The following is a 1153433-nucleotide window of genomic DNA, read 5'->3' as shown; positions in this document are numbered from 1 at the left end:
GCACTGATTTAAAGAAAGTGAAGTGGCAGAACTAGAATCACTTTGAATATCGATCTGATACTAAGACGCAAAGGTAGCAGAATAATAAGAACTTTGGGGACAGACAAGAACGGTATCATTGTATTTACCAATGTCAGAATAATTGCAAAAGTCAAGAGAGGGCATTAATACAGCAAGTGAATAAGAACTGTGAAGGTATTATGAAGTAGACACAGGCAACTGAATAGTATTTTGATATACAAACTTGTGTTAACTAAAAAAGAGGTTTGGGAAAAGGCCTAACTTGGCCTATGCTAAGGTGGGACTTCCCTACCTAAATGAAACTAATGATAGTCTGTGTCAGGAAGTACAACGCAAATGTCTGTCTGTGTCCAAAACCTATACTTGCCCTCACATCTAATTCTATGCAATGTGTAGGGATGTCAGCAACAATTGAGAAGTGTTCACAATAAAAGTTCAGAGCTTCTTCCAGCTCTAAGGTGAAAAGGGTATTTCCCTTCCTCAAGGTTCAAATAGTTCACTTTATAATAATAATAATAATAATAATAATAATAATAATAATAATAATAATAATAATTTGGCATTTATATAGCGCTACGAACCCTCAGGTATCTGAGCGCTGCTTATTATTACCCACGGTGTGTGGTGCTCATTTATCGACCTCGGAAGGATGAAACGCTGAGTTTGGCGCTGCCGGGATTCGAACCTGTGTTCGCAGGCTCTGCACTGATGTCAAAGCGAGCGCTCTACTCGCTGTGCCACTTGACCGGCTATAAAAGAGGGGTTCCCTTCCCCAAGCTTCCCCAAGCTTTCAATTCTTCCAGTGTCTCAAAATAACACAATTCCTTGGGATATTCAATGTATCAAAATAACACAATTCCTTGAGGCATTGCCCAGCTCTTCGGGTTTAGTTACTTTTCACCAGTTTACAAAGTTCAACCCATCAAGCTCAGTTCACAAAGGTTTCCTTCATTCAATCACAGCTAGGCTTTTTCTAAGGTGGTTGTATTTGGTCTAGGCGCAGGTGTCTGACCATGCGGTCCACCCAATACAGGTCACACAACTGACACACCTTACTTGGATCTGTTTAATGGGTATCTTGCCACAGTTACAGCTTCACAATGAGGCTTGACTTAGTTTCCTTTCAAGTGCCCTTGAAACTTTATTATCACTGGCTTTGTCAACATTCACTCATTTAGTACCTTTCATTTGCAACACCGGCATATGCTTCCCAGTACACTCTCCTGCTAGGAAACACAGATTATGTTATAGTTCCTTTTGCACAAGCTTCAACATTCACTCTCCTGTTAGGAAACTTATTCTCTGTTTCAGATTTCTTGATTAAAGCATCTTGCTCCCTTTTGCCAGGTTTCTCTAGCATACAGGCTTGTCTACTATTATAGTTCTCTTGCACAACTATTCTTGGCTTTTGGCAATATTTGCTTATTCAACTCTTGGCAATGCCTGCTTATTTGACTCCTGGCAATGCTTCCCTTTTTGACTCTTGGCAAAACTTGTTTTTTGACTTCTCATCAAGTTAATTCTTGGTTTCCTTATATTCAATTCAGATATTCAAAATCAAATGTTGCTGGCACTAAACCGCCCATCCACCCTGTCCGAGGCCCCCTTTTCACCCAGGTGGACTCACCAGCCTTCTCATGGTCTGGTTTACACGTTCTGCAGCTTTCCGGAGACCCGTCTCCACTCGCAGTCTTCTCACGCTGGTTCCCGCTGGCATATAATGTCTTCCATGGCTTCCTCGCTTGCTCGCTGCTTACTTCGGAGCTCTGGAGCTGCATTCAGCGTTCCTGCACCTGTGAGCGTTTGGGAGCCTCGCCCATGCTCCCGGTACCTTCGCTTCGTGTCGCACTGCTTCTTCAGCTCTGTCTCAGACTGCCAACAAGGTCCTCTTGCTTGCTGCTTCGGATCACGCTCCTGATACTTCCCAGCATTTCTGGAAGGTGCCGTCTCGCTGCCACAACTTCTGTCCTGGAACTCTCCTTCGTACTTCACATGTCTCTCTCCAAACCTCTGAGCTGACTCTTTTTTAAAATTTCCGGCTCTAGGATAATGAGGTCAACAACTTGACCGCTCACATTTCTTTTTCCAGTCTGTCTTCTGGTTTAATGGTGGCCTCCTACTCTCAGTACCTACGTGGTGTTCATGTAGGTAAGAGTCCACAAAGAGAGGATGTATAGCTGTGGTGTGTCTCTTCCTTGTCTCAGTACCTGACTGGTGTGTATAGGAAGAGGGGTTTCTGGACAAATAGGGAATGGATTGGTAATATCCTTGAAAGGGCTGGGGGATATTTGACTCCTTACAAAAAGGAAATGGGGGATGCCACGTCTCACCCAAGGATGCCTCATCCCACTCCCCAAGTCTCCTCCACCCAGGGGATCCTCCCTCGCATATCCACCCGTAGGGCCAGGGTCCAAAAGAGACTGCCTTCCCCTGGCCACATGGGAAGAGGATATATTGGGTAAAGAAGTGAGGACACCCTCAGATTCCTCACAGAACCAACATTGCCAAAGCCAAGAGAGGGCAATTAAGAAGCAAGTTATTTACAAAACCTATTGCCAGAGTGAAAAAGAAGCAATAGTTAGAACTGTCCTGAAAAAGCATTGTCTAAACCAAGGAAGAGCAAGTGTAGGAAGCAGCCATTATCAGCACTTGGTTAAACTAAGAGGAGGGCGATAAGAGTGGTGGGAAAGCTACTCTCCTGATAGAAAGTATTCAGGAGGAGAGGAGCATAACCTGCATTGCATGAGGCAATCACAAGTGTGGAACAAACAGATCTATGTGATCACTGAGACCACAAATATTTGCGACGGTCGAAAATGACGACTTTTTTTATATAAACCTTCTTTGCGCCACATAGATATGCAGCGGGAGACCCCCCGCTACCTCCCATACTACTATAATATCCCATACCCCCCTACATATATATGTGTGTAAGGGGTTTTTAAAAAAAAGTAGGCATTTTTGGGCGTCACAATTCTCAGGTCGACATTTTTGTACGATTCCAAACAAACAGCACCAATGTGTTTCATGTCTTCCCAGAAGAAGTAATCAAAACTAATGTTGTGGAAATTCAAAAGGCTTTGTTAAGTTGTTTGAAGTAAAACATTACCACATAAGTACTTGTAGTAGTTATGAGTTTCATTGAGTCCTGGCAGGCGAGTATACCAGGGCAGGGACATTGTAGTGGTAGACCTGGCCTGGCAGGTGAGTGGACCAGGTGGAAGTCATTGAAAAACTGTGCTGTGGTCAAAGACTGTGAAGAAGAAGAAGTGGAAAGACCACCAAAGGATATTGTGTACTGTTGTGGAATCGTCCTCACAAGAGCACTTTTGTTGTTACAAACTAACTGTGGAAGAATATTTGTTTTCTAAGAAGAGGTTGTGTGGAAGTCTCTACTACCAGTGTAGAGATAAAGACTTGTTGATCAGTTTGAACTGTTGGCTAAGTCCAAGTGAGATACTTGTTTGAGCAAGAAGAACATTACTATAACGTATCTTTTCTATTGTGAACTGTTTCAAGGTGTGTGTATGGTGATTGTAACAATGTGTGTAGATAAAGAGCCCTTCGTTAGTGGCCCAAGTTGAATAACAACTAAGGGGCCTGGATGGCCTCTGTATAAAGATGACCGGTTTCAGCGATCTTTCAAAAGATGGGTCGAAACACTTGTCGGCAGAACTGTGTAATGAAATCGCAACACGAAAGACAAGACTCCTCTGAATTTTGTTCCAAAAACAGATAACAAGATCCAGTTAACCATTCACCAATTCAGCGCCTATATGACCTAGGTTTTTACCCACTCCTGTCTTAACTACATTTCAAGACGAAAAAGGGCACCGTCTCCCAAGAACTTATTCACTGTTTCCAGGATCCTCATAACTTACCCTTGATCAGCGCTGTGATCTGCTTGTTCTAGTGCTCTACTCACCTCCTCTTTAGTTCCATTCCATATACCAAAGATATCATCTACAAAATGTTTGCAGAACTTGATGTCTTTCCACAGCTCAATTTGAAGGATGTAGTGAGTTTCACAATAAAACAGATAAGTATTGGTGTAGGTTGGGGCCATAATGGCCCCCATAGAAGTTCCAGATATTGGTAGATAAACTTGATCTCTGAATTTAAAGAAATTATTATTCCAAACAAACGTTAACATCATGATTATGAATGTCTGGTTTTCTTGGACATCATTCGACTGTAAAATAGCTTCTATTCCCTTTCAGTGGAGAATTTATATGTCCTTTGTACCATAAGAGATCACATTCAGGATCAAATTCTACTGTTTTCAGCTGGATTAAAAAATGGCTAGTATCTTTAATATCTTATCATCAATGTATTATGTGATAGAGGTTCTAATAGGCTGTCTGTTGCTGCAATTATTGGGCAACCTGGTAGTTTCTGATGATTCTTGTGAATTTTTGGTAAGGTGTAAAAGATTGCTATTAAATAAAGAATGTTCTTTAGTTAAAAACAGCCTAGTATTATTTGTAATCCAGTCCCGGTCTAAATCATGATCTGAAGTTTCCTTTATTAAATCTTTTACCATCTGTGTTAGATCAAGTTCAATTTTTATATATGTCTTATCATCTTTTAGTTGTTATAAAGATTGCGTAGGGTAATCCTCTGCATTCATTATAACTAGTGCTCCCACTTTATCAGCGGGTTTTATCCCTGCATGTTGATTAGACACTAAGGAATTAAATCCTATTTGTTCCTGCTTGCTTAAATCATTTCCTAGTTTTTTTCAGAAATTGAATCTGCCTTAAATCTTTTAAGGTAGCCTTCTGAAACCAATCTATAGTGGCATTCTGTACTTCCAGATCAAACATACTTTTTCGAGAAAATTCCTTAAATGCGAACTTCTCTTTATCAATTGTGTCTTTTTGATTTAGTGTTTCAAAGAATACTTTTAATCTTATAAGTCAAATTCTTCATTGAACAGATTATGAAAAATCCTCCTGTACAATTACAATCTGAGTCTTAGTTAAATGAAAATCTGACAAATTAACCACTGAGTTCTCTTTGGGTCCTGATTGATTTTCTTATGGGATGTTCTCACTTGCCCTCTTCTGGTTTCTTACAGGGTCTACAAAAGTCACTTGCATATCCGTCAATGTAGATTGAAGACAACCCCTTTGGGTCAAGCAACTTTTTTAGACCCTTTAAAAACCAGAAGAGGGCTGGTGAAAAAATCCCATAAGAATAGGGGATTTTGAACCCACTTATAAATCTCCCACTCCAAAGAGGTTCAAATACATCAGTGAGGTCCTAGAATAAAATTCACTTATGAATTGAACTCAGAACAAGTAAATGTTTAATAACTTTATTTAAACGGTTGCAGTATACATCAGTGATACAGTGGTGGAACATAGCATTGGCCCTCTCCTATCATCCTCCCTCGTCCCCTTCTGCTCTTCCAGACTCCATCTCTGGGTGGGAAAGTTGGGTTACTGTCTTGAGGCGGTAGGGGGGATTGTCTGCAATAGGCTGTCTTTAGGAAGAGTTTCGCCATATGTGGTTGATACGTATGGGCTGGGTAGTCTTGCTCATAGTCCAACATTGGTGCCCAGATATTGGTGAAGCATTGGAGGTTTCCCTCCATAGCTGCTGTGATCTTTTATGCTACCATGATATCCCAAATCTTAACCCACCAGAGTTGTAGCAGCGGTTCTTCTTGTGATTTCCATCTGTGAGCAAGTGTGATTCTCACAGCTAGGAGGAGTTGAGTGATTAGCTTAGCTGTGGCTCTGGTTTTAGGGTAAGTCTCCGAGATTGGGGTCCCTAGCAGAACTGTTTCCGAAGGCACGGCTACGTAGGTAATGGCCTCAATTGCTTTGATTACTGCCTCCCAGAAGGATTGCTCCACCGAGCAGTCCCAGCACATGTGAAAGTAGGAACCGCACACACCACATTTCTCCCAGCAGTAGGATCCAGCGACTTCTCAAAGTGGTACAGGCGCACTGGGGGCAAATACTACTGGTATATTAGTTTTAGGGCACATACCTTATTAGCCACGCATCTGGAGATAGTTTTGTTCCTGGATCAAATATCCACCCATGTTTGGTCTTCTATGGAATGACCCAGATCGGCCTCCCAGAATGCCATGTACTTAGGTCGGATAGACAACATATCCTCTTGCAGTAGATTATGTAACCTCGAGATGTCCCCTCTTGAGGGCCCACCTGCAGTGTAAGTTCTGGGGCATTAAGATCATGTGTGGCCCCTTGCTTGATAAGCAGATGAGTGATCCAGTGTCGGATTTATGTGTAAGAAAATCAGTCTGATTCCAAATTAAACTTTCATTGCATTTTTCAAAGGTGAATCTCGAGTCTTTCTCAAAGAGTTGTGAGACCTTATGCAACACTGCCCGGATCCATTTCCTAAATTAGCTGAACTTAAACCGGGTGTAAAGTCAGGATTGTGAAAGACTGGGAGACTGGGGAAAGGGAGCTTATTCCCTTGGAGGTCCCTTTTCTTTTTAATGCCCAATGTCAAATTTTCAAAGTGGTTTTGGTGGAAGAGAGAAGGTTTTTCCAGCTTCTACTCGCTGACTGTGCAATATGTGGCAGAGAGCTGAGAGGGGGAGAACGCTTAGCCTGTTCGATGGTCACCCATTTTGGGGGGTTTACGGGAGTGCACCAAGCAAGCATATTTGCCAATTGTGCTGCCACATAGTAGTTTCCAAGATTAGGAACTCCCTCCCCATTTGGAATCAACCGTCATCACCTTCTTTGCTATGCACAATTTCCCCCCTTTCCAGACAACTTGGGAGATCTGTCTTTGTAATTGGATAAGTGATTTCAGGGGGCTTTCCACTGGTAATGCCAAGCAGAGATACATAAATCTGGAAAGCAGATTCATTTTACACGCCGTGATCCTCCCCATGACTGAGATCTCTTGAGTTGTCAATTTCTTGAGATCGGTTTCCAGGTCACCAAAGAGACGAGGGAAATTAGCTGCATATAGGTCTGTTGGGTTTGCTACTATGTGGACCCATAGGTATTTAATTGTTTTAGTGCTCCATTCCAATGGACAAGCAATTCAAAGAGAATGTATCTCTTCTACAGTTAGTCCAACCCCAAGGGCTCCTGACTTAGCATAGTTAACGGCGAAGCCTGCCACTCTCCCAAAGCATTCCAACTTCGTTAAGGCCTTCGGAAGAATGGCAGTTGGTAAGAGAGGCAATTACATGTTTTAGATAAAGAGATATATGTTATAGTGTCAGTCTTACACTCTACTATTTATACAAAGCCTAAGAATAATACTTTACTAGCTACAAGTTTTTATCCTCCATCACTGAAAATAGGTATATCTTGCAGTCATTTCATTAGATACAAAATAATAATTTTGGAGCAATCGGAATTGGAGAAAAAACAAGAGTAACTGAAGACAACAAGAGAATTTCTACAAAGAGAATACAATGATGAAGTTATGTTATGTTATCTTGCATTTGTATAGTGCCTCCTGGCATAGTTTATGGCGCCAAAGCACTTTGCCTGTCTGAGAGGCAAAGGAGGAGTATGATAGATCATTCGGAGGTTGTAGGGAGAAGCAAAGTCGGGTAGGTAGTTGGGATGAGAGCAAGGGATAGATAAGATGCACAGGATTCCTAAAAACAGCTTTACGCAAGGTAGAAGCAATTTCCAGAGAGAAGTTGTTTCAAGAAAGAGGACCTAGAGATTCACCCCACTTAATGGATGTAGCAACGTTCTCTGAACAAAGTAAAATAATTAAGAAATGCATTTTGCAGGATTGGAATTTCTTTAACATGATCATATCTTACAAAGGCGAATCCATAGCGAACCACCTTTCCTTGCTTACAGAAAAAGTGTGGCATTGAAATATAAATTAGTGAGAGATTATGTCCAGTAGACAACCATGTAGTAAATAATGTATATGCACTGCACCATGCAATAATTTCCAGCACTGCAATAATGTAATTATAGGAATTATATATTACATACAGCACTGGACAACCAGATTAAATTAGTCCACACTTAAACATGTGATACAAATAATTTCATTTATGACATAAAATCCCCTTGTGGCATTTACTACACAGGTATGACATCACGTAAAGCCATGGTGAGATGGACTGAGTATCCAAAATAAGAATTCAAACACGTAAATCTGCGCTTGTGGAAAATATTTGTGAAAAAGGATATAAAACATCGCAAATTAGATTTATTATTCTTGAAGGACTGCTAGTCCCCAAGCAAGGAGGCAACATTAATCAAATGTTGGACAGGAGAGAGACCTTTTGGATTCTGAAACTTGATTATGTTCTTGTCAGAAATCGGTCCCAGGTTCGCAACATCCCTCCAGTTACCTTGTCCGCTCGCAGGCAGCAGCGGGTTCTTTTACCGGATGAAAGACGGGGGGTGGTGGTGTCTTGTCCACGAACTACCTTTTGCAGACGCCTTCGTCGGAAACCGTGTTTCCGACGCTTTGTGTGGAAGTTACCATGGAGACTACGGCAGTGGACGCGTAGTTTTCCACGTGATTCTTTACGCAGTGGGTCACGTGATTGACTTACTGCCGGTAGTTCGGTATTTAACTCTCCCTCGCCCTCCAGTCGCTGCTTCTGATCGTGTTTGACAGCAGCTTTTGTTTATGCTTGGATTTTCTGGTACCTTCTGACCTCGGATTACGTATTTTGGATTTCTCGCCCGGATTGCCCTTCTATATTGCTTCTAGGAATTTTGACCTTGGATCGTTCTAGGATATTCTTGCCCAGTGATTTTGTGTTAGTAGATTTTGGACCTTGGAGGCTGGTGACCGCTTCCTCTCTGATACTTTCTTCTGTTTTCTAAACTCCCTGGGTATTACTTGCTTTCTTGTTTTCTTACTCTCCTATCTTTTTGTACCACTGTCCCTCCTTCCCGTGTTGTCTTTAGGCGTCCTCGTGCCGGCGGGCACAGGTTAGGTGCTGGACTAGAGACTTCCCTAGCACTCTAGGCGTCCTCGTGCCGGCGGGAATAGGTTGGGGTGCTGGACTAGAGACTGCCTTGGCACCATAGGTGTCCTCGTGCCGTCGGGACAGGCGATTGGTGATTTGGACACAAACCCGGAACTGGAGTGGAATCCTGAGAGACGACAAGGACAAGTACTCGCCTGGGGTCTCACACATCCTGAGAACACTGGTAAGAAAACTTTCACTCTCTTGCCATTTCTCTGTACCTCTTGTTACCTTATTGCTAAATACCTTTTGTTTTCTTGTGGTCTCCAGAACTCATCAGTCTCGAGGATCAATTTGTATGGAACTTCTTTGCTTAATGCCACGTTTCTCTGCAGGTTAGTCTTTTGATTATTGTAGATCTTTATTAGAGGGTTTCTATATTAGCTGGTAATTAGTTGTACTTCTCTGCAATTATCTGGAGTACCTGGATATCCTCGAAATCGTGAAGCAGTTGCGGTTCCAACGAATTTACAACATCTTTCGATCAATTAGTTTCTCAGTTTGTCCTCTTGTACCCCTGAGAATCACATTGATAGGAAGAATTAAATACTTCACGACGTGTCAACAAGGAGCACTTCGTCTAAGGGTTTTGACAGAATCAGAAGCCTTCCTTATGGATACAACTAGTGACCCGTTGGCCGCCTTAGTACAATTAGTGGCCGACCTACGTGCTGATATGACAGCTGCCCATGCTGACACCCACCGACGCATTGATGCTATGCAGGATGGGATCAGGGAAGTGGCCTTAGGTTCACCGTCTTTGGCTTCCGCGGGTACCTCAGGACAGGCAGGGTCTTCAGCCAGACCAGATTCTGCGCCTGTTTATATGGCCGCCCAGTTTCCGCTTGCCCCTCCCGAAAGATTTATCGGAGATCCTAAAACCTTTCGGACCTTCATTAATCAATGTAGGTTACATTTTTTGTGTCGGCCTGCCTCGTTTCCTGATGCAACTACTAAAGCAGCTTTTGTTTTATCGAATCTCGGAGGTATGGCCGCAGTTTGGGCGAACCCATTATTGGAACAGGGCAGCCCGCTATTGTTTGATTGTGATGCTTTGATACTTGCTATGACTCGGGTATTCGATACTCGGTATAAGACTCAGGCCACCGATTTGGAGTTATTAAATCTCCGTCAGGGAGAAGCTCCGTTGTTATCGTACCTAGCTAAATTTAATCAGTTGTCTGCTGAAACCGGGTGGCCAGAAGAAAAGAAGGCAGTCTTGTTCTATAAGGGGTTATCAGACTCATTGAAGGATACTATAGCCACGGTTCCGGTGGTCCCTACATCTTTTCCTGACTTCCTAGATTTAGTCCTCCAGATCGACGCCCGACGGGCCGAAAGAAAAGGGGAAAAGAGAGTAACCCTGTCTAACCCTGCTGGTCTTCCGGTTCCCGTAACTGGTGCTGAAGAACCCATGCAAATCGGTGCAGTTAGAGGCCCGTTAACAGTGGAAGAGAGAGAAAACCGGAGACAAAACAATCTATGCTTTTACTGCGGTTCTGCTAACCATTTACTTCGTGCATGCCCTAAGAAGCCCCGCAAGTCGGGAAACGCCAAAGCCCGGCAGTAGAAGGAACCCCTACTCCGAGCTGTTCTGTGCAGGGTTCCTGTATATCTATGCCCTTTTATGTTAACATTACTCTGAGCTATCAACAGGCCGTGCCATGGAGTTCTGAAGCGGTCTTAGACTCTGGGGCTACTGGAAATTATATCGATGCTCAATATGTCCAAACATGGGGTATACCTCTTCTACCGAAGAAAGTACCAGAGGTGGTGAATGCTGTTGATGGTTCTACTCTTCTATCTGGACTAGTTACTGAACATACCATACCTTTGCAGTTAACCGTTGGTCTCGACCATTCGGAAACTATCATCTTTGACGTCATTATGGCACCCCAATACAAATTGATTTTGGGATTACCTTGGCTCAAGCTCCACAACCCGGTAATCAATTGGGAGACTGGGGCTATTGCCTTTAGCTCCCAGCGGTGTCTTCAGGTTTGTAACTCGGCAGGTTCTATACTTGCAGCTCCTAGTCGGGCCCTATTGGATTCCGCAGTCACTGTTGGAGCAGTTGTAAACACTGTCCTGCCTATCGAATATACACAATACATGGATGTATTCGATAAGGGTAAAGCTGAGAAATTGCCTCCTCATCGGCCATACGATTGTCCAATTGATCTCAAACCAGAGGCTAAGGTACCATCGGGACGCATTTATTCTCTTACCCAAAAGGAGGATGCCGTCCTCAAAGAATACTTGGATAAGGCTCTTGAGTTAGGTTTTATTCGTCCTTCTCATTCTCCGTTTGCTTCCCGGTTGTTTTTTGTGCCTAAGAAGGAGGGTGAATTAAGACCTTGTATAGATTACCGCGAGCTTAATGCAAGTACTATACGAAATCAGTATCCTATTCCTTTGATATCTGTCTTGCTAGATCAGTTGGGTTCTTCAGAGTTCTTTACTAAATTGGATCTTAGGGGGGCTTACAACTTAGTGAGGATTCGCCGGGGTGATGAATGGAAAACGGCATTTAAGACCAGATATGGCTTATTTGAGTACTTGGTAATGCCATTCGGGCTTTGTAATGCCCCGGCCACCTTTCAGAATTTTATTAACGACGTCCTTCGTGACATGATCGACAGGTTTGTTATCGTTTACCTCGACGATATACTCATTTACTCCCCATCCATGGAAATGATGTGCACCATGTTTCGGAAGTTCTACAACGCCTGCGTGATCATCTTCTTTTTGTGAAGTTAGAGAAGTGCGTTTTTCATGTGACCCATGTTGAGTTTCTTGGATATGATATCACCAATAAAGGAGTACAGATGAGCAGAAATAAGATCAAAGCTGTACTAGATTGGCCCAAACCTTCTACCAGGAAGGAGTTACAGTCGTTTTTGGGCTTCTCCAACTTTTACCGTCGTTTCATTAGACAGTTCTCTTATATATCCGCGCCACTCACGGAACTGACCAGTAACAAGAAACCTTTTCTATGGAACGATAACGCTCAACGAGCATTTGAATCTTTGAAAGCAGCTTTTACCTCTGCACCTATTTTGTTGCATCCTAACGTCAAACAACCTTTCTACGTCGAAGCAGATGCTTCGGATGTAGCTGTAGGAGCTGTTCTATCCCAGCCTTGCTCTGATACAGGCGATCTGCATCCAGTTGCCTATCATTCACGGAAGTTAACACCTTATGAGCAAAACTATACCATCACTGAACGTGAATTATTGGCTATTAGAGACGCATTTACGGTCTGGCGGCATCACCTTCTTGGTACTGAAATGCCGGTCCAAGTATATACTGACCACAGAAACCTGTTGGCCTTGCAATCTCTGACTTGTACTACTGCCAGGCACGCCCGCTGGCATGAATTCTTTTCTATGTATAACTTCACCTTGACTTATCATCCAGGGGTTCTGAATTCCAAGGCCGACGCTCTATCCAGAAGCCTTGGGGGTTCTGTTTCACGACTACAGGATGGGTCTTTGATGTTACCAACACAAGTGGTGTGTGGATGTGTATTACAGCCCACTTTGAAGACGACGCTCCAAACCTGGGTAACTAAGGAGCCAGCGGAATTAGCAGAATACAGCATGGACGTTGTACATGGTCTGCCTTACGTCCAGGGTCGCGTTTATATGCCCGATCATGACACTCGCTATGCGGCTATTGCATTATGTCATGACGCTGCTATTGCAGCTCATCTGGTTCGCAGAAAACACTTGAACTTCTCAAACGTTGGTGCTGGTGGCCTTCAATGCGGCGAGATGTCTCGCAATATATATCGACCTGTGCTATTTGTGCCCAATGTAAATCACACTCGGCGAAACCTATAGGGCTACTACAGCCATTACCAGTACCGGTGAAACCATGGGCGATGATCACTATGGATTTTGTAGTAGAATTACCCTTGATCGATGGTTTTGATACCGTGTGGGTGGTGGTGGACAGCTTTTCGAAAATGTCCTTGTTTGTTCCTTGCCAAGGTCTGCCTTCTGCTTCTAAGCTTGCAGAATTGTTTTTGCGACACATATTTCGATTTTTTGGGCTCCCTGAAATCGTGGTTTCTGACAGGGGGTCTCAGTTTACGTCTCGTTTTTGGAGGCATCTCATGTCCTCATTGGGGGTCGATGATCGATGTTCCACAGCCTTCCATCCGCAAACGGATGGTCAAACTGAGCGTGTTAACGCTACTATGGAGCAGTATCTCAGGTGTCTCATCCTCCAGCATCAAGAATCTTGGTTAACGGTCCTTCCCATGGCGGAATTCGCATATAACAATTCGAGTCATTCATCCACAGGAACGTCACCTTTTTTTGCTTTATATGGGCAACACCCTCCGGCTGTGCAGTCTTGTATCAAGGATCTGTCTGTGGTCCAAGCTAGTGTTTTGGAACACTTAGTACAAGCTCAGAAGCAGGCCAAAGTATACGCAGATCGTAACCGCCGAGATTCACTCGAATACGTTGCAGGCATGCGGGTCTGGCTTTCCACAAGAAATCTACGCATCCCGGGGCGTCGGTGTCTGCTACCACGCTTTGTTGGTCCTTATGTCATCAAGGATGTCTTGAGTCCGTTGGTGGTCAGATTAGACTTGCCATGCTCTTGGAGGATACATCCAGTATTCCATGTATCCATGATTAAACCTTGTGTCGACCATACTAGGATTGTTGCGCCACCGTCTCCGGTGGTTGTTCAAGGTGTGGAGGAATATGAGGTTAACGCTATACTTGATTCTAAGATTACTCGTGGGGTCAGGTATTTTTTGGTGGATTGGAAGGGGTACGGCCCGGAAGATCGTACATGGGAACCGGAGCGTAATGTGCATGCCCCTTTGTTGGTTTCCCAGTTTTTGGCCTCGCGGAAGCATGGGGGTCCTTTGGGGGAGGATACTGTCAGAAATCGGTCCGAGGTTCGCAACATCCCTCCAGTTACCTTGTCCGCTCGCAGGCAGCAGCGGGTGCTTTTACCGGATGAAAGACGGGGGGCGGTGGTGTCTTGTCCACGAACTACCTTTTGCAGACGCCTTCGTCGGAAACCGTGTTTCCGACGCTTTGTCTGGAAGTTACCATGGAGACTACGGCAGTGGACGCGTAGTTTTCCATGTGATTCTTTACGCAGTGGGTCACGTGATTGACTTACTGCCGGTAGTTCGGTATTTAACTCTCCCTCGCCCTCCAGTCGCTGCTTCTGATCGTGTTTGACAGCAGCTTTTGTTTATGCTTGGATTTTCTGGTACCTTCTGACCTCGGATTACGTATTTTGGATTTCTCGCCCGGATTGCCCTTCTATATTGCTTCTAGGAATTTTGACCTTGGATCGTTCTAGGATATTCTTGCCCAGTGATTTTGTGTTAGTAGATTTTGGACCTTGGAGGCTGGTGACCGCTTCCTCTCTGATACTTTCTTCTGTTTTCTAAACTCCCTGGGTATTACTTGCTTTCTTGTTTTCTTACTCTCCTATCTTTTTGTACCACTGTCCCTCCTTCCCGTGTTGTCTTTAGGCGTCCTCGTGCCGGCGGGCACAGGTTAGGTGCTGGACTAGAGACTTCCCTAGCACTCTAGGCGTCCTCGTGCCGGCGGGAATAGGTTGGGGTGCTGGACTAGAGACTGCCTTGGCACCATAGGCGTCCTCGTGCCGTCGGGACAGGCGATTGGTGATTTGGACACAAACCCGGAACTGGAGTGGAATCCTGAGAGACGACAAGGACAAGTACTCGCCTGGGGTCTCACACATCCTGAGAACACTGGTAAGAAAACTTTCACTCTCTTGCCATTTCTCTGTACCTCTTGTTACCTTATTGCTAAATACCTTTTGTTTTCTTGTGGTCTCCAGAACTCATCAGTCTCGAGGATCAATTTGTATGGAACTTCTTTGCTTAATGCCACGTTTCTCTGCAGGTTAGTCTTTTGATTATTGTAGATCTTTATTAGAGGGTTTCTATATTAGCTGGTAATTAGTTGTACTTCTCTGCAGTTATCTGGAGTACCTGGATATCCTCGAAATCGTGAAGCAGTTGCGGTTCCAACGAATTTACAACATCTTTCGATCAATTAGTTTCTCAGTTTGTCCTCTTGTACCCCTGAGAATCACATTGATAGGAAGAATTAAATACTTCACGACGTGTCAACAAGGAGCACTTCGTCTAAGGGTTCTGACAGTTCTAGAGGAATGAACACAGACTGTGACATGTTGTGCTATGTGTAATGACTCATTTGCTAGCACATTTAATTAAATGTCAGTTTTTGATTGAATATTGCAGTGAAATTGTATTTTACAGAGAATGTTCTTATTTAAAAATGTGACAGTTTGCTATGGAGAACACCTAAAAGAATAGATGATTATTTACAACATGCATGATATGTTATTTGCTGCACAGAAAATGGCCTGCAGGGAGAGATTTTTCCCTTGCAAAAGGTCACTGACTAGTGCCAAATCACTTTGTATGAAGCACAGTAATATGCATGCTAATGTTACATCCAGAAATAGGTGAAATTCGCTGTCTTTTTGCCACGATTTAAAGTCAGGAAATTCCATTGCTGGCTTCTTAATTACTTTGAGCAGAGAAATAGAGGTTAAGCAGATCTCTTATCAAGCAAGAGGTAAGGGAGAATCTAATTTTGCCAATTTAAGGAGTATTCTTAAAGGGTATTACATGAAACTGGATTAATCCTCCTGAAATATTTATTTGTTTAATTGAGGAACCCTGTAAATTCAAGTTTTGTCTTGGAAGTTGCTTTGACACAAATTAAGGATCTACAGAAGAAACACTATAGGGAGAGCAATATTTAGGTATTTAATCTCGTAACTCAATAAATTTAAATTGCAGAACAATATATTAATATTAGTGTAATTTTTGTAGTACAGAGATTTAAAGTCTAAAAGAAGGAAGATCATATGTTGGGACATATGTTACAGGAAGAGCAGCACACATTTAGAAGAGGGTTGCTTTAAGATCACTGAGATTGTCAACATTCAAATTCTAATCCAGGTTAGTAGAAGTTACCTTCCAAATATGGTTTCAATTTCCCAAATGGTTCATATATTAGTGGCAAAAGGATACTTACTCTTAACTTATTATTTTGTAAGAAGGCTGGTAGGATTGTCCCTTGAAAAAGAATTACAATATGAAATGCATTGGGCCAGATAATTTTTGATCCAGAAAGCCATAGAAATCCTAGATTGAAGGAATTATCTTTTTTAAGTAATTTGGTGTGTGAGCATATGTTGTAAATTGTATACATTGATTATGAAGAAATGTGTATGCAATGTTGCAAATGTGTGAATATTATGTGAAATAAAAAATGTTTGTATGCATTTTTTTATATAAAATGTTAGAGGTTTCATTTAACGTGTATATTAAAAGCTTATGAACATTAACAACAAGTGGTTGCTCTTGATAGGAGTGCTGAAGAGTACCACTGGGTTCACTGTTAAGTTGGTTTATTACTCATTCAGACTGCTCAACCATGTAGCCTGACCAGCCACTCAGCGTGTCTAGCCATACAGCCTTGCAGCAAACAATCCAGCCCCCTCATCCATCTATATGAGCATTAACAAAGAGAGGTTACTCTCTATAGGAGTGCTGGAGATTAACTGCAGGTTCACTGTTAAATTGGTTTATTGCTCATTCAGACTGCTCATCCATGCAACCTGCCCATCCACCCAGCTTACCTGTCCATCCAGCCTCCTCATCAATTCATATGCCCATCTGATCATCTGTACAGCCTGTAAGCCCATCCATGTGCTGCTCTGTGAAGTCTCCCCACCTTTCCTTATCCTATCAATTCATCCAGCCTCGCCATCTATCTGATGTTAGTTCATTCATCTGCCCATTCAGCTATCTGTCTGTCCGTCCATCCATCCATCCATCCATCCATCCATCCATCCATCCATCCATCCATCCATCCATCCATCCATCCATCCGCCCATCCCTGTATCCATATTACCATCCATACATGCTTCTACCTGTCATTCCATTCACTAGTCTATCCTTTCATTTGACAATCCATCTGTTCATCTGACAGTTCCTCTGCCCATGACTCTATCTGCTCAGCATGACTATGTCTGTATAGTCATTAAAAAGCCTACCTGCTGATCTGTTTAACCTGCCTGTCCATTCATCCATCATTCCCATCAATCCATAGATCTGGCCATCCATCCATCTATTCTTCTTCCCAGGTCCCTCCAGCTCCAATGTGCTATAATAATCCATACAATAATCAATGTCACTATCATAACAAGTGGGTTATGATAGTGAGGGAGCACCCATCCATTCTTCTGCCAATCCATTCTAATTCCTCATTCAACCTGACCACATATCAAATAGTGGATATGACTCTTATTTATAGTGAACATAGAGATAAAAGATGCTACACCATTTAACAATGGTGCCATGGCTTTGACGCACAAGAAATGCTAGATAGCACTGATATCAATGATTTTATGATATGATATGATAGTTTATTTATGTAGCGCCTATACACAATGTTTTTCAAAGCGCTTCAAGGCAAGGGAGGGAACAAGGGAAAATACAATGGCATTCTTACAGGCCATGAACAGTAAGGATGTGAAATTAACTATCGTACTTGGCCTGACGACATTTCCGATAGTGCAAGTGCTAAGACATATATAAGTAAGGGAGGAGGAGAGTGGGTAGGAAATGGAAACAGACAGGCGACTACCATACTAGGCCTCACAACATTTCTGGTAGAGCCGGAGAAAAACAAAAGCTAAGGGAGAGGGGTGCAGAAAGGGAGGGGAAGAACAAAACAAGTGACTATCGTACTAGGCCTAACAACATTTCAGATAGTGCGTGGAGGGAGGGGGACAAGTAAGGGGACGGGGAAGGAGACTCATAAGGTTGCTATCATACTTGGTCCAGGGACAATTCTAATAGAGGAAGCATAGAAGAAAGTAAGGGGAGGAGGGGAGGAGATAGGAAAGGGGAGAGGAGGAGAGAACAGAGAGTAAGCAGTCAAAAAGAGTGGAGAAGCACGAGGGGAGAGCGAATACAATTGCAGAAGTCGGTAGTAACACATAATGTCACAAGCCAGGATACTAGATGAAGATGGGAACAGCATGATTTGGGGCCACCATGAGTACAAGATGCAATGGAAGTCCAGCATGAGAGTTGAGAAAGGGTGACGCACCGTGAAACAATGAAGTCCATAAAAGTCAAGTCCAGCATTGGCCACAAGACGGTAATGGTCAAACCAGAATGTATCAGGACAGACTCCAGCAGAAATAGGCTGGAAGGGGACGGAGGGGGAGCATGATAGAAGAATCAAGCAAATCAGGCAACACCTGTGTGCGAGAAGGGTGGGGGGCACAAAGGAACATCACAGGGGGAACCGAGGGGGTGGGGATGGCCTGTGGGGACAGAGGGAGTAAACACTTGTTGGTGATCTTCCAAACGGTAGGGTTTTAACTATTCAATTCGGTTTCCATCATGCCTAACAGAAAGAGTGATACTACACTGAATATTCGCCTAAATGAGTATTGGCAGGTGCTTAAATAAATGCAATCTGGTCCACTTAACTGCGGGAGTGTGCAGAGACTACAGTGATTCCTTTTGGGAATTTAGGACGATCATACACACCCTTAGCATGCACCATTAGAACCAGTCTTTAGTTTAAAAAAATTATCTAGATAGCGAAATATGTTTCATTTGTTCACAGGCATGATGGAATTTAGTGTTGAGCTATAACTCATTAATGATACTTGAAAAAAGGAATTGGTTTAGGCGCTTTTTCGTTTGGTTTTGGTGCTTTTTGGTGGCATAAGCCGCAAAATAATACCAAAACATTGCTACAAGAAGAAAGGGGTTCCAAGAAGCAGTCTTTGTGGTTGGCATGACAGCTAGTAGTGCTGTGTCATACAATATCCAACACACAGTATTGATTCTAGTTGTACTACGCAGATGTAATCGAATGGTGTCTTGTTTAATGTATTTTCTCACAACCAGGAGTTCTGTCACATGTCACTTGACTTTCCACACTTGAGCTGCGGTCTGTTTTCGAGACGCAGGCCTCCCTTCTCGTGACTGGGCAAGGGCAGCCATCTTGTTCTAATGTAGAGGAGGGTGAACCGAGGGCCAGGGTAAAATAGACCAGCCTTGAAAGACCACCGGGAACGGCTGTGGATTCCAGGGTTGACCTTGGAGTAAGTATTTACTCTCTTAAATATATATATTTTTTTAACTTTGATTTTATTAGCATTTTCTTATTGTAACAAACCTGGCAATGAAAACAAAAAGTACACATGATGAAATTAGCTAGCCGGTTCAACCCTTTGTCCCGCCCCTGCCTCCTACCCCCTCCCCAACAGTGCCCTCTCCCTCCCCCCGCAAGCCTACTGAAGTTTCGGACATGTGAGACATTGAGCGTCCTTTCCATATCTTGTACTCAGGAGATGATGTGATGTATCAGGTTACCATATTTTGCCGGATGAGGTAAAGGTTGCCATACCCCGGGTCGTGGGCACTCAGGGCAGACCCAGCTTGGCCCCGGATTCCCTCCCCCCTCCCTCCTGGCATGGGCGAGAGTTTCGCATCAGTGGACGTCCCATCCCCAAGACTGTTGCACACCATACCAGTTTGCCTGGAAAGAACTCATGTTATTGTTCACCATTGCTGTGAGTTTATCCATTAGGAACATATTCTGTACCTTTCCCAGCCATTCCTCCTTGGAAGGGGGTTCCGGGCTCTTCCACTTCTGTGCCAGGGACACCCTCCCTGCTCGCAATATTGTTTCCGTCATCCTTGGATATCTATATATCTCCATGTCCTCTGGGGGAAGGCCCAACAGCATCGACAAAGGGTCTTGGGGGAGAGGCTCGTCCGACACCTCCGCTATCCAGGCCCAAACCCTTCCCCAGAAGTCCTGAACTTTTGGACAAAGCCACCACATGTGTTTTCTGGATCCCCTCTGGCCACATTCCCTCGGGCACATCGGTGATACACCTGGGAACATTTTGGACAGTTTTGCTGGGTCCCTGTGCCACCCCTGCAATATCTTGAAATTATGCTCCATATCCATGTTGAATAAGTTCCCGTGGAAGGCGATTTTGAAGATCCTTGACCAAGTGTCTTCCGAGATGACCTCCCCCGCCAAATCGTTCCAAAATGAGCGGAAACCCCGTCTCCCGGGGAGGTTAATGGTGTTCAGAATTTTATACATGTTCGATACCACGCCCTTTCTTTAGGTTGCTGTGTCCAGGAGCTTCTCAAAGGGAGTCAGCTGCCTCCTCAGATTTTGGTCCCATGATTGGTCACACAATATGCCCTTGAGACGGAGGTACTCAAAAATAGTTAAGGACCCTTGGCCAAGTGCCTCCCTCAGATCCTCGTATGCCAGGAATTCTCCCTCCTTAAACATCTGCCCTGCCCATTCCATCCCCAAGTCAGACCAGATCTGGGAGTTTCGAAACCCCCTCTTACCTAGGTTGAGGAGGAGACCCCAAAGGAAGGACATCGGAGACGGCCATGAGGTGAGATGGGCTGTCTGCGTGCCCTCCTTCCAAGTTTCCCAGAGGACTCCCAGGGTTGGGTGACTTCTTAACCTTCCTGGGATAGATTTGCATGGGGCCCATAGGAGGTCCCTAACCTTCAGGGGGTGGGTGTCCATATCCTCTAAGTATGACCAGTATGTCCCCATCCCTTCTTTCATGTGTTCCAGGAGGACCCTCAACTGAGCGGCTCAGAAGTAAAGGCGGAAATCAGGCAGCCCGAACCCCCCCTCCTACCTCGGTAGTGTCAGGGTCGCTCTCCCGGTCCTCGGGGTTTTCCCCTGCCATATGAATTCTTGGACTGCGTTTTGTAGTACGCTAAAGGTCTGCTCTGGGACGATGGTGGGGAGCTCTGTGAACAGGTACAGGAGTCTAGGTAAGGCATTCATCTTAACCGCCGTCATCCGGCCATACCAGGACAAGATCATCTTGCCCCATTTCCTCAAGTCTGACGTGATCCCGGCCAATATAGGGTCGTAATTGGTGGAGGCTAGTTTGGTCAGGTCCCTGGTAAGCAGGACACCCAGGTATCGTATGGAGGTCTTTCCCACTGTAATCCCCTCGAGTTTGTCCAGCGGGTCTAGCTCGGGGTCTTTTACTTTCATTGGGAGCAGGACTGATTTTGTTGCATTAATTTTCAGTCCGGAGAAGCGGCCAAATGTAGACATCAGGGACAGAAGGGGGGGGGGCGAGGCAGCCGGGTTCACCACATAGGCAAGGATGTCATCCACAAACAGGGACAGTTTAAATTCCACTTCGCCTCTACTAATCCCCCTGATGCCCGCATGTGCTCTGATCGCTATGGCTAATGGTTCCATCGTGAGGACGTATATCATAGGGGAGAGGGGACAACCCTGCCTGGTCCCCCGCGAGAGAGCGAAGGACTCGGACAGCCTCCCGTTCACCTGAACCCTCGCTGTGGGGGCTCTATAGAGTGCGGCTACCCAGCTCCTAATGCAAGGCCCGAAGCCCTGTTTTTGGAGAAGGAGTTCCATATATCTCCACTCCACCCTATCGAAAGCTTTTTCGGAGTCTAGGGAAAGGACACATGCGTCCAGATCCGATTCCTGTGCGAAGTGGAACAGGTCTATTGTTTTGCGGATATTGTCCGACCACTGCCTCCCTCTTATGAAACCCAATTGGTCCCCGTGGACCAGTCTCGGCATTATCCCCTCCATCCGCCTCCCCACCACCTTGGCCAGGATCTTGACATCCGTGTTTAATAATGATATTGGGCGGTAAGAGGAGCACCTGCGGGGTCCTTACCCTCCTTGGGGAGTACTGCTATGATGGCACCCATCATGGAATCGGGGAGGATACTCCCTTCCAGCACAGAAATGAAAACTCTCGCCAAATGCGGGGCCAGGGTGGAGCGGAACCTCTTGTAAAAGTACACCGTAAAACCATCCTCCCCGGGGAGGTTCCCACCTTCATCCCGCTAATCACCTTATCTATCTCATCCTCGGTGACTGGACCCTCCAGCCCCTCCGACATCTCTTTTGTTAAGGCCGGGACTTGAATGGACTCCAGGAAGCCCTCTATCTGAGCGTCACCCTCGTCATATTCTGAAGTGTACAATTTTTCGTAATAATGACGGAAGGCCTCCCCTATGTGGGTGGAGTCGTACCCTATAGTCCCTTGAGTGTCCTTCACTGCCTTCACCATTTTGCTGCGTTGGACTTCCCTCAGCTTCCAGGCTAAGATACTGTCTGCCTTATCCCCCTTATAATATTTTTGTTTCACCATCTGGAGGCTTCTCTCTGTTTTGTGCAGGAGGAGGTCCTTCAGTTGGAGTCTATAGTCCTCCAATGCAGTGACCTGGTCACGCTCGAGCGGCCGTGCCGCGGAGCCACACGGTTGGAGCCGGGTTATCTTTTCCCTTAGGGTCTTTTCCCGGGCCTCCCTTTCCCTTTTCTACTGGGCTCCTAATTTGATAAGTACCCGTCGCAGGGTCGCCTTGAAGGTGTCCCATAGTGTATGTATGCTGACTTCCCCATTATCGTTCAACTCAAAGAATTCCGTTATGGCATCTAGTACGTCCTGTGCGAGGACCTCATCTTTCAATAGGGCGTCATTGCATTTCCAACGGCCTCTGCGCTCCTTGTGCCAGCCCTCTGCTATAGTGATACGGGCCATATCATGGTCCGTCCAGGGGATCGAGTCAATTCTGTAGCCCGAGATGTATGGGCGAAGGGTCTTGTCCACCAAAATATAATCGATTCTAGAGAATGAGGTGTGTATGGCCGAGTAGTACGTGAATGAGGGGATGTCGGATCTAGGGGACGGGATTGTGTCTACCAGACCCAGCTCGGCGTTGACTCTCTGGAAGCTGCGCGCCATGGCCTCGTCCGCAGGTCTAATGTTTGGAGGGCCCATTCGCTTTCTATCTGAGGACGGGTCCAGGACCATGTTAAAGTCTCCCCCCACCACCATCCTAACGTGCACAAAGAGTTTAAGCCCGTCCCTTACTTCCTCCCAGAACTGGGCCTGGCCTTCGTTTGGGCCATATACAACTACGAGAGTTAGGGGGGCCCCTTGTAGTGAGCCCCTTACCAGTAGGTAGCGGCCTTCGGGGTCCCTCAGGGTTGCTTCCAGCTCAAAGCCCATGCCCCTCGCTAATAAGATAGCCACTCCCCTCTTCTTGGACCTGTGTGACGCACAGAACATCTCGCCTATTCCTCCTCCCCTCATCTTGGGTTCCTTCCCCCGGGCCCAGTGAGTCTCCTGTAAGAAGAGCAGGTCTAGCTTGGCTCTTCTAAACTCCCTGCAGACTACAGATCTCTTTGTGGGGGTGTTTAGACCTCGCACGTTCAGGGTGCCCACCCCTAGGGCCGGCAGACCATCAGCCATGGTCTATACAACTCTCCCTGTTGGCCACCCACATCATGCCGAAACTCCCATCGTGCTTCTTTTGTCTCGCGTCTGGATTGCTTAGATTCCCCATTCCTCCCTCCCGAGGGGCCCTAAAACTGACCCCCACCATCCCCCCACCCCCCTCCCTAAGAGAACAACCCCAGCCAACTTGAAATAACCCCCCTCCCCCCTACCCGGCGTCCAGCCAGTAAGTTCCGCCATTGCTGGCATTTGGCCAGACCACCAGCCTGCCCACCTTGGCCAGGCACACGGTACAATACTCCTCTCTTTGAGCCCCCCTTTCTCCCCCCCCGGCACCGTCCCGTCACTTGCCCACTCCATACTTGCTGTTCAGAGGAACAATGTCCTCGCTGGGACCTCACAAACTCCCAAGGCCGTCCCTCAGCTAGTCGGGGCTCTCCCGCCGTCAGCCCTCCGAGTCCATATGCTCTCCTTCCTGAATGGGTGGTGGAGTATTCAATTTTTGTATTTTCTCGGGGCGTCCTTCTTCTCCTGGCTCCCGACTGATCTGGGCCGACCCTGGCCAATGCTTCCGGGCCGATCGGGTTTCTTCGGGGGGGTCGGGTCCACCACATAGTCACGTATGGCCCCTCTAATGTCCTCTTCAGTGACCAACAATGTGCGTTGGCCCATGTATTCGAAAGACAGGGAGAAAGGATACCCCCACCTGTAGCGCACCCCCTTCTCCTTGAGTAGCTGCGTCAGGGGGCGACACATTCTGCGCTTTGCCAAAGTGTAGGCGGAGAGGTCCTGAAAAATGGTGATCTTGGCATTGTTATAAGTGATCACCCCTGCCTTCCTCGCTTCCTCCAGGACCTTGGCCTTTTCCGTGTAGTAGTGGAATCGGGTTAGGACCGAACGGGGGTTCCCCGCCTTGCCTCCTGCTCTATGCACCTGGTCGAACATAAGTTCCATGGTCATCTCCTCTGCGAATAGAAGGGTAATAATGCCTCTCACAACTCGGGTTAAATCTCTCTCTGTTTCCCCCTCCGTTTCCGGAATCCCAAAAAATCTTAGATTATTCCTCCTTTCCCTATTTTCAAAGTCGTCCATCTGTCTGGCTCTCTCCTGTCCCTCTTCTCCAGGGCCGAAAGCCTCATGTCAAATTGGACTTCCTGGGCTGTTGATGAGGACTGGTTGGTTTCTACCTGTAGGAGCCTATCCTCCACTTTGTCCACCCTCTGGTCAATTTTTTCGAACTTCTGGGCGATGTCTGATCGCATTTCCCTGATTTCCTGTAGGATGGAGGCAATGCCCCTTTCCATCGCCGAAGTGGATTCCGTCATGATTCCCGGGTGGGTCGGGCCCCTGGTGCCCGTATAGCTGTCACTGGGGCTTCCTGTCTCCCTGTGCTGAAATGCCTGCAGGGACTCTAGCCCTTTCATGCAATCCTCCGCCGCGTCCCCCACGGGGACCGTCGTTCGCCAGGAGTTTTTTTGGGGGGTTTCCCCGGGGGGACCCCCAGGCGGGCACTCGCCCCACCCGTTCAGGGCGGGGGCCTCTCACCTGGGCCTCTCCTCGTCTCAGTGTGGTCTCGTGGGGCAGGGGGGGCTGCCGGCGTTGTATTCCCACCCCTGTTGGCTGTCAGAATTCTCCACCCCGGAGGGGGTGGCAGGCGGGCACATGCCCTGGGGATGGCCCCAGGGGCCACCACCTGTCTGAGTAGAGGGGTTTTTCCCCCCTGAGCCTCTGAGTTCGCTGGGTTCCTCGGTGACTGGGTAGGCACAGTCCTGACACCCAAGCGTGTTCGCGCTGCGTTAGGCGGTTCTGTTGGGGCCACAGTGGGCCCATGTTGCTGGGGGGGGTGAGCCCCGGTTGTGGCAGGCCTGTGGGTGCTGCTTAGAAGGCTGCGGCGGTTGTTGTTCCTAGGAACGCTCCCTATCCCTCCTGCTTGGCTACAGGGACTGTTCGGGGCCGGCGTTGCCGTTTCCAGGCCCCGGGTGCTGGGTTCGGGGCCACTCGTCTGTGTCTCCCAGGCAGAGGCAGTCGGGAGGGTGCCCAGTCCCCGGGCCCGGGGCGGGGGAGCTGGAGGCTTAGCTCCCGTTCGCGGGATTCTGTTCGGGGGGCCGAGGCGAGGCCGGCGGTGGGGCCGGTGGCGGTGGGGGGCGTACCCGACCGCCTAGGGCCTCACCTCAATGGGCCGCTTCCTCGTTCCTTCAGCCGGGACCTGCTGCGGGAGGGCCCGGCCGGCGAGCCGCTCCGCCGCCGCGGCCCCCTCTCTCCTTCGTGGAGCGTTGTCGGCCGAGTCCGCTCATTGGCACCTTCAGCCTCGGCGTGCCGCGTCGCCCACCGAAGCGCTGCAACCCGGCAAGAGGCCGTGCTCACCAGCCGGGCTCCTCGCGTCCGCAGGCCTCTCCTCGTCCCTCGGCGTTCCAATGAGTGTTTCCTCTCGGCCGCGGCTCCGTCGCAGCCCGAACTCCAGTCTCCCGGGGGCCAGGAGGTTCGCTCTTTCTTGTGGGGAATCTCGGGGGGGTCGCCGGTGGATGGCCGCAAAGCGATTACGCCTGGGAGGTCTGGGGGGGCTCAATCCTCCTAAAAGGCCCGGTCCTGGCGGGAGCTTGGCACTAGGCAACCATTACCTATGCACCCCCTGGTGGCCTCCCCTCTCTTAAATATTTTAATGGCTTCTGCACAGCTCTGGCGTTTGTGTGTCCTCTTCTGCTAAGCGTATTTGTAGGGTGACAGTAGGTGCGCAGCATAGCGGCTCCAGCTTGTGCTTGCATACACATGCATTGGGAAGCGCCTGCAGGTGTGGTATTATGCCCAGTAAGCAAAGTAATGTGAGAATCCATTATACCCAGTTATGAAGAAAGGTTATGTTCCAGTATGCACACCAATAATGATCAGATATTATCATGCATTACCACTGGCAAATTCCAAAATACACATCTAGCATGCCAGTGCCACATTCTAATATACCTTGTTGGCTCAACAAGGCCAACTTTAAAAAGCCAGTTAGCCCATGAGTGCCCAGTTAAATAATGCCCACTTGGCACAGCAGTCACGGTTCCTGCAAAGCCCAGTTAACACAGCAGTGTAATATTCCATTATATACAGTTATGATGGCATGCAAGGTTCAATTATAACTGCTTAGGATAGCAGTATTAGATGGCATAATGTCCAATTAGCACAGTAATGCCAGGTTCTGTTGGATCTATGAAGTTGGACAAACTCCTCTTTCACGATTGCCAAGTTCTTGACAAACATTATAAACTGTCTCTCTTTCCTGGTCATTTGTTTTCCCTACCATTCTTCCGTATCCTGTTATTGCTGGGGTAACACTCCCGGAACACCACATGTTCCCCAACCCACTCCATCATCTAATTTCCCCGAAATGTGCAATCTGGTCATCTGTGTCTTGGTTCCCCTAACTACACCCACCTAATATACAATCGATGTTGCAGTCCCAAAAGGATATAACATCTACTACAAAAACAGGGAAGTCGGCAGAGGAGGGGGTGGGGCTGTTATAGCTAACGAAAACCTAAGCCTCTTTCCCTCACCCCTACACTATAACGGTTGTGAGATAACTATGCTGAAAATGGCAACCTCGAAAAACAGTAGTATTAGCATCATAATCCTATACAGACCGCCGTCCTCAATGTCAGCCTTTAACGACGAGCTAGTCCATATACTGAACATCCTAAAGGGACCCAATACAGGCACGCTGTTACTGGGAGATCTCAATAGGTGGAAAGGAAACCCGCAAGACAAAGATGTAATCTCTCTCGAAAAAGAACAAACCACTATTGACTATCAGGTCCTGAACTCCAAGCCCACATGTATTAGTGGAAACCAACTTGATTGGATTATTTCCAATAACACCAATACCACTAAACTCGAGACACATCTGTGCATATGGTCTGACCATCACAAAAACGAGCTAAACCTCACCTCCAAAGAAAACATCAAAAAATTGAATAACACTCCAATTACCACCCTAAGTAGTAATCTCAAAAAGGTCACGTCAGTTCATCTTGAGCAAGGCATTACTCCCATTCTGAACTCCACGAAGGAAGAAGATTCATACGAAAAACTGATAACCATCTACAATGACCAATTTACAAGAATTCTTGACCAATATGCTCCCCTCAAACAAAAACTTGTTCGGCCCAATAAAAACCATTAGCACTGGTTCCATACTGAAACCAATGGCTTAAAAAAGACAAAGAGAAAAGCCGAAAGGAAATGAATGGGCTAAAGACCCCTCGGCTAGTAACAAAGAAAACTGGAAAAAGCTAGATCAGACATACAGAGAAAAACTGACATTGGCCAAAAAAAACTATTACAATGACCAAATCAACTCAGCAGCCAATTCAAACGGTAAACTTTTCCAAATCCTCAAATCAGTGGACAAACCTGCTACCTTATCCCCTCCATTCCAGCCCACTCAAAGCGACTGTGAAATGGTACAAACAGCGTTTCATAACAAAGTTATGAAGGCCGAGAGAAAATCAAAACATGCTCCACATCCAACCTACCTTCATCTCAACCCAACCACGAAACCAAGCCCACTCATTCAAATCTGAGCAAATTTCAATTTACTCAAACCACAGTAAACCAAAGTCCTTGCATCCACTAAATGCACCTCTCGTAGGCAAAATATTATTCCTCTCAAAATGATCCTCGACAATCCGGAGCTTTTTGCCCCATTTCTGTGTAGAATGGTTAACTCCTCCTTCAGAGACCGCAAGGTACCCACATCCATCAAGACAGTGACAGTGACACCACTGGTAAAAAAAACCCGGCCTAGACCAACACGACCCAGTCAATCTTCGGCCCATTACGAACTGCAACTTTCTCCTCAAGATTCTAGATAAGGTTGCTACAGGCCAGCTGCAGAAATATATCGATCAGAACAATTTACTGCACGCCCAAAAGTCAGGCTTCAGAGAGGCCCATAGTACAGAATCAGCCCTACTGGGCCTCCATACCAAAATGCTGGAGGTGATAGACAAGGGCAAATCTGGACTATTAATCTTGCTGGACCTCTCGGCAGATTTTGATCTGTTGGATCACCAGAAGCTCCGAGAGGCCCTAGAGAAATCAGGCAACTGTTCCTCAGATGCCATTGAATGGATAGCTTCCTTCCTGGGAAATAGGAGCTCCAGGATCCAATGGGGCAACCACTCATCGGCCTCTCAGTAGGTAGACTGCGGAGTCCCTCAGGGAGCCAGTTTTTCACCACTGCTATTTAACATCTATATGCGCTGCCACTGCACCCTCCTGACCAACTTGAGCGTATTCTTCATGAATTTCGCAGATGATACGCAATTGGTATTAGAACTGACTGGCTGCCACACCACGTACAATGAAAGGCTCAACGTAGTCTATAACTCCATAGAGGCCTGGATGATATCCAACTGAATGTGCCTCAATGGAGGGAAAACTGAACTTATGGTTTTCGGATCCCCCCAAGCAAGAGCAAAATTAGACCCAGCCTATGCAAACTTCCACATTAAAGACTCACCAGTAGTGGTCTCAGAAAAAGTGAAGACTCTAGGCATTTACCTACAGGCCTCACTAGGAGCAGAAGCACAGGTGGCATATCTTAAAAAGGCATGTCAATACCATCAAAGACTGCTAAAACAAATTAACCCCCACCTGAGCCAACAAAACAGCTCCAATATCGCTAGAACCAGTATACTACCCAGACTTGATTATGGCAATTCCCTTATGCTAGGTGCCACTAACAAATGCCTCAAGCAATGCCAAGTCATCCAAAATAACGCAATAAGAACATTCACGGGCAAATCCAACAGATATCACATTTCTGACGAAAGGAAAACCCTCCACTGGCTCTCTATAGAGGACCGTATCTCCTTTAAGTCCATGTCTCTTTTCCACCACTGTCTATACGGATCTGCCCCCGATTATCTCAAAAAACAAAATAGACCCTACGTACCCAACCGAACATTACGATCAGGAAACAAAGGGCTGATCCACACTGGACAAGTAAACAAATCCAATGGCTTGGGCCGAGCCTTCCCCAGGCTAGCCACGACTAAATAGAACAGACTCCCACTCGATCTTCGACTTTAGCCCAATTATCTGATATTCAGAAAAAAACTGAAAACGGCCTTATTTAAGTCACCATCCTGACCCTTTTCTGATCAGTCACATGACTGATACGCTCTGCTTGTCCCGTCAATCTTTGTTGTCCTACGTCTCTTTGTTGGCACTATGATGCCTGCGGGCTGCGGCGCTGTATAAATAAACAAATAAATAAAATAAACAAAATACACTACAATGGTAGTGGCCCGATCCCTACAGAGCTCTCACCGCTCTGCCCTACGACTTCCTCTCCCTGTTTCTGTTCCATCCCAAGTCCTTACAATGGATAGCAAACTAATCTTGGAGAACATTTGACTATTTTCTCAGAGCTCCCTATATGTTCACATTCTTTTCTTGGCGGCTGTGCTGCAGGGCAAAAGATGCATTGGCCAGCATACATAATATATGACAGGCACCCGTCATTAATGTGGGTGCTGGGAGCGCATTTGACAGTGACAGGCCGTTAAAGGACCCATCATTGTGTAATGTAAACACACAAAGCATTTCTAACCCTGTTGGTGATAGAAATGTAAACGTGAACGCATCGGTTTAAACTATTGCTGTCACACTTAATGGGGTCATTTCAGCATAACAACAACATTATTAAAGATTACATTGCATTTTATGCTTTCAGGGTCCGTTCTTGTACAAACGCTGGATACATCCTGTAAAACGTTACCTATATACCTATGTTTGTATCTCAACATACACCGCACTCCCCAGTTAGAAAGAGGGAAAGACCAAGCAAGAAAGAAAACAAGAATGAGTGGTAGACAAAGAAAAGCTAGATAAAGTGATACAGAGGGGGATGCGAGAGAGAGGCTGTGTGTGTGTCTGAAAGACTTTGACGTAGAGACTGACTAGAAGCAAGGCAGAGGCTGTGCCAAATTGTAGGATGAAAAACTTGGACTAGAGACTGGGACTAGGTTGAGCGACTAGTGTCTGTGCTAGGGATGGCGGGCCGGGACTAAGGACTGGAACGATGGACTGGGACATTGAGGTTGGACAAGGAAGAGGAATGAGCAAGAGCGACAAGGATGAAGAAGACTATCTGGGATGAGGGATTAGACCAACGATGAAGAATAGGAACTAGTGCAAGGGACTAGTAGGAAGAAGAACTAGGATGAGGAAGAGTGGCTTGGCTGTGGAAGATGAACTATTGACGGGACTAGGATGAGGAACTAAGATGAGAACGAGTAACTGGGATACGGAAATGAGACACAGAAGAGGGAGGAGGAAGAAGGATAAGGAAGAATGCAGAGGAAGAGGGGGACCAGGAGGAAGAACTAGGAAAATTACCAGGAAGAGGATCTAGGACCATAAAGAATACGGTGGACTAACATGAAGACTAGAAAGAGGAACCAGGATGAGGAAGAATGGCTAGGATACGGAAGAATGGCTAGGATAAGGGACTATTACAAGGAAGAGGGACAAAGAAGAAGAGGGACTAGGTCAATGAAGACAAAGGATGACCAGGACAAGGACGAGGAAGAGAAACAAGTCTGAGGAAGAGGGACGAGAATGAGGAAGAGGCACTTTCTTAAGGAAGGGGGACGTGGGCAGGGAAGAGGAATTAGGATGAAGTACTAGGAAGAGGGACTAAGGAGTGGAACTAGTTTTAGAAATTGGAAGGGACTAGGATGAAGAAGAGAGACTAGGACAAAGACGAGGAACTAGGAAGCGGACAAGGGACTAGGATAGGGGAGAGGGACTAGGATGACAAAAAAGAAGAGGGTCTGGGAATAGGACAAAAAAAAGGAAGATATATTATGAGAAAGAAGCAGAATGAGGAAGAGGAAGAAGGTCTAGGATGAGGAGCAGGAAGTAGGATTAATAGTAGGACCAGGATGAGGGACTAGGATGAAGAAGAGGAAGAGAGAAAAGGAATACGACAAGGAAAGGGGAACTGTACTAGTTGAAAGAAGAGGCCTGGGGAAGAGTAAGAAAGTCCTGGAGCAGGAACGGGAAGCAGGACTAGCGAGAAGAGAAGGCTGAGGTATGAAGACGAGGACGAGAGAGTGGCAAGAGAAAGAAAAGGGACCGGACGAGAGAGTGGGAAAGGGAAGAGGAACTATACACATCAGACTGTGTTTACATGGAATAATGGACTCTGGCCTTACTGTGCTAAGTGGGCGTTCTGGCATCTAGCCCCGTCGGTATAATTGCCATAATGGAGTCTAGCACTGTTCTGGCAACTGAGCATGGCAGATGCTGCTGTTTTACTGAATGTACATTCATTAGCGTACAAAAAAAGACAATCACGAAATAATGCAGATTTCTGTGTTAATTAAGTCCATTGTAAAAGTACTTTGCCTGAAAGGAATGTGAACATATAGGGAGCTCCGAGAAAACAGTCAAATGTTCTCCAAGATTAGTTTGCTATCCATTCTAAGGACTTGGGATGGAACAGAAACAGGGAGAGGAAGTCGTAGGGCAGTGGGCACAGTGGTGAGAGCTCTGTGGGGATCGGGGCACCCCACACATGTAGTGTATATTGGGTGGGTGTGGTTAGGGGAAGAGACACAGATGACCAGATTGCACATTTCAGGGAAATGAGATGATAGACTGGGTTGGGAGGCATGTGGTGTTCCGGGAGTGTTACCCCAAGTAATACCAGAATACGGGAGAGAATGGTAAGGAAAACAAATTACCAGGAAAGAGAGAAGCCCCGTATCTTGGCCTGGACGGAGCGGGCGACGGCCCGGGCACACAGAGCTAAATAGCTCACGAGGTGGGCGCAGTAAGGGGGTCCACCCAGAAAGCTGCGTCTGAGCTTTCCGGACAACATTAAGCAGCCTGTTGTGCCGGCAAGTGCTCCTCTGTGAGATGTGCGGCTGGCTGCTCTGTGTGGACTTGTGGATGACTGCGAAGCTTCAGAATATGCAAACAAAGGAATGCATATATGCTCTGGAGTCACCTACCCCTTGCACCTCATTCTTTGTGCTGACAGCCTTTCAAGTGGGGCAGTTTATAAATTTGGCTCAGTTAACAAGCCATTGTTTTCACACAGTATGTGCTTAATAGTTCATTGTTAAGAACTGAATTTAGGGCATTTGTATTCACCAGGCCAGCACAAGTATCAGTCAGCTGACCAAACCTATGCATATCCTTCCAAGAGAATTAACGTACCACACACATAGGTTTTAAACTATTTTCTTTATTTTCATGTTTCTTTATTTGACACACCACAACGTTTTTTTTTTGTATATTACTTTTTAGTTACATGTGGCTCATCCCTGTGAAGGTTATTGTCTGGTTTTAAGTATTCTAGGAGCTGCTTTGGTACATGGACTAAATGCATTCGCTCAGCATCAAAGGCCTTTTAATTTTCTAAACAAGCCAAACACTGCCTAGCGCACACCAGATGGCAACTCAGTGTCACTTGGCCCCTTGATTAGGAAAGCAGAGTTCATTGTGTGTCACCATGCAGACAGTAGTACATGGCAAATAAATGCAGTGATATGTTTGCAGCAATTATTTGTGCCCTGCCAAGTGGCCACCCGGTTGGTTAATGGTGTCTATGTGGTGCTCCTTTATGCAATAGCACATATATCTGTTTTTGTCTGATTTGCCCAATGTCCATACAAGAGCACACTGGAATGTTTTGTGTATGTGACTCTGACGAGCATGCCATACTGTGCCCACACTTAAACACATAAAGCAATCAAAGAAGTTGCTTCAAATTGTAAATCCACTAGGCCAAACGCCATTTCTACACTGACACACCACGATGTTCACTAGCTGCAGGCCAGCACTAATAAGAGATGCTAATTCCAGCTCTGTTAGAGCTTTGGCCGGCTCGGTTTTGCCGAAATAACCCCTGAGGCCTGTAATAGTGAAGATATAGTGGCTGAGGAACTGTGGATGTTTACCATGCTTTAGAAGCCGGTTTTGTTTAAAACGCTTCATCAGCTTATTACTGATAAGGCTAAAGTTTCAAAGAGGTACAATCCTTTCTGTGCAGCCTTTCTGTGCATTGTGTATTGGGTCTCTATTGTACGGTATCCTGGCTTTTCTATAGATATAATTCCCTAAAGATGTTTCTGTATTGGGGTTGGGCATGCCCACACTGAGACCCAGTCCTTCCGCCTCTAAAATTCTTAAGAAACAAGAAGCAAAAGAGCCCTTGTACCCATTTGAGTGGCTGATGTTGCAGCCATTTTATACTTGAATCCAAAAAACGTAAGCTGTCCAAATGAGCATGTATGGTTCATGGTTACAAACATTTTAATGTTAGGGTGAGTATTGTGAACCGTGATGTGAGCACCAAGCCATGTATCAGTTATGAATTTAGAGATTAACACATACAATCCTTTTGTCACAGACTTGTTTATCAAATGTAGAGATCTCTGAACACTGTTATGAAAACATCCTGAAATACTCTGTGATTTAATACAAAGCATACAGGAATCCTCATTGGTACTATTTGTCCCCGTTCCCACTCTCAGAGAGGTATTTTTAAAGAGTACAATAAGAGTGTACCAGACTGTCAATCTTGGAATGATAACCTTCTATGAGAAAATAATTCATATGGTTAGTCTAGTATGGCCTCTTGCGAAATACAAGTGAGGTGGTACAAACAGAACACCTGGAACACAGGACCAGGTCAGTGGGCCCTCAGGTCCCGGGAAGCTGTTCACCCCACAGTGTACCAGTATGGACAGTTTGACACTGCATTCAGACCAGGCCTTCCCTAAGAACATTTAGACAGAAAAACATTTACTTGATCAGCAACAGCTGTGTTTTCACATTAGAATTCTTCTGTAAAGTACTTGCATTACAATGTAATGAAACCAGCTGCATTTATATAGCAATTATGTATTCATATTGAGGAGGGGTTTTGTCGCACCACACATAGGTGTAGTTTGGGAGTGACGTGTGCCAGTGGGGCGGGGGGGACGCATTCTGATGTTTTACCCTGGGCACCAAGTTGGCTAGAAACTGCACTGGCTGTTGCCGAGGGTCCTTTTAGTCAGACTTAACTCAACCTCACCCTGTCTTAAATGCAATTTTCGCAATAGCCACAAAGGCGTGTGTGTGTATATGATGCTTGACTTTCTTTAACGTTGCTGGTGGCCATATCGATTGTGAGAGAACTTTGCATACAGCAATGAGCATACCTTACACGGTGCTTAGCAGCACAGTGATCTACTTCTAGCAACATTTTTGTTGGTTTTGGCTGCACTTTGGTAGTGTAACCACCAAAATATTGTTGCTTTTGGCACATTACCAACATATTGTTGGTTTTGGCGCATTGAAATATTGCCAAAACATTGCTACTGTAAACTACTGTAAAAAGTGAGTTTGGGAGCAGTGTATGGTGTGAAATGGGGAAAGCACAACAGGGCATTCTCCCTGTTGCTCATGTCTGCCAGCCTGCTGCTGTTGCTGGGCAGATGTGTGCGCTAACACAGTAAAAACAACATGACTGTATTTAACTATATGGATATTAGATTTACATTTCTATGCACCAATGCTTTTTTTAAAGTTGAAATCCTGTCGGATTATGTTTTAGCAGCGGACTATCTCTCTCTCAAGTGCTGGTGGTCTGACAGACAGTACTCAAGCAGTCCTTTCTCTATGTCTTTGCCAAGCCTCCTTCTTTCAGGGCGGGCTCACTACACAAGCTTGACAGTGACCCGCTCCGCCACTTAAATCCATGTTTCTGAGAGTATCCCCTCTTCTGGGACTCTGGTAGGCACTCCACCGACATCATACTTTACTTTTCCTTCTTTAGGGCAGGGTGTGTGTGTTCATTGTCCTGCTAGCTTTGCGTATTATGCTTTATGCAAACTTTGGCCCCCTACCGCTCTGTGCCCGCTTCCATTGGGTCCTTCCTTGCTGCTCCGACCTCCCATCCATCCCAGGCTAGCAATTGGTCCTTCCTGTACTGGAAGACCCGAGAGAGTCTAGGCCCCTGTGATCGTGGGCCATGCCATTTTTCCGGCGCCTGCACTGTGGTATGGTCTGCCTGCTGACTTGAGAGAAGCCTCATTTTTGTTTGCTTGGAAACGAAAATCGTTTTATTTTGCAGCAAACTGATAGGCTGTTTGCTCCCTGCTGGGTGTTGGGAGTCTGTGATGACCCCCATTCGCGATGCCCGTAAGCCCCCAAGCATCAACAGACAGACACGGACACATCTGCTCTGCTCGGGCTTCCCGGTCGCACTGTCGTGGCCGGGAACGCCCCCTTTATTTATAATGCACGTAGCGGCGTGCAACGTCACGCCGCCGCTTGCGCATCCCTTAAAGGGGCAGCGCCACACTCATCCTTTTCCATGAGGAAAAACAACAATACTTTACTAGTCTACATAAACCCCCACACCTCTTTATTCACAGCCACCCTGGATCCCCATAAGTAACGTTATCGGCCTACGGGCCACTCATGAAACATAATCGCTGAGGTAAGTGGGTTTCCCCTCGCCCAGGCCTCTGGGGGTACCTCCCACTTACCTCCGGCACAGGTAGTCCATCCGGTGGCCCTCCCTGGGCGGGGGACGCGGGCATGGAGGGTTGGCCTCCCCCATCGTCGGGCACTTCCATCCGGTCCAGTTCAAGGGGAGGCTCAGTTCTGGGGTCCCCTAGCTTCTTAAAGAAGCTCACATTCCGGGTGATGGCCGATCACCCGTCCGAGGTCGTTACCATGGACCCCTTGACGGCCACCACATCAAGTGGCTCAGGTTCGTAGGGGAGAGAGATCTTTCCATGGGGGTGTCTGTTCCTAATAAGCACCTCATCTCCCGGCTCCAGTCGCTGTGGGCGGACTCCTCTTCTGGCATTCTCCTGTTCAGGCCGCTGCCAGCGATCGATCTCCACCTGCCGATCGTCAATGACCCCGGGCTCCTTCTCCCCAACCTCCGGCAGCAGCCCTCGGGGGCACTGTTTGAACAGGGCCTCAGCCGGCGCCAGTCCTGTGGACGCATGGGGGGTAGTGCGATACACACGCAAGAACTGGTAAAGGGCCCACTGCAGACATTGTCCCTGGCCCTGACGGTCTTGTTTAGTGTCCTCATCAGTCTCTCGGCCTCTCCATTCGCCCGCGGCCAGAGGGGGGTGATTTTCCTATGTTGTACCCCAGATCCTTCCATCAGCTCCGAGAACCACTCACTTTGGAACGGCACCCCGTTGTCGGAGCACAGGGTGTGGGGGAATCCGTGGGCAGCGAACACCTTCTCGATGGCCACCACCACATGCTCAAAGTCCATGAAGTCCACAAACTCTACCTCTGGAAATCGAGAGTACTCATCCACGATGACTAGGAAGTGGGTGCCCAGCATGGTGGATCCAAAGTCTGCATGTACCACCTCCCAGGGCCTCGTGCCCCCAGGCATGGCCTCAATCCCCGGCTCTCTTTGCAGAGGGGACGCCGCCTGACACCAGACACATGCAGCAACAAAGTCATCAACCTTCCGCTGCAACTCCGGGAACCACACCTTGAGGCACAGCCGGGCTTTGGTCTTCGCGGCGCCCTGGTGTCTATGGTGGGCCAGAGTGATCACTTCCTTGGTTTTAGATTGGGGCATGACTATCCGGTCGCCTCTCAGCAGAAGACCGTAAGCAGAGAATGACAACTCCTCCCGCACCTTCCACAGTTGCTCCAGCCCTATCTTGGCATCTTGTGTGCGCCCGGCCAAGGACTCCAGCACCGTCTTCCATGAGCCCTGTTGCATAGCGTGTTTCAAGATTTGGAAGCACTCGTCACCCGCTGCCGCTGCCTCCAGATCTTCGAGTGGCATGGCATTGGGGGTAGCCGCCTCCTCCACCATGCGAACGTGGTCGTCCGCCTCTTCGGCACATGTGTCCTGTTCCTCCCCCCTGGTCACGCCTGGATGCCTCGATAGATAGTCCGCTGCATTGTTCACCCCTGGCCGATATACGAGAGTAACCCTGTGTTCCAGGAGGGCGAGCACCCATCGCTCTATTCTCGCCGGTGGTTTGGATGAGGACCCCGCCAGAATGGGAAGCAGGAGCTTGTGGTCCGTTACGACAATCACCGGGCGGACCAGAACATAGAGTCTGAAGTGCCGGCAGCCCCAAAGCACGGCCAAGGCCTCACGTTCAATTTGTGAGTACTGCTGCTTTGCTGGCGTACGCCACCGGATGGACACCACCATCCCAATCGACTTGTGTCAACACGGCCCCCAGGCCAAACAGACTGGCATCCACAATGATTTCTGAGGGCAGGGAGGGGTCGAAGAACGCCATGGTATCCTCCACCGTGAGTGCGCTTTAGATATCGTCAAAGGCCGCCTGCTCAAGGGGGCCCCACTGCCAGGTGGTATCCTTCTTTGTAAGGGACCTCAGGGGCTCAGATCTTGAGACCAGGTTCTGAATGAAACGTCCACAATAGGTTACCATGCCAAGGAAACTCCTCACATCAGACACCGACTCAGGCGGTTGGGCCTTCTTAATGTCCTGAACCTTTCTTGGATCTAGGGACACCCCTCCCTCCTTGAAGATGAAAATAAAGAATTCAATGGATGGGCGAAGGAATTCACATTTCTCCCTGTGGAGCGTGAGGCCGAGCGATTGTAGCCTTTCTAAAGTCCTTGCCAGCTTGCGCAGGTGATCCACCTCAGTTCTGGCAAACACTAGGATGTCATTGCTAATGTTTAAGACACCCTCCAGGTCAGCAAGGGCGCCTCGGATGATGTTCTGAAACACCTCTGCCGCCGATGACACGCCAAAACGGAGTCTCTTATAGCGGTAGAGTCCGCGGTGGGTGGTGAACGTGGTTATATATCTCGACTCCGGGTGTAGGATGACCTGATGGTAGCCGGCCCGGAGGTCCAATTTGGAGAAAAACCGAGCACCCTGCACCTCCGCAATGATGTCATCGATGGTTGGGGTAAGATGTGTCTCCCGCTTGATGGCCTTGTTGGGTAGTTGGGTGTTGTCGACACATATGCGGACGGAGTCAGGCTGCTTAGGCTTTCTTGCCACAACAATTGGGGACGCCCACGGACGTGGACTCTCCACCTTCTCGATGATGTCTAAGTTCACGAGATTGTCCAACTCTTTGTCCACCTGCTCCCGAAGATGAAAAGGCACCCTCCGATGCTTCAGGGCTATGGGCTGCACCGACTCGTCGATGTGAAGCCTCACCGGGTCACCAGTCATTTGTCCAATTCCATGGAACAGGGTGGAATACTTGTCCAGGAGATCATTGATGTCTTCAAGATATACGGAATAAGCAAAGCTGACAATGCCGAGGGCCTCTGCTGCAGCGCAACTCAGGAGAGTGTTCGTGCTCACTGGCGTGACGTAGAAGCAGGCGGTGATTTGCGAGCCATCATGTTCCACTTTCGCTACAAAGGCACCGTCCAGCGGAATAGGTTCCGAGCCCCCAAAAGCAAAGATGCAAGCCTTCCGGCTAACCAACCTGGGAGGTGTGTCCATAGCATCATAATGTCCATGGGCCATCACATTGACCGAGGTATCCGTGTCTACGAGTACTGGGATCGGTGACTTGTTAACCTCCACCACACACCTCGGCTGGCGTCTGTTCTTTGGTTTGAGGACCCCCATGCTCAACACAGCGTCCTAGCTCAAGAATGCGAGCGAGCGTGATACCTGGCTCTCTCAACACCTGCCGTCTCAGTTTACCAGATGAGCATGCCTGAATGAGCATAGTTTGTATCATGTCATCCGCATCACCCCATGCACATGCAATGGATAGGCGTTTGAGGCGGCCATAAAAGGTGTCTAACGTCTCCTCCTCCTCCTCCTTCTGCCGAGCCGACAACATCACGAACCTCTCATAGTCAGCATTGGCGAGGGGAAGAACATGAACCTGAAGAGCAGTCTTTGCAGCTGCATAGGTGCCGTCAGCTGTGTGGAGAGATTCAGCCGCATACAGCATGGTGGCAAGCTTGCTGTCATCGGCTGTTTCCATTGTTGCTCTAAAGTACATATCTAGACGGTCCACCCACCTTTTCCATCTGGGCCCCAGGCTGGATGGTGGGCCCGAGACATCCAACTCCGGGATGGGCTGCAGGGCCGCCGGGGCCCGCATTGCGCCATGGCTGGAGGGGGCTGTTGCACAGCTGGTTGCGCCCCTGGTGGAGCTTGAGGTAACTGCGCGGCTTGAGGCGGCGTCTGAAGTTGTGGCTGCACCTGAGGTTGCTGTAGGTCTGCAGGCTGCCCACCATCCTGGTCACCAGGCACATTCATGGAATAGAGCGCACAGGCACCCCCAGCGTGGCTTTCGGGGGCTGCAACTCACTCCCACCACCACAGTTCAGTCCCCTCCTGGGAACCACTTGCCACCAATCCTGACACACACAGGCAACACAAGTCCAAACCTGGTGGTGATGATGATGAAGATGAGTGGCGGAACTCCACACCTACAGGTATGATGATGAAGAGGACGATGAAGGTGTAAGTCCTCAGCTGCAGCAGCACTGTGAGCAGGCACGGATGTTCCAAAAATTGAGCCAGGGAGGTTTTGGGCTAAGCAGTCCTAGTCATCTCATCCCTTCACCTTGCCTTCACTCGACATAGGAGGCCCAGAAATAAAAAAAATCCAAAATCTGGGCATAGACGTGCAGGTATAACTGCCTGCAATCAGTTTTTCCAAAAATTGGGCCTGGATGCCTCTCACAGACTGAACCGGAGCTCTGTAAGTGTACACGGCCCGAAATTCAAGATGGCCGCCTGTCGTGTGGTTTCTGCACGGCCTACGGCGTGAAACGAAAATCCTCAAAGACCTCTGTTTCAGGAAGAAAAATTGAAGCAAATTTCACCGCCGGGCCCAGGCATTACACCGACCTCGTCGCCACTGTTGGGAGTCTGTGGTGACCCACATTCGCGATGCCCATTAGCCCCCAAGCATCAACAGACAGACACGGACACCTCTGCTCGGGCTTCATGGTCGCACTGTTGCGGCCGGGAACGCCCCCTTTATTTATAATGCATGCAGCGTCGTGCAACTTCACGCCGCCACGTGCACGTCCCTTCAAGGGGCAGCGCCACACTGGGGACGTGCCTTAGCACCCCTGCAGCCAGGGAGCAAAAGAGTAATAGGCCAACCATGAGGAAAATTACTTTTTAAAAAAAAGGTGTTTTCTGTGGGGACTCGAACGCCCAGTCTTTACGCCTCTAAGGCAGTGTGTCACGTAGCACTGTGCTATTTCAGAGATGCCTGTTTTCCGTTGTTTCATTCAATAGACAGTTTGAGACATAAAGCCAGTGACGGGCAATATGTGTCAAGCAGTCTACTGAAAAAACTGAAGAAAATGACCTTCTATGAAGTAACACAGGGAATGACACTGGCCAATGTGAAGAGAGCTCGGGTTGGAATCCCCAGGACGGGACCAAAAACATTAGATTATTGTCCTGTAATGGGGATTCAAACGAGAGGCCTGCCAGGGACACATTGCACTGTGCTATTTCAGCGCTCAATTTCTCCTGTTTCATTTAATGAACTGCTTGCCACGTAAAACCCTTAACGAGTTTTATGTACCAAATAGATAACTAACGAACCATGTATTTGGTCGGATCACCATAAAATAACCTTCTCCATCAAAGCCACCACACAACGTCCTGCAACTATCATTGCTCCAGCCACCCACACCAGGAACAAGAAAGACATTATGCCTGATAAACTCCTCCCTTTATTACTCCCCCTTCTCAACAATACTGCCACCTCCGACCCTACAGTCCTAGTGGACACTTACAATCAGGCAATACTTAAAGCTCTCAATACCATCGCCCCTATAAAATTGCGGAAACCTAAACCACAACGCCATCTGAATTTGTGGTTCACGCCGCATCTAAGAGAATTGCGTAAAATTAAGAGAACTCCAGAAGCACATTGGAAAAAGTGCCCTTCAGTAACTAATAAGAATGAGCTAACCCTAGCATCTTCTAACTACAAAGAGGCATTATACTTGCTAAAAAAGACTCTTACAATAAAAGGATCATACAAGTGGAATCTAATTCAAAAGAACTTTTTAAGATCCTAAAAGAACTGGAATCTCCTATCGCCCCTGTTGACAAATGTATCACAGATGCACTATGGTGCACTAACATTCAGAAGGCGCTATTAGATAAAATAGCTCTCCTGCAATCTAAAATTAATGCGAAAAACTGTTTGCTACTCTCTGAACCTGAATACAAACAACATCCTAATAAGACCTCCACCTTTGAGCCTACCTGTAAACCATTTAGTTTCTCACTCCTGTCAACTTGGGAAGTCCAAAATATCATTAGGAAACTCAAACCATCGAATTGCCAAGGTGACGCCTGCCCTGCTCAGATCATCAAAGCAGCAGCACATGACCTTGCCCCGTTTATTACTAACCTTATCAATGCCTCCTTCAAAACTGGAGTAGTGCCTGATAACTTAAAAGACGCCTGGGTCATTCCTCTAATCAAAAAACCGACTCTTGACCCAACCAACCCGTCTAATTATAGACCTATAGCAACGGTACCCTTTCTTCTAACAACATTGGATAGAGCAGCCTACCTGCAAATACAGGCGTATCTAGAATGTAACAATCTATTGGGACTAAGGCAATCCGGTTTCCGACCTAGACACGGCACAGAAACTGCCTTGATAGATCTCACCACTCAAATTCAAGTACTAAAAGACAATGGTAAACTAGCACTCCTCTTACTGCTCGATCTGTCAGCAGCTTTTGATTTGGTCAACCACCAAACACTATGCCATCATCTTAAATCTGCAGCACATTTCTCTGACTCAGCCACCTCTTGGATCAGCTCCTTCTTGGAGAACAGAACTATAACGGTCTTTTCTCCCGCTGACTCTGCTGAACCTTCCCCGGTACCTTGTGGGGTTCCGCAAGGTTCCTGTGTGTCCCCCACGCTCTATAATGTCTTCACAAAGCCCCTATTTGATATCCTTGACTATCTGGGTGTCACGTATACTAACTATGCGGATGACACCCAGATACTCATTCCCATCTCTGGAGACTATGCAATTGACAGCAAAACCTTTAACGAAATATACTCAGTGATACAAGCATGGATGGCGCAACATGGTCTTTGTCTTAACGACAAAAAAACTGAGCTGCTTATCCTTGGTACACATGCTAAATTAAAAAAAACTAAACACTGCCTTCAAATCATTTACTATAGATGGCAACTCCATTACCGTCTCAAACAACACTAAAACTCTTGGCATTTACTTCAATGTCACCTTATCCTTCTCCAAACAAACTAACGCGGTAGCAACATTATCCGCATATACTTGCAAACTAATCACCGCCTGCAGGCCGTTCATCTCCACACCTAAAGGCATCACACTTGCTAGGATTCTAGTTCTGTCCAAAATCGATTATTGTAACGCCCTCTATTTAGGTACTGAACACAAAAACATTAACAAGTTAGAAGTAATTCAGAATAATGCCATCAGGGCTGCCCTTAACATCCCCAAGAAGTCGCATATCTCTGAGACTAGACGTAACCTGCGCTGGCTCCCTGTAGAGCACAGAATATCTCTCAAAACTCTTGCCCTAACACACAAAGCCAGGGCTAACCTCGCTCCAGCCTTCCTTACTAACCAACTGACCTCCCACACGTCCTCAAGACCACTTAGAGTGGCTCAAGCAAACACAATGTCCATACCGAGATTCAAACTCCATAACACGCGTGGTGCTAGCTTCCCTGTACGGGCATCAAAGTTATGGAACACACTCCCTGCTTCCCTCAGATCAGAACCCTCCTTCCACTTATTCAAGAGTAACACTAAGCGCTGGCTTCAGGATATGGATACAATGACAGCTTAACTTCCTTGATCTTAGGTCTGTCGTCTGCCCTACTGTATTTACTGTAAATACCGTACTGTATTATTTAACTGTATCTTCCTTTATTTACTGTATGTAACTGTAATACTTATGTATCTGCAGCACGTATGTATCGTCCTTATCTAATGTATGTAACTGTAACGCTCTGCACCTGTACTTCAAATGATGCGCCCGGATGCCAAGGGGCCTGGCTGCGCTTTATAAATGAAACAAATACTTGGAGCAAGACCGTCAAATATACACTGCCTAATCATTAATTGCTTATCTATTAAATTAATGGGAATTGAACATAGTGTGAAAAGGTTACCAGTGCACTGACATATGTGCTGGGGTGTTTAGGAACACCAGAGTTATTTAAAGCAGTAAGATAGCAAGGTGGGTTGAGCGCTGGCTGCAGCGATGTGTGTGAAAGCCATGGCCAGGATTGGTGCCCGCAGGTTATGTGCTGAGGTTTGTGAACAGCGGTTGAGATAGCTCAGTCGGCTAAGTGCTGGCTGTGGCGATGACTGTGTGTGGGATCGGCAGAGCTCGGGTTCAGATCCTGGCAAGGACAACTGAGCCTTTCAATTTTCCGAGGTCGTTAATTGAGTACCTACTATGGTTGGGATGATAATTGTATGTGAATATGTGGTATGCACAGCACTTGAGAAGTTCCCTAACAATATTTGCTACTATCAGCAGCTTTTGTAAAAAGCAAGTCAGGCGCCTGGCTTTCCAGTTCCCAGCTATAGGTATTTCATATTGGGCTATTGCTCTATTCTCCTTCCTTCTCATTCTCTTGCACACCCCAACCCTTATCACATCCTCCTTTAAAACTTGACACCCTCCTCCTTCCTTGCATCCTGGTGCCGATACATCCATTATGCAAAGAACATCAGTAAACGCCCAAACTATTGGCATTGCCAATGCTTGTTTTATAAGCAAAGGAAAGGTGAAACCCCTCAATATTGTTTTGAGGCTGAGATCTCAACGTATGTTCTGTGGATAAAATGAAACTTATGCGCGCTATTAATGCGCTAATTCCTGTGATGTGCGCATTCATTTTGTAGCTTATGCTATTGAAAAGAAATACCAACCCACAATGTACGCACGTGTTCTTACTTTAATGAAGTTATGAACTGAAATATAGAAAACATCAGAGATGAAATAATAATGTAATAATAATAAAACGTATCATTACTATTATTATTGTATTAGCATTGTTGCTATAATTATTTCAAATATGATAATTTTTTAAATAATATTACATGCAGAATAAACACTGCTTTCATGAAATGTAATACTAGTAGGTGCTATTGTCCAACTCCAGTACTCGGTACATTTATTCTGTTGGAAGGATGGGAGACTAACACCTTAAGAGACGTTACTGCATGCATGATGCACTCACATTTCTGCAGCGCACACTCAACCCCGTGAGCTGTCTACTACTGTGCTATACAAATCAATTTCAATGCAAAAAGGGTACAGGCCGATGGCGAATATCCAAACTGTAACCGAACGTCTGGCGAATACTTATTACTAGAAGAACTTCTTTACAGCTGAATGTATTATTTCGATTTGCATTTATTTTAAAAACTCGCTGCTCCGGCTTGGAAGAAAGCAAGATGTAGAAAAGCTCTTGCTGCGTCCACAGGACGTGTATAACCCCACATCCTGCTATGATTAACTTCTATGGGAAGCAGTGGCCAGTTTTCATGACCTCATTTACCTCCAGAATGTGTTTATAATTAAAGACCTTCGGCCATATGGCTGGACCTTTTGAAAAGCGTTTTTGTGGTTGTTATCTGGGAAATATAATTTGTTGTCGTTGTTTTGATGTCAGAAATGTGCTGAGGGGCATTGGGCCTAATAGAGGAAGTGTTCTTGATACTATCAACGTTCAAATAAATGATATGATATGGTATGATAAGGCATTTATAACGCGCATATAAACAAGTGTTTCAAGGCGCGAAGAGGCAAGGGAGGGGGAACAGAGGAAAGACAAACAACGATCCTACTAGGCCAGGTGTCATTCACATTGCGCAAGTGCATGGGAAGGGGGAAGGGGAAAGTGTGGGGGGGTAGAGGGCAGGGACAGTGCAGTACATGGGATAATAGAATAAATAACAATAAGTAAAGTACGGCCAGCAGGTGGCAAGTGCAAGGGTAAAGGGTAAGTGCAGGCATTAGGTGTCAAGTGCTGGTAATGGGACTGCAGGGATACAAAAAAACAGTCCCCAAGTGCAGGGGTTGCCAGGAAGGTAGTGCAGGTATGCGACTGGCGGGGGAGGGGACCTGGGCCTGAGATCAATGCTAATAAATCATGCCTGCTTTCACAAAGCATTTAGTAGAGTTTTCGAAACCTGAAAGTGCGGGCTCCTAAAATGTGGAATCAAGTTCCTAGGAATTCTAAAGTTCAAGATAGTACGTAATAATTCTGTTAAATGTTTCTTGTCAGGAATTGCATAGAAGAAGCAATACAATCCCGTATTTCACTATCCGCTTGCTTTTATTCGTTTATTTCTTTTTTGCTGGTCTACTTTTGGCCATCTCCCCTTTCCTTTCTTTCATTTTGTCCTTCCTTGTTATCTTTTTAATTATTTAAGTGCATAAGGATCAGAAGCGTTTTAATCCTCCTGCGTTGCTCCACGGTCAGACAGGTAGAAATCACAGTTATTCAGTGGCGCGTTACAAGTACGCACATAACCAAATTACATTGCTCCATGCACATTAAAAAGCACCATGGCAGTGTTTGAGAGACAGGTTGTAAGTCTAAAGCAAAATGTGACCGTTGTTTGTTTACCTTCCACCAAAGATCTGCCAACTGCTCCTTGGCCTCCCGCACTTGGCATTGGTATTTCATTGATCGATCAGACCCTTCTGCCAGAAGTGCAATACATAGGGCAATAATGATAGAGGAGGTGGTAGTCCCCTTGCAGGGTGCCTTTGTGTTTTTGTTGTCTGGTGAGCAGGAGTTTGTAGGGGTAATGCGATGGTACACAAAAAGGAGACATTTTGTGACATCGACGTATGCATACATATTGTTCACATTGAGGCAAGGAACCAGTATTCTGCGTCATCTATTTTTCCAACAATTGTGCTCTCTCCGCACACTGTCGCTCTCTCTCGCTCTCCGCAAGCGATGTCACTCTCTCTCTCCACGCGCACTGTCACCCTCTCTCCCTGCACGCGCTGTTGCTCTCTCTCTGGCACTCTTAAAGATATCCTCTTATTCAGTCTTCTTCAACGGTCACCTTTGCTCTCAGCCCTTACTTTTTCTGTCTTCCTTCCTCTCACACTTGCTTTTTCTCTTTCTCACCCTTTCATGCTCATATTTCCTCTTGCTCATCATCAGCACCCTCTATCAATGGCTTCCTCTGTTGATCTGTTTACCTTCTCATTCCAATGCACATCCGCAGCCATGATCGCATCCTCCTTTAAAACTTTGCACACTCCTCCTTGCAATCTGGTGCCTATGTATGCAAAATTCAAAGAACAAAAGTAAACGCCAAAACGAATGGCATTGTCAGTGCTTGTTTATCTCAAGGTTAGTGGTTTATGTAAAATATGTTTTTTTTTTATATGAAAGTTGTTTTGGTTGACAATTTCAACCTTTAATTATTTTTTACAACAACCAATCCACACAAACAAAACCGACAGTGCATGTCATAGTGCGTCAAGCATCATATGCAGTATCATAGAACATCCACTGTCTCCCCGTCCCCTCCCCCCTTAACTCGAGCCTACTCCACTTCGCCCTCTGTCGTTGATCCTTCTAGGGGTTCTTCCCCCTCTGTATTCTGGGAGGAGTCTTGTTCGCTTAGGCTGTTCTGGGTGGGCCCAGACAATGTGGCCACAAAGTGTCTCTAGGCCATCAGAGTTCCCACTTCCTCCTCCCCCACTTTATTGCCCACTTCGTTCCATGCCACCTTTTCCGCCTCTGCCCTTTTCTGGAGATCGTGCCACCTGGCTTCTACCCTTGGCCTGTTGTTTGCTTTCCAACCCATGGCAATTCTGTGCTTGGCAAGTATGTAGGCCAAGTCCTGGAGTTTACTCACATGTTTCAGTTTTACGCGGTCTAGAAAAGCCTCCCACCATACATGCCCACACAGATTCCATATCTAGCGTGATCCCCTTCTCAGTTAAGCAGTGGGCTACTTCCCCCCAGAAATTCCCGATTTCCGGCCATGCCCAAAACATATGTATCATTCCTGCGTTCACTTCCCCACATTTAGGACATGTTTGTATGTCTGCGTTCTTGAATCACACAATCCTCCGGGGGGTCATGTAATATATAGCTGGATTTGTTGCAGCCTCGCATTCCTAGACACTTTTTTATGATATTGCTGGACCCTTTCTTGCCCACAACCTGTCGCTCATGGGCTCCCCTACTTCCTCCTCCCAGTCCCGTCTCGGATGGATCACTTCCTTTCCCACCCTGGACATCAGCAGTTCATAGATCCGAGAGACTTCATGCCCCCCCTCTGAGATATCATAGATTGTTTCTATGGCCGTGTCGGGTTGGTCTTCTAGCACTATTTCGAACCATGTCTCTTTCACCCGCCGTACCAATCTGGTGTAGGTAATATATTGCCCTGAGTGTAGACACGTTTCTTCTACCAGTACCTTAAATTCCATTACCTTCCCTTCCTGCCATATATCTCCTAGCGTTGCAATGCCCACCGGTTCCCAATGCGTATGGATCGTCTTCCTTAATTGCTTGTCCCCTCTGGACAATGCCACTAGCGGCACTTGCGGAGAACACTGGGCTGGGTTCTCCATGGCCTGGCAAGCCTTACGCCACATCTTCCATCCCAGTTCTAACATCCTCGTGCACCCTTTTAGCTCTGGTTTTGGCAGCCATATCCATTCTTTCAAAAAGAACGGAGCACACTCAGCCCTTAGCAAACTGGACTCTGATGTTGATTCTTCCGTTAACCACTTAGCCACATATTGTAGTTGGCTGGCCAGATAATAAACCTCAAAGTTGGGCAATTTTATGCCCCCTTTGTCATACATATTTTGCAGTTTCCACAGGGCTATTCTATTCCTGGTGTTGTGCCATATAAACTCTCTACATAAGAATCGTATGGGTATCATGTATGGTATATTCCCAAAAAAATGTAACAACCTCGGCAGTACTCCCATCTTCAACAGTGCCACCCTCCCTACCATGGCCAGAGGGAGCTTGGTCCAAAATCTCATGCTGTTCTCAATGTTTGCCACTGCCTTCGCTGTGTTATGTTTATGTTCAGCCTCCTCCGTATGGTATACTTCAATCCCCAGATATCTAAAGGTTCCAGTCTCCCAAGGTATTTGTAATACTGGTAATTTGTCTGGCAAAATCCCCCTATATCTCCCCAAGGGGAATATACATGACTTCTTCGGGTTGACTGTAATGCCTGAGAGAAACACGTATCGCTCCATTACTTCTAAAATGTATTGTAGGTTTTCCTCTGGATATCTCAAGTATAGTAGCATGTCGTCGGTGTACATTAATATTAAATGTGACCCTCCTTTCGTGTAGATTCCCACCTCCCCGTATTGTTGCCTCACATATATTGCCAAGGGTTCTAATGCGAGGATGAATAGCATCGGAGACCAAGAGCAACCTTGTCTGGTGCCCCTACTGAGTTGCCCCCTCTCTGAGACGATTGCTCCTGTCTTGACACTTGCTAGTGGCTTGCTGTACGGTAGTTTCACCCACTTCAAATATCCGGGTCCCATTCAATATTCTTTTAGGGCTGCCATCAGCCAAGGCCATTTGACCGAGTCGAAGGACTTTACCGTATCTAATAAGACAATTGCCATTTCTTGCGGGTCCCCTTCTATTTGCTCTATGACGCAGTGGAGCCTCCTGAGATTATCGGATATGCTTCTGTGTGGAACATATTCGGTCTGTTCAGGGTGTATAAGTTTGTTAATAACCTGACTCAGTCTACTTGCCAACACAGCTGTGAGTATCTTGCTGTCCTGGTTTAGCATGGACAGTGGTCTGTATGAGCCACAATCCGTGCTTGGTTTGTCTGGTTTGAGGAGTGGGATAATAGTTGCCTCTCTCAGGGATTCTGGCAGGAGCCTCTCATTCACGCCCTCCTGGGTAGCAAGTGTCTGTCCAGTTTCCCCTTTTATTGCTCTAATCGTTGATATGGGTGTGTCATTTTTATATAGCCATGCTAGCAATCTCCCCGGTTTGTCCCCGCCTGCGTGCTGCCTCTCTGTATATTTCTTATAATTTAAATTACATAATCTCTCCCAGTGCCCTCCACACTCCTGCTGCAATTGACTTTCGGTATCATCAGGGGAGTTATCCCCTCTCCGCGTAAATGCCTCTAGTTTTGCCTCTGCTCTTTGCAACTCTTGTGTTATGCCTCCTTGCAACCCTTTCGATTTGGATATAGCCGCTCCCCTCACCACCACTTTAAATTCCTCCCATAGAGTGCCAGCCGAATCAACGCTGCCTGTGTTATGTGTTATTTTCGAAATATTCTACAATTTCCTTTCTGAGGTCCTCCCTGAACATTGTGTCTTTCAACGCTTCAGCCCTGAGCCGCCATGTTGGGATCCTGGCCCTGTGGGGCAAGTATTGCCATGTTAATATCAGTGGCGAGTGGTCTGAAAGGACCTTCGCTTTGTATTCCGACCGCACTAGCTCCCCCCTCAACTCTGGAGTGGCAAACATATAATCTAGCCGTGTGTACACGTTTTGTGGGGCTGAGTAATGCAAGTAGTGTCTTTCATATGGGTGGTGTAGCCTCCATACATCCTCCAGATGAAAGTCTCCCAATAGGGCCCTCAAGGTTTTGGCTGCAGGGATGGGTTTGACTGGCTTCCCGTCTGATTTATCCACCATGGGGGCCAGCCTGCAATTAAAGTCACCTCCCCAAATCACTGCACTCCCCAGGTACAGGCTCACTTTACTATATAAGGTCTTGAAATAGGCCATGGTATTCTGGTTTCGGGCATATGTTTTAATGACACCCAACTCTCGGTTCTCTATCAGTCCCTGTATCGCCACCATCCTCCCATCCGACTCCACAGTGGACTGTAATAACTGAAAGGTGACATGTGGTGCTATCCAAGTAATCACCCTCTGGTGTATGCAGAGTACGTTGCCCCTATGGTAGTCCCCTTCCATTTCTTCATGATCATCTACTGTTTTTCTTTTGTGAGGTGCGTTTCTTGTAGTAGTGCGATTTCAGTCCTCTGTCTCCTTAGGTACATCATGATCTTATTCCTTTTCATATAACTATTGAGCCCCCTGACATTCCAGGTTGCTAACTTAAGTTCCCCATCTCTTATCCATACCCTATCCTGCCTCTATCCTCCCTTGTCTTCCGCCTCATGGGCAGTAGCACGTGGATGTAAGCTTGTTCCCCGCCCCCAACTTCCCCTCTCCCCCCACACTCCCCACCAATCTCGGCCACTCCTCCTTCCCTAATCCCAACTGTTGTCCCCCTTCCGCCTCCCCCCTAGAATTCCCCAAACTGTTGTCCAGCTCCATCCCTGGATCTCAGGCTGCCCCGCATCTAGCCCGTCTCTCGGTGTAGCCGATACTCGGTACCCAGCGGGGGGATATCTTCCTACAGATATCCCATCTAAACTATCTCCGGGGGATTGGTAGTGTGTCTCCTAGTGTTACCTCCTGCTATATGCTAACAACTTGTCGTAGTGTGGACTCCACGCTCTGCACCAACAATACCATGTGCAATCTGCTATTATCTAGTCCCAGTGTTGACATATCTGATGTACTTATCACTGTGTATAGTCGTCTGGTGTCTCCTGTGATGCCTGCAAGGTTCCGGGTCACATCTCTGTCCCACTCTCCTTCTGATCTGCCACTCCCGTTGGACAATTCCTCGAGTCCAGCCATGTCGTCACTCCCTCTGGTGAGTCAAAGAATAGAGTTTTGTTCTTTAGGAGCACCTTCATTTTTGCTGGGTATACAAGCATCTATCTGTATCCTCCCTCACGCATCCTCCTCTTCACAGCCACATAGTTTAGGCGTTGTCTCTGTACCATGAGTGTGTAGTCCGGGTACGCGGTGACAGTCGCTGATGCTCTGCTGATTGTTCCTCCCTTACGGAAATGTTCCAGGACCTTCTCCCTGTCTTTATAGTTCAGGATTTTTGCAATAAATGGCCCAGGTGGGGCTCCCGGTGGCGGTTTCCTTGATAGGGCTCTGTGTGCTCTTTCTACTGCGAACCCTTGACTTAGTGTTCCACCTGTTATTTCCTGCAGCAACATGTTCTCGATGTAGTTCGTCAGGTCCAAACCCTCCTCTCCCTCCAGAAGCCCCACAACGCGCGCGTTTTTTCTGCAGGCCCGCCCTTCTGCTTCTTCCACTCTACTTTCGAGGTTTTGCTCCTGCTGTTGCAACACGTGGACGTCCGATGTGTTGGCCTTACTCGAGCTTGTGACGTCTTTAATTTCCTTTTCCATGGTCCCTGTGCGTTCGGCCAATGCACATACATCTTGCCGTAATATATTCACATCGATACTCACAGCGTAAATTTTAGATTCCAGCGCAGTACTGAGGTCCGAAATGGCTGTGTCCATCCTGCTTCCCATTGATGTCTTTAGTTCCGCTATGGCGTCTAGTATCAGTTGGTTGTTGAGCCCCATCTTATCGCTTTCTGTGGTGCTCTGTCCTTTCCCACTGGCTCCCTCCATTGCCTGCGGTGATTTAGCATACTCCTCAATGGTGGGTTGCTTCCTGTTGCTTTTGGGCAATTTGGTATGTGGGCTGCAGGCGGAGGACTGCCTTTAACTTTCTGCATCCACAGAGCTCCCAGTCTGGCTGGGAACCCTCCTTGTCTGTGTTGTCTGTAGCCTGCGTTCTCTTTTTTTTTTTTTTAGGATAGTATCTCCCTCTCGCCCCACTTTGTTGCGCAAATTGTGTTGTCAAGTTTGGGTGTGCCCATTTACAGCCTTACCATCCGGTGTCTCCCACTGCAGGGCTTCCAGTGCCTTTTTTCTTTATGTATGCAGCCCGGTGTCGTGTTATTGCCGAGTATCCCTACATTTCGGGGTCATTTCGGCGAATACCATGTCAGTTTCACTGTTGGTCTCAGCTGTTCTCTTTGATCAGTGTCACGTTTGCTCAGGCAAACTCTGCACACCGCCTGTGACTGCTCTCTACTGCAGAGCGGAATGTTAAGTTACGTTGTATCCAGTCTGCCCACTTCGCTGTTCCATATGGGCTCCCACCATGTAGTCGTATTCAGACTCTCGCTTTGTACCTGTGCTTCCACGCTAATCCTTCCCTCTGCCTGCTGAGACTGTACCGCTGGTATCCGTGAGGTTCTCTGCAACGCTAGCATCCATTAATATATTTCTTGGCAGTAGCTGTTTCCCTTAGATTGCCCGATGAGGCTCCAGGGTTTATGTCCTCCCACTGCCGCCCCATCTCACGAGGTCTGTGTCGGGCATATCTTCCATTACTTGCAAGACCCTCTGGTTTACAGCCACGCTGCTCCCAAAAATGGAGCTTGCCTTTGTATCTCAGCTCCAGCATTGCCAACGGTATCCACGTTGCTGCTGAGGACCTCGCACCCGCCGGCTGTGTTTCCACGGTACAGACCCCCAACCTGCAACCATCCGATCTCGTCCTCACAGCCAGCTGGGATCTAGTCCGCTTATCACTGTCTCTCGGTGACTATGCTTTTTGCGTCTCTTTGTGCAGCAGTGGCCAGCTTGCCCAGTCCTTTGTTATAGTACGACCACCATCTTGCTTCCTCTACGGTCATCCGCTCCAAGATTTCTCCGGCTCGCATTTCACCATCTGTGCTTAGTTAGCCTTCAGCTTGCAACCTTCAGTTCTCCATTGTTTCATACACTTAATTATTTGTTTATATGCATTACCGCATCGCATAGCCTCAGATATTCTTCGGGGCCATTCAGAATCAGCAGGAGCTCAGAGTAACGTCCTATCACATGGCTCTGTAGCCCGCCCCCCAATTTCAACCTTTTCAACAAATAGAATTACATCTCAGTATTCAGATCTCATTGCTTTTACATCTTACATCTTGCAAAGTCTCTTTGAATGTTCACAGTCAAATATACATATATTCTCTTAACATCTAATCAGAGATCTAACCAAGAACAAATTCATTTAGCCAAGATATGGATTTTAGGGGTTCATAATGTACTAAAGATAACTCGAGTGTGATCCATCTACAGGTGAACTTTGATTGAGAGTATAGACAGGATTGCAATTAAAACATCAAATAGCAGACATTTTAAAAGCGAATACATGTTTCTTAAAGTGCATAGTGCATAATGAATAAATAATACAGGATTATTATATAAGTCAAGTCAAAATAGGTTAAAAGCAGAGTTCAAAATTAGTAGAATGTTAAAAGACTGTACATATTCTCATCTCAATATTCAGATCTCATTGCTTCAACATCTTTCATTTTACAGAATCTCTTTAGATGTTCACAGTCATGAGGCCTATATCCTGTTAACATTTGATTAAATTCAAATTCGTTCAACTGGGAGATGGTTTCTAAAAGTTCATCATGTACGATAAATAATCTCGAATATAGTCCATATACTGGTCAACTTCGGTTGAGAATGAAGGATACCAATTGAAATATAAGCAGAATTCTAGTTATTAAAACATCATACGGTCAAAGAACATTTTAAACGTTACTACATGTTTTCCTAAAGTGCATAATGCTTTCCTCAAGTGCATAGTGCATGGTAGATCAATATTCTAAAATCATCATGTACGATAGATGACTCAAGTATAGTCTATCTACAGATCAACTTTAGTTGACAATTAAGGACAGCTATTGAAAAATATGTAGAATTTCAATCATTAAAATATCAAAGGGTTAAAAAATATTTTTAGAGATTACTATATGTTTTACCAGGGTAGATAATGCTTACCTATAGTGCATAGTGCGTGGAGGATCAATATTACAAGATCATTATACAAGCCAACTCGATTTACGTTAAAAGCAAAGTGCAAGATTCTTAAAATGTTAAAAGGCTATCTATGTACTCATTAACTGTAAAATATTTAGTAAGCATAACTGGTGCTTTTTAGTATTATTATGTAACTATATATTTTAGTTCAAACATGCAGTAAGGAAGCGTTTGATTAGGAAGAGATAGAAGATAATTCATAATATATGTTCAAAGTTTGATCCTGCACATCCAATTCTGTAGTTTCCTATATGCATTCATTAGTGGACACCAGGTATATCTGATATGCTAGTTTTGTTATAGATTTACATCTAGGAGAAACTGGACTATTGCCATGTTTAATGAGATGTTTATCGCATTCAAAATATGAATCCATATTTGATCTTTAGTTAATGAATTAAAGTGCTCAAAATATTTAAAAAGAAATGATTTTCTCAAATCTACTGTAGCTGAGCAATATAGAAAAAGGTGTAGCAATGATTCATCAAGCTGTGGATTTTTGCAGAATTTACACGAAGAATCCTTTGTTGCAGATTCCTTAAATGTCGCCAGACTAGCCTTAGTTGGCTATAAATTGAAACTTAGACGAAGGATTGTGGCGGCATAGGTCGGATCGGGGAATTTTATCAGATAAGACGGTAGTTGATTCATGGATTTATGCAGAAAAGCCCCCAATTTAAATATTGCAAAGATGTTGCACAAGTCCCACGTGCAACACCAATCCCATCGCCACAGCTTTTGTTTAGCTTTATCAGGGTCTTCCATTAATAATATAATTCTATGGAAATATCAGCTTCTTCTAGGATGTTTATGCAGTAAACTTTCCGCAGGTCAAGAGGACCTTGTGTTGGTCATGTTAAAGTCGCTTTTAGAACTGGAAGTAGATTCAACATAGATGAAGTAGATGTCAGCCATTTGCTATAGCCTGCTAGGTATTGCCAGGATACAATAGTAGCTAGGACAGTCAAACCCAGTTCAAATCTTATAACAGCGATCGGAGTGCTGGTTTGGAAGTCCTAGTATTATCTTCCAATATAGTCCTTCTAGGCAATCCCATCTTGGACTATTAGAGGGAGCTATGGCCCGTGTACCATTAGTAATTACGGGGACTACTTTAAATCTATAGTACATAATTGACGATTTGAACGTGAATTTGCCATATTTACTTTTCAGGGCTTTCTCCTGAGTGGCTAATAGTATTGTTCTACTTCTCAATTCATTTTTGTAGGACTGTTCCAACCGGTGAGTATTTAGATTGACGCCAAGATACCTATAATTTGTTACTTGTATAACAGATGATACATTAATTTCCAATAAAATTGACATCCTGCTTTTGGTGGTTGGTGGTGGAAAACTAAGATATTAGATTTGGTCGTGTTGATTAATAAGTGTTTGTTACAAGCATATTTATCTAGGGCTAATCATTTTCTTTGGAGTCCTATGGGCGTTTTGTCTAAAATCACAAGATCATCTGCATGTAGCAGCCAAGCAATTTCTGATAATCCCAGTTTTGGTGGAAAAGCTCAAACTGAATTAAAAGTTTCTCCAATGTCGTTAATATAAAAATTAAATAAAACCGACGTGAAAATACATCCTTGTTTTAGCCCTACGTTTGTTAAGATTGGTTTGGATAAAATACCGTCTGTTGTGAGTTTGACTTTGATACTAGTTTCTGAGTAAAATTGACAAATAAAATATATAATGTAGGCGGGGCCATTCGCATTATTCAGTTTGATCCATAGGTGTTCTCGAGATATTGTATCGAAAGCTTTTCTAAAATCAATTAGGGTTTAAAACACTGGTGGTTTGCTTGTAATTACTTGCTTTTTAATGGCTGTTAAAATTGTTAAGTTTAAAATGGTGCAACTTCCTTTATAAAACCAGATTGATGTCTGTCCAAGTGACTAGTATCATCAAGCTATTTCAGGAAGGTGTTAAGAATAAGTCTAGCGAATATCTTTCCCCGTGCATCAAGGAGTGCTACGGGTCTATAATTTTCAGGTTTGCTCCTGCCGCCTTTCTTAAAAATCGGGATTATGATTGTTTTGCACCAGGAAGAAGGGATATTACCTGATAGAATTACGTGTCGGAATATAATGTCTAAAATCGAAACCCACTCGACTGGATTAGATTTCAAGGTGAAATTTGATAGCGTATCTGGCCCTGGGGCTCTAGATGAACTTACTTTTTTTAATTGTAAACACTTCCCTATCTTTGAAGAATGATCAGTACTTAATGGGGTATTATCCAATTTGATTGATTTTAATTGATGGAATGGTAGATCTTGCCGAATTAGGCCAGTACCATTTGATCAATTAAAATCAATCAAATTGGGTAATCAATACCGAACATGGGGAGCTATGTTGCGACAGTGACCCCCGCTCCCCATGTTCAGTATTGATGGCCTTGGGTGGTGGTGGGGGTGTCCCCTGCTTCCTGAGGATTGGAGGTGGGGGGCGGGAAGAAAAAAAGAAATGGGGACCCTGTAGCGTCAGATCCGACCCGCGTAAGAGGGACAGAACTGACGCTGCAGTGTCAGAAAGAAGAAGATGTGCAAAAGGTAAGTGAGTGGAGGGTGGGGATGTATTGGGGGGTGGGGACGGCATAGATTTGTGGAGTTTGGCCATGGCAAAATTGGTTTCTACAGTCAATTCCGCCACAAACAATTAATTCTGCAACGGCCATATCACACAGATCCCTTAATGGAGTATTACTTTAATTATGATAAAGAGTATTACCTCTTTAGGAAAACTGAACAAGATTTATCCCTGATGGAATATACATCCGAAACACGTTGGGAGAATTGAGATATCTTGTCTGTTTTTTGGAACACATTCTTTCATAAGAAATTGTTTATTTACAAAAAGGAAACTCAGGAAATTAATTAAGACATGTTGACAAGACTTTACACTTATTGATGAATTAGTTGCATTTAACACATTATTTAGTGATTGTACATTATTGAACTGTAATAGAACTGCATTAATATTGATTAAGTAACACATAGCTGATTATTGTTTTACATATATTGAATAAACTACTTTAAAAGGAAGAGATTAGGTTCTCGAGGTGAGTTCAAATGGATTCCAATAGGTTACTACTGTTTTTGGGTAATTGGCACATATCAATCCTGCCCATGTATCTGCCCATCCATCCAAACGACAATTCCATCAATCCACCATCCTCCCTGCTTATGCAGCCATCAAACCTGACCATCCATCTATCTGCCCCATCCATTCATATAATGGGCAAATCCTTCCATACATTCATTCACCTGCCAGTCGATCAGGGTCCACCTCATTCATCTAGCCTACCAGCCCAGGTATCCTGGCTGACCATCCATCCACCTGCCCTTCCATCCAGTCTTCCTATCCACCTACCCTGCAATCCATCCTGCTGTAGCATTCATCTCTATGACCATCCAGGCCTGGCATTATAGCCATCTATGTATTTATCAATCCATCCATCGCTCCACCAAGCCTACTGTCAATACATCAATCTGACCAGCCATCCATTTGCCCATCTATCAATCTGCCAAACACCCTGCACATCCAGGATCCAAACTGCCTATCCATCTGGACTACTATCCAGCCATACATCCTTGTGGCAATAAATCAACCATTCAGCCAGTCCATTCTGTGTCTCAACCAGCTCATCCAAATTTCTGTCAAGTCTGCCCATCCACGTGTCTGTCTGTCTGTCTGTCTGTCTGTCTATCTATCTATCTATCTATCTATCTATCTATCTATCTATCTATCTATCTATCTATCTATCTATCTATCTATCTATCCTTCCCATCCATGCCTCTGCCTATCTGTTTCTTCATTTATACATCAATCCATTCATCCAGCGTGCCCATCCATTGCCTATCCATCCATATGCCCATCCGTCAACTCAACCATCCATCCATCTTCCCCATTCAACCATCCTGCCCATATTTCCATGCAGTCTTTGCATCCATCTACACATCCCTTTTCCAATGCATCTGTTTGTCCATCCATCCAGTTCGCCCGCACATCCAGTCCACCCACACATTCACCTGTCCATCTGACTATCTGCCCATGGATCCATCTACGATTGCATACATCTGCAAATCTATCAAGCCTACTGTGATGACTCCTGCAGAGTCCTCACTGGAACCCAGCCTAAAATCTCCTCTCATGTGTCCAGGAGAAGGCAGCCGCTACCTGATCCTAACCCTGGGGGTGGTATTGTGAGGGAGGATCACATGGGAGGAGATGCCTGTCAGGGGGAAGTGGTGACTCCTTTTGGAGGGATGTGGTATTCGTCCTCTTATGAGGAAGATAACTCTATAATTCCCAAATAGGTAATGGCAGGCTGTCACTGCACAAGTCCCTTCAATGAAACAAGCCAAAGACCATTCTATGAAAAATCATCCAGACAGAATCATGTTTGTACCCTGGGTGTTCATGAATTAAATGTGACATTATCATGACTTTCTCTTAGCTATAAGTCCTAACCCCAATGTGCAATCACAAACCATTTATACAACACCACCTAACTCTGATAATTCTCAGTTCAAAAAGCAATTAAACCTAAATGAATATAAAATAACCAAATCCACAATGTACTTCAGGATCCATAATGCCTGTGGGACTGGGACGAGGAAGAGGGGCCCAGAGTTAGTAAGGATCAGAGGTGCAATTGAAAAGAATGTACGATCTAGTAATTGTAAAGCAAGGCACCTAAGCGGGACATTTAAATGCAAGAATGAGCCCCAGCTGAATGAAAGGAGTAGCATAGTCAGAAGCAGTCAGGAGAGGTTGATGCAGTCGCGATGGTCGATGACGACCGAAAAGTGCTTGCCGCAGAAACAGAAGGAAGAGCGCCAGCAGAACCCAGCACGGGAAGAGAATACATCCATTTTTGTAGAGTACGTGCAGCAGGAAGCCGAGTCGTGGACAGCAGCAGGGAGAGTAACCCAACCATGTAGGAGACATACTCCCGACCTGACGTGAGTTGTGCAAGTGTGCAGGAGGATGCCGAGACCAAACATAGCCTGTGGATCTCCAGAGAAGGGCTGTGTAGACAGCTTAAGCTATGCAGGAGCTGTCAACGGTAATATCAGACTGCAGATGGTCCGCCACAGCAGCAAGGAGTGAAGCAGAGATGCCGAAGGAGACCAGTGAGTTGGACCGAAGAAAAAGGTATCCCCGGGAGCTCCGAGCAGGACATTTTGCAGTAACAGATAATTTGGAATACTGAACAAGTAGAGTAAAAAGGCAGCACAGGTGTATTTCTCTTTTTATGAGATATCAAGCTGGGTAAACCTGTAACCCACATTGCCAACAGAAATATAAAACCAGTAAAGAGGCAACACAGGTGTAATTCTCCTTTTCTGAGAATTCAACTTGGGGAAACCTGTAACCCACATTGCCAACAGCCAAAAGGCCATAAAGGAGCAGTAAAGGGTCAACAAAGGCTCAATTCTCCTTTTATGAGCTATTAACTCGGAGAAACTTGTAACCCATATTTACAACAATTAAGAGACTATGATAAGGAGTTAAAAGGGCAACTTGGGCACAATTCTCCTTTCTTGAGATGCCAGTTTGGGGAAACCTGTAACCCACATTGCCAAGAGTCAAGAGACTATAAAGACAGGCAGCCATTGTTCAACTCTCCTTACATGGGATACTGCTGTGGATAATGTTGGAACAAATATTTCCACTAACAGAAAAGACTGATTGTAGTTGTAGGAGTTTTTCTTCCTGGCAGGCGAGTAAACCAGGAAAGGTATCAGTTGTAGTTATTCCTGGCAGGTGAATATACCAGGAAAGAGACTACTGTTTTGAAGAAGTGTGGCTGTGGCAAAAAGCTGTTGTGGAAAGAAACTGTTAACTCTATCATCCTGACAAACTGTTGTATAAGAAAAGATATTTACTATGCTGTCCCGACAAAGGTTTTCCGCTGTCAGAATATTGTGATATCCTTATATCTGCTTTACATCCTTGGAAGAACACTTTGAGGAGGAAACAGTTGCTTTGCTTTTGGAACAAGTGTTTTGTGAAAGATACATTTACTTTTCCAAGTGGAAGAACATATTGAATGCAAAAGACATTTTGTGTTGAACTGAGTAGAACCTTGTTGCATCAAACTCTTTGCAAAGGACTTCCTGAATTGATCCAGGGGAAGGGAACCAAACACTGTCACAAGGAGTACTTTGGAGGAATCATAGGTTTGAAAGTTTTCACTGTTTTGTTGGACTGAAGCCAAATATATTTACCTTGTACACCTTGGTTATATGTGAGGTACAGATACATTTGGAAACTAGGTCATCTTTCTTTAGTTTTAGTTTGCTAGGTAGGAGAATTCTCATTAGGATAGGGACAGATAGGCGTTTATCTCACCCCTCTTTATGTTTTTTAAAATGGCAAACATTGAGAAAATTACAACTTTGTGTCCGCCTTGCATTTTTGACCCCTCACACTACCCATACATCCAAACCACCAATCCATCCTGCTGCCCATCCATCTGCCCATCTATCCATGTACCGATCCACCCATCTCTCCATGTTGCCCACATGTGCAGATGGACATTTATTCCATCTGTGCAGCCTACCTATTATGTAATGTGCTCAACCATGCATCTGCATACTTATCCATTCAACCTGCTATCAAACCACTCATCCAGACGTCCATAAATCCACCCATCTATTTAATCATCTGTCACCTCCCTGTCCATTTACTCAATTTATCCTTTCTCTTGCCTGTCCATCTATCCATCTGCCCACCCATCCATCTAACCCGTCCCTCCGATCAAAACAACCTGTCCATCCACTTGCTACCATCCACCCAGCCTACCTATCTTTATATCCATCTGTCCATTAATCCATCTATCTGCCCATACATTCAGATATACATTCAGATATACATCCATGCAGCCTGTCCATCCCTCACACCATCCAGGCTCCCCATTCATCCAGCCTTGCAGCAACCTTTCTAGCCTTCTCATCTATCTGCTTGTTTAAAGGAGAGTTCCGGGACTTTTTTTTTATTGTCCCTACGGGTCGGCCATGTGTTTGTAAGCATAAATCGGTAGATCGTAGGAAACTTTCCTATGGACCTTACCCGACTTTTCGCCCATTATCGCACTCGAAATCAGCCTCCATTTTGTGATAATCCTATCATTCCGCCGCATCGACCTGGCTCACCTGCCTTTGCGGCACTAAATCAAATCCCCCGCCCCTGAGCCTGACATCAGCAGACGAGTACTGCCCATTTCAAGCACGTCTCGTGTCAACAATCGCTGCGCCTCAGCTATTGACGTGTTGCCATGGAAATGGCAGGACGCCTCTTTCCCCAATAAGTATAAACAGACCGTTTCACAACACACAGCAGCAGATTTTCGATTCCATTCCTCTCTCTGTGTTACTTTGAGTATTCTGTGACTCGTTTCAGTGCTCTGGTCAGCTACCTTCGCCGCTTGTAGCCCGTGTGAACACCTGTACCATCTCTGTAAATTATTTTACTATCTTTACCGCACAATGGCCACAATAATGCCGTATATGTACGAGCCCGAGTACACCGAGGAAGAACTACTGGAAAGTCAAGCACGCGAAAACGATGGGGATTCGGACGGCAGTTGGGAGGACCAGTCAACGGATGAAGAGCCTGGACCATGTCGCATGGACGGCGTCTCCACCTGGTGCACGTGCAATCGGTGCGAGCTAATGCCAACTGAGGAGGAGAACTGCTGCTGCCGTGAAAATTCCGGGTGCTTGGCCTACATTTCGGAAAGCGAGCAAAGTCTGCAGGAAGGCGAGCAAAGTCCGCAATGCATCACCGAGCTGCCAGAGTTCAGGGAAGCCTGCCTCTCACGGACCGTGTTGAGGATGATGATGGTGCTTATGCACGAACTTCGCGGCACTGTTCGTCCGCGTAATCCGAGTAACGAGTAAGTATACTCTGTTTGTGATGTCAGTGATGCCACCACTATTTCATGGTCGTCTCCCACATATAAAATTACATTTACATATCATTCGAACGCATGTAAATTTGTTCCATATAGTGCATTTTCTAGATATAATTTTTTTCTAAGAAAAATGACATGTGTTACCTGAATCGACATTGATAAGAAAGTTTGGTCAGTTTAATACAGTTTGCATCTTTTTTTTTCACAGGTGGTACAGGCTGGTGGCCTATCGTTGCTTCACTTGGTGGCTTCACGGGAGGCTCGGACACCGCGTTCGGAGAGTAATACCTGCCTGTGCGGTACTTGCCATTAGACAACATTTCCCCAGTGACAGTGGACAATACCGCGGATTTTCCCTCGATGTGCTGCAACCTCAACTTTACAATGTGTAATGTTTATTATTTATGTTTAATTAAAATCTAAAATAAAGCCCAACATATATTTTAACAATGGTTGTTTTGATTTTTTAAATGAATCTAGTGTATATTCTCCTGGGAGGGTGAGGTATTTATAAACTCACCCCCCTGCATTCCATGTAGTAGATCCTGCAGCCATCCTCTTACATTCAGTTAGATGGCCTCTCCTTGGTGAGGCCCTGCGGCAAACGGGTCTTGTCTGCACGACCACCGCCCCGATCCACCCCCCCGCCCTATCAAAGGCAGTTCGCACCGGGGTACTTGTGCTAGCAAGTGGAGCTGTCAGGGAGCGATAAAGGCCAAGAGGTGCCAAAGACCATGTACACTTCAAAGTGGTCTATAGAGCATGGGTTGTTGTTCCCATGTCTACCTCCAGACCCCGTGTCTCCTGCCAAGCATCCCCCCTCACGCTGGACGGCCCCCTGCAATCCACATAAGTGTGTCTCCATTCACGAGTCTTCCTGTGTCTTGTCTGCACGACCACCGCCCCGATCCACCCCCCCGCCCTATCAAAGGCAGTTCGCACCGGGGTACTTGTGCTGGCAAGTGGAGCTGTCAGGGAGCGATAAAGGCCAAGAGGTGCCAAAGACCATGTACACTTCAAAGTGGTCTATAGAGCATGGGTTGTTGTTCCCATGTCTACCTCCAGACCCCGTGTCTCCTGCCAAGCATCCCCCCTCACGCTGGACGGCCCCCTGCAATCCACATAAGTGTGTCTCCATTCACGAGTCTTCCTGTGTCTTGTCTGCACGACCACCGCCCCGATCCACCCCCCCGCCCTATCAAAGGCAGTTCGCACCGGGGTACTTGTGCTGGCAAGTGGAGCTGTCAGGGAGCGATAAAGGCCAAGAGGTGCCAAAGACCATGTACACTTCAAAGTGGTCTATAGAGCATGGGTTGTTGTTCCCAGGTCTACCTCCAGACCCCGTGTCTCCTGCCAAGCATCCCCCCTCACGCTGGACGGCCCCCTGCAGACCGCATAATGCCACGACATATACACGTCATTCATTCACAAACACACCCCTGTTTCGAATTCTTTATAACCCACTTCATATTTCTAATGAGAACTTCTTTGCGCTTTGCTAGTCAACCCGTGAAGGTGCTGGTTATCTGCTCTTCGTCTCTGTGAACTTCCGTGACCACTTTGAGCAAACTCGTCAGTTTGCAACCTGTGAACTGCTCCCTGTTCTACGACAAGAAACTACTCTGATCCCTGCATCTAACTGTTTGTTCGTCAAGGTAAGTCCATGTACCATAATCATTTTGCGTCCAATTTTTTAATTTATATCTATTTGCTAGTAGTCATCAAATTGCATCCATGTTTTCTTTTCGTTCACGACAGTACATGCAAGGAACTAGTCACATGTTCTGAGTTTAGTCAAATTACTTTTTCTATTTTTTGAAAGTTATTGAAATACTTATCCGCATGTGAATAACATGTATAGTTCCAAGAACCAAAACGGACCTTGCATTGAACCTTTTATGTGTCATTTAATGTTTTAACACATTGGTATTCATAGAGAATTGTTGATCTTTACTTTTCAGAACTTTCCATAATGCCTGCCTGTTCCATTGGCGGTTGCCCTTCGAAGACCCATAACAAATCTGAAGGTACTATAATGCATGTTTTCCCTAAGACAATAGATCAGATAAGAGAATGGGTCCGATATTGCGGATATCCAGCCTCTGAGATAGAAAGTAGAGTCCTAGAAGTCTTTGCGGACAAGAGGGGTGATCGATACCGCATCTGCAGCAGGCACTTTAGCCCAGACATGTACTCCACATCATTGCTAATAAGGACGAAAACACCGCGAGCGAGGCGAAAATTGCTCTCAACCGCTATTCCCACTCTATTCGTCCACATCCCTCCACTGGTGAGTCAAGTTTACGTATTTATCTCTCGGCATTGCGGTAGTGTGTAGCATTAGCTAACAATAATTTCCCCATTTATGTACCCACTCAATATGAAGGCTGAAGATTCTCCATCCGTGTCGTTATTGCAGTCATCAGCCACTTCAAGCGCCTATCGGGTAATCTTACTTAGCTATTCTGACACTGACTTGTTTTAGGCATGTAAATCAATAGTTTTAATTGATCGTGTAATTATTTTACCTAATGGTACACCACAGTACTCGTCCTCTAGTCTTTGTTTTCAGTTATAATTATTGTTATCCAAAATAATGCAAGTACTGTCTTTCAGGGAGATGCTGAGGAGTCCAACGCATTGACGACAACCGTAGATGTCACTCAGATGCTCGAGGTACGTTTCAGGACAGTTCCATCGATGGAGATCATCAGATCTTGCATTCTTGTAGCGTGATTGTTACACACAATGTTTCTTTCGTTTTTAGCCATTGATATGTCCTTCTGTCGTCGCCCTCGTATGTGTCTTCTTTTTTCAATATTGTGTTCATTACTAATGAAAGTCCTATGTTTCAGGGAGTCGATGGAGCATTAGTCCAAGAAGAAGGGGGAGCGTGCAGTTACGGGTCGGCGCAACAGCTTGCAGAAGTGTGCACCGCAGTTACAGCGTCCCTTGATGTTCTTATGCATTTCGAGGTATGGATACTGACAGATCGATCAAGCGAGATCAAATGACGTGATTACATCCGCTATACTTCCTTCTTTATTAACGCAAGTACTATGTTTCAGGGAGCTGACGGAGCTTCTTCAACAAGAACATCACCCCTAGTAGTTGATGCAGATCTCTGGGTGGTGACACTTCCAACGATGGAGCAAATCGAATCATATTTAGATATCCATTATTTATTTTAGACAACTGATCAAAGATTGTGCAGGTCTATTTAGATGAGCTGTTGACGCCTGCACAAAGTTTATGTTCTTTTTAACAAAATAGAAAACCATACTAATGCAATTACTGTGTTTCAGGGAGTTGCTGAAGCGTCATCTTCAATAATATCATCAATGGAAGTCTATGCGGAGCCCGAGGTATGGATCTTGACAGTTCAATCTAACTAGATCAACAATGCGTGAACTATTGTCGTTTGAATGTTCTACACAATGCGTTCATTCGTGTTTTGCTATTGAGATGTACGTATGGGTATTGGTCCCCAAGTACATTTTGTGTTTTCAATATTATTATACATACTAATGAAAGTTCTATGTTTCAGCGAGTCGATGGAGCCTCAGTGAGTGATGGATGTGCTTATCATGAAAGTATAGTCGTTGCAGCGCGAGAGGAAGTGGAGACATGCACACACGAGTCGGAGCAACAGCGTCCAGATGTTGAAGTTCGAGGAAAGAAAGTTTCAAAGAAAAGAAAGCAAAAGAAGGTTAGTGTCCTGTTCACTATATTATGTTGTCTTTCACTGTCAATAGTTCAATACTGTAAGTTGTGTTTAAACTGAACATCCCTTTTCTAATCTGTCCTCTAGTTGCGAGTGGGTGTAAGAACTAGATCTACACAGACAGTGAAGCGAACGAGAGATGTTGCTTGTCAAACCTTTTGGCAGGGACTTGAGACTGGAGATGCATCGTGCCAATGGGAAGAATATGAAGTGATTGACAACGGAGCTATACCACCACCAGCCATTGATAGTGAATGTCCTCCTGGTAGTTTGGATGCAGTCGTAGATCAATTCACAGAATCCACACCCGCAAAAAATAAGAGCACGCGAAAGTTGAAGACATTGTTTTTTTCTCCCATCTCCGGACAAGGAACAGATGTTGCAATGGAAGAGAATGAAGTGGACGACAATGAAACACCATCAATATCACTCAGCATAGCGGAAGACGATATCAGAGATTGTACCTTTCATGCGAGTGACATGTCCTCAACGTTACAGGCCGAACCAGCTGGGATGCAGAGTGACAGTATAAGGAAAGAGGCCAAATTCATTGTATTCGATAGCTGTTTGATGGATATTATTATGATGATGAAATGTGGGCATTGGGTTGGTGGGGAAGTATGTGGGGAGCCATTGATTAATGTGACTCGTGCAATTCGAGGCACTAACCTTAAAATACATGCCACCTGTACACAATATCATCCGTTCGCATGGTCTGCACAACCCATGCTGGGGCAACTGCCAGCAGGCAATCTACTTTGTGCAGCGGCCGCACTTTTTAGTGGTTCAAGTTTTAAAAAGTTACAGTATTTCTTTCAGTTTGTGGGAATCCATTTCATTGCGAAAAGTCAGTTCTACAAATACCAAACTGATTATCTATTTCCAGCCATCAGCGAAGCTTGGAGAATGGAAAAAATGTCAATGGAAAGTACATTCGCGGGCAAACGCTTCAGGCTAGCCGGTGATGGACAGTGCGACAGCCCAGGATTTTCAGCCAAGTACTGCACCTACCACTTTCAGGACATGGAAAGTAAGAAAATTGTGAGTTCGGTGGTCGTGCAGGTGTCACAAAGTACATCCTCAGTGGCCATGGAGAAAGTTGGCTTTGTAGCATCATTGCAAGAACTACAATCGCGGGGAATGGTGATCGACCTGATAGCCACGGACAGACACGTTTCAATTGCCAAGACAATGAGAGAAGAGTACAAAAATATAAATCACCAATTTGACGTATGGCATCTTGCAAAAACAATCAATAAAAAATTGTCGGCTGCAGGAAAAAAAAAAGATATGCAAGGTATTTCACAGTGGTCCAAGTCAATCAGCAACCATCTTTGGTGGAGCTCAAAAACATGTGAAGGGTCGTTGGAAATTCTACTGGAAAAATGGCGGTCAGTAATGTTGCACTGTAGCAACGTACATCGATGGTCGACAAATGAGCATTTCCACAAATGTGAACATGGCCATTTGTCCACAGAGGAGGCACGGAAGAAGAAGTGGTTGATTCCTTCATCACCCACTCACAAGGCCATTGAAAAGATTGTATTTGATAAAACTATAACAAGAGATTTGAGGGGACTCACGGAATTCTGCCACACAGGAGATTTGGAGGTGTTCCACAATATGTGCCTAAAGTACAGGCCCAAAAGATTGCATTTTGGCATGGAAGGCATGAAAAATCGGACTCTTCTAGCGGTCTTGGCACATAACCATAATGTTGGCCGTCAACAAAGTAGGACGACCGGAACTTTAGGGACGCTTCGCTACAATAAGGCCTTCACTAAAAGAAGTAAACAATGGGTGATCAAACCAGTGTTTGAGGATATGCAATATGAGTTTATTGAGAGACTTATCGTAGATGTCCTCGATAGGCACATACATGGAGTGGTGAACGAACCTATGCAGGGGACAACTGCATTGCCACCCAACATTGCCTCTGTTCCATGTCCACCTAAAGCAGAGCTCATTGAGAAATACACATCACGGTTTAAATGATTGTAATTCGATTGTCTGTTCTCTCGAGTCTCCTCATGTTGCAGGCCCATTGCAATTAAACCAAACAGTAATATAAATCATTTTTACAAAAATTATAGAATGTTTCCGTATTACAAACACATGGCCGACCCATAGGGACAATAAAAAAAAAGGCACGCAGACAAGATGCCCTTACACTAACTGGAGCTAACTAGAAATGTGTGCTCGCTCAAAGTGAAGGTCAGCTGCTTTGATGTTTTGCTCGGGTGGCGGAAAGGCCCACGACCCAATATAAGGTTCTATTGTGATTTGACCTTGACAGGCCGGGACCATCCTGAAAGACTAAGAAAAGATAATGAATAAAATTTCAGAAACGAAACGATGAGCCACGTTCATTAGAAGAAGTAACGTCGGCAAAGAAGGAGTGGTGTTTCGGGTCTGCCCTACACAGAGACACAATGGAAAATGCAAATATAATGTAAGTAACTTTTGATGAGTTTATACCGCAATTTCATTACTATACAGTGGCTTTAAAGACGGGTTCAGTTGTACTTGTTCGTTCTATGTGGCATAGTGTTTTCTACCGCGCACTATCTGGAGGAGAACCATCTTCTTTTACTGAAGCACCTCAAAACCTTCCTCTTTGCTTCTGCTTTCTCTCTCCCTCTCCCCTGCTACAACTGGTCCACTGTCTGCGACCTCGGTCCTGGGCCCTTCCACTCTCCACCTGCACTGCCTCCCTGTCAACCCCTGCACTGGGGGACTGTCTCAGTATCCTACAGCCCCCCCTTCCCAGCACTTGTTCTGCACTTACCTTGCACTTGCCACCAGCTGGCCCTATTTATTTATTATTTTATGCTACTTACCTTGTACTCCACTCCCCCCCCTCCATGCCTCGCCACGCCTTTAAACACTTGTGTACACCCAGTAGCGCTGTCCTCGCTATGAAATGAATAATTTTAATAAGGATCTGATGGTGAGACTAATTTCATTTTTTATGTTTTTAGGTACATCATTCACTACTGTCTGTGTCACGAGTACCAGACACCGGCGGACGGCTTCTACAGCCGCCAGTTGCTTCTCCGCGTGAACAACGTTACCACCCTGACCATTTTATGGGACGATCGCCAAGTACAAGTATGCCCTTACGCGGTACTAACGGTTAGATGCAACATACCTACCGTTGTGGTGGCCTAGTGCCTCGTTGTTGGAACAGCCATGCGATTATCAGTGCGACAGAAGAGCTTATTTTTATCGTAAACCAACACCCTGTGTACTGCACACGAACATCGCTTCCCTCAAGACGAACTAATTTGGATCGAGAGCAAAGAAAAATGCAAATCGCTGAATATTCTCTAAACATTTGATGTCCAATAAACGTACTTTGCCAAATGTACAATCTTGCCGTTTGCTTTTAAACCACGGTTTCACATTCCGAATTGTGGTGCTGTATTGTGAGATGCTCTAAGACCCTGTGTACAGCAAAGGACCATCGCGTTCCTCAATACGAACTTTTTGGAACATGAGCAAATAAAAATGCAAATCGCTTAATATTCTCTAAACATTTGATGTCCAATAAACGTACTTTGCCAAATGTACAATCTTGCCGTTTGCTTTTAAACCACGGTTTCACATTCCGAATTGTGGTGCTGTATTGTGAGATGCTCTAAGACCCTGTGTACAGCAAAGGACCATCGCGTTCCTCAATACGAACTTTTTGGAACATGAGCAAATAAAAATGCAAATCGCTTAATATTCTCTAAACATTTGATGTCCAATAAACGTACTTTGCCAAATGTACAATCTTGCCGTTTGCTTTTAAACCACGGTTTCACATTCCGAATTGTGGTGCTGTATTGTGAGATGCTCTAAGACCCTGTGTACAGCAAAGGACCATCGCGTTCCTCAATACGAACTTTTTGGAACATGAGCAAATAAAAATGCAAATCGCTTAATATTCTCTAAACATTTGATGTCAAATAAATGTACTTTACCACATTTACAATCTTGCGGTTTGATTTCAAAGTACAGTTTCATATTCCGAATTGTGGTGCGCTGTATTGTGAGCTGATCTGTGTTGATTTCCGGGGTCTGTGTGGAGTCGCGTAGAAGACGCCTGGGCGCGTTTGCCTACGCAGCTCAGTCACGTCACGGATAGAGGCGGGGAATATGAATGTTTTGATAAAGTCTGTTTCAGGGGCGGGGGATTTGATTTAGTGCCGCAAAGGCAGGTGAGCCAGGTCGATGCGGCGGAATGATAGGATTATCACAAAATGGAGGCTGATTTCGAGTGCGATAATGGGCGAAAAGTCGGGTAAGGTCCATAGGAAAGTTTCCTACGATCTACCGATTTATGCTTACAAACACATGGCCGACCCGTAGGGACAATAAAAAAAAAGTCCCGGAACTATCCTTTAACTAGCATGTGCATCCATCTGTTGATCCATCCACTCTTCACCATCTTTTAATCTGCATCCATCCATACAGCCACCCATCCACCAAACCTTTCTTTCTTTCCATCTTCCCACACTGCCGGTGTGCCCATCCATTCTGCCTGCCTAACCATCCAGCCTGCCCATTCATCGACCCATCTACCCATCTGTCCACATTTCCCACCCCTCCATCTGCCTATCCAAAGTCTTCTAAATTGCCAAGCCATGCGTCCGTCTGTCCATCCATCCACCCACCCATCTTTTCACACTTCAAGCCTTTCTGCGCATCTTTCCATCCTTTCTGCCCATCTATCCAGTCACCCTAGCCACCGAACCTTCCATTTCTTCTATCTTCCCATCCATCCAGGTTACCTATCCATCTGCCCACCCACCCACCCAAACTCCCTACCTATCCAGTCTGCCCATACACCCATCCCTCCATACATCCAACCTGCCTGCCCATGTATACCTCTATCCTTCCATCCGCCTGTCTATCTATCCAGCCTGGGTGGATACCCATCTACCCCTCAATTCAATCTGCCCATGCGTCCAGCCTCATCATCCATCCAACTTCCCATCCAGCTATCTGACATCCATCAATCCAGTCTGCCCATCCATCCAACTTTCTTCCAGCCTGCTGATCCCCCTGGAATGCTCAACATTTAATTTGGCATCCATAGAGCCCGCCCTTATCTAACCTGCCCTCCCATGCTGATCTATCTAACTATCCAGCCATCCAACCTGCTATCAAACCATCTATTCTTACTTCCATCCATGTCCCTTAAGGCAATCCATCAACCCATCTGTCAACCCTTTAGGATCTAATTTTCGACTCTCACATAATTTGGCGGCAGGGACCCGTTACATGTGCACCTTCACGTACATGGATCCCGGTCACCAAATTTTCATCATTTGCCCAGCGCAGTGCAAAAGGGCAGGGCAAAAAGGCAGCATGCACACTTGTATGCTGCCCTTTTGCACTCTGCTGTGCAAATGAAGTAAACACCACCTGCCATGTATGCCTGGCAGTCAGCATTTACAATGGATTTGCATGGGGTCCCTCTGCTTTTTGCTTGTGCAAAAAGCCAGCAGACTCCATAGGACTCCCCAGCATTTTCACTGGCTTTTAAATCCATGGCGATGCAAATGCTGCAGTATTAGCAACGTGGAGAGGAAGGAAGCAGTGGAAAAGTAAGTTACATTCCGCCCCTCCTCGCTGCCATACAAATTAAGGGAAATTAGCTGCACCATAAATAAAATGTATAAAAGGCTTTAATAGCTTCTTGGGGTTTGAGGATACCAATCGTATTTTTATAGAATATGATATTATATTATTTCAGCAAACCAGGCTAACTACCATCCTATGCCGCAATGGTTTCACTGTAATGTAGCAAGTAGCTAAAAAACCTGATAAGTGTAGGATATTGGATGGATTGTTAGTGGCAAAAATAAAATCATCTCACATAGTCTCCAATGATATAGAGGGGATTCTTGCTGTTGAAATGGAGATAGTCTGTGAGGGTAAAAGAAGGAAGCTATTGGTGATAAACCTGTATTGGAATAATCAGCTGGAAACATTAGATAGTTACATCCTTCATATTTTTAAAATGATTGGTGAGTGGCAAATGGAGGGCAACTCGCTGATTATGCTTGCGGGGGACCTCAACACAGATTGTGTCAATTTTAATACTCGTTCGAAACCGATTGATCAAGTGAATGGGCAGAAATGGGAGATTCTGTGTGATACTTGGGACATGCATATTGTCAATGAAACAATGGCTGTTAACAATAAAATGGCCCCCACACGGAAATGATTATGTCATTCTGTCAAGACCTTTATTAGATAAGTGTGATCAATTCCTAGTGAAAAACACGGCCCTAAATCATCACGATATGCTGATTACTACCTTAGCAATGAAGGTAAATTGCTCTACAACCCTTGCACTGGTAGATCTGATGGTTAATCCAGCAGGAAATCGAATTCAGAAATACAGATGCAAGGGTGGTCATTGAATTTGAAACTGCTAAACTATGTAGAAGGAGCAACTGAGGGGCTTTGATAAACGGCTGCTCAGTAGAACATTTTAGCAACTTTCTTTTGTCCCAAGAAATACCAAACATAATACGCAACTCAGTAACTTGGCATAAACATGCCTTTGACAAAGAAGTCTGGCCAAATAAGAAAAAAATTAATGACTATTTGAGAGAGCTTAAAATGAATGAGTATGGGTCAAAACATTATCAGTCACAAAAAAAGGTTGTTCAATTAGCATATAAACGATGGTTAAGGACCATAGATATCAGCTGAATAATAAAACCGGGGAGATGATGTTGAAAGTATTTCTCAAAAATTATACTAAGCAGTTTTGGTCCATGATGAATAACATTGATCATCCACAATGCACAATCCAATCAACAAGTGTATCTGAGGCCACAAGAATTGCGCATTGGAACATAATTCATGCAAAAGTACATGAAGGGTCCGGACAAGTGGCAGATAGCAGCATACCTAGGACCTTGAATTTTGATCCCCCTGACATTGAGAGATTAATTATAAAAGCCTGTATGTCAGTAGCATGTGGCCCTAATTGTCTTTCCAATGCAGTCTTTAAGAGCAATGCAGAATTATGGGCATGCTTGTTGAATTTTCTTTTTAAGGATATTTTGAGAAAAAGAAAGATCCTACAATCATGGAGAGAGTCCATAATTGTACCTATTCACAAGAAGGGGGATCGCTGTGACCCATTAAACTATCGCCCAATCGCTTTGTTAGATCCCAATAGTAAAATGTGCGCGGCTTTTGTCCTTGAAAAACTTAATGATTGGGTAAAGGAGAAATGTATCTTACCAAAAGCGCAAACTGGATTCCGTAAAGGAATGGGAACCACTGTAAATGGTCTGATCCTATCGGTCCTAAAAGATCAAATTGTCAAAGACCAAAGAGGTAGTCTGATAAGAATCTTTGTTGCCCTAATAGACTTCTCTAAAGCCTTTGACCTTGTCAATAAGCAATGCTTATGGAAGAAACTCCAGGCATGGGGTATTCCGTCGTATCTCTTGGCAATATTAGAACACATCCATCAAGAGACTTGGGTTATAATAAGATTAGCTCTAGAAAGTGCATTAACATCACCAATTAGAACCCACAAAGGTCTACGCCAGAGCTGTATATTTGCGCCATGCTTATTTAATCTTTTTATGGCTGACTTTATGAGGGCAATAGAAGGAGTGGGTCTGGTCACACCTAAATTAGGAGAAGCTATAAATTGGTTGGTGTATGCAGACAACCTGGCACTGATGGACCTTACTCCGGTAGGGTTGCCGCGTCTGCTTATAAAAACTGCTGAATACGCTAAAAGTAACGGTCCTGTAATTAATCAGAAAAAGTGCAAGGTGATACAGTTATCCCACCCTAAGGCTTCACAAGCAAAATACACCTGGCAAGTAGATAACATCACGATAACACCGGAAAGAGAAGTCATCTACCTAGGTTTTCAGGTTACTGATAAAACATTGTGTGAGGATAGTGTGAATCGAATGCTGCATAAAAGCAGTCCGTTGATTTACCAAATGAAGAAAATCCTCTCTAAATACTGCAAGTTCACAATAAAACCCCTGCTTACATACTATGTTGGGAAAGTTGTTCCCAAGATATTATATGGGGTCTAAGTGAACCGAACAAGCCTAACCATACCATGGGTTAAAATAGAGAGCTTCATATGGAAAAGGGTATTACGTTTACCAAGTGGGACACCGATGCCGTCAATTCGTTATTAATTGGGTTTGTTGAATCACACTTTTTGTAAACCTTGCTAAAGAATTGGATTCAAACAAATCATCCTAATGGCAACGGTTAATAGAGCTGATGCTATTTTGGTGGAATGCAGTTAAGACCAGTAAGAGATGTTTGAAAATACGAATGCAGTAAAAAAAAGACTGAAGAAGACGGATTGGATCAAAACAATTACCTTACTTTTACTAATTACAAAACTTATTCTACATTTGCTAGGATCGAAAAGCAAGTGGAAATGCTGCCAACTTATTTGAAGCAATTCCCATGTACAAGAATACGGGTCAATATTTGCACTTTCGTCTTAATCTTTTGCCCACGGGCAAATTTTGGCCAATACAAGAAGGGGGTGGAGACATATGTGTCGCTATTGTAAAACGACCAAAGAAGCCTTATACCATCTGATGGTGGAATGTCCATTGCTAAGAGATATAAGAACACGATTCCTGAGTAGATTTTTCACATTAAGTAATGAAGATTTGGCAAAAGTAGTATGGGGGAGGCTAAGTGCGGGCAATGAAGTCTTTCTCACCCCAGAGGTTATTAGGATGCTGGATGAATTAGGATATACCAGAAAGTATTAAAAAAGCACCTGTAGACACTGTGATAAATTGTATAAGGCATTGCACAACAACAGTTTAATTTTCTACTTATGTGGCTTTGGCCGATAAATAAAATGGAGCTTGGTTTATTTTAGTATTGTAATTGCCTATTATGGGTTATTGTGAATGAATGTTAATTATTTATATATAATAATGAATGTGATGGAAGATTGTTTCATTTAAGAATTTCCTCTTTTTAGAATTGCTAAATTTCGTTTGCTATCTAATGAACTATGTAAGTATTTATTGATGTGTAAAAGTTCTAATTCTGAACATAAACAATAAAAAACATTAAAACAAAAAATCAATAAAAGCCTTATGCAAGGCTTTTACGCATTTTGTATATGGTAGGTTCAAGCTCAAAATGAGCTCTTAGTCTATCTGGCCACCCATCCATCATATACCTATACATTTGGATGTCTGGACAAGATAATCTATCCATCCATCCATCCATCCATCCATCCATCCATCCATCCATCCAATCTATGTAGCCATCTGCCCATGCATCCATCTGCCTGTCTATTCTGATTGCACATCCACCAATCCCTCAAACTAGCCCATCCACCCAGCATGCCTTTCTATCAAGCTGTCAAACAACCATCCAACCTCCTCATCCATCCATATGCCCGTCCATCCGTCTGCTCAACTATCTAGTCTGCACACCTATCCATCTGCCGATCCATCCACTCTACACCTTTCACCTGCCCGTCAATTCATCCAACATGGCCATCCATCCATTGTTCATTCATCCATCTTGCCATTCATCCACCTGTCCACCTATACATCCATCTTTCCCTCCATTCCTCCATTCTTTTGTCCATCCCTTTGTCCATCAGTCCATTCATACAGCCAGTGCACTGTCCATTTCTCCAACTGTCCATCTATAATCCCATCTGCCTGTCCACCCATCTGACCAGCCCACCCATCCATTAATCAGCCCATCCACCCTGCCTGCTCATTCGTCCAGCCTGTTAGCTATCCTTTGCTCATTACCCATGTAGTCTGCCATGTACCCATCAATCCACATTACCATTAATCCAGCATGCCGGTTCATGCATCCATCCAGCAATATAGCCAGCTGACCAGTCATCCATCCATCCAGCTATTCACCCATCACTCCTCCCTCCCTTCCTTTCATCCACCTGTAATCCATCCATCTTCATGCTCATCAGCCAGTCCATTCATCCATCTGACCTCAAAACCATCTATCTGTCCTTTCATCCATCTCTGCATACATCTGCCCATCCAACCATCCATCCATCCACCCACCCACCAATTCATTCCTCCTTACATCCAACCTGCCTCATATTTATGCATCTAGCTTTCCATCCACGTTTCTTTACCTCTGGTGTATCAATCCATCTGCCCATCTACACAGGCCCCCATCCATCCATTTGCCTCTGAATCCAGTCTGCCAATGTATCTGCTCTTACTATTCATCCAAATGCCAACCCATCCATCAATCCAGCCAGCCCATACTTTCATTGTGTCCATCCATCCAGAATTCTGTCCAGTTTTCCAATCCACCTGGTATACTCACCCTTCCATCTTGCTGCCATACAGCTTGCCTCTTATCTAACCTGCCCATCCATTCATCTCTCCATCCATCCATCCTACCTGCCATCAATCCATCCACACAAAAAGCCATCTATTTTTCCTTCCATCCATCTTCCATCTGCCTATGCCTCTGCCAATCTGTCAACACTTTTGTGTATCTGGCCTCCCATCCATTAACATTGTCACTCCATTCATCTGCCCATCCATTCAGACTACTGGACCAGATGGTCTGCATGTCCTCCATCCATCCATTCATCCTGCCATCAGTATTTGTATTTGTATTTATTTTATTTATAAAGCGGAGCCAGGCCCGGGGGCATACGGGCTCGTAAGTTAGATCTGGTTACAGTTGAGTGCAGTAATCAAGGGTTACGTTACAGTTACAGATAGATACATACTTAGTATTACAGATACATACATACACAGTCTAAACGTTACAGTTACAGTTAGGTACATACTAGTATTACAGATACATACATGCATAGTCTGAAATAAGTACATTAATTACAAAAAATACCGTCGGCAGTCAGTAGTTCTGGGCTCTGGAGGGTTAGGCTGTCATCGAGTCCATGTTGTGAAGCCAACGCTTCGTGTTGCGTTTAAATAGGTTAAATGAGGGTTCTGACCTAAGGAGCGCGGGGAGTGTGTTCCATAGTTTCGAAGCTTGTACGGGGAAGCTAGCTCCACCCGAGTTATGAAGATTGAATCTCGGTATGGACATAGTGTTAGCTTGAGCTTCTCTAAGTGGACTTGTTGATGTATGAGGTGTAAGTTGGTTGGTAAGGTAGGCTGGTGCAAGGTTGGCCCTGGCTTTGTGTGTGAGGGCTAGAGTTTTGAGGGAAATTCTGTGCTCTACTGGGAGCCAGTGTAGGTTGCGTCTAGTCTCAGAAATATGCGATTTTTTAGGGATGTTGAGGGCAGCCCTGATGGCATTATTTTGAATTAATTGCTGTTTGTTGATATTTTTGTGACTAGTGCCTAAGTAAAGGGCATTACAATAGTCTATTTTGGACAGGACTAATGCCTCTTATCTGCCTATCCATTCAGCTTGCACATACATTACTCCACTAGTCTGCCCATCCACTCATTGTGCCTATCCATTCTACCTTCCAACATCGTTTTTTATTTTTATTGATATTGGTTAAAAGAAAACCATTAACAAATTCAAATTCAACATCTAATACGTTTACAAAGTTTCACAATTGTATAAAACATTCCAAAACACAGTTCATGCAATATTTAAATCCTGATCGTACACAGAAAGAAGAAATTACACAGCAATAGGGCATTATACAAATAATACAAATATTAGACAAGTAAATAACTATTAAAATAAAACAATACTTATTGGATCACCACTTAATTCCTCAAGGGAAAATCTCTTTAAAAAAGTGAAGTGCTGGAAAACGCCATCCGTTTATATTATTAGAGACCATAATATTTTGCCATACTATTCCACTCGACAACATCCTAAAATCCTCTAAAAGATGATTAAAATAAAAAATGCGTCATTGGTTTAGAACCTGACATTCTAATAACACATTAAATAAAGTCTCAATATTCCCCTCCATTTGACAGAACCTACTAATTCGATGTTCCCGCTCCTCTTTTTCCCTAGCCCCCAAAATCTCTCATGTTGGGAAACGGTTTAACCTTAGTCAAAGAGATTGGGATCGCCAGAAAGCACTTGAGAATTTGATCAGAGAGCAGGGTATAACATCCAGTGGTCTAACATCAAGCAAACTTCCTGAGTAACATGATATTTATGGACTTCTTGAATCGTAAGTATCCAATCCAATTCCCAAAGTTTCTTTTTTGTTTTGTGTGGGAAAGCACAAATCAACTCAATGGTTACATTATACACTGTCAATTTGTAACAGCGGGCCACCCATTTGTTAAGCGGTGAGCAATTTTTCTTTTTCTAAGCAGCTTCTGTTCCCACCAAACTGTATTCTCTACTGCAAACACAATTTTTGATAGCATAGTCAAATTGTTCCATAATACACGTACTTAGATAGAAGATTGGCCTAATTCATACCTAAGGACCACGGCTGGCACCCCCATTGGGAGTTTCAAAACTTTCTGCCAAAAATAACCATCAAGTTTAGCCCAATTTGTCCTCTGGACCTTTTTTGGAGAGTCTAGTGACCTGTGAATTTACACCGGCTCCACTTGTAAGCGGAAGCGTGGCGAGTGTTGCTCCTTTGTGCCTTTCTGTGTCCTTTTTTCAACATCTTGTGCAGGCCCCCAGGCCCTTTGTAGCCCCTCTTGCAGCCCGCTCCTACCCCGCTCCCTCTTCCTGATCCCCTACCCTCCTGTACTTTCTACGCCTCCTCCTCCTGGCTCCCGCCTCCCGAGCCTACCCCCGCCCCTTGATTGGGCCTAATGATGGTCTTAACCTACCTCACCAGGGCAGACCTCTGCCCGTACAGCCCCAAGGCTAAGGGCCCCAAGGCAAAGGGCGGCTCCTACATTGGCATCTCCAAGACGTGTCTGCAGGTGTCCGCAGGGGAAACCAATGAAGCTAGCAGTTAACAGACACCAACAAAAACTGTAAGTGTGGCATGGGAGGGGTGTAGAGCAATTACTCTACTCCAGAAAGCCCCCCGCCACTCTACCTTACCTTTCCAGAACATAGACTGCCATAGACTTACCCCATGCATACTTAGATTTGTAACCAACCAGCCTAAAACTATTTATGGCTGGACTATAAATGTTGCCATGCATTACATATTAACATAATTGCCAATGCTAGCTAGAGAGAACTGCGAAGATTGGCCTGTGTCGCATCTAGATAGAATTATTATTGTTAGCCACACTTAGCCGGATTTCTTAACTTGGCTTGCGCCGCACTTAAACAGGATTGTAAATTATAGCATGTGCCACACTTAGATGAAATTGTGAACTGTAGACCGCATCGCAACGAGATAGAAATGTGAATGATAGCATGTGCCACACTTGGATGAAATTGTGAACTCTAGCCTGTGTCGCATCTAAATAGAATTATTAATGCTATCCACACTTAGCCGGAATTCTTAACTTTGCATGTGCCACATGTGAACATCCCACACTTGGATGAAATTGTGAACTCTAACCCGCGTCGCATCTAGATAGAAATGTGAATGATAGCATGTGCCACACTTGGATGAAATTGTGAACTCTAGCCCGCGTCGCATCTAGATAGAATTATTAATGCTAGGCACACGTAGCCTGGAATTCTTAACTTTACTTGTGCTGCATGTAAACAGAATTGTGAACGACAGCATGTGCCACACTTGGAGGAAATTGTGAACTCTAGCCCGCCTCGCATCTAGATAGAAATGTGAATGATAGCATGTGCCACACTTGGATGAAATTGTGAACTCTAGCCCGCATCGCATCTAGATAGAAATGTGAATGATAGCATGTGCCACACTTGGATGAAATTGTGAACTCTAGCCCGCGTCGCATCTAGATAGAAATGTGAATGATCGCATGTGCCACACTTGGATGAAATTGTGAACTCTAGCCCGCGTCGCATCTAGATAGAATTATTAATGCTAGGCAGACTTAGCCGGAATTCTTAACTTTACGTGCGCCGCATGTAAACAGAATTGTGAACGACAGCATGTGCCACACTTGGAGGAAATTGTGAACTCTAGCCCACCTCGCATCTAGATAGAAATGTGAATGATAGCATGTGCCACACCTGGATGAAATTGTGAACTCTAGCCCGCATCACATCTAGATAGAAATGTGAATGATAGCATGTGCCACACTTGGACGAAATTGTGAACTCTAGCCCGCGTCGCATCTTGATAGAATTATTAATGCTAGCCACACTTAGCCGGAATTCTTAACTTTGCTTGCGCCGCATGTAAACAGAATTGTGAATGATAGCATGTGCCACACTTAGATGAAATTGTGAACTCTAGCCCGCGTCGCATCTAGATAGGAATGTGAATGATAGCATGTGCCACACTTGGATAAAATTGTGAACTTTAGCCCACCTCGCATCTAGATAGAAATGTGAATGACAGCATGTGCCACACTTGGATGAAATTGTGAACTTTAGCCCGCCTCACATCTAGATGGAAATATGAATGATAGCATGTGCCACACTTAGATGAAACTGTGAACTCTAGCCTGCGTTGCATCTATATAGAGGTGTGAATGATAGCAAGTGCCGCACTTGGATGGAATTGTGAACTTTAGCCTGCACCAGTTAGATGGAATTGTAAACTTTAGGCAGCGTTACATCTGTATCCCCATGTACATCTGTATCCCCATTTATACCTGCACAACCCTTGTCCCTATGTATCCGTATGGTCTCAGGCACCTTACAGATAAGCACCATATCACACCACAATGCTTATTCTCTACTTGACACCATCACTCAACTAGAACACAGATATACCCCTGATAATTCCGCTTAGCTGTTCACATAAGAATACGACCCCATGAACACCCATCACCCAATAAAATGCAGCTAACCGAGCACATTCCGGCCTAGCTGCTCACATAGGCGTTCCTTGGGCCTAATGCAGCCAGAACCCAGTCTGAGTGTCCACCCACCAGACTGCACACATCGAACTGATATCTCCAGCACCACACCTATCACTAGGAAGCAGCTATCATCAGACAACTACACCAGCTGCACACATATCCGGTGCACTCACGCACCATACAACACTATTTCTCTCTACTGACCTGAACTGCGGTTCACAAGGGCGTTCAACCTACCAGTGCTTTGAGGTCATACCAATGATATATAAGGCGCTATATAAATGTCAAGTAAAATAACATAACATAACATAAACCCTTTTCAATAAAACATTATACAGGACTTTTTCCAAAAAGGCATAAAGATTATCATCAGAGTACATGTTAGACAAGCTATTATTATAAGTTATAACTGTTTCAGGATAAGCGGTTTCCCTCTTGATTTGTATCAATGGGTTATATAATTGGCTCCACCACCTTAATCACTATTCTACTTTTCAAGTAAGGCAGCAGATGGTCACTGGCCATAGTTGACACAATAGTCAAAGACACAATGGCCCTGATTCCGAGTAGGGCGGTAAGGGATTGTTAGGCAGAAACCTGTGCAGTCCCCTCTGGGACCACTGCAAAAGATTTAAGACTACAGGTGTTTGGCAGTAAACCCACTTGGTAGCAGTCAGTACCACACAGATTCACTTGGTAGCTGTGGCTGAGCAGTCAGACTTCCCTCAAGAAGAGTTAGGCAGTATACAGAGTATTCACAATAGGTCAGAAGAACACAGTAGAACAAGTAAACACTGACCAGAGCTTTGTGTAAAAGAGATATAATTATTTATTTAAAAACCACATCTAGAAAAACACACAGGCACTAATGTTTAAGCAGTTCAAAAACACAGTCCCTAAAAGATATACACTCCCTTCGAAGAATATTAGACAATTCTTAAGTAAAGCCCCACTTATTTTCAGACAGCGGTGAGCGCTTAACGCAGATGGCACTCTAATAATTCGTTTTAAAAGGGAGAGCAAAGCAGAGTATAATTTGAAACAGATCCCAACACTTTCACAAGAACAAAACAAGAGAGGAAGGCAAGTAAAACCGTGAAGTTAGAGTTCAGAAGGCCGGATCTACTTTAAGAGGATCAGAACGAAATGTGTCCAAGGTCACACGGTTGAAGTGCACAAGAGTCTTGCAAAGGTTCAAAAAGAGTTGGACCAAAAGAAAGGGACCAGTTAGAAGGTCAAGGCGGCCAGCCCAGTCCAGAAGGTTAAGGGATTATTATTACCTTGTAGCAATCTTTAGAAAGGGAGGCCTGGCGGACACAGTACCTTTAAGTGGTGAGAATACTCCAGCGGGGGCAGTTGTTCCTGGCAGCGGATGAAAATCGGTGCTTCGTCCGGGGGAAGAGAGGATCTCATCGGGGAGGAAGACAGGAGTCCGTTGAACTGCCAGGGAAGAAACCAGCCGCGGAGTTCTCAGGTAAAAGGAGCGGTCCTTTTATTTGCGGTCCTGTGGTAAGTGGCTTCGTCGGATTCTCAGGTCCTGTGGCGACTTCTGAAGTTCCAGTCCCCAAAGCCCTGCTTTTATGCAGCACACCCCCATTCACTCAGCCTAGCTGTCAATCAAACATGCTAAGTGGTGAGCCGGCCGGCTCACCACTTGGGCCAATCACACAAGAGTGCGACTTGAGTTACCAAGGTAACTCAGTCCAGGGTGCCTAAACCCACTCCCACACCCCCTGTGGTACCCAGACAGAGTGGCACCACTTTTGGAGGCTTCTGTGGAGAAGCCCGCCAAAAAGTGGAACAAAGGGCTCGACTTGGGTTGGAGTCACAGAAGAGAACACAAACGCCATTTTAGAATTGAGTCCTGGTAAAAAAATACCAACTGGCGAATTAATATTAAATAAATAAACCGGCAGTATGTTCGAGGCTATGAGAATTAATTAATTAAAGTTGGTGGCCTCGAACAATGGGAAAATCCTGTAGGGATATATTCGCGGTCGAATATAAAAAGTAGTATCCACTGCCACCAGCCAAAACTCGATCAGGGGGGACGGAGACGTGCCCCCTCGACTAACAGACCCCGGGGCAATCGAATTGCCTCGACCAGTACGTCCACAATATGATGGTTTGTACCGGTTTCTGTTAATAATTTGGGACTAGTAAAGCCAATGGTGACTTTACATGCCCTGGGAGACAGTAGTCAGTCCCATGGTATGGAGTCTATGGTGGGGTGTCACTATGACACCCCTGTGTCACTGCACAGAGGGTGCTGTGTAACACACATAGTAAAAACACATGAGACCCTATGGAGTAAAGGACCCCATAGCCCATAAAACCCATTAACAGTCAAAGGAACACCATAAATCATGTCCAAGAGTGGGAGAAAAAGAGTCTCACTCTTGGCAGGAGAAAAAAACAAACTCCAGAAATCCAGCAAAGCTGCTGGGGGACTCACTAGGTTAGGAAATTCAGCCTAAAGAGAGAATTCTCCCTAACAGGGATACCGGGCACCGGTAAGGAGACCGGTGCCGGTAATCCCTTACCGCCCTACTACGAGGTCCCTTAGCGGGTCCCTTCCTTAACGCCTGGTCTGACTAGGTGTTAAGGACGGGACCCGTTAAGGGACCTGGGCGCAAATAACGGGCTTGGCATACGCCGGTCCGTTATTTGCGCCCTCCCCATTCCCATTGAGCCCTATGGGGGCTCAAACGGGAATGGGGAATGGTTTGGTGAATGGGGACTTACCGGTCCCTCCAAGGTCGGAATGGACCGGTAAGTCCCCATTGAACCAAACCGGAGTCGGTACCGGTATGGGAGGCAGTCATGGCGCAAATAGCGCCGTGACTACCACCATACTCGGAATGAGGGCCAATGTTTTTTATTTACTTTGTTTATTGCTTGCTTGACAAGGCAACAAGACAGTCAGATAAGGCATTAAAAGGTGCAGCATGAACTACAACTATAGATACATGGCACATCATAGACAGTACAAGCTTTTTCATAGGTTGCAGCAACAATCTATAAAAACGTAACTGACAATCAGTTCATCGGAGGTCATGAGGGGTTTGGGGGAGACAACACCTTTGGCCCCTCTATAGGATCAGCAGTCAATGTTTGTAAGTATGTGCGGAAGGAGGGCCATATGTCTCAAGGCCTACAGCCCGCTAGGTGCAGACTGATCAGTGTCCGATGCCCAAGTGACATCCGCGAGCCATTGTTTTATGGTGGGGCTGGTTGGTCTGTGCTAAAGCAGTAACATGCAGCGCATTGCAAGGAGCAGACATAGACTGGCGAGTTTGTGGGCCCTGCCAACAAGCGACAGGAGCTCATGGAATAAGCAATTCATGGGTTCTGGAACAAATGTACGCTCTAACATGGCAGATATAGCAGTGGAGTCATTCGGGGGCATGCCCAGAGCATGTGAAGGTAGTCCGCTTTATCAGTGTGGCATCTTGGGCATTGTGGGGAATAATCGTGGGACATGATATGGAGCCTGGCGGGGGTGTAATGAAACCTGTGATGTACCTTAAATTGTATCAAGCGGAATCTTGCGTTAAGAGAAACACGTCAGGTCTGCATACACATGGCCTCCCATCTTTCATCAGTTATGCCTTCCATAGGTGCCTACCCCACGACCTCACCGAGCTTAGTGAGTGACTTATTAATGCTCTCCTGAAGAAGCCTGTACACACCTGAAACAGCATCTGAGGGTAATGTTCTTCCAATCCGAAAAGCTATAAGTGCATCATCAGGGGGCTGAGAGGGAAACCCAGGCCATGACGGCTTGAACGCTCGTCTCGTCGTAGCCCCGCGTACTGTAGCCAGCGAGGAGAGAGCCCACCAATGCCACCGCGCAGATAGGCCCACAGCACAAAGGAGCCCATCCCGTACACCCATACATGTCGTCCAGAGTAGAGTAGCCATCCGTGGACCACTGGCAGCTGCAGTCTTACCCATCCTGGTATGATATTCCAAAGCAGTAGGTCCCTATGGAATGGGCGATGGTTGCCGGTCTGCCTCCTTATTTTGTCCCAAGCCAACGCAGTAGCAGCTGCAGGGTTGGGTGCACCCGTGTCCCTCCAGAACGGGGGCAGCATCAATGTGCGGAGATCTCTAGAACCCGCAGCATGTTGCTCAATTCTTACATGCGGTAATGTAGGGCCATCCGTAAACCAGTATGCAGCATACTGAGCCTGAGCAGCAAGCCAGTACTTCTCAAAGTCAGGGGTCACTAGGCCCCCCTGAACGCATAGTCTGACCAGTGTCCCTTTAAATCTCATAGCACCAAAGTGCCACAAGATATTGTTCACCGCTGATCGGAGCTCCGCGAACAGCGTTGCCCCAGGCCACAGAGGGATATTCAGAAAGCGGTATAGCAATTGCAGCAATATGATAATCTTGAGTAGAGACACCTTACCGGCAAGAGTGATGGGCAGCTTTGCCCATGTGTGTAACTTAGGCCCACGTTGTTGTACCAAGTTGTTGTAAGTAGGAGCCATAGTTCCGCTCATATAGCGAGTCCTGGTGCCTCATGACTATAACCCGGAGGTACTTTATTTCTGTGGGGGCCCAGGCAAATCCCATGAGGTCAGCAGGGGCTGTTGTGGCATCAGTCAGGGGGAAAAGTTCTGATTTTTCCCAATTGACCTGGAGGCCGGATAACTGACCGAAATAGTTAATATCCCGCATGATGGGTTCAAGGTAGTTCCGGGTCTCTGATGTACAGAAGCACGTTATCAGCATATAATGAGACAATCTCTGGCTCCCATTGGCTGCAAGGATCAAATTCAAGACCCTATGCATTTCCCACAAGGCTTTCTGGGGCCTGGGACCCACCTATCTTCACTGATGCCTTGTTAAATACTGTCCCTCTCGATCCCTCCGCTCAACTACTTCCAAACTTCTGTGAGTGAGCTGGTTCTCTAAGCAGAGATTTGGAGGGAGATTATTATCCTCTGCTAGGGCCTTCCTCTGGAATAGCCTCCCTGCCACCCTCCTTCTTGAGCCTGATCTCCTTAAGTTCCGGAAACTCCTTAAGACAGTCCTTTTCCCCTCTGCTTTCTCTCTCCCTCTACTCTGCTAACCTCTCTTCCGCTCTATCCTTCTCTCCTTCCTTTTTTCACACAACATGAACCTCAGAGTCTCACAGGTCCCCGCCAACCTCGCCAGTCCCCCAGCACCTGCCTCAAGGCCTGCACATGACTCATTGCTACTGCACTCGGTCAATTACCCATTGGGAATGGCATCTCTCAGCACTTACCCAGTTTCTGACCAACTGGGGCTACTTGATTCCCCCCCTGCACTTGCCCTCATCCCTCTTCCCTCTCCTGTACCGTCTATGCACCTGCACGATCTGATCGTACCATGCCTTGAAGATTGTCTATCTTTTCCTCCCTGTCTCCCCTCCTGCATGGTGGTGCCTCTACACTCTTGGAAAAACTGCAGAATCGTTGTCAGACTTATTTGTGGTTATCTACACTGTTAACTCTATTACATGCACTTAATCTGCCTGGGCAGACTGGTTATCGTTCAGAAACACAAGGGCTCTGAATGACTGTTGTTTTTCTCCAATGGTCCCTCCCTCCTTGAGCGCCTTTAAACACTTGCCTTGTGTATAGGCGTTTTACAAATAAACATTACCATACCATGTAGCCAGAGGATCCCCTCGAGAGGGCACCCTGTTACTGCCCTATCCATTCTAGTCCAGGGCTTCGATAGGTCCCACGTTAGCCATTCCCTCAGCACCCTAAGCTGTGCAGCCTCAAAATATTTGATTAAGTTGGGGAGTCCCAGACCTTCATTATCCCTAGATGCCATTAAGGTGTGCAGTGCTGCCCTTTGAGTTTAATTGCGCCATATAAACCTTGAGACCATGTTGTTCAGTGCTACAAAAACAAGCGCAGGATTGGTATTAGGAGATCCTGGAAATATTAGAGCACCCTCGGGGGTATCACCATTTTTATAGTGGACACCCTCCCCATCCATGATATTCGAAGTGGGGTCTATTTCCCCAAGTCTGCCTTCACCTGTTTGAGAAGACTTGGGTAATTGCTTTCATACATCTGCGATATTGCGTTAGCCATATTAGCCCCTAAGTATCTTATGCTATCCTTGGCCAATGCAAACGGAGAGTATTGAGGTAAGGCCTCCTTCTGTGTCTGCGAAAGTCCCAGTGGCAACAACTCTGATTTACCTTGAGACCCGCCACCAATTCTATTTCTACTAGTTCCAATGTCAACACCGGTATTGATGTCTCGGGATGTCGTAAGGTCAACAACATGTCGTCCACGAAGCGTCAACTTTATGATCCTCTCCCCCAAACGGGATTCCACTTAGATCCACCTTCTGCCGAAGTTTAACCGAGAGGGGCTCTAAATATATTGCGTAAAGCAGTGGCGACAATGGGCATTCCTGCCTTGTTCCTCGTCCTATTTCTATTCTACGTGATATTTGTTTATTAATCGATAGGTGCATTATGGGAGCCTTATAATTTGCCTCTACTATCTGTATAAATTTGGCCTCCATCCCCATACGTTTCATCGTAGCAAACAGAAAAGGCCACTCTACCTGATTAAACACCTTTTCTGCGTCTGAAGACACCAGCACCACCGGGATCCGCTTTGTATTAACCTTCTCTATTAAGTGGATGACTCTCTTTGTGTTATCCCATGTGTGTCTCCCCCTAAGAAACCCAGATTGGTCCGTATTAATTAAATTTATAAGGAGAGGAGCTAATCTCACCGCCAACGCCCACATGTATACTTTTGCGTCAAAGTTTATCAATGCTATAGGTCGATACGACCCACATTTGGTTAGATTTTTACCCGGTTTCCCGAATACCACCACTTTCATCTCTGTCATAGTTTCCATTACTCCCTCTTTAGCTGCAATTGAATTAAATAACCCTACCAGCCTTGGGATCAATTTGCTTGCATACTTCTTGTAAAATACTGCCAGGAATTTGTCCAGCCTGGGTGCTTTATTGATGGGTAGTGCCATAATAACTGCCTCCACCTCATCTACAGACATTTTCGTCATTGATATATCAGAAAAGTATTGTTCTACTGCCCGTGAGTCCAGCCGCCCGAGGCGTAAAATGTTTCATAAAATTTGGCAAATGCCTCTAAAATGGTCTCTGAATCCCTGACTATTGATCCATCAGGTTGTGCGATTTGCTGGACCATTCTAGCCGCCTCTGCTTTGTTAGCCAGAATGTAATATTTCTGCTTAGTGGCTAACAATGATCTCTCTGTCCTACGGGTACACAACAGTTCCAATTGGCACTGGAGTTCCTTTAGCCTCTTGTGTAATAGTTTAATTCGACACCTGACTATATCGTGCTAGGTATCCCTTAATTGGGTCTCTAAATCCTTCTCTGTTTCTCCCTCTAAGCTCTCAACGCGATGAGTTCCCCACACATCACTGCCTTAAAAGCATCCCAAATCCCCTCAGGCCAGACGTCTATATTATCATTAGCCTGAAAGTACTAGTCTATTTTGTCCCCAATCACCTCTGCCACCCCTTCAACAATTCCCCTGGAAATGACCAAGCCCACAGCCCGCTTCCCTGCCCACGTTCCTTAATCAATAGCAATAGTGGGTCATGATCCGACAGTGAGATTGCCCTGAGTTCTATTTCCTTTACGTCACCCATCAACCCAGTAGTTGCCCACACGTAATCTCATTCTTGACAGAGATTGGTAAATATGCGAGAATCTCCTTCTCATCCCCCCTGCTGGTCTGCTACACATCTCATAAGATCAGGTTGTCAAAGCTTTCCTTCAATGCATGTGATGGATGTGATGATCTCTTCCCCGCCCTGTACTTCTATCCTTCTTGGGATCCCATGCCAAATTAAAATCGCCAGAGAATAAAATCTCTCCCTCTGTGTTAAGATGGATTTCTGAACTCTGACCTGCTGGGCAGATGTTCAGAAGGCCAGCCTAGTTTCTTGGAACAGGGTAACTTCTGGACAAGCCAGACCAATCAAGGTAGCTATGGCGGCGGTGAAGACTAAGGGCCTCATCACGAGTTTGGCGGTAGCCCTTAAATGCAGCAGTAGCGCTGTTACCGCCGCATTTAAGGGTCCGCCAAATCACGGCTTCGGTTGATTTCCCCCGAGCTCTGAGCTTGGGGGAAATCCGCCGAGAATGTTCCGAATGAGGAATTCCCGAATGGGCTCAATGGGGAATGGGCAATACCCGTTCCGCCAAACTCGTGATCTGGCGCTAATAGCGCCGGTGGGTTTGGTGGTAGGGCTAATAACACCAGTGCTATTAGCGCCAGCATTACCGCCCAACTCGTGATGAGGCCCTAAGTCTTAAGAGGGGTGAGGGTGACTGAAAGACCTCAATGAGCACACAGAGCAAGGACACTTAAACATTACTCCCACACAGGTGTTATATCAAAAATATAAACACATTTATTACACTACCTTTGTAACTCAGACCATAGCAAAAGAATCACAGCAATACTAAGTAAACCAACACAACACAATCAATACAATATATACAAGACCATTGGGGTTTAAAGATTTAAATGCACGAAAAATGTCGACAACCTAGAAGGGAAGGAAACAGGCAGTGCAGGTAGTCTTTAGGCCCCTTCAACATCAGCAACACACCTAACTAAGAGGCAGTCCAAGCCCTAAGAAGAGAGGAGCCTTGTGCTCAAAAGTACATGCAAAGAAAGTGCACGCGGTTGTTCCAATGGGCAAAACAGGGTCTCTTCAGGGTCTCTAGCGGCTCAGGAAGGTGGATGAGGCGATGAAGAACAAGTTCCCACTATTCAGGGAGGACCTCCACTTGAAGGCAGAGGCAGTTCCAGAGTGCGGGATGGAGTTGCTAGTTCGCACTAGCAGTGGAAAGGAGAGGGACCCTCAGGGGCCACTCGTGCGTAAAAAGGGGCCCTGGCGTTAGGGTTAATCGGTTAGTGTTAGAAGTACTCACCGGACCCAGGCGCTCTCGGATCCAAACTTCTCCAGTTCAGTCCACTTCGCTTGCACGTTCGAACGCGACAAAAAGTATGTCTCTGTGGCTTTCAGTTCCTGAGATACAGTGAGGATTCCCAAATGGGACAGTGGCGATTTCTCCGCTCCGGGTGGATGAATCAACCTGGTTTCACTGCAGCAGACTTTACTGGCAAGAGGGTCACCAATGCAGCGCACTTGCAAGGATCGTTGCCGCGGCAGGGCAACACAGGAACCGCTTATGCTCTGGTCCTGGCGCACTCGTCTCACTTCAGACCTGGGAACGCCAAGTGTACGAAATTCGGTGTGAGGGTGCCGTGGACACAGAGCTAGCAGTATACCAAGTTTCAAGGGCCTCCACGAAGCGGGGCGATGACAGAGCAAAGCAACTGGGTAAGCTGGTCATCCACTGGTTGGTCCAGGGACACTTCCGAGAAAGCTTAGTTGCAGGTTTTGATGAAGGTGCCGAGAACAGTTGGTCCCACTATTCCAATGGGTCGAAGCGTCTTCGCAGACCTTCTAGGATGACCAGATGCAGAGGGGTCTCACGGGACGACAGCGGGCTCAGAGTGCCAAACTTTCCAGCGGGTCACCAGCGGTTCTCCGACTCAGCTTCGTAGTTTCAGGATACTTGGATCCTATCCTTCGTTCAGTGAGAACTCCATAGATCGACATGGTATGTGTGTTTTTGTCCTACTCTTATCCAAAGTTCCCTTCGCGCCAAAACGAAGAGGACCCAATGGGAGATCTGCTCACAAACACAATCATGGACCACGGTGGTCCCAGTCATTCAGGGCACTCCAGACTCTCTGGCACCCAGGATGTGTATTGGACTCAGACAGACCAGCCCACAGCCTGGAGGCACACACACAAGGCATGCAGAAGCCTGCAAAAGCATGGTGTTTCGCTGGGAAATGCATGATCAAATAAGGACGGACCCGGGTCGACTCGACCTGGGGAAGGTGAAGGGGCAAGATGGCCAAAGGACAGGACAAAAAACCTCGTGGCATGGCCATTTCGGAGCCACGCCATCTATTTGTGCCAAAACACAGTTAACGCGGTTAACATGGCAGGAAAGGATTCAAAATAATGCAAAACGATAGCTTCCACCAGCCCTGTCCATGACACATCTGCAGATTTCACAAAAAGTCCATCAGGAGTTTCTAGGGCATTTGGAAAATGACTACAGATCCAAGTACACAGTACTGGAAGGTACATTGTGTACTTGTTACATGTTGCACAAAAGTTGCAACACAGGAAAAGGACTAAGGGAAACAAAGGGCCTCATTACACGGTAGGCGGTAAGGGTTTACCGGTACCGGTATTTTACCGGTACCGGTAACCCTTACCGCCTTACTACGAGGTCCCTTTGCAGGTTGGTACATTATTGCCTGCTTTGAGCAGGCGTTAAAAAACGAACCCGCAAAGGGACCGGGGTGCTAATTACAGTACCGCAATTTGCGGTACCGTAATTAGTGCCTTCCCCATTCCCATTATGCCTAATGGGGCAAAAATGGGAATGGGGAAAGGCAATGGAGGAAGGAGGAATTACTGCCTTCCCAACCTTGGAATAGGGCGGTAATTCTCCTTTCCTCCAAGGCGGTACCAGTAAATTACCGGCATGAACCATGGCGCTAATAGCGCTATGGTTTACCGCCCACCGTGTAATGAGGCCCAAAGTCTCCCAGCACTGACTTTCTTTAAGGGCATGTCAGTTTCCCCATTAAAAGTGAGCGAAAGCCCAGAGGAGTGCAGCTGAAGGCTGTGCTTCTCTGGCAAAGTCAGTCTATGGTGTCTGAACACCAGCAAAATGTTTGGGGTTGTACACATGGAGGGAAAATGACATACAATTATGAAATCTTTCCTAACACTCTGCAAACCCTTCCAATTTCTCAGCCACCGCCAACAAAACGTTATTGTGTCCTGAAATGGGTGCATAGACTGTTGCAAAGTTACAAAAAGATACCCGCCCTCCCCACCCTCCTGGACCCTCACCATCTTAGCCCCAAGCATATCTCTGGACCCCGTCAAGACCATTGAGGTCCTCCCCAGCTCATTGAATTGGTAAATACGGGAGAATTGTCCCCATCTAATGACCGATTTTCGGTCTTCTTTATATGCGCTTCTTGTCGCATAATACCATCCGCCCCCTCCCTTCTCATTAATGCTTCCACTTTTTTACATTTCACTGGGGAGTTAAAATCCCTCATATTAAGCAATAAGACTTTGAATAGTAGATCTATTGAGCTCGTCCATGTCCTCCTTTATTGTTCCCCAATCTCCAGATATTTTCGCCTTCTCCCTGCTTCTGCCCCTTTGTCCCCCCAACTCTCCCAACTAGAACCCAACCCCCACCTCACCTTCTCAGGCCCAGACCAAAGATCCTAAGATACCCTTGGGGACCCACCCCAAAGCCTTGGTCCATGTAATTACCTGAGGTAGTCCCCATCGGGAAGTATCCAACCACCTCCCACAGATTCCACAATAGAACACGCCAGCACTCCGCTCCAGATCAAGTAGTGAATATCATCACCTTCTAACCCTCCCACCCCACCTCCCGCATTGACCATTATCTCTTCCCTTCAGCAAAGTCCATCCATGTGCCCCCTCCGCCCCTCAACCCTGACTGCCCAGTCCCGGACCCTTCAATCTTGCTCCTCTTACACCCATCCTTCCCTGTACCGTGTACCAGTCCCACTGTCTCTGGCCTCGCTGGAAAGAGGGCCTTAGTCATCTCTATCCCTGGCCATTTTCTTCTTCCAAGTTCAGCAATGTTAGGCCTTCTGCACACAGTGTAATTCGATTTTGCACTCCTTCCAGACTGAACAGCAGTCCAAACGGAAACGTCCACTTATATGTAATGTTTTTCGTAACGAAGGCCTGCGTCACTTGACCTATAGCTCTCTGCTTTTGTAGTGTTACCAAGGTCAGGTCCTGGAACAGCTGTATTTGTGTCCCATTCATTGTGACATTCTCTGCAGTTCTTGCTGCTCTCAAAATATTCTCTTTCATATAAGATCAGGGCAACAAGTACATCCATAGGCTGTAAGGCTCACCTTGTATCCACAGGGACGTCACTCAGCCTGTTCTGACCTCTTACGACCTCAAACCCTTCCCTGGAGTCTACTCGACTGGAGACTGGGCCTGAAACACAGGATTGGTAGAGTGTAACTCCCTATTGTCTCTGTGTGCTTGAACCCCTTCTTCCCCGGGGTCCAACCTTTCCCTTTGATCCACAGCTCACCTTGTTTTCTTGGAAAGTGTGCTCTCCGTCCTGCTTTCAGCGCAGGGGCGCGTTGATTGATGCAGGTTTCCGGGACTGCTGGGCCTGGTCTGGTCTTCCGGGGGCAGGCATCATGACAGTGGGCCACCAATAATTTCGTTTTACCTTGGCTAGGGTTTTAGCAATTCCGGGGTGGCCCTCAATCAAGGAATCATGATAATCGGACATGACTTGTTCTCGTAGTTCTTGGTTTGGTAAGAATAAACGATTCCTGAAGTAGGGCAACTGATCTTTCATCATGTAAGGATCTCCTTGTGCACTCCACGCTTTTAATTGCTCCGGACTCATCAGGTTTTGGATTTCTTCATGTAATTCTTTCTGGGTTATGGTTGCTGTGATTCCTAGGAGCTTGTCACTCGGGATGATTGCTATTGGGTCAGGGGTCTGATACCCTTGCACTTCCACCCCCATACGGGAAAGGGCACCGGCCTTCTCGTTTCCCCCCCCTGGCCGAAATGTAATCACGTAGTCATATTCAGCAAAAAAAAGAGCCCAACGTAGTTGTCATGAGGATTGGGCCTTTGCTGTTTTTAGGTACTGGAGGTTCCGGTGGTCAGTTATTACGGTGATTGTGTGTCTGGCGCCCAAGAGGTAGTGCCGCCATGCCTTAAAGGCTGACTTAATGGCCAGGAGTTCTTTGTCTGTGATAGCGTAATTGAGTTCAGGGGGTGTGAATTTACGCGACCAGAAGGCAACAGGGTGTAACTGGCCCGTTTCGGGGTCCTTTTGTGAGAGGACGGCTCCCATAGCCATGCTTGAGGCGTCTGTTTCCACCAGGTATGGGAGATCAGTGCGAGGGTGGCGTAATATTGGGGCAGATGTGAATCTTGCTGTGAGTTCCTGGAAATCTTCCTCGGCTTCTGTTGTCCACTGGAACTTTTTGTTGCTTTTCCTTAGCAATGATGTGATGGGATGCACGATTTGCAAAAATCCTGGGATGAACTGGCGGTAGAAGTTTGCAAAACCCAGCATACGTTGAACCCCCTTGAATGAATTTGGGGATGACCAGTTCAGGATAGCATCTACCTTGTATATATCCATTCGGATTCCATTCTGGCTGAGAATAAAGCCCAGGAATTCCACCTCGGAGACGTGGAATGAGCACTTTTCGAGCTTGGCGTAGAGCTGGTGTTGACGGAGTTTCTCCAATACGGATCGGACGTGTTTAACGTGGTCCTGCTTTGATGTGGAATATACTAGAATATCGTCGATGTACATTAGAGCACAGACATCAATTAATTCCCGTAGGACATCGTTCATGAAGAATTGAAATGCTACAGGCGTGTTGCAAAGACCAAAGGGCATTACTTGATATTCGTACAAGCCGTATTTGGTGCGAAAAGCGGTTTTCCATTTGTCCCCCTGTTTTACGCGAACAAGGTGATATGCCCCATCAGGTCTAGTTTTGTGTAGATTTGGGCATCTTTGACTTGATCAAGCAATTCAGGGATCAGTGGCAGGGGGTAGCGTTTTTTTACAGTAATCTTGTTCAGTGTGCGATAGTCGATGCACGTTCTCAAGTCCCCCTCCTTTTTCGGTACGAAGAATAGAGGACTGGCTGCTGGTGACTTTGAGGGACGGATGAACCCGTTGGCCAGGTATTGGTCAAGATAGGCCTTCAGGTGCTGGTTTTCTGGTTCTGTGAGTGCGTAAATTCGCCCACAAGGGATTTGTGCGCCGGGTATAAGGTCGATTTGGCAATCGTATGGTCTATGCGGTGGCAGGGTATTAGCCTGTTCTTTCTGAAAGACATCTTGAAAGTCCTGGCATTCACTTGGTAGGGTGCCGATTGCCACAGTCGCAAGCGTGGAGGTTCTGGTGTCTATTGGTTGTTTCTCTTGGCGATAACATGTGTGGGCGCAAGTCTTGGGAATGGCCAATTCTTTTGCTCGCCAATCGATTCGAGGATTGTGAGCTACCAACCATGGCATTCCCAAAAACAACTGGAACTGTGGTGCCTTAATGAGGTCGAAAACGATAGATTCTTGGTGTCCATCCTGGCACAGAAGGGTTAAAGCTGCAGTGCATTGGGACACTGGACCAGAAGCTATTTCCGTGCTGTCGACAGTAGTAACAGTGTCAGCGGTTGATTTAGGGCATAACGGAAGCCCCAGCTATGCCGCAAGATCCTGGTCGATGTAATTCCCATCGGCTCCACTGTCAATGTACGCTCTTACTGTGTGCATCCGAGATGGTTGTTGGTGATTGATCAAGACCGCAGATAGTGCAAAATGGGAGATCTGTAGTTCACTTGCTTCGCTCGGCAAGTGGACCCCTACACTTGCCGGGCTGGGGAGTTTTCTGATTCCTTGATGGTACCTTCCTTGTCCGTGGCCCCTACAGTCCTCCTTGGTGGCTTCACAGGGCACTCTTTAAGGAAATGACCTGACCTTCCACAGTACAGACATAACTGCTGCTGTCTCCTTTTATCCCTTTCTGCTTTAGTCAAGTGGGATCTGACCCCCCCCGATTTGCATTGGTTCTCCTGAACCTTCCGTTGTGCGGCAATATTGTCCTTTGAATGCACATACATAGGGCGAGGGTCTGGTCTGGTTCGATCTGCTCTTCGGTCCTGCATCCAGTTGAACAACAAGGTCAATGAATTCTGAGCAGTCTTTCGGGGGGTTCACTACTTGTGCAAGAACATCCTTGAGCTCCCCCCGCAAACCCCGATGAAATAACGTGGTTCTCTTCTCCACTGGCCATTCTGCTTCAACTACGAGTCTATTGAACGTGGCTATGTATGTTAATAGGTCTTGATTCCCTTGACGTAGGGACAGAAGTTTGTTGTCTAATGCCTGCCCATGAGTACGACGAGCGAACAGCTTTTCTATCTCCTGCTGAAAGCCCCTGAAGTCATGCAGCAAAGGATTGTCTTGGGCCACAAAGGGTACAGACCAGGCCGCGGCGCTACCACTCAGGTAGGATGGCACAAAAGCGACCCGTGATTGGTCATTCGGAAAGGCCCTTGGTCTACAAAGGAAGTGCAGGCGGCACTGGTTCATGAACATTGCAAACCTCTTGGGATCCCCATAAATCGTTTGGGCGGGGCCAAGGGAACTGCCCCAGGAAGGGTTATCTGAACAGGAATGGCTGATGGTGCTGGCTTCGAGGGCACGCTTCCCGGCAATGGTGCATGCCCTTTTTGTGACTGGAGAAGTTTCCGGTTTAAATCATCAGTGCGTTCTTTGGCTCTCTCCTCAGGGTGTTGGTCTCCTGCCTGGCTGCATGTACTTCGGAATGTAGCTGCCCCAACATGTGGGCTAACTGGTCAGTTTCTGATGTTTCCATGACACCCAGGTGGATTTTGATGTGAGGCTTTGTGTTCTGTAACGCTCACCTGGTATCCACGGGGACGTCACTCAGCCTGTTCTGACCTCTTACGACCTCGAACCCTTCCCTGGAGTCTACTCGACTGGAGACTGGGCCTGAAACACAGGATTGGTAGAGTTTAACTCCCTATTGTCTCTGTGTGCTTGAACCCCTTCTTCCCCGGGGTCCAACCCTTCCCTTTGATCCACAGCTCACCTTGTTTTCTTGGAAAGTTTGCTCTCCATCCTGCTTTCAGCGCAGGGGCGCGTTGATTGATGCGGGCTCGTTGCTCCCTAGTTACTTCACTGGCAAAAGTCCGACAGGTAAGTATAATGAGTCTTTTGAACAGTTCTCTAGCTTTGTTCCTTTCCTTCCTTAGATGATGGCCGGCGTCTGGGGATGGCGATGTGCTGCTGAGATGAGTAGCACTGAAGGTGAGTGAGCGCACGATGCGCGATGCGACCCTTTCATATTTGTATTGAACTGAGTTCTTTTTCTGTGTCTTTTAGGTGCCGCAACGTTTTCAGCGTGGATGCCGGTTATGAAGAAGAAATGCGGTGAGTAAGCGCGGTATGCGGCGCCTCTAGATGTTTCCACGCTAACCTGGAGTGTCTTTTCCCTCTTCCAGATGGATGAGAAGTTCCAGAGACAGAGTTCCCCCAGAGCGGCTGGGATTCAGGTAAGCGTTTGAAGCTCGTACAGTCTTTAAAAATAAGCGAAGATTTGCTGAATGCTTACTAATGCCTTTTTTCTGTTCTTTTCCCTTTTCCTTAGGAAGCGGCGTGCCGGGATGGGAATGACAATGCTGAAGATGCCCGCAGAACAGAAGAAGCGATGAATGATGGGCAGAAGCGCCGCCAGGTAAGGCTGTTCCTAACGGTGTTCTTGTTCTTGCAGGAGCTGAGCGCAGAAGAAAGATGCAGGCCTACTGGAGACCGATCCGAACACGGTGAGTGTCACGCTGCAGGTGCAGAAAACACAAAGCATGTTTCTCAACCTGGGCGTGGCTTAAATAGTCTCTGGGTATCCCAGTTGTCTTTGGGCTGAACCACACCCAAAAGATTAGAGTGCACATGCAGTTCTGGGAACCAAAATATTTGGGGGCATCCATCTTGTCCCCATCAATGCACTACAAGTCCAATTCCCAATGTTATCCTATGGGAGTGAGTGAGTCTGGTGCCATAAGCGCCAAGTCTGACTCCAAGTGGGTCTTTGGAGGGATGGAGAGGCCCTTGAGGGCCATGTAGGTGATTGTGGCCTGGCTCCAGCCTGACATCTTGGAGGGCTGGGGACATGTGGGGCAGGAATCATAACATAGGCCTTACTCCCGGCCCCCTTCTCCTGGGTCCGACTCTATGTATTTGGTCAGTCCCAACCTCTTCAGCTGCACATCCCTCAGCAAGTTCCCGAAACATTGTTCACATTGTGTTTCTCAAATCTGTTTCTAGAATTGTTTCACGCAAGCCTTTCACGCGTATATTGGACTAACGCGACCTGTTCTCCAGGTCTTCTGCCAGCATTTGCATATTGTGGGAGACCCTAGACAATTGTTCCAACAATTCACTATTCTGGCGTACCTCCTCCTAGATCTCCGCAAGACCCATCTCAGTCACATCTACTCTTTCTCCTAGTGTCTTCACTTCACCCTTGACTTTGGTCAGAGAGGTTCTCAATTAGTTTCAAAATGCAGCAAACTGCTCTTCCTTGAGATCTTCTTTGCTGAAAGCCATCTCCACTGATTCTTGGGGTCCCTTTTTTGCTCCTCTGTATCTCCTTTCTTTGCTTCTACTTTGCCCACGTCACTGTGCCGCCAACAGCGCTCTAAGGGGGTAATTCATAGAATTTAGCGCACAAGTGGCGCACGCGGCTGGCGCACAGTGTTTGCGTGCGAATCTCTGCGCCAGCCGCGTGCGCTAAAATCCATTTCCGCGCACAGCGTATTCATGGATTTTAGCTACCAAAACCAGCCGTGGCGCTCAGTGGCGCAGCGACCCTGCAGCAGTGCCAGTTAAGCCCCCAACAACGCCCCTCGCGCAGGGAAAAGCCATCAAAATCCCCAATCCAGCGCAAAGGGCTGCGCTAACCTTGTACCAGCACGGCAAGCGGGGTACGTGTATTACTGGGGTCCGCAGGAAGTTTCACACGCGATTGGCCCTGTGCGAGCTGGGTAAGTGTATTGCTGGGGTTCGCGTGAAGTTTCACACGCGATTTCAGGAGGGTACGTGTATTTTGGGGGTGCATGGGAAGTTTCACATGCGATAGGCCCTGTGCGAGTGGGGTACGTGTATTTCGGGGGTGCGCAGGAAGTTTCACACGCGATTTCAGCAGGGTATGTGTATTTCAGGGGTGCGCGGGAAATTTTACACGCGATTTCAGCAAGGTATGTGTATTTCAGGGGTGCCCGGGAAGTTTCACACGCGATTTCAGCAGGGTACGTGTATTACAGGGGTGCGTGGGAAGTTTCACACGCAATTTCAGCAGGGTACGTGTATTTCAGGGGTGCGTGGGAAGTTTCACACGCGATTTCAGCAGGGTACGTGTATTTCAGGGGTGCGCGGGAAGTTTTACATGCGATTGGCCTGGGTGCGTGTATTTCAGGGGTGCGCATGAAGTGTTAAACGTGATTTCAGCAGGGTACGTGTATTTCAGGGGTGCGTGGGAAGTTTAACACGCGATTGGCCTGGGTACGTGTATTTCAGGGGTGCGCGTGAAGTGTTACACGCGATTTCAGCAGGGTACGTGTATTAAGGGGGTTAGCGGGAAGTCTCACACGCGATTGGATGCGGGTACGTGTATTTCGGGGGTACGCAGGAAGTTTCACACGAGAAAGGGCCTGTGCGAGTGGGGTACGTGTATAAATGGGGTTCGCTGGAAGTTTCACCCACGATCTCAGCAGGGTACGTGTATAACTGGGGTTCTTGTGAAGTTTCACACGCGATTGGAGCAGGGTACATGTATTACGGTGTTCGCGGGAAGTTTCACACGCGATTTAAGCAGGGTACGTGTATTTCGGGGGTGCCAGGGAGTCCTACACGTGATTTGGCAGTGTGGGTCCTCCCAGGTGTTCCCTGTACACCCTCCACGGCCCCTTCAGGCAGCCCACACCACAGGGGACTACCCTGCACCCCTGGTCATGTCCTGCAGGCAGCCCACCCAACATGGGCATGCCCCCCAGCAAAGCCACATGTCTCCTTGCACTACTGATCACCAACTCATGTCCCCTTGCATCCCCACCCCCCAGCAGTGCAGGGCACCTGCCAGCAGGACCCCACTCATGTCCCACTCATGTCCCCCTGCACCCCCACCCCACCCCCCAGCAGTGCAGGGCACCTGCCAGCAGGCCCCCACTCATGTCCCCTTGCACCCCCACCCCCCAGCAGTGCAGGGCACCCGCCAGCAAACCCCCAATCATGTCCCACTCATGTCCCCGTGCACCCCCCAGCAGTGCAGGGCACCTGCCAGCAGGCCCCCACTCATGTCCCCTTGTACACCCACCCCCCAGCAGTGTGGGGCACCTGCCAGCAGGCCCCCACTCATGTCTCACTCATGTCCCCCTGCACCCCCACCCCACAGCAGTGCGTGGCATCTGCCAGCATGCCCCCACTCATGTCCCACTCATGTCCCCTTGCACCCCCACCCCCCAGCAGTGTGGGGCACCTGCCAGCAGGCCCCCACTCATGTCCCACTCATGTCACCCTGCACCCCCACCCCCCAGCAGTGCAGGGCACCTGCCAGCAGGCCCCCACTCATGTCCCCTTGCACCCCCACCCCCCAGCAGTGCGTGGCACCTGCCAGCAGGCCCCCACTCATGTCCCACTCATGTCCCCCTGCCCCCAGGTCATGATGATCCTCAATCATGGCCCTTATGGCCAGCCTCCTCAGCCCAAAGACCCAACCAAGTATTGCATCCACCCATAAAGAAAAGGCAATTACATGAAACAACCCCAATGGCAAGTATGTAAATGAACACATGTCCGTCACACACACAATGGTTGCAAGTGAATGTGAAAACCCATATCATGACATGCATGAAACCAATGAGATAATACCACACATCGAAGTATGAAGAAAAAAATATATTAAACACAACATGAATGTAATGAAAATCAAACAAACAACAATGCTAATAAAAAAAGAAAAGCTGCATGTCCCTTAAAAACTGAAAAACAAGAAATCATAATCCAAAGAAATCCAAAGGAAATGGTGTCCAAAGTCACAGTCCAACAAAGCAAATCCAAGGGAAAAAAGAAAAGTGAAAACCATTGCTCCATGGTGAAATAAAAAAAGAGAAGAATCCAATGGTGAACTATATACAGATGAACAATCCAGGGTCCATGAGCCCAACTGAAGAAATGAAACCTATCAAAAATACTACCTAATAAAAAACTATATACAGAAACGTGGTGCATTGTCCAAGCGCAACCAAAATAAAGAAAAAACAAAAGGAAACCTAACACTATCAAACTATATACAATGGCGGCGGGCAAGTCCAGCGGCTCACTCTGTCGTGTCCCGGGCCAGGGCATCATCGAACTCCATGTCGATGTCCCAGAGGCGGGCCTCTGCCCTGGCCCTGACGTCTCGCAGGGAGGCACTCATGGCCTGTTCCAACTCCCTGCGAGTTGCCTCGAGGCACGCTGCCCGCCTCAACGCCCGACGCATGGAGTTCTCCGCCCTGACCATCGTGAGCCGCGCCTCAACGCCTGCCGCTGCTCCGCACCTATCTGCTGGCCCAACCGCAGCCACACAGTAGACACTCCCATTCCTGGGTCCTCCTGCCCTATGGCCGATGCCTGCCCCTCCGATGTTGATGGCCCCGAGCCATCATTGCTCCCACCTACATCCTGCTCCTGCTGCTGCTGTCCATGTGCCCTGTCCGATGGTGCCTGCACATCCTCCATCTGCTGGTCTCCAGTTGTGGTGTCCACCCCTGCTGGACCGCCAACTCCCGACTGTGGCAGGGATGGGATCTCCACCAAGCTGGCTGTGTTGGTCAGGCCAGGTCCACAGGGGGCCCTGGTGGAATCTGGGCCGGAAGACGATGTGGAGAACGACCGGCGCATAGCCTCCACAGAGGAGGAGAGGTCCGCCAGAGTAAGCGTCACATGTAGGAACCCACCGACCAGGGCCCCTCCCAGCAGTGCCACGTCACGACGCTGCTCTTTGTGATGGCGTGCGTTCTCCGCCCAGGAACAACGCACGTCATCACGAATGTCACGTGTGCGCAACACAACACCCACCAGGACGGATCCCATACGGTCGCGGGACCCCTCGCCCGCAGGTAGTGGAGTGGCAGGTGACATGGCACTCTCCCCTACCTGCGGGCGGGCCTGGGACAGGGTCTCCCTACTGGTGCATGATGGTGCAGTCACAGGGTCAAGGACAGCGACATGCACAGGCCCCTCCGCGGTGACCTGTGCTGCCTCCTGACCCTGGCCCTGGACTGCACCACTTGAACCAGTGGTATTACCCCCACCAGGCCCCATGTGCGGCTCAGTAGCAGGCTCCTCCTCCTCTGTGGAGACCACCAACCTGGATATCTCCGCACCGTCTTCCGCCATTGGAAGCCCCTGTGGGGGCTCACCCGGCCCTTCCGCCAAAGTCGTTGTGGCAGACGCGGCACCAGCCCCCTCGCTCCCGGATGATGGTAATTCCTGGGAGGGTGGCTGGGCCTTGCGTCGCCGCCCGGTGGAGGCATCCCCGCCGCTTGGCTCCACAGCGCCGTGTCCGCCCTCTTCTTCACTTGACGCTGCGTAGAGGGAGACATAGAACACAAGCATCAGGGTACAGCACAAAATACCCTAGACAGGAAGCAATAACACATGAGTGGCACTGTCAAATGTCACTTCCATCCTGTCCTTCCACAACACATGGGTCAATGCATGCAACACACATGCAGAAACACTCCCGGCGCCTGCATCCAACATCAACACCCATGTACAAGGGCCCCTGTAAACCAAGATGTTGCCTTCAAAGTCACATGCATCCACGGTGTTTCAAAGTCAAGCACAAACTTCTCTGGCGTGCACACACACACACACACGTGCACCATACATGTACATGACATCAGCACCCATTCCTCACCCCCCCCTCCATGTCCAGGAACAGAGACTGCCATGCTTTCAGGTGTGCATTCTGCATAGAGGTCCCCATGTTGTATTAAAACACATGCACCTACCATGTGGTTCACACATAACTGGTCTCTCATGCATGACCATGATGTCCCTGCACACACACATCCATAGATGGCCTATGTCACACATACAGGCAAGTATCAGACTACCAGCACACTGCAACATGCCCTGTCTCACACAGCAATGCTTGGCCACTTACCGCTTAACTCCAGACGGGTCTGCCTCCGAAGGATCTGGGCGTGGAGCGCTGGGCCTACGCGTCCCAGGACCCTCATCTGGATGTTGCTCAGGCTGACCCGGCACCCCTCCGCGAGGCGCCGGGCCTTTATGAGGGTCCTGGACCTGAAGTCCTCCCAGCGCTTCTTGACATGTTGGTAGTTGCGGGTTGCCACCCCCTCCACGTTGATGGCAACCACTGCATCATCCCAGATCCTCTCCCGTCCTTCCTTGTTGGCGCGTCTTGTTCCGAAGAGGGCATCATAATGCCCCAGGACATGCTCCACCAGGACACCAACTTCGGTGGCAGTGAAGCTGGTGGCCCTCTGCCTCTCTGGATAGGGGTTGCCAGTGGTGCCAGATGGAGATGTGCCCGACATGGCAACCCCAGAGGCAGGAGTGGGTGGGCAACTGGGTCCTGGGGCTGGGCTGTGGAGCGATGGAATCCAAGTCGGGAGTCTTCTGTTCCAGCAGGGGTGGACACAGCAACTGGACCCCTGCAGATGGCTGACGTGCAGGCACCAAATAGCAGGGCACGTGGGCAGCAGGCAGGCAGCAGTAGATGGCTGGTGGGAGCGTGCTCTGGGCTCTTGGCGCCAGGAAAATGGCCTTCAGAGCAGGAGCGTGGTCTTCCGTGTGTGTACGCTTGGCCAGCTTGATACGGAGTGATTTGGCATGTGAAAATCCTGCACATCAGCGTGTAATTCGAGGAAAGGCCCTTAGCGCGTAAGCGGGTCAGCACACGTACGCGATATCATTGGACCAAAGGCCCTTAGCGCGCAAGCGCGTCTGTGACGTATTGTGCACGGGCGTTGCCCTTTCGCGTGTAAAACTTGCCGTGCACCCCTGAAATACACGTACTCCGCTCGAACAGGGCCCTTTCGCGTGTGAAACTTCACGCGAACCCCGTAATACACGTACCCTGCTGAAATCGCGGGTGAAACTTCACGCAAACCCCGTAATACACGTACCCTGCTGAAATTGCAGGTGAAACTTCACGCGAACCCCAGGAATACACATTCCCTGCTGAAATCGCGGGTGAAACTTTCCGCGAACCCCAGGAATCCACATACTCTGCTCAACAGGGCCCTTTCGCATGTAAAACTTCACGCTGTACCCCAGAACTACACGTACCCCGCTCGCTCGCACAGGGCCAATATTCCTGGGGTGCGCGTGAAGTTTCACACGCGATAGGCCCTGTGCGAGTGGGGTACGTGTATTACTGGGGTTTGCGTGAAGTTTCACACGCGATAGGCCCTGTGCGAGTGGGGTACGTGTATTACTGGGGTTCGCGTGAAGTTTCCCACGCGATAGGCCCTGTGCGAGTGGGTTACGTGTATTACTGGGGTTTGTGTGAAGTTTCACCCGCGATTTCAGCAGGGTACGTGTATTACGGGGTTCGCGTGAAGTTTCACACGCGATAGGCCCTGTGCGAGTGGGGTACGTGTATTACTGGGGTTCGCGTGAAGTTTCACACGCGATAGGCCCTGTGCGAGTGGGGTATGTGTATTACTGGGGTTCGCAGGAAGTTTCACACGCGATTTTGCTGTCAGAGCGGGGTACGTGAATTTCGGAGGTGCGCAGGGAGTCCTACACGTGAATTGGCAGTGTGGGTCCTCCCAGGTGTTCACTCTACACCCTCCACGGCCCCTGCAGGCAGACCACACCACAGGGGACTACCCCGCACCCCTGGTCATGTCCCGCAGGCAGCCCATCCACCATGGGCATGCACCCCAGCCAAGCACCACTGATCACCAACTCATGTCCCCTTGCACCCCCACCCCCCAGCAGTGCAGGCCACCTGCTAGCAGACCCCCACTCATGTCCCCCTGCAAACCCCACCGCCAATCATTGCGGGGCACCTGCCAGCAGGCCCCCACTCATGTCCCACTCATGTTCCCCTGCACCCACACCCCCCAGCAGTGCGGGGCACCTGCCAGCAGGCCCCCGCTCATGTCCCACTCATGCTCCCCTGCACGCCCACCCCCCAGCAGTGCGGGGCACCTGCCAGCAGGCCCCCGCTCATGTCCCACTCATGTTTCCCTGCACCCCCACCCCGCAGCAGTGCGGGGCACCTGCCAGCAGGCCCCCACTCATGTCCCACTCATGTCCCCCTGCACCCCCACCCCCCAGCAGTGCGGGGCACCTGCCAGCAGGCCCCCACTCATGTCCCACTCATGTCCCCCTGCAACCCCATCCCCCAGCAGTGCGGGGCACCTGCCAGCAGGCCCCCACTCATGTCCCCCACAACATGTCATCACGATCCACAATCATGGGCCTAATGGCCACCCAAATCCCACCCCACGCCACCCCAGTCGAAACACACAACCAAGTATTACATACACCCCACATTGAAATCCCCATCACATGAAACATCCCAAATGGCAAGTATGGACATCAATACATGTCCATCACACACACACAATGGGTGCAAGTGAATGAGAAAACATGCATTGTGACATGCAGGAAAACAAGGAAAGCATACCACACAATGAAGTATCAAATAAAAATGTATTAGACACAAAACCAAGGGAATTAAATGAAATCACACAGTAATGTAAATAATAAATAAAAATCTGCATGTCCAAAATATGAAAAAGAAGATGTTTAAAACCAGAATAAAAATCAATCCAAAAGCAAATGGGTCCAAAGGGTCTGTCCGTCAAATCAAATCCAAAGTGAAAAAAAAGAAAAATCCATTGATCCATGGTTAAAAAAAAAGGCAAATGAAGTGAAATCCATTGTGGAACTATATACAAAGTACAAATCCAGGGTCCATGAGCCCAACCATTGAAAGGAAACCTACAAAAACCCTACATAATGAACAACTATATACAAAAAGGTGGGGCATTGTCCAAGCGCCTCAAATGAAAAGAAAAACAAAAGGAAACCTAACACTATATAACTATTTACAATGGCAGCGGGCTAGTCCAACGGCTCACTTTCTGATTTCCCGGGCCAGGGCATCATCGAACTCCTGCTCGATGTCCCGGAGGCGGTCCTCTTCCATGTACCGAGGATTCGCAGGGACGATGACATCTGGACCTCCAGGTCCCTGCGAATGGCCTCGAGGCACTCGGCCCGCCTCAGGGCCCTATGCATGGAGTTCTCCGCCCTGACCATCGTGAGCCATGCCTCTTCCGTCCGCTGCCGCTCTGCATCTATAGCATGGCCCAACCGCTGCCACACGGAAGACACTTCCCGTCCTGGGTCCTCCTGCCCTCTGGCCGATGCCTGCCCCTCCAATGTTGAAGGCCCCGAGCCATCATGGCTCCCACCTTGTTGCTGCTGCTGCTGTGCCTCTGCCTGTGCCCTGGCTCCTGCTGCCTGCACATCCTCCTCCGACTGGGGTGCAGTTGTTGAGGTGGCCACCCCTGCTGGACGTCCGACTCCCGACTGTGGCAGGGATGTGTCCTCCACCAGCCTGGCCGCAGGGTCAGAGGCTGACACATGGGTGGGAAGATGGCACGGAGGACGACTGGTGCATAGGGGGTTCAGTTGAGGAGGGGGTCGGAACAAGGTCAAGAAAACGGAGGAATCCGGCCCTGGTGAGCTGTCCCAGTGGGTCAACGCGGTCAACGAGCCATGCGAGAAGACGTGCAGTCTCCTCATGAAAAGACTGCAGGTCAGCTCGCATGGCACGTTGACGCAACGCCACCCCACCCAGGACAGGCTCAACCCGGTGCCGGATAGCCACATCAACAGGGAGAGGAAGGCTAGTTGGTGTAAGACGATCCCCTCCCAGAGAACGGGTCTGGGCGTAGGCATCCCTGCTGGTGTGGGATGATGAAGTGACAGGATCGGGGACAGGATTACACACAGGCACCTCTGCGGCGGCCTGTGCTGCCTCCTGTCCCTGCCCCTGCACTGCACCACTAGCACCAGTGGAATCCCCACCTCCAGACCCCGTCTCTGTCCCTTGCATGGCCTCCTCCTCCACCAAACCCCCCACCAACCTGGATGACTCCATGCCATCTTCCTCCGTCGGACCCTGTGGGGTCTCAGCTGCCCCTTCTGCTGCCGAGGAGTCCAACTCCGACCTCCACCTCTTGGACCTACCCTCGGCAGCTGCGACCTGGGACGCGGCACCGGACTCCTCACTCCCCGACGAGATCACAACCTGGGAGGGGAGCCGGGCCTTACGTCTCCGGCTGGCGGTGCGATCCCTGCCGCTGGGCTCCACAGCACCCTCTCCGCCCTCTTCATCAGTTGATGCTGCAGACAGGGAGAGATAGGAGACAGGCATCAGGGCACTGTAGAATGGACTGATACACACATGACAGTTCCACATGAGTGGCAGTGTCAAACTTCAGACATGGCCTCACAATCCCCAACACACATGTCATTTGAAATCACACACATGAGCTATTCCACAGCCATATCACAACGGCCAGCACCATCGATACACATACAAGAGCATGACCAGCCAAAGATGATCCAGACATCACATGAAACACAGGGAGTGCACTAGACATGCACACACGCCACCACACTTACATGCATGTGTACACCTCCACCAACTGTCACAGTGATGAGATCGGCATCCATGTCACATCTGGCAATCAGCCTTCTACATATCAGTGTCACATGCATCCATGTTGCATCACTGTTGCACCCTTGTCAAATACACACACATGCAGATGTACACCGTGCAGATACATGCAGCTGGAACCAACATCCATGTGTGACACCACTACCATGCCAACTTACATACACAGTCATTCAAACATGTGTGCTCACACATATGTATTTGGCCTGCATGCTTACCCACACATACACCATCCATGTGTCTCACACATGAGAGGACTCACCTGTGTTAGCCTCACGGCCCTATACATACACATCCAAACATGGCCCTACAAAACCACATGTGCAACCTGCACTCTACTGGCACACCACCACACACACAGCTTCCAATCAGTATGCATGTACACTTACCGCTCGACTCCAGACGGGTCTGCCTCTCAAGGACCTGGACGTGGAGCGCTGGGCATATGCGTTCCAGGACCCTCATCTGGCGTTCCGACAGGTGGCCCCGGCGCCCCTTAGCATCCGCTGCCTTCAAGAGGCGCCGGGCCTTGTTGAGGGTCCTGGACCTGAAGTCCTCCCAGCGCTTCTTGACATGTTGGAATTTGCAGGTTGCCACCCCTCCGCGTTGACGGCATTCAGGATGTCCGTCCAGATCCTGGTCTGTCCTTCCTTGTCGGCGCGCAAACTTCCGAAGAGGGCATCATACTGCCCCAGGACTTGCTCCACCAGGACACCAACTTCTGTGGCAGTGAAGCTGGTGGCCCTCTGCCTCTCTGGCTGGGGGTTGCCAGTGGTCTCAGATGGTGGTGTGCCCGACATGGCAACCCCAGAGGCAGGTGTGGGTGGGCAACTGGGTCCTGGGGCTGGGCTGTGGAGCGATGGTATCCCAGTCGAGAGTCTACAGTTCCAGCAGGGGTGGTCACAGCAACTGCACCCCTGGCTGATGTGCAGGCAGCAAATAGCAGGGCATGTGGGCAGCAGGCAGGCAGCAGCAGATGGCAGGTGGGAGCGTGCTCGGGGCTCTGGGGGGCAGGAAAATGGCCTTCAGGCCAGGAGCGTTGTCTTCTGTGTGTTTTCGCGTGGCCAGCTTGATACAGAGTGATTTGGCATGTGACAAAATTGCACGTCAGCGTGTAATTTGAGGAAAGGCCCTTAGCGCGTGAGCGCGTCAGCAATTTCATTGGACCAAAGGCCCTTCACGCGTAAGCGCTTCTGTGACGTGACGCGCGGGGGCGTGCGCGGGTGTTTCCCCCGTGACGTGGGCATAGTGGATTAGTGCGCGTGCAAAAAAAATGCACGTCCCTGTGTGAATGCGTGTAATCTGAGGAAAGGGCCTACGCTCGTAAGTGACGTGACACGCGCGGGTGTTTCCCTCAGCATGGGTTAAAGGTGAGTGGGGCCAGCAGTTCGCTGTACATGCCTTTCGTGGAGACCGATGTGTGTTGCTGCTTCGTGTTGTTTTGCGCGCCATCACAACTTCACAGCTATCAAGGACGTATCTCTCTTTTGGCGGGGGTATTGGCTACGCGTGTTTTTCTGCATACACATACGCGCTAGTCAGACGGTGAGTCGCGCACGCTATTTTTCCCACTGCGGGTGCCCCTGTGTATCAGACCATTTTTGATGTCATAGTAGCCTGCGTGTCCCACGCGTACGCGTTTTTCGTGTTACTGGGTGCCACCGCGTACTGCGGGAGGCTGATTCCACGCACGTAGGCTGCAGGGTTGCGTGCACGGTTTTCCAGCAGTTTTGGGGTGCCTGAGCGTTGCGTGACCCGTCACTAAATCACCGGGGTCACATACAGCCTTGCAGGTGCAGGGGGGCTGTTAACATCTTGCTTCCCACCCCCTTTACCCCAATTGCCCAGGTCAATTGTGGTGTACACCTCCCATTGGCACTACTCCATCTGTGCCGGCACTAGTACATCTGTGCCATGGTTGGGAGGACACCAAAGGTGAGGGGCGCCTCAACTGGGCGTCCTCCTCGTGGGGGGCGTGGTTAGGGACGTGGCCGGGGTGATCAGGGAGTAGGGGGACTCCAGGGTGTCCAGGGCAGCCGCAGAGGGGGAAGAGGCAGGGGTGCGCCCCTTGAGCACGATGTCGTGCCATGTGTCGGTGCAGTCATGCCACCACCCCCTGTGGTTCCGGGAGATGCAGCTTCTGCATCTGGCACTGGTGCCCGTGTGACCCGGCAGACCGTTCCATCGACTGCCATGGGCCCAAGGGTAGTGGTAGCTGCAGGTGCAGCTGTGGACACCGCCACCCAGGCTCAGGGTCTGCCAGCGCAGCCAGCGTTGGCACTTGAGGAGCCCTTGGAAGATTTTCAACAGGCCAGGAGGGAAACCATAGGGGCACGCAGGGCTGCGCTGACCAAGACACGTGTCCCTGGGGCAGTTATGTCATCTGCTGCCCCAAACAGCCGGGTGTTGGCAAGTGCAGGGGCAGATGCACCCAACAACAACCCGGTTGTGAGTCTGCCAACCAGGACAGTTGCGGTCAATGACCCTGCCACAGCAGATGTTGCTGCGCAGGGTCCATTAGAGGGCACCCAGCTGCCACTGACAGAAGTCAGGCCTTTCGTCGTCCCTCCACCTGCCACTCCCTTGTCTCAATCTACCGAACCCACTGGCCATACTGGTCAGGGTGGCATTAGCCAGCCAGGGTCTGAGCCACAATCCAAGAGGAGGAAGGTTGCACCTGCAGCACAGGCTGGGACCTCACACACAGCCACAACCTCCTGCACGTTGAGGAAGAAACCTTTCTGCAACCAGGAACTGGACTTCCTCGTGGGCTACGTGCGGGGCCACAGCCATGACATGCTAGTGGGTGTCAATAGTCAGACTACGGCTGCCCAAAGTGATACCCACTGGAAGCATGTTGCGGAACATGTCAGTGCATTCGGCCATGAGGTGCGCACGGCGCAAGAGTGCAAAAAGCGTTGGAATGACATCAAACGCAGCGCTAAGGGTGCCTCAAATTACAACTTGAGTCTGGTGACTGGCGGTGGGCCTGCACCAGAGCAGGAAGTCCTCAGTCCGCATGAGTCACTCGTTGTGGAGTTCATACCATCTGAATCGGTCGAAGGAGTGGGAGAGATGCCGGACTTTGATGCCCAGTCCAGTGAGTGTTGGTGAGTGTTTGGTGAGGACGTGTGTGTTTTACTTGTGGGATGTGTTGTGCATGATTGCCACTACATGTGACGTGTACATGTTTCGGATGTGCAAGTAATGCAATGCTTCCGTGATGCATGTCTGCTCTGCGGGATGGTGGACATGTGGAGCAGACGGGGACTGTCGGCATCAACACTATTGCACCCTACTCACATGCTGGTTACCAGTATGCCCCTCCGGTCCATGTTCCAGCTCACTGGCCCTTCTGCATGTAGTGTGGGGTGACCTTCCTCTCAGCCTAGGCACAGTGTCATAGCATGACTGACGTGCATGTGTCCTCTGCCTGCATGCGGGTACTCCATGTAGGCATGCTCCCTTGCCCCTCCACCCCCCGCTCTGCACCCCAATTCCACTTTTGCACTGGTCTGCTTCAATATTGCCGTTGGGTACTTCCCTGTTAATGCGTCCTTTGTACATGCTAACTTCCCGCAACCAATCTGCCAGACATATGCTGTGTGGTACAGCCTTAGTTCTTGATGCAGGGTATCTCACTTGTACTGTGCAGAGGTCAGATGCCCCGCAGGGACATGAGTGCACATTCATGCTCCATGTGCATTGCACGCATGCCCCTATGTGTCCTTGACTGGATGATCACTATAATACAAGTCGTGGGTGACATACATTGCATGGCACTTCATCATCCTTCCCATGTCTACTGTGGCTCAGTACTGCGTTGCACACATGTTTAGGGTCTGACAATCTGGGTGGATCACAGGCCTCAGCCTGTTTAATGGCCAATGACTCTGTCCAACTGGTGTAGTGTCCTCTTCACACGTGGGTGGCCTCCAGACGTTTCATCATGTGTCCTGCTTACTGTCCCATCATCATTTGCAGTGTTGTCACTTGACTCACATGAAGCTGTTGATGCTAGTCAACACTGCCTGTCAATGCACAGGTCTATGGTCAGCCTTTTGATAACATGCTAGGCATCCATGCTTTTGAACTTGGGTGGAGGGGTGCTTTGCTTGTAGATATGCTACCCATTGAATGCACATTGCACGTGATGCCTGAAGTTGACCTTGCACTGTCTTCACATTTTCTGACACACACCTTGAAGTACTTGTACATGTAGGTAGTGAGTAACATACACTTTGGCTGCACTGCATAGATCCACTTCAATGCAAATTGCCACCTTTCAACAGGTCTGATCACAGAAGCAATTCCAAGTTGACCCAGCATGCATGCCAGGTTCTATTTTGTGTGTCACATGTCTGCCTGATGTTGTCGGTGTGTGTGTGTGTTGTGTGCTTCTGACATGTGTAGTGACCTTTTTTCTCTCTATTTTTCAGATGATGACGCAATGGAATTGGAGGATGGTGTTGTCATGCCAGGCACGGGGTTGGTATCACTACATCAACCTGGCACAAGTGGGGGTCGTGGGGTGGCAGGCCACGAAAACCCCCAAGTGCTACAGGCTATCCTGTCTCTGGCTGCCTATGAGTCCAGCCCTGATGACGACTCTGACGTCCATGTCGAGTTGGATGAGCATCAGGTCCATGTGTCAGGGGTGAGTGATTCTGATGTGGACACTCCTCTGTCCGCGACACCTGCACTGAGGGGTCAGACAGTCTTGGAACCTCCACCCATGGTGGATCGGGACGCAGGGTCACCCTCCACACCAGTCACTGATGTGCCTGGGACATCACGTCGACGGGGGCATGTAGTCGTGCAGCCGCGGGCGGTGCCAACATGACGAGGACAACTGGTCCTTGGGTCCCGCAGGGGTCAAGCCCAGCAACGCGGTCGCCGTGCGCAACCGCTGTATACTGAGTGGGAGCAAGACATGACTGCCAATTCAGAACGGCAGGGGGCAGCAATGGAGAACATCGCTGAGAGCATGGAGCGTGTGGCCCGATCCGTGCTCCCCCATGCTAGGCAAGTGCTTCTCCAGCAGCAGGCGGCACGGTCCATGGCCCGCTCGCTCAGGCTGTGCATGGCGGCCTCAGACAGGGCACGCCAGGCTGAAATGTCGTCTCTGCGTCAAGCAATTGCTGCTCAGTTAGTTAGTTAAGTTTTTGTTTGATAGTTAGTTTAATTAGGTAAAGTAGGTTTTTCGTAGTTAGTGTAATTACTTAATATAGTTTAAAATTGCTTGTCTATTGTGCTATCATGTGACAGTGTGGTGCTTTGTGGCTTTTGAAAGCATCCACTGTCTGTTCCAGCTGGGCCCTTCAGGCTTGTCTTGTGTATGTGGTTGCTGCTTGGAGTCCTTGACTCACATATGCCACTCCTGCTTCCCTTATCCATGGGCTCGCAAGGATGGTTCGGTGTAACAGCCTATTACACAAGGGCTTTGGACTGTCATATCTGTGGCATGTCTGCTGCTGTGGAACTTGTGTTAACACCCCTAGAGGGGATGATTGGGGTGTTATTTACCACTGTTCTGCTTTTGCTAGATGGGGTGTTTCATGATTCATGTGTACATTCATTGCTATGCATTGTGTAGTATGTTTCTTATCTTTACTGTACATGTGCTTGTTGCAATTCATGCCGAAGGTAGTGTGTTCCACACTTTGGCTGTGAAAGACGGACTGTGGTGTGATTTCTGATGTACGTCTCTGACATGGTCCAGTGATGTGATGCCTGAAGAGACACACACAGATGAATATAATGCATTAATCATGTGTTTCATGCCCTTTCTGCAGGGGTATGAGCCTTCACACCACCTTTGCCAGCAGACATGGGCCATTGGATGTCTGGAATCTGGACACGTTTGGTGGTGCCCACATGCACATGTGTGCGCAAGCAGATGCACAGGGATTGCAATCATACATCCGAAAACTGCTGACGTCTTTCAAGGGACTCCAGGCAAGGTGAGCAGCACAGGGGGGCCACAACACAGCAAACCTTCCACCAGGCCAGTTGCACATGCATGCTTAGTAGCAGCACTGAGGGTGAGCTTGGACGAATATTGGTGTTGAAAAGCACAATACAGCTCAGATGTGTTGGTGGACTCATGGCTAGTTGATTGTAAGGTTGTCTGGGGCACCTGCAGGGGCAGTGGCACATTCCCTCCGGTCCACCATGGTCCATTGAGGCACTTGTATCACCCATGTAGCGTTCCGAGACATGGAAAGAAGCAGCTGACAGGGACAGATGGCAAGGGACAGATTTGGGTGCAGTGTGTAAGAGGATTCAATTCAACACTACAGCTAAGTCAATGCCTAGTCTGGGATACTGAATGGAAACCCTTATTGATATATCTTTACGTCCAGTTCATGCGTTCTGGATGACTACCTCTATATAACACCCCTCTCTTGGAATCCCCCTGACCCCACTGAGCCACGAAGTAGTTCTGTTTTGCAAGTTTAAACGGTTCATTTGATAATTTAAACAATATATATATATATCACACTTTATAATAAATTAATAATTGAATATCACAGTTAATCTGAGCAGTAATCAATAATGGATAGTCCGGGACTAGCACACTTCTTTATAATCAATGATGAGTGGTTATAGGATGGATACGATAGCAAAAATACTTTTATGGGTTCAAATGGATGCAATGTGGAATGAAATGCAGTACAGAAAATAACTTGATAGGATTTCAGCAAAAGACAATGTAATCACTTTCTTGGACAATTCACCCCCCCCTTTTATGCACTGTAAGGAGATGAAGATGACACAGTTCTTAGGAATGCAATCAAATAGAATTCAGTTCAATTCCCCCCCAGCAGCTTATACAACAGATAGGAGTTTTGAAACACAGGCAAAATGCTTTGAATATGTTGACAATGCAGTGAGAAATATGCTGAAAATGGTTTTAATTCCCTTTAGGAGGTTCAGGGTGAGTGAAATATACTTGGGATGAGTTCAGGCTCACTTTAGCAAGGATCTAGGAGTAACTAGCAGGTTAAACGAATGTTTGGCAAAGGAAAGCAATGAAGCTGCTGTTTTCACACGTGGCTGGATTTTTAACCAAATTGCAAATCGCGGTAAAATTCGCGAGTGCGAGAATCGTGATTACGGCAAAAGTATGAGGAGTAGGGAGGTACTGGGAGGTACTGGCCTATGAGCCCCATGCTTCTGGCTGGATAGTAATCTGCCATCCCTGTGGCCCGGTGCTCATGTGTGCCAGGGGACAGGGGGGTGGCAGAGTCCAGGGACTGAGAGAGATAAATGCCTCTGGTACTAGGGCTCCTGAGGTTATGCTCAGGAGTTTCCCTTTCCCAGCGAACCTGGTCTTTATCCGCCCCTGCTCCCTGTTGCAATGCAAGAGCCTGCGCCTTCAGTTCCTCAGTTAGGGCCTTACTAGACTCTATCAGTCTCTCCTGCATCGCTACCTGTTGTTGGAGCCTATCATTGTGCTGGCAGAGAGCCTTATTCTCTCTCTGCGTTTCCTGATTGGTCCTGGAGCACTGGGCCAGTCTTTCCTGCAGGAGGGTTACCTCCTGAGCTGTGTCCCTATTGGCCTGCTCCTTTCTTGCCAGAGCATCCTCCACCTTCCTGGTGTGCTCTAACAAGTTATGGTGTTCTTTTTGGAGGTCACCCAGTCCCTGGAGGGCCAGGTGATTTTCTTCCATTTTTCTTTTTAAGTGGCAGACTTCCTGGCCTAAGGTATCCCTTTCCTGACTAAGAGCCTGCATCTGTGCCGCCAGGTCGTTCCTTTGCCTTTGGAAGGCACCAGCTTTCTGGCGCTCCTGGTCAAACTCTGCCTGGGTATCCAGGTCTTTCAAAATCAGTTTATTGCTCTCTGCCTTCTCCCTATCTAGGTGGCTTTGCAGGGTGACTACCTGCTCAGCACATGCCCTATTGAAGTCTAACTGTTGCTCCAGCTTTTTCTGGCTCTGCAGTAGGGAGTCCAAACCTTCTTGGTACTCCTTCTGCAAGGCCAGAAATCTGGTATCCTGGTCCGCCTTTTCCTGTTGCAGCACATCCATATCCTCCTTTATTTTAGTGATGTACCGTCTGCTGTCATTTTCTTACTCCTGGCTCCTGAGCAGCCTCTGCTCAGAAGAGTCCAGATCAGATTGGGCCTTCTGTAATGCCAGCAGTTGCCTACTCGCCAGATCTTGGCCTTCAGCACATTTGTCCTGCATGGCTCCCATATGTAAATATAAATATGCCGCTACCCTGGAAATCTTGTGGTGCTCATCCTTGGCCTTCGGGGCCATGTATAGTTCACTCAGGGCCACATGTAGGGGACCCTGATCTCCCCATATATCTGACCCTGTTTCAGTGACCTGTTGCGCGATTGCCTGCAACCAGACCGTTTGGTCCTGATGAGTCCACTCACCTCTCACAAATAGCTTATTTAAGAAGTGTTCTCTGGCTATTTTCATATCTACCAAGGTCGTCATTCTAGAGATTGGTCTCTGTCCTGACTTACAGAAGTTTGTATTTTATTTTTGCAAAAAAGACCTTTTCCTTAGAGCGTTCCTTTGAGGAGTGCTTTACAGCGTAACACAGCGTGGTGATCCGACCGGATATGTGTATCTGGTCAGCTGGCACGCTGTATTAATCTGCACAAGTGATAGATATAACCCAAACGTCCGGCACGAGCCCCCAATTTGTAAGAGGATTCAATTCAACACTACAGCTAAGTCAATGCCTACTCTGGGATACTGAATGGAAACCCTTATTGATATATCTTTACGTCCAGTTCATGCATTCTGGATGACTACCCCTATATAACACCCCTCTCTTGGAATACCCCTGACCCCACTGAGCCACGAAGTAGTTCTGTTTTGCAAGTTTAAACGGTTTATTTGATAATTTAAACAATATATATATATATCACACTTTATAATAAATTAATAATTGAATATCACACTTAATCTGAGCAGTAATCAATAATGGATAGTCCGGCACTAGCACACTTCTTTATAATCAATGATGAGTGATTATAGGATGGATACGATAGCAACAATACTTTTATGGGTTCAAATGGATGCAATGTGGAATAAAATGCAGTACAGAAAATAACTTGATAGGATTTCAGCAAAAGACAATGTAATCACTTTCTTGGACAATTCACCCCCCCCCTTTTATGCACTGTAAGGAGATGAAGATGACACAGTTCTTAGGAATGCAATCAAATAGAATTCAGTTCAATTCCCCCCCAGCAGCTTATACAACAGATAGGAGTTTTGAAACACAGGCAAAATGCTTTGAATATGGTGACAATGCAGTGAGAAATATGCTGAAAATGGTTTTAATTCCCCATAGGAGGTTCAGGGTGAGTGAAATATACTTGGGATGAGTTCAGGCTCACTTTAGCAAGGATCTAGGAGTAACTAGCAGGTTAAACGAATTTTTGGCAAAGGAAAGCAATGAAGCTGCTGTTTTCACACGTGGCTGAATTTTTAACCAAATTGCAAATCGCGGTAAAATTCTAGTCGGTTCTAGGCTTGTTGAAAAGCTGAGATTCTAAGCTTTCAGAGGAAAGTTAAACTAAGTTCCTAGCCCAAACGGTTCCAGAGATACGGACGATTAAATAAAGGTAGTTTTTCGGATTTGAAATTTTAAAAGTTCAAAGCGACAGGTTACAGCTTGCAGCTACAAAATGACAAGTGACAGCTTTGCAAATGACAGGTGACAGTTAGGAGGCAGTTCTGGTTAGATTAAAATAGATTGAATTATATTATTTTAACTAAGAGATTGGTTCTGCACAGTTCTGCTAGGTACTCACAATATAATTTTAAAAGGAATTGGCCTCGCCACGGATCTGGTCAACAGGTTTTCTTCACTCGCCACGGACGGTTTCTGCGCACAGCGTCTGGGTCAGCTCTACTCTGCTGGTCTGGTCTGGGTCTCTGGTTCTGATCAGGTCTGTGGGTCCGGATACAGCGGTCTCCGGTTCAGCTGGTCTCTCTCTGGATACAACACTGCTCTCTGGCAAATGGCAAGAGTTCTTGCAAAGAATTCAAACAGCTCGCCTGGCTGTGAATAGTGGCAATGATTTGAGGCCTGCTAAAGAGGGATTTAGCTTGTAGTTGACCTCTCTGCTACAAATTCTGAAGTAAAGTCTTGGTCTCTGAAGGTGGATAGATTGAAGTCTCTATGTTGGCTCTCTGGAGGTTGATGGAGGTAAAGTATGGATTTTCCCGGCAGAGCGTCCCGCAGCAGATGGAATAGCATGTCCCTATCTGTCCTGACTGTCTGCTTTTATGTGTTTTGAAAGTGGGTGGAGAGGCTAGCTTTCTAGGCCCTACCCCTCTCCACTTGTCATTGGCCACTTCCTCCTCTTCCCCTTGATTGGGGGAATGAAATGAAGTGTCATCATGATGAGGTCTGTTTATGATACAGAGAACCCACCCCTGTCAACTTTACACGCAATCTATATCTGATCCAAATACATACTTCCCCGATAGACAGTTGTTTGGCATTGCATACACACATCATGCATTTACTGATGGTAGCCCCTGTTCCAATTCTGTCGTTTCTAGGAGCTTGGGTTAAAAAATGGCAACATATTTCACTTTTTGGTCGGGTTACCAATATTGGATTTGTCCCCGCATTTACACAAATGTTCGCAAAGCATGTGGGAATTAGGTGGTGGAGTGTCAGATTTTTAACATACATACATTTAGAGTAATATCCTCTTTTCCGCTAAAAACCCCCCTGAACATACCACCGGGTCCTAACACGTCTTCAAATGTGCACAGAAAAATCACAAGAATAATGATATCACTTATAAAATGTTCACAAGTCCGCTCTATGAATGATCCATCTTTTTAGATTTATGTTCTGGCCCCAAAGGGGTGTGGTTTCCCAGGTCACATGGTGTAGAAACCAGTTTATCCAGTTTCTGCCAAGCTCAGAGACCCTGCCCCTCCCAGCTTCTGCCAAGAGGAAGCTATTTTACGGTCCCCCTAATAACCCATCTGCCTGGGCCCTGGAAGGCCCATTGTTCAAAAGGAAGCCATTTACGACTACCCTAATAAACCATCTGCCTGGGCCCAGGACAGGCCTTTGTTCAACTCCCTGTAGCTCCACCCCTAATCTAATCAGAGAGGTGACAACTCCTTTTGGCAAGGGGAAGAGTGGCTCAGCAGGTTTTAACTCCTGTGGGGGTAGATGTCAGGCAGAATTCAGTTCCTTAAGCCAGGTTTCAGATAAAATGTCATTTCTAGTTACCCAGTTTTCTGCATTCAAATAAACTAACAATTTTTACACATGCAGCTAGAATGCTGATTCTAAGTTTAAAACTATGACATTTAAACAATTGAAACCTATGTGACACTCAAAAGTAGGTCACTCATTTCTTTTAAACATTTAGATTTTTAGTGTCTTTCAGTCCAAATTTACTTAAACTGCTGAAATCCACAGCTCAGCCAGTTTTGCTATGAACATTATTTTAGGCTCATCCTCTTTCCAGATTTTGTATGCCCACAAGACTTTATTCTGTCAAATGTCTGCTGGTGTTCAGTGAGATTGTTGGATATTCTGCAATGTTTGAAATGGGCATTCTGAGCTTGCCTTCAGAGAAACAAAGGGTGATTTTTAAAGTGCTTTCTAGCGAACAGGCACTGCTGTTTTTCTCTTTGGCACCCCATTTCACTCATGGCTCTTCTGACCCAGCACACCCGCACCGGGGGGTGGCAAGTCAGGCGACCATTTTGGTGTGCGCACAAACTGCACGGTTTTCATAGATTCTGGCGCACATGTGGGCTTTTTCGGCCATCTTGGATTTCCTAAGCCAACAGCACCAAATGTTGTAGCATAATAGACCAAACGTGGGTCAGAACACCCAACAAACCCCCCGCCCGACTGCACTTGGATTGAGTCGAGGGGATGTCGGGTGCTAAGGATGTTGACCCACGTGCTGGGAGGTCCGCATCATCTTCTTCCGATTCCGCAGATGACAAAGTTCAGCATCCTTTCCTCCATCAGGGGTGGATCAGTCGGTTCTCCTCGCCGGTCCGGATGGGAGTATTGGGCGGTACACTGGGCCCCTCGGATCTTTGCTCCCGGTCCCTGGGTCGTTCTCCTTGGTTTCATCTCTCCTAGGACTAGAAAGCAAAAGCGGCAATACCTACTCATAGACATTTTTCCACCACTATTAATGGTGTGGCAAACATATATATTTTATACATACGGAGGCGGAGCATTTTTAGTTTGAAAAACAAGATATAATTCAGAGACAGTCGCTCACAAGAAACATAATATTTTAGAGACTATATGTGGTATATTTAGGTTAGAACTGACTTACTCTGGAGTGGCCCCCTCAGGGATTCCAGAGGATTCCTCTAGTTGCTGTAGAGTGTGCCTGGGATGGCAACACTTTAACTGATTTATATGGACCCACTTGTCTTCCCCCTCTGCCAAACCGCCTTTGGGGATGCAGATTTTATAAGCTACAGGGGAGATCTTGTCTATAATTTCAAACGGTCCCTTCCATGTAGGCAAACATTTTCGCTGTTTGGCCTGGTTCCTTTGGAAATTGTATAGATAGACCCGGTCTCCCACCTGATATTCCTTCCTGGAAGTTTTCAGGTCATAGTGGGTCTTCATGCTATCAGCTGATCTTTCTAGATTCCGCTGAGCATAGGCAAAAGCATGTTGAAGGTGTTTCCTTAAATTCTCCACATACTCATGAGTTGTGGAGGCATTTATTAGTGTTTGCTCTTGGGCCCTGTAGAGCAAATGCTGCGGAAGCTCCATCTTGCGTCCAGTCATCAACTCAAATGGTGACATTTTGGTTGCAGATGAAGGGGTAGATCTGATGGCCATTAGGACCAGAGGTAATCGGATATCCCAACTTGGCCCAGAATCTGCCACAAACTTTTTTAAGATGCTCACAATGGTTCGGTTATATCTCTCTACTGCCCCAGAAGAAGCTGGCCTGTAAGCAATGTGTAGCTTTCTCTTGACCCCCAGTATCTCCCACATCTTTGTCATTACTTCACTGGTGAAGTGGCTACCTCTGTCTGACTCAATCCGTTGAGGTAGACCAAAACGGGAAAAGATGTGGTTAATCATCAGGGCAGCTGCTGTTTCTGCCTTGCAATTTGGGGCTGGGAGACATTCCACCCACTTGGTAAACAAGCATGTCACAGTCAACATGTACTTATTTCCTCTAGATGAGCGAATCACAGGGCCTACGAAGTCGATTTGTAAATCTGACCATGGCAATGTCATCCCCCTCTTTTGGAGGGGTGCACGGTGCGTGAGGGATGATGGCTGAAATTGTGCACACACAAGACACCCCTTCAAGTATTGGTCAAGGTCCTGCCCCATGTGTGGCCAGTATGCAACCTCTCTTAAGATTTCCAGTGTTGTGTGAAACCCCCTATGACCGGCGGTGGCCGCATCATGGGCGTGACTTAACATCAGGCTTCGGAATGAGGTAGGAACCACCCACTGATCATGGCCAGCTGTGGATTTCCTTACCAGCAAACCGTCTTGGATCCGGAACATTTTTGGACATTTCATCAACACTCTAAGGTCCTCTTTCCCATTGTAATCGGTATCCGTTAGGGGAAAGTTCTCAGGGTCCTCAAGGTGTTGGTAAAACTTACCAATAATTGGATCCCCCTTCTGAGCTGTAATCAAATCAGCATCAGGGGTCTCTTTGCTCCATTGGGCAGTTGAAAGATCATTGTGAGCATTTGTCTGGGACCTAGTGATAGCAGTGACCCGGATTTCCCCCAACAGGGGCTCTATTTCGATTAGATCCCCTTGGATGGCCCCGGTTTTGGCCAGCTGATCAGCTAAGTCATTTCCAGTTTTGTCTGGTCCCTCTACTTTGGAATGACCCTTGATCTTCTTCCAATAGATGGTCATCCCCTTTGAGGTGACCAGATCATCAATGTTTTGGATTAACTTCCCATGTTTCAGGGGTTTGTTATTAGCACATAACATGCCTCTGGTTTTCCAATTAACCAGGTGCTCCACGAACCCGTTCCGTACATAATCCGAATCGGTGATTATGACCAGTTCGTGGAGTTGATGTTGGACAGCAGTGAGGATGGCCTGATGCACAGCCATCAATTCTGCCACCTGACTACTTCGGGGACCAATTTTGTATCCGGCGGAGGGTTCTGGGAACTCCTTCACCCAGGCATTCCCTACGCCAGCCACCAGTTCTTTCTCCCCGTCGTTGTCAACATGGTAAGAGCATCCATCCACATAGACAGTGGGCATTCCCTCACACTTGTCTTCTTCAAAGACTTTGTGTGGGGAATTAAGGTATGCCTCCGTGTTGTCCTTGATTTTTAGACTTTCGTCCTCGAGACAGTTTTCTCTGGCACAATCATGCAAGTCAGCCAGACCTTGCGCGAGGGGACTCTTCTTGTTTTGGCCATATCTGACCTCTACAGGAAAGCCTTGCATTGACAGAATCCAGGAAGTAATTCGGGAATTACTCACATTTCCGGCCCAGATTCTGTCACTTTGGAGATATTGCAGAGGCTGGTGTGGAGTCTCCACTATGATGTGTTCCCCATGGATAAACGGGCGGTAATTCTTCAATGCCCACACCGTTGCCAGGAGTGCCTTCTCACAATCGTTGAATTTTTCCTCCACAGAGGATAAAGTTTTGCTCGCATAGGAGATTACTTTATTGACCTTGTCATGCTTTTGGTATAATACTGCCGTCAAGCACGTATTAGAGAACCCCGTCTCCAGGAAGAACTCCTTGTTTCTGACAGGGTAAGGTAGGCAAGGCGCTTGTGAGAGGCTTCTCTTGAGTTGTTTTACCGCCTCGGCTTGTTCTGGACCCCATTCCCACTTGACCCCCCCTCTTCAAGAGATGAATCAGGGGTCTGGTGATCTCTGCTTAGCCCTCAATGAACTTTCTGCTGTAATTAGTCAGTCCAAGGAGGCTCCTTAGTTCCCGTAGAGTTGTGGGGTCTTTCAGTTTCTGAAGTGCTTCCACTTTCTTTTCCTGGGGACAGAGACCCTGAGGAGTAATCTCATGCCCCAAGAAATTAACAGGGGTTCTACACCACTGTGCTTTCTGAAAGGAAAGTTTTGCTCCGGCGGCCCTCAACTGGGTCAGAACATAACGGATCTCCGCTATGTGTTCCTCCACAGATGAACTTTTGATGAGGACATCATCTACATAAGCAAGGTTACCCCTCGCACCCAGGTCGGGCATGGCCTTATGTAGGAAAATGTTGAATTCATTGCCGGAGTTGAGTTATCCGAAGGGAGTCCGGGTCCATGTATACTGCTGGCCCCCAAAGGTAAAAGCCAGCTTGTATTGGTCCTCCCTACTGACCGGCACGGTCCAGTATCCATTGGTCAGGTCTATTGCAGTGAATACCTGTGACCCCTGGATCTGGGCCAGCCCTTGGTCAATGTAGGGCAGAGGCCATCGGGAAGTATGGACCCGTTTGTTGAGCTCCCTGAGGTCGGCACAGAGTCTCCACTGGCCGTTTGGCTTCAATATTCCCAGCACCGGATTATTGAAGGTGCTGTGGACGGGACGGATTATTCCCCTGGACTCAAGGTTCTTAATTATTTCAGTAAGGGACTCCATTGATGCGAGAGGCAAGCGATATTGCTTCACAAACACTGGAGTCATTCCAGGGTCCGTGGGGATTGTTGTTGTGTGGATGTTAGTGCGGCCACAGTCATATGAGTCTACCACAAAGAGATCTTGGAAATCCAAGAAAACTTGTTTCAACTTTTGCTTCTGTTCCAGAGTCACACAGGCATCAGCTAGGTTGACTCTCTCTTCCACCATCTGCCTGAAGCCTGGAAAGACTTCTGGTTTGGCTATGTCAGCAGCCTCCTCCAGCTGGGTGGAGAAGTCCCTGGTCAGAGTGCTGATTTGGACTGGAGGCCTCAGGTGGGAAAGGCAACCCTCATGGACCTGGAAAATCACCTCATCCCTCCTGAAGTCACAAGTCACATCTTCCTTACCATAGGGGCAGGAAGTGTACACCAGGAAGTTCCCCCCATGCCGGGTAAAAATCCTGTCTGGTGTTGTATTGTCATCACTGTCACTGTCAAAACAGTCCTTGGGGATTGGTCCTAACAGTTCATTTCCTAAATCGATGGAAAAATGTGGGTCATCAACCGCCATTCCAATAATGGTGCCTGCGGCTAGAGTAATACTCTTTAAGTCGCTGTTATCCACCTCTATTAGAATGGTGTCATGTTCTATGTTGACTAATGGAGTTGGGTTTACCCCCAACCCTTGCTGTTGGAGAGTAGCGTTTAGATGTATGTAAGCATCAGGGTTTTTCAAATGTTGTCCTCTTTTAACTTTCACTTCCAGGGAGAATTGTCGTGTCCTTTCTGGGATGTTGACTTCCTCTTTGATCTGAATTTCAACTGCATAAGGTAACAATTGAGCTGACCTAAATGCTTTTTCTGGATCATCAAAGCCCATGGGATTATCCGCTAATCGGGACCAAGCTTTGAAGTTTATTAGGTCCAAACTAATGGCAAAGATATTGAGAATGTCACTGCCTAAGTAAAAAGCGGCAGTGACGTCTCGCACGACCCAACAATTGTGGACTATGCTCTTGTTGCCAATGGAGATTTTGAGCATACACCTGCTTGGCAGGAGCTGTTTGGAATTAGGTGCTTCCAGGTCCATTTCCCATTTGTCTATCAGTTTGAATGTGGGAATGGCTGGATCTTTTGGGAGTTGGCGGAACATGGCTTTGCTGATGAAGCTCTTACCGTTGTTCACACACACTCGAGCGAGAACAGAGTCCTTCCCATCATTTAACTGAACATGGATGAACAACTGCCCTCCAATTTGCTGAATATCAGCCAGGCTCTGAGCTGATTTCACATCTTTCTGGACTATAGGAGTGGGAGTTTCTGATTGTGGATTAGTAAAGAATTTCAGGGTGTTTCCATCCAGTGCAGAATACCACCTTAAACTGGAAGGAAGGTTGATTTTCAGAAACAGAGAGGACCCCCCCATCACCAGTCTGTTGTCCTACTGCTATTACTGTCACGTCTGGAATCTGGTTGTTCTGGAAGTGAAATTCTACTTGGTCAGATTTTTGTTCAACCATGTGGCAGGTGCCGTTTAAACTAACATGGTTGACACTCTGTTTTAATTTTATTGGTCGGCTAGTCTGGGTCCAGAGGACCTTATTTACACAATCTATTAGGGGTGACAACCTTCTCAGGAGGTCATTCCCTAGTAAACAAGGGGTGCCCTCTGGAGTCACTACTATGACTGGGTGTCTCACCTTGTGTCGCCCAATTTTAATGTCCAAGTCTGCAGTCCCCTCAACGGGAATTTCCTTCCCTTCAAAGTTCTGCAGTTGTCCAGGAAGAGAGGTGAGAGGAATTCGGTAATTCTCCCCCCTTCCTGCATTTAGTTCCTCAAAGGCCCTTTTGGACAGAAGGGTAGCTTGGGATCCAGTGTCCACCAGTGCCAAAATTGTACCCTGCCCCTGTGCTTGTACCGGGGCATAGTATCTTCCCTCCTTCTCCTCAAGGGGGCACAGATAATGCACATCGTCAATGGAGTTGGATACAGAATGTAGCTGACCGTGGGATGATGAAGACGTCACTAGTTCTAGGAACCGCGGAAAATAGCTTGGATAAGTTACCTAAATACCTAAAGCAATTTCCATCCAGATACCACCGGAATAAGTTCCTAAGACTACGTCTAAATGTCTATCATACCAAGGAAGTGCTTTGGACAAGACACGACGTAAACACAATAGATAACATCTGTAGATTTTGCAAAACATCTGATGAAACGTTGAAACACTTAATCACGGAATGTGAAGCACTAGTAGGTGCACGCTCAATAATGTTAGGAAAATATGCGCCTCTCAATGGAAACGCAGAAGAATGGTGGTTTAGAATGTTAACCAGTAATAATGTTCAGTTAACTTGTGCGGTGATAAATTTTTTTAGAGAAAACTTTACCGAGCAATGAATCGTTGTGAAAAGGTCATGGTAAAAAGAATGGTTCCAGAGAAACCTGGGGTGCACTCCTGAAGTCTGTTAAAGAGGACATTTTTGTAGCGCTGCATCTGATTCGCTTGGGTGTGTTGTGTAATAATAAAAAAGTTGATAATAAGCAACTACAATATTACAATAAAAAAAAAAATGCACATTTTTGGACAACTGGTGGGCTAACTTTCTGGTTTTGGACATTACTAGAGAAGAGATTTGGGCAGAATTCTGTGGAGAGTCTTGGGAATCTGAAAGAAAAAGTTGGCAACTGGAGATCAGAGCCATTGTGGGTTCCCCTGGTTCCGGTTCTGGGCCGCCCCCCCCTTTTTGGAGGCAGTCACCAGGATGGGTTTGAACCAGGGGATTTCGGTATTGTGGGTTCTGGGATGAGATGATGGGCGGCGGTAGCTCAGTCTCCATATCCCCCCAGTCTGAATTGACATCCCTTGGGACCCATTTTTCTTTGGGAGGAGTTCCCCCATCTCTGAAGGAGAAGATCCTTTTCCCAGGATCTTCTGAGGATCCCTCTCCCTCAAATTGGAAGACCTGAAAGTGGGTCTGTTTGGGTCCTTTGTTTCTCCAACCCCCCCTCTGCTCCTTGGGAGGCAGGCTTTCAGGGGCAGTAGATTTTGTTTCCGGTTCCTGGTTTTCCAGGGGCTGTTTACAAGTTGGGAAGGAAGCTTCCTCCAAAGCTTTACACCCCCCTTCCCCTTGTGCCGCCTCCCTGGGAACCGGTGTGTTATCGGGGTGCTGCCCCCGTCATTGTTCTGGAGCACCAGGTCCAGAGTTTGGGGCATTATGCGGTGGCATGCTCATCTGAGGGTTCTGTTGAGCCCTCAGTATCTGACCCAGATCCCATGCCATATTTTGGACCTGGCGCTCTAACTGGGAAACCCGCTCAGGCTGATACGGGGCTCTATTTTCTCCCCTGGGCTGATCCCGGGAAGGGTAGCTATCCCTTCTCTGGTAGTACCCCTGGTTGGGAAGATTTTGGTACCCCTCCACCCTTGGCCTCCCCTCTCCCGGATTAGGTTGTCTGGGCTCAGGGAATTGGGGAAAGAAGGATGGATGATTTTGGGGCTGGAAATTGGGTGGATACCTTGGGAAAAAGTTCTGCCCAGGATTTGGAGAATTTCTGCCCTCCTTGGGGAAGTTAGGAGGGAAGTTCCCCGGGTCAGGTGCTTGGCTGGATCCCCCCCCTTGGGCTGGAGGAGTCCACACATAACCCAGGATTGGTCTGTTTCCCTTGTAACGGGGACTTACATAGTCAGGAGAGCGAGGGACCTCATTTGTGGGACTACCTCTTTCACTCCCTGTCTGTGACTGGCCCGAGGACCTTCTGGGCCTAGCATTACTAGGTGCAGGTAGGTTTTTAGGCCCCCCCATCTCCAAATCCAAAACGGGGGTGACCTTTACCTCTGCCACCTTGGCAGCAGCAGGGGTGCTGTTGGTTTTGGGATTTTTCTGGGTATTGCTTTTATTTTCTATGGGCTTCTGCACCTCATAGATCCGGGTAGCCTGTTCAATGACTCAGTCTAAATATCTTTTCTCATGAAAATCTCTCACGAGCTGGGTCATTATATATTTGGGCAAGGCATGGAAAAATGTATTGACAAATTCTCTGCTGTCTGTGCGCACCCTTCTGGTGGTCTGCGCAAAGGCACGTTTCAGTTCTTGCACAAATTCTTGTGGGGCCTGATCCTCCCCACATTGCAAATTGTAGGCTGCCTTGCGAACCTCTTGAGGATTTCTGTGAACAGAAAAATGTTTCAAGATGGCCGCCTTATAGGTGGACCATCTTAAATGATTTTGGTCCTCCAGCCCCGCAAAGAAACTGGAGTATTCTGGGGAGAATGTCCATTTGACGTACTGGGTGCAGCTACTGCTGTCCTTCAAATGGAAAGTCTCCATCATTTGCTCATAGAGCTCCAAGTGTTCCCAAACAGAGTACTTGGCGTTCTTATGATAAGGCGTGATGACACTCCTGATTGCCTTAATCTGTTTCAATGGGTCCTTAAGCAAGGCCCTTTTTGCCTTATTGGCCTTTTTGGTTCGGGTAACCCTTGTCCATTCATCCTCTGACTCAGAGGCACTGCTCCCAGAGGTTCCTGTCTGATCTTCCAGGTTTTCCCGGATTCTGCGAGCCTGGGAATGGCTGGCAGAATGTGGGGACCTGGTCTCCTGTGTCCTGCGCCGTTCAGAGGAGTCTTCAGATTCCTCCTTGCTGCCAGGATTTGATGGGTACCCCCCACACTGACCTAACTGGGCAGAGGTTTTCAGGATGCCCTTAATGGGCCTATTCTCCTGGGGTTCCCCACTAAATTGCACTGTGCTTGGGTGCCCATACCCGGATGCCCGCCCATCCATTCCTGGGAGGTAATGGCCTATGAGCCCCATGCTTCTGGCTGGATAGTAATCTGCCATCCCTGTGGCCCGGTGCTCATGTGCGCCAGGGGACAGGGGGGTGGCAGAGTCCAGGGACTGAGAGAGATAAATGCCTCTGGTACTAGGGCTCCTGAGGTTATACTCAGGAGTTTCCCTTTCCCAGCGAACCTGGTCTCTATCCGCCCCTGCTCCCTGTTGCAATGCAAGAGCCTGTGCCTTCAGTTCCTCAGTTAAGGCCTTACTAGACTCTATCAGTCTCTCCTGCATCGCTACCTGTTGTTGGAGCCTATCATTGTGCTGGCAGAGAGCCTCATTCTCTCTCTGCGTTTCCTGATTGGTCCTGGAGCACTGGGCCAGTCTTTGCTGCAGGAGGGTTACCTCCTGAGCTGTGTCCCTATTGGCCTGCTCCTTTCTTGCCAGAGCATCCTCCACCTTCCTGGTGTGCTCTAACAAGTTATGGTGTTCTTTTTGGAGGTCACCCAGTCCCTGGAGGGCCAGGTGATTTTCTTCCATTTTCCTTTTTAAGTGGCAGACTTCCTGGCCTAAGGTATCCCTTTCCTGACTAAGAGCCTGCATCTGTGCCGCCAGGTCGTCCCTTTGCCTTTGGAAGGCACCAGCTTTCTGGCGCTCCTGGTCAAACTCTGCCTGGGTATCCAGGTCTTTCAAAATCAGTTTATTGCTCTCTGCCTTCTCCCTATCTAGGTGGCTTTGCAGGGTGACTACCTGCTCAGCACATGCCCTATTGAAGTTTAACTGTTGCTCCAGCTTTTTCTGGCTCTGCAGTAGGGAGTCCAAACCTTCTTGGTACTCCTTCTGCAAGGCCAGAAATCTGGTATCCTGGTCCGCCTTTTCCTGTTGCAGCACATCCATATCCTCCTTTATTTTAGTGATGTACCGTCTGCTGTCATTTTCTGACTCCTGGCTCCTGAGCAGCCTCTGCTCAGAAGAGTCCAGATCAGATTGGGCCTTCTGTAATGCCAGTAGTTGCCTACTCGCCAGATCTTGGCCTTCAGCACATTTGTCCTGCATGGCTCCCATATGTAAATATAAATATGCCGCTACCCTGGAAATCTTGTGGTGCTCATCCTTGGCCTTCGGGGCCATGTATAGTTCACTCAGGGCCACATGTAGGGGACCCTGATCTCCCCATATATCTGACCCTGTTTCAGTGACCTGTTGCGCGATTGCCTGCAACCAGACCGTTTGGTCCTGATGAGTCCACCCACCTCTCACAAATAGCTTATGTAAGAAGTGTTCTCTGGCTATTTTCATATCTACCAAAGTCGTCATTCTAGAGATTGGTCTCTGTCCTGACTTACAGAAGTTTGTATTTTATTTTTGCAAAAAAGACCTTTTCCTTAGAGCGTTCCTTTGAGGAGTGCTTTACAGCGTAACACAGCGTGGTGATCCTACCGGATATGTGTATCTGGTCAGCTGGCACGCTGTATTAATCTGCACAAGTGATAGATCTAACCCAAACGTCCGGCACGAGCCCCCAATTTGTAAGAGGATTCAATTCAACACTACAGCTAAGTCAATGCCTAGTCTGGGATACTGAATGGAAACCCTTATTGATATATCTTTACGTCCAGTTCATGCATTCTGGATGACTACCCCTATATAACACCCCTCTCTTGGAATCCCCCTGACCCTACTGAGCCACGAAGTAGTTCTGTTTTGCAAGTTTAAACGGTTTATTTGATAATTTAAACAATATATATATATATCACACTTTATAATAAATTAATAATTGAATATCACACTTAATCTGAGCAGTAATCAATAATGGATAGTCCGGCACTAGCACACTTCTTTATAATCAATGATGAGTGGTTATAGGATGGATACGATAGCAACAATACTTTTATGGGTTCAAATGGATGCAATGTGGAATGAAATGCAGTACAGAAAATAACTTGATAGGATTTCAGCAAAAGACAATGTAATCACTTTCTTGGACAATTCACCCCCCCCCTTTTATGCACTGTAAGGAGATGAAGATGACACAGTTCTTAGGAATGCAATCAAATAGAATTCAGTTCAATTCCCCCCCAGCAGCTTATACAACAGATAGGAGTTTTGAAACACAGGCAAAATGCTTTGAATATGGTGACAATGCAGTGAGAAATATGCTGAAAATGGTTTTAATTCCCCTTAGGAGGTTCAGGGTGAGTGAAATATACTTGGGATGAGTTCAGGCTCACTTTAGCAAGGATCTAGGAGTAACTAGCAGGTTAAACAAATTTTTGGCAAAGGAAAGCAATGAAGCTGCTGTTTTCACACGTGGCTGGATTTTTAACCAAATTGCAAATCGCGGTAAAATTCTAGTCGGTTCTAGGCTTGTTGAAAAGCTGAGATTCTAAGCTTTCAGAGGAAAGTTAAACCAAGTTCCTAGCCCAAACGGTTCCAGAGATACGGACGATTAAATAAAGGTAGTTTTTCGGATTAGAAATTTTAAAAGTTCAAAGCGACAGGTTACAGCTTGCAGCTAGAAAATGACAAGTGACAGCTTTGCAAATGACAGGTGACAGTTAGGAGGCAGTTCTGGTTAGATTAAAATAGATTGAATTATATTATTTTAACTAAGAGATTGGTTCTGCAGAGTTCTGCTAGGTACTCACAATATAATTTTAAAAGGAATGGGCCTCGCCACGGATCTGGTCAACAGGTTTTCTTCACTCGCCACGGACGGTTTCTGCGCACAGCGTCTGGGTCAGCTCTACTCTGCTGGTCTGGTCTGGGTCTCTGGTTCTGATCAGGTCTGTGGGTCCGGATACAGCGGTCTCCGGTTCAGCTGGTCTCTCTCTGGATATAACACTGCTCTCTGGCAAATGGCAAGAGTTCTTGCAAAGAATTCAAACAGCTCGCCTGGCTGTGAATAGTGGCAATGATTTGAGGCCTGCTAAAGAGGGATTTAGCTTGTAGTTGACCTCTCTGCTACAAATTCTGAAGTAAAGTCTTGGTCTCTGAAGGTGGATAGATTGAAGTCTCTATGTTGGCTCTCTGGAGGTTGATGGAGGTAAAGTATGGATTTTCCCGGCAGAGCGTCCCGCAGCAGATGGAATAGCATGTCCCTATCTGTCCTGACTGTCTGCTTTTATGTGTTTTGAAAGTGGGTGGAGAGGCTAGCTTTCTAGGCCCTACCCCTCTCCACTTGTCATTGGCCACTTCCTCCTCTTCCCCTTGATTGGGGGAATGAAATGAAGTGTCATCATGATGAGGTCTGTTTATGATACAGAGAACCCACCCCTGTCAACTTTACACACAATCTATATCTGATCCAAATACATACTTCCGCGATAGACAGTTGTTTGGCATTGCATACACACATCATGCATTTACTGATGGTAGCCCCTGTTCCAATTCTGTCGTTTCTAGGAGCTTGGGTTCAAAAATGGCAACATATTTCACTTTTTGGTCGGGTTACCAATATTGGATTTGTCCCCGCATTTACACAAATGTTCGCAAAGCATGTGGGCATTAGGTGGTGGAGTGTCAGATTTTTAACATACATACATTTAGAGTAATATCCTCTTTTCCGCTAAAACCCCCCCTGAACATACCACCGGGTCCTAACACGTCTTCAAATGTGCACAGAAAAATCACAAGAATAATGATATCACTTATAAAATGTTCACAAGTCCGCTCTATGAATGATCCATCTTTTTAGATTTATGTTCTGGCCCCAAAGGGGTGTGGTTTCCCAGGTCACATGGTGTAGAAACCAGTTTATCCAGTTTCTGCCAAGCTCAGAGACCCTGCCCCTCCCAGCTTCTGCCAAGAGGAAGCTATTTTACGGTCCCCCTAATAAACCATCTGCCTGGGCCCTGGAAGGCCCATTGTTCAAAAGGAAGCCATTTACGACTACCCTAATAAACCATCTGCCTGGGCCAAGGACAGGCCTTTGTTCAACTCCCTGTAGCTGCTCCACCCCTAATCTAATCAGAGAGGTGACAACTCCTTTTGGCAAGGGGAAGAGTGGCTGAGCAGGTTTTAACTCCTGTGGGGGTAGATGTCAGGCAGAATTCAGTTCCTTAAGCCAGGTTTCAGATAAAATGTCATTTCTAGTTACCCAGTTTTCTGCATTCAAATAAACTAACAATTTTTACACATGCAGCTAGAATGCTGATTCTAAGTTTAAAACTATGACATTTAAACAATTGAAACCTATGTGACACTCAAAAGTAGGTCACTCATTTCTTTTAAACATTTAGATTTTTAGTGTCTTTCAGTCCAAATTTACTTAAACTGCTGAAATCCACAGCTCAGCCAGTTTTGCTATGAACATTATTTTAGGCTCATCCTCTTTCCAGATTTTGTATGCCCACAAGACTTTATTCTGTCAAATGTCTGCTGGTGTTCAGTGAGATTGTTGGATATTCTGCAATGTTTGAAATGGGCATTCTGAGCTTGCCTTCAGAGAAACAAAGGGTGATTTTTAAAGTGCTTTCTAGCGAACAGGCACTGATGTTTTTCTCTTTGGCACCCCATTTCATTCATGGCTCTTCTGACCCAGCACACCCGCACCGGGGGGTGGCAAGTCAGGCGACCATTTTCGTGTGCGCACAAACTGCGCGGTTTTCATAGATTCTGGCGCACATGTGGGCTTTTTCGGCCATCTTGGATTTCCTAAGCCCACAGCACCAAATGTTGTAGCATAATAGTCCAAACGTGGGTCAGAACACCCAACAAGTGCATTTCATTTCCATGTAGAATTTGAAACATGCACTGCCTACTTTATTTGGGTCATGGTGGAACACGACTTGTCTGGAAGTCATACCTTGCTATATGCATCTGTCTGCTTACCCAGGGAACATTGCATGTTGTGTGATTCATGACACATTGGTGTTCCATTTGCCACGCACCCACCGGCGCCTGACTTACTGCATTGACTGTGTATGAACCATCACAGGGGTAATGTTACGTATGGGTACGAAGCATCCACATCAGATTGTCTGTTTGTAGAGTAGTTTGTTACTTTGCGGCATATTTGGTGGTGTGTTTGTGTGTTATGGGCATGCACAGATTTTTAACTGTGGCTCTCTTTGCAGCATTGAAGTGCTCCTGTTACCGGACCTGAGAGTGCGCAGGCAGGAGGCCAGCACTAACCCCAGAGATAAGTTTCTCTTTGACTTCCATTCCAGTGAATTGCTGCTATGTTTATGATGAACAAGTTTGGTATGGTTGTGTATGTGTTAATGTGAGTACTACATTCTTGGCCATTCCCTACTTTCCCGTGTCAATCCTACTCCCCTCTCCTGCCCCTCATTCCGGTTATCCAGTATGCCAACGCCTGTCCCGACTCCATATACCTGACCCTCCTTCCCCACCAGGATCTCAGAGGCCTGTGTGAGTTTGACCTTGCAGCCACCCAGACCACGGTGGGGTGGTTGGTTCGTGCCACTCCTGCACCTGTACATGGGAGCAGTGACAGTACACATCCGTTTGTGGTGCTTCATTCTATGTTATGTACCACACATGGTACACATCCTGGTGTGACATTGTTTTACTGTGCTACCTTGGTTGTTACGTCATTGTGGTAGTACTTGGCCTTTGTGAGGTACTGCTACTTCAAGTCATCTACTGGAGGCTGTTCTGGTTAGTTTTTCTGCCTGCAGTCTTTTTGCTTGGCTTCTGTGTTGGCCTGATTTGAGTTCTCTTGGATGTAGTGTTTTTGCAATTCAAGGCGGACTCTGAGGGTGCAGGCAACTTTTTACACACAAGGTGGGAGATGGTGACAAAGGGGAAGGGTGATCCTGTGGCCAGGTGAAATTCAAGGATGAAGGCTCCATAACCCCGGTGCAGTTGTTCAGTGGGTCATGGTGATTTGTGAGGGAGGGGTGGTGCTTGGTTGGTGATAGTTGCCTTGCCCTGCAGTGTGATGGGCACCCTGACATTGTAATTGTGGTATCCTATGTACATGATGTGTTCTGCTGATCAATGCCTGTTCATGTGTTGTGTTTACCTTTCAGGTGTGAGGGGATAGTTGTGGTTTGACATGCTGGGGTGTACACATGGTGAATGTTCACATGTGATGTGTAGAGGACACTGATGGTCACTTGATTGCACATGCATATGTTGAGTGCATGTCCCTACTGACCCACACACTCGCACTATAATGGACTACATGTACAACCACCCTTCCATGTCCACGTGTACACTCTGTTTTCCTTCTGGTGCCCACTGTGTCCCTGCAGCACATGTCCTATGACCAATTGTGGATCCTGTACATGCCTGATTTGCTTTTTGATGTGGTTTGTCGCTTAGATGTGATACTCAGGGTGTGCATCACACGCAATGGCTGTTAACTGTGCTGTGCACTGAGCAGTGTGTTGAAGGAGGTGGACACGGCACACAGAAGCTGCAGTGTTGATTTTTAAATGCACAATGTGCATGTAGACAGGCATTCATTGTTATTTTACAACTTCGACTTTTGGAATGCATTTGGGTATGACTTCTTTTGGGTGGGAGGTTGTTGGTCAGTCATTTCATCTGATTCCATGTCAGGCATCATTGTCTGATGCCAATTTACATTGTTCACATGGCAATGTGTACCTTATTGCTATTGTGTTGGTGTATGGCTATTGCTTGCCATGTCACGTTGTGCTTTGGGAGGGTTTGAGTGACATACCAGTGATAGTCATGGCCTGTTTTGCAGGTGTGTGTGATTCACACCTTGCATGTGTGCCATTTGGTCACACAGGATTGCTTGTGTTTAAGTAGCTAGGGATGCACACAATGTGGCACTTCCATGGCAACAATCTCAGGGTGGTAAGGTTGTGACAGTTGACTGTCTCTTTGTCATCATCAATGTCACCTGGTATGTGCCAGGCCTGTGTCCGCAGGGGTGGAAGTTTAGGTGAAAAATGTGTCCACAAGCTGGGTCCGGGCATTCTCGCCACGTGCCCTATCCCCACCCATGGGCAGCGCCTGTGCCTGTGGTTGGGGATGTGGGGGCACCACCATGTCCACCGGTACGCCCTGCCGTGTTGCAACATTGTACAGGACACATGCTGCCACAATGATCCTGCACACTACTGGGGGTGCATAGAGTAGCTGCCCACCAGAGCGGTCAAGGGAGCGGAAGCGTGACTTGAGCACTCCGAATGTGCGCTCCACTATGGCCCTGGTTGCAATATGGGCCGCGTTGTATCTTACCTGGGGTGGTGTGGTGGAGTTCCGGATTGGCGTCATCATGTGGTTGCTCAGAGGGTAGGCACTGTCCCCTGGAGAGGTGATAATGGTTGTGATTATTGGGGTTTGTGTATTTGTGTGTGTGTGTGTGTGTGTGACATGCATGCATGTGCAAGGGCATTTGTACTCACCTAGGAGCCATGTCGCCATGCTGCCCAGCTTCCAGGGCCCGGCTCAGGGCAGACATTCTGTATATGAAACTGTCATGGATGGAGCCAGGGTAGTTTGCATAGACAGAGGTGATGATTCCCTTTGCATCGCATACCACCTGTACATTGATGGAATGCCAGTGCTTGCGGTTTCGGTAGATGTGCTCAGTGGCCCTAGGTGGACGTAGGGCCACATGGGTGCAATCTATGGCACCGAGCACTTTTGGGGAAGTAAAAGTCCAGGACAACGGCCTGCCTTTCTGCGGGTGTTCTGGGCATATATATGTGCCTGCGGACTGAGGGGCGTGCTGTCATGATTGCCAAGACCTGGTGTAGGCAGCGTGACTGAGTGGCCTGTGAGACCCCCCCCACTATGGCAGTAGTCTGCTGAAATGACCCAGTGGCCAAAAAATGCAGGACATTGAGCACCTTCTCCAAGGGGCTCAATGCTAGGGAGCAAAGGGTGGGGGATCTAAGGTCATCTTCCCACTCCCTGACCAGGTCTAGGATGATACGGGGTGGAAACCTATATCTGCCGTAGACCTGGTCGTCAGCCATCCCAAAAATGCTTGTCCGTGGTGAAAAAATGCGTGCCCTGGCTATTCTCCTCCTCCTGCGGTGTCCCACGATCAGTGCTACAACAAATGGGGCATTCATCGTAGCTGTATATACGTGTTTGTTGTTTGCACGCACTTTTATACTGTGCGCGGGGACGCTTCCGCCTGCCTTCGTGTGGCGGACGCATTCACGCCTGTGTGCGTCTTTTGCTGTGCGCGGGTTTCCCGTATTCGTATCCATGAATACGGGTTGTTCGTGTGCGTGTGGGCGTTGCGTGTAGTTCCCTGCAGTACTTCCCCAGTTACGCCTTTTTTTTCACGCGTTATTCCCCATTCTGTGTTACACCGACTGTTCCGCCTACTTTTGCTGTGTGCGCTGCGCTATGTGCGCTTTTGCTGTGCGCGTAGCGCACGCCGTTTGATGATGTGTGTGCCTGCGTGCGACATGCACCGATTTGGCGCACAACCAGTGGGAAACAAGCGCAGCGCCTTCCTTGAATCGCATGCGTGCGCTTTCTTTCTCACGCTTGCGCCACCTTGCGCCTGCTTGCGTTGGGATTTTCGGCGCACATTTGTTCCATGAACCGGCCTCACTATGTCCTTCCTGAGCCCCTGGGGGTTGCCACCTTCTGGCTTGAGTGCCTTTCGAACCCTTCCCTTTCGGTACTTGCATCTGAGTGTCCCTCCACCACCAATATGTAAAACGCAGCCACGCTTTTTGGGAAGTACAAATGTGCTATTTACATATATGAAGTCACACTCTTTCGCCGGTGTTTTTCTTTGCAGTTGCCTTTCTATTGCTGCTTGGTCCCTACCCTCTGTGTGCCCTTACAACTTCCTCTTGCCACCTCCACGTATTTATTGCTTCCCCCTTGTTCCCTTCTAATAATTCCCTGACCAGGTCTAGGATGATACGGGGTGGAAACCTATATCTGCCGTAGACCTGGTCGTCAGGCATCCCAAAAAGGCTTGTCCATGGTGAAAAAATGCGTGCCCTGGCTATTCTCCTCCTCCTGCGGTGTCCCACGATCAGTGCTGCGACAAATGGGGCATTCATCGTAGCTATATATACGTGTTTGTTGTTTGCACGCACTTTTATACTGTGCGTGGGGACGCTTCCGCCTGCCTTCGTGTGGCGGACGCATTCACGCCTGTGTGCGTCTTTTGCTGTGCGCGGGTTTCCCGTATTTGCATCCATGAATACGGGTTGTTCGTGTGCGTGTGGGCGTTCAGTGTAGTTCCCTGCAGTACTTCCCCAGTTACGCCTTCTTTTTCACGCGTTATTCCCCATTCTGCGTGTTACACCCACTGTTCCGCCTACTTTTGTTGTGTGCGCTATGTGTGCTTTTTCTGTGCGCGTAGCGCACGCCGTTTGATGATGTGTGTGCCTGCATGCGACATGCACCGATTTGGCGCACAACCAGTGGGAAACATGCGCAGCGCCTTCCTTGAATCGCACGCGTGCGCTTGCTTTCTCACGCTTGCGCCTGCTTGCGCTGGGATTTTCGGCGCACGTTTGTTCCATGAATCGGCCCCACTATGTCCTTCCTGAGCCCCTGGGGGTAGCCACCTTCTGGCTTGAGTGCCTTTCGAACCCTTCCCTTTCGCTACTGGCATCTGAGTGTCCCTCCACCACCAATATGTAAAACGCAGCCACGCTTTTTGGGAAGTGCAAATGTGCTATTTACATATATGAAGTCGCACTCTTTTGCCGGTGCTTTTCTTTGCAGTTGCCTTTCTATTGGTGCTTGGTCCCTACCGTCTATGTCCTTACAACTTCCTCTTGCCACCTCCACGTATTTATTGCTTCCCCCTTGTTCCCTTCTAATAATTGTTTATTGTCTCCTTGGGCACCCCAGGACCGCGGTGGACCAGTTTGTCCTTATTTGCCTGCCCTCCTGTGTGTAGATATTCCTTCTGCCTCTGTCCCCCTCCCCTCACCGGGCGTTCGAATTCTCTGCTCTAGCTTCTTTTCTCTGCCCGAGGGCCTCCTGCTGCTCTGTCTTCCTCTGTCAGCTGCTCTCGCTTACTGTCACTGCGACGCTGCTGAGGAGATCTTCCCCTACTGGTTCCTCTTACATCAGCCTTCCGGGCCATCACCTACACTTGGGCCGCTCTTCTTCGAAAACGGATGCGCAGCCTGCTTCATTTCTTCTCCCAGAGCAGAGCTGAAGACAAACATGCCCTCGATCCCGGCGGCCATCTTGGAATCCAGTGAAAAGTACATTAGCATAAGCATAGCTCTCAACCATTTATGTTGCAAAGACGGGTGAAAACACCCGTTTTTTTTTTGGGCGGGTGAGAGGCCCATTGAAACGAATGGGCGTGAAGGTGGCTTGGCGGGTGAGTCAGCTGTTTACAAGGCGGGTGACACCCGCCAAAAGCGTGTGAGTTGAGAGCTATGGCATAAGCATCATATGAATACGGTAAACGCATTTGCCACCCATATACGATCTCATGGGGCTTTCTGTTTGCAGTATTCCACACACCAAGCAACACTAATGGAAACACTTCTGACCACTTGAGGCCCATCTTAGCGCACCACTTGGCAAGTCTATTCTTGAGAATTCTGTTTTGTTCTGTCTCTTTCCTGCCCTGGCTGACTGATTACGATGTAGGCAGTAAAGATTGTGCTGGACAACATTTCTTGATAAGTTGATTCACAAAGTGGGTACCCCTATCACTGTTTGTTCTGATCAGAATTCAACCCTGGGAATAAGAACCCTTAATAACACTTTTGTCACTGAGATGGTTTCTGCTCTACTGCATGGGTATTCCTCCACCGAGCTGAAAAAAATATCCTGAAAAACTAAAACAAACTGCAGGATGTTATATTGGAGTAAGTGGATAAAAAACAATTTGGATACAAACAATTTACAGATTGACGAAAGGTTCATGCCATGGTGTATGTCCTACAGTCTTTAATATGCCCAAGCCACGGGCAAAAAGTCTGGAGCGTGTTAGTCTTGATTTAACTACATGTCCAGGGTATATTTAGGTTAGTTTAGAAAAGAGAATTTTCAAGCTAACTAGATGGCCATGTTCCCTGCACCATGAGGATTCAACAACCCTTTTTGCCCAAGAGTCTTTAGGCCTCATTACAACAATGTAGGTAGCCATGCCACTACTTGCGGCATGGCTAACCCCATACAGGGTACCGGATCCAGGTTCCCTGAATGGGGAAATACCGGGCCATTCCGACCTGAAGGATCTGGTATTCCCCCATTCAGGGAACCCAGACCCGGTACATCCTCATTCACATTTGAGCCCCCATGGGGCTCAATGGGAATGTGGGGGATGCAAACAACGGGCCCGTTGTTTGCATCCTGGTCTGCTCGCAGGACCCGCTAAGGGCGCCTGGCTTTACCAGGCGTCCTTAGAGGGTCCCGCGAGCAGACCTCGTAATGAGGCCCTTTCTCTATTGCAGCAACTGCTTAATATGGGCTAATTCATTACGTTTTATTTTAGGGGGGAGAGGGGTGACACTGATGCCTCTTACAACCTTAACACATACTGGGCCTCATTACGAGTCAGGCGTTAAGGGGTTAACGGCGCCGTAAACGGCGCCGACCCTTAACGCCTGATTACAAGGTCCCTTAGCGCCATGGTGAGTTTAACGCCTGCTTTTTGCAGGCGTTAAAATCCATGGCGTTAAGGGACCATGGTGCTAATTACGCCACCGTAATTTACGGTGGCGTAATTAGCGCCTTCCCCACTCCCATTATGCCCTATGGGGCAAAAATGGGAATGGGGAAGGGTAAAATGGGAAATGGGGATTTACCGCCCCACTCACCTTGGAATGGGGCGATAAATCCGCCATCCACCATGGTGTCAACGTAGTTGACACCATGGTGGTAAGGGTATGACCCAGGCGGTAACTTACCGCCTGGGTCATAATGAGGCCCACTGAGTTTGAGACCCATATATGGCCTCCAGTTTAGCAGTTTTCTCTAAATAATTTCTGTGCGCAACCTCCCTATCCAATGGTTGATGTGCTGCACATTTGATAATGGCTACCTGCTTCAGCAACATGAAAGCTTCCAAAAAAGCCTCTACATAAGCATGATTCTTTATGGGCGAGTCAGATGATGTAAGGAAATAGCCCTGCTTCGACAATTGACCAAAATAGTGTGAAGACCTAAATAGATATCTAGAATCAGTGTAAATGTTTACAGTTTGCTGTTCTGCTACTTTACAGGCATTTGTCAGTGTGACTAGTTTTGCTACTTGTGTTGATGTCACATTGGTCAATTTCCTTATTTATACCACATCTGCCAGTGTGCATATCACATACCCTGCTACCAACTAACCGTCTTTATCCCTGATATCCCTGTCGCCAGAAGCACTAAAGTGCCCACGACAGCAGTAGCAACCTTAGCTAGAAGCGCAAAAAAACTCACAGCAGCCAATATCAGCACACTCCTTAATATTCCCTGCCTAAAGCCCCCATTCTCGCCAGACCCCACTATTCTTGCTGAAGTATTCAAAGATTCCATTACTAAGGCCGTCAACACTGCTGCCCCCTTAGAAAACAAAAAAGAGAAAAAATCCTTCCATTCCAACTCTTGGTTCTCTGAGGATCTTCAATCCCTGCGTACCGACAAACGCCACGCGCAAAAAAATAGGCAACGTAAACCCTGTGAAAACACAAAAGAGATATTCAAAAACATAGCCAAAAAATACAAGGATGCCATCTTCCTTGCTAAATCCGAAGCCTACAACCACCGCATCACAGCGACAAACTCCCAATCTAAAGAACTGTAAAGTATCTTTAAAGAACTAACCATACCACCTACATGCCCCGATGAGATCATCAAAGACGAGGCATGGGGCACAGGCATACAATCAGCCATGCTAGAAAAAATAAACCTCCTTCAAAAAAAGATCTCCCACCACTACAACTCCCTACCCAAGCATAGTACACAAGCACAGACGAAGCCTAGTGTCAAAACCAGCAACCTACCCAAATTTACCTTCACAAAAGTTTCAGAAACTGAAGTCATTGACATCCTCAAACACCTCAAACCCTCTCCATGCAAGGGTGACGTATGCCCTCCTAAAATCATCAAAGACTGTGCAGAGCAACTCGTCCCTCTCCTCACAGCATTCATCAACGCCTCATTCAAGTCGGGCATCGTCCCAGACAGCCTCAAAGAGGCCTAGGTGCGCCCCCTTCTAAAAAAGCCTAATATAGAGCCCACTAACCCTAACAACTACCGACCCATAATCACAGTTCCATTCTTGCTAAAATTAGTCGATAAGGCCGCCCACATACAGATCCAACTATATCTTGAATCAAACTCAATCCTAGGTAAAAGACAATCAGGGTTCTGTAAGGATCACGGAACTGAAACCGCCCTCCTAGACCTCAAAAACAAAATTACGAATATCCTAGACAAAGGTAAGCCGCACTCCTCCTTCTCCTCGACCTCTCAGCGGCATTTGATCTAGTAGATCATACCAAACTCACCAGCCACTTCTCCAAGGACGCTACATCTTGGGTAACCTCCTTCCTACAAGGCAGAGCTATGAAAGTGTTCTCCAACACAGCTCATGCAGCCCCTTCCATCATTCACTGCGGGGTTCCTCAAGGTTCCTGTACTGCCCCCACTCTTTATAATCTCTTTACTAAACCCCTATTCGACAAGCTAGACACAATTGTAATCATTTACACTAATTACACCGACGACACGCAGGTACTCCTTCCGTTGTCAGGTAACTATCAACAAGATTCCACGTCCCTTCAACTAATTTACTCCACCATACAAGCCTGGATGGCTACCAATGGCCTCTGCTTGAATGGGGACAAAACCGAAATCCTCATCTTTGGTCAGAAACCCACCCTCTCCAACCTCAACCCACTGTACACTAACTTCAACATAGACAACTGCATCATCCCAGTCTTATCCTCAGTCAAAACGCTAGGTGTACACATAGACGCCACCCTATCCATGGATAAACAAGTTAGCGCCATAGTATCAGCATCAGCGCTAAGCACAAAACTCATCAACGCAATAAAACCCTTCCTAACGAAAGACAACTGCCTCTCCATCGCTAGAGCCACCATAGGAGCTAAACTGGACTACTGTAACGCCCTCCTAGCAGGCACCTCCAAGAACAACTTATCCAAACTCCAAACCACTCAAAACAACGCTCTTAGAGCATCCCTCAGCGTACCAAAAAGAGACCACATCACCCAAGCCAGGAAGGCAGCCCACTGGCTCCCAGTTAAGGATAGAATTGCCTTCAAGATTCTCACTACCACGCATAAATGCATCAACCACACGGCACCATCCTACCTATCCGACATCCTGTACAAGTCACAATCCCCAAGACCTATCAGATCCACATACACCAACCTACTCACCATCCCACGCATCAACAGAACGAAGGCGGGAGGTATTGGCTTCCCGTACCTTGCACCCAAGCTCTGGAACGCACTGCCCACCAACCCCAGAGCTGAAACATCTCTCCTCGCATTCCGCAAACAACTCAGAACTTGCCTCTTCAACTAACATACTCACTGTACCTCTCACATGTTCAATGAATGTATGTCACTTAAGCATAGTCATTGCCCAATGTAACTAAGGGCACCTACATATATGTAACTAAGTCTAAGAAACACTGTAACAAGCGCCACGATGCCTTCGGTCTGCTGCGCGCTCAACAAATGCGAATAAATAATAATAATAATAATAATAATAATAATAATAATCCCCATAGCCAGAGCCATACACGAAGTATACTAAGTCAGCATTGGGTGTTGGTATATGTGACATAGCTATTCTTGCTGTTAAGAGGTAATCATTAACTGCTAAACAGTCACAAGGCTCACTCTCATGTGGTTCTCCATCTGTTGAGATTGGTAACAAAGATGCCCGGTTCAGCACAGGATAATGGATTAGGGTAATGTTGAAAGAACTCAGAGGTAACACTTCATATTTGTTTGACTTTGATGCTGACATCTGTTGCATTTTAGTTTTCAACTGTAAGGCAACCACGGAATGGAGAACAGCTATTTCTAAAAGGGAAGCCAGCGCTCTGTTTTCCCAAAGTTGCACTGCTATCGCCGCTGTAGCTACTTATTAGTGACATGGTGGCATTCCTGCTGCTTCTTGGCCTAACTAATTGCTGTAATATGCAACTGGTGCTGACCATGTGTTTGTGTGAGCACTGCTGATGCACATCCATGTCTTTCATGACAAGACAAGACAAGACAAGACAAGACAAGGGGAAGCATAATGCAGGCACACTTGCTAAAGGTTTTCCTCTAAAGCTTTTCTGTCTATCCACGGAAGCAGTTGTGATGTATGCCCTTTGTATAGTGTTGCTAAAGGTCTGACTGTCTTGCCATAGCCTATCACCCACTCTCTACAGTAGGCTACCATGCATAGAATGCTCTTATGTGTGTTACAGGCTGAGCCTTAGGAATATTATACACTGTTTCCTTTCAGAAGTGCACTATCAACCTATGGCCCAACCAACTATCACGTCTTGGATAGTGTAGATTTTCCCTGCATAATTGCAGTTTCTGTTTGGATGCTTTATGCCCTTTCATCACCAAGGTAGTTTATAGCATCGGGGTATCTTGTTTGAATATTCCATTTGATGAGGAGGCTAATAACAGATTATTTACGTACTGCACCAGAACTGACTTTTCAGGGAATCTAATGTCATCAAGATCTTTCTTGAGTTGTACTGAAAAGAGAGTTGGTGATTCTATGCCCCCTTGTGAGAGTCTCTTCCACATATACTGAACTCCACGTAAAGAAAATGCAAAATAAATGGCTTTCACTGTGTATATGTGAATAAAGTAGAACACAGATCTACCACAGTAAAGTTTGAAGCAGTTGGTGGCATGCAAGACATGATTATAGCTGGGCTAGGTACCAATGGGAAAAGCGGGTTACCTACTAAATGTATAGCCCTTACATCTTGAACAAATCTATAAGTGTTAAAGGGACTAGAAGTTGATACTACAATCCCTTGCTTAAATAAGGCGTCTATCACTGGTATGATACTCTCCTCGGCTTATGGCCATAAAGGGTACTAGGGAATACATCGCAGTTTCTTAAAATGATCTATCCTGATCTTAAAAGGTTCAGTATTTCCTCTACACCATACTTGATTGTTGTGTAATGAACAAAGGGATTTGGGAACTGTATTAATCAAATCTTGGAGGACTAACTCTTCTCCGGACTTTGTTCTGGTATCTCCTGTAGGACTGTCATGATCTCTGCTTCCAAAAGGTCAGGATTTTCCCAACTCCTTTGGAAGCAGATCCATAACCCAGGTTCCGAGTGCCAACCAGTCCCAATTGGGACCTTTTGGACCCAGTCCTGGCGCCAGTGGCACCAGGCTCATAAATATGCCCAGTCCCAGCGCTGGAAGCGCCGGGCTCATAATGCTTGGGTGGACTTACCTGCAGCAGACCATGCTGCTTACTTGCCTGCCAGTTGAGCCTCTGATCCTCTTCTGTTTGGAACTACTTTTCCTGTTGGGTGGGGCAGGAGCCACTCCCTAGATTCAGAACACTGGAACTCTTCTGGAAAGCAGGAACTCTTTTCTTACCTAGGCGTGGCTGTGGAAGGAGACACCTAAGCACTACAGGAGGCTATTTAAACCACACCCGATGGATGAATCTTGCTTTGCGTTATTCTGCATCCTCTGCAGCAGAACGCTCATCGTGTCTTCTGCATCTGATCCTGGGCCTAAGGAAAAAGGCTTACCATCCTGAATCCAGTCTTCAGCAACACCTATAAAGACAAGAAAGAACAGGTTAGCATTACGGTCTTCAGTGACAGCTCTTCACTTACCTGGTCCATCGGCTGTCACCAACGCCTCGCGCTGCATTCCGGCATCTGAAAGACAAAGGCTTACCTACTCTTCGTGCGCTCCGGAGGTCTTCACACTGCATTCCGGCATCTGAAAGACAAAAGCTTACCAACTCTTCGCACGCTCCGGAGGCCTTCGGCGCTGCATCCCGCATCTGAAGGACAAAACAAGGTGCGTTTAAAGACATTGGGGAACTTTAATACTCACGTGCCATTACGCCTTTCCACATCTAACCCAGTGGGTATTCCGGCACCCTGCAGCCGCTCCGAACTTGTACCTGCAAAATAAAAAGACAGTTAGAGCGCATCGTGAAGCAGGCAACAAGCGCTTACTTACGTGCTTCCAGGCGCTTCTATTCATCACACGGGCTCCATCTTCAACTCACTTCAGCCCGTCATCCGCCATCGCCGGAACCCTGCAAAACAAGAAACATCATTACTAAAGACTTTAAAGACATTAGAATTACTCGAAACTTACCGTTCGTGCAGTAAAAGACGGACAGCAGTCCTCTGAAGTCAAGAGGCCTGCTCCCCTTATCCAGTGAAGAAACTGGTTACAGCACCCTGCCCCGAGGCAGATGGAGAGCACGGCGTTCACTTACCTAAGGTGAGAGCGTTAACCTTTGGGGTTCTACAGGAGAAGAGAAAGGGAAGAAGAGAGAGACATTCAATAACCCAGTTCCTTAATCCCATATTTTCTATCTGCAGACATCTTACCCTTCGAGTCAGACATACAGTGCACAGAGGTCCAGCCCAAAGAGCCAGCCGTGTGTTACACATCACCTTTGAAGATACGGTATACGCCCAGTCAAGACCGGCGCCTCTACGGGAATCAGGTGAGCGTTACAGAATGCAAAGCCTACCACAAAACTCCCGTCCAGGCGCTATGGAAACCTCGGATACCGACCAGCTAGCCCAGTTACTTGGGGAACTAAGGGCAGAAGTGCATGCAGCCCGTCAGGAAATGAACGCTCTAAGAAGGGAACTGATTATTTCCAAGGAGCGAACAGATGATCTCGCTAAACAATTGCTACAGTCACAAGCCGGACAGACCCCGTTACCCCCATCTGGGGGAAATCTTCCTTCTACATCCTCTATGAATCCAGTGCAGATCAACCTACCTGGGAATGTACCTCTGGCTCCGCCCGAACGATTTTCTGGTGACCCAAAGAGGTTTGCAGTATTTATCAATCAGTGCCGGTTGCATTTCTTATGCCGGCCAGCAGCCTTTCCAACTGATCAAGCTAAAGTAGCTTTCGTGCTTTCGTACCTTAGTGGCAATGCGGCAGACTGGTCGATCCCTCTAGTAAATCAAGATGATCCGGTCCTCCATGATTTTCAAGCTTTTCAGCTCAGTATGGAAAAACTGTTCGCAAGACATTCACAGGGGCAGGCCTTGGACAATGAGCTTCTTTCGTTGCGACAAGGTAATCAAGACCTTTTGGCTTATATTGCGTCTTTCAACAGACTGATAGTGGAAACTCAATGGCCTGAGGACAAAAGGATTACGCTGTTTTATAGAGGTCTACGTGGAGAGCTCAAAGATGTGTTAGCCCAAGTAGTGAATCCCCCACAAGATTGTTCGGACTATATAGACTTAGTCGTTCAAATAGATCACAGACTGCAGAACAGGAAGGCCGATCGTTCCAAGTTTGATGCTCGAGTATTTTCCAAACCGCCAACTCCTTCCAAAGGAGTAGACTCCGGGGAACCCATGCAAATAGGGGGTCTGAAAGGTCCTCTAACACAAAAGGAGCGGGAAAGGAGAAAACAGTTGCAATTATGCCTCTATTGCGGAAACTCAGGGCACTTTCTTCGAGACTGTCCGGTGAAACCTGCCAAGAAGGCAGTAGGAGCTGCAGTTACCAAAGTTACAAACTCTGAGCAGGGAAACGACCTCGCCCGACAAGAATAGAGGTCCTCTTGCCGGACGTGAAAACCAGTTCCGTGACCTCGCATTTCGTGATACCTATGGTCCTCATTAGCCCTGATAATCCGGATCGATTACATGCAATTGAAGCTTACGTCGACAGCGGTGCCATCGGCAATTATGTGGATCATGAAATGGTTTTGAGGATGAATCTAACTCTTTGTCCCAAGGCTGTAAAGGACGTCATTACTACGGTGGATGGTACGGAGATAGCCTCCGGGCCAGTAACGCATACCACTCAAGAGGTGACGCTAGTAAGTCAAGATGGACACCATGAGAAGATCGTGTTCGATGTGATCAAGGCCCCTCAGTTTCAGATTATTCTAGGAATACCTTGGTTAGAGAAACACAATCCTCTGATCGATTGGCGAGCAAGAACGGTCCAGTTTCCAGAATGTGTCTCTACTTGTCACCCTCCACCTGGTGTTGCACTGGCAGCAATTTCTTCAGAGACTCCCCAGTTACCTCCCGAATACCTAGAATACCAAGATGTTTTCCGGAAGGATCAGGCTAACTCTCTACCTCCTCATAGGTCTTATGACTGCCAGATAGACCTGATACCTGGATCTACTCCTCCTTGTAGTAGAATTTATGCCCTCACCGAGCCTGAGAACCTTCACCTTCGACAATACCTGGATCAATTCCTGGCAAATGGGTTTATTCGTCCATCCAAGTCCCCTGCTTCTTCAGCTTTGTTCTTTGTTCCAAAAAAGGAAGGAGACCATAGAACTTGTATAGATTATCGCTCCCTGAACCAGATCACCGTTAAGAATAGATATCCGTTACCTTTGATCCCTGAACTCCTGGACCAAGTCAGAAAAGCATGCATATATACAAAGCTGGATCTTAGAGGAGCTTAGCACTTGGTACGAGTAAAAGAGGGCGATGAATGGAAGACGGCCTTCCGCACCAAGTATGGACTATTTGAATATCAGGTCATGCCCTTCGGACTTTGCAATGCCCCGGCCGCCTTTCAATATTTTATGAACGATGTCCTCAGAGAGCTCATAGATGTGTGTGTTGTTGTTTACATTGACGACATACTCGTTTATTCTTCATCGGAATCTGAACATCGGAAACACGTGAAAATGGTCCTCGGAAGATTGCGTCAACACAAACTTTTCGCTAAGTTGGAAAAATGTGTTTTCAACGTGACTGAAGTTGAATTCTTGGGATTCATATTATCACCTGGCGGAGTGCGTATGGATTCAAAGAAGGTCGATGCAGTTCTCAAATGGCCATCACCATCCTCCGTAAAAGGTGTGCAAAGCATGTTAGGCTTCGCTAACTTTTACCGCAGGTTTATCCCCGAATTCTCTCGAATAGTCCAGCCCATCACTGCCTTGTTAAAGAAAAACAAACGTTTTGAATGGTCTACCGAGGCGGAACAAGCTTTCCAGGATTTGAAGACTAAATTTATCTCTGCACCAATCTTAAAACACCCTCGCCCCGAACTCCCCTACATCGTGGAAACTGATGCTTCAAGCCTTGCCATGGGGGCAGTTCTATCACAAAAGGACCCGGTAACCAATCAGTTGCATCCCGTGGCATTTTGGTCCCGCAAATTCTCGCCTCCTGAAATCAATTACACGATTACTGACAAGGAACTTCTGGCTATCAAGTCTGCCTTTAAGGCTTGGCGGCATTATCTGCTGGGGGCCCGACACACCGTTACTGTGATTACGGATCACGGAAACCTGCAATATTTGAAAACCGCAAAAGCCCAATCCTCTAGACAACTCCGTTGGGCATTATTCTTTGCCGAGTTTGACTTCATAATTACCTATCGACCTGGTACAAAGAACGGTAAAGCTGATGCCCTTTCTCGGATGGGAGTGGAAGAACACTTGATCAACCCTAAACCTGTACCAATCATTCCCGAACAAAGAATTCTGGGTGTAATCGCCACAGAATCCATAGAGGAAGTGAAGGATAAAGCCAGGCAACTTGTAACTCCAGCAGACATACAGAATTGGCATCTGCAGGGAAAGGACTTTGCAGTAAAGGACAACTTATTGTATTTCCAAGAACGATTATACCTACCCAGCACAGATTTACAGAAAAAAGTAATCTCTTGTTATCACGATTCTTTAATGGAAGGACATCCCGGTATGGCCAAGACCTCAGAAAAGATCAAGCGCTACTTCTGGTGGCCGTCTTGGAAAAAAGATATCAGAGACTTTATAATGTCCTGTGGAGTATGCGCCCAAAACAAGAGTCAAAAGGAAAGACCAGCAGGCCTCTTACGCCCTATTGACATCCCACCTCGCCCTTGGCATACGCTTTCTATGGACTTCATCACCGATCTACCTCCATGCTCCGGATACAATACGATTCTAGTAATCGTGGACTTATTCTCCAAGATGGCGCATTTCATTCCGCTCAAAGGCTTGCCAACAGCAGCAACTCTGGCCCGAGAATTTCTCGAAAACATCGTCTGACTGCACGGTTTTCCTTCGGTTCTAATTTCGGATCGAGGTAGTCAATTTATTTCTCATTTTTGGCGAAGTTGCTGTCGGTCGGCTCAAATTGATGTGAGACTATCGACCAGTCACCACCCTCAGACCGACGGACAAACCGAGAGGACCAATCAAACTCTGGAACAGTATTTACGCTGCATGCTGCAACAAACTGAAAAAACTTGGAAAGACATCCTTTGGATAGCCGAATATGCCTACAATAACTCTGTCCATTCGGGAACTGGGAAAACCCCGTTTTTTCTTTTGTACGGCAGTCACCCTCGAACCTCGGAGTTGGATCCCCTCCAAGATCTTGAAACACCAGCAGTAGACTACCTGCATTCTACAATCACCCAAGCCTTTAAGGAAGCTGTTTCTCACCTTCAAAGGGCTAAAGAACAATACAAGAAAGGAGCAGATCAACATCGGAACGAAGCCCCTCAATATCAAGTAGGGGATCAAGTCTGGTTATCCACCAAATATCTACCTCTAAAAGGGCCACGCACATTCAACCCAAGATACCTTGGTCCCTATTCCATCACTACCATAGTAAACCCAGTAGCGGTCAAGTTGGACTTGCCCCCGCACATGAAGATACATCCGGTCTTCCACGTCTCTCTATTAAAACCCGTGCAACCTCAAACCCGACTAACTAAATCTCCAAAACCTATCCTAGTTGATGGAGAACTCGAGTTTGAAGTCAAAAGCATTCTGGACTCCAAGATCTCCAAATCTAAACTATTTTACCTAATTGACTGGAAAGGCTACGGCCCCCAAGAGAGATCCTGGGAACCTGCTGAATATGTCCACGCTCCTCACCTAATCAAAAGATTTCACCGAACATTTCCTGACAAGCCAAAACCCCCGGAGAAGCCCGGTTTGGGAGGGGCCTTGAGGGGGGGTACTGTCATGATCTCTGCTTCCAAAAGGTCAGGATTTTCCCAACTCCCTTGGAAGCAGATCCATAACACAGGTTCCGAGTGCCAACCAGTCCCAATTGGGACCTTTTGGACCCAGTCCTGGCGCCAGTGGCACCAGGCTCATAAATATGCCCAGTCCCAGCGCTGGAAGCGCCGGGCTCATAATGCTTGGGTGGACTTACCTGCAGCAGACCATGCTGCTTACTTGCCTGCCAGTTGAGCCTGTGATCCTCTTCTGTTTGGAACTACTTTTCCTGTTGGGTGGGGCAGGAGCCACTCCCTAGATTCAGAACACTGGAACTCTTCTGGAAAGCAGGAACTCTTTTCTTACCTAGGCGTGGCTTTGGAAGGAGACACCTAAGCACTACAGGAGGCTATTTAAACCACACCCGATGGATGAATCTTGCTTTGCGTTATTCTGCATCCTCTGCAGCAGAACGCTCATCGTGTCTTCTGCATCTGATCCTGGGCCTAAGGAAAAAGGCTTACCATCCTGAATCCAGTCTTCAGCAACACCTATAAAGACAAGAAAGAACAGGTTAGCATTACGGTCTTCAGTGACAGCTCTTCACTTACCTGGTCCATCGGCTGTCACCAACGCCTCGCGCTGCATTCCGGCATCTGAAAGACAAAGGCTTACCTACTCTTCGTGCGCTCCGGAGGTCTTCACACTGCATTCCGGCATCTGAAAGACAAAAGCTTACCAACTCTTCGCACGCTCCGGAGGCCTTCGGCGCTGCATCCCGCATCTGAAGGACAAAACAAGGTGCGTTTAAAGACATTGGGGAACTTTAATACTCACGTGCCATTACTCCTTTCCACATCTAACCCAGTGGGTATTCCGGCACCCTGCAGCCGCTCCGAACTTGTACCTGCAAAATAAAAAGACAGTTAGAGCGTATCGTGAAGCAGGCAACAAGCGCTTACTTACGTGCTTCCAGGCGCTTCTATTCATCACACGGGCTCCATCTTCAACTCACTTCAGCCCATCATCCGCCATCGCCGGAACCCTGCAAAACAAGAAACATCATTACTAAAGACTTTAAAGACATTAGAATTACTCGAAACCTACCGTTCGTGCAGTAAAAGACGGACAGCAGTCCTCTGAAGTCAAGAGGCCTGCTCCCCTTATCCAGTGAAGAAACTGGTTACAGCACCCTGCCCCGAGGCAGATGGAGAGCACGGCGTTCACTTACCTAAGGTGAGAGCGTTAACCTTTGGGGTTCTACAGGAGAAGAGAAAGGGAAGAAGAGAGAGACATTCAATAACCCAGTTCCTTAATCCCATATTTTCTATCTGCAGACATTTTACCCTTCGAGTCAGACATACAGTGCACAGAGGTCCAGCCCAAAGAGCCAGCCGTGTGTTACACATGACCTTTGAAGATACGGTATACGCCCAGTCAAGACCGGCGCCTCTACGGGAATCAGGTGAGCGTTACAAGGACATGTAATTTGGCCAGGCCAGAATCAGTGCGCTTAGTGGGGACTTTCAAGAAGGCTTTGTCTGGAGTTAAGTTTACAGAATAGGTCTATCCCTAACAGGTTGACAGGTGGGGAAGGATTTAGGAAAAAAGCGTGTTTGTCAGTGATTGGCCTTAGGGTAAGAGATACTGGTTCAGAAACAGAGTGGTTCAGACACAGAGTGTGGAACTGCAGTGTTTCAAATGCTCACTCCTTTTACTGTCTGTGAGGATAAAGGAACGTCTGGGGAGAAGTCTAATCGAACAGCTGATGGACTGGCTACCATGTCTACTAAAAAATAGGTTTATTGCCCGTCAACTTTACAATGCATATACGATTGATCCTGGTCTACGGGTATGAAGGGTTACAAAGTGCGTTCTTCTCTCAGTCTGTCTCAAAATGTTCTTCTTCTGGCTGAGTGTTTTATTTGGTGGGAATTTCAGTGCATAAGGGTTAGGGAAGCTGCCCTGTCCAGAAAGGGGGTGGGGGAATTGCTAGGCTAAGGAAGGCATTCGTTTTTCCAGTGCCCCACCTGCTTGCAACATTTACAGGCCATAGGAAGTGGACACTTCACAGGTTGTTCCTGTTAGTTTACGGATTGTGGTCCTATTCCCCCCCCTTTGTTGTTTAAGGTGGCCCTAAATTTATTGTTCATATCCTTCAGTCACCTTATTTTTGATGCGTTTTGCCTCTCTGAAGTTCCTAAAACCAGATGGCGCAAGCTCCCTACTATTTCCATTCATTTATTGTAATGCATGCCTGGATGGGGATCCAGTAATAAAGTTGCAGAGATTATCCCGCAATAAAAAATGCAGATTTTCTTTTTTTTTAATTGACCCTTTTCACATATGTGGGGGGGGGGGTGGGTAATGCTAAGTATTTATGTTATGGGAGTGTTGGGGGGGCTGCAGAGGGTCTCCCCCGCCTATATATGTGAAAAAAGTAAAAATAAACTGAAATAAATGTGGCATTTTTTACAGCAGGATTTATTATGGCGACTTTATTACATGGAACCGCTTGGATGTGCATAGCGCCCGAAATGGAAGGTTCCCTCCAGCAGAAATTGCGTGTGTCTATTCTCCTGCATTAGAGGGTGTCAGGCCCGAAACACTTGCACGTGACTGTACTTAGTGAACATGAAATGAGCAGCACCTCCTTTGACGGACCTGTGCTCATGACTGCCTCTCGTTTTAGCGCCACTCATTTCAATCTTCACCCACACCTCTTCCTACCATACTGTAACTCCATTTTCTCCACAATCCTGAGAGGAAAGAAGTTTACAAACCAGAGACATTACTCAGTGACCATAAAAGGCATTGGGCCCACCCTCTATACTCGCCCATCTGACCATATTTAAAATGAGATACCCCTCTACAGCTTACCAGAAGGTCACTATACGATTACCAGAATAAATATACCAGAACAAGTACCATACCAATTAACCAGATCACAACTACCAGACCAAAATAATCGAACCAGAATTTCAGATCAATATTAGCATAACCCTGAAATAAGTCTATGTTGTGTTTTTGTCATCATGAAAACCTTTGGCTCCCCTGAGCGGCCAAGCAAGCTCACCATTTACGAGTCAGACTCCTCCAAACCACCCGGATGGAGTTTTGATCTAGGACTCCGTACCTATGCTTATGGGCATTGGAAGCATTCAGGAGGAAGTGGCGGGCAAGTGGCGGGCGGGCAAGTGGCAGGTAAGACATTGTTACTCCAACAGACCAAACCCACGGCAGCAGAATTGTTAGAGAAACCAGACTCACGCATCAATTTCAGGTGATTACAAACAGAGACAGATTTATTGTTGTCTTGCAAGACAAGAGATGCAGAAGCTCTACTGGAAAGTGACTGCTCTAACCTGACCAGCCCTCCAGACCTCTCAGCTTTGTAGCTCATTATTCTACTGACAGTTGAAATACTTAAGAACATTCTCGTACCCATTATTAGACATTTTAGCAGGAGCATACCGCCTCCAGAAAACATAGTAGATCATTTCCTTTCATTCAGATAAAGTCCATCTTTGATATCAACTTTCAGTTACTGCATCACATGACTAGTCCCCTGTGAAAGAGTCCCACCAAAGTGTGTAGACATCCCTTCCATTGTTTCAACCAAGGTCTGGGAGCCCCTCTACCGAGAACAAACACAGCCAAATAACATGTTTTATGGTTAGTATCTCACTTGGGTGGGTCTATAACCACGATTTAGCTCACTTTACCTTTCATAGAAAAGGAAAATCCATTTGCATACCAGTCTGGTCCCACCCACCTGGGCAGTCCAGCACCGAAATGCTAGGCAATTCTTCTCTGAACAAGAGTAGCAACAGCAACCCCAGATGCACGTTTCGGCCTTGTTGGGCCTCATCAGTGCTCGAACGATCGATTATGCACTTCAATTTGTAAGCTTTTCAATCTGCATGATAGCATAAAGTTAACCATGACTGAAAATTCCAACCATAAACAGACTTTGTTTTATTTCTCTGATGGGATATGCAGCTGGAAAGGTTTCTCTAACTTCTGAAGCCCCCAACTAGTTTAGTCACTGTACAGTACTTGTAGTTATTTTACTAGTAATACTGGAGAAATGCCTACAATTTCAATGTGTTTCTGTAGTGTAGTTGCTCATAATAGCAAGAGCTTAAAGACAGGAGCATATCACCAGTAGTCTACTTGTTTCGCTATGAAAGAATGCCTGTCAGGTTCGAGCTTTGAGAAAAGCCATCAATGTGGAAGGGCTTATACAAATGCACCTGCTTGGCAGGTGCTTTTTGCATTCCACCACTCGAGTGGGGGCTTGTGTTGTAGGCCAAGCAACAGTACTACAGACACAAATAGGTGTCCACACTTCCAACTAAAAGGGGTTTCTCCTGAGTAAACGGTAAAGAGGTTGCGGGCAACTTGGTAATATATACAGTTGTTCAATTTCGGAGCTCTCTCAGGGCCCTCAGTGTGGAGAATCCTGCACTAGTTTCAACCTTGTCCCTAGAGCGGGCTGGTTTTCATCAGGACTGGATGTGTGGTGTTCATGAGGTCCAAGAAATGAATTCCTGTCCTAGAAGGGACTCCCATTGGCCCTAAAAATGTAAGAACACAGGAAGAGTTCAATGTGATTTGGGAAAGTACAACTAAATAATTAATGTCTAGAAAGTATATTGTAGCATCAACCTGAATGTATCAAGGGATACTCACTGGTCCAAGGCTGTTCACATGGAATCGTGCCTTGAAAGGAAAATGCAGATACCTCCAACAAACACAGTCTGGAACTGTTTTAAAACCCCCATGGGAAGACATTTTGTATTTATACAAAACAGAACGTATATAATTAGAGTGCAAATAAATGTGAGTGCAAAAAAGAGGCACTTACAATAAGGAGGTATGTTAGCTGCCACTGATCCTAAATGAATGGCTGGCAGGAGGGATATCAAATGGTGCTTAGCAAACTGTGAAAACATGGGGGTGGTAATTGATATGAGCGTATAAAGGTCTGCGCTATGTTGAAGGATCAGAAAGGAGTATTTTCTTTGTAGCTTACCCCCACCTTAAATACCAAAACATTACAATAACCAGTTCTTAGCCTGCAGGCTACCCCAGTCCGTACAACATAAAAGTTTCAAGGATTGGTCCAATGTAATTGCTGACAAAATGACACTTTAGGAATTCAACCCCATTCTATTCGACAAACCAAATATTCTTCAGGGCGAGCTTTTGAACCAGGTACTCAGAGTCTGGCCTTGCCCATCTAGCCTCTCTGCTTACCTTTGCTCTCCTAAGGCTTCACCCTCGGTCTTGACCTTTTGGTTGTCTGCTAATCTATCTGGTGCCATTCTTCTCTTCTGAAGCATTCTCAGCATCACCTCAGGGCCTTCCCACTTTTAAGGTTTTAAACAGTCTTCTTAACAGGTCTCTGGTAGACCATGGGGGTCATTCCGAGGTTGGAGGTAATGGACAAACTATGGCGGTAAAGGAATACCGGCATCGCTTACCGCTACGGCTATTCTGACCAACCAGACCGCTATTTACGGTACCATAAAGTACGATGCCGTAAATAGCGGTCTAGGGTCGCGCGTGCGAAACACCATGCCGATATTAGCGGCATGCGGTAAACCGGAGCTGATCCCAAGTAATGCGGACATGCAAATAACGGCCTCCTGAAGCCCGAAAAGTACCTTAACGGCATGGAGTAAATACAGGCATCTCTGAGAAGGTGTTAAGAACCCAGAGCAGTGTTTCCAAGAGCCACAGGTGCACACAATCAGCACAGGTGGAGGCAATGGAGTCTGGAACAGCACAAAAGGAGCACACCCGCCCCCCCCACCACACCAAGATGATACCAATAGTCGTAGCATTACTAGAGCTGGAGGCCCTGCTTGCAAGGCAGCAACAACAACAGCAACAACAACCACAGCCCCCACCACAGATGATACATAGGAGGAGAAGGAGGTGAGACAGGCCCAGCATGCCCCACCAGTGCAGCCACGGTTACCACACCGGTAGCCTCCAATCCCTCGCATCACAGCCACCCCCTTCAACCTAACACCAGTGCAGATCCACACCCAGTACCGGCATGACCGTGACACCATCACCACCATGGTGGACCTGATACATAACGACATAGTGAGCCTCATAGAAATACGCACCGCCATCCCCCCTCCACTGAAGGTAGTGTCTGAGCTCCACTTCCTTGCCACAGGCACCTACCAGCACACAGTGGGGCACATGCATGGCAAATCACAACCCTTATTTTCCCGGATACTGAACCAAGTGCTGGATGCCCTCCTCAAGCACACAAGGGTCTACATATCCCTACCACGCACTCCCCAGGAGATATGCGATACAAAAGTTGCCTTCCATGCACTGGCAGGCATGCCAAATTGTACCGGTGCCCTCGACTGCACCCACGTGGATTTGGTGGTGCCGCATGCCATGGAGGTGGCGTATCGCAACCACAAGCAATACCACTCCATCAACTTGCAGATGGTATGCAACGCAAGCAAGATCATCACACATCGCTGTGCCTGTTATCCAGGATCAACTCATGACTCTTTGGTCCTGTGGAACACCACGCTACCACGCTACATGGAGCGACATGCTGGACGATGTGCCTGGCTGCTTGGTGAGTTGCCTGACTGGCCCATGGCAGTGCATCGGGGTTATGAGGTGGGTGCCTGCATACTCCAGCTGGGTGTGAAGGGGGGGAGAGGCATACTCCACCTGGGTGGAAATGATGACGCCAGTGCACGATGAGCACCTCACCGAACACTGTGCCCCAGAGCCAGTGAAACGGCACATGACTACCAAATCCCACAGTGATGAAGTAAGGCTGACATCTAACACTACATGACCAACAGGTAACCAGGCTACATCCCGCAACACATGCATTACTCATCGGCGGCCCTCACACACCGTAAGGGCATCTAGCAATATGCACTGCATGTGCACTATATCGCTGCCTCCGCATATCACCACACCAGAGAGTCATCCCTGGGAGTGCATTGAACTGAGCCTAACAGGGATACCACAGTGTGGTACGAATGTGCTACTAACAACAGCCAACACTCCCTAATACCAAATCTCAGAACACAACACAGCAATGATCACACTCCAACACTGCTGCATGCATATACGATGCACGTTCAACAAGATGTGGGTGCACACCATAAACCATCCTGAGGATGCTACCCACTCCATCATCCCATTGCACAGGACACATAGTGGGGTCCGAAATGGGGCCACTGCATCCAGGGACATGTGCGTATGGGCAGAAATTACCTGCTGCCATGTAAGACTAGTACAGTTGTCCACCATGAATGTACAAACACTTACCTTAATTCCCCTCTCATGCAGGTGATGGTGGCTATCCCTTGAAGGCGTGGCTCATGACCCCTGTCCGAAACCCACAGAACAGGCACAAGAAGGACTACAATCATTCCCATACCCGTACCCGTGTGGTGATTGAGCAGACCTTTGGCCTTTTGAAGACACGATTTCGTTGCCTCAGCCGGTCAGTTGGGGCACTTATCTACAGCCATGAGAAGATGGCCAAGATCACCATGGCATGTGTAATGCTGCACAATGGGGGTCATTCCGAATGTGCATCCGTCGGAACGTACCCCTGCCCCCTGACATGGAGCTGCAACCACCTGATGATGATGAAGGGGAGGAGGTGGAAGAAGTGGCAGGACAGCATCACAGTGCCGATGCACAGGAGGGACGTGCCGTGTGGCAATCATTGATTGGACAATATTTCTGACACACAAGTCAGCAGAGGGTGTGAGGATGTCAGGACATCGGGCACTGGGTGTGGGGATGCATGTACACTATGCATTGTGAAACATTAAGTGACACATGCGCAATGATGAATGTCCACTCGGTGTATTGAATTAGTAGGTTCAAACGTGAAAGACAAACCCTCCACCACCCTCACCCCCTTTCCCCTCCCCCCACAACTCCCAAACACACCCTTCCCCACCCGCTCCCCCCACAACTCCCAAACACACCCTCACCCCCACCCCCACCCCCTCCCCCCACAACAACCCCACACTAGTCCCATAAGGACAACATAGGCCACACGCGTATGCCAGCATTGTCAATGTGCGCTCCCAGAGCCAGGGGGATCGATGTCATGGCGCCGCAATGTACGCTGTGAGCGACGGAGCGGGCTGGTCTGGGTGGAGAAGCTTTGAGAATGTGTGTCCTGCTGGGGCTGTCGTGCAGGAGGTGCAGCCTCCAGGTCGTCTGCAATCCGGCCAAGGACCTCGCAGAGCCGGTTTGTGCTGCTTGTGATGACCTCACCCAGTGCCCTGAGTTCATTGCGCCACTCCTCCCTGGACTCCCGATTGTCTCGGATGAACTCATTAATGAGGCCTGTGAGCTGCTCTGAGCGCTCTGCATCCATGGCTAATGTGGCAGATGTGGTTGGCCCGCTGGGAATTGGGCTTGCATGGATTGCCGTTGCTTCAGTAAGGGAAGTGGATACAGGACTGCCATGTTCCAGTGTGGCTCCTTGCCCTGTATGCCCTGGTGTATCGCTCTCACCGGAGTCGCTGTATGACACCTGGGGATTGGATTGGGCGTCAGGGGTGTGGAAATTCACATCAGTGACCTCCTCAATAGCTACACATACAGATGAGGGGCTGTCAGGGACATCGAGGGGGCCTGTGGCTGCATCCTCCCCAGCCACACTGGTCTCCTCAGTGTGTGGCGTGGGGCATGTGTCCTGCTCCAATGCAGGGTTGGGTAGGGTTTGGGGGTTGTGCACCTTCCATGGGCCCTGCAGGAGCCGGTGGTGTAGCATGCGGTGTCTTCCTGCTTGCAGGTAGACGGCGGGCCCTGGCTTGGCCCCTGGAGGTACTGGGCCAGTTGGCTGCCTGGTCCTCGCTGTCATGCTCGCTGCCTGTGGGGGTGAAGAGAGAGATAGCATGAGCGATGATTTTAGATTCTGCATTTGGACATACGTACAATATCACAATGGGATTCTAGTGGGTTGTCTCCATTTGGTTGGTCAGCGGCACATTGATCCATGCTTGGATGGTAAATGCATGCATATGTCTGGGTCACTCATGTTGTCTGGGTACTGTGCTGGCTCACATGCACAATGTTTACATCACCTGCCCTGTGTGCCTCACAGAATAGGCCTCTTCGTGTGGTATGTGCCATATGGGTTACAGCCCTGCACCTGGCATTTGCTTGGGTCTCACTTGTTTCGGCATTATTGAAAGGGGGGTGGGGTTTGGCCAACCATGACGTGACACCTTGGCCAGCCCTTGGCGGTACAGACTTTCATTACAAATGCGTTGTCAGTATTCACTTTGGACACTCACCTCCATCGACGGATGACGTTGCACCGCACTCCATGTCGCCAACCCCTTAAATGGCTTCTGGGCCAATCATGGCCGCACATGTCTCCTCCCATGGCATCAATTTGATGGGGGAACATGGCCCTCCTCCTGTCTCCAGGGCTTGGCTTCTGTTGGCGGAGAGAATGCTCCGCACCCTCAGCCGTAGGTCGTCCCACCGTTTTCGGCAGACCTTGGTGGTGCGGGGGGTGTTTCCCAAGGCACTCACCTTCTGTGCTACCATGGCCCAGATCTCCTTCTTTTTTACAATCGTCACCCTCCTCATGTCACCGCTAAAAATGGTGTCCGAATGCTCGTGGAGAGTGTCCACCATACTCTGGAGCTCATCCGGGGTAAAGCGTTCCTTCCTGAGGTGGCCAGCTCCCTTTTTTGGTGCTTTCGGCATGATGGTGGTGTTGATGGTAGATGTCTGTATTCACTGGATGGCTCCGGGTCCTGTGCGGTGAACATGGCAATGGATTGTGTTTTTAAAGATGGCTGCCGTGCTCCTTCCCGTTCCGGTGCGATGAAGCTGTTTCCGGTTCCGCTATTTAACGGTCACTGCTATTTACGGTCACCGCTATTGCCGCTTTGCTCTATGGCGGTAGTGTTATGTACGGTGCATTTGATGCCGGTAAGGGCTTTTTGGGGCCCTTTTGCGGCATGGCGCTAGGTATGTTACCGGCCTGGCGCAAAGCTCGTGCCCGCGAAGTCGGAATAGGCCGCTTTTAGTAGTCTATTGCCAGCTCGGACACACCATTTGCACCATGCCGGTAATAACCGGTACTTACCTCCAAACTCGGAATGAGGGCCCATGTCTGGTTTCAGGATTCTTTGGCTGTCTTTGCAGGCCCCCTTGGACTTTTGGTGTTCTAGTTTCTCAGCAGGTCTCCCCTGGGTTTTGGTTCAGCTCTGGTTACTCAGCAGGTCCTAGCTTGAACTTTGGTTCAGTTTGAGTTTCTCTGCAGATTCCTCTTGGACCTTTGGTTCAACTCTCTTTTCTCAGCATTTCTCAACTGGACCTTGGGTTCAGTTCTGGATTCTCAATTGGTCCCTCCTGGGACATAGGTGGAGCTTGGATTCCTAAGGGTGTCCTCCTGGATCTTTGGTTCAATTCCGTCCTCTCCTGGGACGTAGGTTCAGCAGTGATTATATTGAGAGAAAAAAAACAAATTAAATATTAACGAAAAATAAATATATGGGAGTGGGGGTGAGGCGTTATAAAGTGTGGGCGTGGTTCAGGCTGGAGTCAAAAGTATTGGGAAACGGGGGTTTGAGCGGGTGCCCCCCCCCCCCATGTAAAAATAATCTCTCCAACGTGGACTTTAGCTTGACATCTTTAGTGGATTTTAGCTTGACATCTGGTTTCTCAGTAGGTCCCTCCCTTCCCATCATTGGGGTCCTTGTCAGGCAGCCAGTATTTTGACACCCTCCTGCCACGGGTTCAGTCCTTCTCTCCGCCAGCTTTGTGTTGCTGGTGAAAGGCCTTTAAAGTTGTGGGCTCTTCAATTCCCTCCGAGCGTGGGAAGACATTTCTGAATCCGTGGTCCACCTTTGCCTCCAGGGATTAAAGGCAGAGAGTGCTTCAGGCATGGGTCTTGCCAACTTCTCCCAAACAGCTGTAGCCTTGTTCCAGGTTTTTCTCCTTCTCATACTATTTCCTTCTGGTATCTTCTTTTGTAGCAAGGAAGCCCTAGCAGGCACATCTGTCTCCTCAAGGATCTTCTTCTCTACTAAGGTTCCCATGCCCTTTTATCCTCTTTCCGGATGAGCTATTTCTCTGGTTTCACCACCTATTAGTAATCCTTGTTACTGATTGATTTCTACACAGTAGAGAATTCATGTTCTCTGCATTGGATTGAATAATTATCTAATTTCTCGGATTAGTGTGAATTTGAGCAGTCGAGGAGTTAAAGGTGAATGTTCGTTTGATGCCATACGCAGACCTTGCCATCATATTACAGATAGATACTGACATTATATGCCAGATAACCACAAGTATGCTTATCTACATTCAAAGCACATATCCGGGCCAGGGCCTATTTTGAAGTAATAACAATGTCTAACTGCATATTGCTGCAACATGCAACGTTGCTAGACGGTATTCAAACCATAAACCCAGAGAATATATGGTTAAATGTGTACAGTGCTATAAGATGGTTCTGTAGGCTGGTTAAAGTAGGCGGTGGTTCAGATTCATATGCTAGAAAATACCTAGTTTGTCAGACCAGAGGCAGAATGGTTGTAAAGAATGCATGGCGTGGAAAAGGGAGGAAAAAAGGATCTGGCGCTATGGAGGGAAAATAGAGAGATAGTCATATTGCAACTTAGAAACACAATTGGGTCAGTGGGCCATGCAAAAGAGTGATGTTTTCTCAATTGTTTCAGAGTTGACAGTGGGGGAACATTTGGACAGAATTTGATCATTCGCTTCAAATCTTTGACCACTCTGTTGTTTTTGAAACGTTGCTATGGCTAGGAATAGGAGTTTGGAGAATTACAGTATTTTTGAAATCTGTTATCTCTGGAATCATGATCACATTAAATTAAAAGACTCTCACAAAATGCTAGAGTGCATGAACCTTCACTCATTGGAGAGGCCCCAGAGGGCTGCATCTCCCAGAATTCACTCTGTCTCACTCATTATGAATGCCATACCGTTTCACTCTGCATTCTGAAAATATTACAACACTGCCAGGAACTGCACATTGCTTAATTTAATATACTCTCTAAGGAATGAAGACCATTAATGCTTCTTTTCCCACAATACATTCTGTGTCATTACATTCAGGAGCCCCAACCTGACTACATATACCATAATGCATTTCACCACGCCAGGCTAGTGCACATGGTGTGCAGTCATAATGTCGAAAAAAAAATGTCGACGGACAAAAATGTCGACAAAAAAAAAAATGTTGACTTTCTCTTTTTTTAATTATATATTTATTTTAGGGGTTTGGGAGCTAAAAAAAGGGAAAATTAAAAAAAAAAATTAAAAAAGGGGGGTTGGGGGGAACCCCCCCATATAAAAAAAAATGCATTGAAAAAAAAAGTCGACATTTTATTTTTCGACATTTTTTTTTCGACATTTTGACTGTCGACATTATGACTATAAACCAGTGCACATCATAGGACTACATGTGCCATGCAATATTTGTCTCAAAGAGGAACACTGTACCACTTCCAATGTTTACAGCTTTTTAGTGCTCTCAGCTCTTCTGAAAAGCACATCCAAATTCAACTTGGTTAAGACTTGGTGTGTGTGTGTTGGGTGTGGGGGGGGTCGGGAGCTGTTGCAAAGGTGCTGAAACACTCCGGGATGACAGGAGGAGGTGGCCGATCGCTGACCACCACTTCCTGCCTTCCCACACTATCATATAGATGTGTTCACTGAATAAAATATATCAAACCACCACCGAAACTGTGCAGTGGACCACCTGCCATCACATGTTATCCTTTTGGCCCTTTATTCAGATGCCACAGCTCTGGCTAAGAGGTATAACTGCAGCTGGGTTTTATAGTTCTTGAAAAATAATATTTCAATAAAAATTGACCGTCGTATGGCATTCAGCGTTAACTATTCATGTCTACTATTGTTTCAGATATGGGACTTGCATTGCATATTCAGATCTGGCATTCCCTAGATGAGTACAGAATGAAATCCCTGAGGAAGACTTGGGACTAAATAAGTGTTTCCTGAATCGAAACATGTAGAACAGATATGGATATAATTGTTTGAAATTAGTTTTGACTATAATGTAAAGACATACGAGTGTACAGAGCTTGAATCTACGCAGACAGAAATTGACGTTTTTTTAAAGGAATTTGAAAGCTGGAATGAGCTTTTGTTTTGTGATGCTGATGATTATTTTATGTGGTATGAAATGTGTTTATAAGTACAAATGTGACACGGATGTGTGAATGGGAGTGTTATGTACACTAGGGAAGATTGGATAATTATATAATGAAATGTTTTTGCCTATTTTCTTGTTCTTGATTTGGCATTTTATAATAAATGAAATATGTACAATGTAGGCCGAAATGTTATTGAAAAATCTGGACTGCTTTTACATGAATGTATGTAGAGCACATGAGTTTAATGGGTAATAGGAGATTCATTTGTTTAAATATCTAGACTATAGAATGACAGGAGCAGAGTTACCAAGTTGTCCCATGCCTAAAATAAGAAGCCATGCATTCCGGTTTTCTCTTTTGCATGCTGGGAGTTGTAATTTTGCTACCCCCACTTTAAATGCAGAACTGCAAGAAAATAATGCATAGGAAACTACCAAGCCAGATATGGGACAAGGTGCTTGGGAGGACATGTGTTGTATGGTGTCCTGCAAGTGGACCGCCTCACGCTAGGGTGTCAGTCACTCCACATTTATGCATGGAGGGACAGACACGAGCTGGGGTGCAACACTTCTTTAATCATCAAGTGCCTGCCTGGAACTGGCGCCTTTCCCCTCTTCTTTGCTCCTCCCCTTCCCCTCGCCCCTTGGTCCTCCCCATGTGACCTGGGTACGGTGATGACACCACACCCTCCTGTTACTAAACACAGAGCCCTGCTTTCAGTTCATTTCCTCAATGAGGCAGTGAGGTTTCTTTCGGGCTCTCTGGGATCGACTGTCCACCCTTGCTGATTGGCTTGGGGTAGCCTCTTGTGACATGTCTTCTCTGTCCCCTTCATATGGGGCGTCCCAGTTGTGGTGGGTGTCATTTAGACTCATGTCAGCCGTGGGTGTGATTCCGGGCATCCGCCTGAAATGGGAAGAGTTCCTTGTCGTGGATCTTCGGTCTCCTTCTGCAGTGATGAGCGATCCCTTTTTCTTGACGATGATGAGAGGTTCTTCATTGAATGGAGCCATGTTCTTGCGATTTTGTGGTTGCCGGACCACTACTATGTCCCCCGGTACCAGGTCATTTTCTTTGGCCCTTCGAGTGGTGTCAGTGGCCCTTTTCATGCCTTCTTTAATGAGGGTGTCTTTCCTTCTCATTTTAGAGTAATCTTCATATTGGTCTTCATCAGCCGCTATGTATTTTCCTATGGCGAAATCCCATGTACTCGGCAAAGGTTTGTCTGGTGAATGGGGGGCCATTGTCGGATTTTACCACCTTGGGGACTCTGTATGTTGCGAACATCATGGCCAGTGCTGGGATGGTGTGATGTGCTGACGTGGACGGGACTATTGGTAAGTCAGGGTATCTTGAGTACTCGTCAACTGCCATTAATATGTACTCTCCCCCTTCCATGGGCCCAAAGTGGTCGACTGCTATTTCCTCCCATGTCTCTTCAGGCAGTGCTGTCATGCACAATGATTCAGTTGTCGTGTGCGGTTTTATGATTGCACACATGGGGCAGTTCTGTAGTAGTTCTTCCATTATGGTGTCTAGCTGTGGGAACCACAGTTTTTGTCTTACCATTCTTTTTGTGGACACTATGCCCCTATGTCCTTCGTGGGCTAGTTCCAGGACTTTCCATCGCAGGTTTCGTGGAATTACGAGCTTGGTGCCCTTTAGCAGCAGACCCCCTTCCGACTTTGCAAGTTCCTCTTTTACTGCTAGGAAGCATGTGATGTCTTGTTTCGTGTCTTCACTTACGGTTTCCTTGAGTTGCTTTGCTTGTTTCCATCGCCCCGTTTCCAGGCATCTCAGTATAATTTGTATTCCTTGGTCGGCGTTGGATTCACAAGTTATTTGATCCATGTCGAGACCCTGGGGCGTGTTGTTCTGGATGACATATCTTATGTATTGGTCTTCTATGGATAGTTCTGGTCCGCATTTCTCTCGCGGGTGGCGGGAGAGGAAAATCGGCTGGGTTTTGCTCTTTTCCCGGCCTGTGTGTTATGGTGAACTGGTAGTCCTGTAGACGAAGTGCCCACCTAGCTATTCTGGGTGGCATCTTGGCTTGTGGGTTGCCGTATATGAAAATCAGTGCTTGGTGATCCGTGACCACAACAAATGGTTTTCCGTATAAAAATAAGTGAAAGTCTTCACAGGCCCAAACCACTGCTAATCCTTCCTTCTCGGCTTGAGAATAGGCTTGTTCGGTCTTGGAGATGCTTCGGCTGGCACATGATACAATGTGTTTTTCATGGCCTTCTTTGTCATCCAGTTGTGTGAGAATGGCTCCAAGGCCTACCGGACTGGCGTCCACGATGGGTTCCATGGTTTTTCTTGGGTTAAAGTACGCCATGTTCCTGGCGTCCGAGATGCGGTCCTTGATGATCTGGAAAACTTCTTGACATTTAGGTGACCAGACAAACTAGGTGTTGAGTTTGGTGAGAGCCCTGAGAGGTTCGCTGACAGATGCAAAATCTCAGATATACCTCGTGCAGTAGCTTGCAAGACCCAAGAAGGATCTGAGGTGGTGGTGGGTGGCTCAGCTTCCCTGAGTGCGCTAACTTTCTCTGGGTCTGGTGTCATGCCCTTCTCCGAGAATATGTGTCCAAAGAACCTAAGTGTCCTTTTGCGAAATTCACACTTCTCCTTGTTCAGGTTGAGTTGGGCTTCTTCCAAGGCCATGCACACTCTCATTAGCATGTCGTCATGTTGTTCTTGTGTTTGACCGAAAACCAGGATGTCGTCGCTGTAGTTCAGGCAGTTGGGCACGTGTTTGATGACGTTATGGATTTCTGCCTGCAAAATTTCTGCCGCTGATGATACCCCAAAGCTTAATCGTTTGTATCGGAAGAGCCTGAGGTGGGTGGCGAAGGTTGTTATGTAGCGGGACGTTTTGCTGAGTTCTAGCTGGTGATAGCCTTTATTCAGGTCCAGTTTGGAGAAGACTGTCGCCCCATTTAGGAGATGTACCATGTCGGTAATTCGGGGGGCTTGATGGCGCTCCCTCAGGATGGCTTTGTTTGGTCTTCTCATGTCTACACATATTCGGATGTCTGGCGAGATTCTTTTTTTGGGCAGTAGTAAAATGGGGGAGACCCATGGCGTGGGACCTTCGGCCGGCTCTATGATGTCTGCCTCCAGTAATTTGGTCAGCTCGTTTTCAACTTGTTTTTGAATGTTGATAGAGATTCCCCTATAGTGTTGGGCTACTGGTGAAACGTCGGTGTTGATGTGTAGCTCGATTTTTTTATTTTTCAGTTTGCCCAGGCCTTTGAACAGTGAGGGAAAACCTGCTCAATGCTGGCCGTTGGGTCCAGGTATTTGCGTACCATTAATCGATACAGTATGTGGATCAGCCCCATTTCTATGGCCGCTTGATAGCTTAGGATGCATCCACTGTCAGTGGCAGCTTCTAGGACGTGCATGGGGATGTCTTTCACGTGGTCTTTGTAGCGGCATGACGCCATGAAGAATCCTTTGCAGGCCAGAGGTATTTTTGAGCCGTAGGGAAAGATGAGGGCTCGTGATGGTTGTAGGCGAGGGGCGTTTGGTATATTTTTGTATACTTCTTCGCTGATTACATTCACGGTTGCCCCCGTGTCTATTAGGAATTCGGCAGCCGTTTGGTTGATTTGTATCCTGAGTATGGGGCTGTGTTCTATTGCCGTGTTGTTTCCTAGCGCATACAGGTACCCCTTTTTCTTCGGTACTTCTTGGTACTTCTCATGGCTGCGAGCATTTTCTTCCGATGACGCACTTGATGCACTGTCAGATTGTGATTGTTGTACGAGGCATCTGACGTATCTCCTTGGCTTGGATGGCGTGGTCTTGCTTTCTCTCCATTCTCTTTTGTCTTGCCTTCTTTCGGGTTGTTCATCATAGTGTCTGTGGCGAGCCAGGTCATGGGGATGGTGTGTCGCTCGGTGCTGGGTTGACTGGTTTTGTTCCGGTTCCGGTGTGAACTTTCCGTTTCTCCCGGCCCCTTTCATTTTGCTGCAGAAGATCAGACATAGGGTTTTGTAGTGATTTTCTCCGCCGCATGCAGAACACATTTGGCCCATGGCAGGGCATAGTCCCTCATGTGGATATTTGTGACCACACCTGTAGCAAAAAGGGTTGCCATTGTTTTTTGCCGCGCCTTCTAGCTTGTTTCCCTTGCGTGATGTTTATGTCATCGAGGCCTTCCACTTGTGCTGCGAGGGCAGCATCCGAGCGAGCCAGGTGTAGTATTTCCTTCAAGTTGCACAGTTGTTGCAGCAGTTGTTTACGGAAGTCGGCACTTTTGCACCCTACTATGATCTGTGATCTGAGAGCCTCGTCGTTTGATTAGTTGTTAAAGTCACAGTGTTCCATTCTCAGCTTGAGCCTCATTACAAACGCGTCCATGGTCTCCCCTCTGCTTTGTTTCGTGGTGTGAAAGACGTGCCTTTCATAGTCTGCGTTTGTGTGGGGTGTGAAGTAGTCCGTGAGGACTGTCTTCAGGCTGGCATAGGGGTCTAAGGTGTTTTCTGGTATCCCGTCTAGAATGTCCAGATCCCCACTAACCCCACTGCATGGTTTAGCAGGTTATGTTTCTGTTCATCTTCCAGTGGTCCAACCGCTTTTAGGCACACTTCAAAGTCTCTCAGTCACCTTTTCTATCGTGAACCAATGGTGCTGGTGCAAGGAGGGACAGACACGAGCTGGGGTGCAACACTTCTTTAATCGCTCAAGTGCCTGCCTGGAACTGGCGCCTTTCCCCTCTTCCTTGCTCCTCCCCTTCCCCTCACCCCTTGGTCCTCCCCATGTGACCTGGGTACGGTGATGACACCACAATGTGTCACAGTGACATTCTGTACACAGGGTGCAACAACACAAAGTCGGTTTCTCGTCGCTGCCACGCATATTCAGTGCTTCTCTCCCCAGGGACTGAACATGACACCCTAAGCGTACGAGTCTGTTTCTTTTCATGACACCCTATTCTACAACCGAAATCCTTTCGTAAGGATGGGCATCTTAAAATTCACAACCTAATCTTAATCAGTCCTTATCCCCTCTGGTACAGAATAGTACAAGGCTGAACATTATTTTTGCGGTCCCGGGCCTTCAAGTGTACAGTCAAATGTAGGTGATGTTGTTTTCCCTGCATGATACCCAAGATCACGGATCTGCGTGATCTGACGGCGGCTGCTTTTACCGCGACAGAAAAGTTTGCATGAGAAATGTACGAACCACAAAAGTTTTGTACATTTCCCATGCAAACATACAGTAAAATTCCCTACAAACCCACACCCCCACCCACACCCACAACACACCCCCACCATCCCCCACCCTACTTACATTTGAAGACGCGCTGAATTTCTGCAGCGCCAGTTTCCTTTCACTTCCGTGATCAGGAACCGGTGTCCTATTATTTTTTCTTTCTTTTTTTTTTCCGGGCAGCTGCAGGGGTTTCCCCTGTAACTCCCGCTCACTATACTGTAAAGCTTTTTCTTTTTTTTTCTTCATTTTGCGGGGGGCCGGAGGGATGTCCCCCTCAACCCCATGACACACTGTACTTTGTGGGGTGTTACGGGGGAGACCCCCCAGCCCCAAGTCCGACCCCACCAAAACACCTAAACACACACCACGAAAGGTTCGAACTTTTGGTAGTTAGAACTTTTTGTGGTGTGTGTTTTAGGTCTTTTGGTGAGGTCGGACTTTTAAACTCGGTAGTTTCGTACAATACCAAGATCACAGCCTGAGAAAAGTTCAAAATGTATGCTAAGGTTTTGCTTCTTCCAGGGGATGTAGCACTAAAAAGTGCATATGTCTGTTTCAGGGGTTTCAGTAGAATGGCACAGTGTACTGTGGCAAAATGTACTGAAAAGTACAGATTTCAGTTCCGGGTCTTGGCATAGATTAGCACAGTGCATTGTGGTAGATGTAAAGCTGAAAAGGGCAGATCATGGTTTCTGGTGTTCCATTATACCAGGTCTGTTGGGGGAGCGGTACTGAAATGCCTCTGGTTCCAGATTATACAACAAAGTAGTATAGTGCATTGTAAGAAATATGTTTTACTTAAGGCATGCCATGTCTCCCAGATTATTATCCTTCAAGGGAGAAAATCTTTTCATTCCAAACTATTCTACTATCTGCTGACCACAGACACACATCCTGAAACCCATTCCTAGTTATGCCAGAATTCACTGTCACATTCAGTCATGTCACCATGTGAGCACATGTCCCACAGTGAACATGTGTATCTCTGGTTGACTTCATTCATACATAAAGAAAGCGATTCTCCAAGAGCAAATAGGCATCATTGACATTAGATGAAAGCTATTGTATTAAAATGTAGTGTTCTGTCTAATTTACAGAGAAGAGATTATAATTAGCATAATGCACATTGTCTCAAATAATGTATTCAATTAAACCATGAAATAACTGCAAATATCACAGATCTTCAAATAGTTTGAATATTGAAAACATATGGTTAAAATGGAATATCTTAGGCTAATCAACAGGAAATTGTTGTATTTTAATTGTCTTTTTTTGATATTCTGGCTAATACGTTTGTTCTGCCAGCTTCAATCCTCACTTTTCTATTTCTATGTTGTCTCTCTGCCCCAGGTGCTGCTCCGTTACCCCTTCTCCCCATGGTCCCAAAAGGACAAAACGCCAGAGTCTGTTAGATAGAAGCTCCCGGGAGCGAAAGAAGAAGAAAACCTTGAGACCAAGGACAGCCAATGACTCTACATCAGGGCTGCCTACGTCTGATCTTAGCAGCTGCCAAGAGCAGAGGTGAGTTAATGCTGTAGGAGGATCCAAATCGTGATCTGGTGTTCAGTCCAGTTAGAGGCACATGATGGCACCATATTTTATTTTGTTCCCTTAGTCTGTCTATTGTGTATGTTCTCTATTTGTGAAATTAATTTGTTTTAAAAATAAATCTGAGGGTCCTACATGCGTGAGGGATCATGGGTACAGTGGACATCACACTAGGGATAGTATTACTGGCACGCCCTGTGTCGATTTTCGACTTTCGAAAAACAAACTGTAATACTCTGCAGCTTCCACTAGATGTCGGCCTATGCACAGCATGTGAATCTAAGCAGATACAAGCATCAGAAAGACGATTACGGTGAGTAATGTATCCCATATGTATTTTGTTTAAATACATGTAGTGCTTCTTTCGGAGTCATTACCCTTAACCATCTCTGGTGTGCCCGGATGCATTGGTTCTTCTGATAGATCAAGCAATGACAGAGGAGGTGCAAGCATATGGGAGTAAAATATCTCAGTGAATTACTTTATACATTGCCCGACAAATATAAGGTATTCTGCCAGAAGACGAAGTTTGTGATTTTGACCTGAGAAAAGAGCAGGTGCACAGTGGCACTGTCTGTGCAATGAGCATGGTGAGCACTAGGGATAGCTCTCTGCACATACCAGATAGACAATGCTTGACGACTTAGCTTCCTTAGCATCTTGAAAGAAAGGTTAGTAGATCAGACAGGCAAATAACATTCTGCTGAACTTGGTTCTGGTTCTTCTGTGGAAGCCTTGCTGGCCAGTGTGCATGCTGTTGCTTATGGACTCTATGAACATTTTGCAGAATACACACATTTCTAAAGGAAACTGTGTTGCTCATGTCCAGCTCAAAGGCTTAAATGACTGGCAGTTTATTTATTGGCTATTTATAATGCGTCTATAGACAATGGGCCTCATTACGCGGTAGGCGGTAGCCCCTTACCACATTCCGGGTCCGGGTTCCCGAAATAGAGACTTACCCGGACATTCCAACCTTGGAAGACGCGGTAAGCCCCCGTTCCGGGAACCATTCCCCATTCCCATTTGAGCCCCCATAGGGCTCAATGGGGATTGAGCTAATAACGGTACCGCAATTTGCCGTAACATTAATTGCTCTGAAGTACCTTAACGGGTCCCTTCCATAACGCCTGGTAAAACCAGGCATTAACGAAGGGACCCGCTAAGGGATCTCGTAGTAGGGGGTAAGGGATTACCGGCACCGCTGCCCTTACCGGTAATCCCTTACCGCCTACCGTGTAATGAAATGTATTTTAAGGCGCAACAAGAGGGTGGGGGAAACAATGAGGACAAAACAAAAACGATACTACTAGGCCTTGTGACATTTGGATTGTGCAAGTGCAGTAAAGAGAAGTGCAGCGAAGAGGAGAGGGGTGAAGTGCCGGTCAGGGCGGCAGGTCCTGTGACAAAGCGAGTGCCAGGGGAGGCCAGGTGGACAGAGACAGGGGAAAGCAGAGAGTGCAGGGGAAGGAAGGTCCATGAGCTAAGTGCGAGTTAAGGGGCTGGAAGGGCTACAAGGGTGCAGGCCCAGCCAGGTTAGTGCAGGGAGAGGGGCCCAGAAGAGCAAGTGCAGGTGAGGGGGGTCAGGGGAGACCAATTGCAGGGGTAGACTGGATTAGGGGGCCTGGTGCCCTGTAAGACCCTGAAGGAACCAGGCAGCCAGTCAAGAAGCAGACACGGACATTAAAAGGGCAGGGTGAGAGGGAAGGAAGAAGAGAAAAGGAAAGTCTTAAGAAGCTTCCGGAACTTAAGGAGATCCTACTCAAGTCTAGGAGGGGCAGGGAGGCCATTCCAGAGGGAGGCACTTGCGGAGGAGAGAGATCTACTCCCACTCTCTGCTTGGAAAAGCGTCTGATCTCTTATACCTAGATGACCGATGGGTTCTAGCAGGGAGGTAGTTAGGAAGAGAGAGTTGGATATAGAGGGGTTCAGGCCCCAGATAGCCCTGTGGATGATGCAGAGGGTCTAGAACTTGATCCGGGAGCCAGTGGGGAGATTTTAGGTCTGGGAGGATGGGGCCCCTGGGCATGAAGCCAAGGATAAATCTTGCAGCCCTATTCTGGATTAGTTGTAGGGGGTGAAGGGAGGAGGTAGGCAGATTAAGGGAGAGGCTGTTGCAGTAGTGCAGCCTGGAGAGGACCAGAGCTCTGGAGACATTGAGTTTCTGGGGGAAGGTGAGGAAAGGGAGAATGCCTCTGAGGAGGTGCAGCTGAAAGTGGGCCGTCTTGGCAAGACCTGTTATGTGAGGAGAAAAGGAGAGAGGGGAGTCGAATATAGCACCAACGTTTTTTGCCTCACAGGAGGGTCAGGGGAGGGGTACCATGGAGGGTGGTCAGAGTGTGGGAGGGACAGAGGGAACAGGGGAAGGGGGCCCAATGAGAAGGATCTCTGGCTTACTGGCATTAAGGCAGAGATCATTATCAGTGCACCATGCCTTAAAAGCAGGCAGGCAGGAAGGAATGATAGAGGAAGAGGAGGAGGGAGAGGAGGAAAGCTTGAAGGAGAGCTGCGTGTCATCTGAATAAAACTGGAAGTTAGGAGAGAAGGTGAAGATCAGATGGGCTAGAGGGGCCAGGTAGATATTGAAAAGCCAAGGCGAGAGGACAGAGTCCTGAGGGATTTCGCAGGTGGAGAGTGAGATGGTGGAGAGAAAAGGTCCCAGTTGAACCTGGGAGGGTCCGTCCAAGAGAAAGGAGGTCAACCAGTCCAGAGACAGGTCAGTGTTGCCAAGGGTATCACATTGCCGATTTATCAGCGTGTCATGATTGACAATATCAAAGGCAGAGGAAAGGTCAAGAAGGATGAGAATGGAAGGAGAGCTAGAATTAAGATGACAGAGCATGTCTTCACAGGTGTTCAGGAGAGCGGCTTCTGTGCCTCTGGCAGCTCTGAAGCCAGACTGGTGGTCTTGGAGACACCCAACAGATTCAGTGCCATGGATAAGCTGGGAGATGGGCAGTTTCTCCAAGAGTTTGCTCATGAAAGGGGTAATGGAGATAGGGCGGTAGTTTGCTTGACAGGAAGGGTCGGCAGAACGCTTTTTGAGGAGAGGATGCACAAGGGAGTGCTTGAGGAGTGAGGGGAAAGATCCAGTGGCAAAGGAGTGTTTGCAGAAATCAGCCAAGCCTGGAGCAAGGGAGACAATGTTGTCCTTGATAGTTCTTGAGGAGCAGAGGAGCACCTGTTTCCATGAGACTTTCATAGAGTGGACTTGTCTAGAAACCTCATCAGGTGTTATGGGAGAAAAAGAGGAGAGTAGGAGGGGAGACGAGAGGGGGGCCAATGGAGGACTGAGAGCGGGTGAGGATGAAGGGTGAGGAGCAGAGCAGAGTGTGTACAAGATGTCCTGAGGTTTAGAAAATGAATTGAGAGTCCAGAGAAGTGAAGAGTGCCAGGGAAGGCAGAGGAGAAGTAGAGAGTGCAGTAGGGTTTGGCGAGTTCCTTGAGATTTTGAAAAGTTCAGCTGTGTTGTTAGTGGCCGCAGAGATGCAGGCTTGGATGTAGGCCCTCTTCTTTGAGCAGATGGAGAGCCTGTATTGCCTTTGGAGCAGGTGGCAGGCCAGTTTACCAGTGGATGTGCTCGAAGCCTGCCAATTTCGTTCAGCTGCTCTGCTCTGCATTTCAGTGCGGCCAGGTCAGAGTCATACCAGGAGTTATGCTTGGAGACAGGTTTCATGTGGATCCTCATGACAGGGGCAAGGATGTTCAGCGTGTTGGAGATGGAGAGTTGAAGGTTAGTAATGGCTGTGTCCGAGTGAGAGTCAGCGGCAGGAGTAGGAGGGGGAGTGAAGGTGGCTGCAAAAGCGGCAACTGATACTTGCTTCATAGGTTGAATGACGGAGAAGGAGGCTGACAGTATGGGTGGGGCTTAGCCGAGGGACCCAAGAGGTCCAGGTGAGAGGACAGGAGAGAATGACCAGACGAGGAGAGAGGAGTAATGAGAGAGTTGAAGATGGGGATGTCTGAAGAGAGGAGAGCACCCAAAGTGTGACCGGCTGAGTGCGATGGCCCGGAGAGAAGAATGGAGAGTGAACGAGAGTCACAGAGGTTGCGGAAGAGCCAATAGGCTGCATCAGGGGGGGTTGAGGTGAATATTGAAGTCTCTGAGGCGGAGAAGCTTGGAAGAGGAGGCAATGAGAGAAGAGATGAGGTCAGCCCAGGGAGGAAGTGGGAGACCTGGCCAGGGGGCCTGTAGATTGTGGCCAGTCAGAGAGAGGCCAGGAGAGACACTAAGCCTGCAGACAAGGCATTCGAAAGAAGAGTAGGTCTGAGTAGGAAAGAAAGTAGCTGGACCCCGTTTCCATAGATTTCTCTGAATACCATTTCGCCTAATGAGATTTCACCAAATTTATTTCACCAAAAATGGTAGATGAAATTGTATATGTTTAATTAATAACAGGTGGCGTGTGGGGTAAGGGTATACGTTAGGGTAGGGAGGGGTGACATGGGTGATGAGGGTTCTTCCCCTGCATTATTCAAAAGTTAAGTTGAAAAAGTAAAAAGTAGGTTTCGTTTTCCGGTGAAATGGATTCGGTGAAATCTTCATTAGGTGAAATATTTTTGAAGAAATCACATACATCCGCTGGGACCCACTCAGGGAAGATCAGGGCAACTCAGCCCCCTGGGCCGGTTAGGCCTGTGCTTAGAGAGGATCTTGTATCACTCAGGGAGGAGAGTGTCAAAACTCTTGACAGAGCTGGCAGTGAACCATATCTCGAGAGAGCAAAGATGTCTAGGTCGAGGTCTTCAAGGAGGTGGCAAATGTCAGTGGAGTGTTTGACCGCAGAGCGAGAGTTGAGGGTAGCTAAGTGGAGCAGATTGCCACATTTGAAGGTCTTCCAAAGGGGGGGTGCAGGTGTGTGGTATGCCTGTTGGAGGTGGCAGAGGGGCCTGAGGGGTGGCAGAAGGATGACAGGAGAGTGCAGGAGATTGATGAGAGATTGGAGATGCCTATTAAGAAGGAGGAGGTTGGACTGAGAGCCCTGCACCATGCCAGTGCCATTTAGGTAGACATTAATGATGACCCTAGAGGACAGGAAGGATGCCGAGAGTACCTCCCAACGGGTCCCACCATTAATGGGAGAGCAAGAGAAAGGGGAGAGCACAGAGACCATAAGGGGAATCCAAAGGCCTGACGAAGGGACGACGAAGAGGATGTCATTGAAAGTTTGCCTGGAAGAAACGTTGACATAGGTGTCAGCGATGACCTGGATTGGAGACCAGTAGAACCTTCTTGAACCTTTTCCTTCCAGCCTCCGTCAAAGGGATAGGATAGGTGATAGAAAAGCAACTAAAGAAAATAGGTGAGATTGAGAGCACCATTGAGGGAGAGTGCAGAGAGAAGGAAGGGGGGACAGAGGGAGGTACTGCAGAGCACAAAACCAGCTACAACCAACAGCAATGACAATCTAGAGTTAAGTGTCCAGGAAGGGAAAATGGCCTAGGTTATAACATTATTAAAAGCACGACACCTAGAAGCGAGTTAACAGGACAGAGGGAAGAACCTAGATAGAGGGATAGAGGGAAAAGCCACATTTTTTAAACACAACAGAACACACAGGTTCAAACTCCTAGAAAAGAGGGAAAAGCCTATTTTTTTTTAAAAACAGCAGCAAATGCAAGAACCCACATATTTGACTTTCCTGGAAAAGAGCCTAATTTTTAAACACAGCAGCAAATACAAGAACTCACAGATTTGACTTTCCTTTAAGGAGGGGAAAAAGCCTAATTATTAAACACAGCAGCAAATGCAAGAACACACAGATTCTACTTTCCTAGAAAGAGGGAAAGGCCTCATTTTTAAATACAGCGACAAATGCAAGAACACACAGATTTGACTTTCCTAGAAAAGACGGAACACGATAGCGAGTGCTCTCGCTCCCATGTATTCTAAAAGACAAAGATACTTTGCAAAGCCAAGCTCAAAGACAATATTCATGGCAGGAGGCATGGACGATGAGAGATGCTGGGCCCCAACTCCTTGCACCTGGGTCTGGGCTTATGTGCTGCTATATGAACCAAATGTTCCAGACCTGGCACAAGCGTGCCAACCAATTGAAGTAGTCCATATAACGAAGGAACTCATAGTTTGAAGACCAATGAGAAACTGCATCTAATGTTTCTGAAGATGGCATGTTTTAGAGGTAGGCATATGTTGTCCACCTGATAGCGGACAGCCAATCACAATTCTAGTTCCTACAGAAAATATACTTAGATGTTCCCCTTAAACCAATCCCGACCCTTAGTAGGTTTTTCATTATTGCCACATAGTATGATGTCACCTCTGATGTATTTTTGATATAAAAGCTATGATTTGTGTGAAGATCGCTGAGAGAAATTGAGCGTACGTCCGTTGATGTTCGTTGTAACTCCCCGTTTTAGATCATTGTTAATAAAACAGTACTTTGCTATCTTCCTGAGTTGGTTTCGGTTATTTGGACTCAGAATTTATCTGTGTGATCCCATCCATTACATATGGACGTTCCTTAAGGGCCCTAAGCTCAAGGGTGTCTTCTGTGCATGTGAGCATGAGGACCCCAGTGGTCCCTGATTGGACCACTGCTGGTGTGCATGTTTGGAGCAGATCTTGGAATTGGTGGGCTGGGTGTGGATTAAAGGAGGGGCCCTGCATTCATTCACCAGGTCTGAAGAAGGAGCCAAGTATCTTGCGTAGCCTAGCAGAACAAAGAACAACCCTGAGATGTACTTGAGAAGGCTTGCGACCTGAATTCTGCTGCTATCCCGGGGAAGCCCTGCTTTGCACCTTATCTCAGAAGACCTGCAAAGGTGCTTTGAACCCTTGGAGTGGTGGAACCAATCACTATCGATGCCTCCTGGTATGTCAGGCTTATCTTCAATCAGGATGTTGTCCATGGAAGCTGCTGAACCCCCGCAGTCCCCTTTGGATGCTAACCTCTTAACTGTTAACAAACAGTTCAGTTGAGAGCATCCCCAAGGGAAAAGGGGGAAATATGGGACAAAATAATAAACTTCAGGTTTTGCTCAGCTTCTTTATCTTTTAACCTGTAGATAAAATAACAACAAATACACTTTAGTCACTAACCTTTCTTTTCCTAGGCTCTGACTTCTCTTTATCAAATTGACTAATAAACAAGCCACCTACCTGAATATCCTCTATGAATAACCTAGAGGAAGTGTTTGTTTTCTACTGAAGAAAAAATAGAGTCTCTGATGCTCTTATTAACTTCTTCAATTCAGTATTGGAAAACTGCTATCTTTAGCTCATTCTCTCAGTTTCATGAATTAATCTTCTAGCAGTTCAAATTCCAAAACACACACACGCCCATCTGGAAATGCTAGCTCTGTCTCTGTAACGCTCACCTGATTCCCGTAGAGGCGCCGGTCTTGACTGGGCGTATACCGTATCTTCAAAGGTGATGTGTAACACACGACTGGCTCTTTGGGCTGGACCTCTGTGCACTGTATGTCTGACTCGAAGGGTAAGATGTCTGCAGATAGAAAATATGGGATTAAGGAACTGGGTTATTGAATGTCTCTCTCTTCTTCCCTTTCTCTTCTCCTGTAGAACCCCAAAGGTTAACGCTCTCACCTTTGGTAAGTGAACGCCGTGCTCTCCATCTGCCTTGGGGCAGGGTGCTGTAACCAGTTTCTTCACTGGATAAGGGGAGCAGACCTCTTGACTTCAGAGGACTGCTGTCCGTCGTTTACTGCACGAACGGTAAGTTTCGAGTAATTCTAATGTCTTTAAAGTCTTTAGTAATGATGTTTCTTGTTTTGCAGGGTTCCGGCGATGGCGGATGACGGGCTGAAGTGAGTTGAAGATGGAGCCTGTGTGATGAATAGAAGCGCCTGGAAGCACGTAAGTAAGCGCTTGTTGCCTGCTTCACGATGCGCTCTAACTGTCTTTTTATTTTGCAGGTACAAGTTCGGAGCGGCTGCAGGGTGCCGGAATACCCACTGGGTTAGATGTGGAAAGGAGTAATGGCATGTGAGTATTAAAGTTCCCCAATGTCTTTAAACGGACCTTGTTTTGTCTTTCAGATGCGGGATGCAGCGCCGAAGGCCTCCGGAGCGTGCGAAGAGTTGGTAAGCTTTTGTCTTTCAGATGCCGGAATGCAGTGTGAAGACCTCCGGAGCGCACGAAGAGTAGGTAAGCCTTTGTCTTTCAGATGCCGGAATGCAGCGCGAGGCGTTGGTGACAGCCGATGGACCAGGTAAGTGAAGAGCTGTCACTGAAGACCGTAATGCTAACCTGTTCTTTCTTGTCTTTATAGGTGTTGCTGAAGACTGGATTCAGGATGGTAAGCCTTTTTCCTTAGGCCCAGGATCAGATGCAGAAGACACGATGAGCGTTCTGCTGCAGAGGATGCAGAATAACGCAAAGCAAGATTCATCCATCGGGTGTGGTTTAAATAGCCTCCTGTAGTGCTTAGGTGTCTCCTTCCACAGCCACGCCTAGGTAAGAAAAGAGTTCCTTCTTTCCAGAAGAGTTCCAGTGTTCTGAATCTAGGGAGTGGCTCCTGCCCCACCCAACAGGAACAGTAGTTCCAAACAGAAGAGGATCAGAGGCTCAACTGGCAGGCAAGTAAGCAGCATGGTCTGCTGCAGGTAAGTCCACCCAAGCATTATGAGCCCGGCGCTTCCGGCGCTGGGACTGTGCATATTTATGAGCCTGGTGCCACTGGCGCCAGGACTGGGTCCAAAAGGTCCCAATTGGGACTGGTTGGCACTCGGAACCTGGGCTATGGATCTGCTTCCAAGGGAGTTGGGAAAACCCTGACCTTTTGGAAGCAGAGATCATGACAGTACCCCCCCTCAAGGCCCCTCCCAAACCGGGCTTCTCCGGGGGTTTTGGCTTGTCAGGAAATGTTCGGTGAAATCTTTTGATTAGGCGAGGAGCGTGGACATATTCAGCAGGTTCCCAGGATCTCTCTTGGGGGCCGTAGCCTTTCCAGTCAATTAGGTAAAATAGTTTAGATTTGGAGATCTTGGAGTCCAGAATGCTTTTGACTTCAAACTCGAGTTCTCCATCAACTAGGATAGGTTTTGGAGATTTAGTTAGTCGGGTTTGAGGTTGCATGGGTTTTAATAGAGAGACGTGGAAGACCGGATGTATCTTCATGTGCGGGGGCAAGTCCAACTTGACCGCTACTGGGTTTACTATGGTAGTGATGGAATAGGGACCAAGGTATCTTGGGTTGAATGTGCGTGGCCCTTTTAGAGGTAGATATTTGGTGGATAACCAGACTTGATCCCCTACTTGATATTGAGGGGCTTCCTTCCGATGTTGATCTGCTCCTTTCTTGTATTGTTCTTTAGCCCTTTGAAGGTGAGAAATAGCTTCCTTAAAGGCTTGGGTGATTGTAGAATGCAGGTAGTCTACTGCTGGTGTTTCAAGATCTTGGAGGGGATCCAACTCCGAGGTTCGAGGGTGACTGCCGTACAAAAGAAAAAACAGGGTTTTCCCAGTTCCCGAATGGACAGAGTTATTGTAGGCATATTCGGCTATCCAAAGGATGTCTTTCCAAGTTTTTTCAGTTTGTTGCAGCATGCAGCGTAAATACTGTTCCAGAGTTTGATTGGTCCTCTCGGTTTGTCCGTCGGTCTGAGGGTGGTGACTGGTCGATAGTCTCACATCAATTTGAGCCGACCGACAGCAACTTCGCCAAAAATGAGAAATAAATTGACTACCTCGATCCGAAATTAGAACCGAAGGAAAACCGTGCAGTCGGACGATGTTTTCGAGAAATTCTCGGGCCAGAGTTGCTGCTGTTGGCAAGCCTTTGAGCGGAATGAAATGCGCCATCTTGGAGAATAAGTCCACGATTACTAGAATCGTATTGTATCCGGAGCATGGAGGTAGATCGGTGATGAAGTCCATAGAAAGCGTATGCTAAGGGCGAGGTGGGATGTCAATAGGGCGTAAGAGGCCTGCTGGTCTTTCCTTTTGACTCTTGTTTTGGGCGCATACTCCACAGGACATTATAAAGTCTCTGATATCTTTTTTCCAAGACGGCCACCAGAAGTAGCGCTTGATCTTTTCTGAGGTCTTGGCCATACCGGGATGTCCTTCCATTAAAGAATCGTGATAACAAGAGATGACTTTTTTCTGTAAATCTGTGCTGGGTAGGTATAATCGTTCTTGGAAATACAATAAGTTGTCCTTTACTGCAAAGTCCTTTCCCTGCAGATGCCAATTCTGTATGTCTGCTGGAGTTACAAGTTGCCTGGCTTTATCTTTAACTTCCTCTATGGATTCTGTGGCGATTACACCCAGAATTCTTTGTTCGGGAATGATTGGTACAGGTTTAGGGTTGATCAAGTGTTCTTCCACTCCCATCCGAGAAAGGGCATCAGCTTTACCGTTCTTTGTACCAGGTCGATAGGTAATTATGAAGTCAAACTCGGCAAAGAATAATGCCCAACGGAGTTGTCTAGAGGATTGGGCTTTTGCGGTTTTCAAATATTGCAGGTTTCGGTGATGCGTAATCACAGTAACGGTGTGTCGGGCCCCCAGCAGATAATGCCGCCAAGCCTTAAAGGCAGACTTGATAGCCAGAAGTTCCTTGTCAGTAATCATGTAATTGATTTCAGGAGGCGAGAATTTGCGGGACCAAAATGCCACGGGATGCAACTGATTGGTTACCGGGTCCTTTTGTGATAGAACTGCCCCCATGGCAAGGCTTGAAGCATCAGTTTCCACGATGTAGGGGAGTTCGGGGCAAGGGTGTTTTAAGATTGGTGCAGAGATAAATTTAGTCTTCAAATCCTGGAAAGCTTGTTCCGCCTCGGTAGACCATTCAAAACGTTTGTTTTTCTTTAACAAGGCAGTGATGGGCTGGACTATTCGAGAGAATTCGGGGATAAACCTGCGGTAAAAGTTAGCGAAGCCTAACATGCTTTGCACACCTTTTACGGAGGATGGTGATGGCCATTTGAGAACTGCATCGACCTTCTTTGAATCCATACGCACTCCGTCAGGTGATAATATGAATCCCAAGAATTCAACTTCAGTCACGTTGAAAACACATTTTTCCAACTTAGCGAAAAGTTTGTGTTGACGCAATCTTTTGAGGACCATTTTCACGTGTTTCCGATGTTCAGATTCCGATGAAGAATAGACGAGGATGTCGTCAATGTAAACAACAACACACACATCTATGAGCTCTCTGCGGACATCGTTCATAAAATATTGAAAGGCGGCCGGGGCATTGCAAAGTCCGAAGGGCATGACCTGATATTCAAATAGCCCATACTTGGTGCGGAAGGCCGTCTTCCATTCATCGCCCTCTTTTACTCGTACCAAGTGGTAAACTCCTCTAAGATCCAGCTTTGTATATATGCATGCTTTTCTGACTTGGTCCAGGAGTTCAGGGATCAAAGGTAACGGATATCTATTCTTAACGGTGATCTGGTTCAGGGAGCGATAATCTATACAAGTTCTAAGGTCTCCTTCCTTTTTTGGAACGAAGAACAAAGCTGAAGAAGCAGGGGACTTGGAAGGACGAATAAACCCATTTGCCAGGTATTGATCCAGGTATTGTCGAAGGTGAATGTTCTCAGGCTGGGTGAGGGCATAAATTCTACTACAAGGAGGAGTAGATCCAGGTATCAGGTCTATCTGGCAGTCATAAGACCTATGGGGAGGTAGAGAGTTAGCCTGATCCTTCCGGAAAACATCTTAGTATTCTAGGTATTCGGGAGGTAACTGGGGAGTCTCTGAAGAAATTGCTGCCAGTGCAACACCAGGTGGAGGGTGACAAGTAGAGACACATTCTGGAAACTGGACCGTTCTTGCTCGCCAATCGATCAGAGGATTGTGTTTCTCTAACCAAGGTATTCCTAGAATAATCTGAAACTGAGGGGCCTTGATCACATCGAACACGATCTTCTCATGGTGTCCATCTTGACTTACTAGCGTCACCTCTTGAGTGGTATGCGTTACTGGCCCGGAGGCTATCTCCGTACCATCCACCGTAGTAATGACGTCCTTTACAGCCTTGGGACAAAGAGGTAGATTCATCCTCAAAACCATTTCATGATCCACATAATTGCCGATGGCACCGCTGTCAACGTAAGCTTCAATTGCATGTAATTGATCCGGATTATCAGGGCTAATGAGGACCATAGGTATCACGAAATGAGAGGTCACGGAACTGGTTTTCACGCTCGGCAAGAGGACCTCTATTCTTGTCGGGCGAGGTCGTTTCCCTGCTCAGAGTTTGTAACTTTGGTAACTGCAGCTCCTACTGCCTTCTTGGCAGGTTTCACCAGACAGTCTCGAAGAAAGTGCCCTGAGTTTCCGCAATAGAGGCATAATTGCAACTGTTTTCTCCTTTCCCGCTCCTTTTGTGTTAGAGGACCTTTCAGACCCCCTATTTGCATGGGTTCCCCGGAGTCTACTCCTTTGGAAGGAGTTGGCGGTTTGGAAAATACTCGAGCATCAAACTTGGAACGATCGGCCTTCCTGTTCTGCAGTCTGTGATCTATTTGAACGACTAAGTCTATATAGTCCGAACAATCTTGTGGGGGATTCACTACTTGGGCTAACACATCTTTGAGCTCTCCACGTAGACCTCTATAAAACAGTGTAATCCTTTTGTCCTCAGGCCATTGAGTTTCCACTATCAGTCTGTTGAAAGACGCAATATAAACCAAAAGGTCTTGATTACCTTGTCGCAACGAAAGAAGCTCATTGTCCAAGGCCTGCCCCTGTGAATGTCTTGCGAACAGTTTTTCCATACTGAGTTGAAAAGCTTGAAAATCATGGAGGACCGGATCATCTTGATTTACTAGAGGGATCGACCAGTCTGCCGCATTGCCACTAAGGTACGAAAGCACGAAAGCTACTTTAGCTTGATCAGTTGGAAAGGCTGCTGGCCGGCATAAGAAATGCAACCGGCACTGATTGATAAATACTGCAAACCTCTTTGGGTCACCAGAAAATCGTTCGGGCGGAGCCAGAGGTACATTCCCAGGTAGGTTGATCTGCACTGGATTCATAGAGGATGTAGAAGGAAGATTTCCCCCAGATGCGGGTAACGGGGTCTGTCAGGCTTGTGACTGTAGCAATTGTCTAGCGAGATCATCTGTTCGCTCCTTGGAAATAATCAGTTCCCTTCTTAGAGCGTTCGTTTCCTGACGGGCTGCATGCACTTCTGCCCTTAGTTCCCCAAGTAACTGGGCTAGCTGGTCGGTATCCGAGGTTTCCATAGCGCCTGGACGGGAGTTTTGTGGTAGGCTTTGCGTTCTGTAACGCTCACCTGATTCCCGTAGAGGCGCCGGTCTTGACTGGGCGTATACCGTATCTTCAAAGGTGATGTGTAACACACGGCTGGCTCTTTGGGCTGGACCTCTGTGCACTGTATGTCTGACTCGAAGGGTAAGATGTCTGCAGATAGAAAATATGGGATTAAGGAACTGGGTTATTGAATGTCTCTCTCTTCTTCCCTTTCTCTTCTCCTGTAGAACCCCAAAGGTTAACGCTCTCACCTTAGGTAAGTGAACGCCGTGCTCTCCATCTGCCTCGGGGCAGGGTGCTGTAACCAGTTTCTTCACTGGATAAGGGGAGCAGGCCTCTTGACTTCAGAGGACTGCTGTCCGTCGTTTACTGCACGAACGGTAAGTTTCGAGTAATTCTAATGTCTTTAAAGTCTTTAGTAATGATGTTTCTTGTTTTGCAGGGTTCCGGCGATGGCGGATGATGGGCTGAAGTGAGTTGAAGATGGAGCCCGTGTGATGAATAGAAGCGCCTGGAAGCACGTAAGTAAGCGCTTGTTGCCTGCTTCACGATGCGCTCTAACTGTCTTTTTATTTTGCAGGTACAAGTTCGGAGCGGCTGCAGGGTGCCGGAATACCCACTGGGTTAGATGTGGAAAGGAGTAATGGCACGTGAGTATTAAAGTTCCCCAATGTCTTTAAACGCACCTTGTTTTGTCTTTCAGATGCGGGATGCAGCGCCGAAGGCCTCCGGAGCGTGCGAAGAGTTGGTAAGCTTTTGTCTTTCAGATGCCGGAATGCAGTGTGAAGACCTCCGGAGCGCACGAAGAGTAGGTAAGCCTTTGTCTTTCAGATGCCGGAATGCAGCGCGAGGCGTTGGTGACAGCCGATGGACCAGGTAAGTGAAGAGCTGTCACTGAAGACCGTAATGCTAACCTGTTCTTTCTTGTCTTTATAGGTGTTGCTGAAGACTGGATTCAGGATGGTAAGCCTTTTTCCTTAGGCCCAGGATCAGATGCAGAAGACACGATGAGCGTTCTGCTGCAGAGGATGGAGAATAACGCAAAGCAAGATTCATCCATCGGGTGTGGTTTAAATAGCCTCCTGTAGTGCTTAGGTGTCTCCTTCCACAGCCACGCCTAGGTAAGAAAAGAGTTCCTTCTTTCCAGAAGAGTTCCAGTGTTCTGAATCTAGGGAGTGGCTCCTGCCCCACCCAACAGGAACAGTAGTTCCAAACAGAAGAGGATCAGAGGCTCAACTGGCAGGCAAGTAAGCAGCATGGTCTGCTGCAGGTAAGTCCACCCAAGCATTATGAGCCCGGCGCTTCCGGCGCTGGGACTGGGCATATTTATGAGTCTGGTGCCACTGGCGCCAGGACTGGGTCCAAAATGTCCCAATTGGGACTGGTTGGCACTCGGAACCTGGGTTATGGATCTGCTTCCAAGGGAGTTGGGAAAACTCTGACCTTTTGGAAGCAGAGATCATGACAGTCTTTTGTGTGAATCTCTTTAACACAAATTCCAAATATGACACTCTGGCTTATTCCATTTAAAATTGTTTGTGCATGTGGAAAGATAGGAGTGTTCACTAATTGGATCTTTTGCTTGCGTAAAAATATCGCTCTTCAAAAAAGCGTTCACTTGACTAGAGTTATACGCATGCGTGAAGATATTCCTTTTCCTTCTAAAATGGTGTGCGCATAGGCACAGAAAAAGAGTTCAAAAATGGCATATGCGCATGCGTAGTTGATCAGTATTTCTCTCTCCTTCATTTTATTTGTTCAAGTAGGAAAGAGGAAATTACTTAGTTCCGGACACTAATCCTTGAAGAGGCAACTTAATGAGGTACGCGCGCCAGGTTAGAATGTTAGTAAATAAAACATAACGTTTCAGGATCGCGTATCTATAACACTGTCACTTGTAAGATTTCTAACGCTAGCCCGACGTTAAAAGAAAGCACTGTTACCGTTAGAAGAAACAATGCTCAATAATTTTTATACGGCCGAAAAAACACATGACGCTGAAACGATGAACAGACCTCCACACACCAACTTGCCACACGCTAAATATGTGACGCAGTTCATTAAATAAGAGTACTATTCAAGAAATACAAAAATAAAGTCTTAAAAGAACAAAACAAACTATTCTTTAAACAAAGAATAAGAAAACAGGAACTAGTTAATAAATTATATAGAAATTTAACTCCTTCTTGAATTTCACAAAGTTCAGTGAAAAAATAATAAAGTCACTTAACTTGCTTCTTTCTTTTACCGGAACGTTTCTGAGTTTCTTCTTAAATTCTCCAACACTTTCCTGATCCAAATAACAAATTCTAGGCACAAGGGCCTAGCTAAAGTTTTTTAAATCTTAAGAGCTTCAAACATAAGACCTTCCAGCTGGGCTTCTGACAATGAAAGGCGGTTTAGAATGTTCCAACAATGCCTTTCTTTTACTTCTGGCCAATCACTGATCCTTTTGGAAGTCTCCATTTTGGCTTGGGAAGCTCTCCACACTCTGCACTAAAAGTTAAGGCCCAAACCATACTTTATGTTAATCATACACTCATTCCACCACATTCAACCAAACCCCATGAAACCTGACATGGTAAGCCTGCAAGTGAGCCTGTTCAGAAGTGTTCCATGGCCATCCAGTGGGCTGTCCAGCTCGTACCTAGGTTACCATGCAGAAGCGTCACCGTTTCGAGTTTCAACCTGATATTCTGGTGAATCCTAGCTTGTCCAACAAGGCTAACTTCTGCCGAATTATGTCGTTCCAGCACCTTTGGGTTGCAAGATAGGCTGTGTCATACCGCCAGAGCTGGGTCCCCTTGTGTCTCTATGCTGCGGTGACGTTCGCTGAAGACAGATCTCCTGCATTCCTTACAGTGTCCTAGTCCTTTCTGCATCATTGTTTTCTGCATTGTCAGAATCGATTGTAGCAGCTCCTGTGCCAAAACAGACCTGTACCTGCAGCATGTGCATCTGGAAGCCGAACAGAGGGTGAGAAATCGTATCTCTGGTGACCACCTCTGGACCTGCCAAGACTGGACCTAAACCGAACTAAGGGTGGTGAGTAGTGAAGTCACTTACTGGTGTCACTTTTTTCATCCAAACGAATTACTTTCCTTGAAGTCTGAGTTTTGGCCTTCCTGTTGGCTTGGGTAGTGTTTGCCGCCCAAAGCCACCTGACTCTTGGAACCCATTTCACCCCTTCAGAATTCTTCTCCTAACTTTTTCCTGCTCACTAGAAAGTACCTGTGAATGTACACATGCATTGAACATTGAGCACAAGGCTCCACTCATTTTAGGGCTGGACTTCTAAAGTGTGTCTAAAGTATCTGAAGTCTGTTGGTGCTACAAACGTTACTCCCTTTTTTCCTTTGAAGGTAGTGGTGGAGCTAGTAACTTTCTTTCATTGACTCCAGTGATTGTATATATAGAAAATACTGGCCCTCATTCCGAGATCGGAGGTAAGTACCAGTATTTTCCGGCATGGCGTAAAGTAAAACACCGCCCTGGCGTCAGACCGCTAATTGCGGCCCATTCCGACCTCGCGGACACGCGCTTTTCGCCATGCCGGAAAAGTACCGAGCAGCCTGCCGCTAAACGACCCGCAAACCCCCTACCGGCATGCTGCGACACGTAAATAGCAACACCGTCTTGGAAGACTAGCGCCAGTAGATAATGGTGACTGTAAATTACGGATACCGTAAATTACGGTCACCGAAAAAAAGGAACCGGAAATTACGTCATCGCACAGGAACGGGAAGGAGAGCAGCGGCCATCTTTAAAAACACAATCCATTGCCATCCTCATCCGCCAGCACCTTTCGGAGCAAATCAGACATTGGAAAAGGACCAGATGACTACCAACATGCCGAAAGCACCAAAGAAGGCAGCGGACCGCATCCGCAAGAGGCGATTCAGCCCAGAGGAACTCCAGGCCATGGTAGACTACCTGGCTGAGCATGCGGATGTCGTTTTCAGCAGCAACATGCAGAGGGAGTCTATCCTCCGCAAAAAGAAGATCTGGGCTGAACTCGCACAGATGGTGAGCGCCATAGGAAACCCCCCCCGCAACCCCAGGGACTGCCGCAAGCGGTGGGATGACCTGCGGGTGCAGGGTCTCCTCTCCAGCAACCGTAGCCAGGCCATGCAGACGGGAGGCGGACCAAGTACCCCTGTGGAACTAGAGCCGTGGGAGGAGACATGTGCAGCTCTGATTGGCACAGAATCGATCGAGGGCGTGGGGAACATGGAGTGCGGGGCAACGACTTCTGCCGAAGGAGGTGAGTGTTCATCACAGTGTACACTGCCAATGTCCATTGCATGATTCAAACTGCCCCAAGGGCCATTGAAGGCACCTTCTCGTGTTGCCCTCCCCCCATCCAAACCATCCCCCCATCCAACTAATGCAGAGGCAAGTGCCACGCAATCAAGGCCCAAGTGCGAGTACATAACACACATCAACCATAGTGCATTAACTTGCACATCCCATCATGCACACTGTGCAGCCGGCATGGCATTGTGCCAGCCAAACTGCACATAACCAGGCCACGATGAGTCACTCCTAAACATGCGTACATGACATACTCATGCACATGTACCACTGCCGTAGCTGCACCCAAAAGTCCACAAACTGCGATCAACTGAAATGTGAATGCAGCCATGAATGCATATAGGACATCTTACAATCACTCATGTTGTCCCTCTCTTCTACCCCCACAGGCACTGACCATGACAGCGCCGACCCACAATCAAGCCAGCCAAACACCTCCAGGGGCAGTGGCAGGGTCAGGCGAATCCCTGCACCAAAAACAACAGCCCCCCGGCTCCGGAAAGGCCACTGGATGCTGTCCCACCACAACCCATTCAAGCATTGGTGCCTGCCACAATGCCAACCCCAACATCGGCGCAGTCGAGCATCTCTGGGGAGGCTGCTGCCACTGGCCCTGACGAGTATGCAGACAGCCCGTCGTCACCCATCTGTGGGGCGTCCGAGGAGGAGGACCAACACACAGTCCACACCCCAGAGCCCTGCATCGTACCCCTGGCCTCATGTAGTGACTGTGGAGATGTACCAACACCTGTCTGTTGTCCTCCAATCGACCCGCAGGTGTATGATGATGATGTCCCAAGTCCACCGGTGCAGCCCTCAGCCGAGCATGCAGGGGCAAGTGGTTTCACCGATGGTTTCCCATCATTCGGCACACGTCGGGTGAATCAGCTCCCAGGCCTCATAACAGAGTTTATGGAGAACAACCGGCAGGACCGCGTTGAATGGCATGATGGACTGAGGGAAATGCGGCAGATACTCACTGACTGTACCGACCGGTTGTGTGACACTCTAACTGACAGCACAACCTGTCTGTACCACATCCTTGGCCGCATAGCCAATGCCCTTGAGGCAGGCCATTTGAATACCCAGCCAGAGCAGGCGGACACGGCCGCATCCAGTGAGGCCACACAAGGCAGCCCAGCAAGGCGCACTCGGCGTTCAATGCAGCGCAGGGACATGCCCCCCCCGGGCCAGGGGAGCCAGGAACAATAGTCATTGCTGCCACATGTGGCCTTTAAGTCCTACATGGGACCAGTGCTGTGGAGTTGGGGGGAGGGGGATGGGGGTTGAGGGTTCGTTGTGCAGTTGGGGGGGAGGGGGTTGAGGGTTCGCTGTGCAGTTGGGGGGAGGGGGGTGATGGTTTGTTGTGCATTTGGGGGCCAGGTGGTTGATGGTTTGTTGTGCAGTTGGGGGGAAGAGGGGCTGCAGTTAATGTTCACAATATTTCCTTCTTCACAATACACTATTGGTGTTGCAAAGTTGAACAGTTGTGGACATTCATCATTGAGCATGTGTATGATGACGACTGACAGTGCATGGTGTACAAGTATACACACATCCAGTGCCCTGTGTGCCCATGTCATGCCACCCTCTGCTGACTTGTGTTCTGGACATCTTGCCCGCTCTTTGTATGGCCCATTACACCAGTCCAGCTTTGCCAACTCATATGTGCCTTACGCAAGCCAGGTGGCCGCCTCATCTACACGCATGCACGTGTATGGCCAGTGATTTGGTGTACCCTGGGCCTGTTCTGTGGGTTACTGACAGGGGTCATGTACCATGGTGTCAAGGGTCAGCCACCAACACCTGCATGTCTATCCAATTGAGGTGAGTGTTTGAACTGTCATGGTGGAGAACTGAACATGGCAGGGTTTCACTGATGGCCACACGCACATGTCCATCGATGCATTTCCCCCATTCATGGACCCAATATGTGTCCAATTCAATGGAATGCTGTGGGGGGGTGTCTACAAGATGGTCCACGTACAATGAATGGCATGGTCATCTCGTGGTACAGGCTTCGTTGATGCATGCAGCAGTCCTGATGTTAGAAACATGTGGTGCTGTGTACTGTGTGGATTCGTATTTTGGTGTGATGGATGTAGTCAGTGGCTCATGGTCATCATCCTGCTCTGATCCATACTATGGTGAATTCCAACACTCCTATGGGTGTGCCATGCCGGTGACGTGGTGGGGTATCCCTGCTGCCCTCAGTTCAATCCACTCCCAGGGATGTGTCTCCCATGTGGTGCCATGCAGGGGGCAGCCACATTGTGCATATGCAGTGTGTCGACCTATATGCGTGTACGGTTGTGGTGGCTGCCAGTGGTTGGTGCATGTGTAGTGGGATTTGGGCTTGTCAGATGGTGGAAATGTAGTGTATTGTGAGTGCCTTACTACATCAATGTGGGACTCTGTACTCATGTGCCGTTGCACTGGTTCTGTGGCGGGTTGGTTGGTGGGGTGAATATCGTAAAATGGCTTCATCACTTCCGCCCAGTTGGCTCATGCAGTCACCCACCTCATGCCACCAATGCACTGGCATGACACAGTCAGACAACTCACCAGGCAGCGGGCACGTCATCCTGTATGCCGCCCCATGTGGCACGGTAGCATGGTAATCAGCTGGACCATTGAGTCATGAGTTGTTCTTTGATGTCGCGCCTACCCATGTGTGGTGTTCTTGGTTGCGTTGCTTCCGTCTGCACGTAGGGGGAGTGGTATTGTTTGCAGTTGCTATCCGCCACCTGCATGCCATGCTGGTCCACCTAAGACACTTGGGTGCTGTCAGGGGCACCAATGTCATTTGGCATGCCTGCAGATGCATTGGGGCCAACTTTACTGTTGTGTGTCTCCTGGGTGGTCCATGTTGGGGATTGGTGGGCCCTTGTGTGCTTGGGGAGGTGATACAGCATTTCTTTGGTGTCCGTGTAATGGACGGTTGTGACATGCCATGCATGGGCACCACTGTGTCCTGGTAGGTGCCTGTGGCATGGGTGTAGGGCACAGGCTACACCGTCTCCTGTGCCAGGATAGCAGTGTGTATTTGAATGCTGCTCACTTATCTCAGTATGTCTCGGGCAAATTATGGTGGTGACGGTGTCACAGGCAAGGTGGTCACGGGTGTCTATCTGCTCAAGGGTTTCCTTGAGTGACATGCTGCGTGGGAATGGGGGCTGCTGGGGTGGTGACGCAGACTGCACTGGTGCTGCATGCAGGGCCTGTCTCCCCCTCCTTCTCCCACTGTGTCTCCTCAATGGGGAGGGAGGCTGGTATTGTTGGTGGGGTTTTTGTGGTTGTGCCCTTGCTGGTTCCATTGGTGCCGTCTTGGTGTGGGAGGGGGTGTGGTGTGTGGCTGAGTTCCTTTTCTGCTGTGGCAGACTCCATTGTCTCCACCTGTGCTGATTGTGTGCACCTGTGGCTCTGGAACCCACTGCTCAGGGTTCTTTACTCCTTCTCTGAGATGCCTGTATGTACTCCATGCCGGTAAGGTACTTTACGGGCTTGAGGAGGCCGTAATTTACGTGTGCTCCTTACTTGTGATCAGCTCCGGTTTACGCCATGTCGCTAATTTCGGCATGGTGGGGCGCGCGCTGTAGCGGTCAGCGATGCCGGTAATCCTTTACCGGCATCATTTTTCCCTTACCTCCAACCTCTGAATGACCCCCAGTGTGTTTGTTTGATAGTTTACCAGAGCATTTCATTATTCATTGTCTTGTTATTGGGCTTATAATAAATGGTATTTTTCATATACTACTGTCTAATTGTAATGCTTGGTATTTCACTGTGTGTGCTCATTGGAGAACCCAATCGCCCTCACTTCTCCTGCGATTTAGCCTTGACTGCTCTCCAAGCTATTGTGAACCGGTCTGGCTATCTTCCCAGAAGTGTCCCCTGTTCATCTAACATGGGTGGCCCCCTAAACAACTGTCCACCAGGACAAAGTTTATAAATCCATTCTAACACTTCTTCAGCCCTTAATAGGGTAATGGTGTCTAAAGCGCTTTTTTTTATTGCATATGGTTTAAATGAAACCTTTACACAACAGTCAGTCTTAAATACATGTAAAACAAACACAGCAGCAATAAATCAGAACTCAAGCACAGAAAAGGGAGAGAAAGAAAAAATAAGAAGTTTTTCTGTCATTTCCTCTTAATATAATCAAGTTACAAATAAGGAGGACTAATTACCAAGCACATAAAGAAGTAGGCATAAGAACAAAGTGGATCAAAACTGATATCCATCAATGTAATGGCACACCTATTACAACAGATTGAGAATATCGATAAATCCTGATACTGCCAATCCTTCATGAGCATTTTGGATATTTAGACATCTTTTCCATAAGTTTTCATCTGCACATCCTAATCTGTACTTCAAGAGAGGCCTCATATGTTTCGTCCTGAATACTATTAGTGCCTCACAGTCAAGTACCAAGTGCTTTATTGATTCAAATCCAGAGTTACAAAATCTGCATCCATTGTCAGCTTCAGTTATTAAGCTTCTCCTAAGCGAGATCTCCTTCGTAGGAAGCAAGTTCCAACTTAGCCGGAGAAGCATAGCCCTATGTTATCAATTAGAGAATTGGGAGATCAGTATAGACGGGTTTCCTCGACGTGTATGCTCATGGGATAAATGTGAGTAAGAGTGGAATAGATCAGTTTTTATGGCCTAATCAAGGTCAGAGTGCCCTTTTCACCTTGGCCGGGTTAGTAGTTAAAGTCTCCAGATCCAAGCAGGTTCTTGTGAGAATAGCTTCACATATCTTGGCAAGCTGAGCCAGCTAATGGGAGCTCTAGTGGAAGTCATTGTGGTAATTAAGGGCACTACCGGAAGGTCTCATACAGGGAATCGGCAAGTGGTGAGGTCAATTTTAAGTATAATGACAACAGACGCCACTCAACACATGCTGTTAAGGATGTTACAACCAGTTCGAACCTAATAGCCGCAAGAGGAATTGCATTGGGGATACCCAGAATCTTCCACCACAGCTTAGCCTCGATCCTATCTAGAAGTTTAAAAATGGCATCACCATAGAGTTCAAGACCATATATTAGCCTTGGGAATGATTTTCGCCTCATAAAACATAAGGACCGGCCTTAGGGAGAATCTTCCAAATTTTCGATCAATTTTTATGATCTGACACTAGAGCTGGGCTGATTTTTGCAGGAGAATATCTGAGATATTTCTTATACCTGAGTGGGCCCCAAAGTGGAACCCCAGATATACAAAGATAAGGCTGTTTGTGATATTTACATTTTCAACAAACCAAGAGGCGTTGCCTTTTTTTGACTTTCTCTTTGAAAAGGCCAAGATTTTGGTCTTAGTGGGATTGATAATTAGCCCATTCTCTTTTGCATATTTTGAAAAGATATTCAACAGCCTTTGGAGAACAGCCTTAGCTTTGTTGACTATCAAGAAGTCATCGGTGTAAGCCAGCCATGAGATTTTACACTGGCCTGCCTTTGGTGTAATAAGTCCCCCTTCACTAAGGCAGTCGGCCACGTCAGACAAGTATTGGCTAAATAACCAAAGGGCCAAGGCACAGCTCTGCCTTAGGCCCCTATACGAGCATATTCTCAGCGAGAGATCGCCCTTTTGGTTCAGCCGAATCTGGATTCCAGAATTTTCATAGACACCATTTACTAAGTGCAAGAGCCCCGTCGGCATACACCAACCATCCAATTTAGACCATAACCAGTTCTGATCGACACAGTTGAACGCCGCTGAGAGATATATTGAGGCCATATAGGTGCAGCCTTCGATAGTTTCCCATGCTGATTCTTGTATTGACTTTACTACGAGGCCATTTATTTTGGTTGAATGCCACTTACGAAAGCCCGTCTGGAATCTACTAAACCCATTAGTAAAAGCTGCCCATCGCTCCAAGTGAGTCAGAAGAAAAGCAGATAAGGTTTTGCAGTCAGCATCAATTAGGGAGATTGGCTGATAATTTTTAGGGTCCAACCTACTGCCACATTTAAAAATTGGTACCACATGGGCCATGCGCCAAGAATCTGGTAGAACTCCTGGATGGATAATAATTCCAAATTGCAAAAACAACATGTTTGCCCAGTTAATTCGGCCAGCCTTAAAGGTGTTGCTAGTAAGGCCATTCGGGCCCAGGGCATGAGTTTTTTTTGCACTTCTTTAGTAGGAGGTAAATATCTACAAAAACTAGGTCCGGCTGCCAAGAGTAGTCATATACGGCAGGGCTACAGAGAAAATCAGTACCAATATTACTATCAGAGTATCCGAATAGAGTTACAAAAAATATGACCCATTCCGGCACCGAAGCAGAGTGTAGCTGAGAGATTACAAAATTGGGGTCCTGGCTTTAATTAGGGACCAAAATACCCACACACTGGAGTTTAATAGCAACCTGAGCATGGTCTTGCTGTCACGCTGCAGCAGCACTGCTTGGATCGATTTGCAATAGTTTTAATATTTCTTTTCAAGGCTAGCTCTAACAACTGCATCCTCAGTTGAATCCCTAAGTTTTCTTACCTCCCTCCGCATGGTAGATTTAGCTGCGACAAGCTGTTCATAATAGCAGTGGGGGGGGCAGTCTACATGATTTCATTGGCTTAAATCTAGGGTTAGATTTTACTCGAGTTACCAAGTCAGTAGACATTCTGAGACCCATTCACATTAAAGTTTAGCATTTTCCACTCTAATGTTGTTGCTGACATAATTGAATGGAAATAATGGTTTTGGATTTCAATATTGGAGTCCGACCATAGAATTGCATTGCCTGAGAGGTTAGTACTTAGATGTAACAGATCGATATACTCTCTGGTAATCAGGACAATATCAAAATCCACCTTTAAGATGGCATGATCACTCCAATTATTCCTTAACACAGAGTATGAGGTACAACAATTTGATAAGTAATCATCAACAAAGATGTAATCCAAGGTTGAAGAAATACCCCCTGTATACCACATATGCATTTCCACCCCCGTAGCTTGATTAAAGGACTTCCCCGTGAGGGGCTGTAGCTCAAGCACCCCCAGGGCAAGTCACCAGCCTCTTCCAGCTTGGGATTTGAAATTTGGCGAGATCATATCCGAGGATAGATCACACAGATCACAATCCAAGTCTTGGAAGAGACAGTTTGCATTTATGTCTCCTGCTAATATAACTGTTCCCAGGGGGTTTTTAGATGACCACACAGTTATACATTCACAGACCACCTACAAAAAATAGGTAAGATCAGCAACTCCCTTGTGCCAGCATACCTTCCCCACCAATACATTTAGTGCTACATCTGTAGAACAAAGGGCCATTGCTCCGAACGGAAGGTCAGCAATGGGTACAGAAGTTATGCTGAAACTACTGCAATTAAAAGCCCTCCCAATGCCCTCCCACCCTTAATAGCCTTTGCTATTTGGGTAAACACTTGCTAATCATCCAATACTGGGGCTTCAATCAACCAAGTCTCTTGTAACAGAATACATTTTGCCTCTTTTAAGATAGACATAGCAGCCTGATTAGTAAAAAGATGACGGTTCCCACGCGTGTTCCATGATTTGAGACACAGGGATATGTCTCTCTTCCCAGGTGACGTCACTCTTGGTAGATTATGGGACTGGTTTGCACCATAAAGTTGATGTAACCGCTACCCAGTCAATATTCTTACCATCTACTTGTTCGTTAGCCTTGGCCACTCTTCTAGATCCCTCACTAGTGGGGTGGTCCATAATACGCAGCCCCTCTGTGCACCTACGGGACCACCCTCCTCCAGCAAGATAGGACATATCTCAAAGCCCAAATCCTGTAGGCTTGGTCTTTGGTAAAAACCAAGCTCCTTGACCAGCATTGAGTTAAATTGGATGATAAAGGTGTCAGGATGTTACCTATCTGGAAAAGCCACTCAATCAATATCAGAGTAGGCCCAGAGCCGGTATTCCGGCAGAAATCGGTAGGATGTTAGTGCGGTTCAAACAGACCGGAATTTTAGGGCCCATTATGCTCATCATTTTTAATTGAAGCCCCCTTTTACCCATACAGGGTTCTTTCATCCACCCCCCTTGATTACGATCGATCTTAACCCATGGGGCATCATTCCCTCTTGCATGCTGCAGGATATTATAGGTTATGGTCCTATTTGGCTCAGCACATCTAGAATTCTGCCCCAGAGAAGGTTGTGAATTCGACACATGTAGCCACCCCAATAAATGGCCCACATCTGCCGCCAAGGACGGGTAGAGATTTGCTGGTAAGTTCTTCATTATAGGGTCACCCACAGCCCCTAGATCATTATGTTTATTACAGCTCCCAAAACCAAGGCTAAAAGATTGAGGAGCACCCTTATTAGCACCGCTAGCCGCAAGACATATTTACTGTAATAAGGCTTCACGTTTACCCACCAAATTCCCATCACCTTCCCCTACTTTGATAGTATATACACATGGATTAACCACATGATTCCCACTGATGGCAGGTGAGTCAGAGGTTTGGGTTACCGATATACCCGGAAAAAAGGGTGGAGCCTTATGCATAACAAGAGTGGCATTGCTCCCCTCAGTAAATGAGGGAGCAGAAGTTTGAGTGAGCGTTACCAAGAGAGGACTACTTTTGACATCACTCAAAACAAATGTCCTAGGCGCCAAGCTAGAAATGGACATACAAACAGGCACAGGATTGTCCTGAAAGACAGAGTCTGCCTGTGATATGGAATCAACCTTAGATGGCTTTGCCAGAGCCAAATCCAATGGTGTTCCTTCTTCCAATAACAGAGACTACTTGAGCGAAAGAGTGGTTTGTAGTTCATTCTTAAGCAACTTTGTCTATTTCTTTGTAACAAGATATTTTTCTTCACATTTTTAGACAGCTTCCCCTGCTCTGGTTTACTAACTCGAGGGGCCACAGCGGAAGCCATTAAGCCTTCATATTGGCTTGAAACAATCAGTAGTTCCTCCGTCAGGTCTGTCCGGGTAGCACCCATAGTGGTGGGGACAGGTACCCGGGGAGGGTCATCCACGCTTCGGCACTATTCTGTAGACAGAGCAATGTGAGGGGCATGGGCAGGTTCAGTAAGAGACGAGTTTGGTGTATCAGAGATTTCGATTATCTCGCCAGTGTTTACAGTTTTCCTGAAAGGTGAGGCTGAGTCGACACCCAGCGGTCCCGACCATTCATAATTGGGTGGAAACGCAGCTTTGAGCCAATAAAACCCAGTTTACAATTTACCTCAGACATCATAGATTCCGTAGATTTTAGCTCATTTTAGCTCATTCCAAATGTTGTCATAAAGTGCCACAAAGGAGCTTTGTACCATGTTTAGAGCTGAGACCGTCGGGTGAGTGAGGCGACTTATTTCGTCGATCTCCCGAAGGGTATGATGCATAGTAGCATTTTCATTGAAGTCACCAGCCTTGGAAGAAGATTCCGCTCGAACCCGGGCATGACCGTCAGGGTTATTTGTTATTGAGTATTTATCTATGATATTTGTGAGATCCGATGGAGAGCCCAGCATTGGCGCATTACAGGTTTGTTGAATAACGCTACCTGCATTATCATGCAGCGTGTCCCCCAAGGAGCGTTATTCTCCAATGCGTGGTCTGCAAACTCGATAATACTGAGATCTGTGAGGTCTTTATGCCCTAGAGAATTGTTGAGTATCTTCATGACGGAGTGGTCAAGCATTGCCGTGCCTCTTACCGGGGCCACAGATTTGAGTTCTGTATTAGTAGCAACCGACTTTACAGATGATCCAGGAATCGTTTGCCGGCAATGGGGGAGAAAACAGAGTTTGACCGAGGGGTTTTAAGAGATGCTGTTGTTTTTTTATGGATATTAGCACTGATCCAGGCTTTTCAAAATCAAGGCTAGCTATATCCATAGTTACCAGCCTGGCTGGGTTGAACTGGTCATCAGGATTTAAGGTCAGTTGAGGTACCCAGTGTTACAGGGTAATTCCTTCCAGAGCGCCTCATAAGGGGGAGGCATAAATCTGAATAGCAATGCAGACTCCTGTGGAGCTTGAATGACGGAACATGCAATATGAGATGGATCCAGAAACTCCGGAAGGATTTCCTGTCCTGACTGGCTTTTAAGGCCAGATCTCATGTTTGCAGGAAAAGAGGAGCTATGAGCTGTAAGATAGCAGGTAACCAACATAGATCAAAGGAGAAATCCCCTGCAGTCTCTAGGTCGGTATAAGGTTCCCCACGTTAGCAATCCAGAAGCAGTGGGACCAGGGTGGAGCAAGATCACATAAACTCCGTGCCTCCACAGGATAGTCAGCAGATAGTTGGCCCAGATCAAAAGGATATGCAGGTCCCCGCAGCCTCTAGGACACACTGATCACCGCAGCAATTAAAGCACAATGGTGCAATCTGCTTCAGTACGTCCACTCACTGGTGAGGTCTGTAGTACAGATTCAGTTCCCAGCTACCCGAGCACCGGGCGCCGCAGCCCTCAGACTGCGGACTGCAATCCGTAGTCACTTTCCAGACCACTTTGCAGCCCGCTTCCTGCGAAGTGGCAGGTAAATGGAAAGAAAATGCGGGCAGAGCTTGACAGCAGTAGACAGAGTAGAGTCACTCGTAGCAGCAGCAGAGAAAGCGAGTGGTAACTGCAAACACTGCAGACTTTAGTCACTTTCCAGACCACTTTGTGGCGCGCTTCACGGTAAGTGCCGGGTAAATGGAAAGAAAATGTGAGCAGAGCTTGACAGCAGTAGACAGTGTAGAGTGACTTGTAGCAGCAGAGAAAGCGAGTGGTAGCTGCAAACACTGCAGACTGTAGTCACTTTACAGACCACTTTGATTTACATTTGGTTGCATGTAGCATCCATGAGGCCGGCAAGTAGGACATTGCCACCATCCAAGCGTAAAGACTGTTAGGGTTTGGACAGTGGTCACAAAGTCCGCTTTGAGCAGAGAAAACTTTATTTAACTTAGACGGGCACGCAGCCTGGTATCAGGTGTCTGGGGGATATGGTTTTATACGCTTTGAAGGAGAGAGTCCTGTCTGGTGTGTCTGAGTGATTTTCGCGTTGGATTAGAGTGTAAGTCCATTATACATGGTGTTGGATAAATAGTTCTGGACTTGGAGTTGTCCTGCACTGTTGTCAGGGAGAATTCATTTTGCTTTGGTTGCATTCATTTTTAGGGAGGCACTTAACCTTCAGGCTTGGAAGAGGGTGTGGTAGTTGCCAGATGTTGGATGTTTTTCATGCTGCTTGCCTTCAGTTACAGTTGGGTGGAGGCTGTATACTGATGGTTGTCTGTTTTGTGGTTTGTTAGAAGTCCTCCTCACGATTCTGCATCAAGGTTTATGGCGATAATAGAGAAGATGGACCCTGTGGTCGTCTGCAGTAGGGATGATTCTGGATGTTGTTGGTTTCGATCGAAAGGTAGGAGGAGAAGTTCTGTATAACCAAGTCACAGATTTCCAGGAAGATATATAGAAGATACTTGTCAGGGATTTGCAGTTGACAGAATCAAAGACCGCTTAGAGGTCCAACAGAATTACAATGCAAAGGTCAGCATTGTCTATTCTGTGCAAGGCTTCCTCATTAACCAGTGCCTTAGATGTTTTTTGGATCAGTGCTGCATTTTAGTCTGAAGCAGAATTGGTACTTATGTGCAAGGTTGTATCGTAAATGCTTTCCTGCAGCTGCACGCCTGCTACTTTTTTTATGTTTTTCCGATGAAGTAAGTGAGGGATTACTTAGTACTGAGTGAGGTACTCAGGATTGTAGGTTTATTCTGTAATGTAATGATCTGTTCCCTTTTTTTCATTTTCCACTGTCCATTTTATTAACAGCGGAGTGATTAAATCATCAGCACAAAATTGTTTGAGTTTCAACAGTTAATTACTTGTACTTAAGTTGTCGTTTTATGTTACAGAGCAATGTGTGATAAATATCTTGGCCCTAATCTAAAGAACAGAAGAGACATCTAAAAGAGCGCTTGTCAGTCCAGTCTGCCATCCCGAAACCTATTCTGGTCTGACTTCCTACCACTTGATACAAAGTAAACAACCTAAATCTTAAGAAAGGTAGACTAAGGGCCATTGCCCAACAAGAGGAATAGTGGCTGGTGTCTGACCCCACTATAATGTCTCTTTCTCAAAAGACAAGGGGCTCTTTGGCCCATTGTGCAGTTCCATTCAGGACACCAAGTTTGTCTTATAGATTCCCCCCCTTCTTTGGTATTGAGTCAGAGTGTCTTTTCCTTGTGATTCACAGACACAGTCTCAGTCTTTGGTCTGTGGTCAGCCTTTGGGTACTCCCTAATGCATACGCCCACAACAAGGGGCCTCATTACAAATTCGTCGGTGTGGCCAAAATCGGTAGCACTACCGAACTATGGGTTTGATGGTAAGGCAGAGGAAAAACCTTCAGCAGAATGCTGCAGGTAATTCCTCAGTCTTACTGCCAAAAACCAACAAAATCGGCAGAATTACTGGCAGTAGTAATTCTGCTGAAATCCCCATGGAGTCCTATGGACTTGAATAAATGTGGACTAACACCACCTACCTCCACTCGTAATCCGGCGATAATTCCGCCAGACCAAGTGGCGATAACCGTAAATGCATATGGTGGTGTTTCGGCGTATTTACTGCCGAAATACCACCAAACTTGTAATGAGGCTGCATGTAATTTCCAGGGCATCCCTAAGCAGGTATCTTGCTGTACTCTCTCAATTAGTTATCTCCTAGTTTGTACCCCTACTTGGGGTCTCAAGTTCCTCCCCTCGCCTTGGGGTCTGTCGCACCCACCTTGGGATCTGCTTTTTTTCAACCCTCCCTGGGGACTGCTTTCTTTCATGCCATCTTGAGGTTTGTCTCTCACTCCCGCCTTGGGGTCTGCTTTCTTTTGCGCCATCTTCGGGTGTGCTTTCTCTCACGCTGCCGTGGGGCCTGTCTTTCACCCTGCCTTGGGGTCTATCTTTCATATCGCCTTGTTGTCTGTCTCTCACCCTGACTTGGAGTCTGGTTTCTTTCTCCCATCCTCAAGGTCTGGTTTCTTGCACCCTGCCTTGGGGTCTGGTTTCTTTTACCTGCCTTAGGGTTTGCTTTCTTTCACTCCGGCGTCGGTCTAGTTTTTTTCTCGTCGCCTTGGGGTTTGCTTTCTTTCACCCTGGTGTGATGACTGGTTTCTTACACCCCACCGTGGGGTTTGTTTCCTTTCAATCTGCCTTGGGGTCTGCTTTCTTTCACCCCACTTTAGGGCCTGCTTCCTTTTTCTCAGCCTTGGGGTCGGTCTCTCAACCTGCCTTGTTGTCTGTATTTCACTGCGCCTTGTGGTTTTTCTCTCACTGCATCTTTGGGTCTGTATTTCACCCCGCCTTGGGGTCAGACTCTCGCCCCACCTAGGGCCTTTCTTCCAACCAGCCTTGTTCCCTGCAGCAACCATGTAGCTTCTGTTTCTGAGCAGTGCTCATAAGGGGAAGCGTTCCAAAGGGATTCCCTCCCCAGATTTCTCCTTGTTTTCCGTGTGGTTTGGAGCTCTGGTTCCTTTCCCACTGTTGTTCTGCAGGGTTGCTGCATCTGTTTCTCATTGCGGCTGTTCGTTCATAGTTGGGCGTTCTCCTCCACTTGAGGCTCTCCTGGACCGGGCCATTTCGTCAGTCTGTCTGCAGTGCTGTCATGCCTTCCGCTGGCTTGTAAGTGCCTAGTTCGGCACACTGGGCTTGTGCTTCCGGTCTCCTGCCACATCTCCCCAGAGGAGGTTTCCCAGCCTGTCATGGTCAGCGGACAGCTCTCCTCTGTTCCCTCAAAGCTGCCTAGCAAGTAGGGGTGTGTCAGTTCTCTGCTCTCTCTCATGTTGTTGATGGTACCTGATAGGGGTCAGAAACTACACCAGCCATACTCTTACGTCCCGTCCCCTTTCCTCCATACTGCACTGGTATCCCTTCCAAGGGACGGGAGACAGAACCTTTTTCACCAAAAAAAGCCTTCTTTCCCTTTAAATTTAGAGGCGCGAGGGTTGCGGCCCTGGGAGCATGCGCTGCCCTGCTTCCGCCCTTGGGCGCCACACCCCAGTCCTCTTTTCCGCGTGGACAGGAACAGGCCGAATTCACCAGTGCTCCTGGGTTTGGCTTCGTCCAGGTAATTCCACGTGTGAATACTTCTTCTCTTTGTCTTTTTATCACACAGGTACTCGGTCCTAAGGCGTCACGCTCCTCTCCAAGCGCATGTTGACCTCCACAGGGTTCAGCAGGTGTCCATCCTGCAACGGGCTCTTCCCAACTTCAGACCCCCCACGCCCTCTGCCTACGTTGCCTTGGCCCAGACCATGGTTGGCAGGCTTGTTCAGCAGGTGGCTCGCTGTCTTCGAAATTGCTGAAGAACAGACTAGCCAGGTGGAGGGAGCCAGGTGGAGCCAGGTGATCCACATACAAGAGTCTTGGAGGAGGCTGGGCCCAGCGAGCAAAGCAACACGTTGCAGGCATGTGGCAGGCAGCTCGACAAGATGGGCGCCAGACAGCGGCCCCCGTCCGACGCCATTCCAGGAGTTCGGCGAAGAATGAGTGTCAAGGTGGGACTGGCCTCAACCAGGTACGTGGCCTACAGCCTATCCTTCTTATGTGCAGGGCAGTTTTACGCTGCTTTTCATACAGACAGGGTATACAGCGGCTCCAGCAGCTCCCGGCTACCCCGTTAGTACCCCCTACCACCTCTCTGGCCTGTGAAGAGGGGCTCTTCAAGAGGTTCCTCAGGCTCATGAAGTCAACCCGGATGGGGGTTATCCTCAAGGACGACATCAGTGATGTCCTCCCTACGATGCTACCGGCACCACAAGCTCCTCCGGCGACACCCCCGGTCCCGGCACAGCTGCTGTCTCTGGCTCCCCAACCTATCCCTCAGGCAGTTCCGTACCAGCCACCGCCTTCTCAGCCTCCGGCTGCGGTCACTGTACCCCAGCCTCCGGCTCCAGCTACTCCTCCACCTCCACAGGATCCTCCTGATCCACAGGATATGGATGAGGAGGAGAATCCGGACACGCCATCCTCAGCCAGGGCCATCCACAAACGTCTTGCAGGGCTGGCGGAGTACCTGGGCCTACCCCAACCTGAGGCTGAACAGCCGGCACAGGCGGTTCTGGTGGAAGTCCTTACACAATGCCCCTCTGCGGGCATTCCACTGCAAACCGATGTAGTCTCCCTGGCCAAGAAGGGTTGGCTCAAGCCCCACTCGGTCAGCTGGTCAATCGACGCCTGGACGCCAAGTACAGGCAGATGGAGGGGGATACACTCTTGCTATAGGCTCATCCTCTGCCACACTCCTCGGTGATCGCTGCAGTATCAGTTGTCCTCAGCCTCCTCCTCGTTGATGCTGCTAGACAAGGAGGCCAAAATATTGGCGGCGTACGGGAAGAAGCTGTATTCCAACGTGTCCTTGCATCTTGGTTATGGCAGGAAATTGTGGACTTCCTCCCAGAACTCCCTACACAGAGTCAATCATGTTTTTAGGCGGGCCTGGCTGAGGCGAAGCTGGTGGCACAGGACCTCATGGAATCCACCATGGCCCATATTGACACCTCTGGCCGTGCCATCTGTATTGACACGGGCATGAGAAGGACAGCCTGGCTCTGGGCAACGAAGTTCAACCCGGACGTCCAGGAATGCATACTCTCTTCCACTCCTCCACGGACGAAGAGCTGGACAAGAAGAAAAACAGCTCACAAACAGCCAAGTCTTTATCCATCTTGACAAAGACCACGCCCAAGTCGTACACCAAGTCACAGCAGTGCTTCGACAGGGGGCGTACGTACTGACGTTCCGCGGCTTCCAGGAACGGAGGTCCAGGCAGCCTGCCCACTCGCCGTCTCAGAACCGGTGCAAACAACAACAAGGGGGGTGGGGGGAGTAAGGGCTTTTTCCAGTCCCCTTCCTCCACGACAGCCTCTGAGGGAAAGAAGGCATGGCACATCCTTCTGGGTCCACGTGTCTCCCGTGGGGTGCAGGTTTGCTCTTCAAGCACATTTCTGGTGCCAGAATTTCACGGACCGCTGGATCCTCTCCGTAGTATGCACGGGGTACCGCCTACCCATGCCAGCCTCTCCTCCCTCTTCCTCTCCACTCCCTCAAGTGGGGACAGCAACTCTTCTGGCATAGATCCGGTCGCTCGTAGAGAGCCAGGCAGTGGAGGAAGTCTCAGCCTCCCAGCCAGGCTTGGGCTTTTACTGCAGGATTTTCACCATTCAGAAGAACAACCAGGCAAGCCTGAGAGTTGTGCTGGACCTTTCCACCCTCAACCTCTCCTTACCCCTGCAAATATTCAAGATGGTTACGCCAGCTTTTATAGCAGAGACATTGTGCAAGGGAGACTGGATGTGCTCCTTGGATCTGAAGGACGCGTATCTACACGTCCCGATTTGGCAGCACCATTGTTCTTTCCTTCGGTTCAGGATCATGGGCTTCCATTTTCAATACAAGGTCCTTCCTTTTGGCCTCAACTCGGTCCCCTGGGTCTTTACCAGGCTCATGAATACAGTGGCTGCCCTCCTCAGAGCGTATGGCCTCCACATCTACCCATACCTCGATGAATGGCTTGTCAGGGCTACATCTCCGGAAGCAGATAACCACTCCTCCCATGCCCTTATGAGCATTCTGCACGATCTGGGCTTCTCTCTCAATCTCAAGAAGTCGCAGCTGCAGCCCTTGCAGACTCTGACATTCTTCAGCCTCATCTGGGACACCTGCTCCGAGAAGGTATTTCAGTCGGAGGACAAGATCTCGGCCATCAAGAGGGCCCCCGCCCACTTCCTCAGCAGGGAGGTGACCTCAGCTTTGTGGTACCAGCATCTCCTGGGTCTCTTGGCTGCGGTCCCACACAAGGATGAGGAGGATTCAGCTGCACTTCGCGGCCTCATGGAACCCGGAGCGGATCAACGTTCCTCCATCTCTCCACCCGGACCTAACATGGTGTTCCAGGGACTGCAACCTACGGACGGGCAAGCCCTTTCGGCCTCCCACTCCGCAGGCCACCATCACCACAGACCACAGACTCCTTGCTCGAGGGCTGGAGAGCCACCTTGGATGATCTCTCGGTCCACGGCACCTGGACTCGACCCGAGGAGCAGGAATACAACATCAATTGGTTAGAGCTGAAAGCCATCTGGCTAGCGCTCACCCATTCCTACCACTTCTCAGGGGCAAGGTTGTCCTCATCCAGACAGACAACTCGACCAGCATGTACTACATCAACAAGCAGGGAGGCACCAGATCCCCTTCTCAGTGCAGACTGGCAATCAGCATGTGGGAGTCGGCCCTGGAAAACGACATCTACCTCACAGCAGTCCACCTCCCGGGGGAAGTCAACCTGGAGGCGGACAGGCTCAGCAGGTTGGGACCCGACAATTACGAGTGGCAGCTAAACGACCTTGTCATTGATGAGCTTCTACAAGTGGGGACATCCCCAGGTGGACCTCTTTGCCACCTGGCACAACAAGAAGTGCCCTCAGTTCGCCTCCTGGCATGGACAGGGCCCCAGCTCCTTGGGCGACGCATTTCGGATTCAGTGGAACGGCATGAGGGCTTACGCCTTCCCGCCCACTCTGCTGATTCACAGACTGATTTGCAAGATCAAGGAGTCTCACCAGCTCAACATCATTCTAATAGCTCCATGGTGGTCGGCCAGGCCATGGTTTTCAGAGCTGCTCAGCCTCTCGGAGATGCCACTGATTCACCTCCCGACGGGCCTAGCTCATCTTCTGGCGCAGCAGGGGGGCAAGGTCATCCACCCCGCGCCACCGAAAATTAGCCCTCACAGCTTGGTACCTGAGCAGGTAATGCTGCGGCAACTCAGCCTTTCCCAGGCTAATCTGGAAATCATACAGGGCGCAAGGAGCAAGGCTACCAGGGCCCAGTGTAAAAGTAAATGGACCAGATTCTTCCACTGGACAGACTCCAAGGAAATCGACCACCTGGCATGCACTTTGGGCGACGTGCTCTTCTTTTGGGCCCACCTCGCCCACTCGGGTGTGCAGGTGGTCACCTGCTGTACATACCTTGCAGCCATCGGGCCTTACAGGAATTCGGAGGAGGGGATCTTCGCCTCCAATCCTATCGTCAGGAAGCATTTGACGGGGCTCGCAAGGGCCGCACCCAGTGTGGGACCTCAACATAGCCTTGGGCGCCCTGGTGCACAAACCATTCGAGCTAATGCCGTACGCAAACATCAGGCTGGTCACCATCAAGACAGCCTTGCTGGTTGGCCTCACCTCGGCTTGAGGAGTCAGCGAAATCCAGGCGCTGGTCGCCTCAGAACCATATACTACCTTTTACAGGGACAAAGTAGTACTATGGACACACCCGGCATTTCTGCCTAGGGTGCCGTCGGCTTTCCACTTGAGCAAGGAAATAGTCCTTCCTACTTTTTTTGCAGATTCCGAGGACCAAGCACAGAGAGTGCTGCACTGCCTGGATGTCATGCATGCCCTGAAATTTTACTTGGACAGGACCAAGAGCTTCCGCAAATTGGACGCCCTGTTTGTCACTTTTGGAGGCTCAAGACCAGGCTATCAGGCCTCCAAGGCCTCCACATCCCACTGGATGGTCGCGGCCATCAAGGAAGCGTACGAGCGCCAGCACAAGCGGCTTCCGTCCAACATGCACGTCCACGCAGTCAGGGCCAAGACAATGGCCATCGCATTCCAGCACCATATCCCTTTGCAAGTTATAAGCAGGGCGGCCACTTGGGCCACTCCCTCGGCTTTCTGCAAGTATTACTGTTTGGATGCTGGCTCTAGATCAGGTGCGGCTTTCGGACAGGCAGTTCTCAGGATCCTATTTGCTTAAGGAGGGTCTTTTCCCCACCCTGGGGCTACATTCTGTTGTAATCGCCCATGCAGTATGGAGGAAAGGGGACACAACGCCAGAGTAGTTATAAGTTACTCACTATAGTGACTAACGTACTCTTAGTCCGTAGTCCCCTTTCCTCCATACGTCCCACCATTCTCCCTCCTAATAATACTGGTATCATTAGGCAATGTTTAATCTATTGTCGATGCGTCAATGGGGACTGAGGTGTGGCGCCGGAGGGCAGAGTCGGGCAGCGCATGCTCCCAGGGCCGCAACCCTGCGCGCCACTTAATTTAAAGGGGAAGAAGGTTTTTTCTGGTGAAAAAGGTTCCGTCTCCCGTCCCTTGGAAGGGACGCCCGAGCTGTATGGAGGAAACGGGACTAAGAGTACGTTAGTCACTACGGTGAGCAACTTATAATTTCATGTACACAGTTGCCAGTTATCACAAAAATTAACTTCCATGTAACCAATAAAACTGTTAGTTTCTGGGGGCAAAGGAGGATAACATAGATCCCTAATTAGAGATTGCCTGTCTGCTAACAGGCGGTCACTTACAATGTGGTTCCGCTTGCCCTGTGCCATAGGGAGTGTTTAGCTTAGCGGATTCATCTCCCTAGTCCCAAAGAGAGTGGCTCCCCCTTGGGAAGAGGGGACGAATTTCCTGGATTCGTCACAAATGGAATGATTAAGCCCCCTCACACCACACTTCCCACTCTGTCCTCATACCCTCCCAATTACCAAAGCCCAAAACGTAAAGCAAGTTTATTCTACATTCGTCTGGGGAGCAGTTAGGTGGTGCTGTGGAACCAAACTTACCCCAGTCTCAACAAACCACATCAGTTGATAAATTGTATACATTTTTGCAACAGTGAAAACACTCTCAGATACTTCATTACAATCCACCCCCCACACATGTTTGGACAAAACATATACAAAGATGTTCCATCTTTCTTCGTTTCTTCCCTTCTCATTGGTCATCGACAATCTTTACTACTATCTTCAGATCAGATTTGTAACATACCCCTGGTAGGGATTGGTCTGTGGTAGGTTGTGACATCTTGACATAATAAAACTTTCACATACAAACATAATTAATTACTAGCAACAACTGGCCTAGGGCCTTTTAACCTTAAGTGTGATTGCACATGGTTCGCACAGATATCTTAGCAACATGAGAAAAAGCTTAACAAACAGGGTCTCTTTGAACTACTGATTGCTATCTCATCCACCCCAGTTTACTGGCTCCCCTTTAGTCATTCTAATTTATACGAGTACCACTCCATCACATATGGCTTCTAGTTCTACGCTGAGAAAACAATGGAGCACCGGACACAATGGCGTCAGGCGCCATCTTACCCCATCTTTATTGCCGGCCCAAGCAAATGTCCACCCCCCCCGGCACAACTTCAATGCAATGGGAAAGATTACATCTGTTCCTTGCGGACCTGTTAAGCCATAAACCACTGCATCCTGTTCGACGGCTGACATTCTACTGGATGACTCCTTATTCCTATCCAACCCCCAAGCCTGCAAAGCCGGAACTTCTCAGTTAACTGAAATTCATCGCACAGACTACCAACTGTAAAGCCCGAATGAATTCACAATCCTCACCACTTGCGATTTATATAAACTCCTTTTGTATGTTCTTCAGCGTGCATATCTAATACATTGTATTTCTCCTTTACCGCAAGATTTCAGGACAGGTGACCCCCTTTCGCATGCACATTCGAACCTTTCTTTCTGGAGACAGAGAGGGTTTGAATGCGCATGCACAATATGTATTTTACAATCGTCCAATGTGTGGATCGTGTTTATGTTACATTTGGCTGTTTTAACATTTCATGTTTCTACACGTGTGCAAACCTAATATGCATCAGTTCTAACCAAAAAGTAACACTAACATTAAAATATCCCATCCATAATTAACTACACTCGATAAATATGAAATTGCAACATTGCGCCCAGTTTACGGCACCCCCAGCCATCATTATGGCGCATGCAACCTGAACGGGACTGTAAAGACTGGAGGGGGGGTGTCTGTACTTCTGCTCTCTATATGGCATAGGAGAGGCACAGAGGACCCCAGCCAAGATTCTCTATTATTGGTAACGGCTGGTTCTTAAGTACAGTGAGGTCCCCAAGCTCCCACAAAGGAATGTCCACACACTGTATTACTGAAAACACCGTCTTTATATAATTAATATTCAAGGTTATGTACACTATCACAATGACTCACTTTGTGCTCAGAAAATCTACAATGGCCAATATATACAGTTCTAAAGTGGTACCACAATTATTATCAGATCAACTATACTCTGGTTAAATGTCACACACATCACTTAATAAAGGCAACCAACAATAGATATAGGAGGAAAGCAGTGGGTTAGAACAGTTGGCAAAATACATGGCCCCTACCCCTGGACACAGTTCTGTGTGGAGATCCACCCAACTGGGCAACCTGTAAAATAAAGAAATATAACAAGCCCAGTCCATATATGGTTCTATGCATCTTATTTCCTTCTATAATGTTTCTACTCCCCAATGTACCTGGTGGAGCAGAGTTCTTCGAAGAGGCATCGATGGATCCTTCTTGAGAGACTCCCTTTAAAGCAGGAGCCACGGATCGTCGAGAGACGTCGAACAAGGTGAACTTGGCATCAATGGCGTCGATGAAATGTTTGAGGGTGCCGAGACCACGGCGTCGATCCAGGCGGTGCTCATCGACGACGTCCTGCGCGGATGAGGTGTGCGGGGCATCTCGGTGTTGGATAGTTCAGGACTGCAAAGAGTTTCTGAAGAACTGTGGCCGACAAGGGCGTCAAGTCGTCCAAGTCTTTGTGGTCTTTGGGTGGCAGGAAGCCTACTGGTCGACTCTCCTCGGCGCGTCAGTGTCCTCGACTTTCTCTGGCGGGATAAAGCGGTCGACAGTGCGGACAAGGGAGTCCTTCGATTCAACAGTCTTAGGCAAAGGAGCGGACGGCTGTGGTCTTCGTCAGCATGGCGTCAATCGGTCCCCTCTTCTGGGCAACACGGCTTCGATGGGCCTCTAGCAGTTACGGCGATACTCCGAACCCTGGTCGACGGCAATGGACTTCAACAGCGTCGATGTCCGGGTGCTTCACTTCGTTCTCTGGCGGTCCCTGTCTCCGGGCGGCAGCCTTTCAAGGGTCTGACTTCCAGGGAGCTTCGGCGAAGGTTGGCGGTGCTCGATGGTCCCTCGGAGCACGGGAAGAGGGTGCCTAGCCAGGTCCTCTCGGAACTCGACAGCTTTCGGATTGGGTCGAGGCAAATGCAGCAGCAGTTCTTCTTCTTCCAGCTGGGCTTCGAGGATAAGCAGTTCCAGTTACTCTTCAAGTGTTGACTCAGCTTCTGTACCATTTCCAGTGGTGAGAGGTCCCCAGATATACTATTCTGCCTCTCATCCACACTGCTGGGTCACACTCAGCAGTCAACCATACAGAAGGGCATTCATGCAGTCAGTCAGCCAATCAGGCATACAGTACATTCAAGCCATACTCCTACCGGTTTTGTTGACGGCATTGACTTCTCTGTAGTCCACACAGAACCTCCAATCCTTGGTACTTGTGTCACGGATGGCACTCTGTAAAGAGTGGCACAGGACACCCAGGAAGGGTTTTGGGTGGTTGTGCCGAAGTAAGGTGGACAGATAAGTACACACACAGCTGAAAGTAAAGATAACGAAGAGTAGGCAAGTCTAGCAAGGAAATAAGGTACAACAGAATGGATTCCCTCTAGGGGTGTATGCAGATATAGGGAAAGAGTATTCCATGGACCTTAGGAAAAACTCTAGCCTTCTGCACAGTTTGCTATAACAGAGGCCCACGCTGATTGCTCATGGCTTGGAACAACAGCTATGGGTGTCTGTAACACAGAAACGAGACCAGGGAAAGGGCAGAGGTTGCCTGACCGAAACCAACAGACAAGCGCTGTACAAGGGTTCTACAAACAGAACAAGAGAAGACACTAACAGACAAATCCAGGAAAAAGGAAGTCGATAGCAAACTAGCAGAAGGAAACGAAGGGAAAGTCGTATAACAGGATTGGATAGAGATAAAGAACAGTGGGTTGAAAACAAGGAAGAAAACAAGAGAGAAGCAGTCAGGAAACAGGGGAACTGCAATAACTGAAAGTAAATATGTAGGTGAACTGTTGAGGATAGCAGAGGACTGTAGGGTACAAGCTTGAAAGCTCAGAGGAGCAGGGAAGCAATGAGCAAGCCCAAAGGAGCAGGGCTGTAAGGAGGGGAGCCCAGAGGGAAAGGGCTTAGCGCAGCGGAGTGAAGCAGTCTGCAAGGCAAGGAGCCCAGAAGGACCGGGCAGCAAGGAGTGAGCCCAGAGGAGCAGGGCCGCTGACTGTAGAAGGCTGCAAAGGACTGTAGAGGGCTGCTAGGCTGAGAACCCAGCGGACAAAGGCTGTAGGTAGCAAGCAGCGGAGCGAGATCGGCTGCAAGGTTGGAAGCCCCGAGGACAAGGGCTGTTGGCAGCGGAGAGAAGCAGGCTGCGCAGCAATGAGCCAGAAGGACCGGCAGCAAGAAGTAAGCCCAGAGGAACGGGGCCGCTGACTGTAGAAGGTTGGAAGCCCCGAGGACAAGGGCTGTTGGCAGCGGAGAGAAGCAGGCTGTGTAGCAATGAGCCAGAAGGACCGGCAGCAAGGAGTAAGCCCAGAGGAACGGGGCCGCTGACTATAGAAGGCTGCAAAGGACTGTAGAGGACTGCTAGGCTGGAAGCCCAGCGGACGAAGGCTGTAGGTTGAAGGCAGTGGAGCGTGATCGGCTGCAAGGCAGGAGCCCAGAAGGGCAAAGGCGGAGACTGAAAAGCAGCAGAGCGTGATCGGCTGCAAGGCAGAAGTCCGGAAGGGCAAAGGCGGAGGCTGGAAAGCAGCAGAGCGTGATCGGCTGCAAGGCAGAAGCCCGGAAGGGCAAAGGCGAAAGCTGGAAAGCAGCAGAGCGTGATCGGCTGAAAGGCAGAAGCCCGGAAGGGCAAAGGCGAAGGCTGGAAAGCAGCAGAGCGTGATTGGCTGAAAGGCAGAAGCCCGGAAGGGCAAAGGCGGAGGCTGGAAAGCAGCAGAGCGTGATTGTCTGCAGTGCAGAGAGCCCAGCAAGGCACTGGATCCAAAACAGGAGTAAGGAGGAACCGCATCAAAGATCCGTAGCTCGAAGCAAAAAGGTGCCGGAAGGATTCTAAATGCAAGGGACTGAGCCCCTGCAGGCAGCAGCTTTTATACCGCCCAGCCCAGAACAGAGGCAGGCTAATTGGTTGCACCTGGATCAGCATACCTGCATACAATCTGCCTACTCCCTCTCTGTTCCTGAGCTGGTGGAAGCAGAGCTGATCCCTAGGGCTTCTGGGGATTGTATTTCCAATGATGACGAATAGGAATGGCCAGGAATAGATAGTTATAGCCAAGTGCATTGTGGTAAGTGAGGTTTGTTGGGAAAAATAGAAAAGCACCAAAGTCTCGCAAATAGGAAACAAAGTCCAAAAAGTGAACAACGGTTGATCCAAGAGTTCTCCGCAGATAAATGAATAACAATTAGTCCATATTGATCGCCAATGAATGCGCCCATGGCGCAGGCATGACAACCTGTCTGGGAACTTGTCTTGGGGACAAGGACCACATTGTCAAGGAGTTCCCCCCTTCTCACCTGAGTTCGATCTTTGCTGGATTTCTTGGTCGATGCCTTCTTGCGAACTGATCGAGTCTTGAATAAAGCTGCACGAGTCTCTTCCGACTCCAGCGTGCGTTCAAGGTTCTGGGATGCAGGGATCCAGGAGTCCGGGAAATTAACAGGGTACGCAACAAGCACACAAGTCCAGTAACCAAGAAAGGAAGGAAAGGGACTAGGATGGGGTAAGCTGGAAGAAGCAAAGGATACAATACCGCAAGCTATGGAGCACACGTCTGGTCGCTACTTCGCAATAGCATTGAGACGCGCAGGGCCGCGGGGGCGTGGCCCATTTATGGGACGTACAACGTCCACCGTGAAGGCTGGTGCCAGGCGTGTCATGTGATACGGCCATGTTGGGAGAAACAATAAATACAAGCCCCGTCCCGATAAGGACCAGGAAGTCCAGAAGGGGTGCGTTCTGTGGGTCATGACAGCATGCCTCCTCCCGAAAACCTGTTCCACCAGGTTTGCCCGGGTGTATAAGGTGAAATCTTCTGAGTAGTCGAGGGGCCTTGAGATTAGAAAGTGGCTCCCAGGTTCTTTCACTAGGAGGATATCCTTTCCATTCAACCTGGTATTGAAGCTGACCCCGTTTTTACCTGGAATCACATATTGGGGATACTTCATACTCCAATTGGTTGTCGACCAGTAGAGGAGTATGGTTGTAGGGTTTTAATAAGGATGTGTGGAATACTGGGTGAATTCTCTTCCAAGGGTCTGGTAGTCTAATCCGGCATGAAACTGGATTGATAATTTCCTTGATGGGAAATGGACCATAGTACCGAGGGACCAACTTATTTGGCCGTAGATGCCGGGGTAGTAATTTCAAAGACAACCAGACTTGATCATCGATAGCATAAGAAGGACCTGGTCTCCTTTTTAAATCCACATACCTCTTAGTCTGTGTTCTGGCACTGTCTAAGTTTTCTTTGGCCTCCTGGTGAACGTTGATGAGGGTTTCTATCCAGGAGTCGACAGTAGTTACTGGTGTAGGATGTGGGAGAACAGAGGGTAGAACCGATGGATGGAAACCCTGGCTACAAAAAAAAGGACTGGTCTTAAGTGCTGAATGGTCAGAATTGTTGTAGGCAAATTCAGCCACGGGTATCAGGAGCGACCAGTCATCTTGAACCTTGGTGGCGAAACATCGAAGATACTGTTCCAGGGTCTGATTAGCACGTTCTGTGGCCCCATTGGTTTGGGGATGATAACCAGACGAAAGGGCGCGTTGGATTCCCAAAATGCGACAGAGATGTTTCCAGAATTGAGAGACTTATTGAGGTCCTCGATCAGATATGATCTTGGAAGGAAGTCCATGTAAACGAAATATGTGTTCCAGGAAGATTCCAGGAAGCTCAGACGAGGATGGCAGCTTACACAGGGGTGTAAAATGAGCCATATGAGTGAACAATTCTATGGTTACCATGATGGTCGTGTATCCTCGGGAAGGTGGTAATTCCACAATGAAGTCTGTAGCAATGAATTCCCATGGTCTTGTTGGCAGTGATGGTTGCAGTAGAAGACCCGCCGGTCTCTTGTTATCATGTTTGTTTTGACTGCAGACAGCACAAGCTTTGATGTACTGTTGTACGTCGTTCTTCATTCCAGGCCACCAAAACTGTCTTTGTATAAGACGGAGGGTGTTAGTTATGCCACAATGTCCAGAGTGAAGGGTATCATGGCAGAGGTTTATCATTCTTTGTTGTAATTTCTGTGTAGGAATGACCAGTGCATTGTCCTTGAATAAATATCCTTCCTTAACTCTTAGGTTCCATGGATTCTTCCTTGAAATATCCTCCCAGAGGTCAGAGGACTGGGTTTGCATTCGGATTTCTTCCAGGAGGTTGACTGCTTGAGCTACAAAGATCGTGTGGGGAAACATCTTAGGATAGGCCTTGTCTTCAGTGGTTACATAGTCAGGACGTCGAGATAAGGTCTCAGCAATCATGTTTTGTGATCCGGGAACATGAGTGATTTGGAATTGGTACTGGGCAAGGAAGTAGGCCCAACGCGCCTGACGACTGTTCCTGCACTCCAATGACTGTAGAATTTGAAGATTCCGATGGTCCATGCGGACCATGAACTGGATATCTAGCACCCAGAAGTAGATGTCGCTATTCAGTGAAGGCTTGGCGGATGGCTAACAGTTCCTTTTCCAGGACGGAATAGTGTGTCTCACTGGGAGTCAGGGTTCGTGAGAGGTAAGCAATGGGGTGTTCCAGTTTATCCTTAAGTACCTGTTTCAAGACCGCTCCTATGGCGTAGTAAGAGGCATCCGTTTCCACTAGGAATGGGCGATTTATGTCGGGTTGGGCCAGGATGGGGGCTTGCGTGAACTCTGTCTTCAATCGTTAGAATGCTTTATCTTGCGGTGTAGACCAGATAAAGGGGGTGTCTTTCTTCAAGAGAGCAACGATCGGCTGAACGATCTCAGAAAAGGTAGAAATGAACTTCCGGTAGAAGTTTGCAAGCCCCAGGAAGGATTGAACTTTTTTTCACAGATGTGGGAGCGGGCCAAGTCAGTATGGCTTTTACCTTTGAAGGGTCCATACCAATTCCTTTTGGGCTAAGGATGAATCCTAGGTAGTGAACAGAAGTAACGTGAAACAAGCATTTTTCGGGTTTGGCTAATAATTTGTGTTCACAGAGTTGTTGTAATACTGCCTTTACATGTTCTTCATGCTTTAGAGGATCCTTGGAAAAGATCAATATGTCATCCAGATAGACAATGACGAAGAGGAATAACATGTCAGAAAACACCCTATCCATAAAACGTTGAAAAACAGCGGGGGCATTAGCTAGTCCAAAGGGCATGACTAGATATGCATAGTGACCAAAGGGTGTTCTAAAGGTTGTTTTCCATTCGTCTCCTTCCCGGACACGGATTAAATGTTAGGCACCCCGGTTATCCAACTTTGTGAATATTACGGCGCCTTTCACAGCTTCCAGGATATCCGAGATCAGGGGCAATGGGTACCGATCTTTGAGGGTACATTGATTTAAGCCACGATAGTCGAGGCAAGGTCTGAGTTCCTTGGTGTCCTTCTTGGGAACGAAGAACAACGAAGCACCCGCTGGAGATTTTGAGGGTCTTATGGTGCCGTTTTCAAGATTGGTGTCCAGGTATTCTCGGAGGACCTTTTTCTCAGGTTCAGAAAGAATGAACATTCTGCCGAAGGGAATCACTGCTGAGGGATCTGTATCTATGGCACAGTCTTCAGGTCTGTGAGGGGGTAAGGCCTGGACTATGGCAGTTAAAAATACATCAAAGTACAGAGTTTCGGCGGGCACTACTGGGGATTTTTCTCTCATAATGTTGATATATTACTTGTTCTGTAATATTTATAAATATTTTAACCTGGAGCTTCCAGTCCAAAAAAGATCCTGTGGCATACGGATCTTAATAGACAATAAAGAAGAAAAGTAAGGTAGTATTTCCTTACTAAAGGCTAGAGCTCTCAGTTGACCCTTGGCAGGGTTGCAATATCCTACTGAGTATACAATCCAGTATTCTATGTCGATTCCAAAATCTCAAATAATTGTAGTAAATTCTTCAAGGAGAAATGTTTTATTCACATTCCTTAATTTAGTATCACCAGTTAAATTTTCTTATAGTGAGGCAACTTTAAAAAGCATAAGTTTGTTTTATCAATAAGCACATATGCCAATGCATTTCGGTCTACGACCTTCGTCAGGGCCATGCTTTAGTGAATATACCATCAACTAATCTTTCATAAAGCCATATAGCATTCCAACACAAAACATATAGTGATTCAAGGATAATTCAAAAAAAGATAAAGCACGTACCCCCAAATGGATCCGTGCGATTAAAAAAGGGAAGAAAACAAAAGGGAAGAAAACAAAACAAAAAGCATGTCAATATTGTTGAACAACTGTGCGTTTCCAGTATATAACTATTCCCAAATTACGACAGTCTATACCTGCTTTAAATTGGTTGTCCTCTCAGATCAGTATTTTCAATAGTTATCTCCAACATTCCTGTTGATTAATGATAAGAGAGTCTAAAAACTTCTATCTATACATTTGTACATACCTAATACCTCTATGCTAAAGGATATCTTACCTTTATGCGTAGAGCTCCCACGCAGAACCGATCGCATTGAAAGGGAAAGTGTAATGCGCGCAAATTCAGACGCTATCAAAGATCGCCATGGGAACGTGGGCGGGGCGACGCGGAGCAACGCGAGCGATGCTGTACGTACGCCTCGGGTCCCACCCCTCTACATTGCTGCAGGTGGGCGGGATTGTTGCCACGGCAATCTGTGTCTTAGAACTTTGAAAAAAGTAGATTGTTCTGTGCGTGAATCTTAATGTATATATAATCATTTCATTCTTCAATCTTAGATCATAAATCTAGTAATAAAAAGACATACATACCAGATAAGGAGAAAAATAAAGACGAAACAAAATGAAAATAAAAAAGTAGATACTTAAACGATATATAAATGTAACAGGAACATCTCAATTAAGGAAAAAACATGTAGCCATTTCAGGAATACACCAACTGTTCGTTATCATGATTTCCTTATGATATATATGGAACAAAACCCCTTTGCAAAGAATTACGTCCACATTATTCAGATTCGCAATATTTGTAAGCTGAATAAAGGAAAACACATGTAAATGATACTGATTACAAAAATGTCCATCCCAAAATATTCATCAGGTTATGTTCATCACAGAAAGCACATATAATTGATGTCTTCATTAATTCCTTTTGGGGTGAGAGAACTTAATCTGTCGATCCAAAATGTCTCACGTTGATCAAGTCTTTTCTGTAAATCTTCATATTTCTCTCTTTTTTGGATCCTCTCCAAGATCACAAATTTTATCTGTGCCAAATTATGTTGTTTATTCTGCCAATGTCTTGCCACCGCCGAACTTGCAATGTTGTTCCTGATACACGATCTGTGTTCGTTCCACCTTGTTTTAGCTGTACGTTGCGTTTGTCCAACGTAATACAATCCGCATGGGCATTTGATCCCATATATAATACCTGGAGTGTCACATGTTGCATAGCTTTTTAATCTTATCTTCTCTCCAGTATAGGGATGATTAATTGTTTCTCCTTTCATAATATAGCTGCAGTTGCTGCAGTTTAAACATGGGAAAGTACCTATTCGGTCTGTGTTCTTCTTCTTCTGTGGTGGCCTCGTGTAAACTAATCTATCTTTGAGGTTGGAACTTCTTTGGTAGGCAAACGTGGGAACTTCTTTAAATAGATGTTCAACTCTTTTATCGCATGTAATAGTGTTCCAATTTTTCTTTATAATTGCCTTAATGCGATTACTTTGTCGTGAATATTTAGAAACAAAAACTAGTGGAGATGAAATATCTTTCTTAGTTTCTCTTGGTTTAAGTAGATCTTCTCGATTCTGTGTCATTGTTCGTGCTTCTGCCAATGCAATTTCTTCCTGTGAGTAACCTTGTTCAAGAAATTTATTGCCCATCGCCTTAACTGCTGCTTCGTATTCGCTTGGGCTGCTGACTATTCTTTTGACCCTAAGCATTTGACTATAAGGTAGATTTTTAATCAAACTTGGTTGGTGAAAGCTCAACCGATGTAACAGACTATTCCTGTCTGTACTCTTCCGGTGTATTGTTGTTTGATATTCAGTTTCTGTAACGTTAATCTCTACATCTAAAAAGTGGATGGATTTCTGTGAATATTCATAGGTAAACTGTATCCGAGGGTCTATGCTGTTAATGTTTTTGAAAAATTCTAATAAGCGTATTTCTGTGTTCTTCCAAATGCCAAAAATGTGGTCAATATATCTGATCCAGATTATAAGATCTTGATTCCATAGGTGATTTGATAAGACATATTCTGTTTCGAATTTGTGCATGAATGAGTTCGCATATGAGGGGGCCATGGTTGCTCCCATGGCCGTACCTGCAACTTGTAGATAGTATGAATTCTTGTATTGAAAGTATGAGTTATTACTGATAAATTCAAGCAGGCCCATAATGAATTCTTTTTGTGCAGCTATATCTCCCTCTTTCAGAAGTATCCTTTCCACTGCTTCTCTACCGAGGTCATGAGGAATTGAAGTATATAGGCTTTTCACATCCACCGTGAAGCAGATGTTATTCTTGTCAAATGTGATGCTCCGTAAATACTGTAGGAAATGTGTAGAGTCTTTGAAGTAAGTACTCGTTTTCTGAATTAATGGCTGTAAAAAATAATCAATATATTTACTGAGTGGTTCAAGGATACTGTTGATCCCTGCTACTATGGGTCTTCCTGGAGGTTTTTGCATATCTTTATGGATCTTTGGGAGAGTGTAGAAGTGTGGAATCTTAGGATGTGTGTTCATCAAAAATTTCTTTGTGTTGTGATTGATCCATTCGAGTTCTTCAGTACTATCAAGAAATTTTTCCAAATTGCAACGGATTTCTTCTGTAGGATCTGATTCAAGTATGGCTGATTCTGATATGAGAGGACAACCAATTTAAAGCAGGTATAGACTGTCGTAATTTGGGAATAGTTATATACTGGAAACGCACAGTTGTTCAACAATATTGACATGCTTTTTGTTTTGTTTTCTTCCCTTTTGTTTTCTTCCCTTTTTTAATCGCACGGATCCATTTGGGGGTACGTGCTTTATCTTTTTTTGAATTATCCTTGAATCACTATATGTTTTGTGTTGAAATGCTACATGGCTTTATGAAAGATTAGTTGATGGTATATTCACTAAAGCATGGCCCTGACGAAGGTCGTAGACCGAAATGCATTGGCATATGTGCTTATTGATAAAACAAACTTATGCTTTTTAAAGTTGCCTCACTATAAGAAAATTTAACTGGTGATACTAAATTAAGGAATGTGAATAAAACATTTCTCGTTGAAGGATTTACTACAATTATTTGAGATTTTGGAATCGACATAGAATACTGGATTGTATACTCAGTAGGATATTGCAACCCTGCCAAGGGTCAACCCAGAGCTCTAGCCTTTAGTAAGGAAATACTACCTTACTTTTCTTCTTTATTGTCTATTAAGATCTGTATGCCACAGGATCTTTTTTGGACTGGAAGCTCCAGGTTAAAATATTTATAAATATTACAGAACAAGTAATATATCAACATTATGAGAGAAAAATCCCCAGTAGTGCCCGCCGAAACTCTGTACTTCTTGAATTTGGTCTAGGCATAACTCAAGGTGGAGGCACACACATTCCAAATCATAAATAAATATTGTTATTATAAATAATGTCATTTACTGACATAGAAAGCTTGACGACGAATAAAGCCGACACACTAGGCTTCACAACAGAGGAGGCAAACAAAATTTTGAGTCTTATTAATGACAGTGGTTTTGGTGGAACAGGCAACAGAAGACAAGATCCAACTAATCAAATAAAACAATTGGAACATCTTATAAGGAAAGAGATTAACCGTAAACTACATGCAATCACATTGGGGAGATACCATAAAAGTCAAAGAATTCCTAGAGGTCTACGGCTACAGCTACGACCAACTTTATGCAAGGAAAGTAAAGCCTTTGTAAAGAAATGGGAAGCGATATTGAATAAATGTTCCTTGGACCTTATTCTGCTAACCATACAAGAATTAGCAAAAGATTTGAAAAACATAGGAGAAGAAATTCAAGAGATCGAAAGAACATTAGTGGCGACACTTAACCGAGAAGAGGTAGACTCAATTTTGGAAGATATCAATAACAAATTATCTGGATACAAGTCAGAATTAGAGGCTAAGAAAATTCGTAAATTTAAACGTGACACTTATGATTATTTAAAGGATGAAGTTTATACTTGGATGGAGAAATATGGTCCACAGGTGAGAAAACCGAAACAAAATCACACTAGTGAAACTTCCAGCTCTGGTACTGACACAGAGAGAGAAACATCCAACCAGGGGGAAGAAGTTGTTTCCGGAACTTCAAGTACAACAGGTACAACAGAGATACTGGACAGAGATAGAGTGCCTTTTTTAGGAGAAGGAAGAAGAGAACACGAAGGGGCAAGAGAAAAACAAAAAGGAAAACCAAATACAAGACTGCAACAGAGGAAAACATAGTGATTAATCTATCCTCTAGAATTTTGGCCCAAAGTGAGATCACAACGCTACAAAAAGGACTAAGCTTTGTTCCTACTTATGATAGTACTCTGTTTGATTCAAAAGTTGAATTATACAAATTAGTCCGAAAGTTGAAATTGAGGGTATTTTTCAGTGAATTGGAAGAAAGCAATCCAAGACAGATAGTGGACTCAGATCTCAAAGAATTTAGAGGAAAGAGCAATTTTATACCTCCAATATCTGTACCTTCCATAGACATCTTTCAAAAACAGGTCATAAGAGACCTAGAGAAGGTGAAATTTAAGCAATCAAGAAATCGGAATATGAAACCCCATGAACTTAAGCTTATTAAGAATTTATATGGAGACGAAAAAATCACAATAAGGTCCGCTGGTAAAGGAGGAGCTCTAGTATTACTGAATACAAAGGACTATGATGAAGAGTGCCTTAGACAACTTAATGATAGTAATACCTACGCCATACTTGAATCAGATCCTACAGAAGAAATCCGTTGCAATTTGGAAAAATTTCTTGATAGTGCTGAAGAACTCGAATGGATCAATCACAACACAAATACATTTTTGATGAACACACATCCTAAGATTCCACACTTCTACACTCTCCCAAAGATCCATAAAGATATGCAAAAACCTCCAGGAAGACCCATAGTAGCAGGATCAACAGTATCCTTGAACCACTCGGTAAATATATTGATTATTTTTTACAGCCATTAATTCAGAAAACGAGTACTTACATCAAAGACTCTACACATTTTCTACAGTATTTACGGAGCATCACATTTGACAAGAATAACAGCTGCTTCACGGTGGATGTGAAAAGCCTATATACTTCAATTCCTCATGACCTCGGTAGAGAAGCAGTGGAATGGATACTTCTGAAAGAGGGAGATATAGCTGCACAAAAAGAATTCATTATGGGCCTGCTTGAATTTATCAGTAATAACTCATACTTTCAATACAAGAATTCATACTATCTACAAGTTGCAGGTACGGCCATGGGAGCAAAACAAACTTATGCTTTTTAAAGTTGCCTCACTATAAGAAAATTTAACTGGTGATACTAAATTAAGGAATGTGAATAAAACATTTCTCGTTGAAGAATTTACTACAATTATTTGAGATTTTGGAATCGACATAGAATACTGGATTGTATACTCAGTAGGATATTGCAACCCTGCCAAGGGTCAACTGAGAGCTCTAGCCTTTAGTAAGGAAATACTACCTTACTTTTCTTCTTTATAGTTAAAAATACATCAGCATATCCCTGATAGGCCTCTGGGACTTGTGTGATATTGGAAACCATGAGTGGTGTTTTCTGGTCTCTTAGTGGTTCTTTAGGAGGTGTCGAGGAGGGATCCAGGGATAGACAGTGGGACATACAAAACTCTGAGCCCAGGAATAGTGATCCTGCTGTCCAATTGATATACGGATTGTGCTTTTGTAACCAGGGCATACCCAATACCTTAATGATGTCGAATGTAATCCGCTCTTAGTGATGGTTTATGGAAAGTTGGATCTCTTTTGTCTGCAGGCTTATGGGTCCTGAAGAGAGGGGTCTTCCGTGGATTGCTTCTACCGGCTGCATGGTGCTTCGTGTCTCGTACGGAATATGATGACTAACAACCCAGTCTTGATCAATGAAGATTCCCATAGCTGCGCAGTCCACCAAGGCCAGGATGGGATAGGTCTTATTCTTGGAGGGCGACAGGAAGGCCTGTAGTATCACCAAATTGTTTTGTCCAGGAGAGTTCAAGGATGGAATTGATGTGGAGCAAACGTCTCTCTCCCGAAGCTCTGCTCCATCTAGGATCGGGAGCTGGTGTTTCCCGAACGCTGAGGAGGGGCTAGAGGACACTCCCTAACCAAGTGTTTGTCTGAGGCACAATACATGCACAACCCCGTATGAATCCTTCTCATTCTTTCTTGCGGGGATATAGGTCCACGGAAGGCTCCTATCTGCATGGGTTCATGTTCAGAGACTGAGCCTGGGTTTGTGTCCGTCTTGGTGGTATTCTCGAAAGACAGCTTCGGAGGATTAGCTCTAGATTTCTTCTTCTCTGCCTTCCTTTCCTGGATACGGAAATCTATTTGCAAGGCAAGGTCCATTAGTGCCTGAAATGAGTTTGGGTGAGCCACTCTGGCCAACTCATCCTTAATCTCCTCATTCAGTCCTCTCCAGAAAAGGGTAAAACTAGCCTCCGTGGACCAATCAGCTTCCTTGACTAATTGCTTGAATCGGGTAACATAGGTGAGCATATCCTGGGATCCTTGCTGGAAGTTTAACAGGCGTTCCTGGGCACTATAGACCTGCTCTGGACGGTCAAACATGGTCTTAAGGGCTTGTATGAAGCCATCATAGTCATCCAGAAGAGTATCGCCGGAATTAACGAGGGGCGTAGCCCAGGTCAAGGCATTTCCTGAAAGGTGGGAAATTATGAACCCCACCTTAGCCCTGGGAGTTGAAAAGTAATAGGGCTTAAAAGTAAAGTGGACCAAACATGAATCCACGAAGGGGTTTTGCTGAGCCATCGTATTTGTCCACTATGCCGGCCAGCAATACACTTTCTTTTGTGGCAGAATCACGGGATAGAACTAATTGTTTGAGAGCGGCGTTTTCCGCCTTTAAATTCTGCACCTCGGTTGATAGCTCTTGCATGCCACGCATCAAATCCTGGACAGCCGCTTCCATGTCCATATCGAGTTCGGTCGGGTGGTGTCTCAAACTGTCAAGGAGTTCCCCTCCTTCTCACCTGAGTTCGATCTTTGCTGGATTTCTTGGTCGATGCCTTCTTGCGAACTGATCGGGTCTTGAATAAAGCTGCATGAGTCTCTTCCGTCTCCAGCGTGCGTTCAAGGTTCCCAGATGCAGGGATCCAGGAGTCCGGGAAAGTAACAGGGTGCGCAACAAGCACACGAGTCCAGTAACCAAGAAAGGAAGGAAAGGGACTAGGTTGAGGTAAGCTGGAAGAAGCAAAGGATACAATATCGCGAGCTACGGAGCACACGTCTGGTTGCTACTTCGCAATAGCATTGAGACGTGCGGGGCCGCGGGGGCGTGGCCCATTTATGGGATGTACAAGGTCCGCCGTGAAGGCTGCTGCGAGGCGTGTCATGTGATACGGCCATGTTGGAAGAAACAATGAATACAAGCCCCGTCGCAATAAGGACCAGGAAGTCCAGAAGGGGCGCGTTCTGTGGGTCATGACACACGGGACTGGACCAGGGACTGGTTGAGGGTTCAATAACACCCAGATCCAACATCTTGGCGACCTCAGCCTGGATGTGGTTCTTAACTGTATCTGACATATGGTAGCACCTGATTTTGACAGGCACACTGTCACCAGTGTCAATCTCGTGCCTACACCACTGTGTAAGGCCTGGTATCAGTGAGAACAGAGAGGCATACTGCCGGAGCAAAGCCCTGCAGGTCTTCTGCTGCTCTGTCGTCAGATCGGGAGAGAGATGTACTCCCTCCACTGAGCCATCCCGAGGTCATGCCAGTATTTATTCAGTTCCTGACTGGCCTTGAGGTTTGCTGTTGCCTGACCCATCATCTGTGTCATGCTCTGTCTGAGGCCGAACACAAAGTCCCCCACTTGCTTGGCGGGACCTGGAGGGGTGGCCTCTAAACCTTCTCTGATCAAGGCAAGGGGCCCCCTCACGGGATGTCCAAAGAGTAACTCAAAGGGGCTGAAACCAACACCCTCTTGAGGTACCTCTCTGTAAGCGAACAGCAGGCATGGCAGGAGGAGATCCCATTTCCTCCTTAGGGGCTCTTCCAAAGCGCCTAGCATGCCCTTGAGAGTTTTATTAAATCTCTCAACCAGACCATTGGTCTGGGGATGGTAAGAGGTGGAGAACTTGTAGGTTACCACGCACTCTTTCCACATGGTTTTCATGTAACTAGACATGAAGTTGGATCCTCTGTCCTTAGGCGAACATGTGCAACTTGAATACGAGATATAAGCAAGAATAGTACAGATACGAGAGATGGATACATCAATGAGTATAACAAGGAGAATATGTACACTCTACATACAAGGTCTAGTTCAGGTAGCTGCGGTAAGGGATAGTAAGTCATGCATAAACAGGTCTTACTGATCTGTAGACTTTAGCCAGTTAATGTAGTTGTGTCTGAAATTCAGGTAGGGTTGGTCTTCTCTGATGGGGTGTGGCATGGAGTTCCAGAGTTGGGCCGCTTTGACAGTGAAACTGCAGCCACCAACTTTGGAGAGGTTGAATCTCGGGATGGGGAGGCAATTGGTGTTGGATAGTCTTGTGCGTCTAGTGGATGTTCTTCTCTGGAATCTATACGTAAGGTAACTGGGGGCGGCGTTGTTCAGTGCTTTGTAGGTAAGGGATGCCGTTTTAAGCAAAATTTTGTTCTGGGTTGAGAGCCAGTTGTTCTGGAGCCTAATCGCAGATATGTGTGATATTCTTGCCACACCGAGTGCCCCTCTTAGGGCGTTGTTTTCGAGCATTTGTATCCTCTGTATAGTTGATTAATTGTCGCCAATGTATAGGGCATTGCAATAATCCAGCCTAGAGAGTATGAGGGCTCTTTCAAGGTTCAAGGATCTGTCATCAGTTTGGAATGGTTTGTTAGATCTGATGAGCCTATAGGTGTAAGCGGTGGCAGGCTCCATGGAGTTCACTTGTTTGGCGAAGGTAAGGGTGGAATCAAGATAAATTCCCAAGGTCTTCACCTCCTTGGCCACCTTGATGAGGTTGCCGTCAATTAGGAAAGAGGAATACTCCTGGCTGAGTTTCTTAAAGTTGGTCGGGGTATCCAAAATAATAAATTCATTTTTATCATCATTCAGGCAGAGTCCATGGGTCACCATCCATGCCTGAATGATGAGATACACTCTATTCACCAAGGCGGAGTCCTCGACATGATCCCCGGAAAGTGGGAGGAGAATCTGAGTATCATCTGCATAGTTAGTGTAGGTGATACCCAGAAGGTTCAGATCGTCGAAAAGGGGCTTGGTGAATATATTGTATAGAGTGCGGGGAAACACAAGAGCACTGTGGAACACCTCCCGTGATTGTCATGATTCCTGCCCCTCATGGCCCCAGCCCTCCAAGATATCAGGCTGGAGCCAGGCCACGATCACCTACATGTCCCTCAAGGGTCTCTCCATCCCTCCAAAGACCCACTTGGAGTCAGACTTGGCGCTTGTGGCACCAGACTCACTCACTCCCATGGGATAACATTGGGGATTGGACTTGTAGTGCATTGGTGAGGACAAGATGGATGCCCCCACATATTTCCGTTCCCAGAACTGCATGTGCGGTCTAGTCTATTGGGTGTGGTTCAGCCCAGAGACACCTGGGATACCCAAAGACTATTTAAGCCACACCCAGGCTGAGAAACATGCTTTGCATTTTCTGCACCTGCAGCGTGACACTCACTGTGTTCGGATCGGTGTCCAGTAGGCCTGCATCTTTCTTCTGCACTCAGCTCCTGCAAGAACAAGAACACTGTTAGGAACAGCCTTACCTTGCAGCGCTTCTGCCCATCATTCATCGCTCCTTCTGTTCTGCAGGCATCTTCGGCGGTGTCATTCCCATCCCGGCACGCCGCTGCCTAAGGAAAAGGGAAAAGAACAGAAAAAAGGCCTTAGTAAGCATTCTGCAAATCTTCTCTTATTTTTAAATACTGTACGAGCTTGAAACGCTTACCTGAATCCCAGCCGCTCTGGGGGAACTCTGTCTTCGGAACTTCTCATCCATCTGCAAGAGGGAAAAGACACTCCAGGTTAGCATCGAAACATCTAGAGGCGCTGCATACCGCGCTTCCCACCGCATTTGTTCTTCATAACCGGCATCCACACTGAAAACATTGCGGCACCTAAAAGACACAGAAAAATAACTCAGTTCAATGCAAATACGAAAGGGGTGCATCGCGCATCGCGCTCTCACTCACCTTCAGCGCTACTCATCTCAGCAGCACGCCGCAATCCCTGGACGCCGGCTATCATCTAAGGAAGGAAAGGAACGAAGTTAGAGAACTGTTCAAAAGACTCATTTTACTTACCTGTTGGACTCTTGCCAGTGAAGTAACTAGGCAGCAACGAGCCCGCATCACTCAATGCGCCCCTGCGCTGAAAGCAGGCCGCAGAGCACACCATCCAAGAAAACCAGGTCCAGTCTCCAGTCGAATAGCCACCAGGGAAGGGCTTGAGGTCGTAAGAGGTCAGAACAGGCTGAGTAACGTCCCCGTGGATACCAGGTGAGCGTTACAGTGATGGGGTCTGCTGCTGCAGAGGGGGAGAACACCCTCATGGTCCTGTCTCCCAAGAAGGACTCAATCCAGTGTATGGCCTCTTCGGAGAAGTGGGCAGCTGAGTATAGGTGACTGCATAAGATCTTGTGGTCCACAAGATCAAATGCAGCCGACAGGTAAAACAGTAGGAGGAGGGCTGTTTTTCCTTTGTCTCTTAGCTCATCGACCTTTGTCTTCAGGTCGATGAGGTCAATCTCAGTTCCGTGTTGGGCCTGGATTCCTGATTGACGCGTCCCTAAGAGTTTGTGTGCTTCAGGAATTTTTGAATTTGCAGGTAAGCAACCTTATAAAGTATTTTTAGCAAAAAAGGTACTGTCGTGATAGGGCGGTAGTTGGTAGGTAGGAATGGATCCAGGGTTTGCTTTTTTAGCAATGGGAGCATCCAAGATTGTTTGAGGTTGGTGGGGATGATGCCAGAAGCGAATGAGGAATTGATAAGTTTGGAAATAAAGGGAGACAAATCTCTTGCGGTATCCTTTATGAGCTGGGCAGGGCAGAGGTTGCCCTGGCAATTAGAGGGCTTGAGTGAGGGAATAACTTTTTCAACCTCAAGAGTAGTGGTTTTAGTGAAGTTAAAACGGGTGAAGGAGTCGGTGGGGAGTCCATAATTGGAAGGTCGGGGGACTTATTGTTAGGATGGGACAGCAGCCAGTAAAGTGAGTCTTTTTTCAGGGCTATTTTGTTTTGGAGGGTAGAGACTTTATTAGCGAGTGCCTGTTGTATGTCTGAGCACCAAGTTTTGTCTTTAGTGCAGATGTCAGGGGTGGGAATGGGAGACTCTAATTCCTTAAGGATGGTGAATAATTCCTTCATGCTAGAGTTTGCGTTGGAGATGCGTCTATTGTAGGAGCTGCTTTTGGCCAGGCAAATTTCTTTTTTATATTGAGATGAAATTTCAGTTAATTTAGTTCTGTTGGCTTCTAAGGGGAGTAATCTCCAGGATGTTTCACAGCTCCTTTTCAGTTGTCATAAGTCTTTTAACTGTGGGGTGAACCATTTGTTCAGGTGGGTTTTGGGCTTACTGGGTCTAAGTTTGATAGGGGCAATGATATCGAGTGTGGTTTGCAACATTTTATTGAACTCATTGACAAGTGTTCCTGGGTCTAGGTTGTCTGCAAGCGAGTTAAGGGTGGGGATAATGGCAGGGATCACTTTGTCCACTGTGATACTCTTTTTATTTTTTGTAATGCAGGGTGGGGCGGTGGGGGTAGCTGGTGGAAGTGGTCTGGAAGTTGAGAGTGTAAAAGACAGGAGGAAGAGGTCTGTCCAAAGTTGTGGAACGATGGAAATTATGTTGGCAGTGCAATTAGCGTCGGCCACCCAGTCGAGGGTTCTCCCTTTGTTATGGATCGGTTTGCAAACTTTTTGAGATTTCAGACAAGATGTTGGAAGTGGCTGTAGCATATTTATCTGAAGGGTCGTTGAAGCCCAGGTTGAAGTCGCCTAGGAGTAGTAGCTGTGAAGTGGTTTTGAGGTTGTTGGAAAGTAGGGTAAAGATGTCCTCCTCAAACATCCCGATAGGGCTCGGAGGTCTATAGATTAAATGAATAGTGAAGGTCTGGGAATTAACTAACAGAAGTTTTATTGTAAGGATTTCGCAGGAATGGTAGGTTTGGGCAGGAGCGAGTCTCATGGAGGGCCTAGATTTGGAGATAATGGCAATGCCTCCGCCTCGTGCGTTGTCCCTATCCTGTCTCAATATTGCATAGCCGTCAGGGACTGCTAATGATAGCCTGGGTCCTGCCGCTTCATGCAGCCATGACTCAGTCAGTGACGGCGAGAAAATCCAGGTTATCTGCAAGTATCAAGGCAGAAATTTCTGTAGCATGAGCAACCAGAGAACCCTGTCCACCAGCAGACAAAAGGAATCATGGGTCTTGTTTATTTAACAGGACTACAGTGCACTGGCACATGCAATATCATGATTGCAGTCTATCTGAACACTCCTGGTGATGGTAGCTGACGTCACCAAGATCCTACCCCATTTTCTGTCAGCCAGCTCCTTTCCCAGTCCCTGGCTCTTAACATACAGCAATTAAGACACTTCAACTAGTGTACACCAGAGTATCCTGCACACCTGACCTGTTAATATAGTATTTGTTTCAGTTGAAGATATCTACCTCTTAAAATGTGTCAGAGATCCGGGGACTTCAGTATTCTACATAATTATTTTTAATATAACATTTTTATTGTTTTGTGGACATAAACAAGCACAACAACAATAAGTAATTGACATTTGGTCACTACATATAACCATTTAAACATTTAAACACACAGGTATACATTTCTTCCCGGCATTTGGTTTATGTTTGCATATATTGTGAAGTTGTTACATCTAGAACCATTCAAACATTTAAACACACAGGTATACATTTCTTCCCGGCATCTGGTTTATGTTTGCATATATTGTGAAGTTGTTACATCTAGAGTTTCTCAGGATCATTCCAATGGCTTGTATCAGTCCATTGTTCAGCGCTCAGTGTTCCTATGTCTGTTCTTTGCTTGCCTTCAGTTGTCCTCCCATTTTTGCCATATCTTGGCTGCTTTCTCTGGGCATCCTCTTGTGGTGTACACTCTTGTCTCCATTGGGATGCACATGTCCACATCCGCTACCCATTTGGCATACTGTGGCGGTGTGGGCGAGCCCCATAGTTGGGCTATGTTTCTTTTTGCGAGACTCGTAGTCATTGCAAACATGAGTTTTTCAAATCTGGATAGCTCTATATCCGCATCTATTCCCAATATCAGGAGTTTGGGGTCCATCGGTATTTCACGGTCAAGTACTGTTGAGAGCCTATCACAGCATTGTTGCCAAAAGTCCTGTATCCGCGGGCATTCCCATAGGATGTGGAAGAAGGTTCCTCTCAGATGGCGACATCTCAGGCAGTTAGGGTCCGTTGCCCATCCCCATTGGTGCAAGGCCTCTCTAGGATAGTAAATCCTATGTAGGATTTTTAGCTGGACCAGCCTGATTCTGGCTGAAATTGCTGATTCCCGGGGATACATAAGTGCCATTGTCCAGTCCTCTGTTTGTATTTGGCCCACATCTCTTTCCCATTTCTCTTTAAGTCCTGTGAGTTCTTTCGTGGCAAACGAGTTGATGGCATTGTACATTGTGGATGTTACTCTGTGTCCAATTCGTTCCATCACTATGTTCCTCTCGATCGGGGTGCATTCTGGCACATTTGGGAGGTCTATTTCGCTTGCAGTAAGTGCGTGCCTTATCTGTATGTAGTGGAAGTGCTCCGTGGTGGGAAGGTTGAATTCGTCTTTCAGGGCTTGGAATGTCTTGATTTCGCCATCCTGTAGCAGGTCTTCTAATGTCTGTATCCCCGCCTCTTCCCAGGCTACCCATTTGGGAATGTCTTTAAGTTCCGGGAGGTGTTTATTCCACCACCGGGGTTGTTTCAATGTGATCTTCCCCTCCCATCCCAGGTATTTATGCGCATCCATCCAAATCTGCGTTCTCTGAGCCATCATTGTGTGTGTGGCTTGTCGGGTTTTCTTTTGATACAGGCTTTCTAGCGGGGTGATTCCATGGGCCGTCTGGGCGTCTGCTCTGTTGTGTGGTAGCGTTGGATCGGCATGCAGACTATCATCCACCACCGACATTTGGGAGGCCCAGTAATACGTCTGTAGGTGTGGAAGTCCGATTCCACCCTCCGACACTGAACGCTGTAGGGTTCTGAGAGCAATTCGTGGGTGCTCCCCTCCCCATAGCAGTTTCCTGAGTGATTCATCTATTTTGTGAAATTCTATTTGGGGTATATATAGCGGTGCGTTCTGCAGGGCATATAAGAACCAGGGAAGGGCCAGCATCTTGAATAAAGCAGCTCTTCCCAGTAGGGTAAGCGGAAGGGCCATCCAGTGCTTAACGTCATTTACGAATTTATCTCTTACTGGGTGCAGGTTTTTCCCTATATACTGTGTTAGGTCTGTTGAGATCCATATCCCCAGATATCGGAACTGCTCTTTCTCGATCTTAAATGGGTTATTAGCTAAGGTTGCTGCATCAAGTCCCTTTATTGGAAAGATCAGGGATTTGTCATAGTTCACCCTCAGCCCGCTAAAGGTTCCATATGTGCTTAGTATATTGGCTACAGTGGGACAGGAGATCGCTGGGTCACTAAGGTAGATTAGGAGGTGAAGGCATGCGTCCCAAGCCAGCACGATCCTCCCTGCAATGAGAGACAATGAAGGACTCTCCCAAATCGGGAATAAAGCCAAGACAGAGTGCGGGTGAGCTTAAATGGGAGTTTATCAATCAGAATGCAAAGAACTCTGCAAACTCCGAGAGCGCTCTGTCTGACAATAGCAAAGACAGGCGTATATATTTACAAAAAACGTCATAAGAACCTACATACTATAGGGGGCACAAGTTCGATGGGATTGGGTGGCGATGACTAACTATAGGTGCTGCTGCGATGCGGTTGGCTTTGGCTGGAAGATGTCACTGGTCAGCCTCGTGGGTTGGGCTGGGCCTGGCAGGTTGGCTGAGTTCATCCGGGCGGTGTTGTTGTGCCCTCACGGCCAGTGTCAGAGATGAATGTCTTTTCCTGACTTATTTGCCCTAGGCCATGCACACCGCAGTCATTCAGTCATTACAATATTATCTTCTTTAGTAAATCTTCCAATAGGTTATTCTACAGGTTAATGCAACACAGGAGGAATGCACCTTGTGAGGGGTCTGATGGTCATTCGTCAGGGCAAGGTTACCAGTGTCCTGTTGACCGGGGCCATAAGTTGAGGGGCTAAGCTTCAGGGCATGGGACGGGCGGTACATGCCTCCCTGTCTTGTTAGATGTGGTTATAAATGTGCCGCTGTGTGTTGCCACTGATTGCACAGGGCCATAAGTCTAAGATTATCGGGTGGGTTGTGGGGTTTACGAGGGGGCGCCTTTGGAAGTGTGTGTTCAGGCAGAGGTTTACTGCTGTACTGTAAATAATGCAGGTGGCGGGCCGTAGCCTTGGGTGCTGCAGAGGGGGCTACAAATCTTTGAAGCGGCTCCAGTCTGGTTGGGGGAGGTGGAGCAGCGCGGCGCGGGCCTCTGCTCTCATGTTTGGCAGTCTTCGCAGGGTGGGAGGGGAAATGGCCTTGCACATATTCACAAAGGTATCTTCCTCGTGTGTTGCCGGCTTTTAGAGGTGAAAACATCACAATCATTAGAACATTTTATAATATTTGTTTGAATCACTTGAAAACATACATTTCACTTTGCTGGAGGTGCCTCGATTATATCCAGTCTGAGCACCTTATTCGTACACTATGTTTTAACAATTACAGTATTTAGTTATATGCATATACATTTGCAGTAAGTGAGGTAGTATTGAGGTTGGTGGAGTACATAGAAAATGACCCGCTACCGTATGTGACGGTGGTGGCATATGAGGGGCTTAGACATACACGCGTGACGAGTGCATTCTCGCACATCCTTTACATGAGCCCTCTGTATGGTTACATTTGTTTTCTTGTGTACTCTAGCAGCATTAGTTCAGTTATGGCGCGGGACCGTGGGGTGTACGGTTTTCAATGATACATATAAAGAATAATCCCCCGGAATGCTTTTATCATTTGCACACCTCTGCAGGGGTGTGGGTCCTTCATTGCTGGTGTCATGTAAACATGCGTTTCTTACAATAATTACACAATTTTACAGGTTTCTTTAGTAGAAGTAGTTTTATGGAAAGGATACACGTATTAAAAGTAGTTTTTGACATTCGTATTTGGGTATTTTTCTGCTTTCATCGGATGACCATTCTACAGATCTTCCCATCACCCAGGCCTCGCTGACCGGGTCACTCTGGGAGCAGTGATACACTGTGGACGGTGAAATGTTACAGTGTTAGTATCTTATGCTAGTTCATGTCCGTCTTGTTCGTGGGAACGGGCTCACAGCGGATCTGCCAGGGTGCTGCGGCGACAGGGATAATTGAAACTCTCCGAGGGTGGGGGCCGCGCTACAGTGAGCTGAGCTCACACCATCTTTGATAGACAAAATGGTTTCTGGGCCTAGCTAAATCCAATACGTGTGGGCAATGTCTTCAGCAGGTGAACCCTCCACCACCTGGGCCCGGGTGGTCTGAGGGGACGCCCAATGAGCCATGGCCCTCACCTGGGGAGGGGATGCAGGCAAGGAGGGTCTTTTGGACCACTCCTCCCCTACATTTCCCCCCTTTCGTTACTTAAGTAACGAATACTTTAAGTCCTCCAACCTTCTACATTCTGCTTCGTCCATTACTGCCTCATCCCATGCAGGTGTGTCTTTTATGGGCATCCATGCTCTGCACACCCCCCGCAAGCTCTCCCCTCTTCTGGCATATTCATCTGGGGTACAAGTCAGGTATATACATCCGCCATCTCCCGCCAGATCTACCCACACCTCCTGATACCATTCTAATACACGGGGCTCCCTAATGGTGGTGTGCCATGCTTTATCTACGATATCCTTGTCATGATACCTAGGCACCAGTTGATATCTTGGTGCATCATCAGTTCCAGTTTGTACCTGCACTTCCTGCATAGGTTGCATTGTCCCCCGGGTGTTGCCCATTGTCACCATCATCATTGCACCATTAGGTACTGCGTTAGCACAACATCGAAGACCCACCTGGCACAGGCAAAAAATTAAAAGGAGGAACACCACAGCTGGCATCAAAAATTTCACAGTTGTTCCAAGCCATGAGGGGACCCAGGAGAAGATGTTATCGAACCACGTACTGTCTTCTGCTCCACCTTCCATTTTCATTTTTTCTCCCAGGTTGTGGACCGCTTCGATCACATGGGACAGGGAGCCGTTTTCTGCGTCTTCGGAAGGTACGAAAGTGCAACAGGCACTTCCAATTTTTCGGCAAACACCTCCATCCATCGCCGTCAACAGGTCCAGGACATACCTGTTTTGCATTGTCATCAGCCGTAAAGCCCTTAGTTCCACTTTTATTACGCTGAACCCTTCTTCAGTGTCATTGGCCAGCTGAATCAGTTCCCAACGTGTTATCTGGAGCCATTTTGCGTTTGCCCTTGCTTGGACACTTGAGATGAGTGAGGCAAAGAATGTTTCTGCTGAGCTGAATAATCGATATCTGTCTGGGATCTGAGCCAACAGTTCTGATGATGCCTTTGATATGTAGTTTGATGCTCGTCGGTTGCGAGTCAGCACCTCTCCCTTGCTTCCGGAGGACAGGACATACATTTGTGACTCCGCAGTGGGCTGGCCTGCATTCTGTTGTATGTGTTCCTGTGTCTTTTTGCTCCCATCGATGTGGCTTTCTGGTATTACCATTAGGGCTGAGTGCAGAGTGGCCATTGAGCAGCTGCCACTCCATGACGGGGGAAGGTGCAGGTATGCCTGGTTGCCGCATACCCAGTACGTGTCCATCAGGGCCGCTGTCCCTTTCCTCAGATCTGGGATGGTGAGGGTTTTGTTACAGTTCTTGTTTGTTCCCATGGAGGTTTTCCCCTCTCCTCTGAAACATAGTTCATAGTCTATTTCGTTCTGCAGTTTGAAGGGTTTTTCAATGGCGGTTACCCAGGTTAGTTTTGAAATGTGTTCCTTCCATACTGGTGTGCATTTTTCTTCTATCCACTGCAATTTCTCAGTGCTTCAGCTTTGCACATTACTTCTTCATCCTTCCACTTGTTGTCCGAAAAAAGTGTCCCTTGTATTGCAAAAAATGGTTCTTCCAGACATACCACCCCTGCCGTCCTTGGATAGCAAGTTTTCTCGTTCTGCAGCATTCTAAAAGTAACTTCATGTGCCTGGAAGGTGTTCTTAATCCTGCATAACGTGAGATGAAGGAGACATTGGGCATCTATAATTGGCAACTCTTTGGGTAGCAATACTTTGGGTGTACCTGAAGCATGAGGAATGAGGGAGCAGACATAACAGCTCTCATTTGTTGTTTGTTTCGCTGTGGCACTCATATCTGCATACCACTTATTTGTCTGGTGGGGGTGTCGTGGGTCTTCCATTTTATCTAGTCCTAACCCATAGAACTCATCATACTTCCTCCTCCCGGCTTCCCTTTTCCGTCTGTTATTCTTGTTCCTCATGTACTTCCCAGCCTCCTGGGCGAGGGACAAAATAGACCCCCGTTTCTCATTCCCGCCCCCCTTCACCCAATCATCATGTAATATTTCGTATGTTGCTTTCATCCTTCCATTTTCTTCCATCCTATTAGTTGACAATGTGTCTATAGCTATGGGGGCAGGTTGGCTGGTAGGGGTGTTATACAACCAGGATATGGCGGAGGGGTTTCGGTCGTTCAGACTGTGAGCATTGTAATTAGATATCTTTGGCGGGGATACTGTGTTATTTTGCATTTCACCCTGTGGCTCTTCGTTTTTTATCATGACAGCATTGGATGGTGTAGTATAGTAACCCCATACAAGTTTAGTTCCGTCCCATACCAGAAAATCACCTTCCCTCGTATTGACACTTGCAGTTGCATTGGTCCCAGTAGTGCTGTTAATCCCAGTGCTGTTAATCCCTCCCCCCTCGTTCATCTCGATAGAGATGAACGCTACAAACCAATACGTAACCAGGCCAAACATTATTATAAAAAACAACGTAACGCACACAGATAATCCACACTCATACGAATATCTGCATCTCTCATTTAGTAATTCTCTCATTCTACTAATTCTATCCGTTGCAGGATGCCCGTTAGATGCCATGGTAGTTCCTGTTCGAGATATAAAAGTGCATTAAGTGCATGCATGTAAACATTTCGTTGGCACTATCAGTGCCAATATATATTGACGGGGAATGGAAGCGGGTAGGGATGCAGGGAAGGGTATTCACAGACAAGGGTGTAAACACCACACAATTTGATCACTTCATTAATTACATATAAGTCCAAAAAAGAAAAAAACGTTTTTTTTTTTTTTTTTTTTCAGTAACATTTTAAAAACAATGCAGGTATACTTTATCAGTCATTTTCCCATTCAGGTTCATTACTGACACACACACACACAAGTTCATATTCAGACATTCTGTTCAGTTGCATCGTTTGCTGTTGTCTGTGCCCCCTCATCTACCTCCTCTTGCACATTACTATATGCTTTTCGTACATCTGTCAAGTGTACCCAGTACTTCAGGCCCTTCACTTTTACTGCTGTGGGCGTGCAGAACACTACCTCGTATGGGCCATGGAACCGTGGAGCATTCCATCGACGCACAAAACTCCTGACATAAATCAATTCGCCCGGCATCAGCTGTAGCTGTTGCTCAGGCTCCGTGACAGACCCTGTTATGTTTCCCTCCTCTCTAGTGAAGGACGGAGAGAGCTGCTTCGATATTGCGCGCGCTGCCCTTGTCAATTTCTTCAAATAGTCTGTGAACTCATCTCCCAATATCGCGGCGCTTCTGTGTGCATCTGAGTGTTCGCGCAGTGGAGAGTGTGCTGTGCACATTCGCCTCCCAGTCACGATCTCGTGCGGGGACAAATGGTGGTCTTTGCTTGGCTGATTCCTCAGCTCAAATAGCGCAAGGGGCAGACAGTAAATCCAATTCTTTTTCAATGAAAAGCATAGTTTTGATAACCTGCCCTTTAACAGTCCGTTCATCTTTTCCACTACGCCATTACTTTGACGATGATAAATCGAACACAACTTGTGTTTTATTCCCAATAATGTAGTTACTTCCTTGGAAAGTTCATTTACAAAATGAGTGCCATTATCTGAGCAAATCACGTCACAAATTCCCCAGCGCGGGAACACTTCCCTCACTAGGAACTTTGCAGCGCTTTTGGCATCAGGTCGTGCACATGGTCCTGCTTCCACCCACCTTGAGAATGGGCATACAACCACAATCATGTACCGTGCGCCATTACACCTTTCCCCCATGTCGGCGTAATCAATATGTAGCTCTCTGAATGGGCCAATGGGTTTTGGAATTGTTCCCCGGAGCGTGCGTAATGTCATTCCTGAATTGTATATTTGACATGTTGTGCATTCCATCGCTAATCGAGATACGTGCTCCTGGAGACAAGGCATGAACCATTCTTCCTGTATTTCTGCTGCAATGTGCTGTTTGGTATTGTGTGCAGGGAAGTGTAGTTGTTGAAACGCAATTTCCAATAACTTTATTGGCATTACCACTTTCCCTGAGTTGTTTTGTCGCCACAGTAAGTCTGTTGCCGACTTGCTGCACCCTCGTTTTGTCCACATCAATTTTTCGTCTGCACTAGCCCCTTCCTGTAATTCTAGTATTTGTGATATAGGCATCATGTTGTAGCCTTCTGGGAGCTCTTCGTTTGTCTTGTGCTGCAGCATGTACTCACCTTTTTCATATTTCTGAAAATAGGAAGCATCCTTCCTTGGCGGCAGCGTCCGCTGCCGCGTTTCCCAAAGACACAACGTCTGTGTTGGATGTATGTGCTTGGCACTTCACTATTGCTACTGCAGTAGGGTTTTGGAGGGCCTCAATTAACTCTTTCAGTAATTCTGCATGTTGTACTGGCGTTCCATCTGCCCGTCGGAATCCCCTCCGCCCCCATCTCGCTAGACCTCCATGTACTGTCGTCGTCATGTAAGCTGAATCTGTGTATATTGTCACTGCGTATCCCTGTGCTGCGTGTAGTGCTTCGATGAGCGCAATCAGTTCTGCTGCTTGTGCGGAGTAATGTGATGGGAGGCGGTACTGTACTAGTGTTTCATACTCGCCGTCTTCTAACCTCACCACCGCCATACCTACATGCTTTTCTCCCGTGTCCACATCAATCGATGCAGACCCATCCACGAAGTACACTTCCCCCTCGCTCAGAGCGTTCTCACACACCACTGTGTCCTCCCCTCTTTCTCCTGTGTAAGTTGCACAATCGTGGTCCTGCATGTCCTCTAGTGTGCATGCTTCTGTAATGAATGTTGCGGGGTTCACTGTCTTGCATCTCACCACATGAATATTGGCGCTAGACAATATGATCTCATAGGCTGTTGCCCGCTGTGTTGTCAGTGTGCTTTTTGACCTCTCAAGGATTGCAAATAATGAATGTTCCACAAACAATGTCACAGGGCAACCCATTACTATTGTGGCACTTTTCTCAATCGCGAACGCGGCTGCAGCTAGTGATTGCTCGCACGCGAAATGGCCTTGCATCACAGCATCTAAAGTACCACTATAGTAAGCCAAAGGTTTGTGTCCTAGGGACGTCTTTTGTGTTAGAATAGCTGTCATGAGTGTTCCCTTGCAGTGTGAGAATAGGTAAAATTTGCGTCCATAATCAGGATTTGCTAGCACTGGAGCGCTTGAAATTAACTCTTTTAATGATTGGAATGACGCGCTCATTTCTTCTGACCATTCGATTTTTTTATTCTCCTGTTGTGCTTCTTTGAGTGCTTGTAGTAGGGGTCTCGTGTATGCTGCATAGTCTAATATCCATGCTCGGCAATAGTTGCACATTCCCAAGAATTTCTGCATGTCTTTCACTGTTGTGGGTTCTCCTACAGATCTTATCGCTTCTACCCTGTCGGGGATTATTCTTTTTCCATCTTTTGATATCAGCTGTCCTAAGTATAAGACCTCTGTCAGGCAGTACTGTAACTTCTCCTTGTCTACCTTGTACCCCTTGTTGGCCAATAGAGTCAGGAGCGTTGTTGAATCCTTTCTACATGTTTCTTTGTCTTGTGCACACACTAATAAATCGTCTACGTACTGAATGATCGTACTCTCAACTGATAGGTTTCCCAAGTCTTCATGCAATATGCGGTTGAATATGCTTGGGCTCTCACAGTATCCCTGTGGTAATCTGCAGTGTTCATATCTCTTTCCCCCCAGTGTAAATGCTGTCAGGTATCTACTCTCTTCAGCCAGGGGGATTGAGAAAAATGCATTTTTCAAGTCTACAACTGTGAAGTGTGATGCCGCTTTTGGGATGCTGCATAATATTGATGCAGGGTTCGGGACCAAAGGGAACTCTTTCTGAATTATATCATTTAGGGGGCGTAAATCCTGTATCATCCTCCAAGACCCTCCCTTTGCTTTTTTGATTGGATAAATACATGTGTTGCATGGGGAGTTTGAAGGCACTATTATCCCTTGTGCTAGTAGTGCATTTATTGTCTCTTTCATCCCTTCTTCAGCTTCACGGGACAATGGATACTGTTTCACTCGAGGTAAAATTGCTCCTTGCTTTAGTTTTATTACCACAGGTTGTACTCCATGCAATAGCCCTACATCATGGGGGCCTGTTGTCCACAAATTATTTGGTACGAGCCTCATGTCGTCATCAAAAAATGACGGCGGTGCTCCCACCACTGCCATCAGTTGAACGGGGATTTCCCTGGCTTGAATCAAAATGTCACAGGGCATCACTATTTCCATTACTATTTCACCATCCCCTTCTGCATCTGAAAAGAGATCCTCATTTGTTATCTCTCTTAGGGCGATGTTGGCATTTGTACACAGCACTGCACGCCACTCACATCCTTCCCTATCTACTCCAATCACAGCAATCCTTTTCGCTGATACCTGTACAGCGTGCAAGTCTAATGATACCACTGATCCTGATGCTGTGTCGGGGCACACTATGGGGCGGAAGAGGAACTCCGCTGGAATCCTCCAGTCCACTCTTCTCAGCTCTGGAATTATGAGGGCCAATGTCTTTAGCCCTTCAATAAACATTTCCTCATTTTCCGGCAACCCTCGTACTTCTTGCGTGGTTGTGTAGGCTTGCACTACCAACATTGCACGCAAGGGGCATATTCCGGGTGTTGAACACACTATTCCTCTCTCGGTAAATGATATGGTCATGTTAAGTTTACTCAGGAGATCCCTCCCTAATAAATTTATCGGTGAGTGTTCATAATACAGTAAGGGTGTCTTTACAGTCTTACCCCCCACTGTTACATCCAATGCTTCTGTGTAAGGAACTTCAATTTCAGCCCCAGAGAACCCCTGCGTCTCTAACTTCCTGTTAGATAACGGGAACCGGCCCTCCCTGATACATGATTCCTCCGCTCCCGAATCCACCATGAATATGAACTGCTTGTCTCCTATCTGCGCCCCTACCAATGATTCCTCTGCTGCATCGTAGGTGGTAGATAGAACTGGACACGCAAGTGTTCTCTGTGGGCTGTCCTATGCGGGGTGTCTCATCGCCCCCCCTTGATTGAAGACACTCCCTGAAACTACTGATACGCCGCCATAGGGTGCTGGTGCGGGGGCCCCGTTTGCCGCTGTCGCAACAGGGTTGCCTGGCGTGTACTGCATATTGTCATTGTTTTGTGGGTGGTTCTGTGTTCTATACTGGTGCCCCGGTTGTTGCTCATTATTACCTTGGCCTGCGTTTCTCTGTTGCTGTTGCCCCATTGGAAGACCAAATGGGCTCCCGGGTGGGGATGGGCATGCTGTTCTACCTCTTGGAACCCGTTGTTGGGTCTGGCTCTGCACTCCCTAGAGTAATGCCCCCATCTTCCACAGTTCCAGCAACTCCCTTGGGCACCTCTAGGGCCCTGCCATCCATTTCCTCCCATTCCCCCGTACCCCGGTCCACCCCTTCGGCCCCTGTACCCACCTTGTCCTCCTCGAGGGGCCCACTCCTGCCACTGCGACCCTCCGCCTGTCTCCTGCTCATTCCACTGCCGCTGTCCTGCTCCAGCCCAACTAGTTGCCATCCTTCCTTGTATGGCTATCAGACCCTCCTCCTCCTCATCTCCCTCCCTGTTGTGGGGGAGTGCGGCTACAGCCGCTGCGACCTTCACCAACTTTGTCTGCACTAGTTTTGCTTCGTCTGCTAATCTCCTCTGCGCCACCTCCTTCTCCCTTTCCTTTATTCACTTACAATGGTGCACTATTATGCTCTGAATCTCAGGCCATCCCTTTGCTTCAATGCCCGCTATTTTGTCAAGCACCCTTTGCACCTCTTTTGGGAGCCCTCTTTTTATAATGAAGTAAAATAAAGATGTCGATTGATACCAGGGCGTGCCCGTTTCTGCTCTCCACATCTCTTGGACCCGAAAAATATAATCCATAGCCTCCTCCCCGTCATTCATTGTACACTGCATTACTGACTGTAAGTCTGGCGTATCTGGAAACGTTTCGTGCAAGGCATCCCACACCCTCGCACGCACTGTGTTAAAGGAGGCTCCGTCATGGCGGTCGCAGTCTAATGTTACTCCTGGGAAACCAGCCTTAACCCATACTCTCTCAGCCTGATCCCCCACTGCTGATACGAGTAAGCTCTTCACATCTCCTATTGCTAGGGGTACCCCGGCAGTGTGTTTCTCAAAGGCGTATATCCACTTACTTGCCCCTCCCGATAATTGGCTTTATCCATCTGAGCCCATGGGATATAATTCGGCCTCCCTCCTCCCCTATGTATCAATGGGAGCTGTAGCCTTCCTTTTATCGTTGTATCTGGACCCGTTTTGGCTGCTGGTGTTCCCAGTGATGCCATTTTCCCCCACCCTGTTCCTTAATCGCCCGGTCCACTCATCATCCAGTGTTCTCATTGAACATGTACCATCCACCCCTTCACTTCCCCCTCCCATTGCCATGCTCAACCTGTCGCTTTCTTCTAAATCGTCCCTTATATCACATAGTAGTTCCTCTCTGTCCCCTATAGGCCTTTCTTCATTATCAATACCTCCCTCTCGTGTCCCTACTTCGATTATTCGTGTTGGTTCTTCCTCAATTCTGAACAGTATCTCACCCTTTTTCCACCCGTCTTCGAGTGTTCTATTCTCACTCGGCGCTCTAGATGTGCGCCCTGATCTTGCTGCATTAAGTGCTGTTTGTTCACATATGTCTTTTATCCTTGAGAGCTCATCTTTCGCTATTGAGAGTCTGGATTGTAAATCATCTGTTAGCTTTTCTATGTCCACCCTTTGTGTACTTGCCTGGGCTCGCTCCCTTGTACTTTCATATGGCGGGGGTGCCGTGGGCCGGTGGAGTGTAGTAGTTATCGGGGGAGGCACATAAGTGGGATCACTGTACCCTTCTGCGGGCACAGGCTTGTTTAATATCGGGTACAAGCTTATTACCTCTATTGGTGGCGCAACATTTGACGATTCTTTAACATCTTTCTGTATCATCAGTGGATTGTCAGTGGTGGACGGGAGGTCAGCATTTAATGCTGGTGCTTTAGGCGGTGGTATCTCTTCAAATAACCTCCAGAGATCTAATATTTCCCTCCTATTGTGCAACTGCTTCCCCTTGTATTTCAAACAAATACATGTGGCCACCATATCCAGAACACTTTTATCAAATGACCCCCCCTCGGGCCATATCTGGGGTAACCCCTCTCCCTTCAGCTCTGTTATCCATTGGTCATGATATTTCTTAATTCGCTCCGCGTACCCTGGTAGGTTCTTACAAATATGTGATAAGGGTGTTTCGGCCCCCATCTCTGTGTTTTCCTAGTACTTGTGTGTCTCTGTGTGTCCACAATTACAATGTAAACCTATTACCAATATGGGTTTCGTCTTCTACTTCACATTCAATAATGGGCTCCTTTGTGCTCTTCCCCCTACCTGCGCAATACAAAACTGGCTGTACACAGTCTCTATTCTATTCTCTTTGGGGGGGGCACATACAAGAGCAAATCATCAGTGATTTTGACAATATTGACCCGGAAATCAAAAAGGTACACACTCACTTCACCTCGTCATTTTTTTTTTTTTTTTCTTCAAGAAGCTTTATCCGGCCACACTTACCATGACCATTCAATTACTATACATTTATAGCCACTTTTTCATATATTCCCAGTACTAGTCAAGATAGCACTATGCGGCGCCGCCTTCCACCCCCTTTCGGAGCTAGGTTCCCGTCACTTTTACCTCTTATTCACCTCTTAATCCTAATGGCCATATGCAAAGAAAAAGCAAGGAAATTTTAGGATGATCCTTAGTAGATCTGCGTACCCCCTTTTCTACCCCTCTTCGTTTTCTGTCCTAGACTTCTTCCCCCACTCCCTTTACGATCGCTCGCACTCAATACTCATGTGCCCGTCTTGAGTCTCCGAAACTGGGTCCGTCCAGGCAGTGTTGCCGTCCGCTCAACAGTCAGCCCCGGCTCCGGCGAGCGGTACTCAAAGGGGATTTTTCAACTGGGATCCCGTACCCTTTCTCTTTTGAGTGCGCACTTCTTAGTGTACCGGTCGCCGTTGGCGGGCAGCCTCCCGGAGCCGGCTCACCGTGCGTATCCCTTTTCGACCGGAGATTCTCGTGCCAAAAGGGGACGGTAATGTTAGGTGGGGAAAAATAATAATAGTAATAATCACGCTTTCGGGGTCACCACTGAAGGCATGCGTCCCCAGCCAGCACGATCCTCCCCGCAATGAGAGACAATGAAGGACTCTCCCAAATCGGGAATAAAGCCAAGACAGAGTGCGGGTGAGCTTAAATGGGAGTTTATCAATCAGAATAGGGCATGCAAAGAACTCTGCAAACTGCGAGAGCGCTCTGTCTGACAATAGCAAAGACAGGCGTATATATTTACAAAAAACGTCATAAGAACCTACATACTATAGGGGGCACAAGTTCGATGGGATTGGGTGGCGATGACTAACTATAGGTGCTGCTGCGATGCGGTTGGCTTTGGCTGGAAGACGTCACTGGTCAGCCTCGTGGGTTGGGCTGGGCCTGGCAGGTTGGCTGAGTTCATCCGGGCGGTGTTGTTGTGCCCTCGCGGCCAGTGTCAGAGATGAATGTCTTTTCCTGACTTATTTGCCCTAGGCCATGCACACCGCAGTCATTCAGTCATTACAATATTATCTTCTTTAGTAAATCTTCCAATAGGTTATTCTACAGGTTAATGCAACACAGGAGGAATGCACCTTGTGAGGGGTCTGATGGTCATTCGTCAGGGCAAGGTTACCAGTGTCCTGTTGACCGGGGCCATAAGTTGAGGGGCTAAGCTTCAGGGCATGGGACGGGCGGTACATGCCTCCCTGTCTTGTTAGATGTGGTTATAAATGTGCCGCTGTGTGTTGCCACAGTGTTGGGTGTCCTGATTGCACAGGGCCATAAGTCTAAGATGATCGGGTGGGTTGTGGGGTTTACGAGGGGGCGCCTTTGGAAGTGTGTGTTCAGGCAGAGGTTTACTGCTGTACTGTAAATAATGCAGGTGGCGGGCCGTAGCCTTGGGTGCTGCAGAGGGGGCTACAAATCTTTGAAGTGGCTCCAGTCAGGTTGGGGGAGGTGGAGCAGCGCGCTGCGGGCCTCTGCTCTCATGTTTGGCAGTCTTCGCAGGGTGGGAGGGGAAATGGTCTTGCACATATTCACAAAGGTATCTTCCTCGTGTGTTGCCGGCTTTTAGAGGTGAAAACATCACAATCATTAGAACATTTTATAATATTTGTTTGAATCACTTGAAAACATACATTTCACTTTGCTGGAGGTGCCTCGATTATATCCAGTCTGAGCACCTTATTCGTACACTATGTTTTAACAATTACAGTATTTAGTTATATGCATATACATTTGCAGTAAGTGAGGTAGTATTGAGGTTGGTGGAGTACATAGAAAATGACCCGCTACCGTATGTGACGGTGGTGGCATATGAGGGGCTTAGACATACACGCGTGACGAGTGCATTCTCGCACATCCTTTACATGAGCCCTCTGTATGGTTACATTCGTTTTCTTGTGTACTCTAGCAGCATTAGTTCAGTTATGGCGCGGGACCGCGGGGTGTACGGTTTTCAATGATACATATAAAGAATAATCCCCCGGAATGCTTTTATCATTTGCACACCCCTGCAGGGGTGTGGGTCCTTCATTGCTGGTGTCATGTAAACATGCGTTTCTTACAATAATTACACAATTTTACAGGTTTCTTTAGTAGAAGTAGTTTTATGGAAAGGATACACGTATTAAAAGTAGTTTTTGACATTCGTATTTGGGTATTTTTCTGCTTTCATCGGATGACCATTCTACAGATCTTCCCATCACCCAGGCCTCGCTGACCGGGTCACTCTGGGAGCAGTGATACACTGTGGACGGTGAAATGTTACAGTGTTAGTATCTTATGCTAGTTCATGTCTGTCTTGTTCGTGGGAACGGGCTCACAGTGGATCTGCCAGGGTGCTGCGGCGACAGGGATAATTGAAACTCTCCGAGGGTGGGGGCCGCGCTACAGTGCGCTGAGCTCACACCATCTTTGATAGACAAAATGGTTTCTGGGCCTAGCTAAATCCAATAAGTGTGGGCAATGTCTTCAGCAGGTGAACCCTCCACCACCTGGGCCCGGGTGGTCTGAGGGGACGCCCAATGAGCCATGGCCCTCACCTGGGGAGGGGATGCAGGCAAGGAGGGTCTTTTGGACCACTCCTCCCCTACAGAGGTAATCTGCATATAGGGACACCCTGTCCTCCCAGTCCTGTGCCCAGTGGAACCCCTTCCAGTCTAGGGACTCCCTCAGCAGTATCGCCAGTGGTTCAATTGCGAGTGCAAATAGCATTGCCGAGAAGGGACATCCCTGCCTGGTGCCCTTCCCGAGTTTTATGGTTCGTGAGGACCAACCATTGACTCTGATTTCCGCTATCGGGGCATTGTATAGGAGTTTGACCCAGGTTGTGAATTGCTCTCCAAATCCCATTTTGCCCATGATGAGACAGGGCCTCCCAATGGACCGAGTCGAAGGCCTTCTCAAAGTCAATAGTAAGCAGTGCCAATGGGTCCTGTAGAGTGGCCGATCTTTCAATGGCAGAATGAAGTCTGCGTATATTCATTCGCGTGGATCTTTGTGGCATGAAGCAGCATTGGTCCGGGTGGACCAGGGAGGTTATCACTGTTTGCAGTCTGTTGGCCAGTATTTTGGCCAATATTTTAGCTTCCGTGTTGATGAGAGAGATTGGGCAGTACGAGCTGCATGCGTCTGGAGGTTTGCCTTCTTTGTGTATTACTACTATGCTGGCTTTTCTTAGGTCCGGTGGTAGGATGCCTTTCTCCTTTGCCTGTAGGAACATTTTGAGCATGTGTGGCGCCACTTCTCCGGTGCCAATCTTCTTCCATATTTCTACTGGAAGGCCATTCGGCCCTGGGGTTTTACCATTCTGTAGCTGGGAGATGGCTGTCGTCAGTTCTTCCTGTTGGGTGTTCTGACCCACGTTTGGACTATTATGCTACAACATTTGGTGCTGTGGACTTAGGAAATCCAAGATGGCCGAAAAAGCCCACATGTGCGCCAGAATCTATGAAAACCGCGCAGTTTGTGCACACACCAAAATGGTCGCCTGACTTGCCACCCCCCGGTGCGGGTGTGCTGGGTCAGAAGACCCATGAGTGAAATGGGGTGCCAAAGAGAAAAACAGCAGTGCCTGTTCGCTAGAAAGCACTTTAAAAATCACCCTTTGTTTCTCTGAAGGCAAGCTCAGAATTCCCATTTCAAACATTGCAGAATATCCAACAATCTCACTGAACACCAGCAGACATTTCACACAATAAAGTCTTGTGGGCATACAAAATCTGGAAAGAGGATGGGCCTAAAATAATGTTCATAGCAAAACTGGCTGAGCTGTGGATTTCAGCAGTTTAAGTAAATTTGGACTGAAAGACACTAAAAATTTAAATGTTTAAAAGAAATGAGTGACCTACTTTTGAGTGTCACATAGGTTGCAATTGTTTAAATGTCATAGTTTTAAACTTAGAATCAGCATTCTAGCTGCATGCGTAAAAATTGGAATTTTGATTTGGACAGGAAAACTGGCAGCCAAAGAGACATTTAGCTGAGGCCTGGCTTAAAAAGAGCGGGAATTTTGCCCACCAGCTACCCCCGACAGGAGTTGAGACTTGCACAACAGCTGTGTTCCCAGGCCTAGCTGCCTTTTGCTGTTCCCACCAAAAGGGATATGACACTTCTCTGATTGAATTACCTGGGCTCTGCAGGAAATTGAACAAAGCCCTGTCCTGACTCAGGCAAATGTTTTATTGGGGGGGTCGTAAAAGTGGCTTCCTCCTTGAAGGAAAGGGGAAGAGCACTGTCTGTGAGAGCAAGCTGGCTTGGCAGAACTGGAAAAACCAGAAATTCAACCTTGTGCTGGGGGGAAACCACACCCCTTTGGGGCCAGAACATAAATCTAAAAAGATGGATCATTCATAGAGCGGACTTGTGAAAATTTTATAAGTGATATCATTATTCTTGTGATTTTTCTGTGCACATTTGAAGACGTGTTAGGACCCGGTGGTATGTTCAGGGGGGTTTTTAGCAGAAAAGAGGATATTACTCTAAATGTATGTATGTTAAAAATCTGACACTCCACCACCTAATGCCCACCTGCTTTGCGAACATTTGTGTAAATGCGGGGACAAATCCAATATTGGTAACCCGACCAAAAAGTGAAATATGTTGCCATTTTTGAACCCAAGCTCCTAGAAACGACAGAATTGGAACAGGGGCTACCATCACTAAATACATGATGTGTGTATGCAATGCCAAACAACTGTCTATTGGGGAAGTATGTATTTGGATCAGATATAGATTGTGTGTAAAGTTGACAGGGGTGGGTTCTATGACTCATAAACAGACCTCATCATGATGACACTTCACTTCATTCCCCCAATCAAGGGGAAGAGGAGGAAGTGGCCAATGACAAGTGGAGAGGGGTAGGGCCTAGAAAGCTAGCCTCCCCACCCACTTTCAAAACACATAAAAGCAGACAGTCAGGACAGATAGACACATTCTATTCCAGCTGCTGCGGGACGCTCTGCCGGGAAAATCCATACTTTACCTCCATCAACCTCCAGAGAGCCAACACAGAGACTTCAATCTATCCACCTTCAGAGACCAAGACTTTACTTCAGAATTTGTAGCAGAGAGGTCAACTACAAGCTAAATCCCTCTTTAGCAGGCCTCAAATCATTGCAACTATTCACAGCCAGGCGAGCTGTTTGAATTCTTTGAAAGAACTCTTGCCATTTGCCAGAAAGCAGTGCTGTACCTAGAGAAAGCAGAGCAGTATCCAGAACCAGAGGCCAGAGATCCAGAGTGACCCAGACCGCTGTTAGCAGAACCAGAGAGCTGACCCAGATCACTGTGGAGTGCCGAGACCAGAACCGGAGTCCAGTCCAAAACCTGACCAGATCCGTGGCGAGGCCTAATTCAAAAATATATTGTGAGTACCTAGCAGAACTGTGCAGAACCAATCTCTTAGTTAAAATTATATAATTCAAACTATTTTAATCTAACCAGAACTGCCTCCTAACTGTCACCTGTCATTTTCTAGCTGCAAGCTATAACCTGTCGCTTTGAACTTTTAAAATTTCAAATCCGAAAAACTACCTTTATTAAATCGTCCGTATCTCTGGGACCGTTTGTGCTAGGAACTTGGTTTAACTTTCCTCCGAAAGCTTCGAATCTCAGCTTGTCAACAAGCTTAGAACTTGCTACTCCTTATACTTTTGCCGTAATCACGATTCTCGCACTTGCGAATTTTACCGCGATTTGCGATTTGGTTAAAAATCCAGCCACGTGTAACCATCAGCAGTCATCTCTTCCTTGCTAAAAATTAGTTTGCCTCTTAATCACCATCTCTGAATCATTGCTAAAGTGAGCCTGGACTAATATTAACTAGATACCACTCACCCTGAACCTCCTGAAGGGAATTAAAAGCATTTTCAGCATATTTTTCACTTCCTTGCAAACCACATTCAAAGCATTTTGGGCCTGTGTTTAAAACTCCGACCTGTTTTCCTCTAAGCTTGCTGAGGGGGAACTGAATTTCATATTGTATTGATTGCATTCCTGAGAACTGTGTGCTCTCCTTTCCATCTCCTTATATTGCATAAAGGGGGGAGTGAATTTTCAAAGAAAAGTGATTACATTGTCTTTTAGTGAAGTCCTATCAAGTCGATTTCTGTGCTGCATTCTTTTTCATCTGTGCAATTCATTGAAACCATAAAGCATTCTCTGATACTTTATTCCCCTGTTCCTAGTCATAAGTCACCAGAACTGTGCTATTGTAGGATTGCTTATTGCTGATTACTGCTCATATGCCTAAGTGTGCTATCAATTATTAATTTATTCTAAAGTGTGATATAGATATATATTGTTTAAATTATCAAATAAACCTTTTAAACCTGCAAAACAGAACTACTTCTTGGCTCAGTGGGGTCAGGGGGATTCCAAGAGAGGGGTGTTATATAGGGGTAGTCATCCAGAACTCATGAACTGGACATAAAGATATATCAATAAGGGTTTCCATTCAGTATCCCAGACTAGGCATTGACTTAGCTGTAGTGTTGAATTGAATCCTCTTACATTCCTCTGTTATTGCGGCTTCGAGATTCAGCCTCTGGGTTTCGTTTAGTGCTGGGATGGTCGCTGAGTCCAATATGGTGGCGTCTGGCGGACTCATCGGTGGGGCATATAGTCTTTCATAGTAGGTTGCAAAGGCCTCAGCTATGTCTGAGTCCGTTGAGGCCCATTCAGTGTTTGTGACGCCTATCCGCCGTACCTGGAGGTAGCTGTTCTCCCTCCTTTCCAACCATGCCAGCATTTTGCTAGGCTTTGTCTCCCATTTCATATATCCTTGCTCGTGTAGTTCTGTGCCCTGTTTAGCGCATGTTAGCGCCACATTGTATAGTTTCTTCTGTGCCACCTTTAGAGATGTATTGTCATCTGTCGTTCCTGATCTTATGAGGTTCTCCTCAGCACGTCTCACGTCTGCTTCTGCTTCTTCTACTTCTTGCTGGTGTGATTTTTTGTGTGCTGAGGTCCAGCTCAGTATTTCACCCCTTAATGTTGCCTTATATGCTTCCCATACTATTCCAGCATCGTCCACAGAATCCTGATTTAGTTCAAAGTACGTTGCAGTTGTTTCTTGAATTTTCTCCGTTAGTTCTGGGAATCCCAGGTAGTATGCATTCAATCGCCACTTCGGTGGGGGCTGGGGTCTTTGTGTCTCAAGCAGCATCGTGAGTGGGGAGTGATCCGATATGCCTCGGGGTTGCAGAGTTGACTCAGTTACTTTGTGCATATTTACACCGGGGAGGAAGAAATAGTCTATCCTAGACATCGATCCATGTGCACCGAGTGAAAGGAGAATTGTTTCTCGCCTGGGTGGAGGTCCCTCCGTGCATCTTTCATGCACAGTGCCGATGCGAAACTGGCCAGCCTGGTTGGTCGTGTCGGATTTCCTCCTCTCTGATGTGTGCGGTCCTCAGTGCTGCACATCACCTCATTGAAGTCTCCGCCTATCACCAGTGTATCCGCTGGGTTATTTACTATTATCGGCGTGATGTCTTCGAGTAGAGGGGCCATTAATGCTGGGGGCGAGTAGATCGCCATTGTGGCTATGGTTTGGTTCCATAGTGTCAGTGTATAGGGAGACAAAGTTAAAGCACAGGTACTAGAGGTTCCAAGCCCTAGCACTTTTAGTAAAACGATACAAGGGACCACATGTAGTTAAAAGGTAGTATCAAATTTTAATAACGGAAAAATCGTAAATTTTAAAACGTTCAATTGAATTAATTAGTCAGGATTACAAAAACGTATTATTAATATCACTTCCAATGTTTAAAACCACACAACAATAGGAAATACGTAACGGGCTTGGATACCCAGTTTACAGAGAAGTTATTCACAAAATACGACCACTGTGGGTACTTGTTATCTAAATAGTTTGTTACCCATCCAGAAATGGATCGATGTGTCATGAGTTACAATCCCTGTTTAAGGTCCAGAGATAAGTCTCGACATGTTTCTGTTCCGTATGACAAAGTGTGGAACATTCATCAGGAGGTAAGTATTTTACAGTATGGCCTATTTGACAAGAGGATTAATACACAATACAATTATAGTATCAAAGCACCTGTGGAAGATAAAAAACAATCATCAAAGGGTTAGCTACTAAATAACTCAGTCCTTTGGGGTGCTCGAAAAAATGAGCTCGACAACAATCAAGGATAAAGTTACCTATCATGGTGCGGGTGGGCGCTCTCTACTTAGATTAGTAATCAAACTGAACACGTGAGCCTAAGACATCGGCCATAAATCCACCCCACCAGACACCCACGCCCACTCTCAGAACCGGGGACTGGGCACAAAGGTGAATCCTGGAATACAGGGAATGAACAATACCCCGAAAACGAACTGCCAATGAGACAAAGTCAACATAAAGGGAACGGAATCCAGCCACTGTGCAGAAGGTCTGAACAGGAATTGGGTTTGGCTATCTGGGAAAGAAATAGATCCCCACACCCAGCTTGTGACTGAAATATAAGGAAAGAGAGAAACTAAGAATCAACCCACCAACCAATGACATCCACTGGTAGTGCGGTGCAATACCACGAACAAGCAGAATATCACTAGCAGAGGTGTCCACACGAAGATTGGAGACCCACACAGTGAACCACCTGCCTGGGAAAGCAACCTCCTGACAGAGCCGCACCAAACGAACCACCCCAAAAGACGACCCAGAACTCTAAAAGCTGCGTACTATATAACAACAATAAACCGGCAGATAGCTACTACAATGGGTAAGGAGAAGGCACTAACCACCAAAAAGGGGACCAATCAGAGCACCATGGAACAATTCACGACAACTACTCTGCCCCCACCAACAGATTCAGATAGATCTGAAGACACACAAAACCCTGAAGAGCCCCTATCCCTAAGGGATGTGATGAATGCCATTGCCAACTCACGATCCTCTATGGAAGTCAAAATGGATGGCATCACCACAGAAGTCTCCCTATTGCGGCATGACCTCCAGAAACTCTCATCCCGCACTGGCGAGGCCGAGACCCGTATGTCTGTTGCAGAGGATGACCTGAGAAGTATGGGCCAACAAATGAACAGAGCGCTTGAACGCATTAAAGTGCTAGAGACCAGGGTGGAGGAGGGAGAGGGCAGGTCAAGGAGGAATAATATACGCATTATTGGGCTGCCTGAAAAGACTGAAGGGGATTCCATGGAGCTCTTCCTAGAAAAATGGCTGCCCGACCTATTTGCTCCCAAGACTCTATCGGCACCGTTCTCAATAGAAAGGGCACACCGAGTCCCAACGGGCACACCAATACCTGGGAAACAACCAAGAACGGTGGTAGCGAAGATCCTCAATTACAGAGATCGGGATGCAATATTACAAATGGCCAGACAAAAAGGAGAGATAACATATAACGGCTCCAGAATTGGATTCTTTCCAGACTTCACTAGGGAGGTACAGAAGATGAGACAATCCTTTGACCCTCTCAAGAAGCGCCTACAGACACTGAACGTGAAGTATGGCCTCCTGTTCTCTGCGCAATTGAAGATATACCACAATGGCACCACAATACATTTTACTGATCCCAGAGAAGCATGGGCTTGGGCTGAGGAGCATCTGAAGGGAGAGTGACACCCACGCAAACGACAAGAAACAAGAAGGAACAGGCCACGCCTGAATGAGCCACCGAACAGGCTACCCCACCAAGAAAGAGAAGCGAGACCCCAGAGAGAAAATGATTAACTACAAACATGACTGAGAGATGAAAGAACTCATGACACTTGAGGCCCATGCTAAAGATGTGAGCCGAAGGGAAATGACCAAGCTAAACGAACCCCCACAAGAACTATCCCACCAAGATATGGAAGTGATACCACAAGGTTAAGACGAATAAATGAAAGAGCGAACAAAAGATAAAATCAACGTAACGTAAAACCGAGCAACGACCACCTAACAATCATAACAATTGGCGAAATGAATGCTGGCGGCCCAGAACCCAGCACGGCACAACCCCCCCGAACAATTACGAAGTGCACACTGTGGTAATCCTAATACCAAAGAGACTATAAGTAGATAAATGTTTTGTTTAATAGGCGACAGATGCTTCAGTTGGGGAAGGAGTATGGGAAGGGGTAATCGGGAGTTACACAGGTATCCAAATGACACCTGGCCCATCAGGACCACTTCAAACAAGGCATACGTGAAAATGGCAACAATCAAACACCCACATATAGCAAGGAACTCAGTGAGCAATGGCTACAGACGGACTTAAGGAAAAGAAGCTTGCCTTCATGACATGGAACGTAAATGGCATGGGAAATAGCATAAAGAGAAGACTAGTAATGCAATATATTAATCGACATGATCCGGATATAGTGATGCTAACGAAACACACCTGGCGGGTACGAACTGCCAATTCTTCAAGAGAACCAAGTACAAAACAGCAATCCATGCAGGCTTCTCCATGGGCTCGAGAGGTGTGCTGATACTGATAAACAAAAGAACCCCGATAGACATAACACAGATAATTCAAGATCCGGGAGGCAGATTTCTGTTCATGTATGGCACACTATGGAACCAACCACTTACAAGGGGAGGAAGCCTGGTATACTACTGTCTAATTGGGATTAGCAGTGTATACTTTGTCTATATCCGGGAGGATAAGAGTCCGTGTATAGGGAGACAAAGTTAAAGCACAGGTACTAGAGGTGCCAAGCCTTAGCACTTTTAGTAAAACGATACAAGGGACCACATGTAGTTAAAAGGTAGTATCAAATTTTAATAACGGAAAAATCGTAAATTTTAAAACGTTCAATTGAATTAATTTGTCAGGATTACAAAAACGTATTATTAATATCACTTCTAATGTGTAAAACCACACAACAATAGGTACCCATCCAGAAATGGATCGATGTGTCATGAGTTAGAATCCCTGTTTAAGGTCCAGAGATAAGTCTCGACATGTTTCTGTTCCGTATGACAAAGTGTGGAACATTCATCAGGAGGTAAGTATTTTACAGTATGGCCTATTTGACAAGAGGAGTAATACACAATACAATTATAGTATCAAAGCACCTGTGGAAGATAAAAAACAATCATCAAAGGGTTAGCTACTAAATAACTCAGTCCTTTGGGGTGCTCGAAAAAATGAGCTCGACAACAATCAAGGATAAAGTTACCTATCATGGTGCGGGTGGGCGCTCTCTACTTAGATTAGTAGGTGCGGGAAGGCGAACATGGCTACCCTATGAGAGAAGTGAAAAAACACACTTCAGCTAGAGATACAGCTTAAATCTCACAAAGCCCATTAGTACATAAAGTGCAACAGCAATTACAGGGAGTGGATTTTAAGCAAGCAGCTCGTATTGTATGGGGGTAGGAGACCCGATGAAGCGGAAGAAAGGAGGGAAGGGAAGAAAGATGAAATCCAGTGGACCGAAAAAAGCGGGTGCCTAAGTTCCCGATAGTTACTTATAAACAATTAGCCCCACTCGAAAGGTGGAGGGACTCGGCACCTAGACTCAGCCCGGGTGGTACACATTATCTACACTAAGTCAGAATGTGCAGGGTGGCTCCCCATGGAGAAGGACTACCGCGGTGACTTAAAGTGGAGCTCTAGCGTGCAAAGAAGTGAAGGGCACAGCATTGGTTTATTACCTGCAGTTGTCGGCGATGGTGAAACTTCGCGGTCTGCACTAATACAGGGAGATACAAACAGAGCGAATTCTGTAAGTATCAGCGCGTTTACTCAGGGACAGATCAAAACATATGAGCGGTAACCGGGAACCGGTAATCGAGATAGAGAGAACCCCATGACACTTACCAAATGCGGGAGTGAGAAGTGTCGCAGTCTGACGCGCACGGAGGAGCCTGTAGTGAGTGTTCAGTGGCTACCCAGAGCGGCCGATGCTGCCTGGTAGTCTAGGCAACCGTGAGAAGTCCTACTCCTATGTCGGAGCTACCGAACGGTACCGTGAATAGGGGGAAAAAAAGCGGCGGCCATCTTGGAGTGGAGAGGTAAAACTGGAAACATGGGGCTGCAAAAGACCCTTAATGTAACAGCGGTACTAATAAATAGAGGGAACAGATATAACCTGCAAACTCGGGTGACAGGGTAAAAGACACCCAGCTGCTGGACCTTAGAAATGATCAATGTATAGGGCCTAGTTAAATGCAACCAGAGTCAACATAAATGATCTGTGGGAATAAATGGCAGTATGTTACACATATATTAGAAACCTGCTATTGTTGGGTGACAGAAGGCTACTAGATGTTGCGCCAGTCAATCGACTCGTTGAGCCCCGTCACATCACTGTGAAGGGTGAAGATCATCTTTGGCTCCATTTTCAATAGTTTCTTTTCCCATGTTGTGTTATTCGTTCCCTTCAGGGCCATGAGGACCGTCCATGTGAAGTCCTCGTGTTTATGTTTCAGAAGATTGAAGTGTTTCACCAAAGGGGCATTCTCAGTTCTGTTCTTCAAACAGCTCCGGTGTTCCATAATGCGTGTTTTGACTTTTCTCACTGTTTTCCCAACATAATGCAAACCACATATACATGTAATCATATACACCACGTAATCAGTGTTACAATTGGTGAGACTCTTTTGGGTCCAGAGCTTAGATAGGCCAACATCAACTTCTTTAGTTCTAGTTGTTAATTTGCAAACTCCACATGTACCGCAGGGGTAATGCCCGGTGGCATCAGGGAGACCCCATAATGTGGTCAATTTGGGTTTCATGGTGTTAACTGATTTTAGTCTACTGTTACTAGCTCTGTTACCAATGGTGGTACTTTTTTTGTAAGCAAAAATCGGTGTGGAGAGAGGTAGAGTAGTGGTCCTGAAAATTTTCCAGTTTTTCTTAATGATGTTGGTGATTTTCAAGCTCTGGTCCGTAAAGGTAGTCACACAGACGATGCGATCATCTTTAGGTTTTATTGGTTTGGGTTCAAGTAGGGCTTCTCGATTGTTGTTGAATATCCTTTTGGCTGATTTTTTAATTAGCTTTTTAGGATAACCTCTTTGTCTGAGTTTTTTGCTAAGTGTGGAGGCTTCCACTTCATAGGTTTCTTTATCAGAGCTATTCCTTTTGAGGCGAAGGAATTGGCCAAAAGGGAGATTGTCACGTAGATGTTTAATGTGATGGCTAGAATAATCCAAAAGGGAGTTTTTGTCTGTGGGTTTATGAAATGGTTTTATTTTCAGTACACCCCTTTGGTTAAAGATAGTAAGATCCAAAAAATCAGTCGACTCATTACTTGAAGTCATAGTGAATTTCAAATGGGGATTCAGACTATTCAGCCATGTGAAAAAGTTATTGGCATCAACCTGTGTGCCCTTCCAGAGTACTAGAATGTCATCAATATAACAACTCCATTTCGTGATGTTACTGTTGAAAGGATTATTGTCGTTATAACTGTGTCTTTTCTCGAAAGTTTCCACATAGAGGTTGGCCACACTCGGAGCCATGGTGGCCCCCATGGCTGTACCCTCAATTTGTTGGTAAAATTTCCTGTTAAACTCAAAATAGTTACGTTTCAGCGCGAGTTCTACACACCATAAAATGAATGAGGTCGGGACCGGATCATGATCTGTACGGGTCAGGAGTATCTCTTCAATGGTGTCCAATGTGGCTTGTTGGGGGATGTTAGTGTATAAGGAAATATCATCGAGGCCTATGAGTAGATTTTTGGTAGAGTCAAAGTCCAAATTCTCATAACTATTTATGACATCTCTAGAATCCTTGAGGTAGGATTGCATTTTATGAACATGTCCTTTCAAATAGTGATCGGCAAAAGTGGAGAGTGGTTCTAGGATTGAATCCTAGATTGCATTATATGAACATGTCCTTTCAAATAGTGATCGGCAAAAATGGAGAGTGGTTCTAGGATTGAATCCTAGAACCACTCTCCATTTTTGCCGATCACTATTTGAAAGGACATGTTCATAAAATGCAATCCTACCTCAAGGATTCTAGAGATGTCATAAATAGTTATGAGAATTTGGACTTTGACTCTACCAAAAATCTACTCATAGGCCTCGATGTTATTTCCTTATACACTAACATCCCCCAACAAGCCACATTGGACACCATTGAAGAGATACTCCTGACCCGTACAGATCATGATCCGGTCCCGACCTCATTCATCTTATGGTGTGTAGAACTCGCGCTGAAACGTAACTATTTTGAGTTTAACGGGAAATTTTACCAACAAATTGAGGGTACAGCCATGGGGGGTACCATGCCTCCGAGTGTGGCCAACCTCTATGTGGAAACTTTCGAGAAAAGACACATTTATAACGACGATAATCCTTCCAACAGTAACATCACGAAATGGAGTCGTTATATTGATGACATTCTAGTACTCTGGAAGGGCACACAGGTTGATGCCAATAACTTTTTCACATGGCTGAATAGTCTGAATCCCCATTTGAAATTCACTATGACTTCAAGTAATGAGTCGACTGATTTTTTGGATCTTACTATCTTTAACCAAAGGGGTGTACTGAAAATAAAACCATTTCATAAACCCACAGACAAAAACTCCCTTTTGGATTATTCTAGCCATCACATTAAACATCTACGTGACAATCTCCCTTTTGGCCAATTCCTTCGCCTCAAAAGGAATAGCTCTGATAAAGAAACCTATGAAGTGGAAGCCTCCACACTTAGCAAAAAACTCAGACAAAGAGGTTATCCTAAAAAGCTAATTAAAAAATCAGCCAAAAGGGCATTCAACAACAATCGAGAAGCCCTACTTGAACCCAAACCAATAAAACCTAAAGATGATCGCATCGTCTGTGTGACTACCTTTACGGACCAGAGCTTGAAAATCACCAAAATCATTAAGAAAAACTGGAACATTTTCAGGACCACTACTCTACCTCTCTCCACACCGATTTTTGCTTACAAAAAAAGTACCACCATTGGTAACAGAGTTAGTAACAGTAGACTAAAATCAGTTAACACCATGAAACCCAAATTGACCACATTATGGGGTCTCCCTGATGCCACCGGGCATTACCCCTGCGGTACATGTGGAGTTTGCAAATTAACAACTAGAACTAAAGAAGTTGATGTTGGCCTATCTAAGCTCTGGACCCAAAAGAGTCTCACCAATTGTAACACTGATTACGTGGTGTATATGATTACATGTATATGTGGTTTGCATTATGTTGGGAAAACAGTGAGAAAAGTCAAAACATGCATTATGGAACACCAGAGCTGTTTGAAGAACAGAACTGAGAATGCCCCTTTAGTGAAACACTTCAATCTTCTGAAACATAAACACGAGGACTTCACATGGACGGTCCTCATGGCCCTGAAGGGAACGAATAACACAACACGGGAAAAGAAACTATTGAAAATGGAGCAAAAGATGATCTTCACCCTTCACAGTGATGTGACGGGGCTCAACGAGTCGATTGACTGGCGCAACATCTAGTAGCCTTCTGTCACCCAACAATAGCAGGTTTCTAATATATGTGTAACATACTGCCATTTATTCCCACAGATCATTTATGTTGACTCTGGTTGCATTTAACTAGGCCCTATACATTGATCATTTCTAAGGTCCAGCAGCTGGGTGTCTTTTACCCTGTCACCCGAGTTTGCAGGTTATATCTGTTCCCTCTATTTATTAGTACCGCTGTTACATTAAGGGTCTTTTGCAGCCCCATGTTTCCAGTTTTACCTCTCCACTCCAAGATGGCCGCCGCTTTTTTTCCCCCTATTCACGGTACCGTTCGGTAGCTCCGACATAGGAGTAGGACTTCTCACGGTTGCCTAGACTACCAGGCAGCATCGGCCGCTCTGGGTAGCCACTGAACACTCACTACAGGCTCCTCCGTGCGCGTCAGACTGCGACACTTCTCACTCCCGCATTTGGTAAGTGTCATGGGGTTCTCTCTATCTCGATTACCGGTTCCCGGTTACCGCTCATATGTTTTGATCTGTCCCTGAGTAAACGCGCTGATACTTACAGAATTCGCTCTGTTTGTATCTCCCTGTATTAGTGCAGACCGCGAAGTTTCACCATCGCCGACAACTGCAGGTAATAAACCAATGCTGTGCCCTTCACTTCTTTGCACGCTAGAGCTCCACTTTAAGTCACCGCGGTAGTCCTTCTCCATGGGGAGCCACCCTGCACATTCTGACTTAGTGTAGATAATGTGTACCACCCGGGCTGAGTCTAGGTGCCGAGTCCCTCCACCTTTCGAGTGGGGCTAATTGTTTATAAGTAACTATCGGGAACTTAGGCACCCGCTTTTTTCGGTCCACTGGATTTCATCTTTCTTCCCTTCCCTCCTTTCTTCCGCTTCATCGGGTCTCCTACCCCCATACAATACGAGCTGCTTGCTTAAAATCCACTCCCTGTAATTGCTGTTGCACTTTATGTACTAATGGGCTTTGTCAGATTTAAGCTGTATCTCTAGCTGAAGTGTGTTTTTTCACTTCTCTCATAGGGTAGCCATGTTCGCCTTCCCGCACCTACTAATCTAAGTAGAGAGCGCCCACCCGCACCATGATAGGTAACTTTATCCTTGATTGTTGTCGAGCTCATTTTTTCGAGCACCCCAAAGGACTGAGTTATTTAGTAGCTAACCCTTTGATGATTGTTTTTTATCTTCCACAGGTGCTTTGATACTATAATTGTATTGTGTATTACTCCTCTTGTCAAATAGGCCATACTGTAAAATACTTACCTCCTGATGAATGTTCCACACTTTGTCATACGGAACAGAAACATGTCGAGACTTATCTCTGGACCTTAAACAGGGATTCTAACTCATGACACATCGATCCATTTCTGGATGGGTACCTATTGTTGTGTGGTTTTACACATTAGAAGTGATATTAATAATACGTTTTTGTAATCCTGACTAATTAATTCAATTGAACGTTTTAAAATTTACGATTTTTCCGTTATTAAAATTTGATACTACCTTTTAACTACATGTGGTCCCTTGTATCGTTTTACTAAAAGTGCTAAGGCTTGGCACCTCTAGTACCTGTGCTTTAACTTTGTCTCCCTATACACTGACTCTTATCCTCCCGGATATAGACAAAGTATACACTGCTAATCCCAATTAGACAGTAGTATACCAGGCTTCCTCCCCTTGTAAGTGGTTGGTTCCATAGTGTGCCATACATGAACAGAAATCTGCCTCCCGGATCTTGAATTATCTGTGTTATGTCTATCGGGGTTCTTTTGTTTATCAGTATCAGCACACCTCTCGAGCCCATGGAGAAGCCTGCATGGATTGCTGTTTTGTACTTGGTTCTCTTGAAGAATTGGCAGTTCGTACCCGCCAGGTGTGTTTCGTTAGCATCACTATATCCGGATCATGTCGATTAATATATTGCATTACTAGTCTTCTCTTTATGCTATTTCCCATGCCATTTACGTTCCATGTCATGAAGGCAAGCTTCTTTTCCTTAAGTCCGTCTGTAGCCATTGCTCACTGAGTTCCTTGCTATATGTGGGTGTTTGATTGTTGCCATTTTCACGTATGCCTTGTTTGAAGTGGTCCTGATGGGCCAGGTGTCATTTGGATACCTGTGTAACTCCCGATTCCCCCTCCCCATACTCCTTCCCCAACTGAAGCATCTGTCGCCTATTAAACAAAACATTTATCTACTTATAGTCTCTTTGGTATTAGGATTACCACAGTGTGCACTTCGTAATTGTTCGGGGGGGTTGTGCCGTGCTGGGTTCTGGGCCGCCAGCATTCATTTCGCCAATTGTTATGATTGTTAGGTGGTCGTTGCTCGGTTTTACGTTACGTTGATTTTATCTTTTGTTCGCTCTTTCATTTATTCATCTTAACCTTGTGGTATCACTTCCATATCTTGGTGGGATAGTTCTTGTGGGGGTTCGTTTAGCTTGGTCATTTCCCTTCGGCTCACATCTTTTGCATGGGCCTCAAGTGTCATGAGTTCTTTCACCTCTCAGTCATGTTTGTAGTTAATCATTTTCTCTCTGGGGTCTCGCTTCTCTTTCTTGGTGGGGTAGCCTGTTCGGTGGCTCATTCAGGCGTGGCCTGTTCCTTCTTGTTTCTTGTCGTTTGCGTGGGTGTCACTCTCCCTTCAGATGCCCCTCAGCCCAAGCCCATGCTTCTCTGGGATCAGTAAAATGTATTGTGGTGCCATTGTGGTATATCTTCAATTGCGCAGAGAACAGGAGGCCATACTTCACGTTCAGTGTCTGTAGGCGCTTCTTGAGAGGGTCAAAGGATTGTCTCATCTTCTGTACCTCCCTAGTGAAGTCTGGAAAGAATCCGATTCTGGAGCCGTTATATGTTATCTCTCCTTTTTGTCTGGCCATTTGTAATATTGCATCCCGATCTCTGTAATTGAGGATCTTCGCTACCACCGTTCTTGGTTGTTTCCCAGGTATTGGTGTGCCCGTTGGGACTCGGTGTGCCCTTTCTATTGAGAACGGTGCTGATAGAGTCTTGGGAGCAAATAGGTCGGGCAGCCATTTTTCTAGGAAGAGCTCCATGGAATCCCCTTCAGTCTTTTCAGGCAGCCCAATAATGCGTACATTATTCCTCCTTGACCTGCCCTCTCCCTCCTCCACCCTGGTCTCTAGCACTTTAATGCGTTCAAGCGCTCTGTTCATTTGTTGGCCCATACTTCTCAGGTCATCCTCTGCAACAGACATACGGGTCTCGGCCTCGCCAGTGCGGGATGAGAGTTTCTGGAGGTCATGCCGCAATAGGGAGACTTCTGTGGTGATGCCATCCATTTTGACTTCCATAGAGGATCGTGAGTTGGCAATGGCATTCATCACATCCCTTAGGGATAGGGGCTCTTCAGGGTTTTGTGTGTCTTCAGATCTATCTGAATCTGTTGGTGGGGGCAGAGTAGTTGTCGTGATTTGTTCCATGGTGCTCTGATTGGTCCCCTTTTTGGTGGTTAGTGCCTTCTCCTTACCCATTGTAGTAGCTGTCTGCCAGTTTATTGTTGTTATATAGTACGCAGCTTTTAGAGTTCTGGGTCGTCTTTTGGGGTGGTTCGTTTGGTGCGGCTCTGTCAGGAGGTTGCTTTCCCAGGCAGGTGGTTCACTGTGTGGGTCTCCAATCTTCGTGTGGACACCTCTGCTAGTGATATTCTGCTTGTTCGTGGTATTGCACCGCACTACCAGTGGATGTCATTGGTTGGTGGGTTGATTCTTAGTTTCTCTCTTTCCTTATATTTCAGTCACAAGCTGGGTGTGGGGATCTATTTCTTTCCCAGATGGCCAAACCCAATTCCTGTTCAGACCTTCTGCACAGTGGCTGGATTCCGTTCCCTTTATGTTGACTTTGTCTCATTGGCAGTTCGTTTTCGGGGTATTGTTCATTCCCTGTATTCCAGGATTCACCTTTGTGCCCAGTCCCCGGTTCTGAGAGTGGGCGTGGGTGTCTGGTGGGGTGGATTTATGGCCGATGTCTTAGGCTCACGTGTTCAGTTTGAGCCGGGGGGGTCCAGTCTCCCCTCCCGTAATGTGGCGCCTTTAGTTCAGTGCCCTGCCCCACCTCCCCCTCTCCTTACCGGCGTGTCTTGTTGGGTGAGACCGGTTGACGGCGGGCGCTCTACGGTATACGGAGCGCCCGCAAATGTCTGCTTATGAGCAGAAGGCAGCGACGCTGTGGCGTGGTCCACCCACACCCGAGATCTCCACCCTCTACCCTCGCTCCGATTGAGCAGAGGTTTCGGAGTTCACCCGCACGGGTCCGTCGCGGGTCCTCCGGGTCTCCGGTTGGGGCCTCGCTGTCCACGCGTGACTCTGTCTGCCTCAACCTCTTCCGCCCTCGGTGGTGGCGAGGCAGCGAGCGACTGGGCGAGTTCCATTCGTAAGATCAGAATGGATTGAGACAGGCAGGAGAGAGAAGTCAACACATTGGGCCTCATTGCAAGTGTGGCCGTCTGGAAACAAGGGTGCCGGTAAGCCCACCGGCACGCTTGTTTCTGGACCGCCACACTACGAGTCTGCCTGCTGGGGCCACTGCGCCCGACAGGTCTGACCCTGTCGGGTGCAGTGGCCCTGGCAGACAGAGTTGCCGTGGAAGCACTGGCACCGTCGGCAACGGTGCCAGTGCTTCCGAGTCCCCATCCCCATGGAGTCCTAGGAATGGGGATTTACACAATCTGGCGCCTCATTTCCTGCGACGCCGGGACTTGTAAGTCCCGGTGGCACTGTGAAGTCAGGCGCCGGATTCAGTGTTACAGGGTTGGCGGCAACCTCGTAATGAGGCCCATTGTCAGCGAACATGTTAAGTCTGTATTCCGTTTGTCACAATTCATTGCTACTGATGTCCGTAATACACCTATGGGGCGGCTCGGGTTGTCATTGGTGAGACGAAATCGAGCAGTGCGAGAGGGGTTTCTTGTTTTGTACTCCTTCGCAGTTGGATGTTTCCTGAGAGGTTGTTATTAGGCCTGATCATTGGAATCGGAGTAGTATAATGGAATTGCTGGTAATAGTTTAAGAGCGTACAGTTTGTCGCGAACTGGGCAGCAATGCGGCCATGATTATTAATATGACACAGTTTAGCCGTGATGCGCCACAATAGGTTGGCATGAATTGTGTAATACCTTCAGGCTGTGCAACTGTGACACAGACCCCTGTTCGAGGGGTGGCCAAGCGCATGGATGCACAAGTGATATATCACATGTGACAACCGTAGTATGTGTCACGTGGGTACCAGTTGCGTGTGATGGAGCGATCCTCTGCAAGCAGGAATATGGTGCTGTTAACAATGGCTCTCAAGGTCAGGGGACTTCTGCTAGGAAGTGTATTGTTTAAATGTAACAGATTAAGAGGGTAATTCATAGAATTTCGCAGAAAAGTGTCGCAAGCGGCTGGCGCAGAGTGTCCGCGTGCGATTGTCTGCGCCAGGCACGTGCGCTAAAACCGATTTCCACGCACAGAGTATTCATGGATTTTAGGCTCCCAAACCAGCCGTGGCGCAGAGAATCGCAGCGACCCTGCAGGAGCGCCAATAACGCCCCGAAGAACGCCCTTGCGCAAGGAAAAGCCATCAAAATCGCTAAATCATCGCAAAGGGCTGCGCTAACCCTGGACCAGTTCACCAGGCTGGCAAACAGCAAACGGCAAGCGGGGAACGTGTATTTCAGGGGTGCGCGGGAAGTTCCACACGCGATTGGGCCAGTGCGAGCAAGGTATGTGAATTTCAGGGGTGCGCGGGAAGTTCCACACGCGATTTCAGCAGGGTACGTGTATTTCAGGGGTTCGCGTGAAGTTTCTCACGCGATTGGGCCTGGGGGAGCGTGCTACGTGTATTACAGGGGTTCGCGTGAACTTTCTCACGCGATCAGGCCTGGGGGAGCGGGCTACGTGTATTTCAGGGGTTCGCGTGAATTTATTCACGCGATCGGGCCTGGAGGAGCGGGCTATGTGTATTACAGGGGTTCGCGTGAACTTTCTCACGCGATCGGGCCTGGGGGAGCGGGCTACGTGTATTTCAGGGGTTCGCGTGAACTTTCTCACGCGATCGGGCCTGGGGGAGCGGGCTACGTGTATTTCAGGGGTGCGCGGGAAGTTCCACACGCGATAGTCCCAGTGCGAGCAGGGTACGTGTATTTCAGGGGTGCGCGGGAAGTTCCACACGCGATAGTCCCAGTGCGAGCAGGGTACGTGTATTTCAGGGGTGTGCGGGAAGATCCACACGCGATACCAGCAGGGAATGTGTATTTCAGGGGTTCTGGGGAGTACTACACGTGAATTGGCCGTGTGGGTCCTCCCAGGTGTACGCTCCACAACCTCCACGGCCCCTGCAGGCAGCCCACACCACGGGGGACTACCCTGCACCCCTGCCCATGTCCCGCAGGCAGCCCATTCACCATGGGCATGCCCCCCAGCCAACCCACATGTCACCTTGCACTACTGATCAACAATGCATGTCTCCCACCACCCCCACCCCCCAGCAGTGCAGGGGCAGCCTCCACCAGGCCCCCACTCATGTCCCCCTGCACCCCCAGCATCCAGGGTCACCCTCCACCAGGCCCACACTCATGTTTCCCACCACCCCCCCCCCAGTCACCATGGGCAGCCTCCACCAGGACCCCACTCATGTCTCCCACCACCCCCACCCCCCAGCAGTGCAGGGTCACCCTCCACCAGGCCCCCACTCATGTCTCCCACCACCCCCACCCCCCTGCCACCATGGGCAGCCCCCACCAGGCCCCCACTCATGTCTCCCACCACCCCCACCCCCCGGCAGTGCAGGGTCACTCTCCACCAGGCCCCCACTCATGTCTCCCACCACCCCCACCCCCTTGGTCATTCTTGTGATTTTGTTAAAAAATTGCAAAGACCGTTTGTGGGTTAAGGAGCTATTGGACATATTAGATATGATGGACAAGATGTGTTCACTAAGTAGTGGTAGCTGGTAGCACAAGCACACAACGCTCATTGGATATTCCTTCGTAGTATGTAGCTGTGCTGCACTCTTACTATTTTAGACTATCTGGGCAGGCTAACCCTTGTTTCACCTAGTAATATAATGCTTCCTGAACAACTTAGTATTTTTGTAAGCCCAAATATAGTACCTTATTTCCTTTTGTTGTTTTATTGTTTTGACTGAGGTCATAAGTATCAAAAGAGAGTGGAACCGAAAGGTAACCCATGGAACGATGTTCACGTTAGTGACTTCCATCTTACCCTTCCAAAACACAGCCAGAGTGTCATCCACTCATGTCATTCCTTGTGTTCTGAAACAGTGGATCTAGATTAGTTTGTAGCAGCAAATCAAATTATCTGGTTACATGTAGCCAAGTCTTTAATTAATGTATTAGCCCATTTGATCTGAACCAATTGGTGGTGATGCCGTTTCTCTTTGCCCCATAGAAATATATCTAACATCATTGATTTCACATGATTTATTATAAACCTGGAAACCTTATTGCATCTTTGGAGTTCCATTCGTAAGATCAGAATGGATTGAGACAGGCAGGAGAGAGAAGTCAACACATTGGGCCTCATTGCAAGTGTGGCCGTCTGGAAACAAGGGTGCCGGTAAGCCCACCGGCACGCTTGTTTCTGGACCGCCACACTACGAGTCTGCCTGCTGGGGCCACTGCGCCCGACAGGTCTGACCCTGTCGGGTGCAGTGGCCCTGGCAGACAGAGTTGCCGTGGAAGCACTGGCACCGTCGGCAACGGTGCCAGTGCTTCCGAGTCCCCATCCCCATGGAGTCCTAGGAATGGGGATTTACACAATCTGGCGCCTCATTTCCTGCGACGCCGGGACTTGTAAGTCCCGGTGGCACTGTGAAGTCAGGCGCCGGACTCAGTGTTACAGGGTTGGCGGCAACCTCGTAATGAGGCCCATTGTCAGCGAACATGTTAAGTCTGTATTCCGTTTGTCACAATTCATTGCTACTGATGTCCGTAATACACCTATGGGGCGGCTCGGGTTGTCATTGGTGAGACGAAATCGAGCAGTGCGAGAGGGGTTTCTTGTTTTGTACTCCTTCGCAGTTGGATGTTTCCTGAGAGGTTGTTATTAGGCCTGATCATTGGAATCGGAGTAGTATAATGGAATTGCTGGTAATAGTTTAAGAGCGTACAGTTTGTCGCGAACTGGGCAGCAATGCGGCCATGATTATTAATATGACACAGTTTAGCCGTGATGCGCCACAATAGGTTGGCATGAATTGTGTAATACCTTCAGGCTGTGCAACTGTGACACAGACCCCTGTTCGAGGGGTGGCCAAGCGCATGGATGCACAAGTGATGTATCACATGTGACAACCGTAGTATGTGTCACATGGGTACCAGTTGCGTGTGATGGAGCGATCCTCTGCAAGCAGGAATATGGTGCTGTTAACAATGGCTCTCAAGGTCAGGGGACTTCTGCTAGGAAGTGTATTGTTTAAATGTAACAGATTAAGAGGGTAATTCATAAAATTTCGCAGAAAAGTGTCGCAAGCGGCTGGCGCAGAGTGTCCGCGTGCGATTGTCTGCGCCAGGCACGTGCGCTAAAACCGATTTCCACGCACAGCGTATTCATGGATTTTAGGCTCCCAAACCAGCCGTGGCGCAGAGAATCGCAGCGACCCTGCAGGAGCGCCAATAACGCCCCGAAGAACGCCCTTGCGCAAGGAAAAGCCATCAAAATCGCTAAATCATCGCAAAGGGCTGCGCTAACCCTGGACCAGTTCACCAGGCTGGCAAACAGCAAACGGCAAGCGGGGAACGTGTATTTCAGGGGTGCGCGGGAAGTTCCACACGCGATTGGGCCAGTGCGAGCAAGGTATGTGAATTTCAGGGGTGCGCGGGAAGTTCCACACGCGATTTCAGCAGGGTACGTGTATTTCAGGGGTTCGCGTGAAGTTTCTCACGCGATTGGGCCTGGGGGAGCGTGCTACGTGTATTACAGGGGTTCGCGTGAACTTTCTCACGCGATCGGGCCTGGGGGAGCGGGCTACGTGTATTTCAGGGGTTCGCGTGAATTTATTCACGCGATCGGGCCTGGAGGAGCGGGCTATGTGTATTACAGGGGTTCGCGTGAACTTTCTCACGCGATCGAGCCTGGGGGAGCGGGCTACGTGTATTTCAGGGGTTCGTGTGAACTTTCTCACGCGATCGGGCCTGGGGGAGCGGGCTACGTGTATTTCAGGGGTGCGCAGGAAGTTCTACACGCGATAGTCCCAGTGCGAGCAGGGTACGTGTATTTCAGGGGTGCGCGGGAAGTTCCACACGCGATAGTCCCAGTGCGAGCAGGGTACGTGTATTTCAGGGGTGTGCGGGAAGATCCACACGCGATACCAGCAGGGAATGTGTATTTCAGGGGTTCTGGGGAGTACTACACGTGAATTGGCCGTGTGGGTCCTCCCAGGTGTACGCTCCACAACCTCCACGGCCCCTGCAGGCAGCCCACACCACGGGGGACTACCCTGCACCCCTGCCCATGTCCCGCAGGCAGCCCATTCACCATGGGCATGCTCCCCAGCCAACCTACATGTCACCTTGCACTACTGATCAACAATGCATGTCTCCCACCACCCCCACCACCCAGCAGTGCAGGGGCAGCCTCCACCAGGCCCCCACTCATGTCCCCCTGCACCCCCAGCATCCAGGGTCACCCTCCACCAGGCCCACACTCATGTTTCCCACCACCCCCCCCCCCCAGTCACCATGGGCAGCCTCCACCAGGCCCCCACTCATGTCTCCCACCACCCCCACCCCCCAGCAGTGCAGGGTCACCCTCCACCAGGCCCCCACTCATGTCTCCCACCACCCCCACCCCCCTGCCACCATGGGCAGCCCCCACCAGGCCCCCACTCATGTCTCCCACCACCCCCACCCCCCGGCAGTGCAGGGTCACTCTCCACCAGGCCCCCACTCATGTCTCCCACCACCCCCACCCCCCTGCCACCATGGGCAGCCCCCACCAGGCCCCCACTCATGTCTCCCACCACCCCCACCCCCCGGCAGTGCAGGGTCACCCTCCACCAGGCTCCCACTCATGTCTCCCACCACCCCCACCCCCCGGCAGTGCAGGGTCACCATCCACCAGGCCCCCACTCATGTCTCCCACCACCCCCACCCCCCTGCCACCATGGGCAGCCCCCACCAGGCCCCCACTCATGTCTCCCACCACCCCCACCCCCCGGCAGTGCAGGGGCAGCCTCCACCAGGCCCCCACTCATGTCTCCCACCACCCCCACCCCCCGGCAGTGCAGGGTCACCCTCCACCAGGCCCCCACTCATGTCTCCCACCACCCCCACCCCCCTGCCACCATGGGCAGCCCCCACCAGGCCCCCACTCATGTCTCCCACCACCCCCACCCCCCGGCAGTGCAGGGGCAGCCTCCACCAGGCCCCCACTCATGTTCCCCTGCACCCCCACCCCCCAGCATCCAGGGTCACCCTCCACCAGGCCCCCACTCATGTCTCCCACCACCCCCACCCCCCTGGCACCATCGGCAGCCCCCACCAGGCCCCCACCCATGTCTCCCACCACCCCCACCCCCCGGCAGTGCAGGGGCAGCCTCCACCAGGCCCCCACTCATGTCCCCCTGCACCCCCACCCCCCAGCATCCAGGGTCACCCTCCACCAGGCCCCCACTCATGTCTCCCACCACCCCCACCCCCCTGCCACCATGGGCAGCCCCCACCAGGCCCCCACTCATGTCTCCCACCACCCCCACCCCCCGGCAGTGCAGGGTCACCCTCCACCAGGCCCCCACTCATGTCTCCCACCACCCCCACCCCCCAGCATCCAGGGTCACCCTCCACCAGGCCCCCACTCATGTCTCCCACCACCCCCACCCCCCAGCCACCATGGGCAGCCTCCACCAGGCCCCCACTCATGTCTCCCACCACCCCCACCCCCCTGCCACCATGGGCAGCCCCCACCAGGCCCCCACTCATGTCTCCCACCACCCCCACCCCCCGGCAGTGCAGGGGCAGCCTCCACCAGGCCCCCACTCATGTCCCCCTGCACCCCCACCCCCCAGCATCCAGGGTCACCCTCCACCAGGCCCCCACTCATGTCTCCCACCACCCCCACCCCCCAGCCACCATGGGCAGCCTCCACCAGGCCCCCACTCATGTCTCCCACCACCCCCACCCCCCGGCAGTGCAGGGTCACCCTCCACCAGGCCCCCACTCATGTCTCCCACCACCCCCAACCCCCGGCAGTGCAGGGGCAGCCTCCACCAGGCCCCCACTCATGTCTCCCACCACCCCCACCCCCCTGCCACCATGGGCAGCCCCCACCAGGCCCCCACTCATGTCTCCCACCACCCCCACCCCCCGGCAGTGCAGGGTCTGCCTCCACCAAGCCCCCACTCATGTCTCCCACCACCCCACCCCCCAGCATCCAGGGCCACCCTCCACCAGGCCCCCACTCATGTCTCCCACCACCCCCACCCCCCAGCCACCATGGGCAGCCTCCACCAGGCCCCCACTCATGTCTCCCACCACCCCCACCCCCCTGCCACCATGGGCAGCCCCCACCAGGCCCCCACTCATGTCTCCCACCACCCCCACCCCCCGGCAGTGCAGGGGCAGCCTCCACCAGGCCCCCACTCATGTCTCCCACCACCCCCACCCCCCGGCAGTGCAGGGTCACCCTCCACCAGGCCCCCTCTCATGTCTCCCACCACCCCCACCCCCCAGCATCCAGGGTCACCCTCCACCAGGCCCCCACTCATGTCTCCCACCACCCCCACCCCCCAGCCACCATGGGCAGCCTCCACCAGGCCCCCACTCATGTCTCCCACCACCCCCACCCCCCTGCCACCATGGGCAGCCCCCACCAGGCCCCCACTCATGTCTCCCACCACCCGCACCCCCCGGCAGTGCAGGGGCAGCCTCCACCAGGCCCCCACTCATGTCCCCCTGCACCCCCACCCCCCAGCATCCAGGGTCACCCTCCACCAGGCCCCCACTCATGTCTCCCACCACCCCCACCCCCAGCCACCATGGGCAGCCTCCACCAGGCCCCCACTCATGTCTCCCACCACCCCCACCCCCCGGCAGTGCAGGGTCACCCTCCACCAGGCCCCCACTCATGTCTCCCACCACCCCCACCCCCCGGCAGTGCAGGGGCAGCCTCCACCAGGCCCCCACTCATGTTTCCCACCACCCCCACCCCCTGCCACCATGGGCAGCCCCCACCAGGCCCCCACTCATGTCTCCCACCACCCCCACCCCCCGGCAGTGCAGGGTCACCCTCCACCAGGCCCCCACTCATGTCTCCCACCACCCCCACCCCCCAGCATCCAGGGTCACCCTCCATCAGGCCCCCACTCATGTCTCCCACCACCCCCACCCCCCAGCCACCATGGGCAGCCTCCACCAGGCCCCCACTCATGTCTCCCACCACCCCCACCCCCCTGCCACCATGGGCAGCCCCCACCAGGCCCCCACTCATGTCTCCCACCACCCCCACCCCCCGGCAGTGCAGGGGCAGCCTCCACCAGGCCCCCACTCATGTCCCCCTGCACCCCCACCCCCCAGCATCCAGGGTCATCCTCCACCAGGCCCCCACTCATGTCTCCCACCACCCCCACCCCCCGGCAGTACAGGGTCACCCTCCACCAGGCTCCCACTCATGTCTCCCACCACCCCCACCCCCCAGCATCCAGGGTCACCCTCCACCAGGCCCCCACTCATGTCTCCCACCACCCCCACCCCTGGCCGTGCAGGGGCAGCCTCCACCAGGCCCCCACTCATGTCTCCCACCACCCACACCCCCCTGCCACCATGGGCAGCCCCCACCAGGCCCCCACTCATGTCTCCCACCACCCCCACCCCCCGGCAGTGCAGGGTCACCCTCCACCAGGCCCCCACTCATGTCTCCCACCACCCCCACCCCCCTGCCACCATGTGCAGCCCCCACCAGGTCCTCACAATCCCCAATCATGTGCGCAATGGTCAGCCTCCACAGCCAAAAAGTCCTACCAAGTAACCCATTCACCCACATGGAAATGGAAATCACATGTTACACCCCCAATGTTCATGAAGCTAATGAACCCATGTCCGTCACACACATTTTTTGCAATTGAATGGGAAAACACACAACATGACATGCATGAAACCAATGAGATGATACCACACAGTGAACTATGCCAACAAAATTGTATTGAAAAAAATAAATAATGCTAAAGAAAGAAAACTACTACAATGTAAATGTGAAAAAATAAGCTGCATGTCCGCATAAAAACACAAAACTGGAAATCCAAATCCTAAAAAATTTTGTCCAAAGTCAAATGTAAAAAATTCTCCATGCAACAAAGAACTATGTACAAAAATAACAAGAGTCCATGAGCCCAACTGAACTAAGGAAACCTCCTAAAAAACCTACCTAAAAATCAACTATATACAAAAAGTGGAGCAGTGTCCGTCGACTCCAAATCATAATAAGAACGAAAGGAAACCTAAAACTAAAGAACTATATACAAAGGCGGCGGGCAAGTCCAGCGGCTCACTCTGTGGTGTCCCGGGCCAGGGCATCATCGAACTCCTGTTCGATGTCCCGGAGGCGGTCCAGTTCCATGGCCCCGAGGGTCCACAGGGACGACGCTGTGTCCCTGTGGACCCTCAGGGCCCTCCGCATGGAGTTCTCCGCCCTGACCATTGTGAGCCGCGCCTCTTCCGCCCGCCGCCGCTCCGCACCTATGGCGTGGCCCAACCGCTGCCACACGGAAGACACTCTCTGTCCTGGGTCCCCCTGCCCTCCGGCCGATGCCTGCCCCTCCGATGTCGAAAGCCCCGAGCCTTCATGTCTCCCACCATGTTGCTGCTGCTGCTGCTCTGCCTCTGCCCGTGCACTGCCTCCTGCTGCCTGCACATCCTCCGCCGGCTGGGGTGCACTTGTTGATGTGGCCACCCCTGCTGGACCTCCGACTCCCGACTGTGGCAGGGATGCCTCCTCCACCAGCCTGGCCGCACCGTCAGAGGCAGCTCAACAGGGCACCCAGGTGACTGATGGGTGGGAAGATGGCACAGAGGACGACTGGCGCGTAGGGGGTCCAGTTGAGGAGGGGGTCAGAGCAAGCCCCATCAGACAGCGGAATCCGGCCTGGGTGACCTGTCCCAGCAGGCTGACGTGGTCAACGAGCCATTCGAGATGACGTGCAGTCTCTCCATGAAATGACTGCAGGTCACCTCGCATGGCCCGTTGACGCAACGCCACACCAGCCAGGACAGGCTCAACCCGGACCTGGATGGCCATGTCCGCAGGCAGAGGAAGGCCAGTTGACGTCAGCTCATCCCCTGCCTCATCCCCTGCCTGAAAACGGGTCTGGACGTAGGCATCCCTGCTGGGGCAAGATGATGCAGGGACAGGATCGGGGACAGGATTGCACACAGGCACCTCCGCGGCCGCCTGTGCTGCCTCCTGTCCCTGGTCCTGCACTGCACCACTAGCACCAGTGGGATCCCCACCTCCAGACCCCGTCTCTGGTGCTTGCGCGGCCCCCTCCTCCACCAAACCCCCCACCAACCTGGATGACTCCGTGCCATCTTCCGCTGTTGGGCCCTGTGGGTTCCCAGCTGCCCCTTCTGCAGCCGAGGAGTCCAACTGCAACCTCCGCCTCTTGGACCTCCCCCCGGCAGCTGCGGCCTGGGACGCGGCACCGGACTCCTCACTCCCCGACGAGATGACAACACGGGAGGGGAGCCGGGCCTTGCGTCTCCGGCTGGCGGTCGGATCCCCGCCGCTGTGCTCCACAGCACCTTCTCCGCCCTCTTCATCAGTTGACGCTGCAGACAGGGAGAAACAAAACACAGGCATCAGGGCACTGTACAATGGACACATACACGCATGACAGTTGCACATGAGTGGCATTGGCAAACCTCAGACATGTCATCACAATCCCCAACACTCATGTCGTTGCAACTGGCACACATGAGCCATACCACAGCCATATCGCAACTGCCAGCACCATCCCTACACATACAACAGCATCAGCAGCCAAAGGGGAGCCAGACATCACATGCAACACAGGAAGTGCACCACACATGTACACACACCACCACACTTGCATGCATGTCTACACCTCTGCCAAGTGTCGCACTGTTCAGACGGGCATCCATGTCACATCTGCCAATGAGGCTTCCACATACCGCTGTCACATGCATCCATGTTGCATCACTGTTGCACCCTTGTCAAATACACACACATGCACATGTACACAGTGCTCATACATGCAGCCGAAAACAACATACATGCCTGACATCACGGACATGTCTACTTACATACACATTCATCCAAACATGTGTGCACGCACAACTGCATTTGCCATGCAAGCCCACACACACAAGCACCATCCATGTCTCACACATTACAGCCCTCGCATGTGTCAGCCCCACGGCCCTGTACACCCCCACCCATACTCGACCCCATACAAACAGATGTGCAACCGGCACAATGGCGAATTATCACCACACGCACTGCTCACAACCAGGATGCATGTACACTCACCGCTCGACTCCAGACGGGTCTGCTTCTCTAGGACCTGGACGTGGAGCGCTGGGGATATGCGTTCCAGGACCCCCATCTGTTCTTCCGACAAGTGGCCCCGGCGCCCCTTGGCATCCGCTGCCTTCAAGAGGCGCCGGGCCTTGTTCAGGGTCCTGGACCTGAAGTCCTCCCAGCGCTTCCTGACATGTTGTAAGTCCCGGACTGCCACCCCCTCCGCGTTGATGGCAGTCACGATGTCAGTCCAGATCCGAGTCCGTCCTTCCTTGTCGGCGCGGGAACTTCCAAAGAGGGCATCATACTGCCCCAGGACTTGCTCCACCAGGACACCAACTTCGGTGGCACTGAAGCTGGTGCCCCTCTGCCTCTCTGGCCGGGGGTTGTCAGTGGTCACAGATGGTGTTTGCCCCGACATGACAACCCCAGAGGCAGGCTGTGGAGCGATGGAATTCCAGTCGGGAGTCTTCGGTTCCAGCAGGGGTGGTCACAGTAACAGCACCCCTGGCTGATGTGCAGGCAGCAAATGGCAGTGCACGTGGGCAGCAGGCAGTCAGGCAGCAGCAGATAGCAGGTGGGAGCGTGCTCGGGGCTCTGGGGGGCAGTAGTTCGGCCTTCTGGGCAGGAGCGTGGTCTTCCGTGTGCTTACGCGTGGCCAGCTTGGTACGGAGTGATTTGGCACGTGAAAATCCTGCACGTCAGCGTGAAAACCGAGGAAAGGCCCTTAGCGCGTAAGCGCGTCAGCAAGCATACACGATTCTATTGGACCAAAGGCCCTCAGCGCGTAAGCGCGTCTGTGACGTGACCCGCACGGGTGTTTCCCACACAGCACGTGATGACAGAGCACACGTGGAAAGACTGCACGTCAGAGTCTCATCGCGTGTGATTGGTGGAAATGGCCGTACACGCAGAAGTGACAAAGCGTGTAATTGGTGGAAATGGCCGTACACGCAGAAGTCACAAAGCGTGTAATTGGTGGAAATGGCCGTACACGCATAAGTCACAAAGCGTGTAATTGGTGGAAATGGCACTAGCGCGTACACGCCGCGTAAGTGACGTTGGACGTGTGGGCCTGTATAAAAGGTACGCGTAGAACACCATTTCCTTGTACGTGCTTTTCGTGGAGAGCGAGTGGGTGAATTCTGTACTTCTTGTCGGTTCACACGCGATTTACTTCACGGCGTTTCAAGTTCGTATTCCCTGTTACCTCTGACAGATTTTTCTCTTTTTTCTCTTTTACTGGTTTACCTGGGCCTGTTCCCTCAAACAGTGTTCCCTTCTACTGTTGTCCTGTCTCCTCAGACAGCGTACAAATCTTCTTTTGGCGGGGGTGTTGCCAACCAAACGCGCTCCTTTTTCACGCTCTTTTACCTGGCAGATGGTGAGTCACGCACGTATCTAACATCTGTGCTTGCCCCGTGTGTAGCCTACCCCTTCAGAGGTCATTCTAGGCTGCGTGTGACATGCATACGTTCATTCTTGTGTTACTGGGTGCCACAGCGTAGTGCAGGTTTTTCTTTCTGCACACGTGGTCTAGGAGGGGTTGCGTGCACGTCATTTCCCTTTTTTGGGGCTCCTGTGCGTAGCGCGACACGTCATCTTTCCCCAGGGGTTACAATCAGCCTTGCAAGAGCACTAGGGTACAATTACCATCTGGTACCCAACCCCTATGACCCCCAATTGCCCAGGACAATATTTTACAGCCACTCCCATACGCACATCAACATCAGTGCCATGGATGGGAGGCGAGGATTCCGTAAGGGTGGCAAAGGTGGAAGAGCCACAAGTGGTGGCCGTGGTGGATCCGGTAGGGGACGTGGTCGTTACTTGCAGGGTGAGCCTGTCCCCCCATGTGTGGAGGACCAGTCAAGGGCACCCATTATCCCCCCCCCTCCCGTTGAGGCTGATGTGGCTGACACCATCAATGCTCAGCCCTTGTTGGACCAGCCCATTGTGGCACCAGACCTGGCTGACTCCATGGCTGACTTCCAGGTCAGCAGGCCTATGACACGTGCGCTGGTGCACGTTGATGTCACCATGCCACGTGCATCTGGGGCAGCAAGGTCATCTGCTGCACCAAGTAGGCAGGGCGGAGAGGCTGCAGGGGCAGCTGCGGCTCCATCCACCCCAGCCCTCACACACCCAGCCCGGACAGTGTCGGTCCTAGTCCATGCTGCTGATATTCCCCCTGACACCATCACACTAGAGCCAATGCCTGCACCAACTCCCATGCTGAGTGTACAATCCCACACTCCTGATACAGAGTCCACCAGGGCTCCTGCCCCTAGTGTCCAGAGCGGCACAGGACACTCAGGATCACCACCACCTTCCAAGCGGAAGAGGAAGAGTGCTCGTCCGGCACAGGCTGATGCCCCAGACACGGCTACACAGTCCGGCCCGTCCAGGAAGCCCAGCTTCACGGATGACGAACTGAATGCACTTGTCGAGTATGTGTCCGCACATGACAACGAGATGGTCATTGTTGCAGGATCCAAGACCACACCTGCACAACGCCAGGCACACTGGCAGACCGTTGCGGACATCGTAAGTGCCCTTGGAATCGTGAGGCGCACAGCCAATGATTGCTATAGCGCTGGAATGACCTAAAGCGCAGGGCAAAGAGTAAGCTGGCCTCAAGTCATGCCGCAACTCTAGTGACTGGAGGTGGGTCTCCAGTAGTAGACATGGAACTCACTCCACATGAGTCAGTCGCTGGGACCTACGTCACGGAGGAACAGATCCAAGGCGTGGGAGATCTCCCTGATTACGAGGCATTGTCCGGTGAGTGCACATGCATGTGTGTGTCATCCATGTGCATGGTGTGTGTGAGGGCTTCTGTTTGTGTGCCAGGTGAGAGTGTGTGCGCCTGAGTCGTATGGGTCAGCCATGTGCTTCATGCAATACATCCTGCGCAGCTGCATTTGGCCATAGCTGTATCCCTTCTGCCAACAGTAGACATGTAGTCCAACTGCACGCCAGTTGCCCTTGAAGTGTCACCTTGCCACAACATTGTTGCAAAATTTAGCACTGTTCATTTAGTCAGATATTTTCCATTCCACCACTTTTACTAGGCATGTCGCAGTCCTCTAGTCACATGTCTGACATGGCTATGGTAAAGTTGAGTGACTTTGTTACCTGGATATCATTTGTTCAAACATGTCCCTGTGCAATTGCACCATTTCGGACTGGCAGCTCCAGGGGAAGAATCTGACCTGTTTGAATTAGAAAAGCTATTACATGCGGGAACTGGACAGAATGAATAGGTGCTGCCCTCCTCTCCATCTTCACGCAATAGCAATGGTACATGTCATCTGTGTGATGGCATGTGTGTTTCACCTGGCAATCACAGGCCAATGTGTGATGCCACTGCCAGGCAGCATGCAGAAAATGTGTTCATCTTCAATCTTGGTGTCATCAGTGTGTGCCATTTGCCTGCCCTTCATACGCAGTGAGGTTGCATGCATGGGAGGGTTTTAGTCATGTGGGACATGTGTCAAACAAGTACTGGTTCTCTTGCTTCTCAGCCCTCATTGTGTGCCATGGTGCTAATGCCTGTTTCCATTTCTTTGTTTTTATGTCTTTGCAGGGGAAGACGCACCTGATACTGCTGGGGTTGTGGAGATGGTGCAGACCCAGGAGGGGTCCGAGGGCCGACCAACCACCAGTGAGGGACGTGGTGTGGTGGTGGGTGAGAACCCACAAGTGCTGCAGGTCGTGCACTCAAGGGGTGTCTCTGGCTGCACCTCCCCCGAGCTGTACTCAGGTGTTGATTCGGATGAGACCTACGTGCCGTCGCAGGTGAGTGTTCCAGGGAGGGATTCTGTTCTGTCTCACCCACCTGCACCAGGGTCAGAGCCCTCAATGGGGATGTCAGTGTTGGCAGCTACGCCTTTGGTGGTTACGGATGCAGGGTCACACTCCGTGACATCTGATCCTGTTCCTGGGCCAGCAGATCAGAGGGGGAATGCAGTCCTGCAGCCTCAGGCAGTGCCGGCACAGCAAGGCGCAGTTCGCCTTGCCCCAGACAGGTGTGGTGCCCACCGACGTGGTGGCCGTACGCCACCTGGCAATACTGCATGGGAGCAATCCATTTACGGTATGGCAACCCAACAGGCAGCATCATCCGAGATGATGGCTCAGGCCATGGATAGGGTGGCCACTTCCATTGTCCCCCCTGAAAGGCTGATGGAGCGACTAGAGCAGGCAACCGACTCCATCTGCCAGTCACACAGGGAGGACATGTTGGGGTCCAACAGGGACAGGCGGGCGGCACTGGCGACTCTGCAGGAGGCCATCTCCATTGAGTCCCAGGGCCACAGGGAAGCCCTGAGGCAGGAGCTCTCACCTCAGGATGACTCTTGTTGAGCTTGAGGCTTCTACACACCAAAGGACAGAACAGCAGCTGGAGCGTCTCACCCGTACGCTCTCAGCTGGGATGCAGGCAACGAGGGCGGAGGTCCGGGCATCCCGTGAGTTGTTGCATGGGGACCTCCGCACACTCATCCTCCAGAACCAGACCTACCACACCCGCATGCTTGCAGCCATGGAGGAGCAGACTAGGGCCTTGCGTGGGCTGCCTCCCATAGTGCAACCTCCTCCCGATGCAGCTGCACAGGGTGATAATAGCGACAGCAGTGATACTCCCACAATAGGGTAGCCGTGTGGGCCATGAGCCCATGGAGGTGTTTTTTTTCCCAGGATCCACGCAGGTGGGTTCTGGTGTGCATCCTGTCCTCGGACCTCCTGGGTGGCCTCCCCAACCCCCCCGGGCCCTTCAATGGCCATTTTTATTTTTTTTTATTTTTATTTTTGTTTTTATTTTTATTTCTTTTATTCCCAATTTTTTTGGGACGATTTGTTGGCTTCCGTGGTTCCTGTGGGCATACGCTGCATTGTGGCTGGGCACATGCAGGCTTGTAATGTATTTGGTTCAGTTGCTTGGGTTTGAGTCACACACACCCCTCCTGCTTCCCGTTTCCATGGGCTTGCAAAGGGTGTGCCCAAGTCACAGTGAATTACACAGTGACGTTGGACTCCCATGAGCTGTGTGGGCAGTCTGTAGTCAATTCTGTGTATACATTCCTAGTGCATAATGCTGTTGTGTTGTACACTGCATGTTGCATTGATGTGTAACTCATCTTCTGTGTCTACCTCCCAATTTGCAGGTCCCTTCCTCATGTCTACACAAGGACCTCTAGTCTGGAGATGTGGTCCATGTTGGCAGCAGTGAACCTACAACTCTACAGGCGCCAACACTGCACAGTTGGTAGTGGTGGGAGTGCAGGCATTTCCAGGTGGTGAGACTACTAATATTATACATTAGTGATGTCATGTTAATGGTAGTACGTGCTCAAGTTTGTTGTTGGTCCGGCATTACTGTGAGCATTTCAGGTGTTGCAAGTTTCTAATAGGGACACTGTACATTGTGACACTAGTGTCATGTTGTGGGGATTACTTTGTTTACGTGCAAATAGCATGACATGGCACGGTGTGTCATGTGGCGGTGCTGGGGTTGGGTTGGCTGACATGGCACTGTCCTCTTGTTGCATTTTGCAAGTGGGTATTCATTTCAGCTGCTTGAATGTGTAACTTCACATAACTGCATTGGTGGTGTCAGTGTGGGTAGGGATGCACACATTGTGACACTTCCAGGTGAACAATCTCAGGCTGATATGGTTTTCACGGTTCTTTCTCCAGACATTCAGGATCAGTGTCAGGTTGAGTCATCATTGATTGTCAGATGGAATGTGCCAGGGCAGTGTGCACTCCACAGGGGTGTGATTTCTATGTGAAGTAATTAGCCACTAGCTGTGTACGGGCTGCCTCCCCCCGTGCCCTTTCCCCTCCCATGCGCAGCAGCTGTGCATGTGGTTGGGGATGGGGGGCACCACCATGTCCACGGCCAGGCCCCGGCGTGTTGCAACGTTGTGCAGGACACATGCTGCCACTATGATCCTGCACACTACTGGGGGAGCGTACAACAGCTGCCCGCCAGAACGGTCAAGGGAGCGAAAGCGTGACTTCAGCACTCCAAATGTGCGCTCCACTATGCCCCGGGTTGTAATGTGGGCTGCGTTATATCTTACCTAGGGTGGCGTGGTGGGGTTCCGGATTGGCGTCATCATGTGGGGGCTGAGAGGGTAGGCACTGTCCCCTGTGGAGGTGGTGATTGGTATCATTGGTGGGGTTGTGACCTTGCTCAGTATCTGACATGCATGCATGTGCAGTGGCATTCATACTCACCAAGCAGCCATGTATCGCCATGCCGGCCAGCGTCTAGGTCCCGGCTTAGGGTGGACATTCGGTAAATGAAGCTGTCGTGGGTTGACCCAGGATAGTTGGCATATACTGAGGTGATGATTCCCTTGGCATTACATACTACCTGCACGTTGATGGAATGCCAGTGCTTGCGGTTCCTATAGATGTGCTCAGATGCCCTGGGGGCACGTAGAGCCACATGGGTGCAGTCAATGGCACCTAGCACTTTGGGGAATCGTGCCACAGCGTAGAAATCCAGGGCGGCAGCATGCCTTTCTGCAGGGGTTCTGGGCAGGTATATGTGCCTGCGGACTGATGGGCGTGCAGTGATGATGTTCAAGACCTGGTGTAGGCAGCGTGACTGGGTGGCCTGTGATACACCACCCACAATGGCACTTGTCCGCTGAAATGATCCAGTGGCTAAGAAGTGCAGTACACTGAGGACCTTCTCCAGGGGGCTGAGTGCTTGGGAGCACAGGGTGGGTGATGTGAGGTCGTCCTCCCACTCACTCACCAGGTCCAGTATGATGTGTGGTGGAAACCTGTACCTCCCATGCACCTGGTCATCAGGCATCCCGAAAAGGCTGGTTCTGGGTGTGAATATTCTGGCCCTGACTATCCTCCTCCTCCTCCTTTGGTAGGCCACGCCCACTGCTGCTAGGAACGGTATGTTCATCCTGGGTCTGAGCTAGTTATTTTGTTAGCACGCAAATTAATGCGTTGCGCGTGTTGTAGGCGAGCGTGTGACCCGCGCACCCCTCAAATCCAGTGCCCAGTCCAATAGCGTGTGGAAATTGGCGCGCACACCGGGATACAGGTGCGCTGACGTACTTGCGTGTGTAAGTGTCCGCGCACACCTGATATACACGTACATAGGCCAATCGCGTGTACACGCACTTTTGTCCAATTACACGCAATGAGACTCTGACGTGCAGTCTTTCCACGTGTGCTCTGTCATCACGTGCTGTGTGGGAAACACCCGTGCGGGTCACGTCACAGACGCGCTTACGCGCTGAGGGCCTTTGGTCCAATAGAATCGCGTATGCGTGCTGACGTGCTTACGCGCTAAGGGCCTTTCCTCGGTTTGTACGCTGACGTGTAGGATTTTCACGTGCCAAATCACTCCGTACCAAGCTGGCCACGCGTAAGCACACGGAAGACCACGCTCCTGCCCAGAAGGCCGAACTACTGCCCCCCAGAGCCCCGAGCACGCTCCCACCTGCCATCTGCTGCTGCCTGACTGCCTGCTGGCCACGTGCACTGCCATTTGCTGCCTGCACATCAGCCAGGGGTGCTGTTGCTGTGACCACCCCTGCTGGAACCGAAGACTCCCGACTGGAATTCCATCGCTCCACAGCCCAGCCACAGGACCCAGTTGCCCACACACTCCTGCCTCTGGGGTTGTCATGTCGGGGCATACACCATCTGTGACCACTGACAACCCCCGGCCAGAGAGGCAGAGGGGCACCAGCTTCAGTGCCACCGAAGTTGGTGTCCTGGTGGAGCAAGTCCTGGGGCAGTATGATGCCCTCTTTGGAAGTTCCCACGCCGACAAGAAAGGACGGACTCGGATCTGGACTGACATCGTGACTGCCATCAACGCGGAGGGGGTGGCAGTCCGGGACTTACAACATGTCAGGAAGCGCTGGGAGGACTTCAGGTCCAGGACCCTGAACAAGGCCCGGCGCCTCTTGAAGGCAGCGGATGCCAAGGGGCGTCGGGGCCACTTGTCGGAAGAACAGATGGGGGTCCTGGAACACATATCCCCAGCGCTCCACGTCCAGGTCCTAGAGAAGCAGACCCGTCTGGAGTCGAGCGGTGAGTGTACATGCATCCTGGTTGTGAGCAGTGCGTGTGGTGATCATTCGCCATTGTGCCGGTTGCACATCTGTTTGTATGGGGTCGAGTATGGGTGGGGGTGTACAGGGCCGTGGGGCTGACACATGCGAGGGCTGTAATGTGTGAGACATGGATGGTGCTTGTGTGTGTGGGCTTGCATGGCAAATGCAGTTGTGCATGCACACATGTTTGGATGAATGTGTATGTAAGTAGACATGTCCGTGATGTCAGGCATGTATGTTGTTTTCGGCTGCATGTATGAGCAATGTGTACATGTGCATGTGTGTGTATTTGTCAAGGGTGCAACAGTGATGCAACATGGATGCATGTGACAGCGGTATGTGGAAGCCTGATTGGCAGATGTGACATGGATGCCCGTCTGAACAGTGCGACACTTGGCAGAGGTGTAGACATGCATGCAAGTGTGGTGGTGTGTGTACATGTGTGGTGCACTTCCTGTGTTGCATGTGATGTCTGGCTCCCCTTTGGCTGCTGATGCTGTTGTATGTGTAGGGATGGTGGTGGCAGTTGCAAAATGGCTGTGGTATGGCTCATGTGTGCCAGTTGCAATGACATGTGTGTTGGGGATTGTGATGACATGTCTGAGGTTTGCAAATGCCACTCATGTGCAACTGTCATGCGTGTATGTGTCCATTGTACAGTGCCCTGATGCCTGTGTTTTGTTTCTCCCTGTCTGCAGCGTCAACTGATGAAGAGGGCGGAGAAGGTGCTGTGGAGCTCAGCGGCGGGGATCCGACCGCCAGCCGGAGACGCAAGGCCCGGCTCCCCTCCCGTGTTGTCATCTCGTCGGGGAGTGAGGAGTCCGGTGCCGCGTCCCAGGCCGCAGCTGCCGGGGGGAGGTCCAAGAGGCGGAGGTTGCAGTTGGACTCCTCGGCAGCAGAAGGGGCAGCTGGGACCCCACAGGGCCCAACAGGGGAAGATGGCACGGAGTCATCCAGGTTGGTGGGGGGTTTAGTGGAGGAGGGGGCCGCGCAAGCACCAGAGACGGGGTCTGGAGGTGGGGATCCCACTGGTGCTAGTGGTGCAGTGGAGGACCAGGGACAGGAGGCAGCACAGGCGGCCGCGGAGGTGCCTGTGTGGAATCCTGTCCCCGATCCTGTCCCTGCATCATCTTGCACCAGCAGGGATGCCTACGTCCAGACCCGTTTTCAGGCAGGGGATGAGCTGACGTCAACTGGCCTTCCTCTGCCTGCGGACGTGGCCATCCAGGTCCGGGTGGAGCCTGTCCTGGCTGGTGTGGCGTTGCGTCAACAGGCCATGCGCGGTGACCTGCAGTCTTTTCATGGAGAGACTGCACGTCATCTCGAATGGCTCGTTGACCACGTCAGCCTGCTGGGACAGGTCACCCAGGCCGGATTCCTCCGTCTGATGGGGCTTGCTCCGACCCCCTCCTCAACTGGACCCCCTACGCGCCAGTCGTCCTCTGTGCCATCTTCCCACCCATCAGTCACCTGGGTGCCCTGTGGAGCTGCCTCTGACGCTGCGGCCAGGCTGGTGGAGGAGGCATCCCTGCCACAGTCGGGAGTCGGAGGTCCAGCAGGGGTGGCCACATCAACAAGTGCACCCCAGCCGGTGGAGGATGTGCAGGCAGCAAGAGGCAGTGCACGGGCAGAGGCAGAGCAGCAGCAGCAGCAACATGGTGGGAGACATGAAGGCTCGGGGCTTTCGACATCGGAGGGGCGGCCATCGGCCGGAGGGCAGGGGGACCTAGGACAGAGAGTGTCTTCCGTGTGGCAGCGGTTGGGCCACGCCATAGGTGCGGAGCGGCGGCGGGCGGAAGAGGCGCGGCTCACAATGGTCAGGGCGGAGAACTCCATGCGGAGGGCCCTGAGGCGGGCCGAGTGCCTCGAGGCAATCCGCAGGGGGTTGGAGGAGGACACAGCGTCGTCCCTGCGGACCCTCGGGGCCATGGAACTGGACCGCCTCCGGGACATCGAACAGGAGTTCGATGATGCCCTGGCCCGGGACACCACGGAGTGAGCCGCTGGACTTGCCCGCCGCCTTTGTATATAGTTCTTTAGTTTTAGGTTTCCTTTCTTTCTAATTATGATTTGGAGTCGACGGACACTGCTCCACTTTTTGTATATAGTTGATTTTTAGGTAGGTTTTTTAGTAGGTTTCCTTTGTTCAGTTGGGCTCATGGACCCTTGGTAGTTTTTTATATGGACATGCATGGTTTTTTTTCGCATTCACATTGTAGTTAGTTTTCTTTCTTTAGCATTCTTAATTTTTTTTAATACAATTTTGTTAGCATACTTCACTGTGTGGTATCATCTCATTGGTTTCATGCATGTCATGTTGTGTGTTTTCCCATTATATTGCAACCATTGTGTGTGACGGACATGGGTTCATTAGCTTCATGAACATTGGGGGTGTAACATGTGATTTCCATTTCCATGTGGGTGAATGGGTTACTTGGTAGGGCTTTTTGGATGTGGAGGCTGTCCATTACGCACATGATTGGGGATTGTGAGCACCTGGTGGAGGCTGCCCCTGCACTGCTGGGGGGTGGGGGTGGTGGGAGACATGAGTGGGGGCCTGGTGGAGGGTGACCCTGGATGCTGGGGGGTGGGGGTGGTGGGAGACATGAGTGGGGGCCTGGTGGAGGGTGACCCTGCACTGCCGGGGGGTGGGGGTGGTGGGAGACATGAGTGGGGGCCTGGTGGAGGGTGACCCTGGATGCTGGGGGGTGGGGGTGGTGGGAGACATGAGTGGGGGCCTGGTGGAGGGTGACCCTGCACTGCCGGGGGGTGGGGGTGGTGGGAAACATGAGTGGGGGCCTGGTGGAGGGTGACCCTGCACTGCCGGGGGGTGGGGGTGGTGGGAGACATGAGTGGGGGCCTGGTGGAGGCTGCCCCTGCACTGCTGGGTGGTGGGGGTGGTGGGAGACATGGGTGGGGGCCTGGTGGAGGCTGCCCATGGTGGCAGGGGGGTGGGGGTGGTGGTAGACATGAGTGGGGGCCTGGTGGAGGCTGCCCCTGCACTGCTGGGGGGTGTGGGTGGTGGGAGACATGGGTGGGGGCCTGGTGGAGGCTGCCCATGGTGGCAGGGGGTGGGGGTGGTGGGAGACATGAGTGGGGGCCTGGTGGGGGCTGCCCATGGTGGCAGGGGGGTGGGGGTGGTGGGAGACATGAGTGGGGGCCTGGTGGAGGGTGACCCTGGATGCTGGGGGGTGGGGGTGCAGGGGGACATGAGTGGGGGCCTGGTGGAGGCTGCCCCTGCACTGCTGGGGGGTGGGGGTGGTGGTAGACATGAGTGGAGGCCTGGTGGAGGCTGCCCCTGCACTGCTGGGGGGTGGGGGTGGTGGGGGCCTGGTGGAGGCTGCCCATGGTGGCAGGGGGTTGGGGGTGGTGGGAGACATGAGTGGGGGCCTGGTGGAGGGTGACCCTGCACTGCCGGGGGGTGGGGGTGGTGGGAGACATGAGTGGGGGCCTGGTGGGGGCTGCCCATGGTGGCTGGGGGGTGGGAGTGGTGGGAGACATGAGTGGGGGCCTGGTGGAGGCTGCCCCTGCACTGCTGGGGGTGGGGGTGGTGGGAGACATGGGTGGGGGCCTGGTGGAGGCTGCCCATGGTGGCAGGGGGGTGGGGGTGGTGGTAGACATGAGTGGGGGCCTGGTGGAGGCTGCCCCTGCACTGCTGGGGGGTGGGGGTGGTGGGAGACATGGGTGGGGGCCTGGTGGGGGCTGCCCATGGTGGCAGGGGGGTGGGGGTGGTGGGAGACATGAGTGGGGGCCTGGTGGAGGGTGACCCTGGATGCTGGGGGGTGGGGGTGCAGGGGGACATGAGTGGGGGCCTGGTGGAGGCTGCCCCTGCACTGCTGGGGGGTGGGGGCGGTGGGAGACATGAGTGGGGGCCTGGTGGAGGCTGCCCCTGCACTGCTGGGGGGTGGGGGTGGTGGGAGACATGGGTGGGGGCCTGGTGGAGGCTGCCCATGGTGGCAGGGGGGTGGTTGTGGTGGGAGACATGAGTGGGGGCCTGGTGGAGGGTGACCCTGCACTGCCGGGGGGTGGGGGTGGTGGGAGACATGAGTGGGGGCCTGGTGGGGGCTGCCCACGGTGGCTGGGGGGTGGGGTGGTGAGAGACATGAGTGGGGGCCTGGTGGAGGGTGACCCTGCACTGCCGGGGGGTGGGGTGGTGGGAAACATGAGTGGGGGCCTGGTGGAGGGTGACCCTGCACTGCGGGGGGTGGGGGTGGTGGGAGACATGAGTGGGGGCCTGGTGGAGGCTGCCCCTGCACTGCTGGGGGGTGGGGGTGGTGGTAGACATGAGTGGAGGCCTGGTGGAGGCTGCCCCTGCACTGCTGGGGGATGGGGGTGGTGGGAGATATGAGTGGGGGCCTGGTGGAGGGTGACCCTGCACTGCCGGGGGGTGTGGGTGGTGGGAGACATGAGTGGGGGCCTGGTGGGGGCTGCCCATGGTGGCTGGGGGGTGGGGGTGGTGGGAGACATGAGTGGGGGCCTGGTGGAGGGTGACCCTGCACTGCCGGGGGGTGGGGGTGGTGGGAAACATGAGTGGGGGCCTGGTGGAGGGTGACCCTGCACTGCCGGGGGGTGGGGGTGGTGGGAGACATGAGTGGGGGCCTGGTGGAGGCTGCCCCTGCACTGCTGGGGGGTGGGGGTGGTGGTAGACATGAGTGGGGGCCTGGTGGAGGCTGCCCATGCACTGCTGGGGGGTGGTGGGAGACATGGGTGGGGGCCTGGTGGAGGCTGCCCATGGTGGCAGGGGGGTGGGGGTGGTGGTAGACATGACTGGGGGCCTGGTGGAGGCTGCCCCTGCACTGCTGGGGGATGGGGGTGGTGGGAGACATGGGTGGGGGCCTGGTGGAGGCTGCCCATGGTGGCAGGGGGGTGGGGGTTGTGGGAGACATGAGTGGGGGCCTGGTGGGGGCTGCCCATGGTGGCAGGGGGGTGGGGGTGGTGGCCGACATGAGTGGGGGCCTGGTGGAGGGTGACCCTGGATGCTGGGGGGTGGGGGTGCAGGGGGACATGAGTGGGGGCCTGGTGGAGGCTGCCCCTGCACAGCCGAGGGGTGGGGGTGGTGGGAGACATGAGTGGGGGCCTGGTGGAGGCTGCCCATGGTGGCAGGGGGGTGGGGGTGGTGGGAGACATGAGTGGGGGCCTGGTGGAGGGTGACCCTGGATGCTGGGGGGTGGGGGTGCAGGGGGACATGAGTGGGGGCCTGGTGGAGGCTGCCCCTGCACTGCTGGGGGGTGGGGGCGGTGGGAGACATGAGTGGGGGCCTGGTGGAGGCTGCCCCTGCACTGCTGGGGGGTGGGGGTGGTGGGAGACATGGGTGGGGGCCTGGTGGAGGCTGCCCATGGTGGCAGGGGGGTGGGGGTGGTGGGAGACATGAGTGGGGGCCTGGTGGAGGGTGACCCTGCACTGCCGGGGGGTGGGGGTGGTGGGAGACATGAGTGGGGGCCTGGTGGGGGCTGCCCACGGTGGCTGGGGGGTGGGGTGGTGAGAGACATGAGTGGGGGCCTGGTGGAGGGTGACCCTGCACTGCCAGGGGGTGGGGTGGTGGGAAACATGAGTGGGGGCCTGGTGGAGGGTGACCCTGCACTGCGGGGGGTGGGGGTGGTGGGAGACATGAGTGGGGGCCTGGTGGAGGCTGCCCCTGCACTGCTGGGGGGTGGGGGTGGTGGTAGACATGAGTGGAGGCCTGGTGGAGGCTGCCCCTGCACTGCTGGGGGGTGGGGGTGGTGGGAGACATGAGTGGGGGCCTGGTGGAGGGTGACCCTGCACTGCTGGGGGGTGGGGGTGGTGGGAGACATGAGTGGGGGCCTGGTGGAGGGTGACCCTGCACTGCCGGGGGGTGGGGGTGGTGGGAAACATGAGTCGGGGCCTGGTGGAGGGTGACCCTGCACTGCCGGGGGGTGGGGGTGGTGGGAGACATGAGTGGGGGCCTGGTGGAGGCTGCCCCTGCACTGCTGGGGGGTGGGGGTGGTGGTAGACATGAGTGGGGGCCTGGTGGAGGCTGCCCATGCACTGCTGGGGGGTGGTGGGAGACATGGGTGGGGGCCTGGTGGAGGCTGCCCATGGTGGCAGGGGGGTGGGGGTGGTGGTAGACATGACTGGGGGCCTGGTGGAGGCTGCCCCTGCACTGCTGGGGGATGGGGGTGGTGGGAGACATGGGTGGGGGCCTGGTGGAGGCTGCCCATGGTGGCAGGGGGGTGGGGGTTGTGGGAGACATGAGTGGGGGCCTGGTGGGGGCTGCCCATGGTGGCAGGGGGGTGGGGGTGGTGGCCGACATGAGTGGGGGCCTGGTGGAGGGTGACCCTGGATGCTGGGGGGTGGGGGTGCAGGGGGACATGAGTGGGGGCCTGGTGGAGGCTGCCCCTGCACAGCCGAGGGGTGGGGGTGGTGGGAGACATGAGTGGGGGCCTGGTGGAGGCTGCCCATGGTGGCAGGGGGGTGGGGGTGGTGGGAGACATGAGTGGGTGCCTGGTGGAGGCTGCCCCTGCACTGCTGGGGGGTGGGGTGGTGGTAGACATGAGTGGGGGCCTGGTGGAGACTGCCCCTGCACTGCTGAGGGGTGGGGGTGGTGGGAGACATGAGTGGGGGCCTGGTGGAGGCTGCCCATGGTGGCAGGGGGTTGGGGGTGGTGGGAGACATGAGTGGGGGCCTGGTGGGGGCTGCCCCTGCACTGCTGGGGGGTGGGGCTGGTGGGAGACATGAGTGGGTGCCTGTTGGAGGCTGCCCCTGCACTGCTGGGGGGTGGGGGTGGTGGGAGACATGAGTGGGGGCCTGGTGGAGGCTGCCCATGGTGGCAGGGGGGTGGGGGTGGTGGGAGACATGAGTGGGGGCCTGGTGGAGGCTGCCCATGGTGGCAGGGGGGTGGGGTGGTGAGAGACATGAGTGGGGGCCTGGTGGAGGGTGACCCTGCACTGCCGGGGGGTGGGGTGGTGGGAAACATGAGTGGGGGCCTGGTGGAGGGTGACCCTGCACTGCGGGGGGTGGGGGTGGTGGGAGACATGAGTGGGGGCCTGGTGGAGGCTGCCCCTGCACTGCTGGGGGGTGGGGGTGGTGGTAGACATGAGTGGAGGCCTGGTGGAGGCTGCCCCTGCACTGCTGGGGGATGGGGGTGGTGGGAGATATGAGTGGGGGCCTGGTGGAGGGTGACCCTGCACTGCCGGGGGGTGGGGGTGGTGGGAGACATGAGTGGGGGCCTGGTGGAGGGTGACCCTGCACTGCCGGGGGGTGGGGGTGGTGGGAAACATGAGTGGGGGCCTGGTGGAGGGTGACCCTGCACTGCCGGGGGGTGGTGGGAGACATGAGTGGGGGCCTGGTGGAGGCTGCCCCTGCACTGCTGGGGGGTGGGGGTGGTGGTAGACATGAGTGGGGGCCTGGTGGAGGCTGCCCATGCACTGCTGGGGGGTGGTGGGAGACATGGGTGGGGGCCTGGTGGAGGGTGACCCTGGATGCTGGGGGGTGGGGGTGCAGGGGGACATGAGTGGGGGCCTGGTGGAGGCTGCCCCTGCACTGCTGGGGGGTGGGGGCGGTGGGAGACATGAGTGGGGGCCTGGTGGAGGCTGCCCCTGCACTGCTGGGGGGTGGGGGTGGTGGGAGACATGGGTGGGGGCCTGGTGGAGGCTGCCCATGGTGGCAGGGGGGTGGGGGTGGTGGGAGACATGAGTGGGGGCCTGGTGGAGGGTGACCCTGCACTGCCGGGGGTGGGGGTGGTGGGAGACATGAGTGGGGGCCTGGTGGAGGCTGCCCCTGCACTGCTGGGGGGTGGGGGTGGTGGGAGACATGAGTGGGGGCCTGGTGGAGGCTGCCATGGTGGCAGGGGGGTGGGGGTGGTGGGAGACATGAGTGGGGGCCTGGTGGAGGCTGCCCATGGTGGCAGGGGGGTGGGGGTGGTGGGAGACATGAGTGGGGGCCTGGTGGAGGCTGCCCCTGCACTGCTGGGGGGTGGGGTGGTGGGAGACATGCATTGTTGATCAGTAATGCAAGGTGACATGTGGGTTGGCTGGGGGCATGCCCATGGTGGATGGGCTGCCTGCGGGACATGAGCAGGGGTGCAGGGTAGTCCCCCGTGGTGTGGGCTGCCTGCAGGGGCCGTGGAGGTTGTGGAGCGTACACCTGGGAGGACCAACAAGGCCAATTCACGTGTAGTACTCCCCAGAACCCCTGAAATACACGTACCCTGATGGGATCGCGTGTGGAACTTCCTGCGCACCCATCTAATACACGTACCCTGCTCGCACTGGCCCATTCGCGTGTGTAACTTCCCGCGCACCCCTGAAATACACGTACCCTGCAGAATTCGCGTGTGTAACTTCCCGCGCACCCCTGAAATACACGTACCCTGCTGAAATCGCGTGTGGAACTTCCCGCGCACCCCTGAAATACACATACCTTGCTGAAATCACGTGTGGAACTTCCCGCGCACCCCTGTAATACACGTACCCTGCTTGCACTGGGCCCATCGCGTGTGGAACTTCCCGCGCACCCCTGAAATACACGTACCCTGCTCGCACTGGGCCAATCGCGTGTGGAACTTCCCGTGCACCCCTGAAATGCACGTACCCTGCAGAATTCGCGTGTGTAACTTCCCGCGCACCCCTGAAATTCACGTACCCTGCTGAAATCGCGTGTGGAACTTCCCGCGCACCCCTGAAATACACATACCTTGCTGAAATCACGTGTGGAACTTCCCGCGCACCCCTGTAATACACGTACCCTGCTCGCACTGGGCCAATCGCGTGTAGAACTTCCCGCGCACCCCTGAAATGCACGTACCCTGCAGAATTCGCGTGTGTAACTTCCCGCGCACCCCTGAAATACACGTACCCTGCTGAAATCGCGTGTGGAACTTCCCGCGCACCCCTGAAATACACATACCTTGCTGAAATCACGTGTGGAACTTCCCGCGCACCCCTGAAATACACGTACCCTGATGGAATTGCGCGTGGAACTTCCCGCGCACCCATGTAATACACTTACCCTGCTCGCACTGGCCCATTCGCGTGTGGAACTTCCCGCGCACCCCTGAAATGCACGTACCCTGCAGAATTCGCATGTGGAACTTCCCGGGCACCCCTGAAATACACGTACCCTGCTCGCACTGGGCCAATCGCGTGTGGAACTTCCCGCGCACCCCTGAAATACACGTACCCTGCTCGCACTGGGACTATCGCGTGTGTAACTTCCCGCGCACCCCTGAAATACACGTACCCTGATGGAATCGCGTGTGGAACTTCCCACGCACCCATGTAATACACGTACCCTGCTTGCACTGGCCCATTCGCATGTGGAACTTCCCGCGCACCCCTGAAATGCATGTACCCTGCAGAATTCGCGTGTGGAACTTCCCGCGCACCCCTGAAATACACATACCTTGCTGAAATCACGTGCGGAACTTCCCGCGCACCCCTGAAATACACGTACCCTGATGGAATTGCGCGTGGAACTTCCCGCGCACCCATGTAATACACTTACCCTGCTCGCACTGGCCCATTCGCGTGTGGAACTTCCCGCGCACCCCTGAAATGCACGTACCCTGCAGAATTCGCGTGTGGAACTTCCCGCGCACCGCTGAAATACACGTACCCTGCTCGCACTGGGCCAATCGCGTGTGACACTTCCCGCGCACCCCGGTATACACGCACACGTATTTTTTGTCAGCGGGTCCGTGTTTGTGGGTACCCCTTTGCACGTCATTTGTCCTGGAGGGCCACAGTATAGGACATTCATCATGGCAGTATATAGGTGCTATTTGTTGGCGCACCTTTTGGCGCACATTTCTTACAGCCGCAGAGACGCTACCGCCTGCTTTCTTGTGGCGTTCGTGTTTGTGCCTGTGTGCTGGTTTGAGCGTGCGCTTTTTTGCCCTATTCTATTCCATGAATACGTGTTGTAGGCGAGCGTGTGGGCGTTCCGCGCACTTGTGCCCTGTACTTCCCCCGTGACGCCCACGTTTTGGCAAGTTGTTCCCCATTCCGAGTGTTACGCCCGTGTTCCGCCTACTTTTGTTGCGTGCGCCGCGCTATGTGCGATTTTCGCTCTGGCCTGTGCGATTTTCGCTGTGACCTGGCGCACGCTGTTAGATGGCCTGTGCGCCAACGTGGGCCGCGCACTTTTTTATCGCACATCCGCTGGTTTTCTCGCGCACGGACTTCCATGAATCGATGTGCGCTGCTTTTCGTGCGATTTTCGCACTTGCACTGCGATTTTCGCTATTCCACTGCGATTCGCACGTTTTTGCCCACTTGCGCCGCGCTAATTATTCCATGAATCGGCCTGTAAATATATCTTACTGTCTTAAGTTTGATACCCAGTGTGTTAAACACTATAAAAACATAGGCACAGCTGTGCTCCAGGGCCACATTTTCATGATGGGGATACTCTGCCAGTTCCTCTTTGAGTTTTTTCTACAAACAATAATTCGGCATGGCCATTTTTGCTAAATCAGGGCCAAACCAGCATTGACTCTGTCTTTTATCTTTTCAAGAACTAGTGCTAACTAATCACGGTTTCCATTTCCCCTTTTGTAACATTATTTGAGGTCCTGCTACAGCCCCTGCTTGATCAGAATGTAAGCCTTACGACCTCATTACATGTTTGGCGGTATTCTGGCAGATTTACCGCCAGAACACTGCCAAACTGCCAAACTGTATTACCACTACCGCCACCTGGTCTGGTGGAATTACCATGCTGCTGAAATGAAATGGCCTTATTTTGGTAGTAAAGTGGCAGAATTACCACCAGCATTTTGCTGGAGGTTTTTCCTCCACCCCACTGCCAAAACCATAGTTGGGCAATGCGGTAATGCAGCGGTGACTCTGTGCCCCCTTGTGAATGTCTTTTTTTAATATAATGGTTTTGTAGCTTGTTACCGCCGCATTACCGCTGATTTTAGCAGCACCGTCCAACTTGCAATGAGGTTGTTAGAATCTTGATGTCAATATGCCCAGGTGGATTGTTACATCTATATTTTGGAGGGCAATAGATTAATCAGAGGTACAGAGGTCATGGTCTTTGCAAGCTTTGCGGAATTACTGATACAGTCACCTCAATCATGGAGCCTGTGACTTAACTTGATAGCACCACCCTGGGTTGGATCTGAATCCCAGAAAGCTCTTTGTAAAATAAAACATTGCTGCTTTATTTGGTTTAAGTCACTTCACTTCTTTTGTTTTGTTTTTTATCTTTGTATGTTCCTCTGGCCTAGCTCCTTCCTCGGTAGTTAACAGAGGTAAATCCACCCCTTCTAGATATTCATGTTGCAGCTTTTGTGTAGCTAGATATGCCTGATAAAGGTTCTGACTGCAGTTGTTAAATACATTTAGTTTCAAACATTCATTGTGAATCTGAGAGTAATTGGGCATACGGAAGGGTGTACCATACATGCTAACATAAGCCATTCCATTCAGGAGACACTAGTTCAGTTTTAACTTTGCATTCTGAACTTGTAGTCCTGTTTTTGTAATGGGGAAATCCAGGGCTACAAGTCCCAAAATGCAAAGTTAAAACCAGGACTGGACTAGTGCCGCCCAAAAAGAATAGGTTACATTGGCATGTATGGTGTACATTGGATTCTTCCTGACTAGCTTTCAGCTGGCAGCCTGGTATCCAATGGGGATTATAACTGTATTCATAAAAATCAAGTTTGAGGTTGTTTTGCTCGCTTTTTTCAGGGAGCTTTTGCAAACTTGGCAAATTCGAATTTCTGACATACAGCCGCTTGCAAATGTTGTTGGGGGTCTAGGGAGTAAGTAGAAGGGCTTTGCCATTAGTGTTTTCTTGGGCATGACTTCAACATGTCCAGGCTCACCATGACAATGTGGAAGGCTCACAAGTCTGACCTCTGCTGAGTCAAAGACAGGCATTGTTCCTTAAGCACTTTGCATGAAGCATCAGCCTAGGGGATGGTCAAGTGTAAAATCGTTGTGGTAACCATGACATAAGTGCATGTGGGATTTATAGTTGGGATGCTGGTGGCAGGGAATATCATTGGCTAGTTAATCTTGGCTATGGGTTGATACTTCCTCACCTCTTGCTGGTGATGTTGTCTAAATTAATCGGGTGGAACAAAGAGTAAGTACGTTTACCCGTGCATTTTCGTTCCAATCATTTATCATCCCATTAGAGACAAGTGTGTTGGTAACACATAAACAGTGCTTCAAAAGCCCCGGGATTAAGACAGACAGATGTCTTTTTTCTGTTTTCCTATTGACAGCCCGTCTGCTTTCTTGGCAGTAATGATTCATTCAGATGAAGGGAAACAATCATTTGCTCGATGCCATTTGGGCTCCCTTACATCTCTTACTTCCCATAAGACAGGACAGACAAGCGTACACTACGTGTGATACCGATGCTCTGAAGTGAGCAATAGGTGTACCAAGACGATCCTTAGTGAATCATCCACTATCCATACCACGGGTTTTCTTCCAGACTCAACACAATATTCAAGTATGAAGCCGTATGGTGGATTGAGACCGCCAGTTGCACTACCATGGAAAGTGATTACAATAGAGTATAATGAATGAAGTAAGAAAGACTGGTGGCAAGCAGAAACCCCCTGAAGAATTTGCCACAATTGTACATACTAATGACTGTATGGGAATTAAACATGTTGGGTGATTTTGAGCCATATTGATTATGCTCTATGAATTCACGCAATCCTTTCAGCGTTTTTGAATATGTGTTAAAAGGTTTTAATGATCAACGTGCTGTTTTTTGATTAATTGTGAGTGTTGTAAAATGTATCTTTTTTTGTGTTTTGATAGGTAGACTGTGTTTAAATACCACAAGAGTGCAAACAATCAATTGGAAGATCTTATCAGTGTTTTCTGAAAAAGTGTTTTCTTAAAATATGAATTTTTAAAATTATATTATTGAAATAAAATGTATGATATTTGTTTATGAAAAAGGGTGAATCCAATTCTTTTCAATCTTTATTATGTGGTCCATTTGTGATTCTTTGTATTTGAAAGAACCTTAGCATCCGGTCCTTGTGTAAAGTCTTTTTGAAGTTGACCGATTTGCTTCTCTCCCTGGAGTTCCCCTTTCGTGTATTAGGAACAAAGAGCAAACCTGTGCTTCCCCAAAGGTTTAGTTAGTTTGACGTGGAATGAACATTAATGAGAAGGCAACTTGCCCTGGGGTTCCTTTCTGTCTCATCTAATGGATGATGCTGTTGGGTATCTAGTGTGTGTTGAACTTCATCATGAAAGAGACTATAAAAATTCCAATTAGGACTGTAATTGTCTTCCTAGCTTGAGTCGCTTGAGCTATTTTGTTATGAATGTTATTTCATTAAGTTGCAGGGAATTATACCTAGCTCGAGTTTTCCAGAACCTAATATTTCTGGACACAAGTTGATTATGTCTCATCTGCCCCTCCCCTACCACTTACCCCATGTTCTCCCCAGGCATACTTCTAGACACCAACTCTTGGCGCTGACACTCCTGTTAGCTGGCTTAGCAAACCCAGTGCTTTCCCTTAATATAGGGATTCTTTCTTACAAAATAATCTGGTGAAAGCCTCCAGACTACTAGGGCTTGCTTACCAATAACCTATCACATTTGAGAAGCACAGATCCCCACTTTGACAACCCCACCCCATTCATCCAAATTGTTATTCCTCTCTGATTTTGGTTATTCTAATCTGTAGTTTCTCTTTCCTATTACCCCCTCCCCAAACCTATCCTACCTTTCCACAGACTAAGGACTGGCAACACCTTGGCAGGTTCACAATATGGCACCTTTCGAATAACAGTAGGCGATGTGAGACCACTATGGTATAAATATTGGATACCATGACAGCATAAAACTGTTGTGTCCTTTTCAGTAAGGATAGTCCACCCATCTGGTTAAAAAAAGAAGACGCAGTTGTTTCCTTGCGACTGCGAGTTTCTTCCGAATCGCCTATTACTTTGTACTTACTTTCCAGATCCCTGAAGTCTCCGTCCACGTCTCCCTTTCTAATGACTTTATTCTGCAACAACTGGATGATAGGAAGATTTCTTGCCCCACACAACTGCTATTACACACTGTGCTTTGAAAACATGACCTCAGACACTATTCATCGAATACACTTTTTGTTTACACTTTTAAGCACCGGATTGCAGAAGCGATAAATTATTAATCGCCACACGCTGTTCGTGTGGTGTTATAGCCATCTCCAAACTCTGGCTGGGGAGAGTGTTGTGGCCAGAACCATCTACGGTCCCTGTCTCGTTCCTAGAACAGATCCATCCTGGAAAAGGGGGTGGATGTGTTGTTATTGTCTCTTTCTCCACTGTGAAAGTTTGCACCACACACCCACTAAGACCATGTTGTCTCTTTCTCCACTGTGAAAGTTTGCACCACACACCCACTAAGACCATATTGTCTCTTTCTCCACTGTGAAAGTTTGCACCACACACCCACTAAGACCATGTTGTCGCTTTTTCCACTGTGAAAGTTTGCACCACACACCCACTAAGACCATATTGTCTCTTTCTCCACTGTGAAAGTTTGCACCACACGCCCACTAAGACCAGCGCTGCCAGTTGGAGCAATATTTTGTCCAGCCCTAAGAGCTCTGGGGGGAGATCCATCTAGTCTTTGGATCCATCATTAGATTAGTTTACTTCTATGACCTGCTCAACCCCAGCAAGCTCAGTTGCCTTAAATTGGTGTGTTTAAACGATGTTGTTCTGACGAACATAGGGCATGTACAGCGAGCCCACCTCCTTACTCCTGTCCTCTGATATTAAACGTGTCCTTAAGGATAGATATGTAATGATTAGTCCAGTGGCGGCTGCTTACATTGGGCGGAGGGGCGCCGCCCCCCAACCACAGAGAGAAGAAGAAGAGAAGAGAGTGAGTGTCTCTCTCTTTCTCTTAAGAGTTAGTTACGTTTAAACCTGTGCAGAGCGGCAGATTAATTATTTATTTATTAATCTGCCACTCTGCGCGGCCTTGCAGCCTGGGCTGCTGGCCTGGCCCAGGCCTGCCGCCTGCTACTGCGGCGGGGCGCGTCCAGATTTAGTAGCTTTTCCTGCAATGTAGAGTGCGTGGAGCTCGTAGCTCCACGCACTCTACGTAACCATTCACCCATTGAAGAGGCTGGCGGGGCGCTGAAGGGGTGGCCCTGCACTCTTTGGCATTCTACGCAAACAGCGTGGAGTGTCCTCTCCTCCTTGTGTGCCATAGCAACAAGTTGTGGATGGATTGTCATTGGCTGTTTGCCAGCCAATGACAATCCGTGTGTTGTGTGTGGTGGGTGGAGTCGGGTCATGGGCACAAGGTGCCTCGCCTTCCTTCTAGTTCTTTCTTTCCGAGGGCCCTATTGCTGCTCAGCTGTTGGTCGACATGGACTTCTTCCAGCCAGGGACCTCACCACCAGGCCCATCCACAGACGAGACTGGTCACCGGACGTGCTGCCTCGGCTCGCCTGCTGCCTGCCCTCCTCCTGACGGAGTCCAGCACCCAGCGCCCAGGCAGATTGATTAACAAAGCAGGTAAGTTAATTTAATAATTAGTAACTGCGACTGAATCCTGCCCGCCTGAATACGTGCTGCGGCCCGCACAATGCTGGTCATGTACTTGTGTGGGCCGCGGCACGGCACGTGTTCGGGGTTGCAGTATGTTAAACAAACTTGCTTGTTTAATTTCTGCTGCACAGCCTGCTTTGCTGAATCAATCCAATCCTGCCCGCGGGCCGCCTGATTCAGTGATTCTGAATATGTGCTGCGGCCTGCATGGTCGGACTCGTGACTCCTGTATTTGTGTCGGCCCCGGCCGTGGCTCGTGTTCAGGGTTGGCAACTTGCAGTGTATGCTTAAGCTTGTAAGCTTGTAAGCTTGTAATTTCAGGCCTACAAGCTTAGGGAGGAGCATACACTGCAACTTGCAAGTCTGCAATGGGGGTCCGACTCCGGCGGTGTATTCTCTCGCCCGCCCGCTTTGCTTTGTTTGATTGAGCCACTTTGCCATATCATTTGAATCAATTTTATGGTTTTACATTGTGTCACCGCCGGTGACACAAAGAAAAACCACAATATTGATTCCAACCATCAGAGGCCTCACACACTGGCATACAGTTTTTCGCATTGATGGGTTCTACTGCCAGTGCATGGCAAACGCTCCCCGTTAAGCAAGAGCTTCAGAAGGCCCTAAAGAAGGGGCCGCTTACATGAAAACAGGGCTACAGACATTTAGTGCCGGGATTGGAACACATGTTGGTGGGACTGCTGTAACACCGGGTCTTTTGGTTGTAGTCCTGGATAGAAGGTCAGGGGCTACAAACCAAAACGCAAGCTAGGCCTGAGTCCCGACAGTACCTACATCAGCGTAGTCGGATCTTTTCCAGAACTAGCAACACCCCTGCACTAAAGTTCTTCCCTTTTGGGTCATTGTATCTAATTATTGTACCATATTATCTTGTATAGCGCTCTGGCGGCCGCACTCTACACATGTAATACATGAAAAATGAAATGATATGTACAAGTCGATAGACTCGTTTTGAGAGTTACCTCCCTAGTGTTTTCCGGGCTTTATTGGTCTTTTACAGCATGTACCGTTTTGGGAAGAACTAATACATAGCAAACATATATACATATATTTCACTTTTATTTTAATCAAACCTGTGTGATATCTTATATAGAACTCAAAATCCTAAAGAGAAATGAATGTGGAGAAATAAATCATTATCTGAGTTTAGTGATGTTTCATATTAGTATGGCTATTTTTTTCTGAAAGTATTTCTTTAAAAGGCACTTTCCCACAACTCTGTGCTTTGCAGGTACCCCGCTGTTCCGGCCCTGGTGCCTTCCTGTCACCGTCAGAGGTGGGGTTCTTCGTGTTTCTGCTTCTCGTTATTAGAAACAGAGGCCCGGCTCCCTGAGAACTGCAGTTTTGGGAAGACGGATTCATCCCTCTGCTATGACATTCGGGGTGTGGTGGTTAGGAGGGGGGGGGTTTGCAACAGTTTTGCTTGATTTGTACGAACATGAGGCGGGTGGTAGATGCACGGGAGAAGGGGGGAAGTGCAATGTACAGCATTGTGCAGTCTCCGTTGCTTGGCGAGACCGCTTTACATGTGGCTGCAGGTTTAGTGTTCGTAAGCTAAGGGTTAAATGCTGTGGGAGCCAAGGCTTCTGTTGTCTCTGTATGCTGCTTGTATCGAACATAGCACTTTGTGGTGCTGGGAGTCCAAGGTAGTGCTGTGTGGTGCTGGCAGTCCATGGTAGTGCTGTGTGGTGCTTCTGGAGCTCAATGGCAATGCTGGTCACTTGGCTTGAGGATAGTGAAGTTTGATGCTGCTAGATTGCTGTGCAGTGTTCTGGATGCTGGTTGGTGCTTGGTTGCATTACTGTGCACTTCTAGGGGTGGCTGGTAGTGCTATTTGCTGCTGCCACTTGATGGTAGAGCTGGACATTACAGCTGCTCTGAAGCCCCACCACTCGCAGGCAACCTCGAGCGCAGGTCAGGGCCATGAATCCACACACCTGACCCTTGGTTATCAATATGATATGGCATTTATAACGCGCCTATACACAAGTGTTTCACAGCGCAATGAGGCAAGGGAGGGGGAAGAGAGGGAAGACAGACAACCATTCTACCTACTAGGCCAGGTGTCATTTAGATCCTGCAAGTGCATGGGAAGGAGGGGGAAAGTGCAGTACATGGGATGAAAGAATAAATAAACAATAAGTAAAGTACGGCCAGCTGGTGGCAAGTGCGAGGGTAAGTGCAGACATCCGGTGTCAAGTGATGATAGTGGGACTGTAGGGATACAGAAAAACAGCACATTTTGGAGGCCATTTTTCAAAAAGCTTCGCGTGTGAGAACCCCCCGCACCTCCCTTGGGTGGTGTAGGTTTACGCCCCACCAGGTTTCAAACTCACCAGCCGCCACTGGATTAGTCAGCCTAACTTGTACAATTCTGCGTATAAATGTGTTAACTCCTGCTTTTGTAAAATATATCCGAGGCATGGAAATCCTGGGTGAAGATATTACTTCTAAGTCTGAAACAGTGTTCTCGCAAATGTCGGTTTGCTCCAAGCTCCCTCTTGAAATCCCATTTCTAAAGCTGCAGCAATAACTTAGCCTTTTTTCGGGGAAAATTCACCCCCTTGACCTTCAGATAGATAACCATGCTTGAGCAATAATGTCCACAGAATCACGTTCTACCGAATTATAATGAAGAGTAATCTAGACAAATGCTTTCCAAAAAAAAAAAAAATACTAAGGTGGGTGACAACTTTGCTATGGAAAATGCATATATACGGAAACTCGCCCCTCTTCCCCAGTCCACACCCACCAGTAACATCAACAACTTTGAAGCATAGTTCATTGAATGAAAAATGATGATGCTTAAGAAGGCAAAAACGTAAGGAAGGCCACCTAACTGTATTGTTTGTATTTATTTCATCTCTTGCGCTTTACGCAAAAGCGCTTTACAATTATTAATGAAATGGCGTGTAAAAAAGAAATAATAGCACAACATCACAGAAAAAAACACAACAGCCACAAGAAAAAACCAAACAGAATAAAATTCAATGATGATCTAAAAAAATGAGTACAATGAAAGTCCAGCAAAGTGAACATTGCAGGACAACAATAGAGAATCCCCGTCTCCATAGATTATATCACAAAATCCTGGGCAGGAGGCGAAAGAGTTCTTGTACGCTACACATCCTGCGTTACATTCTTTTGGAAATCTCTTTTTGTTGCAGCCCCATTCCTAACTCCTTCTCACTTGTCCCCCATCGTCTGCCATGGGCAGATCAGTATGTTCATATTAGGGTGATCCTTTTTAGTGCGCTTGCAAATGTTAATGTTGACAAACTTGGCTGCTACTGTGACCCCCAAAAATTTGTGGGGATTCCATTCAAAGTGATCACTATGCGGAAGGAGAAAGTCCATTAGTAGTGATTCAATGCCTTGAAGAGAAATTCATTGACAGGTCTCATGCTGTTGCATCGCAATTGAGTAAGGGATGAAAGGCCTTGAAAATAACCAAACTTGTGCCAATGGTATTTGATTCAGTGGTGTCTCCAACTTTTTATATCATCCTTCCCTTGACAGTGTAAGCATGACAAGACTGCCCCTTTTCTTCACATCTTTTTATTTACTGTGTTGGGCTACTGTGTATCCGATTAAGTTCTGTCTTGTTCAGGTTTCCACTTTCCAAAATGGTTGCACACTTTTTTTGAAAGTATTGGTATATATGTATTTTTTATATATAAAAGTTTAGAGTCAAACATTCGAAGCTGCAAGCACTATGCACTTTAAGGCAGACTGCTGGACATATAGCACTTCAGTACTATGCACTTTATGATAGTATTGGAGATGAAAATGTGTCCAGCTTTCTCTATATACTAGGAATATGGAGATAAAAAATAAGCTGCTAGCACTATGCACTTTATGGTAAATGTTCGGCGAGCAATTTCGAGGCACAATGCACTTTATGCATGGAGTTATAGCAAGTTGCACTTTATACATATGGTATCTGTAGAGAATATGGAAATATTGCGGGATTTCCCAATAACAGTTGCATATACAAAAATGGGACAAGTAATAATGAATTGAGCTATGAAATGATTACGTGTGCTGCAAATATATATAAAAAGACAGCTGATGTATGACAACATTTGGTATTATGACAGCCCATTATGATTACTAAATCAGGGGCTACATACATTCTGTTTTGAAATGTATAGTGGGTATGAGGCCCATTACAAGATGGCCGCCCGCGTTTTAGAACACATAAGTCCTTTTTTCATGTTCATTGACATGTCCCCCTTTTCATATCTACTGTCATGCTTTCATGTATTTTAACCAAGGTGGTGGTATAGACTAGGTGTTGTGAGCAAGCGGCAAGTTGGGCCGCAAAACGCATCAACTAACTGTTGTGGGAGAGACGGGATGAAAGGCGGCTGCACGTTATGGAGCCATGATGTAAATCAATAAAGAAGATATGCAAAATATTCTGGTGTCCCGAATCGAGTGAATACTATTGGAAGGAGAGTGCTCTTCAATGACTGGCGACCAGTCAGGTCTTGGGAAAACATATATACATGTTGGTATGTGACAATGCGGAGGCTGCACCGTTGGGGAAAGAAATCATCGAGCATGCAGATATCATCATCACGGAGGAGAAGACTGATGTCCCGCAGCAGCTCGGGTAGAAGAAGTGAGGCAAACAACGCAGAGGCGGCATTGGCAGAGGTTGAGGCTACACTCACCACGGCATAACTGACCTGCACGTTGGAGAACGAATGGAAAAGGGAAGCCGGGTGAGTTTGTTCTGACACCCCCGCATCCCCTCTACTGCAATTGCCGTGGAAACAACATTTCTTGAATTAACAAATATTTTTTCAACCTCATGAAACCCATGACAAGCACGGTTAAATTGTAAACGTGGACTGTTTAATCCTTTCAAGCACACTCAGGATGCTATTTAACACACAGACAGTGTAAAACAAACTTTTGACATCAGTATTTCGTAACATTTGGAAATAACTAACACATCATGGCTTCCTCCCGAAGCCCACAAGGAAGCAACAAGAAAGGCACAAGCCTTCAATCTTTTTAATGAAACATTAAAAATCAGTCAAACAACAGCTATTGAAGATGACAATGAAATTGCCTTATTTACGGAATTAGAGAAATTGCAAAGAAAAGAAGTGAGCAAATGGTGGGAGGAGCATTCCTTAAAAAATTACATCGACTTGGGAAGAATCCCACGAGGTTTAAGGATCCTAACAATCCCTTCATTTGATGACCAATACCCTGAAATGCTACAGGAGTGGAGTGAAGCAACAAATGGGTGCTCAAAAACCTTCTTACAATATTATTCGATAAAATTCAGGAAATAGAGGAAAACCTGAATGATACCAGAGAGTGAAGAGGCTAATAAATTGAAAAATAGTATGGAAAAAAACATGACCAATTAGGAAGAAGAAATCAAACAGAGGAAGCAAAGGAAGTTTGAGAGATAAGGAGGACTATGAAAAAGGCAGAGTCGATACTTTTGCCAGAAGGTTCGATCAACTAAGGCAAACATCTACCTTAGCTGAAACCACAATCCCAGAAGCAAATGAAGGAGAGGGTGGAACCAATTTATCAGCCTCCGAGCCAGATATCACTGGTAGCGAAAGTGAAGAGTATACTACACGACTACATTTTTTAGACGAAATGAGATTGCACTGCCAAGACGGCAAAAAACAAAAACAAGCAAGAGGTGGAAATCAAAACGAGGGGAAGAGGCATAGGTGGCTGAAAAAAATGAGGAGGGGCAGAGGGGGAACAAGTGCACTGAACAGTATCCCGGGCAGATCGCTGCGCTCTGGCAAATAGAAGATACAAGCCAAGACACATATACAAGTTTTAAGATCATTAACTTGTCGAATCACATATTAACTGCCAACCAAACAAAGTTACTTAGTATGGGCCTGAACTTCTCTGCCCAACATCATGCTTACAATTATGTGCAAACCCGGATTGATTTCGACCAGTTTGTGAGAAAGTTACGTCTAAGAATGTTTTTCGCCACCACTGATTTCAAGGCACAGAAAACTACAGCACTAGAAGGAAGAACTGATATAACTAGTGCTGAAATAGGTGTGCCTGATGACTTGGTAGAGCTACAAAAAGGTACTGAGGTAAACGCTGAACAAGAACCACAATCAGTAGATCTTGAAGAACTAAATATCAGGACGGAGTGGACAATAAAGAGTAAATTAAAGCAAAAATCCAAATTCAATCCCATGGTAAATACGGCCAACAATATTGACGCGTTTCAAACCTTGGTCATTGAAAACCTTAAGAAACTCAGAAGACAAAGAGGACATAAAGTGATAAACAATCTTACAATAAAGGACAGCATGGCCCTTAAAGAATTACAGGATTTGACCAACTGTGTAATTAAGCCCTCAGATAAAGAACGAAACATTGTTCTAATGACTCGTGAAAATTACATCAGAGGCATACAAACAACTGACGATAAAAAATGCTACGAAAGAATCACAAAAAACCCTACAATGGAATTAGAACGTAAGGTTAAGAACTTTGTAGCCAGTTGGGAACAAAAGGGCATTTTGACCGAAGAGAATTGTAAATTCTTACAAACAACAAACTCCATCACACCGACAATATACTTTCTCCCCAAGATCCGTAAGAACTGCAAAAAACCACCAGGGAGACCTATCGTATCATTGGTAGGGTTAGTTTTGGAGAATGTCAAAATTTATAGACAAAATACTCTTTCCATTTGTCTCCTCATTGCCTTCTTATCTCAAAGACACCAAGGATTTCCTATCCCATATAAATGATATTCCTTGGGAATCTAATTATATGATGGCCACAATGGATGTTGTGTCGTTATACACGTCTATTGGTCATGACTATGGCAAGAAGGCATGCAAGAGATGTTTGAATACAAGATCTCTTAACTATTACGAACATACACAAATGATCCTTGAGATGATTGATCTGTGTTTTTTTTCAATGAGGAATATTTCAGACAAGTACAGGGCACTGCCATGGACACGACATTCGCCCTGCCTTACGCGAATTTAACCATGGGTGCCTGGGAAGCTACTGAGGTTTGGTCGGAACAAAATCAGGAACTAATGGAAAATGTAGTCATCTGGCTCAAATACATAGATGACTTATTTATAATTTGGAAAGGAACTAAACAAGGTTGGGTGGAACTAGTGAAATTATTAAATCAAAATAAGAATAATCTCAGGTTCACCGAAACCCATAGCCACTCTTTCATAACTTTTTTGGATGTTAATTTACGAATAGCAGACCAATCTTTGACGTGTGAACTACATAGCAAACCAATGGGCTCAAATACGCCACACACGCAAAAAGCAGACACCCCAAGAGCCTAATCTGGAGCGTACCTTATGGAGAGTTCATAAGGATAAGACGCAACAGCTCTACTCTGGACACATACGACCATGAGAGTAAAATAACGGCCAAAGGATTCAGACGACAATGCTATCCAAAAAAAGTTATAGAAATAGCGTATCTTAGAGCCAGAGGTCAGGACAGACAAGTTCTTTTGGCGGAAAAACAAATAATCAGGAAAACAGAGAATGAACCAACATGCCTCAGACTAACCTTTGATAGCCGGACGTCAGAGGTTAAACGGGTATTACGAAGGCATTGGAAAGTACTAATGATAGACAAGGACATTGGAGGTACATTGAAAAAGAATCCTGATATCAGTTTTAGAAGAAACATCTCTATAAAGGATATGTTGGTACACAGTTTTATGCAAGAAGAAGAAGTTGTGGATGCTAATACCTGGCCGATGAGCCGAAAGAAGGGCTTTTATAAGTGTACAAAGCGTAATATTTGTAATTTTGCAAAGAACTGTGCCACTTTTGAGCACCCAATAACAGGAGTGACTGTGGGTATAGATGAGAAAATGACATGCGAGACAGAGTATGTGGTATATATACTGTTATGTGCATGCAAAAAGTGGTACGTCGGAAGCACTAAATGCAAACTAAAAACAAGGGTGCAGCAACATGTTAGAGATATCCAAAACAAAGATGCAAACTACCCAATGGCAAAACATTTTACTGATCATCATAAGAGCAACATGAAAAGTTTTGCCTTTTTTGGAATCCACGTCATAGAGACTGGCCCAAGAGGAGGTGACAGAGAGAGAAAGCTTTGACAACAAGAGACTCGCTGCATCCTTGATTGTGAAACTAAACAGCCCAATGGACATTATATAGACGAAGAACTATATATTTTTTTAGGATATTAGTCGAGAATTCAAGAAGGATCCAAACTTCACAACAATGACTGATTACGTTTTTGTACATTTGTTGCATGTTTTTAAGTGTGTGATAAAAACTTTTTTTATGTACGGGTGTTTTATAAACATTATGTGTCACAGGTGTGGGTGAGTTAAAAGTCTCCAAGATTGACACCTTTGAAGGCAATTGACTAGAAAGATGGGATAGACATGTTGAATGCGATCTGATTGGGAAATTACTAGGGATTCTCCAGATATATCAGTTTAAATTCAAACATTCAAAGCTGCAAGCACTATGCACTTTAAGGCAGACTGCCGGACGTATAGCACCTTAGCACTATGCACTTTATGATAGTATTGTAGATGGAAATGTGTCCATCTTTCTCTATATACTAAGAATATGGAGATAAAAAATAAGCTGCTAGCACTATGCACTTTATGGTAAATGTTTGGCGAGCAATTTCGATGCACAATGCACTTTATGCATGGAGCTATAGCAAGTTGCACTTTATACATATGGTATCTGTAGAGAATACGGAAAGTTGTGGGATTTCCCAATAACAGTTGCATATACAAAAATGGGACAAGTAATAATGAATTGAGCTATGAAATGATTACGTGTGTGGCAAATATATATAAAAAGACAGCTGATGTATGACAACATTTGGTATTATGACAGCCCATTATGATTACTAAATCAGGGGCTACATACAGTCCGTTTTGAAATGTATAGTGGGTATGAGGCCCATTAGAAGATGGCCGACCGCGTTTTAGAAGACATAAGTCCTTTTTTCATGTTCATCGACATGTCCCCTCTTTCATGTCTACTGTCATGCTTTCATGTATTTTAACCAAGGTGGTGGTAGAGATTAGGTGTTCTGAGCAAGCGGCAAGTTGGGCCGCGAAATGCGTCAACTAACTGTTGTGGGACAGCCGGGATGAAAGGCGGCTGCACATTACGGAGCCATGATGTAAATCAATAAAGAAGATATGCAAAATATTCTGGTGTCCCGAATCGAGTGAATACTATTGGAAGGAGAGTGCTCCTCAATGACTGGCGACTAGTCAGGTCTTTGGAAAACATATATATATATTTATTTATCTGTATATATTAATCCAGAACAGGACTGCGAGACTTGTCCTTGGCCTCAAGCCCTGGGACCTTATCTCTCCAGCTCTGAAATCCCTCCATTGGCTCCCAGTGGATGCAAGGATTACATTTTAAACTCTTTGCATTGTCCATAAGGCTTTGTGGGGCCTGGGTCCAAAATACCTTCAACTATCCCTCCGTAAATACCTCCCCTCTCAAGCCCTTCGCGCCTCTACCTCTAACTCCTTCAGGGTCAGCTGTTTTTCAAAGAAACAAACTGGGGGCAGATCTGTCTTCGGCCAGGGCCTGCCTTTGGAACTGCCTCCCTGCCACCCTGAAACTTGAGAACCATCTGCGGTTCCGGAGCTCCTCAAGACCTTCTGTGGGGACATCACATGATCGCAGGAGCGTGTTCTCGCGAGATCTCGCGAGACGGGATCTCACGAGCCCACGCTCCGCGGGAAAACGTTCCCGCTTCAGAGTTGGCGCTCGACCAGCTGAAGCAGTCACAGGGAGCGCTGCTCCTGATTACAGGATAAGAAGCAGTGAGCCACAGAACTCACACCACAGCTTCTAGGGCGTAACACCACAGCCACAGGAGGCTTCATGGGGGCCCTAGACGTTTACAGCGTGCCACCGGTGAGCACAACCTTTCCACAGTGAATCAACTGGGAAAGCACAGGACTTGATCGCAATGAACTGTAAGTAAGCGCCCAGAATCACCAGGCCACCTTAGAGCCTTTCTCCCTGTTGTCAGTCAATAAAGACTGTTAGAAACCCTACAGCGTCCTGTCATCTATTTCGGCCATAACATAATTGGCGACGAGGATACCAGAAGTCCCACGACCCACCATGCAAGGCGCCACACCACCCCCTGCGTGTCTCCCCTTGCCAGGGACACCGGCAATTCCTTGGATGCAATGGGAACCCCTTTTTTCCACCTACTTGGAAGCAGTGGGCGGCACGCGATATGCCCCCATTAGGAAGAGGGCGATGCTGTTAAATGCGTTAGGGGTTGAAGGTCAGCGCATCTTTGCCGGCCTTAAAGAAATACCTGCGGCCGACGATGACGTCGAAGACGACAATGTTTACAAAGAAGCGACTCGTCGCATCATGAAGAGATTCACCAATAAGGAGAACATTGTACTGCACAGGCTGAGATTCTACACTCGCAAACAGGAAGGGAGCGAACCAGTGGATGACTACATCACCAGGATGAGGGAACTCGCTTCTCTTTGCGCCTTTGGAGAAAATGCAGAACAGGTTATCTGCGACATGCTCGTTGTCCACACCAACTCTAGGAAAGTACAGGACAAACTCATCCAAGAAAAGGAGGTCACCCTCGATAAAGCCATCCAGATTGCCAGGGTGGTGGAAGAAACCTCCAGCAGACGCAAGGAGGCGGGAAGTCACCTGCCTGTGCCCGAAATGGCGGCGCTACAATGGAGAGGTCGCAGAGACAAGCATTCCCGCGACGGCCCCAAAGACAAAAGTCCCAGGAAAAAGGAGGCACCGAAATGTTACAGATGCGCCAGCTCCAAGCACATGGCGAAAGACCGCGACTGCCCCGCCAGGAATAAGGAGTGCTCCAAGTGCGGACGCATTGGTCACGTGGCTCCGGCATGCATGTGGCGGGAGAAAACTGTTTCCCGTGTTGACGGTGACTGCACCTCAACTGATGATGATGAACTACAGGACAGACCCATGGTTGTCATGGTCAATGCCCCCCATGCCGAAGAGAAAAGCCCCACTGCACCATTAAAGTGGACGGAATGGAAACGCGCGTCATGGCTGATTCGGGATCCGACCTCACCATTCTGCCCATCAACACGTACAAGGAGATGATGGGACAAGAAAAAGTGGAGATTAGATCAACCAGGCAAAAACCGACCGTGTTTGGAGGGGCAACGGTCGACCTGTTGGGCTACATCAAGGCCCGGATCGATTTTAAAGGGAGGTCTGCCACCACCAAAGTGTATTTTTCACCCAAAGGTCCAGCCGTGCTGGGGTGGGATGACCAACACAAACTCAGCATGAAACTAGATCCCAGCACTCCGGAACAGGTGCTCATGATCTCATCAGGAGCAGCGCAAAACTACAAGGAGATCTTTCCAAACCTGTTTTCCGAGAAACCGGGAAAAGTGAAAAACTTTGTCCACAAGATTCGGCTGAAACCCAACGCCACCCCAGTCAAGCACAAAGTAAGGGCAGTACCTGCCACCGCAAGACCAGCCTTGGACGCCCACCTGAGGAAGATGGTCGAAGAAGGAACCATTGAAACCGTAGAATCCTCAGAGTGGCTGAGTCCGGTAGTATTAGTAAAGAAAAAGTCCAGCAACGACCTCAGGATCTGCATCGACCTGAGAAGCCTGAACTTGGAGGTGATCACGGATAGCTTCCCACTCCCCAGCATCAATGAGATTGTTCTCATGATGAAGGAGGCGGCCATTTTCTCGAAGCTGGACATGAGTGATGCCTATCACCAGATTCCCCTACACAAGTCCTCCCGCCCCCTGACGGCGTTCATCACTCCTTTTGGCACCTTCCAATACACCCGCATGCCTTTCGGGTTATCGTCCGCACCATCCGTATTCCAGAGGATGATGAACTCCCTGCTTAAAGGCCTCACCAATGTCTCATTCTTCCAAGATGACATCCTGGTGTACGCCAAAGACAACGAGACCCATGACAAGGCACTCAAGTCAGTCCTGAGCAGACTTCAGGAGGAAGGCATTCACCTACGCCATGAAAAGTGTGTCTTCGGGGTGAACAAGGTAGAATATCTTGGGTACTGCATCTCGAGTGATGGGGTAAGCCCCAAGAAGAACCTCATGGAGGCCATTACAGAAGCACCGGCGCCGATGTCCAAAGAGGAACTACGCTCATTCTTGGGCTTAGCCGAGTACTATGCCAAATTCGTCACCCGGGTTCTTTGAGACCACGTCTCCCATGAGGGAGCTCCTGAAGAAGGGGGCAGCGTACTCTTGGGGCCCAGAACAGGATGTGGCTTTCGGCGAAATCAAGAAAAGGATTCTACACGCGCCGTGTCTTAAACCATACAACCCTGAATGGGACACCTACAGCACCACTGACGCCAGCGCATACGGCCTAGGGGCCACCTTGACCCAGAAGAAGGGCTACACTGAGAACATTGTGGTGTTTGCATCCAAGGCACTATCCTCATCCGAGAAGAACTACTCTACGGTAGAGAAAGAGATGTTGGCATGCGCCTGGCCCGTCGACTATTTCAGATCATACGTATAGGGGACAAGATTCAAGTTGATCACCGATCACAAACCCCTAATTCACATGTTGAGCCCGGGCGGCACCAAGACGGCCACCCCCAGACTGGCCAGGATCGCCGCAAAGCTCCAAGAGTATACCAATGAGATACAACACATTGCGGGCTGGAAAAACGCACAAGCGGACTGCATGTCCAGGCTCCTGAACCAAAGCGCCCCCGGCACCACATTCCTGGAAGACGAATGTGTCGTTGCTTCCATCGGCGACTTGAGGAACGTTGAGTACATGGAAATGAGCGAGCGCCACTGGCAGGAAGAGTTCGAGCAGGACTACGCCCTAAGGCACGTAAGCACCTGGGTTCGAAATGGATGGCCCAACGAGAGAGCGATCCCCGAAGGCCTTCGTCCCTACTGGAAGGTGAACGAGGAAATCACCGCCATGAACGGTCTCATTCTCAGAGGTGATCAAATCATCCCACCTAGCGGAATCCGCAAAGTCATACTGTGCAGAGCACACTCGGGTCATTTAGGGTGCAACATGACCAGACAAAGGATACGCGACGCATACTGGTGGCCAGGCATGGACCAGGACGTACGGCAGATGGTCGATAGGTGCCATGAATGCTCAAACAGCGACAAGCGCCTAGCCGTGAGGCAAGCCCCCATGCTGCCCACCGAAGTCCCCAAAGGGGTGTGGCGAAAACTGGGGCTGGATTTCATAGGGCCGCTGGACAACATGCCCCCAGAGCACAGGTACGGGATAGTCATGGTCGACTATTTTTCCAAATGGGTGGAAGCTGACTTCACCCCAGACATCACCACAGGAACAGTCATTGAAACACTCACCGCCATATTCCAGCGGGAGGGCCTGCCCGAAGAACTCGTCACGGACAACGGAGTCCAGCTAGTCTCCAGAGAAATGGAAACATTTCTCAAGCTCAACAACATCAAACAGCGAAAAGCAAGTCTATACCACCCACAGGCAAATGGCCTAGTCGAGCGGTCAAACCGCTTCATCAAGGGGGTGATACAACTGGCTCATGCCTCGGGCCTAGACCCATACAAGACAGTCAAAGAAGCCGTAGCGGCCCACCGTCTCACCCCCAACGCCGTCACAGGTGTTTCACCTTTCCATCTGCTGAGGGGGAGAAGGGCAGCATCCTCACTGGTACCACCATGGCTCCAGCAAGTGAGGGCCGACGAAGACGTTGACATGGATGACATAACGTGCCGCATGCAGCGCAACAAAGAAGCAATGAAAGCACAGGGGGATTTGCGCCGAGCCGCTCGACACACACAAGTCAACAACGGGGATCTGGTGAAGATATGACTTCCCCACAAGGACACCTCCACTGGTTCCAGATACAGCAGTCCCATAGAAGTCATGGAGAGAGGGACAAACCACATCTGCACCAGCGATGGCAGGAGATGGAATCTAGAAAGGGTAGCCATGTACCGCAGGAAAGAAGACACTGTACACTCGCAAGAAGACACTGGAGATCAAGTCTGCCAAGAGTCATACGAGAACTATCACCTCCCAAGTAGAGATACCATAGAGTCGCACCATCACAACGACTTCGCAAGCCCCATTCCCCCAACAACACCCAGGGAATCACAGCAAAGAGCTGGACAAAGAGAACCTGAATCACCAGCACCCCCCCAAAGACACTTCATCGATCCCGCTCCATACCCCGATCCTGGCAGGCCCCAGAGAGAGAGAAGGAAACCCAGGAAATATGCGGACTTCATCATGGAGTGACCACCCATCCTTTTCCCCAGCAAAGGAGGTGTGTGGGGACATCACATGATCGCGGGAGCGTGTTCTCGCGAGATCTCGCGAGACGGGATCTCGCAAGCCCACGCTCTGCGGGAAAACGTTCCCGCTTCAGAGTTGGCGCTCGGCCAGCTGAAGCGGTCACAGAGGAGCGCTGCTCCTGATTACAGGATAAGAAGCAGTGAGCCACAGAACTCACACCACAGCTTCTAGGGCGTAACACCACAGCCACAGGAGGCTTCATGGGGGCCCTATAAGTTTACAGCGTGCCACCGGTGAGCACAACCTTTCCACAGTGAATCAACTGGGAAAGCACAGGACTTGATCGCAATGACCTGTAAGTAAGCGCCCAGAATCACCAGGCCACCTTAGAGCCTTTCTCCCTGTTGTCAGTCAATAAAGACTGTTAGAAACCCTACAGCGTCCTGTCATCTATTTAGGCCACAACACCTTCCTCTTCACCTCTGCCTTTGCCACTCTCCTCCCCTGTTGATCTGCTTTCTTTCTCTGCACTGCCTCACCTGCAAACTGGGCCCTTTGGCGCCTTCTTGCACTGCCTCCTGGCCATCCCTGCACTGGGGTCTGTATCTGTACCCATACAGTTCCTCCCCCCACTCCTCTTCTGCACTTATCAGATTTACCCTATCTGACTTGCCCTGCACTTTACCCTTCACTGGCTGCACTACCACTGCTCTTGATCACCTTTATTTAATCATTTATTTATACACTAACTTATTATTTGTCTTGTTTCTCCTATGCTCTGCACTTTCCAATTCCCTCCCTTCCCTTGCACTTTCCCCTTTGCCTTCCCCATGCACTTGCACGTTCTCAGTGTCACTGGTCCTAGTAAGATCGTTTGTTTTTATTTTCTCCCCTGCTCCCCCTCCCTTTGCCTGGTCGCGCTCTGAAACACCTGTGTATGAGCGCGATATACATAAAATACCATATCATATCATGTCTACCACCTCTGCCACTTTCTTTAGATGGTGGACACTAAGAATTTCGCACCAGGCACTGTTTTAAACTTTTTCACACTTGTCCTGTAAGTACTGTGACTGGGCCTGCTTTCAGGCCCTGTCTGGGGTGGGAGGGAGGCTGCCCAACCAACACCCCAACCTGTGTCCGCAAGGAGCACAGACCCCCTCCCAACATATCCTTATCTAATGCAGCACCAGCACCCAAAAGAGGGACCGTAGCCACAATGCCTGCAGGCCAAGTTGCAGCTGCCAAGAGCCATTGAGCCAGCATCACAGGCAGAACGCCAGGACAGCAGGGGGGAGGGCAGTTCTGCAGCAGGACTAGCAGGGATGGCATTTCACCAAAATGCCTGAGGTAGCGGAAGTGACAGCACACAACCCTTGACCCCCCCTATGACATCACAAGAAGTGATGTCATTTGACTATGCACCAAGTGACATCACGGGAAGTGATGACAAATGACCTTCAGATTTTTTTAGATGTGTCTAGCACCCGTTTCCAGGTGCTCTAATTTCAGCCAGATATAAGAACCGAGGACAGAGGGAGGCATGATTTGTCCAAGATCATACATCTGGGGAATGTCATTTTCCAGATTCGACTTGGGGTTCATATGTAAAACATACAGAATGCACTATTTGTAACAGGGTAGCCAAAATCTCTAACACAGGCTACAGCTAGTGTATGAAACAACTATAGATCAATGGACACAGAAGTACGCGTTATTTGTGGCATTGCTGTGTTAAACAAGCCAAAAAAGCACTGACCTGGGGAGGCGTGCGCTGCTATTTACCCAGGAGAAAAATGCTGCACGAGCAAGGCCTGAAAATTAAATCATAGACCAGGATTTAGTATCAACAAAATTCCCTGGTTATAAATGTATCTATGAGTCAGCTACCACTATGATAGAAGAAACCTATTAGACTGGTCTCCGTGCACACAGAGGAGTGCATCTGCTAATGTTATCTTTGCTGGAGTATAATACCTGGGAAATATTATTTCAATATACCCAAGACCCCCCCATAGTTTTTATCATCTAAGCTTAATCCTGAGTGCCTGAGGACCTAACCCCTCCCCACCATTTAATGTAATATCATTGCTGCACACATAAATCCATGGCACCACACAGTTATTTTAAAATGAGAACACCCACAAGTTGCTTCTCACCCAGGGACTCACTGGCAGACTTCAAGGCGCACACTTCACACTACCCCTTTGTCAAAGCCAGTGGTGCCCAATATCTTAGCACAAAATGTGGCGTTTCCCCTGAGAGCCACGCTGTGGGGGCAACCCCAAGCTCCTTAACAAAGTGCAGGTCACATCACACCCCGGGCCGGTCCGGACTACCATGTGTGCGCAATGTCCATGATGATCATGCTGCTGCAGGGGCATACACTACTGCAAGTGAAAGAAGTAAATATGTTTTTTAATTAAAACTTTAATGTTTAACATAACATAGAAAGAAGGGGGTGGTGCCTGGTCCACAAATATACCAGCCACCAGTGGTGGCTGGTGAATTATTTTTTTGGAGGGTGTAAATATTTGCCATAAAAATGTGATCCTTGCAGCCACCGGGAGCCAGTGTAGGGGTTTCAGGGCCCGAGAGGAATGCGCTGCCTGGGCTTGAGGCCAAGGATAAGTGTGGCGGCCCTATTCTTGATGAGTTGTAGAGGGTAAAAAGTAGAGTTGGGCAGATCGAGAAAGAGACTGTTGCAGTAGTCCAGCCTAGACAGAACCAGGGCTCTGGAGACAGTGAGCTTCTGGGGATAGGTGAGAAAAGGGAGAATACCTCTAAGGAGAGGCAGCTGAAAAATGGGCCTTTCTGGCAAGATCTGTGATGTGTGGAGAGAAGGATAAAGTGGAGTCTAAGTTTACCCCAAAGTTTTTTGCCTCACAAGAGGGTGAGGGCAGAGGGCCCAGGGAGGCCATCCAGAGTGAGAGGGGAAAAGTGGGAGCAGGGGTTCCAGTGAGAAGGATCTCAGTCTTACTGGCATTAAGGCAGGGATGAGCGAGGAGGAGGCTGAGGGTAGCCTGAAAGAGAGCTGCGTGTCATCTGCATAACGCTGAAAGTTAGAGGAAACGGTACAGATCATGAGGGACAAAGTGGCCAGGTAGACACTAAAAAGCCATGGGGAGAGGATAGAGCTCTGGGGAACACCACATGTGGAGAGAGAGGTGGTGGAGAGGAAGGACCCAAGTTGAACCTGGGAAGGATGTTGTGGTTCACTGTGTCAAAAGCAGAGGATAGGTCGAGGAGAGTGAGGCCAAAGGGAGAGTTAGAGCTATGGTTAGAGAGCAGATCTTCACGGTTGTTCAGGAGAGCAGTTTCCGTGCCTCTGGCTGCTCGGAAGCCGGACTGATGGTCATGGAGACAACCAACAGCTTCAGTGTGGCGGATTAGCTGGCAGATAGACAACTTCTCCAGGAGTTTGCCCAGGAAAGGAGTTATAGAGCTTGGGCAATAGTTTGCCAGAATGGAGGGGTCAGCCAAAGGCTTTTTTGGTAGGGAGTGCACAAGGGAGTGATTGAGAGGAGAGGGGAAAACTCCAGTGGCAAAAGAGTGATTGCAGAAATCGGACAAGGCTGGAGTGAGAGAAACAATGTTGTCCTTAATGGATGTAAAGAGGCAAGGGGTAACCTGTTTGGATGAGACTTTCATGGACCTGACTTGTCTGGAGACATCATCAGGTGTGACAGGAGAGAGGAAGGTGATGGGGGGGCGGCCAAGGAGGGCATGAGAGAGGTAGAGGGTGAGAGAGGCAGAGAGTGAGGACAATATGTCTTGGGTTTTAGTGGTGAAATGAGAGACCAGGACAGTGCAAAGGGCCTGGGTAGGTGTAGAAGCAGGAGGTACTGCAATAGGATTGGCCAGCTCCTTGCAGATTTTGAATAGTTCGACCGTGTTGTTGGAGGCCACAGAGATACAGGCTTGAATATGGACCCTCTTTTTAGAGAAGATGGAGAGTCTGTATTGCCTTTGCAGTAGGCTGCAGGCCAGTTTGTCGAAGGGTGCACCTGAAGCTCCCCATTTCCGTTTAGCCACTCTGCACTTGCTTCTCAGAGCAGCCAGATCAGAGTCGTAACAAGAGTTGCACTTTTTGGCAGGCTTCATGTGGATCCTTGTGATAGGGAGAAGGATGTGAACAGTGTTAGAGATAGAAAGGTGAGGGTTCGAAAGGGCTGTATCAGGATGGGAGTCAGCCACAGGAGTAGGTGGTGGAGAGAAAGTGGAGGAAAACGCAGCCACTGACACTTGCTTGATAGGTCGATTGACTGTGAAGGAAGGTGGCAGTGCTGGGTGGGCCTTTAACAAGGGGACAGGAAGCTTCAAGTGAGAAGAAAGAAGAGAGTGTTCAGTCCAGGAGAGAGGAGTAGTGAGGGGATTTGAGAGGAGTATGTCTGAGGAGATGAGAGCATTGAAGGTGTGCCCAGCAGAGTGAATCAGACCAGAGGGTAGAATGGAAAGGGACAGGGAGTTGCATAGGTGATGGGCTCCCACTAGAAAGTGTCTCCATTCTTGAAAAGTGGCTCTAATTCCTAATAATTGCTTATCGGTAATGGAATAATTTTTTTCACATCCTATAAGTTTTCTAGAAAAGAACCCCACAGGATGCATAGTACCCGCTTGATTTTTTTGTGACAGAATTGTACTTATCGCTTAATTTGAAGCATCAACCTCTGCTTGAAAAGGCTTTTCTAGATCTGGATGTTGTAACGATTTACTTTATTGGTAAACGCTATCTTCAAAGTCTGAAATGCTTGTTCTGCTCCCTCATCCCACACAAAACTGGTAGCCTTTCTCAACAATCGAGTGATGGGAGCAATTGTCTGGGAGAAATTGATGATTAAACACCTATAAAAATTGGTGAAACCCAAAAATGATTGAATATCTTTAACACATTGGGGAGCTGGCCAATCTGCGACTGCCCTTACTTTCTTTGGATCCATAACCACACCCTGGGGAGTGGGAATGAATCCCAAAAACTCCACTCGAGTGGTGTTGAAAAATACATTTCTCAAATTTCACATACAATGAATATTCCTGCAAACGGCTTAACACTGTTCGCACATGTTGAATGTGTTGTTCCTCCATCTATGAATAGATCAAGATTTTCAATGTAAACTATTACAAATAGATCTAGATATTCTCTCAAGACCTCTTGCATGAAATGCTGAAATGCTGCTGGTGCATTACATGAACCAAACAGCATCACCTGGTACTCAAACAGGCCAAGTTTTGTACGGAATGCTGTTTTCCATTTATCACCCTCCTTAAAACGTATCAAGTGATAAGCTCCCCGTAAATCAAGCTTGGTATAAATCCCCTGTGTTTTTTTAATCTAACAGGACTGATATCAATAGTAGTGGGAATCTATTCTTGATTTAGACCTTACTCAGGGCTCTGTAATGAATGCAAGTCCGTAATGTGCCTTCCTTTTTAGGCAAAAAAAATGGTGAAGAAACAGGGGACTTTGAAGGTCTAATGAAACCAGAATATTACATGCTGTCACAGTATTGAGGTAAATGTTGGTTTTCCTTCTCTGTTAGTGCATAAATCCTGCTCCATGGTAGTTGTGCATGTTCTTCCAGATCTCATATACCATTGTAAGGTCTGCGGGGTGGCAAAGTCTCAGCTTCCTTCTTGTCAAATACATCAGCATAGTCTAAATATTGTTCTGGGAGCTCGGTGTCAATCGCTCCTATACATTTCTGATCTGCGGCACCGTCTGCTAATAATGTTAATGGACCTACTGTGCCATGTACATGCTCCTGACATCCCTTCGAATTAAAAGCTAACGTACGTTCTACCCTATCAATTGATGGATTATGCTGAGTTAACCAAGGCATACCCAGAATCAATCCAAACTGTGGAGCAGCAATAAGATCAAAAGTTATTGTTTCCCCTTGTGTCCTGGCAAACACAACATACATAGTGATTGAGTCTGAGACGTGATAGGTTGTGATGTCAAATATGACCCATTCACCGACCGTACAGGGTAAATGACTTCTTTGGCTTAAATTGGCAACCCTAATTGGTGAGTTAAAGTGATATAAAACAAATTGCCGGTAGCTTCTGAGTCCAACATGGCTAAGACTGTTTCTTTTCTAGCCGCAAATATCAATGTCACTAATGCATATAAATATGGCACCTTGTTTACAGAGATTGTTCTTTCACCCCTTTTCTTTCTCCTCCGGTGACAGGGGACCCCGTACACTACCTATCTGCATTGGCTTAACCTCAGCTTGTCGTGATGGATGCAACCTCGTTGCTGTTATCAAGACGCACCAAAGGTGGTCCTTCAGGTCTCCTTTTGTCCCCTCTGTAGTCACTTATCCCATGGTCCAGTCGCAAGGCCAAATCATTCAGTACCATACATGTCTCAGGTTGGGGTACTACCTGAGCTATTGCATCTTTCAATTCTTCTTTCAACCCTTAGTAAAATAAGACTGCTTGCTTGGCCTCCGGCCATTCCATCTCTACCACAAGTTTGGAAACTGTGTCACATAAGTGGCCAGGTTTCTAGATCCTTGTCGCAGAGTAAGGAACTCCTTATCCTGCGCTAGTGACACATACATTCAGTCCTAGTAGTCGCCCATACTCATTGGTAAACTGATTCCAATCATAAAGCAGTGCATCATTCTTCTGTACCAATGGCACAGCCCATGTTGCTGCATCACCCGATAAATAAGATGTCAAAAAGGCTGTCCTCGCCTGTGTTGTCTCAAAAGCACTAGGCTTGCACAAACAATGTAACTGACATGGCGTCAGAAAGGTTGTGTATTTGCGGGGGTCACCTGAAAAGCGTTCAGGAGGCGCTAATGGAACATTGGGTTATTGCTGAACCATGACTGTCAGAGTTCGACTTGATGATGCCGAGGGTGTACTTTGAGCCAACAACCCATTCACCTGCGATTTTTTGTTTCCGGTCGGGTATGGACTAACACTGCCTGCATATCTTGTAGTGCCTTCAGAACCTCAGCTAAAGGCAGAGAGGTGGGGTCCATTTGACTTAGGTGGTTGAACATTCCCAAAATTGGGATTTGATGATTATGCCACGTGTAAGGTTAAATTCACAACCTCTCCGTAACCACGGAAGCCAAAATGGATACAACCCTCCCACCTTGGGTGGCACAGATTCCTGGTCTACATTAACAGGTAACCACGAGGTAGCCAAAGGGGAGGAAGAGGGTTAGGGAGAGGTTGTGGATAGGTATAGAGATTTTAGGGAAACTGGAAAGAGGGTTAGTGTACTTGATTGGATAGGTAGGGGGAAGCACAGGCAAAATGCCCTTATGCAGAAATGCTGCCTCCTAATTCCTGAGGCCATTACCTACTTCCTATACACCTAAGCCTATACACATAAGCCATGATGTCACATACAAAGCGATGATGCGGTAGCACACAGCACATATATATGTAACCTGACATACACAAAACATGCCTATGATTAGCAGGCAGATGAAATGAACATGTAACAAACACTATGAACAATGCTGGCAAACAGCATCCCCTTCTTGGTTATATGGGACTGGAAACCATTGCGTTGCTGATACCTATTCACATTCATATAATGGTGATACCATTAGGGTTTTCATGCTTCCTTTAACTGCCCAAGCAAGGACAGAATTGGACATGTTTTAAACTTCACTTACTGTGACCCAAGATGACAAACATTGCCCCCAAACGCTAAGAAGAGCACAAAACCTTCCCTTTCCTCTTTTAAAGCTTCAGCCGCCTTTTAAAAGCCACAGCGGCGAGTCGTGTGATAAATACAATCAAGTAGAACTATTTCACCACTAAACTGCTTGTAAAAAGCTCACCTGTGTGCCATGTACACCAGAAATAAACCTGTAAGAATACCAAACGAGGTGTTCACTTATCTGAGGCCCAGGGAGCCTCACTAGCATCCCCGGGCGAGCAGAAGATCCATGTAGTGTGCCAACGTTAGACCCACCTTTGCGAGTCATTGAGTGGGCCCCTGCAGCGTTTCCTTGCTTGTGCCTGCATCTTTTACTCACGTGTGCCTACAGCATTTCCTTGTCCACGTACCGCTCCTCCAGTCTCCACCTAAACTCCTCCACCTGCCTGCACATGCTCTGCCCATGCCGAAACAGCATAAAATCATCCGCAATTAGGTTTAGGCAGAAGCAGTCTTAAGGGTTCTATGTTCATTCATACCCAGTTTTTTTTGTGTTTTTTTTTGCCGAAAACGTTTTGCCGAACAAAATAATTGAATTTGTTTTTTATTTGGGCTGGGGAGGAGGCCCAAACCCTCCGTCCCCTATTATTTATTCCCTGTACAACACCCCCACCCTACCCCTTATATGTCCCAGCCTATTTTTCTATGTTTTTTCTATGGGCAAATAATTTTTGGCAAAAAGTGCAGAGAAAAAAAACAGGGGTTCAGGGTCTACGCAGAACCCTACGATTTCAGAGAGGGTCTCAAGCACCGCTTTCCAGAACGGGGCCAATGCTTCACAGGACCAGAACATGTGTGCGTGGTCCGCTTCTTCAGATCTACATCTCTGACAGGGGTGGAGAAGATCCCGGGCAAATTTCCCAATCACATAAAGGGTGTAGTACAGGCGATTGAGCAGCTTGTATTGGATACATCTAATTCTAGAATTAAATGAGACTTTGCGAGTGTGCGTACACATACTGGACCAGATATCATCTGTGATGTCTAATCCTAGATCCCGACTCCAGGCATCACGAACAGTGTGGGGGGGGGGGGGGTTCAGCGGCCCGGGCCATCAGCATTTTATACAAGGAGGATACAATACCCCTAACACCAGCGGAATTGGGTATATAGCGGACCTCGGGGGACTCGGGGGGTTCGTTCGGGTATGAAGGCCACATGTCCTGTACTGCCGCCCTAATACAGAAATATTGCAGCAGCTCAAGAGGGGACCCGGAGTGCCCTGGCCTCCACGTATCTGGGTTGATGAATTTTCTGTCAGGGAAGAGGTCGGAGAATGATCGGTATCCCAAGACCGACCAGTGGCGTATGAGCACCTGATCCTGAGTGGGGGAGAGACCGGGGAAAGACCAGAGGGGAAGCCATTTGTAGTATGGGGGGAGCAAGAACCAGGCGTCAGTATCTGCCGCCACGCCCTAACAGTGGAGGCCACTGGGTCAGCAGGGGCCTGCGTGCGATATGCATGAAACAGGATCAAGGAAATGACATTCACCTCCTCAGTCGCAAGGATTTCAAGTTTAACATGCGGGGGGGGGTTCCTGGTGGTGGTACCAGTATGTAGCATGTTGGGACTGGGCGGCTATCCAATACTGAGCAATGTCAGGTGCATTGAAGCCACCCCTCTCGTAAGGTAGGGTCATATGCTGCCACTTTCTGCGCACAGCACCAGAATGCCAAAGAAAGCAGGCGCACTCAGAGTGCAGATCAGCAAAGTATTGTTTCCCGGGCCAGAGTGGAACATTAGCAAACACGTATAGTAGTTTAGGAATGATAATCATTTTTATTAGCAACATTCTCCCTGAGAGCGAGAGGGGAAGGTTACGTCATTTTTCAAACCTGGCATGAGCGTATTTTGCGGCAGCCCGTATAATTTTCAGTCAATAGGGAGGATTTTGAGAGGGACACCTGGACCCCTAAGTATTTGATGCCCTCGGGAGCCCATTTGAGAGGGAATTCGCACGCAGGTTGGGAGGTATCAGGAGTAAGGGGAAAGATTTCTGATTTAGAGTAATTTATGGTGAAGCCCGAGAATGTACCAATTTTAATAATTTCACGCATGATCGGGTTGAGGTGAACTGAGGGGTCCCTGATATACAAAAGCACATCGTCAACATAAAGTGATATAATTTCGGGAGTATCCCGCAGGCGAATCCCTTTGCGCACGTGGTTGTTTCATACACTATCAGCCATGGGCTCGATGGCCATCATGAATAGAAGGGGAGAGAAAGGGCACCACTGTTGTGTCCCTCTGTGGAGGGAGAAAGGAGCGGAAAGGTGAGAGTTAACCAGGACTCTGGCCACCGGGTCAGTGTATAGAAGTTTAATACAGGACATCATGTATGGGCCAATCCCCATCTTCTCCAGCACCGCCCACAGGTATTGCCACGAGACCATGTCGAACGCTTTTTGGGCGTCTAATGTCACGGCCACTGCGTTGGCTTGGGGGTCAATTCTAGACATGACATTAAATAGCCGCCGAATGTTTAAGGCGGTGAACTGAGCAGGAACAAATCCACTCTGGTCCGGGTGAATCAGGAATTTCATGATAGGGAGGAATCTGTTTGCTATGATTTTGGCGTAGATCTTAGTATCAGTATTGATAAGGGATAGAGGTCTATATGAGCCGCATTCATCCAGAGGCTTACCCGGTTTAGGAAGCACGGTAATGACAGCCTCACGCAGGGACCGGGGGAGGGTGGTAAGGTGCATCGACTCCTCCTAAACCTCATGGAGGCGCGGAGCCAGTAGAGCAACATGTTCCTGATAGAACTCGGCGGTCAGGCCGTCCGGACCAGGGGCTTTCCCCTTAGGGAGGGCTGAAATGACAGTGGTGATCTCATCAAGGGTAAAAGGAGCATTTAGTTATTCTTTGGTGGCCGGGGACACAAGGGACATTGGAATGCGGTCAAGGAGGTCATCCAGTTCCTGCAGGCTGTGCTCTGGTTTCTGGGCATAAAGGGTTGCATAAAAATCTGCGAAGGTCTCAAGAATGGGCCGGTCGGACCAATGTCGCACTCCGTCGCTGCCAATAATACTATCAATTCGGGCTCTTCCTCCCTCAGTCCGAACAAGGCGGGCAAGGGTGCGGCCTGGTCTCTCCCCCTCACCATACTTACGGGCAGCAATAGGGCGAGCAAGGTATCTTATCTCGCTTTGGGTGAGGGACTCGAAGTTGTCTAGTTCAGCTTTAATCTGCGCCAGTTTGGGTGGGGAGGGGGTGGCCGCATACTCGCGCTCCAGCTCCCCAAGTCTGGACTCCGAACGGCGCAGAGAGTTTCTGATATCTTTCAGGACCCCAGCCTCCCTGGAGATACACATGCCCCTAATAAAAACCTTAAAGGCCTCCCATCTCAGCCCGTCCGTTGTATCATGGCGTTTGTTGCAATCAAAAAACAAGGTAATATCTGCAAGGATGTCAGCCTTAAAGATTATATCGTGTAGTGCGTCAGATTTAAACCTCCAGTTAGAGTGCTGAGGGAGGGCCTGGTGCAAGGCAATGTCCAAGGTGATCGGGGAGTGATCAGAGAATGTGCGAGGGAGAATCTGAGTGGTGAGAGTTTTGCCCATGAGCCCAGCAGAGACAAGGAAGAGATCAATCCTGGTGTGGCTATCGTGGACAGAGGAGTAGAATGTAAACTCCTTCGACATTGGATGAAGTACCCTCTAGGCATCCACGAGACCAGCAGAGAGCATATGTGCATGGAGGCGGCGAGCGGCCCTGGACAATGTTCTGGGTGCCGCACCGGATCTGTCAAGATCGGCGTCAAGGATGAGATTCATGTCCCCACCCCAAATGATGGGAACCCCAACATAGGCAAGGAGAATGTCGAGGATGTGGTCGAAAAAATCGGGTGTATCAATGCATGGGGCGTATGTGTTGACCAGAAGGCACTCCACATTGCTAAGGAAACAGTGTAGGATCACATATCTACCCCTGGACATCTATGTGGCTGGTGCGGAGGGAGAACTCCAAGGACTTTTGAATCAAGGTGAGGACACCTCTGGATTGTGAGGAGAACGAAGTGTAATATCTGTTGGGGCCCCATGACTGGGCAAGAGAGGACGATAATGGAGCGAGGGCGTGGGTTTCTTGTAATAAAAGTACTTTGACCCGTGCCTCTGGACATAAGCCATGACCTTACGTGCCTTCGTGTAGTTGCTGAGCCCTCTGATATTCCAGGACATTAGCCTAATAGCCATTCAGTAACTATTTAGGGGGGATCTGAGTAATGCGTGTCATACCTTGTCAAGTGAGCGTAGGTCACTTGTACAGCAACCAAATGTGTAATACCAAATGCTGCCGCTATCTTGCCATTTTTGTTTTTATAACATCCCACAACAACCCCTCCCCCCTCCCTCACTGCCACCCCCAAAATAGCAGTGCCCAAGGACCCACCCAGAGTCACATGGCTTTTGCGCCCAGACCAACGGGGCTGGACCAGTCCCCAAACCAAACAGGGGAACAGCCACTGAACTAAAGAAGCCAAACAAGGCATTGCAACTGCAGCGCGGGTAGCTGCTGCCGTGAGCCCGGTTAAGATAGTTGAACGGTGGAGTGCACCAAATAGCGTACAGCGGTGCCTAAATTGAGTTCTTAGAGGAGACTACACAGTAGGATATAGTGAGCAGGGGCTGCAGGAAAAGGATCCAATTACAGGTGCCATATTCAGTAAACCATACAGCAATGTCCCCTGATGCACTTCATGAAATTTCACCATGAGTTACGACTGTAGGAGATTACACGAGGAAAAGGCTAAATGAGATTACAAGGAAATTGCAAATAACAGGTGCGGTAGTAGTACCGCAATGCCACAAGTAACAGGTGCATGACAGGCCGGCTCAGCCCTCCTCAACTGGATCACCCTCGGGGCCTGGAACAGGAATATGTGACTCAATAAATTTCACTGCCTCTTCAGGGACAGTGAAAAAGTACAGTTTGTTACGGTGGGTGAGCTTCAGCCTAGCAGGGAATAACATGGCATATTCCACCCTCCTCTCTGAGCATTTTTTTCACACAGTTGAATTGCCTGCGCTCCAATTGAACATTAACAGAGAAGTCAGGGAAGATGCGGATAACCTGGGACTCAAGTCTCAGTTCTCCTCTTTCACGGGCCAGCCGTAGGATGTGGTCTCTATCTCTAAAGCTGAGAACCTTGGCTATAATCTGTCTAGGGAAGTCGCCCGGCTTGGGGCGAGGGGCCAGTGAGCGATGGGCGCGCTCGAATGGTAAAGAATGGGGAGAGTTGTGGATCCCCCAGAAGATCCCTCAGAATGGTCTCGACTGCAGGCTCCATTTTGCCCTTAAGGGCTGTCTCGGGAACCCCTACGATGCGAATATTATTCCTGCGGGATCTGGACTCCAAATCATCGCACTTCGCCTTGACCTGCTTCATATCTCGCACCAAGTCAGAGACCGTATTCTGGAGCACATGCACCTCATCCTCGGTGGCCCCAATCCTGGTCTCGGCCTCAACCAGCCTAGTGCCATGCTGGTCCAGTTTGGTGCGCAGGGAGGCTACATTGGCATTTATATCATCGAATTTTTCGTGAAATGACGCAAAGTTCTTGGCCATAGACTCCATGATTGATGTGAGGTCGGGCTGAGGAGGACATGCGGATGCATTCGATTCGTCCTGCAGAAGGGCAGCCCCAGCTTGGTCCTGCTTGGCTAGGGCTTTGGCAAACTTGTCCATTGCTCCAGCCTTGTTTGCCCCACGTGCTTTTCCGGACATCTTAGGGGGCGCCTTGATAAGAACAGCGAGCGCTTCGTTGAAAGGCAGCAATGGGGGCCAGGGGGTTTAGAAAGGATCAGGGCCCGTAGTCAGTGATGGGTCGGTATCTGCCTGGGAGGAAGAAGCAAAGGTCCACCCCAAACTGATGTGCTCTGGGGTTATGAGCCCACTTCCAGGGGGCGAGCCAAGAATCAGGGTGGGAGTATGGTCCGGGGGGGACAGCACTCAGTAGCGCCCGACCCTGAGCCAGGGGGGTCAGGCAGAGGGGGGCAAGTATTGAAGAGCAGCGTGGTGCGTGGGTAGTAGGCACGTAGATTGAGGAGATGAAGGTAGTGCAGGGCGGCACCAGCAAAAGGAGAGCAGTCGCAGGGGAGCCTGATTAGCCTGGGGGACGATTACATTTTCATGAAAAGAACAGGCGAAGGCCAGGGATAAGGCAGAGCAGATGGGCGCAGTGCACTGTAGCCAGTTAATACCCACTCCTCACCTCGGGGCCCAACAGACCGCAGAGTGGGTGCACATCCAGTCCAAAGCAAGCTTCCGATCTGCAAAGGTAATATCCAGGACCCCAGCCGGAGCCAGCGACGGGGAGGCCTCGGCACAGCCACCCGTCCCAGTCGCCGCAGGAGAGCTGTGTAGGGGGTGACGGAGCCGGCGTGCTCTGATGGTATCAGTGCGGGGGGCGCTCCAACGGCCCCCGCAGTGTCCCGGAATTCTCTATGCCCGCACGGGGCCTGCACCGTCGCACCCACCCAAGGGCAGGGGGTGGGCGGCGAGAGATCCGCGACAGCCCGGCACGGGGCACGGCCCACTCCACTGGGGGAGCGGGACACAGATGAAAGCGCCGCTGACACGGGGAGGGCCCAGTGCAGCCCCGGCCCGAGCCGCAATGGGGGACCAGGAAGAACGGTCGGAGAGGCCGCAAGACGGAGTCCACAGGAGGAGGTAGTGCGGGGGCCGCTCCAGCAGCTCCCACCACGTCCCAGCGCGTCCTCATCCCCGGGCAGGAGCGGACGACGAAAGGAGCCGCGCCGGGAGATCTAGAGATCCGAGATCCGACGCTCCCCGAGGGGGGAGCGGGCCGCGGCTGAAAGCTGAAAGCGCCGCACAGGAGCCGCTGGCAGTGTAGTCCCGGGAGGGAGGGCGGAGAAGGGGGGCGATGTCAGAGCCCCAGGCCGGCGCGCCCAAGCCACAGGCAAGCAACCCTCGCGGCCGAAGGGGGGGATGGGCCTCAGATGATGTAGCGCGGCCCGCAGGCCTCCAACGGCGGCAGAGTGACCTCCGAGGTCCGTTTTTGCCCGAAAACCGGGCAGGATGCAGCAGAGGCGGTGGGCAGTAGAATGCCTGTGGTCTCGGCTCCCGCAAGCATAAAGCACCGCTGATCGTAGCGGATATGTAGCACGCGGGCCACGGAGCTTATAAGCTAAGCGGCCATCTTGCTGGCTGCTCAACAGCGCCCTCCTCAGCCACTTTCTAACACCAGCACCTTCAGTAATAATGCAGCCTGCTGCTCATAGAAGGCCTCTTCTACGAGCAGCAGGGTGCGTTATTATGGCGGGTGCTGGGTGTTAGAGGTGCTCTCTAACACCCAGCACCCGCCGTAATAACGCACCCTGCTGCTCGTTGAAGGCCTCTTCAGGCTCGCGTTATTAAGGCGGGTGCTGGGTGTTAGAGAGCAGCAGCTGCTCTCTAACATCCAGCACCCGCCTTAATAACGCGAGCCTGAAGAGGCCTTCAACGACCAGCAGGGTGCGTTATTATGGCGGGTGCTGGGTGTTAGAGAGCAGCTGCTCTCTAACACCCAGCACCCGCCGTAATAACGCAGCCTGAAGAGGCCTTCAACAAGCAGCAGGGTGCGTTATTACGGCGGGTGCTGGATGTTAGAGAGCACAACATCCAGCACCCGCCGTAATAACGCAGCCTGAAGAGGCCTTCAACAAGCAGCAGGGTGCGTTATTACGGCGGCAAGTGCTGGGTGTAAGTGTCTGATGATAATATTTCTACCGCCCGTTCGGGCGGGAGAATTCTCAGCGACTTTCTAACACCAGCACTTGCAGTAATAACACAGCCTGCTGCTCGTAGAAGGCCTCTTCTACGAACAGCAGGTTGCGTTATTGCGGGTGCTGGTGTTAGAAAGTGGCTGATAATAATATTTCTCCCGCCTGAACAGGCGGGAGAAATATTATCATCAGACACTTACACCCAGCACCGACACCATTATGAAAAGGGCCCGGCTCCCCCACCCAAACCTCCCCTAGCACTGCTTCGGCCTCCTTACCTGAGGACGTTCAGCCGGACTGTGAGACGGGGGCACCCTCCTCTCACCACGTGATGACGCCGCATCTGGGCTGGGCTGACAAAACATTGATACAATGTTTTCAGCCCAGCCCGGTGCTTCTGCCTCGCCTGCAGTGCACGTTGTGCACAGAGGCACAACTTTTAAAGGCACACAATCTTTTTTTTTTCTTCTTTTTTGTAATGGAAATCATATCGCAGTTGGTGCGACATGATAGTTAAAATAAACAGCAAAACATGATTATTATATCGCGATTTGGGATGCGATATCGCTTATTTTATGCCTTGAGTTGCAGCCTAGGCTCCTTCAAGGGTACTAACCATCTCATACTGGACAAACACAGCACCTCAAAACGGAACTGAGCAACGGACGCTGCGCAAGACTATTTATACATATGGTGACATTGGCGCCGATACGGAAGCCTTCGAGGGACACCGACTGGAGGGGCGTCGACGCGCAGCGCCCTCTACTGGGGAAATCTTTTCCGAGGCCAGCAAGCTGGAAGTGGATTTATCAAAGATAAGGAATACGTGGGAGGAACATCCAGTCGAAAGAATGTTACAGTTGGTAAGTAACTTGTTCTACACTGTGACATTCCACATAGAACTATACTACATCATACACAACACCCTGCTTTCTATGAATAGCAAGCATGGCCATAACCATTTACATACAGTGAGACAACTTCATAACATATCTCCCTCTCTTATTACCTAGACGATCTTCTCACCACAGCAATTCTATTTTTATTCCAAACTTGTCCTCCACTCACCCTCACAGCACCCTTCAACACTGCTACCACACATACAGTACCCAAATACAATGGATCTCCCTTCTTCTCGATCACTGCCTTCCTGATCCTCACATAATCTCCACATTCCACTCTGAGTTCCTTATTCCCTCTTCTTCGGTTCGCCCTCATAACAAACTGTTCTTTCTTATTTCTGAGATCTTTTCTCAACTTTTCAATTTCACAATCTGATTCCACTCCCCTTTCCATCCAAGGGACACACACCAAAGAATATCCTTTGCGCCCTCTCATCAATTCAAATGGTGAAACTCCTGTAACAGAATGCTTTGCTATTCTCAACGCACCCGTTCTTTCTTCTACTGCCAAACTCCTACTCACACCACACGCTTTCACCAATCGAACACCCTCCATAACACATCTGTTAATTCTTTCCACCAACCCATTCCCTTTGGGATGGTACAATGCGGCCTTCTTATGTATTATGCCACAATTCCTCACATTCTTTAAAGCATCCTCCCGTAAACTGAAGAGCATTATCTGTCAGAATATACTTGGGAAATCCTTCTCTCCCAAATACCTAGCGTAAAAACTTAACAATGCTACCTCCATCTATGTCTCGAACTATCTTATACTCGCACCAGCGGGAGAATGCATCAACCATTACCAATATGAAACTTCCTTTCCCATAGCCCATTTCCAAAGGACCCAAAACATCAAATGCCACCTCCTCCCACACTCTTCCCGGGATATCCTTAAAGATTACGGGCTGTTTTTTTCGCTACCAAACCCTTACCGCTCTCCATACAATCTCTTCTCCACCTCCTTGTCAAATCCGGGCCACCAATGATCTGCCCTCAAAACTGCTTTTGTTTTGCTGATCCCTATGAGACCTTTATGGGCTATATCAATCATCCTGTTGCGGGTCTCCTCGGGCACCACAGCTTTGCCCCACCGAAACACAATGCCATCTTCAATACTCAATTCCTCTCTAACTTCCCAAAATGGCATTTCCCTTAAACCTACCTCACTTTTTCTGGCCCAATACATTTCGAAAATACATTTTCACTTTTGACAACAAGTCATCATTATCTACTGCTCTCACCCATTCGTCCTTACATACCACATTATCAGTGTTGGCAAAACCCATTTCTATTTCCTCATCTTGAGTCTCTTTATTCTCTTTCATTGCTAATCTGGCAAAACAATCCGCAAATACATTTTCCTTTCCTGATACGACCGCCACCTGAAGCTATGACACTGTAATCTGGTAACCCATCACGCAACTGTACGGGATACCTTATCTAATCCTTTGTTTTCAAAAATCGACTTTAATGGCCTGTGGTTGGCTCTAATCACAAAATGTGTGCCCTATACAAAACTTTTGAACTTCTCAATCGCCCATGAATAACCTAGGGCCTCCTTTCCCAGGACTGAGTACCTGAATTCCACACCTCTCAACGCTCTAGAGGCATGCACTATAATTTTTTCACGTCCTCAGCCTTAATTTTGGACAAAACCGCCCCTAAACCCACATCGCTCGCATAACCGGTGAGCATACACTTTCTTCTTGTGTCAAATTTCTTTAAAGGTTCAGCCAGATTTATTTCCTCCTTAATCTTTTTAAATTCCATCTAGCACGCATCGTTCCACACAAACTCTTCACTTTAACTCAATAAATTTCTCATCTCAGTGACCTTTTTTGCATAATTCATTATACATTTTTGATAAAACTCTAACATTCCAAGGAAAGCTTGAAATTCCCCTTTGTTCTTGGGATCTGCAACCTCTTTGATAGCCGTGACCATTGAGTCTTTCGGCTTTATCCCTGGGCATATATTACATGTCTCAGGTACTCTACCTTGTCACCACGAAATACACACTTTTCTTTCCTTAGAGTTATGCCACTCTCACTCAAAATTTTCAGCACTTCACTTAATCTCTGATCATGTTTCTCCACATTCTCTACAGATACTAGAATGTCATATTGAAAGCAAAATACACCACTTATTTTGCCAGACAACCTATCCATAATTTTCTGAAAAACTGAGGATGCAGATACCAGCCCAAATGGCATACGCTTGTACTAAAATACACCTTCCTGAGTGATGAAAGCCATTAACTTTCTGGACTTCTCTTCAAGTACAACCTGATAGTACGCAGACGCCATATCAAGTTTGGAAAAGATTTTTCCCTGCCATTGATGACATTTCGCTCATATTGGACAATGGATGTCTATCAACCATAATCGCTTTATTTACCTCCCTTAAATCCACACACAATCTCAAATCTCTAAATGGCTTTTTTACAATCACTAGTGAAGAAAACCATTCCACAACACCAGCTCTTTAAATCACAGCCATTTTTATCAATTTCTCCAGTTCTTTCTTTACTTCCTCTCTCAAAGCGAAAGGAACATATCTCAACTTTGCTCTCACGAGCACGGCGTCATATATCCTCGGCCCCTCATAACCTAATAAATCAATGAGCAGTGTTACCTTTCTTTCCATTGAGTATGAGTTACTGCATGCCGCCCTAATGTAGTGTTGAAACACTTTTTTCCATTGAGGCCACTTCACTTTTGAGTTTCCTGGGCATGTCATAAACAGTAAAGTTCCCGGCACACCTCCCATGGCCATGTTCTCCTATGCACTTGTTTAGTTGCTCTGTGTACATAGGTAAAACATTTATTTAGTTCTTTCAATTGGCCTTTTGCAGTACGTTTTGCTTGCTAATATTTCTTATTTTTTGTGCATTTCTCCTTAGAGGTAAGTGCTGTCTACTTGGCATCTGTTTAATTTATTTTGTATATGTAAATTAAGTGATTATTCAGTTCTTGTGTTCTGCAGTATTTGATTTCCTTGCTGATGCGTTTAGTGTATACTTAATATTTCGATTTTGCAGGCCAATATCGTTTTGCATGGTAAATGCAAACGTACTTGCGCCTTTCAATTCGCTCATGCACACACTGTCACTGTTGCTATACTTGCCCAGTGTTGGCCGATACAAACGCCTTAATTAGGTAATTTAAGGCGGAGCGTCTTGTCGCTTTTCTCAGTCTGGAGGTGAATATGTCAAGGCAAGTCACTCCTTGTGGCACCCACGTCAGCCACTGCAAACGTCGGATGGCGGAGCCACTTCAAGGTTGTAACTGTAGAGCAAATAGGTTGCTAATCCATGTCTGCAGTGCCGGGGGTCTGTCAGAAGATCCTTGTCACCAATGAAGAATAGTCCCACACAGTTTCCAGTGAGATAAAATAACCTCTATTACAGGTCATGAAGTACAGACCCCCAGCTCAACCTTACACCTGGCTGGCTAGTACAAACAGTAATAGAAGCAACATTAAAAGTAAACATTCTCTGGACACAGGCAGGCTATGGCACCCTGCTCAGAACTATATTACTCTGTGACATTCCACATAGAACTAAACTACATCATACACAATGAACACCCTGCTCTCAATGAGTAGTAAGCATATCCATAACTATTTACATACAGTGAGGCAAATTCATAACAATTACCATGCTGATAAGTACCAGTAAGAGATCTATTTTAGTCCTCTGATTCTTTTTGTAATTTTGCATGGAGCAGTGCCATGTTAATGTCCATTTGAAAAGTATTTAGGTCATGAAAGCTTAACATTCTGCAATTGTCTTGTTCGATGACATTTAATATTATGCACTGGTCAACCACCTTGATGGGATGTGTGATTGGACAGTTCCTGTGGCATTACCTTGCCCAAATGTAATGCTAGCTAACGTATCAGCCTCCCACTCTAAATGAAACCGTATTTCTTAACAAAAATGTAAACACTGCATCACAAAAACCTGTGAGGAACCTGAGGGCATCCTCCCACCTACTCCCCCTGGATCCTCCTCTCAGGTGGCCAGGGAAAGGCCATCGCTGTTGGATCCTGTCCCAGGGGGTGGATATGTGAGGTAGGATCACCTGGGTGGAGGGACCTTGGGGAGTTGGGAGAGGATGTCTGCAGGTGAGACATGGTATCCCCTTTTCCCTATGACAATGAATCCTACCCTTCCTCTTCCTTCATAGGGTTTTGTCAGTCCCTATCCCTTCCACACACACACACACTTTGACCCTAACGCGTATAACTTTAAGACTGGGACAAGGAAGAGGTGACTAGGATTAATTCACACTATAGTCAGTTTCAGTAATGTGGTACTGTGACGAGGAAGATGCCTATTAAGGATCAGGCATGTCCAGGTAATTGGTGTAATGAGGGTCAGGCAAACTACTCACATCTGCAACCTATTGGAAGGATGCAGGTGCTTAAAAACAGGCCCAAGCAGAAGAGAGAACCTGCCTGGAGAGAAGGTGGCAGACATGTGGTGAGCAGCAGGCTGCAACAGAGACGCCAGAGAGGACGCCATATGTTGCCAGGGAAAGAGAGAGGTGCCACGACCTCAGCAGGCTGCAAGAGGAACAAAGGCCCAGCAATTGTCTGCGCCATGTGTTCCCAGCTGGAGCCTGGGAACACAGAGAACTCCTGACAGCTGTGGGATGCTGCCAAAGGTTTCCTGACTGTGAGCGTTGCTCGCTGGAGCTCCCGATGCAAATCCGGGAGTAGAGAGCAGGACGGAGTACAGCAAGAAGATGCCCAGCAAACCACAGCAGCTCCAGTGAGTGTGAGACAGGGAATACTCGTGCCAGGGTGCTCTGGGGCGGATCTAAGACATTTAATGTTTGCGAACAAGCAAAAAGCTTATAAGAAGACGGTTTGGAACCCAAATGAAGTTGCCAAGTGTTTGGGGGGAATGCAATGAAGGACTAATGAATCATGAAAAAGATGCTAAGTATTTTGGGAAATACAACGGCATATATTGAATACTGAACTAAAGAGAAGATATGGAAATCATTTGAAATTATAGCTCAAGCGGAAAACAAATAACGTGCCATGTGGAAAGGGGTGAAATTTGCTAAAAGCATTAAGAAACAAAAGTGAAAGCTGTCATGAATATTTATGGACTGAATGAAAAGCAAGTGTAAAAGACAAGTTGTTGAACTCAGAGGGGCAAGGGGAATGCAAGGATTATCAGTTGTGTGACCTGTGATGGGTGGACTGTGTGGTCCCGACAACTGCACCTAGACTAAGTAGCCCAATTTGAGAAAGAGACAAAGAAAAGCCCAAAGACAAAAGTTGTGTGATACAAGTGCTGAAGCATCTGTTTGATATGAGTCAAAAGGAGTGTAAAGTGAAGCTGACGATATTGATGAAAATCAAGAGACTTGAACTGTGTGGAACTGTGTTGAACTTGGGTTAGGGAACCCTGAGATATCCGGGAATTGTGTTACACTTGGGGAAGGAAATCCAGAGTCCTTTTTTTCTTTGTGGAACTAATGGAACTTTGGGAAGGGCGGGCTGAAACAAGCCCCAGCTGGATGAAGCTCACAAATGTATTTTGAACACTGTTTCTTTTGGTGCTGCCATCCCTACACATTGTATATCTTTAGTTGTGAGGGCAAGTATAGGTTTTTGACACAGACTGACTTTTAAGGTGAATTTACTGACACAGACTATCCTTAGTTTCTTTAGGTAGGGAAATCCCACCTTACCATAGGGCAAGTTAGGCCTTAATGCACCCTGACATACAACATAAAGTCATTTTTTTGTTAAGAAAGTGAATCTGTTGTCTGTTTCTGCTTCATGATGCCTTCAAACACCCTTCTCCATGATTAGATGTATGCATGTCCCCAATTGGGTAACCACACAAACCAACATGTGACAGCAAACGTATCCACTCCAGCATACACTATCCAAAACGTACCTACCAAAGCATCTAGAAGATTAGCTGTTCAAAGAGCCCTGGTCCATCCAATCTGCACTCATTAACACAGTGGCGACAGGTGGGGCATGTCTATGTGCAGGAAAATGCAAATGTGAAAGCAACACGTTTCTCTAAACACTGCAGAATCAGGAAATACAGGTCTACCTTGTTCTGTCAGTTGGCCTTCAATTTGGCTGTACGTTTTTGGGATGTTTCAGTGATCCAACTGGTGGGGATGGAGAGGAGCCTGGTGTCGTCAGGTGTCTGGAATGAACAGCGGAACAGAGGCCCCTATCTATGCAGAGGAGTTGGCTGAATGCTGGCACCTGACTGCAACTTGTCTGCTGCACTGACTGGCTGCTTGGCTATCCCTAGAGTCTCAATGAGTATCAGGCTCTCTCTTGATCAGTCACTCCTGCACTACCTCTGGGCCTACCACGTACTTAGGGGCTGTTACTGTAACCTCTACCATCCCTTGCCCCCTTGCACTTACCCAGAGCTGTGCTGCTCTGGCTGCACTACTCAGAGCATTGCTGCCCTGTTCCCCTTCACTCCCCCGGCACTTCTCCCCTCCCCCTTCTTCTTGCACTTCTCGTTCTCGCACCAGCACAATCTGAATGACACAAGGCCTAGTAAGATTGTTTGTCTTTTCCTTCATCTGTTTTCACTCCCTTGTCTTGTCACGCCTAGAAAAACCTGTGTACAAGCGCGTTATGAATTATGTATCGTATCGTATCGACTGGTGGACAACTTGTGCACACCCTGTATACACATGCCACTCACTTTTTCCTTGAGCATTTACAACTTTTGAAGCAGTAAGAGTGGCAGGGCTGCTGAGAGATTCACTGGGACTACCCACCATTATCGGGAAGTAGAGACGGCTCCTTTCTCCTTGCTTGAGCGAGGGTGAAAGATGAAGGGGGACTCAAGATGGCAAGGAGCATCCTGGCCTATGTGGCTATTGATCTCTTGTGGAATTTGTAATTGGCATATGCGTCCCTAGAGGGGGGCTATTTGCTGCTCCACTAATTTGTGGCCTGCCCCCTGCCCTGCCCCCTCTGGCAAAGAACTCTTTCCATGAGTTTTAAAGAAGCTCCTTTGCCCAGCTGGCATTTGTGTTGCAGGCAAAATTTGCTTGGCCTCTGTTCTTTCTTCTGGCCTGAAAGGGCCACCACAGGTAATCAATGGACCATGAATATCACTGGGGTGGGGCGACCACTGTTAGAAGCAGGCTTCCTACATGCTGGGCACACTATTGTTTTCCAAATGTGCATTTTACACTTGTATAGAAAAAAACAAAAAATACATTTCCAAACTGAAAAATGCTTCTTAAACTTGAATTCACTCGTTTTCTTTAAAATGTGTTTCTTTTTCTGTTGAATTACTACAGAAATACCCTATGATTTTGGTGCCCCTTCCTTTGTGTTTTATCACAGGATACATTTATAAAGATGTTATATGCTTGTCAAACTGCTTAATCACAAATACATGCTTATATTGTGCTGACAGCAGTTATTAGTAAATTAAACTGTGGGTTCATGGGTGCCAAATTTAGATTTTCACTGCCGAACACATTTTATAGCACTTGTTTTTTTAAAAGGAATTTCATAAAGTAATACGACTAACAACTAGTTTTAAATATATAACATCCCAGCAACTGTCACTCAACTTGCTGTGCTACCCTGGTAGTTTTCTACTCTACAGCGTGTCTATTGTCAGGCCATGGGAAATATAGACACAACTCCTTCCTAACCATGGAAGTCGACCCTCCCACCTTAGTTGACACAGGTTCCTGATTGTGAATAACAGGTAACCATGCAGCAGCCCGCTGGGGGGAAGAGGGTTAGGGAGAAGTTGTGGATGGCTAGAGGGAGTTAGGAAAACCAGAAAGAGGTTGAGGGAATTTTGAATGGATAGTTACAGGGCATTTAGGGTAAAATATAGCATAGTACAGTCTTACTATTATACACATTAACTCAATCATACAGAAGTTGACACCTTCACCATCCCTGGCCTTTGTCCCCGTGTAGCCTTCTTACTGCCATGACCTACCCCTTCCTTATGCCTGCTTATTTGCAGCATCTGCCCTTCCTTCATCAAAGGCACTGGTGCGTCCTGGTAGCATACTAATTACCACCTTTCCTTAATCAAAGGCACCTGAAAATCCTGCCAGGACGATTGCACAGACATGTGTAATTGACAACATACAGCAAGCACATTTAAGCACATTAATCCTTGCCACTTATGACTCCACATTGATAGCAGCACAAGGAACCAGCAGAAGGAACAATTAGCAACAGCACAACACATATGCGGTAGCCATAACTCTAAAAGTGTGATTGTTCAAAAAGGAGGCTTGCTGCTGAGTTCTTTCCTGGTACGATCTTCAAATTTTCCCTCACTATTTTTTCCTGTTAACTTCACAGGATTACGTATATCATTACATTCACCCTTTATGTCGCTCATTTACTTAAACTGTAACTTTTTAATAAATCATGCTCAGGGTACTTAGCTTAGGCCTGTGGAACCATCCTTGGTATTCCCCAGGCGCTGTAGTGCAGATGAGAAGTCAGCGAGTAGGAACCCGCTTGCATTCTCCAAGCGCGGCTGGGCCGACTAAGCTCAGCAAGCATAGGATAAAGACCTGCCAACACTTGGGAAGTTGACAAGCAGCCGTCCGCCTGCTGCTTCCCCAACCTCCCATTCCTCCATCCCTGCACAAGCTCCGAGGTGGAGCTAAAAGGCCTCTAGTGATGACGTGCAGAGTCACGTGAAAGGCCAGAACTACACAGCTTCATGGAAACTGTAGTTTCAAGCACATTTCGGAGCTACAACACACTACACCTCCAGGGCTTATTAAACCATGTGTTGTGGCTCCACCCGCAAATGCCCTCCTGACACACGCTGGCACCCCAATTCCTCACATCTATGGATCCCTGAATGTACTAAAATTCACTGCATTACCAATAGTGTAGCTTGTGTACATGACTTCATAGTCAACAGTATTTCAGCTTCAGCCACACTAACCCTGTGCATAAATTCATTGTGGGTGTTCTAGTGGCGCGTTGTCCTTAATAGAGGTCTGGGGGTGCCGACCCATGAGCATCCTCTTCCATTTTAGAAGACCCGAGGAGCCAGCTGAGGGAGCGCTTCTAGCCTAGCTTGAACGATCAAAGTGAAATGCGGTTTCCGTTTCACAGCTCTGTACCACAGCTGAGCATGTCCAATGTGCCATGCAAAGCCGGGGGCGTTTTGCTTCCCCAATCTTGCATGCCTCATGGCGGATGCAGGCTAGAGAACTGCATGTTTGTATGTGCCACGGGGAGCTCCTGCGCCTTCCCACACATTCAGACAGAACAGGGTGCTTTGTCATTAGTGCTCCGGCTCTTGCATGCATGTTCGGAAGCGCTCTTTGCTTCCTGGTTCCTGTTCATGCGACGTGGGAGCTGGAAAACTGGGAGGAAACTTCAGGATCAGTGCAGAAGGCAAGTTCATTTAAATATGTGTGTGTGTATGTGCATGTATGCTTGTGTTGTGTGTAACGAGTGAGTGTATGATGATTTATGCGCGTGTGACTGAGGGGGTGCATGCTACGTGTGAACGTGTGGGTGTATGCATGTGTTGGTGCTGGACCCCCCACCCCCTGGGCATCTCACTCATCACATTGTTTGCTTGCAAAGTGCTGGGGGGCTCATAGGTAAGTAATTACATTTTTACTGGGAATCTATGGTTGAGCAAGTATGATAAATGTTAGTGTGTAGCTGTAGCTGTAGCTGGACTGGCATTTTAATGCAGCCAGTCTAGCCATTTCTTTGTGACATGACATTTTGTATTGGTCATCTTTGATAAAGGAAGCATGATAAGTGTTATTATGTAGCTGTAGCTAGACTGGCATTTTAATGCAGCCAGTCTAGCCATTTCCTGTTTGGCAGGATATTTTGCATTTGGCATTTTTGATAAAGCAAGGATGATACGTGTTATTATGTGGGTATACTACCATTTAAATGCAGCAAGTCTACCCATTTCTTATTGTGGTAGCCCATTTTGAAATTGGGCATCTTTGATAAAGCAAGCATTATACATGTTATTACGTAGCTATACAGGCCTTTTAATGCAGCCAGTCTAGCCATGTTTTACTGTGGTGTGACATTTTGTATTGGGCATCTTTGATAAAGCAGCATGATAAGTGTTATTAGGTGGCTAGACTGGCATTTTGGCATTTTGATGCAACCAGTCTGGACATGTTTTCATACCGTGGCATGGCAGTTTAATGGTAAAGCCAACTTGAGTATCCTCTTACATGGAGATATTGCCATATATTGGCAGAACAATAAGCGTGCATATGATTTCTTATAGTATCAGTACTGGCATTATGCGCAAAGTAAACATGAGTATGTTCTTGTATGGAATCCTGGCAGATATTGGTGCAACCAGCATGGAAATGTATGGGCACAGCCAGCAAGAACATGTTTTTATGCTGGCATATATTGTGGGCAAATGCATCATGAAAATGTGTTGGGACAAATGCTCCAGTGCACTGTTAGTGACTTGCATCCATTGGATTTTTTGAGTTTCCCTAGAAACACAATTGCAAACCGTTTGGCTTTTTACCAATTTTTTCAAAAAAGTGTGCTATAAAAAGCATCATATCAAGCCATTATTTTTAAAAATGTCTGGGGTAGAGGACCCCTACTCGGTTGCTCTGGCATATTTGGGGCAAATATTTATACCCCTCCAATTAAAAGAATTCACTAGCCGCCACCACTGGGTTGTACAGCCTGTGAGAAATCTAAGGGCCTTCTCGCATTTAACCCGGTTAAGCCCCCTGCATCCCCAGGTAACCAAGGGAAGGGTAAGACTGCCAGATTCTGACCCCGGGAGTGAGGCTGCGAAGGGGTACTACTGGGATGAAGGGTCTTTGAAGAACAGAAGTGGGATGCCCGAAGATAAGATCTGGCATCCCCCTTTTTCTAATCCCGATCTATCCTACCTCCCCTCTACTGTCATAGGATATCATCATGCATGTCCTACCCTACCCCAAGATCTTCTGTCGAATACTCACACTCAGAGGAAAGCAAGAGAATGTAAAACCCCTTCTTCTAACTATAACCCAGACTTATCATCCCGTCCCTCTGATATCGTAAACTACTGTGAGAACAATAAACTACTGTGAGAACCAATCCTTTCCTTCCCTGTTAGCCTCATTTACTGTGGGTACCAGAGTGAAAGAACCAATACCAATTTCCTATCCTAAGAACACCCCTAGAAGAGAGATGGTATCGCCCTTCCTTAACAGTGACCTACCCAACTGCCCCTCAACCTTTATAGAATGTATTAAAACACACACTCTTCTTTTTTCCCCCAGTATCACTCAACTACTGTGAGGAAGAAGAGGAATTGAAGAGGAGTACAGATTTCCTTTGAGAAACACCACTGTGGTAATGGGACGAAGAGGATGTCGATAGAGGCACATCACATCTTCATAGGCCACGTCCCACTAACAAGGCAGGCAATTGAAATCAACCATGCCCATCTGCAGCCTATCAAGTCTTCCGGAGAGTATAAAAGGAACACTATCAATCAGCAAAGAGAGCGAGTTGGGAGGATTGCTGAGGAGCCGTAGCTGCCCAGGACCAGCTGGAAAAAACAAGCATGCAGAGATGCCAGGGGTGTGTTTGAGGAAGCATCCGGGAGAAGAGTGGCTAACGACCCATGTTTCCAGCAAAGAAGGTAGCCGTGAGGCGTACTGATCCCTTGTTACATTGGTAACATGAAATGCTTGTTCCCCTGGGCCAGGACAGGAGCCCAGGAGTGTTTGAAGGGCAAGTGGGGAGACCCCGACTTCATGTGACAAAGATGTTAACCCAAGAACGCAGAAAACACTACCGGTGAGTGAAGCGCAGTGAGAGCCCGGTGTGTATTGAAGTAAGCGAGCAAGATACAAAGTTGCAGCCTGAACGCATAAGACTGGAGATGCGTCGGGTGAAATTAACAAATAGAATTGCAACGATTCATAGTGGCAGAGTTCTCGAAATGACTCGGTTTAAAGAAAGGAAGTGTCTGCAAAGAAGGGAGCTGTGCGCAGACATGAAAAAAAGTGCGTGAAATAGAGATCCTAAAAAGTGAGGGCTGTGCGAGAAATAAAGTGGGAGCAAAATCCCCAGAACTGATAGAAAAGTGTTGACAACAAACAAAGTGTGTTGGAAAAGCATTGGGGTGGCCACCAGGCGTGAGAATGATCAAGGCTGGCAGCAGAGACCCCAGAATAAGCAAATAGTGTTGGAAAAGCATTGAGGGGGCCACCAGGCAGGAGATTGAACCAGGCTGGCTGCAGATACCCCAGAATAAGCAAAGAGTGCTGGAAAAGCATCGGGGTGGCCACCAGGTGGCAGATTGATCAAGGCTGGCCGCAGAGATCCCAGTATAAGGAAAAGAGAACTCTATTAAGGATAAGGCACTTGGTTGCGCAACCTGTATGCGCAATCTTTAATACGTGCACTGTGCGGTCTGACAACTGCGCCACGACCAGGGGAGCCCAATTGAAAGCAAGGATCTTTATGATCTAAAGGGCTTCTGGGTTCACAGAAAGGAGACCCGGAGAAGCCTAAAGAACTTACCAGGAAATGGTACAGTGAACTTCTTTTACCATGTGTACCTTTCATCAAGTGAACTTTGTGCCAAGTGAACTTTTTTTTCCCAAGTGAAAGCCGAGAGACTTGTGGAACTTAATAATTGTGAGTGCCTTAAACTTGGGGAATGGAGCTGCTGAAAGGCTCCACTGTCACATTAACTTTACTTTGAACACTATTGAGTTGACCAAATCCCAGTCACCCTATTATTCTGTAGAAGTGAGGACAAGCATAGTTTTTGACACAGACATTATTTTGTTTTGGACTGACAGACTTAGACTTCCCTTAGTTTTCTTTCCGTTAGGGAACATTGCCATCTTAGTGTTAGGGCCAGTTAGGCGTTACACTATCCTGACCATTGAGAATAAAAGTTTTCAAACTGTGTTTCACTTGTCTGTATCGTCTCTTGATACCATGCCTGTCTCACAAGCCAGAAACTAAAAACTGTAACCAATTCTGTGGGGACAAAGTGAGATTCCGGCAACCATTGCTAAAGAACTAAGGGAGCAGTTGCCTCCTTTCCCCCTGTACAGAGCGCCTGTAGGTAATATTTCATCTATTAAACAGGCTGTCCTTGACTATCATTTTAAACTGAGGCATGAGTGATATCTCTCCTGTTAAACAGACTTTTTTTAACTATTGTTTTTAAAAATTGCATTGCGATTGTCCTCTTAACCTGTGTATCTGACGTTCTTGTCCTATTGTGAAACCAGCATTGTGAAACCTAGGCCTTTCTCCCCTTTTTAGGATTCTCAAACTTAGGTGTTTTTTCTCCCACTATTGTTTACAATTTGCACTGTATCAGTATTTAAAATGCATTGTGAAACCTAGGCCTTTCTCCCCTTTTTAGGATTCTCAAACTTAGGTGGTTTTTCTCCCACTATTGTTTACAATTTCCACTGTATCAGTATTTAAAATGTATTGTGAAACCTAGGCCTTTCGCTCCTATTCAAGATTATCAAATTTAGGTGAGCCCTCTTACCTGTCTCAAATCGGTGCATTTTTTTTTTAATAACTCCTTCTTAAGTGTTGTCGTCTGTCCTATTGCGCAACCTGCCTGCCTCCCGCTGTTTGGTCTGCCTACTCCACTGACCTTCGCTAGTTTCTTCCCTTCCACCCTCTCCCGCTTACTCTATGGTGCTCTCTGTCGCTCCTATCTTTTCTAACCGCTTCTCTATCGACTATCCTGCTCTCCTCACTAAATCTGGTAGGAGAAAGTTTAAAAAGGACATCCTGGTCTTCAACCCAGGCCTCCCTATCGCTGACACCTATACCAGTGCCTCCTCCGGGGAAGCTCTCACTGACATCCTCTTTGTCGTGCCTTTACCAGACCTATGGACCCTTCATATGGTCTCTGTGCTCGCCACCTTCTCCTCCACTCCCATTAATGGTGGCACCCGCTGGGACGCCCTCCTTGCATCCTTCTTTTCCTCTAAAGTCATCATTAATGTCTACTCTAATGGGACCGTCCTGGTCCAATGCCCTTCGGCCAACCTTCACCTCTTTGATAGACGCTTCCAGCGTCTCATCAACTTCCTTTCTTCTCCTGCTGTCCGCTTTCCCCTTCCCTCTCAGCCGCTTCTCGGGCTCCTTCTCCACCTCCGCAGGGCGTACCTCTGATCTGTACCCCTCCCCGGAAGTCCTTCAAGGATGGCAACCTTCTCCATCTTGCCACTCTAAACTCTCGCTCTGCTGTCAAGCACTCCTTTGATATCTGCCGCGTTCTGGAAGAACTAGACCCTGATGTCCTCGGTCTCACCGAGACATGGTTCACGGCCAGCTCTGTCACAAGCTTTGATTCGCTCTTACCTGATGGCTACAAGATCCTCTCTGCGCCAAGGGCCAATCGCTCAGGTGGGGGGTAGCCCTGATCTTCCCCGAGTGGATTCCTGCCTCTGTCACTCCTACGCAGGTCTACTCCTCTTTTGAATGCCTCGTCTGCAGGCTCTCTCTCTCCCCTAGCCACTCACTTACTGTGGCTACTATCTATCGGCCACCTGGTCAGATTTCATCCTTCCTCTCTGAGTGGGCGGATCTCTCCTCCTCACTCCTGGCCTCAACTAATCAACTCCTCCTTCTTGGAGACTTCAACATCCACCTAGATGCCTCCAGTCCTCCCTCTGGACTCTTTCGCGACCTCTGCGACTCTCTCTCACTCACTATTCTCCCCTCTGGCCCAACTCATTCTGCAGGGAACACTCGTGGATGTTCTGATCTCCTCAGACCTTCCCCTCTCTGTCCCTCTCACCACTCCTCTCTCCTGGAGTGATCACTTTCTCCTCTCCTCCCACCTCACCCTCCCTACCCCCCAGGCCAAGCCACTTCCATCACTGCCGCCCACCTTCTCGGTCATCCGACCCATGAAGCGTGTGTCAGCTGAGGCTTTCGCCGCATCCTTCTCACCCCCCCCCCCCGGTTGACTCTCATCCTGACACAGCCCTCTCCAATCTCCACTCTGCTATTTCTGATACTCTTGATATCCTTGCCCCTGTCATGAGAATCCGCCTGAAGCCCAAAGCCAAGTGCAACTCTTGGTACGACACTGACCTTGTCACCCTAAAACGCAAGTGTAGGGTGGCCGAGAGGAAATGGTGTGCTTCATGTACATACTCTGACAAACTGGCTTGCCGCCGGCTGCAAAGGCAATATCGGCTCTCTGTCCTAACCAAGAAGAGAGCGCATATCCAAGCCTGCGTCTCTGCGGCATCAAACAACTCGGCTGAACTCTTTAAAATCTGAAAGGAACTGGCCAATCCTGCCGCAGTCTCTACCTCTCCAGGTCCCCTCCCAGGCCCTCTGTACATCCTGTCCTCTCTCTCTCTCTCCTCCTATGCCATCCCTTCCCTCACTCCCTGCTCTTCCTCTGGCCATTCTGCAGCCACCTCACCTCCCTCCTTCTCTGCCTTTCCCCTGTTCTCCGCAGACAAGGTTTCTAGACAAGTCTGATCTATGAATGTCTCGTCGAAACAGGTTCACCCCTGTTCCTGTAAAACTATCAAGGACCACATCGACTCCCTAGCTCCTGCCCTGGCTTACTTCTGTAATCACTCCTTCGCCACTGGAATCTTCCCATCCCCCCTGAAGCACTCCGCTGTGCACCCTGTTCTTAAGAAACCCACTGCCGACTCCTCTTGCCCGGCCAACTATCGCCCAATCTCCATCACTCCCTTCATGGGCAAGCTCCTGGAGAAACTGGTCATCTTCCAGCTTAATCTCCACACTGAATCTGTTGGTTGTCTCCATGACCCCATGACCATCAGTCTGGCTTCAGAGCTGCCAGAAGCACAGACACTGCTTTCCTGAACATCCGCAAAGACCTGCTCTCCAATCTTGACTCTAACACCCCTTACATCCTCATCCTGCTTGATCTCTCTTCTGCCTTTGACACTGTCAACCATACCATCCTGCTCAACCGTCTCCGTGATAACCTGGGTATCACTGGTCAGGCTCTGGCGTGGCTGACTTCTTTCCTCTGCGACCGACCCTCTCAGGTGCAACTTGGGTCTTTCCTCTCTTCTATCTTTTTTTCTACCTGTGGTGTCCCCCAGGGGTCTAACCTCTCTTCCTGGCTGTTCAAACAATACCTGGCACTCCTGGCCCACCGCATCGCTGCTTCTGCCCCAACTTTCAGTGTTATGCGGATGACACCCAGCTCATTTTCAGGCTACCCTCGGCCTCCTCCTCTACTTCCCTCATCTCTGACTGTCTGTCTACTATCCACGAGTGGTGTGCCGCAAATGACCTTTGCCTTAATGCCAGTAAGACTGAGATTCTCCTCAATGGCACTCCCACTCCCTCCTTTCCTGTAGCCCTCTGGCCGGCCTCTCTTGGCCCTCTTCCTGCTCCCTCCTGCGTGGCTAAAAACCTCAGGCTCATCTTCGACTCTACACTCTCCTTCTCTCCTCACATCTCTGACGTCTCTAAGAAGTCACACTACCAACTGCACCTCCTCAGAAGTATTCTTCCTTTCCTCTCCTTCCCCCAGAAGCTCACTGTCTCCAGAGCTCTGGTTCTCTCTAAGCTGGACTACTGCAACAGCCTCTTTCTAAATCTGCCTGCTTCTACTCTCCGCCCTCTGCAACTTATCCAGAGCAGGACTGCGAGACTTGTCCTTGGCCTCAAGCCCAGGGATTGTATCTCTCCACGACTGAAATCTCTACACTGGCTCCCTGTGGCTGCAAGGATTAAGTTCAAAACCCTCTGCATCGTCCACATGGCCTTCTGGAGCCTCAATACCTTCAACTCTCTCTTCCTAAATACCTTCCTTCTCGAGCTCTTCGCTCATCTGCCTCAAACTCCCTCAGGGTCAGTCGCTTCCCCAAGCAACGAGTTGGTGGTAGATCTCTTTCTTCGACTGGGGCCTCCCTGTGGAACAGCCTCCCTGCCTCCCTGAAACTTGAGGAAAATCCTCTTCGGTTCCGAAAGCACCTCAAACCTTTCTCTTTGCTTCTGCTTTTTCTCCTCCTCTCCTTTGCTGACTTCCTGGCTGACACTGACTTTGCACTGGTTGCCTGGCCGCCCTCTGATCTCGGGCCCAGGTCCACCCTGCCTGCCCCGCCAGTCGCACTCCTGCACTGCCCTCCTGACAACCCCACACTTGGGGACTGTTTCTGTATCCCAACAGTCCCACTTCCAGCACTTGACACCTGTTGTCTGCACTTACCCTTGCACTTGCCTCCTGCTGGCCGTACTTTACCTACTGTTATTATTTCTTATCCCATGTGCTGCACTGTCCTCTCCCCTCCCATCCTGCACTTCTCCCCCTCCTCTTCTCATGCACTTGCGCGATCTGAATGACAGCTGGCCTAGTAGGATCGTTGTCTGTCTTCCCTCTGTTCCCCTCCCTTGCCTCGTCGCGCCTTGAAACATCTGTGTATAGCCACGTTATAAATGCCATATCATATCTTATCATATCATATTATTTAATGCTGAGCTGGAAGCAATGTCTCTTCTGCTAAATACCACTTTTAGCTACACATTATTTTGAAGCTGTGGTGTGAGTGATGCCTGCTTGAGTTAAAAGAATGCAGTCTCTTGCTGAGTGCATAGGGCATTTTTGCAACTGTGGAACTTGGGTTAACCTTTTAGGATGTATATCAACTTGGGGCAAAACTTTTATTGTCTTAAACCTCCTCTGAACATGCTTCATGACACATGTTTTTAACCATCTTGGTAAGATATAGGTATACTTAAACAAGTTTAGCCTGTTGACCCTTAATTGATGTGCCAACACCCTGCGCCCCGTTGCTGTATTTGTGCCCCCTGGTCTCGCCCTAATACTAATTTCTATTGACGCATGTGGTGATTGAAGGTTTGCAGTTGTGCAGAAAATGTGGCAGGAGCCGCCTCTGTGAATCCTACCCGAAATATAAAAAATAACAACTATTTACATTTACTTCTGGCATTTAAAGAAAGCATAGACCAGACCCCAGGCTTCAGAGGGCCGTAGAACAAGGTATGTTGCTCAGGTGACAACGAAAGGATTGTACAAAGGATGTAGATCAGTTATAAGGAAAAGAAAGTAGTACAGTTAGCATACATTGGCACAACAAAAACTGATCTGAGAAGCCATGATAACATTTTAAGCCCCAGAGATAAATACTATAGACCCAACAAGTGAATATACAAAAATAAGATGGGGAAAGGTCCGGTAGGAGGAGACAGGGATTCTGTGGGTGGGAAGAGATACACTAGCGCACCAAACCCAGATAACCTTTGGGTTCGGTGCGCTATATAAGCAAATAAATATAAATATAAGTCAAATAATGACACTGTGATGACACTGTGATGGGCCCACCTACATTAGATCCAAGCCCCACTTTTTAGACAATCCTGGCTACGCCTCTGACTACACATAGCTTCCGGTGGTTAGTGGAGCACTGTGGCTGAACTACGATAGTGCTACTGTTAAGAGCACTGGAATGAGGAGAGGAGTCACAGACTCAAAGAAAGATGAAGTAAGATAAGCCAACAAAGTTAGTCGCCACAGCTCCGGTGTTGTATGATATATAATAGTGATGCCTAAGTATACAAGGTGCACACCTTTTATGCCTAGGAATCTGTAACAAAACATTTCATGGATAGCAGATTGTCAATACAGCTATGTAAAATGATATCCCTGTGGACTTGTGGCTAAGTGTCTGACTTAACATCCTTGGGACTTGGGTTAGAATCACATCCGTGCACTGAAAGACGGTTTAACATGTTTTTTTGTTTTGTTTAATACTTGAAAACACACTGTTCCCCGTGTCAGAGGTCCAGGGAGTGATGGGCAGGGGCGGAATAATCAGACCATGTTATTTCCTCTAGTCATTTCAAAACACTGCCGAACACCAGGTTCTGCACTCTAACATGTGGGGCCATATTATACATTATGCATAGGGTTTCCTGTTTTAGCGGGTTCTATTTTTTTTTTTCCCTTCCGGGGGCTTTTTTCAGGGTTTTTGAAAAAAATATTCAGAATCTGTGTTTACAAGTGCTTTCCCGTTAGCGGATAACTTTTTTTTATATTGTAAACACAGAAATATTATTTTATTTTTTCAATGCATGCATAAGTAGGGAAATATCTCTCAGCGCAAGATGTTATTAACTTTTTTATGTTAAAATGGTTGTTCCTACATATGAGCCACATGACCCACCTGGTTATATTCGTACCGGATGACTGATTTGGCAACCACATTATAGCAGTGATGATGGGTGTGTGTGTGTGTGAGACCTGAATGGGGACAGCTCCCTCGCGTCACTGTGTGGTAATTTTTGACCCTGTAGCGAAGATCAAAATCTGCCTTCCATTGATATATGCACAGTAAGTGAACATATCTTAAAGTGAGGTATACAAATTTGGTTCAATGGACCTTTCCCCTTACAACAGGAGTCTGCAACCTGCAGCTCTCTGGATTCTTTAGACTATGACTCCCATGATCCCTCACCGCTGAATATGCTGGCTAGGACTGTTAGGATTTGTAGTCCACAAAATTTGGAGAGCCAAGGTTGCAGACACCTGCCTTAGAAGAAAGTGCATGAGCATTTGACTTTCTTTTTTTTTTTTTTTAAACTTGTATTTATTGGTTTTACATAGAATAAAACATCAAACATTATAACATCCCCCTCTCCTTCCCCCCTCTCTCCCCTCGGGTTGCTTAATATCATGATGTCAAGGGTTTCCTTTTACGCGTTGAAGATGTCCGACACTTTGATATTATGGGGGCACCATTGTGCCATAAAGTCTGACTGGAGGTATTGCAGAGTTCCTTCCCATTCCTTTACAAACTTGTCCCTCGTTCCTTTGATTATGTGGGTGAGTTTCTCCATTGTTATATGGGCCCATACCTTTTGTAGCCAAGTATAGGTCAGTGGGGTGTTTTTATTCTTCCAATTCTGGGCAATTGTTGTCCATGCCGCAGTTAGAAGTCCCATAAAACTTCTCCACTGTGATTTGTCGTACAGCCTTGTTATGTCATCTCTAATTCCACATAGCCACACCCCTTCTCCAATCTGCCCCACATCCGGGAATACTTTCCCCATCTCACCTCTACCTTTATAGTCCCACCAGATATGTTTCCACGTTCCCACCTCGGCGCAACCTCGCCAACATTGATTTGACGTGTTGGGGAACATCGAATGCAGCCTCTCTGGGGTATAATGCCACTGTGTCATTATTTTGATCCACATCTCTCTGGTCTGTGCCGAGCGAGTCATTCTGGGGATCTGTTTCCATAGATCCTCCCACTGTGTTTTCGTCGGCTCCTCCCCTAGCTTTTTGCCCCACTTAATCCTGTATGACCACTTAACTTCCTCCCCTTGTGTGTTTATGAATTTATACAGAGTCGATACCCATTTTTTTGCCCCTGTGTTGGAAATAATATAAGTCTCGAACAATGTAAGATCCCTAGTTGCTGCTTTGGTGATGATCGGGGAGCTTAGCCAATGTTTTAACTGCTCGTATCTATATACATCGCCTTTGGGGAGAGTTGAGTTTGCAAAGCAGGATTCTAGTGACCTGATTTCATTGTCCTCGAACATTTCCCCTATTTTCGTTATGCCTGCTTCCTCCCAGTTATCATACGCCCCTTGTTCCATCCCTGGTGGGAATTGCGGATTCCTGCTTATGGGCGTAAAGGGTCCCAGCGATGTGGTCATTATACCTTTCTGTGTTTGGCTATCCCATGCTTCCAACGTGATCTTCATTATTTCACTTATCCCTAAGTTCTCGTGTCTGTGTTGCCTCTGTTTCCAGAGAAGCTCTACCAGTGGGGTTCTCGCTACTGCCCTATCTTGTTTGGCCCAGATCTGCTGCGGATTCTCCCCCACCCATTCCCGCAGAACCTTAAGCTGCGCCGCCTGAAAGAATTTCTTGAAGTGGGGAAGCGCCATCCGCCCTCGCTGGTTGGTGCCGTGAGGACGGTCCTAGCTATTCTCGGCGTTTTCCCTTTCCATATGAAGGATGATTCAAATTTCGTTAGAGTTTTGAAGAACGTATGGGGAACGCCCACCGGGAGCGCCTGAAAGTAGTATAGAACCCTTGGGAGGATAGTCATCGTAACTGTCTGTATCCTGCCCCACCAGGATATTTGTAAAGGATTCCATCTGCCTACTTCTCTTCGGATGTTTGCGAGTAGCCGAGGGTAATTTCCCCCATAGAATTGACCAATATTTTGAGGTACTGTTATTCCCAGGTATTTTATACCCTTTTCTACGATCTTAAGGTCCAGTAGCTTTGCTTCCCCTTCTATGTTTGCTCTATCCCCCGCCAGGATTAGGATTTCTGATTTTTTTCTATTTATCTTTAGACCCGAGATGGCCCCAAAGTCTTCTAATTCCCCAAACGCTGCTGATAAAGTGGATTCGGGATCCTCCAGAGCTATTAGCATATCATCCGCGTATGCTATCACCTTATGCTGCTGTCCTGCCATATCTATCCCTTTAATGAGTGTTGATTCCCTCATTTTTATTAGTAGAGTTTCTAAAAAAATAGCGTACGGTAATGGGGAAAGGGGCAACCCTGTTTTGTCCCTCTTGAAATTATCACCTTGTCAGTTACCTCTCCATTAATGGCTATTCTGCTGGATGGGGAGATATAGTTTGCTCTAATTCTCGCAATATATTGTTCTCCAAAACCCATGCACTTTAAAACTTTAAATAACATTGACCATTCCACCCGATCAAAAGCCTTCACGGCGTCTACCGATGACAGTATCACTGGGGTGTGATTTATGCCTATTTTTTCCACTAGATGAATGAGCCTCCTAATATTGTCATGGGTTTGCCTGCCTGGAATGAAGCCTGATTGGTCCATGCTGATCAGTTTTGGGAGGAGCGGGGATAGTCTTGTTGCCAGAATCTTCGTATACATTTTTGCATCTAGATTTATCAGGAAGATTGGTCTATATGATGCTGGGTATGTTGGATCTTTTCCTGTTTTGTGGAAACTAACACCTTCGCTTCGTTCATTGTGGGGGTCACGTTGCCGCTATCCTTAAATGAGTTAAGGAGCCTAGTAAAGACTGGGATCAATATGTCTGCGTATTTTTTATAAAACAGGGCCGTAAAACCATCCGGACCTGGTGCTTTGTTAACTGGGAGTCAATTTATTGCTTTTCTAACTTCCTCTTCACTAATTGGGTTCTCTAGGGACTGTTTATCCTCCTCTGAGATCCGCAGGATCTGTAGGGTTTCTAGATAAGAGTCTTGGGCGTCTGAATTGGGACGTTCTGTGGAGTAGAGAGTTTGGGAGTATTCCCTCAGGGCTTCCCCCATGTCTTGTGTGCGCGTTTGAATGTCACCCTTCGCATTACGCATGGCCTTAATTGTTGTTTCTTTCTGTTTCGCATGGAATTGTCTCGCTAAGAGTCTATCTGCTTTGTTCGCTTTAATATAATATCTCTGTTTCAGATAGAGTAAGTTCCTTTCTGCACCTTTAGTGCGTAGCATCTCTAATTGGCCTTGCGTATGTTTCAGCAATCTTTTTAATATCTTAGTGGGGTGTGACAGCATTTTCTCTTGGATATCTTCAATTGTTTTTTCCAGCTCCTTTTCCCACATATACCTTTGTATATCTTTCGTAATTTTTAACGCCATCATTTTCCCCCGAATAACTGCTTTAAACGCATCCCAGACTGTGCTCATAGTGACTTCCCCAGTGTCATTCTGTACGAAGTATTCTTCTATCATTTCCCTTATGGATTCCCCGGTTATTGAGTCCTGGATCAGTTCCAGCGGTAACCTCCACCTCCAGAGCCCATTCCTCCTCCCTGGAAGAGACACGTCTAGCCATAGTGGGGCATGGTCCGAGAGCGCTATCGCTCCCTTCTAGCCCTTGTATCTTGCCCATGAGACCCACCGATACCCAGAAGTAGTCTATCCTGGATATGGAATTGTGAACATGCGAGAAGTCCCCCTTTGTTCCCCCTTCAGTTCCCTCCAAACATCACTCAAGGCCATGTTGTCCATCTGTTGTCTAAGACGCTTTGAAGGTGCCCCTTGGCCGTGTATACTCCCCGTAATTCTATATAAATGTGGGTTCCACGCTATGTTGAAGTCCCCTCCCATAATCACCTTCCCCCTTGCAAAGTCTTCTAATTTCCCCAGGACGTCCCTGAGAAAGCCATCCTGTCCCTGGTTGGGTGCATATATTGAGGCAAGGGTAATGCGATATCCCTCAATCTCCACAATTACAAAGGCATATCTTCCCTCTTTGTCTATGACCAAGTCCATCAGTTTAGTGTCTTTCCCTTCTTTCACCGCTATCAGCACCCCTGCTTTTTTTTCTGTTGTCGTTGCTTGTGCCCATATTTTATACCCTTTTATGTGTGTTTTCTGCCTGTCTCTCGTTCTGATATGGGTTTCTTGAAGTAGCAGTACATCTGCTTTTCCCCTTTTAATCTGTTTCTCCAGTTTCACCCATTTTGTTGGGTGATTCATGCCCCTGATGTTATAGGTTAAGATGCGTATCATCCCCATTCTGTTATGCGAGCATGCATTGTCTTTGGATCCCCTTCTGTGCTTAATTCTTTTCGTCGATGCCTCCGACCCCCCCTCCCTTCCCTTGAACCCCCCCTCCCTTCCCTTGAACCTCCCCCAACATTGAACATTAAACCAAACAACTGTCCCCCGAGTAGGGCGAGGGTTCCTACTGACGCTTGGGCGTTGCGCCCTTCGCACCCTGCCCTCCATACCCTCGGGGGGTATTTTGTGGGGAATCCTAAACCCCACTGCCCCATCTGATTGCGACCCTTCAGGAACCCTCGCCGCGCAGCTGATTATTAGGAATACCGTGGTTCTTTCTGACGAATCATCTCCCGCCGCCCCCACGTCGGAAACCAGACCCAACAATTTTCACTGATTGTGTCCTATTAATCATCCATTGGGTATCCTGTTTTCCCTCTACCCATTTGCCTCTTTTTGTGGCGCACCACCTCCCAGCTTCTCAGCCTCTTGTGTGGGTCCGTCCTGGTCCTGTCCCCTCCAGTGCCAACCTCCTCCACTTGCATGCCCATTGTGTGGAGTCCTTCCTCGCAAGTGGTCACTCTTCTCTTTTTGCCTTCCCACTCGAATAGAAGACCAAATGGCAACATCCACTTGTATCTAATTCCTTTCGCCACCAACTCTTTCACCAGTGGGGCCATCTCCCTTCTTTTTAAGAGTGTTGCTGAGGCCAGTTTCTGATATAGTTGGATTTCAACCCCATTCATCCTGATGTGGTCAAGCTGTCTCGCCTTCCTCAGTATCTGCTCCTTTTGCGGATATGATGATAGGGCAGCCAGGACATCTCTCGGTCTTTCTCCTGGGGCAACTGTTCTTCTCGGGCCCACCCTATGGACTCTGTCGATCCCGATGCTCTCCGCTTCCTGTTCTTCTATTATGTCCCTGAATACCTCTTGCACCGCACTCTTTAGGTCTTTATCAGATACTGATTCCGGCATATATTTAATGCGAATATTTGATCTGCGGGAGCGGTTTTCAAGATCCTCGCATTGGATTTCCAGGTTATGGGTTAAACGGACCAGGTGTTCCTGTGTTTCGCTGCTCTGTTTCGCTTCCTCTTCCACGTTCTGGACGATTCTTTCTAGAGTGTCTGTCCTTTCCTCTATCTTGGCCACATCTATTTTTAACTCTTGAACTGCTTGCTTCATGTCGCTCCTCAGCGAGGTAAACTGCTCCTGCACCGTGGACATGAACTTGTCTTGAAGCTCCACAAACCATGCCCTCATTTCGTCCTTTGACGGTGGCTGGGTGTTCTGGCTAAAGGGGGTGGTGTCTGATGCAAGATCTTCTCCTGGCCAGTCTTTTGTGATCGTGGGTGGATCTGAAGACCACAATTGTAGCAGATTTGAATCCTGGCGGGGTGGTTGCACTGCAGATTGGGATGCCGCACCTTTCCCTTTCGCTCGTGACATCTTCTCTGATTCTTGGTTGAGGTCCTGCAAGTGATCCCCCTGTGTTTGTTATGGGGCGTGGAAACCTGGTGCTATGTCCTTGCGCCTGAGAGCAGGGTTTTATGGTCGCCTCGATGCGGGGGGGAATACGGTGCTGTGTCTCCTGTGCCTCCCCCGGAGAAGCCCAGGGACCGTTATTCTATTGGGGGGCTTGTTCCCCCTTCCTTGGTATCTCTGTCTCCCCCTTGCCAGGTGCCTCTTTGCTGTTGAGGAGGATGTTGGGAGGGGGGGTGCACAGCGCCTCCGGCACTGGAGCGGTGCTCCACAAAACTTGTCGGGCCCCTCCCGGCTCGCGCGCGGCAGCGGGGGAGGAGGTGTGCCACCTCCGGCGCACTCACCTCCGACTCTGGCTCTCCCCGCCGCCGCCGCGGCGCCCCTCTGTGATGTGTAGGGGGATCGGTCTTGCGGCCTCCTGCACCTCCTGCTTCACTCCGGCAAGCCGCGCTGGATCTTCTGCGCCCCTCGTCTGCGAGAGAGGCGCCGCGCTCTCCCTCAGTGCCTGGGTACTGGGGCTCGGCCTCTGCCGGTGTGCGCGGGCACCCTAACAGCGGCGCCGCTGCCTGTAGCCGCCCGCCGGCCTCCCCGTTCAGCGCAACCCTGACTCTGCAGTCCTGGCAGGGTTTCTCTCGGTGGGGGAGAGGCGGACGTCTCACGCGGGTGCTGCTCTCCGCGATAGTGGGCTCGCGGATGGTATTTGGGTCGCCTCTGCACCCGTCGTTAGGAGAGAGGCACAGGAGCTAATCCGGTGCTCAGCAACACGGTAATCTTTATCTGCCGTGCTTCATTGTCTGCGGCCCGGCGGGAGTGCGGTTCAAACGCAACCTCTCCTGCCGGCGGCCATCCCTTTTTCTTTTTTTTATTGAATAAATTGTTTTAGTTGACTTAACAACTTTTTGAATTATTTATGTTCACATTTCATTTCACTTCACGATTGTACATTAGGTATTTATACTACAGTTATACACCGTAATTACCTTTAGACAATTCGTCTTCAACACAGATGTACTCATTGATAAGATGTTTGTGCTAATGGAAAACACACTATTCATACATGTTTTAGTTAAAAGATTACCTGCGATTCGATGAACATTAATATAGAACATTAAATACAACACATAACAAAACTTTCTTTTAAAATGAGTATAAATTATTGTTTATAGTACTTTAACATTTTGATGATAATTGATATGCAGAACCAGTTTCATTATGTCCAAAATTGCGACTTATACAATCATGACAACTTGTAACTAAATGACAACAAATTTACATCCAATACTCATATTTAACTGAATGATAGCAAATTAAGTTCTTTCAGAAATTGTATGGTGTCAATAATCAGTGATGTGTTAGAAGTATTGAAATTACATCCCATAATTCATTCTTGGTCAGAGACAATCTATGTTTAAATGTTTATAAAGATAACGAGTTCTCATGTCTAGCAGCGATGGACAGTCGACTAGCAAGTGTCTTTTTGTCTCGATAGAGTCAGCTTCTTTGCAATAAGTACATGTTCTAGGTAAATTCGCTTGCTGATTGTACGAAGCTACTTTATCTTTTGTAGGCAGTAAATTAAACCGAAACTGTAGGAACGCATCTGCATATTTTCTGTCGGGGAATTTAATTAAATAACGTGGTACTGTGTTGACCGCTCGTACATGAGAGGCACCTTTTTTAAATGCTTGATATACCTTAATTTGTTCAATGGTATTAATCCAATCACATCTCCACAGTTTCAGTTAGGCCTTATCTGGGAATTCTAATAGCTGGTCTAGCGAAATATCAGCTTCATGCAGAATTGACAAACAACAATTTTTCCATACCAAGAGTGGTTTAAATATAGATTTTTCCAGAGCTTTTTTAAGTACAGGAAATAAATTCATGCTAGACTCAGAAGCCATTAGACATTTTCTATGTAAGGATAACATGAGCCAGGAGACTGAAGCATTTAATGATGTAAGACCCAATTCAAATCTGATGAGGGCAATCGGAGTGCACGCAGGAATCGGTAAAATATGTTTCCAAAAGATGCCCTCAATGAAATCCCATTTGATAGCTTTGGGATTAATCTTTGTTTGGCTTCCATAGATTACTGTTGGAACAACCTTTTGTAAATAAAATATCCTAGCCGGGATGATTGAGAATTTCCCATAATTCTTTTGTAAGGCTTTACCTTGGATAGGAAGCAATCTCATTTTAGCCGTAATCTCATCTAAATAGGGTGTGTCATGTTGGGTGTCATGACCCACGTTTGAGCTATCATGCTGCAACATTTGGTGCTGTGGGCTTAGAAAATCCAAGATGGCCAAAAAGCCCACATGTGCGCCAAAATCCAGGAGAACCACGCAGTATGTGCACACTAAAATGGTTGCCTAACTTGCCACCCACCAGTGCGAGCAGGATGGGCCGGGGTGCCATGAGTGAAATGTGTGCCAAAGGAAAAACCACACTTTAAAATTACCTTTTTTTTGGTTTCTCTGAATGCCAGCTCAAAATGCCTATTTTCAAACATTGCAACACATCCAAAAATCTCACTGAACACCAGCGGACATCTGGCAGAATGAAGTATGTGTGCATACTAAATCTGGGAAGTTGAAGAGCCCCAAAACAATGTTCATAACAAGACTGGCTGAGCTCTGCAGGTCTGCAGCAGCCTAACTGAAACTGGATTTAAAACTACCAAAAATCGAAAATGTTTAAATTAACTGAGTGACCTACTTTTGAGTGTCACATAGTTTGTAACTGTTAAAATGTCATAGTTTTGAACTTAGAATCAGCATTCTAGCTGCATATGTAAAAATGGTCTTGACTTAAACTGGGGAACAAAAAGTGACATTTTACCTGAAACCTGGCTTAAGGAAACTGGAATTCTGCCAGACAGCTACCCCCGACAGGAGTGGGGGCTTGCCCAACAAATGCATTCCCAGGCCTGGCTGCATTCTGTTGCTCCTGCCAAAATGAGGTCACACACTCTCTGATTGAATTACCAGGGGATTGCAAGAAACTAAAGAAAGGGCCCAGGCAGATGGTTTATTAGGGTGGTCGTAAATGGCTTCCTTTTGAACAAAGCCCTGCCTTGACTCAGGCAGATGGTTTATTGGGGGGACCGTAAAACAGCTTCCTCTTGGCAGAAGCTGGGAGGGGCAGGGTCTCTGAGCTTGGCAGAAACTGGATAAACTGGTTTCTATACCATGTGACCTGAAAAGACACACCCCTGTTGGCCAGAATATGATTCTAAGAAAGATGTATAACTCACAGTGCGGACTTGTCAAAATTATTTAAATGATACCATAATTCTTGTGACTTTTCGGTGCACGTTTTAAGATGCGTTGGGAATTTGTGTGATGTTCTGGGGCAAAACCCTGCTATTTATTGACACATAGCCCATGTCTCTAGCTTAAACACAGACTCTGTGTTTAAGCTAGAGACATGGGAAGTTACTGGAGTATGTATGGACAGGCCGTGTATATGTGTATAATTTTTAATGAAAAACCAATGTTGCAAAACCAGTTAAAAAACGCAAAATGTTGCCAGTTCTGAATGCGAGCTCTTAGAAACATCAGAGTTTGAACAGAGTATACCTCATGTGATCCGTGATGGGTGCATGTAATTTCAAACCACTGTGTATCTATGAAATATGTCTTTAGGTCAAATATAGATTTGTGTGTAATTTGACAGGGGAGTGTCCTTTCTGCAAGCCATTAAATGACATCATTCTGACACACAATCCTGTTCTCCAGTGAGAACGCAAAGAATTCTCCAACCTATCAGAACTCTGAAGGGGTTGGGCCTAGAAAGCTAGCCTCTCCACCCACTTTCAAAACGCATAAAAAGAGACTGCTGGGACAGGTAGAGAGATTTAATTCCATTTGCTGCGGAGCATGCTGACCGACGACTTCACATCCAGAGATCCTACACTTAGACTTCCAAGCTAAACAGAGACTACAGAACTTTGAACCAAGAAGGCCCACTGCAAGCAAAAGTATTTGTCAGCAGGCCCAAAAAATCATTTGCAGACTATCAACAGCCAACCAAGAACCAAGATCCAGGAGCAGTGCCGGTGACCCAGAAAGCAGAGCTGTACTCGGAACCGGAGGCCAGATCGCTGTGAAGTGCTGTGCGCAGTGACCGGATCCGTGACAAAGTCGCCTTCCTGTCCAAAATCTCTTGTGAGTACTCAGCAAAACTCAGAACCTATCCCTTAGTTTAATATAATATAATTCAATCTATTTAACCTAAGTAGAACTGTCACCTGTCATTTTCTAGCTGCAAGCTGTAACCTGTCGCTTTGAACTTTTAAAATTTCAAATCCGAAGAACTACCTTTATTTAATCGGCCGTATCTCTGGAACCGTTTGGGCTAGGAACTTGGTTTAACTTTCCTCTGAAAGCTTAGAATCTCAGTTTTTCAACAAGCTTAGAACCGACTTGCTACTCCTTAAACTTTTGCCGTAATCGTGATTCACGCATTCGCGAATTTTGCCGTGATTCGCGATTTGGTTAAAAATCCAGCCACGTGTGAAAACAGCAGCTTCCTTGCTTTCCTTTGCCAAAAATTTGTTTAACCTGCTAGTTACTCCTAGATCCTTGCTAAAGTGAGCCTGAACTCATCCCTAGTATATTTCACTCACCCTGAACCTCCTAAAGGGAATTAAAACCATTTTCAGCATATTCCTCACTTCATTGCCAGCACATATAAAAGCATTTTGGGCCTGTGTTTCAAACTTCTGTAGTCTAAGCTTGCTGGGGTGAACTGAATTACATTTGATTGCATTTCTAAGAACTGTGTGCTCTCCTCTTCATTTCCTTACATTGCATAAGGGGGGGAGTGGATTGCCAGAGAAAAGTGATTACATTGTTTTGTTGAAATCATATTGAGTATTTTCTGTATTGCATTTTCATTCAACATTGCATCCATCTGAAACTAGATAAAGCATTCTCTACCACCTCATTCTTCTGTTCCTATTCCCAAGCGTGCTACCTCATCCTTTATACTACTCCTGGGTAATCAAATCAGTTTATTAGTAGAACATTACCCATTGTTGTTAACTGCTCATGTTCTGAAGTGTGATATTAATTATTAATTTATTATAAAGTGTGATATATATATATTGTTTACATTCTCAAATAAACCGTTTAAACATGCAAAACAGAACTACTTCTTGGCTCAGTGGGGTCAGGGGGGTTCCAAGAGAGGGGTGTTTTATAGGGGTAGTCATCCAGAACTCATGAACTGGACATAAAGATATATCAATAAGGATTTCCATTCAGTATCCCAGACTAGGCATTGACTTAGCTGTAGTGCTGGATTGAATCCTCTTACAGTCAAGAGGATGAGTATTCACATTCACACCTAGATATTTGTATTCTTGCACACGATCTAAATTGCAGTTTCCTAGTTTCCACTTAAAACCGATTTTAGTTGCTAGATGACTATGTTGAAGAACGAGTATATTGGATTTAGACGTGTTAATTGTTAGTTCGTTCTTTGTGGCATAATCTGATAGTGCCAAAAGTTTTCTCTGTAGCCCAATCGGCGTTCTGTCAATTAAAACAAGGTCATCTGTATATAATAGATATGATATTTCATGCTCATCTAGTTTTGGTGGGAAGCAACGAGTGAAGTTAAAAGCAGCACAGATATCATTAATATAGAAATTAAATAAAATTGAAGCAAATGGACATCCTTGTTTTAGGCCAGAGTTTGTTCTGATTGCCTCCGATAACAGCCATTTGATGTAAGCTTAATTCTTATGGTAGTTTCAGAATAAAATTGAAGAATTAAAAACCTAATATATACCGGGCAATCAGATTCTCTTAATTTCTGCCATAAAACTTGTCTCGAAACGGAATCAAAAGCTTGTTTAAAATCTATGAAAGCAATAAAAACTGGTTGCTTGGTTAAAATTACTTGATGTTTTATAATAGATAAAATAAATAGATTTAATGATGTGCCAATGCCTGGAACAAAACCTGTTTGGTTGGTGTCAAATAAATGCTGTTTGATCATCCATTTGGAAAAGTCCCTGAGTATTAGTTTTGCACATTTTTTTCCAGGAACATCAAGAAGCGCAATGGGCCTGTAGTTTGCTGGATCAGATCTGTTCCCTTTTTTAAATATGGGAATAATTATGGCTTTTTGCCAAGCTGGTGGGATTTGATCCGTAATTATAACCCTCATAAAAATAGATTTGAACACATTTGACCATAGCTCCGGATTTTTTTTTAGTATTGCATTGGTGAGCAAGTCAGGGCCCGGGGCTCTTAACATACTTAGTTTTTTAATTATTAGTAAAATATCTAATTCATCAAATACCAAATCTGCTAAGATCGGATTGCTTATGGGATCTGGGTTATGGATTTGGTCTACTTTTTGTAATAACCCTTGGAAGTGAGTAGACCATACAGATTCTGCTATTGGATTGAGCAAAATCGATCTGTGGGCATTGCGAGGTGTATCGTTAATTACTTTCAAAATTTCACCAGTGGATTTAGAAACTAGTGCTTTTAGCATATTTTCAGCTCGTTTTTGGTTGTAGCTGTACAAGAGTTGTTTGATTTTATATTTATATTGACTTTTTATTTGATTCTTGCATGCTTTACATCACTTTACTGCTGGAGTGCCTAACTTCTGTCTCATTTCTTTCTTCAAGTTCAAAACTTGTAGTAAACGTGGATACTTGTGCATATAAGTTATACGAGGCAGTGTACTAGATTCTTGTTTTAGTATTTGTATGCAGTCACTATAAAAGATATTAGATGCAGTGGAATCATACGGATATGTTTCAGCAAGTTTTTTTTGGAGTTTTGCTATCTGTGCAGGATACCATTTAAGACGGTTTCCTTCATTATTTATATCTAACGGGAAGGTGTAGTGGTCACTATTTTTGACCTCATGAGGCAACCAAGATACTTCAAGAATATTGTGATCACTGAGTTTGGTTGGTATCACTTCAAATGATGCTATTGATGTAATTGCTTCACTTGAAATGAAGACATAGGGCCTCATACATGGTTGGCGCTAAGGGATTACCGGCACCGGTAAGGGCACCGGTGCCGGTAATCCCATAGCGCCATACTACGAGGTGCCTCAGCGGATCCCGTCCTTAACGTGTGGCCAGACCACACGTTAAGAAAGGGACCCGCTGAGAGACTTCAGGGCAAATAACGGTACCGCTAATAGCGGTACCGTTATTTGCTCCTTCCCCATTCCCATTGAGCCCTATGGGGGCTCAAATGGGAATGGGGAAGGGCCTTGGTGAATGGGGAATTACCACCCCGCCAACCTTGGAATGGGGCGGTAATTCTCCCATTCACCAAGGCGGACTCGGTAAAATACCGGCGGCAACCATGGCGCTAATAGCGCCATAGTTACCACCGTCCGTGTAATGAGGCCCATAGTCTAGTATAGATTCACTGTTGTTTCGCTTCCACGTCGGCTTAGGTGGCGAATCAGTTGGTGAAGATCCATTTAACATAGTAAGATTTCTTCACGCTGCTAGTTTGGACCATTTGTAAGCTCTTGAATTATATTTTATGTTAGTGAGCATGCAATTTAAATTAAAGTCCCCCGCAATAATTACTGTTTTGACATTTGGATTCATTAATGATTGATTTAGCAAATTTTCAATTTCTTCCATAAATCGAGGTTCCGAAGGAGATAGAGGATTCCAATTTATGTTTAACAGGAAAACAGATGGAAACAATGGATGATATATATTAGTTGTGGAAATTTCAACAGCCTGAATCCCAATGTCAGGAGACGGCAGAGCTTTAAGGGACAACTGGCAGTCATTACGGATCGCTACAAGTAGACTAGCAGCAGGACACCCTTTTGAAGGTTTAGAGGCCGGAACAATGTAGAGTTGATGATCTACCCAACATGGGGAGGACTGGAGCCAGGTTTCCTGTAAAAGGACTATGTCATTTTTATTTAAGTTTGATGTATTATTGAAGAGAAGATGCGTAAACCCCCGAGTGTTCCATGACATTAAGGAGCAGCTGCAGAATAATTTGTAGAATTTGTCTAGTGGTTTGGATGTCCTAACTGGTTTTTCCTCTAATTTTTTAACCACTCCCATTTAGATGGAGGGGGCCCCTTGTTTGCACCAACATCAGAGCTACACGTGCAACAAGGAGCTTCCTTGTTTTGTGCTTGCTTGTCATTAGAATTAGGGTTCTTGTGCACAGATTCGTCAATCCCAGGAGGAGAAAAAGCTTCAAAACGTAGCCCTCTATTGTGTAATTCCTGTCTTTCTTTCCATATTAGATTTTTGACAATTGTCGATCTTGCATTAATCGCACTAACATCTTGTTGTGCTGGAAACGGATACCACAGTGAAGTAATATCATTTGAATTTATTTGTGACAAGGCTGGAATTGAATTCAATATTAGCAAAATCGATCAAGCATTGTTATTTTTAAACATTCATCCTTTAGAGTTGGAGGGTTAGGCAAGTAGATGTCAGGTCTAAATTCTTCATGAATTACATCTTCAGAATGGGGCAAGGTTTTTGGTGAAAATCCCGGCATAGAGGAAGCTATTGATTTGGATCTGTCAGCTGACTGGGAATCTGAAGTTAGTTGTGGGTTGTTGCACAACATTTACTTGACATTAGATTGGAGTGATTTCCACCTTTGATCCAGAGTCTTAGTAGTTGAGGAGTTTGCATCAAAGTTTACACGAAAAGTTGGAATCGATTGTTGCTTGTTTAATGAAATGTTGTGTAAACCATGGTGCACCACCTCTGTAAACAAATCATTTGGGTATATTGACAGATTCATAAGTTCCTCATGGGTACCATTCATGTTAGCATGATTTGATTCTTCAATTTCAATACAAGTTGGTTGTATAGAATTAGGCTTCTTACCTTTGGAGATGTCCAAGACCGATGGAAGAGTGGCGGAGTCAGCTCCTACCGGAGAAGGACACATTTTCAGGTTATCCGATTTTTGTGCATATGCATCATGAGACAAAAGATCGCCAGAGGCCAGATTGGCAATAAACTTTTTAGTGTTAGCTTTTTGATTTTGTTTGTTTTTTGGAGATTTTTTGGGCGGTCTTTGTTCAATCTCTGAGTTACGACCAGAATAATTCAGATTTTGGGACGTGCGTTTCCTGTTTCCTTCTTCTTTTGGATATTTGAACTGGTTTAGAAAACACCTCATATAGATGTTTTTCTATGATTTGTACATCAGGGGATTTTGGAATTTGTTCGCTCAAATTGGTAGACGTGGGGGAATGAAGGTTTATCTCAATGGCAGGACTAGCTTCTTCGGATGGTGGACTCTCCAAAGGTATTACAGGCTGAAGCTCTATACTTCCAACAGGGGCAACAAGATTATTTTTAGGCTCTGCAACCCAATCCATTTTCCTGTGTAAGAGAAGCAAAGAGTCCTGTTGGGACGCTGATCTACAGTCCAATACTTCAAATAGTTTAACTGGTGAGAATATACTAGTATTAATAGCGGTTAGAGTCGCATCAAGTGCAGGGTTAGTAATTATTGGGAATCCAAATGAAGGACATGCTTTTGGTTTGGAAAAGGAGGCCACTACAGATGATTGGGACTCATTCAGCGAGATAATATCCTCTGGGGCATCAGTGGTGTACAATTCAGGAGTTTTGGAGAGTGTAGAAGAGTTGGAAGCATTAGCAGCTACACTCAAGATTGAAAGCGAATCTGTACAATTTGGAGCCAATGTTTGCGTTGAGGAAGAGAGAGGTAAGGGGAGAGGGAGCAAGGGATGGTAAGTATCAGAAGAATTTGCTAAAGCCTGTTCCAAAGCTGATGTTTTGTTTGGCGCGGGATTAGAATATTGAGGGCGTAGCACAGAGGCACTTTGTTCCAGTTCCATGCAAAACTCCGGGAAATAAGTAGGAGTATAAAAGTGACTATTCTCTGAGTGACTCAAAGAAAGAGATATACAACGTTGCATTGTTCTGTCAGACAAACGCAGCGGATGCTTTTCTGTATTTACAAACTGCTGTTCCGGCACCGCTATATTGGCTGGCATTTTAGATAGACATTGGGTGTGTGTAGTTTGAAACTCAGGTTGATCTGAGTTCACCAGAAAATGGTGGATATCTGGGGAAAATCACATTTTTTTTTCCGAAGGGAGACTTGATTTTGCAACTCCCATGCTCAAAGGGGATTTATTTAAACTTCTACGTGTTGACATATTCGGAACGCGAGGCATGCCCGCCGTCAAGCGGTTCATAATCCCACAGTTAAGATAGAGCTGGATTGACTGCGTGGCAAGTGAGGCAGGAGGGGCTCTCAAGTTGGAAAATCACCAAACGAACAGTGGTGAAAAAGAATTTAGAAGTGCAATTGGATGGTTAGGGAAAAAGAAAATACAAGAAAAAGGAAGATATCGGTTTAAGGGTTTCTCGGCAGAGTCTCACGCTGACTCGCTGTACCGCAGTCAGTACTTTGCAGGGTACTCTGATGGGTGTGCGCGCGCATGTGCACGCACGTCCAAGTTCTTTTAGAGCTAACGCGAAAAAAGCGGGCGTGGCATATTTTCTGCAAACAAAGCGTGATTATATTAGTTATAAATCACAATTGTAGTAGTAGACAAGTTAAATGAAGAATGAAAGTCCAGTAAGTGTTCAAGCAAGTACTGAGCAGCAGATGAATTTGGCACAAAGCAATCAAAATAACGGCGCTGGAGCAGAGCGGGGTGCAGATGGTGCAGTCAGTACTCTGCAGGGTACTCCGCTGGGTGCGCGCGCACAGGTGCGCGCACGTCCTGGTTCTTGTAGAGCTGACGTGAAAAAAGAGGGCGTGGCTTATTTTCGAGCAGCAGATGAATTCGGCACGAAGCAATCAAAATAACGGCGCTGCAGCAGAGCGGGGTGCAGATGGTGCAGTCAGTACTCTGCAGGGTTCTCTGCTAGGTTTCAAAAAAATGAATCAACCTGGAAAAATAATCAGAGGGAGGAGAATGTTCATTAACTATGCTGGCAAAGTATAAAAGATGCCAACCTTTTAAACCTAACAATTTAAATATGTTTGTTGAGTGGAGAATTGGCATCAAGGATAAGGAAAAATGGATAAATAGAGCAGACAGGACAGGACCATAAGTACATCTTTGAAGTTAGAAAACTAGATAATATGACCAGAGATCATGGGAGACCCTAGACTTGGCTGAGATACATGAACCATAGGATAGGCAGGACCAGCGATCAAGGAATTCCCTTACTTGAGAAGCATCTTCCCAAGGGGCAGAACAAGGACATCCTCTGGATTAGAGGCAGAGACAGCACTGTAAACTAATTGAGATATAGGGGGTCATTATGAGTACGGCGGTAAGGGGTTAACGGCACCAGTAAGGATGCCGGTGCCGTTAACCTCCTACCGCCGCATTCTGAGGTCTCTTAGTGGGTCCCACTAAGGCCGGCTGGTAAAACCAGCCGCCCTTAGCGGGAGCCGCTAAGGGACCAGGGAGCTAGTAACAGGCCCGTAATTGACCGGCCCATTATTAGCTCCTTCCTCATTCCCATTGAGCCCTATGGGGGCTCGAATGGGAATGGGGAATGGTTTTCAGAATGGGGATTTACCGGGTCCTCCAAGGTTGAAATGACCCGGTAAGTCCCCATTCTGAGAACCCGGACACAAGTTTGGAGGCAGCCATGGCGTTAATAGCGCCATGGCTGCCTCCAAACTCGTTATGACCCCCAAAGTGTAAGCACTGAATACATGTCAAAAATACATGTGGATGGAGGTTGAGAGGCGCTAACTATGGTTGGGTGAAATGGAAGCATTGTGTGTGACCTTTGAGCAGCGCATTGTGAGGCTGAGGACAGGAAACTGAGTGTCGCTCTCGGCATCCCCTCCAAGCAAGAGGTTTATAGTGACATTTTCTAACATCACATTTTCAAAATGCCATTTTTTCGACACAAAAATGCCAGAAAAAAAAATGTCAAATGATTTTTTTTATTTTATTTTTTTAATGGGGGGGTTGACCCCCAACCCATTTTTTTTATTGACACTTTATTTACTAATGAAACAAAAATAAAACATAAAATAAAAAAACAATACATTCGGAATTTTTTTTTTCTGCATTTTTGTTGCAAGATTTTGGCATGTCGAAAATGTGTTTTCGAAAATTTAATTGGATACCAAACAAAGAGCTATGAAACAGAACACCCCCATGCACGGGCACTGCTAGTATTTTGCTGGGCGCTGTGTAGTCCAGAACGTGCCCTGCTGGTAGGAAACTGCAAAGTGCAGCAACCCCTCATGTCAGTGAAGAGACACAGATGAGTGATAAGAAACGCAGGTAAAATATGCTTTCTCTGGAATCTGAGCTCCTGCAGACAAGAGCTCAAACCTGCTCCAATGAAAACGAAATAAAATAACATACTAAAGTAGGCGGCACACTTTCAACCATTATTTGAAGCATCTTTTTGAAATTGAATAAAAAGTTTACAGCGCTCAATGTCATCAAAGTGGAATTTCATGAATATGTCAATAATGCCATGCGTCTGTTACATAGTATCATGTCAGTTTGCCAGCCCTCGTGCGAAAATGTGTTTGGGATGGTGGAAAATGGACGGAAGACTTTTGGGATGATAGTAAAAACCCTGAAGCAAGCACATGCATAATTTGCGAGGATTAATGTGTTTTGAATAAAAGAGTCAAATGGAAGAAAAGTCTTTTGCTGGAGAATGCGGGCATCGAACCTCTGACATGTGAGCTAATTCCCCTTCTATGCAAGGAGCTTTAATACACAGCTTCAGAGCTAAAGCACAGTCTCCAGCTTACACTTGCTTGGCTGTCCATGAATCTGTAACGCATAAAGTCGCTTCTCTTCATCTGCTGAAGTGGAAATCACAATTTCACTTTTTTCCCCCAAATGAAAATACCTTCAATGGAGCTATAAGTAAAACTGCAGACGACCATCAACTGCAATGAGGATTGGCCAAATAGGCATTAATAGCAGAGTGGCTCCACTCCCACGCCCTTCACACTAGACCTGCGTTTGTGATCAAGAGGCTGCACACCAACCCCATAGACCCAATAGCTGAATTGAGAAGGTGCTTGCGTCTCACTTTATTTCTCTCTGTATTTATTGCTGTGTTAGGCTGCTTTCACGCCACTTGGAGCCAAAGGCTCAGCGTTGGAGGAACGTTTGTCATTTTTACGAATTTCCCATATTGCCCAATAGAGCGTCAGCATACAGAACAGGTAAGAGTTTGCTTTGGAAATGGCGTCTACTTTCCATTGTTTGGTCCATAAAGCGGAAGTGTTCAACCGAGTGCAAGCAGCTGGCTGCTGGTAGGAAACGGTAAATGCCAGGAGACTGCAAAGTGCAGCAACCTCTCATCTCAGTGAAGTGGCACAAATGAGTGATAAGAAACACAGGTAAAATATGTTTTCTGGAATCTGAGCTCCTGCCGACAAGACTCACTCTTCTGCAAGCTCTGACCTGCTCCAATGAAAATGAAATAAAGTAGGCGCCACACTTTGAACCAATTATTTGAAGCATTTTATTGAAACCGAATGTTTGCATCACCATTGAAACTGTTTATTCTGATCAAAGTCCATAAACCAATGCTCACATACAGATATGCACAGTCCAATATAAAAACACAACATACATAATTAGTCTTACAATACACACATTTTAAAAGACAACACTCCAGACTGGTGGCCCGCAATGTCCAAAGGCATTAAAAAAACGGGCAGCCATGTAGCGTCTGGCATCTATATTGGAGGGGAAACATTAACTTCAGAGAGGAGGCAGTTTATGTTGAAATGTTCACAATGCGCTTCCTTCTGTTCCATGCCTTCCTCAGATATTCTGACATGCCCCAGGCAACAATTAATTGTTCTGCACGCAACAAGAACGAAAATGCCGGAAGACAGTGAGTGAAATTTGCTTCTCTCAGGAGTGGGGTAATGGTTTGTTTCCTGATGTCATAATAACGGGAACAAAACAGGACAAAATGTAAAAGGTCTTCATTCACACCCCACAACCCGGACAGGCCACATTCTGCTCTTGCCCCTGCCATTTCTCTGTGATATCCCTCAACAGGAGTAGATTGAAGCGCGCCCTATTGAGTGCCCATCGATCAGCCTGTTTGTCGCAATGCGTCAAATACGGTTGAATAATATACAATTTCGAAATGGATAGATGGAGCCTGTTGGATTGCAGAGCAAGGCCGGCGGATTCACGTTTTCTTGTAGCAAGTGAGCAGAAGGCCCTCTTGTAGACACTCCTCTCTGTTATTGTTAAGATTTGGGCCGGGCATTGTAAAAACGGGGCATTGACCAGAGACACACATTCAGATATGTGTTTCAGCCATGGTGTTTTTTGCCAATGGGGGCCTTGCAACAAAGATTTAATAATGTCAGGTGTCAGAGTGGCTCTTGGGTTTGACCAAATCCCCAACCAGTGCAATGTTTGTGTTACTTGGCTCCAGTGGCTCATTGGCAATGCATCTGTCTTTGAAGCAAAACACTGCAGAGCAAACAAAGTTTGAATCACTCTCTGGTGCTAGAGCAACACATTGATTAAAATACCTACTGGTGTGTATTGAAGCCCCCTGAGGAATGAAACAACTTTCCGGGGGTCAATTCATGGATTTTTTCGGTACCCGCCGAAAACCAGAAATCCTAATTATACAATATTGTGTGATATCTGCTCCCATTGCAAAGTGCAGGACCAGGTGGCCGGCAATATTCAGAGCCATGCCCACCAGGTAGCGAGCCACGCCCACCTGCTAGCCCTGACGGTGGATCTACCAGGTGGACGTGTACCCGAAGATTGCCGAACACCAACTCCTACAGCCTGCCATGGGAAGCCGGATATCATACAACACCACCTCTAAACAGAATTCCAGCAGTGCAGCAACATGGAGATAAAGCATGAATGAAGAAATTGAAAGCCAAAAATGCAGAGGTGTCAGTAAATCTCAGAGCCCACACCCTCACAGGACAATGAAGGCTCTGTCTCCCCTGCTCTGTGCATGACAGGACGCAGAGCCAGTTCCTTGAGGGATAGGCCTGCCTGCAGAGGAGTTCCTCATAGCCGCAATGGATTTGGAAAAGCTAAAGCTAAGAACGTTTTTATTTGTAAATGTGTGTGTGTGTGCATGAACGAAATGGTGTGTGTGTGTGTGTGTTTGTAAATGTATATTATGTAATGCGTGTGAATGAGTACATGATGTATGGGTGGCTGGCAGTGTGCATGAATGGTGAATGGGTGCTGTATAAATGAGCATGTGAATGGTGTGCTTGTGTTCAATAACTAGATTACTTACATGTAATCATCATTACTCCTAGTCATACTCTTCCTCTTCCCAGTACTTCCCTATGAAGCACTTTGCCTCATACATAAGTACTGGGATGAGGAAGAGGGACGTGAAGGTAATGCTGAGCCAAGGGTCTGAGTTTGGGGTTGGAGGAGGGGGAGGGGTTAGGGGACGTGTCCAGAGGATGGGGCAGGTGGGGGTGCACTATCATGTAAAGGGCATCCATGATAAAGCAGACATGATATGTGTTATTAGTGTCTAGACTCACATTTTGGTAAAGCGAGTCTAGTCATTTCTTAATGTGGCATGACATTTTTACAGGGCATCTATAATAAAGTAATAAAGTAAGCATGATAAGTGTTCATTACTTATCTAGACTGCCATTTGGGTGCAGCCAGTCCAGTCATTTCTTACTGTGGCATCACATTTTTACAGGGTATCTCTAATAAAGTAAGCATGATATGTGTTATTACTGGTATAGACTGACATTTGGGTTCAGCCAGTCTACCCATTTCTTGCTGCATATTGGCCTCATTGTCTAGGCATCTATAATGAAGTAAGCATCATAAGTGCTGTTAGGTGTCTAGACTAGCATTTTGCTGCAGATAGACTAGCCATTTCTTACTTTGGCTTGACATTTTGTACTGGCATCTCTGATAAAGCAATCATGATACATGTAATTAACTGCACAGACTGGCATTTAGGTGCAGCCAATCCTCACTGTGGTGTTGTATATTTGTCTGGGCAGCTATCATAAAGTAACCATGACAAATGTTAAATTGGCATTTTGGTGCTGCATTCTAGGTGTGTATTACTGTGGCATGGCATTTTTTACTGTGCATCATCAAGGCTACAGCAAACATGATAAGTGTTATTACTCATCTGGCCTACATTGTGCAGCCAGTTTTGACATGATTTCTTATGGTGGCAAAGCAATAAGATAGCTCAGGGGGTTGAACACTCACTGCTGTAATCTGCAGGTCGCAGGTTCAAATCCTGGCAAGGCCAAGTCACCCTTTCATTTTTCTGAGGTTGATAAATGAGTACCATTTTCGGTTGTGATGATAATTGTATGTAAATATGAGCCGTGTACAGCGGTTTGGCAAAAGCGCCATATAAATAAAAAATCATTATCATTAAAGCATTAATTCTCCTGTGTGCTGAAAGTGACTTGGATTTTTGGATACTGTATTATCGCAGCAACTGGGAATGTAGGAGATCTACGTTTCTTATAATGACAATACCCGACATGCAGCTATAATTGGCATACTATGGAAGTAACTGGCCACACAATGCTGACGTGGCATAACCATAGCAGTGCCTCTTCTTATTTTCTTTTTGTGTTTATAGTTTATTAAAGTCTTTAACACATTTTCTAATCATATACTTCACAACTAAATCATTAAACATGGCAATACATTGTTTTAGGCACAACATTCTAAAACAAACATTACAGACATGAATTCATTCAACACAATACAATATAATATTATATTCTATATACTTATCAAGGCCTCCCTTTCTAACCCCAACATTACATTGTCCACCTATCTGACAAAATACTCCCTTCCCGGCTTTATTACGGTGGACTAATCAAGAAAAACATTTACCCCCTAGTTTTTTTGTATCACTATTAAAATATTCACTAAAGCAATGGTCATTGAGATAGAGTACCCATACAAGAGCCTAGCTCACTTGACTTCACTGCCAATGTTTTAGCGTTTCTGCTTCCCCCTGCGTTTTAGAGAACCAACAATTTCTTTCTTGCCAAGGGATCCCACCATCATAGGGAGCCTAGTAAGTTAAGACTAAAACACAAATATAAATGTAACAATATTTCAGCCTTGGGAATCTCATCACGGAGGACTGCATCTCCTTATATGTCCTCAGGTGTGTGGTTAGTTCCCTTTGTAGTTAGTACAATGACATTCTCTGAATATATTTCCCCATTTAAAAATGTTCACTTTGTTGTCCATCTTCGTCGGGCTTTCCATCAATGTAAGTTTGTCTGAGTCCATTTCAGCAAGACTCGGATCACAGCACTCCCCAATGCTTTGGCATAATTATTGCTTAAAGATATGTTCAAATCTTCAAATAGCGAACTAATGGTGGAACCAATATTGCCTCGGCCTATGTTGTACTGTTGGGTCTAACCCTATTATATCATGACCACCTCCAGAGCATATTAAGGCTGCACACTTGTTAAAATGTGGATGGTAGCTAAAATATTCTTGTTTGCTTCATTACGTATTTGGTCATGTAACCAGGATTAAAGAGGAACTGATGCCATCTGGGCCAAAGTTCAAGTGACATTACTTAAAGTGATGTCATCAGGTCTGTAATGTCACACCCGCTAGCCCTGGTATTTTGGTGAATCGTTATGCATCACATTTTCAGTTAATATATTGAAGTTGGCACTTTGAAATGGTATTCATCAATTATTTTGTTTATCCAAGAATAACATGGGATTTTAACAGAAACCACCTTCAAGTGTTAACTGAATTTAGCTGTTACAGACAAGGCCTGCTTTTTTCTATTATGTACTCGATTCACGTTATGAAGACTTACCAGTACTAGCAAAACGAGAAAAAAAAACATAGGCCTTGTAAAGAAAAATAACTTTCAAGGAGAATGGCGCTAAAAATCTCCCATTACCAGAATGCCGTTAATAACATATCCGTGTAGGCTTGATTGCGCAAACAGCGGTTGATCACGAGTGTGCGAGCACGCGCACCCCTGCATGCTGGTAACGGCCGTACCGGCTTGCCGGTAACGACCCTCAAACCCCCAGATAGCGGCATCATCAAATGCGCACATAACACCTCCACCATCGGCAACCCCCAAATAGCGTTACTGTTATTAACATAGTGGTAAGAACGGGCCCGTTATTACCGGACCCAGAAGTAACGTCATCGCACCGGAACGGGAAATGCATTGGCTCCCATCTTTAAAAACACATCCATTGCCATCCTCTACAGACTGGATCTTCACAGGCAAAACTCCAAGCACACCACAGACAAAATGTCAAATGCTACCCAGAAAGGCACTGCCCGCCTGCGAAAACCACGATTTAGGGACGAGGAGCTGAACATGCTAGCCGGTACCCTTGTTGAGAATGTGGATGTGGTTTTCTGCATTGACCTCAGGTGTCAGCACAGCTGAGAAAGAAGGCCATCTGGGAGGAAGTGGCAAGGAAATTAAGTGCAGTCAGCACCACCGCACGCACAGTGCGCGATTGCAAAAAGCGCTGGGATGACCTGAGGCTGAGAGTGAGGAATATCTTGTTGGCCAATTGGAGCCAGGGGCTGGCAACAGGTGGCGGACCTCACTCACCTATCAAATTGGCTAGATGGGAGGAAACTTGCAGCTCATTGATAGATGTGGAGTCCATTGAAGGAGTCAGTGGAGCGGAGTTTGGGGTGCCAACATCGGCAGATGAAGGTGAGTGTCCCTACAAACACCTGACAACCAATCATCACTGTTGACCACCAAATGTGACAGCAATGAAAGCCAAGACATGGCCCATCATACACACATACACATATCCCTGTCCACATGCTGGGCCCACCACTATCACATCCAAATGCATGATGCATGCCTCTCCCATACACAAATACACACCCGACACACAGATGACTTGCACGTGTCACACAGCACGCAAGTCACAACACACCTCTAGGCCCCACAGCAGACACCATGGTGAACATGTGAACACCTGGGGGATTGCAATACTCACCTCCCACCCTTGCACGTACCCAGCCCGCCGCAAAACCAGGCATGCAACTGATCACATGGCGCCAACTGCACAAAGGCCAATGCATGCATGATGCAAGCACAACCATCACTGATGCCCTGCCACTCTCTGTCCCCACAGGTACGGATGCAGACACCGAAGAACCTGATGGAAGTGCACAAGCCACAAACCAGCCAAAAGGCCCAGGGGCCAAGATGATGGCACCAGGCCATCTATGTCGAGGGGACCAAGGATGGCCCAATCAGTATGCAAGACAGCAACCAGTGCCCAACCAGCCACGCAGCCACCTACACAGGACCAGCAGACACCTGCCCCTGCACCCCTGGACACACAACCCACACAGGGTGCGGAAACATATGCTGATATGGAGAATGAGGGCAAACAGTCCGCTGCCGCAAGCACAATAGGGGAGACAGCTGCATTGGCACAGCATAGTGGTGACGAGGAAGAGGTCCCTGACGAAAACACCAATGCGGGAGACCTCCACTCAGAGGTTGTAGGCCAAACCCCAAGCCAGCAGGTCACCCCACAGGGCACCCCTCGCCAGGATTCATCGGGACAGGGAAGCCATAGAGAGTGGTCTCCAACATTGCACAGCCCCGTATTGGCTGCAGAAACACCACCAAACCCACCATCCACCACTAACACTGCAATACGGGACCTTGAAGGACGTCTGTCCAGGATGGAGGGCCGGCAGGAGGAGATGCATGGCTATATAAAACAGTACCTTGCAGAAGGCGAGGCAACACACTGTGTAATCCGTGACAGCACTGCGGCCATAATCAAGGCCAGGATGGATTCAATGCTTTGGGCCAGATCCTCACCAGGATTGCAAACAGTATGGAGCAGCAGCAAACTGTGGCTTTGGGGACACAACCATCTACCTCATCTGCATCTACCACGCCAGCAAGTTCCACACAGACCAGCCCTGTGCGCAGGTCCCTGCGAAGCGCACAGCGCTCAGATGCAACCCCCACCTCCGAAGGGGGGTCCACAGTAGCAGGGCCACCCTGCACATTCTGTTTTGCACTGCATCCGGACACATGTTGTGCCATTGATGTCTTGGGGTGTTAGGGGGAGGGTGGAGGGTGGAGGGGGTGGAGTACTGGGTGTGTGGGGGTGTTAGGGGGAGGGTGGAGGGGGGTGTGGAGTATTAAATCATGTTGTACAAACCATCACTTGAATACACCCGTTGTGTACAAAACCTCACATGAGTGGACATTGCTTCTTTGGTATGTGTCAATTTATTGCTTCATAGTGCACTGTGCCCATATACCCCCCACACCCAGTGCCCAGAGTCCCACATACATGGCACCCTCCTGCAACCCAGTACATCAGAATGATTGGTCTATGACCGAATGGCGCACTGCGCGACCCTCAAGTGTATCGCGTCCTGACCGATGTCCAACATCTACTCCTTCATCTCCTTCTACTTCACCAGGTGGTGGCAGCTCCATGTCAGGTGGCAGGGGTACGTTCCGCGGGATGCACATGTTATGCAGCATTGCACATACCATGATGATCTTGCTCACCTTCTCAGGCCCGTAAATGAGGGCGCCACCCGACCTGCTGAGGCAGTGAAACCATGCCAAAGGTCTGCTCAGTGACCACAAGCGTGCGTGTATGTGCATGATTGAAGTCCTCTTTGTGTCTGTTCTGCAGATTCCTGACGGGTGAGGAGCCATGCCTTCAGGGGATAGCTAGCATCACCTGCATGGGAGCAGAAGGAGGTATTTGTAAGGATACTGCTTAGTTACCATATGTGCTCAGCCTGTACATCTTTCATGTTCACATGCACCATCCCATCAATGGCAGCCACATCTACATAACTATCTGCCCTGTACAGTACTTGCCAATCCATGGTGCTAGCCTTGGGTGATGTACATGACTTAGGGGCCTAGACATTGGAACAACCAGCCATCCAATGCATTGTCAAGGTCCATTATGTACGCACATGTGAGGGCTGTGTGACAGGGGATTACTCCAGATGCATGTAGCCCCCCCAACCCTCTCCTCCCATGGCCCAGAGGGCATTCCCCTTGCATATGCATGTAGGCCCCCCCAACCCTCTCCTCCCATGGCCCAGAGGGCAGACTCACCCAACAGCCAGCCACGTCGTACAACGTCTCCTTCCATGTAGCGGGGTAGTGAGGAGTTCCGCAGCCCCATGGCATCATGCGTGGATCCTGGGTATCTGGCACAGCAATGTGTTATGATCTGGCTGGCATCACACCCCATCTGCACATTTATGGAGTGGTATAGCTTCCGATTGCGGTACACCATCTCCACGACATGTGGGACTACCTACTCTACGTGGGTGCAGTCGAGGGCACCAATTACATTTGGCATGCCTACCAGTGCATTAAATGCTATTTTGGTGGCATACGCCTCTTGTGGTGTCCGTGGTACGGATATGGAGGCCCTTGCGTGCTTTAGTAGTGCATCCAGCACTTGGTTTAGCACGACAGAGAAGCATGGTTGCGACATGCCATGCATTTGGCCCACTGTGTGCTGGTAGGTGCCTGTGGCCAGGAAGTGGAGCATAGATGCCATCTTCAGCAGAGGGGGGATGGCTGTGTGGATGTTGATCAGGCTGACCAATTCTTCCTGTATTAAGTGATGGTGCCCTTGTCCAGGCGGTACAGGGTGTGGATCTGTGCTGGGGTTAAGTCAAATGGATTGACTCTTATACGTGCAATTGATGGCTGTCTTCGGGGTACAACTGCCTGCACTGGTGGGATTTTCAGGCCCGGTCCCAGCCTCCTTCTCCTCCTGCGTCTCCTCTGTGTTGCCTGTTGTACTGCCTGCTCAAGGAGTAGCAGTGCAGGCATGTTCTCCAGCTCCATTATGGCAAGTGCAAGTGGTATCATTTTGGTCTTGGAAGGGGTGTGGTGTGTGGGTGTGCTCCTTTTGTGCAGGGCCTGGCTCCATTGCCTCCACCTGTGCTGATTGTGTGCACCTGTGGCAGTTGGGTGCACAGCAGTTTCCTGTTAACGGGTGAACAGGTGATCCGCGATGCCGTATTGACGGCATCATGGTGGCCCTTCTTACCGGCATCTGGATGCCGGTATGTGCATGTCCGTGCGACTCGTGATGTCCTCTTCCTTGCGGCATGCCGTTATTATGGGCACGGCCAAGGCGGGTCCCTGTCGATGCCGGCAGGACCGGTGTCTAGGGTCGTAATACTACAGACCGGCAATGGATGCCGGTATTGCCTTACCGGCTCCATTATTACCGGTCCACTAACCTCATAATCAGGCCCAATGTTTATGTATGCAAAATGCTAAACGCAAAAGTAACCTTACTTTAGTTGTAAGTTCTTCACATATATTCTTAAATTCATGACAACCCCAGCTAACAGTAAGACATGGATATTTTTTTTTACTTCTTTTTATTAACATTTATAAACATGAACATTCCCAACAGTCCCCTTCCCTCCCACCTAAGACATGGATATTTGAAGAAGATTGTAACCATTAATTGTATTCCAAATAGAAAGAGGAAATTGAGAAATCATGAAAATATGTCATATTGAATTGATGCATTAATAGAACCAGGCCAAGTGGCCAAGGGATGGTTTTTGAAGAGTGCATTTTAAGGGTTAATTTCTTAAAGCTAGTGCCTATGTTTTTTTTATAAATAAAACTGTTATATTTTTGTTTTCCATTTCATAAATGACAGCTCAAAGCATCCACAGGTGATATATTATTCATACAATTCCAGGCATGGAGTGAAATTACCATTTGATGATCTGGAGCAAAAATCAGCTCCTGGGTATCAGGCACCACCTGTTAGACACGAGCTACATCTGGGCAACCTGTAGACAATCAATAGCGGGCACACTCTTAACTTTGTGTCCATTACATATTATACAATATGCTTTAAATGCTGTGTCCATTACATATTATATAATATGCTTTAAATATCCCTTGGGTGTGCCCTTTATTCTCCTTTGACCACATTCCCACACCTACACAGTTACTATCACATAACTATATTTGCATGGCACACTTGTCTGGCGAGTCAAAGGTAGCTCCTGGTAGCTGTTGGTTTCAAGCTAGACAGCTCCCAGCTCCTGCCAATTTAGAACCCCGCCAGGCATCTTGATGAAATAGAATCTTGCAAACAAACAACTTATAATATACCTCTATGGAAAACGCATGCATAGGAGCTCTTCCCTCAAGGTTAACCCTTAATTTTCTTTTTTTGCCATTACCTAAATATGACACAGAAAGGGAAGGAAGTTGATGATCCTAGATTTCAGAGAACTAAAGGATCGTAACAAGTAAAAACACTCGAGAATAATTGTCAAATAAAAGTTACTCTGGGGTGCTAACTCATACTTCCTTCAGAATGGACCAAAACCCCTTTTTTTTGTTTGTTTGTTTATTTATATAGCGCGCTACACCCTGGGGTCGATTGATTTACTTGACCCCTTGTGGAAGATCGAGTACAAATAAATCTCAGGATTCCTTTACAAAAATTATGACAAAACCTTATATCAGATAACATACTAATAACCTGCCTTAGAAAAAAATCAAGAAAGGATGATACAGAGGAAAGATTAGAGCTTTGATGGGGCCAATAACGTAGTCACAGTTAGATCCTTCAATCCTTCGCATGTGCTTAAGAATTCAGGAATAGCACTTGAAGATCAAGATGGCTCTGCACACATTACAGGGCTTGCGGTATTGGCCCTGTAGTTATGGTTAAGCTGCCCAACCCATAGGAAGAGCGATTTTTGGGCAGCTTATAACTTCACCCCCCTGGACAAATCCTTATGAAACGTTGCAACAAAAGTATATGGCCCCGTTGGATTGATCCTTCAGACTTTGGAGAGGTTTTGTCAGGGGGTGTGGGGGCAAAGTTATAGGGGATCCCAAAATGTGTGGTTTTTCCCAAAGACGCAATGGAAAAAGAATGTTGCTTACGCCTACAGCCCACACCGCTGGATGGATTTTCACCAAATTTGCAGCAGGATCGGCAGCTTGGTCCTGAAAGCGTGATTTGGTAAATTTGGTGTAAATACATCCAGTATTTATATTTAAAACAACCAAAACGTAGGTAATAAATCGGGGTTTGGTCCGCAGACTTACTTCCCTGTTCGGTCCATGGACACTCCTCCAATTGGCCGAGAGGACAATATGAGGTCCGCTGACATCAAACACGTCTGGCGATTGGATGGTGAAAATCAAAGGGCAGCAGATTTTTGGAAGCACCCCCATGTTGGTTTCGCGGACAGTGGGTGGTGTCCGCAAACATCAGGGTAAAACATATTAAAAAACACAGCATTGCACTTGTCAAACTAATGAAACAATCTCTGGGGAGGTGAGGGGTGATGAGGATGGGATGGTAGGTGACCTTAAAAAGCCAAAAGACGGGTGTTTACTTCCCCGAAGTCCGCGAACAGTTCTGTGGTTTCTGCGAACATCTTAGATGTTCAGGCGCATCTATGCTTGTTTGTGCATTACAGGGTTGGTGAAAAGCAGTTTTTGGATGGCTTATAATATTGGTGCCACTCAATGAAACTGCATGACATTTTGGAATTTCATTCTAGACCTGATTCTGAATGTTTATGGAAAGTGTGGTACTGTTTTGTCAAGAGGGAACACAATTAGAGGGGGATCCCAAAATATTGGAAAGGCTTATAAATGTGTAATTTGACGAATCAGCACAACATTTTGCACAAAGATTTTAGATCTAGATATAATTTTTTTATTTTTTTATTTTTTTTATTTATTGTTGTTTTGGTCAGTTAAACCCGACCTCTCAACAAATTTATGACAACATTTTTTTTTTTAACAAAACAAAAACATTTCCTAATTTCTTACACAGATTAGTACATTAATACATCAATGAACCAAAATATTGATCATCATTACATTAATCGCTCTCGCTTTCATTCAACTTCACATATATAACGGTTGTTTAAGTATAAATTACAAGGTTAGCCATCGGCTGTATCATGTATCTTAATTTTCAGGGAATTTAGATAATTTACAACTGCATACCTTGATTTTTTTAAATGTCCTGTGTACAATACTAACCATAATTGCTCCTGCATAATAACTGCAGTCTCATTAAACAAATGTTTGAAGTAAAATATTCTCTTTGTTAACAAACTGACACACTCAACTACCAAATGTTTTAGCGTCTCTACCTCTTGATTACAAAAACGACAACTTTGGTCTGATATTTTCTTCCATCTGTATAATATCTCTCTTGTGGGCCATATATTCAATCTAAAGCGTAGGAAATCTGATCGGTGACCAGGACCAGGGGATTGCTTCAGGTATTGCTCTACAAGTCCCTGTGATTTTAAATCAAACGGATTCAAACTGAATTTCGATATTTTCATGCACGCTTCCCTGGTCTTAATCCAATCCGATCTCCACAGTTTAGATTTGGCTTTATTTGGGTTTTCAATAAGTAAAATTTCAGTAATATCAGCCCCATCTAGAAAGTTTTTAGCACAGTTTCGCCATTTTTTTGCAAATTTATCATTTGCTAGCAGTAGATATTGAGATATAATGGCGAGTAACCCATTAGTATTATCTTTCATAATACATTTTCTGTATAGTTGGCAGACTTTCCATTTATATACTGCATAGATTGATATTAAACCCATTTCATGTCTAATAATCGGCATAGATTCTGAATTGGGTAACATGAGTGATTTTTTCCAAAAAGCACTTTCATATTTGGTCCAATAATGATAAGCTTGACATTTTTTTGTTTCTGACCCATACAGAATTGTGGGGATATATTTTTGCTTGTAATATATAATCATGGGGTTTATAGTGAATTTACAATATTTTGCCCGAATTATCCGGACTTGTGATATTGCACTGAGATGTTTCAACTGAAGATAATCTTCATACGGTTTGTCAAATGTATGATTATTCACACATACCCCTAGATAAATATATGATTTTACAACCAAAAGATCAGTATCTTGTAATTGCCAACTACATGATTTTTGTCTTATTTTGACACCAAATTGCATCACTTGTGTTTTTGTAGTGTTAATACTAATACAATTTTTCTTGGCATATGTATCTAGCGCCTTCAACATAGTGCGCAAGCCTGCTGGTGTTTTAGACAAAAGAACCATGTCATCGGCATAAAGAAGCCAATTAATGGCTATTCCAAGCAATTTTGGTGGGTCAGTAATCAACCCCTTGAAACTAAGCCCAAAATCTAAAAGGAAAAAATTAAATAATGCAGAAGCCAACAGACAACCCTGTTTCAAACCCCGCGAGGTGTCAATGGGTTCAGAGTGCAACCCATCATTATTCATGCGAATCTGAATTGATGTATTTGTATGTAGCTCAATTATCCATTTAAGTATATGCCAGGGACACCCCAGGTCCATCAATTTCTTAAAGAGTAATTCCCTGGGAACAAGATCAAAAGCCGACCTAAAATCTACATATGCTACATATAACGGTTGATGATACTGTTTCTTTTGCTGAATAATAGAGTTCAGGGTGATTAAATTAATAGCTGTTCCCAAACCGGGAACGAAGCCTGTCTGAAAAGGATCTCTGTGGCTTAGATGATTTAGCCATTTGTTAAACTCACCTAATATCATACGGGCAAAGATTTTCCCCAGGCAATCTAACAGTGCAATAGGTCTATAAGAGGCCGGATTAGTCCTGTCGCCTTTTTTAAATATGAACAATCGATGTTTTCCAATTCAGGGGAATGGAGCCTGTAGCCATTATATTCTTAAATATGAGATGTAATATGGTTAGCCATAAATGTCTGTTTTGTTTTATTATACCATTATGTAAACCGTCTGGCCCGGCTGCTCTTGAGACGCTCAGTTTTGATATAAAAATAAGTATGTCATCACAATCAAAGTTCACATTGTGGTCGGCTACAATACTGTCCCAGTTTAATCCCATATTTTTGATTGGTGTGGTATATATATTGCCAAAAAGGCCCTCCAACAATGTTGAGAAATAAAATTCACCATTAGGGAAGGCTGATTTTTAAACGCGGTTTTATTTAGAAGAGCCATATACCCCCTGAGGATTTAAGGATGATCTGTTGCATCATTACCTCTCCGTCATGTTGATATTGGGAGGCACGACGTCCTCTTAACCATTTTTTGTGCTCCCTTTTTAGTTGTTTTATCTTGTCATGAATTGTCATAGGATTTGACCCACAACCATTGTATAGTTTTTTTATATTCCTCCTTAATTCACTTTTTTTGGATTTAACTTCAAGATCAAAGGCATGAGGGTGAGTTTGTATACCTCGTTTGGGGTGCAACCCCTGTGTAGTAAATAGTTGCATGGCATGAACATAATATCCGCTTTCACATTCGGTATCACCAGTATACCGCTCACACAAGACCTCTCTAAACTGACGTAGTCTTGACTTGGACCATTTTACACGGTTACCAGCATTATTGACCTGTAAATTCGACATATTAATATTTCGAGACTGTTTCCTAATTTTAGGCCAATCACATATCACCCGCAGCTGGCTATGATCACTCATGATGGTTGAATTGACCGAAAACATAGTTATATTGTTCAGGAAGTGATCATTCACAAAAATGTAATCCAAAGTTGCATGACTACCAGCATTGTGCCAGGTGGGCTTTGGGAGGAAAATCCCCTTGCAATGAACCATTTACCATGACAAAATTTCGATCAGCCATTATGGATAACCAACGACATTCATCTGACATAGATCTCAAGTTTTTGGAAGATAAAAGGTGTAAATTTAGGTCCCCCATTATGAATGTGTTAATAATGGTATCATCCATTAACAGTTGATCGAGAATCATGGCTAAGGTTTCAAAGAAGGCATTTGATGATAAGTGTTTTTTCCCCCAATAGATGTTCACTATTGCACAAAACGTTTGACCTAACTGAATCTTAACATATTGAAAACACGGTGATGGAGTTCTGTGCCAAATGACTTCGATGTTCGTATCTTTTCTAAAAGCCATCAGCAAGCCAGCCATAGGGCGACCCTGCAGCGGCTCGATGGCAGGTACCACATAGATATTATAATAATCCCACACTGGTATCACTCGCAGCCATGTCTCCTGGAATACTAATACATCAAATTGGAGGAGCTCTTTACTTTTGTTGTTAATAAAATGTTTATGGCCTCTTGTATTCCAGGAGAGTAGGCTGATGGATTCCAGTGTCTGGGGTTGTTATAGTCTCACATTGAGATTATCATCTCTCCATACATTTTGTGCTTGCCCTGCTTCTGTAAGCAGTGAGGTTACATTATCGCCATACGTTCTAATTTTTGGGCGGTCAATAATTGATTGTTTCATATCTTGAATAGTTGTATCTTGTGATAAAATAAAACCTAAATTATAAAATGCAGTTCGGGCTAGCCACAAGGTATTTAGTACAACTCTTGATGGAATAAACAGCCGTGCTTCTGTTAGATTTGTATCATTAACAAATTCCACCAGGCTAATATCGGCTGAGGTTAGATCATCAAGTGCGATAATTTCCGCACAAATGTTCAAAATGCTAGCTCGATTCAAGTCATATGTAGCAAAAGGGTAACCACGGCATTTAATAAGGAGACGATGATGATTTTTATATTGATTTTTGCCGAGATGCCTAGAAACCCCGGGGTCAGGTTCGCTCTGCTGGTTCTTGAGCTGTCTGGTGATGGTTGTAGGCCCCGCGGCCCCCTGATGTATCAGGTCATGTGGGGCTGACATTTGTAGCATCTTTGGACCTTTCAACAGGAGCTCTATATTAGATTTCTCCTTGATTATAGTTTGATTACACTGATCAGATTTGTTTAATAATCCCTGATTGGCTAATCTGATAGTTTCTGTAAGAGCTTCATTTTCTTTAGCGTATTTTTGAAAGGAAGCTCGTATTTCGTCGCGCAGATCTTGTAACACGCCGTCTTTGTCATTTGACACATTTGCATGTACCTTTTTCCCTTCTGAAATGTCACCATTCTTTTTGTTAGCCTGGTTTTCTCTATGGGGTACTGTATAAGACTGTACCAAAACCTCATTTGCGTTCGAATGTCTTTCACAAGCGGCTCTTATTTCTTCCCGTAAATCCTGCATAATATCAACCGTAGTGCTTGATGCATTTTCGTTTAATGTTTTAGCTTTAATTGGACCCACAGTGGAACTCATAATCAGCCCTTCATTTGCAACTGAGGAGGTTGAGGGCCCCTTTATTGATTTAACTTGCGTTGCATTGCCCTCAATTGGGGTTTTTCCAGTAAGTCCCAATGGGGGTTGGGAAGTTAATGTCACAGTGGCAAGCAAATCATCAAGCGGTTGATATTTTAGGGATTCCTTTCTCCTAAATTTGTTTTCAATATTCAGGTTCAATTTCCTTTTTTTCTTAGCAGAGATTACTAGCTTTGCAGCTTGTTTTACTTTGGACAGGTTTTTCTTATTAACGGTTGTTTTTTGAGTTGCACAACTTGTATCCGGCTCGCGAGGCCGGACAAATTCTGAAGGTTGCAATTTCAAAGTAGTGAACATGGGTGCAAAAGATACACCTTGTACTTTTGGAATTACCTCTGTCAGTTTAACCGATGGTAATTGGACACTTTCTCCCTGGATAGCTACATTTGCAGTTATTATTTGTTTCGGTGGGTTTAACGGTGTATCTACTATCAAACCCAGATCTTGTAAAGAATTTGTTTGGGTCGATTGACTTTTTGGCCCAAATGTACATGAACAGATTGGTAGATTTTGAGTCTGTGGCTCTTTTTTGAGAAGTGAATGTAACATATGAATCTCTTTGTTCTGACCTGTCATTTTTTCGTCCAATGATTCATATAGCTTTGCTAGCGACAATAAGGCCGTGTTCATAGCACTCAGAGTATTATTCAGTGCCGATGCCTCAGGAAAAGAGAATCTATTGTCTTTGTACGGCATCTGACTATCACGTATAAAATACGGATGATTATTGTCGGGTTCGTTAAATCTAGTACGTCTAGGCGTTGGAGCTATAAATGAGACATTTGATATATTAGATGAAGATTTTTCAAACAGTACTGGTGATTTGTACAAATCTTGATTCTCATTCGCCAATGTTGGAGTAGTGTTTGTTACTTGTCCTTTGTCAGGGGTAATACTTAGAGGTTTTTGTAAGTTATCATCAAGCTGGATCAGATCACCCGTATTGGAACATATGTACATCACCTCAGGTGTTACTGATTCAAGTGGACTCGATGCATTCAGAGACGCTAAAGTATCGTTACCAAAGTCTCCTACTGCTGTTATTTTTACGTACTCAGCTTGCGGTAAATGCTGAGCTGCAACGGAACAAATAGGTGCAACCGTGGGCGATTTAACAGGACACACTTCAGAATGAGTGTCGACATTGGCAGTTACTTGGGAGATAAATATTTCTCCTGTTGTATATGCCATAGCGATCGTGGCGTCCGTTACTTCTCTGCTCATTTGTTGTACATTATCAAGACAAGCTCTTATGTCAGTCATTGGTTCTTCTGATTCAGCCAGGGCCGAAGCACTGGTACAGGCTGAATGCGGAGCCGTGACCGAGATCGAGCTCGGAATTGGCAGCGTATTTATCTTGCTTTGTGGGGAATTAGATTTTCTCAACCCCACAGTATCTTTTGTACAGAAGGTGCGAATATCCACATTTAGAGAATTCACACACTTTCTGTCTTTATTATCTTTGAGTCTTTTACCAATTAAAGCTTTCTTTGTTAGAGGGGACAAAGTATTGTAAATATTTGACATGTGCTCTGGCATTCCTGTTTTCAACGAGTTAATTTGTCGAGACATGTCACACAATGGAACACAATCAATAATATATAAGAGTAGGATAACAACCTCACTTCAGATCAGAAGCCGTTCTCCCACCAAGCAACGGGACAGCAGCCAAAATACTACTCAGGATGGGTTATAGTTAAAAGTGCAAGAGTGATTACGCAAAATTATAAAATATATTCCTATAACCTCAAAAAATTGATGTTCATAGATCCCACCATTTACTAAGGGTAATAAGGGAGAAGGAATCTTCGCAGCCCCGAAAATGAGATAATATGAGGTCAGGGGATCTTCAAACAGTGTCACTATAAATAGAGCTATCAATAAAACATAGATCAACACAATTTGTAAAATACAAATGATAAAATATCATTACTGAGAAAAATTAAGAGTGAATCAAAGTCAGTATTTCATAAATGACACTTATAACAATATTAAAATTAGCCATTGATTGAATGCATTAATTGTATAAGACTGAATTGTTTAGCTTTTTATACGTAAAATGTCATCAGTGATGAGCAGCAGACAAATGTAAATAACAACCTGGTTTTGGGAATGCCCGACAGCTTAAGGAGCGGCCTTAGTCCGACTCTCCCCCCCACCAGGATGGTCTTTATACGTGGAGTGTGCAAATAATTTTCTTATTCCTGATGTAATCTGCTTACAATATTTTTTACCATGGATGGAATTTCTGGGCACAACAAGAGGCACTTTTCGAATTACAGCACGCCAACGCCACAATACGCCCAACAGCCTAACAGCACCAGCCCTTCTGCCTCCAGGGCTTACGCCGCGAGGGTGGCTGGGGCGGACTTTTCACTCGGGCTGAGGTCACGTGACTGGTCAGGTGATCGAGGCTGGGCCCCACCTCCTCCAGGAAGTGGAAGCGAGCTGGCAAGAGTTATGGAAAACTCGCAGTGCCAGTAGTAAGAGGACTCCAAAAACGAACGTTCAGGGCACAGTTCGTATGCACAGCAAATACGCCTCTCAGGCGACTGGGGCGGACTTTTCACTCGGGCTGAGGTCACGTGACTGGTCAGGTGATCGAGGCTGGGCCCCACCTCCTCCAGGAAGTGGAAGCGAGCTGGCAAGAGTTATGGAAAACTCGCAGTGCCAGTAGTAAGAGGACTCCAAAAACGAACGTTCAGGGCACAGTTCGTATGCACAGCAAATACGCCTCTCAGGCGGCTGGGGCGGACTTTTCACTCGGGCTGAGGTCACGTGACTGGTCAGGTGATCGAGGCTGGGCCCCACCTCCTCCAGGAAGTGGAAGCGAGCTGGCAAGAGTTATGGAAAACTCGCAGTGCCAGTAGTAAGAGGACTCCAAAAACGAACGTTCAGGGCACAGTTCGTATGCACAGCAAATACGCCTCTCAGGCGGCTGGGGCGGACTTTTCACTCGGGCTGAGGTCACGTGACTGGTCAGGTGATCGAGGCTGGGCCCCACCTCCTCCAGGAAGTGGAAGCGAGCTGGCAAGAGTTATGGAAAACTCGCAGTGCCAGTAGTAAGAGGACTCCAAAAACGAACGTTCAGGGCACAGTTCGTATGCACAGCAAATACGCCTCTCAGGCGGCTGGGGCGGACTTTTCACTCGGGCTGAGGTCACGTGACTGGTCAGGTGATCGAGGCTGGGCCCCACCTCCTCCAGGAAGTGGAAGCGAGCTGGCAAGAGTTATGGAAAACTCGCAGTGCCAGTAGTAAGAGGACTCCAAAAACGAACCTTCAGGGCACAGTTCGTATGCACGGCAAATACGCCTCTCAGGCGGCTGGGGCGGACTTTTCACTCGGGCTGAGGTCACGTGACTGGTCAGGTGATCGAGGCTGGGCCCCACCTCCTCCAGGAAGTGGAAGCGAGCTGGCAAGAGTTATGGAAAACTCGCAGTGCCAGTAGTAAGAGGACTCCAAAAACAAACGTTCAGGGCACAGTTCGTATGCACAGCAAATACCTAGATATAAATGTTTTTGCAAAGTTTAGGGGGATTTTGTCAAGAGGGGGCAAAATTAAAGGGGGATCTCAAAATATTGTTACGGCTTCTAAATCTGGTGCCATTTGATCAATCTGCACACACGTTCGCAAAAAGATTTTAGATCTAGATATACATGTTTATGCCAAGTATGGTGGGATTTTGTCAAGGGGGGGCTAAATTAGAGGAGGTTCTCAACATTTTTAGATGGCTTATAACTTTGTTGCCGTTTGACCAATGTGGACAAATGTTTTCAGAAAGGTCATAGATCCAACCTTGTATGTTTGTGCAAAGTCTAAATGGAATTTGGCAAGTGGGGGCTAAGTGTCATGGCAACAGGCCCCAGAACACAAAAACCACACCATCTAGTGATGGGGGCAATGGGTCACTTCACTCACTTATGTCCCTTTGGGACCCATAAACACAAGGACCCTGGCTGGACTCAGTCCTGGAGCCTTTGGCGCCAGGTTCATATAGAGTTGTGAGCAAGAACACTTTATTTCAGTGCAGGAGTGCTTTTACTTTATTTCAGTGCAGGAGTGCTTTTATTTTGCAAGAACTTTCCAGGAGCTGAAAGACTTTATTCCAGAGAACATCCTCATGTGCTGACTCATCGGGTGTGGCTTCCTCGGCCTGTTCTTCATGTGCTGACTCATCGGGTGTGGCAGGGTGTGGCAGGCAGGCTGAACCTGGTGGGCATGGCTTCAGAAGCTCAGCTATATAAGCTTCTCCGTCCTTAAGTCTGTTGCTTCGCATTACTGCGCATTGGCGTGCAATGTGACGCTGACCGCCGCTTGGACCACTTTACTTACCTTTGAAACCAGGCGTTCTCCTGCATACTCACCTCCAGGAAACCGGTGCTTCATCGCTTCATCTGCAGATTCTTCTCCTGACATCCAGTGATCTTGATCCCGACACCGCAGCATCGCACTCCAAATCCACAAACTCAGACCCTATGAAGAAGAAGAAAGACAAGGTTAGAACATTCGTCCTAGGGCCGCGCCGCATTTCAACCCCGCGCGGCCCCTAGTTAATAACTTACCAGCTACTGTACCGCTGCAGCTTCGTTCCTCATTCCCTCCGGCTGCTGCCTCGAGTGCCGCAGCTTCTGCCGGGCCGGCAACATCACCTGCAAGGGAAGAAAGCAAAAGAGCAAACATCAAAAGTCGAACGGACAGCAATTCAAGACAACAAACTTTACAATACAACAACACAGACGAGGAAAGACAAAAGCAAACAGGAACACTTACCTGAAGTATAGTGGCTTAGTCGCAGCAGAACTGGACTACCAAGTGCAAGGGCCCAGTGAAGAAACTCGGTCCAGATCATACAAGCGCCCCTGCCAGAAGCAGCAGGAAGGATTGTTCGCCAAAACTAATGAACAGGTGAGCTTTCCAGGGACAGCGCATCCCACAGGTACCATGGTTTGGGAGAAGGGGTCTGGAAGGGGATCAGGCGCACAAGCTGCCATACTCACGCCCCCTATTCTCCATGCAGGAGCAGTATCACCTAATACCACCAGTCACAACATAAGCGCATAGGGCAAAGTCGGACCCGAGCGACCTCACCCCCGGGAGGGCTGCAACCGCGCCCCAACGCCTCCCCAGAGACCAGTTGAGCGTAACAGAACGCAAAGCCTCTTCGAATCTCTGCCTGGACATTATGGAAACTTCTGAAATTGACCAGTTGGCCCAATTACTGGGAGAGTTACGGGCTGAAGTTCTTGCCTCAAGACAGGAAACCAATGCCCTAAGGAAGGATCTAATTGTGAACTGGGAGCGGACATATGAACTAGCAAGGCAAATGCTCCAGGCACAGGCAGGCCAGGTCCCACAGCCGGGGTATGCCTCTCTTGCTGCACCTACACAGCCCATGCCAGTACAGGTGGTTCTTCCAGGGGGGTTCCCCTGCCCCCACCAGAACGCTTCACAGGCGATCCAAATAAGTATGCCATCTTTATGAATCAATGTCGCCTACATTTCTTGTGCAGACCTGGGGCATTCCCCAACGATCAAGCGAGAGTGGCATTTCTCTTTTACTGAGGCTTGTGAGGAGAACTTAAGGACGTATTAGCCCAAGTAGTAAATCCCCCAGAAATATGTGCTGAATACATCGACCTGACATTGCAGCTCGATCACAGATTGCAGGATCAGAAGATGGATCGGGCCAAGGCCGAGGGGCAGTTGGTCTACGTGCGACCCCGTAAGAATCAAACCAAATCACACGATCAGTCTGAGCCAATGCAAATCGGAGGCTTGCGGAGCCCACTCACCAAGGCAGAAAGGGAGAAAAGGAGACCTCAGCAGCTTTGTTTGTACTGTGGTAAGGCAGGTCACTATCTCCGAGAATGCCCTGTGAAACCACCCAGGAAAGCAGTTGGAGCAACGGACAAAGGTGAAGAAGAACAGGACTCTGGAAACTCCCAACGCCCGGCAAGCGTAGGGGTCCACTTGTTGAGCAGTGAAAAGGAACCTATACAGACCTCACATCTAGTCATCCCTGTGCTCCTGGTAAACCACAAGCAACCATAGAAAATACATGCTTTGGAGGCATACATTGACAGTGGGGCTGTGGGAAATTACATGGGGCCTCATTACGACCCAGGCGGTAAGTTACCGCCTGGGCCGTGACTTTACCACCATGGCGTAAACTACGTTTACGCCATGGTGGTTGGCGGACTTACCGCCCCATTCCGAGGTCGGCGGGGCGGTAAGTCCCCAATCCCCATTTACCCTTCCCCATTCCCATTTTTGCCCCATAGGGCATAATGGAAGTGGGGAAGGCGTTAATTATGCCACCGTAAATTACGGTGGCGTAATTAACTCCATGGTCCCTTAGCGCCATGGATTTTAACACCTGCTAAAAGCAGGTGTTAAAAGCGCCATGGCGCTAAGGGACCTCGTAGTTGGCGGTAAGGGGTCGGCGCAGCTAACGCTGGCGTTAACCCCTTACCGCCAGGGTCGTAATGAGGCCCATGGACCAAGATCTGGCTACCCGGATAGGCCTTCCTCTACGACAGAAGCAGGTTTTGGAAAACGTCACAGCAGTTGATGGATCTCAGCTATCATCCGCCGCAGTGATGCATTACACCGAGAAGGTCATGTTTCTTTGTCAGGACGGTCACCAAGAGGACATCACCTCATCGGCGCTCCTCAGTTCCAGATGATATTGGGAATGCCCTGGCTGGAGACCCACAATCCCAGGATTGACTGGCGTAAACGAGTTCTGACCTTTCCTCAAGACTGTACCGACAACTGTTATAGCAAGGGATTCTCAATAAAAGGTCTTACCAACCCAGGTTCTTCGAAGAAAGAAACCATACTGGGCCTCACCTGTTCACTACCACCTGAATACCTGGATTACCAAGATGTCTTTCAAAAAGAGCAAGCAAACACCCTACCCCCGCACAGACCATATGACTGCCAAATTGATCTGGTACCTGGAGCTCAAGTTCTCTGCAGCTGGATTTACGCCCTAACAGAACAGGAAAACCAGCATCTAAAAACCTACCTCGATCAGTATCTGGCAAATGGCTTCATTCGTCCTTCCAAGTCCCCTGCATCCTCAACCCTCTTTTTTGTGCCTAAAAAGGAGGAGACCTGAGAACTTGCATTGCACTTACAGACTACTTAACCAGATCACGGTAAAAAACGGTACCCATTACCGCTTATCCCCGAGCTCTTGGATCTAGTCAAAAACGGTCAGATATATACAAAACTAGACTTACGAGGGGTCTACATCTAATAAGAGTCAAAAAAGGAGTTGAGTGGAAGACAGGCTTTTGCACGAAATATGGCCTTTATGAATATCAGGTTATGCCCTTTGGACTATGTAATGCCCCTGCGGCGTTCCAATTTGTCATGAATGACGTGTTCCGCGAACTGTCTATATTGATGACATTCTTATCTATTCGACCACCAAGGAGGACCACGTCAACCATGTCCGGGCAGTTTTGGAGAAACTGTGGCAACACCAGATATATGCCAAATGTGAGAAATGCTTCTTTTATGTGACAGAGGTAGAAATCCTCTGCTTTATTCTCACACCACGGCGCATGGACACGGTCAAGGTAGACGCTATCCTTAACTGGCCCTCACCGACATCCATGAAGGGAGTACAGAGTGTACTTGGGTTCGCCAACTTTTATCGCCGGTTCATTCCCCGCTTCTCCCACATCGTCACTCCAATCACCTCTTTACTAAGGAAAAATAAACTATTTAATTGGTCGGCAGAGGCAGAGAAAGCCTTTCAGGAGCTAAAACAAGCATTTACCACAGCACCAATTCTACGGCATACTCGACCGGAACTACCATACATGGTTGAAACTGATGCTTCCAACATAGCAATGGGAGCAGTCCTGTCACAACGAGACTCCGAAACAGGTCAGTTGCATCCCGTGGCATTCTGGTCTTGCAAGTTTTCAGCCCCTGAATTGAATTATGCAATCACTGATAAAGAACTGCTAGCAATTAAGGCAGCATTCAAAGCCTGGAGACATTATCTTCTTGGGGCTAGGCATACAGTCACCATTGTCATGGATCATCGCAATCTACAATATCTGAAGAACGCTAAAGCGCAATCATCACGCCAACTCCGCTGGGCTCTCTTCTTTGCGGAATATGACTTTATCATCACCTATAGACCCAGAGTACGCAATGGAAATTACAGACACCCTGTCTCGCATGAGTGAGGTAGAAGAGGCATTCACTATACCAGACCCTGTGGCCATCATCCCTGAAGGACGAATCTAAGGCATGATTGCCGCAACCACAACTCTAGACAACTTAAAATCTGACCTGCAACACTTGATGAGTCCACCAGTGCAACAGGAATGGCTATGGAAGGGAGACCGGTTTACGATCGTGGACAACCTACCATACTACCAAGGACGATTGTACATTCGGATAAGAAATTACAGAATCAAATCATCGCAAACTATCACGATTCATTAGTAGAAGGGCATCCGGGAATAGCCAAAACCCAAGGTAAAATAAAGAAAAATTACTGGTGGCCAACTTGGCGAAAGGACATTGTCCAGTTCATCGCAACCTGTGCAACTGTGCACAACACAAGTCCCAAAAACAAAGTCCTGCAGGTCTGCTACGTCCTTTAGAAGTACCCCCAGCAACTTGGCATATACGCTATCAATGGATTTGATTACAGACCTTCCCTCCTGTAATGGATACAATACCATCTTAGTCATCATAGATTTGTTTTCCAAAATGGCCCACTTTATTCCCCTGAAAGGTCTCCCAGCTGCTTCTACTCTGGCTACCGTGTTTTTGGAACAGATCGTCCGGCTTCACTGGTTCCCATCAATATTGATATCAGACCAAGGAACTCAGTTTGTCTCTGCATTCTGGAAAAGGTGTTGTAAAATTGCCAAAATCGACCTCTGGTTATCTACAAGCCATCACCCCCAAACCGACGGCCAGATCGAATGGACTAACCAGACCCTCGAGCAATACATAAGGTGCATGCTGCAACAAACTGAGGATACCTGGAAGGACATACTTTAGTTAGCAGAATATGCATATAACAACTCCATTCACACCAGTACGGGACAAAGCCCATTCTACATAGTGTACCGTCGACATCCACGGACATCCGTTTTTGACCCACTCGAATCATTAGAAATGCTTGCTGTAACGACCTTACACAAAACCATCCCCCAGGTTTTTAAGGAAACAGCAGAGCATCTTGCCAGAGCCAAAGAGAAACAGAAGCAGTTTGGGGATCAACACTGAAGGGAAGCCCCCAACCACCAATTCGAAGACAAGGTTTGGTTAGCATCCAAAATCATCCACCTGAAAGGACCACAGGTGTTCCGTCCCAGATATCTGGGACCCTACACTATCAAGGCTGTGATCAACCCTGCGGCCATGAAATTAGAATTACCGGCCCACATGCGGATCCACCCGGTGTTTCATGTCTCCCTCCTAAAACCATTCAGACCAGGTACACGGATCGATACTCCACCGGATCCCGAAATAATTAAAGGAGAACCAGAATACAAAGTTAAAAGGATCCTAGACTCTAAGATGGTCCGGTCAAGTTACACTACCTTATAGACTGGAAAGGTTATGATCCCCAAGATCGGACCTGGGAACCCAGTGAGCATGTCCACGCTCCACGATTAATCAGGCAGTTCCACCACAATAACCCCACTAAACCAGGGCCAGGGGGGAACCACCCATGAGAGGGTCCTTGAGGGGGAGTGCTGTCATGGCCACAGGCCCCAGAACACAAAAACCACACCATCTAGTGATGGGGGCAATGGGTCATTTTACTCACTTATGTCCCTTTGGGACCCATAAACGCAGTCCTGTTGCCTTTGGCGCCAGGTTCATATAGAGATGTGAGCAGGAACACTTTATTTCAGTGCAGGAGTGCTTTTACTTTATTTCAGTGCAGGAGTGCTTTTATTTTACAAGAACTTTCCAAGACCTGAAAGCCTTTGTCCCAGAAAACATCCTCATGTGCTGACTCATCGGGTGTGGCAGGGTGTGGCAGGCAGGCTGAACCTGGTGGGCGTGGCTTCATAAGCTCAGCTATATAAGTTGCTCCATCCTTAAGGCCGGTGCTTCGCGTTACTGTGCATTCGCATGCAATGTGACGCTCACGCCACTTGGACCAGTTTACTTACCAGGCATTCTCCTGCATACTCACCTCCAGGAAATTGGTGTTTCATCGCTTCATCTGCAGACTCATCTCCTGACATCCAGTGATCTTGATCCCAATTGCGCAGCACCATACTCCGCATCCACAAACTCGGACCCTGTGAAGAAGAATAAAGACAAGGTTAGAACATCCGTCCAAAGGCCGCGCCGCATTTGAACCCCGCGCGCCCCCTAGTTAACAATTTACCAGCTGCTGTACCGCTGCAGCTTCGTTCCTCATTCCCTCCGGTTGCTGTCTCGAGCTCCGCAGCTTCTGCCGGGCTGGCAACATCACCTGCAAGGGAAGAAAGCAAAAGAGCAAACATCAAAAGTGGAACCGACAGCAATATAAGACAACAAACTTTACAATACAACAAAAACAGACGAGGAAAGCCAAAGACAAACAGGAACACTTACCTGAAGTATAGTGGCTTAGTCGCAGCAGGACTGGACTACCATGTGCAAGGGACCAGTGAAGGAACTCGGTCCAGATCATACAAACGCCCGTGCCAGAAGCAGCAGGATGGAGTGCTTGCTAAAACTAATGAACAGGTGAGCTTTCCAGGGATAGCGCACCCCACGGGTACCACGGTTTGGGAGAAGGGGTCTAGAGGGGATCAGGCGCACAAGCTTGCATACTCAGGCCCCCTATTCTCCATGCACGAGCAGTCCTGAGCAGCATCACCTATTACCACCAGTCACCACATAAGCGCAGAGGGCAAAGTCGGACCCGGGCGACCTCACCCTGGGAGGGCTGCAACCGTGCCCCAATGCCTCCACAGAGACCAGGTGAGCATAACACTAAGTTATATGACTATTGTATATACGTACATTTTGACACTTTTGAAAAAAATAAAACTTGGGAAGATTTCTAGCAAACACGTTTAAGGAGCATTGGCAAGGACCTGAAAGCATGGTTTTGCAAATGTGTCTGTGTTTTAATTTTTGACAAGTAATAATGTAGGAAAAAAAAATTGTTTGGGTATGTTGGACTGAATATGTTTTTGATCGCGACAAACTGACCCCAATTTATTTGCCTGGGTCCAATTTAAACGCACACATGTTTTTTTTTTCTTTTTTTCCCACCTCCAATTTTAAGGAAGCGGGGGACACCCCTGCACCCCCAAAATTGCAAAATATCAAACATAGGGAGGGGGGACACTCCAGCAACCCCTGCTCTCCAGGGTTGGTATTTTGCAATATATGCGACCAGATTACACCGAAGGCCAAATCACCCATGCAAAATTCGACCACATTGGTCATTAGGTCAATTGTTTTAGGTCAAATAGGCTAATACCCAAAAAATAGTGATATACCTTTGGTGACTGAGGTATTATAGCCTGTGGGCATGGGCAGTGGCCACATTGTCCGGGTCATGGCATAAGGTCATGACCTGGACAATCTGGCTACTGGCTATGACCACGAGGGACGACCAATGGGTTAAAGTGGCCATGTCCACCAGGGACCGGCTATGTGGTAAAGTTTCTCGAAATTGGGATAGCTTTGAAAGGGAAATAACAATGTGCTTGTGGGTACAGGTTGAAGTGCCGGATGGGATTGCAGCAAATGTGCACGACGAGGGTCAGCACGAACTGGAAAGCATGGTTGTGTAAATATGTCCTGTGTTTTGGTTTTTTTAAGTATAAACACTAAGTACACAACACAGTGATATAACCTTGGTGTCTGCGCAATGGGCCTAACTGTCAGCAAGGAGAAATGTGTACTGTAATTGTCTTATTGGGGCACGCAGCAATGCCGAAGCGGTAGGTTTGAATGGGAAAAAATATTCTGCTTGCGGTTACAGCCTTAAGTGTTGGACTAGATTACAACAAACCTGCGCGACGAGCATTAGCAAGGACGTGCAGGCATGTTTTTGGAAATATGTCTTGTGTTTTATTTTTCCAAAGTGTAAGAAAGTAATAAGAAAAACTAGTGATATACATTTGGTGTCTGGGTAGCGGGCCTGGCCCTCTGCAACCGCAAATGTGTACTCTGATTTGCTTATTGGGGAATACAGCATGGCCGAAGCCTATGCCCCATAGATTTGGAGACTGGCCATGGCTGCAAGCCATCAGCACTGGCCATTGGTTACAATATTATGGTATAGTGGATACTGAACTAGGATACAGGGTAGGTGCATTGAATAATATGGATGGTTTGGTTCGGCTGGGGTCATGGTGGACCCTTATGCTGTAGACAATTGAAAGATGATTTCCATCCCCAGCATGCCCTGCTGATAACAACAGACATAAGTATGTGTTGCAAAAAATATGTCTCTTAAAGGAGCTTTATAGTTCTTTCATATATGTGAAAAGAGGTATTATTAATAACTTATGTACAGTGGTGTAACACCATGAAACATTTCCCTTATAAAAATCTATTAAATTGACAGAAAGAACTCTTTTATTGCTTGCAAGGTAGCTGGTGGGATTTTGGGTGCCACGGAAGTAGGCTGTGTGGTTACAGTATTGATTGAGGAATATGAGGTGGATGAAGACAGCCTACTATTTGCCTAAAAAGGAACAACCTTTCTGAGAGCATTGCAGTGGTTGGATTTGATGTGGCAGCGCATGGAGGTGGTCCCATATGAGTATTGTCCAGGTAGTCTGCGACTGAGTACTTTTCACTTTGGTAGCTTTAGCCTTTGGTACATTGCCAACAGAGGTAAAGAACTGCCACACCCATGATTCTCTCTGGGCGCTAGAGGTAGGAACTTCCTTTACCTCATCTTCTTGGTCCTCTTCATTGTCTTTGAAAGTACTGCTCTTATTTTGTTGTGTAGGCCCTCCAGCTGGTGGTGGTGGTGGCTCTTGGGTAGGAGGGATGGGAATAGCGAATGCCATTTTTAAGATAAAAAGCAGTTTTGCCAATATTCTTCCAAGTATGTGCTTGTACTAGATTGTTAATGAATAATAAGTAGAATAGGTGTAGGAGCTGTGCAAGGGTACAGTTTGAGCTTGAAAGTTCCTAGATCAGTAGAAAACGCAGTTCTGAACTGTTCGTGAAGCACGGACCCGTTCGCGAAGTGTGGACGCATTCGCGAACACGTCATCATGCCGCGTGCGCAAGATCAGGTGAGACTGTCTGGAAAGTCTGCGATAACGTTAGTCGTTCGCGGACGTCGACAAACTCAAAAACAGTGGAAAAGTTGCAAAAAGTGTATAGAAGTCTTAAAAATTATGTTAAAAGGTGGGAAATGGCAGAGTTTCAAGGTGAAACTTTGTAAATTGTACAAAAATGTTGCTATATTGCGGTACATATGATATTAGTAAGTTGTAGGAAATTAGCATGCACTGGTAACGACCTATGAAATTCACTGAAAAAACGTTGTTAAAGGAACGTTATTATTAAGTTGCACTAATAAAAACCTATGAAATTCAATGAAAAAACGTGTTAAAGGGACGTTATGGTTACAAGTAAAACCGAAAAACCTTAGAAATTCACCAGTAATTGTAAGCTAAGCAACCATAACTCGTGCCACCACCGTGCACTGCTAAGACTAATACCCAGGACACCAAAGATAACATCACAAATGGCATTGATGACATTGATGATTTTCTTCTATACCATAGAGATGGTTTGACTGCCTTTTTAAGTACAACTCCAGAGTAACAATGTGATTGAATATGGGAACAAGTAGCCAGTGGGCTACGAAACGCGTTATATCTTTTTTTGATTTGTGACTCAAAATAAACTTGAATTGGTCGGTAACTTTTTCTGGCTGATGGACGTCTAATTTTCTGAGTGCAACCCTCAAGCACGGTAGTACATACTGCTGTTTTTTTGGACTAGTTCTAATTAGCGATAGTATTTCTTCCTATCCTTTCACCGACCTCCGAAACACCACGCCGGTGAAGACAGAAAAGCTGCCCGTCGAAGACTACAGCGACGGACCGTTCGGCCTTGGTAGGCCGCCCCCGGGCCTCAGCCCAAACAGTAGGGAGAGAGGAGGGAGGCCATTTTAAGAATGCATATACTCCCCTTCCTTCGCCCAGCTGCCATAACCACAACCATATCCTATATCTATGGAAAATACAGGATTTAAATTTTGCCCCAAGTGTAATCGCAAATTCCTGTGGTTAGACAAACACTTACTATGTAATTTGTGTCTCCCGAGAGACCACGTTGAAACGTCTTGTTGAAGACGTTAAATGACGTTAAAGGACCTCTCCACGAAACGCTGGGCCCACTACGCCAGGAAACTCGAGGCGATGGAAGTAGAGGGTACCTTTAGCGATGGCAGCGACGCCGTGCTTTCGGACGGCGAGGGAGACGGAGTATCTCCAGCTACTCAAGCGCAGACCCCCGACCCCATAGGACAGGCCGGCGGCCATGTTGTGGGGAATACAACTGGCGGCAGTAGCAATACAAAAACACACACCACCAAGCACATAAGCCTGGGTCGAGATTCGACACATGGGTCGAGTGATCGACAACGTACGACACCCAGGGAACGGTCCGCTGAGTCCCAGTCCTCTGGGCAATCTCGCTCGAGATCGCCACACAACAGGGCCCAACCCTCGAAAGTTGGCAAGGGTGTTGCACGCAAAACTCCCTCCGAAGGTCGATCGTCCACGGATGAGGCCTCAGCCCCAGCATCCGAAATTCGGAAATTCGACGATCGGCGTCAGATAAGGTAGCAGGCCCCAAGAAGTCTGTAAAACACTCCTCTGGGCCCCGGGGGGGACATCACAAGAAGACATCTAAAACCCCTCATAGGGACAAAAGCCCTTCTAGGGAAAATATACCTCAAAAGGAAAAGTCTAAACATTCCAGGCCCTCAGAGAAACCTAAGGATTCTAGGCCTAAGGTAGTACCTCCCACTGATGAGGATTTAGGACTTCACCCTCAATCTGTAGTCATCCCAAGTTCCAAAGAATGGTCTTCTCAAGATATTGACAGAGTGATGAAAAGAATGATCTTTATGACCAGTTTTAAAAACAGAAAACCCTAATTACCTTCAGAGCTTCACCTCCACTCCCCCACCACAGCCCATTTGGTTCTCTAGCCTCTGCCTTACCTATTCAAGCCCCTTCTAAGAGGTCTTGTTCAAATGCTCCTTTACAGAGCACAGTAATAGATCTTTTTGACCCGGAAACAGACCCAGAAGATCTGTCCTTTGTGGAAACAGCTGACCCTCAGTTTATTGATGAGGATACAGAGGACCCTTATTATGGGGATGACGAGGACCAGGAGGCAGACCAAGAAGCAAATATGTACTCCATAGATTCCCCTCTTAACCAAGATACTCCGGATGTCGATTCGCCTATCAATAATCAACCCCTCCTTAATGAAGTACTAGCCAAAGCAGCTGAGCACTTTCAGATTGACACCCAGGAGGTTCAGGAGGATAGAGACTTTGCAGAGCAAATCCTTGTGGACAAAAAGACAGCGGCCCAGTTCATTCCGCTACTGAAATTAGTGCAGCACAGAATACAGCCATGTTTAGAAGCCCCCAATCTCACACGGGCCGTAAACCCACAAGTGGAGAAATTATTCAGGCCTGCACCGTCGGACCCTTTATATATCAGAGGCTAACTAAAACCAGACTCCTTAGTTGTCACGCCAACTAGAAAGAGAGCAGGTACACCTCTTGCTTCCTCCAAGCCACCACCTGATAAGGAGAGCAAAAAGATCTATGCCATGGGCAGACAGGTCGCTTCATCTGCGGTCTATCAGAACAGGATAGCGAACAATGCAATTCTCTTGGCTAGTTATAACTGCCACAAGTGGAAAGAAATGTCTGCATTACATTCGTCTGCCCCAGAGCCACTCAAATCCCAGTAGAGCACAAGTGGCTGCAGATGGAAGGGCGGTGTCTAGCTGTCTCCTTAAATCAAATATGTACGCGGCGGACAATGCCATAAGAGTCATTGTGCAAGGGACTGTTATTAAGAGGCATGCATGGCTGCGCAAGTTAGATTATAGACCGGAAATGCAGGCCACGCTAATCAACATGCCAGTGGAACCTAACATGCTCTTCGGTAAAGCCGTTGAAGAGGCACTTAAAACAGCAAAGGACGAGTATGACACTCTTAAATCTTTAGGTCAGCTCACTAACAAGCCTTCTGGTCAAAGAGGTAATGGGAAATTTCGTAGTTTTCGAGGCCAAAACTCTTAACGAGGATCCAGCTACTATCAAGGCCAGGGTTCCACCTGGGGGAATAATCAAAGCCAATCCTCCCAGGGATATCCCAGAGGACAAGGCAAAGGTCATGGTCGGGGCAGAGGCCTTTCCTCGAGGTGGCACACCACCTCGGAGCAAGTGACATTCCTCTTCAGGTGCCCTGCCATGCTTCTTTAGTAGGAGGACGCATTTCCAACTTCACCCACGCATGAGAGGGAATCACCTTAGGCAGGTGGATACTGTGTAGAACTACTCCAACGTCCCCACAACCACCCCCACGACAGAAAATCCACTCAGAAGAACATCAGCGTATCCTTCTAGAAGAGATAGCCACAATTCTATCAAAGGCCGCCATAAAAGTCGTCCCGGCCAACCAGGTAAACAGGGGCATTTATTCAACTTACTTCCTTGTGCTAAAGAAAGATCTAACAATGCACCCTGTATTAGATTTGCGCCCTGCAAACAAGTATGTCAAGCCACAAAAGTTCTGCATGGCTACGCTACAAGAGGTAATTCCTCTACTAAAAGGGGGGGATTACATGGCAACACTGAATATGAAAGATGCCTATTTTCATATTTCAATGTTCCCAGCGCACAGAATATTCTTGCTTTTCAAGATAGCAATCCAGCACTACCAATTCAAGGTGCTACCCTTTGGAATAACCTCTGCTCCAAGGGTATTCACAAAGGTACTGGCCGGGGTGGCAGCGCACCTGCGCAGGCAGGCAATCCCAGTGTAGCATACATGGACGACTGGCTTATTACAGGGGAATCACCCCTAATTTGCAGACTAAACATTCAAAGAACAATCAACCTCCTCTTTCAATTGGGCTTCTCCATCAACGAGAAAAAAGCCTAGTGCCAAGCAATACAAAACAGTTCTTAGGAGCTGTCTTAAACACAGAAGAGGGGTTGGTCTTTTCATCAGATGAAAGAGTAAAAAACTTGTTACTGCAAATACTACATTATCAGACCGGCCGCCAGATAAGGGTGCACAAAGCTATGCGTTTAATAGGCATGATGGCATCTTGCATTTACCTGGTTCTTCACGTGCGCCTGTACATGCGTCCCACGCAGGAGTGGTTGGCAAAACAGTGGTCTCAGGCAAGTGGCCAGTAGGACGATCTAGTGGTCGTTTCACCAACACTTCTTCGCTGATGGACGAGAGAGAATCTAACGAAAGGGAAACCTTTCTACGATCCAGAGGTACAGACGGGTATCACAACATAAGCCTCACTGGCAGGGTGGGGGGCTCACTACCTTCACCACACAGCTCAGGGTCTGTGGTCTCGTACTGTAGCTCAGAACCACATCAATCTGCTGCAACTTCTGGCAGTATTCTAAGCCCTTCAGGCATTCGAACCCCATTTAACAAACCTATTGATGCAGATCCTAACCGACAGCCTCACTGCGATGTTTTATATCAACAAACAGGGGGCTACACGTTCTCCAAATCTGTCCAAGCTTGCACAGCAAATTTGGAAATGGACACTCAGACGGAAGATTTTCCTGTCAGCACAACATGTTCCAGGGGAACTCGACTCTCTTGCAGACTCATTGAGCAGAGATCCCCTACCAGAAGAACACGAGTGGTGTCTGCACAAAGAGGTCGTAGAACACCTCTTCTCTCAATGGGGTTTCCCAACCATAGACTTATTCGCCACAAGCGAAAAGAGTCAATGCCCAGACTTCGCGTCTAGGTTCGCCCAGCCAGGCTCCAAGGGGAACGCCCTATGGATGAACTGGTCAGAGAAATTTGCTTACGCTTTTCCCTCTCATGAGGAAGGTGGTGAACAAAATACACAAGGAACCGATGACGCTTATCCTAGTTGCTCCTATGTGGACAAGACAACCGTGATATCCACATCTGCACAAACTGGCAATGTGTGATCCCATCAAACTCCCGTGCCAGTACAACCTACTCACCCAGCACGAAGGACTAACAGTGCAGCCGCAATCAATGAACTTGGCAGCATGGCTCCTGAGGTCATAGAGTTCGGACATCTCAACCAGCCACCGAGATACATGGATATCTTGAAAGAATCAAGAAAACCAAACACTAGGCACTGTTACTTTGACAAATGGAGGAGATTCATAATTTGCTGCCAGGCTAACCACATCAACCCCATAGAATGTACTCCATCCCACATTCTAACTTATAATGCTCCATTTGCTAGATGCAGGGTTAGTCTTTAACTCCCTAAAAGTCCACCTGGCAGCTTTGTCAGCCCACATGACCTCTCATAATAAGGTCTTATGGTGGAAAGTACCAGTCATCAAGGCTTTTATGGAAGGGGTAAAGAGATTCCATCCTCCAATTTCTAACCCGCCGCCAGGTTGGAACCTTAATGTGGTACTCGCTAAGCTCATGGGACCCCCTTTCAAGCCTATGCACAAGTCTAGTCTCAAACACCTGACTTATAAGACAGCCTTCTTAGTGGCTATCACTTCCATAAGAAGGTTAGTGGAATTCAAGCATTGTCAGTGCAGGATCCTTTCTTTGTTGTACACAAAGACAAGCTGGTTTTAGGTACTCTTACTAGGTTCTCACCTAAATTCATCTCCAAATTTCATGTAAACCAGTCAATCGAGCTACCGGCTTTCTTCCAGGAACCCAATAGCTCAACTGAGGTTAAACCCCACACACTAGATGTGAGGAGAACGGTCCTCTACTACGTAGACAAGACCAGACCGCTAAGAAAAACAGATCAACTGTTTGTCTCCATAGCGCCAGGCAGAGAAGGTGACTGCATCTCTAAAAATGCCATATCTTGGTGGATAGTCAGATGTATCCAACTGTGCTATTCCCTATCAAATAAAACTCTGCCTTTTACGCCAAGGGCCCACTCCACAAGAGGTACTGGAGCCACTCTGGCTTTCATTGCAAATGTCCCCTTAGACAGTATTTGCAAAGCAGCTACATGGAGCTCAATACATACTTTTGCTCAGCACTACTGCATTGACACTCATTCCAAGGCAGATACACAAGTGGGACAAGCGGTTCTAAGACATTTATTCACTCATGAACCTTCTCACATCCCACCTCCTTCTTCTTCCACTGCTCGCTAATCTATGCACAGCATGTGATCTAAGCAGATTCCACAAGCCTCAGAAGGAATACATTACTCACCGTAATCATGTTTCTGATGCTTGTTTCTGCTTAGATTCACATGCGACCCACCCTTCCTCCCCTCGTAGAGAAGGCGCATGAATGCCTATGAGCTTGTCTGATACGTATCTGCTTAGATACAACTATACTCATGCTACACCTCATGCTACCGCATGTAAAAAAATAACAATCTGAGGGATCCCGACACGTTAGGGCTCATGGGTACAGTGGACATTACACTAGGGATAGTATTACTGGCCCGCCCTGTTCGACTTCCCTTTTCGAGATTCGAAAACAACAACTGTAATACTCTGCAGCTTCCACTAAATTTCGGCCTAAACACAGCATGTGAATCTGAGCCGATACAAGCATCAGAAATTACGATTACAGTGAGTAATGTATCCCGTGTATATTCCAATTTCCTTTACATATTAAAGACCAGATACATTTACCCAAAACCCTTGCCACAACTACTGATCCTTTCACTGAAGAAGCCAGTAGTTCTGAGGTGTAGAGACAAAAGACTTGGAAGTAAGACCTACTTGGCTTAATTTTTTAGAAGAATTCAAACTGCTCCATCTAGACAGCAGAACAGAGAGAAAAGTGTAAAGGCATCATGAAGAAGGACACAGACAATAGATTTCAAAAACAATCAATTTTATTAACTTAAATGTCAGGATGGAAAAAGGCCTAACATGCCCTATGCTAAGGTGGGATTTCCCTACCTAAACAAAACTAAGGAAAGTTTTGAGTCAAATAGTTCAACTTAGGAATCTGTTTGTGTCAAAAACCTATCTTGCCTTCACAACTAATATATCATGTATAGGGATGTCAGCAACCAAAAGAAACAGTGTTCAACATAAAGTTCTGAACTTCTTCCAGCTCCCAGCTTTCTTTCAGCTCCCTTCCCCAAGTATAAAATAGTGCAGCACAGAAACAGTCTCAGAATCTCCTTTCTTGGATTTAGGGTGCAATAGTCTTTTTCAGGTCTCTGGGTTTCCTTCCCCAAGGCAGGACTCTGGGTTTCCTTCCTTAAATTCACATTCCCACAATTCAAATAACCTTGAAATTAAATGCTTTTGGTCAGGACCCAAGTTCCAAAATACACAGTTCAAACAACCTGGAAGTGAAATGTTCCTGGTCAGTACTCAGGGTTCCCTTCCCCAAGTTTCAAATGACACAGTTCAAAAGGTTCCATGTGATGTTACCAAAGTTATTTTTACCGAATCAACTTTTACAGAAAAAAAAGAAACATAGATTTTCTTTTTAAATTGGGAGGGTCCACCCAAACTACCTGTTTCCCTACATTTCTAAACCCACCCAAACACCCCCCACCCCTTTCAATCTCTTACCCCATATATATACATTTTTCAGTATTTCTTCAGTAAAAATTCATTCAGTATTTCTTTTTCAGTAACATCACTGGATATCGTTCAAAAGAAAAGAAACACATAATATCCTTTTCTCCACAGTTCAGTCAATGTTATTTTGAAATATTTGTTCAGATAATTTGTAGCCTTCACTCAGGTTGAGCATGTCACTGTAAACCAGGCTTCAGTATCCTTTGTTTGCCTGCTCTTTTACAGTCATATTAGATTTCAGCATACTGTGGTCTGTTGAGAATTATATTCATTTTAGCACTTAAATATATGATGACTTGCCTGGATTTAAACTTCCTTTTCTCTTTTTGTATTCCAGCTGTTTAAATTCTGTTTGGTCACAAGGTTTTAGTTCAGTTCGGTATTTAATAATGATCTCTCCTGCTTAGGTTCATTTCCCCTTTTTCTGTGGTTCAATAGTTGTTAGTTTCACTTTAATTGAATAGTTCAATGTCCGGAGGCCTTCGGAAACGTGTCTCTTGCTACAAGTGACCACTCCAATACATAGTATTTCCTCTTTGTTTGATAATTGACAAATGAACTGATCAGAGACTTTAGAAAATGTACTAATCCTCAGCACGCAGCCGCTCCGATACAAAGTTTTCAGGAAATTTTCAAGTTCACTCATGCGTGCACTGGGTTTCTCAATCAGCAGACACTGACTGGTCACTTTAGGAGTTTGGGCTGCACAGCAGATCACACAGCCTTCTTCCTTTAGTGTCGGGGCTCCAGTTCCTGACCCTCAGACACTCCTGGGTTGGTCCTCTGCCAGAGGGGAGCAAGCACGATAACTAGAAAGGAAAGGGGCAGCCTTCCTGCATGGTTCCATTTGTATTTTCCAATCTGCTCCAGGGAGTCCCAGCTCCCATGTCGTACTGTCAGGTTCTCTGCTGCATGCACCGGCCTCCTGGTCCTTCTCCTGTCATCCCCTTTTCGACTGGGCACGGCTCCATTTATACACCTGCAGCCCTTTGACAGGCTGGAGGTGTGGATGATTACTGAACCTTGCCTCACCACACTTAAAAGGACATGCCTGACCTTCACTGCTCTTAGCAGGCATCTTCCTCATCTCAGTACTGTCGAATGTCAATTGTGGAGAAAGGATGGGTGCTGGCATACAAAAGACCATAAAGGTTGGGGAAGGGTTGGGTTAACTTTCACTAGGGAATGGTGGATACCATGACTCACCAAAGGGCACCCCACTCCCAGTCCCTACAGACCCTCCACCCAGGTGATCCAACCTCCCTTCTCCACCCCCAAGGTCCAGATCCAAAAGTGAAGGCCTTTCCCTGACCACCTGCGCAGAGGATACAAGGAGCTTAGGAGTGAGAATACCCTCAGGTTTCTCACAAAGGGCAGAGGCAGACCATCTACAAGGGGGAGAGCAAGAGGAGGAAGAAACTAAATGCCAAGACAAGGAGGGGACAACGACCCTCAGAGAAACAACATCTCACACGACCCGTTTGGTGAGAGGCCAGAGGTTGAGAGGTCAAGGACGGGGGACCAGGAGTTAGAAATTAAGATTTACAACATCACTTCTAGGATAATAACACCCATGGAGGAATCAGTCCTAAAATTAGGTTTATCCTACTGTCCCAACAACATCTTTGACTTCATCAATTCTAGAATTGATATGTTTAAATTTGTGCGGAAACTCAAATTAAGTTTTATGCCACTCAAGTTTCAGACGCTTCTTCAAGAGTTGAGTATGACAAAAGCAATTCATCCATTGACTGTTAAAGATCTTACACATCTTACATGTCTAGCAGATTTGTAGGATGACATCGTTGGCATTGGTACACAGAGCTAACTTCATAATGAAGCACTGCACAATACATTTGGCATTGACACTGACTTAAGCACCAAAAGTGGCATTAAATGCAAATCCAGGTTTTGCCCTAATATTGTGAATGGCCCCATTGAAGTTTTTGAAGAGATGGTACTAAAAGATTGCAAAAAGTTACCCACACATTCTAGACATAACCGCACCAATCTCTCCTTTGGCCAGAGAGAAGCCATACAAACCCTACAGTACAATGACAATATAGTAATTCACCCCACCAACAAGGAAGGAGGTATGGTACTGTGGGATAAGAAATTATGTCTGGCGTAAGCAAATAGACAGCTACTAGATGCCAACTGTTATTGTCCAGTGAATGAAGAGATACTTCAAGAGTTCAAAAATGAGAGCGAGTCGTTATTGAAAGGCTAGCATGACAAGGAATTGCTTGATCCAAATGAATAGTTCTTTCTTAAAACAGATGATCCAGTAACTCAGATATTATATTTACTACCATCAATTCACAAAGACACAATGAGACCACCAAGGAGACCAATAGTCTCATCAATGAAGAGCCTTTTGGAAACCAGGTCTAAGTTTCTTGAATCCTTTTTTCAACCCTTTGTGCAAAGTCTGACCTCGTATAAAAGAGACACCTCTGATCTTCTCAATAAACCACTTATATGTTGGTTTCCTTAGATGTGGTGTCTTTGTATACCTGTCAGATTACGTCTAGGAAAGCCCACCTTAAATGGTCTCTCACTCATCCTGCCACGTTTCCATACATACATGGCGGGAGTCATACTGGGGTCAGGCATTCAAACAGTGTGTTCCACATTAGTTCCGCTCATGTAAGCGCTGCTTTTCCAACTCATGCACATCCTTGGTCTTGAATACCATACAATTGGAGGTTGCCATGGTGACTGTGGTGTCCATGGAACGCAGGCCGTACGTCACGTGTAAAGGGCGGACACAGCAAGGCTGACGTGCCTAAGGGTACTTATCCTCCTGGTTCCTACAACTCACTGCTTCTGATTTCAAAAGAATTGTGACTTTTGTACACTTTGAATAGCTTGATTTTTCCTCGTTGCCTGAACCTTGAATCTCCTTACGACCTTGACTTGCCTAATCCTTGTGTCCAGATCTTCTTTACTGTGTAACGAAACTCAGACTGTTTACGGATTGAGAACACTCGATACTTCCTGCCTCTGTTTTTTGCCCGCAACCTCCCGACCAGGACTGCTCAACCTTCACTCTTCTGCAAAACGTTTTGGAACTGTTATTTCTCGCACAATGCCTACTCGGAACAGATTACCTGGATTACCTGGAAACACGGAAACTTCCCCTGAAGATGCTCCACTGTACTTCTGCCAAACGTTGTGCTTAAAGACTAGAGTCTTCCATATTGGCGCAAGTCGCTAGGCGTCCTCGTGCCCTCGGGACTGAGAAAAGTCAAGGCCTAGAGACTTACACCGTTGTAGGTGTCCTCGTGCCATCGTGGTTAGGATTGTTTGGAGAAGTACACAGAGTGTTTTCCCTTGGACCATTTTCCGCTCGATTCTGAACCATTGCACACATCCCATGGTAAGCCTTGTGTACTATCCTAATTTACCACTACAGTATTCTTCTATAGCAAGCACTTATACAGTCATTGCTCTCTTTCATAGGTTCCAAGTACAAACATGCACAGGGCATTCTCCCTACCACCCACACTCAGAAGACAACTCTGCAAATACTCCATTAAGGTCAGACCTCTGATTTATTTTTCATGATTCTGAGTGCTCTTACAAGATCAAGAGTTTGACACCTTGTTCTTGTCCTTTAAAGTTCCTGAGGTTCGTGTGTTGTTCCATCTTCCCATTACTAGACTCCTCTACATGTATATTTCATTTATAGGGGTACATTGATAGGAAGAATTCTACGGCTACACTCAGTGGGCAAAATCTGGATTCTGACAATAGCTTTATAGAACATTGTTTCGGTCTTAAAGTTTGTCCATATTTTTAGATACACATTCAGTACGTTTTAGACAACAGAATGAGATGCTTTTGATTATCTTAGTTTTGTTTAGAACATAATGTCTTTATGTTTGACAAACAACTTTTTGAGCAAACCCAGAGAAGAGCCATGGGATCATGTATGGCACCTACATATGCCAATCTATATATGGGGTGGTGGGAACAAACTACTGTATGGGCAGAGAATTATGATGATTATGGTAAACATGTGGTAGTTTAGTATAGGTTCATCGACGATGTATTCCTTATTTGGGATGGGTCATAAGAAAAATTGGTTGAACATATATCATGTTTGAAGAACAATGAGATGAACCGCAAATTTACCATTGAGAGTAGTACTGAAGAATTAACCTTTCTAGATGTCAATTTTGACATGTTTAACAATATACAGACCTCAAATTAATTAGAAAGCCAACAAGCGCTGATGTGACACTTCAGGCATCTAGCCATCATCCTGTTCCCTTAGTGTTCCCTTAGTGAAATCTATTCACGATGGAGAATTTTTAAGGGCAAGGCACAAGGCAGAATTGCTCCACTGAGATACATTTTTTCAGAGTCCCAATACATAAAAGAACGTTTCTTGAAAAGCGCTTTTCAGTGAAGAATGTAGAAATTGCATTTGAGAAAGCAAAACATGAAAATAGAAAAGAACTTTTGAAAACAGTTAAAAGAAGCCTGAGAAGGATGAAGTAGGATTCATAACAGCTTATACCCATCAGGCCAAGAGTGTCAAGTCCATCTTTTCCAAATATTAGCCCATCCTATTATCTGACTGGGACCTAAAAGAGGCATTGAGCTCATTTCCTCAGGTAACTTTCTCTGAAGCGCCTTGCCTAAAAACGTCATTGGCTCCCAACTCATTCCTGACTGGCCCAGTGATTGGCAATTGACTGAAGAGAAAAAATGGAACCAAGGGCTTCTTTAAGTCTAATCACTGTAAGATGTATGATTTTGTTTTGAAAAAATCTGATATCATGATCAGTGATGGTAAATTGGGGACTTTTAAACATAAGATAACTTGCCTAATGAGATTTGTTGTTTATATTATCGAATGTACATGTGGATAATAGGCTCCACAAAAGGATCACTCAAATTGAGAATTTTACTGCACTATTGTGCAATACAAAATGCAGACATCAGGTGTCCAATGACTATGCACTTTATGGAAAAACACAATAGAGATGTCAAATGCATGAAATGTGTTCGTCTAGCACACATTCCGGATCATCCTAGGCAAGACAAAGGAAATTTAGACAATTAGAGTCTAAAATTATCATACGTTTTGAATCCTTAAAACCAAAGGGTCTTAGTGGAGATGAGGAAATATGTTTTCTTGCACTGATCCTTAGAAGCATACAATTTGGAAGTGATTCATGCTGTATTGATAAGACTTGTTGTTTTTAATGTAACTTGGTTTGTCCCCTTGTGCTGTGTTTCTGGGAGGTTTGATGTACAATTCAGGAGATTCTTTCATGTTTTTATTTTTGCACAAAGTAATTTGTGGCATTTTGCACTTTACCAGTGCCTTTTTGCACCAACTTGTGATTTCTGCACAACATTACACTAGCATTTTTTGCTCAATTTGATGCTTGTATATGGATCAGATCAGTTGACCATATGCGCCAAGTACTGTTTTTGTTGGTCTACACCAATTGGCATATTTGCACTTGCGTAGTTTGCACTTGCTTATGTTATTTTTGCATATTGTGCACATTATGATGTCCATATTAACCACAGTCCATTCGTATTATGGGTTATCTCAGTATAGTGAATTGCTGAGTAATTATGGAGATATATTGATGAGCTGTCATATTTGAACTTTGTCATGCCTCTCAGGAACAGTGTTTTTTAGGGGGGAACCAGGTTTGGCACATGCACGTTATATAATCATGATATGAATATAAAAATGTAATGATGATATAATGATAACGTGTATTTTAGGAATGTATTCTGTTATTTATTGTTGTGTTGAACTTGTTTTGTGATAATAGATTTAGAGTGAGACTGGATCGGCTGTCCCGCTTATTTGCACCTAAATATGTACCTGGTTTTCGCATAGCATGGAGTTTGAGCCTGGATCATTAAATGTCAGATTAAAAATCCAGCTCTAGATAAATTAGCACTTGCACTTGAAACCTTCTGATGTATACATTATTTTGAACATTGAATTACTTTTTGTAAGTCACACTATATAAATCACCCACATTATAGTAGTGAATTTGTGTGGAAATAATTGTAATATATTACATGTGATCATATGGGAAAGGCACTAGTCCAAGATGGTGGAATTATTCCACATTGATGAGTGTAGTACACAGGTTAGTCACATGACATTTGTGTGAACAGGAAATGTGTTTCATTCAAAGCTTTATTTAGAGGATCTATGTGTTATAGAGATTAGAATCCTGTCTGAAGAAGTCTAAGTTACAGACAGCAAAGTGCCTGAAAATTTAGAAATTAAATGGTTGAATGGATCGTTAATGCGAAATCCCATAATGTCGAACAAGGGCAGCAAGGGTTGCAGGGGTGTCCCTGACTCCCCTTGTTCAGCATTATGGGTTTAGCCTTTGCGGGGGTGTCCCCAGCTTCCATATCATGGAACATGGGGGAGAAATAAAAAAAAATAAAGTAACATGTTAGTGTTACGAAGATTTTCACTTTGATCATTTCGGCCGCGTTCATTTTCCACTCAAATATTTCACATAGATCCATGGATGGAACGCGTGGCAATATATTATCCGCCATGTTGTGGGATGAGAGAGTTCCAGGATCTATTTTTTGGCATTTCTTTCCGTCGCATCTGCCTGGGTTACATCTTGCAGTCCGCGTACACAACGCTGTATGTTTGATACATTTCTTATTCCCGCCAGTGTGGTGACAGAGGTAATGATGAGTTGCAATGCTGAGTCACACTCCAGAAGGCTAATCACAAGTACATAGTCATCACCGGTGTCCAAATCGGAAGTTACAAAACGTCTTTATTCAAAATTGCATAAAATCCATGGCTCCCAAAAATTCCAAAGGATACGGCGGCAAGATGACGCATTTCGCAACGATCCCGTTGCTTGATAACTTCACATATTTATATATATATCACAGGGTCTGAGGTAGCACCCCTGTAGTTATGGTTAAGTTGATCAACCCATAGGAAGAGCAGATTTTGGGCAGCTTATAGCTTTGGCGCCATTCAATGAATCCTCACCAAACTTTGCAAAAGAAATATACTCTGAATGCTTTTCCAAAGTTTGGTGCAGTTTCATCAAGGGGGGGCAAAGTTATGGAGTGGTCCCAAAACGTTTGAAATCTACATAGATATACATTGAATTTGTTTTGTTCATGACTACAGCTTAAATGACTGGACAGATTTGCACCAAATTTGCGCCGGGAGCGGTTGCCTTGTCCTGAAAGCATGCTTTTGCAAATTTGTTATAAATCCATTCAGTAGTTAAAAAGAAACATGGGCAAAAAGCAGGTAGAAAAAAATTGTGACATCTGCATCGGTCTGCGGACTGACTTCCTGATTCGGTATCTACAGACACCTCTGGACCAATCAGAGAGGCGTAACTTTCGCTGACATAGTATGATTGGTCAATAAAAAATATGAGGTGCGTCAAAGCTTTGGTAACGGTTGCCATGTTGGATTTGTGAACTGCACCTGTAGTCCATATACATTGTGATAAAAACATATTAAAAAACACAACATTACACTTGTCAAACTAACTAAACAAACTCTGGGTAGGTGAGGGGTGATGAGGATGGGATGGATATGTCCAGAAAAAGCAGAAAATCTGGTGTTTTTTCTTCTCTGACATCCACAAACATCTCAGATGTTCGGAGACATTGCTGGGATGCTCGGAACCTTGACAAATGTTTGAGGATATCCATGCATATTTCTGAATTTTGGGGTCAGTGAAGAGCAGTTTTTGTATGGCTTATAACTTTGGCACCATTCAATGAAACTGCATGAAACGGTGCAATATTGTTTTAGACAGAACATTGAATGCAAAGTGTGGTGCTGTTTTGCCAAGAGGGGCAAAATTAGAGAGGGCCCAAAATGTTTGAATGGCTTAGAAATGTGGTGCCGTTTGACGAATCTGCATACAAGTTTGCAAAACATTTTATATACAACGTTAAATGTTTTTGCAAAGTTTGGTGGGATTTTGACAAGAGGGGGCAAAATTAGGGAGGGTTTCAACATTTTGAGATGGGTTATAACTTTGGTGTTATGCACAATCTGCACAAATGCACAAATGCACAAATGTTTCCAAAAAGATCATAGACCCAAACTTGAATGTTTGTGCAGAGTTTCAATGGATTTTGTCAAATGGAGGCAAAGTTTTATCACAATTTTTGGTACCTACATGTTGACACTTTTCAATAAATAAAGCAAACTTGTGCAAGTAGCATTGGCTCTGAAAGCATGGTTTCGCAAATCTGTCTTTTTTATTTTTTTAAAAGTGTCATTATATAGGTACAAAAAATAGTGATATACCTTTTGTGACTGAGGTATAACCTGTGTCCATGGCCAGTGGCCAGATTGTCTGGATCAGGTTGACCCGAACATTCTGACCACTGGCCATGGCCACCAGGGATCACCAATGAGGTTAAATTGGGCGTGGCCACCAGGGAATTTTTTTTTTTTTTTAAATTGGGATAGATTTGAATGGGAAAATTAATGTTGCTAGCGTCTACATCATGAAGTGCTGGATGGGATTGCAGCAAACGTGCGTGAGGAGCATCAGCAAGGACCTGAAAGCATGGTTTTGCAAATCTGTCCTGTGTTTTATTTTTTCCAAAGTGTCAAAATGTAAGTACAAAAAATAGTGATATCACTTTGGTGCTTGGGCGGTGGGCCTGGCCCTCGGCAAGGACAAAAGTCTACTCTTATTTGCTTGTTTGGGGCATGTGGCATGGCCGAAGCCCTAGGTTTCAATGGTAAAACAAATTCTGCCCATGACTACCGCCCGAAGTGCTGGACGGGATTGCATCAAACGTGCGCGAGGAGCATCAGCAAGAACCTGTAAGCATGCCTTTGCAAGTCTGTCCTGTGTTTTATTTTTTCCAAAGTGTCAAAATGTAAGTACAAACAAATAGTGATATAACTTTGGTGCCTGAACAGTGGGCCTGGCGCTCGGCAAGGATAAATGTCTACTGTGATTTGCTTATTGGGGCATGCAGCATAACCGAAGCCCATGCACAATGGATTACGGAGACTGGCCATGGCTGCAAGCCATGAGCACTGTCCATTGGTCACATTGTGAAGGTATAGTGGAAACGAAATAGGATGCAGGGTAGGTGCATTGAATAATGGCAGTGGTTTCGATGGGCTGGGGTCACGGTCGAGCCTCATATCCTAGGCAATTCACCCATGACTTGCATCCCCAGCATGCGCTGCTGATAACGACACATAACTTGTATACAGTGATGTAACATCATGAAACATTTTCACTAATATAAACCTGTGAAATTCACAGAAATAAAGTTGTTAAATGGTTAAGATCCACTAATAAAAACCTATCAAATTCAGAGTAGAAAATTTGTTAAAGGGACGTTATGGTTACAAGTAAAATCGAAAAACTAAAGAAATTTGCATGTTATGGTAAGCTATGTGTCATAATCTGTGCTGGGGCCTGATTATGGCTATGTGTGTAAAGATGGTGTGGTGATGTCACCGACATTCTATTTGGAGTGTTGTTGGATGTTTGGTGTGCTGGGTTCTACTGGTGTCAGTTGGACCTAATGTGCTGGGCTGGATGGCTGTCCCAGTGCTTACCTTATATCTAAGAGAATAAACCTACATGTAAACTACTTACCTTCTGGTGTTCCTGATTTGGGAAAAAGGTTTAGTTTACCACACTATGCAACCATAACTGGTGCCACCAGTATGCACTTCTAGGACTAACACTCAGGACATCAAAGATAACATCACAAATGGCATAATTGATGACATTGCTGCTTTTGGAGCTAACCATTCATTCAAGACAGGACACAAGTAATTGATCATTATTCTTGCAGCATTACGAATAGGGAGTGGGCAGGTGGATCAAGAATGTTCTCAAATAGGGTTAATCTTTTCCATTCAACTGGTGATTGCAGTGAACAAAGACCCAATTCATATCTTATGACAGGGAATGAAACATAGTTGGGTAGATTTAACCAGTGCTGCAACAATTTACCTTCAATCCTTGACCAATCAATCAGGTTGTTGTTAAATTCGGCCCCAAAAAAATAGGCATGGAGTAATCTTCGCTTCATAGTATCGAATCAATGGTAAAATAGATTAACGCCCCAAATTTAATATCAATGTTTTTCAATAGTGCTGAATGTGTCATGATAGTCGGATCGAAGTACTTATATGTGCTCCGACAATTGTTGTTTTGCCTGTTTATTGAGCCCAGATATTTCCAATGGCTCAGTACTTCCAGTTTAGTACTATCAATGTGCCATTGGAATTTCATTTTGTTAGCTTTAATGGAGTTGAAAATTAATATTTTAGTTGTTGAGGCGTTAATCTCTAGATCTTGCCATCTCAAGAAGGAAACTAGACAATTTAGGGAGCACTTAATACATTCGCGGGGGGAATCCTTTAGAATATATGAAAGCTTTCCAAGGATCTTCAATATAAAGATTCAACAATGCAGGCACCAGGACACATCCCTGGCACAATCCACGATATGTAATTTATTGGATCTATGAAGTGACCAGTTTTGTGGATTTGCGTATTGCTATGCAGATTTCAAGGGATGTTAATCAAGGTAGCAGGAAAACCTCAATTCAATCGTTTTTTCAATTAAGTGTCACAGTTTACTCGGTCAAAGGCCATAGACAAAACAACAAAGATGACGAATATTAGATAATGCTGAGCATCAGTCTGGACATGTAGAAGATGCAAAAGGAGACCGTTTAAACCTGCCCCTATGCGCCTTTTAAAGCATAGCTGTCAAAAATCCCGAGTTTCAGTCTGCAAGCCACATCTGTCCAGATCATTTAGTGCGAGTGCCGCAAATATCTTACTTGGGGCATCAAGTCGGGCTATAGGCCGATAGATGGACGGATGTAGCCTATCACCCTTTTTTATTAATTGGAAGTATATGTGACAGTTTCCATGTAATTGAAGTCGAGTGAGATTTCAATATATTAAATAAATAAACTACATTGAACAAACGTAAATAAATAAATACATTACATGGAACAGAAGTTGTGTTATGGGCCATACTGACTGGTTTTTTTCTGCAGAAAACAGAGGCAGGACTCAATTGGGTGAAGATGGTTTGTCAACTCTTTAATAGCAGCATCAGAGAATGGCCACAGGCAAAAAGAGCATACAGGTTCTGTGCAATCGTAGAATGTGTTCTCCTGAATCATAAATTCATCTCTCTTTTACCTTATCTAGTGCGTTGCTCTCAGTGGAATGAGTGGGATATTCTCTGACATCACTAAAGCTCTGTGAAGCCAAGCCAGTTTAGATGCTCACGGTCAGTTTAAAGTTTACATGAAGTAGCTATGAGCGCTGGATCCACTGAATATACTTATGCCTTAATATTCCTCTAACAGCAGTCGTTTGCGGCATCTTTATGAGTGTACACTAATATATTTTTGCCAGTAAAATAAATCTCTCTAAATAATTGTGCTGGTGAAGTGAGTGCATCAGTCTGCCTGCAGGCACACAATTCAAAATGGATTCTCTAGTCAGAAACATTGGCCCTAGTAATTCTCAAATCAGCATACATGCAAATTTGCATTAAATCCACTTACAATGCTTACCAACATTCTTAATGCGTGTATTTTAATTTTTCACTGCCAGCTTTTCTATGCCTGACAGCCTGATAGCTTGGTATCCAGTACTGATATGTTTACTTGTTAGTAATTTTCAGTTTGTGTTCAAATAAAATAAAAAATTAAAATATGTCCTTTTCTTGCAGATGCACAGTTCCCCAACTTACAGCTGAACATCGCCAAAATGTACTTGAAAAAACCTCACATGATTCCAAAACATGTCTAAGAATTCATGACCATTCTACAGGAGATGGGTTCGAAGAAAAACAGCTTTTACAGCCATATTTTCGTCATACGGAATTTTGTGAATTTCAGAGCCAGAAAAATAAATCCTCAAAGCTTGTATTTAGTACAATGACCAGTCTCAATGTAGACCATTACCAGAAACAGATCTCCCAAAATATTTTGCAAAAAGTATTTAGGAGGGAGGGATACAAGGAAGAAGAAGCATTGTCATGCCTGCGTGTCACTGAAGATGTATGTTCTGAAGTTATTCAAAGAATAATCACAGATTTGGGTCATTTGGCCCTATCATTGCCATACTTTACTGAGGGATTAAAGCATTACGCGCCTTATCTGTCAGTTAATGAAGTTAACATTCACTGCTGCATTGAAATTTTAACACTAGAATCCAAAGCAGAGGTGAGGCGTATCGGTAGTGAAATTACTGATCATATGCTTGAAAAGGTATACTCTGTTATTGCCTCTAAACTACAGGGAGAGAAGTGTCCATATTTCAGCTTAAGAAAGGAAACTTTCTTGAGAACTGACAGCTCGAATATGATTTCTCCGAAAGGGATGGGGAAAATGGGCTTTTCAACAGTAACCGAAGAACTAATTGGACATGCCTGTGATGTACTTCAAACTTTTATTATATTTCAGCTAGAGGAGATTTCAATGTCTCAGCCACGCTGGAAATATGTGTGCAATGCACTTAGTACATTTAGAAGAACAAATGGCACAAAAATTAGAGTAGTGCCTAAAACTGAACACAGAAAAAGAAATGTTTTACCAACTATAACAACCAAGCCCTTAATAATTCTTCCAGCTTTTATTTCGACAAAGGATCCTGTGAAACTGTCAGCACATGCAAGCGTAACTCAATCTCTTTTGGAAAACTATGCAGAACATCTTTTGTGTGGAATTCTCCAAGTAATTGAAAATGAGTTAAATCTAGAAACTGATCAAAGAACAGCATTGTGTGGCAATATTTTACCTTTACCTGACATCACCACAGCAAGTAACATTATCAGGTTACTTCTGAGAGATGTACTTTCTGAATGGAAACAAAACAGTGTTTCTCCAAAAGACCAGTCCTTTAGGGCAGAAAGCACCCCTTTAGAGTTGGTTCCAAGTCATACCACTGAAAAATCCTTAGAACTTCGCAGTTCTGATAATGCGGAAACAGTTCTCCAAAGAAATCATGATAGTGTCCGAATTGCACCTCACAATTCTACAAGGTTTCCACCAACTCTAAGCACTCTTGAAGCAGATAAAAAACATAAATCGGCAAAAACGCCCCTTAAAAAAATTAAATTTGCAAAAGTAACTGCCACTGAGAAACGTGAAATGGATTTGGGCTCTAGGTTTCCACCTACAGATATGTGTTCCACGACATCTGAGGGGAAGATAGGACATTCTATCTTTCAAACCTGTGGACAGAGAATCATGAGAGAGGACTTCAAGACAGCCAGTGATATAAAAACATCTTCAGAAAGCATAACAGCATTGCCCATGAAAGGAACAACTGAAACAATTTTTGAATCAGAAGTTCTTAACAGTCTTGAAGTAGATAATGCGGAAGAAGTATTGCCTGAATCATCTAAATTGGACAAATTGATCAAATCCAATAGATTGTCATGTGCCTTAGATCGAAGGTGTGCAAACACACCATCAATTAACCCAGAAAATGTATCTCCATTAAATCCTGTTAATGATGCACTGTCACAGTTTAGGGCACCAATAAAAACAGATTACAATATGCAGCCTGTAGATTTTGAGACCTCAAACATCGACTGTAAGTCAGCAACAAAAGGCACACAATCGTCCTTGCTGAATTAACAGCAAGATCAAAGTGAGAAAACTGATCAACTCCCTAAACCCTTTCACCCAATAGGGCCATATAAGGATGGTGAACTGAAACAGGTGTCATCTTTGGCAGAAATATGCAGGAACTTGCCTCTTGCAAATGGTGTCACCTCACAAAATGTGTGTACACTGAAACCAAAACTGCCACAATTCATTTCATGTGATTTTCCCCAAAGAAGTAAATATGTTTTCAGCAACATGCCACCAAAATGTCTATCTGTACCAAGCACACACGCAACTTCTCCCAATTTGCCAGTTGAAGAAGTGAAACTAAAGCAAGTGTTGTCTAGTTCACCAGAAATAGCAAAGTGCAGAAATCCTAAAGATGATGTGGTACAAAAGATCAAATACGTGCATATACGAAAACAGAAACAATTATCCCTTCCATTTGAAATTATCCTTCCCAATGAAGAGCTGGCACTAGAAGGTGGCAGCAAGTTATCTGCAGAATGCAAACCTACACCAGATGCGGCATCTCCACCTAGTATGCCAGTTGGAGATGTGCAAATGAAGCCATTATTACCTAGTTCAGTTGGAACGGTGGAGTGTATACATTCTGTTGATTTTGAGGGATTGAAAAACACTTGTATTTTAACGCCAAAACGTTCAGAACTCTCCTTCATCAACTGCAATAAAAAGCATGAAACAATTGAGCTGGGCAGGGAAGTAACTAAGAAATGCATGTCTATGATAGGTCTACAACAATCTTACTCTTCTTTGCCAAATGAAGATGTGGAATCAAAGCAAGTCTTAACTTGCTCGGCAGGTACAGATAAAACCATTCATCCAGTAGCTTGTGTAGCATTGAAGAGTAAATGTGTGCCAACACCAGCATGGACAGAATTGACCTTCGGTGAATGTAATGAAGAGCAGAGATGCATGGAACTTGCTAGTAAAAAAGGTGGAGATTGTACAGATATCAAAATCAGTGTAAAAAGCAGTCATGATTTTTTTGAACAAATGCAGCAGGGCAGATCCATTTCACTAGGGAATTCAAAGACCCAATTATTGAGCAAAGCAGATTACCAAAATTGGGGCTTTCCTGCGGATGCCCTTAGATCTGCAGAATTCCATCATATTAATCTTAAAGATCAGTGTGAAATGTCTTTGATAAAGCAAGGACAATATTCTTTTGTAGGTGTTTATCAGGCCTCTTTATTACAGGACATTATCTTTGGACTGTTATCTAAAATCCTGTTTGCATCAGCAAACAATGTTCTATTCAATGGAGTGGTACTGCCGCATGATGATGAATTATGTGAACTTGCGTTAACGTTTTTGAAATCTATGTTGGAATATCTTACAAAATTGCAAATTAAGATTGTAAAAGCAGATGAAACAATGTTCCCCCCAACAGAACTCATGGATATTAATAATGTTGTTCATGTAGTGTCTTACAATATTCTACAGGAATTTGGAACTCAGCAAGCAGTGTACACCTATCTCATACACGACAGCAACATTTTTGCAGAGAAAATTATCAATTTAGTACTTAAAGAAATTTCCTATCTTACACTACAGAGAAATGTTTCTGAAAAATGTGCATCTTATTCATACACAGAGCTAGACAATGATTATATCATTCATAGAGTTATACAGGAGGTTATCCAGTGTGGTAATCAGTGGCAAGCCTTATTACTGCACATTAATTGGCTTTTCACCACCACATTTCTGAAAGATATTGTTACCAAGCTCAGAGCTACACTTTTGCAAAAGCCAAACAATAATATGGTAATATATGCAGAAGCCGAGTTTTCTGAAACTGTAAAACATTTAAGGCATAAAGTAATACAAAACATTTCAAAGGACCTGCATTTGAATACTAACAATTCAAACATAAAGCAGTACTTGCAAATAGCAGTAGATATACACAAAGCTGTTGAATTAGTACACAGAGATATAGTGCATATTTGTAAATCACCCAAAGCGATAGAAGAAGCTTTAGCCAGTAAAAATGAAACAGTTACTGCAACAATTGCCAAAACACTAATTTTAGAACTTGCTCATCTGCAGCTTTCTGGTGAAGTAACAAACATATCTTTCATTCGTTCAGTTGAGAACATTGCACTTTTGCCACAAAAAACAGTTAATTGCCAACAAAGTGAAAAAGTCCAAGAATTACGATTCCATGCAGTCTACCCGGCTTCCTTTGTGGAAGATGTAATTTCTGGGCTGCTTTGCAAAATCATTTTTAACTCAAACTGTCAACTCAAAGAAGAAGATACACCCCAAAATAATTTGCTTGCAAAAGCAATGGAATGTGTTAATTGTCTTACAGGTGGACTAAATAATTCTCCAATTGAGATCGTAAGAGTTAACAATGAAACTCAAAATCTACCAAACAAGGGTGTTGTTGAGAGAGTTGTCGGATCAGTTTATCTTAATGTCATGAAACAATATGGTTCTCATGCTGCTGTTCAAAACTTTATCATGAATAATGACAAGGTATTTGCTGACAAATTGAAATGTTTTCTGTTAGCAGGTTTTTCAGACTATCATATAGAACCATCTAATTTATCCGACCTATCACCTGACCAGTATTCAGGTCTAGAAGCTTCTAATATTATTGAGAAAGTGAAATATAACATCCAAATCCGAGACGAGCCTTGCATGAAACTAACACGTGAAAAGTCTGTTGAATTTATAAAAGAAGTTCTTGTCCACCTTGTTTCAAAACTATTTAGGCCCTTTGCTGAGCACAACAAATGCGCAGAATTCCAAGGCATGTTGACAGATTCTGAATTAAATGATGTAATTTCTAAACTTTTACATGCATTGGTGAATGATATTCCAAATCATGATCTTCCACGTACCGCGGTAGAAATAGTTAATAATCTGAATCTGCATGAAGATATACCAAACATTGTGGATGCTATTTATAATACACTTTTGAAGACGTATGGGACACAGCTGGCAGCACAAGACAAAATTAAATCTGGAAGTAAACATACTGTGGAAATCATATTGTATCACTTAATGAAAGTGATTTCTGGTACTAACTTTGCAGCAGTTCCAAAAGCAAAATCACTACCCTCATATTTACCATCTGATCTAGATGACAAACCAGTACTGTGTTGCCCTAATGAATCTCAGGAGAAAACTGAAGCCATGGGCCATATTACCGTTTTTTCTTCTTTATTTGTGGAGGAAATTATTTCGGGGATTGCATCTAAAATCTTTATCAGCATTCGACATCAGATTGTGCAAGAAAAAGATGTGGCTCAGTCACAGTCTCACCTCCATGAAATAGCTAGGTCTTTTATAAATGCTTTATTGATAGAGGTCGACAACGCTCAAGTTAGAGTAGCCAACCTGTCGGAAGGAAAACAGAATTACCCAGAAATACTTGGACACTCAGTAAATGCAATTGTAAACTGTGTTTTTAAGAAAGTATTTAAAGAATTTGGGAATGATGTCTCAGAATCCTTTTATAGAGGCCTGATGGGTAAAAGCAGCGTATTTGTTGAAAAAATTGTCAGTCTAGCTAAGTCAGAAATGTTGGACTACCAGTTGCAAAGATATGTCACTCATGATTTATCGCTCTGTTCATACACGACCCTCAATGCCAATAGTATAGTTTCAAAAGTTGTGAACAATGTAATCCAAGTCCACAACAAAGGCAGCTCCTCATATGATACAGATTGGAAAGCTCCTTCAACAAACATTGAAGCTGCATGCTCAGATAAAGTTGGAATTACGGTCAAGCAACCTATAGATGAAGGTGAATTTAGGCAACCCCAATCAATTGTTTTGTCTCGCACTGTTTTAGAAGAGGTTGTAGCCACATTTTTAATCAGGCTTTTTTTTAACTGTCCCAGTTTGGCCATAAACTCGAAAGATGATAACTCAGTATCTAGAGTGAAAAAGGTTATTTTGTCAATATTCAATGAATTGTCAGTTGAGATTTTTGAAAAACAAATACAGATTAATGAAGATATTCAGGAAACACGGAAGCTGCATCCAAAAGATGTTCAAGTTGTTGTAAATGTAGTTGACGTTGTTTACAGTGATATTTATCAGCTGTATGGAACTCACTGGTTTATTTGCAAGCAATTGATGTCAAAAAGCACTAATCTAGCACAGCGAGTATCCCGTTCATTAGTTGCACAAATGTGCACTTATCGCTATCATTCATATCAATCATATGGTAAATTATCAGATAAATATGTGGCCTCCGAATCAAGTTATTTTGTTGAAAGAGTTTTCAGAGGTCTGAGTAATTTTCCACCTTCCAGTCCCCCTTTACAGGCCATTGGTCATGGACTTTGTGCGCCAATTTTGGAAGAAATTGCAAGCCAATTTTTAACAAAGATCCTGGTATGCTGTAATTGTGACCAAACCATGACAACCAACAGTAACTTACTCAAAGCTAAATTAAGCAAAATAACGTCAGAGTTCATAAATACTCTGTTAATGAAAATGATCAAAAACAAAATGAATGTGATCAAACAAGCACCGCAAGGAGGTGCTTTCTATCATGAACAAAACACTTTAATTACTGCAGTGGTTGACTCTGTTTACACCAGTGCCTTACATAAATGTGGCTCTGCATATAAACTGTTCACAGCAATTTCATGCAGTGGATCATCAGTGTCTGAAAGAATCGCAAGTCTTATAATTAAAGAAATTTCAAAGCACCAACTTCAAAACTTCACAGCCTCGGGTGTATCTTGCCAGTCCTTTCCCGATGCTGAAATTTCAAGAATGGTTGAAAACATTCTCACTAATGTTGGAACACAATCCAAACGAGATGTCAACATAGCAAAGGTAAGTTAAGTAGAACAGTATTGCTTTTTCTTTCTGTGCATCGCCTATCCATGTTGATAGCTAACATCCATCGTTATCTAATGGAGCACTTCCTCAGGGCTTATCAGCAACTGCTCAATCTAACACTACTGCTGGGGTGCTGGTGGGTTCTGGGGGGCGCCTGAGTTGCACATCATGACACTTTTGGAAATGGGAGTCTGATATAAACTCAATCGAGACTCCTGTCGGTGAAGTTGCAATGGTTATGGTTACACTTTTTCACTTTTGACCACAATATTATGTTTATGCTTTCCTCAAAAAACAGTTTCAAATTGAAAGCAAGCACTTAGGGATGCTCTGTGTCTTTGTATTGACCTCTTTTCACTGGTACATTATTTTATGACGAAGGAATATTTTTTATATTATGCATTTCGATTTCGTTTCTCCTGTGGAGGGTGTCCTTCGTTTGCTTCTATGTATTATTTTGCACTGGTCTTGCTTTTTGTCAAATACTGCCTGCTTTAAATTGAGGACTCTTTGGAAAATTCTCCCCTGTATTCCATGGAAGTTTTATGCCCCGATAGGTTCTTCTTTAATTATTAGTAATATCGATTGCTGTAATTCGTTGTACTTTGCTCTTTCTCGTCATCTGTTCCATCGTCTGCAGAGAGGCGTAGACAGGGTAGGGCCTGAGGGGCAAGGCCCACCCAAAATCTGTAAATGCCCGCTCAGCTGCGCTGTGTGGGCATTTACAGATATTTTTGTCAGTGCAGTGGGCCCAACTACATTAGCTTCAGGCCCCATTTGCTAGACAATCCTGGCTAGGCCTCTGCGTCTGCAGTTGATGCAGAATACGGCAGCTAGATCAGTTCTCCATCCTCCTTTTGGTGCACATAGGACACGGTTTCTACGCCAGCTCCATTGGCTTCCAGTTGAACAACGTATTATGTTCAAGTCGCTGTGTTTGGTTCACAAGGCCTTGTACAATAGAGGTGCTGAATATCTTCAATCAAAGTTTTGTTGCTACATACCCGCCAGGTCTCTTCGCTCTGAATCCCTGAAGATTGTCCAGCCCCCGAAAGCTCTTGTGGGTAGGAGGGAGGTCCTTCTCAGTGGTGGCAACGAAAGCCTGGAATTACCTCCTTTTCTCTATGAGGGATACTCAGGCCCACCTCTCTTTTCGGCGGACTTTTAGTCCTTTCTTGCAGTTAGTCGGTTCTCACCTCTACAGTGTAGCGCCATGATGCCTCCGGGCGTACGATGCGCTTTACAAATATATATAATATAACATAACATATGCCCTTGGAGTACCATTAGTTGTCAGGTATTGCCATCATTGGCTTTAGCACTCGCATCAGAGAGCTGATATTGCTACCATATACGAGGTATTACCATCAAAAGCCAAGAGTCCTCTAAGTTCCAGGTTTTGCCATAAACAAGCCTAGCTACTCACACCATTGCCATCCAATATCCAGGTACTCGCCCCAGTTCAGTGATATGACCAGTAAGCATAGAAGTGCCAAATTCTATCTCTCAGAGGTTAGCAGATCATAGCTGGATTCCATTAAACCCAGCTGGTGCAGCAGTGCTGTATTCTTTACTGTTCACATAGCACAGCAGTTTAAGAATTTGTTCTGACCAGTTAGCACAGCATTTCCAGCTTCCATTATGCAGTTAGCCGAGCAGTGCCTGATTCCATTTTGCCATGTTAACACAGTAAGACCAGATTCCATAGGCCCAGCTAGCAGAGCATTGCCTGATTCCATTTTGCCATGTTAACACAGTAAGACCAGATTCCATAGCCCCAGCTAGCAGAGTAGTGACTGATTCCATTTTGCCATGTTAACACAGTAAGACCAGATTCCGTAGGCCCAGCTAGCAGAGCAGTGCCTGATTCCATTTTGCCATGTTAACACAGTAAGACCAGATTCCATAGGCCCAGCTAGCAGAGCAGTGCCTGATTCCATTTTGCCATGTTAACACAGTAAGAAGACCAGATTCCATAGGCCCAGTTAGCAGAGCAGTGACTGATCCCTTTAGCCCATTTAGACTTATATTACATTACACCCAATTAGCACAGTTAGACCAGAGAATATGGCTCATAATTCTAAAGTTGATGTGCGGGTCCCAGGGGGTACCTGCGTCAATGTGCTTGTATCCTTGTCAACTATCATAGCAGAACCGGAGAGACGAACACGCACGACCTGGGAATGCAGGGATGTTGAGGTGCAATTTGCCATCATTTTGTGTGACTAACCCCTTCTCTGGATGTGCTACCTTAGACAGCGAGACTGGGGAGGCTGGCAGGATTGAGTATCTGCAGGCTAGTTCTGTTTCCCAGATGGTGTGGGGCCTCCCAGGCCTGGCGGGCCACAGGAGAGTGAAACACGGGATACAAGAGCCCTGCCCCCCACTCTCCTGAAGGTGCCTGCATTTGGAGCCTCTTCTTACTCCTGCTGCCCATGTGCTATTTTTAGGTGGGCAGCAGAGAAAGCGCTCTATGCCACAGAGTGGATGTATTGTGCAGGGACAAGATGCACACAGTATTAACATATATTGTTTGTGTTGCGTCCCTTATCCTTTATGTCTCTATAATATATGCTTTGACTTGCTTTGATTAAGTGAGGAAAACAATTGCTTTAAAGCATAGCATCCTCCCTCCCAGTGAGAATTTAGCTAAATAGGCATAGCGCCACGATGCCCTTGGGCTGTTGTGCGCTTTACAAATATGAATAAATAAATAAATAAATTGCTCAATTTGAAGAATGATGGCTATTATGTTCTGACATTGTTGGACCCTTTTCTTTTTTTTTTTTTTTTATTGAAACACCAGTCTGACATGTCTCAATGCAAGCATTGTGACATCAGACTTTTATTACAATGTGGTCCTATGTATCCAAAAAGAAGGAAGAAGAAGAAAAAGAGAAGAGGACTTCTCCAAAACAAGCAAAGGTCCATCAGACTATTACCGTCCGCTCGAGCCACTTCTGAAAATCCTGGATGAAACGTTGTTTCAAATAAAGTTTGTGTCGAGACGTAGAGAGTCCAAGTATTCAACTACGGCACAGCTTAATTTTATACAGTGTCCGGCTGCCGCATATGACCACCAATCTCGACTAATACAGTCCACAGGAATGAAGTCTCCCAGATGCGTCATCCGTTTGGCGGTGGTATCTTTGCATCTAGTGAGGAGATGTTCAGAAGTTTCGGTTTCACAGTGATAGAAACGACATATATTGTTACTCACTTCTTTAAAGTGACGACTCCACATAATTTCTTTCGTTTTTATGGCATTTAAACGAAACCTTAGAAACTGCTCACGATGATGTCGAGACGGGCAGTGTTTTAGGTAGTTGCTTGTAACATTTAGCTTAAGTGCCCCAACTCCAGCGTCTAAGGTGGTCGGTTTCAAGAGACGTGAATCATTGTTCGAAATCCAGCACCATTGTTCGAACTTTTTTTTTGCTAGTTGTGGTCTCTCTAGTAGATCGTTCAGGTTGAGATCAGCAGTGGCTAAGATTCTCAGCATGATTTGCTTCCACTCATCGAGAAGTTTCGAATTCCCTGTGTTACTTGTCGCAGAGAAAATTTGGAATGCAGGGGCTGTCGGAGACAAATTCATCTTTCGCATTACTGTTAAGGACTTCCACATTACATGCGAATGTAGAGAATTCAGTGAAAGTTCGTATCTGATTTGGGTCATTGATATGTAGGTTGGAAGCTTCAGAACACGCCGCCAGAAGATTCCTTCCAATTTTTGCCAAAACGAGACATCTATGTTCCAACCGGATTCTGATCCAAAGGTGATTGCTGGAACTACCTTTTGGGTATAGAAAATCAAGACCGGTGTTAAAGTGAACTTGCCAAACGTTTTGTTCAGCAACTGTCCCTGAATGCCAAATTGAGTCATACGATTGACCATGTCAACTTTCCAGTGATGTTCATGGACTGAGTTGTTAAAGATGATTCCCAAATATCTGATTGAATTGACTGTTTCAAGACAGATGTCATCGATTTTCCACTTGAAGATTTTTTGTCTTTTCGGACGATTTTGGCTAATAATAATGATCTTAGTTTTTTCAATATTTAGCTCCAGGTCATTTTTGTGCAGGTAGTCATGAAGGTTTGTTAATTGGCGTTGCAAGCCTATCTCGGTTCTGTCCAGTAAAACCACATCATCAGCATATATTATGCATCCTACTTCGATGTTATTCAGTTTTGGTGGAAAACATCGCACATCTTTGCGATGAGCAGGGATGTCAGAAATAAACAATTTAAAGAGTTCAGTAGCTAATGGGCATCCCTGTTTCACACCTATGCTGGTTGGTATCCGCTTGGATAGGGTGCCTTCGTTGTTTAGTCTTATGCTGACGGTGGTTTGCGTATATAGTGCTCTAATTGGCTCGATGAGGTTTCTTGGACAGTTCCAATTTGCCAGTTTTTGCCACAGTTTGTTTCGGTTTACACTGTCGAAAGCACCCCTCAGATCTATGAAGGCGAGACCTTTTCAGAACTCTGTGATACGTGAACTAGCGAGGCAAGTGTACCCACTGTAAAACTCTCAACATTCTCTTTACCCAAAGAGACAGAAATTAACCTTTAATTATCTCAATGCAGTTCTAAAACCATATCTAGAATTGAGATCTACCAGCCGATTCCGTGAGGGCACTTTTTGACAATTACCTTGTTTTAGACTAGTGGTCTTCAAAGTTTTTTGGCCTCGGCCCCCATGAGCAAAATGTGGGCAGGTCGACCCCCTCACATTCAAAATGCCAAATGGACAGTAAGTTCAAATGGCTATGAACTATTGCGCGTCATCACTGCACCCTACTCCCAGTATAGTGCCTGGGCTCCCCCACCTGCACCCATCATAGTCTCTGGGCTTCCCCATCCCACTCCTAGCCATGTCCCTGGGCTCTCCCTACCCCACCACAGATACTGGACTCTCCCCACCCAGCTCCCACCACTATGCCATGGCTTGCCCCACCCAGCTCCCTGCACAGTCGTCCCAGGGCCAGTGGCGGCTGGTGAAATTTGTAAGTGCAGGGGCATAAATAGTTCTCCTAGATATGCTATAACAACCGAGAATAGCGAGGGAGCCCGAACCAATCAATGGGGACTCAGTTGGGGTGGCGGTGCGGGATGGGGTGGGAATGAACACATTGGGCCTGATTGACAAACATATTATTTGTACTTCTTTTTGCATGTAAAAATAAACAGCAAGATGTGCATGTTTATGTGTTTTTACAAGATGCACTTGTGCGTGTGCATACTTTTTTTTTGTTTAATTTCTTTTTATTTTCAATTAACAACGTAAATACATACAACATACAAACATACGAACATTCAACTGGCATTTTGGCTTTTTCGGCGGATTCTGCCGTGGGGTCATCGTCTTAAAGTGTCCAACAGCTTATCTGCCCAGTCTGTGGCTGCTTCCGCTTGCTGCCTCCGTGTCCATACAACGGTGTCTATTCTTCCATTCCTTGTGTCTCGCTGTCCTGGGCGCTCTGGTATCCCCCAGCCTCCTCCGGATCCTCCTCGTCGGTTTCCTCTTCTCCTCGTCCGAATAGATTCTGCACTAGGGAATTCCATGCCGCTATTTTCCCAGCCGTTTCCCCCTCCCCTCTTTGCACTGCTCTGATCCACACCGCAGTCTCCGCTAGTGTCCACTTTCGGAGGTCTGCCCACCATGCTTCTATGGTCGGGCCTCCTCTAGATTTCCAGGACATGGCTATCCTTCTTTTAGCTAGTATGCAAATCAGGTCTTTCATTTTTGCTAGGTGCACCCTGTCTCTGCCTCCTCGAGGGAAGAGGCCCAGTAAGTACCATTCGGGGTGCTCCGTCTGTATCTGGAGGCCACTTTTCGCTATTTTGGTCCTGATGCCTTCCCAAAACGTCTGTATCACCGGGCATTCCCAAAACATGTGCACCATGTCTGCCTCCTCGGTCGAGCACCGTGGGCACCCGCTGGGGTCACCTCCGCGTATCACTTTCATCCTCTTAGGTGTGAGGTACGCCCTGTGTGTCACGTACAACTGGGCCTGTTTGAACCTTGCGTTCCTGGACACTGTTTTGGGGTATCTCAGCACCCTGTTCCATTCATGGTCGCTGAGCGGCCTTTGGAGTTCGTCTTCCCAACTCTGTTTTATGTGTAGTTTTTGGTCTGTGTGGGGTCTCAGCATCTGCTCGTATAGTCTGGAGGTCGTGTGTGTCCCCTCTGAAATGTCGTACCACATGTCTAATGCTCCTGCCGGTTCTTCTTGGTCTTCCCATTCTGGCCATCTATCCTTGATTCTGAGGATCAGTCTATTATACAGGATGAATTGGCCCTCATGTATTTCGTATTCTTCCCTCATCTCCTGGAAGTCTGCCCATCTCCCCTCTCTTCTCATGTCTCCGATTTGCGCTACCCCCTTGGCCTCCCATTGTGTTCGGAACGCTACCAACAAGCTCATGTCTGTGCCCACCAGGCCCGCCAGGGGTATTTGCGCTGAGTAGGGGTCCTTCGTCCCTTGCAGCTTCCATGCTCTCCACCACAATCTCACTGCAAGATTTAGCATGTACGGTAAAGTCCTGAGCAGGGGTTTGTCCAGCCACAGTATTTCCCTCAGGTAATGTGTTTTCAGCGCGGGCTGGAAGTTGGTTTTATCCATTGTTTCATCCTCCCCTAACCATTTGACCACAAATTGTAACTGTCCAGCCAGATAATACTTTTCAAAGTCCGGCAAACGAATGCCTCCTCCCTCATAGTCTCTCTGTAGAGTGCTCATTGCAACCCTGTTTCTCCCCCCTGCCCATAGGTAATTTCTTGCTATTGTGTTTAGGTTCGTGAAGAATGTCCTGGGAATGTTATATGGGATGTTGGTGAAAAAGTACAACAGGCGTGGGAGTACTACCATTTTCAGGAGGGCGGCCCTACCTATCATCCCCAGTGGGAGTGTTCTCCAGAAGGCCATGCATTTTCGTGTTGTGTCCAGGGCTGCTTGCGTGTTGTGTCGGTGAGTGTCTGCAATGTCATGATGGACCTCTATCCCCAAATATTTGAAGGACTGTGGCGCCCATGTTAGGCCCACTTCTGGGAGTCCCTCCGGGGGGGCCCGTCTCAGATCTGCCAGGGGGAAGATCAGGGACTTCTCTTTATTTATTGCTATGCCTGAGAGTCTGGTGTATGCTCCTATTGCTTCCAAGAGGCAGGGCAGGTTAATGCGGGGGTTTTCTACAAACAATAACATGTCGTCCGCGTACAGCGAGACTTGATGAAGCACCCCGTCCACCTCAATCCCCGTGTCTCCATATTCTGCTCTAAGGAAGACCGCCAGTGGCTCCAGGGCCAGGATATATAACATTGGCGATAGTGGGCACCCTTGTTTCGTTCCTCTATAGATCCTCCATTCCTTTGAAATATATCTCCCTGTCTTAACCCTGGCTCTGGGCTCACTATACAGTAGTCTGATCCACCTGAGGAACCCTTCGCCAATGCCGAAGTGGGCGAGGACCCTCACCATCCACCCCCAATTCACCGAATCGAATGCTTTGACAGCATCAAGAGACACTATCGCACGTTCTCCCCGTCCCTGGTTCGTTCTATCTATCACGTGGTGTAGTCTACGGAGGTTCCATGATGTGTTCCGCCCAGGAACGTACCCTGTTTGATCGGGGTGTATCAATGTGGGGATCACCTGCATCAGACGGTTGGCTAGGGCCGCCGTTAGTATCTTAACGTCCTGGTTTATAAGGGAAATTGGCCTATATGCCGTGCACCTTGTGGGCAGCTTCCCTGGCTTAGGGATCGGGACGATGATTGTCTCCGACATACTAGCGGGTAATCGTGCATTTTCGTATGCTTCTAGATATGTCTCCAATAACCTTGGGGTGATAGTGTCTTTGAACTTTTTATAGAACTCTCCTGGGAGTCCGTCCGGGCCCGGGGACTTGCCTGTAGGAAGCTCTGCTATTATACCCGCTATCTCTTCCTCTGTGAGTGGGGCATCAAGCATTTGGGCCTGCTCCTCTGTTAACTTTGGCAACCTTATTTCTGCCAGTGCATCGGTTATGTCCTCAGGGTCTACCTCCGGGTTGGGGGCATATAGTTCCTCGTAGAACTCCGCGAATAACTGATTGATGTGCACTTGGCCCCTCACCTCCTCCCCTGTCTCGTCTTCTATCACCGTTATGGGTTCCCTCTTATTTTCTTGCCTAGTGAGCCAGGCCAGGAGCCTACTGGGTTTGTCCCCTTCCGCATGTAACCTTTGTAAATACCTCCCATAATTCAACCGTCCCAGCTTCTCCCAGAGTCCTATGCACCCCATTCTCAGCTCCATCAGTTCCTCTGACTCCTCCCCCGCTGCCTGCGCCCTCAGTTCCTCTATTTCTATCCGCTTTTCTAGGTCGTTGAGTTCTGCTATGGCCGCTCCCTTTAATCCGCCCATTTTACCGATCGCTGCCCCCCTTAATACCACCTTGAACGCATCCCAAAGCGTGGCATTACACTCCACACTCCCTGTGTTGCGTTCAAAGTAATCATCTATTGCCCCCTGTAGGTGTTCTTGGAATTCGCCCTCATCCAGAGCTTCTGCCCGGAGTCGCCACGTAGGTATCGGGGCTCTCCCTTGTGTGTGTGCCCATGATGTCAGTATTGGAGCGTGGTCTGAGAGCGTTCGGGCTTTAATGCTAATACCTGTGAATTCGTGTAGTGATTCAGTGCCCGTGAGTATGTAATCTATCCGTGTAAATGTTCCGTGGGGTGCACTGTAGTGTGTGTACCCTCTCCTTGTCCCGTGTACCTGTCTCCAGACGTCCGCCAGCTTCAGGTGATCTAGTGCCCTCTGTAGTTCCTTGGCTGGTGGTGCTGGCCTCCTGAGCTTGTCATCCGATCGATCCAGGAGCGGGTTCAGGGCGCAGTTGAAATCCCCGGCCCAGATGAACATTGTGTCTCTGTACTGGGCTAATTTGGGTGTTAGTTTTCTGAGGTACTCTCTCGTGTCGTGATTTGGAGCATAAGTGTTCACTAGGCACACTTCCCTATTCTCCAACCTGCCATGCACTATCACCGTTCTTCCTTCTTGGTCGATCTCCTTTTTAATGAGTTGGAATGGTACTCCCGGGGCGATCCAAATCATTGCCCCTCTTGCATAGTTGGAATATGTAGCACTAAACACCTGCCCTCCCCATTTTTTGTCGATCTTGGACTGCTTTTCTCTTGTCAGGTGCGTTTCTTGGAGCATTGCTATCTTGACCTTCATTTTATTCAGCCAGGCGTAAACTCGCAGCCTCTTGACGTACGCGTTAAGGCCTCTCACGTTCCATGTCGCTATCGTTAGCTCATCCCGGCTCATGGGTGTTTGCAGTCCTGGCCTCGTCGTCCCATGGCCCTATTTGTTTGTCCATTTCCCTGCTTCCATGTTCACTGCTGTTGACCGGGGTCGCCCGCGTGGGGCTCAGTCTCTTCTCCTCTTGTAGGCCCCGTCTCCTGGGTCCCTGTTGTGGTTCGCTCCAGTCACGGTGTGCTGGCGTCTCCCCATCATATTCTTTCCCCTTTCCTTCAACGCCAATGCCTTCTTCCGATTCTTCCTGTCTATCGATAACCTGAACTGTAACTAAACAACAACAACAAACGCCCAGCCACCCTCCCCCTGCTCGGGCCTCGCCGCTTCTCCTGCCTTGCTCCTCTGGGTGAGGCCGGCCTGCTGCAGCGTGATGACTTAAAACTGGCATCTGAACTCTCGGTCGCACTTCTTGGGGGTGCGTCGTACTAGGCTAGTGCGGTTTGTTAGGGTTGGTTGCTCCCTTCATATTTATCGTCCTGTTCCTAACTTCTCGTCCGTTTGATACTCTGCACCCTTGATTCTAATTATCTGCGGATTTCACGCCCGGGCTGGGCTCTGCCTCTGTTAGCGTTTCGCTGCTCCAGTTGGGGGATTCTTTGGGTATCCATCCACGCATTTGCCTCCTCCGTGGACTCGAAGAAGTGTGTCTTCCCCTTGTGTATCGCCTTTAATTTGGCCGGAAACAGGAGCATGTATCGTATCTCTGCTTTTCTGAGGCGTTCCTTTGTGGGGCCGAACTGTGCCCTTTGTTTTTGTCCTTGTGTAGTCCGGATATATGGCAATCTTGGATGAATTTCTGATAATCTCTCCTCCCCCCCTCGAGAACTCCAGTATCTTTTCTCTATCCTTAAAGTTCATGATTTTAGCGATCATGGCTCTGGGAGGGGCCCCCGGCTGGGGTCTTCGCATCAGTGCTCTGTGTGCCCGTTCCACCACAAAGCCTTGGGACAGGGTTCCAGCTCCGACCTCCTGTAGGAGCATATTTTCGATATATTCCGTGGGGTCGTTCCCTTCCTCCCCTTCCGGAACCCCGATTATGCGGATATTATTTCTCCTTGCCCTCCCTTCTGCGTCTTCTGCTCTCCTTTCCAAGATCTTGACTCTCTGGAGCACCTCCGTCAACTGGGTCCTCGTGGTGGCGGAGTCCGCTGTGTTCTGCTGTACCTGCTGCTCCGCTGTTGTCACTCTGTCCGCCAGGTTTCTCGCGTCCTGGCGAAGGAGGCCTACGTCCACCATGACTGTGTCCAATTTTTGTTCCAGAGATGCCTTCAGGGCCCCTATGGCCGTGTCCATTTTCTTCTCGAGCGTCGCCTGTAGGGTGGCGATTGCCTCTAGGATTTGCCCCTCTTTACCTGGTGGGTGTGGGGTGTTGGCCTCCGCCAATGCTGTCTCCGATGAATTCGGCTGCCTATTGTCTGGTGCTTTGGCAAAGTGATCCATGCTAACTTGTTTCGTTTTCCCCTCTACCTTCTTGTTGGGCATACTCGCCGTGCGGGCCTCGGGTACTGCACTGCAATGCTTCTTGTCCGCTATCTGTGGCTTGTATACCGAGTCCGTGTGGGGTCCGGTTCTAGTTGGAGGGGGACTGCCCGTTGTGCTATTCTCCTCCCGCCAGGGGTTCCCTGTGTCGTCGGGTGTTTCCACACGCCTCCCCGGGCGCTCTCCTCACCTGCTAGCCGTTGGATCTCTCCGGTGCCCCGAGTTGGTCCGGCGGAGAGCCGTCTCGCCCCTCTGCTCTCCCTCGGGTCCCCTGTTCTCGTGCTAGCGAGGCCGGCAGGGGCCGGAGGTGACACTGTCCTCGGCAGGGATCTCCCTCGGCTTGCGGAGCTTGCTGCGTTCCCGCGGCGCCGCCTTCTCGCGGCTGCGATCGTGCCCTGTCGCCGCTGTTCTCCTTTCGCCAGGCGCTCGCTATTGTTGTTCCGCTGCCTGGGGAGCGTATCCTGCTCCGCCGTGGCCTCTCTCCCTTCCTTCCCGGGCTCGCAGCGCCGAACTACAGCCTTTCGTAGCCTCCCGCTCTGGGTCTCTGGGCCGTTGGCCGTGTGTTAGGGGGCCGCCATCTTGCTTTCGATGCTCCGCGTGTTTGCTGCCGTTTTTTCGCCTCGTTCCCCAGTCCGGTTCTCCTCAGGGCTTGGATCGGGTGGTCGGTGGATCTTCCTACACCCGTCGGTAAACTTTCCAGCCGAGTAAGTTAGTTTTAAAGCGGATTAAATCAGGATCGTACGGGAGCTTCCCTTTCGTGCTTCTCACCGCATGGCCGCCTAGCCACGCCCCCTTGTGCGTGTGCATACTTGCATGTACACCCAGGAGTGTGAACCTCCACCAGGCCCTTTGATTCCTGGATTAATTCCACAAGCTACTCGAGGACTCCCAGAATCGGTCCAAGCCACCTTATGATCAGGATCTGTTGAGAATTTCTTGAACACTGTATATAGTGATAACTCGTACATGTTTGAGATTGAATTGACTTGTACTTGTGCTACCAAGTCATGTATGCCTTTTCCGTTTTTGTATATACAATGCATTTGAATGTACTTATGTTTGATTATAATGAAGTGATAACATTTGACTTCATATTTCCCGCAATTGGATTTGTGTGTGAATATATTCTGTATGTACTAGGTTTACTTATGAGATTTATGTATTGCTGGACTTCAACTGAATCACCCAATCACAATATGGAAAGTTGATGTCTCTCTTTTCTTTTTAGGAATTATGAAAAGCTGGGAAGACTTTTCGATTTAAATTAGTTACGTTGGAGTCTGTGTGCTGGGTAAAGTCTTACACACTGTACCCTGGATTACAGACCACCGTAATATACCTGGGACTGACAGTTCCCCCAGGAGTGCATCCGAGGGCTACCATACGGCAACGTATGGTTTTGTTTTGCCCAGTAAAGTGTTCCACTCATCTCTGTTCACCTACGTTGTTTTGCAGGTAGTCGTTGGTGTCTTTGATGTCGATTTTATTAATGCCCAGGATTCTCTAGATTTTTTTCCACATAACCGTGCGGAGCATTTGCTCTGTATCTTCTTGGTACATTTTTATCCGCTGGTTTAGTAGCCAGTTTTTATAAACCTTAATTGCTACTTTTGCTTTGTCCACATTTTCTGGGGTGTTTATTCTTGTTGTCAGTCGCTTTATTTGCCGCAAGGCTTTTCTCTTTTCGACCAAGAGTGTGCTGGAAGTGTGGATATGCAGCTTTGTGATGGTTTTCCCATTTTCTGTTTTGGTCCGGTAGGGAGTTAGTAAAGGGAGTTAGTAAAGGATGTTATTCGACTTCTACGGTTCCTGAGTTCTTGCCTTCCAGTTCTCTGTCTTCCAAATACTGCTTTGTCATTTTGCAGATCGGCTCTTTACTTAGCCTTAGTCGGGTACCACCATTGCAGTCTTCCACGAGGGCTGCCATTTTTGGGCATAAGGTTTTCTGAGTGTTCCAAGAGGTGGTCAGCATGGTATGGTTGATGTGTTTAGTTCTTTTCACTTTGAACTTGAAAATGAGAGAATAAAGTTCTCTCGACACATATATGTGATCAATCAATGCTCTTCTCCCATCTCGTTCTCATGTTGGAACTAACAACTTATTTTTCGCTGTCATTGAGTGAAGATTATAGAGATCCCTGGAATTTATTAGCGCTGACCATTGCGAGCCTCTCTCTGCTAAGGCTGTTGTTTTTGCGGCATAGATTTTTTTGTCACCGTTCTCTGAGCAGGTTGCGTTTAAGTCACTGCATATTATTATGTGATTTGCTTAGTAGGTAGTGCTGGCCTCGTCGATTACTTGTGCTATCATTCTTGAACAGTTTCATTGGTGATCGCACTCAGGTTCCAGTAAGTGTTGACTATTAGCATTATGTCCTCCCTACCATCATCTACTAAGAGATTTGGTTGGTGCCAAATGACCAATAGTGTTTGTATGGAGATGTTTGAGACAAGCGCTTTTAAAAAATGTAAATCACTTCCAGATCGATTCGCTGTTATCAAACCTGAGGTTGGGCGTGCTTTTGGGCCCTTTTCAGCTGGTAAGATAAACATTTCGTATCCGTATCAAGTTGGTCTGGTCGTGAGCCATGTCTCTTGCAGACATAATATGTCATGTTTTTCCAAATGTACATCTCTGGGGATAGTCCAACGGTTAAAACCTCTCATGTTCCAATAGGCCGGGGTCAGTGGATTTTGAACTGATTGACAGTTCATTGTCTCCTCCCTTTGCGATGATTGGTTGTACACGTTTTTTGATGGCTAGGGACATGACTGACTTACCAGAGCCTCTGGAATTTAGGGCCACTTCTTTTGCTCTTCTTCTTTTTAGCCTTTTATGGACGTACCGGTTATTACTTCTCGGTGGACAGCTGCAAGGTCTTGTCCAAAGGTTATTTTTAATAGGATAGGGCCCACGGGGGACTCTATCAATGTCCAGGGGATCACTGGTGTTTTCCTTATCACTTGGGCTGTGAGCAGAGGTAACATCATACCTGACCTTTGCGTTACATTTGGTTGGTGAGGGCTTAGCTTGTTCATGCACCCCTTTATTCCTCCAGTAACGTTGAGACTTGTCCCCATTTGGGGGCTTTCTGTTGTATTTTCCCTCGATTTTCCAGGCACCTTAAGAGTCGGAGGATGACGCAAAGGAGATGAAATACGCTGTTCATACCTTCTCCCTGTGCGGCCTTGGCGTGCAAGCTCTTTTTCGTCAGGTTTGCTTTCACTAAGGTGGTAACCTAGCATTAGTAGACTCTCGGCTGCCTCCTGTAACATTCCCTTTACTGCCGGTGAGACAATATGAATGTATATGCTGTCCTTGCGGCCCTTTTGAACAAATGTGACAGTCTTTAAGTCATCAGAGAGCAATTGTCTCAAGTTTGGAATGTGGTTAAACAACTTCAATATTGTATTTCTATTTAGTATCAGGTTGTCACCTTTATCCAGTATTTGTTCCATCTTGAAGGTGCAACTACTTCTTTTTTTTTGTTCTGGCGAATACCTTTCCCTCTTGTCACGGTTTTAGGAAACAACCTTGTGTGATCTTGAGGGTTCTTTGTGAGAAAATATTATTATGATCAAACTTGTGGTTCGAGTGTGGTGATGTTTTTTCGATAGTTCATATTCCTTCTTCTCTCACCAAAGTAAACCTGAGAATCTCTTCCTCTCCTGATCGGAGATTTATTGTCCAAGTGTTTATGGATGGCCATGGTGTCTCTTTCGACACTAGCTGATCTTTTGTGAGGGGACCACTCAGCTTCGACTCTGTTCTTCGATGGCCTTAGTTCTTTTATGTCCAGTGTTAAGAATTCGGGGGTGTTTGGCTCTGTTATCATTATTTTCTTCTTTGGTTCAAGAGGCAGCAAATTTTGCATGTTTGAATCTGCTTTCCTCTTTTGCTGAGGCATATTGACCAGTTCAGATTCGGAATCTTCAATGGTGTATAAACTCACGTCCATCCATCAAGTCCGTGGTTGTCTCGGGGTCTTCTATAATGATTGCTGGCATATTCATTTTTTCATTGTCATCAAGTTTTCGAATGGGTACTGGCTCCGATGTTCAATGTCCTGAGCATATTTTCCTCGGAGCCTGGACAGGGGCTTTAATCGTTCTTTTCGTGGTTTCACTGTTTGTTGTCGGCACTGGACTATCTCGATTCACCCCATTCAGGGATGTTGTGTTAACATCATCTAGACGCGTCTTCCTTTTTTGCATAAAAATGCCAAACCTTTTGTTTTGGCTATTACTTACAATGTCTTGAGTTTACGTGTCGGGAGCCTGAGTTGACAATCTCATATTTTGTAGCAGGTCTTTTGTTTCGAATACAATGCATCCGTTTCTGCCCTCTTTTGTGCAATTGGATGATTTCCTACGTGGGTCTTCTTTGTTCTTCTTAATGGCAATTTTACTTGATTCTGTTGGATTGTTGGAGGAGCTAACTGGAAAGTTAAATTGGTTTTGCGTTGTGGGATTGTTGCTTTATCCAATTGTTTATCACCATTGTCAGTTTTAATCTTTTTTGGGATAGTAGTTATGGTTTTGACTTCTTCTGTTGTTTGGTTGCCAATTGTGGATGCGTTCTGCTTTCCGAGTAATATTTCCTGTGGTATAGCTTCTTGGTCGTTATTTTTCAATACGGAGGTTTGGGTCCCCCAATCTCTCGGATTCCTCTTTCTTGCTTCAGTTGCCATGACATACCCCTCTAAGTATGTTAACTTGTTGTGCATTAGTGCGGCCATTGTGGTGTGATCTTTTAAGGTGCCGTTCAATGCCTAATATAACTTACTGAATGGGGCTAAGGCGATGGTAACTGCCGACATAATAGCAAACAAATCAATTTTTTTGTTTGGCGTGTCCTTTCCAGCTGTTTGGGGGGATCTCACTCATTCTTCTGTTTCGAGGTGGCGTAATTGTAGAGGTGTATAAAGTGCGTAAAATGGCTGAGTTTTTCTTGTTTGGTACCGTCTTGGATCTTTCTCCTGTCATCCTCTTCTTAAATTCAGACGGCGATGGTCTGTCTCTTAGTTGCTGTATGGCCTCTGTCGGCATAGTAGGGATGGCGTTAAGTTCTGAACAAGGGACTTCTTTGTCTGCATGTGAGTCTTTCGTCATTTGATCATTAATGGTTGAATTACAATGGCCAATGCTTGTTGTTGAGGACAATGTTGCTCCATTATCTTCCTTTCCAAAAACAGTCTCAATCGGCACAGTGTTTTTCATTAGATCCAGACTATCCCTGATAGTCTTAGCTGGAAAGACGGATTCTATCACGGGGGGTCTGCCGAAAGGCCATCTTCTTGGTGTTGAAGTTTTGTCACTCATTACCAGTGGGCTCCTATTCAATCTCAGTGGCAAAGGAAAAGAGTTTATGGCCCTTGGCATCTCACACTCTGTTATCTCGCCAGCACCATCCAGAATCTCCACGTCCGAAAGTTCACTGGGGGGTTCTTGAAATACTTTCCCTTGCTTATTGAAAAAGTCCACTAGCGAGCTATTGAAAGGAGGTTTCTGTGAATTTATTTTCCTGTACATAGAGGCATTTTTAATTGCTTTTGCATGTTTTTAAATGGTTTCTTCAGACTGTTTTTAGGTTGAAGTGATGTTTTAGATGTTAGAGTCGACCTTGTCACTTTCTTCCGTACCTTGTCAGATCCGGATAGTTTGCCCAGCTGCTTACTGCTCTGATCTCTTTTTCCCGGTACTCTGTGCTTTCTTGGTTGTAATCGAGAGGTCCTGGACGGGCTGATGGATTTCTAGCGACTCCTCCGATGTCGCATGGTAAGAATCGTTTATACCTTGTTCTGAATGAGTTTCACCTTCGATAACCAGTGAGTCGGTTATTTCAGTCAAAGAGGATTGATGATCGGTTTGTTCATAATGAGGACTAATCAAGTCCTCCCCTTCCGTCACTGGATGAATCTCAATTTGAATTTCAAGCAGAGGATTTAATCGATTTATAGTCAGGTCCTCGTTTAGCTGGGTCGGCTGTTCATTAATCTTCTTAGTTAGCACTACTTGGACTTTGTGAATTCGGGTCAGTCAAGTAGGACTCTGTGATGGTTTGATTTTTGACCTCCCCCTCGCCGTCACCCATCGTGAATGCTTCTGGTGTCTCATGTGTTGCCCTTTCAGGGGCCGCTTCAGTAGAGTGGGCTCTACTGTAAACTACAGCGACACATGGGAGCCCTCTCTACTGAAGCTTGATGAGCCGTTTGATCCCTCCGTGTCACCGCCCTCAACAAGGTAATGAGGCACAGAGTGAGGCACAGTTAAAGCTGCAGCAAGTTCGAGCGTCAGGTTTGCCTCGTCTCTATCTGCCGTCCTAGACATTAAGTTCCGTGCCGTTAATTAACGGCCGTCAAATTCGGTTTGCCCGGCAGAACTAGGAAGCTTCTTACTTATGCTATGTATACATTGCATACCTGGAGTCACTTGATCTTACACTCCCGACCTATGCAGTAGGCTCGGAATCGGGCGCCACAGCTCTGAACAAGGGTCTGAAGGTGGGTCTAGAGCCGATGATGCACTCAGCTGTTCAGCAGCATCCAGTTCTTCGAGTCGCAGATGCAAACTTCTCAGGCAACGTCCTTCTTCGGTCAGACTGCAACTCTAGCAACTCCGAGGCCGCTCTGCGGTCAAAAGCAGTTTTTGAGTTGGTCCTCCCACACAGTCAGTAGAAACTGCGAAAAGACTGCAAAAGGGGTTGAAAGAGTCTGCCAACAAGGTGAGCTGTCTGATACAGCAACTCTGCAGCCGCTCTGCGGCCAAAAGCAGTTTTTGAGTGGGTCCTCCCACACAGTCAGTAGAAACTGCGAAAAGACTACAAAAGGGGTTGAAAGAGTGTGCCAACAAGATGAGCTGCCTGAGACTACAATTTTGCGCTCATTTCAGAGTGGCTCCCTCTGCATGGGAAATGCAGAACACTGCAGATGCCGTCATTTTAATTCATTTCATAATTCTATACTTTCTTCTCTAACAAAACTGTTCTCAAATAAAATCTACCTTTCGCTTTTAAAATATTGTCACACCACCGGTTTCTGCTACTGAACCTACGTGTTTCAGTTATACTACCTCCACTCATACATTTCTTTAACTCCATAGTTCGAACACATTTTTTTCCATTGGATTTGTTTAATGACCACATTTATTGATGACTTTTATGTCGTTGGAGGTCACATAACTGAACAATATCAATTATGTGTTTTATGTCATTTAAAGTTTTCAACAAGTCTTGAACGAGATGACAATCAAATACCATTCTCCATAGTCCTCTTCATGACCGATCGAAAAAACTTGCTTAAAATATTATTAATAGCTGGTATTTAAAAGGAGAACAAACCAATCATTTGTTTTAGATTTCATAATGTTTTTAATATGTTCTTCAATCAAACACTTCTAACACTTGTAGCATTCCAAAAATGAAATATCTTTCTGTAAAACAATATTTTAACTGTGTTATTAGTTTCCCTTTAGTGCCTGAACAAATGAATGTGTAGTATGACGAGGCCAGTAACTTGGAAGTTAAGAGGTCACCAATCCCTGTCCCCCCCTTATGCTAGCATATTTTTTGTAGACCACCTTTTGCTGAAGCCTTACTTTATTTATCAGATACTTTCAAGTGTCTCTGTTTTTTCTAGAGACAGCCCATTCCATTCAGAAGGCAAGCACAGAAACCAAGGAGAGAAAACAGAACAAGCGCCCGACACTCTGAGTGGAGAAACTGACAACTGTCCGACTGCTAGAGAGCAAGACAGACAAACGTGCATCGCCAGTTTCAGCGTACGACTGAGCAGGAGAGAGGAGCCTTATATGCAGCCAAGAGACAATCATCACAGGGATGCCGGATGGCTTCAGCATGCCTGCACAACAAGACAGAAACCCACTAGACAACCAGAGACTAAAGCGAGAAAAGTATCCACCCTTCCCATGGCAAACTCACTCTGGCCACCTAACTCCAAACCCTGTGATACAAACACTGTGCTGCGCTGCCATGACCATTCCACAGCAACCAAGCGTGATGAAAATGGGCAGGCCTTAGCCTACTACTTATGCTTTTGCAATGCACATACACTCCACGAGTGGGGTAGACAGGGCCAGATTTCCCAGGGAGAGAAGCCCAATCCCCACGAAGGAGGGGAAATGTAAGGGAGGAACAGGGAGTAGAAAGTGTGAGTTATTCGGGTGAGGTCAGAGATGGAGGTGGAGGACGATCAAGAGACCAGCAGGAAGGAACGATTGACTAAGGAGGTAATTTTGGGGGCCGGTGAGGCATTGGCTGTAGAGGGAAAGTGATGCTGACGTGTGCATATGTGTGTGTGGTGCATTTGTAGAAAAGGTAGTGTAGGGAGTGCTTGTTAAGCGGATGGTACTAAGTGAAATAAAGGTGTTTGCATAGTGGTTTGAAGGGAGGAGTAGTGGTTTGGAGCAAGGGGAATTGGTTTGGCGGGAGGAGTGGTAGTGTGGAGTAGGGAGTAGTGGTGTGGAGTAGAGAGTAATAGTATGGAGGAGGGAGACAGAGCATGAAAGGGTGGAGACAAGACTAAAGAGTTAGAACTTTGAGGGTACAGGAGACTGGAGGGGAGAGTAAGGCGAACTGGATAAGAGGAAATAATAGGAAAGGGTAAGAGTGAGCATGTCAGACAGAATCTGAATCAAACCGCATATATATTTGTGGGGCATAATCCCAAATCTCTGTAGAACACTAACTGTTGGGAGGGTAGGGACAGTTAAAATGTCCCTGAGGGTGCCCTAGGTAGAAAAGGTGGACCCGCCTGTAGGTGCTCAAGACCAGGACAAGACAGATTCAGACAGTAAGGGTCAACCTTCACTATGTACTAACCCAGGATCAGGGACGCCTGGGATAGGGTGGATGGTCAAAACAAGGCAAGAGAGAGAGGGATGGCCAGAGGGCCCACAAAGACATCAATACAAATCTGTAGACCATTTTAGAGACTTGGAGTGATTATTGTGCCATCTGTGACAATAGCAGTATCAGAATCTCAATTCAGTGCAGGCTCCTGTTAAGGTACAGTTATATCACAGTTATATCACTCATATAGCGTCGTCTGCGTAGAGGGAGATTATATCGGACTGACCCGCTGTGCGTAATCCCCTGTAAGAGTGTGACTGGCGAATCATGTCGGCAAAGGGCTCAATAGCGATGGCGAAGATTAGTGGAGAAAAAGGGCATCCCTGCCGTGTCCCTCTGGATATCTGGAAGGGGGTGGAGCACCTATCTTCTGTGCGAGCTCTAGCTGAGGGGGCTGTGTAAAGTAGCTTAACCCAGGCTCGAAAGTTGGGGCCAAACCCGCATTTCTCCAGGACTCGCCAGAGGTATTTCCAAGACACCGAGTCAAATGCCTTCTGCATGTCTAGGGTGGCTGCTACCGCCTGTGTGGTGGGGTTGACCCTGCTAATCATGTTGAAGAGCCTTCTTACATTTAGGGATGTGGATCTACCCGGGACAAATCCTGCCTCGTTAGGGTGGATAATGTGGGGCATGGTTGGGGCTAAGCGGTTGGCCAGAAGTTTAACGTATATTTTAATATCACTGTTAATCAATGAGAGGGGACGGTATGAGCCACATTGGGTAGGGGGCTTGCCGGGTTTGAGGAGGACTGTTATTAATGCCTCACGGAGGGAAGGAGGAAGTATACTCCTTTCACATGACTCTTCCCATAGGGCCAGGAGGTGCGGGAGCAGGAGTGACTTGTATTGTTTATAAAACTCCATGGGGAGCCCATCCGGCCCGGGGGCTTTACCCGACGCCAACGACTCAATAGCCTCTGTTAGCTCATCAGTGGTAATGGGGCGTTCCAGAGAGCAGCAAGCCTCCTCGGATAGGACTGAGAGGGGGAGATTATCCAAGTATGAGTCCATTTCTGGTATTGGGGGGCCATCGGCCTCCGAGTATAGGGAGGTGTAGAACGATAGAAACTCAGAATTGATGTCCTGAGGGTAAGTGGCCAATGAGCCGTCAGACCTTGATATAGCTGGGATATTGGGAGCTCCGAGCTCACGACGGAGCAGTCTAGCCAGCATACGGCCAGGGCGCTCTCCCTCCCCATACCTCCTTACCGAACTGGGAGAGTCTAGGAAGTTTGACCTCTCGCTCAGCTAGACAGCGAAACTTGTCCAGTTCCGAGCCCAGCGCTGACAGCATGGTTGGGGAGTGGTCTTGAGCATATTGGGCCCCGAGATTGGATAGGGCTGATTCACTAACGGAGATGTCTGCCCGGATTCCCTTTAGGATGCCACATCCCTTGGATATGCAATACCTCTTGTATACGCTTTAAAGGACTCCCAAAGTATGGCTTGTGTCGTTACAGAGTCTACGTTAACCTCAAAGAATTCCTCAATGGAGGATTCAAGTTCGGTAGCGAAATCCTGATCCAGAAGAGCATGGAGACCCAACCTCCATTGTCTCGTCCTTTCAGCGTCCGGGCCCCAGTTTAGCGAAATAAGTACTGGTGAGTGGTCTGATAACGTTCTGGGAAGGATAGCCTGATGAGATATGGACCTATTTAGCATGTCAGTTATGAGCCACCGGTCTATTCTAGAATGGGAATCATGGACCGAGGAGTAAAATGAGTACATGCGGGAGTCGGGGTGCATTAGCCGCCAGGCGTCTACTAATGCCAAACGAGAAAGCGTGGTGAGTATGGTATAGGCTGCTTTGGAGAGTTGGCGGGGTCGAGAGCCCGACCTGTCTAGGGTGACATCCAATATTGTATTAAAATCGCCACCCCATATAATCGGGATTAGGGGGTAGGTTTCCAGGACCGAGGCTAGGTGCAGATAGAAATCGGGATCATCAACATTCGGGCCATAGATGTTCAGGATGGCTACCTCCTGGTGTTGTAGTGTGCCGATGGTCAATACATATCTACCTAGAGGGTCAGCATTTGAATGGTTGCACACACATTTCAGGCTTCTGTGAATTAAAGTGAGCGTGCCACGGCTCTGCGTGGAATAGTTAGTGTCCTTTGGGGACCCCATTGTTGGGCAAATCGTTCACATTGATCAGAACGAGCGTGGGTTTCTTGTAGGCATAACATTTTAACTCCATGGCGTTCAGCATGCAGTTGTATCTGCCGCATCTTTTTGTAGTTGCCCAGGCCGCGGACATTCCAGCTCATAAACATCAGGTCGTTATTCGCCATTTGTGTGGTGGTGTTATTTGGGATTCTGGACAGAGACTATCAAGCAAAAGGAAAACAGTAATTCTAGGTGTAAGTGGATCCCTGCCAATGTATTCATGATGTACTACTGTAGTGCACGCGGTGTCCCTGGTGGTTGTCAAGAGTTTTTTAACATAACATTCCCCCCGCCACTCCCCACCCACACCCCTCCCCCAATCAGAGAGACGAAACCCCAACAAACCCATAACAACAACAATCTACTCGGCATCTGCACCTGGGGGGCTGTTAGTTAGCCTGGCGATGGCGCGCCGGACTGGGGAGAGTGTAAGGAGGTTTTACAATACAGCAATATTTAGCCAAAGTGTTCAATGCAACGGCAAGACACATAGGGCCTCATCACGACCCAGGCGGTAAGTTACCGCCTGGGCCGTGACTTTACCACCATGGCGTAAACTATGTTTACGCCATGGTGGTTGGCGGACTTACCGCCCCATTCGGACCTTGGCGGGGCGGTAAGTCCCCAATCCCCATTTACCCTTCCCCATTCCCATTTTTGCCCCATAGGGCATAATGGGAGTGGGGAAGGCGTTAATTACGCCACCGTAAATTACGGTGGCGTAATTAACTCCATGGTCCCTTAGCGCCATGGATTTTAACACCTGCTAAAAACAGGTGTTAAATTCGCCATGGCGCTAAGGGACCTCGTACTCAGGCGGTAAGGGTCGGCGCTGTTTACGGCGCCGTAAACCCCTTACCGCCTGGGTCGTAATGAGGCCCATAGAGCACCGGTCTAGGAGAAAGAGGGCAGCTGAAATAATGGTCTTTAACCGTGGGCCCCAGAGCCCTAACACAAGAGTATAATATCGGCCCGGGGTGGCACAGGGCCATCCAAGAGCATAGTAACCAGTCACCGGGGGGGGGGACTGGGGACGGTTGTAGGATAGTTTCTCAGCTGGGGCTGGATCTGGGTGTCAAACCGCTCTAAGCGCCATGAGTCTGCGCGACATATAAGGGCACATTGCTGAGGATCAATGGAGCAATAGTACAAACTAGTAACCAAAACATTTCCATTGAAATGCAAGGATCGATTGAGGTTTCGCAGCTGGGCATCAAGCCGCTCTAAGCGCCATGAGTCTGCGCAACATAGAAGGAAGGCCACATTGCTGAGGATCAATGGAGCAACAACACAAATTAGTAACCAAAGCATTTCCCTTGAAATGCAAGTGTCAGTTAAAGCTTTGCTAGCAGTGCGAACATTTATAGCGTTGGGCCCGACCAACAACCGGCAAGAGCCTCGCCTCCGTAGTGGCCAGAGGAGAGTCAACCTGGAAAGTGTTCGTCAACAAACTTCGATGCCTCCTCTGGGATAGTAAAGAAGTGTGTTTGATTCAAGTGTTTGATCCTAAACTTCGCAGGGTAGAGCATGGAGTATTTGACTCCTAACCCACGGAGTCTCCTCTTCACATCCAGGAAGGTCTTACGTTCCTGCTGTACAGCGACAGAGAAATCGGGGTAGAGATGTATCCTTGCCGCACCTAGATGTAGTTCCCCCTTGGTCCTGGCTGCACGGAGGAGGGCATCACGGTCTCGAAAATTCAGGATCCTGTCTATGATGGGACGAGGAAGCGCCCCCGGCCTAGGTCTGGCAGTTAGAGAACGGCGCGCCCTTTCGACGGCAAACTGTGCGGAGAGTTTCGGCGAGTCAAGGAGTGTCAAAAGGATACGTTCAACATAATCCTCCATGGGCTCTTTGATGTTATCTTCGGGGACGCCAACAATACGTAAGTTGTTCCGTCTAGAGCGGGACTCGAGGTCGTCGTTCTTCTTTTCGACTGCCGAGACCCGATTGGTAAGTGTAGAGACCGTAGCCCGAAGGGCACCAAGCTCGTCCTCAGCCGTTCCAACCCTGGTCTCGACCCCGGTGACCCGACTGACTGTTCTTTCGATATGGGCCTTTATGGAAGAGATGGTACCGTTCATATCATGCAATTTGGTATGCAGGGTGGTGAATCCCTCTCGCATGTACTCAAGCATCTTCTGCGCGTCGTCCGAGGTGGAGGGTGTCGACGTGTCCTCTGGGGCCTCCGGCAGCGGTCTAGACGGTGTCTTGGTGAACATATTTAACGAGCTCTGCTTCTTGCCAGCACCGGCCCCCTTCGTCATAGTGTCAATGAGCGTGGGGCACCGCAGGTCCCAGGGGAGCCGGCGGTCAAGGGGAATGGGTTCCAAGGCGATGAATGTACGGGTGGGGGGACTCCAGGAGTGTAATGACAAGGGTCGGCTGAAACTGCGTTTGTGTAGCAACTCTCCGCTCTTCAGGGCCCAAATGTACCAGGAAGTGACCGCAAGGCACGTGCGTTGTCGTTGCACTATGAGTCAGGAGCCTCCGAGAACCATGTGGCCAGAGGGGTGCAAAGGTGGATCGCTATATATCAGGCGATGGCGGCGGGGGGCACCCGGGTGAAGATCAGCCGAGCAGCAGATGTAAGTAATGTAACTCTATGGTGAGCTCTGGTCAGAGTTGGCTCCAGTGAATGGGGCAAAGGAGGTCAACTCCAGGCGGGGGGTTGCTGGTGATGCCTAGGTGGTTGGTGCACAGCGGGTTTTAGGGATAGCCCGAGGGGGCCACCAACTGCCCAGCCCTCCTGCCGGATTTCAAGGCACCTCTGTCCGCAAATGGTACAGTCAGCGGGGGGCTAGCGGAGATCAGACTTGATGACTGAAGTTGGTAAGTTTAGGGGGAGCGGTTCAGTGCAACATCCATGGTGATGGCGCACGGCAGGGTGCACTACCAAGTGCGAAGCAGCAGGGGCCGGGGCCCCGACCAGTGACATGTTCCAGAGGGCATGAGCAGGTAGTCCTGATGTACCGGGACCAGGCTGCGGTGATGGGGGGCCGCAGGCCGCTCCAACGAGCACCGTGGAGGGGAGCCCCAAGTGAGAGAGTGGTGCCGGCAGCACGGGACCGCCAGGTCAAGTTGGAGACTGAGTCGGGATGCGGGTGACGTGAATGGCAGCTGCCGGCAACCACACAGAAGCCAGGCGAGCCAGGACGCTCTCCACCCCCGCGCACCCCTACCTTGTTGTGAGCTATGAGCAGCGTTCCGTAGGAGGGGGGCAGCGGATGGTGGCAGGATGCGGTGTGGTGTCGCTCGAGTCCGTGAGAACATCTCCGCCCTCCGCGGCGCGAGACAGGCAGCGGGAGGGATCAGGCACACAGCGCCACCGGAGCTCGCAGGATGAAGCACTCGCGGGGTGCAGCAGGATTCGTGGGGTCCTTTGGGCGGGTGCAGAAGTCCACTGATGCAACGCAGGGTGAACCCCAGGCTGGGAGGACTGGGCCGCCGAGGAGGGCTGCAGCGCCCCTCCCCCACAGCAGGCCGCAGCGCCGCACGCTCAGGCGAAGAGGAGAGCTGCAGGCGCCGGAGCCGCGGTACGGCCTGAGGCGAGCCCTCGCAGTCCCGTCATGAACACAGGGCCGTCACGTCGTCCACAGAGGGCGGTGGGGGGCAGAACCTTGCAGGAGTGCAGCGGAGATGGTTGTAGAGGTGCACCGTCGGTGTGAAGCAGGGTGGATGCTGTTAACGGGTATTTTACAAGTTTTTAGTGCTCTCCCCGTCCGGAGCTCTGCTAGCAGGCGGCCATCTTGTTTCGGCGCAACAGAGCTCCCCCATCAGTCTTTGTTTTTGAGATTGCTCTCCTATTCAGTGGATTCAATTACACCTTTCAATCTAGTACCTAGCTTTGCAAAATTTACATAAGAAATTGATGTTTTCTTATAACCACCATTTTACGTTATTGGGCAGTTAACTTATTCCTGGATAGATCTCAGCCTCAGTATTTGGACGCTTTGTTTAATCACAGGCTCAGTCGTCTATTATCTGCCATTTTTTGCTACCATGATTATAAGCTATTAATCCACAAATAAGCTGTCTGAAACTCCAATGTATGGCACCGTACCCTGACCTTTGAAGTCAGGCCCTCAATAAGGTTTTGATTTGTTTAATGTGGCGTGTTTGCCTTCAAAAAGTATCTCTTTGGCCTCCTAAATATGTACAGTGGCCTCCAAAAGTGGAAAACACCATGCCTCCTACACATGCTGGGGAGATCACTGAATCCGCTATAGTTTAGTTGTACAGTAAATATGTGTCTTTCTAGCAGCTTTATTTTAGGGCACTATGCCCATCTCAAGCAGAGGAAGAAGATTGCTACTCGCTCTTCTAGTCCTAGTGCACAAGTGCACCTTAAATGCAATGCATTTAGCAAACTTATCTTGGGAGAATTACTAGTCTCCATGCTTTGTTTACATCATTTGAGCAATATTGTTACATTGTGGGATTCTACGGACTTTAGAGAAGGCTTGAAACTGACCAATCCTTGGTGACAGATTGACTATATAACGGGGTGAGACCACTCCTTAATTGAATCAACTTTGCACTTTAAAAGAAGGTTTTTGCCCGGACCTCTGGCTGGATATGGTCTGCTGAAAGCCCTCTGCCATTGAGGTGAAGATAAAGGCTTCTAGAAGTGAAAAAGACCCTAGCCTCACCCATGCCAAAGTAACATGTGGGGTGAACTGCTATGTCGACAAAGTCTACGTGCTGTGGAAGAAAAATACAACTGGTTGAAACGAAGAGCTGAAGGAATGTAGGTTGTAATATATGCGCGAGTGAATCCTACCATTTCCTGAACTTCAGCTGTTTTCAAGGTGATCACCGCCGGGGAACAGCATCGCATCCTTGGACCTCGTTAAGCTGAACTAATAGCTTCGATATGCCAACCCAACCATTGCCTGCCTATTCTTCACCCAATTCGACCCAATCACTGCTGAAGGACTGCATCACATCACTGGCCTGTATTAAACATACTCGACCATCTCAACACACTGAATCCATTGGGAACTACCTGCTCGATCATCTCAGTGCCGACACAACCCATTGTAAAGCACCTAATTGTGTGCCCCCGACCCTGCTCCTGACCTGCCTTTGGGACCCAGTGATGTTTAATATCCCACCACATACCAGTCGTCTTCATCGAGCTTCATTGAACTTGAACATTGCTGCTGAAAAGAGGACAATTCTCCCCGTCCTCAGACCCAGAGTGCCTCTTTCATCTTAAATATATATATTTCTTTATTTGTAAAGCGCTCCTAACCCTTAGGTATCTGGGCGCATTACTTTGGTTACACAGTGAGACAAATAAGTTACAAGACAGTAAGTTACAAGAAGACAAGTACATAGCAATAAATATACAGGTGTTACACATATAGTATAGACAAGTCAAGACTGGCAGAACATTAAGGCAACTCCTGGGAGTTGAGCCAAGATTTAACATTCTTTCTGAAACGCCAGTATGAAGGTTCTGCTCTTATGGCAACTGGCAAGGAGTTCCATCATTTGGCTGTATGTACCGGAAAGCTGCTGCCCCCTGATTTCTGGAGCTTGTATCTCGGGGCCTTGAGGCAATGAGTATGAAGAGATCTAGTGGGTTGGTCGGGTGTCATGGCCACTGGTCAAGAGCCATTATGTCCCACAGGGTCCCACAGGGGCCTTTGGTGCCAGGCTCATCTGAAAGTGTGCTCTGCACACAGTATGCCTAAGGCATGTGCATCCAGATTTAGCCGCGCAAATAGTCCTTCCTCTTCAGCAGAAACTACAAGTGGAAAACATTACCGCAGTGAATGGCTCTCAATTGTCATCTGGCCCAGTAACGCAACACACTGACGAGGTTATGCTGATATGACAGGACGGTCATCGGGAAGACATCTCCTTCGACCTTATCGGGGCACCCTAGTTCCAGATGATCCTAGGAATGCTGCGGGTAGAAGCCCATAATCCCAGGATTGACTAGCAAACGCGAGTGCTGACCTTTCCGCAAGAATGCCCCAAAACCTGTTACCAGAAGACTCTGAAGAATCAAGAAATCAAGGCAAAGACGATCCTGGGTCTTGCTGGCGCCTTACCCCGGAGTATCAGGACTATCAAGACGTGTTCCAAAAAGAACAAGCAAATACCCTGCCTCCACATAGACCCTATGACTGCCAGATCGATCTGGTCTGCGGAGACCAAATCCCATGCAGTCGAATATACGCTTTAACAGAACAAGAAAATCAACATCTGAGAAACTACCTAGACCAGTACCTAGCCAACGGATTCATCCGCCCATCTATGTCTCCTGCATCTTCAGCTCTCTTTTTCGTACCCAAGAAGGAAGGCGACCTCAGAACGTGCATTGATTATAGAGCATTGAATCAAATCACTGTTAAGGACAGATACCCACTGCCACTCATCCCCGAATTACTCGACCAGGTGAAGAGTGCTCGAATCTACACAAAATTAGACCTGCGAGGCGCCTATCACCTCGTATGTGTTAAAAAGGCCGACGAGTGGAAAACAGCTTTCCGAACCAAATACAGACTTTTCGAGTATCAGGTTATGCCATTTGGCTTAAGCAATGCACTGGCGGCATTCCAGTTCTTTATGAACGATGTACTCCACAAACTGTTGGATGTCTGCGTCCTCATTTACATTGACGATATCCTGATCTATTCACAGTCCAAGGAACATCATGTTGGCAATATGTAAGGGCAGTGTTGGAAAAGCTTCGTCAGCATCGACTGTTTGCTAAATTAGTAAAATGCTCCTTCCATGTCACGGAGGTCGAATTTTTGGGCTTCATGTTTACTCCACAAGGAGTTCATATGGATACCCACAAAGTGGAGGCTATCCTTCAGTGGCCATCCCCGACATCTACCAAAGGGGTGCAGAGTGTTCTCGGGTTTGCTAATTTTTATAGACGATTCATCCCAGGGTTTTCACAGATCGTCCACCCAATCACATTTCTTCTAAAAAAAGAATAAAAAATTATTTTGGTCCTCAGGCGCAGAGAATGCCTTTCAGGAATTAAAACAAGCTTTCACCTCAGCACCTATACTTCTACATCCACGACCTGACCTGCCTTACGTGGTCGAAACAGACGCATCCAGTATTGCCATGGGAGCAGTATTATCGCAAAAGGTCCCAGAGACAGGGTAGCTTCAGCCCATAGCATTCTGGTCCCGTAAGTTGTCTGCACCAGAAAAGAATTACACAATCACCGACAAGGAGCTCCTAGCCATCAAGGGAGCCTTCAAAACCTGGAGACACCACCTCTTAGGGGCAAGACACACGGTCACTGTTATCACAGACCATTGAAACCTGCAATATTTAAAAACAGCTAAGGCTCAATCTTCCCACCAACTTCGCTGGGCTCTTTTCTTTGCCTAATACGACTTTGTTATAACTTACAGGCCTGGAGTGCTTAACGGAAAGGCAGACGCCCTATCACGTATGGGAGAGGACAAAGACGACTTTAGCACATCTGAACCCATAGCCATTATTCCCAGAGAACGGATCCAAAATCAAATTGCTGCAACTACCTGCTGGGAAGACTTGAAGACTGATTTCCAAGTACAGATGGATCAGACAGCCCAGAAGGAAAGGTTGAGTAAGGGGGATCATTACTCCATCAAAGATAACCTACCATACTTTCAAGGAAGACTATATATCTAAGACAAGGAAGTGCAAACCAAGATAATAGCAAACTATCATGAGTCATTGGTGGAAGGACACCCTGGAATTGCGAAGACCCGAGCCAAGATCCATAAAAAATATTGGTGGCCCACCTGGAGAAAAGATGTCGCCCAGTTCATTACAACTTGCAGAGTCTGCGTACAAAATAAATCTCAGAAATTAAGTCCTGCAGGGTTGTTGCGGCCATTAGAAATACCACCAACGCCATGGCATACTTTGTCTTTGGACTTCATTACTGGCCTGCCACCCTGCGATGGATTCAGTACAATACTGGTCGAGGTAGACCTATTCTCCAAAATGGCACATTTTATTCCACTAAAGGGACTTCCCACTGCTACTACTCTGGCCACAGTATTCCTAGAACAAATTGTAAAATTACACGGTTTTCCAGCCCTATTAATTTCTGACCATGGAACTCAATTCGCCTCAGCCTTTTGGAGGAGGTGCTGTAAACTAGCCCAAATCGACCTTCGTCCTTCCACGAGTCACCATCCACAAACTGATGGTCAAACAGAAAGGACCAATCAGACTCTGGAACAATACCTGAGATGTATGTTACAGCAAACAGAAGTGTCATGGAAAAACATTCTCAGGTTAAGCGAATTCGCATACAACAACTCTATCCATACTAGCACTGGACAGACCCCATACTACACCATGAGTGGTCGGCACCCTAGAACATCCTCGTTTGATCCGCTTGACGAATTAGAAATGCCAGCGATCACTTCTTTGCATACAATTATTACTTAGTCTTTTAAAGAAGCTACCGAAAACTTAAACCGAGCCAAGGAACAGCAAAAGAAATTTGCAGACATAGAAGAGAAGCCCCGCAATATCACATTGGGGATAAAGTATGGTTGGCATCTAAAAGCATTCAACTAAGGGGACCCTCAGCCTTCCGTCCAAGTTATATCAGACCTTATTCCATTAAAGCCATTATTAACCCTGCGGCCATAAAGTTGGATTTACCAGCCAACATGCGAATCCATCCAGTTTTTCATGTCTCTCTTCTAAAACCAGTGAAACCGGATACTCGGATTTCAATACCACCGGAACCAGAGATCATTGCAGGTGAAGCTGAATACGAGGTTAAGAGTATTCTGGACTCCAAGAAAGTGTGCTCAAAACTATACTATTTGATCGATTGGAAGGGCTACGTGCCCCAGGACCGTGCTTGGGAACCAGCTGAATTTGTCCATGCCCTGCGACTAATCAAACAATTTCACCGGAACAATCCCACCAAACTGGGACCCGGAGGAAGGACAACTGTGAGAGGGGCCTTGAGTGGGAGTGCTGTCATGGCCACTGGTCAAGGGCCATTATATCTTGGCGCCAGGCTCATCTGAAAGTGTGCTCTGCACACAGTGTGCCTAAGGCATCCACGCCGGGCGTGGCCATTAACAAGTTTTGGGAGCACGTGCAGAAGTCTGAGGGAGTGGTAAGGTGGGACCAGATGGCAGGGCTGAGGGGGAGTGGCTGGGGCCAGGCTATATAAACCAGCCCCACCCACGTGCTGGTGCTTCGCGTTAGTCTGCTGGTGCAGTGTAACACTTACCGCCGTCTACAGATCCTTGCCTGTTTCCAGTTCTGCATGCTTATCTTCAGTCTTCGGAACTCCATCCTGCAACCGCGCGCATCTTACCTGAGACCAACCACACCATCGCCCGAAGCTCTGCAAACCCGATTCCAACTCTGCAGCAACCGCGCGCATCTTACCTGAGACCAGCCACGCCATCGCCCAAAGCTCAGCGAACCCGATTCCAACTCTGCAGCAGCCGCGCGCATCTTACCTGAGACCAGCCACGCCATCGCTCGAAGCACTGCTTACCCGATTTCAACTCCACAGCTACCGCGCGCATCTTACCTGTCTCTGTTGATCCAATTCTTGCAGCTCTTTGCGTTCTTACCTATTCGGGACGCCCAACATCACTGGAGACATCCTCCGGCTTAGCATCCTCACGGATTCCGCCATCAAGCACCGTCAGGCTGAACTTGCAAAGGAGATTGAAAAACACAAGGTTAGCAATTTCATAAACTTTTAACGCTTAGCTGCGCATCTTACAAACCATGCACATCATCCAGAAACCCAACTCACCTTTCTAGTGGGTCCTCTAAATCCCTGTTGGCTCCGTTTTGAACTCTCTTCCATCACCGTGTCTCCACGGGCCATCTTCATACCTAAAGGGGAAGGAAAGGACATTACAACATTACGGACAATAATCATTGGGAAAAACCAACACAAAAGGATACGAACAATAATCATTGCTACAAAAACCTACCTCCAAGGCGGGATTGGTCGCAGCCGGACTGGACTACCACGCACAAGGACCAGTGACGCAACTTGGTCTACTTACGGTGCCCCTGCTGAGAGAAAGCAGGACGGAGAGCTCATCCTTACAAAATCACAGGTGAGGTCATATGTGAAAACGCATGCTCCTCTCATTCTGGCACAAAGGGTTCAAGAGGGATCGAAGTTCCGCCGCAGCATTCTCATTGCCTCTTACCTTTTCTCAAGGGTATACCCAGCAACCCGAGCAGCCCACACCACCGCAGTCGAGGGAGTAGCTCGAGCCAGGGGAGTCCAGGGAGGGCTCCAACCATGCCCCAACATCCCCGCATTGACAATGTGAGCGTAACATCGGGTTGGTTTCTTGTGAATTTGCAAGCAAGGTATTTAGGTGCTACGTTAGAGAGGCATTTATGCGTGAATGCTAACGTTTTAAATGTAATTCTGTCGTTGACTGAGAGCCAGTGGGTGTTGCGTCTTACTGTAGAGATGTGGTGAGTTCTGGGTATATTGAGCGCTGTTCTTAGTGCATTATTTTGAATTATTTGCAGTTTTTTTACATTTCGCTTATTGGTCCCTAGGTACAGGGCGTTAGAATAATCTAGTTTTGATAAGATATGTGCTCTGGCCAGGGAGATGCAACTAGCTGTCTACAAGAATGGTCTGCAGGCTTTGATTAGTTTACAGGTGTAAGCTGTGGCAGAGGCTGTATCGTTGACTTGTATTTGCAAGGTGGTGAAGAGTCGAGATAGATACCAAGTATTTTTACTTCTTGGTGACTTTTATATTGATGCCATCAATGTTGAAGGCTTTAAATTGGTTATCTAGTTTGTTGAGTTTGGACTGGGACCCTATGAGAAGTAACTTGTAATCATAGACATTGGCCTAGTGTGGTCATCCAAGCTTGAATAATTAGATAGATTTTGTTAAGCAGTTTTGTGTCGGTGTCATAGTCACCTGTGATGGGGATGAGGATTTGGGTGTCATCTGCATATTTAGTGTAGGTGACACCGAAGTCATCCAGGTCATCAAAGAGGGGCTTAGTAAAAATATTCTAGAGCGGCAGGGAGACGCATGAGCCTTGGAGTACTCCGCACATGACAGGTGCAGGTTGAGCTGCAGCTGTTGGTGCAAATACCCTCATAGTTCTGTTGTCCAAGAAGGATTGTATCCAGGTGGTAGCTTTGTCGGAGAAGTGGGCTGCTGTTGAGAGGTGTTTGCATAAGACTTTATGATCCACTAAATCAAAGGCGGCAGATAAGTCTAGTTGTAGGAGGAGGGCTAGGTTACCTTGATCTTTTAGGTCATCCATTTGAGTTTTTAGATCTAGTAAGGCTGATTCAGTGCCATGTCTGGGCCTGAAGCCGGATTGATGCAGGCCGAGGAGATTATTTGATTCAAGATTTTCCTGAATTTGTAAATATGCTGCCCTGCCAAGGATTTTCAGTAGAAAAGGTACAGTAGTTATTGGTCTGCAGTTGGTCGGGATGTTTGGGTCGGTGGTGTTTTTTTCTAGTAGTTGGAGGACCCATGCATCTTTCAGATTGGTTGGGACTGTGCTGGTTTCAAATGAAGCATTTATAAGGGTGTTGATGAAAGGCGCGTAGTCCCTCGCTGCCTCTTTAATGATAGTAGCAGGGCAGATGTCCCCTAGGCATCGTGATGGTTTGAGGCTGGCTATTATACCCTCAACTTCATGGATAGTGACTGGGGTAAACTTGAATGGACTGCGACAGATGGAAGGAGAGTCAAGCATTTTATGTAGTTGCGAGTCCTGCGTGAGGCTGAGTTTTTTCGTTTCAATTTTCTTCTGAAAGAGGGCTATTTTGTTCAGAAGTGCATTCTGTATATTAGTACACCAGGTTGAGTCTTTAGTGCAAGTTTCTGGTGGTGGTATAGGGGATTCTAACTCTCTGAGGTTGATAAATAGTTCCTTTGTGCTTGAGTTAGCTTTGTTAATTCTATCATTGTAGGTGTCACTTTTTGACTGTATAATGGCAGTTTTATAGCTGTTGGAGGCTTTCATTAATATTTCTTTGTTTGGGGCTGATGGGTGATTTCTCTAAGTTGCTTCAGCACTTCTTTTCTCATTGTGCAGGGCTTTGAAATGGGTGAACCAGGAGTTTAGATGAGCTCGTGGTTTTGCTTTGCACATTTCTAAAGGCACCACTTTGTCTATGGCTTGACGTAGAGTCAGATTGGCAAGCTCCACTAAGGTGTAGGGGTCAGTGCTGCAGTTGGGTGTTGATAATGGGTTGTAGTAAAGGCAGTAGTCTCTCTACAGTGATATTGTGATTATTTCTGGTGAGAGCTGGTGGCGCATGTGAGTTGCTTAGGATGGGTCAGGTTCTGTCCTGTATGCTTAAGGATATAATATGGTGGTCGGACCAGGCGCAAGGAGCATTGGATAGTATCGTGGTGTTGCAATTAAGGTCAGCAATCCCATCTAATGTTTTTCCTTTGCTGTTCATAGGCATCGTAATGAGGTGTGAAAAGCTTAGTTCTGTGATAGTATTGGAAAGGTCTAAGGCGTTGCTGTCATTTCAGTCATTGAGGCCTAAATTAAGGTCGCCCATCAGCATGACTTGGGAACCTGGTTTGGTATTCTCAGTGAGGTGACGAGTGACGTCTTCCTCAAAGGAAGATATTGGACCTGGGGGCCTGTACAAGAGGTGGATAGATACTGTGCGTGAGGCCGTGAGAGGTAGTTTAACTGACAGGAGTTCTCCTGATGGGAATGATTGAATGGGTAGCGCCCGTTTGAGTTCGGTTTTGGCAATAAAGGCGAGTCCACCGCCTCTAGAGGTTTCTCTTTCTAATCTAAGTATGGTATATTAGTCTGGTGACCATGAAGCCAGGTCTCGGTTATTGCTAAGAGGTCCAGATCGTTAGAAACTAGGAGGTCAGCAATATCTAGCGCGTGTGCTAGCAGGGATCTACCGTTAATGAGCACTCCCTTAATGAAGGGGGTTTTAGCATCTAGGATGCTTGTGTCTGAGGAAGAGCTGGCCATAGTGGTAGAGCCTCTATTCACATTGCAGATGTCAGAGCTTTTTTTTCTCTTGGTATGTGTAGTCTTGGTAGTAGTTTTTGTTCTGCATCTAGTTAGAGGTAGATGTGCTTTCAGAGATCTAGATCCTAGTCTCAGGTTCCTAATGTAAGTGGGACAGGGTTGATTAGGGGTGGGTCTAGTGGCGTAGAGCTGGATCCATTGTGTCGGTGTGATAGGATCAGAGTAATTTGTAATAGAGCCTCGAATCGTATTGGATTTGTAGGGATCCAATTGGAGAGCTGGAAAGAATTTAGCGGGACTTATGGTATTGTAAGGTGGTAGTAATTGGACATGGATAGTGTGATGCTCGGTTTATTGGGTCTGGATGAGGAGTTATGGGTGAGCTCCTATGTGTTATGCCTCGCAGGGAAAACTGAGGTGGTGGAGGTGTGTGGTAACATAGTAAGTGAGAAGCATAGGCTCGCAAGCAGTATACACGTAGGTGTGGGGCTATGCAAGGGCATAGTTAGGCGATTTATGAGCTAATCAAGGTATATGCTGTGGGTATCACAGTGGGGCATACATGGGGTGATCCACAATGATATATGGGCATGGAACTAACCAGCCTCTAAGTCGACCTGGGGGAGGGTGGCCATAGGTACTAACAAAGTCTGTGATCTGTAATGGCAATTGGCCTATGAGGGAGGTGGGAAGGAAAGAGAAAATTAGCATGATAAGGGGCACAGACATAAGCAGTAATCATGCGCCCGGTTTGGCCAGACACAGAGAAACAAATGAGTGATTAAGAGATCAGTGCCAAAGAAAGTGGTAGTTACACGTTCAATGTGAGCTGAAAGCAAGCAAATGTGCAAAATAGGTAGCGAGTAGTATGTTTGTTCGGTGTTCGCCCAATCGGTGGTCCAGATGGCAGCAATATAGCAAATGCAAAATCAGTAAGGGTAGAAAAGTACATGGGCAATTGCAAAGTCGGCAGAGAGAATAAAACAAGTTAGTGTTGAACACACGTATGGTAAGTAATTAAATGTTTGAGGGCGAATCCACGGAAGTAGCAATTGTATCACAATACAGTCACTTATGAGGAGGATGCACTTAGTAGTGAAGGTAAGGTGATGAGCGTGTTTATTTTAGCAAAGATGTGAATAGGTCTTGCAATGTGCAGTCAAGGTAGCCATTCAGCAGAGTCTTGTTTACTAAGGCGATAGACCTTGTCCTCAGTGTTATAGGAAAAAGTTATGTGAAGTTACGCATTAAGCCAAGCTCTGCGAGCCACCAATGAAAACAGGATTTAAACAGGTTGAACACGGCTGCCACGCTTACCGTGATGTTTCCTGCGGTAGCGAGACAAGACTTTTGTGTCTTTCCGAGTATGAACGCCGTTTAGGATGGATTTTAGAAGTTGTACAGCGAGAAGGAGGAGTCAAGGTGGTAGTATAGCAAGGATAGGATGGCGGTCAGCATGGCGGGCTGTGGCAGCCCGGGACAGGCACAGACAGGGCCCTGATAAAACGGGTCCTCAGACAAATGGGCCGGCTTCTGCCTGTCGGTTAATTCAATTGGCCCAAATAGCGTCGAGCAGCCAATCAGCTGGAAGCAGCAGATCAGTCGGAAAATGCTTCTATCGTAGCTTGAGGAATATGGCAGCCATTTTGTGAAGTTGCCTAGATGGCCTTAGCATGCTGCAAGGTGATGGCTTGTAATTCATTTCAGAAACAGATATGCAACCTCAATGCATTAGGGGCAGTAGCAATAGAAAAATGATGCCCAGCTCACATACATATTTTAAATGCGAGGAGAAGGTTGAGGTCGAAATGGGGGAAGCCTCCCAGGGTCTCACCAGCAAAGCGAGGCAGAACAGCTGGTCACTCGCTTCTCCAGAAGCCGGTGCGTGCGATCTGGTGAAGTGGGCTCCTGCCCTCTCGGCGTGCTGGAAGTGGAAGAAGTTTCCATATTCTGTGTCTTCTCTTATAGCGGTGGGTTATAGTGTTCTTGAATAGTGTTAGTATGTTTTACTTAATTAAAGTCTCCTATTTTTATAGAACCTTGGTTGGACTTTATTTTATTTTGGTATTCCAGTCCAATTGTTGTTTTGATGCTTCTTTGCTAGCTTGCATCCACCCTGAAGGGTATAGCCTGCCCTCGGCCTGCATTGCCACAAGAGGCAAAGGAGGTATACCAGTTGGGTTGTGCCTGTTTCAGCTTTATGATTGGGATTACTGCAGGTTTAGTGTTAGTATCGGGCTAATTCACTGATTCACTACTCACCCCTATATCCGTCCATGCAGTAGTCATTTCTTCACACCGAGACCGTGAAGTTGTGCTGTGACAGCATTAGCCAAACTCTGCATAGGGGAATGATAGTTAAAATGAGCAGGAATTTATCAAGCAGAATAAAGTTAACAGGCCAGTAGCAATCAAAACATGACTTAAGTAGGCTAGTAGCGACCACAATATTATTAACGTGTTAGAGTAAGTAACCGAAAAAAAGTACTTAGGCCGGCTGGAAACAGCCACAAATAAATAACCAGTTGTTTGAAACCATAATGAAGTTACCAGGCTGGTAACGATCAAGGTAAATATGTAGAAGTATGCCGGTTGTGGCTGGAACCATCTGCATGGATGGGTTTAGAACAGTAGTAATTTAAGGTATAGCATAGTGGCTAACTGTCAGTATGGTAGGAGCCATCTTGTGGAGAGGGAGGTAAAGGGGGATGCAGGTGTGACCCTTTGCCAACTTCCTTTCGCTTGGTCACACAACGGGCTGGACGCCATGAACAGTTGTTGGGATAGGGCCCATGATAAATGGTTAGGATGTCCTGATAAATCCTTGTTGCCAAGTGCTGATGCAGGTCCTGCCGGGGCAAGCTTCGCCAATCCTACAAGTGAGCGCATGTGCTGATGGACAGTGATCTAGATGATTTAGGCTAGGACTTAGCTCTCCCTGTCACATGGGTAGGGTGCTAACCAATACGGGGTGCTTTCTGCTAATGTAGGTGCTGCTGGGGTGAGCTTCTCGGATCTACCATCTGCGGGGTTGGGCTGATGCAACTTCCTTCAATAATGATTGCTGTCACTGCAGCCTAGTCTATTATTTTTCACTCCAAATTATAAACATGCAGTCAGGGCTCAAGTCGAGGGTACACGCGGGGGGGACGGAGTCCACCCACTTTATTCAGAGGGTGGACTCAGCTACCCCTTCCCAAAGGGCTTTATTGTTGTCAGGACAGGTGCATGATATTTCCACTCAGCTTTTTTTTTGTTAGGACCAGTGCACAAGAACGTTTCCACTGGGCTTTATTGTTGTTAGGACAGGTGCATAAGAGCATTTCCACTGAGCTTTATTGATATTAGAACAGGTGCATAATATTTCCACTGGGCTTTATTTTCGTTAGGACAGGTGCATAAGAACCTTTCCTCTGAGCTTTATTGTTGTTAGGGCAGGCACATAGGAACGTTTCTAATGGGCTTTATTGTTGTTAGGGCAGGCACATAGGAACGTTTCTAATGGGCTTTATTGTTGTTAGGACAAGTGCACAAGAACCTTTCCTCTGAGCTTTATTGTTGTTAGGGCAGGCACATAGGAACGTTTCTAATGGGCTTTATTGTTGTTAGGACAAGTGCACAAGAACGTTTTCACTGGGCTTTATTGTTGTTAAGGCAGGTGCATAGGAACGTTTCCACTAGGCTTTATTGTTGTTAGGACAGGTACTTAAGAACTTTTCCTCTGGGCTTCATGGTTGTTAGGACAGGTGCATAAGAACATTTCCTCTGATCTTTATTGTTTTTAGGGCAGGTACATAGGAATGTTTCTACTGGGCTTTATTGTTAGGACAAGTGCACAAGAACGTTTTCACTGGGCTTTATTGTTGTTAAGGCAGGTGCATAGGAACGTTTCCACTAGGCTTTATTGTTGTTAGGACAGGTACTTAAGAACTTTTCCTCTGGGCTTCATGGTTGTTAGGACAGGTGCATAAGAACATTTCCTCTGATCTTTATTGTTTTTAGGGCAGGTACATAGGAATGTTTCTACTGGGCTTTATTGTTAGGACAAGTGCACAAGAACGTTTTCACTGGACTTTATTGTTGTTAGGACAGGTGCATAATAAGAACGTTTCCACTGTGCTTTATTGTTGTTTGGATAGGTGCATACTATTTCCACTAGGCTTTATTTTTGTTAGGACAAGTGCATAACAACATTTCCACTGTGATTTATTGTTGTTAGGATAGGTGCATACTATTTCCACTAGGCTTTATTTTTGTTAGGACAAGTGCATAACAACATTTCCACTGGGCTTTATTGTTGTTAGGACAGGTGCACAAGAACGTTTCCACTGGGCTTTATTGTTGTTAGGACAGGTGCATACTATTTCCACTGGGCTTTATTGTTGTTAGGACAAGTGCATAAGAACATTTTCACTGGGCTTTATTGTTGTTAGGGCAGGTGCATCGGAACGTTTCCACTGGGCTTTATTGTTGTTAGGACAGGAGCACAAGAACGTTTCCACTGGGCTTTATTGTTGTTAGGACAGGTGCATACTATTTCCTCTGGGCTTTATTGTTCTTAGTGCAGGTGCATACCATTTCCTCTGGGCTTTATTTTTGTTAGAATATGTGAATAAGAACGTTTCCCCTGGGCTTTATTGTTGTTAGGAGAGATGGATAATAACGTTTCCACTGGACTTTATTGTTGTTAGGACAGGTGCACAAGAACGTTTCCACTGGGCTTTATTGTTGCTAGGACAGGTGCACAAGAACGTTTCCACTGGGCTTTATTGTTGTTAGGACAGGTGCATACTATTTCCACTGGGCTTTATTTTTGTTAGGACAAGTGCATAAGAACATTTCCACTGGGCTTTATTGTTGTTAGGACAGGTGCACAAGAATGTTTCCACTGGGCTTTTTTGTTGTTAGGACAGGTGCATACTATTTCCACTGGGCGTTATTGTTGTTAGGACAAGTGCACAAGAACGTTTTCACTGGGCTTTATTGTTGTTAGGGCAGGTGCATAGGAACGTTTCCACTGGGCTTTATTGTTGTTAGGACAGGGCCACAAGAACGTTTCCACTGGGCTTTATTGTTGTTAGGACAGGTGCATACTATTTCCTCTGGGCTTTATTGTTCTTAGTGCAGGTGCAGACCATTTTCTCTGGGCTTTATTTTTATTAGAATATGTGCATAAGAACGTTTCCCCTCGGCTTTATTTTTGTTAGGAGAGGTGCATAATAACGTTTCCACTGGACTTTATTGTTGTTAGCACAGGTGCACAAGAACGTTTCCACTGGGCTTTAATGTTGTTAGGACAGGTGCATACTATTTCCACTGGGCTTTATTTTTGTTAGGACAAGTGCATAACAACGTTTCCACTGGGCTTTATTGTTGCTAGGACAGGTGCATACTATTTCCACTGGGTTTTATTTTTGTTAGGGCAGGTGCATAAAAACGTTTCCACTGGGCTTTATTGTTGTTAGGAGAGGTGCATAATAAGAACGTTTCTATTGTGCTTTATTGTTGTTAGGACAGGTGCATACTATTTCCACTGGGCTTTTTTTATTGGTAGGACAGGTGCCAAAGCACGTTTCCACTGGGCTTTATTGTTGTTAGGAGAGATGCATAATAAGAACGTTTCCACTGTGCTTTATAGGTGTTAAGACAGGTACATACTATTTCCACTGGGCTTTGCTTTTGCTAGGACGGGTGCATAAGAACGTTTCCACTGGGCTTCATTGTTGTTAGGACAGGTGCACATGCATAAGAACGTTTCCACTGGGCTTTATTGTTGTTAGGACAGGTGCAAAAGAACGTTTCCACTGGGCTTTATTGTTGTTAGGACAGGTGCATGCTATTTCAACTGGGCTTTATTGTTGTTAGGACAAGTGCACAAGAACGTTTTCGCTGGGCTTTATTGTTGTTAGGGCAGGTGCATACTATTTCCTCTGGGATTTATTTTTGTTAGGATATGTGCATAAGAACGTTTCCACTGGGCTTTATTGTTGTTAGGAGAGGTGCATAATAAGGTGCATAACATTTCCACTGTGCTTTATTGTTGTTAGGACAGGTGCATACTATTTCCACTGGGCTTTATTTCTTTTTTTTTATACTGGCATATCAAATCACAGAGATCGTCACATTATCACCAAGACAGTAAGGGTAGCAAGAATGGCGTGGGTTAGTCACAGGGTATGGGAGGGGAAGGGGAGGAGAGAAACAAAATACAGCGGGTTAATTAGACATTAGCTTCATTTCTTCTTATCGTATATAGGTCTCTTCACATTCTTGTGTATTTATCAGCTCTCAGAGCCAGCTTTTGTGTCTGGGGGGGGGGGGTCTTGGATTTCCATCTCCTGAGAATGTTCTGCTTAGCCACGGGACCCCACACTGAGAATAGGCCACAGGTTTTGACAGATGCCTTCCCAATATCCCCCAGTAGGTATTTCAGTGGTGTAGCTGGGATATTTGTATTCAATATATCGTTCATAGTTTCTACTACTTCTTCCCAGAATTGCCTTATTGGTGGGCACGCCCAGTACATATGGATCGCGTTTGCGGTCATTGTGCCGCACTTGGGGCATGTCGATTGCTTAGAGGGATCGAACTTGGAGATTTAGCTAGGGGTGATATGTAGATGGTTTAAAATCTTGAACTGTATAAGCCTGAAGTTAGCACATTGGGAGATAGATTTTGTGTATATACAGTAGTTCATCCAGTTTTGCTCGTCAATCTCAATGTTCAGATCTCTCTCCCATTTGGTTTTCATCTCATTCTTGGATGGGCTATTGCGCTGTACTGTTCTGTATAGCGTGGAGACGCTGCCTGTGAAGCCATCCTGTGTCAGGATGTCAGATAGGAATTTGTGCACAGGTGGTGCTGTCGGGAAGGATGGCCATTTCTTCCTGCATGCTCCCTTTAGACGCTGGTGTTGTAACGTTGTGGATAGTCTGGCTCCCACCCTGTTCTGGATCTCTGCAACTGTAAGAAATCTATCCTCAGGGAAGAGGTCCCGAAATATGTCCTGTTTTTCCGGATCCCATTTCTTTTGTATCGTTCGGTCCATTGTAGGTTCAAGTTCAGGATAGTGCCATAGGGGTAGGTGTGGCCAATAAGGAGTATCACATCCTGCTCTCTTGAGGATCTGTGTCCATGCCCGCACTGTTGATGACATCAGATCCGCCAGTATCCTTTCCTCTGCTACCTTCGGGAATATCATGCTCTTAAGATTCAGGGGAGATGCCGCAAACTCTTCTGCATGTATGTGTGCAAATAGTTCTGTGGTATTGCTCCAGTATTTAGCAAAGTGGCGCCTGTGCAGAGTAGTAGTATAGAAGAAAGTCTGGGGCCGCTAAACCCCCAGTATCATAGCTTCTGCATAGTTTAGACCAGCTGATTCTGGCTGTGCGTCCACACCAGACAAATCGAGAGGACAGCTTCTGTAGTGTGTCGAAACATTTTCCACCTGGCCAGATCGGGATACCGCAGAAAAGGTATGGTAGTTTCGGTACCACCAGCATTTTCAATAGGGATATAAACTCATACAGGGATAGTGGCAACTTAACCCATGCGTTGAGTTCGTATTACAGTAGTGTCAAGTACGGAGCGTAGTTACTGGCGTACAATCTCTGCTTGTCTGGTGCCATTATGATGCCCAGGTATCGTGCTGTAGTGGGGGACCAACAAAGGCCTTTGATGGCTGCAGTTTGGGTTGTGGAGTTAGTCAGAGGTATTATCTCAGACTTGGCGTGGTTGATCTTGTATCCTAAGTGCTTTGTGAATTCTGCTGTGTCCCGCAATACAGGTGGTAAGTGAGCATCTGGGTCTCTGATGTATAGCATTGTGTCATCCGCAAAGAGAGAGATGAACTGCGGGGTTCCCATGATACCAATCCCTCTCCAGGCTTGTCTGCAACGTAGGTATGCTGCCATTCCTTCTATTGTTAACTCAAAAATTAGAGGGGAGAGTGGGCAGCCTTGCCTGGTGCCTCTCTGTAGATCAAAGCTGGATGACAGTGCCTTTTTGGTCCATACTCCAGCAGCGGGATTGCGGTACAGCAGTCTTATGCATTGAAGGAAACCTAGGCCGAATCCCATTTTTTCTAGTATTGCATACATGAACTTCCATGAGATGGAGTCGAACGCTTTTTCTGCGTCTAAAGTAACTGCTACCGTCTTTGCCCGATGATCTAACTGGGAGGTAATGGCGAAGAAGCGTCTGAGATTCAGGGCGGTGGAGTGACCCGGTATAAAGCCAGATTGATCTGGGTGCACAAGTTTGGGCATATATGGGTTCAATTTAGTGGCTATGGCTTTTGTGAAGATTTTGGTGTCGATGTTTATAAGGGACAACTGTCTATACGAGGAGGGACAGTGAGGGGGTTTGTGCGGTTTCAATAAGACTGTGATAATGGCTTCTCTCATTGATGGTGGCAGTATTCCACTCTCCAGGGATTCTTGCCATACTTCCAGGAGCCGCGGGGCAAGTTCTCAGCTGAGGACTTTGTAGAGGTCTACAGGTAGACCATCCAAACCTGGTGCCCTGCCCACCTTGAGGTCTTTGATAGCTTGTTTTAAGTCTTCTAGGCTGAGAGGAAGGTCTATGGCAGTTATTTTCTCTGAGGTAAGTGCGGGGAGTGGGAAGGAGTCCAGTAATTTTTGTAACTCTTCTGTTGACACCTGATCTGTATTCGTGAAGAGCTTGGTGTAGAAACTCCGGAACACCTCGTTCACTTTCAGGTGGTCTACGTGTATGCCCTGCTCATCGATGATACTAGTAATTTGTCGGTGGCCCTGTTCAGATTTGATAAGGTTGGCCAGCATCTTGCCGGATTTATTGCCTTCTCCATATTTTCTGGCTTTGATAGGTTGTGATACGTACAAGACCTCTCGATCTGCCAGTGTCGTAAATTCGGCCAGGGCGTTATGTAGCGGGTCAGAGTTCTTGTCCCTGGTGATTTCGTGTATGCTTCTTCTGCCTCTTTAATGTGACCTTCGACCAGGGCTAATTGGGTACGTATTTCTCGCAGCGTACCGTGTACCTTGGATATCAGGTGCCCTCTTAGCCATACTTTGAAGGTTTCCCAAATCGTGTTGTGTGAATTCACTGAGTCTAGATTACGTTTGAATAATTCAGTCACCTCGATCCGGAGAGGTTCCAGGAGCGAGTCATCTCGCAAGATATGTGGTGGCATTCTCCATAGGCAGTGGTCCGGCATGGGTGTCCCTATCTGGATATCCAATACGACCGGGGAGTAGCCCGAGAGGGTTCTGGGTAGTATAGTGCATTCACTCTAGTCTGGGATACAGTCGGTGGAGCAGAGCCATTAGTCGATTCTGGAGTTCGACCCATGGACATATGAATGAAAAGTGTCTCTGGTTAGGGGGTGTAGTTCCCTCCAAACATCGGCGAGTGGTAGTAAGGTCATGGCCTGTTTTATGGTGAGTGCCGCCTTTGAGAACATCCGTTGAGCAGTGGATGTTCTGTCGAGTAAAGGTTCCAGGATGGTGTTAAAATCTCTCCCCATATCACTCTTGCTTCCCCTGTTGGTTTTATTAGTGCAATAATCTGTTGATAGAATTCTGGGGTGTCGATATTAGGTCTGTATGTATTGACTATAATTATGTCTTGTCCTTGTAGCGTGCCCCATAATATTACAAATCTGCCATCTGTGTCCACTTTGGTTTTAGTCACCTGGAACCCAAGTCTGCGATGGACCAGTGTCAGCACCCCCCGTGACTGTGACAAGTAGTTTGTAGTAAATACTTGTGAGCCCCAGCGGCGGCCGAATGAGTCAGAGATTTGTTCAGTGGCGTGCGTCTCTTGTAGTAGAAGCATATCGATTCTGTGCCTATTTGCGCATGCTAGGAGTTTTCTGGCCTTAATTAGGTTGAGTAACACCCGGACATTCCAGGAGAGGAGTCTAGTACTTTTAGTTACTTGCTGTGATGCCATTTATGGAACTTATTAGCAAGGACATTGCGTCTTTGGTGTTCAAATGTTCTTCCTCCCATTGTGTTGATGCCAGGTTTTTCTTATTATGACAACAACCATTAACTGTCAAATCTTATCCCCAACGTGGTTCTTCATAATTAGCCATGGACTCTCCTATGTGAGTCTGAGTGGTTTCAGTCCTGTTTAGGGAACTGGCCTGTTTCCCCTCAGACCCCCCACCCTCACAATCCCCCCAAACGGGCGGTGTAACCCAGTGAACCAACTTCAACTTTGTACAAAGGGGGCGGGATAGCCCGATGCCTTTTCTGGAACTGTAGCTTCAGTAGTTATTTGAAACGATGTGTTGTTATTTCCTTTCTGGTTTGATATGTGAGTGCCTTACTTCGCGCCGGGTTCAATTGGGTGGGTTTCGGAGTTCAGGTTGCGTTTGGCACAGCCGGGATATGTTGTTCAATATATGCCATAGCGTCTTCTGGTGTCTCAAAAAACTGTGTTCTGCCTCCGAACAGCATTGCGTATATTATTTTTCGTTCCCTCAATGCTCTCTTCACAGGGTCAAAGGAACGCCGGGCGGTCTGTACCCCCGTTGAAAAAATCCGGGTATATGTGGATACGGTTAGACTCATAGGACAGGGGGCCTTGTTCACGCGCTAGACGGAGAATGAGTTCTCGGTCACGGTAGCTGAGAAGCCTTGCTATGATTGTCTGTGGCGGTGCCCCCGGTTTAGGCGTGGGGGCTAGTGCCCAGTGTGCTCTCTCCACCAGGACATTTTTTGAAAACTGCGCATCCAGGAACAGGAAGTGGAGCATGTCTTCGAGGGAGTGCTCCATGGAAGCATTAGTTTTGCATTCTGCCACCCCGACCACCCTTATGTTGTTTCGTCGTGATCGGGATTCTAAATCCTCGCATTTGTTTTGGAGCGTTTTGACATCTTTTTGGATTTTCTCCATGGCTTTGCTTTGTGTAGCTGATGTGTCCACTAATGTGGAGACTCTGTCCTCTGCTTTGGAAACTCTGGTATTAAGTTTCCTAATATCTGCTCGGATAGAGGCTATGTTATCGTCAATGTCATCTAGTTTGGTGTTGATTGCCGCAAATCCTTTCTCCATTGCTGCCATGTATGGGGCCATACCCTGTTCAGGGGGGTCTGATGTGGGGGCCACAGGGAGTTCTTCTGGTTCTGTATCATGGTCCTGTATGGCAGCATTAGCAAAAGCATCCATGGGCCCCTTTTTCTTGTTTTTAGAGCCTCCCGCCATGGCTTGGCACTGGTTGGTGGTTATTGCGCCCATCATGGGGGTTATGGAGTGTAGTGGAGGGGATATGTCGCCCTGACTTCGGTATGCGCTCTTCCGGTGCAATGAAGGGTGGAAGATATTAGTGCAGGTTCATTAGCATGCCTCAAAAACCACCATGTGCAGCAGGTGGATTGATTGTTCAGCCCAGGAAGGGAAGATTGTGTAGGGTGCTCGGGAGTAGTGTTTAATTCAATGTTCATATGGGGATTGCATCAGGAAGGGGGCGATCTAGTTGCAGTTCCTGTTCGGTGTTCCCCACAATATGCAAATCAATTTGTTGCTGCCTGTTCCAGGTACGTACGCGGCTTGAATGTTATGTCACCGCAGGGTGGCCGGGTAGAGGGGGTAGCCGATGTAGACTGTTTCGGCCTGTACGACCGGAGGGTCGGATGAGAGGGGTGAGGTGGCCGAGGGCTGTAACCTCCCAAGGGTCGTTGGTGTTCCCTCCCCCCCACGTACCTCGTTAATGATAGATGACTCAGGCTGCCCTGGTGATTGTTCTGCAGCTGGGGAGCGGGGCGACCAGGGTGCATTCGTCGCGCTCCATCGCTCTATACGCCCGCTTCTACCCGGAGCGGGGCTTGCACAGCTCTTTCTGGATATCTTCATGCTTCGGAGGGGGCAGTGGATGAGGTCAATCGACTCATCAGGCGCTCCGGTCCAGGGCGCAATGGCGACCGGGGTATCGATATGTCTTGGCAACAGGGGAGGTGGGGCTCGGCTTCCATCAGAGTCCCTGCCACCTCCAGGAGTTTCGGTAGTGTTTGGCCGGAATGAGGGGTATAGCTGGGCTATAACATCCGGGTTCAGTTGGCAGTAGCTTGGGCTATGCTTTTCTCACCGCCTGGTGCAGGGAGTTTGACCCTGGAGCAGTTTTGGTGCGCAGCAGCGCAGCCGTTAGCCGGGGTCCCCAGCCTCCCAGACGGTGTTTCTCAGGTTCGGGGGGCCGGTTTTCCACAAAACTGACCCTGCTTGTTCCAGGGGATTTCAGACACACTTCTGTGTTTGTCTGGCTCACGATAGTAGCGCCGTTCCGCAGGATTTTGCAATCAGGATATTTTCAGCTACAGAGCTCTCAGGTCAGGCGGCCATCTTGTTCAGGCCCCCCCCCACTGGGCTTTATTTGTGTTAGGAGAGGTGCATAATAAGAACGTTTCCACTGTGCTTTATTGTTGTTAAGACAGGTGCATACTATTTCCACTGGGCTTTATTTTTGCTAGGACAGGTGCATAAGAACATTTCCACTGGGCTTTATTGTTGTTAGGACAGGTGCATAAGAACATTTCCACTAGGCTTTATTGTTAAGACAGATGCACAAGAGCGTTTCCACTGGCCATTATTTTTGTTAGGACGGGTGCATACTATTTCCACTGGGCTTTATTTTTGTCAGGACAGGTGCATAAGAACGTTTCCACTGGTCTTTATTGTTAAAACAGGTGCACAAGAGCGTTTCCACTGGGCATTATTGGTGCATACTATTTCCTCTGGGCTTTATTTTTGCTAGGACAATGTGCATAAGAACATTTACACTGGGATTATTGCTGTTAGGTGAGGTGCATAATAAGAACGTTTCCACTGTGCTTTATTGTTGCTAGAACAGGTTTTGGTAGTGAAAATGGCTGGCATACAGCTTAGCTGTAGGGCTAGTTCTAACAGTGCAACGCACCCAGCAAGTACCGGAAAGTATCGTTTTGCCGCGTTACTTTGTTCGTAGCAGCTTGAAGCAGTTGAACTTTTGCCTTTGGATACCCTGCATTGCGGCTACAACAATTACAAGGACATTTACGAGGTGTGTTAAAATCAACACCATATAAGACTTTCACTGGACATTGATTTCAGATTACTTACATTGTTTTCATTTGTTTTAGGAATATCTATTGTTGGTTATACACCTTTAAGGGGGACTTCCTATATAATCAGGAGCGTGCGCGTACCAGCGCGCGCGCGCACCCATCAAGTACCGAAAAGAATCAGGTACAAGAACGGGTAAGGCTCTCTGAGGGTGTGGGGAGGGTGTATAAACCCGTACTGACTTAGCGTGTGTAGCAACGTTGAAGTTTTGAACGCTAGGAAAAGGCAGAGCACGCATTATTCTGTGCTGACAATTGAAATGTCTAGACCACTTTACACGCTCAAAACAAACATGCCCAATTACCCGAATGATTTGAGTACCCCTATCAAACGTACGTCGGTTGTAACGGAGCAAGTTAAACTAATCTCTAATAAAGCAATAACGCTTTCACCAGTAGTGTGCATGCCTAATTTGAATCAGGACATATACGTACATTCTGTGCCCTCCGACACGAATACCAAGCCAGTACGCTCAGTCCCAAGATCACAAACGTGTCAGAGGTGGCCGAACCTTCAGACACGCGATCAGTGATGGTGTCCGCCAGGAGAGCAGAGGGCGGCCCCACAAATCAGCATGGGTCTGCCAAAACACAAACCGTCTCGGACAATACAACTCTAAATGCAGCGAAAGCACAATTTAAGAAAACAATTGAGGAAACTACGAATAAAGCGCACACGTCCACCAAGTCCGCCGCCTGAAATGATTGTAACTCTGTCTGACATCTCGATTCATGCGAGCGCGGGGGACTTGAATTTGCCTAATGAATCTGGAACAACAGACTACCGAGCACGTTGCTCTATGGATTCCTCCATTCACTCGGTGTTAGTTACATACGCGCAGCCAACCCTGCGGCGCAAGGAACAAACACCTACCATTAATGTGGAGCATACCACGCTGTTGGAAATAACGCTGAATGCAGTGAAAACGACGATTAACAGCCTATTCAAATTAGTCTCTACACTAGAAGAAAAAATAACAGCGCAATCAGCGCAAATCCAACCATTGGTTACTTAACTAGCAACCAAACCAACCAGATTAGCGCTCAAAGAAATCCCCATGTCGGGGGCTAATATTTGCAAGACATGGGATCATCAGGCCACACAGACTGCTTTGAAGTTGACCTCATCAGCGCTGCCAACATTCTCTTATATAATCCGCCCCAGGGAACAAGACAAAGCCCTATTGGCAGCTAATCATAATGACTCATGGATCAGTATAGCTACATCCAAACCCGATCAGGAATGTGATCAAAGTCAACAAAGGACGCAGCAAAGGTTAACTAACAAGGAAAGACCACATCAAGACAATCAGACTGCTGTAGTAGTAAACAGGTGTCTAGAAGTATCGTATAATGTCATAACAAACAAAAAAAGAACTCAGCGAAAGATGAAAACATCAATAAAAAAAAGCAATAACAATACAAACAATCCCCAATTAGAGGCTCAATTGTTGTCGTCCATGGATAATGGACCAGTCGCTGAGGAGAATAATGCAGAAGGACTGAAGAAAATGACTTCAACCACCCTGAATAAATACATGGTAAAACCTAAGACCGCCAATCTAAAATTAAAACCGGTAGCCTAAACAATGACTGTACCAGAGAGTCACTCACACTTGGATGCACTGGTGGATATTATAGAACCAACTGTAAACACTGGAGCAATAAATGAACAAGCATAAAGTAAGGAGAACATCACAAAAATAGGTGAAAATGAAAGCGTCAAACAAGCAAAGGCCCTGGAAAACAGGCCGCTGCTGATCAAAAAAGCAGTAGAGGAATTCTTCCTAGCACACCTACCGATTAGAACATCTGAAGCAGGAGTGAGTGCAGGCCGATTCCTTGATGAGCCAGAACAGCAACGAGCAACTGTATTACAAGAAAAAGGTCCACCAAAGGCTCAGGTCTCAAATCCAGTATGCCTGAATTCACATCAAGCACAACATTGGGATCTGAAAAATTGCCCGATACTGGTCAATAAAACCTCAATGGCATCTCAATTTCTATCGAGAAGCGGTCAATCGCTTGAGAGCCACATGCAAAACGTCGATAAATCCACAAGGCAAAGTCCCAAAGTAACCTGGCAAGAAGACCTATACAGAAGCTGTTCCAATAAACTCTTGGGAACAGCACAAAAGCAAAGCCAGGTGGTGAAACAAGGGAATACAGGGTTGCAAGGTAAAACACGCTCAGTACAACACAAAAATATCACACGTTGATCATGAAGTGCCGAGATGCACCTTTCCCCAAATACGACATGAGTCGCACAAGTGTTCTTAACGTGTTTGGAGGAATAAATGATTTAGAAGATATTTCATCAAGCGACATAAACCAGGTGAAGTTTGTGTGCGATCACAATTTATCAATAGTGAGATTTTGGATTAAATCGGGATTGGTGCTGAATACCATTTGGAAGGCAAAATGGAGATTTTTGGGCTTGGGTTCTTAATAGCCCAAGATCCGGGGAGGCAGAAGCATATCTCTGAAGAGCAAAAAGAAGATAATTATACTAAAATTATAAATCAGAACTCTATACAACAATGCCAATATGCACACTGCAACAATAGTGTCGCCGAAGCAGACCGACCAGCGTGCCGTCAACAAGCATAACCACTATTGAATAATGTCATTAAACAAATTTCCTTAGCAAGTTGGAACTGCCGAGGCCACATGCATCTTCATTTAGCCGTAGACAACAATCTGAATAACTTTGAGATAATTGCATTACAAGAGACATGGCTATTAGCAACTCCAACTTGGGATAACCATGACGTGCTACTGGTACCGGCAAAAAAGGCAATACAAGGCAGACCAACGTCCGATCTTTTAGTGGCAGTGAAAATCAGTGCAGGAATTGCTCTCCAACCGTGGGTCTCACCAAATAATTTCCTGCAATTAGTGCGAGTGTCTACAGGTACACAAGACATAGCACTAATTAACATCTATCGGAACCCGGCAGAAATTGCTGACAATGCCTTCTATAAATCTTTGACAAATCTTCTGGAACTAATCGCTAAAGCTTCCAACACACAACACACCATCATAGTAGGAGAATGTCATGCATGCTGGACGCTACGCTCGTAGAACAGCTAGACCGTTCTACTCCAAATGGAGGTTATTCGATACATTACCGGGAAAACGACGTTTGCACTTTTCACGTCGCTAACTTCACGTGACTTTTGCTTCGTCACGTGAACTACGGTATTACGTATTTAAGCAGCGTAGAAACTTCACTCGCTGCTTCTGATCGTCTCTATTGGCGTTGTGTAGCTGAACCTCTGATCTGCTTCCTGGCATATTTCTACAGCTACTTTTGGGCCTTCGATAGCGTGTGTTCCGCCACATGCTGATTCCTGGAACTATCCCTTCGCGTGATAATTCACACGCGTTCTTTGTCTTCAAGTGCGGCTGGCCAAGGCTGCGTGAATCCTGCCCGCGTGTAAAATCCACACGCGCTCTTTGTCTTCAAGTGCGGCTGGCCAAGGCTGCGTGAATCCTTCCCGCGTGTAAAATCCACACGCGCTCTTTGTCTTCAAGTGCGGCTGGCCAAGGCTGCGTAAATCCTGCCCGCGTGTAAAATCCACACGCGCTCTTTGTCTTCAAGTGCGGCTGGCCAAGGCTGCGTAAATCCTGCCCGCGTGTAAAATCCACACGCGCTCTTTGTCTTCAAGTGCGGCTGGCCAAGGCTGCGTGAATCCTGCCCGCGTGTAAAATCCACACGCGCTCTTTGTCTTCAAGTGCGGCTGGCCAAGGCTGCGTGAATCCTGCCCGCGTGTAAAATCCACACGCGCTCTTTGTCTTCAAGTGCGGCTGGCCAAGGCTGCGTGAATCCTGCCCGCGTGTAAAAACCACACGCGCTCTCTGTCTTCATACGCGGCTGGCCCGGACTGCGTAAATCCTGCCCGCGTGTAAATCCACACGCGCACGTTGTCTTCACACGCGGCTGGCCCAGACTGCGCGAATCCTGCCCGCGTGTAAAATCCACACGCGCACGTTGTCTTCAAACGTTATTTTCTTCGCGGCTGTTTATAACCGCGTGTACTTCTAACTCCTGCATCTGTGGAATTAACAGAAGGATTGTTCCCTATAGTGGGAAGGAAGCCTTTCAAGGATTATTGGAAGTGACATTGAACTGAACTTTGGACGCTATCCTGTGGTGAATTCAACCCGTATCTAGCGTGAGCCTCGTTCCGTTCGGGATAAGTCTCCCTTACTAATTTTCCCTTCCTTGTCGTTTGTTCTTCATTCAAATCCATCAAGAGACTTCTGGATTATTCCACCCTAATCTAAAGGTCAGTGTGAACATTCCTGTCATTATCTAATTCATCATACTCAGGTTGGAGCAGTTATTCATGATACTTTAATTTGTCCTAGGCTGGATTACTATACCTTACCCACGCCCTTTCCAGTGATCCATCGCTCTGCCTGTTTTATCAGCCAGAGGGTTGTATCATTTGGAAGGTCTTTTATTGACTTCACGACTATCAAATCGTGTGAACAGGGATCCGGAAGACCCTACCTCCTGTATCCTTTTGAGTATTGTATCCTTTTCAGTTAATACTTTGGTACATTCTGACAGAATCAGAAGCCATGGAGGGTACGGATCCTTTAACTGTTTTGACACAGTTAATCAACGATTTGAGAAATGAAATGGTTACAGCACAGGACATGTTACGGCACCGTATGGACGTTATGCAAGACGCCCTACATGGTAGTCCTCAGGGAGCACAGGCGCCGATGGCTACTGCATCTGGATCTGGGACTACGGCACCCCCACAGGAAACTATTAATGTGGTTATGCCCACTCAGTTTCCCTTGGCCCCTCCGGAAAGGTTCACGGGTGATCCCAAAACCTATAGAACCTTTGTAAATCAGTGCCGGCTCCATTTTCTTTGCCGTCCTACATCTTTTCCTGATCTAACCACAAAAGCAGCCTTCGTGCTTTCCCATTTAGGGGGCACAGCCGCTGCTTGGGCTAACCCTTTGTTGGAAACAAATAGCCCTTTGTTGTACGATTGTGACGATCTCTTGACTGCTATGAGTAAAGTCTTTGACATGCGTTACTCTACTCAAGCCACAGATTTAGAGTTGCTTAACCTACAACAGGGCAGCCAACCCCTTATGTCTTACGTTGCCCGGTTCAATCAACTGACGGCGGAAACCCAATGGCCTGACAGCAAGAAAACGGCTGTTTTCTACAAGGGTCTTTCTGAAGAACTGAAAGATGCCTTATCTACAGTTCCTGTGGTTCCTACGGGTTTCCCAGAGCTGCTCGATTTGGTTCTACAAATCGACGCCCGAAGGAATGCTCGAAAGGGAGAGAAAAAGCCCTTCATGCCAGTCTCGGGGCGGTCAGAGACACCAGCAGTCATCTCTAACGACCCTGAACCCATGCAGATAGGCGCCGTGAGAGGCCGATTGTCCAATGCAGAACGGGAGAACCGAAGAAAAAACCACTTATGTATGTACTGTGGTTCTTCCGAGCATTTATTGGCAACATGTCCTAAAAAACCCATCAAGCGTGCGGGAAACGCCAAAACTCGACATTAGCAGGAGTCCCTATGTCGAGTGTTTCATCGGACTCCAGTACCATTCCTAAACATGCGCCTGTAATAGTTCAGGTGACGTTACGTTGTGATGAGCGAGAAGTGGTTTCCAAGGCCATGGTTGATTCTGGAGCCACCAGCAATTACATAGACATCACTTATGCCAAGAACTGTTCCTTACCCCTTGTAAACAAAAAAAGACCTGAAACGGTGAACACCGTGGACGGATCTGTTTTGATTTCTGGTATGGTAACCCAGGAGACGGTACCTGTTCAGATGACGTTATCGAATAACCATTCAGAAGAAATCATCTTCGATGTTATTGCTGCTCCGCAGTACGAGATCATACTTGGTCTTGCATGGTTAACCCTTCACAATCCTGCTGTTGACTGGGTTTCGGGATCGCTCCAATATCCTTCGACTCATTGCAATGAACATTGCTTTACCAGTCAGGAGGTGTCAAATAAACAACACATATTGGCCTCTATGGTGGAGGATTCTACTATCAGCGTTGTACATCAATGCGACAATATCATACCATGCGAATACGCTGATTATGCTGATGTCTTTGATAAAGGCCAGGCAGAACAATTACCTCCTCATCGACAGTACGACTGTCCTATCGAATTGATTCCTGGTGCCAAAATTCCTACAGGCCGTGTTTATTCATTAACACCTAAAGAAGATGTCGTGTTAAAAGAATACATTGACAAAGCGCTAGCAATGGGCTTTATACGGCCCTCACAATCTCCTGCTGCATCTCCTCTATTCTTTGTTCCTAAGAAGGAGGGAGATCTCAGACCATGCATTGATTACAGGGCACTTAATGATATCACCATCAAAAACCAATACCCCTTACCACTAATAAACGTTCTGTTGGATCAGTTAGGCACTTCCAGTTATTTCACCAAATTGGACTTGCGAGGTGAATACAATTTGGTTCGCATTCGTGAAGGCGACGAATGGAAGACCGCTTTTAAGACACGGTATGGTCTTTACGAATATTTGGTGATGCCTTTTGGTCTGTGCAATGCTCCCGCCACATTTCAATTCTTCATGAATGATATATTCAGAGACATAATGGACCAATTTGTGGTTGTCTATCTGGACGACATTTTGATCTACTCATCATCTTTATCGGAACACGTCAGACATGTTTCTACAGTCCTACAAAGACTTAGGGAGAACCATCTTTATGTGAAAGCCGAAAAATGTGTCTTTCATTCACAGGAAGTGGAATTCCTTGGTTACGACATTACCAATCTAGGTGCTCGAATGAGTCGTTCCAAGGTAAAGGCCGTCTTGAATTGGCCGATTCCGCATAACGTCAAGTCACTACAGTCTTTCTTGGGCTTTGCGAATTTCTATCGCAGATTTATCCATTCCTTTTCCAAAACAGTAGCTCCTTTGACGGCTTTAACTAGTTCCAAAGTTCCTTTCTGTTGGAACCAACATGCCCAAGCAGCATTCGAAAAGCTGAAGGAAGCATTTACCACTGCACCCGTGCTTCAACATCCGGATCCTGATCGCCAGTTTGTCGTTGAAGCGGATGCATCCAGTGTCGCTATTGGTGCAGTGCTCTCACAAGTTTGCACAGAAACCAAGGAGGAACACCCAGTGGCTTTCTTCTCTCGCAAACTCACCTCATATGAACGGAACTACACCGTCACTGAGCGGGAACTACTGGCTATCAAAGATGCTTTCCGAGAATGGCGTCATCATCTTCTTGGGGCCAAACAACAGGTGTTGGTGTACTCTGACCATAGAAATCTCCAAGCATTCAAATCCATGAAATGCCTTACGGCCCGTCAGGCCAGATGGCATGTCTTTTTTGCCCAATACGATTTCCAGGTCACCTATCGTCCTGCCCGAGAACACGTTAAGTCGGACGCTTTGTCCCGTATGAGTAAAGAGGCGCAGGAAGAAAAACAAGTACAGATTCAGCTGTTGGCAGATCATGTAATTTGTAGTTGTTCGGTTCAACCATCCCTAAAAACCGAAATACAAGAGTGGGTAAAAAATCATCCACAAGTAGTCCAGGAGATGAATCTGGACGTGCATAACGGTTTACCATTCACACAAGGAGTACTTTATCTACCAACTCCTTCAATGCGGAATAAAGCCCTCAAATGGAATCATGATTCCTTGATTGCAGCCCATCCTGGACGGAAGAAAACACTGGATCTGCTCAAAAGGTGGTGCTGGTGGCCATCCATGGCAAAAGATGTTATAAACTATGTATCTTCTTGTTCTGTATGTATCCAATGTAAAAATACTCCTGGTAAACCAGTGGGCTTACTCCAGTCCCTACCTGTCCCTAACAAACCATGGGACATGATATCTATGGACTTTGTGGTAGAACTCCCCCCAAATCAGGGATATGATACCATATGGGTCGTAGTGGATTATTTCACTAAATTGGCTCTATTTATTCCCTGTATTGGTTTACCAACTGCTACTGTTCTGGCTGAACTATTCATCCAACATATATTTCGTTTCTTTGGTCTACCATCAGTAATCATTACTGACAGGGGCTCGCAGTTTGCGTCACGCTTTTGGAGAGCTTTAACATCTGCATTACTAATTGATGATAGAATGTCCAGTGCTTATCATCCCCAAACCGACGGACAGACTGAAAGGGTCAATTGTACTATGGAACAATATCTGCGGTGTCTGTGTTTGCAATACCAATCGGATTGGCTCACGGTACTGCCGGCGGCTGAATTCGCCTATAACAACTCTTATCATAGTGCCATAGGCACTTCACCGTTCTATGCTCTCTATGGACAACACCCCCGATCAATACCTCTGGATTCCGGTCTGTCCTTGGACACGCCTGCCGCAGGCCGTACTCTTCGTGATCTGAAGAGATTACAAAGAAAGGTGAAGCAGCAATTGGAGCAGGCTAAACGACGTGACAAGTTCTATGCCGATGCTCATAGAGTATCCGCACCTGTCTATAAGGCTGGTATGAAAGTCTGGCTATCCACTAAGAACTTAAGAATTCCAGGCAAAAAGAAATTGTTGCCTAAATACATCGGTCCGTATGTAGTGCTCCATGTTCTTAATCCTGCTGCTGTACGTCTGGCTTTGCCACAACGATGGCGGGTGCATCCTGTATTCCACGTCTCACTCATTAAGCCATTCTCTGAAGCTACTAGACTGCCTGTACGGCCTGTTGCTATATCTATGCGGGGGTCTGATGAATACGAGGTACAAGACATACTGGATATGAAACTACGTTCTGGTAGACCATATTATCTGGTGGATTGGAAGGGCTATGGTCCCGAAGATAGGTCCTGGGAACCTCTTTCTAATATTCATGCTCCTGCTTTATTGAAGCGCTTTCACACTAGAAGGGGAGAGGTTGTCCCTTTGGGGGATGGCACTTTCATGCATGCTGGACGCTACGCTCGTAGAACAGCTAGACCGTTCTACTCCAAATGGAGGTTATTCGATACGTTACCGGGAAAACGACGTTTGCACTTTTCACGTCGCTAACTTCACGTGACTTTTGCTTCGTCACGTGAACTACGGTATTACGTATTTAAGCAGCGTAGAAACTTCACTCGCTGCTTCTGATCGTCTCTATTGGCGTTGTGTAGCTGAACCTCTGATCTGCTTCCTGGCATATTTCTACAGCTACTTTTGGGCCTTCAATAGCGTGTGTTCCGCCACACGCTGATTCCTGGAACTATCCCTTCGCGTGATAATTCACACGCGTTCTTTGTCTTCAAGTGCGGCTGGCCAAGGCTGCGTGAATCCTGCCCGCGTGTAAAATCCACACGCGCTCTTTGTCTTCAAGTGCGGCTGGCCAAGGCTGCGTGAATCCTTCCCGCGTGTAAAATCCACACGCGCTCTTTGTCTTCAAGTGCGGCTGGCCAAGGCTGCGTAAATCCTGCCCGCGTGTAAAATCCACACGCGCTCTTTGTCTTCAAGTGCGGCTGGCCAAGGCTGCGTAAATCCTGCCCGCGTGTAAAATCCACACGCGCTCTTTGTCTTCAAGTGCGGCTGGCCAAGGCTGCGTGAATCCTGCCCGCGTGTAAAATCCACACGCGCTCTTTGTCTTCAAGTGCGGCTGGCCAAGGCTGCGTGAATCCTGCCCGCGTGTAAAATCCACACGCGCTCTTTGTCTTCAAGTGCGGCTGGCCAAGGCTGCGTGAATCCTGCCCGCGTGTAAAAACCACACGCGCTCTCTGTCTTCATACGCGGCTGGCCCGGACTGCGTAAATCCTGCCCGCGTGTAAATCCACACGCGCACGTTGTCTTCACACGCGGCTGGCCCAGACTGCGCGAATCCTGCCCGCGTGTAAAATCCACACGCGCACGTTGTCTTCAAACGTTATTTTCTTCGCGGCTGTTTATAACCGCGTGTACTTCTAACTCCTGCATCTGTGGAATTAACAGAAGGATTGTTCCCTATAGTGGGAAGGAAGCCTTTCAAGGATTATTGGAAGTGACATTGAACTGGACTTTGGACGCTATCCTGTGGTGAATTCAACCCGTATCTAGCGTGAGCCTCGTTCCGTTCGGGATAAGTCTCCCTTACTAATTTTCCCTTCCTTGTCGTTTGTTCTTCATTCAAATCTATCAAGAGACTTCTGGATTATTCCACCCTAATCTAAAGGTCAGTGTGAACATTCCTGTCATTATCTAATTCATCATACTCAGGTTGGAGCAGTTATTCATGATACTTTAATTTGTCCTAGGCTGGATTACTATACCTTACCCACGCCCTTTCCAGTGATCCATCGCTCTGCCTGTTTTATCAGCCAGAGGGTTGTATCATTTGGAAGGTCTTTTATTGACTTCACGACTATCAAATCGTGTGAACAGGGATCCGGAAGACCCTACCTCCTGTATCCTTTTGAGTATTGTATCCTTTTCAGTTAATACTTTGGTACATTCTGACAGAGAACTAAACTTGAAATGCATACAATTAGATGGGAAGCCCAAGAATGCAGATGCAAAAAGATGGGAAATCTTTATGAGAGAGTGTAACTTCAGGATGGCAAAGGGTGCAATAGCGGGTGATATGCCCGCCGAGGACACTTGGAAGAGAGGAACATCTTCAAGCATCATTAACTACATCTATATGAATGAAAAACTGTTTCAAGACACAGATAAGTTTGAAGGTCAACAACAAGCTAACAGTGACCATCAAATGCTGACGATGAGCTGGCACGAAGAAACGTCAGTAGCTCTACATTCCCTCCATGAAGATTTGCACAAACACCAACAGCATAAACATGATGTGTCCTACGTCCAAATGCTGCAACCACATACAGTTACTGGAAAACAGATGAGCTCTCTCGTTATCAAACATCTGCACTGCTATGATCATGAATTACGATTAGTCAGAGCAGATTACAGAAGGGAAAGAAAGCTCATCCAATTGTTGGCTAGGCAAGATCAAGAACAAGCCTATAAAACAGCAAAATGCAGAAATAAAAACTGGCAACGAACAAGAAGAGCAAAAAGCTTTCAAATAGATGGTGAGAGGTTTCTCGATTTGTTGCGAAATAAGAACTCTGCACAAACATGGAAAATGCTGAATTCCGTGAATTCTTTACAGCAGCTATTTGCACAAACCAATGGTGTGACAGAATCCCAAAGGCTCGAACATTTCACCCAATTGTACGCGGACAAAATCTTTGAAATCTATCAGTACAAGCAACAAGCATTACAGCAATGGGACCTAGAATGTGATGTGGAAATAGTAATAGATCTAATCCAAAAAGCGTCCATCTCCCGAGCCGCAGGCCCAGATGGTCTGAATAATTCGATGTTTAAGGAGCATCCTACACACTGGGCCATAATATTGAACAACATCTTCCGACACACTCTACAGACCACCTATTACCAAGGTCCTGGTGCAAATCTATAATTGTCCCCATTTTTAAAAAAGGGGACCAGGCCTTTAGCGATCAACTATCGGCCCATCGCGCTGCTGGACACTGCGGAGAAACTGTTCACAAAACTGGTCCTGAAAGCATTTAACAAATGGACACCACAATGCCAGCAACGAGACCCACACCAGTCAGGGTTTGTGGCAGGAATGGGAACTGCAATAAACTTACTAACGCTGCATGCGCCGAAAGCCCAATCCCAAACGACAAAACAACCAATGTTTTTCGCCTTCGTCGATCTACACTCCGCATTTGATTCAATGTCTAGAGTAAAACTTATAAACAAACTGATAGCGGCTAAATGCACCATCCACTTTGTGTGACATCATCTATGGATTGCATTCAGAAACATCAATTCAAGTAAGACTGAATATAGCAGGCTTATTATTGATAATTGTTGACATCAATTCCATCCGCAAAAGGGCTCAAGCAAGGGTTCACCCTTGCATCAGCCATATTTAACTTCTTTATTCAAGATATAAAGCACGTCTTCAATAACATCTGCTCTGATTCACGTAAACTGGCTAACATAGTTATACAAGCCTTATGGTATGCGGATGATCTGGTCCTCATAGCGAAGACACCAATAGGGCTTCAGAAGCTATTGACTGTGCTCTCAGTATATTTAGACGCTAATGAGCTGATCACCAACTTGAAAAAAACACAAATTGTAAGATACTCTCCAGATAATTCAAAGCAACACTACATGCCTTGGTATATCAAGAATGTCAGCCTGGAAATAGTAACGGAATATACCTATTTAGGTATGCAATTCAGTGGCACACCTAACAAGAAAGGGATTCTATACAATTCAAACTAAATAATGCCATCTCGCAGACCAGATTGATCTTGCACATATATGGAAAATGTTCTATCATCTCGGCAGTGACGTTTTGGAACCAAAAAGTAATTCCAACTCTACTATATGGGCTGGAAACTAAAAACACCATTCCAAACACCGCCCTAAACAAACTTGAAGCCAAATATTGGCATAAAGTTCTTCATCTTCCACAATCTGTGCCGGGTCCCTGGCTGCGCTATGAGCTTGGTTTAATCTCAATGATAGCCTTATACAGCTGGCAATTATGTGCACTGTTCCGAAAATGTTTAATCTCAACAAATCTTGACAATGTCTTAGCAATGATATCAAGGTATATGTTTACATCACAGCATGATTTTGTACGAGAATGGACTGGTCATGTAATCCAAATTTTGGTAAAGGCAGATGTTTCACTAGAAATTCTCCTTACGAACCCGGATAGAGCTAAATGTAAGATCTATCAAAGAGACTGGATTGAAACAAGAAACACATGTCTCTTGTATAAACATTTTCACTCTAACCATTATGGAGAAAAAAAGTTTAGATCCATGGAAGCATACTTGATTAGGGCACCATGCCCAGCACTGAGACAGACCATCCTGCGAATACGCTTGAATATCTGGCCAACACGTGACCTAATGGCAGAACGTAAAATAATTGATATGACTCAAAACTTCTGCCGATTCTGTATGGTGAACACAGAAAAAGAAACAATGGAACATCTAATAGTGAAATGCTCAGTGTTAAGCAAATCAAGAGCCATTCACTTTCACAAGCATCTGACATACTTCGGCAACATGTTACCAGAACACAAATGCCCCATAGTATTGTCCACTCCACTGATGAGCATCCATATGGCCACGCATTCTTTCATTAAATCTTTAAAGCTTGGTGAATGATCCAGGGTATAGTGTGCAGGTAAAGACCGAAAAAACCAGAAGGAGCTTGAACCATCGTTTCCCCTCGCATAAAGCGTAGAATAAAAATACATGTGTGGAAATATTGGAATGTATAGTTGCAAAAACAGTGATAATGAATTATTCTTGTTGAATTTGTTGGCATAAACTCAAGACCTCATCAGGAGTCTAGGTTGAGTAATGGAAGACATTATGTACGATGGTTCATGTGTGATTGCGAAAAAGCTATGATATTGATTTTAAATGTAATGAAATGACAATGAAGTGATAATGTAATTTTGTACTTGAAAAAGTTAGGTATAAAAATTGAAAGGTTGATGTAAATCAGCTAAATCAATTAAAAAACAATGCAACGCAACAGGCAGCATTTCAGTCTTGAAGAAAATAAAAGCATTGTGTATTCTGTACTTGTCAGAGTCACTTGATATATTGGCCAACACAATGCACCTTTTGCTCCGATAGGAGACCTGTAATCTTGATGGGTGGCAGTTGGTTGATTTATTGTGTTCAGCACTGACAGAAACTAATAATACCTCTGCACTCTCTCCACGGTGTGGTCCTTTTCGAAAATCGCGCAGCCCATGCCCAAGATATTTGGTCAGTCTACGAGCTGCACACATTCACTGGTGAAGACTGATGAGCGTTCTGGGTTGAAACATTGCACGTTCGAGGGGTAGCATTTTTTTTAAAATGATCTTTATTTAGATTTTAACAGGTACAAATAATTTGTAAAAATACAAAGAAATGAGTACAATAAAACTAAGTTATAATCATCACAACAATATTACATTTCAGCCCTGCCAGCATAATATGTACAATACTTATCTATACTTCCCAACATTTAGACGAAAGGACAAAACAAAAGACAGGATAACAAAACAAAAAAAACTTCCATTGACACATTACCAGTCCTATTGAAACAACTCAAGAATCCTGACCATCATTATGCAATCCATTACCATGCAAATCAAGGAAAGATTTCCACAAAGACCAATAGTTCTCTTCCTTGTCTTGCTTTCGAAACATAATCAACTCAAATTCAGATAACACAATCACATCATTAATCCACTCTTCCACTATTGTTTTTTCTCCTGGATTTCCACACCTTCAAGATCTGCTTTATCGCTAGTACTAAAACCTTATCTATCCAAACTCCATACAAGCGAGCGTTCAAGCATCGCCCACTCTTCGCCAACAACAAATCTTGAAATGGCTTTCTCGGGAATGAGATTGACAAAGTAATGTCCAACCTATCCAATACTTCATGCCAAAAGGTCAACACTCTTGGACAATACCATAGCATATGGACTAATGTCCCCCTTTCACTTCCAAATCCCCAACAGACATCATCAGTTACTAAGCTCAAAGCCAACATCCGTACCGGAGTACAATATAACCTCCCCAAAACCTTCTGTTGAATAAGCCGCAACTTAAGGTCCATCTTGCTGCTGTATCCAACCCTCCATTCATATTCCCAAGCATCATCATCAATTATACAGTCCAAATCTAATTCCCATTTCTCCTTCAACTTGTCCCAAGACTCCTTTACTGCATCTCGATCCTTCATAAGTTTTAAATATGTAGACACATTACGTATTGACGAGCTAAACATATTCCAACCCGCCGGTTCCTTCTCTAATGGCATAGACAACAAATTGAATAATTGAATTAACAGACTTTCTAATTCCTTGTATCCATTCAACTCTCTTCCACTTAAATGGAACACTGCTTGAAGCTCTTCAAAGGACAGCAAGCACCCATCTCATAATAAATCATTCAATGACAACACACCTTTTGAGACCCAACTTCTCCAGTAGAGAAATCTGTTCTCTATCTGCAAAGCCGGATTATGCCAAATGGACGATTTAAGATTCATAAAAACATTTCCATTAAAATTAAGTATCCACCACGACATCAAGTCTTTAGTCACCATAATAGTTGGTAATTTAGTATTTCCCATTGAAAAGACATTCCATAAACACAATGGTAATAAAGCTTCCCTTTCTATAGTTATCCAGACTGGTTCCGTTCCCCCCTCCTTCATTCGCATATAAGGCTGCTTTTTTCAAAATAAAGTCCCTATAATACCTCTCCAAATCCAGATATCCAAACCTCCCCCCTTTCGCATCCCGTAGAAAAATAAATCTAGGAATCTCAGGAGCCTTCCCTTCTCCCCACAGAAAGTCTTGAAAAACCATATCAAGGTCTTTAAGTAATTTTTGGGGAAAAAGTAGGGGATGCGATTGCATAACATAAAACTTTAGGCAAAAGTGACATTTTAATTGTATTAATCTTCGCCCAAATCCCTAAATCTAATCTCGACCATCTCCTAATATCTCTTTTAAGGGTATCTAACAATTTAGTTACATTAAGTTGAACAATTTTCCGCATATCTTTCATCAGAAAAATCCCTAAATATTTCACACTAACTTCAGACCATTTACAATTCCATCCTACAAAATCTCCTCTCCTAACTGCATTTGAAAGCGGGAACACCGCAGTTTTATCCCAATTGATTTTGTAACCTGAACATTTGCCCACTCTTTCAAGCACCACTTTAAGAATCACACTACTCCTCTCCGGATTCGAAAGTACAACCACCATATCATCCGCATAAGAAAGAACTTTCACTTCCTTTGTCCCAAAGTTCAAGCCATTTATTCTCTGTTCATTCCGTATCAAAGCTACTAAGGGTTCCAATGGAATGTTAAACAAAAAAGGTGATAAAGGACACCCCTGCCGTGTCCCTCTACCAAGTTTAAAGGGTTCAGACATCATATTATTAACCCAAACACGCCCCAATGCAGAATTCTGAAGACAACGAATCACTCCTCTGTACCTATGCCCGAATCCCATTTTCTCCATAGTAAAATCTAGAAAGTCCCAATTCACTCAGTCGAACGCTTTCTCAGCGTCCATAAAAACCAAGGCAGCATCAACACGATTATTACTATGAAGGCTTATCATAACCAGATCTACCCTTCATAAACCCTACTTGAGATTCATGAATGATATTCCCAATGCAACCACTTAATCTATTAGCCAGTATTTTTGTAGAAAGTTTGACATCTACAGTCAATAAAGAAATGGGTCTATAGTTTTTACATTGCTTGCTATCTCTTCCCTCTTTCGGTATTACGGTAATCATAGCTTCAGTCATTGATCTACATAGAACTTCCCCATTTAAAAACGAATTAAACAAGTCACACAAAATTGGAGCTAAAAAAAGATTCAAATTTTCTATAGAACTCAATAGGTAGTCCATCCAAACCCGAAGATTTCCCTAAATGTAGCTGTCCAATGGCCAGCAGGACCTCATCAACCTCAATATCTGCTTCCAACATATTGGTATCATCTGATGCCAATACATTAATAGGTATGTTCCCAAACAAAGTGTCCGAATCTCGTCTGGCAATTGAATCCTCCTTCATATACACATTTTTGTAATAATTACTAAAGCTTGAACAAATGTCAGAATTCTTCCACACCAATTGCTCATTCTCATCCCGGATTCCATGAACAAATGCCCCTCCATGCATACCTTTCAATCTATTTGCCAACAGTCTACCACTTTTCTCACCAGATTCCCAATATTTCTGTCGCGAAAAGAAAAGACCCTCTCTGCCATCAAATATTGACATTTGCCAACTTTTCCCGTGCTTGTTCCATTGCAGCCCTATCTTTTACCCTCCCATATTGGGCATATTTTTGTTGTAATTCTGACAACTGTACCTCCAAACTATCCCATACAGCATCTTTCCTAGCAGAAACCTTTATTAAGTTAAAAAAAAAATCAGTCATTTGGGCCAACAAATCGATCGCCACCTCCTTCTCCTCCAAGATTCCGGCTTGTAATCTCCATTTCCTAAAAGGCGAGGTCATCACATCCATCTGCAAACAAATATCTACAGGTGCATGATCAGAAATGTCTCTCTCCCTTATGTTAACATCTAGAGTTCTATCCAATAACGTCTTGGTAATTAAAATATAATCCAATCTAGAAAAAGATCCATGCACTGGGGAGAAAAACGTAAATTCTTCGACAGACGGATGTAACTCCCTCCAAGCATCAACTAGCTCAAATTTTTCAAGAAAGAAATTGAATTCCCTGCAAATACCCACATTAGTATATCTACACAAGCTAACCCTATCCAACCCACAGTCGCGAATACAATTAAAATCACCACCTAAAATGATCATTTCGCCATGCATTCCCTTCACAAGATTCAAAACATCATCAAAGAACCCTTTACCATCTGCACATGGACCATAGACACAGCCCAGGGTGATCATCTTTCCTTCATATACAATATCAGCAAAAATCATTCGTCCTTCTCCATCCATTGCTACCTTTTCAATTTTATATTGCAGACCTTTCTGAAATAAAATACTCACTCCTCTAGAGCTTGCAGAATAACAATTCGACAAATCCTTATTATACTTGGAATTATTCAGCCATTGTCTAGTTTCATCTATTAAGTGCGTTTCCTGTAAAAAGACAACATCAGCTTTGGACCTCCACAACCTCGCCATAACTTTTCTCCTCTTCCTAGGGCATTTCACACCTCTCACGTTCCATGTCACCACAGTTAGATTGTTAACCCCCATCTTAACTTAGTCAAGAATATTAGATAAAATGCCTTTCCCGTTTATTAGCAACATAGCGCCCACCTCCCAAATCCATACAGTCATGTACCAGAAATTGCCAAAAGCACATACCATCAAAAAATAGACAGTAAGGTATCGACATACAAAAACAACACAAAAACAAATACACACACCACACTTCCACAAGACACAACAATAAAACACAAAGCAATAACAGATTAACCGAATCCTGCGGAACCCCCGCAGGTAATACTGAATTCCAAATCACCTCAACCAAATAGTATTCCAGCCCCATCCCCTCAAGTTGCACCTGCCAACACATAATGTATAATATTCACAGTAAAAATTATAGACTCCCTATCAGTCAGAACTAAAAGATATAGATCATAGCATTACATTCAAAATACCTCACAACCAAATCTATAGAACTACACACAAACCCATAAGGGCGAACCATCACATAACCTGACACATTGCTAAACAACAACCTAATTCCTAGGTAATGTAATCAAAAGGGACAACGAGCCAATGTATGGCATTTAACATTTTGAAAACAATATATAAATTCACAATCCAAATATCACCCCTCTTATCAAATAGTTAGATCCATCATATATACAATGAGACCCCAATACCGTTGAACCATCAACCCTTCACGTAGCCATTTATTCCCATTAGACTCAAATGCACATAGCAGTGCATAAAATACTATATATCACAGGGATCAGCTTCATATTTGTTTCCAATAACACCTGGTGCATCTCTGTCCTCATAGTCCTTCATCCTAATCCTTCTCCTTCGTTTGAGTCCTAGTTCTTTATCCTAGTCAGACGGTCTCTCAGGCACAGTCCCTTAGTCAGTCACAGTCTGCCTCTCTCTCACCCTCCTTCTGTATCACTCTTTCACCTTTTCTTTTCCCCCTTCATATGTCCCTCTTTATCTTTTGTTTTCTGCCTTTATCTGTCGCTTGTGCTTTCTTTCACTTCCTCTCCCCGAGAAGTGTGTTGCTGGCTGGGGTGAAAAGGCCCAAGAGAGGTACAGGAAAGAATTAAAGGCTGTATGGTGTGTTTGCAAGGGGACAGAACATTGGTAGCCTAAAGTAGGTTGTAACCTATTTGTATTTGTGTTTATTTGAAGAATCAGAAATGACTTACAATAACACATTTAAAGATGGCAGAAACATTCCCTCGAAGGGTACCTGTACAACAGCACAAAGAACAAAATTTCTATAAGAGAACATGTGACTTAGAAAGTGAACATTAACCTAAGGGGGCAAGTGCTTCAAACTAAATGGGAGTACTAATTAAATATATAACATTGCATTATTAGCGTCACTGGACGTAGTGGTAGAGTCAATTATGGAGGATGGGGGAGATGGCAGAGGGAGCTCTCTTTTTATCAAGTAAGTGAAGTTTAAGCCGAGATTTTAAGAGATCCCCAGTTGGGCTGGCTTTGAATGTTATGGGCAGAAAACAGAGACGAGAGAAGGCAGACAGAGGTTATGGGATGGTGAGGTTGAGTGTAGCGAAGGATTGGAGGGAACGAGATGGTGCGTGAAATGAGATCCAATCAGACTGGCACTGAGATGCAAGACCATTGATAGCTTTGTATACTAAGAGAAGGAACTTGGAAAGAGAATAGTTGTGCATGGAGAGCCAACCAGCATGTTGTCGGTAGGTAGACTGAAGGAGGATCTAGGTAGGTTGTAGAAAGTGGGGGTAGAAAAGTTGAGGACTCTTGTCTAGTGGGATGAAGGCCAAGGAGTTGGCTTGAGCAGTAATCCAGTTTTCTGAACACAAGAGTGGAGATTTTGTAGATTGGTTAATAAGAAAAATATTATTTTTCCAAATGTTGAGTAATTTAATGCGAGCAGCAGAGACAGTGGTAGTGATTCATTGTTACAGTCGTAGGTCGCTATCAAAGAGGACTTCCAGATTGTGAGCATTGGCTGAGGGAGCAAGAAGGTCTGTCGAGAAGGAAGTAAGAGTGGAAGGGAGGGTTGGCATTGGAAGCTCTGAGAAAGATGACATCCATTTTTTAAGAGTTCAGCATGAGGAAGCGGAACGGCGTCCAGTGACAATTGCAGTGTGATAGATCATTATCTGTTCCAAGATAGCTGGGAAGAAGCAGAGAAAGGAGAAAGGTACTTGAGCATCATCAGCAAAAACTAGATAGTGAAAGCAAAAGGATGAGATAAGTCTTCCTAGGGCAGAGCTATAAAGGGTGAAGAGCTGTGGTCCAAAGACTGATCCTGACAGGCAGCAGGATGGGGTCAGAGGTTTGCTAGTTCCAAGAGATTTTAAAGAAATTACCTGGAGAGTGAGGAGAAGAGAGAATGGTCAAGAGTGTCAAAAGTGGCAGAAAGATCCAAAAGGTTGAGTATAGAAGAGAGTTTAAAGTTGTGTGCATTAAAGAGAAAGTTGGAGACATGCATGAGTGCAGTCTCATGGAGTGTTTACTACAGAAGCCAGACTGAAGTGGATTTTCAAGGCCATCTTCCTCAAGGTATTTAGTGATCTGGCTGGATACCACCCGCTCAAGGACTTTCGAATAATGGAGAAGTAGAGAAACTGGACGATAGATAGCGGGACGTTTGGTTCAGCAGAGGGTTTGTTCAATAGGGGGTAAGATAGTTGCAGGTTTGAAGGAGGCAGGGAAGAGTGCAGTGGAGAGAAGGAGGTTAAAGAACTCCGAGAGATAAAGGCATTTGATTGAGACTAAGTCTTTCATCATTTGTGTAATAAAAGGGTCAATTTGAGCACAAGATGGGTTGGCATTGCAAAGGATGGGTGCTTATTTAATAGGAGAGGTAAGGGAGAAGTTGTTGAGTGCTGAAGAGGCAGGAGGGAGATGTGGTATGATATGATATGATATGGCATTTGTAACGCGCCTATACACAAGGGTTTCAAGTGTTTCAAGGCGCGACGAGGCAGGGAGGGGGGAACAGGGGAAGACAGACAACGATCCTACTAGGCCAGGTGTCATTCAGATCGCGCAAGTGCAGGGGTAGGGGGAAGGGAGAAAGTGCAAGGGGAGGGGAGGGGGGAAGTGCAGTACAAGGTAAGTAGAATAAAATAAATAGGGCCAGCTGGTGGCAAGTGCAAGGTAAGTGCAGACAAGTGCTGGGAACGGGGGCTGTAGGGATACAGAGACAGTCCCGCAGTGCAGGGGTTGCCAGGGAGGCAGTGCAAGTGGAGAGTGGCTGGGCCCAGGACCGAGGTCGGCGAGAGTGGCCCAGTTGCAGATTCGGTGCAGATTCAGCGAAGAATTAGCAGGGGAGAGGGAGAGAGAAAGCAGAAGCAAAGAGGAAGGTTTTGAGGTGCTTCCGGAACCGTAGATGGTTCTCCTCAAGTTTCAGGGAGGCAGGAAGGCTGTTCCAGAGGGAGGCCCCTGCCGCGGAGAGAGATCTACCCCCAGCTCGTTGCTTCGAGAAGCGGCTGAACCTGAGGGAGTTGGAGACGGATGAGCGAAGGGCTCGGGAAGGAAGATATTTAGGAAGAGAGAGTTGAAGGTATTTAGGCCCCAGGCCCCAGAAGTCCTTGTGGACAATGCAGAGGGTTTTGAACTTTATCCTCGCAGCCACTGGGAGCCAGTGTAGAGACTTCAGTCCTGGAGAGATACGGTCCCTGGGCTTGAGGCCAAGGACAAGTCTCGCAGTTCTGTTCTGGATGAGTTGCAGAGGGCGGAGAGTGGAGGCAGGCAGATTAAGATAGAGGCTGTTACAGTAGTCCAGCTTTGAGAGAACCAGGGCTCCTGAGACAGTGAGCTTCTGGGGGAAGGAGAGGAAGGGAAGAATACCTCTGAGGAGGTGCAGCTGGTAGTGTGACTTCTTAGAGACGTCAGATATATGGGGAGAGAAGGAGAGTGTGGAGTCGAAGATAACCCCGAGGTTTTTTGCCGTGCAGGTAGGAGCAGGAAGAGGGCCAAGAGAGGCCGGCCAGAGAGCTGCAGGGAAGGAGGGAGTGGGTGTGCCGATGAGTAGAATCTCAGTCTTACTGGCATTAAGGCAGAGGTCATTGGCGGCACACCATTCCTGGATAGCAGACAGACAGTCAGAGATGAGGGAAGGAGAGGAGGAGGCCGAGGGTAGCCTGAAAATGAGCCGGGTATCGTCCGCATAGCACTGAAAGTTGGGGCAGAGAGCGGCGATGCGGTTGCAAGGAGTGCCAGGTACTGGTTGAACAGCCAGGGGGAGAGATTTGATCCCTGGGGGACACCACAGGTGGAGAAAAAGATGTCAGAGAGGAAGGACCCCAGTTGGACCTGCGAGGGTCGATTGGAGAGGAAAGAGGTCAGCCACGCCAGAGCCTGACCAGTGATACCCAGGTTATCACGGAGACGGTTGAGCAGGATGGCATGGTTGACAGCGTCAAAGGCAGAAGAGAGATCGAGCAGAATGAGAACACACGGAGTGTTGGAGTCAAGGTTCAAGAGTAGGTCCTCAAGGATGTTCAGGAGAGCAGTTTCCGTGCTTCTGGCAGCTCTGAAGCCAGATTGATGGTCATGAAGACTGCCAACAGATTCAGCATGGAGGTTAAGCTGGGAGATGGCCAGTTTCTCCAGGAGCTTGCCCAGGAAGGGAGTGATGGAGATTGGGCGATAGTTAGCCAGGCAGGAGGGGTCAGAAGAGGGTTTCTTAAGAAGAGGGTGCACAAGGGAGTGCTTAAGGGGGGATGGGAAGACTCCAGAGGCGAAGGAGTGGTTGCAAAAGTCAGCCAGGGCAGGAGCCAGGAAGTCGATGTGGTCCTTGATAGTTTTGGAGGAACAGGGGTGAACCTGTTTAGACGAGACTTTCATAGATCGGACTTGTCTGGAAACCTCGTCAGCAGAAAAAAGGGGAAAGGCAGAGAAGGAGGGAGGAGGGGTGGCTGTAGAAGGGCCAGAGGAAGAGCCAGGAAGAGAGGGAGGGAGGTGATAGGAGGAGAGAGAGGACAGGATGTCCTGAGCTTTAGAGATGAAGTGAGAGGCCAGTGCAGTGCAGAGGGCCTGGGAGGGAACAGGAGAGGTAGAGACTGCAGCAGGGTTGGCAAGTTCCTTGCAGATTTTAAAGAGTTCGGCCGAGTTGTTAGATGCCGCAGAGATGGGGGCTTGGATAAGGGCTCTCTTCTTGGAGAGAACAGAGAGACGGTATTGCCTTTGGAGCAGGCGGAAGGCCAGTTTGTCAGAGGATGAACATGAAGCACGCCATTTCCTCTCTGCCACCCTGCAGTTGCGTTTAAGGGTGACGAGCTCCGAGTCATACCAGGAGTTACATTTGGCTTTGGGCTTCAGGCGGATTCTCATGACAGGGGCAAGGATATCAAGAGTATCAGATATAGCAGAGTGGAGCATGGAGAGGGCAGTGTCAGGGTGGGAGTCAGCCGAAGGGGGAGGGGGAGGTGCGAAGGTGGCAGCGAAAGCCTCAACTGACACGCGCTTCATGGGTTGGATGACCGAGAAGGTGGGTGGCAGTGATGAGGGTGGCTTTGCCAGTGGGGTAGGGAGGGTGAGGTGGGAGGATAGGAGAAAGTGATCATTCCAGGAGAGAGGAGTGGAGAGAGGGACGGAGAGGGGAAGGTCAGAAGAGATCAGAGCATCAAGAGTGTGCCCTGCAGAATGAGTAGGCCCAGACCGGAGAATAGAGAGTGAGAGAGAGTCGCAGAGGTCACGAAAGAGTCCTGTGGGGGGACAGGAGACATCCAAGTGGATGTTGAAGTCACCAAGAAAGAGGAGTTGAGTGGTTGAGGACAGGAGTGAGGAGGAGAGGTCAGCCCACTCAGAGAGGAAGGAGGAGATTTGACCAGGTGGCCGATAGATAGTATCCACGGTAAGGGAATGGCTAGGAGAGAGAGAGAGACGGCAGACAAGGCATTCAAAAGAGGAGTAGAACTGCGTAGGAGTGACAGTGGCAGGAATCCACTCAGGGAAGATAAGGGTGGGCAGAAGGTGGGTTGGGGGGGGGAGACAGAGGAGGGCTGTGACAGAGTCACACATTTTAGACATTTTTAGAGGAAAAGTAGTGAGCAAAGTCATTAGCAGAACGGGAGGAGGCGATTGTCATTGGCTAGGGGGGTGTGAGCAAAGATTGGAGAGAAGATGAAAGTTTGCAGGGGTGATTGTGAAGGGAGGACATTACGTTTGTGAAGTAGGATAATTTAGCTGAATTCATTGCAGAGGTTAGGGCAGCAAAAGAATGTGTGTAGGTGTTCCGTGGGATTTATATATGTATGTGTGTGTGTACTAGGACCAGCACAGACCGAGCACACCACTGCAGGTTCGTCTTTGCTTGGAACAATGAACTCACTCAGAATCAAAGGAAATATTTTATACGTTGCATTTATTTTGCAATAAGTAGATAAAATGGCAAATAATCACTACAAACTTCACAAGAATTTATGCTGACAAATAGGAAAATGCACAAGTTACATGAGCACAATCTTAATGTTCCTTTGCTTAATCAGCTGTGCTAGGGACTGTCATCAACACCAGACTGGTGACCCTCTCTCCCCACAGGCCAGCACTAAATGCAACGCAGCTGACAGGAACAGTTGCTTGAGGCCCAGGACACCCTGCATGCCCAATGTTAGTTTGCTGGTGAATCCCATAATCTTAAAAGCAAGTGGAACACCGGCTCTCCTGCTTTTTGCCTGACCATCTTGGCAATGTCAAGTACTTCATTTTGTGTGTAATCTCTAACTGTGTGTTTGTTTTATTGTGTTTGATTTTTATTTTTTATGTTATTGATCATTTATAATGCGCTTAATACCATCTACCAAACTTGTGTTGCGCTGCGTTGTCTTGCTTCCAAGACAAAATGTGTTGCCCCTGAGCTACCCTTCCTCCCCTGCACATTTCCTGCACCGGCCTGCCCCTTAGATTTATTAGTTACTAATGGGTGCGCTGGGTAAGCACATCCTCTCTGTGAAGCGTCTAGATTTTCTCCCTCAGAGTTCTCTATGTCAACGAGGCACACTTCTAAGGCCTCATCCCATTCAAAAGTTTCAGGGTCACTATCACTCACTTCCCCGGACCAAGAAGTTGGATCTCAATTATCTTTTCTAATTAGTGCTCATACTTTAATCTTAGATGGTGTACAGCTTTTCTGTCTACGCTTATGCATCGCTATACGTACAGCAAGAGTGGCACATTTATCTTCCATTGCATCACCTCCTTACAGCTGATTCTAAGGTTTCTGCCATGGTTATTAGTGTTTTATTTGCAGGGAGATCTCATTAATGTTCCAATTTCTGCTTCTTTAACTAACACAGCCTCATGCATTTTTCTTAGCGCAGCCAAGAACAGCCATCCCATCCTGCCCACCGCCTTCCGCTCCTTCTCAACTTTCCCCAGTGGTAAACCAGCCAAGCACTTGCTAATCAACACTGGTGAAATTTCTGCCTCCAACACATCCCATGCAATGGGTGCAACTAACCCATTCATGAGCTCAGCCATGTATGACCAATGGCTGCATATTGGCCAACCAGGAATGTGACTGATCGCCTCACCTTCATCAGACATGTGCCTTGATTTCTCAATTTCTTTCCAGAATGGCATTGTTTCTGCAAATCCTGCCGACTACACCAGTTGTTCTGTAAGGGACTTATATATGTGTGTGTGTATGCACTAGGACCAGCCCAGAGTGAGTACACCACTGCAGGTTCGTTTTTGCTAGAAACAATGAATTCACTCAGAATCAAAGGAAACAATTTATACTTTGCATTTATTTTGCAATAAGTAGGTAAAATGGCGAATAATCACTACAAACTTCACAAGAATTTATGCTGAAAAATAGGTCAATGCAAAAGTTACACAAGCACAATGTTATGTTCCTTCACTTATTTATCTGCGCTAGAGACCCTCATGAACACTGGACTGGTGGATCGCTCCGTCCCCACAGGCCAGCACCAAGTGCAACACAGCAGACAGGAACAGTTGCTTGAGGCCTTAGTTTCCAGGACGCCCTGCATGCACAATTCTAGCTCACTGTTGAATTCCCACTCCCTCCTGTATGCGCAATGCTTTTATCAAGTGTGCCTGTCCATGAAATGTTATGTGAACTCTTCTGGAAGCCTATGCTAACTTATTTTCAGTGGAAATGCACTATCTGCACCAGGGTTCCAAATTATTTCTTCCCCCCTCCCTCCTAGAGACTGGTCGGGCCTATGGGAAGCGTTTTTGGATTGCGGTCTTATCACTGACCAAGGTCAGTCTGAACTTCTAGTGCAATCTCGTACCTATTTACGTGGAATATTGCAGTGAAGGCAAAAGCTGAAGTCTGCAAGCATTCAGTGTGTGCTTCAAAAATCTATTAATTCTTAATAACTCAGGCAGGCCTGGGGTCTATGAGCTGTTCTTTCATTATATGACAGTAGGCTATGAGTAGGGACGGTGTACATAGTTTGCACCAGTGTCGTAGCTCATGGTGCATGTTTGCTTTGTAGTAGCTGAACATCTGACAGTGTAGCTACTAAATGCCTCCAGGCCCCCAGTGTCTGTGCTTCTCCCACCCCCCCATTGGCCTCCTCGCTTCATACTGCTGTTTCAGCCTCCACCCATTTTGAAGGTTGTGCCACCATACCTCCACTCTTGGTCTATTCGTTGCTTTCCAACCCATGGCGATTCTACGCTTGGCCAGTATGTAGGCTAGGTCCTTGAGTTTACTGACATGTGCTAGCTTACGTGGTCTAGAAAATCCCTCCACCTTGCATGCCCATACGGATTCCAAATCTAGCTTAATCCCCTTCTCAGACAAAAGGTGGGCCACCTCCCCCCAGAATTTCCTTATCTCAGGACACCCCCAGAACATGTGTATCATTCCCTCATTGCCCCCCTTGCCCGCTGCATTTGGGAGAAGTTTGTATCCCACCGTTCTTGAATTCAGCAATCCTCTGGGGGGTCAAGTACGTGTGATATATAGCTGGATTTACTGCAACCGCGCTTTTCTAGATACCTTCTTGTGGTATCTCTGGACCCTCGCCCACAACCCATCATTCATTGGAACCCCCGCTTCCTCTTCCCAGTCCCTCCTTAGCTGGAGCACCTCCTTCCCCACTTTTGACATCATTAGTTTATAGATTGGGGAGACCTCATGGCCACCATCCGACACATCATATAATGTTTCCACGGACGTTTTGGGCGGTTCCTCCAACACTACTTATGACTTTGTATCCCTCACCTTCCACACCAGCCTAGTATAGGCAATATACTGTCCCCGATGTAGAGCAGTATCTGTCGTTAGTGAGTCAAAATCCACTGCCTTCCCCTCTTGCCAGATATCCCCCAGCATAGCTATTCCTATCGGTTCCCACTGTTTGCGGACCACCAACCTCAATTGTTCGTCAACTCCCTTCAACGCTACAAGCAGCGTTTGTGGGGAGCATGGGTTCGGGTTCCCCATTATCCGACATGCCCTTTGCCAAATCTCCCATCCTAGGTCTAACAACCCCACCTTCCTGTCCTGCTGTGGCTTCGTCACCCATATCCATTCTTTTGAAAAGAACAGGATACATTCAGCTCTCAGCAGTCTGGACTCCGATGTTGGGTCTTCCAATTGCCATCTGGCCACATACTGTACCTGACTGGCCAAATAATAAACCTCGAAGTTGGGCCATTTAATGCCCCCACGGTCATATGTGTTCTGAAGCTTCCACAAGGCTTTTCTGTTCCTAGAGCTGTGTCATACAAACCCTCTGCAGATGCTCACAAGCTTGACAAAGAAGCGCCTCGGTATCATTTGTGGTAAGTTACCGAAGAAGTGCAGCAATCTAGGCAACCTTACCATCTTCAGCAACGCCACTCTCTCCATCATGGGCCAAGGGAAGCTTAGCCCAAAACCTCATGCTATTCTCTATGTTGGCCAGTGCCTTCTCGGTTTTATGCTTATATTCCGATTTGGTTGTATGATATACATCAATCCCCAGGTACCTGAAGGTTCTGGCCTCCCATTATATCTGCAGCACCGGCAGCTTCTCTTGTGTTATCCCTCTATATCTGCCTAGCGGAAATCGATGCGACTAATTCGGGTTCACCGTTATGCCTGACACTGTCACGTACCTCCCCAACACTTCCAATATATATTGTAAGTTCTCCTCCGGATATTTTAAATACAGCAACATATCATCAGCATACAACGATATCAGATGTTGCCCTCCTCTAGTACTCACCCCCACCTCACCATATTGCTGTCTTAGGTATATCGCCAGAGGCTCCAAAGCTAATATGAACAGCATCAGGGACCACGGGCATCCCTGTCTGGTGCCCCTAAAAAGCTGCCATCAATCTGAGATCATTGCTCCTGTCTTGACCCGGGCCAGGGGCGCACTATTTAGCCGCTGTGCCCATCTCAAATACATAGGCCCGACCCCATACTCCTTGAAGGTGGCCAACAGCCAGGGCCACTTGACTGGGTCGAAAGCCTTCACTGCATCTAGCGAGACAATCGCCATCTCCCGCGGGTCCTCCTGCATCTGGTCTATAACGTGGTGTAGTCTCCAGAGATTATCCGATATACTCCTGTGTGGCACATACCCGGTCTGATCAGGGTGAATAAGTTTACTGATAACCGGTCTCAATCTGTTCGCCAACACTGCCGTGAGTATCTTGCTATCTTGATTTAGCATGGATAGCGGTCTGTACGACCCGCAGTCTGTGCATGGTTTGTTGGGCTTAAGGAATGGAACGATATCCACCTCCCTCAGGAAATCCGGCAGTATACCCCTGTCCAGAGCTTCATTAAGCATGGCCAACAGAGGGGGGATTATTTCCGCCCTGTACGTTTTGTAGAACTCACTCGGCAGTCCATCCGTACCTGGCGCTTTACTAGTAGGTAGCAACTTAATCATCGCTTCTAGTTCCTCCTCTGTGATCGGAGCCTCAAGGGCCTCTCTATCAGCAGTCCCCAACTTGGGAAGGCCAATATCCGCGAATGTTTCAATCACCTCATCCTCTTCTCCCTGCCCACCATCTGCATACAATTGCCGGTAAAACTCTAGAAAGCCCCTGTTGACCCCTTCTTCGGTGTCTAGCATTTCTCCATCCATTCCGCTTAATGCCCTGATCATTTGTCTGGGTGCCTCGCTCTTATAGAGCCAGGCTAGTAGCCTGCCAGGTTTGTCTCCACTCGCGTGTTGTTTCTCTACATATTTTTTATAGTTCAAGTTACATAGTCTCCCCCAGTTTTCCCTGCACTCCTGTTGCCACTGTTGTACCTTCCCAACCTCCTCAGGGAGTGCGCACCCTTACGCATCACTGCCGCTATTTTCAACTCTGTTTCCTGCAGCTTCTGTACTATTCCCCCTAGCAGATATTTAGACCTAGATATTGCCGCCCCCTCATCACAACTTTTAATTCCTCCCACACTGTGCCTGCTGAATCCACACCCCCCATGTTATGTTCAAAATATTCCACTATTTCTTTCCTCATATCCTCCCTAAATATAACATCCTTCAAGGCCTCAGCCCTGAGTTTCCACGTGGGGATCCGCGTCCTATATGGCATGTGTTGCCAAGTGGCAATTAGCGGCGAGTGGTCAGAGAGGACTCTTGCTTTATATTCCGACCCCATCAGTTCCCCCATCAATTCTGGTGCAGCAAATATGCAGTCCAGTCTTGTGTATATATTATGTGGGGCAGAATAGTGCGAGTACTGCCTGTCTAGCAGGTGGTGCGTCCTCCACACATCCACCAGGTTGAAGTCAGGTCCTAGCAGCTGGCGTGGGTTTATCAGTCTTCGCATCTTATATATCTACCTAGGGGTTGAGTGTGCAGTTAAAGTCTCCTCCCCATATGACTGCTCCCCCCAGATATGGACCTATTTTGTTGTATAAGGTCCTGAAATAACCCGTAGCATCTTGATTAGGGATGTACGTGTTAACAATACTCAGTTCCCTGTTTTCCACTAAGCCCTTAATCAGGACCGTCCTCCCGTCGGGCTCTATGGTGGACCATAACAGTTTAAAGGGGACATGCGGTGCCACCCATGTGATAACTTCTCTGGCGTACGCTGAATACATTGACCCCACAGTCATTCCCTTCCATTTCCTCTCCACCAGCCCCTGTTTCTCTTTAGTTAAATGTGTCTCCTGCAGTAAGGCAATGTCAATCTTCTGTCTCTTCAAGTACATCATAACTTGTTCCTTTTTAAGTAGCTATTGATCCCCCTGACATTTCATGTCACTATCTTGAGGTCTCCCATCCTATCCATATCCCATTCCACCCCTCACTTCCTTCACCATCCACAATACGTTATAGGTGCAAGCTCGCCCACACCCTTTAACACCCCTTCAAACCCCCCAACTCCCTTATCACCCCCCACCCCGTCCATCCCCAACTGTTGCCCAGCTCCATCCCTGGATGTCAGGCTGACCCGCATCTAGTCCTTTCGTGGCCTGCGCCGGTACTTGTATCACAGCGGGGAGACACTGAACTGCCGGGATCTCGTCTACACTAATTTCTAGGGGTAAGGTGCCCTGATCCAGCCCCTCCTGCATAACGCTAGCTCAGAAGGCTCTGCTGGATGCCAGGACTATCTCCCAATCAGGTCAGTATTAGGGCCTCGTACAGTACATCAACCAAGTCTATCAATGATGCGACACCGGTTCACTTATCTTGTTCACTCCGGTCCTGGCTATTTGCATCCTCTGGATAACCTTGAGCGTCGAGCATGTTCATAGCTTCCGGTGTCTCAAAGAAGAGCATTTTGCTCTTGTGTATGATTTTCAATTTTGCCGGGTATAACAACATGTATCTGAAGCCGAACTCTCTGAGACGTTTCTTGACAGCCACGTAGTGGAGTCGTTGTCTTAGCACCAGCATGGTGTAATCTGGGTACGCCGTTACCGTTATCGACGCCCTGCTTATAGTTCCTCCTTTACAAAAGTACTCCGGGATCTTTTCCCTCGCCTTATAGTTCAAGATCTTAGCTATAATGGCACGTGGTGGGGCTCCCGGGCAGGGCCGTCGGAGCTGGGCCCTGTGCGCCCTTTCAACCGTGAATCCTTAAGTAAGCACACCCACCCCTATCTCCTGCAAAAGCATGTTCTCCACATAATTCGTTGGGTCTGTGCCATCCTCCCCTTCCGGTAATCTCACCACCTCGTATGTTGCTGCGTCTCGCTCTGCCCTCTGCTTCTTCTGCATGGCTCTCCAGATTGCGCACTTGCTGCTGTAGTATGTGTATCTCCTTGGGGTTGGCCGTGCCGACATCTGTATTGGTCTTAACTTTGCTTTGCAGCCTGCTAGTGCGCTCCTGCCAGTGTCCTCACGTCCTGTCTTAAATGATTTACATCAACGCTGACCGTGTCTACTGTGAATTCTGGGGCGGTTTTCAATTCTGCTATGGCCACGTCAAGTTTGCTACTCCATGAGGCCTTCAGCTCCGCAATGGCTTCCAATATCTGGTGATCGTCATGCTGTGGGCTAGACAATCCTTGCGTGTCCCCTTTTGCCTGTGAAGTGATGTCTGGTGTGTGTGGTGGTTTGGTGAAGATGTCCAACGTGGTTTGTTTCCCTTTGATCTTGTTCCCTTTGGACGCCATCCTTATCGTTGTCCCAGTGGTCTCCTTTGTATTGTGGCACGTCGATGCCTCTTTAGCCTACGCCCCACTCCGTCTCGGGGGCTCCCTATTGCAAATTGTCTGCATCTCACTGGGTGGCACCTGGGCGCGTGCCACCTCGCGGTTTCAATGCTCCAGGTAATGGAGTCCCTGCTCCGGTAGAGGGCGTGTGAGCCTTGCGTGCACTATTCTGCCAGTAGTCCACAGTGTTGGGTTGGCCTTTTGTCACACCTGGTCAGCGCCTAGCAGTCACCTCAGGCTCTCATGGCCATCCACCTGCTCCATTTAACAGGCTTGCTGTGTTATCCTCGCCAACAGCCAAGGTAGTATAGCGTCTGCCCTATGTCTCTGGGCGCTAGCTACAAACTGAGTCGCTCACACTCTGGCCAGCCGGCTCCACTGCTGCAGTTGGGACGCTCCATCTGCCCGCCCTGCCAGGTCCATGTCACACTACCGAGTCTTCCGCTGGCAGGCAGCCACTGCTGCATACGGGGCCTGCCTCTAAGTGATGCCGTCCTTACTGCCGGCTTGCCCCTCGAGTGTTATGTGCGCTGACCATGCCAATCTAGGCCAACAGTATCCTGCTTTATGGGGCGGCCCACCCCTCACGACAACTCTCCAGCGAACATCCGGGCCCAGGGTCCCCTTGTGGCCCCAGTTGTATGACGTCTACATGACCCCCCGCCCATGTCCCTCAGTGTGCTCTTCCAACTGCGTAGCGGGCTGTCTGCGCGCTGCCGCCACAGGCGCCTGAGGTCTGTCTGCTCTGCGCTACACTGGGGTGTGCGCGGCTTCCAGCCCTCGCTATGTTTGTGTCACTCTGGTGCCTGGGAGGCAATGTTGCAGCCCCTCCTGCCGCCCGCGCTTCGCCCATCCAGTGCTACAATATATCTGCACCGTACGCTGATCTCAGGCTCCTCTGCCGCAGTTACTTGCTATCACAATGTATCCCCACTGTCTGGAACGTGTAGACACAGAGGGGCCCGTTTTATATGGAATCACTGTGCTCGCCCTGTCAGAGCGGTCGCGGTGCTCGTTCTAGTGCGAGCTGAATCCCCCGCTGCATCCTGGCATTGCCCTTTGTTCGGCAGCGTCCGCATTCTTGCGAGCAGGTCCACTGGCCGAGTCTCTCGATTCAGTCTCTGTTAATGCCATATAGCTCAGTCGGTCCGCCGCAGATCATACGCAATATGAGCCTCTCACCTTCCGACAGCCGCAGGTCTGCTTTTTATGAAGTTTGAGGCTTTTAATTGCTCGTTAGTGCAAGGATCATTTTCGGATCAGTAGGAGCTCTCGGGAAGAGCAGCCTATTCCATGGCTGCCAAGGCACGCCCCCTAGAAAAGTCTAACAGTTAACATAATAGTAGTCACATGTTGGCCTGCTCTTGAGCTTGCTTGCCCTTTACCTGGGCCCATTCTTTATGAGACAAATATACATGTGTGCCTATAAATGTAAAATACAACAAACAACTGCAAAAGTGCCAACTATTGCAATTCTCAATTCTCAATTCTTGTTATTTATATGTAAAAATGTCTGTTTTAGGAGTCTATTTCTTTTGTAATTAATAAATGATAGATTGATTTTTAGGTGGGAACAATGCATATACGTTTGCAGTAGTATCACATGCACTTTTTTTAGTGCCAACCTCCACTGCAATGATTGCTTTTTAAACAATATGTGTAGGTATGGATGTTACTTGTGCCTTGTCATGCAGGTGGACACAGCAGCATGGCATGGGAGTGCCCCCATTGCATCCTTGTATCTAGCATCTCCAGCTAACATAACAGGGAGAAGAGTGTTAGGGTTTTGTCAACATAGCTGCTCTTTTAAACCAAGGAAATTAATCAGGTAGTACATATATGAGAGTGAAAAGCAAACCTTGAGCAGAATTTTTCCTTTTTTCCGTCACATGATCTGAAACAGGAAATCATTAAGCAGCCATTTCTATTATTGGCATTGTTGAAGATTACTGCTGAATGGAAGAACAACCCATTGGTAAAGGAGGAATAAACACTGTAGTCGCTATGATGTTATGCTACAAATTTAGGAGCTGCCACAGAAGGTTTTTGAGAGGGTTTCTTGTGCAGGCTGGAGTTTGACACCGTGCTTCCCATAAATTGTTGTCAAGCAATGATATGTGTGCAGTGCTGGCCTGATTAGCTTCCCGAGATCAATAGTAGGTAGAAAATATGCGCTGGTACTGTGTAATGATGTTGCATACAATATAAATGAATCGATGCAGTGAATTAACCGTGTGTTTAGTCTAAGAAAATATGTTTTTATATATTCTTGCCTTGTAAAATATATCTGACATAATGTGATGTCAGAATAGCCAAATATAGCAAAGAAAAACGAATTGCATGCCTTTCCTCCTACTTTCCCAGTATCCATTTGGGAGTCTGTCCCAATCATAGGGAATGGGAGAGAGCTATGGCATAAATGTTGGATACAATTAATAGTAAGCCGATTCTGGTGGGGGTTACTTTATCTAACCATGCCAATTTTTCATACAACCAAAACAATAACTTCACTCAACTGTCTTTATCACTTGTTTAGCCTGCAGATAGAACCTACAGTCTTGACCGTGAGAAAGATGAACCTGTTAAGGTCACAGACACCAAGCATCAGTCTATTGTTCAAGCACAACATCAAGGTTCTGTAGATCTTGCACCTGATCAGCACGTTGAAGACCGAATTATAGAAGCAGCATTGTGTTTGGGGCACAGTAGCGATGGCCTACAGTCAGGAGAGCATTATTCAAATCATGAACATCCCCAAAGACCAAATCAAAGTTCAGCTGGTGGAAAAAAGTGTATATCACATGTTAGCTACGAAAACAGACAAAACACAAGACATTTGGATTCTAGCAAAGGGCTTGGACCTCCTGCCTACAACAAAGAACATGACGATTATGTTGCATGTGTTACCAGGAGTACCAAAGAACCTAAAGCATACAGTAGTAGGGAAAAGGGCAGTCAGACCTCAAGGACTCATTCTAAACAAAGAGGGGATACCTTTCCAAATGGGCTTAGCAACAAATCTACCTGTAAGAGGTGTGGAGGACGAAATCCTGCTGATGGAAGCAGCAAAAGCGTTTGTCATGATTGTTTGGTGAAATCTGAAACACACCACAGTGTAAGTCATAGTACTCAATTATGTATTTTTAAATAGATAAGTATTGAGCATGCATTCAAAAGGTATGGTCATCATGTTATTTTACCATTCTGATTAATTTGCAGATAGACAGATACATATTCTGTTGTTTTATTTTTGTTTTGTGTAGTTGTGTCAGATATCAGCCAGTACTGTCTCTCTTTACTAGATCATTGTGATTTGTGTTTCAGAAGATAACCATAAAAGGGAAGTGACTTTAGCCATACCTATTGACACTACACTTGTCTCATTGTCAACTAACCAATATCGACATATGCATTTGCGATGAGCATATGTGGGTGTTAAAGCTCTTAAATTAAAGCAAATGGCAATCCACAACACAGCTGCGTATTGGCAAAGTCCCTTTTCAGTATACACTTAAGACGAAGTTTGCCACTTCCCAGATAAGTGATGGAATGCAGAGGTATGTTTTCTTTTTCATTCTTCACATTCACTGAAGAGTCTTTCCACCCGAGTTTGCTCATTGTAGGTGTTAAAGTGGCAAAAGAGGGCAAAGTCACTGGGGGTCAGCAATACGCACCACTCAGGATGCTCAAAAGACAGGTTTGCACCTCTGAATACAGTGTGCGTTCCAAGCAATCTGATTGGCTTTCCTCCCAGCCTGGTGTGCTAATGTATGTTAAAATAATAACCTATTGAGTTGTTTAAATAGTGTACTGCTTTGGCTATTGTAGAGGGGGAGTAAGTGCCCACATTACATCTCCAAATATTGCATCTTCAGGTACCATATCTGAGACAGATGTTAGGCTGAGATCAATATATCTTCAGCTTTAAAGTAATAAATCAGTGGGTCCTTATCTGAATCTGAAAGGCATACACAGCATGGACGATTATGTTTCCTTTCTTTCAGCATATGGTCTGAAAAAGCAGGTCATGAAGAAGTCATTTAGATTATTGGCGGTGCTGATGAATATCGGTGTGTGGTAGAAGGTCCCATTGGTAAAACTTGGATAAGTGATGCAAAACCTATGATGTTATTATACCACAGATTTAGAAACCCACATAGAGAATATTTGCAAAGGCTCTGATTGGCTACCTAAAAGCAGCAGTAGCCTGCAAATATGACTTGGTAGTAGATTTACTGTGAAAACGTGTTATGCATAGGATTACATAATTGATTAAGGAAGTACATGTGTACGTAGTCTTAGAAAAGATATGGATGCGGTCGAACGGACCGCATCCAAAAGTTTGCTTGGGCTAAAAGTCTGAAAAATGCTACCACCAAAGGTTCGAACCACCAAATGTTCGAACCTTTGGTGGTAGCATTATAGGTAAGTATAAAAAAAAGACTGCAGGGGCTGCGGGGGTGACCCTCGCAACACCCTGCTCACTATAATGTGTGGTATAGTGAGTGGAGTGTTGCGGGGACACCCCTGCAGCACACCCTGAAATAAAGAAAAAAAACGAAGAAAAAAACCCTGCAACACCCTGCACACTATACTTTACGGAAGTGAAAGGGAACTGGCGCTGCAGGAAACCAGCGTGAAGAAGAAGGTGAGTAGAGTATGTTTATGTTGGGGGTGTGGGTGGTGGTGTGCTGAGGGTGTGGGACGGGGGGGTGTGATGTGGGTGTGCTGTGTGTGTGTGAGTATGTATGTGTGTTCGCATGAGAAAGGTGCAAACTTTTGGTAGTTCGCACCTTTCTCATGCGAACGTTCCGGCTGCGTTAAATTCAGCCGCGGCCGGATCACTTAGATTCAAAGATATCCCTTTTTGTTTATATTTACGATAGTGTTTCTATATAATCTTGCCTTTTAAAAAAAAATGTGTTTGACATAATGTGACATCAGAATTGGCAAATACAATGAAGAAAAACTGAAGTCCTCATCTCTTTTTCCAGGATACATGTGAAAATGTCGAAAGGGAAAAGTTAGCTGGAGGAAAAATCAGAGTTTATTTACCTGTATCTCCCTTTCGACGTTTTCACGTTGCTCCATCTCCCTCACTAATTCGCCCCCCCCCACCAATCCCACCTACTTACTTTGTTGTGTGCCGCTGACTTCCGTGTATCCCTGCAATGCCAGTTCCTTCCACTTGCATGGACGTAAAAACTGTGCCGCAGAATCCTTTTTTAAATTTCTTTTTTAAATTACTTTATCACAAAGCAGGGAACACCCCCGCAACCCCCGATCACATTACAGCGAACAAGGATGCAGGGGACACACTCGCAACCCCTGCTACCCTTGTTCGCTGTCATGCAAACGTATGGCATCATTGTTTGGCTATTTTGGCTGTGCGTGATTTTCGTACTGCTAAAATTCGAACAATTATGCCATACGTTCTTTTTTATTCAACATTTTCTACGGATTCCCTTTTTCCCAGTTAACAACTTGGGATTCATTGGAAATAGGAGACAGCTATGGCATAAACATAGGATTCAGTTAATAGTGTAGTGATTCCTGTGTTTCAAATCTTGTTGTTCTGCTGTTGTGTCTGTTTGGCCAATGTTTGAGAAATTGATGGGAAGAGACTGAGTCACAGTTAACATGAGTGTTACTTTATTCTGCCATGACACGTTTATACACAAACACTAACATTTCTTTTGATAACTGTCCTTATCGCTTGTATAGCCCGCAGGTGCACGCCGCATCAATATATTTAGTCCGGATCAGCCTATTGTTCAAGCAGACCGACAAGTTTCAGAAGAGCCTGATCATCATGTTGGAGAAGGAGCAGTAGAAGGAACACTGTGTATGGGGGGCACTAACAATAACTTACAGTTAGTAGAGCATTGTTCAAGTTATGAGCAGCTCCGAAAACCAAACCAAAATTCAGCTTCCCGAAATAAGAGTACATCACGTATTCGCAATGAAGGTAGCCAAAACACAACATATATGGATTCCAGCAAAGTGCAGACCCATTCTGCTTGCAATAAAGAACATGAAGGTTATTTTCCACATGTTACCAGGAGCACCAAAGAACCTACATCTTACAGCAGTAGGAATAAGGGCAGTCATTCAATAAGTACTCATAATTATAAGAAAATGCCAGAGACCTTAACGAAGGGGCTTGGCAACAAATCCACCTGTAAGAATTGTGGAGTACAAAATCTCACAGATGTAAGCAGTGAAAGTCTCTCTCAGGATTATTTGATCAAATCTGAAGCACCCCACAGTGTAAGTGATAATACTCAATTATGTCTACTGATATGGCTATTCTATTTAAACATATGTCTCTCATTGTATATTCATCTTCTGTTGCTTCATTATTGTTTTCTGCCATTTTGTGAAATATCAGTAGAGCAGTTCTTCTTTTCTCTCTCATTGTCATTTGTGCTTTAGAGGATAACCACAAATGGAAAGGGCCTTTAGTCATACCTAATGACACTACACAACTGCCCTAAAGTGATACCACATGCCACAGCAATCATCCGTGATAAGGGCTTCACTTGTTTATTTTAGTATTTAGCCATGTATTCCTTTTCAACACTTTAGAGCTCCATATCTTTTCTAACATTACCCAGTCACTGCTTTTAGGATTCATGTATGTGTGCATGTATGCCCATACACACACATATGCATAGCCAGCAAGATATCTCTGCAAGATCATCTCCCACCCAGGAAATCTTCAGCACACCTACTGAAATCTTGGCAAGGATGACTAAGACCTTTATTCTTCTGAGGTTGATAAGTGTCATATATTTAAAAATGGTTAATGATAGCACCTTTTCATTGCAGTGCATGGAAGATCGAGAAATCCATGGTTAATTGCTATATATATAAATTTAACATTATTATGTTTACTTCAGTTTTTTCATTGCCATAACAAACTGCAAGGATGTTCATAGCCATCCTAAAGGCTGTGAGGCACTGGACAACTTTGGGAATGGTCAACCAAAAATGGGTCCAATCATGTGTGTTGTGGGGCCAGAATAAATCGAAAGAGTGCCCAACGGTTTTCTGACATAAAAATAACAATTCTTTCACTTCTTGTTTGGGATTGATTCGCCAATTCTCGGTTGCTCTGTTTTTTACACGCAAGCAACATAACAAAGGGCACTCATTTCACCTACTGCATGACCAAAGTGACTGAATGCATGAACGCCAAAAGACTCAAATGTATTCCCACCAAACAGAGATCATAACATAGAACTCCAACCCGTTATCCTGTAAACCAAAAATGTGGCCTCAATCCAGGGAGTCCTTGGCATCCAAGTACAAAAAGTCTGTGATCTTCTATCCATCCTCAACTTTAACCTCATATTCGATGTCCAAATTAGCTCAATAGTCAAATGTTTCTTCTCCATCTAGATACATTGCCACATCATAGACTTCTTCCCAACAAATGCAGTATTTACCATTAATAACCCATTCAACGCATTCTGCTTGGACTACTGCAACACCATCTATCGTGGTATACTTAAAACCAGATTCTCTAGATTGCAACTGGTTTAGAATGCATCATCATCCCTAATCTGTGTACTTTGTTGCCAAGACCACATCTCTCCAGCAGAATGAACCCTACATTCGCCCCCTGTTGCATCGTCCATTGTGCTTATCAAAGAATAAGACTGAATTCCATCATCAGAAAATTTCAAAAAGACATACCTAAAAGGCCTCTGCGATCATCCAAAAATGTTTCAGTAGTTCCATGCTGCATAAGGAAAAGGGGTTGTACCTTCTCTATCCAGGCCAGAAATCCCTGGACCTCCAGCACGTATCAGTGAATTGGTCAATCTACTGACTTTCAAGAAGACTCTAAAAATCTGCTAGATCCCTTGAACTGACTAACTCTGTTCCACTGACTTATTCCTGATCCATCATCTTTGGTCCCCCAGTGCCAAGATAGGTTAGGGTGAACAACGCACTTTATAAGCACTCCAATAACATACAATGGCAGAACCTCTGCTCTTACTAGTAAAGGTGGATGGGAGGATCAGAAGGGATGTGCAGCCCCATCCTAAGTGAAATACTAAGGAGCAGTAGGTACGGTAGGAATGCAGAGGGCTGAGAAAAGTGAAACACTTGTTATATTTTCCTATAATCTTAGTTCCACACCAACCTTCACATTCCCCCTTTGTGGCTGTGGATGGGGCAGGTAAGGAGATAGGCTGAGGTAGTCCCTCCTGTGTTGTTTTCCACCCTTCTCATACTCTGCTTGTTCTCTCGAGGAGAGTGGGAGGATCTAATTGACTGAGCAGTCTGGGTCATCCTTCTTCTCATACTTGCTTTCTTTCTCAGATGGAGAGATAATGGGTAGGATGGGCCCTCCTCACTGATCCTTACACCATTCCATACATCCACAGCTACAAACATGGTCCTCAACAAGGCAGGCACACATGTAATTTAATTTGGGAAATTTCATACCAAAAATACAAGGCACCATTTTACATTATATGCAAGAACTGCTTTCAAGTCAGTACTGAGTAGAGTCGTTTGCCGATATATTCCATAGGGTGGCCAGTATCTGAAAATTAAAGATTTTACTGCTGGGATTGATCTCAATGTGCACTATGGCTGGGGCTACAAGGAGTTCATTTGAAATATTATTTGGAGGCATGAATGATTTGTGAAGTTTGGGACATATATAGAACCATTGATTACTGGCATCCCTTAGATCAGGAATCTCTGAAATACGTTATCTGTGAATACTTGCCCTAACATTTTCCTGCATTGGAGGAACAATAGGAAAAGTCATAGTCTGGATATAAACTCAATGTAAAAACAAGGGAACTACATATTTATCATGGTCTCCTGACCAGTGTATTAAAGCCTCATGCTGATAAATGGGTTATGAAACTGGTGTGACCCTGGGGGCTGGGTACCAGCACACTCTCCAGGTTGCAGGCCCCTATATAGCAGAGGAGCTATACTGAGGATCCCATAGGCTGCCTTGTCCTCCATCAGCCTCAAAGTAGCACCCAGAGTTCGGACGCCAAGTAATCCTGAGTCTGTTAGACCCAGAAGCCCTCAAGTTAGAAAAGGCATCAAATCTCTACAAACAAGGGGGGGGGGTGATCAAGGTCCTAGCAGATAACTAGCACCTGGAGAGAAGAAAGGGGAAACACACAATGTGTCCGACCCATGAAAAATATAAGGCATTGTGTTCCTCAACCTTGGCAGACCCTTAGTTCCTTATGTACTGTGGCAAAAGATATCTTTATGTATGGAAGTCAAGAACACATAAATAAATTGGTATCATACTTCAGGGAATTCTGGCTGTAGTGTGACAGTTCATTTTTATACATGTTTGTGATATATTTAGTTATGTCTTTTATAAAAATGGAGTAACTAAATATCCTATCTATACTTCAAAGCTCATGAAATGCCCTTTTTATGTGTATGTTTTGTTGAAAGGTTCTAAATGATACCTGAAAAAACTAAATATGAATGACTTGAGCATAATATGTTTTGATATGTTATTTTGCATTTGTATAGCACCTTACATACCATTGGTATGATCACAGAGTGGTGTGGGTTGAACTCTTTTGGGGACCATAGTCCAGGTCAGTGGAGAGAGTAGGGTAGTATGTAGTGCTTGTGTACACTCAGTATGGGTGCAGCCAGTGCGGTATGCGCAGTGAGTAGCTGCATTCTAATGCTAGGCATGGTGCAGTGGTTGTATGAGATCAGTAGAATGTGTGCAGCAATTCCATTGAACCCGGAGTCTGCATTCTGGCGGTGGTGGAGCTTGTTTATGAGATTATGTGTGCAGCTAGGCCGATTTCTTCGTGGGGTTTAGCTGTGTTCTAAAGACTGTTGAGGTGTTCATGGAGGTATGTATGTATGTGTGCAGCTAGATGGAATTGATCAGGGGTATAGCTGCATTATTTTGTTTGTTGGTGTAGAGGAGAGTGTGAGCATATCGGTATACAGAGGCGTTGCTAGGGGGGCGTAGGGGGCAATAGCCCCCAGTCTTTTGGTTGTAGCCCCGGATAGAAGCTCAGGAGCTACAACCAAAAGGCTAGCTAGCCCCCAGTCCTGACAGCCCTGACATTAGCGTAGCTCCAGGTCTCTTCCAGACCTAGCAACACCCATGTCGGTATGTGTGAGTGTCTGTGCGGATTAGTCGGCTGAGCTGACCGATCTATTCTGTAGGTTTGGAGTATTGGTTCTCCAAGAGAAATTCTCTGTCCAGTGCAGAGTTTGTTCTGGTTACCAGGCTTGAGGGTGTTTTTCCCTCCCTGGCAGTGTCTTCGATGTTGAGTTGCCCTAGTCCGAATCTTTATTGGGTTAAGCAAATTTCAGGTCTATGGTAGTCCGTGTCTTGTTGAGTCGGCCATTTGTTTATTGCATGATACCTTCTCGTTGTGCAGTTACATCCATCTTTGTTCTATCAGACTTACAAATACTAACTAGATTTGATGTCTGGTGTTCAGTGGACTCAAGGACCAGAAACAGCTACTATGGTCATCCCTATGTCTTGTTGGGTATGCAGATTTCCTATAGGAGGACATCTTCTCAGTGTGCATTTACTTCAGTTCTGTTCTATCGGACATACAAGTACATCCTAGGTAAGAAGACTGGTACTCAGTGAGCCAGAAGTCAAGCCACAGAGCAGGCCATGATGTTAGTGGTGTGTCTGACTGGCATTTTTTATGCAGCGGGCTGTGAAGGCATCATGAAGTATTCTTATTCAAGAGGTTTATTTACCTTCTAATGCACAATGGGTTAAGGCCTAACTTGCCCTCAGCTAAGGTGGGATTTCCCTACCTAAAGAAAACTAAGGATAGTCTGCATCAGGATGTCCAAATCAAATGGCTGTCTGTGTCCAACACCTATATTTGCCCTCACAACTAATTCTATACAATGTGTAGTGATGTCAGCCTTAAAGTGAATAGTGTTCGAAAGTTCAAAAGAAAGATTAGAGCTTCTTCCAGCTCTTAGCTATGGCAACAGAAGGGTGTCCAAAAGTGTCAGACACTCCCGTTCCCTGCACACCTTGATGCTGAATAAATCAGCCAAAATTAAGTAAACAATTTCAAAATTTCAAAGTAAATATCATACAACAGTATGGTATTGTAGTAGTAATAATGCTATTTGAGGTAACTTCAATATTCAAATCTTTATTTATATTCAAGATCGTCAGCACAACGTGTTTGGGGATACAGGCTCCATTCATCAGATGAATTTCATTAATCTACATTGCAATTTAAAGACTGTCAGTACAGTTGAAGGCTGGATTTTAAAAGTTTATAATACATTCCAAAATGTTAGCAGTGCAATAATATTCAATTTATAATCCTAAATGCATAGACTCCTTTAAGAGAACAAGCTGGCCAAGAACCAGGGTCATATTATACCTGTAGTTTTACAAAGGTAGCGGGCGCCCCTCTCTCGCAAGAACAGACATGATAACCTGTTCAGTGGTTATTAGCCACTTGAGAGTTCGCAGCCACTGCTTTTACTCACTGTGCCTTTCACAGATGGGTAATATCCATTTGCATATCAGTCTTTGTCCTGCCCAGGGGCAGTCCAGCACCGAAATACAATGGCAATTCCAATCTGAACGAGAGTACCACCAGCAACCCCATACACGTGTTTCACCCTTGTTGGGGATCATCAGTGAGGTGAAGCTGATGCCTCTCTAAGCACAGTGAGAGGGAGACCACGTCTGGTTGCCCCCAGGAAACCTAGGGTTACCAATCCCAGGTTCCTTAAAAATAGTTTTACAAAGGTAGCGGGCGCCCCTCTCTCGCAAGAACAGACATGATAACCTGTTCAGTGGTTATTAGCCACTTGAGAGTTCGCAGCCACTGCTTTTACTCACTGTGCCTTTCACAGATGGGTAATATCCATTTGCATATCAGTCTTTGTCCTGCCCAGGGGCAGTCCAGCACCGAAATACAATGGCAATTCCAATCTGAACGAGAGTACCACCAGCAACCCCATACACGTGTTTCACCCTTGTTGGGGATCATCAGTGAGGTGAAGCTGATGCCTCTCTAAGCACAGTGAGAGGGAGACCACGTCTGGTTGCCCCCAGGAAACCCAGGGTTACCAATCCCAGGTTCCTTAAAAATAGTTTTACAAAGGTAGCGGGCACCCCTCTCTCGCAAGAACAGACATGATAACCTGTTCAGTGGTTATTAGCCACTTGAGAGTTCACAGCCACTGCTTTTACTCACTGTGCCTTTCACAGATGGGTAACATCCATTTGCATATCAGTCTTTGTCCTGCCCAGGGGCAGTCCAGCAGCGAAATACAATGGCAATTCCAATCTGAACGAGAGTACCACCAGCAACCTCATACTCGTGTTTCACCCTTGTTGGGGATCATCAGTGAGGTGAAGCTGATGCCTCTCTAAGCACAGTGAGAGGGAGACCACGTCTGGTTGCCCCCAGGAAACCTAGGGTTACCAATCCCAGGTTCCTTAAAAATAGTTTTACAGAGGTAGCGGGCGCCCCTCTCTCGCAAGAACAGACATGATAACCTGTTCAGTGGTTATTAGCCACTTGAGAGTTCGCAGCCACTGCTTTTACTCACTGTGCCTTTCACAGATGGGTAATATCCATTTGCATATCAGTCGTTGTCCTGCCCAGGGGCAGTCCAGCACCGAAATACAATGGCAATTCCAATCTGAACGAGAGTACCACCAGCAACCCCATACACGTGTTTCACCCTTGTTGGGGATCATCAGTGAGGTGAAACTGATGCCTCTCTAAGCACAGTGAGAGGGAGACCACCTCTTGTTGGACATTGTATTTCGGTGCTGGACTGCCCCTGGGCAGGACAAAGACTGATATGCAAATGGATATTTCCCATCTGTGAAAGGCACAGTGAGTAAAAGCAGTGGCTGCGAACTCTCAAGTGGTTAATAACCACTGAACAGGTTATCATGTCTGTTCTTGCGAGAGAGGGGCGCCCGCTACCTTTGTAAAACTATTTTTTAAGGAACCTGGGATTGGTAACCCTAGGTCTCCTGGGGGCAACCAGACGTGGTCTCCCTCTCACTGTGCTCAGAGAGGCATCAGCTTCACCTCACTGATGATCCCCAACAAGGGTGAAACACGTGTATGGGGTTGCTGGTGGTACTCTCGTTCAGATTGGAGTTGCCATTGTATTTCGGTGCTGGACTGCCCCTGGGCAGGACAAAGACTGATATGCAAATGGATATTTCCCATCTGTGAAAGGCACAGTGAGTAAAAGCAGTGGCTGCGAACTCTCAAGTGGTTAATAACCACTGAACAGGTTATCATGTCTGTTCTTGCGAGAGAGGGGCACCCGCTACCTTTGTAAAACTATTTTTTAAGGAACCTGGGATTGGTAACCCTAGGTCTCCTGGGGGCAACCAGACGTGGTCTCCCTCTCACTGTGCTCAGAGAGGCATCAGCTTCACCTCACTGATGATCCCCAACAAGGGTGAAACACGTGTATGGGGTTGCTGGTGGTACTCTCGTTCAGATTGGAGTTGCCATTGTATTTCGGTGCTGGACTGCCCCTGGGCAGGACAAAGACTGATATGCAAATGGATATTTCCCATCTGTGAAAGGCACAGTGAGTAAAAGCAGTGGCTGCGAACTCTCAAGTGGTTAATAACCACTGAACAGGTTATCATGTCTGTTCTTGCGAGAGAGGGGCGCCCGCTACCTTTGTAAAACTATTTTTTAAGGAACCTGGGATTGGTAACCCTAGGTCTCCTCTCGGGGCAACCAGACGTGGTCTCCCTCTCACTGTGCTCAGAGAGGCATCAGCTTCACCTCACTGATGATCCCCAACAAGGGTGAAACACGTGTATGGGGTTGCTGGTGGTACTCTCGTTCAGATTGGAGTTGCCATTGTATTTCGGTGCTGGACTGCCCCTGGGCAGGACAAAGACTGATATGCAAATGGATATTTCCCATCTGTGAAAGGCACAGTGAGTAAAAGCAGTGGCTGCGAACTCTCAAGTGGTTAATAACCACTGAACAGGTTATCATGTCTGTTCTTGCGAGAGAGGGGCGCCCGCTACCTTTGTAAAACTATTTTTTAAGGAACCTGGGATTGGTAACCCTAGGTCTCCTGGGGGCAACCAGACGTGGTCTCCCTCTCACTGTGCTCAGAGAGGCATCAGCTTCACCTCACTGATGATCCCCAACAAGGGTGAAACACGTGTATGGGGTTGCTGGTGGTACTCTCGTTCAGATTGGAGTTGCCATTGTATTTCGGTGCTGGACTGCCCCTGGGCAGGACAAAGACTGATATGCAAATGGATATTTCCCATCTGTGAAAGGCACAGTGAGTAAAAGCAGTGGCTGCGAACTCTCAAGTGGTTAATAACCACTGAACAGGTTATCATGTCTGTTCTTGCGAGAGCGGGGCGCCCGCTACCTTTGTAAAACTATTTTTTAAGGAACCTGGGATTGGTAACCCTAGGTCTCCTGGGGGCAACCAGACGTGGTCTCCCTCTCACTGTGCTCAGAGAGGCATCAGCTTCACCTCACTGATGATCCCCAACAAGGGTGAAACACGTGTATGGGGTTGCTGGTGGTACTCTCGTTCAGATTGGAGTTGCCATTGTATTTCGGTGCTGGACTGCCCCTGGGCAGGACAAAGACTGATATGCAAATGGATATTACCCATCTGTGAAAGGCACAGTGAGTAAAAGCAGTGGCTGCGAACTCTCAAGTAGTTAATAACCACTGAACAGGTTATCATGTCTGTTCTTGCGAGAGAGGGACGCCCGCTACCTTTGTAAAACTATTTTTTAAGGAACCTGGGATTGGCAACCCTAGGTCTCCTGGGGGCAACCAGACGTGGTCTCCCTCTCACTGTGCTCAGAGAGGCATCAGCTTCACCTCACTGATGATCCCCAACAAGGGTGAAACACGTGTATGGGGTTGCTGGTGGTACTCTCGTTCAGATTGGAGTTGCCATTGTATTTCGGTGCTGGACTGCCCCTGGGCAGGACAAAGACTGATATGCAAATGGATATTTCCCATCTGTGAAAGGCACAGTGAGTAAAAGCAGTGGCTGCGAACTCTCAAGTGGTTAATAACCACTGAACAGGTTATCATGTCTGTTCTTGCGAGAGAGGGGCGCCCGCTACCTTTGTAAAACTATTTTTTAAGGAACCTGGGATTGGTAACCCTAGGTCTCCTGGGGGCAACCAGACGTGGTCTCCCTCTCACTGTGCTCAGAGAGGCATCAGCTTCACCTCACTGATGATCCCCAACAAGGGTGAAACACGTGTATGGGGTTGCTGGTGGTACTCTCGTTCAGATTGGAGTTGCCATTGTATTTCGGCGCTGGACTGCCCCTGGGCAGGACAAAGACTGATATGCAAATGGATATTTCCCATCTGTGAAAGGCACAGTGAGTAAAAGCAGTGGCTGCGAACTCTCAAGTGGTTAATAACCACTGAACAGGTTATCATGTCTGTTCTTGCGAGAGAGGGGCGCCCGCTACCTTTGTAAAACTCATATTATACCTGTATCGTATAATTAAAGTCGACTGATATAATACCAAGATAGAGAGAGTATTAGCACAGATAGTTCCCAACGAGCAGTACTATTACAACAGTGTCAACATGCTGGCGTGGTATCCAAGGGCAGTAAACCTATACCAAGGTAGTGCATAGTGTGGTCTAAGTACATGCAGCAGATAAAGACTGTAAATGGATATGGATAACTATCTAAGAACATCCAGGAAGGATTCCCTCGAATGTAGAGCCAAGTTGTAGGCATATAGTCATGTAATTATGGCTGTGTGAAGAGTAGTAAAGCAAGGCGAGTGAATAGACAAATGTCACCACATATGAAAAGGACAATGAATATAAAAATATGGATGAAATAACCTCACTAGTCACAATGATTAAATCCAATGGAAATGGGATGATAGTCTGCCTGCAATAAAAAGGGAAACTTGTAAATTGAAGTCCATATAGGTGTACCCTAAATCTTACCTGTATTCTGCTGTAAAAAGGGAGAGAACAGAGCGGCAAACTCGTGTCAGATTAAAAAAATCTACCGAGACTCCTTGGAGCCGAGGTTCAGCGCAGCAGTATTAAGCTGAAATGACATGTCTAGAACGGTTCGTCATGTCGGCAACAAAGTACTGACAAATGCCAGCAAAATAATATGGTCAACTGATCGTTAGGTGATGATCATGTTACGGGTAAAGTCTTACCTGTAAGGAGAGGAAGATATCATCAAGTATACGGTCCGCCGATGTACACGGAGGGCCCTAAGTGTGCCCACAGTTATGTGTGTAACCGTGGCAACTGTTAAAGACATTAACGAAAGGACTATCTGTAGCAAAGATAGCTTCTATGGAGACGTTGTTGAGTAGTGAATACGGGCGTGCCCGATGTGTAATAAAGGTAAAATTGTAGACACAATCATGTTATTGGTTTAATAAATACATTCAATCAAATCGTGGTCAAAGAGTCCTTAAGGGAAACTGCCAGAGTGGTGTTTTGTCTGGGTGTAAGAGTCACCAAGAAAGTGCAGAAAATGTGTAACTTTGTTTTGGGTACATATCACACGACGAAATCAGTGTTCAACTTATTCAAATACAGACTACCAACTTGCAGATGGAGTATGCTCATTTCTCTAACAGTGATGCTAGGATATATTCAAGAAATAGAAACAATGCAACAGATATTTCACATGTATCAATATGTATATATATACATATTTCTGAGGCTTGTGGGATCTGCCATGATCACATGCTATGCATAGGCCGACATCTAGTCGAAGCTGCGGAGTATTACAGTTGTTTTTTCGAAATTCAAAAAGCGAAATCGACAGGGCGTGCCAGTAATACTATCCCTAGTGTGACGTCCACTGTACCCATGGTCCTTCACGCGTCGAGGTCCCTCAGATTGTTCTTTTCCGCCATCGTAGACGGACGCTATTTCGCTGAGTTCTCCTTTCGGCTCATCACCATTTATTATCACCAATTAACAATAGTTTTTCTTACTATCCTTTATAGTCACCGACTATCGAGACCATCCAAGGGCGGTAAAGAAAAGAAACAACTATTGAAGACTCCTGTCGACGGATCTGTTCCTGCCTTGGAAGGCCGCTTTGGGCTTCAGCCCTCACAGTAGGGAGAGAGGGGGGAGGACATTTTAGTATGTCTTTACCCCTTTTCGTACACTACACTCACCTAGCTTATGTGTTATGGATAGGACCTCTTTTAAATTGTGCTCTAAGTGCAATAAAAAGTTCCTGTGGGTCAATAAACACCTTGTGTGTAACCTTTGTCTCCCTCTGGACTACGTTGAGGGTACCTGTCGAGCGTGTTGACTCTTCAAACCCAAGACATTGAAGGACTGCTTAAATAAACGCTGGGCACAACACGCCAGGCTGCTCGAGGCCATGGAAGTGGAGGGGACATTCAGCAATGGCAGCAACACCGCGGTATCCGATGGCGAAAGGCGACAGGGTTACTCTGGTTTCCCAAGCGCAGACCCCTAACCCCAACAGACAGGCTGGCGGCCTTGTTACGGGGATACCTGGCGGCGGAAGCGCTCGCACTACCCCTCCACCAAACACACAACCCATGGCAGAGACTCGACACGTGTCGAGCAAACGGCAACACAGAGCGTCTAGGGAGAGGTCAGTTGAATCGCTGTCCTCTGGGCATTCCAGATCGAGATCGCCACATGACAGGCCCGACAGTCGAAAGACAGAACAGACGTTGTGGGTAAAAACATTCCATAAGATCGTGAGCCAGCTGATGGGATTTCAGACCGGACCGTAGCTGAGATTCGATATTTTGCATCGATACCGGTAGAAAAAAACAGAAAGGCAGGACTAGCCCATTAAGTTAAAAAGTACGTCCCAGAAGTCCTTGTTAGATCAAGGGAGTCTAAGAAGAGTTATTCTAAGACGCCTAGAGATAAATCACAGAAGGATAGGTCCCCTCACAAGAGTAAGGTACCTCAGGTGCAGGATTCTCTGTCTTCATCTTTAAAGAAAAAGGCTACGCCTCCTACTGTAGTTCCACCTACTCCAGAAGATTTAGGTCTCACACCTCAACTAATGGTCATTCCTTGTTCTGCCCAATGGTCAGCTGAAGATATATATGGGGTCATGAGAAGAACGTCCTTCATGGCAACTTTTTTATGAAAAAGACTCTAACTACTTCACAAGTCTTTACTCGACCCCCCCACAACAGCAGCCTCTGGGTCTCAGAACCATGTGCAACCCCCTGGTAAGAGGTCTTGCCCCGGTGAGCTAGAACAAGATCCCACTGTCATCGACCTATGTGACCCGGACATTGATCATGAAGACCTCTATGTCCATGAAGCCGCAGACCCTTATTATGGGGATAATGAGGACGATCCAGATACAGACATGTACAACATTGACTCCCTAGTTGATAAGGACCCCCGTGTTGTAGACTCGCCCATACATAATCAGCCTCTTCTGAACGAGGTACTTATCAAAGCGGCTGAACATTCCCAAATATCTACCCAAGAGGATCCACAGGACAAGGATATCGTTGACGAAATCCTGGGAGATAAGAAGGCTGTAACTCAGTTTATTCCCTTACTAAAGTCTGTCCCGTGAAAGGTGCAACCCTTGCTGGAAAGACCAAATCAGACGCTGGCTGTGAACCCCCACATAGAGAAACTTTTCAGACCTGCACCATCAGACCTGCTGTACATTAGGGGGCAGCTAAAGCGTGACTCAGTTGGCTTTACTACAACAAGGAAAAGAGCAGGTAATTCCCCGAGTCTCCTCTGAGGCTCATCCAGACAAAGAAAGTAAAAGGCTCTAAACAATTGGCAGGAAGGTTGCCTCTTCCGCTGCATTTCAGACCTGGATAGCTAATAACTCTACTTTATTAGCTGGTTTTAACTGCCATAAATTGGATGAGGTCTCAGCTTTACTCTCCTCAGCCCCGGAACCCCTCAAGACTCGACTCGATTAGCACTGGTGGCTGCAGAAGGAAGGGCAGTTTCAAGCTGCTTGCTAAAAGGCAGTCTTGATGCCACAGACAACGCCTCCAGAATCATAGCTAAGGAAACCATTATTAAGCATCATGATTGGTTACGCCAATCCCGGTTTAAGCAAGAGACGCAGTCCACTCTCATTAACATGCCCGATGAGCCTAATGTACTCTTTGGCAAGGCCGTCGAGGACGCCTTGAAGACAGCCAAGGAAGAATATGATACACTAAAATTATTGAGCCAATTGACCAATAAAACACCTCGCCAGAGGGGAAACAGCAATTTTCGTCGCTCACGTGGACAATTTTCCCAGAGAGGTTCCAGCTATAATCAACATCAGGGAACGGCCTGGGGGAACAATCAAGGCTAAGCCTCTCAGAATTACCAGAGAGGACCGCGCAGATCACGAGATCGGGGAAGGAGTCCCTCCTCCTGAGGTGGTACCCCACCTCAGAAACAGTGACATCTCGCTTCAGTTGCCCTGCCATGCTTCTCCAGTAGGAGGGCGCATTTCCAACTTCACCCAAGCATGGGAGGGAATCACCTCAGACAAATGGGTGCTGTCCACCGTAGCAGGCGGATATTGTATAGAGCTCCTGGAGCGACCCCGAAATCACCCCCCCCGCCAGAAAACCCACTGCAAGGAAGACCAACGCATCCTCCTTGAAGAAATCCCCACGCTGCTCCAAAAGGACGCCATAGAAATCATCCTGGCCAACCAGGTAAACAAGGTTATTTATTCAACTTACTTCCTTGTGCCAAAGAAAGATCGAAAATTGCGCCCAGTATTAGATTTATACCCTGCAATCAAATATGTCAAGCCACAAAAGATCTGCATTACTAGGCTACAAGAGGTAATCCCTCTACTAAAAAGGGGGATTACATGGCAACAAAGGATATGAAAGATGCCTATTTGCATATTTCAATGTTCCCAGCGCACAGAAGATTCTTGCGCTTCAAGATAACGAACCAGCGCTACCAATTCAAAGTGCTGCCCTTCGGAATAGCTTCTGCTCCAAGGGTATTCACAAAGGTACTGGCGGTGGTGGCAGCACACCTTCCCAGGGAGGCAATCACAGTCTACCCTTACCTGGACGACTGGCTGATTACAGGGGAGTCGCCCCTAATTTGCAGGCAAAACATTCAAAGAACTATAAACCTTCTCTTTCAATTGGGCTTCTCCATCAACGAGAAAAAATCAAACTTAGTGCTAAGCACAACCAAACAGTTCTTAGGAGCTTTTATAAACACAGAAGATGGGTTGGTCTTTCTGTCAGAGGAAAGAGTCCAAAATATGTTACTGCAAATACCGCATTATCAAGCCGGCCGCCAGATAAACTTACGATGAGCAATGCGTTTGATAGGCATGATGGCATCTTGCATTTACTTGGTACTTCATGCGCACCTGCGCATTCGACCATGCAGGAGTGGTTGGTGAAACAGTGGTCTCAGGCAAGTGGTCAGTGGGACGATCTAGTGGTCGTTTCGCCAACACTAGTACAAAATATTCGCTGGTGGACAAGAGAAAATCTGTTGAAGGGGTAACCCACGATTCGGAAGTAAAAGCGATTGTCACGACAGGCGCCTCACTCTCCGGGTGGGGGGCCCATTACCTTCATGACACAGCTCAGGGTCTGTGGTCTCATGTGGCGGCACAGAACCACATCAATCTGCTGGAACTACTGGCAATATTCAAGGCTCTTTAAGCATTCGGGTTTCACCAAGCGAACCAATCTGTGCAAGTCCTGACAGACAGCACTACAGCAATGTTTTACATCAACAAACAAGGGGGCACACGTACTCCAAATCTGTCCAGGCTTGTGCAGCAAATTTGGAAATGGGCACTCAAATTAAAAATATTCCTATCGTCACAGCACGTTCCAGGGGAACTCAACTCTCTGGCAGACTGACTGAGCACAACACGAATGGCGACTACATGCAGGGGTCGTAGAGCACCTCTTCTCTCAATGGGGTTTCCCCACAATAGACTTGTTCGCTACAAGCAAAAACAGTCAATGCCCAGACTTTGCGGCCAGGTTCCCCCAGCCAAGCTCCAAGGGGAATGCTTTATGGATGAACTGGTCAGGGAAATTTGCTTACGCTTTTCCCCCGACACTTCTCATGAAGAAAGTGGTGAACAAGATCCACAAGGAACAAGTGACGCTCATCCTAGTTGCTCCTATGTGGGGAAGACACCCCTGGTATCCTCATTGGCGCAAACTGGCGATGTGTGATCCCATCAAGCTCCATTGCCTAACCGATCTATTCACTCAGCATGGGGGATTAACAGTGCACCCTCAACCTCACTCAATGAACTTGCCAGCATGGCTCCTGAAGTCATAGAGTTCGGTATTAACCTTAACTTACCACAGAGGTGTATGGATATCCTGAAGGAAACACGAAATCCTAACACTAGACACTCTTATTTCGACAAGTGGAGCAGATTTGTAATTTGGTGCCAGTCTAAACAAATTATCCCCAAATAATTTTCTCCATCCCACATTCTAAATTATTTGCTCAACTTTCTAGACTCAGGGTTAGTAGTCAACTCTTTACAGGTCCACCTGGCGGCCTTGTCAGCATACACTCCATCCCACAATAAGGTCTCAAGTTGGAAGGTGCCCGTTATCAAGGCTTTTATGGAGGGAGTAAAGAGACTCCACCCTCCCATTTCAAACCCACCGCCAGGTTGGGATCTCAATGTTGTATTCGCTAAGCCCATGGGACCCCCTTTCGAGCCTATGCACAAGTCAAGTCTTAAACACCTGACCTACAAGAGAAGAGTTATTGAAATGCAGGCTCTGTCAGTGCAGGATCTTTTCTTTATCATCTATAAAGACAAGCTGGTTTTACGTACTCACCCTAGGCTCTCACCTAAGTTCATCTCTAAATTTCACGTAAACCAGTCTATTGAGCTAGCGGCTTTCTTTCAGAACCCCACCAGCTCAGCTGAGGTAAAACTCCACACTCTAGAGGTGAGGAGAGCTGTCCTTTACTATGTAAACAAGACCAGACCGCTAAGAAAAACAGACTGACAGTTTGTCTCCATAGCAGCAGGCAGAGAAGGAGACCGCATTTCCAAGAATGTCATCTGCAGATGGATAGTCAAATGTATACAGTTGTGCTATTCATTATCAAACAAATCACTTCCTTTGACGCCTAAAGCTCACTCCACAAGGAGCAGAGGAGCCACTCTGGCTTTCATTGCAAATGTTCCTCTTGACAGCATTTGCAAAGCAGCTACATGGAGCTCAATACACACTTTCACTCAGCATTACTGCATTGACACTCATTCCAAGACAGATACACAGGTGGGACAAGCAGTTGTAAGACATCTGTTTGCCCATGAACCTTCTCACATCCCACCACCATCTCCTAACACTGCTTACTAATCTATGCACAGCATGTGATCTAAGCAGATTCCACAAGCCTCAGAAGGGATACATTACTCATCGTAATCAATTTCTGATGCTTGTATCTGCTTAGAATCACATGCGACCAACCCTTCCTCCCCTCGGAGAGAAGACGCATGGATGCTTATGAGCTTGTCTGATACGTATCTGCTTGGATACAACTGTACTCACGCTACACTTCTTGCTACCTCATGTCAGAAAAATAACAATCTGAGGGACCTCGACGCGTGAAGGACCATGGGTACAGTGGATGTAACACTAGGGATAGTATTACTGGCACGCCCTGTCAACGTCCCTTTTCGAAATTCGAAAACAACAACTGTAATACTCTGCAACTTCCACTGGATGTCGGTGTATGCACAGCATGTGAATCTAATCAGGTACAAGCATCAGAAATACGATTACGGTGAGTAATGTATCCCATATATATAATAATAATAATAATTTAGCATTTTTATAGCGCTACAAACCCTCAGGAATCTGAGCACTGCTTATTATTACCCACAGTGTGTGGTGCTCATTTATCGACCTTGGAAGGATGGAAGGCTGAGTTTGGCTCTGCTGGGATTCAAACCTGCATCAGCAGGCTCTGCACAGATGTCAAAGCGAGCGCTCTACTCGCTGTGCTATCGGACCAGCTTATATTTTATATATATATATAAAAAGAAAAAAGAGAACACTTCTGTTCTTCAACGGGAATGGCACACATGGGAATAAGAAACTCTAAGGAATTAGCCTCACAAATAAAGTTGCCAGATTGCAAAACCGTCCATGAAATCTTCAGGTTTAATTAAACATGCAGTTAAACAAAGGAAAGAAACACGGCACAGTGCGTTTCATAGCGCACTCGCTACTTGATCACTTACATTTTAAAATGTACACAGCAATGTTTAAAATACTTCTGGGCTGTCTCTATAGTTTCCTTTTCCTGTTGTCCTTCTTCCCTTTCTTGTCTTTGGTGTTTTAGCCCATAGCCACTTGAATGAAGACTGTATACTCAATTATACATACAGTCGAATGCGGCTGCCATTTTGGAAATGTTTCCATGGTGGAAAAAGAATGCAAGAATAGAATAAAGCATTCATATTAATTAAATTGTAGCACCAATATAGATACAATATTTCTCAACATAAAGATGTTATGTTATTTAAGCCCATATTGTGTGGTATTTTGGGCAATAGATAGCTTTTACAGGAAATGACATCTAATACAGTATCAAATACTCTGAAGTAAAGTGCATATTGCAATTCCTTAAAGCAGCAACAATTAAACAATCGATGTTGAACAATATATAGAAAATAAAATGCCATCCATTTTAAACAGTCACAGCTTGTTGAAAAAAGCCTGGTGCTCTGGAAGGTGCATGGTGCATGCTTGTTCCAGCTCATTTTGGGCATTATATCCAAGCATATCGCAATAAAATACCAACATGAGGACATCAAACAGTTAGAGCCTCCATTATTTAGCTTTATGAACATCATATTGCATTTACCAGAAAACATGTGATAAAGTGTCCTGTGTCATTTACAGAGAATGACATCTAATAAAATATCAAATGCTCTGAAGTAAAGTGCATAGTGAATTTCCTTAAAGCAGCAATACAATTAAACGGTCAATGTTGAACAATATATAGAAGATAAAGTGCCGTCCATTTTGCACAATCATAGCTTGTTCTAAAGTGCGTAGTGCTCGTAATAAAGTGCATAGTGCATATTTCTGCCAGCTCATTTTAGGCATTATATCCAGGCATATCACAATAGTTTACCAACATGAGAGCATCATAAAATTACAGCCTCTATTGTGTAGCGTTGTAGACATCATGTTGCATTTGCCGAAAAAAGACATTTTATAAAGTGTCCTGTGCTCGGGGATAAAGTGCAGAATGCAGTACATTAGAGTAGCAATGCAATTAATTGTTCAACATTGGACAATATATATAAAGCAAAATACCATACAATTTCAACAATGGCAGGCAATTATGAAATTTCTGATACTCACAATAAAGTCCACAATGCATATTCATTCCGGTTAATAGGAGCATCAACCACACTGGAAGACGAAAACCCCTGTAAACCTTTATGCTTTTCTTACTGCCATAATTGTATAAAGTGCAAAATTGCATTCCACAAAAATTCTGATTTAATAAAGAGATTCACTCATCATTAGGCAATAAAGTGCATGGTGCATGAAAGTTCTTGTTGAGTCAATGTTGTGTCAAAAGAACCCCATTGCACATGGCTCGAAGACATGCAAGGATAAATGCAACACATTTAGAAAAAGAAAGACAAGAAAAAAGTGAAAACAAAAATAAAAAAGGGAGAAAGAAAAAAAGCCCAGAAGTGTCGAGTATTTCACATTTCACATAAGGGTGCTAAGCTCAGTATATATACCCTGTATCAGTATTTGTCAGCTTGTGCACCACCATCACAGCCAAAGAAACAATGATGAAAATATATCTTTTCTTTGAAGGAAACGTCTTGAAGAGCTCACTAACGGAGAAGAATAATTCCAAAAAGGATTGCAAAAAAACATAAATGATAACATAAGTGATAGCACGAATAAGCCAGAGAATCAAATTCACAAATCAGGGAAACTTTGAAAAACAATAGAAGGGATAAACCATCCCGTAGGGTGACAATTAATCTAGCATAACAGATATACAAAAACAGAAAATGCCAATTCATCTACTTTGATATTCGTTGGGCTTATTGAGCTTTGTGGACTCGGACACAAGTATTTATCTAGATCACCAGTTCATGTCCCCAAAAAGGTATATAGTTCTTCATCTAAATTGTGTCCTTTGGGTTTTTTGTTTCAAAATTTAAAATAAATATGGTTTCCATCTGATGCAATTCAAGCTCACGATTCCCACCAGAAGGTTTTTCCTTAATTTGGTGTAGCCCAAAGAATCGTAGTTTTTCAACCTTGCCCTCATGTAGATCTCTGAAATGTATGGCCATAAGGTAGGACGGATCAAAGTTTTATATCACTCTCATGTGTTGTCAAATTCTCAATTTTAATTTCCCAACTGTCCTGCCCATGTACCAATAGTTACATGGGCACTCAAAAGCATATATAACAAAATCCTTGTTGCATGTAATTCTCGTCTTTAATTCTACCGTATGGCCTAGTACAGGATGTTGATAATTGTTTCTGTTTAGTGCATGTTTACAGGCCTTACATTTAGTACATTTGTAAAAACCGGCAGAACTAGCATTAAGCCAAGGGAGGACATTCAACCTTTTAGTTGATGGAGACATGAAGCTGCTAACAAGTGAATCTTGAATAGATGTTGATTTTCTGAAGGTTATGTTTACTCGTTCGCCTAAGAAGGGAGATAGAGCTTCATTTAATTTTAACACAGTGTCGATGCATGATTTTACATATAGTACTTGATTGTGTACCATAGGTGAGGATTAGGCTTGGTTCAGAATTGTGTTCTTCTTTAGTTTCCATGGGTATTCTGTTTGTAGACAATAAGGATGCTCGATTTAGGTTTCACGCTTTACAGTATTCTCTTCGTAGAATAGCTTTTGGGAATGTTTGTTTTACAAAATTTTGTGCAGTTATCCTGCATTCCTTATCAAAACATTCTAGTTCTGTGCAATTCCGTCAAATCCTCACAAATTCCCCATATGGTATAATCCACTTTAGTGACATAGGATGATTACTACTAGCATATAACGACATGTTGGAACTTGTAGGTTTACGTTGAAGTTCAGTTATAATCCCTTCTTGGCATGATTTGACCTGAACATCCAAAAAGATCACTGACTCTCTATTGTGTGTCTGTGTCAATTTTATGTTGAGAGTGCTCACAATCAGTATTTGGACAAAGTCAAGCCAGTCTTTTTCCACTCCATTTCACAGAACAAAATGGTTGCCAATAAATCGAAGCCACAGGACAATATGATTAGTATAATAACTGTTAGCATCTGTCCATACCACAAACTTCTCCCACCAGCCCATGGTCAGGTTGACGTATGATGGAGCAAAGCTAGTGCCCATGGGTGTCCCTCCGTAATTGATTATAATATTTATTATCAAATAGGAACGCGTTGTTTGTTAGGCACATATCTATCATTGTCACGTGCCTGCCTTCCTGGTGCTTGTGCCATTACTGGAGGCTTTGCCGCCATTGACTGTCCCTTAACGTTTCTCACATTTTTGCTTTGCTGCGCTCTAGCTTCTGAGGTCGGGTGCCTGCTTTCCCTTCTTAACCCCACCTCACTTTCCGGGCTTCGTGTTGCAAACCCACTGTGCTTTTGCTTTCGCTTTGGGTCCGACGCTTTCAAGTGTTTTTCCTCTTGCGGCTGCTGCCGGCTTACTTTCCTGTCTTCCTTTCTCCTGGTGCTATCGTGTCCTCCTTGCCTTTCATCCGGTCCCATCCGGTCTTCCTTATTCTTGCTTCCCAGCCTGTGTTAGCCGCGGTATCTGTTCGGTACCACAGTAATTCTTTTTCCTTCCCGCCTTTGGCTTTTCTGACTATCTCCTCTTCGCCTCTCATCTGTTCCGGTGTTTGCCGGGGCACTGTTTTCGTTTCAGCGGTCCACTCTTTTCTGTTCCGCTGGTCTTCTCTACCTCTCATACGTACAGGGTTCTTTCTCCCTACCTTACCTTGGCTTTCCGTGGTATTCATTTTCTCTTGTTCTTGTGTGCTTGTATGCATTGTATGCACCGCACCTGCCAGTACATAACCTGTAGGCTTCCTACTTCACTTAAACTCCAGCTTGAGGATTGTTTTGTACTTCAAAGCCTCCGCATACCTAAGGCTTCATTTGTGATCACCTTACCTGTATCCCAGAATCCTTCAACATCACCACCTACCATGAAGTAACTGGAAATGCACAAGAGTTTTTTTTTAGCCTTTGGCTTTTTCCTCTTATCCCAGGCGCTCACGGGCGGGGGTCCTCTGTCAGCTGTGCCTGGTACAGTGACATTGGGCCTCATTACAACCCTGGCGTTAAGGGGTTAACGGCGCCGTAAAAGGCTGCGGCGCCGTTAAACCCTTAACGCCAGATTCCCACTTTAATGCCTGCTTTTTGCAGGCGTTAAAGTCCAAGGCGCTAAGCGACCTTGGTGCTAATTACGGCACCGTAATTTACGGTGCCATAATTAGCGCCTTCCCCATCCCCATTGAGCCCTATGGGGCAAAAATGGGAATGGGCAAGGGGCAATGGTGAATGGGGATTTACCGCCCCGCCAACCTTGGAATGGGGCGGTAAATCCACCATCCACCATGGCGGAATCCGGCATGGACCATGGTGCTAATAGCACCATGGTCCAACGCCAGGGTTGTAATGAGGCCCATTGTGCCTTCCATCCGAGGGAGGCCGTATCTCTTCCAAAAGAAAAGGGTATCACGAAGAAGAAAAGAAAGGAAACCTTCATTGACTTCTGAAGAATCAGGTGAGGAGAAGGAGGAAGGGGTATAAATTGGGCAAAGTGGATCTACAGAGGACATTTCTGACAATCATTTCCATAATCATTTGCCCATGCAGATGGTAATTTAATGATCTACTGTCGAGAAAATATTGACATGCTTTTTTCCATCACAGTGCTGTATAGAAGTATAGAGTGAGACCACATCCAATGTAGCAAACATGAAGTTCTTTACCCATGCTATTCCATTGATTTTGCTAAGAAAATCTTTGGTGCCCCGAAGATTTGATGGCAAAGTGAATACCAGGGGTAGGAGAGTCTCATCTATGTATTATGAAACATTCTCTAGTGATGCTCCATTGAGAGTGGCAGTCGGTCTACCAGGTGGACGGGTAGTACTCTTATGAAGTTTGGGAAGGAAATAGATGGTTGGCATGATGGAAATTTCTTGTGTAGAAATTTGCGATTATCTTCATCCAAGATTCCTAGATTTGTCCATTTGGCTAGAAAGTCCCAGATTTTGACGTTAATTTCCTCTGATGGATTAACTTCTAACTTCTCATAACAGTTGATGTCCATAAATTGCCTATTGGCCTCCAGAATATAATCATTTTTGTTTTGAATCACAATATTTGTGCCTTTGTCTTAGGCTTTTAAAACCAGATTCTTCAGATTTTACAATTCTTGTACATTTTCTCTTTCTTTTCATGAGAAGTTGTGCTTGATTTTGCTTTTTTGCAATATAGCTTTTTTAAAGTCGTGAATTACCAGATCTTGGAAGGCTGATATGGGGATATGTCCCCAGGATGGAACAGGGGATTACATTTGGACTTGATTTTCAATTAGCTCTCAACTGCTCAGTCATTATTAATATTTAGCATTTCTAGATTGATATCGGCATCAGTTTCATCCCGATGTTCTGTTAATTCCAGATGTGCCAAACTTAACAAAGAGTCCAGATCTTCAATGGCTGCTTCAGTCCTGCCTTGCAACTTGAGTTTAGGTTTCTCTTTTGGTGGATTTATGATAAAGAATTTTCTTAATCTAATCTTCCGCATGTATTGATCGAAATCCATTCTGGTTTCCGCATAGTCAAAAGAGGATATTGGACAGAAGTTTGTTCTTCTTTTGAGGCATAATCTGAAAGATTTATAATTCTATTATCAATACTGACATTGCCTAATTCAATGTTTTCTTGACAGAGCGAGTTCTCGTGCTTCTGTCTAAATCTGAGCTGCTTCTCCCTTTGTCCCCTCCTTGTCTTCTTTTTGCTCCTTGTTCTTGGGGTTTGCCCCGACCTCTGCCTGTATTTCTTGGGGGATTTTTTCGACCATCTAATCCCAGCATTCTCATTTCGTCTAAAAAAAATGTTTTTCTCTGGTGATTTTCATTTTCACTGTTGGTTATATCGGAGTCTGAGGTGGAAGCCACTTCACTTGAGATTGGCATTATTTTCTTGTTCTGGAAATTTGTACTTATGATAGTTTTCCTCAAGTTGTCAAAGCGGTGGGCAAAGGTATATACTCTTCCTTTCTCATAATCTTCTTTATCTCGAAGGAAATGTCTTTGCGTGCGCAGTTTTATTTCTTCCTCAAAGGATTTCCTATTTTCATCTATATTAGTTCTCAGTTTATTGCCATCTTCGCTTGCTGTTATTTGTGATTGTTGGCTATTGACTTCTTCCATTTTAGCTAGGACTTTCTGTCTATCAATCCTGGCATACTTGAATAAAATATTCAAAAATTGTCCTGAACATACATTGTAGAATCACCCCATTCTCGCAACATATCAGCATCTTGATCTTTAAATGCTGGTGAAGTTAGAATGCTTAAGCCGCACGAGATCCATCCCACATCCACATAATTTTGCAATGAATGCTCCTACCACCGAATATAAGTAAGTTGATTTAATTATTTTCCACATTGGCTTGTGTTGGAGTACTTTTGTTTGCACTAATGTTTTGTGTTCCACAGAACAAAAACTGATCTTGCTCCCGTCGTGTGCTTTCCTTTGCTGACTGCGATGTCATATTGAGACAGTAATATATATATATATATATATATATATATATATATATATATATATATATATATATATATATATATATATACTGAAGAAAAAAAGCCAGGCTTAGCAACTGTTTCCGGATTTAATGAAACCCGGAAAAGGAGGAAGGCTTGGGGAACAAATCTCATTACAAACGTATGTTATAATGTCTTATGTTAGATTGTATACTCAAACGAAGGCAATGAATACATCAGAACAACAGAGCGGGGAGTGGGCGGCCACTTACCTGTGCGTCAGACTCCTCATTCATCCTCCGATGGAAAAGGACTCGTCCGCCGGAAAGGGAACGTCTCCACAACCTCTGCCCGTGTTCTATGTATTCTTTTCTGTGTTAGCCTATTGTCTGAAGTGCAAAGCAGGCAGTCCGTTGCGGTGAACGCGGTACTCTTCTCGCATCAGATCCACAGTTGGTGCACATCCAGCGCTCATCACCTTGGCGCGAAAATATAAAAAGAAAAAAAGAGAACACTTCTGTTATTCAATAGGGATGACACACACGAGAAGAAGAAACTCCAAGGAATTAGCCTCACAAATGAAGTTGCCAGACTGCAAAACCCAAAACCGTATAATATATTAATATATATATATATATATATATATATATATATATATATATATATATATATTACATGGCCCACGTAGTGGCTGTGTAGTTATGGTTAAGTTGCTGTTTCCATAGGAATAGCACTTTTTGGGCGGCTTATAACTTCGCGCTCCCTGGCCGAATCCTCACCAAAGTTTGCAAAAAAAGTATATAACCCACTCTGAATTTTTTTGCAAAGTTTGGTGAGGTTTGTTCCGGGGGGGCAAAGTTATAGAGGGGTCCCAAAATGTATTTTTTTCCCATAGACTGAATGGGGAAAAAACTTTGCTCACGCCTACAGTCCAAACCGCTGGACGGATTTTCACCAAGTTTAGACCAGGAGCAGCGGCTTGGTCTCGAAAGCGTGCTTTTGTAAATTTGGTGAAAATCCATCCAGTAGTTTTAAAAAAAATGACCAAAAAGCAGGCCACCAAAAATTAGTGATATCTATGTCCGGTCCGCGGACACACTTCCCTGTTCGGTCTGCGGACAGTGTCCTGATTGGTTAATCAGCTTGCGTCATGTCCGCGGACATGCAACGTGTTTGCTGATTGGATGGTGAAGAGCGTGAAGTGCGTCAGATTTTTGCAAACGCCCGCCATCTTGTATCCTGCGACAGCGAGGTGTCAATTGGTGAGGAAATACAATTTTGGCAAGTGTGTTGGTCTGTAAGACTGTTTGTGGATGGTGGGGGGGTTAAGAGATGGTTCGAATATTGTATCTATTTAGGTGGTAGGCACCGCTGTTGTGTTCGTTGTGTCCGCGGCCAGTAGCGCTGTCCTTGGTGTCCGTAATCGTTCCATGTGGGAATGTCCTAAGGACACTATACCTGTCCGTACTGTTCGCAGGCAAGTAAGTTGAAAGTGTTCTAAGAACATGCGCCGTGTCCGGGATGTCTGTAAATAAATGAAAATGGGGGTGTCCTAAGGGCAGTATACCTGTCCGTATTGTTCTCAGGCAAGTTGAAACTGTTCTAAGAACACACACGGTGTCCAGGATGTCTGCAAATAAATGAAAATGAAGGTGTTCTGAGGACACTATACATGTCCGTACTGTTTGCAGGAAAGTTGAAACTGTTCTAAGAACACGCCTGGTGTTTGGGATGACCGCCATTAATCAAAATGGAGGTGTTCTAAGGACACTATACCTGTCCGTACTGTTCGCAGGCAAGTTGAAATTGTTCTAAGAACACACATGGTGTTCGGGATGTCTGCCGTTAATCAAAATGGAGGTGTCCTGAGGACACGATATCTGTCCGTACTGTTCGCAGGCAAGTTGAAACTGTTCTAAGAACACACTTGGTGTTCGGGATGTCTGCCATTAATCAAAATGGAGGTGTTCTAAGGACACTATACCTGTCCGTACTGTTTGCAGGCAATTTGAAATTGTTCTAAAATTACACCTGGTGTTCGAGATGTCCACCTTTAAGCAAATTGGAGGTGTCCTGAGGACACTATGGGCCTCATCACAACTTTGGTGGTAACCCTTAAATCCAGCGGTCGCGCTATTACCGCCGGATTTAAGGGTCCGCCAAATCAGGGCTTTGGCGATTTCGCCCCAGCTTTGAGCTGGAACACACATGGTATTCGGGATGTCAGTACTGTTCGCAGGTAAGTTGAAACTGTTCTAAGAACACACCTGGTGTTTGGTATGTCTGCCATTAATCAAAATGGAGGTGTTCTAAGGACACTATACCTGTCCGTACTGTTCGCTGGCAAGTTGAAATTGTTCTAAGAACACACTTGGTGTTCGGGATGTCCGCAAATAAATGAAAATGGAAGTGTCCTGAGGACACTACAATTCTCCATATTGTTCGCAGGCACGTAGAAACTGTTCTAAGGACACCCAAGCTGTCCGCGGACATTAAAAATGCCATGAGGCCTAGTTAAAAATGTTTGATTCTATGGGTGAGATCATAGCAAAAAATGTTTGATTCTATGGGTGTGATCTATTGGTGTGATATGCTGCGGTGGTTGCTGCCAGGGCCTAGAGTCTTGGGTGCATGGTCGAATCAAACATAGAATCAAACATGGGTGTGATGTGTGGGTGTGATATGTTTTGGAGTTGTGGCCAGACTGTACCAAAGACCCAGGTTATAAGTACTGAAGTTATAAGCTAATATGGGTGTGATATGTTGTGGTGGTTGTGGCAGGGTGCATGGGTGAAGGCTGTAGGCTGTATACTCAATACTCTAGGTCCTGACCACAACCACTGCCCCATATCACAGCCATAGATCATAACTATAGATTTGATTATCTTTCAAATGGTCTCAATTATACTTACTGCATGATTTGTATACATTTGAAACATTTTTTACATGAGTTTGGTACCTGGAGGAAGTATTCTTTTCCAAGCTCTGTGATAAAAGAAAAGAGCATTTTAGTGTATGTATTCTATAAAGACTTATTACATTTCATAATAGATATTTCAGCTTTTTTTTTTACCCTCATATTTGATTTACAAACCAGTGTACTGTGCATTTTGCTCAGTTTCTGTGTTTGTTTTTGAAATCATTGGGTCTGTGGGAAAAACAAATCCTTGTCGGATCAAAAAACCCTTTTTTGCTTTGCTACAGTCTATTTGTTTCCTTTCAGTGTTTACTTCTTGTTTCTGGTTAATGTCCTATCTGTTGGATTGTTGCAGATTTCTGAAGCAGTTACATACCTGATGGCGTATTGTAACTGTCTATTTTTAGTTGTTATACAATCTTGGGCTAGTTAGATACCTATTGGCGTATTTTAACAGTTTATAGTTTTTTCATTGAATTTTTTTAATGTTGAAGTACAGATTTGTTATTAAATTTTGGTTTTAAGAAGATTAAAAAGCATTTGTAAGATTTGTTGGTAATCTCTGCTTTAGAGTAAACATCCACATTTTTGTTGCAGATTTCTTAAGCAGTTAGATACCTGATGGCGTATTCTAACTGTAATTATTATTATTTATTTTTTATTTAGTGGTATTGATTTATCTGTTTGGTTGTTATAGAATCTTGGGGTATTAGGATACCTGTCGGTATATTGTAACAATTTATAGCTTTCTAATTGAAGTTTTTTTAATGTTGAAGTACAGATTAGTTATAAAATTCTGGTGTTTAGAAGATTAAATAAGCGTTTGTAAGATTTGCTGGTAATCTCTGTTTTAGAGAAATGGTACTATCATTACATTCAAACCATCCACATTTCTTTTTTATATACGCAGTGTAGTGACCTGCATTGGTTGTGGCTCTTGCGTGGTAGATTACACCTATTGTTGTAAAGGTTTTTCTACCAAGTGATACTTGACCATGTGTGAATCCTGTCAGCTTGCAGTTGTTTTTGGTACCATATGCATTGTAACGTAGAAGCATTAGTATTAAGTATTTACTATGTGTTTGTATTAGTAAGGAGGAGCGATTATCTGAATTGCAGTTAGTACATAATCTGCCATGGTTTGCATGTTGTACAAGTTGCTGAAATGGAATGGATTCACAATTTGGTATGGATATATACACTAAGCGCTTGTTAGGGATTTCTTCTTGTGTAACATTGTTGCAGAGAGTTCAGGTATGTTTCCACATGTATGAAATCTGGAAGATTTCATTTATAGGTATGTTTTTGTTTTCTAATACTTGTAGTAAGTACATTAGAAATTCTTGTGGATCTTCTTTTGAGTTTATAGGGAATTTTACCATTCCAGCACAGTAGTCCAATTTTTGTCTTATTCCGTGAACACTATACGTGTTGTCAGGATTGTTTTTTGCGTTTGTATGAAGGACTAACATTTGCAAACACAGTTGGTCTGTATTGTGTAAGTAAATGTTGTCAACAATTGGTGGAAATTGAAATAGAATATTCATTGCTACATTTGCGTAGCAACTTACACCAGTTATATTTGAAAATTTGAATGGACCAGATAGGTCTCTATTCAAGTAATTGTTTTGCAGTGTTTGTTGCTTCTTTGAAGAAGTACCTGAGTTACTTTGAGTAAAAGGTTCTTCTTTGTTTGTGGTAATTGATGAAGTATTTGTTTCTTTTTGTCTCTTTGGAGGATTTGCAGTGAGATCCTGTTGCATTTCTGTTTGAATTATATTTCTTTTACAACGTTTTCTTTTTTGTGGAACAGGATATGTTTTTAGATGGGGGTATATAGAGAACGTAGTCTATTGTATTCTAAAATGCAAGGAATATCAGCGTTTACTTTATTTGCATCAAAGTTGATTAGAAATAGACCATCAAGTGTACATAAGTGTGATAGTGCTACGTAGCTCATGCCTTCTTTAAAGACTGTGTTACCAATATCTATCAATGCTTTGCCTAGGGTAAGACCTTGTGATTTATGAATAGTGACTGCGTATGCTAGAGTTAGAGAAAATTGTTCTCTATGTACATACATGTCTTTGAAAAGAAGGAATCAAGTTGTTGTACGGCCTATCCTTTTTATTTCTGAAAGTTTGTCAAAGAGAATATTTGCAAACTGAATGTTATTGTCACGTGGGTATGTTTGAAAGCCAACAACTGTACCCAGTGCTCCATTAACTAGTCCTTGCTCCACGTCAAGGTTACGTTTGAGCATTACTCTACAGTTTAAGGATAATTTGAATATTTTTTCCAAACCAGCTGTGTTGGAGATAGAATTTTGTAAGGTTTTTAGTCTTGTTGTGGCTTTTTCACACATGGGTAGTGTCATACCATGTATGTCCAGTTTGTCTGTTGCGAAAATTTCAATTATTGGTTGCATTTCTTTTTTCAACATTGTTTCATTGAATTTGGAACAGCTTACAAGAGTTGTAATTAAGGCCATACAATTGATATTATTGTGTGCTAATTGTTCCATAACATCAGTAGCACATGAGTTATGCCCATAAAGTGCTTGGATGTGATGGGTTTTTAATATTGCTTGTGCTTCTTGAGATAGTACACCAACTCTAATACTTTTTAAAATGTTGGCGTAGGTGAGGTCTGTAGACTGTCGCATGTTTTCTGTTAATTCTCTGTATTGGAAATGTTGCCAAAGGTTGACATTTCCTATGCTACCAATAGTTTTCCGGCAGAGTTTGTGTCCTAAGGTTTTAAAAATTGGTTCACCTTTCACTGGTGTCAGTTGAAGAAGATCTCCGAAAACTATAATGTGTTTTCCTGCAAAGAGCTCTTCATAGTTGGTTTTAAGTACTTCTTGTAATTTGAGGTGAATCAAAGCCACCTTTAGGTTGGAGACCATGCTCACTTCATCTATTAGTAGCATTTTCATTTGTTTTAACACTCTGCGTAGTCCTATTGGAGCTTCTGTAGAAAGTTTGTAATATTCTAATTTGTTTTGGTGTTCTACTGGTAGGAGTAGTAAGCAATGTAAAGTTACACCCCCTATGTTGTAGGAAGCTAAACCTGTGGGGGTAGTTACAACAGCTGACAGTTTGTTGTTTGTCAATTGTTGAAGGAACTTGCTGATGATTTTGATTAAGAATGTTTTGCCTGAACCAGCTTCACCACTAACGTATAATAGTATAGGTTTGTAATGTTGACAGGTACATTCTTTATTTTCATGTTGTACACCATGTGCAATTTCTTTTGTTACTTCTTGAAAAATGCTACGCTGCTCATTGTTTAGTTTTCATTCTAGTGTACTTAATTCTTCTGTATCTTCGTACTGACACATGGCGTTTTGTACTTCTGTCATAGCTAATTCTGCCTCATTTGCTATTAGTGGCTGTCCCAGTGGTTCTTGGCTTCCTGTTACAGAAGGTTGACTACTGTCAGGAGTGTCCTTATCTAGTTGAGCCTGGAGTTCTTCTTCATGTTGCTGTTCATTGTGCAACATTGTTTTGTACTGTGTGAAGTGAAGTTTACATCGGTGATAGTGCTTTCATTTGCTTTGAACGTGTCTTCATAGGTGTCATAGTTATCTAGTAACTCTTTTTCTTTTCTTTTTTTTCCATGGTTTAAAGAGTTGTAGCAGGGACATGTAATATAGTTCTTTCTGTTGAGGAGTTTTTAATGACAATTTGATATGATTAATTAAACTTGGTTTGGTAAGTTTTACTAAGATGCCTTCACAATTTGTCCCTGTGTATCTACCTTTTTTCATCTGGTTTTATATTATTTTTGTATGTGAAGTTTTGAGCTTTGTGGTATAGACACATGGTTTCCAAAGTGGTACTTCTGTTTGGGTCGTAAATATCTATTAAATTGTTTTTTAAAATGTCTTGGCTGTTCGGATCATTTTTGGCTATTGTTTCTATGTCGCCGTATGATTTGAGAACTCTTTTTCTAGATTTAGCAGGACCAAGACTTAGCCAAACCATATTTTCAGATGTTCCATACAAAGCAGTACCGGTTAAACGATCTGAAGATTCATAGCAGCCACATTCTCTATGGGAGAGAATTTTTATGCCCAAGCTGTACAATTTCTGAGACAGTGTTTTGTCCGATGATAGGTCATTCCAGAGGTCTTGAAGGTCTGTTTTTTCTGCTTTTGTTAAGTAGGCTGTAACATATCGTGCAACTGCAGTGGAATTGTCTGCAATGTACTGCACATCTATGTTTGCATTCCATAATAGGGCAATGATTGCATTGTAATCATTGATATATTTTGCTTCTTCTGTTCTTTTTATGTAATATGTATTTTTAGGTGATTTACCTTTAACACTATGTCTAACTAAAGACATGAAGTTGTTCACTTCACCTGTCTCTGTAACCGTTCTAGGGAAACCAAAACGGCATTTGGTGTAGTATTTCCCTTTGTTTTTGTATTTGCGACGACAATATTTGCCACATTTGTGTGTTTGAAATTGTACAATTTATGCATGAAGATCACTATTTGTTGCTTTTGATGGAATTTCACAAGTGACATATTTTTCGATAAACTGTAACACAGTGGCATCACTGTCCTGACCAAATTTAGGAGCATCTTTAATCCATAAAAGTATGTGGATATGTGGTGCTCCTCTGGCTTGATATTCTTTTCTCCAAAAGAAGTGTTCCACTTCTCTGAGTGGAGGAACAGTTTTATTACAAATAAAGTGTAGCATAGCAATGAAACGATGATGGAACTATTTCGAAACATTAACAGTCTCTAGAAAGCAAAGTTCTCCAGGTGTTAGTATATCTATGTTTGTTTTGTTTTTGTTTGATATGCGTAGGAAATCATGCAAATCTTCCCATGCATATTCTGCACAACTTAATTTAACAAACCAAGTGGGTGGTCCAAGGTTTCTGATCATACAACGTACATCTCTGTGACGTCGGAACCAGTATTCTTTCTTACCACGCATGCTTGCAAACAAATTTGTAATACTTGATTGTAAAACCTCATCTTTTTCTTGCACTTTTTGTATTCATTGTGCAGCCGACATATTTTGAAACTGTGTTCCTGATTTCAATATGTGTGCAACTCCATAATATAGAGTTGCTAGTTCACTTTCAAAGAGTAGGTGGAATATGTATTCCACATTTTGTCTAAATCTGGGATCTTCAGAATGCATTCATAATGAGCGGTATTCTGATGCTGTTTTTTGAGTGGGTCTGTCATCGTATCTTCCTCCTTTGTCAGTAGGAAATAGTAGAGGAAAAGCACGTGCTTCTATACTTTTTTCCCATATGCTCATTGGTGATCCTTTGGTTTGTCGCATTTGGTACGTTTCTAGTGCATCATCTATGCTGTCTTTAGAGTGCAATGGATGAATTTTTATAATGGTCTAAAATATTGGATACTACATCGGTATCCAGAAGTTCAAATTGACCAGTTTCTGGTGACTCTTGTATTATTTCAGTTGTTTCTCTTAAGTTTTCCTCAATATTTATTTATTTGTAGTATTAATTATTGTCTTTTAGATATTGCAAGGCTTGTCTAACTTTATGTAAATCTACCAGTTGTTGCCAATTTCTTTGTCTTTTGTAGGTACACCATTTACTATGACAAAGATTGGTCTATTGGACGTTGCACTCCCAGAGTGTTCACATTTTCTTTTAGATCTAATGGTAAATATACTACTTTGCTGCAAATGCCTTTCACCAATTCAGAAGGAGGTAATTTTGCTGTTTTTTGTTGAAGGCGTATTATTACTTGGAATGGGTGTACTGTTTGAATAATGATGCTCTCATATAAATTGAGTTGTTGCAGGGGTTTTGGTAGAGGGAATAATTACAAATTATTTGTGATAGCACGTGAAGCAGTTTGATTGTTGTCAAGTTTTGTAGTGCAGTAACTGCAAACTGTTAAGGGGTCATTTATTTCGTATTTATTTTCTGCTATAAGGTAGAGAGCTAATTCAAACCATTTGGAATCTTCATTGTCTTCTATTTTGTATGTTATGTCTATAGTTTTTGTGTTATTTGTATACAAATTTCTGCGGCAACACACACACACACGGTTTGGTATTTCAGCAGATGTTCTTTTGAATTTCAGTATTTCTTTTTTGTATGTGTGTAATAGATTGTTGCCATGTGCAGAATTGTTGCTAGTCTGTTGTAAAGCTATTGCATTTTGCCAGTGGTTTTCACTTCCAAAATACTTACTCTGCATATAGTTGATTTCTTCGAGTAGGTCTTTGGCTGTACCATGTAGAAGATTGTTATTTTAAATTGGCTAGTGCTAAATCAGGACATTTAGCATAGTGCAGTTTATAGACTGGATTTCTTACAGTTGAATGATGTGTTGATATAATTTTGATATGATGGAAGCTGCTTTTGCAAATAGGTCCTGAAATGCAGGCCAATGAATGTCCTTGCAGTCCTTTGTATTTGCGCACTGGACAAGTATCCATATTTTGCAGCAGTTTTATTTTGATTTTGTCTTTGCCTTTCACATATTGATTGAGGAACTGGCGTAAAGATTTGAAAGATTTGTTGGCAATGTTGCACATTGACATGCATGGCCATTTGTATACTGGATGTTCTGGTTCAATCAAATGGAGAATTGATTCTGAGTTCTTTGGAGATATTTTTGTAAGCAGTATTTCTTGTTCCATTATGGTATTATTAAGTTTTTCATAACCTCGTCTACTGCTATGAATGTCAATTGTGTTTGTTTGATTATGTTTATATGCTTCTTCATTGAAATATGGCTCTGTGCTTTTGGTGTGACTCCATTCACCTCCACAGATATTTAAGAAGTTATTTTCGTTGACATTCTGTTTATTGAGAAGCTTTTTTGTAATTTAGTAGTTAGTTTTGTTAGTGGTTTCATTCTGTTTAACACTAAAATAAATAATTTTCTTTTGAGAAGGATTGCACTGTCTATCAAAGCTTGTAAGATTAATTTTGTACGGTAGTTTTTAAGGGTTGTGCATGAGTTGTCTCCTGATTTTATAAGATTCTGAAGGACTCTGTGGCAGAACATTTTTGTTAATATCCTTTTTTTGGTATGGTTGCTTCCTGCTATATCAAGATTTATAGGAGCAGTTTTAGCAGTAGTGGTACCTTCTTCTTCTTCTTCTTCTTAATTATTGGATGCGTGGGCGGACCCACGCAGGCGCTTCCCCATACTATAGGATGATGTGCACCGTGTATTTCTGTTAATCATTTTCTGTTTTCTTTTACATTTTGATAGAGGAGGCAAAGTTTCTGTACTGGAAGATTGTTTCGTTTTGTTAAATGACTGTATTAGCTGGTTTGCTTGAACTTTTTGTACAAACTCTGCTAGAGATGGATGCTTATTTTGGACATTCTTATTTTTATTTGCTCTATTTCTGCGTTGATTTCTACGGACTTGCTTTCTGGTAGGCATTCTGTGGGGTCTGTTGAAACAAAAAAATAGAAGGCATGGGTTGGGCTGTTGTGCAATGTATGTGTGCTATATGCTTGAGTGTTTGAGTGTGATTGTATAGATGTATCTGGTGGTGGGTGATTGTGCATTGGGTAGCTACAATTAGTTGGGAAGGCTACTCTTCTATTTGTGTGTTACTATACTGCGGTTCAGATGATAGTAAAAAGTGAGCTAGTGGTGAGGATAAGCATTAATAGTAAATCAAATGGTATAAAATTAAAACGATTCTTTGTTTTGTAATACTAATATTCTAGGGGCTGAGTTATGTTATTTGTGCTCTGAAAGACAAAGATTTGTGTGCCATTCTGCGTGCTAATCCCTGTTTATTAAATGGTGATTTGTAGGTGGAATGGTACACATATTTTCGTTTTTTTGTGCACAAATTACATGAATCACTCGCACAGTGTGTTTGAATAATATATTTTAATAACAAGATGATAAATATAACAAGCTAAATTATAACAGTAACAGTGGAAACAATTTAAAATTGAGAATCAGGATTCTAGAACTGTCAGCTCCAGGGATGGCAGCTTAACTGCTGTGCTCCTGTGGCTGAACCGAACTGAACTGAATTTCCCTGAAAATATTATTATTACCCTGGGAAAGATGTCAACCCCTGCCACCCCAGATGCAAAGCGGCAAAAGGGTGATGAGAAGGATATTTCTGGAGAGAGCAGAGAAGATAAACTCTTTGATATGCTGAGCAAAATGACTCTGGACATTGGAGAGATAAAAGCAGCTCTTTTAAAGTCTGAAGAAAAGTTTTCCACAGTTGCCAAAAGAGTGGATTCTGTTGAAGACCATTTAAATGTCGTGGATGAAAAAACTATAAAGCTGATGGACCAGATTAGAGAATTGAAGGTGGATAATGAGAAGTTTGCATTGAGGCTCTCAGCACAGGAACATTTTTCAAGAAGAAATAATCTTCCCTTTGTAGGATTTCCTGAAAATGCAGAGAGAGGAAACCCCATTGATTTTTTGAATAAGAATTTACCTAAATTACTGAATATAGATGCAGCAGTTTCACTGGAAATTGAGAGAGCTCATCGGTCCCTTGGCCCTAAACCAGCTTTGGGGGGGGAGGCCGAGACATATTATTGTGAAATTTCTACGTTTCCCTCTGAAAGAGCTGGTGCTGTGGAAAGCCTGGGAGCTTAGGGACCTTGCTTGGGGTGGCAACAAAATAATGGTGTTTGCAGACCTAAGTAAGGATATCATGGACAGGAGGAAAACTTTTATTGAGGCTAAGAATAAGGCCAGTGAAATGAACCTCAAATACTGCATGATTTATCCTGCAATTTTGAAGGTAGTGGTGGAAGGGCAACTCCATTCATTCTCTGAGAGTAAACTGGCTGAGAAATTTCTGTTTGATTTGGATTTGGATCCTATGGAGGGCACTTTGTCAGGTTTGGAGCCCAGAGAAAGACAGCGGAGGAAAACGGGAAGGTCTGACATGCACTAGGATGTGCTGGGAACGGATGCTCATGTGTTGTTTTTGTTTTTTTTTTGCATCACCATTACATTCTATTGAAGAAAATGGCCTCCACTGCCTGTATTCCGTTAACCAAGAGTAACGGATTTCGAATGTTTACTAGAAGATGTTCGTGTTTCATGGCTGCCTGTACTTTTCGTATTATGGCATTGTTGAGGAAAGCACCGTGTTGTATAACGTGCATTACGTCTGGTGTAGCGGACTGGCAAACCCTTTCCTTCCTGTTTGTTATGCCTCCGGTTCCCGGCCACTACCGGGTGTTGCGGAGGGAGATTACCTCAACCGGAGCGCTCTGGCACATACGCAGTCATGTGCTGTCATAGATCACGTGCTCCAGCTGCTCTGCCCCTTGCGGAGGTCCCCTGCAAAGGTGCTTGTGTTTAGTCTTACCGCGATTACACCTCACTCCAGCTTGTGACCTTGTTGACTCATGTGGACATTGGTAAGCTCGTTGATGGTCCGAGACTTTGTTTTTTATCTGTTCCTGATTGTTTGCGGGTGGGCTGCTTTGGCCCTGTCACTGCTACAAGCGGACTTCCATTATTTTCTTATGGGGTCAATGCGGGGAGATATACAGAGACAAGGGTTTTGGGGCTTTGGAATCACATACAGGATGCCCTTGCTCTTTGCCTTTCATGAGTATCGGCCTTTCCTTCGAGCCCCTCGTACACCCCACTATTGACTGCATGAGCCCATATGGGTGTATTTTGACTTTAGATGTGGCTCCTTTTCATGTTTGGCTGCTGAAATTCAGTTTGGTTGCAATTCTGAAATGAAACCGCACTCCTTGATCACCCTACTCTTCCAACTCCCGAAGCTGCGCGTGATCAAAGATATGCTCCAAAACGAGGCGGCTGATGGATGTTCTTAAATGTACTTCGGAGCTCACGCTTCATGCATGTTCCACTGCTACAATTAACTAGCATGTATTTGCGGCCTCTATTCTGCTTAAGTGATTATATGTTTTACACTACTTCTGCGATGCTGCCTCCATATGTTGGTATAGGATTCTGTAGTATAAACTGTTTGCATGCAAACTTGGGACTGGTTTGTTGCTCTCTGAAAGGGGAAGAATATTGTAACGATGGACTACCACTTCCTACGTGAATGGATATGTAGAGGTTGGACTTTTAAAAATGGCTATGAAAGATGTTGTACTTAAATCTTAAATGCACCTTGGTTCATTCTCATGGGGTGTTCCTGTGGATTGGCCTGCCTCTTTTCCAGGTTTGTGTGCAGTAAATGGAGAGTTGGTGTTTACGGCTCGGTTACTGGAGCCCGGACGCCGCAAGGTTTACTTGGAGGTGATTCAGGTTTCATGGCTTCAGGGTTGGGATTGTGGCGATATGTGTGGATGGAGGTATGTCAGTGCTGAATGCTTATGTTCTGAGGGTCCACTTGTGGGAAATGGTCTCTTTTGATTTGAGCTGATTCTTTGATAACACAACATATCTCCTTGTATTCGGTCATGACATTATAACTCCAGAGGATGGACTCACTGACATCTATTTTCTGTGTTTGATTGGTGGGGTCTACAGGGTTAGTGTGAGACGTTGGGAAGGGTTGTAGTATAGGTGATGACATTGAGATGACTTTGTGATGTGCGGGGACAAGCTGCCATAGGTCAGATCTTCATTTATACTTGATGTACTGCCAACATACATTTAGATGATATTGACTGTGGTGGGAGCTTTACTTGTTTATATGAGGTAGAATTGGATTTTAGCTACATATTGTTATGCTGTGAGTCTATGTACATGAGTCTATTTGTGTTATTTGAGTATATTGGCTTCTTTGCAAATTGTGGGAAGATGGGAATAGCGGGAGGGCAGATATTGATGATGGTTGGGGTGCAAAAGGGTGTGGGACTTGCTGACTGGTATGTTGTCTGCTGGACTCATTTTGCCTGTGGAGTTGGAGATATCTTCACTGATTTTAGGGGAGAGGGATTTGGGGGCTTTTCTTCAATGGGAGTTTGGCGTGTTAATTGTTGCCTTTGTGTGGGCTTTGAGTTTAGCGGTTGGTGGATTGTATTTAAATCGGACTGACGTTCTAGGGGGTTGGATTCAGATTAGGCCTTTATGATTGGTGTGCAGTATTTGAATGTGCCAATAACTTGTTCTTACCTGGCCTAGTTATGCGGAGTTGCTGGCAAAACAGGAAAAAAAAGGGAATTTGCATGGTCAAATTTGATATTAAGGGAAAATGTTGTATTAATTTTCATATAAGGTTTGGGATTGGAGTTTCGTTTCTGGTGGGTATGGTTCAGAATGGTTTTCTTGATGTATGTATTTCTGCTTATCTTAGGTCTGCGTTTTGTCAGACTGACAATTTCTGTGCAAAATATGTGCTTTTTGTCTGTTGTTGTCTATGTGTTTTTGTTGTTGTGTCTACAATTTTTCCCTCCCCCTTTTTATTGAATTTTTTTTTGTTTTTTTTTTTGGAACCCGGCCTTTGTCCTGGATGGTTACTGTCTATATTGTACTGATCTGATTTGGGAGTTATGGTTACATTAACTTTTGTTTCATGGAATGTTAAGGGAATTGGAAATGTTGTGAAACGACGCAAGGTTCTGGCGAGATTGTGGAGAAGCAGGGCTGATGCGGTGTTCCTTCAAGAGACCCATCTAGATGAACATACTGAAAAATACCTAGTCAACTCCAAATATTCTAGGGCGGTCTCTAATTGCTATGATTCTAAATCTAGGGGGGTGCGCATCTTGTTTAGGAAGGGCCTGTGGTTTAAGATTGACAAGATAGTTATGGATGGGGAAGGTAGAATCCTGTTACTTGACGTACTCCTTGATGGGAAAAAAATGACGTTTGGCTCAGTGTACGTGCCGTGCTTGCCAGCTGTTTCTTTTCTCAATCAATTGAGCCTTTTGTTAGATGGCATGGAAGGTGATTCAGTGGTGTTGGGCGGTGACTTTAATCTAGTGATGAACAGTAAGATAGATCGTAAATCGGAGTGTAGATATTATAATGAGAAGATTAGTGAGGAACTTAGGGCATTTGTATTTAAATACAATCTTATTGATATATGGAGAGAGCTTCATCGTGGCGAAGAGGAATTTTCTTTTCATTCACCTGTTCATGATTCTTTCTCCAGGATTGATTATTTCTTTATTAGTATAGCTTTGAGTAGTCACACGACCTCGACAAATATATTGGAAAGAAACATCTCTGATCATGCTCTATTAGACCTCTAGTTGATTTTGGACAATATAAGCCCTAAGACGAGAAGATGGAGGATGCAAGCCACAACGTTGAAAGATAAGATGATTACGGAGGGTCTAGAGGCATTCATTGGGCAATACTTGAAGGAAAATATAGGCTCTGCGAGTATTAAGTCTGTTTGGGATTGTTTTAAGGCGGTCTTGAGGGGAGAATTGATTAGTAGGTCTGCCCATATGAAGAAGAAGAAGCAAAATTTGATTTGTGCTCTGGAGACAGAGATCAGTGACTTGCAGAGGGTTTGTACTACTGATGTTTCAGGACAATCCAAACAGAAATTGTGTAAGTTAGAGGCGGAACTGAAGACTCACATTCAAAATTTGGCGAGTAAAAGTTTGTTTTATTCAAAACAGAAGTTTTGGGAGGCAGATGATCGTAATGGCAAATTGTTGGCATATAAGCTTAAGGAGATGGTGTCTGAATCTTGTGTTTCTTCCATACAAACTGATGGTGGTACTACCTTAAATAGGAGTGATGATATTTGTGGTTATTTCAAAGATTATTATGAATCATTGTACAGAGAAGACTGTGACCCGACTGTAGATAAGCTGAACACATTTTTTGAGAAGATTTCGCTCTCCAAACTGACTCTGGAGAAACGTACTTCTCTTGATGCTGCGATTGAGGTTGCTGAAGTTAGTTTGGCCATATCCCAAATGAGAGATGGAAAATCATCGGGTCCCGATGGTATTGGGCCTCATTACGACCCTGGCGGTAAGGGGTTAGCGCCATCGTTAGCTGCGCCGACCCCTTACCGCCAATCACGAGTTCCCTTTCCGCCATGGCAGATTTTACACCTGCTTCTAGCGGGTGTAAAAATCCATGGCGGTAAGGGAACTTGGTGTTAATTACGCCACCGTAATTTACGGTGGCGTAATTAACGCCTTCCCCACTCCCATTATGCCCTATGGGGCAAAAATGGGAATGGGGAAGGGTAAATGGGGATTGGGGATTTACCGCCCCGCCAAGGTCGGAATGGGGCGGTAAATCCCCTTACCGCCATGGTGTTAACGTAGTTAGCACCATGGCGGTAAAGTCACGGCCCTGGCGGTAACTTTCCGCCAGGGTCGTAATGAGGCCCATTGTCTCGGAATTTTATAAGCAATTCGAAGTCCAATTGGCACCTGTTTTGTGTGAACTTTATAATGAGTTTGTTGTTTCGGGAATGATGTGCGATTCTATGAAAGAGGCTATGATTGTGGTGATACCAAAACCTAATAAGGATCACACTCGGTGTGGAAACTACAGGCCTATCTCAATGCTAAATGTGGACCTAAACATTTTCACAAAAATTTGGGCCAACAGATTGGGTTTATGTATGAAAGACTTGGTTGATGGGTCACAGGTGGGTTTCATTCCAGGGAGCTATGGCTATGACAATATTCGAACTGTATTAAATGTAGTTGATGCCCGATTTGGGAGGGACACAAATGAAGTCATTGGTTTCTTTGATGCTGAAAAAGCCTTCGATAGGGTAAATTGGAAGTTTTTGAAATTCACTTTTCTAAACATGGGTTTTGGCCCGTTTTTCATGAGAATGGTAGAATGTATTCATAATGATGTTAAGGCCCGGGTATTGGTTAATGGTGTGGTTTCAGATTCATTTCAGTTGTTGAGGGGCACGAGGCAGGGTTGTCCGTTGTCACCTTTTTTGTTTGATCTGGCGTTGGAACCTCTTGCTACTTATTTTAGACATTGTGAGATTATTAAAGGTATTAATGTTGGGAAAGTTGAGGTGAAAGTCCTATCGTATGCTGATGACATGCTTCTCATGTTATCAAATCCAGAAGTGTGTGGAGATGTGAACTGTCGGGACATAAGGTGAACTGGGAAAAAACTGAGGTTTTTCCCTTGTCTGGTCGGTGTGATGGTTCAATTTTGAGTTCGTGGAATTGTAAATGGTCTCCGGGGGTTAAATTTCTAGGAATTCATATTATTGTGGACTTAAAGAAATTACTGCAATATAATCTGGATTTGATAACCGGGCAAATGTCTTTATTGATTAGGAGATGGGAGAGGTTGATTTTGAATCTGTGGGCTAAGATCAATGCAATTAAAATGGTTCTTTTGCCGAAAATCTTGTATGTTCTTCAGTCCATCCCATTGTTGTTGTATAAGAATCAGCTGCTTAAAATTGAAAAACTTTTTTCTTCCTTCTTGTGGGGTTCTGGAAAAAGGCCTAGAGTTCCGAAATATATGCTAGTACAAATAGTTGAAGATGGGGGATTTGGATTCCCTGACTTGGTAAAATACTATAATGCTTTTTTACTTAATAAAAGCTCCTATTATTTTAGAGATTGTGGGGTGAATGAACCAATCTGGTTATGTATGGAAGGGGGCATTTGTGCTCCTTTTGACTTGAGGTCCGTCTACAGTATGGATAAATTGCCAGTTAATAGATTGAAGTTGCGCCCGATTGTGGCTACTAGACAGGTGATTGGAGGATGGTTTCGAGATAATGGAATGAGTTATGGTTTCAGTAGGGATGCTTCTATATGGTACAATACTGCCTTACAGATTGATAATAAATGTTTGAATTGGCTCAGTTGGATTAACAAGAGTATTCTGAAATTGGCAGATGTGTTGGATGGAGAGAGGTTGTTGAGTTTTGCGGAATCGACGAATAGGTACGGTTTGAGGCAAAATGAACTGCATAGGTACTTAGCGTTTGAGAATATGATAAATAATAGATTGGAATTGGCTGATGGTTCTATTGGGAATAAACCGGAGATTGGTACTTTATTGGAAGGTCCGGATACGGGGTAAGTACTTATATGCAATTTATGCCTATTGATGAGAAACTCAGGGGGGCATGGTCTAGATTAAGAAATGTGTGGTCGGATGATGTTCTGGTTGAACTTTCTGAGTTAGATTGGAAATACATTCTGAAGGTTAATTTGACATTGGGTCCTGATATGGGGTTACGTTTGATTAGACAAAAAATTATTGGAAGATTATATTGGACGCCGGTTAGGATGTTTAGACTGGGGCTCCGGTCAGATGATTTGTGTTGGGGTTGTAATAATGATAGGGGTACATTATTGCATTTATTGTGGGATTGCCCGAGAGTGTTGGAGTTTTGGTCGGCAGTGATTGATAGAATTGACTTGATTTTTGATGTGGTTTTGCGGAGGTCGGCAGTGAATATCATATTACTTTCCCGTAAGGACAGGGGTCGTCGGATTATGAGACATTCTTGTTGGATTGATAGAGCCATAATGGTGGCTATCAAGTTAATACTCAGGGTTTGGAAATCGAGGAAGAAACCTAATGTAGATGAATGGCTGATGGAATTACATGTTTTGGCACAGTATGATAAGGTTTCATTTCATAATAAAGATAAGGATGAGGACTATTTGAATCTTTGGGGTCCCTTTATGGCTCTATATGATTGATGGGTAGATGGAAAAACGTTTTTTTTTTTTTTTGTTTGTTTGTCCTGTCTTGTGTGGTTGTGGTTATCTTGCTGGTTATGCTTCACTAAGGTTGATTCCTTGTTTAGCTGTATTGTCTATGATGCTCTAGTCCTTTTGTAAATTTCACTTTTTCTGCTGATTGTGAAGCATTGTTACTTTTGCTATTAATGTTTACATGAAAAACAATAAAGTGTTGTTGAAAAAAAAATTGAGAATCAGACCAAGAAAACAGTAAGTAGACCAATTAAAGTGAAGGGAAGAAGGTGAGTAATGCAGTAGAAGGGTGGGGAAGAGGAGGAGGAGGGAAACAGATGGGGTGAAAGGTGAGAATGGGGGGAGAGGGTAGGGGAGGGAGATGATTAAAGAGATAAGGCAAGGGGGAGGATGAAGAAGGTAGGAGGGGTTTCATGTTGGGGAATGGAGAAGGAGATATTTGAGTAAAGTTTAGAATGAGGAAAAGGTAGAAATAGAGTGGAGTGAGAGAGGTAAGGAATTCCAATGCATGGGGGCTTGGAGATGAAAGGAGCGGAAATGGGGTGTGGTATAAGGGGAAGGAGGAACAGTGAGACAAAAGTGGCCAGCAGAGTGAATGTAGTGGGAGGGAGTGTAGAAAGAGAGGAGAGAGGAGAGATAAGGGAGAGAAAGATTGTGGAGAGATTTAAAGGCTAGGCAGAGAAAGTATGGTAGTATTGTATTTACTCTTTTTTGTGGAATGAGCAGGTTCCTTTGTAGTTGGTGTTTGTAGTTCAGATGTTGTTGTTTTCCAGGAGAGTGGTCTTCACTGCAATTGTAAAAGAAAGAAGTTAGTCATTTTGTGTGTTTATAGCAGTGATGTTAATTGAGAGATTCATATTTATGTTTTTGTAGTAGTATTCTTGTTTGATATCTGAACATAGTGTATGCATGCAGTTTCATTTGACTATGTTCAGCTTTTATATTTCATTTACAATATGTTAGTTCAACATGCTTTGCAAATGAGTAGAATATTAAGTGTATGAAACTCACTTGTTTTTTTAAGCTGTGTTATAGGATGTTAAGAGAAAGAAGAAATAGTGATATATTTATTTTGCAATTTTTATAAGGTAAATGGCAGAAACTGTATAGAAAAGTATGGAATGTATGCATTTGTTAAGGTGTGGGTAATAAAGCAGAAGGATGTGATTTACAGGTATTGGAGTTACTGAAGCTGGGAATTTTTGAATTATAGTGTGTATGTGTGTGAGTGTATGAAGATTCATGACCTTTTACTGGCTGTGTATAATTTTATAATACACTACAAGTGTTTTTCCACGATTATATTGTTATTTCTCCCATCTTCTAATATTATCATTTTTTAGATAGGTGTGTCTGTAAAAAAGAAAAGTAGATAGTAGACAGGTTTGGAAGTGACAGTTGATTATATCAGATGGGAAAAATTACAGTAAGTTCATTTTATAGGTTATACAGTTTGAGTGGCAGTTACTCTGTTTATATGCATTTATAAGCGTTGTACATGTACTGTGCAGAAAATATGCCTACCTGTAGTTTGTATTCATGCATGTGGATATGCATGCAGCTGCAAGTAGAAATCTTGGAGACTTGTAGAGCAGTTTTTGTTGTAGGTGCTTTCCAATGATATGAGACTTGTACTCAGAGTGATCAACAGTACATTTGAAGTGCTGAACTCTGATGATGCAGTTAGATGTAGAGTTTGTGGATGTGATTGGTGGATGGCTGTGTGACTGAGTAGCTGTATCTAATGAGGGAATACACAGAGAGTGAAATGGAAATGGCAGAGGCCTGTCCAAGTTACGATATGTCCGTGGACATGGCGGTAGTCTGCGTACATCACGTATTACATACAGGGATTTTGGGGTGGAGAGGCTTGTAAGTGGGAGTGAGTAGAGTAATTGATTGGTTAGTAAAGTTTAGTGGGTGTGTTCTTTAAGGAGAGAGTTTGTCAGAAAGTCTTTTTCCTGAGAGAAGAACAGTTAGCTATGGTTGTGTGTTTCAGAAAACAGATTGTGTGGATTTTGGGAGACTCATAGATAGATTGGTTGGAGGTGCATGCACAACACTGTGGAGTAGCTGCAGACCTTGGATTCCCTCATGTGGAAGTGCACTGGAATAGAGTGCGCGGAATGAAGTGGCTAGACTTGCTACCTCTCTGGGCTAGTTTGCAGACAGGGCATCATCCAGGCATAATTATAATTCATTGTGGAGGGAACAGTTTGGTACATGTGTCAGGAATTTATTTGCAATTTGTGATAAAAGAAGGACTTGGGAAGGTCATGGACATGTTTCCAAATTCCCAAATAATATTTTCTCGTATTGCGCAGAGACAACTGTGGCTGCGTTCTTCTTCATTTGGTCCACAAATGGAGAAAGCAAGGCGCAATGTCAATAAGGCTGTTCGTGCCTTTCTAAGAGATGTTGGCATGTCCTCTTTTCACAATGAAAATATTATGTTTCGTAGCACATACATTTTTCGTAGAGATGGAGTCCATTTTAGGTGGTAATCAGATTTTTCTGAGAAATGTACAAAATGCATTGTATCCTTTTGCAATTACAGCCATCTTTTTTGCAGTAGGTGTTCCGTATTTCAAGTTTTTCAAATACAAAAAAACACCATCAAAAGGCTCTTTTCAGAGAGATACCCACTTCCTCCCAGAGAAAAGTGCAATAATTTTGATAGGGCAGCACCCATTTCTGATGTTCGCAAACTGTCCGTGGACTTCTAAAAAAAAATGCACAGGAGCCTGCTCAATTTATTTGCCACTTGTATTTTGTGACTGTGAAAGGCGGCTCTGAAAAGGGGGGACTTTTTTTCTTTTTGTTGTTTTAATTTTTTTTGTTTTTTTATACACGACACACTAGGAGAGGAGGGGAAAGGAGGGAAAGGAGGGACACCAACCACGGGGATAAGAAAGGGCGGGTGGAGAGAGGAAGATGTAGGGTGGGCCTTACTTAGGTAGTTGGCAGGTCTTCTCGTGCTCCGAGACCGTAGTCTGAAAAGCACTTCGAAGTCTCTCCCCCCTGCAGAGTACTGCATTGCAGTACATACACAAAACTGTGACCCTCGAAAGGTAAGGGTCATCAGCATTGTGAATGGCCTGTGAGGCAGCTGGAGGGATGCGCTCTCCCACAGGAGTGTCTCTTGTGGTGAGAGGAGCGGAGGAGCTCAACCTACTAAGCTGCTCGCAAGGTACAACCTTGCGAACAGCCCCACCGTGGAACGACCTTAGGTGTCGCTTCATAGTAGTCGTACCAAAGCTGTACGAACCAAGCCTCGCGCAATTTAGCACCATTTTGCACTTGTTGCAGGTGACTTTGTTCGCACGCGCTTTGGGTACGTTACCATGAATGGTAAATAACCGCCACACCCAAGACTCACGTCGAGTGCTGGTAGTAGGGACTTCCACTACCTCATCCTTGTCATCCTCTTCATCCTCCTCTGCATCCTCACGCCTGTTCCCCTCTTCAGGCCCTTTGGAAGGTGGTGGTGGTGGAAGGAGTGAGGGTGGTGCTGAGGCAGATGTAGCACCAGGTGGCAGTAGAGGAGCCATGGATGCCATCAGGTTTCAGAAAAATCTGAAGATTGGCAGCAAAATACTAGCCAAAGTAGACAATGCTTTGTCAAATATCCAAAAGCACAATGAGGATGAGCTCTGGAGTGTGGCCTTTTATAGGGGTGCGTGTGCGCGCTCCGCGGACACCCGCACTGTCCGCGGACAGATCGAACATCCCAAAAAGGCTCAAAAAGTACCGAAAAGTATGTAGAGAATCAGGGTGATTGTCTGGGACATGTGCTATGATGAATGTTTACTATAAAGTACTGTGGATAGCCTGAAAATACACTTTAAATATGTTCGGGGACTCGGACAGTGTCCACAATTCAGAACCCACGATCAGTGTGGGTGCGGTCACATGATGGCGCTGCGAACATGCCCACGAAGGGAATTGGTGTGCGCAGGACATCAAATACACGGGAATGGTTGTGCGCATGTGCGTGGGTGTTCTACGGACAGTGTTCGGGTCCTGAAATTAATTAAAAGTGCGACACAAGTGACGCGAACAGTTACGGACAAGCGCGATGTTCAGAAAAGTTACGTGTGTGGTGCGCATGTGCGTAGATGTTCTTTAGGCAGTACGGACAGGTAAAGTGTCCTTAGAACACCCCCATTTTACATATATGCAGACAAACCGGACACCAATTGTGTTCTTAGTACAGTTCCCATTTGCCTACGAACAATACGGACAGGTATAGTGTCCTTAGGACACCCCATTTTGGTTAATTACAGACATCCCGGACTCCGCGTGTGTTATAAGAACGGTTCCATTTTGCTTGCGAACAGTACGGACAGGTATAGTGTCCTTAGAGCACCTCCATTTTGGGTTTTACGGACATCCCGGACACCGAGTGTGTTCTTAGAACAGTTTCAACTTGCCTGCGAACAGTACAGACAGGTATAGTGTCCGTAGGACACCTCCATTTTGGGTTTTACGGACATCCCAGACACCGATTTTGTTCTTAGAACAGTTTCAACTTGCCTGCAAACAGTACAGACAGGTTTAGTGTGCTTATGACACCTCCATATTGGGTTTTACGGACATCCCGGACACCGATAGTGTTCTTAGAACAGTTTCAACTTGCCTGCGAACAGTACAGACAGGTATAGTGTCCGTAGGACACCTCCATTTTGGGTTTTACGGACATCCCAGACACCGATTTTGTTCTTAGAACAGTTTCAACTTGCCTGCAAACAGTACAGACAGGTTTAGTGTGCTTATGACACCTCCATATTGGGTTTTACGGACATCCCGGACACCGATAGTGTTCTTAGAACAGTTTCAACTTGCCTGCAAACAGTACGGACAGGTATAGTGTCCTTAGGACACCTCCATTTTGCATTTTACGGACATCCCAGACACCGATTGTGTTCTTAGAACAGTTTCAACTTGCCTGCGAACAGTAAGGACAGGTATAGTGTCCTCAGGACACCTTCATTTTGTTTTTTATGGACATCCCGACACAGAGTGTGTTCTTAGAACAGTTTCAACTTGCCTGCGAACAGTACGGACAGGTATAGTGTCCTTAGGACACCTCCATTTTGGGTTTTACTGACATCCCGGACACCGATTGTGTTCTTAGAACAGTTTCAACTTGCCTGCGAACAGCACAGACAGGTATAGTGTCCTTAGGACACCTCCATTTTGGGTTTTACGGACATCCCGGACACAGAGTGTGTTCTTGGAACAGTTTCAACAAGCCTACGAACAGTACGGACAGGTATAGTGTCCTTAGGACTCCTCCATTTTGAGTTTTACAGACATCCCGGACACCGATTGTGTTCTTAGAACATTTGTAACTTGCCTGCGAACAGTACGGACAGGTATAGTGTCCTTAGGACACCCCCATTTTGGTTAATTGTGGACATTCCAGACACCCGCACTGTCCGCGGACACCCTAACTGACTTTTAAAAAAATTTTTTAAAAAAGAACTGAATTAAGACACTTTGGGCCTCATCACGAGTTGGCCGGTATTTCCGGCGCTAATAGCCCTAGCGCCAAACCCCTGGCGCTATTAGCGCCGGATCACGGGTTTGGCGGAAGGGTTATTGCCCATTCCCCATTGGGCCCATTCGGGAATTCCTCACTCCCCATTGGGCCCAATGGGGAAAATTTGCACTGTTACCGCAGGCGGATTTCCCGCCGGTGGTAATAGCACCGAAAATCGGCAATTTTGCAGCGGATTTCACCCCAGTTTAGAGCTGGGGGAAAATCCGCCAAAGCCATGATCTGGCGGACCTTTATATGTGGCGGTAATAGCGCTACCGCCGCATTTAAGGGTTACTGCCAGACTCGTGATGAGGCCCATAATATTTTTGTTTTATTATATATAGATGTACAATTTATGAAAGAGAAGGGGAAGCAGAAACTGATACAAATACAGGGGAATTGGGGGTTTCAAGAGGATGGATAGGAGGAGATGAAGGGATGGAAGTCTCATCAAAACGTTTTTGTTCGTGGAGAGGGTTTGGGGATAATTTACTGGGATATGGAGAAAGGGGACAGGTACATGTGGGAAAATTATATTTAATTTTTCCTTTTATGTGGTCCTCCACATTTCAAATGGTTGAAATTTGCCATGGGCATGTCCATTTTTTCTTCCATGCGCTGCAGAGTCTTATCCAATGTATCTTTTGTTCTACTATTTTCAATGTTTGGAAGGGCCGGTAAAAAAAAATATATATATGTTAAGTGTATATAAAGTAATGCTTAGTAATTTGGTTATATAGAGAAGTGTCTACCATTAGTATCACTATCTTCAGACATTTCCTCACGTGGGAAATTCTCCTCAAGCCACTCCAAAGTACTGGACATTTCTGTGCAGAAAAAAAAATTATATTACTTTTATTGTATCGAATACAGACATTTTTGAAATATATAAGAAAAATGAAGTACACTTACTAGCTTCTGGTAAGTTGTGTTCTTACTGGTCTGTAGATTTGCTGTTGCTCCTAGTTGTGCAGTACCTAGTTGTGGTATATTCCATTTAGTACATATGGTATTTAAATGGATGGTTGATGTATTAGATATATAGGTTCTATTTCTTATTTATTACTACATATAATGTGTTTGTGTGCTGGTTTTTGAACTTGTGCACTGTTCATACGGCACTATATAACAATTTAAGATACCTCCTGAGTTTTTGGGTAGTGTTGCTGTTGTCCGCGGACATACACATAGTCCGCGAACATCAAAAACAGTAGCTGGGGGGTTCAATATGTTCTATGTAACATGTATATAAAGTAGGGATATTATGGTTAAGTTGTGCTACTAAAAACCTATGTGGTTTTCAGTAAAAAACCTTTGTTAAAGGGACGTTATGGTTAAGTTGCGCTACTAAAAACCTTTCAAATTCAGTTAAATAAAAACGTTGTTAAAGGGACGTTATGGTTATGTTGCGCTACTAAAAACCTATCAAATTCAGTAAAAAACTTTGTTAAAGGGACGTTATGGTTCCAAGTAAAACCGAAAACCCCCTGAAATTCGCTAGTTATGGTAAGCTAAGCAACCATAACTCGCGCCACCACTGTGCACTGCTAAGACTAACATCCAGGACATCAAAGATGACATTACAAATGTCATTGATGACATCACTGATGACATCACATGTCTGGGTCCCCCTTTTTTCCTTTACTGACATATCTAGGCCACATGGTTATCTTCAGTAACAGTCAGGAACTACAAATTGAAAAGGTACTATATTTGTAAACTTATCCTTCAAGTGTGTTCTTACAGTAATTCCCTTAGGGTCAAGTCACATCATATGAAACATATACAAAGGGTAAGGCACAAGCTTGAAAGGCAGCAATGCTTTCTGTACATGAAGATAATCCGTAGGGTTATCAGCACTTTCTGATAGTTCTGTTGTGTTTTTATTGCTGTACTTTCCATGTATATGCTCATATTTGTATACATTGTACTCACACTACTTTCCTTAGGGTCGTATCACATCATGTGATACATATACATAGGGGAAGTAGTAGCTTTAAAACAGAGCAATCATTTCTCTGCATTAAGATAATCATTTAGGTTATGAACACTTTCTGCTACTACTGCTGGTTTTTTGCTTACTTCACTTTCCCTGTATACTTATATTTGTATGTGTTGTTGTCTCTTTGTGTTTTGTCTTTAATAATGCAATTATGTAGTAAGTGTGTTTCATTAGCTACTTATTACATGTTTCACAGTACGCAAAACTCTAATAAGAAAGCAGTTATCATTTCACTGTTCAACATTGCAAGATTATGAATATTGCACCTCCATCATGTATGCTGCACACAATGCTTATGTTTCTATATGAGTAGCTTAGTATACTGGATAGAACTTCATAATAGAATGCTATTTATATCAATGCATTGACTAATGCACTAAGTAGCTCATGATATTTATTCCAATGACCCTTGACAATCCTATGTACAAACTATTCATGAAAAGTAAATGCACATGTGATGTCAACTAGCGAATTTCAGGGGTTTTTCGGTTTTACTTGGAACCATAACCTCCCTTTAACCAAGTTTTTTTACTGAATTTCATAGGTTTTTAGTAGCGCAACTTGACCATAGCGTCCCTTTAACAAAGTTGTTTTACTGAATATATATATATATATATATATTTTCAATGAAAAAAGATTGTTAAAGGGACGTTATGGTTACTTGTAAAACTGAAAAATCTCAGAAATTCGTGAGTTATGGTAAGCTAAGCAACCATAACTCGCGCCTCCACCGTGCACTGCTAAGACTAACACCTAGGACATCAAAGATGACATCACAAATGTCATTGATAACATCACTGATGACATCACATGTGAAATTCATTTTGATGAAAAGTCCCTAGAAGGGGTTGTGTTTATAATGTTGGTAACAAGATGTCAGTGGTGATCTGGAGACCTATCGTGAACTACTTAATTGATTAAAGAATGTACTCATCTAAACAACATTGTAGTTGAGTGTTGTTAATACAGGGACCTACTCATATATGCACATAGGCAATGGCTGCAGCATGCATCATAGAAGTACCATATTTATAATCTTGTAATTTTGGAAAGTACAATAATGAATTCTACCTTATGTGAGTTTTGAGTAATGTTAAACATGTAATAACCAGTTAACAATTCAAGACTTACTACACCTTTGCTTTACAAACAATACATATGAAGAACCACAATGCATACAAATCAAAGGGACATACAGGGAAACTAAAGTAAGGAAAAAGGAAACAGCATCATCAGAACATTTTAATAACATTAAAGTTTATCTTGATGTATACAAATTAAATGTTTGTTTGAGGCCTGCTTATTTCCCCATCTATGTGCACTATCAGCTGAGAATAAACCATATGGACCGTACTTTAAGAACATATGACAAGGTTAACGTCTAGATACAAAACCACCTGGTCTAGATATGTCAGTGAACAAAAACAAGTGGTCCAGATATGTGATGCCATCAGTGATGTCATCAATGACATTTGTGATGTCATCTTTGATGTCCTGGGTGTTAGTCTTAGCAGTGCACGGTGGTGGCACGAGTTATGGTTGCTTAGCTTACCATAACTGATGAATTTCTGAGGTTTTTCGGTTTTACTTGTAACCATAACGTCCCTTTAACAACATTTTTACATTGAATTTGATAGGTTTTTATTAGTGCAACTTAACCATAACGTCCCTTAAGCAAACGTTTTTCATTGAATTTCATAGGTTTTTATCAGTGCAACTTAACCATAACGTCCCTTTAACAAAGTTTTTTCACTGAATTTCATAGGTTTTTACCAGTGCATGCTATTTTCCTACAACTTACTAATATCATACTCACCCCAATATAGCAACACTTCCATCCAATTTACAATGTTTCACCTTAAAGCTCTGCCATTTCCCACCTTCTAGCATCATTTTTAACTCTTCTATACACTTTTTGCAACTTTCTCCACTGTTTTTGCATCTATTGACGTCCGCAAACGTCTGATATCATCACAGACCTTCCGGACAGTGCCACGTGACCATGCACTCGAACGCAGCATGATGACGTGTCTGTGAAGGCGTCCGCACTTCGGAATCGGGTCCATGCTTGGAAGACTGTTTGGAACTGTATTTTTCAACTGATCTAGGAACTTTCAAGCTCAAATGCACCCTTGCACAGCGCCTACACCTATACTTAGTCATTATCAATTAACAATCTAGTTCAAAGCACATACTTAGAAGAATATTAGGAAAACTGCTATTTCTCTTACAAATGGCATCAGATATTGCCCTCCCTCCTCCTTAAGAGCCACCACCACCACCACCTGCAGAACTTACACAACAGAAAAAGTGCAGTACTTCCAAAGACAATGAAGAGGACCAAGAAGATGAGGTAGAGGACGTGCCTACCGATAGCACCCAGAGAGAATCATGGGTGTGGCAGTTCTTTACCACTGTTGGGAGTGTACTAAAGGCTTAAGATACCAAAGTGAAATGCACAAAGCGGAAACCCGGGGTGCTAAACAATTTTCGTCATACAGCGGGATGCTGCAGAGCGGGACACCTTGGTCGTCCGGCTGTAGGAAGGACAATCCTTTTCCAAGATTGCCACCATGGAAAGAGAAGGCGGTGCTCCATACAGAGCCTCTCTTCCCTTTCTATGGCAGCCTGCAGAACCCTATGACCATATTACCACAAGCACACTTTTTTTCTCTTTCAAACCTATCCTACTTTCGAATAACTTTACCACACAGCCGGTTCCCAGGTGGACATGGCCACTTTAACACCATTTTTCATCCGCAACAGGGGATAACAGCCCAAGCAAAGTGTGTCTTTGTGCGCCCTGATGTCTGCGGTCTTTAGCGTGTTATAAATAAATAAATAAATAGGACTCCAGACCATTATCTTCCATTGCAGCCTCTGCAATGGGGGATAAAGGCCATCAACAACCCTGGTTCCCAAAGCGGGAAGCCGGGGTGCTAAAAAATAGATTTCTCTTCCTACAGTAGGAATGAAGGATTTTCCTTCCTACAGCGGGACACCTTTGGCGTCCTGCTGTAGGAAGGACAATCCTTTTTCCAAGATGGCCACCATGGAAAGAGAAGGCGGGGCTCCGTACAGAGCCCCTATTCCCTTTCAATGGCAGCCTGCAGAACCCTATGACCATATTACCACAAGCACATTTCTTTTCCTTTTCAAACCTATCCTACTTTCAAATAACTTTACCACACAGCTGGTCCCAGGTGGACATGGCCACTTTAACACCATTTTACGTCCCTCACGGTCATGGCCAGTAGCCAGATTGTCCGTGTCATGACCTTATGCCATGACCCAGACAATCTGGCTACTGGCCACGGGCACAGTATACCGGTTTATAGTGATAATATCGAAAAACTAATGTCGAACTACAAAAATGTCGAAATTTTTTTTCCGAAAACAAAAACATCGAAAAGATATACATATAACTGAAACAGTTAATTTTTCGAAAAATAAATGTCGAAAAAAAGTCGACGAACAATAGTAATATACCAATGTAAAGTGTCATCAATAGTACCATTTAATAGGGGGGTTTCCCCCCGAACCCCCACTCACCCGACACCCTGCAGCCACCCACCACCCCCCTGTGTCCCCGGCCCCCCTCTGACCCCTCATACACAACACAAAAGGGTAGAAAGGGTTAAGCAAATAGGTGACAACCACAAGTAAAGAACCTTGCCTAGGTACCAAGGAACAAATAACGGTTGTGGACAACCGTCATTACCTGACAGAACCACACTTGAGATCGGACTGCAGGGAATTGAATAGAGTTACTTCAGACTAAAACAGGTAATATTAGCATAAATAACATGTAACTTGACATTAAAGTATCTTACTATTTAAAAATGTGTGACAGGAATGATAAAACCAGTTTATTTTCTCCGTTATTTTAGAGTAAACAATGGAGAACAAGGTGGAGTATATCACCTCACAAAAAGGAGGAAAACAGATGGTTTTGAATGGTTATATTTTCTATAAAGACGCTGAAAAAAAGGAACGCACTTATTGGAAGTGCACAGAATATGGCAAATCAAAATGCAGCCCAAGAGCAATTACTGAAGCTTCGAATGTAAAGACCAAAAATGAGCACAACCATCTACCAGATCAAACAAATAACATAATTAAAAAAACAATTTACGAACTGAAACGAAAAGCTGTGGAAAGTCAAGGAGAAGCAAGTGGGTCAGTGATTTCAAGTGTTTGTGACAAGTTTCCCTTGCATATATCGGCACAATTACCAGGAGAAAAATTAATGCAACGTACGATAAACTGTACCAAACAACAAAAAGAGAATCTGCCACCGGCACCAATGGTATATACTGATATAACAATACCAGACGTTTTTAAAATGACCGCAAAAGGAGAGAGTTTCCACCATGCCACACTGGAAATAAACAATGAAAAAATAATAATATTTTCAACTGCTAGCAACTTTCAACATCTCAGTCAGAGTCAACATTGGCAAAGTGACGCCACATTTAAAGTATGCCCACAACCGTTTCAACAGTTTTTCACCGTTCATGGATCAATTAATAACAAAATCATACCACTTGTATATGTTTTGATGCCAAGGAAAAGTGAGGAAACTTATAAAATTGTGTTCAACAAAATTAAAGAGACTGCACCTGATTCACATCCAAATACTATAATCATGGACTACGAAATCGCACAAATGAAGGCATTTTCTACAGTATACAACGAGACAAGGGTACAAGGGTGTTTTTTTTCATTTTACACAGAGCATATGGAGAAAATTACAAAAACTAGGATTAAGCACGAAATATACAGAGGACAGTTCTTATCAATACAACATACATAAAAAAACGTTTTGCTTTGGCTTTTGTAAAAGAGGACCATGTTGTACATTTTTACGAACATTTGATTGGGAGTGAATATTATAAGAATCATGAGGAGGAAAATTCAGACTTATTAGACTATATGGAGAACACTTGGATAGGACAATTGACATGTAGTGGAACAAGACACAGGCCAAAATTCCCTGTAACATTGTGGAATTGCTACCAAGCAACGTTAGAAGGTCAACCACGAACCAACAATGCATTAGAAGGTTGGCATAGCAGATTAAATAAAAATTTCAATATCAACAACCCAAATTTGTGGCATTTTTTAAAAGAATTGCAGAATGAGGAACAACACCAAGAATTTCGCCTTTCTCAAACAATTTCATTGGCAAACCAGGAACCTAAAAGAAAAAAATACAGAGATTATGAACAAAAACTGGAACAACTGACGCGCGAATTTGACGATCAGAATAAAGAAAACTTCCTCAATTCAGTTGCATTTAATTTAAAATGTTAAAAAACTTACATTTCCGAGGCATCTAAGATCCAATCTGGCAAAAGAGAAGAGTATCCAAATACGCCAACGGGAAACTCCATAAATCCAAATGTGCAAGCAACAATCCATGGAAAAATGACAAAAAAATAAGCCAAGAAAAATCCAAACATTGAATTCAAACAGTAAAATCCAGCATGGAAGAATAAGTGCAACTCCAAAGAAACTAAAAAAAAAATCCAGACTCCACGATGCACCGGAAATAAAACCAAAAAAAACCCTATAAAATCCACGTAATCCAATAGAAAAAAAGTCATTCGGTCCAAAAAAATCCAGGAAAAAAAAAGAAAATCCACAAAATCCATGACTGGAGCAACGGAGACGCGAACGCTAAGGAAACGGTTTGGAAATGAACTTTAAAATGGCGCCTACTTATACGTAGGCATACGTAACGTGCGTACAAAAACAAAAACAAATATCACAAAAACAGCTATATGAACATTTGTAATGGAATAGCGCCATCTAATGAACAAAATATATATTAGATGTTCAACTTGAAAATAGCATGCTACTTATTTAATGTTTAATATTTATTTAAAGTTAAATAAAATAGTCTATTAAATCATATAATTATTAAAAGTTAGTACTATACATTGTAAAGTTAAACATTTAAAAAATAAATACACATATACTTACCTTATACATTGCATGTATTAATATTTTCGAAAAATATAGTACATATTCTTACCTTATACAATGCATTTATTAATATTTTCGAAAACATATAGAAAAAAATCGACATTTTGTATTTTGGACATTATTTTTTTCGAATAAATATTTTCGACATTTTGACTTTCGAAAATATTGCATTCGAAAAAATGATTGCACACCCAGTATACCTCAGTCATCAAAGGTATGTGTCTATTTTTTTTACCTACATTATGACACTTGTCAAAAAATAAAACACAGGCACATTTGCAAAACCATGCTTTGATGTCCTTGCCAATACGCCTCGCGAGTTTGCTCAAAATCCGCCCATGTTTTATTTTTTCAATAGTGTCAAAATTTATGTACATACAATAGTCATATAACTTAGCAGCCACTGACAAAATACATTCAGTCTTTACACAAACATTGAAGGTTGGGTCTATAATCTTTCTCAAAGCTTGTGTCCACATTCGTCAAATAGCAATAAAGTTATAAGCCATCTAAAAATGTTGAGACCCCCCCTTTAATTTCACCCCCTCTTGAGAAAATTACACCAAACTTTAGAAAACCATTTATATCTAGATACAAAATCATGTTGCCAAATGTTGTGCAGATTTGTCAAATGACACCACATGTATATGCCTTTACAATATTTTGGGACCCCCCTCTAATATTGTCCCTTCTTGACAGAATCCCACAAAACCTGGCAAAACCATTCAGGATTAGGTCTAGAATAAAACTGAAAAATTACATGCAGTTTCATTGACTGGCGCTAAAGTTATAAGCCATCCAAAAACTGCTTTTCCCCAACCCTGTAATGCAGAAATAGGTACAGATGTTCTAGGACATCTGGAGTGTTTGCGGACTGTCGGGGGTGAAACAACCAGTTTTTTGGCTTCTTATGGCCATATCCCATCCCATCCTCATCCCACCCACCTCCCCAGAGGTTGTTTGTTTAGTTTGACAAGTGCAATGTTTTTTTAAAAAATGTTTTCGCTGCGTGCAGACCCCAAAAAGTCTGCGAATCCAACATGGCGGGCGTTTTGCGAAAACCGACGCATTTCACGTTTTCACACTACCCAATCAGCGCCTGCATCCGATGTCTGCAGACCATGCAAAAGTCAGCAAATTTTTCTGTGCCAATCAGAGGCCAGTCCGCGGACCGAACAGGGAAGTAGATATCAGAATTATTTTTGCCTTGTTTTTTTTTTGGTCGTTTAAAATTAAAAAAACTTCTGGACGGATTTACACCGAATTAACAAAAGCACGCTTTCGGAACCAAGCCGCTGCTCCTGGTGCAAATTAGGTGAAAATCCATCCAGCAGTTTGGGCTGTAGGCATGAGCTAAGTTTTTTCCAATTATGTCTATGGGAAAAATAAATTTTGGGACCCCCTATAACTGTGCCCCCCCTTGACCAAACCTCACCAAACTTTGCAAAACAATTCAGAGTTGACCATATACTTTTTTTGCTTGGATTAGTCCAGGGGGTGCAAAGTTATAGGCCACCCAAAAAGTGCTCTTCCTATGGGTTTAGCAACTTAACCATAACTACATGGCCGCTAGCGCAGGCCATGTAGTTATGCAGGCCACACTATATATATATATATAAATACATATAGTGATAAGTTAAAGATTGGCAAACTCGCAACGAATGAGCAAACTTGCTAGTAGAACAGAAATACAAAGTAATACAAACAAATAAAAACAATTGAATACCTCTAAAATTGTCATTAATAAATTGCAAATGCAAAAGTAAATTATCTAAAATTTTCATACATCATGGCAAGCGAAATGGTGCACAATATAGAATATGTGCATAAAGTAAAATAAAATCACTCCATATCAACTCATAAAAAACAGTGGAGGTTGAACTCCTTGTTCATTCCTTTTGGGTGCACTGGGCCTCATTCCGAGTATGGTGGTAAGGGATAGCGGCCAGCGGTAACGAGACCGGTGGCGGTATTCCCTTACCGCCATACTCCGAGTTCCCTCTGCGCCCTCGCCTTTAACGCCTGCTTTGAGCAGGTGTTAAAGTCGAGGGCGCAAAGGGGCCTCCAAGCCAATAACGGTGACCGTAATGAACGGTCACCGTTATTTGCATCTTCCCCATTCCCATTGAGCCCTATGGGGGCTCATTTGGGAATGGGGAAGAGCCTTGGTGAATGGGGAATTACCGCCCCGCCAACCTTGGAATGGGGCGGTGATTCCGCCATCCACGGCGTCAACCAAGGCGTTAATAGCGCCATTGGTTAGCGCCGTACTCGGAATGAGCCCCACTGTTTCCAAAGATGAATCCAGTGCATTTCAATCTGCATGAGTTTCTTTGTTTTTTCGCCTCCTCTAGAGGGAGTGCGAATCACTTCCAAAATGATAAATCTTATCTGGGCTAGATTATGTCTATATTCCTTGAATTGTCTGGCTACTGGTGACTTGAGATTTTGTGTACAAATGTTTGATGTGTGTTCCAGCCACTTCTCTCTTGCTGATTTACTTGTCTGTCCAATGTATAGGAGGCCACATCAACATTTTATTGCGTAAAGAACCCCAGTCCTGTTACACATAGCAAAATCTCTGAGAGCAATTCTCTGGCCTGTGTTAGTGTGTTGAATGATGTTGCCCTTGACAGTATTGTTGCAGTTGTTGCACTGAAGGCAAGGGAATGTACCCTTCTTCCATGTGGCAAGCGTTCTCTGTGTGTCTGGATGACTTCTTTCGGCTCCCACTACTTTATCCCTGAAGTTTCTCCCTATCCTGAGCCATCATCAGGTGTTTAGGAAACAACTTCTGTAGTTGTGGGTCATAATGTAATTATTTCCAATTGTTACAGATAATTCTGCATGAATGCCTACTTTGTCTAGAGAATTCTGATATGTATAGTATACCCTTATCCTTAGGTGCGGGACGCAGTAGTGTTTTCCTAGCTATTGTATCTGCCTTCTGCCTGGCTTATTCTACTACCTCCTTGTGGTAGGCTCTTTTGATTAATGTCTTTCTCTGGGCTGTATATTCCTTTTCTAGGGATATGGTGTCTGTACTTATTCTTTGAATGCACAACAATGGACTGTATGGGAGACTCTGCATCATTTGTCTGGGGTGTAAGCTAGCAGAGTGCAAAACATTATTGACATCAGTGGGTCTGTGATATACATTGTCTTCCAGACCAGTCTCTGTTATCTTTAGCGCCACATCTAAAAAATGCAGATAGGGATCTCCTGTCTCCAGGGTAAATTTGATACAGGGGTGTACCTCGTTGTGCTTTCACAGAATTCCAATAGCTGGGATTTGGTACCAGACCATATCCCAAAAATGTTGTCTATGTACCTCTTCCAGATTGTCAGGTATTTTGACCATTTGGCATTCTCTAAAACTGTACTGACAGTCTGTTAATTGCATTGTAGATTAATGAAATGCACCTGATGAAGGGAGCTTGTATCCCCAAACGTTTTGTGCTAATGATCTTGAATATACAGAAAAATGTTAACATTGAATTGTCCTCAAATAGCATTATTACTACTGCAATACCATACTGTTGAATGATATTTACTTTGAAATATTGAAATAATTTGCTTAACTTTGGCTGATTTATTCAGCATCAAGGAGTGCAGGGGATGGGAGTGTCTGACACTTTCAGACACACTTCTATTGCCTTTTATATCTCCTCTCGTTTCAGGATTGTGTTAACTCTTCTTCACCCAAATTGTTTTGAATTACAAATGAGTATTTTCTTGCAACTTTACTTCTATGGAGTTGTGCACATATACCACTTGAATGATTTAGCTTAGGATCAGCTTTTCCTTCCCCAATTTCAAGATATTTCACAAAAGAATGGCGTTCAATCTTCCAGCTTTTCAAAACAATACAGTTCTTTGGGTCACTTTCCAACTCTCTTGTCATTAGTATTCTTCACTGGTTCCCAAAGACAAGTCTATTTCTTAACTTCAAAATCATATAGGCAGCTTTTGCACAACACAAACCCCTGTATGGATACTTTCATTGACTTTCTTCATAAAGGGCACTTGGTCTAGGCACAGTTGTTGGATCACACAGTCCAGCCATTACAGGTCATGCAACCGATACCCCTTCTTATCTGCTTCCCATCAATACTTGTCTACTGCTTTCCTTGAACAGTTAAACTTGTTCCTTTCATCAATGATATATTCTTCCAACACTTTACTGTGGCCTGGTTTGCAACCATGCACTTTATTACATCTTGGGTAATCTTCTGGCTCTTGCCAATACAGGTTTTCATTTAACCTGCAGTTCCTTGAACTGCTGTAACTTTGTCGAACACTTGGCTTCTTCTCACAAACCCTTCTTGGTATAACCTTGGCTTTTTCAATACTTGTGTCTCAATTCACTCTCTGGTATCTCTTACTTGCATCACCTTGGTTCACATTCCATTCACTATTACTGTGGCATTCAAATGTGTTCACAATGTCTTTCAATAAGCTTGGTATTCAAAATAACTTGTTTATGCTTTATACAGCATTCCAAATAGCTTGTTACAACTTTCAGTTTACTCGCTTTTTCACTTGTTTCTGCATTCTGAAGTGCTTATAACAACTTTCAATTAATTTGTCAGTTACAAGTGTGTATTTCACACTCCCGGAGCCTCGGTATGAGTGTCCCTTTTATCGCTCCCAGGCTCCACGCAGCAGCTCCCTAATGCTTCTCTCTGGCGCCTTGCACTGCTGCCTTGCTTCCCGTGTCACTGCTCTTCCTTTGTGGAGTTCAGAGAGACCACCGCTTGCTATCCTGGTGTTCTGTGGCCAATGGGGTGCCTAGACATTCCACAGCTTCTGCTGTGTGCACCCAACGAGGAGGGCTGGAAGACCTTCCAGACCCTCCCGTGGCAGGCCTCTGCCACGTCGTCCCTTTTTCCGGCCCAACATGGCTCTCAGCTCATTTGTTTCCTGCTCCTCTTGCTCTCCAGCCAGCTTCTCTCCAGCTCGTGTGGGCAACCCACTTCTGGGTTCCTTTATCCATGCTCCCCTACTTGATGTGCAGCCAGGCTTCTTATACCCAATGGAATTGCTAAAGGCTTACAGGTGTGGGTCATTTAAGTCAGTTGTCCTGAAACCTATTAACTGATCATGCCTGGCAATTCCAACGGTACACTTCCATAGCCCTCTTCTTCGTCTCAGTACCTAAGTGGTAGTTGGGGATGTTTGAACTAAAGGAAGTGTGCATTACTCTGGGATGTCTCCGTCTTGTCCCAGTGTTGAGGTGATAATTTTGGGGGACATTTCGGAGGGAAGAAAAGGGAAAGCGCTGACAGTAGCCTGCAAAGGCTTGAGGGATGAAAGTTTGGTTTGGAAAGGGAATGGAGGATACCATTTCACACCTAAGGATTTCCTCTCCCCAGTCCCCAAGTTCCTTCCACCGAGGTAATCTTCCCTCGCATATCCACACCCAGGGTCGAGATCCATGGCCTTTCCTAGGCCACCTGAGAGGAGGATCCCAGAGGGAAAAGAATTGAGGACGTCCTTAGGTTCTTCACAGGGGTTACAGTGTTCCTGATCCGGTGTACTGTAAGAGTGTTGATGACAGGCAGCCACACCTCAAAGTCACTTGTAGGAGATTGCCATGCCAGATTCCTTGCCTGCTTAAGAGTGTTTTCCCTTGAAGTAAGTCTGTTTTTGAGGCTCTGTTATAAGTGCTAGTGGGCACATTTCCCATGTCCTGGGTAATTGTTTATAGCGGGTGGATGTTTATTCCTGACATCATTTATGGTTTGAATTGTGGAATTATGTTGCATCATTGTCTCTTCCGAGAGCAAGAGTGCTAAAGAGCTCATCTGATTGAAGGGCATAGTGCATATCTGCAAGAGACAAAGAGCAAGTCCAACCAAGCATTGTTTAGATTGCGCCCCGGGTGAGGGAGTTCATTGCATCATTTCCTAGGCAGATCAGGGTAACCCGACTTGATCAGAGACCGCCTTGTGTACCCGGTGGATGACAGGATCTAGCCCAGTTGTAATGTTTGAAAACATAAGTGCTATTAGGCTCTGGGATTGTGGTTCTGTCCATTAATTCCCAGATAAGTAAGATTGACATAGGTTAACAAGAGCAGGCCCAATCGTATTAAATATACAGGACATCATAACTTAATATATGTATAATGGTTATGAATGGTCCCCTAATTAATATAAAACAAGAACCATATATTACAATTGAGGGATATCCAAAATGACTCAGATGAAAGCACTAGCAGCATGACCTAAGTTATTAGTCATGATTTATTTATTTATATAGGGAAAGGTGATGCCATTCAATGGTCTCTTTAAAAATCCATCTCTGTTCCTGGAACAGTACCCTCACGTAGTCTTCAGAAGAGGTTGTCAGCCTGGCGTCCCAACATTATAAAATATTCACCAATGAGGCATTGAGATTCTTCATCCTGATCCCTGACCTTAGGATTTAAAATGTCATTATTGAAAGTGTTGTCATGGCAATGTAACATAAACTTCGTGGACACCCAATCAAATTCACAACTTTTTCAGTTTGTTTTGCTTTTTTGATTCCATGAATTTCTCATTTCCAAATCCACATTCTTGGATATGCATCTAAAAGGATTACAAGAAATGTGGTAAATAGGATGCGGCTCATTACAGTGTCCATACCTGTTGGGATTTTACTATATAAAGAATGTGTATCTGTTTTCATTTCATATGTGGAGCACACAAATTAAAGACAGTAGCATTTTCAATTCCCTGTTACTGCCATGGAGAGAATAATATATTAAAAAGCTTGTATTTGTGAAAAACAAACATATTAAATCGTAAATTGTGTTATGATTATGCAATTCAAATCACTTATAAGATATTATAAGTTAGTTTGGAAAGTCTAAGAAACAGTGATTCTACAACTCTCATTAAACTCTCATGTTACATGGAGGGCAACTTGATATGTTTCTTTACGATAAGTCTGTGTTTTAATTTACCTTCATGAAAAGCGAACTTATTTTTCAAAAAGGGAAACTGACGTGTTAAACGTTTGTGCTGTAGTGAAAATGGATGTGCTTTGATGTTAACAAAGGACACACAATTACCATTTGTGATGGAAAATAGAAATTAATTGTAGCTATAGCCATGTAAATATGGCATCTGCAAGTTAGAGTAATCTCAGGCGCATTCCTGAACGGACTCATTATGAGCAGCTCTCAGAATAATGGCCTTGTGCAAGCAGGTGGATCCAAAGTTTACAATGACCTTTGGATCAGAAACTATTAGTTAAAGTAATTGTAAGAGTCATGCAGGTCAAAACTATTTAATCCTTGGTATAATGGAAGAAAAAGACCACCCATCACATTAATTTTTCTTCCAAGCTGATGCACACAGACTAGCTGTCCGTTAGAGCATAGAATTAATGGTTGTTTGACATCATATGCTGTGTGACCGATGATCTTCAAGACGCTCTGTCACAAACACAGACTTTCTAGATTCAGCTCGATACAAAGAAATGTTCACTTTTACAATTACATTTTTATTGCAAAAATATTCATGTTTTCATTAGCCTAGGTGCTAAGACATTACAATGTATATTTTCGAATCCTCACGTTACGCATAATCAGATAATTATAAATATATTTTCAGAAAACGTATATTTCTCTATATAACAAACAAATACGGATGACGTCAGTTCTCTGTGTTATATGGGCTTCAGAGGCATTGCGTTGTTATCAGCCCATGCTTCTAAACCATCTAATGTCATTTAACGCAATCTCACTTGAACACAAATTAAATTACATAAGAAATAAATAGTTATATAGAAACTTCATGTCACTTCCAAGTGTGAGGTGAAATACTACCCTACTGGAATGACACGTTCAGCTTTTAGGCATATGAGATGTCAAAGTCGACTCTGCTAGTATGCTTTAGTGACAGAAAGCAAATTAGAGGGTTCCTCCAATAGGGGATTGCTGTATCAGATTTCTTGGAATGGGGGAGTAAGCTAAGTATTTAATTACATAGCCATATGGGCAACCGAGAGATCATTGTATTCATGTAAGCTGACAACACAGACCATTCAACATAGGAAATTCATGCCAAATTTGCAGACAAGGACCCAGGGTAATCCTGAGTGCCCCCCCACCTTTTGCTCCCCCCTTTGCAGAAGAAGCTATTAAAAGTAATGATTTAACTGTAGTATCATTGTGTCCTAGATCATTTTAAAAATGTTACAGTGATGTGGGCCGAGGCTGAACTATTTCTAGAAAGTTAACCAAATTGCCCCAGTTAGTAAAAATTACATCAGAATACAAGTTTGAACAAGACCAAACTGTACTTGTGTTAAAAAGATGACTTTGAGGGGCCTATGTCAAAATAATGCTATGCCAATGCATTTTAGACAACAGGTCCATCCTCAGGGCAAGCACCTGTCCACAGTATTTAATATCTTTGAGAACAGTAGCCCGGTGACATTCACAACCTCAGAATTTTGACCATCATGTGCCTGGTAGCTCGTCATCTGCCATTTACCACACTAAGCACTTTCACTTTAGCTTGCACCTTGATGGGATTGATCCCCTTTGCGTATATTAGACGTGTATGTCGATGGTCATTCCTGTGTGTTTTGTTGTATTTTCAGTCAATGCTGACATGCTCTCACAGTGAATGCGCAGACTCTGAATATTTTGGTAATTACACTTGGCATCTAACTTGATCTACTCGTGCAGCATCTAGGCATGTGCCCCAACTCTTAGATTGCACTCTTCACGGCCTGTTAAACCGGGTTGGATCAGACGCCACCACTAGTGCATTACAGGCACTCCAATCACCACAAGAACCAGCTTTGGCAGGTTAGCCGGAGTACGTTTTTGGTATGTGTGGTAGAGGTTTGGTTAACCATTAGTATAGAAAGACTTTGTATACAGTAGAGATTCATCTTGTCTTGATTACACAGAGGATTGGGTATGTGTAGAACGGTTTGGTCGCTCACCAGTATGGATGAATGGCATATTAGCATTTAGTCTAGTAACAGAGAACATCTATTAACACATTCGCTCCTTTTTCGTTCTTGTCTTCCTTTTTTCATTTTCCATATGTATATCTTATTGATGTAATGATATCAAACGATTGCTAATGTCTATGCACCAAATGGACTTACAGTTTTACAATTGTGCATGTTGCAATCGTACATGTGGGATGTCTTTCATCATGTCTCTCATCATGCTCCAATTCTTGTTGGCATTGGGGTGTCCATATGCACTGTTTACACATATGTCACCATGGGATTCATATTACTTTGACTTTTTCTTTCATTAACATGACGTTGATCGGTTTTCGGCAATATGCACAAATGTTTGTTTTGGTACCTCATTTCTTGTCAATTACCTTAAATCACATTATGTACAGCTGCTTGCCCTGAGGATGGACATGTTGTCTGAAACGCATTGGCATAGCGTTATTTTGGCATAGGCTGCTCAAAGTGGTAATTGTAACGCTAATACAGCTTGGTCTTGTTCAAACTTTAATTTTGATGTCATATTTTCCCTAACAGAAGCAATTTAGCCAATTTCTCCAGAAACAGTAAACACTAATGTCTTTCTAATTGGACGATAGACAAAGGGGGTGCTACTCTCATCACCAGTAATTCAGCCTAGGTCCACATCACTGCCATATCTCCAATGCCCCGTGCGGAGGCATTTTTGAAAGGGTGTGCAACCCAAATTTATCGATTATCTAACCATAAGTTAAACAGGTCTATAGAATTTAGAGTAAGCGGTGCCTTTTATATGTTGCTATTTTCATTTCTTTTTTATTACTTCCAGTATATATGTTATTTATAAGAAAGTTCTACTTATCTTTCTGAGCAAAGCTTATTATTAAAACTTTGAATGACCATATGCTTTTCGTCTTCTGGTAGAGGATTGTCATTTCAAGATGGATAATCTGGTATATTCCTTTGGCACTCTTTTGATCTGCTGCTTTGGGAAAGTGAAAGGGGTTTGTGCCTGCTTGAATAAAATCAACGAGCATCTTGCAAACGTATTGACCCCAGATCATTATATCAGACAAATATGTCTGTGATAAAAGGGCTATATAAGTACATAAAATGAACTGGGCAAAGTGCTCATTTAATTTTTTCTCAACACCCACCCTAACATTATAGAGTCTGCAGCATTGGACAATTTACAATGATTTGGACTGCTTCTCTATTTGGATGTGATGATTAAATGGCTATGAAATCAATCACTCCATTGGGATCCAAAGGATGTCCAGAGATGTTTCTTTTCCCTACACAGCTTAGCTGGGGCTGTAGGATGCACAAGCTCAGTCCCCAATACATAGACATCCTAAGACAATTGTAGATGTGGAATGAAGCCAGGGGATGTGTGAGTGCGCATTTTTCAACAGATGGCAACACTGAATTTAGATTATGAGAGAGAAAGACAACGATTTTAATCCAGGGCGACACGCTGGATTTGAGTCAAGGAACACAACAAAAATCTTATTGGAAAACAACCCTCTTGTTGACTTGCGAATTTAGTATTTCGTCATTATTACCTATCAAATTGCAACACTTATAAGATAAGTGAAAGCCTTCTCTGTGCGGCTTCAAAACATGACAGTACACAGAATGAAGTAGCAGAGATTGACCCTGAGACAACACAACAAACGTAAATTCTGGAGACCTAAATGACACCAACAAGAAACCCATTTGAACTTTTGGAATTTCTACCAAATGGGGCCATAAAAGTCCTGAATTATGTACCAACATCAATTGTCCAACTTTGCCTGAGTATGCGAAACAAAACCATTAAACACACTGATTTATTAGGTGATCTGTTTCATCTTTGAAGAACTGGGAAACAACTCTAAGCCCCAACTTGTTTATTCACTAACTATACATTGTTGTCACATGTCAACTATAATGTATATGTTAAATAGGTTTTCGTACCCGGCGAGGGCGCAGTCAGAATGAAACAACAATTCTGATTGGCCCTCGCTGAGGCATTACCTGGCCGGGAATCCCTCGGCCGGGATTCCACGGCCATTGTACCCAGCGGGCAGCCCCTCAGCCAATGAGGAGGCTCGAGGCGGGGCCATCCCCACTCCAAGCCTCCCCATAGCTGAGAGGCTGCCTTTGCCTACCCCGCCGGGTACTCAGGTAAGGCTTTTTTTGTTTGTTTTCCCTTCCCCTTTCCTCCCTCCTCCCTGCCCTTCCCATCGCACTTAGCTTCTTGCTCCTTTGTCTCCGGTGGGGGACGATGGCTACCTCCACATGGCTGGAGGCTTCCATCGTTCCCCGCCGGGGACGCAGGTATGTTTTTTTATTTTTTATTTTTTTCCCTCCCTCCTTCCCAACCCCACTTACCTTCTTCTCCTTTTTTTCAGGAGCAGACGCGCTGGGAACACTTCTGTTTCCAGCGCGTGCGCTCCTGATTGCTGCCATGGAAAGGGAAAACAGAATCTGTTTTCCCTTTCCCGGCGGCAATTTTCTTGGTCTGTTTTTTTTTTCTGTCCCGCAACGTTTCGGGACAGAAAAAATGCTTTTAGTGCCATAATAGCAATATGACCCTCGCGGCGGGGGCATAACGGGGTCAGGTAATGCCGAGGGGCATTACCTGAGTCGGTAATGCCCCCGCCGCGAGTGTCATATTGCTTAAATAATGCACAAAAATATGTTAGTGTGATTCATTTGTATTAGTGGGTAACAAAGGGGACTGCTCAAGGAATGTGGGAGGACTTGAGAGCTATCAACTATTGGAACAGGAGGGTGGCGTCCTACCACAAAAGTTTGTGTTACTTTGCATACATATTTACTGCAAAGATTTTCCTATTGAACATTGTAAGTATCAGTAGAGCTGTATACTTTCGCTCAATTGAGAAGGAAGCAACAAAACACACATATACAGTGATTTTTTTATTTTTATTTTAATGATTATTTATTGTTCTAAATATTGAGTATATATACAGTGATTTTTAGCTTATTTATTTAGCTAAAATCAAGTAAGTGCAGATTTGCTTCCCCATAGTATTTTTTAGTTTTAGTTTTTTTGGGGGAGACAACTCCTGCCTGTTATTTGGCAGACCTATTAGCAAAACAAGATAGAACAAAAAGAAACAAACATAGAAAAAGGTTCAAACTACTCATAAAAGAACATTAACATGCCAATGCATAAACATAAATGCAAGACACTTATTCAGCAGTAAATGCTTCCGGATTTGTCTTCTATATACATCACATTCAAATACTTTAAATGTTTTTGTAGAACGACCACCGTTTGATCTCATAACAATAATGAGTGAGTTGCAAATAGTGGGCTAAAATTTGTCTTTACTTGTACATCCTTCTTGTTACATCCGAGGTGTACTAGGTGTAGGGAGGTAACCTAGTCTTTGGTCATAATAACAGGCAGGCGTTGTCTCCCCCCAAAAAACTAAAACTAAAAATACTATGGGGAAGCAAATCTGCACTTACTTGATTTTAGCTAAATAAATAAGCTAAAAATCACTGTATATGTGTGTTTTGTTGCTCCCTTCTCAATTGAGCGAAAGTATACAGCTATACTGATGCTTAGCATGTTAAATGGGAAAATCTTTGCAGTAAATGTGTATGCAAAGTAACACAAACTTTTGTGGTAGGACGCCACCCTCCTTTTCCAATAATTTGTAATAGTAACTGAGCTTGTGGAAGCACCAATATCTGCATGCGTACTGTAATTGATGTTTGTTGTTTGTTTATTTACTTTTCATATATGTGACCATGTTTTTGAGGGTATCATATTTCAGATACCTCTGCTATAATTGCTTACACTTTTTGTGAGTCCCAACCTCCACTGCAAAGATTACCTCTTAGAGAAAAATTCACTCACGTGTTTAATAAAACGAATCAAGAAGACATCTGCATCATACATTGATGCATTAAAATTATTTTGTTGGTGGCACAAACCTTACATTTCCAAAGATTGATACATGCGAACTCCACCTGTTCCCATCTGCCATTTTGTGATAATTTAATCTGTTGCACTATCAACCTAAGGCCAATTGTCCTTGTGGCAATAAATCATAGGCAAAGATGACCTCTTAAGGAAAGGTTCACTCACATGTTTAATCCATTGAATCATGAAGACATTCTCATTGCACCGTATATCGATGTATTAAAATCATTTTGTTGGCTGCACACACCTTACATTTCCAAAGAGTGATACATGCGAACTGCACCTGTTCCCATCTGCCATTTTGTGTTAATTTAATCTGCTGCACTATCACCTAAGGCCAAGTGTCCTTGTGGCAATAACTCCTAGCACACACCCCTGTATTTGACATCAGCAACTGTATCCACCATGCAATGCCCCTTGTCATGACATTTGTGCATGACAGAGCTAAACCTACTGTGAAAGCAATGTATTCGCATGTCACCATGGAAATGAAGAAGATGCTTCTTTGTTCAATAAATATCCACAAAGCCTTTCTCGGATGCCAGTATTATTGTTATGTGTTGCTTGGTGTCCGCTCTATTTCTGACCTATAAGAATCATAATTTGTGGTAAACTCCTACTACCTCCACCGTCTGCTACACTGCAACAAATATGTTTATTTATGTATTCCTTCTACTGCAAAGTGCTTGCCTCCATGGGAATCTAATTAATACATTATACATTGTGAATTAGTTATTTATCCACATATAGCTCTACTGATGTCTTTTTGGCACCATGAACTAATTGATCAGTTCTAACGTTATTGCTGTTAATTTTTTTATGATCAGTGTTTGTCTATGAAGATACACAATTACCTTAATGCCATTTATTAAGCCCATTATGATTTGCATTGTGATTTTAAATATAATTTCCCCTTTTTTTTCTTTATCAAAAGTTTTGTTTTTTCTGATTTCATTCATTAACAATCATGTATTCAGGGGTTCATGTATGAGCCAGAATAAATGGATGAAGAAATGCCATCAAGGCAAAGCCAGAAAGCAGATTACTGATACCGAAGACAAATTGCCCCTGGACCACAAACGAGTGAATAGAAGACGTTTCCTCTTGGTGTAGCTGCCATCGCTGTCAACTAATATCGGAGGATGCCCCTCCACCACTGTGCATAAATCAGCAATCAGCATAAATCAGCAAACCGTCTTCAAAGCAGCGTGCCTTACACATTTGATTTTTGGAATGCTGATAGCACTTATGCACAAGCTTTGTGGCACTGTTCGTCTATATATTCCTAGTAATCATTGAGTATTGTGTCTTTACTTTTTACAGATTAACCAATTTGCAATTGGTTCAAAAGTACGTTAATATCCATATGTCTGAAATCTCTTGTTTTCTATGTTTGGTATCTAATATTTCTTGTTTTATTTTGTTACAGTCAACCATCATTGTTCTTGTGTTACCTTTTCTTTACACTTTCCACCAAATATTTATATGGCCAGTGTTGGAATTTTATATTACTTCTTTTCTATATATTTGTTGTTGACCCTGGAAGTTCAGTACTTTTTGCTTTGTCCTATTCTAGCTTAATATATATTTTAAAAATAAGTGGTGTTAAAAGCTCGTAGCATAGAGAGCCTATTTGTGGTGACCTCATGGAAAATTGGGAGTCAAAGCCCGTACAGTGATACCTGCATGTGTTGTACTAGCCATAAGGGAGGAGTTGCCAAGTGTGAATGATATCAACAAAGGATTCATTGAGATACAAGCAAATCAAGCTGGATTGAACATAAACGTATTTTTTTAATTAAATCTGTGTTTTTTTGATTCATATTTTTGGGTCACAGTAAAAATTGTTCATAAAATCTGCAAAAATAATTATATGAATCACTTGTTTTTTTCCTTAGATGCAATTTATGTTATTGTTTCCAATTAACTATGGTCCCAACATGTCACCAAAACTCCATTGGGTTGCTTTGTTAAAAGGACATGTCATATTATATAGACATATATAAAAACTTGTGTACAGGCGTGTTATAAAAGCCATATCATATCATATATAGAATGACTGTGACTATCCTTTTTGAGATTCTATTGCTTGTGCTCTATTGATTTAGTTTTATTTATTATGTGGACTTTTTTGGTAGTATATGGCAAGGGGCCACATTTCAGCCTAAAATGTATCTGTCTAAAAGGAGCCACCAAAGACACTTTGTACTGTGCTTGTCAATATATGAATTTTGAAATTAAATGATCCATTAGTGATCAAGATGAGAGGTGTATAGTTGAATGCACCTAAAGGACACCACATAAAAAGTCAGTAGTAGATGCTGTTGCCCAGATGTTATAATATCATTTCACAAACATGCTGAATAGGCGCAGCTTATACATAAATGCAATGTCATCCCTTTTAAAATGAACTGTGATACTGTATGTCACCCTTCTTCCACTATGTTGTTTCATTCCGCTTGGCTCCGTAAGAAAAAAGGAGTGAGGTGTTCTTTAGTGGGACTGTTGGAGATGCTGATGCAAAACCTGTTGTGTTGATGGGGGCAGGTACTCAGTATCATGGCCCTTGCTTCCTCCATCCTTAGTATGGTTTTGCTTTGTAAAAACGTATAACGTTTTTTCGGTATCCCTACATATTATCCCCACCAAAAATATTGCTGTACATATTGGGGGGGATAATTTGTGGGAGCAGAGGTTGCGGGGGTGTCCCCCGCACATTTAAAAATAATGAAGGGGCTGCGGGGGTGTCCCCCACAGGGTCCATGGCTCAATATCGCCGCAAAAATATGGCAATATTATTGTATCGCAATATTTTTGCGGGGATATTAATACATGGAACCGTTTTTTCATAGTGAGAAGCCAAACATCTGACGGATTACAATGCTTTATGTCATCCAGTGATATACTAGGCAATCACCTTAAATGGACTATGCTTAGAACGTAATGGAACAGGCCTGTCTGCCATGCCACATGCTCGTCTGACATCCTTTTTGCGACCACCTACGCCTTTATCCTGAATACAGTGCTAGTTGTATGTCTAAGTGTCTAACAAAGCATGTGTGCCACTGTTCTAGTAGGATGCTTAAATGGCATTCCTTTCACTGTCAATGTACAGGTCAATGGAATAAGGAATTATACTTCATAGGCCAAATGGCCACCACATATTCTCTAGCTAAAGGTATTTTGTATACGCCCTCGCCTAAGAAACCTATGTCATTGGCCCTGCTGTTCATGACAGACATTTCTCTGCTCATCATTTTAAAATCATCGCCAAATTCAAAGAGTAGGTTCACTTTAGCAAACATCCAGCAAGGCGTATGTGCCACTGTTCCAGCATGATGCGGAAAAGCCGCTCCTTTACAGACAATGTACGAGTGGGTCAATGGAATAAAGGTTTATCGGCCGTTGGCCCTATGGCCATCGCAGACGCGTTGTCTACAGTTTTTCCTTTGTACACAATTTCACCTAAGAAACCTATGTCATTGGTCCTACTGTCCACTGGAGAAATTTCTCCGCACATCATCTGACACCATTTCCAAATTCAAATGGGAGGCCCTCTTTAGCAAACATCTGACAAGGCATGTGGGCCACGGGTCCAGTGTATGTGGAAAAGCTGCTTCTTCCACAGACAATGTACAAGTGAGTGGAAAACATGTTCACCACTGACATGGTGTCTACAGTTAGTACTTGGAAGACATTGACACCAAATAGACATAATTCATCCTTTCTTTTGGCCACTGGAGACATACCCCCTCACATAATTTGTATGCCATCACCAATTTCAAATGGGAGACTCACTTTAGCAAACATCAAACAAGGCATGTGCACCACTAGTCTTGAAGGATGCAATAAAAGCCCTTACTTGAAAGCCAAACTACAAATTAAAGGAATAAGGCCCTCATTACGGGTTTGGAAGAAGTTCAGCGGTAATTCTGTCAAATTACTGCCAAAAGGAATTACCGTTACTGCCACTTGGTCCCGCAGATTTATTGCAGGATTACAAGTAGTGATAGGCGGTGTAAAGCCGCTATTTTTTGGAGTGTGCAGGCTCCATGGGGATTTCGGGAGAATGCCCACCGCCGATAATTCTGCTGGCGGTAATTCCACAGATTTTGCATCATGCTGGAGGGAAATACTCCACTTCATAGCCAAACCCGCCATTTGGTTGAGTGGTAAATGCGTGAATTCCGTTGCCACCACTTTTTTGCCACTCCACCAAATTCAGAATGAGACCCTAGAAGTTTGTAGGCCATTGGCCTTATGGCCACCGCTGCAGACGCTGTGTCTACAGCTATTCCTTTGTACACGGTTGCACCCAAGAAACCTATGTAATTGTCCTGCTGTCCACGAGACTCATTTCACTTCACATCATTTTGTCACCAGCTGCAATTTCAAACAGTAGGCTAACCTTAGCAAACATCTGACAAGGCGTGTGCGCCATGGGTCAGGTAGGATGAAGAAAAGCTGTTGCTTTCACAAACAATGTACACGTCAATGGAATAAAGGTTAAAATGCAGTAGGCTAAATGCCCAATACAGACATAGGGGCTCATTCTGAGTGTGCCGTGTGGTAACGTGACAGTATCACTGCATACCGGCACGTTCCTACACCGGCACACTCCAAGGTTGGTACTGGAGTGACTGGATTTAACTGCAGCTTCGAGCTGCAGGTCGAGCTGCAGATAATTCCAGCACCCCACCACCAAAACATTCTGGTATTACCGGCGCTGGTTTGACCAGCGCCGGTAATATCGGCAATTACCCCCATGGAGTCATCTGGGACTCTATGGGATGGGGATTAACACCACTTACCACCACTTGTAATCTGCCGGTAATTAGTGGCGATAACAGTATTATTGTTTGGTGGTATACCGCCAGATTTACCAGTGGGATTCGACCAAACGTGTAATGTGGGCCATGGTGTCTACAGCTAGTAAATGAAAGACGGTCACACTGAATAAACAAATGCCATCCTTTCCTGCTGGCCACTGTAGATATGCCCCCTCACATTTTCACACCATCCCTAATTTCAAAGGATAGGCTCCTTGTAGCAAACAGCGGAAAAAGGCGTGTATACATTTGTTCTTGGAAGATGTGAGAAAGACCTTCCTTTGAAAGTCAATGTACAAGTTAAAGGAATAAAGGTGTATGGGCCATTGGCCTTATGGTAATCTCAGACACGGTGTCTAGAGCTAGCACTTTGAAAACAGTCCCATCGGATAAACATGTCATACGTCCTGTTGGCCTCTGGAGGCATTGCTACTCACATCATTTTAACCGCCAATCTCCAAAGTCAACAGCAATACTTGCTTCAATCATAGGGCCTCATTATGACCCTGGCGGACAGCCGTGCCTGTAATACTGGCACGGCTGCCGCCGGAGTCGTTCTTTTTTCAGCGCCCTGAAATGGGCAATTACCAGGGTATTACAACCCTGTTGGACCCTGTAATTGCCCATTTCAGGGCGCCGGAAAAAATTCTTCCCCATTCCCATTTGAGCCCTAAAGGGCTCAAATGGGAATGGGGAAGCCGCATGCGGCATGCTGTGCTCGCAGGTGCCGCTCTGCCCGCCAGGACCGACCTGGTGGGCAGAAAGGCACCTGCGAGCACAACTCATAGTTTGCTGGTCCGGGAACTACGGTACCAGCAAGCTTATCGGTACTGTAGTTCCCGGACCAGCAAACTTGTAATGGGGCCCATAGTCCTAGTCTTAAAAATCCACACAAAGCATGATTTTATTTGCAAATTTACTGTACACATCTTGATTGAACATTGAAATGTCGATAAAAATGTCAGCCACAAGCGAATGGTAGACTGACATAATTTAGATACCATCCTCCACTTCTAAGTGTCGACATAGCATATTGCCATTAATAGGCAGGGTATTTCCTGCCCCCAGAAATTCACTATTCAACGTATTCAAAGTATAGTCTTTCCTGTATCCGCCCCAACCTCACAAATACACCTTATCCTATGATATAAAGACGACTTCTGATCCCAAATAAGACCACTTATCAACTTTGTACATTCAAAACTGTCTTTTTCCAGGATTTTATCTTCAGTTCAGAATCACTCTTTCCATCTTTGCCATACAGGTATTTCTAGTGTTTGTTCATGTTGTGTTGATATTCCACTGACAAACCTTTGTTTTTTCCTTTTTCTTTTCTCAGAATGTGTTTTTTTTTCAGTTTCATTTTTGTTTTACCTTTGTAACAAGTGAATTATTTTCAAGTTTCCCCTTTAACTTTTTAAATGATTTTGAAAAATAAATGACTTTCGTGACTCGTAATAGATTTATATAATTTTCCTTTTTTTCAGATCTTGATTTGTCAAATAAGATACCTTCTTGTATTGTGATGGGGTTTCCAAAATGTACTCATGCAAGGACACCCAACACAATGCTGCACATTTTCCCAAAAGACTTGTCGTTGATAAGGCAATGGTTGCTCAATTATGGATTTTCAGATTCCGAAGTTGATAGCTGTGCCAATGATGTCAATGCAGATGTAAGAGACAATCACTTCAGTGTTTACAGAAAGCATCATTTCTCTTCAGAATTTACTAAAACGGTTCCTCCAAGACAGACTTGTAAGTTACTGCGAAATGCTGTTCCCACTATCTTCCAGCATACACATGGAGAGGCGAGTATAAAGTACAATAAGGATTTGAATGTATAGGTTTGCCTCCATTTATATTATATTTTCCCACATGTTTACACTTCTACTTGGTCTAAGGTCCTTTTATGTTTCTTGAAAAATGAATGTGATACATCCAGAATCTTTGTTATACGCTTTATTTTAAACTTTGTTTTATGCGTCGATTCTTACTAGAGCTTTTGATGTATTCCATTTCTGATTTCCAATGTCAGTATCCTTATAATAGATAAATGTTAACCCATCTTTGATCACAGTTTATAATTTTCAGCATTTTCTCTTGGCCTCTTTCCTATTGTAGATAGAGCAAATGGAAGGCCTCTCAAGTACTTTAGATGAAAGGACAAAAATTTCAAATGACCTGCATATAATTCTATATTTCTTGCATTGTAAGAATTATTGTTTTGTACTGGCTGTATTGTATCATATTCTGACTACCCTCCTCCCTTTCGGGAGGTAGAAGGTGGGGGATGGAGGAGGGGATCCAAAGTGAGACACTGCAACAAAAAGTATCTTGGCGCACTACCTAGTTCAAGCAGAGGTCAAGGAAGACCAGATCAGAAAAATGGTGTTTTGACCTTTTTGCAAAAAAGGAGATGATGCTCTATGTTGCAGAGTTCGGGTGAAAGATTGTTCCGTAATTTGGCAGCTAAGATAGTACCTGATCTTACATAGATTCTGGATCTTTGGTAGCGGGCGAAGGTCAGAGTATACTTGTATGGGGCTCTTTGTGGGTGGTGTAGGAGATTTTAGATGCTTCTTTAGGTAAAGTGCAGCAGTAGCATATAAAGCTTTGTGAGCAATGGTCAATAGTTTGAAAAAGATTCTAGATTTAATAGGAAACCAGTGAAGCTATTTGAGAGCCCTAGACCTATCCACATGTCTAGGCAGGTTCTTGCCAGTACGTGCTGCAAGATTTTGTAGCATCTTAAAGGATTGAGTAACAGATTCAGTAGCATCTGCATAAAGGGTGTTACAGTAATCTAGCCCGGCTCCTAAAATAGCCCTAGCTCTTGTAGTGAAGTGAGCCTTGGATAATAAAGGTCTAATTTGTCTAAGTGACATCATTTTCAAATTAATAGATCGAAATGTGTTACTTACCTTTGAGGCCATAGAGAGGGCTGAGCCACGTCCGATTCCAAGGGTCTTAATGGCTCGCAAAGGTTATGTGACCTGATAAGATAAACTTGTGTTATAGTTCCTGTGTGTTAGCCTAATGAGGAAGATGGATTGTGAATAAAATATCTGCCTTGTCTTTATTTAATCCTACATTTGTGGAATTGCGACCTGGCAAAGGTGTATACGCACTGACTATTTTGATTTTTAATAATTATTAAAATGATGCAGGGAATTCCATCTGCGAAAGGGAAATCTGCTGATCATATTCCCCTTTCATAAACTCCATGCCAAACTGGGCCTCATTACAAGTATGGCAGTAAGGCAACAACGGCACCGGTATCGCTACCGGCACCATTGCTATCGTACCGTCATACTAGGAGTTTTGCTCGCAGGTGCCCTTGCAGCCACCAGGTCTGACCTGGTAGCCGTACCGGCACCCGCGAGCAGAACATGATGGTAGCACCGGTACTGTTATTAACGGTACTGGTGCTACCACCCTCCCCATTCCCATTGAGCCCTATAGGGCTCAATGGGAATGGGGATGTACTGGGCCCGGCACCCGCGAAAGGGCAATTACCGGGTCCGGCTGAGCCAGAATAGCCCGGTAATTGCCCACTTGCAGATGCCGGACCCGGGTGCAAGTTTAGAGGTAGCCTTGCCGGTAATAATGGCAAGGCTACCTCCAACCTCGTAATGAGGCCCAGTGTGTCCCTGTGCCCTACTGCTGGACCAAAAGCTGCCTCTCTACCAGCCAGAGCAGTACCCAGACCTCACAGTGTTGAAGGACCCCTTTGGTTGTGTGCCAGCCTCCACATAATTGTGAGTATTTGAAAAAGTCTCCTGTTGTCCCTGAGCCGCTGGATTGGGGCTCACAGTACCCTGTGAGCCAAGACAGCTGGGATTCAAGTGTATTTGACGTTGAACTGTTTAGATCTGTTTTCAAAAACCTATTGACACATGCGAACCACCAGGACCCTCTTGTGCTGCCTTTGGCACTTTTCCGTTCTTTGAATTGTTCGCAGAGCCCCAGGAAGTCTGCTTCGGAAAAGGTAATATTGACTATTAACTGCCCCTCTTGGTCCATTTTTGGGGCCCTAGACAATGGTTAGGTCACCGTAATCCCTGTTTGCAATCTCAAGAACATATACTTTGAACATTGTGGTATTTTCATTGCCTTTACTGCCTCTATCTCGTTATGCAGAGTGCTGCATCTGCTATCTTTGCATTTTCAATGATCTTTGTACAGGCGTGGGTTTTTGTAGTGTTTTCTAGTTATTTAATATTGTACATGATGTGTTCGTTTGAAGTGTATATATTTGTATAGAACCTTGATTGGACGTTCCTTTATTTTGGACTGTTATACTTTGCTGTTTGGGTTGCTACTCCACCACATTCAGACCCCTCTTGAGAGTATAGCCTTCCCTCAGCCCATATTACCACAAAAGGCGAAGGAGGTATATCTCTTAACTGTGCCTGTTTTACCTTTATGATTGTGTTGGTTCTTAGTTTGTAGAAGTGTGAGGGCGGAGTATCCGCTTTAGCCTCTTCTCCCCATTGTACTCTGTTATATTGTATATAGTTCATAATGTACAAAGTTGTTACTAACCCACCATCAGTGATGTCACGTAATTCCTTCTGGAACACAGCATCTGTGACATCATTGGAATCCCAAGGTTTATGGAATGTTTATGTTGGAACTGTGGGGAAGTTAGTAGCTGGCCAAGGGAGGGAGCTGCAGCCTTTGAGATGAATAAAAGTGTTTTCATCCCTCACTTCTTGGCTTCTGTTTGATATAAAATACTGGCAATGAGGTATTCGCTTCCTTGGATGCAGCTGGTAGAAACAGGGCTGGAACAGACCCGCAGAGTGTTGGAGAAAACCCCTCCCACAAGAAACTGTCTAGCAGAGTAGAGCCACAAACCATCTCAATTGAGGTGAGCCTGCGAAAATAACTACTATGTATAGAAAGGAGTGCACTGTAGGTTCAGAATAGTGGAAGCGCACAGGAGTTAGAGAGTGCCCGAACAATACGTGGCAGCCAGAAGCGTGCCGGGAAAGAGCCCCACATCGGGATTAATCAAGAGGGACGCAACATGAGGGAAGTAGCATGGGGTTGACTGACCTCTCAAATCACTGCCCCACCCATTTCAGATAGGTACGGGTGACAAGGCGGACAAAGGCATCGAGGAGGCAATGGCGCATGAAAGCATTGATCACAAATGAAATTGTACCTGGTATGCTCACGGCCCTCCAGGTAAATAATGGATGTATACAACAAATGGACCGGGAGATCGAGGATGGCAAGAAACTATTGAATCCTTATTTCCAAAAATATTTATTTTCATATGTAACAATTGTTTGTTGATGCTAAACCAACATAGGCCTAAAAAGATCAAACTGTACTCCACTCAATCTACTCGATCAGACCTACTCATTCATACATACATATATTGTGCTTCTCCACAGTACATTTTTGCTCGGTCTTGTAACATACATGACCGTCTAACAAATATTCACAAGGTTTTTCTACATCGCCTTTGTATACTGATGTGTCTATCGAACAGATAGACATCACTGATATTCACTGTAGAAAAACCTTGTGAATATTTGTTAGACATAGTTTTATACCTGATTCTGAGGTAGAATCCTTTTCGTAGTTGCTTGTGAGGTGCAGTAGGATCTGCGTGTCATCCGCATAGTTAGTATAAGACACTCCAAATTCGTCTAAGCGATCAAACATAGGCTTAGTGAAGTTATTATATAATGTCAGTGATACGCACGATCCTTGGGGCACGCCGCAGCGAACTGGGGCTGGAGCGGCATTTTCGTGTTAGAAAAGACTTTCATTGTTCGTTCTGAGAGGAATGATTCTATCCATGTTATGGCTTTTGAGGAGAAATGGGCGCCACTAGATAAGTGGCAGAACAAGATTTCATGGTTCACTAAGTCAAAGGCCGCAGAGTGGTCGAGGAGAAGTAGGATGGCTAGCTTTCCATTGTCAATGATGGTGTCCATTTGATCTTTGAGATCGAGGAGAGCCATTTCCGTGCCATTCCTAGGTCAGAATCCTGATTGGCGTAGGCCCAGGAGGTTGTTTGTTTCAAGATGTTCTTGTATTTGAAGGTAGGTGGCTCGGTCGTGGATTTTCAGGAGGAAGGGGACAGTGGTGATGGGGCAGATGTTGGTTGGGATGTTGGAGTCAAGTGATGGTTTTCTTAGGAGTGGGACGACCCAAGCATCTTTTAGATTATTAGGAACGCTGCTTTATGTGAAGGAGTGGTTGATGAGGGAGGCGATAAATGGGGCAAGCTCCATGACACAATCTTTGATAAGCGGGGCGGGGCAGATGTCGCTTTGGCATCTGGAGGGTTTGAGGCTAGAGATGATCTTGATAACCTCCGTAGTGGAGACAGGCCTGAATTAAAATGGTTGATTGTATTTGCTGGTGTTGTGAGTGCTAATAGGGGTATCTGTGGCGAGGACCTTGTCTTTTTTATTAGCAGTTTTGATCTGGAGCATAGATATTTTCTCTAGTAATGCTTTTTGGATGTCAGCGCACCAACCTTCATCTTTGTGGCAGGTTTCTGGTGGATTGACTGGGGACTCAAGTTCCCGCAGGATAGTAAAGAGTTCTTTGCTCCCTGATTTGGCGTTGACAATTCGCTCATTGTATGTGAGGCGCTTCGCCTGAAGTATCGCTTGCTTGTATTTTTTTGCAAAGGCGAGGAAGCATTCTCTGTTGGTAGGGGAGACTTTCCAAGTGGACTCAGCGGCTCGTTTGGTGGATATTAGGTTTTTAACACTGGGTGTATACCAGTAGTTGAGGTGGGCTGTTGGTTTAAGTTTGTGTAATCTCAGTGGTGCTATCTTGTCGAGGGCATGTTGGAGGGTGGCGTCATATAGCTCGACCATGGAAGCTGGGTTAGCGGTTGAGTGGGTCTGATCTGTAATTGGAAGTAGCAAGGGGCTGCTCTTAATATTGTGTGTTTTTCTTGCAAGTGACGCTGTGGCAAATTGAGGAGCGGTTTTGATCGGGCAGGGGGAGTTAGCTGTGATACTGTTCGACCCATTCAAGTCGGCAAGCCAGTCTAGGGGTCGGCATTTATCGTGAGTGGCGAGGTCAATGCGCTGGGTGAAACCTAGAGAGACAGTTGTGTTGTATATGCCTGTGGCATTGTTGATGAAGCTGTCGTGGTGGCCTAAGTTGAAATCACCCAGAATGGTAATTCTGGAGGAGATCTTAGTGTTCTTAGATAGTAGGAGGGCTGTGTTCTCTTCAAAGGATTGGAATGGGCCTGGGGGTCTGTATATGATGTGGAAGGTGAGTGAGGCACTGTCAGGTATTGCCAGTTTGAGTAAAAGTAGTTCGCCTAATGGGAAGGACTGGCTCAGTGGTTCTCTGATGGTCAGATTGGAGTTTGCTATCAGAGCGTCCCCGCCTCCTTTAGCTAGAGGCCTATCTCTTCTGTAAATTGTGTACCCCTCTGGGATAGCTAAGGATAAGGAAGGACCAGCCGCTGCATGCAGCCCTGTTTCTGTGACTGCAAGTATGTCGAGTTAGTTAGTAGTGATGAGGTCATAGATATCTAGGGTGTGTGCTAATAGTGATCTGGCATTGATATTTTATAAAGGCTAGGTTTGGGCTCCCTGTAGATTTGGGCATGGTAGTGTTGGGATCGTCTGATTTGGTGTAGGGGGTGCGATTGGTATCGCTTGTTGCAGCATTCGTTATGTGACAGGAGCATGTGTTGCAAGAGGGGGATCATTTGGGATGGTATTGAGATTCTCGATGGTGTCAGCAGCAGAAACACAAATTTCTGTAGGGTCATGTAAGCCGTAAGATTCAGGGCGTTTAGGGCAGGTAGGAGGCTCATTCAAAGCAACATTCATAGAGGCAATTATAGCAGGAGCACATGGTTCTGCAACATCATTGGGAGCACATGGTTCTGCATCATCATTGGGAGCACATGGTTCTGCATCATCATTGGGATCACAAGAATCAGGGCGCATGGTGAGGGGCTCATTCAGGGTAACATTCACAGTTGCATTTACCACATGGGCACATGGTTCTGCACAGTTATTAACATCTCGAGAATCAGGGCGCATGGTGCAGTGCTCATTCCTGGTAGCATTCATAGTAGTGTTTACCGCATGTGCACAAGGTTTTGCACAGTCAGTGAGGACGCAAGAATCAGAGCGCTCATTTGGAGCAGCATTCAGATAGGCGCTTTTAACAGGGTCACAGGATTCTGTACCATTATTAGGGTGACGTGAATCAGAACACATGGTGAGGGGTTCATTAGGGGTAGCATTCATGGTTGCGTTTACCACATGGGCACACAGTTTGGCACCGTTATTACAATCACAAGAATCAGGGTGCATGGTGTGATGCTCATTACGGGTAGCATTCATAATGGCGTTTAGCGCATGGGCACAACCGTTTGTCACAGTCATTGAAGTCACAAGAATCAAAGTGCTCATTAGGAGCAACATTCATTGAAACATTTATAGCACGAGCACAGGGTTCTGGGGTCACAAGAGTCAGGGCGAATGGTGAGGGGCACATTCGGATCAGCGTTAGCCTTCGTGGTGGGATTAGCATTGTGGCCACCGCGTTAGCAGCAGCGTTGAAATAGCGCGAGTCAAGTTGCATGGGGCAAGTGAAGGGCTCATTTGGAGCGATTGCAGTGGTGTCCGTGGCAAATCATTGAGGGGTGAGTTTGCAGTGACTTTGTTTAGATTGTGGGCATCCAGTTCGCTGGTGGCGTCTTGTTCATAAAGGACAGATGGGGTAAGCTCAAGCACCGAGGTGATAAACGGTTCGCCGGGATCGAGCAGTATTGCAGGTTGGGAGCTGATAGGAAGGAGGGGCTTTGAGGTGGCTGCGTTACGTGCGACTGGTGTGCGATTCAGAGAAGCGTTGGTGATCTGGTCTTTCAGGGGAGGGGGTAGTGTGAGGGGATCTCACAGGGCATGCACCGGCCTGAGAGGTGGCGAGTGCAGTGGAATACTGCTAGGTTTTTGTTATGTTATGGAATGCTTATGTTGGAACTGTGGGCCAGTTAGTGGCTGGCCAATGGAGGGAGCTGCAGCCTTTGAGATGAGCTTGAATAAAAGTGTTTTTATCCCTCACGTCATGGCTTCTACTTGATATAGGGCAGGAGTCAATTTGTCACACTAACCAGTTAAACATACAGTTTTCAATGTTTTGGTATGCCCTTTGGATTTTCTTGTGTTCAGTGAGGGGATCTACTGCAAACTTTAAAATGATCTGCGTATCATCTGCATAGTTTTGGAAGTAAAAACCAAGATCTACCAAGATGTCATGGATTGGTTGGAGGTAGAGATTAAATAGAAATGGGAAATGCAGGCTCTTTGGGGTGCACCAAACTCTACCTTAGTGAGGTCGGAAACCGAAGAGGCCAATCTTCAACGTTCTGTTCTTGAGAAATGAAGTGACCCTGGATGTGGCTTAATCAGAAGCTTGAGTTATGTTGCAGAAGCGCTGTAGAAGGATAGAATGATCCAGGGTATCAAAAATTGCTGATAGCTAGAAGCATCAAGAGATCCGTAGAGTCTTGGTCCATGATGCAGAGTAATGCATCTTTGACATGAAATACAGCTTGTTCTATAACTTTTAGCTAGGAAAACCAGACTGCCAGCCACCCAACAGGTACTTGGATTCCAGGTAGGCTTGTATCTGGATGGTGGCTGCTTGGTCAAGAATTTCCAGGAGGAACGGGGCATTGGAAATAGCGTGATAGTTAGCACAATTTTCTAGATCTAAGTTGGCTTTCTTCAGTAATGGCGTGATCCATTTCATCTTGAAATTATCTGCAAAAGGCAATCACGAAAAGATGCATTAACACTCTTGCCGATTATTGAGTAGACACGATGCACGCAATTTCTTTTTCTTTTGCAACAGTGGAGCATGGATCCCCTGCTCCTATGGTGGGGTTAAGATTGAGGATAATTGGTTTAATGTCCCTTCGATAGACTAGGTTGAAATGGGGACAAAGAAATAAATGGGGTCAAAAGCTGATGCGATCAGCCCGTCTAATGTAGGACCTTTGGTGTGAGTAGGCTCACTTGCTGTGTCACAAGGATGAAACCATCACGTCAGATATGTTGTACCTGTAACCCAGATATGCTGTAAACCTCGCCCATCAGAGATGGGCGAGGGTTAGCAGGTATGCATTTTATATTAATGTAGGTTTTACTTTCTGTGTTTACTGTCATCCTCATTTGTTTCAACAATGTATTTGTATTCTCCAGACATAGACTGTAGGCTCTCAACAAGCTGTTTCCGTCAGTAGGCATTGATTGAAATCATCCATGTTTTTATCTTCGTCTCACAGTAGAAAACTATCCGGCTTACTTTTATGACAGTACCATACAGCACTACGTAAGTAGAACATGCATTTGTGTGTTGTCTATTTTGTTGCTTTTGTCGCATCATTGACCCAGTCTCTTGTACAATTGTATCTGTTGTCAACAGGGCCAATAAGCAAAATGTATTAGTTCACATGATCCCACATACACGAAGCTTGGCTGTCAGGTATGCTTTTTCTCAATAGCATGATTGTAAGTTATAGAACATTCTGCATGTTGCCTCTTTATCAATATTCGTATTCTATCAATAACAATTTTATAAACTGTGTTCAATGCTATATTTGAATCTATTCTGTTTATATTTAGAATAGAATTATGTAATAGTCATGGTTAATCTGATTTGTGAATGTTTTAATCAAAGTAATTACTTATGGCTGCAACTGTTTATTTATCTATACGCATGTGTGTGTGTGTGTGTGTGACTGTATTGTGGGTTTCACTTTCTGTGTTTACTTTCATCCTCATTACTTTCAACAATTTACATGTTTATATTCTCCATACATAGACCGCAGACTCATAACAAGCGCTTTCAATGAGTACTTCTTGATTAGAATTATCCATGTTTTCTCTTTGTCCACAGAAGAAAACTGTCCTGCTACGTTTATGACAACAGTACCCAATAATACTACAGAAGTACAACAGGTATTTGATATAATGTTACTATCGCTATTGTCTTGAAAGTTTTAAAAATTGATAGTAATCAACAATGTCAGTAGGATATATCCTATTTATAGCCATACTTCTACTAGAATGTAAAGCATCATGTATTTGCGTACACTTTTTATTTTTTCTTTTGATCACTTATCTCTCTACTTGTCATACTGACGGAGACGGGCAGTCTCCTTTATCGGAGGCATTTTACTGGCATGTGCTTTTTGCTTATGCATGGGTAGGGTATATAGTCTTGTTCATAACAACGATTTCACATGTGAAAAATGCTGCTACCTCTATAGTCCTACCTATTGCAAAGCAAATCATCCTGACTATTGTCTTTATATATTTTTTTTATTGATCTGACCTTTTGATACAAAGGAGTGTACTGTAATGCCAGCACAATGCGACTAAACCCAAGAAGAATAGGTACACCGGGTGTATTAAATTTGTGTTTTTCTGGTGGATCTTTTATACATGGATAGACTTTGACGATATGTTGTTTGTATGCAAATGTTTATGTACATTGTCAAGCCTTGTTCTTCTGCCGTTATTCTTCATGTATATTACAATAAAAGTTGATTTCTTTCACAGCAAGAGGGCTACATGATGGTGAGCATTGCTTCTGGACCACATGACCCCAGGCAAAGAGCACAGGTGTGACATTATAACATGCTTTGTATCCTTTTTATTCCTTTAAAAAAATATGTGCACATCATTTTAAAATGTGTATCTATTTATAAGTTGTGAAAAGCTTTTTTTTTAAAACAATAGTTAAACATTTCACACTGAATGAAATTTGAAATTACTCTCCTTTTCTAACTGCATTGTTTTAATTGTGTATTGCAGCGTGAAACTGACATAGGCAAAGGCCAGTAACTGTATCCGAGTGCATACAAAAAAAGGGTATGTATATAGGATTGTTCAAAATATGCAACTGTAATTCACTGTGCCTTTGGTACAATGGCTTTCAATATGTTTTCCTAAAGAAAAGTTCGCATTGCTATCTTTTGGATGTATACAGTTAGCAATGATATACTAAGCTTACATTGTTTTGGTATCCCTTTGAGTAGAAGCCTATAATAAAAAGAACAGAAAAATCCAGACCACGACAAAAACTAGGGATGCAGGAAGACAAATGATGGTGACTTGGAAGAAACTGTTGTAGCACATCACATTTCTGTGGTGGTCAAGGTAACTGAAAACACACCCTCTGTTGCCACGGAGAAGCGTGGTTTTGTGAAATCCATTGAGCGTCTTCACTCCACAGGATTACTAACTGAAGTAATTACCACAGACAGAAATGTGGGCATTGCCAAAGCATGAGGTTCCCACAGATCAGGCATCGATTTCACGTATGGCATGTGTCAAGGTTTACTGCCAAGAAAATCAATGCGGTGTGGAAAAAAAGGACTGTGAACAACTACTGAAGTCCATAAATAATCATCTCTGGTGGAGTTCTAGATACAGTGAAAGTTCAGTGGACATTCTGGCGGCAAAGTGGCAATCACTTATCCACCATCCTAAAAGACATTCATGAGATGAAAACACACACTGTCATACGTGCGTCCATCTGCCTTTGAGTAAAAAGGAGCAGAGGAAAAAGTGTCTGGAGCCAGGGTTGCCTGCTCGTATAGCCCTTGTAAAGAAGACTCCTCACCCAGGTGATCCTCCCTCACTGGTCCACCCCCAGGGTCTGGATCCAAAGGCGATGGCCATGCACTAGCCACCTGAGAGAGCGATCCCTGGGGACTACCAGATGAGACACCCCTGGTGTCTCACACCATACAATGTTTGAATGCCTCCCATCCATGTATTTCATCATTTAAATTTGAATACAGAACATACAGATATGGTAATGCCCTGACTCCTTTGTTTCATCACGTATAAACTACAATAATACTGAAGACATATTTTTGTGTGTGATGAGAATTAACAAAATAAAAGTGGTTAATTATTCAATGAGTTTTTGTGCGGAAATGTGATTTGGTAAATGCGTAGACATTACGTTTAGCTCCGTCGTGCATTAACGCCATGACAAGGGGCATTGCATAGTGAATGCGGCAGCTAAAGTCACATACAGGGACTTGTGCTATTATTAATTGCTGCCAGGGCACTTGACTGTACATTGAGCATTCAGCAGATTACATTATCACAAAATGGTGGATGGCAATAGGTTCGATTGCAGATATTAATCTTTCGAAATATAAGTTAAGTGCTGCTAAAAAAAGTTGAATACATCATTATATGGTGCAATGCAGATGTTTTTCTGTTTATTCGAATTAAACACTTGCTTGAAACTTTCCTTTAAAAATACACTTGTCCCTTCTCATGCAGGAGAAGATTCTTAGTTACACAATTAAAAGTGAACTTAAATGGTTACTGAGGCCCACCAATTTGTGAAATCAACCAGATCAGAATCTATCTAGCTTTGCGTTGTGCCTGATCTGAAGGTGGGTTTTCACTAAACTGCAGTATCTGCTGTGAGGTCATTACTGTATGTTAGTTTTATGAGCTGTTGCGATTCTACAACCTTGTATTCATCTGGCTATGGTAGTGGAAATAGAAGCGCATATATTACATCCTCTAATATAGCATATGCAGGGAAAAGGGTTTTAGCTGGGATCAAGATATATGCTAATTTTAATTAAAGAAATCAGTCAGTGAGTATACATGTGAGAATGAAAAGCAGGAAGACTATTTTCCTTTCTACCATCATATGTTCTGAAAAATCGAGTCTTTGAGTGATTGGTGGTGTTGATAGTTCCTGGTGCCTGGTAGAAGACAGTCTTGGTAAAGGTGGGAAAAATACTGTGGCACATGATGTTAATGTGCCTCAGCTTTAACAACTCAGTCAAAATGTAAGAGGGTTTCTTGTACGGGCTGGGCTATACATTGAACCCACACACCCTTATGTATTATTGACAATATGTGTGCAACACTGGCTCTCATTAGCTGCCTGAAAACAGGCACAGCTACACAATATGATTTAGCTGTACAAACTGAAATTATGTTGTGTATAAGATGAATACATTGATGTAGGGAAATACCTTTGTGCATATTTTAATAAAAGATAAACCCTTTTGTATATATTTTTTAAAAGTGTTTTATATAATCTTGCTTTTAAAAGAAATCGCTATGTTGTGATGTGTGAATTGCCAAATACAATAAAGAACTGAATTGTGTTGCTTTCCTCCAACCTCTTTCGCCATTATCCATTTGGATTTCTGTTCCAGTCATTGGTAATAGGAGAGAGCCCTGACAAAAAGTAGGGTACAATTATTTGTAAGGTGGTCCCAGTGGTTCCAATCATTTTGGCTCGTTGTTCTGTGTGTTTGGCCAGTGATTGAGAAGCTGATTGGGGTAGACTGGGAATAGGAGAGAGCCTATGACTATGAGCTAGAGGGTTACTTTATTGTACCGGGCCACGTTTTATATACAAACTGTAAAATGACTTCTGTTGACTGTCATTATCACTCTTTTAGCCTGCAGGTGGATCCTCCATCATTATTTTAAGTCTGGATCTTAAGAAAACGGGACCTGTTAAGGACACAGGCACTAAGCATCACACGTTTGTTCAAGCAGACCAACATGTATGTGAAGATGCAGATTTGATTCAGCGTGTTGTAGAAGGAGCTGTAGAAGGTACAATGTGTATGAGAGACAGTACAGATGTCTTACAGTTGGATCATGAGCAGCCGCAAAACCCAAACCAGAAACCAGCTGGACGAACAAAGCATGCATTTCGCATTAGCTGTGAAGGCAGCCAAACCACAACACATATGGATACAAGCAAAGGGCATCGACATTGTGTCTACAATAAAGAACATGTAGATTCTGTTGCACATGTTACCAGGAGCACCAAAGAACTTCAATCTAACAGCAGTTGGAATAAGGACAATCACACCTTAAGGACTCATCATTCTAAGCAAAGACGAGAGACCTTCATAAACGGGTTTAGCAGCAAATCCAGCTGTAAGAATTGTACAGTACAAAATCCTGTGAATGCAAGCAGTGAAAGCCTTTCCCCGGATTCTTTGGTGACATTTGAAACACCCCACAGTGTAAGTCATAGTACTCAATTGTGTGCACTGATACAGATAGTATTGACTGTATCTTGGAAAAGTGTGGTTATCTTTTTATGTTAACATTCTTGTTAATTAAAGGCATGGTCTAGTAAAAAATGTTATTTAAAAAATAGATAGGCAACATAAAAAAAAAAATACTAGCATTCTCTTTTTTAAAGCTCAAAATTCGTAAAAAGAAGCACATGGGCTTTTGTGAAATGGATGCCCTCCTGTGCTGAATTTTTGCTTTTGCGGCAATAATGAAGGAAAAGCCAGCCAGCTGTAGTAAACAAAAGCTACCGCTGGGTGGCTTTCCCTTCATTAGTGCTGTACGTGGAGGACGGGGACCGGAGACCAGAGCAGGAAAGCTGCAGCTGAATCTCGGTAAGTGCTATTTAAAAATAAGCACTAGCTGTGTTTCTTTTCTACGTTTTCCGGGCTGGAGGAGCCCGGAAAACTTAGAAATAAAACCGCAGCTTTAAAAACGTTGTATTTATGTTTGCGGTCGCTTTTGAAGCGACTGCAAACATAAATACAACGTTATTGTGTTGGAAAACGCTGCGGTTTTTCTTTCCAACTCAGAAAGAAAAACCGCAGCATTTTCCAATACAACCGTGTTGTGTTTCTGCCTGCTGTGGCTATCACTTTGGGTCTCCGGTGCTCCCAGGGGAGCTCCCAGGGGAGCACCGGAGACCCAAAGCGAAAGCCACAGCAGGCAGAAACACAACGCGGTTGTGTTTACATGCCGCGTAGTGTTTCTGCCTACAGCTGATTTCCCATTTGGGGCTCTTGGAGAGCCCCAAATGGGAAATGCAAAATGCTGCGTTGTTTCTGCCTAAATCTGCTTTCCCATTTGGGGCTCTCGGGCTCCCCACGGGGAGCCGGAGAGCCCCAAATGGGAAAGCAGATTCAGGCAGAAACAACGCAGTTGTTTTCCGCAATGCTGCGTTGTTTCTGCCTGAATCTGCTTTCCCATTTGGGGCTCTCGGGCTCCCCGTGGGGGAGCCCGAGAGCCCCAAATGGGAAAGCAGATTCAGGCAGAAACACAACGCGGTTGTATTGGAAAACGCTGCGGTTTTTCTTTCTGAGTTTCTCAGGCTCCTCCGAGCCGGAGGAGCCTGAGAAACTTGGAAAGAAAAACCGCAGCATTTTCCAACACAATAGCGTTGTATTTATGTTTGCGGTCGCTTCAAAAGCGGCCGCAAACATAAATACGTTTTTAAAGCTGCAGTTTTATTTCTAAGTTTTCCGGGCTCCTCCTGCCCAGAAAACTTAGAAAAAAAACGCAGCTAGTGCTTATTTTTTAAAAAAAATAAATAGCACTTACCGAGATTCAGCTGCAGCTTTCCTGCTCTGGTCTCCGGTCCCCGTCCTCCGCGTACAGCACCAATGAAGGGAAAGCCACCCAGCGGTAGCTTTTGTTTACTACAGCTGGCTGGCTTTTCCTTCATTAGTGCCGCAAAAGCAAAAGCCAGCACAGGAGGGCATCCATTTCACAAAATGGATGCGCCCATGTGCTTGCTTTTGCGAATTTTGAGCTTGAATAGCTCAAAATGTTACTTAGGAAGTTTTAAAAAAGAGAATGCTAATATTTTTTTTTATGTTGCCCATCTATTTTTTAAATAAAATGTTTTACTAGACCATGCCTTTAAGACTTTTCAGTACTATAGATACATATTCTGTTGTTTCCTCATTGCTTTGAGGTATTGTGCTAGCAGAAGGACTGTTTTCCTTTTCTATATGATTGTTATTTGTGTTTCAGAAGAACACAACAAACGGAAAGTAACTTTAGCCAGACCTTATTACACACAACAATTGTCTCATTGTCAACTCATCTAAAGTGATTCCCAGACCGTTACCATTTTCTTCAAAGCCAGTGACAAGTTTCTTTTGCAACCATCTTATACCAAGCCATTTGTTTCTCTTTGCACCCCATCAGTCATCAGTAATAAGTGTGTCCCTTGTTTATTTTAGTATTTAGGTATGTATTGGTTTTAACCTCCAAAGAGTCACATAGCTTCAAGAAATCTCTGCGAGTTAAACACCCGCGACAGACCTTTGTTAAGCCAGTAGCACACCATTCCATTCTGACAGGTCTACCTAAGCAGTTCATTTTTCTGTCTTCAATAAATTGAGTACTATTAAAACTGGCTAATAATTACTATTACTACAGTGCTTAAAATTGGGAGGAATCCATAATGAATTACTAAATAAAAATGTGTTAATATGTTTAATTTTAATATGGTCGTAAATTCACAATGATTTTTATGGACATCCAAAAGGCTATGGGTCACAGGAAAAATGTCAGATGATTAAACCAAAAATAGGCTCTAGCACTCTAGGATCTGGGGTTCATAGTGAAGTGAAACAGTTTGCAACCAGTCTACCGGCCCGACAAGGCAATCCTTTTGTCTTCATGTTCGGAATGGATTGACTATTTCTAGGGCTCTCTGTTTTGCATGCATGCTGACGACAGAACATTTCCTGTGACAGGCAGTGGTGGGTGGGAAGCTCAGAAGCAGTGCCAGCACCATGCTCAGGGAAGTTCTGAGGAACAGTAGGTAGAGTAGGAATGTAGAGAGCGGAGAGAAGGGAAACAATGTTCTTACTGTTCCCAATCCTCTTACTTCCAAAGCCTACCTTCATCTTCTCACTTTGTGGCTGGGGACTGTGGGTTGAATGAGAATAGGATGAGGTGAGCTCTCTTATCTTTCACACTCCCCTCACTCCCTTTCTTGTCTTGAGGGGAGTAGAAGGATCTAGGTTACTGGGCAGATCTGCCCATTCTATTACCGACTCTTGTTTTCTTTTATAGCCTCTCATACCAACCCTATTTTCTGATGTTGCGCTTTTAGGCTGTATAGACATTTAGGAGTGAAAATGAGTGGGGCCTGTCCTCCTTCCCACTCCTTACACCATTCCTTCTGTCCCCAGCCTCAAGCTTGTTTCTATGTGAAGAAGGCATGTATTTCATTTTTTGGGGGGAAGTTTCATATGAACAAAACATAGGGCGCCATTTTACTTTATCTCCAAGGTCCAATGGCCACTCTGCTCGGATGAAAGAGGTTTGATTTCCCTACCGTGATTGTTCTCAATGAGAAAGGGGGCTTGGGCTACATAGAGTTTTGGGAAATATTATGTAGAGGCATAGATTTGTGGAGTCTGAAACCTCTGTTAAACCAATCATTACTGGTATTCCTAAACCATAGGACTAGGAGAAAGATATTTCAGACTACCTGTCTGAAAATGTTCATGCATCTGGAAGACTAAGGGAAAAGTCAATTTTTTAGAAAAAAATGCCATGCAAAAACACAGCAACTATATACTCAGCATGATCTCCTGACCTGTGTGATGAAATCCCATGTTAGTGGTCAGGTGATTGGTCTGTGTTGCTCCTTGTTTGCTGGGTGGCAGTGCTTTCTCACTGGTGCAGGCCCCAGAGGAGGCAGATAGAGGATCTGGGCGCCTCATGGTGGTGGTAACATAAAGGACAGCTTCCAGAACATGTTGTTAAAACCAAGAAGCCGGCATTATTTTATATTATATTATTTTGATACACTTTTTGTGCACAGTATGGATTTTTATGTACCCATTGCCGTTACAGTGTTTTTGAACAGGTTACTTTTTGTACTGCAACACTGCACCCTGAAACATGGAGTCCCTCATGTATGGTCTTGACATATTATGTAAGGTAACTCTTATTTAATATGTCAGGACCATACATTGCCTGTGAACCCTCAGCAGCTCTGACCTGCTGAGGGTTCACAGGCAATTACATCTTTTTAGAGGTATTAACGAACCTCTAAAAGATGTAAATAACATCTTACTTGAGTGGAGTGATTATTGCCTAGTTCTCGTTCTATGTGGGCCCTTTGGAATTAATCAATTTTTCAACACCCTTTGCTCAAGGACTCCTGGAATTGGGAAATTGGTCCGTCTTTGTACTCTACTTACACTCACCCACCTCCAGGTTCCTTTCTGGCTTATCTGGTGCCACCCCCAGCACTTCCACCCCATGTTCCCCCACTGCCCGTTCTCCTTTTCTGGGGGGATTTACCCGTAACCCATCACTTCTCGCTGCCCACTCCACCTCGACTAAGCAGTATTCGCGTTATCAGCTCCCCTCCCGCCCCCCTCTGGCGGTTCATCCTGTCCCCTTTGGCCCTCCATGCTTTGGGGAGAGGACGTTTTGCACTGCATTACGTGTGATATCTTTTTTCCACAATGCATGATGGGGATCCTAGTTCTCTGTTATTTAATTTTAATTCTGCTTTGCTTTAAGTTGAATGTCCATAGTTTTATTTCCATTATATTTTGGAGTTGCCGATGTAACTCATTTTCTCGTGGTCTACTATCTTTCTTTTCCAATTCACCCTTCGGCAACCACGGTGGCTGTTTCTTGACTCAGTGCAGAGCAGGAACAGAGTGAGACAGGTAAGAGGTACATTATTGTGGAGATAATGCATGGCGCCATTGAAGGGTCATTATGCTGCACAATTTCTTGGAGGAGCTGCTGAGATTAGGCCAGTGCATTGCTGGTACTCCGTTGTTATCCTTACCAACTTATCTCCCTCTTGTGTGTTCATTTACCAGTCCCATGGTCCCCCAGTGAATGCAGGATGGAAAGGTTGCCTGTCCCGGTCTAATTACCTATCCTATTGGTGCCCCAGGAAATGCAGAATTTCATATTGAAATTATGTGTGCCACGGTTTCAGGTTGCACTGCTAGCCAATGTAATAAGATCCCTTTGGTGTAACACAGAATTCATTTCTGCACATTTTGATAGAATCGTTTACAACGCTGCAGAGTCATTAGAGAATTGGTATTTCTTTGTATTCGCTGGATTTGACATTTTTACTGGGTTTGACACATTTGCTGGATTTGACACATCTACCAATTGTGACCTAAAGCAGCATCATGGAAAGATCCCACGCCAGACACTGGAAAGAGGGTCAAAGAGTAAATCCAAGCATCTACTTTATTGTTGATAGGGTTCCTGGATGCCAGCACCTATCCACATGTTGGCCTTAACCCAAGACATTTAACTCCTCACTGGCTGAGTGAAGAGCTGTGGCTGAGCCTCTGGACATGCAAATAAGTACAAGGGAAGTTAACCCGGACAGCTCGACCCAATACCAACCTATCCCATGTGAGCCGTTAATACGTGGTGAAGGTTGTTGGATACTGTCAAACCTCCCCGACGCTTAGGCTTGTGAGTGGCTCTGAGCCATGGTTACGATGTCCCTTTCAGTGGGCGACCTCAAGTGGGCCACCAGAGCGAGGGTGTGCGCGCCTGCAACACGCTCATTCCCATACCCTGAGGATTGTGCCATGCCACGGTCCTGTTTCACCACCTCCCGCATACTGGCAAGCCATGTCAGACTCTTCCTGCATCCGCAGCTGCAGCCTCATTCCTCTGGGCTCCCTTCCTGCTTCGCGTCGAACCGCTGTAGTTGGGTGGCTGCTCCTGGCATATGCACCCACCCTTCTATGAGCTACTCTGCTCCTGCTGTATTTTCCTCCCTTGCAGTTACCCATTGCCACTTCCATCATTGCAGTGCACACAGCTACTGCGACCAAGGCAGTGCCCACTGCATCTGAGGGTAGGAATGCCAAGCTGATTCTGTTCATTATGGCTGATACTTTCAGGATCATGCTGCAGGATCCCATGGCAACACCATCAGAGGATGGGCCCTATTTCTGTCTGCGGCCTTTCTGTGGGATGAGGCCTACCCTGAAAGCTGGTGATGAATTTAATTTATGGGCAGACCAGACCAACAAGATGTTGCATTACTGGCAAGCTCCAAACAGTGAGAAATATCATACAGTGTTTCAAGAGTCTGCACAGTCTAGCTTTGAAGGTGCTCCAGTTGCTCTGTGTCACACACCCATAACCTTTGCGCATACCCTGGGTGGTGCATTCAGTGCCAGCACATCCAGCTCAGAGTTAATAATGAAGTTGTATGCCACAATGTTGCAGCCTGGTTGGTGAGTCACTGTCAGAGCATGTGCCAGGATAGAGCCAGTTCTAGAAGAAGGGGATTGAGCCACACAGCCTGAACCCGGTTGGGCTACAGTTCCTATGGTGAGAGAGATCAACACCACTGATGCTCTTACGACTGCATATCGCAGAGTAGAGCCTTATCCCCCCATCTTTTTATGATATCGTGAGAGGCGCTTGCCTTAGAGGGAGAGGGAGAGATGGAGGACACAGTCTGCAGTCATCCAAGCCAACTGGTGACACCATCTACAGCCCCAGAGTGTGATCTATGGCATCAAGTTGAGGATTTGCATCAACTCACACAGGTCAAACAGCTCCTGAAGTTTCCATTTGCCACAAAAAGTCCAGCACAGCATGGAAAAGGATCTGCACCATCATCCGCAAGAGTTTGAACGCAAGCTTTTCCAGTGAGCTCATGATCCCAGGATGCCCACAGAGTACGGCTCGTGACCAGGAAACTGTAGCCTGGGAGTTTTGTCATCTGTGTGAACAGGAGGGGCACACATTCTGTCAGTTTACGAGCCTGCCAGATTACAGCATGTTTCTTTGGGATTGGTTACAGGCAGCCTTGTTATACATAAGCAAGTTAAGGCTTTAGAAAAGTCATATTGTTAGGAAATTGGTTGGCCTATACCAGCAAACAAATAGCCATCAAGTTCCAATCCCTAAACTTCCCTTCCATTCCTCTAGTAACTCCCCTCTTTTCCTCCCCCCAAATGCCTTATGTTCATAATTGTAACTGAGGTTTGTGTACATCCTTGTGCAAACTTGATGTGTGTGGTGGATTAATAATTGTCATCTCAACTGTACCTCTTCTTTTTTTTACCATCTGCTTCCTTCCCCTTCTAGGCTTCACATTGTGTGTGACTAGAACAAATGTTCACTTTTAGGCACTAAATACTAGTCCTTGGAGCTGTTTTGGACACCACACTAGGATATAGTCTTTCGAAGTATACGTTAAAAAGGGACCCCAGACTTTTCCAAATAGCCTTTAGCCCCATTTGGAGATCATGGAAAGGTTTTTCATTGCTAAGATTTGCCACACATTTGGGAACCACATGTCTATACATGGGGCCTCACCTTTACCCCATTGCCTAAATATGCACCACTTAGCTGCTAGTAGAAGCATGTGTAGTAGTTTAGTAAGGTTTATGTCTAGTTCTTCAGGGGCTGTCCCTATCACTAATAGTCGTGGATCAGCAGGAATAGGGATCCCTGTGATTTCAGCAATTCTAGATCTGATATCTAGCTAGAAGATCTGTAGCTGCGGGCATCCCCAGAGGATGTGACCATATGTGCTTCTGTTGCCACATTCTCTTCAGCAGGTACTTGCTCAAAACTTGTCTATAGCATGCAGTCTTACATTGGTGCATTGTGTAACAAATTCTGAGATGTCGTCACTTCTCCCGGGGGAGGGAAGGCCCCTTCCCATGAGACCAGGGAGGTGAGGCCACAACCTGATAGTCCCCCTGGGGGTGGTACTCAGCGGCAGGATCTCATGGGGAGAGACTCCTCCTCCGGGGATTAGGGAGGACATCTCAGGAGAATATAACACAACACCGCTCACCCTCCACCACTTCCTTTGCCTCCGCTCAGTTCATGAGGCCCACCTCCTTCACACCCCCTTGTCCCATGCGACACACGTCCATATTACACTCTCCCATATATGTCTGCGAGGTTGATGAAGCAGCAGTCACTGAGACGAGGAAGGGTAGGGCTGACTGGACAAGGAAGAGGCGCAGAGGCATGTTGAGCCCTCCAGGGAATTGGAAAGAGCAGTCTAGATTTCATCATCCATTACAGATAAAAAGTAAAAAAGGTCTCACAGGGAAGTCAGACCCTCCCTGAATGTACCGCAAGCAAGGAGGACGTCCTGCTTGGGGAGGAGGCAAAGCTACGGACCAGGAAGCGAGAAGGAGAATCCCTACGACCCAACCCATCCGCCATGCATGGGCATACCGGAAAGCAAGAAGGACAGGGGTCCAGGCGGAAGAAACCGCCGAAACACACGGTCGCTGAGAGATGCGCAGCCCGCCCAAGAAGAAATGCTGCAGAGCCGCTGAGAGCTACGCGAAAGCAGGAGAAGAATGAGGAAAGACATCAGAGATGTTTGAAGAGCCCGATAATGGCAGAGAAGATTCAGCAGCAACCCAAAATGTACAGTAGCTGCCTGGGTCTCAGAGGGGAACAAGATAAATCTTGTAACCAGGGTCTGAGACCAAAAAATAATAACACAGAGAACCTGGAATAAATATAATACCTGGCAGGATAGTGAACCGGGTAAAAATGGAACAAGATACAGTGAAGAAAGCCAGGTCTGGTACCTGCAACCTGAGGAGAACATCCTCATTCCTCATCCTCTTCGTGGCAGTACCTGGCAAGGTAGTGAACCACCAGGTCTGTCCAGAATGAGCCACTAAAGAAACTATGGTCTGGGACCCACAACAGCTGCCTTGTTAAGCCTGAGAAAGGCCGGACGAAGGGATACATTCACCCTGGCACTGTGACTTGTGATAAAGAGGCTGAGAAAAGGCCAGGGGAAGGGAGACATTCAGCCTGTCATTGTAAACTGTGATAAAGAGCCTAAGAAAGGTCAGGAGAATGAAGACATTCCCCTGGCATTGTGAACTGTGAAAAAAAGCCTGGTAAAGGCCAGAGGAAGGGAGATATTCCCCATGGCATTGTGAACTGTGATAAAAAGCCTGAGAAAGGCTGGCTAGGGTAAGGGAGTAATTCTCCCTGGTATTATGTGAACTGTGAAACTAAAGCCAAGAAAGGGCTGGGGAAGGGAGTCATTTCCTCTGGTGTTAACAGTGAAAGTACAAGTCAAGAGAGTGTGAGAACAATGCCAAGGAAGGCTTTGGGTACAGAGTCATTCGCCTCAAATTGTGAAATTGTTAAACTAAGTGAAGAGAGAGTCCAGGGAAAGGGAGTCCTTCCCCCTGGCTTTGTGTGGTAAAAACACTGAAAGCCAGATACTTGGAGAAGGGAAGCATTCTCCAGGAACCCAATAGTAAAGAAGCAACTATGAGCAATAAGGAATGTTGATGTTTGAACTGGAACTTTACCTTTTGAGTTTGAATTGAGAACTTTACTACTTGTTGGCATTACAACCTGGAACTTTGTTTTGTGCTTTGGAAAGGGACTGACACCTGGAAAAGGGGGTCATTCCTTCAGGTAAATATCCCATCTAACAACTGGAACTGTTATCCTCTGTCCAGAAGAAGGGAGTCATTCTTCTGTGCCAAGAAGATGCACTGCCTCTTTAGTTGTTTTATTTGTCTGAGGGACAGAAGCACATTTTTGACAAAGGACGGTGGACTGTTGATTTACAGACACATCTTGACAAATCCATTAGCACTTTTAGTAGGGGTAGAAAAACCCCTCTTAGAGTTGGGAAAAGTTAGGTGTTCTCTTTATTTTTCATTACTACTAAACGTTTATGCCAACAACCATGCAACCTGTGTGTCATTCCCCTCCTTCTGCACACTTTCAATTGTCTTTTATTGAACTTCTAAAAGCTGTGTGTTTATAAAGTGTTTGTTAGCTGTTTTCCGTGACTTTTTCCATTCATTGGATATTGGCAGCCCCACTTCCATTTCCCACTTCTGTCTTCTCTTATCTGCTTCTGTATCTAGATCGCTTATTAGGAACTTATTACGTTTTGTAATTAGCCCCTTTTGGCTTTCAGCATTAGTGGCAAGCTTATTAACTCTGTAAGGGGTCTCTTAGCAGCCTTGAACACAGAACTATGCATTACTCTGTGCCTGATTTGGAAGTATTCTATGATTGCATTGAATTGGGATGCTAAGTAGTATCTAGTAAAGTCCCGGCATCCTACTCCCCCTTGGGATTTAGGCAGTAAAAGTATTTTTTTGTTTATTCTGGGCTTAGCACCCCTCCAGAAAAATTTGACCAGATTGTTTACTATGCGTTTCAGAACACCTTGCGCCACAGGAATGGGAAGAGCCTGAAACATATTGGGCCTCATTACAGGTCCGGCGATAACCGTGTCGGTAAAACTGGCTAGTACCTGCCGGACCCGTAAACTGTTACCAGCGCCTGACTTGCCAATAACACTGGGGTAATACAACCCTGGTGGCTCGAAAGTCAGGCGCCGGTAAAATGTTGTTCCCCATTCCTATAGAGTCCCACAGGACTCCATGGGAATGGGGCCCACGAAACACTGGCACTGGTAACAACGGTGCTGGTGCTTCTGTGAAACTCAGACCTGCCAGGCTGGAAGGCACCCGTCCAGCAGAGTTGTACTTTGCCGGTCCAGAAACAACCGGCAAAGTACAACTCCTACCGGCACCGTTGTTTCCAATTCGCCAAGGTTGTAATGAGGAGCATAGAGTTGCATCAGTAGACTCAACAGCTGTTTACTTGGCCTTGGCCTTCAGGCCTGGCCTTACAGTAGGGGGAGGGGAGACATGTTTTCTCTTGACACTTCTCTGCTGAAAATGCGTTTTTCTTATACCCCTCCTCCTCTTCCTTTTGTCGTCTGGCTGATTTTCCACGCTATTATGGAACAAATGCCTTTTAAATGTTGTCCTTCGTGTAACAGCAAATTTCTGTGGAAGGACACTCACAAGGAGTGTAACTGGTGTCTCCTTGTGACCATAACGAACAGCGTTGCAAACCTATAAACTCTTTAGTCCTAAGACGCTTAAGAACAGGCATACCAAGCGGTGGGTGGCCTATGCTATGAAGGGCGAGAGTCACCCTCCCCTTGGCACGGTCGCCTCGAACAAGGAGTCCATAAGCAGCCACGACTCCGTATCAGAGTCCGAAGATGCTGACTCCCGAGTGCCCTCTCCACAGTCTCGCTAAGCATGCTTTTGGCAGTGTGATAGGGAAATTACATCCCGGCAACAAAGGCACACCTTGTATTCCTAAGGCCAAACACACATCCCCTCAGCCTCTTTCAGCGGATTTGTAGAAAAAGCCATCAGCGCCTGAAGGTTGGTCGAAAATCTCGGCATGGCCTACTGAACCTCACGGTTCAAGGCATGCTGCGCCCCCACTATTGCGGCCGGCACAGGGTCCCAAGGCTTCAGCCTCCCAGGGCGATGTCCCTACAATTTCGGGGCGGGTAACGGAGGTGTTGAAAAACACGATGAAACATGCATCTCTTGCAAAAATGCTCCCCAAACTCTGGGAGAAGCTTTCCCAGGCCCCTACTTATGCCTCTGGACCCATAAAGGCCACCTCTTTGCCTTTAGGGTACTCTCCATCCTCCCCTACCATGTGTGAGACAGGCTTGCACATGGTCAAGAGATGACACAGAAAACAGATTTCAAATTCAACAGTAGAATCTTTATTAAGTATTAGGATGGTGTAAAGCCTAACTTGCTCTAGAACTATGGTGGGATTTTCCCTACCTATGGAAACTAAGGAAAGTCTATAGGCTTCATTACAAGTCCAGCGGTAACCATGCCAATAAAACACTGGGGAATTTTAACCATGCCATTCTGAGAAGGCAGGCGCTGGCAAAATGTTGTGCCCCATTCCCATAGAGTCCTACAGGACTCTCTGGGAGTGGGGTCCACGAAATCAGTGGCACCGTTAATAACAGTGCTGGTGCTTCTGTGAAAGTCTGCCTACCATGGCCGCTGTGCCCGACAGGGTCAGACCTGTCAGGCATAGCGGTTTCGCTATGCAGACTTGTACTTTGCCAGTCCGGAAACAACAGTGCCGGTAAGCTTACCAGCACTGTTGTTTCCGGACCGGTAACGTTGTAATGAGGCCCTATGTCTGTAAATCCAAATCGAAAGTCTGTCTGTGTCGAAAACCTATGCTTGGCCTCACGTCTAATACTAAACATAGTGTAGGGAAATTCTGAATGAACTAAACAGTGTTAAAAAAAATGTGGAGCTGCTTCTAGCTGCCTTCCCCAAGTTCAGGTTACAGTTCTCACAATTGCTTGTTCCAAAGTATTCTACCAGGACATGGGTCTCTCTCCCCCAAGTTCAAAGCACACTGGGTTTAAATGTACAGTGTTCAACTGGGTTCACACTGTTTCAATAGGCGTTCTGAATTCCATCCTCCAAGTTCAAAGTACTGGTTCACCAAAAAACAGTCTCACCATGTTCAACAGGAACTTAGGGTTCCCTTCCCCAAGCTTGAAGTATTGGTTTACAAAAACAGTCCCACAATGTTCAACAGAAGCTTATAGTTCCATTCCCCAAGCTTGTTCTCAATTTCTCAAAGTTCAAGATTCGTTCCAGATCAACTTTATAGTGCTTACCAGTTCATCAGATTGCTTTCCCTTTGTTTGCTTCCGCAATCTCCTTGGCTCTTCACAGTTGGGCATCCCTGGTCTATGTGCATTTGTCGGACCCCACGGTCCACTCACTACACATCGCACAGCTGGGAGCCCTAGGTTCTCCTACCTACACAGGTTCTTCTGTGTTTGTATCTGTATCAGGATTCATACTTAACAACCTTCTTATCCTCTCAAAGTTGGAGCTCCCCGGTCTAGGCGCTGTTGTCGGACCGCACAGTCCACCCACTGAAGGTTGCGCAACCAGTTACCCTTGTCAAGGCATTCTGTCATCTTTACTTTCTTGCCCAATTTCTACTTTGTCTGCTTTAATTGATAGCCTTTTTCTTCACTTTGTTCACTTTTAGTTTTGCCAGTTCGACATTTGCTCATACTTCATTGCTCCTCGTTTGCTACTCACGAACAGCTTTCATAATGTATTTTTCGTCGTACTGATCGTTCTTGTTACTTTTCAATAGTTCTTAAATGTTCAAAGACCTTTAGAAGTGTATTAATTTCTCCTACATGACCACTCTGGTACATAGGGCCTCCTTATGAGCCCGGCAGTAGCCGTGCCGGTAGGTCCTGGTCATTCCTCATTGCCAGGCGCCGGAAAATATTACTCCCCATTCCCATTTGTGTCCCATTGGACTCAATGGGAATGGGGAGGACGGATGCATCCGTGAAGGTCTGCGATGGGTGTCTTTCTGCCCGCCAGTTCAGACTTGGCGGGTGGAAAGGCACCCGCTCGCAGACCTCGTAGTTTGTCGGACCGGCAACCTTGCAATGAGGCCCATAGTTTCTTAAACAATCCATTATTAACATTGCATTTGTTTGTTTCTTCATCACGCTTTAATCAGACACTTTTGAGAACGTGACGGCTGCACACGACCACTCCGATACAATGTAGCTCAGCAACTATCATACAAGCACCATGTCCCTTGCATTCATGTGTCCTTCAGTTTCTTCGATCACCCAAGTTCTTACACTCGAGGTCAGGGTCTCACCCTCAGGCACTCCTGGGTTGATTTCTCTACTCAGGGGACCAAGCACTGTACGACCGTAGCGAAGGGATTGGCACCCTCCATGGCTTCCTTCTCCCGACAGAGACACGACTCCTTCGCTTCCGCGCTCTCCTTCACCTTGCAGAATTTCAGCATCTCAGCGTTCCGTTCTCCAAAGGCTCATCAAGGATTGGACTAGCCTTCCTGCAGTTCTCTCCTCTAGCTTACTTGTGCTCCACCTCTTATGCACTTCAGTCCTATTACGGGGTTTCAGGTGTGATTCCTTTGCCTTGTTTACCTGACTCCATTTAGACCAATTATTGGGACATGCCTAACTTTCAGCCTTGTATTCTTCAAGATCCCCCTTCATCGTTCCAGTAGTATAGTAGTATTTCCTATAGGACGTTTGCATTACTCTTTGAGGCTTCTTCCTCTTCTCAGTACTTTGTGTGAATTCATGGAGTAGAATAGGACATAAACGGCAATATCCTATAAAAGCTGAGGGAGGGTAGGGAAGGTCAGTGTTAGGACAGGGGGATACCATGTCTCGCCCTCCGTTACCCTGTCCCCAATCCCCAAAGACCCTCCACCCAGGTGATCCTCCCTCGTTTGTCCGTCTCCATGGTCGGGATCCAAATGCGATGTCCCTTCCCTGGTCACCTGAATAGAAGATCCCTGGGGAGTAGATGCAAGGATGCACTCAGGTTTCTCACACCTGTCACAGGACCTACTACAGGACCCCTGTTCCTTCTGATTCACCTTTCCCTCTTCCTGAAGACTCCTCTTTCTCTGCATGGACTAGAGAAAGGTTTGAGGCCTGCATAAACAAGATGGCAGAATGTATTGAATTTTCTAGGAAATTTGATGACGTCCTTAGTCGGGTGATAGTCTAGGCCCTTGAAGTCCCCTAGGCTCCAGACAGGAGGGGCTCGTTCTTCCTCTTCTCCTAGGCATCGTTTGCCTGATCTCCTTAAAATGTTTTCCAGGATTATCAATATGACCCAGATGATGATGTCTATTATGTTCTGAATCCAGATGGTGACTCCCAGGACCCAGTTTCTCAGAATCCAAATGCCTGGACCCCTGCGGATGACCAGAGGAATTGGCCCACTACCCAAGCCCATGAGGCTGAACTGGATAACATATTCTTGGATGCTCTTCCCATCTCTGAGCCCCGGGAGGCTTTATGAATAGATGATTAGATGCTGTTCAACACCTTCCTTAGGAAGGCTGCAGACCACTTTAAGATTGTAATGCAGGAGACTGTGCCTGACATCAGCCTGGCCATCCCGCTTATGAACTCTGTCAAAAAGTGCATTGCCCCCTCCTTGCTCACGCCTTCCCTTTCTCGGGCCGTCAACCCACGGGTCGAGAAAATGTTTCACCCCATGACCTCTGATCCACTATGCATCAGAGGACATTCCATTCCAGACTCCAGACTCCCTAGACGGTACAACAACCGGGAAACATGCAGGGGTGCCACTGTCTTCTTCTGAGTCTCCCCCGGACAAGGACTGCAAGAAGCTTTATGCCCTTGGCAAGCGCATCACTTCGTCAGCTGCTTACAGTATCCACATAGCTAATAACACAACACTCCTGGCTAGCTATACTGACGTACAATGGGGACTAGTGCATGAAGGCCTGCAAAATGTTTCACAGCCTACTAGATCACAGCTTCTGGCAGTGGTACATGAAGGGTGTCAAGTGACGCAAGACGTATTGACTCAGCAGAGACTGCAGGTAGGGTACTACTGGAAGGCACCCTGTCTAAGCACCATGCATGGCTAAAGAATACTAATTTCAAGCATGAGGCACAGCCCTCACTTATTAATGAACCTGTTGAGGACTCAGCCCTCTTTGGAAAAGCAGTGTACGAAGCCCTCAAAACCACAAAGAAGCATGAAACTGTAAAGTCTCTGAATCAGATCTTGCCCAAGCCCTTTGCTCAACGCAGGGTCTTTAATACACGCTGGTCCTTTCATGATAAATCTTTTCCCCACTCAGCTCGAGGTACCTATGAAACTGGAGGATCTCCCTGGTATTCCGGCCAGGGTATATCCAGCAACTTTCAGACCCCTCAACATTGGGGATTTCGGTGTGGCAAGGGTAGGGGGGGAAAATTCAGCAGCCAGGGGCTCCCCTGCCCTGGCCAGCAAATGACTATGTAGAAAAACAGATGTACACGTCACTCATGGAGGCCACCCCCTCACCTCCGTCATAAAGGAAGAACAGCAAGAAAGCGATGTGCATGACACCTTTCCCAATAAGGCGCTCAGACAACCATATTGAATGTACCCCCGAACTGATGTAGTAGAAGGAAGTCTGTAAACACTGCTGTAAGTAAAGTCTGACAGGTGTAAAGTGATGCCATGAAGAGAAGAAACGAGGGCGCACTGAAACGATATACAAGTATTTAAAGAATGAAGATGTTACTGAAGTAGCAAAGTAAACAAATATGCAGATATGAAGAAATCATATATTCTGAGAAGATAAGTGAGAAGAAATGCAGTAGATGCATGTACGCAGAAACGCAAGGTAGATGAGACATATAGGAGCTTGCTAAATGTAGGAACTATAACGTGTGTAAAGCAGCCATGTTGAGAAAATGGATGCCGGTTTCACATAATAGTAAGCTAGAAGCCTCAAGGAGAAAACCAAAGCTGCAGAGCTGAAAGGCATTGGAATACAGAATTGTGTAAGAACCAAGGATATTCGTTTGGCTCAGGATCAAGGATGCTGCAGCAAGAAGCAACTGCAAGGCACGAAAAAAGTCAAAGAGGATAAGCCATGTACGTAGGACATATGTTCTTGGATGAAGTAAAGGAGTGAACATTTGTGAATGCCAAGTATTGGACAATCAAAGATGCAGAAAGCATATGCAAAACGGAGCAGCCAAGTTTCTAGCGGCCGAAGAGAGTAATCGCACCCAATATAAATTGAATCAAACAGCACTAAATAGAAGAATAGGAGGACAAAATCATGGTCTCCTCACATGTGGTGCAAGACCAGAAAACAAGGCCTATTCATGAACGCTCCAGACGAGGATAGGAATGTACCTTCACTCCCTTTAACGTTCCAAGGAAGAGAACAGTCAGCAAGGTCAACTACAGAGAAGAAGACTTGGCTTAGAGCCTAACTGATGAGAGATGGCAGGCTAATTATCCAAGTGGGCAGTGGTCTGATGTTCCCCGCACCTGGGTTTTGTTTTGCTTACGTGCCTCTAGTGAGCCGAAGGTCCATGGTTGGAAGAGAGTGCCAACCAATCAGGATGTGATGATGGACAATACATTGTTGCAGAAGCCAATCTGCTGTTATTATTATACTATTATCTGTATTATATGAAGTTAGAGGTAGTTCAAGGCGTGCCTACTTGAGAAGGGGCAGCCAATGATGTAACTAACACCTAAATAAGCTATAGGTATGTATGTTCCCTTAACCAATCCTCAATAGGTTTGATGATGTCATAGCTGACGTACATCAAGGTATAAAGTCTTTTGTGTAACAGAAATGCTTTGAGAGTGAGTGAGCTGCGATTTGTTATGCTTGCCAGATTTCCCTACTTTATTAAGCTGATAATAAAGCAGCATTTTGCCATATTCTTTGAGTCTGTCTGGTTATTTGGGCCTGAAATCAGTAATTGTGGTAATCCCATCCAGCACTTGGTACGCTCCATGTGCTACTGCACAACTCGATGGTTCAGGTCCCCTCCCATGTTTCCCCAGTAGGAGGATGATTAACGTCTTTCTCCCATGGATGGGATGAAATCACCTGAGATCAGTGGGTCCTCGAAACTGTCATCGGCGAAAGTTGTCTAGAATTTTTCATCCACCCCAATACCACCCGCCGAAAAGCAGGAGACTGTCTCCAGAATATCTCCACATCTTACTGGAAGAAGTACAGATCCTGCTGCAGAACGGGGTGATCAAGGTCATCTCAGATCTTCAGGTAAATTAGGGTATTTATTCAATATACTTCCTTGTGCCCAAAAAGGATCTAACCATGCACCCTGTTTTAGATCTGCGTCCTGTCAACAAGTATGTCAAACCTCAAAAGTTCAGGATGACAACCGCTAAAACAGGGGGATTACATGGCCACCTTGGATATGAAAGATGCATACTTTCATATTTCAATGTTGCCAGCGCACAGAAAGTACCTCGGGTTCAAGATCGAGAACACTCACTGTCAGTTCAAAGTACTCCCCTTCGGCATTGCCTCAGCCTCAAAGGTGTTTACCATAGTACTAGCAGTGGCGGCAGCTCAACTGCGCAGGCAGTCCATTCCAGTCTACCCTTATCTCGACGACTGGCTCATAACTAGAGACTAGCACCAGTCATGTCTGGAGAACACCCAAAAGACTGTAGATCTTCTCTTCAACCTGGGGTTCTCAATGAACGAGAAAAAGTCACTTCTGGTCCCCAGTCAAGCCAAACAGTTTCTAGGAGCCCTAATTCGAGCAGAAGATAGAATTCTGTTGGAACTACTTGCTGTGTTCAAAGCCCTAAAAGCACAAACACAACTACAAGTGAAGACTGTCCTGGTCCTTACAGACAGCACTATGGCCATGTATTACCTGAACAAACAGGGGGGCACTCACTCGCCAGGGCTGTCCAAACTGTCAAAGAACATTTGGAAATGGGCACTCAAACACAACATGTTTCTACTGTAGCAACACGTTGCAGGGGAACACAGTCTTCTGGAAGATGTACTCAGCAAAGACTTGCAGCTACCCGTAGAACACAAGTGGCGCTGGCAAGACAACATCTTACATAACCTCTTTGCAGAATGATTTCATCCAGACATCAACCTTTTTGCAACACTGGAGAATGCTCAATGTCAATGGATAACATGCTCATGGAGATTTGCCTATGCTTTTCCGCCATTTCCCCTACTGAACAGGATAGTTTACAAGATGCACCAGGAACAAGTCACACTAATCCTTGTGGCACCAATGCGGACTCGACAACCATCGGTCTCTCATCTCATGAGAATGTCACCCTACCTACCGAGGAAACTGCCTTAGCCTTGCAACATGCCTTCAAAAGACCAAGGGAAAGCACTACACCCATGTCCTCAAACGCTCAATTGAGCAGCTTGGCTCCTGAAGTCATAGAGTTTGGGCACCTTCAACTACCTCAGAGATACATGGACATTCTTAGAGAGGCATGGAAACCTAACACCAGATATTGTTGTTGCAATAAATGAAAATGTGTTGTCATTTGGTGCAATACCAAAAACATCAACGCTATTGACTGGTCATCTAAATATGTAAGGCCCCATCATGAGTTGGGCGGTAACTCCGGCGCTAATAGCGCTGGCATTATTAGCCCTACTACCAAACCCACCGGCACTATTAGTGCCGGATCACGGGTTTGGCGGAACGGGTATTGCCAATTCCCCATTGAGCCCATTCAGGAATTCCCCATTCCCCATTCGGCTCAATGGGGAAATTTTGCACTTTTACCGCTGGCGGATTTCCCGCCAGTGGTAAACGCGTCAAAAATCAGCAAACTTTCGGCAGATTTCCCCCAGCTAAGAGCTGGGGGAAATCAGCCGAAGCCATGATTTGGCGGACCCTTAAATGCAGCGGTAACAGCGCTACCGCCACATTTAAGGGCTACCGCCAAACTCATGATGAGGCCCATAGTCCTTTATCTAACAAACCACTTAGATTCAGGACTTGTTTTCAACTAATTAAAGGTCCACCTTGCTGCATGCTTGGCAAACACCACGTCTCAGAGCAAAGTTTACTGGTGGAAAATTCCAGTGATTAAAACATTAATGGAAGGGGTAAGAAGACTTCACCCTCCTATTTCTAACCGAAATCCCGGATGGGACTTGAGTGTTATTCTTACAAAACTAATGGGACCTCCTTTTGAGCCAATGCACCAATCTAGTCTAAAGGCCCCCCCTATAAGACTGCTTTCCTGCTGGCTACTACCTCTATTAAGAGAGTTAGTGAACTTCAGGCTTTCTCAGTTCAAGATTCATTTGTTACCATTCATAAAGACAAAGTGGTACAATGCACACACCCACGCTATGCACCTACATTCATTTCTAAGTTGTAATTGAACCAATCCATCGAACTTCCAACTGTTTTTCAGCATCCCACTAACTCAGCTGAAAGAAGCCTCCATACACTAGATGTTAGGAGAGCAGTGGTGTATTACCTTGCTAAAACAAGACCACTAAGAAAGACAGACCAATTCTTTGTCTCTGTCGCCACTGGTAGAGAAGGGCATTGTTATATGGATTATTAAATGCATCAAACTATGTTACTCTCTTGCTAAGAGAGATTTACCCTTTACCCCTAGATCACATTCTACTTGAGGCACAGGAGTTACTATAGCCTTTATTACAAATATACCTCTTGATTCTGTTTGCAAAGCGGCTACCTGGAGTTCTGTTCACACTTTCATTCAACATTACTGCTTAAACACACACTCTAAGGCTGATTCTCAGGTGGGTCAGACGATATCAGTGATATTATCAATGACATTTGTGATGTCACCTTTCATGTCATGGGTGTTAGTCTTAGCAGCGCACTGTGGTGGCGCGAGTTATGGTTGCTTAGCTTACCATAACTGGCGAATTTCTGGGGTTTCTGGGTTTTACTTGTAACCATAACATCCCTTTAACAAAGGTTTTTCAGTGAATTTCAAAGGTTAACCATAACCTCCCGTTAACAAAGTTATTTCAGTGATTTTCATGGGTTTTTACCAGTGCACGCTAATTTCCTACAACTTACTAATATCATACTTACCCCAATATAGCAGCATTTGTGTTCAATTTACAAAGTTTCACCTTAAAACTCTGCCATTTCTGAACTTCTAGCATAATTTTTTACACTTCTATACACTTTTTGCAACTTTTTCCACTGTTTTTGTGTCCGTCGATGTTTGCGAACGTCTGACGCCATCGCAGACTTTTCAGACAGTGTCATGTGACCATGCGCTTGCGTGTGGCATGATGACGTGTCCACAAACACATCTGCACTTCATGAATGGGTCTGTGCTTCGCAAAACAGCTCGGAACTGCATTTTCAGCTGATCTAGGAACTTTGAAGCTCAAAATGTACCTTGCACAGCCTACACCAATTCTTACTCATTAACCATTAAGAATCTAGCACACAGCACATACTTGAAAGAATATTAGCACAACTGCTATTTGTCTTAATAATGGCATCAGCTATTGCCATCCCTCCTCCCCAAGAGCCACCACCGCCACCAGCTGGAGGACCTACACAACAAAAAAAAGTGCAGTACTTCAAAAGGCAATGAAGAGGACCAAACAGATGAGGTAGAAGAAGTGCCTACCTCTAGCACCCAGAGAGAAGCATGGGTGTGGCAGTTATTTACCACTGTTGGGAATGTACCAAATGCTAAAGCTAGCAAAGTGAAATGCACTGAGTGCACTCAGTCGCGGACTACCTGGACAGTACTCCTACAGGACCACCTCCATGCGCCGCCACACCAAATTCAACCACTGCAATGCTCTCAGAAAGCTTGTTCCTTTCTTAACAAATAGGTAGGCTGTCTTCCTCCACCTCATCTTCCTCAACCAATACTGTAACCACACAGCCTACTTCTGTGGGACACAAAAGCCCACCAGCTACCTTGCAAGCGATAAAAGAGGCTGTTGATCCATATCTTTCAAAGACAACAGTACTCTGTATATACTGCACACACCACCCTGCAGGGGGAGCAATTTCAAAGTGCTTTTGAAGTGGTAAGCAAGGAGCATGAGAAACACGGCCCCTTACCTTAGATGTAGCACATGCGCAACAACTTCCCCTGTCCACCTGCCCCATCCATATTTGTAGTTGGAGCCTCTTCCCTCATTCCCCTCGGCACCTTACTTTCTGACCTCTCCTGCAAAACAAATAACAAAACCAAAAAAAGTTTCCTTTAGGAACCACCTTTCACAGTAAAAAAATAGAAATAAAAAATAATCTTATGTACTCCATCTACTTTACATTTCTCAGTAAAGTAGATAGACTCAACATTTCCATTAGCATTTTGTGTTATGCTAATTGGAATAATGGACAATTGTATACAAGAGACAAATAGAAAAGGACAGAAACAATTTTATGTCCCAAATAGTTTTTTCTAGCATACAAGAAGGACAATAATCGATGGACCTTTATAACTATCCACGGTCTAAACAGTCCCCTTTCCAGGCCATCGATCATTAAAAAACCCAGAAGGCACGCCATCGCACAGGGTAGTCCTTCTAACCTTTTTAATTTTATATTTGTAACACTCCCTCAATGTCTGCTTTCAAACAGTCACACACTCATCCACCATTCACTTCCAAAAACTGTACACATAACCCTGTGACCATATTAAGCTTCGACACCAACTGCCACTTAACAATCTTCTACAAATCTTTTGCATCTGCATATCATTTACATTGTGCATTGAGATAAGTGCATAAATAGAAGGGGCAGTACGGATGGGCAAGTGCTCATGAGAACCCAGGAGGGAAATGTCAAGGTATGCAAAGGTGGGATGCCACTGGCTAACTGCTGGAGCAGAGGAGTCCCAAGAGGGATTTAGGTAACAGACAGACAGGTTGTCCTCATTAATACAGTAATTTAAATTCTTACAGGTACACAGTACATTTGTGAATCTAATTATTTGGTTGTATTTCATTACATTGTACTGCTACGTTCCTTTCACATACTCCCGGAATGATCCCCAAATATCCTAAATATCCTTTTGCCTACTACTTGCTGTTACTGTTCCGGTATATCCCTTCTCCCTTTCATGTGCGTAGGTTAATTCTCTGAGCCAGTGATGTATTGTTGGTGCTGTTTTGGATTTCAATTGCAATAGTACACATTTCTTTGCTATAACACATACCATGTTGAATAGTGTACGTGTTTTAATATTGACCTTTTTGATATCTCCCAACAAGTATTTAAGGGGATGGAGGGTGGGGGTATCTTTGTCATTACATGGAGTGCCTCAGTGATTTCCCTCCAGAATAGTGTCACTTTTGGACAGCACCAGAACATATGGATTGTGTCTGCTCCCTCTGCCTCGCATTTCACACATTTGTCTGATACCTCCTCTGAAAATCGTGCCACCTTAGCTGGGGTATAATGCAGTCTATTTAATACTTTAAATGGGTCGTAGGCGAGCATTGAACGAAACATCCTTAGTTAGACCGCAGTATGGCCACCACTTAGTATTCTCTATACTCGCTGTAATGTCCCTCTCCCATTTATCCCTGGCGGTGATGTGTTGCATCATGCTATTCTGCATTACCCCATACAACTTTGAAATCAGCCCCCTTCACTCATCTCCCAAGACTATAACCTCTATGCGGTCGCATGGCTCCAGTTCCTGAGGAAACAATGTCCACGTCTTCTGTACCGCTGCTTGCATTCTGAAATACTGCAACAGCTTGACTGGGTTATCTCCCAATTTTATCTTGTATTCCTCCTCAGTTACGGATCTGCCCTCTGGGTATAGATCTCCCAGCTTCATTACCTTCCCTGGGTCCCACGAGATTTGAACATCTGTATCGAATATTGGGGGAGGCCGGCACAGTTCCACAAGGGAATTCCACTACTGTATGGGGTGGGTATATCTAAGCGTTTAAATATTCGGTGCCATGCGCTCCTTCTCGTTTGCACCGAATGAACCGTATATCAAGCGGATCAAACGTGCCTTGAAAAATGTGTGGATAGGCGCGATATAAATATCATATCATATCATGAAACCATGTAGTGGTCATCCAGGATGACAGCTTTAAGGTCTATTGGGGCTGCACCATAGCATGCGAGTGCTTGGTGTCGCACCACTAGATAGTATAATTTGAAATCCGGGTCAGCTAGTCCCCACCGATCATATGGCTTGGTCAGTGTTTCCCAACCCATGCGAGCCATTCCGCCTTAAAGAATTTCTGTTCTAGCCATATAGGGATGGTATTGAAATAGTATAGTAGCTTGGGCACCGCTACCATTTTAAGCAATGAGACGCTACCATATAGCGACATCAGGATCTTGGCCCATACGTTTAATTTGACTGCCAATGCATTGAGATAGTCTTCATGATCCCTTTCATATAGCAATTTTTGTGTTCGTGACACTGTGACCCACAGATATTTTAAGCTAGTTGGTGCCCATCAGAAATCCACACAGATTTATTGGCTTAGCAGTGTCTTCGGTTAATGGGAACAACTCTGACTTTGTGGTGTTAATCTTGTATCCTGAGTAATGTGTAAATCTGACTACCTCCTACATGACTGGTTAATATTTGACTCCGGGTTCCGTAAGTATAATAAGGCATCATCTGCATACAGGGAGATAATCTGTGGGATCCCTGCAACAATTATCCCTCTGTGCCTGTGCTGATCTCTCATTTGTCGCGCAAGCGGTTCTGTTGTTAGTGCGAACAAGAGGGGAGAGAAAGGGCAGCCCTGTCGTGTTCCTCTAGCCAACGGAATTGGTCCTGATATAACCCCATTGGTACAGACTTTAGCCATCAGGTTAGTATAGAGTACTTTCACATACCCCCTGAAATGATTCCCCACCCCAAACCACTTAAGCACATCAAACAGAAAGTTCCAGGACACCCAGGCACCTGATGAAGCCGTGACTGCAGATGCGTGGGAAATAATCCCAAATAAACGTAGCATATTATGGGCTGTGGATCTACCAGGATTAAAGCTTGATTGGTCGGGATATACCAAAATGGACATATACGGGTGGAGCCTACTTGCCAAAACTTTACCAGTATCTTTGCATCGGTAGCGATCAATGACATTGGGTGACATGAGGCTACGTCTCTGTCATGGCCACTGGCCCGAAAACAGAGACCATGCTCCATCAGGGGATGAGCGTAAAGGTTAACACAACGTTTAATTGTCCCTTTCGGACAATAAAACACAGAGGGCCCAGCTGGACTCTGTCCTGGTGCCTTTGGCGCCAGGCTCATGAACAAATATAAGCTGACACACTTTATTTTGTGCAAAAGTACTTTATTTCACCTGCAGGAACGTCCACATGCATTTATTCAGGTGTGGCCTGCTGGGGAAAACTGGATTGCACGTGCAGCATCCTTTAGGAGTGGCAGGGTGGGGCCGGTAAGCCAAAGCTAATGGACATGGCCAGAGCTAGACTATGTAAGTCCCCCCAGCCTTCATGCAAGCGCTTCGCGTTATTCTGCACTGATGGCACCGTAACGCTCACCGCCGCCTGAGTGCATCTTACCTTTGATTTCAGCTACCAGCCTCAGCACTTACATTCGGACCTGTTCTCGTCAGCACGCATCACCGCTCACTTTGGCATTCATCATCCATCTTCAGACCTCCGGAAAGCAGCACTTCAACCCCGACATCGCGGCACGGTGAGCAGTTCATCCGGAGACGGCATCTGCAAGAGAAAAAGATTAAGACAAGGTTAGAAATTACAAAGACATTACCTTTAAGGTCACGCTTTTGACAAATCTTCGCGCTCAACCTTAAACCAACACTCAGCTGCTGTCGGAGCATTGTGGGCTCCTTTCTCTTCCATTTTGGCCTCGCTTCATGCACTGCAACTACCGCACAGCCTCAATTTCACCTGTTGGAAAAAAGCAGAAGAGAGACATCATTAAAAGACACGGACAATAATCAGGAACTAACATCACAATATTTTAAAGCCATAAGACACTTACCATCAGGAGTGGCTAAGCCACATCTGGTCTGGGCTGCCACGTACAATGGCCCAGTGAAGGAACTCGGTCCATCATGAAGCGCCCCTGCAGTGAGAAGCAGGACGGAGAGCTCATCATCATTAATTAACTGGAGCAGTGTCACCAATTGTTGCAGCCCACAGCATATGTGCAGGGGAAGAAGCCTGACAGAGGTGATCCACATCCAGGGAGGGCTGCAACCGTGCCCCAATTTCCCCGCAGAGACCAGGTGAGCGTAACAGTCTCTCAGCGGTCTACTTGGTTTCAATAGTACCATTATAACCGCGTCGGTCATTGATGGTGGGGATTACAATTTGTGTAGGACTTTTCCCATACTTTCAGCAGTTGTGGAGCAAAGATTCCCTTTTATATGTCTTATATAATTCCATTACTAGCCCATCTGGGCCTGGTGCTTTGCTCGAGGCCAATTAGGAGATGGCCTCTTCTATCTCTTCCAGTGTCATCGGTCCATCAAGTGCTTCACAGGCCTCTTTGCCAAGCTTAGTAAGCGCTATGCCATCCAAATACCGGTCCACATCTTCTTTAGTACTTGTATCTGTCCTAGAATATAGTTTCCTGTAGTACTTATGAAACACTGCATTCGTTTCCTCTGTCTTTGTTAAGAACTGTCCCTCTTCCCCTTCAATTCCTGTAATTAGCTGTGAGTCCCCCTCACTTTGCACCACTCCAGCCAGGTATCGTCCGGGTCAGTCTTCCTCCCCATATCTGCAGGCTTGGATCGGTTTCGTCATGAGATGTGCCTCTTGATCTGCCAACTCGCTGAACTTCTGTAGGTTTCCCTTGATAATTCCCAGGAGGGCCCTGTCACCTTTTGTTCCATATTCATTTTTGAGGCTACGCAGTTCCTACTCTATCTCTCCCAGCTCCCTTCTGGTATTTTTAAAATCCCTGATGTTACTGAGATCGCTGTGCCCCGTTGCCATACTTTAAATGTTTCCCACAGAGTTGTATATTGTGGGACAGTTCCCTCGTTAGTTTTAAAAACATCTCAATTTCTTTGTGTAGGGCTACTGCCAGAGTGGCATCTGAAGGGGGCGCTGGCGACATCCTCTATATTGGTTTGGGTCTTGGTGTTGTTTTCAATGTTATGTATATCACCACCGGGGACTGGTCTGACAGGGTGCGCTGCCGCGCAGTCTGTACATCTATATCGCTGAAACCAGCCAACAGTCAATGCGAGCTATTGTATTGTGGACTGTTGAGTAATATGTGTATTCGGGTACTCTTGGGTGCTCCTCCCTCCACACACCCACCAACCCATATAAATGTGTTATTTGTCTAATCGTTTGTGCAGCCGCTGTGGCCCCCTGTTGTCTTGTACTAGTTCTATCTTTGGATACATAAAGGATTGTGTTGAAATCTCCTCCCCATATCATAGGGATTTCTGGAGCCTTTCCCAGTATTTTTGAGATATGGGTGGAAAAGTTGGGGTCGTCGATGTTTGGAACGTCTGTATTTACCAACATAATCTTTTCCCCTGCTATTTCGCCTCTAATGACCACATATCTCCCATCGGGATCTACTTGGACGTCATTGGTGCTAAAGGCTAGTGATTTATGTATCAATATGAGCGTTCCTCTTGCCTGTGATGAGTAGGTGGAATAGTATCTTTGTCGCCCCCACTTAGGTGAAAACCCTACAAGTGTAGAGCCCAAAGCGTGTTTCTTGTAACATCATAATTGTAGTGGAGTACCTTTCAATATATACTAAAATCTTTATAGCTTGGGTTGTTAAGATCTTTACATTCCACAAGATCATCACTGTTGGATCACCCATTTTCCTCTAGTTTCCGTCCAAATTTCCTGTGTAAGCATACTTGCATTCTGATGACTGCCATGCGGCCCCTTTCTCATCTGTCAACTTCTCTGCCAGGTTTTATATAACACCCCCGCCTCCCTGTACCTCAACGGGCCTTCCTCCGCTGCCCGTCCGGTGTCCCACCCCCTCCCTCACTCTCAACTTTATCAATTCCCCACACCCTCCCCCACCCTCACCATCTACCCCAATTTGATGATGTACCCTTTGCATAATCCTGGAACTTCCCTGGGGCACGGTGCTACTAGCTACCACTATTGGGTCTGCCAGTCGAGCGCCTCCATCTTGGCTTCAATTAAACAATTTCTTTGTGCCTGCTCATTCGATAAAACCAACACTATACAAATAAGGATACAATAGGGCCTCCCGCTCAGTCCCCTGCGTCCTCCCGGCCATCTTTCACTCTCGGGGCTCGGTTCTGGTCTCTATCGTGGTCCGTTGGTATAGGGTGGATGGACGCCGCCATGTATGTCATGGCACCTGTTGGGTTCTCAAAAAAATGTGCTCTCCCTCCATGCTGAATTTGTAGTTTCACTGGGAACATTAAAGAATATGGGACTTGCTGTGCTCTTAGCAGTCGCTTCACGAAGTCGTATGTTCCTCTCTGGGCTTGAACCCTGGCGGCGAAGTCAGGATAGACGTGTATGTTGTTTGATTCATAGTGTTGCGTCCCTTGCTCTCTGGATAACTTCAGGATAAGGTCTCTGTCCCTGTAATTTCAGCGATGATTGTGCACAGAGAGGCACCAGGTCGTTCAACGCTCAACCAGAAAATGTGCAGATACAAAAAGAGTTTTCAGGAGTGTTTCAATAAATGGTTCAATTGGGCCCTTGCATGCCGCTTCCGGTATCCCAACAATGCGTACGTTATTGCTTCTTGACTGCGATTCCAGATCTTTGCACTTGCCTCTAACTTTGGTGAGTGCTGTTTTGAGACTGGCAATGTCGCGATCGTGTTGGCCCCCCATGTCTTCCACCTCACCAATTCTTGTCTCTGTGCCTGGCTGCTAGTAAGGGGTCTTCGCAGGCATTCTCAGTTGCTGCCTCTAACACACCGCTTTGGGTCGCTGTCTCCGGGGGAGGGACCTAAGAGCTGGTAAAGGAGTACTTTGGGCCTTTTTTCTTTCCTGCGCCTTTCATCATGGCGTATTGCTTCTTTTGGAATGACTATTTATCTCTGGGTACTTGAGGTGTTGTTGTCTCTCTTCCCTGAGTCCGGGCCACTTGTGCAACTCTTCTATGTTGGCCCAATCTGTGCAATGGTGTTTCAGATGCTGCTTGATGAATAATGATGTATCTGCGTGTAGTCGTTTATAGTGGGGTGGTAGACCTCTTCAGTGATCTATGTATCTCAGGGACCCTATTCCTTAGTTCCGGTTCTCATGTACTGCCCAATTTCTAATGGTCAGTAGGAGCTTGGTGTCTCATACATGGGTTCCATTCCAGCCTCCGGGTGCCTTGTGTTAAAGGAGACCTCTGTCTGTCACAGTGCAATGTTAGAAGAGCCCCGTCTTAGGCACTTGTATCGCCTTGTCTTTACGGGGACACCAGATCAGTTCACTCCCCACAAGGTTTAGAGTTTATCCGTATATTAGTATTCTATGCCAGCCGCTCATCTCGTGGGGGGCTTGTTATGAAAGATCAATGGGGCGACTGCCATCCATCCCCGGAAGATCAGAGCTGCTGTGTGTCACCAGCTGTTGTTGGTGAAGGGCTGTTTTGCGTAACGTTGGTAATGCTCGCCTGGGTCACTCCTTTCCCAGGGACACCTCAAATATATGAAGCGATGGGGCAGCTTTTGTGCGGGGCCCAGCTTGATCACTCTGTTATTCCATTACATATCTAGAATGTTAAGAAAATGTCCGTACAGGGCTTGTCGTGCGGTGTTCATTGCACCTTCCTGATGTTATGGCAGCTATCGGCGAAACGCACAGTCTCATTCTCTATGTAATGCTATCACATATTCCCCTGTATTTTGTGTGCAGGGTAGTTTCTTTTCAGTACCTCGTTGTTACTGGCATTTAGTGATGTTGTTTGTTCTGGCTGATGCTCACTTCTTGTATGCTTGGGAAAATGCTGCCGGGATACTGTGTGTTGGTTGCCATGCTCTGTGTGTTCCACTGTCCCGGGGGGGGGGCTTGCGATAGCAGGGTGGTGTTGCCGCTCTGTCCTGTCTCATCCGGGGGGGGTCTGCAGCACCCACTCCGTGTCAGTTAGGACCTTGCCAGGTCTGGGTGGATCGGGTGGTGTAGGTAATCCAGCCCTGTGCTGCAGCTTAGCCCTGTGTATCAGAGCAGGCGTGCTCCTCGATGGCGTCCCCCGCAGTAGCAAAGTGAGTCGCCACACAGCCCGACCAGTATTTAGCACATTCAGCCCCTCCTCGTAGGCCGCCACAGCGCCGGGCTGTAGCAGGAGGTCCCTCTCAGTCTCTTGGAGGTTCGGGCCTGCCACAGCATACCCATCGTCCCCTCGATACTGCCGTCGGCCACTCCGTCCCTGTAAGTCAGTCTCAAACCGTCAGTTTTCACCATCCGTTGCCCCTCAACTTCAGTTATTCTTTTTGGTATGTAACGTTTCAGTAGCAGGCACTCCAAAGGATATTTTTGTATTTAGGATGTTGCCTGGGACAGAGCTCTCGGATGAGGCAGCCATTTCTTTTACCGCTCAACAGCACCCCCTGGTGTAGGGATGCATCTTAACTGTAAAATCCCTATAACAAAATTTTTCCGTCAATTTAATAGGTTTTTATAAGTGAAAATGTTTCATGGTGTTACATCACTGTATATAAGTTATTAATAATTACTCTTTTCATATATATGAAAGAACTATAAACCTTCTTTAAGAGACATATTTTTGGGAACACATACTTATGTGTGATGTTATCAGCAGTGCATGTTGGTGATGCAAATCATTGTTCAATTGCCTATGGCATAAGGCTCCACCATGACCCCAGCTGAACCAAACCACCCCTATAATTCACTGCACCTGCCCTGCATCCAAGCTCAGTGTCCACTATACCCTAATAATGTAACCAATGGTCAGTGCTCATGGCTTGCTGCCATGGGCAGTCTCCAAATCCATGGGGCATGGGCTTCGGCCAAGTCTGTAATCTTTCTGAAAACTTTTGTCCACATTCATCAAACGGAATTCACCTCTCCAGAGATTGTTTCATTAGTTTACCCTTGGTTGGGCGAAAATGAAAATGCAGGAAAATGCCATTTCCAGGTGAAAAATCAAGGAAATGTCTTTAGGGTAGCGGTGAGGAGAGATAATAGGACACCAAGTTAAATTTGGGAGTTGGGGGAGGTGTAGGGACTGAGTTTGCAACACAAAGGTTTTCTGTAAACCTTGACTATCAGACAGAATTGCTGCTTATAGCTGACATTTCATAGCAAACTGTGTCACAGAAACAGCGAGTGCTGAGGGGGGAATACATGAGGGCAGGGGAGGTGAGGAGGGTATCAGGGGAGTAGGGGAGCAGGAACACATGAGGGGTAACTTGGTGAGGGTCTGCCATTTTTGGGTTTTGCCATTTTTCCCGTTAACCGTGGGTATAAGCACTACAAAATAATTACCAAGGGCATTTGTAGTTCATAGCTGCGGTTATAGAAAAAGTGAAATATATATATATATATATATATATATATATATATATATATATATATATATATATATATATATATGTATATATATATATATATATATATATATATATATATAAATGTATATATTCTTACAACTACAGTTACAGGGGAAAATCACTGGCCAACACGATAGGCATCTGGGACCGACCCTGCTTAGCTCCAGAGCAAGGAAGGGGCCAGTCCTCGGGCCATGTTGCCTAATAAATTAGCTCAAGTTAAAAGACTACTTAGAGCAACATGGCCTGAGGTGGCCGTCCCCTTGCTCACTTTGAAGCTAAGCAGGGTCAGTCCTGGTTACTGCACGAATGGCAGATAGTCCACAGTCCTGGATGCTGTGTGTTTTCTTAGATTTAAATATCACATAACACACTAAGAAAACACACAGCATCCACATTTAATCTGTGTTACTGTTAGTCCTTAAAAGTATTGTACTCTAAAGGTAAAGCTGCCATGAGGCCCACATGAAAAGAGCAGCTATACCTCTGGCAATGGAGCTGCTAATACATGGAGAATTGCAAACACAGCTTGCACCTGCAAGGCAAACTAGAATAACCCTTTGTTATACATATACATACATATAATATGCCCTAATATGGTTTAAAGATCTTCTATGTTCCCAGTGGTCTCTGAGAGCTTTGAGAGACGATCTTTTGCCTTTTGCTGAATTGTATTCCGGTATTTGTATTATCCCAGTCAAGATGGGGGAATAATTCCACAATTGTACACTTTTTGCCTAACATAGTTCTGTTAGAATTTATATATTTTATATATTTGAGTGACACTATGGTATGTGTACTTTTCAAGTTATCTTTATAAAATAGAGTATTGTTGAAGCCAGGCATGGGGGAGTATGGGAAATTATGAAATGGCAAGTAAGTCACGAGTATTTTCCCCGGATATGGCAAGAGAGGTTGCAATCCTGGACACTGGTGCAGTCATTTCTCCCTGATTGTGGCTGCTTTTCAGGGCACAAGTAAAGAACACATGTGGGTGGACAGCGTAACTTTTTTTCAGAGGGCGGACGCACTACCTTGTTTTGTTTTTTGAGGTTGGCATGCATGCTCAAGTATTTGGCTACAAGGATTTTACCCAGGTTGTCATGTTCCCAGTGCAGACACTTACCCACAAGACCACAAGCAGTTGTCTCGTATCAGGATTTTGTTTTGCAGGGACTAGTTCAATACAGATTGCTGGGTTTAAGAGGTGAGCACCTTTTATACTTTGCCAGCATATTTATTGGAACATTTCGGCTTTGAAGTTATTTTTCTGTTGTTCAATACTTTTTTAAAAGTCCAATGCTATTTTGTTATGCACACTTTCTTCTAAGGGAAAGGTCAATTGAACTACAATTTTATATTTCACTTCAAGATCTATGGTCACTTACTGTACTTATGGGTGCCAGCTTTTAATTTTCACTATGGGGCAAAAGTACCTGGGCAAATGTTATTCTTGCAGCTGGTCCTTTTTCCCTTTTCCATGCTGCTTAAATCCGGTTAGGAACATTGAACATTGCCCACCTGTATTCCTGGCAGAACCCTCCCGCTGGTCACACCTGGGAACCGCAGAGAAGAATACCTGAGTCCCAACTGCTGGGTGGCATCCCCGTGGAACCAGGTGAGCGTAACAGAACGCGAAGCCTGCCAAACCAATCCACTTGGCCGCCATGGAGACCTCGGAATTAGACCAATTGGCCCAATTAATAGGAGAACTGCGCGCCGAGGTTCATTCTGCCCGACAGGAGACTGACGCTTTCCGAAGAGATTTAATAGTGACTAAGGAGTGCACAGAAGACATTAACAGACAGTACTTGCAATCACAAGCAGGACAGACACCTCTGCCTGAAAGCAACCCGACGATGCAGAATCCTAACCTGCCATCCACTTCCTCTACTGGAGTAAAAATTATGCTACTAGGAACAGTTCCTTTGGCACCGCTGGAGCGGTTTACAGGTAATCCACGGAAATACGCAGCTTTCGTGAATCAGTGTCGCCTTCACTTTCTTTGCAGGCCAGGAGCATTCCCAAACGACAAGCTCGGGTAGCCTTTTTTTTAATCATACCTGAGCGGTAGCGCAGCAGATTGGTCTGTACCATTGGTGACCCATGATGATCCTTTATTACATGACTTTGGGGGATTTCAGAGGGAAATGGAGAAACTTTTTGCTCGCCATACCCGAGAGCAAGCAGTGGACAATGAACTCCTTTCCCTCCGACAGGGGAATCAGGACTTGTTAACGTACATTGCTACTTTCAACAGATTGGTTGCTGAAGCTAGGTGGCCTGAAAACAAAAGACCCAAGTTGTTTCATCGGGGCTTACGAGGCGAATTAAAAGACATTCTAGCTCAAGTAGTTGATCCTCCTCGAGACTGTTCTGAGTTCATAAATCTGGTCGTACAACTAGACCACTGGTTGCAAGACCGAAAAGCAGATCGTTCCAAAATGGATCCTCGTGTAGTGTATGTTCGGTCTAGAGACAATGTAACCCGAGCACAAGAAAGCACTGTGGAGCCCATGCAACTTGGGGGGGGGGGGTGTGACCTCCATTAACAAAACAAGAGCGAGATAAAAGAAGGCAACAACAGTTTTGTCTGTATTGCGGAAAACCTGGGCATTTCCTAAAGGACTGCCCGGTGAAACCTCCAAGGAAGATCGTCGGGGCTACGGAAAAAGTTGAAGAGAAAGAATCTAAATCGGAAAACTACCCAACTTGACAAACATAGAGGTCAGTTTGTCGAGTGAGAGGAAAGAGCCACCGACCTCACACTTTGCAATACCAGTGATCTTAATCAATAACCAACGGTCGTCAAGAATGCATGCTGTTGAGGCATACATTGACAGCTGAGTAGTCGGGAATTATATAGATGAAGATCTGGCTGCAGAGATGGGGCTTCCCTTATGTTCTAAGCCGACTACAGACAAGGTGACTACAGTAGATGGGACAGAAATCGCTTCCGGACCCGTAAGCAAATGCACAGCCGAGATACCTTTGCTGTGCCAGGACAGGCACCGGGAACTCATTTCGTTCGATCTCATCAAGGCACCTCAATTCCGGCTTATATTAGGGATGCCATGGTTAGTCGCTCACAACCCTTTGATCGACTAGCGGGCCAGGAAATTAACCTTCCCCAGTGACTGCTCTCCAGCCTGTTATTATCAAGAACAGAAACCAGCTTTCAGTATTTCTGCAACTCTGGAGCGACAACATCAACCCTGGGTGTAACTAATACCTTGCCAGAGGAATACCGCAATTTCCAGGATGTATTCCAGAAGGACCAAGCAAACACCCTGCCGCCGCACAGGCCTTATGACTGTCAAATCGACCGTGTTCCTGGTGCTCAAGTCCCTTGTGGTAGAATCTATGCTCTTACGGAACCTGAAAACCTTCATCTGAAGTCTTACTTAGACTAATACCTTGCAAACGGATTCATCCGTCCATCGAAGTCCCCTGTAGCCAGTCCTTTGTTCTTCGTGCCGAAAAAAGAAGGGGACTTAAGGACCTGTATTGACTACCGCGCATTAAACCAGATCACTGTAAAGAACCGTTATCCCTTACCACTTATCCCAGAAATGCTGGACCAGGTCAAAGATGCTCAGATTTACACCAATTTGGATCAGAAGCGGAGACAAATGGAAAACTGCTTTCCGTACCAAATATGGTTTATTCGAATATCAAGTCATGCCCTTTGGGTTATGCAACGCTCTGGCAGCATTCCAATATTTCATGAATGACGTCTTGAGAGAGTTCATTGATGTCTGCCCCCTTGTGTACATAGATGATATCCTAGTGTACTCAACCTCAAAACAGGATCATATCAAGCATGTCCGTTCAGTCCTCGCCAAGCTCCGTGAACATCGTTTATATGCCAAGCTTGAAAAGTGTTTCTTTCACGTAACCGAAGTAGAGTTTCTAGGCTTTACCCTTACTCCCGGAGGCATCAGGATGTACCTGCACAAAGTTGACGCCGTTCTGAAGTGGCCATCACCAACGTCAGTAAAAGGAGTGCAAAGTATGTTGGGCTTTGCAAACTTCTATCGCCGGTTCATACCAGACTTTTCCCAAGTTGTACACCCGATCACCGTATTACTATGAAAAAATAACAAAAAATGTGCCTGGACCGAAGAAGCAGAAAAAGCTTTTCAGGAATTTAAGAAAAGGTTCACCTCAGCACCAATCCTGCGACATCCACGTCCAGATCTTCCTTATATCGTGGAAACAGATGCTTCCAGTATAGCAATGGGAGCTGTACTCTCACAAAGAGATCCTGACACCGGCCAGCTACATCCAGTGGCCTTCTGGTCGAAGAAGTACTCAACTCCAAAAGTAAATTACACCATTACGGACAAAGAACTCTTGGCAATCAAATCCGCCTTTAAAGCTTGGCGACAATACCTTTTGGGGGCCAGACACACCATTACAGTTATCATGGACCACCGAAATCTGCAATATCTTAAAACAGCTAAAGCCCAATCTTCACGCCAGTTGCGGTGGGCTCTTTTCTTTGCCGAATATGATTATGTCATTACATTTCGACCAGGGGTCAAGAATAGAAAAGCTGACGCACTCTCTCGTACTGGCACTGATGACATAGTTTACACGGCCCCAGACCCAGTCCCCATCATACCTGAAGACAAACTCTTAGGCCTCACTGCGGCCTTAACCCAAGTGGAACTGGGAAAAGAAATTCAACAAACCATGAATCCGGATGCCCTCCTTGCATGGCAAGCGCAGGGGGAACAATATTCCATCAAAGATCACTTACCCTTTTTTAAGGGTCTTCTGTACATACCCACCAAGGACTTACAGCAACAAATCATTTCAGGTTATCACAATTCTTTGATCGAAGGACACCCTGGAATTACCAAGACCTTAGCCAAGGTAAAACAGAACTTCTGGTGGCCTACCTGGCGTAGAGATGTCATCCAATACATTCAGTCTTGTGGAGTCTGCGCACAAAACAAGTCGCAAAAATAAAAACTATCTGGCCTTCTAAAACCTTTGGACATTCCTCCTGCACCATGGCACACTCTTTCCCTCGACTTCATCACTGACCTACCTTCCAGTTAAAGGTTTAACACCATTCTTGTAGTCGTAGACCTATTCTCAAAGATGGCACACTTTATTCCGCTCAAAGGCCTCCCTGACGCATCCACTCTAGCCAAGGTATTTCTGGACAGTATTGTTAACTACATGGCTTCTCATCAGTCCTGATCTCCGATCGAGGTAGCCAGTTCGTCTCTAACTTTTGGAGAAAGTGTGCAATGGCGCAAATTGACGTCCGGCTATCCAGTAGCCATCACCCCCTAATGGACGGTCAGACCGGGAGAACCAACCAGACCCTTGAGCAATACCTAAGATGCATGTTGCATCGTGAATTAAGAGACTGGAAGGACTTACTATGGATAGCCGAGTACACATATAACAACTCCTTGCATTCCAGTACCGGACAAACACCCTTTTACACCCTATATGGTAGACACCCACATACCTCAGAACTGGATCTCCCAACCAGCTTGGAAATGCCAGCAGTAAAAACCCTTCACACCAACATCACTCAGGATTTCAAAAAGGCCCAAGAACATCTAATTCGCACCAAAGACAAGCAAAAACAATTTGCCGACCAACACAGGAAAAAGGCCCCAGACTATCAAGTAGGGGACAAGGTTTGGCTGGCCGCCAGGTTTATACCCATCAGATGAACCCGAACCTTTCAACCCAGGTACTTAGGACCCTACACCATCAAGGCGATTATTAATCTAGCGGCCGTCAAATTAGATTTACCATCCAACCTACACATCCTCCCGATATTTCATGTGTCCCTTTTAAAACCAATGCACCATGGTACACGGATTGGAACACCACCAAAACCCATTCTTGTTGACAAAGAACCAGAATTCAAAGTTAAAGGCATACTGGACTATAAGTATTCAAGGGGTAAGCTATACTATCTAATTGATTGGAAAGGATTTGGACCCCAAGATAGATCCTGGGAACCCTGTGAAAATGTTCATGCGCCACGTCTGATCAAAAACTATCGTCGACACTTCCCAACTAAACCCGGGCCGGACAGGAGGAACACCTTGAGAGGGGCCTTCGAGGGGAGTGCTGTCACGACCCCCATCCAGAAGACCCCCTGGCAAGCCCATGGGCCAGGAAGGGTCTCCACTAAAACCAGGCATCCTTGGCCTAGGCCTTCTTGGGGCCAGGTTCATACTTGATAAAGGACTTGTATTGGGAACTACTTTATTTCAGTGTCAATCAACATGGAGGCATCCACATAGCTTGGCTCCTTGGAACCAAGCTATGCAGTATAGTATTTTTGGGTGTGGTACCATAGGAACTATTTTACCTAGACTACTTTCTTGAAGCTATTTAAACCACACCCGACTGGGATAACACGCTTCGCGTTACTTTGCAATTCTGCAACGTGACGCTCACCGTGTTCAGCTGCCCCCGCGAACCTCGGAAGAACAGCATCTCTTAAGGAGAAAAAGGACATCGATAACAGCAGCAGCTTACCTGTAATTTCATCATTAGCTGTCCACGGCTGTTGAGATCAGCATCCTGGAACCAGCGCTCCTCCTTAACCGATGGATCTGCAAAAAAAGGAAGAAACAAGGCATTAGACATTTTTACAATTTAATGAACAGTGCCGAAAAGCTTACCTCGCAAGCCGCTCCTCGACCAGCATCGCCTCAGGAATTCCATGCACCGGGTGAGCACCGCAACCGGTGGGAAGACAAGACAACAGGTTAGCAAGAGGCAAAGCATCATAGCACTGCGCTTAGTGCCTACTCACCGCATCAAGGCGCTCTAAAAATGCCATTATTTACCGACGAGACCCAATTCAGTCTATGCCACATATTGGACTTCCGCGCACCTAAGGAAGAGAAAAGATATTAGGTAACCAAAAAGGCATGTAAAGACAATAATATAGCACAGCAATAAGACCTACCTGAAAGACTCAAAGCAGGCCGGCATCAGTGAAGTAACTCGATCGCAAACGCCCACCAAGCACAATGCCCCCCTGCCAAGAATGCAGGACGGAGAACACACCTGCATTAAAAACAAGGTGAGGAGAGGTCCAGTGAGGCCGCGGGTATACAGGGTGGTGGGGGACTGTTTACCCCAGTTGCCCAGTCTTGAACATTGCCCACCTGTATTCCAGGCAGAACCCTCCCGCTGGTCACACCTGGGAACCACAGAGAAGGATACCTGTGTCCCAACTGCTGGGTGGCGACCCCCTGGGAACCAGGTGAGCATAACACATTTGTTGTTGCGATAAGTTTCTTACCTTAACTGATCATAATCTAAAGTTTTTTCAATCTCACTCTCATATATATATATATATATATATCTTCGTTAAACTGCTTGTTAGCCAGTCAGTGAGGAGCACTCCCCAACACAGATTGCAATAATCCACCAGGAACCATTAGTCTCATACTTCCTTTATTCCTTCAATAATGTGCAAAATCACAGCAATCTATAAAAGCCAAAAAAGTGTGGCTCTCCCATCGTGTTCGGTCCAGAATTAGCAGCGTTTACGCATTTCGCTGTATTCTTACCGCTTGATCACAACAAATGACCCTCACCCAGGTGCACATTAAAATACAAGATGTGACGTCCGATTAGAAGTCGAAAGAGGACTGGTATGTTATTTTTGTAAAATCCTTGTCAGCCACCTTTCACTGGGTTTTCCTTGGCAAATGCCTTTCCACAGCCATTCAGTTAATTTCCTAGCATAATGCTAACTTCCACTATTGGAAAACCATGTACATCTAAGCCACTTCTTATGTATAACTTATAGCCGGTTAAAAACGGGCATTCAACAAACTACCATTTCCATCTCTTGACATCATACTGATATTATAGGCAGGACATCTGTTTTTTTGTCCCACAAATCTAGCAATATACACATTTGTGAGAAAGCACCCTGCACTTATATTTCGCAGGTTCTGCTGTTAATAAAGTGCATAATGATATGATATGATATGATATGATAGTTTATTTATATAGCGCCTATACACAATGTGTTTCAAAGCGCTTCAAGGCAAGGGAGGGAACAAGGGAAAATACAATGACATTCTTACAGGCCATGAACAGTAAGGATGTGAAATAACTATCTTACTCGGCCTGACGACATTTCAGATAGTGCAAGAGCTATGACATAGATAAGGAAGGGAGGGGGAGAGTGGGAAGGAAATGGAAACAGACAGGCGACTACCGTACTAGGCCTGACGACATTTCTGGTAGAGCCGGAGAAAACAAAAGGGGAGGGAGAGGGGGGCAGAAAGGGAGGGGAGGAACAAAACAAGCGACTATCATACTAGGCCTGACGACATTTCAGATAGTGCTGGAGGGGGTGGGGGGTGGGGAGGAAAAAAACAGTAATGGGAGGTGGAGGAAACAGACGAGGTTGCTATCATATTAGGTCCAGGGACAATTCTGATAGTGTAAGTGCATAGAAGAAAGTAAGGGGAGGAGATAGGAGAAGGGAGAAAGGGAGAGGAGGGGAGAAAGGGAGAGGAGGATTATAAGGAGGAGTATAATGCTTATACAATTAAGAAAATGCAGAATAATAAACACTCCAATTAATTTGCACGAGATAGCATGTTATAAAATCGCAAAGTGTCATGAAATAAAGTGCGTAGTGCTAGCAGCATCACAACAATAAAGTGCATAATGCCTATCTCAGATTGTTCTTAGCGTTACAATCTCTGCTGTTAATAAAGTGCATAATGTGTATACCACTAAGAAAATGCAGAACAATAAACACTCCAATTAATTTGCACGAGATAGCATGATATAAAATCGCAAAGTGTCATGAAATAAAGTGCATAGTGCTAGCAACATCACAACAATAAAGTGCATAATGCCTATCTCAAATCGTTCTTAGCGTTACAATCTCAGATGCCAAGCTAGCCTGTTTCATCATGCTTCAAAACATAATTTCGATAGTTAGTACCAAATAGAAAGAAATAAGGATAAAGTGCATAGTGCTAGTATCAAAGATAAAGTGCATAGTGTATTAGATGTTTAGACCAAATCTCAAATATTTAGCTGCTGACAGGATTAGTCTGCCCATCTATGTTATGAAACAGGAAAATGCTTGGAATCATCGATATTCACTGATTGCTTTAAAGTGCCTAGTGCATTGCAACATTGTATCATTTGACAGTTTCCTATCATATCTTTAAAATAGCTTATGTCCTCATAACTCATGTTTCAAATTAGCAGTGAAATCCCGTTTAGCTATATTTAACAAGTTGTCCACCAGCTCATACACATGTGCAGCCTGGTTTTCCTCAGTGGTCTGTAGCTAAGACATATTGACGGCGACAAATGGATACTGATCCACCTATATCTGTTAACCTCTCTCCATCAGTAATTCTGGTCACATCTAAGCCAATTAAAATCAATATTCTACAACATCTAATTCACAGCCTCTTGAATTCAAGAGGGGAATCAGAGAAAATAACAACAAAGCAAAAATATTTTTTTCGCAAATCACTCAATCCCACAAAAAATGAAACATATCCAAGCATCTTTACACACTGACTATTTCATGGAGACGCACATATATGGATACAAATTTTAAAAAAAACGAATACTAAAAAATATTCACATTAATTCATTGTCCTAGGAAAGTATACAGTTCCTCATCAATATTTTGGCCATTTGGCTATTTGCTCTCGAAATCTAAGATGCAACAAATTTCTTTCTGGCGTAATTCCTTTTCTCTATTGCCTCCCCTTGGTCCACTGTCAATCGTGTGGATATCAAAGAAAGAAAAACTGTCCATGTTGCTCTCATGATAGTCAGTAAAAAGTTTGGCCATCAGATAATTTGAGTCTTTATGTTGGATGGCTCTCACATGCTGCTAAATTCGTGTTTTTAAGTTTACATTTGGTGCTGCCTAAGTACCACTTCTGACATGCACATGTCAAAACATACACTACATACTCAGTTTTGCATGTGATCTTATCCAAAATGGTGATGGTATGTCCCAATATCGAATGTTCGAAGGTTGCACAGTTTTTAGCAAATTTACAGATGCTAAACCTTGTGCACTTGCCAAAAACCTTTCCTTTGTGTTGTGAGCAACATACCCAGCTTTTTTTCTTTTTCATCTTGTGCCATAAAACTCTGTACCAAATTGTCTTTAATCGAACAGTCTTTCGACTGAAACAAATATCTGGCTTTCTCTTCAGGTTTGCAGCAAGGTCTTTATCCTCCATTAAAATCTTCCAATGTCTTTGAAGAATTCGTCTCACTCCCAGAGCTTGGTTGTTGTCAAATGTTAGAATGAGTCTAGTCGTCTCTTTTTCCTTTTCTGACTTGGTTTGTGGTACGGGATCCTGTTAGTAGGCCATGTCTGTCCTGCTGTCTTGCTTTTATATAGGCCATCTCAATAAACTTTTTAGGATAGCATTGTTGTTGGAAACCTTTGGCAGCAATTTTACTTTCCAGATCATAGGATTTAAGAGTGGAGCTGTTGTGTCTGATCCTTACGAATTCCCCATAAGGAACGCTCTATATTAAGCTTTTCGGATGGCTGCTAGTCGCACGCAGAGGTGTATTGCTTCCAGTAGTTTTCCTGTGTAGTTCGCTTGTAAATGTCTGATCCACAATTCTCAGATTCACATCTAAAAAGGTTATGAAAGTGCAACTGTGTGTCTCTGTGAACCTTAAGTTGTTCATGGTGTTATTGAGCAGCTTCACAAAGTCTGTCCAAGCCTTCTATGATCCCTTCTAGATTATAAATAAATCATCTATATATCTGAGCCAGAGTACAACGTTCTCTGTTATCTCGTGATTCTGGTCAGACCATACTTCTGATGCTTCCCACGCACCCATAGTTGCCTGCAGTTGTCTAAAAAACTCATTGTTAAAAAAAAAGGACATTATTGGTTAGGCACAAGTCTATCATCTTGAGGACAATTTGTGTATGTTCCAGGTAATTTAAAGATCTGGTATTCACATATTTTTGACATGCCTTTTTGCCATATTCGTGGCCTATGGATGTGTACAGTGAAACAACATCCATAGTGGCCTTGATATCATTTGATTCCCAAGGTATATTGTCAATGTTAGGTAGAGAGTCTGTTGTGTCTCTTAGATAAGATGGGAGCGAGGACACGAAAGAGAAAAGTACTTTGTCTATGTATTTGGACATATTTTCTAGCACTGAACCCACTGATGACACTATTGGTCTCCCTGTTGGTTTACTCATGTTCTTGTGAACCTTAGGGAGAAAATAAAACGTGGGTGTGATTGAATTTATAGTCAGGAGAAATTTGTAATTGTCTTCTGTGAGGATGCCTCTGCTTTCCCATTTCACAAGAAAATCCTTCACCTTTCTCTCTAATCTTTGGTGGGATTTGCATTGATTCTCTCATAGCATCTTCTGTCATTAAGCTACTTGTATGCCTCTTTTATATAGTCTTATTTATTCATTAAGACTATATTTCGTCCCTTATCGGAGGGCTTAACAATACAATTTGTTAATTCTTGTAGTTCTATCAGAGCCATCGTGTCCATGATTGAAAAATTGGCTTTAAATCAGTGTGTCTTCTGCCTTCGAATATTCTTCAAATCTTCAATTACAAGGGCTTGAAATTCTTCGATGTTGCTCCCCATGTTGGTCATTGGATTGAATCTGGATTTTTGTTTTAATTTACTCTTTACTGTCCAATCCGTCCTAATGTTTAATTCTGCAAGGTCTACTGTATCGGATTCATGTTCTTTGTCCATTTGTGATTCTTTTTCTAACTCGACTAAGTCAGATAGTATATCTAACTCACTTATTGTTATTTCTGTTCTTTCACCAACTGCTGGACTCCTTCGTACAGTGTGAACATTTGTGGCAAAAACTTTTTGAGACGTAGTTTACGCACAAAGTGGTCGAAATCAATGCAGGTCTGTACGTAGTTGAAATGTGCAGCTGGGCAGAAGCCTCTGCTTCTTCTCAGACTTTGATTTCCTCCCCTTGTCTGCTTTTTTATTTTGCCATTCTGGCGAAATAGTCTCATTTCGTCTAAAATATGTAAACGTGTCGTTGGGTCCTCGCTGTCACTGCCTGTCACATCTGACTCAGAAGCAGAAGAGTTTGTATTGCTCTCCCTTTCATTTGCTTCTGTGGATGTTGTCAATTTGTTGGTGGATATTTGTCGGAGTTGTTCGAATCTGCGGGCAAATGTATAGACGCTCACTCTTTCGTAGTCCTCCTTATCCCGCAAAAATGTCTGCCGTTTACGCTGTTTTATTTCCTCTTCATAGCCCACTAGGCTTTTTTCCATATTGGTCTTTAGTTTTTTGCCATCTTCACTTTTGGGTATTAGTTTCAACTTGTCCTCCACTTTGTCAATTTTCTCCAATATTTTAGCTTGATCGCCCCAGCGTATTTCACTAGAAGTTGGACAAAGGTTTTAGAGCATGTATTCGTTGCTTCACTCCATTCATTTAACATTTCAGGATATTGTTCCTCGAATGAAGGAATGGTGAGAATCCTCAAACCACGTGGAATCCTTCACACTTCAATATGATTCTTCAGGGAGTGCTCTTCCCACCATTTGCTTACTTCCTTTATTTGTAATTTTTCCAACTCCTTCAATAGTCCAATCTCACTGTTGCTTTCTATGACTTTAGAAACACTGGGGACCTTTTTGCATGATATGATATTTTATTTGTATTGCGCTCATACACAAGTGTTTTAGAGCGTGACAAGGCAAGGGAGGTGAACAGGGGAGAACACAACGATCATTCTAGGCCCAGTAACATTGGGAAAGGGAAAGGGGAAAAGTGCATGGAAGGGGGAGAGTGGAGAGTGCGGAGAAGAGGAGAGACAGATAAATAACAATAAATAAAAATAAAAAGATAATAGAGGCAATAAACAGTGGTAGTTCAGCCAGCAAGTGGCAAGTGCTGTGTTTACAGCAGCAGACTGGGTAAGTCTGATAAGTGCAGAAAAAGAAGAAAATGGTGGGGTTTGGGACTGTATTGGTACAGATACAGTCCCCAGTGCAAGGGGTGGCCAGGAGGCAGTGCAGGAGGATGGCAGGGTGAGCAGGTACCTGGGCCCAGGGGACAGAGGGTGGCCAGGTGCGTAGTGCCAAGAGAGAGCAGATTAGCAGGGGAGATGGGGAATGAAGGCAGAGGGAAAGAGGAAGGTCTTGTGTGCTTCCGGGACCGGAGATGCTTCTCCTCAAGTTTTGAAGTGGCAGGGAGCCTATTCCAGAGGGAGGCCCCAGCTGAAGACAGATATCTACCCCCAGCTTGTTTCTTTGAAAAACGACTGCCCATGAGGGAGTTAGAGGTAGAGGAACGAAGAGTTCGGGAGGGGAGGTATTTGTGGAGGGATAGCTGAAGGTGTTTAGGACCCAGGCCCCAGAAAGCCTTGTGGACAATGCAGAGGGTTTTGAATTTAATCCTTGCATCCACTGGGAGCCAATGAAGAGATTTCAGAGCTGGATAGATATGATCCCAGGGCTTGAGGCCAAAGACAAATCTTGCCGTCCTGTTCTGAATTAGTTGCAGAGGGCAGAGAGTAGAGGCAGGTAGATTTAGAAAGAGGCTATTACAATCGTCCAACCTAGAGAGAACCAGAGCTTGGGAGACAGTGAGCTTCTGGGGGGAAGAAGAGGAAAGGCAGAGTACCTCTGAGGAGGTGCAGTAGGAAGTTTGAATTTTTAGAGAGCCTCACAGGTGGGGGTAGGAAGAGGGCCATGGGAGGCCGGCCAGAGAGGGAGGGGAAAGGATGGTGAAGGTGTGCCGATGAGGAGGATCTCTGTCTTGCTGGCGTTCAGACAAAGATCATTGGCGGCACACCAATCTTGAGTGGCAGTTAAGCAATCAGAGATGAGAGGTAGAGAGGAGGTGGTCGAGGGCAGCCTGAAAATGAATTGAGTGTCGTTAGCGTAGCACTGGAAATTTGAGCAGAAAATGGCAATGCAGTGGGCGAGAGTTGCCAGGTATTGGTTGAAAAGCCAGGGCGAGAGTTTAGACCCCTGGGGAACACCACAGGTAGAGAGGAAGATAGATGATAGGAAGGACCCAAGTTGGACCTGGGAGGGTCGATCAGAGAGGAAAGAGGTCAGCCAGGCCAGAGCCTGATCAGTGGTACCCAGGTTGTCTTGGATACGGTTGAGCAGGATAGTATGATTGACTGGATTGAAGGCAGAAGAGAGTTCAAGTAGGATGAGGACAGAGGAATGTTAGAGTCAAGGTTGGAGAGCAGGTCTTCACAGATGTTCAGGAGAGCAGTTTCCGTGCTTCTGGCAGCTCTGAAACCAGACTGATGGTCATGGAGACAGCCAACAGAATCGGAATGAAGGTTAAGCTGAGAGATGGCCAGCATTTCAAGGAGTTTGCCCAGAAAGGGAGTAATGGAAATTGGGCGATAGTTAGCAGGATAGTAAGGATCTGCTGTGGGTTTCTTGAGAAGAGCATGCACAAGGGAGTGCTTCAGAGGGGAGGGGAAGGATCCTGAAGTAAAGGAGTGGTAGCGAAAATCGGCAAGGGCCGGAGCGAGGGTGTCAATGTGGTCCTTGATGGTTTTAGAGGAAAAGGGATGAAACTGTTTTGACAGGCTTTCATAGATCGGACTTGTCTAGCGACCTCATCAGGGGAGAAAAGAGGAAAGGACAACAAGAAGAGTGTGGGGTGGTTAAGGGGGTTAGCAAGCACAGACTCAGAGGGAATAGGAGGGGGAGGAGAGGGTGGACAGGATGTCCTTGGTTTTTTAGATAAAGTGAGCGGCAAGGGCATTGCAGAGAGCCTGGGAGGCAAGAGGAGGGGTAGAGACTGCAGCAGGGTTGGAAAGCTCCTTGCAGATTTTAAAGCGTTTGGCCGAGTTGTTAGATGCCGCAGAGACACAGGCTTGAATGTGGACTATCTTCTTAGTGCAGTCAGAGAGTCGGTATTGCCTTTGGAGCAGGCGACAGGCCAGTTTGTCAGAGGATGAGCAAGAAGCCCTCCATTTCCTCTCAGCCACCCTACACTTGCGTTTAAGTGTATCTAGGTCGGAGATATACCAGGAATTGCACTTGGCTTTGGACTTCAAGCAGATCCTCATGACAGGGGCAGAAGCATCAGTATCAGAGATATCAGAGTATCAGAGATAGAAGAGTAGAGAAGGGACAGGGCTGTGTCCGGGTGTGAGTCAGCCAGAGGAGGAGGGGGAGAGAAGGTGGCAGCGAAAGCCTCAACTGACACATGCTTCATAGGTCGGATATCTGAGAATGTAGGTGGCAGTGTTGGGGTGGGCTTGGCTATGGGGTGGGGGGAGAGTGAGCGATGAGAGGAGAGAAGGCAATGGTCACTCCAGGAGTGGAGTGGTCAGAGGGTTAGCGAGAAGGAGGCCTGAGGAGAGCAAGACATCAAGTGTGTGTCCTGCAGAGTGTGCCGGACCAGAGGGGAGGATAGAAAGGAAGAGGGAATCGCAGAGGTCGCGAAAGAGCAGAGATGAGGTACAGGGAGAATCGAGGTGGATGTTGAGGTCACCAAGGAGGAGGAGTTGAGTGGTTGAGGTTAGGAGGGAGGAGGAGCGGTCAGCCCACTCAGAGAGAAAAGAGGTGATTTGACCAGGAGGCCGTTGGAGAGTAGCAACAGTAAGAGAGTGACTGGGGGAGATTGAGAGCCTGCAGAGAAGGCATTCGAAAGAGGAGTAGATCTGGGTGGGAATGATAGTGGCAGGAATCCACTCAGGAAAGATCAGGGCTACACCCCCTCCAGGCCGAGTGGATCTGGGTGCAGAGAGGATCTTGTAGCCATCAGAGAGGAGAGTGTCAAAGCTCGTGACAGAGCTGGCCGTGAACCATGTCTCCGTAAGACCAAGGACATCAAGGTCCAGTTCTTCAAGGAGGTGGCAGATGTCAGAGGAGTGTTTGACAGCAGAGCGAGAGTTGAGAGTGGCAAGATGAAGAAGGTTGCCGGCCTTAAAGACCTTCCTGGGAGGGGTACAAATCAGAGGTACGTCCTGCAGAGTTGTGGAGGTATCCTGAAGAGGGGCAGAGGAGGGAAGAGTGGGCAAGGTACCAAGGAATCAGAGGAGGTGACAGCCAGCGATGAAAGGAAGTTGATGAGGCAAGGGAACCACCTATCGAATTGGAGGAGATTGGCCTGAGGACCTTGGACCATGAGAGTGCCATTTAGGATGACTCTGGAGGAGTCGTGAGAAGCCATGATGACTTCCCAGCAAGTGCCACCATTTATGGGAGAGGAGGAGACAGGACAGAGCACAGAGATCATATGGGGGGGTCCATAGATCCGGTGAAGGAATGACAAAGAGGATGTCGGCGAGGGTCTGTCTGGAAGAGGCGCAGGTATAGGTATCAGCGATAGGGAGACCAGGGTTGGAGGCCAAGATATCCTTTTTAAATGTATTCTTTCCAGACTCAGTGAGAAGGGAAGGAAATGATAGAGAAGCAGTTGGAATAGATGGGAGAAACAGAAAGCACCATGAGTGTGAAGAGAGGAGGCAGAGGGAGGAGTAAGCAAGAACAGCGGTATAGAACAGACACTGGGCTAGCAGGTTACAATCAATGGCCAAAGTTAAATGCAAAATACACCCAAGTTAGACTTTCAAGTTAAATACAAAATATACCCAAGTTTGACTTTCAAGTTAAATGCAAAATACACCCAAATATGACTTTCAAGTTAAATGCAAAATACACCCAAGGATAAATGCAAAATACATCCAAGGTTGACTTTTAAATTAAATGCAAAATACAACCAAGATTGACTTTCAAGTTAAATGCAAAATACAAGTTAAATGAGGGCCAGGTAGTTAAGGAATTGATAGTGGGCATCAGATGTTAAAGGTGAGTACAGAACAGCTTCAAAAAAGAGATTCATAACAGGGAGAGCTGAAAGTGCCTGCCGAGAAAGGAAGTACAAGGAAATCAGGAAGGAATTAAATAGCCCATGCAGAATGAGGTAAGGGAGTCATGATAGTCCAGTAGTCCAGGGGTAGCAGCCTCACGGAGGGTTGGGCTGTGGCAGTAGCTCTCTTCTAGCGGCCTGTAAGTGGACAGGAAGCTGACAGGGGCCTTAGAAGTGGGCCTTTGAACAACAGGCCGGCTCCCGCCTCTGGTCCCACTGATCGGTAGATCAAAGAAGTAGCCAATGAACAAGTGGCGAGCGCAGACAACTTGGGTTGCAATACAATCAGGCAGCCATCTTAGAAGGGGTTCCAACCACCTAGGAATGGTAGACAAAAAGCACACAAGTCTTGCAAATCAGGAGCATACACAGCTACATGCTGGGCGGAAAACACGTGCTTCACACACTTGCTTTCCAAAAAGGCAGCTTCATTATACATGTGCTAAATTCAAGACGTTGCACAGACTTGTCATTTTTTTCCCACAAAAAATTATGTTTCTTTTTTTTCAAATGTAAACACAAAATCAGAGTGGCCTGTGCCCGAGAAATGATGGTCACAAAGGCTAACCAAGAAAATGAGGCACCAGTGCTGGAACGAGGCAAGAAATTCATTAACAAGGGTTATGGCTTGTGCCTTCCTTGTTGCTACTCTGCTGGCCTAAGAGTTAGCCATGGTAGGCCCAAGAGTTAGCCATGGTAGATTGCACTGTAATGAAGTAGAATGGTGTCCTTGGGGGCAATTACCAACAATTACTTGTCTTTCATTGTATGTTGCCCATCCTGATATTCTGTGTTGGAACAGAAATGCACGTTGAAAAGTTTCCAGCGCATGTAGTGGATTTAATAAGGGGTTGTGCCGTATTCATCGATTCAGGGAATACACACACGTCATATATGCAGTCAGGCGGTAACAGCAGAGGTACTCACCCGGCTCGATTTTGCCATCAGTTGTTAAACATCAGGATCAACTCCGCCGTCCAGTGTGTCCTCGCAAATGCCGCCCTCCAGCAAAAATCAGCCTTATATCGATTACAGCTCGAGCTGCAAAGGGACTTTCGGCAACAGAGCGTGAATATAGCTGTGCGCTCTTTACATAAAGTTCCACCAGTGCTTCCGCCACGTTGTCACGTTACATACAAGAAATATCTTCGTTAAACTGCTTGTTAGCCAGTCAGTGAGGAGCACTCCCCAACACAGATTGCAATAATCCACCAGGAACCATTAGTCTCATACTTCCTTTATTTCTTCAATAATGTGCAAAATCACAGCAATCTATAAAAGCCAAACAAATGTGGCTCTCCTATCGTGTTTGGCTCAGAATTAGCATCATATACGCGTTTCGCGGTATTCTTCTTACCGCTTGATCAAAACAAAATGACCCTCACCCAGGTGCACGTTAAAATACAAGATGTGACGTCCGATTAGAAGTAGTATTCACTAACATAAACATTGTTAAAGGGACGTTATGGTTAAGTTGCACTACTAAAAACCTATGAAATTCAATGGAAAAACGTTGTTACAGGGACGTAATGGTTACAGATAAAACCGAAATCTCCCCGAAATTCGACATTTATGGTAAGCTAAGCAACCATAACTCGTGCCACCAGTGTGCACTGCAAGGACTAACACCCATGACATCAAAGATGCCATCACAAATCTCATTCATGATATCACTGATGACATCACATGTGTGGCTCTCTTTGTTTTGTTCACTACCATAAGAAGGCCAGGTTATTTTCTTCGCTAACAGCCAGGAACAAACAATTCAAAATGTTCTACATTTGTGTACGCCACCCTTCTCATGTGTCCTTACACTACTTTCCTTACAGTTCACTCACATCATATGATACATACACATATAGGGGAAAAGGAAGGCGTAAAATACAGCACTGGTTTCTGTGCATGAAGATAATCAGTTATGTTATGAACAATTTCTGGTAATACTGCACCTTTTTAGCTTACTTTAATTCCCCTGTACATGGTCATGTTTGTATGCATTGTGGTGTCTTTATGGTTTCTGTGCAGTAGTGTAATTATGTAGTTATAAAGGCAATGGTAGCTACTTCTTGCATGTATCACAGTACCTGACACTCTAAAACGAATGCATTCATGATTTCACTATGGAACATGGAAAGATTTTGAAGGTTACACTTCCATGAGGCATGGTGCAGACAATGGCTACGTTTGCACATAAAACATTGTAAATGTTCCTTCATGTATAGTGAAGAAGTGTGTAATACAATGGTGTTCATAGCAATGCATTCCTCCATTACCTACTTATCTTATGATAGTTCTTCCAATAATCTTTCATAGTTTTCTGCCGCCATTACAATAACAATCCCTTGTAGAGGCTTCCTATTAAAACTACATGCACATGTGATGTCATCAGTGATGTCATGAATGCGATTTGTGATGGCATCTTTGATGTCATGGGTGTTAGTCCTTGCAGTGCACACTGGTGGCACGAGTTATGGTTGCTTAGCTTACCATAACTGTCGAATTTCGGGGGTTTTGCAGTTTTACCTGTAACCATAATGTCCCAGTAACAACGTTTTTCCAATGAATTTCATAGGTTTTTGCTAGTGCAACTTAACCGTAACGTCGCACTAACAATGTTTTTGTTAGTGAATTTCATAGGTTTTTAGTGGGGCACTGAAAGCAGAACGTTCCTTTAGCATAGCGTTTTCTGTAAAGAGGATAGGTATTTGGTACGGCAACATAACCATAATGTCCCGTTTTGTTACTGATTCCTTCACTGCCCTCATGATAAACGTGTGGAAAGGGCAAATTGTCTGGTGTACGTATCCATTTGCGCTACCCCTTACTTTTCCAAATACTATTGGTGCATTGTAGCAATTACAGATGTACATAGTAAATGTTATTTAATGTGTCAGTAGGCTCTCTTTTTGTATTAACAGTGCATGATAAATCTGTGCCGCACACTACTGGCGGAGATGACTACAGATGAGCAATATGGATGTTTCCTAGGGAGACTGCACCTGATTGGCATATGTGCAATCACACTGCAAGTATCCGTAGGACTCCATTAGTGACCGCATGTCTGCATCTTCAAATGCACTTTTAAGTAGTTGTGGAAGCGCACGTGTTTCCATTCCATACCTAGACCCATATATAGGTCATCCACCGTTTGCTTGTAACATCAATCCTGTCGCCAGCCCTACGGATTCATGCAGTAGGCTACTGCTTTTAAAGAACTGCTGCTGACTTCGTGGGTGGCTCTGCTAACTTACCAATGTGTGGCTAAAGCATTCCTAACTGTATAACGGCCAATGCTAAACAAGGAACAGCAACCTGCAGTGTCACATGGGCGTGTTAAATGTTGCATTACTTTGATTTATCTGCTGCTTGCCTTTCCATGACCCGTGAAACAGATGCATTTTGTCTGCACTCAGCAGTGTGATGGAAAGTATCAAGAGGACGCCTGCCGGTTGTACAGTTGAAGAAAACATGTAATTGCAGGTGGGAGAGTTTGTAGTAAGTCTGCAAAATAGCAAAGCTGGTGCACCTTCCTCACGCACATACTAGTGCATGTAAAGGCAAGTAAGGAAACAGCAGAATATGCAGAACGCAAACGATCTTAGTGGTGGTTACAAAAGCGCTGTAGCTGCATGGGTCGCACACAATAAATGGCTTCCTGCTGCACGTAATGAAGCTCTGTTTCATCTTGTTGTAAACATTCTTGTATTCCACAATGTATGTATATCCATGATTGCTGCCCCTAACACTAATGGCGTACAATAAACTGTTTGTACTGCATGCCACTACAAATGAAAGCACAAGGGACCAGTGGGCAGGCTACCGCCCTTCCAACAATTACGTAGGGTACTTTCATGTACAGCATTTGTCACATCTGCTGCGGACAACAAGAGGGGCACTCCTGTAGTGCTGCAGAGCTGTAAAACAACCTTGGCAAACCATATGCTGCGCTACAGACCCTTACCCGGCAAAGGGCATTGTATTGTGCATATACTGCAATGCGCTACTGTTCAGAGGGAAGGCACTTGGAAGTGTGTGGGAACGGTCCTTACCAGAGCATTACAATGACTGCCGCCTATGGAGGTGAGGGCCACCCAATAATTCTGTCTCCCAGCACGTCCCCTATAGTATTCATACAGGTGCTGCCCCTTCTGTACCTGACCTGCCGTTCCATCTGTGGCGGGTGTGAGAACACCATAATAAATGAAAATAAACTGGGAAAGGAAAAAAAAGTAAAAACGAAAGCACCTTTCACAGATCAACAACTGGATTAGCAATGCACGCATGCAGGGCGTGAGGCGTGGCAGTGTTGTAAACACTAGTTCAATCGGTTAGAAAGGGGGTCACTGTACAAAGAGGTTTCTTTACGTGTTGCAGAGCATTTTCAAGAGAGTCAGTGCGCAACACATACTACAAAAAAATATCACTACTTTCAAGAAGGGCACCAAGCCGATTTAGATGGGGTGTGCAGAAATCAGGATGGCAGGCATAGTAAGATGAACGTTATAGGTGGGGGAAAGTATTTGTGCTGTCAAACGTCATGTTCCCATGGACGAAGTATGCCATAAGCACATGTCGAACAAAGGCACAAATACACCTCTTTACAGTGTACCGCCCTGTCTGCATTCACGGACCAAATAGGAAATGACGGTGCCACATCGGTTGCTGCATAATGCGATAGAAACTTATGCAAGACATCGGAAACAAACGCATGAACTGGGCAAGTGCCTCCTTCATCGCAAATGGCTCTGAAACTCTTGCAACATGCTGTGTAATTTTCCCTCTATAATGAACAACAATAATGTCGGCATGAATGCGTGTCAGCAAAGAGTCACACAGAGAAACCAAAATCAGGCACTTCATTGTAGCTAACCATAGCACTACACATGCACATTATAGATTGCAAAATGAGTAGCCACTGCACAGTATTTTCCATTCACTTTCAGTCAATGTCTGTCAGAATTCCCTAAAACCTGCACGCTGTGCCTCGTAAAACACACAGCCATGTCCGCACCATCTGCATTTCTGTCAACAAATACACCATGTAGCACAGTCTGTCGGTACAATCCACACCCTTAAGCTTTATTGCCCAATCCCATAGCCTCTGCAGGCCATTTCTATGGCCGTCATCTTCAAAATGGGCGTATGTAACACTTGTCACCCTGCAACTATCGCGATATTCACAGACTTTTCGTGCTGCGCGCGCGTGCGCAGGAGTGGGGGAATACCTTTCAACCAGGGGAGCGGACGTCCTTAGTTGTGGTGGCTCTTAAACTGCCATTGGGGGGGCTTTTTTTTGCTCTTTTTCATTTGAAGGTGCTTCCCTAGAAACACTTTTTTTTGCGATTTTCATACGTAAATGTGTGTTTTCAACGTTAGCTCACATTCTTACAATAGGGTCTTCAGTGTAGATTGTGAAACAACATTTCATTGCCACAGTGCGACAAAGACATGCCATTTGCCTTGAAAAGGTGTATGTATCGCGAACCAATGTTCTCATTCTCACAGGAGAACATCCCAGCAGCACTCAAGAAGTTACACATGCTTCTGTTGATGAGACCTCTTGCGACCTCTGGCTGGCGACAGGAATCATTGGAATACTTCCACACTATTCTCAGGGGTATACATGAAAAAAGCACCTTGACAGTCGGAAAAATGCACTGCACTGCTTAATCTTCAGTTGACTAAAGACATGGGAACGAGGCATGTAACCCAAAAAGAAGGCTCCAAAGTACACAATCCCAAAATGTACAGTTGCCGAAGAGGCCACATGTCGACATTCTACATTCAGTCCGCCGAAACAGCACGATTCGACACTACACCACAAATCGTCCACTCCCTCCAAACCGAAATGGCCAGATAAGTCTTCTTGGAGGGCATACACACACAGATCTTCCACAAAGCCATCACCCACGACGAAAACTGTGCGTTTTCTCATGTTTGCCAGTCGCACTACACAAAGTAATGGAAAACATGAATGCAGCCCTTTCCTTTGACACACACCCAGAGCACCTTATAGGCCAAAGACCATAGTTCCATTCTCATTGGCCACCATGGAAAGAAGAGCAAAATGTGCCAATTGCCTTTCCCCAATGACCGCGAGCACTGCGCCCCGGGGAAGCAGGAGGACTCCTTCCTTCTCCCTATTTGTGCTCTTTCCTGTGACATACACCCTGAGCACCTGATTGGCCAAAGGCCATAGTCCCATTTCCATTGGCCAGCATGCTGAGAAGCGCAGAATGTGGCACGTGCCATTCTCCAAGTACAGCGAGGGCCATGCCCCAGTAAAACAGGAGGAGTCCTTCTTCCTATTGGCACGCTTAATTGTGATGCACACCCTGAGCACCACCTGATAGAACAATCTGTACAGTACCATTTCCATAGGCCAGCATAGTGAGAAGCGCTGAATGCGGCACGTGCAGGTCCCCAAGTACGTCGAGGGCCGGGCCCGAGTGAAGCAAGAGTCCCTCTTCTTATTACCGCACACTCTAAGCATCTGATTGGACAATCCGTACAGTTCAATTTTCGTGACCGCCACCCGCAAAATCCCCAGATGTGGCTTTAGTGCTGCGTTCAAGTGTGGGGGAATAATTTGCGACCAGGGTAGGGGGACTTTGTGGTAAGGGGTGACTCTTAAAAGAGCCTGTTGTTTTCTTTTTGGTTAGATGCTTCTACAGAAACACTTTTTCGGTTTTTATTAGCTTTTATGTTTTCTTGTGCTCACATTAGTACAGTAAACTCTTCACTGCATCCTGTAGATGAGCAAACAAAACTGTCTCGCCAATGGGTGACAATAAAATGCCATTTTCTTGGCAAAACTCTGTATTTCCACAACTAATGAGGTCATTTTTACAGAAGAACATTCCGTGAGCGGATGAAAAAGTATTGCTTCTGTTGATGAGACACCTTCCTGCGTCTGGCTCGGAACAACATCCATGAGCAGTGGGCCATACTCTTCGTGGTATTATGGATGAGAAAAGCACCTTGGCGGTGGGAAAAACAAGGGCCTTTGGCCATGCACCCAATAGTCTTGGCCATGAACACACCCACAGCAAGGTCATGCCACCGTGCATGTGACCATGTCAGCAACTACGACAATCCACATACACACCACTGCCACCTGCACTCCTACCCAACCTGTACACCGCCATAGCGCTATGCAGTAACAAATTGCAACAGTTAACATAACGCCCATGTGGGCAGCTAACATGCACAAACGGAACATACGTATGTAGCAGCACTTCACCCCAACTCCCCCACACCATAAAATACCCATTCATGAAAACAGGTCACAATTACCAGAATCCACAAACATACCAATACCTCCACCACCCCTACGCACTGCAATTCACAAAGTATTGTGTCACTGGCAACCTCTGCACAAGAGCATCACAACATTGGGCCTACTTCAATACATCTGCACACAGCAGAGTAACCAACCACATATAAGCTGCACTTCAACCATACCCACTTCCATACTCACATTCGGTACACACTGCACCCTGTGGCCACACTACACAACTTCTCACTGCACTCACTGCTGCCAATGACCTCTGCCTTAATGCCAGTAAGACTGAGATTCTATTCATTGGCACACCCACTCCCTCCTTCCCTGCAGCTCTCTGACCGGCCTCTCTTGGCCCTCTTCCTGCTCCTACCTGCAAGGCTAAAAACCTTGGGGTCATCTTCGACTCCACACTCTCTTTCTCTCATCACATATTTGACGTCTCTAAGCAGTCACACTACCAGATACACCTCCTCAGAGACATCCTTCCTTTCCTCTCCTTCCCCCAGAAGCTCACTGTCTCTAGAGCCCTGCTTCTCTCGAAGCTGGACTATTGTAACAGCCTCTATGTAAATCTGCCTGCCTCTACTCTCCTCCCTTTGCAACTCATCCAGAACAGGACTGCGAGACTTGTCCTTGGCCTCAAGCCCAGGGACCGTATCTCTCCAGGACTGAAATCGCTACACTGGCTCCCAGTGGCTGCGAGGATTAAGTTCAAAACCCTCTGCATTGTCCACAAGGCCTTCTGGGGCCTGGGGCCAAAATACCTTCAACTCTCTCTTCCTAAATATCTTCCTTCTCGAGCTTTTCGCTCATCCGCCTCCAACTCCCTCAGGGTCAGCCGCTTCTCCAAGCAACGAGTTGGGGGTAGATCTCTCTCCGCAGCAGGGGCCTCCCTCTGGAACAGCTTCCTGCCTCCCTGAAACTTGAGGAGAACCACCTCCGGTTCCGGAAGCACCACAAAACCTTCCTCTTTGCCTCCGCTTTTTCTTCCCCTTTCCCCCTCTCCCCTGTTAATATTACTGAAACTGCACTGAATCTGCAACGGGGCCCCTCACCTATCCCGGTCCGTGGCCCAGCCACTCTCCTCTGCACTGCCTCCCTGGCAACCCCTGCACTGTGGGACTGTCTCTGTATCCCTACAGCCCCCCTTCCCAGCACTTGTCTGCACTTATCTTGCACTTGCCACCAGCTGGCCCTTATTACCTGTACTGCACTTCCCCTCTCCCTTTCTCCTTGCACTTTTCCCTTCCCCTCTACCCTGCACTTGCGTGATCTGAATGACACCTGGCCTAGTAGGATCGCTGTCTGTCTCCCCTGTTTCCCCCCGTCTCGTCGCGCCTTGAAACACTTGTGTATAGGCGCGTTATAAATGCCATATTATATCATATCATCTCCTGCTGCACACCAAATACTGTAGCATTTTGCAACTATCACCACAACCATGCAATGCACAATACACGCTTTGCAACTCACTTGTGGTGCTGTAGCACGTCGACAATGTGCTCCACACCCATTCTCCAAAGATCAACCACCCTGTGCCTCATGCACTGTCAAATCTGCATTGCTCCAGTGGGTATGCTTCTTCCACACATTCCCCGCACCATAATGCAACCATGCATGTCAGCATGTCACCTACTACCATTATACACATATGCACCACTGGCACCAGCACGTCTAACCAACCTCCACACTGCAATGGACATGCACAGTGTTACATGCAACAGTTACCATAATGTATAAACATTACACTGTCTCTGGCACCCATACGCCCTTTCTTTCACAAACTATTATCTTACCCACTTCCATTCAGAAAGTATTGTGTCACTGCCAACCTACCCACTTTCTGTTCGCAACACTGGCCCTACTGCAACCAATCTTCACACACCACACTATGCAAGCACCACCCTCTACCGAATGCAGAGTCAAACATGCGTTCCTGCAGTGGGTATGTTGCAGCCCTATGCTCTTGAGTGGATGCCCTACACCCTACAGCCTTTGGCCATGCACCCAATGGACTATTCCTTCCACAGATCCACTGCACCTTCATTCACCCATGCATACCACCATGTGCCCAACTACCACAATCTATCCGCAGCGCACAGCCACCTGCGCTCCCACCCAACCTATGTCATGTGCAATTCAGTCCCCTCCTGCAATTGACCTGCCACCACTCACCATGAAAAGAGGTCACCGCAAACAGCTTGCGGCAGAAGCTATGGGGGCATTACGACAGCTGCCTCAAATCACCACACAAAGTACTCGCCTACATATGTCACATGAACCACTTCTCACGCCCCCACCTGTTCCCTCCCTTATTGCCGCCAACACATTCCATATGGTACATTTTCCAGACCCTTCCGCTGCCGCCGCACTGTCCTCCGATATACCATGGCAACTTTCCCAAAAAATGTTGACGCACACCACGCTTCCCTCCAGTCAACCACCAGCCGCGTCCAAACTTCTCCGACAGCACGCCGTACCGCGAGCCAATGACACTTCTGTTCACGGAGCCAACAGTAAAATGGGTCTGTGGAGTGGAACCAGATATCACACATTTTTTGGAACGTGCAATTCAGTTCTTTGTAACAAAAGTACTCGTCGGATTTTCACCAAACACACAAAGGCACACTTTCTGACCCAAGCCCCCGCTCCTGCCGCAAATTTGGTGAAAATCCGTCCAGCCGTTTGGCCTGTAGCCATGTGCAAACTTTTTCCCCCATTCAGACTATGGAAAAAATAAATCTTTCGAGACCCCCCTATAACTTTGCACCCCCGCCCCGCACGAAAACTCACCCAACTTGGGTAAAAAATTCAGAGACGGCCATTTACTTTTTTGTAAAGTTTGGTGAGGATTCGTCCAGGGGGAGTGAAGTTATAAGCTGCCGAAAAAGTGCTCTTCCTACGAGTTTAGCAACTTAACCATAGCTACACAGCTGCTGCTGCATGCTGTGTAATATATATATATATATATATATATATATATATATATATATATATATATATATATAATGTTAAGAGCGCAGATCTAAAGTGTAGCGTAAAAAATAGTTAAAGAAGGAATCAAATCACTGACTGAAAGTGTGGCCAATAAACCGCTCAAGGAGGGTTGAAAATTAGTAGTAAAATTAAACCAAGGATAGTACGATGTTAGCTAAGAATAGAATAGTTATAATACTAGAAGGATACTAAATAGTCATAATTGGAACATGGGTAGATGAACTAAGATTAACTAATCAGAATGAGCGTATGACAGAGCAAAAGATCAAAGCATCAACACAGTTTTAATTTGACATTCTCCTCTATGCACTAGTAGAGGAGTCAAAGGTAAAGGCTTGGGCAGTGTGAGAGAAAGTGAAAGAGAGAAGGAATGGAAGATAGTGCAAAGAGTTCAGAGATAATAAATAGCTTGTCCTTACTCTTATAGGTCTTATGCCATTCTAGCAGTGGCTAAAACGTGGGAAGTGGGGTTTAACAGTTCCTAAAGAGTCAGACATTTGGCCCTGACAGCTCAGCTGCACCTGTTCATACTTCTCTGGTCAAGCCATCAGTTTCCTAAATTATTCTTTCTATAAACACTTGGTCAATCTCTTCCATTTCTATCTCCTTTCGTAGCCATCTCTGATCTGTATACTCTTCTCCCCCCACTATCTTTTTCAACTTCTTCACCCATTTGGGCCATGTTCAATTTCAATGTCTCCACATTCACTGCTACTTTCTTCAATACTTTGGGTATTATTCTCAGTACTCACCAGATAACACCTCTTCATCTCACCTTCTTCGACGCTTTGGTTACTAATCTCACTACTCTACTAGTCTCTCTTGTCTCTCCCACCTATTCCCCTATTCATCTATTAATGTCACTACTCTGTGAGTCTCTCTTCTCTTTCCGACCTTCTTCCTACACATTCTTTGCTCCTCTGAGCACTACTCATTCCATTCCTATTCTCAGTCTTAATGTCTCTGTACTCCTTTCACCTTCACCCTTTTTGGCCCATTCTTTGCTATGCAGAACACTTTTTATTTTGCTTTCACCATCTACAACTTCACCCATTTGGCTGTTACTCTTGTCCTGGCTACTAATAATTTCCCCTCCTTCACTCTTTTGGGCATGACCCTTATACACTCTACTTTCAAATTCAAAGATTTCAAAATCTCTCCCTGCTTCTTCATCTCTCTGTGCACTTTTTTCCCACTTTTCCGTACCAACCTCTTTCCATTAACTTTGCAGCTCTATGGTCACTAGTTCTCTCTCACCTTCCCTATCCTTCATGGCACCTTGTCCACCTCTTGGGGCATCACCTTCTTAATCATTTCTCTCTCTTTGGCCACCACTCTTCCATTCATTGCTTTTTTTCTCCAGCTCTCTTATCTCCGTAGTTTGGTCTTCTGGGTCTCCCATTCCGCTCTGAGGTTCTAGTATTGACCAGCCTCTTGAAGTCTCCTGAGTCTTGCTCACTCCTCCAAACTCCTTCAAACAAACTCCTGTCTTCACTCCCCGATCTCGAACTCCAAACACCTACACTGCCAGACTGAGCTTGTGGGTTCTGTAAGAGTCTGTCCTCACCTTTTGGCCTCTCTCGTGTGAAGGAGAACTCAGGAGTTTAAGCTTTGTTGGGGATTGGCCCTTGGGCTCTACCCCTGGGAATAACTTACAGCCCTGATGTGGAATTTGGATTTGGAAATGACTGGTCCCTCCCTTTAAGTGGCCCTTTTTCTGCCTGCCTCCCCCTAGCCCTACCTTGCAGCCTTTCTCTGGGGTAAATATACTCAGGCGTGTCTCTTCAGGCAGCTGGTACAGGGGTTGTCTGGTGAACCCCGGCCATTAGGAGGGCTTCCAGTTCTGATGTGGATACCTATTGCTGAGTCGTCCCTTCTCTTGACCAATCTTCTCTCTGATTGTCGTGCTCTGATCAAACCCAAGTGTGAACTCCTTTAACCTAGCTCTTCTTAACTGTATGAGAGTAGAGGCCTTGTCTAATAGATGGCTGGCTGCCTCTTTTCCTCTGGAGATGTATTTGGAATATCAGCATCCGAGCAGTTAGAGCTGATCTTGCAGGTGCTGCCAGTTCTTTGTTTCCCCTAAAGTGGCAGGAATTACTCTGTTGGTGGTGTGACTGTCCCCAGCTGATGAAATAGTGACTAAGTGGGGTGCCCCAGCTCCTCCCATACCGAAGCCAGGCTCATCATGCACTAGCTTTGGGTGGCACCAGGCTTCCTTGGTCACCCCAATGGATATCCTCAGAGTGAGGCTGTGCAATTTGTCACAGTATGTTGATAGTATTTTCATATAATCATGCCTTTTTATAAAATATTTTACATCATATTGTGAAGTTATAATTGACAAATATAAAAGAAAATGTGATTTGTATTGCTTTCCTCCTCCCTATTTCTCCTTTTCCACATGGGCTTCTGTCCTACTCCTTGGGAATAGGAGCGAGCTAAGGCATACAAGTTGGATACATTGTTTGTAAAGTGATTGCTGGTGGTCTGTTGCTGTGTGTGCTTGGACAATGACTGAGAACCTGATAGGGGGCACAGGGAGTAGTAGGAGAGCCTGGTGCTCTGAATAACAGTCACCATGAAGGATAACCTTATATCAGTTTATATATGAACAATGCAATTGCTGCACTTAGCTGTCTTTAACACTTGTTCAGCCTGCAGGTTCAACCTCCAGCAATGTAATAAGTCAGGATCTTAACAAAGATGAACCTTTTAAGAATACAGAAACCAAACATCAGTCTAATTTTCAAGCAACCCCACGGTGTTCGGATCATCCTGGTCAGCACGTTGAAGAAGGTTCTATAGAAGAAACATTGCATTTGAAGGACAGTAAATATGCCTTACAGTCGGGAGAGCATTGTTCAAATCATGAACAGCCCAGAAAACCAATCCAAAATTCAGTTGGTGGAATAAAGTGTATACAACATGCTAGCTATGAAAGAACACAAAGCACAACACATATGGAGTCCTGCAAAGGGGCTTGCCATCCTGCCTGTGATAAAGAGCATGACGATTCTGTTGCACATGTTACCATGAGTACCAAAGAACCTAAATCTTACAGTAGTAGGAAGAAGCGCAATCAAGCATTAAGGATTCATCATTTTAAGCAAAGCCAAGAGATCTTACCCAACAGGCTTAGCAACAAATCCACATGCAGGAATTGTGGAGTACAAAATCCTGCTGATATAAGAAGTGAAAGCCTTTCTCAGGAATCTTTGGCGAAATCTGAAACACACCACAGTGTAAGTCATAGTACTGAATTGTGTGTTCTGAAATAGATGAGTATTGACTATGTACTAGAAATTATGGATTACACTTTTATGTAAACATTCTTGATAATTTAGATCTGAAGAAATTTAGATACATATTCTATTGTTTCATCGTTGCTTTGTATCCTTGCACCAGACATCAGCAGGATTGTTTTTCCTGTCCATATCATTATGATTTCTGTTTCAGAAGGTGCAATGTGACTTTAGCCATGTCTAAATATACTACGTGTCTCATTGTCAACTAATATAAACTGATACCAAGATAGTACCTTCACCATATCCTTTGCAGACAAAGAGAAACTTTAGTTTTCACATGCATCAGTTATTCAGTCCTCTTTGTAACCTAGCAATCATCCCTGACAAGTTCTTCACTTGATTATTTTTGTGTTTATCCTTTTATTTATCCTTTTATTGGTTTTATATTCCAACTTTCTATTTAATTACACACATAACTAATGACACACTTCACAACAGTTTAAATTAAATTAGTTTTCAAAATATTTTCTTGAAGCCTTCCCATAACATTCCTGCAAAAAAACAGGCAACACACCATAGCTTAATACGCATTAGCTTGAGGGGTAGAGGTACATGGATACAAATCATAACATGAGACACATCATTTTATTTGCATCTATGAACTCTCAAAGGTCGATCACAAACAAGTTCAGTGCTCTTAATCTGATCAAAATGGAGATCAAGTCTCTCAAAATGTCCTTATATAGTCCCTTGGGGATGCTGAGATCTTTTCCATGGCCGTAATGTGCAACACTCTCTCCAACCACTTTAGTGGAGATGGTGGATCCAACTTCTTCCATCATACTGCAATGGACTGTTCAGCTGCAATCATCAACAGGGGAATCAGCCTTCCCTCTTGATTACCCATCACTGTTTGCTTCGAGTAGTGTGTAGACAGGGTCCGCAGGAATATTCCTGTCTGTTATTATCTTAATTTTATATCACAATTCTGACCAGTAGTGTTTTAATTTATGATATGACCAAAAATATGTAGTAGTATACTTTGTTGCCCACAGTTTATCCAACACTTCATGTCCATGTGAGGTCCTAAATGGGATAGGCAATCAGGTGTATGGAACCAGTGACATGGCCGTTTTATTTGTGTCTTCACTAAGTCTAAACTAGGTGATAAGTGTGATAGGTTACTAAAACTATCCCCCCATTTCCTCTACTCTAATTGGCTATTTAGGTATTTGTGCTAGTGATGCCAGAGGTGCTCTATTGTAATGAGTGCAGCATATATCATTGTGATTAGCCCTTTAGAAGATTGCCTCTTGGAATACTTTTTCCATCCCAGTTTGGGGCCTTGTCACATTGGTCTTCAATGCTGGGTGGATCAATCAGTGTCTGAATTGCTAGAATCTAAGCATTTCAATATCCCCGGTCTTAAAATTGGATTTGCATTTCTTTCTCAAACATATCTCCCACTTTAAAAGACCCTCCCTGAATCCAATACTCATAGTCTCCTCTTTGTGTACCCGGCATGAATTCTTAATTTCCACATATTGTTGGGACGAGTGAGGGGAAGGTAGTAATGTTTCCCTCCCAGGTTATTGCATCCCAAGCCACTAAGGTAGAGGCTTGCTGAGCAGTGTCTTTTAGGCAACCATGGTTGAGACCATATATGTTTCCTGAACAGGAATTTCTTCTTTAGGTTGCGCACATCCCGTCAGTATTCATTCTTAATTGTGCTGCCCAGTAGTATTTTAGGGCATCTGGATACTTCAGTCCCTCGACCCCCGTTTTTGGTGGCAACAATATCCTCTTTCTCACCATTGCTGTTTTCCCTCCCCAGATGAACTGTAATAGGGCCTCATCACAAATTGGGTGGTAATCCGGCGCAGTTTCCGCTGAGCGGAAATGGCATTACTGCCAGGTTGTGCGGCGGAATTAGCGCTGCATTACTATCTGTTGTGAACATGTGCCCGACGGCGGTAACACTGTTAACACCCGGTGGAAACTGTGCCGAAATAAGGGTTACTGTCAAAATGGCAGCGCTGTTGACCCTGGTGCTGTTAGTGCTGGCGGAAATTGCATCATCGCCGGAACGGGAAGCATTGCAGTGGCCATTTTGAAATACACAATCCATCAAATATCTCCACTTCCTGCAGCCATCCGGTCCTGGAAACAATCCAGAATGTCTCAGGAGAGGATTAGAGGCAAAATCGTCTCCGTACACCTACGTTTAGTGAGGGGGAGCTGGTGGTACTCACCGATGAGCTTGTTGCTCACAGTGACGAGCTATATATCAACCGGCAATGCAAAACATCAGCACAGCATAGGACAGCCATCTGGCACTCCATCAGCCAGAAAGTGACAGCTGTGCCAACGTCCCGGGTGATGGGGAGGACTGTCGTAAACACTGGAACTACCTCAGAGTCAGGGTGCACGGAGTGCTGTCCCAACACTGCCAGGAGTCCCTGGCGACTGGAGAAGGAAGTGTGGAACCACTTGTCCTCACTGCCTGGGAGGAAATGTGCAGTACTGGATATGGAGGGAATAGAGGGAATTCAGAGGTGCAGAGCGGGTGCCAGCAGCCAGGAGGCACGAGGTAAGTCAACCCCCCCTCCCAGAGCACAAGTGCATGCACAAATAACAGTCTATCAAAAGATGCTCCAGTGCACAGGGACACATGTTAGCAGACCCAGTTGCAGGGCCTGCCAATAGGATGGAGTGAGGGGTGGCAGATCAGCCACCCCCGCAGCAGCCATGTGACATGGCACCAAGGCAACCCCTGTGTGTCACAGCAGTGGGAAGGGGTGGCAAGTGATCCATCCATGTGCCATGCACACTACACCCCTGCCGGTGCACCATGTGCCAGCGGGAATGTGGTGTGCGTGAGCAACCACACCACTGTGCAGCAGTCACATCAGCATGTTGCAAGCCCAGTTGTCCTGCTCCATGTTGGCATGGCAGACAAGACACGGGGAAGTACACGTCCCTGTACACCGACGTGGTCTCAGCTAGCCAATCACTGTACACCACAGAGCAACCCTGCTGGCTGCACAGCAGTGCCCGATAGAGCCATGCCAGTGCCATGGAGTAAGCCACCACCCCCACAAGCTGGTTTGCCACCTGGGGAGGGCATATGGGGTCAGGAAGGACCACAAGCATGCATGCCAAACATCAACTGCCCCAGCATGGACACCCTGCCCTCCCCACACACAGGCCAAAGACCAACTGGCCATGTGTCACACAGTCATTGCTGCAACCATCCCCATAATGCTGGGCCCACATGCAATCTCCCCTGACCAACCATGCCCATCTGCCCAAATGTGTGGGGTCCCGCTATGTACCACAGTAAACGCATCGTGCATGCCAACACGCGTAGCTGACCTATACCTGACAACATTTCCTATGTAAACTACAGGCACACACGCATCGCAAGAAGCCTCCGAGGAGAACGAGGGGGCAGGTCCATCTGGGAGTGGCGCATCCAGGCCATCAAGGTCCACCATCACCACCACCACCCCGCAGAGGCACAGACAGGCACTGAGACACTACAATCCAGCAGAGCTTAGCCAATGTCGACTCCACAGCCTACCAGACCCACTGCAAGGGCCATTCACCCACTCCGACAGCTAAAGGGTCAGACACAGAGGCCACACCTCCAGGCAGGGCGACTGTGGAAACACAGGGGGACACCAGCCTGGTGTCACCACATACAGAAGGGCCTCAAACTCCTGGGCGTACTTACTTCCGCCAGCGTACGCCAATGCCAGAGAGCTCTCACCGCTGCCAGCGTACCCCAATGCCAGAAAGCCCTCATCCTCACCAGCGGCTGAACCCCCTTGCTGCCACCAGCATGCTCAGTCCCTGGAAGGCCATCGCTCCCGCCGGCATGCTCAAACACCTGAGCCAAACATTGACACTCCTTTACACAGCTCCCCTAGACAAAAAGCCCTGTGCAACTGCACAGCCTCCCTACCATACGGAAAACATCAAGAAGCAGCACAGTGCTGCAGAGGCTGGTTCAGATGGATTGGAGGCAGAGGGAGATAGAGGCAATAGGGCACACGCACTTGGAACACCTGCAGGCCATACGTGACAGCATACATGGGGCCACCCGCAGGATTGTGCAGGCCATTGCAATGAACCGGGCCGAGACATCTGCCGCACTGACACTATGCACCCAGAGGGTCAAGAAGATGACCAAAGGTGTCTCTGCACTAGCAGAGGCCGTCCGCCATAGCAACGAGTTGGCATATCAACAGATGCGGGGGCCATGTTCCGTCCCTTCAAGTTGTACGACTCCCAAAGAGGATTATCAACAGAGCACACTGAGGTGTCGATCCCAGTGCCATATGTGCCCAAGATCACTGGGGGCTGGCAAGGGGGAAAAGAGGCCACGGTTGTAAACAGCATCAAGACACCTATTTACCTTGCATGGCCATGCTGGGGAGTTGCTCGTGGGAGGAGGCAGGGGGGGTAGTGTGCTGGGTAGTTTGTGGTGGGAGGAGGGACGGGGCTAGTGTGCTGAGGAGTTGGTGGTGAAAGGAGGGAGGGGTGATCGTGTGCTGAGGAGTTGGTGGTTGGAGGAGGGAGTAGGGTTAGTGTGCTGGGGAGTTGGTGGTGGGAGGAGGGAAGGTGGATAGTGTGCCATGGAGTTGGTGGTGGGAGGATGGAGGGGGGAAGAGTTGGGGCACATCATATCATTAAAATTGTTTTTACTTCATCGATGCGAGGACATTCCTGATTGTATCCTTGGGGAGTTTATTTACAGAATTGACTGTCACACAGTGGTGCATGACTTGTGCCAGGGAAATTAGTTAAAGCAATTGTCAATCGGTGCCTGGCGAGCCAGTCTCCCATCCCTCACGTCATCTCTGAGGTTGCCTGTTGTGGCCCCTGCCTCAGGCACATCATCATCATCTGCGGGTGGCATGTCCATGTCAGGGGGTAGGGGTACAGTCCTCCTTATGCAGATGCTGTGTAGCATGGCACATGCAAGCACTATTTTTCCTGCTTTCTCTGGAGCATACATAAGGGCTCCGTATGTACGATCTAGGCAGCGGAAACGTGCCTCCAGGAGTCCAAAGGCACGCTCAATGTACACACAGGTCCTGCTTTGTGCGTGGTTGTAGGGTAATTCGTGCAGTGTTCGTGGATCACGCACAGGGTTCATTAGCCAAGCCAGCTGTGGGTATCGAGTCACCTGCATGGGGAGAGGCACAGCCATTAGTCACTGTGAAATGTTTGGGGGTGGATTTACACAGTATCAGGGCAATGGACAACATTTGCATGCATATGTGGCTTTATCCTATGGCATGTGCCTGTACAATTTCTGTGCATGCGGTGTCACTGGTATAATGCAGTGTTTTGGCTTTACATGCACTGTGTTGCGTTGCAGCAGATGTTGGTGATGTATCTGTTGGTTACATGTGTTCCTGGTGGCTGTGTATTGCTCTCATGCATGTGGCATGCTTGGTGGCCTATCAGCCTTCTCTATGCCTCTAGGGGCAGTGGGTGTACATGGGTACATGGCTGTAGCATTGTCAGGGCTGCTAATGTGTGATGCAATGTGGCACTTTGGTTGTTATTGCCTTGGATCATGCATGATGGTACCGGAGTCATGTTTGTGGTTTGAATTGCTGTTGTATGTGTTCATCAACATGTCCGACCAGGTGTGCTCAACATGTTCATGCTCCCTGGGTTGTACTCTGTGGTTGGTGGGTTGGTGCAGTGGCTGCCCTGGTACTGCTTTTGCATTTATTTGTCATGCCATGCTTTGTGTCATTATTCACCTACCCCACCCCCAATTTGGTCAGGTGCTTCACAGTGTGTACGTGCAGGCAGATTTATTCACCCACTTGTCCACGTCCGTTGTCCTCTGTGCATCTCCATGTATACTGGCAGTGTGCTGTTCCATAGGACCATGGAGTCGTGGGTGGAATCTGGGTAGCGGGCACAGCAGTGGGTGTTGATGAGGTTGGATTGCAAGTCACCTGCACATTGAGGGAATGGTAGTGATTGCAATTTCAGTACACTGCTTTGTGGGCCTGGGGGGCCACCAATGCAACATGGGTTCAGTCCAGGGCTGCAATCACATTAGGCAACTGGGCAACGGTATAGAACTGTACCTTCAGGGCATGGACCTGGGCTGGGGTGGTGGGCAGTGCAATGTGATGATGCACATTCCGCAGGAGGGCATCCAGCACCTGGGCAAGATCTGCACAGCATGTGGGCTGTGTCATGCCGTGCATCATGGCCACGGAGTGCTGGAAGGTGCCAGTAACCGGGAATTGTATACTGACACTAGCTTAAGCCGTGGGAGCACGGCTGTACCAGTGTTAATCCTGCTCCTTATGTCTTTCTGTATTGAATTGAGCTGCTCAGTAATGGTCTCCATGTTGAGGCAGTATAGGGTCACCAACTGGGTGTCAGTGAGAGTCCAGGGTGAGGGCCTGACCCTGGGGATGAGTGTATGTCTTGCTTGGGCTCTCCTTCTCCTCTTCCTTCTCCTTGTCCTCCTCCTCTCACTCCCCCCTGTACTCTGTGCCCCCGTATCACAGTGGATAATGGCAGCATGGTGTTGGAGACAGTGTTTTGGGTAAGGGTGTGTTAGAGAGAATTCACATTTCTGTGCTAATTCCCTTCAACCTTAGAGACGCCCAGCTCGTTTGCTGGACTTTAGGACTTTTTAATTTTAACCCTGGAGAAAGTGTGCCCTTTTTCTCACTCCCTCATGTATTTTGATCTGATTTGGATGATGTGTTTCCTTTGTTTTTGGAGTTTAACAAACTCCATAGGCATCTACTTTTTGTAAGGTGACACACAACACCTTCAGTGCAGTATCACAGAAATCCTTTTAATTTCTGTCTTATAGTTTAAATATCTTTTCTTGGGTGAACTACAGTAGCCCCTTTCCCTACTTACTCATGTAATATTTTGTATGTATCGACTTTAAATAGCTTTGGGCAGTATTTTAATTTTCCTACCATTGTGCTTTTCTACCGCAGGCTGAATCCTCAGCTGCAGTATAGCACCCATGAGTGACCATTGTGTCAAAATGGCCCGGTCTTCTTTTTTTTGCAATTTCTTGTTTTCTACTCTACGCGCCAAATCAGGTTTAAGCCCTTTGTTCGTTTTGCCTTTGGCGTGCTTCAGTACTGAAACCTGCCTCTGGCTCCAGTGTGTCTGGCAGGGCAGGAAGTGAGGGAGGTGCCCGAAAACTCCCTGTCCTTAGTTTCCTTGGTTACCTGAATGCACACCTGCTGTGTGAGTGACAGCTAGGATGTGCATGAATGGGAGAAACCTGCATAAAAGGCAAGGCTTCTTGGACTGAAGACAGAGTCGATCACTGGAAGAAACGTATGACAAAGGAATTGTGAAGAGAAGCTTGCTGCATCCTCCTGGACCGTTGAACTGACCGGTGAAGCCCTGCTGCTGTGCTGAAGCTCCTTTTCCTAATTGACAAGAGAAGCTCCGGAGAGGACGACTTCTTCCCTGGGGTTCGTGGAACCAACTAACCCCAAGACAAACTTTGCTGGAAGACCTTCCCCAACTGGCTGTACTTCTTTGCTGCTGCTGGAACCGAGTGCCAGGGGGTGAGAAATCTGTAGTCGAGTGTAATGTCTTTAAGCCGGACCGAAGCTCCAGGAAGATCCTGAGGATCCTCCCGAAGTAGGACGACCCAAGCTCGAGTCACCTCACCAGAGTGCTGGACTCAAGGAGTGAAGGAAGCCCATCCAGTGTCCGTGATCTGCAGTGGTGCTATTTGCCGGTAGCTGAAACAACAAACTCTGTAACTTTGTGCAAGACTTTTTGCTGTCTAAGAAGTGCCTCAGCTCCATAGACTTTGCTCCAATTGACTTTGGCTGTCTTGGCTCCCTGCAGACTCTTCTAACCCACTAACTTTGATTCTAACTATTCCTCATAGATGATGCATTGGATTTGAACCAATATTGCTGGGAAAGGTTTTATCTAGACTTCATTGGGGGATTTTGAAAGTGCTCACATGCTCTGAGAACCTATTAACCTTTTTCCTTCCATTAACCTTTGCTCTTTTACCAATCTCAGAAAGTTACAAAGTATATGTGACATATAAATGCCAATACTGTCCTAATCATTGAAGTCCCCTCAGTGTGTAGGAAGTGTGTATGAAGCATCTCTAAAGAGTGTCTACTTGCTTTGCCTTGATTCTGAGAAAGTATTTTGAAGTATATTTTTATTGTTGCACATTGCCCTTTTTAAAGAATGCTTATTTAAAACTGAACATTAAATAAATAAATCATTATTTTACTAGAAAACCTTAAGTGTAAGTGTTATTTGGATATGTGTATTTGTGGATTTCGATGCTACATCTCTACAGCTCACATTTATCCCTCTTGAGGTAAGTCTGACTGCTCAGTCACACTACCAACTTGTGTGGTACAGACCTATACCAATAGGTGGGTTACCTACTACCAAGAGGGCAAGGGTGCTGTGTTCTCCCAGAGGGTTCCTACTCCAATTCTCACCTAACAGGGTGTGCCTTATGTATCCCTCTGGAGTGCATTGGGAACATCTGAGGCTTAATTTCTGACACCTGTGTTCATTTACCTCCAGCTGGAGGCTTCAGGTAATTGCACTGTGTTTTTGGCAGTATAAGTGCCGTTTCTTGCTGCTAATATCACCGCACATGGACTTCTGATGCGGGTGTGATTGCGCTTGGAGTTGCCGGCGCAGATACTGTTGTACCCATCTGAATAACAAACTGGATATCCAAATGAAACGTTTTTAGAATCACCTGACCCAATCACTAATCCATCCAAGCTCATTTGTAGAATCTCTTTGGGAAATAGATAAACCTATTAAAAAACAGGGTTTGGATTATCCTAAACATCAGCATAGATACGATCAAGAAACAGCAGATCGTAAAAGAAAACTAAACCAAGACATGGGCAAATTAAAACGAGAAGGGGGGCATGAAGCGGTGATGGTTAAGGAAATAAAATCTCTCCGAAACAAGTATTGCAATCGGTCTAGACTCCGAAGAGCAGAGAGACTTGATGCAGATGGCAAAGGCATGCTGAAGGCAGTCATCGAGTCCAATTCTAGAAATTTCTGCAATTTAATAAATGTGTCTATACAAAGAATTTCTATCCCTCAGTCCAACTGCATCAATAAATTGGTGTGGAAAAAACATTTTGTAACCAAATTTGAAGCACCTAATCCCATTATCTGTCTGTTGGGGAACAATCAGAAGTGGGAATTGACAATGGACGAAAAGCAGATTGAGGAGTTCATTTGTAGCTCTTCTGAATCAAGAGCAGCAGGACCGAATGGCCTGAAAAATGAAACCTTATGAAAATCAGCGATTCTATGGTCTTCAATTCTGCATGCTCTCTTAAATAATATCCGAATCACTCGTAAAATTCCACTATCTTGGAGCACTGCACTAATAATCCCCATTTTTAAAAAGGGGGAGAGATTTAGTCCAATCCAATTATAGACCCATAGCGTTGATGGATGTGGAAAGCAAAATATTTACAAGGCTAGTCCTAAAAGATCTGGAGAACTGGGCGGAAACAGGCCAAAATAATACCGAAATTTCAAACAGGCTTCTGCAAGGGTCTTTCCACATCCTTAAACTGTATGATATTGAAAATTCTTGCTAACAACTTAAAACATAAAAGTCTATATGTGGCGTTGATGGATCTCTCATGCGCATTTGACACCATCAATAGGGGAAAGTTGTGGTGAAAACTGAGGAAGTGGGGCATACCACAGGGATTACTGGCCATAATTAACCATATCCATGAGTCAACATTTATTCAAGTACGTCTGAATCTAGAGGGAGACTTATTCATAAAAATTCGAACAAAGAGGGGTGTAAGACAAGGGTGGATAGTTGCTACCTGTCTTTATAATATGTTTATGGCTGACCTGTGGAACTATCTAATGGGTGTGTCATTTGTACCACCATCGATGGGCGAGCAAAAGATATGTGGATTGGGATATGCGAACGATGTCGTCTTGATAGACAGCATGGCGATTGGCCTGCAGAGATTGATCGTTGCATTTGCTAATTATGCTAAGGATAACGAGCTTTTGATAATTTCCACCAAAACAGCTTTGATGGCTCTAAAATCAGGCAAGGAAAGTGGTTCGAGAAAGTTTAGGTGGAGCCTTGATGACATCAAACTTCCGATAGAGAAGGAAACAAAATATCTGGGCTTTCAAATTAGATCAAAATCATCAATCCTAGTGATTAAGACCTAATTTTGTGGGAAAATCAGACAATTGGCAAGTCAAAGGAAATCAATAAAGCATAAATATAGCAAATTCTCTCTTGCTCCATTGCTTAAATTTTATCGTGGCAAGTTTGTCCCAGTTCTAATGTATGGGAATGAATTGGAAATTCTGATGGGTAAAATCAATTTCTTAACCTGCCACCCTCTTTGCCAATGTCAAGGTTGTGTTATGAATTGGGTATCCAATCCTTAGGATCTCAAGCTGAATGGAAAAGAATAGCATTATATAGGCCAATTTTGGTGCCAAGAAAGAAACTCCCTATATGAATACGCTAAGACATAGATGGAATCAAATATTCATTCTTTCCTTAATGAGTCAAAAAAGGAGGTTTTGATACAATTAACAACCTGTACTTCATCAGAAAGGGAACTGATCGAAAATCCTGTAAAAGTTAAAAAAAGGTTGGCGGAGTATTATTGGGTTGTTACAAGGGCCTCGGTTGTTGACAAGAAATGTTTTGATTGTATGTTATCACTTGATAAATCTTTGAGTCATCTGCCAGTGTAATTGGTAAGGTTTCCGAACCCACATTGGAGTGCTAGCTTTCTGAGATTCAGAATGAACTTAGTGGTGACCAAAGAAATGCTTAGGATTAGAAATAAGGGACTGGAAAGTGTTGGTATCTGTGATCGGTGTGCTCTTGGGTTAAAACAAAATGTTAGACATCTGTTGATGGACTGCAATCAGAGAAATAAGCACTTCTCTCGCTTTGTCCATAACACACTTTGGTTGTCATCTGACGAATTCCGGTTACGTCACTGGGAAGGGAAAGAGATATTTTTGTTGCGGGAAGTGTGACAAATTTCTAATAGAGATTGAAAAAGCATCTAGTGCTAATAGGATTTACGGGACACACAATCTCAGTGCTTTGGCTATCAAGTGCTGTATTCGTCTTATAGTTTTACATGTTTTTCATTATTTCATAAACTCTGACTGGTCCGGGTCTATCAAGGATAGCAGACACTGATCTAGTTTGTCTGCTTGTGATATGCATGAATAGTTTGATGTGCATATTAAGGAGATAAAATCAATCTGTATCATTGGTATAGTTTTACACTCTTCCCAGGTTTGGGAATTACTATTATTCTCACGTCTCTCATTGTCTCAGGGATATCTCTGTCTTGTCTGATTGAATTTAATTATTCTGTCAGGGGTTTCACAATCCAGGGTCCCAACCACCTATAAATGAGGCTGTGAGGCTACCTGACCCTGGACTTTTATTATTCTTTAGCTTCTTTATAACCCTCTGTACATCCTCCTCGCCAGTCAGGGCCTACAGCCCCTCTCTTTGGTATTTTCTGTATATACTTTAGGTAATTAATCGTTTCCTCTTTATTGCCTTCTTCAGCCTCAAACTGTTTCTTGTAATATCTCTCAAACACCCCTGATTTTTTAAAAACTTTATTTAAGAATTAGGCAGACATGATAGCGCAATCTCAGTTAAACACAGCAGTTGGTATTAATTGTTAGTTATGGGAAGACAAAATAAAGGGAAGGTTGGAATAGAAAGTGGCTCCCGACTTGTTATTTAATGTGCGTGATGCGGCCCATGCCAGGGCCAACAACTAGCGATGAAGGTGGGATACGTGAGAGCCAGCAGTGGAGTGTAGTGGATGAGCCCAGCCGTGGACCCTAAAGTACGGGGTGCCCTACAGAAGCACAGTGAAGGACGGGTGCATATCACCCAGCAGCCAAAATGGCCCAGCAGGACGACGGGAGCAAAAGGACCAACAGTAAGGACCATAGAGGAAGGAAGTGCGTGCACGAAATGAAAAGCCCAACTGAGAAAGGGCCCTTGAGATAGCAGTGGAGGAGCGCAGGATCGGCATAACAGGAGGGGTGCACCATAGGACGGTGCCAAGAAGTGGACCGTGTACCCTGCAGGTACCAGGAGAATTGCGCAGACGAAGAGCCAGCAGAGGTGAGGAGCCAGAGACCAGCGGTCCGTGTCGTAATACGGCACGGCAAGTACTCATGGGGGTGAGGAACCCAGCAGCACCCAAAAGAACTGGAGTGAGGAAGGACACCTCTGTGGGAGCAGGGGCAGAGGAGCCCCATGCCAGAATAAGACAGCAGTGGCCTAAGAAGGGAGGAAACGGGCACGGTGAGGAGTCCATGCCCCTCCCCCACCGCTGCATGCCCAGCAGAGGCCAATGGCTGTGGGCTTCTCAGCGGAAAAGTGCTAAAATGCTCCCACAAGCGTAGGAACAAAATACCAGGGCACTGACTTCCCGCCAGCCCCAGTGACAGCGGACTGCCCGCAAAAGTGCACCAAAACACTCACACGAGTGCGAAAAAAAAAAGAAAAAACCACAAAGGACAATCGGACAAATGCATACAGTGAGCTCGACCTAGGACACCAAACACCAGAGCCACCCACCTGCAGACGTACGCTATTATAAAACCAACGCAGCACTATAATACCTGCCCCACAACAGATCAATAGCAGCGCAATTGAGTGACACCAGAACGATGCCCACGAGATGGAAGGACAACCAATCCTCTAGCCCACAGTAGGTCACCAAGAAGAAAAGGGTAAGGGCCAATCACCAACCTCAAGGTGTCCACCCCACACTACGCAGGGCAACAGAAAGAGTGACCCCAGGCTCAAAGGCCACCGCAAAGGAACAGCGTGCCCAAGTTGAACACTGCCAACATCAGCAGTGGCTTGACCGCGCGTGGACCTGGACCGAGCACAACCTGCAGAAAGGAGAGGCAGAACAAAACGCCACCACACCTCCGCTCCACAGCGTAAAACACATGCAGAGCCCACGACCTCGGGACACACACCGTCGCAATGCGCAGACACCATGGTCGACCAAACACATGTGGCTGCAGGCGGAGGTGCACCTACCCATGTCGACCTAGGGCCCACATCATACGCCACCCTTATGCGACGACCCCATCCATTCGCATTAAACCCGCGTCACGACCAGGGACAAAGATGGGCAGAATGGGTCGAGGAGTTCGAGGACTTCCTAGGAGCTATTGGGGGACAATACTTATCCAACAGAATACTTATCCCTTTATCTCTTGTCCTGCCAGGTATCTTCAACAACCTGGCAGGACAAGAGATAAAGGGGATAACCAAAACGATTCCAGCTCAGGAAAAGACAACATACCAACGCCTCCTCGCCACAGTCAACGCCAGACTGATAGTAAGCCCCAACAAGGACTACGAACGCTACGAATTCAACCAACATGTGCAACGTCCGCATGAGTCCATCAGAGAGTTTGTCCTCCGTCTCCAGCAGAAAATACTCACCTGTGACTTTGCCAACTTCAATGATGAGGAAGCCCATACGGCTGAGGATCATAGAAGGGTGCCCCTCGTCAACACTCAGAAAACACCCTCTCAGAAAGCCCCTGCCCCTAACAAAAATACTCAATCTGGCGACAACGTACGAGAAGGTCAATGCCCAAGCAGCCACTGTTGAGAGCAAATACGAACGTGCCTCCATGGCAGCCCTCACGGTAGAACAGCCTGATTACTTGCGGCCCACAGGACCCTGGAGGAGGAGAAGACTTAGAAGACACTGGCAACAAAACCTGGACAACATGAAATGCCACAACTGCGGGTGGGAGATCCCACACAAACGACCATGCCCGGCCATCAGGCAGAGATGCCGGCACTGTGGCCAAAACGGCCACCTTCAGGCGGTGTGCAGAGCGGGACTGCCTACAAACCCTGCATGCCAACCAAGCATGGCCAGACAACCTGAGAAATCAGTAGGCCACCACGATCGGCCAATGCGCTGGAGGATCTGGGCACCACCTCAGCAAGCAGGATACCCAAGGTTGCCAGCAACACAGCCATACATCAAGAAGGACATCGAGAACATGGACACCAACCCACCCAGACTACACGGGCGCAAACACCCCCTCCACCCATAGCTAAGTCACCCAAGAAGATACGGAGCAGCACGCAGCACACATACCTCACATGTCCAGCGAGACGATCATGTGCCATACAGGCACCCAGGACTCTCCGAGATGTCGTACCGGGGGGGTTGTGGAGGCCACATTAAACGTTAGTACAGGACAACGCTAACAGATAAGAGCGGAAGCACAACCCCTGGACAAACCTCAAGCCCATGTAGTTCAGTGGGGAACAAATCAGCTGGTACAGCCAAGAGGACCATCGCACTGCAACCCAACACAGATAGACTGCAGAGTACCTGCCACCATCCACATGATACCAAGTCCTGCCACCGGGAACAGCCGTCTCAGCCATCGGACGGCCCTACAGCGCGCCCTCATCAACATCCACTACAGATCATTCAAAGTCAACCACAAGGAGGGCCACATCCCGAGCAGGACGTGGGAGAAACAGAGGACAAAGAACCAATGATAACCATAACAAAGCGCCACAGCGAGATGGCTCCAAGGGTCTCCCTCCTCCACGAGCTTTACCTGGAGGATCCAGAACCAACGAAAGAGGCAAGGACCGAGATGAAAGGAGCTGAGAACGTAGAGACACACAAAGCACCGCAACAAGGAAATGTAGACGAGAATCGCGAACCATAGAGCAGACCTCATCGAATCACAGGGAGGCCTCAAAGACTGATTGAACAAATGGAACCCACAAACCCTCTTTATAAGTGTGGGGGAGGTGTTGCATGTGAATAAAGGCAGAATCCTCCCTCCAAGAGGACATGGGACAGTGGGAGGGAGCGGGAGGAGGGCGGAAGGGGAGGGACAGGGGAGGAAAAAGGCAGTTATGGGAAGACAAAATAATGGGAAGGTCGGAATAGAAAGTGGCTCCCGACTTGTTATTTAACGTGCGTGATGCGGCCCATGCCAGGGCCAACAGCTGGCTAGCCTGACTCAATCTACACAGCCTAGAGACCAGCCTTCTGGCATCACCACTCAACACCACTGCCTTAATGCACTCGTGAGTGTCCGGCTCCTGTGGGAATGATGGCCACATACGACGAGCAGCGATCCTCACCCTGAAGTTTTGTAATGTCTTAATGTGGCTGTACCCCAACTTCGCCACAAACTCGTCCAATGTCACAAACCTCCCTTTTGGGAACAAATCCTGTAAGGTCATCTGCTATTCAGCATCTGAGTCATTTGCTGTCATATGGACAATGCAGAGGGCCTTGAACGTGATCCTTGCAGCCACAGGGAGCCAGTGAACAGAGTTCAGAGCTGCAGAGATACGATCCTGGGCTTGAGGCCATGGACAAGTCTTTCAGTCCTGTTCTGGATAAGTTGTAAAGGTCGAAGAGTAGAGGCAGGAAGATTTAGAAAGAGGCTGTTGCGATAGTCCAGCCTAGAGAGGAAGAGAGCTCTGGAGACAGTGAGCTTTTGGGGAAGTGAAAATAGGAAGAATACCTCTGAGAAGGTGCAGCTGATAGTTTGACTTCTTAGAGATGTCAGAGGTGTGAGGAGAGAAGGAGAGGGTGAAGTCGAAGATGACATCAAGGTTCTTAGCCTCACAGGAGCAGGAAGAGGGCCCAGAGTGGGCGGCCAGAGAGCGAGAGGAAAGGAGGGAGCGGGTGTCCCAATGAGGAGGATCTCAGTCTTACTGGCATTAAGACAGAGATCATTGGTGGCACACCATTCCTGAATTGCAGCCAGACAGTCTGGTATGAGAGAAGAAGCAGAGGTGGCTGACGGGAGCCTGAAAGAGAGCTGAGTGTCATCCACATAACATTGAAAATTGGAACAGAAAGTTGCGATGCGGTGGGCCAGAGGTGCCAGGTAGTGGTTCAAGAGCCAGAGGAGAGAGGTTAGACCCCTGGGGAACACCACAAGTAGAGAGAGATAGAAGAGAGGAAAGACCCCAGTTGGACCTGACAAGGTCAGTCGGTGTGAAAGGAGGTCAACCAGGCCAGGGCCTGATCAGTGATACCAAGGTTCTCGCGGAGGTGATTGAGCAGGATGGCATGGTTGACCATTTCAAAAGCAGAGGATAGATTGAGGAGAATGAGGACAGAAGGGAGATTAGAGTCTGGCTTGGAGAGCAAAACTCTAATTCACAGGTTTCAGGAGAGCAGTTGCTGTGCTTCTGGTAGCTCTGAAGCCAGACTGGTGGTCATGGAGGTAACCAACAGATTCAGTATGTATATTAAGCTGGGAGATGGCCAGCTTTTCCAAGAATTTGCCCAGGAATGGAGTGATGGAGATCGGGTGATAGCTAGCCGGAGACGATCGTCCGAGTGCTTCTTTAGAAGGGGGTGCACAAGAGAACACTTAAGGGGGAAGGTAAAGTTCATTTGTTAAAGGAGTGATTGCAGAAATCGACCAAGGCTGGAGCAAGAGTGTCAATGTTTTCCTTGATGGTTCTGGATGAGCAGGGGAGAACCTGCTTTGACAAGACTTTCATAGATCAGACTTGTCTAGAAACATTGTCAGGGGTGAACAGGGGAAAGGAGGAGGAGAGACGGCCTCAGATGGGCCTGGAGTGATAGAGGAGGATGAAGAGGAGGTAGAGGAAGAGAGGGTTGTCAGGATGTCCTGGGTTTTAGTAGCAAAATGAGAAGCCAATGGCATGCAGAGGGCCTGGGTGGGAACAGGAAAGGTAGAGGCTGCAGCAGGAATGGCCAGCTCCTTGAGATTTGGAAAGGTTCGACCTAGTCTTTAGATGCCACAGAGATGCAGGCTTGGATGTAGGCTATCTTCTTAGAGAGGACACAGAGCCTCTACTAGCTTTGGAGCAAGCGGCGGGCCAGTTGGTCAGGGAAAGCGCCCGATGCCTCCCACTTCCTCTGCGCCAGCCTAAGGGCGGCGAGGTCGGAATCATACCAAGAGTTGCACTTGGATTTGGGCTTTAAGTGGATGATCATGACGGGGGCAAGGACATCCAGAGTGTTAGAGAGAGAGATGAAAGTTGGAGAGGGCTGTGTCAGGGTGTGAGTAAGCCAAAGGTGCAGGAGGAGGAGAGAAAGTAGAATTGAGAGCCTAAAGTGACACACCCTTCAATGGTTAGATGACCAAAGAAGGTAGGTGTCAGTGCTGGAGTCAGCTTGACCTACGGGGAAGAGAGAGAGAGGTGGGAAGAAAGGTGAAAGTGATCACTCAAAGAGATATGAGTGGTGATATGGTTAGAGAAGGGGCGGTCTGTGGAGATCAAAGCATCAGGGTTTGCCCTGCAGAGCGAGTCGGGCCAGAGGGAAGAATAGAGAGAGAATCGCATAGGTTATGAAAGAGTCCGGAAGAAGGACTGGTAGCATCGAGGTGGATGTACAAGTCTCTGAGGAGGTGAAGTTGAGAAGTAGAGGCAAGGAGGAGAGGTCAGCCCACTCAGAGAGCAAGAGGGCAACCTGGCCAGGTGGCCTGTAGATAGTGGCCACTGTGTGAGAATGGCCAGGAGGGATAGAGAGCCTGCAGACCAGGCATTCAAAGTAGTAGTAGTGCTGCACTGGAATGATAGAAGCAGGGATCCTCTGGGAAAATCAAGACTCACCCCCCTTGGACAGTTGGTTCTGGGTTCGGAGAGGATCTTGTAGCCATCGGGAGGAAGAGAGTGTCAAAACATGTGACAGAGCTGGCCGTGAACCAAGTCTTGGTGAGACCGAATACATCCAAATCAAGTTCTTCCAGGAGACGGCAGATGTCAGAGGAGTATTTGAAAGCTGAATGAGAGCTCAGAGTAGAGTTGTGGAGCAGGTTGCCACATTTGAAGGACTTCCGGGGAGGGATACAGGCCAGGGGTACACCCTGCGGAAGTGTTGGAGGTGCCTGAGGATGGGGAGAGGAGGAAGGTAGAGAAGGCAGGGCAGTCAGAGAGGGAGAAGAGAGTGCCAGAGGAGTGGCAGCGCAGGGAGGCAATAGGGTGGCCAGAGAAGCAGCAGGGGGTGCCGAAGAGGTGGCAGAGGAAGGAGGAGGCAGAGGAGCCAGAGAGGGGTAAGAAGGGATAGCAGGAGAGGAAAGGAAGTTAATAAGGTGCGGGAAGCGTCTATCAAAGAGGAGGAGATTGACCTGAGGGCCCTGGAACAAGACAGTGCCATTTAAGTAGACATTAAAGATGGTCTTAGAGGAGTGGAAGGGGGCCAGGAGGGCCTCTTAGCAGGTGCCACCATTAATGGGAGAGAGGAAAAAGGAGCGAGAACAGGCCTGGAGAGGGAACAACAAAGAGTATTGTGGAATACATTGACCCACTCAGCAGAATTCCCCTCCATCACAAAGCTGCACTTCAGCAGTAGCAGCAAAATGGCTGCGTTGGCTCCTTTGAGCACCATTGCCTCACATCAAAACTGCATTTTGCAGCTACAAAATGATGGCTGCGCTGTCTTGCCATGCACCTATGGGGCAAGATGAAACAGGGAGCACACCAAGAAAGGCTGCTAGTGTGTGTTCGTAGGTGCACCAAAGCAGAGAATTGAAAAGCAGCACTGCTTTGCTGCTAGCTCAAAGTTTCCTATTGAAAAAGGGAAATATTTTACATTTAAAATGATGCCGCCCAGATGCTCTTTTCATTTGTTCAACATTACACTGCTTTTATCAGTAAGGCCAAACTATGCCCAGCCATATTCAGATTGTGCTCCAGCAGAAGAGAGTATTATCACTGAATGACAGGCTGTGTCAGGAGAAATCTGTCAAATCACAAACAACTTTACTCTCAGCCGTACGGAAAAATGCTCAAATCTTGTGCTACAAAATGTCAAAATAAACGCTTCAAAGAAACCCTAGCCCTGTGTGCATATATCAATTTCAGTGTACCTGTGTCTTGAACAGATTGCTGTATAAGAAAAACTGGCTAGGGCTGCAAACAATGTTTGGAATCCAGATAAAAGAGAAAACCGAATTTGAAAGGGACATCCCAGCAGAATTCACCATGTGTCAAAAGGTGCTGTTGCAAACAAGAAAAATACCCTGTTTTAAAAGTGTAATGTTGAATAAGGACCTGTCCTTGCCTAAAAACATAAGGGGGGGTTTGTTTAAACTATAATATAATGTTTTATTGTAACAGCCTTGCCTTTTGGTCTCAGGAAAACGAAATAAATAAATATGTAAATAGATGCATTGGCTGGGCTGTGGAAGCCACAGAACAGGTTTTTCTGCTGGCTCCCAAGGACAGTTGTGTGCTGGCAACAGGAGTGGCCTTCCCCCAAAACGAGCCACAGAGATTCTGGGACACCTATGTGTTAATTTTGCCTTTGGAAACTTTGAATGGTCCAGGAGGTTGCATCTAACGCGCTCGTCAGACTTGTGTCTGCGCTCCAGCTTGACACAATAGATTCTGGAACACCTATGTGTGACTTTTGGAAATAACACCTACCCACTACTTCAACCGTGGGGTGGGGGAGGCTTCAAAGCCAACTCCAGAGCAGCCTTGTAAGCTATGCCCTTATTTGGAAGACAATGTTGGCCATCTGGCTCAAAAGACTAGTTTATTAATAAAACTTTGTGACTTGTATCTCCGCAATTGGACAACGCATGAAATGTGAAAGTTTCACAGTTTAGATTCAATTTTGGTGGCTTTAAATTAAGACGTGGTAGCCTTCACTGGCATATTGGGGACGGAAATGGCAGAGAAGTGGATATTCTGAGCAAAGTGTATATGGTGCCACGTTGAAATTCAATACTAACACGCCTTATGATAATATGTACACATGTATAAAGATATAGGGGGTCATTACGAGGTTGGAGGTAAGGGGTTAACGGCGCCGTAATGGTGCCGGTGCCGTTAACCCCTTACCTCCACATTACATGGTCCTTTAGCGGGTCCTGCTAAGGGCGGCTGGTTTTACCAGGCGCCCTTAGTGGGAGCCGCTAAAGGACCAGCATGTTATCAATGGGCCCGCTATTAGCATGCTCCCCATTCCCCTTGAGCCCTATGGGGGCTCGAATGGGAATGGGGAGATACCGGGTCCGGGTTCCTTGAATGAGGAATTACTGGGTCCTCCAAGGTTGGAATGGCCCGGTAATTCCTCATTCGAGGAACCCGGACCCGGTATGCGGTAAGGGGATAGACTGCTTTATTTTACCAAAACCGAATTTCTTTCACCTTGAAAATCTCATCCAGTTCTACAGCTAGAGTCACTCTTTCACTTTCCTATTGTACCTGTGATGTGCATCTATCACCCAGCCTAAAAAACGCATTCCGATTCTGTGTATTTCACCCGTTTTTCTTAAAAACTGTTTTGACATTTAAAACTGAAAAAAGTGTAAAATGCAACTTTTCAATGTGTGATTTTGCTGCACTGTGTTCTTACTTTCAAGTCGCTTTGTGAACTATATGCCCTTTATTGATACCAAGCCTTGTAGTTGCTAGTGATATTACATCCCTGATACTGTGATAAATCATATTTACCTCCTTGATTCAACCACACAGTAATTTAATTATTTGTCAATTGCGAGTGTCATTTTATGCAATTACAATTACAAAGGGTTTTTGCCTCTTATTTTGGGAGGGAAATCTGGATTTGAATTCTGTTTGCTGCCTGATATCCCTGAATCCTTGCTGCTCCTTTCCAGCCCCTCCATAACGATTAATTTGGGCTTGAGGGAGAATTGCAGGGGGAACTCTTAACGCAGGTGCTATCTACCCGAATAAAAAAAAGTGCTCCTATTCATTTGTGCTTTGACTATGTTATAACAGAAGATAAAACGAAGTGTATTTCATCATTTATCCTGCAATTATCACCCCATTGGTGATTGCTGCCCAATATTAAAATTGTGTGATCTCATTGTATTCCCACATACCGGCCTGGTTCATGGTCCATTGTGACCTGGGAATTTGTAAAAGGGGATGTGGGACGGGTTGGGTGCTAGCTCAATTCGAATTCGTAGAAAATAAACAAAGCGTATTCTAATTGAGCGCTACATCAGAGGCTAAGGGCAATAGTCCTGGTCCGGTGTGTGACGCCTGATTGGAATCCTTTACAGTATGTCAGTTAGAGCCTGTCTGGAAAAAGCACTGGTATAGATATCAGCAAAAGGGAGGCATGGGTTGGAGACTAGGATGTCCCTTTTGAGCTTCTTCCTGCCAGAATTAGTGAGAGGGATAGGATAGTCGATAGAAAAGCAGTTAGAAAAGATAGGTGAGACGGTGAGCACCATAGGCGGTGCAGGGTGGAAATAAGGGGGTAAGGGAGAGGGGAGCCCAGGCGAGGAGGGGGAAAATAGGTCACACAGGGGGAGGCAGACAGGAGGGAGGCACAGGGGACACACGAAAGGTAGGGGGGCACAACAAAGAATAAGAAAAACGGACCTACAAATCGGATGCAGTACAAAACCGTCAGGAAAAAAAGAGCACAGCAGGGAACCTAGAAGTAGAGAATGCAGACGTAGTACAGAACCAAGGCAAAGCACAAACCACAACAGAGAACCTGGAAGTAAAGAATGCATATGCAATACAGGACCAAAGGCAAAACACAGAGGTCAGCAGGGAACCTAGAAGTCAAGATTACAGGTAATTGCAATGTGATGCCACAAACCGTGGAAAGCAACACAATATTAAGAACCGTAGAGAGCAAACACAACAGGAACCTATAAGAAGAATGCAGGCAATTCAAAGTAATGTCAGAAAAACAGTGGAGCACGAGACCGTGTTAGAATAGTACACAATAGATTGATGAGGGACGAACAAACTTGTGTAGCAAGGAAGGAAAAAGAAACATTGAGGAGCATAGGAGCTATGGGCACCTCTTGGTTTGTGGGATTGTGAACTTGCGGAACGTTGCTCTCAAACATTCCATATGGGGAATACACATGTGCAGAGCTTCGATTTCTATTGTCACAAGGAGATGTTCAGAGGGTTAGTTATGTATATAATTATCCTCTTAAGGACCCCAGTAGTGTGTGTTAGTGTCCTATGTATGTCCAAATACCCATCACGCTTCCCCTTAGGAAAATATCAACACATTTAAATGGTGGTTTTAAGAACTAAATCTATTCTGGAAACAGTAGGTGTACCGTGAATGGGTGTAATTCCCTTCTGTGTCTTGGGAACCATGAATATTTGTGAATTTTGTTTCTCAGGCGAGTCAGCCTCTTTCTTAGAGAGCCAATGTCTCGTCTCGGCCCTGCCTGCATTGGGTCTTAATAAAACTAAGCTATCTGGGTGGATAGTTCACGTTGTAAGCCATGGGGTCAGTCTGCACTTTGCAAATTTGCGTCCCATGGCAGGGCTGACTCAGACCCTCACGCTTCTGAGGTTGATACATTATCATGAAATTGGGTAATAGTGACACCTTTTATTACAGAGTTTAGAAGTCAGCGGAATCAGGCTTGAACCGCTACATAAGAATTTGTTTTATTTTTCAGTGGGATGAAGTGTCTCTAATGGCAACACTGTGGATCAAAGAGTAGTCATTGTATTTCATAGTAATTGTCCACTTCATGTGTTAGTATGGTGACGCCCACCTTCCCACCAGGTTTATTCATCAGATCATGCTTATCCAAGGGCTAGAGAGGAGTCTTGTCTCCTCCGGAGAGTCTAAAAGGAACCTGGAATGGCCATGTTCAAATAACCAGGATCTTTTGATCTAGTTTTTTTGAAACCCAATGTTCCTATCTAATAGGGTCAGTGAGTGGATAAAAAGTGTAGGGGCAACAAAGTTATTTGGTGTCTGTTACCACCCTGGCCACGTTAATACCAAAGAATCGTTGCAAACATAGGGGTTTCTCATTAGGTTGGTCAGAACAATCCTAGTGATGAATGATTCCAGTGACCTGGGTTCCACAAAACAGAGGTCTTTCTTCAACAGTTGCATTCATATAGGAGTTTAGGTGTGGATGGAAAGGGTTACAATCATTTGTTGTGTTGATTGTATCCTCTCTCCCAGCTCCAGGTAATCCCAAGAGAAACCATTTAAAAATGTGGATTCCCCATGCTCTGGCCACTTGTGAAACAGACCAGCTCCTGCATTGTTGCCAGCCTGAAGTCGGTGTGTTCCCTCTTTGTTTACCTTGTTGTCTGGGTTGAACTGATGAGGTTAATTGCTGCTGGTCATCCTAACGACTTCTAGTTAGGAAGGCCCAGTTTAGGGTTTTGGCTGTATTTGTGGCCTTCCTTTAATTTTCTGGAAACTATGACTGGTCCCAGATTGAGCTGTTGATGGTTCCTTATTGTAACATGAATCCCATATTTTCAGCTATAACTTTCTGAAGGTTGTAAATTTTCTTATAAAGGATATAATCTTTAAATTGTGGTTGGCATACTGAAGGAAGTTACATTCGCACCCGCGGAAGGGCACTCAGCCAATCAGGTGGCTGGAACAGAGGGCAGAAATACACAATACCCACCCGCTGTGCCAGCCACCCGAGGCCCTTCCCCGGGTTGTGCCTTTTTTTTTCCCTTTTTTCATTTTCATTGCGGGAGGCAACAGGGAGCATCTCTGTTTCCTCCCCACCCCCTCCATTTACCCACAGGACCAGAGCATTGTACTCCAGTCCCGGTGTTCCTCCCGTTTGGGTTTTTTCTTTTTTCATCGGGAGATCGGCTGCACTAGCAGCGCGCTTCTCCTGATGAAAAATTGTGAAAGCCATTTGCATCCCGGACGAACCTTTGGGTGTGAATGGCTTTCATACCCCGCCAGTCGGGTGGACATGGCCTTTAACGGCCCACAGCCTGAGCTGAGGCCCTTGCTTTGCTCGGGTCTGCCTTAGCTCGGGCCGGTGGGCCGTTAAAGGCCATGTCCGCCCTACTGGCAGGGCATGAAAGCCACATTCTCCCATTGTTGAATCACCCCTTTAAATCACCTCCATACAAAGACAGAGAAAGATTATATACAAGGAAACATAACCTGACCGCTTTATATCTATTCTATGAATTCTGATTGTATGATTTATTTATTCTCTGATATGAATTAATCTATAATTTTATTATTAGAGGCTCAGCTTCACCTCACTGAGGAGGCCCAACAAGGTTTAGGGGTCTAGGGTTGCTGATGGTATTCTTGTTCAGAGGAGAATGGCCTAGAATTTCGGTGCTGGACTGCCCTCGTGGATGGGATCAGACTGATATGCAAATGGTTATTTCTCCTCTGTGACGTGTGCACTGAGCTAGAGCGTGGTTTTAGACCCTCCTAAGTGGCAGAAATTCCAAAGAACAGGTTATTTGTGACATGTTCGTCCTGAGTAGAGGGGCTCCCACACTCTTCTTTTATATAGTCTACGATTGTTATTTGTGGCCAAAAGCTCCTGAGGGTGGGCATTTGCTACATGTTTTAATACCTCGGTTCATAATGATCGACTATTGAAAGCACCCTAAGGAATGGAGGAATAGCCAAAGTGGCCTTTATGGATGAAGGCAAGAGGGAATGTATAGGAATGAGTCTGAGTAAGTTACCACTTTCCAGGGACAGCAATGTTTGGACTGATACCCAAATATATAATGATTGTTCAGTTTAAGGGGGCATCAATAGAGTCCATAATCCAGTTTCAGTTTTTCTGCCCACTTACTAATTGAAATAGGATTAAACCATGCCACCACCTCTATTGTTTTTACCATTGATTCCTGACACACAGATGGCTCTGACTGTCGTGCGCTTTACTCCAGGCTTCCTGTGTGAAAGGGTGGCTGAGTGATGCAGATAGCAATCTGTCTGCATGTTGGTCCCCTCTTGCTTAAAGATGTTGGTACCATTACAAGGTATAGTGGTGGGGCACTATTGAACCTAAGCAATTTTTGGTAACCCTTGTAATAGTAAATGCAACACTGAATTATTGTTTAATTAAGAGCTTGCATGCTTGATTCCCTTTTAAATATATTTTGCCATTTCTTTTTTGAATCACAATGTAGATGTCGTATTATTGCTTCTTAACATATTTGCAGGTATGGATGTCATTTGTAGCTGCTCATGCAGGGAGGGCTGCTATTTCTGAAATGAGCCTCTAGGAGTCTAATGGGGACGGCTTAGTTTACAGAGGCCCACCACTGTATGACACCCACGAGGCAAGCTTCTTTCTGGCAGGGGTTTGTTCTGAAGGGGGGGAGAGGGGGTTGGAGATAGATTTTCACCAGCCTTCATTTATCTGCTGTAAGGCCATATTTGTGCATTAGAATAAGAACCTATTGGGCTGTTTCAGTCTTTTGTGTCTGTGGAAATGGTAGCGGGAGAGGAAGTGCCCCCATTACATCCTGTCATGTAGCCTCTCCAGGTGACATACCTATTGCTACAGGGAGAAGGAGTCTAGGGGGGGATCAATAAATCTGCAGTTTTAAAGCAGAGAAATCAATTAACTGAAAAGCAGGAGCAGCATTCAAGAAAATGTTCCTGCCTTATGACCATATGGTCAGAAAAAACAAGTCATTATTAAGAAACAATTAGGATGTTTAGTGGTTTTGATTGTGTCTGCTGAAAGGCGCCCTTGGCAAACAACTGAGAGATACTGTGGTACCGATGATGTTATTGTGCCATTATGGGCTTAGGATCCGACGCAGAAAGTATGTGAGAGGGCTTTTTGTACGGCCTGGGGTACTACACATTGAACCCACACAACCGTATCTGCTGTTGTAAGGTGAAGATATGTGTGTGATGCTGGCTCCGATTCGCCACCCGAGAGCAGCAGTAGCTACACGAACTGACTCTAGGCGAGCCGTGGAATGGTGGTGTGTACAAGATGAATGAATTGATGCATGCAAGACCTGTGTGCCTAAGAACAGGTACCCTTTTTGCTTATATATGCGACGGCGTGCTTATAGAAGCGTGCCTTTTAAACATATTTCTGCTAATATATTGGGATGTCAGAAACAAAGGAGACAATCTGAAGTGTATTGCTTTCCTCCTTCCTCTTTTCCCCTGTTCTGCTTGGGATGCTGTGCCAGTCCTTGGGAATGGGAGAAAGCCATGCCATAAAAGTAGCACATACTTGTACAGTGATTCCAGTGTTTCCAATCCTTGTTGCCTGTTTCTGTGTGTTTCCGCCAATCATTGAGAGAATGGGGAGTGCTGGGAGCAGGAGAGTGTCTAGGATTATCAGTGAGAGTGTCTAAGATTATCAGTGAGAGTGTCTAGGATTATCAGTGAGAGTGTCTAGGATTATCAGTGACACCATGAAGGTTATTTTATCCTACCATGTTACAGTTATGTAGAAATGATGCAATTGCTGCACCTAACTACCATTATCACCTGTTTAGCCTGCAGGTTCGACCTTCAGCAATATTTTAAGTCAGAATCTTAAAAAAGAGGAACATGACACAGACACCAAGCATCAGCCTATTGTTCAAGCAGACCAGCAAGGTTCTGAGCATTCTGATCAGCATGCTGGAGACGAACCTATGGGAGAAACATTGTGCTTGAAGGACAGTAACAACGTGTTACAGTCGGGAGACCATTGTGCAAATCATGATCAGCCCCGAAAACCCAACCAAAATTCAGCTGGCCGAAAAAAGCACACATATCATGTTAGCGATGAAGGCGGCCAAAACACAACACATATGGATACATGCAAAGGACCTGGACATTCTGCCAGCAATAAAAAACATGAAGATTCTGTTGCATGTGTTACCAGGAGCACCAAAGAACCTACATCTTACAGTAGTAGGGACAAGGACAATCAGACCTTAAGGACTCATCATTCTAAGTACAGCAGAGAGACCTCGCCAAATGGGCTTATCAACAAATTTACCTGTAAGAATTGTGGAGTAGAAAATCCTGTCGACGCAAGCGGTGAATGTCTTTCTCAGGGTTCTTTGGTGAAATCTGAAGCACCCCACAGTGTAAGTCATAGTACTCAATTGTGTGTTTTGAAAAAGATAAGTATTGGCTGTGTATTCGATATCTTTGTTTATGGTAACCTTCTTATTTATTTGCAGCTAGACAGGTACATATTCTGCTGTTTCATCATTGTTTTTTGTTTCTGAGTCAAAGTTGGGTCAAAGATCAACAGCACTGTCATCTTTTCGCAGATCATGGTAAATTTGTGTTTTAGAAGATGGCCACACATGGAAAGTGACTTTAGCCATAACTAATAACACGTCACATTAATAATTGTCATCTGACCTAAATTGGTAAAAGATGGGACCATTCAAGCATTCCTTAATGCCAAACAGTAGTTTCAGTTGCGTCACCCTTACACCACATGAGTCCTTTCATTATAATTGTTATTTTATAACGCGTTGACGGTTTCTAAGCAAGAGACCGGGATTCCGAGCAAGGAGGTGGGGCCAACACTAGAAGGGTGCTCTATCTGCCACAATACAGAGCACCATTGCCCTGCTGTCACCAGTCTCTGCCGGACGGTGACGCTAGAGCCGTGGCCTTTGCCAGCCAAAGGTGCTTGTGCGGTGGATCTACCACGTGAGGACACACCCGCAAACGCAGGTGGGCATAATGCAATGTGGGACAGCGCCTCTGCATGGGTGGAGGAGAAGGTGTCTTCCTCCAATGCTGGGTGTGCCCCAGTAAAGCCATCACAGGTTCTGGTTCCACCCTCTCCTCTCCCCTATAATGTCACTGAGGATATCAAAAACTGCCACCTAATACTGTAACACCAGAGGGCAGAGAGGTGTAACGTGTGGTTGGGTGTCTAGGTTGTGCTTTTACCAGAACCTTGTTGTTCTTGTTGTGGTACAAAAATAACAATAGTAACATTGTCACAGTTGTATACTAACCGCTCAGTGTGATGAGGTGTTTATTTTTAAACATGTCTTGAGGCGTCCAAGTATTTTGGTAAAGTGACGATACCCATGTTTTTGTAATATGAACTGTTTTTTTACCAAGATTTATCAAATATTACATTGTTTTTAACACATTTTTGGCAGAGGTGCAGTGGATTAGCACTTAGGCAAAGTTCAAGTTTATTACCAGACGTGGAAGGGGGGGGTAGCCTGTTTCCTTTTTGCCTTACATTCAAGAACACATACAGATATCTAGGGAGCAGGGCCATCTTTACTAGAGAAATCCTAGTGCATAGACTGAGTGACAACCCCATCCACCTGTCCACCTACCTGTGACTGTAACGTAGTTACGCTGATATAGCACCTCTGGGTCCCGTGCTATATCCACCCCCAGATATCGAGTATAATCTCCATGCCACTGGAACCCAAAACCATCATTAAACTGCCTACAGTGAGTGGAAAAAGCATCGACTTTGTTACGTTAAGCCTTAGACCGGAGAAATCCCTGAATCCCAGCACCTCATCCATGATCAGACCCAAATTAACGTGCAGTTTCTTAATATAATGAACCATGTCATCCGCGTGAAGGGAAATCACCACCTTGTGGTTATATATCTTTATCTCCTATGTATATACTCCTCTCGAATTATCTCAGCAAGCAGCTCTATCACTAAAGCAAGCAATAGCGGAGACAAGGGGCATACCTGTTTTGTGCCCCTTCCCATTGGGACAACCGATGTAGGTTGACTATTCACCTGAATGCGCGCCACTGGTTGAGTATAAAGCAACGAAAGCAAAGATACAAACTGGTCTCCCATTCCCATCCTGTGTAAAACCGTAAACAGAGTCAAATGCCTTCTCAGCATCCAATATGGCCTCCACTATATCCTCCTCCTGACAAACCGCTGATAAGATCCCAAACATCCTCCGTAGACCATAGGACGTTGACCGTCCCGGTATGAATCTCGACTGATCAGACCACACACACACTTCTGCATTCGGGGTGCCAATCTCATCGCCAGTCGCTTGGCCAGTATTTTATTATCCAGATCAAGAAGCGAGATTGGGCGATAAGACAAACACAAATCTGCTTCCTTCCCAGGCTTTAACAGTAGCATCACCACCGCCTCCCTCATTGTCATCGGCAATTTGCCCTGCTGGAGGGCTTGCTGATATACCTCCAGGAGATACAGAGCTAGTTTCTCGCCAAAATGCTTATACAATTCAGTTGTAAAGCCATCAGGCCCTGGAGCCTTCTCAGTTGAAAGCGCTTTAATCAACTCCAAGACTTCAGCCGCCATAACAGAGCGGCACAGCCACTCCCGTTCCTCATCAGTGCACTAGTAAAGTGCAATTCGATCTAGAAAGCTATTGTTCTCTGACTGTGAAACCTGCGTTTGTGAGAAATATAGTTGAGTGTACAAAGCGCAGAATTCTCTCTGTATGTCCACATCTGCGTACATTGCCTCCCCCACCCCGTCCCTAACAGCCAGGATCTGTTTTCTTGGCATATCCACCTTAGCTGTTCGTGCAAGCAGCCTGCTGGGTCGCTGTGCCTCCCCGTACTGACAGATTGCCACCCCCCCCCCGACAGGAATTTCACTTCTTTCTGGGATAACTCCTTAAATGCTTCCACCTTAGTTCCTTCTGCTTAACTGGGTCGTTTCCATCTCCCATATCAGCCTGTAAACGTTAAAGGCGTGTCTCACTCTGTGCAAGCTCTTTCTGGATCTGCTTCAACACTCAGGACCCCCTTGAAAGGCACTCCCCATGCACCACACATTTAAAGCATTCCTGCAGCCCAAAACTGGAAGTAACAGATTCACGTTTTCTTTGAAAAATCATCAATGATTCCTGCTCGAAACATCTCATCAGTCAGGCCCTCATTCTTAAATCTCTATGGTGGTCTACTACCCAGTCTACCTCGTATCTCCAACCCCATCACTACTGGTGAATGATCTGACAGGCTACGTGCTAATATTGCGACCTCAGTTACCCACCCCGCCATCCCCTCAGAGATCAAGAAATAGTCCAACCTAGAGGCGGATTGGTGCACTGTGGAATAAAAGGTATAACCCCTTTCTACCCCATGTCTCACCCTCCAAACAGCCAGCATTTTCCATGCCCAACACATTTCTTGTAACTTGGCAGTCGACTTCATGGGCAATCGTAGGGCACTCCCTGTTCTATCCAGAGTAGGCTTCAACACCACGTTGAATCCCCCGCCCATGTGATCACACAAGTTGTATCCCCCTCAAATTGCCGGGACATCCACTCTAACGTGTCCACTGTGTCCTGGTTTTAGCATTTTAGTATTTTATTTATTTGTATAGCGCACCAGGCCGAAGGGCAACCGGGCGCATCACTTAGTTACAGGCATGTTACAGGCAGAAGCATTTACATTAAATATACAAGATATACAAGTTACATATTCGAGGATATGCACTTTTCTGCTGGCACTGAAGTCCAGGCACCCCTGCCGCTCCAAGTGCCTGATTCTCTCGTTGGACCTGGTTTCAACTCACCCATCTATGAAGCAGAGGTGGGCCCCCCAGCACGTCCACTGTATTCGCCCCCAGCGTGCAAAGATGGCCAGAGTATACCCAATCCAACTTCCCTGTGTTATTGGCTGCTCCTCCAGCAAGTCAGGGACAGCTCTCAGTATTGTCACAAGGTCCTGCATTGTATCCGGTGGCCCAGTGCGCCGAGAATATGGGAGATGCCACAAAATTTGGCATTTTACAAAGGCCTGTAGAGCGCTTTGGACTCCTGTAACCAAAGAGTGGTCTAATCTGCCACAAAGGGGAAGAGAGGTAAAGGTTGCGCCACTCGCTGAAGACAGTCCTGAATGCAAGGAAGTGCAGTATCGGTATGGGACATACGAGGAAGAGGACATGTTCTTTGTGTAGGCCGTACTTTTAGGAATGAAGTCGAGAAGATGACAGCCAAGACACACGGTCACTGTGAGTGTGTCGCCCGTCTCAGTATTGATTGACACGGTGACATCCGTCAATGTGATGTTATCAGCCCAGTTTAAGCAGCTGACATCGATGCCACACTTGGCGAACCAAAAATATGGATATATACCAATGGATGAAACATGCTCATTCCTCTGAAGGGTGCATTCTACACAGATGCTCCATGATACAGTGTCCATGCAGGCCACGTTTTATATCACACCTAACCTAAAGACACCCTCCTTAGTTGTAACATGGCTGAATCCCGAGGGCTTATGTATTCTGTGCACAATGTGTATCAGACGAACATAGAAAGACTGTATGAGGAATATCAGGATATATTTCAAGGGATTGGGTGGGTGGTAGATCAAGTGGTATGGCTACAAATTAACCAGACAGTGCAACTGGTGGCCCTGGGATGTCGAAGAATACGTTGCACTTGAGAAAGAAAGTCAAAGAGGAACTGAGGCACATGGAAGAGGCGGATGCCATAGAAAGGGTAGTTAGTCCCAGGCCTTGGGTTTCACCAATTGTGATTGCGCACCAACTCAAGTAGCCCAGAGAATTGAGGATATGCATCAACATGCGCCTCCCCATAAAAGATATCAAGAGAGAAGGACATCCTACGTCCATGCTGAATGACATTCTGGCTGACTTGCAAGGGGCAGCGCTATTTTCAAACATTGATCTACGAGCAGGCTATCACCATATCCCACTCCATGAAAATTGACAGACAATCACTACATTCTCCACCCTGTTCAGATTTTAGGGTGTCGTCGGCAGCCGAGGTGTTCCAGCAGTTTTTTGACATCCGTGAGAAAATGGGCTGACCCTGCATGACGAAAAGTGCTGCTTCCTGAAGCCCAAGGTCCAGTTCTTTGGATGCATTTTCCAGGTAGAAAGGATCTCTATGGACCCACAGAAGGTAGCAGCAATAAAGGACTTCCCACCCCGTGGCAATCCATCAGAGGTAAGGAGGTTCTTGGGCATGATTAATTTCTGTGGCAGGTTCATACCCAACCTAGCCACGATCACAGAACTTTTATAGAACATGATGCTGACTGGGTGTGCGGGCGGAAGGCCCTGAAGGTATTCACTGATGACAAAGCCATCATCGCAGTGGGAGCTACCATGGCTTTCTTCGATCCAGGAAAGGAGTCAGAAATCCTGGTGGACGTCAGCCCGGTGGGATTATGAGCAGTACTGATGCAGTCGGACAAGCATGGCATGAATACCCCCATCGCCTTTGGGAGCAAATCGCTGATGGCAACAGAGAGAAGACATCCTCAGACAGAGTGGGAGGCACTGGCAGTACTATGGCAGTGCAAGCATTTTCATCTATACATATTTGGACACCCTGTGAAAGTGGTAACAGACCAAACACCTCTGCTGCCCATCCTGCAACACTCAATGCTACAGCCTCCCCTGAGGTTAGAAAGGTGATGCACCATCTGCAAGACTTCTGGGTCATACTTTAATTCAAGGTGGGTGCAGGGAGCCCAGCTGATTATTTGTCCCGATATACGGTGGAAGCGGCACAAGGGGTGCAAGGTTTGATGTGTGATGCAGAAGAGGTGATGAACATGATCACCCATCTGGCAGTCCCCAAGTCCATATCTCTATGCAAGATAACAGAAGCAACAGCGAACCACAGTAGGATACAATAGTTCATGGATCAACTGCATGGCAGACAGTGGAAGTCCTACCAGGCACGCTATATATGCTGGATACAAAATCTTTCCTTCAAGGGCTTTGGGGAGAGGCAGAAGAGCTGTCGGGAGGAGAACAAAGGGTTCTGTTAAGAGGGTCCAGGATTCTGATACCTCCCAAGATGATTGAGTGGGTGATCAGGGTAGCCCATACAGGGTGGCAAGGGGCTACGAAATCAAAATCCTGGCTGCGGGAAAAAGTATGTTTCCCTGACTTAGAGAGAAGGTTGGAGATGGTGCTGTCCAGATGCAGCTGATGCCTGGCGTCAGGGAAGCAGTAGAAACAGTCTGCAATAGAATCACCAGAAAGGGCGCAAGGACCGTTCAAGCAGTCAGCGTGGACTTTGGGACAATCCTGCAAAACCGACACTTTGTGTTGGTACATGATGAATTTTTGAGGTATCCAGAGGTGCTGTTTGCACAGTCAATGGCAGCGGACACAGTGATACCGATGCTCACGGATATATTTGCGGCACATGTACTACCCCTTACCCTGAGGTGGACAATGAATTATCATTTCAAGGCAAGAGTTTTGAGGATTTCACGTCTAACAATGGCATCAAGCATGTGCATATGAATCCATGCTGGCCCAGGATCAATGTGGATATGGAGCGCTTCACGCGCATACCGAGTAAGTCGTTTCGGATAGCGCTGGAGCGGGGACTGTGTTGGAAACAGCTTTAGTTATGTTCCATACCACACCACCCTGCACACAGCAAAAGGAATTGCTCCGGCAGAGGCAGTGATGGGGAGGAAGATTTGGTCATTGGTACTGGAGCATGAGGCCAGGAGGTGGGTGAACGATGATGTCAACAAGGTTGTAGAGGAACGACTGCTGTGCAATGAGGAGGAGTCTGTCAGAAGAGGCATGGAATTATCCCGATTCAAATAGGAGACATGGTGCTGATCCATCACCGCAGGCCTACACACAAGCAGTGTCTTCCGTACGAGCCAGAGGCCTGGAAGATAACACACTGTAAGGGGCCCATGATCACAGCCAGGAGGTCAGGATAGGTAGTGATGCAGAACAACTGTAGCTGGTTTTGGAAGATTTCCACCAATGAATGAGAGGAGGACCAGCCTAGATGAAGGTCGGCACAAGAGGCTGAAAATGAACAGGAGGATCATATAGACCTCTCGAACAGGGAGGTGGCCCGTGAGCTACCAGACATACATTTGGATGACAGTGAGGGGACGGGGTTGGACCCCATGACCATGGGGGACGGGAGACTGCCCAAGGTACCTACGCAGGGAACAGAAACGGTTGGTGGCCAGCTGCAGGACTATGAGCTTGACTTCTGGGTATCATATGAAGGAGTGACACAAGAGACATGAGTGTTTGGGGCTGGGGGCTGTTAGGGGCTTACCCCGCTGGGTGTGTTATATGGGCTCGCGGCCTGTTATATGTTTGTTTAAAGGTGGTTATAAAAGGTATGTGGTGAAGTGTGATGGGTATGACAGCGTGCCGGCGCACGTCACATGGTGAGATAATGAAGAGAGGGGCTCCTTCCAGCAGAATGAGTGCCCTATCACCCACCGGTGTGTTTGGGTGTATTATGGGACAGAGTATTACCTCCATATCACGGTTCGCCTCCTGGACCATGCAGCACTGACTATAAATTGGTTAACTCTGAAAACGATGGCAAAATAGTCATGCTGGGTATGGCTACACCTCTGCAGATTGTTCTTAATCTTATATTGCTATTCCATGCTGTCATTGGTGCAGGCCTGTCCTGCTGCTCCTTTGAGTGTTTGCTGCTAGCTTCAGCGTGCATTGAGGTTGCAAGTTTGAGGGCTTATGAGGCACTTGCTGCCGGACATCTTTACTTGTCAAACCAAAGCTTAAAAGTGTTATTTGTGATTCTGCAAAACCCCTGCGTTTGTTGCTTCATAAGCGGGTCCCACCAAAGTAGTTCGAAAAGCCTTGTGTACTGGTTTGCGTTTGACGGGTTACAGTAGTCACTGGTGGCCGCAGCCGCAGGTATTATCTGTATTATCTTTCATGTTGCAGACATGATTATAAGTACTACTTTGGAACAGGTGCAAATGTTAATTGAATTTAAGCAACAGGTAATCTGCATTAGCAGGTCTGTTTACTGTGTTTTATCTGCTGGAGTCACTAGAGGGCTCATATTTTGTAGATTAGACTATTGCAACACCCTATTTGCAGGAACTTCACAGCGCAACTTGAACAAATTGCAAATCTTTCAAAATAATGCTCTCAGCGCAGCTCTCAATATCTCAAAGTGTGATCACATCTCTGTGGCAAGGAAAAGTGTGCACTGGCTACCTATCCGCGAGCGTATCATCTTTAAATCCTTAGTTATCACACACAAATGCCTTGCCAGCACGGCCCCCAATTATCTCTCGCAGAAATTCTCAAAAATGCAATCTAATAGGCCCACCCACACCTCATACATCAACTCGCCATCCCAGGATACAGACATAAGGAAGCGTGGGGGGGGGGCAGTATCCTGGTAACTGCATCCAAAACCTAGAACTCATTACCTCCATCACTCAAAGCTGAAAAATCGTACTGGGGGTTCAGGAAACATCTAAGACTTTTCTTTTCTCTGCAAACTCACTGTTTCTGTGAACCAAGTACACTGTTGCATTGCATATGTTATAAGGAACTTCACGTTTTTGCTTGTTTCAGCACAAATGTTACATACGTTATCATGTTTTCCTTAAATGTTCGTACTAGCACCGTGATTCCGTAGGGTTCAGTGCGCTTTACATATGCATAAATGAATGAATAAATGAAAAATAAATAAATAAATGAAGGCCTAAAAGTATAAGGAAGAACAGGGTCTGGGACCCAAGAAGAGGAGAGTGACACAGACATAAATCCTCTGTGAACCAAGATGGGCTGTTCATGGGAAATCTGGAAACTTTTGTCAGGAACTGCATAAAGAGACGAGCTCCTACCTTGCCAAGGAGGGCAAGCAAACATCTACGGGAAAGGAGCTAATCCCTAATCATTTGAATATTACATTGCAGAAAAGGAGCATTTATTTGACAACCCGAAATTGGGAATTTACTGTTGACAAGAACTGTCCTCATCACTTAAGTTCCTAATATAGTGTCCTTGCACATTACATTTGAGTTATTAGTGTTAGGGTCAGAAGTAGGGTTTTTGGACACGATAGTGACAGACTATTTATTTGACATCCTGACATTTTAATTAGAGATATTTGAGGCAGGGAAATCCCTCTCAGCTTCAGGGATAGAGAGGCCATTTTTCCAACCTTTTTTGCTGGCTAATAAAAGTTTACAACCAAAACTATGGGCCTCATTACAAGCTTTCCTGTAGAAAATGGGAATTACCGGCATGCCGGTGCTACCGTTTATGTGTGGCACTGCTGCTAGAATCAAAGGCTGATTCCGTGTTAGCGTACACGCGCATTCCAGCATGCTGGAAACGGTGGCACCAGCATGCCAGTAACACCACCAAACGGCCTAAAAAAAAACCATACCGCCAGCCTCGCTGCCGCTGACTCCGATTCTGGCTCCGTGCTCCCGGACCTACCGGCACCATTATTACCGGTATTACCGTGACCGGAAATTACGTGATCGCTGGAACAGGAAATGTACCAGCGGCCATTAACAAAACACAATCCATTGCAATCCTCAGAGGAGTCAGAGCCATATGCCAAAGCACTGACAAAGTTCCCCAGACATGTCCTCAAGGCAACCAGCTGCAGAAAGGCGAAAGCCAGGTTTCTACGAAGCTGAACTTAACATGTCGGCGGACACACTAGTGGAGAATGCAGAAGATCTCTTCTGCAGTGATCTACGCCGGCAAACCCAATTAAGGAAAAAGGCCATCTGGGAGGAGGTGGCCCGGAAGGTGTCAGTGGTCGGGACAACCCCCATAACAGCCAGGGACTGCCGCAAGAGGTGGGTCGATCTACGTCTCCGGTTGCGGAAACTTCTTGCCGCACAGCACACCAGGGCATAGTCAAAGGAGGCGGATCTGCATCACCAATCAAACTCCAGGCCTGGGAAGAAACCTGCAGCAGCATCATGCCCCTGGAGGCTATCAAGGGAGTTGGAGATGCAGAGGCTGGAGGTGTCACATCTGATGAGGCTGGTGAGTCCACATAAGCCCAATGTCAGATCACACACCTTGTAGCCTCAATCAATACAAATGAGTAGGCCAACATGTCAAGTATGTCGTACCTACAGCCAGTACAGCCCTGCTGGCAGTCTACCCACCATCAACCTTGTTGCACACATCTACATAGAAATTGCCTGAAATCCACATCCATACACCATTCACACATCACTCAGGTCCCCTGTATCGCCTCCAACAAGATGCACCTGCAGGCACTCAGACACACATCCCCATGAAACTGCACAACTGCTGTTGTCACCGCCGTGCTACCACATGCCCAAACACACGTCAGTATCAAACACCTCCACCACCAGCAAATGACAAGATGCACACATCAATGATACATGAGGCCCACTTGTCCCATCCATAATGTCCCATCCTGCTAAATCATCAATGCAGCAACTGCCATAGGCAGCAGGCACATGTGTAACACATCCGTGTCACAATCAGACACAACACCATGTCATACAGCTTGTGTGGCACACCCATAACACCCAAACCAAAACACCAGTACCCCAGGCAACACTCACTCAACACACCATGTACTCACACCACACATGCACCCACACAGCATCACCGACACATGTATGTGTGCACCATGCCATGGCCACCACCATGTCCTTGACAACGCACATACATTGGAAAGTACTAGCACGTATGCCTGTCTGATTAATCCACACCCAGAACTGATGCCCTGCCTTTCTGACCCACACAGGCACATCATCTGGCAATGAGGCTGAACAGCCAACCATCCAACCACATCCAGGAACTCCACGCCACAGCGCCGCCAGACAACCACCACCTCGACCCAGGAATCAAATGCATCCACCAGCAAATGGGAGCGGGCAACTAATCCTGCCACCCAGACACCACCCGACCAGGTTGCAGCTGCCACCCAGCCACCACCCCAACAGGAGGTTCCTGTGGCACATCCACCAGCACAGCCGGAGGGATCTGTGGCACATCCACCAGTGTAGCAGGAGGAACCTGTGGCACATCCACCAGTGCAGCAGGCGGAACCTGTGGCACATCCACCAGCACAGCAGGAAGAACCTGTGGCGTATCCACCAGCACAGCAGGAGGAACCTGCACCCCTTATGAAGGCGGTCTACCCGACAACATTGGGGACGACGGTGGGGTTGGAAATCTATCTAGCGCCCAGAGCTATGCAGAGGCTGAGGGGTTCAGTCCCGTGGGCCCTATAAGCCCCAACCCACATATTCACCACCCTGTTGCAATGTTAGGGATATAGACGGGCACCTGTGTAGGATGCAGGCACAATAGCAATCGATGGCCAGAATGGTGCAACAACACCTGCACGAGGCACAGCTCATGCGTGAGACACTTCAAGCTACCTCCAGGAGGTACGCACCAGTGCAGGGCCGGGCCACAGCAGCCTTTTACTATCTGGAACTGCGCGTTAGGGAGTAGAACGGGGTAATGTCATCCCTGGTGGAGTCCATATCAGTGTTGGTGCATGCACTTGCTGACCAACGGCACATGCCCTTGCCACTGGCACCATCCACAAGTACCACTCCTGCAAGTTCCCTACCAAGCAGCCCAAGGCGTAGATCGCAGCGGCTGACTCGCACTGCAGAAGGGCGCACCCCTCAGCCTAAAAGGAGACGTAAATAGGACACAGATTGGGTGTGAGTGGGGAGGGATAGTTGTGGAGGGGGTTTGGGGAGGAATAGTTGTGGGGGATGGTAGAGAGAGTTAAGGCCTTTTTGAATTGTAAATATTTATAATCAGAATGTATTTGGTGTTGTCAAAAGAAATCATGACTGGACAGTGATCTTTCAGTGTGAGTACATTTATTCAAGTACTTTGCCCAGTGTGCTCAATGTCCTGTGCTGTAAAAGTAGTGATCATTAAGTTCCCCACGTGTGGCACGTCCATCCCTGCCATCGCGGCGTTGACCAATAGCCTCCTCATCATTAGTGTCCTCATCAGCCTCTGGTGGCAGCATGTCCATGTCGGGGGGCAGGGGACATTGCGCCTGATGCACATGTTGTGCAACATGGCACATGCAAGCACAATCTTTCCAACCTTTTCAGGGCTGTATATCAACGTGCCACATGATCTGCTGAGGCAGCGGAACCTGGCTTTCAACAGGCCGAAAGTCTGCTCAGTGGTGCAGCAAGTACAGACATGGGCACGGTTGTACACCTGTTGTTGTGTGGTTGCTTAACGGGGGTCAATAACCATGGCTTCAGGGGGTACCCAGCATCACCTGCACAGGAGCAACACACAGTTTACATGTCAATTTCCTGGTAATATCATGTTGGCACAGGCTGTATAGTGTACATTTGAGACCAATAAAACGCACAAGCACAATTTAGTTTAGCTCTCATTTGGCATCATTATAAGTTTGCTGGTCCGATAGTAACGTTGCCAGTAAGCTACCGGTGCCGTTAGTACCGGACCGGCAAACTATGAGTTCTGCTTGCAGGTGTCTTTTCGCCCGCCAGATCTGACCTATTTGTGCTTAGGGCGGGAGTACTTCGGCATATACATCCAATGAATATGCCTACACTATCAGGCATTCCAAGATGGCGCCCATAATACACACAGCCTAACAGGGTACCTAGGCGGTGATCAGCAGCACACGAATGGTGTTTAATCCTTCTTTAGTTTTTACTTCTAATACACAACATATGTGGTCCTGTTGCACGCGCTGGTTTTCTGGCGTCCTGCAGGGTTGCCCTGACGACAGTGAAACCCACCTGGGAGCACGCGAGAGGCTCAGCTTCTCTGTTTACTGACACGCACGCAGCTTTCCCAGAACTAAGATAGAGAACAGTATCGACGTTCGTTTGAATTTCATTACATCTGCTACGATATAATATTGTGCTCACAGGTGAGAATCATGCCATGTTTTTACACTGCACTCCTATGAATATTTTTCTTGAAAATAGTATACAATTCAGCAGCCGCACCTCTGATGTGGTTTGTCAAAGATCTTCACCAGAGCTTGCTACCGCATATACAATACAGAAGGAGATACGCTTTTAGCACTAGTCAATAAAGGACACACAGTGCTTGGGAATTCCTTATTCCACTCTCACAGCAAGAAAGGTGAGCCCGCTTTATGAATGCGGTCATTATGGCTCTCATTCTGTTTTTATTCTCCTTAGAATGAATCTGTAGTGTAGATTGAGACAGATACATTATTATCCATACATTTGACAGATCACAACCTTGTTAAATAGCTGAGATTAGGGACTGATAAGAATTTAACGCTGAGGTTATTTTTGTAAACATTCTTTGTATTGGGACGTTTGTGAATAAAAGACCGCACTGCTTTAAATGGGGACACCAATTGTATTGTATGATCCATATTGCCTACAGACACAAGAGCTCCTTATTAATATTTAAATGCCCTGTTCACAGTTAGGTTTCCCGCCTCAAGATAGGAGAGTTTTCCAGTCTTGTTAACAGAGGATGTGAAACTCTTTCTTCTTTGTGAAACTCTGCGTAATGTTCTCTAAATACATGGTCACAGTGAATATATTTATTGAAGTGGCACTAGACACTTTGGACAAGGACGGAGGTAGAAGATTTGATTTTAGTGGGACTTTTGTCCTCACCATATAGGTGAATAGTACCTTTCAGGAGATGTTTTGGCTAAATAGCAGAAGCATTAGCCAGAGATGGATGATATGCAAAATTACATGCTGGTCTCGGTTATCGCCCACATTATTGGTTGTACTCTAATAAATCGCTAGCATTTTCTCTGAATCTGCTCTATCTCTTGTTGTGGGATTTCCTCAGGTTCTTTGATGTTAGATTATGTTATTTCTTAAAATCTCTTATGCTTGATTGTAAGGCATAAAACGGATATACTTTCCATACATATTGTAGTTTTACAGTTCAATTTTGGCTCAAGAAGAAGAGATGGTTATCTCAAAACGCGTCAGCCTTTCTATTTGAACTGCATGTATGATTTGATAATACTCCTTCACACAATCTATTTATTTTGGACTTCGTATCTGCATCTGAAAAGCAAATGAATAAGAATTTGCTCTACTTATTAAATTACTGTGTTTTTTACCAAATTAATGTCTAGTATGTTGTTTACATTTTCAATTGTTAAAAATCAGTACTATCCTTATTACAGAAATTTGGTGAACAGTCTTATGACGGAATAGTAACAGTGAGCAGGGGACGGGAGGCTTCCGATTTATTTTTGGATCCTCTTTTCTTTTCTACATATGTGTGCTAGTGGTCCTGTGCCCTGCACCTTAAATACTTTGTAAATAACTATAGAGCTATATATTGTAAACTTTTGTTCTAAAATACATTTTGTGGAGTGCACCAACAAATCTCTTCTCACAAACTAAATCTTCCTCACAAAGAAAGCTGAGAAAGCTCTTTTATTGCTTAAACAGAGGCACTATATAAAAAGAAAACAATAAAACGGACTGCCTCTTAGCAGCCAAACTTCACTAAACAATGTCCTCCCGGACTATCTAACAAATAAAACTGTAATCTGGGGAAATGACCTCTGAAACCACTGGTATCTTATTTCAATTTCAGGTATTGTATTACAGTTTATATAAGTCTGATGCACCAGGCAAATTAAAAACTTAAAATTAATAGAACTCCCTAAACTCTTGCATACAGAAACCCAAAGTTTGGAAAAACAAATTACAACTGAAGAGGTGCTACGAGTCATTTGTGAACTTCCACTCAATAAGTGGTCAAGACGGTTTCCCTGCCAGGTATTACAAAACATACAGCAATACTTGTATCTCCTGTCCTTGCTAAGTTGTTTAACTCCTTTTTGCATACAGGTCAAATATCGCCTTCCCTGGAAGAAGCAAAGATAGTACTATTCCCTAAGCCAGGCAAAGACCCGACAGATTGCGAATCTTATCGTCCCATCGCACTTATTAATTTAGACGCCAAAATATTTACTAAAGTATTGGCCAATCGTATAGTAAATATCTTCCCATCATTAATACATAACGATCAGACAGGCTTTATTAAATCTAGGCAAACACATGGCAATATACGTAGAGTATGTCATTGTCACGATCACCTTCTAAGAGTTCCCCCAACTCCTCACCTGAACTGCCAGAGCTGATGGTCGGAGTATTCTTCCGTCGGAAGTCCTTATTCTTGTGTAGGTATGGTCTACCACGGGAGGCCGCGACTGTGACTTCTTAATGAACAAGTAGTCCAATAGGCCAGTTCCCAGGGTAGCCTAGCAAGGGAAAAAGCGGGATTGGCACAAAGAAAACCCTTGAAGTTCTTGATGGGATCTTGAAGGTTTCCAAGGATGCAGTGTAGCCGTAAACTCAATGTCCAGGAAGCACCAATAGTGATTGTTCCATGCGTAACTGGCAGGATGGAGAGAAGAGTCCTTACCGTTATTCAAAGGCGTACTGGAAGAATAATATGCACCCTTGGAAATCCAATGTAGGCTGAAGTAGGAGGCAGCAGGGAAGTCCAGGAGCACTATACGCACAGCACGGGGGCTGGCAGGAAGATACACAGGCGAGACGGCCCAGGGAACCAGGAGAGAAAGTAAGGTAAACGGTGAGAAGGGAAAAGAAGGGGTGAAAGAGCGAGAGAGAGAGTTAGGGAGAGAGAGCGGGCCGTGAGCGCCCGAGGACAGGAACAGAGTGGAGCGGAGCGTGTAGCCGTACCAGGAAGAGGCGAACTGACAGGTAAGCGGCCACTGCAACACAAGCAGAAAAGAAAAGCCGCTGAGCAGACACAGGGAGGAGGGAGCGTCACGAGGGACACAGAAAGGAAAGACAAGGACTGGGCTCAGCAGAGCCAAAAAGTAAGAACACAGCGTCGTGACCCCAAGGTGAGGAAAAACTTACGGGTTGAAACGCGCCGACGGTCGGGGATTGCAAAGCTAAATGCAGCCCGGCTGCGGCCATGTTGGAAATAAACTACACCGTGTCAGAACGTTGCGAGAAAATATATGTTGGCACAATCAATGACGTCTCGTGCGCCATCGCTCCCACAGTCTCCAGGACAGCGGGCGCATGACAGTATGCCCCCCTTCTACTCTGGATGTCCCAGGATTTCCCAGATGGGCCCGAGGAAACCTGCGAAGAAGGACGGGGCGTGCACATAGGTACTGGGTTCCCAAGAGTCCTTGGAATTGGGGTAGCCCTTCCAAGGCACCAGGTGTCTAGTCGGCCCTGCGATATCTGGTGTCCCGAATCTGGGAGACTTCGTATTCCTCCGTGTTGTTGTCCTGCACAGGGGGTTTTCTGCGAACAGGAAGAGGATGGACATCAACTCCCGCAGGGCGTAGTAAGGAGGAATGAAAGATGGGGTGAATACGACTGAGGTTTGTCGGTAATCATAGGCGATATGCCACAGGGTTGATCCAGGCTATAATCCCATAAGGATCCAAGAATCGGGGGAGAGCTTGGAGGGACGAACCCAATGAGGGAGATTCTTGGTAGACAGCAACACTTTGGAGCCCACCTCCCAGAGAGGCCCAGGGGAGCATTTGCGGTCAGCCTGTATCTTGTTCATGTGATGAGAGTCCAGAAGGTTGTCCTTGGCGATGCAATGTGCCTCAGTGATCTCTGCTAATGAAGCCTCAATGGATGGGATATTGGTGGGACCTGATTCCACAGGTAGTAAGCCACGAGCATGTAAGCCGTAGGTGCAATGGAAGGGGGTGATTCAGGTACCAGTATGGATGGAATTGTTATACGAGAACTCTGCTGTAGGCAACAGGGAGACCCAGTTGTCCTGTTGTAAGTTTGTGTAGAAACGCAGGTATTGCTGCAGTGTGCCATTGAGTCGCTCGGTCTGCCCATTAGTCTGAGGGTGGAAGCTGGATGACAGAGCCCTCTCCACTCCAAGTCTAGAACATAATGCCTTCCAGAACCTTGATGTGAACTGGCTTCCTCTGTCTGAAACAATCTTATCTGGTAGACCATGCAAGCGATAGATGTCTCGGATGAAGACTTCTGCCATCAAAGACGCTGAAGGAATACCGGAAAGATGGGAAAAGTGAGCTAACTTGGTGTAGTAGTCAACGGTCATCATGATGCACGTACACCCTTCAGATACTGGGAGTTCAACAATAAAGTCAGTGGAAGTGTGACTCTAAGGTTTGGTGGGGAGCTTTGCTTGTTCAAGAAAACCGATGGGTTTCTGTGTTCTGGTTTTATTTCTTGAGCACACTAGACAGGCCTCTGTGTATTTCTTCACGTCAACTGACATTCCTGGCCAGAAGAAGGAACATGAGAGTAGGTCCAGCGTACCTTTCAAGCCTCTACGGCCTGCAGATTTATGGTCATGACACCAAGACAGGGCCTTGAGGCGTAAGGTTGGGTCAGGAAGAAAAAGTCTATGGTTGGTAAAGATAAGTCCCTCCTTGGTCTCTGCGAGGGGAAGGGACCTTTTAGGGATATATGACTTAGATCGAATGGTAGCTTCCTTAACGTCTTCCAGGAAGGTGGAGACCTGTGAAATGATCCGGTTCCTGGGAAAAATAACATCATGAGGCCTCTCAAAAGAGGTTTCTGGTGAGTCTTGGCGAGAGAGGGCATCTGATAGAATATTTTGACTCCCTGGTAGATACGTGATCTGAAAATCGTACTGGCCAAAAAAGTGTGCCCACCTTGCCTGTGGTAAACTGACACAGTCCATGCGCTGTAGTGTCTTCAAGTTCTTGTGATCCTTTCTGATGACAAACGGATGAGTGCTCCCCTGGAGCAGATGTCTCCATTCCTCACAGGCTCTTTTCATAGCTAATAGTTCTCTCTCTATAACCGAGTAATTTCATTCACTGGGAGTAAGAGTTTTGGATATATATCCAATAGGATGTTCCCTTCCTTCTTGCTCTTGGAGTAGGACTGCTCCTATAGCTCTAGCTGAGACTGCGACCTCAATGATGAAAACCTTGGTTTGGTCGGGTTGACGGAGTATCGGGGCCGATGAGAACTGGTCTTTGAGATGATGGAAAGCCGTCTCTGCCTCTGCCGTCCATCTGAAAGGGTTGGCGGACTTCTTTAGCAGTCTGGTAATGTGCAAGGCTATGTCGGCGAAATGGGGTATAAATTTGCAATCAAATTTCACAAAGCCCAGAAATCTCTGAACCCCTTTCACCAATGACGGAGATGGCCAGTCCATAATGGCAAGTACCTTCTGGTTATCCATCCTGATGCCCTCGCTGGAAAGGATAAATCCTAGGTAGGGAACTGAAGATACACAGAACAGGCATTTTTCAGGTTTAATGAGAAGACAGTGTGTATGCAAGCAGGACAAGACGGAACGGAGGTGTTGCGTATGTTCTTGAATTGAGTGAGAAAAGACCAGAATGTCATCCAAGTAGACTATGACAGTATGGAAGAGCATATCTGAGAACAGACACTCCATAAAATGCTGAAAGATGGCTGGTGCATTAACTAGACCAAAGGGCATCACCTGACACTCAAAATGGCCACACAGTGTCCTAAAGGCATTTTCCACTCGTCACCTTCTTTGATGCGAAGCAGATAATTAGCACTGTGCAAGTCTAATTTGGGGAAGATGTTGGAACCTTGGACTGCTTCGAGTATGTCAGAGATGAGAGGCATCATTTAACTATCCCTAATGGTCACCTTGATAAGCCCTCTGTAGTCAATGCAGGGCCGGAGCTCGGTGGAATCGATCTTGGGTATAAAGAACAACAATGCTCCTGCTGGTAATCGGGAAGGTTGGATGAGACCGTTTTGAAGATGAGTGTCAAGGTAGGCCCGTATAGCCTTCTTTTCAGTGACTGACAATGAGAACATCCTCCTGAATGGAACCAGAGCGTCCGGCGCCAAGTCGATGGAGCAGTCTTTCGGCCTATGGGGGGGAAGAGCTAGGGGTCCCTCATCTATGAACACCTCATGAAAGTCACTCAGGTCCGCAGGAATGCAGTGTACTGTGTGGGATTCTGTGGAAGAGTTGAGTATTGTGGTAACCGAACAATATCCCGGTTCTGGAAGACAGTGTTGTCTACAGAAAGAGGAATGAAAACCCAAGATGTTGTCAGACTAGTTTATTGTGGGATTATGCTTCCTCAACCACGCTATTCCCAGTATAACTGGGAAATGAGCTGCGCAGATGATGTTCAGTGTGTTGCATGATGTTCACTTGAAGAGGCTCGGTGGTATGGGTAATGGTACCAGAACTGAGCGGTGTGCCATCTACTCCCTCAACCTTCGGTTTTTCTTCCTTTTCCACTCACTGGATGCCAACCTTGTTGGCCCAGTTTGTATCTATAAAGTTGCCGGCAGCACCACAGTTAATGAGAGCAAGAGTATCGACTGCTTGTTTCTTTAGGATTATCTGCAAGCTTACTACCATGAGTCGTGAGTCTTCTTTCAGTCCGGGTGTCGTTACTGCTACTGAAACATAGTGACTGTTGACTGAACCTCGGTATCCCGTCCCCTCTAGGACCGAGGTCGCCCATTTCCCGGATGTCTTGGTGGAACCTCGGGGCAGTCTCTTAATAAATGACTTGATGATCCACAATAGAGGCACAATCCACCGTCCCTCCGCCGTTTGCGCTCTTCCGAAGTGAGGGGTGCTCTAGCAGTTCCGATCTGCATTGGCTCTTCCTTTACTTGACGGAGAGCAACCAGAGAAGAAGAGGCTGCCGAGGCATGTGAAGGAGAGTAGGAAATTCTGCCTTTCTTCCATTCGGTCTTTCGCTCTCCCAGGCGGTAATCTATTTGAAGGACCGTAGAAAGCAGCTCCGAAAATGTGGACGGCCGAGGAAACCTGGGCAGCTCACCCTTGAGCTCTTCCTTGAGTCCTCACCGGAATATGGTGAACTGGGCCTGATCGGGCCATCCGGCCTCTGCTGCTGTACGCTTGAAATGAGTGATATAGGAGAGCAGATCTGCGGACCCTTGAGGAATGTCCAGTAATTCTTCACAAGCACTGAAGCTTATCTCGGGGCGTTCGAAGGTCTGTTTGATTAAAGTATGGAAAGCCCCATGGTCCTGTAAGACGGGATCATTGCGTGTCACCAGTGGGGTGGCCCAGGCCAATGCATTGCCTGCCAGGTTAGATATCATAAAGCCCACTCGGGCTTGCTCGGACGTGTAGGTACTGGAGCAAAAAGCAAAGTGGACAGTACATGCCTCTAAAAACTCCTTGAGTCTTTTGGGGGATCCATTGTATTTCCCAGATGAAAGAGGCATAGGAGGCAGGTCCAACGGGGGTTGATCTCTGGCTGCTACCATTTGTTGGAGGACCATATTTTCAGTCTTCAGATTCTGTACTTCCCGGTTCAGGTTCTGCACTGCAGCCACCAATTCTTGCAACTGCTCCACAGTGGCCATCTTTTCTGCTGGGGTTATATGGCGTTTCAATCTGTCACAATCACCTTCTAAGAGTTCCCCCAACTCCTCACCTGAACTGCCAGAGCTGATGGTTGGAGTCTTCTTCCATCGGAAGTCCTTCTTCTTGTGTAGGTATGGTCTACCATGGGAGGCCGCCACTGTGACTACTTAATGAACAAGTAGTCCAGTGGACCAGGTCCCGGTGTAGCCTGGCAGGGGAAAAAGCCAGATTGGCTCAAAAAAACCCTTGATGAAGTTCTTGATGGGATCTTGAAGGTTTCCAAGGATGCAGTGTAGCTGTAAACTCAATGTCCAGGAAGCACCAATAGTGATTGTTCCATGCGTAACTGGCAGGATGGAGAGAAGAGTCCTTAACGTTATTCAAAGGCATAGTGGAAGAATAATATGCGCCCTTGGAAATCCAATGTATGTTGGAGTAGGAGGCAGGAGGGAAGTCCAGGAGGACTGTAAACTCAGCACAGGAGCTGACAGGAAGATACACAGGCGAGACTGCCCAGGGAACCAGGAGATAAAGTGAGGTAAACGGTAAGAAGGGAAAAGAAGGGGTGAAAGAGAGAGAGTGAGGGAGAGAGAGCGGGCCGGGGGCAAGCGAGGACAGGAACAGAGAGGAGCGGAGCGTGAAGCTGTACCAGGAAGAGGCGAACTGACAGGTAAGCGGCCGCTGCAACACAAGTGGAAAAGAAAAGCTGCCGAGCAGAGACAGAGACAGGGAGGAGGGAGCGTCACGAGAGACGCGGAAAGGCAAGACAAGGGCTGGGCTCAGCAGAGCCAAAAAGTAATAACACAGCATTGTGACCCAAATGCGAGGAAAGACTCTCGGGTTGAAACGCGCCAACCGCCGAGGATTGCAAAGCTAAATGCAGCCCGGCTGCGGCCATGTTGGAACTAAACTAGACCGTGGCAGAACGTTCCAAGAAAATTTATGTTGGCACAATCAATGGCGTCTCGTGCGCCATCTGTCCCACAGTCTCCAGGACAGCGGGCGCATGACAGTCATATACTGGAGAAGGTGGACAACATCAAATCGCTGCAGTTTTGGTCTCCATAGATGCTAAAAAGGTATTTATTTGACAGTGTGGAATGGACCTTTCTTTTTTTGGTGCTAGAAAAACTGGGTTTTGGTCGAAACTATATAAAATGGTTTCGAGGAAATTACCAAACTCCTTTATGGGAGAATATTAATAAATGGCCATTTATTCTCCATTATCACTCTCGACCGTGGTACAAAACAGGGTTGTCCCCTTTCTCCATTGTTATATGCGTTACACCTGGAACCGTTACTGGCCAAAATCAGACAAACGCAGAGTATTAAAGGCATACTGTTCGGCGGTACTCAGCATAAAATACTGGCTTATGCTGATGATTTGTTGCTTTTAGCTACCAAATTGTCTAATACATTACGCAAATCAACAAAAGTATTCAAGGACTTTGGTGCTGTTGTAGAGTTGAAAATAAATGTGCAGAAATCAGAGATCTTAAATCTATCTTTATCATACATAGAAACTGCTCACTTGCAGTCACAGACCCGGCTCGGATGGGCACAGGAGCAAATGACCCTCTTGGGGATAAAGATCACCCCATCCCTTAAAGGGTTATACACAGCCAATTACCCCCCCTCCCACTTAAAGGAAAATGAATTGCAATTTAAAAAGTGGGTCCCACTCACAATATCATGGTTGGGCCGCATCAGCTCGGTAAAGATGTTAACTCTTCCCAGAGCACTCTACCTATTTTCAAGCGCTACCCATTGATGTTCCTTTATCCTTTTTTCGTAAAATACATAAGGCTGTCCCAGCCATTGTGTGGCAAAATTTGACCCCACGGATAGCTCTAACTACCTTGATGTTACCACCTGACAGGGGAGGGATGGGTCTTCCACATTTTTTGACATAATTTCACATGGCACAAATCAGAGTTCTAATGAATGGTCCTCGAATTCAGTAGAGAAGCACTGGGCACAAATGGAATAATCACTGGGAGGCCCCCGAGTAACGGAAGATTTATGGTTGCCAAGATCTGATCACCCAACAAACATAGATTTGAGATAAATTATGCACACTGTAGAAAACGTATGGGATGTGGCAGTAAAAAAACATGCAATAACTACTAACCCCTCACCTCTTACACATCTATTTGCCAACACTCATTTGACCCCCGGCCTGGAAGCAAATACATTGAGGGAATGGAGAAATGCTGGATGTGTGAAATTGCGAGATAGGTTTTCCGGAGATAGGGTAAAATGATTTACACAATGCAAACAGGAACTGGGACTTCAGGAAAAATACAGGTTGCAATATTTTCTGGTGCGACATTGGATTTTAGCTCCCCGATGAAGGTAGCAGCCATTAGGGTATTGACACCATTTGAACAATATTTGACATCCAATCCAGGTAACAAGGCCTTGATCTCTAATCTATGCAGGATATTGGGAGTAGGATCACCTAAAACGAAAATAAGTTATAAAACACGTTGGCAAGTTCCATTAGGCAGAGAGATCACTGACCAGAAATGGGAGAAACCTAGGCGCACAATCCTCATAGTTGCTAGATCGATTCAAATAAGAGAATTCTGGCTTAAACTTGGTGCAATGGCACTATACACCAGTATACACCAGCCCGCCTTTCGTTTATGAAACCTACTATATCTGATAAATGCTAGCAGGAATGTGATCATATAGGGGATTGGGAACATGGGTGACTGAGCTGCCCGGGTCTAGCCCATTATTGGGGTGAAGTAAACTTGTGTATTTCTGAAATCTTTTCTATCGGTACTCCTCTTTCTCTACGCACCTCTTTGTTACTTTTGATTGATGATGATTTCAGACTCTGACCAAAACCTGTCCAGAAGGCATTTGTGATATTGCAGTTGGCAACATTGCTCCTAATTGCCCAGAACTGGTAACATAAAGAACCACCCCAAATATCGGAATGGTTTGCTAAAGTATGGAACATTTTATCACTAGAATGGATGACATATTCTCTACAGGGGATCTTGCCATTTTTGCTGAAGACTGGAAGGTTGCCCTCAAATTTGTATATAAAGACCTTAATGTTCGATATTGCCCTCAAAGACTGTGTTTGTTGGGAATTTCTTGCTATGTTGTACAAAAACCATCGTGGTAGGATGTCTTTATTTTCACATTGCATTTTGGTTCATCCGAGTATTGTCAAATTATACTTTTGTGGCATTCAGGTGAGGGTTGGGGGGATGGATTGGGCTGTACAGTGTTGGGGGCAACTGTTTTGTGATTTAACCTTGAAAAACCAATTTAAAAAAAAGATAACGACTCAATTGACAGTTTACAAGCCACTGCTAGACTCTGAGTGCTAGAATCTAAGCCGCAGTTCATGAGTCAGTGATCAGAATGTGGTGGTTAAAGCATGGTGTGAGTTATTAGCATTGTGAGGGGATCCAGGGAAGTAAGAAAAAGAAAACAGGGTAGGAATATGAGAGTGAGTAGCACCAAATAAAGACTCAAACCCTAATCAATGGTCAGATGCCGGGGGTTGTGTGCTCTACAGGCACCCATAAAGTTTTTGGTAGATTAAAGGAGGTCTATACAAGTCATTAATTGGACTGATCAACTCCTGCCACTGTCGAGAGGGGATGTCTCTCTGCACTGCTAAACCAGACTAGTCTTCCCAACAGTTTTTTTGTTTCATTGGTGTATTTACACGCCTTAGGCTTTCCTGATATCTGCTTTTGTTTTGGTCTCTTCAGAGACAGAGACCACTACGCAGCAGTAACTGCTGTTATTTTGTGATGGCTTCATGATGCTGGCTTCTAGTCCCCGCTTTTCCTTGTGCCATGCTGTGTTCCCTAGCACATGGTGGGTTGTCTCTCAGCGGTTGGTTGCTGGTACTCCAGGATCACTGGCGCTCATGTAACTGTAGTGGTCAGGTCCACAGGGCAGCATTGCCGACTTGAACGAGGTAACAAGCTGCCAATCCCAAACTGGAAGCCATTCATGACTGCTGTGTTCAAGACATTTCCTTTCCTTATTTGCATGTTCTTGTTCCTTTGTATTTTATTGCTTTTGCCTTGAACTGTTTTTAGTACCCATTTTTCATGTCCACTGAAAATCTTTTTTTTCTGTTTAGGTAATCCCATTCTGATTTTCAATCAGCTACCTGAAACTCCCTATGGCAATTCTTGATTGTGTGTTGTTGCATTTTCTGGATTGCTTATTACATACATTAATTTCATATAAGGTTTGTGTTTAGCAACCTTCTGCTACCTAAAGTGGTGATCAATTTGTGCCAATATATCAATTTGTTTAATCCAAGGAGCAGGTGATTCACGTCTTTTAAATCATGTGACTGCTCATGTAAAATCATCTTTTCTTCTGGGAAATTTGCTTCCACAGCCAATTTACTGAAGGCGATGACTGGTGTCAAATGGTCAGTTTGACTGTTTCAAACGCAGACGTTTGTCACTGATGCAGGCCACATATTTTATTAATTAAATCAGCAAAATGTACAATCAGCAAACTGTACAATCATTGCCCACAACCAAAGGCATCACCCATGAGGCCGAATTGCCTCGCACAGCAGTGTCTCCTGTCTTAATTAATGATTTTATTTGTCTAATGGATCTAATTTGCCATTTTAGAACAGCAAGCACCACAGGTAATCTGGCCAGCGAAAAGCTTGTGGGGTACTTGTTGCTCAGGCAAAATCAATGAATAGATTTGATAATCTGTCAAGACACTTCTTAATCCATTCGGTTTAACTTGAAGTCCTCTGACAGACTTGCAGTGATCTCAATACCACTCAAAACCATTGCTGATATAAGAATGCTCCTTATATTTCTCCACAAACTTCGAAGTATCTAGTAGGTTTCTGGTCACAAATTCATAGTTCTAAAGCTCTGCCGAAGGAATTTTGTCAGTTTACTTTTTTTCTCTCAACAGATTTCTCAAAAAAGGGTGCGCTGACTAACCTTTATTTCTTGTCTGTTTCAGGAATTTCTGGAGAACCCCTGGGGTCGCCGGATCCACAGAAGATACTTATCGGGATCACAGGTAGGTTTCATAGAATCAGCTATGTTGTACTCGATGTCTGGAAATACAGACTTCTTTCAAGCATACCATATTAAGATGCAAGGTCCTCTACACAAAGTGCCAGAAGAGGGAGTAGGAGAGATAGGATGAGGTGTATCAGAGTTTTATTCGCAAAAAGAAAATGCCTATCCTTCCCTTTTTCTAAAAGAGTTGTCCCTAAAAGGAAACAAAAACTTGAGTGCATGTCGTCAGAATGTTCGGATAAATATTCAAGTCCTCTGTCCATAACTCCTATTTTAACCCTAGCACTGAGTGTTACATTCTAACAAAAAAAGAACAGGACTCCCCAAGGAGCAAGACTCCCTCCTCCTAGCAAGTTTTGTGGGAATAAAGAATCCAAAAACAGGTTGGGCTCAAGAGTTCACGATTCACTCGTGGGGTGGAAGGTTCTTACCTAGGAGGATGACTCCCTCCTCCAAGTTGAGCCAAAGGAAAAGTCAAACAAAATAAAAGGGATTTTCCACTAGGAGGATGACTCCCTGCTCCTACCTTTGGTAGATTACATACAAAGTCTCTTTCGATTACAAACTGTTATAGTTCTCTCTTTCCTCTCTGATTTCCTCTAAGGGAACTTTGAACGTTATTCCTCCTTTCAATAGACAGTTCATGGTTTTACACCGTTCAGTGGACATTTGCCCGATACAGAGGGGAAGGTCTCTGCCTCCCAAAGTTATTTTGTTATTAAACTATCTGTAATGGACAGTTCATGATTTTATATAGTTCAGTGTATTTATGGCTGCCATTGAGGTGAAAGTCTCTCTCTTCCTGAAGTTATTTTGTTATCAAACAACTATCTTTTGGTTACAGCCGAGGTGTTATGTCTGCCTTCGGGTTTGATAGGGCCTGACCCCACCTCTCACACTGCCTTCCTGATTGCTTAACCTGTACTCGCCGTTACCTCTGGGGACCTCCATGTATGGCGTTCTATCTGTCTGGCGTTGGTAAGTGAGGCGGCCCGACTTCTCTCAAGCTCTCTGTTCATCTTTACTTCTGCAGCGGTTCCGTGTCTCAAGGCTCCCTGCAGTCTCAGCATGCTAAGAAGACCGAATGGTTCACCCCGGCTTTGAGGTCACGCCGCTGCCTCGCTAGTGATTTGGTGTCAAGCTCATTACCGCTTGGCCCACCTCCAGCCTGAAGGAGTACCGCTGCCTCGCCAAAGGTCTTTCACCAGGCTCTGTTCAGTCTTGGCACTGTACCACCCGGTCAACCTCTGGTTAGAGGTTGTACCACTGCCTCTTTTCCAATCTCTTTTAAGATGGAACTCTCAGCTACATGTCCGTCCATACATCCCTAAAACATTATTTTCATTCTTAACATTCATTTGTAGATACATATCACAAGCTGTGAGGAATTTAGATCACAATTCACGTCCTGATGAAGGCTGTCATATTGAAGCTATTCAAAATTGCAATAGGCCAAAACACTATTGTGTCGATTTTGTTTTGTTTATTGTAGTACACCAAGGTGGCAAATGCATCTGACGTTTCAATCTTTATTGTCTCACTGTAACCTTGTTAGAACACAAGGATGTGCAATGTGCCACTAGATGTTGGTAAAATGTATCAATTGTGATAACTATATGTTCTTTGTTATGAATGTGTACGATTCAATATATGTTCTCATGATATGTTACACTATGGGCCTCATTACCGCCTTACTACGAGGTCCCTTAGCGGGTTGGTGCTTTAACGCCTGCTTTTTGCAGGCGTTAAAAACCAACCCGCTAAGGGACCTCGGAGCTAATTACGGCACCGCAAAATTGCGGTGCCGTAATTAGCGCCTTCCCCATTCCCATAGAGCCCTATGGGGCAGAAATGGGAATGGGGAAGGGCAATGGCAGAAGGGGGATTTACCGCCCCACCAACCTTGGAATGGGGCGGTAAATCCCCTTTCCGCCAAGGCGGTGCCGGTATTTTACCGGCATGAGCCATGGCGCTAATAGCGCCGTGGCTCACCGCCTTCCGTGTAATGAGGCCCTATATATTTTGGAAAAAAATACACAAGAATGATCCTTGTGGTTTGAAAAAGGCTTCTGTCAGTGTGTTCTTTTCTGGGGTTCTGTTTGGGATCACACTGACCAATTGTGTTTATATATGTTTTGGATTACCTGGTACGGTCAGGGAAAAGCCAGGTCCCTGTGTTTCTATCTACAATGGGAGGAGAAGACAAGCGTATGGCCAACAGCCCATGTTATCTCTGCCATGATGTTGCTGAGTCTCAAGGATCTGTTCTTGGAATAGTAATCGCGCCATCCTGTTCTTGACACATTTATGAATAACTATTTTGTGAGTCATGCTACTTACACCCTGCTAAGATTTTATCGCAGCAATTAGTTGTCTTTTTAGTCGCATCGCGTTTCTCTGTCATGCCTAGCTGATCGCTGAGACATTAAACAGCCAACTACTTCTGAAATTTCCTGGGTTGCCATAGACTTCAAATAGTCTGCTGTGTTGTTGCAACTTGATTTACCTTGACAGTTGGATGCACACAATGGTATCTTGTTCTGCCATGTAACCCTCCCCTACGGAGCCTTTGGTTTTGACATTCCTTTGAGACATCAACCATCTGGCCACCACAGCATTTTCCTGAATTAAATGTATTTGTTCAAATCTCGTGCTTAGCAATTCCTCTCTTAAAAGGCAACTACTTGTCACGGTATTTTCCTCTGCAGGACACATTTATTTTGCAATCTACCGAGTCCTGGTGCATGCCTGTCACATGATCTGCCCCTTCCAATGGGTAGCAACAACCTTGTATGCCTACATTTGTTCTGCCCTACGTGTATATTGAGTCCCTATCGTGTGTGCACGCCTTCCTGTCACCTAATCTATTCTATTTTGAAACACACTAATTGTGCAAGCTAATGCCTTATCTGTTCCCTACTTGTGTAGCGAAAAATAACTATCCTTTGTGCCAGCTGCATTTCCAGGAGAATTTAAAGTGCAGTTTCAAATGTGTTCTTAATTGTGTTTCTTCTGATGAAGGCAGGGGGCAGAGCCTGAACATGCTCTCTTGTCAATAATTGCCCCATTACGCCACGCTTCTCTGACCTGGATCGACCTTGTCAGTTTGGGGATATTCGCCCATAGATATTCCCAGTGCTCCTTCGGGAGGTCCTTCCCCAATGTCTTTTCCCACCTGCACATATAAACACAAACCGGTCCCAGCTCCCTTTCCATCAAAATCGAATATAGTTTTGACACCATTTGTCTGTTACTCAAACGTGTGCTAATACATTTTTCAAATGCCATAAGCTCTCTCCGAGCTGATGCTTTTCCCTCTGAACTGGCTATCCAATGTCTCATTTGATAGTATTCCAATCTATCCTTCTCAGAAAGACCCACAAGCTGTTTACACTTTTCAAACATACAAATATCAGTTCCCTGCATCATATCTCGCAACTTTGTACACCCCACTTTCTACCATTGTCTAAACGCTCCCTGTACCACCCCTGGCTGAAACTGCAGATTCCCAAATAGTGGGGTAAACAGAGATGGCCGCGTGTATAGACATCCCTTTTCTAGTAATCAACCCCATACATCACAAACCACTGCCAAGACCTGGCTGATCTGTGTGTTCTGGGGCCTATCCTGTCGATTTAGCCAAAGAACCCCCCCCAATCGACATCCCGCCACTGCCCTATACATCCTTACCCAGGGTTTCGAGATATCTCCCATAAACCATTCCCGGAGTACACGAAACTGTGCAGCTTCATAATATTTTATGAAATTCGGAAGGTCCAGCCCACCACCATTTCTAGGTGCCATTAAAGTACATAGTGCCACTCTCAACATTGTATTTTGCCGTAAAAATCTCAAGACCACTTTGTTCAATGCCACAAAAAATGAACATGGGACCGGTATCGGGAGAGTCTGGAAATTGCAAAGCACTCTCGGAAGGGTAACCATCTTAATGGAGCCACCCTTCCTAACCATGACATACGGAGCAGGGTCCACCTCCCCAAATCCCCTTTGACCTGTTGGTGCACTCACGAGTAATTACTATCAAATATATGAAAAACCGCCTTAGTTATATTAACCGCTAAATATCGGTATCCAATGTATCTAAAACGTTACACAGTGGTATATTTCAGAGGGGACATAACACCGGAAATCACTGCAAAATTAATTAAATAAATAAAGGGTAGTGAGGTAAATGGGTCAAAATGGGTCAGGATAGGGTTGGGGTGGCATTATAAGAGTAAAAAAAAGGGGGCTTGGGAGGAACCCCCAAATAAAATAAAAAAAACTGAAATCAGTGTTTTTTTGTATTTTGTCCACGATTAAATATACTACTCTGTATTTGTGATCAGTAAGATCACATATAACCCTAAATATCTAATGCAGCTGTCAGTAACCACAAATGGATAATAAGGTACAGCTTCCCTCTGCTCTGGACAGAGACCCAAATCTAACAACTCCGACTACCCCATGTTATCCTTGAGGTTCTATTTCTGTCAATTCTGCATCAAGCGCTGGTATGGGCAGTTCCGGATGTGTCAGTGTTATTACCATATCATCCGCGAAAACCACTATCTTATGCTTCTCCCAACCAAAATGTATGCCACGTATCACCGACCTCTGTCTAAGTTTAACCAAAAATGTACTCCAGATATATTGCATATAGAAGGGGTGACGAGGGACATCACTGCCTTGTTCCACGACCTATGTCCATACTACTGGACATTTGCTTATTAATTGACAGACGTATCTGAGGAGCCAGGTAATTTGTCTGTACCATCTGTATAAACTTAGTTCCTATTCCCATCTGCTCCATAGGGGCAAACAAAAAGGGCCGCTCCACCCGGTCAAATGCCTTTTTGGCATCTAACAACACTAGCACCAATGGAATCTGCTTTGTGTTGACCTACTCTATTAAATGGATAACCCTCCTAGTGTTGTCCCTAGTCTGTCTCCCCATAATAAAACGCAATTGATCAGTGCTGATCAAGTCCGGAAGAAGAGGCGCCAATCTGGCTGCCAGAATGCCAGTATACAATTTCGCATCAATGAAAAGTTCAATGTTATAATGTCCCCTCAAAAATATCTCCATGCAAATAAATTGTCAAAAAATTGCTGTTTTCTGTGCTGACATTATTACATGGAACATGTGGGGGACACCCTTGCATCCACCAAAAACTTTTTTTCTCTCAAGGAGAGCGGGGGACACCCCCGCAACCACCAAACCCCCTGTCCCTATGTATATGGTCACCTATATAATGTTGCCACAACCTTTTCCCGTCGACATTATGTACGGCAACCACATATATAGGGATATTATTACCTTATACCCAATGCGATAGGTCTATAAGACCCGAATTTTGTCAGATCTTTGCCTGGTTTCCCAACTACCACCACTTTTGCCTCTGTCATAGTCGATGTTACCTCCCAACCCCCTAGCCACCACCGTATTGAACAACCCCACCAACCTTGGGATCAATTGCCTAGCGTATTATTTATAAAAGGCTGCCGGGAACCCATCAGGTCCCATCGCTTTATTCCGTAGTAGTGCCCTAATGGCTGCCTCCACCTCCTCCTCCCGAATGTCACCATCCAGCACTTCCTGCTCGTAGACGTTATCTTTGGCATATGTATGTATCCGAGAAATACCCATCTATCACCCGGGTACTCCGAAGGGTATAATGATTCGTAGAATTTGGCAAAGGCCTCTGTTATGGCCACTGATTTGGTAGCGCTCGAGCCATCAGGCTGCGTAATCCGCAGTATCGTCCTAGCTGCCTCTGATCCCTTCAGCTGCCTAGCCAACAGCCTGACGGCTTCATTGGCTTGCACATAGTACCTCTGCTTAGTCATCAGCAGGAATGTTTCTGCCCTGCGGGTCCGCAGCAATTCTGGTTGGCTAAGGAGTTCCTTCAACTGTCTATACAGGGCCCTAGTTCTACGCTTCGCATGTTGGCCATCTCATAGTTGAGCCTCCAGGTCCTTTTCCATTCTCCCTCTCTGCTTTTCACGCTGAGATTGCAATGCAATAATTTCCCCCGCATCACTTCCTTAAAGGCATCCCAAGTCCCCTCTAGCGAGACATCCTGATTGTCATTAACCAAGAAACAATCATCAATCTTGTCCCCAATCACCTTTGCCACGCCTCATCATTAAATAATTTGTCTGGAAATGTCCAGGCCCATGGACCCATGCGCGGCCCTATGCCCCTTACCACCACTAGCAGAGGGGCATGGTTAGACAATGAAATGGAGCCAAGATCTATTTCCCGTACCTCCCCCATTAGCCTAGCTGTTATCCACACATAATCAATTCTGGACAGGGATTGATATATATGCGAAGAACACGTATAACTCCTTTCGTCTCCCCTCTTAGCCTGCCAGACATCTCGTAGGGTCAGAGTTTCAAAAAACTCTTTTAGTGCCTGTGTAGAGAGTACTGATCCCTTCCCCGCACCCACGCTTCTATCTATAATAGGATCCCACGCCAAGTTAAAGTCGCCCATAAATATAATTTCACATACTGCAAAGCCCTCCAGTTTAGCTGCCACTTCCCGCAAGAACCCAACCTACCCTCTGTTAGGTGTATATACTGTTACCAAGGTAATCTGTCAATATTCCATCTGCACTAGTACAAATGGATACCTCCCCTCAATATCCGCTGAGGACGGCACAGTTGTAGCCCTAAGCACATCTTGGAGCCCTATCAAAACCCAAGAAGTCTTCCCCATCCCATTGGACTGAGAAATTCAGGAAAAATGCTACCATTTCAATGCGGATTTGTCTGCCCTCTTTGTAGCATGATAAAATCTGCACATTCCTTTCTCATTAGGGCTTCTACCTTTTTACACTTTACAGGGGAACTTAACTCCCTCACATTATATGACACAACCTTGAACGCCTGTTTATACTTGTACTGCTTATGTCATGCTTATATGGATCCCCAACCTCGAGCAATGACCATTTCTACACAACCACTGATCCCCCTCCCCGTAAACCCCCAACTTCCTCCCTACCCAAACCCCCCCACCCCAACAAACCATCTCAAGACCAGGCCGAAGATCCTCTGATGCCCTTGGGGACCATCCCCAAAGCTTTGGCCTAAGAAAATACCTGAGGTCACCCACACTGGGAAGTATCCTAACACCTCCCCCTGATTTCAAAACATTACCCATGAGCCCTCTGCTCCAGCCGACCAGACCAGCATCCAACCCCACACCATCACCCACTTCCTCCTTTACTTGACTTCAGTGTTTAATACTATAAGACACCATCCGTACCCCCATCCGCTCCTCCCCTTGTCCTCTCCCCAGCTGACCTTTAAGTTTTACCTCTCTGTATCCCCTGCTCACCTGCACTGTAGACCAGTCCCATTGTCGCATGCCACGTTGGGAGGAGGGCCTTGTTTGTCTCTCTCCATGCCCTACTTCTTCCTCCATATTGAGTAGTACCAGCCCCTCCGCACATGTTGTAATTTGGTGCTTTACTCCCTCCAAGTTGAAAAGTAAGCCAAACAGAAATGTCCACTTATATGGAATCTGTTTTGCAATTAGAGCCTGTGTCACTTGGCCCATGTCTCTTCGCTTTTGCAGTGTCACTAGAGGCAAGTCCTGGAACAGCTGCACTTGTGCCTCATTCACTGTGATATTCCCATCGATTCTTGCGGCATGCAAAATGTTCTCTTTTAAACCATACAAAGTTAGGGCAACCAGTACATCTCTTGGTCTAGCTCCCGGCTCCCTTCTCCTTGGCCCCACTCTATGCATTCAGTCAATTCCAATGTCTTCCAGCTATATGTCTGTCAATAAGTTCCAAAAGCACTATTGGATCGTACTCTTTAAATCAGTATCCAGTATTGACTCACTTAAGCCCTTCACGCTAATGTTAGACCTCCGCGAGCAGTTCTCCAGGTCTTCCATCTGCAGTTCCAAGTTGTGTGTGACCCTGGCCAGCTGATCCAAAAGCTCACTATACTACCGTACCTCATCTGATATTTTAGCAAGGCCCTGTTGAGTGACATCCACCCTCTCCCGCAGCACTTTCACGTCCGCATTGTCTTCAGTCAGGGAGTTCCTCAGTTCATCCTGCAGCAAAGTAAACTGTTCCTGGAAGGTATTTGGTAGTCTCCCTTCTATGTCGTTGAGGCATTCCTTAAGGTGTGCCTTACTGAGAGGCATCGCCCCTCTCTCCTGGATGTCCCCTTTCTCCTCCTAAACCTCCTTTTTTAGCCCCTTTTGTACCCTCAACACGCTGCTGCAAGCAGGGCTCCGGTTGCCCTTCCTGTGCAATTCAAGGTTGACTTCTAGCCAGAGAGCCCTTTCCTTTAGGTTTTGGTATCTGGATGGCACCCCCCACCTATATATTATATGTATTCCTCACCCTCTCGTGTCAGGGGGCAGCCGCCTGTCCAACAAATGGGCTTCACCCCCGCTTCCCGGCTTCCTATGCTTATATAGAGCCCATATTGTAGGCGTGCCAGTCCCCCCGTGCTCTTTGTCGCCCGTTGACTCTTCTCCTTTGCACCACTCTCACCCCTGCCAGTTAGCTTCCAAGAGGGGCACCCCCAAGTCACATCCCGTGTGGTTCCACCATACTTTTGCAGCTCTTTATAGTTCGACCGGGGCCCTCATCTTCCTGTTACCATAACAAGCCAGGAAAGGTACATTTTTCACCCCACAGTGCGCGCTTCCAGCCATTCTTTCCTTCTCACTCCATCCTCCTGCTGTTATTCTATTGACAGGCCCAGCGGGGAGTGGCCACAGTCTATATCAATCCTGGCAGCTGACTTTATGCATCCCTCGCGAGGCTGCATGCCTTACTGGGGGCATCGTTCCCTCAATCACTCCTGTGCCGCCTGGATCACTGCTCCTTGCTCCAGCACCGCATCCAACTTTGGGTCCATCTCCCTTTTCAATGCCATACCTCTGATCGCTGTGCCGCAGCAACAATTTGCATCACCTTTGACGGTTCCACATGCCGCCGACGCCCTGTCTGTGTGGCACAATGAGATCCTTCATTTTACACCATTGGGAGGGGGTGGGGGGACACTGACACAGTACTAAGTTCTGTGGCTATTTCTGTCACCCAGCCCGTCTCTGACATCAGAAAGGTGCGGCTTGCTTGCGTGGCCCACAGCGGAGCAGAGAACTATGTCCTCACTCACTGGTGGCCATTTTGGAAACTGTGATGAGGGTTTCTAATTCGATTCTAGCTCATTTGAGAGTTTCATATTTCTAATTGATTGTCTGTTTGTGTTCCAATTCTCATTGTGCTACCACAGTAGCTAGGGTTTCTCTCTGGGTCTCCCACTCCCTAAGGAGTGCTACTGTCTTGCCTATTATCTTACCTCTTAGTACTGCCTTTGCTGCATACCAAACTGTTGCCTCACCCACTTCTCCAGTAGTATTCTCCCCAAAGTACTTTTCTATGGTTTCCTTGATGTGTAGTTTGATCATATTGTCCTGCAATAGAAAGTTATTACGGCACCATGGTTTAAGCACAAGAGGTTAGGAAAGAATGGGGTGTGGTCTTTCCAGTAATCCATTTTAAACATACTCTTAGTCCAGTATGTATTGAGTTCAATAAGTCATGGCCAGAGTAAAGCAGCCTGCAAACAACCCTTAAAAAAGCCCTGGAGAAACTAGGTTAACACAAAGGGAATCCAAAGGTGTTGGTATTCCCTCCAAAATAAAGGACATATCCTACATTCTACATGCTTTTTTTCTGTCTGCGGTTCAATCTGTAGCCGCTATTTTTTATTTTATGCCATTTTTTTTAATTCTTCATGTATTGCAAACATTAGTTTTACAAGTAAATATACAATAAATCACAGACAAACTGTAATGGTGAATTAGATGTGAAACAAACATAAAGATATAAAATCCTTAAAATGCATAGGTATTGATTAAACACTTCAATGCAGTCAACCATAAAATGAAAATAAAATGTAGTGTTAACAACTCCTGAAACGTGTGTATAATCGACAGAGTTAGGACAAGATTCATGTGTATCTAACTGTGATTATATTGCAGTCTCAAGCGGTGGGCCAATGAATGGTCATGCTTTAAGTTAAAATATGACAGTCCATGGTCAAAGTGAAAGAAGACCAGTCCTAGGTCTTTTGGCGTCAGAAAATAGTTCCCTTTGGTGTTGTATGGACTTCTGAGGGACAATGCGCTCTTGGTCCATAAACGTTTCAGCGAGTAATGGAGGCTGCCTTCTTCTAGGCCTGGGAGTGTGTCTCTAAAATACAGAGAGTACGGAAGTGATTAATAGGGGTTGTCTGGCTGTAGGCAAGTAAGAAAGACTAAGGAAAGGGGGAATAATTTGACAACCATACATTACAAATGCAATGCCTGTGGGGCACTACTGACTTGATAGAAGATCCCTTGTGTGAGTGTTGATCAAATAGAAGTTATTTCTTCATATAGATACATGCTTTCATATTGGTAGAGGCCATTTCTGAGTAGGACGAGCCATCTGTGTTAGTCTTGGGTGTCCGCTTTAGGAGACTTTGAATGGAGTTGTGGGGGGACAACAAAATGTCAAGAAGTGCTATGAGTACTGTTGCGCAAGAACATATCTGCCTCAAAACGGTAGGCTAAACAATGGATCAAACACATTGAAGTAATCTGTTTACTCAGTATGTGAAGGAACATGCAGAGAATCATTGCAATCAGGTTGCTGTCTTCCGTCTTTAATGTGTTCTAACTGTGTTTTCACGTTCCTGGAAGGGGGGGCCGAGGCCACAAAAAAAAGGGAGAAAGGAAAAAATGTGAGGTGCTTATCACGATGTGTAGCTTCCAACAGTTATGTCTGGCATTCCTCTAGATAAGGGGGTAATGGCTCCCAGAGCACCATCAATGTGGCGGGCGCACAGCGACACAGGAGGAGCAGGTATAGAGAAATCTAAGTCCAAGGATACAGCGGCATGATCTGAGAGGACTCTCTGTCCAATCTCTATAAATAGTATTTTGGATAGTTGGATATTAGCGTAAAGGACACCAACAATATGTCTATCCTTGAGAATCCCCCGTGAACCACTGGATAATAGTGTAATCCCTCTCTTCTTGATGGAAGGACCTCCATGTTTCATTCAAGCAGAAGTCCCTGAGCTTCTTGGCTATCACTTGAAAATTCCTTCTGTTCACCCGGGATGTGGAAAGAGTTTTTCCTGATAGAGGGGAAAAAACACAATTAAAATTCTTACCCATTCAAATTTCCCCTTTGCAAAAGTGACCCATTTTGGGAATTATGTCTGTGAAGAACATGTCCTGGTTGTCATTTAGTGCAATCACTAACTTCTTAAAGGGGTGTTGTCTTGCGAGAAGAATGGCAACCCCCTTTTGTTTGGTACCGCTCGGTGCATGATATTGGATGTTAAATTGTTTATTAATAAGGCTCTTCACATCTTCCAAGAGTAAGTATATTTTTTGAAGAAACACGATAGAGGCTCTCATGGTTTGGAGCCTTGTGAGTACAGATTTAGGTCTGATTGGCGAACTAAGGACCCTGACATTTAGAGTCACCAGTTTGAGCCCGCTAATATCATCCCCCATCATAAGAGACCAAATAGAGCTTTTGCACCCCCTCCATCTAAATGACTCCAACTCCAGGACAATGCACCATATATTGGCATAGGGAAGTGAAAAGCATGCGGGAATTAGGGCAAACTAATAATAGCTAAAAACAAATCCCAAAAGGTAACAGAAATTTGAGAGTTAGCATAGGGAGGATGCGACCTGAGTAAACCCTCCAACCTCAGTCGGAAAACATTGGATATCTCCATCACCAGCATTAGGGCAAGTAATCTTTCCCGTCCCTTAGCCCGCATCCACCCCAAAAGCGACCATAGCCAACAGATAATATCCATAGACCCCCTCAGATAAATTCTCAAGCAAACGTCGACAGGAATAACCCCATGCACTGTGTGAATCCAAAGATCTGTGTTAGAACAGGCTTGGGTGGACACCTCTGTTGGGGGTTCAATTTATTGTTTCCTCTGACCCTTCGAATGAGTTTTCCTTTTCTGTTGATGGTCCCTTCCTAGACCGTCTCCCGCTTCCATCAATGGGCTCCTGGCCTGGTGATTTGTCCTCATCAGTTCCTTCAGCCTCTGAGGATATACTATATTGGTGGTTCTCAAATGCGGTCTTAGAGCCATACCGTAACAGCATTCAGCCTTCGTCTCTTGGATCTCTGTCTCATCAAAGGTTATCCGTGCCAACTTCATTATTTCTTCTTTCACTTGAAAAAAGTGGACCCTTGTCAGAACATCCAAGATGAGGCCTCTCTTCTGCTTGGACCCATTATATAACGGATGGGTCCTGTTAAGGATCAGCTAAGTATCTGTTGGTATTTTCAGGATCTGGCAAAAGAGAGACTGAACATAAGACTCCAAACTCTGCTCTTGGATTTGTGCTGGTATACCAATCAGACGTACATTATTTCTGCGCAATTGATTCTCTGCGTCCTCCTGTTTCTCAATCAGGGTTCCATCTGTTCCTCCAAGGCATCAACCTGCCTTGCTGTCTCTGCCTGGTCGTTGGTTTGATCACATAAGGGCCCTCATTACGACCCTGGCGGAGAGGGGTTTACGCCAGCGTAATGCATGGCGTACCTCTCCGCCAGATTAGGACTTTCCGTAGCGCCATGGCGATTTTTACGGCCGGATTTTCCGGGTGGAAAAATCCATGGCGCTACGGGTCCCCTCGTTAATTACGCCACCGTATTCTACGGTGGCGTAATTAACGCCTTCCCCACTCCCATTATACCCTATGGGGCAGGCAAAAATGGGAATGGGGAAGGGTAAATGGGGATTGGGGACTTACCGCCCCGCCAAGGTCAGAATGGGGCGGTAAGTCCGCCAACCCCCATGGCGGAGTTGGCAGCTCTGCGCCATGGTCCATGGTGCAAATTGCACCATGGACCTCCGCCAGGGTCGTAATGAGGGCCAAGGTGTTTTACACTTCATCCAAATGCCTCTCAGCAGCCAAAATCTGCTTATCAATCTCTGTGACTGATATGGCCAGGACATCTGCGCTACCTCTAATGTCCTATTTGAGCAATTTTGGGAGAAGCCACAGATCTTGTTTTGTGTCTAGGCCATCATCGTCTTCTGATTGGGGGATTGTATGCACCTTCACCTAAGCTCTCTGTGAGTGTTTTGGGTCCATGTCCTGCACGTGTAAGAGCACCTTGATGTTGCTGCTATTAGACTTTTTCGGGGTCTTCGACATCCCGCCCAGAGTTGCACCCCAGAACATATCCAAATAAGGCAAGGGTCATGATCAGAGATGAGGTTGGGAGGACTTCAGTAGATGGGTCTGCCTGTCATGAGGAAAAGGGCGACCCCTCTCTGTAACCTAGGCAAAATGGGCCAGCTCCTATGACGATGGTCACTGACACGTCCCAGGTATAGAAGAATTACTGCGTCCAGATTTCTGGTTTCTCCCCTTGTGGTGTGACAACCAAGGTAAAGGAGGGCCACAGACCGAGGGGCTTTACTGGGGCTGCTCAGGAATGGCTGTAAACTTGATGATGGAACCAGGCAGCAGGAGTGTAGCTAGGTCTGGAAATGATCCAGGGCTATGCTAATGTTGGGACTGTCGAGACTCTGGGCTAGCTAGCCTTTTGGTTGTAGCCCCGAGAGAAAAATGCAGATTCCAAGTTGATACTAGTGCACTTGATTGACTGGCCCTGTGTTTTGTTGATCACGATACTGAATGCCATCCTGACCGGGAACTGTAGGCGCTTGAAAGGGAACGTCATGTCTGTCGGAATGAGTGGAATGCAGGGGATTAAAACATCTTCTCCTTTTCCCTTTCCGTTCAACACTGTTGCTTCAATGACGTTGGGCAGCAATTTTAACGCACCGCCTTGTGCCATTACACAGATTAGGTGGGTCGAGATTGAGAAGAAGCGTGATGGGTGACCCAGCTTTCAGTCAAAGGTGATGTGGTGGCATTCCCGGGGGTTTGAGTGAGTTGAGGAACTCTGTTGGATAGGTTACGGCTTTGTCAGCATCCACCACTGTATGGATTGAGTTGTACTCAGTAACTGTGTCTGGAAGCAAATCCTGAATTTGATTATTATTAGCAACAATTTGAAAACTTCTGGAATGCTACCTGCCTTCACCTTTGACTCTCAGTTCCATTTGACTCCCATATGCCTCACCTTCACCTCCGATACGCCTTTGCATTTTGTCTCTCGTATGCCTTCACCTCATATACGCCAACGCTTCACCAAGCCACAAACCCACAATGTTTTACTTTTATATATGTAGATTGTTGTTTCTCTTCGTTTCTATTTAGCTCAGTCTTCATCTTCCTTGCTGTCCATGACATTCTTTCTTTCTCTTCTCCTCTCATCTCCTTCTGTCTTTTCTTTCTATGTTTGGGTCTGAACAAAGGGGAAGAGAAAGGTGAATGGAAAGGAAGTAGAGTGCTACAGCCTGGGGTAAGATGCTAGGTCTGCAGTGTAAGCACCTCTGCCACCTGGTACCCAATGGTAGGGTGAATGGAGAATTCTGTGTATCCGATTTTAATAATCTGTGCAAAATAATAGCAGTGAAACCCAACCATTACAAACAGCCCCCACAGGGGTCTTGCAGAGTTCTGTTTTCATTTATCTATGCCTGGCAATGATGGAGAGCCGGACAGCTACCAGATTACTGGCAGTCTGATGAACAAAGAGTCATATAGGGAAAACATAAAGCACTTTATTACAGAGATATTGCACTGATTCAAGTACAATTGGCAGTAGGGCAAACATTTTCCTTCTGCAGAAAACCTTATTTGAATACAGTTTTGCACCAGGGCAATGTTTGCCTAAATCCTAGCACCAGTTGAAATTTGCCCTGCTGCAAAAATGCATTGAAAGAAAACGGTTTGCCTTTGTTCTAGCCACACGTGCATCAGTGCCAGGTGTCTGTAATATGGACCCATGTGTGCTGTAATCTGATGCCCTTAATGGCAATAGCAACTGTATAAAGTATTATGATATACATGTTCACAAGCTGTACTTTACAAAAATAGCGACAGGGTTTTGATTGGATGCCCATGCCTTTGTTGATGCTTTCTTTTACAGCTGCTGCATTTCTCAGATTTATTATCAATGCAGCTACGTCCTCCATCACAGCAGGCACGAAAAAGATGGCAAAAGCGGCTGTGGAGAAGCGTTCAGAGCTTGCGCTGCAGTCGACCTGAGATTGAGTCAGACTCGGAGCAGCCCAAGGTAACTTTTGACTATTTAAGGGGGTACTCTTTACAGCAACCCCCCATGTCTAGCTTTTCTGTCTCCCAAAGGTTCACACTCAATGGGCCTCATCATAGGTTGGGCGGAGTAGTAAAAATGCGGCAGTAACGCTATTACTGCTGCATTACTGCATAGTTGGGCGGAAAGTTGGAGATTTACCTCCAGCTATTAGCTGGCGTTAAATCTGGCCACTTTCTGTCCATTTTCTCTGCTATTAGCGCCACGGTAATGGCTCCGAAAATGCCCCATCGGGTCAAATGGACACAATATGAATGGGGACTTACCGCCCCACCACAATTCGGGATCCGGCGCTAACTGTGCAAGCATGATTTTCTGTAATGCTATTTAAGTTGGGGGGTATCTCTGCGGAATTACCGCCGGGATACCACCCACTTGTGATGAGGCCCAATTTCTGGTCCTGCCGCTGATGAATATTGCTGTTGATCTTATGCATCACTTCAGATTTTTTAGTAACTTTTCACAGCTCTGACTTTTTCAATATGCAAATTCGGATGACCAAAGATTATTTTTAGGAAAAGAGGAAAAGCCTATGCTTTCCGATGCACCTCATCACTTTATATGTGTTTATACTCAGCACCTAGAGACAACACAGCATGTACAGGGTGTTATTGACGTTTAACAGCCCAATCAAACACGTGCTGGAGACTTGTACAATCAAATGAGGAGAAGTTCCAGGATATGATCTTCATCAAAAGCATTCAATGCATGACAATGGGCCTCATTACACGGAAGGCAGTAAACCATGGTGCTATTAGCACCATGGTTGCCGCCGGTACCATACCGGTACCACCATGGAGGAAAGGGGAATTACCACCCCATTCCAAGGTTGGCGGGGCGGTAATTCCCCCTTTCTCCATGGTCCTTCCCCATTCCCATTTTTGCCCCATAGGGCATGATGGAAATGGGGAAGGAGCTAATTACAGTACCGCAAATTGCGGTACCGTAATTAGCACCAAGGTCCCTTTGCGGGTCCCAACTTTAACGCCTGGTCTACATCAGCCGTTAAGGTCGGGTCCCGCAAAGGGACCTCGTAGTAAGGCGGTAAGGGTTTACTGGTACCGGTGCCCTTACCGTTACCGGTAAACCCTTACCGCCTACCGTGTAATGAAGCCAAATGACTTGATAGCGCATCCGGGAAAATTATGAGAACCAGTACAAGAACTTTTAAAATAGATTCAGACTTTATGCAGATGTAAGAAATACCCATATCAAATATTGGCACTCAAAAGAAATGGTCTCACTGACTGAAGTGCATCACCTATATGGCGGGCTGCACCCTTGGGGATCCGCAGGCACTGATCTAAAATCCCTGACAACCATACAACAGCCCTGGTCCGTAGAGAAGGTGGTCTCATTAAGAACATGCCAGTAAAAGATAAGCCTTCAAGCTTTTCTTGAGGAGTGCAAAAGGATCAGTTGATCCCAGTTGGGTTGGCAGGGCACTCCAGACTTGAGCGTTCAGAATTGAAAAGTTGTACAAATTTCAGCAGCTACTGCGATGCAAGGAACTGTGCTCATGAAGTGGAAGAAAGGGATAGTGATGGGTGATAATATTTTAACTTGTAGATATGCTTGTGCCAAACCATTAATTCATAGAAAGTTCAGGTAAGCATCTTTACTTGCAATCCTCTAGGAAATGTAAAGCCAGTGAAGCTTTTTTTTTTAACTGAACATGGTTATCCTCATGTTCTATCCCCCAGATTACACGCACAAACACCTGTACTTTGGACTATCTGTTGGTGCTGGATGGATTAATCTGGGATACAGCATAGATAACATTAAAGTAATACAGCCTTACATTTATACCAGTGACTATTATGATAGCTTAGTGTGCAAAGGACAGTAGAGGCATAACTTTCTGGAATGTGTTACGCTGGAATATATATTATATATATATATATATATCCAAACAAAGAAAAAATGAAAGCGGATTACAGCTTTCTGGGCGGCACTCTCCTCAATAGTAAAAATCAGCCGGATGCAAACAAAAGATCTCCATCAAACGTCCTTTATTTTTGCAAGCACAGTGGACAAGTAGCTCAGGAGAAACAAACAACTATATATATATTTAAAACGCTTAGGTCTGTTTCCGTACTGCAATTTAGCAGTGTGTTAGGTTGTGCTCATCTGTCCAAATGGCAAACTGCACCCCTGTGTGTCCTTCCACTTCAACAACAGCTATCATTTTAACATACAGAATGAGCACGTTTCTACACGGTCACCTTCATCTTTCACTATCACAAATATTTGGAATAATTTCAAGTTACTTCTTTCCAACCCCACTTCACTTCACACAGGGCACGGCGGTTCCAGTGTCAATTAACAGTTAATTGCTGGCTCAACGTTTCAGTCTCTAATGAATGGAACACTGTAAAATGAATGCCTCCTCACAAGCTAAAACTGAAAGTAGGTGCTGTAATTATATGCTGTAATTATGCTACTATGCAATCTTATGCCATCACAGGGACTCTGCAATGGACATTCTGCAATGGAACAAGGTTGACAAAATGCACATCATAGAGGCTTGTGTAACTGATGGATTAAACTTAGATACTGTTTTATACCACGCATACGTCTCATTCCATCTGATACAAGTATGCCTTTAAAATTAAAAAGGAGACACTTTCCCCATACGTTTAGCCTTTTCAATGACCATTAATAAGTCACAGGGGCAGGGTTTTGATAAGAATCTGCCTATACCTTACAAAACCTGTGTTCAGTCACGGGCAACTATATGTTGCTTTCTTAAGAGTTCAATCATTCGGCTCATTAAGTGTTGTATCTGTGAATAATGAGATTGTTAATTATGTTTACAATGCAATGAAATATATGAGTTAATAAATAAATAAAAGTGCGATGATATTTAATTAATAACCTTTAAGATATGCTAGAATGGCATATGTTACATCGGGTAAAGCTAGTATATTCCACGGGCTGCGGTAGTGGGCGTGTAGTTATGGTTAAGTTGCTCAACCCATAGGAGAGCACATTTTGGGCGGCTTATAACTTCACCTCCCTTCCCCCGGACGAATCTCACAAAACTTTGCACAAAAAGTATATGGCCCCGTCAGATTGATTCTGCAGTGTTTGGTGAGGTTTCGTGCAGGTGGGGTAAAGTTATGAGGGGTCCCAAAATGTGTGGTTTTGTCAATAGACGCAATTGAAAAAAATGTGCTCACGCTTACAGCCCAAACCGCTGGATGTATTTTCACAAAATTTGCGGCAGGAACGGCGGCATGGTCCCGAAAGTGTGCTTTTTGAAATTTGGTGTAAATCTGTTTAATTCTTTTTTTTTTTTAAACGCCCATAAAGTAGGTAAAAGAAAATGTGTGATATCTGGATTTGGTCAGTGGACTCACTTCCCTGTTTGATTTGCGGGCAGGTCTCTGATTGGTCCAGGGACCATTGTGATGTCTGCGGACATCGGATGTCCCTGCTGATTGGATGGTGAAAAGCGTGAGGTGCGTCAGATTTTTGGAAACGCCCACCATGTTGGATTTGCGGACAGCCACCATTCTATGCAAACACTGAAGTGAAAACATATTAGAAAACACAACATTGCACTTATTAAACTAAAGAAACAATCTCTGGGCCAATCTAGCTACTGGCCATGACCACGAGGGACCAGCAATGGGGTAAAGTGGGCATGGCCACCAGGGACCGGCTATGTGGTAACATTTTTCGAAATTGGGGTAGGTTTGAATGGGAACAGGTTGGTACAGTTTGAAGTGGGTACAGGTTGAAGTGCTGGATGGGATTGCAGCAAATATGCACAAGGAGGATCAGCAAGAACTTCAAAGCCTGGTTTTGCAAAAATGTCCTGTGTTTTATTTTTTTTAAAGTGTGAAAATGTAAGCACCCATTGGTGTCTGGGCAATGGGCCTGGTCGTCAGCAAGGAGAAATGTGTACTGTAATTTGCTTATTGGGGCATGCGGCATAGCCGAAGCAGTAGGTTTGAATCGGAAAACTATTGTGCTTGTGGTTACAGCCTGAAGTGGTGGACTAGATTCCAACAAATCTGCGCGCCGAACATTAGCAATGACCTAAAAGCATGCTTTTGGAAATATGTCTTGTGTTTTATTTTTCCAAAGTGTAAGAATCTAAGTATAAAAACTAGTGATAGAGGCCGGGAACCGTTCCTCCGGAGTTATCGAGGCACGCTTCCGAATTAGGTGAGAACAGAAGTAAGGCGCTGTCGGCAGCTCAAGCAGCGAGCACAAGGCTGAGCACTACACAAAATGTGAATGATGACCCTGATAATGAAGTGTTCTCTCCTGCATATGAGAGGTCAAAGGTCCTGTTTACTCCGGATTTGGAGATTGGTAGAGTTTTAGTGAAGGGACAAACCAATGATGAACGTTGCGACTCGTTGGATGTCGCAAACAATATTTTACTTAACTTAATTTCCATGAATAAAGCACAAAGCAGTATAGGGAAGGCATGTCTTCACAATGCAAGCAAATGCAAAAAATTACCTTTGAAACGTCATAATGGGCAGCTTATCGGCTCCAACAAAGAGATATGGACAAATGTCTCATATAAACGTAGGAAGTCGTCGGTTAGTGACCCAAAAGAAAGCAGAAGCACAGCCTCTTCAAACGATTCGTCCTTCAATCAGATAAATTCACAAAAAATAGCAATTAACCCTAAACAGGTGCAACTGAATTCAACGCATCAGAGTCTACGAACCTTACAGCATCCTAGTTCAATTATATCAGGGTCATGTGATTTATCTGATTCTTCATTCATCGAGCGTCCCTTTCCAAAAATAAGGAGGAGAAGAGTCCATAGGACTCAAAAGACGATGAAGCACACCTCTGAGGCAAATTTGTTGGAGTCTAAGAATTTTGGGTTAACTACTGAGTTACAATCTGCAATAATTTCATCAATAGCAATGTCTATGGCCCCCTTTATGAAACTCTACGAAAATTTGAACGATTCACTGAAGGATCTTACAACATTGACCGCTCTAATGAACTCCAAAGTGGCTTATTTGTAGCAAATATGTAGCCATTCTTCAGGAAAGGTGAATGAAGTATTGGAAACTCTAGATACTTCACTTAAAGTATCACGCGAGCAAAAGAGAAACGATGCAACCGATAAAAAACTACTGGCAGAAGTTGCCCATGAAGCATTGGCTATATTTAATAATACTGAAGCACTAGGAAGATCTACAAAACAATCTACGGCTGTGTCCTCAGAATTAACGCCGCAAGTGGTTACAGTTGCATTAGATGGCGACTTTAGTGGAGCAACAAAGGTGGTTCAAGCTCCTGTAGCAGTGCCATGATTCCCACAAGAAGATATAACTGATCACACGGGTGCTAAGAGTGCAGATATGGAAACTCACCTTCATTTGGGCAGGACCAGTACAATACCTAATTCGCAGGTCGAAGTTGACAGCACTGAACAAGATTGCGATCAAATTGCTGACATTTCTTTCAACACAGCCTTCGAACAAGCAAGAGCTTGTAAAAAACGGCTGGACATTGATGAGCAAATGCCAACTACATCGACCACGGAAGCTCAATCAAGTACGGAGAAAAATGTACCAACTAGCACCGAAAGTGGGGAAAAACGTAACGTATTCTCCATCTTTGGAGGTTCTCCAAGCAGTTTAAAATTGGTGGAACCAAAAAACAAAGCTGCAAAGCCTGCGAAAAAAATCTAAAAATATGCTGGCAAAGAAAAGTAGTAAAAATACAGGAGCAAGAAAATTCCTGAGGAACATCAAATTTGTGCAAATTGTGACGGAAAATTGTAATAAATCTGATTCGAGAGAAAACACACAAAAAGTGGAACAGCCAGAAAAAGGTATTTGTCAACAAACACTCGATGAGAATGAAGTGTTGCTAAAGAGCATTCCGGAAGAGCTTTTAAATATGTCCAAATACGATGAGGCGGATGTAACTGAGGCTGCATTATCAGGCCTGCAGAGGCCTCAAAGTGAGTTTTTGGGCAATCAAGCACCTCATGGAACTGTTCACTCGACCTCGTCCACTGTAGATGTGCAGAGGCATCAAAGCAATAACATGGGTACTCAAGTACCTCATGGACCGGCTCCAACGACCTTGTCTACTGTAGGTGTACAGAGGCCACATAATGTGAACATGGGTATCCAAGCATCTCATGGACCGGTCCAAATGACTCTGCTTAGGGCAGCCCAAGACCCCAAGGTGATGGAGATACCCGTGCGGGAGGATCAGAGCCCAAGGAGTGCAGAAAGAGTAGCTTCTCTACTAACCGTTGGAGGTAAGAACATTAGAACCTGTTGTCTTATCGCTGAACCAGAGAATTCGACAACAGACCTAACTGTCCCGATAAGTCCACCATTTTTGACCATGCACGAAAGAAGGTTGCTATTATGTACTAAACAAGAATGTATACATTCTACCGGACTGGATGAGTCCCGTTCTGATATGCTGAGAAATGTAGAATTGGACGTCGGCTGTGCTCTAGGAAGCACAGAGGCAGTTGGCGAGTCTTCTAATATCCATCGGAATGAAAAGTTACCAAGTGCAAAACCCAACTCACGAGTGATTGCTCGCGAAAGGAATAGAGATCAAGCTACAAAAGTCAAAAGAGCAACGCCAGTCTTTAAGTTGCTGATTGAGAGGCTTGACCCTGTGGATAAGCTGATTTTAAATCGTGCTAATATTATCCACCTATTTGACTTGATTCCAAGTTTACGTGCCATCAAGTCAAATGATGTCAAGATCGTTGAATTTCCCAACGAAAACCGGAACGATAAGGTAATTCTCCATGTGACTTCATCGTTAATAGCTAAAACAATTGTGGAAGCGAACGTTGCACTTTTTTCATTGGGGTTTGAAGGCTATGAGTTGGCAGCCCAGAGTGTGAATCTTCCTGATAGAACTGAACGAGGTAACAGCGACATCTCAAGCTGCCTACAACAAAGTGCTATATTACGTCGCCATAATAATGAATCAGAACTCCGTTTGGAGGATAACGAGGATAAAGAAAAGGTTAGTAGCCACGCTACCAGAGCGCTGTGCGAAAATGTAAGACTTGATGAGAAAAAAGATCTCAGGTCAAAACCTAACAAAAACGTGAGTCCTTTGGAGGCAACAAAAACAGACATAAGAATCACGATATGTGGAGGCCTTAATTCAAGATCAATACCAGTCAAAGGCACCAATAGACTGAGCACTAAGGATACCAATTGTGGTTGGGGTTGGGTAGCAGCAAAGCTCAACACAAACGCCCAACAATAATATCAGGAAGCACCATTCTTAAGCGAGTGTTTGATAGCCTCTTGGAACACCCGAGGATTTATCCACCTTTTTAACACGAACTGGTTGGAAGGAATATCTATTGCATGTTTACAGGAAACATGGCTAAATGAAAGTCCACTCACAAGTGACTACGAAGTGGCACTTAATCCTGCAATAAAGCTGGAGAAAGGTCGCCCGATGGTGGGTTTGTTAACATTAGTTAATAAGGCCTCTGGCTTCAGGATTAGTAAGTCGATCAATCATTCTCCCTTCATACAGGAAATCACGGTTACAAAGGAGAAGGTGCGTCCCGAAGATACGGATGAAAGAACACTTCTAAATGTGTACTGGATCCATCAGAGGGCAGGAAGAACAGAATTCGTAGACCAAATTGTGGAAATACTTGATTCCCTGTTGGTGCTTAAAAGAGTGCAAACATCATGATCTGTGGTGATTTAAATATTGACCTTTTCAAACCTACTACAAACGGCAAAAAGGTGCTGGGTCACAACTGGTTGGAAGAAATGAAAGTTAGACACCTGCAAATGTTAAATGGAAACACGATGGGTGACCTGGTACCGGCAGCAACATGGCATCGAGCTGACACTACCTCCATAATTGATTATGTGTTTGTGTCTAGAAACTTGCATGCCCGAATAAAGTCCTTTAAGGTTAGGAATCAAATCAGTAGCGATCACAACATGCTGACAACAAGTCTCATAATGACACCAAAAGAGGTTACTTCAACGTGGCAACATAAGATCTTAGTTACATCAAACAGGATCAGACTACGCCTGGAGACGGATGAGGTCGCCAAGTTGGTAACAGCTTATTGTCACCACAGCACCCAAACGGACTATGCACAGCTATTGCTCAAATTTCAGAGCAAGAATCCAGGGCTCAAACATCCAAACATGGTGCGTAAAACTGGTTCGATCCAGAGATACAGATTCATGAAAGGCAGATGAGACAAGCTATCCGCCAGGCTCATCTAATGGACCAGTTTTTTCAGAAAAAGGCCATTAAAATCGCCAAACATTTAAAAACTGGTTAAAAGCCCACAAACACCTGACCATCCAAAATTATGCGGAATCCATGTTAACTGCACTGAAGAATAAAAATTCAGGAGAATTCTGGAGGATCATCAATAACATGCAGGCACCGCAAAAGGCTTTGCAAATATGTTTGGTGACGGAGAAGGATTGGATCTCCCACTTTGAGGAACTATATAAGGGCCACAAGATTGCTGACAGCAGAGATGAACCGTTGTTTCCCCCCAGAACAATCGATTACTGCAAAGAGGAAATTATATCCATATTCTTGAAGGCCAACAACTCGAGAGTTCCTGGTCCGGATGAATTAACTAACTATACCATCAAACAACATCCTGAGATCTGGGCTGAGTTGTGTGTGGCCCTATTCAAAAGTATAAACAACTCGGGCAAATCCCCTGAATCATGCAAATCGGCGGTCATAGTACCAATATTCAAAAAAGGAGATAGATCGAACCCTGGAAATTACCGACCAGTGGCCCTATTAGACGTCTTGGGTAAGATATATGCTGCCGTATTGCAACAGAAATTGGTAGCATGGGCTGTTAAAATGGCGCACGTTGACGCCCGTAAGGCTGGGTTTGTCAAACAGGTGGGTTGTTCCTTAAACCTATTACTACTCAACCTGATAAAGATGAAATCAAATACCATCATTTACCTGGCCTTTATTGACTTCTCCAGTGCTTTTGACACTATCGACCGGGATCTACTATGGTCGAAATTGCATCGGTGGGGGTGCCCTGAAGATTTGGTAGACGCAATCCAGGAGCTTCATACAGATACCTCTATCAAGATTCGACTTGACCAACTGGGGTCTTTGTCAATGACAATCAAAAGATATAAGGGGGTAAAGCAAGGGTGCCCGCTTGCTGCAGCAATATTTAGCCTGTATATATCGAATTTGGGTAACTCGATAGAGGAAGTGATCTCATACCCACTGAAAATAAAACAAAACCACATGTAAGCTGGCTCCTATATGCTGATGATCTTGTGATCGTGGATTTAACACCTGGCGGCTTGCAACAAAAACTAGACGCAATTCAGACCTATGTAAGAGAGAATCGCCCGTTGATTAATGCAAACAAAAGTGAAGTTTTAATATTAAAAAACCTGAAAGGGGCAACCTCGAGGAAAGCAAAAAAACTTAAATGGTATCTGAGTGGGACTCCAATGACGATATCACAAAGTGTCAAATATTTAGGAATGGTGTTAAGGTCCTGCATTAATGATGCCCCGTGGGTGGCAGACACTGAAAGGAAATGTACCCAGGTAGCAAATCAAGCATTGCTTATGAAAAAGAAATTTGGGAAATTCTCATTGGAGCCGGTACAGATGTTTTATCAACAAAAAGTCGTGCTGGTGTTGATTTACAGAGCAGAAAATGCCCTGGGATGTTCTCAAGAGGTGTGGTCTTCCCTGGAGAATCAATTCTGGATAAAGGTGTTGGGTCTCCCTAGAGGGACAACGACCTTGTGTATTAGATATGAGTTATCTCTCATTTCATTATAGGCAAGGATTACTTGGAACTTGTTATCTCTATTCCGAAAGACTCGAGCCCGAGAAAACATCTTTCAATTTGAACTCCTTCAAAGTGCAATGGCGCAAGGTCATAATTTGGTGGCCTTGTGGATGCACAGATGTGAAAGTTTACTGGACGAATTCGACATTAAGAGCAATTTACTTCATGAAAATCCACTCGCTGCAAAAATGAAAATCTGGCGTTTGGACTAGGAGAGAACTTGCTCTGAAAGAGCCATGGCAAAACTGATGTTAAGTGCCCCTCTAGAAGTTTGTTCTTTTAACACGCCCCAGCGTTACATCAGTCTATTTCCGGAACCCAATGCATGGAGACGATTTATGTTATTTCGTATGAATCTGTTCAAAACTAAAGAGCGGTTACAAACATGGAAATGTAACAAAAACATAAACCTCAGGTGCAGATTCTGCACAAAAGCACCCGAGTCGCTGAAACATCTAGTGTTATTTTGTAACACCTTTCGAAATGAAAGAACTTTGCATTTGGGTCCATGGGGGGTAATCCACCCTTCTTTGTGTGCGGAAGAATGGTGCGGTGATATGTTTAATGGAACAGATCTGAAATTGTTAATTCCGCTGACACAATTTCTAGCAACAATCGAACATCAGCTAAGTACGGCTTCTGATGCTTAGGAAGCGAATGAAGGACTGTTGGGGACCAAAAAGAAGGCCGATGAAATGGGAGAAAGGGAGGTGGCGATCTTGAATGTATGGCATCTGGGGATTGTTGATGTATGTAAAAGATTTTAAAGGTTTGTATAAACCGTAAAAAAAAAAAAAAAAAAAAAAAAAAAAAATTGTGATATACATTTGGTGCCTGAGTAGTGGGCCTGGCCCTCGGCAAACGCAAATATGTACTCTGGTTTGCTTATTGGGAATGCAGCATGGCTAAAGCCCATGCCCCATGGATTTGGAGACTGGCCATGGTTCCAAGCCATGAGCACTGCCCATTGGTTACATTTTTAGGGTATAGTGGGCACTGAGCTAGGATGCAGGCTAGGTGCAGTGAATAATAGGGTTGGCTTGGTTGGGCTGCGGTCATGGTCATAGCCGGTCAAGTGGCACAGCGAGTAGAGCACTCACTTTGACATTCGTGCAGATCCTGCTAATGCAGGTTCGAATCCCGGCGGGGGCAAACTCAGCCTTTCATCCTTCCGAGGTGGATAAATGAGCACCACACACCGTGGGTAATAATAAGCAGCGCTCAGATATACAAAAAATGCCAAATGGTTGAGCCTTATGCCGTAGGCAATTGAATGATGATTTGCATCCCCTGCATGCGCTGCTGATAACGAAAGACATAAGTATGTCTGTGGTGGTGCGAGTTATGGTTGCTTAGCTTAACATAACTGGCGAATTTCTGGGGGTTTCCGGTTTTACTTGTAACCATTTTTACCATTTCTTTATTGGCATTTAAAACATAACCAGCACCAATGCGCCAACTTCCCCATCATCCCTTTCCCACACCTCAGGACTGTCCAACAGTTTACATGATGCATTACATGTATTGCTCCATGGAATGTGCATTTACCAGTTAGTGTCACATCAAGGTCTTCTACCCGGCAACCAGCAGTGGTTGAGTGTTTGAGAAGTCCACATGTGCAATGAAGCAAGACATTGTTCCATTTAACCTCTGTGGTTTAAGCTAGGGTGTAATAGGATCCGCCTCTTCATCATCGGATTGTCTGATCAAGAATTGGACATAAGGGTCCCACATACGTCTGTCGCCATACTGATTACAGGTCAAAAAGCCCCATCTGATTGAGTAATCCTTGGGCTTTGCTTACCGCAACACAGCATCGCAAGCCGTCTCTTGACAAGTATCAAGAGCAACCCCATCAACTTCCGTGTATGCTTGGGGATCAGCTTAGTGTAGCATAGCAGAGTCGTCAGTGGATCCAATTCTACTTCCTGCCCGTGACCCCGCTAATCGTGTTGAATACCTGCTCCCAGAAGTGCTGTATGACAGGGCATCCCCAGTCCACTTGAAGGATGTCGGCTGATGCTCCGTCACATCTGAGACCTCTGCCCGAGGCTTCTGGGAAGTATCCCTTCAGCTCTGTCGGGGTGTAGTAGAACTGGTGCAAATATTTGAAGTGGATTAATTTAAATGTCACATTAAAGGCCCCTTTTCTTCATATCTCACAACAGTACCTCCAGATCCCATCCGGAATCTCCCGCCCCAGGGTCTGTTCCCATCTCCTCCGGAGAGAGGCTTTTGTTTCATCCCTAGACAGCCCCCAATAAAAGGCATATACAAATTCATGTTATTACGGTTTATAAATCCAACACAACCCACCATATAATGCATGTATTGGACAATAGAACCATACTAATACCAACATAAAAGTCATAGGGCCTCATCACGAGTTGGGCGATATCCCAACTTTAGTTGCGTTAGTGCCCACCCGTCTGGCGGTATTACCGCTGGTTTACAATCCGCTGTTTCACTCTGTGCACTCTGATAAGCCACGAGAAACACATGAAAAACAAACAGTTCCAACCTTTTGTCTGCCCCAGGTTTTGCAGGGACATCCCTAGCCATCTTCAAAAAGCTGTCCGCACATGGGGAGAGGTAGACCAACGGACAAAGCGCCCTGTCACTAGCCCCACTCCAGGCACTCCTGCGGCACAACACCCAGCGTGGCCCTCGACATCAAACCGCCTCTTCCAAGGTGCAGGGGGGAGGCAGCTCAGTTCTGTTCTACTGCCTGGGTCTGCCTGAGTAAGCCGCGATTGTAGCACAGTTGTGTTCACACTCCTGAACACAAATAAGTTGCAGAAATCCGACCCTTCAGGCGCCATGTAGGCCGATCCACCAGCACACGATCACGATTGCTCAGATGGAATCCTACTCCATACTAGGAAGGAGCGGGAGTCATGGTAGGCGTTGCGCTGAAGTGTCAGCGTCCCAACCAGAATTGGGGCTGTGGATTCAACACCCAGAATATGAGGCCTGGACAAAATACGTTACAGGGTTTGCCAGAGTATCGGACCAATATAAGATCACCCTTCACGCCGCAGCAACGCACGGGATTAGGCAGAGCTCAGCACGGCCCAGGGGCCCCGTTCCATGCAAAGTCAATGTGCCTGTGGACTTCCATGTATTCAGTATGGGTGTCAAGCAGTTTAAGCCTTTCATAAGCGTCAATGGGTCTAATGGCTACATCTGCTCATTGTTGATTATGCCTTATATTAATAAAATCCCCGCTACATAGTAAATAAATCCCCAAAGCCTTTAAGATATCCTATCGTGCCCTTTAGACACTTGTCTTCTAGTTAATAATTCTCCAGCTGCTGGATGTACCAACTAGAACCAGCTGGTGGGGAACAGTGTTTTTATCTTTGAGATATAATTAAATGGGCAATATTGATGGCTTTATGCATCAATGGCTTATTCACTTCATATATATTTCATCCATGTCAACCTCTTTTCCCATGAAGCCATATGCAAAAGAAAGGTTGGTCAACGAACACCTTAATCTTCAATATAGTTGTAACTGTTGGCACTAAAAAAACATGTGCATAGAATATGCACCTTTAAGAATCGTACGTTAACCTACAAAGAAAAATAACGAATGTTATTCAGAATCATTAAAAATCCTCAAAAGGTCTACTGTAAAAAGGAGAAAAAGGAGTAAAATCCAGAGATTATAACTATCTTCAAATGGTCAAAACAGCTTTAAAAATCTAAAAAAAGGGTATATTTGCCAAAACCCAGCTCCTCCAAAAGCAGATAAATAATGCTGCTAATCGACCAAAAATGCTTTTTGTCGCAATTAAAAACCTAGCTTTTCCACCTCGCATTATACCTAGCCTTCCTCCATCACCCACTCTAGCCAATGAGTTAATTGGTCCTCATTATGGGTTTTCTGGTATCCTGCCTGTATTACCAGCGGGATACCGGCAAACTGCCCTTACCGTCTCCGCCGCCCGATATCCCGAAATGTACTGCTCTTGGCTGGAGGTAAATCAGGTAACCACCACTGCCAAACTTGTAGTTTGGCGGTGTGGGATGAGTGGTGGTCCATGTGGACCATCAAGGACCACATTGACACCCTTGTTCCGGCCTTTGCCTATTTTTGCAACCATTCCTTTGCTTCAGGATCCTTCCCTGCCCCTCTGAAACACTCCCTTGTGCATTCTCTTCTCAACAAACCCACAGCTGATCCTTCCTGTCCGGCTAACTATCGCCCAATCTCCATTACTCCCTTTCTGGGCAAACCCCTGGAAACGCTGGCCATCTCTCAGCTTAACCTTCATTCTGATTCTGTTGGCTGTCTCCATGAACACCACTCTGGTTTCAGAGCAGCCAGAAGTACGGAAACTGCTCTCCTGAACATCCGTGAAGATCTGCTCTCCAACCTTGACTCTAACATTCTCTCTATCCTCATCCTACTCGGTCTCTCTTCTGCCTTTGACATGGTCAACCATACCATCCTGCTCAACCGTCTCTGTGAGAACCTGGGTATCACTGATCAGGCTCTGGCCTGGCTGACCTCTTTCCTCTCTGATCGACCCTTCCAGGTCCAACTGGAGTCCTTCCTATCCTCAATCTTCCGCTCTACCTGTGGTGTTCCCCAGGGGTCTAACCTCTCGCCCTGGCTTTTCAACCAATACATGGCAACTCTCACCCACTGCATTGCCATTCTATGCTCAAATTTCCAGTGCTACGCTGACGACACTGAAATCATTTTCAGGCTGCCCTCGGCCCTCTCCTCTCCCTTCTTCATCTCTGATTGCCTAACTGCCATTCAAGATTGGTGTGCCGCCAATGATCTCTGTCTGAATGCCAGCAAGACGGAGATCCTCCTCATTGGCAACCCTTCTCCATCCTTTCCCCTCTCTCTCTGGCCGGCCTCGCTTGGTCCTCCTCCTATCCTTACCTGTGAGGCTAAGAACCTTGGGGCCATCTTTGAATCCACATTTTCCTTCTCCGCCCAAATCTCTGAGGTCTCTAAAAAGTCAAACTTCCTACTCTTCCTTTCCTCTCCTTCCCCCAGAAACTCACTGTCTCCCAAGCTCTGGTTCTCTCTAGGTTGGACTATTGTAACAGCCTCCTTCTAAATCTACCTGCCTCTACTCTTCGCCCTCTGCAACTAATCCAAAACAGGACTGTGAGATTTGTCCTTGGCCTCAAGCCCTGGGATCGTATTTATCCAGCTCTGGAATCTCTCCATTGGCTCCCAGTTGATGCAAGGATTAAATTTAAAACCCTCTGCATTGTCCACAAGGCTTTCTGGGGCCTGGGTATAGAATACCTTCAGCTATCCCTCCGCAAATACCTCCCCTCTGGAGCTCTTCACTCCTCTACCTCTAAATCCCTCAGGGTCAGTCGTTTCTCAAAGAAACGAGCTGGGGGTAGATCTCTGTCTTCAGCCGGGGCCTCCGTCTGGAACAGCCTCCCTGCCACTCTAAAACTTGAGGAGAACTGTTATAAAGCACTGTCCAGGCTGCTTGTGGTTACTTCTTAGTAAGTTTACTTCAGTTTCTTCAGTTACATATTACAGGATATTGACATCAGGAATAAGACATATGCAATAAAGACACCGGCACCCATCACCCAGGAAGGGAGGGCCCAACTGATTCAACATAGAACACTCACCACAGCATTCTCCCACTCATACATCAACATTCCACAGGCACTCAGGTGACATCATAAATCACATGACAAACCAAATCAGACTAACCAAGCACTTCACAACACATCTCCCTCCTTACCGAACACACTCACAAAAAAGTACTTCACAAAGCATGTAATCACCTAAACAACAACACACATCACACCCAGCCCAAAGTACCGTGGATATTCTACATGAAAATCCCACAACTATGCAATTCCAGAACTCCGCCTATCGTTCTTCAAGCACCATCATTATAAATACTAATCACCTTCCGTCTGCCCCTGCCACAGGCAAACTCTAGACTCCCACTCTAGACACCAACCAGCCCAGATCCAAGGCTATACCTACCCACCTACACAATAAAAAAGGCGAGCCTTCAGGCTGCCACCCTGAAGCACCACTTGTCATCCTGACGCAATACTAGTCATCCAGGATGACAACGGAATCACCATAGTCAGATAGGAGATTCAGTAAATCTCTACAACTATCACTAACACATATCCAACAGTAATCATGCCTCAGAAACACAAATATACAAATGGACCAAGCCAATCGAACAAAACCTAACCATACCATGGTGAACAGCTCCTAAAACAACTTGAAGATGCTGGCCAGTCAACTCCAAGACCACCTGCAAAACATATGGTTGACTCTATCACTCTTCTCAATGGCAGTACTATTCAGTCCCATAATCAAACCCTGACCAAAAAACAATTACCAGGATTAACACATAACATATAAAGATAATCAAATCACCATGCAACTCCTCATCTTGAACAGCATCCTTAACTTCCACAAATGTATTTACTAGAGGGCGTTCCCTACCAGCAAAACACTTCTTCCAACTTAACCAGCTGTCCCTGAAGTCAAGAGTCGACTTCATCAAATAATGCACCACCGCCATGCCTAAAGTCAAGTCACTATACTTAGACACCCCTTGTCCTTAGTGCAACTCTCACTACTACACACTCACATTCCTGACAAGCAGCTACCTTACATCAATCATTTATCCAACACGCTAGCTCTCCTCAATTACCATAGCGACAATTATTCGCATAAACCAGAGGCGCTACCTTACATCAATTACCCTAGTGACACACACCCAGTCAGAGGCGCTACCTCAGTTAAGTGCCAATTGTGTCACACCAACCGGAGGCGCTACCTCCCTCAATTGAGGTGCTACCTCACTAATCACTGTAGTGCATACCTCAAACCTTTTAAAAGAAAAGGTTAAAATTCACCAACATTCCCAAACGGAGGCACTATCCTTTGCAGCACCTAAGACTTACTACAATTCCTGCATGAGACAGGCAAAATTATAATTACTCTTCATTCTGAGCTAGCATGCTTACTCTCCCTATGGGCATACCAATCTCATAGCATCACCAACAGCCTATTATTCACTCTCACACTTCACTCTCACACTTTTCCGACCATGTGAATAAAGCAGTTGTTATTTCTCATAACATCATAAAACACTGGATAACACTTTACCTCTAAAATAACGAATTTCGTTGTACATGGCCTCTAAATAAGCCAAAAGCCTATACGTCCATGTTCTTATTTAACAGTTAACACCTAAAATTCCTCCAAGTGTTATCCTAACTCATTTATACTTAGATGTGCACCTCAACTTACTAATTTGCATTTCACACACTCTTTTCTTTTTTTTTCTTTTAAATGTCCATTAGTCCATGGACCTGCAAATCCTCAAAGAAATTAAAACTTTGCTGGACATCTACCGATTATATGAGCTCATACATACCTCACATACCAAAGTTCCACCCATCACTCACACGCGACACTAATATACATTTTACTTCCCTTTACATCTGTCACATTAACTACATTGCTAGTATATACACCGCATCACAAACTACAACATTGCATTAGTTATATTAAACAAAATGTCCCAACTGACTTCATCACTTCCCGGCACATCGTGATTAGACAAGCCTATTGCAATGCTAAATATATGCTTGTACCAATTAAATATATTGCATTATCGCATAAATACATCTTCATATTGCAGTAGAATAACCCTAAACATGTCAATCAGATGACCGCTCCCTATGGAAAAGAAGCAGTCTTCATTGCGTCCGCCCTCAAACAGAAAAAGATAAAGCATGTACATATTGCATAAAACTAAATAAAAAAAACTTGCTTGAAGTTTTTATCATCATCGTTGGCCGCCATCAGACGCCTCTAACAGGCATGCATCCAACATGAAACACTGCTTCAACTCTTTAAACGGAAGACTTCAAGTTTCTTCTGAAACCGTATTATCCAGCATGACACATCACGTTGCGTGACCTAAACCAGGTCCTTTCCTTTACTTAATCCAACCCACAGAGTCATGTCGCATCTTCGAAACGGCCTCTGCTGAACACTGGGAACGCAGCGTTCTGATGCTTCTCCAATACCCCCATTTCGATCGTTACGTCATCACAATTGAATGTGGCACAGATGATGAAGGTACCACTGCTCTGTCCCATGGAATAACGGTCGTTACACCAGTACCGCCTTTGGACAATGTCAAAACGCTTACTTCAGCCACTCTTATAAAGATGCTCCCCTTACGCGTTAAATCACGCTTTCTTCAGCGCTTCCTTAATCCGCTTATGTAAAATGCTCCTCTTACGCATTAACATTTCTATGAAATCTCATAGGAAACAGTTCATCCCTCTCCATCTTCCTCAAGCATTTGCGTTGCACACACGGCCCCTTCAGACACTTTAAGCACATTTCTGTTGCTGCAACTGCTTGTATAACATGAACGTGCAGTATTTTCATAGTCCCCGGCATCTTTCACTCTATCAAAAGTGATTCAAGCATCAACTCCCTTAACATAGGCTAGTCTCTCATTAGAAACCCCTGACACTGCATTCCCAAATTCTTAAGGGCAGTTGATCCGACTGATGATACCAGGGGCACCCTTCACTATTGGACCACTTCCAGCTTCATTTCCACAGCACAGCACTCCCAAAATGTATGGGCTGCTGATTTACTCTGATGTGGCTGATGTGGTCCATATAACCTCCTCCTCCCTTATCCGCCCTGGGTGATGGGTTTGCTTAGTTGGGGGCGGTGTTGTCTTTTTCTTCTCCTGGTCCTGATGTCTACTGCCCCCCGCAGCAGTCCACTTCTGCTCAGTCTTTTCCTTCTCTTTGCACCATGGATACTTTGTGTTAGAAATCCTCATCACCAATGTTATAAAGCACTGTCCAGGCTGCTTGTGGTTACTTCTTAGTAAGTTTACTTCAGTTTCTTCAGTTACATATTACAGGATATTGACATCAGGAAGAAGACATATACAATAAAGACACCGGCCCAACTGATTCAACATTTAACACTCACAACAGCATTCTCCCACTCATCCATCAACATTCCACAGGCACTCAGGTGACATCATAAATCACATGACAAACCAAATCAGACTAACCAAGCACTTCACAACAAGAACCATCTCTGGTTCCGGAAGAACTTTAAGACCTTCCTCTTTGCATCTGCCTTTGCTCCCCTCTCCCTTGCTGATCTGCTCTCTCTTGGCACTGTGCACCTGGCCACCCTCTGTCCCCTTGGCCCAGGTACCTGCTCACCCTGCCACCCTTCTGCACTGCATCGCGGCCACCCCTTGCACTGGGGACTGTATCTGTACCCATACTGTCCCCCAAACTCCCCATTTTCTTCTTTTTATGCACTTATCAGACTTACCCAGTTCTGCTGCCGTAAACACAGCACTTGCCACTTGCTGGCTGCACTACCTCTGTTTATTGCTCCATTATCTATTTCATTTTGTATTTATTATTATTTTCTGTCTATCCTCTGCTCCACACTTTCCACTCTCCCCCTCCATGCACTTTTCCCCTTTCCCTTTCCCATGCACTTGCACGTTGTCAATGTCACTGGGCCTACTAAGATCGTTATTTTGTTCTCCCCTTTTCCCCTCCTGTGCCTTGTCGGTCTCTGAAACACCTGTGTACGAGCGCGATACAAATAAAATATCATATCATATCATATCATATCATATCATATCATAGAGGAGCCGTTCAATGCCTCTGCATGAAATCCCGCCCCCCTACCTCCTATATGTTGGAAGCCTGAGATCATACCATGCTTGACACCAGCAGTTGTGCCAAAACCGCAGCAGATATTCAAAAGAAGGTACCCACTGAGATAACCATATCAATTGAATCCTCAAAGAGACGACAATCTGAGGAAGGAACTCCCTGAAGGAATATAAAAAGGAGCAAAGAGAGAAGCTAAGTGACGTCACAATAAACATGCGTGACGCCCCGAGAATACTGGCTGAAGCGAATACATGGATCTTACAGAAACTGATGACAAAGTTAAGAATAAAGTCAACTTTCATGTGCGAGAGGAAGATTGCACGTGTGTGAAGTGCTGCAGAAAATGAACCTTTCAATAATTGTACAGATGCTGTAACGCAAGTAGACTAAGGGCCTCATTACGACCCTGGCGCTAAGTGTTTAACGGCGCCGTAAAAGGCTGCAGCGCCGTTAAACACTTAGCGCCTTACTACGAGGTCCTTTTGCAGGACCCGACCTTAACGGCTGGTCTACACCAGCCGTTAAAGTAGGGACCCGCAAAGGGACCTTGGAGCTAAGTACGGTACCGCAATTTGCGGTACCGTACTTAGTGCCTTCCCCATTCCCATAGAGCCCTATGGGGCGAAAATGGGAATGGGGAAGGGCCATGGTTCAATGGGGAATTACCGCCCCGCCAACCTTGGAATGGGGTGCTAATTCCCCATTGAACCATGGCGGACCCGTTACAACACCGGCACCAACCATGGTGCTAATAGCGCCATGGTTTAGTGCCGGTGGTGTAATGAGGGCCTAAGTAATCTTAGAATCTGGCTATAAGTAGTGATTATACTGCAGGCGAAGCCGCCATTGTATAGGAGCTGGACATCGGTCTCATGAATTTAGTAAGCTCGGACCCATGGAGAGGAAAGGTCGCGAACTGTGTTGCAGCAAGAATAAGCCAAGATCATGGAAACACATGGCGAGGCTGTCAAGCCTGGTATCAAAACTGAAGCAGCCAAGGTTGGTTATCTATTCTTGAAAGCAGTGAATGTGCAAAGGATGAATTATCCCTTGTTAACGTGCAAAGAAAGAACACTAAGAGTGACAAGTTTTATTCATTTAAGAAATTTAAATGTGGCAAAATGTACCAAATTGTGGTCTCCTGTCATGTGAGCCAAGGATGGAAATAGAGTTGAGCTTGGAGTCCTAGAACAACGATAGTGAGAGCCTGCACTCCCATATATTCCCACAGACAAAGATGCTTTGCAAGGCCAAGTTCAAAAACAATGGGCCTCATTACGACCCTGCCGGTCCGGAAAAAACGGTGGAGGTAAAACCGCAGCCACCGTTGTTTACGGACCGGCTGATTAAGAGTCCTGCAGGTGGGAGGTGTCACTCCCACCAGGTCAGACCACCCGCCTACAGGCGGACATGGAAACACTGGCTCTGTCATAGACGGAACCAGTGTTTCCATGGTCCCCATCCCCATGGAGTCCTGTTGGACTCCATGGGAATGGGGATTTACAGAATTCCGCCTCCGGAATTACCGGGTCACCGGGGTTGTAATGACGTGGTGATTCATGCAATCACGGAGGCGGAATGGTATTACGGGTCTGGCGACAGCCTGCCGGTTTTTCCGGCACAGCTACCGCCGGTCTCGTAAGGAGGCCCAATCTTTATGGCAGAAGGCATGGGTGATGAGAGATGCTGGGCTAATTGGATGGGGAGGTAAAGTCAAGGCCACCTCCTGGCAAACCCCTCCTGGGTTTGAGTTTACACGCTGCTAAGTGTACCGAATGTTCCAGACATGACACGACCGTACCAACCAATTGTAGAGGGCAGTACAACGAAGGGCCTTATAGTGTGAAGACCAATAATAGACTGTTTACCTAATAGTGTTAAAGATTACATGTTTTAGGAGGTAGGCATAATTTGTCCACCTGACAGTGGGTAGCAAATCACAATTCTAGTCCCTATGTAATGTATACTTAGATGTTCCCCTTAAGCCTATCACAGCCTTTGGTAGGTTTTCTATTATTTGCAACATAGTATGACGTCACCTCTGATGTAGTTTTTGCATATAAGGATGTTTTTATGAGAAATCGTTGAGAGCCTGAGCGAAAATCCGTTGATGTCCGTTGTAACCTCCCTATTTTAGATAATTGTTAATAAAACAGAACCTTTTGCCATCTTCCTGAGTTGGTTTGATTATTTGGACTCAGAATTATTCTGTAACCCCATTCATAGCATGCACGTTACTAAACGGACATATGCTCACATGAATTACCACCACTTTCTTTCTCGCACTGCCAAACTTATAATGAGGCCCAAGCTCTTACAGCAGCTCCCACTCCTACCGGCCTAGAACAAACGCTTCACAGACTTCCAAAAGACACTGGGCCTCATTACGACCCGGGCGGTAAGGGATTACCGGTACCGGTAAGGGCACCGGTACCGGTAATCCCTTACCACCCTATTACGAGTTCCCTTTGCGGGTCCTCCCTCAACTGCTGGTAAAACCAGCTGTTAAGGACGGGACCCACAAAGGGACTTTAGAGGTAATAACGGTATCGCAATTTGTGGTACCGTTATTACCACCTTCCCCATTCCCATTGAGCCCTATGGGGGCTAAAATGGGAATGGGGAAGGGCCATGGTGAATGGGGAATTACCGCCCCCGCCAACCTTGGAATGGGCCGGTAATTGCTCCATTCACCATGGCGGAATCTGTAAGGTTTTGGAGGCAACCATGGCGCTAATAGCGCCATGGTTACCTCCAGGGTCGTAATGAGGCCCACTTTCTTATTTTTCGTGTCCCTAATCCAGGAAGTTAAACTGCAGGGGAACTCACTCCCAAAGAAGAATTCAGGCCCATTCGGAAAGGTCCAAGGTAGCTTCCGTAGTGTTCCAACGTCACGTTCCTCTTGGTATGTTTTCTGTAGAGCAGCCATAGGGGCACTTTCATACAATTGGAATCTTTACAGCCAGTGCTTTGGAACGAACCAATTAGTTGAGATACTGCGCTGCTGAAAGACTCCTACACAGATTAGCTAATTCATATACTTTCATATTATATTACTGCAGAACAATAGAATTTTGCTCGAAACATAACAGTTGTCATACTGAGTGGCTTATGAAACACATGCACTATCCAATGCTAAAGTACAGAGACTAAGGGCCTCATTACACGGACGGCTAAAAGCACCTTGGTCCATGCCGGTAAAATACTGGCACCGCCTTGGTGGAAAGGGGAATTACCGCCCTATTCCAAGGTTGGTGGGGCAGTAATTCCCCTTTCCCCCATTGCCCTTCCCCATTCCCATTTTTGCCCCATAGGGCATAATGGGAATGGGGAAGGTGCTAATTACGGCACCGCAAATTGCAGTACCGTAATTAGCTCCCTGGTCCCTTTGCGGGTTGGTTTTTAACGCCTGCAAAAAGCAGGCGTTAAATTCTCCAACCCTCAAAGGGACCTCGTAGTAATGCGGTAAGGCTTAACGGTCACCGGTACCATTAACGTGACCGTTAACCCTTACCGCCGTCCGTGTAATGAGGCCCTAGGAGCCACAAACACTGTATTTTAAATTGCCAAAGGAACATTTGCAAAGTGTAAAAGTACAACTAGATAGATCATTTACATCGCATATGCAGCAAAGAGGGATTGGTATTTTCAGGAACTGGAGTTAACACTAAACATATCATGTGTGAGTTAATTGGAGCCGGTCTAAGGCTCCAGCAATGCAAAGACGTAGAAAGAATTGGCGTTGGTGTGTTTCCAAGCTTGTATATAGAGTGAAGGTCAGGCTTCAGCGTCTTGGATTTTGTTGGAGCACTTATGTAATGTATTTATTTAATGCATTTTTATAGCGTGTTTATTCAAAGCGTTGTACAATGGTATACATATAACAAATTTAAAAAGTGTTATTTTAAATTATCAATACGTTTATGCAGCCATTGTAAATTCCATATGCACAAGTAAAAGCATTAGTGAACACACGTATTTTAGACAAAATTTCAATTGCTTTAGGTAAGAAGGTAAACGGATAGTTGAAGGAAAAGCATTCCATATTTTTGGGTCTAATAATTGAAAAGAACGAATTCGAGATATGGGACATGGAGGAGATTAGACATAAAGCAGGCCAAGGGCCAAAGAGAGTAGTTGGCGGGAAGGTTGATGCAAAAACATCAGTTGAGGAATATAAATAGGTGGAAGTCCATGAACAAATTAAAAAATACACAAGGAATGGCATCCGGATCTATTTGTAAGGGGTAACCAACGCAAAAGCTCAAGTCATAGCCCTATCCTAGTCAGAAAGCTTAGCAACATTCGAGGTCTGAGTTTGACTTCATTTACAAAGCAAACCAATCACATCTGCTCGATATCTCCAGGCCAGCAAACCCCTCATGTGGCATTCCACTGAAACTTTCCTGAACCCGCTGTCAATTTGCCGCTCCACAGATAGAAAAACCACAGGCAAACAAGTGAAAAGAAAATGGCATGTATCTCAAACTAGCACAGAACATGCGTAAGATACAGGAGTGGATTTTACAAGACCACCGGGCGTCAGAAGAGCTCATAAACACCATGCCATGCAAATTCTAGAAGGACCCAAGCAGACCCATTAGATTTTCTGAATATTTCAAGAATTAACCAGCCCAGAAGCTCAGACTTTTTTTTGCATTTTTTCAACTTTCCAAAGACCTCTTCACATTGTTTAGTTCTAAAATAACTAGAATCCAGCAACCCGTAGCAAACAAAACTGAACTCTTGTGTGCCTTTCCCCACTTCAATTAAAAGGTCATTCACAAACTTCAAGGTATTAGAGGAATCTGAATTAATAGCCAACTACTAGTTGGTCTGTAACCTGCCCAACCCCAGTAAGATTAAGGAAAGTTTTAAAAAACTAACGCCAAATGCGGTGCAAAGTAACCTTCTGCACAAAAGGCAATCTGGTTTCACATCAACAAGGTGAAAGAGAACTTCTCTACCAGACATCAGTGGGACGCGGCTTACTACCTACGATTAAGGGTCACAGGGCAACATTCATGTGGCTGCCTCTGGACACAGGTTATGACATTACAGATCACAGAATAATTATAAATACACTTGAAGAATGGATACTAATCAGGTGTGATGCTGGATTGCATCTAGATGTTCCTCTAAAATCACAGCAAACTCCCAGGAAAAGGATTAGTTAAATATTCCATGTGAACAGGCCTTTGCAGTGTCACAAATGGATCAACTTTGTCAGTACACTTGGTCCCCCTTTCCAAGGCGATGGCTGCTTTTATGTGTTTGGTTTAGTCATTGTTGGATATCTGGTTAAGTGTCCCAAGCCATCATGGCTCTGCATACTTATTTCTTAGCCCTTGGTCTAATGCCAGAATCTAAAGCGCCAGCGTGTTACAACTCTTCCTGTTCCCCAACATTGGGTCTTTTATGGATGCTCTTGCTTTATGTATTCCACATCGACAGATTAGGACTCCTCAGTAATTATTTAATAGCAGTTAAAACTAAAAACTAAAAAAGGCAACATAATTTGTAGCCTGTCTAACTCATTTTGGGCAATTTGCCCTTAGCTTATGAGTGGTATGCCCTATGCTCCACCCCAGCGGCCATCTTCAGATTTTTATTTTTTTTAACACTTTCTTTATTGGCACACTTGTTAAAACATGGTATAGGTTAAGAGAAATTGCATTTTTGACAGGCACATCAGGTCAGTTGACAATTACATTCAGGTAGTGTCAGTCAATAATTGAGGCTATCGAAGTAAAACATTGGATCGGGCTGGTTTAGCCAATGTCCATGAACACCAGGAAGCCCAGGGATGTAGCTCATATGAATGCAGGTGCAGTTGGAGATATGATCTAAGTGCAGTCCAAATATCAATGGGGTGGGATTGGGGTGGTTGCATATGCGCCCACTGGTCCTCCATGTCTTTTGCCCAGACCACATCTTTCAACCAATGATCTTTATTTGGGGAGCGTGGACTACTCCATTGTAATAGGATACATCGTTTGGCCAATAGAAGATACAATCGTACATATTTACACAAAGTTACTGATGGGGGAGAGGAAATGTGGAACAGGCAGGTTAGGGGTACAGGATCAACAGTTTTAGAGACCATTTTGGACAGTATTGTATATATCTTCCCAGAAGGTCATGAGTCAGGGGGAATCCCATATCATATGGAAGTATTTGGCGTTGGGAAACAAGCAGCGCGGACATGCCCCGGCACCTTCCCTGTAGAACAACCGAAGCCTACCTGGGATATAGTGATAGCGATGCAACACCTTCAGCTGTATCAATCTGAATTGGGAATTGTATGATACTGTGTTTGTTTGTGCACATGTATTGGCCCAAAGGTCATCAACAATATCTAGTTGTTGGTATGCGGCCCATTTAGTTTGTGCGTTGTAGTGTGTTGTGGTAGAGTGAGCTTGGATCCGGCGGTACAATGATGAGACATGTCTGCAGTTGTCTCCTGAAGCCACCACGTATCCCAGTTTATAGTAATTTTTGGGTTTAACTGGGAAGCAATCCCATAACTGCTTGGAGGCCCTGCAGAGGCCGGCATATTGCAGCCATTGTGATGATTGGCCACTCATTAACTCAGGAATGTCAGAGGATTGGATGAAGTTACCCTCTATGAACATCGGCCCCAGTGTAGAGAATCCATATTGCATCCAAATATTACTGGATCTGGAGTCTACTTTCGGCAGGGAGGGGACGCAATTCCAAAGAGGAAGGCCCTCATGAAACAGAGCTGGCGTGCAGAGTTCCCTCCAAATTTTACGCCAGGCACGTGCTGTGATGCTGTCAGGAATCTGTCAAGTAAGGACAAAGGCATTGAATATGGCAAGGGAAATGTGCACACTATCACACAGTGAATGGTTTGAGTCAAACAACATACATACAGGAACCAAGACTCAGGTATACTAAAACCCAGGAGTGCAAACAAAGTGTGACAACAATACAAATATATGAAAAGGGATGTAGGGTAAGCACTTAGAATACTCCCTATGACTGTAAGGAAAGTCGACAAGCTCCTACCCACAATTGCTATTACAGGTACTGACAGCGCTAAGCCCACGTAGAGGGCAAGCAACGACAGGATCTGTGATCTAACACTCTTGATGGTATTAAATAAGGAAACTTAAAAACAGTACTCAAGAGGACGAGAAATACCACTTGAATGTCAGCGAGCCCACGAACCCTGTTGATCAAACAGGGACCCCGAAAGGCTGTAACAGCAATGGGAGGATAACTAAATACATGAGACTCAAGACAAGGGGCAAGTAGGAATAGTGATTACAGAATAGTGAGGAACACATAGGCATTCACACAGAAGCTAGCTACAACTGCACACCACACCTAATGATCGATGGAAAGTAAATGCAGAGATGCAAGGGAAAACATGGAATGGATTCCAAGAAAGGTAAAAGAACATGAACAGGGAAAACGAAATTACAAGGGCAAACTTTCCCCATCCATCCAAGGAAAAAAGGCAGAAAGCTAATCTAAAAAGGAGGAAAGACTAAGGCAGCAAGGTATACAGCAGCAAAGGACAAGTCAGAGAAATATAGAACACAGGCAAACTGGGCTGTACCAAAAGGGAAAGCACTGAGAAATGCTGCCTGCAAACAGGGGCAGACAGAAGGGAAATCTGGGAAGCAGAAATCAATTAAGCAGATAAATTCGAAATCTAAGGATAAGGAACAAGCAATGGAAATTTGGAACTAGGCACAAGGCTAAGAACCAGGAACAAGGGGCCAGTCACAACAAGAACACTGCAACAATGACCAGCGCTGGACTGAAGCAAACTGAGGCTTTTAAACCTGCTTAACGAGCACACGCTGCAGGTGTGCTGCTTGCTGCACCTGCAGCCACAGGTGTTGCCTATCCTCCACCCAGCCTTGTCCTGCAAGGGTGGAGAGGAAGCAGTGGCCCAGGCATTCTGGGAAGCATAGTCATTTGATTAAAGCAGCATACTGGCTGGCAAAAACCTGGAATGGATCTGGAAGGGAAGTAGTTTGGCAAATAAGGATTTAGCGCTCCCAAATCATTACAGCACTGTAGCATAAGGTTCGGAAGGAAAGTCCAGTAGGGAATAAACCCCAAATCATGCCCCCAAGTGGTGGGAACGGGAGTGAAGGAAGCGGATCGTGACAGATGCTGGCAGGGTTGAAACGGCAATCATCTACAACCACCGGTCGGAGTACCAGTAATCGACGATCTCTGTCTTCCGCCGAGAGTCTCTCAAGTTGTACATGAGGGGGGAAGGACATCTCTAAACAAGTAAACCACGAACTGCTCCTGACCCGCCATCCAATACAGTCTGAAATTAGGTGCAGCAAATCCTCCCTTGTCAAATGGTTGAGTCATTATGTCGCATTTCAATCTGGCTGCGCCAGAGTGGCAGACAAATGTGTTGATTTTGCTGTTCAAATCTTGGAACAGCACCCCGCCAGGCCACAAAGGTACATTTAAGAACAAGTATAGGAGTTTGGGGAGTATTGTCATTTTCAGGAGCACTATTCTTCCAGCAATTGTAATGGGTAGGTGGGACCAGCTGGCAAGTTTAGGTCGCAGGTGTGCCATGTAGTTCATGTAGTTATGTTTCTGTAGAGAGGGGCAGTCTCGCGCAATCGTCACCCCCAGGTATCGAAGGGTTTCTGAGGACCACTTAAACCCTTGGAGGTCTGGAGGTGGTTTAGTAGCGTCTGTGAGGGGGAAGAGTTCTGATTTACTGCAGTTTACACAGAGACCCGAAATCTCTCTGAAGGCCAAAATGTCTTGCATAATGGGTGTCAGGTGTACCCCCGGGTCGCAGATAAATAGCAGCGCATCATCTGCATAGAGTGAGATTATTTGTGGGTCCTTCGACAATCTGACCACCCGGGGACTATGTTTTATTTATTTTATTTTTTATTTTATTATTAATGTGTTATAGCTTAACATAAGCTTTTCACATGATATAAAATATAATATTACAAAGTGAAGAAAAAAAAAGGAGAGAAAAAAAATAATAATAATATCCACATATTAAAATAGATTTAAAGATAAGAATAAATACATAACATAGGAGAAAGAGAGACACAAAACAGAAATACATAAATAGGGTCATTAGGCCCCTTTGTTACTAGACACTAGTTCTTTTATATTTTCACAGGCTACAGGTCCAGAGACAGTTGCTATTAACACATAAGTAATCTTTTGTTTCCAGCATATCTTATTCCCAGAAGAAACCTCCCTGAGCACACAGGTACTTATATATTTATGCCAAGTAATTTCTCAACTCTCATCCAAACATTATACATTGCAATATATAATTTCATTCCTTTAGCATTAGTTGCTCTATACCAGAATTCATCGCTCCCAAGATGTTCCGGATTATGGACAAAGTCAGCATAATAACTTATATAGTCTTTTGTCATAGCCGTGCATCTAGTTAGGACGTGTTTTCCTGATTCCACTTCTATCTTGTTATTGCACAGTCTGCAGCCACGCTCGGATGGTGCAAGGTTATTCTTAATCCCACTTATGGCCAATACAGGTAACTGGTTGATCCTTAGCAAAAGAATGAATCGTCTTAAGCGCGGACAAGGGCATAGGTTCAAATAGAACAGAGGTTTCTTGAAAATGTAGTTCATGAATTGCACAAATTTATAGCGTTTTAGTTTTTCCAGATGTGCAAAAGTGCGGATCCAGTCGTGTAATTCAGATTTCTTGGCTAGTGCTCGAAGTACGTCAGGTGAGACCCGTTGCTGTTTTTGAGTCGATCCAATTTCTTCCAGATAGTTATTAATATACTTTCTCATAGATAAGTGTGAAGTAGCTTTGTTAATCTCAGAATGAATTGCGGCTAGCAGTAGATTACCTGTATCAGATGTTACTTTTAAATATAATTCTGCTCTTTTCCTAAGTACTAGGGACTTCCAGGAAATAAGGCCCAATTCTAGTCTGAGTATAGCCATTGGTATACACCCTGGTAGACCAAGTATCTTTTTCCAGAATTTTCCCTCAAGGATTTGGAGCCAGTCTAAGTCAATCAATTGCAGTGCCTCCAGTCCATAGATAATCATTGGAGTTAATACCTGGAGATAAAGTTGGCATGCTGCCCAGATGGTATATCCACCGTACTTTTTAGAGAAACGGTAGATAAGAGCTGTAACTTGTGTCGCTCTCGTTATTCTGGCTTGCTTACAGATAGTATATTGCCCCTTAGGCTCAACCTCAACGCCTAAGTATCTATAATACGGGGTGTAATTGATTGATGTCCCGTGTATGTTTAAAGTGACTCGTGATGACTTCTTAGAACTAAACTTTATCATCTGAGTTTTATTTAAATTAATGGCCAAACCGTTGGTTTGGGTATAGGACCATAATGCCTCTGCTGATCTACGTATGCATCTAATAGTATGGTCCATAATAACGAGGTCATCAGCATATGCTAAGACTACACAATGAGTAGTTCCAATCTTGGGGGGGCAGTTATTTTCTAGAGATAATGCTTTTGGTATATCATGGACAAACAAGTTATACAGTATGGGTGCCGTAACACATCCTTGTTTCACACCACAGTCTTGAGTGATCTTCTTAGTCATGTTCCCTTTTGCATCTAACTTGAGGGCGACTGTGGTGTTACAATGTAATAACTTGAGATAGTATAATAGACCTTTAGGACATCCCAGGTTTTCAAGCTTGGATCACAGTAGTTCCCTCGGGACTAGGTCAAAAGCGGACTTAAAGTCTATAAACAGGGCATATAAAGGCGGGTTACCTGATGTTCTAGCCTTGTTACAGAGAATGTCCATTACTACAAGGTTGTGTGTTGTAGAGTATCCGCTCCTAAATCCACATTGAAAACGATCAAGAATCTTTTCTCTGTCTGCCCATATTTGTAGTTCTTGTAATTGATATGCTGCAAATAGCTTGCCCGTGCAGTCTAGCATAGAGAGCAGTCGATAATTGCCAGGATCTGTGCGGTCGCCTCTCTTGTGTACAGGAATCAGGATTGTTGTCTGCCAAGTCTCTGGGATTTGTCCCTCATTCAAGATCGTTTCAAAGAGTATTTTCAGGACCTCTGCCCAATATTGTGGATTACTTTTTAATACGACATTTGCTAGTCCATTAGGTCCCGGGGCTCGAGATGATTTGAGCTTTTTGATCCTGGTAATCAGTGACTTAGCAGATATCTTAAAAGGGGTCACAGGTCAAGCCTCGCTGGTCCTCTCCTGTGGTTTTACACGGTTCATACTATTCCGGGTTTTCAAAAATTCCTACCATTGAATAATACCTATTGGGTTAGTTAAGGGGATATTGGTGTCACCACGAGCTGTGCTCATCAATCCCCATATCGATCGGGAGTTCCCAGAGCATAGTGTTTGAACAGTTGTTTGCCATCTAAGCAATTTTGTTGCATGTCGTTTCTGCTTGAGCCAAGTTCTATAGTCCTTTTTCAGTTTCTTACTTAAGACCAGATAATTATGCAATGTAGTTGAAGCTTTGCGTAGTTTTCGCAGATCAGTTCTTAGAGTTCGCTTCGCGTTTCTAATTTCAATGTCAAATTTATTAATACTCTTAGCCTCTGGTGCCAGCATATTAGTTTTAACTGCTGCATGACAATTTGAAAATGCTGTAATCCATTATTCAATCTCCCTGCTGGACATAGCTAAGAGATCGGAGCAACATAAATTAGGAATGTTGACTGTGTATTCTGTGGCACGTTTAATATTATTATCAGACCACCGAATCCTGGAGAGAGCATGGTTTGTCTTCAACTCTCCCATAGAGCTGCATGATGTCTGTTGTATCGTATAATTGAGTGAAAGTGTCAAAGTAGCATGGTCACTCCAATCGTTAGCGTTAATCACCATATCTGTGACCCAAGTGGTCATGGTGGGGCTAACATAAATATAATCCATTGTACTACTGGATTTAGTGTTGCCCCAAGTGGATTTTCCCGGGTAATCACTGATGGTTCTGCCGTTTAAGATTTCAAAGTTCCACGACTTGAAGAAATTAAACCATGTCTGTCCTTCTGTGTTTACCCTGGTATGTGTCAGCTTGCCAATTTCTTTCAACAAAGGATTTTTACTTGTGTTCGTCTCTCCAATCAGGTGGCAGTTAAGGTTCCCAGCAAAGATCACCATATTTTTCTTTGATTCTGTCATCCAATTGATCAATAATTCATGACAGGCCTCCTGAATGTGCTCTGAGTCTGAGGATTCCGGTGGATTATATATATTGACCAGCAGGACCTGTTCCACTTTGTCCTTCCCAAGGAGATCTATTTCTACTGCTAGTATGAACTCCTCCATATTCGTATGGATACGAGCAGATCTATATGGGTGTAAAATGCCAATTAGAAGGCCTCCATACGGCCTGCCTCTTTGTCCCTTTTTGGCCAACACCTGGTAAATGGTATAGCCGTTTAGGAGAACATTGGTAGTAAGCCACGTCTCTTGTAGACATATAAAGGTATGGCCTATTAATAAGGGGATCGAGCCGTCAGGTGCTAATAGGTGACTGAACCCCCGGCAGTTCCATGATATTACGGTTAGCTCTCATTGGCTTGCTGTTATTCCTGGCAAGGACTCTACTAGCCACTTAAGGACCTTTTGTATGTCTGCCATCTGTATAGCATCACCTTTAGGCAGCTGTGGTAAGGTCCTTTCTTCTGTCGTTGGCCTAGGGATCAGAGTCGGCCACTGTAGGTCCATAATGTTGGGATCAACATCTATTTCCACATCCATTTCCCTCAAAGTCGTTTTGAAGTTTCGGAGTAACTCCGCAGTTGCCAAGAATTTGCAATGTAGAGCCGATGTACTCGAGTTCGTTACTTTCAAAGGTTCAACATATTCAAAATCCTCGGATCGTAGCACTCTCAGCTGCGGGATGGAATGCAATTGAGTCATCAATGCTGAGCGAGTGATCCAGTCATGGTTGCTGGATTGGTAGAGATTTTTAATCAGACAGATTCTTCCATTTCTCAGCACTGTACTGTTTCCCTTGTCCTCAGCCAATTCTGCTGGTGGTATCTGAGGCTCATTGGTTGGCAGAATTGTGTCAGTTGATGAATTATTTGTGTTATTCAGGGACAGATTTATATCCTGATCTTCTCTGTATAGAGATACTTCTGGTTCTAGTGCCACTTCAGATTTTGAGATATTGGCTTTGTTGCTAATAAGCCAACTGGTAAGCTTCCCTTCCTTTCCTGCATTGCGCTTACGAGCTCGTGCCGCTCTCCGTTTGACTTTCCTTTGTCCCTTTTTGGGTGTACTGCCTACAGTTGGTCTAGGAATATCCTCCCCTGACTCAACTGAGTCAGGTAGTATAGTTGTTGTCCTTTGTCGTTTTCTTTTTTCAAGCGCTTTTTTAGTCAAACGTCGCTGTTTCCGCGATAGGAAGATTTGTGAGTTGTTGGTCATGTTTAGATCTGAAGTTCCACCTTCGGAGCCAGGTTGTGGGTTATCCTTGATAGGCTCAGCCTCCTGCGTGTTCTTCTTTTCTATGTCTCCTGTCGCGAGTGCAAGGGTCACATCTAGTATTTATCCGCACATTTTTAATAAGATGTTTAGTGCAAATTGTACCGATGAGACTGAGGCTTGTAAATCGCGCAGGCTCATATTGCCTTCTCCTTGATCGCTGGTATTTTCAGGTTCCATAGAGTCTAAATGTACTTCAAGATTAGGGGAAGCAGATAATCTGTCTGACGCTTCCCGTTGTGAAGCTGATGACTGCTGTTGGCAATTGTTGGGTCGATTACTCATGTTGCCTCCAGATAGCGGAGTCATGGCTCTCTGCATAGATAAGCAGAGGTCTAGCAGAGAGTTATTGTCAATTGCGCTCTCACCTAGCCCCACTGAATTGTTCGTCATGCTGCAGCTGCCCAGTTCCTTCTCCATACCAGGTAGTAGATTCGTGGGGTTTAGGGTACTTGGAGGTGGAAAAAAGTTGGTAATAACTCCTTTCTCTTGTAATGTAGGTATTGTATCCTTGCCCTTTTTCATTCCTGTTGTAAAGGGCCTGTCTCTCTGGTTCCGCAGATTATACCTCGTAGCAGAACACTTCTTAGCAGTTAACATACTAAATCTCTTTGTTCCCTTCAGTATCAAAGAGAGGCCAATCGAGAGAATTCCGTTGTTCAAATGACCAGTATAGTAGCTTAGATAGGTGCTTATATGGTGCTCGTAATCAAGTAGTGTCAGTCATACACAAAGGATCTTAATAGTATTGTTGTGCAAGTCTCCAGTAGTTAACACGGCTGTTGAAGGGCCTTTCGCAGAGTTAACAGTCTGATGGCACAACGTGTATGCTTAATTGTACATCTGCCTGAGCGAGTCTTAGTTAGATACTAGGCTCGACTCCAATATGCATAAAAGTTACTATAGCCCCGTAGTGGAGAGAGGTAGCAAGCCCGGTAAATGGATAGAAGCGTGTGAGGAGGTTTGAATAGGGGGGGGGTGAATAAAATAGTGCCCGGGGATTCCACCTCCCGGGTAGCAAACCCCTCCGAAGGTTGCTTCCCCACAGGCACTTCAACCCCCGCTGGTTTCGGATGGAAAGAGGGGGCGGGGGGGCTATCACGGGAGGAGATAAACGTTGTGAGGCGGCAGAGGGAGAACACTATTCTCCAACTCTCCACTCGCCACTCACAATTTCTCACCTTCGCCACCCGCGCCTCACACCTCGCCCTCAGATCGCGTCCCGTACAGGTCAGGACCTCTCCCCAACTCCTCACGGTCCTCGCAGCCTCGACCTTCGATCCGCGTCTCACGGATCACTGCGGAACGCCGCTTCCGGCTATGCGACGTTCGAGGAAGGGACCCAACGCCCACAACCGCTCCGACGCTCCAGCGGCCCGACGTTCCAACGTCAATCCGGGCGTCAAGCCGCACCAACAGTTACTCGCTCTCTCACTGAGTATCGTGTAGCGTGTAACGTGGCCGCTTTCCGACACCAAATACCTATGTTTTAGGTGAATCATATCTGCTAAGGGTTCAATGACAAAAGCGAATACCAAAGGGGACAACGGCACCCCTGTCTGGTACCCCTTCCCACAGTGAACTGGGGAGATAATAACCCATTTGTGTTGACTCTAGCCACTGTTGATGAATAAAGGAGAGAGATGGTGTCTAGCAACCTATGGCCAAACCCGCAACCTGTCAATACAGCGTACATGAACTTCCAAGACACAGAGTGAAATGCCTTCTGGATATCTAAGGTGGCAGGCACGGCCTGGGCTTCGGGATCTATTTGTGCCAAAATGTTGAAAAGTCGTCGCAGATTGAGAGCCATGGACCTGACCGGGATGAAACCTGATTGGTCAGGATGAATAATGTGTGGCATGATTGGCATAAGTGGAGTGGTGAGTATTTTGGCAAATACTTTCACGTCAGTGTTAATTAAGGAAAGTGGACGGTAGGACCCGTATTGGTCAGCCGATTTCCCAGGCTTGAGCAAGACCATGATGACTGCCTCATGCATGGTGGCGGGGGTGACCAGGTCTTGAGAGACTCCTGCCACACCTGCAAGAGGTGGGGTGCTAGAGTTTCTTTGTGGCGTTTGTATAGTTCAGAGATGAGGCCGTCAGTACCTGGGGCTTTTCCGGTAGGCAGGAGATCAATAGCGTGGGTAATGTCGGTGAGGGTAATCGGGAGATCCAGCAGGGTTCTAGTGTCATTGGTGAGCTGGCTGAGTAGTAAAGCATTGAGGAATACGCCTATCTGTTCCGTTGTGCAGGTGTCTTTGTTGATGTAAAGGTCAGTATAGAGCTGTGTGAATACCTGATTAATGGCGTTAGGTGTGTGGACTGAAGCACCGGTAGCGTCGGTCACGGCTGAGATGCATCCGCTGCCGCTTTCTTGGCGGGCCACGCGAGCAAATACCTTGCCCGGTCTGTCTCCCTCCCTATATCTCGTAGCCACCGCGGGGGCATCCAGGAACTCCACCTCACATTCGGCATTCAGTGCGAAGGTGTAGATGGCCTCTTTCATTTGTGTCAGTGTGGCCAAAGGGGGATCAGAAGTTAGCCCTCGCTCCACTTCTTTGAGTGTCTCCTCGCACTGCTTTAAGTTTCAGCGGATTGCTTTGAGGATGCCGAACTCAGAGGCCATCGCGATTCCCCTAATATAGACTTTGAAGGTCTTCCAGAGTATACCAGGCGAGGTCACTGAACTCACATTTTCTTCAAAGAATAGTCATATATGTTCATCGATTGTAGATGCAAATGCAGTGTCTTGTAGTGCAAGAGACTTAAACCTCCAGGCATTACTAGGCATAGCCAGTGTCAGGAGTGTTAGAGTGATGGTGACTGGAGCATGGTCAAAAAAGATGCAGGGCAGCATGTGTGCCTCTGCAAGCCCCCCAAGGAGCGTATCTGAAATGAGCAACAAATCGATCTGGGAAGAGGAATCGTGTACAGATGAATAGAAAGAATAGGCTCGATCCCCCCACATGTAATGATCTCCAAGCGTCTACAAGTCCCAGAGAGAGCATGCCATCCTTGATAACAGAGGCCGCCCTCTTAGGGGCTCTCTGAGTGTGGGTGGTTCTATCCAAGCATGGATTCAGAATGGTGTTGTAGTCGCCTCCCAATATTATCGGTATCAATGGATATTGATCAAGATCGCCAATCACGTCCCCGTAGAACTGAGGATTGTCTACGTCGGGGCCATAAACATTCATCAACACCAACTCCCTCCCCTCGTGGGATCCATATACCAGAACATACATACCCAATGGGTTCACTTTGTAGTGTTTGCACTGGAATGGGAAGGACTTGTGGATCAGGATCATGACACCCCTAGATTGTGAGGAATAGGTTGTATAGAAGAGGAGTGGTCCCCAGTTTTTAGAGAATATTTTATAAGTCGCAGAGAGGGCATGAGTTTCTTGCAAAAAGAGGAGTTTAGCTTTGTGTCTTTCCCCATATAAATGCACTTTCCTACTTTTGACCGGTTTGCCCAGTCCCCACCGAACATTGCAGGTAAGAAGAGTTATGTCCCCCATTGCGATACAAATTGTGAAGAGTTTTACCCTCAGTCACTTGAGCCAATCTGCACCCCATCTCAATAGTTCGTTTAGTACCCAGATCTTACTTGCCCATGTGTATGGCATGTACCAAGCACTTTTATCATTTATAGAGCAACCCCAACAATCTCACCAAATCCCCACCAACATCACCCACAGAAATGAGGCGATGATGTCCCATAGGTAACTCCCACAACTTTAAGTGCAACATTGCATAGGGGAGGCTGGTGCACAGGCTCACCTGGGCCATCGCCGGGCTTAGGTACACAGAGACAAGGAAATGACCAACATATTTCAGGCACCCCCACCACATCTCTGTGTCGTAGGGGACCACCGTCCAGTATTTTGGAACACTGCTGCGGCGGCAGATCAGGGCCACCAGGTAGATCCCACAACAGGATCTCAGCGAGGGTGGCAGTATAGGTATGTTTAGTTAATAAAGGACAGGGATGTGAGAGAGGTGTTTCGGTCGTTTCTCAGCTGGCCATACAATAGTCTGCTCCCTATGTACCAGCTATCTGGGAAGTTGGCAATGTTACTCTGCCTGGTAGTGTGTAGGAGAATTTCTGACGTTATGGCGTTAGAAATCTATAGGAAGATTTTGCTCCCAGAGGGAGTGGCGTTCTGTATCGGCAAGCGTCCTAAGTCTGATATTAGAGTGATCTCCTATCCTTATTTCTGTGATAATCCTAAGTCATGCGTGGCTCAGATCATCAACGTTTACAAGTCAGCTATGGCTTAAGTTAGGCTGCGCAGGGTGTCCCAGCTGCACATAGCGTGCAGGAAACCCTTTCATGCAGTAGCAACAGCCACGATAACCAGATGGGTCAGGGAGGTAATGCATTGGGCAAACATATAATTGAGCAAATTCAGCACACACTCAGCTAGGGGCGCTATGGCATCCAAAGCATTTGCGACAGGGGTGTCTTTGCAGGACATTATGAGATCAGCGGACTGGTCTTCAGAGTTCACCTTTAAGATGTTTTACTTTAAGCCAGTGGCCCTCATTACGACCCTGGCGGAGAGGGGTTTACGCCAGCGTAATGCATGGCGTACCTCTCCGCCAGATTACGACTTTCCGTAGCGCCATGGTGATTTTTACGCCCGGATTTTTCGGGCGGAAAAATCCATGGCGCTACGGGACCTCTTGTTAATTACGCCACCGTAATCTACGGTGGCGTAATTAACGCCTTCCCCACTCCCATTATACCCTATGGGGCAAAAATGGGAATGGGGAAGGGTAAATGGGGATTGGGGACTAACCGCCCTGCCAAGGTCGGAATGGGGCGGTGAGTCCGCCAACCCCCATGGCGGAGTTGGCAGCTCTGCGCCATGGACCATGGTGCAAATTGCACCATGGTCCTCCGCCAGGGTCGTAATGAGGCCCAGTGTCTGAAATTGACACGACTGTAATGAATAGCTTGGAACAAGCATAATGCTCGCCTCTGGTCTTGACATAGAATTCAGATTGGCCAGGCTTACAGCTCAGGTTAGTCTTGATTCTATTAAAGATACAGAGCAAAGCATTATTCCTGCCCAGAATAAGCAGTCGGATATGCTATTTGTGAATATTCGCTGTTTACCTGTTAATGTGTAAGGTAGGTGTATTACAACCCTCATGATGTCATTCTCTTATTGATTTGTAGTGGATGGCCAGAAGGCAGCCGATTAGGGTGTACCGGTATTTGCTGAGGCAATAGCTGTTGTTCCCAGGGATGTCGCCCTTGACGGGACAGTGTTTGGACACTATTATGAAAGTTCTGTTTAAGTTAGCACGTGCTGGCAGTGTTTACTGCCAGAAGAGGAAAGGACTGTGACAGGATGTGAGGCATAGAGGATCCTGGATACTGATAGGTGGAGGTGGAACACCTCAGGGCTGCAAGAAACAAGGGACCTATGGGGATTTGTAGTCTCTTGAGTGTTTATTCATTTAGTTTTAAAAAAATTAACAAAAAGGAAAGGTTTCAAATTTTGAAGTGCTGTGAGAGGCAGTATTAAAGAAAGTTAAAGCATAATGCTCACCTGCGGTCTTGACATAGAATGGCAGGCAGAAAATAATACAGTTAGTAAGACAAGGCCTCATTACACCTGCCTCATTGCGAACCAGGCATACGAACTGGCTGTGTGTGCATAAGAACTCAATGACATGTTCCATTTGTTAAGAATGCATGACAATAAATAATTTTGGAGAGAACCAACTAGCTTCTGCCAAATGAGAAATAAATTGAGGTAAATCCCATAAACGTGGATGACTGGTTAATTTATGTCGATTCTCTATGGTAAGCAGGATATTGTAGAGTCGCGGGGCTCTGGAACTGCTCCATTTTAAGAACATTAATCTCTCCATGATCATGGAAGATTTCGTTATAAAAATCACTAAGATGAAATCCTCGAGGGCACCGATGGCTTAGTCAGGATAGTGTTAAAGAGAAACGCTGAGAAATGGACCAAGTTACTCCTGAAGATCTACCAAGGGGTACTAGAAGGGGTCCAAATTCCTGTACGATGAAAGAAGGTGATTTTGATTCCCATCTATAAGAAAGGACCCAGGGAGGTCCCGAACAATTAGAGATTACTTGCAATGCTGGACGTCCCTGGGAAACTTCTTTATAGTTTTATAGTGGATGTACTCCAAGAATGGGCTAACGATATGTCTCTGTTCCCTCCAAATCATACTGGGTTCCTTAAAGAGATGTCAATGGTGCATAAGATCTGGAATGTACGTAGTTTGATTTGTAATACTCTGCATTGTAATATGGCTCTTTATATGGCATACATTGATTACTCTAATGCCTTTGACAGAGTTCTGAGGAACAGATTGTGGTACAAATTGGCCAAATGGGGATTAAGATCTAGTGTACTCCACCTGTTGGTTCAGTTTTACTCCAAGACTTTTGTGGCGATTCGACTCGATTCCCAGGGTTTTTTCAGTTGATATATGCCTATATATGGTGGACTAAGACTAGGGGCCTCATTACACGGTAGGCGGTAAGGGTTAACGGTCACCGGTAATGGTACCGGTGACCGTTAACCCTTACCGCCTTACTACGAGGTCCCTTAGCGGGTTGGAGATTTTAACGCCTGCTTTTTGCAGGTGTTATAAACCAACCCGCTAAGAGACCTTGGTGCTAATTACGGCACCGCAAATTTGCGGTACTGTAATTAGCACTTTCCCCATTCCCATTATGCCCTATGGGGCAAAAATGGGAATGGGGAAGGGCAATGGGGGAAGGGGGAATTATTGCCCCACCAACCTTGGAATAGGGCGGTAATTCCCCTTTCCACCAAGGCAGTGCCGGTATTTTACCGGCATGGCACCTTGGTCCACCGCCTACCGTGTAATGAGGCCCTAGGTTGTGTCTTAGCACCAACCTTGTTTAATTTATATGTTGCTGATCTGGATAATGCCCTAAACTTAGTACACAATTTTCCCTTGAGCAAGTATAATTCTCAAATCTTATGGCTGTTTTATGCTGATGACATTGTGCTATTTGATAGAACGCGTGTAGGTTTACAGCGTAGTTTAAAGGCTCTTGAAACATACTCAGCCAGCAATAATGCTACAAATCAATAGCACAAAGTCTAAGATCATGCTTGTAACTAAAAAACGATCAGCAACAATCTTTAGATGGACGGTCGGAGGCTGCACTATGGAACAAGGTTACTGGTATATTTATTTAGCCGATAAGATGGCTCAGCGGGTTAATTGCTTGTTGCTGTTATCCACGTTTGATCTGCAGGCCGCTGGTGCGAATCCAGCAAAGCCTACTCAGGGGCTTTAAACCTTTCGAGGTCTTGATTACCAATTTCGATTGGATAATAATAGTAATGTATATAAATGTGTCCTAGGCAAAGTTCTTTAGATTAAAGTGCTATATAAAAAACAAATTATTATCTCCGGCTACTGTTTCCTCCTCCCGCTTGCCTAAGTCTTTGCAGCTACACATAGGGCCTCATTACACGGTAGGCGGTAAGGGTTTACCGGTACCGGTAAGGGCACCGGTACCGGTAAACCCTTACCGCCTTACTACGAGGTCCCTTTGCGGGACCCGACCTTAACAGCTGGTAAAGCCGTTAAGGAACGGGCCCGCTAAGGGACCTTGGTGCTAATTACGGTACCGCAATTTGCGCCTTCCCCATTCCCATTGAGCCCTATGGGGGCAAAAATGGGAATGGGGAAGTGCCTTGGTGAATGGGGAATTACCGCCCCCGCTCACCTTGGAGTAGGGCGGTAATTCTGCCATCCACCAAGGCAGACACGGTAAAATACCGGCGGCAACCGTGGCGCTAATAGCACCATGGTTACCGCCTACTGTGTAATGAGGTCCATAGTCCCCAAAGCGCTGAGCAGATTTGGCCTAATAAATTCATATGTACGTGCAGTTGAGGGCATGGTAACCATATACAAGTCTTGCATTATGCAAGCAATTATATATGGTTTGGAAACATGCTCCGATGAACAGATACGTTGGCTAAAGGTACTGCAGGGAAGGGTGTGGAAACGTAATCTTGGCCTGCCACAGTCTATTCTGATTGAGGCAATCCCTATAGAATTGGCCCTTATCTTTTTAACCGTGTTAGTAAGAATTAAGGAAAGCATTATTTGCTGAAATATATTAACTGATATGGATAAATCCTTGTTTTGCTGGCACACCAAAGATGGCATTCAACCAGTAAGTTCAATACAGTCAATGAACCTACTGCTTGATTCTTGCCAATCTGTCTATGAATTGATAGGTTGAAATGTGGAGGATTATATACACGACCCCCTGCCCACATTGTTAAAAACTAGGCAGGAAAAAGCGGGAGTATGGGGAAGATCGAACAACATTGCCCACTTGCATGGGAAGAACAATTATGAGGAATATGGGTCCCAGTCCTTTCCATATTTTAAACCAAAGCTTTACATCTGCAGTATCATTGACGGACCTGTAAGAGGCTTTGTTATGTAGCTCAGGTTACTTGTGTAAACCGCTGGGACGGTGAGAGGTGCGTGGCCACATGCATACATAGAAGATCGAAAGTCCAGACGTTGCAACCTATTGCTTGAGACCTACAGACACATATTAAGCAAAGTGCTTTATTATCACATTTTGTGAGATATATTATTCTAAATTTGTGAGTAGAATTAGTGATGTTTCAGGAAATCAATTCTGGTCCACAATAGTATGTGCGCAATCAAATCTTACCTCTGATGCTACAAATTTGGTTTGGGAAAAAGCGATGGAATTGGTGATAGGAAATAGAACTCTTAGGGCCTCATTACATGGTAGGCGGTAAGGGTTTACCGGTACCGGTAAACCCTTACCGCCTTACTACGAGGTCCCTTTGCGGGTTGGGGAATTTAATGCCTGTTTTTTGCAGCCGTTAAAAACCAACCCGCAAAGGGACCAGGGAGCTAATTACGGTACCGCAATTTGCGGTGCCGTAATTAGCACCTTCCCCATTGCCATTATGCCCTATGGGGCAAAAATGGGAATGGGGAAGGGCAATGGGGGAAGGGGGAATTACCGCCCCACCAACCTTGGAATAGGGCGGTAATTCCCCTTTCCACCAAGGCAGTGCCGGTATTTTACCGGCATGGACCAAGGTGCTAATTGCACCTTGGTCCACCGCCATCCGTGTAATGAGGCCCTTAATGTACAGGGATGATTTTATAGATCAAACATATTTAGTCTACGATTGGTTTTGTTGATGAAATCTTTTTTAGTATCATGAATTTTAGCTTTGTATGTTTTAATTGTTCTTAAAACAGTGCACACGTTTATGTATAAACTATAAACACTTAATAATAAAAACAGTTTATTTTTTTTTTACTTAACTGGTAATTATCGATTTCCTTCATTACGACCCTGGCGTTGGACCATGGTGCTAATAGTACTTACCGACTCCGCCATGGCGGAATGGGGAATTACCGCCCCATTCCGATGTTGGCGGGGCGGTAATTCCCCAAGCCGCCATGGCCCTTCCCCATTCCTATTTTTGCCCCATAGGGCTCAATGGGAATGGGGAAGGTGCTAAGTACGGTGCTGCAAATTGCACAACCGTACTTAGCACCAAGGTCCCTTTGCGGGTTGGTTTTTTAACGCCTGCTAAAAGCAGGCGTTAAAGTGCCACCCGCAATGGGACCTCCTAATCGGGCGTTAAGGGTTTAACAGCACCGCCACCTTTTACGGCGCCGTTAAACCATTAACGCCTGGGTTGTAATGAGGGCCATTAACTTCTGGAAAGGAACAGATCTTCCTAAATGTAGTAGTCCTAGATTAAGCAACTTTAGCACCTGTGTAAAGCAGCAACGTACAATCATTATAATCCTCATTGCGACCCTGGCACAGCGTATTGACACTAATGGTCATCACCACTAAAAAGTGAAAAACATGACGTCAAACTCATGATGCATCATGTTAAAAAAATACTGCACAAATAGTCTTTTAAGCATCACAAAATATTAAATGTAAACGTAAAATGAACGATTGCTAAATAATGATTACTGCAAACTAAAAATAGTGTTCTGAGAGGATAGCTCAGCGGAACGTGTTCGCCTTGGAAACAAAACGACACGAAGTAATAGAGGTTGGAATCCCGGTGCCGCGCTTAGAAACCTCTTGGTATTTAGAGGCGTTATAGTAAGCAACAAAGATAATACAAAAATAAACTATTACGCAACTAAAAAAAAATTCAGCGCCTCGATGCTTGCGGGCTGTGTGAGCGCTTTAAAAATGCAAAATAAATAAGAATAATGTGAACCTGAATAAATCCATGTGGGTATGCTTAGTTTACGTCCTTATTTAGCAATAAAGTAATTGATGCTATGATCTTCTTTCAGTTGAGGTATTTCTTGACAAGGATCTTTAGCAGATTATATTTTCAAATGATACATGGGCCTGATTTACAAAGCGTTTTGCATTGAAACTCCCTTTGTAAATAAGGCTCGTTGTTTTTTTCGAACTACTCAATGGCATATTGAAGTGAAAATATATAATTATGTGATCAGAGCGCCATCTTGTGGCTTTCAGCTGTAATTCATTTGTGCGTTCCTAAAGAATTCCATGCAATTAATAAAACAATTACTACTCCACAACAAATATGTGTACACTTTATGCAGTTGGGGTGTGTACCATGGGAACGACCTTTTCTACTTCCTATATGTTTGAAAACTGTTTTACGATATTTGTGTTGCAATTTGTATAATGTTAAACAGTGCTATCTTTGAAGATAACAAATATTATTCCTATTCTTGGATTAAATGTGATCATTGTTTTTTTTGCGAGAGGTGCTGTTACGCTTACATTTAATGAAATGTCTATGCATGAGTCTTAGTCTGGTATAGTGACTAGTGGTATTTACATTTTTTAAGCTTGCAATACAACTGCTGTTGTCCTGTGTTTACTGTCGTGTGAACGTGTCAAGGGCAGGCTTTTCGATTCGCAGCGCGTATATGGCGTTTTGCATTCAGAGACAGTGAGGGAATTGGCTTCAAGTGGCAGACAACACCAAACATGTCCTCACTCCACTGGGTGTCTGCCCCCTGCCAGACTGGGCTCCTCCGAGTGTATGCTTACAAGGGCCTGATTCTGAGGTCCATCTAAAATTACAAAGTTTTGCTCCATTCTGGAACAACACTCACGACCCAATTCAGAGACCTGTGTAAAAATAGAAATGTTTTGTTTCAAGCCGGAGCAAAACATTTCTTAAACGCAACATATTCTGACCAAAAAAAAATGTAGTGAAATGATATGAAACCCTCAGCTTTTGCACGTGCCTGATTTACAGCCTGACAATGGCCCTGGTAATCGATTCTAAGTGATCCGACCGTGGCTGATTTTGCCGCGGCCGGAAAGTTCGCATGAGAAAGGTGCGAACTACCAAAAGTTTGCACCTTTCTCATGCGAACACACTTACATACTACAGGGGCTGCAGGGGTTTCCCCCGCAACCCTCCCCGCTCACTATACTTTGTAGTATAGTTAGCAGGGGTTGCGGGGGGAAACCCCTGCAGCCCCCGTTTTTTTTTTTCGGATGTGCTGCGGGGATGTCCCCCGCAACACCCCGCTCACTATACCACACAGTATAGTGAGTGGGGTGTTACCCCCGCAGCCGCCACAGTCTTTTTTTTACTTACCTGCCAAGGCTACCACCAAAGGTTCGAACTTTTGGTATTCAAACATTTGGTTGTAGCATTTTACAGTCGTATTGTACGGTCTGACCTTTGTTTTCAGTCCAGTCGTACAATACCTGGTAACCATCAAGAATGCAAGGCAAGAGGGCGATTCTGATTGCAGGGTTTGGTAGACCTTGCTTTTGCATGTCAAAAAACAGTGCATATATGCCACCTGTGAGGTGCTGTTAATATCTACTGCACACGTTTCACCTTGTTAATTTAGGCATTTCACAAACTGCACCACCACCTTTCTAATTTACTGAAACCTTAAGGGCACATTTGTAAATTATAAAAGTGGCATTCTTTTAAGAAATGTGTGCAGTGATACTGCTGCACACGCTGCATTCACAATGAGGAATATTAGCAGCTTTTACAGCTAGAAAGCACAACATTTTTCGCTCCAGTCTCCACAGCCACCTTAGAAGGGTAGTGCTGAAAAATACGAGAAGAAGGTCGGTTTTGTACACTGCTTGTACACCACCCATAGGCTGTAGGTGAACTGTATTGTTGAGCCACCTCTCACATCGCTGTAGGAAAGTCGAATTTTGCATTGCTGTTGTGTTATAAACTAGGCCGTTTCCCCTCTTTTTAGGCAAGTCGAATCTGGGTGTTGTTCCATTGCAGTTGTGCTATAAACTAGGCCTTTTCCCCTCTTTCTAGGAAAGTCGAATCTGTTTTTTTTTTGCATTGCTGTTGTGTTAGAAACTACGTATTTTTCACTCTTTCCTGTAAAGTTGAATCTGGTTGTTTTCCACAGTTCGCATGCGTCAACTTAAATGCCTTAACTTGCTCTGTCTCTGCACACCCTACTGCTGACTACTGTTGGTTACTGGTGTACCTATTGGTTTCTGCTCTGGCCATTGGCTCCACCTTTCCCCCCTTGGCTGTTAATCTCTGTTGCCCCGCCATGTCCTCCATCCACGCTGTTTCCTGCGTTCACTTGTGGTGTGTTACCTGCTTGAGCTTCCTGTGTGCCTTCCTCTGTGTGAACCCTCCCCCTCCTGGTGTGTTGTATGGTGCGCAGCTCTGGGTTTAGCTTCTTTTTCCTCACCCCTCTTTCCTGCTTGCACCCTCTATGATGCTCTCAATCTCTCCCATTTTATCAAACTGCTACCCTATCTAGTATCCTATCCCTCTCACTAAGTCTGGAAGGAAAAAGTTCAAGAGGGATATCCTGGTCTCCAACCCAGGCCTCCCTATTGCTCATACCCACATCAGCGCTTCCTCCAGACAGACTCTCACCAACATCCTCTTTTTTTTGTTCCCTCTCCAGAGCTATGGACACCTCATATGGTCTCTGCTCTCCCTTCTCTCCCATTAATGGTGGCACCTGGTGGGAGTTCCTTTTGGCCTCCCTCTATTCCTCCAAGACCATCATCAATGTCTTTCTAAATGGTACCGTCATGATCCAGGGCTCTCAGCCGAATCTCCTCCTCCGTGATATGCGTCTTGTGTATCTTATCAACTTCCTCCCTTCTCCTGCTACCCCTTCTAACATCTCTTTTGCTCCTCTGCCACCTCCTCCACCGCTCTGGCACCTATGCCACCTCTGTCTACACCCTCTGCCTACTCTCTGGCCCTTCGACGACCTCCACAGGGTATAGCTCACTCCTGTACCCCACCCTGGAAGTCTTTCAAATTTGGCAACCTGCTCCATCTCACTACTCTGAATTCTCGACCTTGACCTGGAGGTCCTCGCTCTCATCAAGGCATGGTTCACAGCCAGCTCTGTCACAAGTTTTGACACTGTCCTCCCTGAGGGCTATAAGATCCTCTCCAAACCCAGAACCACCCAGCCCGGAGGTGGAGTGGGCCTGATTTTTCCATGCTGGGTCTCTGCTTCTATTATTCCTACGCATGCCTACTCCTCCTTTGAATGCCTGGTCTGCAGGTTCATTATCTCTCCTGGCCTCTCTCTGTCTATGGCCACAATCTACATGCCCCCTGGCCAGGTCCCGCTCTATCGCTTAGAATGGGATGACTTCCCTTTCTCTCCTTGCCTCAACCTCTCACATTCTCCTCCTCTGAAACCTCAACATCCACCTGGATGCTTCTAATCCCTCCTACGGGCTCTTGCCAACATTTGCGACTCTCTCTCCTTTTCCATTCTACCCTCTGGTCCAACACACTATGCCGGACACACCTTGGAGATTCTCATCTCCTCACACATCTCCCTCTCTAACCCTCTCACCACTCCTCTCCCTTGGACTGACTATTTGCTGCTCTCCTCTCACCTGAAAATTATTGTCCCTCAAGCAAAGCCTACCCCTGTACTTCCACCCTCCTTCTTGGTCATTTGGCCCATTAAGCAAGTGGCAGTGGACACCGTTGCCTCTACTTTCTCTGCTCCTCCTACTCCTGTGGCTGACTCACATTCTGACACTGCCCTCTCCAACCTGCATCTTTCTATCTCCAACACTTTGGACATCCCTGCCCCTGTCATGAGAATCCATCTGAAGCCTACCTCAAAGTGCAACTCTAGGTATGACTCCAACCTCGCCGCTCGGAGACGCAAGTGCAGGCTGGTTGAATGGAAGTGGAGTGCCTCGGGCGCAGCCTCTGATAAACTGGTCTGCTGCCTGCTCGAAAGACAATACAGACTCTGTCCTCTCCAAGAAGAGGGTCCATATCCAAGCCCGCATCTCTGCGGCCCCTAACAACACGGCTGAGCTCTTTAAAATCTGCAAGGAGCTGCCAATCCTACTGCAGTCTCCACCTCTCCTGTTCTCCCAGGCCCTCTGTGCGGCTCTGGCCTCTCTTTACACCACTAAAACTCAGGACATTCTGTCCTTGCTTTCCCCTTCCTCTCCCTTTACCTCTTGCAGGCCCCCTCTGGCGGCGTCTCCCTCTCCTCTTGATTTTCCTTCCTTTTCTCTGACAACACCTGATGATGTTTGTAGACAAGTCTGATTTATGAAAGTGTCGTCCAAACAGGTGCTCCCCCACTCTTCCAGAACCATCAAGGACCACATCACCACCCTTACTCCAGCCTTCGCTGATTTCTGCAATCACTAATTTGCCACTGAATCTTTCCCCTCTCTCCTCAAGCGCTCCCTAGTGCACCCCCTTCTAAAAAAAGCCTTTTGCATATCCTACCTGTCCAGCAAACTATTGCCTGATTTCATCACTCCTTTCCTGGGCAACCTCCTGGAAAAGCTGACCATCTCCCAGCTTACTCTCCACACTGAATCTGTTGGTTGTCTCCATGAACATCAGTCTGGCTTTTGAGCAGCCAGAGGCACGGAAACTGCTCTCCTGAACACCCGTGAAAATCTGCTCTCTAATCTTGACTCCAGTTCTCGCTCTGTCCTCATCCTTCTTGACCTTTCCTCTGCCTTCAACATGGTCGATCATGCCACCCTGATCAACAGACTCTGTGTGAACCTGTGCATCACGGATCATGCCCTGGCATGGCTGACCTCCTTCATCCTGGACCGACCCTCCCAGGTCCAACTTAGGTCCTTTCTCTCCACCAACTCTCTCTCCACTTGTGGTGTCCCCTAGGGCTCTATCCTCTCACCGTGGCTCTTCAATGTCCATCTGGCCCCTTTAGCCTACCTGATCCCCACATTCTCCTCTAACTTTCAGTGTTATGAGGATGACACTGAGCTCTCCTTCAGACTTCCTCCATCTGCCTCTCCTCTGTCACTCATTCCTGACTGTCTATCCGCGATTTAGGATTGGTGCGCCTTCCACAATCTTTGCCTTAATGCAAGTTAGATGGAGATCCTTCTCATTGGGACCCCTGCTCTCGCTTTACTTCTCTCACTCTATGCGCCCTCCCTGTGCTCTCTACCTTCACTTTCCTGTGAGGCAAAAAAACCTTTTTGTCATCTTCGACTCCATTCTCTCCTTCTCTCCTCACATAACGGACCTTGCCAAAAAGGCCCACTTCCAGCTGCACCTCCTCAGAGGTATTCTACCGGTTCTCACTTTCCCCCAGAAGCTCACTGTCACCAGAGCCTTGTTTCTCTCCAGGCTGGACTACTGCAACAGCCTCTTCCTCAATCTACCTACCTCTATTCTTCGCCACCTGCAACTAATCTAGAACAGGGCAAAAAGATGTATCCTTGGCCTCAAGCCTGGGGACTGCATCTCTCTAGCCCTGAAATCTCTCCACTGGCTCCCAGTGGCTGCAAGGATTAAGTTCAAGACCCTCTGCATCGTCTACAAGGTTTCTGGGGCCGGCGCCCGCACTACATCCACCTCTCTCTTCCGAAATACCTTCCTCCTAGAGGTCTTCACTCAGCTACCTCCAACTCTCTAAGGGTCAGAGACTTCTCCAGGTAGAGTGGGGGTAGATCTCTCTCCACTGCAGGTGCCTACGTGTGGGCAGCCTCCCTGCCCCTCTCAGACTTGAGTGGGACCACCTGAAGTTCTGGAAGCAGCTCAAGACCCTCCTTTTCTCCTCTACCTTCTCTCTCTTGCTTCCTTGCTAACTCACCTGTCTGCGGCTCTGACTGGTTGCTTTGTACCCCCAGAGTTTTACTGAGTACCAGGCTCTTCCATGACCAGTTTTCCCTGCACTGCCTCCTGGCCTACTGCGCACTTCGGGGCTGTAACTGTATCCCCTACTGCCCCCTGCCTCCTTGCACTTACCCAGTGCTGCGCTGCTCTGGCTGCACTTACTCAGAGCCATGAGGCCCTGATCGCACTTCCCTCTACCCACTCCCTTGCACTGCCCCCTCTCACTTCCTCGGCACTTCTTGTTGTCGCACTTACATCGTCCCGAATGACACAAGGCCTAATAGGTTTGTTTGTCTTGTCTTCCCTCCCTTGTCTTGTGGCACCTAGAAACACTTGTGTACAGGTGTGTTATAAATGCCATATCATATCCTTATGCCAGTAATGATACCATAAGAAAACATGTTGATGCTGGCTCTGGCAATGTATGCCAGTATACATATGTAAGAACATATTCCTATTGGCTTTACCCTTAATGCCAATGAAAATGGCATACCATAGTAAGAAGCTATATCTTTGCTGGCTCCACAAATGCCATCCTCACTGTGTAAAAACACTCATGTTAACTTTACCCATAACAGCAATAAAACTTGCAATACCACAGTAAGGAAACAGGTGCTTGCTAGCTGCACAAATGCTTCCCGTCCCCATGTAAGCATAACCTTAATGCCAGTAAAAATGTTATGGCACAGTAAGAAAACATCTCCTTGCTGGTTGCACAAATGTCCCTTCCCCCGCCATGTAAGAACACTCACCCAGTTGACTTTGCCCTTAAGACACGTAAAGAAAATGTAATGCCACAGAAAGGAAACATTTCTTTACTGGCCGCACAAATGCCCCTCACATGTAAGAACACACACCATGCTGGCAAAGTGCCACTCTACCGAAGATATATCATGGTGGATAATAGATGTGGTTAAAGATACCACTAACCCACATCTAGCCCTGGCAAATAAAGAAGCCTGTTGGGTTTTTCGGTTACATACCATTGACCGAGGCCATAGCTCTCAACTCACCTGCTTTTGGCGGGTGTCACCCGCCTTGAAAGCTGATGAATCACCCGTCAAGCTCCTCATACGCCCATTCACTTCTATGGGCCTCTCACCCGCCAAAAAGAAAATCGGGTGTTTTCACCCGCCTTGGTGACAAAAAAGGTTGGGAGCTATGACCGAGGCCTCAATGAAGCACTGCCCATTTGGTAGTCTACTCTTTTTTGAGTCTGTCCTCATTCCACCCTGTACTTGAATTCTTTACCAGCACATATTCCAATTCCATACGGGGTACAGTTCACACAGCGTAGGGCCCCGTTCAATTCCATGTCTTTACACAATCATGTCTTCTCTGCAATATATACTATCTCCAACATGGTATCATGCCAGCCAATTTAGCCAACCCCCACTTGTTTTTATTTTTGTTTCTTTTTACTATCTGTTAACACCATCCCTGCCACATGACAGTCAATATGATGGCACCTTGAACATAGCCTGCTCTATGGCTGATAGTGAATTTATGCAGTTATTAATTTTTTATTCATTTTTCACTTTTTGCAATTATTAATTTTGTTTGTTTCACTCCAAGCTCTCTGCCTCCCTCTTTTGCATACGGAAAGACTCAACAGATAGTATTCATTTTTATTAAACTCTTGCGCCTATTCACAGGCATCTTCCAATATAGAGCGCAAGGGAGCTCATACTAGTCCCCTTTCTCTCTCCATTGCGCCACAAAGCCGGCTTCCAGATTACATCCTCTTTCTTTTTCCATATGCGGGCTGCATCTGTAACTGCCAGATCACGCTGTGTACGCATATATGTCTCCACAAAGCTGATCTGTTCAAGCTGCGAGCTTCGGGGACAACACGCGGGACGTCCTGCCTGCATGAGAGTTGATCTCCTGTAGCAGTGCGTATACACAGGTGAGACCAGCGCTTCGGATAGTAAACTGATACATAGTCCTCCTCGTGTTGGCCTTTATTTCTATTTTTTTATGCTGGCACATTTAACAAGCTACATATGTGCCTTCGGCTATTGCCCACTTATGCTCACACACGGTTCACGGTCTGCTGCAGCCTAATTATTTTTTTCACATAGCAAATCTTTCATTGCGTGGCTCTATTTTCGATATTCAGTTGCTGCGCTTTCTGTGTTTCCTTTAGCTTGGCGCCATTTTTCCAACCAAGTTACCTCAATGACCCGTGCCTTCTGACATTTCTCTGCGCAACTTGTGTGGCAAAGACTTTGTGCCGTCATGCCTCTTGATAACATTTAGGTAAGAAGTTCTCAACTATAACTCTGCACTTTGTTATTAATTATTTTTTTTCTGAATGACAACTGAGTGCCATCTCTTCTTTTCTTTTCCTGGGGCACTAGCTGCATAAGACTACAGATGTGCACCAGCAGTTTGTGCACCTTCGTTTCAAATCATACACCTAATTCGCTGGTGCTACTCGCTTTCACTGACCCAATCCTCCAGTTGGCTAGCTCATTTTGGATTATCATCAATTATTCACAGTGTGATACCCCATTTACATACGTAGTTCTGAATTTTCCCTTTTCTTTGCCTTCTGTGCACAACCCCAATTTACCTCTGGTGGGGTGATTTCTCTGCACCCCTGCTTTCCTTCTTGGCTCATGATACCTTTTCATTTGCCAGTCTTTCTTATGTACTGTGTGTTCATCTCTGCTAGATCTCTGCACCTCCCTAGTGACCACACTTGTTGATGGGTCTAATAGCCTCTTGGGACTGGCCCTGTGGTTCCCCTCTCTGGTTTTGATTACCCAGTTTCACTGATTCAAATAATTCTTAGCGCTATAAGAAACCATGATACCTGTATACCCTCTAAATATCTACTTGCTGCCATACCTCTTTTAGGGGTTGAATAGAGAAATCCTTTACCTGATGAAGGTGGTACACTTTTTCATTCCACCGAAACTCCCACTGTGCCAAATTCCCGCATGGGTACTTTTTTATACTATTAGGATAATAGCGGTTGGCCAACCACTCTTCAACTAACTTAGGCAAGCGGGCGGTGTAGGCTCTTCTGCATCAGCCTCAAACTGGTATCTACCAACCAGGACTCTATGAAATGATCTTCTCATTTATTATTGATTTCTACAAAAAGTTGAAATGCACATTTCTTTTGCTAATTTGCACATGATGATGGTTCAATTATGCATTAGCCAGGGACAGCCAGTTAATTTAGCTGTACATCGTGTTTTGGAATAACCCTTAATGATTCCTTCTGGGTCAAACATTGTGTATAATCACATTGGAAGTGTGTTTCTTTTCAATAATCATTTTCCCTGTTGTTTCCTTTAAAATAAGTCTATGTACTCATGTTTCAATTTTTCATGTTGAATTTACTTTTGTACACATTGTGTTTTTTCAAAACAATACTTTCTCTGTTGTTGGTTTCTCACCTTTACATGTCTAACCATGCATTGTTTTTCATAAATACTGTTCAGTCGTTGATATATTATCAATCCGGTTTATTCATTCTGTTTTGAACAACTTAGTTGATTCATCAGCATTATACGAAGCTGGTATGTTTATTTTATGATTTCCAAAGAATTTCTTCTATTCCACAAAATAAAAATAATTTCATGAATACTTTTATTATTTTTTCTCTTTCTCTTTTTCTACATAATTGTGACTTTTAATGAAAATAATGTCAACTTTACACTACATACATAGGTACCATGGATCTATAAATTATGTGATTAAATTACCATTTAATGTAACATGCAAATAGTACAAGTTGTAGCCACAATTTAAATGTTTTTACACACGGGAACACCATTTCGTTTATGCCTTATTGCTCCATTTTTGCTCCGGTTGTTTTTTGGAGTTCCTCTTTGTTTTATGGCATTGCCCTTAACACCAGTAAAAAATGCAAAGCCACTGTAAGGAACATGCGCTTGCTAGTTGCATAAAGGTTCCCACTCCAATGTAAGAACAGACATCATGTTGGCATTGCCTTTAATGTGGGTAAAAAATGTCATGCCACAGTAAGAAACGTCCAGGCCACCTGCCCGATAAAATATAAACTCCCCCCACTCCAAACCATCCTCCACGTAATGACACTAATCAAACCCTCCTTCTACAATGAGAGAACTGGTATTATTAAATCTGACTCACGCAAACTCTTCACCACCATGTGCCAACTCTAAACCCGAACCACCCCACCCTCCAACTTGACCAAAGATGACCCCTGGTACGGTAAGGTGCAAGACACACTCTTGGAAAAAATCACTACAGTACAAAACAAGATCCTTATATAAAACACACTGCCATCTGTGCCAAGTCCCAGCTCATCAACCCCTTAACACCTTCCCCCCTGCATTCTCCTTCCCATCCTTCAACTTTCACCACATCACTGAACCTTTAGTTGCCCATCTCATCAAAGGTCTCGAACCGTTGCGTTGTGAGGGCGATGACTGCCCAGCCCCGCTCATCAAAGACTGCACAGAAGCCCTATTGCCACTCATCACAGCCATCATCAATGCATCCTTTGTTTCTGCCTCTGTCCCCTCCACTCTCAAGGAAGCCTGGATCTCGCCCCTGCTCAAAAAACCTTTGCTCTATCCCTACTAACTACCGCCTCATCACCACTGTCCCCTTCCTCGTCAAAATCCTTGACCGAGCAGCCTACATCCAAATCCCAAACTATCTAGAATGACACCACATCCTTAGTCTCCTGCAATCTGGCTACCGCCCAGGATATGGAACCAAATCTGCCTTGTTGGACCTAAAGAACCAACTTGATGACATCACAGACTCTGGCAAACTCACCTTCCTCCTGCTTTTAGACCTCTCTGCCCCCTTCAACCTTGTCGACCATCAAACACTCTGCCACCATCTCACCACTGCTGCTAATTTCTCCCCTGAAGCCACCAAATGGATTGCATCCTTCCTGGCAGATAGAACATCCAGAGTCTTATATGGCAACTCCAACGCCCCTCCAACTCCAGTCTCTGGCTGCGTTTCACAAGGCTCCTGCGTCTCCCTCAGCCTCTACAACATCTACACATGGCTCCTTTTTGTTCAACTTGATTTACTAGGCATCAAATACACAAACTATGCAGATGATCTGCAAATCCTCATCCCCCACTCTGGCGACCACCAACAGGACACTACCAAACTTAACTCCATTTATGAAACTATCCAAGCCTAGATGGGCTCCCACCTACTTTGTCTATACGAGAACAAAACTGAAATCTTGCTCATTGGCACCCAAGCCCTACTCACCAAACTTGATCCAGCCTATCGGGCTTTCATGATTGACGGCATCACAATTCCAGTATCTCCAACAGTAAAAACACTGCGTGTCCACCTCGATGCCGCCAATAATATGATGCAACACGTCAATACTATTGCCTCGTCGGCAGTGTACACCACAAAACTCATAACCACCAGCAAACCATTTCTCTCCATCAACAACTACCTCACCATCACACAAACCATTATCAGCTCGAAACTAGACTATTGAAATGCACCCTTGGTGGGCACCACAGAAAAGAACATCAACAAGCTGCAAGTCATTCAGAACAACGCCTTCCAGGCTGCCCTTGGGCTTTCTAAACGTGATCACATCACAGCATCCAGAAGACCGGTTCACTGGCTTTGGATTAAATTCAAAGTTCTCGCCATCACTCACCACTGCAGTTCCAAAACATCCCCGCCATACCTCTCACACAGATGTATAAAATCCACCTCCACAAGACCAACGCACTCTGCCAACAGCCACCGCCTTATTGTTCCTAGATTCACGAGCAATAGAGCAGGGGGCTCCAGATTTCTTGTTATTGATCCTCAGCTCTGGAATGCCTTACCGCTCTCCCTGCAATCTGAACCATCCTGTTGGGCCTTCAGAAAACACCTAAAAACTTGGCCTTTCAATAAATCGGACAAACACTCTGTACTGATTCATTTCTCTTGCCACTATTCTTGTTGTTCTGTAACCAGCGCCTAGATGCCTCTGGAATAAACAAAATAAATAAATTAACGTTGCCTTTGCCAAAAATGCCAATTGAACGTACCATGTCACTGTAAAAATACTGTTGATGCACCAATGCCCCTTGGCCCCAGGCTCACAAGCGCACACATTCATACCCATTAACCCACCAGCCACTTATCCACACAGCTTCTCTCTCAATCAGTTGCACGTCGAGAACATTGCCAATGTATTCTCATTCACATGCATACACACTATTCACAATGCACTCTCATTCAGACTCGGACATAGACACACACTTGCATGCACGTATGCGTACACATCCAACACCCTTGCTTGCACGCATGCATACACACACATTTTAAAAAAGCTTTTTTGTTTGCTTACTTGTTTCCCAAGCAGGCTCGGACTCGACACTTCTCTTCAGGCCTCCAACTTTCATGCTCCACCCAGGCATGAACCAGGAATCAGTGAGAGCTTCCTGTTTCCTGACATGTGCAGTGGAGCCTTTAGCACTCACACCTCACCGCCACCACAGGTGTTCATCTCCAGAGCAGGCATTCAAAGATTTTGGGAACGTCTTGCTCGGTCAGGTGCTACCCTAACAACACCTTTCTTAAAATCAGCAAATAATGTGATTGCACACATGTGCAGGGGTCACGCCCTAAAAATTAAAGTGGGGGGACTCGTCAACAAATGCCATGGGATATGACGTAGCATATCAAGGTGAAATATGCACATTTCATTAAATTGGCTTTGCATAACCACCCAAATTGCACAGGACGAATAGCATTTCCCTTTCATAAAATCAACACACACAAAAAACCAAGAGAGGATATTTTCTTCTAATAGTGTTTTTGAAAACGTTAAAAGGTGCGCATGTTTTAAACTTCAAGAACCAGTACAAATGTTTTCCCTCAACTTGCATTACCGAAATGGGACATTTCACCTTTAGTTTGTTATTTTTCATCAGGTCATATAGAGCAGTGGTGAGTGTCTGGCCTGCAAACATGACAACTTCCCCCGACTTTGGCTTTAATTCCTAAATTCTAAGAGGACATTCAATGTTTCTCCTTTTAGCGGGGGGGGGGGGGTTGGGGGTGGGTGGGTGGGCTGAGTCCATCCTTTGAAAAAAGTGGGTGGACTGCGTCCCCCCCCCTGCCAGTACAGCTATGCTGGATCTGAGTGGCGAGCCTCCTCAAGAGTTCACTTATCCCTTAACAAAAGGAGTTAAAATTACTGCCTGATTCTGAAGACTGCAAATGCCCCATTGAAATGTGGGTGTGTGCGCGCAAGTGTGTGGATGTGTGCATAATTGCGCGTGTGGGTGTGCTTGTCTGTGAGTGTGCATGTGTTGCACGTGGGTGACATGCCCTGTTCCCTACCCCCCCCTTCATCCCTGCCAAATCCATCCACCTCCATTCTGATGTCATAAGGGAGGTATCATTGCAGCTGCCTAGAAAAATCATGTAAAGTGGGTGCAGAAGGAGCCCATCAATGTTGACATGGGCAGAGCAAATCTGACGTCAAATACAAGCATCAAAGACTTGGCCTAATTATGGGTTATCTTTTTAAGGGACTCTTATAGAAACGTCTTTTTCAAAAGCAAATCCTAACGCTTCTGCAATGAATCCTGCCTCTTTTCTCCACTCATGACACCTCACAGATGGCTAGACTCGGAGGAGGTTGCACATTTAGAAAAATGATGTTCTGTGGTGGAATGGCAATTTCCTGACAAGCATATTCTGCAGCAATACAAAAGTGGTGGCTTACATTGAATACACCACTTTCATTTACCACACCATGCCAGCACCTTACAGGCTAACAACAGTCCAAGGGCCCGATTCAAAAGGTCGGTGTAAAAATAGAAATATGTTGTTCGGAGAAGAAACAACACGTTTCTTAAAAGCACCATATTCGGACAAAGAAAGAATGTGGTGTAGGGACATGAAAGCCTCAGCTTTTGCATGTGCCTGATTTATGGTCCAACAACGTCCCTGGTAAATATAAGGGATCAGATTACCGAAACTATGCACACCATTCTGTAATAGCACTAGGGCAAACTTTTTCCTATTGCAAAACATTCTTTGAAAGTACATTTTGTTTTGCACTAGGGACATTTTTGCCCTAGTACTGAAAGGTTGGCAACCAACCAACCGGGGAATAATAATAATCCAAAATGACAAAATAATCACTGCAGCTCTTTGCAAGGGAAAATAAGATTTATTACATGCAAAAGGGGGCTCAGACAGTCCCGTAGAACCTACCTGACATGCAGATCTCTGATTTTGCAATGGGTTACATCCTTTATAGGCTGATAAGCCATAATTAGCAATGCTAACACAATAATGAGTTGCAACATAAACCCACCACCCCAATTGGCCACATCTACGCTCCCCCATCACTATCGAACCCAAGTATATGATTGGTCGGTTCTTATCAATAGGTTTGTAATTTTCGGACCATCACATGATGTGCACCCTCCTGTTCCAGACACGATCAAAGTAAGTTGGCGAGGCCAACCCTGCTTTTGATGAGACAATAGGCTTTCTCATTAACCCAGATGCCATGGCGCACATGAGCTGCACCCCCGACCTTGTAATAAATGTATTGGGATCACCCCTGCTCCTTCTGTAGCAAATCACAAGATTTTCCAAAGAGGTCTCCCCCCTTATCTCCTCCCAGCCCCAAGTGCCCAGGGATGATGTGACCAGGGTATCGCTCTCGAGTCTGAATTTTGAGGATTCGTTTAAGTTGTGTGTCTAGGTGTAATTCATATGGGTCCGCCCCGGGGTAAAGTCAGTAGTGCTGTTAATCTTTGACTGGTTCATTGGCATCATAGGGCCTCGTACCCTATTCTCATGAATCTGTCCTTCAAAGGATGCATGCCTTCCTGCTCTTCTGTCAACTAACATTTCATTCCCACCATGTTCAGGCCCTGCATCTGGATACACTTAGTGCTTATCTACGCACCATTAGTGCCTCTGTCCTCGGCTACTCTTCTGAGGCACCGGAAAGGGGATACGTTTTTGGAGCTAAATTACGAGAGCCGCAGCTCCATACCAAGGCCTGTGTTCTTGCCTATTCATCGTGTACTAGGCCTTAACATAAAAAATGGTGATACTTCTGCCAAGTTAATACTCCTACGTCCCGTCTACCACAGTACCTTGCTGACACCATCTTTGCTTATTTCAGTCCTTCCCATACATCACACTGTCCTACGTCACAACAATACACCAGCTAAATAACGATCCTATAATACTTCCCTATCTATGAGATCTAAAACCACAATAGCATGGAGGATGGCTCAGGGGCAAAGCATTTGTCTTGGAAGCAAGAAAACGCATAGCAGCACAGGTTTGAATCCTGGACTTGCTCTTAGAAACTGGTCACCGGTGTTAAGCGCGTTATAAAGAAATTATATAACATGAATACACGTGTTGCTCTTTTTGTGTTGCTATATGTGCGTATCTAATATGTGTCAAACCTAACTGAAACAATATATGTGCTGTCTGTGGCGAACTTAATTCTGCTCCTCCGATGTTGCTTTCTAATAGGTTTTCTACAACCTGAAACTTTTTGCCTGGCTAGGATGTTGCACATGCATTCCAACATGCTCCCTTTAGTTATTACACAATCAACTAACCCTTCTTCTTCCTTCTATACTCGTTGTCCTTGGGTACCCATGCCCTACATATTGGACGTAAACTCCCACCCCCCCTCCGGCATATTCTTCCAGTTCCATTCATAAAACGGCAACCACCATCTCTTGCCAAATCAACCTAACACTCAATCTTTTTCTTTGTGTCTGGTGGGGGTGTGGTCACCATCCCCAGTGATTCCAAAGGCTGCTCTATTTTTACCATTCTTGCCCTGACAACCCCATCCCACCTATCAGTCTGGGTGTACTTGTGTTTTGTGAGAGTAGGAACTTTACCCCCCTTATTGAAATCATCATTGTGGTGGTCTTCGGCATAGTCTTTGTGCAGCACCTCAGGATCATCTGACAGGAACAGAGATATCTAACAAGAATACTATGATGGGAACCAGCATTTTTACAGCTATCTCTAGCTACGATGGGTCCCATGAAAAAAAGGCATCAAATCAGGCATCTGCATTGACACTACAGCTTCTTTCTCCATGGCAGTCCTTAAATTGTGAAGGTCCCCTATCGCATGGGATAACAATCTGTTGTCAGCATCATTTGGGGTATGCACGTACAGCATGACAGTCCAATTGTCTTGAATATGCCCCCTTTCATAGCTGTGAGCAAGTCCAGAGCATATCGGTTCTGAAGAGACATGAGCCTAATGGCTCTCAACTCTCTCCTAATTGAATTGAGGCCCTGCTCTGTTTGGTTTGTCATCTGAATCATCTCCCATCTAATTATCTGCAGCCATTTTGCGTTGGCTGCAGTCTGGAAACCTTGCACCAGAAGGGAGACAAAAACGGTTTCTGCCTTGGTAAACAACCGGTATTGATATGTAATCTCCTTTAGTTTCTCGAAGGAGTCTTTGGTCAGGTAATTAGATCTTTTCTGACAACAACCTCTTAGTGAGCGATGAACATGCTTAACGGTTGGGGGATTAGTTGGTTTTCTATTTCTATTTTATTTTTATTGCACTGGTAACTCACGAGTCTCGGGGCGCAGAAACATGAACTCGCGTAATACCATCATAAGACACGGGATAAAACAAAGAATCAAGCTAGATGTAAAATGAGGGTCAATTAGCTAAAAATGAGTCTTAACGTGCTTCCTAAAGCTTAAGTATTTCACTTCCTTTCTTATATTAATGGCTAAGTTGTTCCAAAGACCTGCAGTAACTGTCAGGAAGGATTTGCCTAGGCCTAGTTTACCATTATGCTTCTCTACCACCATTTTGTTTTGGTCGGCCGATCTAAGAGAGCGAGTGGGTACGTATGTGCAAATTTTTGCTTTCAAGTACACAGAAGCTTCGCCGTAAATCCAGCGATGTGCGATGGCAAAGGCTTTAAATTGAATTCTATTCTAAGCCAATGCAATTCTCTCCTGAAATGGTTGTGGGGCTGTCATATTTAAAACTGATATTTGAGAGTCAGTAACTACTAGAACTGCATAGTGTAGGGTGGTCAGCGAGCATATACACCCTTGCATGATGGTGGGAGGTGTAAATATGCATATGCATTCATGTTTAAGGTATGTATACCTTGCACCACATCTGTGGATCCAAGCCGCAGGCACGGCCACCCAACCATGTACTCTAGAATGCAGCTATGGCTATGCAAATCTGGGCTAGCAGCTCATATTACCATCCACACTGAAACCCCTGACATACTTCAACACCTCTGCTATTAGTATACAGCGACAACCTATCAAAAATGTCGGTCTGGCTGGGCACACATTGAATCTCCTGAAAATAGCACTCTATCCTAAACCAACAACAGCACTCGCCCACATGCCTGACCTCTGGTCTGCTTACTGGAGTTCAGCCAGCCCACCTAAACCCGAACCTGGCAAAATGCACACACGCATCTTCTAAATTAACTTTTAGAATCTCCCACACATGGACTATGGTCACCGAGGGCATTCCAACCACAAAGCGCATTGAGGCCATACAAATGGGGAACGGGCACTATATAAATGACAAATACAATACAACCACATTATTGTCGACACACCCAGTACACATCTGTTAACGATGCTGTGCCCTCAGTTAGATCAGGTATGAATAACTACTTAATCCAATGGCTGTTTGTTCCTATGGGTACAGTGCCATTTCCTTGAAAGCAAAAAGAGTCCTCTGCTGGCCTTTTTACTTTGGCTGGTGTTTTGTTTAGCTCAGTACATGTCACTTTTGGAATGTAGTTGTTTTGCCACAGTTCATATTGACATATGCCACCACCTATTCAAGAAACCCGAGTAAGCCCCCTGCTGCACAGCTCACTACTCCTGCCACCCATACATTGTTGGAAAACAATGCTCCTTCCATCTTCAACAATTGGCGTACCTTGTACTGTGCCTGTTCTTTCTTCTTGGCACATTATTCATCATCCCTGTCCATAAATACTGCTTGGACAGTGTGCCCTTGCAAAAGACTAAGTACTCTGCACAGGGCTAAGTGTACCAGACACTGGGCTATAAAAGGTGGCATTTCCTGTGGTATAAACAAATTGGGTGCCCCATTGCATGAGGTATCAAAGAGCATACATAGCAGCTCTCATTTGACCTTTTCCTCCCTACTTCGCACATGTGATTATGCCACATGTTGTCCGATTCAGGCTGGTGCCCATTGGCAACAGTTTCAAATGTAACACCCGTATACTGATTGTATTCTCCTCCTCAGATTGTGAAACCTGATAGAATGGAGAGGCCTGGTTTGTTATCATTATGGAATCATTACTCATTGTTATGGAATCATTACCCATTATTACCCATTTAGGGATCCAGTTATCCATCATACATTTTGATTAGTACATGAAGTAGAATCATTAGACTATCCACATTATTCTGCCACATATATGTAGCCATTTGTATTTGCTTATAGAATGAGGCCTGTTATATTTGAAGTGCCATGTAGAGACATGTACACGTTATATTTAGAGACACATTTAGAGATATTTTGTTATGTATTATGTATGCATTGTAGAGAGACACGCATTGAGTGTGCACTTAGGATATGCATTGAGCTTTAAGTATAGTGCTTGGTATGAATGAATAGTGTTGGGCACTACATTCGAGAATAGAAAGCATGAGGCCTATGGCATTATAAAGCCATTCTGAAAGGAGACACACAGAAGTGCCATGGACTGCAGAGAAGTTATGAGTTAGTCTGAAGAAAGGAATGTAAACAGTTTCTTGGCAGGAAGGTCGTAACTAACGAATGCGACGGCCTGCCTTATCAGCATCGCAGACAGCAGAGACAAAGAATGTGGGGGCCAGGCAGCAGCGAGTGCTTTTGCACGGAGAGGAGAGATCGTCTGTTCTCTGAGGAGAGAGGGATAGAGGATTTGAATGGATAAACATGAATAGATGGTAGGATGGTGTTTTTTACCACAGACAGGAGAAGAAGGCCATGATATAGATAGGCCAAAATGTCACATTGACAAAGAACACGCAGTGATTACAAAGTAAAGTACATGCAACCCAGACATTTAGGCACGGCTCAAATATAGAATGCTGACACACAGAGAAACGAAGGAAAGCTTAATGTAACCATGGATATGTGTACGTCATTGAATAGTATAACCATAGGTGAGGAGATTGGAGTTTGAAAAGTAGAAGGAGTTTGATGAGAGAGAGAGAGAGAGAGAGAGAGAGACGTCTGGTTGGCATGAGATCGAGTGGCGTTTGTGTGGGATTGATGCAGCCTTGGCAGACCAGCTTGGGAGAGATTGAGGAGCTTGGCAGAGGCTTGAGGCAGTTCGAGTGACCAGACTTGCCAAAGTGAGCTGGAGAGGGGAGAGATGGGACACATTCGAGATGAGACCAAGGGAAGCTTGCACATGCAAATGGGAAGTATGGTTTATGGCCTGAACTGATTGATTAGGGCAGACACTCACACAGAGCTTGGGTTTGGAGAAGGGCAAATTAGACAGGGATTGTCTTAGAGAGAGAGAGAGAGAGGGAAGAAGAATGGTGTGGAATGGAGACAAATGGTGTGGCAATTAGATTGTATTAGAAGCTTGTAAGGCTTATAGTTATTGCCTGGTAGATTTGCACCAAAAGCATAAAAGGTGCAAATTCGAGATTTGCATCAGGCATTGTTATGTATGAATAAAAGTGTTTTTATTGTTTGAATCGATTCATGTGTTTTCTTTGTGTCTTATATTAATGGGCCTCATTACGACCCAGGAGGTAAGTTACCGCCTGGGCCGTGACTTTACCACCATGGCGTAAACTACGTTTACGCCATGGTGGTTGGCGGACTTACCGCCCCATTCCGACCTTGGCGGGGCGGTAAGTCCCCAATCCCCATTTACCCTTCCCCATTCCCATTCTTGCCCCATAGGGCATAATGGGAGTGGGGAAGGCGTTAATTACGCCACCGTAAATTACGGTGGCGTAATTAACTCCATGGTCCCTTAGCGCCATGGATTTTAACACCTGCTAAAAGCAGGTGTTAAAAGCGCCATGGCGCTAAGGGACCTCGTAATTGGCGGTAAGGGGTCGGCGCAGCTAACGCTGGCGTAAACCCCTTACCGCCAGGGTCGTAATGAGGCCCAATATGTCCATTGGTGTAAGATAGGAGTATGTTGTTAGGTGTAAGATAGGAGTAACATAGTGCACAAAGGCCCTGAGATATAAGAGCAAGGGGGGCATAGTGATCCAAACCCCCCTAGGAGATTGTCTAAGACTGATACATGGTCGCCCACTAGGGGCTAGGCCAAAGGTAGCTTTGTCAGATATGTATTACTCTCACAAAATGGCACCCGAACAAGGACTTCACTAATGCTGACTGATAAGATGAAACAGAGGGTTTAGTCTGCAGAGTTTTGCAGCTGGCTTTGATCCACTTATCGATTTGCTGAAGTCAGAGTTTGAACATCGTGTGCAGCTTTGTTTTCTGTTAGTTTGTGGGAATAGATATTTTATGTTTTATGTTTTGTCTGTCTTGGGGATGTTAAGAATTAGAGCATGCTTCGTCCACAATTTTGTTCTCCGTAGGAAGGAGAACGCAATTGTCTGACTGACTTTGAATCCGGAATATGAATTTGGAATTGATCCAGAGCAGTATTTCATGACTGACAATTTTTTGGGGAATGTATATTCATTTGGCTGAGCGAGAGAAACAGTTTTTTCTTGAAGACGCTTGTGGTATTTTGTTTGTTTGGAACTCCGCAGAGACTGACACTTTTTGGGCAAATCTGACCTTTTGTTTAGGATTCCTATTGGTTGAAATTTGTGCACTTTTTTGGCAAGACGACGACTGTATCTGCATGTTTAGAGAAGTCTTGGAATTTGTTTTTTTGAAACTCACTTAGTGTCGTGAGGTTTGTTTGAAGAGAATTCCCGAGGGTGAATAATTAAAACTGCAGAATGAGCTCATTTTTTTAATGACTTGAAGGCAATAAGATATCGGCTTAGAAATATGCTTGAGGCCTGGGAAGTATCACGGGCACCAACCATATTGAAAGTGAATAGTGAAGAAGAAATGACACCATATATTAGTGACTTGCGAGCAATAATATATCGTCTCAGACATGTAATTGAAGACTGGGAAAATATCCCAGCAGCTTTGCAATTATACCCATTGAAATCTTTGTCAACAGCAGTGATGGGTGGGAACAGAGTTCCTATAGAAATTAATATTGTTTGTGTGGAGTAAGAATTAACTCAGAATAATGACAGAAATAATGTGACCCAGAAGCATAGAGGGTTTGCCTATGAAGATTTGCATTGTGAAACTGTATCAATGGAGAGACGTTTGCCTGGAAGCAGTTATGTGCATGGAGGCATTTATGTGAAGCATTTGCAAACTAGGTTTGTGAAGAGAAACGAGATGTTGAAATTCTTTGATTTGAATAGAAATGGCATTTGTGATGGCATTTTTGGCAAGAGTGATAGCAACAGTATTTTGCCTACGTTATCCAGTGAATTATTTTTTTGTCTATTGACATTGAAACTTGGATAGCATTGAAGGAGAACATGAACAGAGTGAATCGTGCAAGTTGGATGTTCTGAGATAAAGGATTGCTTGATTTTTTTTTTTTTTAGTTTGAATGAGTGCATGGAAAGAAGGATTGTTGACATTAGACAGAAACATTGCACGGGACTAGCAGACTGTTTGAAACAACATTCCTTCACTTCAAATAAACAATCTGAATTGTATGACATACTGTAGTGTCTGTTTGAATGAAATCGATTTGTTTTATCAACATGAAGTGATTCAGCATCATTGTGAATACATAATTTTGAAAGCGGAGTGCGTGACTAGAAGACATGGAAATGACACAGAAAGCAATTGTCTTGCAGGACATGGAGTGCAATTGAATGAGAATAATGCAGTTTTGCAGCATTTGGATGTGCAAATTTTGAATGTGCAATTTTTGGTATACATGAAATGGGTTGTTTTGTTTTGCTTTGAGAAAGACAGCAACAGAGACATGCATTATTAGACAGATGCACTGACAGACTGATACACTAGAACTGATATTGTAGACACTGAGAGAAACTAGCATTGATGTCTTTTGAGAGGCATGGGGAGTTTAGAACTAGCTATGTGCAGCAGTGCACAATGAGAAATGCTGTTTTGTTTTTAGCTTCGAATACATCTGTGTCTGATATTGAAAACTGATACTTGCACTTTTGTTTTCTTTGCATGAAATCTTTAGCGACACCTTGACCAGACTGAGCTTTGCAGACCGAGACTTGCAGATCGCCTTGACTGACCAGATTGCATCGCATGAATTGACCAGACCATGATTGGCAGCAGCATGACGATTGAAAGCAGCATGACCAGAATGATAGACTGACCAGGCCAGATTGACCAGATCTTGATGAAATTATGTGATTTTGCATCATGGCTGCTTGCAGCAGCAGTGATGAGGCATTAGTACCTGAAAGCTATGCTTTGCAGCAGCACTTGTGGGGAATGCCGACCGACCGATTTGAGGCCTTAGGTGTGGCTTTGTCTATGGCTGTGCTCAGAGAATGTACCCAGAAAACCTGCTTGCTACCTGAATTCCTGGCATGACAACTAAGCCATGGAAAGTGAAGATTGTGACTGAATTGAAACTGACACCTTGCAGCATTCTGTGCTAAGAGAGAGAGAAAGAGCAGTGAAAGATTTTCAGCAAAAGGAGAAATTCGTTTGTGAGCTGTTTGGTAATCTGCAGCGAGAAGAGAATCCATTTGGAATGCCTTACCTTGTGAACTAGAACCAGACACAAGTTTGGGCCTGAGGAGAAAGAGAGAAATGTGAATGAGCAGGAAGACACGCTCTGAAAGCATTTGAATTCCTGCTGCTAACCACGTTTGAAAAGCAGTGAAGCTTTGGTTCTTGAGTGAAAGAGAGAGAGCATTGATCTGACACCATGGTGCTTTGAAATCTGCACTTGCATCCAACATTGGCTGGTCCCTCAAAAGAAGAGCAGTGACTGGCATGGCATGAACTGGAATAATGGCATGGCATGGCAACAGCATGACCTGGCAAGAAAGAGAGAATTTGAAAGCTGGAGTTTGGCCTATGTGAAGGACCACTGTGCATGGAATTTCCAGAGGAGAGTTGCCATCTACATTGTTTTGCAACACTCTGAATGAGTGCCACGCGAATGATACATCGGTATCAAAAGAGGATAGACTAGGGAAAGCTTTGAAGATGGGGAAAGAGAGGAAAATGCTTGAGAATCTGAACTGATTGGCATCAACAGAGGGAGATCTTGCAGCAGTGAGACTCTGGAATTTGTTGTTGAAATGGTCAGTTTGCAGGATACACACTTTGTCTGTTTGCAGCTAGAACACTGACTCTTTGCTTTGGGCTATGCTTTGATGCCCATACGCATGTTTGCTGAACATATATATGCTTGTTATGACACATTTGTGACCCATTTGTGAACACTCGCTTCGTTGACATGCTTTGTTGACATTCTTTGGCTGATATTCGCATTAGAACTGGATTTGTACTGACTTGGAATACTGATTGGAATACTACTGATTTGATCACAGACTGACATGCAGTGTGAACCTGGAAATAACTTGGACTGGAATGTAAATGAATTGGCCTGTATGACCAATACACTGCTATGTATACACTGGAAATGCATACACCTGAAATGAGCTTTGACATCTGTGAAAGTGATACTGTAATTTTGTGCTAGACACATTTAATTTGGAAACACCTGAATTCACAGTACATATGCAATGATTTTATACATTGCATTTTCGTTTTCTGCTTGTAGACGCTTTTGACTTTTGACTTGACTTTTTGCTAATAGAAATTTGAATATGCTATTCTGAATTCTGACACATATTTGCAACTAACCATTTGAATATTTAGCTTGCCGCTGATAGGGTGAAATGCTTGCATTTTAAGGGTTTTTTGCATTATGAAATAGAATGTTTTTTCCCTTTGCAATTTTGCCTCGTTTTAGCATGCAGCACAATGAGACATGTTTGACAAATCATTAGTAATGATTATATAATGATAATGGGAGAGATTGTGAAACCTGATAGAATGGAGAAGCCTGGTTTGTTATCATTATGGAATCATTAACCATTATTACCCATTTAGGGATCCATTTATCCATCATACATTTTGATTAATACATGAAGTAGCATCATTAGACTATCCAAATTATTCTGCCACATATATGTAGCCATTTGTATTTGCTTAGAGAATGAGGCCTGTTATATTTGAAGTGCCATGTAGAGACATGTACACATGTTATATTTAGAGACACATGTAGAGATATTTTGGTATGTATTATGTATGCATTGTAGAGAGACACGCATTGAGTGTGCACTTAGAATATGCATTGAGCTTTAAGTATAGTGCTTGGTATGAATTTATAGTCTTAGGCACTACATTCGAGAATAGAAAGCATGAGGCCTATGGCATTATAAAGCCATTCTGAAAGGAGACCCACAGAAGTGCCATGGACTGCAGAGAAGTTATGAGTTAGTCTGAAGAAAGGAATGTAAACAGTTTCTTGGTAGGAAGGTCATAACTCACGAATGAGACGTCCTAACTTATCAGCATCTTGGAGGCATTGTGTTCGCAGACAGCAGAGACAGAGAATGTGGCGGCCAGGCAGCAGGGAGTGCTTTTGCATGGAGAGGAGAGATGGTCTGTTCTCTGAGGAGAGAGTGATAGAGGATTTGAATGGCGAAATATGAATAGATGGTAGGATGGTGTTTTGTACCGCAGACAGGAGAAGGCCATGATATAGAATATAAAATGTCACATTGACAAAGAACATGCAGTGATTGACCAGAACACGGAGTGATTACAAAGTAAAGTACATGCAACCCAGACATTTAGGCACGGCTCAAATATAGAATGCTGACACACAGAGAAACGAAGGAATGCTTAATGTAACCATGGATATGTGTACGTCATTGAATAGTATAACCATAGGTGAGGAGATTGGAGTTTGAAAATGTAGATGGAGTTCGATGAGAGAGAGAGAGACGTCTGGTTGGCATGAGATCGAGTGGCGTTTGGTGTGGGATTGATGCAGCCTTGGCAGACCAGCTTGGGAGAGAACAATTAGCTTGGCAGAGGCTTGAGGCAGTTCGAGTGACCAGACTTGGCAAAGTGAGCTGGAGAGGGGAGAGATGGGACACATTCGAGATGAGACCAAGGGAAGCTTGCACATGCAAATGGGAAGTATGGTTTATGGCCTGAACTGATTGATTAGGGCAGACACTCACACAGAGCTTGGGTTTGGAGAAGGGCAAATTAGACAGGGATTGTCTTAGAGAGAGAGAGGGAAGAAGTATGGTGTGGAATGGAGACGAATGGTGGCAATTAGATTGTATTAGAAGCTTGTAAGGCTTAGTCATTGCCTGGTAGATTTGCACCAAAAGCATAAAAGGTCCAAATTCGAGATTTGCATCATGCATTGTTATGTATGAATAAAAGTGTTTTTATTGTTTGAATAGATTCATGTGTTTTCTTTGTGTCTTATGTTAATGTGTCCATTGGTGTAAGATAGGAGTATGTTGTTAGGTGTAAGATAGGAGTAACAAAGTGCACAAAGGCCCTGAGATATAAGAGCAGGGGGGGGCATAGTGATCCACTACATGTATTACTCTCACAAGTTTCCCTCCTAATTTGTGTTATCCCTGTATGTTTCATTCTCAAAGACTTTCCATAATCCCACTAGCCCTCCCTTTATATTCTCCCACTATATAAAATATTCACATAGAAACAATAAACAACCTGCAAGGAAAAAAACTGCGGCCAGCCTCAACCCAACGGGAGAACAGACATGCCACAACTATAAGGTAATGGTAAGTACTACACCTGTTAGACATATCTGCATAGTCAATGTGAAGTTCCCGGAATGTCCCATTGGGATGGGGCAATGTGCCTTGCAACGTCCTGATCATCTTGATAGTGACGAGATGGCACGTAGTGCAGTTTTCCACCAATGTGTTGAGACATTTTTGCACATTGGGGACAAACCAGTCCTCTGAAATATCATCAGCAATGTGCTGTTTCAAAACATGTACCAGGTAGTGCAGCTCCTCAAAATCAACTGTTAGCAACTCCTGTGGCATTAGCACCTTACCTGTAATATTCTGTCGCCAAATCTGGCCCGTCAGGCACTGCGAGCAGCACCGTTCACCCACAAATCTTTCTCCTCTTGCAGTGCCTGTTTCTGTAACCTGCAACTCAATTATTTGTGTAATCGGTACTGCAGTGTATGGAACATTTAACAGTAACTACTTATTTGCCACCTTGATATGCAATGACATGGGGGTCCCTGTCATATGCCGCTTCCTTGCTGGCCTTGTGTACTGCATCATTGCTGAGTGAAATAGGGTTCCTCATTCTGAGCGACCTGGTCTGGAAATAAAGGTGCCGGTAACAGCACTGGCACCTTTAATTCCGGACCGGATCACTCAGAATCTGCCAATAGGGGCACTGAACAACCGGCAGGCCTGACCTGATGGTAGCTCAGTCCCCTACCTGCAGGTTTTCTACTGAAGCACTACCACCAATAGTGCCAGTGCTTCAGTGTACCCATTCCCATGGAGTCAGATGGGACATTATGGGTATGGGAACGTACCGTACCCCTGCCGCCTGGATATCCCAGTAACACCGGCAGAAACGATAATGTGAGGTTGCCGGTAACACGCCGCCAGCACCAGCAGGTTACTGTAACCTTGTAATGAGGCCCAGGGTCTGTATTCTGGGTGTGGGCGGTGCATTTAACCACTGCTGCTAACGAAGGGAGAGATAATGCATAAATCAATCTTTACACTATGGCTGCATACTATACATGCCGTTGGACCCACTAAACCCCCTCCTTTTCCACCTGTACAAACCTGAATGTACAGTGGTAGTGGTGATGTATGCCGAATCCGAGTAAAGGGTTACTGAACATCTTTGAGATGCCGCCAATGCCTCAATTAAGGCAATGAGTTCCGCTGCCTGAGCAGAATGTGTTGGTAATCTTTTCTTAACAGCCTCATATTCCCCATCCACGCCCGTGTGTCTCTAGCCAGTCTCCTGATCTAACATCAATGAGCCATCAACGATGCAGACCTTCCCCCTCCTCCAGTGCATCCTCCCGTGCCCGCACCATATCATGTTTGGGACCTTCATAAGTGACGCAATCATGAACCTCCTCTCTTTCCTCAACAGCTATAGCAATGAACGTGACAGGGTTCACTGTGCTACCTCTTACAATGTGAATGGATGGACTGGAAAAGATTACTTCACATGCAGAGACCCTCTGTGTGCTTAATGTGGATTTTGATCGTTGCAGTATTGCAAAGACAGCGTGGTTTACATATAATGTAACTAAAAAAATCTCGTAATGATGGTTGGGTATTTCTCAATAGCAAAGGCTGCAGCAGCTAAGGCCTGTTCACAGAGAAATTGGCCCTGCATTTCTGGATCTAAACTACTGCTGTAATTTGCTAAGGGCTTGTTTCCCAGGGATGTTTGTTGAGCCAACACAGTCATAACATGTCTGTTAGAATGTGTAATCAGGGGTTGCCAGTACTGGAGCATTACTTATAGCATTTTTCAATTCTGTAAAACATGTCACCATTTCGCCTGTCCATGTCATTGACCCCTTCCTCTTCTGTGCTTCTTTGAGTCCCTGCAGGAGAGGTTTTGTGTGACTAGAATAGTTAACAATCCAAGCTCTACAGTAGTTACACAACCCCAGGAATTGTTGCATCTCTTTGACTGTAGTGGGCTGTGGTGTATTCTGCACTGCAACAGCTCTTCTGTGATCACTTGTGTTTGTCTTCCTTTGATACCATGCCTTCCTTGCATATGTTGTCAGGAGTGGGATTTGATTCAACTGATAAAAATTGAAATCCATGCTGCTGATTGTTGTACCACCAGAAGGGGGAAATACAATTGTTGAACTCCTTCACTCTGACCGCGTATCCAAACTAAAAGAGGTGCTGTTCTCCCCACTTTGGCTCCCGACTGGTCAACAGGATCTGTTCTTTAAGACTCAAATATTATTGGATCACGCTTCCTCTCTCACATTATAATATACAACAGTGGGATTGAATAATACTGAAAGTTCGACCCGTCTCTACTTTTATTAAACTTAGTGCTCTGAAACACCCCCTTCTTTCAAAGCTTTTTTTTTTAGTATTCAATTGTCATCCATCATGGGGCCATCAGGAGTGGAGATTAACTTACCAAAACCCATTCCTTCGGCAGACTCAGAATCAGAGGACTCTGAGACCTTAACCGAGGGAGTCGAGAGTTGTCTCTTTTCTGATTCGGAACCCTCCACTGAGGGATCCCTTACACCACTGGAAGAAATGGCCGACCTAGCCAATGGCATCGCCCAGTAAGGGGCCCATCAGATGCAGGCCGAAGCTAGACTCCAAGAAAATGTGACTAAATTGATTGAGTTGCAAGCAACACCCCTACTACCACAGGGGGTACTTCAACCATATCTTGAAGGTGAAAATTTAGGAAAATTGTTTTTGAACTTCGAAAGCCCAGTTGACCAACTAGGGTGGGAAGAGAACCTTAAAAGATGCTATTTGGGCCCTTTGTTAAAAGGCGAACTACAGTCCTCCTATCAACTACTTAATCTTGCACAGGGTGCCACCTTTCTATCCATCAAAGAGGAGCTGTTAAAAAGAGTGGGGAAAACCTGCCATTTTTATCGGCAGAAGTGGACAGCCATTAGATTAAACCCAGGAGAAACCCCCTTAGATATGGGTGTACGTATCTAAACACTGTGGCCGTGTGGATCAATAACAAATCCTTAGAACAACTGGCAGAGATGTTAACGTTAGAACTAGTCACTTATTCCTTCCCCCTTTTTTTGCAGAAAGCTGTTCTACAGTTAAATTGACCTACCTTAGCCAAGGCCATTGAGATTGCACAAAACAACTCAGATGCAGGTAACAATTGCACTCAGCCCATCGTTGGGAGGAACGGAAGGATCATAAGCCTATCCACCGACCTCAATCTCAGGGAATAGATCAACAAGAGGGTTGTATAGAATTCAAGAAGGGATGCCACGGGACTAAGTAGAATTCAGAAGAACTGATCCTAAAAGTAAAGATGAAAGCATAAGGGAGGACATAAAAGGAAGCAGACCACCTCCTCCTGTCTGTTGTTCTTGTAGAAAAACAGGACAGTTAGCTAGACATTGTCCAAAGAATCTAATGGGCGAACCTAAGGAAATAGGATGTTTACAGGGTGAAGAATTGAAAGAACCCAAAGAAGACCTAGAGAGCTTTAGTATCTGTTTGTCAATCTTCTACAGAATTTACTTAGTAGGAAGCAAACTGCTATACAGGCCGATTTAGTTACAACAAAGAACCTGGAAAATGTGACACTAGTTAGAGTTACATGTGTACACAGGGACAATGAAGTGTAACCCAAAATACCTGTGCACATTAATATCCGGGGCGAATCCTGTGAAATATCATCAGCCATAATTCCTGGACTCCCCGAAGAAGTTATTCTGGGTGGGATTTCCCTACCTTCTCTACTGTCTTACAGGAAACTACACCTTCATTTGGAGATTTTCTATCCCAGAGTTGTTGGCAAGCATACTACTACTCTCTAATATGGGATTGGGAAAACTCTGAACCTAGGAGGCCTGAAACAGCCCTTAAAACCAATTCATAGGCTACTGTAGAGAGACCAGTAAAATCACTACACCTCTACCAAAACCGGCCACAACATATCAATGGAATATGCGAGAGTTCTTGGACATCTCTCGTCCGTGTTCTCTTCCAGGTCTTAACAAAGTAGAACCTGGACAAATAACATGCATATCCACCTTGCATAGGGGAAGGCTATGTGAGAAACCGGAAGGTGTCTCACTCACTAGTCCCCAGGCATCTGTCATCCAAGTGGCCAGGACACGCCCATCACTATTGGATACAGTTCCTAGGGGTGAACCAGTGCGGGAGGATCACCTGGATGAGGAGTCTTTGGGGATGGAAGTGGGACACTGAAGGATGAAACACAGTATCCCCTTCTTTATGACACCTTTTCCCCATCCTGCCCAGTAAAATATTTATAAACTCTACCCCGCCCTTTTCCAATGTGAACACTTTCTCACACCATGAGCGACAACGGACTAATACCAGAGCCGTTTACCTTACATGTCCCAACACAAGGGTCAGGCAGACGGGTCAGGCAATTGCCGACAACTACACACCTGACTGGCCTTTTCCTTCCCCATAGAGATGCAAGGCAGGCCGAATGCATGAGGAAGCAGCTTTTCCAGAACGGCAGTTGAAACAGAGGAGAAAGGCGGCGATACCTGAAAGGACTTATAGGAGGGAGTCACCCTTGCCCTTTTCAACCCAGACCCACATAGCCTCTGACAAAAGAAATATATGACCGCGAATCACAGCTGGAAAATGGTGTGACGGATGTTAGCGGTTCAAGGAACCCTCCCACACTGATAGCCAGGGTGGGGAGAAGCGGTTGCCATTGTGGTACCGTCCTTGACTTCAGCGGCAAAAGAAACGCCAACGAGTTCAGAGCAGCCGGAGAGTCGGAAGAACCTGATAGTGGCCCAGACTGTGTTAGGCTCAAGGTTGCAGAGGCAACATTCAGAAGATTAAGATACAGAGGTCTTTTATGAACGAACTTGGTACCAGAGGCAAAGCGGTCCGGCGCCAAGTGGGCGCTCATTCAAAGGTCTCTGGCTGGTACCCCTCTCCTGAAAAAAGAGACTGTGTTGATCGAAAAAGGGTGTTGAAATTACAAATACCAAGAGGCCATGGGGAAGGCCGACGTGAGATGTCAAGATGGTCATACAAGAGTAAAGTCAAATCCCTTGTACAATTGAAAGTCCTTGACATGGTTTGACGATTGTGAATTTTGTAAATAAACACACCCTTGCCATAGGCTAACAGACTGACCCAGCGAGACCTGATCACCCTTCGGAAGTCTTTCTTTAAAATTGGCAAGTGCTGTGGAAGGTCTGAGACCGGATGAGGGGGACTTAACTAAAATATGGTTGTTTAAAAAGATATTGGGCCTCATTATGGGTCTGGTGGTAACTGTGCCGGTAAAACCGGCAGGTTGCCACTGGACCCGTAATGAGTTACCGGCACCTGACTTCCCAGTATCACCGGGCTATTCCAAGTCCGGCGGCCGGGAAGTCAGGCACCAGTAATTTTGTAATTCCCATTGAGTCCTATAGGACTCAATGGGAATGGGGAACATGGAAGCACCGGCACCGTTAATAACGGTGCCGGTGCTTCCGTGAAATTCTGCGGGCGGGTGCCGTTCTGCCCACCAGGTTGTACTGTGTTGGTCCCGAAAAACTGGTGTCTGTAGGCTTATCGGCACCAGTGTTTCCAGGCCGGCACAGTTGTAATGAGGCCCATTGAGACTTTTGAATATTACAAATAGGGAAATTGTGTTTGAGAGGCGATAGTCAACCAGACTGAGGGACGTCAAAAGAAAGGTTGTGAAGAAGCTAAGTGAACAAAATTGTGACAACAAGTGTGAACCCAACTGAGGGATGTCTACAGTGAATCATTGGTCTGAGCCTGACTTAGGGAGGCTAACGAGTGAGAGGAGGATCGGCGTCTGGCTGAAGGGGATCCAAGGGTGAAGGGTAATCACCCGATGTGAAGATTAACAGAAAGAACTGTTTGTTGTTTTTGCATATCAGGCCCTCAGAAGCAAGAGAGTTTGCATTTGAAGAGATTTAGGCACAGAAGGCCCTGATATAGAGAAAAGGAACTATAAACGTGTGCCAGAGAAGTCCAGGAGTGTGCTGTGCACGAGTCCCACCTTGTCCCATGCTAAAAACGTGGGGAAGGGAGACCCCGGCCATAACATCCTCACTTATCATTTTGTGAACACTTCTTTCTTTTTTTGTGAAACATTATCCCACAGTCATTTGTAGCATAGTGGTAAGGTGTGGTAATAGTTTTTTTTTAGTAAAAGCTCTTTTATTTGACTAGACTCTACTAGGATGGTACTATTATTATGATGGTCATAGCTTGCTCCCATCTTAGATTTAGGTTTAGATTAGGAGTTTATCTCACTCATTTGTACAGTATGAACTATGATCACTTGTGTCTGTCTTGCTTTGATATCATGCCTTCCTTACACTACATACTGAATGATTGTGCTCAGTACATGTATTTTCCCCAAATCCATGTGTACCACTCTGTTAAAGATACTCAGGGACTCACAGTACCCCTGTGGGTGTCTGGTGTGTTGAAATCTCTACATGCGGTAAATAAATGCAGTAAGGTATTGAGTATCAGGGGTGTAATGGGACAGAAAAGAGTGCCTTTTTCAAATTGATGACAGTAAAATGGGTGGCCTCTTTTGGTATGTTGCAAAGAATTGTGGCAGGATTTGGTACAAGTGGGAACTCTGCTTCCACTACGCTATTCGATGGGTGTATCTTGTGCGAACCTTCAACTTGACCCCTTTTCCTTTCTTGACAGGGTATATTGCTGTATTGCACTGTGACTCTGAGGGCACTGTAATGCCCTGTCGCTATAGTGCAACAATTGTCTCATGTATCCCTTCACCTGCTTCTCTTGATAATGGGTATGGTCGCACTCTAGGTAAACAACTCCTTGCTTCAACTTAATATTTACTGCTCCTATGCTCTTTGAGAACACTACGTCATGAGGGTTGTCCATCCATAAAGTGCTTGGGACCTGTAAAAAGTAATCTTGTAAATGTGCAGGCAGGCTTTTAGCAATAAGGACATGGAACATTCCTATGCTCAGGTGCCCAGGGATGACGTGACCAGGACACCGCTCTCGAGTCTGAATCTCGGGGATTTGTTTGCTTAAGTTGTATATGTAAGTGTAATTCATATGGCCTGTCTGCCTGGGGTAAGTGCAGTAGTGTTCTAAATCTTTGCCTATCTCCTTGGCATCACAGAGCCTTGTGCCCTATTCTCTTGAATTTATCCTTCAAAGGATGCATCCCTTCCTGCTCTTCTATCAACTAACATTACATTTCCATCACGTTCAAGCCCCGCAGATGGATACAATTAGTGCTCATCTACGCACCATAGGTGCCTCTGATCTCTGCTTCTCTCCTGGGGAACAGGAAATGGGATTTGTTTTTGGACCTGAACTACCAGAGCTGCAGCTCCACACCAAGGCCTGTGTTCCATTCTGTTCATCTTGTACTAGGCCAATGGTGAAACTTCTGGCAAGTTAATACACCAACATCGCTTCTACCACACTACCTTGCTGACTCCATCTTCCGCTTATTTCAATCTTTCCTGCACATTACACTATTCTACATCCCTACAATACATCCCCTTAATATTGGGCCTATAATAATGCCCTATCTATGATCTCTGCACCCACAACATCAATACATTTGTTTCTGTTTCTGTGTTGCTATATGTGCATATCTAATATGTGTCAAACCTAACTAAAACAACATATGCGCTCGCACCGTGAGGTTGGAGTAAAAATAACAACAAAGAAAACACATGCGCTGTCTGTGGCGCAAACTTCACTCTGCCCCTCCGATGTTGCTTTCTAATTGGTTTTCCTCAACCTGAACCTTTTTGCCAGGCTGGGACGCTGCATGTGCTTCCCGGCAGTACTTATACCATGAAAAATGGCACTTGTCAAGGTGCAAATGTTTTCGAATATGCTCCCAGTATTTTTTGCATTGGGTGGCAAACTTTGATCTAGTGCTAATATGGGACAACATTGCACTTGCACCAGTGCAAAGTTTCTGTAATCTGGACCCAGGAATGCAAGGAAGGGATTCTCCTCATAGAGTCCTGCTTTTGCATGTCAAAAGACACGAGTTAAAATACGGCCCCTGTGACGTGCCATTGCTGCACACGTTTCCCTTTGTTAATCGAGCCATTTCCCAGAATGCAGCACCAATTCTATAATTGACTGGGAGCTTAAGGACACTTTCATAAATTAGAAAAGTGGCAATCTTTTAAGAAATGTGTTGCAGTCATACTGTTGCGTACACTGACCCCCCAGCAATTGATTTTAGCAGCGTTTACAGCTTGAAGCATGGCACCTCCCCTTCAGTCTTTCAACCAACCTCAGAATGGTGTTGCTGAAAACTGGATGAGAAAAAGGTGGAAAACTATGGCACCTTGGAGGTGTTGTTTATGGAGCAAAGTGTAACGCTTAATTCCCAACTGACTTTTCAATAGAAGTCTTTGCATTGTAGAAAGGTAATTCTGATGTAGGTCACAAGATGCCCAGCAGCCCTCAGAGAAGAAGCCAGTCTAAAGAAAATAAATACAAGCACCAGTATCTTAACACTACATGACTACAATTACAGGTAAACAAGAAACCTGCTATCAAGCACAGTACATTCCACGGCTCTGTTAACTGAAACGCTAAAGTACTAGAGGAATATTTCTAATTTACAGAAAGGTCTGGCGAGGAGCTGCAGGTTCGGCAACACCTTTGGTAACGTTAATGTTAAAGGTATTTGTACTGTGCCCCGGCACCAACGGAATTGGTCCTCAGGCACTCTGGTGGATCTGCAAACAAAGAAGGAGGGGTAAGTAGGGTGAAGTGGGAGTAGGAAAGTGAGGAAGGTGGTGTCCTATTGGCAGCTTCAGTTCGGTTTTCACTGTTCGCTGAGCTTGGGTGTAATTATCGGATCGATGTGGGCCCTCATGTGTTGTTGGTGCGAGTTATGTGTTGTTTGTTTGTTGTTGCGGTGTGATGAAGTATGTGCGGTTTGCTGTGCGCAGAAGTGGTTGTGTGTTTTTTGGGTGAGAGATGTGTGTGGAAAGTTAAGCTTATGGGTTAGTTTTTTTGTTGTCTTAGTCTTTGCAATTCTTGATCCATGTACGAATCCGACTGCAACCCGCCGGTAGCACCAGCAGATTTACCGCCGGACTTGTAATGAGGCCCAATATTGTCTCTAAATGCTAACAATGGCTCCAGTAAATTTCTAAGGAAAATTAAATCTTTTTGCCGGTGGACAATGTTTCCAATCAGGACTCGTCTAATCAACTTACTTTGTGAAAAAACAGAGAAAAATAGAAAAAAAAGGGTGGTGCCCCCTTTACATCGGTTGAGTCAGGTGACTTAGAGAAGGCAACAATTGGGAGGGTGCTATACAACTCATCATTTCTGAACCTTGAATCACCTACTGATATGCATGGGGACATTTTACTGTTGCAAAATCGACCGACTTACTCAATGGATATTAACCGTCCTCTTGTTCCCCTAACTAATGAGGCCAATAATTATGCAGAAAGAAAATGTTTACGCAACTTACCTGCTACAATAAACACGAAAGAAACTTGATTCTGCAAAAGATAGTGCGGTTCAGTTACCTGTGAAATCTATGTCTTTTCATGAATGTTCAAACGCAAGTCAGTATTTTAAATTGGTTTTGGCAAGATGAAGTCATTCTAAATCGTTCTACAATTTTGTTCCTTTTTCAAAGCAGTGCAATGTTTACGATTCTCAAATTTAAGGGACATTGATCAAGTGGAGCTTATAAATGTCAATCAACTTCATAGAGTGATTCTCCATATTCCCTCTTGCATCATTTTTAGCACCCTTTTAACAGCGACAACAACCTTATTAACTTTGGATTATGATCTTTACAAAATAATGAGTTGGCAAGTAATTTTATTTACTGTTAAAAAAAGATTGAAGTAAGAGGGCTCTTGACAGATATTCCGAGAGTTTATTTGACTATTAGCTGTGGTGTGGCAGGTGGCCAGGTGTGAGGCATCAGACATGGGAGACAGATACGTAGGTGGAGTTTTCTCATAAGTCGCCATTTATTAAATAATAAAGGGTGAGACAACGCCTAACTTTCCCTAACCTAACAAATCAAGACTAAAGGAAAATTACCTAGTGTCTCAAAAATGTCTGTCCCTCACAGAGTTAATTTGGCTGTTTCAACTTTGCAAAACAACATATACATTAAAACATAAAGAAAACAGAAATTCCTGTGACCAGGGTTCCATCCCTCTTCCCCTGTATCATTTTAGGATGTTTCAAACCAAAGTTCAATTGTAGGAAAGTTCTTTTCACTAGTCCAGTTCCACTCCAAGTAGAATACACCGTTGCTTCCATCCAGTATTTCCTTCATTTGGAAGTTTCAAAAAGGTTTGTCATTCTTAAGACAATTGTTAACGTTTTTACAACATTTGGTGAACCTAAAGGATTCTTTTTTCATACACCAGATCGAAATGCCAATACAAAAAGTTATTTTCTCAAAAAGACCAATCACCTTCTACCACATTGCATTTCTTCTTCATAAGCAATACCTTAGTCAGGATGGATTATACAACAGTTCATTCTTCTTCATGAGTAATACTTTAGTCAGGATGGGTTATACAATAGTTCATCAAAGCACAGTAGTGGGATTGCCACCTTTTTTCCAAAACAATCTTCACAACCATCTACCACACTCACAGTACTTCAAATCATCATCTTCCTGGTCCACTCACCTGCCAGGACAAATCACTATGTGTCCCCTTCCTGGTGTACTCACCTGCCAGGATAAAGCTCCTACTATTACAACTTATACTCTGTGATGAGGCATTCTTCAAACTTTCCAAATGTAACTCTTTAATGGGGAAAGTTGAACCAACAACTGCTCCTTGCATTAGTCTCTTGACTTGTAACACAATTGGCTTACAACTTCTTTCGAAGTTATACTGTCCAAAATGACAATGATTCTCACATTGATATGTTTGCCATAGGCAATGCAGGTTACAGTTCTCTCCGCCTTGATCTTGTCTACAAGGAGGGCTTTTCTCTAGCTGACTCTGATCTCTTGCTACACAACCTATTTGCTGTTGGCAATGTGGTTTACAACTTTCTTCCACAGAGTATCTGGGACTGCAACATTCTAAAGGCCTTGATGTCGCTCTGTGTTCTTTGACAATGCAGATTATAATGTCCCTTGGTTAGATATTCCCCTTTTGGAAAACTGTATTCACTTGGTTTGATTATCGGCCCCTTAGGCAATACGGGTTACAATATTCTCCTTTCCAACATCTCTCTCTTGGGAGGTTGCATTCACTCTGTTTAATTATTGCCTTCTCTTGGCTTTGGCAATGCGGTTTACAATGTTCTCTTGTTCGGTGTCTGCCTTCTGGAGATTACATTCACTCTGCTCAATTGTTGCCCCCTCTTGGCTTTGGCAACATGGGTTACAATTTTCTCCTGTTAGACTTTTATCAACTGAAGAGGTGTGCCCAGATAGCTTTAGTTTAAAAGTTTGATATTAAAATGGTGCACTTTTTTACAGCGGTCTATTTCAGAGCGTCCCGCGGTCACCTCTATTCGGCCAACTCACTGGTATATCCTGGCATCTCCGTCGGACCTGCTGCTTCTGATTCATACGCCAGCATCTCCCCGAATTTTGAAAGCTCTGGTCAGTCTTTTCCTGCTCGCTCTTTCTGTCAGTGGATCACCCACTACTCCACATGTGCTCCGGGGTAGACTTCACACTGGAGCGAGATGCAGGACATGGAGAGCTTCTCTCTCCTTCGGAACAGCTGGCCTCCACACTGCTTCCTGCTCTGCGTCCTCAGCCACTGGCCGGACCTGTGCCACGTTATTTGCACTGCGTTGCGCTACTCTCAATGTGGAGACTCCAACCTCTGCCTTCTCCTGCTACTTCTCATTTTCAATGGCCCACACCTGAATGGCCTTTAACTATTTAAAGATCAGGCTCAGGTGTGGGTCATTATAACAACTAGACCACACATTAGAGTTGTACAACTCTAGACCCCTCTTCCTCGTCTCAGTACTAAGAGCATTACGGGACTTGAAGTCCATAATGTGAGTTGTTTTAAAAACAGAATCATCAGTTTTACAATAGGCCATCGGGATTCTCCCATTCCTCCTGACCCAAGCCCTCTCTCATGTGATCCTCTCACATAATATGACCCTCAGGGTCAGGATCAGGTAGCGGCTGATTCATCACACAGGACTGTCATGGCCTCAGGCACCAGAACACAGAAACCACACCATCTAGTGATGGGGGCAATGGGTCACTTGACTCACATATGTCCCTTTGGGACCTTTAAACACAGGGGCCCTGGCTGGACTCATAGAGATGTGAGCAGGAACACTTTATTTCAGTGCAGGAGTGCTTTTACTTTATTTCAGTGCAGGAGTGCTTTTATTTTACAAGAACTTTCCAGGAGCTGAACGCCTTTATTCCAGAGAACATCCTCATGTGCGGACTCATCAGGTGTGGCTCCTTAGGCCTGGTCTTCATGTGCTGACTCATCAGGTGTGGCAGGGTGTGGAAGGCAGACTGAACTTGTTGGGCGTGGCTTCAGAAGCTCAGCTATATAAGCTGCTCCATCCTTAAGGCCGGTGCTTTGCGTTACTGTGCACTCGCGTGCAACGTGGTGCTCACCGCCGCTTGGACCAGTTTACTTACCTTTGAAACCAGGCGTTCTCCTGCATACTCACCTCCAGGAAACCGGTGCTTCATCGCTTCATCTGCAGATTCACATCCTGACATCAACCGCACTCTGCATCCACAAACTCGGACCCTGTGAAGAAGGGCATGGTTAGAACATCCGTCCTAGGGCTGCGCCGCATTTGAACCCCGCGTGCCCCCTAGTTAACAACTTACCAGCTACTGTACCGCTGCAGCTTCGTTCCTCATTATCTACGGCTGTCGCCTCGAGCTCTGCAGCTTCTGCCGGGCCGGCATCACCTGCAAGAGAAGAAAGCAAAAGAGCAAACATCAAAAGTGGAACGGTCAGACATACAAGACAACACACTTTACAACAAAAACAGATGAGGAAAGACAAAGGCAAACAAAAACACTTACCTGAAGTATAGTGGCTTAGTTGCAGCAGGACTGACTGGGCTACCACGTGCAAGGGACCAGTGAAGGAACTCGGTCCAGATCATACAAGCGCCTCTGCCAGAAGCAGCAGAACGGAGTGCTCGCCAAAACTAATCAACAGATGAGCTTTCCAGGGACAACGCATTCCACGGGTACCGCTGTTTGGGAGAAGGGGTCTGGAAGGGAATCAGGCGCACAAGCTGGCATACTCACACCCCCTATTCTCCACGCAGGAGCAGTCCCAAGCAGCCACACCTATTACTACCAGTCACCACATAAGCGCAGAGGGCGAAATCGGATTGAACACAAAAGGTTTTAGCCACCTTTTTCAAGAGCAATCTAATCATCTTTCACAACTATCTCATTCTAGGCGGTATGATTAAGAGAATGTCCTCTCAGGAATGGAATCTAAATCCAGAAGGTAAAGAATCAAGGGTAGACCCTTTGGAGGACTTTAGTTGCAATTAGGAATGGCAGAAGTATTATAATTCATTTTTTATAATGCACTTAATTTCCAGGGATTTCTAAGCACAAATCCAGGGATCAAACCTGTGTTTCTCTGCATTGTCTTGCTTTAAATGCAAGGGCGTTGCCCCTGAGCTATCTTCCCGAGAGTGGAAGCACCGCAGAAAAGTTGAAATATTATGGTCCCTATAAACAGGCTATATTCCTCAATGAGACATGAAGAAGTACCAAAATGTAGATCAGATGCTAATAATAAATATGTATTGGAATCCGGCCAATATATCAGTTACAAGATTTATGGTTTTTATAGATGAATGCAATGTTTATGGTTGTGAACCTGAATTGTTATATCAGTGGCCCAGAGGCCAAGAAGAAAAGGGTCCCCCTTCCTGGTTTCTCTCATTCAAGACTAACTGGGAGATTCTTACTTAAAGGTCAAAACACTTGGGGTCTTCCGAAATGTAACAGGAATATACCTGCTGATATTCCCACCCAAAACACTTGGTCCCGTGGGCAGTGGTGTTGCTAGGTCTTGAAAAGATCAGGGGCTAAGCTAATGTCAGGACTTGCAGGATTCGGGGCTAGCTATAGCTTTTCGGTTGTAGTCCCTGAGCTTCTATCCGGGGCTACAACCAAAAGACCCGGGGCTTTATCCCCCTAGGATCCCCCCCAGCAACGCCTCTGTCCGTGGGACTTATAAGGCCATTTTAGATGATAAGTTTGAATCTCCTTTCATTTTTAACAAGTGCGCTCATTTAAACATTCTACATACAGATGTGAGTGTTCATTTGGTTTTATGCTTACTATGGGAAATATCTGAATTGATAACCTGGGTATCACTGGTCAGGCTCTGGCGTGGCTGACTTCTTTCCTCTCTGACCGACCCTCCCCGGTCCAACTTGGGGCCTTCCTCTCTGCTATCTTTTTCTCTACTTGTGGTGTCCGCCAGGGATCCAACCTCTGGACCTGGCTATTCAACCAATACCTGGCACTCCTTGCCCACTGCATCGCCGCTCTCTGCCTCAACTTTCACTGCTATGCGGATGACACCCAGCTCATTTTCAGGCTACCCTTGGCCGCCTCCTCTCCTTCCCTCATCTCTGACTGTCTGTCTGCTATCCAGGAGTGATGTGCTGCCAATGACCTCTTCCTTAATGCCAGTAAGACTGAGATTCTCCTCATTGGCACACCCGCTCCCTCCTTTCCTGTAGATCGCTGGCCAGCTTCCCTTGGCCCTATTCCTGCTCCAACATGCAAGGCTAAAAACCTTGGGGTCATCTTCAACTCCACACTCCTTCTCCCCTCACATCTCTGACGTCTCTAAGAAGTCACACTATCAGCTGCACCCCCTCAGAGGTATTCTTCCTTTCATCTCCTTCCCCCAGAAGCTCACTGTCTCCAGAGCTCTGGTTCTCTCTAGGCTGGACTATTGCAACAGCCTCTTTTTTAATCTGCCTGCTTCTACTCTCCGCCCTCTGGAAGTTATCCAGAACAGGACTGCGAGACTTGTCCTTGGCCTCAAGCCCAGGGATCGTATCTCTCCAGGACTGAAATCTATGCACTGGCTCCCAGTGGCTGCAAGGATTCAGTTAAAAACCCTCTGCATCGTCCACAAGGCCTTCTGGGGCTTCAATACCTTCAACTCTCTCTCCCTAAATATCTTCCTTCGCGAACTCTACGCTCATCCGCCTCCAACTCCCTCAGAGTCAGTTGCTTCTCTAAGCATCGAGTCGGTGGTAGATCTCTATCTTCGGCTGGGGCCTCCCTCTGCAACAGCCTCCCTGCCTCCCTTAAACTTGAGGAGAACCATCTCCGGTTCTGGAAACACCTCAAACCCTTTCTCTTTGCCTCTGCTTTTCTCCTCTCCTCTGCTGACATCCTGGGTGTTACCGAAACTGCACCGGCTACCTGGATACCCTCTGATCCCAGACCCAGGTCCCTCCCCCACCAGCATCACACACTTGCACTGCCCACCTGGCAACTTCTGCACTTGGGGACAGTTTCTGTAACCCTTCAGTCCCCCCCCAGCCCTTGACACCTGATGTCTGCACTTACCCATGCACTTGCCTCATGATGGCCGTTACTTACATATTGTTTATCTATTCACATGTACTGCTTTGTCTCTGCCCAGTTCCCATGTGTTAGGCGGAAACCTGTGCAGTTCCCTCTGGGACCACTGCAAAAGATTTAGGACTACAGGCGTTTGGCGGTGAACCCACTTGGTAGCAGTCTGTACCACACAGATTCACTTGGTAGCTGTGGCTGAGCAGTCAGACTTCTCTCAAGAAGAGTTGAGCAGTATGTGGAGTATACAAAATAGGACAATCCTTCACAGTAAGACAAGCAAACACGCAACAAGGCTTCAGTGTAAAGATATTAAGGTATTTATTTATAACAGAACATCTATAGAAAACACTATGGCACTATCACGGCAAACACTTCAATAACAATTACTCTACGCAGAAGAAAATGATCAATCCCCCTAACAATATTTCGACAAGTCTAGGTTCTACCGGTATCACTTATTTTCAGACAGAGGCGTATACCTCAACCTAGATGGCACCCTAATATTAGTTAAGACGGGAGAGAAAAATAGGCAGGTTACGAAATCAACACAGTTCAATACTTCACGGATAAAATGCAAGGCACGAAGGCAAGAACCACAATAGATCATAAAGTTCAGAGGCCAGGCCCACTCGGAGAGAGGCAAGGCGATATGTTCCAAAAAGTCTCTAGTGGAAATGCGTCCGAGTCTTTGTAGCAAATTGTTATCGGCAGATTGAACCAGTTCAGAACAATACGTGAGAAAAAGCTTGGAGGCGACCCAACGGAAAGGCGAGGATTAAGACACCTCACTCGAACCGATCGAAAGGGAAGCCAGGCAGACACGGTACCTTGTTGTGGAGAGACAGCTCCGGCGGGGGCAGTTGTTCCTGGTGGTGGATGCACAACGGGTCTTTGCCAAGAGTAGAGATGATCTCGTCGTCGAAGAAAAGTGAAGTCCGGTGCACCACCAGGGAAGAGACCAGCCGCGGAGTGCTCCGTCACAAGGCACCACCTTTTGGTCGCGGTACAGGGGAAGTGGCTATCCGGTTGCCAGGGTGCTTCTGCACGGGCAATTCGACCACCGCGTCCTGAGGCGAAGAAAAAGCAAAGGGGACTGGTTGTTCCCACCAGTCAGGGGAAGAGACTCTCCGGCAGGGAGATCTCCTCTGTCGTCGGGAAGTGGTGAGTCGGTTCCGCAGGGCTCCACCGGAGGTGTCGTCGTGCAGGTCGGCTCAGCGTTACCCTCGTCGGATTCTTAGGTCCTGTGGCAACTTCTGAAGATCCAGTCCCAAAAGCCCTGCTTTTATGCAGAAAACCCCCATTCATTCAGCCTAACTGTCAATCGACACTCGCTAAGTGGGGAGCGGGGAGGCTCACCACTTGGGCCAATCACTCCAGAGTGCGACCGGAGTTGGCAAGGCAACTCGGTCCAGGGTGCCTAAACCCCCTCCCACACCCCTGTGGTAACTCAGACAGAATGGCACCACTTTGGAGGGTCTCTGTACAGAGGCCCGCCAAAAGTGGAACAAAGGGCTCAACCTTTGGTTTAGGAGTCACAGAGACGAACACAGACGCCATTTTAAAAACCGAGTTCTGGCAGAAAATACCATCCGATAAACTTATTTAAGATAAGTAGACCGGTGGTACGTTAGAGATTAACGAGGAAAAGTATCAATCTCCAACAATGGGACTAATCCCATAGGTTTATGTCCGGGGTCGAACATAACAAGTAGTTTCCACTGCCACCAGCCAAAACTCGACGAGGGGGGATGGGACAGTGCCCCCTCGAGTAACAGACCCAGGAGTAATCGAATTACCCATACTAGCACGTCCACAATAAGATGGTTGGTACTAGTTCTGTTAGTAAATTTAGGTCTAGTAAAGCCAATGGTGACTTTACATGCCCGGGGAGACAGTAGTCAGTCCCCGGGTATGGAGTCTATGGTGGAGGTCCGCTAGGACGCCCCAGTGTTACGGCACGTAGGGTGCGGTGTAACACACATAGAAAAGCATGAGACCCTATGGAGTAAAAGACCCCATAGCCCATAGAACACATTGACATTCAAAGGAATTGTACACATTCATGTCCAAGAGTGGGAGGAAAAGAGTCTCACTCTTGGCAGGATGGAAAAAAACAAACTCCAGAAATCCAGCAAAGCCGCTGGGGGACTCACTAGGTTAGGAAATTCAGCCTAAACAGAGAATTCTCCCTAACACTTACCCCCCCCCCCCCAGACTAAGGGACAGGAGGATTTAATCCACTCCTGGATGAATCTCATACCTCTAGTCGTTGACATACATCCTAGAGAGATCATCAGCATTTTGGTGGTGACACCCTGACCTGTGCTCAATGGTGAAATCAAACCCTTGCAGGCAGATCGACCATCTCAATAGTTTTGGGTTTTCCCCTTTCATTTGCATTAACCATCTCAAGGGTTGGTGGTCAGTCTGAATAACAAAAGTAGAACCATACAAGTACGGCCTAAACTTCTTCAGAGCCCACACGATAGCAAAGCACTCTTTCGATTGTTGCCCACCTTGTTTCAGGATTCTTCAGCTTGCGGCTGATGAAGCAAACGGGGTGCTCCCTACCTTTCCCATCCAGTTGACCGAGTACGGCACCTATCCCTACATTGGAAGCATCTGTCTGCACAATGAAGTGTTGGCGGTAATCGGGAGCTCTGAGTACTGGGGCTTGGCAAAGAGCCTTTTTCAGGTTTTCAAAAGCCTGATTGCACTCCTCGTTCAATTTAACCTTTTTAGGAAATTTGGGCGAGGAGATGACATTCAGTGGAGAAGCTATGGTCCCATAGTTCTCTATGAAATTCCTGTAGTACCCAGTGAGGCCCAGGAAGGCTCTCACTTGGGTTAGAGTAGTAGGTGTTGTCCAATTTTGCACAGCTTCAATCTTACTGAGAAAAGGCCTTATTTCTCCACCTCCTACCTCATGTCCAAGATAGACTACCTTACTCTGTCCCATTTGGCATTTACTTGCCTTTATGGTCAGATTGGCTCGCCCAAGAGCCTGCAAAACATCTCTTAGGTGGGTTACATGTTCTTCCCAGGAATTGCTGAACACTGCGATGTCATCCAAGTATGCCATGCAGAAGTCCTCCATCCCATTCAGAACCTGGCTTACCATCCGTTGAAACGTAGCAGGTGCATTCTTCAATCCGAAAGGCATTACCTTAAACTGGTATAAGTCAACGGGGGGGTAGAAAATGCAGTTTTCTCCTTGGCATGGTCTGTCAGGGCTATTTGCCAATAGCCTGACGTCAAGTCAAATGTGCTGAGGAACTTGGCGGCACCAAGTTTATCCACCAACTCATCTGTTCTTGGCAAAGGGTGGGCATCAGTCATGGTGACTGCATTAAGAGCTCTATAATCCACGCAGAATCTAAGCTCTTTAGATCCAGCCTTTGGTACTAACACAACTGGGCTAGACCATGGACTAGTAGAGGGCTCTATTATCCCGAGATCAAGCATCTTGCTGACCTCACCTTTGATGTGGGTTCGTACGTTTTCTGACATTCTGTATCCTCTGCTTCTGACCGGCAGACAGTCACCAGTGAGTATGTCATGCTGGCCCCAAGGGGTTAAGCCTGGCGAAAGCGAGAACAGAGAGGCAAACTGATTCAACATGGATTTGCACTCTTCTTGTTGCTCGGGTGTCAGATTGGAGGAGAGATTTACTCCTTCAATTTGTTCGTCTAAAGGTAAGCCTCTGAGGAGATCCGGAAGAGCTTCACTCTCTTCTTCTTCCTCAGATGATGCTAGAAGCAATGCTTCTACATCAGGTCGTGAGACATACGCTTTAAGGCGGTTGGTGTGGAAGACTGTCGGAGCCTCCTTGGGATTGCCCAAGTCCACCAGATAGTTAACCTCTCCGAGTTTACCCACGACTCTGAAGGGTCCCATCCATTTATCTTGCAAGGCCCTCTGCCTTGTTGGGATCATAACGAGAACGAGCTTGTCTTGAGCAAACTCAACCATGTTAGCCTTTTGATCGTGCCAGTGCTTGACCAATGCTTGTCCAGCTTTCAAGTTATCGCTTGCTTCCGTCATCATGTGCGACATTCTCCTCCGGAGACCTATCACGTAGTCAGTCACTCTGACTGGCTTGGTGGAAGGAGCACTCTCCAACCCCTCCTTAATCGGGCCAATGGACCTCTGACGGGATGACCATAGAGCAGCTCGAAGGGAGAGTAACCTACTCCCTCCTGAGGGACTTCTCTATAAGCGAAGAGAAGACATGGCAGTAGAAGGTCCCACTTACGCTTAAGGGGTTCTTCTAAAGCACCTATCATGCTCTTCATGGTTCGGTTGAACCGTTCTACCAACCCGTTGGTTTGGGGGTGGTAAGCTGTTGAGAACTTGTAAGTAACTCCACAGGTTTTCCACATGGCTTTCATGTAGTGGGACATAAAGTTTGACCCCCTGTCAGAGATTACTTCCTTAGGAAACCCGACCCTAGTATAAATACCAAGGAGGGCCTTAGCCACAGCCGGAGCTGTAACACTCCTTATAGGAATTGCCTCAGGATACCTAGTAGCATGGTCTACTACAACAAGTATAAACCTGTTGCCTGAGGAGGTTGGAGGATCAAGGGGACCAACAATGTCAATCCCTACTCTCTCAAATGGGACTCCCACAACTGGGAGAGGCACTAAAGGTGCCACATTCTTGGAGCCAACCTTACCAGAGGTCTGGCAGGTGTGGCAGCTCCTGCAGTGTTTTTCTACTTCGGCCCCCATCTTTGGCCAATAGAAGTAGAGAGAGAGCCTTTACTTAGTCTTCTTGAAACTCAAGTGACCAGTCAAAGGAATCTCGTGGGCTAGCTGCAAGAACTGTGGTCGGTTCTCTTGGGGTACTACAAGTCGTTTGTAGTCTCCAGGTGCAGACTCAGTCGGTTCACTGTAGAAGAGGCCATCTTCCCAGTGCAACCTGTATTTCCCAGGCTCTTGCCCTTCAGCCTGAGCTTCTGCCTGGTGGCGAAGACCTTCCAGAGTTGGACATTCTCTTTGTCCCTTACTGAAGTCTGCCCTGCTGGGTCCACCTTCTGCCAGTAAAGACTGCAGCGCAGGATGGTCAACAGGATCCAGATCTCCAATGAGTTCCTGGCCTTCCATTAGCTCTTCCTCAGAGTCTAATTCTACCACACAGGGTTGTACCTCCCTCTCAGCCTCAGCTGGAGGTGGAGTTACGGGTGTACTTTTGGACAACCGCGGGGAAGTCTGTGTTGGCTGCACTGAAATGCTGGCTGCTGGTTTCGGGATAGAAGTCTTAGGTTTCCCTTTCGCTTCTGATTTATTGGAGACAGCTGCCGACAATTCTAGTGGAGCAGGAGTGATTTCTGTCTTCATCATCTCCTGGAGAGTACCGCGCATGGTCCTCTCTCTTGCGGATCTGGTTAGCTCCTGTAACCGTTTACTAGGAGGTCTGGGAGTATGCGATACAACTCTGAGAGTTTTCAAATCGTTACCCAACAGTACGCGTCCTGGTACCTCACTCTGTATGCTGACCGGTATCTTTACAGTCATGTCGTTACACTGGATGAGAACTGGTAATTGGGGAAGCATCTGCACAGGCCCTCCAGCTAACTTGGTGAGGCGTTTGGGTGCCTTAGCAACATCCTCAGCCTGAAAAAACTATTTATCCACCACAGTTACGCTGGCCCCAGTGTCCCTAATGGCAGGAGTCTCCTGGCCATTCACCTGGACACTGTCCTCATAATACTCTTTAGTATTATCGGGGATAGAATTATAGACATCTAAATTCTGTTGTTCCCACAACCGCAGAGATACTAAAGAAACGCTGGCTGAGACTCCAATGGGTTCGTCAGCTAGCAGTAGAAAGTTTCCACTTGCCATTTGGACTTCGTCCTCTGGAGCGAAGGCTAAGGAGACAAGCTGGACCCCTTAAGGTTTACCCTTACATCTGGGATCTCCTTTCACGTGGTCAGTCGAGCCACAAACAAAGCATTTACCAAACGCTTTTTGGAATGGTGGTTTGTTCTGACCTCCTTCCGGTTTGACACCAGAAGACACACTATTCTGCTGTGGTTTTCCCGGTGGCTTACCCTTCTGGTTTTGTTTGGGGCCCTCTTTGGAATTTGAGTTATTCGAATTCTCTTTTGAGTCTTTTTTAGGCTGTTTTCCTTCATCCTTTTTCTGAGTTGCCCCAGAATCCTTATGAGTAGCCCTGTTGGCAACCCACAAGTCAGCGGCCTTAGCTAGCATCCGGGAATCCAATTCCTTCGAATCAGCCAAATGCTGTCTGAGTTCAGGAGAACAGGCATCATAAATCGACTCCAACATACCCTCATAAGTGTTCACTTTGTAACCCTTAATCCATCCCTCTAAGTTTTTCAACCCTTCACTCATCCAGGTAGCCCAAGGGGTAGCATCATGCTTTTTGAGGGTTCTAAACCTCTTAAGATACTGGGAAGGGGTCTTCCCGAATCTAGCTATCAAAGCTAGTTTCACACTTTTGTAATCCGTCTTATCCGCCTCCCCCAACTCCATTACCACATCAGTCGCAACAGGAGGGAGCCTAGAGAACAACCAGGGAAGTAAAGCATTCCCGGTGATGTCCTGGAGCCCATGATTGTACTCAAACAGTTTTAACCAATCCAACACATCCAATCTCGGTTCATACATACCCACTAATTCCTTCGGCATCCGGGGTCTTTTGGGACTGGAGCTCCTAGAGGAACCAGAGGAGAGAGAGAAGCATTTTCCATAGACAGATTTTTCATTTTTAACTCGTGATTAAGTTCTATTTCCCTGAGTCTTAACTCAGCTTGCTTCTGCTCAGCCTGGGCATTCATCCGTCTGAACTCGAGCTCTTGGTTTCGTTCATTTGCTGGAGAAATTGGTTCCTCTGAACCAGTACCCAGACTTTGGTTCGCCAGCAATCTCTCTATTAGTTCTAACTTCTTGCCTCTTACGGAAAGATTCTCTTGCCTACAGAGAGCTCGCAAACTCTCAGTATTTTCACCTGACAAGGATTCTTGACTGTAAGTTTCCATCATAGACATGTTTTTGAAAGTTGCTTTTTAGTGCTAAGCTTTGTGGTTAGTTATCCTAAAGCGTCGAAAAGTACTCTAAACTGTATACTCGATACAAATCCCACCGCTGTACACCAGTGTTAGGCGGAAACCTGTGCAGTTCCCTCTGGGACCACTGCCAAAGATTTAGGACTACAGGCGTTTGGCGGTGAACCCACTTGGTCGCAGTCTGTACCACACAGATTCATTGGTAGCTGTGGCTGAGCAGTCAGACTTCTCTCAAGAAGAGTTGAGCAGTGTGTGGAGTATACAAAATAGGACAATCCTTCACAGTAAGACAAGCAAACACGCAACAAGGCTTCAGTGTAAAGATATTAAGGTATTTATTTATAACGGAACATCTATAGAAAACACTATGGCACTATCACGGCAAACACTTCAATAACAATTACTTTACGCAGAAGAAAATGATCAATCCCCCTAACAATATTTCGACAAGTCTAGGTTCTACCGGTATCACTTATTTTCAGACAGAGGCGCATACCTCAACCTAGATGGCACTCTAATATTAGTTAAGACGGGAGAGAAAAATAGGCAGGTACGAAATCAACACAGTTCAATACTTCACGGATAAAATGCAAGGCACAAAGGCAAGAACCACAATAGATCATAAAGTTCAGAGGCCAGGCCCACTCGGAGAGAGGCAAGGCGATATGTTCCAAAAAGTCTCTAGTGGAAATGCGTCCGAGTCTTTGTAGCAAATTGTTATCGGCAGATTGAACCAGTTCAGAACAATACGTGAGAAAAAGTTTGGAGGCGACCCAACGGAAAGGCGAGGATTAAGACACCTCACTCGAACCGATCGAAAGGGAAGCCAGGCGAACACGGTACCTTGTTGTGGAGAGACAGCTCCAGCAGGGGCAGTTGTTCCTGGTGGTGGATGCACGACGGGTCTTTGCCAAGAGTAGAGATGATCTCGTCGTCGAAGAAAAGTGAAGTCCGGTGCACCACCAGGGAAGAGACCAGCCGCGGAGTGCTCCGTCACAAGGCACCACCTTTTGGTCTCGGTACAGGGGAAGTGGCTATCCGGTTGCCAAGGTGCTTCTGCACGGGCAGTTCGACCACCGCGCGGTGAAGGCGGAGAAAAAGCAAAGGGGACTGGTTGTTCCCACCAGTCAGGGGAAGAGACTCTCCGGCAGGTAGATCTCCTCTGTCGTCGGGAAGTGGTGAGTCGGTTCCGCAGGGCTCCACCGGAGGTGTCGTCGTGCAGGTTGGCTCAGCGTTGCTCTCGTCAGTTTCTTAGGTCCTGTGGCAACTTCTGAAGATCCAGTCCCAAAAGCCCTGCTTTTATGCAGAAAACCCCATTCATTCAGCCTAGCTGTCAATCAACACTCGCTAAGTGGTGAGCGGGGAGGCTCACCACTTGGGCCAATCACTCCAGAGTGCGAGCGGAGTTGGCAAGGCAACTCGGTCCAGGGTGCCTAAACCCCCTCCCAAACCCCTGTGGTAACCCAGACAGAATGGCACCACTTTGTAGGGTCTCTGTACAGAGGCCCGCCAAAAGTGGAACAAAGGGCTCAACCTTTGGTTTAGGAGTCACAGAGACGAACACAGACGCCATTTTAAAAACCGAGTTCTGACAGAAAATACCATCCGATAAACTTATTTAAGATAAGTAGACCGGTGGTACGTTAGAGATTAACGAGGAAAAGTATCAATCTCCAACAATGGGACTAATCCCATAGGGTTATGTCCGGGGTCGAACATAACAAGTAGTTTCCACTGCCACCAGCCAAAACTCGACGAGGAGGGAAGGGACAGTGCCCCCTCGAGTAACAGACCCAGGAGTAATCGAATTACCCCTACTAGCACGTCCACAATAAGATGGTTGGTACTAGTTCTGTTAGTAAATTTAGGTCTAGTAAAGCCAATGGTGACTTTATATGCCCATGCCCGGGGAGACAGTAGTCAGTCCCCGGGTATGGAGTCTATGGTGGAGGTCCGCTAGGACGCCCCAGTGTTACGGCACGTAGGGTGCGGTGTAACACACATAGAAAAACATATGAGACCCTATGGAGTAAAAGACCCCATAGCCCATAGAACACATTGACATTCAAAGGAATTACACACATTCATGTCCAAGAGTGGGAGGAAAAGAGTCTCACTCTTGGCAGGATGGAAAAAAACAAACTCCAGAAATCCAGCAAAGCCACTGGGGGACTCACTAGGTTAGGAAATTCAGCCTAAAAAGAGAATTCTCCCTAACACTCCCATGCACTTGCGTGATCTGAATGACAAAAAACAGATGACTCATAAGAATCTGAAGGCATGTTAAAAATGTTAGCAACAAATCATAATACCAGTTTTTGGCAATTGATCAACTAAGACTCTAATCCCCAAATGTACCATCTGATTAATCCTATTGGTGGAAGCTGAGTGAATAAATCATTTCCCATGCCTACATTTGATTAAACAATCTGAAACAACAATTAAGGAACACTGTGTAAACGGGAGTTGATTGTTGACGTTCTCAAGTAAAGATATTTACAAATTGATAAGGAAACCTAAATAAAGCATCTTGCGCCCCTGGATTATATGGTTTAGCTAACCTGCATCAATAGTCTGTAATCCTTACTGTTTTATTTACACATATCTTAGACACACCTCTATCATGGAAAACCTCTCATTGTGTCCCCATTTATAAAAAGGGGACAGAATGAATCCAAGTACCTATGACCCAATAGCTCTTTCAGATATCTTGAGCAACATCTTTTCATCCTTAATATTACGAGATCTTGAAGTTTGGGTTTTTTATTTTTATTTGTCCATGATTCATAAATAGGACCTTTACAAAATATAATTAACAACATATATAAAACAATTGAGAGATTCTCTTCATAATTGTTTAAATGTCATTATACGTAACAAGGAAAAAGTTTCAAACAGATCTTCATAAAACAAGTATTCATAAAACAAATATTCATAAAACAAGAGAAACCAATTGTTACAAGCAAGAGATGAGTGGGTGTCATGATCTACCAATTTGTTTTTTATATGTTTGCAAAAGCCAACTAAGGCGTATATCAATGGCCTATGATTCCCATGCATCATTCTTGCCCAGAGTGAATCAAGACAGTCTTCATGCTCTGTATTTACAAATTTCATCAACATATTAGTTCTTTGTTTTAAAATGAGGACAATATAAAATTCAATGTTTCAATGTTTCAATTCCTTCTTCACATGAAGGGAAGCAACATTTTTGATTCATCGTAACATCTATAACTTTTTTCCAATGTTTGCTCCTTTCACGCGTGTGATGTAGATTAAATTTAAATCAAATATAGGACTTTCTAAAGTGATTACAGGGGAAGGATTCAATGTAATTGTACCTGGGAACTCTTTTTTGGTGTGAATGGAATATTCAGTATGTGTTTTATATTTCTGTATTTGTGTGAGGGTTTTACACCAGTCATACTCAGAGTTTATTTTTGACATTTGGTCTTAGACACAAATCATCAATTGTGACATTTAGTTCAGTCAATATTGCCTGCATTTCACGTTGGAATTGGGAAAAAGAAGGAATGGTTTTTAATAGAAGATTATATTTCAAGTCAGCGTAAAGAGAGTTCGACGAAGGAGAACACATTCTAGCATAATTGGACAACTCTCTCCATTTCCTTTGTGACGATAGAGAGATTATGCCCAATTCATGTCTTATTATACAGTTAGGTACAGTCATCGGAAAGTGCATTGCTGATTTCAACAACGTTCCCTGCAGGCAATCCTAATGTATATACAGATCACAGAGGCAAATGTCTAAAGAGTGCAAAAGGACACTTTCAATATTTAGAGTGTAGAAATCTATTAAGGCATCAAAGAAAACTTAAAGAATTTAGCATAAATTATTTTTAGTTGAGAGTGCAAGGGCCGACTCTTAAGGTGTAGTAGAGAGACCCAAAAATGGATCGAGTTATTCTCAGAGAGGTAATAGCCCAAATAGATTGTATTGAATATCAGTGGTATTAGTGTTTCCACCAAGTGCCATTGAAAGATTTTGCTCTTGTTTTTGGTCCCAAATCTCATAATAGCAGTTTTAGAAGGATTCGGGGTCAGATTATGTGATTGTAACGCTCACCTGATTCCCACGGAGGCGCTGGTCTAGGCAGGAAGGTGTCTGTGACTCGAAAGGTGATGTGCAGGACTCGGTTGGCTTCTGGGGCTGAGCCTCTTCGCACTGTGTGTCGAACTCGAAGGGTGAGATTTCTGCAGGTGAGAGAATATGGGGGTTAATGATCTGGGCAGTTGAGTGTCTCTCTCTCTCTCTCTCTCTATTCCCAGCTTCCCCGTAGAATCCCCCAGGTCAACGTGCTCACCTTAGATAGGTGAATGCTGGGCTCTCCATCTGCGTCTGGTGCAGGGTGCCGTTGCCAGTTCCTTCACTGGGGAAAACGTAGGCCTCTTAACATCAGAGGATCGCTACCGCCGTTAACTGCATGAGCGGTGAGTTTCCGGACACCTTTTGTCCTTAAAGTCTTTAGGTGCGAGGGCACTTTTATGTAGATCAGGGTTTGGTATAATGCTTTCTCCTATTTGTTTTGCAGGGCTCTGGAGACAGAAGATGGTGTGAAGGGAGCCGAAGTTGGAGCCAGAGCCTTGGAATGGGAATGAAGCGCTTGGAAATGCGTGAGTAAATGCAAGCGCTCTAACTGTTTCTTTTCTCTTGCAGCTGTGGGTTCATGCTGAAGAGATGCTGGAAAACGCCGGAGTATTTGCAGGCGTCCTATTATGGCGAGCGCGATGGGCGTAAGTAAATACCTATCTAATGTCTCTCCTTTTGTCTTTCAGGTCCGGATTGCAGCGTTGGAGATCCAGAGTGCCGGTAAGAAATAACTATGCCTTTGTTTTCACAGGCGGAGATGCAGCGTGATGAAATGGTCGCTGCCGATGGATCAGGTGAGTAATGCGCTTCGTATGAAGGTTGCCGTGCTAACCTGTAGTTTCTTATTTTGCAGGTGCTGCTGAAGACTGGATGCAGGAATGGTAAGTATTGTTCTTGCAGGTTCGGGCCCGGATAGAAGAAAAGCTGGAACAGACTCTGTGAGCGTTCTGCTGCCGTTGCAGAATAACGCAAAGCACGTTTCATCAATCGGGTGTGGTTTAAATAGCCTTGGAGTGCTGAGGCTTCTTCCTCCACGGCCCCGCCTGGGTAAGAAAAGAGTTCCTGTTCCAGAAGAGTTCCAGTGTTGTATCCAGGGAGTGGAGCTTGCCCCACCGAGGTAAGAAAGTAGTTCCGGCTTACTGAGGATTCCTATGCAGCTGGTAAGTAAGCAGCATGGTCTGCTGCAGGTAAGTCCACCCAAGCATCTTCATATAGATTATGAGCCCGGCGCTTCCAGTGCCGGGACCGATGGCATTGATGAGCCTGGCGCCACCGGCGCCAGGACAAGGTCCAAAAGGTCCCAGTGGGGACCGGCTGGTGCCTAGGATTAAGGTTAGGGGCCTGCTTCCAAGGACGTTGGGCTGGTCCTGACTCCTTGGAAGCAGTGATCATGACAGTACCCCCCGTCAAGGCCCCTCCCAAGCGTGTCTTCTCCGGGGGTGTTGGTTTGTCGGGGTGATTCAGATGGAATTTCTTGACCAGACGAGGTGCATGGACATATTCTAAGGGTTCCCAAGACCTTTCCTGGGGGCCGTATCCTTTCCAATCAACCAGATAATATAATTTAGATTTGGAGATTTTGGAATCTAGGATGTTCTTTGCTTCGAATTCGAGTTCTCCATCTACTAAAACAGGTTCTGGGAGTTCGGTCAATCGGGTTTCTGGTTGTACTGGTTTTAGTAAGGAGACATGGAATACTGGATGCATTTTCATATGCGAAGGTAATTCCAATTTGACAGCTACCGGATTAATTATAGCAGAGATGAGATAGGGTCCAAGGTATCTCGGAATGAAGGTGCGGGGTCCTTTTAGAGGCAGATGCTTAGTGGACAACCAGACCTGATCTCCTACTGCGTAGTGAGGGGCCTCTTTACAGTGTTGATCTGCTCCTTTCTTGAATTGAGCTTTAGCTCTTTGCAGATGGGCAGTGGCTTCCTTAAAAGCACGAGTGATCTCAGAGTGCAAGTGATCCACAGCAGGTGCTTCGAATTCTTGGGGAGGATCCAGGTTCGAGGTCCTAGGATGGTGTCCATATAATAGGAAGAAAGGAGTCTTCCCGGTTCCCGAATGAGTCGAATTGTTATAAGCATACTCCGCGATCCAAAGAATGTCCTTCCAAGGGTTTTCAGTTTGTTGGAGAATGCAACGTAGATATTGCCTAGAGTTTGATTTGTCCTCTCGGTTTGTCCGTCAGTTTGAGGATGGTGACTGGTTGAAAGTCTCACATCAATTTGGGCTAAACGACAGCAACTTCGCCAAAAGTGGGAGATGAATTGACTTCCCCTATCGGAGACCAAAACCGAGGGAAAACCGTGTAGCCGAACAATGTTTTCTAAGAATTCTCGGGCCAATACTGAAGCTGTAGGTAGGCCTTTCAGGGGAATGAAGTGAGCCATCTTGGAGAATAGATCCACGACTACTAAAATGGTATTATACCCTGAGCATGGAGATAAGTCCGTGATGAAATCCATGGACAGGGTATGCCATGGACAGGGAGGGATGTCTAGTGGATGTAAGAGGCCGGCTGGTTTCTCCTTCTGACTTTTATTTTGGGCACATACACCACAGGAGATTACGAAGTCTCTAATATCCTTCTTCCATGATGGCCACCAGAAATGTCTTTTGACCTTTTCCATGGTTTTGGTAATGTCAGGGTTACCCTCCATTAGTGAGTCGTGATAACAGGAGATCACTTGTTCTTGTATTTTGTCACTGGGCAAGTACAATCGTCCTCGGAAATATGGAAGGTCTTGATCCACAGAGAATTCTTTTCCCTTTAATTGCCAGTCCTGTAATTCGGCCGGAGTTAGGATTGATTTGACTGTAGTCTTGATGTCTTCAAAGGATTGAGCGCTGACCAAGCCCAAAATCCTTTGTTCTGGGATTATGGGTATTGGTTCTGGATTGGTCAAGTGTTCATCTATTCCCATCCGGGAGAGGGCATCTGCTTTTCCGTTTTTACTGCCTGGTCGATAAGTAATTATAAAGTCAAACTCAGCCAAAAACAGAGCCCAGCGAAGTTGCCTGGAAGACTGAGCCTTGGCCGTCTTTAGATATTGTAAGTTGCGGTGATCTGTCATTACGGTGACTGTGTGTCTGGCTCCCAGAAGATAATGCCGCCAGGCTTTAAAGGCCGATCTGATAGCTAAAATTTCCTTGTCTGTAATTGAATAGTTGATCTCGGGAGCCGAGAATTTGCGAGACCAAAAGGCTACAGTATGTAATTGGTGTGTGACCGGATCTCTTTGTGATAAAACTGCCCCCATAGCTAGACTAGAAGCATCCGTTTCCACGATGTAGGGGAGTTCTGGACGAGGATGTTTTAGAACAGGTGCAGAAATGAATTTAACTTTTAAGTCCTGAAAGGCTTGTTCTGCCTCGGTAGACCACTCAAAACGTTTGTTCTTTTTTAATAGAGCGGTGATGGGTTGGACAATTCGAGAGAATTCAGGAATGAATCTACGGTAAAAGTTAGCGAAACCTAACATGCTTTGAACTCCTTTTACAGAGGTTGGTGAAGGCCACTTGATGATCGCATCGACTTTTTTTGAATCCATATGGACTCCGTTAGGTGACAATATGAATCCCAGGAACTCAACTTCAGTTACGTTGAAAACACATTTTTCAAGCTTAGCAAAAAGGTTATGTTGACGTAATCTCTCGAGGACTTCTTTAACATGTTTCTGATGTTCCTCTTCAGATGATGAATAGACGAGGATGTCATCAATGTAGACAACAACACACACATCGATGAGTTCTCTAAGGACATCGTTCATAAAATACTGGAAGGCGGCCGGAGCGTTACAAAGTCCAAAGGGCATAACTTGATACTCAAATAGCCCATACTTGGTGCAGAAGGCCGTCTTCCATTCATCGCCCTCCTTTATTCGTACCAAATGGTAGGCTCCTCTGAGATCCAACTTTGTATATATACATGCGTCTTTGACTTGGTCCAGGAGTTCAGGGATCAAAGGTAACGGGTATCTGTTTTTAACGGTGATCTGATTCAGGGCGCGGTAATCTATACAAGTCCTAAGGTCTCCTTCCTTTTTCGGAACGAAGAACAAAGCCGAGGAAGCTGGAGATTTGGAAGGACGAATAAACCCGTTAGCTAGGTATTGGTCCAGATATTGTCTGAGGTGAAGATTCTCTGGCTCGGTGAGGGGGCATAAATCCTACTGCAAGGAGGAGTTGTTCCGGGTATCAGATCTATTTGACAGTCGTAAGACCTATGAGGAGGCAGGGTGTTAGCTTGGTCCTTCCGAAAGACGTCTTGGAATTCCTGGTATTCGGGAGGTAATTTGGGAACCTCAGAAGAGATTGCCGCCAATTAGACATCAGGCCGAGAATAACAAGTGGTCAAACATTCTGGAAACTGAACCGTCTTTGCTCTCCAATCGATCCGAGGATTGTGCTTCTCTAACCAAGGAATTCCAAGAATGATCTGGAACTGAGGGGGCTTGATCACATCGAACACGATTTTCTCCCGGTGTCCATCTTGGCTCACTAACGTCACTTCTTGGGTGGCGTGCGTTACTGGTCCGGAGGCTATCTCCGTGCCATCCACTGTAGTAATGACGTCTTTTACTGCCTTAGGGACAAGAGGTAGATTCATCCTTGATGCCATTTCACGATCCACATAATTACCGATTGCTCCGCTGTCGATATAAGCTTCAATTGCATGCAAACGATCCGGACGTTCAGGGCTAATGAGGACCATAGGCACCACGAAATGCAAGGTCACGGGACAGATTTTAACGCTCGTCAAGAGGACCTCTACACTTGTCGGGCTAGGTTGTTTCCCTGTTCAGAATTTGTGGCACTGGTATCTGCGGCTCCTACAGCCTTCTTAGCTGGTTTCACTGGACAGTCTCGAAGAAAGTGCCCCAAGTTTCCACAATAGAGGCATAATTGCAGCTGTCTTCTTCTTTCCCGCTCCTTTTGGGTTAAAGGTCCTTTCATGCCCCCTATTTGCATGGGTTCCACGGTGTCAGCTCCCCTAGTAGAGGTCTGTGGTTTAGAAAACACTCGGGTGTCAAATTTGGAACGATCAGCCTTCCTGTTCTGTAATCTGTGGTCTAATTGAACAACTAAGTCAATATAGTCTGAGCATTCTTGTGGAGGATTCACAACTTGAGCTAACACATCCTTGAGCTCTCCACGCAGGCCTCTGTAGAAAAGCGTTATTCTTTTATCCTCAGGCCATTGGGTTTCCACTATAAGTCTGTTGAATGAAGCAATATAAGTCAAGAGTTTTTGATTACCCTGCCGTAATGAAAGGAGTTCATTGTCCAAGGCCTGCCCTTGTGCATGTCTTGCGAACAGTTTCACCATGCTGGACTGGAAGGCCTGGAAATCATGAAGAACCGGATCATCCTGAGTGACTAAAGGGATCGACCAATCTGCGGCACTGCCACTGAGATAAGAAAGTACGAAAGCCACCTTGGTCTGATCTGTTGGGAAGGCAGCTGGTCGACATAAAAAGTGTAGGCGGCACTGGTTAATAAACACTGCAAACTTCTTTGGGTCACCGGAAAAGCGTTCGGGCGGAGCCAAGGGCACATTACCAGGTAGATTGATTTTCACAGGATTTGAGGATGCTGAAGGATAACTTCCTCCTGGAGCGGGCAAAGGTGTCTGTCCTGCCTGCGTTTGTAGCAATTGCCTAGCGAGATCCTCTGTTCGCTCCTTGGATATTATCAGCTCTCTTCTTAGTGAGTTTGTTTCCTGACGAGCTGCATGTACTTCTGCTCTTAATTCCCCAAGCTATTGGGCCAAATGATCAGTGTCCGAGGTTTCCATTGCGCCTGGGTAGGAGTTTTGCGGTGGGCTTCGCGTTCTGTAACGCTCACCTGATTCCCACGGAGGCGCTGGTCTAGGCAGGAAGGTGCCTGTGACTCGAAAGGTGATGTGCAGGACTCGGTTGGCTTCTGGGGCTGAGCCTCTTCGCACTGTGTGTCAAACTCGAAGGGTGAGATTTCTGCAGGTGAGAGAATATGGGGGTTAATGATCTGGGCAGTTGAGTCTCTCTCTCTCTCTCTCTCTCTTCGCAGCTTCCCCGTAGAATCCCCCAGGTCAACGTGCTCACCTTAGATAGGTGAATGCTGGGCTCTCCATCTGCGTCTGGTGCCGTTGCCAGTTCCTTCACTGGGTAAAACGTAGGCCTCTTAACATCAGAGGATCGCTACCGCCGTTAACTGCAAGAGCGGTGAGTTTCCGGACACCTTTTGTCCTTAAAGTCTTTAGGTGCGAGGGCACTTTTATGTAGATCAGGGTTTGGTATAATGCTTTCTCCTATTTGTTTTGCAGGGCTCTGGAGACAGAAGATGGTGTGAAGGGAGCCGAAGTTGGAGCCAGAGCCTTGGAATGGGAATGAAGCGCTTGGAAATGCGTGAGTAAATGCAAGCGCTCTAACTGTTTCTTTTCTCTTGCAGCTGCGGGTTCGTGCTGAAGAGATGCTGGAAAACGCCGGAGTATTTGCAGGCGTCCTATTATGGCGAGCGCGATGGGCGTAAGTAAATACCTGTCTAATGTCTCTCCTTTTGTCTTTCAGGTCCGGATTGAAGCGTTGGAGACCCAGAGTGCCGGTAAGAAATAACAATGCCTTTGTTTTCACAGGCGGAGATGCAGCGTGATGAAATGGTCGCTGCCGATGGATCAGGTGAGTAATGCGCTTCGTATGAAGGTTGCCGTGCTAACCTGTAGTTTCTTATTTTGCAGGTGCTGCTGAAGACTGGATGCAGGAATGGTAAGTATTGTTCTTGCAGGTTCGGGCCCGGATAGAAGAAAAGCTGGAACAGGCTCGGTGAGCGTTCTGCTGCAGATGCAGAATAACGCAAAGCACGTTTCATCAATCGGGTGTGGTTTAAATAGCCTTGGAGTGCTGAGGCGTCTTCCTCCACGGCCCCGCCTAGGTAGGAAAAGAGTTCCTGTTCCAGAAGAGTTCCAGTGTTGTATCCAGGGAGTGGAGCTTGCCCCACCCAGGTAAGAAAGTAGTTCTGGCTTACTGAGGATTCCTATGCAGCTGGTAAGTAAGCAGCATGGTCTGCTGCAGGTAAGTCCACCCAAGCATCTTCATATAGATTATGAGCCCGGCGCTTCCAGTGCCGGGACCGATGGCATTGATGAGCCTGGCGCCACCGGCGCCAGGACAAGGTCCAAAAGGTCCCAGTGGGGACCGGCTGGTGCCTAGGATTAAGGTTAGGGGCCTGCTTCCAAGAACGTTGGGCTGGTCCTGACTCCTTGGAAGCAGTGATCATGACAGTGATCTTGCAAATTCTTCGAAAAGTTGTAATTTAAATTGTAACTTCGCTGGAGTGGGGTCAAAAATAATAATATCGTCTGCAAAGGCAAGCCATTGCAGACGTAAGGTGCCAAGTTTGACTGAGAATAGATTTATATCACTCCAAGTGTAATCTAAATCTGACATGTACAAGTTGAAGAAGCAGGCAGGATGTTTACATCCTTGCTTCAGTCCCACAAAGGTCCTAATGGGCTCAATAGTTCTCCCATCAGAAGAGATCTTAATCTTATATGATGTGTCCGTGTGTAATTTGACAAACCAATATATTAGTTCAGATGGGATTCCCAATTTGGCCATTTTGGCCCAAAGGACATTGCGGACAACGCTGTCAAAAGCTTCAGAAATGTTGCTCAGTGCAATATAAACAGGATAGGAATTCTTAGATTCTGCCCCAGTAATCACATGTGCCATTATGGTTGCATTTAGAGAGGTACTCATTGCTTTACGAAAGCCTGTTTGGTATTTAGAATATAGACCTTGATCCTCAATGCATTTTTCTAACTCATGATTCCCGGTGCGCATTATGATCTGAAATTTGGTTTTTAAAATTGAAGCCCAAAAATCTGGATCAGTTTTTTATATGCACGGGGGTAACCCGTCAGGCCCTGCAGATTTTGAGAAGGATAATTTATTGATAGCACATTTGATGTCATCGATCGACCAATCATACCGGCACATCTCGGTATAACACAGAGACAAGTATAGTACATTCTTGAATCCCACAGGGAGTTGAAATTTAGATGTAATATAATCAGACCATGTTTCTTCGGGAATACAGTTCGGCGTCGTGAGGACAAATTGATTGTTAGCATTTTTTATGGTTTGCCAAATGGTAGAGTGTCGTATCTACATATTGCGTTGATCAAAGAACAATTTGTTTTATTATGGTTCATGATGCGCACATGTCTCAGCTTATTTTTGTAGGTCGGTAATATGCGTTTGCGCAATATTTGATAATTGAGAGAGTACAGTTAGTTGCCTTAGTGCTTTATTTCTTTTCTCTTTTTAGGGTCTTGCAGGTTGGCTCAAATGAGTGAGTATGGACTTTAGTTTTATACTTCGAACTAAAGCATAGAAGTCCAGATTTTATTATTTTTTAGCACATTGCTTGCATGACAATGGTCGATTTGACGTTGGCTAGCTTGATCATAGCAATATGGGGTGTTACGTACTCAAATTGTTTGCACAATCTAGTATTCCATCAAAGCGATATTGGCTGACGATGAACTTCTGGGAAAACTATGGAAGGATCTAAACCTAGCATAGGACATTCAAGTTTAAGAGATATAGATAACTGAGCGTGGTCGCCGTACGATAATGGACTGATTGTTAGAGGAGTGACTATTGGTGTTATATTGTGTGATAGAAATATAAAATCTATCATCGAAAAACTAGTCCCACGACTCCATGTGAAGTGAAAGCCAGACCCCGTCATTTCCACAACATCCATGTTCCAGTCATTAAAGTACGAGTTCCATATCGCACCTTGCATATGGGAGGAGGATTTGACATTGTTTGCATTTGTTTCGCGACTTGACCGACATTCAGAGTTGAAGTCACCTCCAATTATTATCTCACATTCACCAATCTCCTTAACCAATGTTTCGAGACAATTATCAAGTTCATTTACCATGGCATCAATTGAGATGTTTGATGGATTCCAATATAAAGTTATTAATAGAAGTGATTTAAGTCTCTTATTTTCCATTGCCAACAATATGCCCAGTAGGTTACGAGACTCCCATACTAGTTTGGTATGAACTTTAATATTATTATTTACTGCAATTGCAAGACCGCCAGAAGTGACAATCTCCTGGATGGTGAGCTATATGTTGTATAACCAGTCAGGATAAGGGAGTCAAGTTTCATGGTTTCTAGGAGCAATATAATTGAAGGATGGTTGGGAATAGTCAACGTGTCAAACCATTTCATTAAATTATGAAAACCACACGAATTCCATGACAAAATCTTCAATTCGACACTTGGGAGTGGCTATGTAGGGCATGAAGCTGTTTTCGAATTTAAAATTGACTTTAGCATAGGTTCTAGCCATGGGATGTCTTTATTTTTGGTTACAAGATTCAGCAGTTCAACTACAGATGTGTTCATGTCCATAGCCCCTTTAATGAGTTGGGGGTTTGTTCCATCGTTCTGAACAGTGGACGGGCAGGAATATGATAAACAATTCTTGCGCAGTGAGTTCGTTGGCAAAAGTGGTTAATGTAAACCCTTGTTCTTTGATTTGAAGCTTGGGCTTTATAGAGTGGGAAAATAGATACCCTCCAATCTGGGTTCAGGAAAACTTTGGGCACTTCTGCTAATGGATTTATTCTTGCACTAATGCAAAAGAGAGCCTCTAGGATATAGCAGGTTATCCATTTTTGTTCTATGGATCTCACTTTGATTGTGTGAACAGAAACTACCTGTGGGATAAACTGTTTGGTTGGGACTGTCCTTTATCTCTGATGACTATCTTGTATTTCCTACATACTGACACAAAAGTCCAAGTGAGATTGAATAATGCAAGGCAAATTTCAACTCTGATTGTTACATCGAGGGGATTACGCCTGGGCTGCATCTTGGCTCCCATTCTTTTTAATTTATATATACCGGACATAGGGTTGGGAAACTCTAAAATCCCTTGGTTGGCTTATGCCAATGTTTTCGTGTTTATCGAGTATACAACTATCAGCCTTCAAAGACAATTGAATGATATTGAACATTATGTAAATCTACACAAACTAGAAACCAATGCAGCCAAATCAAAAATGTTGATCATGTCTTTGTATAAGAAACATTAACATAAATTTACATGGAGATTGAAACAATTTGATTTGTGAATTGTCGAAAATATGGTTTATTTGGGACTCTCCATTTTTGAGAGACCCTCCTTTAGAACAACTCAAGCCAAGACTTTAGTCCTGGTGGCCCAAGCTAAAAAATAACATTTTATATGGTTGTTTTTCCTTAATTCCTGGCATAAAGTTGTATAAAAATGAAAGTAATCCCAGTATTAACCTATGGTGCTGAGATAACTGGACTAATGTACATTGGGCTAGATTAGAAGGCTTATTTTGTAAATCTGTACTTAAATTACCTAAAGGGGTTCCCACTCCAATCATTTGATATTATTTAGGTTTAATCGCATTGGAGCAAAGGGTCAAATGGAAAATTCTATCTTTCTATAGGAAAGTAATGACTATTCCCAGGAATTCCTTATTTGGCAACTTTAAGAACAGCATTTGATGCTCCGGTTGACCAAGATATGCTAAAATGGAAAAAAAGATGTATGGAACAGTTATACTTACTACAATGTACTGAAGATGCGCTCATCAAACAACATATATTCATGACGATGAGATTGAGATTGTTGGATTGATGTATTACTGGAGAAGAGGTTACACACTATAAGTGTTTTACTTATATATTTGGGACAGAAATAACATCTAATACACTTTTGAAATACCTAGAAGAGATTCCTTGCCCCATATGTAGTCAATTGTTTTTAAGAGTCTGATTTAATGTACTCCCTACCAACGAAATTCTAGTGGCTAGATCTAAAAGTGACAGACCTACATGATTGTGTAGGTTCTGCTCAAATGACACCAACACAGAAACACTGAAACATCTTGTTGTAGAGTCCGTACATTTAATCAGTTAAGAGACATGTCAGTTTTTGCCTTTTACTGAAGAAATTAATTTTGTTAGTAAAGATGAATTGTGGGAACGAATTTTAGTGTGTAACCACATTACATTAATTTTAGCCACTATTAGATTTTTATTGGTAACTTTTCCGATCTAAATGTATATCTTCTCTTCTTTTTAAACTGTTATTGATGGATTTGATGTAATTGGGACTGGGGATTGCAATGTAGTTTGTATCATACATTGTTATATTTATAGATTATGATTGGTATGCATTTGTTTTGGTGTATTCAATGTTTTGTTTGGTTAACAAGCTAGATCACAATAAATTATTTTAAAAAACAAGTTGTGAGACTGTTGCCCAACAGAAAGTTGAGGAGGAGGAAACGTAAGAAAGAAAGCAAGAAGACGTCCAAGAGTTAATGGCTAATAAACAAGTAGATACTCACTGATGAATGGAATCATTAAATGATGCAAAAGAAGAAAACATCTGAGTATCATCAGTGTAGAAGTGAGTCTGGCATCCATATTAAGGAGAGGTATATAAAATGATTGAGAGGACCCAAGACAGAGCCAGGGGGAATATCATACATAAGAGGGTAAGAACGAGAAGAGGAACCCTTCCAAGAGACAACAAATGAATGATTATACAAACAGGACGCAACCAATTGAAAAGCTCAACCAGATATCCCCAAAGGAAATAGCCCCGTGAGCAAAGTGGAGAGATCCACAGTGACAAAGGCGGCACTAAGATCTAACAAACCAGAAAAGATGCTAAACTGATGAGTGTCAAGTATGGAATCATAGTGGAATGACCTGGACGGAAACAGGTTTAACAAGAAAGAAAAAAGGTTTGCAAGTTAAGATAACAACTAACCTTAGAATAAACAATTCATTCACGAAACATAGGAAAACAAAGTAGGTGAGAATAGGATGGACGTTAGAAAGTTATGCGGAATCCAAGGAAGGTGTCTTTAGTAAAAGAATAACAGTAGCCACCTTAAATAAGGCTGGAAATTATCCAATTGATAAAGATTGAAGAGAATAGTAATGACAGAAACAACTGAAGGTAGAACACATTTAAAGTGGCAGGAAGTGGGTCTGAAGGAGCTGCAGTGTGGTGCAAAGGAGCAATAGCTTTCCTAGCATAACCTTCAGAGACCGAAGAATCTAAATGATTTAACAAATGTCTAATGCTTTGGACCTCAGCCAAAATATACATGGCAACGTCGTCGGGAACAAAATAAGAGGTAGAAGAAAGATCTGGGTGAGGTAATCCTTTTCTCAAAGTAGAGAAAATATGTCTAGTAGAGAAAAACTGAGACTGAATAAGTGTTTGAAAATAGTTGGCCTAGCTTGTTTAAGAGAGCAGAATAAGACTGTAGAAGTGTTGAAAAGGACTGCTAATTAGCAGCACTTTCGTCTTTTAGCCATTTACGCTCAGCCCTACGAAGCAGAATCCAAGAACGTTTTAGAGAATAAGAAAGCCATGTATGTAATGTTTCCCACTAGGGTAAAAAGTAGAATCGGGGCATAGAGAGTCTAATGATGAGTAGATGGCCGAATAAAAATGATCAACGAGGCAACGAGCACAAGTTGTACTAGAGATCAATAAGTGTAGAAGGAGCAAGAAGGCAGATGTCACGATGAAAAAAATCAAAATAGAAGGTGAACCATAATCGGAAAAAGCTAAAGGCAATGCAAAGCGGGTAGAGATTAAAAAATATTTTGGCAAAACAGATAGCATGTGTCTGTCAGCAGGAGTTTTACATCTCTTTTTTCCCTCCGTGTGACTTAGTAGATTTTGGCTGGTGGTGCTGGGGCTGCCACATAACGATTTGGCTGTCAAAAACAATGGCTTTCCTGTAGCATTACATTTTCATGATGGTTGAAAAGCAATGAATTCCTATGGGATCCAGGGTAAATGCAAGATTCATATCAGGAGTCATTTACACCTTTTGTACTACGAAGTACAAAATAATGTTTTTACCATGTTTAAAACGTTTTTCTTTGCACTTAGCAGTGGAAATTTTGAAAATTGCATTGGAAGGGACCAAATTGCATGAAACAAAGTGTAGATGCCCCACTGCCCTGATGCAATTCACTGTTTTTTCTTTACATTAGGTGCTTGTGGTGTCAGAACCACTGTGATTTATTTCAGGCCAACAGTATATTTTCTCTAAGCAATACACAACTCATTGACATCTAATTGGGAGGACCAGAAGGCCAGGGTTCCCAGAGGCAGTGTCAGGTGTACCAAGCTGATAGCCAGGAATAGCAGTTGGGGCCCTTAGCTACCCCCAATTGACTTCAGTGCATGTTCCAAAGCCATGTTAGTGCTTCCCACTACTGAACATGTAATCAGTCTGTTGAATAAAAGGAATTCTGCCGCTCTGTGGCCTGCCACAAACCAACCAACCTTAGCCTCCAAATGACATTGCTCAGAGCTCCTTATAACATCTCACCAGGATATATTGCACACAAGTACTGTCTCGCTTGCCATCTACAATAGCCACGCCAGATAAACGTTGCCCAAGGACCTGCTGCATCTGGGAAAATAAATATTTCATTTTAGGTCCTTATGTATTGACTTAAAAGAGTGCACAACCTCAGTGCACCGTTTAGCATAATATGATTGCAATTTGCATCTTGAATGTCTCCAGACATCTCTATCGGTACCCTTCTGGATACTCTCTCGTCCTTATGTCACCTTTGCAAATCCTGTCTTCTAAAGTTACTAGACTGCGTGGGGGTACTACATTCACCAACTTGGCTCAATATCTTTCCAGGCCACAGGTGTGCCTCATCCTTTCCACCTGTAGCACTATGCTCAGGTACCCGGTATCCAGTGAAAATGTTGCCAGATAACATGTAGTCAGTGAAAAAATCATGGTGAAAATACTTCTGCAGTGAAACATTTGCCAAGCAAAAAGTAGTCAAAAATGCAGTGCTGCTAGGGGAAGTGTTGGGGTTCAGGAGGGTTAATGGGCTTGTGATTGCTTAGTTGAAGGTTAGGATAAGGGTTAGAGTAAAGCCTGTGGTTAGAATTAAGACAAGAGTTAGGGGGGTTGTGGGAGGGCTGATGATATTGGGGTTTGGTTATTGGTTAGGGTAGATTAAGTGTTGGGGTAAGTGTTAGGGTAGGTGTGATGGTAGTGCTAGGGCTAATAGAGTAATGGGTTGGGTAAGTGCTAAAGAAAGCGATAGGGAGGTTGGCGAGGGCTGTTGATGTTGATGTAGGATAGGGGTTAGGAAAAACCCAGGGTTAAGGTAGGGTAAGCTCACACATATTGCTAGTACTGAATGACTATATTTTTGAAAACGACTTTTTGCTGACTACTTTTTCACATGATTACATTTTTCTCGGGACATTGTCCAACCAGCTACCTGGGTCACTGAAAACGCTCTATTTCTTTCAGCCCTTACTGCCATAGAATGACACCTTAAATGTTAAGTTTGAGTCTAGAGAAACAGCTTTCCTGGTTCATTAAGAGATTGAGGAAAGAAAGCTGCACTTCATGATCCATAATCTAAGGATTAAGTCCTGTGGCTTCATTTAAGACCACCATTGCAAAATTGTTTTAATGCTGGAACTGTGGCATGAAGGTTCCACGGCTTTGGGTCTCTGGCTGGACCTGGAAAAGCACGAATAAACCATACCTACCACCTTTTACCCCTCCCCAAATCGTTGACTCGTCCCTCTGCCAGTTTACTGCCAATGTACACCATCCAGTGGCAGACAACCCCAAGCAGCAACTAATGTTAATCTAGTTTGTCCACTTACCTGCCAGCTGCCAGACAATCCGCTCTATTTAGTGCCCAACTCTTTAACCTTCAATGCATTCATGTCTAGCTAAATATGTTTACAAAACAAAATTGATGACCCAATTCCTCGACAGATTGCAATATAGAAGACTCTGTAAATTCCAGTTACACCCTCATTCTAGAGGGTTCACCATCCGGAAATATTCAGGCAAAATGTCTTTGCTTAATATTTCTCATTTTTTATATTCTCTGTGCTATGGTATTAGTGAATTGATAAACGTTTGTACATATGTGTACATATTTGATTTTTATTTTTATTGTTTCAAGCTCGAGAGTAGCAGAGCGCTGTACAGAGTGTGGCTAGCAAGCATGTGGGCTGCCATGTTTTAACAGTAGCACAGTACTGTGAGGCAAGTGCGTCCATTGGAATTAGTTCTTGGTCTGGTGTTGTTGAAAGAGCCAGGCTTTGAGAGATGGACAAGTTGTGATTCAAGCCGGTTTGTCGATTTGCTGCACAAGGAGTTTGTGCCACCAGATATGTGGAGTTTAGCCGCCAGGTATGCTAGTGTGCTACCCGTGACTGCTTTGTAGATGATACATGCAGTCTTGAACACAATCCTGGCTTGAAGTGGAAGCCAATGTAGTTAGTATAAGATGCAGGTAATTTGGTAAAATCTTTGTGCTCCTGTAATAAGACATGCTGAAGCGTAGTGGGCTGCTTTTAGAGGAGCCAGGTGAGCACCTTGCAGCCCTGTCAGGTGAGCATTTCCCCCATCGATGTGTGAGATCTCATGGGGGGCCTCCACTACAGTCCGGATGTCCTAAGGCGGGATGAAGGTTTTGATTTTTGTCGGTAGAGATTCTGAACCACTGGTTAGCCTATTTGGGCCTTCTTGGCTATCTGTTTCTGGAAGGACAGGCTGCTGTCAATGGTGAACATAAGGAATTTTGCTGCGTCTGAGAGTTGTGGATCAAATCTGTCTAGGCGCATATCATTGAGCCATTGTTGGACAAGTTGTTTTTTAGCAGGCAGACCGATGAGGACGAATTCAGTCTTGGATGGGTTTAGTTTGAGGTAGGCAGTTGACATCCAGGACTGTATGATGGCTGGGTAATCTCACAGGCAAATTAGGTCCTGCATGCTATTTACTCTCATGTAAAACTGATTATGGCCAGAGTAGGTGGATGGCTATATTGAGACCTTTCAGGGGAGTGTCCAAAGGCTCCATGTAAAGGTTAAAAGTATTGGTGAGAGGATGGATCCTTGTTGGAGTCTGCAGGAGACCTGAAGTCGGTTAGAACGTAACACGTTCATTCGAACAGCCTGAGATGCAGGAGGTAAACCAATTCAGGCCAATGCCAGAGAACCAAGGTGTCAGCAAGGTGGGAGAGTGATGTGGTGCTCAACGGTGTTGAATGCAGCTGATAGGTCAAGCAGGACGGCATATGCTGCTGCAAGTGCGTAGTTGGAGGGCTTTCTCTCAGGGTTTATCTCATGACATTGACAATAATACTCCCAATAAGGACCTGCAGGGCTATTAACACCACATCATTTACTTTTTTTCTTCCATATTCCAATGATATTTCTATCTCTATAGTGATCTCTTGTTTCCATGTCACTGAATCTGCCTATTAGGCTTGTAGTCTATCTGGTTGGTCTTGTACAGTTGTTTCCCAATGCTATTGTCAAGTTCTCTGATTCCTTCAGATCGTTGGCTACAGTTTGGAACGGCTAATAAGCGTACATTCGACATAGCTCGCTATCCTTCATATTAGACACTGTTGATGTCTGTCATTTCATTGTCTGATGTTTTCTCCTCTGCTCTCCTTTGGTTGCTGACTCTAAGCAGTTGTCTTCTCTTGGGTGTATTCATACTTTTTGTCTCATCTTGGGTAGCTCCCAGTTGATGTGGTAGTAAGTGAGGGAGCTTTGACCCCCTTGAAGATAGGTCTGTATTTTGTTCTCAGTAATAGAGCTGTTCATTATTGGCAGGTGAGTTGTGGTACAGTGCTTCAGAACTTTGGGCAGTGTTTGTCATGTGGCAGTAAGTAAGATGTGTTGATCTGTGGCAGTTTGCTGACTGGAAGACTGGATATGTGGTGGGGTTGTGTAAGTGAGGAAGAGGTGTTATGTTCTGTGTATTTGTCAGGCTGGCAATGTTGACTCAATGCAGACTGTTGATGTGCTCATCAACAGTCTACCTTGAGTCAACATTGCCAGCATTGTGTGCATGTGCAGCTCAGAAAATGTTGGGCGAGTTCTTAAATGAATGTTCCATTTGAATGTCCATTTGTGCTGAGCTGTAAATCTATGAGGTGGCTGGTGGGTGTCTCCTGTCGTATATGTGATTTAAATCCTAAAAGTCAACCTTTCAAGACACTGTTACTTGTGATAGAATACTGGCAACGACTGAAAAAGAAACAAGCCTGAAGGGGAGGAAAACCGCAGCTTAACTCAAGGAGAGGCCAAGGAGACACCCATTAGTGCCGCGGGGGAGCATTGCGGTGAAGAGGGCGTGAGAATTCTCCATCTGGTAAAGGTTTGCCCACAAGGAGAGAGACTCCCCCTACTCTCTTTAATCTCAGATGAATTTAGCTGATAATGGAGACCTGTGAGCAGCCCTGCACATAGAAGATCCAGTGATGTTGAAAAAGGTTTTAAGAACTCGATCCCCCATTGTAAGCGCTTCTCACGTGTGTCCTTTATAAGCCAGAAAGATGCTTTCTTTGTTTTTTTGTTGGATTAATCAAACATTGCGTTTACAGGTTTGTCTCAAAATTACAAAGCATTATTTGCATTCAATGTCATACAAATGATGGTGTGTTAGTAGGTTCAGTGGCTTGTTTGTTATCCAATTCGGCCTATTGTGCCTTTTAATTTAGCCTAATGTGCCAACTCCATGATCTGACGTTTCTCCTGTGGGGCTTTTTCAAGGCAATTTTATGGCTAATATAGTTCGCATAGTTGAACAGTTTGAACGTTTTCTTTGCTCACTTTCGAACTCTTTGTTGGTTAGGTTTGATAACAGTATCTACAATTTACAGCATTGCACAGGTTTGTAGTTAAAGATTGCGATTTATGCAACACAATAAGTTGCCATTTATTCCGTGAAAGTTAAATTAAACAGAAAAGGTTTGAACATAAATGAGAACAGATAAGGAAAAGGGAAAGAAAGAAAAAGGGCGAGAGAGATCCATAAATAGTTCACTAGCATATACATATTGTAAATTGTTAGTCGTACATAGAGGTGATCTGAGTTAGTGATTGGTGTAACGTTTGCCAGTCTCTACACCTTGTGTCCAAGCATAAGGCTGAAATTGCAAGAAATAATGGTTTGTAGTTGCTGTGATAATAAGAAGTGAAGTGAAAAGCTAATGGGAGAGGTGAATGAGATGGGCTTAGGTTCCATGTGAATGCATAGGTAGCAATTGATAGGTAATCATGCCTTCTCTTGGAATTTGGTGCACAATTTGATAGTTGCAGGTCTCTGTTTCTTTCCAGTTGGTGTTAGCACATGATATGTAAATCTTGTTGTGCTCCCTAATGTTAATAAATCATGTATACATTTCTAAATGGTGCACTTGGGTTGTGTCATTCTATAAATTGTGGTCCATAATTATGAATACCTTGTTGTTAGTGCAGCGTTATGCATTCAATTTTCTGGTTTTGCCAATAGGTTAGTATCCAGAATCTGTAATTGCTCGTATTCCGTTCAATCCATTATGTTTGGTGCTTTGAGGAAGAGAAAAAACATATGTTGTGCTTTTGCATATCTAAATGTATGTCAGAAAAGTTCTGGTGTAGTGTAGCTGGATTGCAAAAGAAAGTAAATCTGGTGCTATTTAACTGGGTAATTGTGCTAATGTACCTCTTTGTTTTAGGCTAGTATGATTAGGGTAACCTTGTCTCGCGTTCTTTTCTCATGTTTGTAAGGTAGCATGGTTATGCTGTCTACAAATTATTGTCTTTGCTTGACTGCTATTCCACGGCCATTCTTAGAAATAAGTGTCATTGTTAAATCCCTGTTTCTCCTGTATATCTGAGGACCTCTAATAATCCATTCAATACTGTTATGTGTGTCTTGTTAATTCAAATCCACCACACGCTAACTAAACATCCATGTGATACACTTAAATCTTCTAAATAACATTGGTCTTTCTAACTCTTGTGTCTGAGTTCTAATCGTATGCTATGCCTAACTGCAATGATTAAAAAGTAACTTCAATTACATCATATACTAGACAAGTTGCTTTGTCTTAACCTTAAGGGTTCTAATCTCTTTTGTTAACATACCTTGAATTCCTGGGTTCATATCCCTGCTCGACACATCCTTCCCCTGCCAGACGGGAGCCGCATGGAGCTATTTATTCCTATGTGTCCGTTTCTAATGTGACCGGGTCAGCGTTGCGTGATGTATCTGGTTGTTTTGGTCTCTGTTGGGCTGGCAGCAGGCTGCTGCATGGAATTATTTAGTTAAGTTCAGGTCCTCCATATTGGAGTGTGTGCCACTGGATGCTGGTAGTTGTCTTCACCCTGTTGCAGACTGGTAACGGGTGATTGTATTTTTTTAAGTCATAGTCTTGTAACTTTTTGGATGCCATGGCAATGTGCTCGGCGTCAGAATAAACCGTATATATGTACAAAGCCAAGTTGGCTAGCTAGCGATCCTGCTTTTATGCTAATCCTGTGTGTGTGGGCATTTAGGCATTGGGCCTTTTAAGTGTGAGCGGGTTGCCGTAAATTTAGCCCATGTTGGTGTTGTCTAAAAACTTGTTGTCTGTTAATGACATGTTTAGACTGGTGAGCCGGTGCACTGGAGAATCATGGTGTGTCTGTCTGCCTTAGTTGTTTTGTGTGCTGCAAGTCTAATATGCAGATAGTGTGCAGATGATGAGTATGTGTTTTGTCTATGGTGCCTTATGGTTTGGTTAAAAGTGCTATGGACCAAACAACATTACGCCAAATACATTATTTTAAGGTTCGCATAGGAAGTATTGCATCTCTGTGTCTGAATTCAGACCTTGTGATGTTGCTCTAAATTTAGCTTCCATTTTTCTCTGTTCCTTTTCTCTGTTGCCTCCACGGACTGAGGGTTTCATTTGGGAGATTGCCAGAAATCTCAGCTTCTGTGTATCATCTCTGTTATGCATATTCATCCAATGTTGTGCCAGTGGTGAGCGTTCGTCTTGCTTGCTGATGGAATTTAGATGTTCTCTCATCCTGAAACGGACCTGTCTGATGGTTGATGGGGCTACCAACATATAACATCCTGCAGACACATATGATTAGACAAACAAGGTAGGCGCTGCAATTGTTTCCATATTTCAACATTTTGTCCAGGGTGTATTTACATAGGTAACAGTAAGCACATTTGTGAAACCCTTTGATTTTGGTGTGTTACTCTGTTAGCCAGTTACCTTCTGGTTCTAAACTATTCATGTGACCTGAGCATAGTTTTTTTACTCAGGGTATGGGCTTTTGTAAAAGTAATAGGTTGCTTGTTTCCAATGTACTCTTTCAGGTGTTCGTCTGCCATTGGTATGTGCCAGTGTCTATTGAGGGTTCAGAAAATCTTGGTACTGTTGGCACTGTACTGTGTGATGAATCTGACAATTTTGTTCTTGGCGGTAGTTTGTACCACTTTATTTTTGTCTGCTGTTAGTTCCCCTCTTGTTCTGCAAGAGATCTTTTGTTCAGCTGTTATGAGGCTAGATTGATCATATTTTCCTAAATCTGTGCTTGACCAGGTCTAGCTCCTGTTTGTAGACTTCAGGCTCACTACAATTGCATTTCACTCTTGTCATCTCCCCCACTGGGATGTTATGATGTTACTACCCAGAGGGTTCTAAGCGCGGACCCAGGGATCGAACCTGTGTTGCTCCGTGCCGTCTTGCTTCCAAGGCAACCACGTTGCCCCTAGGCTATGCTCCCGAAGAGGATATCATGTTGTTGTTGATAACACGTTGTTGATAACATGTCTTTGGTGACAACTACCAAAGTGCAAGGTCGAATTGACTTCCGTAGGTTTGTGGAAAGTTCTTGTTTTGTATTTTGTTCCCTTTGATGTAGATGTAGGAAATCAATTATGTCACTGTTGATCTGTCCTGTTAGTTCTATCCCAAAGTTGTTTCAGTTAATATTTTGAGAAATCACTTCCTGTGCCGTTCCATATCAGAAAGATATCATCAATATAACAATGCCATCCTTGTATGTGTTGCGTCCAAACGTTATTAGTTTGAGCATGAGTCTTCTCAAAATGGGACATAAAAAGGTTTGCCAGTGATGTGCATAGCAAGCCCCCATTGCAATGCCTTTTATTTGATTTGTTTGAAGTATGTGTCATTGAATGTGAAAATGTGATTCAGATTAAAGGCTATGAACTCTTTCAGACATTCTAGGTGCATGTAGTACGTAGCTGATGTATCTGAAAATCTGTATTTGAATGCTCTTATTGCTAGTTCATGGTCAATTGATGGGTAGAGAGCCTTGGCGTCAAAGCTGGCTAGTCTGTAGCCCACCGCCCATCTTGTTTTGTTGAGTACTTGTATAATATGTTTGGAGTCTCTGACATAGGTATCTAGCTTAATTACCAGCAGTTGGATGTACTGGTCTATGCATTTGGACATGTTCTCAGTCAGTCCTCCAATTCCAGTCAGAATAGGTCTTAAATGTGGTAGTTCCTGGTAGTTTTTGTGAATTTGTGGTAAGAAGTAATTTGTTGGCAGCATTGGGTTTCCCTGCCATAGGAAAGATCTGTCTTCATCTAGGAGAATGCAGTGTCTATGCCAATAGATGATTAATCTGTTATAGTCATTTATATGTTCCCTCATTGGGTCTATTCTGAGTTTAAGGTAGCAGCCTAGTGTGTCTAGATGTTCTAGACCCCTTCTGATATATTCTGTGCAATTTAGGATGACAGTATTGCCTCCTATGTCCGCCTCTTTGCTGAATATAGAATCGTTGTGTATGAGGTCAGTCAAGGCCTTTCTCTCTTCTACCGTCAGATTATCAGCCATTTTGTATGTGCCTCTCCTGCAATTCTTGACCATTTCTCAGTGTAAGTCTTGCCATGATAGCCCTATAGTTGAGATATCACGAGTATGTGTGTGTTCGTTCTGGCAGGTTGTTATCCAGACCGATTCTGGCTGCGTTAGGCCTGAGGAAAATGCCTAGGCTGGAGGGTGTGTAACCAGCAGTGTTTAGTTAGGGTGATGGGGAGTATGAGGCAAATGATAGTATGAGAACAGCTATACCGAATGGTGTCATAGTATCGCTGTGTTCTAGTTGAATGGTGGTGTTAAGAAGAGAGTAAGCGTGGAGATGTGATAGTGGTTTACCTTAGGTGCTTGAGATCGACCCCACTCCAATGGTTCCATGTACTCCATCCGTTCCATGTACTCCGAACTGTTCCATGTATTATGGCCGTTTCAAGCACTCGTAACCATTCCTTTCAGTGCTCTTTCAAACGGTCCATGCACTCCAAACCGTTCCATGCAAGTCACGCCATTCCATGCACTCCAATCCCTTCCATGCACTCCAAGCCACCTTATGTACTCCAACCATTTTATGCACTGCTCCTTTCATTCATTCTACCCACGTTACCTTTTTCCATGTATCATCCTTCCACATAAGTCATCTTCACACGTTCCATCCACTTCATTGGTTCCAGCCATTTTACACGTTCCATCCACTTCACCTGTTCCACCCACTTCACTGGTTCCACCCACATCACCGGTTCCACCCATTTCACCAGTTCCAGACACATCACCCGTTCATCCACCTACTTCATCCGTCCTACCATTACACCCGTTCCACCCACTTCATCCATTCTACCCCAGTTAATCCGTTCCATCAACATACTTCACCCTTTTCATCCAGTAATAGCTTTGTGTCATTTATGTCTCTCATAGTAAAGATGTGAGGTATTACTCTAGTTGTCTCATCCTCTGTCTCTTCTTCTACTCCATTATGGAAGAATTCTTTGAGTTTCAATTTCATTTGTGAAGTCATCATGAAGTAGACACAGACAACCGAACCTAAGTTTGGGCTACAATAAAAAGAAGGTTGGAAAAAGACCTATCTTGCCCTATGCCAAGATTGGATTTCCCTATCTAAATAAAACTAAGGGTAGTCTGCGTCAGGAAGTCCAAAGTAAATGTCTGTCTGTGTCCAAAACCGATGATTGGCCTCACATCTACTTGTATACAACATGTAGGGATATCAGCATCAAAAGGATAAGTGTTCGGATAACAGTTCAGAGCTTCTTCCAGCTCTTTGTTTGCAAAGGGGTTCTCTTCCCCAAGCTTCAAAATATTTCACAATGCAAACGGGTTTCCTTTCCCAAGATTAGAGATAGTTCACAATGCACAGGGGTTACCTTCCCCAAGGTTCAAAATAGTTCACAATTGACAGGGGTTCCCTTCCCTAAGCCTTTAAATCTTTCAACTTCTTAAACATACAATTCCTTGTTATATGTCACCAATTTCACAAAGTACAGTTCCTTAATTTCAATTCACACAAAGGTTCCTTTATATTCAATCACAAGTGCCTTTTCCATAGGTAGGTGTCCTCGGTCTAGGCGCAGTTATTGGACCACGCGGTCCACCCATTAAAGGTCACGGAACCGACACATCTTTCTTGCATCTTCTTCTCTGTATGCACGTTGCGACTGTTTCAACTTTACAGTGATGTTTGGCTTATTCTCATTTCACATCCTCGTGATGCCTTACCATTGCTTGATTTGCCAGTATTCACTTGTTGCACTTTCACATTCTCCTGTGGCTCTTGACAATGCTTGATCTCTCAAGTTACACAGTTCCTTTATAGCGTTAAATTCCACAAACTGCTTTCATTCATTCTAATCGGTATTCAAAAATATTCTGCTTTCATTTGGATCGATATTCAAAAGGACTTGCTTTCCTTCAGATCAGTATTCAAAAGTTCACACAGGTTTCACATGCTTGCCTGCTGTCTCGGTGTCCCCCTGTCTAGGTTGAGTCACTGCATGGTGCTTACGGCGCTCCAGCAAGGCCTCCAGCCACCATAAACTCTCGTGCAGCGATTCACTCTGTCTCCACAGCAGCTCTCTGTGGCTTTGTTCCTGCTACCGATGTGTCTTTCGCAGACCGGACCTCACACCGTAGTTTTTCCTAGTCACGTTGGCTCCTTTTCCACAGTCCGCCACAGCCCTCTCACAGCTTCCTTCAGCTCTGCTTCCCGCTGCATACACTCTGCATCTGACCGGGGTCCTTGAGCACTCTGTGTCATGAACCATTGGACACGCCCCTTCTGGGCCTCCTGGTCCTTGACACGTGGGGGCTTACACTCTGTTGTACTTCCAACATGGCCGTAAGCACAGAACGCTGCTTACCAGCCTTCACGTCCGATGCAGCACGTTCTATAAATTAGCCACACACCCGTGGCCCCACGCGTCGCAACGCTACTGTTAGCTGTGGCTAGACGTGTGCTATGTAGTTTGCCTTCGCGGAACTCTGTTGTTTCCTGGTTCCCGGATCCTTTGCTTTCCCCTACTATCCTTTCTCCTTCTTATTCAGCCTTCTTCCCGGATTCCATGCACCCGCCTCCAAGTGCACCTTCTCATTATCCTGGACTTCCTGGAGTTTCCTATTGATCCTGGACATCGAAGCTGAACGAACAATGGAAGCCGATGGCGGCCGAGCGGGCTTGTACAAGACCCGTGACGTATGGAAGAAAACTCCTCTTAAAGAGTCCATCAAGCAGCGAAAACAGGTGAGAAAGGGGGAAACCTGTGACAGATTGAGACGCCACCTAACTGAAGTCGATACAGACATGGAGGTGGCCATTCAAGATCTTATGCGCGGCATGCAAGAACTAACGACCGAAGTACAAAACCTTAAGGCAGAGAATGCTGCGTTAAAACAATTAGGGCCTCATTACACGGTAGGCGGTGAGCCATGGCGCTATTAGCGCCATGGCTCATGCCGATAAAATACCGGCACCGCCTTGGTGGAAAGGGGATTTACCGCCCCATTCCAAGGTTGGAGGGGCGGTAAATCCCCCTTCCACCATTGCCCTTCCCCATTCCCATTTCTGCCCCATAGGGCTCTATGGGAATGGGGAAGGCGCTAATTACGGCACCGCAATTTTGTGGTGCCGTAATTAGCTCCGAGGTCCCTTTCCGGGTCAGATTTTAACGCCTGCAAAAAGCAGGCGTTAAATCCCCCAACCCGCAAAGGGACCTCGTAGTAAGGCGGTAAGGATTTACCGGTACCGGTAAATCCTTATCGCCATCCGTGTAATGAGGCCCTTAGTCTTATCCAGTGACTCTGCCACGAAGGAAAGTGTACTATTGGGCGGCATTGTAGACAAATACGATGGGACAGCAAAAAACCTTCGTGGATTCCTTGATTCCTGTTTGGTCCACTTTACTTTTAAGCCCTATTTGCCGGAGCCATGCCTCGTGACCCTGGCGTCATGCAGCGACTCCGGGGATGCACAATCACCCGTGCACAGTCTTGCACTTGACCCGCAGGGGTATGACGTTGTTCCCCCAAGTCCACCCATACCACCCCCTGCAGAGCATGCTGGTGCAAGTTGATCCTCAGATGGTCTCCCTTCTCATTACCAGCACCGGGTGCGCCAGTTGAGCGATCTCATTGAGAACTATATTGAGGACAATCGCCAGGGCAGAACTACATGAGGAACTAATCCAAATGCAGCAGTCCCTCACCGACTGCACCACCAGATTGTGTGACTCCCTGACGGACATCACGACCCGGCTATGCCATGTCCTGAATCGCATAGCGAATGCCCTTGAGGCAGAGCAACACAATACGGAGCCACAGCAGGACATGTCCGCGACAAGTGAGGCCACGCAATGCAGCCCGGAGAGACGCACTCAGCGTTCCTTGCGTCACCGGGATTTGCCTCCCCCAGACAAGGCGAGCAAGAGACATTAGCCATTCCTGCCACATGTGGGCCCCACACCCTACATGGGACGACTGCTCTGGAGTTTGGGGGAGTGGGGAGGGGGGTGATGGTGTGTTCTGGAGTTGGGGGGAGGGGGGTGATGGTGTGTTCTGGAGTTGGGGGGAGGAGGGAGGAGGGTGATGGTGTGTTCTGGAGTTGGGGGAGGGGGGAGGGTGGTGATGGTGTGTTCTGGAGTTGGGGGGAGGGGGCATGGGCAGTTGCTGATGTAAGCACTATTTTTTTTTCATTATCACAATACACAATTGGTGTCGCAAAGTTCAACCGTTGTGGACATTGATCATTGCACATTTCTTTATTGACTACTGCCAGTGCATGGTGTACAAGTATGCACGAGTCCGTTGCCCTGTGTGCCCATGTCATGACACCCTCTACTGACTTGTGTCCTGGAGACCTTGTCCACTGTAAGTACAGAGCATTACATGGCCCTCAAGTGCACAGCCTCAATGGACCTTTGTTGGCACTGCACCCTCTGCCTTCACCGCCTCGTCCTGTGATTGTAGCAGTACCATATCAGGGGTGATAGCCGCTCATGTAGGGATGCACTTTTTGTCCATCTGCACATATGGCATGGGCCCATTCGACACCAGATATCATTGGAGGGGTCAGCCACCAGTCCTGGTCCGCCGGCACATATGTGCATCACGTAAGCCTGGTGACTGCTTCATATATACGCATGGACGGGTATGGCCATAGTCTGGTTGCCCCATGGGCCTGTTCAGGGGGTTCATGACAGGGGTCATGTGGCTTGCTGTCAAGGGACAGCCAACAACAGCTGCATGTGTCGCCAAATGAGGTGGGTGTGTGGACTGTCATGGTGGAGAACAGTACTTGGCTGTCATGGCAGGGTTCCAATGATGGCCATCTGGACATGTCCATGGATGTATTGGGCACGATCAGGGACACAAATGTGTCCGATGCAATGTAAGGCAGGGGGGTGTTTTGTATACATGATGGTCCATGAACGATGGTGTGGACATCTTGAGGTACATGTTCCTTTGTTGCATGTGGGGTCCTGATGTCCGATCATTGTGGTGCTGTGTACTGTGTTCATTCTTATTTGGGTGTGATGGCTGTAGTCTGTGGAGCATGGTATTCATCCTGCTCTGATCCATTCTATGGGGATTCCCAACACTCCTATGGGGGTGGCATGCCGGTGACGTGTTTTCGTACCCCTGCTGCCCTCCGTGAATTCCACTCCCAGGTATGGGTCTCCAATGTGGTGCAAGGCTGGGGGATGCCACATTGTGCATGTGCAGTGTGTCCTCCGATATGCGCTTGCGGTTGTGGTGTCCGCCAATGAGTGGTGCTGGTGTAGTGTGCTTAGCCCTTTGTCAGTTGGTGGAGATGTAGTGTGATGTGGGTGCCTTATTCTGGCAAAGTGGGAATCTGTTCACATGTGCCGTTGCACTGGTTCTGTGGCAGGTTTGTTTTTTGGGTGAACTCCGTACAGTGGCTTCATCATTTCAACGCAGTTGGTTCATGCAGGCACCCACCCCATGGCACCAGTGCACTTGCATGACACAGTCAGACGACTCAACAGCCAGCCAGACAGGTCATCCTGCATGTTGGGCCATGTGGCGCGGTGGCGTGGTGATCAGCTGGCCATTTGAGTCATGTGTAGTTTTTTGGTGTCGGGCCCACCCATGTGTGCAGTTCTTGGTAGCGTTGCATTCCATCTGCACGTAGGGGGAGTGGTATTGTTTGCAGTTGCTGTCCGCAACGTGCATGCCAAGCTGGTCCACATACGACCTGTGGGTGCTGTCAGGGGCACCATTGTCATTTAGCATGCCTCCATTTGCATTAGGTCCAGCTTTACTGTTGTGTATCTCATGGGTGGTCCATTTTGGGAATTGGTGGACCCTTGTGTGCTTGGGGAGGTGTAACGGCACTTGTATATGTGGCCGCATAATGGACGGTTGTGACATGCCACTGTGTGCTGGTGGGTGCCTTTGGCATGGTTGTGGGGCACAGGCAACACCATCACTTGTGCCGGGTTGGCACTGTACATTTGTATGGTGCTCGCTTTTCTTGTGTCTGTGGCGCAATATGGTGGTGACGGTGTCACAGTCTAGGTGGTCAGGGGTGTCTATCTTGTAGGACTTCTCCTAAACCGGCCGGACATGCTGCGTGTGCATGGGGGCTGCTGGGGTGGTAACGGAGGCTGCACTGGTGCTGCATGCAGGGCCTGGCTCCCCCCTCCTTCTATTCCCTGTGTCTCCTCAGTGGGGGGGGTGTGTTGTTGTTGCAGGGGTTTGTGTGGTTGTGGCCTTGCTTGTTTGATTGGTGTCATCTTGGTGTGGGAGGGGGGTGGTGTGTGGGTGTGTTCCTTTTCTGCTGTGGCAGACTCCTGGCCTCCGTCTGTGTTGCATGTGTGCACCTGTGGCTCTGGGTCCCACTGCTCAGGGTTCTTTACTCCTTCTCTGAGATGCCTGTATGTACTCCATGCCGGTAAGGTACTTTACGGCCTTGAGGAGGCTGTAATTTACGTGTGCTCCTTACTTGGAATCAGCTCCGGTTTACGCCATGCCGTTAATTTCGCCATGGTGCGGCGCGCGCGCGCGACCCAAGACTGTAAATTACGGCATTGTAGTTTACGGTGCCGTGATTTACGGTCTGAGGGGTCGGAATGGCATGGAGCGGAAAACCATGCCGGTAAATCATTATCGGCATGGTTTAGACCTTACCTCCATGCTCGGAATGACCCCCAGAGTCTTTTATGTTTAGCATTGATTTATGCTGACAATGTGAGCCCTGTTAAACCAGTGAGTCCTTCCCTCAGGTGCGTGTTTGATATATTTTATACTGGTGACTTTGATTGATCGGTCTGTGAGATTCCCAAAGGCATGCTTGACCGTCTTCCTGAAGGTGCTTGTGGGGTCCTCACTGCATAACAAGTGAAAATGCCTAGGACTAGGGGGTCCTTTCTTTCTACAGGCTTTGGAGAAATGTTTTCTGAATGCTGCGCTTTTTTCCCCGAACGGTTCCCCATCCACAGAATGTACCACTGTGTGTTGATTTCATGTGCTGCACAATGACAAGGGGAGCAGTATCTTTCATCCTCAACTTCCTGGATTATCGCTGATGATAAAATGGTTGTGTCTCACAGGAATGTTGTTTTGGTTGACCTGTTACTAATTTTCCGTATGTCCATTTCAAGCACTGGAGAGTGGAGGTGCCAGCCTGAAAGAGTTCGTCATACTTTGGATTGGGGACAATTATTTCAGATTTGGGATTGACGTGAAAGGCGGCTCCCACCTGCGCTTACAAATTATGGCGACTCATTGTAATTTTCTTGAAAGCCTGGTTTACAATGGGCCAACGCTCTTTGTTCTCAAGTCATGGACAATTGAAGTCCTGGTTTTATCCAGGACATGCCATTGGCACAAGGCGTTCCACGATCTTGGCAAACTGATAATGTTGAGTTCTACTGGATCCATTGTTACAAAATAGTTTGACCAATTGCTCAGTTTGTTGATTTAGTTTAGCTGCAGCTTAGTTTTAGAATGCCGTAAGATGTAGATGTCAGTGAGGCTGTGTAAATTTAGCATTTATGTCAATGTTGTGTATTCATGTAAGTTCCTACCAGGTTAGTTGTAACACAGTTTATTTGTGTAATGTCCTTCTGGGTTATTGTAGCATTGCATGATTGGTAAGTGTTTTGGCCCTTGAGATGAGAAGGGTCCAGTGTTGCGCACCCAATGTTATGCGTTGCATTGCTGGATTTTCAAGGAGTTTCATTTATTAAATTATAGGAGTACACCCCTGATTAAAAGTTGGGATCACAGAGAATTAAAATTTGACAAATCTATTAGTACGCTGTAATTCAGGGCGTGGAAAATAGGAATGCAATGACATGGGCATTTAGGTTATGTTGTGGTAACCCGGGTGAGCGTGAGAATGCTGGATTCTGAGTATATGTGTGTGTGTGCAAACAACATGTGCACTTTGATTATTGCCGCTGCATGAATGGTGGATGTCAAGGTGCACATAGAATATGCTAGTTGCATGCACTGCTGCTGTGAGATGTGTCCAGCGTGCATTCAGCCGGATACACACTGGCAATATTCTGTCATGCATCTGTGTAGGTGTGAGGCAGTCGGTCTCAGTATTTTGCACCACCGTGCGCATGTATATGTGAAGTAGTAGAGGGTGTATTGGTATCGCACGGCAGTCAACTGGATGCAGTATGGATATGTACTGTAGAGTGTGATTTCTGCTAAGAGTTGTCAGGCCTGAGATTTGTGTGAGGCAGTACTGGACAGATGGACACTTTGTTTGCCCTGGAGTTGGGTGCATAGGTGGAGTGTCTCCTTTTGGCTGAAGTAGTAGCTCAATTGTTTATTTCTCTTCTTCGTGTGTGGGAATGATCAGCTGGACACAGGTCCTTTTCCCGTTTGAGGAGTGCTGTATCTTGCTGTGCTGGATGGATGGATAGAAGCTGGTCTGGAATGCATGATGTCAGAGAGAGTGTTGGCGGAGAGAGAATGTTGATGCATGAGTGGGAGAGTGTTAGGACACTGGCGTTGCATACTCAGGCAGTTGGAGATAGGTATCCTCGATGGTGGGAGCCAGTGGGTCCTTCTCTGTGACTTAAATGTTAGTGGAATAATGGAATTACCTATGCCTTACTTGAAGTGGCTGATTGTCCTTCATTACAACATGGGCGACGAGTTTGTCTTGAAGAAGGACTCAGGTGTGCAGAAATGGGATCTGGAACTGGCAAGAGTGACGCCAAGATGCTGCTGAGGGGGGTGCAGGAAGCGAGGTCTCACTGCCCTTAAGAGTAGTATCCCATCACCTGGGGCACCCGGTTCGTTAAGGGGGCAATTCAGGGTAGTGGTTGAAGGGGGGAAAAGGGGTATTGTAGTGCTGTTGGTAGTTGAGGGAAGAGGCGAAACCCCTGATGGCCGGTCTGAAAGGCAAGGAGAGCTGTATGCCAGTGATAGAAGGTGCCTGCTAGCAAGGAAAGTTAATGAGGAACCCCCAGTAAGGCATAGGTGCGACGCACACTCATGCAGAAGCCAGGAAAAGTGCTAAGATAGGAGAGAAACGTTTGATTTACTGTGAGCACTGTGCACGTTGAATGGGCATTGGTGGAAGCTGCCTGGAGAAGCCAAGCTACCTTGGGAATGGTCCCAGTGAGGCGGCGGTCCATGGTGAAGCTGCCAGAGAATAAATTATCCAAGGTTTAAAGGAGAAAGTAACTCCCTGGCCCATGAAACAGCAGAGCTGTGCTGGTGCATGCTTGCATGCCCTGAGGGTCCTCGAGAGGTGCGATGCTTATGGGGGATAGAGCGGTGCATGGCAAGTATGTTGGAGTGGAGATCTCTAAAACTTTGCTATTCATTATTATTAATATTACTAGTATTATAGTATTTATGGAGCATGGACCTAGCTTTGAGAAGCAATGGAGCGCTTTACAGAAGTATGCAACAATACAGATACACAATGGAGTGCTTTTCAGAGGTAACAGAACAGATTTAGAGCTGGGTAGGATACAGAGGGGCCCAGAGCAGGGGTACAGGGTGGCAGGGAGGATAGGATTGGACAGCGTCTAGCGAGTCAGGTGGCACGTGGAGGCGACGTGATGGCATAGATGCTAAGGAAGAAAGACTGCTTGAAGAGGTGGGTCTTGAGTTCTTTTCTGAATTGTAGAAACGTGGGGGTGAGTCTGATGCTGCTGGGAAGCAAGTTGCATAGTCTTGGGGCGTAGGCAGAAAAGGCTTGTTTTCTGGTCCTTTCCTTTTTGGTTCACCGACTTTCAAGTCTGCATGGGCCCTGCCTTCTGGTGGTTCGCTGTCCACCAGAGATGCTGAGTTTCTCCACAAGGTAGCTTAGTGACTGCCTTATAGATGATGTAGCAAGACTTGAAGGTGATTAATGCGTGCAGTGGGAGCCAGTGAACGTCAATGAGGGCCGGGGTGATGTGGTCGTATCTACATAGACCCTTGATGAGGCATGCAGCCACATGTAGGACACTTGTCAGGGGCACAAGGGGGGATGACTGCATGCCTGTGAGGAGGGCATTGCCTCCATCTAGGTGGGATAGGACCAGTGCTTGAATGGTGGATCTAAAGATGTCTGGAGAAATGATGTCTCAACCATCACATGGGAAGATTAGAGGAAAGGATCTCGAGACGTTGGGAATGTCATCACCACAGCTCTGGAAGACACTGTGGAATGTGGTCAAAGGAGACAAACAACCCTGGGAAAGGGCGCGCTAGGGGTGCCATGTCGCTACATAGGAGAGTGAGGTTTGCCAAGTTAGTTCCAGGTCTCTGAATGACCGGTGGCATAATTAAGACCATGGTGATATGATAGCAGAATTTGTAATAGCAGATATGTGTTACTCAAAATATGGCTGTATGAACCATGAAGAGGTATGGTGCTATTTGTGTGTAAGGATGTGACAAGGTACGCTGTTAGGAATTAAATCTTGTCTCATGAAACTTCTTGAGTCACTGGTTTTTCCGCTACTGTCTTCCTTTTTGGAGTCATCCAGGATGCTTGAACAAGCTCAGTCTGGTTTTTGCCTTGGCAGGTTCACAGAAAGTGTCCTTGTCTCTGTGCAGGACGATATGGCCAGGCTAGTCGACCAGGGCGGTGTCGGCGCCCTGATTCTCTTAGACCTTTCAGCTGCATTTGACACCATCGATCATGCCATCCTGCTCACGCGCCTGACCCAGATCGGTGTCTCGGGCCAGGTATTGACCTGGTTTGGCTCCTTCTTGACAGATAGAGCCCAAACTTTCTCTGCCACCTTTCTTTTCTAAACCCTCACATCTCAGTTGTGGTGTCCCAAAGGGTTCTGCCTTGTCCCGCATTCTTTTCAATATCTACATCTTTCTGCTGGTTAGCCTCATCCGCTCCCTCCGCATCAGGTGCTACTCGTACATGGACAATACCCAGCTGTTGATCCGCTTACATCTGGATCTGGCCGGGGTGTCCACGTGCCTATATAAGTGCCTGACTGCCGTTGGTGAGTGGATGGGCCATAACTGGCTGAAATTGAATGGGGACAAGAACAAGGTGCTGGTGGTGGTTTCCCCTACTGATCCCTCACCATGGATTGCTTCTTTGTGGCCCTCTTCTCTTGGCCCTCATCCTGCGCCTTCCCCTAAGGTAAAAAATCTTGGAGTGATTATGTCAGCTGATCTCTCCCTAACGGCCAAAGCAGCCTTGTTGTGCCGGCATGGTCACTTTCAGCTTAAAATATTGAGGAAAGTGCTCCATCTGATTCCAGCATCACTCCGTCCTCTTATAGTGGCAGCTATGATTCTGAGCAGGCTAGATTACTGCAATTCCCTATACTTGGAGCAACCTAAGGGGCTGGTTGGTAGGCTTCAACGCCTTCAACATCTAGCGGCGAGGCTAGCTACGGGTACCCCCTATGGATCCCATATAACTCCTGTTCTGCGCTCTCTCCATTAGCTGCCTGTGGCACAACGTGTTCAATTTAAGGCCCTCTGTATCGTTCATCGGGCTGTGCAGGGTATAGGTGCTGTGTACCTATTTACCAAATTTGAGCGATATGTATCCAATCGCCCTTTACGGTCAGCCTCTGCCGGTATGCTTTACGTACCCTTGCGTGGCCGTGCTTTCTCTGTCTCAGCGGCACTGTTGTGGAACGGCCTTCCTTACTTCCTTCATTAAACTCCTGCCTTATCATCTGGCTTTTCGGAAGCCTCTGAAGACTCACCTTTTCTGAAACTTCTTGTCTCTGGTTCCTCTCTATTTCCTGTTAGTTGTGGTCCTGCTTCTCTCTAGCGCCAAGATACATCTGGGTGAACGTTCGCTATATAAGTAACCATAACATAACATAGCTATATAACACTTAAAGCATTTGCAGGTGTTAGAATTGCATAAGTGTAGTACAGACAGTAAGGGAATGTCAACAAATGTTGAATCGATCTAAATGAAATGGATTGGTGTGGCGGGTATTGTTGAAACGGAGATGTTTAGACATCAGAAAGTTAGAATTGAGTGGTGTAAAGGCATCATGAAGCAAGACACAGACAACAGATTCAAAATTCAAACAAACTCACTTTAACTTAAATGTCAGGATGGATGAAGGCCTAACTTGCCCTAAGATAAGGTGGGATTTCCCTACCTAAAGAAAATAAGGACAGTCTGAGTCAAAGAATTCAACTTAAAAGTCTGTCTGTATCCAAAACCTATACTTACCCTCACAACTAAAGCTAAACAATGTGTAGGGATGTTGGCAATAAGAGAAATAGTGTTCCAAACAGAGTTCTGAGCTTCTTCCAGCTCCTGACTTTCCAGTTTCAAACCAGTTCCACAAACCTCTCAGGGTTCTCTTCCCCAAGTTCAAGACAGTGCCACAAACCATGTGGGGTTCCCTTCCCCAAGTTCAAGACAGTTCCACAAAACTCATGGGGTTCCCTTCCCAAGTTCAAGTTAGAAAGTTTGGAGTTCAAACAAAAGAATTCTCAAAGGATTGGGATCCTTACCAAACCCTCTTGCCAAGGGTAGTTTTGATGCATCACCAATGCAAGGTTTACACTCTTAATTCTTCCATTCATTTGCTTTCCAGACAGGGCCTTCGATTTAGGCACATTTGATGGACCACACAGTCCACCCATCACAGGTCACGCAAACGATTACCCCTTTCTTGGCTGTTGTTCTTTAATGATGCACGGTATTCAATAAAGCATTAAGTTTGTTCAGAATAAAAGAGTGCATTTGGAGCTCACAAATGTTACTCGCTCACTTTGCTATTCAGGATTTCAAGTATTCTCTCTTCTGTAACGCAAGGTTCTCTCTTGCACTAATGCTTCATTCAATTTTGTGTCTCTCAGGACATTTCAGTCTCTCTGCATGTTCCTTTCATATATTATACTCTTAGCATAGAGCTCTGCCCCTTCCTGACCACCCATTTTCCAAACTGGTGTCTGACAGGCTCACCGGCCTTTTCAGCATTCCATTATTGGCACGCGACCCACCTCTTAATGCTGCTTCTGCTGCTTGTTCACTTGAGCGATCCAGCTGTCTCTCCCACCTGTTACATGGCTTTGCACACACTTGCTAGCCTTCTCTCTGTAGGCAGATCAGCGCTCTCTGGGCACATGAGCGCCGTGACCCTCTAAAGCGGTTGCTTCACTTCAGGCCCTCTCGCGGCCCTTCTGCTGTGTCCTGCCAACTTGTTGCCTGCTCCCTCTCTCCGCTCTGCCTCGCCAAGTGTATCAGCCTTCAGGTTGCGTTCCGGTTCCCTTCACGCATCTTGCCACACCTCCTGTTTCCTGCAAGCAGGTTTCTCCTAGGTGGTGCAGGTTTCTCTATCCATCCTGCCCTCTTGAACTGCCTGTGCTCTTATAATCATGAGGATTGTCAAGTGACCTCAGGTGTGGGTCATTTAGTCCAATTGCCTGACCATAGTTAAAGGGACATCCCTGATCTTTACAATACTCTGCAGGTCTCTTCCTTGTCTCAGTACTAGACTAGTGAAATTACCTATTAGTGTTCATCACTCTTAGTTGCCTCTTCATCGCCCCAGTACCATAGTGTGTTAAATGATGGAAAATGTAGGGAAATGTGTTACAATAGCCCATAAAGGCCAGGGGAAGGTTAGGCTGGTCTTTACAAGTTAAAGCATGATGCCATGGCTTGCCTGTTGATATCCTTTCTCCAATCCCCAAGGACCCTCCACCTAGGTGATCCCTCCTTGCTTCTCTGTCCACAGGGTCAGAATCCAAAAGCGATGGCCTTTCCCTGGCCAGCTGAGAAGAGGATCCAAGGGGAGTAGGTGTGAGGATACCCTCGGGTTTCTCACAGTGGTTAAAGCTGCCCAGGCGGGAAATGAACTTTTAGGGGTGGCATTTACTTGGGTCGATTATGCAGGAGTAGTAACCACAACAGAGACTTAAAGTTTTAGTCAATGTCAGACATGTGCGTAAAAATATATTTTTGTCTAGAAGGAATGTTTAGGAAAAGATGTTATTATAGTTAGCATTTCTGTGAAGTATTCTAGTGAAATGTTTGGAGTGAATGAGAGGAGATTTATGAAGAGGATAAGGGGATAAGGTGAAGTTTGAGCTATGGAGGATCATTTCCATGTGTACATCAAGATATTGGGGCATGTGTACATGCCAGCGTTGATTTTTTTTTTTATATGGGGAGTGTTGCTTGTGTTGCTGTGTGCGCGCTAAAACATTGGGGCATGATGTATATGCCTGCATTGAATTGGTGACATGGTCAGTGGGACCGGTGCCAGGTGCTCGGCAAGATATTAGTGTATGAATTATGCTCTAAGTGTTTTGGTGATATGGTGATAGGGAGTATTGCCACTGGTGAGCCGAGATATATTGTGGGATGATGTATATGCCAGCAGCGATTTGGTGATATTTTGTGAGATTGTGGGAAGAAGTGTATGTGTGGGAAGACGCAAGAGATACATATGTTATAGACAGTCATGTATACGTTTGGTGAGGATAGGTTTCTAGATCTATGGAAGAGGGAAGTAAGCTTATTAAAGTATGAATGCCGATGAACTTGGCCAATAATGTTAATCTTGATAGCTCACAAATTGTTGCCCATCAGACCTGGTCTGATATAGATTACCACACGTCACGGTTACAAGCAAATTACCATATCTCAGTAGATTAAAAAAATCTGCCCTCTCTACCACAGTCTACGGTGTGTATAGACAAAATAAATAAACAAGACATGCAACAAAATACGTTTGCTGCACCCTCTTTAGAAGTCTCTGCTATCAATATAGAACTTTTAAATACCCGCCCACTCAAACAGCATGCTAGATGTCTACAATTATATCCAGCACAACGACCTGGATATAATGTGTGTAACAGAAACTTGGTTGAATGAATCAAGCAGACCGCAAATTAACTTGGCTACTCCACAGGGCTACAGTTTTTTGGGAGAAACCCACATAAAGGGTGCCGGGGACAGGGCTGCCTTCTTGGCCAAATCCAATTTGCAAACTTACATATCGTCTATTGCTTGTGACGGCTGTGAAGTCGGTCACCTAACATTTCTCCCAAATGATAACTTTTGCATTAACTTTGTTTGAATATAACGCTCACCAGTGGCCATGCCAGATTTGATCGAGGACCTACTGCATCTACTTCACCCCCTTAATAAGCCAAACAGTGCTACCATCTTAGTTGGGAACTTGAACTAATGGTTAAATAACCCTGATGACAAGAAAGCCAGAGAGTTACAAAAATCTCTAGCAGCCATGGACTTTCAAATCTTAAACACTGAGCCCACCCACTCAGGGCGAAACATCCTTGATTGGGTGGCCACAAGGAATATAACCATGGAAATTACTAAAACCTGTGCTTGCCCTTGGTCTGACCACTCTTTTGTGGAGTGTTGCATCCACCTGCCAACAAACCTCAAAAAGTCAATTCTCTGCCCAAAAGAGTGACTAGCAGGAAATTTAAAGAAGATTAACTTGACTCCCGACTAAAAGATTGTGGCTCTGTCCCACTACTCTGACCAACACCCCCCCGAGTCTTTAGTCTCGATCTATAATTCTCAACTAAACCATTAACTGGATAAAGTTGCCCCTGTTAAATCTAGGTGGATAAGAGAGAAGACCAGTCAACACTCTTGGTTCGCTCCTGCTTTAAAAAAAATCAAAATTCAAAAAAGGTGGGAGGAACGGCTATGGGAAAAATAATCCAACTTGCGAGCACAAAGACATTTGGAAATCTTTAACAAAAACATATAAAAAACAAATCTACGAGGCCCAAAAACTTCCATAATAGTGAAATCAAGTCTGCTGAAAATGACTCAAAAAAACTATTTTAAATGTACAGAAACATTGAGAAACCAAAAATGCAGACCCAACGGTTTGAGCCTACAAAAGAATATTACGACAAGGTGCAGCAAGCTTTTGTAGACAAAGTCATAACTGCCCGTACAAAAATCTCCACCTCGTTGCCCAGGTGGAACCAATGTCCTATCACTACTCCTCATATTGAACCAGCCTCCAACTCTGATTTTTCCTTCTCCTGTGTATCAGAAGACAAAATGCTAAAAATCCTCAAACCTATGCATGCAACATCCTCTCCCGGTGAAATGATTCCACCCAAACTTATTCTAAGACACCCTGATATCTTTGTTCCATTCTTGGTATGTTTTACAAACTCATCTTTTACCTACGGGAATGTCCCTGACACCATCAAAGGGGTGGCAGTCACCCCTGTACCAAAAAAACCTAACCAGAGCCTAAAAGATCCCAGCAATTTACACCCCATTACCAACACCTTTTTCTCTTAAAAATCATAGACAAAGTAGCTACATCGCAACTGCAGAGACATTTTGAAAATGCCAACGTTTTCCACACAAAACAATCTGGCTTTAGAGTGCAGCACGGTATTCTTCTCCTTTTCTGGTCTCTTTTCAATTTTCTTTCTTCTTCTAATTTTTCTTATTATTTACTTTGCGTTATGCAATATGGGATTATTTTTCTTCTTTTTCTTCTCTTTTGGACTCAATCTTGTGATCAGGTTTGTAATTTTATGAAGCTTGTTTCTTTCTGATTGTATTGCAAACTTTATTTGTGAAAATAAAAAAATGATAATCTTAAAGTGCCTTTCTAGACCTTCAAATGCAGATGCTCAATATCCTTGACCAAAGTAAAACCGGCCTGCTGGCTCTCTTGGATCTCTCTGCGGCCTTTGACTTGTTAGACCACCAGCACCTAATACACTCACTGCCCATCTTCGGGGAGTGCTCTAATGAAGCCACCAACTGGATACGCTCATTCATGAGCAACAGGAAGTCATGGGTGTGCTGGGGTAATGCGTCCTCAAATACTGAGTCAATCACCTCCAGTGTCCCGCAGGATGTGTGTCTGTCTCCAATTTTATTTAATCTGTATATTAGGCCACTCTGCGATCTCTTGACATCGTTGGACATTTGCTTTACCAGGTACTCAGATGACGTGCAACTCCTTATGGAGTCGAGTGGAAACTATACAATTGATTCTGCCCAAGTTGATCACATCTACGGCTTTGTGAATAACTGGATGTCTCAGAACTGGATGTGCTTAAATTTTACAAAAACAGAATTAATGATCTTCGGCTCTACCCAGGTCAGAGATAGGCTAAGCATTGAATACTCCCATTTCAGTATTGAACAGATTAATATCAATCACAGACAAAGTGAAAACTCTGGGGTCTATATGAATGCCTCACTCAGTGCCGATTCACATGCCGACAGAGTAGGAACTTCGCAATACCATCAGAGAGTATTAAGACAAGTGAAACCTCTGTTGTCTCCAAAAAATGGTGTAACTCTGGTTAGGTGAATTATTATGCCCCGGCTCGACTACTGTAACACCTTGCTGGCTGGTGCCAGAAAAAACTGCATCAGGAGATTGCAGGTCCTTCAGAATGAAGTGATGCGGATCATCTTTGACATTCCCACGAAAGAGCATGTCTCGCGAGGCAGGAAGAAACTTGACTGGCTGAACCTTACAGCCAGAATACGCTTTAAAAGTCTCTTATTGACTCACAGATGCTATTACGGCATGTCTCATCTATCTAAAGGAACAATTAAAACCATATGCTCAGTCCAGACTACTTCCACCCACCTCAGGCGGTTTACTTGGTGTTCCGAAAGCTAATAAAGCCAGAGGCCTGGGTCGATCCTTCTCCTTACTGACAGCTCAGGACTGGCACATCTTGCCACTAGAGCTCTGCTTGGAGAATTGATACTTGGCTTTTCGGAAGCATCTAAAAACGCATCTATTTGGCTGACTTCTAGTTCCCTGATTCGCTGACTGACCCATGACTAGGACATTTTTATGTTTTGTCTCGTCTCCTCTAGTCCTTGTGCAATTGTAGCACTCTGATGCTTGCACGCTTTGGCGATTTTATAAATAAAAAATTGTTTAAAGCACACAAAAAAAGTTCTAGTAGAAAGTGTTACTATGAACACAGTTTAAATCCCTATTGCAGGGTAACACAGTAAGAATGTGTGTGTCTGATTTGGTATGTTGCTGTGTTGTGAGAATGTGGTGTGAAAGAGAGGAAGCGTGTTGTGTCTGACCATGGGTGTATCAATGTGCCTAAGATATGGTTGTGTCCAGTAAGGAAGGGAGGTGAGCTGTATCTTGCTGTGCTGGGTGGATGGAAGCTGGTTTGGAATGCATGATGTCAGAGGCGTTGTCAGAGAATTGTGATGTATGAGTGGGAGAGTGTTAGGACACTGGCGTTCTATACTCAGGCAGTTAGAGATATGTAGCCAAGGTGGTGGCAGCCAATGGGTCTCTCTCTGTAACTTAAGTGTAACTGGAATAAATGACTTACTTATACCTTACCTGAAGTGGCTGACTGTCCTTCATTACAACATGTGACCGAGGAGGTTGTTCTCCAGTTCCATGGATGGTGTTAGAATGACTGGGAGGATTCATTAATTTTCCCCTTCCCTACTGTTTGTGTGCGTTTTTGGAGTTTGTCACATGCATGAAGCACACTGTTGCATTCTCTTGGAACATAGGGCTTTCGACTCATATGTATACCTGTTTTTGGCTTGCCTGGTTGCCTCTCTTTCTTCTGGCTTCTGGCAGGTGAAGTGTGGTTCAGTTTTTCAGAACTCTGTTTTGTGCGTTTGTGTGTGTCAGTCAGTATGGTGTGTTAAGTGTTACAGTTTGGATCTATGGATGACTGGATTGTGGTGTGTCGCCCCTTTAACTGGGGCGTGTTGCCCGTTTAAGAACACGATTCATGACTTTGTCATGACTCGAGGCAATAAAAGGGGACTCTGAGTGCACGTGTAGGCACTGCAGCAAAGACCCAGAAAACGGCAACCCTGTGTCCGTGTCAGTGCTTATTGTGTGCCCGCCATGTGCCTCCAGCCTGTGTTGGAGCCTATACCAGGCCCACTGGCAGTGTGAGTAAGAGGAGCACTGTGGCGTGATTGGTGGCCGCTGGCATTTCCCTGCGCAGCAGGGTGTGGTTGAGCAGTGTGTGTGCTTGCCTGGGGTGGGCGGTTGTGAAGGTGTGTGCTGCGTGCTGGAGCCTTGGCCTGTGGCTGCCAGCAGTCCCCAGAGTAAGGGGATGGCGGGAAACACGTGGGTGCCTGTATCCCTCATCCGCTGTACCCAGAGCAGGCGAACAATGAAAAGGACAACCCATACAGCAACTGAACGGACCCCACTAGCGGTGTGTTCCACTGTGCTCCGTGTTGGAGCAACCCTGAGGGAGAGAAGACTCTTAAATCTGCAGCCCTGGATTTGGGGGGACAGTGTGAAATGTATCCTTCCTGGTGGGGGTGTTTCCATAAGGACACATGCAGGCCTGATCTGGGTGCATGGGCGCTGTGGGTGACTGCGCTGTGCCAGCTCAAGCAGCAGAGGACTTCAGTAACATCCACAGAAAGCAGTTACATGTGAGGAACTCAAGAATCCAGAAGACTGCGGCGAGGGAGGTAATACTCTTGCTTGGGCGAGTGTACACCACAGGGTAGCAGCTCCCAGTTAGTGCTCAAGTGCCCTTGTGACAAAGCACAGTGCAACGCCTGGCACCCATGATTGGGGATGAGGAGAATGACGCACAAGGGGCTTATTGACAGAATAGATAGCTTGCGCCACTGTACACTTTTGATGTTGTAGGAGCACCTGCCAGTCTAGGATCTCATTGGATGGCGTGGGTGGAGAACCTCAAGCAGTATTTTGAGGCAGTTGAGATCAAAGAAAGGGCAAAACTGCCAACTTTGCTATACTCAGCAGACCCTGCAGTCAAAAAACTTTTCAATACTTTGCGGCCCAGGGACCAAACAGATGCCGCAGCCATTGCCAAACTGAATGAATACTTTATGCCCATGATCAACCGTGACTGAATGGTTCAGGATGAGATGCACGAGACGAGAGGAAGGGGAGAGTTTAGATGCGTTTCATGGCAAGCTTCGGAACATCGTGCTCTCCTACGCTCTGGGCAACTTTGAGGAGGATGAGATCAGGACTCAGATATTTTATGGCTGCAGCTCTGCCAAGAGTTGGGACGCGCCCAGCAGTTGGTGCAGGTGTGTCACTTTGCCATGGACATATCCAAGCAGCAGTTCGTTGGAAGCCCCCATGAATCGGGTGAAACTGGAGGAGGTGTGTTTTGTGGGCAAATGGCAGGGAAGTATGCCGGCAAGAAAAGGGGAGTGGCCACGAAAGAAGGCGGGAGCGCCATCATGGCCGCAGTGTGGATGGGGCCTGCCGCATGCACATGAGTGCCCAGCCAAAGGACATACGTGTGGGAGGTGCAGGAAAGAAGATAATTTTTCAAGTGTCTTCCCAACCCCATGACCAGCCAGCCCAGTGGGGCCAGCACCAGGGAGTGCCTCAACTGAGGAGATGAGATGAGCAACGGGAAGGAAACCACCCGAAACAGCTGTGAGCCAGCTGGCAGAGCCACAGAAAAGGAAGTTTGACTATGCTGAGGATGACGAAGACGGAGAGGTATTCTTCCTGTCCTGCAACAATAGAAGTGGCATGGGGCGTCTCCAGCAAAGGCAGGATGACCAGAGCATGATTTCCTGAGGCGGACAGTTTGATCCAGGAAAATAGGGCACTGCAGCAGTGACCTAGAAAGTGGCAACGCTGTGTCTGTGTCAGTGCTTATTGTGTGCCCGCTGTGTGCCCACAGCCTGTGTTGGAGCTGCGGCCTGTGTGACCACAGAGCCGAGGAGCAGTTACACTGGGTGACCCCAGTATTGGTATCAGGTCGGGTGATCCCGATCCCCGTAGGGTGACTCCTGCTGTGCAGCATGCTGCATGATCGCAGCCTTCCTGTCCGCCCGGGTGATCCTGGGGCTGCTGTGTGTCCCGCTCGGGTGCTCAGAGAGTGGGACACAACATAGATGTGTGTTTGTGTTGTTTAAGGGAGGGACAGGTGCTGTGTCCTGTGCACTTGTCATGCTGGCCTTGTTGTCCGAAGGTAGAATGTTGATGAATGGTGTGTGCATGTGCAGCTCAGAAAATGTTGAGCAGGTGCTTGAATGAATGTTCCATGTGAGTCACTTGGGTCTGAGCTGTGAATAAATGAGGTGTCTGGTTGGTGTCTCCTGATTTATGTGTAATATAATTGCCAAGACTTGAACTAACATATTACCTGATGAATAAAGCCTAAAGTGAACCATACATCTGGTCACCTGTGTCTTCTGTGAAGACCCTGCAACTTACAATATAGCATCCCGCTCAGCAGAAATGAGCACAGATTGTCTGTTGAATCCTCAGGGGCTGCTATAGTTTACTTCTAAGCTTCAAAGTTACCTAGAGACACTCTTATTTTGCTTATTCTTCTATCTGTCTGCTGAAATGGGATGCACAAGCACCTAGATCCCTGACTAGTACCATGTTTTTTGATTACTCGCTGCGTTATGTCATTGCCTAAGCACTGTCCAATCACTGGTAACCACTCTTGCTTAGTTTTAGTCTTTCAAAATAAGGCTCAGGTTGCTGCGCATTCCTTTGTGTCTTCTACAGCTTCACATTTTGTTTCTCTCACATTTATTGGCCAATTACAGTACCGATGTGTCCAGTTGGTTCTGTCTCTTCGACATATTTACATTCATCAGAAACATGGAGAGAAATGTATTAACCACTGAACCATGTGTGTATTTTGGAGTTTATTAGAGTAATATTCATTTGACCCCATGTATTTGTTATTTTTTTTTGCTTGACATGTATTTACGCCTGTGCTCCTGCCCTGATTTCCCCATTCCAAGATGGCTACTATTACAATCTATGGCTGATTGTCATATTAATCGATCATCATTTTCTCACATCAATTGCTTAAATTGGATGGCCACTGGTCTGGGCCTGACATTACTGAAGACCACATTTTCTCTGCCTTGGTGATGTTTCCCAGTTCTTGGGTTTCAACTGGATAGGCAGTCATTGTGCAGCTCTGGGGAGCTGTGTGGGGTGAACTCTAGCCCCTGAAGGGCAGAAATAAAGAGGCCAGAGTCATTTGTGAATGCTCACCGAAATGTAAGGCCTGCACAGAAATGATGTCAGACATGAGGCCTGTTGAACCTAAATCTAATGGAAAGAAAATGGGCCTTAAATTAAAAATGCGAAGATATACGCAATGCCTTTAAGGAAGGAACATAAAGGCATGTGGCTGATAAGTCCATGGAGAACTGCACTGACATATAAAGAAACTGCAGTGCACAGTATCTTCAATGGGATACCAGATTGTGCTCTAAGCAGCCAAAGCTCATGTATGTTGAAACTGTGAAAGCCTTACAAGATGTTGTGTAAAATTGCAATTATGTGCGAGTTTAAAGGCTATTTGCTGCATGGTACATGGATGGTTATTTCTCCCAACATGAAACTAAGCTTTAGGACCTCCCCTTTGCTGTCCTGAAGACAGGCCTGGTTGGCATCATCAATCAGAGCTATTACTTAAAAATACAAGGCTTAGATCGGAAACACTGTGAAGACCAGATAAGCCATGTCTGTTTTTGCAGCAGGAGTGACCTGGATATCACAAGTCCCTGCTTAGTCACATGTCTAAGGATAAACGAAACTGGAGGAGTGCAAGGGTGGGGGCCGCAGTGAAGGAGTGTGAAACTGTAGTTTGATTAAAATGGGAGAAATACATTTTATCGCATGAAAAGGGCAGCATGCATGCCAAAACAGTAATTCCAGACTTTTATTAAAGGTGACAGTCAACTCCTTTTAACCATGCCAAACCATGCCATGCCAAAACGATTTTGGTGTGATAAACATAACTAAAGTTATTAATATGTGATTTGGGCCTTCCCTTGATTCCGAGAGATGTGAAAGTTGGTATGAGCGTGCAGGTCATAATTAATATGGGGACTGTAAAGTGGCTTATTTTCACTGATATGGCTCCTGAGTGTAACGCTCACCTGGTATCCACAGGGACGTCACTCAGCCTGTTCTGACCTCTTATGACCTTGAACCCTTCCCTGGAGGCTATTCGACTGGAGACTGGGCCTGAAACACAGGATTGGTAGAGTTTAACTCCCTATTGTCTCTGTGTGCTTGAACCCCTTCTTCCCCGGGGTCCAACCCTTCCCTTTGATCCACAGCTCACCTTGTTTTCTTGGATAGTGTGCTCTCCGTCCTGCTTTCAACGCAGGGGCGCGTTGATTGATGCGGGCTTGTTGCTGCCTAGTTACTTCACTGGCAAAAGTCCGACAGGTAAGTATAATGAGTCTTTTGAACAGTTCTCTAACTTCGTTCCTTTCTTTCCTTAGATGATGGCTGGCGTCCGGGGTTGGCGGCGTGCTGCTGAGATGAGTAGCGCTGAAGGTGAGTGAGAGCGCAATGCGAAATGCACCCCTTTTGTATTTGCATTGAACTGAGTTCTTTTTCGGTGTCTTTTAGGTGCCGCAACGTTTTCAGCGTGGATGCCGGTTATGAAGAACAAATGCGGTGGATAAGCGCAGTATGCGGCGCCTCTAGATGTTTCCACGCTAATCTGGAGTGTCTTTTCACTCTTGCAGATGGATGAGACATTCCAGAGACAAAGTTCCCCCAGAGCGGCTGGGATTCAGGTAAGCGTTTGAAGCTCGTACAGTATTTAAAAACAAGCGAAGATTTGCAGAATGCTTACTAATGCCTTTTTTCTGTTGTTTTCCCTTTTCCTTACGAAGCGGCGTGCTGGGATGGGAATGACACCGCTGAAGATGTCCGCAGAACAGAAGGAGCGATGAATGATGGGCAGAAGCGCCGCAAGGTAAGGCTGTTCCTAACAGTGTTCTTGTTCTTGCAGGAGCTGAGCGCAGAAGAAAGATGCAGGCCTAGTGGAGACCGATCCGAACACGGTGAGTGTCACGCTGCAGGTGCAGAAAATGCAAAGCATGTTTCTCGGCCTGGGTGTGGCTTAAATAGTCTCTGGGTATCCCAGGTGTCTCTGGGCTGAACCACACCCAAAAGACAAGACCGCACATGCAGTTCTGGGAACCAAAATATGTGGGGGCAACCATCTTGTCCCCATCAATGCACTACAAGTCCAATCCCCAATGTTATCCTATGGGAGTGAGTGAGTCTGGTGCCACAAGCTCCAAGTCTGACTCCAAGTGGGTCTTTGGAGGGATGGAGAGGCTCTTGAGGGCCATGTAGGTGATTGTGGCCTGGCTTCAGCCTGACATCTTGGAGGGCTGGGGACATGAGGGGCAGGAATCATGACACTGAGTAAATGAAGAAAAACTGTACCCCTGCATAGGAAAGGCGTACTGACTTCAGACTAGCCTTATCTGATTCACCTAAAAATGTAGTATTTAAAAATATATTCATACATTTAAAGATTTGGAAGTTTAGGGCACTTGCCATGTTGAGAAATTTCTGTGTCCTAAAGCCTGCCGAGCCCACCTGTCAAAATGGTATGATGAAGCTTTCTCCTCCCACAGCTGTCCCAAATCACTCCCCCATCCCTTTGTCCTATTAGCACACAGGTGGGAGGTGGATAGTGAAAACCAGCCAATCCCTTTCACGAGAATCATGACAAGTTAGTGATGTCATTTGCCCTATAAATAAACCAGTTTGCATTAGAGCTGGAGTTCTTCCACTAATTCCAAGAGCCAACCTGCTGCCGAAATGTGGCAAGAAACATCCCAGCAGAGAGGTCTAACCCTTTCATTGGAGACAGGAACCAGGAGACTAGAAGCTGATTGGGACCCCTTGGGGGAGTCAGAGGAGATCCTTGGCTGAACTCCTTGCTGCCCCAGCGGTGCCCTGCTGTTTGCTGATGCCCAGTTCCAGGCCTATCCTGTAGGTAATACTGCCCCAAAGCCATAGATTGTGTAGGCCCTATAAAGTCACTCCCTGAGTTGAGTGTGACCGCGTAATAAACTGCAACAGCTGTACAATCACTCACACGCCACCAGGAATGCTCATGGATGGCATTCTCCATGTCATTACCAGAAGACCTAGTTTCTGTACACCGCTGCACAGCCTAATAAGACATCACCGTTCTCATCCCTTGCCACCTGGCCACATACAGAGAGGAGAGGACTTGCAGCGACAGCAAGGCCTGCAGATTAGCCAGTAGTGACCGCATTTCCTCTTTTTTGAGCCTAAGTGGCTTGGTCCAGAAGTAGGATGCTGCTGCCATGACCTAATTGGCATAGCTGGCCTATTCAAGACCTTGTAGCTTCCTGTCGTATCACAGACTCCTTTGAGCCTGAAAACTGCATTTGCTCATGCTGTGTCTTGAAATCTGTATAGATCATGTGCTGTAATATCTCCTCCGGAATGAACTCGGATTATGTGATTGGTGAAATTGGTGAGGGCCCGACTTGCTCTGGCATGAGGGCTGCTGATGGTGTTTGGACTGTCAACAAGGCAGCTTCTGTAGGTTGCTGGTTGGTATCTTGCACCTGTGGCTTCTTTTGATTTACATTTACCGTCGACAAGTGTCGTTGACGATGCTGACGATGAGCTGCCTTTTTCTAGAGACTTCATCTGCTGTTGACGGGAATTTACAATTAGTGGATGTGCTGGACGTCTTTGAGTGATGCCCCGTTGCCACTTGTTTTTGCACCGTTGATGCATCCATCAATGTGGGACGTGGTGACACCATCGACGAGGTTGATGGTTTGACATATCTGGGCGACTTGGTATGCCCTCTGGGCTTCCTAGATGTCTTGCACAGGGGTCACCGCCACTGAGGTTGTTTCCCTTGACAAGGTTACCAGTGATGTGGTGCTCTGGTGCGGCCTAAGGGCTTGCCATGCTTGGGGGATCTGGTATGCCATGCGTACTATGTGTCTCTGACATCGTCACCGTTGACGATTATGTTCACCTGTAGACGAGACCTTGGATCCTTCCGTGGACTTGGACTTGTGTCTATGATGTTTGCTGGATTTGTCTGCCACCTACTTGCTGGACAATTTATCTGTCATCGACTTGTTCGATGGCAGTTTGTGATCCGCTTGTCCGATGACGGCCTTTTTTACAATGATGATGGCTGTTCTGGAGCTCTGAAGGGCCTCTTCTCTTCAACTGTGTGGACATCCTGCCCTGTCGTCGGCTCGTAGCCATGGCCGACCCTGTGTTTATGTTTCTTTAACGACCGTTCCTCCGACTCCGACCTGGCTCTCTCCTTGGAGCATGGTTGCTTCTCTTTGGGGATGGCCATGCTTTTCATTGACTCAATATCGGAGGGATATTCTGGATAGTTACCCACGTTCAGCCAGCATACTAGTCAACGGTTTCTGTCCTTAAGGGTTTTTGAGCTAAGCCCTTTGCAGATATTGCAATGTTCGATTGTGTGATGGGGGTACAAACAATATATACAATATGTATGTTTGTCTTCTTCATGCACATTTGTGAGGCTACAGGTGGCACAGGCCTTAAACATGGGTCTTCGTTTTACCTCCATCCCCACTTATCTGTAGATCGCAGGATCTGGATAGGAGCAAGCCACTGTAGATCCTGTAGTCAATTAAGACTTTATTAAGTTGAATCATATTTTCATCTAGAAAGATGTTTATTGAAGATATTGTTGTAGATTCTATGTAGAGAAACTCGAGGACTCCCATCAGCTTCAATACGTGATTAGAATCTGAAGTGAGGAAGAGGACGAGAGACTAGTCTCTAAGTACTCGAGCTCCCATTGGATGGGACCAAATGCACCCATTAGGTGGTTGACAGCCCACAAAATAGAAAGTTGTTCTTGCTTTTAGCAAAGGAAATCCAAAGGTAACCAAGGATTCTCAGCCTGACGTCAGGGAATTTTCACAGCATGTGAATCTATGAAAGATACCAATGCTGGAGAACAGGAGTTACAGGTAAGAAACGTATTCCATAACAGGTGGTAGACCTGATTACGCTACTGAAATGGGCACTCATAGACAGAGTTAAGTCCAGAGTCACATTCAAAGTTTTGGCATACTAAATAGTATGCAACTTTAAACTCAGCGCATTTCTATTTTGATGAGGGAAATGTATCTGTCTTGGATTGGTTGAAGCCCAAGTAGCTTAACTACATCCATTCATGTATTAAAGGTGGTAAAGAAATCTGCAGCATGCTTGTGGTTTCTCCAGCATCCCTGCTCAGCTTAAGGATGATCTGTGTGTTGTATGTTGTCTGAATAGTTTTGAAAGGAGACACCTTACCGTAAGATCAGGCAATGCATGGCTTGCCATTAATGTTAAATAGCTTGGTGAAAAACATGAGACCAGGGGAATTCCAAATGGGGCAATTGAGGCAGCAGACTCACAAGAATTACATTAATCTCTTGATAGTCTGGGCCCCCAGAAATAGAAAACCAACATCAATACTAGTTCTGCCACTGCCACCATGTCATCCATTCTGGTCACAAGAATTGAGTGGCCAATGGTTTTGAATTCAGGTTATACATTCAGGAGCATCAGGAGACTGACATCATCTTTGCCCTGGAGATGTAATGAATTGTATTTAATGTCTGCAATGCTTTTTTCCGTGCCTTCTGCAAGGTGAAAAGCCAAACTGGCAGTCTCCAAGTAATTTATGATCTACTGTGAATGCCAGTAGGTTGCTAGAGGCAGCTTTGGTCAAGATTTTCAGCAGAAATGTCACCTTTATTATGGGTCAATAATTTAGATAAGTCTTTTGGGAATAGGGTATGCTAACAGTTGCCGCTTGGAAAGAACACTTACTGATGTCTTATCAGGAGTGCAAGTGTATCCTCACACCTTCACTACAAAAGAAGGGGATGGGAACGTTTGGGAAGGTGGGGAGGTTTTGACTCGTGATGATGTTTAGGGTTTGGTCAGTGGTCACTGACAAAAAGACACATTTCACTCTAAGCGGAGGAGTTGGATTTCAACTTATTTGGCTAGGGTGATCAGGGGGTTTCAGCTTAAAGGGACGTCAACACTGATTTTATACATGAAATAAACTAGCAGATAATCACACAGACTTCGAAGGGCTAAACTGGCTTGTTAGTAGCATTAGGCTCCTCCAGGTGTCTCAGTATGGTAAACAAAGTCGTCTAGGAACTATCTACTGCGTTCGTCTCTTCAGCATAAGATACATTTTAAGTCTTACAGGCAGTTTTTAGTACAGTCCAGTGCTTGTTGCTGAGGTCTTTTCGCCTGTTTCTTAATTTCGATTTCATTTGATGTAGTTCTCGTGAGAACAAGTGATTATCGTTGCATGAGATGTTTATGGGTTTGGTTTTAAGAGAGCTCACTGCATGGTAGAATTACATAATTGAATAAGGTCTCTACCATTGTAGATGTGCTCGACTGTGGATAACGTTCCACTGATAATTGGGACCGCGAGTCAGCTTTCAAACTGTGTTTATCCCTTAGGTTGCAGTCTGTCTTCTTAGCTAATGCTTGATTTCAGAGGGGCGACCCTCAAGTTGGAACATTAGGACTATATGATCTGACCAGTCTGCAGCTGGGTGTTTTATCAAGGGTCGGAGGAAGTTGTAAGATAGTATCCAGTCCAGGGTATGACCGTCCATATGAAACGATGCAGAGACTGCTTCTTCAAAGCCCAGACTAGTGAGCACAGATCAGAGGTGTAAGTGTCTTAACATTGTCAAACCCTAAGGTCACCTTCTAGGATCATTTTTCAGGCAAAGTGCATCATGTGAACTAATACAATCTGGCAAGTTGTTTGGAGCTTAGTATATCACAACTATGTGATTTGTGGATGAATCGGCATATGTTCACTTAGCACCTAGCACTTCATGGCCTGCAATCATGCCACACGTGCTATTGCGATTTGGTCAGGCATGATCATTTGTTGTCTTAAGTTCGATTGACTTTCAGCAGGGGTTAAACTCCTGAAGTTGGCAAATTAATGGCAGGTCTAGAGTGTTCCGTGTGTAGATGCCTTTTGTCAAACCTCTTAATCAAGGCACATTGCAGATAAGAGAGCTGAAGGTCAGGATCACCCCGGTTCTGTTCTACTAATCCACAATTTCTGTTGCAGCCAGGCTTCACCCTCCATATTTGACTTTTAGATGAATATATCTCCACCCCACTGACTCACTTTTATAGTGTATTTCACACAAATGGGATATTTGAGTTGTTTTTAAGAGCAATTCACCACAATATGAATGCAGATCCATTGTACCTTCTCTTTTGGTGGGCCTGACCAGCATTTTAGGCTTATTGTTAGTCAAAACTAACCACTGCCATGATATTATCCTCAAAACATTCATTGTCTTTGGTGCATTTCAATTGAAAGCGAAAGCTAGTCTAGCATTCCAGTGTAGGGCGACCCTCAGTACAACACTGACAGATTCAAAATATCTGTATGTGGTAAGAATAAGGTATGTCGCAATAGGCTAATTACCATAGAAGTAGCACATTGGAATCAATGAATGACCACCGTTATTTGATGCGGTTGAGCTTTTATACTGCACCAATTGTCATCAGCTTTCTAAGGATGGCAGCATTTGTCCCAAATAATTGGCATATTTTGCCCTCCCCCCAACAGGACAATCAGATCGTGGCCTGTGCTGGCAAAAAAGGAAAAGGGTCAACATTGGGGTGCAGAAAAGGAGGAATAGGAAAGAGATAGACAGACTAACACATTGAGGGAGTAGAGGTAGAGAGAGGGAATGTGAAAACTTGGGGAACATTGAACTTGGTTCTGGGCTCTATAAACGAGTGGTGATTCTTCTTACCTTGCATTCAAAGTAAACCCCATCCCGGATAGTATAGCTGATTTTACATAGGGCTCTGGCATTCAGAAGATCTGGCCTGTCCCTCCTTTCAGTCACAGACTTCCCATGTTACACTCAGAATTAATATTTGCAAGATGCAGCACGATATTGTGGACTGGGTTTAAACGACCCTTTGCTTTCCCCCCTTTTCATGTGGGTTGTGAATCTTTTCTTTGTAGTGTATGTCAGTGATGCTGCCTGTTACTTATTCTCTTTTTTGTCGTTCCTTGTACTGTTGGCCCTGATACGTGTCATTAGGGAGCCTTAAAGACATGTTTTATTTCAGATTTCTTAATGTGCTATTGGTTGTCTGATGTCGCGCCACAATGTTTTATGTACTGTGCGTACTTATGCCTGACACTGTAGTCAAGCTCACTCACCTGCTTCTGACCACTTCAAAATCTGTTTCCCAAGCAAATCTCATGTTCGGTCGTGAAGCACCTCCATCAGTGCAGTAGCGACCAGGGGTGGACTGGGAACCAAGACACACTGACAATCATTTTCAAAGTGGCCCCACATTACACTTTTCAGCAAGCCCAACCCTTTCCCTGTGCGAATATTTGGAAATAAAATAGGTTACCACACAAAAGAGGCCCAGGGTGCAGAGGCTTCTTGGACATCTCCAGAGTTCCCTGTAGGCCAGGCCACCACTGGTGTTGTAGGCCACACATGAGGCTGTAGGCCAATTTGGGGATCATGGTAAAACCTCCCACTCGTGGCAGACGATTGCACAGATCCAATTTCTTAAAAGAAAAAGACCCTACTTATTTAAATGCTCTATGATAAATGATTGCATATAGTACCTCTCGAGTAGCCCTAATGTAATCATTCAAGCCCCAATATTCTCTCCCATTTTATTGATACAAAATGTCTCGTGTTGTGGTGACCTTTGAAGATTGTCATAGACCCACATAAAATTCAGTGAAAAGTTGGACCATTACATGTATGCCTCAGTCAAGGTCAGCTTAAAAGTGCTTTTGAGGAAGCTGGTGCCAGGCGGTAGTAGGGCCCATTGGGAACAGTCCACTGAAGCACTGTCCGATGATGCATGGTGCCAACCCCCCAGCCAATGACTAATCTGTACCTACAGTACATGCAGCTGGATTGTCCAATTAGCATGTATGTCCTGTACCGTAAACCCACTGTAGGTTTGCATGGTTTTCTGTGCTTTGTTTTGGAATTAACTGTACAGTAACATTAGTTATAATCAACATTTGTCAAATTGGCTGACACGTGACGCACCCATTGTATTGCTGAGGGGGCTCTAGGACATGTACTGTGGAGTACAGCAGCGATGGGTCTGCTACACCGGTCTGTAATGGAATGCAAAGGAGAAGGCTTCATTTCAGAGGAGAGATAAGCTTCAGGACAATGATCTTGGGGCCAGTGAATTATCTTTATGTGAAATTGTCTTTGGTTTAGCAAGTGTCAATCATTATTGTCTTTACCTTTACCTCCGACCCGTTAGCCATGAGGCGCTCTACCCCGTGTGTCTCTCCCCCACTTCCCTCTCCTTTTCCCGCCTCCTTTTCTCGTTACTATTCAGTTGTTTCTGGTAAACCGGTTGATTGTTTGTCTCACGACAGCGCTCTTACCTTTGTAAGCTTTTAAAGGGTCTGCAACATTTGCCCTTATGTGAACTTTGTACTCTTAAAACTCTCAATGTAACAATGTCATGCCACTTTAAAAACAATTCTTCAATTCTGAAGGAACTTCATCAAACATATTAACGCTAACAACGACTAGGCACCTGAACACTCACAAGTGTAGCCCTACTCAATGCACCCTGATGTGATAGTAACCCTTATGTTTATAACTGCTAACTCTGTATATTGCTAACTCTGTATATTGTTAACTGTACATTCATGTAAATATGGCAACTGTTAATTTGTACATTCAAGTAATTTTGTAATATTGTAAATTCATTCATATAACATTGTAACATTGTAAGTTTTGCATTTACTGGTTTCTGCGCCCGGTAACATAAGGTTCTGGAGCGCATTATAAATAAATAAACAAACAAACAATGTTTTTAAAAGGATGTGTATATATCATAACATTCAGGTGGAACAACATATTCCCAAACAATGTAATTAGGGAAACAGCGGTCTTGCAAAAAACAAATGCACATCAGTGCACGGTCAAATGCACTACTCTGGTGCCTGGTAGCCTCCTTTAACCCTAATTGAAGCCCTCCCTTTGCTCATGCTTATCAAGCAGGGCTGGTAGGCCGATTGGGCCCAGAACAGCCCACACAGACACCATTTTCACCTCAATATAGAAGACGTCTTCGCAGTGATCGAAGTGTACCAAAAAAGTAGTGGAACTGTGACTTTGGCGGGGGACAGAGTAGGAAGGGAAGGAGCAACGTGCAACACATTTCTCAAGGGTTGCAGCCATGCTGGTTGACAGCCATTTGAGTTGGAATAGATTTCAGTTTCGCTGTAACTGATATCTGGTGGTAAAGTGGAGAAGTGTGTTTTAACTTCATAAAGAACCTCTCCAGAATGATGAAAATGGTTGCAAAAAGTAGTGGAGCTGTTAACAGTAACGAATAAAAGTGTGGAGCACCGCTCCGACCGTTCCCGCTCACTTCGACCACTGCCTCTTCGACTAGATTGACTAAGCCTGAGGAATCTCATTGAAAGTCTGAAACAACAATGGTGCTGAGGATTCTCCATTCACCAGAATCAAAGGGAGAGCCAAAATAACGTAGACTGTCTGCTGCCTGCCACTGGCGTTTCAAGCCAAAATAGAAACCAAATACGTACACAAAAAGGACTTCTAGGCCTAAAACAAAAATGAAATGTGCTGTCCCAGAAAAGTGCTATAACTTGAAGGAATTTGTGGACTAAGGATAAGAATGCCAGGAACTAGATCTGGCTGCATTAGAACCTGCCTTTGGTTGCTTTCTGGTTGCAGGTAAATGTTTCAGTTATAAATGTTTTTATTTCACCATCCCGAGGCACATTATTTGCGCCTCACCACTGACAGAGGACATAAATGCGATTAAAGAACTCTGCCAAACACTTCCATGTATAAGCGACATCGTAAATACCCAGCTCCAAATACCATCTGTTATCCTAGTTGAAGAAATGTTATATTCATTAGTATTGTTTTTATTTGCATGGTATAGACAATGGGCCTCATTACACGGATGGCGGTAGGGATTTACCGGTACCGGTAAAATACCGGTACCGGTAAATCCCTACCGCCTTACTACGAGGTCCCTTTGCGGGTTGGGGGATTTAACGCCTGCTTTTTGCAGGCGTTAAAATCCAACCCGCTAAGTGACCTCGGAGCTAATTACGGCACCGCAAAATTGCGGTGCCGTAATTAGCGCCTTCCCCATTCCCATAGAGCCCTATGGGGCAGAAATGGGAATGGGGAAGGGCAATGGCGGAAGGGGGATTTACCGCCCCTCCAACCTTGGAATGGGGCGGTAAATCCCCTTTCCGCCAAGGCGGTGCCGGTATTTTACCGGCATGAGCCATGGCGCTAATAGCGCCATGGCTCACCGCCTACCGTGTAATGAGGCCCAATATCTTGTATTTATGATTTGTTATGAATTCATTCTTCCATGTTAAAAACTGACAACCCTATCTGTAGAACAGCAGTCTATACATCACCAATATATTTTCATTTACCATAGGAGTATGTGTGAATTGTGATTAATGTTCTACTGTTTTTCTTCTTGACAGTCTTCCCCAGATGTTGAGTTGAATGATTCCACTGAACACCTACCACAAGGTAAGTGTGATTTAACCAATATACTTGAAATCCCTAGCTGTTATTTATTTGTATTTCTATGTTTTGTTAATGTTTCTGCATGAGTGCAAATGCAAATGTAATTTGTAAGTTATTTAAGATTATTACCTAATGTTTATTTAGTTTACAGTTTTATTGAGACAAAACCTTAGTAAGACGTGTAAGACCGTCCAGATGTCCCTGGTCTCCTGACGTTCAGAAACCATCAAAGCACTTCTGCAATCGATTTTATTCCTGCCTCTTGGTTGGACATTGGGATTTGATGCAGGGATTTGAGGTGATAAGGGACCTATGTAGTGACCACCAGCCTTTTTATCTTAGCTTTTTATGGCAGTCCAGCATGACAGATGGAGTGATTAGGCAGCACCTAGATTGGGTGGATGTCAACCCAATTGCAAAAGAAGAATTAAAAGGGCCAGGATTGGTATGTCCAAACTCCATCACCATGTGTTGCCTGCTAAAGGGCCCCAGGTTTTATCTAGTTTAGAGAGAACTTTTACTACCTCAGGCATGGACAACAGGTTTTGTGAACTAATGTGGTCACTATTGGAATCTTTCCAGAAAGTCTTTACCCAGAATAGGCCCACAAAGGCTGGCTTAATAAAGAGTGTAGAGTGGCCAAACAAGCACTCCTCAATGCTTTAAACACTCCAGACAGGTCTACACAGGCCAGAGCAACTTACCGGGCAGTCTTGGAATCCCGGAAAGCAGAGCTTGAAGAACAAGCTTGGAGTGATCTGGTAGTAGCAGTGTCATTTAACGACCCCCCCCCCCCCGAAAATTGGGAATTTGTGGCCTATGATCAGAGGGCTAGGAAAAGTACTGAGACATCAGTGGAGCCTAGGGCTTGGGTTGACCACTTTTCCAATCTATATCACTGTACAAATGAATCTGAAGACTTGGCAGACCCTGATTTTCCACTGATTCTCTCGCTGAAGGAGGTTGTCATAGCTTGCTTGTGCCAAGCATATAATCCTGCGCTAGGGCCTGATGCTGTCCCTGACGATCTTTATCAAGATCTAACGGACCTTTGGCACCTCTGTAACCTCTGTTAACTGTATAGGCCTCATTACGAGCATGGCGATAGCCATACCTGTATGGCAGGCACAGCTACCGCCATGCTCGCTACGGGCACTGCCTCCTGCGATTGGGCAATGACCGGCCCATTACGAGATGAATGGGCCAGTAATTGCCCATTGCCGGGCTCCCGATCCCCATTCTGCCCCATAGGGCAGAATAGGGGTGGGGAGCATGGATGCGCCGGCACTGCTGATAACGGTGCCAGTGGCATTACGAGTTCTGCTTGCGGGTGCCGCACAGCCCTCCAAGTAAGACCGTTCATACCGTGGCTGCCACCCTTATAATGAGGCCCAATGTTTTAATGTCATTTTAGAGTCCGATAAGATACCCCTCTCGTGGAAGTTGGCCATTATATTCCCCATCTTCAAAAAAGGGGACTGAGGGAGCCCACTCTCGAATTAGTTTATCTCCTATACCTCATTAAGATCTTTGAAAGAGTGTTTCTGGGGCATCTGGAAGAGTGGATTTTGGCCACTCTCATCTATCTGATATCCATTTTGGTTTTAGACAGTGGAGACCAGGCCCTTATTTTCCATCTGCTGGTGGCCTATTCATGACTATATTAAGGGTGAAACCATCTTATTAGCATTCATGGACCTGAACACAACTTTTGACAAGGTAAATAGTGAGAAATTGTGGGTGGTGCTTAGGTCCATGAATTGCCTAGGGGAAATATTGACATTATTGCGGGAAATCCAGGCTTCTGTGCGATACGGTTATTTGGCCAATGTACAATTTGTTTTATTGTCAAATAGGGGGGTTCGACAGGGCTGCCTTCTGGCCCAGTTCTTTTTTTAATCTTTACATCAATAGTCTGCATAAAGCCCTGTTGGACTCTAAAGCTGACTATCCTAGGGTGGGTGGCAGGGCTTATGCTGATGACACTATCCTTATGGCCTGTGACCCCAGGTCCCTCCAAAAACAGATCAATGTTTACACAGAATTTATGAATGCCCTGGACCTCAAAATAAACTCAGCTAAATCTGCCATTATGGCATGTGCAAAAGGTAGAAAGAGTGTGAAAATGCTCCCTGTAACTTACTGTAATGAACAAAGGAACACATAAAAGATAACCTGTGTCCTTTTAGTTAATGAACAAAGGGAGTCAAGAGAACTTTTGCACGCAGCCATTAGCAATGTCAACTCTGAACAGCAATATCTTGTTATGAGTAATAAAAAATCAGAACGTTGGCTGATTACTCAAGTCCTTTTTAACAGTCTATTGCTGAGAGCCAACACAGTCCATTGGAAAGGCTTTATGGACTTGTCTAGCTGTCCACTGTGTGGGAAGGTGGTGGAGGATCTTCTGCATTTGGTGATGTTTTGGCCGGCTTATTCCCATATTAGACAACACACTCTGCTTCCTGCTGTTAGACAATTGAATTTTAGATAACACGGCCTGCTTTACAGGGGCTTATTTACTTTTTCAAAGAAGGCCTTGAAGGTAAGGAAAGCTGTTGTTGATGTCTCATGTTGCGGCGAGGCGATTTCGATATGAGCACAAGCTTTAAGATGACAATTACTTCTAGTATTCCATGCATACCTAAAAGAGTAGATATTTTCCAAAAAACAAATCAAACAAAATACTGGTTAGCTAGGAGAGGCAACTAACAGCAGACACATATAAAACTTAGTTTTGAACACATTCAGCTTATTGAAGGCAACCCTCATCTTTTTATGTTTGGCCACATGGTATCATGATTTTCAACTTATACTGCATGCCAGAGCCTAGCCTTCACCCCAAAGGATGTCTTAATGCCCACCTTTGGCTTAATACCCACCTTTACCCAAGGTTCTGCCTCATCTCCTACCCTTTTCAATATCTGCATCAAGCCTCTGGTCGCTCTTATCTGCTGCCACGGGTTCAGATGTTACTTGTACGTTGATGATACTCAGATTCTTATCCGGCAGGACCTTTCCCATCGGGCCCATGCCGCTCAGCTGCGAGATTGTCTGTCTGCTGTGGGTTGCTGGATGAGCGACAATTGGCTCACATTGAATGGGGATAAGTCTGAGTTTATGGTTGTGGGCACTAATGCTGTCACGTCCCCCTGGATGTCTTTTTGGCCTTACTCTTTTGGTTCCTTTCCTGCTGCTGTTCCTATGGTCAAGAATCTTGGTGTAAAGCTCTATGCTTCCCTCTCTTTCTCTTCCCAGACCGACTCAGTTTGTCTGGTTGGTCACTTCCAGCTAAAGATACTCAGAAAGGTTCTGCAGTTTACTCCTTCACAGTTGCGGGCCCCGGTGGTTTCTGCTTTGGTGCTTAGTCGAATCGATTATTGCAACTCTCTTTATCTGGCCCAGCCTAAATATCTGCTACGCCGCATTCAAATTCTTCAGAATTCAGTGGCTCGCCTTGCCACTGGTTCCTCCTATCGGGAACACATTTATCCAGTTCTCAATGCTTTGCATTGGATGCAAGTGGCTAAACGTGTACACTTCAAATCTCTGTGTCTGTTGCACAGGATTTTCCATGCCCTGAGTATTTGCAGTTGAAGTTTCGACCTTATATTCCTGGCTGTGTGCTGCGTTCCAAGCATTGCTTCCTTCTTGCTGTCCCTAGGTTTCGCCGTGTTAGAATTGGCAGCTGCTCACTTTCTGGTAAGGTTGCTATGCTGTGGAATGCCCTACCCATTGCTCTTTGCTCTCTGACCGCCCATTTGCAATTTAGAAAGGCTCTGAAAACATTACTCTTCTAAGCCCTTTCTTCTTTCTCCTGCTTACTCAGTCTTCGCACCAGGTTTTGGTTGTGCTGTACCTTGGCATGAAAAATGTTAACATAACAGAATAATGCTGTACCTGAAACAAGGTTCTAGGGACTGTTGGGTCTCTGCAGTTTAGTGCAAGAGAAACTACTACCCCTGAGCACCTGGCAGCCTTACTATTGGACAGCAATATTGCCATGGGTCCAGCTTCCGGGTGAAACTATGTATCAATTCTTATTCCCTTCTGTGTATGATAAACATTAGATAAATCACTAAACCAAAAAGTGTGTGCACTTGCAATATAGTGTACTTTATACTCAAAATTCTTCTTAGTTATTAAATAACTTTTCACACATTTTTCTTATGGCATATACAATCACATCAACTATAGATATACAATGCATAATTATCTCAATGAGATAGATGCTTTACATTGCAATTTATCACACAAATGTTCACAATGCTAATAAGCACATTCAGCCTATTCCTTGTAGGATTCATATCATAGTCACTCCTTGGCACGCCCTGTAATTCCGTGTCTAACATTATTACCATTTCTCTCCAGATGGTGATCATGGCTTTGACCTCTGACTGCTGGTTACCGAACAGACATCTACCCCAAAACATCTCTTTCTTCGTTTGTTCTAGAGGAAGACCAAACAAGCCCAATATTAGGCCTCTCTTCTATTCTTTTGGGGGGGGGGGAGATTTGGTAAAAAGATGTCTTGCAGTTTCTTGCTCATCTACCATTTTACATAGACTGCAAATTCGTTGCTCCAAAGGAATATTTATTTGCGATCACAGCACCGCTAAACACGGGAGGCGATTAAACCTAAGTAGCATAAATTCTCTTTAGATCTCAGGACTCAGGAATTTCAATAAATATGGCTGCATCTTACCCAGAATATATGTTATGTCAATTAGGTCTTGAGTGAGTTTGTAGTTCTTCTGGAATTCTAGACTACCACAAAAATCCCACATTTTAGCCTTTACTCCTAGTTGCTTACATAAGGTTGTAGCATATACGTCCCAGTTAGGAGTCCAATCAATGGCCTTAAAGAATGCTGTACATTTCACATTGAAATCTTTAGCCACCCAGTTTCCTTCTTGTCTAATTCTCTGCCCAGCAGTTCATAGATTGGAATCTTGCACTCCTCATCATTTTATACAGATAAGTTGCTGCTTTTCATCAGCTGCATGGTATGCAGAGAGATAATACCCAGCTCGAGCCGCAATGTATTTGCAGGCATGTGGTTTGGGGCTTTCAATATTCTTCTCAGAATGGTCCCCTCAAGCTGCACCATCCTAAGAGGGTCAAGATGATTATACGCCTATAGTACATGTAAGACCGTCGGCACAATACATTGCTTAGAAACTAGCCCCAGGCCTCTGTTCTCAGGAAATGACTGACTGCCCTCAACTTTCTGAGGGTTTTTAGTTTCAGGAGCTCATATACATCAACATCAGAAATGTTGTCCATTATGCAAACACCAAAATATTTGTATTCACATATACCTTCTTTGTATTTACATTTATGTTCTTTTTGATATTTTTCCTTTTAGTCCCCAAAAATAAATTATTTTGGTTTTATTATACTTTAACACCAATTCTTTTCATAACACATATTCACTGAGTGCACTTAATGACCTCTCAAGCCCTATGAAGGTGTGGTCAGAAATTACCACAACCTCAGCGTATGCCAACATGTTAAGGGGCTTATCACCCCAAGTGGGGGGAAATCTCCTTACTCCATCAAGTGCACTTTTAATATTGGCTGTGTAGAGGCTGAAGAGCCACAGTGCCAACACACAACCCTTTTTCAGGCACACATTGCTGTTAAGCGCCCCTTTCCATCCAGTCCCACTATGACCTGCGTATTCTTTCGTAGGAAGATAAACATATTTAGTAATCCTGGGTCAATTGCCCAACTTTTCACTTTCTCTACAGATTGATTCGGTTCACTACATCAAAAGCTCTGCTGAGATCAAGAAATCCCACATATAAAGGTGGGCCAATACCAACCTTTGCTCATGATGTCAGTGCTCTCAAGATCAGTATGTTATGAATTGTGGAGCAGTGTTTCCTGAAGCCTGTTTGTCATACGTCGAGTAGGTTCATCATATTGGCTCACTTCTTAGGTTTTCTCAATAAAAGTGTGGCAAAGGCCTTGCTGATCACATCCATCAAGGCCAGGAGTCTATAATTATTAGGATTTTCTCTCCAACCCGCCTTGTAGACCGAGATCAGCAAGGAAAGTTGCCAAGATCTCAGATCTTGTTGTTTGCTGTTATGTTATGAAAATAATTATGTTAAAACCTGGCCCATGGGGCAGGGTTTTCCTTCAGAATTATATTGGTTATGCCAGGTGCACCTTTGTTTGCCAGACCTCTGTAAGGGTGTCGAAGGAGGAGACTGACACACAGGTGGTATAGTCATCCCTACTCTTCCCTGTCTCAGTACCTGTTACGCTCACCTGATATCCCCAGGGGAGTCTGGAAGGCTCTGAGATCTGGAACCTTGGATGCGTAGTTGCCCAGTGCTAAATAATGAATCTGCAATTACAGAAGGGAGGATTTGTGATAGCTGTCTCTAATGGGTGAATCTCCCACCTCCCTCTGACCAATTCCCTTCCCACTGGGTTCTTTTCTCACCTTAGTTATTTGTAGGGTGAGCAATCTGTCCTGCATTTTTTGTGCAAGGCCGCTTGACATTTGTTGGCAGCTGCCCGAGTTGCTTCACTTGTGCAGTACGCCTTCCTTGGGCCCAGGCCTGCTGTGACCCCGAATCAGCTCGTAGGCAGGTAGGTCTGTTAATTGTAAGTCTTTGTTCTGTTTATGGTGGGAATTCATTAATGTCTTTATCTCCTTCTTTTCAGGTGCGAAGGTCTTGATCCTGACGTGCCGGATGGAGAGGCACGTTTCTGGGTAAGAGAAAGCACGAAGTGCGGCGCCGTTATTGTCTTTTAAAGCTAACCTGTGTTTTCTTATTCTCCTCACAGGCCGCTGTGGTGCTGCGAGTGGATGAGAGCGTGATGAAAAACAGGCCCCCGGAATCTGTTAAGGTACGTACAGTGCTGTGCGGTTGTTTAATATTGAAAGTGAACCTGAATATGTCTCTTTTTCCTTTGCAGATGTTGCTGTGGTGTTCCGGATGGAAGCGCAGTGTAGCGCAATGGAATTCAGGTAAGACTGATGTAATTCAATGTTTTGGAAGCGTGCGCATTCTAATATTTTTTCCTTTTCTCAGTATTGCAGGTCGCGATGTTCGAGCAGCAGCTGTGGTAGCGGTTCACCGGAAGTCCTTAAGCTAGTACTCACAGGTGAGTGATGTTTCTTCTTCTCTCGGTTTCCACAGATTGCTATAGACTTTTATTTTAGATCAAAATAAAGAGAAACTTAACACTCCATAATTCTAAGAATGGTTTCCCTGCCTCAACTAACATATTAAGGTTTCGGTCAGGATGTCCATATAAATCAATAGTCCACCATCCTGTGTCCAAGAGCCTGCTTCTGTCCCTCACATGTATAACTAAACTAAAGAGGTAGTCCCTTCTTCTGAACAGCAGATCACAGTTCCAGTTGTCAGGTGGGATCTTTACCTCAGGAAATGACTCCCTTACCCAGGTCTCAATCCATTTCAAAAGCACAAAACAAAATTCCAAGTTGTAATGCCAACATGCAGTAAAGTTCTCAGTTCAACTCAAAGGAAAAGTTCCAGTTCAAACATCAACATTCCTTGTTGACCATAGTTGCTTCTTCACTATTGTGTTCCTGGAGAATGCCTCCCTTCTCCAGGTACCTTGCTCATTGGTTTTCCACCACTAAGTGGAGTGATTCCTTTCCTCTAACTCCAATACTTCAAAACAAAGGATTGTTGGCTTTGTATCAAATGTTCATTATTTCGTCCCTCCAGGGGGAATTATTCCCTTCCCCTGTATCAGGGTTTGTTCCTTCTTGTAGACTCATTTACCAGGAGAATAATTCCATTCTCTTGGTGTCTGGCTCTCAGTGTTTTCCCCACACAAAGCCATGGGGAATGACTCGCCTCCCCTGGACTCTCTTTTCACTTGGTTTCATGCGTTCACAATGCCAGGGGAATGACTTCCTTCCACTGGCAATCCTTGGCTTTGTTCACACTACCTCTTGGCTTTCACATTTACAGTTCACAAAACCAGGGGAATGACTCCTTCCCATGGCCTTTCGTGGTTTTAGTTTCACAGTTCACAACACCAGGGGAAATTCTCCCTTCCCATGGTCTTCTCATATAAAAACTTGATGTGGGTCCCAGACCCGGATTACTTTAGGGCTTTGCCTGGGCAGACCTGGTTCACTCGCCTACCAGGTTCTGCCACGAAGAAGATGGCTTGTGAGGATCTCCTCCTCAGGTTGCAGGTCCCTGACCCTGTTTTCACCTCTGTATTTTGTTCCTAATATACCAGGTTCACCCTTCTGCCAGGTATTATCATATGACCAATTGCTTAAGATATTCCCCTTTGGTATATCTGGGTCCCAGGCGCCGGGCTTGATGTTTCTCTTCCCCGTCTTCTCTGTCCCGACAGCTCATATACATACTGGGGCTCTGGCGGTTCTTCTCCATTGGTCGCGTGCTTCTCCGACGTTTTGTTTGGCTTTTCACGTTCTTGTGCTGCTTCCATGGTGTATGCAGCGGCTCCACAGAGCTTCTCTGGGTGCGGTTGCGTGTCTTGCCACGACTGTGCAGTCTGGTCTCGGCTTCCTCAGTACGTTGGTTGGCCCAGGCAGTGCGGACCGGATAGGGATGCCTGGACTCCTCGCACATGTCCTGGTCCGCAACAGCCTCTCTCTTCCATGCTAGACGTCCTCCAGACTCATAGATCCTCCTGGTAGAGTCTGACAAAAAGGTAAGTCCTTCGTCTCTGTTTATGTTGAATGAGCGATGACATCTAGAATGCTCATTCAAGTTCTTAGGAGGACTCTTCATTATTCTGCACTTTCTCCTTGTCTCACAACCTGTCAAGGAGATCTTCATTAAGTCCTCCCTACTCTTCCCTGTCTCAGTACCTGTTACGCTCACCTGATATCCCCAGGGGCGTCTGGAAGGCTCTGAGATCTGGAACCCTGGATGCATAGCTGCCCAGTGCTAAATAATGAATCTGCAATTACAGAAGGGAGGATTTGTGATAACTTGTCTCTAATGGGTGAATCTCCCACCTCCCTCTGACCGATTCCCTTCCCACTGGGTTCTTTTCTCACCTTAGTTATTTGTAGGGTGAGCTATCTGTCCTGCATTTCTTGTGCAGGGCCGCTTGACATTTGTTGGCGAGCTGCCCGAGTTGCTTCACTTGTGCAGTACGCCTTCCTTGAGCCCAGGCCTGCTGTGACCCCGAATCAGCTCGTAGGCAGGTAGGTTTGTTAATTGTAACTCTTTGTTCTGTTTATGGTGGGAATTCGTTAATTTCTTTATCTCCTTCTTTTCAGGTGCGAAGGTCTTGATGCTGGCATGCCGGATGGAGAGGCACGTTTCTGGGTAAGAGAAAGCGCTAAGCGCGGCGCCTTTATTGTCTTTTTAAAGCTAACCTGTGTTTTCTTCTTCTTTTCCTCACAGGCCGCTGTAGTCCTGCGAGTGGATGAGAGCGTGATGAAAAACAGGCCCCCGGAATCTGTTAAGGTATGTACAGTGCTGTGCGGTTGTTTAATATTGAAAGCGGACCTGAATATGTCTCTTTTTCCTTTGCAGATGTCGCTGTGGTGTAGCGCAAGACTTCAATGTTTTGGAAGCGCGCGCGTTCTAATATTATTTTTCCTTTTCTCGTTATTGCAGGTCGCAATGTTCGAGCAGCAGCTGTGGTAGCGGTTCGCTGGAAGTCCTTAAGCTAGTACTCACAGGTGAGTGATGTTTCTTCTTCTCTCGGTTTCCACAGATTGCAGCCCGGTTGAGATGCTGAGTGCTGGATGGTGTTTTCTCAGTTAAGACAGAATAATCTTGTTCTTGTTCTTGCAGGACTACAGGAAGATGCTGAAGACCAGGAGCTGGACACGGTGAGAGTCACGCTGCTGGTTGCAGAATAACGCTAAGCGTGTTCTGCAATCAAGGTGTGGTTTATATAGCCAAGGTAAAGTAGTACCAGGGAAAGTAGTTCCAGGCCTGCCACACCCAAAACACTAGACCGCATGGCTTGGTTCTTGGAACTAGGCTGTGTGGGTGCTTCCATGTGGGATTTAAAGGCCCATGTACATAAATGGGACCTAGTTTGAACAGCCCTTCCTTCCTACATATGAGCCTGGTGCCAAAGGCGCCAGGACTGGCTCCAGGAGCCCTTTTGCAGTGGTTTAAAGGCCCTCAGGGTTCTGGTGGGAGCCTGCTTGTGGCACAACTTGTGCCCCCTCACAGTGGTCATGACAGCACTCCCCTTCTCCCCCCCCAAGGCCCCTCTAATGGTATCCTTCCTGTCCGGTCTGGGTTTGGTGGGGTTATCCAGGTGAAACCTCTTAATCAGATGTGGTGCGTGAATATGTTCACTTGGTTCCCAGGTTCTGTCTTTAGGCCCGTACCATTTCTAGTCCACTAAATTGTATAGCTTAGATCTGGTACGTATCAAATCCAGGATGTTTCTAACTTCAAATTCAGGCTCCATCAACTAGCACAGGTTTTGGTGGTGTTAAGACTGGTTGTACAGGTTTTATAAGTGACACATGGAACACCGGATAAATTTGTATGCTTGGTGGTAAGGCTAACTTGATGGCCACTGGATTTATCACCGATTCGATGGTATAGGATTCTAGATATCTTGGACGAAAGGTCCGGGTACCTTTTATGGGCACATGTTTTGATGCCAACCAGACTTCGTCTCCAACTTAGTAATCAGGAGCTTTTTTTCGATGCCGGTCCGGGATTGTTTTTGTCTATTTTTGGCTTGCAGTAAATGTTCATTTGTCGTTTTGAAGGCTTGGGTTATGCTTGTGTGTAGAGTCTTTACCGCTGGAATTTCCAAGGTCGTGGGGGAGTCTAGTTCCGAGGTACGTGGATGTCTTCCGTATATTGTGTAAAACGGGCTTTGTGTATGGTGTGTATGGAGTTATTGTATGCGTATTCCGCTATCCATAACAAGTCTTTCCAATTGTCTTCCACTTGATCCAGCATGCAACGTAGATACTGTTCTAATGTCTGGTTTGTTCTTTCTGTTTGCCCATCCGTTTGGGGGTGATGGCTAGTAGATAATCGAACATCGATTTGTGCCATGGTACAACATTTCCTCCTGAAGCTGGATACAAATTAGCTTCCACGATCTGAGATTAGGACTAAGGGGAAACCATGCAGTTTTATAATCGGTTCAAGAAATGCTTTTGCCAGACCGGTAGCGTTAGGAAGTCCTTTGAATGGAACCAAATGTGCCATTTTAGAGAGCAGGTCTACAACCACCAGAATGGCATTAAAACCTTTACAGGGAGGTAAATCTGTAATAAAATCAAGAGAAAGAGTATGCCAGGGAGCCAGTGGAATATCCAGTGGTTTTAGGAGGCCAGCTGGTTTCTGTTTTTGTGATTTATTCTGTGCACATATCCCACAGGATAGAACGAATCGAGCAATATCCTTATGCCAGGTTGGCCACCAATAATTCCGCTTAACCTTGGCTAGAGTCTTAGCAATTCTGGGATGGCCTTCGATCAGGGCATCGTGATAACCAGACATTACAAATTCTTGCAGATCTTTACTTGGTAGATATAGTCGTTCCCTGAAGTAGGGTAATCAGTCCAGAACCCAGGGCTAGACTGGCCAACCGGGACATCCCCTGGTAGGCCTCGGGGCATAGGGCCTCTTTGGGTCTTCGCGGTAATGCGGAAGGATACATAAATAAACAAAGGACCATCCAGCTGATCCAGCCTGGGTGGCTTGCATGAAATTGGCTGCAAATTTCTTTTCTTCCTAGGGTCGAGGATGGCCTGGCTTGCGCCTACGCATTTGAGCACCGTGCGTATCAGGTCTGCAGCCCTGGTTTGTGCCCGCTTGCATGCATCACATGATGTGCTGCACACATTGTGCAGGGGCAGGGCTGCGCACAGGGGGCAGGCGTGCGTCCTCATGTCTCACTGCGCTGCTTTGACTGAGATTTCTCTCTGAATCTGACAATGATTACTGGCATGGCGAGTGGAGCAGGGCAGTATTTTGCTCAGGTCAGTGCGTTATTGAATAGATAAATTGCTTGGTGCCGGTGGACGGCAGTGTTGGAGCTCGAGCCTCGGACTAGCTGCGGACAGTGGAGAGGAATGGGATTGTGATTGCTCAGTGCCGGTGGGCGGGGGTTTTAGGGCCTGGCTACCTACCCCGCACAATCAGCCATTGGAAAGCACCCTGCAATTTAGGACCGCTCCACTCACTGTTGCTGTGCTTCTTAACAGCTTTTTCTTTTAATTCATCATCAAAGTGCTTGCCTTTTTCTTTAATAAGTATGTGTGCAGCGATCACCGGCATCCTGCATGTATGGTACCAGTATTTTCAGTATCCCTCATGTCCTGGAAATCCCTGTCTCACGTATGTAGCAATAGTACTCCTGGGCTGGTATCTGCATTTATTCATTGAAGTTGCGTGAAGCGCTACATGCAGAGCAAACTGTCTCAAAGCGCAGAAAAAAAACTGAGGGGGGTAGACAAGGAGGCTGAGACATGAAGGCATGGGTGCAGGGGATTTACTAATGCTTTCCCATCGATCCTTGTTTCATTCCAATAGTGGAGGACAGGCACTTTAACAACAAGTATTTACCGATATGCTACACAACATATGATTAAATGCATTTAGCAAAGTTAGAGTTCATTGCAATTGTCAATGTGGTGGGAATGTCACAGTGCAAAGGCCTACGATAGATGCATGCTGTCATGAGATGGCGGATTGGTTGTTGGATATGGATCAGGACTTGGTGTGGTGGGGTGGGCAGTGCACAGGATGAGGAGGGGCGGGCGGTCGTGCAAGACTGCAGGCCCTGCAGTTAGAAATCAAGGTAGATGAGTTGGAGGAGAAGCAAGGCCTCAAAGACCTTGACCAGCATTGACTCATATTTTCTTCTCTTAGATTCAGAGGGCGATCACTGCACATTGTGGGGCCTAGGTGGGTGATAGTCCTACCTCCGCCACAGAGATGATTTGGTTTGGCAGCCTGAATTAGTACCAGTGTTGTAGACCTGAGTGACCCCAATGGTTGGTTTGTTAGGTGTTGTGAGGAGGACAGACAGATAATTGTGCCAATTATTAAAATACGCTGCCAGGATGATGCACAGAGTTTTGAAGGCCCCTTTTGTTGGGGACTGTAGCAGAGATACTAATGCCCTTACATGGTCAAATGTCTTCAAACAATTCATCAACCAAGGTGCTCTGTGGACGTTTGCAGGTAGGCTGATGTAAATGCTGCTGCTGCATTAGGCCAGGCCAGGCCAGGCAGTGGAGTGCTATCTGGATAATCACAAATGTCAAGTAAGGGTTGATTTTTACTCATGATGTGTAGCTGATGATGGGTATTTGTGCATACATCTGGCCGTGGCATTCCCCGGACAGTGCATGTGCTGGTAAGCCTGGTGCCATGTGTGTGCTGCTAGCAGTGCTCATGGCAACTCCATGCGCCAGGGTCCCAGTATTGTACATGTGCCAGCACTTCCAGTCAGTAATCACGCTATTGTGCACATGCCAGTGTGCAATATGGTACACGTGCTGCTGCTCCTGGTATCCTGAATGCTCCAGCACGCCCGTATTGTCTAAGGCAAGGGAGTGCTCAAGCATGTTGAAATTGCCTCTTGCAGCCCTAACACATCTTCAGCCGGCCCTGATACAGGGACATGTGATAGTGGATTCATGCCTACCATTTATGCAAATAGACATATTTAAAGGGTACTGTGCAAGTGAGCCCACTGAGTCGTTTGTACTTTGCTTGAATTTATCCTGGAAGCATGTTCTGTTCCGTCGTAGGAACACGTGAGACACAAAATGCAGGGCACACTTACCATGAGCATATTCTCTGTCTCATTGAAGATTAGACGTGCCAATTTCCTATGTGTCATAAACGGCACTCTCCCACTGACAGCTGCAGAAGTAATGGCAATACCATGGTTGGGCCTTTCAGGGCAGCACCGCCCAATGTTATCCCCGCCCCGCATCCTGGGTCTTTTCCGCTTGGCGATGAACTGCGCATGCAGGACCTTTTACAAAACCCAAAGCACACAAATGCATCAGAGACTGGAAATGTCCCGATCGACATGATAGACTGTTTCTACTTAATGGGGTCATTCATGACGATGATACCTTCATGTAGCGCGCACTGAACACAAGCCTCCAGAAGCTAAATTAAATCATGTATCTATAGGAGCAGCACTGCATTTATATATAAAAGACAAGTCTTCAGGGGTTGGTGGCTTCTCACTTGGACCACTTGGACCACGCCTGTGCAGTGTGATACAGCTTTTTATTGGGGTGTATACCTGCGCCTGTTGGTCATACAGGTTATCTGAATGGACTGGGTCCCGCTGTGTGCTCTAGCTCTGCTAATGAGTGCTGTGCCCACCCTACTCTACATCAGTATGTTACGTCGCAGTTGTCGCCAGGGTACCCACTATTCAGTATGTGACTCTGGCATGCAGCAGACTTTTTGGTAACATGATGCTACTTTCACCAGCAAAGAGAATATACAGAATTTCAAACAAGCAAGCAAGTATTGAGTCTTTGTCTCAGTGATTGGGGCGTTGGGGAGGGTGCTGGGTGGAGGTGCCGAGTTGTATGTAATGTGAGCTGCTGAAGCGATTTCCATGGCAGGCGTAGGTATGCTTGGGTATAGTACATGCATTTTGTAGGCATGGCACAGACTTATTCTGCAGGGGCTGGCAGGGGCTACATAATTCACCCTTGTTCAGAATTATGTTAAGTAATATGATTAATTCAAACACCCTATCCCTCCCCTTGCAAACCAAGCCGTGTATGTCAGCAGGGTCACTTTTAAAGGTCACAGCCAAGTTCATCTCTAACTTGGTCCTTATAAAGTGGTACAGCCGACTTCAAGATGGCCTCCGAGGAGGGAGGACACGTTTGAGCTGAGCTCCATCTCCCCTCCCGCGCCACAGCAGCAGCTAGACAAAGCGGACCTCTCAAACGGACTAAACCGGGAGACGAGCCCTTGCACCAGCCACCGGCGCTTACGACCTCGACAGTAGAAGAGCGGCACCCCCAACGCACGGGACAGAAGGTGGTCACAGCGTTGGGCCGGAGATCTTCCCGCTGAGTCCATAAAACGGCAGAGGGGCTGATAAACGACCCGGAGAAGAAGAGGAGAGCTCTTCCCTCCCTTGCGCCGTGAGAGGAGGCAGACCTAGCACGGTGGAATTCCGAGGAAAGGGCCGCTCCTCCGACGTGCCCCCCACCGGAGAAACTCCTCGGGCGTCCCCACGGTGCACGGGCTGAATGCGCCGCGGTCTAATATTTTCGAATGCAGGCACACGGGCAGACTTGCACCCGAAAATGAAGGTGAGCCCCGCCAGGCGCTGAGAGGGGAGAGCCGAGAGGCGAGGGGGCCCCCTGGAACAAGGAGCGGACACAAGCCACTCCGAAGCTCACACGGCTCGGGCCCGACGGCAGGTCCTTGCGCCCCCCTCCGGGACGGCTATCCATGCAAGGGACAGGAGGGGAGGGGCTGAGAGACCCGCAGGCATGGTAGGAATCGCCAGTGACTGGGCCCACGATATCGATAGAACTGGGGACCTCGACAGACCCGGACCACCCCTACCCCGATCACCACCCCTTCACCGGATCAGGAGTCAGGGCAGTGCACTCGGTACAAGCAGCAGGCGGGGAGATACAGCCTGCATAAAGAGAAGGGGTGGGGGACAGCGCGAGTGGATACGGCCACTACAGCCACTAATAGAAGGGGCCCCCATCCGGAGGGGGGACAAGGACAAGAGAGGGCCCAACACAACCTTGCAGGCTCCGCTTGCCCCGGAGCAAACCGCAGGGGGCACGGAGAAAGAGGCACACCCAGCGCCTAGGACAGGAAGAGTTTCGAAAAGATCCTAGAGAGGCCCGAGACGGAGCACAGATTGGCGACCATTAAACGGAGCGCGCATAGCTTAAAGCCAGATGTCAAGGTCTAAAGGGAAGCAAAGCCAGACTAACCGTCCGACCCTACCTCTGAAGCAAGACCAGAGCTTGGTCCACCTCTGGGGCGGAGATAAAGGGACCCCAGACAAAAGTAAGCCGCACAAAGATCTAAAAGGAGGTACGGAAAAAGATACTCCCCATGGAGAGATGGCCACGAAGGAAGACCTAAAAACATGGTTCGGGGAGTTTCAGTCGCAATTCCTGGAATCAATGACCTCGCATCTGGATGCCATGAAGAAGGAATTTAAATCAGCGCTGCAGGAACTAAAAACTGAAGTGGCAGGATTAGGAGAAAGGACAGATACTCTGGAGAAAATCGTACAGAACATGGAGGAAGAGACGCAACAAGTAGCAGAAACAGAAACACAGGAACATCTGGCCCGCCTAACGCACAACCTGGAGATTCAGTGCGAAGTCTTGGAAAATAGATCCCGGAGGTCAAATATCAGGATTAAAAACATGCCAGAGAGGGTGGAGGATAAAGACCTCAAAATGGCTGTGCAACAAGTATTCAAAGATATCCTCGACCAGGGGGAGGAAGAAGAAGTGCCGATTGATCGCATACACAGGGTGGGCCCAAGGAGACCGATGGCCCAGGGAGACCGCCCGAGAGACGTGTTGGATACACGCAAAAGGAACAGATCCTAAGAAAGGCCAGAGTTATGGACCATATCTGAATGAATGGGGAGGAACAATTGTATCAGGATATTACATTAACTATGCTTCAGAAAAGAAGAGACATGGCCCAAATAACAAAAGAACTCGCCTTGTGCCAAATTAGATACAAGTGGACATTCCTATTTGGCCTACTATTCACTTCGGAGGGATCGCAAAAAAGAATAACCACCAGAGAAGAAGGTCTGACACTGTTAAACCTACAGGATCAGGACGAGGAGAATGGAAAACGATAAATAGGAGGGGAGACGCCCTAGCAAAAAGAAGTAATGTCTGTGGCCCGCAGGGAAAGCAGGAGTACGAAAGAAGAAGCAGTGCACAAGGAGACTCGACAGCGCCACCAGAAACTTGAGAGTCCAAGTAACAGGTGCCAGGAGATGGGGGGTAAAGCCCCGGCGGTCACTGAAGTCATGAGGAAGGGTTTAGGAGCCCCTTTGAAGTTATCCCTGAGAGTCTTGGAGGGTGTGAAGCACAAGGCGGCACGCCTGAGCGATATTAGAGTATCACGCCATCCTCAGGGCAGTTGGGGGAGGGAGGAGGGATATGCGCCAGTTGGGGATTGCGCGAAACTTCGGGAGGGGAAGGGGAGGTGGGATTGGGGGACGACCGAGCATAACTCTGAAATTACTAAAGGGAGGAAAGAACCTATGGGAAGTCATCTAGTCTATAAGATGCAATGGGGATAAAGATCCTGATTCAAAATGTTAGGGGCCTAAACTACCCCGTCAAGCGTAAAAAAGTTGAACACTCCATCAGGCAGGGGGCATTCGATATCGTAATGCTCCAGAAGACACATATTAGAGATAAAGACAAGCAGTAGTTGCGCTTCAGAGGGTTCAACCAAATCTATCAGGCAAATGCACAAGACAAAAAAGCAGGAGTGCTTATAGTGATCAAAGACTCCTTACATGTGCAGATAGAGTCTACCTGGAGAGACAAACAGGGGAGATCCCTAATTGTGACACTAACAATAGAGGCTATGCCCCTAACACTGGCCACATTATACGCTCCCAACTCAGGGCAGGACGGCTTCCTGAGAGATTTCCTGGACAAAATAGAACGGCTAGCTACAGGTGATATTATATTGGGGGGGGACTTTAATTTGGCGTGGGATCCAACCTTAGATAGATCCCGACCCTGACAACACGACCAAGGTGTCCCGTCCAAAAACCTAAAGTAAAAATGGACACATATAGGGCTAGCAGACGCCTGGCGCAATGGTAATCCTCAACAGAAAAGCTACACATACTACTCGCAAGTACATAACACGGCCTCGAGAATAGATTACATATGGGTCTCATTGGGGCTCCTGGGTAAAATAAAACAGATAGAGATCGAACCAATCACTCTTTCGGACCATGCCTATGGGCAGACATAAATTGGACAAACCACCACCACCGGCTATGGAACTGGCGCCTACGGGAGGATATCATAAGGAACCCGGTAATGAGCCAGACGCTAAGAGAACATATCTTAGAATTCTTAGTTCACAACGACCTCCCAGGTACAAATAGGGACACTCTATGGGATGCCCTAAAGACGGTTACAAGAGGACATATAATAGCACTCAAAGCACTGAAAGAGAAAACGCACCGCCAATGGGAAAAGGAATTAGAGGGGAAAATAGGGGTGATTCAAGCTGAACTGATTCAAACGCCCACCAGAAAACTTATGCGAACGTTAAGACACGTCCAGGGGCAGTTGGAAATTCTCAGAATGAAAAAAACAGAAAAGGCACTATTATATACAAAACATTGGTATTTTGTCAAGGCGAACAAAGCCGACAAACTCCTAGCGAGACAACTGAGAGGTAGACGCCAGACACAGACAATAAAAGCCCCACAAGATGAATCAGGCCAACTTAAAACCCAGACTGCAGAGATAGGTCAGATAATGGGAAGATTCTACCAAAAACTGTACTCCACAGATCACCCAAAAACGAAACTCCAAGAAGCCTATTTAGCCAGGGTCCAACTCCCAATGCTGACAGAACAAGATAAACAAGCCTTAGAAATGGACATTACTGTAGAGGAAGTACACGCAGCAATTCAGTCCCTCCCAAAAATCAAAGCCCTGGGCCCGGACGGGTATACTGCCATATTTTATAAAACATACAAAGACATCCTCGCCCTGATTCTTACATCCCTGTATAACACATTTGGGGAAAAGGGAACTGTGACCCAAACAATGAATGAGGCAAAGGTGTTAGTGTTTCACAAGAAGGGGAAAGATGAACAACTCCCCACTGCTTACCGCCCTATAGCCTTCATTAATCTGGACATTAATCCACCAAGACCAATCAGGTTTTATTCCAAATCACCAGACCCATGATAACATCCGAAGGGTCATCCATTTGGTCGAAAAGATAGGCATTAAACAAACCCCAGCTGCATTGGTAGCCCTAGACGCAGAAAAGCGTTCGATAGAGTTGAATGGTCGTACCTATTCCAGGTTCTGCAGAAAATGGGAATGGACAAGGGCTATATAGATATGGTCAGGGCCAACTACAGCTCCCCCTCCATAAGGATTGTGGTAAATGGTGGATTATCGGATAAGGTTTACCTAGAGAGAGGGACGAAGCAAGGGTGCACGCTTTCCCCCCTTCTATACGCTATATACTTGGAACCACTATTGGCTAAAATCGGGGAACTCACAGAGGTCAAAGGTATAGAGATGGCGGGGCAGGATCACAAAGCGGTGGCATATGCTGATGACATGCTAGTGGCCTTAGGAGAACCAGAGAAATCTCTCCCATACTTAGTGGAAATCATAGAACGATTCGGAGAGGTTTTGGGGTTAAAAATAAACAGGCAGAAATCGGAGATGCTGGTCCTCGCAGGGAATAGAGAAGAAATCAGAGCAAAGGCTGCAGAATACCAATTGAAAATAGCGACTACAGGCATTAGATACTTAGGAATTACTCTAACTGCGCAAATAGAGGAACTCCATGCCCACAACTACCCTCAAATTCTAGAGAAGCTCAAAAACGATTTGCTAAAATGGAACCCGTTAGCGTTCTCTTGGTGGGGTAGAATCACTGCAGTGAAAATGACAATACTCCCCAAACTAATGTACCTGTTTCAGGCCCTCCCGATAAGACCCCCTCAGGCTTTCTTCAAGGCTCTCAGGAAGACGGTCTCTAAATATGTCTGGCAGAATAAAACCCCTAGAATCTCTAATGCGGTCTTGACAGCACATAGAAGGGAAGGGGAATGCGCTATCCCACACTTCAAGAAATACTAAGAAGCGGCCCAGCTCTGGGTACTGAGGGAATGGATCCCTGAACAGAGGGAGAAAAATTGGGAGAGACAGGATAGGGCAGTGGCAACAACATCTACCAGACACCTGTTATGGATCAACAAAAGATTCCGACATGTTAACACAAACATTAGTGAAATACTGAAGACAACATTGGGGGTGTGGGACTCCGCTATGAAAAATGAAACGCTGACTAAAGATCCCGCCCCGTTCATGGCCTTGTTTGATAATCCAGAATTACCCCCCGGAACGGAAAAAGGAACTTTCCGCAAATAGGAAGAAGCGGGGTGCAAGATGGTGGGAGATATGCAACAAGACCAACAGATAAGGTCGTTCGAGAACTGCAAAGCTCTATTGAACTTAACCACTAAAGACCGATATAAATACGAGCAGCTACACCACTGGTTGAGCGCCCCACGCATGAAGGAAGCTATGTCTAGGGAGCTGACCCCCTTTGAGAACTATATAATGACTCACACTGGTACCCGCAAGTTTGTTTCTAACACATACAAGTTTATAAACACACAAAAGGAACCAACCACATGGCGATTCATTAAGAAGTGGGAGAAAACTCTTGGCTACACACTCCCCAAGGAACGATGGGAATACATATGGCGCCTGATGCCAAAACTGACAAGCCATTCAGACAAGAGAAATATGGGTGAAGATCATGTTGCAATGGCACTACACCCCGGAGAGATTGAACTCGATGTATGCTAACTCCCCAAATAAGTGCTGGAGGGAATGTGGAGGAAAGGGGGACTGGCGACACATTTGGTGGGAATGCCCAAAGATATGCCCATACTGGGGAGAGGTCAAAAGTCTAATGCATGGAATGTTTCTGGGGACAGAACACCTGGGAGAAGAAATATGGCTAGGGGGCCTTTGGGATCCCAGGGATAAAACGCTAAGCATCTCTCAGAGGAGAAACTTTATGGCCTTTTGATAGGAGCTTGGTTGGAAATTGCATGTAACTGGAAACAGAAATCCCCATCACAGGTAATGGATTGGACGCGTAGGGTCTGGACACATCTGACTATGGAACTATTAACCTACAACATTCAAGGGGATCACAGGAAATTCAGAAACGATTGGGGAGTAGTGCAGGACTATCTGCAAACAGACTATAAAGAACAATGGTGCCCACATACAATAAGGATATTAGACTTATTTACGTGAAAATGAAAATAACCTCCTAGAGAAGACATGAATGGATAGAGACCTGCTCGGTCTGTGGGGGAGGGGGAAGTTAATAATGTTCGAGTTGAAATTCTGTCTCCTTTTTTTATGTAATGATCTTGATACATCGCACTAAAACTTAAGAAAAATAAGTTTAAAAAAAATAAAGTGGCACAGCCCTGTGCATTAATCTCAGTGCCATGGGGCATAGTTGGCTCCAAGCACACAGCATGCAGGCTATCATTGAGGCTTTTCAGTCCAGAGCCTCACCCACACAGTCCAATATTGTACTACCCACTTAGAGGAAAGGGCTTTGAAAGCAAACAAATAGTCTCCAGCAGCGGCTCCTGGGAGCAGAAGGAATGTGCGAAATGCTGCATAGGAAAAGGTGCCCCGTCTCATCTTCCCAGGCCAAACAGCTCTCTTGTAACTCGGAAACTTTTATTTCAGCTAAAACACAGATAACTCCACAATACATGAGCATTGCCTGCTGATAGGTGACATTAGGCACCCTTTGCCCACATGAGGGTCCTTTTGAGAATATGGGGTTTTCAAGAGGCTTTGACTTGTGCTCCCTTCCAGTCCAGTGCAGGGTAGTCTCTTAAAGGGGCAAGGTGATCAGATCATACATTGTGGGCTTATGAGAGCAGTGAGCCCTACCACATGGACAGTTATTAAAAAATGAGGGCCTGCTGACATCTGTGGCGAAACCCATTCACCCACATTATAATAATCCACAAAACAATGGTGACCAATTCACCTAACTTCAAAATAGTTTTACGCTTGATTAGGTGTCAGGTACGTTGTCTTGCGCGGAGGTAGCACGTACACCTGCCTCCCCGTTGGGTCTTGGCGCCTGAGATATTCAACACACAGGCATCAGCGACCCGCCGGGGAAAGAGGGTTAGGGTCCGCTGGTTTGGATGGGTAGGGGGTATTAGGTAAACCGGGTTGAGGGAAAGGGAGAGGTTTTGGATAGGGTTGGGGTAGTTCAGGGAAAATAAGGTTCAGCCCTCCTGGGCTATCCGTGGACTCTCAGATACTGCCAGATTCATGCACCTTGCACTTCCTCGTGCTTACCAATTCCAACACCCAGATTACTTCTCTAGGCTTGGATGCATTAGACAATACCATATCACATTCATACATTCATACATACATAGATTCTTAGATTTGACCATAGCGTATTACTCAGAGAGCTCCCATAGATTCAGATACACAGGTAAATGCCCCCAAAACATTAACACAAGAGCATTTTGATCACACAAAGGTTTAAGCACTTAGCTTCAGAAGTACGGGATTCTGTCATGGATCGATCCCTCCAATGTTCCTTAACGAGGCCACGTAGCCGGCGTTCAGCCACTACAAGAAATGAGACACCTATGAGCTTGGTGCTTAACAGCGTTAGACATAGCATGCGGCGTGCAACCTTAAGAATCAAGGGTTAATGGTGCCGGTTCGCTACAACATAGAATCCAGCATGCGGCTCTGCCAAGCAAGGGTTGACGATGCCGGGTGCCTTGGTTCACTACAATATTGGAGTCCGGCATGCGAGTCTGCCAACCAAGGGTTAATGGTGCCGGTGCCGGAGCCCAATCCGCGGTGTTTCAAGGCCCCGAGTCGGAGCGGGTTAGTAGCACCAAAACTCCCCACACGCCCTCGTTCCCAACCAATGAGTGAAAGCACTTATCTCAAGCAAGCAGCGGGGCCTGCAGTGTTCGCAGGCGGGGAATGGCCCCGCTGACAGCAGCCTGCAGGAGCCCACTGAGACACGTCTTCTCCGGCGAAGAGTCTGTAGCGCAAGCGGGGATCCGTGCGGGTTCTGCGCGCATGCGCGATTGATCGGGCGTGGTCCCAAGCTTCCCAGAGGCTCGCGGTCGCGCGGGGCCTCTGGGAAATGTAGTCTTCTGTTTCTTTCCTGGTGTTTGTGGACTTCTATGCCAGGAGGGCTGGTCCCAAGTCATTTGCCTGCACCTTGGACACAGGAGGGCCCTGAAATAAAGGCATTTATGTCTGTTAGGCAGTTTGGCAACAGTATATGCCCCAGCTACTCGCACAGGAGTGGGGTTCTTGACATTAGGGGAGCAATGTGAACTGGCTCATCTACCCAAGAACCGCCTTCCAGGCATGGGTGGAGCCAGCCTCAAAGTTTGGAGAGAGTGTGAGGGGGCTGATTGACACGTTTGAAAGCTGATCATGCATGGGGCCACCCACCTATTGGGCTTTTGGCTCTGCCTCTGATCCCAGGAGGCTGTATACCCATTTAATTCTCCTTTTTGCCCATCAGGTGCATCTTTCAACCCAATGCAGGGGATGTTTAATTCCACAGTGCCATGCTAATCACTGGAGGTGTAGACCATCTGCGAGTTGAGGCTGTCCTTTGGCTTCATCATAGTTTTTTTTTATCATGGCCCGGTCAGGTTTTTGTCCTCTGGCTCTGTATGTTTTCTGCTGCTGTCGCAAAGTTAATTATGTAAATCCATTCTCTCACGTGAGAAATTTGACACGCTATTGCCAATGCAATATTTTGCTATAGGAACTCCCTGCTGGGCAGCACAACCAGTGCTACCATCTGCCTCAATGTGTGAGGGCTTCAGCCCTCCCAAGCCAATGCCTGGTGCCGCCCATGTCTCCAGACCTGGACCACGATGGGGACACCCACCCAAGCAGTAGGAGCATGTAGCTCTTTAAGAAGCAATACCTTCATACGTTTAGGACACTGCCTTCTCTACTTTGAGAGATCATGAATTTATGTAAACCATGCCTTTTTTAAGCCGTATATTTTTAAAACATGCTTTAAATTCACTCATTTTGACTAATTGTATTCAACATTTTCTTGGGGGATATTCCTAATCCCGTCATAGATGGGTTGGGCTCCCTGGCTGTGCTCGCTAGTTCGGCAAAATATGGGACCACATTTTGGTTCCCAGTCCAGCCCTACCAGAACCGTGTGATGTTCATTTTGGGAATTCCATTTCTGCAAGATCTTGGGGTTCATTAAGGTTCGAATCTTATCTTTAAGTTCACTCAGAGTCAATGTGGTGGTGAGTCCCAGTAGTTTATCACTTGGGATGATGGCAACAGGATCCAGGGTACTGTTCGTTTTCTCTTCAACACCCATACGAGACAAGGCATCGGCCTTCCCATTCCGAACACAAGGTCGGTATGTTATTACGTAATCGTATTCTGCAAAGAATAAATCCCACCGCAACTGTTGTGACGATTGGGCTTTTGCTGACTTTAGGTATTGAAGGTTTTGGTGATCTGTGATTACTGTGATGGTATGTCTGGCACTTAATAGATACTGCTGCCAGGCTTTGAAGGCTGATTTTATTGCCAACAATTCTTTGTAATTGTATAGTTCAGTTCTGGTGGTGAGAATTTACGTGACCAAAAGGCCACGGGGTGTAATTGGCCTGTCTCTGGATCTCTTTGAGAGACAACTGCTCCCATGGCTATGCTGGAAGCATCACTTTAAACTACATAGGGGAGATCTGTGCAAGAATGTCGTAAAATTGGCACAGAGGTGAATCTTTTCTTGAGTTCTTGAAAGGCCTGTTCCGCCTCTTCAGTCCATTCGAATTTTTTGTTGTTTTTTCTCAGTAACAATGTGATTGGGTGGACTATCCGTGAGAAATCTGGAATAAATCGGCAATAAAAATTTGCAAAACCGAGCATGCTTTGGGTTCCTTTAAGTGAAGAAGGTGACGGCCAATTAAGGATGGCATCTACTTTGTGTAAATCCATCTTGACGCCCTTTGGCGAGAGAACAAAAATGAGGAACTGCACTTTGGTGACATGGAAGGAGCATTTCTCGAGTTTAGCGTACAGTTTGTGCTGGCGATGTTTTGCAAGGACTGAGCGAACATGTTCAAAGGGGGAATACACCAGAATGTCGTCAATATAGACCACAGCACAGACATCGATTCATTCTCGTAATAAATCATTCATGAAGTATTGGAACGCTGCGGGAGTGTTGCACAGCCCGAAAGGCATTACCTGATATTCGTACAGGCCATGCTTGGTGCGAAATGCGGTTTTTCATTCATCCCCTTTCTTTACACGTACAAGGTGGTATGCTCCTCTGAGGTCTAGTTTGGTGTAGATTCGGGCATCCTTGACTTGGTCCAACAGTTCCGGGATATGGGGCAAATGGTAGCGGTTTTTTATTGTGATTTGATTAAGTGCATGGTAATCGATGCAAGTCCTCAAATCTCCTTCCTTCTTGGGTACGAAGAATAAGGGAGAGGCTGCCGGTGACTTTGACGGCAGGATAAACCCATTAGCCAGGTATTGATCCAGATAGGACTTCAAGTGGAGATTTTTGGTTTCCGTAAGTGCGCCAGGTATCAGGTCGATCTGACAGTCTTAGGGCCTATGTGGCAGTAATGTGTTAGCCTGTTCCTTCTGAAAAACATCTTGATAATCCAGATATTCTCTTGGTAAGGTGTCCATTGGTTCTGCGATCCCTGATGCTATTCCTTGAACAGATTTCAGGTTTGACTGTGGTATAGATTTCGGGTAGCAAGCGTGGGCGCATTCGTCGGAAAAGGTCCGTCTCTTTGCACGCCAGTCTATGTGGGGATTGTGAGTTACTAACCATGGCATCCCTAAGATCAACCGGAACTGAGGAGCTTTGATGAGGTCAAACGTGATTGCTTCTTGATTTCCATCCTGACACAGAAGGGTTAATTCTGTTGTGCATTGGGTTACTGGCCCCGAAGCAATTTCTGTACCGTCAACAGTAGTTACCCTTTCAGTTGTTGGTTTTGTGCATAAGGGAAGTCCCATTTCTGTTGTCAGATCTCTATCCATGTAATTACCAACTGCTCCGCTGTCTATATACGCCTCTATTGCATGCATCCGCGACGGTCGCTGATGATTGATCAAGATTACTGGTAGGGCGAAATGTGAGGTCTGTGACTCATCCTTCCTGCTCGACAGGCGGACCTCTACGCTTGCCGGGCCTGGTAGTTTTCCCGATTCCTTTCCATCATCTTCTTTCTCTGTAGAACCTACTACCTTCCTTGGAGGTTTCATTGGGCATTCTTTGAAGAAGTGACCTGATTTACCGCAATATAGGCATAACTGTAGCTGTCTCCTCTTGTCTCTTTCAAACTTGGTTAAAGGGGGTCGTACTCCTCTAATCTGCATGGTTCTGTAGTATTTTCTGATGGACGTTGAACATTGTCCTTTGAACGTACGTACATTGCACGGTTTTCGAGTCTACTTCGGTCTGTTCATCGATCCTGTAATCTGTGGTCCAACTGCACTACAAGGTTGATAAACTCTGCACAGTCTTTAGGTGGGTCTACCACTTGAGCAAGGACATCCTTCTGGTCTCCTCGTAGGCCCTGATGAAACAACGTGGTTCTTTTGTCTTCAGGCCACCCCGCTTCCACGACCAGTCTTTTAAAGGCAGCAATATAAGTCAGCAAATCTTGATTTCCTTGGAGGAGGGACAGGAGTTCGTTATCAAGTGCTTGTCCATGCAAGTGTCGAGCAAATAGCTTTTCCATCTCCTGTTGAAAATCCCCGAATCCTGCAGTAACGGGTCATCCTGGCTCACTAAAGGTACCGACCAGTCTGCGGCACTTCCACACAAATATGATAACATGAAGGCCACCCTTGCCTGGTCATTTGGGAAACCCCCAGGTCTACAAAGAAAATGGAGACGGCACTGGTTCAGGAATGTTACGTACCTTCTGGGGTCTCCATTAAATCGTTCTGGTGGTGCCAGAGGTACTGCTCCTGGCAATGTTATCTGTACTGGGTTGACTGATGACGGTGTAGCGACAGATGGGGCAAATCCAGGCTATGGAGCTTGCCCCGCTTGTGTTTGTAGTAGCTGTTTGCTTAGTTTATCAGTAGGGTCTTTCATGACTATTCTCGTCTTAAGGCATTGGTTTCTTGCCAGGCTGCGTGTTCCTCGGTGCGTAATTGTCCCAAAAGCTGAGCTAACTGGTCAGTTTCAGATGTCTCCATGACGCCCAGGTGGATAAGGTTTAAAGGCTTCGCGTTCTGTTACACTCACCTGATATCCCCGGGGGTGTCTGGAAGGCTCTGAGATCTGGAACCCTGGATGTGTAGTTGCCGGGTGCTGAATAATGAATCTGCAATTACAGAAGGGAGGATTTGTGATAACTGTCTCTAATGGGTGAATCTCCCAAGTCCCTCTGACCGATTCCCTTCCCACTGGGTTGTTTTCTCATTTTAGTTATTTGTGGGGTGAGCTATACGTCCTGCATTTCTTGTGCAGGGGCAGTTGACATTTGTTGGAGAGCTTGCCGAGTTGCTTCACTGGTGCAGTACGCCTTCTTTGGGCCCAGGCCTGCTGTGACCCCGAATCTGCTGGTAGGCAGAAAGGTTTGTTAATTGTAAGTCTTTGTTCTGTTTATGGTGGGAATTCGTTCATGTCTTTATCTCCTTCTTTTCAGGTGCGAAGGCCTTGATGCTGGCGTGCCGGATGGAGAGGCACATTTCTAGGTAATAGAAAGCGCGAAGCGCAGCGCCTTTATTGTCTTTTAAAGCTAACCTGTGTTTTCTGCTTCTTCTCCTCGCAAGCCGCTGTGGTTCTGCGAGTGGATTAGAGCGCGATGAAAAACAGGCTCCTGGAATCCGTTAAGGTAAGTACAGCGCTGTGCGGTTGTTTAATATTGAAAGCAAACCTGAATATGTCTCTTTTTCCTTTGCAGATGTTGCTGTGGTTCTCCGGATGGAAGCACGGCGTAGCGCGATGTAATTCAGGTAAGACTGATGGAATTCGATGTTTTGGAAGCGCACGCGTTCTAATATTGTTTTTCCTTTTCTAGTTATTGCAGGTTGCAATGTTCGAGCAGCAGCTGTGGTAGCGGTTAGCCGGAAGTCCTTAAGCTAGTACTCACAGGTGAGTGATGTTTCTTCTTCTCTCGGTTTCCACAGATTGCAGCCCGGTTGAGATGCTGAGTGCTGGATGATGCTTTCTCAGGTAATAATCTTGTTCTTGTAGGACTACAGGAAGATGCTGAAGACCAGGAGCTGGACAAGGTGAGCGTCACACTGCTGGTTGCAGAATAACGCGAAGCGTGTTCTGCAGTCAGGGTGTGGTTTATATAGCCCAGGTAAAGTAGTACCAGGGAAAGTAGTTCCAGGCCTGCCACACCCAAAACACTAGACCGCATAGCTTGGTTCTTAGAGCTAGGCTGTGTGGGTGCTTCCATGTTGGATTTAAAGGCCCATGTACATAAATGGGACCTAGTTTGAACAGTCCTTCCTTCCTACATATGAGCCTGGTGCCAAAGGCGCCAGGACTGGCCCCAGGAGCCTTTTGCAGTGGTTTTAAGGCCCTCAGGGTTCTGGTGGGAGCCTGCTTGTTGCACAACTTGTGCCCCCTCACAGTGGCCATGACAGTACCTGTCAAGGAGATCCTCATTAAGTCATCCTTACTCTTCCTCGTCCCAGTAACTAGGTTATTCAGTCTCTCTCTCTATATATATATTTCTGAGGCTTGTGGAATCTGCTTAGATCACATGCTATGCATACGCTGACATCTAGTGGAAGCTGCAGAGAATAACAGTTGTTGTTTTCGAAACCCGAAAAGGGACGTTGACAGGGTGTTCCAGGAATACTATCCCTAGTGTGACGACCACTGTACCCATTGTCCGTCACGCGTCAATGTCCCTCAGATTGTTCTTTTCCGCCATCGTGAGCGGTCGCTTCTTGCGGAGTACAAATTTCAGCTGACGCCATTTGCTTATGATACGTTTCCTTCCAACACCCACACAAATAATCGACGCAGTGGAAAAGTCAACACAGCAAGACAGCACCATCGGAAGACAAGATTCGATGGACTCTTTCGGCATTGGAAGGCCCACCTGCTGCCTTTCCCAAACATGGATAGGACACCTTTCAAATTCTGCCCCACATGCAATAAAATGTTTCTGTGGATCGATAAACACAGAGTGTGCAACCTCTGTCTTAAGCGTGACCATGACGAAGGGCACTGTCGAGCTTGCAAGCTCTTTAAACCTAAGACCCTTAAAAATTGCAGAACAGAGCACTGGGCCCATCTGGCCACACAGGTTGAGGCTGCCATTGACATGGAGGGAGCTTCCAGTGACGGCAGCGTCACCGTCTTTTTGGATGGCAAGGGCGTAGGGGAACAGATAAATTCCCGAGTGCAGGCCCCTGACCCTAAGAGACAGACAGGCGGTACTGTTATGGGGACGACACCTGGTGGCAGGAGCACTACCCTTTCACACGTCCCGAGGTGGCGAGACGATGCCGTCGACCAAATGCCCAGAGACGGTGTGTAGGGGGGAATCAGCAGATTCTCTGTCCTCTGGGCATTCGAGATCCCGTTCGCCCCATGACAGGCCCCAGAAACAGAAAGACGCTGCCCGTAAAACTACATTGACCGAAAGCTGATCGTCGACAGACGAGGCGGGGGTCCATCCCACTGCCGAAATTCGACAGCTTTCATCAAAATTGGCAAAAAGCACTGGATTATCTCACCTAATTAAAAAACATGTCCCTGAGAGCCTTTTAAAGACTTCCCAGACCAAGAAATCTTCCTCTAAGAGTGCACATCACAAAGACAAGTCCCAAAAGGACAGGTCTGCCTCTTCCAAGTCTCAGAAGGATAAATCTACCCCTTCCAAGGAAGATGTACCTGTAGAAGGTTCCCTGGCTCAGGCACTACAAAATAATGGCTTGCCCACACCTACACCCTTACTCCAACACCCTACTCCTCCTTACCCTGGAGTCATCCCCAGTTCCGCCCAATGTATTGCAGAGGATATAGATAGGGTGATGTCAAGAATGTCCTTTTTTGCTAATTTCTTTGAAAAAAGCCCTCAGGCTATCAAACTTCCAAATTACGCCGCCTACTACTCGGGCTTCAGGCTCTCAGCCCCTGTCTTCCAACCCTCAGCCCTTGGCCTCATCCCAACCACCAGCAAAGAGGTCTCATATGTCAGCTGACCTTTATGACATTAACACAGACACTGAAGGGGATACCATCACTCTGATCATGATCAATACTATGATGGTGATGATGATGATGATGAAGAAGCAGAGGTGTATACTATGTCTTCACCAATTCAACAGGATTCCCCAGTACCTGATTCTCCAGTAGATAATCAACCCTTATTCAATGACAATTTAATCAAAGCAGCTGAGCACTTCGGTATTCAAACTCAGGAGACTCGGCAAGACAAAGATTTTGTCGAAGATATCCTGGGAGACAAAAAAGCTAACACCCAGTTTATCCCCATCTTAAAGTCTGTCTAGAGAAGAATCCAGCCATCACTGGAGACACCCAATCAAACACGGGCAGTAAACCCACGGATAGAAAAACTTTTCTGCCGGGCACCATCTGATCCTTTATATATTAGGGGGAAGCTTAAGCCAGATTCGCTAGTTGTCACAACTACACGGAGGAGGGCAGGTACACCACTAGCCTCTTCAGAGGCTCCCCCAGACAAGGAGAGCAAGAAGGTCTATACCATGGGAGGGAAAGTTGCTACTTCGGCAGCCTTTCAAACTAGAATCGCTAACAATTCCACACTGTTGGCGAGCTATGACTGCCATAAATGGGACGAAATCCCTGCGTTCATCGACTCCGCTCCAGAGTCTTTAAAGTCTAGGCTTGCCCTAGTTGCAGCGGAAGGCAAAGCCACTGCCAGCTGCATACTCAAGAACAACCTTGATGCTGCAGATAATGCAGGCCGTATTATTGCGGAAGGAACCATTATCAAGTGCCCCACTTGGGTTCGCCAATCTGGCTTTAAGCTTGAGACCCAGGCAACGTTGCTCAACATCCCAGTGGAACCAACCATACCATTCGGCATAGCACTTTGAAATCAGCCAAAGAGGAATATGATACCCTCAAATCCCTTGGGCAACTGACTAATAAACAACCTGGACAGAGGAGCGGGAACACTTTTCGCCGTTTTCGTGGCCAGAATTCCCAAAGAGGCTCCGTTGATACGGCCAAAGTCAGAAATCATCATGGATCAACAACCAGGGTCAAGCGTCCCAGGGTTATCCGAGAGGACAGGGCAGATCCTGCTGCTCAGGGAGAGCCTCCACATCTAGAAGTGGAGGAACACCTCCCAAACAATGACAGCCTGCTACAGGTCCCCTCCCATGCCTCCCCATTAGGGGGACGAATTTCACACTTCACCCATGCATGGGAGGCAATAACGACGGACAAGAGGGTGTTATGAACAGAAGCGGGAGGGTATTGTGTGGATCTCCTCGGAAAGCCATCCAACCATCCCCGCACCAAAGGAAGCCAACAAAAGAAGAACAGCTCATCCTGATGGAAGAAGTCAATGCGCTGCTTCTCCGGTACGCCATCGAGATTGTGCGGTCCAATGAGGTAAACAAGGGTATTTATTCAACATACTTCCTTGTGCAAAAAAAAAGATCTAACTATTCGCCCAGTTTTATACTTTCTCCCTGTAAACACTTATGTAAAGCAAGAAAAATTCTGCATGACAACGCTACAGGAGGTAATCCCCCTGCTAAAGTGGATGGATTAAATGGCAACACTGGATATGAAGGATGCCTGTTTTCATATTTCAATGTTCCCAGCGCACAGAAAACTCTTGCGGTTCAAGATGGCAAACCAGCACTACCAATTCAAGGTGCTACCCTTAGAAATAGCTTTAGATCCAAGGGTATTCCCCAAGGTACTGGCGGTGGTCGGGGCGCACCTGCAAAGGGAGGCAATCCCAGTGTACCCCTACCTGGACGAATGGCTGATCACAGGAGAAACAACCCATCTTTGCAAACTAAACACGCAAAGAACCATAAACCTTCTCTTTCAATTGGGGTTCTCAATAAACGAGAAAAAGTCAAGTCTTTTACCAAACACAACAAAACAGCTCTTAGGAGCTGTCCTAGACACAAGAACAGACTTGGCCATTCCATCCTTGGAAAGAGTTCAAAACATGCTTCCGCAAATATCCCGGTATCAAGCCGGTCTCCTGATAAGCATACGCAAAGCAATGCGTTTGCTAGGCATGGTGGCATTGTGTATATATCTAGCCCCACACGCACATTTGCGCATGTGACCGATGCAGGAGTGGTTGGCGAAAGAATGGTCTCAGGCAAGCAGTCAGTGGGACAATCTAGTGGTCATTTCGCCAACACTAGTTCAGAACCTACGCTGGTGGTCAAGAGAAAACCTGTTTAAGGAAAAACCTTTACACGATCCAGAAGCTCAAGCGATCGTTACAACAGATGCATCACTCTCTGGGTGGGGGGCTCATTACCTTCACCACACAGCACATGGTCTATGGACTTGCATCACTGCACAGAACCACATCAACCTGTTGGAATGACTAGCAGTATTGAAAGCACTTCAAGCTTTCGAAGTGCAATTGTCGAACCAGTCGGTTCAAACTCTAACAGACAGCACAACTGCAATGTTCTACATCAACAAACGGGGGGGGGGGCACACTCTGCAAGTCTGTCCAAGTTGGCGCAGAAAATATGGAAATGGGGGATATCCCTATCCTCTCAACACATTCCAGAGGTACTCAACACTCCAGCAGACTCGCTGAGCAGAGATACCGTACCAGAGGAACACGAGTGGCAACTAGACCCAAATGTTGTAGACCACATCTTCTCTCAATGGGGTTACCCCACACTAGACGTCTACGCTACAGAAGAAAACAAGCAATGCCCAGACTTCACGTCCAGGTTCCCCCAGCCAGACTCCAAGGGGAATGCCCTATGGATGAACTGGTCAGGGAAATTTGCTTATTTTCCCCCCGACTCCATTAATGAGCAGAATAGTGAATAAGATTCACAGAGAACAGGTGACGCTCATCGTAGTTGCTCCCATGTGGGCGAGACAACTGTGGTATCCACATCTGCGCAAACTGGCGATGTGCAATCCCATCAAACTCCTGTGTCCAATCAACCTGTTAACCCAACACCAAGGGGCAACAGTGCACCCTCAACCACACTCAATGAAGTTGGCAGCATGGCTCTTGAAGTCATGGAGTTCAGACACCTTAATCTTTCACAGCGGTGTATGGATATCCTCAAGGAGGCACGAAAACCAAACACTAGACACTGTTATTTTGACAAGTGGAGGAGATTTGTAATTTGGTGCCAGTCTAAAGAAATAGACCCCATAGAATGTACTCCTTCACACATTCTAAATGATATGCTCCACTTGTTAGATTCGGGGTTAGTATTGAACTCCATAAAGGTCCACCTGGCGGCTTTATCAGCTTACACCACCTCTCAAAGTAAAGTATTGTGGTGGAAAATTCAAGTCATTAAGGCATTCATGTAGGGAGTAAAAATACTCCACCCTCCAATTTCCAACCCACCGCCAGGATGAGATCTCAATGTTGTACTAGCAAAGCCCATGGGGCCCCCATTCAAGCCTATGCATAAGTCAAGCCTTAAACACCTGACATACAAGACTGCCTTCTTAGTGGCTATTACTTCCATAAGAGGAGTTAGTGAATTGCAAGCATTGTTAGAGCAGGACCCTTTCTTTATCATCCATAAAGATAAATTGGTTTTACATACTCATCCTAGGTTCTCCCCTAAATTAATTTCCAAATTCGATGTGAACCAATCCATTGAGCTTCCGATTTTCTTTCAGAATCCAACTAGCTCGGCTGAAGTAAAACTCCACACACTGGATGTGAGAAGGGCGGTCCTTTACCTTGTAAACAAGAGAGGGTGCTTAGGAAAACAGATCAACTGTTTGTCTCTGTAGCACCAGGCAGAGAAGGAGACCACATTTCCAAGAATGCCATCTCCAGATGGATAGTCAGATGTGCACAATTATGCTATTCATCATCAAATAAGACACTGCCTTTTACACCAAAAGCACTCTCCACACGGAGCACATGAGCTACTCTGGCTTTTATCGCAAATGTCCCCTTAGACAGCATTTGCAAAGCAGCTACATGGAGCTCAGCACACTCTTTCACTCAGTACTACTGCATTGACACCCATTCCAAAGCAGATACACAGGGGGACAAGTGGTTCTAAAACATCTATTTGCTGCTGCTCCTTCTCACAACCCACCACCTTCTCCTAACACTGGTTGCTAATCTATGCATAGCATGTGATCTAAGCAGATTCGACAAGCCTCAGAAGGGATACATTACTCACCGTAATCGTATTTCTGATGCCTGTATCTGCTTAGATTCACATGCGCCCACCCTTCCTCCCCTGAGAGAAGGTGCATAGATGTATATGAGCTTTCTGTTATCTATTTGCTTGAATACACCTGTACTCATGCTATACTTCATGCAACCTCATGTCAGAACAAAACAATCTGAGGGACCTCGATGAGTGAAGGACCATGGGTACAGTGGACGTCACACTAGAGATAGTATTACTGGCATGCCCTGTCGACGTCCCGTTTCAAGTTTCGAAAACAACAACTGTAATACTCTGCAGCTTCCACTACATGTCGGCCTATGCATAGCATGTGAATCTAAGCAGATACAAGCATCAGAAATACAATTAGCTGCTACTACCTTCAGTAACACCTGCCATGTTCCTGTTCTTATAGAATGCTTATGCATTTTCAACCAGTTGGTGTAACTGCATTTCAGGTGTTTTTTACTCCCCAACTTCTGGGCTAGTGTACAGTCACTTTTCAATGGATTTCCCTAATTGCCCGTCTCAATCCCCTTTTCTTTTGGGCAATCATTTTGTCATGCAATACATGCTTAATTAATGTTATTTTATGCTGTCCCTTCCTGCTCAAAGTACTTATTTTTCCCATTAACCAATCCTAGATGTCAGGGGTTATATTTCTCCGTACATTCTCTTTCCCTGGTAAGTGCAAGGTTCAAGTTAAAGGCTCTAATTGTTCTTTTAGACCAATACATTCGGTTACCTGACATTAGTGTAGCAGCAGACTTATACAAGTCTTTTAAACTTATGGTCACTATGGCATGATCACTCTTCTTTCTTTCCTGAATATGCATTTAATATAACCAATCCCAGCTCTTTAAGTCTAAAAAATAATATCCAGTATGGATGCCTTTTGACCCTGGTGCCAAGTAGGATTTCCTGTTGTGACTCCAGGGGCTCTCCCATTAACCATTGCCATGTTGTATGCCATCTTACAGTTGAGCAGTGTTCTCTCTAGGCTGTTGCCCTGTTCACAGTTTATGCTAATGGCTGGCAGTCAAGGGGATACATAGGCAAACTTCCCATTGTCAAAGGGACCCAACACCGTACATAACACTCACTGCTTATTATGACTGCTGCATTCCATTTGTTAATAACATTCTCCACTAAAATGTCCTCGATTAACTCTAAAATACTTTGGCAGGACAAAGGCTGATATGTAGTGGAAATGTCTCTTCTGTGAAAGGATGGTGAGCTAAAGACTCTGGTTGAGACTCTAACCCGGGATATAGGCCGGTAGTTGAGAAACTCCCAGCAGCCCCTGGTTTTACCTCCAGAAGCCCCTGGTTTTACCTCCGTTTCTAGAGCCATGCATACCAGATTGCTGTGGAAAATAGGGGAAGGGTTCATTTGCTCTCCTACTGTCAAGATGTTAGCTTTTCTCTGCAAACTGTAGCACAATTCAAGGAGTGAGTTGTCATCAATTACTGCACCTGATATCTGATTTGAGTGATTCAGAGTTGTTCTAGCCTCTTTATCAACCAGGCCTTTGCTTTCCTCCCCTACTTTGAGAGGGTGTCCAGTCATTTGGTCGACTGAAAACTGGTCGACAGCAATTTGGTCGACGCAATTTGGTCGAAAACCAAATGGTCGATTTTTTTATTTATTTATATATTTATTTTTCGGGTTTTCGTTTTTGTAAAAAAAGGGGTTTTTAGAGGAAAAAAAGGGGGCTGGGGGGGACCCCCCCAAAAAAATTTAAAAAAGGGTTAAAATAAAAAATAAAAAAAATGTGACCATTTGGTTTTCGACCAAATTGGTTCGACCATTTGTCTAGTCGACCAATTTTTTTCGACCAAATGTCTGGTAACCCTTTGAGAGTTGCAGAATCAAAAAATGTTGTACTTTTCTGTGCATTATTGTCCGTTGACCCAGCGGCTTCGGACATTTCCTTGTTTCCCCGTTTTTTGTTTTTTGTTGCAGCATTTTTCTTTCTCAAATTTCACGCCATATCACGGTTAAGTGCTATATTTAACAACAGTCTGTAGACAATCCCGTTAAAAAGTGTTTGTCTGTTTACCTTCACGTCTGCTTGCTGGACTTCAACGGTCAGCATGCAGCGGTCTGGGGACTGCAGACTGCTACACTTGGCAGCACTTCGCACACCTGTGGGCTTTTAAGTCCACTCCCCAGGCAGCCTTGGTAACAAAAACAAAATGCTCTTTCTTCAGAGCCTACAGCCAGAACGTCCAGCCACCCTTCAGATTGCTACATTTGGCAGCACGTTGTGCTCTTGCGCACCTGTGGGCTTTTAAGTCCATGCCCCAGGCAGGCTCTGTAATACAAAAACACAACACACTTACTTCATAGCTCACAGCCTGAACGTCCAGCCCCACTGCAGACTGCTACACTTGGCAGCCTCTATGGGTGTTCTTTGACTCATAAATAGAAACACATTCCTATTGCTATCACTCTCTTGTTTAGCGTTGATGTATATTTTGTTTAGCATTGATGTATATGTATTCACTTGTAGATATACTATGAGCATTAAACATAGAATTGTCAATGATCTATAGTTCCTAATACAGTATGAAGTAGTTCAGTAGCTACCCAGCATCCTACTCTTCTTTCAATTTCTAAAATGTTAAAACTACATACAGCCAATCTACAATGTGCGTGTAGCCACAGTGGCCCAGTAAAACTTGAAATCTTACTAACAATTGAGATGCTGTGGATTGGAATTGGCATTGGATTAGTGAGGTATACAAACCAACATCTGAATAACCCATTAGGTGGAAAGCGTTAACAACTCTGTGAAAAGGCCCATGGCTTCTGTGAGCAGTTAACTAAAAACAATTTAAAAGCGATCTACAGCCATGGATAAAAAGGTTACTGGTAAAGCATTTTAAACCCCCTGCAAAGGATTCCTCTTGTCAACCCTCTGTGCTTTGATTGTGTCACTTATCCTGGCCAAAGGTGTATGAGCAGCAACACAGGTTATATATGGACACTGTGCCATAACTCTTTTCCACAATAAAACTCAGTGTTTCACCAGCACTGGGAATCTTGAAAGGCTAACCTAAGAACAATGCAGCATGGTGTCTCTTAATGGCTCTTCTATGGGAATCAAACATATACGTTTGAAAAGAATAGACAAAGATGGCTTAATTCAGTCGCCCAAAAAATTAGAATTTGGAAAAATTGGCAAAGTGACAATTTTTAGCCCGTGAGCAATTTCATGTCTCAGAGTAGTGGCATCTGAAAGCTGTTTGCTGCTTGTTTCCACGGGAAATCAGCTTTGTAATTTAGCTTTGTCTCCAAATCATTGAACCAGATCACAGGTTGAAGTGTGGCCATTGGCAGCTTATCCTTTCATCCTTACTAATTTGATACAAATTCGGTCCAGTGGTTTGTGTGAGGACCAAAAGGAGACCAAACTTGTTAGAACACCAGTGGATCTTCAGAATAATTAAGCACAAGATCCCGCTGGAAACCTTGTAGAGATTACTGCATACAATCCAGCCCAAACGTTCCTGTTTTGCTGATACAAAAGCACTACTTAATACTAGCACATTTTATGTTCTCTGTTGGGAAAAAAGAGGTTACTTTAATGGGTTGCCCCATCGATGGAATATCTTATTCTTCACCAGTGTAATGCAGATGCACGTGAGGCAAAGAGTATTATAGAAAGTACTTCGACCACAACATTGTTTACCTTGTCCAAGTGAGTGGCTGGACGGTGCTCTCTTTAGTGATCTCATATCCGGGGCCTAACTACACAGAGGACCAGAGAGCGCCAAGAGATTAGGAAATGTAATACATGCATGGTGGCACTTAAGGCACATTCCAAACAGTCTCCTGTTAGCGCCATGGTTGCCGCCGGTATTTTATCGAGTCCGCCTTGGTGAATGGGGGAATTACCGCCCCATTCCAAGGTGTGCGGGGCGGTAATTCCCCATTCACCAAGGCCCTTCCCCATTCCCATTGAGCCCCTATGGGGCTCAATGGGAATGGGGAAGGAGCAAATAACGGTACCGCTAATAGCGGTACCGTTATTTGCCCTGAAGTCCGTCAGCGGGTCCCTTCCTTAACGTGTGGTCTGGCCACACATTAAGGACAGGACCCGCTGAGGGACCTCGTAGTATGGCGCTAAGGGATTACCGGCACCGGTGCCCTTACCGGTGCCGGTAATCCCTTAGCGCCATCCGTGTAATGAGGCCCATTTTCTTGGATGGCTCGCCATTCCTGAACTGATGAAGCAGCGTCTGATTCCCCTCTCTTAATCCCATTGAATGGAGAGATGTCACCACATTGCTTCCTCTTGGAGCTGAGTCTAGATAATCTTCTGGATGATGAAGGCAAAGTTGACAAAGAATCTTTGAATTTGCCAGTCTGCGGTTAGTTACCTGACATGAGAGGCTTCCTTTTGAAAGGAGACTGGCATTTATTGGGGGGAGATAACCTCTCCCTATCCAGTTATCTGCTAATGCTTCAATTAATTGAGGCCTGCGAGCAGGAAGCAGGTCTGCTGTATTCACTGAAAGGCTCATATTGAAAAGCAATACCTCAGTCATAACGCTTGACTTTTGCAACACTAACTACATAATTATAGTTGTGAAGAACTAGCTCCTTGGGCTCATAACTATGCATCCATTATCATGTTTGAGGTCTGCCACACTGTGCAATGATCACATTACCCCAGGACTGATAAACCGTGCATTGGCGAAACACAAAGGAACACACAAGGCATGGCGTTGGAGGGTCCCTGGATACATTACTATGGTCCAGCTAGACACCCAAAGTCTGTCTCCCTGTAATGATTACACACAGATCTGGCGAAGTAAATGTTTTTCATTAGCAGGGGTTTAAACTCAGGACACCCACCTTCTACAACTCTCTACCATTTCTTCAAGCCCTAGGTTTGAAGATTTCGTAAACCTTTGTAAATGTTTGAAATCACACCTTTTCTTTCTACTGCCTAAAATCACCTTAACCCTCCAGAAGACTCTCAACCTGTAGGTTGGACTGCAGGAACCGACCTGACCCTTACCTGAAAGCACGTAGAAGCTACTGTAAAGCATCAAGACCGCATTACAAAAACACGCCCCCCCCCAAAAAAATTGAGTGTCCTGGGAGAAGATGTTCTGAGCCAGCCAGTCGTAATAGTAGGTATTGATGACAACCTCTTTTAATCACAAGTGAGTTTATAATTGTTACTATGATCTTTTTAAAAACACACCAGCATATTCATTGTATATGTTTCGGACTGTGAAACAGTTATTTCCAATGAATCCTTTCTTTTGGATTTTCGTGAGGTGTTTATAGCTGTTGGTCACAAGTACCCGTTTCTTGTGCCCTGGTATGTTTCTAGGTGGTCTGTGGCAATGACACTTGGATATCTGTTTATCCACAGGGACGAACAATCCGTTACCATTACTGGCATACCCGAGCATCACTGGTCTGAAAGATGGCAGTGTGCTGTAGGGCGCTAGTGGTGTTGCAGAGTCATGCAGAGGGTGCTCTGCATGCCTCTATATTGGTTTGGGTGGTGATGCTGGTGCAAGTAGGAAACGGGCTGCAATGTGCATGGAGATTTGTGTATGCAGTGTCAGGTGGGAAGAGATTGAAAAGGTGAGTAAGTTACTTAGTTGGGAGGGCTCATGAAAGGGATGCAGGAGCCCTGAACCTGGCTGATGGTATTGATCAGGAAGATATGTCTGTACCATCCTTAGTTTTATTTTTAAAATAATTATTGGGTGGTACTAATTCAGGAGTGTTCCAGTTCCCCTTCCCACTCCTGGTGGGTAGTTTCTGAAGATATTGGGCCTCATTACACGGTAGGAGGTAACCATGGCACTATTAGCCCATGGCTACCCCCTACCGCCTTCTGGGTCCGGGTAGGCGGTATGGGGACTTATCGGGTCATTCCGACCCTGGAGGACCCGGTAGGTCCCCATGCTAATTACCATTCCCCATTCCCATTCGAGCCCCCATAGGGCTCAATGGGAATGGGGAAGGAGCTAATAACGGTACCGCTAGAAGCGGTACCGTTATTAGCTCTGAAGTCCCTCAGCGGGTCCCGTCCTTAACGTGTGGTCAGACCACACGTTAAGGACGGGACCCGCTGAGGGACCTCGTAGTAGGGCGGTAAGGGATTGCCGGCACCGCCTACCGTGTAATGAGGCCCATTGTTTCTGGTGTTGAAGGGGCGACTTACCCACTATGAGCCACAGTTTCAGCCAAAGGGCTGGTGTGAACAGGGATTTTGTGGGCAAATGCTGGAGCATTTGTATGGTGGGAAGGAAGGAAGGTGGCGGAAATGCAAGTTGATTTCTGCCCCTCCTCTCCACCATACAAATGATTGAAAATGTGACATGGCGCGAATGAAAGTCGTAAAAGCCTTATGCAAGGCTTTTATGCCTTTCATTCACGTTACGCCACAATGGAAAATGTGCTCTTCTGTCTCCATCTCTCTTTTGCGACTTCTGTACCTCACAGTTTCACTCCTTCTATTCCCATGCATGCTCTGTTTATTTCCTCTCCTCTGTCTCCAGCTCTCTTGCACTGTCTCTATAAATCTCTCTGGCTTGCTCTCACCCACACGCATTCTCTCTCTGTCTCCCCCCTCTGTCTCATGTCCCCCCTTGCTCTCTATGCGTAACCTCATGTACCTGGGCACTCGCTTTTATTCCTTCATGCTCACTTGCTGTCGTTCTCCTCCCTGTCACCCTTTCTCCTCTGTCCCACTTTCCAAACACCATCATGCCCACTAGCCCAGAATCTCCCTCCCTCTGCATCATCCTCCCTAGCCCATGTGCCTCCCATGCCTTCATGTGTCCAAACAAGTGCAGCTGCGTGTATGCCCTCCGCACACAGACATAACGCAAGAATGTACACTGCAGGCTGCTTTAGAATAAAATGAACCCGTTTACAGAAATATGTTCAAATACATGAATCCCGTGGAACCCATTTTGCTGAAAAGTATAATTTGGTGGCGGGAAGCCGTTACTTGTTGATATACATGTAGGCGGATCTGCACGGCCAAATGTTCCTCATTTACACGGTTGAGTGCAAAATGGAGGACAACAGGTAGCGTATATAAAAGGTGTATGCCACCTTTTGCCTTGCACTCCTCTGTGCAAAGTGAGTAAATGCTGCGTGGCATGCCACAACACGCAGAAAGCACATCTGCATTACACTATGACATGATCAGAGATGTGGAAGTATCCCAGTTAGCACAGTAAAAACCCTGGTTACAAATGAATAATTCTCTTTCAAAAATCAATACCGTGGTTTTTGTTACCCATCCTTCACAAAAGGTTTGGAACAATAATTACCAAAGCTTGTCATGCAACAAGGATAATGAGTGAATAAGACTTATTTATGGAGAAACAATGTGGTGGCTGCTTAATAAATCGTTAGATGTAAAGAATATGTTTCCCCAATAAAATTCAATTATACTGTGCAATAGGCACTGCTGGGTTAAATATCACAAATCAGAACATGTTCTTGCACCCAGAAAACATGTCTGGTCAGCACATTTTAAGGCAGGGAATCTGCCTTTTATAGTTGTCAAAGGAAAACATCCCATTACTTTAAAGCTCTTATATTGCCCGATGTCAAGCATGAGTTGTCTGAGAAAGTCAGATAAAAAGGTTGGCTTTATCAATGCCTGTTTTTGACAGGACCTTAGCTCAAGAAACAGATATGAATTCAGGGGCTAAAGGGACAGTTTGTTAAGAATGTTTTATTACACAAGTGGCGCATTTTACAGATGTAATTAAGCCATGAACTCCCAGCAGGCAGCTTAGACATAGGGCCTCATTACGAGTATGGAGGTAGCCATCGTGCTATTAGCGCCATGTCTGCCTCCATACCGGGCTCCAATACCGGGTTCTGTGAATGAGGAATTACCGGGTCATTCTGACCTTGGAGGACCCGGTAATTCCTCATGCACAGAACCATTCCCCATTCCCATTGAGCCCCCTTGGGGCTCAATGGGAATGGGGAAAGAGCAAATAATGGGCCCGTTATTAGCTCCTTGGTCCCCTCGCGGGACCCGGAAAGGACGTCTGTTCCGGGTCCCGCTAGGGGACCTCGTAATCGGGCATCCCGTAATGAACGGTGTCGGTCCCGTACCAGCACCGTTCATTACGGGACCGCCAGCCTCGTAATGAGGCCTATAATACTGACAGGCTAAAATGAGATGTTACTGTTTGATAAAGATAGTTCAAAGAGATCCAAGGAGCATGTGGTTAGGGCTGGGAGGGGCAAATACTGGCCAGAAATGGTCATAGGAATTAGTATAGCCATTGGCATTCAATGGGTGGGTAAATAGCCAAATAAGACCTACGAGCTTTGTGTCCCTCCTCAGATGCCATCTTTTTCCTAGCTGTACTCCAATGCAATAGTTTTGGCTTATAGGTGGCGCCGAAGCACCACCTAATAGGCAAGACTAAAGAGGGCAGATTGTGGCTTGGTGGTTTGTACCTAAGTAACCAATTTGACGCATATGTTGCATTGAGTTTCAGAACTAAAGGATTGCTTTTCCCTTTGCCCCTTCCTGACAGTGTGTACTGGATATTCTTTCACCAGAATATAGTGCCTTACAATTTGTGCTCTTATGCACAAACAAACACGGTTTATAAAAACGCACCTTTACATATGGTTGTTGATCTCGCACTTCATTTTTGGCAGGGAAACACATGGCGCCTGGTAACCAAGCAACCACCTGCAGGCTGCATAGGTGATAACTCACTTCTATGAATTGATGATAAATGCTTACTCGAGCACCAGCCTAACCGGAGGCAGGGATGCACTGGAACATGGAAGAGGGTCTCCCCTGGCTCTGCCACTGAATTATGCTGGGTTCACCTCCTCCAGACTCTCTACTTGCGAGTGAAGTCTTGTTGGCTGGTTCAGTGTTTCCTTGTAGCTGGCCTTTCCAAGGCCCCTGAAAGCTGTGTGTCCTCTTACCAGGCCTCTTCCCAACTCCCTCTCTTGGGGTCATAGTTGTATGGTATACTAATGAAGTCTCTTTAGCCTACTTGCCTTCTTGCCACAAGCTTGCTACTGGCTATCCCTTTTCAGGCTCAGAGCTGGCCTCTCTGTGCTGCACCACCTTAACTTTATCATGGTCTGACATACCCTTCTTCGCTCCACAACCAATATTCTCATCCTTGCATGTAATCCCATTTCCTCCTCTTTCGACCTTCTGTTCAGTCTTCTTTCCATCGCCTCCTTTTTCCACCACCCGTTAGTGTTCGCTTTCACTGCTTCTCTTTTTCTCACCCTCCTCTTCTTGTCCCCACAATTTCTTAATTTGCCTTTTAATCTCTACTCTCTGGCCAATATCCATCATTTGCTCTCTCTTTTCATCTCATTCTTTAATCCTGTTTCCCTCCTTTTACATCCTCTTGCATTAGCACTTCCACATCCAGCGCCTCTTTCATTGTGCCTCTTGTGACCTCCTCTTCCCCCAGCTCCTCTGATCACGTCTTGCTTCTTCTCAAATACCAAGCTCCTCCTCCGCCTCAGCACCTCTCTGCACCTCCTCCTTCTCGCCACCTCTTCTAAGCAATTCTTCCTCCTGTACCCAAATATCTGGGTAGTTCTTTTACCTATCTCCTGGATCTACTTTCTACTAGCCTCCTGGATCTACTTTCCCCAGCCCCTTGCTTCTTCTTTTCCTGCATCTGCTTCCCCCAGGGTCCAAGGTCTACTCGCCCCTATCTTCCTGAGTCTCTCCACCAGCCTCCTATCGCCTCCTTTCCCAGACTCTTTGGCTCAATCTCTTGAGTCTACTCTCTGGCCTCCCGTCTCCTCTTACAGCTCCTTAATTCTTCACTAGCCATCTCCCAATGAGCCCTTTACCGGACTCCCACAGCCTTCTGCCACAGATCCTACCTTTTATAAGACCTTGACCCTGCCTTCCATCCTCTCTCTGGCATAAACTATTGTGTTCCTTCCTATGCAGCTGCTGTGGGGTTTGGCTGATGGTCCTGTCCAAGCAGATGTCTTACAGTTCTGACGTGGGACTTGTAGTTGGCTCATCCCTTCACTTTGGTGGTCCACGCTTTGTTTGCCCCACCAAGACCCTGCCCTTGCGGAGAACACCCTTATCAAATCAGTGTTAGGGGCATGGGTGTGGAGCACTTTTGAGGTGACTGCTGAATTGCTCGAGTTCTTTTTCCTTGTTCAGGATCCAATCTTTCCCCTTTTGACTTTTTATATGATTACTGTACCCAAATGTGGGGAGCTGAGCATACAGACGCTCTGCGGGAAGCCATCTACTGGCCCAGCATCATGTGACTTGTGGCAGTACGTATCCCCCATAAATATAAATGAACAGACAAAGTCAAGATTGGTATATGTTTCCAATTTACATTATTGCTTATATTAGTTTTCCCAAGACAGGGGAAGATTAATCAACGCCTCAGGAAGATTTCCCCTCACTCTCTTTAGTAAGGACATAAAAACTGATTTCCTTCTGCTCCTTGTCTGGGTCTGTAGGTTAAAGTCAAGATTTCCAAACAAAGTCCTTTCAAAATACTTAACAATCCCACATCTGAATGTCCTATTAATGATCAGGATAACTTCTCCTTTCCGTACTTCGATGGAATCTAACAAAACAGTTAAACAAATGTTTCTACTCAATATGCCAAAGTAATCAGAGAGTTCTGGCCTGCAGAAGTTTTAATCTTCCCAGGCTTCACCTCTTGTCACTCACATTCTCATGCCCAAGTCTCTCTTCTCTTCTGAAAACTGCACTCCTCAGGTGCGATACGACCTGGTCTTCTGCAGGTAACTCAGGGGGTGGCAGGTTTGTTTCCAGCAAGGACTACCATATTGGAGTTTTTCCTTGACTTTAAGAGGAGCTAACTGGGGTTATCTTTCCTAGTTTCCAGGGTTAAGAGGACGTATTACCTCCTTCTATTAAGGACCTGATTTTTCTTCTCACAATCATTTCTCTACTCCTCCTCTGTTCCTGCTCCTCCTCAACGCCATGCCACATGCTTGTTTCTCCACCAAGCATGAGGTTAACCACTTCAGATCGGGGTCTCACCCCCTGCATTGGGCCAAATATACTATCTTGTTCCTTCCTGTATTTGCTAGATACCACCTCACTTGCGTTCGGCACTTCCTCTTGACTTCTCACTCCCACCTCCTTCTTCTGATACTCTACTCCCACCTGAACTTGATGATCTGAATTAATCACCTCCGACCCCCCTTCACAAACCTCCTCTTGCTGACTTCCAGCTTCCTCCTAATATTCTACCCCAACATCCTCTAGATGACTTCCAACTTCCTCCTGATAGTCTGCGCCAATCGTCCTAATATTCTCCAAAACCCACCACCTTATGCTTCCAACCTCCTCTTGATGATTTCGGACTCTTCTGATATTCTCCACCACTCTTCTCCCTATGTTCTCCACCAACCTCCTCCTTCCTCTCTATAATCTACTCTCTCAGGTGACTTTTTTCCTCCTCTTGTTTCCAAATTCCTTTTTCCCCTACCTTGTCTCTCAGGGCTCCAGCCACAGCATCCTTCCTAAACCACCCGCTTTCTCCCAACTTCTGCTGCCTTCAACAAACACCCACACCACTGTACTTTGAGTCAGCCTTTTTATACTTTGTGGTACCCTCCTACTGGGCAGAATGAAGTCAATTGTGGAATCAGCTACCTACCACACTAAGAGTACAACACTCCTTAGCTGCCTTTAAGAAACACTTAAACGCACTTGTTTGAGTAAATCAAGTAGTCTTATTATCCAATATGCACGTTCTAGATTCCTCACTCATCATGAGAAATAAAATAAAAAAATAGTTCTATGTAATATGTTGTTGTTCCAAATGTCTGCGCCTTAATGCCTCAGGGTCCACTGTGCACAATATAAATACTGTAATGTTATGTAATTATATGGTACCTAAAGAGGGGGGAAAACCTCTCCCATTATCCTTTACTGAGATGGCTGCAAAGAAAATGCCTGTGTCGCTTGTTTTCTTTCTTCTTCATGTAGCGTTAGCTAGATGCAAGATTCCTTTCCACGTCGGAAGGCGAAACACAAAACTGAGGCACTACACCTGAGGGGCAAGGAGAGGTGGCACTGTCCTCCAGGAGATACTCCCCCCCCCCCCTACCCTGCAGCAATTCCTTTTAGAACTGAAGTCCTGGTCAATATATTTTTGGGATACGAAGTTCAAGTGTCCCCCTGCCTGGGGAAAGTTAAGCAGTCCCCATTTTCTATCCTCGAGGCAGTTGTTTGCCCAAATAATTGCGCCCCTTTTATTTTTTTCAATGGACATTTTATTTCTCCCCAACGAAAAGTAAAGCAGTTCCATTAAAATAAATAGTAATCACACTTATCTTTGAAAAAGAGTTTAGGTGAAGAACATTGATTACAAAAAAAAGAACCAAAAAAGTAGAACATACTGATATGTTTTAGTCACACAAACACTTTTCCCAAGGTTTTCTCAACCAAGCATGTTTCCCCATGTAGGTTTCTGTATTATTTCCAAATTTAGCATTTAGTAATCCCAGGGTGGTTTGAAATGCAAGGTTACATATAGGTAACTGATACAACAACAAAGGAAGACTGCGTAATGAGGGATATTAGCTAAGAAGAGGATAGTTAACTCTTCAGATTGCTTAAGAGCAAAACTAATAACGCACAGATATACTCAAGTAGAACATCCCAGATTCTTTATTAAATGTATCATGACATCAATCACTTAACAACCACCATCTCACCTAATCAATCAGTTTGAATAGAGAGGTACATACTGCTGAGGCTGCATAGAAGGCATTCTGACTACACTAGTCAGTTGAAGTTAATACAACTGAATACTGATGTTAATTTTCTTACTACACACCAGCTGCGACATCACAATTTACATGAGGTAAAATAGCCACACTGTGCTTTTTAAGACTATTGTAAGTCACAGAGGAGACATTTTCATCTGATAGAAGATGTTGATTGTCCTTATGTTAAAGCATTCTGAGATGATTGCCAGGGTAAACCATTTCCACGCAGCTGCAATCACAATATATGCCAGCATTCCTGCTGTAAATAACTTTCCTAATGCTCAGCCTTCAACATATACCAGCATTGCTATTGCTCATCACTTTCACAAAGCTCTGCCCTCAATTTATGCCAGCAAAATCATGTGATGATGGCCGACCCACAACATATCCCAGCATTGCCAGGGTAAATCACTTTCATGAAGGTGTGACCACAATATGGGCCAGTATTGCATTGATAAAAAATAGCATTCATAATGCTGTGCCCACACAAATCCCAGCAAAACCACTTGTTGTTGTATCTACAGAATATTCCAGCACTTTCAATGTTTATCACTTTCATGATGCTGTTGCAGCTCCCATCGTCCCCCAAGTAAAATCCATACAAGCATTTCACTTGCATTTGCACATACACTTATTCATACTCACTAGCTTGCGCACAGACTTACTCTCTCACATGCACACACACATCCATAACAACTCTTGCACATGCCGACATGAACACACACATATTAAACACATGTGAACGGAGGATAGCACAGGGGCAACAGGCTGGTCTTGGAAGCAAGACCATGCCGAGCAACATAAGTTTGAATCAGAGATCTGCGCTTAGAAACCAAACTCAAGTATGGGATTAGGCGTGTTATAAAAAAAAACAATTAAATAAAATGTAGACAGACATCCCAAAAATTGCCTTTGTAGGTCTGGCCTGCAGCTTCACTCTTGGTGTTTCACCTGATCAGCGGGCCAGGGTGCAGGGCAGCAGGATTCATAGTTACAGACAGCAGTATACACACAGTTATGTGCCGCAGGAACGCAGGGGGCACATATAATGGCACTGGTGGGTAAATGAAGCTTTGCTATCCAGGAATGGGAACTCACTGGATACAGTGATCAGCACAGGGCCATTGATGTGGTGTCATTCCACAGCTCCTTCTTTGCACATTTTTTAATGAAATGTTGGCCCAAGCACCAGCACAATGTGCTGAATGGGGGAATCACAGGAACAAGGAGGAGGCTCGAGTGGGGCTGGGAACTCCCGCTCTCCCCTTAGCTCAAGCATCGAGTTCTGTTCCACTATACCAGCCTTCCCTGAATGTCTCTATCAGCTTTTGGTAACCCTAAGACCTTGCCCCATGCATCCAGATTAGGTTCCTATGGCATTGTTGTTGGTTCAGAGCCTTGCCATAAGTGCCTCAGTGGAGGCCTTTCACCACTTTCTCCAAATGCCTTCCTCTGGGTTCCAGTATTTGTCTCATACTCATTGTAGCATGGCTAACATCCATAAACAGCTGCATGTGTGAGGTGTTGCAGAACAACCTTCCCCTGGTTCTCGCCATCTCCACAAGTCATTTTCACCAGGCCTCATTTTCAAGCCTGAACAAGATTGCGGGACTATAGATACCAGACTGCAATCTCGCCTTGTTTGGTGGTAATCTATAACATCGCCACTGGACATGCATCATTTGGCCCCATTCTGCCACACCAAGCTGAGATCTGAACCAACCGTTTTTACAGGGAAACCTTTGAAATCGGGCTCACCTGCCTGCATAGGAAAGTCCAGTGTCGTCATATAGAAAGCTTGTCTCCGGTTCTTACTGCATTACAAGCAGACTTGCAGATTCTAGATTTCCTTCAGCAGGTCACCATTAAATTGCGTCTTTAGAGTTTTCTGCCATCTCCAGGGTTTTAATCTGTTGCAAAGTTATCTCATGCTACGCACTACTCATCCTGGATTCTAGTTTTAAGACAGCTTCACTTACCTTTTCCAGTTTAGCATCAATCCTAGAGGTTGTCTTCTCTATTTCTGAAACAGTGCACCTGGAAGGAGACAATTGCAGAAGCAGGTAGAATTTTGTCACATTTCCTCCTATCCTTGGGGAGAAGAAGTCAGATTTCTTTCTCCCCTTAAGTATTGATTTGTATCCATATGACATTCTTCTTGATGAACCCACTTCTATTGCAATATGGGTCCACAATGGCTGCAGGCCAAGTCCATTAACACCCTTAGCCAGTGTAGTACTATTCCGCAAGCCTTTGGTTTATTTAAGGCGGCTATGTCTGTAGTCTCTGACCCAACTTGTCAGGGTAACCCCTGTTCCCGCTAGCAATTATTGCCGGTATGAGTCCTTCCCGGATCACTAGCAATTATTGCCGGTATGAGTCCTTCCCGGATCACTAGCAATTATTGCCGGTATGAGTCCTTCCCGGATCCAGGTTCTCCATGCTGCTGGAAATACTGCTCCTCCTCCGAAGCCACTGACGTCCTCTGTAGCCCCTCCCCAGACTCAGAAGTGGTACTGTCCCCAGAAATCACTGCATTTGGAACTGATGTTAGACCCCCCTCTTGACTTGGTTGACCCTATCATGCTTCGCGTAGCCGCCAAGTGCCTTCATAGGTTTTTATCAGTGCAACTTAACCATAACGTCCCCTTAGCAAAGTTTTTTCATTGAATTTCATAGGTTTTTATTAGTCCAACTTAACCATAACCTCCCTTTAACAAATGGGTAATTCATGGAATCATTGTGCGCTGGCATGAGAAATGCAGCGCACGCGTGTGAAACGCACGCGTGCTCCCGTTTACCAATTGATGGAAGGCACTGCGCGTGGCTTACTGTGACCTGCGCTGAATCTGTGCATGGCGCACATGTCAATTTGACATCCCGAAAGCTGTGCGCGAGTCGCCCAGTGAAGGCGCGCAACGTCCAGCGCACATGCCTAAAAGGGGGCGGTACACACAAAATGGGGAACACGCGAAAATGTGGGCATAACGGGGGAAGTACAGCAGTGAAACCCTCGCAACGCCCACACGCACGCTAACAACACGTATTCATGGAATTGAACAGGGCAAACCCGTCCACGCCAAAAGATGCGCAAACCCGGAAACACGCCGCCACGCGAAAACAGGCGGAAGCGTCCCGGCGCAACATAAAAGCATGCACAAACAACAAGCAAGCATACACAGCTACGATGAATGTCCCATTCCACACACCAGTGACTGTGGGACACCGCAGGAGGAGGAGGATAGCCAGGCCCTGCATTTTCTTACCCAGGACCAGCCTTTTTGGGATGCCTGATGACCAGGTCTATGGCAGGTATAGGTTTCCACCTCATATCATCCTAGACCTGGTCACTGAGTGGGAGGATGACCTCACATGACCCACCTTGTGCTCCCAAGCACTGAGCAGCTTGGAAAAGGTGCTCAATGTCCTGCATTTTTTGGCCATTGGGTCATTTCAGTGGACAACTGCCATAGTTGGGGGTGTCTCACAGGCCACGCAGTCACGCTGCCTACACCAGGGGCCTCATTACGTCCTTGGCGGTAACATGTGTCGATGTTGAGACAACAAAAAAAAATCCTCCATGGGCTCATGGTCTTCACGGCATGACCGGAGTGAGAGATAGGTCGTCATCGTCGGCACCCCCTGGTTGTACATCCGGATGTGCATGTGGCACAGATGCCTGACCATGCATAGCCCCCAGCAAGACCCTCCATGGCAGCAAGCATGCAGGCCCGGTGAGCCTGGTTCTGCATGAATATGGCACGGAGGCCCCATGCATCACCTCATGTGTAACACAGAGTACCTCCTGCAAGGCCGCACGTGTTACACAGAGTTCTGCCAGGGAGGCATCACGTGACAGACGGACTTCCTCCTGGCTTGCATGGAGTTGAGCCAAGAGGGTGCGTTCCAGCTGCACCATCCTCTGTTCCGTGTCTCCTGGCCCATGATGAGAGCAGAGAAAAAGTACATGACAGACTGACTACCCCTCTCTAATGGTACTGTGAAGACACAGGTTTAGATACAGAGAGACTGCTTACTTATTATGCAGACTAAGCACCTTGTGGGAAAAGAATTATTTCAACTAAATGCAATGTAGCAAAATCATAAATCACTTTAATGTTAGTTCATAAAAACATAATTAAAACACATTATTGACTTCTACATTAAACAGTCATACCTTTCATTCCACTCATACGTTTTACAAACACGGGGTTCTACAATTGTTCTACCCTGTCTGCCATTTCCTCCTTCACTGCTTCCGGGGCATCATCACCTGTAATAAAAAAAATAAAAAATGAGCACACATGTCAGCAGCACATACCACACACATAGACAGTACAATATTGAGGGCCAACACATGAGGCAGTCATGTCACACACAACACAAACTCTGGCATGCATGCAGTGGCAATGAAATGGAAAGGGACCCTGAAAGCAGACATGGGTGCGTGTCAAATGCGAAACCCACACATGTACTGCATGTAGCATATCAACTGCATCACATACAACCTTGTGGCAGGCCTATATCTTAGCCAAAAATTATAGATGTCAACAAAGAGATGGCACATAGCATAGCCATAGCATAATTCCCAAATAGCCACAGCAGTAAGTCAGATAAGTGTCCATGACACATGCAAAATGCATGTCAACATGCACTACAAGAACATAAATATCAATAAAAGCACAAGTGTCACAGGATGCAACAACGCAAGTGCTTTGAAATACAGTGAAGGGAGGCAAATGGATAAATACATGGCAGGTCACTTTGACAACACACAAGTGAATAGGCATGTTGAAGGGTGAAACATGGCTCAGAAGTGGGTGGGTGCAGTGCAGCACATGTGTACGTCTTCAACTATTAACAGAACCAGAAATGTAGTGACGTCAATCTTGTGACATGACGGCACTGTAAGGGAAAGTGCAGTCATCATGTGCAAAGTGTTGGCACTAGGTTGTAGGGGTGCACTGCACCCCCTCAATCCACCCCCCATACCCCTGGGGATTGGAAGAGAGCCAGTGCATGGCTCTGAATAGCTGACTACAGTACTGTGAAGTTGCAGACAGTGTTTGCAGGTGTCAATTGCATCATCTGAGACAACTGAGACTACAGCAGATGAGAGGGGGACAGAAAGCAGGACACATGAGGAACCATCACAAGTACATCTATACAGGCAGAAGCCACAACACCAGTCGCCTGGAGTCAGGGTGGCTGTAACAGAGGGAGGCCTATGCTCGACACAGACAAGGACACCATAAACATGTGCATGATGATGAAGTGACCCTGAAGGAGCATGATATGGATGACCAAATACCATGAGACGGATAAAATACTGGTGATGTGGTACAATGAGTAGCCTGCCACGGACCCATGGGGGCTTGCAGGGAATGCAATGGATCATGAATGAGTACTCGTGTGCACTCTGAGCCTGTCCCATCTGCACGGTCCAAGTGAGACACCCAACAGCAAGGACAAAGGATGTACCCTACAGCACAGTTAAGGCAGGGTTGCACAGGGAAGTGTGCATGTGCACAGGAAAGGGGAACAGGCCATTGCAGTAGTCCGACATGGAAACCACCAGTACCATGGATACAGTGAGCTGCAGGGTGGTGGAGAGGCAAGGAAGCATGCCGTGAGGAGGAGCAGCTTACAGGGTGACCTCACATAGCCGTCAGTCATGTGACGACATAGCCTGAGTGTTGGGTGGAACTACACCACAGGCTATATTCAAACATGTCAGTGAGCTTGTACATGGACAGGAGAGGCTGCCGAGTGACTTGCATGTAAGTAGGGTGCATGTGTGGTGATGAGGACTGCCCCCATGTGCAGCACATGTCTGCATACAGACTGCATGATGACAAGCACGCATCAGTAAAGCATTGCATGTGTCACACATGTCACTCTTTAATACATAGCCTGAACTGGCAGTCAATCACAACACACCACACAAGCAAAACATACATGAGCTGAACACACGCATCAAGACTCACCGGACGTTGCTTTATAATCCAGCATCCCTCCCGCTCTCTGGATCTGTCGCTGATCGATGAACTCCGCAGCGATTTCCTTGTGCGGAGTGAATTCAGCCTCCTCTGGTGGTGGCCCACTGCCAGTCACCAGAGCCAGGGAGTAATTAGAGGCCGCATTTGTTTTGCACAGCGTTGGAGGTCAGTCAACGCTTATAGCAATCCTGAGCTGTGCGCCTCTGAAATCCCATCGCACTCACACAATCTGTAATGCACTGCCAGTGAACCTGACGCTCGGCAAGCGTAGTATGGCAACCTGAGCCCACCAGCATATCGCGGTCGTGTGCCAACACGTAGTCCACAAGGAAGTCCAGATCCTGATTATTGAAAGGCTTCTTCCTTGCCGTGCTGGAGGCCGGAGCCGTGTCTGGGGTCCCAGCCTCTTGCGCAGAAGCACTCTTCCTCCTCTTGGCTGGTTGTGCAGACCCTGAGAGACAAATGCTGCTCTTATCAGTAGGGGCATTGGCGGTGGTGGACTGGCCAATGGGAGTAGGAATTGGCATGAGGACGAAAGGCCTGGATTGTGTGATTGACTGCTGGGTGCTGTTACCAGGAGCCAGCAGCACAACTGCCTCAGTGCCAAGGGCTGTGATCGACACAGTCCTGGCTGGCAGACTCACTACCGGGGTGGTGTCGGCTGCATCTGCCCATGCAGTTCCCACCACCTGGCTGCTTGGGGCAGCAGATGTCAACACTGCCCCAGATACACGTGCCTTGGTCACAGCTACCTTGGATACAAGTGGTTTGGCCTTCCTCACCTGAAAATCTGCCTGGGAGTCCAGTGCCAAGGCAGCCTGCGCTAGCTGATCCCGAGCCTGGGTGGTGGTTGCCACAGCTGCACCTGCAGCTTCCACCACCTTGTGGCCCGTGCCAGCAGATGACACTGGCTGTGGGGTCAGATGTGCGCCGGTGTCAGGAGGGGCCTGAGGGTAGAGGCGTGCCCACTAAGCCAAAGGGTGAAAGGCACACAAGAAGCTGGATTACAAGGAGTGCTGCAGACAAGAGATAGGCAACGGAGGCTGTGAAAAAAAAGGGGCAGGAAATACAAAGATAACAAACACGTTGGGTTCCCTCTTGGGGTATATGCAGAATGGGGAAAGAGTGTTCCACGGAACTTGGCAAACTCCAGCCTTCTGAACAGATTGCTATTACAGGGGCCCACTCTGAGTGCTCATGGCTAGGAGCAGCAGCACTGGGTGTCTGTATCTGAACCCTAAGGAACAAAAAAGGTAACAGTACTCACAAGACTGAAGCCTGTACAGGTCCAGCAGGAACCGAACAATGACTGCTTCCTGAAACAGAAACCAATACACTGTAAACAATGACACGAAGTACAACACTGAAACACGACAGGGGAAAGGGCAGAGATTGCCTGCTGGAAATCCAGCAGTCAAACTCTGTACATAGAAATTACATAAAACACAAGTGAAGACAAGAACAGAAATATTCAGGGAAAAGGAAGTCAAAGAGAGCAAGGTTCAGGACAGAGAACCGGAAGAAAGGAAGGGCAGAAACCTGGTATCTAAATGCAGGGAACGGCAACCGGAAACTGTACACGGGAATCAAGAACAGTAACTCAGGACTGGAAAGACAAGAGAAAGCTAGCAGAGGGAAATTAAGGAAACAGTACAACTGAAGTGGATAACCAAAGGGGAGGACTGAAGACTCAAGGAAGTCAAGGACAGGAATCATGAACAGAGGGCTGCAGGCAAGGAAGAGAGCAAGGGAGCAGAAGCCAGGGAACAGAGGGCTTCAAACAAGAAAGAGAGCAAGGGGGTTGTAGCCAGGGAACAGAGGGCTGCAAACAAGGAAGCAGGGCTGCAGAATGGGAAGCACAGAGGTGCAGGTAAAAGCCAGGGGAGAGAAGGCTGAGAAGCCGGGCTGCAAGGCAGGAAGCACAGGGCTCAGGAACAAGAGAAGGAACTGGAAACCACAGGACACAGCAAATTTCCAAGGAATAAGGCAACAAAGGGATGGTAGAAGGCACAATGCAAGAGGCCTGTGCTCCTGCAGGCAGCTGCTTAAATACTGAGCTGCCCTGTGCTGAAATAGGCTAATTAGCAGCACTTGGAGCAGCACACCTGAATGTAATTGGCCTCCGCCCTCTCTAGTTCTGGGAAAGCGAAAACTGCACTGTTCTCTAAGGCTTCTGGGGATTGTAGTGCTAGAACTGCTGCATAGGAATAGCCAGGACATGGGAACTGCCACAAGGTGCATTATGGGACATGTAGTTTGTAAAAGAAAATAAGAGAGTTCCAAAGCCTTGCAAACGGAAAGTAAAGACAATAATATGACTAGGTGTTGTCCAGGGAGTATTATGGAAACAAATGAGTCCCAAATAGTCCACGATGGGTGCCAATTGGTGCGCCAGTGGCACAATCGTGACAGCCGGGGATGACTGCAGCAGTGGCATCTCCCTGAGCCGCTTGGGGTGGTGGCATGGCTGTCCCAGCAAGTTGCTGGACATCCTGCCCCGGTGGAACACCCTGGCCACATCTCCCTCCGCGTCCACCTTGGCCCCCTGGACTCCCTGGCCACCCCGGCCACGTGCCCCACTATGCCCAGCCCAGAGAAGTCACCCAGCTTTGCCGCCCTTCCCTTTTGGTGGCCTCCCAACCATGGCACAGATGGTGTATTGCCAATGGGAGGTGCACACAAGAATTGTCCTGGGCAATTGGTGTGAAGGGGGCAGGGTACGTGATGTTAGATTCACCCATGTGCTCCTGCAAGGCTGTCTGTGACCCCTGGTGAGAAAAGACGGGTCATGCAACACACAGGCACCCTAACAAATAATAAATGTGCACGCAACCTCCGGTAGCCCACGTGCGTGGAATAAATCTCCCGCAGTACGCCGTGGCACCCAGGGACACAAACAATACCTATGCGTGGAACACACAGGCTACTCTGACCTAAAAAATGGGTGCGCTTCACACAGGGGCAACCACAGTGTGCAAAATAAGCGTGCGTGACTCACCGTCTGCCTTGCGTGGAAAAGAAAAAAACACACGCGCATGTGCGCATAGGCAACTCCCCCGCCAAAACAAGAAGTATGAACTTTAAGCGTTGTGAAGTAAACGCGTGTGAACACACAAGAAGAAGAAACACACACGGTCGGTCTTCACGAAAAGCACATACAGCAAACTGCTTACATGTGCAGACTTTTAACCCCTACCATAGGCAATGCCCACACGCGTCACGTCACTTACGGGGTTACGCTCTAAGGGCCTTTCCTCGAATTACATGCTCATGTGCTGTTTTTTCATTTGCGGACTCACTCTGCATCAAGCTGGCCACGCGACAACACACGGAAGACCGCGCTCCTGCCCAGAAGGCCATTTACCTGTCCCACAAGCAGCCTCCTACGAGCCATCTGCTGCTGCCAGCCTGCCTGCTGCCAACGCGCCCTGCTATTTGGTGCCTGCACATAAGCCATTGCCAGGGATCCTGTTCCTGAGACCACGCTGACCCAGAAGACTCCCGACTGGTGTACCATCGCTCCACAGCCCAGCCCCAGGACCCAGTTGCTCAACCACACCTGCCGGCAGACAGACAGAGGCACTCAAATGAAGAAAGCATCCTGGTGGAGCAAGTCCTTGGGCATTATGATGCCCTCTTCTCAACAACATCGTGCCTTGACAAGAAAGGACGGAGGAGGATCTGGTTGAATATCGTGGATGCCATCAACGTGGAGGGGCTGGCATTCCGCCACTACCAACGCGTCCTGAGGAGCTGGGAGGACTTCAGGTCCCACAGCAAGGCCCGGCACCTCAGCAGCTCCTGCAGAAGTGGGCCGCGGGGACCAGTTGACCAACATCCAGATGCGGGTCCTGGAGTGCACCCGCCCAGCGCTTCACCACCAGGTCCTTGTATTGCAGACCCGTCTAGAGTCGAGTGGTAAGTGTCCACGTGTTCTTGTCCAGCATACTGCATGTTGAGGTGTGGCAGGAGTGTGCACCTTGGCCTCATGTCTAGCATGCCCCATGTATGTATGTCTGTGTGCAGGGCCATGACAGTGCTGCATCTGAGTCCACTCAAGCCTGTTCCACATCAATGGTGACTGTGTTGCAATGCATGATGTGCACCAGAATGTGACGACGCACACATGTTTGGGGTGTGGGACATGGATGCTGATGTCACCGTCATGGTCATGCATGGTGTACACGTGCGTGTATCTGAGTAGTGTGTGTGTCTGGAAACGGCATGGATGGATGACACATGACCTTCAGGATGCGTGAATTGATTGATGCTGCCTAGTTGTCCATGAATCCACTGTGACGGGAGGTAGACCTGGCCAGATGCATGGCTGTCTGGTGGTGTGTTTGCATGTGATCAGCATGTCCCATGATGCATGTGACATTCAGCCCCCCCATCGGATGTTCCAACAATGCCTTGGACATGGATGCAAATGTCTGTTGCACGTGCCATGCCTGTTTGTGCATGTGTGTTGCTTGCACTGACCCATGTGATGATGGAAGTGACGTTAGGCAGTGGCCTCCTTTGTGCAATTGTTTTGTGTCTAGCAGACTATTGTTCAGTACCCTGATGCTTGTGTTCAATCTCTCCTTATCTACAGTGGCGACTGAGGAAGAGGGCGGAGACGGTGCTGTGGAGCAGAGCGGCGGGATGACTCCACTATTCAGGACCCATGGCCCGGTCACCCTCCCAGGGAATGTCATCTTCCGAGAGTGAGGGGACTGGTGCCTCATCCATGGCTGGCGCGGTAGTGACAGGTGAGCCCCACAGGGGCTGTCCAGAGCGGAAGACACTGTAGAGGCATCCAGGTCGGTGGTGTGTGAGGAGGAGGAGGAGGAGGAGGAGGAGGTCATTTTACTGGTGCAAGTGGTGCAGTCCAGGGGCAGGAGGCAGCAGAGGTCGCCGCGGAGGGGCCTCTGCCTAATCCTGTCCCTGATACTGAGACTGCATCACCATGAACCGGCAGGGATGCTCCGTCTCAGGGTCGTCCGCAGGTAGGGAGGAGTTCCACGTCAACTGACTCTCCTCTACCTCAGGACGTGGCGATTCATGACAGTGTTGAGCCCGTCCTAGTCAGTATCGAGTTGCGCCAATGCGTGATTTGTGATGATGTGCGTGGGTCCTGGCAGGACCATGCACGTCATCATGAACAGGTGTGTGCCAACAAGAACCAGCTAGGATGGTTCGTTGTCAGTGGTTTCCTCCATGTGCTGGGTGCTCTTGGGACCCTCTCCTCCTCTTTACACAATATGCGCCAGTCATACTCCATGCTGTCTTGCGGCCCACATGCCACCAGGGCCCCCTGTGGACCTGTCCAAGCCACCACGGCTGGGCTGGTGGAGATCCCATCCCTGCCACAGTTGAGAGTCGGAGGTCCAGCAGAGGTGGTCAATCAAGCAACTGGACCCCTGGAAACAGAGGTTGTGCAGGCACCATAAAGCAGGGCACGTTCACGACGGCCCCGGGTGTTGCCATCTTCCTGGAGGCAGTCGTGGTGGCACAGGCAGATGGCATCAAGGCGGCAGCATCCGACGTGGGAGGCGTCAGGACTCGGGCCGACTACATCACGTAGGCAGGCATCGGCCGAAGGAGGACCTTGGACAAAGTGTCTTCCGTGTGGCAGCGGTTGGGCCAGCGGATAGGTGCAAAGTGGCGGCGGGCAGCGAGGGCACGGCTCACCATGGTCAGGGCAGAGAACTCCATGCGGCGAGCCTTGAGGCGGGCAGAGTTCCTCGAGGAGACTTGCAGGGAGTTGTCGGAGAGCATGGCGGCGTCCCTGCAAGCCCTGGTGGATAGAGCACAGTTCCGCCTTCGGGCCATAGACTCAGAGTTTGATGATGCCCTGGCCAAGACTCTTGGGAAGAACGGTGAGCCGTAGGACTAGTCCGCCGCCATTGTAAATAGTTATTTAGGGTTAGGCTTCATTTAGTTTTATTCAATTTTTTTGGACATTTGCTCCACTTTTTGTATACAGTTGTGTTTTTGTAGGGTTTTTGGTAAATTTCATTTTTTTTTGGGATCATGGACCCTCAAAATCTCATTGTAAATAGTTCTGGTACTGTGGATTGTTTTCTTCTATTTTTTTTACACCCATGAAGGAATGTCTTTTTTTTAATTTGCCCTTTGGATTTTGATTTCTGAACTCTGGACATGGACCACTTTGAGGATTTGTGTTTTTTTTGGATCACATATTTTTTTGGAATTTGCATTTCAGTGAAGTTCACATTCACTTATTTTCCGTTTTCATGATTGCTTTTCGTTTGGTAGATTTCAGTTTTTTAATACATTTTCATCTGTTCAGATATTTGTGTTGCCTGCTCTCATTTGTTTGGTGCATGTGTCAGTCATCACTGCCTCAGTCATGTGTCACTCATGTGTCACTGCTGTGTAGCCATGTGGGGCATGTGTACATGAATGTGTGCTTCTGTGAATGACATGCCATGGGGCCTGTACTGGGAAGCATTTGGGTGGACATTTGCTACATGCATGTTTGTTGCGACAATGTGTTGTTTGGGAGGACATGAGTCGCGGCCTGCTTGCAGGTGCACGTCACTGGTGGGGGGACCTGAGTCGGGGCCTGCTGGCAGGTGCCCATTACTGGTGGGGGTCATGAGTTGGGCCTGCTTGCAGGTGCTCATCACTGGTGGGGGTCATGAGTCGGGGCCTGCTGGCAGGTGCCCATCACTGGTGGGGGGATATGAGTCCGGGCCTGCTAGCAGGTGCCCATCACTGGTAGGGGGACATGAGTCGGGCCTGCTTGCAAGGGACCATCCATCACCCATGACCATGCCCCACAAGCAGCCCACACCACAGGGGACCCCCTAAACCCATGACCATGCCCCGCAGGCAGTCCACACCACAGGGGACCACCCATGACCATGCCCTGCAGGCAGCCCACATGACAGGGGACCACCCATTACCCATGAACATGCCCCACAGGCAGCCCACAGCACAGGGGACCACCCATGACCATGCCCCGCAGGCAGCCCATCACCCGTCACCATGCCCCACAGGCAGCCCACACCACGGGGGGGGACACCCTGACACCTGTCACCACAGGCACAGCACTTTCCACACAATTTGGCTGGCGCAAGCGGGTTGCGCGTATTGAAGGGGATGCTAGAGGAGGGTATGCGTTTTTGCGGGGTTACGGTAGGGCTTTTTGATGCAATTTGGAGAGCACGAGCGGGGTAAGTGTATTCACGGGGGTGCGTGGGGAGATTTTCATGCGTTTAGGCTGGCATACCCTCGGTACACGCATTCAAGGGGGTGCGTGGATACATTTTCACGTGTTTTGGCTGCTGCGAGCGGGGTATGCGTATTCAAGGGGGTGCGTGTCACGACCCTGGCCCAAAACCCCCTCTGGAAAACTGATTGGCCAGGTGGAGTCAGGACTCGGGCCTCTAAAGCCTGGCATCCTCTTCAAAAGCCCTCATGGGGCCAGTCCTGGCGCCTGGCTCATACACCATGAAGAACAATGTGCTTGGGAGCTACTTTATTGTATTGTCAGCCAACATGAAGACCCCCGTAGCCAGTCCTTTGTTCTTCGTACCGAAAAAGGAAAGAGACTTGAGAACCTGTATTGACTACCGCGCAATGAACCAGATCACTGTGAATAACCACTACCCCTTGCCACTTATCCCGGAGATGCTAGACCAAGTTAAAGATGCCCAGATTTATACCAAATTGGACCTTCGAGGAGTGTACCACCTGGTCCGAGTCAGAAAAGGAGATGAATGGAAAACCGCCTTCCGTACTAAGTACGGCTTGTTTGAATATCAAGTCATGCCCTTCGGGTTATGCAACGCTCCTGCGGCATTCCAGTATTTCATGAATAACGTCTTAAGGGAGTTAATTGATGTGTGCGCCTTAGTGTACATAGACGACATCTTAATATACTCAGCCTCGGAACAAGATCATGTCAGGCACGTTCGTTCAGTCCTCACCAAGCTCCGTCAACATCGCTTGTTTGCAAAGCTTGAAAAATGCTTTTTTCACGTCACCGAAGTAGAATTTCTTGGTTTTATCCTTACTCCAGGAGGCATCAGAATGGACGTGCACAAGGTAGATGCCATTCTGAAATGGCCTTCACCGACGTCTCTGAAAGGGGTACAAAGCATGCTGGGCTTTGCAAATTTCTACCGCGGGTTCATCCCAGACTTCTCTCAGGTTGTGCACCCAATCACAGTACTATTACAAAAAAACAATAAAGTGTTTGCTTGGACCGAAGAAGTAGAAGAAGCCTTTCAGGAACTTAAACAAAGGTTTACCTCGACTTCAATCCTGCAACATCCTCGTCCAGACTTCCCTTATGTCGTTGAAACTGATGCGTCCAGTCTCGCAATGAGGACTATCCTTTCACAGAGAGACCCGGAAACCGGCCAGCTACATCCTGTGGCCTTCTGGTCGAAAAAGTTCTCAACTCCAGAGATTAATTATGCCATCACGGACAAGGAACTCCTGGCTATCAAATCCGCCTTTAAAGCCTGGAGGCACTACCTTCTGGGGGCCAGACACACCATTTCAGTCATCACAGACCACCGAAACCTGCAATATCACAAAACAGCCAAGGCCCAGTCCTCATACCAATTACGGTGGGCTCTTTTCTTCGCCGAATATGATTATATAATCACATTTCGACCAGGAGTCAGAAACGGAAAGGCGGATGCCTTATCTCGCATGGGCATAGATGAAATAGTATATACAACTCCAGACCCAGTTCCTATTATACCTGAAGACAAACGCTTGGGTTTCACGACAGCCTTAACACAAGCAGAACTATGAAAAGAAATCCAACGGATAATGAATCCTGATGCCTACCTCGCATGGCAAACTCATGGAGAACAATATACCATCATGGACCATCTACCCTTTTTTAGGGATCGCCTATATGTACCCAAGAAGGAATTACAACAGCATATTATTTCAAACTATCACGATTCACTGAGCGAAGGGCATCCTGGGATCGCCAAAACCCTAGCTAAGGTGAAAGAACTTTTGGTGGCCTACCTGGCGTAAGGACATCATTCAGTATATTCAGTCCTGCGGTGTCTGCGCACAAAATAAATCACAGAAACAAAAACCCTCTGGCCTCCTACAACCATTGGACATTCCTCCAGTTCCATGGCACACTCTTTGCCTTGACTTCATCACTGATCTACCTCCAAGCCAAGGGTTCAACACCATCCTTGTAGTTGTGGACTTATTCTCGAAGATGGCCCATTTTATTCTTCTCAAAGGCTTCCCAGACGCAGCCACTTTAGCAAAAGTCTTCCTGGAGGGCGTGGTGAAGCTACATGGCTTCCCTTCGGTTCTGGTCTCTGATCGAGGCAGCCAGTTTGTTTCAAACTTCTGGAAAAAATGTTGTGCAATGGCGCAGATCGACATTCGGCTATCTACCAGTCACCATCCCCAAACGGACGGCCAAACAGAGAGAACCAATCAGACACTCGAGTAATATTTACGGTGCATGCTGCAGCACGAACAAAGGAATTGGAAAGACCTACTATGGATAGCCGAATATGCATATAACAATTCTTTGTATTCAAGCATGGGACAGACGCCCTTCTATACCCTTTTTTGGCAGACATCCACGTACCTCTGAACTAGACCTTCCAGCCAGCTTGGAAATGCCAGCACTAAAGACTCTACACACAACCATTACTCAGGCTTTCAAAAGGGCAAAGGAACACCTTATTCATGCCAAAGAAAAACAAGAGATTCGCCGACCAACACTAGAAAAAGGCCCCTGATTAACAAGTAGGAGACAAAGTTTGTTTAGCCGCTAAATTCGTACCCATCAAGGGAACCCGGACTTTTCATCCCCGATTCTTAGGACCCTATACCATTAAGGCAATTATCAACCCAGCAGCCGTGAAACTGGATTTACCACCCAATCTACACATCCACCCGGTATTCCATGTGTCCCTCCTGAAACCAATGCAACCCGGCACATGGATTGGGACACCACCTAAGCCCATACTTGTTGACGGAGAACCAGAGTTCGAAGTCAAAGATATCTTGGACTCTAAATAATCTAGGACCAAGCTATATTATCTCGTCGATTGGAAAGGATTTGGACCACAAGATAGATCCTGGGAGCCCAGTGAGAATATCCACGCACCACGTCTAATCAGGAAATTCCATCAGAACTTCCCAACCAAACCTAGGCCAGACAGAAGGAACACCATGGGAGGGGCCTTAGTGGAGAGTGCTGTCACGACCCTCGCCCAAAACCCCCTCTGACAAACCCATTGGCCAGGTGGAGTCAGGACTCGGGCCTCTAGAGCCTGGCATCCTCTTCAAAAGCCCTCATGGGGCCAGTCCTGGCTCCTATGGCGCCAGGCTCATACACCATGAAAAACAATGTGCTTGGGAACTACTTTATTGTATTGTCAGCCAACATGGAGGCATCCACATAGCTTGGTTCCTAAGAACCAAGCTATGCGGTCTAGTGTTTTGGGTCTGGTAGCCTAGGGACTACTTTACCTAGACTATTTTGTTGGGGCTATTTAAACCACACCCGAGCAAGACAACACGCTTCGCGTTACTTTGCAGCTTGCAACGTGACACTCACTGTGTCCAGCTATTCCCTCGAACCTCGGAGAAGCAGAACCTGCAAGGAGACAAAAGGAATATCATTAGCAGCAGCATCTTACCTGCAGTCTTCATCTTTAAACACTCACAGCTACTGAGAACAGCTTCCTTTAATCTGCACGCCTCCCGGACAGAACGACCTGAAAGAGGAAGATAGAGGCAACATTAAAGAAAGCAGTAGAGACATTTACAAATTACGAAACTGCTCAAAAGGCTTACCTGGCTGGTCGCTTCTCGGCTGGCACCACTCCGGACATTCCACTCGCGCTGAAGAACACCGTGACCTACAAGGAAAGAAAACACAGGTTAGCAAAGGCAAGACTTCGCAGCGCTGCGCATAGCGCTTACTTACCGCATCATAGCGCCCTGAATGCGCCATCATTTACCAGTGGAGCTCAACCAAGCCATTTCGCCGCGCTGAAGCCCGCATACGTAAGGGAGAAAAAAGAGACATTTTAAACAAAGAAAGGCATGCAGGATAGCAACAAAACTAAAGAACAGCAATAAGACCTACCTGAACAATATCAAACGGGCCGGCGTCAGTGAAGTAACTGGACCGCACTCGTCCATGAAAGACAACGCTCCCCTGCAAAGAAGGCAGGACGGAGAGCACACCTAATTCTACCACAAGGTGAGGAGAGGGCGCCAGAGGGACAGAAATCATACGGGGGTGGAGGGAGGATACTTACCCCATTCGGTCAGTCTTGAACACAGTCCTCCTGTATTTTCAGGCAGAACCTTCCCCGCAGACCACATCAGGGCAAAGCTGAGAAGCATACCAGCGAGTAACCCAGCTGGGTGGCGTCCCTGTGGATACCAGGTGAGCGTAACAGAGCGCGAGTAGATTTTCACGTGTTTTGACTGCCGCGAGCAGGGTACGCGTATTGAAGGGGGTGCACAGGAAGCTTTTCATGCGTTTTGGCTGGTGCGAGCGGGGTACGCTCAGTTTTTCATGAGATTATGGTGTAGGGGGGCTGTATGCTGGTCCAGGGTTAGCACAGTCCATTGCGCCGTATTGGGGATTTGAGTCTTTTTCTGGTGCAAGGGGCGTTCTTGAGGGCGTAACTGGCGCTGCTGGATGTTCGCTGTGCCGCGGCTGCAAATGGCTAGGGAAATTCATGAATGCGCGGTGTGCCTAAATCCTGTTTTGCGCTGCGCCTGGCGCACGCTCCCTTTCTGCACTAGGCATGTGCGCTACTTCTGCGCTAAATTCTATGAATTGGCCCCAAAGTTTTTTTCAGTGAATTTCGTGTTTTTTTTTACCAGTGCATGCTATTTTCCTATATTTGTGTCCAATTTACAAAGTGTCACCTTAAAACCCTGTCATTTCCCACCTTCTAGAATAATTTTTAACACTTCTATACACTTTTTACAATTATTTCAACTTGCATCGGTAGACGTCTATGAACATCTGACTTCATTGCGGTCCTTCCAGACAGTGCCACATGACCATACGCTGATGCGCGGAATGATGACGTGTCCGAAAACCCGTCCGCACTTCACGATAAGATATGTGATTCGCGGACAGTTTGGAACTGCATTTTCTACTGATCTAAGAACTTTCAACTTCAAAATGTCCATTTCACAGCAACACCTATTCCTACTCATTATCCATTAACAATCTAGTACACTGTACATACTTTTAGCAAAACTACTACTTATCTTAAAATAGCATCAGCTAATACCATCCCTCCTCCCCAAGAGCCACCCCCACTGCTGTAATCAAGTAGCTTGAGAAACACGGCCCCTACCTTAGAAATAACACACGCGCAACATTTTCCCTGTACAACTACCCTGCCATATTAGTGTTTGGTGCCTCTTCCTCATTTCCCTCCCCACCTTTCGTTCTTAACTGTCCTGCCAAAAAAAAACAACAAAAGAAATGTTCCTTTAGGAGCCACCTTTCACAGTTAAAAAATAGAACAAAAAAAAACGTATAGACTCCATCTACTTTATATTTTCCAGTAAAGTACATAGACTCAATAAGATTTTCCAACATTTCCATTTGCATTTTGTGTTATGCTAATGGGAATATTGTGGCATTCATCCTCCTTTCCAGGGACCGGAAGCCCAAGTTATCAGCCCAAGCAAAGTGAGGGTGGATAACGAGGTCTCTGGACCATTATCCCCCCATTCCAGCCCCTGTAATGGGGGGATGAAGGCCATTAGCACCCTAGGTTCCCAAAGCGGGAACCAAGGGTGCTAAAAAAAGAATTATTCTTCCTACACCGGGACACCTCTGGCATACCGGTGTAGGAAGGAGAATCCTTTTCCAAGATGGCCACCATGGAAAGGGAAGGCAGGGTTCCATTCAGGGCCCCTCTTCACTTTCCATGGCAGCCTGCAGAAGGCAAAAAGAGAACTCTATGACCATATTACCACAAGCACATGTTTCTTCCTTTTCAAATCTATCCCAATTTCGAATAACTTTACCACAAAGCTAGTCCCAGGTGGACATGGCCACTTTAACCCCATGTTTTGTCCCTCGTGGTCATGGCCCATAGCCAGATTGTCCGGATCATGACCTTATTCCATGACCCGGACAATCTGGCCACTGCCCATGGCCACAGGCTACACCTCAGTCACCAAATGTATATCACTATTTTTTGTACCTACATTATGACACTTGTTAAAAAATTAAACACAGGCACATTTGCAAAACCATGCTTTCAGGTCCTTCTCAATGCTCCTTACACAAGTTTGCTGGAAATCCACCCATGTTTTATTTTTTCAAAAGTGTCAGATGTATGCACATACAATCGTCATATAACCTAGCCCCCACTTGACAAAATCCATTCAGACTTTACGAAAACATTTATATCTAGATCTATAATCTTTTTGCAAATCTTTGTGTAGATTTGTCAAATGGCACCGCATTTATAAGCCTTTACAATATTTTGGAACTCACCCTCTAATTCTGCCCCCTCTTGACAAAATCCCACCAAACTACGCAAAAACATGTATATCTATATGTATTATCAGTTTGCCAAATTAAGTATAGATTTGAAAGTGGCACCTCATTTATAAGCCTTTACATTATTTTGGGACCTCCTCTCTAATTTTGCCCCCTCTTGACAGAATCCCACCACACTTTGCAAACTCATTTAGGATCAGGTCAGGGATATAATTGCAAGATTTCATGCAGTTTCATTAAGTTGCGCCAAAGTTATAAGCCATCCAAGAGCTGCTTTTCACCAACCCTGTAATGCAGAGGTGTCCACGAACTTCACAGGACTGTCCGCAAACATCCAAACTATTCGCAGACTTTTGCTGCGAAAAACACCAGCTTCTTGCAGCCATATTCCATCCCATCCTCATCACTCCTCACCTCGCCAGAGATTATTTGATAAGTTTGACAAGTGCAAGGTTGTGTTTTTTAATATGTTTTTACCGTTATGTCCGCTGACACCGGCTGCTGTCTGCGAACACCGGCCGCTGTCCGCGAATCCAAGATGGCAGGCATTTCCAAAAATCTGACGCACTCACGCTTCACTCCAACCAATCAGCGAACACTTTCTGTGTCCGCGGACATGACACAAGTCTATTAGCCAATCGGTGTCCTAGACGCGGAGCGAACAGGCAAGTGTGTCTGCGCAGTGGACATAGATTTCACACAATTTTTTATACCTACTTTTTGGTCATTTAAAAAAAAACTACTGGACGGATTTCCACCAAATTTATAAAATCACACTTTTGAGACCAAGCCGCCGCTCCTGCCGCAAATTTGGTGAAAATCCGTCCAGCAGTTTCGGCTGTAGGCGTGAGTAAAGTTTTTCTCCATTCAGCCTAAGGAAAAAAAAATGTGGGACCCCCCCTATAACTTTGCCCCCCCTAGACCAAACCTCATCAAACGTTGCAAACAAATTCAGAGTAGGCCATATACAAAGATTGGTGAGGATTCGTCCACGAGGAGCGAAGTTATAAGCTGCCCAAAAAGTGCTCTTCCTATGGGTTTAGCAACTTAACCATAACTACATGGCCGCTACCGCAGGCCATGTAATATATATTAGACAAGATATTTATATGTGTGCGTTTTATAATAACCATGTTTTTTTTCTACACAGATTCTGCAGGTCTAAATGAGCAAACTCGAAGATCCTTGATATTCAGACGGATGTTTCGTTGGCGAAATCAATTGGACAAAAAAGAATGAAATTGAGGAAAGGATACTAACCCTATCTAGCTATTTTTTCAAATAAACTGTTATTTTGAAATTGTGACTATAGCACATAATGGGTCATCATAGAAGTTAGTACACACTCTAAATATGTGGCTAACCGATGAATAAGATTGCAGGTTTAGCAAAGCTGTAGCACATCACTATCAATCAGCATTATATACACTGAGCAACAACTTACTTTAAAGTGAATTTGTGCAGGATATTGCGTTATAAATAAAAATAATACAAAATTAAAAGAAAAACGAATGCATTGTCAGGCATTGTGACTCAGGTACCCCATTTTACTGACTGTGGGATACTATAATATTTTGAAGTCTGGGAGGCCAATTATGCCAAGAGGCAACAGATACCTTCAGTACACTTCGGTGGAGTAGCTACTGCTTCATATGCAGAAAATATGGACTAACGTCTTGTGCATGGACAAGAGTTGTTGCAGTTTAGCTGAGTCACTGATTCCTTTTTAGGATTTGGCGCACATGTGGCATATGCCACCTTCCCACCTATGACTATATCCATGGTGTGAAAAGGGGGCACCTGGAAAAGAGGAGCTGGCACCTGAATGTGTACTGATGTAATTTGGCTCGATGTGCCACCCAGTCCAGATCAATATCTATAGTAATGGCTATGGGTTGTCCCGCCCACTACCCTTCAATCCCTGGCCAAACCATACCCACCAGAGATTCCTTCGCCTTGGTGTCAATCAGCAGCACCTTCCACCGGCTCTCAATGAGCAGCAAGTGCATGTATGGTTCAGAAGATTGAGATGCACATGGCAACATAAGAGGACTCTGTGTTCTTGCCAATCAGTGGAGTTACAGTAGGGGTGGCTTGCTTTGTGGGGGTCTCAAGAAAAGTGTCTAATGCGAAAATGTATGTTTTCTTATGCCCCCCCCCCCTTAATGTGCATATTAACCATTTAACCTGCCTTGGATTGCTTCAATAGTCGTTTGGCTTCCCTGTGAGTGACACCTGCTGATAGCTATGAATTCCTATCTTAATTTATTTTTCAAACTCTAATTTTCTTTGTTTACTTAAATACCTTTAGCTTGAATCTCTGGTTGCGTTTACAATGTTCTCAACACCAGTCTTGCCAGACAGCTGACATGTAAGCTGAATAAATCATTTCTCAGGGACTCTGGAGACACCAGCACTGTCACCCTGGACTGGGGGCAGCGCTTGTGATTCAGTTCAGCTGTGGTTTTAGAATCCAGCAGCTTGTCTCCTTAGTTTCAGTCTTCTGTTGTTACGTCCCCTAATCTCAAAAGATTGCCTTTCACCAAAGTATTGAAATCCTGGACTACTCAAGAACAATCTTCATTCATTGCCTCGTCCGACTTTCCTTGTCACAGTAGTTAAATTGGAGGTAGGCTACCACCTGAGAGGATCTACAGATATTTATGGGTATCGGGTAATGATGTCCCATACATAATGTCGCCGGGAAAAGCCATTGGCAACATTATATATGGTGACATTATGTATGGGGACGGGTTGCAGGGATGTCCCCTGCTCCACCTGTAAAAAAAAAAAAGAAATGTGGGAGTTGAGGAGTTGTCCTCCGCATGTTCATTGTAATAATGCAACTTTTTTGTCAGGAGACATTTTTGCGGGGACATTATTACATGGAACCTATTCATGGAACCTATTTATGTACGCATAAAAGAAGACAGCCCCAAAATGGAATGGGCTTGGGTGCCCTTCTGTCACAGATGTACTAGTGCCCTGAAGGATGGTTTGCTTTCTTCCTGACTGCACCCTGCGTAACAATCAAAAAACACTGCTGAGGGGAGGAGTCTGGCAAAAAGGCAGATATGTGAAAACTCAGCTTCTCCCAGGCTGCAAAGGAAAAATATAGGGTTACATACGTGAGGTACTCTACATGTCCCCACCCCTACCATCCCCCCTTTTCCCGTGTCCTAGCATAGAGAAGCTGTGGGTAGATGGTGAACCTATGTGTATCACATGTACCAGCTGAAGTGCCTGAGTCCATGGGCCAGATAACCGAACGGTGCCAAGTCCGTTCAGCAGCTGTGGCAAAGAACACAAAACAAATGCTAGTCTGCAGGGCCCTGATCTGGGCAAAACAAGGATGGGAGCTAAAAGAAAGGAAGACACAGCCAAGGGAGAAATCCAGGAGAGTAATCCAAGAAGTGCAAACCAGATCACACCAGGAAGTCCCAACAGCAGAGTGTCCAAAACCAGCGTGAGAACAATCCATCAGACTAATCCAAGGGGTGTGAGCCAGGTCAGACAAGCGGATCTAAACAGCAGAGCATCTAAAACCACAAAGCGAAAGAGTTTTAGCCAGGAGACACATCAAACAAGATTGCAGGGCAGAAGAACAAAGTAACGCTGCCTGCCGGATTGTCATCATTGAGGAGCTCCAGGATGTCAGGGCATAATGGTTTTTTTTTTCTCCGTGTGGGCAGTTCCTCATTGTGTGCTGCCACCGGATTGGTCATGTGTCGAGTTGACGTCTGTGGCACATGGGAAGCCGGGATGTGCAGTGCAGAATATGTCCCCAGTTTCCTAAGCGCCATGGTAACGTCCAACTATGCCCACCACTGCAAACGCAAGGAGAGGCAGAGAGCTGTGAGACCTCTGGATCCTATTGACCCTGCAGGATGTTAGCCATTGAGATGGTATCAGAGACCCACCTGTTCAGAGAAAATGACAAAGACTTTCTCCCCATGTAAGAGACACCAACTATAACAAAGATCCTCGGAGAATCCAGAAATTAAGCTGTGCTGTCCAGGTGTATAAAGAGAGCATGCCTAAGAGCTAAGGAGTGTGAAACGACCTCCTTGAGGGAGGGGGCGCAAACAAGCTCGGGAGATTCAGGTCCAAGCCGAAGAGGAATTTTGAGGAGACCATCAGCTTGAAGGATAGGTCGCAGTGAAGCACATCAGCATTCTCCTTAAAGAAAACAGAAAGGACACTATCCAGCTTGAAAGCCCAGCATTGCCCTATTGCAAAGCTGAAGTGATAATGACAAGGAAAAATGTTTTCATGGTCAAAAACCTCAAATGTTACCCATCCGGAGGTTCAAAAGGAGGACTCTCCATAGAATTTGATACTAGCAGAATATCAAAGGGAGGGACCAACTTTCTCATCTGGGCAGGGAAATAGGAAAACATTTTTGAATTTGACCCACCAAGAGCTTGACTCTGAAACCTTAAACGCTACCCACTAACTGCAAACAGAAAAGGGGACCCATCCCAACGAAAAACCAATGTGAAGGAAAGGCAAAATGTGTGAAATCCCACAGATGTGTGTAGGCGGGGGGGTGATAGGAGAACACCAAGAATGAAATTACTTTGAGTGTCTTGAATAGATTTTCAGAGTGGAAGGGCATCTTGATTGCTTGATGGCAATTTCTAGGTCTCTTGGCGACCCCTTGCCTCTGGAGTCGGTACTGTTCAACGCCCATACAAACCAGCTCCAGTTGGAGCTAGAAGTCCACCGACCAGAACCATATGGGGGCCTTTTTAAATTGGGGTGAAGGGACAACTGACACTGGAGAACGATCCTGGCACTCATTGGCCAACATGTTGCCCCTAAGATCACTTCAGACTAGTAACACCCAATCTTGAGGGAATTAGAGGAAGGGGAGATAATGCATATAACAGGGTGCTCAGTCCAGAGACTGGGTACCCATTCCCCAAGACTTGTATGAATGCATTTGGCATAGGATCAGGGAGAATGCTGTTGTCCAAGGATGGCTGTACCTCAGATAAACAAGGCAAATGTCTTAATGGTTTAGAGACATATCCTGGGAAGTTGGAAAACTCTGCTCATCCTTTCCATGTTGCAAGTGAGCACACCCCTGATATGGACCTCTGATAAAGATGCTGCACTACCCAGAGGGAGATGGGAAAGGCTCGAATTGCTATATCTGGCCCCCCTGCCTGTTGATGTAAGACAAGGCTGCGCTGTTGTTAGTCTGAACCAAAAGGCAATGCACTACAGAGACAGGGGAAAAGGGTTGGGGCATGATCAATGGCAGCTGGAGGATCTTGTACACCGTTTTGGAAAATAGCACCCCTTAGCGGTCTGGTTGCACAAAAATGCCACATACCCCAGCAGGCTAGCATCCATACTAAAGATCATAGGGGAAAGGTGACTCAGACGAAACCCACCATGCAAGAGAATGGGGTGGACCAAAAAAGGATATACGTGCAAGGCAATGAGGAACAGGGATAACTTTGTCAAAGGCCTAATTCCTCTTATTCCAGTCCTGTGAAGTTAAGGAAGCAATAGCCCGGTAAGGCACTCGGCCCAAGATAGCGGACATACATAGGAACCTAACTACTACTGCACATGTAGGACAGATGAACAGGGGCTCAATGAAACTGCAGGTGCTGTGAAATTGATTACCTGGGCCATTCTGCCGGATCCTAGAGCAGCAACACTGACAACCCCTCTCAGTCAAAATCTTGCCTCAATGAATACCAAGTTATGGCAAGGTGCAGGAATTGATTTTGACCAGTTCACTAAAAACAATTTGTCTCAGCATCTTGGCAGGATACCATAATTGTCCTGGTGTTGAAGAAAGGGAGACATGATGACCCTAAAAACTACCACCTATTGGCGTTGTTAGACATACCAGCAAAGATCTTTGCCTGAGTATCACTGTCAGAGCTCGAAGAATGGGTGGAGGAGAAGAATATCATCCCACTAAATCAGACAGGGTTTCATAAGGGTTCCAATGCCACAATCAATAACCTAGCTCTGGTTACCATCATTCAGCAGTTCTGGTCTATATGTAAAACAACAGTATATGCTGCTTTCATAGACTTCATTGCAGCATTTGACACTGTGGGTAGATCAAAACACTGGAAGAAATTACACTCTTGGGGTATATCCCTAGGTTTACTAAAAACTCAAAATCTACCTCCCATAATTGCATACATGTCAACGTACGCATAGATCAGACAAGTAGGTACATCGACTAGATTAACACATCCAACAGGCTTAAACAGGGGTTCATATTGGCACCCATGTTGTTCAATCTATATCTGGCGAACCTTGGCGGGGAGATCACTAATCGTTGGGCAAACCCACCTAACCTTGGTGATACTGTAGTGGAGTGGTTGGGTTATGCAGACGACTTGGTCATCTACTCCTTGGGGCCTGCAGGACATTTTGAAAAGACTTGTATGTTTTGCCAAATGTAACTCTCTTGTTATAAATACCAACACAACTAAAATTATGGTCTTGGCTCCAAGTATAAGAAATTGAAAGGGGCAAAATGGGCGATGGAGGGTGTTACAGTCGAAGTTGTCTCTGATTTTAAATGCCTTGGCATTCACCTGGAGGCAGAATTACAGGGAACGCAGCATCTGGAAAACATAACATTGAACACAGCAATATTGCCTGGTTCCATTAATTCTTTTGCAAATAAGGGTTGAGGTTATTCTTTGAAGATTCTCTCTAGCAATCTATATGGGGCAGAGATTTGCGCCTTCACACATATGAATAAAATCTGTAAATTAGAGGCAAGGTTGTTAAAGAGACTATTAAGACTGTCTCCCCGAACGCCCATGGAAATGCTGTACTTGGAATTTAATATAAGATCTATTCATGTGAAGCTGCAATTGCGATGTCTCATGTTGCTCTGTAAAGTCTGTAATGCACAAGCAGGCTCATTGTTGGGCTTATTACATGCAGTGACATTAACTAGAGTGAATATTATGACAAATAGCAATTTGATGAAAATTTGGGCTAATGGAAGGAAATGTTTGGCGATGGCACCAGAGCAAGTGATACGCTGGCCCGTCAGAAAATGAAAAAAAATGTATATGAAGAACATCCTGCTGACACATGATAATGAACAACTATTTGTCTAGCCTCGTGCTTCATTGAATATCTGCTGGCAAAAGAAGGGCTCCTAAGTACATCAGAAGCTTTGCTGGTAATTTCTTGACATGGGATTATGTCAAACTTTAGCTAAATACCGTAAAGTCTAATGGGATAGTCGGGGCATGGTATAACTTACCACAAACCCATAGGCAATGTTGATTGTGTGGAGAGGGATGCATAGAATGAGCTGTGAAGCACTTCAGTCCCTGTGGTTAATTGCACGTAGAGGTGCGGGCATAAAGGTGATGTCCGCGTCAGAGGAGCTGTGGCAGATCTTTATGGAAGATAATCAGGAAGCGTGTATATTTAATTTCTCTAGTCTTTGAAGGAAAACTGGTTTAATTTGAGATATGTTGATATAATGGACAGGGATGTTTCATATTGTAACTTACACTGCAATGATGCTGTTTGTCATTTTAAAAGTTGGCTTGTTCAACTGTATAAAATAACAAATAAAAAATAATAAAAATAAAAACTATTTCTGAAGTGTTTGTAAAGTTCTTGACATATGAGATTGCAGCATCAAGACATCGTTTACCTGAAGAAGCCAATCGGTGATGTAAGTGTAGACTGATATCACCCAGTGAAAAAGCTTAATCACTGGAACTAGCACTTTCGTAAAAACCATATGACTAATTTGATACCAAAGGGATGTACCACAATTGGTAGTGGTAATCCACTAAAACAAACCACAGAACCTAAAAGTTTATCAGATGTATGTAAGTCAAAAAGCTGTTGCCAGAAATCAGATGAATTGTACTCTGCAGGATCTCCATTTTGAAATATGACTGATAGGAACATTCACCTCCAGAATCTCCCTCTTAGATTTCAGGACCACAAAGATTGAGTGCACTTTAGAGCCCTTTAGGTCTGCTGGTACGGTTATAATGACACCCTTTGTCTCAAGCATGCTGATTCCCTGGAGCAAAGCATCCCATCTACATGGTTTGCCTAAGAACTGAAGTGAATGGAAAGGATGTCTGAAGAAGAAGGCTGGCAGATTCTGTAGTGTAACCCTACCTCACAATTTTCAGTACCTATTCATCTTGGATGAAAATTACCCAGGTAAGACAGAAGTGTTGCAGGTATCCACCCACTGATCAATTAATCAGGATATCAGCATAGTCAGGAATGATGATCTTTAAAGGCCTAAAGAGTACAGAGATTTGAAGCGACCAAATTGTCCTGACTTTTTTGAAATCTGAAATAGCCTCTAGATGATAAGAATTGCACATGAGATGGGGGTGAAATGATGGCTTTAGTCTCTCACGTTTGGTCTTCAATTTGCACCGAGGGAGCAAGCCTGCTTTACTTTGAATACACGGTGAACGCTATCCTCCAGCTGATCCACAATCAAGTTGGACCCCTGAACAGGGTCCTTAAGGGCCACTGTCGGTTGGGATTGATCCATGCTCTTTCACTGATGTCCACCTGCTTTCTTGCTGCTGCTGACAATCCCATGGCCAGTGAGGCAAACTTTATTCCATCAAACACCATCTTTGAGAAGGCTGGATAGGACTGCTCCCAAATCTCCTATCCATGAAAAGAAAAACAAAGGTAACATATTGTCATATTGCCCCAATAGAAAGGCACTATTCTATACTGCTGAGGCCGCTGTGGTGGGTCATGTCAAACAAGGACACATGGCACTGACTCCCTGTCATGCCTTCAGAAATGCCTATGCACTAGTGGGCCATTTGCCAAGGTGCCAGATACCTTTAACCACTTGATCCAAGACGTCTCTATGCCACATTAGCCACATACCATTGGCCTATATTACCATTTTAACCTGTACATAGATGCAACACTTTTTGTGGACCAATGAAGCCTCCTGTAAAACATGTGCTTTAACCAGCATACACGGCAGCCCATCACTCGAGTAAACCGTGTCCCGTCCTCTTTTTTGCGCTGTCATGTGTTCAAAAATATGGCAGAGCCACCTCCATTACAAGCTCCATAATCACTGTGTGGGTTCCCTAATGGACATCATACATACTACAAATGCAGAACCTCTTAAAGGAAAACGCCTGACACCCGTAAACTCACCAGTCCCTGGGTGCTCAGTGTCTGATGGGGAAGAGTAGTGATTCATGAAAGAGAGGCTCCACACTCCATGAGTTCAATGGTGGCACTGGAACATACTCCTGTCCCATGACCCTGAGTCGCCAATGGAGGAAAGATCTACCATATTTGATTATTTAGAAATAAAATGTAAAAGCACTTTCAACCCCTCAATACAGAACTCTGCACTTGAGTTATTTGAAACAAAGATGATTGAAGACCTCAAATGTCTTCACCTAGAACAGCACAACTTGAGAAAGCACCAAGCGAAACTCCTGCAAACAACTAGCAGAAGATCTGTCAATAACCATTAAACCAGCAGACAAAGATGGTGCCATTTTCATTATGGATAGTGAGTTTTACACCAGCAGCTGTTTAGAATTACTAGGAGACGCTAATACATATATGCTTCTTGACCAAGATGCAACTGATGAGATTAGACAGATCATTGAGAAAAACTTAAAAAAGGCATTAAATGAGGAATGGATTTCAGGCAAAACTAAAGATTATCTCATATATAAAGTCCCCATCATGCCGTTTTTTATGGCCTACCCAAGATTCATAAAAATTTACAAAAAACACCCTTGTGTCCTATTGTTGCAGCAACTGAGAGCTTTTTTGACACAATAGCTAAATATCTTGATAAACCGAAAGGCTTTGACTTATCTCAGAGACAACACACACTTCTTGAATGCTCTAGAAGGTTGAAAGATTACAACCTGACTACATCCTGTTCACCCCAAAGTGAAGGATTAGAAGCACTCGAATGGGTCCTTCTTCAGGAGAAGTACTTCCGGGAAAGACATCATTCTAACACTTGAGTTGACTAAGATAATCCTTTATAATAATGATTTCCTTTTTTGGAAAGAATTATTATTTACAAACATCAGGGACATCGATGGGGTCACCATGGTCCCGCTCTATGTAAACCTCTTTATGTACGACTTTGAGACAAAATATGTACTGGAACAAGCCGATTGGGCCAATGATCTTATAATATGGAGAAGATTTATCAATTACATTTTTGGTATTTGGAAAGGCGGTTGATGTGTCACTTACCGAATATGACGCTTGCGGAACTCCCAACTTCGGAATTCCGATTCGGCAGAATAGTAACCCCAACCCAGGGTCTCCTGAATTCAGGGAGACCCTTTTCCCCTAAATAACCCGCTGTCTGTTTAGATAGATAGACAAATTAGTGGTTAGACCAAAAGAGCAATCATAACCTCATAGTATGCACCACACTAAAAAGTAAAATAGGAAAACTTTAGAATCATGAATAGTGGTATGGACATAGGAGAATAAAAGGTGCAATAGAGAGACTAACCTGAATATGTGGTGGCTAAGCAAGTATCCTAGTGTGGTACATAAGGCTCTAAAGTTCGCTCTTGACTTGTAGATGATGTTTAAACAAAGTAATAAATCCAAAACGTGGAGGAAAGAAAATAACAAACAGAAAGGTTAGTATGGACTTACCCGGGCGGGACGAGGATGCTCTAATGACCCTATATAGTCACCTGAATGCTGCAAATCGTCTAGCCAAGGTGCTTCTTCCGGTGTCCGCTGAAAAGTTCCAAAGTCATTGAAGAGCAAAGCAAGGAAAATCTGAAGAAATCTGAAATGGCGGTCCGTGGTCTGTTTATAATGATGTTCAAACGTAAGGCCAAGGGAATCCAAAGAAGTCCAGTAAACAAGCCGAGGTCGGTATGGAGAAAAAGGGGTAACGTTGAATCAAGGCAGCCAGCAATCCCGCTATGCAGTCTGAAGTAAAAGTTAGAAGACACAGGCTCGCAAGCAGGCTGACTGTCGAGGGAAGCAGAGGGAGTCCGCCTGCGAATAGATGTCGAATTGAGAGAAACAGAAGGCGGTGAGAATCGCAAGAGTCCGCTCACCGAAGTTCATAGAAACCAAAATAAATGGCGGTGAAAAGGCGAGGAAGCCTCTCACTACTGAAGGCAAGGTTTCCTAAAAGGAATTAGGACGACGGGGCAGCGAGTAGTTCGCAAAACAACTTCAATCATAAGTGCGGGATGTCAGAAGGGGAAACTATTTATAGAAAGACCGGAACATCCCCTTCCGGCAATCCCTCGCGTCGGGGTAACCATGGCAACCTAATAGGTTGCCCAATACAAGACTAACTGCCTGCCTGCATGGAGCTGTTGCAAGCGCCAAGGAAGACGCCAATCGCATAGCAGCGAGACAAGCCGTTGCAACCTCCGTCTATAGCCTGAATCTCCTGCAGCAAACCGTAACAAGGCACAAGACAGGAATTGGACCGATTATTCACACATTTAAATTCTTGTGACCCACATATTAAGTTCACACTTGAGGTGCGTAATCCAAGCATCCTCTTCTTAGATGTTAAGGTGGTAATTAACAGCAATAGACTGATGACTACCATCTATCGCAAACCAACAGATGTGAACAACATATTACACTATGCTAGTTTCTATCCACTGCACTTAAAAGATAACCTATCATTGAGCCAATACCTGAGGATAAGAAAGATAATCTCAGATGATGCAACATATGAAAGAGAGAGAGGGAGACAATAACTGAAAGATTCAAACATAGGGGATACCCAGAACAAGTGCTAAACAAAGCCCAAAAGAGATGTAGCTCTACCACCAGGAGAACCATATTAGAGCTGAAAAGACAGAAGGAGAGTTCAACTTTGATCGATCTCTTGAGGTTCTCAAAACAAAGTGCCCAAATTTCACGCTTGTTCAAGAAGAATTGGAAGATTTTACAACTGGACACACAAATATCCAGACTCTTCCCAAAACCACCTATGGTAGGTAAAGGTAGAAAGTTCAGGGACACCCTAGTAAAAGCAGAGAGGGGTGTGGTCCATAGACAAACCTTCTAATCCAAACCAAAACAAGGTATGTTCCCATGCTTGAATTGCAGTAATTGCAATAACATCCAGAAAGGTGAATATGAAAGACACCCCAGTAGAGGGCATAAGATCAGACTCAAACATTTCAACACATGTGACACAAAGAATGTCATATATGGACTGAACTGCCCGTGCAGAAAGTTCTATGCTGGACAGACTACGAGAAACATTAAAGGAAGTATGAATGAACACAAGTCTAATATTCAAACTAAAAACTTGAAATCACCAGTAGCGAGACATTTCGGAGAAATTAGTCATAGAGTGGCTCAGTTAAGATTTGTGATTCTTGAATCCATAGGAAGACCACCAGGAGGTAGTAACCTCAATAATGTAATCACAAGAAGCGAGATGTTTTGGATCCACAAAATGGATGCTTTAGAACCAACAGGGATAAATGAAGAGTTCTCCTTAGCTCCATTCCTTTAAAAAGACTGTGATATTAACAAATTCCCACTACAGCAATTTAACTGACAATGGGCCTCATTACAAGTATGCTGGAAGGTAATATGAGTTTATGCCATGTCGATGCCACCGGTTCCGGCAACCCGTGATGCCGGAATCTCCAGATGATTACGTGCTGTCATGCAAGCGCATTCCGGCATGCCGGAAACGGCTGTACCGGCATCACGGAAACACCATCAAAACCCTCCAAAAATGCCAACACATCGTCCTTGGTGCCGGTGCCTCCGAATCCGGCTACATGGTCCTGGAGCCACCGGCACCAATAACAGCGGTCCCGTAAATACTGTGACCGGAAACAAAGAGATCGCCGGAACAGTAAATTGGCCGGCAGCCATTATAAAAACACAGTCCATTGCAATCCTGAAAGTACTGGTGACATCCACCCCTCCTGACCACACAAACTCCACTGAGACATCAAGAGTCTGTGAGACCCGAAAGTGGAAGCCACGCTTCCGTGAGGCCTAATTGAACTGTCCAGCATGCTGCAGAGCTCTTCTCCAACGACCAGCGCAGGCAGGCCCAGCTGCGCAAGAGGAGCATCTGGGAGGAGGTGGCCCAGAAGGTCTCTGCAGTCAGTACAACCCCCTGAACAGTGTGAGACTGCCACAAGCTGTGGGACGACCTGTGATTGAGGGTACTCAACCTCCTCTCAGCATAGTGCAGACAGGGCATGGCCACAGGTGGCGGGAGCGCATCCCCAATACGTCTGCTGCCCTGGGAGGAGATGTGCAGCAATGTGCTTCACTTCGAGGCCATTGACAGGTTGGTTCTGGGGAGGCCGGAGCCGGGGCACCTGAAGAGGCTGGTGAGTACACGTAACCCCAATGTAATATCAACCTCTCTGTCCATCCTGCACCCACTACTGTACCAACATATGACATGAATGTCAATTGCATCATCCACAACACCAAAGAAAACCTGCATAACCCCTCACACCCCCAGAGACCAGCAACCTGGGTGCATAAACCGACATACACCCTGGCCCTAAAAACATGACACATACCACTAGCACACCTAGAACACATCACAGGCACCCTGTACTGCCAACAGAACATGCTTCTGCTTGCATACAGAGACACATCACCCTGCCACAGCTTAATGCATGTGCGCCCACTTTGCTTCCCACAAGGTCACATCAGTGCTAAGCCCCATCTCCACCCAGAAATGACCAATGTCACACACAGGCAACATGTGACTCCCTTGTCCCAGCCAGCCCGATCCATGAGCACAAATGCTCAACTATCCCTGTAACTGGTACAGGCAGCAGGCACATGCTGATCCCATCCATACCATACCGCCTCCCACCCCAACATCCCACAGTGTGAAGGTCCCATCCCTAACACCGTACCCAGCAATTGGCAGTACACCACAACAGTATCCCCAGCGCGCTACTCTACCATGTAGGAACATCACACATCCACCCGCACAGTATGCAAGACACAAGCATGTGTGCTCCATGCCATGTACCCCGCCTTGTACCCAACACAGCAAAGCCACAACCAAGATAATGCATGTATCTCTGCCTAATCAATCCACACTGTTCACTGACAACCTGCCTTTCTTACTCCCTCAAGCACATCATCTAAAAATGAAGAGGCCCAGCCAAGCACCTCAAGGGGCACCAGCTGTCGATGCCGCAAAACACCACGGACCACCACGTCCAACCAGGACACCACAGCCTCAACAGGCACAAGTGCCTCTGCCTCCCCAGCTACACCCATCCAGGCAGCACCGGACACCCCAGCTGCACCCATCCAGGCTGCACCGGTCAACCCGGCTTCACCTGTCCAGGCAGCCCGAGCTGATGCAGTACCAACACCACCAGCAGAGCAGCCACATGCACATGCAGATCTGTCCAGTGCAGAGGACAAAGCAGATGGCGGTGGAGTGGACACAGGGGAGACCACTGGCCTCAGCACCTATGAGCCATTGGTATTCCGCCCCATGTACCCAATGAGCCCACAACACCCACCCTTCCCTAGTGTGAGGGAAATGGATGGCAGACTCCGGCGCATGGAGGAACGCCAGGATGCGTTGACTGCTCTAGTGCAGCAGCACCTCTAGGAGGTGCAGTTGATGTGGAAGAGTGTCCAGGCTAGTGGGCATCGAAATGCTAGTGCCCTTGGCCACTGTACGAATGCCATTGTACAGATGTCCAGGAGGGCAACAGTGTGATGTCCTCAATTGCTGAGACAATGGCTATGTTCCTTCAGACATTCCTAGACAGAAGCCCACTGAACAGGCCCATGCACCATCCACCAGTTCAACGTCTACTATTTCCATGCTCAGCAGCCCAAGGCACCTTTCAATGTAGGTGTCCATCTGGGCACACAGTTGCACGCCAGACACAAACAGGGGGCTTAAATAGGCCCAGAACAGACATGTGCCCTATATGTGACTTGTGCAAGGACTACCTGCAGAACATGACAGGAGTTGTGGAGAGACAGTTGGGGAGGGAAGGGGGGAAGAATAGTTGTGGAGGTGGAGTGGGGAGGAATAGTTAGGGAGTGGGGAGGGATAGTTTTGACAGTTATTGTTTTCCCACTTTTGTTAATCATTCAATTATACACATTACACTTGATGTTGCATTGAATTCATAACTGGACATTGCTTTTTAAGTGTCAGTGATTTATTTACTGTACAGTGCACAATATGTTATCTGGCCTGTGCCAGATGCGTGTGTGTGAAGTGATCAGAAATAGTGGTGAATCAGTGATTCGCGTGCATCATGGCCATGCATGGCATCCCTGTGATGTGCCAATGGCAGTTCATCATCACTGTCATCCTCCTCTTCCTCTGGTGGGTGCATGTCCATGTCGTGGGGGTGGGGGGTTAGTGGGATGTTGCGCCTGATACACATATTATGCAACATGACACAGGCCAGCACTATCTTGCCCACCCTCACAGGGCTGTACAAAAGTGCCCCCCCCCAATCTGCTCAGGCAGCGGAACCTCGCCTTTAACAGGCCAGATGTCTGCTCAATCGTACGAGTCCTGATGTTACCACAGTTATATCCCTGCTCGTGCTGTTTCTGTGGTTGGCTCACAGAGGTCATCAGCCCTGGCATCAAGGGGTATCCAGCATCACCTGCAAGGGACCAACAGAAAGGGGAAAAGGTCATTGTTGGTCCTGTATCATGTTGACACAGTCTGTATAGCGTTCACTAAGCAATGCAAAATTTTACATGCAAATTGCTGAAGACATAGCATATGTCATAGTTGAGCATGTTAACATGCGGGTCAGTGGAAATGGATGTTCATGCATTGTATGGACATTTTTGTGTCTTGGGGGATTTATGTTTGCAGTCATCAATGTCAATGTAATGACATGTTCAAAATGCAAATGTGACGGGTGTGAGTTTGCCATTGGTATCACCAGGTGGCAATGTTTCTGGGCCTGCAAAATAGTATTCGGCCTGACACAGCCGGTGTGCCTGACATGGCAGACCCTGCCGGGGGCCGCAGACCTGGTAGCAGAGCTGACACAGGTAAGAACGTTTATCTGTATTAAAATAAGATGTATTATTTATTTGGGATTCAGTACATACCTGAAGGCGTACATGCGTTTTGATGTACATGACGTGCTGAATGGGAGTGGTTGCACAGTATCAATGATTCTGGCAAAAAGATGGATGTGGATATATTCACAGAGGGGTACCATACGAGGAATTGAATGGATGGGGATGGCGGTGACAGCCTAGTGATTGTCAAGCAGCCAATACGCCTTGTCAATATGCTTGGGGGATGTGTGTTTTGCAGTAGCTTTTCCATGACCCATTCACACCCACCTTGACTTCTGACCCTTTCACTACGACACACGAAAATGAAACTGGAGTGTGTTCTTATTGAGTTCCGATTTAATAATCCTACGATGGGCATATATCACATCCATAGATATGTCTGGCTACATTTTTTCACTTCAGGTCACGTGCATATGAGTATGTGCACTTGAAACAGGCAGGGGACCTGGCTACTTGGTGTGCGGTACACTAGTGGTATGGTGGTGGGGTGTTGTGATGCATAAAAATGATTAGTCTGTTCTGCAGGTGGTGTGGGTTGTGCTGGGTGTGCTTCTGCTGGGTTTTGGGACATTGGTGTGATGTATTCTGGTACATGTAGTGCATTTGATGATGCAGTACAGCTTTGATGTTGTTATGCATGCGCATGATCTGTTTGGACATTTGACACATGCCAGTCAAGGCCTTGAACTCAGGCATGCTATTTCTGTGTTGTACATTGCATTGCACACATGCACTGAAGATAGGCGTTGAGCATCCCTCCATTCAACAGTGCACATGCTTTGGTAGATACACTCACCCAACAGCTAGGTACGCTATGGTGTAGCCTGCCACCCCCCATCCAACAGTGCACATGCTTTGGTAGATACTCACCCAACAGCCAGGTACGCACTCTGCTGTGATGTGCCAAGTACCATGGCAGTATGTTCCACAGCACCATGGAGTTGTGAGTTGAACCCAGGAATCTGGCACAGCAGTGGTTGATGAGGTGGTGGGCATCGCACAACATCTGCACATTAAGTGAGTGGTATAGTTTTCGGTTCCTGTACACTGCCTCAACGGCATGCCTGGCCACCAGCTCTACATGTGTGCAGTCCAATGCACCAATCACATTGGGTATGTCTGCAAGGGCATGGCATGCTATTTTCGTGCCATTGACCTGGTCAGCTGTTCTGGATAGGCCTATGTGATCTGCCATGTGCTGCAGGAGTGCATCAATGACCTGAAACAGGACACGTGAGAAACAGGGTTGCGATAGCCCCTACAGTTCATCCACAGTGTGTTGGTAGGTGCCTGTGACAAGGAAGTGTAGCACATACACTACCATGAGCAAGGTGGGGATGGCAGTATGGATCTGTATGAGGCTTGCAAGGTCATCATGGAACAGGTCCACTACGGATGTGATGGTGTCCCTGTCTATCCGGATCTGGGTTTAGTTCAGGTTGAAGGGTGTGGCCCTTATGCGTGGTATGGGTGGCTGTCTGTGGGCTGCAACCTGTTGGACATTGTTGTTTTGCAGGGCCATGATGGCCCTCCTTCTCCTCTAGGGCCTCCGCGCATCCTCTGCCTCCCTGCCTCTTCAAGTAGTAGATTTCAAAAATAAGTGTTGCAGCCAATAACACTTACCTTTGGCGCCTGCTCCTTAGTGCGACTTGGTTGTCTGCATGAGTATGTCCCAAATCACTGTGTGACTGCTCCACAGATATCAAATTGTAAGAGTTTCTTTTGACTTGGGAAAACAAATTACTCTAATGCGCCAACTTTGAAAAAATAATAGTACAAAGCTTGGTTGGTGAGTCAAATGTGCTAGATTCAAATTATCTTATTGTTGCAGAAAAGTAATAACACAGACTTGTTTCAAAAAAGCGTTGAAAAATATATTTTATTTGACTCAGTGTTAATTGTCACACCAGAAAAAAATGATAACAACCTCCTTTGTACAAAATCATGTAACTGTCAGTATTTTGAAAAAAAGGCTTTACTTTCAGGCTTCTCATTTGGTGTTAAGTATCACACCATGGATATTTATATTTACTTGCATTCAAAATTATACAATTTCCAGTGTTGAATTTCACACTTTCTCTGACTTCAAAGTTACAATTGTTTCTTGAAATAAACTTTGCTCTCAAGTTTCCAAATACAAATTATTGCTTTATCCTTGAAACAAACATTGCTCCCAACACGTGTTTCCCCATTGCTTTTTCAATGGTTCATCAGGAGAGAAAATAGTTTCCTATTAACTGTCTAGTATTAATCTTTTTTGTGCTTGTAGGGACTTCAACTTAAAATTTGTTGTATATTTGGCTTGTGTAGATTTCCTTTACTTGTCCAATGATAATTCTTGGGTTAAAGTTACTTGGTTTCAAGACTTCAAATCAGTACTGGATGCCTTGATAAGCACAGATCCGAGCGACCAAATAAGTCTGTGTTATTACTTTTCTGCAACAATAAAATAATTTGAATCTAGCACATTTGACTCACCAACCAAGCTTTGTACTATTATTTTTTCAAAGTTAGCACATTAGAGTAATTTGTTTTCCCAATTCAAAAGAAACTCTTCAAGTAGTAGGCCTGCATGCAGGGCCTCCAGCTCCAGTACGGCTACTGCTGCTGCAAGCAGGGTAGAGTTGGAAGAGGTGTGGGGTGTGGGAGTGGTCATTTTGTGCTTTTGCAGTGCTCATGGTGGCCACCTGGGCTGATTTGGCCACTGGTGGGCTGTTTCTGCACACCTGTCTCTAGTTAACGCCTGGTCTGCGATGCCGGTGTTTCTGGCACAGAAATCACAGTGCTACTGCCATGTCCATGAGTGTTTCTGTGTACTAGTGCTCGGAATGCGCACGTACTAACACCATGCCAGTGTGTCAGGCATGGCCATCGCGTTTTGCCACAGATTCCGGTCATGGTGTCGCCGTAGACGGTAGGTCACTTGCAGTGACGGTTTTAGTGGCATCACAACTCAGAGTATGCCGGACCGGGATAAGGTGCCGCTATTTCCAGAGCAGCACCGCTATTTCCGGACCGGCATACCTGTAATGAGGTCCAATGAGGTTGAACAGAGAAAATTAGGTGTGATCACTAACTTGGGAACCATGTGAAGAAGAAAGCTATGATTGTTATTTTACATATGTTATGACTGAATAGAGAGCACCTGCTGAACGAGTAAGAACTGGGGTTGCAGAACAATGCTATGCACTGACCTTGTTACTTGTGAAGCTTTCATTATACAATATTTTTGTCATACTAGCATACACTGGAATTATAAACATCATATTATGCATCCGTTTGGACAGTTGAGATCTTTGCTGTTAGACAAAAGAACAAAATCATAATGATTGTGCAAATCTGCATAAATGAACACATGCATAAATATAAGTGAATATGTATGTATAATGACTGAACTTTGAAGGACATGAATGAGCAAGGTTGTAAAAGATGGGCTCTGTGAACACCCTGACAAAATTGCATATGATGGGGCCCGTGTACCCTTTTGTTACCTGGCTGACTATTTCAAAATATATGTCCTAAATTGGTCACACAGAGATATATAAATAACCAAATCATGTGAGGATGTCGAATCCAATTACATCCATTGACTAGACATTACTTCCGCAACACACTGGATGTATCATAAATGTGTATTTTGATCATGTTAAGTCATTTAAGACTTTGATGTTTTATTCACCTGATGTCATACATCAGAATCACACGCATCAGCTAACGCTATTAACGGGCACACAGTGATGACATCACGCCGACGTTGTAAACAAAAAGCGCCCATTTTGAGCACGATCGCAATGTCTTTTCCCGTGATCTGCTGAAGGAGAGATTCTGCTAAAGGATGGGAGATGAGTTTGAACATCCACATTTTATATCTTCATAATATAGAATCAGTGGTCGAAGTGGGTGGTAGAGGTTGGTAGTGGTGCTCCTCTATTTTAAATAAAAATGTTTTACTGTTCCTATACTTTTATTTTAAAAAGAAACTGTTCCGGAATTGTTTAGTTTTAAAATAAAAGTGTAGGAAGAAGTGGAAATTTGCTCTTCAGTGCACTGCACTGAACATTCCCTTAAACAGCTAATGTGTCTGTTTGGGGGTTTTGATTGTGCGTGGCAGTGGGTGTGATGTGGGGTTTGTAGTGAGTGGGAGCAGGCCAGCAGGGAACATAGTTTCACTGCTTCTTTTTGTACACTTCAGCCACTGTATATAACTCTACTGATTAGAACCACTAGAGTTAGTGACACTTGTACTACAGTCCATTTACTTGAAAGCATTTGCATCATAGGCACTTGCCTAATGAACAGGAACCTGTCCTCTTCAACATTTGAACGCATGGCCGCCCCAAAGAGTGGGCGAGTTTAACAATAGTATAATGAGACGCTGTCATACTTAGTATTGGATGAGATTAGTCTATTTTTTTTTTAACAGATTTCTGTATATAGACTTTTAATATATTTTTATAGATGGCAGAGGATTGATATTGATTTTGAATGCTGATATAAGAATACTGATTGTAGAATTTTGAACATTCCTTCAGGATCCACATGTTTATCTCCAATTAGGTAAGAACTAAGCTACACTGCGGCTAGTGAAGATTTCTAGAGATATTAAGTTGTTAGTAAGCGTACACCTTACTTTATCACCATACAGATTGAGCTGAATGCTGAATATGGGTGAATATGATATAAGACTGATCATCTAACAGACTTGCATATACCAAGAGTCAGCCAGGTAAATGGTAACAAATACCCATTGAGGACTAATGATATTGTAACAGAAATAACAATGTAGAGGGGCACTAAAGATGTAGGGTAATTTGGGAGTTTCAGTATATAGTGCCTATGAGGTAAAGAATTTTCGATGACATTTAGGTGCCACAGATGCTGATCTTGGGCTACAACTGTGGAACTCTGTGCACACTTTATAGCAAAACAATGCTAATTTGATTCGAAAGAAGTTCAGAGCGAGTAGTAATACCATATTTAATGTGGAAAATCAAAGTGATTTCAAATAACAGTAATGAAAAATGTCTACTGAGTAAAGTCACACTTCGAAAAGAATTGTACATGTAAGTCTGTCATACAACATCATATTTGCAACATTACATGAATTCAAGTTACAATTGTTACCATTTTTATTTATTTTTTATTTTGAGTAAGAACAGAATTGTTCCGAGTCCATTCTAGGAGATGAATCCAGATATACACTTGTACACATAGATGATGTCAAAGTGTTTCTTTTTCTCTATACGACGTGTTTCGGGCTTATTAGCCCTTCATCAGGTATGAACAATTCAAAGATTCTGTAAAATAAATAAATATATGTTTGTAACTATACGTTTTTGTCTAGTACCAATTAGTGTACTTTCTAATTCAGGGTAATTGTAGGAACTCACTAACCTTAGTGTCCTAGAAGTACATCCTGCCTTTGGGATGGTTAATTTCAGTCAACCTTTATATTAGTCTTCTCTCTGGGTTGGAGAGTAAGATCTAGAGGTAAACAAAAGTAAAGATAACCTATATGAGTTTCATCATGATGGTGGGCTAGAACTGGGACCAGTCTCTACATTATAGCGCTAGGTCCTAATTCTAAGACCTATATTACTTAAGTTAATTGCACAAACGTGTTGGCTTTTGAAATGGGAAAGGCTCACTTCGATGCAAACGCATTGGGTATAAATTGCTTGTGGCAAAAGTCAACTTCAAGAGTTCGCCATGTGCTAGAGATCAATGTATCAGCGATGCACTGGTGAACATGTTATTCCTCAGCGAGATGTCCATGGTACATATGATATACCTGGAAATGCAGTCCCTATTTAGTATGTAACTAACAGTATTTGATCAACAAACCACTAGTATACTTAAATGAAAGAGCATACCCTATACTCGGTGTAAATACGATTCTCTGCTCGCTAATTCCAGTTTCTTTGCTGCACGCGTTTTAATTTCCAAAGCGAAAGCGTGAGATGTCCTTTACACAATCTCATTCTAGGCACAAGACAAATTGCCTTCCGTTAGACCTGAAATCATCAATGTATCTTTTATAATTATCAAAGTTAAATGCTGCTGAAGCTGTAACGCTCCAAATTCGTACCATATTTGTCCTGACTGCAGTTTTTCGTTTGTTCGTGCTTCCCGGTCTCAGTGTTGTTGTCCCTGGTTGCCTGGGTAACTGGTGTGCCTGCGCACAGGGTTATAACCAGTAAGAAGGTGTCTCTGTGAAGGCGCATGCAGAGCGTCATGTTTAAGTTACAGAAGTCCACTGTCATCCCATGGATTCGATAGAACTCTAATGGGCCGAGATGGAATTAATTTCTGTTACTGATTACTCTTAAATTGACACGTGAGGATTAACTCAAAGAATTCAGAATCGGTAATAGCAAGGTTAGAATTAAAAATCATTACTGTGTTTATTGCCAACCACAATATTCAACCTTGTCTGTTCCTCATTTTATTTATAAGAAACAACTTAGATTGCACTCCATGTTCATACCATTGGGAGACATGGGGCCTCATTACAACCTTGGTGCTAAGTGCACCAACTTTACCACCATGGTGTAAACTCTGTTTACACCATGGTGGATGGCGGATTTACCGCCCCATTCCAAGGTGAGTGGGGCGGTAAATCCCCATTTCCCATTTTCCCTTCCCCATTCCCATTTTTGCCCCATAGGGCATAATGGGAGTGGGGAAGGCGCTAATTACGCCGCCGTAAATTACGGCGGCGTAATTAGCACCATGGCAGGTTAGCGCCATGGATTTTAACGCCTGCTAAAAGCAGGCGTTAAAATCAGAAGCAGGCGTTAAGGGTTAACGGTGGCGTTAACCCTTAACGCCTGAGTTGTAATGAGGCCCATGGAGTTAAGACGGTCAATCCAGTAGTTTTCACGTTGCATGAGCAACCTATTCAGATTGCCACCTTTTCTAGGTGTGCAGCGTTGCTCCAAAATGATTAACCTAATTTGGGCGATGGTGTGTCACTGTTTAATGAAATGTTGTGCTACTGGTGATTTATCAGATGCCATTCGGATATTGGATTTATGTTCGGACCATCTGGTTTTAGCTTTCTAGACTGGAGAAGCTGACGCGATATGACGGATTAGAGCTATGATTGATGGGATTACTCCCTTATATTTACCGAAACATAACAAGATTGAATACCAAATCTATTAGTACTATGAATTAATCAGCCCATGATTTGAAAAAGGCAATAGAATGCCGAAACATGTTTCATCACAGGGCAGCTCCCAAGGGAGCATTTAATAATTTTCAATAAACTGCTTTGTAACTTTACATATAATGTGGTGCAAGTTATTGATGAAGATCCAATATTAATGAGTGCTTGATCATATCCTCTTGAGTTTTGGAGGTATTTTCATGGTTGTCTGAAATAATGCGACTGTACCTTAAAAATGGACTGAAAGGTATACTGTCTATGGTTTTCCTGGGATGAAAGCTACTGGCATAAAGTAGGCTGTTCCTATCTGTGCTTTTGGTAAATACTGTGTTTTCAATTTTGCCCAATTTCGTGTACACTTCTACATCCAAAAATGCTATTGATTTTTTTACTGGTTTTAGATGCAAACTTGATTCTCAGAGTCATTGAATTCATGAATTCAAAAATTTCGGCCAATTCTTCTTGGGAGCCGTTCCATATACCAAATAGGTCATTGATGAACCTTACCAAGAATTTCAAATGTTTAGTCCATTTTGTCTTACAGAAGATATTGTTTTCCTCCAGGTATCCCATATACGTGTTAGCGTAGCTTGGAGCCATCGCGGCTCCAATAGAGGTTCCCGATATTTGAATAAAATATCTGTCCTCAAACATGAAGAAATTATTCTGTAGGTCTATTTTGATTAGTTTCAAAATAAAGAGTTGATCTGCTTTGCATTTTTCAATGGAAGTTAGCAATAACCATTCTATGGCTTCCAGACCAACTTGATGGGTAATGTTGGTTTATAGGCTTGCCACATCCATGGTGAATAGGATGTTGGCTTCATCAAATGGTATATTTCATAATTTGTTTAGGAAGTCATTGGTATCTTTAATGTATGTTTTGAAATTGTGAGTCAATGGTTGTATCGCACGGTCTATATATTGTGCCAGAGTTTCTAGAAGGCTATTGTTGGCTGCAATTATAGGTCTGCCCAGCGGGTTATTGAGATTTTTGTGAACCTTTGGTAGAGTGTAAATTATTGATACGGCAGGATGTAGGTTGGTAAGGAAGTTTTTGGTACAATTACTAATTAATTTGTCTGCTTCTGCTTCATCTAATACAGTTTAATGCTTTGCCGTACTTCTTCTGTAGGATTCACTAAAATATCCAAGAAGGTATTTTGGTCTGCTGGTTGACTTTCAATCTCCATCTTGTATTGAATGGTGTTCATGAGTACTAATGCTCCTCCCTTATCAGCAGGTTTGATAACGAGATTGTGGTTCTCCCAAAGTCTAATGACTGTGGTTCTCTGTATGTGAAATTTGATTTGGCTCTTTTTTTTAGGTTCAATTTTTCAAAGTCCTTTATCACCTGTTTTTGAAAGACTTCCAAAAAAGGATTTTGGATCGATGATAGGAATGTACTTTTCGGTTTCATTTCCAAATAGTTGATTTCTTCTCTAGGATCCCCTGGTCGCATGTGTCAAAAAGTATTTTTAATTTCATTTTGCGTTTGAGTTTGAAAAGATTGATTTTTTCTTTCAGCAGTGAAAATGCTATAGTGTGGGACAAATGAAGTGCCTTTTTGCAATGTATTTTGTTCAAATGAGGTCAATGTGTGACTCGAGATGTTGATCACTAAGTTTTCATTTGGGGAAAGTTCACTTTTCTTGATGGATTTTTTTTCTTCGCGCTTCTTCTTGTTTGGCGTGGTCTAAAAAAGAAGAAATATTTTCTGAGGGAAATTTGGAAATTGTGGAAGATGATGCTACTTGATCATCAACCTGTATGATTGTTTCTTGCTCTGTGCTTACCACTTCATTAGATTTAGACCATGACACTGAGTTGAGCAGGCATGTTGACAGGATTACATGGATTGGGCTCACTCCCAAGAACCGCCCAGGATGAGACATGAGGGGCCTTGATGATGTGACATCATGAAGGACTCGCTAGGAGCTTGCAGCTTCATGAGTCAACTCGTTGTGTCAAGACAACATTCTTGCCAGACAGAATGGTATGGAGGTGGTCCTAGATAACCGTGCATCTTTACATTCTCTTCACTACTGCAGGTAGGTGTGTGCTCAACCCAGGCCCAGGGAGTAGTCTCTGTCAGCCAGGCCAGAAATAGATGCTTGTGTTCCAACTGCAGTAGACACTGATGTTGCAGTATCCAGGACATGTGTGGCTGTAGGTAATCATCCCTGTCCATATGTTACTCTACTGATTGAGGTGGATCCTTCTGCAGCATTCCTTGCATTTCGCTTCTCATGGTAAGATGTGGCACATCATGTGGCAGCTCATGGCCAGGCAGGTGTCTGTGCACCACTGATATAGGCCAGATTCTGACCCGAAGCTAGAACATAAAACAAAAAGCACAGTTAACTAATACACTTCGAAGATCCCAGAGCTCAAGAACAGTCTGCACACAATCTCACACGTGCCACCGAAATGCCACACAAATGTATGTGACTAATGCATTGTAATGCACAGAAGATGTGAATAGTGTCAAATGATGCATACAACATCTGTGCTATGATCAGTGCGCATGCAGACTAAGGCATGTAATACAAGATGTTTCTATTAAAAGCATATTGTTCCTTTATATTCCTGCCTCACTTTACCTGTTCATACCATTTTGCTATTGCCTGCCCAGTGGCTAGTGACATGTGTTGCTTGTCAGAATGGCTGATATCTTCCAGTTGCTGAAATCCTTGCTGAGAATATGGTGACTTGTTGGTGGCATACATTATTATTCGAATATGTTGTCAAAAATTGAAGTGATAATTGTGAAAGCCTCAAACAAATTTAAAGTAGAAAACTTGATAGAATTATTTTTAGTAAGGGAACTTAATTCAGCTGGCCAAAATGCTGAGTTAGTAGAAGCAATTCCCCAATATTAAGACCGGTTCATTACAGAAGAGGATGAATGGCACCTCTTCTCTTGCTCCTCAATCTCCGTTCCCAGCCCTTTCATGGAGAAGCCCCTCTATCTGCAGCAGATTGAGTTGGGCTACAAAAGAGCCCAACTGATCAAACAGGAGAAGCACGGGGTAATATAGTGAAAGAAACTGGAGTCGGAACTTCTAAAGCTTAAAGAAGTCAATGAATAGAAGGAAAGAGACAAACTGGAACAGGAAAACTCAAGAGCCAACATAGTCAGAAAGCTGTAACTATAAGTGAAAATCAATGGGGTTGGTGCTCGAGGCAGACAAAACAGCAGATCCTAGACAGTCCAGCCCTTCTCTTTAAATTCCCATGGGGTTGATAAGGTACTACAAGGAGTTGAATGGTGCCTTTTAGTGGTTGACGTCTTTTGAGGTACCACAAGCGCATTCTGAATGCTTGTTCCCCAGAGCTACATTGGCACTTTGCTGACTCTAAGGAAATTGACACCAAGAAGCTGGCAACTGCATCTTATCTTTGGGTCTCCCAGAGAGTATCTAAAACAGCGGGCTCCTCAGAAGGTTGAGGGGCTCAACCCTAACTCGGAAAAACATCCTTCCAAACAGACCCACAAAATAGAAGAGGGTAAATCCCATGGGGGTGGTAATCAGTCTAGTGTGGTGCCTGCCACAAGCAGGAGGAAAAGAAGCCCTTCCCTGGATGTTGAATTAACTGTGGAGATTGTGGGTCCTCTGATCACAGGAAAGGAGACCCTACGTGGAAAGGGACACCAAAGGGGATACAGGCCATGAGCCTCACTTTCTTGCCTTATCCTGAGTCCAATGGAGTTGGCGATGGACATCTAAAAAAATGCTATATTTTAACTGTAGATGCTGGCGGATTATATGTTTCTATTCCAGTGAGTGTGCAGAAAATGTCCCTACTACTGTCCTGTTGGGGAATGACCTGAACGAAGTTGGCATAGTGGAGTCAGTCCCCCCGTACTCCTCCATTTGCTTCTGCTGTGGTCACTAGATCACATTCTCACAAGGACCAACTGACAAGGGTGTCCTTACATCAAAGAATCATCAGTCATCTAAAGAACCAAAAAAGGCTAAGGGGAAACCTAAAGCCACCAGGAGAAAAGGGAATGGAATGCTACCTCCTGAAGAAGAGCTTGGGCCAGTACCTACAGAAAGGTTTGTTCCCTTAGTTTAGGGGTCCCCAACGTATGGCTCTCAAGATGTTTTAACTACAACTCCATTGACCCCTCACCATTGACTGTGCTACTTAGGGATGATGGGAGTTGTAGTCCAAAAACTCCGGAGAGCCAAAGGTTGCCGATTTAGACCTTTGTGGAAGACCCTGAGAACCCTGTATTGGCATGTCCATGTCACCTTGGAAACCACTATGAACTTCAAAATCTGGAAAATGACCCATCCACTCAAGAGATCTGCCAATGCCAGCAAGAGTGTCCTTCTCTAGAAGACCTGACAAAACAATCACATTTCCAGTCAAAGGGTTAGCTGCTTGGAAACATAATCATCTAGGAGGATGGGCTCCTTTATAGTGACCAGTTTAAGCCTGAGCCTGGCGTCCACAAGATTTCTTTGGGCTCCGTGACTTTAGGCAGTTCCTACTTCAGTTAGACCAGGAGGTGCTTCTGGCTGGGCACCTTCGAGTGAAGAAAACCGGTTGACTCATCACTTCTATTGTCAAGGTCAAGATGAAGGGCTACTGAGCCTCCTTTCATACCTGCCAAACATCAGGCAAATTGGGTGGTATGTGCTAAAGGCCCCTTTTCCCACTTCCAGTGGTGGCAGTTCCTTTGGAGGGGTTGAGAATTTGAGATGGTGGGTGTTGACATAGTTGGTCCCTATGAAGAGCAATGACCAGGGCTCTCATTTGTAATTTTACCAGGGAAGGATTCCCCAAAGAGGTTGTCACTGATGGGGGATCCAACTTCATGTCACATTATATGCAAACTATGAGGCAGTAATGTGTTGCACCTTACACATTTTCCACAGCATACCATCCTCAGACCAATGGTTTAGTTGAATGATTCAACAAAACCTTGAATAGCATGTTGATTGGTCTTTAAGAGCATCTAAAGAGGAATTTATATCTCCTCTTATCAGGCCTCCTCTTTGATTGCAGAGAAGTACCTCAGTAGGGCATTGGATTCAACATATTTGAGTTGTTCTTTGGAAAGCTTGTGGGAATTCCCCTAGCCTTAGTCAAAGAAGGTTGGAAAGCCTCAATACATAGTCAAATCTTGAACACGGAAGACTATGAACTGGGCTTCAGGAGAACAATGGCCACAATGCTTGGTGAGGCAAAGATAAAACTGATAGCTGATCAGACTCTGATGAAACACTGGTTTGATCAGAAGGCTTTTCAGGTTGGTCTTGCTGAAGGACACAAAGTTCTTTTCATGGAGTCTACCAAGCCTAAGGCTTTGGCAGACAAACGGACGGCCCCTACGAAATTGTGAAACAACTTGGGGGAACTCAACTACCTGATTGATTTGTGAATATCCAAGGAGGCTCCCAGATCTTACACATCAACAGGTAGAGCTTTACTTACATTGAGAAGAAGTGGCTGCCTTGCTTTTGGCATCTGACCAGGCGGCGGAGAGAAGGCGAAAGTGAGCCTTTCCCATACCTTCCCCAAAGCAAGCCGAAATATGGCTCAGTAGAAGGACTAAACTTCTCTCCACAGTTGACACCTAAGAATCACGACAATTGCATACTTTGCTCCAATAATTCCTCTTCCTGTTCTCAACTGAACCAGCACTGACATCAGTGTGATATGGCCACTCGGGATACTGTGCCTGTTAAAAAAGGAGCTATAGGAGGTTCTAACGAAGGCAGAGTGCAAAGATGAGCGGCCCGTGGGGCATAGGCAGTCAACCCCCCTGAATCTCATCTGTGTGCGACTAGTTTATAACGAGATGACTGACGCAAGAGTAGTCCTGGCCTCTTCTGTCAGCCAGCATCCTCTGTGTGGGGGCGGACCTTCTGGTCCTGTCATGGATGGTCTCGGCCCACTGAAGGTATGAGGTAAGTGAAAATGTGTTGTGTATCTTGGGTAATGTATTTGTATGTACATGTACATGCAACTGGTGTTGTCTGAGTGAATATGTAGGAATGTGTCTGTGTGAATGTGTTTTTGTATGCATGCATGAATGCTGTATGAATGTGTGGATGAATGAGAGAGTCCATGTTGTGTGAATTTATGAATGTGTGGGTGAACGGGAGAGTGCATGTACTGGGAATGTATGAATGCATGGGTGAATGAGTGAGTGTATGTTATGTGAATGTTTAAATGCATGGGTGAATGAGTGAGTGTATGTTTGTTGTGTGAATGTATGAATGCCTGGGTGAATGAGCAAGTGCATGTTGTGTGAAAGAGAGCATGTGTATGCCTGCCCTGCATAGAATGTATGAGGGGTAGCGGGCCTCTTATTTGGGGGGTTGGGAATGCTACTGGAGGACTGGCTTTAATACTGGGCATTAAGGGAAAAGCAAACATGATGAGTGCTGTGACATACCTAGACTGGCATGCTTGTGTACAACCAGTCCAGTTATACCTTGTTACGTTGGCATGGTACATTTTTCATTGGGCATCAAGGGTTACACAAACATGGTGACTGCTATCACATAGGTAGACCGGAATCCTTGTGTTCAGTCAGTCTAGCTATATGTGCTTATGTGGCATGGCATTTCAAACTGGGCATCAAGGGTTCATCACAAATGATGAGTGTTTTCATATAGTTAGATTGGTGCAGCCAGTTTGGGTGCACATTCTGACTGTGGCATGGCATTTCTACTGGCAGTAAGTTCATATATGGTAATAATGGCATATACTGGTGCAGTCTGCATGGATATGTATGGGCAGATAGAAAATCCTGTTTATACTTGCATATATTGTGGGCAAAGGCATCATAAGAATGTTTTGGAACTCCTGGAAGACCTGATGGGTGTGTGATAGGTGGTGACTATGTTTGGCTATGGGATGCCTATATCTCAACACTGGGGCTTGTAGTCAGGCTGATCCAGTTCTGACTGGCATCTGCAGATCACTCTGCGGGATAGTGTGGATTCCCTCCCTTTGTTTGAGAGCACTTACGGAGCATATGGGTGTGGTTGGAAAAATGGTCTGCCATTGACTGACGACGCCTCTCTTGGGAAGATACTTGGTCTGTGATTGGGTGCTGTGTTCACTCCCTTCATCCACAACTGGATAAAGAAAGACCCCTTTACCACTCACCTTGTCTACTACCTGAATCCTGTAACTGCATTCCTGGAAGGCCTGCTGCTCAATGAAGGAACAAAGGTCTGCATCAGCACCCCTTGACACGCCACCGAATCCGACGGTGAAGCTCTGCCTCTTCAGAAGACCAGTAGGAACCAACTGCAGCACTCCTCCCTCTTGATCCAGTGATGGCAGCTGGATCACAACACCTGCTCAAAAGCCTTGTCTCACTGGAGCTTCTGACCATGCCTTCATTGATGGATGCAGAAGTGGGAGTCCCTTTGCTACCAGGAATCTGAAGACTCTCTATGCCAAACCAACACACAGTTCCTCATCCCAGTACATCAGGCAAGGTCCCTGGCTCCATCTTCCTAGTCTGGGCAGCTCTAGGGGCATGCTCTGCCTTTGATCCTGCCAAACTCACCTCTTGGTCCTTCTTCCACAGCTGGCCTCTATCAAGTATTACTTTTCAAGCTTTTCTTCAATAATTGTTCTTCACTGGGGTCTTCTCAAGCTGACCCAAGACTTAGATGCTAAATCATGTGCCCAAGGATGACCTAGGAACCCTACATTGCTGACTACTGCTGACCACTGCTTCTTGACCTTTGGGCCTGTGAAGGCATCATGAAGCAAGACACAGACAACAGATTAAATGTTGCAACAGAGTTGCTTTATTAAATCAAACATCAGGATGGATGAAGACCTAACTTGCCCCATACTAAGGTGGGATTTCCCTACTTTAAAGAAACTAAGGAAAGTCTGAGTCAGAAAGTTCAACTTAAAAGTCTGTCTGTGTCCAAAACATATCTTTGCAGACACAACAACTAAAGCTAAACAATGTGTAGGGATGTCAGCAATAATAGAAATAGTGATCAAAATAAGGTTCTGAGCTCTTCCAACTCCTAGCTTGCTTTTCCGCTCCCATTGCCCAAGTTCAAGAAAGTTCCACTAATCCTCAGGGTTCCCTTCCCCAAGTTCAAGAAAGTAAATTTTCACTTATACTCAATATTTCAATAGTCAAAACAACTCCAGATCAACTTTACACTCCTTCTGGATTCGATCAACAGTTCAATCAGATGACTTCTTTGTAGTTCACTGCAGCAAGGTTCTTTGGCTTTCATAATTGAGGGATCCCGGGTCTAGGCGCAGTTGTCAGAACACACAGCCACCCATTACAGGTCGCGCAACCAGGAACCTTAGGCTTTCTAACCCACACAGGTTCATCTGTATCTGCCCCTGTGTGAATGTTCACACTCACATGACTTCTCCTTGTCAGCCTCTTGGCTTTGCCACAATGTGTCACATATCCTTTGCCAGTCTTTGGCCTTGCCATACTGTATTCATGGATATAGTTCGGTTTGTGGTATTTCTGTTCCTTCACCACCTTGCTGTCATGCTCTCTCACAATCTTTCTACATGTAGTCCCTTCTCCCTGTTCCATGGTGGCCAGTTTTTTGTTAACTTATTTTTCTCCTTTCAACTGAATGACCACAATGGAAAGGGAGAAGTGACTACGTGTAATCCCTTCACCCGATCCCCAGCGGCCATTTTCTTTTTCTTTTTTTTTTCTTAAATGGTTGCAGCGCTGTTTTTCAACTCACGTAAAATCGCAATTAGTACCCTGGTAAGATGTGCTGGGGTTCTAATGGCATTATGACACTCAAAGGGGGTTCATTACCAGTCGGGTAATGCCCCTGGGACTCCTTTAAAGTGCTTGCTTCGCTTGGGCTTCTAACTATGGCCCAGGTAGCATTACCTGACCGGTAATGGCCCCCCTCCTTGGGTAATATTGGCTAAATAATATAGTGTCGGCATTCTCTCATTCAGTATTAATGAAAAGTGTGTACTGTACCTGCTACCCATCCCTTTTTTTGTGAGAAAGAACTTCACATATGTACTAATGATGATTCAATAATGTAATATCAATGCAGAGCAAGGAAACAGATTCAAAACAAAGCCAGCCAATGCATTTCACAAAATATCCATCATCAGGGCTAAATCTATAGAAACAGAGAAAAAAACAGAAAGATGAAAATCAAACAACCCGTAATATTCGATCGTTGGTGATTCCCCAAAATCCAAGTTATACATAACCTGTCCTCCAAGCATACCTGTATCATCATGCACCAAATGTATGAATCATGAAATGGGAAATCCATGGAAGCACCTGTATGCAATATACAATATAATCTATGTTGCATATTCCTTTAAAAACACCACCCTCGGTCTGGATTAAAAATGATGTAGCTGTGTCATGGATGGACTAGTGAAGGCCTCCTACCTGGATGTAAAGAGCACACTGTTCAATGCCATCAGGCTGTAGGTACATGGAAAAGCAAAATATGGAAACATGGTTTTCAATATAAAACCTGTTTTTAGAATAATTTTGCTGTTGTTTCTATTGTTACTTTCATGTTAACTATTATTCAAAACATGGTTTAATTATCTGTTCAATCCACATATCTTTCCATTTCCATTAGTTCCCCGTATTGAAAGAGGACTGGATCCATAGTTTTCCGATTCATATTTTAAATTATGGATATTAAAAAAGAGGTGATTGAATCTACCACCGTGAAAAGCTGAGACAGAGCCGATCGAGCATATTCTCCAAAGTGGTATAGGCACTGAAGCAAGGCATCTGTCATTGCCTATACCTCTATGGGACTGAAGAAAGCAGAAGATTCAATATTACTGAAATACAATTGTGTACATTTAATAAGGGTCAACATTAAATCTTTCCTCCCCTGTGAATTACCTGAAAAGAAGTGCATGACAAATGTTGTCCTGCAATGTTCAAAATCAGATAACCCAGATACTTTCAGACTGAGTTGTAGTTAAAATTGAGTTTTGCAGAGCCCTGATATTGTTTAAGATGTGTATCCACAAAAACAATTGATGTTTAAAAAATTGGAATGCATATTTTTGTATGAATACAAAATTAAAGAAGAAATATAATCTTTCACTACTTGGTCTCTTTGGTTATATTAGAAGTTTGAGTAAGTTGATTGAGGTTGCTGGATGAAAGTGAAAGTTTTAAAAGTGTAAAAATTACTATATATTCTGGGTGATTGATAATATTTTCGCACATGGGGATATGCGCTCATGCAATCCTGTATTGCTCGCCCAGAGTGCACGGACAGTCATTAATCACCAGCATAATTGCAGTGCCAATACTTTAAACGCAGGTAGATGATGCAATGACTTACAACCACACACACGGTTAGAAAATAATGAGCACTTATACGGCTATTTATTCAAAGCTTGGAAGCAACAAGTGATAACACAGAAATAAATCATAGAAAAGACAGAGTATTCAAAAGAAAATACATCACCGTGGGCGTAACTGAATCCCTCATCTCGCCAGAAGTGGCTGGAAGACCCCGATAACATTCAGGCCGAGAGCATAACAACAGGTATGCCGGACAAAGACGTCCCCCTTCCGACTGAGTTCTTTGTACTTGTCCCGTCTGACTGCTGAGGGGTTCCGCATATATGCACTCCTCAAAAAGGGGTGGTAATTTCTCGAACCTTCTGGCAATGCACTTGCGCATTGATGGGTAACAGTTGGTTGCCAGCTGGGTCAACCGACAGTAACCTCAAGGAGCAAAGCGCTTCCCTCTCCTAAGAAAAAACGCCACGGAAAACAGTCCCATAATTCATAACAAGACATAACAAAACCAGCTTTCCCAGCAGAATGTCCTTGACTGCATACCAGGTTTGGAAAGCATGTTTTCTTCAGCAAAGTAAATTCAGCTCTCAGCAAAGTAAGTACAGCTTTTCACTGAGTCATGGAGTAAATATCCATTATGGCTCTGAGTGCCCCCAGAATACACGGCGCACCAGCGCCATGTTTTAGCTCAAGCATAACAATTCCACCCTTGGATATTTATCTTTCATAGCCCAGTGGCAGAGGAGCCGGTCTCTGAAACCGACGAAATATTAAAAATAAGTTGGGAATGCATTGAATACAACAGCAAGCTATTATGATAGCTAATATAATGCAAACACAAGCAAAAGCGTAACACAGTGTACCCCCAATATCAGGAAACCATGAAAATAACCAATCCCACCAATTCCCAGTATGATCTTGGGACACTTGAGAAATGAGATCCCTCAAACCTCGAATATGACTTTCAATGGATCGTGGATGGTCACTTAGATTGAAACAACACATATCTTCAACTGCGTTACAACCTAAATTATGCTTTAGCAATAGATAATCAACAGCAGCCCTGTTTTGCAAAGTTGCTTTTCTAATAACCTTGCTATCAAGGAGTAACTCTTCTAATGCTTGAGAAGTATGATTGAGTCCTTTGACTACTAAACATGCTAATTTGATCAAAGATTTGTAACCCCCAGCAGCTAGACCCCAAACTCCCACTAATGAAAGGGTTAATGCTAGAACCTCAGCTTCTGATAGCAAATGCACATGTGAATCACAATCGGGGGATAGACCCACAAACTCAAAAGTTGACCTTTTGCCTTGAGATATCGCTGGGTGTAAAGGGAACATCATTAGTCCTAATCGAGTTAAGGCACATGGACCTCCGGGAATGTGAGCTGGAATATAAGTGTATGTGATGTTGCCACATGAAAAGAGCCATCCTGTTGGAAGTTTCACATGATTCAGATGACTGGCAGCTATCACTGTATGATTACAAGACATAGTGTTATTCACACTGGTACATGTGCGTGGAATTCGTGAACACAATCGTTTCTCGAACACAGTTTGATTTTGCTGTTTGGTTAAATTGAGCTGTTGGCATTTGCCAATTTCTTTTGCATTGCATGTCATAAAGTAATACACATCACCTTGAGTTATATTATAGGTTATAATACGTGTCAAATTTCTCCATTTACAATCCGTTTCCTGGCAAAACCTGCAGTACTCATAGATGGAAAAGGATTGCCTGATATCGGAATCTTGAACCAAAGAATCATTGTGCGTGACACCGAAAATATGCTTTAGAACCGGAACTGGCATCGGCACTGCTACTAAGCACGTGGTCAGTAAGGCTTCAGCATTGGGCACGTCAGTAGGGCAAAAGTGCGTAATGTTGAGCACCTGTTGTGCCAGGTATGTCCACATATTCTCCGTTTGGGTGATCATTGGAGAATATTTTCGCCGTCCTGAAGATGCCTCTCGGATAACTGGCATCAATGTTGTTTTCACTTGCGCCTGACGTGTTTGCCTCATTTCACGAATCCATGTCTTCAGTCTGGCTGGCTTTTCGGCATCAGCATAGGACTGCTTTTGGACATCATTACTCATCATTATCAGTTTCTCCTTGATCGTTGGCACAGATGTGATATTTTTCATTGGTAGCAGCATGCCGTTTGACTCTCCCGAACGGAGTCCATTTAGTCCCACAATTACACCAGCCAGACACAGGATCTACAAGGCAAACCCAGAAAAGAGATATCAGTGTTGTAAATCACTCTCTTGGGCAACATTTGTCTGCGGGCACATATTGCCATTTCTTTCTACCGGGCTCCATTACTAAAACTACTTGGTCTTTGCCTGATGCAATGACATCTGCGGGTACTGGTGGGCCACTTGGCCTTTCCACCCACACCTTCGCACTAGGGACCATATTGTCTGAAGAGCCAAAACCACGATCCCCACGGGTAGTTAACACTGTAGGAGGCTCCCCCTTCTTAATCATGGACAACTTAACGGGGATAATAATTAGTTGGGCCACCCGATCGCCCTTGTGGATCGGTAACAATTGGTCCCCACTATTCATCAGGATGACTTTGATCTCGCCTTGGTAATCGCCATCAATTACCCCTCCCAACACTTGAACTCCCTTCAATGCTAGGCCAGATCTAGGGGCATTCCATCCCATATGCTGTGGGGAATTTGTACTCCAATCCCTGTTTCAATTACAACAATCCCTCTTGGGCCTAATCTGATTTCCTCATGGGAATTCAAGTCTACCCCCACTGACTCTGGAGTCGCCCGATAGGGAGCTAAAGAACCCGGGGTAATTTCCCAGTACAATAGGGTTTCTCTGACTGAGTTGGGTTGAATCTGTAAAGCAGGAGTCATTAGCCGCATCAAAGGAGTTTCATGCTCATTCACAGGCCTATTGTTTAGCACTTGCACAGCATCAAACACACGATCACGCCAGCCTGCCAAATTGCCATCTCCAGATTTGCACAGCTGTTCTTTCAACAACCCATTCATTCGTTCAATCAGCCCTGAAGCGGCAAGGTAATAAGGCACATGGTAGAGCCATTCAATGCTCTTTTCCTGACAATATTCCTGAATCAATTTGCCTTTGAAGTGTGACCCATTGTCACGTTGAATCTGCAAAGGCACTCCGTAATGCAATATGAACTGATCTCACAACCTAATGGTGTTCAGTTGTGTGGCACGCTTGCACGGCAAAACCATCATGTATCCTGAGTATGTATCCACAATAGTGCATGCATACTGACAACCTTTACTGATTGGCAGGGGACCGATATAATCAATCTGCCAAATTTGACATGGTAATTTTCCTCTTCGCAATGTACCCCAAACAATCTGAGGGATAGGCCTATGCTGTTGGTGTTGGCACACTGGACATTGCAGAATTATCGTTATCACTACCTCCTAAAGGAATACTGATTCCTCAAGCTTGTGCCCACCTGATAGTAGCCTTTTCTCCAAGGTGTCCACATTTCTGGTGAGCCCACTTGGCCAAACCCTCCAAATCGTCTTCCTGAGCCTCCGCATCCACAGATGAAATCTTGGTGTGTTCATCTGAAACAGAATTAAACCAACGTTCTAATGAGTCTGTAACACAATGCGCGTCCACATGATACACAGTGACTTCACTTTGTGATAACATTTCTGCAATATCTTGCCACAGTTCGTTTCCCCACAACTCTTTTGAATGATTCTTCCACCCATTCTTTTACCAGGTTGGCAAGCACACTGCCAACCCATTCGCCACTGACCATGAATCCGTGTACAAATTGCATCGACCAGGGGTCTCTTGTTTCAATGCCTGGTAAACTGCGTAAAGCTTTGCAAACTGACTGCTCTTCCCTTTCCCTGACGTTGTCAAAATCTTTTTTGTCTTGGGATTGTACGACACTGCTTTCCAGTATCGCTCGGTTCCCACAGATCAGGCTGAGCCATCCGTGAACCAGGCATGCTCTGTCTGCTCCACGGTCAAATCGCCATAAGGTACTCCCCATTTCACGGGAGACTTGCGTTTTTCAGGCACTTCCGGTGGTATGTAATCTGAGGGCGGTATGTTGGCTACTTGCTCATGTAATTTTGCAACTCCACCCTTCCCTGATTTGACTCTGTCTTGAATGTACCATTTCGATTTAATTATGCTGGCTTCTTGAGCATGTCCTATTCTATGTGTTTTAGGAGAACTTAGTACCCATTGCATAATCAGTATTTCTGGCCTCATCAATACATCATGGCCCACCGTCATTCGCTCGGTATCAACAAGGGCCCAATAACATGCCAAAAACTGCTTCTCAAATGGAGTGTATGAGTTACCAGCATCGGGTAGCTTACGACTCCAGAACCCCAATGGCACACGTTTCCTGTCCTGTTTCTGCCACACAATCCAGTTAGCATAATTGTCTTGTACAGACACATTCAATTCCACTTCGCCTTCCTTCAATGGCCATAGATCAAGCACCTGCTGCACAGTGTCTTTTGCTAAATCAAATGCTTTCTGCTGCTCTTCCCCCCCACTGAAACTCATATTTCTTTCATGTCACTTTGTAGAGGGGGGCCAGTATCTGTCCTAAATGGAGAATGTGCTATCTCCAAAACCCAAACAGCTCTATAAACTGCTGAGCTTGCTTTTTGTTCATTGGAGTGGTGACCTCAAGTATTTTCTGTCGGGCCTTCGGCACCATTTCTCGATGCCCATTATGCCACTGAATCCCTAGGAATATCACTGTTTCATCTGGGCCTTGAAATGTATTCGGGTTAATCTCCCACCCTTCCTTCGTCAATCCTTCCATAATGACTTCTAACTGGTTTTGCATACTGCGCTCATCCTTGCCCTGAATCAAAATATCATCAATGTAGTGAGAGATTTGTATGTCAGGTTTACACAGTATCTTGTCTAAGTGCTCTGCCACCAGCCGGTGACAGATAGTCGGGCTATGTATGTACCCCATAGGTAACCTTGTAAAGGTGTGCTGACGTCCGCTCCAAGAAAATGCAAACTGCTCTTGGCACTCTTCAGCAATTGGCACAGAGAAAAATCCATTGGCTAAATCTACCGCTGCATACCTCAAACTTTTGGACATTCTCAATCAAGGTAATGGCATCTGGGACCGCAGGCACTAAGGGAGGAGTGTGTTTATTCAACTCACGGTAATCCACTGTCATCCTCCAAGACCCATCCCCTTTTTTGATAGGCCAGAGAGGATTGTTCCATGCGGTAGTGATAGGGCATAACACACCCGCCTCCACATACCCTTTGATGGTGTCTGAAATGTCCTTGTGCCCCCCAGGAATGAGGTATTGCTTCGTTGCTACCCGCTTGGTTGCCACAGGCACTTGCACTGGGGGCATCCTCAATTTGCCTACAGTAATGGGTGTGCAGGTTAATCCACTCACCCCAAACTGGTACGTTTTACCTCCCAGTCCCAAAGTCAACCCTTCCAGAATGTCAAAGCCAATTATGTACTCAGGTATCGGGACAATCAACACTTGGTATTTCTGCCTATTCAAATTGCCTATTTTCATCTCCACTTCAGTTTGTACTGCGGGGGTCTCCTTTCCCCCTGTGACCTGTAATAGTAAATTGTCTGCCTTTGAATCGTGCTGGATTGCCATGAATCAGAGAGGCCTCCGCCCCGGTGTATATCAATGCTCGCACCCCTTGCGTATTTTCTGGCCCCCAAAAAATCTTAACATTAACATGGGGCCGCCTATCAACTTTTATGCGAGCAGCCTTAACCCTAGTCAAATTTTGAATGAGTGTGACTTGACTCTGCCTCTAGCATTGCACTCACCACCTTCCTCCAATCAGCGTATGTTGGCTGGTACGGGGAATGTGTCCCCATAGACCCTTCTTCTTGTTCTTCCTCAGGAGGAGCGGAAGGTGAGGTGTCCCCCTGTGGCTTGGTTACTACCTGTTTCTTAACCTGTTTATAGTGCTCTTTGGCTGCAAGCCCTCTCTTTGTATAATTCATACATTACCCTAGTTTCAATGCCATCAATTTCTTCTCGTGGCACACCATCTTTTAACAAAGCCAAAAACATGTCCTTTCTGGACACTCGGGAGTCTCTAATATCTTGCCTACTGCCTTCAGTTCTTCTCTCACATTCTGTCGGCATTCTCTCATTCAGTATTAATGAAAAGTGTGTACTGTACCTGCTACCCATCCCTTTTTTTGTGAGAAAGAACTTCACATATGTACTAATGATGATTCAATAATGTAATATCAATGCAGAGCAAGGAGACAGATTCAAAACAAAGCCAGCCAATGCATTTCACAAAATATCCATCATCAGGGCTAAATCTATAGAAACAGAGAAAAAAACAGAAAGATGAAAATCAAACAACCCGTAATATTCGATCGTTGGTGATTCCCCAAAATCCAAGTTATACATAACCTGTCCTCCAAGCATACCTGTATCATCATGCACCAAATGTATGAATCATGAAATGGGAAATCCATGGAAGCACCTGTATGCAATATACAATATAATCTATGTTGCATATTCCTTTAAAAACACCACCCTCGGTCTGGATTAAAAATGATGTAGCTGTGTCATGGATGGACTAGTGAAGGCCTCCTACCTGGATGTAAAGAGCACACTGTTCAATGCCATCAGGCTGTAGGTACATGGAAAAGCAAAATATGGAAACATGGTTTTCAATATAAAACCTGTTTTTAGAATAATTTTGCTGTTGTTTCTATTGTTACTTTCATGTTAACTATTATTCAAAACATGGTTTAATTATCTGTTCAATCCACATATCTTTCCATTTCCATTAGTTCCCCGTATTGAAAGAGGACTGGATCCATAGTTTTCCGATTCATATTTTAAATTATGGATATTAAAAAAGAGGTGATTGAATCTACCACCGTGAAAAGCTGAGACAGAGCCGATCGAGCATATTCTCCAAAGTGGTATAGGCACTGAAGCAAGGCATCTGTCATTGCCTATACCTCTATGGGACCGAAGAAAGCAGAAGATTCAATATTACGGAAATACAATTGTGTACATTTAATAAGGGTCAACATTAAATCTTTCCTCCCCTGTGAATTACCTGAAAAGAAGTGCATGACAAATGTTGTCCTGCAATGTTCAAAATCAGATAACCCAGATACTTTCAGACTGAGTTGTAGTTAAAATTGAGTTTTGCAGAGCCCTGATATTGTTTAAGATGTGTATCTACAAAAACAATTGATGTTTAAAAAATTGGAATGCATATTTTTGTATGAATACAAAATTAAAGAAGAAATATAATCTTTCACTACTTGGTCTCTTTGGTTATATTAGAAGTTTGAGTAAGTTGATTGAGGTTGCTGGATGTAAGTGAAAGTTTTAAAAGTGTAAAAATTACTATATATTCTGGGTGATTGATAATATTTTCGCACATGGGGATATGCGCTCATGCAATCCTGTATTGCTCGCCCAGAGTGCACGGACAGTCATTAATCACCAGCGTAATTGCAGAGCCAATACTTTAAACGCAGGTAGATGATGCAATGACTTACAACCACACACACGGTTAGAAAATAATGAGCACTTATACGGCTATTTATTCAAAGCTTGGAAGCAACAAGTGATAACACAGAAATAAATCATAGAAAAGACAGAGTATTCAAAAGAAAATACATCACCGTGGGCGTAACTGAATCCCTCATCTCGCCAGAAGTGGCTGGAAGACCCCGATAACATTCAGGCCGAGAGCATAACAACAGGTATGCCGGACAAAGACGTCCCCCTTCCGACTGAGTTCTTTGTACTTGTCCCGTCTGACTGCTGAGGGGTTCCGCATATATGCACTCCTCAAAAAGGGGTGGTAATTTCTCGAACCTTCTGGCAATGCACTTGCGCATTGATGGGTAACAGTTGGTTGCCAGCTGGGTCAACCGACAGTAACCTCAAGGAGCAAAGCGCTTCCCTCTCCTAAGAAAAAACGCCACGGAAAACAGTCCCATAATTCATAACAAGACATAACAAAACCAGCTTTCCCAGCAGAATGTCCTTGACTGCATACCAGGTTTGGAAAGCATGTTTTCTTCAGCAAAGTAAATTCAGCTCTCAGCAAAGTAAGTACAGCTTTTCACTGAGTCATGGAGTAAATATCCATTATGGCTCTGAGTGCCCCCAGAATACACGGCGCACCAGCGCCATGTTTTAGCTCAAGCATAACAATTCCACCCTTGGATATTTATCTTTCATAGCCCAGTGGCAGAGGAGCCGGTCTCTGAAACCGACGAAATATTAAAAATAAATTGGGAATGCATTGAATACAACAGCAAGCTATTATGATAGCTAATATAATGCAAACACAAGCAAAAGCGTAACACAGTGTACCCCCAATATCAGGAAACCATGAAAATAACCAATCCCACCAATTCCCAGTATGATCTTGGGACACTTGAGAAATGAGATCCCTCAAACCTCGAATATGACTTTCAATGGATCGTGGATGGTCACTTAGATTGAAACAACACATATCTTCAACTGCGTTACAACCTAAATTATGCTTTAGCAATAGATAATCAACAGCAGCCCTGTTTTGCAAAGTTGCTTTTCTAATAACCTTGCTATCAAGGAGTAACTCTTCTAATGCTTGAGAAGTATGATTGAGTCCTTTGACTACTAAACATGCTAATTTGATCAAAGATTTGTAACCCCCAGCAGCTAGACCCCAAACTCCCACTAATGAAAGGGTTAATGCTAGAACCTCAGCTTCTGATAGCAAATGCACATGTGAATCACAATCGGGGGATAGACCCACAAACTCAAAAGTTGACCTTTTGCCTTGAGATATCGCTGGGTGTAAAGGGAACATCATTAGTCCTAATCGAGTTAAGGCACATGGACCTCCGGGAATGTGAGCTGGAATATAAGTGTATGTGATGTTGCCACATGAAAAGAGCCATCCTGTTGGAAGTTTCACATGATTCAGATGACTGGCAGCTATCACTGTATGATTACAAGACATAGTGTTATTCACACTGGTACATGTGCGTGGAATTCGTGAACACAATCGTTTCTCGAACACAGTTTGATTTTGCTGTTTGGTTAAATTGAGCTGTTGGCATTTGCCAATTTCTTTTGCATTGCATGTCATAAAGTAATACACATCACCTTGAGTTATATTATAGGTTATAATACGTGTCAAATTTCTCCATTTGCGATCCGTTTCCTGGCAAAACCTGCAGTACTCATAGATGGAAAAGGATTGACTGATATCGGAATCTTGAACCAAAGAATCATTGTGCGTGACACCGAAAATATGCTTTAGAACCGGAACTGGCATCGGCACTGCTACTAAGCACGTGGTCAGTAAGGCTTCAGCATTGGGCACGTCAGTAGGGCAAAAGTGCGTAATGTTGAGCACCTGTTGTGCCAGGTATGTCCACATATTCTCCGTTTGGGTGATCATTGGAGAATATTTTCGCCGTCCTGAAGATGCCTCTCGCATAACTGGCATCAATGTTGTTTTCACTTGCGCCTGACGTGTTTGCCTCATTTCACGAATCCATGTCTTCAGTCTGGCTGGCTTTTCGGCATCGGCATAGGACTGCTTTTGGACATCATTACTCATCATTATCAGTTTCTCCTTGATCGTTGGCACAGATGTGATATTTTTCATTGGTAGCAGCATGCCGTTTGACTCTCCCGAACGGAGTCCATTTAGTCCCACAATTACACCAGCCAGACACAGGATCTACAAGGCAAACCCAGAAAAGAGATATCAGTGTTGTAAATCACTCTCTTAGGCAACATTTGTCTGCGGGCACATATTGCCATTTCTTTCTACCGGGCTCCATTACTAAAACTACTTGGTCTTTGCCTGATGCAATGACATCTGCGGGTACTGGTGGGCCACTTGGCCTTTCCACCCACACCTTCGCACTAGGGACCATATTGTCTGAAGAGCCAAAACCACGATCCCCACGGGTAGTTAACACTGTAGGAGGCTCCCCCTTCTTAATCATGGACAACTTAACGGGGATAATAATTAGTTGGGCCACCCGATCGCCCTTGTGGATCGGTAACAATTGGTCCCCACTATTCATCAGGATGACTTTGATCTCGCCTTGGTAATCTCCATCAATTACCCCTCCCAACACTTGAACTCCCTTCAATGCTAGGCCAGATCTAGGGGCATTCCATCCCATATGCTGTGGGGAATTTGTACTCCAATCCCTGTTTCAATTACAACAATCCCTCTTGGGCCTAATCTGATTTCCTCATGGGAATTCAAGTCTACCCCCACTGACTCTGGAGTCGCCCGATAGGGAGCTAAAGAACCCGGGGTAATTTCCCAGTACAATAGGGTTTCTCTGACTGAGTTGGGTTGAATCTGTAAAGCAGGAGTCATTAGCCGCATCAAAGGAGTTTCATGCTCATTCACAGGCCTATTGTTTAGCACTTGCACAGCATCAAGCACACGATCACGCCAACCTGCCAAATTGCCATCTCCAGATTTGCACAGCTGTTCTTTCAACAACCCATTCATTCGTTCAATCAGCCCTGAAGTGGCAAGGTAATAAGGCACATGGTAGAGCCATTCAATGCTCTTTTCCTGACAATATTCCTGAATCAATTTGCCTTTGAAGTGTGACCCATTGTCACGTTGAATCTGCAAAGGCACTCCGTAATGCAATATGAACTGATCTCACAACCTAATGGTGTTCAGTTGTGTGGCACGCTTGCACGGCAAAACCATCATGTATCCTGAGTATGTATCCACAATAGTGCATGCATACTGACAACCTTTACTGATTGGCAGGGGACCGATATAATCAATCTGCCAAATTTGACATGGTAATTTTCCTCTTCGCAATGTACCCCAAACAATCTGAGGGATAGGCCTATGCTGTTGGTGTTGGCACACTGGACATTGCAGAATTATCGTTATCACTACCTCCTAAAGGAATACTGATTCCTCAAGCTTGTGCCCACCTGATAGTAGCCTTTTCTCCAAGGTGTCCACATTTCTGGTGAGCCCACTTGGCCAAACCCTCCAAATCGTCTTCCTGAGCCTCCGCATCCACAGATGAAATCTTGGTGTGTTCATCTGAAACAGAATTAAACCAACGTTCTAATGAGTCTGTAACACAATGCGCGTCCACATGATACACAGTGACTTCACTTTGTGATAACATTTCTGCAATATCTTGCCACAGTTCGTTTCCCCACAACTCTTTTGAATGATTCTTCCACCCATTCTTTTACCAGGTTGGCAAGCACACTGCCAACCCATTCGCCACTGACCATGAATCCGTGTACAAATTGCATCGACCAGGGGTCTCTTGTTTCAATGCCTGGTAAACTGCGTAAAGCTTTGCAAACTGACTGCTCTTCCCTTTCCCTGATGTTGTCAAAATCTTTTTTGTCTTGGGATTGTACGACACTGCTTTCCAGTATCGCTCGGTTCCCACAGATCGGGCTGAGCCATCCGTGAACCAGGCATGCTCTGTCTGCTCCACGGTCAAATCGCCATAAGGTACTCCCCATTTCACGGGAGACTTGCGTTTTTCAGGCACTTCCGGTAGTATGTAATCTGAGGGCGGTATGTTGGCTACTTGCTCATGTAATTTTGCAACTCCACCCTTCCCTGATTTGACTCTGTCTTGAATGTACCATTTCGATTTAATTATGCTGGCTTCTTGAGCATGTCCTATTCTATGTGTTTTAGGAGAACTTAGTACCCATTGCATAATCAGTATTTCTGGCCTCATCAATACATCATGGCCCACCGTCATTCGCTCGGTATCAACAAGGGCCCAATAACATACCAAAAACTGCTTCTCAAATGGAGTGTATGAGTAACCAGCATCGGGTAGCTTACGACTCCAGAACCCCAATGGCACACGTTTCCTGTCCTGTTTCTGCCACACAATCCAGTTAGCATAATTGTCTTGTACAGACACATTCAATTCCACTTCGCCTTCCTTCAATGGCCATAGATCAAGCACCAGCTGCACAGTGTCTTTTGCTAAATCAAATGCTTTCTGCTGCTCTTCCCCCCACTGAAACTCATATTTCTTTCATGTCACTTTGTAGAGGGGGGCCAGTATCTGTCCTAAATGGAGAATGTGCTATCTCCAAAACCCAAACAGCTCTATAAACTGCTGAGCTTGCTTTTTGTTCATTGGAGTGGTGAACTCAAGTATTTTCTGTCGGGCCTTCGGCACCATTTCTCGATGCCCATTATGCCACTGAATCCCTAGGAATATCACTGTTTCATCTGGGCCTTGAAATGTATTCGGGTTAATCTCCCACCCTTCCTTCGTCAATCCTTCCATAATGACTTCTAACTGGTTTTGCATACTGCGCTCATCCTTGCCCTGAATCAAAATATCATCAATGTAGTGAGAGATTTGTATGTCAGGTTTACACAGTATCTTGTCTAAGTGCTCTGCAACCAGCCGGTGACAGATAGTCGGGCTATGTATGTACCCCATAGGTAACCTTGTAAAGGTGTGCTGACGTCCGCTCCAAGAAAATGCAAACTGCTCTTGGCACTCTTCAGCAATTGGCACAGAGAAAAATCCATTGGCTAAATCTACCGCTGCATACCTCAAACTTTTGGACATTCTCAATCAAGGTAATGGCATCTGGGACCGCAGGCACTAAGGGAGGAGTGTGTTTATTCAACTCACGGTAATCCACTGTCATCCTCCAAGACCCATCCCCTTTTTTGATAGGCCAGAGAGGATTGTTCCATGCGGTAGTGATAGGGCATAACACACCCGCCTCCACATACCCTTTGATGGTGTCTGAAATGTCCTTGTGCCCCCCAGGAATGAGGTATTGCTTCGTTGCTACCCGCTTGGTTGCCACAGGCACTTGCACTGGGGGCATCCTCAATTTGCCTACAGTAATGGGTGTGCAGGTTAATGCACTCACCCCAAACTGGTACGTTTTACCTCCCAGTCCCAAAGTCAACCCTTCCAGAATGTCAAAGCCAATTATGTACTCAGGTATCGGGACAATCAACACTTGGTATTTCTGCCTATTCAAATTGCCTATTTTCATCTCCACTTCAGTTTGTACTGCGGGGGTCTCCTTTCCCCCTGTGACCTGTAATAGTAAATTGTCTGCCTTTAAATCGTGCTGGATTGCCATGAATCAGAGAGGCCTCCGCCCCGGTGTATATCAATGCTCGCACCCCTTGCGTATTTTCTGGCCCCCAAAAAATCTTAACATTAACATGGGGCCGCCTATCAACTTTTATGCGAGCAGCCTTAACCCTAGTCAAATTTTGAATGAGTGTGACTTGACTCTGCCTCTAGCATTGCACTCACCACCTTCCTCCAATCAGCGTATGTTGGCTGGTACGGGGAATGTGTCCCCATAGACCCTTCTTCTTGTTCTTCCTCAGGAGGAGCGGAAGGTGAGGTGTCCCCCTGTGGCTTGGTTACTACCTGTTTCTTAACCTGTTTATAGTGCTCTTTGGCTGCAAGCCCTCTCTTTTTGTATAATTCATACATTACCCTAGTTTCAATGCCATCAATTTCTTCTCGTGGCACACCATCTTTTAACAAAGCCAAAAACATGTCCTTTCTGGACACTCGGGAGTCTCTAATATCTTGCCTACTGCCTTCAGTTCTTCTCTCACATTCTGTCGGCATTCTCTCATTCAGTATTAATGAAAAGTGTGTACTGTACCTGCTACCCATCCCTTTTTTTGTGAGAAAGAACTTCACATATGTACTAATGATGATTCAATAATGTAATATCAATGCAGAGCAAGGTAACAGATTCAAAACAAAGCCAGCCAATGCATTTCACAAAATATCCATCATCAGGGCTAAATCTATAGAAACAGAGAAAAAAACAGAAAGATGAAAATCAAACAACCCGTAATATTCGATCGTTGGTGATTCCCCAAAATCCAAGTTATACATAACCTGTCCTCCAAGCATACCTGTATCATCATGCACCAAATGTATGAATCATGAAATGGGAAATCCATGGAAGCACCTGTATGCAATATACAATATAATCTATGTTGCATATTCCTTTAAAAACACCACCCTCGGTCTGGATTAAAAATGATGTAGCTGTGTCATGGATGGACTAGTGAAGGCCTCCTACCTGGATGTAAAGAGCACACTGTTCAATGCCATCAGGCTGTAGGTACATGGAAAAGCAAAATATGGAAACATGGTTTTCAATATAAAACCTGTTTTTAGAATAATTTTGCTGTTGTTTCTATTGTTACTTTCATGTTAACTATTATTCAAAACATGGTTTAATTATCTGTTCAATCCACATATCTTTCCATTTCCATTAGTTCCCCGTATTGAAAGAGGACTGGATCCATAGTTTTCCGATTCATATTTTAAATTATGGATATTAAAAAAGAGGTGATTGAATCTACCACCGTGAAAAGCTGAGACAGAGCCGATCGAGCATATTCTCCAAAGTGGTATAGGCACTGAAGCAAGGCATCTGTCATTGCCTATACCTCTATGGGACCGAAGAAAGCAGAAGATTCAATATTACTGAAATACAATTGTGTACATTTAATAAGGGTCAACATTAAATCTTTCCTCCCCTGTGAATTACCTGAAAAGAAGTGCATGACAAATGTTGTCCTGCAATGTTCAAAATCAGATAACCCAGATACTTTCAGACTGAGTTGTAGTTAAAATTGAGTTTTGCAGAGCCCTGATATTGTTTAAGATGTGTATCTACAAAAACAATTGATGTTTAAAAAATTGGAATGCATATTTTTGTATGAATACAAAATTAAAGAAGAAATATAATCTTTCACTACTTGGTCTCTTTGGTTATATTAGAAGTTTGAGTAAGTTGATTGAGGTTGCTGGATGAAAGTGAAAGTTTTAAAAGTGTAAAAATTACTATATATTCTGGGTGATTGATAATATTTTCGCACATGGGGATATGCGCTCATGCAATCCTGTATTGCTCGCCCAGAGTGCACGGACAGTCATTAATCACCAGCGTAATTGCAGAGCCAATACTTTAAACGCAGGTAGATGATGCAATGACTTACAACCACACACACGGTTAGAAAATAATGAGCACTTATACGGCTATTTATTCAAAGCTTGGAAGCAACAAGTGATAACACAGAAATAAATCATAGAAAAGACAGAGTATTCAAAAGAAAATACATCACCGTGGGCGTAACTGAATCCCTCATCTCGCCAGAAGTGGCTGGAAGACCCCGATAACATTCAGGCCGAGAGCATAACAACAGGTATGCCGGACAAAGACGTCCCCCTTCCGACTGAGTTCTTTGTACTTGTCCCGTCTGACTGCTGAGGGGTTCCGCATATATGCACTCCTCAAAAAGGGGTGGTAATTTCTCGAACCTTCTGGCAATGCACTTGCGCATTGATGGGTAACAGTTGGTTGCCAGCTGGGTCAACCGACAGTAACCTCAAGGAGCAAAGCGCTTCCCTCTCCTAAGAAAAAACGCCACGGAAAACAGTCCCATAATTCATAACAAGACATAACAAAACCAGCTTTCCCAGCAGAATGTCCTTGACTGCATACCAGGTTTGGAAAGCATGTTTTCTTCAGCAAAGTAAATTCAGCTCTCAGCAAAGTAAGTACAGCTTTTCACTGAGTCATGGAGTAAATATCCATTATGGCTCTGAGTGCCCCCAGAATACACGGCGCACCAGCGCCATGTTTTAGCTCAAGCATAACAATTCCACCCTTGGATATTTATCTTTCATAGCCCAGTGGCAGAGGAGCCGGTCTCTGAAACCGACGAAATATTAAAAATAAATTGGGAATGCATTGAATACAACAGCAAGCTATTATGATAGCTAATATAATGCAAACACAAGCAAAAGCGTAACACAGTGTACCCCGAATATCAGGAAACCATGAAAATAACCAATCCCACCAATTCCCAGTATGATCTTGGGACACTTGAGAAATGAGATCCCTCAAACCTCGAATATGACTTTCAATGGATCGTGGATGGTCACTTAGATTGAAACAACACATATCTTCAACTGCGTTACAACCTAAATTATGCTTTAGCAATAGATAATCAACAGCAGCCCTGTTTTGCAAAGTTGCTTTTCTAATAACCTTGCTATCAAGGAGTAACTCTTCTAATGCTTGAGAAGTATGATTGAGTCCTTTGACTACTAAACATGCTAATTTGATCAAAGATTTGTAACCCCCAGCAGCTAGACCCCAAACTCCCACTAATGAAAGGGTTAATGCTAGAACCTCAGCTTCTGATAGCAAATGCACATGTGAATCACAATCGGGGGATAGACCCACAAACTAAAAAGTTGACCTTTTGCCTTGAGATATCGCTGGGTGTAAAGGGAACATCATTAGTCCTAATCGAGTTAAGGCACATGGACCTCCGGGAATGTGAGCTGGAATATAAGTGTATGTGATGTTGCCACATGAAAAGAGCCATCCTGTTGGAAGTTTCACATGATTCAGATGACTGGCAGCTATCACTGTATGATTACAAGACATAGTGTTATTCACACTGGTACATGTGCGTGGAATTCGTGAACACAATTGTTTCTCGAACACAGTTTGATTTTGCTGTTTGGTTAAATTGAGCTGTTGGCATTTGCCAATTTCTTTTGCATTGCATGTCATAAAGTAATACACATCACCTTGAGTTATATTATAGGTTATAATACGTGTCAAATTTCTCCATTTGCGATCCGTTTCCTGGCAAAACCTGCAGTACTCATAGATGGAAAAGGATTGACTGATATCGGAATCTTGAACCAAAGAATCATTGTGCGTGACACCGAAAATATGCTTTAGAACCGGAACTGGCATCGGCACGGCTACTAAGCACGTGGTCAGTAAGGCTTCAGCATTGGGCACGTCAGTAGGGCAAAAGTGCGTAATGTTGAGCACCTGTTGTGCCAGGTATGTCCACATATTCTCCGTTTGGGTGATCATTGGAGAATATTTTCGCCGTCCTGAAGATGCCTCTTGCATAACTGGCATCAATGTTGTTTTCACTTGCGCCTGACGTGTTTGCCTCATTTCACGAATCCATGTCTTCAGTCTGGCTGGCTTTTCAGCATCGGCATAGGACTGCTTTTAGACATCATTACTCATCATTATCAGTTTCTCCTTGATCGTTGGCACAGATGTGATATTTTTCATTGGTAGCAGCATGCCGTTTGACTCTCCCGAACGGAGTCCATTTAGTCCCACAATTACACCAGCCAGACACAGGATCTACAAGGCAAACCCAGAAAAGAGATATCAGTGTTGTAAATCACTCTCTTAGGCAACATTTGTCTGCGGGCACATATTGCCATTTCTTTCTACCGGGCTCCATTACTAAAACTACTTGGTCTTTGCCTGATGCAATGACATCTGCGGGTACTGGTGGGCCACTTGGCCTTTCCACCCACACCTTCGCACTAGGGACCATATTGTCTGAAGAGCCAAAACCACGATCCCCACGGGTAGTTAACACTGTAGGAGGCTCCCCCTTCTTAATCATGGACAACTTAACGGGGATAATAATTAGTTGGGCCACCCGATCGCCCTTGTGGATTGGTAACAATTGGTCCCCACTATTCATCAGGATGACTTTGATCTCGCCTTGGTAATCGCCATCAATTACCCCTCCCAACACTTGAACTCCCTTCAATGCTAGGCCAGATCTAGGGGCATTCCATCCCATATGCTGTGGGGAATTTGTACTCCAATCCCTGTTTCAATTACAACAATCCCTCTTGGGCCTAATCTGATTTCCTCATGGGAATTCAAGTCTACCCCCACTGACTCTGGAGTCGCCCGATAGGGAGCTAAAGAACCCGGGGTAATTTCCCAGTACAATAGGGTTTCTCTGACTGAGTTGGGTTGAATCTGTAAAGCAGGAGTCATTAGCCGCATCAAAGGAGTTTCATGCTCATTCACAGGCCTATTGTTTAGCACTTGCACAGCATCAAGCACACGATCACGCCAGCCTGCCAAATTGCCATCTCCAGATTTGCACAGCTGTTCTTTCAACAACCCATTAATTCGTTCAATCAGCCCTGAAGTGGCAAGGTAATAAGGCACATGGTAGAGCCATTCAATGCTCTTTTCCTGACAATATTCCTGAATCAATTTGCCTTTGAAGTGTGACCCATTGTCACGTTGAATCTGCAAAGGCACTCCGTAATGCAATATGAACTGATCTCACAACCTAATGGTGTTCAGTTGTGTGGCACGCTTGCACGGCAAAACCATCATGTATCCTGAGTATGTATCCACAATAGTGCATGCATACTGACAACCTTTACTGATTGGCAGGGGACCGATATAATCAATCTGCCAAATTTGACATGGTAATTTTCCTCTTCGCAATGTACCCCAAACAATCTGAGGGATAGGCCTATGCTGTTGGTGTTGGCACACTGGACATTGCAGAATTATCGTTATCACTACCTCCTAAAGGAATACTGATTCCTCAAGCTTGTGCCCACCTGATAGTAGCCTTTTCTCCAAGGTGTCCACATTTCTGGTGAGCCCACTTGGCCAAACCCTCCAAATCGTCTTCCTGAGCCTCCGCATCCACAGATGAAATCTTGGTGTGTTCATCTGAAACAGAATTAAACCAACGTTCTAATGAGTCTGTAACACAATGCGCGTCCACATGATACACAGTGACTTCACTTTGTGATAACATTTCTGCAATATCTTGCCACAGTTCGTTTCCCCACAACTCTTTTGAATGATTCTTCCACCCATTCTTTTACCAGGTTGGCAAGCACACTGCCAACCCATTCGCCACTGACCATGAATCCGTGTACAAATTGCATCGACCAGGGGTCTCTTGTTTCAATGCCTGGTAAACTGCGTAAAGCTTTGCAAACTGACTGCTCTTCCCTTTCCCTGATGTTGTCAAAATCTTTTTTGTCTTGGGATTGTACGACACTGCTTTCCAGTATCGCTCGGTTCCCACAGATCGGGCTGAGCCATCCGTGAACCAGGCATGCTCTGTCTGCTCCACGGTCAAATCGCCATAAGGTACTCCCCATTTCACGGGAGACTTGCGTTTTTCAGGCACTTCCGGTGGTATGTAATCTGAGGGCGGTATGTTGGCTACTTGCTCATGTAATTTTGCAACTCCACCCTTCCCTGATTTGACTCTGTCTTGAATGTACCATTTCGATTTAATTATGCTGGCTTCTTGAGCATGTCCTATTCTATGTGTTTTAGGAGAACTTAGTACCCATTGCATAATCAGTATTTCTGGCCTCATCAATACATCATGGCCCACCGTCATTCGCTCGGTATCAACAAGGGCCCAATAACATGCCAAAAACTGCTTCTCAAATGGAGTGTATGAGTTACCAGCATCGGGTAGCTTACGACTCCAGAACCCCAATGGCACACGTTTCCTGTCCTGTTTCTGCCACACAATCCAGTTAGCATAATTGTCTTGTACAGACACATTCAATTCCACTTCGCCTTCCTTCAATGGCCATAGATCAAGCACCTGCTGCACAGTGTCTTTTGCTAAATCAAATGCTTTCTGCTGCTCTTCCCCCCACTGAAACTCATATTTCTTTCATGTCACTTTGTAGAGGGGGGCCAGTATCTGTCCTAAATGGAGAATGTGCTATCTCCAAAACCCAAACAGCTCTATAAACTGCTGAGCTTGCTTTTTGTTCATTGGAGTGGTGAACTCAAGTATTTTCTGTCGGGCCTTCGGCACCATTTCTCGATGCCCATTATGCCACTGAATCCCTAGGAATATCACTGTTTCATCTGGGCCTTGAAATGTATTCGGGTTAATCTCCCACCCTTCCTTCGTCAATCCTTCCATAATGACTTCTAACTGGTTTTGCATACTGCGCTCATCCTTGCCCTGAATCAAAATATCATCAATGTAGTGAGAGATTTGTATGTCAGGTTTACACAGTATCTTGTCTAAGTGCTCTGCAACCAGCCGCTGACAGATAGTCGGGCTATGTATGTACCCCATAGGTAACCTTGTAAAGGTGTGCTGACGTCCGCTCCAAGAAAATGCAAACTGCTCTTGGCACTCTTCAGCAATTGGCACAGAGAAAAATCCATTGGCTAAATCTACCGCTGCATACCTCAAACTTTTGGACATTCTCAATCAAGGTAATGGCATCTGGGACCGCAGGCACTAAGGGAGGAGTGTGTTTATTCAACTCACGGTAATCCACTGTCATCCTCCAAGACCCATCCCCTTTTTTGATAGGCCAGAGAGGATTGTTCCATGCGGTAGTGATAGGGCATAACACACCCGCCTCCACATACCCTTTGATGGTGTCTGAAATGTCCTTGTGCCCCCCAGGAATGAGGTATTGCTTCGTTGCTACCCGCTTGGTTGCCACAGGCACTTGCACTGGGGGCATCCTCAATTTGCCTACAGTAATGGGTGTGCAGGTTAATGCACTCACCCCAAACTGGTAAGTTTTACCTCCCAGTCCCAAAGTCAACCCTTCCAGAATGTCAAAGCCAATTATGTACTCAGGTATCGGGACAATCAACACTTGGTATTTCTGCCTATTCAAATTGCCTATTTTCATCTCCACTTCAGTTTGTACTGCGGGGGTCTCCTTTCCCCCTGTGACCTGTAATAGTAAATTGTCTGCCTTTGAATCGTGCTGGATTGCCATGAATCAGAGAGGCCTCCGCCCCTGTGTATATCAATGCTCGCACCCCTTGCGTATTTTCTGGCCCCCAAAAAATCTTAACATTAACATGGGGCCGCCTATCAACTTTTATGCGAGCAGCCTTAACCCTAGTCAAATTTTGAATGAGTGTGACTTGACTCTGCCTCTAGCATTGCACTCACCACCTTCCTCCAATCAGCGTATGTTGGCTGGTACGGGGAATGTGTCCCCATAGACCCTTCTTCTTGTTCTTCCTCAGGAGGAGCGGAAGGTGAGGTGTCCCCCTGTGGCTTGGTTACTACCTGTTTCTTAACCTGTTTATAGTGCTCTTTGGCTGCAAGCCCTCTCTTTTTGTATAATTCATACATTACCCTAGTTTCAATGCCATCAATTTCTTCTCGTGGCACACCATCTTTTAACAAAGCCAAAAACATGTCCTTTCTGGACACTCGGGAGTCTCTAATATCTTGCCTACTGCCTTCAGTTCTTCTCTCACATTCTGTCGGCATTCTCTCATTCAGTATTAATGAAAAGTGTGTACTGTACCTGCTACCCATCCCTTTTTTTGTGAGAAAGAACTTCACATATGTACTAATGATGATTCAATAATGTAATATCAATGCAGAGCAAGGAAACAGATTCAAAACAAAGCCAGCCAATGCATTTCACAAAATATCCATCATCAGGGCTAAATCTATAGAAACAGAGAAAAAAACAGAAAGATGAAAATCAAACAACCCGTAATATTCGATCGTTGGTGATTCCCCAAAATCCAAGTTATACATAACCTGTCCTCCAAGCATACCTGTATCATCATGCACCAAATGTATGAATCATGAAATGGGAAATCCATGGAAGCACCTGTATGCAATATACAATATAATCTATGTTGCATATTCCTTTAAAAACACCACCCTCGGTCTGGATTAAAAATGATGTAGCTGTGTCATGGATGGACTAGTGAAGGCCTCCTACCTGGATGTAAAGAGCACACTGTTCAATGCCATCAGGCTGTAGGTACATGGAAAAGCAAAATATGGAAACATGGTTTTCAATATAAAACCTGTTTTTAGAATAATTTTGCTGTTGTTTCTATTGTTACTTTCATGTTAACTATTATTCAAAACATGGTTTAATTATCTGTTCAATCCACATATCTTTCCATTTCCATTAGTTCCCCGTATTGAAAGAGGACTGGATCCATAGTTTTCCGATTCATATTTTAAATTATGGATATTAAAAAAGAGGTGATTGAATCTACCACCGTGAAAAGCTGAGACAGAGCCGATCGAGCATATTCTCCAAAGTGGTATAGGCACTGAAGCAAGGCATCTGTCATTGCCTATACCTCTATGGGACCGAAGAAAGCAGAAGATTCAATATTACTGAAATACAATTGTGTACATTTAATAAGGGTCAACATTAAATCTTTCCTCCCCTGTGAATTACCTGAAAAGAAGTGCATGACAAATGTTGTCCTGCAATGTTCAAAATCAGATAACCCAGATACTTTCAGACTGAGTTGTAGTTAAAATTGAGTTTTGCAGAGCCCTGATATTGTTTAAGATGTGTATCTACAAAAACAATTGATGTTTAAAAAATTGGAATGCATATTTTTGTATGAATACAAAATTAAAGAAGAAATATAATCTTTCACTACTTGGTCTCTTTGGTTATATTAGAAGTTTGAGTAAGTTGATTGAGGTTGCTGGATGAAAGTGAAAGTTTTAAAAGTGTAAACATTACTATATATTCTGGGTGATTGATAATATTTTCGCACATGGGGATATGCGCTCATGCAATCCTGTATTGCTCGCCCAGAGTGCACGGACAGTCATTAATCACCAGCGTAATTGCAGAGCCAATACTTTAAACGCAGGTAGATGATGCAATGACTTACAACCACACACGGTTAGAAAATAATGAGCACTTATACGGCTATTTATTCAAAGCTTGGAAGCAACAAGTGATAACACAGAAATAAATCATAGAAAAGACAGAGTATTCAAAAGAAAATACATCACCGTGGGCGTAACTGAATCCCTCATCTCGCCAGAAGTGGCTGGAAGACCCCGATAACATTCAGGCCGAGAGCATAACAACAGGTATGCCGGACAAAGACGTCCCCCTTCCGACTGAGTTCTTTGTACTTGTCCCGTCTGACTGCTGAGGGGTTCCGCATATATGCACTCCTCAAAAAGGGGTGGTAATTTCTCGAACCTTCTGGCAATGCACTTGCGCATTGATGGGTAACAGTTGGTTGCCAGCTGGGTCAACCGACAGTAACCTCAAGGAGCAAAGCGCTTCCCTCTCCTAAGAAAAAACGCCACGGAAAACAGTCCCATAATTCATAACAAGACATAACAAAACCAGCTTTCCCAGCAGAATGTCCTTGACTGCATACCAGGTTTGGAAAGCATGTTTTCTTCAGCAAAGTAAATTCAGCTCTCAGCAAAGTAAGTACAGCTTTTCACTGAGTCGTGGAGTAAATATCCATTATGGCTCTGAGTGCCCCCAGAATACACGGCGCACCAGCGCCATGTTTAGCTCAAGCATAACAATTCCACCCTTGGATATTTATCTTTCATAGCCCAGTGGCAGAGGAGCCGGTCTCTGAAACCGACGAAATATTAAAAATAAGTTGGGAATGCATTGAATACAACAGCAAGCTATTATGATAGCTAATATAATGCAAACACAAGCAAAAGCGTAACACAGTGTACCCCGAATATCAGGAAACCATGAAAATAACCAATCCCTAATTTGATCAAAGATTTGTAACCCCCAGCAGCTAGACCCCAAACTCCCACTAATGAAAGGGTTAATGCTAGAACCTCAGCTTCTGATAGCAAATGCACATGTGAATCACAATCGGGGGATAGACCCACAAACTCAAAAGTTGACCTTTTGCCTTGAGATATCGCTGGGTGTAAAGGGAACATCATTAGTCCTAATCGAGTTAAGGCACATGGACCTCCGGGAATGTGAGCTGGAATATAAGTGTATGTGATGTTGCCACATGAAAAGAGCCATCCTGTTGGAAGTTTCACATGATTCAGATGACTGGCAGCTATCACTGTATGATTACAAGACATAGTGTTATTCACACTGGTACATGTGCGTGGAATTCGTGAACACAATCGTTTCTCGAACACAGTTTGATTTTGCTGTTTGGTTAAATTGAGCTGTTGGCATTTGCCAATTTCTTTTGCATTGCATGTCATAAAGTAATACACATCACCTTGAGTTATATTATAGGTTATAATACGTGTCAAATTTCTCCATTTGCGATCCGTTTCCTGGCAAAACCTGCAGTACTCATAGATGGAAAAGGATTGCCTGATATCGGAATCTTGAACCAAAGAATCATTGTGCGTGACACCGAAAATATGCTTTAGAACCGGAACTGGCATCGGCACTGCTACTAAGCATGTGGTCAGTAAGGCTTCAGCATTGGGCACGTCAGTAGGGCAAAAGTGCGTAATGTTGAGCACCTGTTGTGCCAGGTATGTCCACATATTCTCCGTTTGGGTGATCATTGGAGAATATTTTCGCCGTCCTGAAGATGCCTCTTGCATAACTGGCATCAATGTTGTTTTCACTTGCGCCTGACGTGTTTGCCTCATTTCACGAATCCATGTCTTCAGTCTGGCTGGCTTTTCGGCATCGGCATAGGACTGCTTTTGGACATCATTACTCATCATTATCAGTTTCTCCTTGATCGTTGGCACAGATGTGATATTTTTCATTGGTAGCAGCATGCCGTTTGACTCTCCCGAACGGAGTCCATTTAGTCCCACAATTACACCAGCCAGACACAGGATCTACAAGGCAAACCCAGAAAAGAGATATCAGTGTTGTAAATCACTCTCTTAGGCAACATTTGTCTGCGGGCACATATTGCCATTTCTTTCTACCGGGCTCCATTACTAAAACTACTTGGTCTTTGCCTGATGCAATGACATCTGCGGGTACTGGTGGGCCACTTGGCCTTTCCACCCACACCTTCGCACTAGGGACCATATTGTCTGAAGAGCCAAAACCACGATCCCCACGGGTAGTTAACACTGTAGGAGGCTCCCCCTTCTTAATCATGGACAACTTAACGGGGATAATAATTAGTTGGGCCACCCGATCGCCCTTGTGGATCGGTAACAATTGGTCCCCACTATTCATCAGGATGACTTTGATCTCGCCTTGGTAATCGCCATCAATTACCCCTCCCAACACTTGAACTCCCTTCAATGCTAGGCCAGATCTAGGGGCATTCCATCCCATATGCTGTGGGGAATTTGTACTCCAATCCCTGTTTCAATTACAACAATCCCTCTTGGGCCTAATCTGATTTCCTCATGGGAATTCAAGTCTACCCCCACTGACTCTGGAGTCGCCCGATAGAGAGCTAAAGAACCCGGGGTAATTTCCCAGTACAATAGGGTTTCTCTGACTGAGTTGGGTTGAATCTGTAAAGCAGGAGTCATTACCCGCATCAAAGGAGTTTCATGCTCATTCACAGGCCTATTGTTTAGCACTTGCACAGCATCAAACACACGATCACGCCAGCCTGCCAAATTGCCATCTCCAGATTTGCACAGCTGTTCTTTCAACAACCCATTCATTCGTTCAATTAGCCCTGAAGCGGCAAGGTAATAAGGCACATGGTAGAGCCATTCAATGCTCTTTTCCTGACAATATTCCTGAATCAATTTGCCTTTGAAGTGTGACCCATTGTCACGTTGAATCTGCAAAGGCACTCCGTAATGCAATATGAACTGATCTCACAACCTAATGGTGTTCAGTTGTGTGGCATGCTTGCACGGCAAAACCATCATGTATCCTGAGTATGTATCCACAATAGTGCATGCATACTGACAACCTTTACTGATTGGCAGGGGACCGATATAATCAATCTGCCAAATTTGACATGGTAATTTTCCTCTTCGCAATGTACCCCAAACAATCTGAGGGATAGGCCTATGCTGTTGGTGTTGGCACACTGGACATTGCAGAATTATCGTTATCACTACCTCCTAAAGGAATACTGATTCCTCAAGCTTGTGCCCACCTGATAGTAGCCTTTTCTCCAAGGTGTCCACATTTCTGGTGAGCCCACTTGGCCAAACCCTCCAAATCGTCTTCCTGAGCCTCCGCATCCACAGATGAAATCTTGGTGTGTTCATCTGAAACAGAATTAAACCAACGTTCTAATGAGTCTGTAACACAATGCGCGTCCACATGATACACAGTGACTTCACTTTGTGATAACATTTCTGTAATATCTTGCCACAGTTCGTTTCCCCACAACTCTTTTGAATGATTCTTCCACCCATTCTTTTACCAGGTTGGCAAGCACACTGCCAACCCATTCGCCACTGACCATGAATCCGTGTACAAATTGCATCGACCAGGGGTCTCTTGTTTCAATGCCTGGTAAACTGCGTAAAGCTTTGCAAACTGACTGCTCTTCCCTTTCCCTGACGTTGTCAAAATCTTTTTTTGTCTTGGGATTGTACGACACTGCTTTCCAGTATCGCTCGGTTCCCACAGATCGGGCTGAGCCATCCGTGAACCAGGCATGCTCTGTCTGCTCCACGGTCAAATCGCCATAAGGTACTCCCCATTTCACGGGAGACTTGCGTTTTTCAGGCACTTCCGGTGGTATGTAATCTGAGGGCGGTATGTTGGCTACTTGCTCATGTAATTTTGCAACTCCACCCTTCCCTGATTTGACTCTGTCTTGAATGTACCATTTCGATTTAATTATGCTTGCTTCTTGAGCATGTCCTATTCTATGTGTTTTAGGAGAACTTAGTACCCATTGCATAATCAGTATTTCTGGCCTCATCAATACATCATGGCCCACCGTCATTCGCTCGGTATCAACAAGGGCCCAATAACATGCCAAAAACTGCTTCTCAAATGGAGTGTATGAGTTACCAGCATCGGGTAGCTTACGACTCCAGAACCCCAATGGCACACGTTTCCTGTCCTGTTTCTGCCACACAATCCAGTTAGCATAATTGTCTTGTACAGACACATTCAATTCCACTTCGCCTTCCTTCAATGGCCATAGATCAAGCACCTGCTGCCCAGTGTCTTTTGCTAAATCAAATGCTTTCTGCTGCTCTTCCCCCCACTGAAACTCATATTTCTTTCATGTCACTTTGTAGAGGGGGGCCAGTATCTGTCCTAAATGGAGAATGTGCTATCTCCAAAACCCAAACAGCTCTATAAACTGCTGAGCTTGCTTTTTGTTCATTGGAGTGGTGAACTCAAGTATTTTCTGTCGGGCCTTCGGCACCATTTCTCGATGCCCATTATGCCACTGAATCCCTAGGAATATCACTGTTTCATCTGGGCCTTGAAATGTATTCGGGTTAATCTCCCACCCTTCCTTCGTCAATCCTTCCATAATGACTTCTAACTGGTTTTGCATACTGCGCTCATCCTTGCCCTGAATCAAAATATCATCAATGTAGTGAGAGATTTGTATGTCAGGTTTACACAGTATCTTGTCTAAGTGCTCTGCCACCAGCCGGTGACAGATAGTCGGGCTATGTATGTACCCCATAGGTAACCTTGTAAAGGTGTGCTGACGTCCGCTCCAAGAAAATGCAAACTGCTCTTGGCACTCTTCAGCAATTGGCACAGAGAAAAATCCATTGGCTAAATCTACCGCTGCATACCTCAAACTTTTGGACATTCTCAATCAAGGTAATGGCATCTGGGACCGCAGGCACTAAGGGAGGAGTGTGTTTATTCAACTCACTGTAATCCACTGTCATCCTCCAAGACCCATCCCCTTTTTTGATAGGCCAGAGAGGATTGTTCCATGCGGTAGTGATAGGGCATAACACACCCGCCTCCACATACCCTTTGATGGTGTCTGAAATGTCCTTGTGCCCCCCAGGAATGAGGTATTGCTTCGTTGCTACCCGCTTGGTTGCCACAGGCACTTGCACTGGGGGCATCCTCAATTTGCCTACAGTAATGGGTGTGCAGGTTAATGCACTCACCCCAAACTGGTACGTTGTACCTCCCAGTCCCAAAGTCAACCCTTCCAGAATGTCAAAGCCAATTATGTACTCAGGTATCGGGACAATCAACACTTGGTATTTCTGCCTATTCAAATTGCCTATTTTCATCTCCACTTCAGTTTGTACTGCGGGGGTCTCCTTTCCCCCTGTGACCTGTAATAGTAAATTGTCTGCCTTTGAATCGTGCTGGATTGCCATGAATCAGAGAGGCCTCCGCCCCGGTGTATATCAATGCTCGCACCCCTTGCGTATTTTCTGGCCCCCAAAAAATCTTAACATTAACATGGGGCCGCCTATCAACTTTTATGCGAGCAGCCTTAACCCTAGTCAAATTTTGAATGAGTGTGACTTGACTCTGCCTCTAGCATTGCACTCACCACCTTCCTCCAATCAGCGTATGTTGGCTGGTACGGGGAATGTGTCCCCATAGACCCTTCTTCTTGTTCTTCCTCAGGAGGAGCGGAAGGTGAGGTGTCCCCCTGTGGCTTGGTTACTACCTGTTTCTTAACCTGTTTATAGTGCTCTTTGGCTGCAAGCCCTCTCTTTTTGTATAATTCATACATTACCCTAGTTTCAATGCCATCAATTTCTTCTCGTGGCACACCATCTTTTAACAAAGACAAAAACATGTCCTTTCTGGACACTCGGGAGTCTCTAATATCTTGCCTACTGCCTTCAGTTCTTCTCTCACTACACCCCTCTCTCTCCCGTGGCTTGTCATCACTCGTGTCCCACTTCCCTAAATCTGCCAGGTTGGCGAATGGCATCCACTACCTCATCAGTGGGTTTGCCCGTCATACCTACGAGCAAAGTCATAATGACACTTTTGTATGCGGGCGGTGCAGTTCTGATCATCATATTTCTAGTTGAAACTGAGAGCGGCACGGCCCCCATGTGTCCTGCAGGATCTATGTGAATTGCCTCTTGCATAGCATGCTCTCTGACCTTTTTAATTGCCTCTTTCAAAGTATACCACTTTGTTTCCTCGCTAGGCCAATCTGTGGTAATGGGGTATTTACGGTTACATGCTTGGAGTGCTAGGTGCAACAAAGACACCTGTGAATCTTGGCCATTCTCATCAGGGGGCGGCCCTGCCCTTAAGACCTCCTGTACATTGGTGTCAGTTGACAAGGGTAGAAAACGCAGTGAGTCCGTGGAATCTACCAACAACCCCGCGGCGCCCCCATCTAGCAACCTCACCATCCATGTCAATAAAGGTTCCCCTGATTTTTGCCTCAAACGGGTAATAATTTCCCCAACTTCCTGCTGGGTGTAATCCTCCAGCATGGTTAAATCCACAACCCCGCCCACAGGATTCTGCGGGTGGGGCCTGGCTCGCCGTCTTCTAACTGGCTTAGCCACCACTGTCTTCTGCTTAAAATCCGTTTTGGGATCTGACTCATTTGCCGAACTGCTCTCTGGACTGGTTGAGTTAAAAATGTCACCATCCCAATTATCCGGATCCCAGTCCACACCGGCGGTAGCTATTACAGCTGCCACCTTTCTTTGGTTGACCCCTCCCCGTCTTTTCCGATACTTATACCGGGCTACTCTGACTGCTGCCCTCTCGGCCACGGCCTGGTATGTGTCGGCTTTATCTTTAAAAGGTTTCATTTGAATCTGCTGCATTAACGCAATCTGCCTTTCTGCAGCCAACTCTTTCCAATCGCAAAATATCATTTTTAATTTCCAAATTCCTTTGATGTATTTTCCTATAGGCATGCAGGACGACCCAACCCCGCCTACCCAGCACAGTGCATTTCCTTCCCCTTTCCACTGAAACTTGTTGTAAGCACAACATTACATCAGACGGATCAGCATCTCCCAATCCTTGATCCCATGTTTCACTTAGCCCCGCGCCGCATGCCCACACCTGGGCCAATTTATCATATGGGCTCTTAGCCCAGCCTGGAATGATAACATCAGAACATTCACCGCCAGCGGGAACGCTCTTTTTCCTGAACAAACTATTCATCATTGCAATAATGTACAAAACCTCTTTATATATATATATTTATTTTTTCTTTCCACACTGCAGTCCCTCGCGCAGGCACGCACACACAAAAAAAAAACAGATTAACACAGTCCAACACTCGCTACCAAATTACTTTTCGCTTGCAATGTAAACAAAGCCTATCTGCGTTCAAACAGATTATTTAATATTTGGAACCATTCATCACAAATAACCTGCTCACAGCGCCAAAATGTATTGCTCACCCAGAGTGCACTGACAGTCATTAATCACCAGCGCAATTGCAGAGCCAATACTTTAAACGCAGGTAGACGACGCAATGACTTACAACCACACGCACGCTTAGAAAATGATAAACACGGCTATTTATTCAAAGCTTGGAAGCAACAAGTTATAACACAGAAATAAATCACAGAGAATTCAAAAGAGAATACATCACTGTGGGCGTAACTGAATCCCTCATCTCGCCAGAAGCAGCTGGAAGACACTGATAACAGCCAGGCCGAGAGCACAACAGCCCACAGGTATGCCGGACAAAGGCGTCCCCCTTCCGATTGAGGTCTTTGTACTTGTCCCGTCTGACCGTTGAGGGGTTCCGCATATATGCACTCCTCAAAAAGGGGTGGTAATTTCTCGAACCTTCTGGCAATGCATTTGTGCATTGATGGGTAACTGTTGGTTGCCAGCTGGGTCAACCGACAGTAACCTCAAGGAGCAAAGCGCTTCCCTCTCCTAAGAACAAACGCCACGGAAAACAGTCCCATAACTCATAACAAGACAAAACAAAACCAGCTTTTCCAGCTGAATGTCCTTGACTGCATACCAGGTTTGGAAAGCATGTTTTCTTTAGCAAAGTAAATTCAGCTCTCAGCAAAGTAAGTACAGCTTTTCACTGAGACATGGAGTAAATATCCATTGTGGCTCTGAGTGCCCCGAGAATACACTGCGCACCAGCGCCATGTTTTAGCTCAAGCATAACAAATCCGGTGGCTGCCGGAAACGTGGCCGAGACCTGAGAGTGTTCTGCTTGCTTCCACCAACCACGCAAGCCCCTTCCCCGGGTGTGGCTATTTTTATTTTGTTAGGGGCTTCGCCATCTTGTCTTCCATCCCCTCGACACCCCACAGTCCCGGCCCATACGTCACCCCTCAAACAGCCCCACCCCACTTACATGTGGGGCTACTGGCTCTACCATTCCTTTCCATCTGGCAGCTACGATAGAAATAGAAAGGGGACTTAGTCCCTTTTCTGTTTGCTATGAAAGCGCCATCATTATTTTTATGGGAGATTGGGCTTGTACAATATGTATGGCACCATGTCCTTTGGAGACAAAAATGAAAGCTATTCACAACCGGAGGGAGTCCTGAGTTATGAATAGCTATCACCTCCACTTTAGGGAGGCGTACAGGGCCAGTAACTTCCCTGAGCCCTTGCTGAGGCCCTCACTTTGCTCAGGTCTGTCTAGGCTCTGGCTTGCAGGCCCATCACTGGCACTGTATTCCCCCAAAATGGGGGAAATGGCTATATCAATAATCCTTCCTGAACAAGTTGCTTAGTTGCACTTCCTGTGGGTGGGCTTTTGGGGATCCTCAACTCTGCTGGTCATGAAATGGAGGAATATTCATGTTCTGTGTGTGTATTAAATGGAGTTTGTGGGAAAGGGCTATGTGCACTAGATACTGAATATGATTACTCACGATTGGCCACTGTTGCAAGACGCAAGAGTATTAGTGGCTGATGTTACTGCAAGCTTCCATTAGTTTGTTTTTGCCGTTCACACTTATGCGTCCCATTTACCTTGATTTCTATCTGCTGCATGACAGTGACCCAGCAGTTGGTTAATTTGACGGGATTAGATATGGCTGTGCTGGTGTGCCAGGGGGATGTTTCCTGGCTTTTAGTAGTGTTGGGAAGGGTGTGCCGAAAAGGGTTTTCTGGATGTGCGTGCATAGCATTGAGGATGTGTCATTGGACTTGTATGATGATTTGTGCGTGTCACCAGGTGTATCATGCGATGGTAGGGTCACAGTCAACAGATGTAATTTAATGATACTTTAATGTGGTATAGAATGAAAATAAATTCAAACTTTACACAAATTACACTTTACAAGAATTACAAAGCATTGAACTTAAATCATAAATATATACAGATATATAAAAAAAAAACATAAGTAAATCTCAAATATAAAAGCGGCAGTTAAAAGGAACAGTTACGCATTACCTTTCCTTATAGGATTTACAAATGATCATATCGGGGTAATGACTAATGACTAAGTTGGAGTTGGAATGAGTATATTTAGGAGTAATGATCAATTTCTGTCTCAAATAGGGTACTCTATGCATTCCTAGGTCTCCTCAGTATTGGGGCGATTCCAATCCACACTCCATAGCAAGTTCAACCTGTTGCCAGATATTGTAAAATGCTATAAATAGATGCATATTGCTAGAGTTAGTGCAATAGCGCCAGAAAGACGTTTTGCGTATGGTTACAACATCATGTACAAATTCTCCCAAATAACGTAAAATTGTATCCTTCAATATCCGGCATTCAGTGAGAAGATGTCTGGCTGTCTCTAGGCATTCTAAGGATTTACAGAGACGGCAAGTACGCTTATCAACCGGGATATTCTCCCATGCACCTCTAATGTACAAAGTAGGCAATTGCTCTAATCTAAACAGGATCATAAAGCGTCTGAGTCTTCTGGGGGGCAGAGGTATAGGTAGGCTTGAGGTTTCATGAAATTATATAGTCTATATTTCACAAAATGATAGGTTTTAAGGCTACTTATATGTGCGAAATTCTCAAGCCAATCCCACCGGTCTACTTTTTTTCCTAATGCATATAGGGTTTCCTTGGTGACAATTGTCCCTCGATGTATCCATCCAATGTCTAAGAGAAATTCAGTCATATCTTTATGTAGGGGCGAAGTAGTATATTTTTTGGTCACCTCCTGATGGATCACAGTTAATAAGGGGTTATTGGTACCACCTATCATCTTAAGGTGAAACCCTGCTCTTTTCCTCAGTACCATTGCTTTCAAAGAAGGGAGGCCCAATTCCAATCTGATCAGGGCCATTGGTACCTCGGGGGGTAGTCCTAATATCCGTCTCCAGAACTTGCCCTCCAGCACCTGCAGCCACGCAAGATTCATTGTGTGCAGTGACTCAAGGCCATAGATGATCATGGGGCAAACACTTGGATGTAAAGATGGCGCGTCCCCCAAAGGGTAAAGCCACCCTGCTTATTTGTAAAAGAGGAAATAAGTGAGGTGACTTGCATGGCCCTAGTGATTCGACCCTGTCTACAGAGTGAGTAATCGCCCATGGGCTCAATTTCGACTCCTAAATAGCGATATGATGGAGCATAGGGTATGTGATTTCCATGTACTATCAGATTCACACGCGATACTCTTCTCCTAGTAAATCTTAGCACCTTTGTCTTATCCAGATTGATGGTCAAGCCATTAATCTTGGCATAATCCCATAGGGCAGAAGCAGAGCGTCTCAAGCCACCTATGGTATTATCAAAGACGACCAGATCGTCCGCATAAGCTAATACCGCGCACGGTACTGTACCTACTTTAGGAGGGCAGTTATCAAATTCGGCTAATGCTGCTGGGATGTCGTACACATAGAGATTGTAAATCAGGGGTGCAGTAACGCATCCCTGTTTTACCCCACTGTCTTGGATCACCTTTCGGGTCATGTTTCCTTCCTGATTCAATCTTAGCCACGCCGTAGTATTCTGATGGAGTAATCTCAAATAATATAATATACTTGACGGGCATCCCAATTTCTCTAACTTGGCCCAAAGCCTCTCTCGGGGGATGGAGTCAAATGCGGCTTTAAAATCAATATACAGGGCGTACAACGGGGGCTGCCCCTTACTAAGTGCCCGTGTACGAAGTATATCCATGACCAAAAGGTTATGTGAGGTGGAAAAGTCCCGCCTAAAGCCGCATTGAAATCTGCTGAGTATTTTATAATTTTCTACCCATTTCTGCATCTCGTCAAGCAAAAGTGAGGCAAATAATTTGCCTGAGATATCAAGCATGGATAGCAACCTATAGATATTAGGGTCGGTACGACTTCCTTTTTTAAATACAGGAATTAGAATGGCTGTTTGCCAGGACTGGGGGATAATCCCCTGCTCTAAGATCTTGTTGAAGAGTAGGGAAAACAAGTCAGCCCAAAATATGGGATGACTCTTGATCACTACGTTAGCTAGCCCGTTGGGTCCAGGGGCTCTAGAGGACTTAAGAGCCGCTATTTTATTCCGTATTGCCTCAGCTGAGACATCGAAAGGCAACTGAGTGGGGGCCTTTTCCAAAGATCTATTCAAGGTTTCCACTCCTCCTGAATTACGGCCTAATAAGAATTTTTCCCATGTCTCCTTACTTATTGGACTAATTAAGGGGCCTTTGGTCTTCTCTCTGTTCTCATTTAGGAGTGACCAAATGCCGCGGGAATTTCTAGAGCAGATAGTTTGTGTCAACTGCTGGTATTTAAGGTTTTTCTCTGTTATCTTATCTGTTATCTTAATCTTTGATTGCTATTCACTTAAGTTTCGAGAGAGTTGCAGAAGGTTTCTCTTGTGACGTGAGTTACACCTGCAAAATGATGGTGTGTTTCAATGTATCATGTGTTGCATTGCCGAGTTAGATGTGTGATGTGTTTGTAGGGGTGTATGGTGAAAGTGTTATGTTGTATTTGATCTCAATATTTGTGTAGTTTGGTAGTTATTTCCAAGTCGATGGACAAATCGGCCTATATTTGTCTGGCTGTTGGAATTGTGGTTCTTATGTGTACATGCCATTTTTCCTTAGAGAATCGGGTATGCGTTACACTGGATTTTCTACCTGGTGTAATTTCCTACTTGTTTAAGTTCTTGGCTAAGTGAATTAATCTTTTCTGTGCAAGTTGCAGCATACATAGTCAAATGTCAAGTGGTGTAACAACTAACTTTGGTTTTTGGCATAGTTAATCAATCTGTTGATGAGTTTAATTTTTTTAATCTTGACTGATTCTTTAAGTTCTTGACAGTCCATTCTCTTGGCAGCAGAATAACAGCTACAGCGGCTGTTTCAGTAGGAACACCGCCTTTGATTCATTCTTCCCGTGGTTGGAGCTGGGTTGTAAAAACACAAATTATCGGTTCTGCACAATTCTTAAAACGAAGTGCTCAGCTGAGTGTATGTCAGCTTTCAATTATATGTAAGACGCCGCCTACAAAAAGTGTAAGAGACAACAATTTTTGATGTTCCTGGGTGGTTTGTGACATGTTTTATTTCACTATGTGTTGGGGTAGCAGCATTGGTGGCTGCTCCCAGCCTTCTAGCAGATGGGGTATTCACAACTGATATACAAACCACTTGGCAATACAGCGGTTTATAGAGGAGCAGCCAAGTGCCCCTACAGGAAGACATGCCCCCTTCATGCCTATATGTTGGAAGCCAGAGACCGTACCATGTTTGACACCAGTAACTGTGACCATTCCAAGTAGAGTCTTTGAGAAAAGGTATCCTTTGAGAAACCGCATCTGATGTATCCCAGGAGAAATGACAATCTCTTGGAGGACGTTCCTGAAGGAATATAAAGAATGGAGGAAAGGGAAGTGGTGACGTCACTCACGAGATGAGCATGACACACTGAGAAGAGTGGCTGAAGTAGAAAATGTATAGTCTTTATAGAATCTGATGATGAAGTAAAGAATCGAGTAAACTTTCATGTGCGAAGTAAAGAGTGCACTTGTGAAGAAGAGCACTGCAGAAAATGCAAACCGTTTTATAACTGTAGAGAATCAGCAATGCAAGTAGGCTAAGTAATCATAAAGGCTTGCTATACATGGGAATAGACTGGGCAGTGCCGCTGTTATATAGAATTTGGACATTCGACGTCACAATTTTAGTAAGCTTAGACCCACGGAGAAAGAAGGATCAAAAGCTGTATCGCAGCAAACATGTAGCTGAGAGTTAAGGAAGAATCGAGACAGGCTGATGTCAAAGGCTGGAGCAGACAAGAACTGGTTATTTATTACTGTAGTCAGTGAACATGAGAAGCCAGATCCTATCTTGTCAAGGTGCAGAGAAAGAACGCCATGCCTGCCAAGTTTATTCATTTAATACAATTAAATGCTAGAAAATGGGCCGATTTGAGGTCTCCTGTCATGTGAGCCAATGATTAAAATAGGACTTGCAGGAGCAAGCTCACACTCCCTAATATTCTCGGAGGCAAAGAAACATTTCAAGGGCAAGTACAAAGACAGTCTGCATAGCAGAAGGCATGGGTGATGAGAGATGTTGGGCTAATTGGGTGGGGAGACATGGTCAAGTTCACCTCCTGGCACCTGGGGTGCTAGCTTACATGCTGCTAATAAGTCGAAAGTTCCAGAAGGGCACGAGTGTGCCAACCAATTGTAGAGGGCTGTATAATGAAGAGCCCTATAGTTTGAGATCCAATGATATCCTGTGTACTTCATAAATGATGAGGATAACTTGCACTAGGGGTGGGCATAAGTTGTCCACCTGACTGTAGAGATCCAATCACAACCTGACCCCTTATAGAAAGTATACTTAGATATTCCACTTTAACCTAGCACAACCCCTTGTAGGTTTATCTTGTTTGTCACATAGTAAGACGTAACGTTTGATGAACTTTTAGTAAATAAATGAGATTTTTTATGAAATGTACAAGCGAGCTTGTGCGAAGTCCGTAGATGTCCGTTGTAACTCCCTGTTTTAGACAATTGATAATAAAACAGTCGGATGAGACTTTGCTAACTTCCTGCATCCCATCCTCTGCATGACATGTTACTGATTAAAGACCTTATGTACACGTGGTAGCATGTCGGGTAGTTAAAAAGACCAATCGACCTGTTGACTCTAGATTTTTGGATGATCGAACATCCTCCGCCATCTAGCCGGAAGATTGTGGGTTTCCTGTGGTGAGCGGACAAATGGAAATCTTGCAAGAAAATCGAGATGGTGGGCAGGGTCCCTCTTTAACAAAATCCTTACCTGGTTTCCACAGGCTCTTTGCAGATGGAAGGCAAAAGTGTTCGGTTGGAGGAGGAAGTCGATGCTGAAGGCCTCAAGCTAAACGAGCAAATGGTGAGTAGACTGAGGGGAATGGCAAACTAAGGGGACGGGCTTGGGATAATTTTAAAGTAATGAAAGTGAGAGGAGTAACGGAAATATTGTATAGAGCTAAAGAGAGACATATATAAAGCCTGGAAGCCTGACCCAAGGGGTCAGAAGAGGTTGTCTCACACTCCAGTCAGAGTCTTTAGGCTACGTGCAGGACAGGTCCGCATAAGGAGATGATTTAAACTCTGTAAATCAGGGGATTCATTAGGGGTGAAGAGGAAAAATGGTGATCACCGAGGTTTTTTTGAAAAGAGTCGACTAGTCGGTCTGTTAGGGGATTTGTGTTGAATTGAGTTTCCAGAAGCGATACGAACAGTTGTAGAAAAATTGAGGTAAAGTCAAGAAGTTATATTGTCTATCTAGGGAAGTGGTTGTTACCAATCCAGAGGTAGACAGAGATTATTGAGAAACAAGAGGTTTTGTGTGGTGATTGATTGGAGAATGCTCATATTTGTTGTTTTTGTGAAAGCCGTTTTATAAAAAGTCTGGTAAGTATTGACAGTCAATTGGGACTTGTCACAATGGGAGACACTCCTCTGATGCATTTATGTAAAACATTGCCAAAACACATGCCCAACTGAAACAGTATAGCGCAGAGTGGGTGAAAGGCACAGGAGATAAGATGTTAATTTCATGGCCACAAGGGGGATCTTTGTCAAAAGCAGTACTGCAACACATGATTACATACTTGCATGCTGCATAAACGGGGAAGAAATTGGAAAAAACTAGCTATTCTAGAGCTTTTGAAGATGTACCAGCAAGAAAGGGAAGATCTGCCACATGAGGAATGGATGCTTAATCAGTGTAAGTAGGAAAGTGCCTCGCCATCAGCTCCCCTTGCCTTGCCTGAAGTAAACGCGATAGTACAGAAGATGTAGGGCTATATCCTTTAAAGGAATTGAAAGTGGCGACGGGGTATAGTAATCCGATATATGAACTGCCTCCATATAGCAGTGACGATAGCCCAGAGGAGAGTAAGAGAGAAGAGGAAATCTTTAAGATCATACAAAGCAAGGAAGAGAAACATGAGCCATCAAATGTATCAACAGAGGTAATGAACGGTTCAAGCTGATTCATTTTAAAATAGTCCATAGGACTTATTACACACCGTCCAGACTCAATCAAATATATCCCGCCTCGGCGGGTACCTGCCCGAGATGCAACTCTGAGAATGCGAACATATTTCATATGCTGTGGGACTGTGCCAAGTTGAGACAATACTGGTCAGAGGTTTGTGGAACACTGGATAAGATGGCAGACCAACCGGTGAAATGGACACCACGGATCTGCATGTTGGGGGCAGAAGGGAAAATTAACCCAACATGGCGGAAGCTATTGAATCTAAGCCTGCTAATAGTGAAAAGGGTCATTTTAATGAGATGGAAGAATGTGCAGTCACCCACAATTGAAGACTGGAACAGAGACATGGTGTGGGTCAACGATACTGAAGAACTATACATAGACTCAGTCATGGCCCCCTGTAGACCAAGAAACATTTGGTCCCGATATAAACAATATCTGGCGGAATTGGCAGACCTCGAAAACCTGAACACTGAAGAGAATTGACCTGTATATGTATTTATGCTTAATTAATCGAATGGTATAAATGTACGTGCATAACCTGTGTGCAAATATAAATAAAGCTGTTAAAAAAAATGAAAAAAAAATGTATCAACAGAGATAGAACAAATTGATTAAGAGATGGAAATGAGAGAAGTATAAAGCTGATGAGGTAACGCTTGTGCAGAACAAATGGATGGGAGGACAGATATTGCTCAACCTAGATGGGAAGAGCATAGAGGAAGTTAGGCAAAAGGAAGATAAAGACGAACAGGATAGAAAAGACAGGGAGAGAGAAAAAAGATTGAAGGAAGCTGAAAACAACAGAAAGAGCAGACAGCAGCGAGAACAGATGTGTCAGGAAGAGCAGCAAAAGGCACAGCAGATAAGATGTCCATGCCATGGCCACAAGGATGATCATTGTCAAAAGCAGTACTGCAACACATGACCACATACTTGCATGCTGCGTACACGTGGAAGAAATTGGAAAAAAGGCTAGCTATTCTAGAGTTTTGGAAGATGTACCAGGAATAAAGGGAAGATCCACCACCTGGTGAATGGGTGCTTAATCAATGTAAGGAGGAAGGTGCTGAGCCATCAGCTCCCCTTGCCTCACCTGAAGTAAAAGGCGCTAGTATTAAAGATGTAGGGCTATATCCTTTAAAGGAATTGAAAGCGGTGACGGGGTATAGTAATCCGATATATGAACCGCCTGCATATAGCATTGACGATAGCCCAGAGGAGAGTAAGAGAAAGGAGGAGATCTTTAAGATCATACAAAGCAAGGAAGAGAAAAATGAGTGATCAAATGTATCAACAGAGATAGAACAATAGATTGAGAGATGGAAATGAGAGAAGGATAAAGCTGACGAGGTAACTCTTGTGCAGAACAAATGGATGAGAGGACAGATATTGCTCAAACTAGATGGGAAGAACATAGAGGAAGTTAGATAAAGACGAACAGGATAGAAAAGATAGGGAGCGAGAAAAAAGATTGAAGGAAGATGAACACAAAACAAAGAGCAGACAGCGGCGAGAACAGATGTATCTGGAAGAGCTGCAAAAGAGGGAGGAATGGGCAGAGGAGCAAAGAAAGTATGACAATAGGCAGAGAGCAATGGAAGAACGGGATGGACAAGAAAGGACGAGAGAAGAGGAGGAAACGCAGAAATTAAGGGATAAAAGAATACAGAGACAAAGAGAAGAGGAAGAAAGGGGAGCACGAGTAAGTAGATAAGAGATAAGACAAGAAGAGGAGAGATTAGATAGGAAGCGAGAAAACGAAGAGAACTAGATGAAGAATTGTAAGAGGAGGCTGCAAGTGCTTGATATTAACCTCATTCAAGAGGAGTTAATAGAGCCAAGTCCAACAATGCAATGGGGCAGAGTGGAAGAGTTTCTCTCATTAAAGGGAGCGATGTCAGGGGCATCTAGAGTAGCACTAGATATGAAAATCTTTGACATAGGCAGTACCAGAGACAGGATTGACAAATCCTATCAAGATTTAAAGGACGGTAACAAATCGGGAAGCTGAGGGAAAGGAGATCAAACCTGGTCTTCCAGTCATGAAGCAAAGGAGAAAATCTGTTTAGTCTCAAACATATAGCCTTTTCCTTAATCAGACTGACCTAGGGTGAAGGGGACGAGAGTCACACTAGTTGGGGACTTTACATGTCAGATGAGGAGAGAGAATCCTTCTGTGGGGAAGAGGGAGGAGGTGCATGTGCCCCAGAGGAAAGCCTGCAGACTGACAAGGAAGTAAGATGGTCCGATGTAGAGCAACCTAAGGATAGGACGCCAGATCCTATAGTATATCCAGAGCGTCCCAAAGGACGATCGTACAGTGAGAAAGGAGAATCACCGCCAAGGCAAATGATGGGAGCCGATTGCGGGTTAGGGTTTACGCAGTTTCCATGGCAGCAGATGGATAAGGATAATTTAAGATGCAAACTCCCTAGTTTGACATCGGGTGCGGGAAAATGGATGTATGAGCTAGAAAAAATGACAGGAGGAAATACATTGGCAATAGGTAACATTAATGGTCTTTTAGCAGCCATTCTTGGGGAAAGAGCTGATGACATTTGGAAGAGAGCAGGCTATTCGAGTGAGACAGCACAGAACGCCACACATGACTGAGTGACATTTAATAATTGCAGAGCAGATGTTTGGAGGGCTCTAAGGGTATCCTGACACATCAGACATGGATGCAATCATGCCACGTAAGATGAAAGAAGACGAAGATCATCTTGCTTACATTCAGGACATTCAAGAGTGTTGGACCCTTGAAACGTGGGAGCCGTGAGGAAAAATGGTATAAAACAAAACAAGGGGGGAGATCCACACTGTCGTCAGTCTAAATTACTGTCCTCATTTATTCTGATTCAACAAGAAATGTTCTGTGCTCACGGGTAAAGTCACAGGTAAGAAATACCAAAAGATATGTCTGAAGTTTCTCTGAGCATTTAATCGTGATAAAACATATATTCACATGGAAAGAAAGCAAGTTACAATAACACATTTTTCAGAAATAAGCAGGGCAACCAGAAAAACAACATAAATGGGTTGCCTCAATTACATGAACTCAAAATCATCAAGGAATGAAGAAGCAAAAGAAAGAGTACATAAAAAAATCAGTAAGAAAATAACATATTAAAATGTTACTCTGCATTGGACTTGATTACTTACTTTAAACAGTAACAGAATGTCTATTCCCAAGTCATTTTCTGTTATGTTGTTAGTCTAGAAAATACCCTACCATAGCATAGATGGTATATTATGTTGGCCGAAAACCAACCGCATCATATGCCCATCATCGCCAGTTATAGTCTATTTTGTACCCACAGAATCCGCCATTTTGCTTTCTCTTGGTTTTCTGTTCAAACGCTTTGCAAAAATGAATTTAATTTTGTTCTGCTCCTGCACAGAGCGCGCCAACAAGTTACATTAATCGCATGTTAAACTCCACCCTGTGGTGTGGGCAGCCTGTGGGGCATACATTGGGGTGATGGGCTGCCTGTGGGGAATGTTGAGGGTGGATGGGCTACATGTGTGTATTCCGAGGGGTGCGTGTGGAGTTCTACACGCGATTTCGCTAGCGCGAGAGGTGTATGTGTATTCTGAGGGGTGCGCGTGAAGTTTTACACACGATTTCGCTGGCCGAGCGGGCTTACGTGTATTCTGAGGGGTGCGCAGGGAGTTTAACATGCGATTTTGCTAGCGTGAGAGGGGTACGTGTATTCTGAGGGGTGCGCGTGGAGTTTAACATGCAATTTAGCTAGCACAAGAGGGGTATGTGTATTGTGAGGGGTGCGCAGGGAGTTTTATACGCGATTTCCCTAGCGCGAGAGGGGTACGTGTATTCTGAGGGGTGCGCGGGAAGTTTTACACACGATTTTGCTAGCGCGAGATGGGTACATGTATTCTGTGGGGTGCGTGGGGAGATTTACACACGATTTTGCTAGCGTGAGATGGGTACATGTATTCTGAGGGGTGCGCGGGGAGATTTACACACGATTTCGCTAGCTTGAGAGGGGTACGTGTATTCTGAGGGGTGCGTGGGGGAGTTTAACGCGCGATTTCACTTGGCGAGCGGGGTACGTGTATTCCTGGGGTGCGCGGGGAGTACCACACGCGAATTGGCAGTGTGGGTCCTCCCAGGTGTGCCCTCTCCCGCCTCCCCAGGTGCTGCAGGCTGCCCACACCACAGGGGACTACCCTGCACCCCTGGCCATGCCCCACAGGCAGCCCATCCACCCTGGCCATGGCCTGCAGGCAGCCCACACCACAGGGGACTACCCTGCACCCCTGGCCATGCCCCACAGGCAGCCCATACACCCTGGCCATGGCCCGCAGGCAGCCCACACCACAGGGGACTACCCTGCACCCATGGCCATGCCCCGCAGGCAGCGCATACACCATGGCCAAGCCCCGCAGGCAGCCCATACACCCTGGGCATGCCCTGCAGCCAGCCCACATGGCACCATGCACTAGTGAGCCCTGACTCATGTCCCCCTGCACTCCCACCCACCCAGCATTGACGGGCACCTGCCAGCAGGCCCCGACTCATGTCCCCCTGCACCTCCACCCACCCAGCATTGACAGGCACCTGCCAGCAGGCCCGACTCATGTCCCCCTGCATCCCCACCCAGCATTGACAGGCACCTGCCAGCAGGCCCCGACTCGTGTCCCCCCGCACCCTCACCCACCTAGCATTGACGGGCACCTGACAGCAGGCCCCGACTCATGTCCCCCCAACACGTCTTTACGATCCACAATCATGGGCCTTATGGCTAGCCAAATCACACCCCACACCACCCCTGTCCAAACACACCAACCAAGTATTCCATCCACCCCACATAGAAATGCCCATTACATGATACAACCCAAATGGCAAGCATGCACATCAACACATGTCCATCACACACACACAATGGGTGCAAGTGAATGAGAAAACGCACATCGTGACATGCATGAAACCAATGAGAGAATACTACACATTGAAGTATGAAACAAAAATGTATTGAACACAAAAGCAAGTGGATTAAATTAAATCACACAATAATGGAAATAATAAAGAAAATACAGCATGTTCCAAAAAAATGAAATAAAAAATATGAAAGCAGAATCCAAATAAATCCAAATGAAAATGGGTCCAAAGTGTCCGTCCAGCAAACCAAATCCAAAGAAAAAAAATAGAATAATCCATTGCTCCATGGTGAACAAAAAAAAGAATGATGAGATATGCAGTCTTCAACTATATACAAAGAACAAATCCAGGGTCCATAAACCCAACTATTGAAAGGAAACCTACAAAAGACCCTACCTAATAAAGAACTATCTACAAAAAGGTGGGGCATAGTCCAAGCGCCCCAAATGAAAGAAAAACATAAATGAAACCTAACACTAATTAACTATATACAATGGCGGCGGGCAAGTCCTACGGCTCACTAGTTGATTTCCCGGGCCAGGGCATCATCGAACTCCTGTTGAACGTCCTGGAGATGGGCCTGTTGCCTGGCCCCGAGGTCTCGCAGGGATAACGCCATGTCCACCTCCAACTCCCTGCGAATTCCCTCGAGGCACTCAGCGTGCCTCAGCGCCCTGCGCATGGAGTTCTCTGCCCTGATCAAAGTGAGCCGTGCCTCCTCCATCCGCCACCGCTCCGCATCTATCAGATGGCCCAACTGCTGCCACATGGAAGACACTCTCATTCCAGGGTCCTCCTGCCCTCCAGCCGATGCCTGCCCCTCTGATGTTGATGGCCCTGAGTCATGATGCCTCTCACGTTGAGCCTGCCGCTGCCTCCGACGCAACTGCCTCTGCCAGCATGACGGCATCCAGGCTGATGGAATCCACCGGCGCCGTCGTGCACGTGTCCTGCCCGATGATGCTGGCACATCCTCCATCTGCTGGGGTCCAGTTGCTGGGGTGTCCACCCCTGCTGGACCTCCGACTCCCGACAGTGGCAGGGATAGGATCTCCACCGAGCTGGCTGCGTTGGTCGGGGCAGGTCCACAGGGGACCCTGGTGGCATCTGGGCCAGAAGATGGCATGGAGAATGACTGGCGCATAGCCTCCACAGAGGAGGAGAGGGCCGCCAGAGTGCTCAACACATGTACGAAACCCCTGACCATGTCCCCTCCTGACTGTGTCACGTTGGCACGCTGCTCTTCATGATGACGTGCGTGCTCCCCCCAGGAAGCATGCACGTCATCACGAATGTCACGCGTGCGCAACGCGACACCAATCAGGACGGTCTCCATACGGTCACGGGTCCCCTCGTCTGCAGGTAGAGGAGTGTCAGATGACGTGGACCTCCCCCATACCTGCGGATGGGGCATCCCTGCTGGTGCATGGTGGTGCAGTCACAGTGTCAGGGACAGTGACATGCACAGGGCCCTGCACAGCGACCTGTGCTGCCTCCTGCCCCTGGATTGCACCACTTGCACCAGTGGTACCACCCCCACCAGGCCCCATGTGCGGCTCAGTAGCGGCCTCCTCCTCCTCTGTGCAAACCAACAACCTGGATGTCTCCACCACCCGTTCCGCTGCAGCCGTAGTGGCAGGCGTGGCACCAGTCCCCTCTTTCCCGGATGATGGTAATTCCTGGGAGGGTGACTGGGCTTTGCGTCGCCGGCCAGTGGAGGCATCCCCGCCGCTTTGCTCCACAATGCCGTCCCCGCCCCCTTCTTCACTCGCCGCTGTGTAGAGGGAGACATAGAACACAATCATCAGGGTACTGTACAATAGTCCTCTAGACAGAAAGTAATAGTACGTGAGTGGCACTGTCAAACGTCACTTCCATCATGTCCCTCCACAACACATGGGTCAGTGCAGGCAACACACATGCAGAAACAGGCAGGGCGCATGCAAAGAACATTTGCATACATGTCCAAGGAACTGTTGAAACATACAATGGTGGTTTGAAACTCACATGCATCATGGGTCATACTGATCACATGCACACACATCACCGTAGTTTCATCCATCTGGCCTCGTACACCCCAGACACAGTAGAGACAAGGATGACTAGGCTGCATCAGTGAATCAGAACATTGTCATGGACATGTGTGATATGATATGATATGATAGTTTATTTATATAGCGCCTATACACAATGTGTTTCAAAGCGCGAATCATGCCTCCATGGTGTTTACAAGTCACACACACGCTACTCAGACACATAGACATGTACTCCATACATGTCCTTGACAGCAGCACCCATCCCTCACGCCCCAACCATGTCCAACAACAGAGACAGGCGTGCATTCATGTGTGCATTCCGCATGTTGCTCCGCATGTTGCATTGTAACAGGCACCATCCATGTGGTTCACGCTTGACTGGTCTCACATGCAGCACCATGATGTCCCTGCACACACACATCCATACATGGCCTATGTCACACATACAGGCAAGTAGCTGACTACCAGCACACTGCAACATGCCCTGTTTTACACAGCAATGCATGGCTACTTACCGCTCGACTCCAGAAGGGCCTGCATCCTGAGGATCTGGTGGCGAAGCACTGGGCGAATGCACTCCAGGACCCTCATCTGCTGGTTGGTAAGCTGGCCCCGGCGCCCCACTTCATCCTCTGCATCTAAGAGGCGATGGGCCTTCTTGAGGGTACTGGACTTGTAGTCCACCCAGCGCTTCTGGACTTGTTTCATGTCGGGGGTGCCACCCACTCCACGTAGATGGCACCCACTACGTCCAGATCCTCCTCCGTCCTTCCTTGTCGGCGCGCTATGGTGTGAAGAGGGCATCATACTGCCCCAGGACTTGCTCCACCAGGATGCCAACTTCATCGGAAGTGAAGCTGGCAGCCCTCTGCCTCTCTGGCTGGGGGTTGCCACTGGTGCTGGAAGTTGTTGTGTCGGACATGGTAACCCCTGAGGCAGGTGTGGGTGGGCAACTGGGTCCTGGAGCAGGGCTGTGAAGTGATTGAACACCAGTTGGGAGTCTTCTGTTCCAGCATGGGTGGTCACTGCAACTGGACCCCTGCAGATGGCAGATGTGCTGGCACCAAATGGCAGAGCATGGTGGCAGCGGGCAGGCAGGCAGCAGCAGATGGCTCGTGGGAGGCTGCTCTAGGCTCTGGGGGGCAGGAAAATGGCCTTCTGGGCATGAGCGTGGTCTTCCGTGTGTTGTTGCGTGGCCAGCTTGATACGGAGTGATTTGGCACGTGAAAAAACTGCACGTCAGCGTGTAATTCGAGGAAAGGCCCTGTGACGTTACGTGCGCAGGCGTTTCCCTCGTGACGGGTGCATAGTGAATCAGCACATGAAAAAACTGCATGTCCCAGTGTTAATGCGTATAATCCGAGGAAAGGGCCTAAGCGCGTAAGTGACGTGACACACACGGGCATTTTCCTCAGCATGGGTTAAAGGTGAGCGGGGCCAGCAGTTCGCTGTACGTGCCTTTTGTTGAGACCGACGTGTGTGTTGCTACTTCGTGTTGTTTTGCGCGCCATCACTACTTCACAGCGGATCAAGGACGCATCTCTTCTTTTGGCAAGGGTATTGGCTATGCGTGTTTTTCATTATCACGCTAGTCAGAAGGTGAGTCGCGCATGCTATTTTTCCCACTGCGGGCCCCCCCTGTGTATCGCGTACCATTTTTGAGGTCATAGTAGCCTGCATGTCCCACGTGTATGCGTTTTTTGTGTTCCTGGGTGCCACCGTGTACTGCGGGAGGTTAATTCGACATATGTGGGCTACGGCAGTTGCGTGCACGGATTTACAGCAGTTTTGGGGTGCCTGAGCATTGCGTGACCCGTCACTTAATCACCGAGGTTACATACAGCCTTGCAGGTGCAGGGGTGCTGTTAACATCTTGTATCCCACCCCCTTCACCCTAATTGCCCAGGACAATTGTCGTGTACACCTCCCATTGGCACTACTACATCTGTACCGGCACTACTCCATCTGTGCCATGGCTGGGAGGCCACAAAAGGTGAGGGGTGCCTCAGCTGGGTATACTCCCATGGTGGACGTGGTCAAGGGACGTGGGAGGGGTGACCAGGGAGTAGTGGGACTCCAGGGTGTCCAGTGTGGCTGCAGAGGGGGACGAGGCAGGGGTGCGCCAGCTCGGCACAATGTTGTGCCACATGTTGGTGCAGTGATGCCACCATCCCCTGTGGCTCTGGGAGATGCAGTTCTTACATCTGGCACTGGCGCCCATGTGACCCAGCAGTCCGTTTCATAGACAACGACGGGCCTGTCACAAAACACAATAAGAAGCCGAATGAAGTCGACCCTCCCACCGTGGTTGGCACAGGTACCTGATATATATATATAGACAGGACACCACGTGGCAGCCAGTGGGGGGAAGAGGGCTAGGGAGAGGTTGTGGATAGGGTGAGGAATTTTAGGAACACCGGATAGAGGGTAGAGGAAAAACCTAGTTTGGATAGGACTGGGGAAGTACAGGGAAAAACCCTACACTTAATAATACTTGTAACACCATAATCTGCAATACCTTGATTTCTTGATTTCATATATGCCTGTTACCTGATAACCCCTACCTTGAGAACATCTTAATACATGTATCTCACACTCTATATGTCATCGACATGAAACAAACAAAGCATGATTAGCAAATGAAACATACAATGGGAATTCTCCCAAGATGAAGACATGACACATGGCCCCTTGGTATATGCAACACTTAAGCAACTAACAAGTACAACGAGCACAACAAGTACTTAAACGTGTATAACAGAAAGATTTGTTAAATGCTTTCTTGCAGCATAACAGAAGAATATGCACAGTCTCTCAGTAGGTCGTTGTCCCCATACGCCTAACAAACACTGAGTATCTTTGTGAGCAGGCTCGTAATCACATGTGCATTTCATCAATGACCAATAAGCCCTTCCCGCACTTATCTTGTGTCCGGGAAGCTCCTGAGCCTTCCCGGACGTTGAATACTGTTGCCCGTAGCAGCCGTGAAGAACTCTCTTCTCCCCGCTGCCAAGTGCTCCCGCCTGCCGCCTCTGTGATCATGCCAATTTCATAGCGGGCGGCTCCTGACTCTTCCGATGCTGCTCCGACCGACGCAGCTTCGACCTCCAAACAAAATAAGCCACACCTGCCGCACGCCGTGAGCCGCTCATAAACTGTTAGCAATCAAGATCAGCTGGCCCCACGCGCCCGTCAGTAAACTACCCAGCCTCCCAAGTACTGCCGGGAATTGTAGTTTCGTTGGATTTTTTCCGTGTTTTAGCCCTCTGAGCCCAGTGTACACATGTTTGCCCTTATTCCTGACAGGGCCCAAGGTTAGTGGTAGCTGCAGGTGCAGCTGTGGACACCACCACCCAGGCTCAGGGTCTGCCAGTGCAGGCTGCGTTGGCCCTTGAAGAGTCCATGGAAGATTTCCAGGAGGTCAGGAGGCACACCGTAGGTGCATGCAGGGCTGCCCTGACCGAGGCATGGGTCCCTGGGGCAGTAATGTAACCTGCTGCCCCGACCAGCTGGGTGTTGGCAAGTGCAGGGGCAGATGCAGCCGACACCACCCCGGTTGTCAGTCTACCATCCAGGACAGTCCCTGTCAATGACCCTGAAGCTTACTTGATTTCTTTATTCTCGTCCTTCTTCCCAGGGATGTTGCTGGAGGAAGATAAAGATGTCCAAGAAGACTCCGGATGGATGGAGGAGCTGAAGCTGGGCAGGTAAGGATGGCTGCGGTTCTTCGTCTTCTCTCGCCCGTGCAGGCCAAGGTGCTGAGCAGGACCCGGTGAACGTCACGCTGCAAGAGCAGAATAACGCCAAGCGCGTGCCTCGAGTCGGGCTTGGTTTAAATACCCAGCAGGTATCCCAGGTGCCTTCGGGGTGGGCCCCGCCCTGAATGCTAGACTCCTGGTTGCAGTTCCCCATTGGTCCTTTTGGGAGCTTCCATGTTAGTCCATTGCCCATTGAAACCCACACCTGCCATGTGAGCCTTATGCCAACGGCGCCAGGACTGACTCCAAGGGACTCGAGAGGGGCAAAGTAGGGCCCTTCGGTCCTTGTTAAAATACTGTGGCGAGAGCCAGAGTTCCTTGGCCTGAGGCTAAGGTCGTGACAGCACTCCCCCCTAAGGCCCCTCTCAAGGTCGTTCTCCTGTCCGGCCCCAGCTTGGAGGGGTGCTCTCGATGAAAACGTTCAAGCAGGCGTGGAGTAGGGGTGTCACGGTATTAGTTTTATGACGGTACGATAACCTTCTTGCCAAATGACGGTATATCATGGTTATCGCGGTATAGCATGTGGAGTTAACTAATCTTAACAAATATTTTCTAAAAGGTCATAAATTGACAGATTTATCATCACAAACAAAACCAGGCACCCAGGGCCAGAATTGGGCTTTTCAACATACTTTCCACTGAAATGCCTTGCTTCCACCAAACACAAACGCACGTGTGGAGAGGAGGAGGGGGTGGGGGAGAGCCCTGCTGCAACTGGCAAAGCAAACTGAATAGCTTTTCTTAAGTGGTCATTTAGGCTTTATGCTCCCCCACTGGCTACTGGTGAAGATGAACATGTTGCCATCTTGATAACCTGCATGCCAGCGATCAATGGAGGCTGATGGTAGTATACGCTTGTGCGCATATACACACACAGACATACACACAGACACACACACAGACGCACTATATTTACGTTACAGCCTTTAGTTTACTTGCGGGCCAAAAGGTTTCAGTACTCACGGGCATGTTACCCTTTGGTATGGCAGCAGGGAATACCCACAGAGATGAGTGAATTTCGCAGTGTGACTTATTATATGTAAATTCAATGATAGAACCAGGGAAATCCCCCATTGCCATATGTTTAGAGAACATTATCCATTTATAAATATATAAACCCCAAAGCCGCCAACCCAAAGTAAACCCTTTTCCTTCTTGGCACTGTATCTATTCTTCCTATTGCTAACATATTGATTTCGTGTCAGGCACGTGTGGTTTATGGAATGGCATTAAAAACTGCTCCAACTGAAACTACTTGGCAGACGGCACATCCAAAAGTGCAAGACCAAGACTGCGCAGCACTTGCTTACTGCAGCCTTTCCAAATCAGATTGAAAAGCACACTTTACGGTATGAACTGTATAACGGTATAAACAATGTGACGGTTATTATTGTTCAATTAAGTGGTTCACGGTATCTTTAACGGTATACCGTTATACCGTTACATCCCTAGCGTGGAGCAGGGATGTACTCACTGGGCTCCCAAGTCCTGTCCTGTGGACCGTATCCTTTCCAGTCCACTAAATAGTAGTGTTGTGTCCTCACATACTTGGAGTCCAGGATGTCCCTTACTTCGTATTCAGGTTCCCCATGAACAATTACAGGTCCTGGTGGAGTAGTTATTCGGGTTCCCGGCTTGACCGGCTTCAGAAGAGATACGTGGAATACCGGGTGTAATCGCATGTGGGCTGGCAGTGTCAGCTTTACAGCAGCTGGATTAACGATGGACTCAACTGGGTATGGTCCTAAAAACCGTGGGCGAAATGTCCGAGTGCCTTTTAGAGGTATATGTTTGGAGGCTAGTCACACCATATCCCCTACGTGGTAGTTAGGCGCTTTAGTGCGATGTGGGTCCGCGCACCTCTTCTGGAGCATCTTGGCTTGTTGCAGGTGTTCTTGAGCCTTCCTGAAAGCCTGTGAGATGGTCGAGTGGAGGGTTGTGATGGCCGGCATTTCTAGTGTCGTAGGGACGTCTAGTTCGAAAGTGCGAGGGTGTCTTCCATATATACCGTAAAGAACGGCGTTTGCCCAGTGCTGCTGTGCAACGAATTGTTATAGGCGTATTCGGTGACCCATTAAAGATCCTTCCAATCCCCTTCCGCCTGGTGAAGCATGCAGCGCAAGTATTGCTCGAGAGTCTGATTCGTTCTCTCAGTTTGACCGTCTGTTTGGGGATAGTGGCTAGAGGACAATCGGATGTCTATTTGGGCCAATGAGCAACACTTTCTCCAGATGTTGGACACAAATTGGGTACCACGATCCAATAATAAAACTGAAGGGAATCCATGCAGATGCACTACGTGCTCGAGGAAGATTTTGGCGAGACCGGATGCATTTGGCAGACCCTTGAACGGGAAGTAGTAGGCCATTTTAGAAAATGAATCCATGATCACCAGGATGGTGTTGTAGCCTTGACATGAAGGAAGGACGGCAATAAAGTCTATAAATAGCGTGTGCCATGGGGCCGGTGGGATGTCCAGAGGTTATAAGAGTCCAGCAGGTTTTTGCTTGGAGGATTTGTTTTGGGCGCAGATACCGAAAGAAGAAATTAACTCAATTACAATCTTACGCCACGCTGGCCACCAGTAGCTTCTTTTCACCTTAGCCAAGGTTTTAGCAATTCCCAGGTGGCCTTCCATGAGGGAGTCATGGTACTCCAAGATGACCTGTTCTTGTAGTTCTTTCACCGGTACAAACAGCCTGTTTCTATGATAAGGAAATTGGTCCTTAATACAGTAGTGTCCCCCTCTGGAACCCCATTCTTGTAGTTGCTCCTGGGTTAAAACTTGCCGGACTTCGTATAGAAGCTCGTCCTAAGTCATGGTGGTTGTGATGCCCAAGATTATGTCCCCTGGAATAATAGCTACGGGGTCCGGAGGTACGTGCTCAATCTCATTGATGCTCATGAGAGAGAGGGTATCAGCCTTGCCATTTTTAACCCCGGGTCGGTATGTGATCACATAGTCATACTCTGCAAATAAAAGGGCCCAGCGTAGCTGCCGAGATTATTGAGCTTTTGCATCCTTTAGATATTGGAGATTTCGGTGATCTGTTATTACGGTGATGGTGTGTCTGGCTCCCAACAGGTAGTGTCGCCAAGTCTTGAAGGCAGCCTTAATGGCTAGTAACTCTTTGTCTGTGATAGCGTAATTGAGCTCCGACAGCGAGAACGTTCGTGACCAAAAGGCCACTGGATGTAGTTGGCCAGTGTGTGGGTCCCTTTGCGATAGAACTGCTCCCATTGCCATACTGGATGCATCCGTTTCCACTATATAAGGGAGGTCTGGACGTGGATGTCGCAATATTGGAGCAGTGGTGAACTTCGCCTTGAGTTCCTGGAAGGCCTTTTCAGCTTCTTCTGTCTAACAAAACATCTTGTTGCATTTCCTCAATAATGAAGTAATCGGGTGTACTATTAGAGAGAACCCAGGGATAAAACAGCGGTAAAGGTTTGCAAAGCCTAACATACTCTGGACTCCCTTGATTGAATTCAGTGCTGGCCAGTTGAGGACGGCGTCGACCTTGTGAACATCCATTCGTATGCCCTTAGGTGAAAGGACGAAGCGCAGGAACTCTACTTCCATAACATGGAACAAACACTTCTCCAGCTTGGCGTAGAGGTGGTGTTGTCGGAACTTGGTCAGGACTACCCGTACATGCTTAACGTGCTCTTGCTCAGATGCCGAATACACCAGGATGTCATTGATGTAAACTAACACACAGACATCAATGAGCTCTCTAATGACATTGTTCATGAAGTATTGGAACGCAGCTGGGGCATTGTACAGGCCGAATGGAATCACTTGATATTCGTATAAGCTGTACTTGGTACGGAATGCCATTTTCCACTCGTCCCCTTCTTTAATACGCACTAGATGGTAGGCATCTGTAAAATCCAACTTGGTATAAATCTGGGCTTCCTTGACCTGATCTAATAACTCCCGGATCAATGGTAGGGGATAACGGTTCTTGATGGAGATTTGGTTCAATGCACGGTAGTCGATGCACATTCTCAATTCTCCTTCCTTCTTCGGTACGAAGATTAACAGAGCCGCGGCAAAAGATTTGGACTGGCAGATGAAACCATTGGCTAGGTATTGCTTCAGGTACGTTTTCAGGTGTTGGTTTTCAGGTTCAGTGAGTGCGTAAATATGCCCACATGGAATCAGGGCTCCAGGTAGTAGGTCGATCTGGCAATCGTGGGGACTGTGGGGTGGCAGGGTATTCGCTTGCTCCTTTTGGAAAACATCTTGAAGTCCTGGTATTGCATCGGCAGAGTGGCGACATACGCTAGCAGATCCTGATTTCCTTGACAAAGGGATAAGAGTTTGTTATCTAAAGCCTATCCATGGGGGAGCCAGGCGAAAAGCTTTTCCAGCTCCTGCTGAAAACCTCTGAAGTCCTGTAAAAGGGGATTGTTCCGGCTGATAAACGGCACCAACCAATCTGCTGCACTTCCACTCAGGTAGGAAAAAACGAAGGCCACATGTGATTGGTCAGTGGGAAACGCCCCAGGTCTACACAGAAAATGGAGGCGACACTGATTCATGAAGGTCGCATATCGTCGGGGGTCCAATGAGAATCGCTCTGGTGGAGCTAATGGTACTGTTCCAGGAATAGGTTGATCTGGACCGGTTTGCTCGCTGGAGCTGGCGTTGAGGGGCCTGCTCCCGGCAACTGGGCTTCTCTGGCTTGCGATTGAAGGAGTTGTCTACCAAGGTCGTCAGTTCGTTCTTTGGCCACAATTAGTTCTCTCCGCAAGGCGTAGGTTTCCTGTCAGGCTGAGTGGACCTCTGCGCGTAACTGCCCCAACAATTGGGCCAACTGGTCTGTTTCCGAGGTTTCCATACTAGGCGCCCGGGTGGATTATTAAGTACGGCTTCGCGTTCTGTAACACTCACCTTGTATCCACAGGGACGCCGCTCGACTGGTCGGGGATGCTTCTGGGAACACTGCACCTTCTCAGGAGTTCATGCTGCCAGGGGTCAGTTCTAGAAGACAGAGGTGGATTTAGCTACTATTCCTTCCCTCAAGACCCACCTCCCTGTGTTCCCCTTGTGGTTCCACTTGGGACTTCTCTCACCATGGTTTTCCTTAAGGCCCGCTCTCCGTCCTGCCGTTCTGGGCAGGGACATGTTTTCGCCGGGCCCCGTTCCGCCGAGTTACTTCGCTGGCGTGGGCCTGGAGTCTAGACCGGCTGCAACTCCACTTTTAGGTAAGTCTTTCGTATTAAGAATAAATGTCTGTAATTGTAGTCGCTCCGAATAACCTTCTCCTTCTTTCTTGCAGGTGCTGATGGGATGATGGTCGAAACGAGCTAATATTGGTGGCGGAGCTCGGGGAGGGTAAGGATGCGAAAGCGCTGTGCAGAGAGCATCCTTGTAAGTTGTCTAACCTGTGCTGTTGTTCCTTGCAGGTCGTGGGAGGAATCCTGGAAGAAGAGATCAACCAGAACCAGTCGCCGGTGGACGATGTTCGAGAGGCGATAGCCTTCCAGAATGGTTTGGTAAGTAAGCTTACTTGATGTCTTTATTCTCGTCCTTCTTCCTAGGGATGTTGCTGGAGGAAGATAAAGATGTCCAAGAAGACTCCGGATGGATGGAGGAGCTGCAGCTGGGCAGTTAACGATGGCTGCGGTTCTTCGTCTTCTCTCGCCCGTGCAGGCCAAGGTGCTGAGCAGGACCTGGTGAACATCACGCTGCTAGAGCAGAATAACGCGAAGCGCGGGTCGGGCGTGGTTTAAATACCCAGAAGGTATCCCAGGAGCCTTCGGGCAGGCCCCGCCCTGGATGCTAGACTGCTGGTTGCAGTTCCCCATCGGTCCTTGTGGGGGCTGCCATATTAGTCTGTTGCCCATTGAAACCCACACCTGCCATGTGAGCCTGATGCCAACGGTGCCAGGACTGAATCCAAGGGACCCGAGAGGGGCAAAGTAGGGCCCTTTGGGCCTTGTTAAAATACTGTGGCGAGGGCCAGAGAGCCTGAGTTCCTTGGCCTGAGGCTAAGGTCGTGACACCCCCTTTCTGGGCCCTCTCAGATCAAGCTGACATCTAGCTCACAAATAGAAACTAGAAGATACCATGCTTTGGAATGTGTCTCTCCTACAAACACAGTTTGCTCACAGAACAAGATCATTATGTTCTCTGTAACAAAGAATCCTGTCTGTGCCTTTGCAAACTGCAACTGTTGCTAAATCAAGTAATATAGATTAACAAAGAAACATCTTAGAAGGTGTCATACTCGTCATAATTATCAATCACCGAACCCTTGCTCAGGAAGATACATTATGGGCAGTTTTGATGTGTCACAAACTCATTGTATGGTGGTCTTTTGGTATATATGTCATTGTTGTAGAATGCTCGCTCTCTTGCGTCTCACGAGGTCTGGGTGACACACGTTGCGAGACGTGAGATCCAGTCGGCCGACTGAGACTATTTGCTTTGCAATAAACCCTAGATTCTGGGAATTGAACCTTGTGTCTGGCGTATCAGTTCGTGTATGGTGATTGTGCCTTGTTTCCATGCGCGAGGGTCTTCCGGGCCTATCAATGTGGCATGATCAATACATGATCATGTTTCTAATCTGGCAGTATTTTACCACATTCTATGTCAGGGGTTACCCGAGCAAGTACAAAGGCAACTAAAATAGCAAGTGGGAATGAAAGCGAAGCCATGGGCTGAAATACAGATGACAATATTACATCATTGTCGACTATTGCAGGAGAAAAATAAGAAGAAAGAGGATGCTAAAAAACTTGAGAAAGCCAAGTTAGTCCAAACATTTTTCAAAATATGCCATAGAAGGGGCAGCAAACAATCAGTGCCCGATGAACCAAAGAGGGAATGATTTCTTGTCACAAGGCAGAAGCATGGGCTACAGAGGAAGGGGTGGATTCCAAAATAGTCAAGGTGGGTTTCAAAATACACAGAATGAGAATCAGAATGCACAGGGAGGATTTAACCAAGGGGGACTAGTCAGACATGCTCCTCCTATATGTTGGACTTGTGGGATGACAGGACACATTGCACATATATGCGGGAGCCAAGGGAATGTACAGAATGGCCAATTCTCAAGAGGGGGACAGCTTATTCTCCACCATATAGCACAGAGTCTAGGGAAGGGTTTGCCCAAGATCAGACAATGTATCAGACACAAGCGACGCAAATGCAACAAGCACAGCAACCACACCAAGCACAAATAAATCCACCAGAAGGGAAGTCACAGCATGCCCCCTTGCAGACACAACAGTATGCGAACACCGGACTGCCATTGACACCTAGAATATGGGCTATCACTGTGGTGGGAGGGAATCTTTTCACGGGTGCAGGGGTATGCATGTATCCGCAATAGGACAGCTCACAGCGTGACTTGATCAATTCAGTACTATCAGTGACACCAGCCGCAAGAGGAACTAAGGGTTGATGTGACGATAGGAGTCAAATCATTTTCTTTTTTAGTAGACACTGGGGCTACTGGTTTATGTATACGAGAGGGAAAATATCCAATGTCGGGAATTGCCATGAATGCTCAGGGATTCTGTGGAGCTATAAGTCAAGTTCCTTTTACTGATGAATTACCAGTCTCTATAGGAGAGTGTGACATGTCTGTTCCATTGTTGTATTCACAACAGACACAGTTAACATTTTGGAAAGAGATTTGATGACAAATTAATATGACAATTTCTTTAACTGACGAAGGTATAGTGTGTTCCACTCCTGGAATATACTACATGAATGTCAGCAAATGTATATTGGCATTCACAGGGCAAGTGGCTCTGCGAGGCGTATCAATAGAGTCTGAAGTTTTTCCTTATGGGGTAAGCATTCTATTGACATGGCTACCTGACTTAGTGGGAACTATTATGAGGATACCTGATGAGTTCTTGTTTAGACCACATATACCTAGGGACGGAGAGGAGGGACAGACTATCCCTATAGAATCAGAAGCAGCCATAGTATGAAATGAAATGGCGATGCTTGAAGGAACGGATGGTGAGGGTAGACCATGGAGAACAGTGATAGCTCTTGAAGAAGGGTGCAGGTTGACTAACATTTCGGATGACATGTTTAGCGATGATCCAACAGATGATGAAGTGGTGTTCTTTATGAGCATTACATATTGGATAAGAATAGAAAAAAGGGAGATCCCACACCGAACAGTGATAATGCGGCACGCCCAGCATTTTTTGATGAAGACTTGGAGAAGGTGCCAAGTGACATATGAACTACAGGACCTTAAGACGCCGGTCTATTGAAAGCAATAGGATAAGTCAAAATAAAGCTGAAGCCAGGGGCAATTTTACCTCGAGCAAGACAATATCCCATGTGGCGAGAGGCTGACAAGGGCATTTTTAAGACTATTTCAGCATTAAGGGAGCAAGGTATTCTGGCACCGTCAGAATCGCTGTGTAACACCGCGGTGTACCCTAGGAAAAAATTGAAGGGAGGGTTGTGGAGATTCATACAAGATATGAGACCGATTAACCAGATTCTAGATGCAGAGTTTCCTTTAGCTCCTAACCCGCCAACAATACTATGCAGTATCCCAGTAGAAACGCGATACTTGACAGTGATTGATTTGAAAAATAAGTTTTTATCAATCCCGTTGCACAAGGACTCACAAGACTTAACTTCATTTATGTTGCGCCAGACTTGTCTGAAACATACCAGGCTGCCTCAAGGGTACTGAGAGTCTCCATCGATCTTTAACAGAGTCCTGCAGATATTGATAATATTATATTGATGATACTAATAAGGTAATATTGATTTGAAAAGTGCTGTGATGCAGTACGTAGATGACATTTTAATTTTTAGCACTACAGAAGATGAGTGCGGACAGTACTTGATTCAGTTGATGACTATTCTGGCAGATAAAGGATACAAGGTAGACAAAGAGAAGCTACAGTACTGTCAATAGGAGGTGTTATACATAGGACAGTTGATTTCACATGCAGGAAAAAAGGTGACACCTGAAAGGGCTAAGGCGATTATGAAAACTGTAAAACCGCACACAGTGAAACAGACGCAACACATTTTGGGGCTATGCAATTATGTTACAGCCTGGGTATTTGAATATAGCACATACACAACACTGCTTTTGCAGGCTTTAAAGAAACCACAGGTGAATAAGGAAACAATAGAATGGACTGAAGAAATGGAGGAAGGATTTGAGGAGTTGAGAAAAGCAATTTGCACAGTTCCTGTTTTAGGAATTCCCAATTATGCTGAGGAGTTTTTCTTATTTTCGCAAATGGGACAGTTATGACAGCAGTGCTTAAACAGAGGACCACATTTAGGTACAAGCCCCTAGCATATTATAGCAGGATGTTACACCCAGTCATGAAAGGAAACTTTACTTGCGAACAGTTGTTGGCAGCCACCCCATTCGCAATGGAGAAGTCTAAAAGTATTGGAATGGGCTGCTCCATGATGCTTTTTGTAGAGCATGCTTTGTTTGCCATTTTAGAGAAACCCAAAGGTACATTGTGCCTCATTCCAGGTTTGGAGCTAACCATGGAGTAATTAGCTCCATGGTTGCCTCCGAAACTGTCCCAAATCTGGCATGGTGAATGGAGTAATTACCGGTCCATTCCAGGGTTGGAGGGACCGGTAATTCCCCATTCACCTTTTGCCCTTCCTCATTTCCATTTCTGCCCCATAGGGCTCAATGGGAATGGGGAAGGAGGTAATTACGGCACCGTAAATTACAGTACCGTAATTACCTCCGAAGTACCTTTGCGGGTCCCGTACTTTACTCCTGCTAAAAGCAGGAGGTAAGGAAGGACCTGCAAAGGGACCTCGGAATACGGAGGTAAGGGATTACCGGCATCGGCACCCTTACCGGTGCGGTAATGCCTTACTTCCAACCTTGGAATGACCCCCATTGACATCCCAGAGAGCCTCTGCTTATGAAGTAATGATCTCCAACCTAGCGATTAAAATAGTTAGATCTAAAATAGTGAGCCCTGGCACATTTGTAGCTGAGCCAGTGTTAGAGGGCGAACATGTGCATGACACTGCAAATTATGTTGAATTCTATGATGATATACCACACGTAAGAGAGAAGGGCCCTCATTCCGAGTTTGGAGGTAAGTACCGGTCATTACCGGCATGGAGCAAATACCGTGTCCGAGCTGGTAATAGACCGCTAAAAGCGGCCTATTACGACTTCGTGGGCACAAGCTTTGCACCATGTCGGTAAAGTACCTAGCGCCATGCCGCAAAAGGGACCCAAAAAGCCCTTACCGGCATGAAGCGCACAGTGTATAACACTACCGCCATAGAGTAAAGCGGCAATAGCGGTGGCCGTAAATAACGGTGGCAGTAAATTACGGCTACCGTAAATTACGGCCACAGGTAAATAGTGGAACTGGAAACAGCGTCATCGCACAGGAACGGGAAGGAGCGCGATGGCCATCTTTAAAAATACAATCCATTGCCATCCTCACCAGGCAGGAACCCTGGGACCATTGTGAACCTTGTAAAAGCCCAAAAGAAGCACCAGGAATGCCAAAAGCACCCAATAAGGGAGGAGACCCGCTCCGCAAGCAGCGCTTCAGCCCCGATGAATTGCAGATCATGGTGGACACCCTCGAGGAGCATGCCAACATCGTCTTCAGCTGAGACATGTAGAGAGAGCCGGTGCTCAGGAACAAAAACATCTGGGCACTTGTGGCCCAGAGGGTGAGCACAGTTGGCAGCACCCCCCCGCATCCCCAAGGACTGCCGCAAGCGGTGGGACAACCTGCAGATGAGGGTGCGAAGCATCCTCTCGGCAAACCGCAGCCAGACACAGGAGACTGGAGGGGCCCAAGTACCCCCATGAAACTGATGCCTGCATGCATATCCCACCCATAAATTGAATGTAGTGCCGTTGCATACCCAAATGCCCATAACCCCCAAATGTCTGAATATGTGAATGTAGCCATGTATGAAAGTTGGCTTCCAAATCATCACTCATGCCGTCCCTCTCTTCTACCCCCACAGGCAGTGAGCATGAGAGCGAGGACCACAAGACCAGCTGTCCCACCACCTCCAGGGGCAAAGGCAGGGTCCGTCGCATCCCAGCAAAGAAGAGCACACCTGGAAGCGCAACACCGGCTCCTGCGAGGCCCATGGAGGGTGCACCACCCCCACCCCTCCCTGCATTGGCACCAGGAACATCGGCAATGCCAAGGTCGGAGGAGTCAAGCGTCGCTGGGGAGGTGGCAGCCACGGCCCCCCTGGAATCTGTTGACAGCCCCTTTTCCACTTGTGGAGCGGCAGAGGAGGACACATATTCAGTCGTCCACACCCCAGAGGCCAGCACCTACCCACAGGTCTCATGCAGCAACTCGGGCGAGCCAGGCACACCTGGCCAATGTGTCCGTGGACCATCACACGAACAAGCCAATCCTGTGCCCAGTCCCCCAGGCGAAGCCCTGCCAGGTCATGGCAGCACAATCCACTGCAGGGACGACACACCATCAGCTGACGTGCAGCGTGCAGCGCAGCTCACCGCCCTCATCACTGAGCTGATGCAGGATAATCGGCAGGGCAGGGAGGAGTGGCGGGAGGAATTAAGGGCAATGCAGCAGGTGGTGACGGACAGCACCAACCGTCTATGCAATGTCCTCGGACGCATTGCCGATGCCCCAGAGGCTGCATGTCCTTCACAACAGGCTGAGCATGAGGGCACCCCATCGACCAGTAACTTGACACAGACGAGCCCACTGCATCGGTCACACCGTTCCCAGCGCCGCCGGGCCATGGCTACCCCTGACCCAGGGAGCGCGGAGTAACTGGTCTACCAGCCACATGTGGCGTACATGGACACCATGGGACTAGTGTTGAGGAGTTGGGGGGAGGGGGAGGTGGGTGAGGGTGTGTGGGGGAGTTGGGGGAGGCAGAGGGTGGGAGGGTGTGTGGGGGAGTTGGGGGGGGTGGGGTGGTGTAGGGTTTGTTATTCACTTAGGCATTTTCAATTTCAATACACGGTTTGTGTTGCAAAGCTAAACCAGTGTGGACATTCATCATTGCGCATGTGTCTTTTGATATCTGACAGTGCATGGTGTACATGTATCCCCACACCCAGTGCCCTATGTCCTCATGTCATGACACCCTCTGCTGACTTGTGTGTCAGTAATATTGCCCAATCAATGCTTGCCACACGGCATGTCCCTCCTGTGCATCGGCACCATGATGCTGGCCTGCCCCTTCTTCCTCCTCCTACCCCTCATCATCATCTGGTGGTAGCAGTCCCATGTCAGGGGACAGGGGCACGTTCAAACGGATGCACATATTGAGCAGCATTACACATGCCATGGGGATCTTGGACACCTTCTCATGGCTGTAGATGGGTGCCCCACCAGACCGGCTGTCACGCTCACCTGATTCCCACGGAGGCGCAGGTCTGGCTTCGAGTGCTGATGCTTATTCTATGGTGAAGCGCAGGACTCTGAAGATGGACTCACTGGCTCGCAGGAATATTCCCCTGTGCGTGAAAAGGGAGTATTACCTACTGACGGAATAATGCTCAAGCCTCCCACTCCCTTCCAACCCTCCACGATACCCTTCCTCGATTCCCCGTGAAGTCTCACCTTAGGATCTGGAAGGATTTGTTCTCCATCCTGCTTCTGATGCAGGGGCGCGTTGAAACCCAGTTACTTCACTGGATTGAGGTTTGATGGGAGTTCAAATAAGCTTGACTATTCAGGTAAGGCGCTGTAAGAGTTCTGTAGCAAGTTCAAAAGTTCAAGCTTAATAATAATGTTCATTGTCTTATTGCAGCAAGCGCTAACGCTTATGTCTTTTTCCCCTTAGGGGCCGGGGTTCGGAATGCCGGAGATATGGCGCCGACCCGAAGTGAAACGTGCAGTTCCAGTAAGTGACAGGTAAATTCTGGATGAGCGTTCGGGTAATGTCTTTGCATTCGCTCATTCAATGTCTTTGTCTTTTTTCCCCATAGGGGCCGGGGTCCAGAATGCCAGGAAGCGGCAGGACCCGAAATGAAATGGGAATGACCCAACAGGTAAGTCTTAGAAGGATACTGAGCTTTTCCTATTCCCTTCCTTCTCTCACCTTGTGTTCTTGTCTTTTTCTCTCTAGGCTCTGGGATGTGGCTGCGGATCCGGATGATCGCTGCTGAAGATGGAGGTGCCCAGGAAAGGTGAGTGAAATGCAGCGCTGCAGCGATCGAAGCGAAATGCTTTTAAAATGATGTCTTCCCTTTCAGGATCGTCGGTGTGAAGTCTCTGTGATGCAGCTTTAGCAGGTAAGGTCTTCTTTCTCTCCAATTCTCTCTTAGCAGGTGACCCAGGATGCTGACAGGCGTGGCTGAAGTCCAGAAGCAGGAGCTGACACGGTGAGCGTCCAGCTGCGAGGAGCAGAACAACGCGAAGCGTGAGTTGCTGATCGGGTGTGGTTTAAATAGCTTTGGAAGAAGTTCCAGGTATGTATCCTTCCACCAATCAGGTATGTACCCTTCCCTGAACACACCCAGGGGAAAGTAGTTCCACAGGTAAAGTAGTTCCATTCAGGCCTGAAGAGGGCCTGGATGTAGCAGCATGGTTTGCAGCAGGTAAGTGCACCTTAAAACACTTGAACACATGTCTAGCTTTATGAGCCTGGCGCCGACAGGGGTCCAACATGAGCCTGGCGCCTAAGGCGCCAGGACTGTGTCCAAAGGGCCCCAGCTTGGGCCCGCTGGCACTTCCCTGGGGGAAATGACGCCTGCCTCTGGGGTTGCTGGGTCGGACCTGGCTCCTTGGAGGTAGGCATCATGACACCGGCGGAGGCAACGAAAGCGTGCCTTCAACATCCAAAGGCCTGCTTAATCACCACACGTGTACGGGTATGGGAACGATTGTAGGCCTCCTCGTGCCTGTTCTGTGGATTTCAGACAGGGGTCATGAGCCACAGCGTCAAGGGATAGCCACCATCACGCATGAGAAGGGAATGAAGGTAAGTGTTTGAACATTCATGGTGGACTACTGAACTAGTCGTACATGGCAGCAGGTGATTTCTGCCCATACGCACATGTCCCTGGATGCATTGGCCCCATTCCTGGCCCCGCTATGTGTCCTGTGCAATGGAATGATGGAGGGGGTAGCATCTTCAAGATGGTTTATGGTGTGCACTCACATCTTGAAGAACATGCATCGTATATGCATGCCGCAATCTTGGGGTAAGATCCTTGAAGTGCTGTGTTCTGTGAGATTTGGTAGTAGGGAGTGTTGGCTGTAGTCAGTAGCATATTCGTCATTCTGCACTGATCCGTACTATGGTGACTTACAGCACTCCTATGGGTGTGCAGTACTAGTGACGCGGTGTGGTAGCCCTATTGGGCTCAGTTCAATGCACTCCCAGGGATGACTCTCCGGTGTGGTGATATGCTGGAAGCAGTGACATAGTGCATATGCAGTGCATAGTGCTAGATGCCCTTACGGTGGTGAGGGCCGCCGATGAGTGGTGCATGTGTTGTGGGATGTGGCCTGGTCACCTGTTAGTCATGTGGTGTTAGGTGTCGGCCTTACTTCATCACTGTGGGATTCGGTAGTCATGTGCCGTTTCACTGGCTCTGGGGCACAGTGTTCAGTGAGGTGCACATCGTGCACTGGCGTCAACATTTCCACCCAGGTGGAGTTTGCATTCCCCCCCTTCCCACCTAGGTGGAGTATGCAGGCACCCACCTCATAACCCCGATGCACTGCCATGGGCCAGTCAGCCAACTCACCATGCAGCCAGGCACGTCGTCCAGCATGTCGCTCCATATAGAGTGGTAGCGTGGAGTTCCGCAGGACTAAAGAGTTATGAGTTGATTACGGATATCGGGTACAGTAATGTGTGATGATCTTGCTCGTGTTGCATACTATCTGCACGTTGATGGAGTGGTATTGCTTGCAGTTGCGATACGCCACCTCCATGGTATGCGGGACCACCAACTCTATGTGGGTGCAGTCGAGGGCACCTATACAATTTGGCATGCCTGCCAGTGCATGGAAGGCAACTTTTGTATCAAGTATCTCCTGGGGGGTCCGTGGTAGGGATATGTAGTCCCTTGTATGCTTGAGGAGGGCATCCAGCACTTGGTTCAGTACCCGGGAAAATAAGGGTTGTGAGGTGCGATGCATGTGCCCCACTGTGTGCTGGTAGGTGCCTGTGGCAAGGAAGTGGAGCACAGACACGACCTTCAGTAGAGGGGGGATGGCGGTGCGTATTTCTATGAGGCTCACTATGTCGTCATGTATCAGGTCCACTATGGTGGTGATGGTGTCACGGTCAAGCCGGTACAGGGTGTGGATCTGCTCAGGGGTTAGGTTGAAAGGACTGGCTCTGATGCGAGGGATTGGAGGCTGCCGGCGTGGTAACGGTGGCTGCACTGGTGGGGCATGCTGGGCCCGTCTCACCCTCCTTCTCCTCCTGTGTATCCTCTGTGGTGGGGGCTGTGGTTGTTGTTGTTGCTGTTGTTGTTGTTGTTGCTGCCTTGCAAATATGGCCTCCAGCTCCAGTAATGCTACTACTATTGGTATCATCTTGGTGTGGGAGGGGGTGTGGTGTGTGGGTGTGCTCCTTTCGTGCTGTGCCAGACTCCATTGCCTCCACCTGTGCTGATCGTGTGCACCTGTGGCTCTTGGAAACACTGATCAGGTTTCTTAACACCTTCTCTGAGACGCCGGTATTTACTCCATGCCGTTAAGGTACTTTTCGGGCTTCAGGAGGCTGTTATTTGCATATCTGCATTATTTCGGATCAGCTCCGGTTTACGGTATGCCACTAATATCAGCATGGTGTGTTGCGCGCGCCACCCTAGACCGCTATTTACGGCATCATACTTTATGGTGCCGTAAATAGTGGTCTGGTTGGTCAGAATAGCCTGTAGCGGCAAAGGATGCCGGTAATGCTTTACCAGCATTGTTTTTCCCTTACCTCCAACATCGGAATGACCCCCAATGCCTTGGCAGGAGGGGAAATCCTTTTTATTGATGATTCTTTGAAAATTGATCAGAATAGTGGGGAGAGACATTCTGGCGGAGCTGTAGTGAGGCATAGAGCGAACAGGGAATTTGTAGTCGTAGTAAGTGCAAGGCTACGTCTCATTTCTCAACACAGGCAGCAGAATTAGTGTTGCTTATTGTTGCCCTCGAAAAATCATGCAAGGCAGAAAGAAACGGTGTACAGTGACTCTGCTTATATGACATCAACCGTACACGCAGGGCTAGCGCGATCGAAAAGGAGGGGCTGCCTCCGGTGTGGATGGCACCCTGGTGCAACATGCATCTCTATTTGAAAGGCTTATCAAGGCACTACAACTCCCAGTAACTATAGAAATTGCTAAATGCGCAGCAGACACTAAACAAACAGATTTTATTTCTTGCTGGAATTAAGCCACTGACGCAGAAACCAAGAGGGTTGTGTATTCTCCAGATATTTTATGTTTTGATACTCAATGTAAAGGAGAAAGTAATCAAAATTATGATAATACAAGAAAGATTCAATCACTTGCCAAAGACTTAATCAATGGAAATTCAGGGAAGTGAACCACAGGAAAAGCAGGAATTATGGAAACAAAGGGGGTGTTCTCTATCTTCCACAGAAGAATTATGGCGACAGGACAGCACTGGAAAGCTGATGATGCCAGTAGCATTGTTAAAGGTAGCACTTGAACAGCTGCACTACCCTGCGCATGTAACTAGTTAAAGTCTTGCCGCAACAATTGCAGAAGACTGGTTTATTCCAAAATTATTAGAACACGTTACATTTTATGTAGTATACTTCATTGTATGTCGTTTGCTGCTGGGAATACACTCAGAACGATTAGAAAAGTAATTCTTCGACCGAATGGTCCTTTTCAGCATTTACATATTGACAGTTGATATTCTGCAGGTGTGTAATGGATACAGGTATCTGATAGTGGTGGTGTGTCCCTTCTCAAGGTGGATTGAAGCAGGTCTGTGTACACACCCTAATGCCACTGGCGCAGTGACATTTTTAGTATGCAAAGTCTTTCTGAGATGGGGTGTGTGTGAAGTGCTGAGATCCGATAATGGGCCACATTTTGTCAATGTAGTATTTGAGCAGATAGGACTCTTGTTGAGCATAAAACACAAGATTTCTTCTGCTTATCACCCGCACGCAAGCGAGATAGGTGAGACACTCAACGGCCTCCTTAAGGAAAGGATTGCCAGATTAGGTTAACATTAAAGAAGGGATGGATACATTGCCTGCCCTTAGCTTTATATGCCCTATGGAATCAGCCTGGTTCAGACCACCACTTCAAAACCCATGAACTAGTAAAAGGGAGGTGAATGAGAACGCCTGTGTCTCCTCCATCAAGTAGTTGAAGTGATGCCCAGAGTACAGTAAAACTGTTAGGAAATGAGTTACGTAATTACTTGACATGTATGACCTCTAGCATTTCAGATCAACCCATGCACCGGGGGGTCGGTCTCAGAACACAGATGAAAACCATTCAGCAACTAGATCAAGTGAACTATTATCAGCAGCTTGACTATTTGTTAGCGACACTGTGCTAATAAAAACTTCACTAGGAAGTGGCACAAGCCGAGATTTGATGGTCCCTTCATTGTTGAAAATGTCACTCCTGAAGCAGTAAAAGTCCAAGGTAGACAAAGCGTGGATTCACCTGAACGACGTAAAGCTGTACACCAATGAGACCGAAGTACCCCCAACAATCGATTCAGAAGCAAGACAAGAAGAAGAATTTCAGCATGTGCAGACTCGATCAATGACAAAGAAAAAGGACGACAAAGCTACTAGTTGTTTAAAAATGCAAATTGCATTTGGACTGTGACTCTCCTTGAACACTCTTTATAGATATTATAGCAGGCATGCAACCTGTGCCAAGAGTCACAGAGATCTTTTGAAATTAGACTTTAAAATATGTTGACGTATTAAAAAGTATGCCTGAAAAACAGTTTTCAATTAAGAAACACACTAAGTTCCTATTTGGTTAAGTCTTCGAATCTATGGTATTGACAAATGGAGATGCCCATAGACTTATACTTGCTGTTTTTGTGTTTATCCATCAAGCTTATCCTGCTCTTGTCAGGAGAGACGTGGACATTCACACTCTTTTGCAGGATCCTAAAAATGGCCCAGTGACCAGAAGGCTGCTTGTAGCAATAGTAGAAGAAATATTATTACTGCCAGATCTATTGCCAATACCTGATTGATTGTGTTTTTCTCCTTCAACAAACCGGCAGTAAAAATGAGACATTGAAACTGGTATGATTTTGGGGAAAGAGCAAGCACAACCAATACCAGAATGGCACAAATGGTGGGGATTAATATGTTGGTTCGTGATTTACATATGTACAATTATGCTATGTGTCCAGGGACGTCATTTAGGGGTCACCAGAGATCATAATTGCGACCTCTGAGGTCTCCCTTGCAACCTCTGTGGTCTCCCTTGCGACTTCTAAAAATGTTTTTTAAAAATATATTTTTTTTCTTCTTTTTTTTGTAATGCAAGCTCCTGGGCTGTGGCCAGCACCGTGTGGCTCTTTACTTCTGGAGTGGTTGGCTTTCTTGTTCAGGCCCCTTAAAAAAGAAGATAAATAAGAACAGGAGTGCCACAAATCTAGCACTTTCAGCACTGACCCTAAATAAGAAAGAATAGGAATACCAAATAATGTGTCTTTCTGGAATTCTATACAATAATTGCTAGACTCATTAAAGGTTTATTTCAGGCACACTTCAGGGGGTGAGTCACTGATTTAGTCTGTTCTTAAACGCCTCAACTCAGCCTTTCATGTAAATGAGTACCAACACAGGGTGGGTGATATTGGGTGTACATTTGTTTTATATAAAGCGCTTAAGCGTAAGTGCTATATAATAACACATCATTATCATTTGGTCATGGACGTCTTCTTGCATTCACAGTAATTTGGTAATATGGGCCTATACACACTGATCTTAACGATACATATGGCGATCCATTCTTGTATGAAATGTACATCACATTATAGTGATAGCCTAACCATATTTTTTGTAGTGCACAATGCTAGGTGATGCCACTTCCTGTTTTGTCAATGGGTGCAAGGTTGTGTTCCATCGCTTCCCGTGATATCACTTCGGGTGGGGTCAAATGACATCACCTCCTGTGATGTCATTAGGGGTTCAAGGGTCATGTGATATCACTTCTGCTACCCCTGGCATTTTGGTGAAATGACATCCCTGTTTGTGTCTTTCTGTTTCTTCTGATTCACATCTTTTATGCCATTGATCCAAATAAGACAGATGTCCCCCTGATCTTCCCTACTCCAGGAACTCTTGTAGATTTACCCATTACAAATGAGCCAAAACCTCTTGTGATGTCTCCCCAAAGTAGAGATGCTTTAGAGTTGTTTCTACGGGCAGCAAACATTCTGTTAGGGAGACACAAGAGAAATGCAGAGGAAGATAATGAGGGGATAGACACATATCTAGTTAGTACAGCACACTTGGGTAATAGCATGTGGTATCAACGCATGAGGAAGGTGGGAGAGAAAACATTGAAGGAGAGTTGCTATGTGTGCGCTCTCATACCCTATGCCATGAGTGCTGCCCGAACTTCAATCTCTAGAGAAATTCCAGAACACGATGTAAAATGTCTTGTTTATCTTGCAGCATGTATGACCAGAGGACAGTTTCAAGGAAATTGGGCCACACTGCGATGAAGATCGAAATGGTCATTCTCATATCAGGATGACTATATCAAGACTAAAAAGATGGAAAAAGAACCTGCATGGAAAAGCAAGATGCTTGTGTATCCCGCAGACAGGAAGAGGTGGTCATTGCGGAAATGAAGAGGCTGAACTGTCCTGATAAAACAAACACTGTGGATGCCTGGATGTTGGGAATTATCCTAGATGTTAGTCTATGGACAATTGGAATCCAAGAAGGGATTGGAAGATGGAGTGATGTCCTGCACAGCTCATCTACAGACAGTGAACAACAGATGTTTGAAGTCGTGGGCCAAATATGTCAAACTATTGACATGGGTAGAAAATGAATCAGGTTCAATGATCATAATCCCATTGACAAGTACAACATTATTCTTTCGAAGAGAGGGAAAGAAGCATGTGGGGAAAAAACAGAGGCGGTAAGACTACAGTTGATGTCTCTCAAATGGGAGCAGGAACAGCCGTCCTGATGGATCGATATTGGGCTTGTGGGTCCAGAGCCTACATGAAGCTGCCCAAAGACTGGGGAGGGACATGCTCTATAGTGCATATCCATGTTCCAGCATTAGGGATCCCTAAGAGTGACCTGAACATTGGAGAGTTTCCAAAAGCAGATGCAAATTTGAGTAGGAGAAGATCACTCAAATTTCTCTATCGAAAAAGAGGGAGAATTATTTCTCAGCTAAATTGATACAGGCCTTTGATGCTATTCTATATTGAACACAGGTTGTTCAGCCAGACTTTAGCGATATTCATGGCTATCTTTATGCCTGGATTCCAGACAATGGCGAATGCGAAGTGGTTACAAATCACTCACTGGAAGCTCCTGCTGACAACCAACACTACCATAAAGGGATTAAATACTATCAAAGAAGAATTGAGGGCCATACAATTGGTGACCCTGCAGAACAGATATGTCCTTGACATGATCACAGCAATGGATGGAGGAGTTGGTGCCAAAATCGGGCTAACATGTTGCATGGTTATACCTTCTCAGGAAGACGAGAATGGGACCTTGACAGAGGCCATAACATTGCTGACGAAACTGCACGACCAGATGGAAGATGAGACAGAAGACATTGCAGATGACAGTTGGTTTGCCTCTATCTTCTCATGGATTCCACAGTGGATGGCAAACTTTTTTACGTTTCTTGGAGCAGAACATTGATGGTGATGTTTGGATTCTGTGTGATCAGGATAATAATCACACAGTGCAAAAAGACATTAAAGAAGGCAGTAGCAATGAGGATCATGATTGATGTCGAATCAGAGTTTGGACCCAAGTAGTTGACAGATGAATAAATAGGAAAATATGTAGAGGCCAGTATCGTAGCACCTGAAGGGATGAAGTTAATTCATCCAAAGGATCACAAGAAATAAGTGAGATGATGGATTTACTGTAAGTGTAGACACATGACCTGGAGTGTTGATGAACATGTAAAATCAGCAAGAGCCCTAAATGGAGTAATAAAGATATGGACCCCGAAGAAGCATTTCTGCAGGAGAAGAAATCAAAATATGGAGACGGGGGAAGGAGTGGTCGATGAATCAACCAGAGAGGGGAGTGTAGAGGAGCAGCCGAGTGCCACTACAGGCAGTCCCGCCCCCTTTGGGACTATATGCTGGAAGCCAGAGATTGTGCCATGTTTGACACCAGTAACTGTGACCATTCCGAGGCGAGACTTTGAGAAAAGATATACATTGAGAAAAACATATTTGATGTATCCCAGGAGAAATGACAATCTCTTGGAGGACGTTCCTGAAGGAATTTATAGAATGGGAAAGGGAAGTGGTGATTGTTAGGATGAATTATATGCAGTTAAAATAACATGCATTAGGTCAAGCGGGTTTATGTTCGAGGCTAATATAATAGCCTGGAACAATACCACATTTATATAATAGAATCGCGGTAGAAAAGGTAGGGTAGTTACTACTGCCACCAGCCAAGTCTTAATGTTAAGGGAGCGAAACAAGGCTCCAAGATGTACAGACAAAAAGTGATATGTGGGAGTGATATTTTCTTCTATCATCTCCTCTGAAGAGCCTCTCAAGGTTCTCTCCCTTGCAGACATTTTGAGCTCCTGTTTCCTTTTACTGGTGTGTCTGGGGGTGCTTGACACGACTCCAAGAGTTTTAAGGTCATTACCCAGCAGGACTCTCCCAGGTACTTCACTCTGCACACTAACAGGTATCTTGACAATCATATCATTACACTGGATGAGAGCTGGTAACTGGGGAAGCATTTGCACAGGGACTCCAGCTAACTTGGTGAGGTATTTGGATGCCTTAGCAACATCCTCCACCTTGAAAAATGATTCATCCACCACAGTTATGCTGACTCCAGTGTCTCTGATGGCAGGGGTTTCCTGACCATTCACAAGAACACTATCTTTATAATACTCTTTAGTATTATCTGGGATGGAATTATAGACATCTAAATTCTGTTGTTCCCACAAGCCCAGGGACACTAAAGAAACACTGGCTGAGACTCTCATGGGTTCATCAGCCAGTGGGTGAAAGTTTCCACTTGCCATAGGTACTTCTTCCTCTGGGGAAGGCTAAGGAGACTGTGTGGACCCCTGAAGGTTTACCCTTACATCTGGGATCCCCTTTCACATGGTCAGTTGACCCACAAACATAACATTTCCCAAATGTTTTGATGAATGGGTGTTTGTTCTGACCTCCATCTGGTTTGGGTCCAGATGTTGCACTAGCCTGATTTTGTTTCCCTTTTGGTATACCCTTATGTTGCTGTTTGTGGCCCTCTTTTGGATTGGAGGTATTAAAATTCTCTTTGTTGTCTTTCTTTGGCTGTTTCCCCTCATCCTTTTTCTGAGTAGCCCCAGATCCTTGTGAGTAGTCCTGTTGGCAACCCACATGTCAGCAGCCTTAGCTAGCTTCTTTGGATCTATCTCCTTAGAATCAGCCAAGTGCTGTCTGAGCTCAGGAGAGCAGACATCAAAAATAGACTGCAACATTACAAAATTTCTCATTCCTTCATAAGTGTTTACTCTGTAACCCTTAATCCAACCATCTACGTTTTTCAAACACTCACATACCCAGGTATCCCAAGGGGTACCATCATGCTTTTTGAGGGTCCTAAACCTCTTAAGGTACTGGGAAGGGGTCTCCCCAAATCTAGCAATTAAAGCTAGCTTTACACACTCATAATCCATCCTATCCACCTCCCCCAACTCCATTACAACATCAGATGCAACAGTGGGTAGCCTAGAGAAGAGCCAGGGGAGCAATTGATTCCCTGTGAGACCTTGAATACCATGGTTATAGTCAACCATTGCCAACCAATCTAGAATATCAAGCTTAACCTCATACATACCCACAATTTCTTTAGGCGTAAAGGTTCTCTTAGGACTGGAAGACCTAGAAGACTCTGTGAGAGAAGCATTTTCAAGAGACAATCTTTTCATTTCAAGTTCATGATTCAACTCCATTTCTCTGAGTTTCAGTTCTTGATGTTTTTGTTCAGTTTCAGCATTTAAACGTTTGAATTCCAGTTCAAGCCTCATTTTCTCTAGAGCAGTGAATTCAGGACTGAGTGTAGGACCTGTGGGGGTCCCAGTGGACAAGGGTTGAGGTTGCTGAGCAGGCAAGGGGGCGGAGTGGCCTACATTAAGAGACACATCTTCCTCTTCCAACTCATCATTAGCAGACATAGTATCATCCTCAATACTTTCCACATTTGATAGAGTCAGGTATTTCAGACCCACTGCCTAGACTTTGGTTCTTTAACAACTTTTCAACTAATTCAATCTTTTTGCCTTTTGGCAGAGAGTTTCTTTTCTTTACACATGTTTTTTAAATAATCAGCAGTATAACTCAGGAGGGTCTCCTGACTGTGGTTTTCCATATCAGACATGATTAATATTGCTTTTTAGTGATGGTAGCCTTGTGGTTAGTTGATCCAAGGTAATAGCAGCACTCCAAGTGTAATTACTATACTTTTATCCTCACCGCTGTACACCAGTGTTAGGCAGAATTATATGCAGTACCCTTTGGGAACACTGCACACAATTAAGACTACAAGTGACAGTACAATTTCACATTTGGTACAAGCCTGTACTACACAGTTATAGTGGTAGCAGTAGCGGAGAAGCCAGACTTATCTCAAGAGTAAGTGAGCAGTACAAATAATTACACAAAGGGTAGCAATTACTATGATTCAGGCAAACACTAACTCAAGGTTTCTAAGTCAAAGAATATATATTTATTTACTCAACAGTTGTATAATATTTCACTATCCTAAGCAAGTTAAAAATCACAATCATAAATACACCACACCATTTCCCTTAAATTCCAGACATGTTAAGCTCACAAAATGAAGTGGGAGCAAAATGGCACTCCAGCAATTTAAAAGGGACGGAAAGACAAAGTTATTAGAAAATAGGCAAAACCAACAGGTAAGTACTCAGGGCAATTGAACAAGAGGGACTACAGTGAGGAGATCAGATAGAAAAGGCGTAGGGCCAAAGTCAATGGGTCAATAGTCTTTTGCTCAAGATCACACAGTCAGGGTAGTTCGCTGTAAAGTTCATGGCACAGATTCAGGACTAGGTTGGTTGGTAGAAAAGTTAGTTCAAAGAGAAGAGAAGGACAAGCCCTCAGATTGAGGAAAGATTTCAAACACTTTCACCGTGGCTGACCGAAACGGACAATCGGATTTGCACAGTATCTTAAAACTGAGAGGGAGCTGTAGCTGCGGCAGACGTTCCTGGTGGTTCCTGCAGTCTCACAGTTCCTGAAGCGACTGTCGGACTGATCAGAAGTTGGAAGACTGGAGGGTCCTGAGCCACCCAGAGAAGAAGCTAGCAGCAGAGCAAAACAACAAATAAAAGGTGCGCTCCTTAAAACCCAAGAAGGGTCCGACCTTCCTGGCTTTCCGGCCCACTATAGCTCAGTACAGCGAATTCGACCAGAGCAGGGGTCCTGGCTTGTAGTTTGAGCAAACTGGTTGGTTCCACCAGCTCAAGGGAAGATGTTTCTTGGAGGATCTTCTCTGTCATCGGATTCAGGGCTACACAAGGAGGTTCAGTCGTGGTAGGGGTCCTCTTCTTCCAGTTCCTCGTTGGTTCTTTCATTCCAGTGGCAACTCTTTTCCAGTCCCAGAGACCTGCTTTTTATGCAGTTTTCCCCCATTCATACAGCCTGGCTGTCAATCACATAGCAGGGTGGCTGGCCTGGCCAGGCCAGTCCCCTTTGCCAATCAGACAACAGTGCGACTTGGGTTACCAAGGGAACCCATGGCAGGGGTCCGAAGATCCCTCCCTCACATCCTGCCTACCTAGACTATCAGGCGCCTTAAGGAGGGCCTCTGTGCAGAAGCCCGCAAAAAGACAGCGAACAAACGAGTCATCCCCGGTTTGGCGCGCAGAGAAAAACACGAAAAAGACTGCAAACTGTTTTATAACTGTACAGAAGCAGCAATGCAAGTAGAATAAGTAATCATAAAGGCTGGCTATACATAGTGAATAGACTGCAGGTGGTGCTGCCGTTATATAGAATGTGGGCATTCAACGTCACAATTTTAGTAAGCTCAGACCCACAGAGAAAGAAGGATGAAAAGCTGTGTCAAAACAAACAAGTGGTTGAGAGTTAAGGAAGAATCGAGATAGGCTGACTGGCTGGAGCAGCCAAGAACTGGTTATCTATTCCTGTAGACAGTGAACGTGAGAAGCTGGATCCTATCTTCTCAAGGTGCAGAGAAAGAATGCCCTGCCTGCTAAGTTTATTCATTTAAAACAATTAAATGCTAGAAAATGGGCCGATTTGTGGTCTACTGTAACGTGAGCCAAAGATGGAAATAGGACTTCCAGGAGCAAGCTCACACTCCCTAATATTCTCAGAGGCAAAGATACATTGCAAGGCCAAGTACACAGGCAGTGTGCATAGCAGAAGGCATGGGTAATGAGAGATGTTGGGCTAACTGGGTGGGGAGACATGGTCAAGTCCACCTCCTGGCACCTGGGGTGCTAGCTTATGTGCTGCTAATGAGTCAAATGTTCCAGAAGGGCACGAGCATGCCAACCAATTTTAGAGGGCCGTATAATGAAGAGCCCTATAGTTTGAGAGTCAATGATATCCTGTGTAATTCATAAATGAGGAGGATGACTTGCACTAGGGGTGAGCATAAGTTGTCCACCTGACTTTAGAGATCCAATCACAACCCGACCCCTTATAGAAAGTATGATATGATATGGCATTTGTAACGCGCCTATACACAAGTGTTTCAAGGCGCGACGAGGCAGGGAGGGGGGGAACAAGGGGAGACAGACAACAATCCTACTAGGCCAGGTGTCATTCAGAACGCGCAAGTGCATGGGTCGGGGGGATGGGAAAAGTGCAAGGGGGAAGGGAGAGGGGAAAGTGCAATACAGGGTTAGTAATGAAAGAGGGCCAGCTAGTGGCAAGTGCAAGATAAGTGCAGAACAAGTGCTGGGGGGGGGCTGTAGGGATACAGAGACAGTCCCGCAGTGCAGGGGTAGCAAGGAAGGCAGTGCAGGGGAGAGTGGCTGGGCCAAGGGCCAGGGTTAGTGAGTGGCCCAGTTGCTGATTCAGTACAGTATCAGTGGTTTAGCAGGGGAGAGAAAGCAGAAGCAAAGAGGAAGGTTTTGAGGTGCTTCCGGAACCGGAGATGGTTCTCCTCAAGTTTCAGGGAGGCAGGAAGGCTGTTCCAGAGGGAGGCCCCTGCTGCGGAGAGAGATCTCCCCCCAACTCGTTGCTTGGCGAAGCGGCTGACCCTGAGGGAGTTGGAGGTGGAAGAGCGAAGTGCTCGAGAAGGAAGATATTTAGGAAGGGAGAGTTGAAGGTATTTTGGCCCCAGGCCCCAGAAGGCCTTGTGGACAATGCAGAGGGTTTTGAACTTAATCCTCGCAGCCACAGGGAGCCAGTGTAGCGCTTTCAGTCCTGGAGAGATACGGTCCCTGGGCTTGAGGCCAAGGACAAGTCTCGCAGTCCTGTTCTGGATAAGTTGCAGAGGGCGGAGAGACATTCCTGGATAGCAGAGAGACAGTCAGAGATGAGGGAAGGAGAAGAGGAGGCCGAGGGTAGCCTGAAAATGAGCTGGGTATCATCCGCATAGCACTGAAAGTTGGGGCAAAGAGCAGCCATGCGGTGGGCGAGAAGTGCCAGATACTGGTTAAACAGCTAGGGGGAGAGGTTAGAACCATGGGGGACACCACAGGTAGAGAAAAAGATATCAGACAGGAAAGACCCCAGTTGGACCTGGGAGGGTCGATTAGAGAGGAAAGAGGTCAGCCAAGCCAGAGCCAGACCAGTGATACCCAGGTTATCACGGAGACGGTTGAGCAGGATGGCATGGTTGACAGTATCAAAGGCAGAAGAGAGGTCAAGTAAAATGAGAACACATGGAATATTAGAGTCAAGGTTTGAGAGCAGGTCCTCACGGATGTTCAGGAGAGCAGTTTCCGTGCCTCTGGCAGCTCTGAAGCCAGACTGATGGTCGTGAAGGCTACCAACAGATTCAGCATGGAGATTAAGCTGGGAGATGGCAAGTTTCTCCAGGAGCTTGCCCAGGAAAGGAGTGATAGAGATGGGGCGATAGTTAGCTGGGCATGACGGGTCGGAAGAGGGTTTCTTAAGAAGGGGGTGCACAAGGGAATACTTGAGAGGGGATGGGAAGACTCCAGAGGCGAAGGAGTGATTGCAGAAGTCAGCAAGGGCAGGAGCCAATTAGTCGATGTGGTCCTTAATAGTTTTGGAGGAGCAGGGGTGGACCTGTGCTGACGAGACTTTCATAGATCGGACTTGTCTCAAAACCTCATCAGCGGAAAAAAGGGGAAAGGTAGAGAAGGAGAGAGGAGGGGTGGCTGCAGAAGGGCCAGAGGATGGGCAGGGAATAGAGGGGGGGAGGTGATGGGAGGAGAGTGAGGACAGGATGTCCTGAGTTTTAGAAATGAAGTGAGAGGCCAGTGCCGTACAGAGGGCCTGGGATGGGACAGGAGAGGTATAGACTGCAGCAGGGTTGGCCAGCTCCTTGCAGATTTTAAAGAGTTCAGCCGAATTGTTAGATGCCGCAGTGATGCGGGCTTGGATAAGGGCTCTCTTCTTGGTGAGAACGGAGAGCCGGTATTGCCTTTGGAGTAGGCGACAGGCCAGTTTGTCAGAGGATGAACATGAAGTGCGCCATTTCCTCTCTGCCACCCTGCACAAGCGTTTAAGGGTGACTAGATCCGAGTCATACCAGGAGTTACATTTGGCTTTGGGCTTCAGGCGGATTCTCATGACAGGGGCAAGGATATCAAGAGTATCAGATATAGCAGAGTAGAGAGTGGAGAGGGCTGTGTCAGGGTGGGAGTCAGCCGAGGGGGGAAGAGGGGACGAGAAGGTGACAGCGAAAGCCTCAACTGACACACGCTTCATGGGTCGAATGACCGAGAAGGAAGATGGCAGTGATGAGGGTGGCTTTGCCTGTGGGGTAGGGAGGGTGAGGTGGGAAGAGAGGAGAAAGTGATCACTCCAGGAGAGAGGAGTGGAGAGAGGGACAGAGAGGGGAAGGTCAGAAGAGATCAGGGCATCGAGAGTGTGCCCAGCAGAATGGGTTGGCCCAGATGGGAGAATAGAGAGCGAGAGAGAGTCGTAGAGGTCGCAAAAGAGTCCAGAGGGGGGACAGGATGCATCCAGGTGGATGTTGAAGTCTCCAAGAAAGAAGAGTTGAGTGGTTGAGGACAGGAGTGAGGAGGAGAGGTCCGCCCACTCGGAGAGGAAGGAGGAAAATTGACCAGGTGGCCGATAGATAGTAGCCACGGTAAGGGAATCGCTAGGAGAGAGGGAGAGTCGGCAGACAAGACATTCAAAAGAAGAGTATGTCTGCGTGGGAATAGCAGTGGCAGGAATCCACTCAGGGAAGATAAGGGCCACACCCCCCCCCCAGCACGGTTGGGCCTGGGCACGGAGAGGATCTTGTAGCCGTCGGGTAGGAATGTGTCAAAGCTGGTGACAGAGCTGGCCGTGAACCATGTCTCAGTGAGACCGAGTACATCAAGGTCCAGTTTCTCAAGAAGGCGGCAGTTATCAGAGGAATGTTTGACAGCAGAGCGAGAGTTAAGAGTGGCAATGTGGAGAAGGTTGCCATCTTTGAAGGACTTCCGGGGAAGGGTACAGATCAGAGGTACGCCCTGCGGAGGAGAAGCAGGAGCACGGGAGGGGGCAGGGAGGGAGGGTAGAGGCAAGGTAGCCGAGGACAGAGGAGGGGGACAGAAGGAGAGGAAAGGAAGTTGATGAGGCGCGGGAAGCGTCTATCAAAGAGGAGAAGGTTGGCCTGAGGGCCTTGGACCAAGACGGTCCCATTAGCGTAGACATTAATGATGGCCTTAGAGGAGTGGAAGGAGGCCAAGAGGACGTCCCAGCGGGTGCCACCATTAATGGGAGAAGAGGAGAAAGGAGAGAGAACAGAGACCACATGAAGGGTCCATAGGTCAGGTGAAGGCACGAAAAAGAGGATGTCAGTGAGAGTTTCCTTAGAGGAGGCACTGGTATAGGTGTCCGCGATAGGGAGGCCTGGGTTGGAGACCAGGATGTCCTTTTTAAACTTTTTCCTACCAGATTTAGTGAGGAGAGCAGGATAGTCAATGGAGAAGCAGTTGGAGAAGATGGGAGAGATAGAGAGCAGCATAGAGTAGGTGAGAGAGGAGACAGGTGGAGGTACAGGAGGAGGACAGTAGCAGAGAATAGGCAGATAATGGAGCGGGTGGTAGGCAGATTGCGTAATAGGACACGATGAAGACACACAGGCTTAGAGTTAACACAAGGACAGTTATGTGTGAGAATCCTGGAAAGGGGAAAAAGGCCTAGGTTTCACAAGCAATTTTAAATACTGAGACAGTGCATATTATACAAGGCGGACACACCTAAGTTAGAATCCTGGAAAGGGGGAAAAAGGCCTAGGTTTCACAAGCAATTTTAAATACTGAGACAGTGCATATTATACAAGGCGGACACACCTAAGTTAGAATCCTGGAAAGGGGGAAAAAAAGGCCTAGGTTTCACAAGCAATTTTAAATACTGAGACAGTGCATATTATACAAGGCGGACACACCTAAGTTAGAATCCTGGAAAGGGGGAAAAAGGCCTAGGTTTCACAAGCAATTTTAAATACTGAGACAGTGCATATTATACAAGGCGGACACACCTAAGTTTGAGAATCCTGGAAAGGGGGAAAAAGGCCTAGGTTTCACAAGCAAATTTACATACTGACGACAGTGCATATTATGAATTGAAATGATGCAATGAATAGACAGGAGGACAGTACCTAGAAGGGGGGGGGGGTCTGCAGGGGGAGCAAGAAGGCAGGGTGGCCTGGACCAATGGGCATGGGGAAACAACAGGCAACAGGCATCCCCTGCGGACACCTGCATACACAACCAGCAGCCACCTAAGGGAGCCGCCCTTTGCCTAGTGGGGCCTTAGCCATGAGGGGCTGCCGGGCAGGGGCTGCCCTGGGGAGGCCGGGGATAAGGCACGATAGGCTAATCAGGAGGGGGGGGATGGGCGTGGAGGGAGACGGGCGGGAGGAGGGGAGAGAGAGAGAGGGAAAGCAGAGGGAAGGGGAACAGGGACCACGGCACACGGGCCGTTACAACAAAGAAAGAAAGAAAGAAAGTAGTCCAAGACAAGCAAAGATTTTGAAACAAGCCTCGGAGAGGCTCTCACCTGGTGGAGGGCGGCGCTGTGTCCACCAGCTCAGCCAAGGGTGGAATGGCGAGCGAGGACGGTGCCCAGCGAGGAAAGGCATCTGGAAGCCCAGCAGGGAGAAGGAACCAATCAGGAGGGGGGTGGGCGTGCAGGGAGGCGGGCGGGAGGAGGGGAGAGAGAGAGAGGGAAAGCAGAGGGACGGGGAACAGGGACCACGGCACACGGGCCGTTACAACAAACAAAGAAAGAAAGTTGCCCAAGACAAGCAAAGATTTTGAAACAAGCCTCGGAGAGGCTCTCACCTGGTGGAGGGCGCGCTGTGTCCACCAGCTCAGCCAAGGGTGGAATGGCGAGCGAGGACGGTTCCCAGCGAGGAAAGGCACCCGGAAGCCCAGCAGGGAGAAGGAACCAATCAGGAGGGGGGTGGGCGTGCAGGGAGGCAGGCGGGAGGAGGGGAGAGAGAGAGAGGGAAAGCGGAGGGAAGGGGAACAGGGACCACGGCACACGGGCCGTTACAACAAACAAAGAAAGAAAGTAGCCCAAGACAAGCAAAGATTTTGAAACAAGCCTCGGAGAGGCTCTCACCTGGTGGAGGGCGGCGCTGTGTCCACCAGCTCAGCCAAGGGTGTAATGGCGAGCGAGGACGGTGCCCAGCGAGGAAAGGCACCCGGAAGCCCAGCAGGGAGAAAGAACCAATCAGGAGTGGGGTGGGCGTGCAGGGAGGCGGGCGGGAGGAGGGGAGAGAGAGAGAGGGAAAGCGGAGGGAAGGGGAACAGGGACCACGGCACACGGGCCGTTACAACAAACAAAGAAAGAAAGTAGCCCAAGACAAGCAAAGATTTTGAAACAAGCCTCGGAGAGGCTCTCACCTGGTGGAGGGCGGCGCTGTGTCCACCAGCTCAGCCAAGGGTATACTTAGATATTCCCCATGAACCTATCACAACCCCTCATAGGTTTTTTTTGTTTGCCACGTAGTATGACATCACGTATGACAAACCTTTAGTATATAAATGAGGTTTTTTATGAAATGTATGAGCGAGCTGGTGCGACGTCCGTAGATGTCCGTTGTAACTCCCTGTTTTAGACAATTGATAATAAAACAGTCGGATGAGACTTTGCTAACTTCCTGAGTCGGTCTGATTATTCGGTGTAAGAGTTATTCTGCATCACATCCTCTGCATGACATGTTACTGATTAAGGACCTTATGTTCAGGTTGTTGAATGTAGTAGACAAAGGAGACTTTGTAAGAAAGAGCACAGCTTCAGGTTAAGGGCTTTCATCATCGATTGGTGTGTAGGGGAGTTGATTAATATGGTGTTATTATTATTATTATTGTGATTTTCACATGCTATAAATAAATCAATTTTGTTGACCTATAAGTAGACGGTAAACTATCAAGGGATGCACGTCAAAAGGTACATCGATTTACAAAAAAGATACTGTTCTGCCATTTCGAATTAAATTCGAATTAAAGATGTTTAATTTAAGGTTTAAACGGGTGCTCCATATTCTATGGCATGGCACGGAAGGTTCCTATAATGCATCATAATCATTATTTTCTCCACAGAAGTAAGAAATGAATGTCCTTCCTGTCTCCTTTCTGTTCAAGTTTGACTTGTGAAGGTTGATGGTGACTTTTGGCTACCTTGATGGTAGTGGGTTGTAGGCGGATAGTGTACATAGGTAGCTGGTGGAGTATGGCGCCCATTTCTGGGGCCTTAACCGGGTAGTCTTTTGGAGCGGGGTGACTTGTTCCTGAGTTTGGGTGTTAGTGGGGACACCCTAACACTGTGTTCATTGGCGTGTGGGGTAGGGGCATCTCGGTGCCCACAAGCCGTGGAGGGATGGCAGTTCCCTTGTGAGGCTGTTTGTTCCAGTGTGTTGTGGGTGACGGAGCATCACTGCATTATAATGCGGCATGTGAGCTACAGTCCCAGGGACGTCATTTAGGGGTCGCCAGAGGTCGCAATTGCGACCTCTGAGGTCTCCCTTGTGACCTCTGTAGTCTCCCTTGCGACCTCTAAAAAAACAAAAAATAAAAAAAACGTTTTTTTTTTTGTTTTTTGTAATGCAAGCTCCAGGGCTGTGGCCAGCACCATGTGGCTCTTTGCTTCCGCGAGTGGCTGGCTTTCTTGTTCAGGCCCCTTAAAAAAAAAGAAGAAAAATAAGAACAGGAGTGCCACAAGTCTAACACTTTCAGCACTGACCCAAAATAAGAAAGAATAGGAATACCAAATAATGTGTCTTTCTGGAATTCTATACAATAATATCTAGACTCATCAAAGGTTTATTTCACGCACACTTCAGGGGGTGAGTCACTGATGTAGTCTCTTCTTAAACGCCTCAAATCAGCCTTTCATCCTTCTGAGGTCGATAAATGAGTACCAACACAGGTTGGGTGATATTGGGTGTATATTTTTTCTACATAAAGCACTTATGCGTAAGTGTTATATAATAACACATCATTATCATTTGGTCATGGACGTCTGCTTGCATTCACAGTAATTTGGTGATGTCCCTTCTTGTGATGTCATCAGGGGGTCAAGGGTTGTGTGATGTCACTTCCGCTACCCCTGCATTTTGGTGAAATGACGTCCCTGTACATTCCGGGGTACAGTTGCTCTTCCACTCAGTGTTTTTACTCCTTCCACTTTCAGAGCAGATTAGAAGAAAGCACACTGGGGCACGCAACAGCTTGCTTCCCTCGTGGGCTGTGTAAGCATATATTCTATGGTTTGGGTCACTATGTCCACTCATTTTACAGGTGGATGGGCAGTATTTTCCCTCTTAGTTTAGGATATCCCAGGAGGATAGAGACTCTGAACGCACCTGCCCCCATTTTGAGGGAGAGGAGGAGGATTCTTCCGCAGATATGGAGGTTTACGGAGAACATTTTGGGGCCGATTCATGGAACAAATGTGCGCCGAAAATCTACGCGCAAGCAGGCGCAAGCAGGCGCAAGCGGAAAAAAAGAGGCGCACGCGCACGCGTGCGATTCATGGAAGTCCCTGCGCGTGTCTTCCTCGGGATGTGCGCCAAACCCGTGCATGGCGCACACGTCACTGCAACATCCCGAAAGACGTGCGCGACGCGCACAGTGAAAGCGCACAAACTCTGCGCATACACTAGAAAGTGGGCGGAACACGGGGCGTAACGCGCGGAATGGGGAACAACTTGCGAAAACAAGGGCGTAACTGGGGATGTACTGCAGGGAAGCAGACGGAACGCCCACACGAACCCGAACCACACGTATTCATGGAATCGAATAGGGCAAAGCCACGCACAGCGAAAGACACGCACAAGCCCAAACACGTCTGCCACATGAAGGCAGGCGGTAGCGTCCCTGCGCATTACAAAAGTGGCAACATACAGCAATAGTGCCTGTGCGAGCGGGGCACGTGTATTTCGGGGTTGCGCGGGAAGTTACCCACGCGATCGGGCCTGGGGGAGCGTGCTACGTGTATTTCAGGGGTTCGCGTGAACTTTTTCACGCGATCGGGGCTGGGGGAGCGTGCTACGTGTATCAGGGGTTCGCGTGAACTTTTTCACATGATCTGGCCTGGGGGAACGTGCTACGTGTATTTCAGGGGTTCGCGTGAACTTTTTCACGCGATCGGGCCTGGGGGAGCGTGCTACGTGTATTTCAGGTGTTCGCGTGAACTTTTTCACGCGATTGGGCCTGGGGGAGCGTGCTACGTGTATTTCAGGGGTTCGCGTGAAGTTTCTCACGCGATCGGGCCTGGGGGAGCAGGCTATGTGTATTTCAGGGGTTCGCGTGAACTTTTTCACGCGATCGGGCCTGGGGGAGCGGGCTACGTGTATTTCAGGGGTTCGCGTGAAGTTTTTCACGCGATCGGGCCGCTCCCGCGATCGGGCCTGGGGGAGCAGGCTACGTGTATTGATGGGGCCTGGGGGAGCGGGCTACGTCGGGCCTGGGGGAGCGGGGTACCACTCACCGTCTGCCTTGCGTGTAGAAGAACGCGTAGCCAACACCCGCTGTGAAGTAATAGCATGTGAACCCCAACGGATGGAAAACACACGCACCGCACGAAAAGCATGTACAGAACATAAAGGCACGCGGGATCTCCAAGCCCTGCCAGGGCAACGCCCGTGCGCAAAATGTCACAGACGAGCTTACGCTGTAAGGGCCTTTGGTCCAATGAAATCACGTACGCGTGCTGACGCGCTTACGCGCTAAGGGCCTTTCCTCGATTTTCACGCTGACGTGCAGGATTTTCACGTGCCATCTGCTGCTGCCTGCCTGCCTGCTGCCACCGTGCCCTGCCATTTGGTGCCTGCACATCAGCCATCTGCAGGTGTCCAGTTGCTGTGTCCACCCCTGCTGGAACAGAAGACTCCTGACTCGGATAACATCGCTCCACAGCCCAGCCCCAGGACCCAGTTGCCCACCCACTCCTGCCCCTGGGGTTGCCATGTCGGGCACATCAACATCTGGCGCCAGTGGCAACCCCCGGCCAGAGGGGCAGAGGGGCACCAGCTTCACTGCCACCGAAGTTGGTGTCCTGGTGGAGCAAGTCCTGGGGCAGTATGATGCCCTCTTCGGATCGTCCCGCGCCAACAGGGAAGGACGGGAGAGGATCTGGGCCGACTGTGTGGTTGCCATCAACGCGGAGGGGGTGGCAACCCGCACCATCCAGAAGGTCAGTAAGCGCTGGGAGGACTTGAGGTCCAGGACCCTCATGAAGGCCCGGCGCCTCGTGGAGGGGGGCCGGGGCCGCATGAGTCCCATCCAGTTGAGGGTCCTGGAACGCGCACACCCAGCGCTCCACGCCCAGGTCCTTGAGAGGGAGACCCGTCTGGAGTTGAGCGGTAAGTGGCCAAGCATTGCTGTGTGAGACAGGGCATGTTGCAGTGTGCTGGTTGTCTGATACTTGCCTGCATGTGTGACATAGGCCATGTACGCATGTATGTGTGCAGGGACATCATGGGAATGCATGTGCGACCTGTAATGTGTGAACCGCACGGTTGTTGCATGTGTTTGAATGCGACATGGGGAGCCCTGTGCGGATTGCACACATGAGAGCATGGCAGTCTCTGTTCCTGGACATGGGTGGGGGCGAGGGATGGGTGCTGATGCCAGATACATATGTGGTATCCATGTCTGTGTGCCTGACCTGCGTGTCTGTGACTTGTGAGTGCCATGGATGCAGGACACATGTCTGTGACAATGTACAGATTCACTGATGCACCCTAGTCATCCTTGTATGCACTGTGATTGGGGTGTACGGGGCCAGATGGATGTGACTGCGGTGAAGTGTGTGCATGTGATAGGCATGACCCATGATGCATGTGAGTCCCATTACATTGTATGATTCGAGAGTCCATTGGACATGCATTGAAATGTCCATGGCACTCACCATGACTGTCACTGTGTGTGTTTTGCCTGGACTGACACATATGTTGTGGTGTGACATGATGGAAGTGTACTTTGACAGTGGCACTCATCTGCTATTGCTTCCTGTCTAGGGGACCATTGTACAGTACCCTGATGCTTGTGTTCTATGTCTCCCTCTACGCAGCGGCTAGTGAAGGAGAGGGCGGAGACGGCGCTGTGGAGCAAGGCGGCGGGGATGCCCCCACGGCTGCAGCGGAAGGGGTGGGTGAGCCCCCACAGGGGCCTGCTACGGCGGTAGACGGCGAGGAGCCATCCAGGTTGGTGGTTTCCACAGAGGATGAGGAGGCCGCCACTGAGGCGCACATGGGGCCTGGTGGGGGCATCCCTGCTGGTGCAAGTGGTGCAGTCCAGGGGCAGGGGCAGGAGGCAGCACAGGTCACCGTGGAGGGGCCTGTGCATGTCGCTGTCCCTGAACCTGTGGGTGCACCACCTTGCACCAGCAGGGATGCCCCGTCCCAGGCCCGTCCGCAGGTAGAGGGGATGTCCATGTCATCTGACTCCCCTCCACCTGCGGACGAGGGGACCCCTGGCCGTGTGGAGAAGGTCCTGATTGGGGTCGCGATGCGCACGGCTGTGATTCGAGTGTTAGGCAGAAACCTGTGCAGTTCCCTTGGGGAACACTGCAAAAGATTTAAGACTACAGGTATAGCAGTAAACCCACTTGGTAGCAGTCTGCACCACCCAGATTTACCTGGTAGCTGTGGCTGAGCAGTCAGACTTCCCTCAAGAAGAGTTAGGCAGTATGCAAAGTATACACAATATGTACTCAGGCACAATAGCACAAGCAAACACTGACCCGAGCTTGGTTTCAAAAGTATATAGTTATTTATTTTTAAGAACACACAAATTGAAAACACTCTAGCAAAATATAATAAAACACTCCAAACACAGTTATATGGAAAGCAGTCCCAATCCTTATTCCTATCTAGACAACTCTAGGTTAACACCACATAATTAAAACAGAGGTGAGCGCTTAACGTTAGATGACACTCTAGTAGGTTAAAGAAGGGAGGGAAAAAGAGCAGAATTAGGATAACCACACCACTCTAAGGTCAAGAACGCTTTTGGTAAGCTCAAAGAAGCACAAAGTCACAGGTGAGCAAAAGTCACTAAGCAGGGCCCACTCTTAGAGCAGACAGAGCGAAAACGTGCCCAAGATCACACAGTTGGTAGGGATTCAGAGTCTTGCAAAAGAGTTCGGAAAAGAGTTAGAGAGGCTCAGAAAGTTTAGCCAAAGTGTCCCAGGCAATCCCAGGATCGAAAGCCGAGGGCTAAAACTACCTCGTACAGTCGGTGGCAAGGGAAGCCAGGCGGAACACGGTACCTTAACGGGAAGGATCCTCCAGCGGGGGCAGTTGTTCCAGGCAGTGGCAGCAAGGCTCGACGTCGGTCAGGGGAGAAGAAGATCTCGCTGAAGAGCAGAAGAAGAAGGTTGTTGCACTGCCCAGGAAGAAACCAGCCGCGGAGTCCTCCGGTTAAAGGGTTGTACCGACTTTCGCGGTTGGGGTTAAAGTGGTGGGGTTCCGGTTGCCGGGGTGCTTGGCACTGGCAAGGCGACCACGGGATACCTCGAAGAACGGAAAGAAGGTGAAAACTGGTTGTCCCCACCAGTCAAGGGAAGGAGCCACTCCGTTAAGAGTTCTCCTCGGTCGTCGGGAAAAGTGGTGAGATGGTTCAGCAGGGCTCCACCGGCGGTGTCGTCGTAGCAGATCAGCTCAGCTCGTCCCTCGTTGGATTCTTAGGTCCTGTGGCGACTTCTGAAGTTCCAGTCCCCAAAGCCCTGCTTTTATGCAGCAAACCCCCATTCACCCAGCCTAGCTGTCACTCAACCATGCTAAGTGGTGAGCCGGCCGGCTCACCACTTGGGCCAATCAGGACGGAGTGCGACTTGAGTTACCTAGGTAACTCAGTCCAGGGTGCCTAAATCCCCCTCCACCCCTCCTAAGTACCCCAGACAGAGTGGCACCACTTTGGAGGGCTTCTGTGGAGAAGCCCGCCAAAAGTGGGACAAAGGGCTCCACTTTGGGTCAGAGTTACAGAGGCGAACGCCAACGCCATTTTAGTATCAAGTTTTGGCAAAAAATCCCAACCGGAGTTATAATAATAAATATATAAACCGGCGGTATGTTTAAGGCTACCGTAAATAAATAATTAAATGTGTTAGCCTAAAACAATGGGAAATCCCATAGGAAAATATTCGCGGTCGAATATAAAAAGTAGTTTCCACTGCCACCAGCCAAAACTCGATCAGGGGGGACGGAGACGTGCCCCCGCGACTAACAGACCCTGGGGCAATCGAATTGCCCCAGCCAGTACGTCCACAATATGATGGTTTGTACTGGTTCTGTTCAGGATTTAAGACTAGTAAAGTCTTTGGTGACTTTACATGCCCTGGGAGACAGTAGTCAGTCCCAGGGTATGGAGTCTATGTTGGGGAGTCCCTAGGACACCCCTGGGTTACGGCACAGAGGGTGCTGTGTAACCCACATCCAAAAAATACATGAGGCCCTATGGAGTAAAAGACCCCATAGCCCATTCAACACAAGGTTTAACCAAGAAAACACACTTCAACATGCCCAAGAGTGAGGGTAAAAGAGTCTCACTCTTGGCAGGAGAAAAAAAATAAACCCTAGAAATCCAGCAAAGCTGCTGGGGGACTCACTAAGTAGGGAAATTCAGCCTAAACAGAGAATTCTCCCTAACACGAGGGGACCCCTGGCCGTGTGGAGAAGGTCCTGATTGGGGTCGCGATGCGCACGGCTGTGATTCGTGATGCCGTGCGTGCTTCCCAGGAAGAGCACGCACGTCATCACGAAGAGCACCGTGCCGATGTGGCCCAATTGGGATCGGCCATGTTCGGGGGTTTCCTGCATGTGTCGGCCAACCTGGCGGCCCTCTCCTCCTCTGTGGAGACTATACGCCAGTCGTTCTCCTTGCCGTCTTCCGGCCCAGATGCCACCAGGGCCCCCTGTGGACCTGCCCTGACCAATGCAGCCAGCTCGGTGGGGATCCCATCCCTGCCACAGTCGGGAGTCAGAGGTCCAGCAGGGGTGGACAACACAGCAACTGGACCCCAGCAGATGGAGGATGTGACGGCATCATCGGGCAGGGCACGTGCACGATGGCGTCGGTGGTTTCCATCATCCTGGATGCCGTCGTGCTGGCAGAGGCAGTGGCGTCGGAGGCAGCAGCAGGCTCGACGTGGGAGGCATCATGGCTCGGGGCCATCAAGATCAGAGGGGCAGGCATCGGCCGGAGGGCAGGAGAACCCTGGGATGGTAGTGTCTTCCTTGTGGGAGCAGTTGGTCCAGCGGATAGGTGCGGAGCGGCAGCGGGCGGAAGAGGAGCGGCTCACCATGGTCAGGGCGGAGTTCTCCATGCGTCGGGCATTGAGGCGGGCTGAGTGCCTCGAGGAAGCTCGCAGGGAGTTTGAGGTGAACATGGGGTTATCCCTGCGAGACCTCGGGGCCAGGACAGAGTCCCGCCTCCAGGACATCGACATGGAGTTCGATGATGCCCTGGCCGGCAACATCACAGCGTGAGCCGCAGGACTTGCCCGCTGCCATTGTATATAGTTCTTTAGTTAGTTAGTGTTAGGTTTCCTTTATTTTTTGAGATTTATTTGGACCGCTCGGACAATGGCCACTTTTCTGTATATAGTTTTTTTATTAGGTAGTAGTAGGTTTCATTTATAGTGTTGGGCTCATGGACCCTGGAATATTCTTGTGTATAGTTGGATTTTTTAAAATACATTTTTTTGATTCATATTTGTGTTCACCATGAGGCAATGGTTTTTCCTTATTTTTTTTCACCATGATTTTGCTTTGGACAACATTAGTTTTTGGATTCCTTTGTTTTTTGGATTTTTACATTACTTATCGGACATGGACAATTTATTTTGTTATCCCTATTGTTGTATGTTTGATTAGTTTACTTCATTTTCTTCGAGAATACATGTTTTTATAACTTTCTTTTGTGGTATTTTCTCATTGGTTTCATGCATGTCATGATATGGGTTTTGACATTCACTTGCACCCATTGTGTATGTGTGTGTGACGGACATGTGTTCATTTACATACTTGCCATTGGGGTTGTATCATGTAATTGCATTTGCATGTGGGTGGATGCAATCCTTGGCTGGGTGTTTTTGCTGGGTATGCTGCCCATTACTGCCATGATTGTGTATCGTCAGGACCTGGGGGCAGGGGGACATGGTTGGGGGCCTGCTGGCAGGTGCCCCACAGTGCTGGGGGGTGGGGGTGCAAGGGGACATGAGTGGGACATGAGTGGGGGCCTGCTGGCAGGTGCCCCACAGTGCTGCGGGGTGGGGGTGGTGGGAGACATGAGTTGGACATGGGTGGGGGCCTGCTGGCAGGTGCCCCACAGTGCTGGGGGGTGGGGGTGGTGGGAGACATGGGTGGGGGCCTGGTGGAGGCTGCCCCTGGTGACTGAGGGGGTGGGGGTGCTGGGAGACATGGGTGGGGGCCTGGTGGAGGCTGCCCCTGGTGACTGGGGGGGTGGGGGTGGTGGGAGACATGGGTGGGGGCCTGGTGGAGGCTGCCCCTGGTGACTGGGGGTGTTGGGGTGGTGGGGGACATGGGTGGGGGCCTGGTGGTGGGTGCCCCTGCACTGCTGGGGGGTGGGGGTGGTGGGAGACATGGGTGGGGGCCTGGTGGAGGCTGCCCCTGCACTGCTGGGGGTGGGGGTGGTGGGAGACATGGGTGGGGGCCTGGTGGAGGCTGCCCCTGGTGACTGGGGGGGTGGGGGTGGTGGGAGACATGGGTGGGGGTCTGGTGGTGGGTGCCCCTGCACTGCTGGGGGGTGGGGGTGGTGGGAGACATGGGTGGGGGCCTGGTGGTGGGTGCCCCTGCACTGCTGGGGGGTGGGGGTGGTGGGAGACATGGGTGGGGGCCTGGTGGAGGCTGCCCCTGGTGACTGGGGGGGTGGGGGTGCTGAGAGACATGGGTGGGGGCCTGGTGGAGGCTGCCCCTGGTGACTGGGGGGGTGGGGGTGCTGGGAGACATGGGTGGGGGCCTGCTGGCAGGTGCCCCGCAATGCTGGGGGTGGGGGTGCAAGGGGACATGAGTTGGTGATCATTGGTGCAAGGAGACATGTGCCTTTGCTGGGGGGCATGCCCATGTTGGGTGGGCTGCCTGCGGGACATGACCAGGGATGCAGGGTAGTCCCCTGTGGTGTGGGCTGCCTGCAGGGGCCGTGGAGGGTGTACAGGGAACACCTGGGAGGACCCACACTGGCAAATCACATGTAGGGCTCCACGGCACCCCTGAAATACCCGTACCCTGCTGAAATCGCGTGTAAAACTTCGTGCGCACCCCTGTAATACCCGCACGCAGCCCAATCGCGTGTAAAACTTCGCGCGCACCCCTTTAATACCCGCACGCAGCCCAATTGCGTGTGAAAATGTGCGTGCACCCCTGTAATACCCGCACGCAGCCCAATCGCGTGTAAAACTTCGCACTCACCCCTAATACCCGCACGCAGCCCAATTGCGTGTACAACTTTGCGCGCACCCCTAATACCCGCACGCAGCCCAATCGCGTGTGAAACTTTGCGCGCACCCCTAATACCCGCACGCAGCCCAATCGCGTGTGGAACTTCCCGCGCACCCCTGGAATACACGCGCCCAGGCCAATCGCGTGTGGAACTTCCCGCGCACCCCTGAAATACACGCACCCAGGCCAATCGCGTGTGGAACTTCCCGCGCACCCCTGAAATACACGCGCCCAGGCCAATCGCGTGTGGAACTTCTCACGCACCCCTGAAATACACGTAGTCCGCTCCCCCAGGCCCGATCGCGTGAGAAACTTCACGCGAACCCCTGAAATACACGTAGCCCGCTCCCCCAGGCCCGATCGCGTGAAAAAGTTCACGCGAACCCCTGAAATACACGTAGCACCCCCCCCCCAGGCCCGATCGCGTGAAAAAGTTCACGCGAACCCCTGAAATACACGTAGCACGCTCCCCCAGGCACGATCGCGTGAGAAACTTCACGCGAACCCCTGAAATACACGTAGCCCGCTCCCCCAGGCCCGATCGCGTGAGAAACTTCACGCGAACCCCTGAAATACACGTAGCCCGCTCCCCCAGGCCCGATCGCGTGAGAAACTTCACGCGAACCCCTGAAATACACGTAGCCCGCTCCCCCAGGCCCGATCGCGTGAAAAAGTTCACGCGAACCCCGCTTGCCGTGCTGGTACAGGGTTAGCGCAGCCCTTTGCGCTGGATTGGGGATTTTGATGGCTTTTCCCTGCGCGGAAGGCGTTCTTGGGGGCGTAACTGGCGCTGCTGCAAGGTCGCTGCGCCACTGTGCGCCACGGCTGGTTTTGGTGACTGGGGGTGTTGGGGTGGTGGGGGACATGGGTGGGGGGCCTGGTGTCCATGAATACGCTGTGCGCGGAAATGGGTTTTGGCGCACGCGGCTGGCGCAGGGATTCGCACGCGCACACTGTGCGCCAGCCGCGTGCGCCACTTGTGTGCTGAATTCTATGAATTACCCCCTTTGTCTCCTTTGCTAAACTACCCATATTTCAAGCTGTCAACAAGGCCTTTAAGCAAACAAATGGCCACGTTATCAAATATGATTAATTCTTTGCTATCAGAAGCTCTGGTTGGTAGGAACCCCAGTACCTCTTCCCTTATTCAGGTGGGGGCAGGGCAGGTAACGTGGGGTCAAGGACATCTAAAGCCCTCTGTAAGAGGTAACACCAGTAATAGGGGGCCTCCTGTGGTGCCTCTCCTCATCCCGGTAACCTCAGGGCTTGGATAATTCTGGAGCCAACCAAGGCAGCATTGCTACAGGCGCTCAATTGACCCTCAGGCCTGGAGGAAGTTCAGTCTCAGTCTGTTGGACCCAGGAGAGGGTCCATCTTACCCCAAACTTCTTTTTCTTCTTTTTATCCCAATTTCAGGGAAGTGGGCCCCAGGGCAGGTGTTGGGGAATTACACAACCAGTATTCGCATGACGACAGAATGTCCCCATCCTTCCCTTCCAGAGTATGAGGCCTCTACCCCTTCACTAGACCATACATTTATTACGTTTTTCTTGAAGTGTGGCTGAGATGTTCGAAGGGTGTGGATAGGGCATGGCAGGCCTGTCACTACAAAGAATTGTACATTTCTGGGCCTCTTGTAAAAACTTTGGACCTAAAGGAGGAGACCAATGCTCATGGGGTTTCACTGGACTGGTGGAAATGAGTAGTTGGACCCATCGGGCAGCATGCTTCTTGGGGGATGCCACTGCATCTGCGCTAGGGTGCACTGTTGAAAATCAGTTCCAAGTTAGGGGGGCTGGAGGACACTAATGGCCGAAGCATTTGGTCCACTTCTTCTTGGTGACAAGTTTGTTAAAGAACTGTGCTGCTATGTGAGCACTTTTACTTCTTTAGACAACAGGAAATCAGGGATCTGCTATCCAAGATGGAAACAGAACAGGCTTCCACCAAACCTGGGGTTTTTCTCAGCACAATCCACAATCCACAAGGCCAGGAAGAAGGACAAGGGGTCCAGACCTGTGATCAATCTCAGGGAGTTAAACCAATTTGTGGTATATTGTAATTTCAAGGTGGAGACTCTTGCTGGGTTGAAAGACGCTTTGGGACCAGGAGACTGGTTTCTGAGATTGTATCTCATGGTTCCCCATGTTCAGGCGACATCTGTGTTTCCTACAGTTTCTTTTGGAGGGGAGATGTTACCAGTTTTTGGTCCTTCCCTTCAGACTGTCCTCCATGTCCTGGTGCTTTATCAAGCTTCTTAGGCCGATGGCGGAATATCTCCAGGCACGGAGAGTTTGTCTTATTATATATCTAGATGCTATTCTTATCATGAGTCACTCCAGGGTACTTTCATGTTCACAAGCGTGTATGACTGTTTCCCTTTGGCAGACCATGGGATTTGTAATACATTTCCAGAGGTCCGACTTGGTTCCCTATCAGAACATGCAGTTTTTGGGGTTCTAATAGACTCAAGGGCTCTCTCCATGGGGGTCATAGCAGTACATCAGCTAACTCGCCTTATCGGCCTTGTCTCCTCTTCCATTCAGGGATTCTTCCTTGGGCCCCAGCAATATAGTGCTCTTCAGAAGATGAAGATTCAGGCACTTCACAAAGGTTTAGGGTTCTCAGACTGGGCCCCATTTTCCAGTACAGCAAAAGAAGAGCGCCATTGATGGGTAAGACACCTACATCCTTTGAATTGCAGGGCCTTTTTTATTTTGCGTGAAGACCTTAACTGGAGGGTTATGGTTAGGGAAAATTGTATCTAAAGACAACTTTTCCCCTATATTTGTGGTCACCCCCCAAACCTTTTACATTTGTTACAGTATCCTGACCTGACTGCACTCCCCTGGGCTTTCGCTCATTGTTAAACGGAAGCTGACACGTCCTTCAGGCTGTCAGTACTGAGAAACTTTGTTTCTCTTAGTATCACGACTTAGTTGCCACCTTTGGTAACATTTTATCATTGCGAAAAGTGCATTACTGTACCACGCAATGGGGTGCTTGTGTTTTCTGGCCCTAGTCATCCACTAAGGATTTTTTGGTGACTGTACAATATGCCTAGGATTAGATTGGTGGCAGCAGAAGCCTGTTCGTGTATTTTTATAACTTTCTATCGGCCAGACCACTCCTTCCGCATTTGGCTCATGACTGTGGCTAATGTCTGTCATGGCCATGCTATGAGGTATTTTGTCTATTCCTTTGGCCATTTTGTCCGTTGGCCTTTACCCTGCTCTTTGTGACCCAAGCATTCCTTATTTGGGCATGCAGTTGCCTGCGAAAGTCGCTTCTTTTCAGGGCTAGTGCAGGTCACATGTGTGGGTACCCAGGAAGTGGGCTTGGACAGTCTGGTCACAATCCACACTACTGGTGCCAGGATGTCTGATTTGCATGAGAGCATGAGATCCGCAGTGGTCCCTGAATGGACCACTGCTGGCATGCATGAGTGGGGCAGATCTGCTCATTGGACTTGTGGATATGAGGGGGGTCCTGAATGCAGTCCAGCAGATCAGCAACAGGTCTTAATCAAGCTGTATATGAAGCAAAGTATCCAGAAGAGCCAAGCAGAGCAAAGGACAATCCTGAAACCTGCAGATGACAGTTGGCGCCCAAAGCCTGCTTGTGTCCCGGTGTCCAGGTGGAGTCTTGCTTTGCACTCGATCTCAGAAGACCTGCGAAGGTGCTTTGAACCTTTGGAGTGGTGGGACTAATAACTCTCAATGTCTCCTGGATGTCCTGCAAAAGAGCTTATTCGGAAATGTTTGTGGGCCATCCAGTGGACTATCCAGCTCAAACCTTGACACCCATACAGGAGCGTCGCCGCATTGAGTTTTGCTTTGAAACTTTGGGAAATCCTAACTTGCACTGCAAAGCAGCTTTTCACAGATTCTTGTCATCCCAGCTGCTTTTGGCCAGGACATAGAAGGTTGTGTCAGATCGCGAGAGTTGGGTGCCCCTGCATCACTGTGCGACAGTGACTGTCGCTGAAGGTGGATTTTCCACATTCCTTCTTGTGCCCTGAAACTAGCTGCATCATTGTATTCTTTGCTCTTCAATCAAGACAATAGATACAGCTCCTGTTGCAAACCTGACCTGCATCTGCACTCGCAGCGCCTGTGCACTTTGAAGCCGAACCAAGGGGAGGGAAATTGAACCTCTGACACCCTCCTGACCAGCCAAGTTTGGAACAAAATCGAGTAAAGGGTGGAGAGTACTGAAACCACTTAACAGTGGCCCCTTGTTCATACATAGCATTTTATGCACGGGGGATCCCTTGTGGTCCTCTTCTTGGATTGGGTAGCCTCTGCTTCCTAAAGCTCTCGGACAGCTGGTAATAGCTGTGTTCTTTGCAGCAAATCCTCCCCTGACCTTTGGAACCTGTTTTCTCCCTTCAGAATCCTGTCCCTAACTTTGCCAGCTCCTTAGAAAAGTACTTTGTGCCTTTTACGCATGACAGAGCGCTTTTGAGCGCACATCGAAAATTGAGCACATGGCTCCATTCATCTTAGGGTTGCACTTATAAAGTTAGGGTTTTCCATTTCCGAAGATTGTCTATGTTATAAAGATTGTCTGCCCTTTTCTCTTACAGGTATTGGCGAAGTTTCCAACTTTATCGCATTGTATTGCCTTCATTGACTGTATATATTTTACACAGTGTGTTGCTTGTGTGGTATTTTAACATTGCTTTGCATTATTCTTCTGTGCTTATACTTGGGCCTAATACATTGTTTATTTGCATATAGTTCTGTCTAGTTGTTTCACTGTGTGTGTTCATCAAAGACCTCTGATCACCCCCACTACTCCTGAGACTTAGGGCCTCATTACACGGATGGCGGTAAGGGTTTACCGGTACCAGTATTTTACCGGGACCGGTAAATCCTTACCGCCTTACTATGAGGTCCCTTTGCGGGTTGGGGAATTTAACGCCTGCTTTTTGCAGGCGTTAAAAACCAACCCGCAAAGGGACCCAGGGAGCTAATTACGGTACCGCAATTTGCGGTACCGTAATTAGCGTCTTCCCCATTCCCATTATGCCCTATGGGGCAAAAATGGGAATGGGGAAGGGCAATGGTGGAAGGGGGAATTACCGCCGCGCCGACCTTGGAATGGGGCGGTAATTCCCCTTTCCGCCAAGGCGGTGCGAGTATTTTACCGGCATGAACCATGGCGCTAATAGCGCCATGTTTCTTCACCATCCGTGTAATGAGGCCCTTAGCCTTGACTGCTCTCCAAGCTACCGTGAATTTGTCTGGCTATCTTCCCAGAAGTGTCCCCTGTTTCACTAACAAGGGTGGCCCCTTAAACTTCTTTTCACCAGAGCAGAGTGTAGAAATCCATTCTAACAGCTATGATCTCTGGGGGTGTCCTACTGCACATAAACTCTTTGGAGCTTCTTAATGGGTCTTTTGCAATCAGGTGCTTTGCAAGCAGGTTCTCCCACTGTCATCTGCTGATGGTTAAGGCAGCAGCTGCTCTTTATATCAACATGGCACACGGTCCAGGGCCTTGGCACAACTCGCAAAAGCCTTTTGGGATTTCTATCTCACAAACCAGCTCAAGGTCCAAGCCGAGCACCTTCCATGGGCCCTCAATCTAGCTGCAGACTGGTGTTCCCGAAGTTGGCTGGACAGCAGTGATTGGAGACTACAACATCCCCTGTGCCTGGATCTCCAATAGCATTGGGCTCTGTTCTTCTTGGACCTCTTCGTATCGCGCCTTAATGCTCAGCTTCTGGGGTCCTGCAGCTGGTGGCCAGACCCATTCGCGAGGGCAAACAATGGGCCTCATTACGAGTTGGCCGGTAAAAAAACAAATTACTGGAATGCCGGTGCAACCGTGTCCGTGTTGCACTGCTGCCGGAATCAACGGTTGATTCCGAGTCAGCATGCATGCGCATTCTGATATGCCGGAAATGGCTGCACCGGCATGCCGGTAAGGCCCTCCAAAACCCTGATAGCGGCATCATCGATGCCACAGACACCGGCACCCACGATGCCATAAGAACTGGTATCCCCGATACAGGCATCGGAAGCAACATCATTGCACCGGAACGAGAAATGCACCGGTGGTCATCTTTAAAAACACAATCCACTGCAATCCTCTGCCTACAGCACCTGGACCAGAGAACTGTGCATTGTGTTCACAAGCAGAGGAACATGGCAGAGTGCGGCTGCGTAAGCCATGGTGTCACGACTACTGGCCTTACCCATTGCACCTGTCCCGGTTCAGCAGCATGCACATATGCACACATCTCAGGGCCAACCCAACCACATGGGTCCCTGAAACACCACAGGGGTCCCTGTGCCAACTTAGGGAAGAGCAAGAAGAGGAGGAGTTGGGTCCAAGCATGGCGCGCCTGGTGGCACATTCATCACCCATTGGGCAGATGAGATCATCCCAGCCACTTCCTGTTCCTCCAACATGGAGGAGGACTAGTCCAAGCAGCATTGACATGCTGCAGGCCTGCTTTTTGGGTGTGGCTGACTATAAGCCACACCCAGGCAGTGAATCATGCTGCAGGCCTGCTTTTTGGGTGTGGCTGGGTGTGGCTGATTATATAAGCTACACCCAGGCAGGGAATCTCTGCTTCGCGTCATTCTGCCCTCGCAGCGTGACGCTCACCGGCATCGCTCCAGCAGCATGCAAGGAAGAAAACAGCTGTTAGACTGAATACAGCACAAAGGACCCGACCCACGATCCCTGTGACACTTACTGTGTGATCTCCTGTTTGAATCCATCGCACCTGCCCTGATCCTGTTGGGAAAAAGAAACGAGAAACAGTAAGTGAAAGCATTAGGGCGTGCAGTAAAACAGCAGCGCTAGAAGTAGCTCAGAAAGCACAAACGTAACTCATACCGAGGAGGCAGCATTTTATGGACGTTAAGCGCAACGCATGCAGCAGCAGCCAGTGCACTAGCCAAAGGAAACACCACGCCAGAAAGCAACGCACACAGGCATCTCGCCACGCTCACAGAGGCTGCCATAGCCCAAGGAAAACAGCGCACGTGAAAGGGGCAGTATGCACAAACATTGCCCTAAAGAAGTAAACGCACAAGGAAGGGCAGTGCATGCGAGACAATGGACACAGAACGGACTAAAACAGCGCACAGTGAAGCGCGCACATAGACTTTAAGAACACTAAACCACGTTAAAGGACACTAATCCATGCCGCAGCAGGTCTGGGCATGATTCAGAACCTACAACCAGTGACGTAACTGGTTCTACACCACTGCACCCCTGCCAAAAGAAACAGCAGGATGGAGTGCTTCTCATCTCTATAAACAAGGTGAGCACAGCCCACAGAAGGCGGTGAACCAGGGAGGCACAGGGTGGAGGGAAGGGCCCTGTCAACACTTTTCCCCTAACGCAGTCTTGTTCTTCCCTTTCAGAATCACACCTGGGGTTCCAGTTCCTCTCGGAGAGTCCCGACACAGAATCCAGAGGGCAGAGGTTTCCAGGTGTTCCTGCAGAGCTAAGGTGAGCGTAACACATGTTTCAGTGACGTGGAGCTGAACATGCTAGCGGACACCCTGGTGGAGCATGCTGATGTAGTTTTCTGCGCAGACCTGCGCGCGGAGCACAAATCCGCAAGATAACTGTATGGGAGGAGGTGGCGCAAAAGATCTCTGTGGTGGGGACAACACCACGCACTGTACATGACTGCTGAAAGTGGTGGGACGATCTGCGGCTGCGTGTCTGCAACATCCTCTCTGCGAATCACAGCCAGGGCCTGGCCACAGGTGGAGGAGGACGATCCCCAATTAAGCTTGCACGATGGGAGGAGATGTGTAGCACAGTGATGGATATGGGGGTCAATCGAGGGTGCTGGCCATGCATAGATGGGAGTCCTTTCATCGGCCGATGATGGCGAGTGACCCTTAGCGTAATACCAAAGTCACAACACACATTTTATACCCCAAGTACAATGGCGGAGTCCAAATGGCAAGTAGATGAGAACAAATACATGGCCCATCACCTCCCACCTAACGTCAGCCCCTACAAAACCTCAAAGTCCCTGCCATGAACACACCCAATACACCCCATTGACACAAACCACATGAGTCCCCAATTGCAAACACATGCACCATCTGCATGCGCACACACATATACATCATCCTACAAATGCAGGCCTGACCACTGTGCCATCACATTGCATGGTGCACACATCACCACTACTGATTGCACACTTGACCCATCCACCATGACCATGCACATAGTGTAAACATCAATGGATCTACGTACATAGTGCAAGGACATCTGACCCACATCTAAACAACACATGGAACACAGTCCCTGAGGCATGGCTACAACACGCAGTCCACGAGACACCTGTTGGCCACCCTACATACAGCATGCACATCTTGGCTGCACCAGAAGGAGGCTCAAACACTGCACCCCCCAACTCCTGTAAGCACCATACCTGCCCCTCCAACATGTCCACCAGAATGCACAGGACTCTGAATGTACTAGCATCGATGTATGTAGGATGTACGTTGACCAATGACTGATGCCCTGCCTCACTGTCCCCGACAGGCAGAGAGACAGCGAGTCGGAACACACCCTGACACCCAAGAAACCACCTGCACTTCTGAGCTGACGGGACAATGACACCTCCAGCCAGGGGCCTTCTACATCAAGGACTGCACAGAAACGTCCCAGAGCTCCCATGCCACCGCCCCACAGCCAACAGGACAAACAGGCTGGACAGCAAGCCGAGCAGCAACAACGGACACCCAGAAAGGACCCCTAGCAAAGGCCCAGTGCTGGCATCAAGGCACACCAGCCACAAGGCACCCCTGGTACAAAGGCCCCAACCCAAAAACCAACAGCTGTGGCACAGGAACCACCTCAGGAGGAAGAGGTGGTATCCCCAGTGGCCAGTGACGTGGAGGGGCCAGAGTCAACGGCAACCAGTGATCTGGGTGAGGCGGCCCAATCTGCACAACACAGTGTGGAGGAGGAGGAGGTAGCAGACATTGCACGCAATAGCATGCTTGAAGACATGCCAAACACCCCACCCATGCTGCCTACCCCACGGTTCTCACCGGAACTTGGCTCAGGTGGCCACAGTTCTGTGGATGACATGGTCGAAGGTGCACACAGCCCCGGGAGCACACAAAGCCCACCTCCTGTGCAACCACCTGCAGAACAAAGCATCAGGGACCTGGAGGGGTGGCTGAACCACTTGGAGGAGCGCCTGCAGGCCATGCATGACATGGTCAGGCAGTATGTGGCTGACGGTGAGTCCACACGCCGGCCATGCAGGAGAATTCCAGGGCAGTCAGCCGTGTTGTGTACCGTGTGGCCCGGCGCATGCGGGAAGGAATGGCAGCCATGACACAGGCCATCAACCAGTTTGCTGCCACCATTGCCCAACAGCGGAATGCAGACACAGACCCATAACCCGCTCCATCAACCCGCACGACCACGGCAAGTTCAATGCAGACAAGCCCAGTGCGTCGGTCACTGCGTAGTTTGTGCCGCACAGACCAACAACCCTGTCCACTTAAAAGGGGGCGTCAGTAGCCAGACTCACATGTACATGTCATGAGGGAGTCAAATTGAACTTGCAGTGGGGGCAGTTGGGGGCTGGGGTGTGGGGGCGTGGATGTGTGGGAGTGTTGAGGGGTGGGGGGTGTTCGGTGTGGGTGTGTGGGGGTTTTGGGGGTGGGGTGTGGGGGTGGTGGGTGGTGGGTGCGTGGGGGTGTTGGGAGGTGGGGGTGGGGTATGTGGGTGTGTGGGGATGTTGGGGTCTAGGGGGCAGGGGTTGGGGTTGTGTGGGTGGGGGTAGTGTGTTGAATCTTCAGGGAAAGAAGTGCACATTGCTTCATGTTCAATGTACATAGTTCTCATCTAATTAATACACCTGGAGTGCATAAGAAAAACACATGACTGGACATTGCTTTTTGAGTGTGTGTCAATTTATTTGTTTACAGTGCCAAGTGCCCAGTGTCCCCTATTCCCAGTGCCTTGTGTTACACAGTCCATCAAAAGTATTATGCAATCAAAGTTTGGCATACTGCACGTCCTTCATTCACATTGTGCCGTGGGCGATGTGCAGCATCTTCACCATCATCCTCCTCATCTTCAGTTGGCATCAGGTCCATGTCAGGGGTCAGGTGTACGTTGTGCCGGATGCACATGTTGTGCACAATGGCAGTTGCCAACACTATCTTGCCCACCTTCTCAGGCCCGTATATGAGTGCCCCACCTGACCTGCTGAGGCAGCGAAAACGGGTCTTCAACAGCCCAAAAGTCTGCTCAATCATGACACGAGTGGATACATGTGCATAGTTGTAGTCGTCTTCATGCCTGTTGACTGGTTGCCTGATGGGGGTCACGAGCCACGGCTTCAGGGGATACCCAGCATCACCTGCACAGGAGAAATGGAAAGTGTAATTGTGAATATTTTTGTCATTCGCTGTGTGCACTGCCTGTACCGTGTTCATGGTCACATGCCACGGGTTCTTCATGACTGCACTTGACATTTCCTTATAGTAAGACCCAGCTAAGTGTACTTAGGGATGATCCATGGTTGGGGGGTATGGGTGGCGTTCACGTCCATGATGTACTGACATCTGATGGGCGTGTTGCAAAAGAAAAATTACTATACATGTGTGGTGCATCATGACACATTTGCCTGATGTGCTTCATGATACACAGTGGTTTGCTAATCATGCTTTCCACTACTTGATGTCACCATGTACTTGTCCATCAGCGCCTTCCCCCATATGACCAAGGCACAATGGCATTGGTGGTATGGTCTGCCAGTGAAGGCAAACGTTTCTGTGATGAAGCTGGGTGTGTACTGGCACGGTGGAACTGAGGTACTGTGGATGGGTCCCGCACCACTCGCTCATATGTTAGTGGTGGTAACTGATTGATGATTACAATAGTTTCCATGCTTGAACCATTGCATTTGGAAGTGTCCCTTAAGGTGCCTGGACCGGTATACTGGTCTGCGGTGTACCTGTGGGGTGGGTGCAGTGACAGAGATTTCCATGTGTGGCAGGAGGATTTCGCTCAGACATGGCTACATGACCCGTGATGTACTTTGCTGCGCTCATGTATTTCATGCATTGTGACTGCAGGGTGGTGCATTGTGGTACCTGTGGTTCATGTTTGATGATGTTCCAGGTGCATGTGCTGGGGTGGGCGCTGTGTATGTTGATTACATTTACGCACAGCTGTGTAGGCATGCCACATCTGCATCCATTGGCTGTGTCCCACATTCTGTTGAAATCATTGGGGTTACAGTTTTTGCCACCCAGGACGCTGTGGTCCCCCCAACCCCCTGAACAACACCCCTCATATCCCAGCCAGCAGACAGGTTGCCTATGCTTGTGGTTCCCCCAAACAACACCCCTCATACCCCAGGCAGCAGACAGGTTGCCTATGCTTGTGCCCCCCCCCCAAACAACACCCCTCATCGCACTGTGGTTAGACTTACCCAGCAGCCAGGTACGTTGTACAGCATGTCATGCCAAGGAGCGGTGAAGCGTGGAGTTGCACAGTACCATGGCATCATGTGTGGATTCCGGTAATCTTGCACAGCAATGTGTTATTATTTTGCTTGCATCGCACACCATCTGGACATTCAGGGAATAGTAGAACTTCCTGTTGTGGTACACTACCCCCACGGCATGCCGGACTACCAGCTCCACATGGGTGCAGTCGAGGACACCAATTACGTTTGGCATACCTGCCAGCGCATGGAATGCTATTTTGGAAGCATTCTCCTCCTCCGCAGTCCGTGGTAAATATATGTGGTCCCTTCCATGTTTCAGGAGGGCATCTAGCAGCTGGTTGAGCACACGGGAGAAAAATGGTTGTGAGATGCCATGCAGCAGCCCCACTGTGTGCTGGTAGGTGCCTGTGGCAAGGAAGTGTAGCACAGACACAACCTTCAGCAAGGGTGGGGTGCCTGTCCAGATGTTTATGAGGCTTACCAGGTCATCATGGATGAGGTCCACTATTGTGCATATCATGTCCCTGTCCACAGGGTGTGGATCTGTGCAGGGGTTAGGTCAAATGGACTGGCCCATAGGTGAGAGATTGGTGGCTGCCTGCGGGGTACTACTGCCTGCACTGATGGTATGTGCTGGCCCAGTCTCACCCTCCTTCTCCTCCTGCACCTCACCTGCATTCCCTGGTTCAATGCCTGCTGGAGTAGGAGCAGTGCAGGCATGTCCTCCAGCCCCAGTACTGCAACTGCTAATGGTAGCATTTTGGGTTTGGAAGGGGTGTGGTGTGTGGGTGTGCTCCTTTTCTGCTGTGCCAGACTCCATTGCCTCCACCTGTGATGATTGTGTGCACCTGTGGCAGGTTTTAACACAGCAGATTGGTATTATCGGCTGCCCCGCAATGCCGGTGTTAACGGCATCATGGTTACTGTTCTTACCGGCATCTGGATGCCAGTAAGTGCATGTCTGTGAACCTCATATAGTGCACTTTGTAATGTGCGGCATGCCGGTGTTACTGGCGCGGCTGCTACGTGTTCCGCACTCATTCAGGGAAGGTGCTGCCCGGTCACAGCGGGTCCCTGACGATGCCGGTGTGGGTCGTAATGCACCGGTCTGGTAGATGATGCTGGTATTCCCGTACTGGCATTGTTATTACCGGACCGCCAACCTTGTAATGAGGCCCAATGTGTTTTTTCAGCAGTGGGGCAAAGAGGGGAGATTTTGCATTTCCTCCTTTCTCTATAATTGCACACACACTACTACAAGACGAATTGCAGGACGCAGTTCTGTGGTGATCTATCCTCTTTGGCAGGGTTAACATTGGTTTCCGCTCTAGCTTCAAATGGCCATGGCCCTTCCAGTCCATCTACCCATATCCCCAGACATTCTGCCTGATTCATCACTAGCGCCCCCATCCTCTGGTGCTACAGTGGTCTCTGTAGTGGGTTGCCTGCTTGGTATCGGGAGAAGCTGGTCCCCCAAGAGCCTTTCGCAGTCAGCTGGCACACTTATTCTGGGATCTTGGTCACCCAGCACACTCAGAATATATGACGGGGCAAAGAAGGCCTGGTTTGCTGTGCAGTTCATAGGGTTTGAATCCCTTTCCAGCAGAGTAGTGCAGGTGGTGAATTTCCTGGCGAGTCTGACTGATTCTGCTGCAGGCTCTTTAAAAGGATCAGGGTGTCCCGTCCCCAAGTTGTTCCCATGTATTCTTGCTTGTCGTATGTGCACCTTGTCTTTTCCTTATTTAGGGATTGACCAGGGGATAACAACCTGTCCTTGTAGGCAGGGACATCATTTCACCAAAATGCCAGGGGTAGCGGAAGTGACATCACATGACCCTTGACCCCCTGATGACATCACAGGAAGTGATGTCATTTGACCCCACCCCAAAGTGATATCGCGGGAAGCGAATGAACACGACCTTTCACCCGTTGACAAAACAGGAAGTAGCATCACATAGCATTGTACACTACGAAAAATATGGTTACGGTATCACTATATAATGTGATTTACATTTCATACCTGAATGGATCGCCATATGTATCGTTAAGATCAGTGTGTATAACCCATATTACCAAATTACCGTGATTGCAAGCAGACGTCCATGACCAAATGATAATGATGTGTTATTATATAGCACTTACGCTTAAGCACTTTACATAGAAGAAATATGCACCCAATATCACCCAACTTGTGTTGGTACCCATTTATCGACCTCAGAAGGATGAAAGGCTGAGTTGAGGCGTTTGAGAACAGCCTAAATCAGTGACTCACCCCCTGAAGTGTGCCTGAAATAAACCTTTAATGAGTCTAGCAATTATTGTATGGCATTCCTATTCTTTCTTATTTAGGTTCAGTGCTGAAAGTGTTAGACTTGTGGCCCTCATGTTCTTTTGATTATTTTTTTAAGAGGTCTGAACAAGAAAGCCAGCCACTCCAGAATTTAAGAGCCACATGGTGCTGGCCACAGCCCAGGAGCTTGCATTGCAAAAAAAATATATATATATATTTTTTTAAAAACAGATTTTTTTTTTTTTTAGAGGTCGCAAAGGAGACCACAGAGGTTGCAAGGGAGACCTCAGAGGTCGCACTTGCGACCTCTGGCAACCCCCAAATGACGTCCCTGGCCAAAGCCTGGTCTTCATTGGCTAGGCCCATCTGTGATACAGATGCATGCAACAGCATCCAATGGTAGAGAGGTCACAATGAACTTCCTCACCAGTGGCCACAAAGTCTGCATATGCGCTCACTTGTCATGCATACATTTTCTGGGACAGCTTCTGCCTCAAGGCATCCATCTCTTCGTGGAGCTGTGACCGTGTGGCTGAGATTTCCTCAGGTAGTGAAGCCCTCAAGCTCTCCATCTCACGGCGAATGGAGATTCTAGATTCCACCCTCTCCTTCTTTAGGACTTCTCTATGGTCCGCAGCATATGCATGCAGGGAGTCCAGAAAACACTTCAGATCAGTCCATTGGCCCTTGATGTTGGACTCCATGCCCAGTTTGTGGGAGAGCATTGAGGCCCGCACCTCAGCATGCAGTTTCATCTCCAGGCTGGACAAGAATTGCTGCTGTTGTGTATCACGGGCAGTTGGTGTGGAAATGTTCTCAGCCAACTGATGCATGCACTCAGCAATATCATGCAACCCATCGTTATGCCAGATGACCACACGCAACATCTGCTGCTCCCACACTGTCTCTCCACATAAACACATCTACCAGCTGTGAGGGGCAGATGGAGGCGCAATGCCAGGGTCCAGGCCTGTCACTGTGGGTCCCCTGTCATTGGCTGCACGTCTGAAACCCTCCATTGGACGTTAGTTCCAGAATCTGATCCCAACTCAGGGGAGGGCAATCTTGCAGCCGTAACCACCGTGGATGTGGGGCCCACAACTAACTGGACTCGTGAAGTCTGGCGCACATCCACAGACTCAACAGCCCCATCCGACCTTCCCATTGGGGCACCCTCCTTGTACCTCAATGTGTCATCCACATCTAGTTCTGCATCAGAACCTGCAGAGTCAGAAGAGTCCGAAGAGTCCGGAGCATGACTGAGGATTGTCTGTAGCACCTGTGGATGTTTGTGGCGTAAGACACAACAGCCTCCACTGGTGGACTGATGTACGACCACCTCCTCTTCCTCCTCCTCTTCCTCCTCTTGCTCCTCCTCTGCATCCGTTGCATCATCACCTGCACATGGAGAGACCATGATATTTTGAGTCATGATTACCCTGGCAAACATGCACATGTGCATAACAATGCAAACAGATACAAAATGGCTGGACATGCATACATAAATCACATCGTGAATTTGCAGACTGTGAGCTTTATGTCACGGATGTATGGCATTCGCGGTTCATAGACATAATTTCGAATACAAAATATTCGAAAGTCAAAAAGTCGAAAAAAAAACGTCGAAAAAAAAATGTCGAATTTTTTTTTAATGACGTTTTTTTTCGAAATGGGGGGGTTCCCCCCAACCCCCATTTTTTTTTCTTTTTACCTATTTTTTTCACAGAAACTAGAGCCCAAAAAAAAATATCGAAAAAAAAAACAATTAGACATTTTTTTTTTCGACATTTTTGATTCGACTTTTTTGACTTTCGAAATTATGTTTTCGAAATTATGACTGGACACCGGCATTCGCTGACATGCACAGTCATTTCCAGACATATCAGGCAGTGCAGTATGGCATGATCCCCATGTGCAAGGGTACATACATACCCCCAAACATGAGTGGCAGAGAAATACATCAGTGGAAGGATGGAGGTCTGTGCGTCATCAGTAATCCCATGCACAACCCAGACATTCAGATGTGGCAACATGTGGAAGTGTAACCTGCCCATCTGATACCACTTGTACCATGCAGGCATATGTGTTGGCATGATATCCCCATACACCATTGCAACATGGACCCCCTGAAACCTACATGGCTGGACACAGTCACATGTCTTGAATACACGTGTGAGGAGACTGTGACATGTAAATGACATAGGCATGCTTGCATGTCCACTGCACAATTTACACTCCATATGCGCAGTGAACTACACAGCAACAAATATTGGGCATGCACATGTAGTTCCATCAGGGAGAGACCCTCAAGCATCTATGCACAGACATTTTTGCTCGGTCATGTCCACCTGCTGGCAGGGCAAGGTATTTAAAGACTGATAACAATGCACTGACCTTCTTGACACTGTGTGAGTCATGATTGCCCCACCCACTGGACATAACACATGCAAGACACTGTGAATGTGTATAGTCACATGTGTGTTGCATGCAACAGCCAAACGTACAAGATGCCCCATTTCATGGCACATGTGGAGGTTGCCATTTCCTGGGTAGCAAACCTCAAGACACACAAGAGTGGACCCTCGAGGTTTTGGACCCACATACCTGACTCTGAGTATGCTGCTGGATAAGAATACATTCATACCCATGTATCCAACAATGGAGTGCACATGGAGGACACTGAGATGCTCTGAATAGACACAACCTCTGGCCTGCCCCTCAGCCTCCCTGTGTCCAGTCCATGCCTTTAGTGTATACATAGCCATACAATTGTAGGCTACTTATGACTGATGGACCATGCAACAAAGATTGACATTCAAAACCCAGGGACACGTACTGTGCATGGGGCATTATAAGTCTAAATGCCAGCACAATGCATCAGTTAGCTGTCCAAATCCACCTATTCTTTCAAGATGAAAACATGACACACATTACAAGATTCAAACAATGTACTTGATTTCCATGTCATGTCAATTTCTGCATGTAGACTGTTCATTCATTTCACTTCATGATTACTGCATGTGGTGCATGCCTGAGAATGTAAACTGTGATATCATTGCCAAAATGCCCAAGGGGATGCATTGGGACATGGCTTACATGCTTCCCCTAGAGGAATACTCGGCAAGCAGTGACATTGAAAAACAGGTATCCCGAGAGAGGATACAGCCCCACTCCCATCAGCAACATAGCTAAAAATGTTGAGGCCATCCATTGTGATGCCCTGTTGACACCAAAAGCACCCAAGCAAGGTGAGCCACTGGTGTACGTGACGACACATTCGACACAGAGCAGCAGGATCAAGAAAATTATCAAACGGAATTGGTCTATGCTACAAATGGATCCCCAATTACAGAGTCTGTTTCCAAAACTACCTACGTTTGCATACAGGAATAGCAGAGCTCTTCACAATATCCTTATGAAAGCCAAGTTACCAATCGATCAAACACACAAGTAGCCCACAAAGGCACACTACTGTGTCATAACTGCCATCATTGCAGTAACATCATTATGGGCAGGAGTATTACACACCCTCACTCTGGAAAGGCAATTGATCTCAAACACTCTTGCACATGTGACTCAACAAATGTGGTGTACTCACTCAAGTGTCCATGTGGCATCTACTATGTGGGAATGACAATGCGTAAAGCCAGAATTAGGTGGACGTAACACAAGTCCAATATCCTGACGAGGAATTTGTAATCCCCTGTCGCCATCCACTTCCTTGAAGCCAGGCACACAGTTGCTCAATTGAAATGTGCCATTCCCAAACAGGCTAGATTGGGCAGTAGATGGGGGCACCTGCACAAAAGACTGGTACAGGGGGAGATAGTGTGGATCGACATGCTTGACTCATTGTGTCCATGTGGGATGAACTGTGAATTTGACTTGATGTGCTTTGTCTAAAATATCTGTGGTGTCGTCTACCTTAGCTGTCCGATTAATGGCTGGTTCTAGAATTTAAGAGGATCTAGTATTCCGAGAGGAATGGTTACCAATGCCTCAATGCTTTCTGTGAAGTGTTGGATGACTGAAACATGGTTCCAGCCTTTGGTATTGTGCTGTTGTAATTGTACTTTGGGCCTTGGGCTTAGAGCCTGGTTATTTGAATTTCAGTTTATTTAAAACTGTGAACTGGTGCTAATAGCCAGACAGCTGTCTTAAGGCATGTGCATACTCTCGCCAAAGATTGTCCGTTGGCTTTTTAGCCAGACACGGAGGAATGCTTTTCTAGACCTTTTGGTCCCAGGTTTAGGGGGTCGGGTCGTTAGGCAAAAATACTTTGGAACATCAGTGTGGGGTGCACACCATACCGCAGAACTCACAAGCGGGGGTAGGGCACCAAGCCGACATTTGCAGCTAGATGCCCTGCGTCCCGCTTCCCTGATCTCACATTCAAATGCATTGTGTCCTTGAGCCATCATCATGCAGTTATTTTATTTTGGCTTTTTGCCAACAGAGCTTGCTACGCCCTTCGATCTTGCACTTTCATGTAATAACATCGCAGTTCCGCTTTGTGGCGGTGGCAATAGAACTCTTGCTACACTCAACATCCTGAATAGATTGTCCTGCAAAGAATGCACAATGATTGGTAGTGCAGTGTCTATGCAAATGGACAGGTCCCACACCAATTTGGCCGAATCGGAGCCTGAACACCAGTGTGCATACACCCGGGTGTCATGACAAACGCATATACAAATCGGATTCCGGCTGTGTGCCTCACAGCCGGTCGGCTTCGGAATCGTACACACATAGATCCAATAAGAAAGGACAGATGGCTTTTGCTGATGGACTGGGCACGTAGGCAATAGAACCATGGGTTGAGGTGTCTTACCTCTTCCCCTATGCACCAACGCGGGTGAACAGAGACTTGGCGTCCCGCCTTGCTAATTTTACATCCTGTAATGTAACATCCCTCAGGCCACAAAGGTGTATAGACCCAATAGTAATACCAGTCCCGATTTTCTCTAGCATTCCTAACCGTCCCATTTGAACATCTGTCATCAGTTTAGCACTTAAAAGTGACTCGCTGTTCTTTTGTCCTCAGTGGCGAATCAAAGTGTACTAAGTAGCAGCTTAGTCTGCTCTCTGTCCACTGCCCCTGCTCGGCTCAATTGCCACGTTGAGGGACCGTGATTGTTATTGTCACTAGAAGAGGTTAGGCCTTTTCCTGCTAGGATAGAGGATAGGCTGTGAAGAGAGGTAGCGACACAAGAGTGGCGGAAAATGAAGGAAGCGCTAAGGCTAGCAGAGGAAGAGGTAGTGCTGCTACAGCGGCAAAGAGATGAAGAGTGGGAGGAAGTGAGAAGAAGGCACGGGATGTAGAAGAAGGAAGATGGAGACATGGGTAGGTTCTAGTTAGGTTGGACAAATCAGTTATCAGAATGGTTGAGGTGGATATGGAGAACAGAGATGCTGCCACAGGTACAGGGTTTAAACACGAAGGACAAAGAGGTGGCACCCTATGGTATTGCTGATTATGCTTTTGTGCTTGTAGAGGGGTCAGTGGATGTGGTAACTGGAGTTGACGATGAAGAAGCAGAGGAATGGGATGTCCAGATGGGAGAGCAGGGCATTGTCAACCTACCTCCTGCTCCAGTAGCAGCAATAAAGAGCACACCATGGAGTCATAGGACACCCCAGGGTACTTGCATGGTTGTAGCAAATAGTAGGGGAGAGATAGGGGAAGCCCCAGTAAAAACGGGTGTAATTCAGTTTCCATTGCTATAGAAGAGTCTGGGAAAGGTGTATTATGTCCTGTGGTCACACATGGACCAGAATAACCTGATGAAGACACTCCCTTCACTCACTGCAGGGCTGGGGAAGTGGATTTATGCACTAGAGAAATACACTGCCTGTGTCATGTTGGGTATAGGGGACATTAAAAGCGTATTCACTGCCCTAATGGTGGGAGCGGTCATATGAGCTTTTGGAGGAGATCAGGGTATCCGGGAGTTCAGTTGGCTACAAATGCCCACAATGGTGTAGCTTTTAATAATTGCAGGGTGCAGGCATGGGGGCCCGTGCCTGATATAAATTCGATTTTGCCCAAATCAATTAAATTGGAAGATGATCCTGCTGAACACATCCAGTTAATTCAGGAAATGTGGAGGGCAGAAATGGGAGAAGCATGGGACAAGAATGTGGCTATTTTTTACCACATGCTGAAGAAGGGACTTCCCAAAGAAGTCCAGCATGATTTAGATAAAGTGGTAGGGATGGAGGCCAAGAGTTGGCCAGAGATTCAAGCACATAGTGTGCATTTTTGCAACAGAAGACAAGAAAAAGAGAGGGTGAGTGTAAAGCTGGCTCAAAAAGCAGAGGCTAATCTTGTCCAAAAGAAATTGGTGAAGATTTGTCTAGAAGGGTGGCGTAATTACGTATTCTATGGAGGGACAGCAGGGGAAATCGGGATAACAGGGACACAGCGAACCGGGTATGACACAGGGGTGGATGGATGGGTATATCTCTGGTCCAAGGCCGATGAGAGGGCTTCTGTGAGACAGGGGAGGATTTCCACAGGGAAGTGGGTCATTTGGCAGGTTCAGAGGAATGGGTCCACTGTTTAATGGGCCAACGGGAAATAAGTATGGAGGATTTTATGGGATTCAGTGTTGGTCATGTGGAAGATTGGGATATGTGTCAGGAGATTGTTGTGGCGGACCACAGTATTTCAACATGGGAGCACAGCCGATGCAATCCCAACCCCACTATATGCCCCAGGCTCTGTGCAATCGCAGCAGGTACCGGTTGAACACAACCCAGCGACTGGGACTGCACAGATCTATCTGATCCCACCAACCATGCCAATACAAGCATCAGTGCAGACATGGGACAAGAATCCTTTACCCCAAGGAACGGTCACTCACTATACAGGAGGAGGTGTTTATGGATGGAATCCTTTTTCTCGCCCAATGCTAATATGCACCAGGGGTAGGAAAGCCCACAGGGTTCTCTGATGTGACCAGTACTGTCCGTTACCACTGATCCAGAAGAGGAACCCCGGATAGGTGTTCAGGTAGGTGACCCAACATTCTCATTCATGGTCGACACAAGGGCTACAAATTCTTGCATTAAGGAAGGTCAGTTTCCCTTGTCAGGCAAAACAATAAACACACAGGGATTCTCTGAGGCTATCCTGTGGGATCCGTATACTGAAGATCTTCGTATTAAAGTAGGTACTCAAAATTGGCAGCCCCTTTGATGTATTGTACGGACACTTTTGGGAAGGGACATACTGAGCAAGTTGCAGATGTTGATTGCTTTCACAGAGGAAGGTATTGTATACTCAACTCCAGGGTTGTATCCGGTAAGGGAATCATCATGTTCTCAGGCCTATTGTAGTGACAGCGCGATTAGAGGGGTTCCAGTGCATTCAGCATTGTTTCTTTATGGGGTGATGGTTTTGTTGAGTTGGGTATTGGGGATCAGAAATCAGACTTGCCGGGTACTGATTGACTTTTTATTTTGGCCTGATGAGCTGCAGGAAGTAATGCCAGACACCATTGCTACAGTTCCCTTAGAGGCGGTAGTGATTAAGATGAACAGGGTGGTTCTCTCAGGCATAGATGAGGAAGGCAGAGAGTGGCGCACAGTTCTGCGCATCGATCCGACCTTGTCGCTGAGGGACTTGTCTGATGAGCAATTGTTCATGAAAACACCAAAGCCACAGGAGAGATGGTCTTTGAAATTGGGGTGCCTTGCCAGATAGCGATAGAGTATAGGGAAGTACCACAGACCATACTCATCGTTAAAAATATGTCACCATTTTGAAAGGAGGATTTGGGAAAGGTGCTGGCCCCATTTGTGGACCACCAATCCTCATGATGCGGGGCTGCTAAAGAGTGTTGGACCAGTGTGGGTAAAACTGAAACCCGGTGCGGGTTAAGCAGTACCCCATGTCTAGGGTGATGGAAGAAGGGATGTACGAGACCATTATGGTGCTGTAAAATCAAGGCATAATACAACGTCCTGTGTACCCATGCAATACGGCCATCTACCATGTGATGAAAGTGAAGTGGTCCAGTTGGAGGATGGTCCAGGATTTGTGCCCCCTCAATAATATTGTTGAGGCTGAATTTCCAGTGGCACTGAATCCTTCTCCCATTCTCTGTAACATCCCTACTGGGTCGACCCACTTTACGGTGATTGACTTAAAAATGAATTTTTCTCTGTTCCTTTACACCCCGATTCTCAAGACTTCACTGCGTTTAAGTATTGTGGTCAAAGATTTGAGAACACAAGGTTGCCCAAAGGGTACTGTGAAACTGGGTGTTGTTAACAGGGTGGTTCAGATGGATTTGGGGAATTGACATGTGTCCAGTAACGTAATTCAGTTCATGGACGATCTGTTAGTGTGTAGCACTTCAGAGGAGCAGTGTCAAGGAGACGCGATTACGCTCCTCACCCTGCTCGCAGAGAAGGGTACAAAGTGGACGAAGACAAATTGCAGTGCTGCCAGACAGAGGTAGTATATCTGGGGCAAGTAATATCGCCTCCAGGAAGAAAGGTACCGCCGGAGAGAGCCACCACATTTGAAAATATGCCTCAGCCAGTCATGGTGAAACAAATGCAGGAGGTTTTGGGGCTCTGTAACTATTGTAGATCGTGGATCTTCGATTAATCTAGCTATGTGAGGCCCTTACTGCAAGGTTTCAGGGAAGTGCAGAAGTTGAAAGGTCCGATAGAGTGGTCTGAGGAAATGGGGACTTGCTTTTGGGAACTCAAGACTGTGATCAGCAATGCTCCAGTCTTAGTGACCCCGAATTACAAGAAGCCCTTCTTTCTGTTTTCCCATTCAAATGGGGAGGTGATGACAGCATTCCTGATCCAGCAAACATCACTAGGCCACAAACGTTTAGCATAATTTAGCAGACACCTAGACCCAGTTATGCAGGCGCAGTTCCTTGTAAGTGAGCAAGGTCTAGCAGCAGCGGCTTTTGAGATTCAAAGGTCTTCAAAGATTACTATGGCTTGCCCGGTGACATTGTATGTGGAGCATGCAGTTTTTTGCGATTTTAGAAAAGTCCACGTTAATGACTTTTAGGGTTCGAGGTTATTTTGTCAAATGCATGGGTTCATCCCGTGCAGTGTCACCTAGTCAATCCTGTGACATTTTTTGCTGATCCAGTACAGCCTGAGGACATTGTGCCACATATGAGAGAGAAGAAGAAGAGAGGGTGAATGTGAAAGAGGATGCCCTGGAGAAGGGAAAGGGGATTTTTGTTGATGGGTCTTCAACCATCAACCAGGAGATGGGTGAGAGATGGGTGAGAGGCATATGGGTGCAGTTGCGTGGGTCGTGGGTCTTGTGGATGGGGAGTACTGGGTCAGATTGAAGAGACAATTGCCTTCTCATTACTCTGCGCAGGCAACAGAAGTGGTGGCACTCATAAAGGTGCTAGAAATGAGTAAAGGAAAGGTGGTTACTGTTCATTCTGATTCCACCGTCCATTCTCGGTTATCAAGATGGCACAGAAGATGTTTTAGGCGGTCTGACGGGTCCGCTGTCCAGCATACTGCACTGCTATCCTGAGTGATTGAAGCGTTAAATAAGCAGAGATAGGTTTTGTTAAATGCGCTGCCACACTAACCACACTAATTCACTAGCTCTCGGGAAATATGCTGCAGACAAGGTGGCAAAGGAAGTGGTGTATTTACCTTTTACAGATTCCCAAGAAAGGAAAACTGTGTCTCAATAGGTACAATTACCAGCCCCATACACAGCAGTCCCAGTGCTTCAGATAATAGAAATGCAAGGGGTAAGCCCCCAGAGAAGAACAAGAGCTTTGGAAAAAGAGAGGATGTGTACTCTCACCCACAGATTTTCTCTGGAGACAGGAGGTGACAGGAAAGGTAGTAATGCCTGTAGAGCTACTTCTTTTAGCTCTAGTGCAACTACACTACCCGTCGCATACTTCTCGGCAGCAAATCGCATCACAGCTCCAGGAGGACTGGTTTATCCCTGATGCACAAGAACAGTTAAATAGATGCATAGGGAATTGTGTAGTGTGCAAGGAGTTTAATCCCAGAAATACCATGAGGTTAGTGAGGGGGGTCTTTCCCAGGCCTTCTGGTCTATTCAATGAGCTCCACATCGATTGCATGGACATGATCACAAGATGCAGTCATTTCAGCTATCTAATTGTGGTAGCTTGTTCATTCTCCCGGTGGCTTGAGGTAGTTCCCTGCATGCATCCTGATGTCGATAGCAATAATTCTGGTGAGGGAGGTGTGTCCACAGTGGGGAATTTGTGAAGTTTTAAAATCTGACAACGGAACCCACTTCTTGTTTGCAGAAATCACTTTGCTGTTACGAATAAAGCATAGGTTGTGCTTATTGTACCACCCGCAGGCCAACCGAATCATGAAGAGGCTCAATGTGGTCCTTAAGGCCCGGTTAGTCAAATTATGTGCAGAATTGAATAAATCATGGTATGTCTGCCTTCCACTGGTGTTATTTTGCATAACAAACCAACCAGGGAAGGACCACCATTTGAGCCCTCATGAAATCATGATTGGCGTATGTTACACACACTCCTCACCTACACGATTGGCATCAGATGAACACAAGACTGCAGCAGTCCTAGGAGAAGAGGTTAGGGAGCACCTTAGGGCTTCAATGAGAAGTTAAGATTATGGGCCTCATTACAACCTGCCAGTCCGGGACCGTGCAAAATCCGTGACGGCGGTAAAAACGTTTCCGTGTCCGCAAGGTTGCGGAAAAACCGTCCGATTACACGCTGTCGGTCGCGCGCACCACACAGACTCGGAAACGTTGTTACCGCCGTCACGGAAAACCCCACGGAAATGGAATTAACGCAGCCACAAGTGGCGCAAAACCCGTTTCCGCCTCCGCCGCCACGGACACGGAACCGGAAATACCATGATCGCCAAAACAGGAAACAGAGAGGCGGCCATCATATAAAAGCACAATCCATTGCCATCCAGAGCCAGCACAAGCACAATCCTAACTCTGAGAAGCCAAAAGGGACCACCAGCATGTCTGCCAGGATTCCTGCTCAGAGGCAGCGCAAACAGCGCTTCAGCGAGGCGGAGCTAACCGTCTTGGTGGAGCACATTGTGGACAATGCTGAGATGCTGTTCAGCGCCGACCAACGGCGTGCCACACAGCAGCGGAGGAAAGAGGTGTGGGCCGAAGCTGCACGCAAGTGCACCGCTGTGGACGTGGCAGTGAGGAGCGTGAAGGACTGCCACAAGCGGTGGGACGACCTGAGGCTGAGGGTACGCAACCTCATTTCCACGCACCGCCAACGCAGCAGTGGGACAGGCGAGGACCCCCTTCCCCACTGAGGCTGCAAGCATGGGAGGAGCGTTGCAGCAGCGTCCTCCACCTAGAGGGAATCCATGGGATCGGGCAGGCTGAGGCAGGAGTGAGCCCACCTGCAGATGCCGGTAAGTGCCCAAACATGAATGCCACATGTAAATATGCAGTTGTGAGTACTGGGCCAAAGGACCCATTAACAACCCCCCCCCCAGGCAGTGCATGTGTGGGCCAAAGGACCCATTAACAACCCCCCCCCCCCAGGCAGTGCATGTGTGAGCCAAAGGACCCATTAACAGCCCCCCCCCAGGCAGTGCATGTGTGGGCCAAAGGACCCATTAACAACCACCCCCCCAGGCAGTGCATGTGTGGGCCAAAGGACCCATTAACAACCCCCCCCCAGGCAGTGCATGTGTGGGCCAAAGGACCCATTAACAACCCCCCCCCCCCAGGCAGTGCATGTGTGGGCCAAAGGACCCATTAACAACCCCCCCCCCAGGCAGTGCATGTGTGGGCCAAAGGACCCATTAACAACCCCCCCCCCAGGCAGTGCATGTGTGGGCCAAAGGACCCATTAACAACCCCCCCCCCAGGCAGTGCATGTGTGGGCCAAAGGACCCATCATGATCCGTATGGCAACCAATATCACTGAATGCAGACACCAGCAATCAGATGCATGTGACTAACACTATTCAATGTACAATCTCAATGACGCATGTGATGCACCCATCTGCCACCACAACAACACTAATTGCATGCCCTTTGTGTCCCCACAGCCGTTTCAAGTGACAGTGATACTGCACAACAGGCCAGCCAATCTGCACCGGCAAGTACACTAGCCACCGCCACCACACAGGAGGATGCTGCCGGCAGTTCTGCACCTCTGGCCACATTACCAGCCACTACAGATGTGCGGCACACCACCACCACCGACATCCCCACCGTCTCCACACTGGCTGAGTCTAGACAGGTGCCACGGGAACCTATCATGGCCACCCAACACAACACCGAAGGCAGCAGCACTGCAGAGAGGGCGGCCTGCAGTGATAACAGTGCCCCGCAAGAGCACTCAGAAACGGGGCCACAGGGGGAAATGCCCACATTGGAAGACCTGGGCTCCTTCCATGAGCTGGGGTTCAGCCCCACTTCACTGGGGAGTCCCATGAGGTTGCCCACCCCATCCATGGCCGAACTGAATGCCTGCATGCAGCGGATGGAGGACCAGCAGGCTACCCTCACCCAGCTGGTGGAGAGGCAGCTAGAGGAATCCAGGCTGCAGAGGGAGAGCTACAGCGCCTCAGTGCGTCGCCTGTCGAGGTCCATTGGACGCTTTGCGAGCACCATAGTAACCCTTGCACGCCATGTGCGGGAGGGCAACGACCACACCTCCAGGCTTGTAGAGGCCATGTTGGTTGGCCAACAGGCAAATCTGGCACGGATGCCCTCAATCCCAGATTCTGGCCAATCAAACACAACCACCCCATCCAGCTCCACTACTGCCAGTCCAAGGAGGCGCTTGAGTAGGCTAACGGGTCCCTCGGGCAAGGTTGCACAGGCACAGAAGCGCACACGGAAGTGATGGCATGTGTGTGGGGCAGTGCAGGACACATGTGGACTATAAGGGTGTGAGAGGGGTGGGCACGTTTGGGTGGTGGGGTAGGTAGTTTTGGGGATTGAACAATGGGCTCTGGGTGGGATTGGGCACGTTTGGGTGGTGGGGTAGGTAGTTTTGGGGGTTTGAACAATGGGCTCTGGGTGGGGGTGGGCACGTTTGGGTGGTGGGGTAGGTAGTTTTGGGGATTGAACAATGGGCTCTGGGTGGGGGTGGGCACGTTTGGGCGGTGGGTGGCCCCGGGTGTACAGCTTCCCTAACAAATAAAATTCATCATTCATTCATGCATATGTACCATGCAGTGTATGGAGGTATGTTTTGGGCATCACGAGGTATGTCGCTGACTGCATATGGGCCTACACATTAACTTGCATGTTTACTGTGCCCTGCGGGTGACATTTGATTGTGTGCATGTCATGGTGCAGTGCTGTCCACACATGGCAGAGTGACTCCACTGTACGGAAGTAGTAAATACACGTCGTCTCATTTACACGCCTCTCGTGCTTTTTGAGGCAGTGTTTCAATTGAGGGTGGGTGTCTGCAGTGGCACAGGGTTCATGGGACAGTGACGGGATTGGCTGTGGCAGCGTGTGCACGGGCACATTGTGGTGCCCTGTCATGTCTTCCTTCATGATGTTTGGCATCCGCTGTGTATTTGGTAGATGGAAGGGGGGTGATGCATGTGCGGTCACAGCGGCACACTCACAATGCTCATTGGCCTGGACACACACACACCACTCCGACAGGGTTGTAGCATCGTCAGCTGTACTCACCCAATAGCCATGTGCTTTGTCCGGCATAGCGTTCCATGTACCGTGGCAACGTGGAATTCCGCAGTACCATTGAGTCATGTGATGAGCCTGGGAAATGTGCGCAGCAGTGTGTAATCAGTTGCATGGCATCACAAACCATCTGGACATTCAAAGAGTGATACTGTTTCCTATTGCGGAACACCGCCTCAATTGCATGTGGTACTGTCAGCTCGACGTGGGTGCAGTCAATTCCACCTATGCAATTTGGCATGCCTGCTATGGCATGGAAGGCCAACTTGGTGGCAATGACCTCGGGGAGGGTGCGGGGTAGGGCTATGTGTTCCGACACATGGCGCAACAGGGCATCCAGTACCTGTACCAGGATTTTGGAGAAACATGGTTGTGATATGCCGTGCAGCTCACCAACCGTGTGTTGATAGGTGCCAGTGCCAAGGAAACGCAGTACTGAGACAACCTTCAAGAGCGGGGGGATGGCGGTGGGGGTGTCAATTAGGCTGCTGATGTTGTCCTCAATCATGGCGGTGATGTGCAGGATTGTTGCACGGTCCAGCCGGTATAGGGTGTGGATCTGTCCTGGGGTGAGGTTCCAGGGTGAGGCCCTGATGCGTGGTATTGCTGGCTGGCGGTGGGGTCGGGCTGGCTGGGCAATGGGGTTTGCCATAGCTGCAGGGTTGGCTGGTTGCCGCCTGCGCCTCCTCCGCCTACGCCTCCTCCTCTGCGCCATTACTGCCACCATGTGCAGTGCTGCCTGTTGGTTGAGTAGGCCCAGTCCCAGTGCTACTAGACCTGCTGCCTGCATGGTTCTGTGTTGTGTTGGGCTGGGTGTGGCCCTTTTGTAGGCTCCCAGTGGCCTGCTAGGTCCAGCTGGGCTGATTTGGTGCACCTGTGCCCTGATTCAGTTCAGCAGGCAGTGTATAACGCCATGTTCGCGGTGGCGGCGGTTCCGCCACCGTGATCACGGTATTTCCGCCATTTTTTTGCCGGTATTTCCGTGTCGGCGCTAGTTGTGATGCTCACGGTGTTTCGTGTTGACGGTAACGGAGGGGTTTCCGTGCAGACAGACTTAACGGGAACCCTATTTCCGCGGTGGCGGTTTAGGGTGGTGCTATTACCGGGGCCGCGGGTCATGATTGGGCGGACATGAAAACGGTGCCGGTATGGTTTTACCGGCAGTGTTAATTCTGGACCGGAGTACTTGTAATGAGGCCCTATATCTTCACAGGTTTTGTCTTCTGACCAACAGACAACAGGAGAAAATTTCAAGACTATCAGCACAAGACACAGCTTCTCTCCGGGGACCGATCCATATCAGCACTTTTGTGCATCGTGGAAACAAGAAGCAATTCCATGAGCCACACCAAGTGATCTATGCGACTCTGATCGCCGTGAAGGCAGAGGGCAACAAGAATTGGATTCAACCTAGTGCTACTCAAAGGGATCCCGGCAGCTCTCCATTAGCACAGGGGCAGTAGCAGGTAAGCCCTAGGGATTCACTGTTTGTTTCAGTACAAAGGGGGGTGCAGATAGAGATCTGGAATGTAAATAATTTTGTCTAGGAAACGAAATGTCTAGATTTGTAAATTTGGTGAAAATCTATGTTTGTGGTTTCTATGGTATTTACATCATCAGTGGATGACAACCGGTGTATGTACAGAACATTGTAAATTGTCTTGTTTTATGAAGTCTGAGGAGAAAATGTTAAGAGGAAAAAGTAATGTTGACAATGATCTTTTTAATAACGGGGATCATGAACTAGACCCCACAACGAATGCACATGGTTTTGCAGGGGATAACGTATGGTATAACCAAATGCGGAAAGTGGGGCAAGAGAGATCCTTAGGATATTGCTACATCTGCTCTCTCGTGCCCAATGCTTCTGGCATCCTTAGGGTGTTTATCCTGAGTGAGGTAGAAGTAGCAGATTCAATATATCTAGTGCATCTGACATTGTGCAGCTTTCGAGGGCAGTTTAAAGCACCGGCAATAACGGCATCAATCATACCAATTGTTGAGGATTGCTTAGTTACCAATCGAAAAGAGCCTAAAAATGTGAGGTGTGTTCAAAGAGCCTAATTGGAAGGAGCTATGTTTTCTAAAATATCGATGGGAGCTTGGAGTGAAAAGTGCCGGAGGAATGAGGGGGTTTTCAAAAGAAGGGGAAGTACTAATAAATCAAGAGAGTGGGGTAGTATGAAGAAATCATTGGTAATATCTGACGTGGCTCAAGGAGCCAGAAAAACCTATTAAGATATGGACATTCACCCATTTTTCTCTGTGTTTTAAGGGTAATGGCACGGTGTCCTTTGTCAGAAATGGAAACTGCAGCTGTACGCTTCACATTGCAGACCTAGCTGGAGGTATGGCTGCTCTTTTAGATAACTTTTGGACCTGTTGAAAGAATACATTTAGGCAGTTTCCTGCCGCCTGGCAAGGTTTGTGCAGCTTCTCTACTCTTCATGTGCCCGTTCTTATAATCTCTAAAGAAAAGCTCATTTTGGCCCATCCAAAGCCCAAAGTTACATCTGTGCCTCCTTTGTCCACTGTGCCCCTTGCATCCCTTTCATCACCTTACATGAAAAAATCAAAGACTATGGGCCTCATTACGAGGCCGCCCTATTACGAGGTCTGCAGTGGGTCCCGCTCTGGAACGCCTGGTCAGACTAGGCGTCCTTAGCAGGACCCGCTAGCAGACCAGGATACTAACAACGGGCCCATCATTAACGGGCCCATTGTTAGCATCCTCCCCATTCCCATTCAGCCCTATGAGGGCTCAAATGGGAATGGGGATGTACTGGGTCTGGGTCCCGCGAAAGGGATTGACCGGGCCCTCCAAGGTCGGAATGGCCCGGTAAGTCCCCTTTTGCGGGACCCGGACCTGGTACCCGGGCTACCTGCATACTCGAAATGAGGCCCTATGTTTGACAGTGAAAATCACAAACAATTGCAGCGTAGGAGAAGATCGAACTATCTTTCAGCAGCATCATCAAATGCTTTAGTGGACATTCCCGATCGATACCGGCTGTTTAGCCACACTGAGACTTTTTTCCCCTGCCTATTGGCACCTGGCACTCAAGGAGCGGCCAATGCCAAATGGCTCCAGGCGACCAGATATGAACTCTTGCTTTTCGTGAACACTTCTGAGTCAGCATTTAGTCCCATTAGGGAAGAATTAGGGGCACTCAGGCCTATCACTCTCCAAAACCGATATATACTCGACCTCCTGACAGCAATGGAGGGCAGAGTATACTGGAAAATTGGGAGTACCAGCTCTAAATGTGTGCCGCCCAATGACACAGAGAACGGTACCCTCACGCAAACTATTGCTGCCTTGCATAAACTGAAAGTAACCATGGAGACTGAGGCTGGGGTCACCGATTCCTGGATCAGGTCCTTGTTCTCTTGGATACCTTCTTGGATTAACCAAGGCATACACATTTTCATGCCTATTTTGGTATTTTTCCTTGTTATATTTTGTTCTTGCCAATTGCTCTTATGATGTTGCTCTGCCCAGGTACCAACAGTTGCTGCCATGATGACTGTAACCCTGTCCAGGGCTAGGTCCACGACCACTCCATCCCATATAGGTACTCAAACTGAAGTGGGCTTGTGTCCTCCACCAAAATGACATGCTTGTGTGGAGCAGTGGGTCAATTGGGGAAATGGTGGGGGGACAAGTTGGAATTGTTCAGCGGAAGTGTATGCCCATATTGGCATAGGTATGGGAGATGATTGTAGGGTAGTTCAACAAGAAGATGATTATAATTTATTTGTTAAAGTATTAACTAAAGGGGGAATTTTTGGGTGGTCAGGAAGGATCCGCATGATTATGAGGGGTTCATGTTGTGTACACCTTGTTGATTGCTGGGGGCGGTGAACTGGGTGTGATGTTGCAAATGTCATATGTATCAAGCGCAGTTGATTATGGATTGGATAAGTTACTTTTAGTTTTACCGTTTGTCTAGAATTGATACATATTATAGTTGCACGCGCTGTGAGACAGTGTCATGACTCCTGCCCCTGGCCTTGGCCGTTAGGCCATCTGGGCTGCACCAGGAATCTCCATCAAGGCCTCAAGGGCCTTGTCATGTCCCCCCAGACTCTCTTGGAGCCAGTCCTGGTGCCTTTGGTGCCAGGCTCATGTGGAAAGCCAGTGACTTGGTGCCCATAAGGGCATTTTTACAACATGGATGCTCCCACATGGCTCAGTTTCATAAATGAGCCATGCGGTCTAGCATTTTAGGTGTGGCCAGGCCCAGAGGCACCTGGGATACCTGCAGGCTATATAAGCCACGCCCAAGTTGCAGAACACGCTTCGCGATGCTCTGCTAGTCGCAGCGTGACATTCACCGTGGTCTGCTGGAATCTTCCTCCGCACGCCGGACCCGATTACCTGCAAGAACAAGGATAAGACACTGTTAGAATTTGCTTACCTTCTAGTGAGTCTGCTCTCCTACTCCGCTCCAGTAACCCGAACATCCAGCATCTCGGTGTACCTCGTTCCATCAAGGAAACCGCTACCCGGGAAAAAAGAGACAGAGAAGCAGCATTAGTAAGCATTTATTCTTTACATCTAAAAACAGCAAAGACGCTCGCTTACCTGCATTGAGCTCGTTTTGGGTCCACGACCATTCCGGCCCTTCCACCAACTGCAAGAAGAAGAGAAAGGACTGATTACTACGCAGAGCGCCAGTAGGCGGTTCGCTCAACACTACTCACCGCTCTCCATCTTCTCGGCGCACACAGTCCGGATCCGCATCGCGGCCTGCAAGAAAGACAATAAACAGGTTAGCACAAGAAAGGCACATAGCGCTGCACTCTGCGCTCACTTACCATCTCGTGCACAACTCAGGCAGCACAACATTACGAGAACTGCCTCCACACCTACAAACAAGGGAAAGACATTGATAGAGACAATTGCAAAATAAAGAACAAACTGTCAAAGCAAGACTTACCTAACGAACGGAGTCGCAGCAGGTCTGGACTCTGAAGGGCCTGCACCAGTGAAGCAACTAGGCAGTGACGTGCCCATCCCCAATGCACCCCTGCGCTGAGCGGCAGGACGAGAGCGCACCTTATCAAAAAGCCTATGAGGGCAGTGGGTTCCGGGTTGGAGGAGACAATCAAGCTAAACCTAAATTCTGTGTTTTCAGACCTGGTCTCCAGCCAAACAAGAGTCTGAGGAAAGGGGTCCAAGGGCGGAAGCAGTCCGGACTGGGTGGCGCCCCCGTGGATACCAGGTGAGCGTTACAGACAGGCATGGTATCAAGAGAGAGACAGACGCAGAAGGGTTTGTTTGAAAACCTTTATCTACTGAGGTTCCTGGGTTGGTGTAATGCCTGTCTGGCCCTAACCTTAAGGGGTAATTTCCTCAACTAATATTCCTATTAGCCGTTGTTGTCTAAAAGTCCAAAATAAAAGTCTGTATATGTCTAAACCTATGCTTGCCCTCACTCTGTACAAAATTTGATAGGAAGTCTCTTCAAAACAAAAAAATAGTGGTTCAACAAAAAGTGGAAACCAAGGTTGGTTTCAGGTGGTCTTCTCACCAGGTGCTGCTCAATCAATGTCACACAAATGAGTTCAATCAACAGGGCTTTGCGTAAGACCTTCTCCACAGGCTCCTTGTAGTTATTCCTACTACCTTCAGTGTATTTAAGATCGTTGGGGTTCCCTTCTCCAAGCTTCAGCTTTTTCATGTTTCAAAACACCTTAGAATTTTTTTAACACAGTTCCTTTTGTAAACTTCTCGGGGTTCCATCCCCCGCGCTTAAATCCTTTCTACAGTACAACAAACAAATACGTTTAAAACTTGGTTGGGCCTCCTACGGTCCGTTTCCCCAAGCTCAGGCCCCTTCCAACCTTTAAACACAAAGGGCCTCATCACAAGTTGGGCGGTAACGCCGGCGCTAATAACGCTGGCGCTATCTGCCCTACCGCCAAACCCACCGGCGCTATTAGCGCCGGATCATGGGTTTGGCGGATTTGGTGTTCCCCATTCCCCATTGAGCCCATTCGGGAATGCCCCATTCCCCATTGGGCTCAATGGGGAAATTTTGCGCTCATACCGCCGGCAGATTTCCCGCCGGCAGAATGAGCGCGAATTTTCGGTGGATTTCCCCCCAGCACAGAGCTGGGGATAAATCCGCCGAAGCCCTGATTTGGCGGACCCTTAAATCCAGCGATAATAGCACTACCGCCGGATTTAAGGGTTACAGCCAAACTCGTGATGAGGCCCAAAGTCCTTGTCACCACACAGGTCGGAGCATTGAGTAAGGAACTCGAGATTGCTGAAGAACGGATGACAGTTGAAATCCCATGGACTTGAAAACCCAAGGTCCGCGCTAACCAGGGCGAACTCTTTACTATGATTGCCCCTCTGCTGGATAGGACAGACAGAGGAGCCAATCAAATTAAAGAGTGGGTAAAACCGCGCACCGCCAAACCACAATGCTGTAGGAGGAAAATACCACAGTTTAATGCAGGAAAAAGGTCTGAAACCAACTTCTGTTTTTATTCTACACTGGGTATACCTTATGAGCTAGAATGACGTAGAATGGATGATGGATCACTGACAAAAAAAGAAAATAACTGTAACTCTAGTTAACAGGAGTATCAAGAAGGGCTACACAAGGTAAAGGGAAAATGCAGAGTCTTACCACAACCAGATGTATGTATTCCCAGAGTGAAGTTAGTCAATGGCAACAACGACAGGACAAAATAATAAACATGGAGTTAGTAGAGGTAAGTAGTCCCGAGCGGCACAAAGGTTGCGCTAGGTCCGGGATGGTGTACTAGCAGCAGAGCGTCCAAGAGTGCACTGATGCAGAAGTTGTATGTGTAGAGAAATACCTGTGGGCTGATTGAGGCAGGTGGTACTACAGCAGACAGTAAGTAACAGTATAATGGAGATATGGATGGTGGTTATGCAAATAGTCAGTAGGAATAGAGTACATCTTTTACCTTTGGCAGTATTCCCAATATGTACAGAAACAACAGGAGAATGGAGGAAAGCTTACCAACAGAGTTCAAGAGGACGTGCTGTGCGGTCTCCGATTGAAGTGGTACTTGAGAGGAAAGCAGAGTTACCAGGGGATGAGCGTTAGCAGCAATCACACTGTGCGGGTTCGTGCACGGAAAAGGGTGAGCGTTGTAAGGAATCAACACAGAGGGCCTCATCACAACTTGGGCGGTAACGGTAACGCTATTAGCGTGGGCGGTATTAGCCCTACCGCCGAAATCCCCGGCGCTAATAGTGCCGGATCACGAGTTCGGCGGTAATATAAGTCCCCATTCCCACTGAGCCCATTCGGGAATGCCCCATTCCCCATTGGGCTCAATGGGGAATCGTTGCGTTAATACCGCCGGCGGAATAGTGCCGGATCACGAGTTCGGCGGTAATGTAAGTCCCCATTCCCTACTGAGCCCATTCGGGAATGCCCCATTCCCCATTGGGCTCAATGGGGACTCTTTGCGCTAATACCGCCGGCGGATTTTCCGCCGGCGGTAATAGCACAAATTTTTGGCGGATTTCCCCCCAGCTCAGAGCTGGGGCGAAATCCGCCGAAGCCCTGATTCGGCGGACCCTTAAATCCGGCGGTAATAGCGCTACCGCTGGATTTAAGGGTTACCGCCGAAGTCGTGATGAGGCCCAGAGTCTGGGGACAGGCAGGATTCGGCAACGGATAGACCAGAGATCACAACAGACGAGTAGCAAGGCAGTCCAAAAGACAGTCCGGGTCCAAATACCAGAGATTCAAGGTGTCCGATACGTGAGGCAGTTGAAATCCATATAAGAAGGCCGAGGTCAGAATTAGGTAGTCAAATAATCAAGAAGTGAATGTAGGAAGTAACGCTATGAACAGAAGCAGCGTTCTGCATGGAGACGCCAACTTTAAACTGTGCTAAGGCGACATGTCCTTCTCAATCCCGTCTTGGGGCTAGTCAGTTGGCTGGTCACATGTCATACTCTTTGTTTCTGCGCCACGCAACGGTCTGCAATGGTGCGTTGCCATGGCAAGCGCTAACGCTGTCAGAGACGAGCGGCCTTGCGCTGATAAGACGGATAGTAATGCCGTACAGGTTTCTTAGTATAAAGATTGGAAGGGGAACGCTGCCCGCTGCCAGGTGTAAGAGCATCCGCCCCCAAAGACAGCTGCAACCCCCTGGAGGCGTGGAACGCACGCAACAGATCCGGCGAGTGGATGTGAGACAAAGCCTCCCAAATCCAGTCCTCAGGACCAAAAACCTTCCAGTCCATGAAGTAATAAGGAGGACCCCTCCACAGTCTGAAATTCAAGATACGGGAAACCTCATATTCCTCCTCACCCTTCACCAAAACAGGGTCAGGATGCACAGGCAGACGAGTGGCAGCATGGCAGGGCTTAATAAGGGAGACGTGGAAGACTAGATGCACAAGAAACCGGTAGAGAGAGTTTGACAGCCACCGGATTGATGAGAGATATGATCTTGTATGGAACAACGAAGAGCAGAAGTAAAGACTTCTTACCTGGAATACGCAAATGTCGGGTAGACAGCCACACCAGCCAGCATGCCAACATGATACTCCGGGGCTGGAGAATTTCTTGCATCTGCATATATTCTAGAACACACCTGGGCCCGCAAGAGATGACACCGTACATCCCTATGTACCTGGTCCATATGCCGAACACAGGAAAGAGCAGTGAGACTGTCGGTAGGCAGTGATGGTTCCAGAGATAGGAACCATGGATGTTGACCATATAAGGTAAGAATGGAGAACCACCAGTAGCCAAATGTACTGAGTTGTTATATATGAATTCGGCAGGATATAGGACCGACAGGCAAGATCTCTGGAATAAGAGACATAAACACCAGAGGTACTGTTCCATGGTAGAATTGATCTGTTCAATCTGGCCATCCGTTTGAGGATGAAATGAGGATGAGAACCTGTCGTCTATCAATAGAAAGGCAGTGAGGGCCTTCCAAAACCTGGACGTGAACTGCAGACCCCTATCAGACACTATAATGGAGGGCAAACCGTAATAATGAAATACGTTCTCAAGAAAGAGTCTGGCTGGAACAGGTGCAATAGGGAGTCCAAAAACTGTTGCTTTAGAAAAGTAGTCCACTACTACCCAAATGGTGTTGAACCCTTTGATTTCAGGCAGCTCGACCACAAAGTCCATTGACAACATCTGCCAAGGTTTGTATGGAACAGGCAGAGGCTGTAAGACCCATGGGTTTTGACCTAGAATATTTGCATTGAGCACAGACAGCACAGGTCAATAGATAATCAATGACATCCCTGGACATATTTGGCCAACAAGCCCATCGTCTCAAGGACTCTAAGGTCTTCTATTTCCCAGGATGAGCAGCTAGAATGGAATCATGAGCCCATTTCAGGACATGGGAGCACGCCTGCCCAGGAGGCATAAAGATCCGGCCATGAATGTAAGACAGACCCTGTATAACATCCAAGATGAGTTCCCCTACCTCAGTTGGATGAGCAACCACCCAGTCCGTAACCAGAGAGAGTAGGGATGGCAGTACCGTACACCCACACACTACTCTGTTTGGCAACAGAAGAGGAGGCTCTGTATGCAAAGGCAGGTCTGCTGAATGCAGATGGGAAAGTGCATCAGCAGTAGCCTGTTGTTTAGCAGGATAGAAGGTGATAAAAAAATGGAATTGGGAAAAGAAAAGGTGCCACTGCACTTGCTTGGCAGTCAGGCATTTCATAGACTGAAAAGCCAAGAGACTCCGATGATCGGAGTACACAGTGACTGGATGCTTGGCGCCCAGAAGATGATGTCTCCATTTCGTAAATGCATCTCTGATCACTAGGAGTTCACGTTCCGTGATGGTGTAATTCCTTACATGAATTGATCATTTCCTGGAATAATAGACGACTGGGTGGACATCGCCGAATCAGGACAGGCTTGTGAGAGGATTGCACCAACCGCAAAACCCGAGGCATAAGCCTCGACAAAGAAAGGTAGGTCAAGGTTAGGGTGCTGAAGTACAGGTGCTGAAAGAAAGCAGCTTTTAATGCATCAAAAGCGACCTGGGCTTCTGGAGACCAGGTGAAGAGAATCTTAGCACTTGATAAAGCAGTGAGAGGAGCTGCAACTGTTGAGAATGAATGAACCACCTGTAAAAGTTTGCAAAACCCAGGAACGACTGTATTGATTTCACAATTTTTGGTACAGGCCATTCTAGAACCGCTTTTACCTTGGATTTGCTCATACGGACACCAAAGTTGGTCAAATCATACCCCAAAAACTCAACTTCAGAGGCATGAAACAAGCATTTCTCTGCTTTAACGAATAGTTGATTTTCATGCAGATGTTGCAGCACAGTACGTACATGTTGAACGTGCTCGGATGCACAATTTGATTGGATGAGGATATCATCCAGGTAAACCACGACGTATTGGTCCATGACATTGTGAAAGATATCATTCATGCAAGCCTGGAACGTAGCAGGTGCATTGCAGAGCCCAAAAGGCATCACCAGATATTCGTGCAAACTGAACCTGGCCTTGAAAGCTGTTTTCCACTCTTCATCCTTCCTGATGCGTACAAGGTTGTAGGCACCTCTGAGGTCCAATTTGGTGAATAACTGAGAAGAACCCAGCCGATCAAGGAGAAACAATATGAGAGGAAGAGGGTACTGGTTTCGTACTGTCACTTCATTCAAAGCCCTGTAATCGATGCAAGGCCTCAAATCCCCTTCCTTTTTAGGAACAAAAAAGAGGGGAGAGGCCACAGGTGAATTCAAAGGGCGAATAAATCCCATCTCTAGTGCTTTGTCGATGTATTATTTGAGAACTTGATCCTCTTTCAGGGTCAATGAATACACCCGACCTGACAGTATTTTTGCCCCAGGCATGAGATCAATTGGGCACCCGACCTGACAGTATTTTTGCCCCAGGCATGAGATCAATTGGACAATCATAAAACCGGTTAGATGGAAGTGTTTCCGCCATTCCCTTATCAAAAACATAATGAAAATCATAATATTCCTCAGGTATGCCGTTAGTTGTTGCAGGAGAGACAGCACCAATCAAGGACAAATTGGCCACCAGGGCTTGGCATGGCATTCTGGTTGTAATACTGTGCACAAACATACACTGGCTATTACAAGTGGTAGAAGGAAATTGAATGAGGCGCAAAGCCCAGTCGATTACTGGATTGTGGTATTGAAGCCATGGGATGCCTAAGATGAATTTATATTGAGGAGCTTTAATGATGTCAAAGGTTATCTCCTCTGAATGCCCATCCTGGGTACACATAGTTATAGAGACTGTTCTTTGTGTAACCAGACCCGATACGAGTGGGGAGCCATCTACGGCATTAACAACCTCAGGTTGGTCCTTTGTCACTATTGAAATACCAACCGATTGGGCGTATTGTTGGTCCATATAATTGCCAGTGGGCCCGCAGTCTACTATGGCAGAGGCAGGGAAAGGAACTCCTGCAGCAACAGTAAAAGTAACAGGTAGATGGAACAGCACTGCGTGTCCAGTCAAACGTGATTCCAAACATGACTCTACCGCTACTCTGGCTACTGTTGGGATTTGGCATTTCCCGCCTTTCTTTTGGGTTTCTTGGGACAGTCTTGTAGCAGATGTTCCGATGAGCCACAATACATACAAAGGTTATGGAACCTGCAGTATTCTCTTTGGGCTGGAGTCAAAGGGGCTCGTATGGCCTCTACCGGCATGGGTTTTGGAACAGAAACGTGTGCAGTCGAGGTCTCCCCAGACATAGGGACAGGAACTGCTCTCTTCTCACCCTTTCTCTCAGCTCTTCGGGCGTCGATTTGTAGACCTAAATCAATTAACTCTGTGTATTCTTTGGGTATCACAGGAACAGTGGACAGAGTGTCCTTAAGCTCCTCCGATAAACCCTGGTAAAAGACTGCCAACTTCGGGCCAGTCAGTTTCTTCACCAGATAAGACAGGAGAGAGGTGTTTCCCTGTCTTAGTTTTAGTAATTCTAGATCTGTGGCTTGAGTAGTATACCGTGTGTCAAAAACACTGTTCATGGTGGCGATGAGGGCGTCACAATCGTACAGCACATGGCTGTTTGAATCCAGCAAGGGGTTTGCCCAAGCAGGGGTTCTACCTCCTAAATAAGACAAAACAAAAGCTGCTTTAGTGGTAGAATTGGGAAAGGAGGAAGGGTGGCATAAGAAGTGCAACCTGCATTGATTTATGAATGTCCTCTATGTTTTAGGGTCACCCAAAAACCATTCGAGTGGTGCCAGCGAGAATTGGTTTGTCATCAGCACAGGGGTAGGTGCTTGGTTGGGGGAAGGAAACCCTTATCCCAAAGCGGAAGCTCCTGAAACACCAACCCCTTGAGAAGTGGGTGATGTCATAATGCCCTAAAGGGAGTCAATGCGTTGCCGTAATGCGTCATAGGCAGAGGTAAGATCTGTACGAAAATCGGAAACCATCTGCAAGATAGTCACCAAGGCGCCTGTGGACTCCATCAGGTCTTATTAGGCTTCTGTTTCTGTTACTCACCACACAGGCCGGGACGTTGAGTAAGGAACTCGAGATTGCTGAAGAACGGATGACAGTCGAAATCCTGTGAACTTGAAAAGCCAATGTCCATCCTAACCAGGGCCTCCTCAACTTGAGGGAACTCTTTACTATGATATGCCCCTCAGCTGGATAGTACAGACAGAGGAGCCGATCAAATTAAAGAGCGGGGAACACCACGCACTGCCAAACCACAATGCTGTAGGAGGAAAATACAACAGATTAATGCATGAAAAAGGTCTGAAACCAACTACTGTTCTAATTCTACACTGGATGTACCTTATGAGCTAGAATGACATAGAATGGATAATGGATTGCCCTACAAGAAAATAAAATAACTGTAACTCTAGTTAACAGGAGTATCAAGAATGGCTACACAAGGTAAAGGGAAACTGTAAAGTCTTACCACAACCAGATTTACTTATTCCCAGAGACAAGGCAGTCAATGGCAACAAAGATAGGACAAAATAATAAATGGGGAGTTAGTAGAGGTAAGTAGTCCCGAGTGGCACGAGGGTCGCACTAGATCCGGGATGGTGCACTAGCAGCAGACCATCCAAGAGTGCACTGACGCAGAAGTTGTATATGTAGAGAAATCCCTGTGGGCTGATTGAGGCAGGTGGTAGTACAACAGACAACAAGTAACAGTAGAATGGAGGTTTGGATGGTGGGTATGCAAATAGTCAGTAGAAATAGAGTACGTCTTTTCCCTTTGGCAGTATTCCCAATATATACGGAAACAACAGGAGAATGGAGGAAAACGTACCAATGGAGTTCAAGAGGACGTGCTGTGCAGTCTCCGATTGAAGTGGTACTTGAGAGGAAAGCAGAGTTACCAGGGGATTAGCGTTAGCAGCAATCACACCGTGCGGGTACATGCACAGAAAAAGGTAAGCGTTGTAAGGAATCATCGCAGAGTCCGGGGACAGGCTGCATTCGGCAACAGGCAGACCAGAGATCACAACAGACGAGTAGCAAGGCAGTCCAAAAGGCAGTCCAGGTCCAAATACCAGAGATTCAAGGTGTCCGATACGTGAAGCAGTCGGAATCTGTATAAGAAAGCCGAGGTGAGAATTAGGTAGTCAAGTAAACAAGAAGTGAATGTAGGAAGTAACACTATCAACAGAAGCAGCGTTCTGTGTGGAGACGCCAACTTTAAACTGTGCTAAGGATGTGTGTTCTTCTCAATCCCATCTCGTGGCTAGTCAGCTGACTGGTCAATTGTCGTACTTTTTGTTTCTGTTTCGTGAAACTGACAGCAATGATGCGTTGCCATGACAAGCACCAACGCTGCCAGAGAGGAGTGGCCATGCGCCGATAAGACGGATAGTAATGCCGTACAGGTTTTCTTACTATACAGAATGGAAGGGGACCGCTGCCCGCTGCCAGGTGTAACAGTCCTGGTTATTGGGATACTTTTCCTTGATAGGCTTCTAAGTGTTCCTTTCCCCAAGCTTTAGGCCTCTTCCAGCTTTCAAAACACACAACTTAACATGCCACAATTCTTCCATAATTTCACAGGGCGCCAGATTTAGGTCCCTTTAATTCAAAACACAAATTTCACAGAATAGGATGTGCCTTTTCCTTTTTGCCAACCTTTCCCTATACCATACTTTCATGGGGTAGAATCAGAGGTTTTCAAAAATGCCAGGTTCTTTGCTTTTCGTAAGCGCAACCACTGTGACCCTTCTGCCCCTCTCTTTGTTTTCTTTTTGTTTTGTCTCCTGATACCTTTTGTTTCTCTTCAGATGCTTCCTGCACCCCTTTGTTTCTTCTTTCCTTTCCATGCCCACTTGGACTCTTCTTTCCTTTCTGTTCTTAGGAAGGCATGGTATCAAATAGTAAGACAGACACAAGTGATCACAGTTCAAGAGTGTTTATTGAACTTCAACAAGTGTGTGATAAATGCCTATCTAATCCTAAATCTACAGATGGGAGCAATCTATGACCATCAAATAATAATAATGCAGTCCTAGTGGAGTCTCGTCATAATAAAAGTGCCTATACTAAAAAAAATAATTGCCAATCGTTACCTCTAAACACAAATATTGTGGGGTAGTGTTTATGAAAAACAAAGAAGAGTTCACAAAAATGATATGTCAGGATGTTCAGGCCGCTGGCCTCCCTTCCCCACGTTTTCAGCACGAGAGAGGGTGGTTCACTCCATCATAGCATACTCTCTGGCTTCTTCGGCATGGGGATACAGTTCAATTGCCAACATCAGGGCCTTTTGTGCCCAAGTCTCTTTACTTATCAAAGTATTTTGATTCAGGGAGCCTGATGTACCAGAAAAACAAAAAGTTCCTTTCCTTTTACAAGTACTAAATGCAGGTGTTTCACTATTCACCCTGGATCCCTCTCAGCCAGGCTTAGATCCCTTTTATACAACAATCATTACGTTGGCTCCCCCTCTTCCGGGCTCAGATCCCCTTTTTCAATGTTCAGAGAATATGGTTTCTCGGGTGACTCACGGTTCACTCCTGATCCCCCTCCGCTGGGCTCAGTTCCTTCCTCTTACACAATTAGTCTCCCTCAGCCGGGCTAGGACCAATTTCAGTTTGCATTAAATATCGAAGACTTTCAAATGTGCACAGGGTTTAGCTTGACCCGTTTCAGGACCCCTTCGATTTCACAATTCCTTTTTACATTTGCCACTTTGCAGATAGATACCTGACAGAGACCTTCGGATTAGCACCCACGTGGCGCCGGACCACTCTGTATATCCCATCTATCTTGGCTTTAAAGGTTCAGTCACTCCTTTGCTGTTCAGTTATATTTGCATCACTAGTCACATACGCTTCACTCACAGTTCTATGCACATTCTCCATACAATACTACCGCTTGGTTCTAACACAGACCGGTCTGCTATTAGTCTCCCTTACTCACCGGCTGTGCTGACTTTACTGGCGCTGCTTTGTTGTAGGAGTCAAGGACAGCTACGGTGGCAAACGCTCCTCCCCACCATGGCTAACGATGCGGGAGAGCCCTTGGTACCTCCGACATACAATGCATGTTTCTTCAGCTTTAATTCCAGGTCTTTTTTTTCTTACGCTTGAAGGCTCGTGAAAGTAACGCTTTTCCTCTGAAAAGGTCAAGGGCACTTCCCTCCTTGCAACCCTCTCTGGTCTTGCCGTCTTTCTCCTCGTATTAAACTGCCCTCTTGGAAGTGCTGCTTCCTCGTGTGCTTTGCCTTGCTCAGTGTGCTTTCGTGCTCTGCCTTTTATCTGTGTGGGGAAGTTTGATGGAAGTCAGGTGTGTGTAATGATCAGTAATTGCCTGACTGTGCCTGACCATTTTGTTGGGAAATATCAGGTGTACGGCTCGGGTGTTAGTCTCTTTTCTCTCACAGTGAGCTGTCTGTGAGAAAGTGTTTGTGTCGTGAAGGGGGAGGTGGGGGTTGAGTTCCTACATATCCTACCTGGTAGGATGGGGAAAAGGTGTTACAGGGAAGGGGATACCGCGTCTCACCATCCGGTGTCCCACTCCCACTCCCTGAAGACCCCCCATCCAGGTGATCCTCACACACTTGTCCACCCCCAGGAACTGGACACAAAAGCGATAGCCGTATACTGGCCACCTGGATGACAGATCCCTGGGGACTAGCGGGTGAGACACCGGCAGGTTTCTCACACCGTGCACACTTGCACCTGCTGTAATAAAGGGGAGTGATTAGTGCATAGAGGAGCGTGCTTAGCAACAGCAATGACTGGGGTGTTTAGCCACGGCTATTCAAGATATAGTGGAAAAGCAAAACTGTTACATTATCCGATTACCTGTTAAAAACAGGTGCTAAACTGCGTGGCATTGTCAACGCAGCTTTCAAAGTGATTTGGCCTTTCCTCGACGCGGCTACGGCCATGTGCAGACACGTCTTCTCGTTGATTTGGGAGATTGGTCAATAATTTCGGTGCGAACACTTCATTGCGCTTGGGCATACCCGCGCATACGGAAAACACATTCTGGTTTGCTCTATCGCATAACCACGGTTATAGTCCTCTCCCAATTATGGCTTTCCTGTTTGCTGTCATTGCTTTTTGTCTCTTGTTGGGTGAACTTCTTTGTAAGCCTTCAGGAACTTTTAAAAGTGGTATGTTGATTTATCCATTCCTTTTTTTTATTTTTGTTCTTCCTATACCTTTATAGTTTGTCATTTTTTGTTATTTTAGCTTGTTATTTTTAAAAAATGTTTTTATATTAAGTGGCAGAGTCCTTTTTGTGTTGTGCATTTTTACAGTTTTTATTTTTATTTCATGGTCCTCCATTTGAAAACGATTATGACCAGCAGTGATAATGAGGTGGTGTGGGTGGCTTCAGTTTTAAAACATCGCTGATAGATGGCAACATTTCTGTGTAAAGAACCAACAGAGCAAAAAAGGAGATTGAGGAGGTCATGTGCAATTTCTGTGTAAGGTTTTGCAGAGGATACCTTCAAACAAGCTATTGCAAAGTTTGGGGCAATCCAGGTTAATTCAACATCTTGTCTGTATTAATTGGGAAGAAGTGGATAAATCATATAGGAAGGCTCATGTGGAACATAAGGTAAAAGCACATGGAGCAAGATCAGCGCAGCAGTATTCATCATCTGCGCCACAGAATTCTAATACAATTACAAGCTATTTTCCACCAACTAACACCCAACCTCAGTCCATCCTGCCTGCACCCGAGCTTTCTAATTTTATTGTGATGTGCAAAACTTGTCAGCTTGATCGAGGTGGGAGGTCGAACTGTAGACGCTTTGGGAAAGGCTCATTTAGAACATATGGCCAATTGCCAATGCTAGGTATATTTTTAAGTGTACATTTTATTTACCCCATTCTTTAGAAAAAAAACAGAAACAAATGTACAAAATATAAAATGCGAAAAAATAAATGTTCTTTTTTTAAACTTTTGTTTTATGTATGAATCTTAGTGTTTTTCTCTTCCCAGTTCCGACCTCTTTTTTCCGTAGACCCCAAAATGGTCCTTTTCAGGACCAACTTTTCAGTTATAAAAATATAAAAACGCATACTATATTTATGAATCAAAGATCCTTAAATGATCTTTTCAATATATAGTGTGTTTAAAAAATATATATATATCTTTATGTATTTAATTATAGTCGCGGTTATCTACTGTGGAAGCTGCCGGTAAACTCCCCAGTCGTTGCCACATTTAGCCACGCATGCATCCTTAGTAGCCGCGGCTATAAAATTGTTTTTAAAAAAAACATATGTACATAAATATGTGGGCAGTAGGCTTGTAAAGAATTATTTTAGGATACATTGAGTGTAGTCTTTGTACACAGTTATTTTAACACTTTAATAACTTTCTATTTATCAATAGTAGATATAATTGTAAACACTTTAAAAGGTTAAGTAAATATGCAAACAAAGTTTTTTTAAAACAGGTTTATTTGGGGGAGAATGGGGTTGCACAATTTCTTCTGATTTTACTTTCTACACATGATACATTGTTTTCATTAACTCAGTTGTCTGTATTATCAATGTCAATTATGTATGGAATAACAAAACACGTGAAATTCAAGGAAAACCTTTAGCTGCAGGGACGTTAAGGTGAGCAGTACATTGTAAAAAAAAGACCTTGAAATTCAAGGAAAAAACATTAGTTGCAGGCAAGTTAAGGTGAGAACTTAATGCAAACAAAACCCCTGAAATTCAGCTAAAGCCACCTTAACGTTGTGCCCCCTGTCGTGTAGCCTATGACCACAATGATGGTATCACAGATCACATCACTGATGACATCACTAATTACATTACCACAGTAACTTGCATTAAGCATGACCTTCATCCATGGTCAGTGTACATGTTCAAATATATTTACTTATCACCACTTGTGGCAAACTTGACCACCATAGATGAAGAAGCCTGCTGGAGCTGCCTAATGGCTGGTGAATGCGCCAGATGGACTAGGACCACTGCAAAACTTCTGGATTTGGCCCTTAAAAAGACTAAACAGCAAATGCTAGTACCAGATTCTCCATAATTGCAATCGTCTTTCTGTCACTTCGTCTTCTCTCTTTTTAACTTGACCACTTTTACTCTCTACCTCTTCGTCTGGTACTACGCCCCAAAGATATTGCATACTTTTTCTAAACAAGTGGTGGCTTAAGTTCAAAAATAGTAATTTGGTTTCTTCAATGATACTTGTAAAAATCTTAAATGATTGAACACAATAAATAAATATATATATATTTTAACACATGAATGGGCACTAGTCATGGCCTTCAGTTATGGACAGTGGTTAGAACCTTCACCCATGTGCAAAGAATATTTTAAAACACCTTTGTCCACTGTATGTTATATACACTCATCAGGCACTAGCCATGGACTTTAGCACAATACTGGCCAGTGGCCACAATCTTTGGCTGTGCACACTATATATTCTAACATGTAAATAGTCCACTAGCCATGGGCCTTGACCCTGAGCAGTGTGTACATATTTTGGCAACTGTATATTTTAAAATAATAAAATGCAATAAACGTTGGCCTTCGGTTGTGCCCACTGTGTATTATACAACACTAACCAGCCACTAGCTATGGCCTTCGGCCGTGCCCACTGTATATTATATACATTAACCAGCCACTAGCCATGGTCTTCAGCACAATACTATCCAGTGGCTAAGGCCTTTGTCTGGGCCAACTGTATATTCTAACATACTAATGGGCACTATCTATAGACTGTAGCCATGGCCACTGACTACAGCTTTCAATGTTGCCCACTGTATATTTTAAAACAGTGATGGGCTACTAGACATGGGCTTCATTACCAGTGCAGCGGTAAACATGCCTGTGCTACCGGCGGGTTGCCGCCGGACTTGTAATATTTTATCAGCGCCTGACTTCCCGGTGCCACCGGGAGATTACAACTCTGGCGGCCCGGGAAGTCAGGTGCCGGTAAAATGAAGTGTTTGCCTACCATGGCCGCTGTGCCTGGCATCAGACCTGTTGGGCACCACAGCCATGGCAGGCAAACACGTAGTTTGCCGGTCCGGAAACAAGAGTGCCATTGAGCTTACTGGCACCCTTGTTTCTGGACCGGCAAACTTAGAATGAGGCCCATGGCTTTTAACCATGCACATTGGTATTTTTTAATACAAACCGACCACTAGCTATGAGCTTTGGTGTTGGCCAGTGACCCCAGTCTTTGTCATGGCCAAGTTCACAACCTAAATTGTTATTAAGGTAATCAAACTTTTCATGAGCTAACTTATAAATGATGTTATATCTAATTCCTTATTTGATGTAATCAGTTATATAAAATGCAATTAGTGTTGTCACCAGTGATGGCATCAGTGATGTGATTTGTAATGTCATCAGTGTTCTCATACAGCATGTAATTAGTTCTGTCATCATTGTGGTCATAGGCTGCGCAATAGGGGGCAGGAAGTTAAGGTGGCTTTAGCTGAATTTCAGGGGGAGTGGGTGGCATCATTACAAGTTCGGCGGTAGCCTTGTCGGTAAAACCGGCAGGCTGCCGCCGAACTTGCAAATTTTACCGGTGCCTGGGAATGGGCAACTACCGGGTCATTACGGTCCCACCAGACCCGATATTTGCCCATTCCCGGGCGCTGGTAAAAAATGCTCCCCATTCCCATTTGAGCCCAATAGGGCTCAAATGGGAATGGGGAGGCCGGATGCACCGGCACCATTCAGAATGGTGTCGGTGCATCCGACATGCTCTGCTCGTGAGTGCCAGTTCGCCTGCCAGGTCCGACCTGGCAGGCGAAAAGGCACCCGCGAGCAGAACTTGGAGTTTGCCGGTCCGGTAACTACGGTACCGGCAAGTTTACCGGTACTGAAGTTACCGGACCGGGAAACTTGTAATGAGGCCCAATGGATTGCTCACCTTAACGTCCCTGCAACTAAAATGTTTTCTTTAAAAAAAAAAATATTATAAATATATATATATATATATATATATATATATATATATATATATATATATATATATATATATATATATATATATGGAGGGTAAAATACTGTACTTCGTACCTTTTTAGCAGTCTTTTGGAAATTTTGCACCACATTTCAAAATGACAAATTCTTCGGTTTGTTACGAGGGCAAAATTGGTATAGGCTGGAGGGTCTGTATTATGGAAAGGAAAAATGAGAAAATCGCCAAATAGTTCCAAGTGCAAAATCTTATTCTGAATTTCAAGCACAGCTTCAACTAGACCTCCATAGTAGTATGAACAACATACATCATGGGAAACCATTTTAGTGTTCTAGCCTCGCATTGAAGGCTTTAAAATAAATACAATAACAAAAACACATGTATGTCGATTGAATGGGTATAGATGCTTGCTTCATGTTTTGAGGAATAACACACGATGTCGAGCGCTATGCAATACTGGCAGTAAACTGTGGCGAATGTTGCCCTGGCATTGGGTTTGTATCGAGTATCAGCCTCGACTTAAGCTGTTTTTAGGAAATGGCGGCAGTTGAGTAGAAATATAAATCAGCACCGGTGTCCGTTTGCCTTATTTCAATAGTAGTCGCCATGGAAACAAAGTCAATGACCTAATTCTTTCATGCATCTTAGTCTACAGTGGAGATTCCACTTGTCAAAGATACATGTTTCCAATGCGCGCAAAGTACTTAAAGAAACATCTCTGCAGTGCAGTAGTATTTGAACATGATTGGTGTCTCATCATAGAGTCCCTTGCGAAATAGAAACTTTCTAAGGAAATAGCATGCTTCCCTATCAAAAGAGCTCCACCCAAGTGTATCTTATACGGTTTCCCCTGTAACAGGGCCCGGGGTCTACACCTACGCTTTAAAGTGAACCAGTTAGACACCAATGAGAAAATCCAGCATTGGTCGAGTGCAACACAGGATGATGCTAAGGGAGCGTGTCGATTTTGCAGGGATGGCACCCGAAATGAAACCTTCAAAGACTTGACCAGGCACTGCAATTATTTTAAAATGCACAGAAATAAAATATTTTGTCAAAGAACATATTGGCACTACAACCTGTGTAAGAGATTGGTTGTGGACTCCATGCATGTGGGGGGACGAGCATAACTCTGGTGTTGTCATTTACACGCTTTCTGGACATAATTAACAAAGAGATTCAGGGCACAAGCAATCAGGAATAGCAAAGGCAAATCGGTGGGCCTTTGGCTGGTATAGTTCTCCCTTACTCCTGCAACCAGCTAAATATGATCAGTTCAAATACTGTAGAGGTGTAACATTAGCAGTAAATATAGCTCGGTAAAATGTAGTTCTGAAATATGAACGGTACCTTCTCTGATTGAATGAAAGAAAGAAGATGCTTGCGGACGATACCCAGCTCATTTTCAGGCTACCCTCAGCCTCCCCCTCTCCTTCCCTCATCTCTGACTGTCTGTCTGCTATCCAGGAATGGTGTGCCGCCAATGACCTCTGCCTTAATGCCAGTAAGACTGAAATTCTACTCATCGGTACTCCCACTCCCTCCTTCCCTGCAGCTCTCTGGCCTGCCTCCCTTGGCCCCCTCCCTGCTCCTACCTGCAAGGCAAAAAACCTTGGGGTCATCTTCGACTCCACACTCTCCTTCTCTCCTCATATTTCTGACGTCGCCAAGAGGTCACACTACCAGCTGCACCTCCTCAGAGGTATTCTTCCCTTCCTCTCCTTCCCCCAGAAGCTCACTGTCTCCCGAGCCCTGGTTCTCTCGAAGCTGGACTACTGTAACAGCCTCTATCTTAACCTGCCTGCCTCCACTCTCCGCCCTCTGCAACTCATCCAGAACAGAACTGCGAGACTTGTCCTTGGCCTCAAGCCCAGGGACCGTATCTCTCCAGGACTGAAATCTCTACACTGGCTCCCAGTGGCTGCGAGGATAAAGTTCAAAACCCTCTGCATGGTTCACAAGGCCTTCTGGGGCCTGGGTCCTAAATACCTTCAACTCTCTCTTCCCAAATATCTTCCTTCCCGAGCCCTTCGCTCATCCGCCTCCAATTCCCTCATGGTTAGCCGCTTCTCGAAGCAACGAGCTGGGGGTAGATCTCTCTCCGCGGCAGGGGCCTCCCTCTGGAACAGCCTTCCTGCCTCCCTGAAACTTGAGGAGAACCATCTCCGGTTCCGGAAGCACCTCAAAACCTTCCTCTTTGCTTCTGCTTTCTCTCTCCCTCTCCCCTGCTGAACAGCTAATTAATTCTTCACTGAAACTGCACTGATCCTGCAACTGGACCACTCTAAACGGCCTCGGTCCTGGGCCCAGCCACTCTCCACTTGCACTGATGCCCTGGAACCCCTTTGCACTGCGGGACTGTCTCTGTATCCCTACAGCCCCCCCCCTTCCCCAGCACTTGCTCTGCACTTACCTCGCACTTGCCACCAGCTGGCCCTATTTATTTATTTATTACTTTACGCCACTTACCTTGTACTGCACTTCCCCCCCTCCCCTTCCCCTTGCACTTCCCCCCTCCCCTTCCCCTTGCACTTTTCCCCCTCCCCCACCCCTGCACTTGCGCGATCTGAATGACACCTGGCCTAGTAGGATCGTTGTCTGTCTCCCCTTGTCCCTCCCCTCCCTGCCTCGTCGCGCCTTGAAACACCTGTGTATAGGCGCGTTACAAATACCATATCATATCATATCATATCATAAGATAAAAAAACAGTGCAGCTGCCTCCCTCACTCCCTTCACCCACCACACCCCAATAAACAGTTTCTTCCCTACGGACCCATATATTAGTTTTGGTGTTTTAACTGGGGAACGAACCCCATGCAAAGCCCCCAGCGCCCCCCCCCCCTTTTCCTTTTTTTCCCTTTCCCCACACTGAACATACACAAAAAAGGCAAAGGCTCTCTTATTGTCGGAGCCTCTCGCCGTTCACTGAGCAGGAATGTGTATTGCCCTGTAATTCTGGTTTGCTTGTTCGGATTTCAATATATACATCATAATAATAATAGCACTACGAACCCTCATACCCACGGTGTGTAGTGCTCATTTATCGAGCTCGGAAGGATGAAAGGCTGAGTTTGGCCCCGCCGGATTCGAACCTGCGTTAGCAGACTCTGCACGGATGTCAAAGCGAGCGCTCTACTCGCTGTGCCACTTGACCTGCTATGGCTAGTATGTATACAATGTTAGATTTGAGAATGTTATTTTTCACTCTGGGATTTGCTTTGCTGAGCTACCAGAACACTACACACTAAACCCTGGCTCCTCCCGAGTGGCTCAGCCTCATTGCATACCAGTGATTCATTAAAAAAAGCAACGAGGACTGCGTCAAATCTGAAGTGCAACATAAACCCCCTCATTGGGCACTTCGTAGATGAGGCGTTGCCTACGCCACAAAGAACAGAAACTGAAAGTGTGAGGTTAATCGTTTTTTTAAATTATGTTATGGTTCACATTTACATATTTCACAAATATCACTTAATATCCACATTCTTTACATAATTCTTAGAAAAAAAACAAAAGATTACATATCAATTAAACATAAGACTACCTATTTTTTTCTTTTTTGTTCTGGTTCTCTCCTCAGAGGAAAAGCAAAAGAGAAACAAGACAAAAGAAAATTGGTCAATTTGTTACAATCGCAAAAATCTTTTGGACAAATTTCAAGGCGGCAATACACAGGGGAGTGTTCGAAGCCTCCAATATGCGAAACAATAGATTTTGTAAAAGCAACTGGGGGAAAGGAATAAAAAGAATTACCAAAAATGTAACACATTTCATTTAAAAAGGAACATGAGGAAAATAAATGGCCCAAAGTCTCAATCTTAACCAAATCCCTACAAAATCTTCAAATTCCTCAGTTAATAGTTTTAGTGGATGGGTGTTTTGTGTTTATTATCAATCGCTGTGGTGTGAAACCGTAGTGGAGGGCTAGTATGGGACAGGTGTTTTACCTGTATCCAATTTATGGGCCCTTGGCAAATCCAGGGCTGCATAATGAGAGGAATCAACAATCAAACCTGTTACAGGCATCTCTCCCCAGGTTGTAACGCCATAATAATATGACATATCGCAAAAAAAGTTTAAGAACAAAAACTGGTTGGACAAGGTGCTTGGCAACTTTGGAGTGGCCATTCTCAAGATGGTATAATGGCTAGAGATGACAATAGGACTATCACTCCTGCGTTGGGGGGTGGGCGTATAGGAACTGTAACAGCGCACTAGCCTGAACCTAAGGAAGGCCCCTCTATCATAGTGAGAATGGAGAACTAGCACAGTGGGGTGGTAGGAGGAGGCCCCAATGATGGAAGGTATGCCCGGTGAAAGGGAGCGGGGGGCATTGGGATTGATGGCAAGGAGGGGAAAGTGGGCACGGACACAAAAATTGGCAGCACCTGGGGAATGAGTACAGATGGCTGGATGCATGCGGGTGGTCACTGGGAAGTTCCACCCAAATTCCTAGCCACTTGATTGGCTGAGAGCCCTTCCCGGGTGCAAATTAGTTTTCATGCAGAATTTTGAGCGTGAAGCGTCAGAAATTCTTGAAAGAGAGGCCAGCACCAACTATGTCTGAACGACGATAAGACGGAGCTACTTATTCTAGGTACTTCACAACGCCTGAGCAAACTGGAGCCATCCTATCAGTCATTCATCATAGACGGCAACTCCATACAAGTCTCGAAAGACACCAAAACACTAGGCTTTTACCTGGATTCCACCTTTTCCTTGTCACGACAAACTAATGCAGTCAGATCCACCTCCGCCTACACGTGCAAACTCATTTCTGCCTGTAGACCATTCCTCACCACCCACAATAGCGTCACACTAGCGAGAACACTTATCATGGCAAAAATAGATTACTGCAGTGCCCTATATCTAGGCACCAGCCAAGAAAATCTGTCCAAACTCCAAACCACCCAGAACAATGCAATTCGAGCGGCTCTGAACATACCTCGTAACCACCACATCTCAGAAGCCAGAGGTAGCCTTAGGTGGTTACCCGTGAAGCAGAGAATTTCCCTAAAAACGCTTGCCCTCACGCACAAATGCCTAGCCAACAAGGCTCCGATCTATCTCTGCAGTCGGCTTACACGCCACTCCACTGCTCGACCACTAAGAATTGCTCAGACTCACTGCCTGACTATCCCTAGGTTTAAGCTCCAAAAAGCGGGAGGCACTAGCTTCCCTGTCCTAGCCTCCAAACTTTGGAACACCCTCCCCGCTGCCATCAGAGCTGAAGACTCCTTCAACGCCTTCAAGAATAAAACCAAATCTTGGCTCTTTGACCAGCAATAGCTGTGTCAGACATCAGAACTACTTACCCAACCCGCCTTTCCCCTGCACGATTTCTGGTCTACTACCTTTCCCAACTACCTCAGGGATACTTCCTTTGCAGAGCCTTGGGACACTGTACCACTGTACCATGTGTAAGATATGTAATTATTAAGTCTGTTTATTACGCTGTATTGTTATACTTTTTTGTAATTTATCTCTCTGTATGTTCTTTTCTTGCAACCCTGTACAAATTGCGCCCTGATGCCCCCGGGCCTGATGGTTTGCGCGTTATAAATAAACAAATACAAATACAAATACAAATACAATGTGTCTCTCAGTGGCAGCAGTTGGGGAAAAAGTCCCAAACACTGCTACAAAATGGCCCGTTTCTTTTCACTGAGGAGCCTGTGCAGGACTCCTCAACCCTACTTTCAGGATCTTCACAGGGAGAGCAACAGGAACAGTTGGCCCTCTCCCCCCATGTTCTTGGTGCCCCCTGAGAATATGATGGAATGTACTTCAGAGGCAGAGGACGTGAAGGCTCGTTGTGGGAGCACATTTGAGAGAGAGAACACATATTAATTGCTGGTAATGGCACACAGTGTGTGGGATCCAAATGCAGGAAAAGGTGCCAAGTGCACGGTGGCATGTAATCATTTATTGAGAGGCTACCCCAAACACAGGGAGTTCCTTCCCTCCCCAATCTAGGTGTCACACAATAAACAGTTTAATGTCAGTTTTTTATTCAGTCCTATTTCTCATGCATATCATTGCCCTTAGATCCCTCCCCCTGAGCTACCAATGAGCCACGAATCAGGCCGATGTACAGGAAATATATTTGTATTCATTTGGATGATGATAGGTAATAGAAAATCACACTAAAATGTCACACACCACTTTATCCGTGGCACAACACAATAATCATTCCTCAACACAAATAACTCACAAAATTTGCTGGGAACACTTAAATCACAATATTTTACTTTATACAAATTTCAAAATAAAGGACCATCAACACTGGTCCCTGGATAACATCACTTTGCATTTGCAATGCTGCACAATTTCGGTTTTGCGGCAGGCTTAAAAGGCTAGCAGTAAATAAGCACTGGATGATTTAACAGGGTGGTTTTCAGACCCCCCTACTTCTGTCTTTGTTGGGGAAGTCAGACAGAAAAAGTGGATGATTTGATATTTTGGATTTCTAGACCGCCTCCACTTAAAGGCCTGTGTTGGGGTACCTGGATGGTAAAAATTAACATGATTTGTGAATTTTGGATTTCAGACACCCTCCACTTAAGGGCCTCTGATGGGGAAGCTGAACAGAAAGATTACCCAATTAAATTATAGTGTTTAGTTTTAAGTGCACACTGGGAATGAGATTTGCAATTTTTTTATTTTAATAAAAATCACACCGTGGTGCTCTGCCAAGGGCAATTAATAAAATTAATATTTTTTGTTAAATAGGTTAAGGATCTACACAGTTTTGCCCTCCGCCGCCCACTAAAAAGGGAATAGTTTTAAGATGAGCAGATTCCCCCACCTTTGGTTTCAATTGGCTCAATTCTACTTATATAGATATAATTATGTAATTGTTCTTTTATAATGCGCTTAATACCAATGACTGGTTTCTAGGCATGGGATCGGGAATTGAACCTGTGTTGGGCTGCATTGTCTTGCTTCCAAGATAAATGAATTGCCCCTGAGTTGTCCTTGCTATCCTTACTTACATTGAAAGAAGCCTCTGTTTAAAAGTTCAGGAAAGCCAACCACAGATCAGGACCCTCTTGAAGAACAGGGCAGGTGTCTGGACACTGCACTCTCAAGGATAGCCCCCAGCTATTCACTATAGAGCCCAGTCAACATTTCTTTGTAGGCCTCCCTGCAATAGACAGCTTCACCCTGATGCAATACTCAGCAAACTCCTCTGGTGTTTTGTTGCGGCTGTCAGATGGTACATTTCAGCAGCTCTTCCTCTTCTCCTATAGTGCATCCACTTTATATAGCAGCAGTGATGACACCATCAAGATTTCAATTTTGGGCAGTTCCCTGCGAGAGTTCTCACAACCAGGATTGAACAGTTACCCTTCTCTCTCCTCCCAAGTGTAGCCTCTCTCTTGATTGGTTTAGGAGTCTGGAACATACATATGGCAACTTCCATCTGAAATCCCCTTTTTTTTTAAGTCTACTTTTTGTCAAAAATGTGTTATGTGGCAAAATTTCGGAATTTACTAGTACCTGCCCTCATAAATACATTTTCTGTTCAGCTAATCATCAGGAATTAAATAAAATGGCAGCCAGGTCCACACCATGTCACAAGGCTGTTTGGCAATTTTCCATCATTTTTACAAAAAGCAGAATAGTCAAGAACATGTAATTTATTACCCACATTCCTAGTTTTACCCACACCAGTTCTCAAACCCTTAAATGCGGGACATGTTCATAGCAACCAGGAACACCTTTTAGCTTGCCATGAGCCAAACATTGGCCCTCATTATGAGGTTGGCGGAATGGGTTTACCGGCACCGGTAATGGTACCGGTAGACCCATTCCGCCCTATTACGAGGTCTCCTCGCAGGACCCACAATGGGCGCTTGGTAAAACCAGGCATCCTTACCGGGTCCCGCGAGGAGACCAGGGACCTAACAACGGGCCCTTATAAACTGGCCCGTTGTTAGCTCCTTCCCCATTCCCATTGAGCCCTATGGGGAGCCCTATGGGGGCTCAATGGGAATGGGGATGGACCGGGTCCGGGTTCCTCGGACGAGGAATTACCGGGTCTGCCAAGGTTGGGATGGCACAGTAAATCCTCATTTGAGGAACCCAGGCCCGGTATGCGGTAAGAGGCTAAATGCGGCATGGTTACCTCCAACCTCGTAATGAGGGCCATTACCGGTACCGGTAAGGGCACCGGTACCGGTAATCCCTTACCGCCCTATTACGAGTTCCCTTTGCGGGTCCTCCCTTAACGCCTGGTTTTACCAGGCTTTAAGGACGGGACCCGCAAAGGGACTTTGGTGCTAATAACGGTACCACAATTTGCGGTACTGTTATTAGCGCCTTCCCCATTCCCATTGAGCCCTATGGGGGCTCAAATGGGAATGGGGAAGGGCCCTGGTGAAAGGGGAATTACCGCTCCCACCAACCTTGGAATGGGTCGGTAATAGCTCCATTCACCAGGGCGGAATCGGTAAGGATTTGGAGGCAGCCAAAGCGCTAATAGCGCCATGGTTACCTCCAAACTCCTAATGAGGCCCATTGTCCACCTATAAATATGCCCCTGTTTGTAGAATGGTTGTTTATGCTCCTTGATGATTTTATTAAACCCTCCTCCTATGTAGTCATTCTTGGTGACTAATTACTCGGCATATAATGCGCAGGATTCTGAAGCAACACGTTTGATGCTGTCACTGGAGGCCTATGGCTTGCATCAACAACTAAAGTTCCCTACTCATAGAGATGGAGCCACTTTGGATTGGGTATTGTCCCATTGCCTATCCTTGAATAATCTTGAAGTCATAACTTGCCCTTGGTCTGATCACTGCCTTATTTCCTTTCTATTGGATCTACCGTCTAAGGTCGTTAGGCTGAATTGTAATCCTCGTGTAGAACATACAGTCAGGAATAACCGTAAGATTAACCCTAATGCCTTCAATGAACTTGCCCAACATATGTAGGGGAATCAGCCACCTTCAAGCTGTGCTACTACCTTAGCTGATCTATACAAAGCAGTTGTTTCTTCTGTCACTGATACCATTGCCCCCCCCCATTCTGTTAAACTTGACAAACCTGAAACGTCCGGTCAAACTTGATTCTGTGATGGAATCCTTGGCCTCAGAACACAAAAAGGAAAAAGGAGCAGGCTTGGCGAAAGAATTACTCTGAGGCCAATCTTGCCTCCTATTGTAAAACTGCCTCTGACTATGAAATTGTCATCCGGCTGCTAAACATGACTTCTGTGATGATCATATTATTAATGCCAAGTCCTCTCAAAAATAACTTTTTGCTATTCTTAAATAGTTTGAGGGCAAGACCAAGTCTTACCCTGCTGTCACCAAAAGTAACCAGTGGTGTCTGGACCTTCAACTGGGCTTTAATGCCAAACTTAATTTGCATCTCAACAAAATTGTATTATTATAAGCCAAATTAACTAATTCTCATTGCATTACAACCAATGGTGTCTCTGCTTGTCGTCTACTTGACACCTCCATTCCTACCTTTAACTTTAAAGAGATATCTGAAGCCAAGTTGTCTGACATTGTCCAACACCTCAAGCCATCCCTCTGCCCCTATGATATCTGCCCCCTAAGATTAAGGATGTGTTCAACTCTTTGGTCCCTCTCGTTACTTGACTGATTAACTCATCCTTTATTAACTCCACTGTTCCCTCTTCTCCCAATTATTTTTCGATCTCCCTTGTTTTGAAAAAGGCCACTCTTGCTCCTTCCTCTGTGGATAACTATCACCCCTTTCCTAATGTCACCTTCCTCTTGAACATTTTGGACAAAGTTGTATATACACAATTACAACAGCATATTGAAAGCAATTATCTTTTGGGTCCATTTTAGTCTGGTTTGCATAGCACTGAGACAGCCTTGGTTGATTTAAAAGCAAATCTATGTCACATTGTTGATTCAGGACAGATTGTTCTTTTGATGCTCCAGGATCTCTCTGCGGCTTTTGACCTTGTCGATCACTCATTGCTACTGGAGAGATTAGGAGCCATTGCGAAATGCTCCAATAATGCCTTGTGCTGGCTATCTTCTTTTTAAGGTCCCAGATCTGCCTGTGTTGCTTCGCGGGGCTTTAAATCTCCTATTGAATTGCTAAGATGCAGTGTCCCACAAGGAGCATGCCTTTCTCCTACTCTTTTTAACTTATATATGTGCCCTCTTTTTGACCTCCTTGATGGCAACAGCGTGAATTAGACTAACTACGCCAATGATACTCAGGTGGTGATCAAACTGACTGGCAATTATGAGTTGGATCTCATAAAAATTACTTCTATTTATGCTGCCATTGAAGATTGGATGATTAAGAACTCCCTTGCTCTCAATGCAATACAACAGAGATTATGCTTGTTGGTACTCCCCAACATCTTTCCAAGCTGGAACCTAGATACTCTGCTTTCAATATCTCTGAAGTTACAATTAAGACCAGTCCCTGTGTCAAGACCCTTGGCGTATAGATTGACGCTAATCTAAATATGAATAAACATGTCAGCCAGCTGAAGGGCTCCTGTGCCTACATGACACGCCTCATAAGGCAAATTATACCTTTCTTATTCAACTCCAACACTGCGGCCCTCCCTGTCGCTCTGGTCAATTCCAAACTTGACTATGGCAATAGCCTACTGGATGGCACTTCTCGGTCTAACCTGGCCTCCTTACAGGTTGTGCAGGACAATGCTGTTGGAGCTGTTTGCGGTATCTCGAGAAGGAACCACTGAAGCTCACAACTCTTTACATTGGCTTCCTGTTAAGCACTGCATTACCTACAAGGTGCTATCCCTTACCTATAAGTGCCTAACTAATAATGCACCATCCTATTTGAAAGCTACTATTAAGTCTCCTCACTCGTCTTGCTCTTCACCGTCCAGTAACTCTAACAACCTTGTGCAGCCATGATATAAGCTTAATCGGTTAAGAGGCACTAGTTTCGAATCTGTTGCTCCACGCTTTTGGAACTCTTTTCCTGTTTCCCAACGCATCTTTTCAGAGTTTTCTTCTTTTAAGAAATCTCTCAACATGTTTCTCTTTAACTCCAACTATTAGAGCTTGTGAAGCTCCTGACGTCTCCCCTGGTATTTCTACACAGCTGTTTTATGTCTGTTTGTTTTTACTTGCTGCACACTGAGGCCTATGGGGGAGTTGCGCCATATAAGTTAATTAACATTAACATTACCATTCCCTAAGTCGTAGATGGATGAATTTTATTCCAACCAAATCGCCTGGAAATTACCTAAAAAATGACACATCAAACAAGGAAGTATGATTTATGCTTGCTGAGAAAAATGCCTACAAGATAATAGTCCTTTTTAATTAATAGGAAATCTTTAGGTTATGCCCACTGGAGCCTCCTGTTCCCAACGCCATTTGTCTCTCTTGGCCAGTGCTTTTATTAGTATTGTTGTCGTTTGAAGTGTAGGCTGCAGCACGTAAACACCTGGGGCCTTGGCAGCACAGAGATCCTCCTTTACATATTCCTGACATGCACTAGCTAGAGCCATTTGCCTGCTCAGAACTACCTTCAGAGACAGCAGGTCTAGGGAAACCTGATTTTCGACACCCTTCGGCCACATTTTATTGCAGTTGTAAACAGCTGGGATGCACAAACCAGGCTGGTAGTGGGGGAAGCCACTTGTGAATGTTGCCCGCTGTCCTTGGCTGAAATGAACTCACATACTGCATTTTCTAACATCAGCCGTTATTCTTTGACACACAATGGGCCTCATTACAGGTCGGGCGGTCCGGAATTAACAGTGGCGGTAAACCCGCCGCCACTGTTAATTCCGGACCGCCGATCCTGACTCCTGCAGGCGGGAGGTGATGTTCCCGCCAGGTCTGACCTGGCGGGTTTAACACCGCCCGCCTGCAGGCAGACGTGGAAACACCAGCACCATCACGAGATGGTGCCAGTGTTTCCACTTCCCCATTCCCATTGAGTCTTATAGGACTCAATGGGAATGGGGATTTACTGAATTCCCCCTCCGGAATTCCCGGGACCCCAGGGTCGTAATGCCCTGGTATTTCCAGGAGTCACGGAGGCAGAATGGTAATACGAGTCCGGCAGTAACCAGGCAGTTTTACCACCTCGGTTACCGCCGGACTCGTAATGAGGCCCAGTGTGTTTTACTGATCAGTGTTCACTTTGCTTTTGCCATGAAAGGGCAGGGCTGCTTCTTTCAGTTATTAACAAAATACACTTTTAATTACTTGCTGTTCGTTTTCTGCTGAAAAGTGAGTGCACCACCTTTAGATCGGTGACAGTTTCAGTGAATAAACTGCTGCATTTATTTCTCAGATCGCAATGTGATTTGCTTTTGCGATCTGCACTCGGATTACATTTTTGTTTTAGCCTTCTCTGGATATCCCCTGCTGAAAGACACCTGCATAGTCTGCCTAAATACGCCCAATTTTTCAGCCTGCAGGTTTCTGAATGCTAGAAGGTCAGTTTCCCAGTGGGCCCTTCAGTTCTGTTGGTTTGGGGCTTTTGATTACACCCCACAGGCAGAGGTGGCAGTTGCCCCCATTCTCCTTGAACAATGGGAGCAGGAGTGTAATTTTGCCCCATGGAGATTCTGCAACCAAACCCCCCCAAGAAATGCATAATGAGTGCCATACTTTTTAGAATCACTTGGTGTGCAGGTGAGCAGAGCTTCTGGCTGCTCTTCTGCTTGTCAAAGGCTTGGCGAAGTGTTAGCATACATCTTTGAAATTAGCAATTGATGTACACTTCAAAGTTGGAAGGCTGCCTCCTCGTCACTTCACTGTAGATTGTTGAGCGGGAGGGGGACAGGCCAAAGATGTTTACTGGCAGGGGAGAAGTAGGTATTCTTAAAGCAGAATGCTGCAAAGACAGCATCACAGTGACTGTTCCTGAGATGTTATATGTTTAGACCTGCCTATAAATCCCATAGCCTTTTGCAATTCCTGCTGATAAATGTGTATAAAATGAGTTGTTTCGACCTGGGGGATGGGGATGGTTGCCTCGATTCGCTAGGTGTGGGAATTTCTGCCCCATGGAGAAAATCAAAAGTTGCCACCCATGAATTCAGGTAGCGTGCGATGACTGCAACATCTCAGGGCATGCAAAAATGAGGAAGCTGCAAGCAAACAATGTGATGAAGGGAATGGACTATTGCACCTGCTAATTCTGGCCATTTTCTCTTCACTCTGATTGGAAGCAGTAAAGGCCACAGCAGGAGAATACCAGAACAAATTAGGACTGTGCGGAAATGTGGAAATGGGGCTACACGAGGGAGACTCTTGGCCTGATTTATGGAATTTATAGGTGCCAGAGTATCTGGGGTGGATACGAAGTGAGGGAGTTGCCCGAAACGCCCTTTGCTTAGTCTCCTAGGAGACCTGAATGCACTCTGGTGTGATTGGCCAGCTGGCTGTCTGGCAAGAATAGCCACCCTGAGCTGAGACAGCACTTGGCTGACTCTAAGGAATTAAATCCAAAAAAATTAGCTAGAGCAGCTGACTCATGGGTAGCGAACAGGGCCACTCATAAGGATTTTGAGGCAACTCCCAAAAGGGTTTGAGGGGAAGCAGCACAAAGGTGAGAACACAGATAAATCTAAATTCATCCAACCAGAAGAGGCCCCCAAACATAACCAGGTAAGCCACATGGGAATCCAAATAGGGCTAGTGAATCCTCTTGTGCCCAACCAGAGGTAGGTCAACAGAAACCCCCATTCCAGAGAGCATTTGGTAAATGCTATGTTTGTGGGTCAACTGACCATGCGAAAAGATATCCCAGATGCAAGGGTAAACCTGCAGGGATCAGCACTGTCTCCTTAGCCTTCTCCCCAGAGGAAGAAGTACAAATGGCTAGTGCCCACTTTCAACTATTTGCTGAAGCACCCTTGGGTCTTAAAGCTACTGTATCCTTAGAGTCCATGGGTCTGGGTAAGAAACAGAATATGGATGTGTACAACTCCATTCCAAAGAACTCTAGAGGGTATTAAATTGACAGTGTTCTTGTCAATGGCCAGACTACCCCTGCCACGAGAGACACTGGGGCCAGCGGAACAGTAGTGGATGAAAGCTTTTTCAAGCCAGAGAATGTTGCTAAGGCACCCAAAGGTCCCACTAAATTCTCTGGAGGCCCTGTCCAGTTGGTTCCAATTCTACCAGCTCTCATTCAGTGTAATAATATGACAGTGAGAATTCCTGTCAGTGTCCAGAATGAGGTACCTGGGAGAGTCCTGTTGGGGAATGATTTAAAAACTCTAAGAGTAGTATCCAATACCTCCAGGCCTCCCAATGAGAGAAAACAGAACCAAACCAAATTGGCTAGTGAGGCATCCTTAAGAGACCACTCTGAGCCTGTGGGAACCTCTACAGTGAAGCCCACTGTAAGCCCTGGTGTTAGTAAGTTGACCTCTAACCCAGGCAAATCTGAGGCTAGTATAGTAGGGAAATAGGAGCCCCAACCAAGCTCCATCTGTGCCCATCCAATTGTTATGTCGTTGACCCCCCTGCTTCTGAGGAAGAGGTGGATAGACAAATTGGACCCCTCTCTAGGCCTGTGAGAACTGGTAATTCTCAAAGCTGGTGGAAAACCAGGAAAAATAGGTCTAAGAGTAAACACCTTAAGACTGTTGGGACATCTATTGAAGACTCCAAGGTAAATCCTATTATTAGGAGGAAAACTTCTAAAATAGGTAAGGACAGATCTCAGAGGAAGTGGAAGCATGTACCGTGCTTGACCACAGCCCCTCCAATCAAGATACCTGAGACGGTGTCCAGTCAAATGGTAAAAAAAAAGGATCGAATGACCATTTGATCGACAGTCAAATGGTCGTAAAAAAAGGTCAAATGTTTTTATTTATTTATTTATATATCTATTTTAGTTTGGGATGGAAAAAAATGTTTTAAATAAAGAAAAAAGCGGGGTTGGGGGGGAACCCCCCCATAAAAAATTTTTTGAAAAAAATTTAAAAAATCGACCCTTTTTTTCGATCATTTGACTGTCGATCAAAAGGCATTCGATCCTTTTGTTTTCGACCATATGACCTACAACCACCTGAGACCCAACCTGCGCTTGTGAGAGAGGTGGTGAGGAACCATGGAGGCCCCCCTAAATCTAAGGGATCCCTTTCTAAGGACCCCTTGAAAAAGCCTATTGTAGGTTCAGAGGTTGTTACAACTTCTGAGGGACTGTTAGATCAGATCCCCTGTACTTTAAAAACGAGAGATGTACCACAACAGGTTTGTAGGTCATATAGTTTACAAATGAAAACCACTGATAGAAAGTTTCATAACAAGGGTTACAAAATGTTGCTGGTGTACTCAGCAGGCCATTTAAACGACTTGCAACAGGAGATCCATCCTGGTGGGGATTAGATCCTCCTGTCCCTTAGTTTGGGGAGGGACGAGTGCTAGGGAGATTTCTCACTTAAGTGCTAAATTCCCTTTATTTTAGAGCCCTCCAGCTCTTTTGCTATATTTTGGGGCTGTGAACTTTTAAATGTGTTTTACTTTTGTGTTCTTTGGTTGTGAAGTTTTAAAACAACTCCAATGGCATCATCTTTTTTTCTGTGTGTCACACAGCACCTTCAGTGCAGTGGCACGGGGGTGTCTCTTAGACTCCCCAAGGTTTAAATACCTTCCCTGTGACTGACTACTGTCTCCCAGGGCATTTAAAGTCAAAATGACTTTACTAGTCTCTTTAAATTTACTGACCCAGCATACCCTAGCTTACTATAGAGTGCTGGAGGGGTTGCTTAGCTTCCCCTGAGTCAAAACACTCATGTAATAGTAAAATGTTAGCTTTTCCTATTTTAAATGGCCGGTGACAGTGGTTTAGATCAACTACTGTGATTTTTCGCGACCGCTAACAACGGTAGCTCAAAATCAGGGGTAGCCATGTTTTTCAATATGGTGCCCCAGACCTATCTGTAAAAACAGACTCAGTCATCTTTTTCAAGCATTTCTTTTAGGAAAAGTCCTTCTTGTGTTTGTCTCTGCGCACTAAACCAGGTTTGGTCCCTTTGTTCGTGCCCTTTGGCGGGCTTCTGTGCTGAAGCCCTCCTCTTGTCCCAGAGTCTCTGGGGTGGACAGGATTTGAGGGAGGTGCCCGAAACTCCCTGTGCTTAGTCTCCTTGGAGACCTGAATGCACTCTGGTGTAATTGGCCGGCTGGCTGCCCGGCAAGAACAGCCACCCTGTTGTGTGAGTGATAGCCAGGCTGGGATGAATGGGGGAAAACTGTTTAAAAGCAGGTCTCTGGGACTTGGAAAGCAGAGTCGACCACTAGAACGAAAGAACCGAAGAGGAGATGAAGGAAGAGGACTGCTGCAAGTCTTGGACGACCGGTGAAGCCCTGCTGCAGGTCCGAAATGTCTGAAAATCTGATGACAGAGAAGCCCTTCAAGGTTAACTTCTTCCCTTGAGTTTGGTGGGAACAACACTCGCAAGCCACCTGGACACTGTCCTATTCTGGCCGAATTTTCTTCAGAGTGCTGTTGAAAACAGCATAGCCAGAGGGAAGGAAACCAGGGAGACTTTAAGGCACTTGCACCTTAAACCGACGTCTTGCTACAGCTTTTGGCCTCTTCCCTGGGCAGTACAGGAACCTCCTGACGTCTTCCTTCTTGTCCCCACGACTGAATCTCAGGAACAGCGAGATCTGCAGGAACTGCCAGGAACAACTGCCTCAGCTACAGCTTTCTTCATTTAAAAGGTACTGTGCAACCGCGGTCCGGAAATCTTTTCGGCCATCGAGAAAGTGCGTGAAACTTTCCTCAACTACGAAGGCTTGTCCTTCCCTAGACATTCATCAAACATTTCGCCTAGTTAAATCCTTTAAAAATCCGTGGCAAAGACTTAACCATTACATACCAGAACTGTGCAATCCTATACAAGAGACTCTGAACCATTGACTTTGGCTCAGGCCTATTGAGAAGAATTGCTGGTTGTATTTAACTTGAACCCTTTGCCCTGCCTATGATTGTATTTGGGCTGTCTATTCTTATAACCTTGTCTTTTCCCTTCCTTTCTAAGTATCTAAAGTGCCATTTTGCTCACACTTCATTTTTGAGCTAAACTTGTTTAGTTACTTACCGGTTGGATTTTTGTGGTGTATTAGTGTGTAATATTTAGCTGCTTGTGATAGTGTAAGGTTTTATAATCGATTGAGTAAATAAATGTATATTCTTTTACTAAGAAACCTTGAGTAAGTGTTTACTTGAATCACTGTATTGGTTGGTCCTTTGTGTAACTTGTTTTACTGCTCACTTAAACTCTTGAGATAAGTCTGGCTGCTCAGCCATTGCTACCACTTTACTGTGTAGGACGGGCTTGTACCAAAGGTGAAATTGTGCTTAAACTTGTAGTGCCAATTGCCTCAAGTGTTCCCAAAGGGTACTGCAGGTGATTCTGTCTAACAGTAGAACAGTGCAAAGTGACTTTGCACTGCCAACAAACACCCTGATTCTAATGGCGATGCAAATTGTATTTTTGCAGTGCAAAGTGGTGCAAAGTCACTTTGCACTGCAGAAGCACACTTTGCGCCGTTCTGTAAATCAGGATGTTTATTGGCAGTGCAAAGTCACTTTGCAACGTGCTAAAAGTTACATGACTCGGGCCCTCTGTGTCTCTGGGGTAGTTATGCAGGGGCGGCTATGAGGGAGATATTGGATGCCCAATGGTAGACTTAAAAGAGGTGATGGGGGGCTTTTACACAAACGAAACACCATCTGCCTGTCACAATACACTTCACCAAATCGATTTGGTAGGGAACTGCATATTCAACCCCCTGGAAAATATCTAAATACATAAATGTATCTTCTTCAGACAACTGTGTGTAACCTGCAAATCACAGGTTTGAATCTGGATGTGAAAAAGTGCACCTTTGTACAGTTCAAATTGGTAATGATGAGATTGTATTGTAGGTCAGGGACAGAGTCTGTCACGTGTAAGGCATCCCTGTGCCTGCTTTTCATCATTCAGATGATGGTGAATGAATACCACTGTGGAGTGCAATAACACAATAAATGGGATTCGTGCATACGTGTACCTCTGAAAGACACATAGGGCTGGGCGAGAGTCAGTCACACTTTGTGTGCTCAAAGCAGCATTGCTTTCTTCCAAGTTGACTTAATGGGTACCATTGTAGTTGGCAGTGTTGCTGCTGGGAGAGTTCATAGCCAGCAGGCAATTTGGTAGAGTCCGTCACACATCCAATGTCCATGATGCATCACTGAGGTTGGTCATGAACTAACAATAACATTTGAAAGAAGGAAGAATTAGGTCAAGCATTCACCCGCCCAAAGGGCCATCAGTCTCGGACAGTCACCCGCCAACCATTCATGAGATAGCCACGTATCCCTCTGACGTCACTTCATATCTATAATAGCCGGGTGCACACAATATTTTTTATATATGTTTAAACTGTGCCTAAACCTAAACCTTCCCATTGGAGAATGAGCAACTCTATGATCTTCAAATCCCTATAAATTGTTTTAACGAGCATGCTTCTATTTCACGACAGTTCCATGTGTTTTTTATGGTCAATGCTCTGGAGTCAATAATCAAACATCAACCCCCACCCCCCTCCAGCGTGGTTGCAGGCACGCTCATTAGCTAGAGGGAGCTCATGTTTGTTTACTGTCGTCAAAGAATTGAATTCTAAAGACACCCGTTAGTGGTATAACTTTCATAAGACTAGCGTGTCTTTCGACTTCTGTTCTAAGGACTTGTCAGTCTTATGAAGCTATAACATTGCCGTGTTTATTTAGAATTAAATTAAAAAGAAACAGCAAACATGTCCTGGTTAAATAGTATAAATTCAGCTATATAGGACATGTTTGCCTTGTCTTTAGGGTTGACATTTTCTTTAGATTTCAATTCTAATAACACAGCAAAGATGTCCCCTATAGCTTATTTTTTTTTTATTTTAATGATTTTTATTGTTAAAATATTGATTTTGATACAGATATCAACAGGTTACAGACTTTGAATAAAACAAGAACCACAGAGAAATGACATAGTAAGTGATTTTGATCCTTTGTAATAGTATTTCTATAAGGCTAAGTCATTTGTTAAATTCACTTGCGAATGTAATATGAACTATAATAGATATAAACTGCATTAATATAACATGTAGTTTAGAATTAATTATATCACAGGTCTGCAACGAGTGATTTATATGTAGTGAAAATAGAGATTTGGGGGGAGACGTACAGGGAGACAGACTAGAGACATATAAGGATAAGGAGGGAAGAGGATAGGGGGGAAATGGGTATATTGGATTATTTCATCAAAATAATATAATCATTTCAAACATTATCAAGTTCTAGCATTTTTGAATATGTATGGAAATATGAATAATGATGCTAATATAAGGGTGTAAATTTATGTACCATGAGCAGTTGCATTAAAACAGTTAAGATACCTGGCGAAAAAATACCATTTAGCATTATATTTAGGAATTGTGTTGTGATTATTGGCCATGCACATCTCTAGTTTATGAGTGTTACAAATGGTGTTCCACCAGATTTTGGTGGAAAGTAAACTAGAGTCTTTCCAGTTAGCCGTAATACATTTTAAAGCTATACAGATGAATAAGTCATAAAGTCTTGCAGAGTCAGATGGGAAATAAGTTGTAATGGCTATACTTCCTAAAAATATGTTAACAAAGGAAAAGGGCACATCAACACAGAAGATACATTTAAGAAGCTTCCAGATTTCCTGCCAAAATTTAACAGTAAATGAACATTCAAAAAACATATGCATATACGTGGCGGGAGATATGCCACATGACCAACATTTAGCATTATAATTCGGATTAGACTTAGCCAATTTGGCTGGAGTAATAAATGCTCTGTGCATGAAGAAATAATAGTGTTGTGATATATTTGCTGATACCGATATTTGTTTGATTTTAGCAAACAGACGATGCCATATTTCATCTTCAAACATGAAGCCCAAATCAAGTTCCCATTTCAGACGTATAGGGCAAATCTTAAAATTTGAGGTGAGCATATTGTAAATTTTAGAGGCTCGAACTTCACCACCTGTGGTAAGGTGCATTAGTCTAAGGGCATCAGGAGTAAGAATTTCATTGGAAAATTGGGCAAGTGCATCAAGGCAGGAATTAATTAAGTTGTTATAAAATTGAAAGTCTTTCTTAGTAATGTTAAAAATGGTGGAGAATTGCTGAAAGGAAAGGACATACGTGTCATCTATAATCTGTTGGACGAATCTGATACCCTTTTGAATCCATGTTTTGCGGTTAAGGATCTTGTTATTAATTACTATGTTCTTATTATGCCATAATAGTGGGGAAAGATGCTTACTAGGAGTTATAGTGTGAGGAAAAAGAAAGGTTTGTAGAGCAGATATTGAAGCTTTAATAGGGTCTGAAATCTTTTTAGTTGAATGTTTGAAAATGTATATGTAGTCCGTGATTTCGTGTGGTAAAACTACTTGTTTTTCTAATGTACACCAGGTTGGGATATCAGCGGATATAGGATCAATGAACCATTGACGAGATTGTTTTATAAGAAATGCATGATGATATGATTTAAAGTCAGGGAATCTTACTCCCCCCATATCATAGGGGGCTTTCAGTTTCGTCAGGGCAATTCTCTTACTTTTTCCTTTTCCCCATAGAAAATTAAGTAGTATAGAGTAAATGGATTTGAAAAAGGAAAGGGATAATGGGACGGAGAGAAGTTGCAGATAGTATAGTATTATGGGAGTAAGCATCATCTTGATAGTATCTAAGCGCCCCCACCAGGAGAGGTATAGTGGAGACCATTTGGATGTTAGATCCTTGAGGGTGCCCAGTAGTGTTTCAGTGTTGAGTTTGATCGTATTTGGGATAGTTGGGGCAAAACGAAGACCTAAGTATTTGACTGAGCTATTGCACCATTTGAGGCCAAAAGTGACGATATCATGTTTAAGGCAGTATGGATTTAAGGGCATAATTTCTGATTTCGTGTATTTAATTTATATCCTGATACTTGACCGAATTGTGATAAAATACTCAAGAGGTTGGGAATGTGAAGTTTGGGGTTTTTAATTAATATAAGAATATCATCCGCATATGCAGCTTTTTTATTTATTGAAGCACCGACTTGAATTCCTGGGATGTTTGTGGTAGATCTTATTGATTCTAGAAGTGGTTCAAGAGAGAGGATATATAGTAATGGTGAGAAGGGGCAACCTTGACGCGTTCCTCTTAGTAAGTGAAAGGAGGAGGAAGTTTGACCATTTAAGTAAATAGCCGAATTGGGGGCAGAGTAAAGCAGTTTGACCAGTGAAATAATTTTTTCACCACAACCATGCCACCGTAGAGTTTGAAACATAAAATTCCAGTCGACACGATCGAAAGCTTTTTCCGCATCTAATGCAATGGCCGCATAGCCTTGTGTGTTTTTTTTGTCATTGGCAGCAAGGTTGATGGCGTTTAATAGGAGTCTTGCATTAGAGGATATATTACGTCCTTTTACATATCCTGTTTGGTCTGGTTTAACTAGACTTGGGAGTGAGGATTCGATTCTATTGGCAAGTATTTTGGCAAAAATTTTGCTTTCAATATTGATAAGGGAAATGGGTCGATAGTTACTAGGAAGAGTAGGGTCCTTGTTAGGTTTTGGAAAAATGATAAGCAAAGCTTCAGAAAATGATCCCGAGGAACATTTTTGTGAGATAAAATATGAAAAAAGGTTTTTGAGTTTAGGTGTTAAGGATTGAGAGAATGTGTTATAGAATTCAGTAGATAGTCCATCAGGGCCTGGTGCTTTTCCTTTTCCGAGGCCATGGATGGCTTTGGTAATCTCGATAGACGTGATGTCTTTTTCTAGATGTGATAGATCAATGTCAGGGTAGGTGGTTCTACTGATGTTGTTCAAAAAGGAATCAATGTTTTCTCTGGGAATAGCGCATTCTGGAGTATATAGTTCCGTATAAAATCTTCTAAAGCATTCCAATATTTCATCAGGCCTATGATGCATCTTGCCCAGCTTATCTTGAATGTGAGAGACTTGAACTTTTTCTTTTTTGGTTTTTAGATAAGAGGCTAACATTTGACCTGCTTTATTAGAAGTTTGATAGATCTTAGTTTTATACTTAAGAATGGTTCCTGCCGCCAACTCAGTAATTTCTTTATTGATTTCAAAGCGTATCTTAATGACTTGTCGTAGATTGGCTGAGTTAGTGTCAGTATAATAATGTTGTTCTGCAATAGTGAGTTTAGAGTAAAGATTTTTTTATTCTTGCCTGATAGGGCCATTATGTGACCACGAAGGGCCGCTTTGAAAGCATCCCAATTATTGACAGTGGAGGTATCTTGATCTTGGTTATCGTTAAAGTATTGTTGAATGAAAGCGTTGATGGATTGAATAGATTTAGGATCATTTAAAAGAAAATTGTTAAGTTTCCATCTGGGAGAACCCTTTTTCATATCTGTAAGGGAGAAGGAAGTAATGACAGGAGCGTGGTCAGAAATAATGATATTGGCAATCTTTGAGTCTATAATGGATCCCGAAAGAGTTTTTGTAGCAAAAATATAATCAATACGTGACAATGTGTTGTGTGGGGGAGAATGGTAGGTATAATCCAAATGTGAAGGATGAGATATCCTCCATGAATCAATTAGTCCTGTCTCTCCTAGACAATTTATAAAGGATTTGTGAGTTTTGTTGGGTTTGAATATGCAACTGGATTTTCGATCCAAAAAGGGGTCAAGAACCTGATTGACATCGCCACACATTATCAGGTTGACGAAATCATTTTTCAAAATCATTTGTTTGATATTAATCCAAAAGGAGGGATCTGGTAGTGTAGGTCCGTAAATGTTGAGAATTGATAATTGTGTCGTGTCAATTTGCAGTTTCACCCAAACCCATCTACCATTTGTATCTGCATCTTGGGCAAGGATTTTGTAGGGTTGTTTTTTGCTAATAAGTATCGCGACACCATTTTTCTTGGATAAAGCTGGGCTAGCAACAACTTCCTTCACCCAAAGAGACTTGAGTTTCATTGATTCTTTGAGGGATAAGTGTGTCTCTTGTAGACAAGCTATCGTTGGTTTAAATTTATTTAAGTGAGATAGTACTTTACATCTTTTCATTGGATTCTTGCAACCCTTAATATTCCATGTTATGCATTTAAATATCATCTAGCTGGCGGAAATTTGATATTCATACATCTTATAGCTATCGTACAAAAATACACATATACCATTGTCATTCGATTGAAATAATGTATACACCAATATTTGTGCTGAAGGAAGGAACATTGAGGGTCAGGGAAGGGAGATAGGGGTTTGATCACATCTTGACCGGTAGTATACCATGACGAATGAATGAATTTGGGGATCAAACAGGACATGGGATAAGGAGTTGAGGGGATATATATATGGGGGATAGGAAACGCCTACCGAGTCGCTAACTAGGAAAAAGCGACTTCCTGTGGAAGATGGACCCAAAAGAGCGCCCACCCCACATAGTTAATATCAATGTAAATTCAAAGCATTAGGTAATTAGATACTTATGAGTGTAAAAGTCAAGTGATGGGGAACCAGTTTCAAGTAGTAGATGAATTAGAGGCCGCCGCTGGAGAAGAGGTGTCCATGTTTTCATTTTTGATGGATTGAATGAAGAGCCTTAGGTCAGCGGGATCATCATAGACTGCAGAGCGTCCTTCGTATGTAACTTTAAAGGAGCAAGGGTGGAACAGGCCGTATCGGACATTAAGTTGTTTAAGGGCAGGCCGGAACGATAGAAAGACCTTTCTTCTTTGGGCTGTACTTCTAGCAACATCCTGTGAGATAAATAACTTACTACCATGCCAGATTAGAGATTTACGTTCTTTAGCTGTGGAGATGATAAGTTGCAGTTGAGAGTATTCTAACAGGTAAAAAATGAGCGTTCTTGGTGGCTGACGAGCTGAGGGAGAGGCTGAGGGTTGGCCAATCCTATGGGCACGTTGTATATTAAAAGTGGTTTCCAAAGGCAAATGTAGTATGGCCGGTAGGAATTTTTGTAGGAAGGCAATGGGGTCTGTGCCCTCAGCTCCTTCAGGCAGGCCCGAGATGCGTAGGTTGTTACGCCTACTCCGATTTTCCAAATCTTCGTTATGCTTTTGAAGTTCTTTGATGGATTTCTCCATTTGTGCAACCTTGGGTGATAAATCTTCAAGCGCGCCAATTCTTTTCTCTGCCTCATCTACTCTGTTGATAACTCCCATCCACCTTTCATCAAGTTGTTGTAACTTTGTGTTAGTGGTTTCCATAAAGGGTTTGAGTGCCCTTATTTCAGCTAGAATGGTTTCAATCGCGGAGTCTGAGAATCCAATTGGAGGTGGGGAGTCATTTTTGGGTCTTTTTAGAGTAGTTGAGGAGGCGGTGGCGTCTTTGGTAGAGGTGCCATTTTTTAGATTTGCCTTGCTGGTTGCCATAACTGAGAAGATGATAATATGTGCGAGTAGTTATGGCGTGTAATTTTTTTTTTTTTTTGTGGAAGATATTTATGCTGACGAGTAGTATATAATTATTACATCCATATTATTCCCAAAGCTTACCTCTGACCTGGAGAGACCAAAACGTGGAAAAGCCCTGAATAATAAGGAATATACTACTGAAGGTTGCAATAGATGTGTTGTTTATAGCTGTTGACCATAGATAGGGTTTGGACTAGTGGAGCTGTAGGTATAAACCGGCTGTGTGATTATAATCCTGCTTGACAGAACAATATCGGTAAGTTGCAACTAGAAGGCATGGTAGTAATATAAGGTTTAAAGGAGAAATGAGTTTTTGTAGAAGGGAGATTGACTGACGTGCTTAGTATTGTGAGCCTGTTCGCCCCTTTAATAACTTTTATCTTCCTTAATAAGGTTGGAGACCTGTGTTGCCTCTATTATACTTCAAACTTTTCAGTCTTTCTTGTTTATTTTAAAAGTTTTTTTTTTTTTTTTTTTCCCCCAGAATGCTTTTATATGAAATGTTAGCGTGTGCGCTTAAAAGCAGTTTCTTACTTTAAAGATGATGTTTTTTTTTTTTTTCTCCAGTAGGTGGCGTTCTCGTGAAAAAGTGCTTGAGGTTTAGGCCCAGCCAGCGGTGTCAGCTGATGAAGGACGCCGCCCCTCTCCTCACGAGGGGCGGTTCGCGTTCCGACGTCCTTCCGATGCGGAAGCCCTTGATTGGAACTGCAGCGTGTGAAGTCCTTCCTGACGCCGGAGCCGCGGATAAGTTTCACCGAGTGCGAGCGGGATGTTTGAGACGCTCGGTATGAAGATAAGGTAAGTATTTATAAAATATTATGTTCCCTAATGCTGTTTTATTTTAATGTGAGGCGGAGCCGATCCTCTAGGCGGCCATCTTGCCTCGGCGCCTAGCCACGCCCCCCCCCTATAGCTTATTGTCTACTCACATTCAGCCATACATGACATGTTTGCCAAATTGAACTCTAAAGAAACACAGCAGTGTTATACCTTTTCATAAGTCTGGGATGTGTCTTTTACATCAGTCATATGACAGTTGTAACGTTGTAACGCAGAGCTTCCTGGCAAGGGACTCCTGTTGTGTTGTGGTTAAGTGATTCCCCTCACCGCCATGCGACTTGGGTTCGAATCCTGGCCATGGGGCTGTTTACTTCAATGGAGCAGCAAATCATGTTTTTTTTTTAATTAGTTGAAAACATTCAGCTGGTTTACAAACAAGCATAACTTCTCAAGTGGAGGCTTGTCAAACTTCCAATACCTTGAAAATGGGGCCTTATTGGATTTCGGCTGAATTATTTCACGCAGACTTACTTCTGCGTTCTGCAGCAATATGTCACCCTTTCTAGAAAAGCTATTCCTCTCAGATATGCCATTTGTACTTGCTTTTTAATACTTGCTAAACAATATTTCGATTCCATATGGTGCATGAAATGGTGGAATTCCAGTTGGCTTGTAGCTCGTCTGTGTGCATGCCATGTGTACTCGATGTAAAATGAAAGGTAGTGCAATGAAAGGTAGTGCGTGGTTCCATAGTCCCCTCTCACCCCCCACACACGTATGACCGTTTTTGGGAACTTTTAATGAAAAGATGGACAATATGATGGTTGCACAAGTGTAAAGACGCACAGAGTACCGTACTTGTCATTGACATTTGAAATATTGACTGACAAACAATGAATTTGCCCCAATATTTTACCTACTATCTTGGTGACCGACCTTTGGTTTCTGTATCTCCTTTTTTTCCATTGTCAATAGGATTCTAGAGACACTAATGGTGCAGCAGCACCTCTCCACTCTCCCCACTGTGTGGCGCTACACAGAAGCCACAGTTCCTATGGAGAAGGCTTTATCCAGATCATGCGGACAGTGAGGTAGTTGATGTGTTAACGTTCAGCAATTACCTTTATGGTGAGATTTGGGCTGGGCTGGTGTCCTGTGTCACACCTCAGGACAGACATAGGCTGGAAGCCCCAGGCATCTACTTGCACTTTTTAGTTCCCATTCCACAATGTCACACTTCTTTATTATGACGTAATTAAAATATGTAGCTTACATTTTTTTATTGTGCTCATTTGGGCCGCATTTTTCATATTTCCAGAAGTACAAGTCTAATGGGTAATGTCTTCCCAAATCGAATTGTCGGTTGAGCTGCTGTGAGGTCATGGCCGCTCACTTATAATACTCTATTTTAATGTATTTCTTTAATTTGTGCTTTGAGTTAGGCTGCTGAGGGGTGAGATCACCCCACTGATATGGTTCTCGATGGAAACCTCGCTGCCCATGCACGTGGGAACGTGCTGTCGCTTGTACAATGATGCTGGACAGGTTTAGATAGTCCCACTGAGGATTGAAGAAACAGAAAACTCTCTGTGCCCACCCACTGGCAGGCACCGTGCCTTGAGTGAAGGGTCAGTGCATGTGCTGCTTATGGATGCAGACATTGAGCTTCTGGCTGATAATGCAGGAAGGAGCCAATGGACCCAGTGCACAACGATTGACCCTAGAGAAGATCATGCCATTAGCATCTCAGATTTGATCCTGATGGCCTTATACCTTAGTCCCAAGGCCCAAAACTAGAGCAGATGTGGAGCTGCCTGGAGCTGCTCTGAGAAGATCATGGGCAAATGCCATTCCCAAAGGTTTGCTCAAGGTCATCTCAGAGATGCTCCCAGGCAGCTACACCTTTACTCCAATGTTGGGCTTTGTGAATCGGGTATGAGGTGGTGGCAACAGATTCAAGACCTTCGAGGCAGAATCAGGCCCACGGTCTCGGTATTGTACTGCACCGGCTGGTCATTTCCTGGCAGCTACTTAGGACACACGTTCATTCTGGGGCAGCTCACTCAGCCATCTACATGACAGAGTCCACCATGTGGTCCTCCTTCGGCCAGCCAGGGACACTTTACAAAGAACCCTTTTTGCACTGTGTTCAGGGTAAGGTGCTCAATCAAAGAATAGACTTGTCAACTCCTAGTAAATAGTATACTGTAGTACTTAACACTGTTTAAGGGTTCCCTAACATTTTATCACTTGTGTTTGGTGTCCCTGCCTCTGCAATCAGGTACATACTATATAACATCTCTATTCATTAGTAGTCATTGTGCAGTTCACGGCGTGATGGTGATTTTTTTTCGAATGTTCTATTTCACGGCCCTTTTGAAGATTGATGGTATGCCACCCTCACCTCCACCAGTCATGTAGGAAACCCATAGAGTGCAAGACTTTTTTGTTGCAAAGCATTGCGGTGATTCCTAAGGCACAACGCTAAGGCTCTCCGCATATAACTGATGGCAATTAGTTTACGGTGCAGAGTCACAATGCCTGAAGGTGGCACGTACCAAACCCCCTTACCCGTTCATGTTCAAAGAAAGGCGTGTTAGTTCTGTTAACTATACAGGTTCTAGCAGCTCTGGTTTACCCCAAAGCAGAAAGCACTCACTGTCTTAGCTGATCCCATAATGGTGCAAATCTGAAGCTAAAGTGTGTGCTGTGGTCTACCTCATTCCTGCGTTTTGTTTCTGGGCTAGAGGGGTTTCACGCTGCACTTTGTGTTTAGTAATGTTTACTAATTGGCAATGGGTGTGTTCTTTTTCATTTCCCATCTGCCTCCCTGTGGCACACATTCAATTCTGAGGTCTAATAGGAGTTGTGCTTTGAAACATCTTGTTCTCCAAACTATGCTTTCCCAGCTTCGGTTTACTGTATCCATCCGGCATGCCTAACCACAGTAGTACCAGGATGTGTTTGGTAATGAAGATTACCCCTGCTAACAGCACACAGAGTCTTGATTCGATTAAAGACAAGGAGGCAAGCATTATACTTCATCTTCCATTTATTCCTGTCTCCAGCGGTTGCAACAATAAACCCATTTTTGTAACTTCCCAGATGGGGAAAAAACATGATTTAAAAAAAATAAATTAACCAAAAAATGACATTTCCCTTAAGTTTCGTGCAAACTGTAGTCCTATGTCCTGACCATGGGGTCCTAGTCCTCCCACTTCCTGTTCTCTCACTCTTCTTGAATGCTCTTAACTGCACTCCAACTTGCACTGAACTCCGAACTGGTCCAAACATTGTTTCTGTTCTCTCCACTGCACTGTTTGCGATTCTCCCACATTAAAATGGCGGTCTTGCTCTCAAACAGCTCCTGTTTTCCAACAACTTGGCTCAACTCTTCTTCTGGTCATCTCCTAACAAAAGGACACAATAGAGCACATTAGGGAGGCGGATACACACCCTATTCTGTGAGAAACTTATCATGAGTACAATGTTATACATCAACGTTAACTCTCCTGTGTATCTAGAGTGGGAAAGTAATGCTCACCTCCTTGTCTTTAATAGAATCAAGTCTCCCTGCGCTATTAGCAGGGGTAATCTTCATTCTATGTCAAGATGGAGGCAAGCATTATTCTTGTTCAAAGCTTGTCATCACTGTCACTGCCACTGAATGAACCGGGTTAAAATAAAATGTTCTAAAAGTAGTATCACTGGCCCAATCGCCCGCATGTGGAATATCTTGCAACATCACGCCCTGTGCTATCACCTTTGAAGCCATCGCGCCCCTAACGGAATATGCTCCAAACTTAGCCATATCTATTCCTGCTAACTGCATCACTTATCTCACCCATCTTGCTATGGTAGCTGTCACCACTGCCTTGTGAGGTTTTCTACGCACTATCAGCAACTCTGTCGTCCCCATCAACCTCATCTCTGCGGTCCTATGCTCATTTGCTTTTATGCAGGCTGACACGCACCACTTGGGGTGTTCCTGCAGGTAGGGGTAGACTATTGTTGCTGAATCTGTCTTTGTTCTTCTGGCTAGAGTGAAGGTTACTCCTTCTGGTCCGTATACTTTCCTATTCACATCAAGGGCTCTGACATCTGCTACTCTCCTACATGATACTAGGCACAAAAGCATCGCCAGTTTCCTTGACAGTTGTTTCAGTGAAAGGTATCTGTTCCCTGGCCAGCTGGCTAATAATTTCAGGACTACCGAAACATCCCATAAGGTGATAAGGTGTCATACTTTGGAAGGTCTCTAAATCTTTTCCCCCTAAGTAATTGAACTACAGCTATGTTCTCCTCTATGGGCAATCCTTCTATGGGTATGTGACCTGCTGATATTGCGGATCCGTATACTCCAATCGTTCTGTATGCTTTCCCGTCTTGGAGTAACTCCGCTAAGAAATTCAATATTTTTACTAAATGGTGCCTACCACTCCGCGAAGAGGCAAGCAGCTTGTGCTGAAATTCCTGGGAGATTTCAGTGTCTCCAGCTATCATGCACGCCATCAGCGGAAGAGTCCCTCTCACTCTCAGAGGATAATGTGACCCAACTGGGTCTGTGAGAAGACTGTCTCCTGAGGGCAGTACTCTTTGGTCACTAGTTCTATCAACGTCAGGAACCATACTTGCGACCTCCAGATTGGTGCCACCACTATCATTGTCGCTCTCTCTCTTCGAACTTTCGTTAATACACTGTTCATCTTAATAAATGGCGGTAAGGCGTAGTGCGTCTCTCCGCTCCAATCTTGGAGAAAGGCATCAATGCCTGCCACCATCGAATCTAGTCCTCAGCTGAAATATCTGCTCTTTTACGCCTTCAGTCTGGATGCAAACAGGTCTGTGTGCACTGGTCCCCAGATCTCCTCTATCTGCCGAAAGATGGATTTGTCTGGCATCCAGTCGCTGGAGTCTGCTAGGTATCTGGAGTTCCAGTCCACCACTACATTGAGCGAACCAGGGAGATATTCTGCTACTCCTGTGGTCCCTGACTCTAGGCAGAAGTGCTAGAAATCCTTGTCTAGTCCCGCTAGTAAGTTGGACTTTGCCCCTCCTAAATGATTGATGTATCTGATTGCCGATATATTGTACATCTTCAGCAGGATACACAAATTTACTCTGTCTTTCGTAAAAGCCTTGAGCGCAAACAAACCGACTAGTAGTTCTAGACAATTGATGTGCAATTTGAGTTCTTCCATACTCCACTTGTCCCCATCTCCAGCTCTCCATAGCGAGCTCCCCAGCCTGCTCTGCTGCTGTCTGATTCTATCACCAGATCGGGCCGACCGCCGAAAATGGCCTTCCCGTTCCAGGCGTCCATATTCTGTAGCCACCATTCTAGTTCCGTCTTCGAATCTGCATCTAGAGGTACAAGCTGATGGTACCGCAGACCCTGTTGTAGGTGTTTTATTTTCAGTCGCTGTAGGGCTCTATAATGCAGGGGGCCTGGGAATATCACTTGGATCAATGCTGCTAGCAGACCCACTACTCTCGCTATTGTCTGCAGGGAGATTACACTTTTGCTGAGGCAATTTCTTATTTCTCTCTTTATAGCTCTTATCTCTCTGGCCGGCAATTCTAGTGTAGCTGTCCTGGTGTCTACAACAAACCCTATAAATTCTATCCTCCTTGCTGGTGTCACTTCTGATTTCTCCCAATTCACTTGGATCCCCAGAGATGTCACGAGGTCTGTTACACAGCTTGTCTGGTATCGGAGCATTTCTCTGCTGTTTGCTATCAGCAGAATGTCGTCCAGATAAATTATCATTCTCATTCCTTTCTCTCTGATCGCCGTGGCTATAGGCCTCATGAGTTTTGTGAATGCCCATGTTGCTAGTGCTAGCCCAAACGGCATTGTTGCGAATTGCCAAAATTGCCTGCCCCAGTCGAACGCTAGAAAGGGGCGATGTTCCTCTTGGACTGGTATCGTGAGATATGCATCCTGCAGATCGACTCTCGTGAGCCAATCACCCTGTCTGAGGGTGTCTCTGAGCTGATGGATTTCTTACATCTTGAAGTGATGGTAAATCACCCAGCTGTTAATCTCTCACAGATTTATTATGCACAATATTTTTTCTTTCCTGTGTACCAGAAACATGTTGCTTATACATTTTTGGGGTCATAGTGCAAGGCTCTATCACTCTTTAGAGTGCCAAGCTTTGCAGCTCTGCGTGTAAGGTCTCCTTCTCAAATTGTGCTGCGTGTACAGGACCTGGGGTGGGATTGTGTGGGTATCTGTGTCAATTCTAGCTGCAGTCCTCTGACAGTCTGCAATACCCAGGCATTGCTGGAAAGCATGTGCCAGTTCTTCCAAAATTGTAATGTTCTCCCCCGACCGGCGGATATGTGTGTTTTTTCACCTGAGGGGAAGCACTGCCCTCTTCCCTGTCCTCTGCCTCACCTTCCTCTCGGGAAGCGTCCGCTTGGTGGAAAGAAAGCATCCTGCTGCCAGTTTTCCCAATAGTGGGCCCTGTTGTTCTGAGGCCTTCTTGTGGCTTGGTTGCGACCGCTCGCTCGGCCTCAGTCCCGACCGTTCCTGGCAAAAACCCTTCAGGGAATATTTTGGGCCTTCTCTAAGGAGGTGTAGGTGCCACCGAACCTCCCCATTTCCTTCCTGAAAGTCTCTCCAAATAGTAGTCCTTGGGCTGCCTCACCTGCTTTGTAAGATGCCAGATCGCCTAGCTTGGGATCTATTTTAAGGAGCAGTCCTCTTCTGCGCTCAGATGATATGGTGCAATTAACGTTGCCCAGGAGGCATACTGCCCATTGCACCCAGGTTGCGAGGACCTATGGGTCCATTTATTCCCCTGTATCTCTTGGTTGTTCGCCCAAATCCAAGATCTTTGCGAGGAGTCCCGCTAGATCGAGCACTTTTTCCTGGCATCTCCTCCAGGATCTGTCTGTCCATTTTCTGGGATCTCTGGAGGTCTTCGACATGAAGGCCAACATCTTCGGATCGAGCTCCGGTGCCTCTCCCACCTTCCCAGGCAGTTCAGGTTTATGGCATTCAGCCCACATTCTTTGTCTTGCCTCTTTCTCTAGGGCTTTCCGTAATCTGTGGGCCATGTATTTTGTAACCCCTGCTGATGGCAATCATTCCGAGGATTTAGGGTTTTGGATGTCCTCTGGCTCGAACATGTCCGAGATTCCATCTTCGTCCTCCGTGTTGTTTCCTAAACCAGTTCTTAGGAGGGGGCTGCACTTCTTTTCATTGTCCCCTTTATTGTTTTCATCTTGTGAGGATCGCGGGGACCCTGTGGGCTCTTCTTCAGAGTCTTGCCCATCATTGCCCATATTATCTTCCCCTGGGTAGTGGGTCATCAGGCTCGGCAGTCCCGACTTCTGCATGAATGCATTTGGCAGTCTTATGAATGCATCGGTAGCCTCAGGGGCCTTCAGTTCTGCCCCGTCTGGATAACCCAGGGGGAGGGGGAGTCAGAAGGGTTCTTTCTCTTCCGGGTCTTCTTACACTCCTGTGGGCCCTCTGGATTGACCCTTGTGGACGTGCTTTCTTTGGATATGGTGCTTGACTCTTTCTGGCTCAGATATGTCTCAATTGTTTCTAGTCTTTCTTGTAGGGGCCTCACCCCTTGATCCACTGCCTCTACAAGTGAGTCTCCCAGCACTTCCTTGAAGCTATAGCCCAGGTCTTCTGAATAGACTGCCTCAGGCTCCTCTTCGCTCGTCTGAAACTCGGTTATGTCTTTGTGCTGATTGTGCCTTAAAATACCTGCTCAGGTGTAGTGACACGTCCACTGACTCACTGTATGTTTAGTGTGAGGCTGCACCTACTGGCCTGCAGAGCAGGCATCAAGAGAACTTTCTTTGTGTCTAACGTTGCACAGCTTATCTTTGCTGTGGGCTCTATGAGCATTTTTTCTTCCCTGCAGCTGCTGCAAGGGCTCCGGTATTCACTGGCCGATTCAGCAGGTGAAGTTTAATATATTTGCAGTATTATTCCACTTTCCAGAGCGAAGCGTGTACTTTCTATAATTGCAATGCCTTTGGCGGTTGGAGGCCCCTCCTTCCCAAGAGTGGGTGCACCTCCCTGCCCAATGAGCGTATTGCTCTCTCGTACTGCACGTCGGCTGACGCACACAGGCTTGTCTCCGCCACCCGAGGGTGAGGGCTGCGCTAAAGATCTCACACTCGCCGAGCAAGCTTGACTCCTCCTTTCCAAGGGAGGGGGCCACTACCACGTGTATACGGAGGATGGCGAGCCCCAAATATGCCATGAGTGCGGCATATTTGGGTCTCGCCGTCCTCCAAACTAATTACCCAGACAGATTATTGCTATCTGGAAAAACATTGCGCGCACTTAATCATGTCAATTATTTACACTGTCATGGATTTCTGTTGTTGCACGTGCTTCCAATACACTGTATGTCACTATAGCTAAGCATACGCTATACAGCTCTAAATAATGCTACTTATCTGAATGGATAGCAGGAAAGAAGAGGGAGAGAACAGGAAGTGGAAGGACTAGGACCAGGTGGTCAGGACATTGGACTACAATTGGCCTGGGACTTAAGGGAAATGTAGTTTCTTGGTTAAAAAAGTTTAAAAAAAACATATTTTTTCCCATGTGGGAAGTTACAAAAATTGGATTATTGTTGAAACTGCTGGAGACAGGGATAAATTGAAGATGAAGCATAATGCTCGCCTCCGTCTTGATAAACAATGTTTAATAGTTTCAAGTCATGTGATCTTTTTCACTTCTCATTTGCCACTTGGTTGCAAACACTCAAATAAGCGGCAACCGCTTTCTATTCCCTTGACAAATGCTTTCCCTCCCATGAGCCCTACCCAGGAAATTCAATGGAGTGGGCTCATTCTGTGACACACAGGTAGCATTTTCAGACCTTGGTATCGGTATGCGCCGAACATGCCTTTGCACAGTAGCAATGTAGTGCTAAGTAATCTTTAGGATTGTTTCATAAGATCAGGTGACACGACCTTTGTCCTTTCCCAGCCGCCCCCGGGCTGCGCATGTTCAGATAAGCAATCTCAAGTGTTATGGATGCCCACTCCCATTAGCACAACCCAGGAAGTTCAGGGTTGAGGACCTGTAAGAGTTGCAGTCCTAGCCATCTCTCGACCCGCAGGTAGCATCTTCATGCTGCTACATGCCCACACACAGAAGAAGACAGACGCAAGCTACAGAAGCGATATCCCCACTGCTGGCAGGAACTGGGGAGAATAATCAATACACAGAGATGGTGTTCCTACCCGGCTTCAGTTCAACATCTATTTAGACATTTCTTTATATCAAGTTAATTCAACATTGGCATCTCATTCAAGAATTGAGATTATCAGGTGTACTATTAGTGTCTTGATTTAATCAAGCATTAACATTTTGAGCACTAGCCTAAATCACCATGGTGCCTAATTTCACATAATTTATGAAAACAATTCAACACAGGCTTGCACAAAGACGATATTACAAAAGGAAGTGCTAAGACAAGATACAATCCAAGCTACACTGTATGTACATAATTTAAAAAAGTGGGAAAAACACAAAGTAACTAAAAGTCGCAAGATCAATTTAGTGGTCTAATCGACCTAGTGGTCTAGGTTCAACGCAGAGTATTGCAATGTGTTTATGAATGTTTAAAATGTCAGTTGATGTGACATTTGTCATGTGCCCACAGGTATAGGTCTACACCAGCCCCAGCTTTTTTCCATGCACAGGCAGAACCAGTTTGCTTTTTGTGTTGTTTACTTGCCGATGATATTGAGCTCTAATAAATACCTACCTATAAACTGAAACAAGCCTGTATTCATCCACGAAGAGTTATTTCTGGCGGGCGGGGAGTTGGGGGGGGGGGCAAAGGGGAAACAGATTGGATGGTTAGGATGTTGCTGAGAGAGTGGGGGTCGTGGGGTGATTGTTACAGGAGTTGCACATGCGCTTCTGGACTTGTTGAACATCAGCCTAAACAGCAGGATCCACAGCCTCTCCCTCCCCCTTGTCCCACACACTAGTGTTGTCCACTCGCTTCTTGTGCACTATTGCTTAGGTCCGTGACCTTTCTACAAATGATTGTTACTTTTTTGTGCTCGACATGCTGCCATGCTATGGCAACACTGCACCTTGAGAGCCTGGATTCACGCTTCTCAGGGAAAGCATTGCAAGGCGCTCTATGAAGTGTGAACAGAAGGAGGAGGGGAGGCAGGTAGACCCTCGCAGTCAGACTTGTCACAGCAGCAGACCATTTACAATGGGAGGTGATAAGTCATGGGAACAGGTAAAACTGGTAATGATGATTGATGTCATACTTTTTTTCTTAGCGTTGTATAAGGTTTTAATAAGCTGTTAAAGTGCGATTAGAAATTATGAGGGTACAGAGCAAGTCGCAAGCTGTGTGAAACAATGACCTTCTCATGCATTTTATTTCTAATTACAAGTTTGGCGGTCTGGAAATGAGGGTGCCGGTAGCAACGTATCGGCACCCTTACCGGACACCCATATTTTAAGGAAGACGGTAGGGGCCATGGATCCCACAACAGGCCTGACATGCTGGGTGGTTAGACCCCTAACGGCAGGATTGTCATGGAAGCACCTGCACCGTTAGCAATGGTGCCGGTGCTTCCATGCTCCCATTTCCATGAAGTCCTATTGGATTCCATGGAAATGGGGAGTAACCGTTACCGCCGCCCTTGTGATATCCCGGTGGCATCGGGATATCAGGCTGCGGGACAGTGTTATGGGTTATTGTCAACCTCGTAATGAGGCCCTTTATGTCGGTAGGAGATTAATTTGCCTGCTGGACTTGTAGACTTCCAGTCAGGACTTGGAAAATAAAACTACACTCACAATGAGTTATTCCCCAAATCAAGTGGAGTGTAAAAAATGGTGGTAAAAGTGTGTACCACCACTTTTTACGCCCTGTGGGATTTTGTATGATTTGGCAGGTGAATGTGTAGAGGAGAGTGTACCTAACAGGTTTGCTTTCTCTTCCAGGCCCACCTATCAAATCCGTTTGGATTTCTGCCAGCATGTATTGTTATGCTGGCGGAACACCAATGGTTTCCTATTGAAACTGCCTGACTTTGACCTCTGATAAAAGAGGACAAATTCCAAAGGAATTAATTAAAGATGTCTCCTAGAATCTTTGCAAGAGGCATTTTCAGACACACAGGGGAAAAGTGAAGAGCACACAAGGTTTTGCCTGTATTTTACTATTTACCTCTACCCCACGTGGGAGAAACAATTACAATGGCATGGCTGGGGACCTTTTGCACAAAAGTGCAAAAAGAAGTGGTCCCCTTCATGCAATTTAGGATTACAAATAAAATAACCCCCAAAGTCCTTTTGATCCATGATGTACACATTGTTATGTTGATTTAGCATGTGACCTGCACACTTTTAAAGTCATATGTACAAAATGGGGCATGATTTTCGGTCTTCAAATCCAAATATTAACACATATTTCTACCAACTTGACCTGGTAAGATATACATGGCCAAGTACCTAAATTTCAAAATTAGCTTCAATACTTAATCAAAGTGTGTGATCCTGGGCAAATCATTTAATCCCACAATACTTTCCCCAACAAAAAAATAGGTGCCCCTAGAAGGGATTCATTATGTAGCATTCCAAAATAGCCTTACTCAGGCTTTAATAGACTAGTGTTGCTCCATATGCAATATTAGCGACCCTTCATCTACACCATATAACGTAGCAGGTGTTGCTTCCAAATGTGTGTTGCCCTGAGTATATTGGTTACATTTCCAATTGCTGTGACTATTAGTCTCCTGTGCACAATAGCACCCCTTCACATGCTCAACTAGATTTTAAAAAATGCTGCAAAAGTGCCACAGAAAACGATGCAGTTGAAGCCGCAACATGTCTCGTTCCTTGCTGCAGTATTCTGGGAGGTGGGGGTTCTGTCTTTCATAACAAGAAGCCAGGGCCCCATGTCCTCCTCTGCAGTCTGACAGGAGTAGCCACAGTGTTCAAGGAGGCACTGTTGGAGCGCACTGAAGTTGAGATGGAATAAGGGCTGGAGGCACAGCTCTGGCAGGGGAGAGGTGGCATCGTCCTCGATTCTCTCCAGCCATGCCAAAAAGGCGTGGTGAGGAGTGTGTGGACGCAGTGGTAAATGGAAATTGTGATAAAGGGTATTGGACGAAATGTGACTGAGGGTGATAGGTGAAGGGGATCAGATGGAATACAAAGGGAAGAGCAGATGGGAAGGGAAGATCAATAGATTGATGTTTTCACACTATTGTTCTTACTTCTCCTTTGCTCTGCGTATGTACTGTTTTATATGGTGAATAAAAGTTAAATAACTTTGATTTACAGGGCATGATTATTTGAGATTTACCTCTCAGGTTCTTGTCCAGGGGTCTCTTTTCACTTTTCATGCTGTGGCAAAGACAGTTTTCCTTAAGGGGATGGGGAGAGTGGATGGAAGGTAAAGAGAGTAGTGGATGGAAGGTGAGAGTAATGGGGGGACAGATGGAAGATGAAGAGAGGGTTATACCCATACTTGGTGAAGATGGACTCATCAAATCCATCCTTGCTGAATATGGCTAGTGGAATCCCCAGGCCACCGACTGGCCCACACAGCAAGTACTGGAGGACAGAAAGCGTAATCTTTATCCAGTGTTCGTTGCGCAGTGCCAGCAAGTGGAGTAGGTGTGCCGCGGAGGAGAAGGTAAGGCAATTGGAGCTGGGTGCACTTTGTTGGCTTAGTAGACCTGAGGGGGCGTGGTGGGGAAAGCGGGCAGGGAGTCAAGGAGGAGTGAGTGAGGGTAGAGAGAGGATTTCCAGCTTGAACAAATTCAGTGAATCTTGGCAAATTACTTTATTAGCAAAACGTGGTGAGGTGGCCAGGTTATTTTCAGCCATTAGCACCCTGGGAGGCGCCCATAGCCAATGTAAATGCTTGGAACACGGGCTGTATTCACAAAGGACAGCCCACCTTCTGAGCACTTTCATTAGCATTGGGTGCTTCCTTTCCCTGATCCCCCTTTCCATGAGCACCCGTGTAGACCACTACAAACCCGTTTATTAAAAAGAAGAAAAGCGTACCTTAATCTTGCCACACAGCATCGCACAGTGCCTCCAGCCAGGCAGTCCCCTCTTCAATGTTGATGATTAAGTTGGCACTCACAACAGGGGAAAATAGGAAGAGGGTAGGAAATGTTTTAAAAATGAAATGTGTTTTTATAAATAAGTGGGGTCCTTGTTAGGATCCCTATAAAATCAACTTTGGTGTCTGTGTTAATTAGTAAGGTCAGAAATCAGAGTGTAGCCCATCTCCTGTTAACAGCAATTTTATTTGGAAGGTGCAGCCAGGGGCGTTGCTAGGGGGGGGCTAAGGGGGCTATAGCCCCTGATCTTTTGGTTGTAGCCCCGGATAGAATCTCATCAGCTACAGCCAAAAGACTAGCTAGCCCCCAGTCCCAACAGTTCCAACATTAGCTTAGCCCCGGGTCTTTTCCAGACCTAGCAACTCCCCTGGGTGCAGCGCCTCTGCATAACAAGCTGTCCTGCAGGTGGGGGTGGTGGTTCACATGGAGACTTTCCCTTGTTCCGGGGTGAGGGGGGTGGATACCCTTGCTTGGACCAGGGCTGGAAAACAGTGACTACAAATGTTCACCCACTGGACCTCTTCCTTCCAAACAATATGTCCCTTTAAATACCATTCTAGTTACCACAATCTTCCCAGTGGCGCCCTTTTTCCATTCTCTGGAAAGATGGATATTTCATTTGGAAGCCACTGAAGCAATTCTTGGCAACACTGCTACCATGTTTGACAGCATGCATCAGTACCTCCTGACTTTCCATAATGGGTAAAGTCTTACTACAATCCTCTTTTTTATCTAGCTTTGCATGTAAGGATTGGAAGTTTTAAAGCATGGATACCATATATGTCCTAGCTCAAAGAGAAACCTTTGACCCTCCGGAGATTTTCGGTTGCCATCACATCCACGGTAGGTCCATCACATCCCTGGGGCCCTGTGCTCAGCTGTCATAGAGGTCTTTTCTGAAGGGTTTAGGATCATGGAATCTACCCGCATGTTCATGGAAAGGGCACTATCAACCCCTGCAGAGGGGACCACTTTGACATAAATATGGTAATGGCTACCTTCTAAGCATCAAGTCATTCTCAGTCCAATGTCTTCTGTACTGTACATAGCACAGGGATCATCTTTCCAAAAATAATATACTATCTGCTAGGACAATCCTTGCAACATCATCTTCTGAGGGCTTATCTGTAAATTCCAAATGAGTTTATATATAGGTATGTGCCTCGGTTCTCTTCTCCTTGGCGATATATTTTGCCATGGTACCTGGGTCCTATTCAGTGTTGTGCCCAGCCTTCTGTCTTTCTGTCCCTGTGATGCTTTGGCAAAAGCTCTGCCTTAGCCTGAGTACATTCGTCCTTCATTGTAGGCAGTCTCGGGGTGGAATGATTTCTAGGCTGGCTATCCTGTGCTGCAGAACCCTTCTCACTGTGGACATTCCTCAGGATATGGAGTGATGGGAAGAATGCTGATTGTGCCTGGAGCTGTCTTGACCAATAAAGCTACTCTGTGTCCTGGCCATTTGATGGGCAGGATGTCCCCCTACGATGACTCCCGTCAAGCTGGCGAGAATGCCTACATCCACCATGTGAGGATCTGGATCTTACCAAGAAAAATGTTCTCCTCACGTTTGAGGGATAATTGGAATACATTTCTCCAAACAATTTAAGAGCAAAGGGCTCAAAAACACTTTGCTCTGCCAGCATCTGCTTATGAAAAACTGAGAATTCCTTTCGTTTGCAGTCGTGTCATGACCGGCACAATTAAAGAACAACACAATCTACCAGCAGCAGGAGGGCATTTGCATCTTTCAGAGCATGCAGCCTAGTCTCCTGCCCTCCTTGTTTCATAGTGTCCAGACCCCTCATGGTCTCCTCTGATATGCCTAGACCCATCAACCATCATCTGGCATCAGACCACAAAAACTCCAGGTGTCATTATGTGTACTGTGTTTTGAAGAACTAGCAGGGCCGGTCTTTGGAGGATCCACATTGGAGGAACTGTGGACAAACCTCTTTATTCATGGCTTGCAGCTCAAAAGACAGGAGGTGCAGTGGAGATTCGGCCTAGTCATGCATTGTCAGAGGTAGGTGTGGAGGGGTTTATGACTCCGTATTAGAAGAACAAATAAGAGTTGCTAGAGCTTCTGTGGGAATGTCAAAGAGCTTTCATGAGCCTGATGCCATGTTACTAGGGGTGGGTGAAATTACCATCGGTGTAGCAAAGTTTTCAAAATTCACCACCAATTTTACTTTTTGCCAGTTGAGTGCATTCATTTCACAATTTGCCGCTCTTTGATGAATTCATCTTCCAGCCCGAAAATTGATTTTATTGTACAAAACGTCCCAAATTGTTGGCCAGAATGTTTTACAGGGACCTAATTGACTGAAACCTTTTGCGAAAATCTGAAATTTATGGGAAAAATAATGGAGGTTGAAAATGCCTGGAATTGGCAAAGCAGACCCTTTATTCACCATCTTCTCTGCGAAGCGTAGTTTGGCCATTAACACCCCCTCCACCCCCCGACCCCATACAAGTCAGGAGTTCGACATTCTCATATTGGCTCTCTAGCCTAGCCTCGCAACTCTATTACAAGAAGCATCTACCAAAGGAAAGAGACAACCAATAGCTCATGGAATGGTAAGAGCATTAGGAATCTTTGCAGAACCTTCACTGTGTGCAGTCATAATGTCGACATCAATAATGTCGACAGTCAAAATGTCGACAAATAAATGTCGAAAAACAATAATGTCGACAAACAAAAATGTCGACATTTTTTCGATATTTTTTTGAAATTGTGTATTTATTGTAAGAATAAATAAATAAATATATATATAACTAAGATGTGTTGAGTATGAGGGGTGGGGGGTGTGGGGGGTGTGGGGGGTATGGGGGGGTGGCAGGGGGCTGTTGGGTGAGGGGGGGTTGGGGGGGACCCCCCCAATAGTAAATGATACTCTTTTTGGTTATTTATTTATTGAAAAAATAAATAAATAAATAAATATATAATTAGAATGTGTTGAGTATGAGGGGTGGGAGGGTGGTTGGGGGGGTGTGGGGGGGTGGCAGGGGGGTATTGGGTGAGGGGGGTTGGGGGGGACCCCCCCATTAGTAAATGATACTCTTTTTGGTTATTTATGTAGTGAAAAAATAAATAAATAAATAAATATATAATTAGAATGTGTTGAGTATGAGGGGTGGGAGGGTGGTGGTGGGGGGTGTGGTGGGGGTGGCAGGGGGGTGTTGGGTGAGGTGTTGATAGTTTTAAGTGACATTTTTTTGTCGACATTTTTTTTTCGAAAAAATGACTTTTTACATTATAAGTATAGGATGTCGACATTATTATTTTCGAAATTTTTTTTTTTCGACATTTTTGTTTGTCGACATTTTTGTTTCGACATTATGACTATAAACCAACATTTACTTACTGCCACACATGGCTCAGAGAATGCACCAACACTCTGAGATTGTTCAAGGAATGTTATTAAGATTTTAATGGGTCCTATGGCTGTCCCTCTCTTCCTCTCTTCTCAGAATGCTCCTCCTACGTCATCTAGGTGTACCTAGCCCCAGGTCCGTAGATACTGATGGTTTATCACCGCTGCTTAAGAACTTACTTGAACTAGAAGGGAAGACCTAAAGGTAGTATGTCTTTTCTAGCTACTCTAACTTCTGAACTGTCCCTACTCTATCCAGTGGTTAGTGTTCTAAAGGGTATGGGATTGTGCCTTACTGAAACTCTGCCCGACTCTGTCTCATTTCTGTTATGCCTACACATTCCTTTCACTCTCACTGCCTGTTGGTTTCCTCTCAGTCCTCCAAGCGCACCCACCTCTACTCTTTCTACTATCTTCCTCCTCCTCCTCCGTCCCTCCAATGCCTCTCGCTCCTCCTAGGTCTCGTCTCCACCCTTTGACATCACTACCTTCTTAGCTACTCTGCTGCTCCCTCTTCCATTACTCCCCCTCCACGCTAATACTACCTCCTCACTACTACTGACAGCACTCTGCCACACTACTTATGTCCCTACACACTAATACTACCACTCCACACTATTACCACTTCACCACATCTCCTACTCAAACACACTCCTTTCACTCACACAAACACTTCACATATGCTCCTTACACATTCGCTCCAAGCCAGACTTGTTACTATCTCCTGCAACCTCACAATGCAATACCCTTGCACTCACTAACTGATACCTCACGTCCTACAGCAATCACCTCCATGCTCCGTTTAGTCTTCCTTCCTCCTCCTTATCACTTGGTCTGCCGCCTCGTCCTCCTTTGGCCTCACCCGAGCAACACATACCTTCCTGCTTCCTCTTAGCCTCTTTATGCTCCCCCTTCTCCTGCTATTGGATCCATTGCCCTGACCAGTCTAGCCATGTTTTCCCCACCCACGAGGTGTTATTATCAGCAAGGATGTCCATAGTGGGCTAAGCCCCACAATTTAATTCTGCACTGGCCTGCTGCAGAACAGTGATGGCAAGCAAGATAGCACCATGCCCAAGTTTGTGATTGGGGGTCTTGGCCTGGATCCACTAAGGTAAGTACAGTCTGTGTGGTGGTCAGTGAACAATGTTTTAGTCCCTGGCGATCTGGGGAGTTTGCTGTTTCCTTAGGGTTGGACGCGTTGTGAGGTCTGTCTCGCAAACGCATAGGCGTAGCAGCGCCTTCCCTGCCGTCTCCCTCTCTCCTTGCTGGCTCTCTACATCGGGCATTGGAGCATGATCAGCGTGCGACTCTGAAGGGTTGCTCTCACACGGCCGGGGACACGTCTCTAGTGTCATAAGGTCGATGGCATGAGGCACTGGACGGCTGTTCTCTCTCTCTGCTAGTTCATGCTGTT

General features: G+C 46.1%; 2 protein-coding genes and 1 long non-coding RNA gene across 3 annotated transcripts; all 3 read left to right on the top strand.

The window, feature by feature from the left end:
• Positions 1–396835: 396835 nt before the first annotated feature.
• Positions 396836–504811, top strand: LOC138498247 (uncharacterized). Its single transcript, XM_069622099.1, has 5 exons — positions 396836–397073; positions 413430–415199; positions 415299–420037; positions 501809–502387; positions 504749–504811. The coding sequence occupies exons 1-5, from the start codon at positions 396836–396838 to the stop codon at positions 504809–504811; spliced, it is 7389 nt and encodes a 2462-aa protein (XP_069478200.1).
• Positions 504812–505002: 191 nt separating this feature from the next.
• Positions 505003–946721, top strand: LOC138497346 (uncharacterized). Its single transcript, XM_069620747.1, has 7 exons — positions 505003–505542; positions 593298–593876; positions 681031–681612; positions 706584–706643; positions 721729–721875; positions 872635–872683; positions 940267–946721. The coding sequence occupies exons 1-7, from the start codon at positions 505120–505122 to the stop codon at positions 940353–940355; spliced, it is 1929 nt and encodes a 642-aa protein (XP_069476848.1). The 5' UTR covers positions 505003–505119; the 3' UTR covers positions 940356–946721.
• LOC138497347 (uncharacterized) lies at positions 772821–790600 on the top strand. Its single transcript, XR_011278569.1, has 3 exons — positions 772821–772987; positions 773228–773340; positions 787337–790600. It is a non-coding gene; the product is annotated as an uncharacterized lncRNA (long non-coding RNA).
• Positions 946722–1153433: the final 206712 nt, after the last annotated feature.

The sequence above is a fragment of the Ambystoma mexicanum genome, chromosome 5q (genome assembly GCF_040938575.1).
Source record: "Ambystoma mexicanum isolate Mex_15411 chromosome 5q, UKY_AmexF1_1, whole genome shotgun sequence".
In the NCBI taxonomy this organism is placed as follows: Eukaryota; Metazoa; Chordata; class Amphibia; order Caudata; family Ambystomatidae; genus Ambystoma; species Ambystoma mexicanum.
Note: the sequence above shows the minus strand (reverse complement) of the source record. Positions and strands in the feature narration are given on the sequence as shown.

Excerpts from the sequence above, each read along its gene's own strand:
- LOC138498247 (XM_069622099.1), top strand. The coding sequence starts at position 396,836 with ATGTACGCGGCGGACAATGCCATAAGAGTCATTGTGCAAGGGACTGTT. Across the intron at positions 397,074-413,429 it reads CAAGCCTTCTGGTCAAAGAG|GAGATGGGTTCGAAGAAAAA; the intron begins GTAATGGGAAAT and ends ACCATTCTACAG. Across the intron at positions 420,038-501,808 it reads GAGATGTCAACATAGCAAAG|CCTGCAGATAGAACCTACAG; the intron begins GTAAGTTAAGTA and ends TCACTTGTTTAG.
- LOC138497346 (XM_069620747.1), top strand. The coding sequence starts at position 505,120 with ATGGGGGGCACTAACAATAACTTACAGTTAGTAGAGCATTGTTCAAGT. Across the intron at positions 593,877-681,030 it reads CATTTGAAACACCCCACAGT|CCTGCAGGTTCGACCTTCAG; the intron begins GTAAGTCATAGT and ends TCACCTGTTTAG. Across the intron at positions 681,613-706,583 it reads AATCTGAAGCACCCCACAGT|GAATTTCTGGAGAACCCCTG; the intron begins GTAAGTCATAGT and ends TGTCTGTTTCAG.